This window comes from Meriones unguiculatus, chromosome 4, assembly GCF_030254825.1.
Source record: "Meriones unguiculatus strain TT.TT164.6M chromosome 4, Bangor_MerUng_6.1, whole genome shotgun sequence".
NCBI classification, from domain to species: domain Eukaryota; kingdom Metazoa; phylum Chordata; class Mammalia; order Rodentia; family Muridae; genus Meriones; species Meriones unguiculatus.
In genome coordinates this window covers 99,484,642-100,427,105 of record NC_083352.1, presented here as the reverse complement: position 1 = coordinate 100,427,105, position 942,464 = coordinate 99,484,642, and the positions used below count along the sequence as shown (strand labels likewise).

Genomic DNA, 942,464 nt, shown 5'->3' with positions numbered 1-942,464 from the left:
GCCTGTTCGTCCTGCTGCCCGCTGTGCTGGAGTGCTGGAGCTAGTGTTCATGTCGTCCTACACCTGCAATACCTCACACCCAGTCTCACCCTGTTTCCCAAACTAAATTAGGTTGCTCTCTGAAAACGAAACCCTCCGGCCTCAAGCATGCTCTCCTTAGGGACCTGTCTCTCTGCTAGTCCAAAGACCTGGGGACTGTTGCTCTCGGGAGACGTAGGGAATGGGCACCTAGGAAATTCAAAGCTAGACAAAACGGTGGGTTTCCCCCGTCAGCAGAAAACAGCTTCCCTGGTTGGAATGCCCTGGGGTGCATGGAGCAGGCCACTAGTTCACACAGCAACTACCCCAAAACCTTGTTCTGAGGTACTTTGATGATTCAGAAATGGGGAACAGTTGAAATGAAGAAGCGAGAGATGTCACAGTTTGGACATTGAGTGAGAAGTGACGCTGACCCATGCCTGCACCTGAGCAGTGGAGGCACTGAAAGGAGGACACAGAGGGAGAAAGCCCTGGACAGGACCCCAGATGCACATTATCTGGCTCCTAAGAAAGCCAAAGGCTCTCTGCAACGCTGTCCCAAGGGCATCTGGGCCTACCATCCACACAGAGACCAGCACACCTGCCACCTACCCTGAGTGGGGGTGGGTCTCTCTCTTTTCCCATTCCAGGTTTTATTATGAAAACACAGCTAGCATCTAATTAGTTAAGAATGCACTTGTAAAGACAGGAGAACCAAACCAATCTCTCATTCCCGCTCAATTCATTCTTTAGACACTTCCTCCCCAGGCCACTCCACCCCCAGCTTGTAGAGAGTTTCCCCTATGTTGATCCTTTTATACCCCAAGAACAACTGCTGGGACCCACATTTTAAAGTTTTCAATAGAAATAAAAGGTATCCTTGCTCACCACAGAGACATGCAGAGAGAGGGAGAGAGAAAGAACCAAAATGTCTGGATTATACAGTGGAAAGCCTCTGAGTGAGTGGAAGCCCAGTCCCTGGGCTGGAAAGTTCAGCGTGGAGGATGGGGTATGCCAGCCAAACCCTGTAACAGGTATGGACTGAGGGATGCTGGGAGAACCTGGAGGCTATGTTAACTAGGCAACTCAGCTACTGGTCCTGGGTCTCAATGTTACAATTCTCAAAAGCATTGCCTCAGGGAAAGACAAGGGGCTCCAGTGAGTAAGGACCTTTCTTCCTGGGTTTCTTCCCAGTTTCCTTAGCCCTCCTAGGGTAAACTCCCACGTTCCTTATCTCCTTTAATTCATTTCCAAGTTAGGGATCAGCCACAGTCTCCTTTGGGGAATGGGGCGCTAGCTCAATTGTTCCCCAGGGAAGGCTCGATGTGGAGAGACATCTGTACTGATATTCTCCCACAGGACACAGCTGGGAGGGAGGCAGGCCGGAACAGGCATCATTTGTCTGAGCTGTGGATTGGGTTCATTTGCTTCCATTTAGAGTCCCATTTTGATGGCCCAAATTTCCACCCCGGTTTGCAAGGAGTTTGCAATGCTATTCACATTGATTTCCTGGTGGAAATGATAATCCTATCTACCTGTAGGTGGAGGCCTCACCAACACGGGCCTCTCCGAAGAACAGCGGCTTCCCAAGTACTGGTCTACATCCCAGGCCCTTGCCTGACTTCCTGCTCTATTCCTCCTTAGGTTGAAGGCCTAAGGGGCTCCTCCCGATTAAAAGGGAATACAGGTTGCTTTAGTGAAGTTCTTAGTTTTGTAGACAAAAGTATGTACAAATGCTCAGGAGAAAGCTTGAGGACGTTTTGTTAGAATTTGAGAGGAAGAACAAAGTAACAGGACAGGTAAACTGTACATCTCAGCAGCTGCCAGGAGGAGGAAGCTTGAAAAGAGGAAGGAGGAAGAAGGCTCAGCAATGGGAGTGTGCACACAGCGGCATTGGGTGGAAGTCTTCAGTTGGAGTGAGAATACCAGAGTATATAGGCTTAGAATTCTGACCACTATCTCTAAGTGAGAGAGAGAGAGAGATTAAAAAGGTTAAAAGAAAACATTGGGCTTTTGGAGTTAAGAACACAGAAAAGAGCTGGGTGCTGCGGCACACACCTTTAATCCAAGTGTTTAGGGAGGCAGAGGCAGGCAAATCTCTGTGAGTTTGAGACCAGCTTGGTCTACACAGTGAGTTCCAGGACAGCCGGGACTCTATGTCTCAAAAACCAAATAAACCGTATAACTGTGCAGGTTAAAAAAAAAAATCAAGGAAAAAGAAAAAGGAAGTAAATCTATAAAAGAGCCACATTTTAGCAGGACTAGCTTTACCCTACCGGCTTCTACAAAGCTCCACCCCACCTCTGCCTTGCTCTCTTTCCTATGGTATTTTAAATGCTAAAAGGGGCAATTGGAGGACAATTGTGATGCTTTCTCTCCTTTCAAATTCTAAAGTGGGTAATTTCGGTATTTTACATTTTTACTTTTCCCTTTTGTTGAAAATAGTTAGGTCAAGGGTGGTGGGGAACACCTTTAATCCCTGCACTTGGGAGGCCTAGGCTGGTGGATCTCGGTGGATTGGAGGCCAGCCTAGTCTACAAAGCGAGCCCATGACAGGGCTACAACAGAGAAACCCAGCTTGAAAAGCCAAAACAAAACAAAAAAAGGGATTGCTAAAGCATTAAAATGAGATCACAAGCCACTTCCTGATGTCTGTTGGTTGGGATCACAGCTGCTAAGGGTAAGCCTAAATCCCTCCCTAATGCCTGGCTGCACTAGAATTCTTGATTCTCAGCTTGCAAGAGACTTCAGACTCTGGAGTTACCAGCTTTTTTTTTTTCTTTCCAATGCTCCATAACCCTAAACTCCCCTTGTCTTTCTACCCCGTTTCGCCTACAATACCTTAGGCCCTCACCTAGTCCTCCATCAGCTCAGGACCGGACTTGCCCACTGCCCTAGCCCAGGCCTGTACCTGGCCACCACTATCTATGGCAGAGTGCCCTCCATCTGGATCTGTGAGAGGCAGTGTGGGTATTGGTTGTTTCCAGGCTGATCCATCAGCTGAGCTCATTAGTCATCTGTGGACTTTGCCTTTGAGCCCCACCATTCTTGTGCTGGACTCTGCGAAGCTAGAGTCTGTAAGTTTAGCCCTCAAGCATAAGTTCATAGGCTCCATGTGTTTGGAGTCACGGCCAACTCCGAAGTCCCTCTCCCAGCCAGGAAATGTGATAGTTCTCCCTTGATACTGCTTAATACTCAGCCTAGAGCTAAAACTCTAGTTTTGTTTCGCTTGGACAGGGCACCCTAGAACTCATTACGCTGTGTAGTCCAGGATGGACTTCCTGGTGCTGGGAATATGGGGTGAACCACCACGCCCAGCTCAGCTGTTGTTTTTTTGTTTGTTTGCTTGTTTGTTTTTTTGAGAGAGGGTCTCACTGTGTCACCCAGGCTGACCTAAAACTCTTGGCAATCCTCCTGCCTCAGCCTCTTAAGTGCTGGAATTACAGGCATGTGTTACCACACCCAGCTTTCAGCTGTTGTTTTCTTGCTCACTGGGCTGTAGGCTGCCTGAAGGGGCTGAACTTTAACTGATGGACAGAACAAGCCCATTCCACAGTGATGTGTGTGCGTGTTTGCAGACCGAAGAGTGGAAGAGGGCTTAGCTCAGCTGACCCTGTTCTTCCAGCCTTACAAGGGGCAGTACTCCTGGAGGCTTTGTGTTCTGGGAGTGGCAGCTTAGACCTGCAAAGCTGTAGTGTTCCAAAAAAGTACAGCGCTGGGAGTGATTCCAGTGTGTCAGTTCAGGAGGGCCAGAATGGCAGTCATTTGTCCTGTCTTTGGCACTAACCTCCTGGAGAACTCTGTCCAGTCATTCCTAGTGGCTCCACTTGCTGGCTCCTGTTCAGTGGATCTGCTTTTCCACCTGCTTCTTCTGGGCCCAGGCATGTCGCTCCAGGTTCAGGCCTGTGGCTCCTTGGCAAGAAGCCTTCCCTCTTCCTCTTGTCCCGAGAAAACATCACTGCTGCCCAGAGGCTGACTACTGGCCTGTGTGAACAGGAAAGACACTCCTGGTGGCCCTGGGTTGGTATCAGGCACCTGAACAGTTTGTGTGTACCCAGCGAAGCGGAAGGAGGAGCTGAACAGCCAGTTTTACGGCCCTTTTGGCATAGGTAGAGGTAAGGCTCAGGTGCCTTGAGCCACCACGTATGGCCTATGCATACCAGTACAGGCAGCCACTTGCAGGGACAGCCAGTACCTAGCCATCTTGCTGCTCAAGCAGTTCCTGCCTCAGTCCTGTAATGGGCTAACAGACGTCACCTCCCAGACCATCCCCACGGTCCTTCTCCAGCAGCACTTGTCACCGGACCCAAGCTCACTAAGAGCAGAGGCCAGACCTTCATAAGTATGTGTATCATGCCTCTGTGAGAGAGCCCAGTTCTGGGTGCCAGGGTGGGAGATGCCAGAGCTTGCATGAGTGACAAGCAAAGCAAGACTATCTGTAGGCAGTCCCTTGAGGCTTCCGGAGCCTGAGTATGGTCTATGTACATCGCCTGTAGGAATGCAGACAGACTGGGGGAAAATGGTCTGAATTACTTAAAAATGACAGAAAACCAAAAATGGTTGGCTTATATCACTGTGAGAGTTTGACATCTGCCTGGGTTTCAAATGGGGCTGGATTCAGCCGCTGAATAGCTTTGGGGTTTCTTTCTAAGTTTTCTCACCTCAAGTTTTCTATTGTTTATCTGGTATTGTTTTGTTGTTGGTTTGTTTTTCTTTATTTGTGTGTAGTTTTTAAAGATTATTTATTTATATGTAGAGAAATTTTAATTTATAACATGGCTGCTCTGGCAAGAGATCATATCCAAAGACCTTCTAGGTCTTCTGTGTGATCCAGCTGGAATGCAGACGTGATGGGTGGTGGTGGCCTTTAATCTCAGGAGACTGAGGCAAGCAGATCTTTGAGTTCAAGGCTAGCCTGGGTACAGGGCAAATTGCAGGTAAAGAAAAGCTTAGGTCCAGGCGTGGTGGTACATGCCTTTAATCCCAAACCATGATGATGAAATTAGTTTGTAGAAGGAAGCACCCCTGTTTGAAAGTGTTGTCTAATTTAATGACAGACAAAGTGAAAGATTTGACAGAATAGGATATGCCAAACTCTCAGGAGGAGAGGAAAGGGAAGCTATTTAAGACAGCAGCACAGAGAATGAGGGAGGGAGGAGACGGTTTTACAGAGAGAGGGTGAAGAGAGAATGAGGCAGAGAACGAGAAGGAGAAGATTAGTACAGATTACTAGAGTTAATCTGAGGCCAAGCAGAGCAATTCTGAGGCTGAAAGAGAAGCCAGTTTGAACCAGTCAGTTTGGAGAGGAGTTTGAGCCAGAACAGCTGATTTGAACCAGCCAGCCAGAGCTCAGAAAGAACAAGAAAAGTGTGAGCTTATTCAACAGTAGATCTTAGAGGCTAAAATCATTCTAGATCTAGATTAGATTGTATGGAGGCTAGAGGCTTCCAGGACTAGGCCTAGGTTAGCAAAACGACAATTACATCAGAAGAATAAAAGTTACTTTTATGTTTATATGGGTGTTTTGTCTGCATATTATCTACACACTAAAAGAAAGTATTAGATAATAGAAAAAAAAAAGAAAGTATTAGAATTCATGGGACTACAGTTATGGATGGTTGTAAGCCAACATGTAGGTGCTAAGAATTGAACTCAGGACCTCTGGAAGGTTCTCTCTTCCCCCCCCCCCCCCCGCCAACAGATTATCATATAGCCCAGGCTGGCCTTGAACTTCTGATACTCATCTCCCAAGTGCTAGAATTATAAGGCATTGTATAGAGAGATGAAAAACGTCAAGAAAAATAGAAGTGATAAACTCAGAATCTTGTGTTGGGGGACAGTTTTGTGCATTATGTATTCAGATGCTGATTTCTGTGCCCAGAGACCTGGTTGCAGTCCAGATGCAAGCATTGTCATTAGTATTGAACAATCTCCTGTCTCAGTGTTGTGTAAAAATTGTTCTCCACAGCTCTGATTAAATAAAGAGCTGAGCAGCCAATATCTGGGCAGCAGAGTTGAGGTGGGACTTGCAATCCCAGGAGGAGGGTCCCAGGTGAAAGAGGGAGGGAAGAAGAGGGTTGATGAGGAGGCTGCTGGGAGGACATCTCAAGGAGGACAACGATGGAGCAGGAACAGCCAGGGCACGACTAAGCTGGCAGGAAACGGGGCATATGGCTGAGAAGTGGGGCATATGGCTGAGAAGTAGGCCAGGCCAGCATAGTCAGGTTAAAATAACTAAGAATCTGTACAAATATAATGCTTAAAGCTTATTAATACATGTAATGGGGGGGGTGCTGGAGAGATGGCTCAGAGGTTAAGAACACTGGTTGCTCTTAGAAAGGTCCTGAGTTCAATTCCCAGCAACCACATGGTGGCTCACAACCATCTATAATGAAATCTGGTTCCCTCTTCTGGCATTCAGGATGAACAGTGTATGCATCAATAAAAATGTTAAAAAAAAATAAATGTAATAGGTCTCTGTGTCATTATTTGGAAGCTAGAACAGGTGTTTAAAAAAAACAAACAATACTTATAATTTTACAGTATTGGGTTTTGGTGGGTCCAGCTGAGACCACCAAGACCCATACCAGGGCTATAGAGTTTTGATTGACATGCCTCAATGAGGGAAGAAACACTGTGGGCTGTGGAACAAGACTGACTCACGAGTCTTAATAGTTTCGAGCAAAGAGGTGGGTCACAAGGGATTGGTTCAATAAATGACACTTGGCCATTTTCTTGAGGTCATTGTAACTCTGATGATTAGAGGAGAAAGAGTTAGAAAATGTGCACTATGCTGCCAGTGTCCCCCAGGGAACACAACAGGTCTCCTGGGCCAGAAGGAGGCAAGGATGCTGTCAAGGATTCCAGGCACCATTAGAAGCCTGAAGTCCTGTTCAGTCCTTACGAGAGTTCAAAGTCTGAAAGGCAGGACACTGTGGAGAAGTGAGGCCAGGATCCCAGGATCCGGGAGTCTGAGAGAGGCAAGCCTGAGCTCAGCTAGTCATCCATCTTAGAACAGTATTCCTTCCAACATTTTGCAGTGCAGCCTGTACAATTGTCTAGGGAAACTCTGGCAGTACTTTCTCTGGTTTGTCAAGCTCATGTTGCCAGGGTTGTTTTGGAAGAGTCCCTCCTTCTGGGGCCAAAGGTAGGGACAACAGAAAGGTTAGAGACAGTTGCAGGCTCAGAGAGGCTATGGTGTCTCCACCTACACAGAGTTAGTGGTTTGGCTTAGGGTGTGACCTAAGAGTATATGGCTGGGCTGGAGAGACAGCTCAAAGGTTAAGAGCATGCTGCCCTTGAAAAAGACCCAAATTTGCTTCTCAGCACCAAAGTCAGGTGGCTAACAACTGGTTTGTAACTCTAGCTCCAGAGTACTCAATGCTTCCGGCCTCTACAAGGTGTCTGCATTCAAGTGCAGATACTCATGGATAGGTAACTAAAAATGATACATAAATCCTAAAAAAAAGAGTGGCCTTTAATCCTAGCACTCAGGAAGCAGAGGCAGGTGGATCTGGTCTACAAATGGAGTCCAGGACAGCCAAGGCTACGCAGAGAAACCCTGTCTTGAAAAACCAAAAACCTCTTGAAAAACCAAAACCAAAAACAACAACAACAACAAAAAAAAAAAAAAAAAAAAATAGAAGAAGCAGTGAATGGGACTCTAGAGACAGAATTAATTTGAAGCTCTTGAGACAGGGACCATCTTGCCTTACCCAGGGGTCAATGTCACAGGATCTCGAGAAAGTCAACCTTCCTCTGGCTTCCTCAGACTCCAGGTGTGCACATGGTATGCAGACTTACATGCAGGCAGAACACCTATACACATAGACTACTTTAAAAAAAGAAAAAGAGGAAGTCATGAGGATTGGAAACAAAAGGGAGTAAATACAGAAGGCTTCTAGCTTTGAAGAAGGGACCACACCATGAACATATGTCTTTTAAGTTTCTGGCTCTGCATGGTGGTAGGTAAAGTGCAACAAGGCCCTCTGGGCTCAGTCTGGGCTGACCCTGAACTCTGGGCTGTTGCCTCATAGAGGTGCACCTGGGATGTCATATGGCCCCAGACACCAGGGTCTGTTTTTATTTTGAGCATTGTTCAGGAACACTTATGAGTGAAGTTCCCATACCTGCTCCTGTGGCTGGAGCCAGCCCTGTGAGCTTCATGGCCTTGGGAGGCAGTGTTCTGTTCCAGGCACACAACTGACAGGTACATTCTCCATCCATCCATCCATCCATCCATCCATCCATCCATCCATCTATCTATCTATCTATCTATCTATCTATTCATGATCATAGATCATCATATTGCTTGGTCTCTACCGATATCAGCATTGACCCTATGTCCCTTCATTGGTGAGTGGGTGAATAAGCCATCAACAGCTGGCGGAGGGAGGTGCTTCACTGCCTGTGAGTACCTCCAGGGTTATTGTGGGTATGCTTGGTTGTCTTGTCATATCTTATTCCCTGCAAGATCCTTCCAGCCCAGAGAGTCACGGTGTATGAGGGCCCTTGGTCCATGAGAGCGAGGGGTCCTAGGTAGAAGATACTGGAAGCCAGAAACTCAGGGTTATGGGAGAAAATGGCCCATGGCTAGAAGACCACTTGTGGGCAGGAAGGCGGCCTCTGAGGAAGTGGTAGATGTACACACACTTTCCACAAAGCACCCAGAGCAGAGTGGGAGTCAGCACAAATCAACCCCGACAGTGTCAGGCCAGAGGTCTGAAGCATCACTTATGTCTGCCCTCCTCTCTGGCTTCAAGAGGTGTACATTCTTCCTGTTTGTATCTTCAGGGCTGCTGTGGCCCAGGGTCTAACTACCCTCAAGTCTCCTGTCTCCCAGATCCACAGGAAAGAACCTTGTGGTGGTGTCAGCTTGAGGACCCACACATATTCATAGTCTCTCATGCTAGGAGGAAGTTTCCATCAAGGTTGCCAGGGTGAGGTGGGGGTGTTCTCAGAAGGATATAATTCAGATGACTATAAACTGAGAGCATGGTAGCAGGAAGTTTTGTGAGAGACCTAGGAAGAGTATCCGGGAAGTATCATGGCTATCCAGGTCTCAGAGTAGCCTGCGCATCTGGACTTGAGGTAACAAGCTGGGGCCACCCCAGGTGCTGACAAGCAGGTAGGTTTCTGTCCTTGCAATCTTAGGAGATGCTAGCACCACCTCCATGAGCACTGATGAGCACTGAAGCCCCGACGATGGGAGCAGAGGCAAGGCCAGTGGAGGTAATGGTACTCTTCAGGTGACCTTAAGTTGAAGGAAGGAGGTCAGTTGTCAGGCCTGAGCACTGACCACAGAATTCCCTGATTAGGAGCAAGGTAATTAAAGAGGTGGCAAAATAAAGTGAGGTCCCTAGAGTGACTCCATTTCTGTGTGGCTAAAGACTTTATAGGAAAAGAATAAAACACAGATACAGAAAGGGAGCAGGGAGGCTGGAGAGATGGCCCAAAGGTTAAGAGCACCGACTGTTCTTCCAGAGGTCCTGAATTCAATTCCCAGCAACCACATGGTGGCTTGCAACCGTCTATAATGAGGTCTGGTGCCCTCTTCTATCGTGCAGGCGTACATGCAGGCAGAACACTGTATATACCACAAATAAACAAATCTTTAAAAACAAAACAAAACAGAACGAAAAATCACAGATACCCAGAAGGAACTGATCATGTGAGAACGTAGGAGATGTCATCTGCAAAGAGAGTGGCTCTAGTGACTAATCATAGACACTTGGATCTTGGACTTGGGTCTCCAGAACTGTAAGAAATGAGTGTCCCGTGCCACACCACCCTCCAACACACACATATACACACACGTACACCACAGGGTTTCCCTGTTTAGCCTTGGCTGTCCTGAACTCACTTTGTAGACAGAACTGGTCTCAAACTCCTAGCCATCTGCCTGTCTCCGCCTCCCCAGTGCTGGGATTATAGGCATGGTGTCCTGTTTATGTCCTTCCTTGTGATATTTTTTTCAGTGACATTTGTTCTGGGTGACTCTTATGCAGCTGTGGTGGAGAAGGGAACCAAAAGGAAGGTTGGGCTGCCACCCCGGGCCTAGGCAGTGACTGCCCCCCCATCTCAGTTGGGAGTGTTAACTAACACACGAACTTTTAATCCCAGCTCTTGAGAGGCTGGGTGGGGCATTGAAGATACTGTCTTTGAAAAGCAAGGCCTGGAAGTATAACTCAGAGATAGAGCACTTGACTAACAGGGACAAGGCACTTCGTTGGACTCTCAGCACCAAATTTTTAAAGAATTAAAAAAAAAAAAATGAAAAGGATTTTGTAAGAATAAGCCTGGTATGGTGTCACATACCTGAATTCCCAGAACTTAAAGTGATAAAGCAAGATTGAGAGTTTGAAACCAGCCTAGGCAACATAGAAAAACTGTTTCAAACTTCTCTCTTTTCACAATGAGGAATGGTTCCTCGTCCACTCCCAGGCCCTTTGGGTCTACAGTGGGCTGATGCTGCAATATCCAGGCACCAGCCCAAAGGACTGGACATCTTATAGCTTTATCTCTGTAGCTAATGGATATTGCAGAGCCTCAGCAAAAGGGAAGACCAAAAAAAAAAAAAAAAAAGGTAGTCACGGGACAGTGGCTAGGATGAATCTGAAGGCTTTCTGGAGCTGGGAGCTTTAGACAAACAGTTTGGTGAGCATTGTTCCACTGCTCCCAGGGAGGTAGCCTTGTTAGACAGTCAGACAGACTAGGGACACCACACTGCAACATGACACACGAAAGTGCCCAGGAGCTGGAAGAAAGCATATTCCTCACCAAAAAACCCCAACCAAACAAAAAAAGCATGCAAACACGATTTAACACTCTTTATGCTAGAAACAATAAGAAAATTGGGGGGTAGGGATCTAGGCAGTCAGTTGAATGCTTGGTTGTCATGCACAAAGCCCTGGACTTGATCCCTAGCACTGTATAAAGCTGGGTGGAGTGGACCAAGTAGGGTGGCACATGCATTTTGTTTGTCTTGTTTTGTTGAGTCAGGGTTTCTCCATGTAGTCCTGGCCATCCTGGAACTTGCTGCTACATAGATTGAGCTGGCCTCAACCCACAGAGATACTCCTGCCTCTGCCTCCCTTGCCAGGATTAACGGTGTGCTTCGCTGTACCTAGTACATGACTTTATCACAGCACTTGTTGACAGTCTGATCTCTGGAAGTTCGAGCAGCAATGACAGAAACAGAGGTGTTAGAGACAGAACAAAACGTGCGGTATTGGAGATGAGAAACTGCAGGGCTGAAGAAGAGAAGCTAGGTATTTACGAGAGTTCCAGGATGCTGCCGCCTCTTAAAGGCTAGGAGTGCCCAGATTCTTGGCCCAAGAGCTGTATCACTAGCTAGCAGTTTTAGGAACTGAAGGTCCCAATTTCCAGCCTCATTCAGGGGCTGAAATTCTAGCAGACGTTGCTTGTTGGTGGCATTCATATTCACCACTGCTGGAAGCTGGAGATTACAATAGCTACCAAGTGCTGATGGCTAAAACCCAGAGCAGTAAACCACCATTGAGATCCTCGAGTCTCTTCTAGTTTTGAAAGATTAAAACAATAGGATTCTAGCTCTCTCTCTAGTGCACAGCTATAATGTAAACTGTGGCAGAGGCTCCCTGACAAGCTGCACCAGTCCCTCTGCTTCTGTTTCTTTGTTGCTGTGTGTGCCTTCAGCTGTGTGTGGGAGACAGTGCTGCTGTTCACTAACAGCACTCCCTGGGGCAATAGATCTGGCCAAGAGCTGTTTGTGGGTGGTGAGAACAGAGTTGATGGTACGTAAGCCACCAACCAGGCCCCAGGGCTGAGAAGTGCTCAGCATGTCCTTGCTTCCCTCTGACAAGAGACAGGCAATGGCTTGGTTCCAGGGACAAAAGCCACGTGAGCCAGAGCCAGAAGGCATGGAGTGTGAGGAGTCACCTTTTGCTGCAAGTGGCTAGACAGGGGTTGCTTGCAACAGAAGATAGCAGAGCTTCCCTGACTGGGGTGGTTTGTCAGCCCGGGCTGCCCCCAGACTCCTCGGAGTTGATCCTGAGTCAGAGCCTCTGCCTCCCTGTACTGTCAGCTGCTGTAAATTAAGGGGAAAGGAGCCAGAGAAATGACCTGGTGAGTGTCTGTTTGTTTTTTCATTTTTTGTTTTGTTTGAGACAGCGTTTTTCTGTGTGTATCCTTGGCTGTCCTGGATTAACTTTGTAGACCAGGCTGGCCTCGAACTCACAGAGATCCACCTGCCTCTGCCTCTCAGAGTGCTGGGATGATTACAGGCGTGTGCCACCACGCCCACCTGGCAATCTGATGAATAGTTTGCTCTTCCAGAGGTCCGGGAGTTCAATTCCCAGCACCCAAGTCACAACTTCCTGTAACTCCAGTTCCAGGGGATCTGATGATGTTCTCTGGACTCTGTAGGCATTAATGTGGTATATACTACATATACATATATAAAAGTTAGATTTTTTTTTTTAATATTAAAAGAAAAGCCAGAGAAAGGCTGTCCTCAGGACTTCCTGAGAGACTTCTTGTATCGTAGATGAGCAGGAGGACTGTAAGCAGCTACTTGTTTTCGTCTTCTCCACCCTGATATGTTCAACAGCTCGTGTTGAACATCTTCCAGACACAGACTTTAGTCAGAATCTCCAGATGAGGCACTGGCCTGAGCTGCTCCCTCAGGGGCTGCACCTCACCCCACCTTGGTCCATTTTCTCCTTTTGCCTCACACGCAGAGTGGTCATACTCATTCATTCTTTCTTTTCACTGAGATTTCCAGCAACTCCTCATCTGCTTGTAGGCCTTCACCACAGAGCATTCTTCTGTCATTGGTTATAGCTTTGCATCCTGCTCTGCAGGCCGACGCTATGGCCGGAGCTTCTTTGAGCAGGGCAGTAACAGCGCTGGTGATATCCACAAGGATTAATTTTGTTCCCTGTGATAGGCCTCCAGCTAAACCCACAATGTCTCTGGCTGTCCATAGGAAGAAGACCCACGCTCTGCTTCTCACCACTCTGGGCCTAAAGACAATGGTGTCCCCTCCTCATGGACATACTTGCTGTTTCATCCATAGCTCCTGTGTCATATGGAGCTTCTTCCAACCCCAGCTTCCTCTTGGGTACTTCTTGTTAACCAATAAAGTGGACTGACCCGCTCAATGTGGCTATGGGCTTTGTGCATTATCTGACGCCCTGGGATCAAGGCCAGCCCTGTGAGCTCTGCTGCCTCACAGGAAGCGGTGCTGAATACACAGTGGGTCTTGGGTAAAGGCAGAAAAATGTCACAGAAAGGATGTGATAGGTGTCTGGGCGCTTGCACATTTTGCCATCCTGGACCCATTCCGGGATCCCCATGATCCTGTTTGTTCTGGAGTTGCTGCAAGTGCATTGTTTTTTCTCCCTTCTCTCTATTCCTGCTGCCTGGGTTACAGAGTCACAACCATCCCTATAGGCTTGCCAGACCCAGCCTCAGAGCATAGCAGAATGTCCTCTGCCACTGGAGCCCAATGTCTGCCCAGAACCCTAGAGAAGACCCCTGCATGAGTATCCTGAGCCGCCTGACAGGGTGGTGAAGAAGACTGATTAAAACCACAGGGGCAAGCTTAGCACTGTCCTTAGGGCCAGAGGACTGACCCAAGCTGTCTGCAAGCACTCCCTCCTGTTGCTCTAACTTGGGATCTTCCTGCTAGGAACCCTGTCTCATAACTTCTCACCTAGCTGTGTCTTGTTCTCACTTGAGTTTCCTGGTGTGTCTCTGTCTCTCCTTTCCTTATAAGGGCATCTCCCTTTGCCTACTGTTCACTTTTTTCCCCCCAAGACTGGATTTCTTTGTGTAGCCTTGGCTATCCTGGAATTCACTGTGTAGATCAGGCTGGCCTCAAACTCAGAGATCCACCTGCCTCTGCTTCCCAAGTGCTGGGATTAAAGATGTGCGCCATCATCTCCTGGCAAGAGAGGGTTTCTTATAGCTCAGTTAAAGTCATACTTATAATGAGGATGACCTTGAACTTCTGATTTTCTGGCCTCTACATCTCAGGTAATGGGATTACAGGTAGGTGGCATCATACCCAGTTTACGTGGTGCTGGAGATAAAAACTAGGCCTTTCCACATGCTAGGCACTCTATCAACTAAATTACATCCCCAGCCCTCCAACTTGTTTTTTTGTTTTGTTTTGAAAAACATAGTTTATTCTGTTTGAGTGCCTTCAGGCTGTTTCCTGGAGACTGGGGTTCCAGCTTGGGTCATCTTATCAGGGAACTGAGGCCAAGGCCTGGGACAAGTGAGGAGCCAGCTCTGTGGGATGTGGTAGTGATGGGTATACCATGTCAGAGTGGTGGGTGGACAGCTCAGAGAACTGCTCCTGCAAGCCAGGGCAGAGAGGAACCAAGATATGAGTAAGGAAAAAGGCCAGCCACGTTTTCCCTCTGTCCCCAGACTTCCATTGTGATGAATGGCCCTGCAGGAAGTTCTGATACAGGGGGAACAGAACACCTGCAGTCCTTGTCACCTAGGATGGCCTGGCCATAGGTGAGGATGAGGTAGTGTGAGGGTGGAATGTTTGTTCCTGGGACTTCCCCATGTGGACCCTTCCCACAATTTTACTTCCATGAGTAAAATTGTAACAGATAATCCAGCACCAAGTGTACTTAAAGAAGACTCAGGTCTGTTACCTCTCAGCTTTGGTGAGTCAGTATTGAGGTATAGCATAGACCAGTGGTCACAGTCACTCTATCAGCTGGTGGAGGCCTTGGCTAGGTTCAGAGGTCCACCCTTGGTGCAGTCACTGTTTAGTAAGTTGGCCCAGGCTCAGGCCTTGATTCTGTCACACGCTCCCTTTGGGACTGCAGAGCCATCTCCACACACAATTCTTTCCCCCCCCCCCCCCCCCCCCCGGGGATACACAGGAGACATGGAGGAGGTTATAACACCCTGGATCTGTCAGAAGGTCACGCAGCACCCCTCTGGCAATATCTGGTCACAGAGATTCAGAGTCAGTCACAAGCCTTGCAGGAAGCAGATGGTTATCTCAGTGTTGATAATTTTAAGAGTTTAATGAAGCCTTGTTTGCATAGGGAGGGCAAGTGTGGGGAAAGCAATGGAGCCTGTCAGTGTGCCCTGCAGATCAGGTAGAGGTGCCATATGGGGAGGGAACCCTGCATTCTGGCAAATGACTACTGAAGGTCATCTACAAGGCTCTTCCCCTTTGGTGCCCACCTCACCCCTGATGAGCTCATCTCTAGATCGTTGCCTCTTAACTAGGAAACAGGCTTCCTGAGAGCAGGAACTTACTCCTCCCAGTGCTGACTGTGCATTTATATACTCTTGGATGGCCCAAGGTCAAGGCTGCCAGATGACCTCTGTGGCTGCTGCTGTGCCCCTCCCTGAGTCCTATAGAAAGAACCTCACAGACTGCCTTGGGGCTTGCTTTTCCGGTGCCTCAGGCTAGCAGGACTTGGGCAGCTGGCAGCAGTGTCCTCCTCTATGAGAAATGTTCCTGTCTGCCTTGGCCAAACCCAGATCGGTGCCTCTCACTCTCACTCCCTCCGATTAGGTGTTGGGAAGAGGGGCTCTGAGCCACTATTAACCCTAACACCATATCCAGCCAGCCTCCTGATATGTCCTTGAGCCGTGAACACATACCATGAAGCTTACCCACAAACCTACATGGTAACACATGTACACACCCTGCATACACATGTGACCATGCACACACTTCATATATGTACATAGACTTCCCACGTGTACCAACAGGCAAACATGCATGGGCATTTGCTTCCGTTCACTCATTCATTCACTCATTCATTCATTCTCTCTTTCTCTCTCTCTCACATACACACACACATACACACATACACACACACTTGGACACACAGGTGTACATATAGCATGATGTTTACCATGTCTGTGCACAGGCATGCACACGCAGAGCACCAGGTATATACAGCCGCTGTGCTCACAGAAGCACTTTTGTCTTTCCAGAGCATGGGGTCACTGCAGACTGCACAGGGGAGATCCTGCAGGCCTGTGGGAGAGGAAAGGACTTGGAGCCAGCCGAGAATGGTTCTTACCTTACCGCTTCCAGCTTTACCGGCTTACGATCCAGCCTTCCTCCAGGGATGGGATGAGGCTCATCACCGGAACAGTCCCCATAAGTCCTGATGGCACAAAAATAGGTGAGTAAAATGAGGGCTCCTTGTGGGTACCAGGAATCACAGATCTGGAGAGAATGATCTGTTCAGTGCCGTAATAGCTTGGGTGAAAGCAGGACACCAGCACAAGGACAGGAGGAGGGTTATCACATAGAAGGGACAGACAGCCCAGTCAGATGTTAAGTACAAATGGAAATGTTCGTGTGTGGGGATGTCAGATATGGCTTGCTTAGGGACCCAACAAGGTCTGGGCCTGTGGTCCTATTGCCAGCTTCCCGAGGGTTTCCCTAGCCCCAGGGAACTGAATGTGGGTTTTGCTTGGAGGAGGCTGGGAGGTTTCTCAGGTAACTGAGGCACAATTAGTGGGAGAAGAAGACAAAAAGGGACATCCAGGGAGTACAATAGCCTTCAAAGGACTCTGTGGCCCCAGGCACCCATAGTCTAGGTCCATTATTGCCTTTATCTACCCTCTTCCAGGCTCTTTGCTCTTCTCACTGGGGGTTCTTGTAGCAAGTGCCCTGTCATAAGGCTATGTGTGCCAAGCAGGGTTCACACACTGGGTGTTTCCATGGTAATAACCAGGCCAGTTCCAGCAACTGACAACCCTTTCGTGGACCTCTAAGAAGACCAGAGGTGGCGAAGCTGGCTCTATGTCCTGATGAGTAGATATCAGGACAGATCCCAATGTGAGAGTTAGAACCTGTGTGCCCAGAAGGCTGGGGGAGGCTCTACAGGATCCCTGGGGCAGCTGGTCAGGGTTGGCACCAGCTCTCACTCCTTTCTCACTTGTGTCAAATGTCCACCCTAGGACCAGCTCCTTGGCCCCTTGGAGCGCATAGGAACTGGGCTGTGAAGATCGGCCTGACATTCTCCTTTTCTGCCCCAACCTTCATATGTAGCAGCCATCATACTGAGAAAGTGGTTCCTATTTGAGGAGGTGGTGGGGACTTTAGGAGATCTTGTCCAGCTGGAGGAAGGAGGTCACAGGGAGCATGACTTTAAAGGCTTCACCCGGTGTCTGCTCTCTGTTTCTTGCCTGCCGTGAAGTGAGCAGGCTTCTCCTTTATGTGCTGTTCTGTACAGCTCAGGGACCCAAGTAGCCATGGACTGAGGCCTCCGAAACTGTGAGTCAAAATAAATCCTTCTTCCTGTGAGGTTTTGTTCTGTTTTTCTTCTTCTTTTTTTTTTCCCAATATTTATTTATTATTTATACAGTATTCTGCCTGCACACCAGAAGAGAGCACTAGATCTCATTATAGATGGTTATGAGCCACCATGTGGTTGCTGGGAATTGAACCCAGGTTCTCTGGAAGAGCAGCCAGTGCTCTTAACCACTGAGCCATCTCTCCAGACAACCTCCTCCTTTTGTTTTGATGTGGGTGTGGGTGTCCGTTCAAGTGTGTGTTGCAATGTTGTTGTTGTTTGTTTTTGAGGTTTTGTTTAGTTTTGTTTTTGTTCTGGACCTTGGTTTGTAGACCAGGCTGGCCTTAAATCCCAAGAGATCCACCTACCTCTCTTTCTTTGGAGTGCTGGGATTAAAGGCATGCCCCACAATGCCTAGCTTGTTTTTGGTTTTTGAGGCACAATTTCATACCTCAAACTGGCCTTAAACTTTCTCATAGCTGAAGATGAAATCCAAGATCCTCCTTACTCCACCTCCTAAGTTATCACTTGAATTACAATATGTAGCACCATTTAGGGCCTCATCACTGATCTTAAGCAAAGACCCACATATAAAGGCCCCAGAAATATAGGAAACAAATAGGTCCAAGCAAAGAGGAAAATCCTCCTCAACTTTTATTCTGGGAATGGAATCAAGGCATTGTGACCTGCGGCTCATAGGCCGGGGGGCTAGTGGATTGAGGTTGGAAAGCATCCTGTGGGGTCGACAGTAGAACAATGACTGTTGCTAGAGACTGGTGCCTACCACAGGCTCCTGGCCAGCTCCCTTTAGCTACTGGTCTGAATTCAGCAAGTGGGGGTGGGAAATAGTTTTGCATTCTTAACGACTCATTCCCCCAACCCCAATAATGTTTTATCATAAAAGGATTTCAGACCCCAGAAAAGCTGCAGGACTTCTATGTCTGCTGTGCTCCTAAGCCATCCTCCCTTTTCTTTCTTCCCAGTGGCTCCAGGGTTTGTGGCTCTGTTACTCCTATCTCTTCTACTCCTCAAGGTCTTAGTACGCCTTTTCCCACCTCCTCTGATAAAAGCACTGGACCTTGGTCCCCTGCCGGTCCCTGGCTGACCTACAGAGATATTTTTATTTGTTTTGAGAGAATGTGGTCCTAGTTGTCCTGAAACTTAGAATGTAAATCCACTGGCTCTGTCTCTGGAATGCTGGGATTAAAGGTATGCGGAAACCGTGGTAGCACTCATCTTTAATCCTAGCCCTGGGGAAGAAGAGGCAGGTGGATCTCTGTGTCTACAGAGTGAGTTCCAGGACAGCCAAGACTACACAGAGAAAACTCAGTGTCAAAAAAAAAAAAGAAAAACCAAAACAAACCAAAACAAACAAACAAACAAAAAAACAGTGGAAGCTGGGCATGGTCCCGCATGCCTGTAATCCCAGCACTTGGGAGGCAGAGGCCGGCAGCTCTCTGTCTGTTGGAGGCCAGCCTGGTCTACAAATCGAGTTCCAGGACAGCCAGGGCTAGACACGGAGAAACCTGTCTCAAAAAACCAACAAGACAAAACAAAACAAAACAAAAAACAAACAAACAAAAATGAAGAATTTATATAATGACACTAAAGATTTCCCCAAATGAGGCCACATTTTGAGGAATTCAGTAGATACAATTTAAGGGCTCCTGGCTATGCCCTCCTCTACCTGGCTCCTTGAGATGCATTTCAAAGAAAATTGCTGAATTTGGTGTGGTACACGGCTGTAATCCTAGCTGAGTGGGAAAAATAAAAATAATAAATAAATAAAAAGGAAAGAACATGACATGGCTTAGGTATGGTGGAGGAGAAAGTTTGTTGTAGCTAGAGGCAGAGACATCTAGGAGAGTCCTGAGTGGTCATGACCTTGAGCCATGGGGGGAGGGGAAAAGAGAGTCAAGAGAGGGGACTCAGGTACAGCAGCTAGGAGGCATAAACAAAATGGCTGGCTAGGGGAGGGCAGCCAGCATTCTGGGCTGAAGAAGTTTACGGTAGAGGGCGGGGTAGACAAGCCAGGAGGCTGAAACTAAAAAAGGCTGAGAGGACTCGGTGGTCAGGTCCACTTTGATATGTTAAATAGGCACCTCAGCCATTTGATCCAGGTTTGAGATTTTTTTTTTTAATATATTATTTATAAGAGTATCCTGCCCACATGTACGCCTGCACGCCAGAAGAGGGCATCAGATCTCATTATGATGGTTATGAGCCACCATGTGGTTGTGGAAATTGAACTCAGGACCTTTAGGAGGAAGAGCCTGTGCTCTTAACCTCTTAACCTCTGAGCCATCTCTCCAGTCCCCCAGGGTTTGAGACGTAACCCTGTGGCTAAGGCAGGAATATTGATAAGACAACTTTTCTTTTCTTTCCTTCTTTCTTTCTTTCTTTCTTTCTTCCTCCCTCCCTCCCTCCCTCCCTCCCTCCCTCCCTCCCTTCTTTCTCTCTCTCTCTCTCTCTCTCTCATATATGCTGGGAATTGAATATTGAATTCAGGACCTCTCTCTGGAAGAGCAGACGGTGCTCTTAACCACTGAGCCATCTCTTTAGCCCTTTATCCACCCCCTTTGTTTTTCATTCTTTCTTTGTTTTGTCTTTCTTGTGACAACCTTTTTATTGTTGTTATTTTGTTTGTTCGTTATTTGAAACAGGGTTTCTCTTTGTAGCCTTGACCATCCTGGCATTCCCTCTATAGACCAGGCTAGCCTTGAACTCAGATATCTGCCTACCTCTGCCCCCCAAATACTGGGATTAAAAAACAAAAAACAAAAAACAACAACAACAACAAAAAAACCAAACAAACAGCCAGGCTTAGCCCCCATGGACTATATAGAGAGTCCCAGGCCCAGGCCCACTTTCTCAGTTCCCTTCCAACCTGCCCATTTCAGACCCTACCTCAGAGGAACTAGAAGGGCAAATTCCTGTCCAAAGGGGGCAGGGACAGGTATAACTAGATCTTGTCCTTTTGCCCAGGAGCCTAGGGTAGCTCTCCAAAGATCTCTGGGTCAGTGGGGCAGCCCCACAGCTGTCTTAGTTTTCTGTGAAGCATTAACAAGGACATGTTACTTTGGTAACTGCTGCTGAGCCCGGCTCTGCTTCTGCTCCAGCACTGGGAAATTGTTCAGCCTTTGGGGAAGGACCCCCAGGTGAGCAGTTTCCATGACTCCATTCCCACTCTCCTTGGCCACTGTTTTATGGTAGTGTGCAGTAGGCAGAGCAGGGCCAGGGCTGGACACTCACTTCACCTAAGTGCCAGCTGCAGCCTAGGGATGGAAGAGGCACAGCTGGTCTGGTGCCAGCCCCGGCGTCTCACAGCCCTTCTGGGGCCTGAGAGGTTAATTGGAGCAAAGCCCTGGGCAGCCAGCTGCCAGGCCATCTGCGGAGCGCCCTAGCTTCAATAAATCCCCATTTGATAGTAACAAGGCCCCGAAGGTGCCTGTCTGCTCAGCTCAGCCCTACAAACTGCAGGAATAAATTTCCTGGCTCCTCTTGGGGATGCTGGAATTCAATTAGCCACGGGCTTTGAATCTCGGGGCCTGTCGGGATCCTCCCTCCTTTGCTTTAATATTTGGGACCTGGGTGGCCACATGGAACACAGCTTTTACGGGGTTAAGCCTTGACCCATGGGGCTCAGTCTGTTTAGATACATCCGTGAAGAGCTTGGAACCTGGCAATACCGCACATGTGGTGTGTTACACAGAATAAGCTCCCAGGGCACCTTGGGACTTCCAGAGAGCTCACAATGTTTCATGGGTATTAGGAAGGTGTCCCCAAGGGTGATATTAGAAGGGATAAAGGAGTAAGTGTCAAAAATGAGTATGGGGGGGAATGAGACAGAGGGAACAGCAGGGAAAAGAACTGGGGACTCTGCAGGAGGGAAACTGGTTAAGTACAGAATCATGGAGCAAGTGAGTGGGGAGATAAGAGGGCCAGGTGTAGTAAGAATTTTGTTCTCCTTAGAAACTCATTTACAGTGGCCCATGCCTGTAGTTGCAGCACTCAGGAGGCAGAGGCAGGCAGATCTCTGTGAGTTCGAGGCCAGCCTGGTCTACAAAGGGAGTCTAGGATGGCCAAGGCTAGAAAAAACAAAAACAAACAAAGAAACAAACAAAAAACCTGTTATGTGAATGGTTTTGTTTTAATCCCAGGTTTGGGATATGGGGCTGCTTCAGTTTGTTCACAGCTGTTAACTATGATTGTCTCATGCACTAGCAGGGGTGTGATCTTTGCCAGCTGGTAGTTTAACTGGGAAGTCTTTTGCTTTGTTTCTCTGTGTGCCCTGGTCGTCCTGGACTCACTTTGTAGAACAGGCTGGCCTTGAATTCACAGAGATCCGCCTGCCTCTGCCTCCCGGAGTGTTGGGACTACAGGCGTGCGCCACCTTGACTGGGGAATCCCTGTGATTACAGGTCTTTACCATTATATCCAGATTTTCCAAGACTATATTTTGAGGACTTTGACTTTTATCTATGGGTGCTGAGTCAGAAAGGAGACAATCTGAATACTCTGAAGGCCTGCCACTACCCCCACTTCCTATCCCCTCTCTCCTCAGCAGCCCAGTTTCTTCAGGTATTCCAGAGAAGACTTGGTTCCTTGGGGCTGGAGAGATGGCTCAGAGGTTAAGAGCACTGGCTGTCCTTCCAAAGGTGCTGAGTTCAATTCCTAGCAACCACCTGGTAGCTCATAAGCATCTATACCAAGGTCTGGTGCCCTGTTCTGGTGTGCAGGCCTACATGTAGGCAGAACACTGTACACATAATAAATAAAATAAAATAGACTTGGTTCGTTGTTCCTACTGGCCTCTAGGCTGCCTTAAGGAACCCAATTGAGGCTGGGGGAGCTGGCTCAGAGGTTAAGAGCACTGGCTGTTCTTCCAGAGGTCCTGAGTTCAATTCCCAACAACCACATGGTGGCTCACAACCATCTATAATGAGATCTGGTATCCTCTGCTGGCATGCAGGTGTATATGCAAATAGAGCACTCATGTAAAATAAATAAATACATCCCAGCAGTCATTTGGTGGCTCATAAGCACCAATACTGAGGTCTGGTGCCCTCTTCTTGCCTATAGGCACACATGCAGGCAGAACACTGCATAAATAATAAACCCTTAAAAAAAAAAGATAAGTGAATGGGGGTGGATGGATGAGAGAGGGTAAGAGAGAGGGAGGGAAACAGGCCAGTGAAGAAACCGAACTGGAGAGGGCCAGCTGAGAAGTGGCCCAGTTGCTAGCTACTAATGCGCAGACCGTCTCGGGTGTCACAGCACGAGGCTGGACCACTAGCCTGTTTTGCACTGTGTGGATCTGGGGTTAGGCTGGTCTCTGTGGCATTGATGGAAGCCACTTGAGATCCTTATTGGTGGGTAGACTGGTTGGGAGGGTTAGGATAGAAACCATATCCTGAGCAGCCTATCCTGCTGGGCCTTGAAAGGAGGATATAGCCTCAACAGCGACAGGAAGGACTGGTTGGCACTGGCTGTCCAAGATCATGCTCAGGACTGTATCTCCTGTTGGGCACTAGGTAGCTGCCCCCCAGCTCCTGTCCCACAAGACCTTCGAAGAAGGTGGGAACTCCATGCTGTCTCCTCCAAGGTTCTGGAACATCCCTGAGGTGGAATAAGTACCTTTTGTGAGGCTGAGCATGTATTATCTTCTTTGATAACGCCTTGACTTGCTTCAAGCAGCTCCCTGAATGTTTCTCTTTCTAGTCCCAGGTCCCTGCTGCTGACAGAGATAAGCCCATGAATGAAGGACGCGCTGGTGAGAAATAGCTGATTTCTCCCTGAGTAAGGCCACCAACTCTTCCTTTCCCAAGCTTCCCATGTAGGCTAGCTGCTCTCTGATGACTGCTTGCCTTCCATCAGTGTGGGTAAGTTTGGTCAGGGATATCTGCTGGCCTTGGCAGCCTAAGGTGGACATTGGAAGACCAGTTCCTTAGGAACAGGAGCAGTGCTGCCTAGGACTTCTTTCCCTGCCCTGCCGCCTCCCCAGCTCTACCCTGCTATCTTCCTCTCATGTGATGCTCAGGCTCTCTGATTTGCATTCTACATTGTACCTAACTGTCACATCACGGTGAGTGTGTCTCTCCAGAAGGTTGCTTTGAAAAGAAATATTTGACTCAATTCTGGCCCAGAAACTAGAAGAGAAGAGCAGCCACTGTGGTCTGTAGAATTCCAGAAACATCTTCTGGCTCCTCCAGGGTTCTATACAGACTTCAGTCTTTGGGCGCTCATGGCATGTAGTTTCTGGGAGTATATGGACCCAAAGACAGCAAACCAAATCCCTGGAACCCAAAACTTCATAAAAGAGTAGTTCCCAGGCTTGAGAAGCTATGAGCTGCCAGAACCATTATGGTCTCCTGGCCCCACCCATCATGGTCTGATCTCACCTATGCAAAAGTCTGTTCCACCTGTCTGGAGGCCTACCTTTCCATTTGAGACCCTACTTGTCTCTTCCAAATCTAAAGTGAAATAGATCAGATGTAAAAGGACAAATTGGGTATATCTGTTTTACCAGACATGTCCAGAATTGAGAAGTTTGAAGAGCTGTCAGGGTGCACAGGCCATGGGGAAGAAGAGTTCGGTTTGAGATACTGAAAACATTTTGAACTAGATATGTGTGTGTGTATGGGGGGGGGGTGTTTTCCCTAGGACATACTCTTCCAGAACCAACAGTGGGCCTGCTCACTGCACAGTGACCTCAGGCCTGCCCATGAGCGTGTCTCTCTTTTGTCACTTGGCCCACAGTCCTGTGCAGACTGGTTGCTCACTGGTATTTTTTGTTTATTTGTTTGTTAAGTCTCATGTAGCCTGGATTAGCTTCAAACTTGCTAGCAACAGATTGCTACTTGTTCTTGCTTTTCTACCTCCCAGGGTGCTGGTATTACACACACACACACACACACACACACACACACACACACACACACACACAAATAATAATAATTCAAAAAAGAAAACCCTGTAAAAGACTTCTACAACTTCTGAGACTCTTTTGTCATTTGGTGTTTATGGTCCCCAGATTTTCTGTTTTACTCTTTAAAAAAGATTTCTTATTTGTGTGTGTGTGTGTCTGCCTCCCTAACACCAGCCCTGTTTTGACTGGGATATGTTTTGCAGTGGGTTATGAGGTTGATAAACAGATGTCTCCATTCTCAAAAGGGAAGGCAATGAACTGGTGGGTAGGGGTGAGTCCATCTTTGGGCATGTGTCCATGGTCTCTGAGCTCTAGGGGTTCCACTGGCAGTCCCTATGGCCCTCATCTTAGGAGATTCCCTGTCTTTCTAAGTTAAGGTCCTAGACCATGCCAACACTTTGACACACACTCAGTGCCCTGGCAAAGGCCGGTTCATCAGATGGTCAGGGATTCCTGTAGGTAGGCTCCTGTGAGGCCTGCCTGTGTCCACAGCAAACTTACCCTCCTCCTAAGCCTACGTCAGCTCCATAGTGTCACTAGGAAAATATATAAAGGGCTGGAGGCCAGATGCAAGAGGCTGGAGGGCCAGGTGTGAGGGCCTCCGGAACCTAGGTGTGAAGTCCGGGAATGACGCCTTCAAGGAGTCTCAGGGCAGAAGGTGTTACTGGTATCCTTGCTTTGCCTAGAGACAGGGCCACAGGGCACAGAGAGGTGATGAGGCCTACACAGGGTCCCGTAGTGGGTGACCAGCACGCCTGACCCGAGTCTTCTCTACTGTCCTGTCTCCGACATTGTTTCCCACACAGGCCTATTTTTAATATAGATCATGGAATCAACACAGCAGTTCCATTCTCTCAGAGAGCTCGCTCTTCTTCCTGAGAAGAGCAAGGTGCTAGAGAGAACGCTTACCAGTTAAAAGCACATACGGCTCTTGCAGTGAAACTGAGTTTGGTTCTCAGCTTCCACATCAGAAAGCTCTCAGATGCCTGCAACTTCAGCTCCAGGGGATCTGACGCCTTCTTCTGGACTCCAAGGGCACCTGCACCCATAAACATGAACACACATGTGCACATAACAGAGAATAAAATATATTACCTACATGGAGAGACAAGGTTTCTTTGTATAGTCCTGGCCGTCCCCTGAGACTCAGGCAGGCCTCAAACTCAGAGATCTGCCTGTCTCACTTAGCCTTCTGAATGCTGGGATTAAAGGCACACATCAAAATGTCAGGCAAGAATAAATCCTAAAAAATAAAAATTAAAAAGTGGGCAAGCAAGTCTTCATTTAAAAAGGACTTTCAGGAGCTGATGATGTAGCTCAGCTGACAGAAGTCCCTGCCTCCCTCTCATGAAGCCCTGATTCCCAGCACATACAAAACCAAGTAATGAGGGACATTCCCAGTCCCTGGGAAATGGAGGCGGTGAGATCAGGAGTTCAAGGTCATCCTTAACTATAGTGAACACAGCATCAAGATAAAAACTGGGACACATGAGACTCTATTTAAAAAAACAAAAGCAGAGCCGCAACCTGTAATCCCAGCACTTGGGAAGGCAGAAGCAGGAGGAACTCCATGAGTTTTAGGCCAGCCTGGTCTACAAAGTGAGTCCAGGACAGCCAAGGCTACAGAGAAACCCTGTCTCCTAAAAACTAAATAAATAAACAAACAAACAAATGAACAAAAATAGACGAACAAAACCAACAAAATAATCTAGGAAAACTCTTCAGGCAGGAAGGGATAGGAAAGGACAGATCCTAGGAAACCTGCTGAGGAAGGATCAAGCCACCTATCAGCCGAGGTCAGACAGTTTCAGAGCTGCTGGACATTGGTTTTGTTTGCTTGTTTGTTTGTAGTTTTGATTTTTGTTTTTCAACACAGGGTTTCTCTGTGTAGCCTTGGCTGTTCTGGACACCTTGTAGACCAGGCTGGCCTTGAACTCACAGAGAACTGCCTGCCTCTGCTGGGATTAAGGGCCTTCTTCAACATGCCCAGCCTCACTCAATACTCTTCATCTCTGAGCCATCTCTTCAGCCCCATTTTTGGCCTCATATGTGACTGACCTGCAGCCAAATAAGTAGTCATGGTGACTGTCGGGTCTTTGTGGGTCAGCGGTCCCTATTGGGAAAGAGGATCAAAAGCTGCAGGGCTTCCTTTTTGGATCATACACAGAGGGGGTCAGAGGGACAAGTGACCCCTGTGACCTCTTCTCTCACTGGCTTCCTGTGCTGCATTAGAGTCACCCGATGTCCATCTGTTTTCATTGTTGGACCCAAACTAATACATTTCCCTGCATGGGTTTTCATGGAAGATAACTCAATCCCTAGAGCAAGGGAGCCCCACTCTGTTGGCACAGGAATAAGGAAGGAGGAAATCACTGTACATTTGCAATCATTTGTTAATCAAGTAAAAGGGAGCTGGATATGGTGGCTCATACCTGCAATCTCAGCTCTTGGGAGGCTGAGGAGCAGGATTGAAAGTTTGAGGCCAGCCTGGGCTACAATGTGGGTCTTTGTCTCAAAACAAAACAAAACCAGGGGCCGGAGAAATGGCTCAGTGCTTAAGAGCACTTGCTGTTCTTGCAGAAGACCTAGATCTGGTTCCCAGTTCTCAGAATGTATCTAAAACTTAATGTAATCAGGACTGAGCACAGGGCACTGGGGAAAGCAGTGATTTCCCAGCACTCTGAAGGATCTGGTGAGAAGGAGGCTGAAGATCAAATCAGAATAAGAAACCAGTCTCAAAATACTCAGGACTGAATGAAGCTTGAGTGACAGGAAAGAGAGATTAATGTGTCAAGGCCAAGGAGGTTATAGACAGCTTGGTGAAAGGAACCAGGTAAGCAATAACCACAACTCAAGATTTTTAGTTGACTATAATGGTTAGACAAAACGGGCTCATCAGGGGCTGGAGAGATGGCTCAGAGGTTAAGAGCACTGGCTGAGTTCAATTCCCAGCAACAACATGGTGGCTCACAACCATCTATAGTGAGATCTGGTGCCCTCTTCTGGTGTGCAGACACAGGTAGAATGCTTATAAATAATAATAAATAAATCTTAAAAGAAAAAAAGAGGGGGTCCCATCAGAGCTCAGTGGGCTGTATTGGGAATGGGGAGAGGTTGGAAATCACTAGACTATAGAGTAAGCTTAGGACCAGACTGGGCAATGTAGTAATACTCTATCTCAAAATAAAAAGTAAACAGATGGGCCACAGGCAGCTGAGTTGGTAAAGGTACTTGTTTGAGTTCCTGGGCCCCACGATGGGAGAGGAAATCCTGAAAATTGTCCTCTGATCTCCCCACATATTGCACCGTGGCAAACGTACACACGCACACAGCACACAGGCCTGTGGTGGTTTGAATGAGACTGGCTCCCAGAAGCTCAAGTGTTTGAAAGCTTGGTCTCCAGTTGGTGAGACTGTTTGGGTAGGATTAGGAGGTGTGGCCTTGTTGGAGGAGGTGTATCAGTTGGGCCTTGAGGTTTTAAAAGCCCAGGCTCAGTATCTCTCTCTCTCTCTCTCTCTCTCTCTCTGCTGTTACCTGAAGATCAGAGCTTTCAGCTGCTATTTTTGTTAAACAATAACATTAAGCAGTCCTCAGATGTGACTGCCAGGATGTCTGGGCTGAACCTCCAGGGATCCCTAGTCAAACTCTCAAGGACCCTTAGGTTGAACTCTGACAGATTCCTAGGTTAGAATGTCAAGGATTCCCAGTCTGGGCTCCCAAGCTTCCTAGGCTGAACCCACTGGACTTCCAGGCAGTATGAGGAAAGGCCTGTTTGGGAGTTGTTCTCACAGGTAAGGCGCATCCTCAGTTGGAAAGTTTTCTGCTTCCTCTTTTCTCTCCTCTGACCTTTCCACCCACCCTGTGTGGTTCGGTCAGGCTCCAGGCGGCTCTCAGAGTGAAAAGTAGAAAGTCATAGTGGTAGGAACTGCAGAATGGGGCCCCTTTAAGAAGTTCTGTATTTGCTCCACCCTGTAGTATTTGCCCAAATCTTCTCTAGGGAGAATGTCCCTGAAGGCAGGGGACTTGGGTAAGGGAGCAGGGAACAGTGTCATGGTCATGGTCAGTGGCCAGCTCCACCTTGCATTGTCAGGCATGGTTGTAGTCCCTTGGCCACACCCTTTAGTTCTTACCATAGGTGCCGATGCCGAGTCCAGCAGCACCAGGACAAGGCACTGGAGATGGAACTTCGTGAGTAATGCAGTCTGTGAGAAGTCTTTCCTGATGCAGTGAGGAGGCAGGGTCCTGCTCAGGTGAGTGTTGCCATGCTTGCTGGAAAGAAAGAGAAGGCAGGCCCAGCCCTGATACTGCCGAGCACTAGGCTTCTGCCATTTCTTCCCTGCACATAAGAGCACACACACACAACATGCATGTGGACATGGGTATGTGGCATGTATCTATGCAGCAAGCTATGTGTACATGTGTAAGGATACATCTCCTGGAATCACCTGAAGGCTTTCGTATGTAGAGGAAACTCACTATATTCTGGGCGGAGGAAAGGGGTTTCTCTGTGTGTGCCCTGGCTATCCTGGAACTTGTTTGGTAGACTAGGCTGGCCTCAGGGAACTCACAGAGATCCGCCTGCCTCTGCCTCCTGAGTGCTGGGACTAAAGGTGTGCACCACCACCACCCTGCCTGGAGTCCCTGTTTTAAAGATTCCACCAAATAATAGATCATTTCTACCCAGGAGAAAGTGTTCTAGAAGCATTAAAGATGGAATCCCATTAGGAGCTGGTGGGTCTTCTGGAAGAGGATTTTATTTTTTTACTGCTATCTTAAATTCCAGATTATTATTATTGTTGTGTATGTGCACTTATGATGTGTGTGATGTGTAACATGTGGTGTGGGCATGCATGCGTTATGGTACACAATAGAGAGACCCTGTCTAAAGAAAAAGAAAATGAAGGGAGGAAGAGTTTGTTTTGGTTCACAGGCTGATGGGCTACAGTCCACCATGGTGGGAAGACACGAAAGCATCTCCACGCAGTGGGAGCGTGCCCCTGAGGTTCTCCACATCCCCACATGTCTGTGGGATGGGAAGCAGAGAAGGAGGGATGCCTGCACTTAGATGGCTTTCTTCTTTTTCCTTTTTATTAATTTTAGGACCCTAGCTCACCCCACATCCAGGGTAGTTCTTTCTCCTCCACATAATTTCCTCTGGAAATGCTCTCCTAGACACATCTAGAATGGTGTCTTCCAGGGGATTCTGAATTCAGTTAGTGGTCAGGCATGGTAGCCTGTCCCTGTAATCCTAGCATTCAGGAGGTGAAAGAAGGAGAATCAGAAGTTCCAGGTTATCTTTGTTTGCATAGTGAGTTTGAGGCTAGTTTTTGATAACATAAGACCCCACCTCAGAAGAAAAGAAAAGAAAAAGAGGAAAAAATCCAGAAGGGCTGAAGAGATGGATGGCTCAGCTGTTAAGAGTTCTTCCTACTCTTCCAGAAGACCCAACTGTGATTCCCACACACAACCCCCTGTAACTTCAGCTCCGGGGTACCTTCTTCTCAACCCTCTTACTCTGTAGGCACTGAACACACGCGCACACACACACACACACACACACACACCATTCTTTAAAACAAACAAACAAACAAACAAACAAACAAACAAAGAAGCCAGGCTTGGTGGCACATGCCTGTAATCCCAGCACTCTGGGAGGCAGAGGCAGTTGGATTTCTGTGAGTGTGAGGCCAGCCTGGACTACATAGCAAGTTCCAGGTCATCCTGGAAACCACCCCAAAACTCTCCTGGTACGTAGTGAACTACACCTCTCCAGTCTTGGCTGACTGTCGTGGTGAGAGCTCACTCATCTGCTCCTCTTGGCAGGAGCTGGCACTGCATAGATACTTGGTACCAAGGTTATCTGAAGGCTCCTGTGCCATGCTGGCTTCCCAGCACCTCTCAGGACCATGGCTGGGCACTTATAACTAACTTATAACCATGGCCTCTTGGTGTGGGTTGGGCTTGTTCCATGAATGGGCATCCAGGGCTCAGTGTGCTGCGTATGATCTAACCTTTCCTGATCTGTTCTGTGTACCTAGGCATCTCAAAGGCTGGGCCACCCTCCAGAGAGGAATTCTAGCCCCATTTTAGGTGCATGCTGGGTAATGTTCTGGTGGAGAAGGTGGAGTTGAAAACAGGCGTATGGTCTTTGCTGATGTAGCAAACCCTGCAAACTGACAAGGTCCAGCCCAAGCTTGCTAATCCAGAGCTGCAGTTTGGAAAGACAATTATTCACATATGCCAACTTCTGGCTGTGTGCCAGGTCAAAGGAAGTGGGGTCTTCACAGAAACTCTTGTCATCACAGTCTTTGCAGTACATGGTTAGCAGTGCTCTGGCTCAGACCTGCTTGGAACTGGTCATCAGGTCACAGTGAGTTCAGATAGTTGCACAAGCTGACCTTACTGGACTCTGAAGCCAATGTTGTCCTGCGGCTCTTGGGCCCAGTGCAATCTACAGCTATGTTTGTTTCTCCTGTGGTATTTCCAAAAGTGAAGTTTTCACCCCAGATCTGCGCTTTGAGCTTCTTTTATAACCAGGGAGACTTAGAGGCAGCCATGATTGGTTCCTTACTGTAGCAGCGGGAGCCGTCAGTGAATGAGCACTGACTGCTTTGCTCCTTGGGCTCAGCCTCCTGGTTTCCTCACAGCTGGTGTTTTCTTCTGCCTCACACCAGAGATGTCTAGGTTCTTGCCCTTCAGAATTTGCCTCCTGAAAGGCCTGTTGGAGAGAATGTCAAGGCTGCAGATCATACCATGCTTTTGTGTAGATGTCCTTGGGTTAGGTGATGAGAATGGTGAAGCAGCTTTACATGAGTGATCTCATTTTCTCCTCCTGACTCTGTGATGGTGGTCCTACTATCAGCCCCATGTTACAAATACAGAAATCAGGTTAGGTCACTTGCTCAGTATTACTCTGGCAATGCAGTGAGGCCCATTTAAGTGTGGACAGAGTTATCTGAGTGACAGCCTCATGACCCCGAACCCTTCTGTGTCTTCCCCTACAGCTGTTCTTAGAAGGAATGACTACGCGCCTAGTTCTTGGCTATCTGTTAGTTCAAGAAGGCTTGGCTGAATGGCTGGAGGGGGAACGGACCCACATCACCATTTGATTATAGGTTGCTCAAGGGAAGTCCCTGAGCCCCATCCTAGTGGGTCCAGCAGGGTACCTTCACCTCTGTGGAGGCCTTTTGGGGTCATTCCCAGCCACCTGAATCCATCCTCCATCTCTGAGTACCCACATTCTCCTTGGGACCCTCGAAGCCCATCTTGGATTGGTTTTCTTTCTGCCCTTCCATGTCACTGTGGACTGAAAGCTTCCATCCCACCCAGACCCATGGCTGAGAGGACAAGACGGGACCCTCTCCCAAGAGAGACCTGCCTGCCGCCTCTCTGCTCATTATCAGCCAGGAGATGGCCTTCAGTCTGGACAACTCCTTTCCTTCCTCCACAGGGCTTGACTTCTACAAATTCTAGAGTGAGAAGACAAGGTGGTGACAGATGCCTTGCTACGTTAGTCAAGAAGGTAACATGGGAAAGTGTGAACTGAAGCCGTGCCAATCTGTGAAAGGTATCTTGTCCCGAGGTTGGCTGGGGGAACCTGGTCCAGTGCAAGAAGGGAGCTTGGTGCATGACCATTTTATGTGGGGTGGTGCCAGGCTTCCCCTTTTCTAAGTAGGGCATCCCTTGGGGGAAGATGAGGTTCTGTCAGACCTGTCTTAAATTTCTCCCCTGGAAGCTAAAGGTAGTCTGACTCAGTTTTTCACAGAGTTAGGCTCTCTTTTTTGTCTCCTGGATGCCGAGCAGATTAGCTCTGGTAGGTGCTTTGAAAGGGAAGGTCACAGAGGAAGCGGAAACTGACAGAGATGAATTCCTGTCATCAATGCCTACACGTTTCCCACATAAATTCTTCTTTGCATTCATGGGCTGTGACACAGATGCTAGATCCCCTCTCCACCCTGGGTGGCTCAGGGTAAGTGTGTGTGGATGAATAAACAGGAGGGTAATCCAATCTCAGCCTGCGCTAGAGCCCTCTGTGCAGTTGCCCCGGGCAACAGCTGGAGAGGGGCTATTGTCTCTCTCCTTAAAACCCCATTAGGAGCCCTCTGCCATGCCTCTTCCCTAAAGCAATTAGTGGGAGGTTTGATTGGTTAGGGCTGGGCCTGGGCTCAGGCCCTGGCAGCCCGCCCCAAGTAGAGATTTACTTATTTGCTGACGGGAGGGCTGCCTTGATTACGGTTGGGTTTACCTACAGCGTGCCGGTCTCTCTGTGGCAGTCTGTCAGCCTCTGCCAAGCAGAACAGGCTTTAGGGTGCTCTCCCCCATCTAACGCTTCTGCAGGGGAGTGACCCTCTTCTTGGGTGGGGCTGGATTGTTTCTATTTCCTGTTGTGACTACCCCATCTTTAAGCCGAAGGCTGGACACTCCTCACATTGTTTGTGGAGTCCTGCTGTTTACAGCATCTGGCTGCTTCCCCTCAGCTGCTGCCATCTCAGGTCTGGACCATCGCAGGAGAGCTGGTCTCTAGCTCCTGCTTTCATTGTCGTTGGTGTGCAGCCTCAACTGTCCCCAGGACTCCACCTGGTAGCATTTGCACCTTCTTGTATTCCTTGGGGAGACAGCAGGCAGGACCCATGTTACTATTGACAAACAGAAACACAGTGAAGGGGGATAGCTACGGGAAGATCCTGGCTCTGCCTTCCTGCCCCAGCACTCTCATTGGGGTCAGAATCCAGTTGAGAGCGTGTGTGTGTGAGGCGTGAGGCGTGTGTCTTCCCCCAGCTGCCATCAGAAGATGACCCCAGCCCCAGCTGACACCAGGGCCTTGAACTCAGGGATCTGGCTGGACCTAGTCTAGTTCCTGACCTACAGAATATGTGTGCCTATTCATATGTGTGTTATGCTGCTAATTCAGGAGCTATTTATTTGACTGTAGTAACTGACCATTGCACCCAGTGCTCTGTCTCCAGCAGCCAGAGAAGTTTTCTGAAAAGACCCTCACATTTGTTTTCTGTTCAGGGCGCCACAGTGTCTTCCCATCAGCGTTGTCTTTATGACCACCCCTCCTGCATCCTGTGTCCCTATCCTGTTCTCTTTCTCTGCTCCAGCTGCCGTGGGCTGTTCTCGGAACACCCAGTCTGCTTTCATTCAGGGTCCTTGCACTGTCACGACCTTTGCTGGAGATGCTGTTCTCTAAGACCCTCGGCTGGCTCCGTGTTCACAGTCTTCAAATGTCAGCTTCCCTCTGGATTTCTTCCTAGCCCTGCCTTGCTAAACTCACACCCCCTCCCACTGTCCAAGAACTTGCTGGCACCAGACTCTCTGTTGTTGCTTCCCCTCTTCTTGATTTTTCAAGACAGGGCTTCTCTGTGTAACAGCTCTGACTGTCCTGGACTCACTTGGTAGACCAGGTTGGCCTCAAACTCAAAGAGTACTGCCTGCCTGCCTGCTTCTGCCTCCCAAGCTAGGATCAAAGGTGTGTGCCACCACACCCAGCTTGCTGTCTCCCCTCTGCAACCAGGAAATAGCCAATCAGGAGAGCAGGGATCTCTCTCTCTCTCTCTCTCTCTCTCTCTATATATATATATATATATATATATATATATATATATTTTTTTTTTCCCTGCTGGGTAGTGTCTGATGTACAGCAACGCCCAGCTCTGGTCTCTGTCTTTCCCAGAGTGGCTGAGTTTATGAACCAGTGATTTTCACAGAGAGATGGAGGCCACAGCAGGGGAGTCTCTTCAGGTTCTACAATGTTCACCTCTCACAGGAGGTCTTCAGGGAGTGCCTGAGCTCATACAGTTAAGTAGGGGTTCATGCTGTGTTGGTTTAACATCAGGCATTGATGTCTCATGGCTCTGGGCGTTGGGAGGAGAGAACAGAGATGGGGGGGGGAGAGAGAGGCCTCTGATCCTTCCTTCTTCTTGCCTGAGCACCATGTATCAAACCATTGTAACCTGCTCGAAGGCCCACCTCCAAACGCCTCATGGTGTCAGGGCTACCAGTTATGAGCATGGAGCCCAAGCCTTGAGTCTGTGACAGGTTCCCAAGTGCAGGCTCCACTGGCTTCTGCTCTCCTCCTCCCTGCAACTTGGGGGTCTGAATGCTGAATGGGAGATACAGGAGCTGTTTACAGACCCTGTGACACACAGAGGACCATCCTTATTGTTCTCTAGACTTTGGCCTTGGCTGTGGACCTGATTTGATGGCTGTGGCAGTGTGTGTTGCCTTGATCTTCAGTAGTCACAGAGAGCAAAGGTGACATGCTGACATATGGTATGTAAGCACACCCTTATGTGCTTGGTGTTGTGTGGGGCCTGTTTGTTACACAGCTCCGTATTGCTGCATGAATGACTGATATCACCTCTCCTATCATGAATGGGAGTCTGTCTTTCTATTCCTATTTTATAGCACAAAGATACAAAGCTGGTGTTTTTTTGTTTTGTTTTGTTTTTGTTTTTGTTTTTTTGAGACAAAGTTTCTCTGTGTATCCTTGGCTATCCTGAACTCTTTATAGTCCAGGCTGGACTTGAGCTCACAGAGATCTGCCTGCCTCTGCCTCCCTGAATGCTGGGATTAAAGGCATGCGCCAAGGCACCAGGCTGATACAAAGCTGTTTTACAGGCATTAAAAAACTCCTTATTTTCTAGGTCCCTCAGAAATAGTAAAAAGAAACAAGACAGGAGTTGTCAGTGGAGACATTGCAAGGTTGGTGGACTCTCCTCAGGATTAGGAATACATTTCCCTAGGACTGTATCTCCAACAGAATAGCAAATCACACATTCTCTCCTGAGCAATAACCTGGGTCTAGCTGAGGAAATGGAGCCATCCTTCAGTATCCCAAGAAGTAAAGGTGAGGCTCCACAGCCCAGGGACTGGTAGGTCTGTGCTGCACCCCATACTCCCAAGATTTCTGAGAACATGCTCATGGAAAAGTTACCAGGAGCTTTCAGTTTAGCACATACTTCTACATGCTTTGAGCTAATATACAGTATCTGTTGTATACTATTCATTATGGTAGTGCTATGTGTGTGTCTCCGCAGAGGCAGTCTGCTCCCTTGATGGTTCATTGGTCTATTCACATACAATTTCCATGCATCTCTAAAGATTACCATTTTAACAGCTTTTGGTAGATACTGAGAGGCAGGTACATTTTACAGTGCATAAATCTAATTTCCTCTGCACTCAATTTTCTCAGGCTTCAGAATCAATTTGGATCTGTCAGGATTTTCTTCCAAAGTCTATTAATGCCCAGTCCTCTCCTTCTACCTGTCTCCCAACTTCTCCCTTTCATCACCCTGAGAAAAGATGCCTTGCTGATACAAAGTAACAGCTTTTTATCTCTTTACAACAAAATCTAATTAGGCCTGATGGAAACTCAGTGGGAGGCCTCCTGACTTGACATATGTCACAACCCTCCTTCCTGATAAGGGTTGTGGTGCCCTTACATTTTTGACTGTCAGGAAAGGAAGCTACCGTGCCCTGCGGGTGTGCTCTCTGGGCTTTCTGATGTCTGCAGCCAGTTGGCTCTGTGTATTTCCACACGAAACTTACCACCCTGGTTGTGGGAAGCTTCCATTGGAGAATCCAGACTGAATTCTACACACGCTTCAATCCTGTAAGCAGATGCTGTTTACAGATGGGAGACAGACACTAAATGTGTCAGTTGTCCCAGGGAGGGGGGAGCCATCACCTTCCACCTACAGGCAGCTCCCACATTTGCTGGCCAACCTGAGCCAGGCTTGGTATGTACAGCTTTAGTTCCAGAGCTCAGGAGGCAGAGGTGGATGAACCTCTGTGAGTTAGAGGCCAACCTGGTCTACATGGTGAGTGAGTTCCATGACAGCTAGGGCTATGAGAGACTCTGTTGCAAGCAAAATAGAACACCCCCAAATAAATAAGTAAACGAAATAAACTTACCATTTCATTATTCATTGAGGTTTTGTTTGTTTGTTTGTTTTCTTTGGTTTTTCAAGACAGGGTTTCTCTGTGTAGCCCTGGCTCTCCTGGACTCGCATTGTAGACCAGGCTGGACTCAAACTCGTAGAAATCATCCTGCCTCTGCCTCCTAAGTGCTGGGATTACAGGTATATGCTTGGTGAGGTTTTTTGTTTGTTTGTTTGTTTGTTTTTTCTTTTTCTTTGGTCAGGGAATTTTATCAGCAGGAAGAGACAGGTAGACAGCTCACTGACTGGAGACTGTTCAAGGTCTCTTAAGAATGATAGTCAATTTAGAGAGAGTGGGAGACTGTGTGTGTGTGTGTGTGTGTGTTGAAGATGAAGATGCTCGGAGTCTGGTGGTGGGGTAGAGTCACTTCAGGCCTTCTGCCAGGAGAAGATGTCCTGGAACACACTGAGCTAGCCAGCATGCTTCCATCTCCTGCACACCTGGCACTTGGACAGTAGTGAGCAGTGTGTTGGCCAGCTGGCTAGTGAGCTGTCTGTCTGTCTGGTCCCTGCGGGTCACCTGGCAGTGCGCCACAGGTGGTGGCTCACAGGCTCCAGGGCATCCCTTCTCTAGAAGCTGAAAGTCCACGATCATAGCTCAGCAGATCTGGAGTCAGGTGAGGCTCTTGACACACAATTGGTACCTCATTGTAAGCTCGAGGGGTGGAGGGCAAGACACTGCAAAAAACCTTGGGCTCTCCTTCCAGACCACAAAGTCCCAGGGCCCTGATGCCACTCCTATGGAGATTCTGTGTAGTGGGTGTAGGAGGGCCACACTCATTGCAGCTGTTGCTAGTGTGAAATATGGATAATAAGGTTTCCACAGATCTATCACCTGGCCCTGTCATCAGTCCCCAGCCAGCTGGTGACAAGGTCTGGTGACAACGTGGTGCTGGCCATACCCATCTAGGGTAGGGAGGAAGAAGGAAGTACGACCACAGGATGAATGAAGCCTTCTGCTTGCCGACCATACCTGCAACTCCGGGATCGGGGAGGAATTCTAGAACCTTCAGAGGCTTGGTGGTATAAGAATGGTTTTACCATGTAGCTTTGGCTAGCTTGGAGCTCCAAATACAGATCACACTGTCCTTGGACCCAGAGAGATCCACCTGCCTCTGACTCCCAAGTGCCACCATGCCTGCCTCCTCCCTCTTTTGAGACAGAGTCTCAAAAAACTGTTTGTAGCTCAGTCTGTTCTCAAACTGGAGATCCTTGTGCTTTGGCCTCTTGAGTGCTGGGATTACAATGTCTCCCACACTCTGGCTCACCTTCCCACTGCTGTCCTGTCATTGCACACCCCTAACCAGGCCCCTGTACATCCTTCAGAACCCTGCTTTTTCACCCTCCCACAGGTCTGCCCTTGGGGTTCTCTCTACCAGGGCATGAGGCCATTCCTTCTCCATTCCTTCTCTTTCCTTTTCCTTTTTAAAAGATAGCGATAGCCAGGCTGTCCTGCCTTCACCTCTTGAGTGAAGGGATTGCTGGTGTGTGCCCCTGTGCTCAGCTTTCCTTCCCCCACCCCTTTTACATCCCCCGTCCAGTGTGTCAGGGTGTCCCCTGGGCTCTGGCTTTCCTCCTCCCTCGCTCATGCCAGGATGAAGCTGTTCTGACAGGAACATACGCACCTCACTATAGCTCTCGGAAGCCTGGGCGATGTTGGTTTTGAAGAAGCTAATCCCTAGCAAGTGGCAGGCCTCCATTTCCTTCAGGCCTCCAGCCTCACTCCTCCGTGCACTTTGTCTTTGGTAAACAGCTCATCATGGGACTGACCTGAACACCATCAGCAGACTCTGTACACAGGACTGAAGGGCTCAGGGAGGCCAATGCTCCCCTCCAGCATCTCCCCCAAGGAAGCGGTCTGAGCTTTCCCTAAGTGGCATCAGACCAGGAGAGGGACAGAAGTCTCAGTGGATATCTGGCATGTCAGGGTGCTGCTCTTTAATGCCCTCCTCTCTGCCAAGACCCTTGTTAAGCACCTGCTGTCTGCAGCCCCCCTTCTGTGTTGCTGAGAAAAGTAGAGGTCAGTTGTTGACAGCCTTGTGTTAAGGGATGGGCAAGAACACTGGGGGAGGGGGCGCAACGCCTGAGCTAGCAGCTATTACCCTCACCCCTACCCGGACACCACTGTGTGTGGCTGGGCAGTGGGAAGAAGGCTGGTGCCCTCTTCTGGCCTCTTGCAGTTCTCCAGGTTCCCAGGGGCTCTTCCTTTCCATGGCAGAGAGAAGCAAAGCCCACTGTCTCTGACCAGCACAGACCTCTGAGCCTACTTCTTCATTTCCCCAGCCATTCTCTTGATTCGGAATCCCTAGGTCCTCCCTGCTGGCCTGCTCTGCTGTTGTGTTCCGCTCTGTACTCTGCAATAGGGAAGCCCTTGGATTCTCAATGGAAACAGGAGATCCCACGCAAAGGCTAGATGAGGAAGGGAGGGATCTGGGAGATAGCCGTCTCCAGCCCTGTTGGTAAGTTGGGTTCCAGTTCCTTCCAAGTGTCTGGTACTGGACACCTTAGGCCTGGCCCAAGAGCTTGTAGCCCCCAGAATACAAGGATAGAAAGCTTGCCAGACTATAGCCACCTTAGAGTCGCAGCACAAGGTCAGAGGGCACAAGGTCAGGATCCAGAGTGGGGATTATGGCTCAGTCTTTGGATTCTCATACAGCTGCAGTGACTAGAGCTACAGGTAGAGAGGGTTGGTAGTCGGGCTTTGTCAGGTGGTTGGAGGGAGATGAGGCTGTCCTTCCCTTTTGTGCTTATGCAAGGAGGGCAGAGCACCTCACAAGGGGACCACTGAGGCCTGGTCTCAGGCGCTGAAGTTTAGCTCTCCTCGTTATTTATCAGCCTGGATATCTGCAGCTGGGGTCCATCTGACCCAGTACTACCTATCGCCTGGGTGGAAGGTTAGGGGCACAGACTTCCCAGACCAGGCTTGAGCCTCTGGGAACTTCATGCTTCGTAACACCCTGCCCTGAGCCCGGTGTGCTGGGTCCCATATTGAGCTGGGCTCCAACAAAGACCAGGATGGAGCCCAGAAAGGGTAGGCTCTGCCTCGACACAGCTCCAGGCACCCAGTTCTGTGGTTGTGTACTAGGCTGAGGCTCCACAGAGTGTGCAAGTGTAATACCTACTTGCTAAAGGACTAATTTTCCCAGGTGGGTAGCTTTGCTTGTGTGATGTGATATGTGGTGTGTGTGTGTGTGTGTGTGTTGTAGGGACAAAGGCATTCTAACCTGTCCCATGACTGTCCTCCTTCCTGAAAAACATGCATGCGGCCCATGTGGCACCCTGCCAAAGTCAGTCTTTACCAGAACTGGAGACCTGCCCTTCCAGACACAGCAGGGTCTTCAGGCCTGATCTCGAATGGAGGTGCTGGCAAGAAATCTGAGATCTCAGCACCCCTGCAGCCTGTCATAAGCAGGGCCAATGTCAGTGTCTTCTGGGGGGTATACGGTAAGAACTAGGGCCTTCAGGAAAGAGTTGGTGATGGAAACAGAATGCCTGTGGGCTCCAGGCATGTAGAACCAGATATGGCCACGAGGTGACAGCAGCACCCTTCATACCAGCCCAAGAGGCCTGGCCAGGAGGTAGGACAGGGGGTTGCCTGCCTTTCAAGCTGGCAGCAGGCCAGCTGTGTCCTGCAGAGGCTTGACTTAGGGAGTAGATGGAGGGCAGGTAGGGGTCCTCACAAAAAGAATACCCACTTCTTCAGGCTCAGGCCTGTGGTTTGGTTCCTCCTCTCTTTCAAGTTCCTCTCTCACATGGGAAACCAGGGTCTGTGGTAGGTAGGATTGCTATGGGAATCAGATGAGCAGAAGTGTGGCTTGGAGGACCACAGTCTTGCATTAAGTTAAAGTGTCACCTTAAAGTAAAGAAGCTTCTGTTTTGTGTGGTCTGAGGCCCTCTGAGTGAGCACATGTGTTCCAGGCACATTTTCGGGCCTTCTCAGTTAGCTCGTCCTTGTCCCTTGTACAGATGAGAGAGTTGAGAGGCTAGCCAGGCACCAGTCCAGCTCCACATAGCTCTGAGGGCCCCATTGTCCCTGCGGCTTGGCAGAAAGATGTGCTGAGCTTGGTAACCTGCGTGGACTTCGTAGTTTCAGAGCCTAGGGCTGTGGTCTCCAGTGCCCCGGAAGCCTAGGCCTGGCTCATGTCTCTGAAGTTGTTCTGTTGTTCAGAGGTGAGGGCCTGAAACCTTCCAAAAATACAGTCTACACTGCTAGGGAAGGCAGCCCACACCTTGGCATCCACCCTAGAGCCCAACTGATACCCCGGAGCTCATGGTGACATAGAAGACCCCACCTGATACCCACTCTGATAGTCCAGACCCTGCCCAAAAGCCCTGCACAGCCTAGGTTCCTAAGGCAAGTAGTCTTCATGGCAGATCTGGGAGGCTCACATGTAACAGCCAGCTGACACCAGAATCATGGGGCCCGTGGCCACATCTCTTCTCTTAGCTACTATGGATGGCCCGGGGGCAACACTTTAATTCTGTTTGTAATTAAAAGAAGGTGCCCTTTAAAAATTGCTCGCTGTCTCAGCATCTAGGCAGCAAATTATCTTAAAGTGGGTTTTCTTTGTTCTGAGCAGCTAATTGATGGGCTATGTGTATGCATAAGCGCGTGCGTGTGCGTGTGTGTGCATAGAATGTGCCCGGGGGTGCTCAGTTCTAGTCACGTGATGCACATCCAAGGGCCTTACAAAGACACAGCTTCATGCCTGCTCCGGAAACAGTGGCTCAGCTGGTTGGAGGGGCTTGGCTCCCAGCAAGCGGCAGTGGGTATATATTGGGAAGACCTCAGTAGAAAGAAGGACAAGGTCTTCAGGTGTTTGGTGCAAAAGGGCCAGGCCTGATGCAGAGGTCCCTGCCAAACCTTGATGCTTGATCTATGGGAAGGTCCTGCCCTGCCTTGAAGTTCCCAGTAGGCTCCATTCTAACCCTGACCCAGAGGATAAGAATCATGTTGAGTTTTCTCACTCAGAATGGGTGAGAAATTCCAACTCAGTCATCTAGGGAACGCCACTTCTGTTAGGGGCTTAAAAGGCATGTGAAGGTCCACCTAATACTTCATAGTGTGGTAGATGGACATGGGTGATTGCAGATGGAATTTTAGGATGAAGTTAAAATGAAGTAGTGTGTTCTAAGCCTGAAGCTATAGAAATTTTCACCAACACACACACACACACACACACACGAGAGGGGGGGAGCCTTCTAAGTAGGAGGCACATTCAGGGGAATGCTTCTGTAAGTCAAGGGACTCAAGATTTCCAGCCTCCTCTGGCAGCTCACAACCCAGCTGTGACCTCAATCCTGCTGTGTAAACCATCAATGGAAGTGGGTACTATCTGGGGGGGGGAAGGGAAAGTGGCTCCCTGACTATGGTGAGGGTTTAGGGCCACAGGGTCTTTATGGTTTGGACCCTCCAAATCCAAGAGACATGCTAGTCCTGTGCCCGAGATTCAGCATGTAGGGAGAGGCGGAAGTGTCCCTATGGTGCTGCCGTCTGTCCCTGTGAGAATAAGTTCTTTGCATGCATGTGCCAGTAGAGTCCAGTACTGGCCTTTGCTGTCATGCCTACTTACTTCCACTGCAGAGCTGCATTGTCCACACTACCTATCGGCAGAAGCAACCTTTGCTTACTTTGGGAAGTAAAACTATTGGGAAGGCCTTAAGCAGAGGTGTTAGCCGCTGTGGGTGGCAGTGGGCATTTCAATACCAAGGTTTGGCTTCCTCCATGTGCTATGCAGAATTCTAACACCCTCATGAAGGTGACCCTGCCCTCCAAACCCTGTCTGTTTTCTCAAGCTAGGTGTTCTATATTCCCTGTGGAAGGAGGTCCTCTCCTTTGCTTTCCTCCTGCTTCTGGCGTTATGGTGACTGTGAGCAGGTGGATGTGGAAGGATCCTCTCTTCTGTGAAGAACAGGCTTGTTCAACTCCAGCATTAGTGTTCCCGCATCCTGCTTGTTCATATCCACTGTGCCATACAGAACATCCTCAGTGGCTGCTCAGCTCAGTCCCGGCCTCATTTGCCCTCAAGAGGCCACCAGGTCCTCATGATATAGGCAAATCTAAGACGTTGCATGGCTGAGGCTATCTCTGCAGTCAGAGAAAGTAGTCCCTTGCCTTGACATTCCTCCTACAGAGGAGTCACGATCAGGTCCCTTAGCATGTCCTCAGCCACAGTTTTCATCAGAGGGCAGGCATGCTTCAGAAGAATGACTATACCCAGCATAGGTGCACAGTGACTTTGAGCTACTCAACCTTCAAATCTGCATTGCTGGTCTTTGCCAGAACCTTCCCTCATGCTAGCTGACCTAGGCCCGCCAGGGTCTGGAGAATACACTTACAGGCACCTCACTGCCAACTTGGCTCCCTGACTATGGTGAGGGTTTAGGGCCACAGGGTCTTTATGGTTTGGACCCTCCAAATCCAAGAGACATGCTAGTCCTGTGCCCGAGATTCAGCATGTAGGGAGAGGCGGGAGTGTCCCTATGGTGCTGCCGTCTGTCCCTGTGAGAATAAGTTCTTTGCATGCATGTGCCAGTAGAGTCCAGTACTGGCCTTTGCTGTCATGCCTACTTACTTCCACTGCAGAGCTGCATTGTCCACACTACCTATCGGCAGCAGCAACCTTTGGTTACTTTGCTTCTCTGAGGTGGCCTGCTGTGGTCTGCGCATCCCTTTCTTGTGCCTCTAGGATGGACCCTTCCCTCTCATCTCCATTAATGTGGGGATATTCATATCCAGCACTTTTCCCCAGTTTCCAGCCTAGCTGTCTGCTCTGCATCTAGTGGCTGCTGCTCCCCTCCAAACCCCGCCCAGCTAGAACTAGATCCATCCATCACGGCTTGGCCTTTCTGCTCCAATGCACTTCACCTCAGCAATGTGTCTTCATAAAGTCACAGTTCCTTCGCAGTGATTCTTTCCTCTCCTCTTTAACGCTAGTCCGCGGAGGTAGAGCCTTCATCATTGCTTTGACATTAGTGGCTCTGCAGAGGAAGGGGAAGCTGGAATGTCCCTGACACCTGAGGACAAATGCGATTTCTAGAACAGGGAGGTGACTTTATTTCCCACAGGCATGGAGCATTGTTTGCAGTGTGCAAGGCTGTGAGCGGGTCAGAGAGTGAGCAGTAGCCTGGTGCTCTCAGACCCATGCCAGGCTGGCCCTGGCCCACAGATCTGCTCAGATGTGCCCCAGGTTCCCTGAGCCCTGCTCCCAGGCTCTGAAGCTTACAGCCCAGACGACTATCCTGAATGGAGCCTCTGCTGCAGTACCCCTGACATCTTCTTGAGCTCAGCTTTCAGCGGGCTAGGCTGCATTTCCCTCTAGCAGATTCCATGGGGGTCCTCTTCCGGATTCCATGCCTCATATTCCCCTGGGCTTTGTGTCCACTGTAGATTGTCTTCCACTAGCTTGGGGTTCTTCTGACTGTTCCCTCCCACACACATCATGACTCTTTGAGGGCAAGAAGTACATGTGCTCCCTCTTCAGGGAACAGCCCTCATTTGGTATTAGGTGCAGATCACAGACTCAAAATCACATTTCTCATCTCCAGTGTCCAAAGTCAGAGACTGGGCATAACTGAGTGCCTTGCTAGGGACTCTATAAGCTGGAATTAAGGTCATGGCTGAGGTCTTGCCAGAGGCTTGAGGTCCGTCGCTTTCTACGATCATGAGGTAGACAGAATTCAGGACCTTGCAGCTGCAGCACCGGGCTGTTTTCTCAGTCTGTCGTCTAGGCTCTTCTTGGCTCTGTGGGTGTCACCTCTGTAAGACCAGAAGGAGACTTTCTGTGGATTTGGGAATGCGATATTGATAACGGCTGTTCCATCATCCTGGTCGCTATGAGTGAGCCTCATCAAAGGCACAATAGCCCTATTATGTCAACAGTCCTTACCCCTAGCTGGGTTGGGGAGGCCTGCCACCTCAACCCCCACCCCATCCCCTGGGAAGCCAGCGCCCTCAGTAAGAGGACTGTAGCTCTCCTTGGGGACTTGGTTCAGTATTCCGAGGGATCAGATAGGATGTGGCTGAGCATCAGGGGTTGGGCGAGGGAAGCAGAACTTTCTGTAGCCACTGGGGTGGGATGCTTCATTCTCCAGGAGGTCTTCAAACTAGAACATTATGCTTCTTCCTGCTTTTAAGCTATATTTGATGTGGAATGCTTTGTCTTGCTCTGTTTAGCCCTTTCTGGGGCCTGAGATAGGACTGCGGGTTAGAGCAGGGAGGGCCAGCTTGGATGGTATACCTTGGGCCTTAGGGCTGGCCAAGAAGATGCAGCTGCTGTATACTTCTACCTCAAACTCAGATTCCTCTGACAGTACCCCATTGATCGGTGTTAGGAGGCTTTAGGGTGCAGGGGAACAACCCCATGGTTGTCAGTCTGAGGACACGTTTCTTCTGGTATGGAGGGGTGGATCTTACAGGAGACCAGGACACTGTTCATGGCCTCATGACTGGACCACAGGAGTGGGTGTGAAGTTTTGCTGGGACTTTAAGGCCCTAGAGCTGTGCTGCCATTACTGATGCCTGATCTTAGCGGTCAACTCTCCTGGGCACGACAGATGTTTTGGTCAGATTTTCTGTTACTATATTTTGCTGGGCCTCAGTGAATCCCAGTGGGTGTCTGTGTGAGTAAACAGGAGTACAAGCTCTGTCCATGTAAGTAAGGGTCTTAAGCTCCACCCTGGTTAGTATCAGGTGCACCCCACACTACTGGTTTAAATGTTATATAAAATACCTACCAATTTAAATCCCATAATTCTCTGTTATAGTTTGAAGCTAAAAAGTTTAGTTTTCCTTTATTTTTAAGGCCTCATAACTGGGAAGTTCAGTGGCTCTGCTGTTTGTGACAGTTTGTGGCTCTTAGTCCTAGGATGTGAACTATGGCTTTCTAAGCCACAGCTCCCTGAGGCTCAACCTCCTTAGGAACGCTCCCCTCAAGACACCTGCCCTCTGTTAGTCAGCTCTCCTCCAGCAGCTCAATCACGCCAGCTTGCCTCACGCGCTCTTTGTTGCACTAATTTGAACCTATCTGTGAACCTGGCTGACTTTGAGTATATCTAAGATCATACCTCAACCCCCATCCACATGCCAAGATGTCATTCTGCAGCTTCCCTGACCCACTTCCTGCTCTGTTTTGGCACTTAACAGGTATCTGTGACCTCTTTCCCCACCCTGACTGGAGAGCTGCCACCCACAGGACACTGCCTTAACTTGGCAGCTGCAGAAAGGAGGCTCTGGCCTTGTTCTTATGTAGATAAAAACAGAGCCTGCCATTCATGCATCCTGCTTCCAGCAGGGTCAGTGCAAGCTTCTCCTGTATTCACCTAGCGCATCCCAGTGTGCAGTCCAGAGCTGTGAATCTTGTTTTAAAATTAATTACATTTTATCGACTGCTGGGCAAGAGATCAAACACAAACAAATCTCCCGTAATCCCCCTCAAATGTAGAGCGGGCCCCAGTGTGCTCAGCATGGGGGTCTCTGCAGCCAGTCACTGTTCTACCTGGCAGGGGGTTGTGTGGCTGCAGGGTTCAGATCACACAGCATGGATGGTGAGAGGACACAGATAAGAAAATCTTTCTATAATTCCGGGTCCCATCTGAGCATCTGGGAGCGGAGCTTTTTCTAGATATCCAGTCTTCCCGGTGCGCCCTCCCTTGATGGGCAGAATACTCATTCATATTTGTTTCTCTCCTACTACTTACAGCAAAAGCAAGCTGAATGAGGTAAAGCTTGTCTGCTTGGCAGGCCTCTGCTGTCACGGGATGGAGAACAGCCACACCTTGTGTTGCCTGGAAAATGTCTGCTAGATGGATGGAGGGACAGAGGTGAATGGATGAATGGTGTCTGAGAGCATGCATAGATGGATGGACGGATTGATGAATGGAAAATAGATGATGGGTGAGTAGATGGGGGAGGTACACATGAGTGACTAGAAGGAGGATGGATAATCGATGTAATAATGAACAGATAATGGACAACGTAGTCTGTCATGGCCAGTGTGTGAAGGCATAGCTCTGCCCCTCACCTCAGCATGTCATGGAGTAGTTCTGCATGCCACTCTCCGGTGTGTCCTAAGCTAGCTCTTAACTTGCTAAGTCTGGGTAATGTTCCCCACTGGGCTTGGTCCCTTTGTGACTTCTGAAGCCTCTCTCACTGCCCCTGAATCTGGTGCTGTTTTGATTACAGCGTGGGCTGTGTGCTAGTCTACTGCCCCACCCCACGAAGTAGTAGGGGCCAAGCCTATTCTGGAAAGGAGGCATACCCTTGGAGTATGTCTGTTGATCTTGGATCTGTTGTAGGTGCCAGGAACCACTGCAGCCACACAGACTGTTGACCACAGTTACTGGCCAATTGGCTCTCAGACTGCTGCTTGTCCTGCTCAGAGTCCCAGAATGCACAGGGAGAGTGTCATCTTTTCTTCAGCACTGAGATGATGTCCATAATTGCCATTTGCTCTTGATAGGTGACTTCCTTTTCTAAAAAGGAAAAAAAAAAAAAAAAAAAAAAGCTGCTAAGCTAAAACTTATCTCACAGGGGGTTCACTTACCCCAAGACAGAGAGATCAGTCTACAGCTTCCAGTTAGGAAAGGAGGTGGTAGGTCCTGAAGCAGGCTGCAGGCCCTGGTGGCAGTGAGGTATTGTCATTTGTGGGTAGAGTTTGAACAGTTTGAACAGACTAGTAAGCAGACTGACTTTAATTTTATTTATTTATTGTCTTAGTTAGGGTTTTGATTACTGTGATGAAATACCATGACCAAAAAAGCTAGTTGTGGAGAAAAGAGTTTATTTGCCTCATTCTTCCATATTGCTTTTGATCACTGAAGGAAGTCAGGACAGGAACTCAAACAGAGCAGGATCTTGGAGGCAGGAGCAGATGCGGAAGCCATGGAGGAATGCTGCTCACTGGCTTGCTCCCCAAGGCTTGCTCAGCCTGCTTTCTTATAGAACCTAGGACCACCAGCCCAGGGATGGCCCCACCCACTGTGAGCTGGGCTCTCCTCCATTGATCACTAATTGAGAAAATGCCCTACAACTGGATCTCATGGACAAACAAAACTGGCCAGTACATTTATTTTTGTGTGTGGTATGTATGCCGGTGCACATTTGTGCAGATGTGTGTGTATGTATGTGTGTGTGAGAGAGAGAGAGAAAGAGAGACAGAGAGAGAGAGAAAGAAAGAGAGACAGAGAGAGGGGTCAATGTTGGGAGTCTTGCTTGACCACTCCTCACCTTATTTTTAAGAACTTAAAATAATGCAAAAATTTATTTTATGTGTATGAGTGTTTTGACTACATGTGTACATGTACATATGTGCCGATTGACTTCCAGAGGACTTCCACAGGCAATAGGCGCATACTGCTCCCTTGGAACTGGAGTTATGGAAGGTTATAAGGCAACATTGGGTGCTGGGAACCAAACTGGGCCCTCTGTAAGAACATGTATGCTCAATCACTGAGCCGTTTCTTTTGCCTCCTTATTTAAAAAGTGTTACTATTATTATTATTTTGTGTGCATGAGTGTTTTTCCTTCATGTATATCCGTATACCTTTTGCATGCAGGACACTCTGAGGCCAGAAGAGGGCATCAGATCCTCTGGGACTGGAGTTACAGATGGTTGTGAGCTGCAGGGAGATTAAGAGCATCTGCAGTCTTAACTGTTGAGCTATGAGTTTTTGAGATAGGATCTCACTGAACCTTGAGCTCATTGATCCTGTTAGACTGACTGGCCAGCAAGTTCCAGGGATCCTCCTGTCTGTGCCTCTCCAGCATTAAAGATTCAGGTGTGTGCCCTCTCATGTGTGGATTCTGGGAATCTGAACTCAGGACCTTATACTTTCATGACAGGCACTTTACAGACTCCCCAGAGTCAGGCTGATCTTTAGTTGGCTTATCATGCACCCCCTAATTGTATGCACCCCAAGGAAGGCTACTCCCACTCTCCTACTCTTAAAATGCTCTGAATAAAGATTAATGCTTGCCGGGGCCACCAGCAGAGTAGAACAGTTCCTTAGTGGGGGATGAGGATTGAATAAAACAACACACTACACAGGAGATGAGTTCCAGAGGGCTGCCAGGAGAAACTGTCACACCGGTTCATTCCACAATTCCTTTTTACAGCCACAGCAAAGCACCTCAATACAATGAAGGGGTTCATCGAGAAATCAAACTTGTTTACCTCGACCACTTGTCTGTGTGGTCCTCACACAAACAAAAGGAAGTGGACTTGGTGAAACATCCTGCCTATCCCTGTCTCCAGGCGAAGGCCAGGGTGAAAACAAGTAGCTCTCCACAAATGCTCTTACATAAATCCTAGAGGTGGCTAGCTCCTGGCCTGATGACTCAGTTCTGAGTTTTTACCCTGACTGTTCTTCCTTCTTTATTCTTAGGGTGTTGGTTTGTACCACCACCGCAGGACCATAACACGGATCGGGAAGGTAACATTCTCCCGAAGTGTTGTTTAAGGCAGAGGAGGGGTGGAGTGGAAGAGATTTCCTTCTACCAGGATAAATGTTTTCCATAGAATTCTTTAGCCAACTTTGTTTAGCGAAATAATGGATGCACAACAGTGGCAATGGGATTCTTGTTTTTTAGTTGGTTTAAATATAATAAACAGACATATTCCAGATTGAACTGGGCAGAGTCCAGGCTCTTTTTGTAAGCAAGAAAGCAATAGTTACTACCCCAGGAAATGTCGCCAATTTGTCACTACAGGGAAAGGAAGCTACCTGTCAGCAGTGACTTCCTGGGTGTTGTCTTCTCTCTTCCTAGTCACCCATATCCCTGTTGTGACCTGCAGCTCCACAGTTGGGGGAGGGCTGGCTCCACTTCCCATCTGTTTCTGTCTTCTGTGCTTCTCTCCTGTCCTAGCTCTTTTTCCTTCTTCATTGGTCTGTTCTTGGGGACATGCCGAAGCATTCCTCCCTGGCCCCCCTAGGGTCCCATCTCCAACACTATTGTCTTGTGGTTAACATTTCCAATGTGGGTGTTTTGGGGACACGAATAGTCAGCTGGGTAGAACAGTGTCCCCTGTAAAACCAGCACTTAGGCAACTTGAGAAGGAAGATTATAGTGTCAGGTGGGCCTAGGCTACAGGGTGAAACTCTACCTCAGCAAACCAAAGCAAATCTGTAAAGAATATTTATTTCATTTTTGTGAGTATTTGTTTTGTCTGGACATATGTAGGTAAACCATCTGTGTGCCTGATGCGCTGGATCTTCTGAAACTGACTGCCTCTTCCCCTACCAAAGTCCCTTCCCCTTTCCAGAGTCTCCTCTCCCTGTCAGTCACCTGGGACAGGATCAGTCTGTGGCTCCCACAGTGCCTCCCTCTGTGTCTCCTTCGATTTTCTTGCTGGAAGTCTGTGGCTTTTATCCACATTGCTGATGTCTTTGTCACCTACCTGAGCTTTGGCTTTTGCTATTTTTTTTTGGTAAAACTCCCGGACCCCTATGCAGTCAGGCACGTTCTAGTGATGTCATTCAAACCAGTGATCCCGAGTGATGACCATCACTCAGTTGTCGTGGTAACCCCTCGAGTAGAAACCAACATTGAGCTCAGAGACTCAGGGCTCCCAGCCTGGGAGAGTAGCCCAGTCTCGAGGCCAGCACCTTACTTGAGACTCAGCTTTGAGGAAGCTGCCAACAGCTTCGGGTACTGCAGCATCAGTTCATAGGTCCTTCACGCACAACAGGCCATTGGGGTTGGCCCTGCACTATTATTCTTTTAAACAGGGTCTCACTATGTAGTCCTCCTGGTCTAGAACTCACTATGTAGGTCCGGCTGGCCTTGAACCCACAGAGATCTACCTGCCCTTGCCTCTCAAGTGTTGGGATTAAAGGTGTGCACTACCACAGCTGGCTGACCCTGTTCTTTGGGGATGTTATGAACTGTCTTCAGAGGATCCATGGACAAGTGTCCAACAATATGTCCAGGGCTCGTGATAGCTCTCCCTCATCCTGTTAGTCAACACTATACATAAGTCTATCTGCTGCGTCTGCAGGGAGCTCCTGGACAGTTGGACTTGGGAGATACCTGAACTCTGTCCTTAGCTGACCTTCCGGGACAGTCAGCCTTGCTGGCAGGATCAGTAGTGCACGGGGCTGAAAGCAAGATTGGAGCTGGTCTCAGGGAGAAGGCCGGAGGCCTGCCTTGATCTGCAGGAACCAGCTGTGTCCCATGGGAGGTCCTCATGCACAGCATGGGAATCCATCCAGGTGTGGCTTGAGGACAAGGGGCACCATGGGTATGGAAGCCTCTGCTCTTTCTGCGTCTGTCCTCCTGGCCAACTGCTTCTCTAGCACTTTCCTATTTTTAGCTCTGTACATCTGCGTTGGCTTCCTTGGCACCTCTAGCCCTGGACCCTACAAATTACAGACATGTTATCAGAGGCTGAGCTGCAGGCACAAGCTGCAGTCTATTAAGATTTGAAGAGATTTAATGTAACAAGACAAACAGGAGAAGGAATTTAATTTAGTGATAAAAAAGTAATCAAATCTCTACTGTGGACACAGGGCATTCGCCTGAATCATTGATTGTTTCCATACATCAACATGTAGTCCATTATGAAGCAATTAACATGGTGGCTAGTTTTCCAGAATGACCAGCCCGGCAGGTTCCATCCCTCCAGTCCTCCAGAGCTGGGTGGACATTGTGAGGCCACCTAGGAAGAGACACTAACTTGAAAATAGTTTTGCGTGCAGAACCACCAAGAGCATGGTCTTGATTTGGACTCTCTGGTGTCCTTTTTTAGCAAGTGTGGCCTTCTGGAAGTCTCATTTGCAGGCATTGTGTGGCATCAGGGCTGGTATTGCCTGCCTTCTGCTGCATCAGCAAACATATGAAAAGCTTTGTTTCCTGTTGTCTGCTCTGAGGAGTGGCAGCAGCTTCCGCCGCATTTGCGTCTTCTCAGGAGCAGCTGCGGCTCGTTTGGTCCACTCTCTGGATGGAGGGGTGTAAGGACACAAGGAGTCCCTTACACACACACACACACACACACACACACACACACACACACACACCAGAGCAGCCGGGGCTATCCTGGCTGCTCTGAAGAAATTTCCTGAAACTCCTCCAGCAGCTCCTTCAGCACAGGGAACTCAGCCCAGATCCTAAAGGACTTGTCCTATGACTTCCTCTCCTATATCCAATAATGGCTAGGACTTCCTGCTTCATCATCCAAACTAGCCTAGGACCTTTGTACACCATTTTTCTTCTGCCTAAAACTTATCTTAGGCCTTGACATTGAGATGTTGTTGAATGACCCAGCTCTTTAGTGCATTTGGCTAAGATCATAGCACATAATTAAATACATCTAAAGCACCACTAATGTAAGGAATAAGCCTTTACTGTAAGTACCCTCTCTCTCTCTCTCTCTCTCTCTCTCTCTCTCTCTCTCTCTCTCTCTCTCTGTGTGTGTGTGTGTGTGTGTGTGTGTGTGTGTTTTGGGTTTTCAAGTCAAGGTTTCTCCATGTAGCCCTGGTTGTCCTGGAACTAGCTCTGTAGACCAGGCTACCTCGAATTCATAAATATCTGCCTGCCTCTGCTTCCTGAGTGATGGGATTAAAGGTGTGCTCCACCACTACCCAGCATAAGTACCCATTTTAATTTTAATTTTATTTTTTCTTTAAGTAAACAAGAATGTTAAGGATCAGGGCAGTTTGATTTTGTAACTATCCCCGGTGTCCTGCTGCCTCAGCAGAGAGCTACCGGCCTATCATCTGGCCAGACTACCTTTACAAGACAAGCTGGATGAGTCAGGCCTGGTGGTGCACACACCTTTCTTTAATCCCAGCATCCTGCAGGCAGAGACAGGTGGATCTCTTGTGAGTTCAAGGCCAGCCAGGACTAGGCAGTGACACTCTGTTTCAGTCCATCCCCACCCCCCCCAGAAAGACAAGCTGAGAGCCTTGAACATTACATGCAGGCCTCAAGGAAGCTATACTTTGGCCATAGATGCTTGTGGCCAAAGCACCTCTCTGGCCTCTAAAGGTTCTGTCCAAGCCAGGACTGTTCCAGCAGCTTGTTTCAGACGTCCCAGTGAATTCTAGCAGTCACTTCTACTCAGCCTAGGGCATGGCACATGAGCTGTAAAACTAGTTCCCCTGGGCCCAAGAGTCCTGGAAACTGAGGTCCATCCAGAAGGTGCAATTCTAATAACTGCTGCCTGCTGCTGCTGTATTCACTGCTGCTGGGAGCTGAGGATTACAATAGCTGCCAAGATCCAGGGCTTTGGGCCGTTAAAGCCCACAGCAATAGCCTCCACACTGAAGAGAGGGAGCTCTTGGCTCCTAAAGCTGGAGCAATAGGCCCCTAGTTCCCAGGGCCTGGAGTTGTGAGCCTCTATGTCTGCCAGTCTAGCCCTCAGGCCGTGGGCACTCAGGGCTCAGATCTGTCAGCACTAAAAGAACATTTTCTTACTACCCACAATTCCTTTCTGAGTAGAAAGACCCAGTCAGCTGGCGAGAAACCATTTGGCGGGTTTTCCCCTTATGTTAACAAACAACAAGGCAGCAGGCACCCGTCCTTTCAGCTGGAGACGCTCTTGAGCCTCTGTGTGTCATGCAGGCCTTTCTCAGAACATTGCTGGTGTCAGGATCCCTGGCCTCCAGAGTCAGTCTCCATCCTTGTCTTCACAGCTCCAGTGTGTGTGTGTGTATGTGTGTGCCTGCACACGCACATTTGTGCATGAAGAAAGAGAGCCTCAATTCTCTCTTCATCTTATTATTTGTTGTGGTTTCTATGTAGTCCTGGCTACCCTGGAACTCACAGAGATCCACCTGCCTCTACCACTGGGGTTAATGTTGTACACCTGCTACTCTCTCTTCCCTCATATTAATAAGGATATGTTACTGGATCTAGCTAGGACCCACCCAGAATTCAGGTTGGTCTCACCTAGACACCCTTACTTAATTACAAAGATACATATTTTCTTTCTCTCTCTCTCTCTCTCTCTCTTTCTCTCTCTCTTTCACTTTTCAAGACAAGGTTTCTCTGTGTAGCCCTTAGATAGTCAGTGATAAATAACACAGGAGTCAAAGAATCAGACCAATATAACTCAGCCAATGCTAATGATGTTGCCGCTTCAGCAAAGGATTATAAACTGGTGTGGAGACCTTTGTTGAAGGGCTGATGAGGAGCACATGCTGAAGGTGATGTTGGTTGTGAGTGTGAGGTGACAGCTGTGATAGTAGAAGGCAGGTCATTACCACCCAAAAGCAGTGTCCTCTGCTTCACTGGTTGTCAGAACCAGAGGCCATTGCTGTGCCTCTGTCAACCACGGTGCCCGAGTCAGGCCAGGTAGTGTATGAATGTAAACTTCTCACCTGAAATCACGAAGCCCTTGATGTGTGTGTGTGTGTGTGTGAGAGAGAGAGAGAGAGAGAGAGAGAGAGAGAGGAGAGAAACAGAGACAGAGACAGAGAGACAGAGACAGAGAGCATATGCCATTTGTGGAGGTACCTACGGAGGCCAGAAAAGGGCATCAAGTCCTCTGGAGCTGGGGTGTCAGGCATTTGTCAATGGTCTCCCATTGATACCGGGACCCAAACCCAGATCCTTTGTAAGAGCGGTACATACTCTTAACTACTGAGCTGTTTCTCCAGCCTGTGATGTCCAGATTCTTGAAAGTGCCTGAGAGCCTGAGAGAGGGGAACAGCCTTAATAGTACCTCAAGAAATACCCAGGCCAGGCCAGGCGCTGAGGCTAATGTCCTAAGGAGCCGTGCTGCCTCTGTAGGGCCACAGTGTGGTCCTCAGGGTCTCCTAGCAGGCTAGACCCTCAGGGAAGGGTCATCACTGCAGCTAGGATCCAAAGGACACTGGGAACTTCTCATGGAGCACTGTGACCCCATGGTCAGGGCCAGTGCCTTGGGGTGGAGCCCAAGAGAATGCCTGGCTGGCAGGAACATGAACTGCCAGGGTTTTCCCGGCTCTCTGTTCCTCAGTGATCAGAGCATGTTCAGAGTTCCACATCAGGCTGCACCCACACTTGTTCCTTAGGCCATGGCGCTAGGCGTCCATCACCAGGGCCACACACTTTTGCTGTCTCTGACATTGGGGGCCTCTTCTCCAGAGGGACGCCTTTGCTGGAGGTGGCTCTTCGTCAGTCCTGCACAGCTGCCTTCAGCAGGCTGTCTGGGGGCATCTCCTGGACCAATGGCTCTGGTTTTAATTCATAGTGGAAATGTATTCCACCACAGAAGCACTGTTATTATTTGGTGTTTGAATTTTGAGTAAAATAAAAATTAAAATTCCCAGCGCTAGCTTGACTGCAATCATGAATCTCACCCCTGTTTCCCACACAGCAAGCTGTGTATTCATAGAACAGTCACACTAATGGATTCAGGGCTGTGATTATATTGGTAATTGGACACATAGATGAGCTAGTTGTTTCTTTTGTGGGCTGAGGGCTAGCTCAGCTCATAGTGTTTGCCTCGCATGCAGGAAACTGTAATCCGAGCACTCTGGGCGTGGAGGAAGGAGGAGCCGAAATTCAGGGTAGGGTTAGACTTGGCTCAGTGGGCAGTGGCCCCTGCTGTCAAGCGTATGACCTGAGTTTGCTCCCTGGGAAGAGAAGAAAACACCAAGTTGTCCCCTGCCATCCACAGGAGTCCTGGAAATGTATATTCCACACCCTATCAAGTCAATTAATGTAGTATATGTAAAAAATCAGCCGGATGGTCGTGCACCACACCTTTAATCCTAGCACTCAGGGGGCAGAGGCAGGCAGCTCTCTCTGAGTTCGAGGCTAGCCTGGTCTACAAAGGGAGATCCTGGACAGCCAAGGCTACACAGAGAAACCATGTCCTGAAAAATAAAACCAACCAACCAACCAACCAAACAAACAAACAAACAAACAAACAAAAAGAATTCAACATTAATATCAAGTTTCAGGCCGGCCTAGGCTATATGGGACCTTCTATCAAAACCAAAACAATTGGATACCTTTAATTCCAGTATTCTGGAGGCAGAGGTAGATGGCTTTCTGTGAGTTCAAGGTCAGTCTGGTATACACAGGGAGTTCCAGGACAGCCAGGGCCACATACTGTGACCCTGTCTCAAGAAACAAAAAAATAAAACTAAGACAAACAAGCACCCTCCCCTCAAAGCAAAAACAAAAACAAAAACAAAACAACTCCAAAGATCAAGGTCATCTTCATTTACATAGAGATTTTGAGCTCTTCATTTACATAGAGATTATGAAATTTGTCTCAAAAGAAAAAAAGTAAAAAGCCACAGCTATATCACCCGGAACCAGCCCAGTCTCATCTGACATCAGAAACTAAGCAAGGTAGTAGTGGGATGGGAGATTTCCTGGAAAATACTCAGTGCTGTAGGCTTAAAAACAAAAACAAAAAACAAAACAAAACAAAACAAAAAAACAACCAACCAAACAGTAACAACAAAAGGGCTGGAGAGATGATTCGTGTTTAAGAGCCCTTGCTGCTCTTGCAGAAGACCTCAGTTCAGTTCCCAATACCCACATTAGGTGGCTTAAAACCGCCTGTAACTTCAGCCCCAGGGGATCCGATGCCCTCTTCTGGCCTCCACAGACAACCCACACACACGTTGCTTTCAGTCACACATCTGCATAAACAGCAGAACATACCTTTACTGTCAGCACTTGAGAGGCTGAGGCAGGCAGAGGTGTGCAGATGCATGTGGATACATATGTATGCGGACATATGTGTAAGGCGTTCTGTGCATTTGTGTAGGAGCATACATTTGTGTGGGTGTATGCATGTGTGTGTGCACATGCTGCATGTGTTCATGTATGTATACGGGAGGAACCCACTCCTTCAGAAGATATTTGCTGACTTCCACTCCCTCTCCATCCCTGCTTGCTCAAGACATGGAGAACCCACAGCACTCAGCATGCATAGGCTCTGGCTCGGCCTCCTGTTGCTGCAGAGGGTAGAATCTGGATGTGCTGGACATCCAGGGAAGGTGAGTGTAACTGACCACGCATCCCCAGGGGAGGGACTCAGTGGCTCACATCCACTGGAAGCCTGGTCGGCTTTGGGCTTTGGGGGACAGAGTGACCAGTACAGTATGGCTGCATACACCAGACGGCTTCCACAGGGTATTGTGGGTCACTGTCCTCCTGGCTGGTGGCCTTCTGTGGGTTTACCTTTCCTCCTTTCCATCACTGGGCTGTACTAGCAGAACAGCTCAGGAGTTGTAGAAATGGAGTGAGCCTGCCTGTTGCTGAGGCAACCAGAGCAACTGGACTCCTGACCTACCGAACAGCTCAACCAATCCTAGGGCTCCAGGCAGCAGGTGAGTGGAATCGGCCAGGCATCTGCAGTGGAGGGACCCGAGCAGAGTGTGGCAGGGCTACGGAAATGGTCTCTACCCCAGAAACAGTCATGGGAGGCCATAGATGATGTTGTGAACATGGGCTCCTGGGACGTTGGACGCTGTCTCAGGAAGCACTTTTCAGCTGTGTTCAGAACCGCAGAGAAAGGAGGTAGCCTGCCCCTATTGCTCTAGGATAATCAGTTGGGCTTTTGTCCCAGCTGAGAGTGTACGGGGATTTCATACACAGTCTGAATCAAAGGTGTTACCTAATGGGTTCATGCCTGTCATCTGCCGGGCCGCTCTGTGAAGGTGATGCTGTCTCATGGCATCATCTGGGGGAAATTTCCCTCTTCCTCCTCTCCAGTAGTGACCAGTCCAAGCACTCTTAGTGCTTCTGGGAAATGTTTTGGGGGCCCATGAGGTCCCTGCCCAAAGTGGGGGTTTCAGGTGCTGGTGGCTTTTCCTGCAGAGATGCCCTGTCACTCGGCAGGCAGTGGCCGGGGGTGTTCACAAACTGTTAAGGACACAGGCTCTGCTCACAGCCTCTGCTCGCTGTGTAAGCTATGTAGCTTGCCTGGTTTCTTCCTGGCCATTTTGGTGGAGGGGGTGCTCTGCAGTGGCTTTAAGAATGCTACAGAAAGGGCTAAAGAGATGGCTTAGTGGTTAAGAGCAGCTGTTCAAAACTGTGACTCAACTCAGCAGCTTCTCTTTGTTTGGTCAGAGCAACAGAGAGTTAATCCACGGCACACGTGAACAGAGGAGATTGTTCTCTGAGCCAAGTGCTTGGGGCTGTTAAGATAGAAGTCCGGACAGCTGGCACCATCTTGTCACCAGAACAGGCAAAGAAATCTGGAAACAGCCAGGCCAGCTATGAGACATCAGGCAGGAGAGATCAAGGCTTAATCTTGATGGTGTTGGCTAAGCTCCTGGATTTTGATGTGCCTGAAGTTACACTACCCCTGAGCAGGAGTACATCCCTCCCCACCCCACCCCCTTTTCTTTTCTGATTTCTGCCATTCCTAGTTGAGGAGTCTGCTCTCTGCAGCTACTGAAAGAGCCTGACTGTTGCAAACTCACCCTTTTCAAAACTTGTGGAGTCGATTTTTATTTTATGTACAGTAATGTTTTGCCTGTATGTATGCATGCATGCTGCATGCATGCCCAGTGCTCCTCAAGTTCAAAAAGGCTGTCAGATCCTTTAGAACTGGAGTTAGGAATGGTTGTAAGCCACCATGCAGGTACTGGGAAGTGAATCCAGAGCCTCTCCAGAGCCGTCTCTCTGGCCCCTGCAGCCACCGTTCTAACAGAAGTAACTACATTTCTGAGATGTGGGTACAGAGGCTTGAGGCTTCGTGGTGAGTTAATGTGGGGGCAGCAAGCAGAATCCTGGCTTCCTGACTGTGCCCTCTGTCCTACTGGCCAGGGGAGGGTGGTGGAGGGTGGCCTTTACCCAAAGCTATGGAGTGCGTGAAGCCACCTGCCAGTGACCTTCGGAAAGAGATGGGAGGTCCTTCCTTCTTTCAGGCAGCGCCCTTGGAGCCTGGTCTACAGCGGTACAGTTTCCTGAAGTCAACTTTGCAGAACTGGCCTCCAAGGTCGAGCCCCCTTTGAGCTCCTCTAAAAAGGCTCTGTCACCTGGGAAAGGCCAGGAAGGCTGAGCCAGAGACTCAGGATGTGCTGTGGAGCCCATCAGGTAAGTGAGAGGCAAAATGTTTTGTGAAAATATGAAGTTCCTTTTTGTTTAAACGAATCGAATTAAGAGGAAGTAGGGCCTGCACCCATCTGCTGGTGCCGCCTGCACTAACTGGATGCTGAGGAGACCTGTCTGCTGCATCCAGAGGAGAGCAGCGTTGGGGCTTGGGTGTGGCTTCTCTGATTCTGCTTCTGATGATCAGAAGCCTGGCATTCCCACCCTGCTCAGCTGAGGAATAGGAGCCTTATGACGGCCAGTCGGCGACTCCTTCCCTCATCATGAACTGGCTGAGGACCTCCAGAGGCCCCCACCCACATCCCTCCACCCTCAGCTCTAGGGAGAGCTCACTACAGGAAACTAGGCTTTCTCTGTGCATTCTGGAGGACTTGATACTTCCAAGTAATTGGCTTGAAGCCTGAGTCACTGGGGTGCATTGGCCACGGTAGGTAATTAGGACTATCTTCCATGAATCATGGTTGATGATGGATCTAGGGGAGCTGATTTCACTTGAGGTTGAGTCCAGCTGCACTGAACAGAAAGACAAGTACAATAACTTCAGCACTTTGGGACAGATAGGAAATGTGGGGCTCCAAGAACTTCTGGAGGATGTCAATGAAAGCTCAGGCTTGCTTCCCGAGACGTCATTTTTGTGAGAACCTTTAAACTTCTTTGCTGAAAACTGGCCACCACACCCTAACCATCACATCGACATTCAAAATAGAAAGGAAAAAAAGAAGAAGAAGAAGAAGAAGAAGAAGAACAAGAACAAGAACAAGAAGAAGAACAAGAAGAAGAACAAGAAGAAGAAGAAGAAGAAGAAGAAGAAGAAGAAGAAGAAGAAGAAGAAGAAGAAGAAGAAGAAGAAGAAGAAGAAGAAGCAATTTCTATGTCAGGACAAAGCTTTCCCAGAAATTCCCCAGAGATATTTCTTTTCATGCCTTTGGGCTCAGACTCTGATGCATAACCTCATTTCAGGGCACCAGGCAAATGCCATTATTTACGGTTGAACTACAGAAGCACCAGACATCAGACTGTGTTGGGCTGTGTGAGGAGATGGGGCTGGATTAGGTGGACAGCTGATGACTGCAGGCCCTGACAGATGCGGGAGAAGCGTCTCTGTGCAGAGCAGGGACCCCGCCATCTGCGAGAGGGGGCGGGGAGGTAGGAGACATAACCCGAGGGGCTTGGGTGTGAAGATGGACGATTTGGGCTGGCTTTGGAGAGTGCCACACTTTATCTACAGAGAGGAAGCAGAGCAGAAAGCGTGGTGGGCCCAAGTATCATCCCCAACTGTTAGCCAGCTGTGTGAGAGCGGATGTCACTATTGATGCGTTGTTTTGAGCCAAAGTTGACTCCTCCCAGGGGTCATGGAAGGGTTGCTCTGTCACTCGCTGTGTGTGGGAGGTAGAGGCATGGTAACATGTATGTGTCATGATGCGCCCTAGGGCAAACTCTCAGCTCCAAGGCCGATGCTGTTTACTTAGCCCCGCAGAGCCTGAATTTTATTGTGCTCACTTCATGCAATGAAGTGCTGAAATGGTCTCACCCCAGAGTGCTGCGCAGCCATCAAGGAGTAAAGCTAGAGAGTTCAGGCCTGACGGATCCCCAGCAGGACAGCTGGAGCTAGCATTCTAGCGGCCTCCCGCAAGGGCTGAATAGAGAGGGTTCAGCCAGGGTTCTTTCTATGTACGGCTCCTGCTACCCCATGCAGGGCAGGTTTGCTGAGTAATCATGGAGCCAGTGACGGCACCAACAACTTTGTGCACTTGGTCCCGGTGCAATTACTCATAATTTGAGGAGGGAAGGAAACTTGTAACCACCTTACAGTTTTGGGGAGAATCTTGGATGAATGTGCTGTCTCTTGCAGAAACTCCGAGCCCTTGGAGGATGCCTGAAGCACCCTTGTGTGAGGTATGTGGTACCAGCAGCCAATTGTCAGCTATGGGGCTGCTGCCTGAAATTCCAATTTGGTGAGGAATTCTAGATGCCTGGGTCTGTCCCAAGGGGCACCTGACTGAACTTGCCACTGGTTCCTGATGCCATGCTCTAAGGTGTGTGTTGTGTTTTCAGAGAAAAAAACAAAAAAATACCCCAAAAAACTGCCAAGTTGTCTATTGGAGGTTGGCAGAAGAGTGGACAACTTGACAGCTGTTACATGAGAATAAAAGATACGTGACCTCTAGGCCCAGTGAGGGTCTGGCAGGACCGCCCTCTAGAGCACAGAGGCTCCAGAGCCCTCAGCTAGGAGGAGCTGGTGTCTGCCCTGAGCTGACCTTGAGGAGGACAAACAGGTGGGTGGTCAGGACAGTAGGAGACCGCATGGTACCTTCTTAAAGTGTGACCCTTTAAATATCACGAATGGTTTGTCTTTAGATCCTGAAAGCTATATGGAGGAGTGTGGCAAAGGTACTGTGTGTCGGTACCTGGCCTGGAAACTTCAGGCACTGTTTCCACCCACGCTCTGGGCCAGCAACTTCCCAGGCTTGTTTCTCCAGCGCCAGCCTCTTTTCTAAGGTTCGAGGTTACCAGATCCCTTGTGGCAGAACATGCTTTCTTTTCTTTTCATTCCTTTTCCTCTTCCTTGCTCTTTCCCTCCCTCCCTCCATTCCTTCCTCCTTTTTTTTTTTTTTTTTTTTTACCCCTGAGACAGCTCTCATACAGTTCATGCTGTCCTCAAACTTGCCATAGCTGACGATGATCTTGAACCCCCTGTCTCCTCCACCTTCTGGGGCTTAGGTTACTAGTATGTGCCACTCCCTCCTGATTTAAGCTACGCGGGGACCAAACTCAGGGTTTATACATGCTGGGTCTGCTAGCTGAGCAGACATCTTGAGACTGCTCGTGGGCAGCTGGGTGGTCAGCTCAAAGGGTCACGTTTATGACAGTTTATGAAATCCAGACAGGAGACAGGAGCTGAACTCACACCCTCATCACTGCCCCTTCAGGATGTGGGCTGGCACTACTGGACAGTTCCAAGATATGGTTTCACAGTGTGGCTCAGGCGACAAACGCATGGCAATCCTCCTGCCTCAGCCTCCCAAGTGCTGAGATCATCAGCATGAGCCACCTGTAGCACTCTCCTTTCTTTATTGATTTTTTTTTTTCCTATTCCAGATTTAGTGAACAGAAATGTAATTTGTATAGAATCTTCCAGCAAGGCTCCTTGTGACTGAAAATTCCAGTACAGATCGCTCCACAGATAGCAGTATGCAGGCGCTTCAATCGTGTTTCAAGGCCCCCCCCCTTGTCCTTCTTTCATCTTTGTCCTCTTTTGGCTCTCTCATCCACAAGCTGGATCTCCATAGTTGGCCTCCAGGAACCCCTCTTTCAATAGCCGGAGCAAAAATATGGGACTTGAATACCTTCTTGCCTAGCTTGAACCTGCTCTCCTCCTCTCTGTCTCTGGAGTGTATAGACTGCATTAGCTGGCCAGAGTGATGGCAGATGTTTGCTCTGGAAGCAGACAGTAGGTCAAGGTCACCAAAAACCAGGTGCTGGGAGCTGTACTGACTTCCAGAGGAGAGCTGGGGAAAGGGGAGCACCGTGTTCTGAGCAAGTGTCCCACACACCAACTAGGCCCAGTGCCTGGCTGAGGGATGAGAAAGGGATCCCTGTGTTTACCTCAGGGGAAGAAGAGCCTGCTCAGTATCCTCCCATGCAGGTCCTCCTGAGGCTGGGCCTCCCCTTCTGGAGTGCTGACAGTGCCAGGAGATCCCCTGAGGGTGCCCTCTGCACGTAGCTCCCGCACCTCGCCCTTCATACCAGCTACTGGATAAAAGGACCAGACAGGCTTTCTCCTTCATGGCCTGCTGAGTCAAGCCTGTGAGCATGCTCGTCAGGACCCATTGCAGCATCCTCTGTCTTTAAAAGGGAAGGTCAACAGCATGAATAGTGAGAGCTCAGAGATAATGGGAACAATTAAACTGCTTTGTCCCTGTGAGGGACACGTGTCTGACCTCCTTCCTTTTCCTCTAAGCCAGGCCACAAGGAGAGTCAGAAACAGCTGTGATGAGGATAGACAGAATGGAGCTTCAGAAGGGGACGCTTCTAGGTGGCAGTGTCTGAGGTGGGTGAGATGGGCTGTGCGCATGTGTCCTCCCTCCTTCTCAGTGTCCCTGGCCTTGGGACAGTTCTCTCTTCTCCAGGGCTTTTGACCATTGGGAAGATAGCAACCAAACAAGCACACCCATGTTGCTATGAAGGTTGGTAAGTGCTGGTTGAGACTGTTAGGGGAAGATCGAGGGTCCTGCTACATTCTGGGAGTGAGAAAGGCTGCAATGTAAAGGACCAGCAGCAGTTAGCTTGACGGAAGGGGACTTTAAGGTGTGGGGGGGGGGTACAGAATACGGAGCATTGTAACACCATCTGTACTATCTAGAAAGGCCCCAAGACAAGAGAGGAGGCTAGAGGACAGGAGTGGGCAGTGAGAAGGGAAGAGAGGAGTGAGAGAGGAGATGGGAGAGGCAGCAGGGTCGGTCTGCATGGCTTTTGGAGATGCCATCTGGTCTAAAAGCACTCTGGGCTTCTAGATACTGATATGTGTCTCCCAGGGCACATTAGCTTCTCAGAGGAAGGGCGGTGGGACTGGGTGAGTACACGGGGCCTGCTCTCATCCATGATAGCTAGGTGAGCACTCCCGCGCATGATAGCGTGGTGAGTGTACTGGGTCCACTTCCATCCATAATCTCTAGGCCCATATCCAACCATGATATCTAGGGCGGTGTGCTGGGCCTGCTCCTGTCCATGGTAGCTGGTCTCATGAATAATTTAGGGAGGGGATTATAGACCCACAGAAGATCTGCTGCCTGGAACTGACAGAGACAGCTCCTAGGGGACACACTAATAAGATCTGCCAATTGGAGAGATTTGGACTGACAAGGGGTTTGCTGAGACCTGGAGGTGGACCATTCCCACCTACACAACTGGGGGCCTTCTGTCCCTTTGGTGCACTCTGAAGACAGAGAAAATTCCTGTCATTCTGACAAGAGACATGACCACAAACGGCTTTAGTAGGACTGTGGGGCTGAGAGTGGGCAGCCAAGAACAGAGGTTCCACTGTGTGGACAAGGAAACCTGTGTAGACCTAGTGGTGCCATAATGGTTAGGGCTCTGTGCAGGCCTGGGGCTTAGTGTGACATCTTTAATCAGAATTGTGAAACAGGCCTGTTCCTCTGGCTCTTGCCACTTGGAGATACCAGTTTCTCTCACTGCCCTGATTTCCTGACACTGGAAGTGATCTTTGCTAGCCCTGACCCACAAAAGGTCAACTAGAGCCCTGGGGTCTCAACTTAGGACCAGAGAACTGAAAGACAACATAGCCATGCCTATAGCCACTGGTCTTGGTAACCTCGATGGCCATTTAGTTGTGGTATCAGCTGGTTCACCAGCCCTCCTTCATTTCTGTATCACTCATGGACACCACATGCTGGATTTTCTCCTCCAGGGGGCTTATGCCCACTGCGAGAGAGGCTGACAAGGGTCCTTCGTTCTGCACAGCCCACATGGGGTTCTACCACTGTCCAAAGTGGGTACAGAAGTAGAAGACAAGATGCAAATGTGGCCCAGATCTCCTGCCTCATGGAACGTGGGTCTGGGAGCTTCCAGGAACACATCATGGAAGAAGCAGGCAAGGATGAGTTAGGCAGAGGGAGAACGGAGCAGGATGTGTGATGGAGAATGGAGCTTACAGGGTCCCCCATCCTCAGTTCCAAAGCTTGGGTCTTGGTTATACACCAGAGGGTTTCCATTACACCCCACTGACAGTGCAAATAGTTGGGGGGAGAGGACCAGCTGGTGCTCAGGTTTCCCTGCAGGAGCTGAAGACCCACTGCTCCATTCTTAGGGTTCCCAGGGTTCACTGCTCTACAGCACAGGTGTCGTGTCTCAGCACCCACCCAGCTCACCTGAAGAGGGCCAGAGGGTACCCTTAATGGGACAAGGCACCTGCTGACACCGCCCCCTCACACCAGATACCAGATGACCCACCTTTCAGAAAGAGAGAGAGGTTCCATACTTTCTGGAGTCTCTAGGCTTCCTGCCTCAGTGGGGAAAAGGTTTGGCAAGCCTTTTTCATTTTTCCTTTCTGGTTTGTTCTTAAAGTACAGCAAGCAAGCTGTTCTGTGCCACTGGAACATATGAGAGGAAGCACAGTTTTCCACACACAGTCGCTTCCTCTCTCAGACCCCATGACTGCAAAGTTTCAGACAGTAAACACTGCAGATCCAAGCTGAGTGCCAGATGGTGGGCTGAAATGATAGAGCCGGCTTGCAGAGGCTGGACCCTGCATGCAGGGCTGGGGCTCCTTGCCTCTCCTCTGTCTCTACCTATTCAGATGTCCCTGGGGTTCAGGAATAAAAGATGAGGATAGGGTGGCAGTCAACTTTCTGCCTTTCAGTACATGAACTTCTGGGGAATACTGCAGTGACATCCAGACCACAGAAGAAACCACAGGGTCTAGCCATGTTTTCTGAAGCTACACTTCACATTTATAATGTAAAATTGATGGGATGTTTATGTCACAGGAAGATGATCAGTACTGGTTAACAGTGGCTCATGAGGTCATTGGGTCAAGTGGGATAGGAGGGATCCAAGGGCCTGGAAGATTCCTGTGGCTAGGTTAGGGGATTGGGACTCCTGCTTGCTCATGAAGGGTTTATTCTTGAGCATGGGATGTTGCCTTCAGGGACATAGCCAAGGGGACAAGCTCTGGGTAGATGAGGGTATTACAGTCATGAGAAAAGACCCACCTGAGAGCAGCTCTGGCTTTTCGTATTATTCCTGCTGCAGGTGCTCACTAGAAGAGGCTGTGGGTGGAGGGCAGAGCATATAGAGCCATATAGAGCATATAGCCGTATATACACATAGCTCATACAGAGCCAGCTGTGGGCTCTAGGGGTGCTGAGTTCACTGAATTTGTTTCTCAGTGTGGCTTTCGCTACAAATGGACCCCTCCCTCTGTGTGGCTCTGTCGCAGAACTTTTAAAATATCTCTGGAGAGGCTCATCATCACTCCAGTTGTGGAAGTTGGTGTGGGTTGCTACAAGCTGTGACCGCCTAGGCACCCCTTGGCAGAATGCGAAGAGGCGCTTCGAAGGGCACTTCTTGGGTCCCCAAGTTAGGCAGCGCCTCCTATCCATAGAAACTCAGGTCGTTCACCACTTCTGTCCCTGTGGGGGTGCCAGTGATGGAGGCCCTCTCTTTGGAGACATATCCTTTTTCACACTGTGTCTGAGCTCAGGGCTCAATGTGCTTCATTTTGGACAGTTCTGGCTCCTGCTTTTAAGGCAGGGCCAAGGGGGAACTGTCCCTACAAATGAGCCATGGTGGAGTGCTTTTAAGGGGAGCAGTCTGATCTTTGGGGACTTTCCTGGAGGCGAGGGAAAGGTCAACAGAGTCCCTGCAGAGTCTGGGCGGATCCCAGCTTTAGCTCGGGAACAGGGTCCTGGTGACTGCATATTGTGCAGCCATGGCCTGGAGCATGACAGTTCCCCTTGGGGACCCAGATTGAAAAGTCAGTTCCTGGCAACCTCATCTTATCTTTAGGCCCATCCTGTGGAGGAGGAGAGTATTCAGGAAGGCCTGTCTTATTAATCTATCCTGACTGCCTTCCTCCCCCGTGTTGGGAAGGCAGGGGAGGAAGTGTTTGGACCAGCCTGCTGGAAAAGAGAGGCATGCGATATTGGCAGGAACAGAGGGGCTTTAAATCCATCCACTTGAGAAGAAAGTCTTTGAGAAGGAGCATATGGCTGAGCCGGATTGAGGGCATCATCCTTTCCAGCGTCATCCATTAGCAGCCAAGTCTAGGGCTGAGGGGCCGTGGATAGCAGAAAGGAGGAGGGCAAGGGCAGTAGTAGGTCGAAGGTCCTGCGGTGTTCCTGCCGTATTTGAGGCAGCGGTGGGCTCTGGCTTCTGGATTTGGGAAGTAGAAATGTGATGCTCGGGGTCAGGGGCCCCTGACTCAAGAGGTTCATGTCAGGATACTGGCTCTTCTAGTTTTGTTTCTAGCCATTTCTGAGGCCTGTTTTGTCTCTGATGCTAGCAATTATCCAGAAACGGCTATGATGATGCCCATCTCGCTCTATTCGGGAGATTGTTGTACCATGTGAGGAAGGCCGTGTGTGACAAGTGTCCTTGAGATACATGCGCCACTCACAGCGTTCTGTGTAGATTGGAAATGGGAGGCAGGCTCAGATAAAATAAATTATGTGTGGAGAAGCCTGGCAAATTACAAGGACAGTCTGGTCCTCAGACCACAGCTTTAGGTTTGCAGGGGAAAGATGCCTAACCCATGGCCAGCTGGAGGGGCTCAGAGGGTGTTCACGTGATGGATGAGAGGTAGACTGTCCTTGGAATCCCAAGGTGAGGGGTGATACAGGCAGAAACAACCTGGAGATGAATCCTTCTATCCAGGGAAGCTCCAGCCCTTCTCCCTGGTGCTTAGAGATGCAGAAATTCAGACTGTTTCACTTCTGGGCTACTACAGTGTCTGACATGTCCAGAAAGTTCTCCTGAGAATAAGGAGTTGTTCGTGTGCGTGTGTGTGTGTGTGTGTGCGTGCCGAGTGCGCGCGTGTGCATGTGTGCACACACCTCTCCACAAATCCCCCAAATTTTCTAGTGTTCAGCTTTCATTGAAGGGACATCAGGCAGCTAAGGCTTGCTTGAGACAGTGGAACACCAAGCACACAGGGGGAAGATGAAAAGAACAGATGAAAAGAGCAGAATAAGGAAAGGATAAAGAGATCCTGATGCAGTGGGGTGTGTGGCTTGCCTGGGCTGGATGCCTCCTATTTCCTGAATATTTTTTCATCAGATATTTTCATCATAAGAACCTTTAATTGTTTATAACTCTGTGACGCACACCTGGGGTCTTACTTGGGCTAGACAAGTGCTCTACCACTGAGCTACGCCTGTAGCTTCTCACCTTCAGGTCATGCTGAATTCACAGACAAGAAAATCGAACGCTCATTTGAATCACTGGATATTGAGACATGGATGTGAGACTGATACGTTCACAATGAGGTAGCACACAGGGGAGAAGACTATCTTTTAATTAAAAGTTGCTATCTTACTTTATCTCCTACAACAAGACACCGAGGCAGAGCGCTTCAGGACAACAAGTGTATATAGCTGAGAGTTCTGCAGGCTCAAGAACACAGTGCTGGCTCAGCCGCTTTCCGTTAGATCCTGCCTCTTAAAGTCCCTGCTACCTTAATGCCACCTTAGACTGGGGACCAAGCTTACAGACCATGAAGTTTGCGGTGTCAGGACACGGTCCAAGAATGGAGTTGTATGAGAAGGACTCTGAGTGCTTGTAAGAAAACTCCAAGAAACAAGAGAGTCTTGTGAGCTCAGTTTCTTCTAGGCCAAATTGGTCTTGGATTATGCTTTCGTGCCCCTTCCAGGTATAGCACATAGGAGTGAGTTTACACCTGGCTAGTGTTTGTTTATACACCTCTATGGAAAAACTTGGTTTAGCCACGTGGGGTTTGCCCTTGTGATTATACACTTTACGCCTCTTAATCCCCAGTATAAATTGTCTGATGCTCTGATAAAGTTTGAGACTTTTCTATGAGACCTCATTCATCAGATCCATTCTCCCAGTGCGGGGGGGGGGGGGGGGAGGGGATTCATGAAAATCACACCCAGACCACAACGCTTCTCAATATATGCAGGGGAAGAGTGTCTGGCAGGGCTCCTTGGCAGAGGAGCAGGATTTGCGATGAGACCACAGATTCAGGAGCCTGGAAGACGTGCTTGCCCAGAGCAGAGACAAGGTGCCCAGGGCTCTTCAGAGGCATTCCTGGGCAGTGGGTTCCAGGGATGGAACAAGATTACTAAAAAGACCAGATGCTGCCAGGCCTGACTCTCAGGGGAGCAATGACTATTCTCAGACCTACCTGAGGAGATACTGTTGGCTTATCTCATAATCTCAAAGATTAGGTGTATTGGGAAGGTAGTGACTGGATAGGGAGATTATGGGTCAATTTGTTTCCAAGGGTCCCAAACACAGGCCAAGGTTGATTAACAGGCAGAGCCCAGGCCTCTGAGCCTCCATATTCTGCTGATTCCAAAGAGGCCATTTGGCTGACACAGCCTGTGCCTTAGCTGATAGAGGTGGGAACATTTGTCCCACTGCAGGGAGAAGGAAATTGAAGCTGAGCAGATGTTCAAGTGATGTTCAAGTGCTGCAAGAAGCCAGCCTGGTGGGGACTCTCCCAGGAAAGTCCTCCACAGGAGATGGACGTGCCAAGACTGTTTTGATTGTATGTGGCAGGGCTCAGCCAAACACATCAGAGCAAGCATTTTGCTTGTGCAGCTGCCTCAGGCACGGCTGCCACAGGCTAGAAGGCCTCTGAAGAGCTCAGCTGTCTCCTGCTACTAGCTCCTCAGTCCAGCTTTCTGTTGCTAGGGAAGGCATACCCAGAAACTTCTTACCCATCCTCTACATGGCACACAGAACAGATGGTGAAAGGGTAGATTTGGCATTTCTAAAGAAGGCCATGGCTTGGGCTATGGGCTTCCCTAAAGCCAAAAAGGCCAATAAAGGCAAGGACTTGGAGGGACTATGTTAATGGGCTGGGATACATGAATCATTGTTGGAGCTGGGAGATGGTTAATATTATCTCCACCAATGGATTTACAGTAAGTGGCTCCTCAAAGACATCTTATAGTTCATGAAGAGGGAAGCTGGGAGGTGGTGGTACACATTTTAATCCCAACACTTGGAAGGCAGAGGCAGGCGGAGGATTTCTAAGAGTTCCAGGCTGGCCTGGCCTACAGCGTGAGGTTCCAGGACAGCCAGTCTACACAGGGAAACCCTGTCTCAAGAAACAAACAAACAACAAATAAACAACAACAACAAGAGGGGAAAATGGATGCTGGCTAGCCAAGTAATAGAGGTGACCAAATAATGTAATATAAGAAATGGCATGGTCATTCTTTGTCAGTTAGACATAAAGGCAAAGCTAGGCACAGTGTCTACTCAGGTTTTACTAATAGCTTCGGAGCTGTTCCGGCTGCCCTGAACATTATTAACAACGGATTCCAAACCTGCCTCCACTCAACCTGTTCATGCCCCAACTCTGACACAAATGTACTTCTATGGACTGACAAGACCGATGTAATGATCGAGCTCTCATCAGGCCAGAGGTACCCAAGTCAACCTGAAGAAGAGAGACTCCACTGTGAAAGTATGGTGATCATCAGCCATGGTGGTGATGGGTGATGATGGTGATGAAAATGACAGTGATGAAGACCAGGTATAGTGGTGCATGACTTTAATCCCAGCACTTGGGGTGGGGGGACAGAGGTAGGCAGATATCTGTAAGTTCAAATCCAGGCCATCCTGATCTACATAGTCAATATAATGAGTTACAGGACAGCCAGGGCTACGGAGAGAGACTGTGCCTCAAAAAAAAAAAAAAAAAAAAAAAAAAAAAAAAAAAAAAAAAAAAAAACCAGAAAGAAATCAACAAAAAGAGATGGCAGTGACAATAACAATGGTGATGGTAACGAGATGGTGGTTCTGGTTATGGAGATGATGATGATGGTGATGGTGGCAATGTTGATGCTGCTGCTTCTGAAGATAATGACAGTATTACATTGTTACTAGTCTAGGAGATCTGAAGATAAGTCAGAGGCATCTACAAACACAATCCAAAACCACGTGGCAGGGAGGAGAAATGAATGGCCAAAGCTGGCTGCACAAGACTTGTTGAAAACTGAATTTGCACAACGTTCTTTTAGAAGCAGCACTGGTTGCTCAGGCCCACTTGGCCACATTGCTGAACACTTACAGGGACACCAGAGGTTTTAGGTGAGGATTGCTAAGGAGATAGTTCACTCAGTAATGTCCTTGCCACAAAGGCTTGAGGACCTGGGTTTGGATTCTCAGCAAGGCATGATGGCACACATCTGTAACCCCAGTACCGGGGAAACATGCAGATTCCTGGGGCTTGCTGGTAATCTGGTCTAGCCATTTAGTGAGCACTAGGCTCAATGAGAGACCCTGTTTCAAAATATAAAGTGGAGAGTAATAGAGGAAGACGCCTTGTGTTGATATCTGGCCCCTACCTGCACGCACTCACACATACAAATGCACACAATGTGCACACACACACATGCACACAAAAGTTTATAAAGGTTGACAACTTAAAGTTTTGAAGACGTGTTGGTTGGTAAAGGTTTATCTGCTGGGAACAATGGAAAGCTCTCTTTGTGACAAATGGGTAATGAACAGATGGACAGAGAGCATGGGGCCTCGAGACCCCTTCAGTGTGAGGGGAGGCTGGTCAAGGCTTCAACCTCCAGCAACTCCAAGCCCCCCAAATACATGTACCTACATTTCCAAGGCCTGGGGAATTCTGGGTCTTGGGTCACTTTCTTGGAGAAGACAGGTGGGAGTTATTGAAGGACCCAAATGGAAGATAAACCTAGAGGAGGTGGGGGAAACAGGACCAGGGCAGCCATCTCCCTCTCAGGGCCTGGCTCTGTGGGAATCTCAGCGGCCCACTGCGCAAAGTGTTTGATATTCAAATTAAAATGGTGCTTGTTTGGGCTCCACAGAAGACTTTAATTGGTGCCTGTGGGAACATTTACACTTATGGAGAATTAATGAAAACTTCGTTGCTGCATTTAAGCAGAAATCTTGGGAATTTTGCTATCAGCACCAGCCACTCTGAGATCCCATTTCTATCCCTGCAAGGGGACAATGAAGGAAACAGAGCTACAGATGGCTCTCCATTGCTGGGCCCTGTAGGGAGTAGATGGCCCTCTTTGGGCCTTGGTCATGGAATTCTGAGGCAGAACACGAAGCCAAGAGGGTGGCTGGAGGGAGGAGGATGGAGGAAGCATAGATAAGCAGTTGAACATGCGGAGCTGGGCTCACATTCTGATCAACACTAATGATGGCTGGCATCTACTGAGGCCACTGGAGGCAAGACGCTGCTATTCATCTTTGCACATGTTTGTTCCGAAGTTCTCACATCAATCATCAATTAAAAAAATGTGAGCCAGGCATGGTGGTGCGCACCTTTAATCCCAGCACTTGGGAGGCAGAGGTAGGTGAATCTCTGTGGGTTTGAGGCCAACCTGGTGGTCTACAAGGTGAGTCCCAGACAACCAGGGCTCTGTTACACAGAGAAACCCTGTTTTGAAACCAAAACAAGAAGAAGAAGAAGAAGAAGAAGAAGAAGAAGAAGAAGAAGAAGAAGAAGAAGAAGAAGAAGAAAAAGAAGGGATGACGTCATTAGGTGATGTAATCATGGGTGCACTGTGGTGTTTGTGACATGCTGTTGACTAAAACATTTTTTTGTAGAACGATGACTGGACACAGACATGCACATGACACAACACATTATATATGCTTACATGCCAAGTCACACACAGTCACGAACACTTCCATACATGCAAAAAGACACACTTGCCTGCGCGCACACACACACATAAAAATGTACACATATAGGCATGTGTTCATGAAGGAAGACATAAGCTGAGACACACACATGAAGGTATATACATGTAGGCACACATACACAAATGAATGTAAGTACAGGTGCACACACATGCAAGCTCACCTGTGCAGGCACACAATGTTGAAATGTACATGTAGACACACGCAGGCACTCACAAAGAAGCGTGTGCACATGGATGACGAATAGACATGCAGGCATGCTCATGTACATATACACACACTAAGTAGACACAGGAAAGAATGTACATACAACCACACAAGTGAAGGAATACATTCATGTGGTAATATACATACAGGCACACATACATATACAGGGGCATACATACAGGCACACTCATACAAGAAGTTACATATGTAGGCATATATACATGTACATACACAAACACAAAAAAGTATATACATGTAGACACCTACATGTTAGCACACATATTCAGATACATACACATAAACACATACATGCAGGCACATACATATTCAGGCAAACATGGATGTACACACAGAGCCAGGAGCCAGGCTCCCTTCCAGGACCTGCCCCTGTTTCCATGTTGCCCTGGCTCACAGGGGCTCTGGCTTCCACCTCCTCTTACCTATTCTGACGATGGTTCTGAGACACTGGCCTTTACGTCTCTGACAGGGCCCTACTGCGTGACCCCTCACTCCTGACTCTTCTCCAAGGTTGCTCCACTCTCAGGGTGGGCCCTTCTTCACTCTCCTCTGACCACTCAGCTAGGCAAGGCTCCAGTAGAGACAACAACACAGCAAGAGGTGACATGCTGGGCTACAGTCCCAGCTCCTGCTTATGATAGGTGGGGCCAGGCCCTCTGTGTGCCTGTTAGTCACCTAATCTTGCAGTGCCTAAACTCTGGAGACCTCCTCTGCTGGTCCTGTCTCCCAGAGTGGCCACAAGGACACCAGAGGACAAGATTGAGTAACAGAAAGCAGAGATCATCATGTCCTCCCAAGGCTACTCTTCTGGGCCTTTCTGTGTCTTTTCACTGTTTTCTTTTGTGTTCAGACCTCCCTCCTCTCTGAGGCCACCAGTCACTGGAGTAGGGCACCTCACTCCGGCACAACTTTGATCATTCGGCACAACTGATGATGTTGACAATGAGGTCGCATTCTGAGGTGTTGTGCAGGGCAGGGCCATATCACAGAAGTTTTGGGGAACTTTAAACCTGTAACACCTGTGAAACGGGGGCAGGGCATCGGCATCTGCCACAGTCAACGGGAGGTGGCAGGACCTGTCACGCAACACATGGCGATGACACGGGAATGCCCACTACTGCCGAGCTGGGCAGCGAGGCCCGTTCCAATCGTGAAGCTGTCTTCTGTCCACTGTCTCTAACTCTAGAGGAGCAGTCAGCTGGGGTACTCTGTATAGCAATGAGCCCTGATGGAGTGTTCCTCCAGGCTACTGGTGTCATATGGCCGGGAAGGAGGTGGCTGGTCCTGTGCTTGCCATCACGTCTGATCCTGATCTTTCTCTTTCCTGCTCTGTGGGCACTTGGAGGAACCCTTCAGGCATATGATGCCAAAGAGAAGCTCACCAGCCTGTATGAACCTGCATGGCGTAACCAATGCCCAGAAAGTCCACACCCATTTTCCAGGCCTGTTCCATTGCTGAGGCTGGCTCCTTGATTTCACTTTCTGCGTTTTTCAAGTCTGGTCTTTGTTTCCTCTTAGAGGCTGCCTTGTCAATGCAGTTTCCACTCTAGTTGTTAAACTCAGTTCCCGATTCCTGCAGCTGAAGACCATGGGCAGCTGAAGGCATCTGTACCCAGGGGATGGTCCTTGCCCTCTGACTGGGCTTTCACAGATTCCTTCCTCTGGATGCTGTGACTTCTATAGACCAAGGATGGTGACAGCAAGAATGTAAATAGATTTTAAGGGCACCCATGTTAAAATCTTGATCTTAAGCCTCTAGCACTATCTAAGACTATTGGGACTCAGATCTCTGCCTTTTTCTTTTTTATTTCTTCTCCCTCCCTCCTTCCTTTCCTCTCTCCCTCCCTTCCTCCCTCCTTCCCTCTCTTCCTCCCCTCTCTCCTGCTTCCTTCCTGCTATGAGGTGAGCAACTTCCTCTGTCCCCTTCTCCCCCATGATGCTCCTTCACTGGTCTAAAGCAATTGGGCAAAGCAGCCATGGAATGAAATCTCTAAACTCATGAACCAAACCAACCTTTCTTTCTTGTAAGTTATTTGTCTCAGATATTGTGTCACGGTAGCAGAAAGCTGACGTTAGCACATGAGTTCTTTTGTCTGGGTGGAGTGAGGTCAGCCAGCCTACAGGAAGAGGATGTGGCATCTCAACTAAGGTTAGACATTCTGGGAGGACATTCATGGAACACAGAAGAGCCCACAGGCAGTCACAGGAGCAAAGGTGGATGCTCCCTGCACGCCTCTAATGTCTGTCTTATCCCAGGCAGCTGTGGGGTGAGTTGGCATATAACTCAAGAGCTGCAGTTTCTCATTCTCACTGGACAAGAGAACCAGTATTTTCCTGCGGGGTTTCCAGGGAGTAATCAAGGGGGCTCTGAGAGTCTGACCACCAAGCTGCCTCTTTTTTTGTGGGGTCCCGCGCTCTTAGGCACCTAAGAAAGAGTGCTGGAGGCGACGGATTTCATGAGGCGGATGGCACAGCCTCATGAGCAATTTCCTTTGATAAAGATCTTAAGAAAATTATATGTGGTACTGAAATTATATAACTGTTATTATGAGTTGTTTAAAAATTATCTGGATTTAATTGATCAATTAGATTAAATTATATAGTAGTGAAAGCTGGCAAAAGCCCAGGCCAGCACTGGTAGAATTTGAATAGCACACAGTCCTGGCACAGAAGCCTAATATCAAGCATAATTTTTAAAAAAATTTTTAGATTAAAAAAAATATTAAGGGCTGGAGAGATGGCTTAGAGGTCAAGAGCAATGGCTGTTCTTCCAAAGGTCCTGAGTTCAATTCCCAGCAACCACATGGTGGCTCATAACCATCTATAGCAAGATCTGGTGTCCTCTTCTGGCGTGCAGGCACACATGGAGGCAGAGTATAAATAATAAGAAATAAATCTTAAAAAAATTTTTTTAAGCTGTGGTAGTGGTGGCACACATCTTTAATCCCAGCACTTGGGAGGTAGAGGCAGGCAGGTCTCTGTGAGTTCAAGGCTAGCCTGGTCTACAGAGTGAGTTTCAGGACAGCCAGGAATCTACATAGAGAAACCCTGTCTTGAAAAAAGTCCGTCTCGAAAAAAGTCTCTCTCTCTCTCTTTCTCTCTCTGAGTGTGTGTGTGTGTGTGTGTGTGTGTGTGTGTATGAATGCAGGTACTTATGGAAGTTAGAAGAGGGCATTTGAAGCCCTGCAGTTCAAGTTTGAGGTAGAAGTATTGTGAGCCAATGTCAGTGCTAGGAACTGAACTCTAGTCCTTTGGTCCTCATAGGTGACAAACCCATAAAATACCAGAAAACAGTGAAGGGTTAAGACAAAAGAAGTTGCCTGGTATGGCAGCATGTGCCTGTAATCCCAGCACTTGGAAGGCAGAGACTGGCAGATATCTGTGAATTCGAGGCCAGCCTGGGCTACAAAGCAAGTCCAGGACAGCCAGGGCTCTTTTACACAAAGAAACCGTGTCTCAACCCTACCCCTCCCTCCAAAAATAAAGTCAGCTTTCTTGTGTTTTTATTTGTAAGTGAAACAACTTTACATATGATGGCCTAGAAGGGCTAGTGCATATCAGATAATATCTGTGAGTCACCTCAACAGAGCGTCAGCATATGAAAACACTGATTGTCTATTCCTAGTGACAAATGTGACAGAAGGGCTCATGTGTCCACAAGGGTGTGTACTGTGTTCTTGTGTGTGGCTAAAAGCATATCAAAGCTGGGTGGGACCCTGGATTGTTGCAGGATATTTGGTCCCATTGTGAACCCCCAAACTGTGAACTGTAAAACCCTGTTTCTTGTTTGGTGTGGTTGAGCCCTATCACACACCTTTAGTCCTGGAACTTTTTATTGTAAACAGGTGATTATGGTATGGTTCACCCAGCCCTAGCACACACCTTTAATCCAAGAGCTTTCTTTTCATAGGATTTAATAAAGTTAACCCTAGGTCAAGAGGCAGAACAAGAAACCAACTGACAGGGATTAAAGATTAGGAGAGATTTCGAGCTGAGGGGTACTTAAGACAGAAGAAAGAGAAAGAAGAAAGAGCTTTTAGCTCAAGCTCTGGCTTTAGCTTAGGCTTCAGCTACTCAGCTCCCTGGTTTTTGGGCTTTGAGCTAGCAAGTTTTTGGCCTTGGGTTTTTTTGGCCTTTTGCTCCTGGGCTGTCAGTTGTACTAGTGAGCTGTTGGGGTTTTTTCCTATCTGGGCCTGAGCTGAGAAGGAAGGTCAACTGGGTGCTTTCTCTGCCTCTCTGAGCTTGCAGGTTTTCACCCCAGCATCTGGCTCCCGAGTCTTTATTGGTAAAATAGAACGGTTGGGAGTTTCATTTTTGTAAAACAACACTGGCTAGGTCTAATCTTAACTCCAATGCAACAGTTTTATCTTATCAAACCCCATTGGGTTTAAGACAAACCCCAATGTGGGGGGGAGGGCACTGGAGAAATGACTCAGAAGTTAAGAGCACTTGCTGCTCATTCATAGGACTTGAGTTCAGTTCCCAGCACCCATGCCAGGTTACTTACAACTCTAGCTGTAGAGGATCCAATGCCATGTCTGGCCTTTCCGGGTACTCACACACATATATGCATTCACACATACACATAATATATATATATATATATATATATATATATATATATATATATATAAGACCGAGTCTTACTATGTTATTCCTTCCTCCAAGACAGTGTCTCATATAGCTTAAGCTATCTTCAAACTCACATGTCTGTCTGTGTATGTGGTGACCCTCTGTCCCAGCCAGGGAAGGGCCTAGTATTCCTGACACAATCTTCTGTTTTTACACAAATGCCAGAATCACTCTCAGGACCCAGTTGGTTACCTGGTCCCTGACCCGACCCTTGGTTCCTAATAAGGGGAAAGGTACGGGGATGTGGTCCATCTGGCTCCAGTGTGGAGCATGGGCTCTAGATTCCTTCTCCCTTAGCTGTTCCTAGGAAGATGCTCAGCCCTCTTTGAGAGCTACTGGAGACAAATTCACCATGAAATCCAAAGATGCGTGGTGCTCTATAAACAGGCACGGAGCACACAGTGAGTGCATCCAGGGGCTGGAATCAGATGCTGGAGAGCAGCACTGGATGGTGACCAGTAGTATCTGGGATCCCCAAGCACAGAGAAAGATGCTGGCCTGCAGGGCCAGTCTCTATGAGCTTCAGGAAGCTACTGGCTCTACATGGATGCAGACAAGGAGAGGATCCTGTAACCCTTAGGTGAAGATGTTAGCCAGAAATCCCTGTTCTCTGGAACTCCTCCTCCCACACACCCCTGATCGCTGGTGCCCTGGTGTGAGAGCAAAGACAATGAACTGAGCTCTGAACTGGGCGTATCGTCCTTAGCACACCCCGCCCACTCAGAGAGCAGGGCAAGGACACCAAGGCAGGTACGGCCGCTCCAAACCAGCTGATTTATGAAGAAAGCATAAATGTGATTTGGGACCAGCTTGCTCCTAGGTACTAAATAAAATGAAAAGACGGCACCGGGCCCAGCGTCTGCGAGCACCACACGAGTACAGTCCAGCCATGAATCTTCCTTATGACAGCTGTGCTTTGTGGCTTATCTTTGGGGAGTTCTGTGAAGAAACCAGGGTTGGAAAGATTGCCAGGAGGGGAGATGGAGGGAGACAACGTGAATATAATTATGAAGAGAGAGAAAGATGGCTTGAGAGAGCCAGCTTGGCCTGTCCCTGCTCTGCTGTTGTTCTCAGTCTCCCAATATGTCCTACATGCTGAGCCTGGTAGCCTGTGTGGGCAGTGGGCATGATAATCCGTGCAAAGCCGATGAAAGTCCTTCTCTGGTGCCTGGGGAGATCTCAGAAGAAAGATCCCTCCCTCTACTCCTCACCCTCTGCTGACATTCTGACTAAACTGGATTTGGAGTTAGTAAGGCAGATTTTATTAAGTAAGCAGCAGAGACTAAGCCCAAGCCAGATTAATCAGAAGAGAGAGAGAGAGAGAGAGAGAGAGAGAGAGAGAGAAATATATATATATATATACATATATATATATATATATATATACATATATATATATATATATATATGCAGAAGTTGTGCAATGAATGGCGAGCTCTAGGCATATCTGGATCCAGGAGTTGAAGTGATGTCATGGTGGTCCTTGGGTGCGTGTCTGTGTTTGTGGTTCTCAGTATCCTCAGGAGTCATCCCTGTTGTGCGCCTGAGCAGATTGCTCTGGTATGGCCTTTTCATCAACCTGCCAGTACGTGACCCTGGTTTATGTGTGTTTCTGTCTAAAGACACAGTTTTTGGTACTTATTAGGTATTCTGATATGCTAATATACTAATGAGTATTCCTACTGACCTCGGGCCTGGGTGGGTGGCGCTCTGTTGGGAGGTAGCTGTGAGAGACATAGGCTGTCTCAGCATACACCGTCAGGCCACCTGACTAGGTTCTGCAGCCACAGACCACAGGCACAAAATCCTGACACACATGTCCTCAGCTGAGTTATGCAAGGCCTGATCTGCTCTTTTAATCTGCTCTCAGACCCAAAACACTGCGCTCCTCTGGCTCATGTAAGTATTTTGGGGTGTAAGTATTTTGGTATTCTCAGTGACATTACCTTTCTCCCCACCCTAGCCTCTCTTGGGAGAAAGGGCAGCACTGGAGGGAAAGGTGAAAGGTGGCTCTGGGCGATGCTCAGCTGTGACAGGGGATGTGGCAAATGGGGATCCCAGCCTGGAGTTTCTGCCTCACCTGAGCTACACACACATCCTCCATGACCCATGTGACATCTGGCTGAGTCGGGGACCTCAGCTCATGTTCCCACATCTGCTTCTACCAGGCCTCAGTAAGATACCCTGAAGCAAGCACAAGCCTGTGGGAAGCTTGATGGGAGTGGCCCCATAGTGCCCCAGTATTTTCGACCTTTACGTCTGGAGATATTCACATGAAGTACAGGCTTTGGAACACCTGTGGAAGAGCTGACAGAACTGGACTGCATTCCCATGTTGTCGCAGCCAGCTGGAGATGACTTACTTGTGAGGTACCTGTGTGCAGGCTTAACAGGCCAGTGGCACAGGGGAGAGACGGCCCTCCAGTGCCTCCATTTTCCCTCATGAGGTCATGACTCCAGGACCCTGATATTTGATAGAGTAATAGGTTTTTTTATTTATCCCCGTTGACCATTGTTGCTATTTAGAGTTAAGTTTTATTTTAAAGGCTTTGGATTTTCTTGCAGGGCTTTCTTCCAGGTGAGGACAAATTGCAGCTTAAAAAATAATTGATATTTGTTCTCTCTCAGCTCGGAAGCCTGGAAGTACAAGACCTAAGTACCATGGGTTTCAAGACTGTGGGGGTGCTTGGAGGAAATGCCGCTCCCGGTGTCTTTGTGGCTCAGTTTGTCTCTAGGCCTCACTGACATGCTGGAAATGAAAGGTTGTATCTCCCTCAGCTCTGCAAGGCTCCAAATACTTAGAAAGGGACGTTGGATTGGGTTTGTCACATGAGACCCTTTTGCCATCCGGCAGGATCAAAGGATAGCTTCTTACCAGGACAAGAAATAAAGTTATGAAGAGGCACCAGCAACCTCTGTGATCCTGGAGGAAACCAGTACATCTCAGTCCTCAAATCCATACTCAGTGTCCCATCCCAGAATGCATCACTTTGGTGGACAAGCACCTGGCAGAGTCTCCACATAGGGCTTGACCTGTAGAGGCCACTAGAACCGCCTCTGTCTGAGAAACAGGCCAACTGAGGGCATCATGGCAACCACGGAGGATCACAGAGATCAGTGCCACCAAGGACTGAGAGGATGCTGGGGAAGGGTCCCCACAGACCCCACCAACCTCTCCTATGTGACCCGTGCAGAAGTTAGGTGAACACTGGGGAGTGACAGTAGAATACATTTAACCAGGGCTGACACCAATGGCTCTTCCAAGCCACCCAGCCCCACCCTGTGCCCCAGTGTGCTGCTACTGACCCCGGAAGTTCACCCTGTCTTTATCCCTGCTCATAAGACAGCCAGAAGCAACTCATTTCTAGCTTCCAGGCCTTCCTTATGGACAGATCTTCAGTCTATTCCCCGCTAGACGACCAGGTACATGGCTTGATGGAATGGTGGAATGGCCTTTTAAAGTTGTACTTATTACACAGCTAGGTGGCAGTACCCTAGAGGGCTGGGGCAGGCTTCCTCAGAAGCCTGTATTCCCTCTGAACTATCCAATACATTGCATTGTTCTTCCTATAGCCAGGACCCTCGGGTCCAGGAATCAGGGTGGGACACAGGAATAGTGTTGTCAACTCACCCCTCGTGATCCAACAGCACCTTCTGCCAGCCTGGGCAGTCTTAGTTCCCAGACTGGAATGCCTCCCTAGGCCGTTTAGTTCCACTCATGTCAAGGGAGATGATGCCTGCCTGTGGCTCCTGTGTCTGTTTGTCAACAGGCTGAAGATGTGGTTCATAAAGATGGGTGACCGATTCAGCTCAGTGGAAGGAAATGATTGGCCTGGGACAGCAGTGAAGAAAGAAGGTCTGGAGGGCAGGGGACTTGTCAAGTGTCATAGTGACCCAAGATTAAGGTCGATGCGAACCGCCACTCCTGATCTGGGCAGGGTGACAGATCATCTGGAGCCTTCAGGAGCAAGGGTGAGCCATCTCTCCAGGTTAAGAAACCTCACCTGCTGAGACGCCTCTTGACAGCACAGGGATGGCCTAGCTCACGGGAGATAAGTGAGTCGGAGGAGAGGCCAGAGAAGTCGCACTAGCTCTCAACAGCACTTTAATTTTAACTTAATTTTGTTGTTTTGTTGGTGTGTTTCGGCTGCATGCCCGTCTGTGCATCACGTGTGCTTCTCTCCGCAGAGGCCAGAAGAGGGTGTCACATCTCTTTTGCTACGTGTGTGCTAGGGATTGAGCCTGTGATCTCTGGAAGAACAGGCAGTGCTTTAACCACTGAGCGAGCTCTCCAGCCGGGGCACTAGGATTTGTTCTGTTTCGAGACAGGGTTTCTCTGTGTGGCCTTGGCTGTCATGGACTCGATTTCTAGACTAGGCTGGCCTTAAACTCACAGAGATCCTCCTGTCTCTGCTTTCCCGAGCGCTGGGATTACAAGCGTGTGCCACCCTGCCCACGTGGGCACTTGGATTTTAAGAATCACGCCCCGAGCAGATGAATCTACCACCACCTGCACTGGGCCTATGGCATGGAGCCTGTCTATTGCCCTCTTAGCATTCTCCCCTCCCTGGCCTCTAGCTTGTCTATGAGGAAGTTCTAGGTTAGGCTAAGTTCTAGGTTAGGCAGGAAGACCCACCAGAATGTGGCTGTGCCTTTTCGTGGGCTAGGATCCTGGAATGAATAAAAGGAGAAAGTGAAGCTGGGTGTGGTGGTACTTGCCTTTGATCCCAGCCCTCAGGAGAATGAGGCAAGATCTCTGCTGAGCTATAGGCCAGCCTACTCTACATAGTGAATTCCAGGCGAGGTTGGTTCTAGCATTCATCCGTATCTTTCTGCTTCCTGATTGTGGATGCCATGTGACCGGCTGTCTCACACGCCTGTTGCCATGACTTCCACTCTGTGATAGACTGTGCCTTCAAATAGTGAATCAAAATAAACCCTTCTTAAGTTTCTTTTGTCAGGTATTTTGTTATAGCAACAAGAGAAAAGTAACCAGTACGGTGAGTTTGGAATAGGACCTGGTGGAGTCTGCTTCACTACTAGAGGACAGTCGCCTCCTCCCTAGTTTCCAGCTTTCTGTTTCACTTGGGCCAGATCCTACTTCTTTTGCATGTTACTTCAGCACCAATGGCCTTTTTTTCTGCAGTGTGTCTGGAGTAGGAACAGCCAGAGGTTAGGTGTCTTGTGGCGGCTCTATGGTCTCCGCTGTTCTCCATCTCTTGGTATCTCCAGGCTAGCTACATTTTGAGTGATTCCAGTGAGTAAGTCTTCCTAGCGGGCCACATGAGATATGACATCCAGGAAAGGATTATCGCATTTGGTTCCAGCCGTTTGACTGGTGGCTGTGTGTTCTAGAATTGTCACCAACACGCGTCATCTTAGCTCTCGCCTGTCATGGTTGTGGTGTGGGCAAACTGAGTGGGAGCCCCTTTCTGTGACCTACAAGAACTGAACTGAGCTACTCAACTGTGTGTGACTCAGCAAGAACTGGCCTGCTAAAGGGTATTTAGTGCAAATTTTTGGGAAATGTTTGAGGCCAAGCACCCCATAGTACCCTGTCTCCCTGAAGGATGACCTCAGAGTCTCTCCAGGTGCACCCGAACCCCCACTGCCCTGTACCCAAAAAGTGACTGTGGCTCCCATGACCTGTTGGGCCTTTCCAGGTGACACTTCCATGTGCAATTGGCACTGTGACCCACAGAGACTCTGGGGGCATTGCTGACTGAGGCAGGGATGCCAAGGACAGATTTGGCATCATGGAAGAGGGCACATGTGCACTCTAGGTGTTATATTCCAAACGTGGCTCTCTGCCCCCCACCCCAACAGTGCTACCTTTTGCATGTCCTGTGACCACAGGCTGCATTCAACACTAAGCACTCGGTGTCACTCCCAAAGGTTTGTCAGACCTTCAAACGAGTCTCCTCTTGCTCACCGCCAGGTCTATGTGCTTACACTGCCAATGGAATTCAGCCAAATACTGACTCAGGACCTGCTGCTGGGTATTCACATGAACCACATTCACATCACTTTCTATAAACATATAATGAAAAGTTCTTGTTTTTTTTTTTTTTTTGAGCATCAGTGGCTAATAAATTTGATTCTGGAGCCAAGTTGTCTGGGCTTACATCCAGACCAAGACTCCACTGCCAGCATGACCTTGAATATGGATACATTCTCCTTGGAGCCTCAGTTTTCTCTGGTGGAAGGTTAGGCTATATCCATTTCTACCTCCATCCAATTACTGTTAGAAATAAGCAGTCAGTAGCAATCCCAGCCCCAAACAGTGCCGATACCTAAAGCGGTGAGTGAGCTGTGTGAGTGAGCTCGGTTCTGTGATCCAAAGGCTGCCACGTAAACCTGTAGACATCTCAGACCCTGCTGTGTTTCTATAGAGCAACACATGATATCAAATGAGGGGCGCAGGGATGACAATGTATGGAAACAAGCCGGTGTCAGTGAGCTACCCTGCTGTCCACAACTCGTGAAGTGTGAGGCGTATCGGGCTCCATCTCAGCAGGCACGCTCTCTATGTTGAGTGGCTGTGGAGACCTGGCCTCAGTGCCAGCTGTTGGAGCCTTGCTCCGAACCACCGAGACACATTTTCTTTTTCCTTTTTGGTTTTTTCGAGACGGGGTTTCTCTGTATAGCTCTGGCTGTCCTGGGGCTGGCTCTGTGGACCAGACTGGCCTCGAATGCGTGATTCTCCTGCCTCCACCTCCTTCAGCAAAGCCTACCAGCGTGTGCCGCCACAGCTGGCCACATTTTCTGTGAAAGGAAGGAAAAGTTTAGTCAGAGAAGAAGCAGTGTGACTTTCATTCTTGCTACTTCCATCGAAAAGTAGAATGTCTCTAAGTGCTACAGGACATGTTGGCCTTCAGAAAAGAGCGTAGAGGAGAAAGCTTGAAGTAGGAGCCAGAGCCTCAACCCTGAACACACAGGCACAAACATATATACATACATCACATACACATTGCACACCACACATAGGGATGCAGCACATCCATACATATGTGCACATGTAGACACATCACACATTACTCATGTGCTTATACACTGTGAAGACATACCACATACATACACATATGTGCACATAGACATGTCATAATCCTTCTTACATACATGCACATTCACACACAAAGGAGACTCATGAACACAGGAACACATGTGTACACAAACACAAATACATATGCATACCCATGTACAAACAGATACATATGCAGACACACGGGCATGTGCACACACAGTGGACACATAAACATGCATGCACACACAGCAGATACACGTATGCACAGATACTCACATACCGAATCAAGAGCTACAAAGTCCCAGAGACTTTGTCTTTCGATGTGAAAGGCCCACCACAAAGTAAGCTCCTAATAAATGCTCCATCATTTATTTGTTCGGTAAAATATTTGCTAAGCCCCGGCTATGTGTCAGAAATCGTTTCAGGAGCTCACATCCTGTGATCCAGGTTCACAACCCATGCTCTGTCCCATCTCTCCTTCACTGATTGAGAAGCAGGTGTTTGTTGTTGTTTTTCTTCGGGCTGAGCGTGCACCTGAGCTCTGAGGGCTTGGGAAACCTGGTCAAGATTGGCTTCTCCTGTATTTGTTTGTCCTTATGCTGCAACAATGCTCACTCTCCAGCCTACTCTACTCTCCTTATCTCTCTGTCCCAGAGGACGGCGACCAATCAGATTAGGTTTGGCCAGGCGCGGTGGGCAGGCAAAGCAAGGTGGTTCTGACTCACTCCTGTGCTCACAAAGGCACCTCACCACACCCCGGCGGCGTGCGCCCACAGCACAGTCTCGACAGGCTTTCCCTACGGCTTCGTGCCCACGGGGGTCAAGTGTGGGGTTCATCCCCGAAGATAAGCCCGGGCGTGGAAGTCGGAGGCTGTGCGCGGTGCCGCGCCCTGGACCTCCCTCCACGCGGGCCTATCCTGGCCAGGGGTGGCGCGCGGGATCGGTTTGGGGCGGCGGGCGGGGCGGCGGGCGCCGCGTGCATGCTGATGAGCGCAGGCCGCGTCACTGCGCACCGGCGCCGTGGTTTCGGGGCGCGCAGGAGCCGGGCGCGCAGGAACGGGGCGCGCAGGAGCGGGGCGCAGCAGCCAAGGCCTCGCGCCGCCTCCTGGCTCAGGAAGCTCCTGGCGGGCGGGCCCCGCTGACTATGCGGGCGGCGCCCTGTGCCCCCAGCCCCGAGCGGTTTCTGCGCGCTGAAGAAGGGCGGCTCGCGCGGCGGTGCTGAAGGAACAGCTCCCGCCCTTGCCCGGCCCATGGTCCCCACCGCGGCCGGTCGCTCCCAGGCTCCTGAGGCCCCGGGGCCCCGGGGATGCCCCGCGGGTGAGGCGGCGCCGTCCGAGCCGCTCTCATGGCGGTGGCCAGGAAGATCAAAACTTTGCTGACGGTCAACATCCTGGTGTTCGTGGGCATCATCCTCTTCTCGGTGTACTGCCGCCTGCAGGACCGTTCTGAGGCACTGGTGCAGGTCGTGCGAGGCGCCGACCGCCGGATGCGCAATCGGCTCTCCAAGGCGAGTGCTCTGGCTGACCGCGAGGCCATCCTGCAGCGCCTGGACCATCTGGAGGAGGTGGTCTACAACCAGCTGAATGGTGAGCCGCGGGATGGAGGGGAGGAGAGTCCCGTGTCGGCACATTACTGTGTTCGGGGGTGGCTGCCCACACCCACCCCACAGTATCTTCCAGGGTCCTGGGTGGAAGCTACTCTGGGTCCTGCAGAGGGGATACAGGACCTAGTGGGAATGCTGGCAGGCCTTCATTGGCAGACGACGGTGGAAGGGTGACCGCACCATTCACTCATCCTGTGAACTCTTGGGAACTGTCTCCTGCCTCCCCCACAGTACCTCCAAACTTCCTACCCAAGAGAACTCGAACTTCTCAAGGAAGACTCTCAAGAGCTGCCAAGAGGGCAGTGAGGGGGCTTAGGCAGTGCCTAGATCCACAGGGGAGGTCCAGACAGTGCCTAGGTTCACAGCCAGGGACCAGGGGTACCTTCCAGAGTGAGGGTGGAGGCGACGCCTAGGTCCACAGCAAGGACCCAGGGAATCTTTCCGAGCTGTGGACTTAGACCAGACTCACTCCTCTCTCCCTGGAGATACAGAAGGACGGGGTGACTGCCGCCCCCTCTAAAGTGACTGCTCCCGTCTTCCTCACTGCAGAGGGTGTCCTGTCCAGTAAAGTTGTGACCTCTGACCCAGAGAGCTCGGGGCTCCTGCAGAAAGTTCCGTTGCGGGAGAAGTGTGGTGCTGTGTGGACAGATGGACTTAAGTGGGTAGCAGGGATGGGTAGGAGCCAAGCGCTCACATGGACTGAGGTCACAGTGCCTGGGAACCCCTGAGGCATGAAAGTGTCAGCTTCTGGTGGCCTCTTTGCTTTTCTTTGAAGAAAGGGGCACTCAGCATCTGGGTCACAGCAGGTCACAGTGGATGGTGGTAGCTTTGGGGAATAGAATATTTACATTTTTGGGTGCAGGATGGATGCATCCTCTCTGTCCCCAAGGACAGCTCTGTTGGGTTTCAGGAAGGAGACAGTTGGTGCATGCCTGCAGTACCAGCAGACTTCCTGTTCTGTGTGGCTCTCAGCAGAAGCAGCCCCAGCGTGCCCCTTTCTGCAAGTACTGGGCATTGACTAGGTAGGGAGGGCATTTTCAGCAGGGCCTAGGTCATGTGTTGCCTGCTTGCTGTGGCAGGGTCAGCTGGGGTCTCCTGAGAGAACTGGGTTCCAGGCACACCTCTGAGCACAGCCTGGAGGCACCAGGTGCCATAGGTGGATACAGGCAGCTCATGTCTCCTCAGATAACAAACCCTAACTTCCTGAGGGCTTCCTCACCACCCATGGAGCTTGAGCAACCCACTGCAGCCCTGACCAGCTCTGTGGCTTCACCATCAGCCATTCAGCTGAAGGCACAGAGGAAAGGAGTTGAGTTGGAGCAGTGGCTTGGCCACGCTGCCAGTATGATTCATCTTCTGGAAGACACTGGGTCCCGTAATAGCACGGAGCTTTATTGAAGTGCATTTGCCAGGGTGTTATGGTCTGTTTTATGGGGTGAACCAGAGGATTATATAAAAACATTGGCACCATTTAGGCTTGTGTAACATCATGCTGGACAGCCAGCCTCATGAGCTGTTCCCTTCCCTAGTTCCCCAAGGACAAGAGGGGCCAGTACTTGGTGGAAGAAAAAGCTGGGACCCTAGATCAACTTTCCTGACACCGAGGCAAACAGAGTGAAGTTCTTTCCTCTGTGCTCTCTTTCCCTTGCTCCTCTGCTCCCGCCAGCTTCTTCTGCTTCTCTTTTCCTATTCCCTCCCTTTCTTCACCTTTCGTTTCTTCCACCCCTCACTAAATCCCTTCCCTTTCCTCCCTGGCTCCTCCAGTTCCCCTTTTCTCCTCTTTCTCTTTGCTGAGACAGCCTTGCCTTCCTCTCTGATTCATATGCTCAGCAGAGTCTAAACTCTGTCGCTCAATAGTTGTCTTATGAGATAAACAAAGCATTGGTCTCTGGTTGGCTCCTATGGGAGAGCACAGGGTATTCCGGGGGCCAACTCTTCAAGAGAAGTCAATATTCTTACCCTGCTCCAGGCTTGGCTCGGGCCTCTGATCGAAGGCATGGAGGAAAGCCATGGGAACTTCCTGGAGGAGGCAGGCTCTGCTTCTCACAACTTGTTCAATTCTAGATCCTAGGGATGTGAGCTTACTCCCCAGTGGTTTCTACCTGATAACTTTTCTCACCTGCGTTAAAACACTAAGAGGAAGCAATGGCTTACACCTGCTGGGCCTGGACTCCTCCTCTGAACTCTCTCCTGGCTGGGGAGATGGGAAGAGGAAGTCCTGGGGAACAAGGACTAGCTTTAGACCCAGGCGACACAGGATGGTGCTCTGGTTTGGTGGTGTGCCATTCTCCTCGTTCTCTTTGGCCCCATGACCTCATAGCATGTTTTATTGGCCCTGGCAGAGCACCCCAATGTGGTGCAGATTCACGCTCATAGGACTGGAGGAAACATTTTGTGGGAAAGGGTACGTGGTCCCTCTTATATGTGCTTGAGAATTGCTTCTGAATTCAGTGCTCAAGGCAAGAAAAAATGTTTATGGGAAAAACTCATCCTCTGAATACCTTAAACTGCACATAAAGCCCAGCGCCCATGGCTATGTGAGTGGCTGGCCTAGGCTCTCAGGAGAAGTAAATTTGAAATTCTCCAAGCTTGGTGCAGCTTCCAGTCTGATGCTGAGAATTCAACCCTTTCCTTGGGTGATGGGGTGAGAGGGGATAATTGGGGCATTTGTATATACTTGGTTTACCCCTCTGAGTCTGTGTGAAGCCTCGGCAGAGTGAAGGCTCAGCCCTCTGCTGCTGAAAGCTTTGTATGGTGGAGGGAACCATTTGGCCCAAGGTCTTCTGGGGGCTGGAGGTGGGTAGGCCTTACCCTGAATTTAGAGGTGGTCCCCTCTTCCTCCATGTACCTGGTGACCTGAGGAGGAAAAAGGCATGAAAGGTGAACTAGGGCAGATGGTTGCTCTTGAAGAGTCATTTTTAAAATCAGAGCACACGTGCATGTTAATTCTCTATAATTTACACTGCCCTGGCCCATGTGCATTCATCATACTCTACAGTTGGCAACATTCAAAGCTGTGGTTGGTCTTATGGTTGGGACAGAAAAAGTAGAATCCAGGAAGTAGAATGAGCTGCCAGGGTTGTATAGGAAGTTGGTGATGGCAGCTGCTTGAAGAACAAGCATTACCCAAATTTCTGACTTTATCACAAGTTCAAGTTAGAAACCAAACCGAATCAGGGGATCTTAGTGTGACCTCTTGAGGCTGACCACGGGTGTCCTGGCACAGATGGCATTTCTCTACTTCATACTTGCTTGCCCCCCTCTGGGATGCTGGCCTAGCTCTCCTGACCAAGTACTTGTTCCACTACTTCTACTGCCCACTACACCTGTGCAAAGTCCTGTCCTTTGGTGCTTTAGAGACAGTGTCTCTCTATTATGTAGCCCTGGCTGTATTGTCTCTCTAGTGTGTAGACCAGGCTGGCCCCAAATGTATGACATCCACTTGCTCCTGCCTTCTGAGTACTGGGATCAAAGGAGGGTGCCACCACAGTCAGCCTCTTTAGTCCCCTTTAAATACTTTTGTCTGCAGTTCCATCTCTAGTGCCCAGGCAGGGTGGCACACCCTTGGATATTTGAGTAAGTGGGCATTTCTTTGAGCTACACAATGCTTTTGAAAGAATAAGTTTGGTTTTCTTGTTTGTCTTCGTTTTGTTTTGTTTTTGAAACAGTCTTTCTCTACATAGCACTAGCCATCTTGGAACTCCGTGTATACCAGGCTGGCCTCAAACTCACAGAGATTGACCTGCCTCTGCCTTGAGTATTGGGATCAAAGGCATGTGCTGTCACATGGCCGAGAATACGTTTATTTTTTAGGCCATCACTGCCATGCTTGTTGGCAGAAGTGCTGAATGAAAGGTGTTGTGGGAGGTCACACAGTGTGGCAAAGGAAGCAGCCTGAGTGGAGGGGATGCAGGCCGTGTGGAGTGAGCCATGCTGCAGAACAGTGCAGGATGGGCAGTGATCAAGCTGTGATCCTGGGTCACTCAGACCTTGTCTGCTTCCCGCTTAGAAGTGTATCCCGAAGCCCAAACTTCCCAGTGTGCGCAGCTTGATAAGTGGGCTTCAGCATCCCGCATCTAGGGTTACGATGGAGTTGCTGGAGGCCAGGTGGGAGAACTGAGGCAATTGTCATGAGTTCTGAGTCGCCTTCCATGGCAGCAAGACCAGGACTGTTGCTAAGCACCAGTCTCCCAGCCATCTTGTCTTGGTCACAATGAATTCCCACTTAGTAGGACTTTGGGAGCTGGAGCAGAGGCCCAAAGGAGGGATGAGGAGGGGGGAGGAATGTCAAGCAGCGGTGTGGCTTTCCCTCGTAACCTTTGGCTTCAGAGTAATGAGGACTGAGCCTAAGGCAAGGTGCTGGAGTTAGGGATGGCTTGATGCTATGGCTGCGGAATGTGGCAGCTTCCTACCTGCTGCTGCGGCAGATGTGACAGGACATGCCTCAAATCCCTCTCCTACCAGTGGGCATTTGTTCAGAGCGCAGCTGTGTCCCTAGAACACAAACCCAGTACAGTGAGCTTACCTCTGGATGTCCACACAAGGGGTAGCCTTCTTTTATTCACTTCTGTTATTCAGGTGACCAAAGACAGGAGGCAGGGGCGAGTGGATCTCGTGTGAGGCAGAGGAGGAGGGTGTGGGCCTGGGGATTGCTTCCTTCTCCAACGCAGGTCCAGCATACATCCCCTTGATCCTCTGGTCATACCAGAGTATGAGCTCCCAGAAAGGGGCCTTTGGAGCTTCTCTGCACACTGGAGAAACAGGAAGGATACCCTGCTTGCAGGGAATATGATGTGGCACAAGGATTCTTATTCTCCTGCAAGCTTTACTTCCTAAAGAGGCTCACTGATGGTTACAGGCAGCCTTCTCAGCCCAGACCTGTTCATTTTTCCCCTTCTCAGAGCATATGGTCCTGCATGACCCACTCAAAGGGCAAGAGTGATGGCAGCTGGGAAAGTGGCTGCAATTTGTTGCATTGGCTGGCCTCTACCCACCCTTCCCCCTTTTACAGCATGACAAAAAACTGCAAAAAGTGACAGAACAGTGACTCTCCCACTGGAGTATGGCCCGGCTCCATCTGGGCAGGTTCAGAGTATATGATGGCTGCCATTCTGTCCCTGCTCACTGCCGCGCGCACAGCTCCTACAGCAGCTGTGGTTATGGTTTCTTCAGCCGGAAGCATTTTGGCTCTACCTTGCTCCTCCCAGTGGGCTGCAGTCTCCTGGACACCCGTCTTCAGCAGAGACCCTGACTGCACTTGACCACAGTAGTATGGAGACCCCTGAGCCTCCACAAGACAAGCAGCTATCAGACATGAAGCTGAAGCACACTGCCACGCCATCTCCCTGTGAGCAGTGGGCCTAGTCTGACCGAATCTGGGGATGGGCAGGAGAGGCAAACGTGTAGAAAAGCACTCATAGGTGGTGGCCCCGGGCCTCGGGGCATGCTGTCGTGGAGCGATTATGCTTACAATCTGGGTTATAATCAGCATATTTCAGTCTGTTAGAGATGCACTACAGAATTGTAAAAGACGGTTTATCATTCATTGGTTGGAAACCAGATAAAATAAGCCTCAATGAATTCCTTTACTGTGTCTGCCTCCACGGGCATGCAGGGTGAGGGCGGAGGTGGTTATGAGCACTGGCTGTTCTTCCAGGGGATCAGAGTTTAATGCTCAGTACTCATATGGTGGCTCACAACTGTCTGTAACTCCAGTTCTAGGGCATCCAGAGGCACTGGAGGCAGGTGGTGCCCAGACATACGTGCAGGCCAAACACCCATATACATTTAAAAGGAAACCCTCAAAAAAAAATGCAAGTAGGTTCTAGGTCTCACAACCAGAGCCAGCATGCATCCTCCTTATTCTGTCTCAAAAGAAGCAAAGATGCCTTGAAAGGAAAAACAGGTGTGGCTACCACCATCAGAAAGGGGTAGGATGAGGCTGGCAGAAGTCAGCATTTGCCCACTTTCTCAGCGAGGTCCTTGACCTCTATGAAGATGAGTGTGACGTTCCATTAAAACTCTTTTAGGAGAGACTTGCTTTGCAAGTCACTCCAATTTCCGGAGGGAGATGGCCTTGTATTCTAGCAGAGGGCACAGTGGTCATCAGCACCTTCCCAAGCTCTCTGCTGCCTCTTCCTCTATGGGGCATCCCGGGATTGCTCAGTGGCTCTTGTTCTGCATCCCCTGCTGACCAAGCCAACAGATTCCTGTTCCATGGGATGCTCACCCTGTGAAGGGAGGGGGCAGCCAATGGAGACGTGTGAGGGGAATACATGAGCACTTATCCTGGGATCCCTCCAAGGTGGGAGCCCTGTAAGCCCACCCTGTGCTGTCAGGGGCCTGGTGATGCCCAACACTGCACTGACAGGATCCATTCATTCAAAATACAGCAGGCTGATCCAGGTAGCAGCTCTTTACCTCTATGGCCAAACAAAGTGACCTCCCAGAAGTAGAGGGTGGGTACAGAGCCCAGGTAAAGCGTTTCCAGCAGAGATGATACTACAAAGGCAGTGAGTGACAGAGCAATTAGTAGGTGAAGGACTTGAGATGCCACTTGACATGGGTTGAACTATGTGCTCTAAAATTCACATCCCCCAAAACTTAGGATATGGCCTTCTATGGAGAGAGGGTCTTTTTGTAGATATTGACTATGAGATGATGCTGTCTGGGCTGAGACTAAATCTAATGACATCTGTCTCCATGAGAAGGGGAGAAAAGCAGGTGGAAAGATGGCTCAGTAGTTAAGAACACTTGCTGTTCTTTCAGAGGACTGGGGCTTGGTTCCCAGTGCCACATCAGGTGACTCACAGTCGTCCATCATTCCAGCTCCGGGGGATCTGAATCCTCATCAGGCCTCTGTGGGCACCTGCATGCACATGTGCACATGCAAAGATAAAAACAAATCTTTGAAAAAAGAGAGAAGACACAGGAAGTGGCTTATAAGGTCAGAGGCAGAGACAGAGCAGTGTAGCCACAAGCCAAGGGATTCCGGGATCTGCCAGGAGTGGAGAAAGGCCTTCCTCAGAACTCCCACAGGGACAGGACTCTATTTGTTATGCCTAAATCTCAGACTTCTGTACTTCCAACTGGAGAGAAATCAAGAAATCTATCCATCAGGCCTCCAGGTGTGATGACGTGCTGTGTGGCTGAGGACTTTCACACAAAGGGACAGCCAGGGACCCAATCCAGGAAATGAACTGAGATGTAAATGAAGGGAGAGAGTGACCTGGGAGTGTCCTGGGAAACAGTGGTTGTCAGTAGATGCAAAGGCCCCATTGTAGTGGCTATCACCCTTCCTAATGCTGCAGCTCTTTAATACACTTCCTTATGTTGTGGTGATCCCCAACCATGCATTTATTTTTGTTGCTACTTCTTGACTGTAATTTTGCTACTGTTATGAATAATAATGTAAACACTTTTGGAGAGATAGAGGTTTGCCAAAGGTGTCCCGACCCACAGGTTGAGAACCACTGCCCTATGGTGTCATAAGGGTCCCAGCGTGAATAGTGAGGTGTCTTCAGGGAGGCGGACAGAGCCCATCTTGGGCCTTCTTGGTGGCTTGTTAGGTCAGCAGGTATCTGCTGTTTTCCTTGGCTTCTGGGAGGTTCCTAGGGAGGGAGATGACAATGGAAGTGCTCTGAGGGGTGCCTGATTTTTTTCTTAAATATTTTGTTTGGTGTGTGTGTTATGTGTGTGTGTTCATTCGTTCGTGTGTGTTTGTTCTCTGAACTTGGGTTCTCTGAAAGAGCAGAAAGTGCTCTTAACTATTGAGTCCTTTCTTCATCCCAGACAGCTGGACTTTAGCTAGAATTCTGCCTCTGCCTTGCTGACTGGTTTTGAAAGGCATCCATGATTTCTCTTGCATGTTTCAGACCAGATGAGTGTGACCTGGCCAGTGATGCTTTTGTTGATTAGCAGAGGGAAAAGAGTGAGGTTCCCAGGCAACCCAAGAGCTCTGTTCATTCTGGATGGTGTTGATCTGGTCCACGCTACCTATGACCTGACCAAACCCCAGTCAGGACTTCTAAATTCCGTGGTCCAGTCCCAGGTGTCCCATGTGTCCAGTTTATTGAATTATGGACTGTGAGATGTTGAATACTGTCCCTGCGCCCACCATCTGCCAGAGGCAACCCCTTCACAGCTGCAAATCTAGCTATGTCCCCAGGGAAGCCCTGGCTAGCTGAGCTCCTCTGTTTTCATTAAGAGTGTGGCCATTGACCAGCTGGGTTCCTCTCCAGCTCTTGCCCTCCCTGTGAGCATCATCTGCCTCTCTGAGCTTCAATTTCTTAACTCGTGAAGTGGATATGGGAGTCTTGTAGGGGCTGAAGGAGTTAGTATAGGCGGGAGGCTTACCACATAAGGAAAGAATTCTGTGACATATGCACTCCTCATCTGTAAAGTCACAGCGTGGGGAACGCATCCTTGTCACAGTCTCCAGCTTCCCAGGTAGAACCAGCAACAGCCCTGTCTACCCTGTGGCAGTTTCCAAGCCTGACTCCCTAGTGACCTCCAAGAGGCCATCCCTGTGTGTGTGTATATATGACTGGTTGTCATTGCTGTATTTTTTCATTTCATTTTCTATTTACTAGTATTTTCTTTTTTTTGACAAATGATGCAGGTTGTCTTTCATTGGTAGCAATACATTACTTGTCTAAGAGGCATTGATCACGAAGTGGGGACCATAATTGGAGTTTGACTGAGATTTTGATTGTTTACTGCTCTAGAGGAAGTGAGACCTGGGAGAATGGAGCTGATAAATGAGGTGGACTGGTTTCATGCAGTGGCCAACTTTATTTAGGGCATCAGACAATTAATATTCTGAGGGTTAAGAGGAATCACATAAGTAAAGTGTACAGACACAAGGGCAAACCACATGTAGCAGGCAAAGCCCCAAGGGACTAAAACATGTTCCCCCCCCCCCAAAGAGGCATATAGATGAATAACAATAGCCAGTTGTGATGAAGTAAACCCACTCCTATCCGCTACACCTGGGAGGGGCCTGAAAGCGTAATCCAAGAACAATTAAGTGTTTTTGAGGATGCTGTGCATTCGGTTGGTGCTTTGGGCAGATGCATGGGACATGCTACACTGTGCTCTTCAGCAAGTGATAACGGAGCCCAGGAGATCACTGGTGCTGGCCATGGAGGGCCTGAGGGCATCCATGAATGCAGTGTGGTGTGGTGAGGGCACCTGTTAGCCTACTGACGCCTCTCAGCATTACCCCCAAGCCAGAGGGCCACTCACTCTGCCCATGTACCAGTGCTTATGAGAAGGCAGGGCTGAGGGAACAAGGCAGGCTGGGCTCATGGTAGAGACTGGTCCAGCACGTATGACTTTCAGATGGAACACTATGAAATTGTCAAGTCTGTATGACTAGCTGAGCCCATTTTTTTTTAAATGTAAACCCAGTAAATTTTCATTCAAATTTCTATACAGTCAATCAGAGTAAATTCCAAGAAGATACACATAATGTGTTTGGTTCAAAATATATAAACTTGGTTGTAGTGTGGGTTGTGAGCATCTTCTTAAAGACACATGCAGCAGGTCAACCAGTGTCTGTTCTGTTGCTTTCTCACTTCTGTCGTGCCTCTGAGTGGCCCAGACGAGTTCCACATTGAAGTGGTATGCCTAGTCTCATTTATCTTTTAGTAACACCCATTGTCCAATGTGCTCCTGGCCACACTCAAGGTGCAAAATGCTGCCCCAAGGAAGGTTGCTAAGAGTGCCATGGTCCCCATGTCTTGGTGAGGGCCAGAGCAGCAGAGACAAAGAGGACCAATTTCCAGTGTCTGGTGTAGGCTCAGATCCAGGTGTGAGCTGAGGCGAGTGCTGGTCATTCTCCTGGGCCTTAGAGGTGCCACTTGAGCCCCTGATTATCTTTACACTTGGCAACCTCCATATACTTCCCATTCCACTTCCAAGACCTCAGGATCACACTGAGAGCCCCCAATCAGCAACCTGTCTCCTCTGCTTTCTCTCTGGGACATCTGTCTTCTCACTCCCACTCCCAACTTTTGGGGTGGACGTGCCCAGATTTGGGAAGGGGCTGCTACTGTGATGTCCAGTAAGCAACAGACTGCTCAGTGTGTCCAGGGTTCAGGAGAAAGCAGGTAACCAGTAGGCTGAGGGAGGGATGGGAGGTCTTGGCATTTTCAATGCTGCCTAGAGAGGCCCTGCATGGTAGTGACTTCTCAGCCCGAAGTGAGAAGAAGGGTAAATAGCAGTGTCTGAGGCAGCATCCTCAGACTCAGCCAGTGCAAATGTCCTGGGGCAGGAGTGCCCAAGGCGTGGCCAGGAAAGGCCAGGGGCACCAGGTCATGGGGACATTGAGTCTGTGTTTCCTTTCAAGTGCTCTTAGAGTCAGGAAACACTCGGTCTGGAGCAGAGTGTGGGATGTAGTATGTGATGTCTGGGTGCTGTTAGCCCTCTGGGTGGGCTGTAGCCCTGATCTCTACTCAGCAGAGACTGATGCACCTTGTCTCTTTGTTGTGAAATCAGACTATCTCCCTGAGGACAGACATCCCCCCTGAGAGCCAGTTCAGTACAGGTTAAAGTACTCAGTGGCTAAAGGGTGTATGCCTTTAAGATGGAAGGAGGCAGCATGCTCTGCTAGGAAAGACAGGGCATTTGATAAGACAAGAGGGCCACGCTGATGGCCTCAGTCCTTGAGTGGGGGACAGGGCAAGGGGAGAGCCAGGCTTCTTAACACCTTGGACAGCTCCCTGCTGGCTGTTTGTGGAGTAGGCTGCTGCTGCTGATCCTGTGGGCTGGGCTTTCTCCAAATATATTTTTCCCCCCACAGGGAGGCAAGAAACAGGTCCTAGTCACCGCTATATCCCCTGTCCCAGAGATGGCCCCACACACCAATTTCCACTCTCTCTCCTGGTCTTCCCCCTAACCCCACTCTTTATACACCTGATACCCACCCCTGTTACCCTCCCCAACTCCTCTCTCATCCAGTTCCCTCCATCCATGTACTTCAGATATATGTGGGATGACCCTAGCTGATAGTCCTAGCAGCATGGGATATGGAGCCTGAACTAGCCAACTCCTGCAGCCAGGTGGGACTTCCAATGGAGGGAGGGGGATACCAACCCACCCATAAAACCTTTGACCCCAAATTTATCTTGTCTACAAGAAGATAAAGATGTAGGGATAATGATGGAGCAGAGATTGAGGGAATGGTCCAACCTGAGACCCACCCCATGGGAGAGAGCCAACCCCTGTAACTATTAATGATACTCTGCTATGTTTGTAGATGGGAGCCTAGCATAATTGTCCTCTGAGAGCCTTCACCCAGCAGCTGATGGAAACAGATGCAGAGACCCACAGCTGAACAATATGCAGATCTTGGTGTCTTGTGAAAGAGTGAAAGGAAGGATTGAGGGAGCTGGAGGGGTCAAGGACACCACAAGAAGAGCTACAGAATAAACTAACCTGGGCCCATGGGGCCTCACAGAGACTGAATCACCAACCAAGAACATTCATGGGCTGGATATAGACCCCTACACATATGTAGCAGATGTGCAGCCTGGTCATTGTGGGGGTCTCCTAACAATGGGAGGAGGGGATTGGGTAGGTGCTGGGAATTGAACCTGGATCCTCTAGATGAACAGCCAGTGCTCTTAACCGCTGAGCCATCTCTCCAGCCCCCAGTTTGTTTTTTTTTTAAAGTATGTGTTAGAATGCATGTTTCCTTTCAAGTAGGGATGTAACAAACTGAGCCTTTTCCTCTTGTGGGAACGTTGGATTGTATTGGATTGAGACCACCAGTCTACAAGGTGGAGAAGTGTGGTCTGGTTTTTTTTTTTTAAATTAAATTTTATTTTATGTGTTTGAGTGTTTTCCTGTATGTATGGCCATGTATCAGTTGCATGCCTGGTGCCTGTGGATGCCAGAGGCGTTGGTCAGAGCTTCCCTGGAACTAGTTATCGATGGTTGTGAGCTGCCATGTGGTTGCTGGGAACTGAACCAGGAACTCCTGGTCTTCTGGAAGAGTAGTTAGTGTTCTTAATCACTGAGCAGTTTCTCCAGCCTCATGGTCTGTGCTTCTAAGCTGTGGCACTGCTTCTTCAAGGCCAGGATCCCAGGGGCTTCTGAGCACACCAGACCAACTGCAATTCCAAAGTGTTTTGCATGGCCCACAGGGCTCAGCTGTGCCACTCCCGGGCCTTTTCTGAGATAGAGAGAGATGGGGAGACAAATGGAATCAAAGGCTCACTCAGCAGACTTCAAGGGTGAGGATGGCTGGGGTAGGATGCTTCCTGGACTCTCCTCGACACCCTTCCCAGCATCTTCACTGGTGAGTGCTGGCCCTCTAGAGAAAGTTTTAGGGTCAAACCAGCCTTCCTTCACATATCCCAAGTCACCCATCTCCTCCTAGTTCTTAGTGAGGCCTCAAGGTTAAGGTTAATTAATAATAGAGGAGCACAAAGGAACAATTAAAACCAAGGTGTGTGTGTGTGTGTGTGTGTGTGTGTGTGTGTATGTGTACATACTCTTGGGCCCACAGACACCCTTGATGACACGGGTTTTTAACTTGTTTAGCCCAAGAAGAGTCCAGGACTCAGACTTTACAGATCAGTGATGGCAGAGGTGGGATTGGAACCCAGGTGTGACTTCCATCCCTCACTGAGCATGGCTAAGGAGAGTTGGGTCAGGGCTAGATGTGTCATATCTTCCACTTCTAATAGTAAGAAGAAATTTTTTAAATTTTAAATTATTTAAAAAGTTGTATTTATTTACCGTGTATATGTGTGTACATGCAGTGCCTGGCATGAGGTGTCTTCTTTAACAGAAGGGCTGGCTCTCATGGATTCTGGCTATCATTTCCTCAGTGCTGTCATTTTTGCCATTCACTGTCCACTCAACCTTCCTACCCAATTCCACAGGGACCAACTGTATTGCTGTTTAAAAAGCATTTCTAAAAAGATTCACTCATTTTTTTTTTTTTTCCTGGGCAGTGGTGGCACATGCCTGTAATCCCAGCACTATGGAGGCAGAGGCAGGTGGATCTTTAAAGAGTTCGAGTCCATCCTGGTCTACAGTGCAATTTCCAAGACAGTCAGAGCTGTTACACAGAGAAACTCTGTCTCAAAAAAACAAACAAAAACTCATTTTTATCTTATGTCTATGTGCAGCAAATGTGTGCAGTGCCTACAGAGGCCAGAAGAGAGCATTGAATGCCCCTGGAACTGGAGTTGCCGAGAGTTGTGAGCTCTTATCTGGGTGCTGGGAAACCAAACACACTTCCTCGGTGAGAGCGACCAGCTCTCCTAGCTACCGACTCACCTCTCTAGCCCAGTGTAGTCCTTTTCTGATTCATCTTTCATGGGAACGCAAGTCTCGAGTTTTGTGCTTCCACAGGAAGCCGGGGAGGAGGCAGTGGGTGTCAGCCCGGGGTATGCTCTAAGCCCAAGAGCAATTCTGAGCCTTTCTACAAGTGCCTCCACTCAGGCGTGAGAAGCAGGAGCCAGTGTCCCCGTTCTACGGGCAGTGTGCTCTCAGGGGTGTGAAAACCCACAAGAACACAATGGAGGGATGTTTTCATGACGAGTGAGAGGGCTTCACGGGAGGAGAAGCATTCAAGCTACCCATCTCATATTGGATGGAGCTGTCTGGGCACAATTTCTAACTGGATGACCTTGGGGAAGTTATTGTCTGTCTTTGAGCCTTGGCTCCCACATCTGTGAAATGTGGGCACTGCGATTACATAAGAGATGCCTGTCGAGGGCTCGGCGAAGCCAAGTCGATCCTCAGAAATGTTAATGAAGATGTAGGAGAAACCATTAAAATGAGGGAGGATGTGGATAAATGGGTAGGATAGTGCCGGACATACGCTAGGTAAATATTGTCTGGTGGGAGAGTTGCATGACTGAATGATAGACAGATCTATGGGTGGATGGATGGACGATATGAATGGGTGGATGAGGGGATGGATACATGAACAGATGGGTGGACATCTGTGTTGTGATTTCCACCGCCAGTTTCCTCAGGTGTCACTGTGGAGGTCACCCTATCCCACCCTGTCCTTGCTGTCAATGGTTCTTAGACCCAACCTGGGTTTGTGGGCGCTGGTTACTATGTTGAGGCTGTGTGACATCTGTAGGCTTACAGTGTAGGGGAGAGCTGTGAAATCCTGTGTTCCAGGAACTCTGTGGGAGGATTTATCAGATACCGTCTCTGAGGGCATTTCCCAGTTACTGCTATATCCTGCAAAATGTCAGTGACCTCATCATTTAAGGATATTGGTCTATGATATTGACAACCTGTTATTAGTTTGGGTCCCCAGGGACTCTTAAAAGACCAACCATAATGAAATGAGCTGTTGTTTGGGGAAAGTAGATAAAATGGAAGCCATATGAGACATTATCCACAGAGGCAAACCAGGGGCTGTCATTATTATCTATACTCAAAATGAATAGCCAGGCACATTAAATCAGTCTGCATTTTTAGGGGGGACAAGAGAGAGGATGAGCAAGGAGGGCTGGAGGGATGTTCTGTGCATCCCTGGCCTTCTTGTTCCACCCACACACTCTGCAAGACTGGCAGCCAATACCTCGGAACCAAAAGGGAAGCTTGTATAGGCCCTGGCAGGTAAAATGATCATTTTCCCACTAAAGACAGTAGGGGTTCTGGTAACTGGACAAAGATGGAGACCTTTTGAGGTCCAAGGGCAAAGGAGGCCTACTGTCTGAAGCCAGCCTCCATTGCTCCTGTGAGACTCACTCACAGTGTCTTGTCTGCTTGGTGTGCCTTGTTATACAGGATGTGGCCATTGTGATGAAATCTGATCTGCAGGCCTGCTTTGCAGAGCCCTGAGGATGGACAGATTCCCTTGGGGAGGAACATAGTTGTTTCTCTGGGCTCCTGAGGATGTTGAGTCCACCCCCAAGGTCATTCAGGCCAAAACGGTGTTCGTTTGTGGTAGGACACAGAGGTTTCTCTCTCACCGGGCTGTGGAGAGATAAAATGATCCTGCTGGTTTCTTCCGCTTGAAATGTCAGCTTCCTAGCATTCAGAGTCCCTATATCAGGGCAAAGTACAAGTGCTACCTAGATCCCCCCCACACACATACTCCTGCTCTGCTGCCTTCTCTTTGGATCACATATTTCTTGCTACTTCATCAGATGTTTATTACTTAAAAATTTAAATGTATTTATTTTATGTGTGTAGGTGCTTTTGTCGGCATGTGAAAATCTATGTGCCGCATGTGTGCCTGAGCCCACGTAATCCAGAAGGTGGTGTCGGACCCCCTAGGACTGGAGTCATAGATGGTTTTGAGCTGCCATGTAGGTTCTGGGAATCAAACCCAGGTCCTCTGGAAGTGGATAGATAGTGTTCCTAACCACTGAGCCATCTCTCCAGCCCGGTCCATTGCTTTTGAGAACTTGGTTCTGTTGCCTGTTACATTCTTACTTGTCTTCAGTGAGCACACCTGGGCTTGTTGGGGGCTGTGGGTGTCGATGGTGATGCCAGCTGAATCGTGGCAGGCTAGGGGAAGCTGTCCCTGGAACCTGGTTGTCATACCTACCACCTTGGCTTTCAAGGCCGACCACCCTTCATCCCTGGGGCCTTTCTTCCTCTGTGATGGACTTGTGGCTGGCAGCCTGGGTACTTAAGGCTGTTTCCTCTCTCAGAACATTGGCTGATGCTGCGGGGACAGATGGAAACCAGTGACTCAAGGAGAAGCAGGGAGCTCCAGAGCCACACTGCCTTCCAAGTTGAAAATCACAGCCGCCCACGAGCCCAGGTACTCAGTGCGGAAGAGGTGGGCTGGCCAAGTGTGAACCGACTCTGCTGGGGGCAGGGAAGCTTGCTGGGGCTTGGCGGGAGCTGGCAGCACTTCTGTTCCTGCGGGGGCTCTTGCCAGGAGACACTAGCAGAGCTCTTCTTGGCAGGGCCACTATTGCTGTTGTTGGCAGCCTGGGTTTTTCTGTGCTGAGATCTTGTCTTCCTTGCATCGGTCCTTTTGCTTTCTACAAGAGGGAATTCGGTCTGATAACTAGAGACTCTATGACGGGTTCTTTGTCTCTGCATGCTTGAAGCCACAGCTGAACAGCATCCCTGCATTGTGGTCTTTCTGTGGCACATGGACTCCAGACGGATGGTGGCTAGCTTCCAGGGCCAGCCCCCTCTGAATCCCTGCCATGTGGCAGTGTGTTTAATGCTCTCATCACGGCTGCTCCTGCCCCAGGCATTGAGTTCTAGTTCCAAACAGGAAAGGGGCAGGGGACTGTGGATAAGCAGCAAAGCTCACAGGTTACGGTGGTGGGTATACTCTTTAGACATGTCTGTCAGCATTCCTCAGGTCCCATGTAACTGTTGACAGCCTTTGATCAGAGTCACGCCTGCCTGCAAGGCCCTGGTGGAGGCGAGGGGCTCACCAGAGCCATCCAAACCATTCTACCCGAAGCAAACAGTACAGGGAGCAGAGACTGCCAGAGCTCACCACCAGCACCCACCTGCTACTTCCCTTCTCCCTTTAATTTCTTATTTCCTGGGGCTGGCCGAACAAATGACAAATCTGCAAGGTGCCAAGATGGAGGCACAGGTAGCCTTCCCTCCCTCGACCTTTTGTTTGGTGGTCTTGGACATCCAGGGCTCCTAGGCTTGCCATCATTATTTTATTTATTTATTCATTTTGCCTGCTGGACATGCCTGTCACAAGGATACTGACTACGGGATCTGGAGTTTCTTCCTCCAGAACACTCTCATCTCCACACTCCCACTGAATAATATCAGCAACAGCCCCTTTTGCAGAGAATGCTGCATTTGCATTTTTTGAGGAATACATCCATAGTCTAGGGTACAACTTAGGCTCTCAAGCAGCTGCTGGGAGCTGCTTCCTGTGGGCTCAGGTAGCCCTCATATAAGCCTATCCCTGTCCTGCAGGAAACAGATCCTTGCTACCAGATTACTGTATCCACTAAAGAGGCTGGGTGTCCATACTTAAACTGGGAACCGGCAGGCAGGCTTGGAATGTGGCAGCAGCCAGATTTCTGAGCAGCGTTTGCAGCCGGCATATACCTGTGCCTGGTGGACAGGCCCGAAACACCGCTTTCCATCCTCGCTGCTTCCTCCAGAGTTGGCTGTTACTCCGCCACACTGCTCTTTCTCTGTAAGACGCTGCTGAAGTCATTTGCTCTGAAGGTTTTCCTAGCCCCATGTCAAAGTGCACAGAGCCACTTAACAGGAGCAGAGGCGACAGGTGGTGGCAAACTCTTGGCCATCATACAGCCTTCAGCCGCTATGTCTTCTGGTCCAGGCCTATAGGAAGTGCTCTGCTCCTATTCGCCCCAACCCTGCTGTAGCCATTTGCAGGTGCCTCAGGGTACAGGAGTCCCATGGAGGGGTCTGCATCCAGGGTCTGCTGGACCCTGCTGTTCTTGGGCCTGTGGAAACAAATTACCATAAATGAATGCCTGGAGTGCAGAAGCCCAAAGTAGGTTTCACTGAGCTGAAACCTAGGCGCCTGGAAGCTGTGCTGCCTGCAGAGACGCTGGGCTGGTCTCTCCCAGAACCCCCCACCATCCCAGCATTCCTGCTTTGTGGCTGTGTTGCTGCAGGAGCTGCCTGGTTATCAGGTAGAATTTGCACTACATATGGCTGCATTCAGCCCTCACCTCGTTTACCATCTCAACCTGCTGGACTTAATCACGCCCACAGAGACCCTATGACCGTGAACAGCCATACACACAGCTTCCCAGCGTCCACTACTTAGCCAGCCAAACCCAGCCGGGTACCCATATTTATGTTCCATGTTTGTCTGTTAACCATTTCTTCCACACTATGTCATGACGCTTTCCTGAAATCTTAGATCTCCTGGCAGCCTTAGTCCCAATTCTGGCCGGCAATAATTGGTTAGATCTTAGCGGCTCTATGTAGCCGTCAACCGGATCCTCACCACCATATGTAGTCCGCAGCATGACAGTGACTGGCATACTTATCCTGGAATTCCTGCCATCTTTTTTTTTCTCAGAGTGCAGCTTGAGGAGGTGTGCATGGAAAACAGATCCAAGACACACCTCAACTCCTGAGTCACCCTTGCCTGCCATCCTGCTTCCAAACTGAGTCAGCCCCTTGTGTAAACAATCTCACACCCACCCTCTGGCAACAGCTCCACCCCCAGCGATCTCTTGTAATTAGAGAAGAGTGTGTTCCCTGCCCCCAGGTCACAGGATAGAAACTGTTCTGTAAAGGTGAAATTACTGCTAGCTTTTCATTTCCCTGAGCCCTTGCCTTCAGTGGCTGTGCTGCCACTGGATTGGATCCGGGGTGGAGGCTCTATAACTCGCCTAAGTCTCACACTGAGGCTGCTTGCAAGTCAAACCAGATGAAGACCTAAGCTCTGAGCTAGAGCACTGACATAGAGCAGTCTGCTCCTGCTGTCACGTCACCTGAGATCCAGAAATCCCAGAACCAGAGCTACTCCAAAGCCCTCCTTGCCCGGCACTTTCATTCATGAGAATGATCTGGGGGTGGTTAAAGGATTCCAGAAACCAGCCAGGTGCAGTGGCAGGTGTCTGTAACCCCATCATCTAGGAAGCTGAAGCAGGAGGATTACAGAATTGAGAATCCTGTCTGCCCCCACAAAAGCTGAAGAATTCCATTGTCTAATGACGCCAGGCAAGTCAGGTCCAGATCTGTGGTGGGGCTGGATGCTGGGTTTTAGATTTCTAACTAGTGCTTTTCAGACTTCCTGGTGAGTTCAGTGGTTCAGAGACCTAGAGTAGCCATCTTCAATCTCAGCTGCATGACGCTCAGGGCCCAGGCCTTGCTCAGGGTATTTCTTTCTCTCTCTGTCTTAAAGATTTATTTATTTTTCCTTGGGTGTGTTTGCCTGCGTCCAGGGTCACTTGGCTCATGCATGGAAATGGCCCTACAGGACCTTAGCTGACTGGTTGCTCAAAAAAAGGGGAGGGTCAGCTCTGCCCCAGTGCTCCCTAGCTGATGTGGAAGTGCTCAGGACACTTCCCTCTGCATCGTGAACCACATAGAGTCCTCCCAGATCAAAAGTCCTCCTCGAAGGATTATTTCCTGTGGAAGCTGACCGTACATGCAGGGAGTGAGGAGCCAGCCGCTGCTGGAGCTGATGGGTATGGCCGAGGGACACACCCACAGGTCAGGACGACGGATGTTTTGACAGACAGTTAACTGTTCTCTGTGAAATAGTTTAAAGAGAAAAGGGATACAAATTACAAGAAGATTGTGAAACATGAAAGCATACGTTAGAAAAATATGTAGTAGCTCTGGTGTGGTGGCAGGTGGCTTGCAAATTCGAAGTAAGCCCAGGCTATAGAGAGACCTTGTCTCAACAATAAAAAAAAAAAAAAAAAAAGGAAGAGGAAAGGGCAAATATATAAAAACTGCTAACATTGAAATATATTGCCATTAAAACTAAAGACTCATTGGGTGGATTACTCAAGGAACCAGACACTGCTAAAGAAAAGATGTAGTACCTGGAAGATGGTCTTGGGCTACTGTACATTGAGGAAGAAGAAAGCAAGTGTATGGGTGAAGGCAAGGCACATAGAGAGGCAGCCGAATCCTGCTGGGTGCCAAGGGCAGAAAGAGACAGATCCCTGAAAAAGAGAAGACCTGGGATAACTGGAAGATGGGGCGTGGAAAATAAACCAGCCAAGCTTGGGACACGTTAGATTAATCCATCACACACACACGGCCTAGTGAAACTACAGACTGGCAGCCCCCACCCCCTACCCCAGGAGGAAAAACCCTAGCTCCTGTGGAGAACATAGAGAGGGTTCAAAGGGATGGTCGCTGTGTAGTAAGGGGTCTGGAGGCGCCTGGGCAGTTCTGCAGATTGGTAAGGAAGTAACTGCCAGCCCCGATGACAACTACTGCTGCTACTTCTCCTTCCACTTCTTCCCAATTAGCTGCAAAAGTTTAGCCATTTACTGGGAAAAACTCCCCACTTTTACTCCTCTGTGACAGCATCCTAGCATGGGCTTAGCCATGTGCAGGAGGCTGTGGAAAGCCAAGGAAAATGAGGAAGAAGCCAGACTCCTGGGAATATGAACTGGTGTGGGTACAGAGGCCTCTTTGCGCAGACACTGGCATGAACTCCATGGGAGGCTAGGGCCAGCCCTGAGTGCTATAACTTGACCTCAGCCGAAAGGCCAAGGTGTGATCAGACCTAACAGCAAGTCAGCAAATTGTAACCTAAGAGGGTTAAGATAATGGCATGTTGGCGGGGCGGGGAAGAGGTGCTGTGCACAGATGTGGCTAATAGGTCCCCAGCCTGTAGCCTGCATCGTAGGAAGAAGGAGCGCTGGGTTCAGAGGCCAGAAGTGGCAAGTCTGTGAATAACGTTTCAAGAGTCTGCAGCCCCTGGCGGTTGAAGCAACATTTAGGACAAGGGCCACTCGGGACGTGAAGCCTATCAGCCATCACTGCACAGGCTATGAGTTATTCAAAGATAGTGACCTTAGGCTGTAAGAGGCACGTGTGCCTGCAGAAAACTGAGGAGCTGTCATTAAAAGCCTTGTGCAAGAGTAGGACAAAGGTGCTTCGAACAGTAAAAGCCTCGGTGACGAACAGCTCCCTAGGGAAGGGCTGCAGTGGCCTCACCCTGTCCCCAGACAGGAAGAAAGCATTGAAAGAACTAAGACCATCTCGGGAAACTGAGTGAGGGGAGACTTCTCCGCTCTATCAGGTCAAACATGAAGAACTCAGCAACAAGACTTGCATTCTTTAGAAATACACAGACTGTTCTCGAGACTTGACCCTGCAGGGCCAACAAGATGGCTCAGGAGGAAATGGTAGTAGCACTCAAGCCTAAAAGTTGAGTTTTATCCCCAGAACCCACATGGTGGAAGGGTAGAACCTACTCCTGAAAATTATCCTGTCTTCCGCACCTGTGCTGTGACATGTGCGTGTACCCACACATCCAATAATGTAAAAAGAAAAATTTTGAATTAGAGTGAGCCTGAGCCAGGTGTGGTGGCACATTCCTTTAAACCCAGCATTTGGGAGGCAGAGGTAGGTGGATCTCTGTGAGTTCAAAACCAACCTGGTCTACATAGTGAGTTCCAAAACAGCCAGGGCTATGTAGAGAGAGAACCTGTCTCTAAAAACAAAAACAAAACAAAACTCCCAAAACTTGAGCCTGCACTAGGCCACAGGCGAGCCCCAACTGCAGCCCACTAAAAAGAGTGTTTTCTTCTCAGAACACAGCTAGTAGACTCTGTAGAAGAGAGACACCGGTACTTCACACATGCTCACATAAAGCCATAACTTTGAATTTCCCGAGAGCAGAAAGGGATATGATATTGAACATCATAAAATTCTCAGAAACCAAATGATAAACAATTTTGTTAGGTTCGGCCCGATCTGTATTTAACTTTACTGTTTACATTAATACACTGAAAAACAGCTAAGGTTAAAGTGAATTATATTATCTAAGGTCTTAGGGAAAGCACAGAGTCATTAAATAAATCGGGAAGGAGACAATAAATAGAAATTAATGAAATAGAAAACGGGACACCCGTAAAAGTGTGAGGCTTTTCTATCCTGGCAGCCTAGAGAGTGGGGTCGCTCCTGGGCATTGTCTCTAAATCTCACATACCTCCGTATGGATCCTGTGCGTACTTCAGTCACTTCTGTGGTGGCTCTGGGCGTCCTCCCTCTCCTGAGCAGAGCTGCCCCTCCATGCAGCCAGGTCTCAGTGTTAAGCTAGAATCCAACCTCATTTATCAAAGCTCCTCTGCCTTCTAGCCACTGCCTCCTAGGAGCATGGGAATAAAAGAAAACAACAACAGAAAAACCCTCCACATAAGCCCTCATTTTCTCATGTCTAGCTCTTTCCTGCTGCCCCAATTCTTCAGCAACACCATCATCCCCTCTCCCTGCAACAGAAAGCCTACTTTTGCATTATGACCCCTGTACCGCCCTGAGCCCCAGCACGTTCACCTCAGTGACTTACCCATGTGTGAGACCGGACAGTGTCCCTGGCCCCACACTCCGCAGGCACATACCCTCCTGTAGCCCCTTCTCTAAGGACAAAGCCCCACCAACCTCCCATTGTCTCCCCATACCAACCTTTTGAGGTTTTACAAACACGCTACTCTAGCCTACCGTGTCCTGGTTTCTTCCCAGAATGCCTTGTCCTGCCCTACTCCTCTTCTCCCTGTCCTGACCCAAGCGGTGGAGCTGCCACCCACCCACAGCTGGCCCCACAGCTGCTGCTCACAGGCTGCCACAGTCTGCACCACACTTGGTTCCTGGGGCCTGCCGAGTTTCCTGAAGAGAGCATGTGTCTGCCCATTGCTATGGGATAGCTCTTGTCAGAGACTCCTTACATAATCTTTATGTACGCACAAGAATTTGTGTGCATGTGTGTGTGCCTGTGTGTACGTGAGCATGCATGCGTCAGGAGCCATCTCTCTAACCCTTCTCCATGTCCAGTAAAAGGTGCCGTTTCACACTGGCTTTTTTTATGTTTATGGCTATCCAAGTGAAGTTTGAAAAGTATCTTCAGTGGCAGACAAGTGAGGAGGGCAAATGTGAACTTAATTCGTACCCTGTGTTCACCACGGTCATAGCCTTGTAGAAATAATGTGGGACACTAAACTGAGGATATTGATTTTCTCTCTCTGATGGGACCCTTGGGTGACTCGATGTGCCTGCAAGGTCTCCCTGCCAGGGTGAAAGAAACATGGTCCTCATTCCCCAGGAGTTTTCACTTACTCACGGTTCTCTCTCCTTGACTGGCCTGGTGGGATTAAAGACTCAGCTCTTCAGTTGATGCTTTGCCTGTTGGAATGAGGTGCTGGTGGTCTTCTGTCCTCCATTGAGGACATCTGTGCCTGGGTGGCCAGTTGGGCTCCTTATACCATGGTGCTGGGGCCTTGGGTGGCCCCATCTTTTCTGCAGGGCACCAGATCCCTGACCTTGGATTGAGCGTGAGGACCTGGCCCTTAGACCGCTCAGCCATCTTATGTTGGTTTCTGTTTGTCTTCTAGGAAAGATGCAGGACGATGTTTTAGCTAAGGAATGTACACTTCCCGTTGTTCTTGGGGTCATATGACATTGAGGCTGCAGTGTCATTCAGCTAGGGGAGATCTGGGGACTGGAACCTGGAAAATATTCCATCCTAGCTTTTCCAGGAACTGCCCTGCTTGGAAACTGTTCTGCACAGGGGGTAACCACAAGGCAGCTAAGCCCTCAGGGAACGACACACACTGGGTCGCCCTGTATGAAGGACAGTCCACACAGCAGAATCTCCTGCCCCCAGATACCAGCAGAGCCAGGTCCGGTCCAAGTGACAGTGTGTGGTACAGGCTGTGGCTGTGTGGCTAACACCACAAACCGGCTAAAACAATGGGCTCTGAAGTCAAGGAGTTTCACTTCTAATTGGTTTCAGGGAAAGCCAGGAAGTCCCAGGTGTCCCTAGCTTGTGGGCCCAGGTCTATCTGTGCCTCGTATGCAGATAACCTTCTCAAATCCCCCAGTTCTGAGGACACCAGCTGTGCTAGACTTGAGGCCCAGCCTCAGCCCATGTGACTAAGATGCGGTTCAGCCCACAGTAGTGTGTATCCTGGTCTTGGGTGCTTTGTGGGTACAATGCTTTCTGCTCATTGGAGCTGGGGATCCTGAGAACCAGGAAGGAATGAAACTACCCCCTACCCTGTGCCCACATGCCCCTCCCACCCAGTTGGTACTGTGTCTGGAGCCTACAGTGAAGACAGGGCTCCAGTGCGGAGTAGGAGGAAATTCCACAGCTGTAATCCCAGAGTCCCACAGTCCGGCCAGAAGTGGCTCCCAGCTCAGCATGGGTTTTTGCAGAACCACAGGGTCTGGGCGGCCCTATATACTGTTAGCATGGTAAAACAGGCCTCGTGACTTTTCTATCACAGAGAGGTCATCTCGGTTTCCTTCCAGGCTTGCCCTCATTTCCTGGTGAGATCAAGCAATTCCATCTCTTTACAAGAAATCTTTGTGAAATAGAATCTGAGCGGATGCCGGGAGAATACAGGAAGATGAGAGGCCAGGATCCCGGCAGGGAGGTGCCAGAGTGACCTTCCTTAAAGGCAAAATCCAATCTGGAGTTTTCAGTCAGTGTAACTGGTACAGATTCCAGCTCCAGAGAACTGTGAGCAGAGCTGAGGCTCGCTTGAGGCCCCACCCCCAGGCTGGTTTTGGAGATTTGCCCTGCCTTTACTTACCCTTCTCCACTGGCAGCCCTGACAGTGCACCTTGACATTTCACAGCCTCAGACGTGGGTCTGTTTGGAACCCACTTGTGAATCTCCCCAGGAACTGCATTGCTGCCTCACATGGTCTGTTGGGACTCTGTGAAAGAGTTTCTGGTTAGGTTAGCTGACATGGGAAGACTCACCCCGAACGGGTGCTCACCTCTCACCAGCTGGTGTCCTGAACAAAAAGCACCAGCATTCATTCGTCTCCCTGATTCCTGACGGTGCATGCGGAGTGAGTGACCCGCTGCCTTGTGCTCCCACCACCTTGGTAGACTGTGCTCTCAATCTGTCCTTCCTCCCTTACGCTGCTTTTGCTGGGCATTTTGTCCTAGCCACGAGAACAATAGTAGACAGGACTTGTCTGAGAAGAGTAAGGTGTGTCGTGTGTAGTATATCCTGCTGTGGGCCAGGCCTGGACCAGCAGAGCCACCAGGGCAGTGGAGCTTCCTGAGCAGGAGCTAGCCTGGCACCCCAGTCCACCACCTTCACTGAGCAGCTTGAGGGAGGCTTTGTCTGGGCTGTTTCATGACTCTGGGTCTGTTTCCTCAGCTGTTCTCAGCTGTTGTGGAGGTCATGCCCCAGGGCTGTATGAGTTCAGACAGATCTCCAGGGGCAGGAGTCTGCTTGCTCAGTATCCAGCAGAAAGACAGCACGCATCCGTGGAAGGCAGAGAATAAGGACCAGTTCTCCAGGATTAAAAATACCGTAACAAGAAAGAATAACATAAGTGGGCTAGTTAGCCACGAGGATGTCAACAAGAGGAAGGGTCATCAAGAGGAGGACTCTCTAAGGGAATTCCAGGGCTGGGATCAGTGCTGAAGAGGACTGCTGCTCTCCCAGAGGACCCAAGCTCCATTCCCAGAACCTATGTCCAGTGGCTCACAACCACCTGTAACTCCGGCTCCAGAAGTTTTGATGCCCTCTTCTGGCCTTCAGTGGTACCTGCACACACAGAGAGTACACATTCACACACTCATACACATAGATACAAACAAAATAAAATATAAAAATATTTTTAAAAGATAAAAGAAATATTTAAAGGAAGTTAATCTTACAGTTAACAGAACACATCTCCCAGAATGAAATGTCTCCTGAACATGACCATAATAAACTCCAGATGCAAGAGGCCCTCAGGCAGGCAGAGATGTCACAGATATGGACAGAGACATTGTTCATATAAATGACAATGAATACAAGGAAAAGGGTCTTCTGTGTTGGAATTCAGTCTCGGGACTGGGTGAGGGGAAAGGCTTACTAGGAATTTTATATCCAGCAAAGTTATCCTCCACTCCTAAGGAGGAAAAAAAAAAAAACAAGTTTTCCAACTGCCTTATAGCTTAAGAAAATTCTCTTTCCATACAATCCTTTTGAAATATGATTTGGTAATGTTCTTCAGTCAAATAAAAAGCAAGTCCCAGACCTAAGGAGACGTGGAATTCACAAAATCAGAGAGCCTACCCAGGTGGAGCGTAAGAAAGTTCCCAAAGATGGTATCTGGGAAAGACAATACAAATGATGGAGGGAGTAAAAGGGTTCCTGGACGGCGGGTGCTGGGAACCGCCTATGATTCTACCACTTGTCCCTGCTCGGCAGTGAGAAAGGCTAGAGTCTACCCCACACCTTGTTAAGCCACCTGGGGTACAACATGGAGACCAGCTGTTTCAGCCATGCTGCCTGAGTGTGGTCATTCGATCACTAACACCATGACACTGGGTGTGTTATTTGACTCTTTGCATCTCAGTTTCCTCATCTACAGATTGAAGGGCCCCAGAGACTCACCTAGGGGTGCTGTAGAGAATGAGGGAGTAGACATGTCTGCAGAAGCATGTGCCAACAAACAGTGTCTCTACCACACTTGCGTGCCCATGTCAGAGCAAGATGGCGTGTCAGAAACCAAAGTGTGTGTGGTTCTGGGAATTTAGAACATTGGTGATAAAATCAATATTGCCTTGATATTTGAAAATTCTTCATTACGTGGCCTGAGATTGGTTAGTGATAGAATTACCTTTTGATCCAGGTGGTATTCCGAAGCGAGTTCTGTTCATGTAATTTCATGGGATAAGTACTGATCCATTTCTTGTTTTGAAATCTCATGGAATCTTGCCTGCCCTTGCAGAGCATGAATAGGGCCATTGCTGACGACTTTGGGGAACAGTGTGGCTCCATGAGCAAGAAGCCTGTATGTCCCTCATCTTACATGTTGGGCATCGAGGGGCAAGGCAAAAGTTGATTTTCCCAGAAATAAAGCCCGCAGCATTCCTCTTGAAGTCACAAGGGCATCTACAAGCATCACTAAAAATACAACAGAGCTGAGAAAAATCGGAGGAAGGTGGTGCAGGGGAGGAGATGTAGGCGGAGGTGAAAACAGACTCCACTCATTTTTCACACTGAGGAGCCCTGGGACTTGTCCCTGGCTCACAATGCAGGAACCAGATCTGTATGGCTATCACGGCTACAATGCTTATGTACTGGCCAGCAGGCCACCAAGAGCCAAGTACTTTGAAGAACAGGGTTTATAGGCCAGTGGGCACAGTGATATGTTCTGCACTGACTGGATAGCTCATCAAGGGTATGTTTTCCTTTCATAAGTGAAGCCCCAAAGCTGGGCACCAGCACCCCAAACAGCCTCCCTCCAGCCCCCAGCTCCCCTCCAGCCAGGCAGCAGGATCTGAGGACACGCTCTGAGGGTGTCAAGGCTGCTCTCCTGATAGCTTGTAAGCTGCTGTGTGTCTTTCCTGGGGGCGGGGGAGCTGTTTTTTACCTTTCAAAATGAAAGGCAAAAGTATAACGTGTTTTAAAATAGTATGATTTTGCCAGGTATGGTGGTGAGGCAGAAGGGAGCCATTCAGGGCTACATAGTGAGTTCCAGGCCAGCCTGGGCTGTGGGAGAGACCATGTCTAAAGCGTGGTTTTTAGGTGTGTTGCAGTATTGAGATAAAAATAAGCAAGTGAAGTGATGTGTCTCATAACTTCTCTATTTTACATTCGATGCATATTCTTTAATCCTATACAAACATTAGCTCTATGTATGAGCAATTAAAGTGGGATGTTACGGAACATGCAGAGATCTGGCAGCCTGCCCTGAGTGGAGAAGCCCTCCGGCTATTTGGAGTGTGGAGGTTCACATCTCACACCACCTGCCTGGATGTCCACTGAAGAGAGCAAAACCTCTCTGCATGCGGCTGTTGCCGAGCTGGACTACAGCTCTTATAGGACGGATGCGCTGAGCCATGTCCACCATTAGGTCTACAGTGACTACCACCAGTGACTACCGAGAACCTGCCTAGCTGGGGTGCCCTGGTTCCATGGTCCGTGCCTCACCTACACAGAGCAGCCCTCTGTCCTAGCTTTCTGGAGAGTCCTGTGCCCACTTCCCTGGCTTCTCTCCTCCGATGCCTTGTTTCCTTTGTTCCCCAAGTTATCACCTGGGGCCTCAGGTTGAAACTGTTGTGGCAGCAGTTTGCAATTGGTCTGGAGGATAAACATTACCCATACCCAGGGAGGGGACAATGGCTTTGGATTTAGAAGTTTAATTTCTTTTAGTTCTTTACAATTTTATTTATTTATTTATTTATTTATTTATTTATTTATTTATTTATTTATTTTTTGTCCTTTGAGACAGAGTTTTCTATGTAGCCCTGGTTGTCCTGGAACTCACTCTATAGACCAGGCTAGCCTCAAACTCAGATATCTACCTGCCTCTGTCTCTCCAGTACTGAGATTACAGGCATGTGTCACCGCCACCTAGCCTGCAATTAAAATTTTATACATTAGTTAACTTCACTCTTTATTTCAGATTTTATTACAGTTGTTTGTTTAGTTAGTGTGTGTCTTCGTGTGCGCTCATGTGCTCATGTGTGCCACAGCATGCGGGTAGAACTCAGAGGACAGTTTTAAGGGGTCATTTCACTCCTTCCACTGTATGGTTTCAGGGATTGAACTCAGGTCATCAGGCTTGGCAGCACACACCTTACCCTCTGAGCCATCTCACTGGCTCTGACTTTTTTCCTTCCTTCCTTCCTCCCTTCCTTCCTTCATCTATCTACTTGCCTATTTTTATTTTCTGATTTTTTAATGTACATTACAACCTGACCACAGTTTTCCCTAGCTCCATTCCTCCCAATCTCCCCTCCCAACCTTTCCTCTCCTCCATTTCTTTTTTAAAAAGATGAAGATGAAGATGAGGAGGAGCAGGCCTGTTAGGGATATCAACCCAACATGACAAAACAAATTAAGGCTAGGCACAAACCTTCATATCAAGGCTGGATGAGGCAAGCCTGGAAAAGGGTCCCAAGTGCAAGCAAGAAGAGTCAGAGATACCCACCACTCTAGCTGTTAGGGTCTAAAAAGAACACCAAGCTACGCAACCATAATGTATATGCAAAGGACCTGGCTCAGACACGTACAGGGTTCATGACTGTTGCCTCAATCTCTGGGAGCCCCTATGAACCCTGCTTAGTTCTGTGGGTTGTGTACTCATGGTGTCCGCAAACCTTCTGCCTCCTACAATCCTTCTTCCCCGCTTTTTCTCCTGGCTTTGCCTGGTTGTTTGGCGGGGGGGGGGGGGGAATTATCTCTGCATCTGCTCCTCTCAGTTGCTGGACAATGTTTTCCTGAGGACAGTTGGCCTAGGCACCGATCTATGGGCATAGCAGAGTATCATTAGGAATCATTTCGTTGACCTTTTTTCCAGTCATGTTTGGATCTATTTTGGGTCTCTGAGCTGACAAGCCTCTAGTTGCTGGCCATGTACACAGTGTCAGGCATGGGCTCAAGCTGGGCCAGTCATTGGTTGGCCACTTCCACAAGTCCTGTGCCTCCATTACCCCGGCATATCCTTCAGACAGGATATATTCTAGGCGGAAGGTTTTGTGGCTGGGTTGATGTTCCAGTCAGTCCCATTGCTGGGAGCCTTGCCTGGTTATACAAGCCAACTGAGGCTCATACAGGGTCACTGTCCTAGATTCCAGGGAGTTTCCACTGCCCTAGGTTTCTGCACCACCCCCAAATTCCCCTACCCCTGAATGTACCCTTTACAAACAGCTTTAGGCTTAAGGAAAGAGTGAGCATAGAGTCCAGGGAAGTTCACAGTCCAGCCTCTGCATCTCCTCTGGTAACATTTTAGGTCAGTGCAATGGCCTTTTACAATTGGTGAACGCATATGACTAGCTGAGGTTAAGGCTCTTACTAGACCTTCCTGTGATTCCGGGGTTCTGTGGTGGAAGCATAGTGACGTACCCTTGCCATCATGGCATCATATAGCGTAGCCAAACTGCCCTGGCTTATGCTCCCCTTGTTAACCCTCTCACAACCTTGCTAGACTTGTGTCTTTTGACTCCACAGCCAGTCTCTTCCGGAACACACTGGGCATGGGGTGGGTGTGCTGGGAGCAACTCCTAGGCTCTCCTGACCTGTCTTTTCTTGTCTTCTCCAGGCCTTGCAAAGCCCATTGGGCTGGTGGAGGGACCGGGTGGCCTGGGCCAGGGAGGAGTGGCGGCCACTCTGCAGGATGATAGCCAAGAGACCGAGGGCAAGTTCGAGGAGTTTGGGTACAATGCACAGCTCAGTGACCGCATCTCCCTGGATAGGAGCATCCCCGACTACAGGCCCAAGAGGTGAGCAGGCTGGCCTCCGCAGCTGAAGACTGGAGGTGGGATCCTGCTGCACGCAGTCCCTTGGTCTCTCTGTGTCTCTGTGTCCCTGGATCCCTCAGTCTCTGTATCTCTCTCTGTGTCTCTTCTCTGTCTCCCTCAATTTTCCTAAGTTTCTGTCTGTCTCTTTCTCTGTTTCTTTTTGTCACTCCGTCTCTTGCCCCTCCGCTGTCTTCTATGCTCATCCTTTTGACATCCAGCCACAGGATCAGTCCCCTTTCCCTTTGGACCCAGAGGCTGGCAGGCTGGAGATGGCTGGGCTATCTGTGTGAGCCCAGCTACAGCCATGTGCATATACATATGCACACAGACACTCAGGTGTACTTGAACACCTGAGATAGAGGCCTTGTTCCCTGCTTAGTATGTTCTTCTGACTGGCTTTGTAACTATTGCTGGTATGTAAGTGCTGTTATTGCCCAGTGAGCCTTAAGTGTCTAAAAGTTTTCACCAGTCCTTCAAGAGGCTGTGACCATCTTGTTTCTCCCCACAGATGAAAAAAATGCTCATTCCTATGGCCTTGCTGTGTCTCTGAGAACTGGGTTCTTATCCCTAATGATTGCCTCATTCCAAAAGCACACAAGGGGCCAGACCAGAGCTGAACTTGAACAAATATCTTTATAGGAGGACCAGACAGGTCCAGCATCCATGGCATCAAGACTCTCAGTCATCAGCAGCAAGCTGGCCGCTCTTCTGCTCCTTCACAGACTACCAGGACATGAGGCCTAGATAGAGAAACTCTCAGCATCTCCCTGATGCCTGAGCTCAGGGCTCAGCACCCTGACAGAGATAAATGAATATTGGGTCTGTGTGCAGCTCCTCTGCTGCCCAGGGGACCTAAGGACTAGAGCTCTGCCAAGGAGCTTGCTGAAGAGGGCAGGGCTGGGAAGAAGATGAAATGAGAAGCTCAAGGAGGTGCCTCACCAGATCAATGGGTACAATGACGGACAAAAAAGGAATGGATCCCTCTTCACGCACACTGGGTTCTTCTGAGTCTCAATCTTTAGGCTCCTTTTGAGATTTCCTTCTCTGCCCACAGCCTGCTCTGTGTATGGGCTAAGGTAGTAAAAGATGGCTAAAACCCAGAGTCAGCCCCAGGTGACTGTGAAGGCCCGGAATCTGGAACAGTTCTCTGGGGCTGTGCTTGAACCAGCTCCCAGGATGATGCCTGGGCTGTGGGGATCCTCTAAGCGGCAAAGCGGAGACTGCACCTCCAGGATTATTCTGGTAGCTGTGCTATTTTTTTTTTTTTTAAGTCTCAAAATAACCTTTTTTTTTTTTTATGTGTGATTCTTTTATTTTGGGGCATTTTTTTGAAATTCAGAAGTTGAATTATTTACATCCTGAGACAGACCCAGGAAGCTAGCTGCTGCCTTCAGATTTGAGGTTGTACAAAGGTTTATGACCTGCTTTGAGGGAGCCTGCTGGGTCCCTGTTGTCTTTCTCACGGGGTTGGGAGGGTGAGGAAGAGCTATGAAAAATGTGGGTAGGGTCCTGACCTGGACAGTCCACCTGTATCAGAACGTCGGCCACTTATCTTGCCAAGAAGCAGTGAGCTCTTCCTGCCAGACATTTCCACAGTGGGCTCTCCATGATGGACATCCCACAGTGGGCTCTCCCTGATGGACTTTCCCCTCTCAGTGAGTAAGCCAAGGACAAGTTTGTTCAGAGCTTCATCACTCAGCTCTTGGACCGTGTCCTCCCATGTGTGGCAGAAGCCCTACTCCAGGTGAGGCCCGAGTGCCAGGACTGGCCAATCAGAGCGTAGGCATGATGGGAACCAGCCCAGGGAGACTGAGCCAGGAACACGTTGGAGCTATTGAGAAACGAAACAGAAACAAGTGGGACACCCGAGCATGCAGGCTGATGGGCAAGAGTTGTGGGCAGGCTTTGAGATGATGCCGTGGAGGCACACCCATACCTCCCAGGGGTTCAGTCCTTTCATGTCCTGTTTAGCCCTCATGTGACAGCACCACATGAAAGTCCCCAACCTAGAATCTTGGTAGAACCCTCTAAATTCCTGTCCCGCCTCTCAGAACCACGGGCAAGAAATGGTTGAGTCATAAGCGAGGAGGCTGCTGTGTACAGTCAGTGGTAGGACATCCGGTGAAGAACCAAGGTGAACACGTGGGCTATGATGTCAGTGGTGTCTGTGAACATTGCCTCCTCAGCAAACAAAACACCCAGTATTTAGTGACAGGTGTCTGTGGGTGGCCAAGTGGGAAAACTGATAATTGCAAGCTCAGTCCAAGCTCCCCTAAAGCTTTCTCACTATGATTTCCTCAAGGGCTTCACCTGCAGTCATGGCCAGAACATGCCTGTAGGACTGAGGAGCATGGTTGTCAGAAACTGGGCTGCAGGGGTATGCACGTGTGTGTGTGCGTATGTGTGTGCGTGTGTGTGTGTGTGCGTATGTGTCTGCGTGTGTGTGTGTGTGTATGTGCGTGTGTCTGTGTGTCCCAGCGCCCACAGGTGCACTGTCCACTCCGATGCTTCCTGGACTCCTTTCGTCTTGAGGTGGACAGCTTTTCTAATTAAGCAGCAGCTTTAATTATGGCACAAAGCGTACCACATAGATGTCTGTTACGAAGCCTGCCCCTGGGGATGACGAAAGGAGGCCGGTAAATCCAAATTAAACAGTGTCATCAAAACGAACAACCTTCCTCAGAAGCCACAGCCATGATGTCCCTTGTCTCATGTTTGCAGTCTCCATGCATATTCATCGTCTGAGCTAGGAACAGCTTGGCTGTCAGCTCTGATAAGTGCAGACTGAGAGCATGGCAAACAGAAGGCTGAACTGGCTCCTTGGATCCAAGCTGGCAGATAGATCTGCACTGTCTTCTGGACAAACCCTGCCCCCATACCCTTGTGCTCTTGGTCCTTGTGAGAAAGGCAGGAATTTTGGACACTGCAAGTGTCAGGGAAACTGGGGTTCCCTGAAGACATGACCCATGATCAGTGTTCTGTGGCACATGGTTTTCTCTGTTTTGTTTTGGTGTTGGTTTTCTGGAGGGTCTCCTCATGTAGTCTAGGCTGGCCTGAATTTCTTGCCTCGGCCTCCTGTGTCCTGGGATGACAGGTATGTGCCATGGATTTTGGCCCTGGTTTTTACTAGGTGTGGAGATGTGGGCAACAAGGCCTTGCCCTGACTGCACAGCTAGTCCTTACCAGCTCTCTCCTCCTAGGCCTACACTCCGGTAGGGCTGTATAGGAGAGCTGGATGGCCTTCCAGCAACCCAGCAACTATCTCTGGTGCTCTGGACCTGTAGCTGACACCACAGATTAGAGTTATGAAGCCCAACCTGACAGTGAAAGCCACCGTCTTTGCATTCTCAAATGCAGACCACTGGATTTGTAGGGCCCACGGAGCACAGGGCTGGCCCTAGGCTTCTCAGCAGGCAGAACTGAGAGGACACAGAGTACATTAGCTGTGGTATGCCTTCAACCTTAGGCCTGCAGTCCAGCTGTTCCCCTTTCCTGCTGTGTGACCTCTGACCAGGGCCCTGTAGGGGGTCCTGAGCTAAGACAGCACAGCTGCTGAAAGTCAACAGAGGACAACAAGAGGTGAGCTGGTCCAGAGCATAATGTGTCCCCTGGACCTGGGAGATCTTCCAGCACCAGTGACCCCAGCAGGGTTGTCACTGCCTGGGGGACAGGGGCCGTGCGTACATCCCTGTGGAGCTAAGGGAGGCTGCCTGTCCCCCACTTCCCTCAGGTGGTGACCCTATGACCGGTCTGAGGCCCCTTCCTGAATCCCTTGACAGTGGGTAGTGTGAGAGTGCCCTGCATTTGTGCGTCCTGCCTCTGACATGTTGAGATGTTTGTGCCACTTTTCTGGGCCTGTGAGACGAGGGCTGGTGGGGGCCAGAGTATGTGGGCTTGCCTTCAGCTTTTCAGTTCTTGCGGCTTTCAGTCTTTGCACATGGAAACGTGTCTGTGGTGTATGTGTGTGTGTCTGTGTTGTTGTTGTTGTGTGTGTGTGTGTGTGTGTGTGTGTGTGTGTGTGTATGTGTGTGACTCTAGGGACAGGCACTGTGTAAATACATGTGCCTCCACAGGTCAACAACATGCCAAATTAAGGTTTCTTTGTGGGATGTGTCTGGGTCTCAAGGCAAAATGCTATGTGTACATGTGTGAATGCGGACATATGGGGAAATGTATGCCCATCTGTGTAAATGTGTGTGCCTGTGTATGTATGCGTATGTGTGGACTTATTAGAGGCAACATGGATGAACTGAGTCTGTGAAAGGCAATTGGAAACGGGAGGGACCCCCTAGTTTCTGGATCCTTGCTGCCTCTTTCCTCCGGCTAGTGGGAGTCACTGCTCCCCTGCTTCTTAGATGACAATGAGAAGGCAGTGGCACAGGCGGCTGCCTAGTTGAGGGTTTTGAACTCACATGTGTTCTGCATGGATGAGTGTGTGTGTCACAGCAAGGCAGGAGCCTGCCATGCAGCGTGGCAACAGCACTGTCCCCAGGGACCCATCTTCCAAGAATCTCCCTGTACAACATTCCCATAAATGAAGGCATAGTTTCCAAATGAGCAACTTTCTGTCTGCTGAGGCCCGGCCCAGCGTGAGACATGGGTCCTATTGTCTCACCCAGGCGGCTCTCAGAGACATGCCACCACCTCCCATCTTGTCATCCCCACACCCACCTTTCCAGGGCACAAAGGGCAGCCCCATGCATTTCCATCAGCATCTCTGGAGAGGTGCTCAGACTCTTGGAAAGTGTGCTGCTCCTCCCTCTCTCTGACAGGATTCCTCCCCGCCACCCCATCTCCCTGCTGTGAGCTGCAATCTCTGCAGCACGAGGTCCTCTTCGTGCATTTCTTAGCCTCGACTACCTCCTCACCTAGCTCATGCTCAAGCATGGGTTTCAGAAGCCCCACTGTGTGCCAGCAAAGGGAGGGGACACAGAAGCCCCACTGTGTGCCAGCAATGGAAAGGGACACTATCCACAGAAAAGCCGTGGTGGGCCCAACCTTGGGGGAAACTAGCTGGTTGATTGCTGTCCGTCAGTCCTCATGGTTGAATACACTGCTTTGTTCTGCTGGGGGACAGCTCTGCACTCTGCCCAGGTATAGGAACAAAGCACATCCACTACCTCCCAGCACTTGGCGGGTCAGAAAGGCAGTGTGGCCAGCCATGAGAAGACCTAAGAACTGGTTTATTTCCTCTCCAACAGGCATGATGCTATTGAAGGTGGGAGGAGTCCCTGTTTTCCATACTTTCTGGGGCATGGAGTCACAGTTTATTTTCCTCTGTGACTCTGGGGTTCTGGGGTCTCCAATGGTTGTGAGCATTGTCTCAGCCCACACAGTACCTCTAGAGATCCCAAAGTTAGGAGTGGGCACTGAATGGTCTGAGAATTACCTCCTAAATGCTTTTCACACATGTAGTCCAGAGAACCACACTGACTCCATATTGTAAAGTCATCATTTGTCTGAGGAGGAAAAGGCTACCTCCAAGGCACATGACATATAACTCTTGTTTGGGCTGGGTTATTTATTTATTTATTTATTTAGGGTTTTCAAGACAGGGTTTCTCTGGGCAGCCTTGACTGTCCTGGACTTGCTCTGTAGACCAGGCTAGCCTTGAAGTCACAGAGATCCGTCTGCCTCTGCCTCCTGAGTGCTGGGATTAAAGGCGTGGGCCACCACACCTGGCTTTCACCTAACTTTTTGTAACACACAGTAGCAAGGATATTTGTCGGACCCACATCAGTGACCTTAAGGAGGGGGCAGGACTGGGGTGGAATGGGTCCAGCTCTGTGTCATATCTGAGCTTAATGGAAAGGACACCCTATTAACTTCTTTAGTGAAAAACTGGATTCAAAATGGAATAGGGAAGCTGGGAGATGAGGGGAAAGGCTCAGGGTGTGTGTGGCAAAGAATGTGAGGTACGAGCCGACAGCTACTCATTTCTGTTATTTGTTGGGTGTTTACAGAACACATATCACTATTCTGTCTGTTGTCCCTGTCTCATTTTTGTTTGTTTGTTTTGTTTTGTTTTTGTTTTTGTGGTTTTTCTGTGTGTTTTTTTGGAGACAGAGTATCTCTGTATAACAAGGCTGTCCTGGACTCACTTTGTGGACCAGGACAACCAGAAATCCTCCTGCCTTTGCCTCCTGAGTGCTGGGATTAAAGGTGTGTGTCACCATGCCTGGCCTCTCTTTTTATTGCTGTGCATTTGCCTCTGTCTCTGTCTTTCTCTCTGTGTGAGACTCAGCTCATGTTTATCTCTGACTCTGTCTTTCATGGAGAGAATTACAGGATTGGGTCCAAGCCAGAATGAAGCTATTTCCCACCATCTCTCCTGGGGTCTCCTGGCCTTGAGGCCAGGTTCTGGCATGAGGGGGCCATCTCACTACTGCTGGACACACTTTTATCAGTGTCTGGGAAGGGCCCATTCCCCTTCCACTCCTGGGAGACCCTGGCCCTTCTGCAGGTGATCAGGGGTCCAGTGGCCTGTGCCCGCTTCCCAGCCCAGTAGATGGCAAATGGGGGGAAAGTCTAGCCTTCCTCAGTGAAGGCAATGTGTTTGTAAGAAGAACATTGCTGCCACCAGTAATGCTGCCTCCATCCCTGAAGGAAAGGCAGTGAGCAGCGGCTGAGCCTCTCCCTCTTGACAGCCCTCACTAGATTGAGGGCCAAAGACAGGACACTCTTAAAGCATACAACTTAGTAAGCCAGTCATGCCTGGTGAAAGGTTCTTTGGAGCCAGTGCCTATGCCAATGGCCAGGCCATGGGCTTCTAGCCAACTAACCCAGAAACAGAAGAATTGGTAGTCCATCCTGACCCAGCCAGCTACTGCCTCCCAATAGCACACGGTAGTAATTTTGCAGATGCTCAAATGGTAATTGGCCTGTATGTCCACCATCATCCCTCTCATGAAGGCCTAGTGGAGAGAAGACCCTGACAGAGGAGGCACGTGGTCGTGAGTTCTGTGTGCTGGGTTAGAGCTGTACATCACTACCCTCAGAGCAAACCAGCCACCATCTCACTGCAAAAGATCATCCCAGCCGGGCTGGTTGACTGTTTCCACCCCTCACAGAGGGGTAGGAACGATTACAAGATGACCACGAGTATATAGTTTCTTCCTACAACCTGTTGTATGCAATTCTGCGGTAATTGCACGTGGCCTCAGGAAAGGGCTAAAGTGTGTAGGCTGCGTGAGAGAGGCCCCATCTGAAGCTGTGGAAAAATCGACATCCCTTCTAGCTGAAGACGTTCCACCGTGGCCGTTTGAGGCTAGCACTCACAGCCCTGTGAGTAACCTGTGCTCTCTAGGAAAGCCCAGCTGGTTCTCCAGAGTGTCTGTTAGCAAGATTGTCTGTTTGTGGTTAGGTCCTGAGGAGGTGAAGTAGACATTACTTATATCCTGCATCCTCCTCCAGGGAGGAACTTTGGCAACAATGAGAGCTGGATAAGGGATAAGGGACTAGAATGATGGGCGCAGGGACACAGTGGCCTGTAGGTGGGCTGCAGAAAACAGTTGCACCCCTCCCACAGGCAGGTATGGGGTCCCTTTGGTGTGGCTGCAGCTCCTGCAAGCCTGCTGGTTTCCCCCTGATTTACATGCGCTGCAACTTCATGAAAATCATGTGTCCCTACTTTCTCCCTCCACGGATAAATGGACCTAGGTCTTCTTGTCAGGAAGCGTTTGTCTGAGTGATGAAATCGCCACGGCTGAGCACATGCAGCCCATATCAATGTGGAGCCACGCAGCAGTTGTCCCTTGAAAGTCGCACAGGCAGCCCAGGCTGTCTGTTTTTGCAGCCTGGCCATGAAGACAGCGACTGCAGGGGGAGGCTGAGTCCCTAACCATGTTGTGTACAGGGCATCCATCCGTGCTCCGCTCCTGACACTGATGTCTTGGGTTTGAATCCCCGCAGCTGGGGGAAAGGGCCCTCATCTCTAACAGGGGTGTCTAGGGTTCTTGGGCTGAAAAGACTGAGTCCACCAAGAGTGACAGTGAGCGAATACTGTCCCTGTTCTCGAGTGACACAACAGTCTCTTGGACTCTAACTCTCAGTCTGAATATGGATTGGACATTGCTGTTATTAGTGTCACAGGCTGATCTATGTCCCCCAATTTACTTTGAAATATTAACCTACGGGACTTCAGATGCTTCATTTGGAAGCAGAGCTACAATGTACGAGGTTAGTTAAGGAGGGACCCGCAAACCCCATGTGGCTGTGAAGAGGAGGAGGCAGAGGCTGGATGGGGGGCTGCCCGATGTGCACCCCCATAATTTTCTTTACCTATATAGACAAAATCTTATTTATTTGCAGGTTGGAGGGTCAGGCATGTCACAGCACACGTCTGGGAGTCAGAGGACAACTTGTAGAAATTATCTCTTCCCTTCCACTTCATGGGTCTTGGGAATTGAACCCAGGTTGTCAGATTGGGCAAGCGCCTTTAGGCGTTGGGCATTGGAACAAACAGGAACATTCCCAGGAGGTATTACAAACATGTCGTGTGGCCCCTGCAGTCTCTTGCCCCCAGCACCAGTGCCGTTCTGGATGCCGACGCTGCATCTTTGGCCAGACCCCCGAGCTCTCCTCCAGTCTTTCCCTCCTTAGTGATGAGGCCTGTAATGGTTTTGTCTCCCTCTGTATTATCCACCCTCCCATCCAGTGTCATCACGCCACCATTTACCCCTGCTATTCATTCACATTCCTGCTTCTGAGGGAGTTGCGTGGTACCACCCAGCATCTCTCTCCTGTAGCACTCTGTGTCACACAAAGGTGGGCGTGTCTAACTGAGCTGAACAGCTTTCCCATTTTGAGGAAGGAAACTTCATCTGCTTTTGGACGAGTCTAACAGCTTTCAGTGGGCTCCAACCCTAGTTTCACCTCATTATCTGAGTTTTGCCTCTCCTTTTATCCACTTCTTCTTTGTTGCTGTGTTGAGACAGGATTTCATTCCAGCACAGATTGGTCTGGAACTCACTCTGTATCTAGGCTGGCCTCAAACTCACAGTGATCCTCCTGCCTCGTCCTCTGAGTGCTAGAATTACCAGTATACCACCTGACCTCACTCCTTTCTTATTCGGATTTTATTTTGTGTTTATGGATGTTTTGCCTGCATGTATACATGTATATGTCTGTGTGTCACATGCATTCCTGGTGTTTTGAAGGTCAGAAGAGGGCATCAGATCCCCTGGAACAATAGTTGCAGATGGTAGTGAGCTCCCATGTCGGTGCTGGGTATCAAACCTGGGTCCTGTGGAAGAGCAGTCAGTGCTCTTAACTACTGAGCTATCTCTCTAGGGTCCAGGTTGGATTTTTTTTTTTTTTTTGAGACAGGGACTTACACATTCCAGTAGCTATGATAAATACCATGACCAAAAGGAACTTGGGGGAGGAAGGGGTTTTTTCATCCCATGCTTCCAGGTAACAGCCCATCACTGAGGGAAACTGAGGCCCGAATTCAAGCAGGGCAGGGACCTGGAGGTGGCAACTGACACAGAGGCCATGGAGGGCTGCTCCTTGCTGGCTTGCTTTCCGTGGTTCTCCCAGCCTGCTTTGTTATAGCACTCAGGACTACCTGCCCAGGAGTGGCACTACTCACAGTGATCTGGGTCCTCCCACAGCAACAGTCAATCAAGACAGTATCCCAGAGACGTGCCTATAGGCCAGTCTTGCGCAGACTTTTCACCATCGTGGTTCTCTCTTCCCTGACAACTCTAGCTTGTGTCTAGTTGACATGCAACTAGGCAGCACACTCAGGTTGGCTAGAGCCTGCTACGTAGCCAAGATGACCTTAAATTCCTGATCCTCCTGCCTCTACCCCCTTGGTTTTTGTTTGTCACACCTCCGTGTAGTTTTTCGGCTGTGTTTGCCTCTGTTCGAAGCAGGGCTTTGACTCCTCCCACTCCATCACAAGGCTCTCTGTCTCTGGTCCTGGGTTCCATAGTGCTCTGGTTTTTCCCCCTGTCCTTCCCTCTGCACTCCCAGAGGCTCGGGGCTTCCTCCCTGTCTTTCACTCTGGACCCTTGTGGTACCCCAAGCATTTGTTCCCAACAGCCAGGTGCCTCCTGTATACTATCCTTCCCCAGCTCAGCAGCCCTTATTAGACAGTCGCACCAAGCTGTTCTGAGCCCCGTGTTGCTGTCTGCCTGGATGAACCTCAGGTGACAGATGCTAGGTGGGGAAGATTCTACAGTATATGCAGGTTATCTAGGGCCCATTACCTGTTTCTCCTGCTCTGGACAGCACTGGAACAACACTGAGGAATTAGTGTGCTGGGCCTGAGCAGCACAGCTCCCTCCAATGGGCCTCATGAGCCCCCATGCTCTCCTTACCCAGCGGTTCCTGGAATGCCCAGCCAAGCATCCTTCGGTAGGAAAAACCTGAAGTGGGTGGGCACAGGCTCAGCATGTGAGAAGCAGCAGCTTCCAAAGGTTGCTCTCTTTCCTCTCATAGTATTTCTTGGTTTCCATAGTATTTCTTGCTCTTCTGCTGGCCTCAGGGTCTAGAGCCTCCAGGTTGGCCTCCCATAGGGACCACCCCAATCCCAGCAGCCCACTGCATCTCCTGACGGCCACCATACCTCCCACAGGTGCAAACAGATAACGTATTCTGAAGACCTTCCCCAGATCTCCGTGGTCTTCATCTTTGTCAACGAGGCACTTTCAGTCATCCTGCGCTCTGTGCACAGCGTGATCAACCACACTCCCTCCCAGCTCCTGAAGGAAGTCATCTTGGTGGATGACAACAGCGACAATGGTGAGTGCTTACCATGCCTTAAGGGCAGCGCACAGCTTTGCAGCTGTGGGCTGGCTCTCCGGGTGTGTGGGTTCCCGTGGCTGCCCCAGCCAAGGCCTTCTAACTAGGGGCTTGAAGCCATGGAATCGGCTCGCTAAGTTGTGAGGCAGCAGCTTGGAGGTGTGGCCTGGGAAAGCACCTGCAGAGCATCCTCTCATCTTCTGCTGATGGCTGCAACACTTGGGGTTCTGGGCTGTGACCCTTTGCTCTGTCTTTGTGTTGCTGCATAGACTCCACGGTGCCTCTTCTTCTCAAAGCTACCAGTGGGCCTGAATTAGTTACTCTTCGAAGTGCTATGACGTAGTGTCTGGCAAAGTCAACCTAAGGGACTTAGGGTCTGGTTTGGCTCGAAGTTTGAGGGTGTGGTTCACCGTGATGGGGAAGGCATGGCAGAAGGAGCATACGGAAGCTGGTCCCATCCACATTCAGAAAGCAGAGAAAGATGAGTGCTGGTGCTCTGTTCAACTGCTATTTATTTAGTCCTGGATTGCTGCCCAGGGGTGGTGCTGCCCACAGCGAGGATGGCCCCCGCCTCAACTGACCCAATCCAGACACTCCCTCATTTATCACTTTAACCATTTTCAAGTGTATGGTTCAATGATATGGAGGGTATCCACCACCTCAGAACGTTGGTGGAGGGTCTGTTGAGCCTCATTCTTTAGCTCAGGCTAGCTGGGGACTCATTACATAGCCTAAGCTGATGTCAGACTCACGGAGGGCCTTCTGCCTCAACTGCTTGAGTTCTGGGATCACGGGCATAGGCCACCATATTCTGGCCTCAGAACTCTTTCATCTTCCCAAACTGAAAGTGTTCTCACAGAAACCAGCTCCGTACCCGCCCCAGCATCCAGCACCTTCCCACTGTCCCTCTGGAGACTCAACACCTATAGACATCTCGCGAAGACAATCAAACCACACTTATCTGTTAGTGGCTGGTGTGTGTGGCTTAGCAGCGTGACCCAGTCCCTCCGTGTTGCAGCAGTATCAGCATGTCCTCTCTCATTATGGCCGAGTGACCCCCTTGTGTGGAGGGACCTTGCTGGCTGCCCCTCATCTGCACAGGGTCTTCGTTCTTGTTTGTTGCTCAGTGGCCAGTCCCGCTGCCTACACTGCGTCTCTCACTCTGATCTGAGTTGGTCTTACTTGTTTCTTCGCTACCTTTCCCACTGGAGAACCAGCTTCAGAGGACCTTGGTCTTGTCCTCTCATAGTCTTGCCAGCTTGTTGGCGCTCACCCAGTCCAATGTGACTTTACAGTACCTTTTCGAAACTCCAACTTGAAAGCAGGGCTCAAACCTCCCGGACGTGGCTCAGGCTCTCGGCGGTGCAGCGTGCTGACATACATGTCTTTCTCCTCCAGCGGAACTCAAGTTCAATCTGGACCAGTATGTCCACAAAAGGTACCCAGGCCTGGTGAAGGTCGTGCGCAACAGCCGTCGGGAAGGTCTGATCCGTGCCCGGCTGCAGGGATGGAAGGTGGCCACAGCTCCCATTGTTGGCTTTTTTGATGCCCACGTGGAGTTCAACACTGGCTGGTAAGGGCTGGGGTGTGTGAACACCTGGACATCCTGCGGGATTCGGATCAGACCACATAGGGCCGGGTGGGGCTCTGGGGGCTTCCAGAGATGGGCTCTGCTGATAGCAGTTAGGCATAAAAGGAAGTATTGTCTTGAGCTTGTGGGGAATACTAGATATTACTTCTTATTCAGGGAAAGCATTGGGCTCAAATGAGAAACCAAGGGGTTCCTGTGGCCAGGAAGTGAAAAAGCATCCCTGTCCTGTGGTCATAGGCCAGCAGGTATGCAAGACATCCATTACAGGACCAATCTCTACCTCTCCAGGATGGATTGGGACCCTGTAATCCACGGAGGCAGGGACCCTAAACCAGAGCAGGCCTTGGTAAGCCCAAGACATCCACAGGGGCTGAGTGACGACATAGAGCTCTGTACTGGGCTTTCTCATGCTCATTCAACAAAGGATGCCCAGAGGACAGTATCTTTTGTACAGCAAGTGACCCATACTGGGGAAGCCATGTCAGAGGTTTGGGACCAGAGCTGGCTCTTTGTTCCATGCTGCTAGGAAAGAGCATGTTCTCCTGCTGACCCTGGGCAGAAGCTGGGCAGACAGAACAGCAGGGAGCTTCCTGCTTCGGCAATGCCCTCCTACTGTGACCGGGGTCCCCAGGTATTAATCTGTCGGCTGTGCTGTACCTATGGCTGTGACTGGCAGTGAACACCTATGCCCTTGTTTCTCATGTGGAGAAGCGCCATTAGAATCCCTACTTGTGACTCCGCCTGGGACTCAGTTTCTCTGTGCTTGTCAAGACCCCCGAGTGGTACCTGCTATCACATCTATGCATGTCACATGAGCAACTGGGACCACAAGCCAAGATGCCGAGACCGCTTTAGGGCAAGGTGTCATGGGAAGTGAGAGTGGGTACTGTGGGGTGCAGAGAGCAGAGTAGGGCAGAGGGGAGGTGGCTTGGAATAGTGGTGCTGTGGGGCCAGCGCCACCGAAGCCCCTTCCTAGCTGCTGAAGATAATGGGGGTTTGTCTCTGCCAGCTCAGGCACCTGTGGTCAAGGCGCTTTGGGTGCATCCCTCCAAGGCTCTAGGGAGGGTCTTTCCCTCTCAGTTCCTGGTGGCCAGAGTGTGACTGCTCTATTCCTCCTCCACTGGCCTTCACGTGGCCGCCTGTCCCTTATTAGAACCCTGGTCACTGGCTCAGCCAGGAAGCCCCTGCCTTAACTTGAGCCTGCAGAAGGGTGGTAGATCCTCTCAGGGTCCACAGTGAAGGGCCTACCTGGGCCCAGGTCACCAGGTCACATGGGGTCAACGTGGGGGTTGGAGGGCTACAAAGGGGCTCAGTGCACAAATCTGTGGACCGTCCCCTCGTGTGTACTCCCAGTTGTACGGCATTTCCTGGTTCACCCCGGTTTGGCCTGTCAGACGGGTGTGGCTCTGACGAAGCTTCTCTTCTGCAGCTACGGTGACACCCGAGCTATCTCAGCTTCCCTTGAACGATGACTTTGGTGGTTGTTCTCAACAGGTGTCTGACAGAGCTGGCTTCCTTCTGCTCTTCACACCCCTCTCCTCCTAGGCCTCCTCTGCCGCTCTGCGACATGGCTCTTCTCTCTCCGTTATTCTGTGGCCTCCTCAAATCCTGTACCAATTACGCGTCATCGTCTGTCCTCCCACAGTCTCCTCACGCTGTGGTGTGGGTTGCGCGCTTCGCGTCAACTGACACAGTCTCCCATCCGCTCCCCGAGGGAGAGTAGGCGCGTGGGAGAGCTGAATTTATCAGCCAGAATGCAATTTTTAAAACCTGTGTAACTAACTCTCGTTTTCATAATTGGAAATCCCCATTATCTGCGAATAGCACCCTCCTAGCATGGCCTTTATTGCAGATCCTACAGGTTGGCAGAAATGGCATTTGCAGTGTCTCTGGTGTGCTTTGTTCATTTATTCATGAATTCATTCATTCATCAATGAGGAGGCAGGTCAATAGAGGCTCACCTAGAGGGACAAGGCTGCTCCTGGCAGTGGGAGGGGATGGCCCCTCCCGTATCGCCCTGAGTCTTGACCCTTCCTTCGCTGCAGCAAACAGACCTTTAGCCCTCAATCTCAGATCTTAGGCGAACCCCGGTTTGGATGTAGCCATCCACCTTGTCCATGTGGTAGACAATATGTCCCCAAAGGCCAGGGTTGTCCCTGTCACCTCCAAGATACTGCACAGGCATCAGCTCGGCTGATGTCATGGAGAGAATGCCTGGTGTTCTGGCCCTTCACCTCTGCCTTCAGAGCCTCTCCTGCCCATCTCTCCTACGGCCTCCTGACACAGCCCACCCCCAGGCTTACTGGACATGTGCCAGCAGCTGGCAAAGCTGCTCTGTCAGTGTAGACCATCCATCCCCATGCCCTAGCATCCTCCTGGTCAGAGCACTCCACACTGGGGATCACCTAGAGCAGCGGAGCTCACCCCACTCACTGCTTCCTGTTTCCCACAGTGCCTTCCACCTCCCACACAGCCTCTACTCAAGCCTCGTCATCCTTGTTCCCCCAACCACGGCCTGTTGTGTAGGCTGTGCGTTGCATACAGTTTGTGTAAGCACCAGGAGGCGTGGGTAGTTTTTTCTTTTTAATCTTATGAATGCAATCTGTTACAATTAGTGTGGCCCACAATAGGTCTTTGGTTAGCGCTTGCAAATGGATGTACCTATCACAGGGACAGGAATAGACGGGAGAGTAGGAGTAGGCTAAGAAGTCTCCCTGTGCATCGCCAGGGCCCTAGGTGACCCAGGAAGAAACTTCACATGTCCCTGTGCAGAGCACTGACCAGTCAAGAAGGCTCAGGCTTTGGTCAGGGCAGCGTTGTGGATTAGCCATTCCCAATCTGCCATGGCTGGGTGCCGTGCTCATCAGATGGGGGGCAAACCAAGCTAGATACCAGGCCCAGCTGAAGGATCATGGCCAGCAGAGCTCCTTCTGTGGGTTGCTGGGGGTTCTGGGGAGACTCTCGCTCACGACCAGTGCCTTTCCCAGGGCCGAGCCCGCCCTTGCGCGGATCCAGGAGGACCGCCGGCGCATCATCCTGCCAGCCATTGACAACATCAAGTACAGCACATTCGAGGTACAGCAGTATGCCAGCGCTGCCCACGGCTACAACTGGGGCCTGTGGTGCATGTACATCATTCCTCCGCAGGACTGGCTGGACCGAGGCGACGAGGCAGCGCCCATCAGGTGAGCCAGGATCACTAGCGGTGGGGAGGTGCTGCCACAGGAGGATCGGTTCCTTGAAGAAGCCCCAGCCTCCCCCTAGATTAAAAAAAAAAAAAAAAAAAAGTGCGTCTCACAGGGTTAGGGACCGCCAAGACTGCAGAGTGGCCATGGCTGGGGAACCTGGACAGGGCTGGCAGGCTAATGACTGGGTCAGAGTAGGTTGTGGTCTGGTTGTGTGAGCTTGGAAGAAGGAGAAAGGAAGAGAGGGAGAGAGAGATTAAAAGAGACAGAGCTAGGCTGAGTGAGCGACAGACACTGAGACAGACAGAAAAACAATACAAACTGAGAGATAGTGACAGGAGACAGAAAAGACTGAGAGACAAGACTAAGGTCAGAGTTATATAAACAAAGGCAGAAACACACAGAGAGAGGCAGAGATAGAGCTAGAGAATGGTAGAGAGCAGAGGAGGCAGCCGTGGAGAAGCTGAGTCTAGGCAGAGAGGGCAGCCCATGGCTGTGGATTGTGTTCGGTAAAGAGAGTGCTCTGATCTCACACTGCCCTGTGGAACATTTTCTTTTAGTTTGAATTGGTTCCTCAGACTTGAGGAGAGGAAGTTTGAGGTTTAAAAAATACATGATGCCAGCATTTCGTGAGATCTGGGAGCCCCATCCATCCAAAAGAATTATGGGTTCTGCCCAGCAGGGGCCGTGGGAACTCGTTTGTGGAAGACCCTGCCAATACCTGTCATCCTGCTGGATTTTGATGGCATTGGCAGTCAGTCAATTTTCTTTCACCTGCCTGTGTCGTCGCTCCCATCAGGACAGTTTCTGTAGTTTTCAGGCTCTTCCTCAGAACTCCCACCTCCCACCGCCCCACTGGATGAGCCCCTGGGACCGTGTGCCTTCACGGTCTGGTAGCTTGCTCTGCTTTCTCCTGGGGAACCACATGGGTTCCAGAGCTGTCTTTGGAATGGATGAACATCCCCAGGTGCTGCTGGGCCCATGGTGCTGTTGCCACCTTGCCCTATCTGCCCACAGCGCTGTGGGTCTTGGTGGGACCATCATCCTTGCCTCCTGGTGGAAATGGTGCTTTGGGGCTGGAATGCTGCCGTACCTGGGCCAGTTTCTCCTCTAGGAGGATCTCCTGAGGCCTTCCAGGCTGGCGCACAGCTTAACCCTGCAGACTGAAGAACTAGTTCCTCGAAGTACCTTGCTCATTACCTCTCCACTGGCAAAGAGCTATTGGCTGTAAATCCAGAGCTCAGCTGAAATTATTTGGCCCAGAAGAGGGGGGGAAAAAGCTTCTCATCTCAGAGGAAATGGTTTCACAGTGTTAATACTAGGAAGCTCAAAAGTTGGCAAAGTGCCATCTCCCAACGCTCCTAACTCTGCATGATTGTTTTCTTGGAGATGGACCGGGAATCTTGGAGTTGCCTGGGCTGCAGTGATTTGCTAGGCAGGACGCTAGGCTCTGGGCTTTCCAGCAAAGGCAGAGCACAGAGCTCCCTGAAGCACAGTGCCTACAGATGTGTCCCAAGGGACTCATTGAAGCAGAGAGTGACAGTCTGAAAGTTATTCTTCTTCATTTGAGATTCATTTCATGATCCCAATTAGTAGCAAGATAAATGCTTTATGTGTGACATTTTAGAAATCAGAGGAAGGCAGAGGCCCAACGGGAAGCATCTCCTACAGTTTGTGGCAGGCTCTGGATACCCAAGGGAACAAGTGCGGAACAAGCCTGCTGGCCTGATTGAGTCTTGCGGGATGGTGGCTCCCAAATCACCCCGGAGCTGTTAACCATGCTGCCAAAACCCAGCTAACCTAGCAGGTATGGCACTGAAGAAGATGTGGGACAGTGACACCCCGCTGGAAAGACGTGGGACAGAGATACGACTGTGTACCCATGAGGGTGCCTAAAGGGTGTAACACACAGAAGCTCATGCCCAGCTGGTAGAAGCCATTTTGAAGATCTGGCAGTGTCTTGTAAATTCACAAGAATTTCCCGTATCATCTAGATACTCTATCCCTGGCAGGTTTTTAAAAATGAATGAAAACACAGTCCATCAAAAGGCTTATAGACAAGTGCTTATAATGGCAGTTTTTAAAAAGACTCACTGTCAAAATAAGCTGAAAGTTTTGACCAGGTGAGTCCTGTCAGACATAGCCTGCCTTGCTCTGGAAAATCGGGAGTCACAGAGGAGAGGGTCCTTACAGTCTTCACCTCCCTCACAATTTTGCCCTTTGGAGGTGGTTTGATGGTGTACATCTCTGTCCTAATGTTACTGTCTCTTCTGCCTGAGAGTCCAAGGGAGAACCCAGTCAGGCACCATCTCTCTAAACTCTGGAGTACTAGGAGCTACGGCAGTGGGGAATTCATCATTTCCTGCCTCCCTCCCTCTGACGCATAAGGAGAATCCACTCAGACACTGCCTCCCTCACTCTGGAATATGAGGAAATGTGGGGGAGAATCCTGTCAGAAGTTTCCTCCCTCGCAGTGTTGGAGCAGGAGCAACAGGAGGAAGAACCCTGATGCTTATCGCCTCCCTCACTCTATAATACCTGGAGCAACAGGGATGAAGCCTGCTCTCTTTGGAGGATCAGAAATCAAAGGCAGTACTTACTGATCAGACAGTACTTACCCTGTGTTGTCAGGAGCCATGGCTTCTGTCAAGTGTGGCTTCTCTCACAGCTGAGGATCTGGGCTGGTTATTGCTCCTGAGCAAGATCACTTCCTCTCACATGAGAAGATCTGTGTTGATTTCTCAAAAGTGTGACAGCAAAAGAATGTCATCTGCCTGTGGGTGTAGACATGCCTTATATTCTATTAATTAAGCCAGCTGGGCCAATAAATGGCCTCGCCAAAGGGACCACCCTTCCGGAAGGCAGATTGACCTAACACCATGCTAAAGGGATGGGAGGACTAATTAGCCCTTTAATAAGATAATGCACCTCCCCTTCCTGGAAAGCCTGTCCCTGATGCAGTCATAACAGAACTAACGTGAGCTCCTATTAGGTCTGCCCACCTCTCTGAGTAGGGACTCAGGAAGGCGTAACTTTTTCTTTTCTGTCTCTCTCTTTCTAAGCCTAGCTGTGCTTTCCCTCTCTTTGTGCTTTCAGCTCTTCCTCTGAAGCCCTTCCCACCATGTAGCTGCTTTCTCTTCCATGCTGGCTTAACTCAAATGGCAAAGGGCATGGTTTTCCCCTCCCCGTCCTCCTTTGCCTCCTCCTCCTGATCCTTTCGAAGCAGGGTCTCACCATGACACTCTGGCTGGCCTAGATCTTGACAGGATGGCCTTGTACTCACAGAGATCCAGTTTCTGCTTCCCCTGTGCTGGGATTAAGGGTGTTTGTCTGCCCTAAAGTTTATCTGGTAAAACTCTAATAAAATTCTCTTCAAGCTTAAAAAAAATGCTGACCAGGCCCTAAGGAGAAAGCACCTCCCAGACAGTCAGACACCAGCATGCCTGTCCTCTAAGGTCTGCCATGAAGATCCAGAGGTTGTTTAAAAGGCTGTTCTGGGGGTGAGAAATACCAGAACTTGCCCATTTTGAACACCGGTTCTGAACTGACTCCTCATGGCCTCCACTACTCAGAGCTATGGCTTCTGCAAGTCAGGTGTCCATGGAACACTGCTCCTGGCCCACCGTCATGCCATGACCGCAGTGGGTCCCCAGAATCACCCCTGCAGTCTTCAGATACGTAACTGGAGCAGAATATTGGAGTCAGGTTTCACACAAATAATAGAACTACCATAAGTGAATGAGAGAGAGAGAGACATGGGGGAGAGAGGTGTGGAAAGGTGGGGGGAGCCTGTGAACCAGGGCTCAAATGCACCCACCGAAAGCCAGTTTCTCCCTGGCCATTCCTTGATGGCCCGATATACTCCTGTAACGGCCAAATAATATTCTGTGCTGTGCATAAACCATTGTTGGTTTATTTAATCAGCCACAGAGGCCATTTGGGCTGATCCACTTTTTAGTCTGAGGACAGAAACATCTGGGACCTAGTGGATGCTAACGGCCCAGAAGATGAGGTTAGAGGCAAGAGATCTGGTATTGGGACAAACAGATCCCATGGCCAGGACCCTTGGGGACCTGCTGCTGTGTCTCACTGTCCTCTGGATGCTGCAGAAGTAGGGGGCCATCCCCACAGCGGCCAGGGCGCATCCCCTAACCAGAGAAGACATCATCTGAGACATCGCTCGGTTCTGCTCTTCTGTAATCGCAGCAAGAATTTCTCATGCAAATCAAGTCAGTGCATCGACTCAAGCACTGTGGCCTCATGAGTTTATTTTGGAGCAGAGCAATAATAAAAAGTCATTACTGGCTAGAATAGCCTTGGTGGGGAATTTGGCCCCTCTTAGAAATCATCCCGGGGTTGTCATTGTTGCTAAGAAGATGAGAGACATACCTGTTATACATTGGGATCAGACCTTAACCAGTCGAGTACCTGCTATTAAAATTCAAAAATGCCATTGAAATCTTGTTACGGTTAGCTTTGTGAACTGAAAAAAATAAATGTATCTTTATTGTCCTTTATAAAAGGACAACTGCTTTTTAATTCTGCTGTGATCTCAGATGAATATTTACTGCTGCCTTTCAGTCAGTGAGAGCAGAATGTTTCTATTAAATTCGGTGCAGACCAATGTCTTTTCATTCCTTTTATTGGAAAGATTCAGGTCTGAGGAAGGCTGGGGAGGAGAAGGCATGAGCAGCCTTCACTGGCTTCAGCATCAGGTGCCACGAAGACCATGGCAAGTCTCTCAGAGTGCGCTGGCCTGGGGGAGACGAAGCCCTGGGCACTGACAGACGCCTTTGTTCTGAGGCCAAATCTGCCACGCAGAGCTTAGGAGGTCAAAGTATGTTAAGTGGCCCACAGTCCACAAGTAACTTCTGGTCTGCATTTGGGCGCTGCTTTTTCTTCATCTTTTCAGTCTTTTTTAATCCTGCCTGACAGGCTTAGCACACTCCGCCCTGAGCCCACCCATCCACACATGCAAAGTGTCATCATGATGGTGGCCACTCACAGCCAGGTCCTTTAGTGATCTTTGACTCTCCATGCTGCCGCTTCCCAGGGTTATGCACATTGATGGATTACTTTATTTTGCTTTGCTTTGCTTTACTTTGTTTAGAGACGAGTTTTCTCTGTGCAGCCCTGGCTGGCCTGGGACTCACTCTGTAGACCAAGCTGCTGCCCTTGAACCAGAAATCCACCTGCCTCTGCCTCCCAAGTGCTGCTAGGATTAAAGACATGAGCCACTGCCACTTGGCTGACACTGATGGATTTTTGGTACCTAGATAATTAGCATATCCATTCATGATTTCAACAAAATGCTGAAAGGCTTTTTGCTGCCATTTTTAAGTGTGTGTGGGTTTAAATTGAAATATTACACGGCAATTGGCAGTCTGTTGACTACAGCTGCAGAGCTGTGTGCTCTGCAACTTCAGAGCTTGTCACTCAGACAACCTTTACTAGATGCTAGTAAAGGTTCAAGGAGCCAAGTAGAGTGCAACTTACACACTGAGCTGTGTAGCCCTGAATTCACGCACACCGACAAGACAAGACCCTGAAGGCGGAGGCTAGGGAGTGACATGCGGAAAACATGTCCAAGACACTGTTATCTGTTGGAGTCATACAACCAAAGCCAAGCTTAGACTCTGGTCTGTACTGTTTGATATAATTACGCTACGCAACATATCTGGTATAAGGTTTATTTGGGGAAGAGGAGAGAGGACTTAGGGCCTGGAGAAGGGTAGAGGCAAACATTGGACACATCGACAGGTAGACAGACAAGGGCAGAGCCATGAGGGCAGAGAAGGACAGACAGAGAAAAGGCAGAGAGAACAGAGAGACTGAGAGTGCTGGGGTCCTTTTCTGGCCCTCGCACATCTGGCGGCACCTGGTGATGACATAAGGCGTTGCTGGGCGCCTGGGGGCAGGCCCACAGAATCGCCTGCACAATACTGTTCTGCCAGGGCCTGAGGCACATAAGGACAGGTCCAAGGCAGCTGGAGAAATGGCTTCTCACTATACCAGAACACACTGACGTTGGCGGGAACGAGAAGCGCGGAAATGCTGAGGGGGCGGAGAGGTTGTGGTCTCGTAGGCAGGCAGGACTCCGGGCCACACCCTGGTGACACCCTCACTTGGTATCTCTCCTTCCCCAGGACACCCGCCATGATTGGCTGCTCATTTGTGGTGGACCGGGAGTACTTCAGGGACATTGGCCTGCTGGACCCAGGCATGGAGGTGTACGGCGCAGAGAACATTGAGCTGGGGATGCGGGTGAGTAGGCGGAGGGCTGGCATGATTTGGGAAGCCAAGACTGTGCCCAGGGGTGGGCCCGAGGCCTCGAGCTGCATGGAAGACTATGTAAGCCAAGACAGAGGCCCCGTGGGAGTCCTCGCCAGCGCTTTCAAAGTGAAGCTCTGCCTGTGAGCCAATCAAAGCAGATGGCGCCCGTATGTCTGTTAGTGCTCCAAACTGTCATTTCCTGTGCTAGGCACATTGGTTGGTGGGATTGCCTGGGAAAAAACTCATTCTAGAGCAGTGGGCCCAGGTGGACACAGTGGGGAAAATTAGTCCTCCAGCTATACAGCTCGACACACCTACCAGCTTGGTTACAGGGGAAGGTAGCGCATCCACAGAAGGCACAGGTTGTCTCTATGAGGGGAGCATCAGAACAGCCTGTGGTGGCGGTGACAGGCAGAGCTGAGCACAGGGGCCTCCCAGAGGGTGGACCTTGACCTCAAGCAGAGAGGTTGTGGAATGGAGATTAAGCAGCCGTGAGCTGTTATGCAACCCCTGTAGTCAATGTGGGTACAACCCGTGTCCCAAGCCTCTGCCTCTGTGTCCCTAGGGCACTGGGCCTCTTGGAACCATCAGTAACAGATGTGCTGTACACCTCATAGCTAAGTTTTATGGCTACAGAAGGAACAGGAGCTGACGGCCTGTCTTTCCACATCCTGGCTTCTAGGGAAGGCGATGACCGAGAAAAGAAAGTGCGACCCTTAGAAGGAAAGACGGAATAGGACATGAAGCAGGGAGGAGGCAGGGTGGGCGCCCTGATCATGAGGAAGATGTTAGGGAAACACTCTAGTGAGCCACAGGAGCCTGGACAACAAGGCAGGATGTGGCAGGCAAGGACTGACCAACTCAAGACTCTGAGGCAGTGCGGCTGTACCTCAGAGATGGGGGAGGAGGGGCTGTGTCCAGGGCTTGGAGCACCAGACTCCTAGGCTGCTGATGCCTTTTCCCAGGATGCCTCTGACTTGTAGCATGGGAGAGGGAGTACAAGACGTAGCTGAGAAGAATTGAGAAAGAGGTAGAGAAGGGGAGTAGGCTGGCTCCTCAGACTCTGAGCTACCCTGAAAGAGGACAGCCATGTTTGCTGGTGGGCAGTGGACAGAGTGGTGGAAAACCGCTTCCCTGCCATATTGGTCTTGAGCATGTGGAAGGATAGAGGTGTCTCGGGGTGGTCGTGCTGACTGAGTGTATCCCACAGATGTTGACATACTTTTTAAAAACTCTTTTGTTTACATTTCTTATATCTCTTTCTCCCTACTCCACCCCAATCCCTTCCAACACAAGGTAGGAGAGAGAAAGGGCTAGTGGGAGAGGGTGCACAGTTCTCTCAGCTGCTTCCTGCTGGTTAGGCTCGTCGGGTTCCTTGGAGCCAGTCCAATCCTCAGTCCAGAAGATCTCCAACTTTTTGCCTCACTGCAACAACAGCAACAGGAGCCGGGGGGGGGGGGGGGAGTAGCAGCCTTGTTCTTTCTCGAGCTCCTTAACACTCTCTGGGCCCTGGCATTTATTCTGTCTACAGAGTCCTCAGATTCAAACTATCTGCAGCTGGCAAAGAGCTCCTCTCAGAGCCCGCATGAGTTAAATAGTCTGCTGCTGTGGACCATCCGAATCAGTCCCACATCCCACACCTGGGACCAAAACGAAAACCATGTTTATATCCACAACACACAGGCCCTTTAAGTCCCTCCAACTACAGCATCCATGCAGTCTTGTCACTCTGAGAGAGACCTCACGAAGCCTTCCCCACGCCTCAGTTGCTCCATCTGGGTTGTGAGTATTTGTGAAGAAAACAGTTGTCCAACGCCTTGTTTTATTCTAAAAAAAAAAAAAAAAAATCAGGTTGGAATTGGAAGCCGGCAAGTCAGCGCTCTGCTCACACTAGGGACAGGGGCTGCGTGTGGCAGGCCTGTGCTAGGCTCTGGCCTCCTGGGGGACAACAGGCAGACTGAGAGGAAAGCTTGAGATCAATTTAGAGTTTCGTGGGAAAACCCAAGGACAGGTAAGCTGTGACGGTCACAGCTGTTGGAAGGAGGGGAGTAGAGAAGATAAGCAGGCACAGAGGTCAGCCGCTTGGTGGCAGGCAGCCAGACTGTGGGGAGGGAAACTCTAGGGAGAGGGGGGAAGTCCTAAGCTTGCACAGTCAGGCTCTGACCAGCATCCCAGATAAAAAAGGAGAAGAGAGCAGATTGTTAATCTTTCTGGGTCAGAATGCACAAAGGCGGGCAGACCCAGCAGAACCCACGGCTCACAGGCACTGCACTGAGGAGCTGAAATTCCGGGAAGGAATGTTGTAGAAATAATTGTCCTTTTCATTGAGCAATCTCTCTGCACACCTAGAGATGAAGGAGAGGCTTTTTACCAAAGCGCACAGCCTACTAGGGCTGATGGCCAAATATGAGTTGGCCGCTAATAGATTTTTCTAAGTTGGCAAAATCTAAGTAAAACTTAGGCTCGTGCAATTTTACAGTCATCCTTAAATCTCTTTTAGGTCCGGGTCCCAGGTTACACTTGGAGCAATGTAAACAGACAGGAGACTGCAAGCCTGGCCGCTTGGGCAGATGGGGGATTCTCCATAACAAGATATTGCTGGAATGATTTAAGTAAACCAGCATTGTTCTTGTCAACTAGCTGTTATCTGGGTTCATCCTGTCCATCTGGCAGAACTATGCTTTTCTCCAGAAGAGAACTGGGGGCTTAATGGCAGGCCAGGAATTAACATTGGCTGTGGCCCTGCACTGCCCCCTTGAGCATGTCAGAGGCACGTTCTTTGGGGACGAGCCTAACAGCTGCTCAGTCCTGGTAAACAAACATCCTAGCATTGTAAATTTGCTTCTCTCTAACAGGCCTGGCTAGCAAACTACTCATCTTTGGAGTATTTGGGGGCAGCACCCCTTAACTAAAAGTCTGCTTTGTGTGATTTTCTATCTCCAAGGCAAATCTATTAACAAATCCTTTATAAGAGCAGCTCTGTTGCTTTGAGTTTTTTCTGTATCAGGAAAAGTACATACTCTTAAGGTAAACCCACCTTTCTAGGGTAGTTCTGACCTGCCCCACTGTTAACTCTTAAGGGAGGAGATAAGACCATGGCTCCAGCCAGAGGTAAATTCTGCTCTTCACAGAGACCTGCACACGGAATTCAAGAGGGTGCAATCACAGGCCCGCATGCTCTATGACTGCGTGTCGCTCAGACCGCTCATGTGTAAAGCGCACAAGTGAGCCGAGCGAGTGTATTCTATTTTTATTCCTGACTGCGTTTCGAGGGGCATGCATGGAAATGGACAGTTTTAGCAAGATAAAATAAATCAGAGGAGGGAGGGAGGGAGGTGGGACAGGGTGACATACTTACAAAACCCAGCAGAGCTGGGCAATAGGGAGACCGGCTCTCCTCTGAACCGGCTGCTCTGCTTTCCTGCCCTACCCTAAGGCTTGGAAGGCTGAGCCCAGGTGCTCTGTTTCCATTGTTAAAGATTGGAGTCTGAATTCCAAAGGGCCCTGCAGGGAGGAACTCTACATCATCCAGGGACCAAGAGCACTGGGAGGGGGCCCCAACCCCGGAGCCTGCTGCACAGGGCAGAGTGTGTGGGAGCCCAGCAACAGGCCTGGCCTATGGAGAGGAAACAAGGTGACCTGCCCTCCCTCCAAGGCACCCAGTTTGATTCCATCTGACACCCGTGTGGCTCCAGGTCCCTTTAACTGTGGGGGCAGCCCCCTGCTAAGCCAGGGCGTCCTGGGATTTGGGCAGCTCTGGCATCACCCTCTCTCATAGTACCTGGATGATCTGGAAGCAAACACGGAAAGTCAGGACAGACCCAAAGTGGAGACGGCAGAAGACTGGGGGATGACGGTGGGCGCAAGCCATCACTGCTGGCTGGCCCTTCATAGCGTGCCTGTGCCTTACACTGGAAGGGGGCGGACGGCACAGGGATGATTGAGAGGGTAGGGCAGCAGCCAGGAACTGCCTGTGGGGCGAGGTCTTCTGGATCCCTTTCATTCTTTAAGCAGATGGATGGAGAGTAGCTTTTTCAGGAGAGAAAGCTGCTGCTGGGGACTTGAAAATAAAAGACAAAGGAAGTCAGAAGTGAGCAGAGAGCTGAGCAGGTATGGGGCTCACCTCCATGATGACTCGGGAGAGCGGGCCCGTTGTCATCTTCAGGGAGACCAGTGACCACGCCCAAGCCTTGGGGTCTTGGTGGACTGGCATGCTGTGTCCTGGGACTCTGTACTGGCCTCCTGTCTTAGTCACTCTTGCTGTGACCAAATTCCCCCCCCCCAAAAAAAGAAAACAACTTCTGGAAAGAGAGAGAGAGAGAGAGAGAGAGAGAGAGAGAAGTTATTTTGGCTTGTAGCTTGAAAGTGCAGCCTGCTACCGCAGGCTGAAGTCAGAGCAGCAGGAGTATGAGGCAGCTGATCTCACTGTGTCCAGGAAGCAGAGAGATGGACACTATCTCTCAGCTGCTTTCTCTTCTATTCAGCCTGGTCCCCCAACCCGTGGGATGGAGCTGTCCACACTTGAAGGGGGAGATCTTCCTTCCTCAGAGAACCGAGTCTAGAAACTCCCTCACAGACAGGCCAGAGGTGTTTTCATGGTGATGTTAAGTCCTACCAAGTCGGCAGTCACAAGTCTAAAGGTCCCAGCACTCACCCCGCTGGATGATTGATGCCTCTTCCTGTCCAGGGCCCATGCCTCCACATGTCCCCATGTGAGAACTTGGCTGTGGCTGTGGTGTCTCCAAGGACCCGCTGTCCTGTCACGGCTCACTTATTCATGGGCTGAGATCCATGCTGGGGAGTAATGTAACACCCCATCATCGCAATGCTTGTCTAGCCTTAACGTGGACCTCCTCTTGAGAGGCAGCGGGGGACATGTGTGTGAGTGCTCACACGGGGGCAGCGTTCACGGTGTTACCAACAGCTGATGGCTCCTTCTGCTCTACCCGGATAGGAAACCTGAGTAGCAGGGAGATGCTCTCTCAGGGCTTAGCAGTCCCAGGCCTTGTATCACCCAAGGCCTGGGGACTGGACTGGCAGACCCAGAGGCTCACGGCTCCAGGCCTTCAGAAGGCAGAACCGCACTGCTCTCGACACTCCAGCTGGAGGCATATTGCCCTGGGCCTTAACTCTACCAGCAGCCCAGGCACTTGGCAGCTTCTGTCCTCCTCGGCTTCCGGCCGCAGACAGATAGCTCAGAGCAGCTGGTGATACAGCTCTGAAGCAAGCTGTGAGTGCTGGGTCCTTTGGCCTAGAGTGACAAGAGTCACAGTTCTCAGGCTTTGGATGTCAGGATCTTTAGCCCTTAAAGCTTTGCAGCTCTCTGCAGTTCTTCCAGTGACCAGAGCCTTCCTTGTCTAGGCTCTCTTCCTTCTTCCTCTTCCCAGTCTCGACTCTCCACCTGCTCTCGCTTGGTCTCGACCTGTGCTCCTCTGTGTTGTTTCTGCTCCTTGTCCCTTCACCCTTGACCCTCCGTGGAGCTCTCGCTGCCTCTTGTCACTGCTCCTGCAGGAGTCTCAGCGGCCCCTGCTGCCCCACCACCAGTTCAGCCTGTGGCTGTCACGTCTGGCCACAACACGGAAGGGAGTCTCCCAGAGACTCACAAACAGCTGAACAGTTTGCTTACATAGCCAGCAAGTGGGTGTGGCCAGGGTGTCTGCACCAATTACTGCAATCCTTTGTACAAATTGAGGGACTGTGCCTACCCAGTCGTGGCATAGGTCCTCTGGCACCAATCAGCTGTCCACTGTGCAAACGGATAATGATGCTTGCTCCAATCACTGTCCTGTTTGTACAGCGCTCTTAACCACTGAGCTATCTTTTCAGCCCCAAGAACACACTTTCTGAAAGTGGCTTTACAGAATAAGAACAGGGTCTCAGCTGGGCAGTGGTGCACACCTTTAATCTCACCACTCAGGAGGCAGAGGCAGGTGGATCTCTGTGAATTAGAGGCCAGCCTGGTGTACATAGTGAGTTCCAGGACAGCCAGGGCTACCCACATAGAAACACTGTCTCGAAAAACAAAAACCAAAAAGACAGCATCTCACAGTCTCTTCCTTATCCTTCCTTCTAAAAATCAGTTCCGAGGCTAAGGCAAGTTCCTGCAAGGCGTCCTGGTCCAGCAGTGATTCTCAGAACAGCACGGAGCACAGGGGCTGCTCCTCAGGCCGGAGGCAGTTTACAGCGCAGAGGCAAGCGCTTGAGTTTCTGCTCTGCAGCTGGCTTTCCAGACCAGACTTCGTTAGATTTTATCCTGACCTTTATTAAACTTAATGGACGTGACAGAATCATTTCCCCCTAATTGGCTCCAGGACTTTCCTCATTAGGGGACGTGCAGCTGGCATTTCTACAATCACAGGAATGAAAATTGACCTCGAGACCACAGAGTCCCTCTAATTGGGTTGAGTCGATTAGAAAGGCCACTTGTGCCATCGTCTTAATCACAGGTCAGAGACGGTGAGAACAGGGAATGGGTGGCAGAGCCTGGGCCTGTGGCTGCAGGCACATATCCTGAACAGGTATACACACCCGCTCTCTAAACTGCACACCACAGAAGTCCGTGCACTGCTTTTTCTCTACCGGGGACACTTTACCCTGCAGGCCTCACAGCTTGATTGGTCCCCACTGTTCCTTCATGTCCTCTTGGAAATCCCTCAGCCCCTCCATGCTTCTGTTTAGCCAAAGCACACGCAGTCTGCATGGGAAGAGTTCTGTCTGTTGGCTAAGGGAGCCCCTCAAGGGCGTACACTTCCCTGGCATGATTCTCTGCTAGGTCATGCCACCTGCAACTCCCCGAACATACCACAAGAGTCTGTAGGTAGCTCCCTTCTCCTCACCCTTTCCAGCCAGTGCTGCCACTGGCTTTAGACCGATCCTGAATTCGTTCCTGAGCTACACAATCACTGACTGTGTGCACCATGGACCAAGGACTTTTAGACTTGGGAGATGCAAATGTTTGCACTGAGCTATATCTCCAGGCCTTATGAGAGCAAAGAGAGCGGACAGGAGACAGGAAGCTAAAACTGAGCAGTTAATTTGATGAGCACTAACAAGGTGTGAGCCTGAGGCAGGGAGCAGGCCGTTCCCAGGACATTTGAGGCCCAAGAGGGCATCTGATCTGAGCCCGAGGTGAGGGGGGCTGAGCCAGCACCTTAAAGTTGTGTGTCAGATCTGAGCTTATCACCACACTGGTGCTATCTATTTTGGGGTGCCTCCGCTGCCCCCTGCAAGTGGGTGGCCTAGAAGCAGTCTGCTTCCAACAGCTCTGACATTACCTGCTTTAGGCTGCCAAGAGCTTTAGGGGCACTGGCTACATGGCCACTCTACCATGCAAGCAGCAGGGCTAGCCTGGGCACGTCTGACAAAGCACACTGTGTGTGCCATGCAGCTGCCGTCCTCACTGAGAATGCCCGTGTGGGGCAGAGCAGAGGGGTCCCTTGCCTTCTGGGTGTTGGACAAAAGTGGCCATCCAATGAGCCGCCTCACCGGTCAGCTAGCGGGGTCTTAACAAAGCCCCAGCTGTGGTGAATAGGCATTGCCCAGGACGGGGGGGGGCAAGGGGGGAGGAGAGGACGAGGGTTAGCTGCTGCCTCGGGTGTCACAAGCACCGTGTCTTCAAAGCTCGCCGAGACTGACGTTCCAGGTGGACTCTGGTTGTGTGTCTGTTGCACTCCATCTGTCTCAGCCTGTCTCCCCATCAGAGGAGCACGTGAGAGCTAACTCCTGGATCGGTTTAAGGACCGAATGTTGTGGTGCTCACGGAGGCCGTGACAGAGGTTTGCCCACCCTCTTCAGCACCGTTTTACTTCCCTTTGTGAGATCGGCTCAACTAGAACCGGAATGGCCCACAGTTTGTCAGAGGCGCGCCCCTGCTCAGAGCCTGTTTGTGAACATGCGTGTGTTACTTATGCCTGTGCCTTTAGGTGTGGGCCTGCAGATGTCCCTGAGGTGACCCATTGGCACAGCACGTCTGCTCCAGACATGTATCCATAGTTCCTTGTCCCCTTCTACATCCTCAGACTAGTGGTACCTGCCTGACAGGTACTTGTGGCCTCTCTGTGTCACCAGCCCAGAAGTGGTGGCTTGGTCTGACTACTCTCACAGCCCAGTCAACCCCTCGTAATATGTCTCTGGAAATGGAGTTACCCAGTAAGATGTGACTAGCATTTTTATAGCTTTTGATACAAATGCTACACCCTTTTTTGCCCTCAAAAGGATATATGTATATGTGTGTGTTATATTTCAATGTGGGTATATGTATGTGTGTATATATGAGTACATATATATGGATGTGGTGTATGTGTGTGCATGTGAGGACATGTGCTACATGATCTCTGTGTGCGCATATATATGTGTGTGCACGCATGTGGTATATGTTTGTGTATTATACATCTCTATGTACATGGGAGTGTAGTGTGTACATCTGTGGAATGAGTAGTGCGTGTGTATGTCTGTGTGTTGTATGTATACATTTTGATACGTCTGGGCATTCATGTGATGTATGTATGTATGTGTGTGTGCATGTGTATGGTGTACAATGTGGTCTTTGAGCATATTTGTATAGGTGTGGTATGTGTGTATGTGTATACATATTTATGTGTGTATGGTATGTGTGTACGTGTATGGTATGTATGTGTTGTGGGCTTTCGGTATGCGTGTGGAATGTGTTGTGTGTACAGGTATGATCTATGCATGGGAATGTGTACCTGGGTGTGGTGTATGCGGATTATTTTCTTGGCAGTGATGCCTGAGGAAGGCCACTGTCTAGGCCCTGTGACAGGTGGGGGCTGATCAGCTGTCCTTTTCATGTTCTGCAAAGGAGACAGACACTGAGGACGTGGCTTTGTGGTTGTGAATAAGCGTGAAGCCGTGTGTGCATGTGTTCACCATATGTCTTTCCCTCCCCTGGCTGTGCTGCTTGCCTGCCCCTCCTTCTGGCCCTCAGGGAGATCAGCTCCCTGTGTGGCGGGGAAGCCCCTTCCTGTTGCATCTGGCTTCCATTCTGGGCGCTGGGCCTCTCCTGGTGTTCTCTGGAGGGACAGCTTAAAGCCAACAGCCCTTTAAATACCTTCCTGTTGGCAGCACACAATCCCTGCTCTACGAGCTTGATCGGCGCCCAGGGCTCGTACAGGCCTGAGGTCCTTGTTGCTGCTACACTGTTTTAAAGTAGAGTCCCCTATCCTTTGCCCCAAGAACACTGTTGTACCTTCTGTGTGTGTATACATGTGTGTGTGTGTATACATGTGTGTGTGTGGTGTGTGCGTGTGTGTTGATGTATGAGTAGTATGTACATATATCTACATATACGTATGTATATATGTTTGTGTATATATATGTGCATATGTGTTTTGTGTATATAGGTATGTTGTGTCTGTTTTCAGCTGTCTACTTTTAGCCATTACCTTATTGTTTTATAAAACACTTTTTGTCTAGTGACTGATTATGTCCTCATTATCTGTCTAGGATTTTCTTGGCCATCCTCTTGTTTTCATTCCTGTGTTATGGTTTGAAAATGAAATGCCCCCTCCCCCAGGCTTGTATATTGAAGGCGTGGTCCCCAGCTAGTGGTACAATTTTAGGAGGTGATGAAAACTTTAAGGAGGTGGGACCATGCTGGAGGAAGTAGATCACAGGAGGGGGCGCATCACGCCCAAGGCCCTTTCTGTGTCTCCCTGTCCGTGAGGCAAACAGCCTTGCTCCTGCCATGCTGCTCAGCTTCACCTCATGCCCACAGCAGCAGAGTCAAATGACTACAGTACAACCTCTGAGGCCATGAGTGACAATTACACCTTCTCCTCCCTGAACTTGTTTCTCTCAGGCATTGTTACTTGTGAAATTGCCTGTGAAACTTGTCAACACTTAAAAAATCCCATTGCCTCTGCTGTGGTTGAGTTCAACGTGATGTGTTTGTGTGGGCCACAGGACACTATTTTGATGGAAGGAGGGACTGGCACAGGACAAAAAGGGGATGGGCCAGAGTTTCCTAGAGAAGCAAACCGGCAAGACATAGGTGGACCTTGGAACCAGCTCACAATTATAGGTGCTGAGAAGTCTCAAGGTCTGTGTCGGCTCCAGGAGCTCAGGGAGATAAGGATGTAAGTCCCAGTTCAAGATGTTGACTTGATGCATCTAGCCCCAGGGTCAGGCTGAGCGCAAACTCCTCTCCCTCTCTCCATCTTCTCTGGCCTACTTGTCACGCAGGTGTGTGGCAGCTCTTACCCAACACACTCCAGATAACACTTGTTCAACCATCTCATTCCTTGGCAGAGAGAAGGCAACATAAATGAGCCACTTGCTGGCCCAGCTCAAGACAATCATGGAGGTTAGCTGTGGAGAGCTAAGTATAATTGAAATGAGTGGAGCGAGCCCGAGCTTGGGACCCAGAGTGCGAAATCCTTTCCTACCGCAGAGCTGCACGCGGTGAAGGGCTTCAGTGTGTACTCGCCGAGAAAGCAAGCTACTCTACTTTCTGTTGGATACATGTGTTTGCTTAGGGTACCAGAAGCTGTGCGTGATAGTTATCTTCAGTTCATTGTCTCTGGAGCACCCAACAGCAGCAGCTTACTCAAGGAAACATCTAATCGGATGCAAGGTTTTATACAGTCTCAGTCCATCATGGTGGGAAGGCATGGGACAGAAGTAGGTGTGTCTTTGGTGGCAGGAACGTGAGGTGGGCATTCACATCATGGTTGACTAGCGCGCAACAGGAAGCAGGCTTCACCCCTACGGATTCAATCCCTGCAGCCTGGTCCCCTCTCTTAGTATTTTCACAAGTTGTCAAAACAGCAAGACATACTGGTAAGAAATTGTCTAAAAATGAGCCAGGGTGGCTGGGGGTCCCAATTCAGTTGTTTTCAGGCAACTGGTCCCTTTTTTAACCAACTCAAATCAGCTTTAGGTTGGCTCTGGCAAACTGGGCTGGGAGTCCCTACCCAGAGCACTGAGTGGGGTGGACAGATACAAATGCGTGTCATACAACATGGAAGAGAAATCAGGCATGACAGGCAATCCCAAGGCGGGGGGGGGGGAGGCAGCCTGATGCCCAAGTCCTGGTGGATACACCTTCCTCTAACACATGCAAAATGTCAAAGTGTCCAGGCCCCTGGGTTAGCCAACATACGATGGGCATGTCAGGTGGGCCCTACGCCTCTAACCAGGTCCAACCCTCTCACCCCAGGTGTGGCAGTGTGGCGGCAGCATGGAGGTACTCCCCTGCTCCCGTGTGGCCCATATCGAGCGTACCAAGAAGCCATACAACAACGACATTGACTACTATGCCAAGCGAAATGCACTGAGAGCTGCGGAGGTGTGGATGGATGATTTCAAGTCCCACGTGTACATGGCGTGGAACATCCCCATGACAGTAAGGCGGGTGCTGGGTGGGGTGGGCAGATAAGAGGAAGCACATGGACCCTGGGAAGGGAACTGAAGTGAGGGACTCCAGAATACTGTGCCACATCCAGGCAGCCTTCCCCGCCCGGCGGCTCATATAGGAAAGGGCTTCTCACTGTGGCCTACCTTCTCTGTAGGTAACTGTTTGGGCTACAAGTAGCCACCAAAGGTTGTAAGTACAGGTCAGCCACTCCCTAAGCCTCACCCCAGTGTCCCATGCCAATCCAGCTGGTCCAGCCTCTCCCTTCTCTCCTTGCACCATAGTCAGAACCAGGCCTTGTATCCTGATTTGGTGTAAATGTGTACTTTTTCCTGTTTGGATATTTTTTATTAAAGGGGTCTTACTCTGCTGCCCAGTTGGCCTTGACTCAATAGTCTGCTTCTCCCCGCTTGTGCTGGGGTCACAGATGTGCCTCGCCACGTCTGGCCTGCTTAATCTTGTTAAATGCCTCTCTTCACCCTCCTAAGTCGGCTCACCTTTACTGAGGCAGCACTCCTGGCATTGGATAACCCGTGGAGCATCTGCGCTGCACCACACCCCGTCCCTTGCAACCCTGCCGGGATGCACAGGACTGACCACCCTAAGGTCTGCTTCTGGGCTTCCCTCCAGCCTCAAAGATCGGGATCCCCGTAGAATGGACAGTCTTAACCGTAGAGGCAAAGCCTAAGGATCCTGTTGTCTATAACAAAGCTGATTTGGAAAATACACATCTATATCTCTGTTAACATTGGAAGAGAACATGGGACATCAACAGTCAATCATGGGAGCCACACATGAGGTGCCCTAGCCCCTGATCCACTTAGTCAAGCTGGAGGGAAGTCATGTCCCTCTCGTGATTTGCCTTTTTATGGCCTGTGATCCCAAGGTCACTTGGGAGTGCCCCAACTCACTTAATCCTCAAAACAAGGCAATCCAAGTGTCTAGTCTTGCAAGTCAGGCAACAGGCACAGTGAGGATAAGAGACTATTCCAAGGCCACAATACAAAAAGTGACAGGACTCAAAGTAGGTAGCCTAGGCCTAAGCCTGCTCTACCCTGACCTGAGGGGAGATGGAGCCTCAGAGAGCCCTGGATGGGGCAGGAGTTCTTAAGCTACCTCATCTTGATAGCTCAGGGCCCACAAAGAGTACTGGGCCCCACAGAAACTCAGCGAAAAGACCATCAACTCAGACTCAGACAGCTGCTGTGTAGGCATAGCTATGGAGGAAAGGCATGGATTCACAGCACCCACGGTCCCCTCCTAGCCTTCCCAGGACTGACATGTAAGAGCCTATGAGTGGAGCTACCCTGTTCCCCAAGCTTCTGTGTCTGGGGCTCAGTCATGGTGACAACCCCCCCTCCGGAGTCAAACTGTGTCCAGCTGATACTTTGTGGTCCCACCATGAATGTCACTGAAGCACAGGCAAAGCCAACACAGACCAGGCAGGAAGGACAGAGCCCAGGTCTCTTCCCCAAAGCGGGGCAGGTATGAATAGGCCAAATCGGTACCCATAGCCAGAATCCTCTGTGAGCTCCAGGTCAGGAGGCCAAGATGAGGCTGTGCAACCCAAGGCTACAACTGGGGCCACTCTTAAGGGTGGGGAGCCCTGACACGGGAAAGACCGAACCACAGGGTGAAATGGACCCGCAGCACTTACGCTCTCCCACATGCTCGTGCCCGCAGAACCCAGGAGTGGACTTCGGGGATGTGTCTGAGAGGTTGGCCCTGCGCCAGAGGTTGAAATGCCGCAGCTTTAAATGGTACCTGGAGAACGTGTACCCTGAGATGAGGATCTACAACAACACCCTCACGTACGGAGAGGTACCGCCTCTGCACACGGGCCCTGCTGGGGTGCTGGGCTTTCTGCCCGCTACCCGAGACCTACGCCCCAAGATCCCATGCTCCAGCGCCCTGTGCCCTGACACCATAGTCGCACCTGCATGAACGCGTATATTCTTGAGCACATTCCCGGACCCTGAGACCCCAAATAGCGTGGGTATGCTCGTGCTGATGAGACGCACCACTGCTGAGTCCACACAGAAACCTAACCACACATTTGCATGCAGAAATATACCCTGGATAAATGGGCCAGTGAGACGGCTCGGCAGGCGAAGGTGCTTCCTGCCCGGCCTGAGGACTGTGTTTAGACCCCGGGACCTACAAGGTAGAAGCAGAGAACCAACTCCCTCAAGTTGCCCTCTGACCTCCACATGCACACCATAACAAGCATGCATCCACACACAAAATGAATACTAATTAATTAATTAATTGAGTTGTTTTTTTTTTTCTTTGAGTCTCTCTTTGTAGCCTTGGCTGTCCTAGAACTTTCAATGTAGACCATGTTGGGATCAAGCTCACAGGGATCCACTTGCTGGGATTAAAAGTGTACACTTCAGTGCTGGCAAAATAAATAAAAAAGTTTAAAGGAATATTCCCAAATAGATAGGTCTATGTATACATAATGACATGGATAAACATTCACGCGTGCTTATACGTGTGTATATAGACATGCAATCGCACACGTGCTGACAAATGCATGAGATAAAATGCATGCCTATCACACACACTCACACATCCATACACATATCAAGATGCGTGTGTGCACAAATGCATTATTACATGTGAACACGCATTCATATGTGTATGAATGCATGAACTTATATACATGTGTGCGTGTATGTATATGTATATATGTGTGTGTATATGTATATATATGTACATATGGTGTTCATCACATGCATACCTGTGCATGAGGCCATACAAACACATGCTGAAGCATGTACTCCTATGGGTAAGGTGCACACACGGGTGCATAACTGTTCCTGTTCATGTACATAGAGCTCCCCAAACACTCACTTTCATCCATGTATAAAAGCCTCCATCAAACATGGGGTGCACACGTAGTGACACTCACACCAAATTATGCATGCATTATGAGCACACACAGAAGCATGCATGCTGGAGAGCTGGCACATCAGCTGTAGTGTCACCCCGAGCTCCCAAGTGCACAGCTGTGCACAGAGCCTTCTCTAAAGCCAGGGAGGAGGCGCTGCTTTCCTACCTCGGCCTGGATCTAAGGTCTCTCACTACAGAACTGGCAGGGAGAAGGGACGGCATCCCCACAGACAGCAAAACCTCCTGCTCCCAGCTTCTCAGCTGCAGGAGTGCAGCCCAGTGTCCCCACAGGCAGGTGGCATACATCTGGCCCCGAGACAGCACTTGGGGACAGGGTTGGTGGGCCTGGTGGTCAGTCCTTGCAGAACCATTACCCTTTGGTGTTACCCCTTAGCCAGATCCAGCCTATGGGCACAAAGCTTTCCCCGGAAGTGCAAGTGGAGAGAGAAGCAACTGTTTCCCTACTCTCCTGTGCTGTCCTTCCCATTTCTGTCCACTGTGGGATCCATACCCAACTCTGGATGCTGCGACCTGAGAACTTTTCCTGCTCTAGGGTCAGGCCCACGGGTCCCTTCAGGGAGCTGTGCTCTGTGACTGACATGTTGCAAACTGCACAGCCCGGAACTCAATGGGGTGAAACAGAGTACAGCTCTCCTGGGACAGAGTCCAAGGTCACCACTGTTCTGCTTGGCATGGGCTACAGTGTGGGTGCCGCCATGCGTGCTAGAGATCATGTGGCCGTTGGTTGGGTCGTGTCACTCTGCCACCAGCTGGGAGCTGGAGTGAGCGTTCCAAGTGTGTCCTCTGCGGAAACCCGCAACTATCTCCTGAGCTCAGGGCTGCACACAGTCCCTTTTGCTGCAGTCCTTAGCCAAAGTGTCTTGGCAAAATAGCCTCTGCATCCACTCAGGAGGAGATGCTAGGGCAGGGGTGTCACTGAGTTAGGGACCCAAGCCATTCTATAACAAATCCAGCCTCACCTACTGGGGCCAGCTAACTCTCCATACACTCACAGAGCACAGTGAGAAGCACAGTCGTCTCTCCCCAGGCTGCTGAGGGAGCCAGGGCTGCCTCACCTGGCCTTCTTTTCTACCTCCTCCCCATGTACCCACACTGCACCACATTCCTGCCCTACCCCAGGCAGATGCCAAGCCCCGGGGCTTTTATCCCAAGGGAAGGATTCTGGATATGAATTTCATCCCTGTGTCATCACAGGCAGCCCACAGCCAGCTACCAAGTGGTCACCTCTTCCCGTTAGTGGGAGACAGGGCGAGAGAGCTCCTGAAAGCCTTCCCTCCTCAGTGACTTGCAGTTTCTCTGCTGCTTCTGGGTATAGGTGAGAAACAGCAAAGCCAGTGGCTACTGCCTGGACCAGGGGGCAGAAGACGATGACCGAGCCATCCTCTATCCCTGCCACGGCATGTCCTCACAGGTAGGCAGCGCCTAGGCCTCATAGTGAAGGGAGGGTGGGCATGGAATGGGTCACAAAGAGTTCCTGTGCTTTTGGAGCCAAGCTCAAAAGAGGCTGGAGCAGCCTGGGACTCTGAAGGCAGCAGGTGCCGTAAGTTAAGATGGTGAGTCATGAACAGCCCTGTGCCTCAGTTTCCCCATCAGTTAAATGGGACAGAGGCAGCACGAGCTTTCTCTGGTGGTCTTGTGGATTAACTGGACGTCATGATGAGGTACTGCCTGGTCTAGACACGGTGGAGGGAAAAAGTTGTTTTCCATTCCGTTCTCATTAGGTCAGCCAAGAGGCTTCCAGACTCGACTCAGTGCCTCGTGCTGCTCAGGGCTGGGGTCGTTCACCTCAAGGTGGCTGGTCCGTCCCATTCTGCTGCTGTTGACAATGGCATCTCCCCAGCAGGAGCTGAGCTCAGTAGGCCTGTCTTCTCTGAACCTGAGCCTCATTCATGAACATCCATGGGGGTAGACCCTGGATCTCTGTGAGCCCCTGGTTTTGCTGTGTCCCCCATGGATAGAGACAGCCATTGTCTGCTATAGATGGCCAGTACCTGCTGGGTGCTTTTTAAATCTCGGGCTGCAAGATGCCTGCTTTGAGACAATGGCCCCTGTGAGTGGGAGATTGCTTTCCTCCATGCCACCCACTGTAGTGGCCTTGTTAAGCTGTCTGGACTGGCTCCTCCCACTGGGTTTTCAGCACAGTGGTCTCCCTTTGAAGGCAGAGGGTGCTAAGAGTGGAGTTGTAGAATGCTGTCCCTCCAGTCTCTTGTCAAAACCTGGGTGTCAGCCCCTGGCTGGCACCATTTTCTCAGGTCCAAGATGAGCAAGCCTGTGCTGGTGGAACGTGAGCCCCTGAAAAGATGACTCGTGAAGTGACCAGGGTGGACATGGCCACGTCAACACCATGTTCTCTGCTAGAGAGAGCGTTGATGAAGGCCTGGCCATGGATACACAGGATGAGGAACCTTGGGCCTGAACCTTGGTTCCACTCACAGCTCCGCTGTCTCCCCAGCTGGTGCGTTACAATGCTGATGGCCTCCTGCAGCTGGGACCCCTGGGCTCTACAGCCTTTCTGCCAGACTCCAAGTGCCTGGTAGATGATGGCCGGGGACGCATGCCCACCCTGAAGAAGTGTGAGGATGTAGCCAGGCCTACGCAGAGGCTATGGGACTTCACCCAGGTCAGTGTGTGTGTGTGTGTGTGGGGGGGTGCTAACAGCTCTGAGAAGTCAGACTTCGTGGCTTCGGGCAAATACCAAGAAAAACAGCTGAAGGGAGAGATGTATTTGAGCTCATGGTTCTTGAGGGTTCACCATAGCAGCAGAGCAGGGCAGCTCACATCACGGGCAGAGGGAGAAAAGGAGACTATGCCAGCTGGCTTCCTCCTTGCCATCTGCTATTTCATCTGGACCCCAGCCCACAGGGTGTATGAGGACAGCACTTGTCTGGTTAACCTTTGCAAACAACCCACCCCACCCCAGACACACCAGAGGTGTGTTTACTGCCCTAGGCACTTCTCAATCAGGTTGATAGCCAAGGTCTCATGCCCATGGTACAGAAAGTTTATAAAACTGGCTCAGAGTCACACAGGAAGAGAGAGGCACAGCCTTGCCTGCCCCAGCACCTTGACTCGGGCAGAGAGAGAAGGTGGGTTTAAGAAACCCACTCAAGGCTCTGATGCGTTTGAATCTGACCATTGCCCCACCACCCCTCACCTCAAGCCCTAGTCCTCTGGGTCTCTGGGCCCTGATGCAGGTCCAGTCCACTCACCATCCCTTCCTGTACACCCTGACCCCTCAGCACCAGCCTCTATGGGTCACACATCCTCTGATCTTCTCCTGGCCCCTAGCCTCTAAAGATCCCACACAGAGGCTCCCTTGGGAGTTCTCTGCTGCCCTGAGCAATTTGTAGGAGCAGAGAGGCGGGGTTGGCTACTCTGGTGTAGAGTTGTTTGCTAAGCCACCGAGGACCTAAGGTTCCCAGGAGGCTGGCTGGGTGGACAGTGAGGGCCAGCTTGGAAAACCTGCTGAAGATGGCTTCAAAATTACCAGACTTAAGCCAGGGAGGCACAAAGATACCAAGTAATTAAATGGACCCAAGGGCACCTGGGAAAAGAACAGCCTTACAGTCCCTAGATGTGTTCTTAGAAGCTCTTTGAACGCCAGAGAACTGAAGAGAATAGCTAGCACCTGGCTGAAGCCGGGAAGGAGAGCTGCATCTTCATGGTGGTAGTGTAGGAAGCAGGGTGGGACCAGGATCACCCCTCATCAGGAACACATCCTGAACTCCCAAACTGACTGTTTCTCCTGTCCTACAGAGTGGCCCCATCGTGAGCCGAGACACAGGTCGGTGTCTGGAGGTAGAGATGTCTAAAGACGCCAACTTTGGGCTTCGGTTAGTGGTACAGCGCTGCTCGGGGCAGAAGTGGATGATCCGGAACTGGATCAAACATACCAGGCACTGACCTCTGCCCCCACCCCACCACCACACACTCCGGCCCTTGGATGCTTGACGGCTGCAAGAGTCAGGTCCTGGACTGGAGCCAGGATGGGAACTTCTCTCCCACTCCCACAGACCCAAAGCAATGTGGGCCCTGCACACCTCAGGGCTGGGCCCTGTCACCTGGGACAGCAGAGGCCTGGGAACAGCAGCTCCAGCCTGCATTAGGAACCAAACTTTTCTGGAACAAGCAGCTCTGCCTGGGGGAGGACATCTGAGGACAACGCACACCCATGCCAAATCACGTGCCTTTTCTACAGTGTTTCCCAACCGGCTGCAAAGGAGAGCAGCCGCGCATGTGCTAAGTCCCTGTACATAACCTACATGGAAACCAACTCAGCTATCCAGTGCTGAGGGCGGGTGCGCCCTCATGCCAAGCACCCTTTCCTCCTGGCAATTTCAGGCCTCTCAGCCTAGCTGCCCCCTCACACACCCACTCAGCCTCACCATAATCTAAGGCGAACTTAGAGGGTGGCCCTTGTGCTCTGGTAACAAGGAGTGGGAAGGCACCACAGGGACAGACAGACCCAGTGAGCAACACCTGCACTTTTCCTTCCTGAGGGTCAGCTTGCCATCACTGGGCATGGGTCTCAGCCTGGGAAGTGAGTCTGTTGTTGCTCTGCCATTTCTGCAGCAAGCATCACCAAATGATCCCTCCGGACCCTCACTTGTTTTATAAATAAAGTTTTATCGGCATACAGCCATCCCTGTTGTCTGAGATAACCCGTGGCTGCAGTGTTTGAGCTGCAGCACACAGCAGAGACCAGGCTACGTGGCTCCGAATGACTTGAACGTTAGGGAACCCTTCCAGATGCCTTTGCTAGCATGTGTTCGCTCTTGTAGTCCAGCAGAACTGGCCTCACTGTGTTATAGCCCAGCTGGTGAGGTGGCAGGGTAGACATGGAGGCACTGGGCCTTGGAACTGTTTGTCTCTGTTGTCATCCCTGCTGGCCAGAGCTGGAGAATGTGGCCTATCACTGGGCAGCTGGGCTTTGCAGCTGAAAGCCAGGGCTTCTAAGATACAGGGCAGGAGAGCTGTATGAATACAGTGAATGTGCATAGGCAGTGGCCCATCATGCCTCTTTGCAATCACTGACACTCGTGGCCATTGACCAGGCACCATAGTGCCAATACTAAGCATTGGCAGGCACCATTCTGGCTGGGAAGCTAGAGGTAGGTGTGCTTTGTGGTAGGGCTCTGGCTTTGGCTACTACCCTAAAACACTGGCATTCCAGGGTTTCCAAACTGGTCTTAGCAGCAATGCTTCCTAAATAAGAACGGTGAGAGTACCTTGTCCCTTGCTAGGAGGAAATAGACTGGCTCCCCCTTAGCCCCCATCAGACATTTGAACTCACCACTCACTGCTGGCTGCTGAAAGCCAGCAAGCCCTGCCTACAGAGGACACTGCTGGCTTCCTATGCCCCTCCATGGAGTCAGCAGGAAAGGATGGTTTCTATTCAACTGGGCCTCCCTCTGTCACACTGTGTCCATACCTGTTTTAGCTGAGCAGCCCAGATTTCAGAGGGGCCATGGGCCTGTCAGTGCCTCTCCTAACATGTTTCTTTCCAGGAAAGAAGGTATCCAACCTCATCTTGCTCAGGATATCAGATTCAGGAAGGAAACTGCTACAAGGGCCAGCAAACGGCAGGGCATCCCTCAACTGCTTCGATGTGGGCCAAGTCCCATAGTTCAGGCTCCTGGCCTCTTGGAGGGAGCTATTTCCAGAGGTGTACCATAATCCTCTCTTATCATGAGGGAGACACAGATGAATGTCTCCTTCCTTCCAAAGCTCCTCTGGGACCCCGGAACATAGCTCCTGAGTCCCTCCCCTCCTGTAGCCTGAGAAGCTCTGGGCTTCATGTATCCTTCTCAGCAGGGGGTCCTCACTACCCTCTAACCACAAGACTACCTCCTTCTGGTCCAGATCTTCCCAGAGTTCTAATAGGAGAACTCAGGAAAAAAATCCACAGGCCTGATGTTCATATGAGGTGAGGAGGTGATACTGACATCCATTACTGAGTAAACATGGTCTGTGCCTTTATATGGAAAATGTTACAGGCTCAAAGCCGCAGAGCTGTCTTGATGTGTAGAGGAATTTCAATTCAGAACATGGCTGTTCTGGCAAGAGATCACATCCAAAGACCTTCTAGATCTGTGTGATCCAGCTGGAATACAAACAGACCTTTAATCCGGGAGAGAGAGGCAAGAAGATCTGAGTGAGTTTAAGGCCAGACTTGTATAGAACAAGTTTCAGGTTAAAAAAATGAAAGAAAGCTAAGGTCCAGGTGTAGTGGTACACGCCTTTATTCCCAAACAATGATGGTAAAGTTAGTTTGTAGAAGAAAGCACCCATGTTTGAAAGTGATATCTAATTAAGTGGCAGAAAAAGTGATGAATCAGAGAAAGACTTGACAAGAAGAAGAGAGAGGAAAGGGAAGCTACTTAAGGGGCAATGAGAAAGAGAGAGAGGAGGCAGTTATACTGGGACAGTAATAGAGAGATGGGTTACAGAGAGAGAACTTAGGTGAAGATGGAATGAGCCAGAGAAGGAGGAGCCAGAAGATTGGAGCGGATCACTTGAGTTAGTTTGAGGCCAAACAGAGCAACCTAGAGGTGGAGAGAAAAGCCAAATTGAATAAGTTATCTGGGAGAGGAGTTTGAGGCAGAACAGCTGAGTTGAACCAGCCAGCCCAGAGCTCAGTAAGAACAAGAAAGGGTGAGCTTATCAAGCAGTAAGTCTCAGAGGCTGAAAACATTCTATGCGTGGGTTAGATTGTAGGGGATAGTATCCCTACAATCTAGGTAGAAGCTTCCAGGGCTAGGCCTAGGTTAGCAGAAGGAGGCAATTAGCCTCCAAGACAACAACTGAAACAGGCAAATAAAAGTTGATTTTACATTGATGTGTACCCACTGGACAAATTACAGTAAAGTGAGGCCACCAGGCTATAGCCACACTGGATCTCTCTCTCTCTCTCTCTCTCTCTCTCTCTCTCTCTCTCTCTCTCACACACACACACACACACACACACACACAGTTGTCAAACCTTCACAAACCAGACACCTGTCTTCTCAGCATCTTCCTGGCTTGGGAAGGACTGTGAAACAGGGGCTGAGGCATCCATGTCCCTGGCCTGAGGCCTTCCATCTGCTATGGCACAGGCACAATTGGGTACCTGCTTTCTGAGATAGTTCGGTCTTTTACAGTCCTCACCTGCTCACAAATGAGTATATTTCTCTTGACACCTACCTGCCTAAGAATGCTAGGGGACAGTTCAGGCCAAAGATGAACAAAGGGTGTTGAGGGGGATGGGGAAGGTCCTGCTCCAGCTTAGTGCTTCTTGGTTTTGCTATGGTGGGTAAACGTACTTGCTGGCCTAGACCCTGTCTGTCCCAGAGATGTTCCATGCTGGCATCAGCTTGAATTCATGGTGACATGGGGCATGCATGTGTGTTGGTTCTTCATAAATCTTAAATCCATAAATCTTGGGTTCAGAGTAATATCTGATACCATTGTGGGCTGAGCTAAAGCCAGCGAGGGGGAGGAAGGAGGAGAGAGGAAAGAAAGAGGAAGAAAGCTATTTACATTGGTGTGGCATTCAGGTCTCGATATACATTTAAGTAGCACTGAGAACACAGGCTGACCAAGCACAGGCTGACCAAGCAGAGGCCCAGAGGAAGAAAGTGAAGTTGTACAAGACACCCACAGTCCCAGGGTACATGAGGTATACCTCTCCATGCCCAAACTGGGTTCCTGAAGTACAAGTTTCTGGTTTCCTTGAAGACTCAGTTGGGTCAAGTGAAGTTTTGCTGGAAGCTGTCTTGTGAGAGGGCACACGATGTTTTGCTGAGAGCTGTCTGTGCTAGGGGGTGGCTTTAGCCAGCTGAAAACATCCGTGGGTGGACTTTGAGGAGAAGAGATATATAGAAGCCGACGGATAGTGAGACAAACACTTTTTGGATCGAAATCGCTGTGCTAGCCTTCGTTCTTCGACACTTCACAGAGAAAAAAAAACCATTGCATTCTCTCGGGGCAATCCAGCTCAGTCTTGTGGCTTTTGCTGACTTGTCCCAAACTGCTGAATCATGCTGATTGGTGTTGCTGTTTGGCATTTGGACTAGACTGCTGGTATCCGGATAACAAAGAGTGGACTCACCCCAAGGAACTACTTATAAAAAAATCCACAACCCACCTTTCCTTTATTTCCTAAATAAAGTAGGTTTGTTAAAAAAAAAAAAAAAAAAAAAAACTCAGCCTATAGGCTCCTTCCATCCTGCCTGGCTACCTCTCATTGCTTCTTCTTCTCTTCTTTCCTTCCTCTCCTTTCTTTCTTACACTATAGTCATGTTTTAAATGGCAATAATCAAACAAATACAATTTAATAAGACTGAATGAGTCTGTTTCTTTCATTAATTCAATTATAAATCAGCTTCACAGCTAGTGTGGAAGAATCCATGCAGTTTGGACAGAAAATGGCTCATTTGTGGCCAGAACTCTGGCTGTTCTAGGAGACAGAACAGGAAGGACTCCCCGGGAGAGCACTTACATGCAGGGCGCTGCTGTTTTCTTCTGCTCTTGGTAGGCATGATGCATCAGAATTTAATTCTGCCTAATAAAAATGTTCAACTTGCCAGCAAAAGCTTCGCTGATGGCTCAGACTGTCTTTGGGAGTGGGCCCCGTGGGAAGCAACCAGACTCAGTGAGCACAAGGGAATAGCAATGACAAATCTCACCTGGCACCTGGCACTCAGCACCCAGGTGGCATCCAGGCTTCCCAGGAGGAATCTCTTGGTGCCTACCTTCTGCCCTTTGATCTGTACCCACACCCTTCTTCTCCCACTGGGGAGCAGCTCAAAAGCTTCCATGCCTTCTTCCTGCACTGGTATCCTGCGGCTACCACAGAAAGGGCCACCCATCGTGGAATCACAGTGACAGGCATGTGACCCCCTTCCTGTTCCAGAGGCCAAGCACCTGCTGAAGGATGGGAAGGAACAAGGTGCCAGGCAGGATCCTGCTTCCAGAGGTAATGAGCCCTCTTGGGTTGTGGCACTCCAGGCTCTGCCTCCATCATCATCTTTCCATCGCCCTGTGTCCCCTCTTGTCGTAAGGACAGCAGCCCCTAGCTGTCTAGCTCCAGTTTGACCTCCACTCATATTACATTTGCAAAGATCCTACTTCTAAGTAAGGTCCTTAGGTGCCAGAGAGCAGGAACTTGGAGAAGACAGCATCTTCATGTTCTCCTTTCAGAACAAACCCAGAAACTTCCCTCATCTCTAAGAGGAGCTAAGAATTGAATTGAATGGAGTGACTGCATACTCTGGCCCTGGTATTCCAAGCTGCACCCCATCCTCCAAGAAGGCTGAGGTAGAATGATTGAAAGCTCAACTTGGGCAACTTAGTGAGACCCTATCTTAAAAGGAGGGCTGTGAGTAGCTCAGTGGTAGAGTACTTGCCTGGCGTGCACAGGCCCTGGTTCCATCTCTGCTCTTTATAAAATGACCAGGAGCCTGCAATATGGCTCGTTGGGTAAAGAAATCTGCTGCCATATCTTTTGACCTAAGTTCAACCCCCAGATCACACATGGTGGAAAGAGAGAACCAACTTTGTGCAAATTTGTCCTCTGACTTCCTCATACATTCTGGGGGGACACACACACACATATACACATACATGCTCACTCACTACTCATGATAAAGAAATGTAATAAAATTGTTGTTAAAACCAAACAAATAGCTGGGTGTGGTGGCATGCTCTTTTAATCCCAGCACTCAGGAAGGCAGAGGCAGGCAGAGCTCTTGAGTTCAGCCAGCCTGGGGTGGATAGTGAGTCTCCTGTCTCAAAAAACAACAGGCAAGACCAGCATCCATGATTGTGGGACCTCTGTGGTGACGATAGGCTGGCAGGAACCTATGTGTTGCTAAGAACATCCATACCGGCTACTGTGGTGTTCACAGTGACTCTGAGAGGTGTCACCACCACTGACAGGGAGGAACCCAAGGCATAATTTTAAAGTTAGTGAGGTAACAAGCACCCATCTGAGCCGAGAGCTGCGGAGGGCCAGCCTGGGGCACTATCATGGCGCAGCTCTGGGAGTCAGGCAGAGAGGACCCTGGATCCTGGGCAGCGCAGAGGAAGCTCCCCCGACAGAGCTGTGCTACGCTGCCCCTTGCAGAGGACCTGGTCTTCCAGGATAAGAAGTTAGAGGAACACAGTGGCATTTCCCAAGTGCCTGGCTCGAAAGAAGCCTTAAGGTTGGGGACTGACACCCGTGCCTTTGGGGTTCACAGCTGCAGGCCGAGGCAGAGCTCAGGAACCTGAGAGTGGAGCTGGGAAGAGAGCAACATCAAACTGCTCCTGAGGCAGGACTCCCCAAAGCCCCAAATACCCCCAGAGAAGCTGATGGTGCAGGCATCTTGCCGTGCCTGCACAGTGGTGTATCGTCCTGAGGACAGCCTCCTCATGCTGCTGAGGACGGCTTCCTCGTGGCCAGAGTTAATTAAGTTGACAATTTCACTAAGTCCCTGTTAGCTGCCTGGGGAGAAAGAAGATGAGAAGGCTTGTTTCTTATTTCTTCTTGCTCTTTTAAGCACCTGATAGTCATTTTTAAAATTAAATTAAATGGCTTATCTGTGCTAACACAAATCGACAGGCCATCTTTCTTCAGCGGCTGAGCGCTGGCAGGCTGTGCTTGCCGACATGCATTCCTCATGGAGGCACGGCTTGGCCAGGCCATGTTTACCAGCTTCGAATGATAAATTCCAAAGTCTAGTTCATTTCTCCCCTCAAAGGTCAGAGTTGTGTGGGATGGCATTTTGTTCTCTCAGCCTTCCATGGGGTGTCTGTGGTTCCCCACCATGAGACAGCATGCCTGCTCTGTGGAGACGGTGTCCTCACATGTGTGAGATCAGAAAAAGTGGCACCACAGTGTTTTGTTTACAAACTTAGTAATTTTTTAGAACGAAGACAACCAAATCCAAACTATTTATAACGGAGGACAAGGACAGAGGAGAGGAAGAAAACATCAGCCTGCACATCGCAATGACTGATCTGAAGATCAGCTAAAGCATGCCTCTCTAACAGAAACCCAAAGGTCTGCTGAAGATGAATGGACCACGCTTCTTTCTAAGGACTGACAAAATTCTCCCTAGCAGAAAGTTTTTTAAAGTCGATAACTTTGGCAGCAGGGATTCTCATACTTCTTCGCACCGCTGAGGATGCCCCCTTTAGAACTTGGCAGGATCGGGGTAGAGCCAGGAGGAGCATGAAGGGCTTCCTAGGACTCTTCCCGACAGGGTGAGCGCTGGGCTGAGCAAGCGAGCTGCCTGGCTACACTCCCCTGACTCATCCTCAGCGCCTTCTCCTGCCGCTGTTCTGCCTGAGAAGCCCTCTCCTCACCGGCCCCACGCCTAGCTCAAACTACACCAGCCAAGCCCCTGCCAGGCAGGGGTGAGGGAGGAAGAGGGGAGGGGGCGCGCAGGACCGTGGGGAGCGTGCTTAGGAGACTTAGTGACCCCGGAGCAGCTCCCGGTCGGGCTGAGGCAGCCGGACAACTGGGACTACTCAGTATCTGGCAGTTTGCATTGACGGCTTCCGGACCCCTGCGGCGCCCCGCTGAGACGCTAGGACACCCCGGGGGGCGCGGGGCGGGGAGCACACACTTCACTTCAGGTTTTACTATTACACCACAGTGATTTGAATTCTCTTCAGTAAAGAAAAAAGGGAGAGGAAAGGTGGCAGAAAGAGGGAAGTGAAGCAAGGTCCGGATAGAGGGTGGGAGGTGCTGATAAAAGACAGAGGAAGAACCAGACTGGAAGAAAATACGCCCCACAGAAGCGAAGAAATGCCCTTGGAGAACTTGTGTGGGTAGAATTCTGAAAAAAGGACCCAGGGGATGGAGTAAAGGCACACTGCAGGATTTAAGAAACAAATGAGTTTCAAACTGTAATAATAAAAACTACAACATGAGGCTGAGGACATGGACCCCTCAATACAGAGCCAGCCTAAGGACCTCACTGGAGCCTCAGAGTCACATAAGAAAGGCAGGCATGGTGGCTGTACTAGCTCAGTGGGCTGCTCCAGGGGAGCTTAGAAAAGCGTTGAAAGCAGTGCAGATGGCACCGGCTGGCTTGTGAAGTCTCAGAGGGAAGCAAAGACTCTAGAGAGCCTTTCCTGTGAAGAATCTGTGCTTCTGGTCTTCTGGTTAGCCGGAGCCGAAGAGTCCTCTGTGGTTAACAAGAAACCAGAACCACTCAAGTAAAACCTTTGTTTTGGTAGGAGAATGGATGCAGGTCATCAGCATCCATCATTCTCAGCTGGGGCCGGAGAATCAGCCGTGTTAAAAGACCAGCAATCACTGAAGTCTTCTGGAAAGTGTTTCTTCAGAGTCGGCACATACAAGCTGTGCTCGGAGGTTCCCAAGGTTGTACCTTGGGCGGGCAGCAGGCCATGTGGAAGTTCCCCAGGTCGTTCAGGTTTTGAAGGCATGAGGGCGTCATGGAGAGAAGATGAGGCTTTGCACTGGAGAGTCCAGGAGAGGCCACTGGTGAAACGTCAGCCCAGCTGCGGCAGAAGACCCCAGCACTTTGGAGATTTCTGTACCCTGGGATGACCGCCAAGGACAGCAGCAGCAGTAGAATGGACTTGGAAGCAGTAGAACTGGAGCTTGGAAGATAAGCTGTGTGTGCTGGAAAGGATGGAGCTGGAGAAGTGACCCAAGCTCTTGGGAGGAACCCAGAAGATGGTGAGTGTAAGAGACCCCAAATGCTGTACATTGGATATTTACTCTGTTGGAGTGTGGTTTTGCTTCGTTCTGATTGCGGCTGTGCCTTGGTTCTTCCCTCTTGAAGTATGAAAGTTTTTAGCTTATTTTTGATTTTATAGGATCCCACAGTTGGGAGACTGAGTTTTTAAAAGAGAGTTTAGATTTTAAATAGAGACTTTGAATTTTTGTTTGTTTTGATTTGTTTTACCAGACAAGGTTTCTGTGTGTGTGACAGCCCTAGCTGTCCTGGAACTCACTTTGTAGATCAGGCTGGCCTCGAACTCAGATTGATCTTCCTCTGTCTTTCGAGTTCTGGGATTAAAGCGTGTGCCATCATACCCAGTTGAGACTTTGGATTTTTACAGACACTGAAATTTTAAAGTGTTAGAATTGGTAAAGACTGTGGGACTTTTAAGTTTATAATGTTTTACATCTGTGATGTTAATCTAAGATCTTGGGAATGAACCAAAAAAAAAAAAAAAAAAAGGAAAGGTTATGTTTTAAAAAATGTTGTTTGTAAAGTTGACCAGAAGTCAATTGTGCTGGCTAATTTTATGTCAACTTGACACAGGCTAGGATCATCTGAGAAGGGGGGAGACCCCAACTGAAAAAAAAATGCCTCCATAAGATTAGGCTGTAGAAAAGCCTGTAGAGCATTTTCTTAATTAGTGATTGATGTTGGAGGGCCCATTGTGAGTAGGTCCATTCCTGGACTGGTGGTCCTGAATTCTATAAGGAAGCAGGTTGAAGAGCTTTCCCATGCATCCTAGATTTCCCATGATGCCAAAGAACCTGGGGCCTCCCCTGTCACAACCACAAAGGAAAGCTCTGTCAAACTGTGGCCTCTCTGAGACATGGTTCACTTTCTGCTCTGTGTTATTGCTTCAGTCATCTTTATTCAGAGCATTTTCTCATATTTGTTTATACACAGAGTCGTGGTTTCCATATCAGATTTGCTTAGTCTTAGAAGTGTTTGCTTTCATAACAATGTCAGACCTTCAAATAGCTAATCAAAACTTAAACTGAGGTCAAAGTTGTATTCCTGTGGTGTTGGGGATGCAGCTCAGTTGGTAGAGTGCTGTCTCTCGTGCATGCGGACCTGAGTTCAGTTCCTGGCACAGGAAACACTAGGTGTGTGGGATAGGCTTATAATCTCAGCATTTGGGAAGTGGAGACAGGAGGATGGAAAGTTCAAGGTCATCCACAGGCACACAGTCAACTCAAGGGCAATCTGGGAAACATGTGACCCCATTTCCTGAAATGAAATAAAAGAAAACGGGAAGTTCTATATCTGTGATTTTGTAGTGTTGGTGTGCAGCGTTCTTCTGTTAAGACACCTGATTAAAATGATTGCTTAAGTAAAAAAAAAAAAAAAAAAGGAAGCAGATTGAGCAAGCTAGTGAGCAATCAGCACCCCTCCATGGCCTCTGCACCAGCTCTGCCTCCAGGTCCCTGCCCTGTTGAGTTCCTGTCCTACTTCTTTCAATGATGGACTATGGTGTGGAAATGTCAGCCCAAGTCAGAAACCCTTTCCTTTCTAACTTGCTTTTGGTCACGGTGTTTCGTCACACCAATAGAAACCTTGACTAAGACAGTAACTGAAACTTGTAATCCCAGCACTAGGGAGATAGAGACAGGAGGATCCCTGAAGCTCCCGGAGATTCAGGTCACTGAGAAAGCCTGTCTCAAAAAGCAAGGTGAGTGGCTCCTGAGGAATGGCACTCAAGGCTGTCCTCTGGCCCACATATGTGTGTGTGTGCACGTGCGAGCACCCCCCCCATCAAGGAGAACAGAAAATAGCAAAGAGGCTGTATTAGTGTTTTCTAAAGGAACAGACTGATAGGATGAATATATCTAACTGGGTGGTGTTGGCGGTGATGGTGATGTGCCTTTAATCCCAACACTCAGGAGGCAGAGGCGGGTGGATCTCTGTGAGTTCAAGGCCAGCCTGGTTTACAGAGTGAGGTCCAGGACAGCCAAAGCTACACACACACACAGAAATCTTTTCTTGAAAACAACAACAAAACAAAACAAAGAGACAAAAACAAACAAACAAACAAGAATATTATCTATAGCTAGCTATATGTAAGGATATGTATATGTTAAAAGGGATTTATTATTAATGATTTGAGGACTATGATCTGGGTTGTCCAACAGTGCCTATCTCTGGGGGTGGGAGGCTAAGAATCTGGTAGTTGTTCAGTCTGCAAGACTGGCTGTCTTGGCAGCAAAAGTTTGGTACTGGAGCCCCAGAGAATTTTTCCATTTATTTGATCACTTTACAGCCTAATCCCAGCCTCTCCTCTCTCCTCTCTCTCCTTTCTCTCCTTTCTCTCCTCTCTCTCCTCTCTCTCCTCTCCTCTCTCTCCTCTCTCTCCTCTCTCTCTCCCCTCTCTCCCCTCTCTCCCCTCTCTCCCCTCTCTCCCCTCTCTCCTCCCCTCCCCTCCCCTCCTCTCTCCTCTCTTCTCCTCTCTTCTCCTCTCTTCTCCTCTCTTCTCCTCTCTTCTCCTCTCTTCTCCTCTCTTCTCCTCTCTTCTCCTCTCCTCTCCTCTCCTCTCCTCTCCTCTCCTCTCCTCTCCTCTCCTCTCCTCTCCTCTCCTCTCCTCTCTTCTCCTCTCCTCTCCTCCCAGTCTCACTCTCACACCCCCCTCTCCTGCTCTCCTACGATCCTGATCCTTCTTCTCAGAAAGAAAGTCCCCTAAGGGGTGCCAATCCACCCTCACACCTCAAGTCGTAGCAGGACTAAGCTCATCCTCTCCCACTGAAGGCTGCCAAGGCAGCCCAGCTAGAGAAAAGGAATCCAAAGGCAGGCACTGAAGTCAGAGATAGCCCCTCCTCCCATTGTTAGGAGACCCCCACGATGACCAAGCTGCATGTCTGCTACATATGTGTAGGGGTCTATATCCAGCCCATGAATGTTCTTGGTTGGTGATTCAGTCTCTGTGAGGCCCCATGGGCCCAGGTTAGTTTATTCTGTAGCTCTTCTTGTGGTGTCCTTGACCCCTCCAGCTCCCTCAAGCCTTCCTTCCACTCTTTCACAAGACACCGAGATCTGCATATTGTTCAGCTGTGGGTCTTTGCATCTGTTTCCATCAGCTGGTGGGTGAAGGCTCTCAGAGGACAGTTATACTAGGCTCCTGTCTGCAAACATAGCAGAGTATCATTAATAGTATCAGGGGCTAGCTCTCTCCCATGGGGTGGGTCTCAAGTTGGGCCAGTCATTGGTTGGCCATTCCCTCAATCTCTGCTCCATCTTTATCCTACACTTCTTGTAGGTGAGACAAATTTTGGGTGGAAGGTTTTATGGGTGGGTTGGTGTCCCCCTCCCTCCAGTGGAAGTCACACCGGGCTACAGGAGGTGGTGACTGCTGGTTCCAAATCCCATGCTGCTAGAAATCTCAGCTAGGGTCAGCCCCATAGACTCCTGGGCGTCTCTCCTGTCCCAGAGATGCACCCCACACACACACTGATTTCTGTTCTCTTTCCCATTCCTCTCTTCCCTTTCCACACCTAATCCCCACCCCTATCACCCTCCCCACCCTCTTTTCCACCCAGGTCCCTCCTTCCATTTACTTCAGATGTCTGTTTTATTTCCCTTTCTGAGTGAGACTCAAGCTTCCTCCCTTGGGACCTCTTTGGTTTCTTGGGGTCTGTGGGTTGAAAAGGATTATCCTGTACTTTATGGATAATATCCACTTATTAGTGAGTACATACCATGCATGTCTTTCCCAGAGAATTTTTAAAGAGCAGTTGGTCTTCAGTCTACACTGGGATCCCGAAGAACTGGGTTCTGATATCAGTGAAGGAACACCTCACTAGCATGAGAGATGAGATTGCCAGTGAGAATGAAGGCAATCAGGCAACAAATAAAAGCTCCATATTCCATTCCAGAAAACATGGCCTAGACTCGGATCTTCTCTTCCATAACGTTATCAACTGTTTGGGTTTTAGTTTATTCCAGATGTAGTCAAGTTGACAACCAAGATTAGGCATCAAAAAGGCTAACAAGATGACTCTGCGGGTAAGGCATTCGCCTCCAAACTCAACAACCTAAGTTCAAATCCCTGGATTCTACATGGTGAGGGTACTTCTATGTGGTACCAATCATTCAAAATGAAGACAATGAAAAGCTGAGACAAAATTAAAGCACATTTATTACATCTAATTGTTGTCTGCAATTTTGTTCGAAACATAAAGAATGCTTGCATGTATGTCATCTATCATGTCACACACATGTGTGGGGAAGGTTTAGACTAACCCTTGTGGGTATGCCTTCCTCATGTCTTTCCCAGAGAGTCCTCACAGCTTCATTTTGCTTTCTATAATAAGGAAACAGAATCCTGTCATCTTGCCACAGTTAAGATTGCCACTGTAATTAACAACTACACAATATCGTTGGCCACTGTGTCATTGTGATAATGTTAGAATCACACCTTCCATGGTTACTCTGGAATAAGGAGACGTTTGTGGTGAGAAGCTGCTTAGGCTGGAGTGATCTCCTAGCATGCACGAAGCTCTAGGCCTGATCTTCAGCACTTGATGTGGTGTGTAGACTTCAGGAGGCACGAGAGTCAGAAGTGTAAGACCCTGCTCTGCACAGGGTATTCAAGGCCAGCCCTGGAACATGAGACGCTGCCCCACAAATGAACAAAACTAAAGAAAGAAATAATTAGCTTGGCATGGTGGCTCATTCAGGAGGCATTCAGGAGGCTGAGGCAGAGGGTTGCTATAAATTTGAGGTCAGCCTCAGACTACATAGTTAATTTGAAGCCAGACTGATTTACATAGTAGGTTTGAAGCCTGGCCTTCCCAGCAAGGCCCTACCTTAAGAAAAACAACAACAGCAAAAACCACAAAAAAAAAAAAAAAAGGAAGAAGAAGAAAAGAATGGCATGGGTGGAGTTTGAAATTAATGAGTGGGGTAGAGTCTGCTGAACTGAAGGGGCCCTAGAACGCACCTAGGAGCCAGGAGCCAGGTGCAGTAGCGCACGCCTGTAATCCCAGCACTTGGGGAGGCAGAGGCAGGGAATCCCTGAGTTTGAGGCCAGTCTGGTCTACAAAGTGAGTCCAGGAGAGTCAGGGCTACACAGAAAAACTCTAACTCAAAAAACAAAACAGGAAAGTGCCTAGGACTCATCTGCTCAGGGCTCTGGGTACAGGACCCCTCTCCTTGAATCCTTCCTCAAAATATTTGCTCACCTGAGCTCCAATACTTACCCATCATGTGTCAAGAAAGCTAAGGCTTTGGGAATAAATGACCTGTCCAGAGACCCAGAGGGCAGAGCTAGGTCCTGACAGGAATACCCTGTTGGGACTGAAAAGACAGGCTCATCAGTAAAGAGATTTTGTTCTTGCAGTGGACTCAGTACCCACACACAACTCCATAACTGTCCATAACTCCATTGCCAGAGGATCAAACATTCTCTTCTGGCCCCCACATACATGCAAGCTAAATAATCATACACATAAGATAAAGAATAAGTAAATCAAGAAAAAGAAAAAAGAACCCTGCCGTTCTCTATCCTCCCCTCCCCTTTCCTCTAGTCAGGGGCCGTGCAGACCAGCTCATTGACCCTGAGAAGCTGAAGGCCGTGGTCCTGAGAGTGAGCTCTCTGCTGGTGTTATATGCGCTTCTCTGAAGCCCAGCACTCTTCCTCCCTGCTCTGACCAGCCTCTTCCCGCCATGCTCTGATTTAATTCCCTGTCTACCTCACAACATGGATTGTAATTTCATTAGGAAATTCTATACTTACTGTAAGGGTGAGTTTTAACATCTGCCAACACCCAGTTCCAGGCAAATACCCATTCTGCCAGGGGCGTGGAGGCAGGGTTGGCGGTCACAGGGCTATGGGGAAAGTAGACTAGTGCTAGGGACATGCCCTGCAAGGCTAAGAGGAGACATAAAAAGGAGACAGGTAAAAGTCCTGGGTTGTGACTGGGCCTGGAGCTTATTCCTAAGAGCCTGTGCTGGCTAGTTTATGTCAATTCCACACAGGCTACAGTCATTTTGGAAGAGGGAAACTTGAGTGAGAAAATGCTTCCACCAGAGTGGCATTTTCTTGATTGATGATTGCCAGTGCCCTCCCTGGGCTGGTGGTCCCGTTCTATAAGAAAGCAGGCTGTGCAAGCCATGGGAATCAAGCCAGTCAGCAGCACCCTCCATGGCCTCTGCTTCAGCTCCTGCCTCCAGGTTCCTGCCCTGTTTGAGTTCTAGCCCCGAGTTCCTTTGATGATGAGCAGTGATTGATAGGGAAGTGTGAGTTGAGTAAACCCTTTCGGCCCCAAGTTGCTTTGGTCCTGATGTTTCATCATGGCAGTGGAAACCTAAGACAGTCTTTATTAAAAGATGTCAGGGAGCTGGGCTGTGGCACAACTATTAGAATGCTTGCTTAGCATGCTGGAGGTCCAGAGTTGCATCCTAAACACCACACACACAGTTAAAATTAAAATATGGAGGGCCTGACGGAGGTAGCCTGGCAGAAGAAAAATCAAAATAATTTGGATGATGGACCCAGGCCCAGGACACACCTCTGGAACTGAAAAGGAAGGGACAAATTGTTCCCTGGGTCCCCACAAGAAACCACCATGGACTGCTGACCTATAGGACAGTTGATCACCAACTGTGATTTTTCTTTAAAATTTTTATTTATGTGTGTGTGTATATACATTTGGAGACTAGAAGAGGTCATCAGATGCCCTGGAGCTGGAGTTACAATTTACAGTGAGTTACATCACAGGGTTGCTGGGAACCTAATTCTGTTCCTCTGCAAGAGCAGCAAATGCTGTTAACTCCTAGCTACCCATCCCCAGCTGGGGTGTTTTAAATAGTAAAGGAACTGCTGACTGGCCTTAGTGGGTTGGCTGGAGCCCCGGGCATTGAGATGACCTGCCTCCCAGATCAGGAAAGGCACGCAATGGGGACAGACAGGACCTTGGCCTTCAAAATAAAATTGGCCAGGCCCACATGTGTGGCTCTCCTCTGAGGAGAGATTCCTACGTGCAGGTGGGGGAAATCCAACCAACGATTGATCTCCTGCATGGCTGAGTTATTTACTTGCCTGCTCATTAGGTCAGTAAATCGCATTTTGTGTAATTCTACCATTGATCGCACAGCTCTGTGTGGTATGGGAGTGGGACTGCAGAGCAGAGGAAGCAAGGAAACAGATGGTCACTTAAAGATTCCCGTAAACATCAAGAAGATCAATTAATGGCGCTTGGACTAGTATGGGAAGGGGTGAGCCCTGAGGACAGAGTGAGGACACGAGTAGCAGAAGGAAGTTTTAGTTATTTTTTTTCTGTGACTAGAACTTGTTCTTACCTTTGGATCTAGACGAAAGGAATAGTTTAGTCTGAAACCAGCTTCTAGCAAGGCCTGAGTAAGACTGCCATCAGCACTTATGCTGAACAATAATCCCACCGTTCCAGTTCTTTGTCAGCTGAGATCCCCTCCGTCACGGTGGCTGAAGTTCTCAGGCGCCTGTATCTCCGACAGAGCAGACACAAGGAGGCCTCCCACCCACCGTCAGCAAGCCAGGCCAGCCATTCTCACCAATAGCCCAGACGCAGCAAACCAGTCGCTACCCGTCCTGGAACAGGGTACTGACATCATAGGCTTTGCAGGCTGTACCTACCTCTGGGCCACTGTCCAAACCCCTCTGCCTCATACGGCGCAAACCGTGTGAGCTGTGCTAGGCTGGCCCCAGCCTGTACCCAGGGGTAGCAAGGCTGCTCGGCAAACACCACCCATCCGCCACACCCGTGAAGAACGGGGCCTGCCTGTGTCCTAAGAGATGGCAGCTCCACACAGACCCCACTTCTCCACCCTGTCCCATGGAAAGCACTTCAGGCTGGGACCAGGACTCAGGATGCTGCTGATAAAATGAATGTTCTCTTTTTTTCTGAGTGGGGGTAACACAGTATCTCATTATGTAGCCTAGCCTGGCCTCAAACTTGCAGCAATCCTCCTGCTTCAGTCTCTCCACTGCAAGACTCTGACACAGTTCCAACTAGGAACTAGGAGGCAGGTCCAAGGCAAAGAGCTGCCCTGCCTGTCATTTTCTTTCTTTTTAAATAAGTATGTTTTAATGTACATATGCTTATATATGTATGTACATATGTGTTGTGTTTAATGTGCATATCTTTGTATTTACCGTGTGGGGGGGTAGATGTGGGTGCCACAGCTTGCCTTGGAGGTCAGCAGACATGCATCTTGTGGAAGTCCATTCTCTCCTGCCACCAGGAGTTCTAGGAATCAAACTCAGGTCATCAGGCTCTGTCCAAGACAGGTGCAGCACACACCACATACGTGCATGTAGACCCCCATATAGACTCATACATGATGCATAAAGGCATGTACACTCACGTACATGTCACACATGTATACCCCATGCACTCATATACTACATAAAGGCATGCACACCCACACATGTACACCCCACATGTACTCATCACATGTGTCCCACACATCATACATGTACATGTGCTGCTACACACATAATCACATACCAGGCATGCACATGTATCTATATCTATGTGAAGTGCATGTACATACACACTGCAAACACATCACAAACATGCTACAGACCCCATGACCACAAGCAGGTGTGGCCTCCTGTGATACTTTTTTGTTCCCAAAGAGGCTTCCCAAATCTTTGGGCAGGATAGCATGTCATTAAGTTCAAAGAAAACTGACTGTCACTTATTCCTCCCCACACCCCACGTCCCCTCTGCTGTTCGCAGCCCTGTGTGAACATGTCCTTGGACTGAGCAGATGTGACACTGGGACCCCAGACACCAGCCTGGCAGATGGGCACCCGTGACTGCCCGGATACAGGAGTGTGCCAGCAGAACATGGCTTGCTGAGACTCAGTGAGGGGCACTACCCAAGAGAGGTGAGGTCTGTGGCAGGTTTACCAAGCACAGCCTCCTAGTCCTAATGTCTCATGAAGAGAAGCCAGGGCCGGGCTTGACCCTGGCTGTCTAGTCGTGAGGGGCCTTCGGCCACCAGCGTCCTTGCTTGTTAGCCAGCTTTCCTAGATAGACGGAGGTAAAGGAAATTCCCTGGGCCAATTTGCCCAGAGTCAGAAATGAACTCAAGTCCAGCTTGGCAAATTAAGTGAGCTTGACGGGGTGAAGGACAGCACCAATTGCTGCACTCTCCCCAAGTCACCAACCTCTGGAGTTCTTGTTTTGTTCTGTTTCTCTTTACGTTTCTAATTACAAAGGTCCGAAGGCTGCTCAAAATTGAGGCAGACCTGGTTTTAGAGCGCCACCCAGTGTTCAGAAGGAGAAGTGACTCAAGATAAAGAAGAGCCGAAAACTGTCCTGCTCTGGGCAGTCACATAGCAGGGAGGATGGCCTGTTTCGCCAGTCTGACTCTTGACACAGCTAAGCGGCAGCTTGTTGTAAGGTAGAATTTCTCTAGCTAGTATTGAAAGGATTGCTCTCAACTCGTGTCTGTCCTGAGAGTCTCTCTGTCCTGCCACTCTGCTGGCTCAGGATCGGACAGTCCTGCATTAGCCGCATTAGACATATCCCAGGTCTTTGATGGAGCGCTTGAGAGTAAGGCCCTTACTGTGGCGGTACCTGGATGAGGAGTCTTGGCTTCCAGCAGTCTCCCAGCTGCCATGACAGCATTGGAAAGCAAAGCTTTGGGTGCCGTTGGAAAGTCTCCTCTCCGTGTGAGCAGCCACAGGGCTTACAGCTGCCAATGAGGCATGACTGGACTCGGGCCACACCATCCCAGATAGGTCTCAGAATAAGGATTGTTTTGAGGAATTTCAGACTCAGAGCTGGCCCCTTTCTCAGCCAGGTGCCTCCTGCACACCAGGAAGGCAGACTTAACACCGCACCTGCTCAGTAAAGGGCAGGCACGATGGCTGCTCACACAGACACAGCCCAGGTCTGGAACTGACAGTGTTGAGTTTACTCAGGAGGCCCAATAGTTTTTCATTCATCTAGAAAGAGGCAGGGGATGGGGGAGGGGCAGGTGTGATTAGACTTCTTGTCTCTTGACTTTGCTATGGGCTGTCTACACCAAGCCAAAGAAGGCTGGGAAATGTTAATTTTCCTCCCCAACAGGATGTTATGGCTCGTGCCAGTGTGTAGAGCTGACACTGCTCTAGAGGCGGTGGGATCCGGGAGAATGGAGCAGGTAAATGAGGTGGACTAATGTCTCATGAGATAGCCAACTTTATTCAGAGCCTCAGACAGTTACACTCTGAGGGTTAAGAAAGGTCACGTGAACCTGGGTGGTGGTGGCACAGTCCTTTAATTCCAGCACTTGGGAGGCAGAGGCAGGCAGATCTGACTTTGAAGCCAGCCTGCTCTGCAGAGCAAGTTCCAGGACAGAGAAACCCTGATTCAAAATGTCCCCTCCCCACTCCTAAAAAAGTCACATGAGTAAAGTTTTTGTGAGTACAAGCTGTACACACATACATGATCATGCTACATGTGACAGAAACACGTTTTCCCATAAAGGCATATAGACATTTAACTGAGTAACAACAGCAAGTAATGATGAGCAATCTGATGTAAACTCAGTTCTACCCACTACACCTGGAGGGCGCCGCACTGTCTGGGTTAGGGTTTCGTTGCTGTGAGGAGACACCATGACCACAGCAGCTCTTACAAAGGTAAACATTTCACTGGGGCTGCCCTACAGTTTCAGATTATCATCATGTGTGAAATGAAATGGTGGCATGCAGGCAGGCATGCTGCTAGAGACGAAGCTGAGAGTTCCGCATCTTGATCTGTAGGCAGCCAGGAGAAGACTGTGTTCCACACTGGGCAGAACTTGAGCTTATATGAGACCTCAAAGCTGGACCCCACAGTGTCACACTTCCTCCAACAAGGCCAACCTCCTAATAGTGCCACTCCCTATGAGCCAAAGATTCACATACATGAATTCATTCCACTCCCTGGCTCCCATAGGCTTGTAGCCATTACATAACGCAAAATGCATTTAGTCCAACTTCATAATCTAGCATAGTATCAACAATGTTTAAAGTCCAAAGTTTCTCTTGAAATTAATCCCTTATACAATCAAAATTAAAAAGTAGATCCCATACTCCCAACATACCTTGGCACAGGATATATATTACTATTCCAACATGTTAGGAAGGGAGCATAGTGAGGAAGTACTGGACCAAAGCAAGACCAAAAACCAGCTGGGCAAACTCCAAACTCTGCATCTCCATGTCTGACATCAAAACACTCTTCAGATCTCCAGTGCCTTTCATCTTTTTTGGCTGTGACACACTTCTCTCTTGGTCTGGTTCCACTGCCTGTTAGCAGCTCTCCTCAGCATATCCCATGGCTTTGTTATCTCTAACCTCTTGGGGTCTCGGAGGCTTCACACGATGGCCTCTCTGGGCCTCCATGCAGGAAGACCCTGGCATATGCCTGGCCTCAGCAGCTTTCCTTAGCTGTGAAGAGAGATGCCATAACCCCTTTCTTCTATCCTTAACTGTAAAGCAGAACCAAGCTGGGTGGTGGTGGTGCATGCCTTTAATCCCAGCATTTGGGAGGTAGAGTCAGGCAGATCTCTATGAGCCAAGCCTGGTCTACAGAGTGAGTTCCAGGGCAGCCAGAACTATACAAAGAAACCCTGTCTTGAAAAATCAACAAGCTGGGTGCAGTGGCTCACGCCTGTAATCCCAGCACTCAGGGAGGCAGAGGCAAGCAGATCTCTGTTAAGGCCAGCCTGGTCTACAAAGTGAGTCCAGGACAGCCAAGGCTACACAGAGAAACCCTGTCTTGCAAAACCGAGAAAGGAAAGAGAGAGAAAGAGAGAGAGAGAGAGAGAGAGAGAGAGAGAGAGAGAGAGAGAGAGGAGGGAGGTAGAGAGGGGGAGAGGGAGAGGAAGGAAAAGAAAAGAAAAAAGAAAAAGACCACTACCAACAACAACCAAAAACAGTACCACATGGCAGAAGCTTTCAAGTTCTGCTTGCTAGGGCTGGAACATGGTCCCCTCATTCAATTACATCTTCCTTCACCAGTCTTCTGTGTTCAACACTTTCCTTCACTAAATTCAACCAATCCAACAATGGTTAGCTGTGAATGGAAAATCCAAGAATCTAGTAGTTGCTCAGTCTCACGGGACTGGGTGTCTCAGCTGGTCTTCTGTGTAAGCTGGGACCCCAAAGAAGTAGTCTCCAAGGGATGTTCTGGCAAAGTGAGTGCAAGGAGGCAAAGAACAAACGAACCTGTCCATCCTCCATTGTCCTTATATAGGCCTCCAGCAGAAGGTATGGCCCAGATTAAAGGTGCGCCTTTAGATCTGGATCAAGGCCTGTGACTTCCAGACCGAAGATCCAGATCAAAGGCATGTTGTCTTCCTGGCGCAATATCCAGATTACAGGTGTGCCCTCCATTTCTGGACTGTGGTTCATTCCAGATGTAGTATGATTAGCCATCACACATTCTAGGAACAGTTCCGTGTTTGAGGAGCCTGAGGTCACAGGACTCTTTGTCTTTTTCTTGGGGTGTTCTCACAAGCATATTCTCTTCACATGACTTCATTCCTGGACTGTGTTCAACAAAAAGCCAGCAGTCATAGGAGCAAAAACCAAAGCTTCTAGGCAGGGCCAACTGAGCAATTGGGAAAAGCCTCACGGGTTCCCTCTCCACTGAGCAAGGCCTTTCCTGACCTAACTCCTGGCCCATGCAGACCTGTGTCAACTCCTGTGGGCTACGGAGTGTGAAGATGAAGAATGGCCCCAATTGGTGGTCACAGACATCTCTTCTGCTAGAAACACCATGTCACATGTTTAACATTCAATCTGGGTCCAAGAATCCTGTTTCCAATAAACCAGAAAGAGATGAAACCTCCAGGAGATGAAGCAAATACTTGATCATAGTCTCAAAATGAAATCAATAAGGTGGTGACAGACATAGGAAGACCAGCAAGTGGCAGATGTGCGCGCCTATCAGTGAGGAGAGTGTCCATCACAGTGGCTCACCAAGGAATAAGGACCAGGAGTAAGGGAGGGAGCTCCAGTTGTTTTGTGTGACACAAGCCGAGGCCGAGGACCTTTTTTTTTTTTTTTGGTTTTTAGTTTTTGGATTTTGCCCTGGCTGTCCTGGACTTGCTTTGTAGACCAGGCTGGCCACAGAGATCCACCTGCCTTTGCCTCTCGATTGCTGGGATTAAAGGTGTGTACCACCACTGTCTGGCAAGACTGGATATTTTTTAAATTATTTTATTAATTATAGTTTATTCACTTTGTATCCTTTGTATCCCCACTCCCTCCTCCCCATGACTAGATATTTTTTAAGAGACAACTTTTTGGGCTGGAGAGATGGCTCAGTGGATAAGAGCACTGTCTGTTCTTCCTGGGGTTCCTGAGTTCATTTCCAGCAACCCCATGGTGGCTCACAACCATCTATGATGCCCTCTTCTGGCATGCAGTTATTTCTTCGAGTGCTCTATCTGCATACACACCTCCATGCCAGAAGAGGGCATCGGATTCCAGTATTGTGGTTGTGAGCCACCATCTGGTTGCTGGGAATTGAACTCAGGACCTCCTGAAGAACAGACAAGTGCTCTTAACCTCTGAACCATCTCTCCAGCCAAGAGACAACTTTTAACATGTTTAAATTTGTAAGGCTGTGGTACTTTTTAAGTTTGTAAAGTGTTTTATGTTTTGATGTCTTTATTAATGTGTAATCTTAGGATGAACAAAACAGGGATGGTTGTAGCTCAACAGTGATGTATTTGTGTGCCAAGTTTTGTGGCTAGTTTTATATCAATGTGACACAGGCTAGAATCCTCAAAGAGGAGGGAGCCTCAACTGGGAAAGTGCATTCATAAGACTAAGCTGTAGGCAAGCCTACAGGGCATTTTCTTGATTCTTGATTGATGGGGGAAGGACACCTGTGGGCTGGTGGTTCAGGAACCTGGGTCAGCGACAATCTACTCATAGCCGGGCAGTATTCAACTTTATGGTGGCTCAGTAAAGGAAAAGCTGTCAAGCGGTAGGGAGGCCCTGTAGGGAGAACAGATACTGAGGCAAATACAGGGAGGCTGGAGTCCCTGGTGGCTGTAGGCCGGGACACCTGCCCCACCACCTTCTGAGACCTCCAGGAAATTGGAAAACTGATACCCTTACAAAGGCAAGGGCCACAAGCCCCCAGGTGCACCAAGAAGCAGGTTGCTGGATGCATATGAAATTGCCCACAGGAGCCAGCACGGGATGGGGTGGAAAATACCAAGTGCTGGCATTCCAACCATCAGGATGCTATCCTGTGAGGCTTACTCTGAGCAATGGCCCCTGTGCATGGATATTATGATAGGATGCATGTATGAGCCAACCTACATGCTAAGGGTCTGCCAAATATATAGGACTCCTGCCAGTCAGTGAGTGGTGTATGTTCTTAATTGTGTAGACACCACAGGGCTTACACAGGCCTTTTTCTGCAAGCAAGCAACATGTGAGGGTGCCATATAGAGCCTGACTCCTCAGTGTTTCGCTCACAAAGCACTAACAGGGCCCTCACATTCAACTGTAGTCACTGCCATGGGGGAGTCTCCCGTTTTATTCCACTGCAGCTTGTTCACCTTGTATCTTTTATTCTACACATCCCATCAAAGCTCAGCCCTTAGGAAGTTCTGGGCAGGCCATGTTGCTTCCAGGGGCCTCTTGCTGACACGAACCATCTTACCCTCCAGGCTGAGTACCACCTAAGAGCATTCCCAAAGGCCACATTAAAACTGGAGCTTGAATAATGGGACAGCTCAAAGGAATGATTTGGGACAGAATGTGGCCATTAGAAATGCCAATAGGCAGGAACCAGCCTCGCCGTAAGAGAGCACCATGGCTAAGGGAATGTGACATACGGAAGCTAAACCCTGTGTCCCTGAATCATAAAAGATAGCAGGCATATTCACCCAACATCATTTTCTTTGAAGTTTCTTGCAAGCTGTGCAGAGTAGGACCTGTTGGCTGACCCCTTGCAATGGATTTACTTAGAATCCAAACAGCCAAATTTAGAGTAGACACGGGGCAGTATACTCATCTGCCTGCATTCTCACAGTTGCAAGACATCTCTCTTTGAACAACCCTGAGATGAAACTGAGGAACCTTGTCCTCAATGGGAACCAGGCTCTCTGTGGTAAAGAGTAGTAGATGAACTATTAACTCCCAGGAGCCCAGAGGATGGGGGATCTATGTCCCCAGGACTCCACTTGGGTACCTTGCCTAAACTAAGTCTAAACTAAGCATAGCTGGATATAGTAGGGTTGCCCCATTAGAAAGTGGGCCCAGTGCTCCTGTGCCACCTCTGTCAGGATCCCTGTGGAAGTGTCCAGGCCCTCCATGCTGCCCTCCAGATTACAGGAAAGGCAGAGGACTCTGGCAGGCCCTCTTCAACTAACAGGGATGTGAGCCTGGCCCAAAGATGTCAGCCTTGTTCAAGATCCAACTGACCATATATACTCCCTTAAAACAAACAAACAAACAAACAAAACACATTTATTGGAGCTGGAAAAATGGCTCAGTGGTTAGGAGCACTGGCTGTCTTTTCAGGGGACCTGGGTTTAATTTCCAGAACCCACATGGCAGCTCATAGCTGTCTGTAACTCCAGTTCTAGGAGATCTGACAACCCCACAGACACACATGCTCGTAAAACACCAATGCACGTGAAATAAAAATAATAATACTATAAAACCCAAACATTTATTTGTAGGGTGTAGTGGTACACACCTTTAATCCCAGCACTTCAGAGGCAGAGGTAGGTGGATCTCTATGAGTTTAAGGCCAGCCTGTCCTACAAAGTTCTAGGACATCCAGGCTACATAGAGAAACCCTGTCTCGAAAAAACAAACATAAAAACATTTATTTAAGCTGAGCTGTGGTGGCACACACCTTTAATATTCCAGCACTCAGGAGGCAGAGGCAGGCAGATATCCGATCAGGTTCAAGGCTAGCCTGGTCTTCAGTGTGAGTTCCAGGACAGCCAGGGCTACACAAGAAATGCTATCTCAAAACTCAAACCAAAACACCAAAAACAAACCATTTATTTGAATCAGGCATGATGGTACTCCCTCGTAACCTCAGCACCAGGAAGGCTCTGGCAGGAGCACCACAAGTTACAGGCCAGCCTCACGTAGTGAGATCTTGTCTCAGACACAAAAAGACAATTCTTAGATGACAGCCAGGTCAGCTGAGGTTGAAGAACTGGGTGCACAGGTCGCCCTGCTGGCCCAGCAGGCCTTTAGTGGGGATGAACTCCAGGGGTACTGATTCAGGTACCTTCTTCTTCAGGTCCTGCTCAAAGATCTGCAAAGGACAGACTCTCATCCTGGGCTGAATACAGCGGTACCCGTGGCATGTACCCCAGCATCCCTGTGCATGACCCTCACCTCATATGCAGTAAGTTCCAAGAGTGGCGCAATGCTGACCTCAGGGACAGATAGCACCTGGTTGATGACACTGGCAGCTTTGGACACCTCTGGGTGATAGTGTTGCTGGAGGGCCTAGAAGTAGTAAACAGTGATGTAAACAGGGACCTCAAGACACAGCAGCAGGAACCTGGGATGGACCTTGAAGTCCTGAGGCAGTATGGAGTTGCCAGTGACTAAGCACCTTGGTACACCCTGGCATGGTGCCCTGTGTGGGCAAAATCCCTGTGGGCTGCTGCAGATGTCAGTGGAAACTCAAATGCCTCCAGAATCTGGACAGGCAGGTAACTCACCTGCAGTTCCCACAAGCAGCTCTCCAAGGCATGGCTCCTGGCCGGGTCCTTCTCCACTGGGTCATATGGATCAGCATCTAGCTCTATAAACAGATCAAGGTTCCATCTTCCACCTGGTCTTTCGGACCTCAGGAGCCAGGTAGGATTACTGCCACGGTGTGCCACCATGCCCAGCTACTCATGTGCTCACCAGGGCCCTGTGGGCGGTGTACCATAACTCGGCAGGCAGGGTGTCTACGCAGCAAGTTGCAGATGAAAGGCAGGACCATAAGCAGGGCCTCAGGAGGTGCTGTTAGGGCCAGCCGGGCCAGGCGTTTAGCAAAGGCAGCCACCAGGTAGGCAGGGAGGTGGCTGGGAGAGCAACAGATGAGAAAATAGTCCCCCAACTATTCTTCCACCTCCTCCCCAACCAGGACTATAACCTTTCCAGACAATGGAGCCAGATATCCCCCAACACTCACGAGGAGGAAAGGAAGAGGTCAGCCAAGTGAAAGAAACGGGCTCGGTACTTGACATGAAAGATGGATGGATCCAGGAGGCCATAGAGCTTTTGGTAGAAGTCAGGGTATTCCCTGAGGGAGAGACCAGAGAGGATACATGAGGTAACAGGACCCCAGGCAACCAAGGCTTCATCCTCCCTCCTCCTCCTCTTGCACCTCTTCTGCCTCAACCTCCCCCAGGTGAACAATGCAGGCCCTTGAAGAGAAACTAGAGAGCAGACAAATACGTTCCTGACACTCACAGGTTATGCTTATGGATTAGGATGAAAAGCCCATTCAAGGCCAGGAGGCTGATGGCACCACCTGCAAAAACACAGGAAGACATGAGGTTACAATTTGCTGACCCTGTGCCTGAGCAGGTAAGGGAGGGATGTCTGTAGTTGCAGGTGCCCATCTACAGGGTGACTACCTAAGGCCACAAGCAAGAAGGGCATGGAGTTTAGCTCAGGTCTGCCACAGTCAGGAGATGCGGCTTGGTATGGTTGAGTTCCCCTTGCTAAATAGCCTAGATGGAAGTCTCACTCACCCACATCACAGGCACTTGTGAGGAAGTCAATCATGAGTGTGGGTTGAGCCAGGTGGGGCAGGATCGAGTCATGCATTGCCACCAACACCTTCTTGTAGAGGCTCAGGGGCAGCTGCAGAGATTGTGTCCATCATGAAAGTTATTCCCATTGCTCCCACTCCCCACATCAAAACTGGGAATTTCCATCCACTAGACCCTACCTTGTGCTTGAGGAAGCCAAGCCACATCTCCTGGAAAGCTTTTCTGTGTTCCTGCAATGGGACCAGGCAGTATGTATATCCTGACACACCCACCCACCTACTCACCCACCCGGCAGTCAACTGTGGGCCTTTCACCCTGACAGCTTCATTGCAATCTGTAATGCCATGTCTCAGCACAAGAAGGGACAAGGTACAGAGATCATAAGGACTCAGGTCTGAACCTAGTCACAGTGATACATAAGAGGGGCATCAATTGCTACTGTAGAGTACATGCTATGGCCTGTAATCTACCCACAGAAGACTATGCCCAGGAAGGTACCCAAGAGAGTGAATTTATCTCACCTTTAAGTGCACGACCTTCCACTTGTCTGATGTCTCTGTAATTGCAGCAAGCAGAGATCAAAACTTGCAAGAGGGGATGACAGTGGCTATCCAGGCTGACAGACCTGGCGTTTGTTCAGCAGCCCACCTACCAGGAGACAGGCTCCAGTGGACCTTAACTTGCCCGGAACTCACGTGCATGCTTCACATAGAAGTTGGTAAGGCTGCGCTCTTGGAGGGGCAGGTTCACAGCAGACAGCAGCATGAAGGCATTGTTCCAGAAGGTGAGTGACACCTATGGGAAGCCTAACCTGAGCAGCTGGCCGGGCTGCTACCACCTACCTGCCTCCCTGGGGTGCAAAGACATAGGACAGTGATGGGACTCAGCTGTTTACCTCAGGTTGCTGGCTGGTGGCCCGGGCCACAGTGCTGGTGGCCACCTGCATTGTGTGGAACCGGATGTCATCATACTCTAAGTACTCGCAGAACTGGGAGATGAGCAGGCTATGGTCATCTGCAGGTATAAGCAGGCCTCCTACCACTGCCTGGAAACAGAGATAGAGTGAATGGCGCTCTCCCACATAGTGGTCCTAGCATGGCCAGAAAGGGTGCCACAAGCCACCAGACTGCCTGTCATTTCCTCTCTAACTGACAAGACACTCAAAGACCAGCAAGCACTGAGTCTTGCTCAGCTCCTAGGTCAAGGCAAGACAGGAGCATAATATCCTCTAGCTATCTATTCAGGTAGCTGGCTTGTGGGACCATCTTAGGCTGTGGCCACCACAGTTCTCCAGGTCCCACCAAGTCCTCACCCTGAAGAGTGTGTGGGGGAAGAGGTAGTGGTTTTCCCACTGGGGCTTCTCTAGGGGTTTTGCTCCTTCCAGTTGCACAAACTTCATGAGTGTCTTGAGAGCCAGCTCCTGAGAAGCAAAGAAAAGTGGCCATGATACCCCACCACCACCACCAAAAACCAAAACCAACCAAACAAAACCCTCATCTAGCATTAAGGTCTCTCAGAACTAGGCTTAGGCCTCGGCCAAGAAGCAGAAGAGAAAGGAGACCAGCCCCCAGCTTATCTTGGTTCATGTTATATGAACCAAGCAGCAACATGCTCTTGGGACAGAAGTTGGCCTGAGGCCTACACAAAAGGTGGGCTTGCAGGGAGGACACCTAACTGCTCCCTTATCTCCCAGTTTTGGAGACACCATGGCAAACATGACAATATACAAAGCTGATATGATACCCAGAACTCAGGGTTACGGACTCCATGTCTTCAGGGCCAGATGAGTCACACCACACAGTAAAACAGCAGTGAGGAAGAACACGATAAAGATGTCTAGGTAGAAGTCTCTTTTAGTCAAGTGAGGAAAGAGATGTTCACATCAATAGCCCCTATCCCTGCTGTGAAGTACTTTAGAGATGAGGGGAGAAGTTAGGCCAACGATGTCAAGACTCACCTTGACCTGGAAGGAGGGATGGGTCAGGAGCTCCTCCAGGCGGTTACAGCAGCTGTGGTAGCGGTGTCTCATCCACACCTTGTATTTGTGTATGGCTCCCTGTGATCCTGAGGACAGTTAGGAGAGCTAATTCTCACTGATGTTTATGTGTACAAAGCCAGACCACAGTCCTAAACGCAGCCCCACCTTCCCATTGTCTATCTTCACAGCTGTAAACCTGTACTACAGATCCCAGATTGAGAATGGCAATTTCTGACCCTGCAAACTGGGAGCACGTATTGAAACGAAGTTCCTCTTACTCTGCCTCAGAATCTGGATCTAGCAAACACTAGGACAGTGACATTATCAAACATTGAAAGTGACACAATTAAAACACGAGGAAGAAAACAGCTAAGTATGAGTTCATTAAGTCCTAGCAAGTACAGTGATCTCACTTCCTGAGCCACAGTGAACTGTCTGAATCCTCCTACCAAACTACATGATCTGTGACGGCCCTGGTTTGGGGTGTTCCTCTTGTGTTGACAAGACGTCCCACCGGGACCGCCAGGCATAGAACACCCCAGGCCCTCCAGGTCACTCACCTGCCAGGACCGCGTCTTCGCTTGGCAGCGAGCCCACGAACAGCTCTTCCCGTTCCAGCAAGGTACCGAAGAGTCGGCTGCACGTGTGCACTCCTTCCTGGATCTCCTCAGGGTCCTCGGACTGAAGCGGAGGCCCGAGAGCGTGACGCTCAGTCCCTTCATGACTCCCACTTGCCGTCCCAGATCCGCCCCTGCCGCCCGCGCAGCTTTACCTGAAGCACGGCCAGGATGTCGAACACGGCGTTCGCCTGGCCACGACTCGTCAGCACCGCCTGCAGCAGGCGACCGAGCTCCGACTTGGAGCCCACCGAAGCCGAGCGCTGCTCCATGCTGCCGCTAGCTCCTCCCAGGAAGTCTACGCCTAGTGTGGTCGCATCCGTGATGTCATTAGCGCCTCCTTGGGCTCGCCACTGTCTGCGTCATCAGAGAGCGCCGAGACACACCACGGCGTGCTGCGACTATGGCGCTGTTCCACATAGCGCGGTATGCGGCCCCGGAGGCTGCCGGGCTTGAGGACACGGAGGCAGAGGCGGGCAGCCGGGCACGAGTGCTGCTAGAGCGGCTGCAGAGCCGAGCTCGTGATCGGCAGCAACGGGAGCCGGAGCTCGAGTCTACTGGGACGGCCGTGGAAACGGCAGGCAGGCGACGGCGGCGGCCCCGGCGGCGGCGTGGTGTGAGCGGCTCGGTGGCTCAGAGCCCGGAGCCTCCTAGGGCGAAGCGACAGAAAGCAGACGACGATGTGGACGCAGGTGGGCCGCGAGTCCGAGATGTGGACGGGGCGTGGAGGCTTGATGCGCAGTGGGGTTGACATTTCCTACGCTGTGCTATGTCTCAGGGAGAGGTGAGGCGGCGCTAGAGCTCAGTGCCGGCGCAGAGAATCCAGGTAGGAGGCCCCAAGAGGATGCCCCGAGACCCCTGGCTCCAGGCCCGGTGCTGGGAGACTTTGCAAAGAGGAAGACACCAAAGGTCAGTGAGCCTATAGGAAGTTCTATTTGTTCATCCGGGACTTTTCAGTCTTAGCGGGGAAGGTGTTTGTTTGTTTTGGTTTTCCAGACAGGGTTTCCCTGTTTAGCCTTGGCCACGCTCAAACTCAGTGATCCGCCAGCTTCTGCCTCCCAGAGTGTTGGGATCACAGGCGTGCACCACAACGCCCGGCTTGTTTTGTTTTTTTGCCATTACATGGCCCTAACTACAGAAAGTGAGAGGCTTATGGAGTTCCTCTTGGTATGCGTGGGAAATCAGGAGACGTGTAATAGCTATTGGGATAAAAACCCTGTGGTGTGCCTGGCAGCCCCCACTGTGAACAGCATTTCTGGGTGCGGGGAGGTAATTACTAGGTTGGTGGGCTTATGGGATAAGTATCCTGTGTGTGGACTTTATGCAGGGTGTTCAGTGTGTGAGGATAGGGTGTCTGCTGGCCTGGGTGTCTTGTCTGAAAGTTGCAAGAGAGGTGGTGGTGGCGAAGGGTTGGGGAAAGACTGGTTAGGTACTCCTTTACTGTAGTTCCTGGTTCCTAACTACTGGCTGCTCCACGAGCCTGGAGGGTTCTACCAACCTCTTGTGGGTTTTCTTGCTTTCAGGTCCAGCCTTTCCTGCCAGCGTGGCTGGCTGAGCCAAGCTGTGTCAAGAAGAGTGTCACTGAGGATCTTACTCCTATTGAGGACATCCCTGAAGTTCACCCTGACTTGCAAAAGCAGCTGAGGGCTAATGGCATCTCTTCATACTTTCCAGGTACTTCAGCAAAGGGCAAATGAAGGGGTGGACTCTTTTGGCAGTCTTCCCTGTTCTCTTAGGGCTGCTCCATTTTAAGGGTTGTGGATTGGGGGTCCCTGCTCACACCAGATCGGTGAGCTTCTGCATCCTTGGGCTCAGGTCCTTGATGATTATCTTAAGCCTTACCCAGTCATGGTCCCATCTTTGACCAGGAGAGCTCCTGGGTGGGGTAGTACATCCTGGCATATACTTGACCTGCTCCTTTCCTTTCTTCATTTCAGTCCAAGCTGCTGTGATTCCTGCCCTCCTGGAGAGTGCAGACAGTGGGTTTCTGGTAGGCAGAGGTGGCTACCAACCTAGTGACCTCTGCGTTTCTGCCCCAACGGGCAGTGGGAAAACACTGGCCTTTGTCATCCCTGTGGTACAAGTGAGTATGGGGGTACAACTTTCCAGCTAGTGCTGGAAAGGGAGGATCCTGGTGGCACACATGGTTTCTGTCCCTGCAGGCCCTGATGCATCGAGTAGTCTGCCACATCCGAGCACTGGTTGTGCTTCCCACTAAGGAGCTGGCCCAACAGGTAGGTCGACTCTGCATCCAAAAGTCTGTCTTCCCAGCTTTAGTTGTACTTATCCCTTCGCCACCTGTATTAAACGCAAGAGTCTTTGCTGTGGCAGGGGCCGCCATCTACTTTAAGTCAGTGACAGACTCCTTTTGCAGGTGAGCAAAGTATTCAACATCTACACGGACACCACACCTCTGCGGGTTGCCTTGGTAACTGGACAGAAGTCACTGGCCAAGGAGCAGGAGAGCCTTGTCCAGAAGACGTAGGTGTGCCAGGTGGCAGGCTCTTTAAAAGGTTCCTTCCTCAGGCCAACTGCTGTCCTTGGGTTGGGGTGGTATCAGTGCTTTGTATGTGAGGCTTTGAGTTAGATTGCTCCTGGGAGGTGCTTCCTTCCTCTGAGTCTCTGTGGTTTGTAGAGCAGATGGTTACTGTTGCCTGGCTGACATTGTGGTGGCCACACCTTGCTCCTGGGAGGTGCTTCCTTCCTCTGAGTCTCTGTGGTTTGTAGAGCAGATGGTTACTGTTGCCTGGCTGACATTGTGGTGGCCACACCTGGCCGCCTGGTGGATCACATTGACCAGACCCCAGGATTCAGCCTACAGCAGCTTCGCTTCCTGGTAGGCCACCTTCTGGACAAGCGGGCTTCAGGCTGGGGTGATCTCTGCAGGGAGTTTTCCATTAGCCTTTGCTCCTGTCTGCTGCAGATCATTGATGAAGCTGACCGGATGATAGACAGCATGCACCAGTCCTGGCTGCCACGAGTGGTGGCAGCAGCATTCTACAATGAAAGCCCCGCAGGCTCCTGTGCCCTGCTTCAGAGGACACAGCCCCAGGCTGTGACTGCTGCCAGGTATCCTGCCTTCATGAGAGCTGCCTGTTCTCTTTCTTAGCTCCCCTTGCTGGCCCTATAATAGGAGTCAGGGTGGCATAAGGAAGCCTGTCCTGTTAATATGCCCTTTGTTTTCTAGCACTTGCTTTCCTCAGATGCCTCTACAGAAGCTGCTGTTCTCAGCTACACTCACTCAGAACCCTGAGAAGCTGCAGCGGCTTGGCCTCTACCAGCCAAGGCTTTTCTCCACAAGGCTGGGACACCGAGACTCCAAGGACACAGTTGAAGAGGATGGAAACTTGGGGGGGAAGTACACCTTCCCTGTGGGACTCACGGTGAGCATGTAGGACATGTGGAGCAGGGTGGGGCATGTGGGATCTAGGCCCAGGGCTTCTGGCCAGCTCCTGCTATCTGTTTTCCATAGCACCACTATGTGCCCTGCAGACTCAGTTTGAAGCCACTCATTGTCTTACACCTGGTCCTTGGGATGAACTTCTCAAGGGCTCTTTGCTTCACTAACTCAAGAGAACATTCCCATAGGTAAGCTGGACTAATACAGCAATATACTGGACTAGTGTAGCAATATACACTAGACTCTGGTGCCACCTGGCTCCTATTTCTTCCCTACCTAGGCTCTTCCTGCTAGCACAAGCTTTTGGGGGTGTAAGTGTGGCTGAATTCTCCTCTCGCTATGGGCCTGGCCAAAGGAAGAAAATCTTAAAGCAGTTTGAACAGGGAAAGATCCAGCTGTGAGTACCTGAAAACAGACAGGGTAGTGTTTGGTATTATTGGGCTCCTCCAGTTCCTGGGCAGCTGGTTCCCAAGAGATATTTGGAAGTAACCCTGGCAGGGTGGGCACAGATTACTGTTTCTGGCCCTCAGCCCCACTGCCTGTGTCTCATCAGCCTTATCAGCACAGATGCTACTGCTCGAGGTATTGATGTGCAGGGTGTGGAGCTGGTGATCAACTATGATGCCCCCCAGTACCTGAGGACCTATGTTCATAGGTAAGAGATATTCAGCAGTGGTCATTTGTGGGCTGCGTTATGAGTTTTTGGTATTCATAGCGAGGATCACCTTGCACGATGGTTATGTGCAGTATGGCCAAGAGAGCTGCTATCTTGTTAGGACTCTGGGCCAGAAGCCACTGTCTGAAAACACTTATGCTTGGTTTTAGGGTCGGGAGAACAGCCAGAGCAGGAAAAACTGGACAGGCCTTCACACTTCTCTTGAAAGTGCAGGTAAGACTATGCAGTTCCCAGCAGATGTGGGCAGATCCAAGCTGCTGCAGGTGCTGGCCTGTTCTGGACTCCTTCCCATGAAACCCCTTCTAGGAAAGGAAGTTCCTCCAGATGGTGTCAGAAGCTGGGGTGCCTGAGCTGCCACGCCATGAGATCCCCAGGGAGCTCCTGCAGCCACTGGTCGCCCGTTATGAGGCAGCCTTGTCTCAGCTGGAGAAGACTGTCAAGGTGAGAGGACTTCTGCAAGTCCAGCTGCTGCTCCTGTCCTGTCATCACACACTCCAGGAAAGGGACGCAAGCAGGACACAACTTCATGCCATGGGAGATGCCTTGTGAGCATGGCACCTGTTGTCTCCCAGTAGGACAAGGGGGCTGCAGATGGCAATAAGCATGAAATGCTGCAAAACTTCCTTTTCCTCCACAGGAAGAACAAAAGCTGAAGGTGGCCTAGATGGAAACCATGGCCTGGAGGGAACATCCTGCTGCAGTGAATGTTTTGTGTGAGCAGAAGGTGCAGTTCTTGGGGTTCCAATGGAAACAACCCTTCTCCCCAAGCACCATGGTCGTCTGGGCCAGGCACCCTAGATGGCGGCTTAGTCCTGAAAAGTAATGGCCCTTGGTTTATACTCCTGGGGTCCATTTGGTCTTTGGAAATAAGCTCAGGTGAAACTGAAGAATATCTTTAGGAATGTAACCAAAAACTATGGTCAGCCTTACAGTGACTGTGGATTAAAGTGCTTATAGCATTAGCATCTACAGAGAAGCTATGGTGACCCTGTCCCAGACAAGTCATTAGAGCCCAGGAAGATGTTTCCATGGCTACTAGTCTTCAGGATGATATGTTAGAGTTAGCCACCACCCAAGTATAAAGTAAACTTGAATGATAGGAGAATCCTTTCCTTAAAGCACTTACCTGTGCTTTAAAGAAAACCTGTTTTGAAAAGTCTGTATATTTAAAAAAAAAAGATAGACTGCTTTCATTTGTTTAGAAAAAAAAATAAATGTATCATTTAAACCCATCCAAATTCCCCGATAGCTCAAACACTTAGTGACTCAGCATACCTAGGCGAGCCCAAGAGAGCAGCACAGACACAGATCCCATCTTCAGGTCTTTGCTGGCTCTAGGGACATAGGTATGGGGAGGCCTCCCACCATTCTGCCCTAGACCCCTTTTTAATTTCACACACGTTTACCTGCATGTACATCTATGTACAATGTGTGCCTAGTTCCCAAGGAGGCCAAAAGTCTGTGTGGTTGTTGGGAATTGAACCCAGATTGTCTGCAAGAGCTGTAACCACTGAGCCTTCTCTCTGCCTCTTCCCAAGGTCTTTTGTTGTTGTTTAGTTTGCTTTGTTTTATGTGCATCAGTGTTTTGCCTGTACGTATGTATGTGTGTGAGGTTGTTGGATCCCCTAGAACTGGAGCTGCAGACAGTTGTGAGCTGCCATGTGGGTGCTGAGAATTGATCCCCGGTTAGGAGCAGCCAGTGTTTCTTACCACTGAGCCATCTCTCTGTTCCTTCCCAAGTCCTTTTTTTATCTGGAACTACCACAGCCTGTCTTCTATAACTGGTGCCTTGTACCAGGTTGTCTGTCTATAACCGTCCAGAATGTTAATTGTCCTAGTACCAAGGTAACATCACTTTTCTCTCACAGGATCAGACTCATGCAGCAGACACAGGGATCATGAAGTAGAGAATTCAAACCTGGGCTTGCTCGTGGTTAAGTGGGAAAGTGCTGTTCTTTTTTTCTTTCCTCAAAAGAACACTGATGCATTATCTGTATCGCTAATGTCATAATCCATGCAGTCACCCTTCCCCATATTCCCTTCTCCATCTGCCTCTAATCCTACCTTCTGTTATTCCCTTTCCCCCTTTGTGTCATTGTATTATATGTCCCCTTCCTGGAAAGAACCTTCCCTCCTTCATGGCCCCTTATTAGATCTGAACTTCTACAGGTTTTCCAAATGAAACACATACATCTAAAAATCCAAGGCTAATATTCACAGAGAGAAAGCAATGACTTGTCTTTCTGGGTTATCTCAGGATGGTTGATTCCAGTTGCATGTATTTACTTGCTACTTTTATTTACTTTTTAAATTTCAAACAGCTGAAAATTACATTGTGTAAATGTAGCTCATTTTCATTATCTTTTTATCAGTTGATAGGCTTCTAGGCTGTTACCATTTTCTAGTTATTGTGAACAGAGCAACTGAAAGAGCATGTACCCTGTACTAGTAGATAATAGTATAAGCCCAAGAGTGGTGTAAGTGGAACCTGTGGGTGGTTTAATCTCAGCTTCTTGAGGATCTACCACTCCTTGATAGTGGCTGTATCAATCTGCACTCACACCAATGAAGAACTGTCACCCTTTGTCTACACTCAGGTTTACTGTGTTTTTGTTTTTTTTTTTTTTTAATCTTGGACATTCTGAGTGGGGTAAAATGTTTGAAGTCTCAAAGTAGTTTTCCATTTCCCTGATGGCTAAGGCTGGTCAACATAAAGCTTCTCAACCATTTCATTTAAAATTTATTGTGTGTGTGGAGGGGTTGCTTTTTTGTTTGCCTTTTTTTTCTTTTTTTTTTGAGACAGATTCTCTCTCTACACAGTCCTGGCTGTCCTGGAATTCTCTTTATAGACTAGGCTGACCAGAGAGCCACCTGCCTCTGCCTACCAAGTGCTGGGATTAAAGGCCTGTGCCACCATGTGCAGCCCTTGTTTATGTGTATGAGTGTCTTGTCTGTGTTTGTGCACCACATGTAGTGCCTGTGGAGGCCAGAAGAGGTGGTCTGATCCTCTGGAACTGGAGTTATGGATGATCTTGACCCACCATGTAAGTGTTGAGAATTGAACTGGGTCCTCTGGCAGAGCAGCAGTTGAGCTATCTCCAGCCCACTAGATTTCACCTTTTGAGAACTTTGTTTTGTTCCCTGCTCTATTTTAAAGATTGGCAAAGACTTTTGTGTTTTGTGTGGGTATGTGAATACAGGTGCCCAGTCTACTGCAATGGCAGTGTGTGTTCTTAACTGCTGAGCTGAGTCATCACCATAGCCCATGGTGTCTTAAGGTTTGATTTTTGTGTTGTTTTTTTTTTTTTGGTGTGTGTGTATGTATGTGTGTATTCTAGAGACGAATCCTCTGCTAAATGGTAGCTTTTCCCATTCTGTATGGTGTCCCTTTGTTGTACAGAAACTTTAGTTTCATGAGGTACCATTTATCAGTTTATTAAAGATGCTATCTTTTCTCTGGTGTGTGTTTTTGGACTCTGTCAAAACTCAGATGGTAGATGTGTAGACTTATCTGGGTCAATTCTACTGCATTGGTTAATGTGTCTTTTTATGACAGTGTCATGCTGTTTATTGTTAACTCCATAGAATAACTTTAAAATTGTGGCTAGTCTAGTGATACCTCTAGCAGTTTTTATTGTTTAGGATTATTTGGCTCTCCTGGGTTTTGTTGTTCTCTGTTGTATATTTCTGTATGAAGTTTGAGATTGCTTTTCAATTTTTATAAAGAACTATCTGGAATTTTGCAATTTTGATGGTGATTGCATTGAGTTTTTTGTAAAGTGCTTTTGGTAGGATGACCATATTCACGGTATTAATCATGCATGTGAGGTTTCCCTATCTTTTGTTATCTTTTATTTTTTTTAAAGACTGGATGGGATTGTTTCCCTGACTTATTTCTCATTTGTATATTGGATGGTTATAGATTCTTGTGTGCTAATTTTGTATCCTGCTACTCTGTGAAGTGTTTATCAGTTGTAGGGAGTTTACTGATATATATATATATATACTGACATATGATATATATATATCATATATATATGATAGATATGTGTCTATATATTTATACATACATACACACCAGGACATTTACACATATTATGTATATATGCATAAAATGATATGCATGGGATCTTTGACTTCATTTGTTTCCTTTTATCTCCTTCAGTTATGGCTTCAAGTACTATACTGAACATGAGACAGGAGAGTAGACATTATTGTCATTTTTCTGATTTTATTGGAAATGCTTTGAGTTTTTCTCCACTAAGCATATTGGCTGTGGGGTTATTTTGCCTTTATTATGTCGAAACATGTCCTTCTCCCAGGACTTCTATCACAAAGAGATGTTGGATTTTGTTAGAGGCCCTTTCTGAATCCAATGAGATTATCTTCTTCTCTCGCTCTTTAAGGTTTAAGACAGGGTTTCTGTGTTCCTGGCTGTCACTCCATCACCCAGGCAGGCCTTGAACTTAAGAGATCTGCAGCCTCTGGCTCCGGAGTGGTAGAACGCATGACACCATTACCTGGCAGGTTTTTGTTTTCATTTAATTGCCCTCTTAATTTCTCCCTTGACCCAATTTTCATCTAGTAGTGTGGTGTTTAGCTTGTGCTTTTTGTTGCTTCTTTGTAGCCAAATGGGATGCAGGGAATTTTCAGTTTTCTAAATTTGTTGAGACTTGCTATATGTATGGTTGACTTTGGAGAAAGTCTTTTTGTTTGTTTTGTTTTGTTTTGCAATGGGACCTAGGCATCAGGAATGAGGTCAGTGGTAGTATTTTTTTATGTGGTTATCTGGATCTCTGTTGTTACTTACCTCAACTTGTCAGGTTTGCGGACCAGGTGAATAGTGTTTGGTTTTGAACACTGTATAATCCCCATGGTATCTTTGGTGTGTGGTGTGGTAGACTGGCTGTGGGAGTTCCTACCTAGAGTTTGGGTCAGATTCCATGTGGTAGGTTGGTGACTGATGGGCGGGTGGGTGGAGTTAGTCTGGGAGTGCCTGGATCAGACTCCACACCATGCTGAGTAGTGTGGTGAGTAGGATGACTTGACAGGCAAGTAGACAGGCCAAATGGGTCTTGGGTCAGACACTTTGCAGTGCCAGGGTAACGGGTAGCACAGTGGATGGGGTGAGTCAACATCTACCTGTCTGTCAGGCCTGAGTCATTACACATCAGAAAGAGGTGGAGACCATGGGGCCGGCCAGGCTGAGGGCCACCTGCAGATGTGCCTGCATGAAGCTGGGTGTGAGGGCTGATTTTGCTCAACAACTCTAAGCAGAAAGGAAACTTCATTTTTCTGGTGCCTAGGAGAGGACTTTAGAAGACTACACAATGGGGTGACAGCAGGGTCACCTGATCACTTAGGCTGGAAGGAGGCAAGCAGCAGCTCCTGGGAACATAGAAGCTCATAAGGACATTTCTACTCCCTGGCCTGAAAAAGAGCCTCAACATGGAATCCTGAAGCAGACCTCAGGTGTGGCTTTACAGGGTGGCTTCAAGACCAAGTAACTAAAGATGTTGGCCACGCCTCTGGTGCCACACTGCTCCTTTTGATTCTTACCTTGTAAGTTAAAAAACATAACCCAAACACTGGTCTATGAAAGAACAAAGTTGTAGAAAGGTCACTTTATTGGCCTTTGCTTGGTAGGACATTGAGTCCTTTTAAAATCCTATTCAAGTACAAATGCTTGTGTTTACAAAGTATTTACAATTTCAGTCCTGTTTCTTACATTTAAAACAAAACAAAACAGCTATCTGGTTGAAAGGTAAACAAAAGTAACTTCCAAACTGCCTTTTGTTCCCCACCAACCACTTGGCTTGGGCACACTGAAGAATGCTGCCACAACAGGGGGGAAGAAATGGACAAAGTTGAGTGTGATGTTGACAAAGGACCTCACGGAGGACTACAGGGAACAGGAACTGCTCCTGAGAGCCCGATACTAGGTACCCAGGAGACTCCAAAGGCCTTCCCCCAACATAGCACACACCAAGACAAAATGATGGGTTTTTGCTTATGAGACCACATACAGGACCTCTTCTGGTTTTTCAATACCTAATTGCTACTCCCCCCACCCTCAAGTTTCACATTAAGAGCTCAAAGATTGAGTTCTGGGTGGGCTGCAGGATGTAATGTCACATTCCTGCCCACACAGGACACAAACAGTGGGACGGACATGACAGTGAGGAATAGGCAAACAACACAACAGTATCTGTCTTCAAGTGCTGACAGCATAGACCTCACAGACAAACTTCCCAGGCCATGAGAAAGCTACAGACAGATGTGGAACATGGACCTTCCACTCCCGCACATAAGAAGGCACAGTCAGCCTGTCCATGAATGCCACACAAGTCACCTTGCAGTAGTAAAAAGAGTGAACACAGGACTGAACTCAATTCTAACCATTTTCCTTTCAACTGCAATGGCCGTAACAGACACAACCAGGAATACCAGTTGTTGCTCAGTCAGAATGTCTGAAATCCACAGAGAGCTGCGAGGGTGGAGTGGACCAACAGATGCCTTCCTAGATGAACACTAGGCTCTCCAGACTATGCCTAGACCAGGACAACAGTAAGGGAACAGTGATCTTGATTCCAACTCTACAAGGCTGCTTCACCTGCCATGAACATGTGTACAGCACCTGAGACCCGCACTGCCTTGTCATGTTTCAGAGTCTCATTCAAATGAAATCCCATGTTCACTGGGACAGGATGGGTGCCCATAACCCAAGCCATGACCTCACTGGCATACTGAGAAGGGTATACATACTTTAAGTGGTCTACTGTCACCTCTTCTGCTGAAGGACTATGATGCATCTGATGAACAATGGTACTTAGACCCATGTCTGAGCTATAATATGCTATAGGCTATGCAGCCCCTACCAAATGCTAAGTAGTGCACACTACAGAGTAACTAAAAGACCACTGCGTGCACTCCCCAACATCAACTGCCACTGTCACATACATACAGGAAAAAGTCAAACAAATGTGTGGCCATCCCAGAGTCCAGAAACACCAGAGCATTCTGCCAAGACAGCCTTGTCACAGTACCAACCAGTTTCCTTCTTACTGGCATGGAGGCTTGGTGGGTGTCTTCAACCTTACAGCAGGGACTCTCATCTGCAACTTTGGCTGCTGGCTTGGGCTTTCAGAGCTGGCTGGAAGCTGTGCTGGGCTTGGGCCACCAGGGGTCTGCATTGAAGCTGAGGCAGTAGTTACCACCTGCTGCTGGATGAGCTTCTGCTGTACCACCTGGGCTGTTGCAGTCACCGTTGGGATCATCTGCACTTGTTGGCCTGCTGCTGTTGCCTGCGTGAGTGTTACTGTCTGTGGAGAAGCCTGAGCCAAGATGAGAGAGCACAGGTCACCAGAGAACAGCCCCGGCCAGCCTGCCCTTCTACCTACTACATACATGCAATGGTCTCAAGAAAAATAGCAAAGGATTTGGCCAATGTAACACTATTTGGTTTCTTCAAGTCCACCGGCAGCTTAAAGTGAAAATCCTTATTACCATTATAAACAAATACTACTGCATAAGTAAAACCAGAAAGAAGCCAGAGGGCTCTGGGTCAGGAAGGGGTGTTGTCACCAGCCATGTTCCCTTCACTTGGATCCCATGCTGTTGACAGAGGCCTACAGGCCCCAGAAGCTATAAAATGTCTTGTGGAACATGCCAAGAAAGGTGCCTGCTGAGAGCAGGTTTAGGTTGGGGCACAAACCATGACCTTCAGCTTGGTGGTCCTGCTCTGGAAATTATCCTGAATCATTTTCCCTAAAAGCTCCGGTTTTTGTGCACATTATGAAAACCAAAAGTAATTCTCTAATCACTAACATTCTTCTTCCAAAAGATGAAACCACAACTTCCAACAAATTGTGCTCCCCAGGGCCCCCAACTGCATATCCTACCTGCTGAGAAGCTGATGCAACCTGCTGGATGCTGGCCACAGGTGTTTGCTGCTGCACAACTTGAGGAAGTTTTGCAACCTGTGACAAAACAAGGTTAAGCATAGGATTCAAGATACATGCACAAACATCTGTCTGACAGGTAACATAAACAATCTCACATGTGCCCCCTAAGATCCTAAGAGAGTGAACATCAGCTAACTCACCTCCATTACAACTCAAGAGGACTCTAGTTTCATATTCTTAGTAAATAAGACTTCAAATGTATACATGAATTAGATTTGGGAGTGAACTGCATTGTTATCACCCTGAGTTCTTAGAGGCATTGGACAAAAGTTCTGGACAGGCAGCAAGTTAAGTGGACCAGAAGGTCTCAACAGGACAGTCACTGACACTTCCCCAGTGGTTTCATCCATCATAATCAAGAGCTCACGATCTAAAGCAAAACTTTCCAATCTGTGTTCACTTCCTGCAGATATTTTGTTGCATAAGTCTTGCTGTCAAAATTTATTGTTATTATTATTTTAAATGCTGAAGCTATGGCTCAGTAATGAAATAATTCTCATGAAGCCCTAAATTGAATTCTTAGAATCTCAAAAGCTACAAAACTTCCACATACAGACTGTGGTGTATATTGTAGTCCACACCCACAACCTCCAGCACTCTAGAAGCTGAGTGAGAGTATGGTGAGTTTGAGGTCAATGTGGGCTACACAGCATGTCTAATGCCAACCTGATAAATAGTGAAGCCCTCTCCAAACAAGCTGACTGTTTTTTAGTCAGGTTTCTGTGACCTCAAGCATGTACATAGGAGACCCTAAAGCCTTGGCAGCAAGGTTAATGAGTCTGGAATTCAAAAGTATGTGCAAACACTCATACAAATTAAATACTTAAAACAAACAAAAACCTAACAGCTGAAGTCAGCAGACAGAAATTAAAACACAGGGGAAGTAGACAGGGGAAGTAGACACAAAATCCTATCCCTTAACCAAGAAGCTATTTGCAACTGATACATTGCTAGGGGGAAAAAAAAATCAGTTTTCTTCAATGCAGTGTCACTGGGTATATATCAAACCACACTCCATGCACAGGAATATTTAACCAAATGCATTCCATTTTTTTAGTATGCTTTTTGTTTTGGTACTTTTTGTCTTTTTCTTTTCTCTTTCTCCTGTGTGTGAAAGAGAATACGCATGACTAAAATATACTGTATGAGTATTACGCATTAAAATATAAAAGTACCACAGAGGCTTGGTTTCAGATAAGAGAACAAGATTGAATAAGAATTTACAGCATATTTGTATTTCCTTTTCTTTTATTGGCTTTTGGAGACAGGGTCTCTGTGTGGTCCTGGCTGTCCTGGAACAAACTGTATAGATTAGAGCAACCTTGAGTTCAGAGACCCATGTGCCTCCCAAGTGCTGGAATTAAATGCATGTGCCACTACACCTGCCCCATATTTGTATTTTCTATTTAAATTACTGCGGAACAGCATGCTAAAATTAGTGTTTACCTAATAAGGTCTAAATATATGTATTTCAAAAAAGAAAAAAACAGACTATTTACAAAACACTAGAAGAGGGATGGAGAAATGGCTTAGTAGTTGAGAACTTATTCAGAGGACCTAGCTTTGATTCCCACACAAACCCACATAGTAGCTTAAAACTGTCTGCAAACTCCTGTTCCAGGAGATCTGACGCCATTTTCAGTCTCCACAGGCACTTGGGCACACACATGATGCACAGACAATAGACGCAATCAAAACACCCATACATAAATTTTTAAAAATCCACATGGTAAGATGGCATAGGCCTGAAATCTTAGCTACTTGGGAGGCTATGCAGGAAACTCAAGTTCAAGTTCTACCTGAGCTATAAAAGGAGTTCAAATCTGTCTAGCAACTTAGCAAAACTGTGTTTCTAAATTGAAAAGTTTTAAAGAAACGGAAACGTGGCTCAGAAGTAGAACACTTGGCTCAGCATACTTACACACAAAGTTGAACCCTCAGTAAATACATCTAATAGAATTTATAAGACCCTTTAGACATACGTAACAGAAGTATTCTGGTGAATTTAAAAACCAGGACAACTCTTGACTCCAGAACCCATGCAATTCTAATAGTGGCTGGATTATGGTTATAGACAAATTGACTCCAAAATCAAAATGAAAGTGCAAAGAGCCAAAAACAGTCAAGACAGTCCTGAAAGACAGAACAGCAAAATATGCCTACCAGAAAACTGAATCCCAGAGACTGTGCCAAGTGGCACAGGCATAAACACTGGACAAGGTTTGATGGAACACACCAAAACCACAGACTTAGGATAGAGTGGAGGTAGAAAGGCTTTTAAAATAAGCAGCCTTGAAAATAACAGGTATTTACATCAAAGCCCTTTTTTGGATTAAACACTGGAGTGAGAAAGCAAATCAAGAAGCCATACCTCTGCAGTAGATTTTTTTTTTTTTTTAAATTGTGGGTATGTGCATGTTGAGTACAGGTACTGTGGAAGTAAAAAAGAAAGCACTGATATCCCCTGAAGCTGGAGTTACAGGCAATTATGAGCCACCAATGTGGGGTGCTTGGAGCCAAACTTGGGTCCTCTGCAAGAGCTTAATTGCTAAGCCATCTCTCCAGCCTTCAGGCTAGACTTGAGAAGCAAGACTCTAGCCAGAAAGAGACTGGATATTCCAGTAGCTTATCTAAAGATACTGTTAAGTGGGAAGACAATGTTACCGGCACCTCAGAGGAGCCTTGAAAGTCAGTAAGCCAGGAAAAGACAATCTCATCAGTTATCCAAAACACAAGCTAATAAAGTAACAACATTTTCCTATTACTACCCTTCAGACAGGGAACTCAGAAGCCAAATCTGGAAGGGAAGCATTAAAGGGTTAGCCTCTCTGGAACCCAGGTGGACCTGCATAAACCCTAGTGGCCAGCACTGCTCAGGGAACACACACACTGTGGAACTCCCTTATGTTCTGAAAGGCTTCATGCCTGCTGCCCAGAAAAGACCCTACAGAAAAGGTCACACGGTGTAGCTACACCGTGGCTGGGTATCTGTACTCATCCTCAGTCTACAGGACTCAAGAATTTTCATTACTTCTCCCCAGGCCCTGCCATCTGCACTGAATTGCACACAGTATACTTACCTGGATCTGAGTTTGCACCTGCTGAGTCCCAGCCAGTTTCTGGGCCTGGGAGATGGGTGTGGTCAGAAACTGGGTTTTAAGGGCTGGCTGGGCAGCATAGGCGACCTTCTGCTGCGGGCCCTGAGTAGTGATCTGCTGGGTGGTTAGCTGAAGAATAAAGACAGCAGAGGATCAGAGCCAGGTGAAGACCAGGTTCCCTACTTAAACTCTCAGCACCTGCCAAGGGCCTTCTGGGGCTTTTACCATTTGACCCCCTCACAGCACCTTTTAGACAATATGGTCAGGACCATCCCAAGAACCTGGCATTGCTCTACCTTTCTGCCATAGGGGTGAGTAAGTCACTACGTACAAGAGGCAGCATCTCCTGGCCTGAACTCACCATTCCAGTGAACTCCACACGATGAGCCATTCATGTTTTCCTAGGCTTTTCTGGTCCCTTCTAGTCTGATAATCTATACCTAGCATCCAGCTTGAACCCACCCATCCTACCATCATCAGTTACATACACATTCATCTCAAAAAGAAAGGAAAACAAGAGACAATGCCCACATTAGCACCTCCATCCTGGAGCCCACTCCTTTGTGAGGCCTGTAGCCCAACACAGCCTGTTTATTACTCTGGACACCTCCTCTCCAGCCCAAAGATGCACTGAAGTGAAACTTCATGCAAGGAACCTATACCTTTTGCTGGACAGCAGCCTGGCCCTGGGCAACTTGTGGCTGGATGGCTTTCTGCTGCTGGACAGCCTGCTGTTTGAGCTTCAGCAGTTGTTGGACATGTACGGGCTGGGCCACGACAGTCTGCCCTACAAGAAAACCAAGTCAGTTAGATCCTTGCAAGGGCTCCCTACTCATCCAGGATCTGTTCAGAAAAGAATAAACTCTAGAATTGTCCTAAGGCAAATTAAGCAGGCTCTAGATACACATTGTGTTTCTATTTAATAAATGGTGAAACATATGGAAAATGTCAGAATGTTAATGGTTAAAACCGAGGGCCAAAACTCAGGACATGGAAACCTAAGAGAATTTATACTAAGCCCTAGGACAACACATGTGAAACAGGTGTTAGGACAGAGCAAGGTAGTGACCATCTCCACCAGAAAAGCCTCCCTGTGTAACACATGGCCACCTGGGAAAGGCATGCAGCAAGAGGAGGCTGCAGGAAGGTACCTGCTGTTTTTTGTGGCTGTCCAATTGCCACGCTGATCCCTGCAACGTTCATAGGCAGGGTCGTGACCCCCGGCGAGGAGACCACAGCTGCTGGGACAGATACCACTGGAGGCTTTGCCAAGGCCACCTGAGCAGGCTGGGGCGTCTGTGTTTGCATCTGCCCTTGTGCCTGCAGCTGAGAAGTAGGGACTCGGGTCTAAACAGTAGAAATAACAGGAGAATCCAGAGAAATTCAGACATTGTGTGTCTTTTTCTTTCAAATTGTTTTTTAACATTTTTTTTTTTTGACCAGAGGTCAAGAGAATTTACACAGATGAACGAAGTGGAAAAGGGGCAGTATGAAATCTAGAATCATGAGGCCAACCCGGAGACCTTTACTTGACACTAGCATGGGTACAGAATCTGCACAAGACCTTTGGGTTGTCAACCTGCTGCCATGTTCTGAAGTTCGTAAGATTCCTAACACTCTTCTCTCACCAGTCTCCATCCTCTGGCTTCCACTCCCTTCTCTCCACAATCACTACCATAACCACCTATCTGAAAATATATGCAAGGCTCTACCTGATCCACAAATTTTCCACATTTTTCTGCTTAAATTACATTTTACGAAAGAACAATGAAAGTAAGTTTTGTATATACAGAGATTATCCAAACAAAAGTGCCCATAGACAGAAAAGTGAAATTGACATTCCGTCTTCCAGGCACCTCTTCCATCCGTGCAAAGCCGCAGTAGAACGAGTCACTTGTACTTTGTAGCCCCTTTCCCAACGGTGTCTTTCAAAGTCCTTGATGTAAGGCTAACCTTCATTGTCAATCTGACTGGATTTAGAACTGTCCAGGAAAAAACCCTCTGGGAAAGACTGTAAGGAGGTTACAGAGCAGAGAGGGGAAGACCAACCCTGAACATGGACTGGGAGCTCAGACCCATAATAGGTAAAAGGAGCAGCAAGGCCTGATGAGCATCAGCGATTGTTTGTTTGCTTTCTGACTGCAGAGGCAATGTTACCTGTTCTCCTCTTTTTCACACTGCCACAACTTCCCTGACATATTACCATGTATTTTATCATTCACAACAACAAGGAAAGTAACTAATCCAGTTGCTAATCCACCTTTTGAATGTCTCTAGGGGAACAGTCCCACTATTTCTGTAGGAGACAAGAACATTATTGCTGTATTAATGAGGATGTAAAGTTTGTGGCTTAATTACTAAAATTCTCTCTGAAACAGCTTATTAAGCACCTACCTACTAGCTGTTACCACTCCCCTGACTTGCAGTTTTATAAACACAGGCACAACAGGCTTCTTTTTGAAATAAGTTGTCCTTAGACTCCCTCTTTGGTGAAGGGGACCTCTCACAAAGACATACACACAAGAACAGAGCCCAAGTACCTGGGATCCTGGTCCTAGCTCAAGCTATAATTGCCAGGTACAGGGTATTAGCATGTAATTAGCCAGCCTGTGTGACATAGTTCTTTCACCTGTAAAAGACAGCTCAAATACAAAACACCTGGAGACTGGCGCAGCAGCACTGGTTGGGCAAGCACTCCAAGGGTCACCCATCATTGGCTGTTGTGACCAGAGCTTGCACATCTCCCCAGATACCACTATCTTGCTATGTTCCTTTCTTTAAGCCCTCAGGCTCTCCATGCTGCCAAGTGGTCAGTAGTGAGCTGGCCATGGAACCTGTGTGCTTGCAACATACATGCACTGAGGTCCTGTGCTCTATCTAGCCATAGTGAAGTTTCCCTTACCCTTCCACTGCAACCAACAGGACAGCCAGTGTGCTGTGCCTAACCTTCACTGTTCACTTTCTGCTGTCCCCAACCACTCAGTTTCTAACAGGTTCAGTGACACTTTGGTGATTCTGTAAGCACCACCTCTCACTAGCCTAGTACCTCATCCTTTCTAAGGACCAAATCTTCAGCAGGTAAAGGTGTGTGCTGTGCAAGCCTAGCAATCCGAGTTTAGTCTCTGTACTCATGTAAAGATGGAAGAATACCAACTCTACAAAGTTGTCCAACCTAGATAAACATGCAGTGGCACATGCTCCCCCACCCCCAAACCACCAACAATTAAAAAACAAAAAAGGTTTAGGGAAATGCAGAGATGGCACTTTGGACAACAAATATTATAAATGGGAACTTACAAGCCGGGCCACCTGAAGGTTGGCAACTGTGGTGCCTGTGAGCAAAGCCCCAGGCCGTGGGGCTGTGACTGTGGTGAGCTGAGGACTCTGCTGCTGCTGTTGGGGCTGTGGGGGCTGCACTTGCACTTGCGCCGGCTGCTGTGGAGGTCCTGGCTGGGCCTGTGGTGTTGGGGGCTGTGGTGGCAGCTGCATCTTCTGTTTCTGCATCTTGATGATATGTTCCTGAAACCCAAATAAGGCATGTTCTGTACATGAGCTAACCATAAGCCACCCTCCATCTCTATTAAGGATTTAGGTACATTAGGTGATATACAGAATATAAATCATCCCCTCAGGTAAGTGGGCACTAAATGAAAATCAGCACTTCAGTGAGGAAACTGGGGACAGCAACTCTGACAAATCACTAAGTTCAAAGTAAACTTTCTAGGTTCTTAACTCTCACAGTCAGTCTAAAAAAAATAATGACTTTGTAACTAAACTCTATCAATAGTAATAACTGGGCAACAAACTATCTATGCCTTTCAAAAAGTGCAAACACCAAGATAACGAACTGGGCATGGTGGCTCAAGCTTGCAATTCTAACACAACAGAAGTAGAAGAAGGAGGACCAAGAGTTCAAGGCCAACAACAGCTACATGATATCACCTGACTTACAGAACAGAACCAAAGCTATTAAAACACTAGTTCAAAACACATTAAAAAAAATTACTTCCTCCAAATCCCCAAATTATGAGTTATTCATAACATCTCTCTGGATAAGAAATGACAGTGGCTTTGAAACTGGATTTGGAGAATGTGGGTGAAGGATAAAGGAACAAGAGGGTGAGCAGGACTCCTGGCAACTACAATGGGTGGGAAATGCTGAGAGAACAGTCTCAGTGCCAGTCAGAGCTATCAGGCAGTCTGCCTCTGTTGGCTTTAGAGTAGTTAAGAACAATCACTCTGGTTTACTGGAGGAAAAAGGCTAGACAGGGCTGTCTAGTTCAGCCTTGGGGGCCTATGGAGCCCTGAAACATAACTGCAGACATGCTTGTAGAAGCCACACATAGCTGTGAAGCTCCCATCTGAGGTGCCCAATCACCACTTCTCAAAAGGAACAAGGTTAAGGTGGTCATCAACACAATCAGGAGATGCTATTGAAGAAGACAGGATAACTGATACATCTCTGGATCCTTCCCCAGCCTCAGAGAGGTGGCCGCAGCTCAGCTCAGCTCTAGTGAGTCCAGCCTCTGACCAGCAGCTAACAAGATCAGGCCCAGCAGTCAATAGGAATCACCAGACAAGTTCTTGTTCACATTGTGTCTGTTTTCCTGGTTCCTTATGATGTTGATTCTAATAACTAATGATTCTCATTTGTGGCAAGGACATAGCATTTCCTTCTAAAGTAAACACAGTATCATAAAAGATGGCAAGATAACAGACTGGCAAAACTTGGAACATCAATGTTCAAACAAGCAACAAAGAGAAGCATGCTGTGACCTAGCTGCATCTGAAGAGGAGCACCTTTGTACCATCCTCCAAGCATGGTGCACAAAGTCCTTTTAGTCCTCTGGAAAATGAGCTGTGGCAATACACTGCCTATGATTTGAGCTTGGAGATGCACCTGCCAGCAGGAAACTAAGGTTTCCCAATGCTTCTCAGATAGATGACTCATACTTAACTGGGTGCAAAGTTGTGTTAAATAAAAAAAAAAAAAAACAACAGGCTCTCCACCTCAAGACAATGCTAGATTTTTGCAAAATAGGTTCTGAATTGCATAAAGGCTAGGCATGCCTGTAATGCTATGATGAAAAATATGCTCACCGGTGCCAGCTTGCCCACAGCTTTGATCTGTGCAGGAGACTGGGACTGGCCCTGAAGCTGTGGAACTTGAACCTGTGAGGTCTGTTGCTGCTGCTGCTGCTGCTGCTGCTGTTGTTGTTGTTGTTGCTGCTGCTGCTGTTGCTGCTGCTGCTGTTGTTGCTGCTGCTGCTGCTGCCTTAGAAGCTGGAAGTGGGCAGCAGGGGTAATGGTTTTTCCAGGGAGCTGAACCCCTGTGGCTGTAAAGAGGATGGCTTGTCAGACCTTCTTGTCCTCAGTTCTCCTGAAGCTCTAATAGTAGATACTGGCTCAGGAAAACACTAAGACCCTTTACCTTGGGACACCTGGGTTACTAAAGACCGGGTTGGAGTCTGCACTGGAGTCAGGTTGGTAGTGACCACTGCAGAGGCTGTCACGGAAGTGACTGCTCGAACACCCTGAGTTGTTGTCATGGACACCAGGTCAGTGGTGGCAGTCGCTGGGGAACCAACTGCTCGTTGTGTGTGGACCACTTGAGCAGAAGCAGAACCTCCAGATGTCTAGAAAGGCAATGTAGGAATGTTATCACAGCTGCCCAAACCAAGGCAAGGTGTTTCCCTTTAGAAGTCCATAGTTTCAGCGACTTGTTACAAAGTGTGAATTCAGCTGGGAATCCAGATGCATGCCTTTAATCCCAACACTAGGGAGGCAGAGGCACAAAAATAAACAAACAAAAAAAAGTGTGAATTGTGTGTCAAGAATCACTGTTTAGTGTATGGCTCCCCAACTCTTCTGACACCACCTGGTGAGGCCAGTCCCTTCCCCTCCTGGCTTCCTTTGTCATATTTAGCAAACCCACAGATTATACACAAGCATTTGTATCTATGGTTTTGTACCCCTCCCAACTCCATCCATTTTTGTGTCTACCTCTGTAGGTTATCAGAGAAACCACATCTCCCAAAGGGATTCCATGCTGAGGCTATAGCATTAGAGCTTTGGAATGCATCTTCTTATACAGATGTCAGCCTGTGTAACAGAATAGCTGTTCTAATGCTGTGTTTTGACTGTAAACAATGAAAAGAAAAGCAGGTGGCTGACATAGGAAAACCCTCTGATCACATGCTCTGTGCTATGCCACAGAGGGCACTTCCTTTCCACCTAGGGAGATCTTCCTACCACCAACTTCTATCTTGATGCCTGTGATGGCTCTCTCCTGCCCAGTTCCCTTCACCCTGGGAAACCAAGTTGCTTGCTCCCCTCATATGGCTCTGAGACCCCCTCCAGCACAGTACTCTACCAGGATAATCACTTCACCTCTGCTTTCTACTGGTACAGTGAGGCACAGATAAGGAGCACCTAGGTTAAGGGCACTGGCTGCTGTTTCTTCATACACCATCTCTCTCCTCTCTGAAAACTTGTGGTATGGGGAAATTCATCCTTTTCTAACAATACAAAAGAGTAGTTTCCTAACCCCAACCAGGTGCATATTTTATGAAATTCAAACTAAACCAGTTACTTTTCTCATCTATGCAACATTCAAAAAGCAAATAATCTTCCCAAAACACAAGTCATGGTATATTCTCCGAACATGGGACTCACAGTCAAAGCTCCAGGAGCCACAGGTGATGCCAGGCGCTTGTTAATGGACTGAAAGGTAGCAGCAGGAACACCAGCTATTGTGTTCACAATCACATTTCCACTCACAGTGCCTAGAGAGGAGGATGTTGGTGAGGCAAGAGAAAGACTGAGCTCCATTTTCAAGCCCTCTGCACCCACCTCACCTGTTGGGATGCTTGTTCCAGTGACTGATGTCTTAATGGTTCCTGCCTATTGAAAACAGAAACTTAGGTTAACTTCAGGCCAGATCTTCTGCTGCAGAAAATACAAAATCAATTATTATCAGCCAATGCAAATTCCAAAACATACTCCCTTGGCTGCCTTCAGATTCTAGCCTGCTCCTTACCACCTGGGCTGTCTCCAGCTTGGTTTCCCCTTCCCCTTACCATATGCATTACCTTCAGCCTAAATGTCCCCTGTTCCTTACACTGGCCCCATGCAGGAGTTTGTACCAGCTGCTTCCATTCTGCTCTCAAATGTTTTCCTGTCACTCAGGCCTCAACTTTCAGATGCTATTTATTTAGAAATCTTCCTACCAACTAATCACTGTCCATTTTCTTCTACGATTATTACTCTAATCCACATAGGAAGGTAAACTTCAATGGACAGGAGATTATTGCCCATCCACCTTTCTGTGAAAGTCCCCATGCCACATAGTGTTTAGTAAATGTGTTATCTGAGTGAAGAAAGAATGTTGCTCACGCACATACAAAAACCCAACACAGCTCAATGTAATGATTCAAGATCTCAGAGGTCTTGGTTGATAAAGCGCTTGCTTTGCAATTATGAGAATCTGAGTTTAACTCCTAGCATCCATGTAAAAACCTGCAAGTAGTGGTGTGTGCCTATAATCCCTGTACTCATCTTGGAAGTGTAGATAGGAGGATCCCTGGAGTCCACTGGCCAGCTTACTTAGCCAAATCTGCTAAAACCCAGGTGAAGCCCATCTCATAAAACCAAGTAGATGGCTCCTGAGACCACCCAAACCTTTGGATTTCACATGTAATAGCACTCATGTGCATTTGCACACAGCACACAAATACTTCCTCATGCCTAGCTGACAGCCTGAAGTGTCATCCCACTTAGCACAGTGCCTGTTCTCTTCAAATGTAACTCTGCACGTTTTCAATGTCTGTGTGACAAACACAACGGAAAAATGAACATAAACATCTATGTTGACAACTCTGTCCTCCAGAGCCAAAACTCTGAATTTCCTTTGGATATTTGTGCTTGAGAATGTAGGTGGGTACAAGTAGAACATCTTTAGGTGGTGGCTGTACATGCACACTGACACTGAAGGTAAACTGTTCTCTCCACTTTCAGTGATTGAAGGGAACAAGCCCATCTGTCTTCTTTTACAGAATCCAGCTTCTTTTTTGTTTGAGTTACAGTCTTGTTTTACAGCCCAGGCAGGACTCACACTCAAGATCTCCCTGTTTCAATCCCTCTGGAGCTTGGATTACAATCATATGCAACTACACCCAACTTTAGGACTCAGGTTCTCCTTAGCCCTGATCCTTGTACCAAAGAATGGCTTTACCCTCCCAACCCAGTGAGACTAGTCTATGAGCCTTTGAGGATGACTCAGGCAGGTGAAAATGCAGGCTTCCCCCGGGGTACACCCTGAGTTCTCACAGAGAGAGGTTCATAGACTGTGCGTTTAGAGGCTCTCACCAGCACAGCAGCACTGCCGACAGTTGTCATCGTGGGCTGCCCTTTGGACTGTGCTGGCACAGACTGTGGCTGAGACTGGACCTGGACTTGGGGCTGGACAGTAGGCTGGCCTGCTGGTGGCTGGCTGCCTGTTGCCTGTGGCTGGGGCAGTGGTGGTGGTGGCTGCTGTGGAGGTGGTGGGGGCTGTTGCTGCTGCTGTGGCTGCTGCTGCTGTGGCTGCTGTGGCTGCTGAGGGGGTGGCTGTGTCACTGGTGGCTGCTGTGCCTTCTGCTGATCAGCCAAAGCCTAGAAGGGTCAGGTAGAAAGAGAAGCTGCTAATGAAACTGGACCCAGCCCAGGGTGACAGCATAATACAACAGCATGTTTCTGAAATGACACAGGGTCCAGGGCACCATACCTTTTTCTCTTTTGCAATTCGCTCTGCACGGAGAGATGCAACTTGAATGGGAGGCAGTGGCTTGTCATAGTTGATTCCACTTAAAGGTAAAAAGCCAAAGTTAAAAAATCCTTTTATCGGGCTGGAGAGATGGCTCAGAGGTTAAGAGCACTGACTGCTCTCTCCAGAGGTCCTGAGTTCAATTCCCAGCAACCATATAGTGGCTCACAACCATCTGTAATGAGATCTGGTGCCCTCTTCTGATGTGAAGGCATACTTGAAGACATTGTATACATAATAAATAAATAATTAATTAAAAAATCCTTTTATTTATAGCTTCAGTTACATATATCAGCCATAGTAAAAAATATTGCTTGGAGGGGCTGGAGAGATGCCTCAGAGGTTAAGAGCACTGACTGCTCTTCCAAAGGTCCTGAGTTCAATTCCCAACAACCACATGGTAGTTCCTAACCATCTATAATGGGATCTGGTGCCCTCTCCTGGCATGCAGGCGTACATGCAGGCAGAATACTGTATACATAATAAATCATTCTTAAAATATTGCTTAGAAAATTCTAGAAACAATTCATAAGGGTTTTCTGGTTTGTTTTTTAAAAAATAGATTTAATTTTTAAAAACATATATATGTGTTTGAGTTTATGCATGTAAATATAGGTATCCATGGAGGCCAGAAGATAGCTGGCACTAGATTCCCTGGAGTTGGATTAACAGGTGCTAGGAACCAAACTCTTAACCACTGAGCCCTATCTGCAGACCCACATTTCATTAGTTTTAAGCTCATATTGCCCTGAATAGTTTGATGAAAGCACCCTTTGTCTCATTCATTTCAGCCCCACTATGAGCTGTGTTTTGGCTCAGGGTATATACTGATCTGTACACATATTCACTACTCATCTATTACACACTGGCATAGTCTCAGCTACCAAACTGAGTATATTTCAGGCTTCTGTTAAGAAACAGCCAGGCAGTGGTGGTGCACACCTTTAATCCTAGCACCCAGGAGGCAGAGACAGGTGGAGCTCTAAGTTTGAGACCAGCATGGTCTACATATCGAGTGCCAGGACAGCCAGGGCTATACAGAAAAACCCTATCTCAAACAACCAAAATCCAAAAACAAAAACAAACAAACAAACAAAAAACCCAAAAGACAAAAACAAACATCCCCCAAAACAACAACAAAAAATGACTTGACTTAATGTATAAGAAGAGTAATGATGGAGATGTATATATGCCAAAAAGAAGTCATGCAATGCTTAACAAGCGTAAGGTTTTTTACTTAAAAAACCAAAAACAAAACAAAAAGCCCGTATACAGAGCATGGTGGCTCATACCTGTACAGGATTTCCACCATTCTGGAGGCTGAGGCAGGAGGGTTACCATAAGTTCAAGGCCAGCCTTCAATAAAGCCTTGTCTCAAAAAGAAAACAAATACAATCTCTCCCCCAACCCTCCCCCAGCATACATGAGTTTCAGGAACTCTGTGGGTCTGACCCAGACATACCTTCACATGTCCTCTACAACCTACCCAAGAACCTAGAGCCTGTCCAGAGCCATCCCACAACTCTAGACAAATACCCCTCACCTCCTACCTGACTAAACACAACCCTGCTATTAGCACCCTAGATGCTCTAAGGTTTCCACCCAGCTAAATTACATGACAGGCCACAGTGACCTCATCATTTCCCACATCTAGCTACGTGAGGGCCCTGTTTTTTTGCCTATACTTTGCCTATACTGCTCTAGTGGCCTGAGTCTCGTCTTCAGCCTCCCCTTCAGGCCTAGCTCACACCCCACCTTCCCAGGGACATGATTAAATACCCCCTTATCCTAGCACCTGACACTACTCTCCCCAAACCCCAAGTATCCTCCTTTATGTCCTGTGTTATACTCAAAACACAGATATCTGTGAAGATCCTCTCCTCCCTCTTTCATGTTACACACAACTATGGAAGGCATGCCAGTACCCTTCATTAAGCACTGTTTGCCATGCTAGCCCTTAACCTATTAATGAAATGGCTGAATTAACTCATCATTTCACCCACCCAATAAGCACCGCTGCAGAAGTACAGATAACAAATGAATAATAGAAGCCACCTCTGAAAGTAATCCCTATTGAAAAGCACTTCAGGGCTGGGCTTCAAGTTTCCACGTGGTGGTACAGCACCAGGAGATGGAACACTGAGAGGTGAAAAGCCCAGGTCACACAGGGCACTGCTAAAGGAAGCTCTCAGCCAACGTACCATGAGTTGACTCTTTGGCAAGGACTAGTCTCACAGCTATGTGACAAGGAGACATACAGCATTTAACAGAAAAGCAGGGGGTGGACAGAAAGTGACCAGTATGCACATGTTACAGTGATGAAGTCAGAGGTGGCTGTTTCACCTAATCATATCTCCTTCCTAATAGTTCATCCCGGAGAACATACAAAAACACTGCCAGTATCCAGCCCAGAGTTCAGCTTCAAAGAGAGTGCTTTCATTCTCCCATCTCCCATTTCACTCTCCCATCTCCCATTTCACTATCCACCCAACAACTAATTTCTTTTTCCTTTACTGAATGCCTAAGTACATTCATCTCTAATGTTATCTCTAAACTGAATATTCTTTTATGGTATAACCAACAAAAGTTGTACCTGCAAGGCAGAGGAGCCTGGGGAAGCTACTTCCTTGCAATCTTTCTCTTAGCCTTGGAACATATTCACTAAACCTGAGAACAAAGCCCCTGCCACAAAGCAAGAGGGGATGAAGATTCCTTATAAATGCAACACAACTCTCAATGTGTCTGGCAGAGGCTATCCAGACACACTCTGTTGAAGAGCAAAAGATCTCAAGGCTCAAGGTTTCTCAACCTCAGTCAGGGTCTGTACCATCATGGCTAAAGCCTTAGATCATGCTTCTTGATACTATAATTCAGTATTCTTAGTGACTACACAAATGCACTTCAAAGAAGAAAAATGTATCAAATCCATAGAAGTACCTTTCTGCCAGCACAGAGGCATGTTTGGGGTTCTTCTGAAAGGGATTCATGCCAAGCCTACAACAAAGAAATAAGAGAACAGTTAACAATCAAGAGCAAATCTTAATCACCAGCCTTTTAAGCTGATGCAATCATAGTACCCCAATGAGAGCCCAGGAAACATACAGAGGCTTGATTGGGGGGCTTCTCTTGCCAGCTGTCATTTTCATCAGGTCAAAGTGGCTTGTGTACAGCTGTGTATGTGTGGCATTCTCATCCTGAGCATAAATCTGGCTTGTGCGGAGCGGACGGTTGCTCTTACTCTGAAACAAAATTGATAGGAGCTCATCAAGTTTATACCATCAGCAGACAAACAAATACTCTGGAAACAGCATTTGCTGAATCAGAAGCCTGTGGCTAAGCTCCAACGGATACACCCAAGTCCCAGTCCCTTCCTTTCTTTCTGGGATAACATAACACCACAGTAGCAACACTGAGTGGCCATCATTTGCTGGTAGCTGGCAATATTCCCCAATCCTTAGGAATCTTTGCTCAGTTGAGCATCTCCCTTCACTGAGGAGGAAAAGGTTGCACAAAATACTCAGGCTCATGATCGGCAGGTGACACAGCTGAGTCTAATCCCCAAGGATACTAAAGAGTAGTGGTGATCCCAAATAGACATATTCTACCCACAGTTGACAGTGAGGGCGACAGGGGTGTCCAAGACTGCATTCCCTTGGGCCTGTAACATCATTCATACTTAGTGATTTCTCCTACTTATAAATAAATGCAGGTACACAAAAAGACATTCAAAAGTTGTTTACTTGCTACCAAGACACTTACACACTCCCCCTCAGATAAAGAAAGTCCAGAGATAGTCTGAGAAAGGTCAGAGGTCAGAGACAAGAGCTCACAACCCCACCTAGCCCAGGACTCTCTCTGCTTCTCAGTATCTCTAAACCTTGACTAACCCCACTATTGAAGTCAATGATGTATATCCAGTATAGTTGTGATATACTCTGGCAAATACACACATGTACACGTCTGTTGCTGGAGGAATGCCTGAATTTCAGACAGAATGCCAAGGAAAGTCAGAAGTAAAAAACAAATATGCACGGTTACATGGATCTACTTCTTGAACACTGTCCCCTATTATAAGCATTCTTCTATTTAAAAGCAACAACAACAACAACACTAAACAAAGGGAAGCAGGGAGAAGGGAAAGTAAGAGCCAGTGCATCAAACCCACCAACCAGAGTGAAGGCAAGATAAGGCCAAAAGCAGGAAGGCCATGTGTTCAGAGACAAAGCCCTGATTGATTCTAGCTATGACCAATAATAGCTCCAGGGCTCTAAGTATGCTTTGCTTACTGGCATCTAGCCACCATGTTACAGGCCTCAACTGGGTGTGAACAACAGGGAGGCTCTGGATGTCTCTGTGGGTCAGTGAGTCACTATGTGGTTCCTTCATGTGAGGAAGCAAAGCCTCTATGCATAGGAATAAAAGGCACTTGAGAAAACCCTAAGTGCTATATTTCTGATTCTACAGTCCAGACTCAGCCTGAATCTCACTGTGCTCCTTTGCACAGGCACTTACAGAAAGCTTTCCATCTCATTCAGAACACCTCCTCGTACCTTATAAATATTTTGTGCCTTTTTCTTTGGATTAGCTTCACAAATCAGCTATAAGAGAAGAAAATATTTTAGCTTTATTTTTTTCAATATTAAGGTAATGGCTGCTATTATTACAAATGCTTCCAGAACATAAAAGAGTGGGTGTGAGGTTTCAGGACGTTTTACAGTGGAGATTCCACAAATGGTGTCATGAGGAAGGCTTGCTTTTTATTAAAAAGCAAAGAGATGCTTTGTTCTGAGACGAGTGTTTCAGAGATGACGAGAGATGGTTCAGAGCGTGGCCACAGAAGTGAGGTGAGTGTGGCAACCTCACCCTAGGGCACACATGCCTCTTAACACCAATGTTGTTTTGACAAATTTTACCAAAATAAGGACTAGATGCCTGTCTTGACAACATCGCTGTTGCTCCTAAGCTAACAGACAGACTGAGGTGGTCAGAAAAGCAGTGTTCTCTGCACACCTGCCTTGGCAAAGGGCTGAAATATTTGCAAATGCTGGTGTGACATGGCCTGTGGACACTATGCAGAAAAACTAGCAACAAGTGGCAAAAAAAAAAAAAAAAAAAAAAAGAGGGAGCTGTGTAAAGAAAGCCAAATGGAGAAATGGAAACAGACAAACTCAGAGCAAGTAGAGGGAAAGCCAAGTAGAGGCCTGCATATTCCTGAGCAGCAGCACCGACTCATTTTGTCCAGGATGCAAACCATAGCTGGCTTCTTAAATGAATGACACGATGGTTTGGCTATATTATCAGTACATAAACACTTGCAATGCTCCAAGTTAACCCAGAAAGAGACTGTGCTTTGTCAAACCACTGACTGTGCTTGAAAGCAGCACAGAAATTATGAACAGACTCTTCTTGAAGTGAGCTGGTTACCAAGTCAAAGAAGAGTTCTTCCCTTACTCATCTGATACTTAAAAACAAAAACAAACTATGACAAAGGACTGAATAGCACAGTTTTTCCAAATTGAAACAACAGACGCTGGCATCTGTTTCATATACTGCTAACACCAACCAGGACTCAAGATCAAGGTGACTGATACTCCATGAATGTCCATATTGTGTGCTAGGTACTGTATACATGTGAGCCTCACTGATCAAGGCTGACTTCACCACAGTCTACAGGGACAGCTACACTGACCAGCAATGCACAGCAAGACCTGGCCATTGAAGAGGCCAATTCTTCCCAAAGAGACCAAGCAGTCCAAGCTCACCTTCCCTTCCTCTCTGGGAATGATGACATTCTCATAACGATTCCGGCACTGCTTGGAAGAACGGTAGATTCGGCTGCAGGAGTTGACAACATCACTGACAAGGTCCCAATTAGGAGTATGGGCAGGTGACACAATTGTGAGGTTCAAGGGCAGCTCAAGTAACTGCTTTACAGCCTGGAGGATAAGGTTTTAGAGCACACAGGTCAACACACTTCAAATGCATATGCTCACCCTAACGATAACACAGCCACTCACCTGTAGTAAGGCCCAGTCCTCGCCAATGAGCCAGTCGGGACTGTCCTGGGCAGGTTCCCCTGAGGACTTGACATAGGTAGGCAGAGGCTTGGCGAAGGGTGTCTGCTGCTTCAGCAGCAGGTTCTTCTTCTGCTCCTTGCCTTCACGTCGGATTTTCAGCATACCAGGTGTTGCCCGGTCAAATAAGGATCGTGGCGGGACAACTGCCTCACCATGCCGCTGCTTCTTCTTCCGGCCTGCAGCTGAACAGAGGCAGAGTTCAGCAATATAGGACACAGAGAGATTTCCTCACCAGTGGGATTAAAAAAAGGGAAGAAGGCACCAAAGAGACATGTAGACTAAGGAACTATGGAAAGAATGGCTGAAGGCAAAACCACTTTCTTGAGTTTACTATTATCTGTTTCTGGGTTTTCAAAACAGTCTCACTACTCAGTACAAACTGGACCATGAACTCTAAGATCATTCTGCCTCAGCATGCCAAGTGCTGTGAATGCAGGTGTATGCCACAGCACCCAGCCTTCCAGTGGTTTTCTAGTACTAACAAATGTAACTATCAAGGCTCCTCCCCTGAAACAGGAAGACCCAGGAAAATGGTGTAAGGGACAAGTATTCCAGCAGAGGAAGAGCCACTTGGCCTCCCACCAGCACAGCAATTCCTGGGAGCGGAAGACAGTGGGGTGCACACCTGAAGGATCTGTTTTGTGCCGCTTGCGCTCCTTCCTCACATAAACAGGAGGCAGCTTGGCTTCTGGAATGGGTGTGGTCTCATACATGAGACACATAACCGAGTCAATGTAGATGTCATTGTCATCTTGAGGAGGAGTGGGTGGTGTCCAGAGCTGCATAGAGAAAGCAGGTTCCATAAGCTGCCAAGCTATGGAAAGGTTGGCCCTTGCTTAGGCATTCAGGGAGAGGGATTACATACCGGCATGACTTCTGTCTGTCCATCAGCATCTTCATACACATACTCCTATGGAACACAAACAATAAACGCTTTGCTTCATGCTATATGCCACATCACATAACTCTGATCAATATTCAAGCATGACTGTGGATTTAAAACTGTGTTTTATTAAAATCCCATAAATACCATCCATTAAGTTAAGACCTCAAAGTGTTAATTATCTCCAACAGTGGTGGTACACACTTTTGATACCAGCACTCAGAGACAGAGATAGGTGGATGGATCTCTGTGAGAGTTTGAGGCCGGCCTGGTATACAGAGCCAGTTTCAGGGCAGCCAGGGTACAAAGAGAAACCCTGTCTTGAAAACCAAAAATTTTCAGTAATCAAAAAAGTGCTTTCAGAAAAGCAGTCAGGTGAGGAAAGGAGCTGAGTGCTGTCCTCAGAAGTGGGGCTAGTTTACCATGCTATAGGCATCCTCTCGGGTATAGGTGAGAAGCTCAGCCTCCTCCTGTTCAAGCTGCAGTTGGGCCTTTCTTTCCTGCAGAGCTCTAGCATTGCGGGATTCCCAATCCCTCACTGATGCCATCACCAAATCCTGCCAGAAAACAAACAAACACCATAGAACTTTATAGAGATCAGAGCACATAGCTTATTTCTGATCTCTTCCTAGAGGTCAACTCCCCTAGCCACTGTGCACATGATAGAGCCCTATCTCCCCAAAGGAATGTCTCAGTTCTTACTGCTACACATGCTCTGCCCCTAAACATGTAACCCACTAGGAGTCCAAGCTACTTCAAAACAAGTACAATTACATTAAGATAAAAAGCAAGCAACCCAGCTGCCAGTACAGGACTTCCAGATCTCAGGATCAGCAAGACCTGCACTGCTAGGATTTAGATGTCCCTTTAATTTCATGAAGACACAGTCACTTCAAATCATATTCAGCACTTAAAAATTTTTGCTTTTAGTATGTTACACTGACCAAAACTTTATTCTCTTACCTCACTGCTTCTCTCTTTTTCTTGTTCAATGGTCGTATGGAACAATTCCAAGTAATTCAATGCATATTTTTCAATTGGTGTAAGCTATTTCAAAAATACATTTTTTTGAACTGGGTTAGTAGCAACTTAATAAAGATCAATACAATTCCTCATAAAATCCTTTCACCAACATTTAATTTTAAAAGTAACTGTTCTTAGTCAAAGCAAATAAAACATATTTTACAAAAGGGTTCAAATGTTCAAATTCCTAGCTTTAAAGAAGAAGAAGAAAAAAATCCCCAAACCTGTTCCATAAAGTCAGCCAGCTCCTCCAGCTGTGATGGTTCCTCCTCATATCTAGAGCCATCTGAGTCTGAGGACACAACTACAGTGCTGGATCCAGGCACAGCTTCCTCTGTGGATCTCTGTGCATCTTCCTCCAGATACTCAATGCTCTTGAGGGCCTACAGAAAGTCTGCACTGAGACTTGAGGGTGGACTTGTCAAATGAAGGAGTTTATAATGTTAAAGTAGTTGTCTGTACTGTAAGTAACCAACAAGCCTCCAGAGGTAGTTCCCTTCTTTTAAAATTCTCATACACATGCTGGATGATAGGCATTCCAGTAATGAGCGATGTGGATGGATCTAAGAACTTATAGACCTTATAAAACTAATATCAAGCTAGATAAGAATATTCCATGGAAGAACAAAACACTGACCTGGTTTAAGGATAGTAACATGGCAAAAAATGAGGGAAAAATGAGGCCACCAAAAATTACAGACTCTATGAACAAGAAATGGCCATGTGGTTTCATCTCACACCTAGTATATAAGCATTAACTACAGCTGCCAACACAGGGAGAGCAAAACAGAGACCTGTTCTCAGTCCAAATACAAAAGCTAAGTCTGGCCAAAAGGAAGTCCAAAGAAAACTGTAGAAGAGAGCCCTGAACATACAGGACAGCTAACTTTATTAGAATACGTGGCATGTACATTAAAACGCTGCCACTGGGGGCTGGAAAGATGGCTCAGCAGTTAAGCACGGACTGCTGTTCCAGAGGTCCTGATTTCAATGTCCAGCACCCACATGGTGGTTCACAATATATAACAGGCACTAATGCCCTCTTCTGTCATGTAGGCATCTGTACAAATAGAGCACTTATATACATAAATAAACAAATCTTAAAAAAAAAAGCTGCCACATATTATCAAGAACACACATCTGATAATGTCTGGATGGGGATGTAAAAAGAGGTGCTTACATATGAGACAATATAGCCACAGTGAAAACAAAGAAGAAAAAAAACAAACCAAACATCAACAAAACTTCATGCAACCAGAGTATTTGGCAAAACCTGCAGCTTAAAATATTATCACACTGCACAAGACCCACAAAAATCATTTCCAGAAGACAATGGAAGAGGGCTCCATAGAGACCTGAAGGATCTTTAAGGTTGGATACAAAAAACCCTGATGATGATGATAGGTCTAGAAATCTGTTTAGTTATATAAAGAACAATGGCATGGGTGCCCTGACTCCATAAATAAAAAGAACACAAAAAGACAGTAGGAAAAAAAGAGAAAGGAAAAAACAAAACAACCTTCACCAGAAGACATTAAGATGGTTCAGCAGATAAAGGATAATGCTGCAAAGACTAATGACCTAAGTACAGTCCCCAGAACCCACATGGTTGAAGGAGGGAACTGATTCTTGCAAGCTGTCTTCTGACCTACCTACACAACATACACATAAAAGCAAGGATGAGGCTCAGTAGTAGAGGCTTACACAAAGCCTAGGGTTTCATCCCCAGCACTGAGGCAAGGGAGAAGACAGTCAAATGACCAACAAATGAATCATGAAGGTATTCAGATTCATAGCAACATGCAAAATAAATCTATCTCATGAGACCATGTGCACAGCAGCTGCAGCACACAGATGGCATACTTCACTAGTCATTTATGCAGGGTATGCGGGCCAGAGACACCACTTCACGGCCTACATTCAGTAGGAAGACATGTACATGATAACATAAGACACTACAAAAACACACTTCACAACAGTTATCCATGCACAGATCTGATGAACAGTGTGGTGAATTCATGAATATCATTATGCAGTATGGTGACAGATATAGTAGAACCACATGAAACAAAGAACAGACCCAAAGCACAGAATTCCATTCACATCCAGCTGAAGATGGGCAATTGTAATAAGAGCAGTCTCTTTTGGAAGGGAGTGGCTGAAGGAAGGAGGAAGAGAGGGACTTTCTGAATAGTTTAGTTTCAGAATCACCACCCTAGTCACACAGCAAAATCAGAAGTGTGGCAGTTACCACGGAGAGGACACTCAAAGAGGGCATGGAGAGCAGAGTCTGGAGAGGAAGGAACCCCTTCTCTTTATTTGAGGCTGCAGTAGAGAAGAGATATTCAGCAATCAAGGGGCAAATAAGACCTAGCCTTGGGGTGAAAAGGGACTTGGTCAAGCCAGGTAAGTAGCCCTGAGAGGTATCTGTCATGTAACTATAAAGACAGCCACCATACAGGACCCATGTGTGCAATTCCAAACCTTCCAGTGCCTACACTGAAACAACAGTATCCCTCATGTGTATCCAAAATATTGCAAGGAACCAACATAAGAAGTGCTAAAGAGACATTCTGGGGCTTCATCTAAGTCTCAAAGTCAGCAGTATAATTTACAGGAACAGTACAGCCGACATAGATGAGCAATGTTTCTAGTGCTGGGGGTGGGGGGCACATAACATGGGTGGTTTCTTTGAGACAATACTAAAAATCAAATATGTCTCAGAAAGTCCTAATGGGAAGAGGACAATGGCTAGCATCTTCTCCTCTACACCCTTGATACTTCTTTACAGTTGGGGCAGAGGAGAGAAGGCAGGAGGACTGCAGGATCAACGAAAGGGAGAATCAACGCAGAGCAAGGACTGAGTACTCAGAAGCCAGGTGCGTGAACCCATACAGCCATACACAGAAAGCACAAACAGTCAAGACTCAAACAGAACACTCATTGTCAAGAAAGTATTATGGTTGACCAAATGTCCTCTCACCTCTATGAAAGGTCTTGCAATTTTGGGTGCAATGGTTTCACTGACGGATGGTTCCTGAGAAAGCACCACAAATTCTTCAGCCTTCACAGGAAAGCCAGCATCATCCATGGGTGAGTAAACTTCAAACAGCTCCTGGATAGTTCGCTGAACACAAATAATAAGCACAATGATTTCTAGAAACAGACACAATCCTGTATCTGACCTGAGCCTTGGGCAGCATAAAACACATACAAGAATTATCCCTCATTAATGAATCCATATTTTAAAAAAAGGCCAGGTTGATATCAAATGTATTATCCTCTTGAGTGCTGAAGTACAGGCCTGTATTACCATATCCAATCACTGAGTATTCTTAACATATTAAAAGTACCTGAGTTAAGAATGCCATTGAGTAGTCATTTCCCTGAGCAGCTACTTCCCGGATCAAATCTTTAGTTCCATTTTTTAACAATTTCTCTTCAATAGAATTGCCACTGACAAGCCTACAAAAGAAAAAGAGAAAAAAAAAGTAATAATATATAGATGAAATAAGTTATGTCACCTAGAAACACAAGCCAATACCAGGCACATGTCCAAATGGTAGCCAGAGAAGCAGCACCTACCTCCTGTGCTGATCAACGCCCACTCCAACCTTGACTCTTGTGAGCTCTGGAGTCTGTAATGCTTCCCTCTGCCTGCTACCGTTTCTACCCCTAGATTCTATATTCCCCCCTATGTAGACATTCTTGCCAGCCCTGGACTGGGTGTCCTTTCTGACACTTTCTGAGCACAACAGGTAGACCTGACAGCTTTCCTGACTTCCTAGTTAGAGACTTTCAAAAGAGATCCAATTCTTAATTACATATGAACAGTTTGCATGTTCCCAGCAAACTGCTATGCCCAGAGGAGGTCTCAGGGTAGTACCCCAAACAGGCCCCATCATCCATTGTCTATTATTTTTCTACAACATTCACAGTTTTGCTTTAAAATATTTTTAAAAAATTATATGTATATGGGTGTTTTGGCTACATGTATGTCTGTGTACCATTTGCATGCTTGGTGCCCATGAAGGACAGCGGGTGGAACTAGGTTTCCTGAGACTAGACTTACAGACAGTTGGGAGCTGCTATGTGAGTGTAAGAATTGAACTTGGGTCCTTTGGAAGAGCAGACATCTCTCCAGCCCTGATTATTTGTTTTTAGGATGCTGAGTGCTAAAAGTCAAGAAAGCTTAAGTTAAACCATTTTTTAAATATTTATTTATTTATTATGTATACAATGTTGTACCTGCATGTACACCTGTATGCCAGAAGAGGCACCATATCTCATTATAGATGGTTTTGAGTCGCCATGTGGTTGCTGGGAATTGAACTCAGGACCTTTGGAGGAGCAGTCATTGCTCTTAACCTCTGAGCCATCTCTCTAGCCCAAGTTAAACCATTTTAACAATATTTCTCACAGGGATAAAAAGAACAAATAAAAATTTTCTGGAAGAAAAAAAGTTCTAAGTAGAAACATGGAAACAGGTGACCAATCAAGGAGCACTGCTGTCTTGTCATAATAGGATAAGCTTTAGGAATATAAAAAAGCAGCCAGGTTCTAATTCATGACATAACACTAAAATAGGTTGCATTTCTGTCCACCTTTAGATTATAAGGACAGCAACAGTCTGCATGTAATGTACCACCTTATTTTTACTTAATAGCAGCACATACATACAACATGTAATGTACCACCTCACATTCACTTGATAGCAGAACATTCATAAAAGTGGGTTCGGTTGGGTTTTATAGCGCAGACTAACTTCAAACTCGTGACTTTCCTGTCTAAGCCTCCTGAATGCTGGGATTTAAGCATATGTCACCATGTCCAGTATGAGTAACACTTTTTTTTTTCTTAATAAAAACACACAAACAACAAAAAAACTGCATGTGGTGCATTCCTGTAATCCCAGGACACTGGGAGAAAAGGCAGATGAATCACTATGAGTTCAAGGCCAGCCTGATCTACAAAGTGAATCCAGGACACAGAAGGATACACAAAGAAATCCTATCTTGAAAAACAAACAACAACAAAAACGACAAAAACCCTGCCTGTGGAGAGGATAAAATAAGAAGGCCCAGAAGAGGTGAAAGGAAGAGATTCCATCTATGCAGACATTATCATCCATTCTAGGGTATAGCTGCTGCTTTGATTGACAGAGAGAGGGGGTGGGGAAGAAAAAACATAAACACACAGGCATTCATGTGCCACAACTCATGTGTAGAAGTCTAAGAACAATTTGTTTTCACAAGTTATCACTATCGTGATATAGTTATGGTGATATAATAGTTATGACAGAGATACAGATAGATGATAGATAGAGAAGTATGGAAGGAGGTATGGAGGAAGGGAGGTATGGAAGTATGGAAGTATGGAGGGAGGGAGGAAAAGATGGATGGAAAGTTGTAGTGATAAATCTCCTTCAATGTAGGTCCTGGAGATTAAACTCAGATAAATTAAAGGCAAATGCTTAATCAGCTGAGCTATCACATGGGCCCTGTGGGCAAATTTTTAACAGATATATTGTTGTACAATGTTGTCCTTCAGGCAAAATTGCAGCAATCTTCATCAGATCACCTGTGCCTGCTTGCAAAAGACCATCAGGAGTAGACCTACCAACTACTGATATCCTCTCAGTAAAATGGGCTGGGAAAGGAGGTACCTCATCTTTGTATGCAATTCTGCGCTAACTGCGTATGAATGGGCTAGAGTACAAAGGCCCAGGGAAGGTGAGAAGAAGAGAGTCCATCTATGCAGTGATGCAGAAGTATCCATCCATTCTAGGCTACAGCTGCTACTTTGAAGTTGCCTACATTCCTGCAAGAAACCACTCATGCTCTATAAGCCCAATAAACTCTGCAATGTTTCCCAAGTTAGGCTTTGGTGGCATCAAACTTTGGCTTGTCTTTGGGTGTTCTTTATAAAGAGGCAGATGGGAAGGAATTGTTGCAATACGTATTTTCATCATTGTTTGCTTTTCTAACCCATTCCCCTAGGCAGCCAACACAAAGGCTATTAGAAAATGCTATTAGCCTGGGTGTACCGACTGGTCTTTCATGCATGCAGCATGAGGCACAATCCTGTATGCCATGACATATGCTAATGTATAGTTGCTCCCTTTGCTAAGCAACATGAGGAAGCTGCCTATGAATATGCTTTCCTTTTGTCTGCTCAGTAGATAGGAGTATGGCTGCATCCTAATGGATGCTCCCTATTCTTGCTGCAATTAACAATGTTACACTATAGGGCAGATGACTCAGTGTGATGATGACAAGATAAAGGGCATAGCACTTTTTCAATAAGTCTTCTCAAACTGCTTTCAGAAGAGCTGAGGCAATCCGTGTGGCCCATAGATATGGCAGCTTCCATTTAGTAGACTCAGCTTCTCTTTGATATGCTGCCTGTTTGTAGGCTGAAAGATGTATTTATATTCAACCTGAGTATCATGCTACCTCACAGAGCTGGATCTTCTTCGTGCTGTGACACTTGAAATTGACTATTCAAATTCCTAGGCCTTCTTTATTCCCACTATTAAATAAGAATACCTTATTTTTCAACTTATGAAACAGATCTGACCTTTGCCCTAAGAACTGCAAAGCATTACTTCCATTCTATCATTTACCTGTTTAGTTAACATTTCTTGGGAATACTGGGAGACTTTTGACACTTTCTATGAGCTGTCAATTCAAGTCTACTATATTCTTCAACACAAAATCTGGAGCCCATTTATCTTTTGTTGTGTTCCTTAGGAAACAGTGGCCCAGCTCCATTCTCTCAGAGACACAGACTAGTACTGTATTAGAATAATAAACAACACCCAGAAATTTAGAAGCAGCCATGGGGCCCTTCTATCTTCCCAATTACCCATGAATGGCTACCAGTGACAATTTATATGCCTGAAGATAATGAGACATGTAAAAAATCTTTCAACAGATACTTTGTATTTTATATTACAAACCAAACATAAGCTGTGTTCTCCAGGTGCTCTAAAACAGGTGTAGCACATGAGCACTGAACACCAGGAAGACAACAGCAGGCCTGAGCCACACAACATTACAAATTCAAGCCAAGGTCAAGTATGAAGATCAGACAGAATAGCAGTACTCGAAACATGTCTAAAAGGAAAATAACTCTCACAGGTATGCAGGAACTTTTAAAATCCAATGGCAGCAAGTACATCTGGCTCTGCCTCTTATCCTGTGTTTGTTACTGAGTTCCTGCACCCATACCTTCCACAAAACTCATTATGTGCACCTCTATGAGTGGGCCAGGATTGTCATCACCTGTATATGTGGATGTCCTTGCACCTCCCAATTCTATCACACCACTCCTGGGCCTTGGCATCCATAACTGGATTTAAGTCATTGTCATAAAACACCACAGTGTCAGCCTCAACAAGATTTATGCCAGTGGCACGGCTGTGGGTGGAGAGAAGGGCACAGAAAATCCGCCTGTCCCTGTTGAAACTCCTCATCAGCTCCTGAGAGGAAACAAAGTGCTTTGGTTAACATTTCTTGAGAATACTGGGAGACCTTTGATACTTTCTATGAGCTGTCAATTCAAGTTACTTTTTAACAGTCCAATTTGTTCCACTTATAACATCTTACTCTAGCTCTCCTTCATACAAGCAGCAACTTCTATCCATAGCATCTCAGTGTCATGTTTAGACAATACAGGCATCATGTACATAAGATGCCATGTCCTATCATGCCCTGGCACTTGCTGTCAGCCCAATCTGTAGGCCCCACAAGAAAGCAAAGTCTTGCTAGGGAGGGAGCTGTGCTTTCTTCTCTATCCTCAGGCAATGCCAGGGCACTCTACAGACAAGAAGCCCCTGGAGTAAGGCTGAGGAAGTACAAAAAGATCTCTCTAATCACTTAGTACAATGAAGTGTGATGAATGTTGAGTACTTCTCTTCTGTAATTATTTCCATGTCAAAATAGAACTAAAGTTGACTAACCCTCTCCCTTCAAATAACAACAACTACACTATTATAAAAAAACAAGCTCTTTTCTATCTGCTGTATGCAATGTAAGAAGCTTGTATTTGCTTTAAAACATAAAAAGAGCAACTAAAGCGTTGTCAAGAACACTGTTTTTGTTTTTCCCACTCTGGACCCCTTGTACTATATACTCAGGCTTATACTGAGACACTTCTGATAATTTTCTGGTCTGTCATTTGGAGTTGTGAAGACAGCTGTGGTTCACTGACAACGCACAGAACTCTACTTCTTTCTGCTGAGTATACACTGTGTTACTGGTCATAGCTTATCACATACACTTCTATAGTGAACAATTCTTTGTACCAATCACTCGGTGAGTGAAGCAGTATTGCTGCTGTGTGGAAGTCCTGGATGGGAATCACTACATGAAGTGTCTATTTATCTCTGAGTTTGGCAACCCATTTCTGAAGGGTTATGCTATAAAAAGGTTCCTATCAGCACGGCATATTAACCAAATGTTAAAAATTAGCAAATATGGTAAACAAAAACATGGAAACACTTTTCAATTTGCATTTCTTTGTAAGTCAGTCTAAAAAGCAGTCATATCTTTGCTACATAGCCATCTCTTAACCTATACCAGTACTATCCCAAAGTGACTAGAGATTACTATTTGTCCTGAGACACCTAGGACCAGACACCCAGCTGGTTAACACACTTGTGTGTGTGTGGAGTCAGTCTGGAGTTCAAATATGTTCTTAATGCTAGCTCTTTTGCTAGAATGGGCAGTAGAGCACTGACCTCACAGCTGTAGGAAATGAGGTTTAAATCCAATGATCTGGGGTCATACCATAGAACCCCATGAAAGGAAGATCGTTTCTTACCTGCCGTTGTTCACTGTTAGCATTTTCATCAATCCGTACATAGGTGAGATAATGAAAGTTCAAGAACATCTCTAAAATGTCCAGCATAAGAATCATCTGAGATAAAATCAGCACTCGACGTCCTTCAGATTTCAGTTTCTGTAGCAGGATTGCTAAAGCTTCTAACTTCCCTAAAAAAAAAAAAAAAAAGAAACAGCAAGAGTCTTGCATTCCAGAACAAGTGTATCTCACTTCACAAACTATGCCAATGGAGTCTGTCATACCTGAGTCAAACTGTACCAGCCTCAGCTCCGGGAACTGCAGTGAGCGCAGTGCTGTTAGCTGCTGCAGCTGTCGGTGGTAGGGGCCGGTGTGCTCCCTCAGGCAATGTTTCAGAGCTCTCAACCTGCTGCTATATAGTGAGGATGGCCTCGCCACCCACAGGGAGGGTGGTGTAGCCACCACTGGAGGAATCACACAGGCCACCCTGAGGAGCAAAAATCATGTGTGGTCACTATGTAGTACCCTGGACCCTCTGGGAACAGTGAGGCTTCTGGGCAAGGACAGAATCCTCTGACAGTGTGACTTGTCAGATGTGCAACAAAAGCTCCTGATTCTATCACTGCAAGTCAAGATAATTTTTTACAGCTGAAGGACACAACTTTAGTCAGGATAAATCTAAATGATCAGTGTAAAGCATTCTCCAGATCATAGCCACTGGCTTAGATTTTCTTGCTGGGACTCTTAGAACAGAAGTAAATGGGCTCTGGATATAAACTTCCTAAATGCTACAGGTGATATGTAAGTAGAAGGGGCCAGACCCAGGATACCCTGCAGAAAGAACAGCAAGGCCATGACTAACCTGACACGACTGGCTAACCTCCAGTCATTTAGACTAGAAAGCCCTCCTATGCATCAGCTGAAGCTAGTTTTTTTTTTTTTTTTAATAATTTATTTTTATTTTATGTGCATTGGTGTTTTTCCTGCAAGTATGTCTGTGTGAGGGTGATGCCAGATCTTGATGTTGCAGACAGTTGTGAGCTATTACCATGTGGGTCCAGGGAATTGAACCTGGGTCCTCTGGAAGAGCAATCAGTAACCACTGAGCCATGTCTCCAGCCCTGAAGCTCAGCTTTAAATGTTATTTACTTACATACATACATATATATATATATATATATATATATTTTTTTTTTTAGACTCATAACTCTAGGTGGCCTGAAGCTCATAGATATCCATCTGCTTCTCTTTTCCTCCCCAGTGCTGGGATTAAAGGTGTGAACTACCATAACCAGCTACTTTTACTTATGTTTATGCTTGTGTGTCTATGTACGAATTTGTGCATATGCATTCAGTGCCTGGAAAAGGAGGAAGATGTCAGGTCCCCTGGAACTTGAAGGATTTGTGAACTCCTTAACATGAGAGCTAGGAACCAAAAGGTCCTCTGCAGGAAAAATATTGGATCTTAACCGCTGAGTTATCTCTCCAGGCTCTGAAGCTAGATCTTGGTGGTTTGCTCCCAAGTACATCTCTGCTGAAGTGGCCATCTCTGTGAAGTGATGTAAAAAGACAACCAGCAACTCAAAGATAAACAAGGGCATGAGAACAAATGGCTGGAAATCTACCACACAGCCTGGGAAGGCTTGGCACAGGCTAGCTCCCTGTCCTTTTCCTCATTAATTCACTGGTATACAAGACCAGTGTTGAGACTAGTCTCTGAATACTGAACTCGGGCACTGGGTAATTAAGGCCTCTCCTTGGACAAGGATTAACAGTGTAGTTCAGCCAGCTGAAGAAAATGACCCTGAAGCTGAGCCTGGAGACAGGGCTAGGGCATACAGAGAGGGAAGGTAGTCTCAACAGCAGCACACATATCAAGGCCCAGGAGGAACAGTGTGGACACCTGTGGTGCCAAGCCCACTGGGGCTGCTCTATTAACTTGTTCTGAATTCTACTCTTCAATATCCCTGAGTAACATATGGCTAGTTTCATGGTTCAGTTTTCTTAAAAAGCCAGCTAATAACCTATGAACCATGCCTCCGGTCCCAAAAGATGTAGATCTGAAACATCACAAACCCCCAAGCAACTCAAAAAGACAACCTGGGGGAAAGCAATTGGAAATAAAAACAGCTATTAAAAAAAAAAAAAAAAGCAAAGAATGAAAAAACTATAGGATGGGGTAAATCATACTAGCATTTGAGGAGGTGGCAAGAGCATCAGGAGGAGTTCAAGGCAAGCCTAGGTTAGCTACACAGAATTGGAGGACAATCTGAACTACGTGAGATGCAAAATTAAAAAGAAAAAAAGAAAATTTCTGGTGTGCAGCAAAGTGAAGGAACTAAAAGTAAAGGGTAAAAATATTTACCTGCATACACCAACTCACCTGTCAAGAACATCTTGAAGAGATTCTTGACGCTGACTCAATGTCAAAATCAGATCACCTTTAGTTTTTGAGGGTGACATATTTGCTGCTTCCCAAGGTTCCTTTCCAAGATTGCTATCCAAAGACCAGCACAAAGGCCTCTTCCTTCTGCCAGGTAGGGAACAAATCCTCAGCAAGTCTCTGCCATACACTGGAGCCTGGGAACAGCGCCGCTCATTGATAAAATGCATCTGATCCAACCGTTCCTTCAAAAGTCTGCTCTTTTCCTCCTTGATCAAAAATGTCAGAAAAACAAAAGCAGTAACATTTGAGAAAATCATCTGACTAACTGCTTTGGGGACACATTCATTTCAACATCCATGGCCTACTTCTATAAAACTACTGGCAGAAAATAAGAAGAGGCAAGAGAACAATCTCTCTCCCAAAACACAGAGGAAAAGACAAGGCAAAATGAAGAAGACAGAACCTCAGTATCTGCAGTCAGAAGCCTATCTCAATTTCTTTCATTGCGAATGAGTGTGCATCTCTGACACTCATAAACTGAAAAGGATGCACAGGAGCCTTGGGTGTCACACAAAAGCTTCTGAACTGTGCACTTGCCATTGTGTGTTCTTGCATGTAATCCTTACCTGGGTTGGCCCCGCAGCAGGAGAAGCTGGTTTAGAAGCCAGCCCAGGTTCTCCAACAGCCATAGCACTCACTGCTACTCGACTGGGAACACCAACTACAAATGTAAAAGCAAACAAACAGCAGAAGGGGATGAGGGTGAAGTTTAATAGAAGAGCACTTGCCTGAAATGCTTGAGGAGTTCATCCCCAACATCCTTGAGCTTCCTGCTCACAAATCAAAAAGCAAAAAAGGAAAACCAACATGCAATGGATCCATTCTTACAGGTGGACTGCCTGGCCAATGTATAGAAGCTGGCTCCTGAAATCCCAAGAAGATAAAAGGAGCTGGCTCTAAGAGTCTGGTGCATCAAAGCTATGTCCAGAACTGGAGTCAAGAGTGTTCTGGCACCGAGAGATCACATACCTGTCCCACATACCCTCCTCAGTCCTGCACTGGCAAAACACCACAGGTTATCAGCACAGAATAAGAACAGCTCCTTGTCTGCCCACGAATCAAACCCACCCACCAGCTCTAATATACAGAGGATATACAGGTAAGGACTGGTCCTTAAAGAAGCTGGCAGAGAAAAGGATAGAAGCTGAGAGTCCAGCAGACTTTGGGAATACAAAAGAAGCCAGAGCAGTGTACAAACCCTGCACCAAGTACATGGCTTTACTCTCAGGAGGCTGTGGGTACATTTGCTAAATATTTTGTGGTTCCCAAAGCTTCTTTCTTAAAAACAAAACTGTGCGTGTGTTTAACCTTATGTATCACCATTTTGCCTGCACATATGTATGTGTTCCACACGTGAGCCTGGGCCTGCAGAGATCATATGGGGATAGCAGATTCCCTGGGACTGGAGTCATAGATGTCTGTGAGCCACCATGTGGGTGCTAAAAAACAAACCCAGGTCCTCTGCAAAGCAACAAGTGTTCTTAACTGATGAGCCATCACTCTGACCCCTAAAGTTTTTTTATTAGAAATGAATAATGGGATTTTGTCAAATTCAACCAGTACATTTGAGAGCAAAAGAAAGAATAAACCTTCATGTTTCTTATAAACAATACGTAAAAATAATAATAAAAAAAGAGCAAAATAAAGAACTGATGTCATGACGTGTGTAGAAACCAGACTATCACAAATAAGGCTTTGACATGCAGAAGGCCCATGGCCAGAGATGCATGATCCCTGTCCCTACCAGTCACTCCAAAAAAAACAAAAGAGTAAGAAATTCTCACCAAGTCTCCTTCCTGTTCAGAATACCCTACCTTGTGGGGTCAAGGGTACAGGGCTGGGACCACTGGTTGGGGGCTTGCTTCCCAGGGTGCCATGCACAGCGCCTGCCTGAGACACAGTCTGCATCACCACAGGGCCTGGGGCTCGCAGGTAGGGCTGCCCAGGAGCTGACACGATCTGGAGTACACTACCTGCAATCACATGTCCACCAGGGGCATCAGTAACAGGTGTATGCACAACATAGCTACAGCCTAGCCACTTCCAAACGGTATAGAAACTAATGAGTCCATATACTGCACACAGTCACATTTACACAAGCAAATACATGCACAGCTCAGTAACCGATGAAGGAGGAAATATTCTGAAAATCCTAGATGGAGACAGAAAATCATCTGAGGAGAATCTGCTCTACAACAAATCAAAAATAAATAAATAAATAAAAGGAAAAAAAGACCATTAACCATGCACATAACCAGGCATATATCCATTGAGGACCACAGCTGCCCTGTGAGGGTCACAGAAACACTCACAGACCCATGCAGCCATTGTCAAAAGGATGAAAATCTACCACAAAGAGTTGGACTTAGCCCACGTGCCCGTAACTCTGTGACTGCTCTTCAAGAGTCTGCCACTTTTCTATTATGTGTGCCTAAACCTTACCAACTACATTCCTGGGTGGCCCTGAGTCTGAGATCCCAAACCCCATGGAGAAGCTGTCATCCAGCCAGAATCCAGGGCAGTGTCTTTTGGAGAGACTTCTGAGTGGGGAGCAGGGAAGCTAGTAATGCCATAGAAATCTGTGAAACTGTAACCTGAAGGCAAGCAGTGAAAGATAACCTGGTATTGGACACAGCTAAAGAAGCTGCAATTGTTGCCTCATACCACTCAAGATTAATTTTAAGGAACTATTCAAATTTTACTACCTCCTTTCCTTTGAAAGCAGTGACTACATGTTCTTAGCCAAAGATCTGAGAGGTTTGGATCCAGGAATTAAAATCAAAACTAGCACAAATCTTGAAGTCTCGGATACTTGAGAGGCTGAGGCAGGAGGAGAGCATTGTCTCAGAAGTTACAGGTCAGCCAGGGCAAGATAGTAAGAACCCAACTGATAGGAACATAGACAGCAGACAGACAGAGCATTTCACCTACATAAATCACCTGTCTTTTGGCATTTTGGGGAAATTTTGACTCACATACATATTAACACTTTCTTAAAATTTCTACTCTCACTTAGAAAAGAGAAAACTCTTTTCAAAGAGAAGATGGTATTGATTTTAAAAAATGAATATCACTTATTTAGGGCACTCCCAAGATGACCCATGAATGTCATCTCATCATTCCTCAACAAGCCCTGAGGTGAGACTTGTTAAAGCCACTCCTGTGTGAAGACCCTGAAGCTCATAGGGGCCTCCCACTTTTTACCCTGCTACCCAGACAGGTTCTCAAGTGCAGTGCTAAAAGTGCCATACCTCTGTCCTTGTCAGCATTAGTATCAGCTGGTTATCTCTTACCTTGCAGCTGCAGAGGCTGGCCTGCTGTAAGCTGCCGCAGCTGGCTATGTGACAAGGTAAACTTATTCCCCTGGAACTGCAGTGTCACAGGTGTCTCTGGCTGGGCAACACGGCTCTGTGGCCCTGCAATGGATGCCAGCTGAGCTATTTTCACTACTTCCCCACCTGTTAAAACACAGAAGAAAAGCTCAACTAACATTACTTGGAGTGAAACCATTGACAATTGTACAACAAACACTATAAATAACGACATACTATACTATACAGTGCCTATACTATACTCAAGTGTCTTCAAAACACTAGTTAGGTATTGCTATCATTTTAAGAAAAGTTATTTTAAGACAAAAGAAAAATTCTATTAAGTATCAGACTTCAATGATTAATTTATTTAATCACAATTGGCAGGGACTTTCAATATCAACTACTACTCATCAAACTATTAAGGAATATTTTTACTTTTCTCTCCAAATAATAAAAGAGAAAAAGAACAGTAAATATCAAAATTATCAGAAATCTATTTGCATTAAACTCTTCTGATGACTTAAAAAATTTGGAAGTATGTGTCCCACGAATACAATCAGATCACCAACATAAAACAAACTTTAATCGTACGTAAGTCTACGAAAGCTTAAATAATTAAGTCAGACATAAATTTCTGAGTTTATATTAATTCAAATGAACTCATAGGATTTGATATTACATATTACATATCAAATGACCAGAAGCTTACAAGACTGTTTACCCAATGGGTCCTATCCAAGTTCAAACCTTTCCCAAGAAAATCCATGCCAGGGTTAGAAAAGGTGCCATAAAGAGAACAATTAGTAAAGACTAGCAAACTACCTGAAGATGTCTTGCACACAGAATAACTGTGCACAGAAAGGGAAAAGGAAAACCAGAGACAGAGAGTTATACATAAACACTTCAATCTCCCATCAGCCCTCCTAGATGAATAAAGCCAGCTGAACCCCTCATTTCACACACTACTATATGTTAAGTCCTCCCATACTAAATATAACTGTCATCACCCGCTGAAACATGACATATATGCAGCTTTCTCCTCTCATGTGACCGCCTAGGACAACCACTCTCCACTGCTGGCCACAGGGACTCAAAAGTTTCCCCTGATGCTTTTCTTTCCCTTCCCAGTTTTTCAAAAAGTCCTCAATGTGACTTTGTTATATAGCAAATAAGAAAAACTTATGACCTATAGTATTTTAGGTTGGCATAATTTCCACAGTAGGCTGGAAAATGGTCTACAGATTTGGAAACTGCTAATCCCATTGCTGGCAGTACAAAATCCTGAGCTAGGAAAAAACAGTAATGCTGTTTTAGTCACTGACTTGTTGAGAAACATCTCTTTTGAGGAAGTATTCATCCCAAGTTTAAACTTGGAAATACGTAAGAAATTAAAAAGAGCTAATAGTGTCCAGAAACCTAATGCTAATGCACATGGTCTTCCTACTTGCCCTCAGTGTGGATCCTGGCCGGCACTGGACAGACCTGTGGCTAAAGCTAAGTGAAGGTGCTAGCCCTGACACCAGTGCAGCACAGGAGGAAAGCAGAGCTGCTTGAATGGGGAGGAGAAAGAGTAGGACAGAGCAGGGCCCTGGACAATGACTACCAGCAAGGCCCCACCATGACAGGCATCACGCTCCAGGCCTGGACTGAGGAATAGACAGAGGCAGTGGACAGCAAAGGCTCTTCAGACATCCCGTGTTCCTGACACACTGCTCCAAGGCAGTGAGAGCAGACTCTGGACAGTAAGGCCACTTACTGGGCAAGCGGGCCTGGGCCTGCGAGGTAAGCACCAGCCGCTGGGGCGGTGCACTCTGCCCGGCCACCAGCGAGGGGGCCTGGGGCGGGGGCAGGGGTGGGCCTGGGGTGGAGGCCTGGACAGCAGTCTGAGCCCGCAGTTTCGAAGGATGGGCTGGGCCTGCTGCTGTGCTGGAGGTCGAGGTGGGTTGGTGTCGAGGCGCACCGACGGAAGCCTGAGAGTTCTGAAACGGGGCTGCTGCTGCTGCAATCAATAAGGTTGTTTTGTGCAAAGCTGTTAGAGGTTCTTCATAACACGTAGTATTTTACAACCGAATGTTAAAGAAATTACATAAACATTTCACAGTCTCTCAAATGAGAAGCCCAAGCTTAGGAAACAAACATGGAGGGGCTGGTACAGTTCTTAGGTTGAGAGAAACTTGAGGCTCCCTATGAGCTGACAGAACACATAGGACACACATCCTGGACTAGATACAGGGCTGTCAAATGCTGCCAGCTGTTAGAAAGCACTCTGTAAACACGCAGAAGCACTGCTCTCAGCTGTACAGAAATCTTGCACTGCTGTTCTCAGATGAGGTTACAAGACCACTTCTAGGTCTTTCCCTGCCTCTTTAACATAAATAAAGCTAAAACAATACTATCAAATGCAGCAGGAAGGCTCAGAACTTTGCTGAACAGCCTTGATATACTTTAAGAAAAATACTTTTCAGAGGTCCCATCACCTGCTCAGCTAAAGTGAGCACGGAAAACCCAGCATAGGAAACAAACTCTATATCCAGGCACAGTATTGCATGCCTGTAAATCTCAGCACTCCAAGGACTGGAAGCAGGAAGATTGAGAGTTCTAGAGCATCCTGGGCTATGTAGTGAGATCCTGTTTCAAAAAAAGAAGAGAGAGAGAGAGAGAGAGAGAGAGAGAGAGAGAGAGAGAAGAAAAAAGGTACCTTCAGCTCATCACATCTGTGCTGGCACCTTTGTGGGCCCTTTGGAGGTTTCCACAATCTGAGCAGTGACTATAATGCTCAGTAAGGAGGCCAGGAACAGAGTGCTAGTAGCTTTCCCAATCTTCCATGAGAAAGAGAAAAAAAAAGAAAAAGAAAAAAAAAAAGCTGATTATGTAAGGTACCTTTTGCATCTGGGTTGGCAGAAAATGTAGCAATTGGTGGCCGTCCTCGAACCTGGCCCTGTGAAGCAGTAGTGGCTGTGTTGGTGGCTGCCATCCGAGGTGGATGTGTGCTAGGGAATGGCACGGTGCGACCCTCCGGCTTCTGGCCATATTGCACAGGCTGAAATAACCTAGATGCCCATTGGCCCAAGCAAGAGACATACAGCATCATCAGATTGCACACAGCATGGGTTCTATAAGACTACCTTTCAGAGACCAGCTGGTAACACAAGCTAAAGAAGTATAGTGGAGGAACAAAAGGAACTATAAATACAGTTGACAAGAAGTTTGCATCAAGCCTGTGGGAACTGCTGACAAACTCTGCATTCAAAAGTTGTATATCTTAAGTGGTAACAGATACCGTTTAATCTTAATTTTTAGGTATATGTCAAAGTATGTTAAGAAAAAATACCTCTAGCATGTAACAACCACATTATAACTGTAACTATATTACAGTTTTGAGTAAGAGCAAAGAAAAAGCAAATTCTCTAGTAGTACACATGTGACAAGATAGCCTATGAAATAGACAGAAATGGCAGCAGCTGGTAAGGTACACAAAGTGCCCAGCTAGGCGGCTGATTCTAGTGTGATGACACACTAGAGCTCTGTGTATGAGCTCTGTGACTAGAAAATGGAGGAACAAACAAGGAACTGGCCATAGAAACCTCTTAGCAAAGCCCAGGTACATCCAAATGGATGGCCTTGTCTGTATTCACCAGCTATAGGCTTCCTGTATGGGTCTGTCAGACCTGAGCTGAACTGCTATGGAGGCAAGCAGGTCATAGTTCCCAGGAAGCCAAGTCTGAAAAAAATTTGAAAAATGGGACTCTTTATTTCTTAAAAAATAACTATTTTCTGTTTTCCTTTCTCACCCTATCACAGAATTCTACTTCTTTCTCATCACTGGGTTTAGTTTGTTCAGAAGCATTTATATCCTGATTTTATCACCCATCTCTCCTGCATCATGATATCCCTCACTCCAAATCATTTATATAATTGTATTTTCACCTTTGTTTTGCTTTTGTTTTTCAAGACAGGGTTTCTCTTTGTAGCCCTGGTTGTCCTTTAACTTTGCTCTGTAGACAAGGCTGGCCTCAAACTCAAGAAAACCTTCTGCTTCTGCCTCCCAAGTGCTGAAATTAAAGGTGTGTACCACCACTACCCTGCTATCTTGTCACTTATAAGAGCAATGACTTCACTACTGTTGAGTGGACCCCATGTCTGCCCTTGTTCCTGACCATAAGCATACACTGCATTCTTCCTAGTAAGATATCTGACTTGGCCTTGTCAGTTACTGCTACATCAGACAGCACGTTGTTCTCTGCCCTGACATACCCCAAATCCTAAAGCTTACTTCATTAAAAGTAACCAAGAAATATCACTCTCAGGATTTGCTGCCTCTGTTCAAGTGTCTCAAAAACATCTTCAAGAACACAGCTTCTTATACCACCTCTGACTGCCCAGGTCAGCTAAATTGCTCATGCCCATGCATCCTTGGAGCAGTAGACATGCCAGATGAGCCACATGCTGCTTCTGACCCATCCACACACCTGCTGGCCTTGAGCTTCACTGCTGCCGGCCGGGCTGATGGAAGGGGTGAGGCAAAGACTTCCTCCATGAGTTTCCGAGTCACTTTTTTCTTAGATAGTAATTCAGCCTCATGGCGAGTGATTTTATTCTCTAGCCCAATGAGATCAAATATAGAAAGATCGGTTTCCTTAGAAGAAAAAGAAATAAAGAAAAAAATTCTGTAATAGGTGGCAGAGGAAAACACCTGACCAAGAGTCAAATCCTGCTAAGAATCAACTGAGGAAGCTCTGTTTATATGGTATGGCAAGCTCTCTCATGCTTGGGCTAAGTAAGATCACACCCCCTCAGAGGCCAGATCTCCTTTCACAGCAGGACAACAGCTATTTGGGCCCTCCCAGCATCATGTGAACAGATATTAAGATAACCTGGAACAGCAGAGGAGCAGATGAAACCAGAGAGTCATCATCCAAACAGTGCAGAGACAAACTGCAATCTTGCCCACGAAAGGAGAAGGGCAGGTGTGGGCTCCATGTGCTGATCGCTGTGTAGGAGTGACCCCTGTAATGCCTATTGTGATGACCCAGTGCTTCACAGAGTGGAACTAGTCAGATTCATGACCATGACCCTGGCAAAAGCAAGTGCACTGGTTTCCACAGCACCACAAATGTATATTTCTCAGAACTTGAGAAAACAAGAAAGTAGCATCACACTGAAGAGGTTGAAAGACAAAAAGAGGGTCATGGAAGCCCTAATGATGCTAGGACAAATTAGGTAGTTCAGCCGCAATGGCATAGTTGACAACTCCTTAAAGAGGTGGATGGAGTTGCTATGTGAGCCAGCAATTTGACTTGAGGTACACTCATAACAATGAAAATCCAGCCTGTAGGAATGTTATCAGCTATACTAACAATAGCCAGAGATTGAAACCACCTAGGTATCCATCAATTGATGAAAGGATAGACAAAATGTGGCCTTTCACAAGAAAATACTACCCAACCCTTAAAAGGAATGACATTCTGACATAACACATTGATGATGAACCTTTAAAATACTCCAAGTGAGAGAATCCAAATACAATTCTGTGTGTGTGAGCTGTCCAAAACAGGAAGGCCCACAGAAACTAAACAGAAGGAGCTAGAGCAGTGAGTAGTTTTCTACCTGTAGGTCGTAACCCCTTTGGGGAGGTTACCCACTCACAGGGCCAAATGACCCACTCACAGGGTTACCAAAGACCACTGGAAAAAAAACACTGATATTTACATTACAACTCATAATAAGAGCAAAATTAGTTATGAAGTAGGAACAAAAATAGTTTTATGATTAGGGGGTCACTATAACATGAAGAACTGTACACAGCATTAGGAAAGCTGAGAATCCCTGAACTGGAGAGAAGAGAGGTTGGAAAGCGATCCCATGCAACCATGTAGATTTTATCTAAAAAGTGCTAGAAATTCTGTACTATCTTTCTAGGTCCTCTACTTACCTTCCATAATTCTCTCTCCAGAACTTTGAGAATTAAAGAGGCTGACCGATACTGCAGAGAACCTGCTGCATAGGAGGAGCCTGGTACCCGTGGCTCTACCAGCCCAGGATGGTTGCAGATCCGCTGTAGGCGTGTCAGGACACTCAAGACACTGACAAAGTGCCCACTCTTCAGAGCTTCCTGAGTCCTGCTCATGGAGAAGAGGAAGACGATTTCAGCATCAAGGGCTAACGTATGTTCATCATCCAGTCTCATCACCAGTGACTTTCCTAACCTCAGAAAACATAGGAGCTAGCAAGGTTTCTGAAGACTGGGTTAATAAATTCGTTACACTGCACATTCAACTCTACACTCCCGTATGGGTCTTTATGGAGTCACCACAGAGTCAAGGGGTGGGTACAGGCCAAATTTCAGGTGATACAACTTCTCAAGGAGAGGTCCATTCCTTTATAAAGGGCCATGTCTCAATAACATCAGGATAAGTGTTCTGAAAGAGGAGTAAAAGCATACAAGGTATGGTTTGACATGTGAAAGGAATCATTAAGCCAGAAGGTGAGATGAGAGTACCCTCGAAAACACATCCCCTGATCCTGCAAGGAGAGTACAGTAAATGAGATGCCAAGGAGACCATAAACCAGACCTTGCTGCAGTATCAGACAGACTGAGACCCACAAGGCCCACTAGGACCAGGGAGCTGCACCATGGAATAGAGCTCTTGACTGAGGAAAAGTGGCTCCCAAAGCAGAGCAGAACATTTCCAGCACTCCAAGGCAGGCAGTAAAGAATGACATATCTAGAGAGCTTGAGAGAAGGATACAGAACCATCATGAAATGACTGCAGGTTCCAAACCCAAACAACTCATGTAAATGATACCAAGAAAGACCTGGGCTCAGAAGAAAGCCTGAGCTTCTTGTGGTAAGTGACAGCTTAGTCACTCCAGGGGCAAAGCAGGTGTATACCAGAGAAAGGTGAGGCTCCTGAGAAACACTACCAGCAGGGGATGCCACAGTAAACCTAGCATGAATAACAGAAAAGCCAAACACAGGCAGCTTGGAATCCTGTGATAAGGGCCTCTGAACAGGACTGGGCACAAGAAAAGAATCATGAGCAAGACAGAGTGACTGTCCATATAGCTTTGGAGAACAGAAGTAGAACAGAACATAGACAAGATGTGTTTACAGCAGTTACCATGTTTGGCTTTCAGTGGGCTAAGATTGGGATCTACTTCCCTGACTCCAAGAATGTTAGACATTTCCAGTGACAGGGTGGGGATGACCAGGTACAGGTAGAAGCAGGTAGGAGCAGAAAGGAAGCTCATCCAAGAGCCAGAATTGGTATTCCTATGCATCTGGACAGTACGATGTTGCAATCAGGGCCTATCTCAGGTTTTTGTCTGGCAGTCTAATGGTCTACAGAAACCTGTTTCCTAAGGGCAAAAATGGGACCAACGTGCAAAAAGGCTTAACACACTACCCTTTGAATTGTGACTCAGAAATGGAAGAAAACATGAAAAGTCTCACTGCCATTCTACTCAGAGCAGTTGCCACAAAACCAGCCAAAGATCATTAAGACAAGATGTGCTAGATCCAATGCCATGACCTACCACACCTCCACAACACATGACATCACTCCCAAACACAAGCATCTCGCTACCCGGTGGCATAGTCACAGATCAAAACAAGCTAAACTCCCTGAACAATGACTTATCAGAGGAATTTAAGGGTAACTAAGCTGTGTTCCCTTGTCTGCTGGTGATGGCACTTGATCTCCACAGAAGCTCCAATTTCTTCCCAAAAAATTACTTCTCACTAACTAAACTAGCACATCACTAAGGTCAACAAAAGATGTCAACATTTTGCTGAAATATCTGACAGAAACCAGTGTTATAGTAGCAACATAACTATTTTCTGCTTGTGTAGCTTCCAGGGTATGGAGGTTGATCACAGTAAATGCTGTGAGGGCACAATCACTGCTCCTACTGCAGACATGATAGGCTATGTGTCTCTCATTACCAATATAGTTTGTCAAGGACTGCATCACAAATGGTGTAAAAATAAGCAGCCATCCATTCTTATACTCAGTCCCAAATTTTGCAATACGCCTTATAAACATGCTGCAGCAATGCCAAATTATTTCTTGAGGGCATCAAAAGAACCACAAGGTACCTTGAGAACTTTAGATATATATTACATTTCTTAAAGGCTCACATACAGCCTGTGCTCTGAAAACAAAAAGGAACAAGAGGCTGACCAGGTTCTACTTGCTTGTCATGAATGGGCCTTGTGCCCCACTGCCTCCCAACCTTTGTACACAGTTCTGCCCACATCTAAGTCTTCTGCCTACAGCTAAAGCAAGAACTTACAAAATAGCTTTGGGTATGCCTGCTCCACAGAGTGCCCTACAGCACCACATTAAATTCTCACCCAGAGTAGGAACCTGTAAACCAAGTGAGACTAGCCTGATGAACATGGAGTAGTTCCATATGCCATGTGAAGTCCTAACAAACAAAGGTGATTCTTCTCAGCTGTCTTTAGAGGCAAGAGTGGCTAAGTACTGAGCACTACCAAGTTTAAAACTAAAATTTGTTTCCATGTTTTTTCCGTTTATTTTAAACACATGACACCACAGAGAAAAAAAGAATCAAGAGCCACAGAGAGGATTCAGAGGGTTCAAGTTGACAAAGAGAGCTACCAGGCAAGAGTTGGGGGATGACCTGTTTAGGTCACAGGATACTATAACATGACATGGATACTATGCCTCACTGGTTTCCTCCCAGAAAGACCATACTGACCTGGTGGAGCAGTGGCTTCAAAAAGAAAGCTGGTCAACCAGTTGAGTTCACACTAACTATCCATGCTAAAACAAGCAGCAGAAGCAGCAGGCAGTGAATAGACTTCAAGCTACATAAATGGCAGGTGTGCAGTGTAAGCGTATCTAATGGGAGAGTAAGCCAGAGGGAAGAGGAAATGTTCTAGAGACTGCAAGAGCTCCTGGATATGCCTCACTGATATGCACACTTACTGAGGCAATAGCATGTATCTGCTTCTTACTGCTTAGATGCACTTACCTAGGCTGTAGGATAACATCCTCGTATAAGGCTTTCTGCCGACTGGAAAGGCGGCACTTCAGCACATGCTCATACTTCCTGCTCAGCTGTTTCTCCACATCTCTCTTGGTTCTCCTCAAAATGAATGGCTGTGTGACCTGGAGAAAATAATAACCATTCTTCTCCCCTATATGCTATGGTGTATTTAGCAGAAGGCAGATATGCTTTAAATGAGTCAGCTGTAGTCACAGAAGCAAACATACCCTGTGTAATCGTATGACCATTTTGTGATAGTAATCCTGGTTTTCCTCATTGGGGGCTTTCAGAGGGAAGTTCAGGTAAGGCCTGGAGATTCCAGGAATGAGAAAGTGCACCATGGTCCAGAGCTCCAGGAAAGTGTTGTGCAGAGGCACGTCAATCAGAAGCAGGCGCTGTTGGCTACATACAAAATGAGACAGTGTTGGACTCTGAAATACAAAAAGAAGCTACATAACTTTTCTCTATGGCAATGTGTGATGTGAGTGGAGACAGAAGTTCTATATATGCCTTTGGGGAACAGACAGGCACACTAGCATGTACAGTGGCATGCACAGCACTCAGGGAAGGGGATAGGGGTCAGAGGCAGGCAGACCTCTAATTCAAGGCCAGCCTGGTCCACATAGATAGCTCCAAGATAGCCAAGATAGTAAGACCCTGTCTCTGAAAAAAGTATTGAAGGGGGCTGGAGAGATGGCTCAGATGTTAAGAACATTGGCTGCTCTTCCAGAGGTCCTAAGTTCAATTCCCAGAAACCACATGGTGGCTCACAACCATCTAGATCTGGTGCCCTCTTCTGGCACACAAGTATACATGCAGACAGAACATTGTATACATAATAAATAAATATTTTTTAAAAAGACTGAACAAAGGGACTCTGCGTATCTTACACCCAACATGCTGTAACAAAGAGGAGGAAAACTTCTTTTCACTAAATTGATATATGTATATAATTATTTAAATTTAAGAAGAATCCTAAGTAAGAACACTTAGAGAGATTTGGAGAGGACAGAACACATGACTATGGTCAGACCTCTGCAGCTTGAAGATGGCTTCCCAGTGCCGCTCAGTCATGCCCTTCACCCGCTGCATTTCATCAATGACAAGGCATTTCCAGTGCACCCTTGAGAAGGCAGTGTAGCCTCGGAAGAACTGCTTATAGGATGTGATGCAGATGTGGAAGCTATTGGGCTCAGTCCACTCCTGCAATACAAAAAGAAGCCTCTTGTCTCCTTGCAACCATTTGTAGACTAGTGGGCAATCAGGTTCAGTCAAGCTGTACACATCACCAGCAATCCCACCCATTCTTCACAACAACTACACAAGAAAAATTTCAAAATATTATTCTCTGTTCTTCCAGAGCCTAACAGTCTTTATTGACAAACTGGGCTGCTTTCAAGGCACTAGAACATTGTCACTGGGAAAACAAATTGACAGAGATGATCCTGGCTTTTATAGTGTATAATCTAAAAGGTCCAAAAATAAACTAAAATAAAATACAGATGTGTAGTGAAATTTTGAGTTTCTTAAAAAAAAAGGGGGGGGGGAATCTTATGTGGATATGTTTTGTTTTAAGCACAAAAGGTGTAAGATGTGGGGCTGCTTCAGATTATCCACAGCAGCTGACTATAATGTGTCTTGTGCTCTGGCAAGGGCGTGATTTTACCAGCTCAAGATAGTTGACATTTGGAATTCTGGGTTCTCTTGAGGAGGTATAAAGTGCCAGAGCCAAGAGAGCCTGTGAGGGCTGCCCCTGCTTGCTGCTTTTGCTATTGGGTTGATGCTGCTTAGAGGTACTTGCCCAAGGAGCTTGACACTCCTAATCAGCAGGAAGTAGCCTGAGATCAACAGCCCCTTTCCTCTATCGTTCTTTCTTTCCTACCTCATGTTGATGGGTTAGAAGGTATAAGGCTAGTGGAGGGATGTAGGTAAAAAAATGCAATAAAGTAGCCAAAAGTTACACAGATATCTACATTGCAGCTAACTACAATGAGATTTCCAAAGCCAGCTAGAGAAGGAGCTGTGGCCTAATGCATGCCCTCTAAAATTCATGGTGAACTGGATCCTGACTGTGGCAGCATTGACTTGAACCTTCCCAGTCTCCCAAAATGAGTCCATTTACGAAAGGGTAGCAAAGATCCAAGCGAAACCCTTCTGAATTTCTACCCTCCCCTATGTAAACATATAGCAAAAAAGTATCATCTTGGTGCTGGAGAGATGACTCAGAGGTTAAGAACACCGACTGTTCTTCCAAAGGTCCTAAGTTCAATTCCCAGCAACCACAAGGTGGCTCATAACCATCTATAATGAACTCTGGTGCCCTCTTCTGGTGTGCAGGCACACATGCAGGCAGAATACTGCATAAATAATAAGTATTTAAATCTTTTTTAAAAAAGTATCATCTTAGAAATTGAAACCATGCCCTCATCAGACACCAAACCTTTCAAAACTTGGATGTAGGTTACTGATCTCTGCAACTCTAAGCAACACATTTCTACTCTTTATAATTATCTTCTCTGTAGTGTTTTTTTTTTTTTTTTTTGGTGGGGGGGGCATGCTGCCTGTTTCTATTTTACAGCAGGAGAAAAAGACAAACACATGGTAAAAGAGAAAATGCACCTCAAGATTCAGCCTTAGTAAATTTTATTTGACATAAATAGCATCTAACAATAATCAAATGACAGATACTGCTTGCTCCATATACACTTTCACTTGGGACCTGGCACTATTAAGTACTGGGGGCCAAACAAAACGTTTATCTGTTACAAATATTCTTGTGACTAATCCAGAAAAATCAGGCAGTCTCAGACACTCCTCTAGGCTTGTGAAAATCAACACAGTCTTGAGGTAGGAAGCACTGCATTCTCTCTCCAGAGAACTCAGTTCTGAACTATTTTCCTTACACTACTGGGAACTCAACTCAGGGCCCATACATGTCAAGAAAGCACTCTATTACATCTGTAACCCAAAAGTAAAATGGGGTCGCAAGTTTAAGTTGCTTTTTCCCAGGGAACTGGGAGTCCATCTTGTGTCCTCTCTGCTTCAAGGGGCTCAAATTCAAGAACCAAATATAGGTTTGGTAGCTTACAAACAAAAAATATCACTGATACATGGTAATCACATTAAGCAGCATGTAATCGTACTCAAGTGGCTAAAGCAGGAGGATCGAATGGTTGAAGCCAACAAAAGGAGATTCTATAGTAAGAAAAATTAAGATGCTGGTCACACTGGTGTGTGCCTGTAATCCCAGCACTCGAGAGGCAGAGACAGGCAGATCTCTGTAAGTTCGAGGCCAGCATGGTCTAGAAAGCGTGTCCAGGACAATCAAGACTACACAGAGAAACCCTGTCTCGAAAAACCAAAAGAGGTTTAGCTTTATTTCATGCTTAATTATTATTGTGGGACATGTGTGAGATATATCTATGTAGTTGTATATAAAGCACAAAATGCCTACAGAGGTCAGAGGACAATTTTGTGAAGTTGGATCTCTCCTTTATACTTTCACATGGTCTCTACGGATCAAAATTAGGTTGTCACGCTTGTGTAGCAAGTGCTTTTTTTTTTTTTTTTTAATCTGCTGTACCATCTCTTTGGCCCCGTATATCGTATTTAAAAGATGCTTGGCTAAAGGCATAGTTCATTGGCACACCTCTTGTCTAGGATGTGAAACCTGGGTGCATGCCCAGCAGGGCAAAACAGAGAGAAAGAAAGAGAGAGAGACGAGAGATGGGGGGGTAGCACTACCTGTCTTTTTGCTTTGAGTTCTCTGTGGCTGCCAACATAAGAAAGAGTTTTGAGGCCAGGACACCAGCGTTTCAACTCAAGTTCCCACTTGAGTATGTTACAACTCCTCATGACAACAAGATGAGGGCCCCAATTACCTATAAAAGAAAAAAAAAAAAAGCTGTGAGATCTGGTACCTAAAGCTGAGTCTGATCAGAAGCTTATTAAGTATGTGGCCTCCAAAGAAAGCAGAAACCAAGGAAACCAAAACTATCCTCCAACGTAATTAATCACACTGCCCAGAATAGGAGCAGGGGTGTCCCTGCTGCACTATGACAGGGGTCAGGCTCTCCAGAAACACTGCTGAAAAGAATGGACACAAATAAAACCAGGATCCACTGACAGCCACATGAACTTCTATCATAAGCCTGAGAAAGAACTCTTGTTTGGCATTTGGGAGGCACTGGTAGGCAGAACTTTATGAGTTCTAGGTCAGCCAAACTGTATAGTGAGACCTTATTTCAGAAAACAAACTAACAGCAACAAAAAAATAATTCTGTCTATGGCAAGCAACTCCCCAAAACAAGAAAGCTGCTGGCTTGGGACCTCAGGCCCTGATTCCTAGAAGAAAGCACCTTGTAAGTATAAAAACAGATACGCACCTCCTTAGGTACCCACTTTTAGGAGAAGCATACTCAATTTACCCAGTGATCAAACTTTGCCTCAACACTGCATTTTACAAGTCAGTAAGTAAACTCAGAAGGCAAATTTAAATTTCTGTGCTATAAATAAAATAAATGCACATAAGTGTCAAAGACAGAAATGGTTAGTTTTAAGATAAAGCTGTACTTCATGTATCTGTGGCCATGGCTGAAGCATTGCTACTGATTTTGAAAAGAAACGGCTCAAAAGAAAAATGAACCACTGTTACAACTGAAGTTTCAGCGAAAAAAACTTAGCAGAAGTGTTGGCATAATGTTCTTTTGGAATGTATACAATTTACCCTTGTTTACTCAAATGCTGATTTCTCTACCCCACTATCTGGTTTCAAGTCAGACACTGCATTGTGATACTTACTGTAAGCATCACCTGTCTCAAGTTTGTGTAAACACGCCACCATTTGTTCTCTCTATTGTCAATTAAACAACAAACCAGCCAATGCTATACAATGGAGACTATACGATGGGACATCCTGGCCCGGAGAGGGGAGAAGGAAGCAAGTGGAAAGAGAGGAGAGCGGAGTCCGCAGGAGAGGTCTTAGAACCACATGGAGAGATGGACTGGACCTAAGATATGACTAAATGCAAGTATAAACGCAAGTATAGCTGAACGGTGAAAGCTGAATGGTAGGAAACTTTGTGGGCTTGGAGGTTTAGGATGAAATAACTATTGCCCAGCATTGTGCTCTAATTAAATAAATCCCAGTCTCGGTGTGGTGATTTGGGTATACAACTGGTTTAGGAATAACTGCTGATTAACTAAAAGTTAAATCAATAATAAAGATTAATAACCATGAACACAGAAGTCAATAAACTTTATTTTTCCTTGTTGGTGGTGATTCTAGAGATCAAGCCAGGATCTCTCTAAACACTGGGAAGAAGAAATGGCTATTTCAGAAGACCCAAGTTTGATTCCGTGCACAAACTTCAGGTGTCTCACAACTGCCTATGTCTTCAGCTCCAAGAGGATCTAATACCTCTGCCCTCACAGACACATACATGTACACATAATTTTACAAGTAAAAACTACATTTTTTAAACACCCTTTTAAGTAAGGAAACATGACCAAACCCAAAATTGCATTCATTCTAGAAAGTAAAACAGGATTAGAAACCTTAGGGGGTAGAATGATGGCTCAGCAGTTAGGAGCACTACTACTCTTTCAGAGGAACCAGGTTTGATTTCCAGCATGGCAGGACACAGATGACTGTAACTCCAGTTCCAGGGGATTCAATGCCTCTTCTGGCTGTATTGGCACCAAGCAACCGCTGAGTACACAGACATTCATATAGGTAAAATATTCATACATGTAAGATAAAAATAATGAGTAGGGGTCTAGAGATATGGCTCAGTGGTTAAAAGCGTGGGTTGCTCTTCCAGAGGTCCTGAGTTCAATTCCCAGCAACCACAGAAGCCCTGTCAAAAGGAAGAAAAAAAAAGGGGGGGGGGGGAGGGAGAGAAAGAAAGGAGAGACAGACAAGACAGACTTGGTGATACTAGGCCCAAAACAGAAACACTCAGTCTTAGAGAGATTAGGAATAAAAGGGACATACCTAAACATAATAAAGGCAATTTAAAGAATGCCAATAGCCAACATCAAATTACATAGAGAGAAACTCAAAGCAATTCCACTAAAATCAGGAACAAGGATGTGAAGTGGAAGTTTCTGGTGTCTTTGAAGACTCAGTTGTGTCATGTGATGTTTTGCTAGAAGCTTGTGAGAGGGGACGAGATGTTTTGCTGAGAGCTATCTGTGCTAGGGCCGTGACCTTAGCCAGCTGAAAACATCCATGGGTGAATTTTGAGGAGAGGAGATATATAGAAGCTGATTGATAGTGAGACAGATAGTTTCTGAATCGAAATCACTGTGCTAGTCTTAGTTCTCGGTACTTCACTTCGCACAGAAAAACACTACAGAGAACGTCTCAGGGTAATCCAACTGGGTCTTGTGGCTTTCACTGACTTACGCTAATCTGCTGAATTGTGCTCATTCATGTTGCTTTGGTTGGTATCTGGACTGGGCTGCTGGTATCCAGACAATGAAGAGTGGCGTCACCCTAAGGAAATACCTCTAAAAAGGTCTACAACTCCCTTCTCCTAATAACCTTCTTTCTCCCCCACCTTTGGTCAGTGGATAGGAAAGGAGGTAAAGCATTTAAGAACTCTAAATAAAGTAGGTTTATTGAAAAACCTAGGCCTACAGGTGGCGCTCAATCTAAGCCTACAAGGATGTCTACTCTTTCCATAACTATTCAATATAATAATTAAAAGTTCTAGCTGGAGCAATAAGACACATGAAGGAGATCAAGGGATAACAAATTGGAAAGATGATATCAAAGTATTGTTGAGGATGATATGATACTTAAGTGACCCCAAAAATTATACCAGAGACTCCTATACCAGAGAACTCTTACGGCTAATAAACACCTTTAGTGAAATGGCTAGATACAAGATTAATCCCCACCCCACCCCCCAAAAATCAGTAGCCCTCATATACACAAATGACAAATGAGCTGAGAAAAACAACACCCTTCACCATAGTCACAAATAACACAAAATATCTTGGGGTAACTAACCAAGCAAGACTTGTACAACAAAAACTTCAAGTCTTTGAAGAAAGAAATATTAGAAAATGGAAAGATCTCCCATGCTCATGGATTGCAGGATTAACATAGTGAAAATGCCATTCTACCAAAAGCAATTTACAGAGTCAATGCAATCCCCATTTCAACACAATTCTTTACAGATCTTTAAAGGACAATTCTGTATAATAAAAGAATATCTGCAGGTATTACCATCCCTGATTTTAAGCTGTACTACAGACCTATAGTAATAAAAACAGTATGGTACTGGCATAAAAACGAGACAACTTGATCAATGGAATCAAACTGAAGACCCAGACCTAAATCCTGACACACATATGGACAACTGATTTTTGATAAAGAAGCCAAAAATATACAATGGAAAAAAGAAAGCACCTTCAATAAATGGTGCTGGTCTAACTGGATATGTACATGTAGAAGAATGCAAATTGATGCACAAAACTCAAGTCCAAGGGGATCAAAAGACCTCAACATAAAATCAAATACACTGAACCTGATACTCAGAAAGTAAGGAATAGCCTTGAATGCACTGGCTCAAGAGACAACTTCCTGAACAGAACACTGATTCCACAGGCACTAAGAACAACAATCAATAAATGGGACCTAATGAAATCGAAAAGTTTCTGTAAGACAAAGGACAAAATGGCAGCCTACAGAATGGGAATAGATTTTCACCAACTTCACATCTGACAGAGGACTAATACACAATAAATAACTCAAGAAATTAAACAAACCAAATAATCCAATTAAAAAATGAGGTACAGATCTAAACAGAGAAATCTCAACAGGGGAATCTCAAATAGCCAAGAAACAAAGAAATGTTCAGCATCCTGAGCCACAAGAAAAATGCAAATCAAAACTGCTTTGAGATCAATACCACAAGTCACAGCTTATGCTGCTGAGGAGGTGGAGCAAGAGAAACACTCCTCGATTGATGGTTATGAGTGCAAACTTGAGCTAGATGTGGTGGTGCATGCCTGTCATCCCAGCACTTGGGGAGGAAGAGGCAGGTGGATCTCCGTGAGTTTGAGGCTAGCCTGGTCTACAAAACGAATCCAGGACAGCCAAGGCTACACAGGGACACCCTGTCTTGGGAAAAAAAAGTACAAACTTGTACAGCCATTATGGAAATCAATATGGTGTTTCTTCAGAAAACTGGAAATTGATCTACCTCAAGACCCAGCTATACCACTGCATCCTAGGATGCTCCATCCTACCACAGACACTTGCTTAGCTATGTTTGTTGCAGCTTTATTCATAATAACGAGAAACTGGAAACAACCTAGCTATCCCTCAACTGAAGAATGGATAAAAAAAAAAAAATGTAGTACATTTACAAAATAAAGTATTACTCAACTGTTAAAAACAATGACATCATGAAATTTGCAGGCAAATAAAGAGAACTAAAGAAAAAAAAAAATCAACCTGAGTGAGGCAACCCAGACCCAGAAAGACAAACATGGTATATACTCATTTCGTGTGTGTGTGGTTTTTCTAGACAAGGTTTCTCTGTGTAGCCTTGGCTGTCTTGGACTTGCTTTGTAGACCAGGCTGGCCTCGAACTCATAGAGATCCGCCTGCCTCTGCCTCCCTGAGTGCTGGGATTACAGGTGTGCATCACTGTGTCTGGCATTCATTTATAAGTGCATATTAGCTATTAAATAATGGATAATCATGCTACAATACACAGACCCAGAAAGGCTAAGTAATAAGGAGAGCTCAAGGAGGGACACATGGATCTCTCTGGGAAGGGGAAATGGAATAGATTTTGTGGGAAGACAGGGAGTGAATGGGAATAAGAACAGGAAAGTTCTGCTGGGGCAGTGAGTGATGCAAAAATGGAGTACTGAGAGAGATGACTGGAATTGGGGGGGCTCTTGAGGGGTTATGTAGAACCCTAGTTTAGTAATAAACTCCAGGAATCTGTAAGAGTGATCCTAGCAAAGTCTCCTAGCAATAGGGATATGGAGCCTCAACTGCCTATCTTCCATAACCTGGCAAGGCTCCCAGAAATGGGACTGGGACATCAACCCAGCCACAAAACCTTTGACCTACAATATGTCCTGTCTGCAAGATGTGCTGGGGTAATGAAGACACAGAACTTGTGGGAGTGGCCAAACAATTACTAGTCCAACTTGATGACCAGGCCACAAGAAGGAGCCCATGTCTGACACTGGGTGGATGGCCAGGAACCAGAGGCTAATCTGCCCAGAGACACAGGATAGAACCAAACTCGACTGTGTCCCCCACTCCCTGAATGATATTCTGCTATACTTATACTTGGTGCCTAGCCTGATTGTCATCAGAGCAAATGATAGCAGTTGCAGAGAAACACAGCCAAACACTAAGCAGAGCCAGGAAAACCACACAGAAGAGAGGAAGAGATTGTAGGAGGCAGGGAGGTCAAGAACACCACAAGAATATGGCCCACAGAATCAACTAGGCAGGACTAATAGTGGCTCCCAGTGACTCCCAGAGCAACAAACATGGACCCCATATGGGTCTGAGCTAGGGCCTCTACAAATACATTATGGCTTTGTAGGCTGGTGTTCTTGGGGGACTCCCAACAGTGGGAGTGGGATCCCTGCACTTGGGATCCTTTTCCTACTACTGGGTTACTTTGTCCAGCCTTGGCAACTTGTTATGACATGGACAGTGGATATCCCAGGAATGCCTAATCTTCTTGCCTTTTTTTTTTTTTTTTTTAAGAGAAATGGAAGAATGAATCTGGGGGAGAGGAAGGTTGGGGGAGGAACTGAGAGAAATGGAGGGATGGGAAACTGCAGTCAAGCTATTATAAGAAAAGAATAAAAATAAATAAATAAATTTAAAAAGTAATTTCCTGTCTCAGGTAAAGGAGCAGAAGAGGCTAACAAAGTCTTCTCCCTCAGATCCAACACATGCTGCTGATGGAAACGGAGAGACTCTTACCTTCATTACAGGCAAGGTGAGCAAAAAAAGCAATGATCTGCACAGTTTTCCCAAGCCCAGCTTCATCAGCTAATATACCATTGAGATTCTTCCGGTATAGCTTGGCCAACCAGTCAAGGCCAATCTTCTGATAGTCTCGGAGAGCACCATACAACAAAGATGGAGCGCTAAACTTTACCTATAGTGAGAGACAGACCAGCCAAATTATGACTAATCAGCACATTTTCTCAGAGTCTGATTCTAGAGACAGCCCCAAGTGATTTTCAGAACTTAAGTACAGCAAGAACTGCCTTTTCTAACAATTTCTGTGGAACCTGTTGGGAGCCAAGAAAAGCTTTCCTCACCGAAGTTGTGACCCGGGCACTGCCCTTAGGGAGGATAGCTTCAGCCACAGCAGTAACTTCTGTTATATCCTTGGTGTTGGGTTTTCCAATGCTCACTCTCTCTGCAGCTTTAAACTGATCCATGATGAAGAGTGAGTCAATGAGAACTGAGTCCCTCCGGCTTTCCCTGTCACTAGGACAGTCTTCCACATCTAGAAAAAAAATGAAAAAGATACAACTAAGACTGCTGTGAGTTTCATGGGCCTAAACATAGAAAAGAGACAGGGGTGGGGTATAAGGAAGAGTAAAGAATTAATTGATTTTTTTATTGCAATTCATTTTTATACATCCATAATGCCATAAATGAATGACTCTCAGGAAATGACACAATCAACTACATCTGAGACTCAAAGCATCATCTGTCCCAGCCTGGTGTCCAGGAAATGGCTCTGTTGATTAAAAGCCAATAATGTGGAAAGAATTATAAGTATCTCAAGCTTAATGATCTCCCTTCTACTACCATGAATTAAAAAAAAAAAAAAAAAAAGGGAAAATGAGAAAACATCACCCAAGTTTGGAAACAAGGGAAGAAGCCTTTGTCTGTGACCCTAGGTCTTGCTGTACAAGGGCTTTGTGAAAGGCCCTGAATTCCACAGGAGACACTCTGGCAACAGTCTCACCACTTCACAGTCCCATGTATCCTGTCTTCCCTCTCTCAATACTTGTATCTATCTAACAAGCAGAAAAATCAGAATGAGAAAAGGACAAGCTACAAGTCTGTGTATTCTGTGTATCTGTCTGGAATGCCTAATAAGTAAAATTAACCACTAAAAACCTACAAGTTAATAAACAAGCACATTACAGCCTGGACAAACAAGGAGACCCTTAGGTTCATAAACCACAATATAGACCTAGAAAGAAACACTTCTACATCCTTCACAATTCACCTAGTGTTCTAATAAATGTACCAAATTAACAAGTAAAAACAATACAACTTGATGGGGCATGCTTTTAATCCTAAAACCCCAGAGAGGCAGAGATAGGCAGAAGTTTGAGGCCAGTCTGGTCTACAAAGAGAGGTCTAGGACAGCTACAAAGAGTTACACAGAAAAACCCTGTCTTAGGGTGTGGGTGGAGGACACAACCAAAACCAAACAAAGCCTAAAACCCCAAACCAAACCAAAACAAACAAGCAAACAAACAAACAAAAAACCAAAAAAAACAATTGGGGGGGATGCCACAAAACTTAAAGTGTCTTTAAAGGAACACTGTATATAAAATATTTTTTTTCCTGGCTCAAATTCTTTTTTTCTTATTCTTATGTTTACAGTCACAAACAACCTTTTTCCTATCCAAAGCCCAAAGCCCCTGCCACAACTCACATGAACTGAAGAACCTGCTCTTGGAGACAATATTTCCGATTTCTTACATCTTATTAAGTCTTTATTTTGGCTTTCACTTTAAACCTGAATTATTTACAACACTAAGAACATACCCTCTTCCCCGCTGGACTCTTCATGGTCAGGTTCAGGCTGCGGCCACTGAAAATTTGGCAGAAAGGCACCTTCATACAACTTCATCAAATCAATTAAGGGCAATTCAGCTGAAAAGAATGGAAGGAAGAAACAAGATCACTTTATAACTGTAATTTAACTGCGAAGAAGATAAACCACTCAGAAAGGCACAGAAAAAAAGACTGGATGTGTAGCTTGCCACATACATTCCTAAAACAGTAGATGTAGGCTGGCATTGCTTACCCAAAATGATTAGAACTACAAGTATTCGTCGTTTTTTATTTTCTGGACTGGAGACCATTTACATACACTGAAATGAACACACACCTGAAAATCCACTATCCAAAATGCTGTGAAATCTGAAACTTCAGAACACCCTTTTTTCTCAAAAAGTTTGGTTTTATATTTTAAAGTACTTTGGGTTCTGAATTTTTAGATTAGAAATTTACAACTTTCAGGGTTGAGGCGTGGTTTAGTGGTTAAGAGCACTGCCTGCTCTTTCAGAAGACCTGAGTTCAATTTCTAGTATCTACATGGCAGATCACAACTGTCTTTAACTCCAGTTCAAGGGGACCTGATACCCTCACACCAATTATTTAAAAAAAAGACAGAAATTTACAACTTGCAAATCTAAAAGTATTGCTCTTTTTTTCCCAAAAATTAAATGCCCTTAACTAACACAAAATCTAAACATTTTCTTTTTCAATTAATATCAGTATTAACATTTTTAGGTTTATTTATTTTATATGTGTGTTTTACACATTATGTATGTCTGCAGGTGTGGTGCCCACAGAGGCCAGAAGAGGGCATTGGATCCCTTAGAACTGAAATTACAGATGCTGCTATGTAGGTGCAAGGAATCAAATCTTTGTCCTCTGAAAGAGGAGGCATTGCTCTTAACTTCTGAGCCATGTCTCCAGTTCCTAATAGTAATTAAATTTTTAGACAGGGTCTTACCATGTAGCTCAGGCTAGCATAGACCTGGCGAAGACATTTCACATTAAAAATAAATAAATGAATACAACAGGCAGGATAGCATACACTTTTAATCTTAGAACTCAAAAGGCAAAGGAACTCAACTCTTGAGTTCAAAGTCAGCCTGGTCTACATAGTGAGTTTCAGCCCAGCCATGGCTACACAGTGAGACCCTGTCTCAAAGATAGCTAGCTAGCTAGCTAGATCGATCGATAGAAGCTAGAGAGAGATGATGGCTCAGTGGTTATGAACACTTGTTTCTGCAGAGATTTCAGGTTTGATTCCCACATGGTGGCAAACCAACACCCTTAACCCCAGTTCCAGAGGACCTGCTACCCAGAAAACTGACCGTGGCAGCCACTAGGCACATGTGTAGTACATAGACACAAACATAAGCAAAACATTCAATAAAATAAAATGAATAAATCTAACTTAAATTTTTATTTAAAAGTTAAAAAAAAATAAAGCTAAGTATTTTTTTCAACTGAGACTATAAAATGAATACAGACCAGTATGTTCCTCAGCTAACGGCAGCCCCTAAAAGTCTCTGTGTGGAAACACATTGAGTCAGACATGTTCAAGCTGATGAACCTGCCAGAGTCTCAAAAAACTATATGGAAAGCTGAGAGGGTTTGGATTTAACAGTTAATTATATTCCACTTTAGAAAATTCCAAAGAACAACCAAATTTGTGTTTGACAAAGTATCAAACTATGACACAGAAACATTTTAAACAAGTGTACATAAAAATACTCATAGAAAGAAATCAGCATTACAAGCACTTATATTTAAGATTAACCAAAATCTCCCTGAATTCACTTGCTCATGATTTATAACACCCAAACTGAAATAATAGACAAATGTGTTGTTAAGCCAAGTGAAATCAAACATTATCTATAGATAGGTGTGTAGTGTTTATAATGCACGGTTCTCAATTTTTCTGAATGTGTGAAAACAAATCTGTCTATACAAGTGACTATAACAGAAAAGTGTTAATGAGATTTGATAAAATGTCTTAGAAAAAAAGTTACCACCCCAAAAGCAACACCATCCACGCTGGTTAAGCAGATGTAACATGATCCCTTTTAAACAGAACATTAAGTGGTCCAAATTAACCTTCACATTAATCTTTTCCCCACGTCCAGGAAGAAAATTCCACCAGGTTCTGAGGACCACAGTGTTGAGTATAACCCAGAAATCTAGTACAAAGACTAGACTCACCCTCACCTACACAATGGAAGGACCCAGCTCCTTTCCTCCAGATAACCAACCCCCTCATTGACCAGGACTGGTTTGGTCTTTCCTGCTCATACAGGCTCTTGCTCTAGAAACCAGTCCAGATCAGGGGTGTTTAAAAAAAGCTATCATCAACTAGTGAGAATCTGTCTAAGGAGTATATTCCTCCCATCTGCCCACATCAAGACTCTTGAAGGTTTCATTCTGTCCCAAGAGGCTGTAGCCATAGTTACCAGGAGGGCTGCAGAGTGGTGAAGTTATAAGTGATAACTCCACGTGGACTCCTGCAAGCCAAGGACACAAACTGTCATGAGTGACCACCTCAATGAAGAAATAAAGAAGGATATCAAGGTGTTCATACCTATAATCCCTGCAGAGTGAGGTGGGGAAGGTCTGACAGGGATATTGTGTATTCTTTGACACAATATATGGAATACAGAATAGGGGGTCTGAGAGGCTCAGTAAGTAAAGGGTTTTCTGTACAAGCATAAAATTTGCATGAAGACTGGAATTCAGATCTCCAGCATCCATGCAAAATGCTACATGTGCACAGCAGTCTGCCTGTAACCTAGCACTTAGGAGGCAGCAAGGGAAGTAAGTTAGACCAGCCAATAGGAAAGCTATAGATTCAAGTGAGTCCTTGCCTCAGTGTATGAGGTGAAGATACCCAACATCAATCTCTGTCCAAGGCAGACACACACACATACTTGAAAACACATGTGCCCACACACACACACATATATATATATACATACATGCATACATGTATATATACCACACACACAAAGAATAAAGATTAGACAGCAACTACAGCCGTCCCTGAATAAGCGTCTCTCGCTGGTAGGCCTGAAAAATCTGCCAAAATCAAGTTTCAGTGAGTTGTGAGACTCACAAAGTATGCTAACAAACAGTGTACACAAACAGAGCCTGGGGCTCATAAGAGTCATCAGAATCAGGTCTGTAATATGTCACACACAAATTACCAAGCACAGGGCTAGAGTAGTAGTTAGTTACCCAGCAACTACAGAGCTCTAGGTTTGATCCCCACCACCGAGGAGGAAGGGGAGACTAACACTAAAACAATCTATGGTAAAAGTTATGTTAATCTTAAAGTGGAAAAGACCTAGAAGAGAATTTTAAGAATGGAAAATAGAACCAGGTATCTAATAACATAGGCTCAAAATAAAGAAACTAGAAATTGGCTTGTCAAAAAAATAAAAATAGGAATCTATTCTTCTGCTACAAAATCTTAACACATTTGTCAGTAGCTGATGGCACCAAAATGTCAGCCATTGACAGTAAGGATCCTGCAGACTACATAATGTGACCCCAAGGGCCACATACCTGGTGGCCATGTACGTAATACTGCACCATCCAGTGCTATTCCATTGACACTTTAAACCATAAACCAAAGCCAGATATAAGCTCAGGTGGGTGGAGTGCTTGACCAGTAGGCTCAATGCTCTAGGTTCATGCTCCAGAATAAACAAAATAAAGCAGAGCAAAGCACAGCACACAGAACGTAAACTGGTCCGTTCAAAAGCCACCTTGACAAAATTCAGGTAAGAATCATCTATAAAAGTAACTTCATATTTCTACATTTTCTGGATGTTTAGCATAAGGGTAACCTTATGCTAAAACCTCTAAGTACAGTGTGAGAAATGTAAATTCCAAATAAGAGTCACTTTTTTTCTATTTTTCAAAACAGGGTTTCTCTGTGTAACCCTGGCCATCCCGGAACTCACTCTGTATACCAAGCTGTCCTCAAACTCAGAGATCCACCTATCTCTGCCTTCCAAGTGCTGGGATTAAAGGCATGTACCACCACTGCCTGGCTAAGTCTCACTTCTAAACAGACAGATACAAAATCCTAGAAAAACTTAAGCAAACCAAACAGAGTACCCAACAAAAGAGAATCACAGTGGCAAATGTAGTTCATATTAACTGATCTAATGTAAAAATGCCATGAACCAAGGCCTACAATAAAGAGCATACACCAAAAAAATATAAGAACCATTTATAACATAAATGTCTATTTAAGTGCATATGAACTTCATTCATCTGATAAAGTATGAAGAAACCTGTACCTTATACCCAATGATAAATTATTCAAACCGTCACCATGATTATCCTCACAGCAGCAGCAAAGCACTCTGCACACATCAGGTCATCCATCACCCTTGCTTCAGGACATCCTTAAAGCAACATCCCAACACTTTGGAGGTAGAAACAGGAGATCATGCTGGCTACCCAGCAAGTTCAAGACTAGCCTGGGGCTACCTAAGACCCTGTCTCAAAAGTCACACATACACAGAGACAGAGAGAAACAAAGAAATTAATTTAACAAAAGACATTTTATATATTTAATGAAAATTTCTTCAGAAGGCCTAAATAAATGGAGAAATATATTCTGATCATACAATGGAAAAATCAACTTCATAGAGAAAGCTGTTCTCATAACATATTAATATAGGTGAAGTCAACTCAACAGTTCCAACAGTTGCTTATTTTTTTTATGTGAAACGTGACTCCAACCTATACCTGAAACAGTCTCTTCTAAAGAAATCGTTAAAGAACTTAACCTAGTCAGATGTGGTTATCCTAAAGCAACAGTAATCAGGGTGGTTGGTATTCATATAGAAATTGGTACAAACCAGTCAATTAATCACAAAAAGAAGTGTGTGTGAAGGGAAGCAGCTTATGTCATTGGGGGTACCTATAAAGATGGCGGAGGGCACTGGAAATATAACCTGGTAGCAGAATGCTTGCTTGGCACCTAAATTCAATTCCCAGCACCAAACAAGGTAAGAACAAGACAGCTCAGAAAGGAAAGGCACACACCACCAAGATTAATGACTTGAGTACGATCCCCAGGACAATATGGTAGAAAAACTGACCACTTCTCCAAGTTGTCCTTTGATTTCCACATGTATGCTATAACACAAAAATAAGTAAATGTGAAATTTTTAATTAAAGTGTTTTGTTTTTTTTAACCAAACACTATAGGAAGCCATCCTTATGACCAAAGCATAAAGAATTCGCATCCCCTGGAGTGGGGAGAATATTCAGCAGTTAAGAGCATTTACTGCTCTCACAAAACCAAAGCTCAGTTCCTAGCATCCACATCAGAAAGCTCATAACCATCTATAATTCCAGCTGTAGAGGATTCAATACCTCTGTGGTCACTAGCACTCATGGCACATACCCACACGCAGATATACAGCTACACATAATTAAAAATAATAAAAACAAGAATTTGTGTCCAGAATATTTAAGGAACTTAGGTAGAAAACCTAACAGCCAAAAGAGCCAAAGACAGACATGAGAAAATGCACCTCACTGTCAGAGAGCTGCTCTTCAAGCTGTGGGGGGCAGGTCTATCTTCACCACCAGCTCTAAGGCTACCAGCACAGTCAACTGTATAAGCTACATAACTCATAGACTAACCATGCTGCACACCCGAACATATGCAGAGCCATTTGTGTACAAATACCACTGAACAAAGAAGTACCAACAGCAGCACTACTGGAATCAAAGTAACTGATGATATGTTTACGTGTGAAAAAGTATGTAGAGTTAAGGTATTAACAGCAATACCCAGCCATCTAGATAAAATTACGGGGCAGAACCACTAGAGAAGAACAAGCCACACCTTACAAGCCACTGTCAAAGAATCGGGCTTCAGTTTCAACAGTGGCTAGGGAGACTCACAGAGGTAGGAGAGGAGAGTTCAGAAAGTGAACCACAAAATGTTGAGGTCTAACTCAACACCAGAGATCTGTTTCCTTGAACTTGGCAAAACAATGTCACATGTACTGCTGTCATTTTTATATGACTTTATTTTCAAGTGTCTTGTGCCTGTTTAATGTTGAATTAAAATATTTTCAGTAAGACAGTGACAACCTACCTTCTTTGGCCAAATTAGAAAGTTCTGTGTGGTGGTCTACAAGCCCTTCATGTGCTTCCTCCTCTTCGATGGTCTCTTCTTCATCTTCCACTAAAAAATGGTTATCATCAGAGGTCAGGGTCATGCAAAGCATCACTTGATCTCAACATTATTAAATACTATTAGGCTTCAAAACTGTTGAACAGTTTTAAAAAAAAAACTGAATGAATTAAATACTTCAATTTTTCAGGATGATTCTGGAAACCATTGTTAAACAAGCAACAAATGGGAAATGTTTACCCTTTTACTTCAGCCTGCCATTTCACAGCCTGTTTCTTTCAATATGCAGTAATCTCACTAACTCAGAAGGCTGGTAAACTTCCCACCCACTGCACAGCCCATCCAGAAAAGCCACATACATGCTTCTGAGGATGCATGGTTTATAGGATTCATCACTGCCTATCAGAGATGGGCCACAACCCAGTGTGTGTCCTCCCCTTGGCACTCCTGTGCTTCAAAGGCCATTACTTCATTCCACCTCACTCTGCAGCCCTAACCCTGGACCCTGCTCCTCTTTATCACAGGGGTCAGGGTTCTTGCCAAGAACTCTTCAGCATCCCCCAAGCACAACTCTTCCTCATAGGCAATCTCAAAGGTAAGAGGGCTGACCCAAAAAGCTGCACTGCACCCTCCCTCCTTGGCAGTAGTTCTTAATCTGGCTTCTTCTCATCCATGACCTTTCCTTTCTGAAACACACGAATACAAACATGCACATGCAGTCATGCACACATGAACACATTCTGCCCACTATCTCTACCAAATCCCCAAATTCCTCAGTTCTTCACTACAAAATCTCTACCATCCACCAAAGTTGAAAGGCATCAGATTGCACATCTCTAGACCCTAAACACATAAAGTCCTAAACACAAAGAGCCTGGTGCAACCTTACAAGATAAGCCAGAACTTTCTTGGAATTTCATTCCGCCACTTTTCCTGCACTTAATGGAGTAGATGGCTTAGGAGAAAGAGCAGTAAACAGGTGTGGTGGTCATGCTGACAGACACCACAACTGGAGGACAGCCTGGGGCTATCTCAAAGAAACACAGAGTTTAAGGTGACAACATTACCACATGCCTATAAGGCAAAGTAGTTTCTACTTCGTCTGATTTTCCTAAACTAACCCACTACTTAACAAGAAGATGTCCCCAAATCAGCTAGACACACCTATAGTCTACAAAGAAAATCATCTAAAGTCACTATACAAGGCTGGATGTCAACAAAAAAACATCTGCTCCCCAATCCTTTCTAAGTCATCCCACCTACGGCTAGCTGCCCTGATAAACATCTTGGCCTCCCAAAATCAATAGGAAGCCAAGGAGAGACAGAGAGGAACACAGCTCAGATCCTTCCAGAGGACACTCTGGCTAGAAGCACCAGAATTGGTCCTGACCTCTACCTTCTGCCAGCTTCAGTCAGAAGCTGTTCTGACAGCCAAGAGTCAGAGCTACATGAGAGTAGTTGAAAGACAGGGACCACCTCCTAGGGGAATAGCTAAAAAAAGAGACAAACACTAAGACAGAGGAGCAAAAAAAAGGGGGGGGGGCATCTGGAGAACATCCAAGTTGCTATGTCAATGCAGGGCAATGGTTGAACCCAAACTCCCAGCTCCTGTGAACCACTGTTACTCCTTATTTATCTTTTGGAGTGAAACTTAATCTTAACAGTTACCACACTAATAATCTGGCCAAACTCTCTCCATACTAAAACCTCAAACTTTCAAAAGTCTGGAAGTTTCCACACTGCAAGTCAAACTACTAAAGTTACAATGCTGCTTGAGACCCCACAGACTCACTCATCTAGCACCTGTTACATCACACACCATCATATGCTTCCTCTAATACCCAATTCTTCCTTTCTTTCACTGTTCCTACAACCAGGAGGACATTTGTTTGCAAATAGGTCAGAAACCATGGACACAGCCTCATGTCAAGTCACTCATACTGGAGGTACATCTGTGTTCTACTCTTAACCAAGTGCCAACATTTAAACATGAGAGGCGCTCCTCCCCAAAGAGACCAGTGTGGCAACTGTGGTGAGCAGTGAGCATATATCATCCTTCAGCAGGCACATCTACTGTACTGTACTAAGGGGTCTTGAGGACAGAAACAGACCTGGCCCCAAATAATCTCTGTGTAACCACCTAAGCTCTCCAAATGCATCTGGGTTTTCAGAGATCACAAAGATACCACCAAATTGCTATAGAAACACGCCAAGTCTTGTGGAGATACCAAGAGTTACTCTTTTTACTCAAAACACTCCTGGATAAATACAAAGATTAGACTTTGTAACCAATTTAAAATAACAAGCCCAAGGACAATGGCAGCATAGCTATATACTATGACAATACAGAGTGCACTCTCTGCTTGTGATCTCAAGGCCCTAATAAAGCATCAAGGGAGTAGGGAACAGACCTTCATCATCAGTTAAAGATGTACTAGCTTTTCTTTTCCTTCCAGATATTCCTAGATCCTGAAACAGAGTAACAATCAGAAATGTGAGATTCAATAACACAGAATGGGATCTCAAAGCAGAAGTGTCTATTTAGCAGATGTCCAATGGAGAACACCAGCACTTGCTGGGCAATCATGACATAGATACTACAGAGAAGAGTGAGGATGCAGACCCTCAATTACTGTATTCATCTGCATTCTCTCAAACTTGCAGATTCATGTCCCATGTGAAACTACAGCTATCAAGTGCCATTATATCTTCTTTTTTTGTCTTTTTATTTTCTTGTTTGTTAGTTTTGTTTTGTTTTTCAAGACGAGGCTTTTCTGTATTGACCTGACTGTCCTAGAACTCACTATGTGGACCAGGATGGCTTTGAACTCATAGAGGTATCTGCCTACCTCTGCCTACTGAGAGCACCACCACCACCACCCAGTGCCACTGTATTTTCAAAGCAAACTGCCTGTTGACTTCTTCAGGTAATATAACAAGACCCTCTGTGTCAGAGGCAACAACCCTGTACTCACCACAGAGTGCTCTGGTGATGTATCACATCCCTTTAGTCTGGTCTCTTTCCCTAAAGAGAAAAGAAATACAGTATTTTCACCAAAGCTAGACAACATGATGCTTTTTACCTCAACAAGTGCTGTCTGTTTATATAAGCTGAGTCCTAAAGTTATCAACACTCAAGAAGGACAGGGAGTGCAAGTTCTACCTCTTGCCCTTGCAGAATAAACCCGGCCTCATTCCTCTCAGTAACCCAGGACAGCTGTTTTCATCTTATGGTTCTTTTTATACCCTTGTTTGTTTTCTCAGTCAGCGTCTCACTGACTGAGTTCAGTCTGGCTTAAAATTCACAAACCTCTGCCTCTAACTGCTAAGTGTTGGGATTCAGACTCGTGCCATTTTGTGTAGCTCTCATGTTACAGTTCTACAACTTTAGCCTCTTAACCTACTCCCTCACCAATAATATGAGAGGTATAAAGACGCCTAGAACAGTATAAAGACTAGAGAAGACAATGAATGCCACATGTTGGCGTCTCATATGCACCTAAGTATCCAGTAACTAGGGGCAACTACTGCAGAAATATCTCAATGGGGCAAAGGCACTGCACCAGCCCAATCCCCAAAGGTATCTAGTCAACTGGTTTGTTTATTGTTTGGTTTGTTTACTGTCTAGAAACAGTACCTACATTCTGAAAACATTCAGAGTTGAGCAACTTTGGGGTACTGGCACATACTACCACATGACAATAGAACTGAGCTTGTTGCTAGAACTGGTGATGTATACCTTTTAATCCCAGCACTCAGGTGCTAGAGGCCAATCTTACCTGTATACTGAATTTCAGGCCAACAAGGGCTACAGAGTAAGATTCTATCCTCCCCTTCCATGTGTGTGTATACACAAAATAAAACAAATGCATGTACATATTCTCCCTGACCAATGAGCTCTCTAGCCAAAGCCAAAAAGCTGCACAAAACATATTATGAAAATTTTGAAGCCTGTGTATATGTGTTGTGGAACGTAAAAGCAAGGCCTCACAAATGCTAGGCAGGCACTGTATTCATGCAATTCATTAAAACTGTCTTTAAAAGCCAGGCAAAATGGTTCAATGGGTAAAAGTACCTGCCATCAAGCCTGATAATCTAAGTCCATTCCCCAGAACCCAGATGACAGAAAAACCAAGTCTCACAGGCACATGGTAGCACACATTCACTCATACACAATAAATAAACCTTTGAAGATATTTTAAAAATCATAGCTGGGCTAGTAAAATAGTAAAAAGCCTTGCCACCAAGCCTGACAAGCCTGAGTTTATTCCTTAGAACCCACATGATAGAAGGAGAGAACTATTTCCAGAAAGTTATCCTCTGACCTCCACACAGATCATGGTGCACACTTTTGTTTTCTCCCATCCCCACACTAAAGAAACAAATGTAATACAAAAAAGGTTTCATAGCATACCTCTTCTGGAAACTTTCTGCAAATTTAAGGCTTTTTTCCTTTTCTCTTCTAATTCTACTTGCAGTTTTATTTCCACAACCTAAATACCAAAAAAGAATAAGCAAGTAAGTCATTAAGGATATAAACTGTACAATTCTTCACATAAAACAACAGCTAGCCTACCTCATACACATTTGAGGAAAAAACTCAGTTTGGTGCTCTCCTCTTTATTTTGTATCTAAGTGTACCCTGCTCAAATTCTATTAGATAGTAAAAGTGTGGAAGTTCTTAGAAGAGATTTATCTCCTTTAAGGATGTAGATGGGAGCAGGTATCCTGTAAAAGACTTTGCCTTTAATGGCCACAGCATACCAAGAACTACCTCACAGGCCTTCACTACATTCTCACCTCAAAGCTGTGGCTTCCACAAGTACAAAAGTAAACAAAGAGATCAGAATGGGATCTTGCAGAAGGCTAAGTAACGCAAGGCCTCTGGCTGCACAAGCATGAATGCCGAAGCTGCTAAGGCTCTGTCCCCTAGTACACAGTTTCATGGCTTTGACACATTACATTTTCTTTTAGATCCCACTGAATTTTAGCATTTACCTGTTCGATATTTGACCAAAAATATTCTATTTCTCGGGCAGTGGTGGCAGCAATTCGTCTCAATCTGCTCTGTTCTTCCTTTTTTCCTCTTTCCTCACGAAGTTTCCTTTCTTCATGATGCCGGGCTACAGTTCTGACAAGCTGGCAAAGAAAAGTTCAAGAATTTGTTGTTAGCTGGGCATGGTGGCAGATATCTGTAATCCCAGTACTCTGGAAGGCAGAGGCAGGCTCTGTGAGTTCAAGGCCATCCTGATCTACAAGTCCAGGACAGCCAAGGCTATACAGAGAAACCCTGTCTCCAACCCCCCCCCCAAAAAAAGAAAGAAAAAAAGAGAGAAAAAAAATTTGTTGTACTCAGGCTGGCAAGATGGGTACTTGGTGGCAAGACTAATTCCCTGAGTCTGATTCCCCAGGGCCCCATATGGAGCAAAAGGGCCAACAACTTCCACAGTTGTTCCCTGACCTCCACACTTCCACACACAGGTGTACATACAGGGGGGGAAACGTGCTGTATTCCATGCTATGCCCCCCCCAAAAAAAAAAAAAGAGAGAAAGAGAGATAGGAAAAAAAATTTTTAAGACTTTTCTCAGCCTAGCCAGGTAGTAGTGGCACACGCCTTTAACCCCAGCACTCAGGAGGCATAGGCGGATCTCTGTGAGTTTGAGGCCAGCATGGTCTACAGAGTGAGTGCTGTGAAATCCTGTCTGAAGTGGGGAGGAGGAGACTTCTCAACTTACAGTCACATATAAGGCAGGAGGAGGCTCGGGTGGGAGGATCATAAGTTCAAGGCCAGCCTGATCCACAGAGAAAACCATATCTCAATAAATAAAGCCACATTATTATTCACTGTTAGGTATATTCCTCCTACATTTTCAGGTGTGAGACGAAAACATGGATACAAGCAACACATTAAGATTTAAAGGACAGGCAAGAGTCTGATCCATTGCCACTCACAGCAATTGAAATTCCAACAGACACAGCATGAATGACCCATGTTTCAAACCTACCTTCTTAGCAGCAGCCAACTTCCACCTCCGCTCCTGGGCAAAGTCTGTGGCCATCCACTGCATCTCTTCCAGCAAATAGTCCCAATGAGATTTCGGGCGAGGGGCCTCTTGAAGCTTTGGCAGCCGCCGTAGGGACCACAAGCCTTCTTTCCTTAAATCTGCTATTCGCTGATGGATCTGGTTTTCCTGTAGGGAGCACAGATATGAGAGGTAAGGGTCAGGATGTAATTAAAGGTACTCTGCTAAAGCATACTGTGTAAAAGGCTCAAGAACTAAAGACAGACTCAAAGACCCAGAGTTTAAGGTAAGCATGCTCACAGTCAAGTGGCTCTAGAAGAACACAACAGGAAGAATCAGATTCTCCCAGACACCTTTAAGGAAGCCAAGCAATAGTGATCCTATTTTAAGACCAAGACAAATGACCCAGGTTTAACTCAGCGGTAAAGCAACCAGCTAGCATCCTAAGCACCACTAAAAAGAGGGGGGAGGGGGGAGGGGGGAGAATAAAACCAAAGGGCCAATGTTTATACCAAAAGAATCAAACGGTGTACAAGAGAAACAACCATGCCAGGAATTAACTTCAAAATAACCAAGAAGTAGAAGAATCGATTGTCTCTGACATGAACTCCATGGCAGGCTCTTTGACCTCCCACTTCAACCCCCAGGAAGGAGCAGCCTTGCTAGGCCACAGAGGAGGACAATGTAGCCAGTCCTGATGAGACCTGATAAACTAGGGTCAGATGGAAGGGGTGGAGGACCTCCCCTGTCAGTGGACTTGGGAGGAGAAGGAGGAGGGAGTATGGGACTAGGGAGGGAGGGTGGGATTGGGAGGGAATGAGGGAGGGGGCTACAGCTAGGATACAAAGTAAATAAACTGTAATTAATATAAAAAACTAAAAAAAGAAATCTAGAAATTAAGTAAACACTAAAAAAAAAAGTAGAAGAATCAATGAAGACTACCCACAGTGCTAAAATCAAACCAGACAACAAGCACTGAGTTTATGTCAATCTTTTAATTCCCTGAAGAAGTTAACAAAAGAGCATCCAACAAGAACTAAGTACAAATTAACTGACTCCCACCTTCAGCTATGACTATAAGGCAATCAGCCCACCATGGTCAATTTCAATACAAGGCAAGCATGTCCATAAGTCTACTTCTAGCAAAAAAGGAAGCATTATTTGGTCCATTCCTGGTTTCTAATGATCATAAACTAAGTGTTCCGTTTTAAATTATCACAGCCTTAAAATAATAAAATGTATGTCACAAACCAAAATACAAGCGAGTTCCAGCTGTACTGTGTTGTGACATACCTCTTGTTCAGCTACTCTCTTGGCCAAGTTGGGAGCAAGATCTCCCAAACCCAGAAATTAGAGGCTAACCTAGGAAACGAGTAGATCCCCCAAACAAATAAATGTGCTCCATGTTTGCTTAGGTGTGCTTACCAGTGTTATTTGTTCTGTCAGCTTATCCTGAGAACCATCCTGGGATGAGACTGCATTCTGAGCAGGACTCTGTGGCTTGGGGGGAGCCGACACTGCCACCCCTGGAGACCGGGAAGTGATGGGAGACAGAGCCTTGCTGGTAGAAGAAGAGGGTCTGTTCACTGGTGAAGAACGAGCAGGCAGGGGTCCAGGGCCTGAGCCACTCACAGGTACAAGGGGTGAAGAAGAGGAGGAAGTGGGCAGAGATCGCTGGCACGGCTGGGCAGATTCCAGAGGGGGCCTGGTTGATGCCACTGTCTAGTGGGCAGAAGACAAGTGAATCAGGATCAGGACAAGGCTTCTACAGGTTCACAGTGTCCAAATGCCAGAGAACTCAGCCAGCACAAGCCAGCAGTCAGTGCATTCCTCTCCATGGCAACACATGCACACAAAATTAATCCCAACACAAACTACAACTCACAACCACAAGATACATGATATCCAAAGATTAAATTCTTCTACACAGAAACTAAACTACATTATTAACTGCACCTTTGTAACTTGGTATACTATCTCAGAACTCATAAAAGCTTTTGCTCTTTCTTCTTCAGCTTTTTTTCTTCTTTTTTTTTTTAAAGTAATTAATTAGTGCTGGAGAGATGGCTCAGCTGCTCTTCCAGAGGACCTGAGTTCAATTTCCAGCAACCACATGGTGGCTCACAACCATCTGTAACAGAATCTGAGTCCCTCTTCTGGTGTGCATGAAAATGGAGCACTGATATACATTAAATAAATAAATAAATTTTAAAAGAATTAATTAATGTGCATGGTGGCACATGCTTTCAATCCCAGCACTTAGGAGGCAGAGGTATGCAGATCTCTGAATCTGAGGCCAGCTTGGTCTACAAAGTGAGTTCCAGGTCAGCCAAGGCTACACAGAGAAACCCTGTCTTGAAAAAAAAAAAAAAGATTTTCCCTTAAAACAAAACACCCTTGATTACATAACCTAAGTAGACCTTAAACTCTGTCTTCCTGCATGAGCCTTATGAGGGCTGAGGTTACACTTACACATCATCAAGTGCACTTTTCCTTACATTTTTGGAAGATGTTTTCTTGTAGTGCTTTTGGGTCTGAACTGGCAAGTTTTACTTTTTTAACTGTGTAGAACCAAAATTCGTATTTAAAGGCATATAAGAAAGAAAAGGCAGTTGCTTTAATCATGAAGTCGCATGAAAAGGAAGCTAGATAAAAAGCCACAGGACTGTGTGCCAGCACTGCACTCATCACCCTCTGCTCACTCACTGCATATATGTGACCAGACGATTCACCGCTGTTGCCATGCCTTCCCCATTATAATGGGCCGTACCCTCAAACCATGAGCCAGAGTCCCTTCATCCCTTATCTAAAGCAAAACAAAACCCCACAGGACTGTTTTTGTTTTAGCTATAGAGAATTTAATTTTTATTGTATTTTTATGTAACAACATCACTCAAAATAGCTGAGCTTACTGTTTTTATGTAATTTTTTTTTTAGAGACAAGAGCTCAGTATTGTAACCTCAGCTGGCCTTGAACTCTCCATCCTCCTGCCTCAGCCTCTTGAGTGGCATATTACAGGCTGGTGTCACCATTTCCCAGCTCGGCATCTTGCATCTTTTTAGCATCCATGTATGTCTCTTGTTACAAGAAGGCTGGAGAGGTAGAAAACTCTTCTGTGCTGTCCAGAAGCTACGATCATAAAAGGGGCCTTAACCCCAGCAAGTCTGTATAAAGTTCTCCCAGGAGCCCAGGAAGGAGGCCACTTAGACAGAGGTAAAGGCCAGGAATAGTCCAGCAGGAAAACCAGTCAAGACCTCTAGGGCAAGGAAGGCTCAGCAGACTCTCAAAATTTAACAATGACTCCCACAGTAAGTGTCTACCTTAAGAGGCCCAGAAGTCACATTAGATACACACATGTATAGAAATAAGAGCCTTATGCAAGTGTAGCCACCTCTATTCACTCACAAGTTGTAATGTTTTCAGGAACACAACTGAGGGACCTGTAGAAACAGAATGGCTTGCAAAGCCAAAAACTTTCTCCATGGCCCTTTACAGAAGAAGGGATAATCCCAGCCCAACTCATAAGAAATAAGGGTCTTTCCTACCCTCCCACAATACCTAGGTGACACTAGGGCCTCGCACATGTTAGGTAAACAGTCTACTCAGCTTCCTTTACTTTGTGATGGGGTCTCTCTAAGTTGGCCAGGATAGCCTTGAACTTGCATTATTACTGCCACAACCACCTCCCAAGTAGCTGAGATTAGAGACCTGTGTTACAAGGTCCAACTATATAATGAGTTCCTATAGATTTATGGTTTCTTTTTCTTTCTTTTTTTTTTTTTAGATTTTATTTTAAATTACTTGTCTGTGTCTCTTGTATGTAGCTATGTATGTGCACATGGGTATAGGTGCCTTTGGAGTTCAGAAGATGTTAGAACCTGTGGAACTGTCTTTTAGGTGGTTGTGAACCACCCAATATAGATAATGCAAACTGAACTCAGGTCCTCCAAGAAGAGTATTATGTGCTCTTAACTACTGAAGCACCTCTCCATCCCTGTACAGTTTCTTAAAAGCCATTTATTAAAGCTGATCATTTTAACAACAAAGGCAGAAAACAAAGGTAAGAAAACCACAGTGCTGCTCTAGGTCAGATTATGATTCCAAGAGAAGAAAGATCATTCTCATGAAAGCCATGGGGAGCCAGGTGTAGTGGTGCACACCTTTAAATCCCAGCACTCAGGAGGTAAGAAGCAGACAGATCTCCGTGAGTTCCAGGACAGCCAAGGCTACACAGATTAAACCCTGGGAGGGAGGGGAGGGAGGGAGGGAGGGAGGGAGGGAGGGAGGGAGGGAGGGAGGGAGGGAGGGAGGGGAAGGGCAAAGGGAAGGAAGAAGGAAGGAAGAAAGCCAGCCAGCCATGGAGACAAGTTTAGTGGCCCTGGGGAGAACCAATCTCCTTCCCTAAGCAAGTGCGTAGGCCTCCGCACCTGCCTGCCTCTAATACTCACAACCCTACCACTTAGATGGTGACGAATGTCAAGACTTTACCATGTGGCCTGAACTTCTCATAAAATAGGAACAGCAGACTCCCACTTCACAACTGCTAAACAGAGAAACTAATGGCAATGAAGTCCTTACCACACAGCACATGGCAGTCAGTTCAGACCCTTCTCTCCTTTCTGCTCCCATCTCTTTACTATATATCCTAAATGGACTTAAAGCTCTTCTGAGTTTCTCCTTTATTACTATGAGGGAGGTGAGAGCAAAGAGGCCCAACACTCACTGACTCCATCTATAACTGTTGTACCTATGTTGCATAGTCTCACTGGACTCCAGAAGCTGGGGCATAAGCACTCACAAACCCACATAGGTATAAAGTCAGTGAGGAGGGGTGGCATCACTGATACAAGTATAGTGTTATCCACACTGGTGGAATTCACAGTATTGCAGGGGAAAAAAATGGGAAAGGTAGCAGCAAAGGAGGAAGCCTAGCTGACGGTGAAGAGTCTGGCCTCCCCCTTAAACAAAGCTGGAGTCTGTTGTGGGCCTTTTGCTTTCTGATATGTTTTTGTTTTAATCCCAGGTGTGGGATGTGGGACTGATCCAGATAGTCCACAACAGCAAACTATTTGCCTCATGCAGGCTCCGAGAGGGGCTCTTTGCCAGATACAGATAGTTTAATTCTGATGACTCTGGAGAGGGAATAAAGGCCAGAGCCCAGAGAGTGTTGAAAAAAAAGGAAGGCTCCTGGTGCTCCCACACACACACTGCTCCTTGTTGCTGTTGATGCAGTGTGAGGAGAAATTGGGGATCTCCTAAAACAAAGTCTGGACTTGCCCCAAGGAACCGGATGACCCTAATCAGCAGGAAGTAGCTGAGAAAAAACTATGCCCCTTCTCCCCACTAACCTTTTTTCTCTCCTACCAGGTATTGGGATGTTGGAAGGGATTAGGGTAGAGAAGGAAGGAAGAAAATAAGAAATTAAATAAAAGAGTTTAAAACTAACACCTACAGAAGTCAACTCTGAATTGCTACTTCATCTATCTCTCTTTGGATCAGTCCCACAATTTTCAAGACTGGAAAAAACTGGTCACCATCTAAGGGTTCCCAGAAGACCAAATGGGGTGACGAATGGACTCAATTCATCCATTGGATTCAACAGGTCGAGGCTTCCTCCACTAAGAGCAACAATAATAATGGTTTTCTTTTACTTTAATGATTGTTATTACAAAGCCAAATAGAATTAATTTGCAACTGCTACAATAACCAACTGTGCTAAGAGGGCACGTAATGCTGCTTCCAGGAATGTGCAGGTTCAGGAAAACCACCCTACCAAATATCCAGACAGCAAGCCACCTTTGCAGACTGTTTCCTCTTTTCTTCTGCACCTCACTATTAAAACAGCCCATGTCCACAGAGTACCTGGGTCTGGGAGGAAAGCTGAGAAGTCTGCATCTGTGCCTTCCCGGGCAGCGGAACGTGGAGGGCCGGCTGGGCAGGCTGTGAAGAAGCAGGGAGCTGGCTGGGCAGGGGGGCAGGGACAGGGGCATTCAGCTGTTGAGTCTTCACTGGGATTTGGAGCTGAGTTGGAGCCTCCACCATCTGTGACTGCTGCGAAAACTGTAAGTTGGAAGGGAGGGCTGTGGCTGGGACACTGGCGGAGGGCAGCCTTGCAGGGAGCTGTGGTGGGGGGGTATGCAAGCTGGCAGCGTTCTGCACAGGAGGCCCCGTAGAAGGGTCGTACTGCTGTTGGCTCTGCTTCTGTCCAGTGAGCTGTGTGGCCTGAGGAGTTGGGGGCATTCCTCCTGCAAAATAAGAAAACGCCCAAAGCACTGACCTCAGTGCACAGCAGCTTTTACCAAGTGAGTCACAAGGACACACACTGAACATTCTGTCTCTCACATGAGAACTGTTACAGTCAAAACGGGAGTGTCCTAGAATAGACCTAAGGTCAGGATGAGCACACAAAGAAGGAAAAAAATGCACCCAAGTATTGCAAGTTAGTACTAAGCAAAACAAGAATCAAATAAGCACAGGGCTTCTGACAGCAGTAGCAATTAGGAACACAGAAATAAAATCACCGAAAAGCACAATGCGGAGATGTGTGGCTCCCACCAGAATGGCAAGAACCTGTCTCTCAGGACTTTCTCAATATAGAATTGACTGGGGCACAAAGACATACTGCCACGTGGGAAAATTCCACATCCAGTACACTCCCTTGACTACATGGCCCTAATGGATGGCTCCAGGTTCTGGGTACTCCCTCATGCCGAGCTAAGAGCACTGCTCTACTGCTGGGTCTTACCTTGGACTGTCGGCATTAACTGCTGCAGAGGGACTCCTGCATTCACCCCTGGATGCTGGAAAACTACCCCTGGATGACCCACTTCAAGACGAGGTCTCTTAGACTGCTCTAGAATAATTTTCAAGAAAGGTGTTGTTTCATGTAAAAATAAAGCCACAGAAAGTAGTAGGAAAAAAGACATATATAAGTGTTTTTAAATCTTTTTTAAAGGGAAGCCCTTCTATGATATAAGGGGTAAAGCTGATATAGTTTCATTAAAAATTTGCAAGTATAAAGAAAAGCATCATACAAAGGCCAAAGGATAAGCAACAACTAAGAGACACTGCAACACATGATTGGCAGAGGCTCACTTAATCATTCTCAAAGCACTCACAAATAACATGAGAAGTTTCAATGGCCAGGACAGTGGACAGAAAACATCAATAGCTTGCCAAGGACAGAGTCACAAATGGTTAATGAGCAATAAAAGCTCCTATGCCACCTTACTCAGAATCAGACACCCACATCAAAAGAGGAGGTGTGATTTCACCCCTAAGTCAGAACACCGAAGATTACAAGATTAAAATAAGGAAAACAGACAAAATGTGAGAGAACCAGAACTGTCGATAGTGATAGAACTGGACATGGCTGCTAGCAGGCAGTGGCAGCAGTACTACATCTCATTCCTCTGGGACCTGGCAGGCTGTTCCTTCAGATCAGCTACCAGATACGTCAAATGAACATTTCAGACTAAATGTCTCTCTCTGCCCTTTCTTGCAGAAAAAAAATGTAGTGATAACCAGAGAAGAGTAGCAAAGACTGACTGATAAACTCCAACTGTCCAAAGCCATGTGTAGTGGCACAGACCAATAAACCCAAAAGGTTCCCTTAAAGTTCAAGGCCAGACTAAGCTACGTTGAGAGTTGCAGGCCAGTTAGGTCTCATAAGACAGTATGTAAAATAAATAATTATTTTTATTATTAATAGTTCATTCATACAGTGAAACATGTGCCATGGTGCAGACACCAAAAGATAAGATTCAGGTGCAATGACTGGGAAAGTGACCTATTATGGTCTCTCTTTTTTTTTTTTTTTAAATTAACACTGTGGGGGCTGGAGAGATGGCTCAGAGGTTAGCTGCTCTTCCAGAGGTCCTGAGTTCAATTCCCAAAAACCATATGCTAGCTCACAACCATCTATAATGTGATCTGATACCCTCTTCTGGCAAGCAGGTGTACATGAAGATAGAATACTCATATACATAAAAATAAATCTTTAAAAAATAAATAAAGTAACACTGTATTCATGTGTTTAAATCTGATTTTTTTTTTCAGAATAACTCATATGTAAGAAAATTTTGGTATGTACAGAATAACGTCTGTGAGAACCACAAAATACTGACAGTGGTCCCTGCTATCGTTACAGAAGAAGCAGCCATGAAGTCAGAAGTAGCTATGTGTCACCTTCTGAACTACTTGAGCATCCCACATTAAAAAAAAAGTGTGATCACACTATGGGGAAAAGGGAGCTGGTAGTTTAAAAACTGGCTTCCACCAGGCAGTAGTGGCACATGCCTTTAATCCCAGCACTAAGGAGGCAGAGGCAAGCAGATCTCTGTGAATTTAAGGCCAGGCTAGTTTACAAAGCTAGTTCCAGAACAGTCAGGGCTACACAGAGACCCTGTCTCAAAAAAAAAAAAAAAAAACAATAAACAAACAATCACTTCCAAAGGTGGCTAGGCAATGCTACCAGTGAGTCATACCACAATGGTTATTCATGGGACATCAGATGGAATGTACATAATCAACTGATAATTTCTAACTTCGATACAGATTAAAAATTTATACAAATATTTTAGTTGACAATAAACCAAAAAAATTACCTTAAAGTAAAAATTAAGTTTAGAAACATGTGGCAACTAACTTGCCGCTGCACGGTTGGCCATACTGGGCATACCTGTGGGTGGCATCACCTGCTGCCTCTTAAAGGGGTCGGCTTCCGTGGCACTGCCGGCCCCCACCACTAGGCTCCCAGTCAGGGCTTGGTGCTGGAAAAAAATTAAAAGCAATAAGATTCTTATTGTTACAACCATCAGAAGAATAACACTCACTACAACTACCATACCTCTCCCAAACACTGACCTCACTCCGTTCATTAAGGAGGCTTCTACCTACCTACCCAATGTCTTTAAACACACAAGTAATGTACATTTGTTTCAAAAGTACTATAAGATTCTAACTTACCTCTGAAGAGAAAAAAAAGGGCTTGTAAAGACTCGTTACTCTGGTTTTAAATAGAATTTCAAATAATCACCAATTTACAACCTTTGAGAACTAGCATTAATTACTGAATAAAAACGAAAGGGTTGAACTGGGAAACCTTACTTTCAGTTCTGAGGCTGCAGTTTGGTTGACCTAAGATTATACTATTTGGCCCAACTTTACAACAAAAAGTCAGTAACAAAAGGAAAAGTACAGGTACCTTCCTACTGGGGAACAACATGAATAGCCTAATAAACAATAAACTATCCTCAATCTTCAAAATGATGTTCTTTTATTTACCACCAATACACATATATATACACATCTGTACGTGTATAGCTACACATACACATGTGTATACATATGTAAATGAAATGTGTATGCTACTTACATAAGTAAAGTAGAAGAACCTAATCTGTATAAGCTACATGGTTTCAGCAATCTGAATTTGATATTCTGGAAAATGCAGAGCTATGAGGACAGAAGAAGGTCAGTAGTTACAGGAAGTGGATGAGAAGATGAATAGGTATCTTATATGATCATCATGGCAGCCTAAACCTACAAAAAGCATAGAAACAATGGAGTCCCAGCATCTACTGTAAACTCTGGATGACAATAATGCCCATGCAGAATCAGTTAAACAAGTGAACCCCTGTGCCTGATGTCAATGAGCAAGACTATACATGTGATATGTGAAACACAGGAAAAAGAGAATTTAGACAATTTTTGTTCCATATTTCTGTTCTGCTATAAACCCAAAACTGCCCAAAAATAAATAGCCAGACTTAGTGGTACATTTCTTTAACTCCAGTACTCAAGGGGCAGAGGTGGGTGGATCTTTGTGAGTTGAGGCTAGCCTAGTGGACATAATGAGTTGCTGGCCAACCAGGGCTACACTGTGAGGCCCTGTCTCAAAAAAGTTTTTAAAAGATCTTTCAGCTGGGCAGAGAATGGTTGTAATCTCAGCACTCATGAAGCAGAAGTGGAAAGAGCTCTGATTGGGAGACCAGCCATGGATGCATTAAAAAAAAAAAAAAAAAAAAAAGACAAACATGAAAGCTAATTACCTGAAATGCAACTAACATGCCACTTTACAAAAAAAAAAAAAAAAAAAAAAAAAGGAGAATAACTGAATCTTGGTCAGTAAGACTTAAGACTGACCTTTCCATCTGAGCACTGCACCTGCTATCTCAGCAGATCTCTGACAGCAGTCCTGCCAGTAGCTATAGGCTGTTGAATTTCTCACAGGATGTCTTGGGTCATTGGAAGACCAATCTCCTCAGTGGGGCACCTTAGACACCAAAGTTACTAGTGCTAATCAAAAGACTATGCCATGTACACAGCTACTCAACTAAGTGCCTTGAGGCCTACAGAGACAAGGTTTGGCCCCTGCAACCCACACCACAGAGTATGGGCTCACCAGTAACAGGTGGCACAGTGAGCACAGAGGTTGTTCATATTTAACAAGGGAGGAAGAAAGGAGAGAGCAGGAGACAGAAGTGTGTTGGCTGGTCTTCTGTCATCTTGACACAAGCTAGAGTTATCTCAAAGAAGGAAACCTCAAATGAAAAAAAAAAAAGCCTCCATTAAGATCATACTGAAGGCAAAGCCTGTAGGGCATTTTCTTAATTAGTGATTGATGGGGGAGGGCCCAGCCCACTGTAGGTGGGGCCATCCGTGTCATGGTGGTCCTGGAATCTATAAGAAAGCACACTGAGCAAACCATGGGAAACAAGCTGATAAGAAATACCCCTTCATGGTCTCTGCATCAGCTCCTACCTCCACGTTCCAGCCCTGTCTTGAGTTCCTATCCTGACTTCCTTCAGTGTTGCACTACAATGCGGAAGTGTAAGCCAAATAAACTCCTTCCTCTCCATCTTGCTTTTTGGTCACAGTGTTTTGTCACATAAACCCTAACTGAGACAGAAAGGTTGACAAAAAGGGAGAAATGAAAGGAATAATCTGAAAAATCAAAACATCTTAACAGTGGTTTCTCTGTGAATGGGATTACAGACAACTTTTAACTCATGTATGTGTACTTTTCTCAGTTTCCCAAATACTCTGAAACAAACTTATATATCCAAGACAGTTACTCTTCAGTGAAAAAGTAAGTGGCTTGGCATTCAGGAGTGACCAAGCACTCTGTATTAGATGAAACATACTCCAAATATCCTTAAGTTGTGGGTGAAACATCAGAACAATGAAGAGGTAGCAGGTAATACAGGAAGTTCCAGAAAGGAGCCTAGCAAGCTTCCCAAAGTTGGCATGTGGCATGAGGGCAGTCCCCAAGATACACTGTGGAAAGAAGACAGGGAGAGCAGAGACTGCTGGACAAAGGAGACCTGTTACCTCTGCCAAGCTCTAACTGGAAGATGTTAGGAGTCTGGCTGACCATTATCCATAAGGAGAACAGACACCCAGGCAGTTACACAGAGGCCAACATAGGAAACTAAGAGGTTAAGTACCACCTGCCTTACAGGAGAGTAAATTTGCAGCTGGAGCGCAGTAAGCCAGGCACAGTGGGCAACACTAGTAATCCTACTATTCTGGGGACTGCAACTACAAGGTCAGCCTGAACTGCATGAAGAAACTGTCTCTTAAAAAAAAAAAAAAAAAGAAAAGAAAGTTAGCTAGGGAGAAGATGGCTCACATAAGTAATAAATAAAAGTATCATTCAGAGACCCCAGACAACACACCATGAGAAAGAACAGTGGAAGGAATGACAGCCATGTAGCCTACAGAAGATCCAACTCTTGCTGCCTACACAAAAATGCACTCACCTCCTCCTGGAGGAAGCCTTACATCAGCAGGAAACTGCAGCTCCTAAAGCCAAATTTCTCATCAATTTTAAATAAATAATGAAACAGCTAAATGACTGGACCATGGCTTTTCTAAGACTGGTGCTTCTAAGACTAGTCCGCCTTTAATCCCAGCACTTGGGAGGCAGAGGCAGGCAGACCTCTGTGAGTCTGAGACCAGCCTGGTCTACAGAGTGAGTTCCAGGGCAGCCAAGGCTACACTGAGAAACCCTATCTAAAAGACTGGTGCTGTCACTAAAGGTAAAATGGTGTCAAGGAAGAAGAAAGAGGCCTTTCTTAAAGACATATCTGTAAGTGAAAAAGACTCAGTAACCTGTCATCTCTTCAAGTTTTCTAACACCAGGTTTTGGTACAGAAAACACAAATACAAAACCCACCTGAGCCTTCTTTTCAAAAGTATGTCCAGCGGGGCTGGAGAGATGACTCAATGGTTAGGAGCATTTTTTGTTCTTGTAGAGAACAGAGTTTGATTCCCAGCACCTACCTAGTGGCTAAAAAGTTTTTTGTAGCTCCAGTTCCATGGAATCCAACATTGTCTTCTGGTCACTACAGGTACCAGAACAAAGGTGGTACACATACATACATGTAGGTAAAACACTTTAAGTACATAAAATAAAAATCTTAAAAAAAAAAAAAAAAAGCCAGACTTCGTAGCATACATCTTTAAAAATCCCAGCACTTGTGGGGCAGAGTCTATCTACCACTCAAGGCTAGCCAGGTTTACATAGTGAAACCCTGTCCTCCACCTCCACCTCCCTAAAAGGCAGAAGCCTGTAAACTTTCCATTACACACATAAAAACAATTACTTGAGTAGGCCCCTAACACTCGAGGGGAGTCACACCAGAGCTACTGTGCATCAACAGTGCAGGAAGGACTCTCCTCAGCAGCTCTTGGAGGCAGCTGGCCACAGTGAACTCTGGATCTGCACTCTGATTAGCACACACAGCTGCAAACAAAAGCTAGCCTGAAATTCCTTATAAAATGTTTAGTGTAGATATCAGGACAACATATGTGAGAACAAGAAGGCTGGAATATGCAGATATATCCATCAATATTCTTGGCAAAACATAATGTAAAATCTATGGAGCCCTGTTCTGACTCACAAATGCTAGGACAGTAAGAGCACTCCCTGTGGAGACGGAGAGCCCAAACATGAACACCAGCTGAAGGGACTACAGCTCTCATACTGGTGAAGTACGAGATAACATAAAGGAGCAAGTCATGTGGTGGTGCACCTGTATTGCCAGCAGTATGGAAGTAGAGGCAGGAGGACTGCTACAGTTCAAGGGGAGTTGTCCTCTCAGCCACGTGTGCATGTGACTTTAATTAATCATATCATTTAAATGGGTATCAAATATTAAATAACCCATTCCAAGTTTCTACATGTTTAAAATTTTTCATAACACACTGTTAAGAAGGAAAGTGGAGAAAATTACTGCATACCATCTAAAATAGCATTAATAGGGCTGAGGACATGGTTCAATAGCTAAAACACTTAATGTGCAAACCTGAACGGCCTGAGTTTAATCCACATAAAGCTAGATGTAGTGTCCAGCACTTCTATGGTGAGATGGGTGGTAGACAAAGAGCAGTGTTGCACAGCAGACATAGCAGTGCACACCCTTAATCCCAGCACTTGGGAGGCAAAGGCAGGCAGATCTCTGAATTCCTGGCCAGCCTGGTCTACAGAACAAGCTCCAGGATAGCCAGCATTACACAGTGAAAAGTGAAACCCTGTCTCAAAAAAAAAAAAAAAAAAAGTGACTCTCAAAAGCTATCCTCTGACCTACACACACACACACACACACAGAGAGAGAGAGAGAGAATGAATGAATGGTTTTGGGGGTTTTGTTTTGTTTTGTTTTGTTTTTAGGATCAGGCTGGCATGGTGGCTTATGCTTTTAATCCCAGCACTCCTGAGGTAGAGGCAGTCTGAACCCAGTATGGTCTACACAGAAAATTCCAGGCTAGCCAGAGTTACATGGTGATACCCTGTCTCAAACAAAACAAAACAACCAATGATCAAGAACAGTGGGACTATGATCAATGGCTTAAGAAAACTCCAATGTCCTCACTTTTGGAGCTGTGTACTAAGCTTCTCTTCAGACCGTCATGACTGACAGACTTTTCTCTAGTCTATCTACAGAGTTGTTTTCTGATGAGTTTGTTTTTATGGCATAGCCCTCATTCACCCACAGAGCACTCTGGTTGACACTCTGCCTAAATACACATAGCCACTGGCCAATGATGCTGCCAAAGCATTTGGGTTCTTTCCACTTACACACAACACTGCTTAAGGACATCACTACACCTATGTTCTAGTACACACAAAATTCAACAGTTCCTCAGGAGTACATTACTGAGGCAGGGAATGCTCATCACTCATCTTTTCCAGGTGAAACAAAATGTTTCCTCATGCCTAAATCAAGCACACTCCACCAAAAGAGGGTGAAAAAAAAAAAATCACACACACTCACATGAATACCTATCAATCCAATTTTGTCTCTGGTATGTTTAATTGTGACTCTGAATGACTTAGTTTGCACTGAACACATTAGGCATCATTTATTTCATATATTTGTAGGCACACTTAACCTTCCACAGCCCCACTGTTCTTACACAAACAGGCCTCTGTATGACAAATAAATGTACTAACATTACATTTCTCCAAATACTGACAGGGATTCCACACATAAGTTTTTCTTTTTATTTTGGGTTGTTGCTGTTTATTTCTGTAACTCTGGCTTTTCTATGTAGACCATGCTGTCCTTTAACTCAGAGATCTGCCTGCCTCTGCCCCCCAGTGCTGGAATTAAAGGTGTGTCCACTACACCCAGCTGAATTGTCTGAAATTTTCTAATTTAAGATTCATCTTCAGGGGCTGGAGAGATGGCTCAGAGGTTAAGAGCACGGACTGCTCTCTCCAGAGGTCCTGAGTTCAATTCCCAGCACCCACATGGTGGCTCATAACCATCTATAATGAGATCTGGTGCCCTCTTCTGGAGTACAAGCATACATGTACACATAATAAATACATCTTAAAAGAAAAAAAAGATTCATTTGTAAGTTCAGCCTGGTCTACAGAATGAGTTCCGGGACAGCTGGGGCTATACTGAGAAACCCTGTCTAAAAAAAAAAAAAAAAAAAAAAAAATTGGAAAAGAGGGCTGGACAGATGGCTCAGTGGTTGAAAGCACTGACTGCTCTAATAGGCGTCCTGAGTTCAATTTCCAGCAACCACATGGTGGCTCACAACCATCTATAATGGGATCTACTGCCCTCTTCTGGCATGCAGGCATACATGCAAGCACTGTATACATAATAAGTAAATAAATCTTTTTTAAATAAAAAATAAATAAATAAAACCTTTTTTTAATAAAAATGTTTACCTCTAAGATCATGAATTCACAAATAGTAGAATTAGGTTACTGTTCCCCACAAAAATGAACCACGCTCTTTGGCTGATCTCAAGGCTCAATCAAGGAACAAATGGATACAGGGTCTCACTGGGTAGCTCTGCCTGACCTAGAACTCACTGTGTAGACTAAGCTAGCCTCAAATTTTCTTGCCTCTTGATTCCTAAGTGCTGAATTACAGAACTGAACCAGCACAGGTAGCCCAGAAGAGAAATCTTAAATATTTTGTGCCTTGAAGGGGTAGGATACACATCAAAAGTACATTAGAGTCAGCGAGAAGAGGCCTCAGCAGTCAATTACAAATATTCTGAGCATCAAAGTAAATGAGAGCTGTGGGAAGAGGCTGGATAGCTGCTTGGCAAGGAAACTGAGACCTCCAGGTGAAAAACAGCAGACACATCAAATACCATGTGGGTTACATACTGTTAAACCTCAGCAAACTCTTCACACTGAGCAATGTGCTCTCCTGTTATAAAGTACTCTACACTTTAAGGTAAGACAACATTTATTTAGCCTCAAGAGAGATCACAAATCACATGACCAGACACAGAAGCATCACTTGACAAACTTCAATATCCACTGATGAAGGAAATTTCCCCAGCCTGGAAAAAACATACAAACTGATGGCTCCCACCCTCATATTGTAGAGAAGATCTTGAGAACAAGACCGAGTGTCTGGGTTTCCACTGCTATAAAACATTGAAGTCCTACCTGCACGGCACAGCACAGTACGTCAAAGAATAAAGAAAGAGTTAAGACTCAGTGCTAGAGAAATAACAGCTGTTAAAGACACCTACACGGTAGCTCACAAACATATGAACTCCAGTTCCAAGTTATCTGATGCCCTCTTCTGACCTCCGTGGGCACAGTATACACGTGGTATACAAATATACATGTAGGCAAAACACATAAAATAAAAAACAAGTAACTCTAAAAAAGAATTAGAGCCAGGCACAGTGGCACACATCTGTAATCCCAATACTTGGGGAGAGAGAGGCTGGAGGATCTGGGTGAATTTGAGACCAGCCTGGTCTACAAAACTAGTCCAGGACAACCGAGACTACACAGAGAAACCCTGCATTATGGACATAAATAAACATGTTTTTGTTTTGGTTCCAGGTGTGGGATATAGGATTCAGATGGTCCACAGCAGCAAACTATTTGCCTGTGAGGCCTCTGAGAAGAGCTCTTTGCCAGCTGTAGATAATTTAAATCTGAGGACTCTGGAGAGAGAATAAAAGCCAGAACCTAGGGAGTGTAGACAAGAGAAAGAACAATCCTGCTCCTGCTTCTCCTTACTGCTCCTGGTTGCTGTTATGAAAAAAGATCTACTGAAACAAGGATTGGACTGGCTCCAAGGAACTCCACCAGGAAGCAGCTACCTCTCCCACTAACTCTTTCTCTCTCCTACCTGGTGCTGGAGTGTTGGAAAGGATTAGGGTGGAATAGGGAGATAAAGATATAAGAAACATAAATTAAAAAGCTCTTTTAAAAGTACGCCAACAATCCTATCTCAAAATAACAAACAACAAAAAACAAGAATTAGAAAGAGTAAAGCTTTCTATTTGTAAACATGATTCTCTATGCAGAAAACCCCATGGCATCTACAACAAAGCTCCAAAAACAAATGAATAGATTTAGCAAGGATGCAGAATATAGGTTAAAATAGCCATCTGTATTTCTGTTTGCAAAGAAGAGCTAGGAACTGTTTTTAAATACCATTTTGGTATTATTTATAACAACAACAACAACAAATACGCTTAAATACAAATCTAACAAGTTAGCATACATTAGCATGCTGACAATTACAAAGCACAAATCAAGGAAACCAAAGAGTCACATTCAAGAACTGAAATACCACCGGGCGGTGGTGGCACAGGCCTTTAATCCCAGCACTCAGGAGGCAGAAGCAGGCAGATCTTTTTCAGTTCGAGGCCAGCCAGGTCTATGGAGTGAATTCCAGGACAGCCAGGGATACACAAAGAAACCGTGTTTCAAAAAACAAAACAAAACAAAACAAAAAACCAAAAACCTGAAACACCTAAGCCAGGCATGGTAGCACATGCCTTTGTTCCCAGCACACAGGCAGGCAGATTGCTGTGAGTTTGAAAAGTGAGTTCAGGACAGCCAAGGCTATACAGAGAAACCTTGTTTCAAAAACAAAAAAGAACTGATAGTACAGCAGGGTTCCAGTTCTCCACAAACCTGTTTTAACAGATGCAATGCAATCCCCAGCAGAACATCAAGTCTATTCTGAAACCTATAGGAAAAGAAAATACAAGAACAAAAAAACAAAACAGCAAAGAAAATAGAACGAAGGTGAGACCTTTATGGTACTAGAGCCAGTGAGATGGCTGAGTGGATAAAGGTGCATATAGCCAAGCCTGATGACCAAGACAGGACCACCTAAACTCAGTCTTCAGGAAGGAAAAACAGACTCTTAGAAGTAATTCTCTGACATCCACTTGTGTACCATGTTATGCACATACCGGATCACAAACATACATACACAGAGAGAGAAAGAGTGAGAGAGCACCCAACCAAGACCAGACACTAGCACAAACATCCATTTACATAAACTGACACCCACAAACATCTATCACACCACACAGAATTTCAATGAAAAGGATAACAGGCCTAAATTTCAAATTATTGTACTTCCAGGAAATCCCTGTAACCTTGGATTGAGCAAAATTGTTAGGAATGGTATCAGAAGAACAGTTCATTACTTCTCAGACTTTTCATTGAGATCAAGTACAAGCACAACCCATTTTTTAAAAATGTTAAAGCCGGGTGTAGTGGTGCAGGCCTTTAATTCCAGCACTCAGGGAGCCAGAGGCAGGTGATGGCTATGAGTTCAAGGACAGCCTCCAGGACAGTGAAGGCTACACAGAGAAACCCTGACTCAGAAAACAAAAACAACAGAAAAAATGTTAAGTTAGACTTCATCAAATTTTTAAATACTTGCTCTACAAACAATAGTCAAGAAAAAAAATTTTCAACTGGCATAGTACTGTTGTACCAAAAATTTGGTATCTGTATCACACAAAAAACTTCTAAATTCAACAACCTAAAAAAGAAATGAGTAAGATTCAAACATTTCACCAAAAAGACATGCCAATAAACACAAGCAGGAAAGATGCTCAAGATCATCAGCCTGTCTCATACCTGCCACTAACTGGAAATGGGTCTATAGCTATAATGAAGTGGGGAATGGGAAACAGGTCTCTCACAATACTGCTGAGAACAGGAAAAAAAAAAGTCAAGCCCTCTTCTATAAAGTTGAGCATATACTCCACATAGGGCTTAATAATAAGACTCTGGCTCCCAGGTAATTCATGGAAATGAAGTGAACACCCAAGTACAGACAAAATGCTATCTGTAAAGTTACAGTAGTTTGTGAACCCCTAAAACATAAATACTCAACTACCCGTCAAAAGACGAAAACTGCTTCCTGAGAACACCAGAACAGTCCAACTAGTAGAAATGTAATGAGGCTGGAGAGGCTTAATGGTTTTGCAGAAAACATGGGTTTGATTCCCAGTACCTGAATAGTGGCTTACAACCGCTTACGTCAAGTAACAGAAGATCTGATGTCCTCTTCTGGTTTCCACAGACACTAGGCACACACATGGTACACACACATACATTCAGGCAAAGCTCTAATACATATAAGACAAATCTAAAAAATATTTTAAACATACCATATTCTCCATGCTGAGAATGGGGAATGACTACTAAGAAGGAAAACAGCAAAGGCAACCTAGGTAAGTTAGTTGCCTTCCTTCTCAGAATGGGTTAAACCATCTCAGTTTACAAACTGTGGCTTTTGTTTCAGTAACTTATGAAGACAGCATAGACATGATGGAGAAAAATTAGGTTCTTTCCAAGTTTGGCAAAACTAAACAAACCTATTTCCCTTCACTAATTTCTGCTATATAATGACAAGTTACAGACTCAAGTATCAGGAAGAAGTAACAGTATTCATCAATCAGAAGAAACCACAAGCTTACCAGAAAGGTGCTCCATGAGTCCACTATACCCAACACTGGAGAACTCGCAACCTTACAAGCTGGAGAGCATTCAGCAGAGGACAGGAAAGGTCAGACCATGCATAGAGTGCATGGGAAACTGTTTAGTGGACAAGAATAAACTTTTTAAAAGGTGTTGGGAGTACACAACTCTTTGGATTGTCAACATTCACAAAACTACAGACCAAAGAAATGTGAATACTACTGAATGTTAAGTAAACAAAGCCAAAGAGGTACTTAAAATGTCATGTGACTCACTGATTAAAATGGGTATCTATACATGAATGAATGTAACAACAGAAGTGGCTAGCTAATAAATGCAGAAGGAATATGGAAAATAGAAACCTTAGTTTGGAGGTGGTGTGGTGGGAAGCAGGGAGAAGGAAGAGGGTCTAAGGGTCTTCTTGGGCTACATAGAGAATTTGAGACCAGGTCACTTGAGACACTGTTTTAGTGATTCACAACTATAAACCCACCAGAACTTAGAGGAAAGATGGGAGAACTACTGTAAGTTTGTGGTCTGCCTGAGCTACAGAAAAAGCTCCAACTCAACCTTGGGTAGAGTAAAACTGCCTCAAAAAGTTAAGAAGGGAAAGGAGGAAAGAAGAGAGACAGGGAGAGAATCCACTGTGGGTCTTTATAGTAGTAACAGATTCAGAGCAACTCATCAATATGTGTTTGAAATAGTGACTAAAAGATTATTAAGTCTGAAGGACATTTACACAATTTATATCCTCTTTTGCAAAAGGAAAATTAATGTCCACTGAACAGGCCTGGAAGACCCCACCTCAGATGCTTCAAGTTAACATCACCAGGGACTAGGCAATACCACAGCCTGAGGACATAATACACTGAGATAGACATACTGTCATTTCTGTGACATTCCTCTAAAAACTACATGACTTAAAACATGATATTAGGGCATGTCAGACAATCCCATACAACAGAACATTCCACAATATGTTGTCTGCATGCTTCAGAAACAACCATCACAAAAGAGGAGAAGGCCAGAAAGGCATGACAAGTGAAGAATACGGATATACTGGACCATGTCCAGGGCTAGGGAGAAAAAAAACAACTGCAAAGGACTTCTGCAGGACCAGAGGTGGAATCTGAATCTCAACTGCTAGGCACATAGAAGCACCAGGTTACTGTGGCATTTCCTGACTTGGATGACCTACCTTTATCTACTAGTTGAAGCATTAGGGATAAGCACAATACCATATGGCACTGCATAATCATGAGAATGAAATGCAAATGGGCAAAAGCTAACAGCAACTAATCAGAAAAGGGAGAGGGGCTTCCTGTATGACTGTATGTATGACTACAGACACTTTTGTATTTGAAGTTATATTAAAATTAAAAGCAAAAACAAAAAGTATCACCAAGGACAAAACTGCTTTTGGAAGCCAGCACACACAATCTCGAAAGCTCCTAGAATTTACCATGCGTGTGAATCCCAGCTTCATGAATCTAAGAAATCTCAGTCCTGGGGTAATATAGGTGATTCACACCAATATTTCCTCCAGCTAAGGAAAATACCTACTATGTCTTTTCACTTGTTCTGTTTTGCACTGTTTTCAAAATACAGGTAAAAGACACGAGAAACAACAAACATTAAACACAGTACACAGGAACCCTAAGCATACAATAACAGAACGTTGAATATTAGCGGACATGCACACTACAAGCTACCACCACATTGCAGGTCACAGAAAACAATGCAGTAAGGTCTGTGTTGTCATTCACTCATGCAACTGAATTTTTAGAACTGTATATGCAGAAAGACTTTTATTGTTCAAAATAAGGAATGGGCTCTGGAAAAAAAAAATGCCAAAGAGCAAATAGTAAATTGAAGGTTAAAATATCTGGATGAAAGAAACGTTTGGGATGAGACTACAATTTAGAACCATCAAAAAGTACCTGAAACGGTTGCTGCTGGGATGAAAAAGCAGCAGAAACATTTGGCGGAAGCTGGGTTGCTATAGCAACGGGAGTCCCAGTCTGCCCATCCTTGCCTGTCACAACCTTTACCTGAGAGAAATATTTTGAGAAAAAAAGGTAACAATTTTTAAGACTGCTCAAAATTATTAGAACTTCACTGCTGACAGCTCACTAGTTTAGGTGCTTAAAAATGGAATGTTTTTGCATCAAATCCTATAAAGGGACACTGAGCTGACTGGTAAGTTCATAGCATAACAATCTAACAGCTGCCAATCTTCAGAACTCCAGTGTAGATCATAGGCAACATTTTAGATGCTGCAACTTCCAACTGTAAAATGGGAGTGGCAGATACTCAGGTATCAGTGTCCCACAGCTGGCTTCTTGAAAGATCTGCACAGCTATAACATTCTGTGCCTACTACATGGGTCACACAGCAAAGCTGGCTTTAGCAGAAGCTGTGAGAGGTTGTGTGTTTCTTCACAAGTGCAGATAAGGAGGATCAGTTTACAGACAACATTGGTAACAGACACAAAGAGAACTCAATTCCACTGTTCCACGGCACTAGTGGTGATCCTCAAAATCATTGACACCTTTTGAATAACAAAAATGGCCTAGCCTAGGTCCAGTGTTGAAGAAGACACAGATGGCCAAGCCACACAGATACATCCACAGATGCTAGTAAGGACCCTGGAACAAAGGCAAACTTGCTCACCAAAAGCAGGTCTCATTGCCAAAGGGCTGACAGCAGTTTAAATTATTTTAGCTTTATCATAAAACAAAATAAGCTACACCAACATAGTAAACACTACACAAGACAAAGGCACAAAAGACAGTGCATCACAGTACAGGTCGCTAAGACCCCAGCATACCTCAGAAAACTTCAGAACTGCTGTGCTGTTGGTGGGAGTTACTGTGCAGCACTCTAGGAACCCAAAAAGCAGCTTCTGTTTTAAGTATTACTCCATAGGTGTTTGCAAAGTGTGAGCTTAAAATATGATCTCACATCTAAGACTACATCTAAAACCTCAAAAAAAAAATTCTTAGTTATTTGACACTCCACTCTGTACTTTAACTGTGAACATCCCACACAAAATACAACTAGTGACTTAGATCGCTCATTTAAAAACCTTGTTTTTATGGACAGGCCTACATAAACATACATGTAGTGAAACCAGAAAGCCAGGGAAGAGGAACTATGCTTCACTGCACTGGGAGAGCCTTCCCTGTGGGTTGCCAGAGGACTGGCAACAGTGTCTTGTTGGCCAAGAGCCACATACACAAAGGGGAGAAGCCTAGACAGCACTGACTGAACTTTCTGCCCAGGATGGGTTCTGGTTCTTGTTGACAACACCTGGCTCTGAGAAAGCATCAGTCACAAGACAGTCCTTCATCTTCCTCCCCAGACAGCTATACTGAACAGCTTATTCCTTTACATGAAGGAAGGAAAACACACACTTTACTCCTCTTTAGATCCAGTGACACCCAAACTCTCCTGTTGCACACCATCTATTTTGCTTTATATAGCCCTTCTAGATTACTGAACTGCTGTTTCTTACCTCATCGTTGATAACTTCAGATTTTTCTTCTTCCTCTTCCTCTTCCTCCTCCTCCTCTTCAATGTCCAAATCATTCTGCCTAAGATATGCTTGTAAAGGGGCATAGTGCTTCTTTTTAAAAGCCAAAAAATCCATCATGTTCCCCTGAAGATGTTGCAAGAAGAACAGTTCTATCAGGTATTCCTTGAAGACTTCCTTAAGTGCCTCCATTTCCTTGTAGTGGTAGTCCAGGCACTGCTTCCTCATCTGTGCCATCTCCTGGGAGGCTGGGGGAATTTCCTCCAACTTCTTGGGAGCCTTCTTCATTCCTGAGCTTCCCATAGATGTGAGAGGCACATTGGAAAGGCCTGGAGGCATGGTGGTTCTAGAAGGGCTGGTGGGTGGCGGTGGGGATGTCATCCCAAATGCTGAGGGGCCCCCAACGCCAGGGAGCAGCACACCTGGTGTCCTCTCAAACCCCAGAGATCTGTTCAGTGGCTGCCCCTGAAGCACCTGCTGCTGTTGCTGTATCAACTGGCCCTGAATAATGCTGCTGATCTGGGGTGGCAGGCTGGCCGTAGTAATGTGGTTTGGGCTGGCCAGAGGTTGCAGTCCAGTGCCTCCTGCAGCTGCAGGGCTCTGAGGACCTAGATGGTGGATGGTTCCTCCCGACTGTGCATGAGGTTGGGAGAGTCTCCGCTCTCTGACGGTGATGGGAGCTCCTGAATGCTGGAGTTGAACCTGGGCTCCCTGGGCCATCTGAGTCAGACCTGGTGCCTCCTGAAATACAAAGTGACCACCACTTGATGGGCTCAAGCTGATCTGCCTCACAAGCACACTGGCATCCACAAAGCCTCCAGTGGGGCTGCTGCTGCAGATGCCCAGCCCAGGGCCTGGGGCGCCTGCACGCACATTCTGCAGGGTTTGCCCTGGCCCAGGGCTAGGCTGTGTGGGGCTTTGAGTCTGGACCTGCTGCGACAATGGAGAAGTGACTTGAATGTATGATGGAGAACCATGCTCAAAACGCCTCTGCTGTGCACCAAACTGAAAACCTGGAGAGGTAGGGTTGGGCAGTGGCAGAGGGGCCAGTGTGATCTGCTGGTTTCCTCCCACGACTGGGCCAACATTCTGTAGTGTGATGTTCACATTCTGCCCGGCCACAGGACTTCTGCTCATCAGCTGCTGTATCTGATACCCAGGGGACTGGGGTGCAGATGGGCTGGCTGATGGAGCGAAAGGCGCTGCAGGAGATGGGGGTAGGTTGGGATGGGCTGGCTGCTCCTCTTCACTCCCAGTGAAGGACCTAGACCTCTGCAGCTGATGCTGGACATTCTGAGGACCACTGCCATGGTGCATTATCACCTCCCTTTTCTATCCAATGTAATGTTCCCCTAAAAAATCAAAATTAAAATCAACACAATCATTTGATTACCACTTACTTCAATTACAACTTAGTTGCACTGAAAAGATACTTGAATGTTATGTTCATCTGATTTGCACAAAAGCACTTCTTATTACTTACATCAAAGAACAGGCGGCCACTTACATGTAACCCGTAACTCCCGTCCCCATCACCTTTTCCCCCCATCCAAGATTCCAAAGAAAAGAAGACCAAGGGAAGAAGATGTCCTCACCTCTGCCATCACATAGGCCAAGAAGCTGGTAAATCCCATTAAAAAAGAACTAGGAACTAAGAACTATGGCACTACATAACACATTCAACCCAAAGGGGCAGTGGCTACTTTGTCAATGGCCCTGTGACATCTGCCACAGTGTCAAAGAACACCCATCACCACCACAAGTGGCTTAAGGTGCCTCTTAGGATTCACTAGTTTAGTTTAGCCAGGCTTTGTATGCCAAACAGCTACATCTATCTGCCTCTCAAGAACAGAGTAGTTAACTGTTGACCTAAAGAACACTGCTGGCAGAGTACGTTCCCGCTAAGAAACCAGCAGTCCCTTCAAGCACAGATCAACACTGTTATCTCCTTGGTTGGGAGAGTTCAACTGGTGATGTCCATATATGACATGGCTCCCAATGAATGGCAGTCTTCCTGTCAACCATGTATAGCAACAAAGGGGTCCCCTACAGTATAACCAAAAGGAAGGCCAAGCTGAGATGGTTACAGACAGGGATGTATCATCAAGCCAGGAGTGGTGGCACACACCAGTAACCCCAGCTCTCCAGAAGCTGAAGCAGGAGTTTTGCTACAAGTTCAAAGCCATACAGTGACTACAGAGTAAACCTGCATCTCAAAAAAGAAATGAGGTGAGGGGGATGAATATATAGGGGGAGATTTGGGCCACACAGTACAATCAGAACAAGCTCTGGTTCCTGCAATAGTTTGACTATGCAAAGTTCACCAATAAGGGCCTTAGTCCCCAGCTGGTGGCACAATTAGAGGTACTGAAAACCTGAAGATGGGGCCTAGATGGAGTAAGTAGGTCACTCATATGGTTTGAGGTTATGTGCTTTTGTTTTGTTTACTTTCAAGACAGTGTTTTCCTGTGTCGCTGACTCTCCTGGAAATCACTGGTAGACCAGGTTGGTCTCAAACTCAGAGATCTGCCTGCCTTTGTCTGTCTCCTGACTGCTGGAATTAAAGGTGCAAGGGTGTTCCTCAGTTCCTTCCTGCCTTATTTATTCATCCGCTCCCGATGGCCAATGAAGTAAGCACCTTTGCTTCTCCACACCCTCCCTGCTACTCTGTTTCACCACCACCAGAAACAATGGACTCATGAAATCATGGACTGAACCTCTGAAACATGAGCCAAAAATCAATCTTTCCATTTGTAAGTTAATTTTTTTCAGAGCAACGAAAAGCTAATTAATAAAAGTTTCTGGTTTTTTAAATAATTATTATGGGGGAATTGGCACAAAAACAGAAAAGCATATGCAAAGTATATGAGAATAGATTATCTCCTTAGAAAAATTCCAGAATGTCAAGGCAACAAAACAAAGGAGCAGAAAAAAAACTCCTCCACATACAGGAATTCATAATCTGGACGTGGTACCCATGTTCATGACCACAGCCATCGGGAAGCCAGGGCTAATGGGCTGCAAATGCAATGACAGTGCCCCAGCCCTAGACACAAGGTCAAATAGAACAAGTCACAAAACCAGGGGAAAGAAGTGGCGATAAAAAGTTATAAAAACACATTGAGAAAAATTCATCAAAAAGTATGTATCAAATAATTAAGTGTTTTTATCAGCTAACACTAAATGTAAAAGACATAAAATAAAAATCCAGAAAAGTATTACTCCCTGAAGTGAATTCAATTTTGTAACCCCCAAAATAATAAACTTGTAGCTAAAGCAATAGCAGGATTTTGAAAGGATTTCAGGCTATGAAGATAGCTTAGTAGGTAAAGTGCTTATTAAACAAACAAGAGGACCTGAGTTTCAATTCCCAGGCCCCATGTAAAAGCAGGACACAGTAAAGCATGTCTGTAATCCCCAGGCTCCTACACTGAAATAGGAAAACTGAGACAGGAGAATGTCTAGATCACAAGTCACCTAGCCTGGTATACACAGGTCTTAAGAGCCCATACCTCAAAGTGAAAGGCACAAACAAACACTAGAGCTTGTCCTCTGACCTCCACACCAGCATCCTTACTCAAACAAACATATACAAGAGAACACACACATCATACACACACACAAATAAGAAAACACATATAATTTTAAAATGTTAAATACCAAGAGTAGATACTCCTTTAATCCCAGCACTCAAAGGCAGGTGGATCTCTGTGAATTTAAAACTTGCCTGGCTACAGAGCAAGTTCCAAGCCATCTAGATATACATAATGAGCCTGTCTTAAAAATGAACAGATAAGAATTTGCCAGGTAGTAGTGACACACTTTTAATCCCAGCACTCAAGAGGCAGAAGCAGGAGGATCTCTATGAGGTTGACGTCAGCCTGGTCTACAGAATGAATGCCAGCACAACCAGGGCTACACAAACAGAAACCCTGTCTTGAAAACAAAACAGAATAAAAATGTTAAAAGCAGGGGCTGGAGAGACTGCACAGCAGTTCAGAACACTGGCTGCTTTTCCAGGGAACCAGAGCTCAATTCCCAGCATCCACATGGCAGATCACCAACTGTCTGTAATTCAGGTTCCAGGGGATCCAGCAGCCTCACATACACATACATCAGTGCACATAAAATAAAAATTTTAAAAAAAACCTCTAAAATAGGAGCTAGAGATACAGCTAGGTAGTAGGAACATTTGTCTACCTTGCATAAGGCCCTGGAAGCGGGCATCTCATAAAGGACATGAGTACAGTACAAAGGGCTACCACCAGCACCACAAAATACACTTGTAAAAGACAGCAGAAACACTGATCAAGAGAAAAATTAAACATCTGCTTAACAACTTAGAAGAGAATGTCCAATCTTACCACTAAGAAACCCAAGAAACACTAAAACAGGCTGCAGCAAGCCCTACACCACACAAGCAGCAAACCACTAGACACACTGTAGCAAGGGTCTGGGAAGCAAGGTGGGATGACAGATTTCAAATGCTCCTCAACCATAAAACACCATGGGAATGAACTCACAGAGCAATACCAAAGTGAAAAGGGCTTGGATAACCTATACCTTCAATGGAGTGACTCTTATTTCTAGAATCTGTCCTAAGAAAATTAACCTATCAATTTAAAAAATTTTGCTTAAAAATTTGACCCACAGAAATCAAGATACGGCTTAATGGTTAAGAGCAGTGGTTGTCCTCCAGAGGACCAAAGCCTGACTCCCAGCATCTACATGGTGGCTCACAACTATCTGTAATTACAGTTCCAAGAAATCTGGTGTCCTTTTCTGGCCTCCTCCAGCACCATTCATGGGCATGGTACAAAGACATACATATAAACAAAAGAGCCATACATATGAAATAAAAATAAATCTTTAAAAAAATATATAACCCCACAGATGGTTAACAGGTAAATCTATCAGCTTGGCAACCTGAGTTCAATTCCCAGGAATCACATGGCAGAAGGAGAGAACTGACTCCCACAAGTCACTATCACACAACACACAAACACACACACACTTTTTTTTAAATAATGGTTATCACATAATAAAGGTAAAACATGTAACCAAAAACAATGTCCAAGTTCTAAATAAAGAATATATAAATAAAATGGGAAAATATACCACAAAGACTGAAGATACCCAGAGCCCACATAAAAGTCAAGCAGGTGGGGCAGGAGAAATGGATCAGCGGTTGAGAGAATTTGTTGCTTTTGCAGAGGACCTGGGTACAATTCCTAGCTCCTAACATGGTATCTTACAACAGTCTCTAATTTGTGTGTGGATTTGTGTGTGTGTATGTGTGTGTGTTTGTGTGTAGTTGCTGTAGTTGCTGTTGTTTTCTTTTTCAAGACAGGGTTTCTCTGTGTAGCCTTAGCTATCCAGAACCTCACTCTGTAGACCAGGCTGGACTGGAACTGAGACTCACCTGCTTCTGCCTCCCAAGAGCTGGTATTAAAGGCATGCGCCACCACCGCCTTGCAGTTTCTAATTTTAATTCCAGAGATTTTACACCCTCTCTCTCCTCTGCAGGCACTGCACAAACATAATATATAAACATACATGGAAAGAAAAAACATATATACACATTTAAAACAAATGTCAGGCAGGTGGTGTGGCAGCCTCCTGTAATCCCAGCACTTAGAAGGCATCAAAACAGGGAATCCCTAGAACAGGATGGCTAGCTGTTAGCTGTTAGCTCCAGGTTCAGTAACAGACCGTGCATATGAGGAAAACATCAAACATCAACTCTAAGCCTTCACATGAACACATGTACCACCAATAGCATGCTAGACCAGTCTTGGCTACATAGCAAGTTCTAGGCCAGCCTAAGCTATGTAGTAAGATATCTCAAAAAACAAAAACAAAAACAAAAACATATATATGTGTGTGTATATATATAAAATACAATTAACCATCAACTATAATGTAAAGAAGCCACTCATCTAAACATGCTTCCCAAGGGGCTGGAGAGGTGGTTCCATGGTTGAGAGCACTGGCTGCTCTTCCAGAGGGCACAGTTTTCATTTCCAGTACATGTGACATGGCAGGTCACAATTGTCTCTCACTCAAGTCCAAAGAAATCTGACACTCTCTTCTGGCCTCCTCAGATACATACATATGAGTGGTGCACAGACATACATACAGGCAAAACAGCTATACATTAAAAAAAAATTTAATTGAAGATTTTTTTTTTTTTTTTAGGATTTATTTATTTATTGTGTATACAGTGTTCTGCCTCCATTTATGCCAGAAGAGGGCACCAGATCTCATTATAGAAGGTTGTGAAAGCCACCATGATGTGGTTGCTGGGAATTGAACTCAGGACCTTTGGAAGAGCAGCCAGTGCTCTTAACCTCTGAGCCATCTCCCAGCCCCTAACTGAAGACTTTTTAAATATTTATTTTATGTGTATAAGTGCTCTACCTGCATGCCAGAAGAGGGTATAAAATCAGATCCCAATACAGATGGTTGTAAGCCACCATGTAGTTGCTAGGAATTGAACTCAGGACCACTAAAAGAGTAGACAGTGTTCTTAACCACTGAACCATCTCTCCAGAACCATAAAAAAAAATTTTTTTAATGAAAAAGTGCTTTCCAGAATAAGGTACAGATACTCCAAAAGACTCCACCAACAGCAAAATGTAAAACTGCCCAAGCTCCCTGTTTTCTGATCCACCGAGATGTAAATAAGCCACACTGCAACATCTTATGACTACCTAAACTGTCAGCCAAAAATAAACTTATCTCTTAACCTTGAGCTATTTGTCAAGTATTGTATTACAACAAGAAAAGTAACAAATACAGAAAACTAACACCAAGGAGTCTTTGAGGTTATTATCTGACAAAGTGATTCATAGATCTTTGGAACTGGGTACAGCAGAAGAGAAAAGGTTTGGAGAGGTAAGTTAAAGAAGCCCTACCCTGTTGTGTTAGCAGCTCTTAATGGAACAATCTTATGGCAGTGTGGAAGAACAAACCGCCAACAGAAATGTAGACAGTAAAGACTACACTCATGAGGCTTTAGGTGAGAACAAAGTCTGTCAGAACTGGACTAGATTTTTCTGGCAAAGAAACTAACTGTTCTTCCATGTCCTAAAATGTTGAGGCTGACTTCAAAGTAAGAGACTAATTAATTTGGCAGAAAAAATTTCAAAACACTGTGAACAGTACAGTAAGGCTACGGCTGGCTGCCATTTGTCAAGTTTACAGTGGGGTTGGTGAGGAGAGAATGAGCACACTTGAAAGTTACAGACAGGACAGCAGTGTTGCTACACCTGCTAAAGAGACTACTGCCAGGAAGAAAAGTCACACTGAAGCCAAAAGAAAGGTGCCCTGAAGGCAAGACTTTATCATCCTGAGCTGGAGAGATAGCCCAGTGATTAAGAGTTTGTACTGCTCTCACAGGACCAAGTTTGATTCCCAGCATCCACAACTGTAGTAACTCTAGTTCTATGGTAAATGTGATGTCTCTGACCTCCACAGGCACCTACACACACACACAACTTTAAAATAAAAATAAATCCTAAGATAAATAAAATAAAGACTTCATTAAAGGTTCCACGGTATAAAAATACAAACTTAATAGAAAATCTCTCCTTTTCCCCCTTCGGTTTTTCAAGACAGGGTTTCTCTGTATAGCCTGACTGTCCTGGAATTCATTTTGTAGACCAGAATTTACAGAGATCCACCTGCTTTCTGCTGGGATTAAAGGCGTGTGCCACCACTGAGAGTAATAAATCCAGAAACAGTGGCACATATCTATAATCTAAACACTTGGGGCAAAGGCAGAAAGAAGTACTACAAACTGGAGGTTAGCTTGGTCCATATAGGGAGTTCCATACAGTTAGGGTCAAATAGCAAGACTACTTCTAAAAACAGAGAGAGAGAGACTCACTGAAGAACCTAATCAGAGCCTGTAACCACAGGCACATAGTAGTTTTATCTCAAGCAGGTAGCACCACTTGGCATCACCCATGGTTTTGCAGGCATGCAGAAGTAAGGTGAGAGTTAAGGGTCACAGCAGCTTGATCCAAGGTTCCAGAAAAAAAAGTAGACAAGAAAAAGAAATGTGTAGCATGCAGGATCTAATTCACGTTAAGAACCTGGCATTTGTTCAGGAAGCTGTGCAGGGGAAGCCTAAGCTGCAAAAGCAACTCTAGGAAGATGGAGATGCCCAGAATGTGGGACATTATCCAGGAAAAGCTACAGGCACCTTCAAATGGGTTGGCCCAAGAAAGAGTCTGCAAGTGCTGTAAGGCTGACCAAGGCTGTTGAAGCCCACATGGTACCACAAGCCCAGATGCTTGAGGTGAAGCCACAGGTTTGTTATTTGCCCAGCTGAGCTTCAGTCTTCTTTAGTCTGGTCTTTCTTAGGTATCTTCCTATTCCTCCATTTTAGAACAGCAATGTTTACTCTGTGTATATTGAAAGTAACATTTTTGTTTGTTTTAGCAAGGGTTCACAGCTATGATTTTGCCTTATGTCTCAAAACACTCTGAACTTTTAAACACTACTGGGATGGTTAAGACCATGGGGATTTATACAGTTGGAGTGAATGAATATATCCTGCATTATGAAATGTCCTAAGTCTATGGGGCCAACGGCAGAGTGTTATGGTTTGAATATTAAAATGTCTTGGGACTGAACAGATAGCTCAGTGGTTAAGAGTAATGGCTGTTCTTCCAGAAGACCTAGGTTCAAATCTCAGCACCCACATAGCAACTGACAACCATCTGTAGCTCCAATTCCAGGGGATCTGGCACCTTCATATACATGCAGGCAAAAGAGCAATGCACATAAAACAAATAAATCTTTTAAAAAATAAATAAAAAAAAATAGTGTCTTCCCCACCCATGAACATTTGGTCTCCAACTGGTGGCACTACTTTAGGAGGTTTTGGAATCTTCAGGAGACACTACCTAGACTGCTAGTGGATCTTGAACTCAGTACCTCCACTTTCTAATTACAGCCCAAGTTTTCTGCTACTTGACCCACTGAGATACAACGTACCCCATGTGCTCCAACCACCACAAACCAAGTCCTTCCAGTCAACCATGAACATATTTCCTAGACTGTGAATCAAGATCAAATTCTCTCATTACTTCTGATATTTCCTCACAGTAACCACAAAACAACTAGTGTACTGTGTAATGGCTTATTTCACTTTACATACTGTCTCTAATCCCACCCAATCTGTGGTTAATGACTCAACTTCATTCTCTTTGTAACTGAATCCTCCATTGTGTGTGTGTGTGCATAGACATCACACTCTTTCCCACTTATTCCCAAATAGGCACCTGGGCTAACTCTGTATCTTGGCTGTTACAAACAGTACTGAAAGAAACATGGTTACGTAGGTGTCTCTTCTGTATGCTGACTGCATTTCCCTTGCATATATACCTAGGAATGACACTGCTGGGTCATAAGTAATTCCATTTTTTTAGTTTTGGGGGTTTCCCCATTCTGGGTCCATTTTGGCAGTATTAATTTATATTCTCTCCAACTACTGCCATTTTAACTGGAATGAGATCACATAAATATGATTTTCATTTACATGCCCCAATAATCCATTTTAATTCAGTTTAAACTCTAATTTTATTTTTATTTACTTCATTTGAGATACAGTCTCACTATGTTGTACCTGGCTAGCCTCAAGCTTATAGATATCCACCTGCTTCTGCTTCCCAAGTGTAGGCCACCATGCCCTGATAAATTCTAATTTTAGTTCAACCTCTATAAGACACACACACACACACACAATCCTGAAAGCCAGAATAGGTGAAGATGGCACTCTTGACAAATGGTGACAGAAAAATCAAAAAAGGAAAGGCTCACCTGATCAGTGAACTGTTTTATCACTACTCCACTGGCCCACTCAGAGCAAGTTTTGGGAGTTAGCAGTTGGCATGGGCAACATTGGTTAACTGGTCTCCATCTTATATAATGACGACTCAGTGAGAGCCAGAGCCCAGTTGGGGATCAAGCACCAAAAGCGGAGCAATGGCAACTACTACATTCTTGTATTACCCAATCACTGAGACCTAGCCACACAAAACTACTTCACGTCCACCACAAAGTACCCTCACATTTCAAAATTCTCCCATAAACGTAGTCTGCCTTCATTCCCTGAGAACCAGTGTTTAAGAACTCTTTTCATACCCAAAAAAGTCATTTGGCAGACACCAAAAACTAAGTACCTTTACCAAGAGAGTTAAAAACATTAAATGTTTAAGCCTAAGGGTTAGGGCTACAGCTCAATGGTTAAGTGCTTGCTTGGCATGTACAGGACCCTGAACTTGATCCCTAGTACCACACACATTCATAAAGATTAAACATATTAAAAATGATGCTTTAAGAGAAGTATGGTGGTACATGCCTGTAATGGAAGCACTCAGAAGGCAAGGCAGGAGGATCACAACTTCAAGTCAAGATAGGTCTACATAGTGTTCAAGGCCAGCTATGGCTAACTGGCCAAAAATAAATAAATAAGGCGATGCTTTCATTTGTTTGCTTTTCAACAACCTCAATAAACTCCTGGACTAGGACTGAAAAGATGGCTCAGCAGTTAAGAGCACTGGCTGCTCTTCCAGAAGACATGGGTTCTATTCCCACCACCCACACGGTGACTTACAATCCTCTATAACTCAAGTTCCTGGGTATTTGATTCCCTGTTCTGGCCTCTGTGGGCAGCAGACACCCAAGTGGTACAAGGCAAAACAGGACTGAAGAAATGGTTCAGGGAGCAGGAGTACATGCATGAAGAGATGGTTCAGGGAGCAGGAGTACATGCTCGTCTTCGAGGTGATCTGAGTTTGAACCCCAGCACCAATACTGGGTAGCTCATAACCACCAGGACATCAGACACCATCCTGCTCTGCAGGCACACATAGCAACATAGACACAGGCACGAAAGCACACGCAAATAAATAAATAAATATTTTTATTTACTTTTAAATACAACAAATTTCTTGGACGGCCAGAACAAAGCCTTCAGAAACAGCAGAGCCTAATCTGAGGAGAAGAGATGATGAAAAGCCTGAGTAAAGCCATTACAAAAAAAAAAAAGGAAATAGTGACAGTAAGCACACAAAAATTCTCTCCCACCCAGGAATACAAGTTAGCTGAGAGCAGAAAGAGTCAGCTGGAGGGGAGCACTAAACCAAGGGAAAGTTACTATGCAGTTGTGAAAAAGATGGCAGAAAACAACTGACAGCCACACTTAAGAATGTTATGCTATGGCCTTGAGTGGGTCACAAACAGCAACCCAACAGAGGTCACTGCAACAGCAAATGCTTCACAGGAACAACAGTACCAGCAACATTATGAGGCAGCTATTGTACAGTGCTCATGGTACCTACACAGCTTAAGACACAAAGTTTCATTACATAGTCCCAACCATTCTCTTAAAGTAGGTTCATCTCAAAAACAAGTGTATAAAACAGCTAAGCATGATGGCTCACACCTGTAAGCCCAGTACTATGGCTGAGGCATCTGGATTGCTAACAAGTACAAACTGGCTTAGGCTACTTAGCTCAATCCAGGCCGACTCGGACTTCCATGAGACTTTGCCTCATAAAACCTAAATACGTAAACATAAAATTTAAAGTTAGCAAGTAGCAGTTTGCCTTTCCTGGCCATTCAGAGTATACAAATGAAACACAGACACAGACACACACATACACACACACTAGCAAAATGCACAAGAACCGCGGTCAAGGCCAGCCTGGTCTAAATGTCGAGTTAAAAGGCCAGCCAGGGCTTCACGATGAAACTCTAAAACCAAACCAAACTAAGAACCGTTTTGTCTCACGCAAAATCCAGAGTACACAATACGCAAACATCCTGCCAGAGAGGAGCGCAACCCCCAATTCGAAGTCGCGGTGCTCCCCAATACTAAACCTGGGGACGGACTGCGGAGACTGCCGCTCGGCGGCTGATGGTGCACCTCGGGGCCCCGGCTCGGAGAGCTCCCAGGTCCACGGCGTCCTTCCCGCTCTGCCTCAGCTCCAGGCTCTGCGCCGCGAAAGGAAGCCGCCCACCGCCGACCAACGGTGCCGCGGGCGTTAGGAGCCCCGCCTTCCCGAGTGCTCCGAACCGGCCGCGCGCCTGCCCAGAACCCCGCACGCGGGAGTGCGGGCGAGAGAAGGGCCTTCCCGAGGCCGGGACACGCGCGAGCCACCGGTCCCTCTCCGCGCAGCCCGACTCCTCGGCCCCGCCCGCCCACGACAAAGCGCCGCCGCGGCCTGGGCCCGACGCGCCGCGGGCGGCAGCACCGCTGACGACGACCGCCCGGCACGCCACCACCACAACCTGCTGCCTACCAGCCCGCCTCTCACCCCGCTGTCGCCGTCCGGTTCACCCCGAACCTCGAGCCGCGCTCCGCCGCGTCCGGTCAACCGGGAGGCTCGAGCGCGCCGCAGCCGCTCGGCGCATCCGGGTCCACGGGCGCAGGAAGTAGCAGCGCCGAGCCTACGGCGAGCGGCAAGGGACTAACGGTACCTGTCGTGCAGCGCCGGTCGCCGCCACGCGGGGTCGCCTTGAGTTAAAATACTCCTGACGGCGGAGGCCGGCCAGGAGCCGCTTCTGGAGCGAGCGGACGCGACTGTTTGGGGCGGGGCTACACGCAGGAGGCGCGTTGGGCGGGGTTCGGAGAGCGGAGGGCTACCTGAGAGACGGCTCCGAAAGGCCTCTTCCGTGCGAGGCGGGAAAGCGTCGGTCGACACGAAGCGAGTCTGCGCGCACGCAGGGCAGGGCAGGGCTGTGAGCTCAGCCGGTGCCCGAGAGCTGAGGCGTGGCCTTGTCCTTAAGAGGCGGAGCCCCAGGGCTCGGGGAAGTTCGGGTACCCTCGGGGAAGGGCCTCGCATGTACGAGACGGAGCCCCAGGGCTCGGGGAAGTTCGGGCACCCTCGAGGAGGGGCGTGGCCTCGTCCGCAGGAGGCGGATCCTGATGCTTCCCTTACTTAACGCCAGCTGGGGACTCGCTCCGGCTAGTTAGCCCAGGAATAGTTCGGAAAGCTCAGGTGGTCACCTCGGGGTCTTCCAGAGGAAACAGAGGACTAGCCCCAAGGCCTAAAACCCCAGTGTCTCTGGGGTTAACAGAAAGGAGGCTGAGCCGCGGTGAGCAGAAGTATGAAAATACATCCAGCACCGTTAGGCATCAGAGAAAAGCAACAGAAACCACAACCAAGCTGAGGTAGGATTGCTGTGCGAGTTTGAGACCAACCTGAACTGCAAAGTGGGACTGCAGGTTTGGTTTGGTTTGGTTTGGTTTTTGTTTTGTTTTTCGAGACTGGGTTTCTCTGTGTAGCCTTGGCTATCCTGAACTCACTTTGTAGACTAGGCTGGCCTCAAATTCATAGACATCCACCTGCCTCTGCTTCCTGAGTGCTGGAATTACAGGCGTGTGCCACCACCACCCAGCAACTACAGTTTCTAAAGGCGGTTTTGTTGGGTTTTTTGGTTTGGTTCTTGTTTTTGTTTTTTTTGTATTTTTAAAAACACTTGAAAGAAAGAAGGAAGGAAGAGAGAGAGACGGAAGGAAGGAAGGAAGGAAGGAAGGAAGGAAGGAAGGAAGGAAAAAGAAGGAAAGAGAGAGAAAGAAAGAAATTAGCCGAGGCCGGTGGCGAAAGCCTGGCCTGTAATCCGAGTGGTTCTCAACCTGTGGGTCATATATAAGATCTCCTGCATATCAGATATTTACATTATGATTTATAACAGTAGCAAAATTACCGTTACAGAGTAGCAACACAATAATTTCATGGCTGGAGGTCACCACAACATGACTAACTGTATTAAAGGGTCGCAGCTTTAGGAAAGTTGAGAACCACTGTTGTAATCCCAGCACTTGAGGGGCTGAAGCAGGAAAATCTGGGGTAGGCTAGCTTTATCCACAGAGCGTGTTGGAGGCTGTCCTGGAATACATGAGGGCCTTTTGGTCATTCTTTGCTTTAACGGATAGCAGGGAAGACAAGCCTGGCATCGTGAGGCACACAGACTTCAATGTTTGGAGCCTTAAACAGCACTGTGTTTCTACCAGGGTTGCCCCTGGAACCCTTTCCCTGGCACAACTAGAAGCCTCTCTCAAGGTTTTCAGCCCGTGCTACCTTTATCACATTTTCTTGCCCATTGTCATTCCCAAGTTAAAGCAAAAATGGAATGGAATGCTTTAAAAAACAAAACAAACCAGGCATGAAGTGAAAGAATCAGACTAACTTTGTAACCTACATTTCTTTTAATTGCCTTATAACTTATATTTGCAAGTTTTAGGCCCATGTTAATTAAAGCCTCTTAGTGCTTCTCCAGAGAGCCAAGGAATGTAAAAGTTCCTGACATTAGCCATCTGTGAGGGCAGAGATAAGGAAGAGAACAAGGAGAGATCTCTACTAAATGGAGAAAAAATCACCGGCCGGGGCTTTGTTTGGAAACTGGGCCAAATGGCCCCAATCCTTCTGACCTTTGATCCAAAGCCTGTAACCCCCACTCCTCAGAACAGACATGGGATGAGTTAATCACCCTCCCACATTTAACTGTGGATGGCAGGAAATTCCAAACTGACTTGAAGAGCAGATATTTACGACAGGGCTGACTGGACCTAAGGGTGGCCAGAACTAACCAATTATTTTAAAAGTTAAACACCTCATCCAATCCTAAATCACCAAGAAGGCAACCCCAGGAGATTCCTGCCTTGTGTCTTTTAAAAACCTAAGGTCTTTGTCTCCCAGTGCCACTCCTAGCTGACCAGCAGGGGTGACACCATTGGGCAATGGTCAAGAGTAACCTCTTGCGTTTTTTGCATCGATGTTTCCTGAGTTCTCTTCATACCTTCTTATATTTAGGCTCTTGCTGGGCCTAACAGAAGTGTGTTAGGAAGAAGGATCCCGAGGGACCTGACAGAGATACAGGGGAAAAGGTGGATATAATCAGAATGTACATGTATGAAACTGTCAGATAATAAATTATCATTTAAAAAAGCCAACAAGGGGCTATGAAGGCAGCTCTCCACACTCTTCCCTCCAGTAAGCCTCCTCCAGCACCACCAGTCTTTCATTGGTCTTCAGCCACAGCCTCCACTCGCCATGGACCCCAGCTGCTCCTGTGCCACAGTGGCTGCTGCTCCTGCTGCCCTGTGGGCTGTGTGAAATGCTCCCAGGGCTGCATCTGCCAAGAGGCTTCAGACAAGTGCAGCTGCTGTGACTGAAGTCGGAGCACCCCACAATTGCGTGTAAATAGAGCCATATGTAGAAGCCTAGTCTTTTCTTTTTTTTCTTTAAACCCCGACCTGTTCTCTACACCTTTCTTTTTTTTTTTAAGATTTATTTATTTTATGTATATGAACACACTGTTTTTCATGCACACCAGAAGAAATCAGATCCATTGCAGATGGTTGTGAGCCACCACGTGGTTGCTGGGAATTGAACTCAGGTCCTCTGGAAGAGCAGTCAGTGCTCTTAACCGCTGAGCCATCTCTCCAGCCCCCTCTCTACACCTTTCTATAAAGCATATGACATTAAAATTGTTGATTGAATTAAAAACAAAAACCTACAAGGAATTGGGGGTAGTTGGAGCGATGTAGCCATTAAGAACATTTCCTTCTCTTCTAGAGGACATGAATTCAGTTCCCAGCCACATCAGATAGTTCACAACCATTTGTAACTAGGTCCAGGAGATCCAACACTCTCTTCTGGCTTCCATAGACATCCACATGCCACACTCACAAATAGTAAAATTATTAAAAAAAAAAAAAAAATTACAAGGGGAGCTGGCCACTACTGCTATTGCAGAAGACCAGAATTAGGTTCCTAGCACCCACATCAGGGAACTTACATGTACTCACACACAAACATACACACACAATCTTTTTTTTTTAAGATTTTATTTTTTAATTAGGTGTGTGCACGTGTGCCGTATGTGTGGGTGTGTATACATGAATGCCATGCTCTCGGAGGCCAGAAGAGGGGGCTGAATCCTCTGAAGCTATGTCTGTTATAGGCAGACACAGCTGCTTGACGTGCCTGTTAGGAACTGAACTTGGGTCCTCTGTAAGAATGGCAGGAGCTTGTAACTGCTGAGCCATCTCACCAACCACTAAAATAAATTTTTAATTTTTTTAGATTCATTTATTTTACTTGTGTGTAAGAATCTTACCTGCCTGCATGCAGCCTGCTGGATCCTCTGGAACTGGAGTTACAGAGAGTTGTGGATGTTGGAAATCAAACCCAGGTCCCATGCAAGAACAAATGCTTTTAACCGTTGAGCCATCTCATCTCTCCAGCCCCTAAAGTTTTTATCAAAAAATAATAAAGGCTAACCATTTTGGGGACCCGACCCCTCTCTGCTTTAGGGAGCTGTTACTTTTTACAGCTTGCTTGCCATTCCAGGCAAGCCAAAAATGCAGGCTGTAGCATGAAGAAGACATCTGCACAGGTTGAAGGGCCCTGTAACACTGAATGTGCTAGAATTTGAGACTGCCTCACCCACAAAAGGTAAGAGAGATGGAGAATTATACTGGGCTGGAGAGGTCATTACAAGTCTAGTGCAGAAGTAGTAGCAGTAAGGAGGGCTAAGTGGGAGCCACCAACTGCTGAGGGACATAAACAGGCATTCACTGTGAGAAAGGAGACCCAGAAGGAGGTGAGGAACACCAGGGCATGAAAGTGGAGGCTGATGTAGCACAGTCCCACTTGAGGTCTCTCCAAGAACAGGTAATAAGAAATCAGTCACAGCTAAGAGCACACTACCAATGTAGCCACTTCAAAGAAAACTGGAATGGACTCAGAGGACAGGCCAGAAGAAAGAAGGTACCTGACGCAAGATAATTGTGAACTGTGAACCCCAAGATTATTTACTGGAAAAAAAAAAAAAAAAACTTTTTGTTATGGTGTGACTCAGCCCTAGCACAAACCTTTACTCCAAGAGCTTTCTGCTTGAATACTGTAAATAGGTTTACATAAAGTCAACCATATATCAGGAGGCAGAGCAAGCAACCAGATGACAGGAAATGAACATAGAACACAAAACAAAAAGCCAAGCACATTGGCACGCACCTATGATCTCAGCACTCGGGGAGGCAGAGGCAGGTGGATCTCTTGTGAGTTTGAGGCCAGCCTGGTCTACAAAGTGAGTCCAGGACAGCCAAGTATACACAGAGAAACCTTGTCTTGAAAAACCAAAGGAGGAAGAAGAAAAAAATGAAACAGAGAGTCAGGAGGAAGATGGCTAGAAAGATGCACAGGAAGTAGAAAGGACATTCAGATTGAGGGTTTTTTGAGAAGCATGGGGAAGGAGCATGCCTTTGGCTGACACTGACTGAGAAGGAAAGTCCCCTGGGTGATTTCTCTACTCTCTGAGCTAACAGGCTTTCACCCCAGCATCTGACTCCCAAGTCTTTATTGGTAAAATGGAACATTTGGAGCCAGGTGTGGTGGTGCACATCTTTAATCCTAGCACTCAGGGAGGTAAATCTCTGAGTTTGAAGCCAGCCTAATCTACAAAGTGAGTCTAGGACAGCCAAGGCTACACCAAGAAACCCTGACTCAGAAGTTTTAAGTAAATTCAAAGGGTTACTACAGTTCAGACTTGTTTTCTAAATCTTTAAGAGTTGGAGTGATTTGGAGCTAAGATAAAATATTTGAGCAAGGCAGGGGTAACCATTCCTTTAATCCCAGCAGAGACAAGCAGATCTCTATAAATTAGTTGTTTTCTACAGTCTAGAGTTACAGTAAACCAGGTGGTAGTGGCACAGGCCTTTGATCCCACCACCCAGGGGCAAAACTCATATACAGCTCCTAACCAGTATGTTTGCACACTAGAGAAATCACATACTATATTTACAGATGATAATAATAACCCTCTACAGGGCTACCAGGAAGGCAGCTAATTTCCAACGAGGAAAGGAACAGAGAGCAGCTTTTGTGATGCCAGTTAGCTTAGCTCCATGCATGCAACCCGGACCAGTATTGAGTCAGATGATACCCTAACTACATATCCCATATTTATTGGTGAATTGACAACTGGAGACTCTTCATGAAGCAAAAAGGAGTCCACCAACATTTGCCTGTTCTCTTTTATTGTAAACATTTTCCATATATGAAGAATGAATATTTTCTCTTTGAAAAGCAAATCAGGACATGTAAGAAGGCATGGTGATCCTTATACTAAGTGATTGCCAGCCACACTATGGTCATAAAGGTGCCCCTGACATTGACTGAATGGAACAATTCAAACACAGAGTCCTTTACACATTTAGCCATGTAAAAAAAGGTATTACAGTGGAACTGGTACCTACCTACATTTCTTCATGACCAGGATGTGGTAACAAAAGGGTCTATGCCTTCCTGCAGAAATAGTTCTGTTGCCTATAATCTCCATCCCTAAACCGCCCACCCCTCCCCCAAAAAGAGACACCTATTGAACTCTGGGGACCAATGGAATGGTCACAACATTTGGCTAATACATGGTTTAGCTAATGCATGGCTTTGTTTTTTTATTGTTGTTGTTTTTCTCAAGTCAGTGTTTCTCTGTAGCCTTGGCTGTCCTGGACTCACTGATGCATGGTTCATCAACCGCTGATGGAACCAAAGCTAATGGAAAATGGCAGCCTATAGACAGGGAGATGGAATGGCCAATACTGAGGAAGGACCCACAAAATCAGTGCAGCACTGCTGACTATAAGACAAATAACTAGGAAAGCAAAACACTATCTTTGCCAATTCATGGTGAGCGTGCAATGGTATATCTGTATGGTCATGAAAATGGAAAACCGCTAACTGGCAGATAAATGGCAAAGATATCTGGTCATGGGAGGCATGAATGGAAATGGCAAAACTTCGCAAAAGCATCAAATTTTAAGTAGCTCATATGGGCAAGACAGAAAAAAATCTGAAAATAATGAAACAGTGGACAAACTGGCATCATGTTTAATTAAGACTAGAATATTAATATTTGCCAGGTTACAACTTCAGAATAAGTCAGCAAGAATAACAGATTATACATTCGAAAAACTTGAAAGTTTACCCCAGCACTAATAGTAAGGGGAAATGGAGAACCAAATTAAACCAGGACAACCCTATGATAATAATTATTAAAAGGAATTCATAGGCGGTGGTTCGCACCTTTAATCCCAAAAGCAGGCACATAAGAATCACAGTAATTTGCCAGGCTGGGATAAGGCATGTATTATGATCACACACCTCCTTGTGTGATTGGGCTCAAAAATGGCATGTGAACAAAATTGTCCATCTACTCGTCCAGATGACTGAGTTATAAACATCACAAGCTCAAACATGCCCATACTATCCCCCCATGTAGGCTAATATAGTCATACACTTCCTAACATGATTGTGCTTGGAAATGGCATGTGGGCCAACATGCACACACACATGCACATACATACACGCAGAGATGCACACATGCACACACATAAACAGCCTATGCAGTGGCATGTACACCAACATGCCCTTGCTGCTCCTCAGGTAACTGGGCTCACAATAGGAATACAGTCCAGTTAGGTTCTTCTCCTGCCTGGGGGCTGCCTCCCAGCAGCCCACTAAGTCAGGAGGGGCAGGAGATGAGAAGCTGCCTGGAATGGCCAGTGAGAACAGGGCAGGGATCATACACCCAAGGAACAGCTGATGGCTAGTTCAACTTTAATCCCAGAGAACAAGGGCTAGATATCCCTATGGAGGCCCCCAAGAATAGGTGTAAGCAATTGGTTAGAACTAGGCACTACAAAGGATGCTTGTATACATTATACAGCACACTCCTATCATAAGAGTAGAATGTCAGTGCTTAATTAACATATGGGCGCAGGGAGGAAAGTTAGCAGGGAGCTGTGTCAGAGGCCATACATCAAGTGTAGCTAGGGGAGTCTCTAAAGACACTTTCCAGATGAAGTCAGGCAGAGAGCAGGGACCCCACAGAAGGGATGGAGTTCTGCTTTTAGGGCCAAACTTATAATGGCTATCCGGTCGGTCCAGGCAAGAACTGCAACCTCAACCAGCAGGGTACCTCCAACAGACCAACATGCCAGTACCCCCCAAATGACAACTGTTGTAAATATCACGTGTTCCAACATGACCACACAGCCCCCCATGACCAGACAGGCAAGAAGATCACCTAAGGCAAACTGAATGCCCATGCTAATAAACCCAGCACTTGCAGGATGGAGGCAGGGGAATCAGAAGCTCATGATTATCTTTTGCTTTGTGATGAGCTCCAGCATAGTCTAAGCTACATAAGACCTGGCTCCAAAACTACCCCTAACAGCAAAAATGAAGTAAAATAAGATATGAGAGAAATTGAGGGGTTGGTGGGATGGCTCCATGGATAAAGGCACTTGCTGCCAACTCAACAACCTGAATTCAATACTGGGAGCCACAGGTAGACAGAACCAACTTGTAGGTTTTCCTCTGACCTCCACATGAGCATGTTCTCAAGTCCTCTTCCACACACACAAAATAAATGAATGTGGAAAAAAAAAAAAAACTGAGCAGGCAGTGGTGGCACTCCCCTTTAATCCTAGCACTCAGGAGGCAGAGGCAGGAGGATCTCTGCGAGTTGAAGGCCAGCCTAGACTACAGAGTGAGTTTCAGGACAGCCAAAGCTACACAGAGAAATCCTGTCTTGAAAAACAGAAACAAACAAACAAAATTACAGTAATTTAGTTTTACAGTAATTTAGACAGGGCTTCCCTGTGTAGCCCTGGCTGTCCTGGGCTTGATTTGTAGACCAGGGTGGCCTCGAACTCACAGTGATGCATCTACTGTCTGCTGGGATTTAAGGCATGCACCACCATGCCCAGCTACAGTAATTTAAATTTAAAAGCTGCTTGCAAAAGTCAGGCTGAAAATGAAAGTGAATATCCTTTATGATCTAAAAATAAATATACACTTAAACCTGTAATTTATATATAAAGAGAAAGTGGGATATAGGTATATTTATTTACACATAGTAAGGTATATTTAGTTTCAAAAATTCAAAAGAAATTTTTTATTTCAATTGAAAAATAATACTTTTCTGTTGCCAAAAAACATTTTGCCCTGGGAGAGATATAACCTACCAAAAAAGGAATCCCCCAGAATTAGGACTGGAACAGGATTTTTTGCTTTTATCTTTCCAGAATAAAATCTCCAGATTCCAACTAAGGAATCTGGAGACTCCTGGACAAGCGAGACATCTAAAGAAGAAGAACGGATCATCAGGGAAAATGTCCCAAGAAAAAGAGTAAATTGGCCAATGGTATTGCTGCCCTCTACAGACATAAGGGCGAAACGGTCTTTATGTCATCCCAATCCAATTAAAACTTAAAGCTGGCTTTGGAGGGTGGCTTTCTCCTCTAAACCCACGCATGCCTGTTAAAGGAAAATCCAAAACCTCTGTCTCATATCAGAAGAGCTACCTGGTATGGGACAGAGGAAAACAAGTAAGAGACTATTTTATTGCCTCTAATCTCATAATCTTTTGTTTTTCATTTGACTCTCTAAAGGTTTTCTTAAGGTATAAATGTTATCTCAAAATCTAAGATTATTCTTTATATCGTCAGACTATTCTAGCAATAAGATTCACCCAGCTTCCTGTATGTTTTCAGGTTTGAATCTGAAGCAAGTAACTAGGAACGAAGTCTGGATAGCTCAGATGTAATAGACTGTGGTCCTCAAACCTTTCAGAAATCTGCTGAATGTGGCATTTAAAGTTTCCTACAGGGCTGGAGAGATGGCTCTAAGGTTAAGAGCACCGGCTGCTCTTCCAGAGTTCTTGAGTTCAATTCCCAGAAACCACAGGGTGGCTCCCAACCATCTATAATGAGATGTGGTGCCCTCTGCTGGCATGCACGTGTACATGCAGGCAGAAAACTATAAATAATAAATAAGTCTTTTAAAGAATAAAAAAATAATAAAGTTTCCTACAGCCAGGTGTGGTGGTGTACTCCTTTAATCCCAGCACTCGGGAGGCAGAGATAGGTGGATCTCCGTGAGTCTTGAGGCCAGCCTAATCTACAAAGTGGGTCCAGGACAGCCAGGGCTCTATATAACAGAGAAACCAAAACAAAAAACAAAACAAAAAAGTTTCCTACAAAAAAAAAAAAAAAAACATCACCTTTCCTAACAGTAACCTCTGAGGTCGTCAAGAAGATGATGGGGCCCTGCAATGATGAATCCACCTGGATTTTGGTAACCCTAACCAATTGGAAAAAAACTGCCCCATGCCTCTTCTGCCGCCAGGATGTGCACAGTGAACACCTTTGGGTTGACTGCTATGTCCTACCTAGCCAGGATCGCCACTAAGCTGATAAGCACCACCCAAAGACCAGCTTTGGACTACAAACTGCTCAAGACATTCAAACTGCTGAATCATAGATTGACACAAACATTTTACAGAATTTTGAACTAAAAAGTACTTAATTCTAAAATTGCCAAATAGAACCAAGCTGGACATTGTGGAAAGCTTGGGAGAAATGGCTTCATTATTGTAAATAGTTTTACTGTGTTACAGTTAAAATCTTCCCTTTTTTTTAGACAAAAGGGGGGGGATTGTTGCAGGATATTTGATCACACCATGAATGCCAAGATTGTGTTGCCTACTGTAAAAACCTATTTCTAGTGGTATGACCCAGCCTTAGCACACCAAGAGCTTTCTGCTTGAGTATTGTAAACAGGATTAAATAAAGTCAACCATAGGTCAAGAGGCAGAGCAAGCAACCAGTTCACATGGAGTGAAGATAGAAAAATAAATAAATAAAGTGGAAGTCAGGAGGATGGACACAGGAAGTAGAAGGGAAGGGCATTCAGTTTGAGGGTTTTTTGAGATGGTGTAGGGAAGGAGCATTCCTTTTTGGGGGAACTTCGGCTGAGAAGGAAGGTCAGCTAGTTGCTCTCTCTGCCTCTCTGAGCTAGCAGGCTTTCCTCCCAGCATCTGGCTGCTAAGTCTTTATTGGTAAAATCCAATGTTTGAGATTACCAGTAGCAGTCAGGAACATAACCACTAGTGGCAGGACACAGCACTGCACTCATCTGCTGCCTGCCCTGCCAACCACACTCCTGTGCTGACCCTTTGTGCCCTTCAGTTACCCCTAAAACAGCAGTGTTCCACTCATCTCAAAACCAAGACAGGACAATAGGAAAAGAATAATTCACTAAGCCAAACATATTTAATAGGAAAAAAAAAAATCACTTTTTTTTTTTAGAAAAGTATCCTTTCATGCTAAGGTGTATTCACACAATGCATGGGCTAAAAAGAGGCAGCTGATTCCTGGGATAAGAATTTAATATCCTGAGGTTAAGAAGCCAGGCTACATCCACAAGCTGGCCCCAGAATTCCTGGCTCCCCTGTCTGGGATGACAGGCGGGTGCATACATTACAGCCTCAGCACTCACAGCAGTGCCAACATCTGTAGTTTCAGTCAGTGTCTCCATCTCCTTCACTGCCCTCCAAGGAACTAGGGACCTGCAGGAAAGGGACAGACAGGAACAGGACTGTGAGACCCAACTTGGAGGCACTCCCATGCGTGGGGGCATAGGGGAAATAAAGGAGCAAAGCTACCCGAATAGAGGGAAGGCCACTGGACGCACAGGAACAGACTGCAGCTGAACGGCAGGCACAGGCAGGGTATGCTGCTAGAGATGAGCAGACTGCTCAGCGGCTTCAGCCCAATGCCAGCCCTGCTTAGAGGTCAACAGCTGCCTCAGCATACAGCCAAGGGCACAGGATGGGGCACGAGGTAGCCCAGTGACCACAGAACCCCCATTCCTCCAAGGGCTGTGTGACTTCGGGACACAGGTTCCCAAAGTTCTCTAGGATTCAGCTTGCTGCCTACACTCGGCCTGCCCAGCCCTAGTATGTGCCCAGGTGTACACTGTGACACTTTAGACCAAGCTCCTACCTCGGCACCTGTGCCAGCTGGTCCAAGTTCTGTGTCACTGAAGTTGTGGAGAGGCAGAGTGCTGAGCCACTGGGCCATGGAGCGCTCATCCCTCTCAGTGCTGACAATGGTGGGGTAGATGCATTGCTCCTTGAAAGCAGCCACCTTCCCTTCCTCCTGCGTCCAGTCCAGGGGCTCATGCAGCCCGTCACTGCCAAACCGCTGATTGTACTTCTCAAAGTGCACCCTCTCCAGGATCAAGCCAAGCCCAGGTGCCATGGGCACATGCACCTTCTCCTCACCCCAGCTGCGCTCCAGCACACTCTCAGGGGCATAACCCTTCACAATGGCTACCACCAGGCCGACCATCTTCCGGATCTGGTGCAGCATGAAGCTCTGGCCCTTCACCTTGATCACAGCAAACTCCAAGCCCTCACGTACAAAGGGCTCCTCGCAGTACATCTCCAGAATGTAGCGGCGTGCACTGGGCTCTCTCGGCCCCTTCTGCGAGGTGAAGTTGTGGAAGTTATGGGTGCCTTTGTAGCAGGCCAGAAGCCGGTTGACCTGCTGCAGGGTCTCTGCATTCAGGCGATAGCTCTCATCCTGTACATCCCGGTCTTTGTGAGCAAAAGCAAAGGTAGGCAGCATGTAGCAGTAGGTCCTGGCATCACACTTGTTCTTGGAGTTGAACCCGCCCGTGACCCTCTTCAATCCTAGGGAGCAGCATATAAGAAACCCAATTGAGCAGAAACACCTCCAAGGTGGGACATCCTGACAGCGTGATTCTGGTACCACTTGCCCAAGATTGGCACCCGGTTCTGATTCTGAACTCAGGATCCACACAATGCTGATGCTTGGAATGAAACAAACCCAAATGACAAAAACCTAAGGGTCTGCTGAGAGTGGAGTTTGCAAACACACCAAGCCCAGGTTAAAACTCTGCAGTGCAGCTTTTGACCAGTCTTTCAGTCATGAGCCATCCAAGCAGGTAACTAGGACTTAACAATGCCCCAGGTCTTTCTACAGATAGAGCAGCAGATTTCAAGAAGAAAATGCCAACTACTGAGCAAAACTGGTGAGGAGCTATTGGCAACTGATGGCTGCTGGGCAAAGAGTCGATTTTCTTTAGGTATGCAGTCCCTGAGAGGCTGCCCATGCTCCAGGAGCTGTCCCTACACCTGTGCACATACAAGCAGCACTGAGTCAGAGGGAAAGTGCTAGCAAAGACGAGAGGAGAGAGCTGGAAGGGAGAGAACGGAAGGAGATTCTGATCACTTTATATACATGTTTGAACTTCTCAAAAAACAGAAACTAACACAAAAACAAAACCACACTGGCAAATGCCTTTAATCCTAGCACTCAGGAGGTGGAGGCTAGCCTGGTCTACATAATGGGTTCCAGGATAGCCAAGGCTACAAAGTGAAACTCTGTTTCAAAAAAACAAAACAAATTTAAAAGAAAACCCAACACCAAACAAGAGTTTCTTTCCAGGTAATTCATTAAATATTCTTCCTGGACATGAATGGCAAGATACAGCAAAGGTGATCAAAAATGACATTTATAAGGCTTACTTATGCTGGGAGGTTCCAGGATGAAACTGTTCTCACAGATCAGAAAAAGACGAAAACAAATAAAACTGTACTCCATTAGAGAAGCATGGTGGAGCACACACAGTCCAGTATTTGGGTTGAGGCACAAAGACCACAAGATCAAGAACAGCATGGAGGTGACAACAAGACCTTAAAAGGCCATCTTTATTTGTTTATTTATATATTATTTTATCTTTTGGGACAGTTTTACTCTGTGGCCCTAGATGAACAAGAACTCACTGTTCTCACCATAATCCCACAAAGCTGGCTGTTTTTGTTTTTAAAGAAGTGGGTTAGGGAATATAGGTCAGAGACAGAAACCTTGACTAGTACCAAGTGCTTCAAGCCCAGCACTCAGGAGGCAGAAGCAAGCAGATCTCTATAAATTCAAAGCCAGCCTGGTCTACACAGTGAGAACCAGGACAGCCAGGGTTACACAAAAAGACCCTCTCTCACAAAACAAGTTTTATGTGAAAAGTACCCACAGATTATCAGAGCAGTATGGTCCAAGGCCCTGGAATTTCTCTCAACTAGCCGGGAGCGACACTGAACATTCTCACACCCACCACCTGCTGAGCACCTGCTTGGCCATGGCCAAGCAAGCACAGCTTCTGTCCATGTGAGGCCACTCAAGTACTTGCACAGAGCTTACCCAGAATCCTAATGTGGGATGGAAGGTGGCTGTTGATCTTTTCCAGAATGTCATCAATTAGCCTCACCTTTAGGGATACTACCTGCCCAGCTGCAGATACACCCTGCAAACAAACAGAGAGGATGATGGGTTAGGGGCCTTGTCCTCCAGCACAAACCACACCCTGCCTCAGGACCAACACTCCAACTCAGCAAGCAGCACTCCTTTCTGACCCTGTGCAGGCTCCCCAGTACAGACAAGCAGTGAAGGCAGCATCTTCTTTTAAAAGCTTTATTTATTTATTATCTATACAATGTTCTCCATGCATGTACACCTGCACGCCAGAAGAGGGCAAAAGATCTCATTATAGATGGTTGTGAGCCACCATGTGGTGTGCTGGGAATTGAACTCAGGATCTCTGGAAGAGGAGACAGTGCTCTTAACCTCTGAGCTGAAGGCAGCATATTGTTTCTACTGTGTTTGTTATCTGTTTGATTGTCTGGGGGTGCTTTTGGGAATGGGTCTCCCTATGTAACTCTAGCTGGTCCAGAACTCACTATATACACCAAGCTGACCTCAAACTTGTAACAATCTTTCCATAACCCCTCCTCCCCTGCTAGGATGACAAATGTGCAGAAGTTTGTTTTAAGACAGAGTTCTGCTATATAGCCAAGGCTGGCCTTGCACCCTGTAGCCTAGGCTATCTTCAAACCTGGAGTCCTGCCTCTGCCTCCCAACTTCTGGGACACTTGTACCACCATACCTGGCTGTGCTATCAAAAAAAACCTAAGTGCTTTTAAGCCCTATCACCCTGATCTGTACACAGCAGGTTCCTTCAAAGGCCAATCCAATCATAAATCATACCCTGGCCCAGCCACATGGTTCTGTATGTCCCAGGCCTGGGAATGTGCCTCTCAAGATGTGCCCCTAAGTGCCATCATCAACCAGAATTGAGTCCAGAATGGGACACCCATGCCAATCAGAGACAGTGGGACTCAATCTTGTGATATGGAGTACAAAAGCTAGGCCATCAGTCACGTGCAGCCTCTCCTTTGGAATGAGCCATCATGGCAATATGCTTATGTGAGTACACAAATGTTGTCAAAGACCTCTCACATGGGCAAGAGAAATGGCTGAGTGGGTGATAGACAGATAACACTTGCTATGCAAGTCTGATGACTGGAACCCTGGAACCCACAGTAAAGCTACTCAAAGTTGTCCTCTGACTTCCACATATGCACATACTCACACAACACTCACAATAACTAATAAGTTCTAGTGCCCGCACAGAGAGAGTGAAGACAGCACCCCACTGGTAGGTGCTCATACTGATTGTATGTTGCAATGAACACGTCTTGGTTGTACAGATAAATGTTAGAATTAACCTTACCTAGCTCTAAGTCACAAGTATGTAGGTGGAGGAAGCAAGTATGTGGGCAAAAGGGGGTCCCCAGAGGCTATGGGAAGGGATATGAAAAATGCCACAGGCTAGGGACACTGGTACAAATCATTGCACTGTAAGCTACTGTTCATAATCTGTTTTCCCTGAAGCTAGAACATCCATCACTGTTAAGACCTACCTTGCTCAGAAACAAAACAGCCTCTGTTGGTCTTTGCCCTGGACCTGTGACATTCCAGACTATTATATATAGTACATATAATATATATTATATATAATGCATGAAGGTGCCAGACCCCCTGGAACTGGAGTTACAGAGTCATGAGTCACCATGTGGGTGCTGGGAGTTGAACCTGGATCCTCTGGAAGAGCAGCCAGTGCTCTTAACCACTAAGCTAACCCTCCAGCCCCTTTTCTTTTCTTTTTTTCTTTTTAAAATTTGTTTTATGTATGTGAGTATGCTGTTTTCATGCACACCAGATGAGGGCATCAGATTGTATTGCAGATGGTTGTGAGCCACCATGTAGTTGCTGGGAATTGAACTCGGGACCTCTGAAGAGCAGCAGTATTCTTAACCGTTGAGCCATCTCTCCAGCCCCACAGTAAATGTTTCTTTCTTTCTTTCTTTTTTTTTTTTTTAATTTTATGTGCATTAGTGTGGAGGTGTCAGATCCCTTGGAACTGGCAGTACAGCAGCTGTGAGCTGCTATGTGGGTGCTGGGAATTGAACCCGCATGGAAGAGCAGACAGTGTTCTTAACCACTAAGGCGTACTCCAGCCCTGTAGTAGTAAATGTTCTTAACCGATGAATCCTCTCTCCAATCCAATAAATCATCTCTTCTGTTTTCTCAGATTTAAAAAAAAAAGTCAAAACCAAAATTAAGGGGAAAAAAATTTGCCACCTAAACAAAACAAGTACAGTCACCCTCATAACTATATAACTTTGTTGGGGTCTACGGTGTGCGGCGGTGAGGCAAAGTGGCGCGTGCTGCCTTTGGCCCGGGACGGAGCTGTCCAAGGAAAGCAAAGGCCCATGATGACAGGGTCATGTACAGCCCACCTGGGATCAAGCAGAAGCTCAGTACTCTGCACTCCTGGCCCTTGAACAACAAAATGTGCTCTTTCCCTCAAACATTGGCATGACAGACAAGTACCACCAACTCACACAACCTATGCTTTTTTTATTCCCCCTAAGTAAAACAGAACACAGACCATGTCACTACTATCAGAACTGCTACCATGACTCAACAGGCATGACCCCTGGCTGGGATTCCTTGTGACAAGTGGACCCCGAGACCATGGGACAGTGAAGGCTGCAGGCAAGTGGGGCACATACCTTGTCTGTGCGAGAGCATCGCTGGAAGGACATCTTCTTCATATCTGTGCCATGGTTTTCAGGGATACAACCTGCCTGGACTAGGGCAGATACTAAGTCGTCTTCGATGGTCCTGAACTGAGAAGACCCCTGATTCCTCTAAAGGGGAAAAAAAAAAAGATATCCTGTTTTCCTGAGCTGTTGGGAAGTATGCCTGCCAGGAAGTCGACCATCACTTCTGCAACCAGCTCCAATGCTGCACCTCTCAGCCTACCCTAACCATGAGTCCATGGTGTTTGTGACTCTACAAGTTCAGACACAGACACATCCAACCAATCCTCAACAGACACCAGATCCACAGCTCTCAGGGAAACTCTTCCCACGAGAAGCAGGCCAGTGAACACCTCCACCGAGCAGTCTCTTCTACTGCTTGTTTCCCTCTGCCAGGAAGTCTACCCCAAAACTCACCGTGAAGTCAGGGACGCTCCCCAAATGACATAAAGACTGTAACAAAGCGACCATAACACTCACTCAGCGCCGTGAGCCAGGCACTTTTGCCATTTCCCTGATGGGGAAACTGAGGCAAACAGGACCTTAGTGGGAAAACACAGAATTCTTCCATAACCAGAACTGCCCTCCAAAACGCAGAACAGTCAGCCCAGAAGCAGGGAACTGTGTGTTGTCACCAATGTCATAGCTGTGTCAAATTAAGAGCATCGTCTTTTTTTTGTTTGTTTGTTTTTGTTTCTTGAGACAGGGTTTCTCTGTGTAGTCCTTTCTGTCCGAAAATGCTTTGTAGAGCAGGCTGGCCTTGAATTCAGAGATCTGCCTGCCTCTGCCTCCCCCCTGCATGCTAGAATTAGAGGTGTGTGCCACTGCTTAAAGGCATCATCTTCTTTTTCTTTTTTTTTTTTTTTTAACTGGCGAGGGAAAAAGGTCTGAATGTAGCTCAGACTATCCTTGAACTTGCATCCTCCTCCATTAATTTCCCAAATGCCAGGATGACAAGCTACGTGCCACCATTCCAATGATTTTTTTTTTTTAACAACCTCACTTGTATCACTGCTATCATCCATTCTTTCTCAAAATCAGTATCATGCCTGGTCAGACATTATTTTTTGGAGCCATTTAGTTTGGACACATCACAGCAATGAACTCCATCCTGTGGGTCAAGATTACGATCTAGAAAGTAGGAAAGGGGACTAGAGAGATGGCTCAGTGTTTAAAAGCACTGGCTGTTGTTCTTGAGGACAGGGTTTGACGCTCAGCACCCAAACGGCAGCTTACAACTGCCTGCTAGTCCAGGGGAGCCTACGCCCTCTTCTGGCCTCTGGGGTACTGCAGGCACACGGTGCACAGACATGCATGCCGGCAAAGCACACATAAACACAAAATAAAAATAGAGGTTAACATTTGTGTTCAAAGAAAAATTGTAAATGAAAGCAATGTTAATGGCAAAGATAACAGGAAGAAAAACGATTCTACCCACGCTGGTCAGGGCCCCTTCCATAAGAGTCAAGTTGGAGGGTTAGGGACAGAGCCTAGGTGGCAGCTTGCCCCAGAGCACCTAACGCTCTTCAGCTGCCCCTCAGGATGCTGGACGGGTAGCACCTACCGGCTCTCTGTCCCCACTCTCAGCATCAGTAATCCTGTCCACACAGTTCAGTAGGACCCCTGCAGGTGCCATCCTAATGATGAAAATTCACTGCTCTCAAGATCACATGAAATCACCCAGAGCTGTCTGAACCATGGTGGAAGAAAACCACCCAAGCTTCTCATCTGGGGGACTGTTTCTGCCGTTTCCTGGGATCGGCCTTGCTCTGAGTAGCATCAGGCAATCAAGGGCTGCCTCTGGTAGGTGTTGTCTAGATGCAGCCCTCCTCACCTGCATGCCGTAGTAGCCCTTGCCTGAATAGGCCACGAGCAGGACGATTTTGCGCTTTGGCAGCTTGCGTGGTCGCTCTTCATCCTCATCGCCCTTGACCCTCTTGGAAGGATGCTCCGTCTCCTCCCAGACCCAGCCACCTCGGACCTTCCAGTCCTGCTGGTGTGAAGCCAGCGCTGGTGGTACCTGGTTTCCAGCCATAGGGGGCAGGCTGAGAAAAACAGGCATGAGTGACCAAGGTGGTAAAGGGTACAAACACGGTGCCTGATGGGAGGACCCAGCCCCGCCTGCCCCAGTGGCCTCTGAAGACCTTGACTAATGGCAAACCACTCAGGCTCATCAATGACACAGGGGCTGGTTTTGGGCAACAGTGGCAGTTCGGGGGTGGAGTTCTGAGGCAGAGCTGGACACAAGCAGGCAGTGCCCTAGCAGGGCAGTACAAGGCAGGGATGGAAACTAGACTCGGGTAAGCAAGTAGAGGCGGGCAGGTCAGGGCAGTAGTGGAGACTCAGCACACAGGCGGCCGGTCGCGGGGGTCTTTACCCGGGCATGCGCGGTCCTGGGCACGCCGTCCACCGTCCCCAGGCTCTCAGCACTGCGGCCCACAGGCGGGGAAAGGCCATGCGCTGCGGGGTGGCGGGCGCTGACCCTGGACCTCACGGACCCCAAGGAACTGTGCACCTCCGACACCCCTACCCTGTCTTCCTGAATTCCTGGCTCCGGCCCTGAGGGGCCCCTGATCATACGCTGACCTGTGACCCCGAAGCCCCTGGTCCCCCTTCCCAGAGAGCGCGCACTGTGCACGCGTGCGGAGGCAGGAATGTCCCGCCGGACCCACTCACAGCGCCGCGGGCCCCCGAAGCCGACCACGTGGACGAAGGCGGAAGCGAGCAAGCGAAGGAAGGCGGCCGAAGGCGGACAAAAAGTCTTTCTGGGACGCTCCTAGCGGGGTGGACCCAGTGGGTGGGGCTTCCGAGCTAGGATCCAAGCCGGTCTAGACGCAGCTCTCCAGAGAAGCCAAGGGCTCAGTGCCTCTGCGATTTGAAAAGTGAAACCGCTTCATTAAAATGTGAAGATTAGGAATGCACTAGGAAGACGTTCAGCAATAACTGCTGACGTCCAGATAACCCCAGCACCGACTCAGTGGTACTGAGTGGGCCCTTCCCTGGCCCATGGCACCAGCCCTGGCTTTGGGAAGTCACTGCTGCTCTTGACTTTGATAATTTACACACCATTGGCTTTGCGGTGTGTAAAATATCAAGCGTCCCAGCATTTGTTGTTTCTGTAAGCTGCTCCAATTGCCAGACATTGATGTGTTCAATGACACGGAAACCGGCTCATGTAGCTCTGACTTGGCCTGGAACTCTCTCTATATAGGAGTCTGCCTCCCACACGCTGGAATTAAAGGTGTGTACTATCTAGGCCAGGTGTGGTAGCACTTGCCTTTTTAATCCCAGCACCGGAGAGGCAGACTGAGTTCAAGGCCAGCCTGGTCTATATAAGTGAGTACAGGACAAAGGACTCTGTCACGGAGAAACCCTGTCTTGAAAAAACAAACAAAATACCCTCTAAAAAAGTGCATACCACCATACCCAACTCCTGTCCTCAAATTTTTGGCAATCCCCCTACCTCAGCCTCCCAAGTGCTGAGATTACAAGTATGAGTCACCTCATCTGGCTTCACATGCTCTTTATTTTTCTAATTTTGCCAGAGACTGCTACACAGCCAACATGATACTTGCAGCCACAGTGCAAAAGCCCCAGTTCCTTCTGCGTGACTTCATCCCCCATCTTCAGGATGTCACATTCACCCTGAGCATTCTCATCCTCGATATGTATCCTTCGTCACTTCTCCAGAGATGAGAGGTTTCGCCTATCTCGGCTTCCGTCCTTGCAGCCATTCCTTCCTACACCCATTTGGCTGACCCAGGATACTTCCCTACTCAGACTCTTGGCTTCATTAGATATATAAAGCCACCCACAGAGACTCGGGGGACTGGGCTGGACACTTCTGAAGACCATGACTCGGTTGACCACAGCTAAAAATGGGTCAGGGAGCCACATGTGTATGTAGGGGGGAAACATAATCAAGGTGACTCAGAAGTCAGTGCAAAGGCCCTGGGACAGTAGTGTGCCAAGCCACCTCAGAACCTGCTCCTTCCTGCAGGTAGATTGTAATTTCTGGAGTCCACAGTTAGAGAAACCCCAGGGATGTCTCACAACAGAAAGTGGTGGAGACAAAGCCAGAGGAGTCGGTGGCCTTATGGGTCATGGAAAGAATTTCATTCCCCTACTCAAGCTGAAGTCCACTGGGCTTTGTGGGGCAGAGGAGGGGACCTGTGCCGAAGACTTCCAGATAGTTTGTGCTGCCCTGGTTCCATGTGCTGAGGAAGGGCCCCAGAGAAAGTCCTTCCCAGCACTTGGCATCCAAGTGCCTCTTCACCCAGTTTGCTGTCTCTGCTGTTTAGGTGTGGCCTCATGCTTTGACATGAGCATGCCATGGGAGCTGCCATACAGATCCCCAGGTGTAGGCGGCATGGAGGTCTTTGTGCTCACAGATAAGCACTGGAATGTTCTGCTAGAATGTTAAACATACAGTTGTTCCTTCAAGGGAAGGAATGCAAAACCTGTTTTCTGCCTAGAAGCCTGGGTGACCTTTGTGCTATGTGTGGCTAGAGACTTTCCTGACATTGGACCCTCCTCCAGAGTCTTATCATAAATTTGTTTTTCAGCCTGGCTCAGTGGCACAGGCCTGTAATCCCAGGATTTGAGAAACAAAGGCAGGAGGATCTCTGTGGGTTCAAGGTCAGCCTGTTCTACAAAGCAATTCCAGGACAGGACAGCCAAAGCTACACAGGGAAACCCTGTCTCAAAAAACCAAAATAAAATAAAAATTTTGTTTTTCTCAATAAGTCTATAGAACTAGCTTTATGAACTTTACAGAGAGTTCCAATGTAGTAATCTGTAATCAGCTTGCTTTGTTCAAGGTTTATATATGCTTTACTGCAGAGAAATTTTAATTCAGAAGATGGCTGCTCTGGCAAGAGCTCACATCCAAGGATCTTCAGGGTCTGTGTGATCTGGCTGGAATACAGACACACCTTTAATCCCAGGAGACTGAGGCAAACAAATCTGAGTTCAGCCTAGCCTGCTGTAGAACAACTTTCAGGTAAAGAAAAGCTTAGGTGATACATGCCTTTAACCTCAGCACTCAGGAGGCAGAGGCATGGATAGCTCTGAGCTCTACTTAGTTCTGTTCAGTCAGAGTCAATGAGTTGAGAGGCAGTACATGGAGCTCAGTTCATGGGATACAGAGGCAGTTTCTACCACCCCCACAGTTACCTAGAAGCCCAGCCTTGTGAACCTGGAAGTTCAACACTGATGAAATCCTAGGGTGGGAGAGGGCATCACAGCATGTCCAGAGTTCCTACCATGTTTTGACACCACCCAGCATAGAACCCTGAAGTATGAAGGCTGTCTGTCAGCTTGGAAAACAGACATATATTCATTTTCCTTGACAGGTCAAAAGATGGCTAAATGGCAGCTTTGTCGCATAACCCAGGTCCCTGCCATCTCATTGTATATGGAACTGACTATATCTGCCCAGCTCTTCGCAGGCCTTCAAGGTTGCCTGGACTACAGCAGTCAGAATGAGCAGATAGCACAGAAGTTGTACAATGCTCTGCTCTGTGTGGTGGGGCACATCACCCTACATGTACCCTGCTGAGTCTGGGTGTCCTGGTGCAGGTGCAATGTTAGTACCGGGGAGGCTGTAACAAGGCAACCAAGAGTTCAAGGCCAGCATGGTCAATCTCACCAGATTCTATCTCAAAATAAAAACAAAGGCCTAGAGAGATGGCTCAGTGGTTAAGAGTACTGTTGCTCAATCACAACCTAGTTTTCTGAGGGAGGAAAAAGAGGCGTGTATGTGTATCATAGGCAAAGGAGAACTGGGTACACTGATACACTTGTGACCCCAACACCTAAAAGCAGGACTGGTCATTCACATATCTTTAGATATACAGCATGTCTGAGGCCAGACTGGGCTATGTGAGACCCTTACTTATGGTCACTTTCATCAGTGTTGGGAAACTGGTTGAAAGAACACCACACTTGCTACTAAGTTTAGAAAAGGGGAAAAAAAAAAGACTGCAAGCAAAGCCAGGTGTAATAGAGCATCCCACAGTCTCAGCTAATCCTGAGTCTGAGGCAGGGGATGAAAGATGATTCGATCCTAGGAATTAATGTCCTGTCTCTCAAAAGGGGCCCATGCCACCACTCTATAAGCAGTCAGAAGACTCCTTGCAAGAAACATGCACCTCACATGTGAAGCCTTTAGCCTGATGTATTTCCAAAGGAACCAAAAACTAGTGTCCTCAGGTAGCCTGGAGAATTGCCCCACTTCCTGTAGATTCTTACCTGGCTCAGTGGGCTACACAATGAATCCACCTATCTATTGCTGGATCAAAGTAGGGTTTGCTTCCAAAGCTAAGTGGACACAGCCAGGACTGTGAAGCCCTGAGAGTCCTTACTTTGGCTGGAACACACAGGCAGTCTGCAGAAATGGACCTGAAGACAGGTCCTGGATGAACACTGACACCACATCAATAATTCCAAATTTTATTCTTTTAAACTGATATGACACAGTGAAACGCAAAGGGGGAGACTCACAAAATTCATCTTAAAATTGACAGAGCTGAGTACTGCTTTAGAGAGCAGGTTTGGCTCATGTCACACACAGCCAGCCAGCCACACGCACACATGGCCACCCAGGAGCCATTCAGAACCAGTGGTGGGTGAGGACCCCTGCACCAGCCTCCCTGGTGGCAGTTGGCCACAAAGCAATAAATATAACATGTTACATGCAAGGGAGGTCATGGGTGACTAGGGAGGAGGCTGGTCTTTAAGATCTGCTTTCTTGTACATCCAAGCACAGTGGCAATATTTCAAGTATTGCAAAAAAAAACACGTGTTTTTGTGTGTTATGTGGCCTCTAACTCTGAACGTTGTTGTGGGACAGAAACAAGTATCTGCCTTGTGGACACTCAGATACTTTCAAGTATGCATGGACAGAACGTTGACAAACAGAAGACTAGCAGACCAGGGAGGCTGGGAAGTATTAGCTTGTGTCCACCCTGGAGCCTGGAAGACAAGCTTCAGCACAGACCCTGAAGGCCATCAAGCACAGGAGCCAGACTGACAGCAAAGCTCCAGGGGAGACATGTTATACTTCACCCACACCTGCCCACTGCACGGGGAGGACGACGGCTGGGCACTGCCCTTTCTGCCATCTAACAGGGAAAGGTAAAAGGAGATGGTCAGCCACACACTCACTCATGCACTCTACACTACTGCAGACAGCCTCATCTCACCCTCAGCCACACAGCTGAGGCACCATCCAGAGCACCGCTCTGCTTGCCCTGCCCCCACCCTTCCAATTCTTAAACATCTGAAGTTTCCTTTTATAAAGAAAAACTGAGTTGGGAGGGTGGGACACATTTTAGGAGTAAAGTGTGAAGTTGAGGTTAAATAGCATGGTGCATCACACAATGACTGTCCCAAATGAACATTCAAACATGAGGACTCTCTCTCCCACAGAAGGCAGGTCTGTTGTTTTCCAAGGACCAGACACAGGTGGAGGTGAACACTGGGCTATTTATACATATAGACATGGTCTGCATCTATACAGCATCTTGAAGGACAAGAGCCAGGAACAGGAGGCAGGTTTCCAGCAGTCTTCACTGCTGGCTGAGGTTCTCCAGTCTCTGTCTGCATAAAGTGCTCCGGTGACTTACAAAGCTGGGTGGGTAGTCTCAGAGGGTGAGGTTCCTAGAGAGATGGAGAGGCCAAAAGGCCACACCCTTTTTTCTTGGACAAGCAATGGGGCAAGTGAGCTGTGAGAAAACGCTCGCTTTGGCTTGGAGTCAACAACAGTCTCAGGGCCTTGTTTGTCCACAGGGCTGCCTTGGGCTCCACAGGTGGCAGGTGACCACACTCACCAGCCTACCACCTCTCAGCGCCATGCCTACTTGCCACGGGAGCCGGCTAGGAGGAATAAGTTCAGAAACTCCTTCCCAGTAGGCAAGGGAGCTGTCCCTGGCGCTGATGTCTACCTACCAGCAGAGACTGGCTGCCTAGGAATCAAGAGTTGCACCAGTCTACACAGGCCCACTGTGCAGCATCCCTGCTGGAGTTGGCTGGCAGCCGTCTCAGCACCATCGGCTCAGTGCTGGGGACAGTCTGCCAGGTCTCAGACCCTACCCTGCAGGCTGGCAGCAGGCAGACGGTCAGGCACAGATGCCACTCAGCAGGGCCGAGAGTCTCCTCTCGATGCACAGTTTGCCTGTGGAAGAGAAAGCATGAGGCAGGAGGCTGCACCTACCACCCCACCTCCGGCTGCCCGGGAAAGACACTCACACTTGGCAATGTTCTCAATGTCTGCCTGGTCCGTGAGTGTGTGCTGTAGCCCCTCCAGAAGTAGTAGGGCTTTGTGATAGCGTGGTACACAGCCCTCTCGGTGCTGAAACATCTCATCTAGGGCAGCCGACTGCACCTGCAGACAAGGGCAGAGCTAGGCAGGGGTGGCCTGACTGCTCAGCACACTGCACACTATGGATTAGCCAAGTTCATTTTAACTTCTGGGGATAGCTGAGGAATTCCCTAGATGCTCACAGAGCTAGATGACCTGCCTGCATGGCAGCCACTGTGTTGTCTGCTAGGTCTGAGCATCACCATCACCCCCTGCCCCAGATGCTCTGGGTGGCACTGCTGACAGTGCGCAGAGCAGAGCATCCATCCACTCAGAGTCATTTCTACAACTGGGGTTGGCAATAAAGCTGATCAGTAGATGGGTCACTGACCACTGAGAAAGTAGAGATAAGGAGGCCAACTTATACTTAGACCCTTCCTTTGGCAGATGTGTTCCTCATGTGAGGAAAACATAAATTATGTCAAAGCAGAAGCATGATCCACAAACAGTGTGGTCTTCATACATAGGCCTCTCATGTGAGTTGAGGCAAGTGAGAGCATCCCATCAAACTTCAGAGTCCTGGCACCTGGCAACAGCCTAGAAACAATGTCCCAAGCCTTGCCAGACACAGTATACAGACTGCCCCATACCATCTGCACAGCGTGGCTGAGGATAAGCCTCTCAGCAGTGACACCATGGATCCCATCCAACAGCCGTTGCTTGTCCAGAAAGAAGCGCTGGAGCCGCAAGCTGAGGCCCTGGCAGGACACCACGCTGGCTTTATACAGCTCATTTAGTCGGCGTACCACTAGGGTAGAAGTGGCTGTCAGCTTGGGAAAGCATGTGGGTGAAGGAACACATTCCACCTGGACAGAAGCTATCACCCCCAACAGCCAAGGCAAGATCAACCTTAGCCCCAAGCCACTGTCCTAGACAAACCCATACACTGAATCTGCTCTGAGCATGACGCCAGGCCCCATGTACTCACTCTGCCAACTGCTCTCTGGCATGGCCTGGTCCTAACCATGTGGCCTTAACTACCCCCTCTCTCAGGCTTGCTCACTCTTATCCCAGCACCACCTCCCTGAGCCCACTTCCTCACCCTGCTTCACAGTAGATGAAAGGCAGAGCTTCCCAGCTCGGATCTGGTCAATGGCAGTCTGTAGGCCTGAGGACAGCAGCTCAGCCACCTTCAAGTACAGTACTAGCTGTTCTGCAAAGCTAGAGGGCAACACACAGGTCAGAGGCAAGTCAGAGGCAACACTGTCTAATAGAGGCCATTTTCCTTCCCAGGCAACACCTACCCCCACTCTCGGCTCAACTGACTGATCTGGTCAGCCACCACACTTTCCTGAAGCTGGTACTCAGGGGCCCCGGCTGCCTCGCTGGCACTACCCTTCAGGGCTGCAATCTCCAGAACTTGCTGTGCAAATGCAAGTGTGAAGCGCAGACTGTGCAGGGTCTCCGTGTGCTCTTGCTAAGGAAGCAATAAAGGTCAGAGCCTCGGACACACAAGTGTGTGTAGGAGGGCTGAAAGGTTAATCTGCCAGAGGGGCACCTCTCCCCCAAGTCTTAAGCAGGCAACTTAGAAGGGAGCACCCATGCTTGTCACCTCCCCACAAGCCTCACCTCCATGAGGGTCTCCTCTGGGAGGTCAGGAGCCTCGAAGGTCACAGCCCCCTCCAAGTTGGCAGCAAGGGGGTCAGCAAGGCTACAGCAGTGGCCTGGGGCAGAAAGCTCAGGGGCCTCACCACAGGCCCCAGGCATTAAGTGACGGGCAGAGGAGGAGCCGGCAGAGCCCAGGGAACTGGAAGAGCCCACTGTAGGTAGATGGCTGGTAAGGGATAGGCAGCATGCCTGCTTCTCACTCTACAACCTCTGGCCCTCTGAATTCCACCTCTAGAGTTCAAATGTACCCCCTCCCTACATTCCTCCTTATCCTGATGTTTTAACAGGGGACACAAAGATGCCAGCACCCCTAGGGCTCCATCTTGGAGTACTCTAGCTCCCCAATACCTAAACCCACATCTACTCAGAGATGGTAGTGAAGCCATGTGTGAAAAGGGGTGGTGTAAGGCAAGACAACCACTGCCATCATTGTGAAGTGGCAGGACCCTCACGGATCTGTTCTGGATGCCAGCACTCCTGGCCAATATAGGTTGGCCTTTCAGCTGGACATGGAGACCAGCATCTTGGGAACCATCACTGTTCCACATCCATGATGGGAAGGCCCTAGACCTTAACACTTTAGGCCTCTGCTACAGAACGAGGGTTTGGCTCCAAAAATTCCCATCCGAGAGAGAGTACTGCTTTTACTTGGCACAGGCCTCACCTGAGAACATTCTGGTGCGGGTGCCCTGGGGTGGTGTGGTACCACTGGGTGGGGAGCCCACAGTAAATACCACAGGTGCTGGGCTGCTGGCCCCTCCGGCACGGGCTCCTGGATGCAGGGTCCCTCCAAAGCCAGCAGAGGGAGCTGAAGAACAAGGCAGGCTCAGGGATGGGTTAGGGGGTTAGGTTCAGACCCTCCACAAGTGCTCTGGCTGACCTCTCACATACCAATCTCCATAGGTTTCTCCTGCAAGCTGTCGGTGCTGCCTGAGTCAGAGGCCTGTGTCCCAAATGCAGCCTTAAGCAGTAGGTCTGTAAGGCGGCTGGTGCTGAAGGACCTGAGGTGGCAGCAGTGGGGAGGCAGTAATGTCGGGGGGGTGGACCTCTGGGTTCAGCACCTGGGGCCCTCTTTCTGCACATAACCATACTTCAGGCCAAGCATAAGGAGCTCCACTCCTCTAACTCACTTCATCTTTCAAACAAGGAAGAGAGGCTGGACTGCAAGTACCCACCACAAATTGCCAACATCTGCCACATTGGGCAGCAGCAGCACAAGATGATTTTGGTCAGAAATGGTGGTTAAGACAGCTCCAGAGCACAGCCTCCCACTCCACTTACCGGCCAAAGGGGCCCCTGGTGTCTTCAGCAGGGCGCAGGCCAGAGCCCAGCTGCTGGCCCTGAAAAGGACCCGCCTCTGAGAGGTCAGGCAGTGTGCGGTTCCGAGGGGGTGTCATTACTACACCCTGCCGAGCCAACAGGGTCAGCAAATTCTGAGAGCTGGGGGCTTTGGGGAAGTCGAAGGAGGGCCCAGCCTAGGGGAAAAGAACAGCACTAAGAAGGCCCAACAGACTAGCAGACCTCAGAAGCTACAGCCCACAGTGGGACCCACTGAGGAAATCCTTCCTTCCAGACCAAAAGGCTCTTATAACATGAGGTGGCACTGCTGCTTGGGGCCCCTTTTCCCAAAAGTAAAACTAAGAAAGGAGATAGAACTACACAACCTCTCTGAGGTGAGACTGGACTTCTGAGACTTTTAAAATGGAGTCTTAGAATGCAACCCAAGCTAGCCTCAATATTCAGATCCTTCTAAAAGCTGGCCTTACAGGGTTGTGCCTCTGTGCCTAGTCTGAGATTCCCTTCCTGTACCCAAACTGGCCTATACACATCTTAGTAAGCAGCAGTGACACCACACTCCCACAAGGAAGCAGCCACAGCCTAGTGAAGAGACATAGGGCGCTGCAGGGCCTGTCAGGGAAGCCAGCAGTCCCAGTTACATGAGGCCTCACAAAGTAAAGGTGAGAAGCCACTGGGGCTACAGGCCTCCCACCAGGAACCAGCTCCTCTAACCTCCCTTCCCTACCCCCAAGGCACTCCCAGGAAAACAGCCTGAGAGAGAAGCCCAGCAGGTAGCCAAAACACAGACACCAGGTCCTTTCCCACTTATCTCCCACAACAGACCTCAGTCCCTCCTAGGAGCTGGCCCAGCCATTACCTTGGTGGGAGAGCCTAGGATGGGGGGCAGGGGACTCCGCTGAAGGAAGTCAGGCAGCTTAGGTGAGCCACGCAGTGGCCGGCAAGACTGTAGTCCTGGGCAGGGCTGGGGTGCGCTGGCCTGGGGTGGGCTGAAGGTGGCTCCCAGTGGGTCAGTCGGGGGCTTAGGCAGCTTGGGGCGCACAACATGGAAGTCGGACAGGTTGGGGGCGCTGTGTAGGCGGCAGCCCAGGCCAGTGGTTCGTGGAGAGTGCTCAGGCACAGAGGAGCCTGGGTAGAGGAGCAGGCTGCATTACTATCCTCAGGTCCCTCAGCCAAGCACACTGAAAATGTACCATATAAGCTACCACCCCACTCAAGGCCTCTAACAACCATTCTGTGGATCCCTCACTCCATGAATACAAGAATCCTTATAGCTACCTCAGAAAGTCTCCACAAGAACAGAGGCACAAAAAGGCTTAGCAATCTGTCCAAAGCCACACAGCTGTAGAGTACAAGAAACTGAATAGCAGGAGACATCATCTGTGACCCAAAGGTTGACACTGGACTATTTCACAGTACTTCCTACTTTCTCCCTAACAACAGTGGCTACAACAATTGGAAGGAGGCGGGTGCTGGAGAAATGGCTCAGAGGATAAGAGCACTGATTGCTCTTCCCAAAGGTCCTGAGTTCAATTCCCAGCAACCACATGGTGGCTCACAACCATCTAAATTTAAAACATGAAATCTGGTTCCCTCTTCTGGCGTGCAGGTGTACATGCTAACACACATTGCATAAGTAATAAATAAATAAATGTTTAAAAAAAAAAAAAACAATTGGAAGGAGGCCCTAAGCAAGGAGGTCAGCTAGCTATTTCCCATGCCTGCTCTACAGATGCTCATGTCAGGAGCTATGCCCATACCTACCTGGTCGTGGTGACCTGCCAGCTCGCATATCAGCTCCTTGTGGAGAGGGCACTCTGCTCCAGCCTGGCCGCTCAGGGATGGTTCCCACTGGTAGGAAAAGTGTGGCTAGATCAGATCACAGCAAACAGAGGGGTCATTACACCCTACCCACCCACAGACGGGGAAGGAATGCCTACCAGGTCCCATCCTCATACAGACTTACTCACCTTGGGGAGAGGGTGTGTAGGGACGGCCACCTCCTAGCGACAGCTTCCTGGCCAACATGGCTCCATCAGTGTGGGAGGGGGGTGATGGGCTGGCCCGAGCAAAGCCCAGGGGGCTAGTGCTACCTGACCTTCGGATGGCAGAGGACCTGCACAAAGAGTCAGGGCAAGTGAAGTCTCAGCCACCTCACTGCCCCACTCACCTTCTCCTTGGCTATAATGGCTCAGTCACTACAGTCACTAACACAAGTTGCCCTCTGTAGCTTTTATGAAACACTCAGCCCACCCTACCATTTACTTCAGTCTAGCAAACACAGCTTGTCAAGAAGATGGGCTTCATGAGCTCAGGAGCCCTGTCTTCTCTCCCCCCATGTTACAAGAACAACCTCCAGGACTGTCCACAGGACAGCTGTGGCAGCACTTTCCTAAGGTCAGGGTCACTAACCGGGCTGTCTGGTGTTGAGTGGGCGACTGCAGGTTCTGTTCGATGCGCTGGTAGTTGTGCACCTGAGTAGGGACAGGAATGGGGACCGAGGCACCATACCTATTGCTGGAGAAGGGGCCAGGACGGCTGTGGAGAGAGGGTAACCACTGTAGGCAGCACTGGAAAGAGGCTTGGGCCCAGACACATCTGGATGGACAGTCTTAGCTTTGGCCAGGCCTGAAGAACTGACTTTCAGTTAGTACACACCCAGTCCTGTGTCTGTGTGACCCTTACATATGTGTTGCCTGTAATCTAACCTATAGAGAAGGTTCTGTAGGCAGTATACTTAGTGTGTTCCCCCATCAACACAACCATACATCAACAGGCCTTCAGTGGGACAGCCACACTGTCATGTCTGGCCAGATATGATTGAATACAAGACCTTTAGATACAACACATCTTGGCAAGAAGGGTAGCCATGACACTGAGGGTCACTGATGCCCATCTATGCTTACCCAGAGGGGCTGGGAGAACTGCTGCAGGTCGGAGAGGGAGATGGGGTGCGGCCATGGCTCTCTAGGCCAGCAGAGGCCACCAGCGAGCTCCTGGTAGCAGAAGGGACAGGCAGACACCTTTAGATTGATGCATGCAGACCCTAAACTCCCTCACCAGGCTTCCTTAAAGGGGCCAGCAGCTTTAGTTCTTCCCAAATGGCCTCATTCCCAGCCAGGACTGGGCCAGGCAGTATAGCACTGGTTACTTCAAAGGCCCGATTTATCCCCAAGCATAGGTCAAGAGGGACTCACCCACTACACAGCAGGCTGTCAGGTGGGGGCTTGGCACTGGCTGCCTCGGCTACTAGGTCACCTGTAGAAGATACACCATCTGGACAAGGTGTCCTCTGCTCTCCTTGGCTCACCTGACCCTCTCTCTGGCCCTCTGTGGTCTGTCCAATGTCCCTTTTCTCCCCCAGAGTGTGCAGTCTAGGCAGTGCAGTTACATGCTAATACAGCGGCTTTGTGGGGTCCCAGTGAAAGGACAGTCTACTCCAGGACAGAAGTGGACACTGGAATGAGCAGCGGATCTTTGAGCCACCTGTGTGCTGTATATACACCACCGGGACCATCCCTCTTTTTACTCTAGAACCTGAACACAGGGCTCTCCAGACACACCTGTGGTGGTGACATTCTTCCCAGAAAGCTCAAAGCTTTAGAAACCCATTTAAATTGCCCATAGGGAGACAGGCCTAAGCCCCATGCTCATGAGTAGAGGACTCTATAACCATGCCCGTATCATGTGCATGTACCCAGACTTATCCGACAAAGCTCCAATAATCTCCCAACAAATACTATGAGGTTGCCTGCCTGAGGAGTGGGGCCTGACCTGGAAACTGGGCTGGGACCATGACAAAGTCATCTGTGTCACAAGAGTCTTTGCTGCTGCCACCAGAGTCCCGGGAGCCCTGCAGAAAGCCAGGAGCATCGGCAGGGGAGGTAAGGGTCTTCTGCAGCTGCGGCATCTCCCCCAGGGACTGCAGGACAGAACAAGGCTGGTGAGCTGAGTCCATAGGCAATCAACCTCCCCAGGGATAAAGCAGACCACAGCGGAGCTCAGACCCATGCTGCTAAGCAAAGGGGCCTGGGCTTGGATACTCTCTGCAGCACATCAGAGCTTCTTCTCTTTCAAACATTAAAGACATGACCTTCCTTAGGGTTAAGAGTCAGGGGTTTAAACACACACTGCTTGGGAGCCTGAAGCTTCTAGCTATTTACTAAGAATCCATGTCTGGGGCTGTGTTCACCATCCATCCCTCTGCAACCCACCTCTCCATTTCTATACAATAACACACCAGGGGACATAGAGGTAGATGCTGTGAGGAAGGTGCCACTACAAACCAGTAACAACCAGGCACCATGTAGACAAACCTCCAGACTCCCAGGGCAGGTGACATGCTTGGCACAGCTGTGGGCCATACTTCTCATGGAATAAGCATCACCATAGTGAGCCCCCACCACCAGACACAGGTAACAGAACCTGCTCCCGATTATGGCAGAGCCCAGAGGACTGCGCCAAACCCAGACACTAGCTTATTACTGCCCAACCAAACACTACTGACCAGCTACACATTCAGATAGGCTCAAGTCCCACACGGGCAAGCTCAACAGGCTTGTCCCCAACACTAAGCATCAGTGTCATGCAGATACACAGATCATGTCTGAAGCATGTAAGGACCAGAGGCAGCTAGATCTATTTCTGCATAACCATCAGTATACATTCCATGGCCCAAAGAAACAGAAAAAGCCAACTCACCGGTGGAGAGGCCAAGTGGGATGCAGAACTGCTGCTGGAGCTGCTGCCTGACCCTGAGCTTGGATACGAGGGCACAGGCACAGGTGGGGCTGCAAGGGGGATGTGGGTCAGTGTGCACACTGCTGGACCCCACTACAGCTCTGGGGACTTGGTTGCCTTTGATTGGCACCAGTACTCCAGTTCTTACCAGTAACAAGCATCCAGCATCAGGTTACACCACCTGGCACTGACACCTCCAAGTACCCCCACACCCACAACACCACAGCAACCTATGTACAAAGTGGCCTTAAAGCAGAGGCAGAACTGGTACCCCTTCCTTTTATCCAGGGTGTCCCCCAAGATAGCAATGTATTACCTACATATACTGGAGAACATATCACAAGCCCTGTTTGTGCCCAAGACCCCCAGAGACTCACACTTCTTGATAGGGGTGCTGGCATCTAAGAAAGGGTGATGGAAAAATTCATCTGTGGAAAAATAAGTGAATTATCTTGATGCCCCTGACACAGACAGCCTGACCCCAAAGCCCTGAGTCAAGGCCAGGCCCCAGCTACTTAGGCAGAGTCAGAGTCCCAGATGATGGCTCCTGAGAACATCTGAACCCCACTTCAGCAGGATTCCATCTGCTGGCCTTGTTGAGGTTAAAAGGAGCCCAACCCAATGTGGCCCTGGAGGCCAACAGCAGCTGGTACACCACAGGACCTTGGGTGTTCACTGAGGCCAGCTAACATAATGGTAGCAGACATAATACGTAACAACAAGCAGGGCGGCTAAGGTTGCAGGGTGCCAGCTGGCCTGTGCTCACCAAAGTCCATGCGGTCCTTGTGGTTGCGCTGCAACAGAGCTAGAAGCAGCTGCCGCAGGGGAGCTGACGTCTCCCGTGGGATACTGGGATAAAGAGAGGATGGATTTAAGTAAGTTGTCAGCTGCCGGGGTAGACCCATCCTGGGGAGTAGGGAGGTCTGCTTACGCAGGAACTAGTGTCTTGTTCTTCTCATAAAATAGGCGCAAGTCCTGAGGGCTGCTGGCCTGTTGAGATAGCAATGAAGAAGTTAGAACAGGTCCCTGCTGCCTACAATTGCTTAGCCTCTCAAGTGCATTCATCCCCAGCCATCCCATAGAGAGGATCACTAGGCAGCTCATATGCTATGTGCACACAAGGACAAAGGGAAGACAGGTGAGACAGAGGAAGTCACCAGACCCTCCAGCTAAGAAAGGGGTGGCCAGGGTTGGTATATATCCCAGAACTGAAAAGGGAATCCCTCAGTGAGTATCTGATGGGGACATATCTGGGAGGCTCACAGTTGACATCCCAGTGACAGGGAGTGGGGTTAGCTCCTGACCTGGATGGTCAGTGTTGGCTAGTAGGAGCTATTCCACACCTATCAGCTTGGGGTCACTACAGGCATCAATACCATGTCTTTCCAAAGCAGACACAACCCTTGGTTCACAAATTCCCCTGATGCAGACTTTGCTAACAGGCGAGGTATACATATGCTTAGGTTAACAGCTATATTTTAGAAACAAGGGTGGGTGGAAAGTCAGGAGACGTAACCCAGTGTATCCATATTAAGACATGCCTCTGACCTGTGATGGGGGTCATAGCAGAGGTGACCTTTAACTTACCAAGTAAAGAGGTATGGCCTAAGCCCTAGGTAAAAGGCTTATTCTTTTATTTATTTATTTTTATTTTTTATTTTTTTGGTTTTTCGTGACAGGGTTTCTGTGTAGCCTTGGCTATCCTAGACTCACTTTGTAGACCAGGCTGGCCTCAAACTCACAGAAATACTCCTGCCTCTACCTCCCTGAGTGCTGGGATTACATGCATGAGTCACCATGCCTGGCTTTAAATACTTTTTTTGTTTGTTTGTTTGTTTGTTTTCAAGGCAGGGTTTCTTTGAGCAGCCCTGGCTACCCTGAAGTTCACTCTGTAGGTTGGTCTGGAACTCATGGAGAGCCACCTGTCTCTTCTGCTAGGCAGGATATACGTGTGTGGCAGGGATGAGGAATGACTGGGCAGGGGCTAAGGCTACCAACTATTAAGGAATTGCAATATTACAGTGACTAATGGAACAGGGTATGACAAAGGTTTTCATCCACAGAATACAGGATAGCCACCAAGCCCAATACCTATAATTTCAAACTGATTCACCGTCTGACAACCTTGTATTCTTTCATGCTGGGGACACTGCACAGAATGCCACCCAAACTGACCCCTACCCTCTAGGGCTTTTGGGACTCACTAAGCCCTTAGTGTTATAGTGCTCACTCACCTGAAAAGGGGCCTTCCCTGTCAGACACTGGTAGACAATGGTGCCAATGCTCCACAGGTCAGCCTTCCCATCGTAGTGCTGGGACATGATGACCTCAGGGGCCTACAGGGCGACAACACAGATCAGCACTGCTGCACAACAGTATGCAATAACCATTAACACATGCCAGGTACCAGCAAATTGGAATAGACACCTGCTAGGTACCAAGCAACCAATACACAGCACCCAACCAGTTTTGTTTTTCTTTTGTTTTTGTTTGTTTGTTTGTTTTGTTTTTTTTGATCTTTCAAGACAGGGTTTCTCTTGTAGCCTTGGCGGTCCAGACTTCACTTTGTAGACTCAGAGATTAGCCTGCCTCTGCCTTCCTGAGTGCTGGGATTATAGGCGTGTGCCACCACGCCCAGCTAACCCAACCAGTTTTGACATGACAAAATATCTGCACCCAAAATGAGGCCATAGCTTAGAGGGTCTGACATTCCTGTAAAGGATCTCAGGTTGGAGGCTGGCCCCAGCCCTGCCTGGCCAGGGTGGCTGGTGTTGATTTAAGTGGTCCTGAACCATGAGTGGGCACATACCATATACATAGGAGAACCGCAGAGTGTGGCCGCCATCATGTTACTCTGGAGGTACCGGGCAAATCCAAAGTCAGCTGCAGGAGAAGCACCCAGATGGCTTGAGCTGAAATTGCTGTGGGCAGGGTCCCCTGCTGCAGTCTTTTAGGGAGCCACCACCCAAACAGGTCTCACCAATCTTGACTCGGATGTTGCTGGGGTTGGCACGGCGACCCCCAGGATTGGACAATAGAATGTTCTGGGGCTTCAAATCCCGGTGGATGATGCCCTTGCTGTGTAACAGCTGCATGGCACCAGCAATCTGTTGGAGGAATAGCCTCACGGTATCTTCACTCAGTGTGCGCATGGCTGTAAGAAAAGGCAGGCTCAGGAGACTTGGGACACCATGGTCTCTCCCTGAACACACACAGGGTGTACGAGGCTGTGTGGAAAGACAAGCTCAGGGGCTAAGAACCAGTACCACACCCCCAGAGGTACACAGGACCCATCCATTCGGCAAGCCACTAGGCACCAAGGCCAACTTGTTTTGCAACCTCCAGAAGAAGATGGTCCTTTCTTATTTCAACCCCAAAGTCTACTGCCCCTCTTCTCAAACATCCTTGTCGACTCCCCCTCCACAGCAACCACTAACTGCTAGCTCTTGGTGCTGCTGATAGCACTCTGCTCTTCTTGGTTTGTTACTTCTCCATTGACACCTCCTAGGATCATCCACATCCTTATGGCAATCAATTGCTAGGCTTTATCCCTAGTTCTGGGATAGGACCTTTGACCTCTAAGCTCATAGTAGCCTCCAAAAAGTAAGTGTAAGTGAAAGAAGGTACTGGGGCTGGCGAGATGCCTCAGCAGTCAAGAGCACTTGCTGCTCCTGCACAGAACCTGGGTTTGGTTCCTATCACTCACATGGTGGCTCATAACCATCTCTAATTCCAGTCTCACAGTTTCCAATACCCTCTGGCAGGTGCCAGGTATGCATGTGGTCAGTCTACAGACAGACAGACAAACAAAACACTCATACACATAAAAACAAATTAAAAGGTTTTATTATTTATTTACTTGCTCTACATATCTATCTATCACTAGCATTTTTTTAAATTATTTTTTATTTTATGTGCATTGGTGTGAGGATTTTAAATCCCTTAGAACTAGAGTTACAAACAGTTGTGAGCTGCCATGTGGGTGCTAGGAATTGAACCCGGGTCCTTTTGGAAGAACAGACAGTGCTCTTAACCACTGAGCCATCTCTCCAGTCCTCTATCTGTCTGTCTGTCTGTCTGCCTCCTGCCTGCCCGCCTGCCTGTATATTTTGCTTTTTCAAGACAGGGTTTTACTGTGTAGCCCTAGCTGCCCTGGAACTTACTCTACAGGCTGGCATTGAACTCAGAGACCTGGCTGCCTCTGCCTCCAGAGTGCAGGGATTAAAGGCATAAATTACTACCACCCAGCAAAGTAATTTTAAAAATGCAAACAGAAGAGGCTGGAGAGATGGCTCTGTGGTTAAGAGCACTGTCTGCTTTTCCAAAGGACCCGGGTTCAACCCCCAGCACCCACATGCCAATTCCAAGGGATCTGACACCTTTACACTAAACAAATTTTAAAAATTGCAAACAGAAGGGAACTAGAGGCAGAGCCCTGAGCCCTCTATAGTCTGGATAGACTGGGTACAGGGTTCACAATAGCAGCTCAGTATAGAGATGACCAGATAAACTCCCTGGACAGGAAGGAGTCATAGCAAGTGGGCCCTCAATGATAACCAGGTCTGAAAGAGCAAAGTGCAAGGACCACCCAGCCAGAGGCTCACAGGCAGACACCAAAACATGTACACCTTAGACAGACACACTTGGCACATAGGAACTGAGAATAAACATTCACTTCAGATCCAGTCTGGGCTGCCCAACCCCTTTTGTTGGGACACCAGTTCACCACAGCCCAGTTACTTGACAGGTGGGCAATCAGGGAGCCTTACACTGGAAATGAAACACATGCATACAAAGGGGTCTGTACACACCCTGACACAGTCCAAGTTTTAGGTCAGCCCTGTATTGGCCTTTTCACCCTTCCCTCCTCCTTATAAACCTAACACCTGTGGAGCCTGGAAACTTGCCAGGAACCACCCAACTACTGAAGGTCATGGGTACAGCATGCTGTGTGGCTGCCCTGGGGACAAGAACAAATACAAAGCCAAGCGTGGTTCAGCCACGTGAACTTGAGCATGCAATGAGCTGACAGACCACTGCATCTGCCACCAGGAGCCTAAGACAGCACATCTACACCTACTCCACAATTGTCCCAACCCGGCACAGGGCCCTCCTAGACCCTGGGTCTTTTCTGATGGTTCAACAAAAAGCCAGTGCCCCAGTCTGGGGAGGTGTCCTGAGGTGCCAGTAGAGGGAGGACCCAAAGACCAGGAGACTGTTTTAAATGCCTGTGTCCCTCTGGAGTACCTACCCCCAAAAGAAAGCTAAAAGGTTGTCACTTCTGCCACAGCCTAAGACAGAAGGCACCATCTGGGACAGGCTGCTTTGAGCCATCAATCCCTGTTTCCTGTCTGCCAAGGCAAAGCATTCTGAATGACAGCCGTAGAAAGCCACTGCATCCCTCCAGGCCTTGGGCCAAGGTTCCTGCATTGTCTCCACTTGCCTCTCTCCTGCCCTCAGAGCACCCCATGAAAGAGATCCTGGATGTTCCTTCACTCACTCATCAAGACCCACCCACTAGCTGTCTTCCAGTGGGTCCTGAGCTCTCCGGCATGAAGCTCCCCTGCTCTGCTGGGGGCACCTCCTTAGTTTGTAAGCACCAGACACCCCACAGAGATCTCTTGGCCCAACTCTACACTTTCTCTAAAGCTGCCCCCTTGCCCTACCGTGAAAGCTATATACTCTCCTCTCCCTATGTTCGCACCTGCCAGTACTTGCTCGGACCCACATACCCTGCTTGTGCCTTCACCCCTGCCAAAATTGCAGAACCTAACTATTCTGCTTAAGCCACCCACCCAGCATGTGGGAGACACTCCATAAATAGCTGAGGGTGGTCACACACACAGCTAATAGCTGAAGGGCCTAAAGAGCTGGGCTCACTTCCTATTCAGTCCAAAATCAGAAGGATCAATGTCACAACCGAGCAGGGGTCAAATCAAGCTGGCAGTATCTTAGGCTAGAGCAGAACCCAGTTGGGGTGTGCCTACTCACTGTGCAGGTAGTCAGCCAGGTCTCCACCATTACAATACTGCAAATGGAAAGGAACACACCATCAGAACTTGGCCAAAGAACCTCCAGACCTTCAGCCTTACCCAGACTCTTTAACTCTATGCCAGATCCTTGGACCTGCCCAGAGCAGGTATCCCCAAAGTCCTAGCTACAAATATCAACAGTTCATGCTTATACCCACCCACCCTAATGCCCATCCTGCTGGGCCCTGTGCCTGCCCTGGACCCATGAGAACTCACCTCCATGACCAGGTAGACAGAGTTGGCCATTTCCTGTAAGACAGAACAAGCCATTTGAGATGGGAGAGTAACTTCAATAGTCTCTCATTGGACATTACTTGGAAAAGCCTTTGACACATGGGACCACAGGCACCCTCAACATGTTATCTACCTACAGGGCTTGAGGCACAGTGAACATGGCCAGGCCTACCTGTCCTTTGTGACCAGGACTCAAGTCTAGGAGACAGGATATCAGTGGCAAGTGGCTTTGGTGTAGATACTGTTGTTTCACGGTCATATTAAATATGGCCTCAAGTGTCTCAGACCACAGAGGATCTTCATAGGCTCAGGGTAGAAAGGGCCATGTGCACATGGATCACCACCTGTAAGGTGGCTCCTGCCTTGACTCTCAGGCCCAAGAACTGTTCTGCTCCTGGCTCTAGAGTCCATAAAACATGCTGGTACTGTCAGGCTGAGTCAGCAACAAAGCCTTCAGCTGCCCTGATCTTGCCTGGTGGGGCTATAAGGATACCACAGACTTCTCAGCAGGAGGCATCCTGGTCTCCTCCCTTCACTGGGGTACCTGTATGTGACTAGGGCCCATCCTGGCAAATCACTCCTTGTAATCATAACTGTAACAACTTTCACCTGTTTCCTTCACAAGAAACTTAGGACCCAGGGGTAGGTACCAAGTCAGTTAGGCTGGATCTCAACAACCTGCAATTCTTTCTGCAGGCAGCATGATCCCTGAAATGTAGCAGCCACCTGGGTGGAGCAGGCCTTGGGAACCACAGGAAAAAGGCCCTCCCTGCTACAGCCCACAGTAAGAAGCCAAGGCCCCACCCTATCCCCACAGCACTCAAAGAGAATCCACTCCCTGCTCTTCAGGAACTCAGCTGCAGATTTGAGGCACCTCAAATCTCTCTTCTAGTGCCTGGACTAGGGGTCTGCAGAAAGAGCCCTTCTCATAACCTATGAGGGTTAGATGAGAGCAGACACCCTCAGCCCCAGATTACCCCAGCACAGCAGCTAACCTGTTCCACAAGTCAGCTACCCCAAACATGTACTTAGATACTGAGAACCAAGGAACCCCAACTCCTGCTCAGACTCCCAGTCCCCACAGTTAATGCCTGCACATGAACCCCCATGAGTGACAGACATAAAGTGTCTAAGCGCCTAGGATATGAATGTACAAAGAGCTCACCCATGTGCCCCAGAGCTGCACCAGTGAGGTTAGGGAGCTCAGAAGTACACTCAGGTAGCCCAGTGTGTTCCCAAGATTGACAAACAGGAGTGGAGGCCAGGTAGAAGGCTATTCACAAAAACAGACCTAGACGGCTTCACAAAGGCCTGAGTACCAAGACCCCAAGTCCCTTCCTGAGCTTACCTGCCTGCTGGAGATGAGGAGCCTTGGCTTGGCCCCATTTGGCTCCACTCCAGCCTCTGCCTTCCAGCCCAGCTGCAGGGGACAGATACTCTGGGGCAGGCCATGCTCTGTAGAATCCCCAGTCTGAGCCACAAAGGAAGGCTCAGAGGAACAGACTAGGAAGTAAGTTAGGGGTTCAGGATAGAAGGACACAGTCTAGGTAGTAGTATGGGAACCAAAATGAAAAAAAAGTCTCAGGCCCCTTCAGCTTGGCTGAATTGAGAGCTTGAGGAAGGCTCAAGGCACAGAAAAGGTGACAGAGATAAGGAGCCATAAGCAGCCATTCCTGTACACACCCTGCTCTTCTCTATCTAAGAGGGCCTGTCTCAGAATCTTCAGCTCAAGCAAGGGAGGCTTCTTGCTGTGGTCACTTGCTGTGGGACACACATATACCAGAGGGTGGCAAGTGGAGACCCAGGCCTCTCCTTATCATTAGGACATTATTTATGCCAGGCCCCAACCCATTCACCCAGCCAGGACAAGCAGGGGCACTGGCAAGGACACTCAGACAAAAGATCTGGGAAGACAGAGATAGAGTAACTCCCTTAGAGCTATTAAGGATTCCCAACCAAGAGCTACCGATACCAGCCAGCACCCCTAAACCTATTCTGACACACAGCATCCTGCATCCTGCTTCCTTCCCTAAAGGCAAAGCTGCTGGTGAACCACAGGACTTTAGCAACTACATACACAGTCCCTGGCTAGACCCTGTTCAGCCTTTCCCAAAAGCACTCAGGGCAGAGTGGGTCCACAATTCACAACAGTCAACTTGTTGCCCAAATCTGACCTACTATCCCAAGAGAGCAACCTTCTGCCTGACAGTGAGTGCTCCTACCAGGCCTGAGCTGTGTGGCCTTAGTCCCCCACTGGTAGCTCCAGCCCTCTCAGGCCTGCTCCTTGTACTGTCTCTTGCCCCTGTGCTCTATTTTTTCCCTGAGCCCCACAGTAGACCAGGCAGGATGTTCCTCTACCAGCTTCACAAACTAACAAGCTAAGGCCCAACAAACCAAGAAACATGCGCAGCTCTGTGCAGCAGCAGGGCTCGCCCAGGCAGGCTGGCTTTCATGCCATCCTCCATCTCCCTGCCTGAGCCAACAACCCAACTAGTCCCAACTTGGAACTTTGCTGCTTGCCTTCCAGAGCCGAACCATGCTGTCTCCAGCCTAGAGGGAACAAGGAGTTGAGGTAAACCACAAAGCAAGACAACCTCCACATCAAATAATTCATTATGTCCCCTCCATTATGATGGGACTACCCTCCCTTGGAACAAGGGGCAGCAGGCAGAGGCCAGAGCACAGCCATAGTGGTCAGCTACCCTGTCCCAACCTACCTTGAGCTCACCCAGAACCACTTTCTCCGGCCTCTACTCTGCAAAATTGGTTTCTGCAAACTCTTAGGACACCACCAGACTCTCAGGAACTTCAAAGGCCAAAGGCCATGACTGTTTCCCTAACACATATTTCAGGATACTGAGCAGACAGCAGCCCTTCATTCTCAGGAGCGTCTTTCCCATCACAGCCTCCCACCCAGGGTGGTAAGCATTTTACCATGATAGGGAATACCCTAGGCTCCTAATATTGCCACTCTGCCAGTCGTCAGGTCCCATCACCCAGCCCTTATGAAGAGAGGAAGGAAACCTTATGAAGAGAGGAGAGTAGGCAATAGGCCAGTTATAGCTGGCAGCAGAGCAAAGCAGGTCTTTGAGGCAGACATTCTTTTTTGCTGAGCTTCCCTTCCTATGCAAGGGAAAAAGCCTGACTTACAAGGGCAAACAAAAATTAAGGCAGAGAATGGAAGCAGCACTCCTGTAGGAGCTGGGCCTGCTATCCGCAGGAATGCACTGCTGGTCCACAAGGCCAGCATCCTGGGAAGCTGCACGGGCATTTGGGCACGTAGAAGGCTGCCCCGCCCTAGACACTGAGATCTTTTGCTTAATAGGATCCCAGCTCCCCACCCTCTGCCTACTCCACTCTGGTCTGGTGATCTCAAGCTGGATCTGGCAGGCAGATGATGGGCACTGACCCACTTAACTCCTGAGGAGCCAGGTTTCTGGACTGCAGAAGGTGGCAAGGCTATGGGCACAGCAAATACTGAGCTCTTCTGGACAGCTGACAGAAGGAAGACCAGCTCATCGCACTGGGGTGTGACTGTGTATGTGTGTGTGACTGTGCTGTGAATGTGTGAGTGTGAATGTGTGTGTGTATATATGTGACTGTATATGTTTGTATGACTGTGTGTGTAACTGTGTATGTGTGCATATGTGACTGTATATGTTTGTATGACTGTGTGTGTAACTGTGTGTGTATGTGTGTAAGGAAGGTTCATTTCACCCCAATGGGCTCCGGCAGCAACCCTCTGTTGCAGCTCCCTGATACAGGCTAGCCTCTTGAAGGAGGCATGCATGAGTCCAGATAGGTCTTCACGCCTACTGTCATGCACCAACTTCTTGCATTGTGAGTAGTCAGAGTCCTCCCTGAAAAGCCAAATAGTGCAGGGGAACACAGAGTGGACCCTTGGGAATACAACTCCACTTAATTCCTCTGCAGAAATATTCTCCTGTAATCCACCTACAGCAATTCCGACACCACAGACAGAACACAGTCAGAAAAGTACATTTACTCCCCTCCAAAGACAGGACGCTTCCATCAGCAAAATGCCAGTCTACTGCAGGAAGCACATGCCAACCAGGTAGAGGACCAGAGCCTAACAGGGCAAGCAGGGGAGGGCAGGCAGCCTCTAGAACATGGTATTCCCACACAGCCATAGGCTTTATTGTGTATTTCATCACAAGCTTTGCAACCTCCATACTTTTATGTTATCTACAACTCGAAAGGTAAAAACCTTGGCCCAGGAGGTAGAAGAATCTGTCAGCAGGCCTGAAAACCTGAGTTTGATACCTGGGACCCATCTGATCAACATCAACCCAACATTTCAGACTTAAAAAAGATAAAGTAGGGGCTGGAGAGATGGCTCAGAGGTTAAGAACACTCACTGTTCTTCCAAAGGTCCTGAGTTCAATTCCCAGCAACCACATGGTGGCTCACAACCATCTATAGTAAAATATGGTGTGCAGGCAGAATGTTGTATAAATAATAAATAAATCTTTTAAAAAAAAGATAAAGTAGGGTGGGGGTTAGGGAGCTTGAGAGAGGGCTTATCACTTAAGAGCATTTGTTGTGCCAAGTGCTGGTTGCATTCGCCTTTCATCCCAGCACTTGGGAGGTAGGGGCAGGTGGATCTCTGTGTGTTTGAGGCCAACCTGGTCTACCGAGTGATTTGGGGGCAGCCAGGGTCACTCACACACAGAAAAACCCTGTCTCTAAAACCCAAAAATCCCAAAATTAAATAGACAGATAAATAGGGTGTCCAGCAAGATGGATCTGTTGGTAAGTTACCTACCACCAACTTGACAACCTAAGTTTGGAGTCCCCAGAACCCCACATGGTGAAAGGAAAGAATAAACTCCACAAAGTTATCCCCTAACATCCACACAAGCATGTGACACGTGTATGACCCATCCCATAACACACACAAACGTTAAAAAAATCTTTTAAATAAAGGGATGGTCCGGGCAGTAGTGCACGCCTGCATTCCCAGCACAGGTGGCAGAGCCGGGTAGAGCTCTGTGAGTCTGAGGCCAGCCTGACCTATGGAGCCAGCTCCAGATCAGCCGGGGCCGTTAAAGAGAAATCCCATCTCAAAAAACCTTATTTAATTAATTTAGAGGTGGGGCTGAAGAGATGGGCCAGTGTTTAAGAGAGCTGGATGTTCTTCCAGAGGACCAGGGTTTTATTCTCAGCACTCTCATGGGGCAAACACCTGTAATTCTAGTTCCAAGGGATCCAACACCCTCTTCTGGCCTTTACAGACACCAGGCATGGTGCAGACATATATCTAAACAATACATCCATCGATGTGAAAATAAAATAATTTTAATAAACAAGTTAGGCATGGTCACGCTTGTAATCCCCACACCTAGTAAGATAAGATAGGAGGATAACAAACTCAATGCCAGCTAAAGCTACATATGAAAAACCTGTCTGAAAGCCTTTAATCCCAAAGTGAAGGAAGAACTATCAGAAACTCAGGAGTTTAAGACTGGCCTTGGGCTACAAGAGACCCTGATTCAAAAGACAAAGAAAGAGCTGGTGTAGTTGATGGTGGGTGTGTATGCCTTTGATCAAAGGTCATGTCTTTGATCCCAGTACTGGGAAGGCAGAGGCAGGCAGAACTCTCACAAATTCAGGGCCTATCTACACAGTGACCTCCAGATCAGTCAGAGACACACCTGTTTTTAAAAGAGAGAGAGATGCATATTCAATTTTACAGACTACAAGACTGCTCACTTATCTGATTCCTAGCCTATTCATCTGGGTCCACAAGATAAGAACTACCTCCACAGCCCTTCATTAGTTTGAGGACAGAACAGCCAAGGCTACACAAGAGAATCCCTGTCTCAAAAAAAAAAAACAAAAAAATGCTGTCCACTGTGGGTGAGAAGGCCACAACCAAACCCCAATCACAGGCCAGTAATAACTACAGGCACTAACCCAGAAGAACTGAGAGCTGGTCTGTCTACAAGGTTGAGGTGAGTCACCTCTGGGCAACCTGGCAAGGCGTAGGGCTTCAGAGAACCGGCCAGACAGCGTACTAGTCTCCAGGGAGTCATCAGCAGTAAGGCTGGCAAGCAGGGAAGGACTGAGCAAGCCTACATCTACAACCGTGATTCTGGCAGTGCCCACTTCCCGGAGCAAGAACAAGCCCAGGCATTGGATGCTAGATGAAGAGAGCCCATTTCACCCTTAGTGAAGGCCATGTGTCCAGCTGCCTCCCCACATGTCTGCTGGAGTTGGAGGTTTAACTCCTAAGATTGTGAGGTAAGCATGCTCAAGGGCCTAGGTTCAACCATCAGCACTGCCAAGAACAAAGAGAAGCTGGTGTTATATGGTTTGGTTTTTTGAGACAAGGCTTCACCTGGCACTCGCTCTATAGACCAGGCTGGCCTAAAACTCAAGAGATCTGCCTACCTCTGCCTCCCAAGTGCTGAGATTACATGCACCCCACACATGGTCAGTGTTATGGTTTGAATATGAAAAACCAGCACAGGTTCACACATTTGAACACCTGGTCCCCAGCTGGTGGCACTGTGGAACCTTCTTGGCCGAAGCATGGCTGGAGGAGGGCACTTGCAGTCTTAGTTCTCTGCTTCCCTGATCAGGCAACACGTGAAAATAATCATGTTCCCACTGCAACAAACTCCACCCCACCTTTTCTGCTATGATAAACTATAGCCAAATTAACCTTCTTCTCCCTTAACCTGCTTCTGCCAGGTGTTGGAGGACACACTGGATACACAATGAGCACCAGGCTACTATGGTGCTACAGTGAGTCCTTGTCTCAAACAAACAAACAAGGGCAAGGGAAGACACCTATGTGTAACCTAACACAGATGAACTCTTTTATAAAGAGTCCACACAAATCAAAAACATTTGCACAGACAGTACTAAGTGGGTATAGCTTTAAGAACTTTAACTTAAATTGTCACCACAGACCCTGGTCTTTCACATTTGTTTACCACTACTCAAGATGAGGGCTAAGACATATTTTGCTGGAGAGATGGCTCAGCAGTTACCAGCACAGGCTGTTGTGCCAGGTGTGGTAGCCCACACCTTTAATGTCAGCACTCTGAGGCAGGTGGGTCCCTGTGAGTTCAAGACCAACCTGTTCCAGGACAGTAAGGGCTGTTACACAGAGAAACCCTGTATGAAATCAAAAACAAAAAACTCTGGCTGCTCTTCCCGAGGGCCTGGATTCAATTCCCAGCACCCACAGGATAGCTCACACCTGTTTGTAACTCCAGTTCCAGGGCTTCTGTCACCTTCACACAGACATACATGCAGGCAAAACATCAATTGAACATAAATATTAAAAAAAATAAAAAAGACAGCCAGGCACGATTGTGAACATCCTTAATCCCAGCACTCTGGGAGAAAGAGGCAGATGGATCTCTGTGAGTTCAAGGGCAGCCTGGTCCACAAGGTACGTCCAGGACAGCCAGGGCTACACAGAAAAACCCTGTCTCAAAAAACTAAATAAATAAATAAATAAATAAATAAATAAGACCTACTTCTAGTACAACTTACAACTGCCTATAACTCTAGCTACAAGAGAGGTAGCATACTCTTCTGGCTTATGCAGGCACCAGCACACACATGACATATAACTCACACATATACATGAATCAATAAATCCTAAAAAACAAAACAAAACAAAAACTCCACTAAGCCTAGTGGTGGGTGGTAGTGTACATCTTTAACCCCAGCAGGGAGGCAGAGGCAAGCTGAGCTCTCAGTTCAAGGCCAGCTTGTTCTACAGAACTAGTTCCAGGACAGCCAGGGCTACACAAAGAAACCCTGTCTCGAAAACAAACAAAAAACACTAGTAAGATTTGACTGAGAAGATAAGGTTTGAGTCAATACAACCTTGGGGGTGGACAGCTGCCAGATGAACACTGGCATTGCCTCTCTGGGGGCAATTTGACAACAGTCACTCAAACTACAGTAGGCACACCTCTTGCCCAGAGCTCCGACTTCTAGGAATCCATCTACATATCCATCCTAGCCAAAGAGCCCAAGGACAATCATGACCACATTTTGACTTGCCAGAATCCCAGAATAGCTTGTGTCCCTCAGGAGGGGGTTAGGTTAGTAAAATGAACCACAGTCAAGCTCCAGACACTACATGGCCTTAAATAACCACCACAGCAACAGAGAAGCAGCAAATACCACCTGCGCTCCACTCCCTTAACCCGTGGCCTGGACACAGGAAGGGGTGGCACAGCATGTGTGGCCCAACCATGAAATAGGTGACTATTTTACGGTTCACAGCAGTCCATCTCTGAACACTGATCCTGTAAGCTACCACTTATTTCTTCACTTTTTTTTTTTTTTTTTTATTTCTTCACTTCTTACCACTTCTTCAGAGCAGGTGAGACATAAGTGTGTAACAAGGGAAGCTTCTTCCCTTCTCCAAGATTGACCATGGAGGATAGCAGGGGTATGACAGGAATGGTACACACCTCCAGGGAGTAGCCCCAAAACTGTAGGGATGACTAAGATGAGAAAGGACAGCCCCCATCTGCACAGTGACTGAAGAATGATTTTAGATAGAGAGAGACAGAGAGAAAGAGAGAGAGAGAGAGAGAGAGAGAGATCTTCTGTACTGTTGGAGAGCTTTTTGACCAAATCTTTTTCTCTGGCCAAAGTGTGTATCTTAAAAAAATATCAACAACACAGAGCAACAACCCTCATGCTATGGGGTGAAGGGCCCTGGATCCTTGGGAGAGGGCAGGGACTGGTATTTCTCATCACTTCCTCTGGGCAGAGGAAGCCACAGCCTTGCCAATACTGGAAATGCTAGATGTCCTTAATCAGGTGGCTCAACTACTTGAAGCAGAACAAGTGAAAACCTGAGAGGGGAAGGGGGTAGCCCTCAAGTCTGCAGTGGATCTAACCCTGATCTGTTCAATTCTAGTGAGACTGCCATGGACATGCACAGGCAGGGGACTATGGGAACCTGGAGGGGAACACGGGTGCAATGAGAGCCAGAGTCTGTCCCTATGAAGGTCAAGCCATCTGCTCAGCCCTGGATTCTGTGAGAAGAACTGTGCTGATCTGACCCATCCTAGAGCACCAAGAGAGGGAGAGAAAGAAGCATGGGGAGGGGAAGAAAGGCAGGCTGAGGAAGGGCAACCTCCTGGACCCAGAACACAATGTCTCCAGCTGTTGCCAGGTACTCCCTGTCAACACTGAACCTAGGCCCTGCCCACATGTCACTTCATGACATGTCACAGCCCCCAAGGTAAAGTTGGAAGAGGAAATGGGGAGGGAAGAAAGGAAGAGAGGGGAGGAGGCCACCAAAACACAGCTGCCCGCTGGGAACTTCCCTCAGCCAGGGCTGGTCCCGTGGCCCCAGTAAACAGGTTTCAAAATCATTAGTCAGCACTTTGCTCGGGGACCAGCACTAGGGTTCCTGGTCCCCACACGCGGCAGGCATTCCGGGCCTCTAGCCCCTGACACCACTAGGCTGGGGGACCTGGAGGGTAGCATAGAGGATGAGTGGTCAGCTGGCTTGCTTGCTGAGGCAGGCAGCCAGCCATGAGGTGGTGGCATCCTGCTGTCGGGTTCAGTGGGCCCAGCCCCAACTGCTGGCAAGAAGGAATCTCCAGCAACCCCTCCCCCTCCCAGCCTCTGACGCAGGAGTGGGCTGGCCAATGCCAGGCCACTGAAGCAATGTCAACAAACAAACCCGCCAGCCCAGACAGGTGGGCCTGCCTGGGACACTAGACTCAGTAAGGGCCACTAGGTCAGACACTGAAGAGGAAAGGGTCCTTATCACGAGGTTCACTAAGCCCAAACAAACGATCTGAGCTACGCAATCGCGGGAGATTCATTGAAACACTAGCCTTCCTTCCCCCTGAGGCAACAGATAAGCTTGGGAGGTCCCAAAGACCTAGCAAAAGCCAGGCCAAACTTGAACCAGAGATGGAAGTCTCCGGAGCCCTGTGTGGCCTCAGAGTTCGACAAGCCAGCAACACCACATACAGAGCCCCAGCTCTTTTCACCTACACCAAATACTAATCTAGAATCACCAACTGCCCACTGTGGGCTCCAGCCCCAGGCAACCTACGGCCCAGAGACCGTGAATGGGTCACCTGCAAGAATAACAATACCCCTCCCCCATACCCACAGTAGCAGCCTCCGGCCTTACCTGGAAGTCATACAACGCCACAATGTTTTCGTGCTTTAGTTCCTAGGACACAAATCCAAGTTTCTCATGAGCGAGACAAGAACTGACCCACCTTCTCCCCCTCCCTCGAGGCGCTGGCTCACCTTCAGGATTTTGATTTCCTTTCCCAGCAGTGTCTGGGACTTGGCGAGGTTCTTTTTGTTAATGCATTTGACGGCCACCTCCAGGTCGTGCTTCTGAAAAGCCAAACATGGACCTTCAGGGCTGAGAACATCCCTCCCTCTGCCCCCCAAGGTGGGAACATACTGTTGGCCTAGAATGGCTTCCAAAGGGTCGTGGAATGGAAGCATGCCAGAGGCAGGCAGGTAGGTTCTCTCAGCTGGGCCTGGAATCTAAGCGGATGGAGTCCCAAGCTAGGTTCCCAGGACTGGTCTGATCTGACTTCAGGGATAGGGAATCCTGAGCTGCTGTCTCCTGGTTTCTGGAGCTAGAGTAGCAGGTGGGTTTCCGAGACTGGGGTCCTGAACTGGGTCTCTCTACGGACTCCCGGAGATAAGGTGTTGCGCTGGGGTCCGGGACTACGGGGGACCCCGGGAGCTTCACCCACCTCGCGGTGGCGACCCTTGAAGACCACTGCGAAGGCGCCGTGACCAATCAGGTCCTTGCGGGAGAACTCGAACTTGCCCACCGTCTCGACGCCGCCGCGGCTGGGCTCCATGGCGCGCGCGGACCGGGGGCGCGGGCCCGAGGGCGGCGCTCCGGGGTGCGCTGGGCTCAGGCGGAGGCGCCGGAGGCAGGCGGGCCTCGTACGCGGGGCGGGAGGCGCGGGGTCATCTCCGGGGCCGCGCGCCCCATCGGGCAGGCCTGGGCCAGGTCCCAGTCCCACAGGCCGGCGGACAAAGTGGTGCGCTGCCTCGGTGTCCCCGCGGCACCCTTCCGGCGCTGACAGTCGGAACCCACTCCAACTCGGCCTTCGGCTCTGACACACTGCGGCTCCGACTCGGCACTGACAGACGATACAGCTCCGAGCCCCGCGGGGAAACAAAAGATCCGCGGCACCGGGGCCTCGGAGCCTGAGACGCCGGCGCAGCCGCACTGCGCGGAGGCGGGGCAAGGGGCGGGGCCTGAGGAGCCGGGACCTTTTAGGTGGTGGAGCTGGCACGGGGCGGACCCGAAATGGAGGGCACCTCGTGGGTGGTGGGGTGGGGCGGGGCCTAGGGAGGGTGGGGCCTCGGCTCGGGCAGGCCCTGTAGTGGGCGGGACTTGACCTGAGAAATAGGGTATGGACGCCCCGAAGCCAACAGAGAGTGACAAGGTCTGGCTAGCTCAGGATGGCTGTGGCTCCTTGCTCTGCCCTAGGCATTTTATTTTTGCTTTACTCATTTATTTTTATTCATGTGTGTTTGTGTGTGCCTAGAGGAGTGCACCATGTGTACATAAACTTTAGGAGCGCAGTCAAGAGAGTCGGATCCTGGACCTGGAGTTACAGGCAGCAAAGGCAGTTAAATCTTTAAGCTATCTTTCTAGCCCCGCCACATGCCCTCCCCACAACCTGGTTTTGGGGGGTTTTTTGTTTTGTTTTTGTTTTAATGCTTTTATGGGGAGGGGCCTGGGTCGAGACAGGATTTCTTTGTGTATCTCTGGCTGTCCTGGAACTCGCTCTGTAGACCAAACTCAGAGATCTGCCTACCTCTGCCTCTTGAGAACTGGAATTAAAGGTATGCATCAGTGCTGGGCGGTGGTGGCATACGCCTTTAATTCCAGAAATACGGAAGAGTTCAAGGCCAGCCTGGTCTACGGAGCGAGTTCCAGGACAGCCGCGGCTAAAATAGAAACCCTGTCTCGAAAACAAACAAAGGCAAGTACCACCACAGCCCAGCACTCCATTTTTCAAACAGGGTCTTCTCACAATGTAGCCCTGGCTGGCCTCAAACCCACAGATATCCCAGCCTCTTCCTCCTGAGTGCTGAAACTAAAGGCAAGCGCCAGGAAGTCTTTTTTTTTTTTTTTTTTTGCTTGTTTGTTTTTCCAGACAGGGTTTCTCTGTGTAGCCTTGGCTGTCCTGAAACTCACTCTGTAGACCAAGCTGACCTCGAAAGCAGAAATCGGCCTGCCTCTGCCTCCTGAGTGCTGGGATTAAAGGGAGCTGCCACCACCACCTGCTCAGTTTTGTTTTGTTTTGTTTTTTTTCATATTCATTTATTTTGTATGTGTGGAGGAGGACTTGAGAACATGCTCATGTGGAGGTCAGAGTGTTCTGCCCAGTTCATGAATCCCAAAAGACCAGGAATAAAGAGACTCCACTGTAAATACATGAGGTTCCTTTTATTGTAAATTACAAGCTGCTGCTTGAGCCCGCACCCCCCACTGCTAAAGCGGTGAGAGAGGTCCTTGTCCGTGTCCACCCCCACCCCACCCCACCCCACCCCCATTCAGGTTAGTTGGGTGATTTAAAGATTCTGGTCCCTCCCAGTATGCCCAAGGCAGGGGCGATTCCTGCCTGGCAAGCATCTATTGGTCAAAATGCTACATTTTGAATTGACTGGCTACAGGAAGGTCCCAAGACCATTAATGATCTGGTGTCCCTCCCTAGAGGGATGGGCCAGTTTCCTAGCATCTGTATCTCTAGGGGGTAGGGAAAGAATGCAATAAGGCGGTTCTTCCCCTCAGGGCATTACTGGATTTCTCCACCCAGCTAGCTTTAGTTCAGGCCTTAAACTTTAATAGTAACTGCTGATTTTTAATGTTTTTTGGTTAAGAACACGTGATATTTACAACCACTGTCATTTGGGGGGAGGGGGGTAATGGCATGTTGGACCATATACCTATTTTGAGCCCAGTCACCTGAGGGAGCTACAAGGGCATATTGGCCCACATGCCATATCTTAGATTTTTTGTGTATATTGTGGTTGCGTATATGTGTGTATGTGTGTGCATGTTGGCCTGCATGCTATATCACAGGCTGTTTGGGTATATGTGTATGTGTGTGCATGTGTGTGTTTGTGTGTATAGGCATGTATGTGTGTATGTGCATGACTGTATGTCCGTATGTGTTTGTCTATGTGTGTGATGTGCATGTATGTGTATGTGTGTGTGTATGTTGGCCCACATGCCATTTCCAAGCATAATCATATTAGGAAGTGTATGGCTATGTTAGCCTACATGCCTCTTCTGAGCCCGATCACATGGGGGACAGTATGGGCATGTTTGAGCTCCTGATGTTTATGACTCAGTCATTTGGGCAAGTAGATGGACGATTTCATTCACATGCCATATCTGAGCCCAGCACACAAGGAGGTGTGTGCGCATGTGTGCACACGCCTTATCTCAGCCTGCTCGTATGGGAGGTGTGTAGCGATGTTCACCCTCAAACCATTTCCTAGCCCATTCACAGGTAAGGATGGGGAATGGCTAGGATGGTCCCCCTGCCTGTTTTGAGGCTGCTCATATGGTAATAGGGGTACACTGGCCCACTTGCCATATCTGAGTCCATTCATAAAGACACTGTCACATGTGAGAGGCATACCATTTCTGAACTGGGTCACATTTGGGGGCATAAGTGTATGTTAGCTTAAATGCCATTTTTGAGCACAGACACATGGTCTATGTGCATGTTGGCCACAGGCTATTTCCGAATCTGGTCACATGTGGCTTATCTGGGTATGCTGTCTCACTTGTGTCAGTGTTCTGAGTTACAAGAGATGATAAGAGAAGAGAAGCACTCCAGGATGAACTCAAGCTTCTCAGCAGCCTCTCGTGGACTGAACCTCAGCCATGGGAAAGCATATTTATTGATTGTTAACAAAACATTGGGGGGGGGGGGAGGAAAACATGTTCTCCATACCAAAGCCCCCAGTCTAATCTATACATTTCCTAAAGGAAAACATCAGCCCCCTGCAACTTCAGTCCTTATTGTGCACTGTTTGCAGTTCTCCTTAATGATAATGCAAGACATTCCAGCATTCCAGGTGTCATTCAAAGGCTCCTTCAGAAAAACAGCTCTATAGATAACAGAAAACAACCAGTTTTCTACAAGGATTTCCTCAAGGTCAAAGTACTTCAAGAAAACAACTCTTCATTCTGATGTTTAACCTAGATCTAGTGAAAAACAACTATTTCATTCTAATGTTTACCCTAGACATAATGATTCTGCTAGAATCCCATCACACACATGTCTATTTTGAGGGACAATGTGGACACGTTGGAATACCTGCCAACTCACACAGCATTTTCCAAGCACAGTCTAGCCGGGGAGGGGGGGCCGGGAATGATTTCCCTCAAGACATTTTGGAGCCTGTTTATATTGAGGGGGTTGCACGGGCATATTTGCCCACATGCCAAAACCAAGCCAGGTCATATGGGGGGGGGTAGACGTGCTTGCCCGCAGACCATTTTCTAAACTGTTAGCATGGGCAAATGTAAGGCCATGTTGGCCCCCATGTGTGTTTTATTTTTGGTCGTGAACCTAGCCTTTAAGGGCTGAGCCACCTCTCCAGCCCTGTCATGTGTATTTTAAAGCTGGTCACTTGGAGCACATGTTACTTAGAGCTCTGATCATTTGGGGTTTTACATGCATGTTGGCCCATATGCCAGTTCTGTTATGTTGGCCAACATTCTTTTTCTGCCCCTGGTAACATGGAAGGTGTATGTGCATGTTGGCTCACATGTCTGTTTTGAGCCTGGTCATGGGAGAGGGGGTGCAGTATGCACATGGCCAACATACCATTTCCAAGTTAGGTCGTTTGGGGTGGTGTATGGATATGTTTGCCCATGTGGCATTTAAGAGGCTGCTCAAATGGGGTTTGTAAGAGCACATTGGTCTGTTTTCCATTTCTGAACATCATCGAAAGGGGATGCCATATGGGCATGTTTGCCACATGCCTGTTTTGAGCCTGGACACAGGGAAGACTGTACAAGCATGTTTATGACCTAGGTCATCTGGGGGGAGGGTAAGGTGTTGGCCCACATGCCAGACCTGAGCCCTGCAATATAGAGGAGAAAGCACATGGGAATATTAGCCCAAATGCTTTTTTTTCTTGTTTTTGTTTGTTTATTTGTTTGTTTTGTTTTTTTTTTTATTTTTTTGTTTTTGTTTTTTTGGCTGTCCTGTAGACCAGGCTGGCCTTGAACTCAGAGCTACACCACCTGCCTTCCATATGCTATTTTTCTTTTTTTTTTTTTTTGTTTTGTTTTGTTTTGTTTTTTTGAGATAGGGTTTCTCTGTGTAGCCCTGGCTGTCCTAGACTCACTTTGTAAACCAGGCTGGCCTCGAACTCACAGAGATCTGACTGCCTCTGCCTCCCAAGTACTGGCATGCACCACCACACCCAGCCCAAATGGCATATCTAAACCTAGTCTTATGGGAGATTGTCTGGGCTTGTTGGCCCACACGTCATTCCCAAATCTAGTCACACTGGGGAGGGGGGGTAGGAGGGAAAATAAGGGTATATTTATCCACTGTAGTAGAAGTTTCAGTTTCTTTACAAAGTCAGTTATGAGCTGGGTGGGTTGAGGCATGCTCGTAATCCTAGCACTCAGGGAGGCAGAGGCAGCCAGATCTCTATGAGTTTGAGGCCAGCCTGATCTACAAAAGAGTCCAGGACAACTAAGGCTACACAGAGAAACCCTGACTCAAAACAAACAAACAAACAAAAACCAAAAATCTCCAAAAAACCCTCAGTTGTGTTATGTAACTGTGTTTTTGTTTTAATCCCCAGTGTGGGATATGCACAACTGATAGGGAGGCTGTGCAGAGGCGTGTGATCCTTGCCAGCTGCAGGTAGTAGAATTCTGAGGTCTCTGAAACAGCATAAATACGAGAGAGAAGAGGCAGTGGCTTGGAAGAGACTGACTGAGAGAATGCTTCCATAATGCTTTAAAGAAGGAAGACCGTTTGCTGTGTTTGCTGGTTTTTGCTGGTCACTTGGGCTGCTGAATATCCTGACAACTGAGACTGGTATTACCCCAAAAGAACCCAACCTTCTAACCTTCTAACTCTTCTAACCTTCTTTCTCTCCTACCTAGGATTGGGGGGTTGGAAGGTGGGGTAGAGACTTCAGGAATCCCAAATAAAGAAGAGTTAAAAATCACTCACGCCTGCAACCCACATGTTATTTCTGAGTCTAATCACATGAAGAAGAATGTGGGCATGTGTGCCACCATGCCATATTTGAGGCAGGTCATAAGGAGGGGATTGTGGGCATGTTCACCCTTAAGCCATTTCCCAGCCTATTTACGTGGGAGTGGGGTGGCCATGTTGGTCCGTATGCCTGTTTTGAAGCTGGTAACACGGGGAATTGTGTGGGCATGGTGGAGCACTTAAGTTTATGACCCCTGTTAGTTAGGGTTGTATGGACATGTTTGTCCTCAAGCCATTCTTAGCCTGGTCACTGGGGCTGTAAGTACAGGATGACCCACATGCAATTTCCAAGCCAGGTCACATGGGAGTATTTGAGTATGTTTGCCCACATGTCATTTTTTTAGCCTGGGGAGTCACATTTCCATGTCTGCCTGTACATCATGTCTGAGGCTGGTAATATAAGTTGAGTGTGGGCATGTTGCTCCACATGCAATTTGTGAGCATGATCACACTGCGGCTGGTGATACAGGGATGTATGGCATGTCAGAGCACATGCCGTTTCCAATCCTGCAACCTGGAAGAGAGTTGGGCCAGCAGGTGGGCCAGCATTTCAGTTTGGAACCCATTTGTAAGGGTACGTGTCTCAGTTACTGATCCAGTGCTAAGAAAAAACACCATGACCTAGGCAACTTATACAAGAAAGCATTTAATTTCAGAGGGTCAGTCCATTCCTATCATGGTGGGGAGTATGGCAGCAGGCAGACATGGCCTGGAGCAGTAGCTGAGAGCTTCTGCCTGCAGAAGACAGAGAGAGGGAGAGAAAGAGAGAAAGAGACTAGGCCTGGCACAGGTGTTTGAAACCTCAAAGCCCATCCACAATGGTACACCTCCTCCAACAAGATCGTATCTCCTAATTCTTCCTAAACAGTCCACCCACTGGGACTTCACCAACATTGAAATATGTGAGCCCATGGGAACCGTTCTTATTCAAACCACCATAGAACATGACTTGGGAATGTTGGCCCACATGCCATTTCTGAGCTTGGTCATGTGTCTTAGTTAGGGTTTCTATTGCTATGAAGAGACACCATGACCATGGCAACTCTTAACATTTAATTGGGGCTGGCTTACAGAGGTTTTTTTGTTTTTTGTTTTTCAAGACAGGGTTTCTCTGTGTAGCCTTGGCTGTCCTGGACTCCCTTTGTAGACCAGACTGGCCTTGAACTCCCAGAAACCTGCATACCTTTGCCTCCCTGAATGCTAGGATCACAGGTGTGTGACACCATGCCTGGCTGAGTTCTAGATCTTGATCTGAAGGCAGAAGTGAACTGGCTTGAATTTCTAAGATCTCTGAGCCCGCCCCCACAGTGACACACTTCCTCCAGCAAGGCCACACCTACTTCAACAAGGCCACACTTCCTAATAGTGCCACTTCCTATGGGCCAAACATTCAAACACATCAGTCTGTGGGGGCTGTTTCCATTCAAATTGCCACATCATATGTGAGGATATATGGGCATGTTTGTCTACAGTCTGTTTCTATGCCCAGTCGCTTGTGGGAGATTATAGGCATGGTGGCCCACATACCATTTCCGAGTCCAGTTACTTGGTGGGTATATGGGTATGTTTAATCACATGTCACAGTGACATTGCGGGGGGGGGGAGGTGCAGGGTATGTGAACCCACTTGCCGTATGTGAGCCTGGTCATATGGAGGCAGTGTAAAGGCCTGTTGGCCAATATGCCATTTCCAAATCTGGTTATATAGAGAAATGTTGGGGCATGTTTGCCCTAAATCCATTCCCTAGCCTTGCAGAGAGATATAGCCATGTAGGACCACATTGCTTATTTTGAGGCTGGTCACATGGGGAACTATAAGAGCACATGGAAGCATTTGAGGTTCATGACCCTAGTCTTTAGCCAGCATGCTTATTTTGAGCCCAGTCACATATTTGGCGCTATGGTCATTTTGGCCTATATACAATACACTAGGCTGTTCATCATCACTATCCTCATCATTTTATCACCACCAGCATCACCATGACCACTGTCAGTCACCATAACCATTATCCTCACCATCATTACAATCATCACCATCATTGTCTTAGTTAGGGTCACCATTGCTGTGATGGAACACCATGATTAAAAGCAACTTGGGGAAGAAAGGGTTTATTTTTGGCTTATACTTCCATATCACTGTTCATCACTGAAGGAAGTCAGGACAGGACAGGAAGTAACCTGGAAGCAGGAGCTGATGCAGAGGCCGTGGAGGGTGCTGCTTACTGGTTTATTCATCATGGCTTGTTCAGCCTGCTTTCTTCTAGGACCACCAGCCTAGGGATGGAACCACCAAGAGGGTTGGGCCCTCCCCCAGAAACCACCAATTAAGCCTGTCTCACAGGCTTATCTACAGTTCTATCTTATCTAAAGGTCTATGAAGACCTTCTCTCTTTCTTTCTCTCTCTCTTCCTTTCTTGCCTTCCTTTCTCCCTTCTTTCCTTTCTTGGTGGTGCACATCTTTGATCCCAGCACTCAGGAGGCAGAGGCAGGCAGATCTATGTCAGTTCCAAGGCCAGCCTGGTCTACAGAGTGAGTTCCAGGATAGCCTGGCTACACAGAGAAAACCTGTCTCAAAAATAATAAATAAATAAATAAACCTTTCTTTTGTCTGGTTTTTGAGACAGGGTTTCTCTGTAGAGCCCTGGTTGTCCTGGAACTTGCTCTGTGGACCACACTAGCTGCGCAGCAGAGGCATTTTCATACTTGAGGTTCCCTTCTCCCAGATAACTTTAGCTTATGTCAGGTGACATAAAAGTAGTCAGCACAATCATAATCGCAACCACCACCAATATCACCATCACCACTATCACCATCATAGTCACCGTTGTCATCACCATCACCGTAACCGTCAGCACAATCATTATCACCATCATCCCCAACATCATCATACATATGTATATCCAATCTTTGTCATATATTGGTGTAAATGTACAGGTTCACACACAAATATATTTTCTAGCTTCATTACATGTAGATATATATGTGTATGTTCACAAATATGCAATTCATGGCTTTGTCACATGTAGATAAATGTGTGCATCTTTATATACATATTTCCTATTTATATCGTATGTACCTACATGGTGTATGTGTTCACATTCACAAACATGTATTTCTTGGTTTTTCATATGTTGGTCTGTATTTACTTGTTTGTTTGTTTTTTTAGGTCTATCACATGTAGTTAAATATTTTCATTGTTTACATACATGTATTTCCCAGATTCTTCCTAACTAGACCTCAATATACAGGTCCACCCACACATTTATTTCAAAGCTCTATCGTATGTAGGTGTATGTGTGCATCTATATGGAGGTGTATATGTTCACATTAATGTATTTTCTTGTTCTTTCATATATAGGCGTATTTATACATGTTCAAACACACACATATAAAAGAACAAGAAAATGCATGTGTGAACATATATACCTACACATTACAGACCTAAAACACATATGTATGAACATGCATATCTATATGTACCTACATATGAAAGAAAAAGGAAATACATTTGTGTGAACATAGGTATCTGCATTTGACAGAGCTAGAGAAACACACGTATGTGAACATATGACAGAACTAAAAATACACGTATGTGAACATGAACATATTCGCCTACGCATGAGAAAGCTAGGCAATGCATGCGTGTAACATCGCATACACATTCACACACGTGTATTTCTGACTCTTATGTGTTTACGTGCACATATTGCATTTCCTAGCTCTGTCGTATGTAGATGCTCTTGTTTAGACATATATTTTTCCTCACTCTGACATATGTAGGTATTAACGCTTGCAGGCATATATGCCCGTGTTGACACACATATTTTCCAGCTCTGTCATAGCTAGGCTTATATGTGCAGGTTCACACACGTATTTCCTAGATCTGTTATATGTTGGTGTATATTTGCATGTTCACATACGTATATTTCCCGGCTTGGTCATTTTGGGTGTATAACTTTATGATCACAAGCATGTATTCTTTCTCTGTCATGTGTAGTGTTTGGTTTTTATGGTTAGTGTTCAGCTTAGAGTTAGCTGCTCAGGGTTAGGGTTACTGTTAGGGTTAGAGTTAGGGTCGTGGTTAATGTTAGGACTAGTAGATCAAGGGGTAGTGTTTAGTTCAGGGCTGTGGCTTGTGTTAGTGGTAGAATTAGGGCTGTTGTTTGGGTTACACCTAGAGTTAGGGTTTGGGTTATGGTTTGTTCTGAGGTTAAGTGTTACAGCTGGGGATAGTTTTAGGTTTTGGCCTATGGTTAGGATTAGGGGCTTCTAGGGATATGTTTAGGCTGGGATGAGACAGTCAGTGTCAGGACTGTTGCTTGGGTTATGGTTAAGTTGGGTTATGATTAGCATTAGAAACTTGGCTGGACCTTGGGTTAGGACTTGAGCTACAATTAGAGTTAGGGATATATTTAGGATTTCATTTAAAGTTAGAACTAGGATTAGGCCAGTGCCAAAGCTCAGTATTCTGGGTAGGGTTAGAATAAAGAAAATAGCTGGATTTGGAGATGCAGTCTAGGTTAAGGTGAGGGTTAGGGTTAGAGTTAAGGTTCTGTTACCAATAAAGAGAGTCAAGGGCAGAGGATACAGGGATACAGGGCTAGTTTGAGATTTCGGTCCATTTCTAAGGTTATGACTGGGACTGTTTTATGTTTAGTACTGGTTAGGGTTAGGGTAAGAGCTGGTACAAGGCTATGTTTGGATTCAGTTAGGGTTAGGACTATTGTTAGGCTTATAGATATGATTAATATTAGGACTTAAATTATGGTTAGGATTGTGTCTAGGCTTACTTATTAGGGCTGAAGATAGGGTTAGGTTTATAGACTTGGGCTATACAGTAGATGGGTTAGGTTTAGGGTTTTGTTTAATATGTAGGCTTGGTTTAGTATTTATATTAGGCTTAGGTTTTTTTTGGGGGGGGTTGCTTTGTCTTGTTTTGGGTTTTGTGTGTATGTGTGTTTCCAAGACAGGGTTTCTCTGTATAGCCCTGGCTGTTCTGGAACTCACTATGTAGACCAGGCTAGCCTTCAACTCAGAGCTCCACCTCTGACTCTGTCTCCACTGAGACGAAAGGTATGTGTCACTACCACCCAACTAGTTTTAGTTTTGTAGTGAGGGTCCAGTGTTAAGTTTGGGGTTTGGGGCTAGCTTTAGAATTAAGTTAATGGTTACCTTAGGACTGCTTCAGGGTTACAGCCTGTGTTCTGATAGTTTTAGGACTATTGTTAGTGTTACACTTGTTTTTAAGTCTAGCTTTATGTTTAGAGTTGGGGCCCAATTATTTAGAAAAAGACTAGGGATTGGACAAGGCATACAAGTGAGCATTAGGCTTCCGGTTTGGCTTCATGCTAGGGTTCAATTTAGGATTAGGAATATAGTTAGATTCAGGGTGAGTGTTGAGTAGGGCTGGGCTTGGGGTAGTATTAGGGTTAGGTGTAGGTGTCCTAGGATAAGGTTAGGTTTAGGGCTTTGGCTATGATTAGAGTTAGGGTCAGGCTAGGGTTATAGTTAGAGTTCAGGTTACCTAGGTTCACTGTTAGGCTTAGAGATGGGGTTAGATTTGATGGTTAAGGTTAAGGTTAAAAAATAGGGTTATAGGTGGGGGTGGTAATACACACCTTTAATCCCAGCACTTGGGAGGCAGAGGCAGATAGATCTCTGTGAGGCCAGCCTGGTCTACAGAGCGAGTCCCAGGGTGGCCATGGCTACACAGAGAAACCCTGTCTCAAAAAAAGAAAAAAACAGAAAACAAAATAATAGAGTTGGGGTTCTGTTATGGCTAGAATTAAGGTCAGAACTAGAGCTGCCGCTCATCCTAAGGTTATTGCTAGGGTTAGGATTAGGGTTAGGTGAAGGGATACAGTCTTGGTAGGAAGAGAGTTAGGGTTATGCTGGGAATAAATTTAGGATTAAGTGACATGGTCAGCATTATGCATAGATTTAGATCCAGTATTAGAGTTGATTTGTTCTAGGGTTAAGTTTATGCCTAGGGATGGGTTTTAGGTGCTAGTGCTCAGCTTATGGTGAAAGTAGGGCTAGTTTTAGGGTGAGGGCTAGGTCCAGTGTTTAGTTCAGGATTAGAGCTAACCTTTAATATAGCTACTCGTTGTGACACCCAACCATAAAATTATTTTCACTGCTACTTCCAAACCATAATTTTGCTGCTTTTATGAACTGTAATGTAAATATATGACATGCAGGATCTCTGATATGTGACCCCTGTGAAAATGCTGTTCAATCCCCCAAGGGGGTCTTGACCCCCAGGTTGAGAACCACTGACTTAGGGTAAGGCTAGCTTTAGGTTAATAATTAGGGTAGAATTAGGTTTAGGTATAATTTCAGCTAAGGTTAAATTTGTGGCTGGGAGTAGGGTTTTTATTTATTTATTATTATTATTATTATTACTATTCTGTTTTTTTGAGACAGGGTTTCTCTGTGTAGCCTTGGCTGCCCAGGACTCACTTTGTAGACCAGGCTGGCCTTAAACTCATAAGATATCTGCCTGTCTCTGCCTCCTGAGTGCTGGGATCAAAGGTGTGTGGCCACCACCACCTGCTAGGTTTAAGGTTATAGTTAGGAGTAATGTTAGGTTCAGAGCTAGTGTTTGGCTATTGTTATAGTTTATATTGGGTTAAGATTAGAGCTTAGTATTATGTCTGGAATCAGAGTTAGAGCTAGAATTAGATCATGTTTGAGGTTAGTTCTTAGTTGGCGGCTAGGGCTAGGGCAGTGTGTAGTATTGGATACAGCGTATGAGTTCTAGTTTAGCTAGGATTGTATGTAGTCTAAGGTTGATTTTAGGATTAGAGCTAGCATGAAAGTTCTAAGTTGGGTTAGACTCGAGTTTAGCTCAGGGGTAGAGTTCTGACAGCAGTTGGGTTTAAGGTCCCTGTTAGACGTTGGCTTTCAGTTGCAGCTGTAGTTAATATGGCTGTGGTTTGGTTTAGTGTTATGGCTAGGGCTAGGGTTAGCAGTTAGGCTGTGGTAAGGGTTAGGGGTATAGTTAGATTTAGGGTTCGGGTTGTATATAGGGCTAGGATTAGTGTTGAGGCTAGGCTTAGTGATAGAGCTAGGATAAGTTTTGAGTTTTGATTAGGTTAGGGCTGCGGTTTGGTTTAGGGCTTGATTCTGTCCCAGAATTGCTGTGGCTGGTATTAGAGTTAGGGCTAGTTTTAGTATTTGGTTTAGTGCTAGAACATTCTATGTTCAGGGCTGAGGCAAGGGTTAGGGTAGTACTGAGGGCAGCCCTAAAGCTTCTAGTGAGTGTAGTGATAGTTTGAGTGCTGGGGTCTGGGTTACAGTCTCTGTTACTGTTAGGGCTTGGCCTGTGCTAGGATAGTGTCAGGATTATGGCCAGGTCTAGGGTGAAGATGAGTGTTAGGTCTAGAGTTAGGGTCCAGGTTAGGGTTAGGACTAAGGTTATGTCAGGAGTTGAGGATAGGCCTAGGGCTAGATCTTGGGTTATGGTTATGTTAGCATTAGGGTCACAGTTATGTCTAGGGTTAGGACTAAGGTTATGTTTAACATTAGAGTTAAGACTACCTTTTTATTTTGATCTTCAGCAAGGGTAAGAATTAGCTATTGCTACTTTTAGTGTTATAGTTAGCCTGATTTGTATAGAGTTAGAGCTGTCCCTAGGCTTATGTTTACCACTAAGATTGTTGGTAGTGTTTTACCTTTAGGTTAAGCAACATATATATATATATATATATATATATATATATATATATTTTTTTTTTTTTTTTTTTTTCCTAGATAAGGCTTCTCTCTGTAGCCCTGGCTGTCCTGAAACTCACTCTGCAGATCAGGCTGACTTAGAACTCAGAGATCTACCTGCCTCTGCCTCCCCAGTGCTGGGATCAAAGGTGTGCGCCACCACCATCTGGCAGGTTAGGGCAATTATTAACGTTAGGTTTACCTCTCCAGCCCTGAGACCTGTGCAACTAGATGTGGTTAGTGTTAGGTTTGTTGCCAGGGATACAATGGTCATGGACTCACATTTTGGGTTAATGCTAGGCTTAGGGTTAGTGTTAGGGATTACTTTAAGTTTTACTTAAGAGTAGTTTTAGGTTTAGGACTCAGGATTAGGGTCGCAGTTATGATTATATTTTATATTACGGCTACAGCAGATCTTAGGCTAAGGTTAGTTTAAGTTTAGAGAACAGTTTATGCTTTGCTTTTTGTTTAGGGTTGAGATTTGATTGAATGTTAGATGTTTAGGTTTGGGGCTAGAGTGAGGTGTATCTCTTTAGAGAAGGTCAGGGTTAGGCTTATGTTTAGGGTTAGGATTCATTTCAGGTACATGGTTGGTGCTAGGGGTACAACATGTTAAAGGCTTAGCCTAGAGATGAGGTTTGGGTTATGATTAGTGATATGGCTGTGACTGTGGTCAGTTTAGGGCTAGGCAAGGGTTATAACTAGACTCAGGGCTAGCTTTAATTTATGACTGGGTTGCGGTTTGCTCTAAATTATCATGAGAGCTGTGTTTGATACTTGAATTAGAATTCAGGTAAAGGTTATGACTGGCTTGATTATACACAGTGCTGGTGTTAGGGTCTGGGCTAGCGGTAGACTTAGGGCTAGGTCCTGGTTTATGGTTAAGATTAAGGTTAATGGTATGGCAACGGTTACATTTAGGGACAGGTTTAGGGACTGGATTTTGTTCCCAGACGATTAAAGTTAGGATGGGCCTAGTGCTAGGGTTAAGCCTATGGCTGGGTTATTGTTTCCTGTTAGCATTAGGATTTGGGTGATGCTGTAAGGATGGGACAAGTTTTAATGTTATATCTGGGGTTAGGCTTAGGTCTAGGGTTAGCATTACGGTTGAGGCTGCCGTGAGGGTTAATTCTAACGTTGGGCTTATGTTTAGGGATCGGTGCTTGTTTAGGGATATGTTGATGGTTAGCCTTCAGTCGTGAGCCTGTGCTGAGATCAGGATTAGGGTTGTTTTGTTTGTTTGCTTTTTGGTTTTTGGTTTTTTTTTGAGTTTGTTTATTTCTTTGTTTGTTTTCAAGACAGAGTTTCTCTGTATAGCCTTGTCTGTCCTGGACTTGCTTTGTAGACCAGGCTGGCCTCAAACTCACAGAGATCCACCTGTCTCTGCCTCCCCTGAATGCTGGGATTAGAGGCATGAATCATCCATCGTGCCTGGCTTTAGGGTTAACTTTAAAGCTAGGTTTTAGGATATTATTACTTCTAGAGGTAGATAAAAGGTTATTGTTATGGTTAAAGTTATTTTTTCTATTTTTAAAGAAGATTTACTTATTTAATATGTATACAGTGTTCTGCCTGCATGTCCACCTGAACACCAGAAGAGGGGACCAGATCTCATTATATGTGGATGCTGGGAATTGAACCCAGGACCTCTGGAAGAACAGCCAGTACTCTTAACGTCTGAGCCTTTTCTCCAGCCCTGGCTAAAGTTGTTTTAAAGTAAATTCTGGAGTTAGATTGAGTGCTGGGGTTAGGATGGGCATTAAGAATTAATTGAAACTGTTTCTGTATAAGACTTCTTAGGAAGCCAGAAGTGATCACGTTTCCTTATATGACTTCTTGGGAGAAGTAAGTGTCAGGTGTTTTCTGGGTGCATCTTTAGAGGTGACTGTGTTTGAGCAGTGTGTCCTCCCAGTTACCATGAATTGTTCACTATTGCCCTGTTTGTCTACCTCATTAAGCAATAGTCCCATAAGCCTTAGAATGAAATTGTTAGTTGCTACTTAAGATAAATAATGTAGGTGGGTGTTGCTATTACCAATGAAGACTCAGGAGCCAGATGCTCGGGTGAAAGCCTCCTACCTCAGCGAGGCAGAGAAAGCACCTAGACGACCTTCCTCCTCAGCTCACATCCCAGAAGGAAAAAGCCCATTCTTTCTCCACACTTTTTTTTTTTTTCAAGACAGGGTTTCTCTGTATAGCCTTGTCTTAAAAAAACAAAACAAGGACAACAAAAGTAAATAATGTAGAGAAAGCTCTACATCAGCTGTCCAAACAATTTTAGTTAAATTGTCTTCTTAACAGGTTCTGTAGGAACAGGCCATGAAACAAAAAGGAAGCATAATCCGTAATCTTTCCTTTGAAAATGTACCCAGGAAACAAGTAGTGGCCATTTTTCCGTATACAACTTATTTATTTATTTATTCATTCATTCATTCATTCATTCATTTTTGGTTTTTCAAGACAGGATTTTTTTGTGTAGACTTAGCTGTCCTGTACTCGCTTTGTAGACCAAGCTGGCCTTGAACTCACAGAGATCCACCTGCCTCTCCCTTTGTAAGTGCTGGGATTACAGGAGTGTGCTACGGCGCTCAACAGTTTGTGATTTCTTGAGAGTAGGAAGTTTCAGAGCTTCTTGGATGTATTTCTAAGAGTGACTGTGTATAAGCAGGCATTCCTACCCATCACCATGCACTGTTCACTACAGGTAAAGAGGCCTATGTGACCATTTCATTGGGCAACATTAAGCCTTACAAACCTGAGACTGTGACTTCCAGTCCTAAAAGGAGGCAAAAGCCCAAACCTTAGACAGCAGTTTCTGAGAAATTTGGCTTTTTCTCCTTGTTTTTGTTAGGTTTTGTGTTTTTGGTTTTTTTGAGAGAGTTTCTCTGTGTAGCCCTTGCTCTCCTGGAACTCTCTCTGTAGACCTGTATGGCCTCAGACTTACAGAGATCCACCTGCTTCGCCTCCCAAGGATTGGGGATACAGGTGTGCACCACTATGCCTGAAGAGAAGTTTTGGCTTCTTTTTAAAATGTTATTAATTAATTAATTAATTATACAGTGTCCTGTCTGCATGTACACCTACACTCCAGAGGGCACCAGATCTCATCTTAGATGGTTGTGAGCCACGTGTGGTTGCTGGGAATTGAACTCAGGACCTCTGTAAGAACAGCCAGTGCTCTCAACCTCTGAGCCATCTCTCCAGCCTGAAATTTGGCTTCTTAACAGGTATCTTAGGAACAGTTTATTGTGAAAGCAAAAGAAGGATTATTCTTTCCTTCAAAATGAAAAGACTTAGAAAGCAAGTGACTGTCTTTTCTTATGTGATTTCTTTGAGACAGGGTTTTCTCTGTGTAGCCTTGGCTGCCCTGGACTTGCTTTGTAGACCAGGCTAGCCTTGAACTCACAGCAACCTGCCTGCCTCCACCTCCCTGAGTGTTGGGATTACAAGTGTGAACCAAACACATAAGGGCACACTTACATGATTTCTTGAACGTATTAAGTCTAAGAAAGCTCTTGGAGGTATCTCTCCCAAGTGATTTTTTGCTATAAGCAGTGACATGTCACCACACAATTGTGAGACTTACTCAACCATTTCATTAACACTTCAAGAACCCAGAGAGTGATTGAATTATTGCAGTCTTGAAGAGAAATTAAGTCATGAAAACTTTAACAACTAGTACAAATAGTTTCTGGGAAATGAGTCTTTTTTAACAGGTGTTGTGGAAACAGGCTGTTGTGGAAAAAAAAAAAAAAACAAAAAACAAAAAAAACCCCAAAAACCAAAAACCATGTTTATTCCTTTGGCACTGTAGAAGCCCAGGATACAAGAGCTCATGACTCCTTAGATGTCTTCTTCAGCAAAGACCATCTCAAAGGCTTTGTGCTCGAATGTGGGCTGTTTTACAAGCAGTCGTACCTACCCCATCAGGACAAATCATTCAGGACGGATACAGACAGACCATTCATTAAGGACACTCCAAGAAGCCTCAGAGGAACTGTGTTAGCTCTTAAACAGTGAGAAACGATGTGAGGAAGGCTGCAACAGCAGATTAAAGGCATGTACCACCATGCCTGGCCACTGTCACCTTCTTTTTCTTCCTTTTTTCTTTTATTTTAGTTTTTTGAGACATGGTTTCTATGTGTAGCCTTGGTTGTCCTAGACTCACTTCGTAGACCAGGTTGGCCTCAAAGAGACAGAGCTCCGCCTGCCTCTGCCTCTCAGAGTGCTGGGATTACAGGCATGCAAACTGTGCCTGTCTCAAATTTTCCTTTTCCCCTCCATGTGTTAGTCTGATTTATATTCTGAACAATCTCTTTTCATGGTTTCTTCTAGGTCTTCTTTTATATCCCAGAATTCTGTAGCACGGCAAGGTGGCTGATGCTGTCTTTGCTTCACTCAAAAGTCATTGCTGCCAGGCTAGACATTCCTGGATAGGAGCTGTTTTTGATTGCTCCCCAACTTAGGTTTTATGTTTTGTTGAGACAGGGTCTCATGTAGACCAAGTTGGCCTAGAATTGACTATGCAGCCATGGATGGTCTTAAACTTTTAATCCTCCTGCCTCCATGTCCTAAGTGCTAGGATTATGTGTGCAACATCATGACTGGTTTCCAAGTCTAGGAAATTTAACTTCTCACATGTCTAAGTTGCCATAAATATGCTGAACTATTCTTGCTGTTGTGGGTTTCTTGACTCCAGGATAAAGCCAACCTGAAGTTTTCTCTTAGTTTTATCCTCATTTTGTTAAAAAAAAAAAAAAAGTGTTGTAGCTGCGTAAGAAACTTTGTGTTTTCATTGGAAGAGGTGTGATGGTCCATAACGCCTGTTTCTGCTGCATAGAAATAGGGACAGTCGTCTTCCTCATTGTGAGACATGGTCTCTCCCACTGGACCAGGGGCATGCATACTATGCCAGACTGGTTGACCAGCAAGCCTCAGGGACAAGTGCCCACCTCTCCATCACTGGAATGGCTTTTTTTAAACTGTGAGTTTTGAGTATTGAGCTGAGATCTTTGTGCTTTTGTGGTTCTTGCTAGCCTAATTACTAACTTGACACAGCCCAGAGTCTACAAATGGAGAAACTTCAGTGAGGAATTTGCCTAAATCAAGTTGGTCTGTAGGCATGTCTGAACAACTGCCTTGTTTATTTATTTATTTATTTTTCGAGAAAAGCCAGCATAAAGCACTTTTATTGCAATAATAAAACTTGAAACACATATGTGGTGCAGAGGGCAGGGGACAAAAACATACTTTCTCTCACCAAATCACTACACAGGACAGCAGAGGGTGAGAAGGAACTGAAGGAGGAAAAGCCAGGAAGCCAAGATCAGCAGAGAGAGCCAAGCATCACAACCTAGGAGATGCTGAATCTGTGATGACCAGCATCATTTTCATAGAGAGCACTCAAGGATTTGTCATGATGGCTGGCGTCCACTGGGTGGTGAGTCTACGAACAGCGCCTTAAATTTAAACTTTCCGCTAAAGTTCTTAAAATTTACGAAGTGGAGCTTGGATAGTTACGAGATGACAAAAGTCCTGAAAATCCATTAGAAAAACTAGAGGATGAAAAACAAATTAAGCCAGGTCACAAAGAAGGCTTTAGAGGTCTCTGGAGACCCAGGGACAGATACCTTAGTGTCCAACACAGCAGTGTAGGGACCTGCTTTAAAAAGCGGCCGGTTTCAGAAGGTGGGAGGGCTCTCAAAAGCAAAGGCTCTCTCCCTCCCTTCCCACTTCCGTTTGGGTAGGGCTTTCAGTGCAATAGGACCTCCCTCCCTGGAGAAAAATCTAGCCCTCAACAGCATCTTGAATCTGCTCTGGTTTTGCAGTGCAGCAGCAAGAATGCCTTAATATACAATAGATAAAATTTTTATCCAGAAAAATAAAATAAAATAAAAATTCTTGCAAATCCCACCCCCAATACCAATTCCTATTCTAAAGTTAACCCATCGCTTGTGCTGTTAATACTTGACAATATACTTCAATGGAAACCTACATCTGAAAAGACTGAAACTGAGTCTTCGCCCCAAAACAAAGTAACTTGAGGTTTATGGCATTTAGTTTAGGCCAACACACACACAGAAGGGGAAGAGGACATGGAGGTGTCCGAAGCAAAGCTGAGTGACGGAACCATTCAGTCGGGTAGGTGTCTATACAAAGAGCATTGGGACATCAGGAAAAGCTCCACATGGATTCATGAGCACCCATCTGGAGGTACCTGATCCCTTCATGGCAGATCCATGTGCAGGGAGCTCAGGAGGAGGCCACTTCTGCCATCCCAGTCTGCATCGAAGACAAGAGTGGCATGTGGTGGGATGACGCCTGGGTGCCCAGTGCCTCCACAGGCACAGTCTGGGGAGATTGTCAGTTTGGCTCTCCGACCCACACTCCTCTGGACTACCCCTTCTTCCCAGCCTCGGATCACCTCCTTCTTGCCTATCATAAACTTAAAAGGTTTGTTTTTGTCCCGAGAAGAATCAAATTTCTTTCCATCTTCAAGCATCCCCGTGTAGTGCACCACGCAGGTCTGGCCGCTCTTCGGGAAGCTGTGCCCATCTCCGGGAGAGATGGTCTCCACCTGCACTACCATGGCGGCGTTGGCAGAGGAGGGGAAGGACGCGGGCGGCAGGGCAGCACGACAGGTGAAAGGGTGGCGTGGAGCCGGAGAGGACCAGGCGGCGGTTCAGCCGGACGTCTTGTTAATTAACGATACAGGAGGGCCTAGCCCCCTGTAGGCGGCACCACCCACAGTGGAAGGTGGTCCACGGTTGTGAAAGAAAGCCAGCTAGCTGGGGTTGGTTCAGAGCATTTGCTGCTCTTCCAGAGGATCTGAGTTTGGTTCCCATCATCTATGTAGTCTCACAAACGCCTGTAACTCTGGCTCTAGGGGATCTGACACCCTCTTCCGGCCTCAATAGGCACATGCAGGGCACACCCCAACTCCACTTCCCTAAATTAAAAATCAAGTTATCTGAGCATGAGCCTGTGATTGAGCTAGAGGTCGAAGGGTCATGAGAGAAGCTGAAGTATGGCACGGGGTCAGGGGCAGAGTCCCTGAGTAGAGCCCACGTGGATGCTCTTACTGAAGGTGTACCCAGTTGCAGTAGGAACCCCAGGATCTTTGAGATTCCAGGACCATGGGACGGCCACCACCACCACAAACAGCTATGGAATGTTACCAGCCTAGGCCTTAATGTAGTAATATAGGCAGGAAAAGCAAAGGGAGTTCCCTTTGAACTGCAGTTCTTTGTTTTTGGAACACACTGTGAGGGGAAACGGCTGGGAGCTGTGGAGATGGGTATGTAAACAGGACCAATGGGAGAAAGGGGAGGACCCAGCGGCCCTGTAGACCAGTCTCTGGGGAGCAGGCCTCCAGCCTTAGGGTCTTTCTCATCATAAAGGACTAAAGTGGTTACTTTTGCTTTTCTTGCTGCTTGGTTTTCTATCTTCCAGGATGTTCAATTATTTGTTCATGCAGGGAGCAAACCCAGAAATCCCTTAGACAGGAGCTGGAGAGATGGCTCAGAGGTTAGGAGCACTGCCTGCTCCTCCAAAGGTCCTCAGTTCAACTCCCAGCAACCACGTGGTGGCTCATAACCATCTATAATGAGATCTGGTGCCCTCTTCTGTCCTGCAGGCACACATGCAGGCAGAATACTGTATACATAATAAAGAAATAAATCTTAAAAAAAAATAAAAGAAAATAAATCCCCTAGACAACAGTTGTTATGTGTGCTTTGGATGGTGGAGACAGAGGAGGGCTGCCCATTTCTTTTGAGCGTGTAAGATCTTGAGTGGTTTCCAGATCTCAGACAATGAGCTACAGGGTTTGTTTTACACTGCTAGATATTGGGTTTGCTTTGATTTGGTTGTAACTATGCCCCAATTCTACTTCTTGGAATAAAAAGTGTGTAACTTGTGTGTGGTTTTACAGGAGACTGTGGTTAACATTGCTTACTTTAAAAAATACAGACATTAGCTGGGGTTGGTGGTGCATACCTTTAATCCCAGCACTTGGGAGGCAGAGGCAGGCCAATTTCTATGAGTTCAAGGCCAGCCTGGTCTACAGTGTGAGTTCCAGGACAGCCAGGGCTACACAGAGAAACCCTGTTTTGAAAAACCAAAACCAGGGGGCTGGAGAGATGGCTCAGAGGTTAAGAGCACTGGCTGCTCTTCCAAAGGTCCTGAGTTCAATTCCCAGCAACCACATGGTGGCTCACAACCATCTATAATAAGATCTGGTGCTCGATTCTGGCATGCATGTGTATATGCTGACAGAACATTGTATACATAATAAATAAATACAAAAAAAGAAACATTAAAAGAAAAACCAAAAGTCAAACAAAAACACGGACATTATAAAGAGACTTTGGATATTTATTTATTTATTAACTTATTTATTTTTCAAGACAGTTTCTTTGTGTAGCCCTGGCTGCCCTGGTACTAGCTCTGTACACAGGCTGGCCTCAAACTCACCAAGATCCACAGGCCTCTGCCTCCTCAGTGCTGGGATTAAAGGGGTGCTCTGCCACCAATGCCATTGCCACCACCTCCCAGTGAAATTTTGAATTTTTAAAGTCTTTAAAATTTTGTTAACGATTGTGACTCTTTTTTTTTTTTTTTTTTTTTTGGTAAGGAATCTTTTTTTTTTTTTTTAACTGCTGTTACTACTGCAACAACAAAAACTATTACTACTATTGACAGGGTTTCTCTGCGTAGCCCTGGCTGTTCTGGAACTCACTATGTAGACCAGGCTGGTCTTGGGTTTAAGGAAATCTGCTTACCTCTGCCTCTGGAGTGCTGGGATTAAAGGTATGCACCATGCCTGCTGACTCTGAGACTTTTAAAGTCATACTGTATTTTATATTGTAGTATTAACATGAGGCCTTGGTGATAAAGAAAGAATGTTTATAGTGATGTAAATTTGTGTGTCATGTTGACAAGGGGTCAATTGTGCTGTTTTTGTTTGTTTGTTTGAGGGAATGTCAATTGAGGAATTGCTCCTATTAGACTGACCAGCAGGCAAGTCTGAGGGCCATTGTCTTGATTAATGATCGTTTTGGGAGGCATAGCCCACTGTGGACAGTGACACTATAGCCAAGTGGGTCTGTATTGTGAAAGAAACAATTCCTCCAAGGTCTCTGCTTCAGAAGATCATGGTCCTGCTCTGACTCTCCTCACTGACAGACTGTGGTGTGGAAGGGTAAGGTGAAACAAAACCTTTCATTCCTTTTTGTTTTGCTTTTTGCATTGCTTTTTGTTATGGTGTTGATCTTGGCAATAGAAGGCAAACCAGGGCACTCACTGATCCTAGGAGCTAGGTTTCAGAAACAACATTTTTTTTCAGTTTGTGTCCCAAATCAGGAACAAGCAGCCTTTCCAGCTAATGGGACAGGTAAAGTAAGAATTTCTTTCATGCCCCTCCAGGGCTGTCAGTGTTTATCTGATTAAGTTTTGTGGTTGGACTGGTTTGGTACTGATCATTGTTCGGAAGAAGGAATGAGAATTGTCTTCTCAAGTGTCTTAACTCCCTTTCATCTCCATTGTTGCAGAAGCATTCAACATGATCAGCACATTTGCTTGCATTGTAATTATTTGCTCAAAGGGCTCCTGGTGTGTTCAGACAAGTAATTGATTCTTTTTGTAAACCGTGGGGCAGGTAGAGACAATACCGCTTCACCCAGATCTCTTCAGGCCAAACAGCTCTGCTGCGATGATCAGCAGATCTTGTTCACGGAGCAGACCTGGTCACGCTGCTGCCTTAGAGCCGGCCTGGTTGTGGAGGATCATCGGTTCTGACATGATTTGTGTGTGTCTGTGTGGTATACATGTGTAGTACATGCATGAGTATGCAAATGTGTGACTGTACTTGCACATGAGCAAGCCAGAGCGTGATATCAGGTGCAGTCTTCCAGAGTTCTCCACCCTATTGTCTTGGCACAGAAAGACCCTGCTGTGAGTAGCTGTGCAAGCCAAGCAACTACTGTCTTGCAGAGTTTAGCTGTTTAGCTGTGACCTCTTGCAAATGATCAGCCCACCAGGGCTGACTGATGTTATACACACATGCATACACACACACACACACACACACACACACACACACACACCCAACACACATGTACAGGCTTTGTAGCCCTTCAGACTGACAGTGCTTCAGGTGGCCTGGCGAGGAGCCGTGTGTGTATATTTATGTATGTATAGTGTAAAGCATGCTAGGGATGACTAGAGCAGAGCTCCACCTATGCAGCTGCAGGCAGAAGCCCTCATCCCTTTCGGTTAAGGCTTTCCAGTTGTTGGAGGAAGAGTGCCTACAACCCGAGGGAACCCCAATAAATGGTCTGGTCCCCCAGAGTGAGCTTGGGCAGAATCATGCTTTGGTTTGTTGTTGAGAACTTGGGAGGAGGGATGGACATTGCTTTACAGGTGTTTGAAAAGGAAATTTTGACATGGTTTGTTCCCACAGGGCTGGTGGGGGTTAGTGGCTGGGGTAAGCAGTGAGACCTATAACTAAGGTGAGGCCTCCTGGGAAGGGGATGTAGTGGGGAACTCCCAGAATGGCAGTCTTCTGCCAGGTGGCATGAAATGACATGCCTGCTTGGCAGGTCGGGTCCACTCCATAGGCGGTGGTGTTGTGAGAGCTGCTGCAGGTCTAGAACCGACATTACAAGCCCTAAGAGCAGCACAGGAGGGGACGGAGGTGTCTGCAAGCTCCATTCCCAGCATACCCTTTCCCGGGAGGAAAGGTACCCTCTCAGTCTGGATAACTGCCCATCCACGGGACAGGCTTGCTCTTCTGCACACATGCTGTTGTATCATGGATATCTTCTGTGAATTGATCCTCAGACTTTAGCCTGCAGATCTCATTAGCATAGAATTAGGATTTCAGTGATTTTTCCCTCCCCTGAGGAATCAAGGAGGGATACAAATCTTGTTGCATCTGCTTTAAAGTAATCCAGACACACTTCCTCCTGTTTCGCTTTTCTCTTACCTGTTGGCTGCTCTCTTCCTTTGCAGACACTCTTTCCATGTTTGTCTAACTCACTAAGATCCTCCAAAGCCTTTCCTACTTACACAGACCCTGCCCCACCAAACCTGCTAAAGCTCTGTGCCAGTCTCGAGGACCCTGCTGTGCCCCGTTGTTCCAAGTGTCTTGTGAATACTGACCTAGCAGGGCATGTGAACTGGACAGAATACATCGTTTTCCTCATACCTAGTTCCCTCACTGTGCCTGCCCCTCTCCTTTAGTCCTCCAACACAGTATCCATGCAGACCTCCACTGGTTATGACCCAGTATGTAACGGCTCATACAAGCTGTTCCATCAGGGACTGATTCCCCTTGCATTGCCTCAGGCGATGCAGCTGGAGTCTCAAGGATAGAGATGTGTGGACTGATCCCACCTGCTCCTGTATCGCACAGCCTTGAAAGCCGCCAGGCTGCCTACTTAAAGTCTTTCCCTAATTCCAGCAAGTGCAGTATTGAATATTCTCTGGTTACCATGGTCTCTCATACCAGACCACTGTTTATGGCCCCATCTAGCCAATTGTGGTGGTGCACGCCTTTAATCCCAGCACTCAGGAGGCAGATCTCTGTGAGTCTGAGGACAGCCTGGTCTACACAAAGTTTAAGGTTAGCCAGGGCTTTAGAGAGAGAGAGAGAAAGAGAGAGAGAGAGAGAGAGAGAGACCCTTTTCTCAAAGCAAAACCAAAAACACCCCGTGTGCATGCTGGCTCATGGATATTCGATTTTCCCTTTCTCTTATCTTTTGTTACTTGTAGGTCATTCTTTCTCATTGTTAACCAAGTTTTCTTTTTGTATTTATTAAAAAATGTGAAATTACTTAAACATTGATTGAACCCGTGCAGTACCGGGGGAGAGCAGACACTTTCTTTTAAGACAGGGTCTCTCTGCATGTTCTTGGTTGTCCTGGGACTCACTCTGTAGAACAGGCTGTCTTCGAACTCAGAGATCTACCTCCTGAGAGCTGGGATTAAAGGCGTGTGACACAATGCCTGGCAGACAATCTTTAAAAACTCGGAAGTCTCAGGAATTAGGTATAGGAAGATTTAGGTTTCAAAGAATTCCTTAGCAAGGTTTCCTGTTGCATTCCTTGTTGCTCTGGGGCCTGGACCTGACTTTTAAAATTAACAAGTGGTTGTCTGTACAAAGTTTTGATGCCGTTTCTTGAAACTACATAGTCTGAATTTTCTGTTCAGTATTGTAATCTTTTCTGTCTCAGTGATGGAAAAAACTCACCCTCATCCCCTATAAGCCTGGAAGTGAATCAAGAGCTTAAACTGAGTTCCCACAGACCCAGAAAGAGGTGGAGCTGCCCTGGGCTGAGTTAGAAGAGCATGAGTCTGCTGTCCAGCGTGAACACAAGTTCCCAGCAAGAAGCAAACTAAACTTTCTCAAGGACTATCAGCTGTGTTAGAGCTTCCATGATTTTGGAATGTTGTAGGTCCAGAGCCTGGACTTGTGTTAGACCTAATGTTCTGTGACTAGCAGAGAAAAATTCTTTGGAATGTATTAACAAAACTGCAGTTTCCACCAAACAAAAGGCCAAGAAGTTCATCAGACAGCACCTGAGGATTATGGCTGAGATTGCTTTGCTGTAATTCCCAATTAATGTTTCTGAGACAGACGTGAAAAGAGCCTTGATTGATGACTTTGTGCTTCTACTATAAACACTTCATGAAGCAGCTTCCACACTGGAACATGGAATTTGGGGTAATCTAAATCTGTCTTCCTAGACCATTGCCATTCATATTTGGCTCCAGAATAAACTTTTTCTTACCCCCTATGAAGTGAGTTGCATTTCTTTTTTTTTTTTTTATTTTATTTTTTTCTTAACAGTTACATTTTATTAACTCTGTATCCCAGCCGTATCCTGCTCCCTCATTCCCTCCCAATCCCACCCTCCCTCCCTCATCTCCACCATGCCCCTTTCCAAGTCCACTGATGGGGGGGACCTCCTCCCCATTCATCCGATCCTGTTTTATCAGAATTGTATTTCTAAGGTGAGGACCAGGAAACATAAAACATGGTTGCTGTTACAAGACTCATTCTTGTTTTTTGTTTTTGCCTTTTATACCTCTCATCTTTTTTTTAAATTATCATTAACATTATTAACATTATCCATAGGGAGAATCTTAGGTGGCTTGGCTTGTTCCAAACAGAATTTCCCAAGGCTACAGGAACAAAGTGGATTATACATCTTCCTGAAGGCCAGGCCATCAGAAAGTTGTGGTTGTTGGGTGGAGGGAAAACCCACTGCTAACCTTTGCATACTATCTGTTTTATAAATATTCACCTCCCTGGCCACCTGGTTACTTGTGCTGTGATGGCCAAGCTCAGCAGTGTCAGCAGAGTCCCTATAGCCAGGTAAGCCAAACCAAAGTCCATTCTGAGTGAACCATTGAGTTTATTAGATCATGGGTGACCCTAAAGCAGCACAAAGGAAGGTCAGCACCCAGCATTAACAATGACTTCCTTGTAGCTGTGCAGATGGGTGGACCCTTCTTCCCTTCCTTCAGCTTTCTCCACCCTCCACCTTCAGCTTTCTCGCCTATACACTCCAGCCCCTCTGGAGACCTGGAGGTCACATGCAGTTCAGGAAGACTAGCTGGATACTAAGGAATGTCAATAAGCTGAGCTGTGCTGATCTTTTTTAAGCAGGAACAGCTGAACTCTTAGAGATGGTATCTTTCTGGCTCAGGTTAGACTCAGCATTAGGGTTAGAGTACAGTGGATCAGGCAGGCCTCTGATCCACCCTCATCCCTTGGCCTAGATTGGGTGCATCCTGTATCACCTATCTGATGAGACTGAGCACTTACATTCTGACAGGCACATGTTGCCAGCCATTAGTCTGTCAGTCATAAGCTGAACTGAAACGATACGAATGGTTAAAGCCTACCTACTCTCTTTGCCTCTTTCTCCTTACTTCCTGTGCTAAGGGAGTTCAAATCCAGGGCCTTCCATATCACAGGCAAATTCTCTATCCCTGAGCTATGCCATTGCTCCCATAGCTATTTCCAATTAGCAGAAACCAGAAAAGAAATACAAAGAAAGTTTATGTTTAAAACTTTAAGTTGGCAACTAGAGAGGATTTTTGTTTAACTTGATCTTTTCTTCTATGTTTGAAAAGTATCTCATCTTCATTAGAATTTCCTTGGCTTTTTCAAAGTCACCTGAAATAAATAAGAGACAAAAACATCAGGAAACAATAAAACCCAACAGCTGGTGGCGTCACTTGAGAGTGAGTGAGCCCAACAGGAACATTTGCCAGAGTCTAGATATATTTTTGGCTACCATAAGCAAGGAAGTAGAAGTGAGACCTACTGGGTAAAAGCCAGGGATGCTGTGAATGATCTTAGTCTCCTCCAGGAAAAATATTATTTCAGTCAGAATGCCAATAAGGTTGAGAAGCCCCAACTTCAGACAAATACAACACAGTGTAAAGTGCACTAAGGTGAAGGTCTTTGGAACCAAATCCAAGAATATTAAATATTAAAAATGATAAATTAATAAGGGGGCTGGGAGATGGCTCAGTGTAAGGTGCTTGAGCATGAGGGTGTTTGCTGCACACAGAAGCAGAGAGAAGCAGAGGCAGGTGGATTTCTGAGTTCAAGGCCATCCTGGTCTACTGAGTACTCTCTAGGACAGCCAGGGCTACACAGTGAAACCTTGTCTAAAAAGCCAAAAGATAAACTAGTGTATAGAAAATTTAGAGGATCTACCAATAAGTCTGCTTAGAGGATATTAAGTTACACAGTTGGTCTCTCATATTAGGCCACTGTTAAGGCCCCATCTAGCCAAGTGTGGTGGTACAAACCTTTAATCCCAGCACAAAGGAGACAGAGGCAGGCAGATCTCTGTTAAGCTGAGACCAGCCTGGTTTACATAGAAAGTCACCCAGAATTATAGATAGAAACCTTGTCTCAAACAAAACAACAAAAGAAACAAACCAGACCAAACCAAACCAAAGCAAGACCCTTATGTGCATGCTGGCTCATGGATTTTGCATTCCCCCTTTCTCTGTATCTTTTGGTGCTTCCAGGTCACTCTTCCTCAGGCTACCCAAGTTTTCTTTTTTGTAAAAGATATGAATGTATTAGAAATGTGAACTTATTTAACATTTACTGAAGGGAGGGGGCTCGCTATAAACTCTCTACCCTGAGAGAAAGCCTCAGTGTTTATAATTTCTACATTTAATACAGTGAAAGAGCTGGAGAGATGGTGCAATGGCTAAGAGCACCTGGGTTCAATTCCTAGTGTGCACATGGTAGTTGAAAACTGACTGTAACTCCGGTTCCAAGGATTGAGGGCACCAGGCACACATGTGGTATACATAGATACATATATGCAGGCAAAACACTTATACACATAAATAAAAAATTTAAATGAGGAAAAATATGAAAATGAATAAATCAAGTCTAAAAGGCTCAGGGGGTAAAGGCACTTACTTGCTGCTGACTCTGACAACTTGAGTTTGATCCCAGGAGACCGTATGGTAGGAGAAAATAACTGACTCTTGAAAGTTGTCCTCTGATCTCATGCATGCCCACACACTCATACACATACACACTAAATAAATGTAACAGAAAATTTAAAAAAGGAATGAAATACCTTGTTCAAAAGCTGTGTTTAAATTGTCAGTAAATTCTTTCTGTTTAGCTGAAAGAGAAAAATCATTATTTTAATTTTTACATTTAAATAAACCTGCAATCACAATAAATAAATAAATTTCATTTGAGGATGAGGAAGAATGAGGTGAATGGTTCTTTGATCATAGGTCACAGTGAAAATTTAGCCTTATTTCCAATAATATATATCATATATTTTCTGTTACTGTTTTTAAGGCTACAATTGGGAAGATCATAATATTGAAGAGCATTGTCAAAGTTCTAGAAGACATGCAAGGTAATTTTCATGTGTAGGCTGATATGAATATGGTTCTGAGAGAATTTTAATATGTCCTGAAAGTTTGAAAGAAAAAGAACAGTGTAAATGAACTGTTTTAAATGTATATATTGATGATTACTAACTTGTAACCTAACCAATACCTTCATGTTAAGTATTTGATGTGTGTTTGCAAGGCACTCCTCTAAGGAAATCATAACCTTACCTAAGATCACCATTTAAATCATACCTGCATTAGACCTGTGTGGTAGACCTTCATATAATATGAAGACAACACTTGGTGACCATGCTGCTCTACACACAGGAAGAATTTGGGTTCAAGGTTTTGCAACCTTTGCCCTTTTGTGGTGCTGAGGGCTGTATAAGGCCTTATGCATGGTATGCAAAGACTCTGCTACTGTGAGCTAGACTCTCAATCCTTGCATCCTTTTGACACAGAGCTTCACTGTGTTGGCCAGGCTAGCCTTGAACTCACTATTCTCCTGCCTCTCTCTCTTGACTGCTAGATTATAGGTAGGTGCTACCATGCCTGTCTAGCATCTATTAAACACAGTACTGGCAGGCTCTACGTACACTTTCACCCATGGCAGGTCAGGAGGCAATTGACAATGTTTATAAAGTGGCTATGGAATCACCTAAAGGGGGAAAACGAAGGGAGAGATCTCCTAGTTTAGAGGCCCTGATGTTAAAAGTTTGGCTGGTGACCTGTGTTGCTTTGGAAGGTGGGGCCTAGCAGGAAGAGGTAGGACATTAGAGGCCTGGAAAAGGACCCTGAGACCCAGGCTCTCTTGTTTCTTTTTTTTGGCTTCCTCCTTTCCACACTCCTGCCATAGCCCCAGGAGCAACTGGGACAAACATGGACTGAACCTCTAAAACTGTGAGTCAAAGAAATCTCTTCTCTTCATTTCAGGTACTTTTTTTATTGAGATAATAAAAAAGATAATCAACACAGGAGTCAAGTATGTGTTTTGCCTATCTCTACCAAGCAGTCTTTCATATTTTAACACCCTAAAATCGTGGCATTCATTACCATTCATTACCAAGTGTTTTAGGAAACCACTTACAAATTATACAGCTATCCAGAAAGATGAAAACATTTCTATTACATTATATTTTAGAAGAGAAAACGCCAAATGCAACATTTTCTTTTGTTGCTCATTACAAAATGAGTTTTTTAAAAAAGATTTATTATTTATACAGTATTCTGCCTGCATGTGTGCATGCACACCAGAAGGGGGCACCAGATCTCACTTTAGGTGGTTATGAGCCACCACCATGTGGCTGTTGGGAATTAAACTCAGGACCTTTGGAAGAATAGCCAGTGCTCTTAACCTCTGAGCCTTCCCTCCAGTCAAACATGTGGGTTTTACAATATGCAAAAATGACAGTAACAAAGATGTAACTATCGCCATTTATTTTTCTGTTTGAATGCTGTAACATAGAATAGAGAAGTGGCACATCTGTAATTGCAGCACCAAGGGGTGGAGGAAAAAGAATCAGTTAAAATCATCCTCAGTTTCAATAGCAAGCTTCAGGCCAACCTAGGATACATGAGACTATCCAGAGGATAAACAAAACCATAACAAATCCTGTAGCAAAGAGGGTGGGCACGCTCAGTGGTTGAGCACCTACCCAACAGGTATTAAGTCTTTGGTTTAGATCCCTAATACAAGAAAAATATTCAAGACTGTGCTAAAATCCAACCTGGCTGGGTGGTGGTGGTGCACACCTTTAATCACAACATCTGGGAGGCAGAGGCAGATGAATCTCTGAGTTTGAGGCCAGCCTGGTCTACAGAGCAAGTTCCAGGACAGCCTGTCTCAAACAAACAATCTAACTTGAGTTTTTGGCCTGCTGTACTGACTTACAGATTTGTGTATATATGTGTGTGTGTGTGTGTGTAATGTGTATATGCAGGTGCATACCCACTTGTGTGTATGTATGTGCAAGTTTGTGTATCTGCATGTATGCAAATGTGTCAAGGCCGGAAGTCATTTGTGTGTTATTCCTCAGGCACCATTATTTTTTATATTATTATTATTATACTTAGCTAGAGAGGGAGTTTGTGTGTGTGTAGGCATAAGGTTACTGTGTTATTCAAATGCTGATTTCTGTAACCCCTGTATCTGGTTACAATCCTTGTTCTCTGAATCTCCTGTCTCAATGTTGTGTAAACACTGCACCCCAATTATCCCGTTATGCCAATAAAGTAGCTCACAGCCACTGTGTTTGTATGTATAAATATTTGTGTATGTATGTGTGTGCACGTTTATACATGTATTTGTGTGTTTGTATGTTTGTACATGTATTTGTGTTTGTGTGCTACAGCAGATGTGTGGCAGTCAGAGACAACTTATGGGAGTCATGCAGATTGAAATCAAGTCCTCATGGCTGTGCAGCAAGCACACATGTACACAAATACCTTATCACCGAAGGCCTTGTCCTGTAGTTTCTGTGTGTCTGCCTCCCCACATATTTGGGCCAATTTTGTAAATTAGTCCTATACTTGCCTGGTTCTCTAGAGAACCCTGAATGATACACAATGGAATGGGTTCTGAAGGACAAGGTTTCAGTGCCTGCTGGGCTGCATTTCTCTGTGATCTGGAGCATTCATTTTCCTCACTAGGGATAACAACAGAGAATATCTAGAGAATACCCTGAGTGAAGCAATCATTGTGATACGCAGGCTATGATTGTGTCCTTGGTAAGTGTATCTTCCATACGGTCAGTGTGACCAGGAGACAAAGAGCTCCTAGTATGACGATGATGGCCAACAGGTGTTTTTCTTCTCGTGTCCCCTGTAAAGTAGTCATGTACTCTCAAGGGATAAAGCATATTTGTCAGCATTTTATCTTTTACCTCTGACGGTGGATTCTATCTTTTCCATGCCAGCCTCGCTTTGAGTGTCTGCGAGTTTTTCATTGATTTCCATTATTTCCATAAGGAACTGACTGTCTGTTCCATAATTTGTCCCTTCAGGAATTTCTATTCCTTGGAGCTTTAGCTATTGGGGAGAAGAACAAGGAAGATGAGTCTGGTTAGGAAACAGGCCAGGGTCATGTAAATTCTGCTCACTACGTCAGAAATTAGGCATTCATGGGGGAAACTTGAATATCAGCTGGAGATGGAGCCATGAGCCTGCCTAGTACATGCTAAATAAGCACCAGAGTCACATGTCCAGCCTGGAAAACTTGAGCTATTCTGGTAATAAAGAAAGTATGGACTGAGACAAAAGTACTGGTACAGGACCTCTCTCGCTGAGCCATTTGCAGCTGGGCCCTGGAGAGTCACACCTCTACTTAGATGTTAAAATGAATGTTTATAAACATTCTATTCAATTCTAAAATCATCTAGATGTTCTTGCAAAAAAACTTCCCAAGTACTTTCATCATTATCAAACTTACAGAAATTAGGTGAAACAATGCAATCGGTTAAAGTTAAGATCTACAAAAGGATCTGGGCCTGTTGGTGCAGTCACATCCCCAGCTACTCCAGAGGCTAAGGCAGGAAGATCACAGGCTAAGTCCAGCTTAGCAGCTGAGTGAAACCATTTCAGAAAGTAAAAAGGCAGCCGGGGATACAGTTGAACAGATTCAAAACCTAGCATTGTTAAAAAAAAACAAACAACCCAAGCAAGCAAGCAAGCAAACCAAAGAAAAAGCCAGTAATTTCCATGCAGGGGCCACAGCTCAGTGGCAGAGCATGCGTTTAGCATGAGGCTCTAGGTCCAGTGCCCAGCACTGAAGGAAAAAAATTACAAAGGAGCTTTATGTGGGTGTGGTGAAGGGAGAGAATTAGAAACTTGAAGTCAGTCTGGGCTACACAGTGAAATTCTCTTTCAAAAGAAACAAGACAGATTTACAAATAATACCAAGAAAATTATACTTGTATTTTTGAGGCTACTATCATTAGCTTCCTAGACTAGCCAGATCTCACACAGAAGTCACATACAGATGGGTTGGAAAATCACCTTACAAGATATAGTCCTCTGCTCAGGGGAGCCTGAAGAGTCTTATAGGCATCATTCACTAGGGTTGAATGCTTCTCTGAGAAGTGTTTTTCAGTCTGTTCATAGAGATAAAAAACGGTATTGTTATCACAAGAGCCAGTCTTTGATTCCCAAAGTTTCATAACACAGTGATCGACAGGGATTTAAGGAGTCTGGTTAAAGCAGAAGTGCTGTGGCATGAGTATTTTCAGCTGATGGGTTCTGTTATCTGGAAAGTCAGGTAACAACTGTGAGGAAATGACATTCCTGGGATCTGGCTGAGTAGGGGCAGGATGCCACAAGGTGGAGCTAGTAGCCCAACTGTTGCCTAGATCAACACTGCCACCCACCCAGCTGTGCACAAATGTGGGGAGTGTTAGGGTTGGTCAGTAAATACCTGAGACTTTTGGCTGAAGAAATCTGGGTGGACAAGACGTTGTAGCTGCTGGTACCTGTGCTGAAGTTTCGTGGTATCAACCCTGAAGGATCGGTTGCTGGAAGGAAACCAGATGTCATTCATGCATCAGCATTTATAGTTGTTTACTAGGGTCTGGCTTTGCTCTTGGGGAGGATGTAATAAACATATAAACAAAGGTCATTTTTTAAAGATGTGGTAGTTGTAATGAAGGAAAACTGAACAGGATCAGAATAGACGGTAAATGAATGGCACTGGAGAGGAGACTTGAATGGTGGCACTACTTGAAGTCAGTCTGACCGTAGGTCAGAAAGGGATGTGAGTGGAGAGAAAAGACACTGAAGTGACTCAGGATTGAAGCTTGAATAATTAAGGATAAGGTTAATGTGATCCATTGAAAGCAACCAGTGACTGATGAGACTGTGTTCTAGAGTTCAGAGTTCTTGCCCTTGATTCCTACCTCATCTACCTACCTACCTGTCTGTCTAGCTATCTGTTTATTTTTCTGTGCTGAAGACTGATCTAGGCTCTTTGGCATGCTGGGCAAGCCACTTCCTTGCCTGTACCAGACCTCCTTTTACTCTCATTTTGAGACAGGGTTTCTTAACTAAGGTACCTAAGTGAACTTTGAAGTCACTTTATAGCCCACGCCTGCCCTGACCTGCAATGAGCCTGCTTTAGCCTCCCTGATAGCTGGGATTACAGGTCTGTTACCAGGTCTAGAGCCTTAGCTATTATGTGTGTGTGTGTGAGGGAGGGAGAGAGAGAGAGATAGATGAAGAGAGAGATAGGGAGGGAGGAAGGGAGACAGAGAGATTTTGAGTACCCCAGGCTGGCCTCAAACTTGCTATATAGCCAAGAATGACATTTAACTCCCAAGTGCTAGAAGTATAAAAAAAAAAAAAAAAAAATGCTGGGTGAGGTGGCATAGGCCTTCAATTCCTGTGCCCACGACCATACTTGGCCCTCCCACTTTAATCTAATCTTTAGTTCAACTCTGTTAACACTTGTGTACCTCTCCCATCTCCAGAGAAAGAGGCAACAAACCACACCAAACATTTCTTGATCTCTCTCAGCTTGAATTAAAATTTTGGTTTCCTAAGACAAGGTCTCATTGCTTAGCCAATGTTGGCCTCCAATTTGTGAGCCTTATCCTTCAGCCTCTTGAATACTGGGATTCTAGGCATATGCCACCACATTTGGTTTGTTTTACTCTTAATTGCTTTTGATTTTTGAAACCTAGTCCCATGTAGCCTAGAGTCTCATCAAACTTGCTGTTATAGCTCAGGTTGCCCTCAAATTTGTAATCCTCCTGCCTTACCCTTGAGGGCTGGGTTCACAGGTATGCACCAACACACCTGACTTGTTTTATTTTTTTCTTAAAAAAACTATTTGATGCTGGGTACAGTGGTACACACCGTTAGTCCCAGCACTCTGAAGGCAGAGGCAGGCAAATCTCTGTAAGTTCTTCCAGGCCAGCCTGGTCTATAAAGAAAGTTCCAGGGCAGCCTACTGTTACACAGAGAAACCCTGTCTCGAAAAACTTTAAAAAAGAATTTTTTTTTGAGATGAGATGTTTCCTATTTTAGTGACTGGACTCCAACTGGGAAATCCTCCTACCCCTGTCTTGCATGCTTTTATTGGGGCTGCAGAGGCAGGCGGATGTCTATGAGTTCCAGGCCAGGCAAAACTACAGGGTGACAGGGTGAGACTATGTTGAAAGAAAGAGAGGAAAGAAAAAAATAAGAGAGAGAAAGAAAGGAAAGAAAGAAATCAAGAAAGAAAAAGAAAGAAAACAAACAAAAAACCCCTTCCTTTCTGCTTTCCTTTTCCACAAGCCCCGCCCCTCAAACCTCCCCATACTGTAAACTTGTCCTTTTTTTGTTGTTGATGGTTTAAAAACAGCGCCCTCTAAAGAAGCTGAAAAGCAGCAAACCAAGTAATCCAATTAAAAAATGGGGAACGGAGCTAAACAGAGAATTCTCTGTAGAGGAATATAGAACAGCAGAGAAACACTTAAAGAAATGCTCAACGTCATTAGCCATTAGGGAAATGCAAATGAAAACGACCCTGAGATTTCACCTTACACCCATCAGAATGGCCAAGATGAAAAACTCAAATGACAACACATGTTGGAGAGGTTGTGGAGAAAGGGGAACCCTCCTCCATTGCTGGTGGGAATGTAAACTGGTACAACCACTTTGGAAGTCAATCTGGCACTTTCTCAGACAATTAGGAATAGCGCTTCCTCAAGACCCAGCTATACCACTGCTAGGCATATACCCAAAATTTGCTCAAGTACACAATAAGGACATTTGCTCAACCATGTTGTAGCAGCTTTATTTGTAATAGCCAGAACCTGGAAACAACCCAGATGTCCATCAACGGAGGAATGGATACAGAAATTGTGGTATTTTTACACAATGGAATACTACTCAGCAATCAAAAAGGAGGAAATCATGAAATTTGCAGGCAAATGGTGGGATCTAGAAAAGATCATTCTGAGTGAAGTATCCCAGAAGGAGAAAGACAAAAATGGAATATACTCGCTTATATAGACTTAAAAGATATGATAAACATAGTGAAATCTATACACCTAAAGAAGATAATCAAGAAAGTGGACACGGGGTATGATGATCTATCCTCATTTAGAAAGACAAATGGGATATGCATTGAACGTATGACAGGAGTCCACCGCAGAAAGCATCTGAAAGACTCTACCTAGCAGTGCGCCAAAGTAGATACTAAGACTCATAACCAAACCTTCGGCAGAGTGCAGGGAATCATATGAAAGAAGGGGAGTTTGATGTGGAAAGGATAGGAGCTCCACAAGGACCAAACATATCTGGGCACAGGGTCTTTTCTGAGATGGACACTCAACCAAAGACCATGAGAGGATAAAACCTAGAACCTCTGCTCGGATGTGACCCGTGATAGCTCAGTAATCAATTGGTTTCCCTTAGTAAGGGGAACAAGGACTATTTCTAACAGGAACTCAGTGACTGGCTCTTTGACCTCCCCACCTCCCAAGGGAGGAGCAGTACTGTTAGGCCACAGAGGAGGACTTTGCAGCCAGTCCTGAAAATACCTGACAAAAGGGAGTCATATGAAAGGGGAGGAGGTCCTCCCCTATCAGTGGACTTGGAAAGGGGCAGGGAGGAGATGAGGGAGGGAGGGAGGGTGGGATTGGGGAGGGAATGAGGAATACAGCTGGGATACAGAATTAACAAAATGTAACTAATGAGAAAAAAAAAACAACAAACAGCGCCCTCGCAGCAGAGGCATGTCTTGAATTCCGGATCCACTTCCCAAGTGCTCGGATTACAGATATCAGCAGCTTCACTCCTAGTCCCTTTAATCGCCGACTCCACCCTCATCTTCATCTTCCCTCCAGTCTGCAACTTTATTTCTTCTCCCTCTCAGGAAAACTAAACTCTCACTAGGCACTGTATTATAATATGACCTACATACTTGTTTATCTTTTTACCAGTTTTGAATCAGTCTCGGTAAATTGCCCAGGCTGGCTTTGAACTGTGGGCCTCCTGCCTCAGTCTCCCTGCTGCACCGACGCCTGGGTCGCTAGGGTTACGCCTGGCTGCCTGTCTTACTTCTCGGGCCATCAGAGCTTCCGAATCCCGACCCGCCCTCCCGTCACACCGCGCCGCCCGTACCAATTCATGAGGCTGAAGTAGTCCCGAGCGGGGTCAGGAGGCTGCAGCGCGCGGCAGCGAGTGCAGAAGAACTCATCCCCACACCCGGCCCCCCTCGCGCTGCCGCAGTTCCAGCACGGCGGCGCACGGCTCTTCCCCGAGGCAGCACTGACGCTCAGCGGTCTCCTTCCCAAGAACCCCGCCAGACGCACTTCCCACAAACAAAACAAGGCCCCGGCCCTGCTGCCCCACATCCGGACAGCCGTCTGCAGGCCTGGGTCTTCAGGCCCCGAGGGAAAGGAGGAAGCAGCGATTCGCTGCTGATTGGTTAGGGAGCCGAGGAGGCGGGATTAGCCGCGGGAAACCGGGAGGCCGAGTCCCGTTCTGCATTGTAAACTACAACTCCCAGCAAGCGCTGGGGCTAAGGGAGACGGTCACATTCGGGTTTCCTTATTGGTCCTGCCGAGAAGGAAGGCGCTTTGATTGGCTGAGGGTGGAGTTTGTATCGGTAGGTTTAGCGCCACGCCACTGGCTGCGCGTTTGGGGTGTTTGTGGCTCCTGGTGGTCTCACGCGGTGAGTCTTAGTGGGAAACGCTGCGCGGGTGGTTGGGTGTTCGAATACTGTTTCAGAGCCTTATGCAAGTGGACCCTCCGCAGCTTCCGAGTTGTCTGCTTACTTATACATGTGAGAGGGCGCTATGCGTAGGCGACTCTTCCTCTTTAGCTGCTCTTCGAGGGGAAGTTCACTTTCCTTTTTATTTACTAGTTGAAACAGGTCTAGACACATGGTTAGGCAGAGCGTTGGGACTTTCATGCCAGAGCGAAGTGGTTTCATGGCGAACATTATAAATGTTAGTGATCATGCCAGCCCCTAGATTCATTCTTCCCAAATACCTACCTGAGAACCCAGTCTTTGCCGCTAGGCTCTGCAGGAACTGGAGAGGTTACGTAAGCGTACGTGTTGGGTACAGTGGCAAGGAGTGGATAGGAGGCAACCAGCCATTCTCAGCTTCTGTACAGGAAGGAAAGCTGGTGTAATGCTCTGTTAGTGGCCTCTGGAATTCTGTTCGTAAGTCTGGAATTTTGTTGTTGTTACTTTGTTTTTGTTTGTTTCAGTCATGAATGGCCCTGCCTTTCTTTTTGAGGTGATCATAATGTGCCTGTTCCTTTAAATCTTGTTTTTAAAAATCTTGTGTCTAAGGCTGGAAAGATGGCTCAGAGGTTAAGCGCACTGGTTGCTCTTCCAGAGGTCCTGAGTTCAATTTCCCAGCAGCCACATGGTGCCCCACAACCATCTATAATGAGATCAGCTCTACATGCAGACAGAACATTGTATCCATAATAAATAAATCTTAAAAATAAAAACCTTACGTCTGTGTAAGTCTATGCATTTCTCACGGAGGCCAGCAGAAGGCACTGTATCCCCCCTCCAAGAGCTGGAATTACAGTTATCTGTGAGCTCCCGGATGTGGGTGCTGGGAACTGAACTCAAAAGAGCAAACTGCTCTTACCTGCAGCTATGCCTCTCCAGCCCCTTGTACCCATTCTTCACTTTGTTTGTATGTTTGATGATCCTGGGCATGGAATCTGGACTTTGCATCTGTCAGGCCAGCGATCTACCATCTACCATTGGATACCATCCGCATTCCTCGCCGAGTTTTGGATAAAGAGTTATTTTATTTTTAATTATCGCATGTGCGTGGGATGTGCAGATGTGAATGCTGATGCCTGCAGAGGCCAAGAGCCGCTTCAGGTCCGCTGGAGTTGGAGTTACAGGCAGTCTTGAGGTGCCATACTTGGGTGCTGGGAACTCCCGGAACTTGGTCTCTGCAAGAATAGTATGTGCTCTTTCCTGCTGAGTTGTCTCAAAAACCCCCATTCTTCCCTCCTGAATTTTAAGCCTTGGACTCTTGTCTTTGAGGTCGGATATGAAGAGTCAGCAGTCCCAAGGCTGCAGCTCCTCCAAGGCCCATGGCAGCGGTACCTGTTCACAGTCCCAGGGTGGCTTAAGCCAGTCCCAAGGCACCTTCTCTCCGTTGCACGACCTCTCCTCACAGTATCAGGGCACATCCGGTTCTTCTACCAGCACGGTGCCATCTTCCAGCCAGTCGTCTCACTCCAGCTCTGGGACGCTGAGCTCTTTAGAGACAGTGTCCACTCAGGAACTCTGTTCTATTCCCGAGGACCAAGAACCCGAGGAGCCTGGTCCTGTCCCTTGGGCCCGGCTGTGGGCTCTGCAGGATGGATTCTCTAATCTTGGTAAGGCATTTTGTTATGTAAAATAGGGTATCATTCAAAGAAACAGAAGGTGGTTCCGGGTGTTGCAACAGAAGCTTCAGTGCCCCGTAACTGGTTGGGGGTGAGAAAATAGTTTAAAAAGTTAAAATAGAAAATAGAGGCTGTGGTGGAGTGCATGGTTGTCCTCTTCAGAGTGAGCGCTTTATGCATGGTAGAGAGCTCTAACACTGAGCTACATCGTAGTCCTATCGAGGCTTTACTCATCTGTTTTTGAGACGGAATTCTGCAGCCAGGTAGTCTTGGAACTCACTGTGTAATGCCTTGTGGCCTTGAACTTGCATTGACCTTTTTGTCTCAGTTTACTGAGTAGCTGGGATTACACATATCCACCATACCTGGTTCAGATTTTGTATCTGCATGTGGATATCCAGGTAATCCAGAGCTATTTCTGAAATAAACATGTATACATGTGTGTATATATATATATATATATTCATATATGTATGAATATTCATACATGCGTGATAATTAGAGTGGCTTACATGCTGTTGGTCCAGCTATTCCAATGATGGCTACCCACAGCAGATCCAAGAATCCAGCAGTTCAGTCTGAAAGGCTTTGTGATAATTGTCTCAGCTCGTCTTCAGTATATACCTACCAGAATTCCGTAGAAGTAGGCTCTAATGCCAGTGAAGGAATGAACTTGCCAGTAAGAGTGAGAGCAAGCAGGCAGAGAGCAAGCTTCTTTCGTGTCCTTTATATAGACTGCCAGCAGACGGAGTAGTCCAGATTAAAGGTGGATACTCCCACCTTAAAGATCTTGATTAGCTAAGAAGTGAAGCCAGAAGGCAGAGGCAGGTGGAACTCTTAGTCTAGCCTGGGAGTTCCATGATAGCTAAGGCTACAAAGAGAAGTCCTGTCTCACAGCAAAAAAACAAAAGCAAACAAGAAAAAAAATTACGAGGGGATTTATTGAATTGGTTTACACAATATGGTTTGGAGAGTCCATTAATAGTTCTGACACGATGGGAAGACAGCCTCAGAGCTGCTCAGTCCATGAGGCTAAATGTCTCAGCACTGACACTGACAGCCTAGAGGGTTCCTGGAGAGATGCTGATCTTCAGTCTGTATTGGAAACCAAAGAAGCAGCAAAGGGTGGTAGCAGAAAGAATGAGGTAGATGCACTTACCAGCAAGAAGTGAAGGCATGCAAGCAAACAGCACGTTTTCCCTTCGGCTCTTTTCTGTCTTGGCTCACGGAAGGTGCCACACACTCCGGAATAAAGCCCCTTCAGCTAATTCTTCATAGATCTACCCTCTGTTTCTTAGTTTTCAGATTTAGTCAGTTGGCAGTACACCCTGCAAGAATGAATAGTTAATAACCTATGAATGTGGGGCATAATAATCTATGATAATAGATTCTATTATCTATAATAATAATCTGTGAATGTGGGGTATCTTCCCAGAATTCAGCCTTTCCTTTCTTTGTACAATGTTTTGTATGTTTCAATATACAAGTTTTATCTTTTTTTGTTGTTGTTTTATGAAACTCCTCTACTTGCTATGTCAATGAGACTAACTGAACCCCTGAACCTCTATACTGACTTTGTTTATTTGGGGGACAAAGCCTTAGTTTTTAGCCTATACTAGCTTGGAACTCACTAAGTAGCCTTGAACTCATAGCAGTTTTGCCTCAGCCTCCTGAATGCTAGGTTCCAGGTGAGGACTGTAGACATTGCTACTGTACCTTGCTACCATTTTTGAGCATTTTTGAATCTGCATTTATAAGGGATATTGGTTTGTAGCTTTTTTGTCTTATTTTTGTCTGGCTTTGTCATTAGGGTTTAACTGGCCTCAGAATGAGTTGAGAAGGTTCATTTTTCCTTTCCTTCTTTCTCTTCTTTCCCTCTTCTTCCCTTCTTTTATTTCTTGTTCTTCAAGCAATTCTCTTTTCTCTATTTCTTTCGTTTTCTTGAGAGTTTCATGTAGCCCATTCTAACCTCACACTGTACATGTAGCCAAGGATGACCTTGAACTCCTGATCTTTCTTCCTGCACCTTCCGGAATGCTGAGATTACCGGTGTTCACCCCCATGCCTGACTGTGGTCTGATCTGCACTCTTTTTATTATTGTTGTTTGTTTGTTTTTGAGACGGTCTTTCTACACAGCCCTGTTGTCCTAGAACTCACTATGTAGATCACACTGTCCTTGAATTTACAGAGATCCCCCTGCCTCTGCCTCCTAGTGATGGGAGTAAAGGTGTGTGCCACCACTGCCCTGCCAGGAGCTACAGTCTTTGAATACAATATTCATAGCTGTCCTCATGGACTTCATGTTCTAATGGGGAAAATCAGGAAGACAGTGTCCAAAGAATTAAAAAAGGGCCCATTTTTATAGAGTATCAGAGCAGGACATTATTATGATTGATGAGGTAGTGAGCTTGGAGTTTGCGTGTATCAAAAGCTTAGTGGAAGATATGTCCAAACTCATTTTTGGCTTGTATTTGACTCAACACGAAAGGAGAGAGGAAACGAGCCATTTATATAGTTGGAAATATCGTGTGACACTGTTTCTAGGAGAAGCGAACGAATGTCTCTTTCTCCCAGCTAGGAAACTGATGACGGGACAAAGCATGGATAGCACTGAAGTCAGCTTGGTCAACTGATGAGTTCTTTTTGTTTTGTTTTGTTTTGTTTTGTTTTGAGACAGGGTTTCTCTGTGTAGCCCTGGCTGTCCTGGAACTCATTCTGTAGACCAGGCTGTCTTCGAATTCAGAGATCTGCCTGCCTCTGCCTCCCGAGTGCTGGGATTAAAGGTGTGCGCCACCACTGCTTGGCTTTATTTGGGAAGTTTTAATGGCTGCTTTTCATTTCATGGTTATGAATAATCGTCAATTATTTAACCCAGTGTTACAGTCTGGTGTAGTGGCACATGCCTGTAATCTTGGCACTTGAGAGGCTGAAGCATGAGGATTAAGAATTTTGTTTGTGGCAAGCCTCACCCTACATAGCAAGTTCAAGTCCTGCCAGGTTCTGTGAGACTTTCTCAAAAAACAAGTAACGGGGCTGGGATGTGGCTTAGTTGGTAGAGCGCTTGCCTAGTGTGCACAAAGCTCTGGGTTTATGCCTAGCACCAAGTAAATTGGGAATTGTTGACACTTGATTGCTAACTAAGCATCAGGGAAGTTGAGGCAGAAGGTTTGGAAGTTGAAGGTCATTCTTGGTTACATAGAGAATTAGAAGTTAGCCTGGAGTGTATGAGACCCTGCCTCAAACACCAGCTAAACAGATACCAAAGAATCTATAACAAAACAAAACAGAGTCATTGTTGTATTATTATCCCCCACCCCTTTTTTTTGGTTGTTGTTTGGGGTTGAGACCAGGGCCTTGACTATGCTAAGCTTCCCTGTGTACTGACTTAACACGCCAGCCAGTGACCCCCAACTTTTAATACACAATTTTGATAATCAGATCTATGCTTTTGATTGTCTTCTTGACAGTGTCTTTCCAGGTAGGTGGGAGTGGCCTTGAGCTAGTCCTGCTTTGTGAGTGTCCCAGATGCTGGGCCCACATGTTGCTTCACAGAACCAGCCACTTCCTACAGTTAGCACTGTTGAAGAGTGTTTGTTGCCTGAAGTTCCAGTTCTCTGCTCTGTATTTCTGTATTAACAGACTGTGTTAACGACAACTACTGGTTTGGGAGGGATAAAAGCTGTGAATATTGCTTTGACGGACCACTACTGAGAAGGACTGATAAGTACCGGACATATAGCAAGAAGCACTTTCGCATTTTCAGGGTAGGTGACAGTTAACTTCTCTTCTCGGAGACCCGGTGATCTTGTGTATCTGGAGCCGTTAACTCCTGCCGTTAAAACTTGGAAATAAAATGTTCTCTATTTTAGGAAACGGGCCCTAAAAATTCTTACATCGTGTACATAGAAGATCACAGTGGGAATGGAACCTTTGTAAATACTGAGCTCATCGGGAAAGGAAAATGCCGTCCTTTGAGTAACAACTCTGAAATTGCGCTTTCACTATGTAGAAATAAAGGTAATGTTATCTTATGGTTAATGGGCTTTTGTAAACTTCCTCGGTAAGGGGGAATTTTTGTGTCTGTATATATTGTGCTTTAAATCAGTCAAATTAATTAAGTTAACATTCAGTAGCATTTAAGAGTTAACTCCATTGCCTGAATTGTGAGGTTTTTTTTTGTTTTGTTTTTGAGACAAGGTCTAACTATATGGCTGTCTTAGATTTCCCTGTGTAGACCAGGTTGACCTTGAACTCAGAGACCCGCCTGCCTCTGCCTCCCAAGTGCTGAGTATTTTCTTTGTGTGTGCCGTATATGTACATGTGGATGTGTTTGTACATTTGTGTAGGTGTGGAGGCCGAGGGTAATGTAAGGAGTCTTACTCTGTCTCATCTCCACTTTATTTATTTACGTTTATTTAGTGTGTGAGAGAGATTTGTGCGTGTGCGTGTGTATGTGCATGTGTGTATGATTGAGGGAGAGAGATTGTGTGTGTGTGTGTGCATGTGCAGGCTTACACTTTACAGTATGCATATAGGGGTCTGTTGGGAGCCGGTTTTCTCCTTCCATTCGGGTTCATACTCAAGTCGTGAGGCAGACATAGCAAGTGATTTTACCTGCTGAACTATCTTGCTAGTCCCTGATTAAATATACTTTATTTTGTATTACATGATGTATGTAATTTTATCACTTATATTCTATTTATAGCTAAATTTTAGAACCAGTTTTCTAATCATGAATTAACAAGCCCATTTCTGTCTTTTCCCCCTCAGTTTTTGTATTTTTTGATCTCACTGTAGATGATCAGTCAGTTTATCCTAAGGAATTAAGAGATGAATACATCATGTCAAAAACTCTTGGAAGGTAAATTTTTTTTTTCCTTATATAATAAACTAAAACTAATTTTTTTCTATGTATGTATTTTAGTTTAGGTTTTTGTGCCTGATTTTATAGTGTTATTATTTATAACATAGCTGATTGTCAAACTTTGTGGTAGAGTATTACTGATTTATTAGTGATCAGTTTAAATAAACTTTTTTATTATAAACTTTAGTGCTGGGATTAGCTTGTGCCACCAGGCTTGTCTTCATTGATAACTATTTGTGTGTGTGTCTATATGCATGTCTGTGGAAGAATGTTGCATTGCGGAGTCCCGAGGTCATTATCGGATGTCTTCTTCAGTGATCCTCTACTTTATAGCTCTCAGAATGTGGAACTTACTGACCGAATTACCTGGTGTTTAGCAAGCCCCTGGGATGTTCCTGTCCTCACCTTGCCAGCACTGGGACTGGAGACGAGCTTTTCATGTGGGTGCTGGGGTTCCAGACTCAGGTCCCTGTCCTTGTGTAGCAAGCGTTTGTTAGGCTGAAATGTTTTCCCAGCTCTTTATTTTATTATAGTAAACCAAGTAATTTTGCCCTGATTGGCCTCGAGCTCACAGAAATTCTCCAGCTTTTGGCCTCCTAAGTGCTTGGATTAAAGGTGGGCACCACCTGCCTGGCTGGCTTTTTTTTTTAATGTAGCTTACATAAATCACTCTGCAGTCAAGGATGATCTTGAACTCCTGATCCTCTTGCCTCTACCTGCCCAGACAGGAGTCCAAGTCTGCCTCACCATGCCCAGCTATTGATGACTTTTGAAAATCCGCTTTTAATGATCTATGATTCATGGCACTTATATTTCACCACGTGCCTGTATGTGTGTGGGTGCACTCATGCCACAGTGAGTCAGAGGACAGAGGACAATTCACAGGGGTCAGTTCTGTCTTTGTACCATGTGGGTTAAATTCAGTCATCATGTTTGATTGTAGAGGCCATTTCATGCTGAGTAATCTTGCCGGCCTTGCTTTGTTTGTTTAGTGCCAGTGCTAATCTGGGATCATCTGCATGTTTGGTAAAGTGCTAGACCAGTGAGCCTTATCCTCACACTATGTAATTAATTAATTAAGTTTTGTCCTTTTTTTTCTTTTCCTTTGAGACAGGGACTCACTCTGAAGCTTAGACTGGCATGAACTCACAGCGTAGCCCAGGCTAATCTCAAACTCATGGGCAGTTCTCCTGTCTCAACTTCTGCAGGTTACAGGCATAAGCTACCATATCCAATGTATTTTTTGTTAATTAAAAACTACATAATTGCTTCTCTATCTTTCTGTTCGTGTGTGAGAGAGAGTATATTATTGTATATGTTTTGTATGTGAACAGTGAGGTGGGTATGCATGTGGGTGGGTGTGAATGTGATGTGTGTATGTGAAGAGTGTGTATAAGTGTGAGGTGCCGTGGTGTGCATATGGAGCTCAGAGGAAAACCTTCAAAAGTTTTCTCCTTCTACCATAGACTCCAGAGATTGAATTCAGGTCATCGGCCTTGTTCATGTCCTAACTTGCTTTCTATTTCTGTGATAAGCATCATAATCAAAAGCAGCTTGAAGAGGAAAGGAATTATTGGCTTACATGTCCTGATCACAGTCCATCATCATTGAGGGAATTCCAGGTATAAACTCTAGCAGAGCAGGAAGCTAGAGACAGGAAGTGGAGACCGTGGAGGAACACTCCTCAGCCTGCTTTCTTTGTTAGTCCAGGACCACCTGCCTAGGGTTAGGACTACACAGCTGGCTAAGCATCAATCATTAATCATTAATTACAGACTTGTGTGAAAGCAATCTGAGGGAGACATTTTTCTCTTTCCTCTTCCCAGATGATCCTAGCTTATTTCAGGTCAACAAAAACAAAAAACAAACAACCTACACAAAGAAACCAGTATAGTCGACTTCTTCTCGACCACAGACATATCACAATTAAACCATAACCTTTCCTTTATTGTTTGTCCCCAAGATGTCATGTTAATATTAAAGTCACGGGGTAGTGACATACGACTTTAATCCTAGTACTTGGGAAGCAAAGGAAAGTTGATCCTTGTGAATTCGAGGCCATCCTGGTCTACATTGTTCCAGTACAGCCAGGACAATGTAGAGAGACCCTGCTTCAAAAACAAAACAAAACACCAGCAACAAAAAACCAAAAATTAAATGTCACAATGTGAAACACATTCCAATTTTTTCAAGTCCCATAGTTTTTAAAAAGACAATTTGGGACTGGAGATGTGGTTTAGCAACAAATAACACTGGTTGCCCTTGTGGAGAACCCAGGTTTGAGTCTCAGTACCTGCATGATGGCTCATTACTGTCTGCAACTCTAATTCCAGGGAATCTGATACCTTCATCTAGTCTCTGGAGTACTTCACACATGTGTTCTTATACAGGAAAAGCACCTGTATAAAATGAAATTAAAAAAAAACCACAGCGATTTAAAAGGTCAAGTTTTCATTAAAAATAATCCAAAGTGTCTTTATGGGCTGTTGTTAAAAAAAAAAAAGTTTTATTATTTTAAGGAAGAACCAGGGTTATAGTCAGATCAAAGTAAAATCCAATTTCAACAATGTAAGTGCCTCAGTTTCCAAAGTCTGGGACTCCTGGTCTTCTGCACGACAGAAGACTTGAACAGCTTTACTGCCCCCACTGTGCCCTCCAGAGCTTGCAGAGCTTGTCTTCTAGGTTGCAGGCTGGCACCACTCTGCACCTGCTGCTGTCCTCGGTGGCCATCCCACAGTCTGGACATCTACAGCTGAGCCTGCATCTTTTTCGTGGTCTCCTGGCCTCTCTTCAGGGATACTCCAACTCTGCCATACAGGGCCAAGCCTCAGCTTGCTGGCCAGGACCCCTTTAGGCCTTCAAAATTTGTATCCTTTGGGAGACTCTTAAACATTATGAAGTTTGATTTCCAGCTTGAGATGTAGCTATGGACCCTATCTGGACCCCTAAGATCTCACCTCAGTGATGCTCTTACTGGAAGAGATGATTTTTAAGCCCTTGCTAACTAGCATTGATTATCTCAGTAAACCACAAAAGGTTTCCTTTCACGGTTGTTGTTTTTCTTTTCTTTTTTTTTTTTTTTGAGACAGGTTTTCTCTGTATCTCCTTGGCTGTCCTGTCCTGGAACTTACTCATTAGACCAGTCTGGCCTGAAACTCAAAAATATCTGCCAGCCTCCACCTCACAAATGTTGGGATTAAAGGCATGTGCCACCATATCCAACCTCACGTTCCCAGAATCCTTGAGTCCTTAAGGAACTCTGAAATTTCCCTCTACAACTTCACAGGCCCCGCCTTTGTTATTTGCATTTCTCCCAGCATTGTCTTCCAGTTCTCTACAGAACAACTCACTAATCTCTGAGCACTCAGCAGCTGTTCTAGCCCAAGGCACTGAAATACTGTAAGCCCTCCCCCCCCAAAGCAGCATGGTTACATCCATCACAGCAGTACCAATTTCTGCCTTACTTTGCTCTCTGTTGCTGTGATAAACACTGACCAAAAGCAACTTGGGGAGGGAAGGGTTTATTTGGCCTACATGTTCTGATCACAGTCTAATCTTGAGGGAAGCCAGCGCAGAAGCTCAAGCAGAGGAAGCAGGGAGGGACACTGCTTATTGACTCAGTTTCCTTCTGCTTTTTTATACATTCTAGAACTACCTTCCCAGGGACAGTACTGCATGTGGTGGGCCGGGCCCTTCCATATTAATCAAGAAAATGCCCCCCAGACTTGCCTACCGGGCAGTCTGATGGAGGCATTTTTTTTCAGTTGAGATTCCCTTTTGGCAGATGATCCTCACATGAGTCAAGTTGACAAAAACAAAACAAAACAAAACAAAAAAAACTAACCTGTATACGGGGCAGTCACTTCAGCTTGCCGAGCCATCTTGATGGCTCCTACCCTTCTAAGGTAGGCATGCAATTAAGTGTAAAGTCTTTAGTTCATTTCCTGTCATTCAAAAGACAGCTGGACAAGGTGGGACATACTTGGACTTCAACAACTAAAAGAAGTTTATCAGGAGGATCAGGAGTTAAAAGGTACCCTTGGCGTAATAGCCATTTGAGGACAGCCTGAGCTTTCTAAGACTTTTGCCTCAAAGTGGCGGTGGTGGTGGTGGTGGGGGTGGAGCAATAGCTAGAGGCTGTATTGGGAGTTTAAGACCAAACCGATGTAGCAGGATACAGTCTCAGATAGGTAATAAAGATGTACTGATAGTTGTGATAGCATGGGTAAGCTTTGAAAACATTAAGCTAAATGAAAGAAATACAGTTTTGTTGATATGCTTCATATCAGGTAATTTTTAGAAAGCCAATTAGTGGTTGCTAGGGGCAAGGGGTAATGGTGTTTACTTGACTGGAACTAGGTGGTAGCAGTCACAGAACATTGTGAGTGTGCTTGATGTGACTGAATTCTACACTTGAAAATGATTATAATGGGACATAAGCCTTTTCTGTACTCTCTCAAAACTCAGTCATTATCATAGCCCTCTACAGACAGGCAGTGTATAGTGTACGGCCCGATGGCCCGTGCTGTAGTAGTCCTTGCTAGGATGGATCTGACTTTGAGGAAGGTTACCGGGGGTAGGCGTGGGCTATGTAACATTCTATGTGGCGTTCCTCTGCCGTGGGTGGTACCCAGTGAGTCTGAAATCCTAGAGAAATGCTCCTGCAGGCAGAGTAATTGTGCAGCACTTTTGGATGTAGTGTAGGGTGCAGTTTGGTTTCCAACCAAGTATGTATACAAATTATTTGTTGGTAATTGTTTTCAGTCTTACCTTGCTTTTTTTTTTTTCGAGACAGGATGTCTTCCTGTAGCCCTTGCTGTCCTGGAACTCACTTTGTAGACCAGGGTGGCCTTAAACTCGCAGAGATCTGCCTGTCTCTACCTCCCAAGTGCTGGGATAAAAGGTGTGTGCCACCGTAGCCTGGCTCAGTTCCTTCTTTTTAATGCAAGCCTGGATGGCCTTGGTTGGCTGCTGTCCTTCCCTCTGCCTTCTTAGCTCTTGAATTACAGTTGGGACATCTGGCATGGTTACACATTTTTAATCAGGAAGACTCTTCTATTGATATTTTTCTGACCTAGAGAATAAGTTTTCTTTTTTCTTAGTGTTTTTCTGGGGATTTCACAATCAAGGGCTGTGGTTAGACTGAAGTCACTCTAACCTCACAGTTGCTGGGCGCTCCACATCTACTTGTGCTCTTGACAGTTTACTCTGGTGAAGTCTCAATGTGTCCGTTGAGAGTAGGGACAATGAAAAAATGTTACATGGACAATATTTAGTTTCTTTTGTGCTTGTACATGTATTTGTGCATGTGTGGGGAATGTGCGTGTGCGCACGTGAAGGTGTGGGAGTGTGTGTGTGTGCGCACGCATGTGCGCACGTGAAAGTGTGGGAGTGCGTGCACCACAGTGTGTAGGTCAGAAGACAGCTGTGAGTGTTGGTTCTTGTCCTTCTACCTTGAAACTGAGTCTCTGTTTTCTGCTGAGCATGCCAGGCAGGCTGGCCCACAAACCAAGGGGAGAGTCCTCTTGTTTCTGGCTCAACTCTTATTCTATGAAACCTAGGTTACTATGATGCCTGGGTTACATGGGTTCTGGGTATCTGAACTCAGGTTCTCACACTTTCATGAGGAGCACTTTCTCCACCTGAACAACCTCATCTCCATCTTTAATTTTTTTTCTTGTCAAGGCAGAGTTGGACATGGTGGATTTCATGATGAAAATTATGCTGAAAAATCACTCTCTGTGTGTTTTCCTTTAGTGGTGCTTGTGGGGAGGTGAAAATGGCTTTTGAGAGGAAATCATGTAAGAAAGTAGCCATAAAGATCATCAGCAAGCGGAAGTTTGCTCTTGGCTCATCCAGAGAAGCCGTGAGTACTGGGTTGTGGCTGCTGGCTTTTAGACTTCTTCATCACTCAAGTAACTGGAGTGTGATTCGATCTCAGGAAGCTAGGCTGGCTCAGACGAAATGATTTTTGACTGTTAAACACCGACCACTTTTAAGTGTCTTCCGGCTAATCCAGAAGCTTTTATTTATAGGAGTTTAATTCTAGGAGTAATTGGTCGAACATACTCATGTGCATAGTGACAGGCTTTTTTCTTCTTCTAAAGTAGCTACGAAGGCATCCGGGAAGAAGTAGGTCCTAGTTCCCATGGAAGCTTCACAGCTGCCTTCAGCCTTCTCATCTTGGCCCAGACACTGGTGTTTTAAATGAATTCGCATTGTTGGCACAGCTCAACTTTCCATTCTCAGCATCTCACAGGGACTGCTCCGAGTTGTCAGCTGCTTTACCACAGTGATTACCTGCAGCCCATCTTTTTAAACAGTTAGTAAAGTAACACTTGGGTTGTTGTAACAGAAATGAAACTTGTTGAAGGGTTAAGAGTTTTAGTGAGAAGGAAAAACAGTCTCACAAAAGCTGGGTTTAATTCTGACCTAAGTGCTATGCTTTGCTCTTAATATTGATTCTGAAAGTGTTTGTTAAAGCGTAAAATGCTTAGTACCTACTGCAGCTTATCATTTTGACTCATTCTACAAATTGCAGTGATTACTTTTTACTTCAAAAGAGTAAAGAGAGAGGGCTCTCACATAGCCCAGACTGGCCTTGAAGGTGTCACCTTTGCCTCCTCTGGAGTGCTAGGATTATAGGCATGTGCCACCACTCCTGACTGAGGGAGCAGGTTTATTTTGCCTCAATTTGATGGTATACTCCTCACTGCAATTATGAATTTTAAAATGGTAAGGGAGAAAAATAACAGTCTGTTTTGATGCCCTGCTGATCCCATTTGCTCTATAAGGCTTTGTGTGTTTTCCAAAGACTCAGTTAGCAGCATTTTGCCTGATATGATTCAGTTCTGAGGTGTGACTTAAATACTGTAATGTTCTGGATAATGTCAGACCAATTTAAATAGCTTCTCAACGACATTACTGGGAAGCAATAACCCCAACTTCATCACAATATATGCAGATAAGTCTTTGCTTGGTTGTTAAGATAACTTTAGATTTTTTTGCTCTTTTGGATGTTGTGGCAATGGCTGAGTTAGTTGGTTTTTACAAAACCCAGGGACTCAGGAATGCCAGACAAGTACTCTACCACTGAGGTAACACTTTTAATTCTCAGTTGCAGATTTTAAAAATGTAAATTATTTCTGTGTAGCAGCTATGTCACTTTTTCTGTAATCCACATTTACTAAATGAGTGAAGTAGCCAAATGTGTTGCTTTTTCAACACATAAACCAACACGGGGCCCAGTCACCTCTTCCTTTCCAGCCAGCTGTTTCTGGCTTTAACATTCTTCAGATTGTTTTTCCCTAGATAATTCTATTCTTACATGGCAAGAGGAATTTCCGCTCTGTGTTATAGCTCTTTGACCTCATAATTCTGGATTTGCTTTCCATTTAGGGGAGAAAAGCATATCTCCTAGGTTGTTGAAAACTTAGAGCCAGTCTTTACTTCTTAATTGTTTTCTTCTATTCATTGGACTCTGTATGACCTGTCAATTAACAGAACCTCCTTGCTCCCCCCCCCATTGTAGTAATGAGTATGAGAGCTGAAAGGAAAAGGATGGATTTAGAAATTTTTAATATGGGGCTGGAGAGATGGCTCAGTGGTTAAGAGCACTGGCTGCTCTTCTAGACAACCTGTGTTCAATTCCCATTGTCCACATGACAGCTCACAGCTGTATGTAACCCCAGTTCCCGGGAACTAGACACGCTCACACAGACATACATGCAGGCAAAACACTAGTGTACATAAAATAAAATCTGGGCATTTTACCCAACGTCCATTTTGTATAAATATGTAGTTTTATGTCCTCTGTATGGACAGAGCCTGGTTTGTAACTCAGATATCCTTTTTTTATAAGTTTAACTGTAAATATATTTTAAAAATACTAACCATTATGATTATCATTACTAATGAACTCTAATGCTATCCTGTTTATTTAAGGACACAGCTCCCAGTGTTGAAACTGAAATAGAAATTTTGAAGAAACTGAATCACGTGAGTATCACTCATAGTAATTTGTCTGAAAATATGGAACACGTACATAGTATTGCAGCAGGAGACTAGGGCTCCTTTGTGTGTATGTGAGCACACACATGGACCCAGCTCCTATTTACCTTGGAAGAGTTTTACTTCGAAGTCTAGAGAATACAATCTTGTGGAAAAGGCTTCATCACCTCATGATATAATACTCAGTATTTTTACTGAGATCTTGACCAAAATCTTATAAAGGTTATTATTGATCATATTTGCAAATAAAATGAAAGTTTTGGTGAGGTTAATTATATCTGAAATTTTTATTTGGGGTAATTCAGTGAAACCCATAGTACCTGACAGATTAGAGAAATTCTGTCACTATATCTGGCTCATTGGTGTGGAGAGTTGTGTTGGATCTTACCTGTTGTCCCTTAACTGTTTTGTAAGTATGAATTTATATTTGTGGAAGTCTCAGATGGGAAGAGCTGCATCGTACGGGTTTGATACTGTCTTTCAGCATCTTCAATTGTTCAGGAGCACCCATGAACCAAGCTCTGTAGGTGTTAGAGTTAAACTTGACCCAAATCTTGCCAGTGTGACTAATGGTTTTCTATTCTCAGTTTTAACCTCCAGACAGAAGAATTTTTCTTCACCTCCTCACATCCCTCCAAGAACTGGAAGCTTTATTTATTCTAGATACATGTTTGATACACTTTTATCTCCACAGTCTGTTTATAACTCAGTGGACCTGCTAGCCTTCCCTTCACACTCACTGGCAGCCTTCCTGCTTGACTGTCCTCTGCCTCATTTGCAATTTCTTCCTCTTTTCCCTCCTTTCCTTTCCTTTTTCCTTCTTCTTTTCTCCTCCTTCCTTCCCCCGCCCCACCTCTGCCATTTCTTTCTTGTTGTTGTTTGGAGACAGTCCTGCCCTGTTGCTCTCTCTAGTCTGGGAATACTGGACTCACATGATCCTTCTGTCTCTGCCTCTTGAGTGGAGTTTGTTTTTGTTCTTTTTGACAGGAACTGGCTGAATTCGCCAGGCTCAGCTCTGGTTCCCGGCTCAAGCAATCTTCCTGCCGCAGCCTGCTTTGCCAGTTTTGTTTTGTTTTTTAAAACACATTCAGTGCTAGCAAAATGACTCATGGGCTGAGGGCACTTGCTGCTAAGCCTGACCATCTGAGTTTGAGCCCTAGGACCTACATGGAGGATGGAAAGACCAACTCCCACAAGTTCTCTGACCTCCACATATGCTCCTTGGCATGCACAGAGACAGACAGACAGACATAATTAAAAAAACAAAAAAACAAAAAAAAACCAACCACCACAAACATTCCAATTGCATACCATTTCCCTAAATATTTTATCAATTATTTTGAGTCTTGTTAAAGTGGAAGTCTCTCCCTAGCACTCAGCTGTTTCCAAGTACATGTTGGGAAGCAGTGGGGTCTCCACTGCCTGTCTTATAACAGTTCACTGCAGGAAGGGCCCCTGGGTACAGAGCAGCAGTTAGGATGAAACTTGCTTTCCAGGAAGTACACTGTGATGAGTTTCTTACCACTCTCAACCTCAAACCTGAGCATATTACTGGCTCTCTTTTTGACTTTTCATGTGATCCAAGTCTTCTAGGATGGGTTCTGTATTTCTGATAGTCACCAAGCCTGTTTCCCTATCACTGAACTTGGCTGTTGATCGTAAACACAGTAGGTGGGCTAGATAGAAAATCATAATATTAAGTACGCATCCTGGCGAATCTAAACCTGCTCTTCCCACAGTGTTCTGCCTCCTGCACTGACGATGGGTCATAAACTATCAGCCTTGCTTGACAGGTCTGGGAAGATCTTAGCCTGTAAGGGTTCTGTCTCCATGGTTACAGTCCTAAAGCTGCATGAATCTGGCATCTGGCTGCATAACTGGGCTTCCTCCCTATCCTTGTAATTGACCAGGGTCTCATGTTGTCCAGGCTGGCCTCGAACTTGCTTTATAGGTTAGGCTGGCCTTGAATTCTTGATTTTCTTTCCTTGCCCTCCCAAGTGCTGGGTTTACAAGTTAGCTGTGCTGGGATTGAATTTTGGGTCTCAGGCTTGCTATTACACCCCCCCGCCCCCCCCCACAACTACCCAATTGGTGCTGCTTTATTCATGCTACTTGTCAGGTTCCTTGAGTCCTGTGAGGAAGAAGCCTGGGGAATTCCGCTGGCATTCTTCGGTAGGCTCATATGCAAAGAGAATTAATCCTTGCTGACACTGTGTGATGGTGGTGTTGTGTGTCCTCAGTGGGGAGTCGGCTACATTCCATTCTGCCTTCTCCTGAACTTGACTTAAAAGCATCACCAGACAAGGGCCCGGTACCTGCTCTTTATCCTCCTGATGCTTCAATTTTTGTTTCTTATGATTTCCTTTTCAGAGTTTCTCATTTCTCCTTTCTTCTCTTTTATAGCCATGCATCATTAAGATTAAAGATGTTTTTGATGCAGAAGATTATTACATTGTTCTGGAGTTGTAAGTAGTAACCTTTTAAATATATGTTTCCATGTAAGTCTTATAAGCCAGCAAAGAATTGAATGCAGATTAGCTAGAAGGTGGTGGCACACGCCTTTAATACCAGCATTCATGAGGCAGAGGCAGGTGGATCTCTGAGTTCAAGACCAGCCTGGTCTACAGAACTAGTTCCAGGACAGGACAGCCAGGACTACACAAAGGAACCCTTTCTCAAAATAAAAAAAACAAAACAAAACAAAACAAAAAAAAAACATACAAGCAAGCAAACAAAAACCCCAAACCAAAAATTACCTTAGATAAAGTAATTTATAAACAGTAGAATTTTTTGGATAAAAGCTTACTAATAAACAGCATTCCTGATGGTAACAGCAGGAGAAACTTCTGCTTAAGGGGATGTCTTCTCTATGGTTCCAGAGGGCGCTTGTTACCTAACTGGGTCTAGGTAATAGCATTCAATATTAATAGTAACAATATAATCAACAGTAGTTGCTACTTGCATGTTGCTGTCAGCATTTCCTTGAACAGACTTCTTGATCTTCATAATGCTCCTACAGGTTATTGCTTTAGCCCCTGTTGACTGGCCTCATTGACACCTGCATCTTTTTTTTTTTTTTCTTCTTCTTCTATATAAGAGGTTTATTAAGTGGGTATGGAGGGAGTCGGGAAACAGGACATGGTAGGGAGAGAGAAAGAAAGAGAAAGGGGGGCGCCCTGAGAGAGAGAGAGAGAGAGAGAGAGAGAGAGAGTAAGAGAGAGACCACGTGTCGGGGTCTTCCCTTTAAGGGGCAAGGTAACCACTCCTTCCAGGTGTGGCCGCCTGGCCAGCGACACATGATGACATCCTAAGTTGCTGGGTAACCCAGGAAGAGGTTGTGTTCCAAAATGCTAACATTCCTCCCTTTTTTCTATAATTGAAAAATGGGGAGCTTGGGCTGCTTTTTATAAGGTAAGAAAGTATATAACTTTAGGCTCATTGGCAGCAGCTCTTGGTTGTCATGCAAGGGGTTGAGAGAGAGAAGAATTATAGCAACAAAATGGTCAGATTTCAGGGTCAAGAGTAAGGGAAGCCTCTGCCCTGGAAAATTTAGGGTAGAGGGTTGTCAGTAGAGAATTGCCAGCCATGCAAGACAGCAGGTAGGGACTGGGGAACGCTGGGAGAACCTGGAGCTGCTTGTCCTGGTCCTGAAGCACACCGTTTCAGGAACACCTGCGTCTTTTCCTGTGTCAGTAATTTTGCTTTCTGGATGGACTCAGGCCTGGGGTCTTGTACGTGGTGGGCAAGTGTCCTGCACTCTGGCCCTCAGTTAGTGCTAGTATTAGCTTTTGAGATGGAGTCTCGTGTAACCCACTTTGCTCTAAATTTTTGTGTGGCTCAGGATCTGCTTGCTGTCTTAGCCTCTGCTTCTGGAGTGCAGGGATTATAGGTATGCGCCACCAGTCATGTCTTAATTTGACATCCGTTTTGTGGTAGGTGGTATCACTTTTGAGAGTGTTTATTTTTGAGTTTTGGGGGTAGGTTCTGAAGGTTGAACAGGGCCTGTATTCAAGGCAAGCATTCTGCTGCCGGGCACACCCTTTCTTTCTTTCCTTTTCTTCTCTTCTCTTCTCTTCTTTTTATAGCAGGGTCTCAATCTGTACCTCTGTCTAATCTATAACTTTATATGTAGACAAGAGCAGTTTGACCTCTCAACTTGTGGCTGTCCCTCTTGCCTCTGCCTTCTTTTTTTTTTTAATATTTATTTATTTATTCAATATACGAGTGCTTAGTCTTCACACACACACCAGAACAGGGCAGCAGATCCCCTTACAGGTGGTTATGTGGTTGCTGGGAATTGAACTCTGGTAGAGCAATCAGTGCTCTTAACAGCTGAGCCATCTCTCCAGCCCGCCTTTACCTTCTTAAGTGTGTGGATTACAGTATATACTGCCATACCCAGGTGTTTTTTTTTTTTAAGTAAAATTTTAAAAATTTAATTTTATGATTGTTATTTAGCTCAGAGGGGTTATATAACTCATGTAAAGACCTGCAGCTAGGAAGAATTGAACTGGGGTTCAAAGCCCAGTTGTCTAGTCAATAGATCCAGCTTGGTAGTCTATTTCACGTCAGCATTATGTAGGAACACTATAGGAATGCAAACCCTTGGGACTCCATCAGCTTCTGGAATCAGACTTCTAATCATTCATTCATTTTGGTTTTTCAAGACAGACCTCTATTTATTTGTTTGCTTGTCTATCTATCTATCTATCTATCTATCTATCTATCTATCTATGCATTTTGGTTTTTTCAAGACAGAACTCGCTCTGTAGACCAGGCAGGCTCTGAACCCAGAGATCTTCTTCCAAGTGCTGGGATTAAAGGTGTATGCCACCACTGCTGTGCTGGAATCAGATTTTTAAAAATTTAAGAAGTCATGTTGCTTACTATATATACTGCCTTTTTCTGTTTTCCAGCTGGGGCATCTGATTATGGATGAGGATTATTAGCCCATTAATTTGTTACAAGATTTATCTTTTATTATTTTAATTATGTGTCTGTGTGAGTATGTACACATGCTCATAGAGGTCAGAGGGGGCTTTGGTTTTCCGAAGATGGAGTTACTCCACTTGTGAGTTAGACATGGGTGCTGGGAACTGAACTCACATCTTCTATAAGAACAGTGAGAGAAATGAGGACATGGCCACGCCAAGGTATGGTTGAAGAGAGTGTTTTTATATAATGTACATATAAGGTAGAGCACAGCCAGAGGTATCTGGAAGATTTCAGAACAAGAAGAGAAAGTAGTAGAATAAACATGGCCAATAGACTGAACTGGGCCATAAGAGCAGAGAGAGATGAGGAGAGAAACAAAGAGAGAGAGAACAAGAGAGTGCAAAGAGGATAGAGGGCTGAGAGAACCAAGAGAGTGCATGGCTGAAATAGCTGGGTTGTATAGGACTGAGAAGCTGGGGGAAGGGAAGCTCATGAGCTGCAGTAGTTCAGGGTAGGGGTCAGGGAAGAGAGAGGAGCCACAGGTACTGAGTGAGCCTGGAGGCCAGCAGGTGCCTTGGTATGCTAATAAACACCACAGTTAGCCATTTGTTATTTCTTTAGATGAGACAAACAGTACACACTGTTAAACACTGAGCTACTTTTCCAGCTCTCGAGATTATTTATTTATTTGTTTGTTTATTTATTTAGTATTCATTTTATTTGGTTTTTGAAGACAAGGCTTCTTTTTGTATCCCTCCTGTCCTGGCTGTCCTGGAACTCGCTCTGTAGACCAGGCCTAAAGACCTGGATCACCATCGCCTGGTGCTTTCTTTCTGTCTGTCTGTCTGTCTATCTATCTATCTATCTATCTATCTATCTCTCTATCTATCTATCGACAGGGTCTCATGTAACCCTGGTTGACCTTGTGCTCCTTGAGATCTGCCTGAATGCTGGGGTTAAAGGCATGCACCACCATGCCCAGCAAAGCTCATTAATTTTAAAGTGATGCCAAGCGTGGAAAAAAAAAAGAAAAAAGATAATCTGTGTTTAGTGCTGGAGTCCCAGGCCAGGGCCTCTTGCATGAGGCACGTGCCCATTTGCTCACCCTTCTTATCCTTATTTTGCTGGGCCTGATGGGTGTTTCATTCGTGCTCTGCCTTCAGGAACGAGGGTCCTACTTTGTTTGTGTTTCAGGATGGAAGGAGGAGAGCTGTTTGACCGGGTGGTGGGGAACAAGCGCCTGAAGGAAGCGACCTGCAAGCTGTATTTCTACCAGATGCTTCTAGCTGTGCAAGTAAGAGAAGCCCTCCAGTGTTAGGCAAGAACCAAGGGACTTTAACCAAGGGTTAAACTTCAAGAGGTTTTATGTGTCTGTTGTTCTGTTCTAGGCCAACAAACAAGCAGTCTGTACTCCCTGTGACTCAGATGATCAGGCCATGAGTGTAAGAGACAGTAAGAAAGGGAGCTAAGGAGACGAACATATCGCCTGCTCTGGTGTCACAGCCTGCAGTCCCAGCTTCTTAGGCAGGTTAAGTCGGGAATCCCAAGTTCAAAGCTGGCTTCGACAGTTTAGAGAGAACTTGTTTGAAAAATGGAAATGTTAACCACTTCTGAGATAGAGTGCTTGCCTACATGCATGAAGCCCTACGTTCTCTCTAGTTTCAGAAAAACAAAATCCACACAACCCATCTCTGTCGCCTATCTTTGGCTTACAGGTCTTTCTGGAAGGGCATTCATTTTTGCACATTGCTGATCCTTGGGTCAGTGACTTGGTTTACAGAATGTAAAGTTGGGATTGAAAGTAAAGCTGACCAGTTGGGGAGATTGATGTGTTCCTTATGCACAGCATCCCATGAATGCAGCACGCTGATGCACTGATGATGGCGGTGTGTGTGCGTGTGTTTGTATGTGTGTGTTTCTCCTGTGCTCAGTGGTTGAATTGCGGAGGAACAATTGTTGACCCAGTTTTGGTGGTGGTGATTGTCTCTTAACGTGTGGTAGATTGGTCAGTGTCTCTACCTCATTCCTCCCCTATCTCCTCTGACCCTTCCTCTCCCATTTCTCTCCTATACTGACATGATCTTTCTATGTGGTCCTGGTTGGTATAGAACTCACTATGTAGACCAGGTTGGCCTCAAACTCAGGTCTGCCTCCTCTGCCTCACGAGTACAGTGGTGAAAAGTGTGCACCACCACACCCAGCAAGGTTGCTTTGCTTGAAAGCCCACTTTATGAAGGAAATAGCATGAATTTGGAACAGTTATTGTATTGAGTGAGGACTGAGGGAGATTCTCCTGGCTTTGGCTTACCTAAGCTTATCTTAATGTTTTCGTCAAGTTCATGTCCAGTCAAAGTTTTTGCTAAGAATTTTTTATTAAATAGATGGCTCAGCAGTTAAGAGCAGGTACTAGTTTTTTATTGTTGATTTGCTTTTGTTTTTTGAGACAGGCTTTCTCTGTGTAATGGTCGTGGCTGCCTGGCTGTTTTGTAGACCCGCTTTGTAGACCAGGCTGGCCAGAGAACTCCCAGAGATCCTCTGCTTCCCAAGTGCTGAGAAGAAAGGCATGGCCACTGTGCCTGGAAGCAGGTGCTCGTCTTTTCAGAGGATTAGAGTGTTGTGTCTAGCACCCACCTTAGGTGGTTCCCAGCACCTGTAACTCCAGCTCTGGGGCTTCTGATACCTCTGGTCTCTGTGGTCTGCACGTAAACTCCCACTTGTATAACTGAAAATAAAAGAACTGTTACAACAAAAAGTATTTCACCTAGATCCAAGATCCCACTCACAGCCTTTCCCTCCCTTTATTTATTTTCTTTTCCCAGTGCTGGGGATGGAGCTCATCACCTCCCCCACCACCACATGACCTATATTCCTAGTTCACAAGCCCTTTGTAAGTTTTTTTTGTTGTTGTTTTGTTTTTTGAGATAGGGTCTCATGTAGTGTAGGCTGACCTTAATTTGGCTCTGTAGCTTTGAACTTCTGATCTTCCTGCTCTTACCTCCCAAATGCTTAGATTACAGCCAAGCTTGCTTTCATAGTTCATTTTTAGTGATGGCTGCTGTCTGTGCAGGACTTGATTAGTTTATTCATTTCATCATATACCGGCCAACAACAAGATTAATTGTGTGCAGATCTGTACATATAGGATGTTTTTTATTTGTAAAGAAGTATGTCATGGGCTGGGCGGTGATGGTGCACACCTTTAATCCCAGCACTCCGGACACAGAGGCAGGCCGATCTCTGTTAGCCAGCCTGGTCTACAGAGAGAGTTCCAAGACAGTCAAGGCTACATAGAGAAACCCTGTCTCAAAACAACAACAACAAACAAAGAAAAGTATGACATGAATGAATATTTTGTCTGTTTTCATTTTATTTCCAACAAGAAAATTTTAAAACACTAAATTTAGTCTTTGCACCTAGGAATAGATTAGTAGTTTAGTTATTGGCTATTTTTGATGTTTATAGTGTTTTAGGCAAGTCCTATATCACTGAGCAGCTGTGATCTCCAGTCCTCTGGGTAGTTCTGCTTCTTGTTTTCTTTCTTTCTTTGTGCTGTAGCGATCTCAAAACCAGTATGTGGCCTGTGATGTATAAGTGTCTCACTGTGAGCTACATAAGCTATGTGTGTGTGTGTGTGTGTGTGTGTGTGTGTGTGTGACTGTGTGTCTATATGTGATTTGCATGTGGCCTGTGATGTGTAAGAGCCTCATCATGAGCTATATGTGTGTGTATGTGATTTTGTGTATTGTGTGTGTGTGTGTGTGTGTGTGTGTGTGGTCTGTGATGTGCAAGTCCCTCACCCTGAGCTATAGGAGCTATATGCTTCACATTTTAGAGAAAAATCTGTGTGTATATGTGAGAGATAGATAGATAGATAGATAGATGATAGATAGATAGATAGATAGGGAGAAAGAGAAAATGAGAGAGAGTATATATGTAGATTAGAGGATAATCTGCAGAAGTTCTCCTCATCAAGTGGGCTCTGGGGCTTGAGGATGTCAGGGTTGGCGGCAGTTGCCTTTACCTGTTGAGCCATCTCTCAAGTGCATGTCTCCCCTTTTTTAGACACATTCTATAAACAAAACCTATATCATTATACCTAATACAAATGTCCTGGAACTTGGTCTGTAGAACAAGCTGGTCTCAAACTCACAGAGCTCTGCCTGCTCTGTTCCTGAGTGCAGGTAGTAAAGGCAGGTGCCACCACTGCCCAGCTACAAATGTATTTTTTTGAGATCCCTAAAAATTATTCTTAGGGATTGAATAACAAAATAGATAACTTTGATATAATCTCTTTGATGTCATCATTTTTAGGTTTTTATTGATATTGGCACATTGTGTGTCTGTTAGTGTGAGGGACTTTTTTCTGGCATTGTAAAATACAAGGCTTACCCCATTCAAAGATTTTTTTTTTTTCAATTTTATGCTTTTAAAATTTTTCTGTAACATAAATTTCTAAGTGTGAGTTTGAGGACAGCCTGATCTAAAATGCGAGTTTAGGACAGCTAAGCCTACACAGAGAAACCCTGTCTCTAAAAAAATAAAAATAAAAAAATTAAGTACTTAGTCCTGGTCCAGCTCTGACTTTGAGGAATGTGCTGATGCATTATAAATAATAATAATAATATAAAAAAGAAGTGTTGGTAACTTTGTCTTCATACATGTGTTCAGTATAAGCCAATGGTCCTGCTTGTCTTTTGTCCAGTACCTTCACGAAAATGGGATTATACATCGAGACTTAAAGCCTGAGAATGTTCTTCTGTCATCCCAGGAGGAGGACTGTCTCATCAAGGTGATAACTTCTCATCCTCTCTCTGTGGCCACTGCTATATGTTTCTCTTCAAAACTACTTTTTAATTTCTTACATAAAACAACCAGGACTATCAAAAGGTTGAGAACCTGAACTTCCCATCCTTGACAGTTGTTGCTGGAATGACCCAGTATTCCATGGGCCTAATGAGCACGTACTGAGCCGCAAGGTATACAAGTCAGTTCTGTGTTCAGAGGGAGAGAAGAGGGGCTAAGTGGCTCATTGAGTCATGGATCCCGCCTTTCCTTCTGAGGCTAGCTTCACTTTAGAATCTCTTGCTACAATCATAAGACAAAAACCAGCAAGGAGACCCTGAATCATAAAACTTGAGAGTGACGACAAGTGCATTTGTTTTCCCCCAAGCTCTCCAGGTGTTCCCTAGTGTAGTCAAGTTTGAGAGTCTTGGTTCTAAGAAATAAGCATAAGTATTAGAGAGTCCTAACGTGTTTGTGAGAGGGGTTATCTAGTTTTGGTTAGGTTACAGTGATCATGGGTAAATTGGTTCTCAGATACCCAGGCTCAGGGATTTTCATTTTAGCAAAATTAAATACTTCGCAAAGACATGAAATTGTGCATGACAGGTGTTTATATGACAGATAATCCAGTTTCCGTGTCTCTTGGGGATGATGGGATAAGATAATGTTCGTATTTCATTTGTTTTGTTTATAATTTTAGATCACGGATTTTGGGCAGTCCAAGATTTTGGGGGAGACCTCCCTGATGAGAACTTTGTGTGGTACGCCCACTTATCTGGCTCCTGAGGTCCTTGTCTCCAATGGGACTACTGGGTACAGCCGTGCTGTGGATTGCTGGAGCTTAGGAGTTATTCTTTTCATCTGGTAGGAAACATTTTCGGTATTTCACCATCTGGTTAGATGAGGTCAGATGAAATTGTGCCTTTGTCCATGCGGAGAGCTTCTGTTTGATTCGGTCATTTTTTAGTCATTGGTTTAAGGAAAAGCTGATTTTTTTTCAATGCTGAAGAAGAAACCTGCCACTTGATCTTTTTTCCTTTCTTTCCCTACCAATATTAAGCCTTAGTGGCTATCCACCTTTCTCTGAGCATAAGACTCAAGTGTCACTGAAGGATCAGATCACCAGTGGAAAATACACCTTTATCCCTGAAGTCTGGACAGATGTCTCAGAGAAGGGTATGGATTCAAAGGGTCACAGATGCGTGCTTTACTGAACTGTGGGTGTTCTGTTGGTGGGAGTTTCTTCTCAAACGGTTGTTTTCTCCCTTCTGATTGCTTTGCACCATTTGAGAGGAAGAGGACATTAGTAAGAGCCTGGGCTTCAGAGCCTGGGCTTCTCTCCTAGCTCTGCTGTTTGTTAGTTTGTGTGCCCTTAGGCAAGTTACTTAACTTTTTTGAGTCTCCATTTTCTTTATTTGTAAACAGGTGATCAATAACCCTGACATCAAAGGTTTTGTGCGAGGTTTAAGATAGCATATTCAAGGGCCTGCTACCCATTCAAGTATGCAAAAGAACTTTTAATATCAAACATCCTTTGAATAAGTGGAATGTAAAAGTTCAATGTTGCCAGGCTGTGGAGGCAGAGACAGAAAGATCTTCTCTGTGAGTTCAAGGCCAGCATGGTCTACAAAGAGAATTCCGGGTCAGCCAAGGCTACACAGAGAAACCCTGTCCTGAAACAAACAAACAAACAAGTTCAACGTCATCAGTTATCTCTATTTTATAGTTTAAAAGTGCAACCTTTCAATTCCAAGGAGAAAAAAATAGATTAAAACCAAGTGTCCCATGTAGGTGACTGTATTAAATATCAGAGATTTAAGGAATAATATTGCTGTAGCATTCAAGCCAGCCTTTAGTTGCTGCTTGCTTATAAGGTTGGGCTTTATTTTCACATGCCTATAAGGAGTCCTTCTCTGGTTTCTTACCATCAAGCAATGGGACTCAGAATTTGTGGTACATTTTGAGTATCTCAGAACTGGGTACAAATTCAGTTTAAATTAGTCTGAACTCAGTACAGCAGCAAGAAAGGGAACAGGGAGCCAAAGGTTGTGATGTCCTAGGAGGGGGAGATGGGGTGTGTCTGTATTCCTAAGGTCCCAATCTTCTGCATTTAGAGAGGGAGGGGCTTGGAGGACTCTTCCTTGTCACCAAATTTGTTGGCTCCGTGCTGCTCTCTTCTCTGGCTGGTGCTCTGTAGTTCTGTTTAATAGTACAGGTGAAATGTATTCATTCTTCTCATTGTAATTTTCCTAATTCTCTTGTTGCTTTAGCTCTGGACCTTGTCAAGAAACTGTTGGTTGTGGATCCAAAGGCTAGGCTCACCACAGAGGAGGCCTTGAATCATCCATGGCTTCAGGTGGGTGCGAGACATTGCTTGTTTGCCTAAAATTCAGGGGAGTCCTGAACTGCTTAAGTGAGATGAGGCTGAGGGTCACACAGTCTCTGTGTTGTTGGATTCATTTAAGTGTTTTCATTCGGGTTGTAGGTATAGATAGTGTCTGTAAGTTTTTTCAGTCAGGATACATATGCATTTGGAGGAAGGAAAGGAGGAAGGGAGCTAGAGATGGAATTGGAGGCAGGGAGGGTGAATGAACGTGTGTGTGTGTGTGTGTGTGTGTGTGTGTGTGTGTGTGAGAGAGCTCTTTCCATGTACACATAGCTCCTGGATGAATAGGCTCACTTCATGGTAGGTTCTGGTTCCGTTCACCCTGAGACTGCAGTGTGGCTGTAATCCCTCGAGAGCTTGGTCTTCCTCAGCACCCAGCTGTCTCCCTCTTCTGCTCCCCCTCTACCAGGTGGAGTGGGCTGGGCTGGGGTCCAGGTGGTTATGTTGTGAAGGCTTCCCACTGTTGCTCCTGATGAGTAAGCGTGCCCTTAGTGCAGGCTGTCACCTGCATCCTTTTAGTTTTCGTGACGTCTGTGTTCACATGTCTCTGTTGCTGTGTGATTTTTGTGCCAAGCTCATTCAAAGCCTGCTGCCAGACTAAGAGTGCCTATGACTTCGGGAGAGTGATCGTTGGCTTGGAACTAATTAACAAGAGCATCCGTCTGGTTTTCCGATAGATGTATGATTCCACTCTTCAGCTCAGCCATACTTGTTCATGAACTTCCTTATGGCCTCTGCTTCCTGTGCTGCTGGGTGGTGTAGACAGGTGGCTGGAGCTCTTCCATGTGTGGTTCTCTGTTCCAGGAACACCTTGAAAAATCAAGCTTATTTGAGAGAGGCAGAGACCGGGATTTCTGAGTTCCAGGTCAGCCTGGTCTACACACAAAGAAAAAGAAAAAAGAAAGATCAAGCTTCCCTGCTATCCTTCTGGGACTTAGGAAGATTGTCCTTTGTCCTTTTTCTCTCTTGCAACCCTCCACACTTAAGTTTTGGTCGGACCAGCTCAGGTTAAGAACAACAAATCTGTAATGGAAGGAGGGCAGCTGAGGACCTGAGTTTGAATCCACATAGCAGGAGGGAAGAACTGACCTCTGAAAGTTGTCCTCTAGTTCCACATACGTGCACATAAGACAAATGATAAGTGCAATAAAACATTGGGAATAAAAAAGGGAGAAGGGTGGAGAGGGAAAGAAAAGAATAGTTTTGGTTTGGGTGTTGCCCTGGAAACATGATTCTCCTCCCAGAAAAAAAAATCGGTCAGATGATTTAATGTTTACTAGACCACAGAGATCTGAAAGCAGCAAGGGCCTTGGAGACAAGGAGTTTGGAAACAAAGGTGTCTTTGCATGTGGGGATTTAACTTTGATGAAAAGGAGAAACCCACCCCTTGGCTCTTTTCACATGCCTTAATAGGGCAGCTTCTGGGATCCAAATGGATGCAGACTGTGTTGGCTTTCTCTGTTAGCTTTGGAAAAGAAAGCACAGGGCTGGCCAGTTAGGCCTAGCAACAGGAGTTTGTGTTTGAGATGTGTGAGTCAGTGTAGCCCCTTTGCTTGAACTTCTTGTCTCAAAAGAAGTGTTAGGAGCAAAAAAAGGTGAAGCTCAGCTTTGCTCCAATCTCACGTGTAGGCACTTGTCAACATTTTGCCTGGAAAAGTAGCGTGGGTACTGGATGAGGAGGATGAAGGTGCAGTGGGCTATCTAAGCATCTGCTAATGGTGATAAGTTTGGATTTGGGGAAATGCCTCATGGTTTTGGGGACTATGAATCCTTCTCTGCTTTGTCATTAGCTGTATTGAATTGGGCAATATCCTTCACACATTCTTTCTACTTCACTTTTAATGAAATAGTACACAGGCTCCTTCCTGCTTGCCTTTGAGGAACATTGTAACTTAGTATTTTTGGTTGTAGACTTCTCCCAGATTTACAGATAAATCTTGCTTCTTGCACTGATGTTGAGATTCTCTTTTATCTTCCTGTTAGCTGGTGGCTTGTGGCTATGATGCCTGTGACATAGCCACAGGTCATTCTGGATGTACCAAGCAGTGTCTAGGAGAAGGACAGTTGTGCTAGCTGTTACCGTAACACGCCTAGATAAATCAATCAACTTAGAAAGAGAAAAGGTGAGCCGGGTGTGGTGGCGCAGAGTGATCCCAGCACTCTGGGAGGCAGAGGCAGGAAGATCGCTGTGAGTTTGAGGCCAGCCTGGTCTAAAAAGTGAGTTCTAGGACAGCCAAGGCTACTCAGAGAAACCCTGTCTCAAAAGAACAAAATAAATAAAGAAAAAAGGTTTATTTTGGCTGAATTTTGGGAGAGTTTAGTCCATGCCTGAGAGGAGAAAAGAGGGAAAGAGGCTCTGGGAAGTTGCCTCAGTGGATCAGGTATTTTTCCTACAAATAGGAAGACCTGAGGGGTTAGGGCTGAAGACTCTGCTGAAGCTCATAGGCCAGTAAGCTCTACTGTACACGGTGGCCAAGAACAGGAGAGTCTCTTCTTAAACAGGGTGGTAGATGAGAGCTAAGACCCAAGGTTGACTTCTGACCTCCACATGCATGCTGGGAAGACCTGGGAAGATTTGTTTTATTTTTAATTATATGTATATGTATGTGGGGGGTTATATGTACCTGAGAGAGCCAGTGCCAAGCTGTGCACACATTCAAAGACTGGAAAAAAAAAAAAAGGAAGATGAGAAGGTCCACCATTTTCTTCTAGGGTATCTTCCTCTGTCTCTCAAGGCTGCACATCTTCCAGCAGCACCATTGCTGAAGGCCAAGCACTGAGTACACAGGACTTGTAGCTCTTATTTAAACCATAGAGGCATTCCCTTTTGATTTTGTTCATGCATTCCTTCTTTCAGAGCACAGTTAACAAGTTCATGTTCCATGGGTTGTTTTTTGTTTGTTTGTTTGTTTCTTTTTTTGCGACAGGGTTTCTCTTTGTAGCCTTGACTGTCTTGGACTTTGTAGTCCAGGGTGGCCTCAAACTCACAGCGATCTGCCTGCCTCTGCCTCCTCAGTGCTGTATTAAAGGCGTGTGCCACCACCGCCCGGCCTCAAGTTAATGTTTCAAACACCGTTGGACACCATGATATGCAGAGCTGCGTAATACATGAGATTATAGGGTGAGGTGCATTTCAGGGGTGATTCTGCATTACATTCTCAGGCTATGGGAGAATGTGTGTATGAATTAGAATCCTGCATTACATCCTCATGCCATGGGAGAATGTCTGTATGTATGAGCTTGGTGCTGTCAAGGCAGGCACGCTGTGAGCTGCTCAGTAACCAGCAAGACAAGGATGGAAGTAGATGCTGGTTCCTGTTAGTAGATGAGCTGAACTAATGATTCATCCTTTCTATCTCCACAAAATGGCTCATGTTAGAAGCCTTTCATCCTGGATGCCATGGGGTAGAGGTAGAAAAATGTGAGAAAGTACACAGGGCTTTGAAATCTCTGTCTGTATTCTGTGGATACCATTTTTGTCCTAGTTTTGGTTTCTCTGATACTGTGATAAACACAAGAGTAAAGCAATTTAAAGAGAAAAGAGTTTATTTCATTTTACACTCCCACATCATAGTCCATCCCTGAGGGAAGTCAGGGCAGAACTCAAGGCAAGATCCTGAAGGCAGGAACTAAAGCAGAAACGGTAGAAGAAGGCTGCTTACTGGCTTGCTTTCTTAGGTAGCCTCGGATCACCTGTGTAGGAGTGGCCCCACTCACAGTGGGCTTTTTTGGTCCTCCCGTCTCATTCATTAATCAACAAAATGCTTAAAATATGCTCACAGGCTAATCTGATGGAGGCCTCTGCTCAGTTGAGTTCCCCTCTTCCAGGATGACCTGGGCTTGTGTCAAGCTGACAAAGTGTAGATCAGAATGGCTTTATTTAGACACAGAAAAATTCACCTGCCTATACCTCCTGAGTGTTGAGATTAAAATGTTGTAGCCTTTTTTTTTTTTTAAGGTATCTTTGTCTGGGTATAGTTGTGCTTTCTTGAATCCCATATCTGTAACCCCAGCACTCAGGAAGTGGCAGATACAGGCAGATCTCTGTGATTCAAGGCCTGCCTGGTTTACATAGTGAGTCCCAGGTCAGCCAGGGCTATATAGTGTGACTGTGTATGGGTATGTGTGTGTGTGAGTGCAGGGCCTGAGGAGTTCAGAAGAGGGCTTAGGCCCCCTGTCACTGGAATTACAGGTGCTTGTATGCTGCTTGATGTGAGTGCCATGAACCAAACTCCAGTCTTCTGCAAGAGCAGTATGTACTGTTAACCTCTGAGCATCTTTTTATTGGTGGATGTTTTATGTTTCTGAAAGTGGGGAACAGTGCCAGGCTCCCTCTCAGGGCTTCTGCATGGCAGCTCTTGAGCGCTGTAGGATTTTACCTCTAGGGAAGTGGGAGCTAGTTAAGAACACAGGGGAAGAGTACCACCTTTTCCTTTTCTTGCCCAAAATACCTATAGTGTCTTGTCATTTTTATAGCCGTCTTTTGTCATGAGATGTGGGCCCGAGGGTTTGTAGGCTTAAGGACCTTCTGTCAACTTGCTGTGTGAATTTCCTAGGTTCAGATGGCTTACCTAATTGCCTTTATTGTGGCAGGGGAGGGAAGGGCTTGTTTCTGTGAGGACCCAGGGCAGTGTCAGCATTTCCTACTGACCTCCTGACTACTGTTCCTCAGTCTGCTGCTGCTTCTGAACTGGGGGGTCTGCTTCTCTGGTCAACTAAGAGCTCGTGACTCTTGGGTTTGATTTAGCCAGTGCTCATTGAGCACTGACTGTTCTGAGAAGGCAGAAGTGAACAGTCATGGTCCCATCATTAGGAACCTTCAGCAAAGGCATGAGGTTTGCTGTCAGGGTGGCAGCTTTGGGCATTTACCTGTCATTCTAGGAGCTTACTTTTCCTCATGTTCTATGTTTCTTGATTTCTTCACAGGATGAGTACATGAAAAGAAAATTTCAGGATCTACTGGTGCAGGAAAATAGCCCGATGACCTTCCCCCTGACTCCCACCGAGGTATTCTGTTGACTGTACTGTAGAGTAGAACTTAATTGCTGATAAGCAAGTCTGACTGAAGATTCTGTTGAGTGGCAGGTGCTTACCATTTAAAAAAAGGTTTAATGACAGGCTTGGTGACATATACATATAATCTCAGCGTTTAGGAGGCTGAGACAGGGCATTGACTCTCAACAGGAGAATTGGGAGTCATGAGCCAGCTTGGTCTACATAGTATATTGAAGTAGATACTTACTTTCTGCTTGCTGGCAGCACTTGGGACTGAACATGGGGCCTTAGCTGTTTAGGCAAGCCCTCCAGTTTGAACCAGTGTTTCTACTCTTTGTTTTGATATGTTCCTGCAACCCTGGAATATTTAATAATGCAGCATATGTTCAATGAGTTGGAGCAGTAGATAAGGCTTGTCAATCGAAGGTCTTTTGCATGGCAAGGTGGAATACTCTGCTAGAGGTGCAATTTAAATTTTTGGAGAATGTAAAACCTTAGGAAAGTAGTCTATGGTGGTTTTCTCTTATTTATTTTTGGTTAGCGAGTAAGAATGGATTTTATTGTGGCAATTTCTTTCCTTTTTATTTTTTTTTAAAGATTTATTTATCATTTATACAATATCTTGCCTGCATGCCAGAAGAAGGCACCAGACCTCATTATAGATGGTTGTGAGCCACCATGTGGTTGCTGGGAATTGAACTCAGGACCTTTGGAAGAACAGCCGGTGCTCTTAACCTCTGAGTCATCTCTCCAGCCCTTGTGGCAATTTCCTGATTGCAGTTTTCTTTTTTTAAAGTTCTTTGTAAGTCTGAACTAGTATGTTTGCTCATTCTTGTCCTGTCTTGTTTTGGTCAATGATCTTGCTCTTTTATCCTTACTGTTCTTTCTTGGTTTTATAAATAGGAAAACAAAACTGTGACAGAAAAGATTGTTGTTCCCATAGGACAGCAAAACTTGAGACTGTGAGAGAAATTAGGTGTCCTACACACACTGTGCTGGGGGTTAAACCAGGACCTTAGTGTATAATGAGCACACCCTTTAACACTGAGCTTTAATAGGCAGTGCCAGGAGACAGTGGCTGAGAGGAGCTATTGGTATGACCTGCTGTCCATGGTCAGATGTCCTTCCCCCTACAATGGGATGATACTGAGAAACTCATCTTAAGTTGGAGGCATTTTAAGTAAGAAAATGCATTTAATGGTTCCAACCAGGGTAGCACAGTAGAGTGTGTGAGCAGAGCCTGCCCCCGGTGTGGCTGGGAGCTCTGCCTGCCTTACATCATGCCTCAGCCAGAATTTTGCTAGACCAGGCAGAGATCCAGTTTTGGACTTGCTTTATATCACTGTAAGGATAAAAAAAAAATTACTGTACATCTATTAGTGGTTAGAAATCACCAGCTAGAGTAGGTAAGCGTCTGGATTCCATTGGTGTGTTAGGATTTGGTTGTCATGACAACTGGTGATTCTTGGTCCTCGCTGCTTCCCATCCCCTACTGCTTCAGTAAACTGCCCCTAGTTTACCGAACTGTCAGGAGCTTTGACAGAAGCCGTGCCTTTCTTTTGAATGCTTCTTCCTTTGCTTTATTTCCAGCCTTCTCGTCGAAAGCGGCCCCTGGAACAGGAAGGGGAGGATGCTGAGAGCAAAAAGCGCCTGGCCGTGTGTAAGGCTGTGGTGTGAGCACTGCTTGGAACGTGAGAGAGACGTGCTTTCCTTCACACTTTTCCATCTTGAAGTCTTTTTAAAAGGCTATATAATTTTTAAAAATATAGTCTGTATTTTAATGATGGGAACAATTGCTTTTCCATCACTGTACACAATTAAAAATCTCGTGGAAATTGGCTTCTGGGCTTGTATTTCATGAACAGCAGTTTAGATGAATACCTTTCTTTTTGTTAAAAAAAAAAAATGTTAGGGGACCTGTGTTGAGAGATGGTTTAGTGGTTAAGAACATTCCTGTAGAGGACTGGAGTTTAGTTCCCAGCACCTGTTTAACTATAGTTTCCGGGAATCTGATGCCCTCCCCTGGCCTCTGTCGACACCCACATACATGTTCGAGCATACAGACATACATAAACATAAAAAAAAAAAATTCTGAAACAATGTTGAAAGTTGCGTGCCTTTCATCTGGAACTTCACCTTGACTGTTAGCAGTTTGCCTTCTCAGGGTTTCACTCTGGTTTTAGGTTAATTTGTCTGAATACACATTCTAAAGGTCCCTTAAAAAGGGTAAGTCCCGCTGGTGGTGGTGGCACCGCCAGAACTCTAATCCCAGAATTCAGGAGACAGAGGCAGGAGAATCTCTTGAGTTGAGTTTGAGGTCAACCTGGTCGACTGAGCCAGTTTCAGGACAGCCAGGGCTACTCAGAGAAACCCTGTGTCAAACACACACACACTCACACATTACAGAGACATGGTGATATTGGGTGATTTGTAGTGGCTGGCTGCCAAGGAGCGCATGTGATGGCAGGCATGTTGCTGCTTGAGTTGTGGGGCAGTTTGAAGTTCATATTCCTTAGGGCTGGTGGGTTCTCACACCTGTAGTCCATCCTGTTAATAGTAAGATGTTGAGTTTGAGGGCAGCCTGAGCTGTATAACGAGACTTTTTTTTTTTTAAGTCACAAATACTTTATTAAATTTTATTTTTAAGATTTATTTATTTATTATGTATGCAGTGTTGTGTTTGAATGTACATCTGCATGCCTGAAGAGGACACCAGATTTCATTATAGGTGATTGTGAGCCACCATGTGGTTGCTGGGAATTGAACTCATGACCTCTGGAAGAGCAGCCAGTGCTCTTAACCTCTGAGCCATCTCTCCAGCCCTTCTACTGAGACTCTTGCCTCAAAAACTGATGAAACAAAGAAATTATCTTCGATTCTATACAGTTTACATCTCTGAACTCTTGGGGTACATTAAATTGAGGTTTTTATTTTTTTGAGATAATACTATTTTATTGAGATATTAATTTTCCCTCAATTTTTAGGAAAGTGATAGAGCATTTTTTTAAGTTAGGTCCTCCAGTCATCCTTGTATTAGAGGTGTAGAGAAGTAAGGTGGAGTTAGAGGAAGACATCTCTGTAGTGGTTAAGAGCACTGGCTGCTGAGCTAACACTGAGGGCCACATCTGGTTTGGTGGCCACTGCGGCAGCAGGGGTACCTGTTGATGTCTGTGGCTCATATTACCACTAACAACCATACAGACGTCCCTTGTTCCTCGTCTGTGCTGCTGACCCCACCTTTCACCCCCTACAGCACTTGGGAGAGCAGGCCCTGTATCTCACCAGGGCAACACAGCCAGCTCTGAGGGTTTGATAGCGGGAAGCTGGCTCAGCCCCTCACAGGCTGCAGTACAGGAAAGCGGGCCTGCACCTTGACTGGGCAGCACAGTAGAGCTGGCTCTGGTGCTGTGGGTGCCAGCGAGCCAGGCCTGAAGGCTGCAGTGTTGGCTGAGCTAGCCAGAGCAGTGCTAGAGCGCTCGCCATTGTGGTGTGAAGATGTGTGGACAAAAGGGTATGCTGCGGGATACTGACACACCACAGCTTCCATGATGGGTTATTTTCTGTTTTTGTTTGTTTATTTTTTGTTTTATTTTCTCTTGAGCGGGAGATTGCAAAGGCAGAGGGTGGATATGAAGTGACGAGGAGATGGGGGGCTTGGGGTACATGATGTGAAACTCACAAAGAATAAAAAGAAAAAAGGCATTGCCAACTCTTTTAGAGGTCCTGGGATCCGTTCCCAGCACCCACATGGTTGTGTGTGCCTTTAATCCTACTACTCGGGAAGCAGGTGAGGGGGATGTGAGTTTGAGGCCATCCAGGGCTACACGGAGAAACTCTGTCTCGATAAAACAACAAAACAAAAATAAATTGTAACTCTGTCTTAAGCTGAACTCATCTTAAACTTGAAGCATTTTAAATAAAAAAAAAAATACGCATTTAGCAATTCCAACCTTTGTTAACAATAATGAGCGAGTGATATGTGAGCTTTCCTGGTAACCCTGTGGCTGGCTGATGATAGTTATACAGCCTCCACACCTGGCTTTTGTGGGCACCAGGCATGTAAGTGGTACATAGATACACATACAGGCAAAACACCCATACACATAAAATTAGAAGAGGAAGAAGGGGGAAGAGAGGTTATAGTCAACCTGGTTTTTGCTGACTGTAAAATGAATTTCCTTTGTCTCTATTAATTGATTTATTTATTAATCCATCCATTTATTTATTTATTTTGATTTTTTGGGGGGTAGTGGAAGACAGGGTTTCTCTTTATAGCCTTGGCTGTCCTGGACTCCTGGACTCCTTTTGTTGTAGACCAGGCAGGCTGGCCTCAAACTCACAGCGATCCACCTGCCTCTGCCTTCCCAAGTGCTGGGGTTAAAGGCGTGCACCACTTTGGCCAGTAAGTCATACTAAGGGGTGTTGACTCACACTGGCAGAATTACAAGAGACTGATGTTTAAATTTTTTTTTTAATTTTATCTATCTATCTATTTATTTATTTATTTATTATTTTTATGAAACAGTGTTTCTTTGTGTAGCCTTGGCTGTCCTGGAACTCACTTTGTAGACCAGGCTCGCCTTGAACTCAGATCCACTTGCCTCTGCCTCCCAAGGTCTGGGATCACAGGTGTGTGCTGCCACCAACTCCAGCTATCCTAAAACTTTATTTATTTATGTTTTATTTATCCTATTTACAGCCTGGTTCCCAGTCCTCTCCCTCCTCTCCTCCTAGTCCCATTCTCACACTGCCTCCCAAACCCCTCCCTTTTCTTCTCGGAGAAGGGGGAGCCCCCAAGAGGTAGCTGTCATCTCAAATTGCAGCAGGTCTTCTCCCACTGGAGTCTGACAAGGCAGCCCGGATAGGGGAAAGGGATCCAGAGGCAGGCAACAGAGTCAGAGACAGCCTCTACTCCCATTGTTAGGGGACCCACCTGATGATCAGGCTGCACATCTGCTACATATGTGTAGGGGTCTATATCCAGCCCAGGCCTGCTCTTTGGTTGGTGATTCAGTCTCTGTGAGGCCCCATGGGCCCAGGTTAATTTACTCTGTAGGTCTTCTTGTGGTGTCCTTGACCCCTCCAGCTCCCTCAATCCTTCCTTCCACTCTTTCACAAGACACCAAGCTCTGCATATTGTTCAGCCTCGGGTCTCTGTATCTGTTCCCATCAGCTGCTGCATGAAGGCTCTCAGAGGACAGTTATGCTAGGCTCCTGTCTGCAAGCATAGCAGAGTATCATTAATAGTGTTAGGGACTGGCTCTCTCCCATGGGGTGGGTCTCAAGTTAGGCCAGTCATTGGTTGGCCATTCCTTTAGTCTCTGCTCTATCTTTATCCCTATACTTCTTGTAGGCAGGACAAATTTTGGGTGGCAGGTTTTATGGGTGGGTTGTTGTCCCCCACCCTCCAGTGGAAGTCCCACAGACTACAGGAGGTAGTGACTTCAGGCTCCTTAACACCCCACTCCTGCTGCTAGGAGTTTCAGCTAGGGTCACCCCCTAGACTCCTGTGAGCCTCCTTTGTCCTAGAGCTGCACCCCCACACACTGATTTTCTCCCTTTCCACCCTCCTGCTTCGGCTCTCCACACCTGATCCCTGCCCTGTCTTCCACCCAGTTCCCTCCCTCCATCTACTTCAGATTTCCCCTTCTGAGTAAGTTTTAGCCTCCTCCTTTGGGCCCTCCTTGGCTTCTTTGGGACTTTGGATTGTACCATGGTTATCCTGTATTTTATGCCTAATATCCACTTACAAGCGAGTACATACTATGGGTGTCTTTCTGGGTCTGGGTTACCTCACTCAGGATGATCTTTTCTAGTTCTATCCATTTGCCTGCAAGTTGTATGATGTCTTTGTATTTAATAGCTGAGTAGTATTCTGTGTAGCCTTGCTTGTCCTGGAACTCACTTTGTAAACCAGGCTGGTCTCCAACTCAAAGATCCTCCTGCCTCTGCCTCTGGAGTAAGCGCTGGGATTGAAGGTATGTGCCACCCCACACCCTCTGCAGGCAAATTTTTTTTTTTTAAGATTTATTTTTATTTTATGTGAGTATTGCCTGCATGGATATACACAGAAGAAGGCTCTGTGGTCCCTGGAACTGGGGTTACAGATGATTCTAGAGTCCAAGTTCTCAGCAAGAGCAGAGGTGCTCTTAACTGCTGAGCCATGGCCCAGCCCCATACCTAACCCTGAAGGACTTCATATATGACTATGAACCTGGAACTACCAAAAGCAGCAAATGCTTCTTACATACCCTAATGCTGGCTGCTGTGAGGGCCCTTTGATATGCAGAAATTGAAACATTGTTAATGGCCTACGCTTTACTCTTAAAAAGTGGAATTTGTTTCAGGACTATGTATGGATGGGCTTAGCCACAGGAACATAGGCAATTTTAATAGCAACTTCTTTTTGTTCCTGACTCACTGTAGCTGCTGGTGGATGACCCTGTAGCTTACTGGCCAGGCTGTTGGTTGAGCACTGTGTGTCTTCAGACACTCTTTACTGGGTCAGGCCAGTCTAGGGCAGACAGCTGTTCCTATGAGTGACTGTCGGTAGTTTCCCTTGGGAGGCTGTTCTGAGGTTTGGGTGGCCCAAGGCAATGAAGGTAAGGAAGACAATAGAGAGGGTGCCAAGACAGTGCTTTAGGAGAGCCACAGGTAGTAGTTAAAGCCGAGAAAGCCTGGGGGCCAGCACGCACTTTGATATGCTAATAGGCACCAGGAAGAGGGCTTTGGACCTGGTGCTTTTTCTTCATTAGAAGAGAACTAGTTGCTGCTTGGTTCCTCTGTAGAAAACTAGGAGAAGGAAGTAATCAGATTGAAGACAAGGCATATTTGACAGACAAGATCCCAGGCGCAGCTATGCCTGAAGGTGAGACACTGATTCCAGGACTTGGTTATATGATGAGGAATATTTTTTGTGTACTCCAGGTTGAGTTCATTTGTGTCACTTGTATCTTGTAAAGATCAGAGGAACAAACAACTATGCAAAAATTACAAGAGTAACTGGATAGCGGTGCAGGCTAGGAGGTAGTTTGAGAGCACCCGGGTCCACACAGCAAGTTCCAGGCCATCCAGATCTACAAAGTGAGAAAAAAAATTCCAAGAGATTCCTTACCAGTGTTCTGCCCAGTTCACAAACCCCAGAAGACCAGGAATAAACAGACTCCCTGTAAATACATGAGGTTCTTTTCTTTGTAAATTACAAGCTGCAGCTTGGGCCCACACACAGCTACCGCCGAAGCAGTGGGAGCCAAGCGTCCCGCACCCAGGTTAGTTGGGTGATATATAGATTCTGGTCCCTCCCAGCATGCCCAAGGCAGGGGCAATTCCTGCCTAGCAAGCATCTATTGGTCAAGATGCTACATTTTGAATTGATTGGCTATAGGAAGGTCCCCAGACCATTAATGATCTGGTGTCCCTCCTTAGGGGGATGGTCCAGTTTCCTAGCAACTGTATCTCTAGTGGGTGGGGAAAGAATGCAGTGAGGTGGTCCTTCCCCTCAGGGCATTACTGGACTTCTCCACCCACCTACTTCAAGTCTTAATAATAGCTGCTAATTTATCTTTTGGTCTCTCATCAGGAGGGGAAATGTTCTCTCTTAACTGTTTTTCTCCTAGCCTTTGGGTTCTGAGAGGTTTGTGGTAGAGAGATGTGGGTTGGGTAAACTTTGCCCTGCTAATTACACCACAGGGTTTGAAAACTGAGGCCGTTTCACTAATTTTTTGGGACTTTTGGAAGATACAGCGGGAATTACAACTTGGAGCCTGAGAGAGCTTAATGTGTACTACTCATCGCACATGCATTATTTATTATTATTTTTAATGTGTTTTGCCTGCATGTATGTTTGAGGGTGTCAGGATATCTTGGAACTGGAGTTACAGACAGTTGTGAATTGCCACGTGGGTGCTGGGAATTGAACCTGGGTCATCTGGAAGAGCAGTCAGTGCTTTTACCGCTGAGCAGGCTCTCCGGCCTCTGCATGCATTATTGTCCACCATCAATCACCACAAAAAAAGTCCAGTCAAGCCTACGCAAAGACTCACCCACATTCACCCATACGCACGCACGCACACATACATACACGAGTGCTGGGATTAAAACACCACTATCTCCCGAAATAAGTTTATAGGTTTATTATTATTATTATTATGTGCATTGGTGTTTTGTCTGCATGTATACCTATGCGAGGGAGTCAGATTTCCCTAGAACTGGAGTTGAAAACAGTCCTGTGCTGCCAAATGGATGCTGGGAATTGAACCCCCGTTCTCCTGGAAGAGCAACCAACCGGTGCTCTTAACCGCTGCGCCGGCTCTCCAGTCTCAAGTCCATAGTTTTTTAAGGCGACGAAACGTTGCACCTTTTCTAGTGATCCCTCGGTTCTTAACAGCCCAAAACACAAGGTCTGGCCTCCAGAGTACCACCCAGGCAGGACCAGGCGCCGAGTCCTCGGATGCCGGAGGTGGGCTTCGGCAGAGTCCATCCCAAGTGACCGGACCTCGAACGCCGGCCTTCACCACGTCACCTACACTGGCGCGCCTTCACTTGCCCCCGCCCCGCGTGGTGCCCTCCGGGTGGTCCGCAGTGCGGCGGGCGGAGGCGCAGAGCCGGGAACAGCGACCCGCTTCGGGAGGGCTCAGGCCGGGGACGCACTTGCGCGGTGCGAGCGGGCTGGGCGCGCGCGCGCGTGCGCGGTGAGGGCGGGGGCGCTCGGCGGCGCGCGGCACGGCAGGAACATGGCGCGCGGGAGCGGTGCGCGCGCCTAGCTGGCGGGACCGTTAGCTCTAGGCAGCCGCCGACGGGCCCCGCGGGATGGAACAGCCGCTGCCTCTGGCGCCCGAGCCGGCCTCGGCGCGGAGCCGCAGGCGGCGGGAGCCCGAGTCTCCGCCGGCGCCGGTGAGTGTGAGCGGGGCGCGGGCCAGGAGACTTTCTTTGTGAAACTCCGTCGGTACGAGCCGGGCCGGGCCTTGGCGGCTGACGAGTGACCGGGAGGCGGAGGCTTCCCCCACCCCCGCTCTTCAGGGTTCGAGCCCGCGGCGAACCATTAGGCAGACCCTCTCCGTCATCTGCCTGCCTGCCTCAGTTTTCACGGCTTGTGTGCCTGCGCCAGGGGCTTGGAATGCAGTGGGCACCTACCGTCCCGCACCTCCTCTTCCCCGACCCCGCCCCCTCGGAGCGGGACGGGTGAGGGGGGGTTCACCCGAGACTCCCGCGGCTGTAGAATGCGCTGCCAGGAGGCTCGGGTGTTGCTAGCCCAGATGTGGTTGATAGGGAGTGGGCTTTCTGTTCCTTGAAGGCAACAAGGTTGTTTATCTCATTCCCGACAGACAGAGACTGGAGAGCTTTAGGTCCACCTGGGCTTCTTGGTGTTTGGGTGTGTCTGTCAGAGTGAAGGATGCTGAGCAAAATGGATTTCTGCCTGGCTGGAGTAGTGCAGCTTTTCTTCCTCTACCCTGTGGTGTGTTTTCAAGCCACTAACTAGCTAGGGCATAGAAATTATCTGGAGCGTTTTATTGAGATAGAGGCCACACACTGTACTGAAAGACACATGCACAAAGTAGTTTCTCAAGATAGAGAAAGAGAGTTAAAATTTTAAGCAAGCCCTTGTGACTGAGGGAGTCTGGTGATCTGTAAAGTGTTCCATGAGCAGACAACTTTCCCTGCTTGGGAAATATAGGACCGAATGACCCTGAGACACTTCAGTGCCTTTTGAGAGAAATAGCTATCAGCCATACTTCATATGATTTTTCTCAGCACCCAGGTTAACTTTTGTGACTATTATAATGTGATATTCCCAGTGTGCTTTAGTAAAAAATAAAAAAGGTACAAGGTATATGTTGATTATAAAGGATCAGCTCTGGACTGGCCAGATTAAAATTAATTCTGGGGGTAAGGAGATGTCTCAGTGGGTAAAGATGTCTGCCACCAGGCCTGAGCACCTGAGTTGGATCCCTGGGACCCACAATTGTCTGTAACTCCAGTTCCAGAAGGTCCTGCATCCTTAAACAGACATGCATGTAGGCAAAGCACCAATGCACATGAAAAAACAAACAAACAAACAAACAAACAGCTGGGTAGTCTTGGCACAGGCTTCTAATTCCAGCATTTGGGAGGCAGAGGCAAGCAGGTCTCTGAGTTTGAGGCCAGCCTGGTCTACAAAGTGAGTTCCAGGACTGCCAGAGAGACCCTGTCTTAGGGGGAAAAATCCAGTATTTGAGGACATTACTCTTCTTGGATTTTGTTTTTCTGAGACAGGTAAACATTTATATTTTCTTTAGAAATTAATTTTTCAAATGTATTGGGTGCTTTGGTTGAATAGATCTACATGCTGCAGAGGTAGAAGAGGACATTGGATCCCATCTGGAGTTACACATGGGTTGTGAGTCACAGAGTAGGTGACTCTGAGAATGGAACCCTGGCTCTTTGCAAGAGCAGCCAATCCCTTCCAAGACCCCAGTACCAGGTAGGAGAGAAAGGAGATTAGTGGGGAGAAGGGATAGAGTTTTCTTTAGATACTTTCTGCTGGTTAGGTCATCAGGTTCCTTGAGGCATGTCCAATCTTTGTTTCAGGAGATATCCAACTTTTTCTCATCCAGCTATAAAAACAGCTCCCAGGAACAGCAGTGGGGGAAGCATCAGTAGCCTTCTTTCTCGGAGCCCTCTTCTCTCTCCGGGCCTGGCATTTGTTCTCTCTCCAGAATCCTCAGATTTAAACTATCTGCATCTGACAAAGGGCCCTTCTCAAAGCCTGCACCAGGCAAATAGTTTGCTGCTATGGACCATCTAAATCAGTCCCATATCCTACACCTGGGATCAAAATAAAACCATGTTTACATCCACAACACAGTGGATTATGCCTATAGTCTCATTTTTTTAAAAGAGACTGAGGCAGAATGTCTGAATTTGAGGCCAGCCAGGGCTACATAGTGAATCTCAGGCCAGGCTGATTGCGGAGTGAGGCCTTGTCTCTTAGAAAATGAGAAGGAAGGAGCTGAGGGGATGCTCTGTGACTTAAGAGCTCTTGGTTGTCTTCAGAGGACCTAGGTTTGGTTTCCAGTACCCCCGATGCGTGGCTCAGAACTGCCTATAATTCCGTTTTTAGGGGATACTCTCCTTTGGTCTCCATACAAGATATCCATACAAGATATATGTATCTTGTACACATACTTCCACAACATATGCACATAAATGAACAAATAAATATATTAAAAAAAGAAAAAACAAAGTATAAAACTAACAAAGTCTTTATATATTCATTGGTTCTCCTTCTCCTTAGAGAAAGGTCTCATTATCCTAGACTGGCCTGAGTTTGCTTTGTAGCTAAAGATGGCCTTGAACCTCCGACTGCTGGGGTTAAAGGCATGCATGCACCATCAAGATAGGGCTGGGATCAAACCCATAGCTCTGTTTATCAATGGAGTGACATCCTTGGCCCCATGTGATATTTTTATGTAAATTTGAAAAATGGCCTGTTTTGAGCCATAGGAATAATTTGGTATCAGGCTAGAGAGACGATTTAGCTTTTCTTCCAGAGGACTCAAGTTCGGTTTCCAACACCCACATGGCAGCTAATAACCTTTTGTGTCTTCAATTCTAGAGTATCCTCTTCTGGCCTCCTGGGCACTACACACGTTTTGCACAGTTATACATGCAGGGAAGATACCCATATACATAAAATAAAAAAAGAATAACTTGGTGAGTGCAAAGTGACTTTATGTGATTTGGAAAATAATGGCTAAGGAGCAAAGGTAATGTGCACGCACATGCAATGTGTGTACGTGTGTGTCTGTGGACATGTTTATGTATATATATATGTGCATATGTGTGTGTGATTGTGTCTAAGTAAGTACACATGTGTGTCTATGTATGTGTGCATGTGTGTATGTCTGCATGTATGTGTGTGTAGGTTGCTTGTGTCTATGTGTGAAGGCCAGAGGTTGGTGTTTGGCTTTATTTTTTCCGTTTCTCTTGAGAGGGTGTTTTAGTCACTGTTGTGTTGCTCTGAAGAGACACCGACCCCTAATATAAGAGAAAGCATTAACTGGAGTGGGTTCTCAGTTTCACAGGGTTAGTCTATTATCATCATGGCGGGAACCATGGTGGCAACAGGAAGACAAGATGTTGGAGGAGTAGCTGAGAACTCTCCTTCTGTATCTGAAGGCAGCAGGAAGAGAGAGCCACCGGACCTGGCTTGGTCTTTGAAACCACAGACCCCACCCCAATTGACATACTACTTCCAACAAGGCCACATCTCCTAATCCTTTCCAATAGTGCCACTCCCTGACGACCAAACATTTTTTTTCTGTGAGCTACACAGGGTCTCTCTGCATAGCTCTTGCTGTCCTAGAACTCCTTATTTAGACCAAGCTGGACTCAGATTCACTAGCCTCTGCCTCCTCAGTGCTGAGAGAAAGGCCTGTGCCATCATGTCAGACTATTTTATTTTTTGAGGCAGGGTTTCTTGTTGAACCTGGAACTTGAGTTTTGACTAGCCCCAGGCCCACCTGTCTCTGCCCCCCATGGGCTGGCTGCTCATGTGGGTTTTGGGGCTCCTAACTCCGTGCTGAGCCATCTCCCCAGCCCCATTAAAGGCTATTTTTAACTTTGATTTGTGTTCTCAGCCAGATTCTCTTAGAAAGTGAACAGATTATGCAGCTTAGTGTATGAATGTCCTGATAAACACAAGTATGGCTGAAGGTGCAGGCCTTTAACACTTGAGAGGCAGAGGCAGCTGGGGCTCTTGTGAGTTTGACAACAACCTGGTCTATGTAGCAAATTCAGACCAGCCAGTGCTATGTAGTGAGACCCTGTCTCAAAAAAAAAAAAAAAAAAGTAAGCTATGTTTTGTTTTTAGAATGACTTTGATACATTTATCATTTTTATATTTGTAAAAACCAGATGATGTATGTATGTATATATTGAAGTATCAGTACAAGTAAGAAGTTTTCTTTTTAAACGTGTTTAAATACTTCAATTTAATTTGTTTTTGGGTTCTTTTCTATCCCTGCTGTGGGGATTCTGCCAACTTCTAAGTATGTCTATCCCAACTTTACATTATGGAACTGGGAAAATAACCACAGGATGAGCTCAGGGACCTAGTAGACCCACTGTTGTAAACAGCAATTACTTGACTTCCATGAGCCCTTACCTTAAGCAAGGGTTGGGGAGCTCACAATTTTTGGTCTCCTGAAAGTCATATCTGATAGGCTTTGTTAAGTCTGATTGTTTCCTTGCCCCCTGTACATTTCCCCTTGTGAAAGGATGTTGGTCCCTGAGGGAAACTGTGATGGGGTGTGGGACTGGGCAATCACCAAGCTAGTTCCCTGGCATGGACAAATAATTGATTGTCTGGGGAAGATGAAAGACCAAGCTGGAGAGAAAGTGACAGTGCCTTAATTCCTCCTGGATGGGAGGGGCCTGAGGCTAGGTGTTTGCTAAACTGACACTTGTTTGAGTATTTTATAGGGTCCTTGAGTCCTTCCCTTCCTCCTATTGACTTTGTTTAGATAACCCACCCCTCATTTCTTCTTTTCTCAAAATGTCTTCTGAAATAAGCTGGTATCTCAGGCAGCCCTCTCTCACTTTCTAGTCTGTTTATGTCGCCTGACTCTAGAAGGACGGGAGAAAGGCTGACAGTACAGCTCTCCAGTGTTTAGCAAGAGGCCTGGGCTTCTCTTTGTTTAAGGGGTTCTGAGCTTATAAACCATCTCAAGTCTGGAAATTGGCTGGCAGCCCTGGATTTCCCATTGCAGTGTAACCTTCCTTTCACCTACTCTAGTGTGCTCCTGCTTATGCAGATTAAACGCAAATACAGTAGTTTTCTTTTCTGGTTGGTTAGCCAGTACCAAAGGTCCCTATGTGTGATGCTGTTATGCGCAGTGCCTGTGCTGCCCATTATGAATTGGCCATCATAGCATTGCTTTGCTTGTACTGCTAATTATGGGAACTGTGCCCACAACATGCCTTTGGCTGCCGCCTGGCCCCTGCTACTCTAGGGCCCAGCTAAGCCCGTTACATTTAATTCATCCAGTTGAGCAGCAGCATCTCCAACTCTTCAGATCCAGCACAGATGACAGAGCTCTTTAAATGTGTTGGTATCCCTCACCATTTCACATCTTACAGCATCTGAGAAGGACATGTCTCCTGGACCCTCCTGCTGCGGAGGATTGGGTTTATAGGGTATCTGCTTTAACATTCCAATTTCCCTGAGCCTTAAGGCCTCTTCATCAACATGAGGCCGAGGGATAGCAGGCATCTCCAGCTCTTTCTCTTTTGGTAAATGCTTCAGCCAACAAACCAAACTTTTGGAACTTTTTTTTTTTTTTCAAGACAAGGTTTTTCTATGTAACCCTGGCTTTCCTAGACTTGTTTTGTCCAGGCTGGCCTTGAATTCACAGAGATCCACCTGCCTCTGCTTCCCAAGTGCTGGGATTAAAGGCATGTGCCTCCCACGCCCGGCCTGATCTAGTTTACCTCTTTTGAGATCACACTTTCTGTCTCACTTCTAAGAGCCTGCTTAGTCTTAAGTCTGGTTATAGCTCTAAAGGTAACAATTAATGGGCACTGAAGGACATCACCGTTGTCTTGTTGGATATCTCTTTGAGGGAAGATCACTTTGGTTGTACAATTAGGATTAATTAGGATTAATTCCCTTAGACAATGACAATGAGGGTTATGCTGCTGGGGCTAGAGGTGGAGAGACTACTTCCTCAGGTAAAATAAACCCTTCAGAATCTGAGGGTTCAAAGTCCTCAGCCTGTTAAAGTCTTCCCATACATTCCATCCCTGGTTACAAAGTCCCAGCGTTGGTTCTCTGACTTACTGTTGGTGCCTCTACCAAAGCAAGTAGTGATCCCAAACTATTATGGATCTCTGAAGAGATTATAGAAATTAGTGCCATCATCAGGGACTTGAAGTGGTTCTTAGCACATTTCCCTTTAACTCTTTTCTTTGGCCTGTGCAGAAGTCAGCTGGAACATGACAGTTGAATATTGAAAACTTGATCAGGTAGTGACTGTACCTACAGCTGCTGTTCTGGGTGTGGTGTCCTACTTGAGCAGATTAACGCATCTCCTATACATGGTATTGCAATTACTGAGGTAGCAAATGCCTTTGTTAATGTCTGTCTGTGTGGCATGGAACTGGTGAGGTGGAGCTTGTTCAAACCCCAGAAATCTCAAGCTTGAGATTTCCAGGAGTTAAGAACCATTCCCTCCCTGTTCTGAGCCTTCATGCCCTGGTGCACTTAAACTGGTGACCCCCAACTCTCAAGGTAGTCACAGTTAGTCACATAGCCTGCACCTGGATGCAAATAGAGCATCACCAGCAAGCTAGCCACAACCAATGGAATGCATTCACTCCCAAATCCCTCCCTACTCCCCAAGGCTTATATAGTACTTGTTCACCATGGAAAAGCCACAAGCTGTTTAATAAGTGGGCACAAGCTGTTTTACCAGATAGTCTAAGGGTTCCTGTTTCACTGAGCTATAACACTTGAAGGGCTTCCTCTCTCTGGACATTAACTGCTGGATTCTCAGACCTGCCCACCCAGCAGTCTTGTAGGTGGACCTGAGCTCCTGCCATCACTCTGTGGCAAAGAGCTAGAATTGCCTTCTCCTTGGAGAAGGTGTCTCCCACCCCTGCCTCAGTTGGACCCAGATCATGCAGACCCCGCCTCTTCTAGACCCCATTCTCCCCAGCTTGGTGTGGGGTGGTATCTGGATACCCCAAGGATCTGAGTAGAGCGTAGAACCACAGAGGCAATTTGCCTTTCAGCTAGTACACCCAACAGTACACATTTATTGTTTTTCTTTCTCTCTTTCTCTCTTTCTTTCTTTCTTTCTTTCTTTCTTTCTTTCTTTCTTTCTCTCTCTCTCTCTTTCTTTCTTTCTCTCTTTCTCTCTCTTTCTTTCATCAATCACTTTACATCCTGATTCTAGCCCCCTCCTTCCTCTCCTCCCAGTCTCATCCTCATGTCCCTTCCCCTCATTTCCTCCTCCTCCTCAGAGAAGGAGAGGCCTCCAAGGGCTACCAACCCACCCTGGCATCTCAAGTCACAGCAGAACTAAATGTATCATCTCCCAATGAGGCCTGACAAGTTAGCCCAGCTAGGGGCAAGGGATCTAAAGGTAGGCGACAGAGTCAGAGACAGCTCCTACTCACATTGTTAGGGGATCCACATAATGACTAAGCTGCTTATCTACCACATATGTGTAGGTGGTCTAGATCCAGCCCATTCATGTTCTTTGGTTGTTGATTCAGTCTCTGTGAGTCCCCGTAGGCCCAGGTTAGTTTACTCTGTAGGTCTTTTTGTGGTCTCCTTGATCCCTCTGGCTCCCTCTATTCTCTTACTCTTTCACAAACCTTCCCAAGCTTAGTCTCTTGTTTAGTTGTGATTGCTGCATTTCTTTCCGTCAGTGGCCAGATGAAGCCTCTCAGAAGACAGTGTGCTAGGCTCCTGTCGGCAAGCATAGCAGAGTATCATTAATAGTGTCGGGTTGGTTCTCTCCCATGGGGTGGGTCTCAAGTCAGTTTGCCATAACCTCAGTCTGTGCTCGATCTTTATCCCTACACTTCTTGAAGGCAAGACACATTTTGGGTGGCAGGTTTTATGGGTGGGTTGTTGTCCCCCTCCTTCCAGTGGAAGTCCTACTTGGCTACAGGAGGTGGTGACTGCAGGCTTCTTAACCCTTGCTGCTAGGAGTCTCATCTAGGGTCACCCTCACAGACACCCAGGAGCCTCTCCTGTCCCAGAGATGCCACCACCAATTACCATTCTTCCTCCTGGTCCTCCCGCAACCTGCACTCTGCCACACCTGATTCCCGCCCCACATTTATTGTTTTACATCAAGGCATATTGATTCTCCAGCCCTATGTTATGACTTATTTTGAAAGAGTCTTGATCATCTGTCTCTTCCACAAAATGTTATGGTGTATTACTGTATTGATATATCATGCTGATTGAATCAAGTGAACAGAAAGTAGTGGCATAGAAGAAACTCAAAGCAATAGAATTGCTGTTACAGAGGATTTGTTAATAGATTGTTTTAGGAGACATTGAATCACACAAAGTAGAATTTAGCTAAGGGGGTGCTGTCTCCCAAAATATCCTAAAGATAAGTTGCCAGGCCTGTTAGAAATTAGCAAACTTACAATGCTAGGATGTTAAATGTGTTTACCAAGACTGAGCAGCCGTTAGATTGTCCCCAAAGAACATGCCTCTAACATGCTCAAGGGGGCAGTACAGGGCCACAGCCAATGTTAATTCCTGGCCTGCCATTAAGCCCCCAGTTCTCTTCTGGAGAAAAGCATAGTTCTGCCAGATGGACAGGATGACCAGGTGTATATGACTTAGTAAAAATTTCTGTTTGAGGCCAACTTATTTGGGCATTATCTCCAGTTGTCCTGGCTATTTTTAGTAAAGAGCTTTTCCTTCGTCTCTAAGTGTGTGGAGAGATTTCTCACTGGGAGGCATATTATTTCAATTGAAGTAGCAGTCATTTTAGACTCATTGGTAATGCACATGTACCTCAGAGGTGTGGTTTGAATAAGTATGCCCCCCCCCATAGGCTAATAGATTTGAATGCTTGGTCCCCAGGGAGTAGCACTATTAGGAGGTGTGACCTTATTAAAGTAGGGATGGCCTTGTTGGAGGAAGTGTGTCACTGGGGTGGCCAGTGTCCCTCTCTGCTGCCTTCTGATCTGGATGTAGAACTCCTCCTCCAGCATCATGTCTGCCTGTGTGCTCCCATGCTTTCTGCCTTGATGATAGTGGACTGAACCTCTGAAACTGTAAGCTAACTCTAAATATTTTCCTTTTATTTATTTATTTATTTTTTCAAGACAGGGTTTCTCTGTGTAGCCTTGGCAGGGTTTCTCTCTGTAGGCCAGGCTGGCCTCGAACTCAAAAAGATACTCCTGCCTCTGCCTCCTAAGTGCAGGGATTAAAGGCATTCACCACTACCACTCAGCCCAAGTTGCCATGGTCATAGTGTCCCTTCACTTGCTAAGACAAGAGGATAGGAAATAAATATAACTAAAACTCAAATACCTTCTACCTCAGTGAAAATTTCAGGAGTCCAAAGGTGTGGAATGTGTAGAGACATTCCTTCTAAGGTGAAGGATGAGTTGTTGCACCTTATCATACCTACACTCATGGAAAAAGCACAATGCGTTTTGGGGCTGTTTGGATACTAGAGAGAGCACGTTTCTCATCTGTGGTGTTAGCCATACATCAAGTGCCTCAGAAAACTTCCAGCTTTGGGTGGAACAGGAGGAGCCTCTTCAATGGGTCCAGGCTGCTTTATAGGCTGTTCTACCACATGAAGTAGGAATTCTCGTTATGAACTAGGAATTGTCTGACTCAACAAGCCATTATCAAATGATCATAGTATCATGTGTCATTAGGCTTAAATACATTCCAAGGGCACAAGCAAGTTACAAGAAGATAGCCAAATGGTCCAGTTACAATGCCTTCTGCTTATAAGAATGCAGCATGGCCTCATGAGGTGTGCTATATAATCAGTTAACTGTTAGAGAGAAGACAAAGGCCTCTTTTACTATTGGTTCTGCACTGTCTTTAGTCACTTTTTGATTCCTGTAACAAATCACTATACCTATGGCAATTTATAAAAAGACAGCATTTAATTTGGGGCTCATGGTTCCAGAAACACAAACTCATAGACTTATAAGTAGAGTCCATGATCTCCATAGTGGGGTACATGGCAGCAGTTAGGTAGGCATGGCACTGGAGTGGTAGCTGAGGGCTTACTTTGGATCCAGAAGCATGAGGTAGAGAGAGAGCTTACTGGGAATAGAATGGGCTTTTGAAACCTCAAGGCCCACCTCCTCCAACAAAGCCACTCCTCCTAATCCTTCCCAAACAGTTCGACCAGCTTGGGACCCAATATTTAAACATGAGCCTATGGAAGCCGCTCTCCTTCAAGCCACCACATACACACTGCAGACACCACGTGGAAGTAGACAGGCGCAGCATTACAGCCCCTTTCTGGAAAAACCCCGAAAGACTGCCAAGGAGGGACAGCTTTACAGTGGGCAGAATTTTGGGCAGTCCACAGGTGTTGTACATTCTGCTTAGAAGGAGAAATGGCCAGGGACTTGCTAAAGAGCATGAGTGGAATTTGGTTAGAAAGACTTTAGCGGAAGAAGTATGTGTCTAGACCTCTCCAGGTGGACAGTTGATGTGAAGATGTAAGTGCTGATTGAAATGTGACTGCAGCGGAGTTCAGTAATCAAGCAGATAGGATGACTTGTTCTGTGGACAATCAGCCTCTTTCATGGCTGTCCTTGTCATTGCCCAGTGGGTCTGTAAACAAAGTGGCCATGATGGCAGTGATGAAGATCATAGCTGGGGTCAACAACATGGACTCACCAAGGTTGACCTGGCTACAGCTGTTGCTGATTGCCAGCTCTGCCAGCAGCAAAGCCAACATTGAGCCCCAGATATGGCACCATTCCTAGGGATGAGTAGCCAGCAATCTGGTGGCAGGTTAATTGCACTGAAACACTTCCTTTCTGGAAAGGAAGAAGTAAGTTTGTCCCTGTTTTCAGATGTTTATTTTTATGACTTTAACAATTTCACTAAAAGATGTTTTGACCTTATGGATCAATTCATTCAGGAGGTATTCTGCCTCAGAAAAGAAAAAGGAAAAAAGAATGAAGGAAAGAAAGAATGACCTAGTCTAAGCCTATCCTTGCCAAGGAAGTAAAAGAACTCTCTAGGGAAAATTATAAGCAGTAAAGAAAGAAATTGAGGAAGACATTGTAAGATTTAGAGTCTTTTCATTGTCATGATGGGCAGAGTTAATACTGTCAAAATAGCAGTGTCAACTGCATCCATGACTTTTCTGTGGAAAAACACTGTGACCAAGGAAATTTACAGAAAGTTTATTTTGGCTTATTGTTCCAAAGGAATTAAGAGTTCATCACTCAGGGCAGGGGTAGGAGCAGCTATGGTGACTAAAGCAGGATGCTGAGAGCTTTTGTCTTGAACCACAAACACAAACTGGAGGAAGAGAGAGCACTTGGAATGACCTGAGACTTTGAAACCTCGAAGTTGGCCGTAGTGATGTACTTCTCCAGAAAAGCTGTACCTCCTAGATGTTGCCAAATAGTGCAACCACCAGGGACAAAGTGTTCAAATACATGAACCAATGGGGGATGTTCTCACTCCAACCTCCATTCTATTCCTTGGTCCTCATAGGTTCCTCGTCATCTCATACCACAAAATGCATTTAGTTCAAAGTTCCATAGTTTTTCAGTCTCAACACTGTTTAAAGTAACATGTCTTCTGCGTCTCAGTGAAATCTCTTGACTGTAAACTCCTATAAAACAAGATTAGCACATACTTCCAAAACTTGATAGCCTGATGGGTGTGGTGGCACACGACTTTAATCCAGAGTGTGAAGATTACTGGTGGCCACCACACCTGCCATGGTTTTTACATGGGTTTTTAGGATTTAAACTCCAGTCTTCATACTTCCAGGGCAGAAGTGTTATCCACTCCCCAACCTGTATGTGTCTATTTCAGGAACTGTTAGCAGTTCCAAGGAAAGCTTATTGTTTAGAAGGACAAAAGTCAACTGAGAGAAGCAGGCATGCCTAGCCCAGATTCAGAAAGAGACCTTGCCTCCATGAGTTAAGTGGAGAGAGGTCAAGCCTCCTTGACATTAACCTCAGGCCCCAGGTATCTGTGTGGACTGTTTGAACTTATAACAATTCCTTTGTTTGTAGATTCCTCTCTTTGGTGCTAAGACTATTGTCCAGAGAAGTCCTGATGAACCAGCATTGAGCAAAGCTGAGTTTGTTGAGAAAGTTCGTCAGAGTAACCAGGCCTGTCATGATGGAGACTTCCACACAGCTATTGTTTTGTATAATGAAGCCCTGGCAGTTGACCCTCAGAACTGCATTTTATATAGCAACAGATCTGCAGCCTACATGAAAACCCAGCAGTACCACAAGGCACTGGATGATGCCATCAAAGCCCGACTCCTCAATCCCAAATGGCCAAAGGTAGCAGTTTTATTTACTTTCACAGAAGTGTCTATTTTGATTTATTTTAGGATAACATTAATTTAGCATAGATGCTCATTCATAGAATTAGTACCTCAGCAAAACCTACAGCAACTGAAAACTAGCACCATCTTCCTTTCGGTGGCTCTGTAAGTGCTTTCTGTCCACGTCTCATTCTTTTCTGGCTTGTAGGTTTTGGTTTATCCTCTCAACCAACCTCTTAACAGGTCACAGAATCCATTCATGTTCTAGATATGGTGTAGTAACTATATTTATCTTTTTCAATTTAAAATTAACTAATTTAGCCAAGTAGTGGTGGCACACACCTTTAGTCCTAGCACTCTGGAGGCAGAGGTAGGCAGATCTCTGTGAGTTCAAGGCCATCTTGGTCTACAGTATGAATTCCAGGACAGCCAAGGCTGCCTAGAGAAACCCTGTCTGGAAAAAACAAATTAAGCCAGGTAGTGCATGCCTTTAATCCCAGCATCTGGGGAAGCAGAGACTGGTGGAACTCTTAAGAGTTTGAGGCCACCCTGGTCTTCAAAGTGAGTCCAGGACAGCCAAGAATAGAGAAACCCTTTCTGGAAAAAAACAAAAACAAAAACAAAACAAACAACCCTTCCAACTCCCTAACTTTATTTCTTTAAGTACCTGCTTATTTTAAGGATGATGTTTAGGCAGGGAAAACTCATCTAAAAGAAAATCATAATTAATTTTGAATACTGCCTGCTGCAGGTTGTTGATTTTGTTTTGATATCATAATGTACCATAATGATACTATTACATTATGATATATATACATATATATGTATATGTATTACATATACATATATTTATATATATCGTAATACTATGTGTGTGTATGTAGATACACACACACACATATACATACATACACACATACACACACACACATATCCTAAGTTGAAAATAACTTAAGTGAAAAGTAAATAAGCTGGGTATGGTGGTATATATACTACCTAGTTTGGTGGGAGGATCATGAGCTTAAGGCCCGTGCTTTAATTAAAACATAACATGTATTCAAAACACATAACCTACCAAATATAGTTTAGTCTACCTTGAATATGCTCAGTGCACTCAGGCTGGCAGTTAGACCAACACAAGCTGGGTATGGTGTTCATGCTTGAAATTCTAGCACTGAAGAAGGAAGCGTTCAGATCCGAGGCTAGCCTGGCCTGCGTAGAAAGTTCTCTAAGACAGCTTGGGCTGCATAACAAGCCTTGCATTAAAAACAGACAGATGATGCCATTTCTGGATAGAGGTGGCAGGTATCACAGTGGGGAGTAAAGGCTGGGGCTTACAGTACTAGGGGAGTATGAAGCCAGAGTTCAAGGGAAGGGGGCTGAGGTGTCTAGGTACACCTATCATTCATTCACAGAGAGAGAGGGAGCAGATGTTTTTAGCTGAACTCAGTACCAGACATTCCCACAAATTTCATTAAAAGTTGATCTGTGTGGAGCTGGAGAGATAGTTTAGTGGTTAAGAGCACTGACTGCTCTTTCAGTGGACCTGGGTTCAGTTCTCAGCAACCACATGGCAGCTCACAACTGTTTGTAACTCCAAGATCTGACATCCTCACACAGATAATACATATAGTCAAAACACCAATGCACATAAAAGTAAATAAATTTAAAAAAGTTGAGCTGTGCAATTTGGAGGCTCACCTTTTTCTCAGATGGTTTGAAATCAAAGCAGCAAAATAGATATAAAAGGACAAAGCATCCAGAAAAGAAGATTGCTTGGAGTTGCCAGCTTATGGTCTCCACCCAGCAAGAAACTGAGAATGTGCGCATCTCCAAAAGCCAAGTGTCTCCTGCCTGATCCTGGCCACAGGACTCAGTGATGGGCACATCAGCATTTATAAGGTGCTAAGACAGCTCCTAGTTTTGAATTTTTCTGGGTATCTATATGTTGTGAGAGATCCGAGCTTTATATTGATCAACAGTTTGATTTGGGTCTCTGTATTGGGATATAAGACTTACCGCAATGGCACACCGATTGAGGCATTATCAGGCCACTTGCAGAAGGCTTTCTACTACATGTTTCATGCTGTGTTGCCTAAAAGAAGTCGGCCTTTCTGTGCATTATGTAACTTGCACATAATAATGTGATAAGCCAGTGGGCCACCAGTGCTATGTTGTCTTTTGGACTTCTTTCCTGATTCTGCCTTTCTGTGTGCTTGTATTTTTGTAATTTTCATTGAATAACCTCTTTATATGAGCAGGTTAAGCAGTAATTCTGTTGTTATTGTTTGTGGTACTTGGAGCTGAACCTAACGCTTCACATGTGCTAGGCAGGCACTCCACTGCTGCAGCACACCCACACTCCAAGGTCTGCCTTTTTATGTCCAAGTGGCTAGAGGAACTTCTGCTGTCTCTTCCTGTCTCATGTATTCTGTATGTGATATGACAATATTAGGAAATAGTTGCATATGTAGCACTGTATCAACTACTCTTTGATTATAAGCAGTATATACATTTTTATCTGGGTATGGTAGCACAGGACTGACTTTCAGAGAGCTCTGACAGGAGGATGAGTATGAACTCAGCCTAGGTAACATAGAAAATTTCTGTAAAATATACAAAAACTGCATAAGAACAAACTGTAGTGCATTTGGAATTTCTCTTTAGATAGTATCTGTATCTGTGACACTGTTTACAATGTCCAAATTGTGTTTTCAGTATCTTATATTTTCTTCCTGGTTAAACCTTATGAGATCAACATGGTGGATGTTTCTCTCCATGTTGCACAGATAATGAAAACTGAGACCAGGAGGGACTGTGGTTTAGCAACATGAATTGGTATGTGTGAAAGTTCTTTGTAAAACAGACTGAAAGAATATTGTGTTTTTATATATTAGGCTATTGTTAAACTTAGTCTTATTTTAAGTCCATTATTCTTCATTCCTGTGTTATATAATTTTTCATATAAGTAGATCTTATTTGTTGTCATGTTGTTGGTAATAACTCTGTAATTTTGTTGGTATTCATTCAGTGTATTTTACAGTATATTTTCTGGTCAGGCCTATGTTTCTGCCTAAATATTGAAGGTAAGGCTTATCCCTTTTCACTAGTCACATCTTAGTTTCGGAAACAATGATGCAGTTGTGTTTAGCCAGCAAACTAAAATACAAGCTCAAATATAACCTTTAGGGATTTGAGTATTTTTATAGTAATATGCTATAAGCCAAGTAAGTAGTCAATAGGAAGAATGATGGTTACCCAGGGTATGAGAGAATGAGGAGAAAAATAATGTGTTGTTTAATAGGTTTTATTTCATAAGATGAATAATTTTAGGATTGTACAACAGCAAGACTACAGAACCTAACATTTGAAACTGACAACGATGGTGAGTCTTGTATTACCATGTTTTTATGACAAAACCAACTTCAAAAGGTATAAAATACATTCAGTTTAACAAATGTTCAGTACCTGCTACCTAGGAGAGGAAAATAATATTTAATTTTCAGTGTTTATTAGTAAAATTTTCAGTGTTTATTAAAAGTATCTTAGCATTATGCTTGATACAAAAGCTGGATGATTCTGGAGCACAGATAATCATCTTGGGTGAAATATGACCCTTGCCTTACTTTTTGCATTATTGCTCTATTTTGCTCAGTTAGTATGGTGAGCAGTGTTCCCATACAATGCTTTCATTCTGCTTTCCCTAAGAGGGAAATATTTGTTAGGTTTAATGATTCTTCCATGTTTTCACCCAGGAGCATCCCTTCTAGATGTCTGCGTGGCACTCACTGTAAGCTACTTGGAGATAGCTCAGCCTCTGCAGAGTTAGCTGTGATAAGTGATTAGCATAGAACCCTAGTGTAGGTGGCTGGGCCGTCCTCACTCTTCACCTGCCATTAAGATGCTAGTGGACGCTGTTACTTTATTCTTTAATGTAAAAATAGAGTTAAAAATAACTTTTCACTATAAAGTACTTTATTAAAAAGGAAAATCTCTCCAGCTAATAGCCTAGGAGTTTTCTAAGTGCTAATATTGCTTTTACTGCTACACACTAGGCATTTGCAGCAATTTAGACCAGCAAATATATGCTATATAGATTAATTTTTTAGTTCTTATCAGCATATATTAATTATATGTAATAATAGATGTCATTATGACATTTACATACATATATATGATATAATTTGATTAGTCAACCTCATTAGTCCTTCTCCCACCAATCCCTTTTCTTTCTCAATTACTCCATTTACTTTCATGCCATTGTGTGTGAAACAGTGAATAAATTAGGATTACCTACTGGAGTATGAGTAAAGTAACTTAGCAGTGGCTCTGTGACACTATGTTGGTACTGTCTTCTCAGTAGTAATGCACCTCATCCCTAGGAGACCGTAGAGCAAGAAGGCTGCGTGGGTATGCTGAGTGGGAATTCCAGTCTGCCAACAGCTGCAGGCTTGACCTAATGTGACTGTTCTTATTCATCAGATGCAGCTCTCCCTCTCCTTTAGCATTACATTGTGTTGTGTCTGATACTTTCCTCTTTCAGTACTTGCAGTATATGGATATGCAGGGATTGTTATATGCACAAAAATACTTAATTTTACTTATTATATATAGTACACCATACTATAGATAGTTTTCCTTAGGATTTTGGGTGTGGGTAGGTCACAGTTTTTATAGATTGAATGTTCTTTAAATTGAGGCTGGGGATGTGCTCAACTTATAGACTTCAGGCCCCTGGTACTACATACATTTTGCCTGGTGCACAGGCCACCAATCCCAGGGCATAGGCGGTAGAAGGAGGAAGGTCAGAGATGTGCGGTCATTCTTGGCTGCATAGCAAGTTTGAGGCTGGTGTAGTACACATAAGACCCTGCCTCAGAAGAAAAGGGGGAAAGAAAGACAAAGAGTTATCATAAAAGGCCTTATTACAAAGAAAGTCATCTCATTTTGCTTTCTTAAACAAGAGTGAGCCCTGGGCAGGAGGCAGGGACAGAGACTCCCTTTACCTGTAAACTGTGGGTGAAGAAGGAATGAATCATGTTGAAAGGCATAAAATGGAACATTGCTGGAAATTTTGTTTCTTGCCTCAGACAATTTCAGATAAAAAGCACATTGTTTACTTTTATTAAAGGGAAAGACGACTTACCGAGAAATAATTTCTTGGGGCTTTAGCCTGTTGATAACCCCCAGATTTGATATTAGAAAATCTGTTTTTGGCTTAATTATTTTTACAGATATGAATGTGATTTAAGATATTTTATTTTAAGTTTATGTGTGCATATATGTGTCTGTGCATATGGGTGGGGGTAGCCATGAGGACCAGAGGCATCTGATCATTTGGAGCTAGAGTTAGACAATTTTACCTGATATGGGTGCTGGTACTTGAACTTGGGAACTCTAGGAGCAGTGTATCCTCTTAGTCACTGAACCAGCTCTCCAGTCCCCGATTTAGAGCTATTGCCAAGCAGAAGGAGGCATTCTTATTCTCATTTTTTTGTGAATAGCTTGTCTTGGTTAGGATTTGTGTTGCTATGATAAAAGCACATGATCAAAAGCAACTTGGGGAAGAAAGAGTTTGTTTTGCTTATGTTTCCACATCACAGTTTGTCACGGAAGGAAGCCGGGAACTCAGGAACTGAGTCATGGAGGAGTGCTGCTTACTGGCTTGCTCAGCCTCTTTTCTTATAGCATCCAGGACCATCATCCACCCAGGGATGACACAGAGCTAGCAAGATGGGTCCTCACCCATCAATCATCAGTCAAGAAAATGGGTCTTAGTTTTGCCCACAGGCTAATCTGGTGGGACCTTGTCAGTTGAACTTTTCTCTTTCCAAAGGAGTTTAGCTTGTATGAGGTGGACATAAAACATGGCCATCTATATCTTCAGATTTTTCTAAGTTAGTCAGGCATACTCAGTTTTTTCTTGATCTGTCTAAGTTTTTTGTTTTGTTTTTGTTTGTTTTGTCTTGATACAGGTTTTCTCTGTGTATCCTTAGGCCAGGACAGCCTTGAACTCATAGAGTTCAAGCCTGCCTCTGCCTCCATGAGTGTTGGGATTACAGGCGTGCACCACTGCACCCGGCTTTGTTGTGGGTGTTTTTTGTTTTTTGTTTTTTTCTGGGTAAGTTATTAATGCTATGTTTTAAAATTTTTGGACATTAATGTTTGAAGTTCCTAAGCTTGCGCAAGCTAAGTTCATAACAAAAGAAACAGCTGTAAAATGCAGAAAAATAGAGATTTCACAAGGAATTTTGGGTAGTTAATATAACTCTTTAGTTCATCGTTTAGTAAAAGTATTGTTTCCTTAGTGCTGTATTCTGTGTTTACCTTCTGTTGTGTTACACAGCTAATCTTGGGCAAGAGACATGTGTTACATTTGTCACCTATTTTTTATCCTGCATTTAAAATAACTTAGCAATTTACTGTCCCAGAAATTTGAACTGTTGTAAGAGTATACACATTTGTAACTTTTATTATTATATACAAATGTTATATACATTTCTTACTTTTATTATTTATGTGAAAACTTGTTTACCTTTTATTCTTGTGGAAGTAAAAAGAATCATAAGTTGTGACTATACTTGCTTTATTTTTTTTTCCTGATGTCCGTTTAAAAAGTGATTTTGTAAATGAAAAGAATTTTGAAATGCTGTGCAGGAAGAAAGGGAGGAGACATGATTACAATATGAGGGTGGATAAAGGACCAGGCATTGCCATCACTAGGCAACAGGCCCTGAGAAATGTAGCATTTCTCATTTGTGTTCTCATGTAACCACCATGAAGCCTGAACTGGGCTTTCTTTTTAATCAAGTCCAGCTGTTGATCTAGGAACACACTTTCCTTGGGGTATTAGGAATGTGTTGCCTTCTTTCCCATAGTGTCTTAAACTGCTGCTTACATACTACCTGCAATGTACTGGTGGACTTAGACCCTAAAACTTGAGAACAAAGAATGTGGCTTGACAGCATTAAGGTTTAAATTTTTTTTTAAATAAATAGAACTCTTTATTTTAGTTTGATGAGCAGGAACTTTCTAACCCTTTATTTACAGTCTGTTTTTAATTTGGAAAAAAGATATGGCACAATTTTCAGACATAAAACTGTTTAATGTATTTTTTTTTTTAGATTTTTCTTATTCTCTAGTCATATTATCCTCTCATTATCTAGTCATATTATTTTATGGATTTCAGGGCTTTTTTCATTTGCACACTTACAGTAGTAACTATAATTATGATATATGATATTAATTCTATTTTTACTTTTTTAAATCTCTTTTTAACACTATATTTTTATTTCCCTTTCTTTGGAAGATCTCCTACTCCCCGTGGTCCCTAGCTATCTAACTTCTGTGGTTATTTTGATTAAAATACACCCCTCTAAAAGTTAAAATCTAACATTCACATATGAGATATTTACAGTGCAATATTTACCTTTGGGGTCTAGGTTTCTTCATCCAGAGTGATTGTTTCTAGCTATATCCACTTATCTGAAAATTTTATCATTCTTAACAACTGAATAATTCCATTGTGTAAATGAAATATTTAATTTTCCATTTTCATTGTCTATTTATCAGTTGATGCACATTGTTCTAGTTAGGGTTTCTATTGCTGTGACAAAACATCATGACCAGGGCTGGAGAGACGGCTCAGAAGTTAAGAGCGCTGGCTGCTCTTCCAGAGGTCCTGAGTTCAATTCCCAGCAACCACGTGGTGGCTCACAACCATCTATAATGAGATCTGGTGCCCTCTTTTGGTGTACAGGTGTACATGCAGACAGAACATTGTATATGTAATAAGCAAACAAATAAATCTTTAAAAACAAAAAAACCCCATCATGACCAAAAGCAAGTTGAGGAGGAAAGTTCAGCTCATACTTCCACATCGTAGTTCATCACTGAAGGAAGTTAGGACAGGAACTCAAATAGGGCAGAAACTTGAAGGCAGGAACTGATGCAGAAGCCATGGAGGGTGCTGCTTATGGCTTGCTCCTCATGGCTTGCCCAGCCTGTTTTCTTATAGAACCCAGAGGCAGCAGCTCTGGGTTGTACCACCTGTAACGGGCTGGGCTTTCCCACGTCAGTCACTACTTAAGAAAATGCCTTATGGCTGGATGTTATAGAGACATTTTCTCAAGTGATGGTCTCTTCTTTCAGATAACTCTAGCTTGTGTCAAATTGACAGTAAATTAGCTAGCACACACATCTAGGCTGTTTCCAATTTCTGGGCCAAGAGAGAAAGTAAGAAGGGAATTTAATTTAATATTCTTTTTAAGAATTGAATGAAATGAAAATACAACATACCCAAATTTATGGGACACAATAAAGGCAGTTTTAAAAGGCAAATTCATAGCACTAAGTGTCTAAATAAAAATGTAAGGAAATACATGAAAGCTGTAGAAAAGAAGAAATGATACCCAAACCTAAGAAATAATCTTGGGGCTGAAATCAATGAAATGGACCAAACAAAAACCAATACAAAGTATTAGTGAAGTGAATAGTTTGTTTTTAGAGAAAACCTTTAACCAGATCAACCAGATGACATACAGAGAGGACCCAAGTAAAACTATAGATGGAAAGGCAGACAGTGAGTTAATTCAGGGAGTCATAATGCCGTATTTCAGAAATACGTATTGTCGCAAACTTGAAGACCTAAAAGAAATGGATGAGTTTTAAAAAATATATGACCTACTGAAATTAAATCAAGATGAAATAAACACTTTAAATAAGTCCATCACCCCTATAGAAATAGAAGTGTTAATTAAAAATCTCCCAACCAAGAGCAGCGTGCTGCACACCTTTAACCTCAGCACTTGGGAGGCCGAGGCCGACAAATCAAAAACAAGGACGAGAACAACAACTTCTGACTCTCTGACCCTCCTGTTTGTGTCTCTCAATTGTCTGGCTCTTGTGGGGCTGGGGTTTAGTCCACCCATTCTGTGGCAGTGATTTGCTGCCAGAACTACATTGCTAGCTACTGTAATGTGTATATTCTAAACTCCTGGCATTTTAGCATTTTAATGCAGCCTTTGCAATACTTTTGGGATTGGAAATAAAGATTAAATCCAAAGACTGGAGTTATTTTCTCTGTATGGGTTACAACCTATCAATTATTAAAAAAATAATTATAAGACTTGTTAAAGGAAAGCAAATAGATTGAGATAGAAATGACATAAAAATAAATAAATAAAATAATATTTAATGGGCCTCATGACCAAATAAATCGAATATAATATTAAGGAAATCTGTTAAGAGAATAAAAGAGGTAGTACAGGATGACATGGTGCCTTAAGACAACCTAGGGAAATAGCAAGAAGGGGAGCCCTACAATAAGAAAGTCAGGGGGCTGTTGTTATCAGTTAATCCCACAGATTACCTCTTATTTGTTACAGAAGGAACAGTAAGTCAGATACTAATTCTAGGTTGAAGGTAATAAACTTCTCTCTGTTTTCTTATTCCTCTGTCTATGCTCTTATTGCTGACTTTTTATTGTATAGTACATTAAAATGATATGTTAAATATTTATTCACATTTTTAAAAAGAATATGAAATACAGGGAAAGATTTATCAAAAATATTTCTGTTATAGATTATGTAAGTACAACAAAACCCTAAACAGTGTTCATGTTACAGTAATGGGACAGATCATTTTGTCAGTCTCCCTGTACCCAGTGGCAAATAGGTACCAGCAGTTCCAGACATGATGTCCAAATGGAAGAGGAGCCCTTTCCTTCCCTTCTCACCTTTAGGAAAATAGTTTTTTCCTCCTGAAATTATTGGTTTCTTCTAGGATTTCCACCCAGGTTTTGACAAAGGTGATGGGATCTGTGGTTGAGGAGTAACCGCCACAGCGATGTATACAAAATGTTAGTGGTGGTTATACTTATGTGGTTGGTAATGGATACACTTAAACCATCTTTCTTAGTGTTTAAAAGGATTAAGTACCTCACAAATACTATGTTTATCATTTAGAAAAAAATGTTAATTTTGTTAGTTGGTATCTCCAACTTTTGAGACTATGACTGTGTATTTTATCCTTTTTTATGCTCATTTGAGTTAAAGGGACCTTTTGTCACAAATTCAAAAAGATGTTTTGGTGGGCACTGAAAATGAAGGTATTTGGTCATATTTACTTAAGTCTGATCTAGAAACAGCTTTGGCCTTCCGAAAGGCGAATTCAGTCACCATGTTTGCTTTGGGGTTCTTTATTGACTACGATGATCCAGGGTTGGGTTATATCATTTAGAGCAGCTACAAATTGTACTTAGTGAGTCTGAGTCAAGAGCATGGGATGATGAAGTGGGAGGAAAATCCAAATCACTTGATCAAGCTTTTTGCCTGTTAAGATAATATTTAGATAAAAAAAAAAATAGAAAAACTAGTACATAGACCTATATGACATAAAATAATTCCAGAAGAAAACAATGGTATTAGATAATTAGAAATGAGTAATAGAAACCTGCAGTTTTCTTCCATTCTTGATAGAGTGATGACAGAGTTAAGAAGTTGTGATAATAGATACACTTGATTAGGTGATTTCGTCTTTAGCCAGTGCTTAAATGTTGGACCTGGTTTGGTATACTTTCATTTATTTATTTATTTACTTATTTTACTAGAAATAGTTAATGCAGCTGGGTAGTGGTGGCACACACCTTTAATCCCAGCACTCAGGAGGCGGAAGCAGGGGCAGAGGGGCAGGGGGGCAGGGGGGCAGGGGGGCAGGGGGGTAGGGGGACAGGGAGATAGGAGGGACAGAGGCAGGGGGATTTCTGTGAGTCAGGAGCCAGCCTGGTTTACAGAGCAACCTCCAGGACAGCCAAGGCTACATAGAGAAACTCTGTCTCTAAAAACAAACAAACAAATAAAATTTAATGCTGTATATCTTTAGAATTACTTTATACAATATTTCCTTAACATGCCACAGCATTAAAATGCCCTTAGGAATAATACATTAGAGGATAGAGAGATGGTCAGGTGTAGTGACACAAATTTAATGCCAGCACCTGGGAGGCAGAGGTAGATAGATCTCTGTGAGCTCAAGACCAGCCTGGTCTATTATGTAACAGACCCTATCTTGAAAGCAAAACAAAAAGAAAAGGAAAGAAAGAATGAAAAACAGCTAGAAGACAGCTTGAGATGAGAAATTGATTCTTTTGGCCTCTGTGGGCAACTATACTGGCATGCATGTGTATGAATTACACATGAAAACAAGAGGATACTTGAGGTAGAGTGATGTGGGAGGGAGGAGAAAAAGGGAAGAAGAATGAACAAAACACTTATGTAAATTCTATAATTGAACCTGTTACACTGTCACAGGCCATAGCTGCTAGGGAAGCAGGTCGGTTAGCTACTGGTCTTCACCAGTTCTTTGGCTGGTTTTTGAGTAGTTTTTCTTGTTCTCTGGTGATACGATGTTGCTTGTAGACTAAGGCATGTTTGCTAAGGATTGGATTTCAAGCTGCTCAGTGTTTCCTGGGTTACTGGTTGTTCCTGTTTTTGTCACAGTCTTTCTCAGCATGGTGGGGAGACCGCAGTTTTATCAGTTGCACATTTCTGTGATCTGCATTAGGCTTTTCATTGGTTCTAGAGGTTGCACAAATAAATTTTGTAAGTAATTAAGCATTTAAAATGAAATATTTGGTTTTAGGCTCAGGCAAAGCAGATACCTTATTTATTAAGTAATAAAGATGAAGATGCTGGTAAAAAGTTTAATTTCATATCACCTTTTGTATCCTCTTCATAAGTATTGCAAATTTTCAGTATTTCATATAGAGTAGATGGTGAATTTTGTTGTTATTTCTTGGCTTGCACAGCACCTCATTTAGAAACAGCTTCCTGCAGAGGAACAGACACTGACTATATAGATATTCAGTTTTTAACCCCATCACAGTTCTCGTGCCCTTTAAAATATTAATGACTTGATTGTATAATTCATACACATAATTCCATACATGAATTGCAGTGCTTGGTGTTGAATGAAATGCAGTTTATCTTCTTATTGCCTCACCTACTCTCTGGTGCCTGAATTTGTCTTTGATTGTCTGCTTCCCAGAGGCAATTCTCATAACTTTTTTTTTGTTTGTGCATTTAAAGACTTTACCTGTACTCGTTAAAGTGTGTGTAACAGCGTGAGTTCTTACCAAGGTGTATTTTTACATCCTCCTGTCCTGTGCCTTTTTGTTTTTCTATAGTTTAATTTTTTCATATGTTTATTGATAATCACCTGTCAATTGGCCACTTTATATTGAATATATAGGTACTTAGAAAAAAAAATATATATATTGTGTGTGTGTATGTGTATAAATGTGTGAGCTTGTACTGTGGCTTCCATTTATTGTTTAATAGTGAATATTTATTTCCTTATAATTTTTGTATTTTCTTAGTCTGTTCTTTGTCTTTTGACTTTATTATGCACCTTTAAAAATGCACCAGGTGTGGTGGTGCATACCTTTAATCCCAGCACTGGGAAGGCAGAAGCAGGTGGATCTCTGCGAGTTCAAGGCCAGCCTGGTCTACTACGTCAGTTCCAGGACAGTAAAGGCTACACAGAGAAACCCTGCCTCAGAAAAAGCTAAAACAAACAAACAAAACAACCCCCCCAAAAAAAACCCGTTGCATAGTTTCAATTAGATCTATTTTATTTATATTTATTTTATATTTTTTTAGTATTTTAAATATTATTTGAAAGGACATCCACTGAACTATTCATTTTTATATTTAAGTGTTTGATCAAATTAGAATTAATTGTAGCCCAATCTCCCTAGCCCACCTGGGACACAGCTAGCAGACCCAGCAGAGGTACATTGGCTCCAGCCACCATTTTCCACCATCCCAAGGAGGCCTGTGGCCCTCACAGCAACATTCAGATTAGAGACCCCTTGGCCTACTCCTCAACTGCCTGACCATAAGGGACCATTAGGCCTGCTATCACCAGAGAGAAGCCGATGGCGAGAGGTCAGCCTAAGAACACAAGCAACAAAACCTAGGGTTATATGACACTATCGCAAACCAACTGTTCCATAGCAAGCCCTGGAGATACTATCACACCTGATGCACAACAAAATGATCTTAAAGCTAAGGTTATGAAGATGATAGAGACCTTAAAAGAGGAACATAAATCCTTCGAAGAAATACAGGAAAATAAAATCAAACAGGTGAAAGAACTGAAAAAAATCCTTTAAAGAAATACAGGAAAATACAATAAAAAGGGAGAAGGAAGTGTTTAAGAATAGAAGCCTGCTGGCTGCGTCTACGGTTGATGGAGATTGGTATAGAGCCCTAAAAGAACCCCTTGACCCTAAATAGCTGGGAAAAGTAAAGGGGTTTGGGGCCCCTCTCCCTACTAAACTTTTCTCCCTCCTAATTAAGGTTGAGGGGAGTTGTGGAAAAGGGGTAGAGGCCTAAACACCCCAAATAAAGTAGAGTTTAAAAAAGACTGCTCCAGGTAGCTTTCCACTACACACAGAATGGATGTGAAAATAGGGCCCATCATTCAGCAGCATACAATAAACACACCTCAGCAATAAAGAGAGACATTTCCTAAGAGTAAAGGCCTGGAAGAAGGTTTTCCAAGCAAATGGACCCAAGAAACAAGCTGGAGTAGCCATTCTAGTATCCAATAAAATAGACTTTCATCCAAAGTTAATCAATAGAGATAGGAAAGGACACTGCATACTCATCAAAGGAAAAATACACCAAGATGGTAATTCAATTTTGAACATTAATGCCCCAGATACAAGGGCACCCACATTCATAAAAGAAGCATTACTAAAGCTTAAGTCACACATTGAACCTCACACATTCACAGTGGGAGACTTCAACAACCCACTCTCACAAATGAACAGATCATCAAGACAGAAACTAAACAGAGAAATAATGAAACTAACAGACGTCATGAATCAAATGATCCTAACAGATATCAACAGAACACTTCACCCAAATAAGAAAGAATATACATTCTTCTCAGTACTTTATGGGACTTTCTCCAAAATTGACCATATACTTGTTCACAAAGCAAACCTCAACAGATACAAGAAGATTGAAATAACTCCTTGTATCTTATCAGACCACCATGGATTAAAGCTTTCACCTACAAACTCATAGAAACTGAACAAATCTCTATTCAATGATCACTGGGTCAGGGAAGAAATATAGAAATTTAAAACTTTCTAGAATTCAATGAAAATGAAGGCGCAATATACCCAAACTTATGAGACACATTGAAAGCAGTGCTAAGGGCAAAGTTCATAGCACTAAGTGCCTTCATAAAGAAATTGGAGAGTTCTCACACTAGCAATTTAAAAGCACACCTAAAAGCTCTGGAATAAAAAGAAGCAAACACACCAAAGAGGAGCAAATGGTAGGAAACAATCAAACTTAGGGTTGAAATTAATAACTTAGAAACAAAGAGAACAATACAAAGAATCAGTGAAACAAAGAGCTGGTTGTTTGAGAAAAATTGACAAACCTCTAGCCAAACTAACTAAAAGGCAGAGAGACAGTATTCAAATTAACAAAATCAAATGAAAAGGGAGAGGGGCATAACAACAGACCCTGAGGAAATCCAAAGACTCATCAGGTCTTACTTCAAAACCCTGTATTCCACAAAATTGGAAAACTTAAAGGAAATGGATGATTTTCTCAATAGATTTCACTCACTAATGCTAAATTAAGATCAGGCAAACAGTTTAAACAGTCTTATAACCCCTAAGTAAATAGAAGCAGTCATCAAAAGTCTCCCAACCAAAAAACGTCCAGGGTCAGATGGTTTTAGCACAGAATTCTATTAGACTTTTAAAGAAGAGCTAATACCAATACTCTTTATTCCACAAAATAAAAACAGAAGGAACATTGCCAAACTCACTTATGAGGCCACAGGCACCCTGATACCTAAACTACACAAAGATTCAACAAAGAGAATTTCAGACCAGTCTTCTCATGAACATTGATGCAAAAATACTCAGCAAAATACTTGCAAACCAAATCCAAGAACACATCATATACATCATTCACCATGATCAAGTAGGCTGCATCCCAGGGATTCAGGAATGGTTCAGTATATGAAAGTCCATCAATGTAATATACCATATAAATAAACTGAAAGAATAACAACAACAACATGATCATCTCAATAGATGAAGAAAAAGCCTTTGACAAAATCCAACACCCCTTCATGATAAAAGTCTTGGAGAGATCAGGGATACAAGGCCCATACCTAAACATAATAAAAGCAATGTACAGCAAGCCGATAGCCAACATCAAATTAAATGGAGAGAAACTCAAAGCAGTTCCACTAAATTCAGTGACAAGACAAGGCTGCCTACACTCTCTCTGTATCTCTTCAATATAGTACTTGAAGTCCTAGCTAGAGCAATAAGACAACTAAACGAGATCAAGGGGATACAAACTGGAAAGGAAGAAATCAAAGTATCACTACTTGTGGATGATTTGATAGTATTCATAAGTGACCCCCAAAATTCTACCAGGAACTCCTACATCTGATAAGCACCTTTATCAAAGTGGCTGGATATAAAATTAACTCAAAAAAAAGAAGAAGAATTGGTAGCCCTCCTGTATACAAACAACAAACGGGCTGAAAAAGAAATTAGGGAAACAGCACCCTTCACAATAGCCACAGAAACCATAAAGTATCTTCATGTAACTCTAACCAAGCAAGTGAAAGACCTGTATGGCAAGATCTTAAAGTGTCTGAAGAAAGAAATTGAAGAAGATATCAGAAGTTGGAAAAATTTCCCATGCTGATGGATCAGTAGGATTAACATAGCGAAAATGGCCATCTTAACAAAAGCAATTTCCAGATTCAGTGCAATTCCCAACAAAATACCAACATAATTCTTTCTAGACCTTGAAGAACAATTTTCAACTTCATATGGAAAAACAAAAAACCCAGAATAGCTAAAGCAATCCTCTACAATAAAAGATCTTTTGGAGGTATCTCCATCCTGAATCTTAGGTTGTACTATAGAGTAATAGTAATAAAATCTGCATGGTACTGGCATAGGAAACAGACTGGTGGAGCATTGGAATCAATCAAAGACCCAGAAATAAACCCACACATCTATGGACACTTGATTTTTACAGAGGAGCCAAAACCATACAGTGGAAAAAAAGATAGCATCTTCAACAAATGGTGCTGTTCTAACTGGATGTCTACATGTAGACATGCAAATGCAAATAGATCCATATTAATCACCCTGTACAAAAAATAAAGTCCAAGTGGATCAATGTCCTCAACATAAAACCAGAACACTAAATTTATTAGAAGAAAAAGTAGGGAAGAACTTTGTACTCATTGGCACAGAAGACGACTTCTTGAACAGAACACCAACAGCCCAGGCTCTAAGATCAACAATTAATAAATGGGAAACTGAAAAGCTATAAAGCAAAGGACACTGTCAATAGAACAACATGACAGCCTACAGACTGGGAAAAGATCTTCACCAACCCTACATTTGACATAGGGCTAATATCCAAAATATAGAAAAAAAAAAACCCTCAAGAAACTAAACCCCAACAAACCAAGTAATCCAATTGAAAAAATGGGGTACAGGACTTAACAGAGAATTCTCAACAGAGGAATCTCCCATGGCTGAGAACCACTTAAAGAAATGCTAACATCATTAGTCATCAGGGAAATGTAAATCAAAATGACTCTGAGATTCCATTTTACACCTGTCAGAATGGCTACGATCCAAACAACACAGGCTGGAGAGGACAAGGAGCAAGGGGAACTCTCCTCTATTGCTGGTGGGCGTGCAAACTTGTACAACCACTTTGGAAATCAGTTTTGTGCTTTCCTAGAAAATTGGGAACAGCTCTACCTCAAGACCCAGCTATACCAGTCCTGGGTAAATAGCCAAAAGATTCTTCACTGTAAAACAAGGACATTTGCTCAACCATGTTCATAGCAGCTTGTTGGTATAATGTTCTTTTGGAATGTATACAGTTTATCCTTGTTCATTCACATGCTGATTTCTCTATCCCACTATCTGGTTTCAATCTGGACATTGCATTGATGCTTAGTCTAAGAAACACCTGTCTCAAGTTTGTGTAAACTTGCCACAGTTTATTCTCTGTAATTGTCAATTAAACAACCAGCCAGTACTGTGCAATGGAGAGAATAGGGTGGGACATTCTGGTCCAGAGGGGAGGAGAAGGAAGCAAGTGGGAGGAGGTAGGAGAGAGAAATCGGTAGGGAGGACTTGGAACCATGAGGAGAGATAAACTGGACCTAAGATATGACTAAAAGCAAGTATAATGGGTGAAATCTGAATGGTAGGAAACTATGCAGGCTTGGAGGTATAGGATGGAGTAATGGTTGCCCAGCATTGTGGTCTAGGTTAATTAAATAAATCCTAGTCTGTGTGTGGTGATTTGGGTATAGAGCTGGTTTAGGAATAACCACTGCTTAACTAAAGATAAATCAATAGTAAATATTAATAATCAACAACAGCAGCTTTATAAGTAATAGAAACTGGAAACAACCCAGATGTCCCTCAACCAAAGAATGAATAAAGAAATTGTGGTATATTTACACTTCAGCTGTGGGGCAAATGGATGGTTCTGGAAAAGAGCATCCTGAGTGAGGTAACCCAGAAAAACAAGCATGGTGTATATACCTAGTTATAAGTGGATATTAGCCACATAATACAGGATAACCATTCTACAATTCACAGACTTAAAGAAGCTAAATAACAAGGAGTACCCTTGGGAGGATGCATAATTCTCATTCAGTAGGGCAAATAAAATAGACAGTGGAAGTACCTGAAGACAGAGAACAGGACAGGCACCTAACACAGAGGGCCTCTGAAAGACTCCACTCAACAGTGTATAGAAGCAGATGCTGAGATTCAGAGCCAAACTTTGGGCAGAACTCAGGGAGTCTTATGGAAGAGTGGGGGCATAGAAGGAACCAGAGGGGACAGGAGGGTCACAAGAAGATCAACAGAGCCAATAAATCTGGTCCTTGGAGGGCCTGCAGAAACTGATGTACCAACCAAGGACTATGCATGAAGAGGGCCTAGGACCCCTTGCTCAGAAGTAGCCTATAGTCAGCTCAGTCTCCATGTGGGTTCTCTAGTAAGGGAGCAGTGGCTGTTTCTGACATGGACTCTGTTACTTGCTTCTTGATCATTTCCTCTTGGTAGAGCAGCCTTGCCAGGCTACAGAGGAAGAGGATGTGGGCAGTCCTAATGAGGCCAGCTGCTGGGGGAGAAGGGCTCCCCTTTATGAGAACTAGGGGAAGGGGATGGGGGAAGAGGGAAGGAGGGTGGGACTGAAGGGGGGTACAACTGGGATGCGAAGTGAATAAATTAAAAAAAAATTTAAATTAAAAAGAATTAATTGTAGTACAAGCATATTCATCCTCTTAGATTTTTTGTATGTTTGAACATTTGTTTGCATATGTGTAATCTGTACTGTGTTTTTTCAGAATTCAGAATAAGGCATTGGATCCCTTGGAATTGGAGTTACACACATTTGTGGCTACCATGTGGGTGCTGGAAACTGAACTCAGGTCCTCTGTAATACCAGCAAGTGCTCTTAACCACTGGGATATCTCTCCAGCCCTTCCAACTTTCTTTTTTCTTTTCTTTTTTTTCCTTATCAATTGTGTATTTAAAACTTTTTAAATTAATTATTTATTATAATTTATTCACTTTGTATCCTGGCTGTGGGCTCCTCCCTTGTCTCTTCCCAATCCTTTCTTCCCTCCTTTTCCTCCTGTGTCCTTCCCCTAGTCCACTGATATGGGAGGTCTTCCTCCCCTTCTAATTGACCCTAGCCTATCAGATTTCATAAGGACTGGTGCTTTCCCTGTGGCCTGGCAAGGCTGCATACCCCACTCCCCACCCCCAGGGGGAGGTGATCAGAGAGCCTACCACTGAGTTCATATCAGAGACAACCCCTGCTCCCCTTACTAGGGAACCCACTTGGAGACAGTCTATGGGCTACATCTGAGCAGGGGTTTTAGGTTCTCTCCATGCATGATCCTTGGTTGGGGTATCAGCCTTTCCAGGAGCCCCAGACCCCCCCCCTTTTTTTTTTTTTTTGCTCTGTTGGTCTTGTTTTTGAGCTCCCCCTTCCAGATCTTTCTGTCTCCTGCTTCTTTCATAAATTCCTTGCACTCTGCCCAAAGTTTGGCTATGAGTCTCAGCCTCTGCTTCGATACCTTGATCCTAGAGTCTTTCAGAGATCATCTGTGGTAGGCTCCTGTCCTGTTCCCTGTCTTCTCCTGCTTCCAATGTCTATTGCATTTGCCTTTCTGATTGAGGATTGCAATCTTCATTTTTTTATTCCAAGATAGCTACCCATATTTCCCCAGAGATGCAGAATTCTGTCTTTATTATATTATATGTTCTCATGCTATCTGAATTATCTTTGAAATTTATATTTATTTATACTTATATGTCTATTCATCATTACAACCATACAAGAAATTATCATCTGGTAGATATCTTATTTATCATAAAGTAAGCATGTGAGTTGGATTTATTTTCCTTATTGCTCCTAGTTTATTTCTATTGTATTTTATTGATGGGGATTAAAGCACTTCCTTGTCCTGTATTATATGTGTAATAGCCACTTATAAGTGAATATATCCCATGTGTGTGTCTTTCTGCTTCTGAGATACCTCACTCAGGATGATCTTCTCTTGTTCCCATCATTTGCCGGCAAATTTTATGATTTCTTTGTTTTTAATTGCTGAGTAGTATTCCATTGTGTAAATGTACCACAGTTTCTGTATCCATTCCTTAGTTGAGGGATACCTGGGTTGTTTCCAGCTTCTGGCTATTACAAATAAAGCTGCTACAAACATGGTTGAGCAAATGTCCTTGTTGTGTACTTGAGCATCTTTTGGATATATGCCCAGGAGTGGTATAGCTGGATCGTAAGGTAGCACTATTCCTAATTGTCTGAGAAAGCACCTGATTGATTTCCAAAGTGGTTGTACAAGATTACGTTCACAACAGCAATGGAGGAGTGTTCCCCTTTCTGCACATCCTCTCCAGCATGTGTTCTCACTTTAGTTTTTTATTTTAGCCATTCTGATGGGTGTAAGGTGAAATCTGTACACCTAAAGAAGCTAATCAAGAAGGAGGACCTGGGGTAAGATGCTCAATCTTCATTCAGAAAGGCAAACAGGATGGACATTGGAAGAGGGAGAAAACAGGGAACAGGACAGGAGCCTACCACAGAGGACCTCTGAAAGACTCTACCCAACAGGGTATCAATGCAGACGCTGAGACTCATAGCCAAACTTTGGGCAGAGTGTAGGGAATCTTATGAAAGAAGGGGGAGATAGAAAGACTTGGAGGGGCTAGGAGCTCCGCTAGGAGAGCAACAGAACCAGAAAATCTGGGCACAGGGGTCTTTTCTGAGACTGATACTCCAAAAAAACAAGGACCATTCATGGAGATAACCTAGAACCCCTGTACAGATGTAGCCCATGGCAGCTCAGTATCCAAGTGGGTTCCCCAGTAATGGGAACAGGAACTGTCTCTAACATGAACTCATTGGCTGGCTCTTTGATCACCTTCCTTTGAGGGGGTAGCAGCCTTACCAGGCCACAAAGACAATGCAGCCAGTCCTGATGAGACCTGATAAACTAGGGTCAGATGGAAGGGGAAGAGGACCTTCTGTATTAGTGGACTGGGGGAGGGGCATAGGAGAAGAAGAGGAAGGGTGGGTGGGATTGGGAGGGGACAGGGACGAGGGAGGGGACTACAGCTGGGATACAAAGTGAATAAACTGTAATTAATAAAAAAAATAAGTTAATAAAAAAAAAAGAAAGTTGACATCCATTTACCATTTCCAGTTTCACTCTCTGCTTCATGCCTCAGGATGAGGATGTGAGTTCTTTAGCTGCTGTATCTGAAACTTGTCATGCCAAATCCTAGTGACCCCATACCTCTCTGGAAGTATAAGCCAAGTGAAACTATTGTAAAGGTTGCCTTAGACTTCGTGCTTTATCACAGCAATAGAAAAGGCACTAATAAACACCCGTAAAAATTAAAAAACAGAAACAAGAAAACAACCACTTCCTTGTACATGCCAGGAGATTGCTCTACTGCTGAGCCACCTCCTCAGCACATGCTTTCTTATTCACAGTGTTTTGTTGTCTGGGCTACTTAACTTGAGAATCAGGTTGCATGGCAGCATGCAGGTAGGCATTGTGTTGGAGCAGTAGCTGAAAGCTTACATCTTGATTTACCAGCATAATGTAGAGAGAAATAATAGAATGACATGGTGAGGTTATTTGGAAACCTCATAGCCCACCATATTAGTACACCTCCTCCAACAAGGCCATTCCTCCTGATCAGTCCTAAACAATTCTACCAGCTGGTGACCAAGCATTCAAATATGTGAGCCTACGGGGTCTCTTCTAACTCAAACCAATATACTTAGTTAAAATTTACCTTTATATTTTGTTGGCATTGTGTTACTTATGAAAAATAAGTTATAGATAAAAAATTGATACCTTACTGTCATTGAGTCTTTCTGCTCAAAATAAGATAGGCAGTTTATTATGTTTATTTTGTTCATTTCAGTAGTAATATATCCATATAGATCTTGTACTTTTTTGATAACTGTATTGTTAGGTCACTTATCTTTGTTGATTTAATATTTGGAGTAATTTTTTTCCTATTCATCTTCTAAATTTAAATGGTTATTGCTTATATGTTGAAAGTTCTTTGGCAGTTTATGGCTTTAAAAACAAAACATTCCATTGTAAAACTTATGTTTGCTTTTAAAGCAATTGCTATTTACTATTCTGTTAAGATATTTATGAATTTATTTACTTATTTGTGCATGTCTGTCTGTCTGTGTGTATACACACGCTCATGTGCATGTGAGTGCCTGAGGAGACCAGAAGAAGGAGTTGGATCCCTTCCAGCTGCAGTTTACAGGTGGTTGTGAGCCACTTTAAGTAGTGTGGTAGGACTGAGCTTGGGTCTTCTGCAAGAGCTTTTAACTCCTGAGCCACCTCTTCAGCTTCTTTATAAAGGATCTTCAATTATGATTTGGATTAAGTCGATACACTCAAAATTGTCATAATCCCTGAAATACACTCAGAATTATACATCTCATTTCCAGGCTCCTGTAGACATCATTTGAAAATTTCAGAGTGTAGCAGTCATTTGAGCCGCAGTGGCATTTGGTTTTCTTCATTAACAACCACAGGGAACATTTTTATAAACTATGTCATTGCATGCCATGTGTATTAGCATCTTGTATCTCTCATATTTGAGGGCCTAAGCAGATCAGTTACAGAATTCAGGCTTTTAGGGATCTCTTTTTCTGAGACTGTTCCATGTAGCTACTAGTTCCTGATCCAGTGAGCTGCCAGTTACTTAAACTGTTTTAAGTTTTGTATACAGAATTAATTATCAAGCGGCTATATAGGTTGTCTGTGTAAGCTTAAAACAACTTTCTAGGGTACTTCAGAGCTGAGAGGAGAAAGGAAAGATGGAGAGGAAGAGGAGGAGGAAAAAGAGGTGGAGAGAGAAAGTGAGAAAGGGCAGACTATTGGAAATCTTCCACAGATTTGTTCAGCTCTTCAGAATAGATGGAGATGTGATACATTGGATCCAGAGACATTTGTGGTGTGGCTGGAAGTGATCTGTATTTGCTTGCAGAGTACAAAGCAGTTCTCGCGAACGTTAGTGACCTCAGTGTGATCAGGGGTACCTGGCATGCATAGTCCTGGAGTGTAGTGCTCGTCGTTGGTGTGGCTGTGGTGCTGAGAGGGGCACAGGAATGAGCAGAATGAGCTAAGTACCTGTCTGAGAAGGAGGCAGATTTTCAGCCTCCTTCCAGTGTTCATGGAGGTCACGGGAAGATTTAGCCTGGCTAGCTGCAGTTGAGAGTTTACTAAGGTTCTGCGTGGTCACAGTACTTCACTAGTGCTAAAGTACCACCAAGTCTCCTCTGTGTGATCCCTTCTGTTCAGCAGCCAGAGAGCTGCTTCATGTAATAGTCCTCCAGTGCCCTCTACTGAGAAAGTGCCATATCATGCTCATTGTAAGCAAGAATTCCATCTCATATGGAAACCAGTATCTGAAGGCTGATTTTGAAGCTATAAGGCAGTAAATTTATAATGGATATATATATATCCATTATATAACGGAGATATATATATATATATATATATATATATATATCCATCCTCCTGCTCACCAGCCCTGGAAGACTGTAGCTTTCTTTTGGAGTCCGGCATGTCCTGTCCTGTAGAGAAGGGAGAGTCTCAGGAAGTCACACACATTTTTCTTACTAAGGGCTGGTCTCTTCTTTCAGGGCTTGGTTCCTTTTCTGTTTAATCTTGGTGACGGTTTACCTTCAGCTGGTTGTTTGTTTATGCTGTGCTCCAGGATTATAAATTCTTATCTTTGAGAGTCTTTAAATGCTTCTCTGCTGTGATTTTAAGTAGAACCTGTTTTGTTGTTGTTGATAGGGGTTTTGTGTGTGGTTTTTGTTTGTTCGATTGGTTTTTTCAGACAAGTTTTCTTTCTTTCCTTCCTTCTTTCCTTCCTTCCTTCTTTCCTTCCTTCCTTCCTTCCTTCCTTCCTTCCTTCCTTTCTTTCTTCCTTCCTTTCTTTTTCTCTTTCTTTCTTTCCTTCCTTCCTTCCTTCCTTCCTTCCTTCCTTCCTTCCTTCCTTCCTTCCTTCCTTCCTTTCTTTCTTCTTTTCTTTTTTTCCCTGCCTGTTTAAGAAGTGACTCAGTAGAGTTAGTTATTTCAAGGCTAGCCTCAAACTCAGAGATCTGCCTTCCTTTACCTCCTTGAGCGAGGAGATCACCACCATGTCCTGCACTGTTCTTGTCTTAATGCTTCTGATTTAAAATTAATTATAAGCATATGTGCATCAGAAACTACTACAGTCTCACATCACTTGTGATCATGGTACATTCTGAGAACGTGTCATCAGGTGATGTTGTCTTGCAGGAAGATTCTGGAGTGTACTTCTGCAAGCCTCTATGTTGCAGGGTCATCACCTGTGTCCTATCTCCTGGAACTTTTACTTTTATGACTAGAAGCCCAGTAAGCTTACACTGTCATGTCCACAACACTTGAAAAATACATTGCACTGCAGTGTTAAGAAGACTGATGCCACTAAGTGGTGGGATTTTCAGCTCCTTTATTGTTTTAGGAGACTACCTTTGTATATGCTGCCAGTTGTTGACTTCAAATACGAATCAAACATAAATGATGCATGATTGTGTGCTCAGCATTTGGTAGCATGTGCAGTTGCAGCCTCTGCTCAGGATGGCAACAGCGTTGAAAGTATTCACTGTGGATTAGAGGGCTGCTGAAGTCCCTACAAGATTTGTATTTTGTACTTTAAATCTGTTAATTGTATTAGTTAGATCTAGAGCAAGGTTGGTTTTAGAATAAGAAAGTCATAGTTGGATGAGTGAGGAGACACCGCAGTCTTTAAAGTATCATGCAAGCATGAGTACTATTAACTTAATTGAATCCTGGCAGTCATGTAAGAAGTTGGGTGCGGTGCCACATGCTTGTCATCCAGGTGGTGGGGAGGTAGATGTAGTAGATCGCTGAGACTTATTAGCAGCCTAGGTTAATCACTGGTCACCAGGTCCCAGTGAGAGACCCTGCCTTAAAACAAAATTGATGGCACCTGAGGAGGAGTAACACTACAGGCTGTTCTTGGCCTCCACATGAATATTCGTTTATATTTGCACACATACACACAACAGTTTGGAAAATCTAGTTCCACCACTTATTAACTGTAACCTTGGTTATGACACTTGTTTGTGAACCTAAAGTCCTAAAATATAAAATGAGTTACAATGACTATTATTTATTTGCTCCTGGGTGTAGTATTGTTTTAAGTAAGTAGGTGGTATTGTTAGAAATGAATTTTTTTTTTTTTTTTTGGCTCAACAGCCAAAATGTTTTGGTAGAGATTGTGTTGTGGAATGTCTAAGCACACCTGGTACCATGTGACTCACTCACGTGCTCATCATTCTGTGGTGCTGAGTGTTACTCACATGGTGCTGTCTCACTCACAGCACTTCGGAGCTGACCTATTATCCTGGACTGTGCTCCCCTTTTGACAGTTAAATCACTGTTGTTTCCAGAACCAGTTTTGCCATACATTTCTATATGGAATTTGTTTTGGGAATAGTTAATTATTTAAAAACATTCTGAACATTGTGTGTATGTGTGGTGTGTGTATATGTGTGGTGTGTGTATATGTGTGGTATGTGTATATGTGGTGTGTATGTATATGTGCGCGTGTTGTGTGTATGTGTTCATTTGTGGCATGTTTATGTGTGTGGTGTGTGTATGTGTGTGTACATGTGGTGTGTGTGTGTGTGTGTGTGTGTGTATTCAAACACTTGTGGGGCACAGCATGAGTGTGAAGGCCAGAGGAGAGCTTGCATAGGTCAGTTCTCTACTTCTACCGTGTGAGTTCCTGAGGTTTAGCTTAGATTATCAGTCAGACTTGGCAGTGAATGTCCTTACCTGCTGAGTCTCCTTGCCAGTACTATTTATTTATCTGGTGTGTATGTTTAGTCTGTATGTGTGTACAGTGCTTGTGGAGGATGCATGAGGGTGTTGCGTCCCCTGGAACTGGAAACACAGGTGGTTGTGAGCCTTCTTATGTAGGTGTTTTTAACCTACTTAGCTTTCTCTCCAACACCCAAAGTGCTTAATTCTTAATACTTAAGAAGCATTGTAATGAACTAGACACACTCAGGTCTCAGAGAGTCATAGTGTTATCATATTAATTTATTATTTACATTTAAAAGGTATAATGAAACCATCCTTTCCCAAATTATATCAACTCAATGAAATTATTTTGTAAATGAAAATATGGTAACATCTATTTTAAAAGATATAAGCTGGGCATAATAGCATGCACCTGTGGTGTCAGTACTTGGAGATGGAGGCAGGATAATTAAAAGTTCAAAGTCAGCCTTGACTGTGTAACAAGTTTGAGGGCTCATTTAAAAAAAATTCAGTAGACAACAAAGTTATAAGAATTTTTAACAACCCAGAGGCCCCTCAGTTGAGGAATGGATACAGAAATTGTGGTACATTTATACAATGAAATACTACTCAGCAATTAAAAACAAGGAAATCATGAAATTTGCAGGCAAATGGTGGGAACTGAAAAAGATCATCCTGAGTGAGGTATCCCAGAAGCAGAAAGATACACAGGGTATATACTAACTCATAAGTGGATATTAGACATATAATGTAGGATAAACATACTAAAATTTGTACACCTAAATAAATGAATCAAGGAGGACTCTGGGTAAGATGCTCAATCCCCATTCAGAAAGGCAAAAAGAATGGTCGTCAGAAGAGGGAGAAAACAGGGAACAAGACAGGAGCCTATCACAGAGGACCTCTGAAAGACTCTACCCTACAGGGTATCAAAGCAGATACTGAGACTTATAGCCAAATTTTGGGCAGAGTGCAGGGAATCTTATGAAGGAAGTGGGAGATAGTAAGACCTGGAGAGGACAGGAGCTCCACAAGAAGAGAAACAGAACCAAAAAATCTGGGCACAGGGGTCTTTTCTGAGACTGATACTCCAAAAAACAAGGACCATTCATGGAGATAACCTAGAACCCCTGCACAAATGTAACCCATGGCACTTCAGTGTCCAAGTGGGTTCCCTAGTAATGAGAACAGGGACTGTCTCTGACATGAACTGATTGGCCTGCTCAGGAGTGAGCAGCCTTACCAGGCCACAGAGGAAGACAATGTAGCCAGTCCTGATGAGACCCAATAGACTAGGATCAGAAGGAAGTGGAGGAAGACCTCCCCTATCAGTGGACTGGGGAAGGGACATGGGTGGAGAAAAGGGAGGGAAGATGGGGTTCGGAGGGGAGGCGGGAGGGGGCTACAGGTGGGATACAAAATGAGTAAACTAATTAATAAAAATAAAAAATTAAAATTCTATACTATTCACTAAAAAAAAAAAAAGAATTTTGTATTAGGCGAATGTAGTGGTGCATGTCTTTAATCTAGCGCTCAGGCCTGTGTAGGCAGATTTCTTTGAGTTTGAAGCCATCCTGGTCTTCATGGTGAGTTCTAGGACAGCCAGAGCTACATAGTGAGACTCTTTCTTGAAAGAGCCTTCTTCCAATTTTGTCTGATAATAGTTAACTTATTTTTAAATTGACCAAATTGTGGCTGCTACTAGATATATTAGTGTATTATAGTAGTTAGACAGGATCCCACCTCCTGTGGGAATGCCTGTATGAAGACATGATGCAACTTCAGAGAAGGCTCTGTTTCCTCGTATTGATCAAACATTAGGTTTCTTGACATTTACCTAAAATCCCTGAATGGTTTGTGCTGCAGTACTCTGTTTGCTGAATGACCTCAATAAACATGGCAATGTGAAGGAAACCGCACAAGATCCCGCTCCACCTTTCAGCATTTTCTTCTAATTTAGTTTCCTATACTTATACATATGAGCAGGGTTCAAAAATTATTTGATCTGAATAGTGTTGCTTTTCACTCCAATTTTTAACTGATTGAAGATAATTAAGAGCCATGTGTGGTGGCACGTTTGCAATCCTAGTACCAGCAGGCTGAGACAGTGGAATTGCTACAAATTTGGGGTCAATCCGCAGTACATGGGAAGACCCTTTTTCAAGAAAAAAAAATTCAGGGGATCTTTAATACCTCTTTGAAAATAATCATGAAGGTTTTAAACTATCTTGAAGGATCATAAAATCCTTTATGTAGTCATGTAAAATTTGTAAATTGGATGCTTAACTTTAAATTAGAAAAGCAGGTCATTATCAAAAGCTTTTCTTTGATAGAAAAGCTGCTTTGATTTTTATTTCATAGCCATTAATGAAACTATCAATTACACAAATTATGATTTTCAATTCACATAGTAATTTCCATCTGTCTTCATAATAAAATCCACTCTGTAATCTCTTCAACAAAGACACAGTAAACAGCACCTGCCATAGCACACAGCTACCAAGTGGGTGTTCACACTTTGCTGTATGAAACGGCAGTGAAGGGTTAATGAAAGCTAGATACATTAAAAGATTACAAAGCTTTTATTTATGAGAGGATAGGGAGGGTATGGTTATATGGATGAAACATTAATAACCTCTCCCTTCGGCAGGAACTACTCTTTTTAGTCCCATAGGGACTGTGAAACTGTGTTTTGGTGGTCTGCACAAGAGGTTAAACTTGGCAAATGTAGTTGGGAATGATGTCATTGAATGTATACCATATGTATTGAAAGTCAGGGAATGCTCTCTTACTGCCATACATAGCCGTATATAAGTGTTGGAATGGAAAATCATTTTTATGAAAATATAGACAAGTAAAAGAAGAATGTTCTGTACTGAGTCTGATCCAATCACCAGTAGCTGCCAAGTATGATACTCCCTGAAAAGTTTCTCTCCTTAATTTTCTAGCTTCCAGCCTTTTGTTGGCTCTAAACGCAGTCTGTTTGGAAAGCCTTATTCAGTACATTCTTTCTGTTGATACGATTTGAACACGAAATAGGACTTCCATTTTCTCTGTTAAAGCAAAGCTGGTAAAGTAGTCTAGTGTGCATGGTTGAAGCAGATGCAAATGATTAATTGATTTAGCTAACTCACCAAATCTTTTTCTAGTAAAGCAGAGTTATAACAGAGATTCATTCCACTTATCATTGTTCTATCCATTAATATATGAAAAGAGTATAATTGTTGCTTTAATCATTCTTCTTAGCATTATTTAAAATACTATGTTTTAATGCTATACTAATGGGTACATCAAATATATAAAGCAACTGGTTTTTAGAAATCTTTGGCTTATAACAGAAGACTACATGGAGATAAAACATGAAACATCTAGTTATTTTATTATTTGATTTTGATTATCAAATCACAGTGTTTTTAGTAAAAATAAAGTTGTTTTTCTTAAGTTGGATACTTAAAAGCTTAAATGAACAATTTTATATTTTATACAGAAAACCACCTCATCTCACAGTGTGATTCTACTAAAACAATATGACCTGGTCTGCAGCTCAGTTGGTAGAGTGCTTGCTAAGCATTCAAAAAAAAAAAAAAAAAAATGCAGGTTCCATCTCCAGCATGGCATAAAACCATCAAGGAAGTACACACTTGTAAATCTCAGTACTCAGTAGGAGGAAGCAGGAGGGTCAGCAGTTAAAGGTAGCTCTTTGCTACACAGCAGGTGTGAGGGCAGCTTGGGCTACATGAGGCCCTGTCTCTAAGTAAATACAGTGTTTAAAATCCTGGAAGTTGTTCCTGAAATCTCAGTATTTGAGAAGTTGAGGCAGGAGGATTGCTGTGCAAAAAGGAAAGCCTAGACTCTATTGCAAGGCCTTATCTTGAGAAGAGCAGGGGCTTTGGAGATGGCGTCAGTAAATGAAGTGCTTGCTGGATTTTAATCCCTAGAGCCCAGCATGTCTGTACTCCCAGCGCACTTCTAAAATGAACTGAGAGGCTGAGGCAGCCTTAGAGAAGTGGCTCTCAAGCTCTCTTCATAAACGCTGGGACCCTCATACAGTTCCTCATGTTGGTGTCCCCAATCACAAAATCATTTCCATTGCTACTTGTTTGTTTGTTTGTTTTTTGAGACAAGATTTCCCTGTGTAGCCTTGGCTGTCCTGGACTCACCGGCCTCTGTCTTTCTGAGTGCTGGGGTTACAGGCGTGCACCACCATGCACCTTTCCATTGCCACTTCTTCTTTTTTTTTTTTTTTTGTAGGTGCAGTGAGCTTTATTGATGGTATTCAAGAGTAGGGCTCCCTGTGCCCCTCCCGCTACTCTGGGGGTCTGGGATGGAAACCGTGAAGGAGATGCTCAGTGTCAGGGGCTGAGTTGGGACGGGACTCCTCAGCAGGGCCTCTCTCTTGCTCGTGTCCTTGCTGGGGTGGGTGATTGGGGCTTCTTACTCCTTGGAGGCCATGTAGGCCATGAGGTCCACCACCCTGTTGCTGTAGCCGAATTCATTGTCATACCAGGAAATGAGCTTTACAAAGTTGTCATTGAGGGCAATGCCAGCCCCAGCATCAAAGGTGGAAGAGTGGGAGTCACTGTTAAAGTCACAGGAGACAACCTGGTCCTCAGTGTAGCCCAGGATGCCCTTTAGTGGGCCCTCGGATGCCTGCTTCACCACCTTTTTGATGTCATCATACTTAGCAGGTTTCTGCAGTCGGCATGTCAGATCCACGACAGACACGTTGGGGGTAGGAACTCGGAAGGCCATGCCAGTGAGCTTCCCGTTCAGCTCTGGGATGACCTTGCCCACAGCCTTGGCAGCACCAGTGGATGCAGGGATGATGTTCTGGGCAGCCCCACGGCCATCACGCCACAGCTTTCCAGAGGAACCATCCACGGTCTTCTGGGTAGCAGTGATGGCGTGGACTGTGGTCATGAGTCCTTCCACGATGCCGAAGTTGTCATGGATGACCTTGGCCAGGGGGGCTAAGCAGTTGGTGGTGCAGGAAGCATTGCTGACAATCTTGAGCGAGTTGTCATACTTCTCATGGTTCACACCCATCACAAACATGGGGGCATCGGCGGAAGGGGCGGAGATGATCACCCTTTTGGCCCCACCCTTCAAGTGGGCCCCGGCCTTCTCCATGGTGGTGAAGACACCGGTGGACTCCACAACATACTCGGCACCGGCATCGTCCCATTTGATGTTGGCGGGATCCCGCTCCTGGAAGATGGTGATGGGCTTGCCGTTGATGACCAGCTTCCCATTCTCAGCCTTGACTGTGCCGTTGAACTTGCCGTGGGTAGAGTCGTACTGGAACATGTAGACCATGTAGTTGAGGTCAATGAAGGGGTCATTGATGGCCACAATCTCCACTTTGCCACTGTTGAAGGCAGCCCTGCAAACCAGGCGCCCAATACGGCCAAATCCGTTCACCCCGACCTTCACCATCGCGTCTCAAGGATGAGGCTGGCACTCCAGGAAGAGACGCGGCTGTCTCTGCAACAGGGAGGAGCAGAGAGCTCCATTGCCACTTCTTAACTGTAAGTTTGCTACTTTTATGAATTGTAACATAAATATCTGACATTCGACCCCAGAGCAGTTGTGACCCACAGGGTGAGACCTGCTGCTTGAGGATCTTGTGGGCCAGCCATCATGACATGTGCATCAATAAACTACAAAGACCCCGTTTCGAACATGGTGAATGGCAAAGACCGATACTCAAGGCTGTCCTCTGACCTCTGAACACATGCTGTGGCAAATGCATATCTTACTCACACATATGAACAAACATGTACACACATCACACATTATATATATACCCACAAAACAAAAAAAGCCAAAGAAAATTTAATATTTATGAAAAAACAATATTGTAGGACATCAGTACATTTTATAAATATGAAATAAAATGTTATTATAAGGGTCGGTTAATGTTTAAAAAAGATTATTTTATGTATAGTGTGCTCTATCTGCATGTACACCTACATGGCAGAAGAGGGCATCAGATCCCAGTATAGATGGCTGTGAGCTACCATGTGGTTACCAGGAATTGAACTCAGGACCTTTGAAAGAACAGCTAGTGTTTTTAACCTCTGAGCCACCTCTCCAGCCTCCAGACAATACTCTTTTAACAGCTGAGCCATCTCTCCAGCCCCATGTTCTGTTAACATTTTGATATCTTTGTTTTGTTTTGTTTTTCCTTTGTGGTTCTGAGGAACATACTAGGGCCTTGGTCTTGCCTGACTGAACTAAATATTTTTCTATTTCTCAGCCACATCTCCAGCTGCTTGATATCTGTCTAGCTAGCATGCTTCTCTGTATGTAACCACCTTTTAATTTTTTTTTTTTTTTTTTTTTACTTTCTGAGACACTATCTCCAGTATCCCAGGTTAGCCTCTGATGCCTGATTGTCTTATTTTTAGCCTTTTGTGCATCTTATTATTCTTGTCCTCTTGGATTGGTGGTTACTTTTCTGTTGATGTGATAGAACATCCTAATAAAAGCAACATGAAGGAAAAAAGGGGTTATTTGAGCTTGGAGTTTGTTTTCTAACTAGGAGTGCTTTCTTTAGAGTTAATAATGGATGACTCCAGAAATCGGCTTTTAGGGTGAGTTAGGCAGCACAGTGGTGTGAAAGTGGGGATTGGGCTTCTGCACACCCACAGAGTGCTTTCGTCCTGAGCTGGTGTCCTCAGGGTTGAGGTATAGATTGAAGAGCTATTGGCCATGCTTTGATAGGCAAGAATACAGGCTAACCCTCTATAATTACACAGTGGAGCAAGTATGAGATTTCAACATCTATATGTATGTAGGTTATATACAGAGATGAGTATGGATGAATGAACATGGACACACAATTATAAGAATTCTGAGGACTACGGGATCCAGAGTATAAATTTGCATGTGTTTAATATTATGCTTGGGCTGGAGAGATGGCTCAGAGGTTAAGAACACTGGCTGTACTTCCAAAGGTTCTGAGTTCAATTCTCAGCAACCACATGGTGGCTCATAACCATTTATAGTGAGATCTGATGCCCTCTTCTGGTTCACAAGCACACATATGTAGGCAGAATACTGTATAAATAATAAGTAAATATATTAAAAAATAATTATGCTTTATATATCTGCCTTTTGGTTGTCTGCATAGGATTATTTTAAGAATTCTGACATCAGATAACTGAAAGATATTAGTGAATAATTTGGTGTGTATTTATTTATACTCACAAGAGGAACATTATCCTTTCTCTCTGCTATTTCTAAGATTAGGTTACAGTAGAACGCTGGGAAGAAAATGCGTGTTGTTATAGCCAGGCTTGTATTAAAGATAAGAGATTATAAATGTAGCAAATATAACATGTATTTTCACGAATCTGTTGGCTCAGGTGAAGTGGAATAAATTGGAAAGACTCATCATTTAGTATTGATCCACACTTTGGCTGGTGTACTTGACTGTGAGCCAGCTCACAGCAAGTGCTGCTTTCTGGAGCATGAGCTGCAGTAGGCCTGCAGGCTTTCACGTGAGGTGGACTGCAGTGATGTTGCCTGCAGTGCCTAGGTCAGTGCTTGGAGAATGTCATAACTGTGAACAACTAGAACTGATGTGTGCTTATTAATTTTTGTCAGATAATTACATTATATGTTGTCTTTTTGATAATCTGTAACATTTTAAAGATTTTAGGTAATATCACTAAGGTGTAGATATTAAATATGAAATATCTTCCTGAAAATAATAGATTAATTTTTGTTATTTGGTTTTTTGAGACAGGGTTTCTCTGTGTAGCCTTAGCTGTCCTGTACTCACTTTGTAGACCAGGCTGGCCTCAAAGTCACAGAGAACTTCCTGCTGTTGCTTCCTGAGTGCTGGGATAACAGGTGTGTGCCACCACACATGGATTAATAATTTCTTTAGAAGATTTATTTATTTATTTTGGCTTTTAGAGACAGGGTTTCTCTGTATAGCCTTAGCTGTCCTGGACTTGCTTTGCAGACCAGGCTGACCTCAAACTCACAGAGATCCTCCTGCTTTTGCCTCTCCGAGTTCTGGGATTGCAGGCGTGCCCAAATGTGCAATGATTTTCAGATTCCTTTACCTATTTTGAGTCAGTTGTAAAAGTCGCTGGATTGAGTCACGTAGCACTTATATCATGAGGGAGAGCCGCATAGTAGTGTAATCAATCCTGGAAATAATTCTTTAGTTATATTAGTGACAAGTTGTGCCAAGAAGTAAAATATGGGATAAGGTGTGTATGGAAGATCCAGAAGATCTGAAGTTTCCTGAGGTAATGCTCATCTGATTTAAAGGAGTGGAGAGGATGTGGGGCATACTACAGAAGGGTGTGGGACATACACAGTACTGAGGAAAAGTGTATTAATAAGTTTAGATGTTGACATTACATAAGTGTGTTTATAGCACAAGGAATGAGGACAGATATCTGGAGAATTATAAAAGATTATAAATGTAGCAAATATAACATATGTATTTTCACAAATCTATTGGCTCAGGTGAAGTGGAGTAAATTGGAGCCAGTCCCAATAGCATAAGTTTAAGAAAACAAACAAACAAACTAACAAATCATTAAATGTATACTGTTCATGTGATACAGTATGAAAGAGACTATGTGAATTTAAAATACCCCCAAGACTCCCAGTCAATAGCAGATGGAATTAGGAGTACAAAGCCAGCCATGAACTCTTATAGTGTTATGTGATCTGTTACTCTGAAGGAAATGTACAACCCAAATTAGAGTGTTCTTGCTTGTATCTTTGGTTTGCAGCAAGAGGTCTTTCCTTCACTTTTGTGTACATTGCATGAGCTTACTGAGCTGACAACTATTGTCAGAATTTTGTGGAAAGCGCTTTAGGACTTGGGCATGTGCCTTTACTGTTTCCCTTGTGTTTGCCTCAGAAGGTGTCTACATATCTCCTACTGTGTTGTTGTCTGTGAGTGAGAGCTCTGTGATTCTGAAATCAGCAGATGAGCGTTGTGCAAGCCGCAAACGCTCAGGCGCAGGGATAAAGGGAATTACACTGTATTGGGCAGAGCTTAATGCGGCACTGTAGAAGTAGAGACAGCTGCTACCTCTTAACTGATTGTTATCAGAAGCACCTTTAAGACTTGCTCTAGAGCAGTGGTTCTCAAGCCTCCTCACACTGTGACTCCTAAAAACAGTTCCTCATGTTTTGATGACCCCAATCATAAAGTTATTTTTGTTGCTATTTCATAATTGTAATTTTTCTGCTGTTAGGAATCACAATGTAAATAGCTGATATGCAGATAGTCTTAGGCAGCTCCTGTGAGAGGGTCATTCAATCCCCAAAAGGGTCTCGAACCACAAGTTGAGCGAGTAGTGCTGTTCTGGACTATCACCAAAATTAGTAATTATATTCAAATATGTATGAGAATACTGTATTAATGGCATACTTGTTTTTTGTTTGTTTGTTTGTCTTGAGACAGAGTTTCTCTGTGTATCCCTGGCTGTCCTGGACTCACTCTGTAGACCAGGCTGGCCTTGAACTCATAGAGATCTGCCTGCCTTTGCCTACCAGAGCACTGGGATTACAAGTGTGTGCCACCACATCCGGCTAACTACCTAAATTTTAAAGATAAAGGTATGCTTTAAAAAAAATCCACATCTATAGATAAGAGAAGTTTTACTCAGCTTCTCAAATAAAATATTAGAACACTGGGGCTAGAGAGATGGCTCAGTCAGTCAAGTGCTTACCATGCAAGTATGAAGACCAGATTTTGTTCCTAGCACCCGTGTGGCATACGCTCATAACCCTGGCTCTGGGGTGATAGAGATAGGTGTGTCCCTCAGGCTTGCTGAGGAGCAAGCCTAATCTAACCTGGGAGTAACAGGTCCCAGTGAGACCCCATCTTAAAACCAAGGTGGCTGGCACCTGAAAGAGAATACCGTGTAGGCTGTATTTTGGCCTACACACACCCGCACACACCCACACACACCCGAATGCACACCTGCACATGAAGGCACTTGCACGTGTTCAATTCCCAGCTATCACATGGTAGGTAGCTCACAACCATCTATACTGGGATCTGATGCCCTCTTTTGGCATGCAGGTGTACATGTGGAACACATATATATGTAAATTAAATAAAGTTTAAAAATCCCAATCATTTGATTTTACCAATAAAGACTCAGGAACCAGATATTGGGGTGAAAACTTAGTAGCTTAGAGAGGCAGAGAAAGCACCCAGCTGACCTTCCTCCTCAGCCAATGTCTCAAAAGGCTAAAGCCTTTCTGCCCAACTTGTGTCCCAGAAGGAAAAAGCCAAACATCAAAAGCTAAAGCCAAACCCCCCCTTTTTTTTATGCTGTCTTAAATACCCTTTTCTCAATGTCCCTGTTACTGTTTGATACCTCTCAGCTGGTTACTTGCTCCACCTGTTGACCTAAGGTTAACTTTATTTAACCCTATTTACAGAAAGCTTTTGGATTAAAGGTGTGTGCCAGGGTTTCGCCAAAACCACAAGTAGTTGTTTACAGTAAACAGAAAGCTCTTGGGTTAAAGGTGTGTGTTAGGGCTGAGCCACACAGAACAAGAAATAGGTTTTTACAGTTCACAATCTCCATGTTCACAATGAGATCAAATATCCCGCAACATTTCTCTTTTTCTCTAAATAAAAGATTTTTTCTGTCGCATTAATAAACGTATCTACTATCTGTTAAAGATTACATTCACAGTGTTCAGCCTTTTAGTATTTGGCAATCCTGGAGAAAGTATTCTACTGTCGGTCCTATCTTAGTATGTTAAAAGTTCTGTACTTAATTCAATTTCTATCATGACATGCATTACCCATCAAAAACATCTTTTTAGACATAATTCATCTTTTTAAATCTTAAACAACAAAGCTTAATTGTAAGCCCATAACTATGTAGGCTTTAATCCCCATCAGAGAACCAAGAAGAATAAATATTTGAATAAAATGGAAGTGTAAAACAAGCAGCTTCCAAAACTATAGAAATGACAGAGATAGTTGGAGCATCACACACACACATGCACATATACTCCACAAATGTCAGAATATGCTAAACCTAAAGATAATTTAAAAATTCGTTGCACTAAACGAGAATATGTATATGATATATGTCATGATTTTTAAATGTACATCTATAAGCTTTATATAGACTAGCACAGCAAAAAGACTCTAAAAGTTTTTGGTTTGAATTACATTTATTTGTGTGTGCCTGCCCTCATGCCATGTATGGTGCACTCCTGCAGCACAGCGTACATGTAGCAGTCAAGAGGACAGCATGCTGGAGTACATTGTCTCCTTCCACTGTGGAGGCCTGGGTACGGAACTCAGGCTGTTGGTTAGGCTTGACAACAAGTGGCTTAACTAGCTGAGCCATCACGTCTTGTCACATTTGTGTTAGTATGCATAGAGGCAGGCTTCAAATTTAGCTGGAAAATAACTATTCTATAATATTCTATAATATGTTGATTTATGACGTATTCTATACTACGTTGATTTCTTTTAAAAAATCCGGGTCGACAAATGAGATTTCTTCAAAGATATATGAAAGTTTGTTTTGGTGACCTGGGGAGATGCCTAGTACAAACGGAATCCATCAAAGCTGGCCTTGGCCTCTTAGCAAGTTTGTGGCCATTCTGGGCTTTGTGAGACATTGTATAAGTAAATAAAATAAAGTAAGTAAATAAACAGATTTCACCAATTCTATTGTACCATTTAAATATTCTGGTTCCCTTAGCTTCTTGACTGTAAGCATTATCTATGATTTGTGATATTTAGCAATAGTTGGTTTGCTTTTATTGTTCTGTGTCCAACAATGTACTTTTCTGTAAATGATGGCTATTTGAAAAGTTTCCAAGCTTTGGTTGGAAAAAATAATGCAGCTGTGATCTTTCTGCAGTTTGTTCCAATTTGAACTTCTATGAGTGATTTATGAGAATTCCAGTTCCTCCGTATCTTTGTCAATCTTTGGTATTTTCTATTTAACTTTAGCTGATCAACTCCTCATCTCCTGGGGAATTGAAGCTAGCATGTCCTGTATACTGGTCAAGCTCTCTGAACTCCAAGTGTCTGTAGGGTCTGTGGTGACTACTTCTCTTTTTCTTCTTCCATTGTGCTTTTTCCTGGAAATGACAAATCTCAGTACACACACTAGAGAGTTAATCTCTACTGTGGAGATCATCTGTATGCCTTTTTAAATATTATCAAGTTCTATTCTCTTTATTTAACTTTCTACTTTTTCTTAACTTTTTGAGAAAGTTGTTTAAGATTTTTAATTTGTCCAATATGTAAGCATTTAAGACCACTTTGTTCTGAGCTCACCCAAAGTATCACCCCACATATATTGATATATAGTACTTTAATTATCATTTGTTTACAAATATTTTGTATTTTTCCTTTTTGTTTCTTTTCTTTTTGCAAACACTCAAATGCTGTCATCATAGAAAGACTTAAGGCTTTTTATTTCCCATAAATTGAATAATAGAGAATGTACATGTTATTATGTACTCAGAGTAGTATTTGAATAAGTGATATTGAATAAGTAGTATTGATATAAGTGCTCACATATGTCAGTGCCATGCTGTGTTTATTACTGAGTACTGTTTCACTGTATGAATATATTTTAGCTAGTTCACACATGAACATGGATGAGGATGTCTGATTCTTTTTGCTGCTATTAATATTTTTGTGCTGGGGAATCAAACCCATGACCTTACACAGTGTAAGTTCATTGTCTATCATTGAGCTACACTCCAAATCCAGGTGTGGTCTTTAGCTGTTATGAAAAAAGATGCTAAGATAATTGTTATTTCTGTACATACATGTTTTAATTTCTTGTGGGCCAAGGCCTATAGAGGGAATTATTACAAATGCACTAGATTCTATAGAAAATCAGCAAATGTCACTTTCTTAACTGCTTTTCTTACACTTCAGTGGCAGTGAATGTGACTTACATCCGCATCACATTTCTGACATGTTGTCTTTTCATTCACTCAAAAATATGTTAAGTTACTTAAAAACTTGGAATATAAAATTGACCTTTTAAATATTTTTAAAGAATAGTTTCAGTTATATTCACTTGTCTACAATGTATATCTAGAACATGTTGTTCCTTGCAAAGTGAAATACTTTCATCAAACAACTCTGCTTTCCTTCTTGCATTCATCCCCTGAATGGGTAAGTGAAAACATATACTATTTGTTCTTTGTAAGTTGCTTGTTTTGCTGAATATAAAGTTCAGTGTTTTTCTAGGTTGTGTTTTTTTTTTATATTTTTTTGTGTTTGAGAAAATATATTCCTCTTCTTATATATATTTCTTGCTATGCCTAGCTTTAAAAAACAGTAAAATATAATTACATTGTTTCCAACAGTCACTCTAACCTCTCCCATGGACCTGACCCTCTTTGCTCCCTCTCAGATTCAATGGATGGCCTTACCCCTTTTGTCATCATTGCATATCTATCTATCTATCTATCTATCTATCTATCTATCTATCTATCTATCTATCTATCTATCTCTATCCATCCATCCACCTAACTACCTTCCCACCTATCAATAAATATATAAATACAACCTGCTCAGTCTGTTTAGTGTTGCTTGTATGTGTGGGTCTAAGGGTAAGTTTTGTTTTTTATACTTTATTTAATTTTATTTTATGTTCATTAGTGTGAAGGTATCAGTGTTAAAGACAGTTGTGAGCTTCCATGTGGGTGCTGAGAAGTGAATCCTGGTCCTTTGGAAGAGCAGACCGTGCTCTTAACCACTGAGCCATCTCTCCAGCCCCCAAGGGTACATTTTTGAATGCAGTTAGGAACGCTGCTGGTCGAGTAAAATGGCAGTAGTAGGTTCTCTTCTCACATCCATGACCTCACTAGCCCTGTAGACTTTGCTAGGTTTTCTGTATCAGGCATGGTTTCCGTCTTGTTGAATGGCCCTTAATTCCAATCAGAGAGCTATTGGTTACTGCCAAGATATGAGTACCACCATTGTACATTTAGAGATAGAGTACCATGTTGGTAGTTGTTGTTTGTAGACATAACTGCTAGGCACAGTTGCTTCCGTCCCTTGGCACTTTTGCATAGCACCTTCCAGTACTGGGAAAGCTAGTGTTCAGGGAAAGGGCTTTTAGGCTAGATCCAACTTGGCGGCTCTGAGTACTGTGTCCAGTATGCCTAGTGTCTTCAGCAATAGGGATTTACATTTACCCTTTGGCAGGCAATGAAGAGAATCACAAATAGCCTATGATGGGCCTTTTTTTTTTTTTTTTTTGGTCTCATGGACTCCTGTAACAATAGCAAGAAAGGAGGTGTCTGGTGAATAGTGCTTAGGGTCATTAGATAATCTGTGGCCCTTGGGGAAAGGGGCATTATTACCCAAAGTGACATAATACACATACACACTCATGTAATTTAAGATACATATAAGACAATATAATTCTTTACAACATTTTCAAACATCCTTAGTATTATCTCTTTCCCTCCTTTTCCTTCGTATTGACTTCCTTCCTACCTCCCCGTTTAAAGTTCTCTCTCCTATTTTTAAAAAATATTTATTATGTATATAGTGTTCTGTCTGCAGGCTAGAAAGAGAACACCAGATCTCACCATAGATGGTTGGGAGCCACCACATGGTTGGTGGGAATTGAACTCAGGACCTTCGGAAGAACAGCCAGTACTCTTAACTCCTGAACCATCTCTCCAGCCCCTCCCTCCCATTTTTTTTTTTCCATTTTCCCCTTCATATCACCTGTATCCTGCTAGTCCCTTCTTTAGCACCCCTCCCTTCCTGCCATGGTCCCTTTATACTTTTCCAGTTTATGTGGCTACTTCGGGTTATGTAGTGACATCCAAAGATGTGAAATTCATGAATCATAGATGGGAGAGAACACATGATATTTATCTATAATGTGTATTGGAGAATGTGAGGTATTAAAATCACCCACTATTACAGGGTTGGTGTTCTTCTGTATCTTGAATTCCAGCAGTAAGCTTTTTATGAAATTTGCTGTACCAGAATTTGTCCAGGGCTGTTCAGGATTATAACATCTTCTCAATTGCTTGTTCATTTGGGTAATTCATATTGGAGAACTTTTCTATAGGCCTGGTGGATTTGGAGGTTACATACACACAGATTTCATATTGTTTATGTTTTTGTGATGGGATCTGGGCGTGTGGACTGGTTGTATTTCTTAGGTGGGTACAGCAGGCTGTCCTGGCAAACAGAATGTGCATCCTGGCCCAAGCCTGGAGATTGGGGGTGTTGTGGACAGGGTTTTTCAGAATAGGCCAGGATGTAGATCCTGGCTCCAGTTGCGGACCTGGGTATATTCATGTCGGGTAGAATTAGGAGGGAAGATTTACCACATGGGGCCAGAGCACAGGGTTTGAGGACTGTTTTGGGCTTTGAGGATGGATATGGAATAATATGCATTGTTATATGCTATGGCACATAGAGGGTACTGGGAAGGCATGGATGTATGTCCTGGCCCAACCCTGAAAGTTCAATATTCTTCTCTGTAAAGGTGAACAATATTTCAGTGTCTGTATCTGCTACATTGTTTTTATCTAGTTATCTGTTGAAAGACATTTGGTTACTTCCACTCTTTGGTTATTATAAATAATGTTTTAGTTAAAGTGTGTGTGCAAATAACATTTGAGAAATCACTTTTAGTTGTTTTAGATATATACAAAGAAATGGGATTAGAAGGGGCTTTGGTTTGTATTTGTCTTTTAAACTTCATATGTTGGAAACTGAAATACAAATGTAACGGTGTTGAAGAAGTAGGACCTAAGAAGGTGAATAATCATGAAGTCTGTGCTTGCATGGAAGGTTAATGTTGTAGGAAGGAGTGTGTTAGAAAATGGAATTTATAGCAGATATGGCAGCTCACACCTGCAAGGGAAGCCAAGCACTGGGAGGTTTGGGCAGGATTGCTAAAAGTCGCAGGCCAGCCTGGGCCACAGTGTGAGATCCATGTCACACATTCAAAGCTCAACAACAGCATACACTCCCCAAAGAGAATGAACGAATGAATGAATCAATGAATAAATAAATAAGCAGGTTGGACTCCTGGCCTAGTGGCACAGGGCTGCTTGGGAGGTGGTGGCAGGAATACTGTGAATTTCAGGCCTGCCTGGGCCGTACAGAGTCTAGACCAACTTGAACAACTTAGGAAGAGCTTGCTTCAAAATCAGTGAACAGAGAGAAAGAGGAAAGCTCATGCCTTTGCCTTTGCACGATGAACCGTGGAGGCCTTCCCCACATGTCAGCACCTGGTCCTGATCCTTAGAGTTTCTGATTGGTTTTAAATGTATCAAGTTTTTCTTTCATGATTTTTAAAGTACATCTAGGAAATTTTTGCTTAATCAAAGACAATGGACATGCACGGCAGCTTGTGCTTATCATTTGGAGACTGAGGCAGGATTGCTGTGAGACTGAGGCCAGCCTGCACTATATATAGTTAGCTCCAGGCCTAGTTGTGAGCCTTCATATGAGTGTTAGGAACTGAGCATGGGTCCTCTGCATGAGCAGCCAGTGGTCCCTCAACCCTCTGCAGCCCTGACTGTATGTTAATTTTTATGTGTGTTATAAGTTAAGACTTGAAGTCTTTAATTTTTTTCAAACATTGGTTATCATATCAATGGCTAAAGAATTTCTGCTGCTGAATTAATTTGGAAATTTTGTTGAAAATGACTTAAATACTGAGATTGCTAGTAGAACCTGTGCTCTGCCCTGCTGGTGCATATATGCACATACATATGTATATACACACACTCACACACTATAGCAGTACCTGTCTCTTTGGTTGTTATCTTTTTAGATTATGTTTTTTAAAAGATTTTTTTTAAAGTAGGCCACTTGTGGTGTTGCATGCCCTTAATCCCAGCATTGATGAAGCAGAGGCAGGCAGATCTCTGTGAGTTCTAGGCCAGCCTCTTCTACATAGTGAGTTCCTGGCCAACTAGTCAGGGTCGTCCAGTGAGACTCTGTCTCGAACACTTTTTCATGCACTTTTCTTTATTCTGTGTGCTTGTGTGTGTGCAGACAGCCAGCGTGTGTACACCAGGGAAGGTCAGAGGACAGCTTGTGGCATTAGTTCTCTCCTTTCACTTTTGGGTACTAAACAACAAACTCCAGGTTGTTAGGCTTTGTAGCAAGTACCTTATACACTCAGCCATCTCACTGGCTCTGGAGAAAATTTTAATGTCAAGTTTTAGGAATTTTCTAGTTTGTACTGATCAATTAATCAATTAATCAACCAATTAATTAATTAATTCATCCATCCATTCCCCCCTTCTTTCTCTCTCTCTCTCTCTCTCTCTCTCTCTCGTGTATGTGTGTGTACATATGGCCTATTTGTGTCCCAGTGTGCCTGCTTGTGAATGTCAGTAGACAACTGTAGAATGTTGATTTTCTCCGGCCATCTTGTAGAATCTTGGCATCAAGGTAAGGACTGTGCACAGTGCTCTCCGCCTGCTGACCATCTCACAGGCCCTTATTCTTCTTTTTATACTTTGTCTTATTCTAGATGCTTGGTTGCCATATGATTTTTACAATCACCTTGTCAGAATCGGTGAAAAGCTGGCTGGTATTTTGATTGCAATTACTCTGACTCTGTTAGATAAAATTGGGGAGAATGAATTTTTGGTTTGTTTTTTAAAGCAACAACGAATTGCCAATCTATGAATATGTCATGGGCTTAAATTCTCTAAATCTTTACTTTTCACCAAAATGGTATTTCACACTTGCCGTGTTCTAACTTCTGGTAACATTTTAAATCTTAATGTTTGCCACCACTCACCTCTGAGTTCTTATTTTATTTCTGCTCAGCTAATGTGTTTCCTTCAGAAAACACTCCCTGTCAGGCCTTTAGAGTCTTATGATCTTCTATGGAGCACTTGCATGTTGTGTGTCTATACGGTCAGTAGTAGCTCCCAGGGTCAGGCAGTTTGGGTTGAATTCATAAAAATTCTGAATTGTGGAAGATCTTCATGAGCATTGATGTCATTTTGGTTACGTGTACTGTGCACACTGATTGTGAATTTCCTGTGACCAGTGACTTGACACTTTTGTACATTTAGTGTTTAAGCATATGTTATATGCTTGGAATATAATAGGTGCTGTATAAATGTTTATTTTATATGATTTTTGCAAACGCTCTGGAAATAGATATTGGTGTATTATTTTACACCATTAAGAATTATTCCTGTGAGCTCCAAAATTTAAATAAGATGGTCCTATTTTTCCATTTCAAATGAAAATCAAAAGCAAATTTAATGGTGACAGATATATTTTTATTCTAGTCATAGACTACAGTATCCCAGTGGTTAACCCGATTGTAGTTTTTCTTCATTTTATCTCATTTATGTAATTGTTAACTAAATCTTTATCGTATTCTTTATATCTTTTTATGAAGCACAGGTTATCAGCAACTATGCAGAAATTTTTTCCTGTTAATAAGTGAAAATTGTTCCTGCTAATGAAAATTATAGATTACTGTGATAAGGAATTGTCTCATAAAAATGTTGAGGTTTCTGCATATTGTAGACTTTAATGTAATTAGGCATGTTCTAGCTATAGTATATATTATTTCAAAAGATAAAACAAATCTACATATCAAGGAAAATTGCACCCACATTATACTGCTTCTGCTATTACTGTTGTGTAATCATTTGCTCTGTATAATGATAGGTCCTTATGTAAGAAAGCTGGGTAAAGCCATGTGACACAAACAAGTGATCTGAAAGCATCAGTGGTAAAGTCCTGACTGCAAACCCTAGAAGGGAGGCCCCCAGACACAGACTGCAGCTGTCAGAGTGCTATGGCAGGTGTTCAGGTTAACTTGGTGATTTGTCCTTCTGGGAGTTGTGTTTCATATTTGTAGGCTCTCTTGAGGACTTAAGAGAAGTTGGACAATGTTTTTTTTTTTTTTTTCAGTGCTCATTATTTATATTCTTTGGAGAAAGGTTTGAATTAATGTATTTATATACATATATTTTTAAATCATAGTATTGGATCCATAAAATTGATAAGATTTCAAAAATAAAAAATAAGCCAGACATACAGGGCCCAGCGTGGTGGTGCTCACCTTTAATCCCAGCACTTGGGAGGCAGAGATAGGTGGATCTCTTTGAGTTTGGGGCGAACCTGATCTACAAAATGAGTCCAGGACAGCCAAGACTACACAAAGAAACTGTGTCTTGAAAAACCAAACCAAACCAAACCAAACCAAACCAAACCAAATTAAACAAAACAAAACAAAACAAAACAAAAAAACGGAACAAAACCAAACAAAAACCCAGTCAGGCTGGGTGTGGTAATTTGTGCCTATCATCTTAGGACATGGGAGAGAGAAGCAAGGGACGATTGCAAGTCTGAGGACAGACTAGGTTCCGGAGTGAGCTCTCCTTTCAGAGGAGCAGTACAGAGTCTGGAATTTGGCTCAGCTAATTGGGTGCTTGCCTAGCATGCAGGAAGCCCTGGGTTTGATCACCAGATTGTATAAAACCAGGTGTGGTGGTTCATGCCTGAGATATTGGCTTTGGGAGATAGAAGCAGGAGAACCAGGAGTTCAAAACTATCCTTGGCTACTTTAGTCAGCTCCAGGCCAGCACGGGCTACATGAGGCATTGCCTAAAACACTAAACAAAACAAACAAAAACTAAGGATTTGTGCTGATTTCTTCCAAAGCCAGAGTGTGCTGTAGAGCTGTCACTGTTTGGGTACAGTTCAGATGTCATTTTAATTTCGGAAAACGGCTCTTTCTCCTTCAGTTCATCAGAGTTGAGCTCGCCACGACCCAGTTCTACTTTTGCTCATTGTTCTTGAAGAGCCAGGGAACTCACCCTTACCCATAAGCCCAGATAAACAGGAGAACTAAAATTTTGTGTGTAGGTATGTGCATCTCCTCTCTTCCCAGTCTCACCCTCATGAACCCCTTCCCCATTCTCCCTCTCCTCCTCAGAGATGAGGAGGCCCTCAAGGGGTACCAACCCACTCTGGCACCTTAAGCTGATACAGGACTACGTATACTCTCCCACTGAGACCTGACAAGGCAGCCCAGCTACAGGAAAGGGATCCAGAGGCAGGCAGCAGAGTCAGAGACAGCCCCTACTTCCATTGTTAGGGGACCCACCTGATGATCAGGCTGCACATCTGCTATATATGTGTAGGGGCCCTAGGTCCAGCCCGAGCATGCTCTTTGGTGTTGGTTCAGTCTCTGTGAGGCCCCATGGGCCTGGGTTAGTTTACTCTGTAGGACTTCTTATCCTTGACTCCTCTGACGCCTCAGTTTCTTCTCCCCTGCCTCCCCCGCCCCCATACCCCACTCTTCTGCTATTGTTTGGCTGTGGATCTCTGCATCTGTTTCCATCAGCAGCTGGATGAAACCTCTCAGAAGACATTTATGCTAGGCTCTTGTCTGCAAGCATAGCAGAGTATCATGAATAGTGACTGGGGTTGATTTTCTCCCATGGGGATAATGTGTTAATTTTTTAACTTTCATAAAACTCTTTTATTTTAGAAGAAAATCTAGTGTGCCATAAAGCTTAGCCTTTGATGCAAATGTTTCTCTTTTGGAGGGTGTATTTGAGAGTTTAACTCAGTGCCTTGGGCATGCTAACTAAGTGCTTTACCATTGAGCTATATCCCTAGCCCACATTTACCTATTAATAGGACTGAGTGAAGATAAAAACCTAATGTTCACAGTGATTCTTTTTTTGTAAGTCTTAATTCTGTCATAGAAATACATAAAAATTGAGGACTCTGTCCAGTTTCTCAACTAAATATTGAGGAATCCTCGCTTCCCATGTTTCTCTGTACACAGTTTTTTTTTTTTAATTTATTACTTAACAGTAAATTTCAGCCATTTAAGAAATTGTCTGATTTGTCATCTTCATCAGAGGAAATTGTGTATTTTGAGGAAAAGGGTAGATACGTGTTAATGTTGCTCTGATTTTAGTTGTGTGCACATGTTAAAACGCGATTTGGGCCAAATAGCTGAGGCAAAGGTATTAAGCTAGGCGTGGATGAGTAAAAAACAAAAAAACAAACCAAAAAACAAACCAACCAAAAGAAACATAAACTGGTTGTGAGTTGATTTGAAAGGATTTCCCTTATCCGCAGGAAAGCCTGACCCCTGCTGAGCTTCTGCTTTTATTCCTGATCTATATACAACTTCCATTTGGTTATTTCAAGAGAAAGTTATTGTACAATGCACATGAAAGTGTTGATTAGTTGTAATTTTCATTGGAGTAGGGGAATCCCTTCCCCCATCGTGGCAGTCTGCAAATGGTTAAACTTGATGAAATACTAATGAAGAATTACAGAGTTATTTGTTTGACTTTGCCACTTGGGACACTTGGCAAATGAGACAATTCATCTCAGTGTGAGCCAGTCTTATTTCTTAAGGAAAATTAATTAATGCAGTTTGTCTTCTTCCCATATCTCTGATTATAGTCCTTTTATTATATCTTCACTTTCCTGCTTTACTTTTTTCCCTGGAAATGTTTTTCAAGCCTTCCTTGTTTCTTCCAGCCTGATAAGTAAAAAGCAATTTTCCTTAGTGTGAGTATATATTTGTAATTTTAGTACACTTTAGACAAGACATTTGTACAATATCCCATGGGAAAATATTCTACACTAAAGAATTTCACTGCACCAAAGCCTCTTTTAAGGTGATTTAATCAATTTTCCCTTACAGTTGTCTTTATTAGTCTTTGTCTTCCTTCTGTGAACTGGGTTAACATTCAGTGTCTTACAGGGAGAAGCTTGGGCTTACGATTGCAAACACTGACTGCGCTTAGTGCCTCTGCTTTGTCTGTAATGATCCTGTGATTTTAGGGCTGTATCTCAGTGGTTTCTGAAGAAAAGAGGCTTGTTTTCTATAATTTTGACAATTACAATCAGAAATAGTTTTTTTTTTTTCATGAAATGGCTAGAGCATTTTATTACTGAATCTCTTTTGAGTATATATAATAATATGTATTATTATTTTTACCCCCTTCTCTCATTGTGGACTTCTTTAAAGTAGAATAACTATATACTCATTTTTCTTTTCATTTGATATTCATCTAAAAAATAGAATTTCAGAAAATCTAACTTTTAAATTATTTGTAACATTTTTTTCCATCCTACAGACCCAGTAAGGAATCGGTTTGAGAAGAATAAGGTTACTATCAATCATTTCCCATGCCAACATTGTATAAAAATTTTTATTCATGCTGGCAAGAACATGAAGAATTAGCAGGAATATATTTAAAGCCACCTGAATGAGAAAAGGTCTGGGAAACAGGATGGATGTGAGGTTAACTAGAAATTAAGCAAACAATACATGTTAAGATAGCAGTTTGTACATTCATATTTAAATAAAGGTTGTGCAAAATCATTTTTATGGATTATTGTGGTTTCCAGATTATTTTAAATTGGAATATTAACATGGTGTAACTAGGAATGAACTGTTTTGTGTCAGTTGTGTGAATAATAGCAATGAAAGGGTTTTAGTTTTCCTGACAAAATTAATCTCCAGTTTTTTTTTTTTTTTATCACACTAGGTTTTAGTATAACCAAGATCATTTAATCTACTAACCTTTAAATACATGGACTCTATGCAGATCACAAAAATACTCTCTCATTTGCTCTGGTAGTGATATTTGACAGTAGAAGGGACGGCAACCTTTAAAGTGAAATAACCTTGTCATAATATCATGGTTGGAAACTGACAAGATATTAAAAATATACCAGACTTTAAGGGCCATTCTGGAGAGCTCTTTGCAGATGTTTTTATTGGGTTTACAGATACTGTGCTTTAGGTATATATTCTGTCAATTTGAGGAGACAAATCAGAAATATAAATCATGTTTGAGGATTCATAAACTAACGCAAATGAGTCTTGAGAGGCTGTTATGAGATAGGCTTAAGGCTGCCAGATATTGGGTGTATAGTTTACTGGCTTACCTCTCTTGGACTGTTATTGAAGTATTTCAGGGAAGTCTGTGGCTCTGTCATTCTATATTCCTTGGGAAATTTTCCATTATGGCTGTTAAGAGTTTAGTGTCAGTTATTTTTATCAGTTATTTTTCCTCATTGCTGCCACAGACTATAGACAAAAGCCACTTCTGGAAGGAAGAGTGTACAAATTGCTTTCTTTCACTGAGATAAAACACCATGTCTAAGGCAACTTATAAAAGAAAGCATTTAGTTGGGGTTATGGTTCAGGGTGTTAGATTTCTTGATGGTGGAGGTGGATCAGTGGCATGGCAGGCAAGAACAACTCAGAGCACACATCTTGATCCAAAAGTATGAGGCAGAGAAAGAGACAGAGAGAGAGAGCGAGAGAGCACACTGGATATGTTACAAGTCTTTTGAAACCTCAAAGCCCGCCTCCAGTTTCACACCTCCTCCAAAAGGCCTTGTCTCTTAATCCTTCCTAAACAGTTTCACTAGCTGGGAACCTATTCAAACCTAGGAACCTATGGGAGTTCTTCTCTTTCAAAACACCACAGGGGTTTATTTGGGCACACAGCGGGAGGTGTGGTGGGAAGAGATTGAGGCAGTTTGTCAGCCTGCACCAGTGTCAGGAAGCAAAACATGGCGAATGCTGGTGTTCAGCAAGCTTCTTCCTTTCCACTCAGCCTGGCACACTGTTAGTACAGAGATCCTAGAAACCCCTCCTCAGATGTAACCAGAAGCATCTCCCGGGTAGCCTCACAAATCCCATGGCGGAGAGTCTTGGCATAGGACCAGGGTTACATAAAGGAGAGTAATTACACATTGGGTTTGAAAGTCTCAAGTAGGGGAAATATTTGAGGTTATGTGTCCCTGAGACTTGCAGGGATGACTTAGAGAAGTTATGAGAATGAAAAAAATGGCACATTATGGGAGATACGTGATGGAGCCATAAAGCTTTTAGTAAAAATTGGGAGTGATGGGAATTAGCAGAGATATCACAGAGCAAGCAAGAAAGGTATTTTTTGTTTTTTTAGTATATGTATGTTTGGTGTGTGTGGTAGGTATATGTTTGTGTGTGTGGTGTGTGTTGTCTGTGCATGTTTGTATGTATGTATATGTGGTGGTGGTGTGTGGCTGTGTGTTTGTGGTGAGTGTGTATGTATACAGAGATTGACAATCACTGTCTTTATTGCTTTTCATCTTATCTTTAAAGACAGTATCTCTGAAGTTGAAGCTTGTCATTTCTACTAGACTACCTGGGCAGCACATCGCAGGCATCTGTCTCCCCATCTCTTCCCTTTTCGCTGGGATATAGATGTATGTCCCTTCTGCTGGTTTTTAAGTGGATGCTGGGGAGCTCCACGTCTGTGAAAGCTGAGTTGTGTACCATTGTTTCTAAGTGTCCATAGGAGATTGGTTCCCATGCCTTATCAGCACCTTACCATTCCCAAGTCGCATGTGTTCAAGTCCCATGTGTTCAAGTCCCTCCAGTAAAATGGCATAGCGTTTGTGTAGATCTATTTACACTTAAGGTGTGTGTATCTGTGTTTATATGTGTGGTTTCTGATAGTTACTTTACCTTTCTCAGTCTTGATTTCTCATGTGAAATATGGCAATGTTTATTCAAAACACATTTAGATTATCTGTTATATACATATGTGTATTTGTACATATGTTTTTAGCTTCAGTATGATCACTGATTTCACTTTATCTTTCTAAGTCTGTCTTTTTTATATTCAAAATGGGATTATTTACTCATATAAGTTTGTACTTCCATGTGTATATCATATACATATATGTTATAGATCTAATTTATATTATGTCTAGCTATATCAGGCATGTACTAGGGCATTTTTTTGTGTATCACATCTATTCTGAGTATATGTTATACTCAGTCCAGATGATCTTTTTCAATTCAGGTTGTTTAAAGTAGGATTATAGACAGCCACCTCTTTCTTCCAGAGCTGAGCTGACTTACAGACTGCAAGGCAATGTCCACTACAGTGTTGCTTGGGCTCTATCTGTAATCAGGTTAGAAATGTAAGTTTCCACCACAGGGAGCACTGGTGCTCAAGAAATCCACCAGATGACTTTTATTTTCTGTTGAACAAAGTAAATACTAAGAATCTCTATATAAACTTGCAAATCTGAATCAGGAGAAAAAATTATGAAGGGAATATTACTCAAATCTGAAAGATGAATATGTTTTGAAAAATGTCATGTAAGAAATAATATTTCCTATAACATTTGGCCTTTAATCCCAGTACTGGGAGGCAGAGGCAGGTGGATCTCTGTGATTTCAAGGTCAGTCTCATCTACATAGTGAGTTCCAGGCCACCCAGGGCTTATGCAGAAAAACCCTGTCTCAAAAAAACATCTTTCCCTGACTGCTGAGAGGTTCTCTTTTTATACTATTTATGTGTCATGGAAGCAGAAATGCCCCTCACTGCCTGTTAAGCAAAGTATGCTTTCCACAGCACTTCCTACCATCCGACAAGACATGGCTTTCTATATACGGGTAAATAGATAATTAAAGATTTCCTTTTTGTTATTTCTTGTAGTAATATAAACCTCACTAACTTTGGAAGGTGGGACAATGGCTGGGTTGGTAAAATGCTTCTTATGCAAACAGGATGATCATTAAAGCATATTAAAAAGCCACTAGCGGTGGCTTGAATCTAAAACTCCAGGGCTGGGAGGCAAGGAGGATGTGGAGATAGTCAGATCTTTGGGTCTCATTGCTTAGACCATCCAGCCAATTTGTGAGCACTGTGTTGCAGTGAGGTACAAGAAAATGCCCAACTTGTGCTTCTGGCCTCCACAATCATATGTTCATATTAATGCACACACGTCCTCATGCATATCAGCACAGTCCTGTCGCTCTCCTCCCTCCCTATCACTCCTTCCCCCTCCATCTTTCCCTCCTCTCTCTCCCTCCCTCCATCTTCCCCTCCTCTCCTTCCCTCTCTCACTCCTTCTCACACACAGAGTCTTGTTTGACTTTAGAAAATAGTTCACAGTTATTTCTCAGAAAGTAAGCAGAATTACCCTGTCACCCACAGTTTCCTTCTGCACATATACCTAGAAGAAGTGAAGCCAGGAACTTGAGACACATGTGCACACACAGAAATAGCACCTTTTGTAATAGCTGATATGTAAAATAGCTCAAATTCCTGTTCACGATAGATTATGATATATATTCAATGGAATATTATATTCAACTATTAAAAGGAATGGAGATTTGATATTTGTTGCAACATAGATGAATCTCAAAAACATTATGTTAAGTGCAAGAATCTAGGTACAAAGGGCCATGTGCTGTGTGATTCTAACTTTTGATGTGCCCACAGTATATAAATCTGTGGAGATGGAATGTGAAACGATGGCTTCTAGGAGCTATGGGGAACAGCGAGAGAGTGTAGCATGGGGATAGGCTTCTCCTTTGGAAGAAAGACGGTGTTTGAGAACTAGATGGCTATACCACATTGTGAATATGCTAGCTCCCAGTGAATTATTCAGTTTTAAATGATTAATATTATGGTATATGAATTTTACTGCAGTTTCTTTGGATGGTTGAAGAATAAATGATTGTATATGGTCATTTGTTTGGATAGCCTGCTGTGACTTGGTTATTGTGTATAAAATTTCCAATTTCTAGCTCTGCCTTCTGAGAACAATGAAAGGGAGGGAACAAGCAGTGATTACACTGAAGCATCTATGGTATTCTTTGATTTACATGGGAGAGGGAGATCCTTGATTGACATAAAACTCACTTATTAATAGAAACAGTTCCTAAAGTCTGTTGTAGTATGAGGGACAGCAGAATAAGATTGCCTTATGCTGACTGCTTGTGTGCATGTGATGTTCACCTGTCTAGTGCAGATATGCTAATTCTCAGTTCCCTACTTCCCACGGGACTGCCTGCCTATGTGACAGAGCTCATTTTATGTACTCTTCCTTACTTTGACCTATTATACATCCTACATCATAGTTGAAATCCTTCTAGGTTGGGTGTGCAGTAGACACATTGTAGCACCAAACCAACCTTTAATTGGCTAGAGCTATCATTGTTGAATGACACAGCTTGCTTCTTAGGGAATAGGGGACAGGAGCCCCACTGAGAATCAGTCCGGATTCTATTTCGGTGGGTGACTCCATGAAGTGCTTTTCCCTCAGCAGCACGCCTTCCAAACGGAGCAGGTTTCCTGTTTCCATTGATTTTCTCCTACAGCTTTTTTGAGCTTTCCAGTGATTGTCATACACAGAGTTTCTGCAGATTGTTAATCAGAATACAGATAAATTTGGATTACAAATCACAACTTTCCCCAAGTTGGTATAGCCTTTTGTACACCTTCTACAAGGTCTCTTTTCAGTGTATATTTACATGTGTTTGATTACTAGCAGGTTTTCACGGTTGCAGGCATGTCTTAAATGAGGAGGCACTAGCTCAGTTTTGTTCTCAGGTTGAAATTGCAGAGTTTAATAGCAACAGAAATACTTGTGCTATGTCACTTGTCATATTGGTGACAGGAGTAAGAGTTGCAAAGAAACAGTTTTTCAAATGGTGCTCATCTTAACACAGTTCCGGCTTTATGTTAAGTAAATTATATAATGAGATACAATGAGAGAGTAGCAGAGTGGTTGAGGAATTGGATCTGGACTTGTAGATCCATCTTGCTGGAAGTGTGACCTTGGAAAACAAATTATCCTCAGTGTTTCTCAGTTTAGCTTTTAGAAAATGAGGATTGCTTCATCTTCGGTGCTACGTATAAGGTGGCTGCCATCTCTTTGACACTGTGCTCCGGCCGCTGGTGAAGCTAAAGATCATCAAAAAGAGGACCAAGAAGGTCATCAGGCCCCAGTCAGACTGATATGTGAAAATTAACTGAAACCCAGATATATCGACAACAGGGTTTGGAGAAGATTCAAGGGCCAGATCCTGTTGCTCAACATTGGTTACAGGAGCAGCAAGAAAACCAAGCCCCTGCTGCCTACCAGATTCTGGGAGTTTTTGGTGCACAGAGTCAAGGAGTTGGAAGTGCTGCTGATGTACAACAAGTCTTACTATGTTGAGATTGCTCACAATGCCATCACAGAAAGAACAGCAAGCTGGACATCAGAGTGACCAATCCCAGTGCCAGGCTATGAAGCAAAGAAAATGAGTAGATGGCTTGTGTGTGTTTTTCATTTGTGTTTAAAATAAAACCACAAAAACTGCCAAAAAATGAGGATGATCAACATGTCCTCTAGTCTGCTGAACTCTTTAAAAAGTAAGACCTATTACGTACACAGTAAGGTCAAGCAGGGTCTGACATGTAGACAGAGGTTTGCATGGTTAATGCCATAGAGCTTCTTGTTTGCCACTGTGAGCAGCAGACTGCTTTTCCTTCCTGTGTACCCCTTCTGGTTCTCACTGCTGGCTCTTCTCTTAGAAAGTTTCAGATACTCCACCATATAACAAGGACATTTGCTCAACCATGTTCATAGCAGCTTTATTTGTAATAGGTGGAAACTGGAAACCTAGATATCTCTCAGTTGAGGAATGGATAAAGAAACTATGGTACATTTACACAGTGAAATACTACTCAGGCATTAAAAACAAGGAAATCATGAAATTTGCAGGCAGATGGATGGAGCTAGAAAAGATCATCCTGAGTGAGGTATCCCAGAAGCAGAAAGATATACATGTTATATACTCTTCTAGGCAGATTTTAGTCACATAATACAGGGTAGATATACTACAAGGCACGGACTCCAAGAGGATACTCCAATGGGCATCTTAGGCTTCATGTTGGCCTACTAGTTAGGGGAGTGGGAGATAGACTGTGTTGCCTGTTTTTTTGATCACTTTCCCCTGCTGGGACTTTCCTACCAGGCCATAGGGGAGGAAGACAAACTCAGTCCTCATGTGAATAGATGAGCTGGGGTGTATGGTAGGAGGGTTCCCCTATTCCTCAGAAGAAGGGGTTTGGGAGGGAGGGTGAAACTGGGAGAAGAGGGAGGGGCCTATGACCAAGATGTAAATTGAAGTAATTAATAAAAACAAAAAAAGAAAGTCTCACAAAGCATTAGCTTGAATGAAAACTCCTCCCAGAGCCTCTGGAACGCCAGTGTAGGTCTTATGTGTGCATGCAAATGAAACACTGTAGAGATGTAATGTAAATAAAACATTGGCTCACCAGTTCTCAGATTGCACTGTGCTGGAGCAGTGTGCAGACTGATACTGACAAGCAGAATGAAAGGTTTTTTTCTTCAGTATGCCAAATACGCATTAATTTTCTGAATGTTTCAAGCTTCCAGCTGCATTCTTCATTTCTGACTTGAGACTGGTGCCAGAAAATGGTGAAAATTTTTAGTTTTATGGTGAGATAGGATCTATGTGCAGCTTAGTTACACAGAAACAAGTGTCTGAAAGTACAAGAATTGTTGCATGTGCACAGTGCTTGTTTCCAACTCTAATTAAGCAGATGCTTTTCAAATGAGTTCTTGCAACAGCAAGTTCCTCAGATTATGATTGACAGCTCACATCTGGAGCTGTGGAAGTCTACATGTTCATAGCCCTCATTTGGCTTCCCCTGTCTTTTGTGGTACAAACTTGCTGCTTGTCTTTTTCTCTTCCTCAAGAAGGAGATGCACAGCCTCCTGGTTAAAAATGTTATTTCTTTATTGATTCACTTTCATTTCTTATATTATTCAATAAACATTAAAAATTATGAACGAGTCCTATTTTAATTAGCCTTGAGGAAGACGGGAAGGAAAGGGGATACAGTGGGTTTGGAGGAAGAGAAAGAATGGAAAGACTTGGTTGAGACAATGTAGTAGAATGAGATGAAGTGACGAGGGTGGGGTACAGGATAAGGAAAATGGGGAGAGCATAAGAACATATGTTTTCAGGTCATTGCCAATAAGTATTCACACTCTCTTCCTACACACCTGGGCTTTGAGTTTCTTATTACCACCTGGTATCTGCTGTCCTTTAAAATGTGTAGTTTTTACAATCCTCCAGTTGTGGTGCATAAGTCCTCAGTAGGTCCAAGGCAACCTATCAGAATGAACATCCTGTCAGATGCAACCTGGGTGACTACTAAAGCACCCTAAGAGCATATTGTCATCTTTATGTGAATAGGGAAGACTGTGCAGTCTCAAGGAAGGAATGTTTCTCCTGATAGCTTGTTATGAGAGTGCATGTGCATATCTCTGAAAATATTGCTAACTGTGCTGTAGTTATGTGTGATGCACACTTTGCAATGTAGTTGCCCCTGTGAGAAACCAGCCTTCCTGCAGTTAGAAACCTGTACCAAGGTAGCTCCCATATCGTGCTTGTGAGGAATTTGATTGGTTAGCCTGTGCTTTGTGTTGAGTGAATTATAATTGTATGAAGTGTAACAGATGGGTTTTCATCTTTCATGCCTTGTCCATATATGCTACTTCTTTAACTTGTGCAGCCTATTGTGGCTTGATTATTACTAACCTGTTAGTATATAAATGAGCCAGGAATGTGATGCTAGGAAGTCAGAAGTGAGCACAGAAGTGGTCAAGTGGAGTTTATATGTCAGTTGCTGTGGTAATGAGGTGGACATACACATAAGTAAACAAGGTGATTTCACATGTTTTGGGGCCAGACATGGTGTCTCATGCCTATAATTGCAGGATTTGGGATCTGAAGTAAAAAGATTTCTCAGGAGTTTGAGGCCAGTCTGATTGGATAGTGAGTTCAGGCTAGCCTGGTCTTCAGTTTTAAGACCCTGTCTCAAAAAGGGGTGGGACCAGGGGAGTCCCAAGAAGACAGACAATCAGGATGATATGATAGAGAGTGACCTGGGAAGAATGTTTGTTTCATGTGGGTTGGTCAGAGGTTTTTGAGAAAGCAAGATTTTAACTTAGGCCTCCTCGGTGAATTGTGGCAGGAGCCATATTAGCTGCAATCTTTGTGATTAGATAATCCCTGTCTCTATGTTTTTCTTAATTATGGAAAATTTCACATATATGTACTCACCAGCTTAAACAGCTATGACCTCTTTTATGTCTTTATAGATCTGTGTGTGTCTTTAAATTCTTGTGTATGTATATATGTGTGCGTGTATGTGTGGGAATGCCCTGGAATGCTAGAGGACGATGTTGGATCTCTTGGAGCTGGAGTTATGTGCAGTTGTGAGCCACCCAGTGTGGGTGCTGGAAACCACATTTCCATCTTCTGTAAGAAGAGTATTCTTAGCTGCTGAGCTGTCTCTGCAGCCCATAGAGGAAGTTTTCTAGCTTGTCCTGTCCCCATGTTATTTAAACATCTTGTTTTCTAGATATCATCTTTTTTTTTCTAGATATCATCTTATCTGAATATATTTCAGAATATTTGAGAGATAAGGATTCCTTGAAAAAGTATACCAAGATGTTATTACTATAATCAAAAAATTTAATAGTAGTCTATTTTATTTACTTGTTTATTTGTTTGTTTTAGAGTTCATGAAGCCCAGCCTTCAATTCATTGTGTCAGCCTAGTTTGAACTCCTGATCCTCCTGCCTCCATTTTCTAAGTGCTGAGATCACAGGCCTGTAACACCATCTGTGGTAGCAATGACTTTTACAAATGTCAACTATCTAGTCTGCATTCAAACTTAAGAGATTCCTCAAATATTTGTCATTTCTCTGTTGTCCCCATTACATAGTATAGCATATAACCCCACAACCTCACAATGTATGGGAGTAAATGTGGAATGTATGGATTTTCTGGGCAGTTTTCTTGTTCAGAGAACACGAGGGACTCTGCTATCTCTGATCAGCTATGGCTAGGCTAAGAGACGTTTGTCTTAGCGGGGCTCTCTCACATGTGCAGAGCGTCATTGCCCCATGTGCAGGCAATCTTGGGCACGTTTCCATGGTTAAAGTGGAGGGGTGAGAGCAAAGCCCAATTATGTATGAGGACAAGTGGAAGCTGGGATGTGGCTCATTGGTAGAACATATAGTCACCATAAGCAAAGCCTTGCATGCAGTCACCAACACATGCACACATACATACAACAGAGAGGGTTTGGGGGAAACAGACAGACAGAGTGTGAGGGAGGTACAGAGAGATTGGATAACCCCTTTCTAGAGGGAGAGAGTTTGTTTTTGTGGGTTTTCTTTTCTTTTCCCTAACAGTTTTGCTTGCTTTCCTACTGACCAAGGTAAGTCAGAGTAGGAGACCCTTTATATTTGAGATAATCAGGTTGGAGAATAATAAGGGAATTTTTTTTTCCTCACAGTTTTTGTGTTTCAGATCATGGCATTAAGGCAGTAGTTCTCAACCTTCCTAATGCTGTGACCCATTAATACAGGTTTTCATGTTGTGGTGACCCCCAACCATAAAATTACTTTTGTAAGCCGGGCTGTGATGATACATGCCTTTAATCTGAGCACTTGGGAGGCAAAGGCAGGTGGATCTGTGTGAGTTTTTGGCCAACCTGATATACAGAGCAAATTCCAGGACAGCAAGGGCTACAGGAAGAAACCCTATTTTGAAAAACAAAAAGAATTTTTTTTGTTGCTACTTCATAACTTTAATTTTACTACCATTATGAATTTTAATATAAGTATCTGATCTGTGACCTCTGTGAAAGTGTTGTTCCACCTTTAAAGGGGTTGAGAACTGTGTATTAAGGCATGGAGGAGCAGACCACTCATCTTGTCATTGACTAAGACCCCCCCCCCCCTACCCGAGCCACTTCTCCAAGGTTCCACTATCCAGTAGCTTCATGATGAGGACCAAAACTTTGCCACGTGGACCTTTGTGTGGCAAAGATATTGGGGTGTGTTCAGAGAAGCTCTTTATTTGGTTGTATTACTCTTCTTCAAATGACATCAATGAGTTTTTACATTTTGTGTGAATTGCATAAAGGCCTCACATACTCATTAGCTTCTTGATTTATTCCACATGTTTTCCCCGTATATGTCTGTCACTTTTTAAAAAGAGAATTTGGAATTCCCAACAAACATGGAGAAAGTTAATGTGCCTGGAAAGTGATAGGAAATAGAGCAGTGGTTTAGCTGTGAGTGTTGGCAGAGCCAGTCAGGTTCTTCTAGAGCATAGAAAGGAATGGGCTTGATTGTTAAGGGTGGTTGGAAGACATTAGGTCAGAGCTACAAAATAGCATGCTAGCCAAGTGTTTTTTTGTCCTTAGACATCTGGAGCACTGCCTGCAGTAAATGCACAGGTGAGTTCTGACTGTAACTACCCACCACCCTGTCAAGATGCTGTCTGCCACTCACGACATTCCTTCAGGCCCTTTGCCACCAGTTTATCTTCCTCCCCTGATCTCTGTGGAGAAATCCTGCAAGTACCAGAGTAAATTAGTCTTCTGCTCCAGAATTTCCTGTCAGTGAATGAGACTGATACTATTTTTTGTGTGTGTTTGGTTTACTTTTGCCCAATATAATGTGTATATAATCTAGCCATGTGGTTTTACCATTCTATTGTTCATTTCGTTTTTTTTTGTAAATGTAATTTATTTTAATATATCCCAATTTATTTATCTGCTGGTGGGCATTTGCTTTTTTGTTTTGTTTGTTTTTTAGTTGTTTTTTTTTTTTTTTTGTTGTTGTTATTTTCATAAGACAGTTTCTCATTATGAAGGCCTGGAACTCAATATGTAGGACAGGGTGGCATTGAACTCATAGAGTTCTTCCTGCCTCTGCTTCTGGAGTGCTGAGATTAAAGGTGTGGTCACTGAGCTCAGCCCGTGCGTGTGTGTGTATTATATATATATATGTATGTATGTATGTATGTATTTTTACAATTTATTCACTTTATATCCTGATTGTAGCCCCTCCTTCATCTCCTCCTGGTCCCACCCTCCCTTTTTCTCCCATTCCCCTTCCGTAGTTCACTGAAAGGGGAAGTCCTCCTCCCCTATTATCTGACCCTAGCCTATCTCCTCAGGACTGCCTGGATCCTCTTCCTCTGTGTCAGCCCAGATTCTTACTGTTGTTATCATTAGTCCTTTGAGAGTTTCATACATTCGTCCCAACACTTCCCAGATCACCTCCTCCCTTCCCTACCCATCCAGTTTTGTACCTTTTTTTGTTAAACTCTTCAAGACTGATTTGCTCAAATATTTTAGGAATATGGTCTTCCACATGAGCATGGTCAGCTTAATCAGGGACTATACTCTTAGAGAAAATCATCTCTCCGTCTCCCAGCAGCTAACAGTTGCGTGAACCCAGGTCTCTTCTCCATGTGGAGAATTGGTCTACTTGCATTTGCCCAACTGCTGAGTTCATAGGCGCACTTCCCTACTGTGTCCAGAAGGGGCTTCCTTGTAGTCATTATTACCTCTGGCGCTTAGCTTCCCTCTTCCACGCTGATCCCTGCGTGGTGCTGTGTTTGGAGTGGGTAAGGTGTAGGATAAGTGTTCCCTTTAGCACTGAGGACTCTGTGGTCTCGTGCTCTGCAGTCGTGAATTTCTGTGTTAATCACCACCTGCTTCTTACCTGAGGGCTGGGAAGTCCATTGATCTGAAGGGCACGTGCAGAAAGGGCCACTTCCAGGTGCTTCGGTACTATGAATAAAATTGCTATGAACATTCAGATATAAGTTGTTTTCTAAACATATCTTTTCATTTCTCTTGAAAAAATGTTTAGGATTGTAGTTGTTAGGCTACATAAGTGGTTTAGTGTATTTCAGTTTTAGTGTTTGAGACTGGTTCTCTAGTCTGGGCCTTCTTCTCCATAGCTTCTGTGTAGCCAGTGATAATCTTGAACTTGTGTTCCTCTTGCCTGCACATCTACCTCCTAATTCTGTGTTTACAGGTATGCACAGTCACACTAGGTTACGTAGTGCTGGGGATAGAACCAGATCTTTCTCCATGCTAGGTGGAGGGTTAGTTATCCTATTAGTAGTGAGAATATAAATTGATATAATTGATTTTCCAAATAGTTTGCCATTATTTTGAAACATAAATGTTCAGCATTATACTGTATATCCCAACAATTTGGCTCCCAGGTAGAGACAGTTTTCTATCAGAGCCCTGGGAACTGTGTGTTAGAATTTTGAGAATAACACTATAATAACAACAACAACAACTAGAAAACACCCGGGGATATACTGAGAGAATAAAGAGGAGGTTATATATAAAAAATGACTAAACTCAAGTTTATAAACAAAACTAAATAATACTTTGTTCAGGAATAATGTGATAAAACTATGTATGGATAGGAGATGATAAATAACTTCCTTAGGCAGTGGGCAGGTAGATGGGATAGTACCATTAGATACCAGTTATTGGCGATTTTCTGTTCTAGTATTTGTGACTTAAATACAGGCTTCAGTGTTTCTCTTGACATGTACAAACTTGCCAACCGTGGCAACCCTGGCATTTGCAAGGCTAAGGCAGCAGGATTCCTAGTTTGGACTACTTAGATATTCAGGCCAGCTTAGCTACTCTGTCTCAAAAATTCCAAATAAATAAATAATAGACGTTTTAAAAGGCTGAGGCTGGAGAGATGGCTAAGGGGTTAAGAGCAGTGGCTTCTCTTCCGGAGGATCAGTGTTCAATTTTCAGAACCACATGGCAGCTCACAACTGTCTGTAAGTCCAGTTCTAGAGGTTCTGACACCCTCACACAGACACACATGCAGGCAAAATACTTGCACACAAAATAAAAATAAATGATTAAAAATTAATTAAAAAAAGCTTAAAAGCATCTTAAAAATTTAACAATTACTGTGGGTACTGTTTCTCCTTCTTTGTTTCTTTTTGCAGTGCTAAAAATTAAACCCAGGGCCTCTTAGCTTTGTGTATAAGTGCTCTGCCAGTGAGCCAGATTGCCAGCTGTTGGTGTTTTGAAACAGGGTCTTGCTATATGGCCCAGGCTGGCTGAAAACTCCAAAGCTTCTCTCTTCTGCCTCCTTTGTGCTGCTGTGTTTGACATGTGCTGGGTTCTGTGTACAAGAGTCGAGGTAAAAGAGGACTGATTTCATTCCAAGCAGGATTTATTGTAACTTACAGAAAAAACTCGGTTAGGCCTTTTTCTTGAAAAAGAACTCTATTTTCTAGATATTGTGGCTCATTCCTATAATATTAGCACTTGAGGACCGAGGCAGAAGGATTACCATCAGTTCAAGCCCATACAGGGATACAAAGTAAGACCTTGTCTCAAAACAAATTCTTTGTCAAGGATGTTCAGATATGGCAAACTGTCCTGAGTGCTGTCACTTCTGAGTTGGTGACTTTTCATTGACACTTGAGTGTTTGGGTCCAGGTTTCCACTTGTAAGTACTGGTGACACCTTAAAAAGTTGCAAGTGTTTTACCATAGTCATGTGGTCAGACTGTTGGTGAGGAAAACATTCCTCCCAACCACTAAAATGAACACCTCCCAACCACTAAAATGAACTGTGCATTAATTTTACACGACATCCTGCTCTTACGGAGGGACTAGAGTCAATAGGCTTGGAGAGGGGCCTTCATCTGTGAAGCCATGAGGAAGCCATCATCCATACTGAGCATGGAGCTTTCCATGAGGCTTCTTTAGGGTTAGTCATGGGCCTACGCATAACTCTTCATCCTAATGAACTCAGTTCCCCAAGACGAGCCTTGCTGGTATTAACCCTTGGTCAGTCATTGGAACTACAGAGGGAGGAAGGAGGCATTTCCCAGTACTCTCCCAGGGTGAAAATTATCAAAGCACCTGCCCATATACTTTCTAGCTTTTAGTATTTTTGCCATTGATTCTTTCCTCCTTTACAGACTTGTTGCGTTAGGTATCATTTCAGTAGGGTTTTAGAGGAGATGGAAGACCTAATTGTGTTTAACCCATCATGTTTAGACAGAGATGATTATAAGAGTATAAAGAGAAGTGTATTAGTTAGAGCTGCCATTACAGAGTACCTCGGACTTAGCTAACAATGAAATTCATTTCCCGTGGTTCTGGGGGCTAGAAGACTAAGATCAAGGTGTGAACAGGGCTGGTCTCCATATGGATTCTTCATGGCTTAAAGGTAGTTGTCTTTGCCTGTCTTCACCTGTGTGTCCATGCCCTCCTTTCTTTGTGAGGCCTCTAGCCATGTTAGATTAGAGCATGCCTACACAGCCTCATTCTACTGTGATGGACTCTACAAACTGTGTTTGCAATCATGGTCTGAGCTTTTAGGCATCAAGACTTCAATATATGAATTTGCCATGTAACAGTATTTTCATTATTAAGTTATTGTTTTCAAACTTTGTACATCTTCATTTTGTTGTGTAAAGATGTTTGTTCGTAGAAGTACTGATTTTTGTTTGTTTGTTTGTTTGTTTTTTTCCACTGTGCCTTTCCCAAGTACTATGAGCTGTTTCTGCTAAGATGTCATGGATGCCTTTGGTAAGGAACATGGACCCTGGCTTAGCATAGGTAGGGGATCCCCTGTGAAGTCCTAAGCCTTTCTAATCCCAGTAGGTTCTGCTTCATGACCTGGTGGCATTGTCCTTGAGAAACTTTTGTGGTTCTCAGGTGTCAAGTGTGAATGTTCTTCTTCGTTCCTTATGTCAGTTCTTACTGAGTCTTTAAATTTTTTTAGCTTATTTACATAATTTTTTAATGTATATGTACCTGCATGAGAGTTTATGTGCACCCAGGAAGCAGAAGCAGGAAGATTGCTGCTGGTTTGTATATAGCCTGATCTTTATAAAAAAGACTCCATTTAAAAAGCAATAATTTCCCTCTCTCCCTCCCTCCCTCCCTCCCCTCCCTCCCTCCCTCCCTTCCTTCCTTCCTTTTCTTTCTTTTGACAGGGCTTCTCTGTCTATCTTTGCCTGTCCTGGACTTGCTTTGTAGACCACGCTGACCTTGAATTCACAAAGATCTGCCTTGCCTCTGCTCCTTAAGAGCTGGGATTACAGGTGTGTGGCACTGCACCCAGCTCGCTTAAAAAGTAATAATTTCTTACTTTATGGTTCAAGTTTTGCCTTTTATGTATCACACGTACATACATATATATGTATACACACTGAAATGTAAAACAAAAGAAACTTAAGCCACTTTCTGATGGACAAAGACAAAGACAATCTACAAATACATAGGAATACTAAACAGGATGTGTGATTCAAGAAGTTTCTGTGAGAACCCACCACCTATGACAGGCTATAGAATGCAGTTCTTCTGTTCTCTCTTTTGGGTTTTCAGTTCTCCAGGGCTCACAACTGCTACTGGGTAATAATGACTAAATAAATCAGCCTTTACCATTATTTACTACAAAGAAGACAGCTGGAGGGCTGGAGAGGTAGCTCAGTGGTTAAGAACACTTGTTACTCTTGCAGAGGACCTTGGGTTTGCTACCCTTCACACAAATTGCAGTTTACAACCAGCCATAACTATGGTTTCAAAGAATCTTATGCCTTCATGGAATGTCCACAGGTCTAGGCACACACCGTAGTACATATACATGCATGAAGGCAAAATACTTATACACATGAAGTAAACATAAAGAAAGATAGATAAAATTATGACTTTTGCTTTTTTATTTGGCTTATTGTGGAGCTGAATTGGGTTTAATTTTTATATATAAGAAAAACAGAATTGCCAAACATGACTGCAAATCCTTTAGTCCCAGCACTCAGCTCTCTGAGATTTTCATGTCAACCAGGGTAACACAGTGAGTTTCTGTCCCCCCCCCCCACCAAATTCAGAATGTTTAAATGATTTATAATATATCGTTCATTATTGTCCAGGCTTATATCACTTATTAAGAACTAAAAATTCAAAGCAGCTTTGAGCATGGTCATGCCCTTTTAGGGGCTCAGAAATACTCTCTGGCTTCAAATGGACCTTTCTTTATAAGGTAGAACCTTAAAGAGGACAGACCATAAGAGAAGTACTGGCTTGGCAAGAGATTGAAGTATGTGTTGATGTTGGAGTTTCTTTCTTCTGTTAATATTTAGAAATCAACCTCTACTCATTCTAACTTTGAGGGGATAGAGCAATATCTTCAACTCAGGTTCTATGCAAAACTATTTGATCGTTTCCCAGAATCAATAGATAACAGCAATTATCAAAAGACATTTATTTATCACTAATAATGCTGTTTATTTATCACTAATAATATTCCCTTGGTCTGAACTTTTGTGCTCATGTTTGTTTCTAGGTAATGTTGGAACTTTGTTGCTGAGAACACTGTGCCTTTTCTCCATCAAATGATGCAACAGTTTTCCAGTTTATCTTCAATATTTTGTTCCTCCTAGGTCTTTCTTTTGTTGGGAGATTTTTAAACATTTATGCATGTGTGTGTGCACGTCTGTGGATGTACATTTGTGTGCCATGCTATACATATAGAGGTCATAGGACAGCTTGTAGGAGATGGTCTTTTCTTCCACCTTTTGTGTTTTAGGGATTGAACTCAAGCCATCAGACTTGGCAGTAGGCACCTTTACTGATTTGACCATCTTGATGGCCCCAAATAGTTCTCTAACTAAGCCTAATCACAGTATTTGGAAGGAGGAGGTAGTAGGTCTAGGCCAGCCTGGGTTATACGGTATATCTTGTGTTTGATGCCTTAGCCTTAACATTGAACCTGAATCAGACTTGGGTTATATTAGCATTTGGTGAGATTTTGCTCTTTTGCTGTTTGGTAGTGACCCTTGGTCTTTTGAAGATGGAAGGAAACTTGTCATCCATAACTGCCAGCTCCTTAAAGTCATCTCAAAGGAGGCAGACTGCAGCTGCATTTACCTGGTTGGGACTTTTCAGGCTTAGAGATCCATAGGCTCGCTGAAACAGTGTCTTGCGGTTGAAGATGAAGGCCAGGTCAGCATGATGGGAGAGAGTCATTACAGAGTTCATGAGATAGGTTTGATTTGTGGAATCAAATTTTGGCTTCTTCCTCTAAAGCCTACAGACCTTGGACTTTTAAATTTGTATGTATGTATGTATGTATGTATGTATGTATTTTATGCATATGGGTGTTTTGTCTGCATGTACATTTGCACACCAGAAGAGAGCATCAGAATTCATGGGGCTACAGTTATAGCTGGTTGTGAGCTACTCTATGGGCACTGGGTATTGAACACAAGATTCAGGAAGAACAGCCAGTGCTCTTAACTGCTGGGCTGTCTCTCTTCTCCATGTTTTGAATCTAACCTCTCTGTACTCACTTCTCTTGAGTACTCATGCTGTTCTCTCTCAATTGGATTAAGCCTCCTTTTCTTTCTCTTCTTACCATTTATCCCATGCTGGCCTTGAACTCATAGTACGCCACTTGCTTCTGCCTCATGAGAGTGCTTGGCCTAAAGGTATCTGCCACCATTGCCTGACAGTAGACATTCTTTTACATTACCTTTGACTGAATTTTCCTTTTCACATGGCTGTTTTACATTCTAGTCACTTCCGATTTCTTTTTTTCTTTCAAACTCACCTTTTCTTTAAGGCAAAAATATAAAATTTTATTACATTATTTGGCTGACAAATTCATGCTGATATATTGATTTGATGTGATTATATTGGAGAATTCTCCCAGGTACAGACTTGAATTTCAAGGCAGAATGTTTTAGAAGCAGCCCACTTAAAGGTCAACTCCCTTTGTAGAATTGTTTTGAGCTTTTTTAAACTTTAGGGACAAATGCATTTTGCTGTTAGAGACCATGACTTCTTTTCTAATGACCCTGCATGGCCTCTAGTATTTTAACTTTATTGGATTTGCTTGTATACTGGGTAAAGCTCTGGTTGGACTAAGTAAAATGTTGAAATTTGCAACATTGGTATGTTATGGGACTCAGTGGCAAGATATACACGCTGATATGTGAAAGGATGAAACAGAAAGCTCTTTGGAGCCCAGGCAGAAACCTGTCAGTCTCTCAGGACACATGTTCATTGTTTTCTGTTTCTACTTCATGAATTACCACAGATTCAGTGGGTTAAACAACAGAGACTTACTTTCATAAAGATCTGAGTGAACCTGAAATGGTGGTACACACCTGTAATCCCAGCACTTGGAAGGTGGTGGCAGGGGACTTATAAATTTGGGGTATTAGCTACATAGCCTACATGTCAAGTTTGAGGTCAACCAGAGCTATGACCCTATCTCAGAACAATAACAATAACAACAAAGATCTATAGGCTCAGAAGTCCAAAGTCATTGTTACCTGGTGACACAATGTTACCAGGTAACTTGGAAAACTGCATTCCCTGGAGCTCGCTGGAAAGAACTTGTTTCTGTTGCTCATAGTGATGTAATAACATCATGTGAAAACATCTGAGATGGGAAAGTAGTTCATTCATAGCCAAACACAAGTGGCTCTGATGCAGAAACTGAAGTTATCTAGAGCAAGACAGGTCCCCAGAAGACATGGTCCTTCTGAAAAGAGATTGCATGGGTGCCATAGCTCCAGAAAGAAAGAGACCACCATGAACCTCTGTACTGTTCAGGTGTGCTCAGCACATAGGTGAGAAGGGAGTGTCCTGAGGGACCCAGGTGCATTTCCATTCCCCACGTCATACTTGTGGATGCCAGGGTTGGCCTGGCATCCAGTTTACTCAGCAGTGACAAAAGCACTAGGTCAGACACAGAGTTGAAAATGATAGTTGTCCAAATGAACTGAAACTAGCCCAGTATAACTCTGACATCTCGATCTATTTATCCTACAGCATTGTATCCCCGCAGGTCCTGGTGCTCCAGTCAGGAAAATGCAGACAATCTGGATGACCTCGAGTTCAAGCACAGTGTCTCTTGAGAAATTCAGCTTATCTGTGTCATCTTCTAGAGCTACTGTTCCCTGCCATTCTTTCCTCATGTTTCTTATACCTTCAAGGCACCATGGCATCTTGCCTCAGTCACACATTGCCTCCTGCTTCTGCAACAAAATCTTTCTGTGCCTCCACTGTAAAAAGCATGTTTGATTGTATTTAGGACCCACCTAGATAATCTAGAATGCTCCCTCTTTGGAGATCTTTCTCTTCCTCTAATTTGTAAAGTGCTATTTCTGTCTGAGGGCATGTGTGTTCAAGGGTCCAGGGCCTTGACTCTCTGACTGTTAGCCAGTTGAACAGTCTCCATAGCTAAAGCTTTTAGCAAGTTTTCCCTTTTTGCCAAAACCCCAGTTCTTTCTGTTTTGATGTGCAGTTTCCAAGTACATTGAAGGAAAGGAAAAATTTCCTCCACTCTCTAGATTTCCAACTCACATCTAAAAAAACTCAATTAAAGACAGACTAATGGGAGCAAAGACAACGGGAAGCATAACCAGTTTACTTTACTCATGTTTCATGAATCACAGGTTTCTTCAGAGAAGACTGCTTTACATTTAGGAATATTGAAGACAGAAAGTCTTGGAGAGATATGATTGGGCTAAGAAGGGAATGATACAGCAGCAGTAGTTGGAAAGGGTTTTGGGGGACCCAGAAGGCCTTTCTCTTTAGCTACCTTCCTCTTGGGTGTGGAACAGGCCTTTTAGAAGGAGGTCCACAGACTTCCAGACAGGTAAGTTGGGAGTTTTCTTTAGCCAGCACTTACTCAGAAAGACAGGAGAAGGTTAATAGTAACATTTCTAGTTGTCTCTCCCCCCGTGGATATTAGGGGTCTGGTTTCTATAATTGCCTTGTGGAAGTAAACTTCTTGTTTCTATGGTCCTCCTTACAGGAGAAGAAGGATCAGGATAAAGAAGGGCAGAAGAGGGTCATGACACATGCTATGTCTGAGCTCTTTTCCTTTAGTTCAAGTCCCTAAGCATTTCATACTCTTGAGATCATATTCTGAGCCTCAAAGTATCTACCTTACAAAGCTTTAGTTAGGTCTTAGGTCCACAAAAGAATAGTTCATGCCAACACGATAGTTGAATATTATTTTATAGTTCCCACAAGTGTTAATTAGAATTTTTGGTTTGGACAGATGTCCATTTAGTCCTAGACTAGTCTGGATTCTCCAACTTGTTGAAGAAGTGTAATTTTTGGAGAGAAAGTGAGAGAGAAACATAGAAAAGACCTCAACTGAGATGGCTAATTTAGCTACAACTAGAGATAAAACATAGAACATGTTGTGGAAAATCATACTTTGGAGCGTTCTGTTTATATTGAGCATGGTGAACCTAACAAGAAATGATAGACACTTAATGATTATCATTATTATTTTGCTCTCTAAGCCAAAAGACACATGAAGGTCAGTCCTGTAGTCTCAGACCTTAAGATGAGAAGTGAACTTTGCTATCTGCGCTGAAGGAGTTCGGATGTAGTAGTATAGTGTAGCACAGAGGAAAAACAATACACTGAAAATCAGCAATTTTATATTTCCTGTTGCTGCTACCGGTGTCTTCCTCATATTGTTGATTTAGAAAGCATTTGGCATCTCTGGACTTGGGATTGCAGACCTGTGTTTGAACCTGAAGACTCCCTCCAGTAACTGCCCCTACATTTGTAGGCCAGCTGGGATTGGCCTCTGGGGAGCCATTCAGTTCTTTCCAGGGAGAATCATGTCTGTAACCCTAAATCATGCTCACATTCCTTTTTGATGTTTGGATACAAGATCACATTTTTTCTAGCATTCTTATCTTAAACCTTATTTTTCTAAAAAAGTAGATTTCTTTTGTGACCTTTGAGATTTGCTTTTCTTTTTTGATATAACAAAAATCCTAAGATTTTACACATTGAAGACATATTTTTGTATTTTCTTGCCACACATAATTCCTAACGGGACAGTTGCATAGTAGAAACTAATCTGAGGATCCATGACTTGATGACACTTGTGATAGCAGCAAATGACCATGTTCAACAGTATATTGTTAAACCAGGAACAAATTGCTACCACAGCTGCCTCTTGTGAATAGGCTCACATGATGTGTCTAGTTGAGCTAGACACCAACAGATGAACAAGTACAGAATTATTGTAATATTGATAACTAGCATTAAAATTCAACAAAAGCTCCAGTTTATACTCTTTACTAAAATTGCAAGAATTGTAGTTAATAAGTGAAATAGGATTTGCACTAGTGGAGGCATATGACTGCCATATTGGATAAGGGGGGTAATGATTTTTCTAATGTGTTCCATGTTAAGGAGGCACTTTGTATCTTCCTTGGATATGGTTAAGCAAGGTCACAGCAGATATGGCTTAGCTATGTATATTGGGTTTGAGAATATAGATTTTAGGAAGTAGGCATAAAAATAAAGTGGTTTCTGTTAGGAAACAAACGAAGGATAAAGCATTGGTGCTGCTCAAGCCTGGGCCCCCATAGTGTGCACTAGATATGGGTGCTGGCCCACAAGTGTGTGCAGAATGGTAGTCTCTAAGACCATCTGGTGCCGTTTATATGAGCATTTATATGAGCAAATTACAGACGGAACTGGGGCCTTGCAGGACTCACTGTGCACCGTGGTGCTGTCTGCAAGTGGAGTGCCAAATCACATATTACATTCTTGGTACTATGTATGATATCTTAAAGACTTATTACATGTTTGATATACTCTCTTAATGATATACCATTAATATATCGCATTAATGCTGTCCACAATCGAATTATTCATGTCTGTACCTTGCACATCAGAGGATCCCAAGAGGAAAAGGAGCAGAGCCTCAGTTCTCCATTGTTTTGTTTCCTAACTGCTCAGAAAATACCCAAAGTACTTAGCAAATGCATAGCTGCCTTTGTGCTGAGAGCCTTCTTTGAATTCTCCACATAACCCCGATTTTTCCTCCACATTTTCCTGTTTGCTACTCTTATCCAAAGAGCTAGAGGACTTTTGTGAGAAAATGTAGTCACAAGTTAGGGGCTAGTGCTAAAAACCAACTGAATCTGACTGGTACTGAGGTAGAACTGCTGCCTGTTTTGAGTATTTGACTATCTGTGGGTAAAAGCTCTTACCACACAAGCCTGAGAGTCTGCCTTCAATCCTCAGAATCAAGAGTGGGAAGGGAGAAGTGACTCCTGAAATCTTGTTTGAGCTGTACACATGTTTAGTGGCACACCTCCTCCTACCCTCAGCCAATAATAAAAAGAAAGAATCCTGACATTGTTCTTCTGTGTTTATTATTTGTACACTAGGATTTTTTAGATCAAACTTTTAACAGAATTCTATGTAAAATTAAGACACAGTACTGACACCAAACACTTTACATGTAATAAATCCAAATATATTCATTCAGAAATTAGAACAAAGTTCAAAAGATAAATACTATTCCACTCAGTATTCTACAGCACTACATTCTACCGTATATCCTACAGCACTCCGTTCACCTCAGTGTTCTAAAACATTTCGTGCTACTCATGATCTACAGCGCTCCATTCTGCTCATGACCTACAGCGCTCCATTCTGCTCAAAGGGCCATCATGCTACAAACATAGAGGAAGGCTGGAGACACGGCTCAGTTGTTAAGAGCATTAACTGCGTCTGCAGAGAATCCAGGTTTGCAGCGCTCACGTGGTGCCTCACTGCCTCCCCTCCCCACCCCTTCCACCTCTCACCAAAGCTACAGTTTTGAGAGCCTGACACCCTCTTCTGGGTGCCAAAGGCTCTGTACCTATTTGGTGCTCTTATACACATGCAGGAAAAACACACACTCATGAAAATAAAATGATTAAATCTCATTCTAAAAATTGAAATGGAATTTATAATGAGCAAATGTTACTAAGAAATACTTTAAATAAGTACCGGGCATGGTTTATGGGATATAGCTTAGTATGGAAAGTTCATTTAGAGGCATAAAAGGCTGCGATACATGGGCAGATTCTGTATCCATGATTGAAAAAAATTTTTTGGTTATATATATATATATATATATATATATATATATATAATGGAAACTTTTAGCAAGCAATGTCTAAATAGTATATAGTATTTGAATAGGTCCCTAAGATTTTTTTTTTAGTATAATTAGTTTTGATAGTATTGTCACTATGTTTTAGGATTAAACTTTAAATTTTTTATCCTTGAAGTGACAATGTTGAAAATACTGAGAATTACATAAAACAACCTACATCTTTTTTAGGGAGGCTGAAAAAAAAAAGGATTACATAGTTTTTTCATTTTTAAGAGTGTATAGGGTCTGGTGAGATGGCTCAGCAGGATAAGGCAAGTGCCCCCAAGGGAGGATAGCCTAAGTTTGGTTCTGGTCCTCAGAGAAATCAACTTCCATATTTGCCACTGAGTTCCAGGGATTTGCCTGGTTTGCTAGCTCATTTTTATTGTGTAAAAAACAAATGGTATAGTTTGTGCTGATGATTTCAAAGATTTATGAGAAATTAGGCTCAATAGTTCATGCCTGTAGTCTGAGCTACTTAGGGGCCTGAATCAGGATGGCTTAAGGCCAGGAATTTGGGCCAGCCTACGGCCATGTAGTGAGACCCTGTCTTTTAAACAAATAAAAGCCAGACACAGGGAAAGTCTGTTCTAGAAATCTGAACTGAGGTTTTCATGCATGTGCGACAGGTACTTTATCAGCTGAGTCATCCCAACATCACATCCCCCTTTCTGTTTTTCTTGAGAGTGAGTCTCAGTGCTGAAATTTAATTCTTCTGATTGCAGCTATTGAGGTTATAGGTATATACCACCTATGTTCTATGTAGGTATATTGTATATAGGTGTTTTTCAAATGATAATTACAGAAGAGTATTCATTCTGTGGCATATACTATGATAAAAAAATATGTGCAGCACATATCTTTTTTCTTGCTGATATTGGTTTGCTAGCTCGTTTTTATTGTCTAGCGTAGAAAACAAATGGCGTAGTTTGTGCGGATGATTTCAAAGATTTATGAGAAATTAGGCACAGTAGTTCATGCCTATAGTCTGAGCTACTTAGGAAGCTGAATCAGGATTGCTTAAGCCCAGGAATTTGGACCAGCTTGGGTCCATGTAGTAAGACCCTACCTTTTAAACAAATACATAATTCATGAAAGAAAAACATTGCAGCTGAGAGAATTACACTTGAACTAATTTTTTGTTGTTGGTCCTTTTTTTCATGCATCAAAATTGTTTTGTAGCTGAGGTTGGGCTTGGAACCCTGATTCTGTGTCTCTCCTGGGATTTCAGGGTGGTTACCGCATGCCTGCCTTAGTTTAGCTTCTGAAATGAATTTGAGAAAGCCAGTTTTCCAATCACTGTAACAGAACACCTGACAAAAACAACTTCAGGGAGAAAGGATTCATTCTAGCTTGTGGTTGAAAACAACTCATGGCTGTGATTTGACAGCCTTTATCACATGGCAGCTGTGTTCAGATCCAGCCCTTCAGCCTCTGTCTCTTGGGCCCTAGGACCAGAAAGTGCATCCACAAATACCAGCTAAGAAGTGGGTATTCAAACCTAGGAGCCAGTGGGGACATTACATGTTCAAACTGTAACAGCTGACTAAATTTTTATAATGGTTTTATTAAGCTCTAATTTATACACCATCAAATCCAGCTTCCTGAAGTGTGTAATCCCATGGCCTTTTGTATAAACAATGAAGCTGTGCATTCATCCCCACTGTTTGGCTCTAGAAACTCCATACATATTAGCAGGCAGGCAGGCAGGCAGGCTTTGCTTCCCTAATCTCTGACATCCGTATCTACGTTCTGCCTGCATGGACTTCCCCTCTCTGGGTACTCGGTATAAACGTAATTGTACATGTGCCCATTCCCTTTTAACCACAGGGTATAGGGACTCAAGTCTAGAGATATCCCACTTGGTTATCTAGAGTAGTCTGTATTTCAGGAACCTGGTGAGGTGTGAGAAAATAGTTGTGATTTCCTCCACCTGATGGGGAGAGCATTTCATGGAGCTGCTCTCTGGAGCATTATTAGCTTTGCAAGAAGGGGACCACTTGGAAAGGGCAGACGAAGACCTTTTCGGGCTGGACATAGAGCTCAACGCTACCTACTTGCCAAGCACGCACAGCCTTAGCACCAGTATGCAACCCCAGCACCAGTACGCAACCCCAGAAAAAGAAAAAAATAGTGGAGAAAAACATTTCTTTCAGATATGTATACTTACTTGTTTGTCTCTGTTTTGAAACAGAGCTCTACTCTGTTGAGCTAGCCTCAGACTCATGGCAGCCCTACTGTCATGAGCCATCATGAACCTTTAACTATATTTTGATGGCTTGGTGGTTCAGATTTTACTATTTGGTATAACAGCTAAGCCTAGCTATTGACCCTGAAAGTTGATACTGGTGTTCTGTGCTACTGCAAGTGACTGTTAGGTGGCAGACGTGTGAAGAGTATTTTTGTAGGCTCCACTCTTTCTGAGTTACTTCCCAAACAAGTCAGTGAGCACTTACATGCATAGTCAGCTGAATGGGAAACTCTTCTTGATATGAACTGCTGTTGCTTAATTTGGTAATCAGGATGCTCATTATCTGACATATTCATGCACCTTTGGAGCAGGAACACAAAGCTTGCTCTTGGTTTTATGGGGTGGCCAGAGAGGCAGCACTTTAAAAATTAGCATATGAATGTTTTGACTGCCTCACTTAAGACAGCCTGTCATCTTGGCAGCGCCAAGCCTGGTATTTCTGTCTTCCCTTATTTCCAGCTTCATGTTTTGACAAATAAGATTGTACTTTTGACAAGTGATTTCTATCTCATCTAAGAATTTCAAAGTGTTCTAAATGTGTTTATTAAACTATCTAAAGACCATCTTATCTTCTCATCTTTGGTAATACAAAAGTTTCCCTGATAATAAGGAAGATAGAAAGCGATAGTACTGGCATTTCTGCAGTTAAAAAAGTTTTTGGGCAATAATTTTTATTTTCTTTTAGAATAATTATTGCTAGTGGAAACTATGGCAGTATGGAGCCTGGATGACACTGATGACATGCGTGGGTGGCTGAGAGGGAAAGTGCAGAGAGATGAGAAGTGTTGGAGTTAGGGTTAGGTCTTACATGGATGTTGTTGAGGGCTTGCTTAGGCCGTGAATATCAGCAAAGGGAACTGAGGGCTCAAAGGCAACTGCAAAGTTTTGCGCCTGAACTACTGCATGGATGGACATTCTGTTTACTAGTGTGTTGGAGACCCACTCAGTTCTCTAAAGGAGAATTTGCAGCAGGGAAGCTAACTTTGCTCTGGAGCTCTCCAACAGACTCCTGGGTGTGCTCATGCAAGAAAAAGGTTTCCTAGTACAGTTAAAATCAAATATCTAAGAAGAAACAGAGAGCAACTATAATTATTTTAGTTAAAAGCGTTTGTTGAGTGGCTTATTGAGTCATTAAGAAATCAGGCTAGTTGGGGCTGGAGGGATGGCTGCTTTCCCAGAGGACAAGGATTGGTTCCCAGCACCCATATGGTGCCTTATAACCACCCATCTATCAAGTTTCAGGGATCTGACACCCTCTTCTGGCTCCTCTGGCACACAAGTGGTACACAGTCATAGATGTAGGAAAAACACCCACACACAAATTAAAAAAATAAAAAAGGCTGGTAAGTCAGGCTAAGAAAGTGGGTGGAAATCAAGGAGAGTAGCTAAGAATTGTGCTGATGCCCAGAGCTGGAACTGCTGAGGCTGGAGCTGCAGCAGGCTATCTCTGTAAAGCCTGAGGTGTGAGGTATGTCCTCTGTGGCTTTGGCTGCTCATCTGCATGTCACCTTCCATCTGCCACCAAGTCAGGACAGACACTCCACTAAGAATCACACCATGTGGAAATCCCCAATTTCCACATGGTGAATGGAGCTGTGAATGGAGCAGGCTGCTCTACCTGCTTCTCAAAAAGGAAAAAAAATTCTTCATTTTCAAGTTTTAGTTCTATGATTTACTTTTTTTTTTTTGAGATAGCATTTACTTTCTCGCCCAAGGCAGTTTTGAATTTCCTGTGTCACAGCGTGTCTCAGCCCTCCCAGTTTCTTATGATAACTGCCTACTTGCCAGAGAGATAAGAAAGCCCTTTTTGGCCAGCACCCACATCACTGGATGAGCATTATGGGAGGTGAGTGCTAGGCATGTCTGTTGAGTGCTTGTCCGTGTTGCCTTCTGTCACAGAGTTCAGGCAGACAGTTATTTGCTGAATTTTTGCACTTCTTAAGCTTTGGAAAAGTCAGAGTGGACTTGGCTGTAGACACAGTCTTTTATTTGGATGTGACACATTTTTAATTTTTTTTCTTTTTGAGACAGAATCTCATGTAGCCAGGAGGGCTTTAAAGTTCTAATTCCCCTTCCTCAACTTTCCAAGTACTGGGTTTTTTACAGGCCTGTGCCTTTATGCCTAGCAAGGTGACGTTTGGGGAGGGGGGGCAGTTGCCTTGTTCCTTTTTAGTGTACATGGTATTATGTTACATAAGGATATTTTCATGCAGGCATATAGTGTACCTTGAACATGATCTCCACACCCAGATAATCTTCCCTTCTTCACATTTTAATTCCCACCATTCCCCTTGTCTCCAAACAGTTTCACTTTTATTCTCATGTCACATGTACATATGTGATTTTATGCATCGATATAAAATCTAGGAACCATACATGAGAGGAAATGTGGCTTTTGTCTCCATTTGCATCTGTTTTCCTGCGAATGACACAATTTTATTCTTTATGTCTGAAAAAATATTCCACTGTGTATATAAACCACTTTTTATCTGGTCCTCTGTGACAGACGTGGATGCTGCTTCCTTAGCTGTTGTGAATAGAGCAGTAAGGACTGATGATGCCCAAGGCTCCTTTGGGCAAAGACCCAGGAAGGATGAAGGTCTGACTTTCTGAACTCTCTATTGAATTTCTGGGGTGATGTCGTTCAGCTTTGACAGTGTGATTTGGGGCATTGTAGCCCTTAGGAGCTCTAGACAGTTGTGCTATGTAATAGCTTCCCTCTTCACTGTGTAGAGATTCTGATGAACACTAAGCAAATTGGCATTCAGCTAATGAAAGTCTCTGAGCTGATTTTTGGAGCTATGTGTCTCTGTAGCTTCATCTACTTGTCTAGTTGGAACATTCCAGCTGTTTTATCTTCTCATGTTTTCCCAATTCTACGAGGCTTGTTGTGTTCCTTTTGGGCCTGTCGGAGGCAGCAAGAGATCTTGGATTGTACCTCTAGGGAAAATGGCCAGGGTCATTGCAGGGCTCTGTGCACTTCCTCTATTTTTCAATGTTCACAGTATGATGCTGCCTGTTGTCTAAAATGCTTTGAAGCATCATCTTCCTTTATTTTGTCCAGTCATTTAGTTATGTCAGACTAGCAAGCTGTTCTGTCATGGATAGCAGCAGTAATCACATTGGAAAACACTACTGCAATAGATGTGCTAAACTACTTCATCACTTCATCAGTATACAACCAACCTATGGTACGACAAGAAAGAAGATTAAAAACCAAACTCAAACAGGTAGCACAGTAAACTACAGTGGCAACAACTGTATTTCAATATACAGGCTTGTCCTTTTAGTGGAGATATTTATGCATATATGTTCATATGTGTGTATGATCAAACATGTAATTTTTCCAACAGCCATATTTAGGTAGGTGATATTAAGCCATTGATACTGTTAAAAATTCAGACACAGGAAAATTAAGAACACAAGATCACATAGGTAGCAAATGTCTCTTGAGTTTGTATCGGGCAGTATTACTGAAATAATAATTTCTGCCTTCAGGAAAGCAGTTAGCCTGCCCATTCTGTCTGGCCATGAAGGCAGCTGTAGTTTTCAAAAGAAATACATTAAACCAGGAGGGCTGGCCAAAGCCCGTAGTACCAGCCCTGGGGAGGTAGAAGCAGAAAGAGCAGAAGTTTACATTTTTCCTTGGCTATCTATGTCGTTCAGACCAGCCTGGGATATAGGAGATTCTGTCCTCTCCCCCAAATTAAAAATGTAACATTACGGGCTGGAGGGATGGTTCAGCAGCAAAGAGCACTGTCTTTTCTTTCTGGGTTCAATTCCCAGCACTCACATGGCAGCTCATAGCTGTCTGTAACCCAGTTCCAGGGGACTGGAAACCATCACACAGACATATATGCAGGCAAAAACCAATGCACATAAAGTAAAAGTAAAAATAAAACATTGCTTAAGATTCAAGTTAGGTCTTGTCTGTTTTTGTCCTCCCTTGCCCCTTTCTCTTCTCTCTTCCCCATGCCTTAGCCTCCTCCTTTATCTCTCATCTTGGTTCACGTTCCATCCTTGGAGAACTTTTATAAACATAGTTTTATGTATTGTTAACATAGTCTTTATAGTTGTGTTTATGAATGTATGTATTTATCTGGATACTGACTTGCCTGTTAACTGTATCATATCAATCACCTATCTGTAATCTATATCTTTATCATCTGTCTATTATCTATCTGCCATCTATATCTCTATCATCTGTCTGTCATCTGTATCTCTATCATCTGTCTGACTATCTAGCATGTGTCATGTATTGTCTTTCTATCATTTATCTATTTATCCTCTATCGTATCTATTTATCATCTATCTGTATTCCCATTTATCATCTATCATCTGCCGTCTATCATTTATTTGTTTATAATCTATCATATCTATCATCTATCATTTGTCTGTCTATAGGCATATTTTTCTATCTAGGATTTATTTCTTTATCCTATCTATCTATCTATCTATCTATCTATCTATCTATCTATCTATCTATCTATCTATCTATCTATCTATCTATCTATCTATCTATCTCTATTCCCTGTTGCTGCATCTGTTGTCTCAGTACCTTGTGCTCACAGGTCTCAAGCTGAATTCAGAGTCTACCTGTTCTTTATGTCAGCTATACTTTAATTAATGGAGCCCCTGTTTTTCTGAAAGATGGCATACATTTTGAGATAACTCTTTTATAGAATTTATTTATTTTCATTTTATGTGTGTTGATGTTTTGCCTGCATGTGTCTGTGGAAGTTGTCAGATCCCCTGGAACTGGAGTTATAGACAGTTGTGAACTGCCATGTTGGTGCTAGGAATGAACCTCTGGAAGAACAACCAGTGCTCTTCGCCCCTGAGTCATCTCTCCAACCCCAAGATAATTCTGAAGTCCTTCCCTCTTGGCCCCTTTCACAAGCAGGGTCTCCTAAGAAGGCCTTTTTAAAATTTTTTTTTTTTTTTGTGCAGCTCTAATTCAAAGCTGCTTCATTCCTTATTGATTTAATTGCTACAGAAACTTATTTGACTTTCTTGCCTTTATTATTCTTTTATTCTTTTTTCCACTGTATTTAGAGAATTATCAACATAAAACTCAAATAAGTTTGCCAGTAGCTTGTGGGAAATCTTGTGCAGGCTCATCATTGTAATCTAATTCTGGCTTCTGGCTAGTAACTCAAACCTCCTTTCCATTACTATATGAACATGCTGCTCTGGGAGTTTGTTATCTCTTTATTTTTAGTTTCCTTTTCCTAATTTTATTTATTTATTCATTCATCCATTCATATTTATACAGTATTCTACCTGCATGTGTGCATGTACACCAGAAGAGGGCGCCAGATCTCACTATAGATGATTATGAGACACCATGTGGTTGAACTCAGGACCTCTAAAGAGAAGTCAGTGCTCTTAACCGCTGAGCCATCTCTCCAGCCCCTAAAATGGGAATATTAATAGTCCCCTTTCATGAGGAGGTTATTTCATGTTATTGTGTGTGTGTGTGTGTGTGTGTGTGTGTGTGATATATGTGTGTCTGTGGGGTGTATGTGTGTTTGTGTTGTGTGTGAATGTGTGCTTGGTATATAAATGTGAATGCATGGCATCTGTGAGGCACCCTTTTTTATCACTCTGTATCTCCTTTCTTTGTGGCAGGGCCTCTTGCTGATTTTGGAGTTTATGCTTCAACTAGGTTGGCTGCCAGTAAACCCCAGCAATCCTCCTATTTCCACCCCCTCTCCCACCCTGGTGCAGGTTTTAAGGATATGCTACTGACCACACTCTAATGGTTATGTGGGTGCCAAGGTCTGAACTCTGCTTCTCATACTTACACAGCAACTGCTCCTACCTACTGAGCGATCTCTCCTGTACCAAGATAATTTATTCAAGGAAATAAAATAACAATTTAAAATGTTTTAGTCCATGAATATACTCAGTGAATGATAACTAGTATTATTAACATTCATTTGTAGCATTCCTAGCTTTCTAAACTGTTTAAAAATTTTTTCTTTAAAATATATTTATGTGTATGTGTGTGTACACACGTATGTGGACCCCACCTTCGAGAATTACCTTTTAGATGCCACTGTGTTCTATGAGTCAGGCTCTCTCTCTAGGACCTGGGGCTCTCTGACTAGGCTGGGCTGGCTGGCTGAAGTGCCCCAGGGATCCTCCTACCTTTGCCTCACCAGTGATGTGGTTATAAATGTGTTCCAGTGCAACTAGCTTTTTATGTGGGATCAAACTCAGGTCCTGATGCTTGTACATCAGTCACATTACCAAGTGAGCCACCTTCCAGCCCTGCTCCTTTTAGTTTTCAGTCATTAGCCCACATTGACCTCCAGATGCACTACTGCTGCAAGCTCCATAGTCTTTCTAATGCAGCTCCAGTACAGCTTGCTTTGCATTTTAGGATCTGGACCTATTGGATGACTTGCCAATGTGGCCTACATTACTGGCCTTTCAGGTTTGTGCTCTTCACTGAGTCTAGAGCACTGCTACTCTTAGCCTCTTTCTGTTTTTTTTTTTTTGAAGGAATGCTGCGGCCTGTCCTCTGAAATCTACTCCAGTAATCACAGTCAGGTTTAACTATTCTTGGGCTTCCCTAGCCCTAGTGGCAGAGGTGCTTCTTGAGTCCCTGTCTGGTGCTTGGCTAGTAGTGCAACCAGGTAGTGTTGGCTGCTGGTGCCAGCTGCGCACCGTCCTTCCTCCACCTCTACCTGACTGCTGCTTCGCCAGCACAATGTTCACTGCTGTCTTGGTGCATGGAGCCAAGGCACATAGTGGGGACTCAGTGGGTGTGGCACTAACTGGAACCTATGACCTCTCAAGAGCTGCTGCCAAGAAGGGGTGAGGGAGGAACTTCAGAGGATGGAGACTGTTTCTGCATCCAGGGGCTGTGTACCTCACTGCTGACTGTGCCAAGTTATTTTATTTCCTTAGCAAAACAGGACTTTCTCATTCCTCAAGCATCTGATCGTGTGGAATGTCGCTAACAAAGGAAGCTTTGCTATCAGATATATGTACCATTGTCATTACTCTATTTACACTCCATTTGGTACTTAAAAACAATTCAGAAGTGTTTAGGAAAATTACCATATTCTCCAAATACAGTTTCACACTGTTTAAAACACACTCACTGCAGATGAGCATGAGGCTAGGATTGTCAGGCATCTATCCATGATCAGTGCAACACATGTCAGTCCTTAGAAACTCTTGAAGAAGTTGACAACAAAGATGAATGTGTGTGTTCACCACTCACTTTCTCATGCTTTTGTTCAGGTTTGAATAGATAAGTAGTTACTGAAATAAATACTATTTACTAGTCTGGCTTATAGCATCAGTGTTTAGGGAAGTGATTTGCAAAATTTTGTGTTAAAAACATCAGTAGGTTGGGGTTAGATGGCTCAGTTAAGAACCATGAAGAGCATTGGCTGCTCTTCCAGAGGACCAGGGTTCAACTCCCAGCACCCATATACTGGCTTACAATTGTCTGTAACTCCAGTTCTAGGGTTTCTGATGCCCTCTTCTGGCACAAACATACATGCAGGCAAAAACATATTCATAAAATAATTAAAATATCTTTTGAAAATCAGGAGGTTATAAAAATGCTCTTTAGTAGTTTAATATCTAGAAAATATATTTTTGCTGTTTAGTTTGAGTCTTGGAAGCAATAATATTAATGTGTGTGTGTAGGTCATTTTGACCTGTGGTAACTTAATGGCTTAATATAAATCATTCCTAATGATGCAAACATATTGGCATAAGGTAAACTTGTGAATATTTTAGATATAAATACAATTCAATTTATATTAAGCCCAGTTAAATAAGATACAAAGAAAAAATGATTCAGGGTGGCATTACTATTTTAAGGCTTCTAGTTTTTGGTCCTCTAATAAATGAAAACTAGAGTAGTTTCCATACTCAGGGGAAGAAACACCACATAGATTACCAAATAAGTGACCAACAGGTAAGATGTCTAAACAGTAGGGAGACACTTTAGAGCTTTAGATAACCTATGTAATTGGGTTGATTCTTTTTTGACAGAAACACAAGGCACTTTCTTTCTTTCTTTTTTTCAAGGTTTTTAATTCTTTACTTGGTCACTTCTTCATGTCAGCTTCAGCCCTACTACAGAGAGGCAAAGCTTCCCAGATCATTCTTAGTAATTTGAACATCACAAGGCACTTTCTGTCTCCCTTAGTGATACAGCCCACAGTTCTGGGACATCCCTACTCTCAGTTTAATAACTTTGTACAATCTGAATTTCAACCATATTTGAGCAAGAAGGTTGAGCTCACAGACCAAGGACTGGGGAAGTGGACTGCAAACGCCTTTGGAAAACTGCTTCAAGATTAGCAACTGTTTTGTTTTCTAATTTGCATATGGAAAGTGAAGCCCTGAGTGGCTAAATCAACAACCACAGATTAGGACTTGGAGATAGAATTTAGTCTGCAGGTGTGTTTTGGTTGGCTTGTTAGAATGCTTTAGCAAAAGGAAATGAAGTTTGTGGCTCCTCCTGACAGATTAGAGGCTTTGACATGGCAGCTTCTGTTCCATCACTGCAGGTTCACAATACACGTAACTCCCTTTGTTTTAGACCCATTTTATCTGTTCATTCTAGTTGCAGTACCCTTCTGAAAATGTTTGTTATACGGAAGGTAAGAGGTGGTCAAGAGAAACTCCTCCTTACTCCTAAAGCAACCATCAGCCACTTCTGTCTCTAGTAGGGGCCTGGACTCTTAAGTCTTTATTTGGACTTGGGATGTGGCTTTAAGCAGGTCATGTAATGTCTCTGAACTCCAGTTTGTTATCTGAAGAGTTTGTTATCAAAGAGTAATCATGAGCCTTTTAATCATTTAATGTACATTAGCCTTTTAATGCATATAGTTTTAAAAGTTTATAAGATCATAAAATCAGAGTTAATATTTTTCTTTTGTATTAGATAGGTTAAAGTTAAATGCAATTTTGGGCTGAGTGTGATGTATACCTATAATTTCAACAACTTGTGAGGCTCAGCCAGGATGATATTCTGAGCACAGGTGTTAAAGGTCAGCCTGGAACCTCATCTCTGAGAGATAGTGTGAGAGAGAAGAGAGACAGAGACAGACAGACACACAGAGAGACTGCTTCAGCTGGGACCCTTTTCCTACTGTTAATCCTTTCAGTGCTTTGTACTCTGTACAATAAACTATGCTCTGACAACAAAGTATCCTCTATTTTGTGTGAAGTAGAATGGAATTTCATTCATTCACCATTCTTTTCTGCCCTTTTAATTCATTCTTGTTTTGCTTTGAATTTTGATAGGAGTCTCCTTTAGTAGCCCAGCTGGCCTAGAACTCACAGGTAGGTGTCAGCAAGAAGAATGTGAAAGTGAAATCTAGGAAAGGAGAGAATGACTTAGTGTTAGATTAGATGTGAAGAATGTCCTGGTATGAGTCTGTGATCTTGGGAGTTTATTGACATTGTGGACAGAAGCTAGAGCTGTTGGGAAGAGAAATGATTTCAGGAAGGTTGATATGGAATTTTCAGTTCTAGCAGGATATGTATATGAAGCTGCCAGAATAATCTGAGTATGTCACAGTACACTGAGAATGTTGGATTTCTTTGTGGCTGAAGTCATGATTTGGAGCAGCTTCTTCCTTGTGTTTGTAGTGCCCAGGAAAGGGGTTGACAGATACTCAGGGCTTTCACTGATGATGAAGGATGTGTAGAGATCAGAGAGAACCCTGAGTGAATGAATGTGTGCTGTTGACATGGGCACAGCTTTGTCGAGAACCTAAGAGCCTCAGGGTCAGAGAGCTGGCAAAGTCTTCTTTCAGGACTGAAGTTAAAGTATTGATGTGTGCAGAAAATGTTCACAATGGCTTTCTCCTTTGGATATTTAAGGCCTGAAGACTGCTCCCCTACAAAGACTGCTCTAACTGAGATTAGCTGTGTCTCCTTGATCCAGTGTGTATACCATAGACCCTGTGTCCTAGTTCATCTGAAATAACCCCACCTCCTTGTTCATCTGAATGCAATAACGCCACCTCTGTTCAACTCTAGATAATAAACATGCCAAGCTTCTGGGGTGCTGAGGTTTCCCCATCAGAAAGCCCATACCACCTGACCTCTGTTTTTCTGTCAGAGTGTTCATGTGTCTGTCTTCGTCATTTTCTTACCATCCCAGCCAGGTCCCAGTCCCTGAAGCTGTGCAAGGACATGGCAGGTTTATGGGCATGTAGCTGTACTCAGTGTGTAATTACAGGCTCTGGAGTAGAGTCCAACTGTGGGTCTGAATTCCAGGCCTCATGCTCTCTGTGTGTATCTCAGTTGAGCAAGCATTTCTTGAGTCTCAGCAACCTCACGTGGAAAGTGGAATAGAGAAATCTCCATGTCACTGGAGGTTAACTGTAATTGTTTTGGGTGTTTTAGTGAGTGACACCTGCATCTGATTCCCTGCATAAGTTCTGACAGCGCATAGGGAGTATTAGATGCATATGGCATGAGTTAATATTGTGTACATTTGTTAGGAGGATAGTAACCTCTACTGTCAGTTAAATTAGCAGCTACCAAAATAACCTTAAGGTAGGAGAGTTGACCTGCATTTGGATAATAAGTGATAGTGTTATTATATAGTATTTTGTATTCACAGATTAATCACCATCCATAAGATGGAGTCATTACACATAAGAATTAAAAAACAAAACAAACTCAGTCCCTATAGCATCTGTTTGTCTTTCAAGACAGAGTTGCTCTGGGTAGCTCTTGGCTGTTCTGTAACTCTCTCTGTAAACCTAGCTGGCCTTGAACTCCAAGATGGGCCTGCCTTTGCCTCCTGAGTGCTGGGATTAAAGGTGTGCCACCACTGACAGGCTGCAATATTTTATAGAAATAAAATTAATGCCACCCGAGTATGGTAGTTCTAGCTAAGCTCCTCAGGAGGCTGAAGTGGAAGGATTTCTTGACCCCACAAGTTCAAGACCAGCCTATGTTTTATAGTGAGACTTTGTTATTAAAAAGCAATTAATTTAGAGAAGCAAATGGAATTTATATTTAAATTTATTAGTAGAAAAGTTTCTGATTTTTGTTTTACTTGAGATCTCAACTCTTTTCTTTAAATCAGAATTTTTATGGACTTAAAAAAAAAGATTATTTATTTATTTATTTTATTTAAGATATGCGCGTTTGTGTGAGTTTTTGTGCACAGCTATATGCAGGAGTTAGTGGAGATGAGAGCCCCTGGAATTTAGTGTCCTCTGGAAACAGGGTCCTCTGTGCAGTTACACGCAGCCCTGGCTCCGGTCCCTTTGTGGCCGTTTGATTTGGATTCTTGCCCCTTTTATTTCTCCTTGTAGCTCACTAGCTCACACAAATATAAGAATTCTTGAGAGGTTTCAGAGCCAGCCTGTGGACGCCTGTGGAACTGTAGCTTTACTTTTTTTTTTTTTTTTTTTCCCTGTGTAGTAGATGTCGTGGCACTAAGACCCAGAAACCCTGTGCTCTGTGTGGCTGGAGCTGGGCTGGCTGTGCTCATACTGAAGGGAAGGAAGTCATTAGTGCAGACTGCTGTGGAGTTAGGTTCTTGCAGGATTTCCTTCCAGCCTTTCCCTACTAAGGTTCTTGGGAATTAAAAAAAAAAATCTAAACACACAAACCAAGTTTTCCTATTTACTGTGTTCAGGGAAGGTGGGCATTTCGGAAGGGCAGATACGATCCCAAGTTGTCTAAGAAGCAGAGAACTGCGCAAAGAAGCTCTGATTACAGATCTTTGGAATTTTCTTTCTAAATTTTACAAACGAGAAATACACCCAGAATTTTGGGAATTGCTCCAGGCTGCGTGTGAGGGTTTGATTGCTTGTCTAATCTTTTTTTGAGAAGAGAAGAATTCGCCAAAAGGGGCTTGGATGGCAGGAGCCCGGCCGGGTTTCTGTGGCAGTTCGTGCCGTGGGTCTCTGCTCTGAGGGGACTGCGGCGGATCCGAGAGCTCCTGCCGCTGGCTGCGGGGCCCTGTCGCAGGCGCGGGTCGGGGAACATGCCCCGCTCCGGCCCGAGTGCGCCGCTGGCCGCCGGGACTCCCTAGCCCCGTGGGAGCGCGTCGTGGCCGCGGCACTTCGCACTGAACCGAAGACGAAGACGGTCCGTCCTCTCCCGGGCTCTTCCCCCTCGCTGTGAACACGGGAAAGAACTAGGGGGTGAAAGGAGGCAGCATGACTTGCAGTCGCCGCCGCCCTGCGTCTGCCCCCAGCCCCCAGCCCACATCTTGATGCGCCCCGGGTCGGCTGTACAAATATGATGAAATGGCAGCCCCGGAAGAAGGTGAGTGCGGCGGGGCCGGCTGGGAGGAGAGGGCCCGCGGGACCCCCGAGGCCGCCGCGTCGGTGCGCCCACCGCCCGCCAAGTTCTCGCCTCTGGGCGCGCGCGGCCCGGCGGGGTGACAGCTGAGCTGAGCCCCGCGTGCTGGGCCGGGGCCGCGGCCCCGCGCCCGCCCCGTTGGGCCCGCAGGTGGGCGTCGGAGCGCCCCCTGCCCCGCGGGGATCGGCGTCCCGGCCGCTGGCAGCCGCTTCCCCTGGGCCCCGCTGGGGGGCGGGCAGCCCCGGAGCGAGCGCCGAGCGGCTCCCCGCGACGGCAGGGCCTCGGGCGCCGGGGCTGCGGCGGGGAGGCTGCGGGTCCAGCGGCCGCGTGGGCGATTGCGGGCGCGCCGGCCATTGTGCACCGCGTGTGTGCATCGATCGTGGGCAAGGGGGAGGGGGGTACTTTGCTTTTTGCAAGATTATTTCCTAATATGGCTCCTTTGTTGAGAACTGAAGAAAAAACATCCAGTGGTTCTATCAAAATAAACTGCTATTGGTCCCCGAAATAACGTTTCTAAATGTGGGACCCGTCCCTTCCTTGGGACACTGAGAGAGAAAGACAGCTTTCTTCAAGTTCTTGGCAGCTGTATGTTTGGCCAGGGTTCCCCTTTGCAAACTTGCCTGCCTGCCACTGTTAGGTTAACCCAGCGGTTTAGGGCATAGCGGGACTTTCCCTTCAATACCTCATTTGGCCATGGTTTTTATTGACATTCTTCTGAAGGAAAACACAGCGAACTGAATGTGCTGTGCCCCTCCCCAGCCGTGACCTGTCTCTGCTAGCAGCTGTCTGGCGTTTCACTCAACTAGCTAAACTGATTCTTTCTTTGTGCCATGATGTGTGATGTCGAGTTTGACATCAGAGCTGAAATAGAAATCATGTGTGAAATACCGAGGAGACACTCTGCGCTTGTTTGACTGCTAGGGAACCCAGCAAACCCTGCTTCTTTATAGCCTGATGAACAGAAAGGTTTTCTTCAGCATCTGATTGATTGAATTTTGTCCTGTGGCAGTTGTTTCTACCTCAGCCCAAAGCCAGAATCACTCATGTATTTGTTCTGTTCTCATCATAGGGCTTCATTCAGCGAGACTGGTATACGAGAACAGAGGGAAGCCCATAAAATCAAACATCTTACACAGATGCTGCATATCCTAGAATCTTCTGTATTTGTATAATGTTTTTGAGTAGTTTAAAGAGATTTGCAAACTGTACATTCACAAATGCCTGCTTTTTCTATTTTACCCAACGTGTAGTAACTCATATGGTTATGTCAGTGAAAACCCCTCTGGGTACCGGTATTGCCTGAACCACGGAAGTATTATTCTTGGCAGCCAGGTGGATTTCTGGACTCTGGAAGATTCTGTTTCAAGTGTTAGGATTCACTGCAGTATTTACTCACTCTGTGACTCTTAAATGGCTATACCAGAAGATTGTATTTGTTTTCTGTATTTACAGTTACAAGTCATTATGCCTTAAGGATCTAGATATCAATCTGCAGAGTTTTTAGAAGCCGAGCTTTCTGATTCTGTGTGATGAGTATTTGTAGGTAGCTTGAGAACAATTATTCTACACTGAAAGAGAAAGCTACTTTGGGAAAGATGCTATTCAACTCCAGGAGGCACCACCAAGCCTTTATTTCCTAAGTCAGACTGGCTTATTTTCTAGCCATGCCAGAACACTCACATGACCACACCATTGCCATGATTTCTGTCTGGGTCTGCTAACACTTCTGTAAGGTGTTCAGTCACATGCCATGTGTTTTAACAAACTGATCCATAAAGATTATTCACACCCCAGATAAAGAGTGGACTGTATTGGTGTGATCTGAACAGAGCGAGGGAGGGCAGCCAGAGACTGGACCGAAAGGCACCTTCCCATCTGGACTTTAGGGCTAGGGATAACTGGTGGCTTGGTATCTTGGGGTTTTGTTGGTCACTATTAGTTTGAACGTTTTTGAATTTTAGGCTTCTGGGTTCACTGTAATAGAACTATAAATTCCAGATTTCTTTGTTTCTAACTGAATGTGGAGCTGGGGTACATGACTGAAGCGGAGTTCTTTCCTTCTCTTTACACTGTTAATTTAAGATTAAATACTCAAGACAAAGTTTATAAATGTGTGAATCCGCAGTATTCTAATAGGGTCTGATATCCTCTCACAAAGGAACCTTCCAATATGACTTATCAGGTCCACACCACACCATACCACACCACACCCCAGGATAAGTCTGAGTGGGCCTTAATGGCCCTTTCACTGAGAGTTAATTTCCCTAAAAGCAAGATCCATAGATATATACTTATCTCCAGATTCATCACATTTTATGTATTAAATATGGACAGATTTTTCTTTATTAATCATACTTCAATTAAGCGGTTTAAGTAAAAATGCAAGATTATGAATAATTGCCCTGGTTTTGTGGCTGAAATGGCATTTTATGTCGTTCAGGTAGCAGCTAGTATATTTTTAGGCACCTGCTGTATGCTGGGCACCTCTCATTGGTCTGTATGTATCTGTTCTGTTCAGTTCTTACCTAGTAAAGAAAGGGCGTGTCATTTGCATTTCACAGATGAAGGAAGTGGTTTAGAGAGGTGATTTGACTTAGTGGGGTGACAGCCTGGAAGGTCAGCACAGGATGGAGCAGACCTTATTTGCTTCCATACCATTGTACTTAGGAATTTTGATGATGAGATAGATAAAATTAAGCTGATGTTGCTGTAACAGAGCTTTTCTCCCCCACTTTGAGGACCGTTACCAAGATGCTGCCCCTATCCCTCAACTCCTTTCCCCTTGACAGAGCACAGAGACATAAGCTGGCTGGGAATTATAAGAGTGCTTATAGCCTGTGCCATAGACTATAAATAGACCCTGTCTTTTGAGGCTGACTTCATTTTATTGGCTGGAATCTTTTTTCTTTCTTCCTGTATTTCTATCTCTTTAGGTGTTTATCTGGTCTCTTTGTAGGGACCAGGGTTCTAGCTTCTTATGTTCAGGAACCATATCTCTTTTGGTTTCAGGAATAAAATAGTTGTTCAAAAATGTTTATTTTATATACGAGTAAATAACTGTTACTTGATACTACCTCTTATGCTTTTACACCTGCTACTCCAGTTGATTCATAGCTTTGATTCTAGTAGGTTACTAGAGAGCACCAGCGTATTTTGTCAGTGGCTCCCAACCTTTACAGACAACATCAGAAAGGGGGCAGCCACTCTCCACAAAATCTCCCTGGAAGTCATAATTAAGACAGACACATTTAAGATGTGGTACCAGGCTTAGTACCAGAGCTTGCTTCAATATCATGGTCGTCTTGTTTATGTAACCTAATTGGCCTTGCCTCCTATCAGAGGCCATCACCAAGCACATTGTTTTCAAGCTCGTATTTGCAGAAGTGATAGTAATTAAAACTCCAGTCTCGTAGGAACATGTTTGTTTACCACGCTGAAGAGATTTCTGCTTTCTAAATCCAAGGATTAGTATTAGATAGCACTGTGTCAATAAGACTCCAGTCTGAACGTCAGAAAGCCCCTCTGTTGGATTCTTTCATTGCTTATCTAATGTTATTTTACTGTTCACACATAATAAAAGATTATTAATAGGAATGTGTCACATAAGCTACATTAATTATGTAATTTGAGAGCCTTTTGATGTATTTATCTTGTTATACTTGTCACGTTAATAAAATATGAATCTGGCTCTACTTATCTGTTTTATTTAAGCACATAGAGTAATGAGTTTCATTGTGACATTTCCATTCTTCTTGTTATACTTTGTTCTTATTTGCTCCCTCCACTGCCTTCCCCCAGCACCTCGATTCCTAAGTGACTTCTCTGGTGGAGCTGCATTGGAAGTTTGTTTGGAAGCTCATGTGTAAGGATTGTGTCCTGTAGGTCGGTGACTTGCAACGACATCGCTTTTATGGAAGAATGTACCTCAGATCCCTGCCTAGTCTATCTCTGTGATGAACTATTTTATTTTTTGATTAAAATGTTAATTTCAAATTTTAATACAGCTTTACTTTATATGTATAATTTATTATCTAGTGTGGTAGTTTGAATAGGAGTGGCCCCCATAGACTCATGTGTTTGAATGCTTAACCCACATGGAATGAGGTGTGGCCTTGTTGGAGTAGGTGTGACCTTGTTGGAGGAAGTGTGCTACTGTGGGGGCAGCTTTGAGGTCTAAGAAGCTCAAGGCTGGCCAGTCTGACACAGTCTCCTGCTGCCTTTGGATCAAGATGTAGAACGCTCAGCTCCTTCTCCAGTACTATGTCTACTGTATGCTGTCACACTTTCCACCATGATGATAATGGACTAAACCTCTGAAACTATAACGCAGCCCCAATTAAATGTTTTTCTTTATAAGAATTGCCACAGTAATGGTGTCTCTTCACAGCAACGAAACCCCAATTAAGACACCAAGTCACTTTGAATTCTTTGCAGTTGATTTTACTGTTACTCATGTTGGGACTAAGCCTATTTAGTGGTGTTAGATCATGTTAGCAGTCTTCTGCAGACCTCTTTTCATTGCATTCCCAGGCCCATGCAGTGTGGACACCCAGGTTCTGAAGCTGCCAGTTCCCTTGACTCATGTTCTTGGGAGTCATTTAATCTCTCAAGTCTGATTCCTCACAGAGTTTATCACCCTGGATATATTGTAAATGGCATTTTCTAGCCTCTTTTCTCTCTGCTTTTTCCTTATTCAAGTAATTACTGAAAAGACGTATGTGCTTATGTTACTGATCTTGTTAAAGTCCTGCCATCTCTCCATGCTCTGGGAGGGGCATACAGTGGGGTAAGCACGTTGTGAGCTGGACATGGCTAGGATATTACAGAAGACATGCTGTGGTTTGTCACGTGCTATGTTCCTTGCCCAGAAGCCAGAGGGGCTTGAGGTGGTGCCCATTCACTGTTCACTCAAGTCATTCGTTCGCCTTCAGTGTACTGTACCAAATTGTAGCTTCTACCATAAAATTGCCGTTTGCAATTAGATTTATTAAAAAGAAGAACCCAGAAACAAATGGCTGCAGTGTGAATTCTCTACCGATGAGGAAACTCTGAAGCTGGACAGTGGTGAGGATCCTGCTCTGCTCCAGAGCAGCTCTGTGGCCAGTGACTTTACCTTAGGAGGTCTTGGCTGTGTCAGTGGGGATGGCACCTGGCTCTTACAAAAGTGCTCGGCATGTAATATGTCCTCACAGTACTTTCATTGGCAGTCTAGCTGGATAGGGTCACTGTTTTCTTTCCTATGCCTAGCATTTCTCCCTCTCCCTCCTGCTCTTTCTATTTCTGTTCCTCCTCCTGTCCCTCTTGGCCCCCTTGTTCCTTCTCCTGCCACTCCTGCTCCTCCTGCCCTTCCTACCCCCTTGCTTCTCCTCCTCCTCTTGTGGTTTTTTTTTTTTTTTTGAGGATCTCGTTTGCTGGCCTAGACCTTACAGAGAGCGGCCTGCTGTGGCCTGCTGAGTTTCTTCATATTTATCTTAACTCATCTTGATCCTTTCATTGGTTTTAACTTGGAAGTTGCCTTTGCTTTGACAGTTCAGTTGTGGTCATCATTGGCCATGCACTCCTTTGACCATACTTGTGTAAACCACAATCCTGGATCAGTACTACAGCTATCATTATATCTATCTCCAAGATTTTGAGGGTGATAGGCACTGAGGACCATCTGGATGAATGAATGCATGCACCAATGGGATGACTTGGTAATATTCTTTGATTTGCTGGTTACAGGGAGTACCCAGTTTACAAGATTAGCTCTGTGCATTTTTTAACCTTCTGAGAATGCCATATTACACAGAAGTGAGGGTAAGTCATTAAAAGGCTAATCTGAACAGTGCACCTATTAAAAATACAGTCACTCACACTCTTGGGACAGCAGCTTCATAATGTTGTACATGTAGTGTCACTGAGACACATACTTGCCGATGACTAGTCTTATCTCGTGAACTTCACCTCCATCGAGAAAGGGAAAAACATTAAAGACTCATGACACACTTCACATTGATCACAAGGAATTGGTGATTATGAACTACCATATTAAAACTTTATTCTCCCCTCTCCTTAGTATTTTATTTGTGTGGTATATGTGTGTATATGTGTTTGTGTATGTGCATATGTATGTATGGGTGTGCACGTGTGTTTACACAGGCATTTAGAGGCCAGAGTTGAATATTAGGAGTCTTTATCAATCACCGTTTGCCCTAATAGCATATATTAATTATTCATAACAGTAAGCTTCAGCATTACACCATAATGTATTTCAACTCTGTCTTTCCTGTCCTCTTTCAATTCCCAATAATCCCTATCTTCTTCCCAACTAGCTCTTCTTCTCTGTGTCTGCCACATTTTTGTTTATGTGACCCAGTGAGTTTCATTAGAAGATTTAAATCAACATTTAGGTAAGAGTACTATTTCCACCCCCAAGTGCTAATTGTATATAAATCCTCAGGGAGAGGTGAGGCCCATGAGCTGCGCCCCTCCACGACAAGGTGTTGGCAGACCCAGCCTTTCTGCCTTAGTTTTTGAGACAGGATTTCTCAGTGAATCTAGGGTTCACTGGTTAGGATGGACTGGTTGGCCTGCAAGTTTCTGGGGGTCAACCCATCCCTGGGTCATTGATGTGCATGCAATGACTTAGCTTTGAGGTCAGTGCTGGGGACCTGAATTCAGGTCCTCATTCTTGGTGCCATAAGCACTTTACCCACTGAGCTACCTCCCCAACCCCCACCCTCAACATACATGACTCTGTGTCTTTGGTAGGAAGTGGTCATCTATACAAGTGAAAGATGTAGGAGTTGAGGAACTCTATGTTGGCACCTTTGCTGTTCAGCAGGAGCTGTACATACACCAGTGGGAGAGGCTACAGGGCTTGCTTGGCACAGCTTGAAGAAAGGACACCAGCAGCCTCCTTCCTTTTGCTAGTTACCCCCATGATGACATGCTGTGGAGAATACAGGAGGAGCAGGGAAATACCTGGAGTCCAGGCCGGTCCTGTCAGCTCCAGCTTCCACAGCCAATGCATGTGTTGTTAATCGGAGTATCTGCCTCAGCAGTGAGACTTCACTTTCACTGATGCTCTAAAACCATGTAGTCTTATTGACAACTTAAGATTATTTCATTTAGCCCACATTTTCAAAATTCATGGGACATTTTTGTCATGTACATTCTCCACCCTTTTTAAGGTTTTAGCAGCTAAGGATTTTCACATTCTCACATGGTTAAGCTTTTAACTTTGTTACCCCTTTGGCATATTTTGTCCTTTAGATTATTCTTTTAGTGTTCCTTGTTATATTTTTTAAGCACTGTTTTCTCTTTGCACATAGTTTTAGGAAAAAATATAAAATTGCATCTATCTTTTGTGCAATAAATAGCATTTGTAGAAGAAGCACACAGACTAATTTTAGTAACTCTTACCACCTGCTGATAGTACCTCTCAATTTGAAGTTTCCTTTAGCATGCATCTGACTCTGTGAGCCAATGAGCATTCACAAATGCACAAGTGTCTGTTCACAAATGTGCCTATGTATTCAGCATTACGGGTGATGGTTTTGATTTGCATTGTGTGGGGTGAGACTTTGAGACGAGCATATATTATTAATATAAGACTAGGTTGTGGAGCAGCTAACATCTGGAGGATGAGCCCAGAGGAAGTGAGAGGCAGAGACCATTGTGGAAATTCACTGTGTGTGGATACATACTCTTTAAACACTCAATACACAGACTTGACTAAGCCTAGAAAGGCAGTGGAGGGGAGCTGAGAGGGAGAAAACCACAGAAAATTTTGTTGGATACCCTGGATACCTTTATCATAATTCCAATTTTTCTTTTTTTTAATGTTTAAAAATTCATTTCCCTTTTTTTATTAAACAGAAATTCTTTTCTCATACAATGTAATCTGAGCACAGCTTCTTCTCCCTCTACTCCTCCCAGTGCCTCCCCACCTTCTCTCCTATCAGATCTGCTTCCCTGTGTTTCTCAGGAGAAAAGAACAGGCTTCTGGGAGATAACCACAAAACACAACAAAATAAAATACAATAAGATGAAGGAAAACTGTTTGTTGTATTATAGTTTTTTTTTTATCGATAAATGATTCTTTTTCTGCTTTGGCTAATGTTTTAAGGAAACGAAAACCATTTTACTCTTTTTATATATTTCTAGTTAGAGTGGGTCACGTTATGACACTTTCACAGATACCTGTCTGAGGTCAGTGCTCTCAGTCCCTTCCCACCTGCTGCTTCTGCTTCTCCCTCAAGTAGTTTCTCTTCTGCTTTCATGGCACACACATATATAAACTGAGATTCTGTATATGAGAGAAAACAGTATTTTGTCTTTTTCCTGTCTCGTTTGTTTTCACATGATGATCTCCAGTTTTGTTCATTTTCCTGAGAACAAAACAGTCTTATTCTTCTTTATAGCTGAGTTAAGCATTAGTTGGTGGATATCTTGGTGGTTACATATTAGCTTGTTGGAAATAGTGTGCAATAAACATGGATGTGCTGGCATCTGTGTGTTGTGTGCTGACTCAGTGTTTTGGAAATATACCCAGAAGTGCTATATATGATCACTTAAGAGTTACTTTAAAAATTCTTTCTTCCTCCCTCTTCCCTGCTCTCCTTTTCTCTTTCTCTATTTCTTTCTTGTGTGTGTGGTGGGGGGCGGGGGGAAGGGGAAGGAGGAGAGAGAGAGAGAGAGAGAGAGAGAGAGAGAGAGAGAACACCTTGAGTGGGTTGGTTCTCTTTCACCCTGTGGGTCCTAGGGACTGAACTGAAGCTGTCAGGCTTGGTAGCAAGTCCCTTTACCCACTGAGCCTTCTTGACAACTAGGCAGTTCTATTTTTTAGTTTTTTTTTTTTTAATAAAGTGTTTATGTGTTTGGGTGTTAACCTGCTTGTAGATGTATGTATAACTTGCCTGGTGTCTGTGCAGAGGTCAGAAGATGATGTTGGATCCCCTGGAACTGGAGTTAAAGACAGTTGTAGACTGCCATGTGGGTACTGGGAATTGAACCCTGGACCTCTGGAGCAGCAGCCAGTGCTCCTAACCACTGAGCCATCTCTCCGGGTCCTGCTTTTAGTTATTTTGAGAAGTCTCTATTAATTTCTATAGGAGGTGTACCAGTTCACATTCCACCATCTGTGTAAAAGGATTCTTCTACTCACATCCTCACTAGCATTTTTAGTCACTAAATTTATGGTTTCTTGATTTTTTTTTTTTTTTTTTTTTTTTTTTACAATTTATTCACTTTGGATCCTGGTTGTAGCCCCCACCCCTAGGGTGGCTATAGCACCCACACCCTACCTTCCCTCCCTCTTCTTCCCCTATTCCTCTCTCCTAGTCCACTGATAGGAGACGTCCTCCTTCCCTATTGTCTGACCCTAGCCTATAAGGAGTGCAAATAGGTCCATACTTATCACCCTGCACAAAAGTAAAGTCCAAGTGGATCAATGTCCTCAACATAAAACCAGACACACTAACTCTGTTAGAAGAAAAAGTGGGGAAGAGCCTTGAATGCATTGGCACAGGAGAACAGAACGCCAGGAGCTCAGGTCTAAGATCAACAATCAATAAATGGGACCTCATGAAACTGAAAGGCTTTTGTAAAGCAAAGGACATGGTCAACAGAACAAAACAGCCTACAGACTGGGAAAAGATCTTCACCAACCGTACATCTGACAGAGGGCTAATATCCAGAATATATAAAGAACTCAAGAAATTAAACACCAACAAACCAAATAATCAAATTAAAAAATGGGGTGCAGAGCTAAACAGAATTCTTAACAGAGGAATCTCAAATGGCTGAGAAGCACTTAAATGCTCAACATCATTAGTCATCAGGGAAATGCAGATCAAAATGACTCTGAGATTCTATCTTAAGAATGGCTAAGATTAAGACTCAAGTGACAGCACATGCTGGAGAAGATGCAGAGAAAGGGGAACTCTTTTCCATTGCTGGTAGGAATGAAAACTTGTACAACCACTTTGGAAATCAATGTGGTGCTTTCTCAGAAAACTGGGAAGAGTGCTACCTCAAAATCCAGCTATACCACTTCTGGGCATATATCTCTAAGACGCTCAAGTATACAACAAGGACATTTGCTCAACTATGTTCATAGCAGCTTTATTCATAATAGCCAGAAACTGGAAACAACCTAGACGTCCCTTAACCTAAGGATGGATACAGGAATTGTGGTACATCTACACAATGGAATACTACTCAGTATTAAAAATAAGGCAATCATGAAATTTAGTTACTTGTTTTCTTAATACTAGTCATTCTTCCCAGGGAAAGGTGTAGTTTTTATTTGCTTTTCCACAGTTAAGGATTAAGGGTATTGGATATATTTTCAGATACTTCTTGGCTAGTTCTTGCCTGTTTAGTCAGGATTTGATTCTTTTGTTGTTTAATTCTTTTGAGTTTTTGTAGGCTCTAGATGCCCAGTATGTGACTGGCACAGATTTTCTTCTTTACTGTCCTAATCATCTCATGGGTGGAACACCACTGTCAGTTCCTGGAATTCCTCACTGACCTGTTGGAGTCCTTTTTGGAAAGCCCTTGCTGATTCTGTATCTTGAAGATGTTCCCTGGAAGGTTCAGGCTTTTCTCTGAGGTCTTTGGCCCACTTTGAATTGAGTTTTGTATGGGATGGGAGATGCAGGTCTGTTTTGTATGGGATGGGAGATACAGGTCTGTTTTGTATGGGATGGAGATGCAGGTCTGTTTTGTATGGGATGGAGATGCAGGTCTAGTTTGGTTTGGCACATGTGGAAATCCAGTATTCTCAGCACCATTTGTTAAAAAGCTGTCTTCCTCCAATGTATGTCTTTTATATCTGGATAAATATTAGGTGGCTATAACTTGTGGGTTTATTTCTGTCCTGGTCTACATGGCTGTGTCAGTGTTATGCTGGGTACCATGCTCTGCAGTATAATTGAGGTCAGGTTTGTGTTACTTACAGCATTGCTCTTTCTGCTTAGTATCGCCGGCTATTCTAGGTCTTTGTGCTTCCATATGAATTTTAGGATTGAAAAATATTTTAAATTAAAAGAATTTAAGTTGGAAAATAGACAGAACGATAGCATAATTGAGTAAGTGAGAACTCTTTTTTTTTTTTTTGTCCATTATACTTACCTGTGAGTTAATTGCTGTGACAATTCATTGTTAGCATGTTTTATTTTATCCATGTTTCCACACCTGGAATGCATGCACACATCCACAATTTCAAGGTTCTCTTTGATTTGGTATCTGAAAGGCTGCAGTTACACCCTGATCCATATGTACTTTGGGAGCTGGGTTTGTGGAGTAGAGTGTCCAGCGAAGATGAGATGGCGTAGAGCTGCAGCTCAGCCAAACAAGTGCATGAAGCTGCAGCATGCCATTTCTGGCACACCATCAGCTGGGCATGTGATGCACAGTCCTAGCACTTTGAAGAGAGTGGCAGGCGGATCCTGAGTTTACAGAATCCTGCTCTCTGTAGCAAGGGCAGCCTGAGCTGCCTGACACTCCTGTGCCCATCTCAAAAAAAGTTTTTGCTTTTTGTTGAAGAGTATAAAGAAATGTATTAGAGATGTTAAACTCGTGATCATTTTGTCAGCCTTATTCCTTTATTCTCTTTTACTTTTTTTTTTTTTTTTTTTTTTTGAGTCCGGGTCTCACTATTATAGGTTGTAGGTCTGGTTAAACTGGAACTCTCTATGTAGACCAGGCCTCAAACTCAAAGAGATCCACCTGCCTCTGCCTCTCTAGTACTGGGATTAAAGATGTGAGCCACCACACCCAGCTATTATTTCATTATCATATTTTTACCTAAAAGGTATTAGATTGAAAAAAAAAAGATAAAATGAAAGTTGGTTGCAGAATTATTGCTCATGTCTCTGGTAACCTTGTTTCAAGTTGCTTACGTGTGATTATTGTGGCTCCTGTTTTGAGGAGGATGGGGTTGGTGCAGTGAAAGTTTGACAAGTAACAGGAAATCATGTCTGGGAGGTGATGGGGTTAATTTTCCATTGTCACTATCTCATCTGGGAAATGGCTGCAAATATTTGTAATATTAATTTGCACTGAATATGAAGGCTGCATATATTTCAGTGTCAGTCATGGGACTCAACATACTATGGATGGCATGATGAACGATTTGGCATCCTAGTTTTCTTTTTCTGATTTTGTTGTAGTGTTTCTGACCTAGCATTAACTTTTCAACAGTATATTGGAGCACATACACAATAAGCCACCTGATGAGCTGGGTTTGGTGGTGTGTGCCTGTAGCCTTGGATACTCAGGGGCAGAGTATTGCTAGTGCCTAGGAGTGTAAGCCAAGCGTGGGCAATATAGCCAAACACAAGAAAACAAAACACAAGAACGTCAACAGAAAGAAGCTGCAGGAGGAACTCAGTGGTTTCTGAGCGTGCAGAATTGGCATCCTGAAGAGTGTGACGACGAGACACAGGTTGTCAGTAAGCTAGGCCTGTTGATGTGTACCTATAATCCCCAGCTTTTGGGAAACTGAGACAAAAGGACCATACACAGTGAGATCCTGACTCAGTCAACCAACGAATCAATAAAATTTTATTTAAACATTAATTATGTATTAATTAAAATTATGGTTTGTAATTATGTACATAGAGGCCAGATGTCAATTTTTCTCAGTTGCCCTCTACCTTATTTTGGAGAAGATTCTCTTACTGAACCTGGAGCTTATTGATTGGCTAAACTGGCTGACCGATGAGCCCAAAGGATCCAGCTATTTCCCAGCCTCCAACTCTAGGGTTACAGATGTGGACCACCATGGTTGGCTTCTGTGAAAGTGCTGGGAATCCAATCTCAGGTCCTCGTGACTAAGCCATCATTACAGTCCTAAAATTGTATTCTGAGAGATATTACATATTCAGATAATCTTTTTTATCTTAGTCTAGGCTTTCCAAATGGTGTTCACAGTACTTAGACTGACACAGTTTTAGGAAGGAACTTACAGACTTAAGAAGCATTAGTGCCAGACAGTAAACCATGGGTGTTCAGGGAATAGCCTTGACCTGCATGACTGAGCAAGAGGAGTTTGTTTATAGTAAAGATCACTAACATGAGTGATACACACACGCACCCTTTCAGTCATGTTACATACTTCTGGCCTCTTCCTCCTCTTCTTTCTTCCTCTTTCTTCTACTTCATTCTTTAAGAGGCAGGATAGCCACGTGTTGCCCAGGCCATCAGGGAGCACAGGCATGTGCCACTGTATCTGGTTTATAACTTATGTTCCTAAAATCCCATTGTGCCGAGGCTTTAAAAACTCAAGTCAAAATATATATGATAGTTACACCTGCTTACTGTTTGTTTTGCATATCTGTCACTTTATTGTCTAGTTTTATGTCAACTTCACCTGAGCTAGAGTCATCAGAGAGGTGAGAGCCTCAGCTGAGAAAATGCCTCCATAAGATGGGGCTGTAGGCAAGCCTATAGGGCATTTTCTTAATTAGTGATTCATGTGGAAGCCCATTTTTCATGGGTCCACCCCTGGACTGGTGGTCCTGGTTATTATAAGAAAACAAGCTGAGCAAGATATGAGGAGCAAGCCAGTCAACAGCACTCCTCCATGGCCTCTGCATCAGCTCCTGCCTCTAGGTTCCTGCCCTGCTGGGTTCCTTCCCTGCTTGAGTTCCTGTCCTCACTGCTTTGATGATGGATTATTACATGGAACCATGAGTGAAATAAATATTTTCCTCTACAATTTGCTTTTGAGTGTGGTGTTTGATCACAGCAATAGAAACCCTAACTAAGACAAGTTGGTACCAGGAGTGGGGTATTGCTGTATCAGATCTGATCGTATTGTTTTTGGGAGGATTGTGGCAGGATGTTGGAACCTTGGGCTAGAAAAGCCATTGGGTATTGAGAGCTCAATGAGCTGTTCTGTATGAGCTGGCAAGATAAGAATGTTGAGAACAGTGTAGACAATTGAGGCCTAGTTTGTGAAGTTTCAGGCAGAAGGAAAGACTTCTGTCTTTGTGAGAAGAATCTGTAGTCCTGGTTAGCTGGAGCTGAAGATTTGGCTGTGGTTAACAAGAGACCAGAACCACTAAAATAAATCTTTGCTTTGCTAAACATTAGATGCTGGTCAGCTGGGGTGAAGAATCAACTGTGATTAAGAAGAGACCAGCATCATTAAAGTGGGAAGTGTTTCCTCAGGGTCTGTACACAGAAGCCGTGTTCAGAAGTGGTCATGGCTGTACCATGAGCTGGCATCTGAACTTGGTAGCATAAGAGTCATCCAGGTGGTACTGGTTTTGAAGACATGAAGGGGTCATGGTGAGCAGCTGAGGCTTGGCACTGTAAGAGGCCATGAGAGGGGGCATTGGTGAAGGTACAGCTTCAATGTCAGTTGATGGGGTCATTCAGAGAAGTTGAGGCTTGGCACCATGAAAGGAGCCTTACGAGAGGCTGTTGGTGAAAGTGCAGCCCAATTGAAGCTGAGATCACAGCATTTTGAGATGCCAGTACCATGGGATGACCTCCAAGGACAACCGCAGTGGTGGAGTGGAGCCAGCCTGAGCCTAGAATACAAGCTATGTGTGCTGCAGAGATGGGGCCAGAGAAATGACCTGAGCCCTTTGGAAGAGCCCAGAAGATAGTGAGTGAATCTCAGATTCTGAACTTTAAGTTATTCACAGTGTTGGAGTTTGCTTTTGCTTTGCTCAGATTGTGACTATTCACTGTTTAATTCTTCTTAAAATACTTAACTGAATTTTGGTTTTTATAGGAGCCCATAGCTGACTTTGAAATTTTAAAAAGAGATTTTGGATTTTTAAAAAGATTGAACTTTTTGAATGTGTTTGAATTTATAAAGACTGTGGGATTTTAAAAGTTATTTATGTTGTATATTGTGATATTAATATTAATATTAATATGCCATCTTAAGGATAAATGAGAAAGAAAAGGTTCTCACTAAAAAGTTATGTGTTTATGTGTCAAGTTGACATAAAGCTAGCCAGTACAGCTGACTCCTTCTCAATTTGACTCAAGGTAGCATCATCAGAGAGGAGGGAGCCTCACTTGAGAAAATGCCTCCATGAGATCCAGCTGTGGGTCATTTTTCTAATTAGTTAGTGGTGGAGGACACAGTGCATTGTGGGTGGGGTCATTCCTGGGCTGGCGGCCCTGGGTTGTATAAGAAAGCAGGCTGAGCAAGCCATGGGGAGAAAGCCAGTGAGCAGCACTCCTCCATGTCCTCCGCATCAGCTCCTGCCTCCAGGTTCCTGCCCTGCTTGAGTTCCTGACCTTAGTGTTTCTGATAATGGACTGTTATATGAAACTGTGAGTGAAACAGACCCTTACCTACCCAAGTTGCTTTGGTCATGGTGTGTAATTACAGCAATAGTAACCCTAAGACAGTCACCCAGTAACTTGTTAAGAAATGGGTTCCATCTAACCACTTGATGTAACTGGAAGAGAGGCTTGTGAAATATCAGTGTCATAGTCCCTGAAGGCCTGGCTAGAGAAAGAGATGGGCCACTTTGGTGGAGACCTTGGGTAGCTGAGGAACTGCATTAAGGGTTGCAAGTGGCTACTCTCAATACCTGCAGCATAATGTGTGAAAGATCAGCAGACCTCACGTGCAGGTCAAGCATTGTTGGAATATCTTGTCATTGTTCCTTTTCTGGTGACAGCTGAGGTTCCTTAGGACCTTTAGTGAACTTTATAGATGCAACCTCACATAATGTTTATGAAAGAAACAATTTTGGGTGACTGGAATATTATAGAACCAGAGTTTCCCCTATAGAAATGTAACTGTGGGCCAATCATCCTTGCTAATTTGAATAGAACTTTATGACTTAATTTTCTAAAATAAGTCTGAAATATTTATTTGCACTGCCTCATACTGGACTAAGAATGGATAAGTGAGAGTGTAAAAATTTTTAAAAGATTCATTTTAATTGTGTGTGTTTTGGGAGATGGTGTGTACATGTAAGTGAGGCTGCTGTGGAGACCACAGCTTCAGACTACTGGCGCTGGAGTTATTTGTGCCTGTGACCTATTCCCACAGGTGCTGGTAAGTCAGCTCAGGTCCTCTGCAAGAGCATCACAGCTCTTCATTGTTGGACTACCACTCTATCTCCAGGAATGCAAAGTTCTTAAAGTTCAAAATATTATAAATACTTAGAATATCGTGCTAGCATGTTTTATTACAGTAGGGTGAAAATATAGAGAAACGAGGCTGAAGCGATGGCTCAGAGGTTACGAGCACTTGCTGCTCTTCCCCAGGTCTCAGGTTCAGTTCCCAGCAGCTGCCTGACAGCTCCCAACTGTCTCTAGTTCCAGGTATTCCCATGCCCTCTTCTGACCTCAGTGAGCCCTGCATGTACATGCTATGCAGGCATGCATGAAAGCAAAATAACCACAGGCATAAAATAATAAGTAAAAACGATTAGAAATAAATAAAGCCTTACTAAAGAAAGAAAGAAAATATAGAGAAACAAGCATAAAACTTCTTACCATAACATACTATTCAGGGCTGGGGATGTTGATGGGCTGGTAGACTGCTTGCCTCGCATGCATAACAGCCTTTAGATTTGCTGCCCAGCATTTGCTCCATGCTCTGCGTTAAGTGGACATGGTGGTGAATGTTTAGAATCCCAGTATGCACAGTGTGATGCAGGAGGTGAATCAGAAGCTCAGAGTTGCTCTCAGTTACAGTCAGTTGAAGCGATGCTGATGCCTGCACTACCTGAGAAAAATCTGTCTCAAAAATGAAGAAGTTTAAAGTTGAGCTCTTATTCCAGGTTATTGACTGTGTAAACAGGTATGCAAGCACAATTAACATTTGTGTTGGCCTCGGCTAAGGTTGCACCTCAGAAGGACAGCTCTTATATACATGCTTGAGGCCCTTGGTGCAAGGGAGTACTGAAAAAGAAAAAAAGCTGGGCCAACCAAGTGTCAGGAAAGACTAATAGTCACAGAGCTTATTATGTTACCATAGAGGGGTTTTAAACACTAATATAACATGTGCAGCTTTTATAAATAAAATTAGGCATTTAGTTATACTCTGTAGCCTTTTAGAGACTGCTCCAGTGATATAGTTTTAAATGGGAGCAATTTTTAAAATTGTGTTTATTTTGAATGATCACAGTATTAAATATTTAGTATAGTTACAAGACGTGAAAATAGAGGTAAAATACATTTCTCAGTTTATAATATAGAAGAGAGAATGAGACAAGTGTACAAATGCAGCACCAGGTGGCATATAGCAGGCATCACCAGGGTACCAGAAGCGTGATGAAAGGAGAAGCTGCAGTATGGGTGGGGCTGGACTTGGAGTAGAAACTCGTGGGCCAAGCATCTTCATGGTGGAGTTGCATTTCAGCCATGCTGGAAGGGTCTGTTGATTTTTACTGGGCGGAGATGAGCCTGTTCCAGGCAGTGAGAGTGATGTAGGGAGAGGCGAACTCTGGGCATGGCTTTCACTATGATAAGGAATCCCAATTTGGCTAGAGAGGAGACTTCAGTTGCCAACTGAAATCTAGATGGTAATTGGCCCCAAAGATGGTGAAATTACGCTGCACATGCTTACTCTCCTCTTGATGCCCAGTCAGTAACTGCTTTTTCTCACATTTTCATATTAAAGGAAAATAAAAAACTGAGTAGGCTGCAAATGATGGGATTTTACTTGGCTCTTCGAGGACTTTTATGAAAATGACAGCAGCTGTTTACATGGTTTCCATGATTGCCCCGTGTGCATCAGAATGATTTGCCCATTGTTTTATGCACAAGCCCGCATTCGAGTCAGCTGTCTTTGATTGTTTGCCATTCTCACTTTGTTTGTACTTACCTGGTGATGGGAATATCAGAAATTTGGAATTCCAAGCTCTTCCAGTTACAGAATGTCACCTCTTTACGTTCTGTGGCACTGATAATCGGTTTGAGAGCTGTAGCACAATTCACAAAGCAGCAATCGCTCCTGGATTTCTAAATAAAGCATTTGAAGGAAATGATATTTGCAGAATGTGCTATAGTGGTGAGTTTAGTGAGTACAAGATAATTACTTGTAATTATGGCAATTTCTGTAAGGGAAATCATCTTAATTTGTTCCCACTAAGAGACAGAACTGCTTTTCTCACAGCATTGAATCTTTTTAGGAGATTAATGCCGTGTGCCTTCATTACTTTGAATGGACATTACAGCTTTTCCCTCCGTCTGAAATTACCCTTTTAATTCACACTTCTGTTTGAATCTCAGTTAAATGCAGTCTTCACTTATTTAAAAAAATCATATTGCAGAGCTCTTGGACAGAACTTACACATTTATCCCAAGAGAATAACACATCCCAGCTAGGCAGGGAGACCACCGAGAAGTGGCAGTGCGATGCTGAGAGAGTCTCTGCCAATTGTTCCTTGAAAATTTTAAAATTAGATGGCCCTTAGGCTGATGGGTAATTGCTCCGGGTTAAAGGAATGCTGTGTGTGTCTGGGCCTTTTTGTGGAGACAGACTCTGGCTTCTTTTATTTTTGAGTACTTAATTATGCCATTTGGGAAAGGTAACCTGTATGTAGAATAAAACAGAAATTGAAGTGGGGAGGATGAATTTTTAGTAGAATATAATTAACTGAAAACATATCAAAAAAGAAACAAGGGACATATGTCTCACTGGGTGACAAGAATATTATCAATGAGAGCTAAGTTACTGTTAGACTACAGTTGTCCACAAAAATAAGTACCTTGGCCATCTGAGCTTCTGGGGGTGCTTACAATAAAGTCTTGAAGGCTGGGGAGATGGCTCAGCAGGCAAAATGCTTGTTGCAAACCTGAGTTTGGACTCTGAGCATTCAAGTAAAAGATGGGCATGTAATGTGCATTCATCAGTAGCCCTGCACTGGAGGAGAGAGGGAGGGAGAGAGGGAAGATAATAGAGCCAGGCTAGCAAAACAGTGAGCTCTAGGCAATGGCAGGCTGTCTGTCTGTCTCTAAAAGTAAAGGGGGAGTGATGTTGGTCTCTGGCTTTTATATGAACATGTGGGGGTTGTGACTATCATGGTGGGGAGCCTGTCAGCAGGCAGGCAGGCAGGCATCATACTGAAGCAGTAGCTGCGGCTTTACATCTGATTTGCAAGCATGAACTGGAGAGGAGGGCTGGAGGGAAGGCAGGGGGAGAGAGAGAGACAGAGATAGAGACAGAGAGACACAGAGATATATACATACAGAGAGACAGAGACACAGAGATACCACACATAGAGAGACAGAGACAATGACTGACAGAGATAGACACTGCCTGAGACTGGGCCTGTTGTGAGCTTTTGAAACCTCAACGCCCACCCTCAGTGACACGCTTCCTCCAACGAGGCCACAGTTTCTAATCCTTCCCAAAACAGTTCCACCAAGAGGGAACCAAACATTCAAATACATAAGTCAAGGCCTCCATTCTCATTGAATTGTGCTGTAATTTTTCTCTTCTTCAGCCCAGGTGCAACATTTCACATGCCTGTGTTTGAGATCCAAGAGGAAGGAAGGTATTTTGGCTGTTAGTTTTCAGCATCCAAGCAGAAATCATGGCTTTTAGGTAGGGTCAGGCAGAGAGGAAAGAAGGGACAAAAAACTTAGAAGCCTCATCTTGGAAGTTTATAGCCCCCTTTACGAAGGTCTAAATGAATAGATTGAATAATTACTTCAGTATGCATTTATTGATGGTCTACTAATATGGCAAACAGTTTGGATTCGGGGCTTTTTTAGTTTTTGGAATATTTGTATATACTTAAGATGTCTTGGAAATGGGACTCATGTCTAACAACAGAGTTCATTTGGTTCATATATGCCTCATATATGTAGTCTGAAGGTGATTTTACACGTTTACTTGATTTTGATGGCGGCTCACCACAGGAGATCAATATGGCATTTTTTATTGTTGTACCATGTTGACACTCTTTTTTTTTTTAACATGCAAGAGCATCACTTTTATCTTCATTTGTATAGAGAAGACAGAATTTGGAAACATTTAAAAAATAAAAGCATAACATAAGCAAATAGTTGTGTTTTTCTCTTCAAGCATTTAGAGTAGTTCAACTATTTCCATGTTCTTTATTTTGAAGATAATATTTTATGAATTTTAGAAGACTTACAACATAGTTTGATAATATTTGTACCACACGTCTCAAATCCTCTCAGATCACCCTATCACTATGTCCTCCGAAATTACTGACATCTCTCTCTCTCTCTCTTTTTTTTTTTTCCTAACCTGTGATGTTCAGTTTGTGTTGTCTCTATTCTTAGGGTTGTAACACTATCTACTAGAACAAGATGGGTTTCCATGGGGCCACTCTTAAAGAAAACTGATTCCTCCCCCCCTCCCGCCCCATAGAATACATGAACTGACAATAGTTCCTTATTCTGGTAAGGATGTGGGGACCACAAAATCACCATACACGCACAGAGGCAACTAGAGACCTTAGAACATTTTGGATTTTTGTAGTAGGAATGCCCATCTGTGACATAAATTGTGGCTGCTGTTCTTGTAGTACATCATCTTCTTTGAACAATAGTTTAGCTATATGGTCACAAAGAACTTCTGAATGTGATGTCTACACTGTTTTTTTTTTTTTTTTAAATTTAGAAAACTAGTTTCTAAACCATAGTCCATAAGATTTATTGAAGAATAATAACTTCTGTTTTTAAAAATTTGGAGGAAGCATATGTATTCTGTCCCTCCTAGGGAAACCTTGGCTTATTGTTAGGCCTAAGAAACTATAGGCTAGGAAGAGGCCAGATGCCTCCCTGGTCTGACCCTTTGGCAATGCAAAAGTGCCTCTTTTAGGAATTGCTTTCTTAACATGTCTTTGTTTGAGGATTGTATATATGAACATGCTGTCCCTAGAGAATACTCTTTTCCAACTGAAATTGGCTGGAAGGTAATGAAAGGAGAACGATGACAAGGGAAGGAAACCATGCAAGAAGTCATGCAGGGGCACAGAAAGGAACAAGAAAATCCATCTTGAAGAGATACAAAGTGTGATAGCGATGTGGCATAATAGAAATCCATGATCAAACTCCTGGATTTAATATTTCCCCAGAGACATGAGATAATTGTAAGGGACAAAGCATTTTTCTTAGCAGTTAGTTTTCATAGTTCTTAAAACATGTTCCCACTGTTTGTTTGTTTTTAATATTACCTATGGGTTTCACTGTACTTTTAAAGGGCTTGGTCTTTAACTGTGTAAGAGAGTACAAGAGAGTGAGTGTTCTTGGTGAATTTTACAATAGGCATGGCTAGCTGTGCTTGGGTGCTCTGGAGTTCTTGTGCAGGGTTGCCTGGGCACTTGCCCTGTATCAGAGCTTCTCCCGGCCTTGAATGAAGAGATGAGGTTTTATTTAGTAGTTTTGTTACCATTCTTTTGCATCTCCACTGAGAATAAAGGCCATGCAAGTGCCATCATCACCCTGCCATGACGTGTGCTGTACAGTGGTAGGTATCAGCCTTTGGAAACACTGCCCCTGTTTCTCACAGGCAGACAGTGTAATGCAGCTATGAGTGATGTGACACAGTGCACAACAATTTTTTTTTTTTTTTACAATTTTTTTTGGCATGATCCTGCTTATTTGAATGGAATTCTGAATTACCTTAGTCCAGTGTTTATAGAGTCATTGACATTCTGAAAAATGTTATCTATAATTTTATAGTACTTCAGTGAAGCAGCTGCTTGTAGTTATCATTTAAAATTTGGGAATTTAGAATGTTCAGAAATCTTTGGGAATATCAGAAATCTATAATGTTTTTCTAACTGTTAATCTTGAAACTTACATGACAGAAACATGATGTTTAATATTTGTTTCTTCATTAAGAAAAAAAATATCCATTGAAACCATGTTTTCACTATCTTGAGCAAAGAAATAAGATGTTAAAAATAAAAACTGACAGACTGTATTATCCCTGGATAACAACACGAGATGATCAACAATGCCAGGAATGCCCCTAAAATATGACTGATTTTAAAATTAAAAATCCAACCTTTGGGTTCATTTTTGGGGGGGGCAGGCTCTCACTCTGTAGCCCTGGTTGGCCTGGAACTTACCCTGTAGACCAGACTGTCCTTGAACTCACAGATCTGCCTACCTCTCAGTGCCGTGATGAAAGGCATGGCCAGCCACACCCAGACCGAGTTTTAGTTTTTGTGAATGAAGGGCAGTTTGCCGTTTCAGCTTTCACTGGGTTTCATTTTGACATTTCAGACAATGTAAGGTGTGCTGATCATACTCATCTCCACTGCCTTCTGTCCTCTCACTTCTGCTCAGTGTCCTTCCTTCCACTTTCCAGCTGTTTTCCCTTTTGCCTCTGTGTGTTTGTATGTGTGCTCTGTGTTTGCATGGCCTTATATATGCACACGTGTATATCTACCTGTTTACAGGCACATGGGTGATGGTTTGTCCACATGAGCATGGACATCTCACCAGTGGCTACACAACTCACAATAATGTCTGTGTCTCCCACCACCACCCATTAGTGGCCAGTAGCTCCTCAGGGCAGGGCACAGCCTTGTTTGAGTCCCTCCTGGGCCCAGTCTTGTGCAGCCTTCTGCAGACAGTCCTAGCTTCTGAGACTTTGAGTGGAACAGCCTGGTCGCTCCCTGATCGTACAGTTGTTGAATGGTAAACAGTGCAGACTGTGTAGAGCAGAGATGCACGCAGAGTGACAGCACGTGAAGGTCAAAATGTCTACTGGACTAAAGCCGTTTGTACCTAAAAGGGGCCCTGGCCCTCACCTTCTGTGGAAACACCCATGTGTCTTCCTGCCCATACATGGACTTCCTCATGCCTGGCACCGTCACTAGGCAGGCAGGAGAGGGTGGCAGCAGAGCCACCTTTCTCGTCATGCTCCGTGCAACACTGCTTCTCATGGTGCAGAGTTTTTGCCACTGCACTGTTCTGAGTTAGCGAAGATGCTCACACTTGCTCTCTTGTTCTCCTCACTTACTACTCAGGCACGACTGAAATTCACATCCATGGCCGGTCTGGTGAAGGTTCCACTAGGCCACACCACATGACCATACTTCGCCTCCTTTTCAGATATTTGTTATAGATCTTCTTGTTTTGAAGTAGCAACTGTAGATGTTTTTAAATTATGTGTCTTGAAGAATCACATAGTTAAGAGGAATTCTTTCTATCAGTGGAGGCCCAGCCTTAAATGGGTGATTGCTAATAGTCATAAGGAGTAGTGAACCTCATTAATCATTAAGAAGTTTGATTTTTTTTTTGAGGTTTAAAGTTTCTTTTGATGATGTGCTCATTTGTAATTTTCTTCAAAAAGTAAAATATTACCATGTAAAATAGAAAAAGGTTCTTTTCAGAGATGCCAATTTATTGCTTTTATTTTCCTATAGTGAGACAAATCAATGTTTTAGAGTTGTGTTTTAATTTTCAAAGTTTCTGTCAGGCATAACTTCTTGATGTATTGTGTAAAGGCCAGTCACAGTGTTCCAGGTTCCATTTCTATAGTTGTCTGAGATAGGACAAAAGGAAGGACACAGGCCGTGTGGCTGAACACATGGAAGTGGCCTCTGGAGACACAGACCACACAGGTGCGACTCCTGGGTAGTGTGGTCTCTCTGCTCCCGTCCTGACTTAGCGACAAAGCACTTTATTGGAACACCCCAGTTCCCCATAAGATGTGACAGTGAGCATTTGGAGCCCTGATGTGACAGTGAGCATTTGGAGCCCTGCTGGTAAACACGAAACATAGCAGCAAGAAGTGTGCTAGGTCCTTTCACAAGAATTCCTTTCTTTCTGACCAGAGAGATGGAACCAGATGGTTAAAGAGCTTGTTCTTTGGGTATATTTCTTTTTTAATGTTTACTTTCTCCTTCCCCCCATCCATAAATGTATAACTTTGGGGAGTTAGTTCTCTCCTTTCACTACGTGGGTCGCAGGGATGGAATTCAGATCATTGAGCTTAGTTGCTGGAACTTTTGCCCTCTGAGTTATTATGCCGACTCTTGCTTTACTCTTCCAAGTGTGGTTTTTGAGAGTCACTGCTGTGTCCGAGGAATATTCTCAGGGAGGTACCTGGCTTTCATGTAGCATTTGTGTTTATTCAACTTTTACTGGTACTGAAGTTAGAAAAAGAGAACTTTTCTAAGAGACTGACCAGGACTCTGGCAGTGTCCTCATGCTCTTTCTTTTTCCTTACTTTTTCTTAAGTTTTTTTGAGATAAGATCTCTTATGGCCCAGACTTGACCATGACTCCTGATCCTACTGGTTCAACCTCCCAGCACAGACCACCATGCTGACTACCTAATTATGACCCAGACTATTAGTTAATGGCTAATAAAACTAGATTGTCAGTAGGGAAAGTAACAGACGTGTTCATCAGCCAAGACGAATGGTTCATCATCCAGCCAAAAGTGTTCATCTGTCTCCTTTACAGTTAAAACAAAATCTACCAGGCTTGTCACTCAACAGTCATCTGGTGTGATGACAGGGGCTGTACAAACACTGGTAGCAGCTGCCAGGGAGCCAAATCTAACTTTTCAAAACTCAGAGTTGCTGCTTAGGAAATGTGTGAGCTTTTCATAAGATTGGAAGCTTGTTTGCTCAGCTCCCAGTAAATTTGTACATTAACATCTGCAGTGTGGGGTTCAGAACACGTTGGATCGATCATCTACCCCCCCACCCATCTACCTATTTTATGTCTATCATCTAACCATCTATTCATTTTCTATATCTAGCCGTCATCTATCATTCATCTATGTATTATACATCACCATCTTCCTTCCATCTATCCATCCACCCATCTGTCATCTGTCTGTCTGTCATCTGTGTAACTATTATCCATACATTTACCTGTCTCTCTCTTTCTTGAGATAACAATGAGTTTCTTCTTTGTTTCCCATTTGTACTTGCTCTTGGGAAAAGAGAACTTAGGCACTATAGATATTCAGCTCACTCGGGAGATGAGGCGGACACTGGATGGTCAGATGTTCCTGAGAGTGAGATAGACGGCTCCTTTTGCTGTCAGTTCATTCATTGAGTGCTCTCACTTGAACAGAATGCTGACATGCTATGCTTGTCAAGTCATTGTTTTGTTTTTAATTTAACTTAAAAACTTGGTTTGCTGATGGACATCATATGTTTTCAGCAAGAGTTCTAAATCAGTAGCTCTTCCTCAGACAGTAAGCAAAAGACAAAAGCTCAACTGAGCAAATTTGTGTGGAGCATCTACTTTGAGCAAGTAATTAGGTGCTGAAATAGATGGATTATATAGATGAGGTTCTATCTATTAGAGAGCTTAGCCACTTATCAAGTGCTAACAGCCTACCGCAGTGGAAGGCCAGGATATCAGAAGGATAATTAGCACAATAGAGCATACTGTGGGAATGGTTCCTGCTCAACAGCTCAGAGAGTCTTCTTTAAAAACAGAAGTATTTAATTTGTCATGAAACATGGATAGATCATCAGCAAGTGGACACAGGGTAAAGTATTCTTTAAAATACACATTCTGCTATGTAGCTCAGGTAGGCTTCAAACTCACTATACAGCCCAGGCTGGCTCTGAACTTGTAATCTTCTGCCTGAGCCTTCCTAGTGCTAGGATTATAGGCATGCACCAATGTAAAACAACTATTATTTTTTCAACTGTTTTATTTTTGTCAACGCCACACAAACCAGAGTCACCTGGGAAGAGGGGACCTCAATTAAGGATTTGTATCCATCAGATTGGGCTAGGGCCATGTCTGTGGGGCCTTCTTGGTTAATGATTGATGTAGGAGAGCCCAGCCCACTGTGGGTGGTGCCACCCCTGGGCAGGTGGGTGTGGGCTATACTGGAAAGGTGGCCAGGCAAGCCACGGAAAACAAGCCAGTGAGCAGCATTCCCTGGTGATCTCTACCTTACTTCCTGTCATCAGATTCTTGCCTTGACTCCACATCTTGGAGTCATTCAATGATGGACTGTAACTTGTGAGCTGAAATAATCCCTTTTCTCTTCAAGTTGCTTTTGGTCCAGGTGTTTTCATGACAACAATAGAGAAATAAGATAGACTAGAAATTATTTTATTTCTTTGCATCTGTGTGTATACCATGTGTATGGAAGTATCTATGGAGACAGAAGAGGGCATTGGATCCCCTGGAACTGGGGTTACAGAAGTTGTGAGCTGCTCAGTGTGGGTGCTGGGAACTGCATTCTGGTTCTCTGGAAGAACAGCAAGTTCTCCTAACTGCTCAGCCATGCCTCTAAGCCTCTCAGATAATGGCTTTGGAAGCAGAAATGGTATCTGGAAGCGTTGTGGTTTCAGGTAGTTGTCCAGGATTTGTAGTTGTGGCTCTGTAGGTATTAGCTTCCTAAGAGGATCAAAAACTCTGGAAGGTGACTCCCAAACCTGGATGGTCATTTTAATGATCTTAGAAAATACATCTGTCTGGGCCCCTCACCCAGAGTCTGTCCTGGTAAGTCTTGTGTAGGGTTACACTTACTTCTTAACCCTCTGTGACTACTTAGTTAGGTTTATTTTATTTTATGCTGTTGTTGTTGTTAATTTGAGATAGGTCCTCACAATGTAGCCCTGGCTGGTCTGCAACTCACAGAGACTCACCTGCCTCTGCCTCCCCAGTGCTGAGGTTAAAGGTGTAGCCCACACATCTGGTACCAGTTAGTTGAAGACAAGTTTCTACAGGGCCCTTCCTGCCTACATAGAAGTAGCCATGGTTCCACCAAAAAAGAAGGGGGCATATCTCAGACCATGTTTAATTATGAATCTAAAATTTCCAGTGTTCAAGTGGGTTTGGAATTTATTCTTCTTTACAGGCACACACAAGTGCTCTGACAGTAATTGCTAGTAGATAAGATGCTAATGCATCATAAGGCTCAACTCTGGAGCACTCCACAAGAATGTTGGAGGCTTCCCTCTCTCCTCCTCACTTCTCTTCCTCCCCTTTCCTCCTATATTTGATTCTAGAATATGATGTTATTAGATTTTTTGGGGGAAGCTCTATAGTGTCCTGTGGCCCACACATGGTGCATCAGTGACAGTTGAGTGCCTATAAGTTGCCATCACACATTGAGATGAAAGTCATGTTGCTGAAAGTTTCTGTAATGGCCTCACTGTAGTAGAGGTAGTTTTTGTTTTTGATTTTTTTTTTTAGACAGGGTCTTTACTCTGTGGCCCAGGCTGTTCTAATATGTTCTTAATATGTAGCAAAGGCTGTTGAACTTGTAACAGTCTTCTGCCTCAGCCAAGATTATAGCAGGAGACATCATGCCTGGCTGAATATCTGTAATTGTAAGTCTCTATTGTGGCTTGGTGTTTTGTTTCCTCACTAGGCCAAAATCTGTTTTCTGGAGGTTCTGGGAAGGGAATGCATGCTATGAGTATTTTGGAGTTCTAAGCAGTTCCAGTGATGTCACTGAGGGTTGAACTGAGTCTATTTGATTTGTTATAGTTTCCTTATTCTACTCACTCAGCATTTTCCTGGCAGTTAATTACACAGCGGCTTAGGGTACATTCCATAACATGCTGAAGACAGCTTCGCCAAAGGCTGACACACTTTCCTCCTTGGTTACACAGCTAATGGCCACTCAGGGATAATTAGTGAGAAGAAACTCCAATGGCCCAATTACTGTCTTCTCAAGGTTTTCTCTCTTAATTCTTCTTTGCTCAAATCTTGAGAGATTGCCATCATTGTAGGTTATGCTTGTGTGCTATTTAAAACTGGGTTTTCTTAGTTCATTCAGACAAAAGGTAGGAGACCTATATTTAGCCTGTGAGGAGAAGCTGCTGTGGTGCATAGAGGCCCCAGAGCAGCAGCACTCAGAGAAGTGACGCCTGCTATTTTTCAGGCCACAGCTCTGCCTGACTCCTGGTTCCTGGGTTAACACTCACACCAGCTGCCCTGTCTGTGCACTGAAAAGGCTTGAGGTTTTTGTCTCTGAGTTGCTAGAGTGTCCATGGTTTTGTGTGATATGTAGATTAGCAGTCACATGTGCCATTGTTTTCTGTCAGGAATCTTGACTTGGGGTGTTGTAGCTTACCACTATAATGAAAATGCATGCGCAGTGTGTCTTGCTAACAGAACTGTGAGCATGCCCATCTGAGTGTTTGGTAGGTAGAGGGAATCTCTAAACCTTGTAAATTTCTGAGTCATCTAACCAAGCCATATGTTGTCTGCCTTTTTGGAAAGTCTGTCCAAAAGAGAACACAGTGATTTCATTCTTTTTCCGAAGGTCCGTGTCGGCATTAGGTGCTTCTCACTAGAACTGGGCAAGCAAACCTATTTTTCTGAATTTTGTCCAAACGGGGAAAAAATGAGTATGTTAAAAGAAATTCCTTTGAAAAACTGCCTTCTGGAGTTAATATCATGACTGTAATGTAGACATGCCACTTGTATGAATGTATTCTTTATATAGAGAGGTCCTAGCGAGTATTTGTTGACTGAGTGGAAGTAATGGAAGTTTTTATCATAGGAGTTTGAATCTCTCCTTTCACTGCCATCTTCCCATTTGGTTTTAATGTCTGAGTTCCCTCTACATAGCCCATCACTGTCTCATCAGCGCATTTGCTTCAGCATTTGTGCCATGCTTTCCTAAGGGCCTGGTGAAGGTCAGTAGAAGCTATCTATCTAAAGTTTTGGACCGATGAAATCCAGCCAGGTCATAGTGGAGGAGGTCACTTCAATGTGATCTGCTTTATTGAAGCAGCAAAATTGATAGTTGGGAGACAAGTCCCTTCTCAAAGCCTAGCAAACCTTCCTCTGGTCATCAGGGAAGCAGACACCCTTTGGAGGTAAAGGCTAGGGGCTGTTTCCGGTATGCAGTAACCACATGGCATTTGAGTAATTTTCATAGCTTCAGACTGACACAGAAGCCTCTCCCTCTGGCTGCCAGAGTTCAACAGGAAACCGTGACTCCATGGGCTGTTTTCCTGAGTGGAAGTTATGCTCTTGTATAGAAGCCTTGGAATTAGCGGTGAGGACATAATGCTGCTGGATTTCTATTGGAGATTGAGGAGATTCATTTTACTGGTGTCTCCTGAAAGGAAGTTCGTCACTTCTTGAAGGACTCATCCAGGAACTCTATAACTTTGTATACTCATACATTCTCTCATTTTCTTGTTTTTAATTTGTTTGTTTCTTTTTTTCACGCTTTCAGTGTACTTTCTTAAAGAAAAACTTAAGCAGTTTTTTAAAAAATTATTTTTAAAATAACTTATTTAATTTTATTTTATGTGTATTGGGGTAAGGGTATCAGAGCAGAACTGGAGTTACAGACAGTTGAGAGCTACCATGTGATTGCTGGGAATTGAACCCAGGACCTCTGGAGGAGCAGCCAGTACTCTTAACCACTAAGCCATCTCTCCAGCCCCAGCCGTTTTTAATACAGTGTTCTTTCCTAGACAGGGAGACTGAGGAGATTCATTTTACTGGTGTCTCTTAAAAGGAAGTTTGTCACTTCTTGAAGGACTCGTCCAGGAACTCTGTGCCTTTGTATACACATGCATTCTCTCATTTTCTCATTAAATGAGGGTTGCAAAATGTGGGAAATATGTGCATTTGCTATTTTTAAATTTATAACATTAATCTTGCCCTTTTAATAAATTGTATCATTGTATGTTTTTTTCCCTCAGTTTGAGAAATTGGAGAAAAAAAACGATGTCCTGTCTCTGGCCCTGTCCCTGCGGCTCCTGTCTAAGCCATGCTGTTTTTCAGCAGATGTCCCGCCCTTCTCTGAGATTACTTAGTGAGCCATACCTGCCCCAGTGGTGCATTGTGAGGGGTTAAGGGGCAATGAGTACTCAACCAATATCTTCTTTATGTAAAACAGGTTCAAACCACATTTGCCTTTTTGTGGCTATGGTGTATTATAAGTAATTCTGTATTTAATTTTTAATTAAAAAATATCATTTGAGGATAGTTCTAGAATTATGTTGAAAATAATCTTTGATTTTCATTTGGTAAAGTGATATGTTTTCTTTTAAATCTGTGTCATCAATTATTTGTCTTAATAAAAATTACAGTTGCTTACCCATGTGCCTGCAGGGGGAGTCTTTGCTGCTTTTACTTTAAACATTTCTGTTACATGTGGTTATTATGTGTGTCCAGGGGCTTGCTACCCAACACATTGGTAGAGGGCAACTCTCTCCTTCTACCTTGTGGGTCCCAGGGATTGAACTCAGGCTCTGAGGCTTAGCCATTGCTGCTAGCCTCTCTACTTGTTCCATAACTAATGGTTTCTTCATTTATCTCAGAGTGTTTCATTTATCTGGTATTATCTTACTGTTATTTTTCTGTCATCTAAGGATTACGGTAATTAAACTAAGACCATTATTAACCATGGCACGTGCCCCAAGACCCTTCTTTGACTCCCATCTTTTCCTGTGTGATCACAGGGCTTCTCAGTCCACCTGAGTGTTCATATTAGGCTGCCCAACTTTAATTAAGCTTGTGAATTAGATCCTGGGTCCGTGTCTCACATATTTTACTAAAATATAATCTTAACCCATTATTTATACCTTAATAAAACAAATTATGCACTTAAAATAGTGAGAGTAAATTAATCAGCTTTGTTTCGACTGATCACCTGAATTTTAAGGTTATAAACATTGTATTAGTTATTACCTGTTCCATTTACTTTGTTTTATTAAGATAGGGTCTCACTATGTAGCCCTGGCTGGCATGGAATTTGCCATGTCGATTAGGCTGGCATCTAACTCATAGAGATTTGTCTGCCTTAGCCTCTCAAGTGCTAGGATGTAAAGGCAAATGCCACTCACCACACTTGGCTTTTTCATTTATTTTTAAAGAAAGGCACTTGGTTTTTTTCCTCTCCTTTTTCTTATTTAAAACTTTCATATATACGTGGAGTATTTTGATCAGTCTCCCCATTTCCTCCCCTACAGCTCCAACTCTGTCCTTCCCAGTACTTCTTACAACACAGTTTGCCCTGCTCTTTGAACCCACCAGACATGTAGTGCTGTCTGTGTGTGCACAGTGCAGAGCATCTCCTAGAGCATGCCTTTAATTCCCAAGGAAAGCCAACTGCCCAGACACCCCAGCAGCCACTCTTTTCCCATCACTTTTCTCTTGTAGTGGAGAGAATCCCTTTGGCAGGAAGATGGTTTTTCCTGAAGGAACCTTTCCAGCTTTTTGGGTATAGTCACTGGATGTCCGGTGTTTTTCAGGATTTGCTACAGCTCACCTCAGGCCTAGAGACCTGGGTAGTAACTGTGGTCCTGATCAGTCGAGAGGGCTTTCCTCTCACTGGGAGAAGTCCTGGAGACAGTTGCCCTCCTTCTGGGTTTCTTGCTGTAAATTTAGTGATCAACTGCTGTAACCTGTGTGTCCCGTGGTTTGGTCGGTTTTGTTAGGGATAACTGGTTGCCCCTTGGAGCAGTATCTGGGGGGTTGATCTCAGGGTTCCCAGACTTTTGTAGGTCTGAGGTTGGGGCTCTGTGCCCCAGAACCCAAGAGGTAATTTGTGGCGGGTGAGTACTGCTCTGGTGTCTTGGGGCGTACAGTTCTGCCTGTAAGGTGTATTTGGTACAATGCAGGCCTCTGGGCTGGTGGAGCGTGCGCCCGCCTGCTGTTCTGCGGAAGCTGAGTTTCAGATCACTCTGTGCTCCCTGTTTGGGCCCAGATCTGTGGTGGCTGGGCGTACTCACCTGTCTGCGATCTGCAGGCTGCTAGACTTTCCCTAGGTGACCCCAGCAGCATGGTTTCTTCCTTCCCTGTGGGGTCCTCTCTGGACAGGGGTTCCCAATCCCTGATGTACTGGGGCGCACAGCTTGTCTGTACTGCTGAGCTGAGCCCGCAGATCTCTGTGCGGCAGGAGCTCAGTTGTGTTGGCGGTGGGTACCCGCCGTCCTAGCGACCTTCCGGGGATAGACTGGGTGACCCGTGATCAGTCTGGCAAGTTTGCTTCCCAGTGGGGTCTCCCCGCGGCTGGGACTCCCAGCCTCAGGCACCCTTGTACTCACGGATCAGCCTGGGAAAGTGATTGGGACACGGACGCTTGCGGCTCCAGCCCGGAGACCCAAAGCCCGAGTTACCCGGGATTTCTTCCGGGTTCTGGCTGGGTAGCCATGAGTGGACCTGACCGATTCCCACACCGTGGGAGCCTCCCCTCACCTGGGAAACACAATTAATGTAGTTTCAGGGCCCAGAGTTCAGTCTCCTGGTCTCTGCACGGCGAGTGCTTCTCAAACGCGGTGCTCTCCCGGCGCCGCCATCTTGGCTCCCCTCCCATCACTTTTCAACAAAGGACTGGACTTCCTGACCCCACTTCCTCCTTCCGTTGTGGGCTTTGACTGGTTTGATTTTGCATTAGTCTGGTGCATTCTTTCACAACCACAGCATATGTGCAACTATCCTGTTGTACCAGAAAACAATGTTTCATTGTAGTCATCTTCGGGATCTGGCTTTTCCAGTCTTTCTGCCTCCTCTTTCTTTGATGATCCCTGAGGCTCTGGGGGAGGGGGCATGATGCTGCTGTCCCACTGAGAGCTCTTCGCTTGTAGACTGGATCCCCGTTTTGAACAGTTGTGGGGTTTGTCATCTGCACAAAGGAGCCTCTCTAATAGGGGTTGCGAGATGTCCTGATCCACAGGTTTAATCAGAAATCATCAGGACTCCTTTTAAACTATGTTCAGTTTGGAGAGTAGCAGTAGTAGGTTCTTTCTGAGGGCCTATGGTGTTTCTGTCGGCAGGTTCTTAACACCAGCAACAGTGCCAGGCATGGGTTCTGCCTTGTGAAAAGGCTCTTAAATCCAAGCAGAAAGTGTGGTTGGTTCAGCCATAACCTTTGTGCCACTACTGTACCAGTAAGCATATCATGCCAGGCTATTTGTTGTTGTATCTGACAGTATTCATAGCTAATGACTACCTTTTCCCTCTGGGAGCATACATAGCATCTTCCAGAAGTATGAAAGCTAGGTGGTTGTGGTAAAGGTACCAGGTTGGTACCAGATAGATTTTCCCATGGTTTGTGACTCATGTATATGGTATCATTGGCAGTGGGGTTTCACCATCAAGTTCTGGATAACAACTGAGAGTAATGGCAATAGCTTATAATGTGAAGATATATATGACCCTACTGACCAACAACTCCATAAGAGGTAAACTGTTCCTGGTATTGGACTCCTTCTTTGATAGCCTATGGTATTTAGGAGGGTCATTGTTCCCTGCTTTAGAGTAATACCATTTAAGCTGTATATATGTATGTATATCTGTGTATGTGTATATGTGTATCTGTGTATACATCTGTATATATTTTAGGAAGCTTCTATAGTAATATGTTTCATATGATTTTTTTAAAAAGGTCTTTAGTGTTTGTTATTGCTCTGCATACCCCCTTTTTTATTCCCACACCTACTCAATCCTCTTGCTCTATTATTCCCATTTCTTTTTATACCACCTACATTCTGTCCCCACCTTGCAACAGCCCTTCCATGGCCTTTACTACTTTCTGTGATATGTGGATGCTAGCGTTTAAAGTTTTGGTATTGGTGTCTAGCTTGGAGTACCTGCAGGGGTAGGGAAGGTGTTTTTGATGTTTCTATTCAAAATTGGAGATTGAGCTAGTTCAACCAAGTTTAATGAACAATTAACAGAATTTTGTATCCTTTCTGGTGTTTAGAGCACTGTGTGTTCACTTTTCTCCCCTTGGGAACTGGCTTACACTTCCCTGTCCTCGCCCATTAGTTTCAGTGTTTGGATGAACAGTGTCGGTTCTTGAGATCCGTGTTTCTGCTGTTGCTTCCTGATGATCTGTGTTGCTCTTCATCCCTGAAGCATGTGCCTCTGCAGAGCGTGCCTGTCTCCAGAGAGACTGCTTTTCCCACTGCAGCTCTCTCTGCTGTGACCTTCAGTCCTGAACTCTGCTGTCTGACAGAACCATCTCCTGGCTTGGAGCATAACACATTCATCTCCCACACTCTCCACCTTGCATTGTTGTCTTCGAGGGGTGTAGCTAGCTCCCAGATGTTTCCAATATTCCTTCCTGTGGCCATTCCCCCAGCTCTACAGTCTGACAATTGCAGATTTACTGCTGCTCTCTAGGGAGCAGAGAGCAGAGTTGCATCTGTGCAGGGTGTTTGTTTCCAAAAGGCCATTTCCTGCTGTGAATTCCAACCAAGCTGAGCGAGCAGGAGGATGCCCTTGTTCTCTCTTGTCCTCATTTTCCTCAGGAGAGAAATTAGGCTCCTTTCAGATATGCTGAAAATGCATGACATAGGATGATGATGTGACATACTGGTGATTGACTGAAACAGGTGAAAATAAGTGTTTAAGCTCAATTGAGTTTTGACACGTGTCTGGGTTTCCTAGTGAATTAAAGAGGGAATGTTTCTGAGTTTGAATTAGTAGTTCCTCTGCTCCCATTGTTTGTAACACCCACTGAGAGCATGAAGATAGCCCAAGTCCCCACCTCTCATTTGTCTGTCATTATACTGTACTTCTGAACAACTCAAAGTGAGGATTCTTCTTTATTTTGTCTTCGTTCATTGACACAGACCACAGTTCAGAGCAGTGGTGGGGACAGCTAGCTTCTTATTTTTCTCTTAATTCTCAATTTAAAGTTCTCGAAAATACAGATTGCTTCTTTATCATTTTAAATAATTTCAAAGTAGATTATTTGAAATGCAACATACTCTTTCTGCATTATAATTTTAAAGTAAGTTTTCATGTAAAAAGTTGATTCTCCTTTTTTAACCCATGTAGCTGCTGCCTTCAGGCTGCTTGTGGTATTGGTTAAGTGCATTCATTGAAGCAGTTTAGCTTCATGAAGATAAACCCAGTTTACATTGTTCTGCCGTAACCCTCAGGTAACCAGGAGCACTCTGGTTTTAAGGCCTGAACATGTGGGGCAGGTCATTCCTGAGGCCCATGGTAACTGCTTCTTGGCCTTACAGAACCAAGCCTTGCAGCATGTGTCATTACTTTTGAAAAGCACATAGGCAATGGTTTTAGATCAAGTGTTTAATGTGGGGAAAGTCTCACTGCTGTTTTACAGTCTTATCTGTTTGCAGCTCACTTGCATCACCAGCCCCAAATGCAAAAAGAAAAACTCCAGAAAAGCACAGTCCACGTTAAAGCTGTATGATGATTATGGAGGACTGGACTTTGAAAACTGCTTGCTCTACCTGCAGGAGGAGGAAGAAAGGAAGGTTGAAGAGAACCTATCTAGCACAGAGCTGGCAAACACCTGGAGTACCTGTGGGGGTGGGGAGAATGCCGGTGCAGGGCTGGGAAGCCAGGCCCAGCCCTGCTGTGAAGGGCTGTGTGTCAAACTGTGGAGTTCTGAGTTGTAGGAGGCAGAAAACATCCAATATTTTCCAGACTTGGCAGAAAACCATGATTCCCTCACACCTCTCAATGGTGGTAGATAATCTGGGAAAGAGTGAGGAGGGCTGGACTGGATTGGTGGGGCCAACTTAGTGAGGAGAGGCCGTGGCTGAAACCAGGTGCTAACCAAGGCTGCTGCAAGATGCTGGCTCCAGTTTGCACACAGCTTCTCTTCTTCTTCACTGAGCAAGTCCTGAGATACCTAAACTTTTTTTTGTGTTTTTATTTGGAGAACCTATATAGTCCCAGCTCCCCTCTCAGAGTAGAATGAGGGTGGGTTAGTGGCTTGCCATCCTGCCTGAGAACATTCCTTATTAATATCCGCTTCCAGCTTCCATGAGACTGTTGGGTTATGTTGACTTTGAATGACAATACTTTAAAATACTTGATTATTTTAAAATAATACTTATATACGATCTCCATCTTAGGAATCTTTAGCCCAGGGCTTTGAGAGGTCAGGGTACTGAAGTCTGTCTGTTATGATGATGTTAGCTTGGTCTCAGACTGGCAACAAAAATGATTGGTTTGGGTTATTTATTGTAATTAAAAAATGATTCAGATAGTACATATTTATGGGTCCTATACTGCTAAGTATGAAGTGATGTGGCTTCTTGAGGTTGTTGTTGTTGGTGTGTGTGTGTGTGTGTGTGTGTGTGTGTGTAGTTTAGTGTTTTTCTGAGGCAGGTTCTTGCTATGTTAACATGAGTTGATCTTAACCTTGCGATCCTCCTGCTCTAGCATCCAGCATTACCACCGGCATATGCCACTCTTTTGCTAGAACTGGTGGTTTATTTTTTTACTGCTATTTTCATGTCTTTTCGGTCATTGTGAATAGCACATTACTAATAGCACAGGCCATCAGCCTGACATCATAGCTGTTACTATGACTCAGAACTTTCTTCCAGGTATCATTTCATCCCACCTCTTTTTGCAAATCCTGTGGTTCTCATGTGTTTGTTTTAGGAGTATTGCTTTGTTTTCTTTTTTTTTGGGGGGGGGTATTGAGACAGGGTTTCTCTGTGTAGCCTTGACTGTCTTGGACTTGCTTTGTAGACCAGACTAGCCTCGAACTCACAGCAATCTCCCTGCCTTTGCTTCCCCGAGTGCTGGGATTAATGTTGTGTGCCACCGTATCCAGCAGAATATTGCTTTCTAATGCACCCCTTCAGGAGGGAACCTTGTGCAAACCTCTTCCTGAGCTTGTCTGGTTCTGATGAATGTGCTTCTCCCAGCTCCTCAACGGTCTGAGCGCAGTAAGATGTGATTCTGGGAGAGACCTCACCTTCAGTTTGGAACGGTGTAATTTAACAGTTGTTGTTTTTCTTCTTCTGGTTATCATCAGTTTTTACAGGAGGACAAAAGTAGAGTAAAACTCCCACATTCTGAAGACAGATAGTATATTACATTGCAAGGCAGACGAGAAACAAGGATAAGATTCATAAATTGCAGTTGGAAGAACCCATTACTTTATGCTACAGTAGCTCAGGGTTTAGTGAATAATGGGATCTGAGCGGAAGAATCCTCTGTCCCTGTGTCTGTTGTGACTTCTAGCAAGTGCATTGCCTGTTCCATGTGGGAATGGCGCCCTTTGTTCTCTGTACCCTTCAGACTTTGAAATGAGGCTTCAAGATTCACCCAGCTCAGTGGCGCTGCAGGTTATTCTCTAGCATGTTGCTAGCCTGTGGGCGTTTCAGGGCAAGTGTAGAAGAGCCCTGGCTTAACACGAAGTCTTTGAAATAAAAACTTGGCACTTTTTGCCTGCAGAGAGTCTGCTGATTTTGTGCATTATGACCAAAACATCAATTTGAGAAGAGGGGAGTTCCCTAGGCAGAACAGTCTTCATCAGTGCCTATTTGGCATGAGAAAGCCCTGGGTTTGAACCTCAGCTGCTCCTCAGCCAAAAGAGCCTAGGTTCAGTCTTTCTGAGAAACTAGAACGACTAATTGAGAAGTGGACTGAAAAGCTGTGTTTTCTACATGGTGATGTTTTAGAACGTCCACTTTCCAACATCTTGTCAGTTAAGTCTACTCTACAAAGCTGTGTGAGCAAAATAGAAAAATAAGAATGAAGGGAATTTCTGGTAATCCTTCCCATGATGTAACTAAAGTGAGAGAGCACTAAGAATCTCAGTCAAGTTATTGAGAAGTCACAAAAATAGTTAATATAATTAACAGAGTGAGCCAGGCCTCTGCTGGTCATTGTAACAGCTAAATGATACATTGTGACTGTAACTTCTGCACACAGCTCATGTGTCATGGAGTGGTTAGTTCAGTTCCTTGGTATTGAACATGGCATTATCATCTGGTCTTCTGCCATTCAGGGCATGGAGATACTTTGTCCATTTGAGAACTAGAAAAGACAGCAAAAAGCAAAGCATTTTTCACCAGGGTGTTCCTGTCCTATGTGCATTTATACGCGTGAGCCATATACAACACTGCAAAATGTCTAGACTAAATGCACTGCTGTCTGTACCTTGTTACACCATAATTTTTATTTGCTTGTAAAATGACTACAGCTCTAAAAAATTTAATCAGACAGTGAAGCAGTTAAATGGGTTATTAAGCTATGCCTATCTAAGTCTTACACTGAATCAAAAGACTATCCTATCCAAACACCCAAACCTTGTATAAAGCACTGCTGTTGAGTCTGTATGTGTATATCATATTCCCTAATAGGGAGCCTAAGGAGTTTGGCATGCTGGGAAAAGATTTGTTTATAGAGTGCTATTAGAGAAATGCTGGATAAGGAAGATTTGGAAATTGATATTGCTGCCTATTTGAGCTTTTCTCCCTCCCGCTTTTTCTAGAATAGTCTTTGTCTCGGGTCTAGGAAAGTGTTAGGCAGATGTGGAGAGAATTATGCTTCTTTGATTCCTAGTTAGGGTAGAAAAGAGGAGTAAATATATTTCTGCTTCTTCATAGGCAGGTGAAAAACCATTTTCTAAGAAATGCCAGGAAGGACAGTGCCTGTCTTCCAGTTGCTAAGTGTGAAGCACGTCACCATCTTGTTCTGTCATGGGCTTCTGTTTATATAGGCTCCTCAGGGGGCCAAAACACAACAGCTTTTTGTATGTTTGTTAATAGTCCTTTCAAATTTTCAAGCAGTTTTATGAATTAATAATAAGCTGGAAGCAATCCCATTTTTAACAGGCAGAGATGCACTTCATCCAGTCCCAGCTCTTGTGTGAGCAGGGTTTATTGGACAATGTAAATTCACCACACTTGGTTGTTTGATATTGTCATCAGGTGTTGTGAAGACGCTGAAATTGAGAGACTCGTGATTGAGATAAAGTATCTTCTCATAATTGGATGTTCCTAGCACCAGGCTTCTGACTTTCAACGTACCAGATGCCACGAAAGTGTAGGATTGTCTTTCTGGGTGTCTTTAGGATTGTTTTGCTAGATCCCAGTGGGAAATGCATCTCCAGGCCCACAAGTCTGCTTCTCTGCCACGCAGCAGGGCCAGGCTCTTCCCCATCTGTCTCAAACATAGATTTCAGCCTGAAACTGAGGAGAACGTGTGCCGTGTTAAGTCATTAACAACTGTTTCAAAACAGTCTGATTTCTAACAGTTGGTGCATGTGGAGATACCTAATTAAAATAATTCCAGTCTCGTTAATAAGATAAGTGTGTTTTCTAGTTGCCATGGGATTATCACTATCAGATACAAAGGGTTTGGGGCTTAGCTGAGCAAATGAAGCTTATATTTCAGTCCCTTTATTAACTTCATTATGATTTACAGACTTAAATCCTCTTTTCCCCTTACATTTCCATTTTAGTGAATGGAAGTTGGGGGGGTGGGGAGATGGTACCCGTAGCAGTGTGAACAGCAGGCACAGCACCTCTGAACCCACGATACTGAGCCCCACAGAGGGTTACGGAGCTGGACTGCGAGGTTGCAGTGGGTTGTCACCTTCACTGTCTTTTCCATAAGACTTTCAGCTGAAGATCTGTCTCCTCGGAGCCCAGAGTGCATTGTCCTCGGCCTTGTCCTGCTCCATGCTTTCTTCAGCTGTGAACGTGCATGTGCCAGGAAGGTGCTTCTCTCTGCTGCTGCCCTCCCTGTGCAGTGGCTCAAACATTGCTGTGGCTCCATGGTGCTTGTCCAGTGACTGGCAGAATTGAGATAACTGACATATTCCCACATAATCATACACTTTCATGGCATCTGGTACGTTGAAAGTTCATCTCTTTGATGTAATTACTTCAGAATCTCTAGAGAGGACTCACAGGGGCCAGCAGCTGAAAGTCCTTTACTGAAACCCAAATGCTGGAAGGAGGGAAGTGGCTCCTGAAAATTGTCTTCTGACCTCCATGTGTGCTGTGACACAAGAGCCTCCTCCCAATTAAACACACACACACACACACACACACAAAACCACAAAAAAAAAAAAGAAGGGACCCAGAAGCCATTTTTAGGCACATGGGGATGCTTAATCTGAATATAAAGTCAAAATCTTTTTGAAAAAGTTCCTCATGCTAAACTGAATATGAAAATTGACAGTATTATAGCACGAAAGCCAAGTAAAGCAAACCTTCTTTAGGGAACTCTGAACAAAGGCAGAATTCTTTATTAGCTGTTTAGAGCTGAGAGCTATTTACTAAAGCATGTCTTGAGAACACACACTATTAAATGCTGAACTACCAGACAAAAAGAAAAAACACACATTTCAATAGGTACTGGCAAGCAGCATCTTCACTCAAATCCTACTTCCATCAGCCATTGGTCACGCCCAGTCCTCTGGGGCTGAATCTGTCTCTTGCCGCTGCTGTTGTCCACTTTCTGTGTCCTTTATGGTTGTTATCCACCCCTCTTTCTCCAGGGTTCATGCCCCTTAAAACTACAATTCTTCCCTGCCGTAACCCCTCCCCCCTCCTGTGTAGGCGTTGACACCTAAAAACAGTTACTGTTTGGGTAAGCCATCACGTGGAGGAATTGGGTTTGGGGAAGGGAGAAGGAAGAGAGGGAGAGATTGTCAGGTTGGAGGAGGGAGGGCAGAAGCTGGAGGTCTGTGCTGTGAGGCAGGTATGAGGGAGCGGGTGCCAGGGGAGGTGATACGGGCAGGAGAGCTGAAGACTGAGTTTGCCACCTTCCCCACTGTCTTTTTGTGTGTTGCATCATGGAGAGAATCACCATCTGTAATTCTCTAACTTGTTACTATCTCAGGAACCTCCTTATTTGCCACTGAGTGTCTTTTGCTTGCGGAGCCTGTCGGCTAACAAGCAGAGGCACTGCAAGCCAAGCTGCTTGTTACCTCAGCATCAGCAACTTAACGTTTCTTAAAAGAAAAATCTCAATTTATTGTCCCTGTTGCCTTTCAGCCTGACTGACCTCCTCTCACCCGGGCAGTGAATGGCTGCTGAACTTGTGTTTAGGAGGAAATTACAGCCATGACTTCTTTGGACCACACAAAGCTGTTTACCTCTGACGGCAAGAAGCCCACTAAAGCTACCTACCATTCTCCTGTAGCCTTCTCCTACCTGTTATATTTATGTGAGCAGACTAAATGGGGGCCTTTCAGGGAGGATACTCTTTACAACTTAGAGACAGCTATGACCACCGCCAGCTGTGTTGGGTGCCAAGGACCCTGCTTTAATGCTTTCCTTGATTCATTCAGATGAGGGAATGGAAGAAAGGCACCAGTGGCCTTCAGGAACACATCTGGCTCAGGTGGCATCTTGTTAAGGGTTTATTACTTATTATTACTGTTAATGTAGTGTGTGTGTGTGTGTGTGGTATATGTATATGTATGTGTACCATTTGCATGCATGACCCTGAAGACATGAGAAAAGGGCTTTGGATTCTCTGAAACTAGAGTTACAGGCAGATGTGGGCTACCTTTGTGAATGCTGGGAACTGAATCCAGGTCCTTCGCAATGACAGCAAGCACTTTTGACCACTGAGCCATCTCTCCAGGCCCTGTTTTGGGGTCTAAAAAGGAGAGGACCCAAACAACTGATGTCAAATAAGTTGAACTGTCACAGTAGAGTGCACCTGCCTGTTCCAAAGCCATGACCCCTCATGGGCACTGGCATCACAAGGGTTGTGGGGGCTGTGAAAGCTTTGTTCCTTACACAGTTGCCTGACTAAAGCTAAGTGCTCTCTTTATGTGGTCTCAGTTCAGCACCAGTTGCAGAGCATGGGGTAGTGTTCTGCTCCCTCCGGTGAGGGTTTGTGTGTCTTGTTTGCTTAAAAGGCAGATTGATGTATAGTCGGGAGGTACAGAAGCATGCTGTCTGCACCTTGAGCATGGCTACCTGTTAGTTGCCTTCTTAAGAGTGTGAGGTTGTGTAGAACCCACCTAAATGTCTTATTTTGGTGCTGGCTTAATAGTTAGACTCATTATGTAGAGATACTTGGCTTTCAGAGAAAAGTTGGAAGTAAAACTTCTGTAATTCTTACTCATTTTCATGGATGTCCCCAACAGAGGCTTGGGCAAACTGATGGGCCTCCTGAACTCTGAAAACTGCCCCTGCATCATCTCACCCAAAGGCAAGACAACACTGAGAAGTTCAGAATAGCTGTTTTACAGGGAGAGGAAACTGAGTCTAAGAATTGGTTAGTATTACTACATAGTGATGTAGGATTTAAACTTGAGTCTTTTTGAGTCAGGTACACTACACAGAAGGGGAAGCTGTGGGAATTTCCAAAACTCATGTGGCATAAAAATCCCAGTGCCTGGGGGACTGACTCAGGGTTAGAACACTCTCTGGATTCCCCGCCCCCTCCCCCCACACACTTGGATTCAGTTTCCAGCAGCCACATCCTGAAATTGATAACTTTGTAACTCCAGCTCTGCAGACACTGTACTCATGTGCTCATTGCTGTTTGCAGTCATACATAAACACCTACACATAATTAAAATGATGAAATTAATTTAGCTCCGAAAATCTCACAAAGCAGAGATTCCAAAACACCTTATCAAGGCTCACCAACCAACAGCACGTGGTATCTGGGTTGAATTTAGAAGCCATCCACTGAATCAAATGCAGGATAACTAAGTAGAGAATTGGTGTTAATTGGTCTTACTTTGTATGTGTCACTTTTATCACACTGGGTTTCTAGACTTTGTATGTGGTAATGCTTATGGACCTGTGTTTCAAGTCACTGCATTAGACATCATTTAGAGCGAGCAGACAGCAGGAATGTTTCTCCTCCATCTGTCTGTCACTACTTTTGGAAACTGGAATTCTGATGAACCTGTTTGTCCCAGGCCTCTGGGTGTTTGAGGGTCAGACTGGGTGTGCTGTCCACACTGGTGTTCCTCCTCAGCGGCTGCATGGGTGTTCCCTGTAGGAGCCATACTGAAAGGAACTGACGTTGGAGTCAGACTTGAAATTTGGACTAAGGGTAGGCAACCTTGAGCAGATGGGAGGAAATCTTGGCTTTTATCTGAGAAAAGGGTAAAAATGTTGTATGTCTGAAGTGCAGCAATCATGGATTAAGTTCACGGATCTCTCCCAACAGCGTGGTACTTAGATTTACCGTAATGCAGTCGATTAGGTCTGTGTTCTGCTGCTGTTCTAATGACATAGGTGTTTTATTTTGCTGTGCTTTTGAGGTAGGGTCTCACATAGCCTGGCCTGGCTTCGAATTTACTCTATAGTGGAGAATGACCTTGAACCTGCCTCCACATTCTAAGCCTTAGGCTTACAGGTGTGCCCCATCATGCCTGGATTTTAACGGTGCATCTAAAAATCATTTATTTGTGTGTGTGTGTGTGTGTGTGTGTTTGCATGCACACCTGTGCATGTACCATGGCAAATGTGACTAAGGGACAACTTGAATGAGTTGATTCTCTGCTTCTACCTTGTGAGTACTGGGGACCAAACACTGGTCATCAGGCCTGGTGTCAAGCCCCTTAACCCGCTGAGACATCTTACTGGCTATTCTAGCCAATTTTATGTCAACTTGACACAGGGTAGAGTCATCAGAGAGGAGAGTGGCCCAATTGAGAAGATGCCTTCAAAAGATCAAGCTGTGGGCAAGCCTGTAGGGCATTTTCCTAATTAGGGATTGATGGGGGAGGGCCCAGCCCAGTGTGGGTAGGGCCATCCCTGGGCTGGGGGTCCTGGTTCTATAAGAAAGCAGGATGAGCAAGCCATGGGGAGCAAGCCAGTGAACAGCACCTCTCCATGGCCTCTGCATCAGCTCCTGCCTCCAGGCTCCTGCCCTGCCCCTTGCTAGTTTTTGTTTGTTGTTGTTTTGTTTTTGTTCTTATTGTTTTGAGACAGTGTTTTTCTGTGTAGCTGTAGCTGCCCTAGACTCCCTTTGTAGACCAGGCTGGCCTCAAACTCACAGAGATCCGCCAGCCTCTGCCTCCCAGAGTGCTAGGATCACAGGCATGCATTACTCTTGCTGCTTTTGATGATGAAACTGTGAGGAAAAGAAACCCCTTTTCTCCCCAAGTTGCTTTTGGTCGTGGTGTTTTATCACAGCCATAGTAACTCTAACAGAACTGGCTCTAATGGCACATGCTTTAATGAATGATTCTGATCTTCCCCTTGAAGTATTAGAGAATGGTATTTGGCTGGGATAACAGAATAAGTTCATTGTATTCATAAGTTCATTGTATTGTCCCCTCTCCCCAAAAAAGGCTAGCTCAGACTTACTGTGTAAACCAGGCTCACCTTAAGTTCATAGTAATCTGCCTTTGCCTCCCAAGTGCTGGGATTAAGAGCAGGGGCCACCAGCCCTGGCTTCTCTTACCTCATAGGTGGCGTTATTTGGTTCAGAGGTGTCTTCTTGGCTTGGGCATGTTTCTTGGTCTTAGTGCTTTCCACAGCAGGGTCCAACAGACACCTGGTGAGTGAGCTGAGGAATACAAATACGCTCAGCCTCACCACATGGCTTTTAAATGTGTCTAAGAGCTGTGGTTTTTTATTCTTGCTTTGTTCATCTGATTCGATTGATCACTTAAGAAGCACTGGCCCTGTGGCTGTTGATCAGATGGGGAGTAAGGAGTGACGGGCCACTCAAGAGCCATCACTTCTCCCCTTGCTGGGCTGACTCTTGGATGCTTTGGCCGTCTCTTTGTTTCCCTTTACACGTGGGTTTCAACTGCTTTTCTGCTTCCTGCTAATGTTTTGTTCTCTCTTTTCATGCATTTCCCTGACCCGTTCTCCTCTTACTACTCCTGTCTTCTTTCTCAGTTCAAATATAAACAAGAATAAGTTCAAATAGGTCAAAAATAATTTAATATAAAATTGTATCATTTCAGTATTTGATAAATATATATTTGTATATCTTTAAAATTTTTTTTATTCATGTGTATAGGTGTTTTGCTTGCATGTATATCTTTGTACCACATGTATGCCTGTTGCCCCTGGAGGCCAGAAGAGGACGCTGATCCTGTGGAACTGGAGTTACAAATGCTTGTGAGCTGCCATGTGGTGCTGGGAATAATTGAACTGGGTCCTCTGTAGACGGTGCTCTTAATCACTGATCCGTCTCTCCAGCCTCTGTATTTATAGCTTTTGAAAAATGTTTGAGTCCAAGAATTGACTTTCAATTAACTTCTTGTTGATTTTTTTTTTAATATGGTTGTTTAGGATGTGTAAGGTTGAAGTAGGAACAGCAGAAATGTATTTGTAAGAGGAGAATTGGCAAATATTATTTTTGCCATATGGGACACTCTAAATATTTTAGCCAATATTTACATATTAAATCATAATGTTCACTTACATCTCAATCATTATGGATATAATATGGCCTCAAAATTGAAGGGTATGTGCATGAGTGTGTGTGTGTGTGTGTACATGTACATGCTGGATTGAGGATGAACTACTTGGTAGCTTGGTTCTGTTTGTGCTGAGCTAAGGGAGCCTTTACATATTCCCAAGTGCAAGGTGGTTGACATTTTTCTTTTCTTTTCTTTCCTTTCTTTTCTTTTTCCTTTCTTTCTTTTCTTTCTTTTGTGTTTGTGTGTGTGTGTGTGTGTGTGTGACTGCCCAGTTGTTTGGAACAACGTGTAATGGGGCTTAGATGAGGAGCCAGGGCAGCTTTGGGATGCAGCAGGACTGAGCTGTCAGACTGGCAACTGGAGGAAGGCAGGTCATTCCTGGCATGGGCAGGATGGATTGAAGTAAACTTGGCTGCTGGTGAGCTCAGATTGGTACTAATTTAGATAAGGCAGCTGGGACCCATCTGTGATATTTGAATTTGTATGAATTAAATGAGATGGAGACTTCTAGAAATGGAAAAGTGAAGGTCTGGGCTTTCAAAATGAAGCTGTAGAGGAGTGTGTTACGTTATATGTGATGTTAACAGTGAAAGGGTCATGTGGGGCGAAGGGCAGACCTGCCCTCTGCATCAAGGTGACAGAGTGTGCAGTGTTTGTGGTAATAATTTGTCACAAGCAGTAGCTGATAAGTTCTTTTCTTGATGGTAGCTGAGGATGGCTCCTGAGCTTGCTGCTGTGTGTCCAGGTAGGGCAAAGTGAGCAGTGGAGTGTGTGACAGTGAGTACAGGCTAATAATACAGTGGCTTCGACGACATGAGACTTCAAGAATAAAAACTTATCTTTGAACTGTGCTTAAGATACATAGTGTGATTATAAAAACATTGATGATAAAATTCACTTCTATTCTCAGATTACACACAGATTGTACTGGAAAGGGCTCAGAAATGAGCTGAGCGACTGGGGTAGTCAGGCTGGGATTTAAATTTCAAACAAAGGAAGACAGGCAGTGGTTGGCTAGAGAATGAAGGAGTCTGGTGGGGATCAGCGGGTGGGGTTCTTGCCGTGAGTCTCTCCAGCTAACAACTGAAATGCATTTACTTCTGTAACCCAGGCCGTATCTTAACAACCACAGCACCTCTGAACTGGCCGTTACAGTCTGAGATTTCTAAATTGAAGGAAGAAGGTGGCTGTGAAATTGATGTACTAGCACAGTGACTAAAGACTATTCAGTACCCAGGTGACTGGAAATGACCTGAGGAAAGTATGCTCCAGTACAGACCTCACCTGGAAGGTGATTCCAAAGTCGGAGCCAAAAGTGAAAGGGGGAATAGTTGAAATTGCCTTGGAACAGCCCTTCAGAAATTCTGTGTAGGATCAGTAAAGCCCCAGGTTGCTTAGCTTGCATTTAGGGACCATAATGTTTGGGGATAAGTAATGCCTTTCCCTGGGACTACCTTCAGTCGTCCAGGGTGTCCTTGTGAGAGGCTTGGAGACAAAGCTGTGAGAAGGGCAGCAAATTCTCATCTTCCCTCACTCACCTATGCCCCCAGCTCTGTGTTTCTGTTGCCATGATTTCCTTTCCATTTCTTTTGTATTTACTCTGTGCCCGTTCTTTGTCCTTCTCCATCTCTTCTGAGTTGTCGGGCCATTCTTTTCATTCTGGCTCTACAGTTCACGGAATGTCTGTGTTAGGAGTTCACCTGCTCCTCTGCTTGGCTGAAATGCGGGGCTTCATTCTACCCCAGCAGATTTGTACTTAGCCCTGGGGCAGCTTGTGTCATCTTGAAGAGGTGCCTGTACTGCACTGGAAGGGACCGCTAGTCTTGCCTACGTGCCTTTAGTCCAGACAGATTGAAAGGGAGTGAGATTCTGAGGTCATTACAAGGCTTACAGGAACATGGGATGTTCTTGGGAACCCTGGCCTAAAAGCCCGTGCACTGCAAAATGGTCTTTGCAGAGTATTTCCCGTGTGTGTACCGAGAGACTGAATTTGAGGGTGGAAGCAGGATTAGACACCTGGTTCTATAGCTCCACAGTTGGATCTGTGTTCTGAGCTTCTTATGTTTGTGGCATATTTTGGTGCTACAGCTGATGGGGGTAGGGGAGGGGAGAATCAAAATAGCAGTAACTAACGAGCAGGCATTCAGTAGTCACAAAGCATCTGAGCCCCAGTGCCTGGAACACATGCTTGGCTCTGTCCTTCTCATGGCCACCCTGAGCCTCACTCACTCACCTGCAGTCTGCCTGGAACACGGTGCAGGTAGATTGGGGTTCTATACAGGTTGCTGTTTCAGCACCAGCTTTGGGGGCGTTCCTTCTCCTGCTGCTCATCCGTAGCAGTTCTCAACCCTGAATTCACTCCTGTGTCTGTCGGGCACTGAGCTCTGTCACCCTTTGCAAGACCTTATCAAGGAGCAGTGGGCTGTGAAGGACGAGTAAGGCAAGCTGCAAGAGTTTGTTAGGCTTTGCTTGTTCCCTCTGCCTTACTACACAGTGAGATGATCTGGCCCAGGGATTGAATGTCCTTTTTTCTTTTCATACGTGTGTGTGTGTGTGTGTGTGTGTGTGTGTGTGTGTGTGTGTAGAACCCACTGTGTAGATGGCCTATCTCTACCTCCCCACTGCATTTCCCTGGGGAAGACATGCCACCATGCCTCGCTTTTTATGTGGGATCCAGGTCAGGTCTTCATGCTTGCATGCTTTTCCAACTGAGCCATCTCCCTCGACCTGGCTTTTTAAATTTTCTTTTTTACTTTGTTTCCAGGATCAGATTTAGCATTTGATGTATAAAAGGTATTCCTTAAGTACCCTTTGAATTAGGATTTTAAAACATCTTGGTTGTTCATGGTGAATTGGTTTGCCACACACTCAATCTTTGTGCAACATACTTTCAGCAATGCAGCTGTCGTGTATAGAGGGAAAAGGCAAGCACTTTATTTCTAGCAAACGTGGAGCAGCAGAAAGTCAGTCAGGGCTGGGAGTCCTCTTCCAGAACCCATCCTAGCTAGCTCTGCCCCATGGGAGGGGAGCATGGCATTTTGCTCAGTCCGCCTGAGGTAGTCTAAGGGGTTTTTATTATCACAGCGAATCTGTGGGAAGCTCCTCCACTGCCTTATAGATTTCATTTTCTTTAATTGGGATGGAGATGGAGGAAGAAAATAGCATTTACTTGGCATTCTTGCCTTTTAGAGCTGTGGGTTATTGATTCAGGGGCCTGCAATGGTAATGCTTGGAAGTAAAGTTTCCCTTGGGAGTACCTGTGTTAAAGGGCAAAGGGAAAATGATTAGAATTTAAATCTCTAGACTCCACTGAACTCGTGGCTTCATTAAAACGAGAAGGGGTGGGGGGAGGAAATGATCTGGGCTGCTGCTGTGGGCTTTGTTTAACACTCGCATCCAGAAACTGATAACTCAGAATAAAGCAAGTGCAGCCACAGGGCGAGTGTGAGCAGCCGCCTGCCAGGTGCCGCTGGCCAGTCTGCTGGGAACAAGCCTCTGGTATCCTAAGAAAGGCTTGAACCTTTGGCTTTGTCTAAGCTAGTTTAATCTCTCCTGTCTGTCTGTGGAACGTGTAATCATGAAGCTACACACATATTGTACTTTGATGTGTCACTCTTTAGAAACTGGAGGAAGGAAGACCCGTGCCGGAGGCCAGCCTGGACAGCAGAGTGAATGCTGTCTCCATTTTTAAAAGAATTTCCCCAAGTTGGGTTTTCCTTTCAGACTATGTATCTGATACCTAGCATTGCTACTTTAAGTACCATTTTCTCTCTGTGACTGTGGGATATTCAGAACACTGGACCAGAAATAGATTTTGCCACCAAACAACAAATGACCCTGGAATCACTCAACCTCCTTATCAAAATTCCCATGTGTTTATAATAATGGGCTGGGGAGTGACACCTCAAGTTTGAGGTTAGAAATTCTATATTTCCACACTAAGTAAAATGTTATCCATAATCTTTGAACATCTAGCTACAAATCCACAGCCCCCCAAAAAAACCCAAAACAAAAAGCCAAAAAAGAACCCCCTCCTCCAAAAAAAAAAAAAAGCAAAAGAAAACAACAAAAGCCCTTTCCTTCTTTCACTTGTGATATGTGACTGCCGTGTACAGAAGGTGTGGCGTGCTTGCTTGAGTGTGTCTGGGATGCAATCCTCGAGCTGCAGTTCAGTCCACCTCCATTTGTTGGCTTCTTCCTGACTTGTCAGCATCCACTAGGTGACCAGGTTGCAGGCAGCAAGGCTTGCCCCAGCACCACACAGCGAGTACTGCTGTTAACCTGGTTTCTCAGGGACTCGCCTTCCTCCCGAGTCTCTTTAGGTATTCAGTGCAGCACATTGTTTCTGTGCGCATTTCAACACATAGAAAAGGACACTTAAACTTCCCGGACAGACAGGGAGATGCCCAGAGAGCCTGCTGAGCATAGCTGCTAAATCAGCCTGTAGATTTCTGAAGTCTGGGGAAATTCCCTTCTGTGATACTTGAATTCACTTCAAATTCTGTTTGGATATAATTTTAAGCTATATGAAGGGACTAAGGATTCTGTACCTGGTACTGAAGCTTGTGACCTCAGTGAGTAGTTGTCCACTCTGGTGGGACTGAGCTCTGAGGTGCTGTTTGGTTGATCTTGTATAACTCTGGGATTTGGTACTGAGAAACCTTGAGTGAGGTATTTTATTTTCTTTCTTCCCTTTTTCTCTTTCTTTCTTTCTTTCTTTCTTTCTTTCTTTCTTTCTTTCTTTCTTTCTTTCTTTCTTATGCACTGGTCATAGTTGCATATAATGTTCAGGTTCTTGTGGCTTCTATATGAAATTTATCAGTGCCTTTCCGAGCCTGGTTTACCGTGACGGACATTAAGTTGCAGATCACACCAGTGCGGTGATTAGGCCTCGACTCTGTCTGTGTTTTTAAAAGCCATTGCTTTTATATGAGTGTCTTTTGTAATGGAACAGCTTGGCTGAGCGGTGTACCTCAGGGGTGGCATAGCACTGCTGACATGCGGGCGCGTGTGTACAGGCTTAGGAATGCACGATGGCAATGAGTGCTGGGGTTCGTAAAGCAAAGCATTTTCTAGGATTCTGCCTACTTTCTGGAAAGGGAGAGGGAGGCAAAAAGGAAGGAAGAAGGAAAAGAAGGTTAATTTGGCTATCTTTAAATAAGATGCGTGTTGAAGAGCCTTTCCTGAGTTCATGCACATACACACAGACACATGTGCCTTGCTGGGTGAGTAGGCATCATTGGTGCCAAGCTGAGCACACAGCATAAGGCATTCTAACTCCAAGTTTTTAAATTGACACTCGAGCCCCTGCTTGGAGTCTTGAATTAAGGGTAAAAATGTGGAGGTTTTCAGTTAAAACAGTATTCTGGTTATTCATCTTGATGACAGTAAGTAGGTCATTCAAGTTCAAGAAGAAGTCAGTGTTCCAGCTCCCATGAGTTCTTGACTTTCTGAGCAGGTAGGGACAGTATATTGTACATGCTGAAACTCAGGCAATGGTGAGTGCCGTGTGCTCTGTTCACTGTGGGTTTCAAGACAACAAAGCAGGAGATGACCTCACTCTATGGGCTGGCAGTAGCCCAGCGGCTGTGACGATGGATCCAGAAACGGCCCTGTTTGTCTTGCTTTTCAATTGGTTTTGTTCCACAGTTTAACATCACCAGAGGGGTCACATTGCTTACTGGGGCTTTGAAAGTCAACCTGACGTTATTGCAGATCAGACCATTGCATAACAGTCAGTGGGTCTGCTGCAGGTGGAGCCTGTGGATCGAACCAGCATTTGGTGCAGCAAATGGAACCGGGTTAGAGAAAAACCCTTACGTGAGACTTAGGCTTTTTAGGGATCCCAGATTTGGACGTGAGTATTGATTTTAGATTTAAGATCCTGAGAACAATGGAGTATTTTCAGTTGTTTCCAAAATTGAATGCAGTATCATGATTGTTAATACAGTTGAGTACTAGACTTTTGACTCTGAATAATAATTGGGTATTTTACTCTACATATCCTGCAAAACTGTCCACTAAAAAGAAACAGAACTTATAAAAAAACAAAACAAAACAGGGCTGACTACAAAATGTTAAAACATTTATGCTACCTTGAGCCATAGAAGCGTGTACAAGCCTGTGTGCATGTGCAAGCATGTACCCCTCCCCCACAAAACCAAACAACAATAAAAATAATGGGACAGACAGTTCAGACACAGCTGATCATGGGTGCGAGTGCTAAGGGTATTCAAAGTGCATATACAAACAGGTAGAGTGAAAGCGCTGACTGGCAGAAGGTGAGGCAGGCGTGGGAAGTGCAGCCCCTGCCAGCAGGGTCACTTACTAACAGGCCGCAACAGGAAGAAAGACCTGCTGGGGTGAGAACGATTCCTAACCTTGTGGACGAGTGCTCACTTTGGGTTTCCCTTAAAGAAAGTGAAAACCCTTCTCCATGCAGCCGCCTGCTGCAGCTGTTTAACTTTTCCTGCAGAAATCTGTTCCATGTTTACACTTTTTGCCTAGGGAAAGAAAAAGAAAATGGCACAGAAACCAGTAACTTCCACATCCTCTGGGGCTCAGCTAAGTGCTGCAGTGGAAGTGTGCACCATAGCAGAACAAACTGTTGAGTTCTGGAGCACAACAGACTGTTAAGTTCTGGGATGTTTAGCGGATGACACCAGAAATACATGATGAAAAGTTTGGAAGTAGCGCTCATGTGCTCTCTCTAGGAGACGAGTTACACCCCATTCCTGAAGAGCCTGCGTCATGATGCCAGGTATTCCTCAGCGCGTGCTGTACGCTCCCTGCCCGTGAGGCAAGCACTGGGAAAGAGACATAAATAAAGTTAACATTTGAAGCTAGAGCAGAAACAGGGGTGGATGCCAAACGGCATAGCTGGGTGAGTCTTCCTGCAGAAAAATGGGGTCCCAGCTGGGCTTTGAAAGACTGGGAGAGCTTGGCAGACAGGCTGTAGGGGAAGTGTATTTTTGGCAGAGATGGAGCATAGAACAGAAATAGTAAAACGCAGAATGTGAGCAGAAACAGTGAGTAGAATTGTGGATGGAATTAAGATTGCATAGAGGCGATTGGATGGGGGTGGATAGCTGAAAACCAGGTTGCATCCAAATTGTAGAACTCTTTGAAAATTAAACTGAAGGGCCAGTGAGATGGGTCACTTGGTAAAGGTGCTTGCTGCGAACCTGGCAACCTGAGTTTGATCCTCAGGGGTTCACACAGTGGAAGGAGAGAACTGACTCCTGAAAGATGTTCTCTAACCTCCACATGCATGTCACGAATTTACACATACCCACATGCATGCACATCTGCCCACACAAACAACAAATAACATAACTAAAAACAAAAAAATAGGACTAAAGGATTTGACTTGATCTCTATAGAGTGGCAAGCCAGTAAAAGCTGACAAGGAATGACCTAATCAAAGTTGGAAAGTGCAGAAACTATACAATGGGTGAGTGCATAGCTATTTAGACATACACATAGCTGTTCTGTATTTATTCTTCACACTAATCCTGAAAGTAAGTATTATGTGTTTAGCACCCGAGAACCCTCGGTACCTTTTGTTTAATCTTGCTCTGAGCCTAAAACTCTTTTAAAATTATTTGTATTGAGTTAGGCACAGTGGCCTACCTTTTGAGACTGTAGCAGGAGGATAGCGAGTCAGAGGCCAGACTGGGCTACATAGTAAAACCCTGTCTCAAAAACATAACCAAAGCAAAACTAAAGAAAAAAACCCAAACAGATTATTTAATTAAAACCAAATGGACACCTGCCAGGTTGCCGGGACACTCGTGTAAGCACTTGTGAGGCAGAGACAAGAGGGTCAGGAGTTCAGCACCATGCACCTCATGCATAGTGAGTTCCAGGACAGCCTGGTCAACAGGAGATCATGTCTGAAAACACAAACAGACCTCCTATTCCTACTGTTTTCACTTACAGCAGAAGGAGCAAGCTTTCTGCATCTTCCCATCAGACAAAGATGGGAGACAGCAAGGGTAGCAGAGAGGCTGAGACAGACAGCGGATAATGAGGGCCTGGTGATGACAATGGGAGTATGAAGTGTAAGGGATACAGACAATGACCCTAGAGACCCATGGGGTTTCAGGAGCATGACAGAAGCTGGCTGGTACCCAGTTAACTTCCCTTGTTCAGATAGGTAGGATTCCCTTGCCATCTACCTGCCACTGTTTAGGCAATGGCAGTTCAGAGAAAACAGAGTCCTTCCTTCTGTGCAACTCATCACCTTCTGTGAAACACCTTACAGGTGTGGTGGAACTCTGTCACCTGGGCATGGTGTGGCAGATATGATGAATGGCTGAGGCCCTCTAACATCCTCTTGTGGAAGGAGAGGAGGGCTCATGGGTCCTTTCCTGAGGACATAACACACAGTTTAATAACTCGAGTGTGTGTGTGTGCACATGCATGCACATGTGTGGTTCACTCTTCTTGATGGTGTTGATACCTGTAAGTGGCTTGTTCTCCTGTATGTAACCCTTTACCAATGCTCCCGTAAGAAACTCCAACAAACTGCATTGGTGTGCCAAGTTAGACTTAGGTGGAGTTGCTTCTCTGCCATGTCTCTACCTATGGTAAGTTGAAATAAACAGTACAGGAAAAGTCAAACACGGATGGGAGATGATGGCAGGCACTTAGAAGAAAACAAAGGCAAAAAGAGAAGCACAGGGTGGTGGGATGGATTGCAGAATTGTCTTAGGTAGAATGAAACTGTTCTGAAGAAAAGGAAGATGAGTAGACAAAGAAGGTAAAGGAAAGGCCATGGCGCTTCTTGGAAGAGCATCCTGGGCAGAAGGACCCTCGAAGGTAAAGACCAGTGGAGCGAGTATGCTTGCTGAATTACAGAGGGGTGAGGAGAGAGGTGTGGCTAGCCCAGGGTAAATGCAAGCCCTCTAGTGTAGAGGAGGAAGTCACAGTGGTTGTTATGATTTAGGATTATAAGACTATAAGGTGTTTTACTCTAATGAGAGGATTTTAGATTTTAGGTAAAACAGTGACATCAAACTAATGTTTCCAAGTGTCATCCTGGATACGGTGTAGAGAATGTGCCCAGTGTGCAAGGGCTGGACTCAGGAGGCCATTAAAAGGCCTGTGTCATCTGCGTGAAAGATGATGGCTCAGACCAAGGTAGGTGGGGAGTGCTAGGGCATGGCTGGGTTTTTCCTGAAAGTGGAGCTAAGTGTTGGAAGGTCTTGACAGAACATGGGACGCAGATATTTGACCTAAGCGTCTGGTGGATTGGAGAGACAGGGAGAATGTACGCAGAGATGTTTGGTGGGAGAGGTAGCCAGAATTAATGTTTTATTTTTTGTTGATTATAAGGCATCTCAGTGGGAATTTGAGTACATACGTGTAATTTAATGGAGTAATAAATCTCAGAGTTATAGATTATAACCATGACCAGTTAATCTGAAATGACGTAGAGATGGGGGAATGATAGGCAAAGGAGTTTGTTATACTCCTTGATACCATTCTCATCAAAGAAAGTGCACAAATGAAACAGCAGATGCATCAGAGGGTGATGAGGTCTGGCAAACAAATCTCCCATATTTCATCATCAAAGAATGGATGAAGAATGATGAGAGGAAGCCAAGGGTGCATCCAGTGGAGAGTGCATACCAGTACATCAGGTTCTTGTCTGCTGGCCTTCCTGTCTGGACCTTGATAGGTATGCTTCATTATGGGGAGAGAGACCTTGGGACCTAAAGAGAGAGTCATGTCATAGCTGAGGGCATTTTTTATCAAATAAGACCGAGAATGGAGTTAGTATCCCACTACCATCTGTAATCTTGCTAAGATAAGTTTTCCTGAATGTGGTTCTTGGAATTGGGAGACAGAGGCTGAAGAGATGGCCTAGCGGTTAAATGCTCTTTCAGAGGACCCAAGTTTGGATCCCAACACCCACAGAGAGCAACTCACAGCCATCTGTAACTGAAGCTCCAGGGGGACCCAACACCTTCTGGCCCCCAGGAATATCTGCACTGCAAAATCCTTCACATAACCTACACAGAGGCATATAATTTTACAACGAAAAAAAAAAGAAAAAAATTATTGACAGTAAGAAAACGTAACTCTTTATCTCTTGAGATACTGTTACTCAAGGCACACATGCTTAGGATAATAAGGTATTTTGGGTGAATTTGCCCTTTTAAAATTATAACATGGTTATTGTCCAGTCTGTTTCTATTTGCTTAAAGTTCACTTCATTGGAGGTTACTAGCTCCATTTTCCAAAGCCCTGTGGATTATGGACTTTCTCTTGGATTGTGCTTTTGGGCTCTCGCTATTTTTAGTCAGGGTTGTGATTTCAGGCATTTATTTGCTCAGGATGTGAGTTTGGTCTGCTGGGCATCCTTGGCCCCTGCATATTTGATTGCTTACTGGTGTTGCATAGCCAACTAAGTCAGGATGGATACCTAAAGGTAGAACCCACAGATAACCCCCACCAGAGTCAGATCTACTCTCTTATCTCTGTTTTGAAGGCAACTGTACCACATTTGTGAGAAACAGCTCTGAGGCTGAGGAATGATGATGGATGGAAGGATGATGATGTGGAGGAAGAGGCCAAGTCTATTAGAGAGCAATAAGACCCGCATTGTAGCTGTCATCATTGCTGCACAGTGGCATGTTACTGTATCCCTGTCTGCATCTTGAGTGAAAATGCACGGAATTCGCTTTGACCCTTGGTTGTCTGGGTGGTCGTTTCGAAACTTTTCTGTGATGGCTGGAGGTCATGCCAGCAGTCTGGTCTCCTTATGACGCCCATGCTAATCCTAACGAGGTTCATGCTGTTCATTATAATGGAGTAATTAAGTCCTGCTATTGGGCCTGGGCTGCATCCACAGGCCTGTCTTATAGCTGTACGTCTGGATGCTGGCTGTCTGGTGCCATCTATTTTGCTCTTTAGCCAAATCTCAAAGAACAGGCACTTTCTCTTCTGTGCCTCCTCTAGGGACATTGTTAATGTGTCTGAGAGTAGATTGAGGGATACTTTGATTAGTTTTTAATCTAATCTATCAGGACATCAGAGAAATATATGTTTGGAAATGTAAACAAGACAATTTTTATGGAAAAAAATAGCCTTTAAATCTTGCAGTTTTCTTTGGCAGAACAGTATTAACATCTGGTTAGCAAACTGTGGTACCCTTAAGAGAATTGGAGTTGGTCCAATTTCCAATAAAATATTGGATTAAGTGACTTCACTTGAGTTTTTATTATTTTGAAGTACATCTTTAAGCCTCCTTTCTCTCTGTAATTTGCAGTTCGCATTTCCTCATAAGCCGTGATTTTAGTTTGCATGATGAATCATTCTCTGTACCAGCATTTGTTGGCTACCACAGAAATAACCTCAGAATGAAAATGCCTGGTTACTGACAAGCTGCAGACAGGAAGGCTCCATCTTCCAAGAAGCAGCTGTTTTCTGGAGTCCATTGGTTGAGAGGGAGGGGCCTGGTGTCCTTGGGTGCTGGGCTAGTTACCAGGGACTTCATGTGAGTGATGCACCTTAGCCCCACAGGCAGCCCCTGGGTAGGCTCACTAAGCCTACACAGAACAGATGTCATGCTTTGTAGTAGATTGGTCAAGACTAGCAGACACAGAGGATTTGCGAGTTGCCTCATCACCAGGTAATGGTGGAGCTGGGAACACAACCACAATTATTCATTTCTTTTAAAAAGTACAATACTTTTATTAATTGAGATGTATTTTGATCATGTTCATACTGAATTCCTCTAGATCTTCTCCCATCTCTGGAATCTATGAATTTCCTGTCCTCTTATTAAAAAAAAAGCTTTATTTCATTTCATTTTATTTTATGTGATGTATGTGAATGTTTTGCTTACATATGTGTCTGTACCTGTATCATGTGCATGCCTGGTGCCTGCAGAGGTGATCAAAAACTGGGGTCACAGGTGTGTGTGAACTGCCATGTAATACTGAGAACCTAAGTCCTCTGCAAGAGCAGCAGGTGTTCTTTTTTTATTGTTTTTCCTTTTTTTATTATTACCATCTATTACAATTTATTCAGTTTGTATCCTGGCTGTGGCCCCCTCCCTCATCTCCTTCCAATCCCACCCTCCTTTCCTCTTCTCCTCCTATGCCCCTCCCCTAGTTCACTGATATGGGAGGTCCTCTTCCCCTTCTATTTGACCCTGGCCTGTCAGGTCTCATCAGAACTGGTTGCATTGTCTTCCTCTGTGGACTAGTAAGGCTACCTGCCCCCCAGGGGGGAGGTGATCAGAGAGCCTGCCACTGAGTTCATGCCAGAGAGAGTCTCTGCTCCCCCTACTAGGGACCCCACTTGGAGACTGAGTCTATGGGCTACATCTGAGCGGGGGTTTTAGGTCCTCTCCATGCATTGTCCTTGGTTGGGGCATCAGTCTCTTTAGGGACCCCCAGAGCTCAGTTTTTATGGCACTGTTGGTCTTCTTTTGGACTCCTGTCCCCTCCAGGTCTTTCTATTTCCTCCTTCTTTGATAAGATTCTCTGAACTCTATCCAAATTTGCCGTCCTTCGACAGAGGAATGGACAGAGAAATTGTGGTACATTTATGCAATGGAATACTACTCAGCTATTAAAAACAAGGAAATCATGAAATTTGCAGGCAAATGGTGGGAACTGGAAAAGATCATCCTGAGTGAGGTATCCCAGAAGAAGAAAGATACATATGGTATATACTCACTCATAAGTGGATATTAACCACATACTATAGGGTAAACATATTAAAATCTATACTCCTAAAGAAGCTAAACAACAAGGAAGACCCTAGAGAAGATGCTCAATCCTCATTCAGAAGGACAAACAAAATAGACATCAGAAGCAGGAGAAGACACGGAACAGGACAGGAGCTTACTACAGATGGCCTCTGAAAGACTCTACTGCTAGAGGTATCGAAGCAGAGGCTGAGACTCATAGCCAGCAGGTATTCTTAACCACTGAATCATCTCTCTAGCCCAGTCAGCTTTTTGTTTTCTTCTTATAACCCATCAAGTTCAATCTGTGCAGACCATATTCGCTTAGGAATATGGCCATCCGCTGGAGTCTGGTTGACCTATCAGGACACTGACCCAGCACACTCTGATTCTTCCAGAAGCTGCCAACCATCAATAGTTACTCATTTAAGGCTCTTGAATCTCTCCCCATCCCCAGAGTGTTGACTGGCCTGTTCGTGTGCAGGTCTTGTGTGGGCAACCACAGGTACCATGAGCTCATAAATGAATCAGTACCATCACTCCTAGAAGACACTGTTAATCTTTGTTCTTTCCTGACCTCTAGCTCTTGAAGTATTCTCTCCCTTTTTCTATAGTTATCCCTGAGCCTGGGAGGGGGTGTAGCATAGATGCCCTGTTTATGGCTGAGTACTTCACAGGCACTTATTCTCTGTACTTGGATCAGTTGAGAGTTTCTGCACTAACCACCACCCACAGCACTAAGAAACCTCTCTGATGCGGTCTGAGAGCTGCATTCATCGGTTTGTGCAGAGACACACATTTAGAGGACAATTTGACACCATGTTCAGTTAGCAGAATAACAGTATTAAGTGCTCCCCTGGGGCCTGTGAGCTCCCGGTGAGTTCTTGGCTAGATTTATAGTGCCAAACATGTGTTTCCTGTTCATCAGGCCTTAAATCCGATCGAAAAGCAGTTGATTACCACCATGACATTCATGCCACTACTACACTTTCAGGCATACCTTGCACAGCAGTCTGTCTCCTCCACTGGGTCTCCTTATACTGCTTTTGGGGATATGGTGGCACCACCGTGATGAACTTGAATGGCTTGTTTTCAGGTTCCGTCGCATTACCCACCGTTCCCTTTTCCACCCGATGGATACGGTCTCGTCCTGTGTGGGTGGGTAAGTCAGCCATGAAACAAACTGCAGGGAGAGGCACTTCACAGGTGTGGCTCTAAAACACAGACCTTCTCACTCTCAACTGTGAGAGACAGGACCAGAGAGCTCAGCTATAAAAGTGGCACGACGGTGCATTCTTACACTGGTGGTGGGGACCAACAGCCCTGTAGGGTATCCAGCACCTGCTCTGGGCTGTGATGCTAGTTGTTCCATAAAACCACAGTCCAGGCTAATGTGTGTGAGACTGAGAACTAAATGCTGTTATCCTATGCAAGGATGGTGGAGGACACGAGAGGGGAAAAACCGCTTTGCAGATAGGGTTTTGCACCAGCATACAGAGCCACACAAGCCATCCGTGCTTGTCACTCTTGTTTGGATTTGAGGGAGATTTATTATTGTCACATATGCTATAGCTTTGAGGAGGAGGGATTTTTACTTTTTTAATTTTTGTTGTGAGTAGACTGTGAACTTTAGGCCCTTTCAACAGTGTGGACTGGACTTTTTATTTCTGTATGCTATTGTGTAATTAAAATCAGATGGAATTATTCCTCCCCCCTGAGTGAGATCTAAACTGTGTTTATCTTGGAGTTTATTCACTTGTATTGATAGTGGGGTCTTTTTACTTAAACATATCAGACCTACAGAAAGGTTGCAAAAAATACAAGAGTCCTCCATACCCAGACCCACCTGGCTTCAGTGCTTGCGTGTTCATAGGCAAAGTGCAGTTGACATCAGTTAATTCGGATTCCATGACTTTTCCACTTATCGCCATGCCAATGTTAAAGGAAGGTCTCGGGAGCCTGTGTTGTGAGTCATGGCCACGTCTCTGTTCAGGAAGGCCCCAGGAGCCTTCTGTGCCATGGCTGCATCGCCTAATGGCAACAACATGCCCTGTGTTTCCCTCACCAGACTTACAGTGAAGATCTCCTGTACTGAGTCCTTTCGAACGCATACCATGTCATATGCACACACACACACACACACACACACACACACGCACAGAGAATAAATGAATAATAAATGTGGATGTCAAGGACCAACACCCTAGATTATCCTGTTATCTCCAAATGCCCCCCGTACCGACACATCATTCACACATACTTGCATCACATTATACACACACTTAAAGAAGGTGATCATGACATGTGCCTTGGTGTAGTATTTGTTAACCGATTTTCTCATGTGTACTTTTCTGCTCTTTTTCCTTTATAAGTCTGCAGGTCTGCTCAAGACTCCCCGCTCAGATTTTCTGTTGAAAGTGAAAAGTCTTTTTCACTTTCAATGGCTTCTGTCATTGTGTCTCCAGATTTACTAACCTTCATTTTGGAATTCACTGGTTACCCAGGCCTCCTCTTCCTGCCCCTTCCTGTAGGACATTGTGTTTTGTCTTTAGACCTTTGATTTGTATCTTTAAAAAGTGCCTTCTAGACTCCTTTTCCATTCTGCTTGTACACCTGACTGTAACTTCTCTTTATATGTTCTCTTTGTGCTGAGCTGTGCTGTTTTGTTTGCTTTTAGTTGGTTTATCTCTGTTACTTGATGTACTCCTTGATTGTTTGCAGGCCTGATGATGTTTGACATTCTTGTATGCTCTGTGTTCTTGCATTTAAGAAATGCCTTTAGATTTGCTAAGTCACTTGGAGATGGTTTGCTTTATCTGAAGTTTGCTTTTAAGCATTTGTCAGAGAGAGACAAGAGCATCCCTGGGTACAGGTTGGCTTTGCCCATTATTGAGGCAGTAATTCCTAGGCCAGCGGGTCCCTTCTGTTCGGAGATTTTTCTGCTGTGGCTGGGGAGCTGTGTAGTGTTCACTGCTCACCTCTTGTTAGCCTGTGTGAGCTTAAGAGTGTTCAGTTTGCTTGCTCTGGGGCTCTTCCCTTGCTCCATAGACAGTCTCTCAGGTGGTTATGCTGCTGGTCCTCCACCCAAGGCTTGGTGTGAGAGTGGGGTCTCTTCTAGAGCGCAGCTGTCTCCTTCCCGGGCTTCTGCAGTGACATTTACACGTCATACCCTGCCAGTAAGTCTCTGCGCTCTCTCATGTTCCCTTCCCAGAGCTGAGTACTTATGGACTTAGCTTTTACACTCTGCTGTCACAGGGGCTACTGACCTTATTACCTAGTGTCTGAAAACACTTAGTCTTAGTTATTTTTTCCAGACTTTTGATTGTTTTAAGTCATTAGGTAGGTAAGCGGATTTTTAAAAAGTAATTCAATCTCGCTGTATTCTGATTTACTCATGTGTAAAAGGAGATGATACAAATGGGCTTGTGAAGACTGAGTCAGATGGCTCACATGAGGCTCTTAGTCCAGGTCCTAGGACATATGGAATGCTGGGTCTGGGTTAGCTGCTGTTATCACAGAAGAAGGGGCATGAAGTAAGCCAGTGGCTTTGCTCTGATTCCATTCCTCCACGGTACAAAGAACAAGAGCTGTTTCCAGGGATGATTCCCTCCCCTTCCCCTTCCCACATTTGCTTATTTTTAGCATGGTTAAAATATCATTGCAAGTATTCTAAATATCTAAATAATACAGACAATAAAGATGTCCTTTGAGACATTTCTGTTCTAAGTCACAATTGTTTAACTGTGGTGCTCAGCCCTGGAGTGAAGTCTGTCTTCCTTCTGGCCAGTTGTCACTTTGCAGATCAGGCAGCCCCCCCATAGCAGGCCTTTGGCAGATATCAGCCAGTAGGCACAGTGCCTGCCACGTTGGCAGGACTCCATAAATAGCAGCAAAGTTCGCCCCACAGATCCGAAGCTGAAATGACTACCTCTGACTCCAGCCTCCCACCCAACACTTGCGTGTTTGTGCCCCCGTCCCTTTCTGAGACCTATATAGACCATACTTGCTATGTATACCAGGCTGGCCTCTTACTCACAGAAGTCCTCTTGCCTCTGTCTCGTGAGTGTTGGGATTAAAGGTGTGCACCACCATACCCAGCCTTCTTTGTTTTTAGATTTATTTACATTATCATTTTATGTCTATGAATGTTTTTCATGCATGTATGTTTGTGTGCCATGTGCATGCCTGGTGCCCTCGGAGGTGAGAAGAAGGCACCTGATCTCTAGGGACTGGAATGATAGATGTGAGTGAACTGAGATGGGTGTTCTTAACTGCTGAACCATCTCACCATCCTGTGGCCTTGCCTTTTAATAGGTACTTTAATAATCGGTGTACACGTATCCCTGTACTGTTACCAGAATCTACTTATACACATTTTTCTTATTGGAGGCCCAAGTCTTTGTCTCTGTTTTATAATAAGAAAAATGAGCCTGGGGGACAGTAGGCAATGACCTTAAGACTAGATGGCTAGTAAAGGTCTAAGCCAATCTAATTAGGTGACTAGAGAAGCTTGAGAGTTTGGGTGCGATGGTGTGCGCCTAGTCCCAGCCACTCGGATGCTGAGCTGACATCAGTTGAACCCAGGCATTTGAACCCAGGAGTTAGACAGTAGTCTGGAAACAGAGTGAAACCTTCCTTACCCTAACTAATGAAAAACCGTTATTCATGTTGTCTGTGTTGCTTCCCAGCATCCATAGGATAGAGTATCTGTGTACTTCATAGTATACATACTATATATGTTGTTGCTTCCTGCATCCTGCTCACCAGCAACGGTGTATCTCTTCCTTCAGGGCCAGGATTGGTGCAGCCTTACTACTTTTACTTCATCTATTGGCAACATTCAATGTATGGATCTTATGTAAGAAATACACAGTATCTATGAAAAGAAAAAACATTACTTTTATTCAAGCGTTTATTTCATCAGGTTGAATGTGATTATTAAATAACAAATCCAGATTTTTCTTAAGACAGTCTGTAATGGTAACTTTTTCTCAGTTTAAATATGTAACCATGTTCTTAGATTTTAATTTTCAGAGCAAATATCTTCTTGGTGGCTACTACATAGATTATTTTCAGGCTAAAGCTTTGCTAGAGTTACATCAAATGGAGCTGCTGTTTGCCAATTTCATGGAAGTTGTAATAATTCCTTTAGTAGATTCTATTTATAGATCAAATGTCTGACTAAATATAATTACTTACAGCTAAATCCGATCAAAGCAATAAGCTCAGAATAATTTATATGGAATCTAAAACAAAGGAAGGAGGCAGAGCTTGCAAGGGAAGGGCGTTCTCAGTTGTTTCTCTTGAAAAAAAATAGCTGTTTTTTCAAGCCATTGTCTATATTTGTTTTTAAGAAAACATAACAAAGCAAAACAAAATAAGTAACCCAGCCTTTACCTCATTGCAGTGTCGTTGTAGGAGACAGTTTTTTTCCTTGGGTTTAAAGCTGGTTAATTATCATGATTTATTCATGGGAATTGGTAGATTATATTTTCTCTAACTTTCCTGGTATGAGAGCAGTTGTGTTCTTTAAAGGGTCCTATTTTGACCAGTTTTTTTTTTTTGGGGGGTGGCATCTAGGTGGAAGAGCACCCATCACTGTTAGCAGCTGGGTTTGTGCAGGTCCCTGGGAGAGCTTGATAGTTAATTGCTAGTGTTATTTATTTCTTCAGCTGTAGTTGGTGACCTTACAATTACCTATTAAACAAACTTGCATCACTTCAGTGGTAAGTCTGCATCCAGTGGTACTTGCTGTCATCAAAATGTCTTCAGTTAGCTATGCTGTCGTTGCTTTTCAGGTTTGAAATGGACCAAAGCCTCACAGCTGTGGCTTCTAGCTTTGCCTTGTCTGGAGCCAGGCGGAGCTGGTTCCTCCTTTCCTGGTGATTGCTTGCTGTTCTGCTTCTCCCTCAGCACTCTGGTCCTCTCCACTCTGCTTTTGTTGCTCATGATTCTGTCTCCTCTTCCTTTCTTTGTTTACCCCTTTTTACATTTCCCTTCCTTTCATTTCTCTCTCTTCCTCTATGCCCACCTGCTTAGTTGGTTTTCTGTCTGTATAGTATCCAAGATTTTTTAAAAAAGAGGTCTCTCTGTCCAGACTGTGACTCACGTCTGTCCCATGTTTGCTCAGGGTTTGTGCTGCTCTATGCATGTAGAAAAGGAGAAGGCCAGGTGGATCCTTGTTGCAGACATTGCACTTGAAGAGAGAAAATAAGAGCCCAGTGCTAAGAGAAGTTCTAAGAGAACTTTGTCCATTCACAAGGGCCCTTCCCTCCTGAAGGCAGTTGCCCCTCAGTGAGATTACACCAGTAATCACATTTCGTCTTGAGACTGGAAAAACAAAAAACCCACAACCCCAGTCTTTCTCACACAAACCTCACACAAACTCTACTCATACATGCAAAGTAATGATCTCAATGAGTCATTACTTTGAATATTTGCTTATTTGTAACCTGGGTCCAAAGCATGGTACCGAGAGAATGAAGACCAATGACCAACACTTAACGATGTCGGTGATGCGTTCCCATCTGAGTCTGTGTCAGTGCCTGTTCACCCTGTTCTCAGAGGGAACACACTGGGGAGTCGGGCAGTTGTCTGAATTGTCATTCACCTTTGGGGGTGTGGACAACAAAAACTGGAGATGATGGTGTTTCCCTCAAGCACATGACACCCTCCCCCCACCTCCACTGGCTTGACCACTATAGGACACTTGGGTGATAATTCAAAATCCATTAGTCTTAAAGTCTCCCTCCTGATTTAATTATGGCCTTTAAAGGAGCCATATGGCCAAAGATGTAAGCTTGATAAGGTTCAGAGCAGCCAGATCTTTGAACTAGCTGTTTAAATGCAGCCATTAAGTTCTTCATCTATAAAATAAGAGAATTTGGCTAGATGCTCTCCAAGCCCCCCTTCATCTGTGGCTTTGTGTTTTATCTTTTAGACAAGGAGAACTTCATAAGTCACCTGTTTTGTTCAAATACTTGTTTGCATCATTTCCCCATCAACATATGAATTTCTTTTTCCACTGAGGGGAATTGTATATCTTCTGGGTTTAACCTGAGGATCAATCAATGCATAGTAATAACCCCTCAATTATCCAGCTAATGGAGATGAGGACCAGTCTAAACAAAGTACCACTTTATTCATTTTGGAATAGTTGCTGGATGGCAGCAAGGTCCCTCCCCCTGACCTTGGTCAGGGCAGCATCTGATCTGGTTTTCCCTTGTCGCCGCCACTCTAACCAGGCAGTGGGTGAACATAGATAGTTGGAGCTTAGGCGGCAGAGCAGAGTGAGTTTCACTTGTAACATTGCATTCTTATTTACATTTATTGTTTCTGGTTGAAGTGCAGGCCCTGTGGGAGTTTGATTTTTGTTAAAGAAGAAGTAAGGGTGCTGGGTGGGAAGACGACTGGACCTTCGCTTGTCTGTTAGCTCAGTGCTCCTGTCCTAAGAATGAGCCTGGGGTTTAGTACCGCAGAATGTGACATTTACATGTTTTCTACTATTCAGTCATTCAGTTTCATGGTTATATATTCAGTCATTGTATCGCACTGAAAGTTCAAAGAGGTAGGCTGTGCAAGACTGGGCAAGATACAGGATTAAATGTATGTAAAATGTTCATTAATCTCTCAAGATGGGTGTAGCTTGCTTTAAAGAAATGTTTTATATAGAAGCCAGGCTTCCGCTGAAGAGAATATAATGAGAGATCTGCTTGCAGAGGTCTGAGCAGAATCAGGAAGCTGACAGAATCCTGAGCTGTCTGGGGACAGTATGACTGTGGAGCTAGTGCCACCTTCCTTAGCTGGAGACAGAGCACGTGGCATGAAGCTCCTTGTTAGAGAGGTTTGTGGTAGGAGCTGAGGCAGAAGAGAGCAGCTGGGGCATTGGTGAGACAGGGAGCCAAGCCAGAGGGTGAAGAGAGCTGGTCAGTCCATAGAGGGAGCGGGTATGGCAGAGTGTGCAGATGGCACTTAGCATGGTCACCGCAGAAAGGACACCTGTCAGTCAACTTCCAAGTAGAAAAAAGTACACCTGGAGTATATACGAATTCTTCTATCCCTGTGCATGAGAATTTATTCTGCAAGTACTTCACAGATAATGATTTCCACTCCGCCTTGTGCATCCCTTCAGGAGAGAGAGTTGTATATAATTGCTAAAAGCCGAGCCTAGCTCTAGAGATTTGTTTCCTCCTGTAAATCCTCATTTTCTTCAAGGGAAGAAGATGAGCCGGTGGTGTTGACATTTCCTTTAAAGCTGATGAAAGATATTTTAAATTAAGCATGAATCTTTGAAGACCGCTGTAGCTCATTTTTAAAACATGGCCCATTCTCTGAAGTGCGTGAACTGTGAGAACGAAGTCTTTCTGCATAAGCACTCAATGTTTTCTTTTGAATGATCCATTGCTAATCTAATTATCGTACTTGTTACAACTGATCACACGGAGGATGATCTTCTCCCATAAGTCTCTGTAATCCATGTGTCTCTAATACAACTAGGGTCCTCACCTGCTGACTGCCTGGCTTTATTGGTGACCCACCAGAATCTTCATCCCAGAGAACACACACACAAATGCATGCACAGTCGAACACACACACACACAGACACACGTGCACATACATACATGCATGCACAGTTGAGCACACACACAAACACACATGTGCACACATACACACATGCACATACATGCACACACACCACACATACACACACACAAACACAGGGCCCTGCAATAGCTCTCAATGTGTTTATGACTCCTAAAGGTTAGCCTTTCAGTTCAGTCTTGCTGTGACCCCTATACTGTCTGCTCAGTACTGTATATCCTAAGATGAGGAAGAGAAAACAGTATCAGACAGCTTGTCTGTTGCCTGGATTCATTTTCACTCCCCATCACCATAACCTCTAAAGGGTACATAATTACCATTTTAGGGTTAGATTTTCCCAGACCCTGTAAGGAAGTGATGAAAGAGAGTTTGATTATTGTCTCAGCAGACATCTGGGTTCTCTCCAGGGCAGAAAGTCATTGCTGCCTTCAGGGCACTTTCTACTCCTGTCACAAGATGTTTTTGTTTCTCACACTGTTGATCCTGGATGCTAAGAAGCCAAAGGAGACGGGTGCAAATGGAGGCAGGTTGGGCTACTGAATGGGCACTTTCAGGTCCACTAAGCAGCCAGGGAGCCTTTACACATTAATATCGTAATTTGAGAGGGTGTCCTCAAGGGCAAGTGTCCTGGCCGGACCAGGCTTCACAGTAGACTACAGCTATCTTTCTAGAACATGTTGGAATCGTACTGACTGTTGAAGGGTATTCATTTTGTTAGTGTATTTTGTAGAGTATTGAAATACTGTTCAGCCTTTTCAAGTAAGTTTTCACACTACTTTCAGCACCACCCACTGTTCTATCAGTTTAAACACTTCTCTTACTAGACAGAGAATTCACATACCAAGTATGTGCTCTCAACTCAAATGTGACTTCACAGAAATATTGTAGCATCATGTTTCCACAAGAGCATAGAAACATTCTTGGTAATGTTGTATCATTATAGTAAAACAAAAACAAATGGTGTGTGGGTGGGTGTGAATGAAAACTCCTGAGAAGAAGCTGTGCCTGCAGAGACTAGTTGACTGATAGAATTTCAGTGCTGTGGAGAGATTGGACTGTTGCATGTCCAGGGACTAATTACCTATCTTGAACTAGCTGTAGCCTCTGCAACAACCATGCCTTGCCCTCTCCTGTGTTGGAACTAACATCTTGTGACTTATATATAGAAACCTCTTTGGAATCTATTAACTTAGCAGACAGCTAGCTTCCGTCAACCCCAAAGCTAAGAACGCCATCAGATAGCATCTTGGGCCTGTAGAAAAGCTTCCCCGTCTCGCTGTACCCGCCTCTCTGGTGTACCCACCAGTGTCTTTTAAATTTGCCTTGGTATATGATGTTCTTTGTTTTGTAAAACTATGAAACTGCTTCCACTTTGGAGCATGGAATTCGTGGTACCCTAAATCTGTGTTCCTGGACCATGGTCATTCATAATGGCTTCAGAATAAATTATGTCTTACTCTCTTTAAGATGAGAGTTGGTCAGGAGAGAACTGCTGAAGCTAGGGGTGTAACTCAGTAATTGCGTTATTACCTAGTGCTGGAAAACACACAGACCCCAAAGAAAAGGAAAGAAAAGAAAAGGAAAAGAAAGCAAAGCAAAGGAAAGGAAAGGAATTTTTTTTTTAATGGGGGAAAAGAAGTTTCTATATATCTCAACAATTTTTTAGTATTGGAAAACATAACTTCTTAGTATCATGCGACAGAGCTATTTTCCTTCCCCCTTTATTAATGTTGTCATGTAACTTTTCATAGATAATGGAAAACTACCTGAAAAACTATGCTCCTTGGATCATTGCCTTTGTTGTGTTCTTTCTCTTTCAGTTCTCTGGCAAAGAAAGCAGGAAGATAATTGTAAATGTCTTACTTAAATTCCTTTTTTAAAAAAGGTTTACTCAGAGCTGGAGAGCTACTGGCTCAGTAGTTAAGAGGACTTGCTGCTTTCAAAGAAGACCAAAGCTCGGTTCCTAGCATTCACATCAGATGGCCAGCCCTCTCTCACAGATACTGACAGGACAGAGACACTGTGACCCAGGTGCCTGGGCTAACCCCCAGGGGAGGAGCTTGCATTAAAGTGGGTATTGGTGTTCAGCCTTCTGCTTTCCACCGGCTTCCCTGCCTCCCTGACTGCAGGCCTGTGCTGTGAGACCTCCCCACCCAGACAGGCCCAGATTCCTCTCCTCAAGCCCCACCAAGCTGCTGCCTTTTGTCTGTCTTCCATGCAGTTAATGACCGTTTTTAATAAGCTCCTTACACCCCAACAGTCCCTCTCACTGTGTAGCTGCTGAGCCCCATCCAAGAACTTTAAAAGCTAAGACATTACATCATCCTCAGAAGTTTTCTTGTGCTGCTTGTAGTCCCCTGGTCCCTCCTTGCACATTCTGGTCATATATGTATATGTGTGTATATATGTATGTATATATATGTGTGTGTGTGTGTATGTGTGGATATATGTATGGATATGTATGTATATACACACACACACACACACACACACACACACACATATATATATCACTAAATGCACTCCTTTTGTATCTGGCTTCTGTCAGCTACCTATGTTATATTTCAGTACCTCGTATATATGTCTTTTTAAAATTGCCATTGTTGTTTCACAGATGGACCATCTTCTGCTACTGGACTTAAGAAGTTTTTAGTTTGGGGTTCTTGTAGATGAGGTACTGTTATGTACTGTTATATACTGTTATGCCCAGTTTGTGAGACCCCCTGCCAAAAAAAAAAAAACACCTAATTTTTAATTTTTTGGTTTCTCAGTACAAGCTCTTGTATCCTCAGCCTCTTCTAGGAGGAGAATGGCAGGTTTTATGTCTAACTTATCAACAGACTACCACACTGGGCTCTTTAGATGATTGTGTCATTTTACATTGCCACTTGAAATGTATAATAGCTTCAGTTCCTACATCACCTTGCCAGCACTAATTCATGCATGTCCAGTCTGTTTAATTTTAGTCATTTTCTGTATGTGTGGAGTAAGGCGTCATTACGGTTTTAATTTGCATTTCTGTAATGACTCATGACCTTGAGTGCCTTGTCATTGTATGACATTCTTTTATATATGTCTCTTTTGGTAAAAGTTCTAAATCTTTTAATATTCTGTTTTAACTTAGTTGCTTGTTTTCTTTTCGTTTTTCTTTCTTTTTCGAAACAGGGTTTCTCTGTGTAGTTCTGACAGTCCTGGAACTCTCTTGGTAGACCAGGCTGGCCTCAAACTTAGAGATCCGCTTGCCTCTGCCTCCCGAATGCTGGGATTAAAGGTGTGTGCCACCACCACTCAGCATGCTTGTTTTCTTGTTGATAAATTTTGGAAACCTTTTACACAAGTCTTTTGTCAGCTATATACTTTTTAAGTATTATTTTTTATTTTGTGGCTTGTCTTTTATGAAGTGTAATTTATCACTTTGTTACTTGTTAGAGTCGCTTTTGGTGACATATCAAGGGTATAGAAAGTTTCTCCTGTAAAAATAATGTAGGGTTTTTTTTTCCTAAGCTGGTTATAGCTCCCAAATAATTACCTGGAGAACTAGTACATTTATTAATAAGCTTTAAAGCACTAAGCTGGGCAGATTCTCATTTATTCTAACCTGCTTACATGGTCTGGACTATTTCCTAGTCATGTGCCATTTTAAATGTCATCTAGTCTCTCCCTGGCTGCTCCTGTTCCCCCTCTGTCCTCGTGGTGACTCCCTCCTGGCCACCTCCTCATGGCTCCTTTCCTTCCCCTTGACGACTTCCTCCCTCTCCTCTCTTTCCCCCTTGAATGCTCCCCCGGGATGGGAAGTCCAGCCCTAACTCTGTCGAGCTCATGGCTGTTCAGATCTATTAACCAACCATCGGCTGCGGCCAGGTCTCTGCGCAGAAACCAGCATCTGAATGCACAGTGCACAAAGCCCTCCCCCAACATTCTCCTGGGTTTTCTTTGAGAGGTTTCATAATTTTAGGTTCATAGTTAGGTCTATCATTCAGTTTCTGTTTCTGTGTTTGAGATGAATTATGGATGTACATTCTCTCTGAATGCATCCCTCATTGCTTCAGTTATCACTTAATCCTTATTATTAGGTTCTTTTTGTTGAAAAGTCTATCTTCTTTCTCTTCCTTGCATTTGGCTTTCTGCTTTTGTTACAAACCAGCTGATTTTCTGGTTAAATCAGTCTGCTTTTCTGTTACATTACTTAGCACTGTAAAAAAAAAAAAAGAAAAGAACAGATAAAGACCAAACTCTGGGGTTTGTAAACAGGACCCCAAATGATCTAACCCTGGTTTGACATCTGTGTTAGTTATCTATCTCTTACTGTCCACTGTGTGGCTTGATTTTAATGTTTGTGTTTTTCCATGTGGTCTTTCTCCAGGGCCGTCCTCCTCTTTTAAGTCCACCCAGAGTACCTCAAAGAGCCTTCCCTTTGCCTTGCTGAATCAGTCTCATTAGGAGGCCCCACCACACTGCAGATAGATTACTGTTGAGTGTGTGTTACTTTGATTGCTATTTTTTTTTCACATCTGTCTTTCCTAACTGCTGTTATCTACAAAGACTGGGATTAATTCATGTTTATATCCATGGGCTAGAACTCTCTAAGTAAGGTGATGCTAAAAGGGCTGTGGAAAGAAGTGAGGAAGCACAAGAGACATTTTAAGAGAGAAGCTGTTGATAGAAAATGCGCTTTGTTTAGATTTGCTCTATTCCTGTAGGCCACCTAGGAAAGGCTTAAAGTAGCCTTACAGGATCTTTACATCAAGCATTCTTAGTTGACATTTGACATTGTTTCTTTACATAGTTCGGCTCTGTTAGTGAATGACGTGGGAAAACAAATCCAGTACTCAAAGGCTTGCTGAGGGTAGCATTTCAACACAGAACTGACAGTGGTCACTGTGCTAGGACTCAGCAAGTCCGTATATCTAGAAATGAACTGGAGCTGGGTTTCTGGCAATGAGATAAAAGTCAGCCAACCTCAGGAACTTGTGAAATGGGAGTCATTTCCTTTGCCTTTGGCAGAAGGGAAATCTGGCTCTCCATTGACGTATACCTGTGGTGGCTATCAGCATATCAAAGCCCATGCTGGCCTCCTGGCTCCTCCAGCCCTATTCACAAGTACCCATTCTACATTTCAAAGCTGGCTCGCCACTGTAGGCCACCACAGTGAGTGGCATGCCCATCGCTGCTTTTTATCCATATTTTTTTTTTTATTTCGAATACTGATGAAAATAGATTTAATTAGACATGTGCAAGGGATCTAATTTTGGTTCTGTTTCTTTATTGTACTACTCAATAGGACTTGGCAATATTTTCTAATAAAGCTGAAATTTCCGAGTAAAAAAGAAGTGATTAGGAGTACACAAATGACTACATATGCACATGTGTTAGTCTGCATATAGATTTCATTCTTTCCTTTTTTTTTTTTTTAAATAAGAATGGACTTTACCACAGAGAAAAAGATTTGTGTTGAAGCATGTGCAGAAACAGCCCCTGAGCAGAGAGGCTGAGCCCATTAGCACTAATGAAAAGAATCACAAGAGACACCCTAGATGGCTGCTTTCTCTTTGCATGTAGCAACCCCATGTGAGATCAATCTTTTCTTCTTCTTCTTCTTCTTCCTCTTCTTCTTCTTCTTCTTCTTCTTCTTCTTCTTCTTCTTCTTCTTCTTCTTCTTCTTCTTCTTCTTCTTCTTCTTCAGATTTTGCTTCTATGCTTGCAGGTTCTTTTTTCCATTTTCTGGCAGCTAAGCTTTTAACATGTCTGTCTTTCATTTCATGGCTGTATTGCCTGCTTCCATCCTTCCTACCTTCCCTCTCTTCCTTCTTTCATGGACAGTTTTGTTATGTTGTCCAAGCTGACTTTAAGCCCACGGGTCGTCCTCCAGCACCCACACCCCCAGTGTTGGACTCAGGCATGAACCATCACTGGGTTCCACTTCCTCACCCTGACATTGGATGAGCACGTCGGTCACACGAGAGCTCCTTGTTGTAGCAAAGGTGTTGAAATGAAGCTCCAGTCACTGTGTTGCTGACTGAAGTTTTTGAAAGGCTTATTTTATTTTTATTAATGTCTATGTCTGTGTATATGCACACATGTGTACAGGTATCCTCGGAGTCCTGAAGATGCACTTGAGCTGGAGTTATAGGCAGTTTGTGAGAGTCCCAACATGGGTCTGCCACCAGGACAGCCAGTGCCCTCAACATCTGAGCTGTTACTCCAGCCCTCACACGGAGTATTGTTGCCTTAGTGAGAAGGGTGTCCTTATACTTTGAGAATGTTAAACAAGAAAACCAAAAGGAGGAAAATAAATTTTAAAAGAGCAAGTGGCACCTCAGGGCATGTTTTTATTAGTGCTTTAAGAAGCACTGATTTTGTGTAAGATTGGCAGGATCCTAAATTGATGCCTGACACTAGCTGTACTGAAAGCCATCTAGGAAGCGGGTCTCGGGTCTCAGGTCTCAGGTCTCAGGCCCAGTCCACAGAGGCCTTCCCAGGAGGCTGCAGGCCATTAGGTGGGCAGGTGGCAGGTACCTTTTGTGTCCCTCCTCACATGGCCACTAAACAGGCTCTTTAAAATTTGTGTTTACATGTTGGACTTTCAGTTATAATTTTCTTTGGAAAAAGATTCTGGATTCTAGAAGTAGCTGATGACAGGGCAGGGAGGGGAGAGGAAAGAAGAGAGAGCTGGTCAAGTGTTGTGAAGTAGGAATGGGATAGCTGTGCTAACTACATGTCATCATCTTGCTTAGATGCCTCTTGGACCTGAATTTTCTCTCCTGTGTGTGGGGAGAGAAGGACGGGTGCTGTTCATCCCTGGAACACTACTCGTGGGAGGGTGGATGCACTTCTGCATGTGGGTCTTGGATCGCTGACCTGACCCTATTGCCCTCACGTCCCTAGGCCAATCTCAGCTGAGCCGGTCGCAGAGTGATGCTGGTAGAGTGGCCTGTTGTGATCTGTGGACAGCTTCTCTCTCCATGTTTGATGGTTAGCAGGTAGTGCTTGGTCAGGCGCATGGTTATCTGTCTGTCTGTCTTCCTCCTTGGACTCACCACTTTTTACCTGAGAGCAGTGACTACCACTGGATCTAAAAAGGATTTCTGTTTTCCCCAAAAGTCCTACACACTAGAAAAAATGCTGAAATATATACAGAAGGTTCAATATATATATATATGTGTATTTATATATATATATAAATACACACACATGTGTTTTGCCTACATGTATATCTATGTACCACATGTGTGCCTGGTGCCCTCAGAGCTCGGAAGGGGGCATGGATCCTTTGATACTGTAGTTACAGACAGTTGTGACCCACCGTGTGGTGGGTCCTCAGCCAATGCTCATAACCACTGAGCCACAAGAAGCACTTATTTTCTAAGTCTAGTAAAAGGTTTCATGTGATCAGAAACAGACTGTAGCTGGGTGTCTGTTCTATCACTAAACCAGTTTGCTTGGTCAACTTATAGCCTGATTCAAGAAGCTGTCATAGGCAAAGACTGCTGTGAAGGAGGAGGGGTCCATAGATATCCTGAAGAGACCACAGGGCTTCAAGAAGAGTCTGGCTTGGTACCCGAGGTGGCTGCTGGAGAAAAAGCTAAATCAGGTCCCCAAAGTCTTTGATATTACATTTTAGACATCATCATAACCCAATTTCTAGAATTCAGTCCCCAGACACAAGCCTATTAGTTGGTAAAATTATGCCAAACTACGCTTCAGCAGTGTTGTTAATGAAACAGTCTGCTTATTGGAGTTACTATTGGTATGTATAATATGAGAGGACAAAGTACTGGGGTAATTCTCAAGATCCCATCCCTATAGACACTGAAAAGTGAAACAGTTAAAAAAAAGAACAAAAGGACACCCCTGTAGGGAAGGGGACTAGAGGAAGCTATACACCCAGAGCATCGGAAGCCATAGTGGCCTCATGCACACTGTAGCCATGGGAACCCCAGGCTGAATTCAAACAATTACTTCAAAATAATAAGTTCCTTGGCATGAGATATTTCATCTTTGGAGTCGAGAATGAGTTCTGTGATCTACGAGTGCATTACTGGCTTGGGACAAAGCTCTCTGTTCTAATTGGAGGCATGTTGTAGGACCACGGTTAGCATGCCATCCACCCCTCTTGAGTTGCAGTGCAAATGCTGATTAACTGCTTTTATGTGTGCAGAGCCAACACCCCACCACGTCTAGGAGCAGACAGTGGTGCTTCAGGAATCAGTCAATAGTTCACACTGACATTTGGAAACTGTAAACCCACAGACTTCACGACAAGTAGTACTGTCAGTTTAAATTATGGCTCTTCTACCTAGAGGCAGGATAAAGGAGCGGGCCGATGGCCTGGGAGCAGTGCATTAGCAGACGTGTTCTGTTGAGCCGGGGGGTTTTCATTCAGATGTAATGTGTGTGTGCTTCTTTCCCTAGGCTATGCCCTGGGTGGTCAGCTCCTGTGAGCGAGGAGCAGCACTGAGCAGGCTCGTAGCAAACAGGCATTAGTTAAACAACAGCACAGAAACTTTATTAAAACCACTTAAAACAACAACAACAACAACAGAGTGTGAGGATTGTAATCCTAGCCCTGTGGAGGGAGAAACAGGTAGATCTGAGTCCTTGGGGGACCAGCCAACCCGGGCTATGGGCTACGTGGCAAGCTCCAAGTCAGTGAAAGACCCTGTCTCACAAACAAGCTAGACAGCACATGAGAGATGACACTCTTGGCTGTCCTCTGGCCTACTCCCTCTCTCTCTTCGTATGTACTCTCTCTCTCTCTCTCTCTCTCTCTGTCACACACACACAGAGAGACAGAGACAAACAGACAGAGACAGGGGGAGAGAGGTACTGAAGAATGTAGCTGCTCCACCCTGATTTTGGTGTCTCCTAGCCAGTAACTTTCCTGGCTCAACTGTTTCTTGATAGGTTCTCTCACACTGTCAAGAAATCCACCTTCACACTGGAGCGGTCACACTAGAGAACATAGTCTCTCCTGTGACACTGGAGTCCTTAGATTAATGATGCATCAGAGTGTCTGTTAGACGAAATTAGTGTTGAAAAAAATTAAGTGTCCACTTACTGGTATTAGATTGCATATTGGTATCTGGCCTTCAAGTTCAAGAATACACAGAAATCAATTGAATTAAAAATCTTGACTGTAAGTGACAGAATACGATAGAAATAATTCCCTCTAATAGCTGAACTAATGCTCATGTAGACTGTAAAAGCAACTTTTATTCTCCTGTTTCAATTGTTGTCTTGGAAGCTTACTGCCTCCGTCTGCTAACCCAGGCCTTGTTCTGGAAGCTTCTAGCCTCCATATAGTCTAATCTAGGCCTAGAATGTGTTCAGCCTCTGAGACTTACTGCCTTTCTTGTTCTTACTGAGCTCTGGGCTGGCTGGTTCAACTCAGCTGTTCTGGCTTCAATTCCTCTTCTAGATGACTTGTTCAGTCTGGCTTCTATCTTGTCTCCTGAATTGCACTGCTTGGCCTCAAACTAACTCCAGCAATCTGCTCTAATCTTCTGGCTCCTTCTCATTGTTCTACCTTCACCTGTGTCTAGCTTGTTCTCCCATTCAACCTCTCTCTGTAAAACTCTCCCTGTAAAACTGCCTCCTCTCTCCTCATTCTCTGTGTTTGCTCCCTTATCCCTTCCTTCTCTGTTCTGAAGAGTTGGGCCTATCCTATTCTGTCAAACCTTTCTCTGATTTGTCACTTTTTTTCTGCCATTCAATTAGACATCACTTTCAAACACGGGTGCTTCCTTCCACAAACTAACTTTACCTTCATTGTTTGTGATTAAGGGCATGTATCACCACACCTGGATCTAAGCTTTTCTTTACCTGAAACTTGCTCTATGCCAGGCTGGCCTTGAACTCAGATCTGCTTGCCTCTGTCTCCTGGATTAAAGGTGTGTTTGTATTTCAGAAGGCCTTTGGGTGTGATCTCTTGCCAGAGCAGCCATGCTCTGAATTAAGTTTCCTCTACAGCAGACAAGTGGTTGCCATCCTCCACTCAGTGAGCAAAAGGCAGTAAGAGAGTCGTGGACCTGGAGCAGGAGGTTCAGCCTCGGCTTGCCTCCCGTGCTTCATGCAATGCCTCTCACTCTTCCCAGTCAGTTTTCCAGTTGTAAAATGAGGATACCTGTTCATATACATGCATACATACATACAATGTACATGCATACGTACATACACACATATGAACACACGTGCATATGTATAATGTATGGGTTTGTTGTGAGATTAAAATGAAGTGGAATTATTTTGTTGATTCTTGTTTCAAGCATATATTATTATTATATGGAACATTGTAGAGTTATTATGGGAACAGTGGCAGTATGGCTGCATGGGGTATCATTCTGAAAAGGGAAATATTTTTTTAAGTATTTTTTATTTGAAAATAAAATTTTTTATATCCTGTATTTTGATCCCGTTTTCCACCCCCTCATCTTCTCCCCACCCGCGCATCCGTTCAACCTGAGAACGCAGCTTATGCTTAGTTTACTGTTCAGCTGGGGGTGGACCGATGTCCCTGTACATGTTAGACCTTAAGTGTAGAACTTAATGCCGTATGATTGCTTGCCATGTCTCGTGTGCCTTGGGCCTGGAAACCTGATGGGGCAGTGAGGGAGTGGAGAGATGGCAGACAGGCACACAGGGAAGCTGGGCCCGGGAGAACCCAGGTTCTCGCGGGCACGTGCTGTTGGTCTGGCACCACCTGGCACAGCAATGCAGCCCTCAGTGTGTGTGTTGTGCACAGCAGGAGGGAGAAGTGAGGCGGGCTCAGGAGCTGTCTGCAGAAGAGCAGTCTCAGGCTGTAAACATCAGGGAGGAAGAACCTGCAGTTGCTAATTCTTGCAAACACTGGTTATTCATTCCTAAACACTTGTAGTTGCTCAGGCTACAGTGAGTTGTTTGCAAACGCTCATCCTTGGATCAGGGGCAGGCTTTGCCAATTTCCTAAGGGGCTGAAGCATTGGTTCTTGACCTGGCTGTACCTGTGTCAGTGGCACACATTCACTCAAGCCTTCACCCACTCCTTACAAATTCACTCAGGGCTTCCTCAGCTTCCTACAGTTGCTGTCTTGAAATTCTGAATATCTATGTTTGGGTGTTTTGTATGTGGCCTCCCATAAGACAGTAGAGTGCATGCTTAGAGCAAGAGCCTTCCACCCCCTACCCTTCCTGTCTTCATTACCACAAGATCTCAGCTATGAGCCTGGTGCCCCTGTCAACCCTGGGCAGAGTTTGGGTGTAGACACATTGGGGCTATAATCTGCATGTCAACTTGTGAACTGTACACTGGGTGCCTGTGAGCATCATGGTAAATTGCAAATAAAATTTAGAAACAACAGGACTTGGTGAGATAGACGTAACCAAAGAGAAGGAGTTCTTTCTGCTTTTTAAGACAAGATGAGAACGTTTTCATTTTGCATGAATTATATGCCTCAGAAAATATATAACCAACCTTGGCTTCAGGGTCCTTGGGATTTTTTCTCTCATTTATTTATTTTATTCACTTTACGTCTTTATATCCCCTTCCTTCTTCCCCTCCCAGCCCCATCCTCTCTCCTTCCCTTCTTGGAATTTTTTGAGGCTCTATCAAGAACTCTATGCCATAGGTAATCCAGACATAGACAAAAACCTCGGTGGGAAAAGTAAATGCCAGCCTGTGAGTGAAGGCTGTGACAGCCATCTAGAAGAAATTGTTCCATTAAATACGTTTATTGAATTATAATTACCCCACAGCTAAGTCTGAATCTTACATATCAGTAATTTTTATAAATGCTTTAAAAAAAGAAAGGTTGGCTTTGAGGAATAGGGAAGAAAGTAGTAACTGGAATGGTTGTTAATAAGAGAGTTCTTTTCTTTTTTGCTTGTTGGAGGACACTGAGCAGTTTTTAAATGTTGACAAAATGAAATCAAGAGGAGAAAGTTGGATATGATCATTTCTAAAATATCTACTGAAAATGTATTATGTGGATTTTGCTGTTCAGTCTTGAGATAAGGATCAAAGTTTTTTTTTTTTTTGTTTTTGTTTTTTTCTTTCCATCTTTTCTTTGAGCACAAATGGGGAAAGGCTACAGGAACCCCTTTTCCGTGGCTCAGGGCCATGCATACTTGGCTGGCTTCTCATCCATGCTGCAGCAGAAGGCCTCAACAACAAAGCAAGGCAATCTCCTGCCCTGGCCCTGAGCTGGGTGTTTGGTTGTGAGATCTGTTGGGTTTTTGAGTGTGCAGCCATGTAGCAGGCTGGGGGCAGCTGTCATATTGCCTCTTTCCAGTATCTTGGGAAGCTGTTGGCAGTGACTATTATTCTTTGGCTCCATGGGAAACTGAATTAATGGATCCCACATGGATATAATATTTATCAGAATTTGAAAGTTGTAAATACATATTTAGGATTATTATATTTTGGGTATATCCTTTTAACTGTAAAATGGGAATAACAATCCTTACATTACAAATTAAGAATAGATTAAAGTAGGTAAGACATATTAGGTTATGGAGTCTTGCCTAAATAGTTACACTTAATTTGTGAAATAAAGTATTCTTTTTATAACCATGGCTATGATATATAAATATATAAGCAAATGTTATTAGAAAGAGATGTGCCATGAGTCACGTGCCATCTCTGTCTTCTTCCTTGCTTATATATTTATTTACTTTTTGATAAAATTATGCTATCATAAAAGTTATCATTTTAAAATTGTAGTGAAACATATTGTCAACATTTCCAAGTCACTAAGTACATTATTAACAGCTGTGCAGATATCCTTACAAGCTCTAAACAGAAGTTCTAACCCCTGTGCTCTGACCCCTGGTAATGTTCACGTCACAGTCTGTCTCCATGAGTTTACCTTTCCTGAACCTCATCTGATTGACTGAGGTCATCCAGGACTTGACCCCCTATCCAGCTTGTTTTACTTAATGTGTCATCTTCAGGGTTCAGCCATATTGTAGCATGCATCAGAATTCCACTCCTTTTTATGGCTGAATAATGTTCAGTTATGTGTGTATCTATCACATTTTGCTTATTAATTAATTGAATGACAATTGTTGGCTCTTGTGGATGCCTATGCTCTGAGCACTGGTGTGTGTCTGTGTGTGTATTTTAGAGAAGTGACTTTTTTTCCTTTTGTGTCTGGACTTCTGGTGTTATATCCAAGAAAAAATGATTACTGAAGCCATCTCCAAGAAGGCTTCTCTTAAGTTTTTCTTCTACAAGTTTTATAGTTTTATGATTAGGTCTTATAATTAGGAATTTGAATGAAGTTGGGCATTTACCTAATACCATATGGAGAAAGCCCCTCAAAACTTTTGGTGTTATAGTTAAGAAGGAAAAAAAAAAAAAAAAAGATTGCCCAATCCAGTGCCATGAAGGTTCCTTCTAAGTAACCTTAGAAGAAGGTCATGAAGTGTTTTCTTCTAAGAGTTTTATAATTTTATGCTTGGCTTTACAGTTTAGACTTTGATCTATTTTGAGGGATGTTCTGTATATGGCACCATGGAGATGTCTGACTTCATTACTTGCATATTAGTATGCACTTTCCAAAGGGCAAAGGTTGCCCTTCTCCATTGAATGGTCTTGGCTCTGTGGTTGAAAGTAGTCCATTACCTAGGACAGGGACTGATTTCTGGGTTTTCTTTTCTTTTCTTTCTTTCTTTTTTTTTCCAGAAGCTTTAAACTTTGTTCTTTTCCATGACTGTTTTGACTATTCAGAATCACACAAGATTCAATATGAGTTTTAGTATAGGTTTTGTTTTGTCTGCTTTTTAGTAAATATCCATTTAATTTTTCAAGACTGGGTTTCTCTGCCTAGCTTTGGCTGTCCTGTACTCACTTTGTAGACCACTCTGGTCTCGAACTCACAGAGATCTGCCTGCCCCTGCCTCCTGAGTGTTGGGATTACAGATGTGCACCACTATTCCTGGATACCTATTTAATTTTTTCTAAAGATTAAAAAAAAATGTGACTTTCAGAGACTAAGTAACTATGATACACAAATGATATATCAACAGTACATCCTCTTCCCAAGGCTTGATAGAGGAACGTGGGCCGGGAAGATGGTATGAGCCGTAAACCAGGAGGACTGGAGTAAAACAGTGTATGTGGACCTGGCAGGACTGCTGTAGTCATGAGCTCATGGAACTTGTTACCTTCACAAGATCAAGCCGGTCAAGGTTCTGTCATAGAGTGGGAAGGGGGCTCCTGAGCCCCACTCCTACCTGAAGAGCTATGGTCCTTCCTAGGGGTGGGAAGGTGGCTTGCTGTAATGGTGTGGCTCCTGCAGGCTAGCCACACTGCAGTGGGCGTCCCCACACCCAAATAGCACAAACTGGAGTAAAGGGGTTATTAAATGAATTTAAAAACCCAACATAAATTTAAGGAGTAGGGAAGTAGGAGTGGATCTGGGAGGAGTTTGAAGTGAATATAATAATAATACACTGTATGAAATTCTCAGAGTAAGTGAAAGCATTTTTTAACACATTAGGACCAAATATGCACCGTAAGGTAGTAATATGCCGTGTATAAGCCTGTACCAGGTAAACCGAGTTCAGCTGTAATACTTGCGAATGATCTCTAAATTCACAGCGAGGCTGTTGTAGGATGCAGTTTATCTCCATCACTGTAGAGACACCTCATTATTTTAAAGCTGTTATCAATGCAGTGACACTGTCCCATAACGATGACAAGTTGGGGGCTTTCGAATTACACACACCTTTGAGTCCCTGCTCTGCTCTTCACTGTTTACACTATTTGTATGTATGGCTTCAGGCAAGCTCCCCCTTGCTAAGACTGCTTCTGTCTCTGTGAAATGAAAATAATGATAGAGTTGGTATAAAAATTCAGTGTGATAACTTAGGACCATAAGGTTTCGGCAACATCTAATGTATTCAAAGAGAACATACCTTGTAAGCAGCTAAAGAAGTTTTCATCTTTGGCAGGTGGCTGAGTGGAAGAGTGAACAGTTGGCCATTTTATGTTCTTCCTGCTTTGCCTCTAACAGGTTGTGAGATTAAAGATGGTCTCTGGGTCAAACTTTTCTCACCGTGGAATGCGATCTCTTGAATTCCTCACTCATGTCTTGTGCAGTTCCTACTTGCTTCTTTGAACTCCCGTTTGATGCATTCAGAACTCTCTAATTCCGGCTTCCTTCTCCCAGTTTCATTTCTCCATGTTTATCTCCTATCTGTCCTGCAACTTGATTTCCATGGTGCCCTTTGGGTTATCTACCCAACCACAGTTACCAACTGTTCTGCTTTTGTTGTCTGCTGGGTCATCTCCTGTTCAGGTTTCTGTGTTTACTCCTTTTCAAATCTGCCTTGGTGTTTTGTAGACTGCTCCCCTCTAAGTTCATTTTGTTTCTTCATCTTCAACATTTTAGTCACAGTTGTTTTAAACTTCTGGTTTGTTGAATCACATGTAATTCTCCCATTTATGTCATTGCCCTGGGTGATGGCTGATCTTTCCACCCTCCGTTCACGAGCTTCCTAACTCTTAGCTCACAGCTACCAGGCACGCAGCCTAGGCCCCTAGAGGTGGCTCCTCCAGGCCTGAGTCCTGTTTACTGAGTCCTGGACTCCCTGTCCTCCTGGGAGTTCTTCTGGCTGCAGCTTCTGTCTACCTTTCTTCTCATGTTCTCATTCTTTCTAGTTCTCGGACATGTTCCTTCATCAGGTATAACTCAGAACACAGCTTAAAATTATTTACATATATTCTATCTATTCTTGGTTTTGAGATTTGAAATTTAAGATTTAAGAAATTTGATATTTAAGTATTGGCCCAGTACAGTATTTTCATACATGGACTGACACTTCTACACATGCTTAGACATGTTCAGACATTAACATATCCCTAAGAAGTCCTTAGGATCTGTGATTAAACAAGTCCTCTTTTGTTCACACGTAGTACTTGGTAACTAGCTGATAAATGAGTGAGATCTAATGCACTAGTTTCTGTTTTGAAGTTATAAGCATTGGGGAGCCTAAGCCTTACTGTTGCTGATGCTGCAGTTCTCTGCTTTGTTTTAGTCTTAAATGACTGATACACAGATACTAATTAAGGTGGAACTATTTAGAGGGTGGAACAAAGGAGGAAGAATATACAGAAAGTGCAACACCTGGTGTTTAAAATTGGACTGTGTATCATCAGGGGAGGTCAATATCAATCAGCCGCTCTCAGATATTCCCAGATGGAACCAGCAGAGGCCCCCAGGGACACTTCTGAAGGTAGAGAGCAGTCTGTTTGTGCTTCCCACTTAACTGGCCTCCTTATCTTCATAAGCAGACTCTGATAAAAGATCACAACTGAGTAGCTTGCTCTTTCTTGACTTCCAAGGCTCCTTTAATTTCCCCATAAACACCAAGATAATATCACTTAAATGAAGTGCTTTCTCGTGCCTGGCAGAGCCTGTGTTCTTGCCTTTCAGCTTGAAGGGTTAATACTGATTCTGGATGAACATCTGCTGGCCCCGTATTGACACAGGAATAAATTATTCATCATGTAGTATTTGGGAATTTTAAAAGCTCTGTGATGAATTCTACAAAACTATATTATGTCTCTGACATCCTCGGGTCTCATTATTTTGCCTTCAATTATTCACAAAGGCTTTTCACCTCCCCAAGCATATATGGAATTCTTGAGGTCAGGCAGGCACAGAACAGAAATGATGGAGACTGTGCTAAGACATGATCTTCTTTCTCTTTGGGTGCTATTTCTCTTTTGGAGAGGATTCCACATCTCTTTCTCTGTACCAGAGGCTGAGCTCTGTTGGGCAGGACATGAGCTCTTCTGTTTGTGGAGAAAGATCTTAGTCTGTGCTCCTCGTGTGCAGTGTAGCCAGTCTTTTCCAGGCTCTCTGAAGAAAAGCTGTTTCAGGGATTTTCAGACCGTACTTGCTATAAAAAGATTTGCTGGGTTGTGTGCGGGTGCAGAGAATGCTAGCCTAAGATCTAGAGTCAAGCAAAGGGTTTCCCTTGCATTGCGAGAAGCAGTCTCTGTTTTTCTGCTGCTGGTGCATTAGTTCCTGCCCTCTGTCTCTGGCTGCATGGTTGTGGCTGTCCGTAACGAGGGGGTTCTTGATCACATGTTTGTGTGTGCATCTGTGTACCATACTGGTCTCTGAAGTAGTCAGGTGGAGGCTATGTTTTTTTAAATGACCAGAGTAGTTTGGTTTCATTCATGTTTTCGGGGCAGAATGCATGGCTTTGTGCATACTTGACAGGTACCATTCAGTTACATCCCAGCCCTCACCCATGCAGCTCAAAGCCCATGTATCATCCAGCTCATCTTACTCCTGACCTCGAAGACACTCACCAAAGCAAAAACTTTACATTTTATGTCATTAACCTCAAAGCAAATTTTGGAGAGTTTGAGCAAAACACATCGAACCATTAAAAAAAAAAATAACTAAACTAAGGTTTTAGTCCTTAAAAAAGGCTAAAGTCCAAAGACTTGGAGGTCCAGATTATTCACAAAATCACCAGTGACTCTGCCAGGTGCACACAGTGCATAGAAGGAAAGTTGTTCACATGGCTATGAGGAAGGCGCATGTCTCTGAAGTAGCTGGGTTTAAACCTGCTGCCCTAGGACAGCTCTCTCAGTATTTCCCCAGTCTCTGTTTTATGTACAGAATGTGAGGGAAGAGACACGGGTGAGAGACAATGGAACCCTCCCTTCCTAGCGCTTCTGTCCCTCTAGGGAAGGTAATGTGCTGGTCAAGTGTGCCTCCACTGTCTCACCTCCCCAACGGTGCTGGGTTAGTGCCTTGAGAGAGTTGCAGTATGGCATTGCTGCATGCTCACAGTTTAGGCTGCCATTTTACTGAAGTAAACTCTAATGTGTTTTTAGGTTATGGTAAGAAATTACTGGTTTTCATATTTTTGCCCCCAATACACAATGATGCAGAATATTATTACTGCTTACATTTTGATGTAAACACTTACAGAACACTTTAACTTACTTGTTCTGTCTCACCGTTGCCTGGAGATGTGGCCCAGATTGATGCTATTTCACAGATTAGGTTGTAGGGTGGAGGTGGGACTCCGCCCTCTGTGGTCTCTGCTGCTCACTCTGTCACTCCGGGCTGCACTCTTCCTCATACTGCCTAGGCAGATGGATGGGCGTTTGTCGTTTGTGCAGTCTTGATAATGGACATGGATTATGTCCCCATCTGCTTGGTGGAAAATCAGAGACTACACTGAGCAGTGGCCATTTAAAATATTAAATTGCATCAAAACTTATGACATTTAAAGTGCTTTTACAATTTAGTTAAGATAACAATTTCATCTGTTTCCATGTAATTACAGAGGTTTTGAGTCACTTTAATTTAGCAGGCTGGAAAAATATGACCTCTGGCTACATGGCCTTTTCATTGCATTTCACGAGTGTGTGTATGTGTGTGTGTGTGTTGTTGAACTTGAAGAGGGTTCATTACTTTCTGTTCTGCTTTTCCAAGGGCTCTAGTTGTCCCTGTGGTGGCCCCCAGTCCCCTCCCCCACCTGCTGACAGCACTCAGGATTTCCATGTGACAGAGCAGCCGATGATTGATTTTGTTTTTGTGTCAGGGCACTATGCCTGTCACATGGGGTGTTCTTGTGGGCACTTAGTTCATCAGTGATTATGCACAGGACCCACTTTAGCTAGCGCTGGGAAGGAGATGTCAGACTGGAAAGCATGGGGTGCCCCCCTGTAGGAGGGAGCGTCAGGGAATCACACAGAAGAGACCCCACGCTGCCACTTGTCTCCGGCAAGGCGCTTTGATTTCCACTTGGCATGTGTAAAGAGCCTGACATTTTGTTTCTCTGTGTTCATTTGAACAGCTACTGTGGGATTAGAAGCCATTGATTGGTTGGTCTGTACTTCTCAAGTAGCATTTGGTTGTGAGAGAAAGGTCTGAGTGTCTGAAAACCAGCCTTCTAATGACGGGGTCCATCTATTGTGGGGGTCTGTCCTCTCTTGGCTCACCTGTGAGAGTCAGTCGTCATGGCTGCGGGGAGCCTCGCCTCCCCTCAGTTTAGAGCTCACTCTAAGGATGTTAGAAAATCTGCATTTCCTTGGACTCCATTTCTTCACACAGTGGACTTGGAAGACTCCATTGCCTTTGCAAACTTAACTTCTGGAGGCATTCTAAGTGGGCTTGCACTAAAGTCCTGAAGGTTCTGAGCATCAGCTACCCAACCCCCCAGCCACATCCTGCCTTCCAAGGCTGAACAGCCAGGGGGAGGCCTGAGGGCCACAGCACCCAGTTAAGACATTGGGGTTTGGGGGTGTCACTCCTAATGTCTTCCAGAGTCATAACTGTTGTCTTCTGCAGCTGCTTCACCTGTGAGGTAATTACCGGCCACAACCCTCAAGCATTAGGTAGACTGTTCTAGGCCAAGGTGCAGATTTACACAGCTCTGGGGTGATGGGAAGATGTCTCTCTCCTGCGTGTTACCCATGCGTGAAGTGTGATTTTGGTTTTGATTGATTGATAGCAATCTGGTGGTCTGAGGGAAGATGCCAAGACTGGTGCTTCTCTTCTTGCCGCCTTTCTAAATGGGCCGTATCTGCCCAAGTGGGCTGGGAAATTTGGTGAGTGTGGGCTCAAAGTGTGGTATGCATGGATACTGTGTCCCAGTATCCATGGGTCTTGTTTCTTGTGCCGGGGGCGAGTGTGAAGTCAAATGAGATGCACCCTAAGTGGAGGAGGACCCAAGATGGGCCCTTGGGCTGAAGAGAAAGCAGCAGCCACTTTTGCCAGCTTTTCTTTCACCTTCTGTCCCAGCCACCTGCCATGTTTTTACTTCCTTGTTCTTTGTCACCTTTTCTCTGTTGCCTCCGTGCCATGTGCCATGCCAGTGCACCTCTCCCCATCACTCCTTTCCTCCCCCACCTTCCTCCTGTTGCCCTCCTGCCTAGTGCAAAGAGTTTCGTGTGTAAAAGTACTGCTCAGAAATACTTGTGGTACACAAAGGATGGCGTGCAATTCTCAAAGCTGCTGTCAGCTTCCTGCCGTAGCAGGTGGCAGCCATGGCCGACTGTCATCCCGCTTGGACCTCCTGTTCTCAAAGTCTGGCAAGAGTTTGGGGTTGCTGTTGGTACTCCCTACCCCCCTTAGAAATTGCCAGTAAACAGAAGTAGCTACAGTGTTCAGACAAAAGCTACAGACCAGGCAATGTCTTTCTCCACGGTCTTTTGGGTTGCGTCTTGATTCTAGCTTGACACACCAGAGTGGGGGTGCCACAAAATGCCAGAGCTCCATTTGGACAAGTATGTGATGTGCCCATATGAAAAATGTCGCACTACAAAACGGTGTGCAGAGACTGGCCGCCCTGATCTGTACTTTGTGGCCTGGGCTATCTGCTTGCTCTTCTGAATCTCGAATGGTCTACTGCTACCTGCTTCCCAGAGGGCTCTAGAGGTTAAATCAGACCACGTGCCACAGCCTGTCTGATGTGTTTGCTAGCATTTCTTTCCTTTTCTCCATACAAATTACCTGACCACCAGATCCCACCCTGAAAATTAAGTAAGGACTCAGATACCTGTGAGATAATTTGCCTCTGATTGGCAATGTTTTTCTAAGGGGAGGTTTTAATATTGAATGAATCCCCATTTGTTTTAAATCTTTTAGGATGATTTTGTTTGAAATGAAGAAGATGGACTGTATAACTGCTCAAGGCCTTAAAGCCCAGTAGTTTTATGATTCCTTTCTGGGTTTGGGGTTCTGGTTTCTATATGGTGACTGTCTTTTAAGAAGACACTATGTTTCCGAAGAAGCCTGTCTTGTTTTTGTAACTGAACAGTCATGCTTTTGTGATGATGTTTCCTCTTAAAAATAAAAACAACCGAAAATGAGTTTCTTTGCCAAACTCTCAAAGTTGCTTTGCTCTAGGCGCAACAGATCCATAAAAGGTCATTGCAGGCACGCTGGCCAGCAGCCTCTTTTTCCTTCCAAGGATAAGGCCAAGGGAGACTGAGAAACGGGTAACTTGGGAAGGAGAGAGACCTGGCTCAGGCGGTCCCTAGTCCCGTGAGCTGAAAAGGGACTTCAGGGGGCAACTATTAGCATTTTGGCAGCAGTATTTTTTTCTTCCTTCCTGTGAGTTTTTATTTCAGGATCTACCTTTGAAAGTTCTGTTAACTGGAACTTTATTGGCTGTAGCCTGACATTTTCCTTTGTGGTTCCAAATATTTGTGGCTTTTGTGGGTTTTTCTTTTTAATTTTAGTTCCTGCGATATTAAGACCAGCTGGTTAAAGTTATTTATTTTGATACAGAAAGGTATTATGACAAAACCACGCTGAATAAAACTTGAGTCAGGGTGGTGGCAGGCTACAGGGGAAAGAGGGGCCTTCAAGTCAGAAGACAGTTTGCACGGGTCTCTGTTGCTTCAGAGTACGTGTGAGGAGCTGTAGGTAGGCCGCACAGTGGTCCAAGACTCCTCCCTCTCCCTGGTTAGCTTCCTGGCGGTAGGGTTGGAGCAGATGCAACTCATGCTGGCCCATAAAGGTGCCTCATGTTACTCTTTATCTCCTATTCTCCTTCCACTGTTAGTTTATAGGAGAATGCCGTGCTCTCTGGCTTCTCAGGGGCACAGACTCTGGGCAGCACCCTGTGCCTGTGGTGGACTCTGTTTTCGAATGTGTCATAGAGTTAGGACAAGGGCTGGAGAGATGGCTCAGTGGTTAAGAGTGCTGACTGTTGTTTCAGAGAATCCAGGTTCAATTCCCCGCACGTACATGTTGACTCACTACTATCTGTAAGTCCAGTTCTAGGAGGTGACCCACTCTTCTATCCTCTGTGGGTACTGGGTATGCAGGTGTGTGTACACACACAAGCATACAGGAAACACTCATGTGGAAAAATAAATAACAGAATTAACCACAGAATTTGTGTGATTATCAAATAGTTGGTATTGAGGAGTCAACGGAACACTGAAATGATTGTTGGAACAGTTCTTGCCGCTAACACGAACGCAGAAGGCCCAATCTGTTGTTTTCAGTTATATTTCCAGCATGCCAGGGAGTCCCTTCAGTCTCCTTGGTGCTTCCAGGTTCTTAGATCTATGTTAATGAGGGGTGTCACAGTTCAGCATCAGCTAAAAGGACTTTGTGGGGTCTTTTTATTTTTCCATGTCAACGTCTCACGCATTTAAAAAAAAAATCTTGACACGATGGTCTTTGACTCAAGCGTTTGTGATTCTAGTACTTCGTGTGTCCAGTGCCGCTTCTTCAAGGCTCAGCTTGAATGTGGCCTGATTTCTGACTCATGCAGGGAGATGTCACTCTAGATTGCTAGACCGTAATCAAGGATTGGTATGTGTACTGAGCATGGCCTGTCATTGGCATACACCAGGTGCCAGTGATGAGTAATGAGGACACTTTATAATAGTAAGTAACATTTGTTGCCATTGAAAGTCTTGGTATTGCTAAAACAAAAACAAAAACAAAAACAAAAAACATAGCAGTAAACCCACATGTGGTTCTCTTTATTGTAAACAGTAGCGTACAATTAATGTTGAGACAAATATTCCTCTTCATATTCTTTCTCGAAGCTATCAGGTCTCATCAGGACTGGCTGCATTGTCTTCCTCTGTGGCCTGGCAAGGCTGCCCCCTCCCCAGGGGGAGGTGATCAAAGAGCCAGCCACTGAGTTCATGTCAGAGAGAGTATCCCTGTTCCCATTACTAGGGAACCCACTTGGATACTGAGCTACCATGGGCTACATCTCTGTAGGGGTTCTAGGTTTTCTCCATGAATGTCCTTGTTTGGATTATCAGTCTCAGAAAAGACCCCTGTGCCCAGATTTTCTGGTTCTGTTGTTCTCCTTGTGGAGCTCCTAGCCCCTCCAAGTCTTTCTATCTCCCCCTTCTTTCATAAGATTCCCTGCACCCTGCCCAAAGTTTGGCTATGAGTCTCAGCATCTGCCTTGATACCCTGTTGGGTAGAGTCTTTCAGAGGTCCTCTGTGGTAGGCTCCTGTCCTGTTCCCTGTTTTCTCCCTCTTCCAATGTCTGAATGCGAAGTGATCCTCTTACCCAGGGTCCTCCTTCTTGCTTAGCTTCTTTAAGTGTACAGATTTTAGTATGTTTATCCTATGTTATATGTCTAATATCCCCACCCCCCGGAATTCTCAGCTCGGAGCCACTCACCTGCGCACTCGACTCCTGTCCCAGACAAAACTGTGTTCCCCAAAATGCCAGAGACAGTTTCCCTGTTGGGTGGAAACCCCACAGTGAAGGTGAAGGAAACATCAGGTCTGATGTCAGGGTACCTAGCCAAAACCCCACCCCTACTCCCCACCACCAAAAGTTCCCAAGTTCCTGCAGGTGCCCAGTTGCCAGCATGGAGCCAACTGCCTGCGCCTGCGTGCTCTACTCACTATCCAAGACTGAACTGTGGACCCCAAACACCGCAGACTGGGTCTCCCTGTCGGGAGGAAACCCGACGGTGGGTGAAACCTCAGGTCCGACCTCAGGACACCCAGCTAATCCCTGAAAAAGTTCCCGGGTTCCCACAGGTGTCCTCACTTTTTAAAACTCTTAAATACCCAGTTTCTTTTCTTGGTTAGTCTTCATGCTGTAACTGTAATAGATAAATGACTTACAAACCCAACATGTTTGTGTGGTGTCGCTGACCTGGATAACTATGGTTAACAGCTTCAGACTAGAAGCTTGATTGGTTCTGATGTAAGGTGAACACTTAATACTGGAGGTATTTTTTGTATGTACGTGTGTATGTTTGCATAGCTGTGTACACATTTTTGTGTAGCATGCACTTGAAATAATAACTGACTTGTAAATATTACTTTGTCATTGTTTAGTTGAGACATATGTAACTAATTGACTACTTAAACAAACTTAGGCTGAAAATAAGTAGTGTCAGGAATTCTATGGAAAAGTATGTCAAGCTGCAAACAAAAGTATATGCGGTGGCTTCTGGGTGATGGGATTAAGGGATACACTTACTTAATTTTTCTGTTTTAGTTCTTTAGGTAGACAATACACATTTTAAAAATAAAATAATGGAGTTTTAATTTCTAAGACATTTAAAAATCCATTTATTCTGTCCTCTAGTTGAGAAATACGATGTTAGCATAAATGCTTGAGATTCAGAATCTCAAACTTAAGTATGAAGTAATTTCTAAGCAGGACTGTGTGCAGTTAGGGAGCAGCACTCATGACGTTAGCTTTTATATACCAAGATGCAGACAATTTTCATTAAAGTTTTAAACTATATTCACAATATAATACATATTAGAATTTATTAACATTAAATATTCTTTTTATATAGCCAAGTTAGGGTAAAATCCTGTAGTAATAACATGATCAAGATGTCTGAGATGTCAAAATAAATGAGAAATTATTCTCATTACGTGAACTGATATTCTCAGCAAACAAAACAAAACAAAACAAAAAAACAACCCACGTGTATTGAAGATTTTACAAGGCTGGTGGGAACTTGATGAAGGCAGGTCCAGAGTCAAATTATTTTAGACTCTGGTTAAGCCCTTAGCTTAACCCTCTGGTTAACCCTTGCCCACCTCTGCGTCTGACCTAACATCCCTGTAACTGTCTGATGAAACCCTTTAGAATGTACTAACTGTGCACTCGCCCACCAGCAGAGACTAAGAATGTCATCAGCCCTCACCTCTTCTCTGGCTGTGAAAAGTCAGGAAGCCCTTAGCACATGAGAATGTGTGTTTCAGGTGACCTGAATCTATGTTCTGGGCTAAGGTCACACATACTTGGTTCTGGAATAAATTGTGTTATTCCCTTTGAGGTGTTTTTATGTTAACATTATTATGATTTTGCAGTTAACTAAGCAGTTTTTCTTAATCTTTTCATGTAATGCGCTCAGTTACTACTGTTTGCTTTTGCCAGTTGAAGTTGGATTCTTCTGGCTTGGAGACAGATGTGTCCTTGGTTTCTCAAAGAAACCATGTGTTGTACTCTTTGGAGACTTTGAAAGAAGATATTGTCTCTTCTAAGACATATTAATGCTGGGAAAAGGCATCAGAGCAATAAAACATGGTATTTTTAGACCATTCATTAAATCTACCAAGTATTGTTTTTGTCTTTGGTCACTTTATAAAGGACTGTAACTCTAGGAATGTTTTATGTGGGTGCATCTTTATGCATAAATCAACTTTGACATTTTCCTTAGTTTAATGATAATATGACTTGCTAATAATTGTAGTAACTTCCAATTAATGAGAATTGTGACTTACATTAGATGCCTTCTAATTAGTACTTTGTCATTTTACATCAGCAGAAAATGTGTGTGCTGAATTAAGGGAAGAGCTCCATTTGGCAATAGGTGGTTCATTAACACATGGGAAGAGATAGCTCACACCCTTGCCTGTGCTTTTGTTAAAAAGAAAGCAGGGCATGATGTCAGATCTCCTGCTCAATACTTAGTGGGGGATGGGAATGGTAGATCTTCTGTTCAATATTGGGGGAGTGAGGGTAAGATCTTCTGTTCAATACTTTGTGCTAGCTTTGCTTCTGTAGGACAGTGGTGTTTGAAAAACAGGTAAACTGATGCTGGTGATGGATCAGTTCCCAATGATGGTGAACTTAGAGGCATTAGGGAGAAGTGTGAGGTGCTTCAGCAGTTAGTCACCACATGAATAACCGAAGGCAAAGAAGGTTGCATGTCACAAAATAGGACCTTGCAATGGTGTCACTGTACAGTCCCTTCAGAGGTCACCTGACTCCCCCACCTTAGAGATGATGGGACTGGGGTTCACATACCTGCCAGTAAGAAGGTCAGGGACAGCTCCTGTCCAGTGACAGCAGGAAGGAGGATCAGGCCACTTGTTCTACAGGAAATGGGATTATATGTAACTGAGGTTAAGAAGTAGTGATCCGATTCCCGTAGATTTATTGAAAGCATGGTACAAAGTTATGTCAGAGAACTTTGGCTTAATTGCTGCCCCATGATTAACAAAACAAACCATGTGTAGGTGCCAGGTTTGGAATAAGGAGTCCAAGTGCAGTGTAATAAACATGCTCAATGATGGGGCCAAGGCTGCTCAGAGGATGTGCTCGGAGACACAGATGATCAGGTCAGAATTCCTGCCACTAACAGTTCATCTCCATTCAGAAGTCACTTTGTGACATCGCAGGGCCAAGAGGCATCATTTCTTCCTCAGTCAGAATGCTTGCCGTGCTGCTGCTGCTGCTGTGAGCCACAGCCAGAGAGAGGAGCTTTTCAGTGGCTGCTGTCATGACTCTTGCCTGTCTAGTGTGGAGGGTGCTGGCACTAGATGGGCTGGGTTCTGTCTGACTTGCAATGACAAGCTTTCATTGTCCAAAGGCAACCAGCAGGATGTCTGAGACAAAGTATATTTACAGTTGTTCCTTTTGTATGATTAAAAAAATTCAGATTGCTTGAAATAAACAAAAGAAAATGTAAATGATTTTCAAACAGACTAAATTGTCTCATGTATTTAAAGTCGCTTTATTTCTGTTTGCATTGGCTCTGCTTATTGCACTTAAATATTTCTCTGGGAAGGACCATTTCTGATCTGAGGTCTTTTTGGCAAATGAAATCAGGGTGAGCATTTGAATTCAAATGCATGTGTTTTTACATTTAAATTGCTGTAGGAAGAGCTCGTGAAAGCCACCCATAGTTCATACGGGTGGACTCTTGTGGTGAAATTAGAGGCCATTAGAACTATTGGTCTTATTTCCAACTGAATTAGTTAACTGCCTGTTAAGGTTCAGAGCATATTGACCAATAGGCATTTATTACCCTAGCCATAATGATACAATGATTTCCATTAACTTCCAGAGTTTATGGAAATAAAAAAAAAAAAGATCTTGCAAAGAAAGTGGTTGCATTTAATTATGAGGATTAATTAGGCATTTAAATGTGGATGTAAAGTACGTGTTTTTTTTTTTTTTTTTTTTAAACTATTTCTTTTTCATTGCTGTGAGCCGGCATGCTGAAAGGCATGAAGATTTTGTTTCTTCTTTAAAGGGCTTTGGGTCTTCTGCCTCACGGGTGTGAGCACTGAGATTGCTGATCCAGGCTTCCAGAGGCTACTTATCAGCAAGTGTCACATGGTGTATGGTCAGTTAACACTTTCCTTTAGTCATAAGCGGGATTATGCTGGAACAATCGGCCCGGCTGCTATCTGTATCTGTTCTAGTATATTAGAATATTAAATATTCTCTTCTGAGAGCTTCAGAAAGTGACATGAGTTCTTTCACAAAGACTTTGAAAGTGAGACACTCTGAACCCACACTCTATCACATTCATATTTGTATTTAATTATGGTCACAGCTATATAATTATCATGGATTCTTTCATGAGCTATCAATTAAACTAGAGGTTTTGAGCATTGGCTTTGAACTTGCAGTGGTTAAAAATGTCTGTTAGGAGCCAAGTTAAAAGAACTTTTTAAAAAATTAATGTATCCTGAAAGGATGTAGAGAAGATGACAGATTATGAAGTGGAACCTACTTCTTAAGCATCCGGGATTCTATTACATTAAAAATTGATATGTGAGCGCTGAATATTCATCTCTGGGAGCGTTTGAAATGATGCTGGCGAATCACAGCTACCTCTCTGCAGAAGACTCATTTGCAAGTGTCAACCTGCATTCATTTCAAACAGCTTGAAATGAGTTTCTTAATTTGTTTCAGAAGTATAGTTTCCAAAGCTGATGCAACTAAGTATCATTTGCATTTCCTCTGGACAAGTCAGGGTCCACTTTGTTGATGTTCATGTGTGCAGTTGTCCCCCCAAGGGGCAGTGCATCGTTTTTTAAGCTCAGGGCATTGTGGGCAAACCAGCTGTGGTTGAATCCATATCTGTCCTGGTTAGGGAGCATGGCCAGCCATAGAAAAGATTTAAATGTGGATTTATTCCCTCTGTGTTTTGGCATCAAAAGGAAAGGATGGAGAATTGAGAGTTTGAAAGACTGAGTTTACCTAATGAGCATGGAAGTGGTCAGAGTTGTCCATCCAGGGAAAGCTGAACCTGCGGTGCACAGGCAAGACGCTTCTCAGCTGAGCCCTGCCTGTGAGAAATTCACCTTCTGCTACCTTGTTCATCTGGTAACTGGGGCATACAGAGCTGTGCAGGCCTTGTCTCTGTACTCCAGAGTCTTTGGGGTCATGGAACAAATGCCTTATATTTCTGTTTGGAAAGTATTTTAAAAGCCCCATCTATAAACAGTGTTTAAAGGCTCAAAACTGGAGCCGTGGCCTCAGAGACCAGTGGCTCTTTTTTTTTTTTTTTTGAATCTTTTTTTCCTGCCAGCTGCCAACTGTTGCCTTGGGCTAGTCACCTTTGTCAGTGCTGCCCCCCCCCCCCCTTTACATTTAAAGGAAGACAGAATAATCTGCTGTATGGGATTTATAAAACTCAGTACGATTACTTAATGTGAAAGTACTTTGTAGTCTAATAAATGTGGGTTCTCTTTCTTCTCCTTTCCATAATATTATATAGTCATCTCTCCCAGTGACTTAGGGACAAACCATTGTGGACTGGCTGGACAATATAACTCCCCTTTACAAATCGTGACCAGTCACTGGGAAAATGCCTAAAGTGTCTGAAACAGCTGACTTCAGCTAGAATGAAGTTTTAGATAAACTTTTCTGTAAGTTGAAGAAAACCCGTCCAAATTCATGTCTGCACTTGCTCTTAAGTTATTCCCAGACAGCTGTGTCACTGACACGCAGCTTTTCCACATGTCCACAAATGGCAGTGGGCTTTTGGCTAACCTTGTTTCTTGTTGTAGATCCTTGAAACACTGAATGCTACCTGTGATCAGTGGATCTATAGCACACTCTTAGGAAAGGCAAAGTAATTTCGGGAGAATACACCTAAGGTATTTTTCATTAGAAACAAATGGTTTTGATTTTGTCACTTCTAATTTGTCAAATGCTGAAAGTGCTGTTTTGACGTGTTTTATGGAAAGAGAGCTTCAGTAAGGGAAGAAATGACGTCAGCAGCTGGTGAGCTCTAGAAAAGGTACATGATAGCATCATTGCATAAAAATTACCTGTCAAGTAGCACTTGAGAATCTGGGCCTGCTTAGCCAATGAGGTACTGGCTGATTGCTAACATCACCAAGACCTGGATTACAAATCAAATCATGCAGTTATGCCTGTTTTATGGTGATTTAAAAAAAAAAACACAGTTAATCCTAAAAAATAGGTGCTATAGCAAGAGACACTTTGAACAACACTTCTGAACATTTCTCAGTCAAAATGGTTAGCTTTCTGATGATTAGAATCTGCTATGCTGTTCTGCCAGCCCCCTTCCCTTTTAAATTAATTTGCTCCATCACTGCTATTTCCTTATTGGAGCTGCAGTCATAGGTTTACAAGAATACCACATCAATAGGACGAAGTAGATTCTCAGCAAACCAAACTGCATTGACTCTTAGAGCTATTTTTAAAATGGTGAAAATTGTCCATAGACCCGAAGTCTGCTGTTTGGCTTCATCTCTTGATTACTGAACATGAAATTTTAGGTTAGAAAGAGACTTTCAACGTGTCATGCTTCTGAGACCTCGGGATGTTATCGGCTCTGCTATGTAAACTTTCTGTTAGCAGAGGGGATGAGATAATTTGTGCCTCAATTGGTCCATTTAGCTAGAACAGTCCATTGACTACCCAAGAAGTCAAAACAATGGCTGGGCACTGGGGCACATACCTGTGATCCTAATACTCTGGGAGGCGGAGGCAGGCAGATCTCTGAATTCAAGGCCACTCTGGGCTACAGAGTGTATCCAGGACAGCTAGGGCTATGCAGAGGAACCCCATCTCGAAAAGAAAAGAAATCAAAGCAAAAACTGTCGTGAACCCAGCGCCCTGAGCAGAGCTGCTCGATGTGTGAAGGAAGCCTGTGAACTGTAACCTGTTCTATAAACTAGAAGCCATTTTCTTTTTGTGTCTTACAGGGGAGGGGTGTGACTGACAGAATGCCCTGACATTCAGGGTAGTTTAAAGATCTAGTTAAAAAAAAAAAAAAAAGAGTGTGTGTGTATGTGTTTGTGTGCACACTTGCACATACAGTTAGGTACCTGGGGAGGGCAGAAGAGGGGGTCCTGTCTCCTGTAGCTGGAGGGTGCGAGCCACCAGATGTGGTGCTGGAAACCAGACCCTGGTCCTCTAGAGGAGCAGCAAGGACTCCCAGCCGATGAGCCATCTCGCCAGCCCCAGTCGCCAGCAGAAATGTTCAGAACTTCGCAGTTCAGAATCTCAGTATACACTGGCAGAGCAGCAAGCACATTTTCATGTGACATGCTTGTTGGCATGAAGTTCCAGTTACAAGGTTCTGAGCTTTTCTTCGTGTTCTTTACAGTGTGTGTATATTTGGCACATAGAGTTTGCAGGAGTCATCAGGGCTCTCTTGGAAAGAGAGTGGTCAAAGGGCAGGGTCTGGAAGTGACCCACCCTGAACTTTAATTTTCAGCCACTAGCTGAATAACTCTGGTACATATTTGTTTGTTTGTCTGTTTGTTTGTGTAGATGCCTTGCCTGCATGTATGTCTGTGTACTGCTTTTATGCCTGGCACCCACAGAGACCAGAAGATGGCATTGGACCCTCTGGAGGCAGAGTTACACATGGTTGTGAGCCACCATGTGGTTTCTGGGAATCAAACTTTGTCCTTCTGCAAGAGCAGCAAAAAAGACAAAGCTCTTAGCCACTGCGTCATTGCTCCAGCCCCTGAGCACATTTCTTTGCCTCTCTGAATGGTCCGTTAGTTTTTGTCTGTGCTTTGTTTCCTGCTTACGTCTTTAGCTATGGCACTGGTAGGAGGGCTAGAGCTCTGTCTGTCTCTTGTCAGTTTTTTCAGGCACGGCGCCTCAGAGCTGTTCTATAGAACACCGAGGAGAGCACTGGCTAGTCAAGAGACAGTGTTGAGAGCACAGAGCAGCTCTGCTCACTGTTAGTGATTGCACCATTACCTATATGCTGCTGGCCCAGAACTCTACGAGATGGCAGTGAACTGCAGGCTCTGCCTGTGTGCTGCTTCAGAACGAGGAACAGGCACCAAGGGGGGTCTTTCCTCCCTCTAATTAAAACATATAATAATCATTAATTTATGATAATTATGTTCTGCGACACTGATGCAAATAGTGAGTCATCAAGTACTGAACCATTGCTCTGTGTAAAAATGCAGGGTTGGGTTCCCATGAGTCTCTGGTCTCAGCATTTTCATTAGTGGATCAGTACAAGACCTAGTTTTATGTGTGTTTCTGTTAAATTATCTATTATGTATGTTGATTCATTAGCATTGCACTCATGGCCAACAACACTATGACTGCTGTCTGAGCAAGCTTACCTAACCGTGCCTGGTAAGGCACGGTGTGGCCTTCTTGCATTTAGGGACATAGGCAACATCTAGTCCTGCGCTTGGGCAGGGCAGCAAGTCACCTGTGAGCATGCTAAGTTTCAGCTGGCTTCTCTGCTGGTCTCACGTGGGGCCTGTGACACAGCTGTGTCACAACCGACTTGAGAGTTATAAAGTTTAATAATTAAGCAAAGACATAAACAAAATCTGTGATGATGAGATTGGCTCTACATGGTTTTATACCTTTTTTTTTCCTTTTCTTGTGTGTATGTGTGTTGTCCTGCGTTCAGGCACACGGGTGTGCAGGTGCATGTGTGGGGTCACAGTGGGTACCGGGTATCTTCATCGCTGTCCATCTTACACTTTGGACTCTCAGTCAGACCCACAGTTCGCTTATGCAGCTGTCCTCACTACCAGCTTCCTCTGGGGATCCCAGCCCTATCTTCCGAGGCTTAGACTACAGGAAGACAGCCCGCTTCACCTGGTGGTGTTTTTTGAGGTATGGAACATACCCTGTAGGCCAGGCTGGCCTCATACTCGAAAAGCTCTGGGAGTGCTGGGATTAAAGGTGTGCCACCAAGCCCAGCTTTTTAATCCATTCTTAATCCTAAAGAATCTTATAACTTAACTTCTGGTCTCTGAATGCTTCATATTAATAAGAATAAAGCATTGCATCAACATGTCTTTTTATTCTATCACAACCCCTTTTTTTTTTTTTTTTGTCTATTTTATACAAGGTACGTGCCGCCTTTCTGTAGTCTTTTCATCATATTGAGGTTTGTACTGCCACCTACCCCAGTGCAGCCAGAGTGTGAATAAGCATATGTGTGTGTATGCACATGTGTGTGCTACTTTTTAACGTGCATCAACATGTGTCAGAGAGCGTGCTCCAACACCCCAAGCCTCCCTCACATTCTTTGCACTCACCGTTTCCTGACCGTCATGCCCTTGCAGTGGAAGGTTGCTGTAATTTTGCCATTTCCAGAAGGTCATAGATGTGGAAGAGTGCAGGCCACTGGCCACTGGAAAGAGGCTCTTCCCTTGGCTTTGACCTCTGACTTTGACATGCTATTGTATATTCCGGTTTGTTCCTTTTCTCACTTAGAGAGTTCCTTAGCGCTTCTCTATCTGGGGGGGGTCTCCATCCCTTTGGCAAACCTCTATCTCCAAAAATATCTGCATTACGATTCATGACAGTAGCAAAATTACAGTTATGAAGTAGCAACAGAAATAAATTAATGGTTGGGGGTCATCACAACATGAGGAATCTCATGCATTCAGATTATTTGCAGCTCCAGGGAAATTATGTGTAAGCCAGCTATAAACATCCACAGGCTTTGTGTGGATGTAAGTTGTCATTTCCCTGGAGAAAAACTTGAAGTGGACTGTCTGGATCAAGTGTTAAGTCTAAATTTCAGTAAGTAAGAAACTGCCAACCCTTCTTCCAGATACTCGTGTTCCGTCGCTCATGTGCGGGAATTCTAGTCGCTTTGCAGCGTCACCAGCACCTTCCCTTTCCTTCTGCACTCCAGTCCGTGCACAGTGGCTTTACTGTGCAACGTCCTCAGTGTGGGGGCCAGCCATGTCCTCTGGACAAGACAGGAGCCTGAACTCATGAACTTGTAACAACTGTGGTTGCCTGCATGACACCTGTACAAGATCAAGACAATTGACGCTGCAGCACAGAGCTAGGAGGGGATCATGAGTTCCCACTGTAGCTGTGGAGCTGTTGATGGTGGATGGCTACAGGTAGTTGGTTCCCTTTAAGGTTTCTGGCTCCTGGCTGGTCAACTACACTCCAGAGCAGCTTTTCTCAACCTGTAGGTTGTGCCCCCTTTGGTAACTCTTTCACAGGAGTTGCCTAAGATCCCCAGAAAACATAGATATTTACACGATGACTCCTAACAGTAGCAAAATTACAGTTATGAAGTAGCAATGAAATAATTTTATGGTTGGGGGTCGCCACAGCATGAGGAACTGAAATAAAGGGTTGCAGTGTTAGGAAGGTTGAGGACTGCTGGTTGCACACCCACAAGTATATCAACAGCACAAACTGGCTTAGGTGAGTTCTTGAACAAGCAAGAAAAGATGACTGAGGGTGAGGAGTGAATATGATCAAAATACTTACATGCATGAATGCAATTCTCAGAGAATTACTAGAAATACTTAAAATGTTCAAATGAATATTTAAAATGTTCTACCATAACAAAATCTTACTGCCTGTCATAAAAACATCCTGTGAACTCTTTATTCTGCACCATCATTTTTTTGTACAGTGTTTTCTCTATAACACATGTATTATCCTATGAGAGGATTGTGTAGGAGCAGGGCAGAGGGAGTGTTCTTGTTCAGTTTTGCTGTGGGCCCAGAATTGCTTCAGAAGCCTCTGTGGGGCTGGTGAGGTGGCTCAGAAGATAACAGTGTTTGCTGGACAAGCCTAGTGACCTGCTCCTAGTACAAGCAGGAACAGAGAACTGGCATGCCCTCTGACTGACATGCACACATTGTTCTGAAAGTTTATTAATTAAAATACTCTTCTTCTAAAACTTTAAGTAACTACTACTTCAGAAGTGGGGCTGTGCGCGTCTCCCTGGTGCAGTGCTGTGGACCATCATTTGAATTACTGTGAGTAGAGAGTGAGAGTTGATAGCCAAAGAGTAGAGCAGAGGCATGCCCTTAGTGACAGCGTCATCCCTGCCCAAGGAAGCCTGCGTGGCGCTCCTGCATCCCACCTAGTATGTAGCTGCTAATAGTTTTTCTAGACTAGGAGCAGATTCGCATTAACCTGACAGCATCTGGGATGGCTGCAGAAGGACACTGATTCCCAGAAGTCCTGAATCAGTGGGAACTGGGGCCGCTGTAGTCCTCTTGTGCTGATGGTGGTGTCTCCTGGTCTGCTCTTGCTCTTTGCCACACCCTCTGGCTATGTGTGGAAGCACACGTTCCCTGTGTTCTGGAGGGCGGGAGGGCTGGCAGGGCAGGGCCTTGGACTCATGCTGAAACCAGATGGTTTTTGAAGAGTTCAGGAAATCCCCTGGTTTTCTTCTTGGCCTGAGTTTACAGGCTCCTTCTGCCATAGCCATGGAAAGAAAGTCTAAACTACTGGAAGTTCAGAGCTATTGCTCTGCAGCCTCGGACACCTTTGATTTTGTTTGTAAGGCTTAGAAGAGAAACCCCAGATGAGGGCTGCACATTTTATAAGCTGACTCAGTGCTGGGAGTGGCATCCACTCCTCATTTGACACTTTTTTTTTTAAACTGCTTATCAACCTATGGTTTTTCTGATAACACTTTGGTTATAACACTGTTGGTATGACTAATTAATAATTAATTTTGGGAAAAGAAATAGTTAATATGACGGGGCAGTTAGAACGTAGAGCAGCTTCCCTTTAGTCTAAAAGGCAAGAGGGGAGAGAAAAACAACTCACAGTGGCAGATTCAGTGGGAACGGCGTGTTTGGGCAGTTTGGTCTTCTGCTGTCAGGTTCCAGACAACATGGTGGTGTTCTTTCAACAGGGAATAAGACAGATAAGTTTTTTTTTTTTTTTTTTTTTAAGTTAAAAGCAGAAGTAGAGTTTTTCTGGAGCGATTACTCCCAGCTAAGCAGGAGAAACAAATTTGCCACATGAACATATTCTTTGTTGATTCTCTAGGCTTTATTTTCAACATAAGGTTTCAACAAATAGAAGCAAGAGAAAACTCATTTGAAAATATCAGAAAATAAAGGAAGTGTAACGAATTGTATTGTGGCCACAAACAAACAAGCCTGGGCTTGCTGATGTGTTTCTCTGTGATTTAAAGCCTTGTACTCACAATCTAATTAACATCGAACTGAGTTGCAAGTACAGTGGCCCGTTTGGTTCAATAATAATACATTTATATGAAAGGTTAATGAAATGAATTTTCTCTGTATCCAATTCATTAAAAATTGTTCTACAATCAAGGATTGTAATGGAATAGTGATTAAATATTCATGTTCATAAATTGTCTGTGTCATTTCTGATTTTCCTTCATTTCAGCCTCCATAGTTTGAATTTTATAACTAGAACAATTCCCCTGCAAAATGCTGATTTAGAGGCTAATTACATACCATTAATTCTTTCATCAAAGACATTGTGTGGACCAGAGAAAGAGCATGGTCGCCAGGATTGGTGTCCGCCTTGGGTTCACAGCGTTTGGGGACAACTCTCACATGCAATGGCTATCCAAAGAACTCCCTGCATAGTAGCAAATGACAGAGGTAAACACTGGTAAAGCAACGGTACACGGGCACAGGACGGGAAATAAGTGAGTGACTTAGGAACGTTTGGGGATATATTTTTTAAAATAGATGCATTTATGCTACAGAAGGAGAATTTGTAGCAGGGGGTTGATAAGGCCTCAGAAAATTCAGGCTCAATCCTAAAAATCTGTGAGCCTGGCTAAAAGCCTCTCAAAGGGAGGGGTATATCATGTTCCTACAGATAGTTTTTCAGTCTTCCATCTCTGTCACCTTCTTCCTTCCCACCTAGAAAAGTGGAAAGTGTGGTATGGAAATGGATCCTATTCAGTAAGGAGTATTAATTTTCAGAGAACTGAAGATTAAAATTTCAAACCATGCCTACCCTTTAAAAATCACCATTCTCATCTCTAGTTTTGTTCTTTCCCTTAACAAGTGGATGAAGTTGTTACATTTGCACCAGTGTTGGAGGCTCTCAGGGTTTCTGGCATCATGTGGTCTGTTTTGTTTCTGACTGCACTGTTTTACGTCATAGGCCAATATTCTTACTTTTTAAAGAGCCAGAATCAGCCAGCACTTCTGTTTTCCCCAATTTTAAAGGGAAACAAGGGGGAATTTAGTAATTGTGTGGCTTACAAAGTGCTGGCAGTAGTGTGGAGGGCACAGTGGCCTAGCCATGCCACACTGTATACAGATAAGTGCTCTTCAGAGGGTAGGAAGCATTCATATTCAAATCAGAAAAGGGCAGTGGGAATCTTAAAGGGCAACATTGAAAGTATAGATTAAATCTAAGCCAAAGGGTAAATGAATTACAAATGCTTGGATCAAGTAATTACTTGTACACATTACATTGTACATTACATTGTACACATGGCTTTCACTCTTCATCGTACAGAATGCCACACACAGCTGTCACAGCTGATGTGGCAGAAATTCACTCATGTCCTTGTGCACAAGCAGTTTACCTCCTAAGTCATTTGAACCAACAGAATGTGTGTATGTGGGGGGGGGGGGTCAGGTTAATATTGGGCTCAGTGGCATTTGGAGCTGTGAACCCGGAGCGGAATGTTGGAGGTAAAGATGGAGCCTGTCTTTATTTCTAGGGGTGCTTGCAGGGGGAGTAGTTCACTGTTGTCAGTGTTCAAATGAATTCAGTTGAAGATTCTTCCTCTCACCCTCTGGATGTCACTTAATCCAACCAGACGCTAATATCCTAACAGCTTTAGCAACAAGCGGTAAGTGCTTTAGTCATCCGAAATACAGCGGCAGTCCCTGTGAGTCAGTGTTTGCTGCGGCTAGCCGAGTTTGTAGCCTTCGTGGCATTGCACCTTTAGACTGGGGCACCCTGGTGCTCACGTGTGGAATGGGGAGAGTGACTATGCACCAGGCATTTAACAGTACCCTATAGGCTTAACTTTCCATAGCACATGGAACAAGGCTGCCTCTGCTCTTCTTGAAGGGACCAAAAGGCGCCCCTTTCTCAGATGAAGTGGAAACTGTAATAAGGAGGAGCAGACAGGCTCTCAGATGTCATGCCAGCTTCTCGCTGCTGTGGATAACAGCCACAAACCTCTGCACACCCTGACCTTGGCTGTAGTTGGGGCTGGCAGCAGTCTCCTGGGGTAGCTGCTGTTATGTCCCTGGACTCAGTAATTCAGATTACTTTTCTCCAGGCATAATAGATTTTATCTGGACGTCTTATAGCACAAGCTCTGGCTCAACTCTATGGCTTCCCAGTTTCTCAAGTCTCTTTGGAGCAAGGGAACAGGTGAATGAAATAGAATTGGATAATATTCTAAAACACTTCTTTAGTTTTATTTTATGTTATGTGTATGATTGTTTTATCTGTGTGAGTGTATGTGTAGCATGTGTGTGCCTAGTACCTGGCTACTCTAACCCTTTGTAGCTTGGATTTGGGTTTTATTTACACTTTTACTATCAATGCATTTGTATGCCACATGCACAAAGTAGCCCAACCCCTTCAAAAAAGAAAACAAATACCCCTCAAAAACATCTGTGATGGAACTAAAACTAGAAAAATAGTTAGTTTGTATATCTCCCTTTTCCACCATGTGTCCTCACCTGTGTTCTGTCCTTTCTCAGCACCTAATATCACACCTCCTTGTTCTTTTTTATTTTTTATTTTTTTTTACAGGTTATAGGGTGCCCAAATGTACATTTGTTTACTATGTGGAGACATGGGGGTTTTTCTTTCTGAGATTAGGTAACCTCACTTAAAAGTATACACGCGAAATACATTTCCCTGCAGATTTCCTGTTGTCATTTATTTAAAAAGCAGAATAGTATTCTTTTTTTTAATGTGTCACATTTCCATTATCCAGTTATCAATTAAAGAACATTGATGTTGCTCTCATTTCCTGGATATTGTGAAGAGAGCAGCATTGGACATGGCTGAGCAACTGTCTGTGGAATGTGATGTCAAGCTCCTTGAGTGGATGCCAATGCGTGGGACAGCTGAGTCAGATGCTTGGTTTATTTGTAGCTTTTTTTTTAATTTTATTATTATTATTTTTTATCAGTTACAATTTATTAACTCTGTATCCTAGCCGAGTCCCGATCCCTCATTCCCTCCCAGTCCCTCCCTCCCTCCCTCATCTCCACTGTGCCCCTTTCCAAGTCCACTGATAGGGGGGACCTCCTCCCCATTCATCTGATCCTGTTTTATCAGGTATCTTCAGGACTGGCTGCAAAGCCCTCCTCTGTGGCCTAACAAGACTGCTCCTCCCTTCGGGGGTGGCTTTTTGAGGGTTTTCCACACTGATTTCTAGAGCTGGTGGGCCAATTGGCAGACCTTCTGGCAGCGAATATGAGGGGTCCCTTTGATCACACCCTCTCCGGCATTTGTAACTGTTGTTGGTTATTTTACTGATCTTTCCCATCTGACTGTGGCAAGGTGAAATCTCAAAGTTGTTTTGATTTACATGTCCCTAATTGCTAGGGACAGTGAATAGGGTTTTTTGTGTTTGTTTGTTTGTTGTTTGTTTTGAAGATATTTCTGACCCAGTTTTAGTTCTTGTTTTGAGAACTCTCTGTTCAGATCAATCCATTTTTTTGAACTGGTTGGTTTTGTTGTTATTGTAGTTTTGTTTTTTTTTACTTTTTGTAAGCACTTAATTTATTCTGGATATGAATCCTCTGTCAGATTCTCTCCCTCTGTGGGTTCCCTCTTCACCTGATTGATTATTTCTTTACCGTGTAGAAGCTTTCGGGTACCCCCTCCCCCACCTCCCGTCAACTGTTGGCTTTAATTTTTGGACAAATAGAGTCACATTCAGGAAGTCTTTACCCATATCTCTATTACATAGGGTAACTGCCTTTTTTACTTCTGGCAGGTTTCAGGTTTGGGTCTTGATCCATTTGGAGTTAGGTTTTGTGCAACAGGAGAGATATAGGTCTAATTGGCTGTATCTCTTTCATTCTTCTGCATGTGCACACCCATTTCTTTTAGCTGCATTTGTTGAGGATGATTTCCTTTTCTCTAGCTTATGTTTTTGGTGTCTTTGTCAAATATTGAATGGCTGAAGTGATGTGTACTCATGTTTGGGGCTTTGATTTTGTTCCACTGGCTTACATCTCTGTTTTTGTGCTGGTGCCATATTGTTTTTATTACTGTGGCTCTGTAATACACAGGGTCTGAAATGCTGATCCCTCCAGTGTTGTTCATTTGCTGAGGATTGTTTTAGATATCCAGGGTCTTTTATGTTTGTTTTTTTTAAATGAATTTTAAGATTTTTTTTTTCTATTTCTGTGAAGAATGAAAAGGGGATTTTGATTGAGATTGCACTGAATCATTAAATATCTTTTGGTAGAATGGTCATTTTTACAATATTAATTTTACCAATCCATGAAGATGGGATGTCTTTTCATTTTGTAGTGTTTTTCTGTCCTTATTGTAAAAGTCCTTCACCTCCTTGGTTAGATTTATTCCTAGATATTTTATTTTCTTTGGGGCTGTTAAGAATGGGGATGTGTCCGTGATCTTCTCTTTATGTTTGTTGGTGGCATATAGAAAAGTCATTGATATGTGCAGGTTGATTCTTAGCCTGTCCATTGCTGAATTTGCTTATTATTTCTAGACATTTTCTGGTAGAATTTCTGGGTATAGTTTCATGTCATCTACAAATAAGGATAGTTTCGCCTCTTCTTTTCCTATTTGTATTGCTTTAATTTCGTTCTCTTGTCCAATTGCTCCAGCTAGCACTTCAAGCACAATCTTGAAAAGGAGTGGGGAGAGTGGACATCCCTCTTTCCTTCATGATCTCAGAAGGACTGCTTCAAGGACCTCTCTATTTAGGGTAATGTTTGCTGTGGGTTTTCTAATGTAGCTTTTATTGTGTTGAGTTGTGTCCCTACTCCTCCTACTCTCTCCGTGACTGGGCCTGGATGTTGTTTTACTTGGAAGACTTTTTACGACTGTGCTAATGTTTGTGATGGGTCTGTTTAGGTTCTTGAACTCTCGTTGGTTTAATTTTGGTTGTTGGGCTGAATCTAGAAATTCATCCATTTCTTTTAGGGGTTCCAGCTTAATTGAGTACAGGTTTTTACAGTACTCCCTGATAAGATTCTGAGTTTCTTTGCTATCTGTGGTAATGTTTCCCTGTTCATTTCTGATTCTGTTAATGTGGGTCTTCTCTATTTCTTTTGGTTAGTTAGGCTGAGGGTCTCTTGATCTTGTTTATCTTCTCAAAGAACCAGCTCTTAGATTTGTTGAGTTGTTTTTTTTTTTTTTTTTTTTTGCTTCTTTTGCTTCTATTTCCCTGATTTCTACTCTGATTTTTATTAGTTCTTGCCATCAATTGCAGTTGGATTTGCTTTGTCTTGTTTTTCTAAATTTTAAGTATTATTAAGTCATTAATTTGTGCCCTTGCTGATTTTTTAAATCTGAGCCCTTAGACCTATACATTTCCCTCAAAGGACTGCTTTCATCGTGTTGTGTTTTCTTTTTCATTGAGTCTCAGAAATTTTTTTTCTGTCTAGATTTCTTCTTTGACCCATTCATCATCCAGTAATGAGTTATTTAATCTCCATGAGTTTGTGCATTTACTAGAGATTTGTTTGCTGTCAGTTTTAAGTGTTATTGCATTATGGTCAGATGGAATACATGGAATTATTTCAATCTTTCTGAAATGGTAAAGATTTGCTTCGTGCCCCCAGGATGTGGTATATCAGAAAAGCTTTCATTTGCTGCTGATAAGAATGTATATTTAATAGTATTTAGGTGGAATATTCTGTAGCTATCCGCTTAGTCCATCTGGTGTATGATTTCATTTAATTATGTTTCTCCCCTTACCTTTTGTACAGATGACCTGTCTAGCTGGACCCTGGAGAATGATGTGCAGATCTGGCTGGCTGGGCGGGGAGGCGGGATGCTGTGTGGGGCCAGGGCAGGACAGCTCCTTGTGGAAATCTAGAGGCTGATTGCAGTGCAGGCACTTGTGGCTAGACTAGGCCAGGGTACTGGGTGTGGGTTTTAGGTGGCATCTGCGGGTTGTGGAGGGTACGTGGCAGGGAGGAGCAGGTGGACTCACCGAGCTACACTCGGGAGAAGAGTGAATAATTTTTTTAACACTTAAGTGTGTGTTGTTAGGTTTATTTTATTTTATTTTCTCATTAGCTAGCAAAGAAGGCTGTTCTATGTCAGGTGCTGTGCTGAATTCTCTACTCTTTCACAATTAACTACAATCTAGTTTTCATCATTGTCAGCTTAAATTCTGTTGTGGCATATCGCTCACAAAAACAAAGAATTCATTTCATTGTGTAGTGACCTGCTGTTGCTGGGAAAGAGCTGGGAGAACCCCACTTAATGTCCACTTAGTGTGGGGCCTGTTGTTCAGACTGCTGCCTCGTTCCATCTAGGCACCGCCGAGCATGGACCGACAGTATCCTGGTGAGTGGGGGCTGAGAAAGGACTTTGAGCCTTCTCGTTGCTCCTGAGGAAAGGAATCTAAGGCTCTGGGAAGCATGAGGGCGTGTGACCCTTGTCCTCTCATTTTGAGTCTGAAGAAAATGAAACAAGCCGTCTCTAGCAATGACATGTCACTTGAGACCACAACTTGCATCTTTAAATGGTGTGTGCATATGTGTACATGTGTGTACTGTGCATGTATGTATGTGTGTGTACATGTGTGTGTACATGTGTGTTCATGTGTACATATTTATGTAGTGTGTACATACATAGGTGTCTGTATTTGCCTTCCCCCTTGAATATCTGTTTTCACAGCTTTCATTTGTTACTGAACTTGGCTTATTCCCCCAGGGTAAGCTGAGTAAAACATTCTTTTAGAAATTTTATTTGATAAACCATGAATGCATTGATCTCTCAGAGAAATTGTGGATGATTGAGTTTTGTTTTAAGCATACAAGAATTTTTCAAAATTAAAACTAAATATTTAAAATTTTTGTTTCTTATAATACATACCTGAAACCAATAACTCTAGATATTCTTTATCTCTCTAAGCAGTGGTTCTTACTTATAGATACCCAACATGTTTATATGTATATGTGTAAGTATTTATCATTTATTTTTTATTTTGGCACAGGGTCTCACTCTGGTGCCCAGGCTGGTCTGAAACCCACTATGCAGATCAGGCTGGCCTCCAACTTTTGCAGTCCTTCTGCCACAGCCTTTCTGGGTCCTGGGATTTCCTGGGTCTTCCTCACATTCGAGCTACATATGTATATGTTATATGAACCAGGGCATATTTGGTGTTATGCATCCCTTCTTGACCCATAGAACGATGGTTATTTCTAGGTGGACTATATTACTGGAACCCCCTAAAATGTGACATGAGTGGGTAATGAAAAAATATCTGCAAACACATTAAAGATGGAAACAGCGGCCAAGTCTAGTGGGAGGAAGTGAGGAAAGCACACTTATGGGTTATCATCTTACTGCCTACGTTTTAACAGCTGCTGCTAGTGTAAACCCATAGAGACAGCATAGCCCACGGTCATTTGAGCATTCATTCTGTTTATGGGTTAATTCTTGGTAGAAACCCAGAATAGTCTTACCTTCTTCACATTACCTCAACATGCTGGTAGAAAAATGAAATAAGTGGATTTGTGTGAAAACATGAAAGTTGCCTGCCCTCATGTCCTCTGTGTGTTTGTATGATAGAAAATTATAGAAGTATGTTTTAAACAGTAGTTTTGAGAGTTTGAAACTTCATTTAGATCTCTTGAATATCATTTGTGAAAATGGTCAAGTGTGTTTCACTGAACAAAGTTAAATTTATGTTATAAACAGTATTGTAAATGTAGACAGAATAAAAAGCCACCTCTTTAGAGACAAATCTTCAAAAATTGAGCACATTAATAATGTTATTTTAAAAATAGATTTATTTTATTATTTGTATCTCATGTGTGGGTGTTTTGCCTTCATATATGTATGTGCACCACAGAAACACTGCATTCGCTATGTAGATTCCTTCTCTGTGTGCTTGAAAAGCAAACCGTACTTCACAAAACTGGCTTCAAATTATGATATAAGTTCTATAATCTTAGAGTCTGGGAAATAACTTAGTTGGTAAACTGTTTACCTGGAAAGTTCCAGGACGTTGGTCCACAAGGAAAAAATACACATAAAGAACTGGGCATGATGGTCCATTCTTGTGGTCATTGTGGTCGGGGCTGGACAGCTAGACTAGCCTAGCCAGAGAGAGAGGCCTCGTCCTAGAAAACACTGTGGATGGTTCCTGAGGAACAGCTCCTGAGGCTGACCTACACACACACACACACACACACACACACACACACACACACACACGTGTGTTGGAGCACATGCACAAACAGTATTTTAAAAGAATTCTATAATTAAACATTTTATAATTCTCTAATAATTTCTTCAGTAAGCTGAAAGGAAGATGGTCTACTGTGTTCACTGTTTTTTTGTTTGTTTAACCAGTTTTAAAACTAGTTTTAAAACCAGTCAAGGACATAAAGAATAATAATCTTGATTGTTTGAAGCAAAGCACATATACTTTAGGTAACTATTTTAAAATATGTTTGAGATCACACGAAGCATTTAATCATATCCAGGTATAGAGACTAAAGGGAAACAGAAGAATAGCCCCAAGTAGGTTGAAGCCAGCGAGGGCTAAATAGTGAGATCCTGTTTCAAACAACAAAAACAATAAATCAAAATCTCCAAACAAACAAACAAACAAAACAAATGTGTGTCTGAACTGATTTTAAAAGAATGATGTGTGCATGTACCTTTTTTTTTTTTTTTTTTTTGTCAACTTGACACAGTCACCTGGGGAGGAGGACCCTCAAGTAGAGACTGGCCTCCATCAGAATGGCCTCTGGGCATGTCTGTGGACAGTGTCTTCATTGTTGCCTGACAGGAGGGACCGGGGGCCTGAGGTGTACAAGTGAGAGCAAGTGATCGCAAGCACCATTCCTCCACGGTCCCTACTCCAGCTCCTGCATGGTCCTAGCTTGTGTCCCTACCTTCTCTTGATGAAGGGATGTAGTTCATGCGCAAGACAAAACCTTTTCTTCCCCAAGTTGTTTTCAGTCAGTGTTCTATCAGAGAACAACAGAGGAGCAAACTTGAACAGGGGACATGTGTGACACACATTGTATTCCCTTCCCTTTGTCAGTGCACCATATTAGGTACCTTGGTAAGATATCCAAAAATCTTCAAATAGCCATCCCCAAGGATTGTATCTCAGACTTGCTGTATGGCTAGGATAGCCTTGACCTATTGATCCTTCTTCCTGTATCTCTCAGTGCTAAGATTACAGGGCTACCAAGGGCCAGGTAACAGTGAGAATTTCTGTTGGGCTACCACTGACTTTTTGTGGTGCTGGAGGTGGAACCCAGGGCTTCGTGCATGGTGGATGAGCACTGCACCATCTGCGCTATACCTCCAGCCCAAGAACTGTGTTTTAAATAATCCAGACGCTGTATGAGAATCAACACCAACGAAGAGTACAGAATCAGTGTGTCTGTGAAATGAAAGAAAAATTTAAATGTAAATTCATGAAAAATAAAATCTGTGATGTTTAAGAGAAATGAGTTCTTTAGTTATCAACCCTTTATTCTGGTTTTGAGCCACGGGCATCTTGTTCACAGCTGTGATAACGGGTCCCCTTGGGCACTCTGGGCAGCAGTGTGATAAACATCTTTTTTTTTTTTTATCTTCCCTGTGTTTCCAGGCATACTTCCGACAGGGTGTTGCCCTCCAGTACCTTGGACGTCACGCAGATGCCCTGGCAGCCTTTGCATCTGGGTTGGCTCAAGACCCCAAAAGTCTCCAGCTCCTGGTGGGGATGGTGGAAGCTGCCATGAAGTCTCCCATGAGAGGTAGGTAGGATGGAGGTGCTAATGGAAAGCAGGACACTAGCCTTCCAGAATGTTAAGAGTATGTGAGATCTGCTGGGGTCTGTGGGCTGGTGATGAACCATCTGACATGCATTTTAGGATTATTTCAATAAATCCTAGTGTGAAATTAGTTTTAAGATTCCAAACCACAATACCTGTTAACAATAAGGTGAATTTTTATATGAACAAATATAGCTTTTAGAAATAATAAAAGAAAATATTAAGCCAGTCTTTTCTCCCTTCCTTCCTTCCTTCCTTCCTTCCTTCCTTCCTTCCTTCCTTCCTTCCTTCCTTCCTTCCTTCCTTCCTTCCTTCCTTCCTTTTACACAAAACACAGCAGTCAATTCAAAAGGATTAAGAGATAGTTTATTCTGGAGCTGAATATGAGTAGCCTTAGGAACACACCGTTTAGGTTACCCCCTTCCGTGTTTCCCAGTGTGGATGGAGTTTTATAAGAGAACAAAGAACATTATAAATAAAAATTGCAATCAATTATTACCTTGGTGGAAATATCAGAGAGGTAGGTCACAGCAGGATGGAGGATTCTCAACTATGGCCTTAGATGTCTCCTGGTAACCCCCTTAGTTGTCCACTGGTGGTGGGTGGGTAGGTTTTGTTAGGTTAGTACATCCCAAAGTTTCTTTTTTATTTGTTTATCAGGATGTTGTCTGACACAGAGGTGGGCCAAGAGTGGCTTAAAGGTCTGAATATAAGAGTTGTAACTAGGCACCCAACCTTGTAGCATTCCAGACTCTCCAGCCTTTGTAGAAACAGCTTCTCTCAAGAATCCTCAGTCACACTTTCTTTTTTCCTTCCTGACAGACTCTCACACTGTACCCCAGGTTAGCTTGAACTCATTATGTAATCCAGGCTGGCCTGGAACTTACAGCAATCCTCCTGCCTCACCTCCCTGGCTGGTGGGATTATAGGTGTGACCTACCATGTCTGGCTCATCCTTGTATTTCCTAAAGCAAGTATGTATATAACCATAAGTGGTATGTCACGTTTTTAGAGGAGCATCTGAGAAAACAAGAGAACACGTGGAGATGGTACAGTGCAAGCCTGGGGGAGTCTTAGGCCCTGAGTGGATTGTTTTAATTTTGTAGAGTAGTGGTTTTATTTTATTTTACTCTTTGGTTCTAGGAGGTCACACTCAGGATCTGAAGAGTGCTGGGCAAACATTGTACCACTCACTGAGCTTTGAGAACACTGAGTTTTAAGACTGAGCACTTGGGAGGTTTTGACTAAACATACACACCAGCTGTCATCTAGGGATTTATGGCATATAGATGAGGCCACTGCCATTTTATGCCCATAGCTTATGTCAAGCACAACTCTATCTTTGCCATAGAAATGGTGTGTCTTTTAATTGTTTATACTAGAGAATGAACCTAAAAGTCTTGATGACAGTATCATTCAACATTTTGTCTAGTTTTGACGTGTTTGCAGCATTAGGTGGCTTTAATTTGCTGCCTATTATTGTGCTTGGCTCAAAGGATGTGCTAAATAAAAGTCTACTGAACTAGATAGAGCTTGTGTGTGTCTTTAGGCAATTGGCTTTATATAAAATTTATTTTCTTGAAAGTTGGATATATCATCTCTTTAGGGGAAAGAGGTAAGAAACCCTTTTTCAAGCAATTATATAAGTCCCAGAAGCACATCCTTGCTTCAGGGGCTAAAAGGCTTTCCCCAAAATGGGCCTTGCTGTCAATAAACCATGATCCAGAACTGATACATTTAGGACTCCAGGACTTTGGGGGAAACAGACAATAAAAGCCAACACCTATCTTTTCCATTTTCTACTTTTTTTTTTTTTTTTTTTTTTTTACTTTTTTTCTTTCTTCTCCATGAAGGATGCCTGGCACTTCTCCAAGGTAACAGCTTTTAAAGAATATACATGGAAAATTTTTATTTAGTCCATGAAGACAACACCTTCGTTCTGAGGCATTCCTGCTTCTGCTGTAGGATGTTGCACCAAGTGTGTTGCTATTAGCAACATGACACCAGTTTGTCTTCAAAGCAATTTGCTGAGAAAAATGTTTTAAAAAAATCTTCTGTGCATTGCGTGTCAGAGCAGCTGTTCTCCAAGGATGCCAGCAGGGACAGTGCTGAGAACTTTGTGGATCTGTTTATCTCTCGTCTTTTTTGAGTTGCCTTTGTGAGCTGTCTATCACCTGTAGTGAATCTATCAGCTCTGGAAGGATCCATGGAGGCCGCTTTATCAAGTGCCCATGGAAGATGGTTGGCAAGCGCTTAGGCCCTTCTGTCACTGTTCGCAGCCCTCACCTGCATTTGTGTGTGTGCATTTGTGTGTGTCTGCCCTCCATCAGGGGCCCTGCTTTGCAAATGTTAGGTGAGAGGGATCTGATCACAGCATTGCCATTTGCTCACTTGTTGACTGTGAGATTGTTTTGCTTCTTATGCCTAGCTGTTCTGGGAGGGGGGGAATGATGCCATCCCGTAATGCTCTGGGAGCTAAACGTGAGAGTTGAGGCAGGCCCTACAGAAGCCTTCTCCTCTGCAGGAGGGTTTCGTCCTTTCATGGTGCTCAGGCTGAAACAAGCACTTCACAGACCCAGGGTCCCCTTCATATGCACTCACGGGGAAGTCCTGCTCAGGTCTTAGCATCAGAAATCTGGCTTCTCTCTCATTACTATCTGGAGCATTCTGAGCATTCTTAGAAAACACTGTGATTCCGCATGTTTCAATTTGTATTTGATGCCACTTCCTTTGTGAAATTCTGACCTTAGAGTCCCTCCTTACAACTGACAGCTCTCAGAGCTCTGGCTGGGAAGTGGACCATCTGCTTCTAGATTGGGCAGATCCTGAAACCCTGGTGTGTCAAATGCTCACAAAGCCACTCCTCATTACTCAACTTCTTACTTATGTATATTAGGCTGTTTAGATGAGGTTGCTGGCCATTGTGAGACACCGCTGAGTTCAAAGTCTGGAACCCTCCAGTTGAGAAGTGTTCACGTGTGAAGAGATGTGCATCTCTGAGCTAGCCAGTGTGGCATGTCTCCTGCCAGAGGGTGGTGGTTTATCATTAGCCTCCACGACATCTTCACAAACTCCTGAAGTGTCAGGAAATGGGATCGTATTCTTCTTACATTCTTAAGGACTTTACATTTCAAAACCACCAGCAGGGGCTCGGCCAGTGTTGCGGAGGGCCTTTATATTCCTATGGAATTGGTCTGACACCAGTTGTTTCATGTATTATGCATAAAGTCTAGAAAGAAAAACATCTGAATAGCTGCAGGCTGCCAAAATTCTGTTCTGTCTAATCTGCTAAAAATCACAAAATTAGCCCCTCTGATAATAGCACATGTTTATCTTAGAACAGGAATTAGAGCAACAGAGTTGTAAAGAGTCTCAGATTATCTATAGATTTTTTTTTTAAGTATCTTAAAATCATCTTCATCAAAAGAAACATAGTTGGCTAGGTACAGTGACATGGTCCTGTGTCCTGGCTACTTGGGAGGTTAAGATGAGAGGATGACTCACAGCCAGGAATTTGAGACCAACTTGGACAGCATAGAAAAACCCTAACTCGAGCCCCACACCCACTCCCCCAGCCCAGCTGCTGACTAGAGATTCTGATTACTGACCTGTGAGATGTCATATCAGCTCAAAGCAGAGAACTTTAACACAGAAAGGAAATTACATACAGTGAAGGGATGCTCTGAGTATATTGCTATAGATATAGATAGAAATAGGTGTCTCTGTACACATACGTACATGCATACATATACATACATACACACATTCATAACCTTGCATGTGTGCACATATGTATGCATGTGTAATCATGACCACAGTCATGGCCCATGCACTCGGCAGCGTGAGGACTGACTGACTGAGGTTAGTTTGGAAGGACAGACATGTTCTCTTGTCCGTAGCTTACTGTCTTCTCCACTAGGCTATATCAGACTCTGTTGCTACGTATAATACCTAGCGAGCTCAAGCCAGCCTGTTGAAAATCTCTGTCACCCTTGCTGGCTCTGCCTCTTGCTGGCTCCCTATAGAAGACAGTTCTTCCCATGAAGCATTTGATCACCCTAGGTAACATGGCTTTCACATCAACTTTATATTTGTCTTTGCAGTGATATTTAGTTTTTAATGTACTTATATTTTCTTTCTATACACTTTGAGTGGGATTTTTTCATTATAATTTTTAAAATCTCATTCTCATCTATCCCAAAATGTGCCTAAGTTGAATTTTTTTTCTTTCTTGGGAGTTTAAGACAGGTCATCTGTTACAGCGTTACCTCCTCTTCCTGCTGCTGTCTCAGAGGTTCCATAGTTGCTATGGGAAAGGTTGTCTTGTTCTGAAGCGTGGGCCTGTGCCTGCATCAGTCACTTCAGGACAGGCATCTGAATGCTTTCCCTGTCTGTCAGGAATGCCTGCTTCTGGCCTTCTACAGTAAAAGCTGAAACATCCAGCCCCAATTTTCCCATCCTCCTTTGCAGCTAGGATTCAAACATTGAATCAGAAACTACAGGTTCAATGAAGAGAGGGTTGCATAGAATCTGTGGTGGTAGTAGGTGGCAGCATGCCCTTTCTGAGGGTTGTGCTCGGTGGCAGGACTCTGCTGTGGGCTGGAGGGCTGCAGCTCAGCCTTCCACAGCATAACCCAGTGGCTTTCTACTTAAAAGCTGCTGAGGTCTTGCTAGCTTGCAACCAAATCATTCTGCTGTGGCGACCCAGTTGCCTGGAGCCCTACACTGGACTCTTATGTTGCCTCTGACCCTATGTGATTACCCTTAGCTAAATCAGATAAATGGCCAGTTTTGTTGCTTGTAAAATGATGTCCTGCTGTTGTCTGCTATCTCTGGTTTTGCTCAGCAGAAGTGAGGTGCTGCTTCTGAACAGCCCTGGCTGCCAGCCTGCAGCAGGGGCCAACGGAATCCTGCTCTCTGCGTTCTGTGGCACGCCCCTCTTCTGTGCTGGCACTTCCTTCTCTCTCCTGCCTGTATTTAAGCCTATTGGCTAGCTAGTGCTTACTGGCACTCTGCTGTTTGCATCTTGACAGGAGTAAAAATGTTCTTTGTTCTCTGTTTAGTGATCTGATTGAAGGGAAAAAGCTTTAGGCACAAGTGAGCTTCAAGGTTTCCCTGGTGATGTTGACTCAGGCGAGAGAGCTCCTTAGCAGAGAACTGAAAAGTCATAAATTGCAGAGATTCCACTTTACCATAGCACGTTGGCCAGGACGTGAGATTTAGAGACCAGCATTGTCACAGGCTTGATGGGTGGATTAGCGGAACCATCAATGTGAAGGTTTCAGGAGCACTGGAACACAGTCATAACTTTCACCATCTTTAAAGAAAATAGAGATAGGAGGGCCAGGAGCTCACCTCATGTGGTTCACTGACCTCTGACCTATACCCCCACTGTTGCCACTTGAGATAAAACAAGCTAAGCATTAATTTCCCACTGGATAGCTCTCCCTGATGGTTTCCTTCTGGCTTTGCTTGATGGTGTTTTGGTGTGACTGGTGTCAGACGTAGCCTTGAGAATAGCTGGGCATTTTGTGGATATCTTCTACTAGACCTTCTGGGAGATACTGGGAGCAGGTTTTATGAATCAGTCCATTCTCATTTGCTTTTGATCATAGCCATGTTGGGGATACTCACCAGTGAGACAGCAGGAGGGATTTCGCCAGAAGCCTGCCTGGTGCCACTTGGCTGCTTAGAATAAAGCATCATCAACGCAACAGCATGTCTCTCACATCAAGGGGGGAGAAAAGAGATTTTATTCTGGAGCCAAGTATGAGTGACCATGGACTAGAAACACAAGTTTAGATTACTCCAAATTTCCTGTTCCAACAAGGTAGCAATTTCATAGACATTTTATGGTGACAGAACAAAGAAAAGTCACAAGTGAAGGCAGTTTTGAAATTCAGTGGCAGTTGGTGTCAGATAGGCAGGCTATAGCAACGGGTGGGAGAACTCCGCCGTCAGCCTTGGACGTTGCTCTGGGGTTGGTGAAGAAGCCACAGTTTTATTGGTACATTCCAAAAGTTTGTCTTTTAAAAATCTGTTTGTCAAAATGTTAAGTCCAGCTTCATCTGTTCATAACAGGGTGTTTGTCTGACACAGCGTGGAGAGCCAGGCAGTAGCTGTTGAGTAGGCTAAAGAGAAATTGCAGTGAGGCTCTGGACCTTCAGTGTTCTGTCACTACAGCTGTCATCAGCCAGTTGGCATCTGTAGACGTAGCTTCTTTCATACAGCTCTCATTTACAGTATTCAACAATCTTATCCAGGAAAATATTTTTACTGAGCAAATGTGGAACAACTCTAAAATAACTGATAGCTAACCTTTACAACGCAAGCCATAAAATGAGGTTGAGTTTAGATACATGAGTCACTGAGGGTGGTACCCAGTGGAGGGTGGCTGGAAGGATGGCCTCTTCACGTTCTAAGGAGGAGCAGGATAGCCGAGAACCTTTCAGGGAAAGGGTTGCATAGTGAGCAATGAAAGCCAGAAGAGAGGATGAGTGTGGCCATTCCTGTAGGGAAAGGAACTGCTGGATGCGTGGGTGATGCTAGTTGTAGGGTGCGTGGGCCATCGGGTGGTGCCAGATTCCAGGTTGAAGAGTGTGTGCCTTCAACATGTGGCATGTGCCACAGACATGTTTCTAGAGCATAATGGAAAGATTGCCATGTCTCCTGAGTCTTCATCCTCTTGTTTTCTTTCTCTTCAGACACCCTGGAGCCCACTTACCAGCAGCTTCAGAAAATGAAACTGGACAAGAGTCCCTTTGTGGTCGTGTCTGTGGTTGGGCAGGAACTTCTGACAGCCGGCCACCATGGGGCCTCTGTGGTTGTCTTGGAAGCTGCTCTGAAGATTGGCACTTGCAGCCTCAAACTGAGAGGCTCTGTCTTCTCCGCCTTGAGCAGTGCGCACTGGTCTCTTGGGAACACAGAGAAGAGCACTGGGTACATGCAGCAAGACTTGGATGTAGCCAAGACCTTAGGTATGTGTCCCACCTGCATGTCAGCTGCATGCCCTGATTTTGACAGGACTGACATACACAACAGAACATTCTGTTTGAGAGCCCTTGGGTTTTGAGGATTGTCATACATTAGGGTCCCAAGCTCCCAGAAGGCTTGGCAGCGTGATTAGCATATTCGTAATCTTCCTCGGCGGGGGGGGGGGGGGGGGGGGGTTTGAGGCTCATGGTTTTAATGCCCCAAGTAGACAACTCATCTTCCTTTTCATTTTGGTCTCTGTGAGAATGCGCTGGGGGTTTGTCAAAGGGCACAGCACAGGCTAGCTGTGGTGGGCCATGCTGAGAAGCTAAAGCAGGTGGATCTCTGTGACTTCCAGGCCAGCCAGAAGATGCACAGTGAGGATCTGTCCCAAATGAAATGAAACAAAACAAAAGCAGGGTGATGGGTGGGCCCAGAATACCGTAAAGGGTGAGAGCATGCAGACTGCGGGATGTGTCTGCCACCTACTTGCTGGAGGGCTTTGGGGCTTCATTTCTTACGATTTTGGAGACAAGGTCTCACTGTGTAGCCCAGGCCAGCCTTCATCTTGTAAGCCTCCTGCCTCTGTGCAGGGGACAAGAAGAAGAAGCACGGTTTGTGCTTGTGGCCATCACTGTGGTGATTATTCAGGGACTGTCAGGTTACAGGAAGGAGGCTGTGGGGATCTGCCATCAGATGCTCATAGGGAAATGATGTATGATAAGAGGCCCGGAATCAAATGGCTGAACCAGCAAGCTGATAATTGCTTAGAACCAAAGGTCACCTGCCGAGTGAGGAGTAGACTCCCAACAGCAGCTGGTTTGTGTCGAGGTCCGCACCCTCCCAGCTAAGACCCCTCTTCCCTGTGCACGTGTGTGTTACAGAAATAACATTTGTCCAGGGGTTAGGTTCTAGGATCTCATCTCCCCCCATAGCGTCTGAAAGAAAGTAACTTAAATTTCAGCTAGCAAATTTGTGGCTTTTAAGAGAACTATATATGTTATAAATAATGCTGCAACTTAGAGGGTTTTTCTCCTTGAATCCAAATCAGGTGACCAGACAGGAGAATGCCGAGCTCATGGGAATCTAGGCTCTGCATTCTTTTCCAAGGGAAATTACCGAGAGGCCCTCACAAACCACAGGCATCAGCTGGTGCTCGCCATGAAGCTCAAGGATCGGGAGGTAGGAAACTCACTTGTAAACCAAACTCCCTTTTCAGAAACACAGAGCCCCTTTGTCTGTGCGGCAAGTGTCTGGGGTGCCTTAACATCTTCAGAAGTTGATAATCACTGAGTCTCTCATGCATGTCAGGTTTTGGATGTCCTTTTGTTTTTGCGTGGTCCTTGAGTACATACAGAGAAAGAAGGTCCTGTTCCTGACCTCAGGAGCAAACTGTGCTCAGGTGCATTGTCCAAATTCTCTTCTAGTGTGCCATGAAGCACACAGGCGAACTACCAGAGAGCTGTATCTGGTGATACATGAGCTCACATGCGCCTAATTAGTGATCTAGTATACAGCTGACCCTCCTTCATTTTGTTTCTTCAGGGTTTTTTGCTTGCTTTGTTTTGTTTTTATGACTGTTAGAGAAGCCTGTTTAGTTTACAGAGAGAGCCAAATGTCACAGTGAAGACTGTACTTGCAAAGTCGACCATAGCTTTCTTTGAAAGTTGATATACAACATGGACGGCACAGTGACGGCCTGTCTCTTCTTGGGAAGGCATGGACTTGGCTTTCAGGCAGACCCAGCTCTGAATCCCAGCTGTACTTCCTGGCTGTGGGACCTTCCTCCTTTTTTTCTGTTCTGCTTGGGGCATAATGACTGCTCTTTACTCGCTCCTGCTTTAATGCTGCACAGTTGCATAGGTTATGTGTAACATACGTGATGTGTAACATACATGAAGTGCTGGACTGGTACCTGGAACTCCAGGAAGTCTTATAAATTGTGGCTTTTATCATATTAATAGACATGATAGAAAAGGATCAAAACAGAGGGAAGGATAAGTTTATAAGTCACTTCATACAGTTAGTTATATTTCCTCGTTGGAATTTTACACTGGGACATTACTACGATTACATTATTTAAGCAAACCCACAGCGTCAGGTCTCTGGGGCATTATCAGGCACCGCTATCAGAAGGCCTTAGGGGTTTTAACACAGTGTTGGAAAACACTGGACATGCCGAGAGCCCACAGTCTCAGCTCTTTGGCAAGATGAAGCAGGAAGATCACAAGTAGGAGACTGTCCTGCACAGAACAGTGAGTCCCTATACCAAAAGGGAGGAAAGGGGCTAGTGAGACAGCTCAGGAGGGAACAGCCAAGCTGGACGACCTGAGTTCCATCCCTCAGAACTGCATGGTAGGAGAGAACTGACTACCTGCCCCCACATTCTCAGTCGCAGATCTACAAAACACACACACACACACACACACACACACACACAACGCGCATACATGTACACACATGCAAACACTTATACACACACGTATACATACATATATGCATATACACATGCACATACACACATGCACACACTTTTACACAATGTACACATGTATATGTACACACACATACATATACACACATAGACACATGCAAAAACTCATGCTTACACACATATATCACACTCGCACACATGCACACACACATGCATATACACACATATACATGTATGCATGCACGAATGCACACACACCTATAGATAAACGTAATAACAAATATTTTTGAAAGGAAGGAAAAGCAGACATCTTTCACCTCAGCAAGGAGCATTGCTGGATATTTTCAGCTGGGCTAGACTACATAAAGACCTTATTTCGTTTGTTTGTTTGTTTGTTAAGGAGATGTGAGGGGAGGGATTTAAAGAGGCATTTAAGGGTATGGATGGTTGGCCAGTTTGCTCTCCTAGGACATTGAAGTTGCTTGAACACTTTCCTCACTGCTTATTTTCCTTCATTTATTAACAGTCCCTGACGCCATGTGGCTTTATTTATTATATTTCTTCCTTGTTTATTTTGACACAGGGTGTCACTATGAGGACGTGGCCCCGGCTGGAACTCTGTGTAGACCACATGGGCCACGAACTAGTGACTGTTCTCCTGCCTCATCCTCCTGAGAGCCAGCCTCACAGGAAGGCGTGTGTCACAGCTCCCAGCAGATAGCCTTGCTTCTAAAGACAGACACAGGCCTGGCATTCAGAAGCGAGAGCTGGCCAGGTGTTGAAGGCCAAATAGCTGATTACAAATATGCCAAGATCGTCATTTACTCTCTTCTCTCCCCCTGGCTTTGGGATGGTGAAAGACTGCTAACTGTGGTGTAGTCACTCCATAAGTCCTGAAAAGGAAGGAGGGAGTTGTTCTGTTGCGTCTCTTCTCCGTGGTATGGTTCTGCTGTCTCTCGGGTTGTCTCCTAGGTTTCATGAACTATCAGTGTATAGTTTGTTCTTAAGAAATGGTTGATGTGAAAACAGAGAGGACCCTGAGTGACACCAGGGCTTGGCTCCCCTCCCCAACTCTTTGATTTTATAGGTGCCACCTACACAGGCACCTGCCACATTCCTTGTCCTGGGCACACCCACTGCTGTAGTAGCTCCCAGATCTGCCTGTTGGGAAGCCCACAACCCAGCCTGTCTGCAGAAGACGCTCTCCAGCCTAGCTGGAAACATGTTTCCTTCTGTCAACTGGGGGAGAGTAGAATGCATTAGCTGCCATGTTACTTGTTAAGCCCTCCCTCCGTCCTGTTTTCTTTCCACCAGAAAGAGAACTTGGCCTCTTACTGAGCAGCACTGCTTGCACACCCCATTCTCTTACTGACAGTTGAACGCCACCAATCACTTTTACCCTTTTTGAAGACTGTAAACCTTAGCAGTCCTGTTCTGGTTTGACTTCACCCTGATGCCTCTTGCTGCAGGTCCAGACTCCTCCTTGATGTCACTTGAAAGTGTGCCTTCAGTCCCCAGGCTAATGTGGATCTGTATGTCTCTCTTGCTGTTTGCCTCCAGAGTTTTAGAATAGCGTCCATTTTCATGAAATGTACTATTAGATTCTTGACATCACTCTGGATTTCTGGCTCGTAACTCTGCTTGTGTATCTGATTCACATCAGTGCTCACTTGTTCTTTTTTTTTTCCTTTTGGTAAGAATATTTGAGATGGACATTCTCGGCAAACCTCAGATATGCAATATGACACCTGTGACCACGGTCTCCTGCCACACACCCAAGAGCTCTGAACATGCTCCCTTTCTGTGTTGCCCCCACCCCGGTGGTCGCCATGCCACCTTCTCTGCCTAGTACCAGGTTGACTTCCAGGGTCCACATCTGAGTGAGGTCGTCATACAGTGTTTTCCCTTGCGGCTTATTTCACTTATCATGTCCTTCACACTCACACCTGCTGTTGCTCCCTGATCTTAATTTGAACAACAGCTTAGGTTGTTCCCGTATCACGACTGCTGCGAACCATGCTGCAGCGAGCACGGAGTCTCACTTAGCTTCTCCTTCTGTGTTCATGATACTCGGGAGTGAACCTAGTGCCCTGCACACGCCACGCAAGTATTCTAATGCTGAGCCATCTTCCCAGCCCGCTCTGAATCTTTTAACATTTCTCTTTAGTACTGTTGCTTACCTTATTGTAATAAACTAAAAATCTGCATTCATATGTCTTTGAAAACTGCCAAGTGATGAGCCTGGAGTTCGCTGTGTCAGAACTTAGAGGAAGAGACAAAGGGAGCCAGCACAGTAGTGCATGTTTTGTGTGGGCTCAGAGCTGGGTAGGCCAGCCTGGGAGTCTTAGATGTGCAGCTTCTCCAGAAGCTCCAGCGCAGGCGGGTGTGAGCTTGAGCACCGCACTTTCTCCCCTGAGGTGTCTATGCTGCTTAGCAAATAACAGTGAATACTGTCTTAATTGATGCCAGAACGCTATGAGGTAGGACAGGGACTGGTTATAGCCTTAAAGGATCTTCAGGATGTAGCTGAGATGCTGGCATTACCTATCATGTTCTGCTGACAGGATAAGAGTTCTGTTTTTTAAAGATAACATTTGTTAGTTTTGTACAATTACATAAGAGATGCATAGAGGTAATCTCAGAGATACTGGATGCCCTCGTTCATAAGGTCCCAGTGGCGGGCCTCAGCCCAAAGGTCCAGAGGGTAAGAGACCTACAAGATTCATAAGAGGGGAGGCAGACAGAGACTCCTACAGAAGGAGTGCTGTGCCCCCTGGTGCTGACAAGAAAGCTGAGGCTGGGGCTGGCCCAGCAACGGAATTCCAGTTTAGAGGCGGCTTTGGTTGTGGCGATGGTCAGCCACTGCAGTGAAGATAGAGATTGTGTTATATTGAATGAACTTTGAAGAAAAACGTGAAAACAAAAAGAGATGATGGAGGTAACCAAGCTTTTGCCCACCGTACTGTTGCCATTTTGGACACACTCTGTTAGCCATATGCAGTTGTGCTTGCATCAATGCAAATCAAAGCTGAAAGCCTTTTGTAAGGTTGTTTGTTGCAGGACATTTGATCCCATAGTGAACCCTGAGATTGTGAACTGTAAAAAACTCTTTCCTGTTTGGTGTCGTTCAGCCCTAAAACACACCTTTAATCCAAGAGCTTTCTGTTTATTGTAAACAGGTGATTATGGTGTGGCTCAGCCCTGACACAAACCTTTAATCTCAGAGCTTTCTGTACACAGGACTTTATTAAATTAGCCCTAGGTAAAGAGGTGGAGCTAGTAACCAGATGACAGGGATTAATAGAAAGTAGGGACTTTGAGTTGAAGAGTAGTTAAGAAGAAAAAAAGAGCTTTTGGCTTTTTCCTCCTGGGCTGTCCTGGTAACCTAGCAGGCCTTTTCCTTCCGGGCCATCAGCTGAGCTAGCAAGCTTTTCACCTTGGGCTTTTGTCTTTTTCCTTCTGGGATGTGAGCTGAGGAGAAAGGCTTTTCCTTTCTGGGACTTCAGCTGAATAGGAAGGTCAGCTGGGTGCTTTCTCTGCCTCTCTGAGCTAGCAGGTTTTCACCCCAGCCTCTAGCTCCTGAGTCTTCAATGGTAAAATAGAACATTTAGGATTTTTAGTTTTTTTTATATACAGTTGTTTTGTAACTTTTTCCACTTACCTTTTTCTACTGAATTTAAAGTCTTCTTCACAATTATTTTACCCTCCTGCTCTCTCACTGTTACATATTTGGGTTTTTGTAGATATTTTGGCATTATAGAATATAAGACAGTACCACAGTAGCTAAGCCACTGAAAGTTTTATTATGTTTTATCTTTTCCTTCGGCCACATTAGTAGACATGAGCTTATTTGAGAAAAGCATATTGAATCTTCTAACACTCAGGCAGAATGCTCTCAAGGAGACTACATCTGCTGTAATCCCACCCACGGTGGGTCCTGGGTTTTGCTTTCTTACATGCACCCAACATGAGGCATTAATATTAGGAGGCAAAACACAGCTTGATATGTTGAATAGCGCTGTTCTGTAGGAGTGTGCTTCTTTGTTTTGTTCTGGAGACAGGGCCTCACTGTGCAGCCCTCCTGGCCCAGAGCTTGCTGTATAGATTAGGCTGGCTTCCAACTAACAGTGCTTTGCCTGCTTCTGTCTCCCATGCTGCTGTTAAGACTGCGTAGTTTTATTTGTATTACTTTGGTCAGTTAGGTGAACTGTTTGATTTTTCCATATGCAACTGTATTTTTACTCCACTGTCTGGAGACAGTATTGGTTTTACTGTAGCTCAGGCAGGCCCCGAGCTTACATCTGTAACCTAGGCTGACCTGGAACTTGTGATCTTTCTACCTCATTCTCCCATGTACTAGGATTATAGGCATGTGCCACCTGGTCTGGTGCCTACCTGAGTCTGTGTTTTCTGTAGTGGTTTTGGATATTTTGTGTGGATTGGATTCTCTATCACCCTCTTTGTCTGGAAACTGTTTTAAGACTACTAGTGCAGTTTTAAGTATTGCTATCATGTGACACACTCTTTGGAAGATGTCTATACCACTCTGCCCCCCTGGGTACTTTAGGGTCATGTCACCCGCCCGTGGAGCCTGCTCTGTTCTTCCATTTATTCTTTATGCTTCTCACTCACATGCATTGAGATGGGTTTTCCTGCATATGTACTGCGCCTCATGGATGTGGCATGTTGCGCACTGGACTCTTCTGTAGACCTGTACAGGAAAAGGTTACTCCATATTCACAGTTTGACAAATGACATTTTCTCAGAGTAATTTTTTCAGTTATGACTTACATTGATTCTGAGTTCTCCAGCAATGCAGACAGACTGTCTTCCAGGAGATGGAAGTTCGGTCATATGGCTTAGGCAACTTTGCCCTCTTAATTGTTGCACTGATTAGAATTTAAAGTGCGCTGAGTGGCAGCCACACCCACCAGCCTCAAAAGTTCAGCCTGTGATTTGCGTTCTGTTTGATGCTTCTGTTGTTCATGCCTACTGTGTGTGCCTGAATTACAAGGAGCTTTCACACAGTGTGTCTGTGCTCTGGGACACGCCTGCCCTCTTTTTCGGCCCCTCTCCCAGTTGCTCTCATTTCTCCCATAGAAGAACTTACGTCTACTTTCTTGCCACATACACATCAAGGACACCGTGTATCTGTGTAAAATCTAAGAACCACATATGAGAGAAAACGTGATTTTGTGTGATTTTGTCTTTCTGAGACTGACTTAATTCACTTACTAGGGTCATCTCCACTTGTACCAATTTTCTTGCAAATGTCATGTTCTCTTTATCCATTCCCCTGTTGATGGACACTTACGTAGATTCCATAACGTGGCTGTCATAAAGTCTATTTCTTAATCTGACATCGTCTCTGTGACTTTTAGTTGTGCATTGTATGTTGCCTTATTTTTACGCTGAAATAAAAAGCCCTCTAAAGCAAAGTTGGCTGCTGTAAACACTTCGAATAGCACACAAGGAGCTGCATCCTTCCCCCTCATGCATCTGAGCTCTAGTAAAGTTTAGGCTTTTACCAAACAGTAAGATAGCAGCTCGAGACCCATTCATCTGCTCACCTTTAGCAGCAATGGGGTTTTCTTTTATGCAATTACTCTCAGATACTTAATAGGGGAGGTGATGCCTTCGCCACAGGGTTTTTCATTGAGAGTAACCTTCTGTCTCCTTTAATGGTTTCAAAATTAATTTCAGGTGCCCACAGAGGCCTTCCTGTGAGTGAATATTAATTGTCAGGAGGGTCCATAAATTACATTGTATTAAATGTTCTCGAGTCAGGAAATCTGATATGCAAATGCACTGATGCTTCCAAAGGTCTCACAGCCCCACCTCTCTCCTGAGCATCATGTTTCTCTACCCACTTGCCCTCCAGGACCCCTTGTTGGCTCGATGCACCTGCCTCAGTCTTCAGCCTCTGCCTGCTGCTGTACCACTCTTGTCTTTTTGCCCAGGCCACATCCTCCCCTCATGCTTACATCTCCTTTGGATTCTCCTCTTTCTGTAGTGGAAATCTGTTTTTGGTCTCTCCCCAACCTCTATCCTGCTATTCTTCTTTTAGTCCAGTAGCCTAGTCTTTACACTCTCTTTCTTCTTAAGAGACATTCTACAAGCAGAGAACAGGTATTCACTCCCAGGTCTGTGAACATGGCCCAGGATTGTGAAATGATTGCATAGGAATTCAGGTATCCTACAACCTGAACTTGAATTTTGCGTTTGTTGGTGATTGCTCTGCAGCACTGAAACAGTCTAATTCCTTTAAATGGGTGGATGGACATGAGTTGTTTCATTTTCTGGCTGCTTTACAGCTTTCTTCAAATCTTCTGATGAACACCAACACTTATTTCTTAGGTGTTTGCTGACACGTGTGCTTAGAATGATGTATTTTTGCCAGCTCTCCAGAGTAGTTATACTGAGGCATGTCATCAGCAAGAAAAGGGATTCTAGAACTCCAGGCGCAGCCATCTCAGTGAGCAACTTTGATGTTCTTGCATGTGGTTAGAATGCTATTGTTGGAAAATTAGAAGTTGTTTCATAGAAGCTGCCTTCAGAGCACAGAATCCTGAAAGGATGCTACTTCTGCCATCGAGGTTATTGTTCCCCGCCTCACTTTTCATCCCCGTGTGGACACGTGTAACTCGGGAATACCCGTGCTCATTTTAGTGTCACAGTGTTTTGTCCCAAGTATTTAAGTGAAGTGGGCACTGCTGGAAAGAGGTGTTTTCTTTTGCCAGGTGGCTTTGCGTATGTATGTCCTGTCAGACTGGAGCGTGTAAATGTTCTAATTTCTGAAGCCCTGTTTTAAGTTTATCCTGATTCTAGTTTCTTCTCTGTCCAACCATCTCTTACACCATTCTTTCAGTTGCCCTTCTGAAATATAGTTCAGTCCATGAAGTTACCTGCTCACAGAGCTTTGCCAGCTCCAGTGGCCTCTGGGAGAGTCTAAATGCCTTCATAACCATCCCACAACTTTTCAGCTGTTCTGTGAGTAGTCTCTGTGAGTCTGCTTGCCATGACTTTTATCCTTCTACATATTAGCTCATTTTGGTCCCCCTGTGTGGAATCCCCACTTTAGGCCCTGGGAAGTTTGGCTGAACATCTCTTGCTCACCAAATCTCTCTTTCTCAGTTCTTGTCGTTTCTTTTTGACATCATACCAACTGCTGATGAGGTCCAATTTATTGGTCTCTTTGTGGCCTGCTTAGGGAAATGTTTGTGTTTCCCAAGGCCACATGGCTTTATCGTTTCAGTATCTGCATTTAGATCTGAGGCCATGCTTGGTTTGGGACAGAGAACAAAGTCAGGTTTCTTCCAGTGGATCCAGTTGACCCAGCACTCAAGACGCTGAACCGTTTGCTGCCTTCCTCTTAGGTCATGCTGTCTTTACGCAGACAGCATCGCCTCACTGCCAGAGCTTCCTAATGAGTTTCATCTCTGACACTGGCATCCTTATAGCTTTGTTGTAGTGTTAAGCTTTTGCTGTGAAGATGAGGAGGTAACTGTTGCCCCTGTCCTTGGTGGATCAACCCTCTGCAGGCCCCTCCTGTACCAGGCCAAAGTTGTTGATGCTTGTAGCCTGGAGAAGGGTCCCGGTGACAGTAGGAACAGAAGCTTCCTCAACTTGTTCTTGCAACTTCGGAGCTGGAGAACAAGTCTTAGACACTAGAAAACACAATTATTAAGTTTTGATTTTTCTGTCTTTATTTTGCAGTTATCTTGCTGTTAGAGACTAAACTCTAAAATTCACATCAGTGAGGATTATTTTTTTACAGTTTCATCATGCTACTCACAAAAGATCTTATAAAGTAAAGCCTAATCCTTTATGTTTATGAAAATGAAGGTGAATTATGACCAGCACCAGCTCATGACACCCATGGTTCATCAGGCCAGGAGAAAACCGAGCTTCTGGGTCTCCTTTCGGATGGGGCTGCAGGAAATTACTCAGATGACTCCTGATGACATCACCTTCGCCAAGCACTGTCTCCAGTGGTATTTCCTTGGAGACTTTTTTCTTTTCTTTTTTTTCAGCCACTTTCTACACAGTGTGTGTATTATGTGTAAAATCTGCACCAGTGGTAATGTGAAATCCATTAAATGGTTTGTGGTGTGTGTGCGCGTATGTGTATGTGTGCGTGCGTGCGTGTGTGTGTGTGTGTGTGTGTGTGTGTGTGTGTGTGTAAGAGAGAAAGAATGTAGTTGGGGTAGTTATTTTACTTCTAGTAGTGCAGGGAGTAGATTAAAATGTAAAAACCATTCCATTTTAGCTAAGAACTAAAACCTCACAGGGAGTATTTAGTTGACGGGGGAAGGCCTGGCAACCTTCTGTCTGTGTCTCATAGGCCTTTGAGAAATGAGCAGGACAGCTACACCGTAACTCAGGTCACCACAGATGGCAGGATGTGCAGAGAAAGGCAACAGGACCCAGTTCCAGCAAGAGATCTTTGCTCTATACATCAGCTGAGTCAGACCTTTAGACCTGATGTCAGTTATATAAACTTCTTTTCAACCTGCTGATGAAATAGCGATGACCTCAAAAGAAACATGTCCGGTGAACGTGTGTGAGGCATAAAACATAGGCATAAAACATAATAAGTGCGAAACAGGCTGCCTGCAGCCACTGTTTCCCCCAAGGGTTTTCTGAAGTTCTGCATCATCATCATTGCTGCCTATCATGTTTTTAGGTGTCCTCTTCCAGCCGTAGCATTTTGTGGTCCTTTTTGTGCAGAGTAGAGAAACCTCAGGTAAGGATTTAGGAGATGTAAACTAGAAAATAAGGCTCACCCCCAAGATAAAAGGCACCGAATAAGACCAGCCTCAAGAAGCAAAGTTGATGGGGTTAATTGAAATGGGCTGTAGTCAGCCAAGCATGGCACTGTGGCCTGTCCTCCTAGACACTGGATGGGCCCAGGAGCAGGTCAGCCTGGCAAACACGATAGGCTTTTCTTTTTTTTTTTTTTTTTAAGGTTTTAAGTGTGTTCAAATATATAAAAAAATATAAGCTCATAGTGTATGAAAAACAGCAAATCTTGACAGAATAACAGAAACGGCAGGCAGTAGAGTAGAAGCTCGGCTGAAGAATGGAGCATCTGAACAAAAGTCTGTTGGGCTGGTTTGCGATAACACTCTAGGTGACAGAAAGAATCTTGAAGATGGGTCAATGGGAAACACACAATCTGAAGCATCAGAGGGACAGTGGGACAGAAAGAGTAGGGGAGTCTCAGTCGGGAGGGCCAGATGCATGCAGATTATATACGTGGTGGGAAAAGGACAGACAATCAGAGAAAAGTAGTATTTAACATTAGTAGATAACATTTTTTCCAGAATTAATTAGAAGGAAATAAATGTTCAGCTTCTAAAAGCTTAGGTGACCTCAGCAAGATAAATGCAAATAAAAACCATATTCTGTAAACAAATTAAAAGTGAAAAATCTTGACAGCCTCTTGAGAGTATGACACACGGCATAGACACAAAGGGTGCCTGACTTTTTAACAGAAATAATGAAGGCAAGGGCAAACATTTTAAAGCCCTGAGAAAACTCTGTTAACCCAGAATTCAATAACAAAAAAGTTAATTTTCAAGAGTGAAAGCAAAATAAATACGTGTCAAGCTAAGTGGCGACCAAGGAGCCCTGCAGCATGCAAAGCGCTCTGGGAAGAATATCAGGGTGAAGCATACCAGAGCTCACCAGTGTACTGCTGAATGTAAAAGACTGTGTGTACTTCTTTTTTTTCCTTCATTTCTTTAAAACCCACATGCTTGGAGCGAGACAGAGAGACAGCTCCACAGTTAAGATTACTGGTTGCGTTTCCAGAGGACCTGGGTTCTGTTCCCAGCACCCTATGATGGATTCTGACCACCTGTATATAACTCCTATGCTAGGGGATCTGATACCCTCTCTGGCCTCAAACTACACAGCACACACATGTTGCACAGGTGTACACTCAGCCTAAACACCCACATACATTAAAAAAATACTAAAAAAAAAAAATACAATAAAAATCAAGTGCTTGCTCAAGATAAAAATTTCAGTTCTGATTGCAATGTTTATAGCTCACAGGGGTGAATTATATTTTGTTTGGGATTCATTATGTAGCCCTTGGTGTCCTGGAACTCACTTTGTAGACCTAGCTGGCATCGAATGTACAGAGATCCTCCTGCCTCTGCCTCCCATGGGCAGCATTAAAGGCATACATGCCAGTCTCCCCAGCCATCAAGTGTATTTTATTTTTATGCTCGACAGCTTCATTATATCTCAGCACATAGTAACCCCATGGCCCAGTGAGATAGCCCCTAGACACCCATCTGGGAACTGAGAACACGTCTCCACACAGCGACTGTGAGAATGCTCATAGCGGTTCTGCTCATAACAGTAAACTCTGGAAATAACCACATCTTTCTTGGTAAAAGGATGGATACGTTAACTGTTGCACACTTATACAATAAGTGCAATAGAAATAAATCTCCAAACCAGTAGCTACATGGAAAGTTTGGGCACAAAAGCAAACATAGTTTATGAACTGAGCAACAAGAAGTCTAGAGAAAGCGACACTGACCTGCAGTGGAAGCTCACTGGGAGTAGACGTGGGGCCAGGGACCGACTAGGGAGTTACCAGGTCATTGATGGTTTAATTAAAATGTGCACATCATGTTGTGTGCATGTCCTATGCAAAACCATTGAGCTCTAGTTTGACATGCTGCAGGATTTACGAATAGTGCACACTTTAGACTGTATGGGAGGCAGTTGGACTGATGAAAAGTGACCTGACAAAGCAAGTTTAGCAGAGCATACAGAAAAGCATTAGGGCTCCAGACTCTTGACAGGGCACGCAGCTCTCTTGACTCCTACGTTTTCATCACTTTTTGTACCATAGAACATTAGAAAATAAGGGATGGAGAAGGTGGAGGTGTAGGAGGTGTGAGCGGTTATTCTGGTGATCTAGTGTGGAGTGGGATTCGCCTGGTGTAAGTTTCTTGGGCACCCCTCTCTACCCTCCATGCCAGGGGAACAGCTTCTCCACAGCTCCATCTTTGTCCTGGCTCTACCTACATAGTACATCTTAGGATAATACAGAATATGATCCTAGATGGCCAATAGCCATCTAAAAGCCCCAAATGCTGAGGTGCACGATAGCCATGAGCAGAGATCGGATGGTGACAGGGTAGAAGATGCCTGCTGCAGAGCATGGGACCACCATGTCTTACTGATGGAAAGCTCATTGCTCAGACAGTGGCCTTTTCCTATGGGTGGCTTCCCACAGTGAATGCTAACGAAAAGGCCATTGGTTGAGCAAACCAAATACTGAGAAGCCGCCTCTAGCTATTTAGCAAATTCAAGGCTAGCCTGGAATACATGAGACTTGGCCTCAAAAGAAAATATGGTATTTCTAAAGATCTTAAAGTAGCCCCTTATTTATTTATTGAGACATGGTCTCACTGTGAGGCTCTAGCTGTCCCATACCTGCTATGTAGCTCAAACTCACAGATATCTACCTGCCTCTGTTTCCCCCCTCCCCCGGAATATAAACAACAGTTCCTTCACTACAAAATAACTTTCCTCCCTCATGCAAAACAGTTGGAGGGTCTTGCTTCACACAAGAAAGGAGTAAGAAGAGCATGAGTGGGGTGTGCGTGTTTGTCAGGAACTGTTGAAGCAGCAGAGTGGGATGACCACATAGCTGGAGTGAAAAAATATTCCACACCTGTAAGCCTGAACTAGATTTTTGCTTCCTTTACTGCCTTGAGATCCTGTAAGAAAACAGGAAGAACAAATCAGAAAGATTGCTTTAATGGTCTGTATCACAAACTACATCCCAATTTTATTTTTTGAAGCAAATCATTCCTTTAAGACATTTTTCTCCTTGTTAAAAGCAAAATGCGCAAGCAGTTGGAAAGGCCTTCAAATCTCTTAGAACAGAGTGACAGTTGTCCCAAAAGCTGTTTTAGAAATAGGGTATTTACAGAAGTGAGCCTGCTGTAGCCTGCGGAGTCCTGTGATTGTTAAATGTGCCGCAGTGGACTTTAAGAACCCTATAGAATTCAAGGTTCTCTCTTTTTTAATAAAGGAGTTTAATTACTGCTGGGAATATAGCTCGGTTTTGCAGAGTGCTTGTCTGTTGCAAAAAGTCCTGGGTTCCATTTGTGGTGTCACATAAAACTAGGCCTTGTGGTGCACACCAGCAACACCAGCATTTGGGAGGCCAACACAGGCAGGTGGACCAGGTTTGGGTGCCCTTGACTATATGATGCGCTTGAGGTCACCCTGTTTCAATTGTCAGACAAACCTTTTAATTGCTATGATAACCATGCACATATGTAGGGTACAGAGTGTATTTGACTAGACTGGATGTCAGTGTGCTTATCATGTCTGACACCTCTCAGCCCTTCTCGAAGTTCTGGGGGTTGAATCCCTTGCATGTGCAGCTCAAATGCTTCACCATCATTCCTCGGCATCGGCATCATTGGGAATGTTCTCTGCCAGCTATTTTGAAATACACTGTGAACTGTCACAAGTCATAGCTACCCTGCTGTGCTCTCAACATTAGAAGTCAGTCCTCTTAAAAGCAGCCGGAGCCCATTAGCCCCCGGCTCTCACTTTCTCTGTTCCGTTGGCGGCTGCTGTCTTTCCTGCATGGCAGCCATCCATGCTGCTGTTTTATTCTTGTGGGCACTCTTAAATAAAAACTTCTCATAGATCCTTTTGTTTTATATTTGCTTATCATTAAAATTGGTTCTCCATAGAAATATCTTAAATTCAATCTAGATAATTGATAATTAATAATTATCTACATGAACTACATACATGAACTGGGATTGCAAGATACTATTTCTAGGGCCATTTCTTTCCTTAGTGTCTTTCAAATGCAAAGAAGGAGTGACTGGCCGATATGTTGTGTATAAATAGTGAGCAGGAGGAGGAGCTATGTGTAAATCATTATGAAGCACATTTGTATTTTAAATTGGGTTCTGTTAGTACCCATTGTTTAAATGAACTTTTACTGAAATGCCATGAGCATGTGAGAGTGCACAAGTAATTTCAAAAAATGGATTTTCTGTGCATTTGTCCAGGTGAGCACACCTTTCCAAGCTCTGTACAGTCCATTGTTTCCAGGCACTCGGGAGTTTGATTCCGGAATCCTCCAGTGTTAGCCATGCCAAGGATAACCAAAGTCTGACAAGCTGTGACTAGGCTAATTTTTCTTGGTTTTTGGTTCCTCTTGTGCCTGGCTTCATTCTCAGCATCATCTCTGTCAGATCCCTTTTGGTTCCTGTAGCTTATGTTTTCTGTTACATGAACATCTCCTCTATTTGTTAATTCTTTTAGGTTGGTTCCATTTTTTTTTTTTCCTACTGAAAATTCTCTTTCCATGTCACTGTTGTTGAAGATAATCCCTTTTCCTTCTTTTTGTTTTTTCTTTTGCTGCCTGGGTGTGGTTTGCTTTGTAATTGCTACAGGGAGGTTCACAAAGGTTCTTGAATTTGTGGCTTGAAGTTTTTACCCTATTGCAACATCCTCACCCATCATCTCTTAAATCCTTTTCTATCCCAGGGTTCTTGTCCTTGCAGTCTGCAGTCTGACTGTCCCTACCTCTTTTAGAATTCAGACTGTTTTCTGCCCTTGTTGTTTCTGTTTCCACCCCCACATCAGACACTTTCTCCCTTTTGTGATGTCCAGCTTTTGTGTGTGCATGTGCACCCCCACTAGGTGTCAATCAGAGTCCTCTTGAGCAGCAGACAGTGCTCTTAACCACTTAGGCATCTCTCTAGCACCTATTTATGTTACTTTTAATTATGTGTACATGTGTGCACATATGGGTATGTGCACATGGGTCCAGGTGACTTGGAAGCCAGAGATGTAGGATCCCAACAGCTGGAGTTGTAAGCATCGTGAAAATTTTGACAAGGGTGCTTGATACCAAATTTAAGTCCTCTGCAAGAATAGCGCACACTCTCAGCTGACCAGCTCTCTCTCCAGCCCCGAAAATGTGTGTTTTCAGTTCTTTCAGTTTTATTTTATAAGTATGAGTGTTTGTCTTCTTGCATGTTTGTGCACCACATACTTGCCTGATACAGGTAGAGGACAGAAGAGAGGCCATCAGATTCCCTGGGACTGGAGCTTCAGATACCTATTATCCACCGAGTAGTGCTGGGAATCAAACCCAGGTTCAGTTAAAGAGCAGCTAATGCTCTTAGCAATTGAGCTGTCTCTCCAGCCCCATCTTGTTAGTTTTTGAACATTTTTATTTTTATTTTCTTTAGATGTAGCCAAAGACCTTTTTTTGTGTGTGTGTAAAGTACTTATCAGTCACCGGGTAGAACAGATAAAATGTTAGTCACTCTACTCCTGAGGCCCTGCTGGCCCTCTTCTGAAGTAGGTGGTGCTAAACTCAGTGACCAGGCTCCCAGAGTCCCTGACACAGTGTGCAAGCAGCTTCATGTTTTGCTTAGCTTCCTTAAGATTTCCAACAAGGCTGGATAAGGGTCAGATGTTTTCACAGATGAGAAATTATAAGCCTGCTCTTTGAGTTCTAGCAAGTGACCTACAAAGTCCAGAGCCCCAGGAAGACAGCTAAGCTTCCTTCACCACCCCCACCAGAGCTGGCCTCAGAGTGCGTCTCTGCAGCTTGTAGCCCACCTTACTAACTAGTGCCACAGTGCCTGGTTCTTTCCCCTCCACAGGGGTATGAAACAAGGCCTTGTGTTCGTAAGGGTCGAACTTGGCCCCAATGGGGTCAAGCCTAAGCAAGTCGTGTTTTGTGAACACCTTCTGAATCTGGACTTCGGTCATCACAAGCCCTTCATATAGGCTCTTCAGGTGAGGGTTGTTGTTGCTGATCTCCTCCTTTGGAACACTCTGGGCTGACTTCTCCAGGATGTCTGCAACCTCCAGCAAGTCTTTGCAGAAGCCCTGGATGCCGTATAACTGGGGATGGCCACCTCCCCCAGCTTCTGGCTTCTCTGCCGCAGATTCTCAGTATGCAAAGCTCGTTTGTGTTTTTCCGTGATCTCCCTCAGCTGCTCTTCTGGTTTCACCTTCTCTTCCAGGAGGGTCTTATCTGTAGAGGGTGGATCTGTCTTTGGCTCACAATGACCCAAGTCCTCTTCCAGGTTCTGGCCATCATTCTTCTGTTTTGTAGCTGTGCATAACAAATGAGGAGAAGGCCTGAGCGATAGCGCCAAACCAGGATAGCACCACGCTATCCTCATGCACCTAACCTCCATGTTTAACCCCACGGTCCGATATCAGTTATTTTACATTCTATCTCCAATGATTCATGGGTTTGTTTCTATTTTCTTTTTGTTTCTCTTGGTTCTGTTGTGCCTGGTTCCTTTCATACTGACTACTACTAACCATTGTATATATATATATATACATAATATATATAATATATATAAATATTCATCACATCTCAGTGATATGCTCTTTCTCTGGGGAGCATCATATTTGATATCTGATAGGCATTGTAAGGTCATCTCAACCTAGAAAAATAAAACATGAGATGATCCTAAAGGCTGCTTGCCTGTCTGTTCAGCTTTGCTCTTTGGCTTGGTCCTAACCCTAAGCCTGCGATGCTACCATTAGAAGCTTGGTACTCTTATTTTTATTTGTGTGGTCCCAGAAGGGTGCCAAGAGCATGATTTGATAGTCTGTGTAGAACATCTCATCATCTGCTGCTGCTTATGAAGTTTCACTGCATGGTGAAGTACACCAAGAAGGGTGCACCGTGCAGTAAAGGCGCATTTTCGTAGCGCTGGCTCTGTAAATCACAGCCTCCTGAGTAGCTTTCAGCTAGTTTTGTCTGCCAGGTGTATGAGAATGCTGTGTAGTTCTGGTGTTTGTACTTCCCGGCAGCCACGATGTGCTCAGCTTTGAGCTTACTCTGATTGCCCTTTCTAATGGAATGACTAAACACCTCGGTGTTTGCCTCTGCTAGGACCTCTGCTCATCCTGTTCTTAATGCCCACAGAGCACGCTGGCACCTTTAGGTAGCTGCTTAATTATGCAGTTCTGTTCTACTTGTTCCTGGGAAATGGTTTTCTCTGCTACAAAGCAGTCTGGACTAGCCAGAAGTAGTTTATTGTGTATAGTTTATTGTGTTTTATTACTGTATCAATTCCTGGTGCTATTTATTTAGAATCACAGCCTGTGGATCAGATGAAGATCTTAGACAATACTCAGCCCCCTGTTACAGAAGAGACACAGCCAAAGCTCTGGCAGACCCACCAGAGGACACACAGACAGACTGGCTGTTCATTTGGGGGCTTCCAGCTTCTAGTCCATTGGCCTTAACACTGGTTCACTGATAGTGGAGTATTTTTGTCCCGTCTTTGTTTCCTGAGATTATAATCCAAACCAGCTCTCTTTAAAACCTCAACCTCACCCTGATTTCTTTTTAGTGTTCTCTGATAGGCTTCATTCAATGAGAAGAAAGCTCTCAAAGTGGGGTCTCAGGAGATATGGGAGCCCCCTATCCCTGCTGAGCACCGTGTACATGAAACTCTGAAGCCACCTTTAGCCCATTTTTAGTGAGGATTTTCAGTGGAGAGGGTGACACACAGCTCACTACACCTTGTGCCTGTCTCTGAGGCTGTGGTTCATAGCTCACTATACCTTGTGCCTGTCTCTGAGGCTGTGGTTCATAGCTCACTATACCTTGTGCCTGTCCCTGAGGCTGTAAGGAATGCTCATCTGAAGTCTCAGCCCACTGAGCAGCAAGAACAGTGTGTCAGCTCACCACAGTTGGCAGCTCTGCCAGGGAAGATGGCCTTGAGCGTCACTTGCAGTTTACTTTGAGAGTGTTTGACCCTGTTTCTTACCAGTAAAATCAACAGCTTTTGAGGTTGTTTATGAATGCTGTTTAGGAAGCGGTGTTGACTCTGTCTTACATATCCTTAGAGGAGCTGTTGGTAGTGGCTTTTCTGGTAATGTCTTCTGACTGAGAGTGTCTCCCGTGGTACAGGGGTGTGTGAAGTTGCACCTGGGTAGTATATCTATTTGCCTGTTAAAAAAGGTGATGGAAACAGGTGAATAGACACTGACATTAATGGAGAATAAATGTTACTTAATGCTTGACCTCTGAACTCCAAACTTTATGAACTTTAAAATTTATGGGTTAGAAAGTTTCTAATGGTGGAGTGTAATCTGCACTTACTAACAGTCAGCAAAAAACACACGGTTTCTCTGGGGTCTCAGTTTCTCCAGACACACCAATTGCTATTAGGCAATGTCTCAACCAGAGACTGCTGTGTAATAGCATCGCCAGGGCTGTAATTTCCTGTACTGTGACTTTTCTCATCTCTGAACTTTTGTTTTAGAAACTAACCCTCAAGGGTCACATTTGAAATATTTGGTTTTTTTTTTTAATGCAATTTTAGGATTCAGATACTTCCTCAATGTGTGTCTTTTTCTGCTTGTTACCCAACCCCCAAGAATTAAAGGACTATCAAGTGAACATAGTAAACGAGATAATTCAATAGTTCTTGGGTAATAAAGTAGTGAAAGTCCTGGACCTACATTTTCAGATGCAGAAGGGACTTGGGGATGACCACAGAGCTCCTTACCTTGCAGGGCCTCCAGGTGATGGGGTAGGGCTGGATTTAAGCCAGCCTGCACACCTCCCTCCATCCCCAGGCAGACACTCTGCTACCGAGTGCTGCCGTGCTGAGCCCAGCTTCTCCCTTTCTGCTCAGAGGGCTTGATGGAAAGACTGGTGGGGCCCAAGGCACACACTTGTCACTTTTTCATGTAATATTCCTGCTCATCCGGATTGTTAGGAGTAAGCCTCCTTTGAGAAGAGGATGGCTTTTCAGGTCCCTTTTCAAACATGCCTTTCTTCCTCCCAGTTAGCCATCCTTGGAATCATGCTGCTTCTCCAACCCCTTCTTAATTAGCCTGTGCTCCTAAGAACCCACATCTCTGAAGTCTACATGAAAGGACTTTGAATAAACTTGGCATTGTTAAGTGCAAGTCCTAGTCAGACCCGAAGATGGTGTATTGTGTTATAGAAGTCAGTGTTGGGACACTATGCTAAAAGTCAATGCTCATCCCAAGACACTGTTATTAAATGCAGCTAAATAGGTCTGGTGAGGATAGCCAATGTACAAAAATAACTTTAATGAACAAGGCTGGGGAGAGCGCTGAGAGATCCCGAGCACTTGAAAGAAGAAATTAAAAGTAGAATAAAGGATAAAGAGAGCAAAGCAATGTGTTGTTGGTTGGACTGGGTTCCCCAAAGGACCCTAAATTCAAATTCCTTTTAACGTGCATTTCCAAAGGCCGCTGATGCCCCTGAGAATCTCACCACACACAGCCACTGGGATCCCACAGTGCACAGTGGCGCCTTCATCTCTTGACCCTTCCGAAGCCTCCAGTTACAGCCTTGAATTTAAAAATAGCAAGGAAACAAGGGAAAATCGTAAACTGGCTACAATAAAATTAGTGCTTGCCTGAAAGACTATTGCCAGGGAACAGCTTTAGAAGGCCAGGTGCTGCCAGAAGGCCACTGGGTGTTGGCAGTCACCAAAACTTTATTGGCCAGCACGGGAGACCTGCATGAGGCATTTTATTAAAGGTGCAGCAGCTTTTCTTTATGATCCTGAGTGCTAAGTGTTGCTTTTAAGTAATAGAAAGTGGGTCAGAAAAAGGATGGCCACAAGAAGTTAAGCATGTGACTTTCCTCACCTAAGTAGAAGTTAGAACTGAGCAGATACGCTGAGTTCTCATACAGACCATGATAGGCTAGGGCCTGAGAACAACGGAGCTCATGTCTAAATGAGCAAGTGCAGTAACACCCACCCGGTTAATCTGTAAAGGGGAAAGGGAGGAATTAGATGTGAGGTCTGGCAAGGATCCTTGCACTTCCAATTAAATGCGCCAGTAGAAGATCTGGAATTCTCATTACTACTTGAAAGGAAAGCTGATTCTCTTTCAGAATCAAATATTTTCAAACTAGTGTGTCATGGAGCCTGCTGTGGTTCAGTGCTCTCACTGTGAAGTGTGCATTACCATGGTGACTGGCTCTCCTCCCTACACACACCACTACCACAGATGAGCCTCAGCCAGTCTTTCTCCAGTGTGTCTCAGTGACCTGTCTGAAAAACATTCTCCCTAAGCTCATGAATCAGTCTTGAAAAGGATGCCTGGTGGTGGGGCCAGGCCATCTCTGCAGCTGTTTGTGGGGCCCTGTCCTGTGCCCTTTTAGGCAGTAGTTTGCATTGTGTTTCTCTACAGTGTTCTTGTTTCTACAACTGTTGGAAAGAACTAGCTAGGTGATGTCAGTCTGTCTGTTCTTGTAAGAACACTGATTAAAGCTTACCTTTCAGTGAGCTTCACCTCACCCCCAGGCTCAGCACCTGTGCCTCCGCAACCCCATCCCCACCTCAGCACACCTGTGTGCTCACTCCCTGCCCTCAGCACACCTGCACGCACTCAATCCCTGACCTTCACACACAGTTCCCTCCCTTGTAATATGCTCCCTTTACAGGATGCTGACTGTGTATCTCTGGTCCCAGTAGAAGGAAAGAGCCCTTCTTTATGGCATGGTGTGCTTCAGCATGCCTATTAAATAAGATAAATACCTGATATTAAACTGTGAAAATGTCAGTGAAAGGACTTTGGAGCAGCTGAGCTACATGGATCCCAGAGGACATGGTCTCTGTCCTGTATCATTATCATGGAACGTGGGCAAGCTAAGTCATTTCAGAGACATTACAAAAGCAATGAATGAAACCTTGAGCAAAGACTCGTGGATTGGGGAACTCTAACTGATGCTGTTGGAAACAGTGTGCTCAGAAATGCCCACTTCTGTGGAGGTTCCTCAGGTTTAGGTTCTGCATTGTCACTGGGTGGTCAGACCTTGCGCAGGCTTCATTTATAGGATGATCCTCCTCTGAGGAACTCAGGCTATTTACCTGCTTGTCAGGTATGTTAGGTATGTCTCAGCTTGTCAGACATTCAGAATTCCTGTTCACTTTTTTCCCAGTTTGTTTTATTCAGGAAAAAGAATTAGATACAGGTAAAGAATCATAATATGACAATGACTTGAGTCCTCCTCCCAAATTTCACAGTAGGTAGCTTGGCATCCCTTCTTTCCATTTGCTACCATGTGATTTGCCTGGTACCTCCCTGCCTTAGTGTCCTGAGTGACTGCTTATTAAATGGAAAAGATTTCCATAGCTGATAACATATCTTTGATCGATGTGCCAAGGCTATTGATATATCTGCTAGTGATATGCCTGCTGGAGAAACCCTGTAGGAAGTAGGAATAGAAATTAAATTGCATTTTCTTCCTACTGGAACCTATGCTTCTGTCTAGCTAGGTAGCTAGAGACAAAAGAAATTAGAAGTAGGAAGCCTAATGTAGGTCATGTGATCTAGTATAACATAGTCCCTGCCAGTCCCCACATGTGTCAAGCTAAATGTTATGGTTTGTTCAGATATATGCCATCCTCAAAATTTAATGTCCTGGATGTCTTCTAACTTTGAGTTTAAAAGTGTCACAGGAAAGTTACTGTGTGTGATTAGCTCAGTACTAAAAACTAATTTTTATAAATTCCTGAAGAATGGTGGTTCCCAAATCTTCATACACATAAAACTTATGTCCTGGAGCTGCTGTCATGTGGCCATTCCTATAGTACTGGAGCTTTTATAGGGCTAGTGAGTAAACACTTTTCCAGTGCTTAATAGTCATGTACATCTGTTTTCTGTTGCCATAGCAACCATAAAACCTCATTTGCCTGAAACAGCACACATCCATTTAACAGCTTTGATGCATGCTGGGCTCAGTGCATTTATTAAGTAACTGTAGCCAGCCAACATCAGTCCCTCAGCAGCTAGAGGATTTCCTGATCTTGCCTAGCCTCCCTAAAGGCCTCCCTGAGATGCCTGCCCATGCTCATCAGGCCTGTTCAGCAGCAGGTCACTCTGGGTAGCAAGGCAGAAGAAAAAATGCTTACTAACCTGCTTTCATTCCACTGAGTAACATTTTGTTTCCCTAAGAAAATGGATTTGCTTAAGCCCAGCATTGTCACCACATACCCAGAGGAAGGAATGAAGACTGTCATTGCCACCCTATTCCAGAGTGTGGTGTCTTCATCACCTGAGAAGTGGGTGTGATGGGGAGTGATGCCCCCAAAGGCAGACACTTTCATGTGTGCTGTTCTCACTTTGATTCCTTCTGAGCAAATAATAAAGGGAGAGCGAATGATGGCTAGAGTTGCTAATTCTGAGCTGTTTAGGCTTCCATGGCTCTGGGTGCTATTAAAGGAATGTTGCTAAGGATATTTTCCATTCTAAGTTCTCCATGGTCTTGTGGTCACTGCGGTCTTACTGAGCATGACTCATTCACCATGGGTGACTTTGGCTTTTGGTTTAACACTACTCTTTTTAATGTTTGTTTTGTCCCGTGAATTTTAAGTATATGCCTGTCACCCATGGCCTGGCATTGGATGGGACTTCTGGACAGTAGCTGCTGGTCATTTGGCCAATCTGATGTAATAATGAAAGGCCTATTCGTGAAGCCTCTCTCTGTGCCTTGGGCACATGCCATGTCTCCTCTGGTGCCTGAGTTATCAGAGAAAAGGTGACATCACCTCTGCCTTGCAGACCCAGGGCATGACATGCCTCTTAGAAGACACCTTCCAGCAGGGGCCCCCTCATTTCCTCTGCCAACAAAGACTGATTGAAGCAGTAAATTAATGAGCAGTGATGGTGAAAAACTCAGCTTCCTAGTTCTTCACCTAGACAGCAGGTCACAGGCTGACCATGGCATGAACCACCCAAAGGCAGCACTGCTATCCCGTGGAGTAATGCACAAGTCTTTTAGTATGTGATTAAGTGCATATGACACAAATTCTAACGGTTCAACAAAACAATGGGCGCATGATACATTCATGTCTTAGTCACTTTGTTTTCTTAGCTACCTAGAGATATCTGTTGTGGACTCTATTTGGAAATATTTATGTATTTACATACTGACTTGTTCTCAAGGAGCTCATTGATAAGTATGTTATTGTTTTGTAACAATCATAGGTAAAAATAGGATATTGATAATTTCAACTGTTCAACTGAATGATCAATGCTGTATCCCTGAAGAAAGTGAGGAATCAGAATCACTCATGATATGGTTCACCCTGGATTTAACGCTTGAATTTTAAGCCACATTGCAGACTTTTTCCCATACAGCTCTGTGTATGTCATGGGCATGTTCAATTCAGGAAGTCTGAATCCCAGGTTTTCATCTCTGGTCCTTGTCAGCAGGCATGAAGCTGCTCCATTCTCCACAGGAAAGCCACGAAGGATCTGTCTGAGCTCTGTGTGTGTGTCTCTCACACACATACATGTGTATTTGTATGTCATCATATATGAAATACGTATCAGTCGTCTATCTACTTACGTACCTGCCTGTGTCTTTCTTCCCAGAAGCTGTGTGGTCATTCTCCTCATCCTCTCCTGAACACACTAAACCAGTGGTTCTCAACCTGTGACCCCTTTGGGGAGAGGGTTGCATGATCTTTGTACAGGAGTCACATATCAAATATGCTGCATACCAAACATTTACACTATAATTTATAACAGTAGCAAGATGACAGTTATGAAGTAGCAACAAAGTGGTTTTATGGGTGGGGTCACCACAAAATGTGAGCAACTGTGTTAAAGGGCCACAAAACTGGGAAGGTTGGGAGCCACCACACTAAACCTTCCACTCAGACCCATGTTGTTTTCCAGGTGGGAAGAGACCACTGAGCTGGTTCAGCTCTCTACTCTTGATCACTGAGACCCGAGAGCAGCAGAATTTTGAAGCTTAACTGTGGTATCTCCCCATATCAGATCCACTGGTGACTCACTGAAGCCCACAACTCAGTCTGAACTCATCAACCACAACCTCTGTGATCCAGTACTGAATTACCTTTCCACTGTCTCTTACAGTGACAGTGTTTGTGGATCCGGACTGCAGACAGACAGACGGACACACACACACAGTTGGGGAGCACCTTTCAGAAATTCTGGGTCAACACCATTTCTTGGCAAACAGATCTGTCAAATTAACTGAGAACAGAAAGCACAAAAAGAAAACAACAACAAAACCCCATTATTTTTTGTTCCATATTTACAAAAGAGTTGGCACAAGAATCTAGAGAATAATGTAGATATAGGAATATCAGGCCCCATCGGTGTGTTGAATTTAGCTCAAAATTGGATTTTTGTTATTAAAGGAAAAAGTAACATACATCATGCTTCAGGCTCCCTGTCACCTGGTGGCCCGTGCACTTCTGGGGCTGTGGTATATAATAGGAGCATCACAAGTGGTTTTATTGTTTTTAAAAAGTTGAGGTAGCTATTGAACTGTTCCAAATTTTTGTTAAATGGGAATGAAAAACAAAATGGATTTGAAAGGACTATTAAATGTCACAGTTGCCTTTAGCCCAGCACCTGACTGCCAAGCATTGACACATAGTGAAGATTTGGGAGATGTTTGACAGATGTCAGCATCCCCGTTAGTGATCTTTTGATGCCTGAAACTGACTTGTTATCTCTTACCCATCACAGTCAACACATACCATAAAGTTTACCATGAAAGCTTATCTCAAGTTTTTGTTTTTGTTTGTTTTTTTCTTCCAGTGTTGGGTGTTTCCTTCTCATGGACACTGGGCTAATGCTCACTCTGAAACCTCTCTCCAGCACACTGACAATCCTGAGAAATCCATTTTGAACATCTCAACACTGATTCTGGATTCTTCCAGATCCCCTTCTCCTTCCCTGTACGTCCTAACTCCTGGCCTACACTTAGTTTTCACCCTGCACCTTGTGTGCCTTCTAGTTAGCTTGGCCTTGCTCACCTCACAAGTGTCTAAGTCATTCTCATGAGCCATGAGCTGGCCCCTCCCATAGGGGAAGCTGCCCACTGCCACATCAGGAACCAGAGTATCTGTTGTGCTTGAGAGAAGTAGCTGCTCCTCCATGGGGCTCTCAGCAGATGCAGTCCTTTCTGGATCCATCACTCAGTCCCCTTCCCAGCACAGGTATTTCTTAACTTTAGAGAGGAAGCCTCATATTTGATTATGTCACACATCAAGCTGTTGGATCAGAGACTAAGTGGCATTACAGACACGTGGAGCTTAATGAAATACTTTGGTATGAATAAGAGGTAATCATGAAGCAAGTTGTATCATGAATATGTTGCTTTGAAAGCTGTAACTTTAATTTTGCCTTCTTGTGTGCAGAAAACTGTGTAGTTTAGTAGCCCAGGACCGTCATTTGCATAAAGTGTAATTTACAAAGTCAGCGGAAATAAGTGTTTGTGTCAGGTACAAATGGATGTAACTGTTGAAGCCGTGGGGCTTCTCTGTAGAGTGATGACCCTGGCTTTCACCCTGCCTAGTAGCACAGCAGTTGGCTGGCTATTAGCCCAGACCTTGTTTCCAAGTCTTCCTGGTCTCCTTGTCCTTGTTATTGCTTTCGAGAGACAATGGGGTGAGGGTGGCAGTGGAGGGGCACACATCTGAAGCTCCAAATTATTCAATCTGCATTTCAAGGTGTCTATGTTGACCCTGTATCATGTCAGCTCAGACAAGAGTCTCCTGTCAAATGTTCGTTATAATAACATTTATTTTTTAATTTTATGTGTGTTTATTGTATGTATATCTGTGTACGTATGTATATGTCTGTGTATATGTACATGTGTGTTTGTATGTGTATGTATAGGTATGTGTATACATATCTGTATGTGTGTGTCTGTGTGTATGTATGTGCATATATACATATGTGTATGTATGTCTTTATATATGTGTATGTCTGTATGTGTGCGTGCATAAGTACACGTGTGTGTGTGTACATCTGTAGAGTCCAGAAGAAGCTTCAGATCACCGGGAGCTGAAGGTTGTAGTGAGCCACCTGAAGTAGGTGCTAGGAACCAAACCAGGCCCTCTGCAAGAGCAGTTGGAACCTTTAACCACCATGCCGTCACTCCTGCCCCCTGTCAAATGTTTCTGAGATGGAATCTTCAAGCATTAGATCACAAAAAAACCTTAAGGATCAACTGATCCAGGGGTTCCCGGCCTGGGGTCTGTGAGCTGTTAGAATGCAATTCAGTGGTGAGAACTTTCTGGAGATCCTTCTGTTCTCTCTGCTCTGTTTTCCTCCCTTCCTTTTGTGAGGGTTGCTCGTTAGGGATGGAACGTGGTGTCTGTGCATGGCAGGACAGTGCTCCACCACTGCACTGTACTCCTATCCCTTACTGATAGGAGGATTCTGTGAGCCTAGTGTAGGTGTGATAACCAAGGTTAAACACTGGGCTTAATAGGCTTCCCTCTGTAGGCATTCTTGGAGCTTCAGGTGAAGTAAAGAGCTCCACCGATCTTAAAGGGAGAGGTGAACCAAGGGCTGCTCAAATATTTGAATTATTTTCATGTGGACCATGTATTAACATCAGTTGGAAAAATCCACTTGCAGTAGCAAGTTAGAAAGGGTATGCTGTTCAGAACCACTGAAATAGCTGGGCACAGTGGCCATGCCTTAATGTTAGTATTCTGGAGGCTGAGGCAGGGGAGTCATGCGTTTGACAGTAGTTTGGGCTGCATAGAGAATTCCAGGCCAGTTTGAGCTACATAACAAGACCTTATCACAAAAAGACAAATTAAAAAAATCCATTGAAATACCTTCCCACTACCTGAAGAATAGAAACTATACCATGGTTTGTGTCCAGTGAGACTGTAGGAATGAAGCCTTCTCAGTGAGGTCAAGGCAGATGGCCAAAGTGGTGACCCACTTCAGTGTGGTTCCTCACGGCACTCAGTACCTCCGACGCTCACAACCTCACTGCCCAGTCACTCTTTCCAAGTGGCCTGCGTCCTGCTCCGCTACTATTCTATCATGACAGAACTTTTGTATAGTTAGACCTGTGCTGTGTCCCTAGCATCTAGGACACGGCATTGCACTCAAGAACTGTGTCTCAAGTGAGTTGTTTGTCACTGGGAAAAATGAGTAATCTGAATAAGCATGGGCTAGAAAGGCAGATGTGACTTCACGTGGCCAGGAGGGGCTCAGAGGTCCAGCAGGTGGGAGAGCCCCTGCAAAGCCTTTTGTGAGAAGAGAAGAGCCATCGTGACCTTGCGCAGTAAATGTGGTGATGGGCTGCCTTTGTTACCGAGGGGCAGATTCATTTCTGGGCACTGTGCCAGTAAGAGGCTTGGGGTGTTTGTAATGTTTGCTTTGTTTGTGCACTTGGGGAAATTCTCCTTTTATTTACTAGGTCCATCACATTAAGGATGAGTTCCTCCTTTGTCTTTTAGAAGTAATAAAAAGGCCAGGTTGAAGACACTGAATATCACAGTAGTTCTAGTTCTTTCCACAAAGAAATGGATTCTGTTTTTTTCCTCCCAGCTTTCAGGCTTCCTTTCTGTCATAAACTTATCAAGAAGAATGAAAGAAAGGCATTTGCCCCAGCTCCTCTCTGGGTGGGAAAGACACAGTCCTGTTCCATTTGTGATGGAGCAGGCACAGTAAAGCCCTGGAGAATTAGTGCAAAGTGTGTATACTGAGACACAGCCTGGTCTCCAGTACAGACACAGAGGCTGGCTTTCTCCACTTCTGTTTTTGTTAAAGCCAGTTGTTTAGCCTTGTGTTTGGTCCCCAGACAAAGCACAGGCTGCATGAGTGCGTATTGAATGTTACAAGTCTCTCACGTCTGCTTTTGCTTTTTCTCTGAAGTGGCCATGCAAGAGAACACAGCCTCCACTGAGACAGCAGAAGTATGAAGACATTTTCCCCGATAAGTGCCTATACAGCTGATCTGATGTGAAGAGTGGAAAGCCCCAGGAGTAGAGGGTCAGGGCGCAGAACAGCTTTCTGTCTCTGCTCCCAGTGTCTCCTTGTGCCCTTTCCCCTCTTTGCAATTTCCTCTGAGAGAAATCATGTGACCATGTCACCACAGTTCTGAATGGCAAATATCTAAGTGTCTTCAAAATGCAGCACAACACTTTTTTAAAGGCAAATAGTGAAGCTGTTTCATCTGGCGTTTCCATTATGCTCTTCTTAGTGGATGCTAGACATCACACATAAACGTGGCTGGCCAGTTTTCTTTCCGAAAAAGTCATGATGCAAACCCATTGAACTGTCTCTTCATATTTGATGCTCTATCCATTGCAAACACAGCATAGTGGTTTTGTTTTTCTTAGAAATGTAATTTGATTTGCTTTGAGGATATCTATAACAGTCTATGTTAGCTTTTTATAGCATTTACATTATATTTTAGAGACATGGCCATTTCTCGTAGTTTTGAGTCATACCTAAGTATTTTCTGAACATCAGTTACTCTATTGTCTCCAGAGTTCTGAGTCCAAGTTAAAAATTACACTATGTTAAATTTGGCACTATTATTGTAGCTTCTGTCCAATTGTCCTTTTATGGAGAAATGAAAACTGTTCTACACCTTTGGTTGTATTCTTTGCTCTTGCGTCTGAACATTTCAAGTATATCGCACAGATTTGTTAAGTGGGTGAGCTCCTGTGTCAAGTGTTGGTCTGTGGTGCTGTCCTACAATAAGCAGCATTTCTGGCATCTACTAAGCTTCAGGTCACATGGGAATTGTTATGTTACAAACTTCCTCTCTCACTGCCATCTTTATTATGGGTTTGTGAAGTTATTTGTTTTATTTCATTGTGTGCTACTTTTACAGATAGGAAACATCAGGAATAGGCCTTATATTCTAATACAGTTGAGGAGATTAATGCCCCAGCCCCTGTTCCAAATTGTGCATCATTATCTTTAATTTGGATGGTTCTTTGAATTTTGCTAGTAGTGAGGAAAAGGACAAAACTAAGCCCTGACCTTTGAGTGTCCCCTTGTTCTGGATATATGGGGCTTGTATCATGAGCTCCACAGTGTGACCTGTGCACATTCAGCCTTTGTTCACATTTTCAATAACAAAGTTTGCATCCTAATTCCAGCACAGCTTTGTCTTCAGGGCCCAGACGTTGAACAGCGACGCCTGTTACTTAGGGCGTGCACTGACTGATCAAGCGCAGAGCGTACAATACTGGTTTCTGACAGGATGAACAGAGAGCACAGAAGACAAGTGTCTGCTCTTTGAGAAAAAAACTTTGGAGACTTTCTGCTGAATAGCTTTTCACGAATGTCGCAAATGACTAAGATTTCTCCACAGACAGTGAAAAAGCCGACTCTGGCCCCTGAGATTAGCTTGTAAAGCAGGAAGTCTCTCTTCTGCCTTTATCCTTTGTGTGAACCTTGTCCTCTTTGGCACACGACATGGTTCAGGTACCGCCTCAGGAAAGCTTGGGAACCCGTGAGTTCCCCTTTACCAACAAAGTGAGCCGCGCCTCTTGAAAATATGACCTACATTTAGCACTGACACTTCTAGTTAGCCACTCTTCCTCTATCAGAAATCTCTTTAGTCACTTTAGACATGTTCGCGAGTGCCTCTAAACTGCTCATGTATCAGACAGAAAAGACGAGGTTACAGCTGCAGTAAGAACTCAGGAAGCAGAGGCGTGTTTAATCTGCACAGGTTGTTGTTCGTGGGTCATTGGAGCCGCTTTGTTCACTGTTCGCATGGAGACTCAGCCTGAAAATTGCTTCCATCTTGAATGTCACCAGCTGCTGTACAAAGGGAAAGGAGGGTTCCCCCACCCCAGACCTTCCTGCAGTGGGCCAACAGGCAGAGCTAAGGTGGCCAGAAGGCAACTGGCTGGGACTGCTTAGAGTTGGTACTGATGAGAACCACAGTTCTTTTGAGCTGGAGAGTGGCAAGCTGCTCCATGCACTGTCCTTTTTACACTCATGGGGAATTCCCCTGCACATCCATGTGCTATGTGTTCTTCAGGAGCTCCACCTTTAAGGGGGAGAGGCTGAAGAAGGGCCCCTCCCAAGTGGCCTTACATTTTCTCTGATCAGGAAACGTTTTAAAAAAAACTAATCAAAAACTTATTGCTTATTTCTTGATTTGAGCACCCATATACTTTAGGAGCTAAAAATTCAGACTCATGAGAGCAAGTAAGGGAGGTAAATATGATTAAAATATATCATATACATGCACAAAACTGTCAAAAACTAAATTTTGAAAAGAGAAAAAAAAAAATGCAGATCTCATAGCTGTTTGTTCCAGGCATTGGATACAGTGGCTGCACATGAGTGAGTGAGGCTTCTCGATTTGTCCACAGGTGGGTTTTCCCACCCTTTCTCTGGGCCTGTTTCTTGTTCCCCTATTCTCGTGAGATTCCGCATCAAGCCATGGCCACACTGGTGGCTGTAAGCCATGCTTTGGTTCTGAGTGCATCCAGGCTCTGGGGGTGGGTGAGTGTGCTGTTGTTTCTTGCTGTGTTTGGAGAGAGGGTCCTCGAGTAGGCTTCCCGTAGCTGCAGCAGTGGGTTTTTGCTGCTCTATGGCAGACCCTTCCTTTTCTTCAGATTTCCAGCTCATCAGTCTCCAAGGATACTTGCAGCTTCCTATCTGACCACACCCTTTCTGCACTGCTGCACACTCCTGCATTGGACTTCTTCCATGACCTCTTTATACTGGGTTGCTTCCCCTCGGTTGCCAGTGCTGCTCTCTGACTCCTGGGTTCAAGCTGCTCTTCTACCCCAGCCTCCTTAGGGACTGATCACACGCACACCCCATACCTGGCTCACTTTCTAGCTGTGTCTTTCCTTCCAAGGCTCTCTCAAACACTTGTTTACCAGAAGCTCGTGTTCTTTAGCATTCTCTCCCCACTACATCCTCTCTTTGTATGATCCATCTTGTTTTCAGGACAAAAGCCAGGATTCTAGCTTTGCATTTTCTTTTCCTATCACTCCCAGTTGCCTGTTGGGCATAGCATTTAGGCTTATCTAGACCCGGACTCATTGCTTTCAGCTCAAAACTGATTCGTCTTCTTTAATTACAGGCATCACCCAAAACTGACACTGACCGGGTCACTCAAACAAGAAACATGGGCTCTCATTCCAGACTCCTCTTCTACCATTTTGTGCTAGTCAGGCTGCTGTCTTACCTCAGTATTATCCTCTTATTCTTCTACCCTAAGGAATGAAGTCCTCATCATCATTCATTTGCTCATTCGATAAATATATATTAGTCAACGTGTGCCAGGTACTGAGAGCACAGTTGTGATTAAGATGGAAAGGACCCTGTTCCCACAGAGCTTTTTTTCCTACATCTAAAGACAGTGAGCAAATATGTGCGTAACTTTAGAGGGCTCTCAGCCATTGCATTACAGTGACATGGCCACCTAGTGGTGCTTGGAGTAATTTGTAGGTTTAGGTGTTTTTTTGTTTGTTTGTTTGTTTGTTTTGTTTTGGGCATGTGATCAAAACCTCTTAAAAGATTCCATTATTACAGTTGAGGACCAGGAAATGGCATTTTATGACTATTTTATCTATTTAGAACACAAATCTTCTTAGATTAGTTTAGAAGTCAAAACAATGTTTCTACTTTATTGGCGAAATAAAATTCCTTTAAATTGCATAGATTTTTCTTTTATGTAGTTGAGTTTTGAAAAGCTATTTCTAAAAATGAAAAGCTGTTTCTAGAAGATTTCCTAGAAGTGGAAATAGGTAATCTGTAATATTTAAAATGTTTGTGTAGAGCTCTGTGCGGGTGGTGCTTGTAGTTTAGCTACTTAAGCAGGAAGATTACAAAGTCCAGGAAATAATGGGCAACTTATGAGGCCTTCCCTCAAAAATCAAACAACAACAAAACGACCAATAAAATGTTCATTTGACATTTGGTTTTTCAGTTTATGCTCTGAGTTATCTGTGCAGTTTTTGTGTTGTTTTAACATGAAGATTTTATATGTGCATATTCTTCAAGAGCAGCCAGTGCTCTTACGACTGAGCCACCTCTCCAGGTGCCATGCAGAATTTTTATAGGTGTCTATGAAAGATTCAAGTTATTTTTAGAAGAAAAAAAAATCTGAACAGCATGAGCACAGCAATGCTCCGACCTCATCTCTGACTTACGGGAGCAGTGTATGTTGGTATCTTTGCTGTCACATGACACTGTTCTTGACTGGTTACCCTTGGAGATGAATTTGTGGTTAAAAAAAACCATAGCTCAGTCATGAGAAAAATTTCGCTTGCAGGGGAAGCAGACATGAGCTAACTGTGTCGCTCCTGTCTCAGTTGGTAGGTTCTGCCTGAGAGTGCTGGAGCTTCTGTGGACTTTGAGCAGAAACCTGGGTCTTTGTCTCAATGTCCATGTCTTTAAAAGGCTTCTGCAGTGCTAATGAAGGTGGAGGCTGGGGGAGATCCCAGCACCTAACTGAATGCAAACAAACAGTTCCTCTCTGGTTTCAGCTCTCTCATTTTGGAGACAGTGCGGCACCACTGCCATCATGGCAGTTATAGCTTAACTGTCAGTCTGCCACTTGTTGAAATGCCCCTTGCTATAGAATTCTCCCTCCTCCTTTCCTGGTCTTGCAACCGTTCTGAACCTAGCACATTTCAGGGTTAGGTCGACCGTAAGTGGTAACTGGAGACCTCATCTTCTCGCTGTTCTGGACTTCTGGTTTTCTCACAGCTCACATTCCCTAGTAGCCATAGCTATTCCTGGATGCAGCAGAGTGCTGTTGCCAACCTGCTGGAGTTGCTGTTGGATGAGTTGGATCATAAGATAGAAATGAAATGATGCTGTGCTGTCCTGGGGCCGCTCCGGAAAGGCGGTTGTAGTGAGTTACCACATTGCCATTTTATGTGCACGAATTATGATGCCAAATGATTGTATGGCTGTTTTTGAGTTGTGTGCCTACTGCATATAATACAACTTAATTTTCTCATCTAAAGAGAGACTGCCTTATAGCTATTTGGTGTTCCAGAATTCTACAATGAATGTCTGTAGAATAGTGTGTGCTTTGCTCTTAGTCAAATGGAATGTGGGAGAGAAACTGGTGGGTTTTGAGTTAGGATTTATTTTCATGTTCTTCTCGTAGCACTTTTAATGTTTCAAATACATTGGGCTGGAGTATGGTTTGTTTGAGTGCTTGCCTAGCCTACCTGAAGCCCTTGGTTTGACCCCCAGTTCCATATAAGACCAGATTTCATGATCCATACCTGTAATCTCGCACTTGGGATGGATGCGGATGGCTCTGAAGCTTAAGGTTACCCTAGACCTTATAGGACCTTCCAGACTAACCTGAGATACATCTGTCCCTCTTGGTGGGGTAGCATTTTCTTGCATCTTCATTTTATTGTACTGATATTCTATATACTAGACCGTGAAATGTGCTTCATAAACTTTAAATCACTTTTATCAGATCACAAATTAATTACCGTGAATTGCTATGGATTTAGTTATTAACTTGTGCATTTTCCCATTTTTATGTCTCCCCCACTGTCGGGGCAGATACAGAGCCTGGCACTCTTGTTTTCAGACTGTACTCATTCTCCAGCCTAGAGGTGGCATGCTGTCTGTGTGAGGGGAGGGTGGCAAGCACTGGAGGCCTTTCAGGCTCTGGGATCATAACTTGTCCACTCTGCCTTTGCAGCAGGGAAACCCTGTTACTGTGGTGGTTGTGCAGCAGGTGAGGCGTGGCTGTGGTGGCTGTGGTGGCTGTGGTGGCTGTGGTGGCAGGTGGCTGTGGTGGCTGGTGGCTGTGGTGGCTGTGGTGGCTGTGGTGGCTGTGGTGGCTGGTGGCTGTGGTGGCTGTGGTGGTTGTGCAGCAGGTGAGGCGTGGCTGTGGTGGCTGGTATTTGCAGTGGCTGTGGTGGCTGTGGTGGCTGTGGTGGCTGTGCTCTAATACAACAGCACTTGGTGAGTGGGGTCTGGCCACCTGTGCTATATACAGCAGCTTCCAAACTTCCTACACTGAGGCATTTCCTGCTACTGCATGAACTTACTCCTGCTCCCTGGGTCTTGAAAGTTAGGTTTCCAGACAAACTCAAAACTGAATAATGGGCTCATGCTCCATTTTTTTGTTAGTTGGAGGGACAAATAAATAATGAAAATTTGTCATAGCCATGCTGCCTAAGTGCCAGGACCGTGCTAAGGTACAGCCTTGTGATGTACCCAGTCCAGTTTCTTATCAATTGATGACCATGCAGCTGACAACTGTGGATTCAGAGAGTGGAATAATTTAGACCTGGACCCATGCCTCTTGGATGCCCGTTTCTTAGCTCTTGCAGTCTGGTACCTGCCAACTATCCACAGGGATGCCCTGCCGTCAGGCCCCTCAGCCATGCTCTGCTCTCTACACTGCAGCACTCCCACCCCAGCCAGGTCTCTCGTTAGTCTGCAGTCTCCCTAAGCCAAAACACTCGCCCCTGTGCTGGCTAGTTTTCTGTCAGCTTGACATAGCTAGGGTCATCTGGGAGAGGGGAACTTCATTCGAGAAAATGCCTCCACCACATTGGCCTGTAGGCAAGCTTGTGGGGCAATTTCTTGATTAATGATGGATATGGAAGGGCTCAGCCCACTGTGGGCAGATGGCCCTGAGGTGTATAAGAAACTGAGGAAGCACTCCTCTGTGGCCTCTGCTTCAGTCCCTGTTTCAGGTTCCTGCCATCTCTTCTCTCAGTGGATTGTGACTCAGGTTGTGACTTGTGACTCAAGTTGCTTTTGATCATGATCTTTATCACAACAGTAGAAAGCAAATTAAGACAATCTCCAGCCAGGTGTTGCACGCGCACTTGAGAAGGCAGAGGCAGGTGGATCTCTGTGGGTTTGAGGCCAGCCTGGTCTACAAAGGGAGTCCAGGATAGCCAAGGCTACACAGAGAAACCCTGTCATGAAAAACAAAACAAAACAACAAAAAGACACCTCCAACTCTGCTGGCTCAAGAGACTCTCCATATGGCTCAGGCGGAGTACCCTTGTGGGGGCAAGTGTTTCTTTAGAATTATGTATTAGAATGTAGAAGTGACTCCATCCGACCCAGGGGCAGACGTTTTTGTGTTACAGAGCACGTGCTTTAAATGTTTATGATTGTCTGTTTCAGTTAATGAGCAACTTCTGATTGATCCTTAATATGACCGAGTGTTTAAACTTTATGAATTAGAGTTAAAACCCTTAACTTTGTTAAGAATATTGACATTAAGATATACTCACACAGATTTTAGTATATTTATCCTGTATTATATGTCTAATATCCACTTATAAGTGAATATATACCATATGTGTCTTTTTTATTCTGGGATACCTCACTCAGGATGATAGTTTCTAGTTTCCACCATTTGCCTGCAAATTTCATGATATCCTTGTTTTTAATTGCTTAGTAGTATTCCATTGTATAAAATGTACCACAATTTCTGTATCCATTCCTCAACTGAGGGGCATCTGGGTTGTTTCCAGCTTCTGGCTATTACAGATAAAGCTGCTATGAACATAGTTGAGCAAAGGTCCTTGTTTTATACTTGAGCATCTTTTGGATATATGCCTAGGAGTGGTATAGCTAGATCTTGAGGTAGCACTATTCCTAATTGTCTGAGAAAGTGCTAGATTGATTTCCAAAGTGGTTGTACAAGTATATATTCCCACCAGCAATGGAGGAGGGTTCTCCTTTCTCCACATTCTCTCTAGCAAGTGTTGTCACTTGAGTTTTTGATCTTAGCCATTCTGATGGGTGTAAGGTGAAGTCTCAGGGTCGTTTTGATTTGCATTTCCCTGATAGCTAAGGATGTTGAGCGAAAGCCTCTACCCTACAGGGTATCAAAGCAGATGCTGAGACTCATAGCCAAACTTTGGGCAGAGTGCAGGAAATCTTATGAAAGAATGGGGAGATAGAAAGACCTGGAGGGGCCAGGAGCTCCACAAGGAGAGCAACAGAACCAAAAAATCTAGACACAGGTGTTTTCTGAGGCTGATACTCCAACCAAGGACCATTTGTGGAGATAACCCAGAACCCCTACACAGACATAACCCATAGCAGCTCAGTGTTCAAGTGGGTTCCCTAGTAATGGGAACAGGGACTGTCTCCGACATGAACTGATTAGCCTGCTCTTTGATTACCTCCCCCTCAGGGGAGCAGCCTTACCGGGCCACAGAGGAAAACAGTGCAGCCACTCCCGAGGAGACATGATAGACTAGGATCAGATGGAAGGAGAGGAAGACCTCCCCTATCACTGGACTGGGGTAGGGGCATGGGAGAATGGGGGGGAGGGGGGATGAGGAGGGGATGAGGGAGGGGGCTACAAGTGGGATACATGGGATACAAAGTGAAAAAATTGTAATTAATAAAAATAAAATAGAATATATCTGAAAAAGATACACAAACACATGTACACATGTGCACATGTGAATGCATGCACATACATACACCTCACAGACACACAAGAACAATGAAAATACAAAGAGAATAAGGAAACCGAATTTACAATCCCGAGAGAAAAGCAACATTTTGAAATAAAACAACAAAAATGATTAAGGATAACAAAATAGTCTTTTTGTAAGTGTCCTCCAGAGCGTTAAGAGAGAAACCCCACACTGAAGTTACCATGTGAGGCATCAGTGCCGTGGTGGCAGAGTGGTGTGGCATTTTAGACCACAATGTTTACAGTTTCCACAGAGAGAGTATTTCTAGAGAACCTCTAAGGCTGTCTTCTAGGACCAAGCTTTGCCACTCAGTTCCATCAGGCCCCTTTCCTTTATGTACAGAAAAGATTCCTCAGCTGTGTGCTAATTAAAAATGTATAAATAGCTGAGAGTCCTCAATTTAATGACAAGAGAAGAAAATCCTCAAAGGTGCCACTCTGAGAAATAGCGCTTTGGTCTCAAAAAGGCAGAGTGAATGGTGGGTCTTCAGGCCTGACCTCTGAGGTAATGTCTCAGAACTGAGTTTTCAGTAAAATAGATAAAGTGACTCTATTCAGCCTCTCGAGCTAGAAGCATATCCACTCTCTCTCATTCTTCTGGATGGAATATTTGCTGTCAAGGGCTGCCTGTCTCCGTGAGTGCACCAGGCAGTTGTGAGGGCATGCAGCCTGCCTCGAGGGGAAGGGAGGGTGGGCACAGCTTATTCTGGCACAGTCCTGGTAGAGGTGCTGACCTCCCGGGCCTGACCTTAAGAAATTCATCAGCTCCTAGAACTACGGGAGATTGTAAGACAGCATCTCACTCAGCCCTCTGGCTCCATTAAGTTACCTCTGTACAGGAGAGCGTCTTCATGTTCAACTCTCATGATTAAAAGTTAGTTTTAAATTAAAAAAAAAAATGCCCATGGGGGATTTAGTGTTACCTGTTGCTAAGATCTTCAGAGCTGGTGGGTCGCTTGGCAGAAGTAATGGTGATAGAGGTAATTAGAGCTTACCTGTCGCGAGTATTCTCTGCCAGAGATGGAAATAGGGGCTTTATATGTTCACATACTTAATCCTCAGAACTGCAGAGTGGAGCAAATCCCATTCTTGTCCTCGTTTTGCAAGTAAGGGAATGCAGGGTCAAATCCTCCAAATAGCAAGGTCTGGATTTGAAACCTGGGCTGTCTCTCCCTCCAGGCAGTGCTCCTGATCTCTGTGTGGTTCTGCCTTCTTCCTTGTCTTACATCGTGCTTCTCTTTGGGGGATAAGTTATTAGGCTACATAAGGAATTATAGTCGGATCCAGAGGCTTATGGAATTAAAATTCCCCTAGTCTTGCCTATCGTGAATTAACACGTGCAGTCTCCCTAATTGTATTCACAATGTAAAGCTAGTGCAGAAGCGTCAGGCCCCTCCCTTGCTAATGCCTACATGTCTTTATACTCAGCCTGTCCTTATCACGTGGAAAAGCAGGGAAGAGTGAACACAGTAGGAAACAGGCCTATAAGCAAGCTCTGGTTTGAATCAAAAGTGCGGTTCTTTGCACACTCCTCTCTGAGAGCAGAGACCCTGCAGCTTTGGGAAGGGTGTGAGTTGTTTCTCCCTCCCCGTGTGTCACCAGAAGGCCAGTGCTGTGTCTTCAGTGCTGTATTTATGGATGACAGAGCTATAACCAACACTGGGGGTCATGTTCCAGGCCTTTCTTCCTATTTCCTAACTCTTGAAACAAATGCCCTGCTTATGTCATTGGTCATGATGGCAGTAAGAATAAGAATGGCTCATCAGTTGACTATCGTGTCTGGCATCACTGAGCATCACAGGCATCCCATTTTAAATTTTAATGTCTCCCTTAATTTAGGAGCACCTCTGGAACTAACTCATTTTTCCCTGTCGAATAAGAGCCTGAGAAGGTTGTGGAGATAAAAGTAAATTCAGCCCCCATCCTGGCCCCTGATCTCAAGGCTGGCTGCAGTGAGAACTGTCAGGGAGATAGATGGGGGTGCTAAGGTTTCCTGGGGTTTTCAGCCATGTGTGGGCACCACATGTGTTGTGTTCAGTGAGTACAAATACAAGAACACATGCTGTTTCCATTAGGGACACTTCAGACCCTTCTGTCCCCAGCCTTACTGCAGAATTGAAGGGGTCATTTATCACAGGCCATTTACTGAGAGTGACTAGGCTTTAGACCCTCGTACAAGTAAGCAGTGAGCCGAGTGTCCTGGCGCTTTCAGAGGGCCATCACACAATGGTATCGTTTCTCAGCGCTCCACAAACGTATTTGCAGAGAATCCACTTATTAGTTACTTGCACAGGGCACTGCAGACCTGACCCTGTGTGCATTCTATTGAGGCTTTCCTGTGACTAGGGATGGCTAAGGAACTCCCTGTGGGCCACCTCACCCATTTCTGCTGCCTGTAGCAGGCTAAACTGTCTTTAGTCCTACAGCTTTTGGCGTCCTGGTGGTCTGTTTGTTTCCTTTGTTGGCAGGGCCTCCCCTTCCTGTGTTTGTCAAGGTAAAGCATTTGTTTCATAAGACTTAGGGCCCCCATCACCCCAGCCTTCAGTAGTCCTTTCCACCTCTCCTCCCACAGTCTCTGGAAGCTTTTTCGCACTGTTCTCCATCTGTATGTATGGCTGGAAGGCTGCACTTTGCACTTTGCTGTTCTCTGTCCTGTATCAGCCAGCCTTGGTGACTCCCGACCTGAGCAGGAGGTGCCTGAGAAGCAGCCCTGAGAGCTGCTCAGGCCAGTGCCAGATGCCCCTCATTAGCGTCCTTATGCCAGCGCCTCATACACTCTTGCCTCAAGAAAGCTCACACCGGAGAGCTGGCCAAGAGACAGACTGTCCCATCTGTCTTCCGTCAGGAGGTGTTACCAGAGATGCCCCTTGCTGAATGTTGACCCTGGGAGCCTAGCAGATACCCAGGAGCCAGGCCACACACGCTTCACTCTGTAAGAGTGCTAGCATCCTGGCCCTTGACACTTCCTGCTTAGCTGCTGTCCTTTGCTCACCTGGTGCTAGTGGCGTCACCCACTGCTTCCCATGCTGCACTGTACATGTGCAAGGACTGCCATTTCCTTCCTGGCCAGGCACTGGGCTGAGCAGTCTTCCTCCTTTCAAAGAAGAATTTCCACTGAAGTCTGGCACAGTGCAGCCCACTGTCCTGTCTGATTTTTCTCACCTGTGATACTTGGTCTCTCTGATTCTTGTCATTTTGTCACAAGGCTGGTTACACAGTGAAGTCTGTGAATGAAGACTGAGCTGCACCGATTATGAGATTGCCATTTTGCCTGTCTTTTAACTTTGCTGATTCTCATTTTCCTCATTTGAACACAGGGATAGTTCCTGTGTCTTATAAGGGTGCTGAGAGGATTTAGGGAGACAACAGTGATGGAAGGTGCCAAGCACATGTGTCCTTTTCACGTGCTGTATGTTGGAATCCCTATGGAGCACAACGCACAAACACATTAAACAAACGGCAGCATAAAGCAGTTTATAAAAGGCGACATGATACACCCTCGTGAGAATCCATAATTGCTGACCCCACATTCCACGCCAGACCTTTGGCTAGAGTGCCTGCACTTTATAACTCACCTACCTGGTCTTCAAAACTACACTTAGGTAGAAGTTTTTATTTTCATTTCTATCTTAAGGTCAAATGGGTTACTCACTGTGTGGCAAGTGAGATTCAAGCCCACATCCCTTGGATATAGGCACTGTCATTTTTCTCTTACATTTATACTGCTCTACTTAGCAGAGGTAGGTACAGGAGTATATGTAAGACACAGTGAAGACTCTTGGAGGTGAAGATTTCCTGCCATTAAAGTTAACAAAATGCAGTATGAGCAGAATTCAGCATTTACGTTCAGTGTCGTGGGACAGGTGGATTTAAACTGTGGTTTGAGGTGTGGGGTGCTGGAGAGATGACTCTCTGGTTAAGAGTGTGAACTGCCCTTGGAGAGGACGAGCTCAGTCTGCAGCACCCAAATCAGGGGCTCTCAATAGCCTGCAGCTCTAGCCCCGGGGATCCAGTGTCCTCTTCTGACTTCCCAGAGCACTGCGCTCATGTGCGTGCATACACACACATGCACATGCACACATACTCGAGCTGAACTATGGTGACAGTTCGATAAAAGAAGAAAACGAGAAGCATTTCAGAAGGGGTAACGGCTTGCTGACAAATGTGCATGTTGGTCAAATGCCTGCTTAACATGAAAGCCTGGGTTCCAGCTCCAGCATCATAGAAATCAGCTGTGGTGGCACATATCTGTAACCCCAGTGCTGCAGAAGTTAGGAGGTTAGAATGTCAGCAAGTTGAAGGCCAATCTGGCACACACAGACCCAGTGGGGGTATGAATGAGAACACAGAGAATAAGCATGTCTGTTTGCCGTCATGCTGACTTGAAGAGGGTACCGCCACTATAGGGGCTGGGGCTGAAAAGGAGCCTGGTTGTGAAAGGGCTTGCTGGCCAGATTAAAGACTTTGAATTTCTCTTTAGCATGGCAGAAAGCCAAGGTGTCCTCAGTGACCTAACCCAACGCTCAAGACTATGGTGCCAGGTACTTGTGGTATATTTTCTAGCATCTTTTTTTTTTTCCATTAAAATGCATCATAAGAAAGCATTTAGCACATGCAGAGTACTATAGCTTAGAAAATTATGATTTTGGCTAATAAGATCAGTGAAATGCTCATTTCTTTGGTGATATTTGGAGTCGTCTATAGAACAGCTTTAAGTTTTGGCTCTACCATCTGTTAACACATTATAGCCTCAGATTCAGTCTCTCTGTCCATAAAACTGGGAAACTTCAGCACTGCTCATAGTGGCCAAGATAATGGTTCAACTTAAGGAATTATCAGCAGGTGAATAAAGAAAAGGTGCCATGTGTACACAATGGAGTATGACCAGGCATAAAACATGGATGATATTCTGTCATTTAGGCTAACATGAATGGAACTGGGTGGAAGACATTAAGAGAAATTAGTCAGAAACACAGTTCTGTGTGTTCTCATTTATACCTGGAAGTGAAGAAGCTGATTCCATGGAGAAGACTGGTCATCAGAGATGGGGAGGGCATGAGGGGAGGGGTAAGAGGAGAGGGTGTTTGGTTCAGGGGTGCAGTTGGCTAGGAGGGAATCACTCTGATACTCCATAGCACAATCAGATAGCTGTGGCTGGCAACAGGTAATTGTTTCAAAATGGCCAGCAAAAGCAGTTTAGATACTCCCAACATGAAGACTCAATCAATGATGACAGATATGCCAGTTCTGCTTATCTGAATCTTCTACATTGTATCCATGCATTGAAATACCATGCTGTACCTTATAAATATGTCCAATTATGTGTTAATGACATATGCTAGTTTCTCTCTCCCTCCCTCCCTCCCTCCCTCCCTCCCTCCCTCCCTCCCTCCCTCCCTCCCTCCCTTCCTTCCTTCCTTCCTTCCTTCCTCCTCCCTCTTTTTCTCTTTAAAGACAGGGTCTCACTATGTAGGTCTGGCTGTTCTAGAATCACTATGAAGACTCGGCTGGCCGCAGACTCACCCGTTTCTGCCTCTGGAGTGCTACACTACTACATTCAGCTCACCTGTTTTTTTAAGAACCAGTAAACCATTAATATATCTCTCTTTATAGAACTGGCCTAAGGATAAAAAGAGACAATTACTGTGCACTAGTAAGTGGTAGTTCTCTGGGGCAGAGGAGATAGCACAGTAGTAAACAAAGGACTTGAGCTCCATCCCCAGAACTCACATACAAACGCCAGGATTGTGACTGGAGAAATGGCTTGGTGGTTAAGAGTAGTTAAAAGATCTTGAGATCAGTTCCCAGAGGATCTGACACCCTTTTCTGACCTTTGTGGGCACCTATACTAACATCATCATCATCATCATCATCATCATCATCATCATCATCATCCACACACACACACACACACACCTCTTTTTACAAGCTGGGCATGGTGCCAGTAGTTATATTCTAAGCGGTAGGAGATAGAGATGGGAAGATGTGAGGCTCCCTGGGTAGCCTGCTTAGCCTGATTGGAGAGTTCCAGGCCAATTAGAAACCCAACAGAGTGGCTGGCTCCTGAGGATTGACAGCTGAGATGGTCTCATGTCCTCCATGCACATTCACACAAATGTGCATATGTACCCACACGTACATATGTGAATCTGAACACATATGCACACAATGAATAGTAAGAATAGATATTGCTGTAATTATCAGTAAGAGCTATATGATCTTTGAATTGGCTTTGGTTTTATGTTAGCTATAGTTGGCACTCTGATTTTTTTTCCTGCCTTCTAGGTTGGTTATTGGGTTTATTCATTTATTTATTTTGGTGGCTTGTTTGTTTTGTTTTGTGCACTTCACGCTGTCTTCAAACTGACTATGTAGTCACAGACGACCTTGAAACCCTTGTCCTTCTGCCTCCACAAACCCCTGGAATTATAGGCCTAATATTTTTATTCCCATCAAAAACTGTTACAATAATTATTCAGCTTTCTGCATCTTCCAAAGAAAATTTGTTTCTTAACATTATACAAACCCTAAGGGAAACTCCTATGAATGATTTTTGAGGAACAACTTTGCACACTGTGAAAATGAAGCCTGACCCAGCTTCCTCTCTGGTTCTGTTTAGTGAGCTCTAAGGGCGTCTGAATGATAACTGCTTTCTCTCTTAATACATAATGCTGCCACTTGAGCTTATTTTGCTTGTAGGCACAGCACAGGCCCCATCAAGACTAGGCCCCTGCAGTAACCCTCCTTCTAGGTGTGCATGGACAGCCTGCTAGATCCCTTTCACTCCACTGAGCTGTGAAATTGACACCAAATTGTGCCATTAGCTTGTTTCTGAGGAGTATGTTACGCTGGATGTTCTCTTCTTGCTTGCACGGTACATGAAAAAAGATGACAAGATTAAAATGTCCCATAAATGAACATGAGCAAGAAAATTTAGATGTAATTTGTAATGAATTAAAAACATTGAATAATGTATAAGAACCCCGCAAGCAGAGGTGGAACCAGTTGGAGCAGGCAGCCGGTGAGGAGGGAGAATGCAGCCTCCTGCTTCTCTGCTGACACCATTCCCAGTTTGAGTTGCCTTCTCTGTGGCGTGTGGCAAGGGGACAGTCTTGGGGCCAGATGTAGCCTGCAGGAGCACAGCTGTGTCTGTGGTTGGTATTTACTTGGGCCTCTTCTCTCCATAGCCAAATAACACATTGCCTTCCTTCTGGTTAGGAAATCAAACAGCTTTCCACCCTGTCATCTGAAAGGAGGGGTCCTTGGGTAGAAGGCATGTCTCCTGGGCCAAAGCCCTGTTATGTGAAGCCTGTCCTTTCTCCACCCCTCCAGGCACTTTGAGCAAGCGCCTCATCCCACCTGCTCTTCTTCCCTGCTGAAGCATTCTAGCTTCTTGCTGTGATTCTTGGCATATTTTCATTTCTTATTTTGCCATCTGACATTAGAGTTTATCTGACAATAATTGACATCTTAGTCTCTGTAAATAACTATATATAATTGTTAACTGCCTTTTTCTCACAAGGAAGAGCCTTGTCTTCTCATTATATATTCTGTATCTCTATTGACTGCCACACAATAGATGTTCAATAAACATTTCTTGAATGAGAGGCTGAAAGGAAGCGCGTGCCCGTGCTCTCCCTCTTTGCTGCTCTTTTGCACCCTCCTCACTTTATCTCATGCTGCTGTGTCCCAGCCCCACCCTACCTGTATGGTGAGCTCACAGTAGCTTTTTCACATTCTCTCAGACTCCAGCCTGAAGGTCTCTATGCTTCAATGGAGCAGGCCCTTTCCCTTGTCTGCCTCTCCAGCGTGTAGCACTGCACAGGAACATTAAGACTGACACAGTAAGAGGCTTGCTATGCTCTCTGCAGTTAAGGATCCATCTTAATTTCCAATCCGTCACAAATCAGCATTTTCTTAAAATGCTAATAAGGGGGAAATTGAAGAGTCAAGTATATAAGCCCTCTTTATTAGGTTAGATATAAAACGACTGTCCAGGTGCCTTTTTTGAGGTATAGATACTTTTCAATTTTTGATATGGTCACATATTTGTCACATGGAATACTCGTGTCACCGTAATGGATGAACAGTCTACACTGTGAAGTGTGTACCAGGTCCTACACGTTCAGTATGATGTCAGTTCTATCCTGTCATTAACACTCCCAGACTGTCACTGTGTTATTCGTCACAGAGGTTAAGTAAAACTGAAATCTGTCCCATTTAATTGGCACCAGTAACTGGTTGGTTAAAGGGAAAATCATCTGGAGTAGGAATCATAGCAAAGACACGCACGTGTTCCTATGTATCATCTCAGCTAGAACAAGCGTGAACAGCTGGTGCTGTGATCCTAAGGTGCCTTTGGTTGACCACAGTCTGTAGGATTTGCATACTTGTCCTCCTGTTAACTGAACCTGGCGTACATTTCATTTTCCTCAAAGACAGGCAAGGATTTAAGTACATGTTTACAAAAAAAAATCCAAGGGCTAGAGTTTTGAAAATTTTATAAGATTTTTTTCCAGTATTTTATAGTTATCACACGTATATCAAATTCATTTTAATCTCATTGTCTTTCTAAAGCATTTAGATCCAAATCTCCTGTCTGTACTCAAGTTTATCAGCTTATACTGCATTATGTAATTGCCGTAACAGCCAAATGGGACCTGAGCTTATCTGGGCTCAGTGTAAGCAGATTCTTGGAAAGTGCACCCCTCACTCCACTGAGAGGAATATGGGGCCAGGCTATGGTGGGGGCGGTGTGTGTGTGTGTGTGTGTGTGTGTGTGTGTGTGTGTGTGTGTGTTGACGGACCAACTACTGTCCAGGTAGTGAGTATCCTGTGAAATCAGAGTCATGTTTCCCTGGGGCTGGACAGTGGGCTCTAGTCTGAGTTGCTGTAAAGATCCCTGAAGATGGTTCCTCTGGTGCCGTTCTATCAGTCAGTGACTCTTGTCTTCAAAGGGTGAGTTTGTAGCTTCTGAGAGACTCTAGGTCACATCTGAAGGCCCCTTTCTGCACCAGCCTGTGGGTTATGTTCATCGCACCACTCATGCTTCCCCTGGCCACAGCCAAAGATGACCCTTGCACTTCCACCCTTGCTTTTCACCTCCCAGGGCCAGGATCTAGGTGTGTATTACCGTGCCAGATTGCTCGGTGCTGGAGATGGAACCCAGGGCTTCGTGCAAGTGCTCTGCTCACCAAGCTACACACCATAGCCCCAAGAAGCTTGCTTTAGTGTATAACCACATGACACACCCCAATTCTCTTGGTAATTTCAGTTCTGTTTCTTCCTGTCTCTAGTTTCATTTTTATTCTCTTGTCATTTCTAAATTAATGTGACCTTTGGGTCTAAAACATGCAGCTGGGCAGGCAGACCACACGTGAGATTTCTTATTTTTTTTTCTACAATTGTGAACTTCTGAGACTGTATCAGGAACCACACAAGGGTGCCCCCCAGCTTGTTCAGCCATTATTGCACCCCATCTGCCTCACCACATACTCACTTTCCACATATTTTTACTTTGGTTCTGAGAGTAAAAACTTGACCCCTAAAAACTTCATTTATTTTTAGTAAGAATAGGGATAGTTCTTACATGATCATAGTACAATTTTCAAATTCAGGATTTTAAAAACACATTACTAGGAAGCAAATTTAGGGCCTCATGGTTTGTGAAGAGACTCATAAGTGCCCTCTAAGACTAGAGATAGTCTCTTACGTGAGCATTGTACAATTAGCAAATTCAGGATTTTTAAATGCATTACTAGGGAACAAATTGGGGGCCTTGTTGTTCACTCAGGGACTCAGAACTGTTCAAAGTGCAGAAAATAGTGGCTGTGAGTGCTGCTATCTTGGCCTCCCTGCTAAATAGGGAGTAAAAGGAACGTTGGAGCCAGAGAACAGGGAGGAGTGTAGTGGAATTTTGACTTCTGGACATAACAAGAATTACTACTGAATAATGAGTTACCATTATTGCCCACATGAATTCATAGCAGCAGTGGTTACTTGCACAAGACCAAGCCAGCATGGACTGGGGAGGCACTCTCAAGGCCACACTGCTAGCTGAGGACCTAGTGGCAGTTGATGGCTGCTAGGAGGTAAGAACCGATTTTCTTTAGGGATGTGGTCACTAGCAGGCTGCCTGTGCCCCAGTGGACGGCCCCACACACACGGGCAGCACTGGCTGGACTCAGCAGATTATGAAGGTGGGAGGGGAATGTGTTAGGGGAATTGAAATGGCGGAATAGAGGTGGATACAATCAAAGTATACTGTACATATGTGAAGATTTCAAATAACAAATATGTTCAAATAATAATTGTGTTTTAAATCAAGAAGCCAAAATATGGGAAAATATCATGTTCTCTCAATCTAACACTGGTGATGTCTGGTAACATTTGCAATGACCAAAAAAGTGGATTTTTGCCTTTAAAAATATTCAGGACCTGATGTATGCTGGGCAGATATTCTACTTCTAAGCTACACTGTAGTCAAAATCAGGAAAGTTACATTGAATCAGTGCTGTTATGTGTAGTCCCAACTGCCATTAACATTTATCAAATTCCCCAGTAACATTTTTGCAGCACAAGATCCATTTCAAGATTCTGTTCTGCATTTAGCTTTCAGGACCCCTCTTCCATCCTTGAGTTAAGCAGTTCTCTAGCCTTCCTTGACCCTGTGCATTTTCATAGTCCGTGCTTCCATTTGTCTGGGTTTCTTCAAGGTTGCATTTCAGGGGCATCACAGCAAAAGTGATGTTGGGTCTTGGAGCATCACACGGCCTGAGCATCACATGACCTGGGTTGGGTCTGCTGGCTTGGCAGAGTGGACACTAACCTAACATGCAGGGAAAGGCGGTGTTGTGGAGTATTCACAAGCTTGTGTGTGACGTGTCCCCACAGGCTCAGTGTGTGTGCATGTGTGGTCCCAAGCTGGTGGCACTGCTGAGAGAGGTTGTGGAAGCTTCAGGGTGTGAGGTAGAGCTGGCTGAAGATGTGACTAGGGCTGGGCCTCCGTTGTAGTCTCAGGTCTCTGTTTTAGGTTCTGGCACGTGAGACACCTTTGTGGTTTATAAATAACTTGTAGAGAATATTCTTTGAGAATAGATGTGAACATTTCCTTGTCAATCAATTAGTTGATATTTATCAAAAACAAACTTCCTCTGAATCTGATGTTGCTAACTTGATTATTTTGACTTTGGAATGGGAGGCCTACCTAGTGGCTCCCATGTCCCTGTGAACAAAGTCTCTACTGCTCTTTAAATATTTATTCTCTGGTGCAAAAAGATGTCCCAGGTTCCCCTGTCTATGTCCTAGAAGCTAATCTAGAGTCAAATCTACGTGTAGACAAGTACGTATGACACAGACATGTACAGATACATTTGAAGAGATGCCTGTCACTATGTGTGCACTTCCAGATAGACACACCTAATACACATCTACAGGTTGTCCTCCCCTTTGAGACAGGCTCTCCCTTGGTACCCCTGGCTGGCCTATAGTCTTATCTGTTTTTAATCACATTTAGAACTAGGCATGAAAAATCCAAGTCCCTGCAGATGCTTCTGTTGCAAAGTTCCTTCCCATCTCCCTTCTCTGCTCCAACAGTGAGAAACCTGCCTTTCTGTCATCACAATGTACTTTCTCAGTCCTGTAATATACACAAAGTATCTTGAGAAGTACTAATTTAGAAGACTATAAAAACAAACTCCCCAGCTGGAGTTCAGAATTGTTTGGGTTGTTTTTGTGTTTGTCTGAGAACAAGTCATCAAAACACTGGATTCCGGAGCTTTGTGGCTCCGCTCCCATTCTCTAGAATGACTGTGCTACTCATTCTAAGCACAGGCAGACACATTTTACCATCTTCTAGGGACCAGAGGCCAGCGAACCCTGCCAAGCATCCTGTGGTGCTGTAACTGGCACTATGACATGCAGTTGTGTGCCCTTGAATGTCAGTGGTGCCTGTTGGGGAGGCGGCGAGGGAAGACCCAGGGAAGGGACGCGCCTTCCTCAAGACTGCAGATTACAGAGGCTTTGCCAGGTTCCCAGGCTCTGATAGTTTCATGGGCGTACCCCATGTTTGCAGCCCTGTGTCTTAGCTTCCACCCCTTGCTCCTCAGACATTACAACAACAGACTACTGGAGTTTCTGGAGGAGAAGCCTGAATCCTCTCTGTCTATGTTCTCCCGGGCTTTCTGGCCTCATGCTAGTTCCTATCAAGGTTTTTATAGTCTGTTAATATTGCTATCTTAGTTACTTTTCTATTTCTATGAAGAGACAGCATGACTATGGTAACTTATAAAGGAAAGCATTTAATTGGGGCTTTCTTACAGTTTCAGAGTGTCAGTCCATGAACGTCATGGTAGGAAGAAGCATGGCATCAGGCAGGCAGACATAATGCCAAAACACAAGCTCAGAACTTATGTCTGATCCATAAGCAAAAGACAGGGATAGGGATGGCGACAGGGCAGGGGGAGAGACAGAACACTAACTGGAAATGGTGTAGGATTTTGAAACCTCAATGCCCACCCCCAGGGGCCATACCTCCTCCCACACATCCTGATCCTTCCCAAACATTTCTACCCATGAAACTGAGCCTATGGGAACCAGTGTCATCAAAAGCACCACGGTTGCTTTGGTTTTGCCTTCATCCTGGCCTTTGTGGTATTCAGCTGTGTCTGTATCAGGTGAGGAATGCTTAGGTCATTTTCTCCCTGCCAGTTTCTTGTGTGGTGGTTACTTTTCTCATAGCTGTGACAGAATACCTAATGAAGGCAACTTAACGGAGGGTAGGTTTATTCTGGCCACAGCTTAACGGAATATCAGTCCATCCCAGCAAAGGAAGCATGATAGCAGGAGGGGGTCAGAGCACATAGCAAGAGATTGCTTGGTGCATAGCTTCTCATAGTACACCAACTAGAAGCAGAGAGCAGGGGCTGGAAGTGGGGCCTACCTGTTGTCACCTGTGTCATCAGCTGGTCCACATCCCAAAGCTTGCACAGCCTCTCAAACAGTGCCACCAGCTGGGTTCAGACACCTGAGCCTACGGGGACGCTTCACATTCAGACCCTAACACCACCTCTCCTAGATGTTAGGTAAGTGTCTGCTCTCTCTTCAGTCATCTGGTCAGTTATGGAATTATCACCAATCTGTATTTTGTCTAGCTTTTTCTTTCTTATATGATAGTGTGATCTCCTCAGTTTCATATACCTTTCTAACTTTTAAAAAATCACCATTCACGGGGCACAGTGGTGCACATCTGTAACCCCAGCACTCAGAGAGGCAGAGGCAGGCAGTTCTCTGGGAATTCAAGGCCAGCCTGGTCTACAAAGTGAGTCCAGGACAGCCAAGGCTACACAAAGAAACCCTGTCTTGAGAAAAAAAAATCACCATTAACATTTTCAATTCTCAATAGCCACATGTGGCTTCTGGCTTCTGTGCTAGACATAGCATAACTGTGTCATTGTCCTTGTTCTACTGTGCAGCTCCTGTGTCAGGTAGGAAGCAAACTGGGGAGAACAAAAGAAAAAAGAAAAGAAAAGAAAAGCAGAGTCCTGTTACAGTCACGGTGTCATGAGCAGACACTGGTCTCTTTACTGCAGACAGCTGCTGTAATGGCCAACTTCTAGATGGTGGGCAGGTAGGCAGGGCTGTGAGTCCTGCAGTGGGGGGCCACTGGCTCCATCTAGAGGCACTCTGCCTCACAGTGGAACATCACTGAACTAAGAGAGCACAGGTCAAACCTGAGGGAGTTTGAAGTGTCCAGAATCTGTGGGTCAGAGATGGGGAAAGGCAAGAACAACAGCTTCGATAATGGCTTTGGGGAATGCTAAACTGGAGTTAAATGTTACACTGCTTCTCGAGTCTAGGCAAAGAACCATTATTGCAGTTGACAGATAAGCAGACACTAGAACTACTAGGGCTAGCTTGAGGGGTCCTAGGCACCTGGGGGAGATGGTAGAGGCCGGCATCTTAGGACCAATCTAGTTTTCTCTGGGGAAGGTTATGCAGGACCAGTCCTAACAAGCTTAGAGCAAGGCTTGAAATCAACACCCTGGTCTACACAAAGGTTCAGATAATAGACCCCCATATACAAACTCTTCAGAACAGCTGTTAAAAATATGGTCAAGGATTTAAAACAAAACTTAATGCAGAGAAGAAATAGAACGCATAAGAAAGAACCAAATTAACTTCTAGATTATAAAAAACATACAGTTTGAGAAATAGAAAATTATCAGATGGGCATCATAACAGATTAGACACAGAGAAATCAAGAACTACAAAGATGCAGTGGTGAAAGCCATACAAACTGAAGCAAAGGGTGAAGAGGCCAAGGAGAAGGAAGAGAAATCTGAGAGTTTATTGGACATGCCAATAAACTAACAGATAAGCAGATGTTTAAAACAACAATTAAGGAATTTCCTAGTTATTATGAAAACACAAAGCCAAGAATGCCAGTGAGCTCTGCCTGTCACTGGGTGAATGTTTCTCCTTGGTTTTTGCCTCTTGAAGCAAAGAATTCAGCCAAGGAACACAAATTAAGCAGGCACTTATTAAGTAAAGTAAAACACTCCAGAGAGTGACTCAAGAGGGTCGGCCTGAGAAGGGAGTAATAGACTGCAGGGTAGGCATTTCTATGGCTTCTCCATCTCAGGAAGTCACTGCTGAGTTCCCCCAATGGGTACCACTTTTGTTTCATCCCTTCATCCCATACTATTGTGCACTCTCCATGGCCAGGATGTCCTTGTGTTCTCCACTCCCTGCCTATTAGGATATTGGTCAGTGGACATTTGTGGTCCTTCGGACACTACCCTGATGCTTAGTTTATGATATGGTAGGGATAACCTAACTAGAGTTTCAAGGGTGCTGAGCCACAAAAGAATTGTTAGGAAACAAAGTTACCAAGGTATAACTATAGCTTCCCTGGTTGTTTCCCGGGACTCCCTGCCTGCACATCCAGACGTGATAAACAGAGTAACTATACCAAGTAATCAAACTGATGAGAACACACAATAAAGAGAATTTCTGATGAGCAGCCTGAGAGGAACAAAGATGAGAAAAACAGCAGACTCTTCAAAGGCTGCGCAAGCCAGAGGCGGTGGATGGCACCTTTGAAGTGTTAAGAGAAAAACTGTCAACGTTACAGTCAACATTTAGCAAAAAGATCTGGCAAAGAAGTATAAAATATACTTTTAAAACGATGAAATAAAGACATTTTTTGAACAAAGGCTAAGAAAATTTGTTGCTTGCAGAATTGCAGTAAGGAAGTGTTAAAGGAACATGCTCAGGTGGAAGGAAAAGGGGAGCAGAGAGAAATTCTTGTCGGCACGGAGGAATGGAAGGCGGCCAGCATGTAAATATGTGGCTAGTTACACAGGACTTTGCCCCCCTTTTCCCATTTATGTAGAAGATGTTCAGCTGTGCAAAGGAGCAGTAATACCAAAGTGTAAACTTATAGGTTGGCAAAGAAGATACAAGGGCTCAGAGGAAAGGGGTGAGCGAAAGAACATGCTGTGAGTTCTTTTGGTATACACCAGGCAGCGAGAGAACTTGAGGCTGACTGTGGTGAAAGAGCCATGGTGGCTTCTCCATCTCAGCCACAGACACGGTACGTGTGTGAATGGTTTGCATAGTGGCTGTGGCAGCTCACTGAGAACACAGCATTAGCGCTGTTCCTGTTTTGAAGCCATTACAGAGACACGTGGGAAGTGGGGGTTAAAAGCCAGTAGAAGAGATACAAGGAACACTTAAAGTGCACAGTCTTGTCGGGGAGCCATTCTAGGTTCCCATTAAGGAAAGACTGACCAATAGGGGTTCATGGTCCTTAGTGTCATCAGAACTCCGTAGGTGTTCGGCAGCTTGCCAGGGCCCCTCCCATCCCTTCCTGATGAATACCCTACTTAGTTCTGAGGCTTTGAACCATTGGCATCTTTCAGGATGAGTCTAGAAGCTTTCTGGCTCCCTACCCTGACCTGGGGTTGACAATTTAAAGAGCTAAGCAATTCTTCTTGCGGGATTACCATTGTGCTCAGAGTCAGCTACTACAGCCTCCATCCTTAGAGCTCCCACTAATATGTGCTCTACACCTGTGGCAACTTCTTGGTCACCCAAAGCTCTGCTTTTTATTGGCCCTCGACTTTGGGCAACTGCAGCTAACACGGCATGCCTGATCCTTCCTGCATCCCATTCACCAGCAAACAAAGTGTATCCGTCTCCTGACATCATTGCAGATTCCTATCCCTGTTCCTCTGCTCCCAAAGCCCCATGCTAAGACTAGAGAGCATGCTTGACACTCAGGCAGACCAACCATGATGTGGCAGGGCAGTGGTCATGCCTGATGTGGGGGCAGATGCATCCTGAGTGCCAGGGAGGGTTAAGCCCAGCATGCAGGCAGGTCCACCATGACTGTCAGAGGGAGAGCTCTAACATAGGAACCAGACCTTCAGCACATGTGGGAGATAGCCAAAGATCCTAACTTGCCCCCCCCCCCCCACACACACACAACGTGCACAACCCTGAGCTTGCCTAAAAGACAACTATATGTGCAGGCTTGGGGCATTTGTGGGATGGGTCTGTGGAGAAAATATTTCCTCCCTTTAACTGCTGCTGGGCATCTGACATGGGGCTGCTGTTGACCAGCAGGATGTGGGAGAGTGCTCAACGCTCACTGTGATATCCTTCTTAGGGGCAGTACCAGGGATGGATTTAGTTGCATCTTTCCTGGAAGGCTGGTCTGGTTTTCGCCATTCACATTTAGTGACAGGCCCATCTCTGCCCCAGCGTTCTGGGATGCTGCCAGTGTCCGTGCACCTCATCGGGGTCTCACACTCTGTCCAATTGTTTCATGTGTCCAGGCATAATGACAAAGTTGGTTTTCTTTATAGCTTCAAATCTGCCCTCACTCCTTCGTTTCTTGGCAGTGTCTCACTCTGTGCCCAGCCTGGCCTCAGCCCCATGATCCCCTTCCTTACTCTCTGAGTGCTGGGATTATAAGCATACCACTGACCAGGCTGATGGTGTCTGCTTCTGCCTCATGGTAGCTCAAAGCCTCACAGCAATGCTTCACCTTGATTATAAAATTTTGTCTGGAGATGACAGTTAAGACTTAAAGCCTTTATTACTGTTGAACTGCAGAGGGGGAAGGTGGCTCTTCCTATGTGGAGTTGAGTGAAAGCAGTAGACCAGGCATGGATGCCAAGATGAATGTCATTCCCTTCATTCCTTCCTTGACCTCTTGATCTTTTCGAGGTGAGAGAGAGGGCAAGGGAGGGAGATAGAAAAAAGAGAATGAGAAAATAATACGAAAACAACGGGAAACTCAGTCCCCAGCCAGACTAAGAGAAATTATATAAGGCTGGCGTGTGCTCTCTGACTAGGAGCACAGGCTTCTCTCCGAGGGCGGGCTGCTCGTATCTCACGTGGTCCTTTTCTAACTGAGCCCTGTTAACCCTCTTAATTCTGTCTTTCACAAAAGCCCTTGCCCAGGACCTCTTGGGGTAGCCCACTCCTCAGAGGCAGTGTGCAGGATCATAGCTCGGGGTGGAGGCTCACAGCTGTAAGCTCACAGTCCACTGGCAGAAGTCAGCACTGTGATTCTAGTTCAGAAGGAAATTCTGTTTTCTCAGATGCTCCTTAAGCATATCTCTGAGTCCGGATATTTTGTTCACTGGCTGTGTAGGGCTCCAGTCCCAGGTTGAAGCTAGCACTGTGCAAGAGCGGTCCTGTATCTTGACAGCTCTCTCTGCCTGGCAGTCTTGGTGGATTCTCTATTGTCGTTTAGCCAGTGATGTATTGGGCTGTAGAATGGACATTAGTTATGGTCCTTTGTTTTCGTGTAGCTAATATAACTCATGGCTCTGATGCTATTGCTAGTGAATTTATAATGCCTGAGTAATACTGGGGAAACATATATTCAACTGGGAGGCCAACTCGAGTTGCCTGGGTTTTTTAAATCACCATTTGGTATTCTTTCTCACCACTTCACTAGCTGTATAATGGACAGATATTAACAAGTGCATTGAACAATATGCACCTTTCTAAAAGAGTGTATAAATAGCTCAATAAAGAAGTGTATATTTTGTTAGATGTAGAGATATCTCCCTATGGTGAATAACAATGAAAATAATTGAAATATAAACAAAATTAAGTGATAATACAGTAAAGTGGGTCCTGGGGATATGGCTCAGGGCAGGCATTCTTCACCATTGCTCTGTCTGATACAAGAAGACCAATGCCTGCTTTGGTGTAGGTCAGCATTTGAATAAAATGACTCCAATTCCTAGTTCTGCCTTAGATCCTTTTTAGAAATGCTTACACACTGTAGCCCCACATGCACTAAGAGTAAACGTTGAAGCTTGCTGTCTGGTCAGCAGCAAATGTGACATCGCCACATGTTTGTTCTTTGTTTCACATGAACCAGCCATTTCCCATTCATTCTTCCCCCTTATCAAAGCTGCAGTAATTGTATGGTCAGCGATAGAAATGACCTGATGTTTAACTTTGATTCTTTACAACAAATAAATATCTGCCTTTTAGACATTGGTTTCCATGGATTTTCCTAATGGCCCTGCTTGGCCTATGAGCACTGAGCTCCCAACGGCTCCCCCTCAGCCATGTGTAAACTCCTCACATTCCATGGTGTCCCTGAGGACTTGTAAACTGAACAGGCAGAGCTGTTCCCAGCTGTGATCCTCAGACATCAGCCACTTCTGCAGAGGGTTGTCTGTGACTCCAGGACAACTTACAGATGCAAGCTGTGTATTTGACTTGTGCAGAGATTTAGACCTAACATTTTGGACTCTGGATGCATTCCCTGCCTTCATTTCAAAACTCACAATAACAAAGCCCACAGGCTAGAATAGTCGGGTCTCCTTGAGTTTCCTTGCCCTTGTATTAAATTACTTAACATTTTACATTGTCATTTGCTTATGTGTCTCTCTCTGCCAGTCAGTAGTTGTGGCATGAAAGGAATGCTGAAAGAAACTCTACCGATGTTAGCATCAGAGCATGTCTAACTGTGCAGACAGAATGCTCGCTGGGGTTATAGATTCATGTTCATTACAGAGCTCATCCATAAAATGCCTGCTGCATTTTTCACCGTACAAGTGTCTCACATTGGCATACACATCTCTCTTCTTCAGACTTTTTTTCTGGTCAAAAACCCATCCACTGAATTGAATAATGAGCTTAGACTTTCTATTTAGGTCATTTCTTTTGACTGTGGAAGATGAAAATCCCAGGATCTGAATGATTAGAATGCAACAGTTTATAATGTGGGAAGCTTGCCCCTGCCTTTGAGACATCTCACACTTGAGTCATGTTCAGGCCCTCCCCATCTGGCAATACAGTGGATACTTCTAAAATATCCCATTTCTGCTAAACCCCACCCAGGTCTTCTCTGGGTCCACAAACATTAGTGTAGTGTGGGAAGAGTCCCTGGGTGGGTCTGTGTTGGCATGTCTGCTGTCACTCAGGAACAGAAGGTATGGTTTCCATCTGGCTAGAGTTATAACTCAGTGTTGTAGCTGAGCATCCCCGCCCGGCTTGTGGCAAGGTGCAGTCTGCACTCCAGTCCCCCAAATGGGTTGTGAGTATTGTCTGGATTTCTAGAGTTAATGCAGGACACTGCAGATAGCTCTGACACAATCAAGTGTTCCCAGAGCTCCAGGCCTGCCCTCGGGCATGGTCAGAAGGGTCACGTGGCTTTCTGTGGCTAGGTGATGTGCTCGCACACTTTGCTCTCTTCAACATCATGCTGCCAGTCATGCTGACCATTGCAAGGAAAAAGAGCTGCAATTATTCCTCGCCAGGTTCTGACACCCTCACAGCGGAAGCTATGTGGTCAGAAGCTGCCACACCCTCTATGTTGTAGGATGCTGGTGAGGGCTGCAGTGGGCGTGTTCCATCCCTTCCCTCATGCTCCTATGGTTACTCTAAATCTACTCAAGTTGATAATGAAGATTAGCTATCACAAACTTATGTCGAAAGGGCATCTCCACTTTTATTGTGTCCCAGCACTGTGTTGGAAAACCAGCCTGATCCCGGGCTCCTCTCCTGTCCTGTGGGTCAACTCGGGATAACTGAGTGAAAGCCCCAGGCACCTCATCTGTCTGTGGGATGTTGCACTGGCCAGTGAGAGCAGCTCCGGCGCATCACCCTACAGTGTGCTTAGGTTGCGTGGGTAGTGGAGATAAAGTGCCTGTCTCGTTGCTGTTTATTGGTTTCACGAGTGCTGAGCAGGTTGCTTAACATCAGAGATACAGTTGCGTACCTCAGAGTTGAAGAAAAAAGTGGTTTGTTTGTTTTTTAACTCACTCTGTAGACCAGGCTGGCCTCAAACTCAGAGATCCACCTGTCTCTGCCTCCAGAGTACTGGCATCAAAGGTGTGTACCATCATAGCCCGACTAATGGACAGTTTTTGTTTTTTTTTTTTAGCACATTTTGGTGAGGAATTGGCTTTTTTTTAATGGAGGATGGGTACAGGGTAGGGATGGGACATAGTGACTCCCCTGAGACACACCCCAGCTCAGAAAACCGTAGTTTTAAGTGAGGAAAACTCCTTAAAGTAGTTGGAATATCAAAGCGATGTGATCCCAGAGTTTAGAGGACAATGAGTTCTTGGGACCTGATTTTCAGCTCACTGCCCAGAAGGGACTCAAACAAGAAGAGGCCCCTGCATCCACTTCTTCTCGTGGAGGAGCTCATTTCTCCCCGTCTGCGACTTGCACAGCCCAGGAGCTTCTGCTTCTGTATGGGGACCAGACATGCACCTGCTCTATCCTAGCCCTGAGTCAGCTTCTGAGCTGCCAGGGTCTACTTTACTTTTAATGTGCACTTAAAAATACTTCTGTAGCTCTTTGGTGTTAGAGAAATTCTGAAATCCCAGCAGCTTCAAAACAGGTTCTCAAGGGAAGGCATCTGCTTGGCTCAGAGTGTCTAGGGTCCCCTGAGGATATTGAGCCCTGACTGGAAGAGTGGAATCATGTACCCCAGTCTCTCCAGGTTAGAGAGGAAATCCTCCGGAAGAGACTACTCATAGATCCCTGAATGTGTGAGGGAACTAGGTGCTGCACAGGCCAGTGAGCTGAGCTTCCTCCCTGAGCCAGTGAGAGTGGAATCGCAGGCCTCATGTCTGTGCACACATGGTTCAGCTCAAGTGTGTGTGCACACACTATGGCCCATGGCCATGGCTGCCCACTCTGCTGGTGGGTGGCTACAGCCTGAGGCATACGCAGGTATTCAGCAGCACTGTGGCCTCTGTTTACTGTCAGTGGCGAGTCCTCCCAAGTGTGACAAAAACAAGGCTGTCTACAGACACTGACAGCTGTCTGTGGGGAGACATTACCCTAGTCTAAAAGAAATAGCATACAGAATGTTTTATGCACTATTCATGTAGAAATGGTAGGCAGTCCGACGGGATTTACCCTGTGTGGAAAGGCAGCTTTACTGTCAGGCTCTGGGTAAGCTTTTATTTCTTCATCATGTCAGGTTTTATAAGATTCTTAGAAACTTAACTGTTTTCATTTAGAAAGCCATTTCTTTCCAGTTTCTATTTTGGAGTTTAGAGTAAGGCACTTACGTAGGTGTCAAATCCACATTAAATCTTGAACTTGGCCACTGTGCAATTGTATTTCTTTGCTATAAAATAAAATACCTCCTGTCATTGAGCACTGAGACCTTCCCAATGAAATCTCTTGGGGATGCTCAGGCTCTGGTCACTCAGAAAGTCCCACTGCTGTGGCCAACTGCGGAGTTACATGGCAAATCAAGGCCCGAGCCGGGGATGCAGTTCTAATGCAGAAGTCTGAATCTCATCACTGTGTGTGTTAGAGGAGCGCCTGCATGTGACTAATGAGTGGAAGGAGGCAGCTTTTCAGTTCCGTTGCTTTTGTCTTTTGAGAAGCAAGGCTTTCTGTGGGGCCTTTGCCAGCCTCACCCTCTGCAGCGAAGCGTTTCTGTATGGTGGTGCAGAGCAGGCCCACACGCAGCATGTGTCTAGTGAAAAGGAGGACAGAAGAACAAACAGGTGAGCCAGGGTGCTGAACCAGTGTCAGTTCTGGACTCTCCCTGTGGGACCCACCTACTGTGTTCCATGTCCTGTGCTCTGGACACACCTGCTGTGTCACGTGTCCTGTGCCCTGGATGCACCTGCTGTGTCCCGTGTCACATGCTCTGGATGCATCTGCTATGTTCCGTGTCATGTGCTCTGGATGTTCCTGCTGTGTTCTGTGTCACGTGCTCAGGGTATAGCTGCTATGTCATGTTGAAAGCATCTGACAGAAAGATTCTCCAGACTCAGATGAATTTCCTCCTTAACTCAGACTCTAAAGCTGTAATAGGCAAACGTATTTACTTATTTTTTGTCAGGAAAGCTAATGCCTGCCCTTCATTGTGAATGGAATTTTTTCATTGTCTTAGGCCAAAGGTCTGTTTTAAAACATGTATCTATGCATATTTTAAAAATCAAATGCAAATACGCATGCATAATCTGTTCCCATTTCCTAGGTTTAATATTCATGTTAGAGGCTGAACAGGGCTCGGGCTGATTAGCTGAGGTTGTGTTTCTCCAAGTCCCTGTTGGGGTAAATTTTGAATGCTGACAGTCAAGTCTGAGAGATTTCTTTCATTGCAGAAGAGACTCAATAGATGCCATACCACGTGCGTCTGAAGACAACAAACCTAATAGGAAGTAGATAGGTCGGAACATTCATTATGGCTGAAGTGCCAGCTGCAGAATTGGTAACCGCTGGGTCTGCAGTCCCTATACAGAAGCATCTCTCACACACGGGGTACATTGTGAAGACTCTCTTCAGTCACTGAAGGTTAACAGTTATTGTGGGCTTTTTGTTTTTGTTTTGTCTTTGACAGCCAGCAAAGAGAGGGGACTGAAGATTACCTTCAGGTCATGTAGATTTTTCTGTCACCTACAGTGACAGCCCAGGGCTCCACTGTGATTCTCTGCTAAATGCACATGGGTGGTGTGCTCTGTTATACCTCTGCCACCTGCTTATCCAAGCTTTTGGCCAGCAAGGGACATCTGGATGTCATTCACACTTTCAATCTTTCCACAAAAGATTTAGTGTTGTTTTTCCTTTCTCTGTGTCAAACTTCAGCTGCACTGATCTGCATTCAAGAATAACCATGTTAGCTACATGCACACAGCTGCCATTGGTTCTGTAAGAAGTATGTTGCCATTGGGAAACTTGGGTGGTGGTGATGGTGGCTTTGAGAACAGGCATGACATAGTAGGACTTATCCAGGTAGTGGGCTTTCAGCTTCAGTCATCCTTCTTCAGTGACCCCTGTACGCCGGCTGCTCTTCCAGGTGTGAAGGAGTCAAAGTAGAATGAGATACAGTCCTTTCCCTCTTGTACCCATAGTTCTTTAGGTGCAGAGCAGAGGCTAGCCCCCGAGAGCAGAATGAGGAGTGCTGTAGTATATGCCAGGCACTTTCCTCAGAGCAGGTAGCATTTGAACCAGGCCCTCAAAGGTCACTGGGAAGCCCAGGAAACACAGGAAGACTGGGCACACAGTCCACATCTACCTGCCTTGTGTCCAAATTCTAGCAGCCAACCGTGATCCTGCTGCAACCAACAGCTTTCCAGGAGTCACAGCATTGCCACCTGTTCAATGCGTGCCTGATAACTCTTACATGACGCTCAGGCCACCAGATCAGCCTTCTTGCGTGTCAGCATTACCCCACCTCCATCTGGATGTGCTGCGTCTCTGGATATAGGTTCAGATTAACAGTCGGCCTCGGAGCTAGCTTCATTAAACCTTGGCTCTTCACGGTCTCACAGACTTGCCACTTGCCATGCTGCCTGCTTCAGCAGAGCTGTGCCAACCACGCTCTCAAGGAGGTGGCATGGTTCCTGCGCTCTGCTGTTTGCACCTGTGTTAGTCAGACTGCTGTGTGGTGACAGATGCCTGGGAAGGTTTCATTAAGGGAGGAAGGACTGATTTTGGCTCATGATTCACTCCATCACGGTGGGGAGATTGTGGCAGCTCTAGGCAGCTCCAGCCATGGCAGTCGGGACTGTGTCAGTGTTCTGCTGGCATGTCTTTTCCTCTTCCTCCTTTTGTTCCACCCGGACACCCAGCCTGTGGGATGGTGCTGCCCACACTGAGTGTAATCCTCTCGCACACTGAAGGTGTGCTCTACCTCCTCAGTGCCTCTCACTGAAAACAGGTTGCCAGTCAAGACCAACCATCATGATGCTTTAGTGTGATCCCCTCTCCTGGAGTGTGCAGGACCTTTGACTTTCTCTAGCCAGCAGAATATGCCAACAGTTGTGTTGCAGAGATGACACAGTGGGTGAGAACAAAAACTGAGTTCAGGGCTGAGTATCCACATAAAAAGTAGGGTGTGGCCATGTATCTGGGGTCCCAGTGCTGGGAGCAGGGATAGGAAGATCACTGGGGCTGGTTGGCCACCACCTTAGCTCCAGATTCATTGAGAGACCCTGTTTCAAGGGAGTAAAGCAGAGCTAAGTAGAACAGGACACCTGATATCCTTCTGGATTCTGCACAGGCACAGCCAGGCATATGTTTACACACACACACACACACACACACACACACACACACACACACGCCCATGCTTATACAGCACACATTACACACATGTGCACACTCTCACTCACTAACTCACCCACAGTGCCAGAACATGAATGATTAGTTTTTGTGTGTGGTTCATGTGAAAACATAGCCATCTGCCCTCCTGAAATCTCCCTCTCCCTGCTGGATACAAAGTAGCTACAGTATCCTTGTCTGGGATCTCCAGAGGACAGAGAACTGTAGCTTGTCTATTGCTGAGAAAAGTCTCCATAGATGGTCATCAACAGACTGAAGGTCCCAGGAACCCATCGCTACACAGGCAGGGACACAGGTGTCCTCTAGGCCCTGTTTCCAAAGGAAAGCCCAAGCCTCGTGTAGCCTTCTTGCATCCAGAGGATCCAGCAAGGCTGAGCATGGACTCCTGACACCCCAGACAGAAGTAATGGATGTGTGTTGGTTTAAGAAGAGGTGTTGTTACACAGCTTAAGTAACTAATACAGTGTCTCAGTGGAACAGGAGACCACAATTGGAGTGCCTGTTCTGCGCAGATGCCTGGCATCTGGTAATTAGATGTGTAATTATGCTTTATTAAACATTTTCTCACTCCTAACATTCCTAAGGAAATGAGAAAGTTTTATTTTCTGAAAAGAACTGATTCACCACCTTGATTGTCTACATCCTGAAGCAGGTGTCCCAGATAAAGGACACCAGATGTGGTGCAGCAGCTGGGGCAGAGAAAGTCTGAAATCAAAGAGGTTATATATGTTGTGTGCAATTCTCTGTACAGATGAGAACAAAGGAAAGATGAAAAGCAAGTTTTCAAGGGGGGGGAGCTCTTTTGTAGCACGGTAAGGAGGGTTCAGGAGGCACCACCACCTTACTGAGGCGGTTGGCATGGTTACTAGCAGAATACATTTAGAGCGTTTTTGAATCCTGTCTCCGTAACAGTGTGGCTTGATCTGTTATTTGTGCCCCAGATGGGGGTGGGTGTACCTGTTTGTTATCTGCCTTCTGAGCCATTTGCCTTCCCTGACCTCCAAATAGAATGCAGTGGAAGACTCTCCATGTTATATCAAGGAAGAAAACTAAAAACAGTCCTGCAAACACCTACTGAGAGCTTTGCCACTTGCTGCCTGGCTCCCCTGAGTCTCTCCACACCTGTCTCTTTGGTCCTTCTCCTGTCACTAGGGTAAGTGAGCAGTCAGTCCAAGGCAAAAAGCAGTCCAAGTGCATGTCCAGGAGCACATGGAGAGGGGTCCTGGGTACAGAGTTCAGATCTACTGACTCCAGAACGGTGCTCAGCAGCAGTTGCTCTGTGGGGTCCCCGAGCCTTCCAGGGAACCTCCAAGGTCAGAGTCTTCCTAAGAATAAGAAGAGGCTATTTGTATGCTTAGAACTGTTTTGACATATACTGTTCTAGCATGGATCAGGCAGCAGCACAGGCCTGGCTAAAGCACTCTGTCCTCACTGCCATGACCTTGCAGCGAGTACAGAGCTTTCTCCGAGAATGTCCTCACCTTACTCACCAGGAGTCTGGATCAGGTTCAGTTTTCCTTGCCAGTTAAAGAATTGAATGACAACAAACAAACAAACAAAAACCCCTCACCTCACACACCAGGTAGCAGTAGGTAGGAAAATCTCAGACACGGCAGACAAAATTAACTGGTGAAGAAAGGGTTTTCTTGGGAGTGAGGAAACATACACATACTCACACATCACACACACACACACACACACATACACACACACACACACACACACACACACACACACACACACACGCACGCACGCACGCACGCATGCGCGCACGCGTGGCTGGGAACACTTACCTAATATTGTTGATTTTGATATAGAGAAAGAACTCTGATGACAGTAGATTAGATGTGACCTCATTTCTCTAAATCACCGTAACTCCTTTTCACTAAACGGGGTCCATGAGTGAGGAGTTACTTTGAAGAACTGGTTTTATAAGTACACGGTTAGATGTGTGACTTCATGTCTGAGTTTATTATTACATCATTTGTAGATGTTTTTTTCTCAGCATGTTAACCTTCAGTTTTAACAGTAAAAAACTATAGACTTATTTTTACCAATAAATTTAGGTGACGACATTTGTCCCTGGAACTGTTCCTTAGTTTTGCAGATGCAGAGGCCGTGTGAAGTGTTCTAGATTACTCAGTGCAGCATTCTTGTATAGCAGAGTGGTTCGGGGGCCACAGCATTTGGTGTACTCTCTGCAGTAACGGTAATGCGCTGCAGCCAACCACGGCAAACCCGTTAACATTCTGTATCTTTTCTCCATGCTTAAGTGAAACCTCTCCACCAACTGGTATTTATAAAAATGATACTACTAAAGACGTGGGTGATAATGACTGTGATCCTCCTGGGCCTTGGTGAAACTGCCAGTGTTCCTTCCTCACCGACTGCCTCATGCTTTTGGTTTTCGAATCTTTCCAGCCAACCTTGTGGGTTCTATAAGGAAGTACCGAGCCAGTGTACTTATAGTTTGAGGTTCAGATACAGGTAGGTGGTCCCATGGCTTGGTCCTTTTGCAAGGACAGCATGTCATGGTGACAACATCTTCAGTCATCTCTCATGAGGCTCTGCCCATCAAAGGTCTCCATTAGCTCCCACAATGCCACTCTGATGACCAAACCTTTACGTCTGAACCTTTTGGGAGCAATCACCTAAGCCAAAGTAGCCATATAAGCTCAGTTCAGTGGGATTATATATGCAAACGTGAAGCAAACACATCCTACTCCTGACTGTACTTTAGAATATTAACTTGTATGCTGCCAGGTAGCTTACCCCAAATACCTCACAGAAAAGGAGGTTGGACTTGATAAGTTCACACACGAGGGTTCAGTACAGACTCTTTGTTTAAAGGCATTTTCTCCCTGTCTTTTACCTCGACTCACTGAACCAGTCAAAGTGTGATCTCCCAGTCCTTCTCCTTCATCCCCGGATCATCAGGGCCTCTTTCACCTCAGCTGTCAGTGCACTGCTATGTCTGTGTGGGGTCTGCCGGCTTCCCTCACGCTTTCGGGGAGCATGTCTCATGTGGTCATCCTGCACATGGTCTGTCTTACTGTTGTTCCGGGGGCCGAGGCTGCAGCAGTGGCCCAAGGTGCTGCCCTTGGAACTCAGGCGTTGTGTCCCTGGTGCCTCACCTCTGTATCTGCCGTGTGGTAAGGGCTTAACCAACCCTACGTATTGAATGGCTAGCTGCCTCTCGTCAGGAATGTCTTTCTCTGGCCTCCTTGTAGCCAGAACTCAGTGACTTCAAATCCCCTTCAGCTTATGAAACTCCAGTTCCACTGAAGGCAAAATGCCGCTCTCGGGTCTTAAATGATTTAATAGAGAAAGCACTAACCAGAATCCATCTACTACCAGGGGCACATTAAGCAGATTTGTGCATGTGGGCTGTATTTCCCTTTACGGCCTAGGGTCTGAGAGCATGATGAACTGGGCTCTCACACTGGCTCTGGGCACTCGGCTACTGCTGGCATAGTACAAATTCTGTAATTATCATTGAAGTTTATTAAAGTCAAAAGATCATTAGAAAGTAGATGTGTATCCTCACTGTTCCCCAGAATTAAATAATGGAAGATCTGTAAGTACCACAAGGCTCTAACCTGCTTGGATTCACAGCATATGAATAAAGGAAGTTGAAATTTCCTTTTATAAAGGAAAGCCAAGGGGCTCAGGCCTTTGTTAACCAAACTCTGATACCCCTGCCTTCTTCAGATGCTGTGTTTATCATCATCCTGTGGTCTGTAATCCATGCTGTCTTTTATTTAGTAGTTATTATAGAGCATCTCAGCTGCCCTGGTGCACAATTAGAATACCATGAGATTAGGCTCCACAGGTCATCTTCCAGGGCTTTGGGGGAGACACATCCCTCCCCACGGCTGCTTAGGGTTTATGCAGTGGGTCTGCATTAGGCCTCATCTGCTCTTTAGATATTTAAACCATCCCATGAATCAGGGGGAAGGAAATCGACGTCATAGCATGAAAATCAATGAGCTACTTCTTCTGGGGGATTATTTTCCTGTAAGCTTGCTCTGAACTGAAATAAATGACTCTGTGGTTTGAAAAGGGAATGCATGTATGAGAGTGGGGTAAGGGATCTGGGCCTTGTGGGTTCCTTCCCTAGCTTAGGAAATCCGACCTTCATTTCAGAGTTAGCATTGCTTTCCAGAGGTTTCTTTGTATATATTTATCTAACCTGTCCATTCTGTTGTTCATTTAACATCATCGTTGACAATTCCAGTCTAATTCATACCAGCCTCTCACAGGCCTGGTGTATTTCTGTGTTAATCTCCTCCTCCTGGTCCTTTGGACCACACTCAATGAAAGTCCCACTTTATTAAAATGTAATGGCTTGACCCTGGAATGTGGGCAGCTTGACTGGACTGTCGGGTGTAGATCCTTCAGGATTTCAGGTATATGTCATTTTGTTGTTTTTTTCACATATATTAATTACTGTGCTGTACCACCTTGACTCTGGCTCTGAGCAAGGTAGGACATTCACAAGGGAAAAAAATGTTCAAATAGAGAAGTAAATGAGAACTGAGTCCCTCCATGTTAGGATAAAAGAGCCCTCCCCCATCATCTTCACTCGGAAGGGTGAAGTCTCTCTGTTCTGTTTCAGCATAAGAGAGGCAGGGGGATGTGAAACGCTGAGGACAATATTTCACAGGCTTTCTGGAGGGGTGAGGCCGGCAGTGAGCTACTGTGAGCCTGTGCTGAGGTCATATTTTACCTGGAACACATATTAGTTTTTGGCGTTTGGTGTGAAATCTGAGAGACTAAATAAATAATAAACAGTTGTGAGAGAGGGACAGGGAAAGTGCGAGTCATTGCACAGTGCTTCCTGCTCCCGGGAGCCCTCGTCATTAGACACTTAATCTTCTCCGAATGAGCACAGATGCGTGGCTGTGTTTTCAAGTGGTCCCTGTAGCGCCTAGCATTTATGAGTCCTTAATAAATTTTTATCATAATTAATATCCCAAATGGATTGGGGCTTTTCTCTGGGGGGATGGTAGAACCAAAGCTCAGGAATCTGTGGGAACGATAAAGTATTGTTTTATGAGTTTCTAGTTCGCTGTGCCCGAGGCATCTTGATTTACTGGCTTGTGTTCAATACCATGAGCCCCGTTGTGCTTGGCGGGGCTCACTGTCATGGAGCACTGAGCCAGGCCACCATTTATTGTCTTAGACACATGAAGCAGGAAGAGCATGAACCTCATTTGGATGAAGCTGTATGGTGATGAAGATTCCTTGGCCACCTGGAAAATGGGAACAGTCTGACCCTTCCCTAAGAGTTAGTGTAAGCCCAGAGCCATTGCATGTGAAGGGCCAGGGACAGCTGAGGTTGTGGGCAAGGTTCTGATCCCCATTCTTCAGTCAGACAGGGTCCCCTAGGATTAGCCCAGGGGTACCCCCAACAGTGAACATGTCTCTTCAGCACTATGCACAGAGGGTTTGCGCATGCATGGAGGCTTTGCTGTCTCTGCTCAACAGCACATGTTCTGTTGTCCAGCATGGAATGTGGGCAATGGTGGGAGGGAAAGGTCAGCATGGACTTCATGAGAGAACGACCATTGAGAGGAATCACGAAGAATGGCTGAAATTCTGATGAATGAGACTAGTCTTGGGCATTCACTAAGCGTTAAAAATATGACACTGGATAACTGTAGTTCCTTCTGCCTTAAGCAAACACACAGATACACGGTCAAGGGTGCACTGAGGCACAGCATTGGTACTCAGGAGCAAGGCAGGGGCAGTATAAGCACAGCCCTGTGGTCTTGAGCCGGAGCATGGTACCAGCTCTTATCACTTACCTATGGTGCTCCTCTGTTTTATTATTATTATTATTATTATTATTATTATTATTATTTTGAGATTTTGAGGCAGGGTCTTGCCCCAGACACCAGGCTGTCCTGGAACTCACTCAGCATTTGGAATGCTGGGATGATAGGTGAATGCCACACCTTATCAAGCTTGCAGAAACACAACTGAAGTGGGATTGCATGAGACCACAAAGGTTACAGGGAGAGTAGAGGTTAGGCACAAGGTTAGGCTTTCAAAGACTTTGGCACATTAGAGCAGTGTTCACAGGCTTATAGAATGGCATTGAGTAATGACTAAAGGATTGGGAGTTTAATTCTGCCATTAAAATAAATACGGAAAAGCCTTGCAGGGTAGGAGAGTTCATAACTGTGTGAAGAGTTGACCTGCAAGCATTCATGGCTCCTGTTTATGAACAGTCAAGGCACTGGGGACCTTAAAGCCATTCTAAGACTTTGGTTTTCTAGACAAATATGAACTGTTATAGGTTCCCATAAAATAGCTGCTATCTATTATACCTGGCAGATAACAGCATTCATCAAATATCTGCTTTGTGCCAAGCAAACATGAAGAGACATGTTATCTTGTATCTCCCAACAGTCTTTCAAGGTAGATCCTTATCCTCATCTTAAAAGAAAATGTTCTGGAAGGTTCAGCAACTTCTTGGGAGATGTAAGAGAAGAGCATGACCCCAGGTCCACGCTTGCCTGCTCATCTTGCCGTCTTCCAATGGTGCATGCAAATGTGCACTTAAACAGAAAATTAAAGTGGCAGAATGGCCAATTTAATGTCACCATTCACATAAAAATTGAAAACATACAGAGACATGACAGATTTTACAGATCTATAATATACAGTGGTTATACCAAATGTTTAGGGGAGTGGGAGACGTCAAATTCTTACAGTAATGACTCAGCAAAGGGGGGGGGACGTATTTGTGGCCTTTATTGCCAGAGCAGTGGGTTGGGAGTGTTCCAAGGCAAATATGGGAGAATGTTAAAATAGGCTACAGGTAATCGTTATATTAGTTTGCAGCAAAATGTTGTTATTAAAGAATGAAAATCCCAACTATTCTATTTTACCAATAAAGATTCAGGCTGTAGATGCTGGGGTGAAAACCTGCTAGCTCAGAGAGGCAGAAAAAGTAACCAGATGACCTTCCTTCTCAATTCACATCCAGATGGAAAAAGCCAAAAACCAAAAAGGCTCACTAGCTCGGCTGACAGCCCAAGAGGAAAAGGCCAAAAAACCCCAAGGCCTAAGATTTGCTAGCTCAAAGCCCAAAGAGCCAGAGAGCTGAGGAGCTGAAGCCTAAGCTAAAGCCAGAGCTTAAGCTAAAAGCTCTTTCTTCTTCTCCACACTGTCTTAAACACCCCCCAACTCAAAGTCCCTCCTACCCTTTAATTCCTGTCAGCTGGTTTCTTGCTCCAGCTCTTGGCCTAGGGTTAACTTTATTAGATTCTGTGTACAGAAAGCTCTTGGACTAAAGGTGTATGATAGGGCTGGCTAAACCACAATTGTTTACAATAAACAGAAAGTTCTTAGATTGAGGGTGTGTGCTAGGTCTCAACCAAACCAAACAAGATACAAGGTTTTACAGTTCACAGTCTCAGGGTTCACAATGGGATCAAATGCCCTGCAACAGAAATACTTAAAAAGATGAAAAAAGAAAACCAGACTGAAAATTATTGAGTAGGAAGCCTGGGTGGCATTCTCAGCACTCAAGTCCCTCTGCACCAGTGATGCTTCTGCAAGTTCAACATCTTTCATAGCTTGATAAATTTAGGAAGCCAGCAGGATCCTCCCATCTCTCCTGTTCCCCCTCTCCATCACTGAGGACACCGCTCTCAGACTCACTACACTCAGCTCATTCTGTGAAGTGAAGGCATCTATCTTCACATGGTTGCTGTAGTGTTTCATATGACACAAGTGCTGCTGTGCACACAGTAGGTATTAACAGGTTGTCACACTTGGCATCTGGCTGTATTCAGTATCAGTGCTGTGCGGGTCTGTGTCCTGAGCATTTCTCATTATGTGACCATTTCCTGTACACCAGACCCAGGACACTTCTGGTCAGGCCACACTCCTCTTACCTGTAGGTGGTGAGCATCTGGCCACACCCTTCTCCCTTGCTGCCATCTCCTGTGTGGTGTTAGCTGTTGCTTCAGCTGTGTCTGGCACCACAGAGAAGCTCACATCGCTTGCCTCTCTTGCAGTGAGCTTTCTCAGTACCTGGAAAATTCCTGGTCTTTCTTGCTTCTGCCCTTCCCCTTTGGCCTTGGTCCCTAAGCAGGAGTAAGCATTTTCCCTCTGTTCTTACCTGTCTTCTGCCTTCCTTGGCCTGTCACCTTGCACTTGATAGAAATCAAAGCAGCCACTGTTCATCAGTGCCTAGAAGCAGATAACAGATGCTCAGTGAGCGTCAGCTGGTCATTGCAATGAAGAGTCTGGGTGGCAACAGAAGTGTCCTGTATGTCACTCCCTGTGTGTTCCTGGCTGATGTCCATCTCCAGAGTGAGATGGCACCATCCAACCCAGTGAGCCAGTGGCTGTTCATTCTCTCATGGGGCAGGTACTGAGGAGGTGGGTAAGCCAAAGAAAGATATATTTTTAAGGAAATCAACATCTGCTTTCAAAGTACAGTGCAAACATTGCGTGCCTGGATAGGAATGCAAGACGTAACTGGGTTTACTTTAGATTGGCCCTATCTCTGAGAAGCTAGTCCTATGTCTTGGACCCGAGTCTCCCTTAGAGTTCCAGCCTCTGTCTAGCTTCTGCAAGGCCCTGGCTTGATTCCTAGCATTCCTAATTTCTTTACCCTAAGTTCTCAGAAGATATAGCTGCACAGTCCTCCAGCTACAATGTCCTTGCACTGGTTAGTAATTTTTTTTTGAAACTTTTCTTTTTTTTAATTCAAAAGTCCATTGTCCTTTTCTTTAAAAAAATAAGTCTTGTTTTATTTTAATATTTGAAAGCAGTGTATCAGCCAGTTTCATCACTCAAAATACTGTGATTATTTTAATGTGTTTTATTTCTTTTGTTTTAAAAAATAAAAATTATGTAAACAATATGAGTATGTTCTCATGATAAGCTTTCAGAACATTCCGGGTAAGACAAATGTATGTTTTTTCTCCGCCCACATCTTCCCTCTAGTGACCATTATTAGAGGGGTGCTACTCACTCCTGTCCATTTAGTGTGTCTTCTTCCAGAGAGAATAGGAGTTGGTTGGTAGGATCTGGTTCAAATGCCAGTGGTGCTATCAGATGCCCCACAGGAGACAGGAACCCCCTGCACCCAAGCATCACCCACCGCCCCTGTTGCACAGCCTCCCACAGATCTTATTACAGGAACACTCATGTGCACACATAACCTAGATTCTTTACATCTTGGCTGAGTGACAGCCTTTAAAGACAGGCATATGTGCAGACTTGTGTGCGTGCACATCGACATAGTCATATCAGGCTGTGGACTTCTCATATGCTATCTGATCAGGCCCTGGTACAGCCCTATGTGACTTTTGATACTCTTTTAGCTTAGTGCATGTTTCTGTGTGTTTCTCTAGTGGGCGTGTTTGCAGTCAGAATTGCTGGGTTGTCCATAGAAATGATCCTGGGGTTGTGTGTTGTTGTTGTTGGGTTTTTTTTTGTTTTTTTTTGTTTTTTTTGTGTGTGTGTGTGTGTGTGAAGTAAAAAGATTAGAGGAGCTAGTAGAAATGGCCACACAAGCATGAGGACCCACATAAAAGTCCAGGCATGGCAACACTCACTCACCTTTAATTGTAGTGCTTGGGAAACAGAGATGCTTGGAGCTTGGTGGCTGATTGGTGAGCACAGGTTCAGTGAGAGACTGTCTTACAGAAACAAGGTGGAGAGTAATTGAGAAAGACACCCAGTGCTGACCTCTGACCTTCATACACACCCACACTAGTGCAGGAACATGTGGGAGTGCAAACGAGAGAGCACACGCATACACGTACAGATTGCAAACACAAGGTGTGTGTGTGTGTGTGTGTGAGAATATATATACTAAACCACTTTTTAAATTTAACCTATGTCACATCTCCAGCAAAGAAAGAACTATCTAAGAACACTTTCATCTGAACATCATTGCATGTACTGCCCTCCCGTTCGGCAGCTGGCTGTGGCTGTGAGGGGAGACGTTTCCTTCTGCTTCCAGGCCTGGCTGTGAGCAAGCCCTGCCGTGATGGCCCAAGCATCCGCACTGCTGCTGGGTCAGTGCTGACACCAAGAGCCACTTGCCCGTGTGGGTAGGCCCCACCTTCACTCCACTCAGCCTTGTCAGTCCCTCACATCTTCTTGGACTCCTTCATGAGCAAGAGCTACAATCTGCGAGCAAAATTTTGGTGCTTACAGCAGCAAGCACCAAACTAGAACATGTTGAACGCAGTGTCTTAAGTGGCTGTGGGGGTAGGGAGAGTCCGTGATAGGGCTGTCCAGTCAGCCCTTTGACAGCTTCATCATTTCCCCATCAGTGTCACGACAGTGTCTTGATACAGCCTTCCAGCTTTGCATTCTTTTGTTTGTGAAGAGCAATGGTTGTCACCTGGGGAACATTGCTCTTTCCTTGGAGACCGTTTTGGCAGTGTGACTTGAGGGGCTTTGGTGGTGTAAGATGAGGCGTAGGACAGGGACAGGGCCCTGCAGGCAAGAATCCCCTGCTCAAACTATCAACAGAGCCAAAATTACTGGATTCAATTCTGGAAGGAAAATCACTCCACCCAGGACATTTCTGCGACTTTGGATTTGTTCTGTAAGGTGGCTTCACTGCTCCCACAGTGCATTGGGAACCACCTCACCAGTGTGGCGGAGCACTGCTCAAAATTATTCCTTATAGTTTGGTGTTTGAAAGGTGAAGTGAAATCTTATTTTCTTTTATTAATTTTTCCATATTTTGAGGTTTTTAAAAACATTATCAGTGAATTATACACACTTGCTCCTGGCCCTTTACACATGGCAGCTTTTTTCTCCAGGAAAATGTTTTGTCATCTAATTTTCTTTGTGGTATTTTCCATGTTTTGACATAAATAAATTAAAGTTTTTATAAGCGTATCTTTTGGGTTTTTTTTTTTCTTAATGGTTTGTATTGTTTTCAGGCTTAGGAAGCCCCTCTCAAATCAGATAGTAAATAGTAACTTATGTTTGCTTATAGCTAACCATTTTTTTCTCTCTGACATTATTTTAAGAGCTGTGTGATTTTTAACCAAGTTTTTATTTCCATTTAATGAACAGTGTTTTATTTCTTTATGGTTCTTATAGACAATGCTTTTAAAGATGACTTTGGCATATTTTGAAACCGATAAACCTGTATTTAGACATGGTTCATACCAGGGCTGGAGCTATGGCTCAGCAGGTAAAGGCGCTTGCACCCCAAGCCTGATGACCTGGGTTTGATTCCTAGGACCCACGTGATATGAGGGAACAAGTCCTGAAAGTCACCCTCTACTTCCACACATGCCGTGGCACGCATGCATACACACACACCACACATCACATACCACACTCTAAGTAAATAAATGTTATCTTTTAAGGTATAGAATAAATGCTGCTTTTAAAAGCATACCCAAAGGATGACTCATGCCTGACCAGGGATGAGGTGGGTGTTAGGAGGTGGGCAGCAGAGCCACGCTGTGCAAGGCCATCCTTGCCAGCTTCATTTCCATCCACATCTCACCATGAACAAAAATCAATTCAAAATGTACCAAAGGCCTTAATTTAAAAGCTGAAAGTGCGGGGGAAAGCTTAGGGAGTGCATTTCAGGATACAGTGTGCAGGCACGAGCCTCCTGGACAGGACACAGCACAGGAAACGGCCCCAAGAATAAACGAGATTCTATGAACTTAAAAATGTCTGCACAGCAAAGGAGCCTGCCGTTAGAGTGAACAGACAGCCGGAGAATGGGAGAAATTTTTTTGCCAGCTGAACCTCAGACAGGGGCTTGATATTCATGTATCAATGTATGTGTGTGTGTGTCGTGCCCGCCATCATAGGAGTGGGAAGGGGCCCTCAATAAACTGAAAATAGGACCACGTTAGCCAGTTCTACCACCATTCCTGAACACCCTGACATTCTTTAATGCAGAATGGCAGCCTAGACTCTGTCGAGGCAGGCTGCCCACTGAATGAGGCTGGCGTTCACGGAGTGGGGGAATTTTACAGCGTAGTAAGCACTGCTGTGCAGGATTTTATTGAGAATCCAATGGTGAATACATCTCCCACGCTCGTATTCCCAAGCCCCTGAAGTACGTCCTTGACATACCCCAGCCGACCTAATCAATGCATTTCTCTCAAGCACCCACCATGTGTTAAATGCCTCATCCACTCTGGTTCTTTCTCTGATGGCACTTGTGAGAAGTTTGAGGACCACTGTTCATCTCGTGGAAGGCAAGACGTTAGAAAAAGCATACCAGGGGAATCATAGCCCACCTGGACATTCTGGGAGGGGGACTTTGGGACAGGAGACATGGTTCAGTGATTGAGAGCACATGCTGCCCTGCAGGGCACTCAAGCTCAGTCTTCAGCACACACACAGTGGATCACAGCTACCCATAACTCTAGTTCCAGGGTATTTGATGCTCCCCCCTGACCTCTATGGGCACCAGGCATACACACAGTGGCATGCGTAGATGCAGGCAAAACACTGACACACATAAAATAATAAACGTAAAGAATATCCTTTCAGAGAACTCCACGTACAATCACAACTCCGTGCTGCTTGTACATGGGACTGCAGTTTCCCACCTTCACGTCTGCCAGCCGTCCTCCCGATGGGTCAGGGTTTGTACAGCACCTGCCCCTTCCTGACCTTCGCTCGCTCGGTGTTCCCTTTTAGACGCAGATTAGTTTGAGTCTCCCGAGGCTCGCTTCCTGGCTTCCTGTTCCCTAGCCCTTCTGCTTGCTCCTCCTGAACTCTGACCACATCACTGCTGTCAGTTGAGTCGCACTGGACAAACAAACATGCCATTACCCTCCTGTTTCCTTTCATTTCCTCCCTCTCTCCCCTTCTTCTGAAATATTTAAAATGAGGTGAGATACACCCTGGGTGTGGTCAGGAGGACACAGTATAGACTTCACAGGGGATGGGCTCTCTCAGGAGCTCAAGTAGAGCAGGGACGCACCCGCCCACCCACATGGAAGCCATCATTTACCTCCTCCGCACATCACCTTGCCCCGCTGCTCCTCCTCTGCCTGTGGTCCAGCCATTTCCTCCCTCTTCCCGACACTGACCCAGAGCAAGATACTCCACTCCCTTAAAGAATGTTTCAGAAAGTGACCCCGAGGCCTCCATAAAACTGATTTCTCACGATGCCTGTTTAGTACTGTGGTACATTGAATGGAACCTTACTTTCCATGGAACCCTGAGAGCACACACTTGTGGAGGTGCATTTAAGCTGGTTGGAAGCCACCTGTGGATGTCCCTGTGTGGGTGTAACTGCAACGAATAGGGCAGCCTCCTGGGAGCTGCCAGATGTAACAGATAGCTTATATTTTGGATACGTCTTTCCTAATCACCTGCTCTAGCTCCCAAATAAATGAGACAGAGACTTATTAGACTTATTAACAAGCTTTAGGCTCAATAACTGGGCAGATATCCTGTTACACTAATCCTTTAAACTGAGCTGGCTATTTCTCAGCCACACACCCCAAGTTGCTTGCCATATTGGTCCTGTCTAGGCTGTTTCTGCTCCATCTAACCATGTCCTTTCTCTGCATCTCTTCTTCTTCTTTTTCTTTTTCTTCTTCTTCTTTTATCCTTCTCCTCTCCCTACTTTGTGATCCCTACCTGAGACCCCAAGACTAGTAACGGAAGCTCTGCCTGTCTATCTCCTCTGCCCAGAATTGGCTGTCCAGTTTGTTTATTGACAAATCAGAGACGATTGGGGCGGAACGCTTACACAACATTGATCAGTGTATGTGACAATGCCCTTGTCCGGACTGCAACCAGATCTTGGGGCCCAGAATTTAACATTTGTATACACACAGCACCACACCAACCCCCAAGAGTGATACACAGCTTACCTACACACATAACACTACTCAAATAATGTGCATGTCCATTGATGCCTGTGGGGAGGCCGAATGGCCTGCAGACTGCAGACAAGATTTTTATATCCGGGCCCAGGCAGAGGGAGTAAGCGTTTTAAGTTGCTCAGAGAAGATGCAGTAGGACTTGCAGGTGTTGTGTTTTGCTCCATCTTAATAAAATTCCAGGTGTGTATCCAGTTTGTGATAGTTTGATGAATCGTTTTCATAAGATACTGAAAATGAGCAACACCTGTCTGTTAAGCGGCTCCAAGCACTTCCCAGTGCACAGCGTGGTTACCTGTCTGTCCTCTTGCCTCTGCTCATCCCTTGTGTGGGATTGTTTGCTATCAGGTCTTAGCTCACGCCCCTGCCTTGTCTCTTTTGTTGTTGTTGTTGTTGTTCAGTTTGGGCTAGTTAACTAATCCTTTTTCCTTTTAAAAAAAAAGTGGGTGGGTGGGTAGAGTAGACATTTCTGCCTTGTGGTAGTCCCTGTGGAGATTTGAGACCATGAAAACAGGGTGCCCGGAACTCCCACTGCACTTTTTTCGAGTTTACTAAGTCGAGATGGGCCTCGGTCAGTAAATAGGCTCCTCCCCTTTCCAGCTGCAAATTGAAAAGTTCCTGTAGTTGACAACAGCTCTGATCTCTGATGCATGGTCTGCATAGCCCTTGGTGAGTGGCACACACCAGACCCAGAAACCGATGCTTTCATAGTCTCAAGCTCTGCTCCTTGGGTCCCGGTACAGTGACTAAGAAAAGGAATAGTGTCTATCACTACATTGACACTAGCAATGCTGCAGTGGTAACACTAGTCTTTGGTTATTTCATGCTCACATACACAAAACAAAGGTCAAAGGGAGAAGATTACAAAGATTTAACAAGAATGCAACCAACTGAGAGAGGATAGTAGGTAGAAAAAAGGATGATGAGAAACCATGAGCCTTGTGCAGACAGAGCAGCTGTTTCTAGCACAAGGAACACAAACAAGAGCTGAATTTTGCTTGAGAATCGGGGTGGGAAGGTGCTGGTGCTGCAGGATCGACCGTGGCGGCCGTACCACAAGGGACGCAGATGTGAGCTCCATGGCTTCTGGTGCATCTCTGGATGTTTGCAGAGCACTTGCTGTGTCAGTCATCCTGCCAGACTCTGAGTGTTCCACTCTGTCTCATGGGAGGTTCCTCTTGCACATCCCATTTCTAACTATGTTAAGTTAAAAATACTATAGAGTAAGACCCTGCATCAGAAAGGAAAAAAAAAAGCTAGACACGTCTCTCTCTTTTTTCATAGTAGAACATATTTCCTCTGAAATCTGTTGAAGCAATCAAAAACAGGCAGACCACTGAAAGACAAGTTTTAAAGTAACATGATGAATGATTTGATTAAACTTGTAATTAGAAAATTCATCTAACAATATAACCTGTTTAATGTCATTGTACATACTTTATGATAAGCTAAAATAAAACAAGTTTAGGGTCTAAATTAAAATTTTGGTTTTTCTTTATTGAGCATGTTTATATTCCACTTTCAAACCTTTGTACAGTATCTTACTTCTTTGGGGTTTTCAAAAAAAAAAAATGAACATTTATGTGCTTGTCTGCCAAATAACTCATGTGCCAAAGAAATGACGACAAATGTCACACCAAGGAAATGATGGTTTTCAGATTTTCCAGTTGACACAATGAGAGAGGGAAGGATAGCACTGATTTGGTTAATTTACACTTTAAATAAATGTTCAAAGCAGATTAAATTAATATAAACACGTGACACTAAAATGATAATTTACCCAGTTTCGTTGGCGTTTAGTATAACAACAGCTCACAGTAAATGAACGCGCGCTGCGTGCCAGGCATAATTCCATGCTCTTTAAGCGTGTGGTCATCATTGTCCCATGAAATGGGTGTCATTTCCCAGGCTTGTACATAAAAGCCAGAGTGAGCCTCGCAGGGGAATGTGTCCTGTGGGGAAGAGACTGGAACCCAGGAAGCTTTCTGACTGATCCCTGTCCACCCTAGATCCCTGAGGGGACAGAGTTAGCAGTTGTGTAAAAAGTTTGATTAAAATCGTAGTTTAACTCTGTATTGTCACTGAAAAGCACTGAGTATTTTAGAGAATGAAACAAGGCATTTTAAAAATTAATATTGCAAACTTCAATTGTTAATATTGTCATATTATTTTTTTAAAAATATTTGAATTTGCCAGGGGGATGGTGTACACCTTTAATCCCAGCACTCAGAAGGCAGAGGCAGGCAGATCTCTGTGAGGCCAGACTGGTCTACAGAATGAGTTCCAGGACAGCCTGGGCTACACAGAGAAACTAACTTGACAAACTAAAATTAGAAAAAAAAATTAATCATTAAGAATAAAATGGTCAGACGTTAACTCAGTATGGTTAACTTCGTATATACATAATTAGCATTGAAATACAAATTGTTAAACAAAAACTAGTGCACTTCTAATTTCAGGGGCTGATCTCAAATGCTGAACAACATAGGGACTGCTGAATGGGGGCTCCTCAATGGGGGGCAAATGATAAAAAGGTGAGAACACTGAGCTTGTGCCTGGTTGCTGGAGGGATGCGCATGGATTTGCTTCTTGTGCCAGCCACAGCAGTCAGTGAAGGCCATGACAACCTGCTGATTGGCTGGGAGGGGCCACCTGCTGGGACTGGAGACCTGGCACTGGTCCTGCCTTACCTAGTCACTAAGGAACCCTCATCCAAGATGGTCAACCTCTACCTGGATCTAAGAACATTGAGAAATTCTCTTGGCATGTGCTTTTCAAAGTCCTCTAAAGAGTCCCATGGATACCCTAGGTACCCATTGGGGCTACTACAGAGAAAAGTGCCCCCAAGTCCACCTGAGCAGTGGTATTTCACTTTGGTTTATTTTGAGGGCCTTGGTACACTACCCAAGCTGGTCTTGAACTCCTGATTCAAGCAATCCTATCTCAGCCTCCCAGATAGCTGGGACCACAGAGGAATACTATAATGACTATACCTCCAATTATTCAAACCCCATGTTCTTCAAGCTGTATGGTTAGGTGGTCAGGTGACCCTTGAAGCTAGCAGACTGGGTGATGTATAAAGCCTCTTCTCTGGCACTAAAGCCCTCTTGTCGCTTGCTCTGAAGTCTGGGTTTGGAATCATCATTTCCCATGGGTAAAGAGGGTGAATCTGCTGGAGTGAGTGAGCATCCAAAGACCTGAGGTCCTTGCCCCCGAGCACCTGGAGGCTATATCTCAGTCACAGGGTCTCAGCAACCATTACAACCTGGCCTTTCCCAGGGGAGGGTGTGCTTAACATTCCTTCACGGGTGGAAGCAGGAATTCTCAGTTGTTTAATTCTAAAACATCTCTCTGAATCCTTGAGGGTTCTTTTCCACGCAATTTAAAGGCCTGTTCTCCTCTAGCATCTGTACACAAGCTGCGCCTTCCTGGGACAGTCATGTACACGTGTGTTTTCCATCTGCCTTCCTCCACATTCCTCCTCACATCCTGTCCTGCCAACACCAGGTTTTATGACTCAGTGTAAATACTGCCTTCCGAGGGTGATCTGTTACATTCCAACCCCTACAGAACAGTGTTTTATAGCCACTGAAATGCAGGGTGTCTGGCAGCGATGGCATGGAACTAAAACAACATCATGCTAGAGTGAACTTTGTCATGGGAAGCTCCTCCAGGAGCAGGCCGCCCGCCTGGTGCTCTGCCCCTGCCTAAGTCTACTCCCGGACAGCCTCCACGGCTCCAGGTGTCGCCTTTGACAGTCACCGAAGTGAAAAGCTACAGAGAACAGTCGTGAGGTCCTGCCTGTGGCCTGGCCACGGAGGCAGCTGTGGTGAGAAGGAGAGAGGAAACACTAGGAGTTACTCCTCTCTGCCGTTCAGAAGTTGTCGACCCTCAGCAGTGGCGCTGACGCAGTACACAGCACGGACGAGGTTGTGGTGCCTCAAGTTTACACAGGGCACCAACTTTTCTGAAGATGAAATCATTATAAATTCTGGCAGTTTTCTGGTGTAATTAAAATGTCTAACAGGAAACCCCTGGGAAACCAGATGCAGTTTTACTGTTTCTAGAGCCGACAGTGGCAGTGTTTCTTGCCAGCTTTCGTATCTTATGACCTATAAATTGCTCTTAATAGCTAATCTGTCATCCAGGCTTCTCACACCAGAAAGCTTGTTTCCTTATTAATCTGTTCATTTGCATCTGCAAAGGACATTTACAAATCCTTCGTTTGAAAACATTGCAGTATAATGCTGGCCATTATAAATAATTCATCACCTGTGATAGAAGCTCTTACGCCTAGGTAATAGATCTTTGTGACATTATATTATTCTTCCAACCGTAATATAATTTGGATAAAAATAATTTTTATGAAAGTCCTCTGGCTGCTGGGTTACCATGGAGAAGCCGTAACTATTACTAATGACGCTGTGAGCTCAGAGTGTAGACTCAAGCAAACCATTGTATGGCGCTAGAAAGGCATTCAGAGCCGCGCACTGTTTGCAGTAATTGTGTACTATTCCTCCGAGCCGAGCTTTAGAGTTCGGGACGGCCTGGTTGGACTGAGTAAACCTGACAGCAGCCACAGGACACGGGCAGCGTGGAAGGGACTTTTGATGCCTGTGTGCCTCCATGGTACGGCTTAGCTGTCCACGTGGCTTCTTGTTCACAGGTCTCCAACACCTCATCTAGGAAGCGTTTCCCCATTAGGTCCGTCATGCTTTTGATTGTGTTTCATTGGCTTGTCTACTTTTATCCATGAAGCACGTGCAGAAGCAGGAACGGGGTGTGAAAGGGAGCCTCAGGCTTAATGAAGGGCTTAGGGTCAGCTCCCTGGCTGGAGCCAGGACAGTGTGTACGTACTCTCAGGTTCTAGTTGTCTGTTATAAGGGAGGCCTGTGCTCTGACCATCAGCTTCCCAGTGGCACAAAGAGGTAAGTACAGCATTACCAGCTTGACACTTTATTTTTTGAGACAGGCTTTCTCTGTGTAGCCTTGGCTGTCCTGGACTCACTTTGTAGACCAGGCTGGCTTCCAATTCAGAGAGATCTGCCTGCCTCTGCCTTCCTAATATGTTCCGTAGAACAAAGGGACAGCAGCTGTCTGGCAGAGGCACTTAGTTCTGGACAGACTTACTTACTTTTTTCAGCATGGGACTGTTGTTTGGTGGTATGATGGTCACTGACAGAGTGAGAAGATGTCTGTGTTTTTGTCTACGTGTCTTACATGAGCACCAAGTGGCTGTCCCAGGACACCCTGACCATCATCTGCTCTTCTTAAGAATTACCTTATCAGCTCTGGTGCTGATTCAGGGTGGCTTTTCATATAATCATAAATAAGACATGTGTCATTTAGAACACAGCCCAGAAGAATGAGATTCAGTCTTTAGTCTCCAAGCCTGTGTCTGGGTAGCTATTGATTCTCCCTAAGTAGACCTATGACTTGGAGGAACCAGGTTGACCTTTGACTCTAAACTCATACAAGGTTGTAAAGATTAGTGAAGAGTGACTTAGGTGCCTGGTTCTCAAATGTGGTTTTCCTATACGAAAGGCTAACATTTCATTGCAGAAGCTTGTGTCGCTGGCACAAAACCAGGCCACTAGACAGTTCGCTTCCATAGCTGACTCTTACGGGGATGGCTCCCGCCAAGTAGAGTTGCTGACCTATGCTCAGTGGAGTATTAGTCAGGATTGACGGGCCATGCGGTAATCAGAAATCCCAGTTTCTCAGTGGCTTAAAGCTTTCTTCTTTGTGCCCACTCCATGTTCATTACAGATCAGCCGGGGGTCTTATACACACTGACGTGCTTCTTACTTGCAGATCAGTTTAGATCTGTAACAGTGGAAGGCAGGATGTGGCGATGTGTGCCCTGCTCTTACATGTGCTAGCTGTTTCCTGGGAGACCATCACATTCACTAGTTGAGGTGCATAGCCAGGCAGGGAAGGAGAGAAGCCCTAAAGACTGCCCTCTGTCAGTGCTCAGACTGTACCTAACCACAAGCAGGTGCTGCTTTAGTCACCATTATTCTCATTATCTTTATTGTTCTTCCTTCTGTGTATGGCAGTACAGATGCCTAAACTCTGGGTGCCAGGGCTGGAGTTGCCGTGTGTACTAACTAATGGCGCTGCCCTGCCCTGTGGTACCATTAGTTAGTACTTTCAGGGATGTTACACACCCCTCTGCACACAGCTCTGTCTCACGTGTCAGGTTACACATGATGATAAGACTCACAGACTCATCCAACCTGCTTTCCCAGGCTCAGCACACACATCTGCTTCATGCCTCTGTTTGGGGCGTTTCTGTTTCCTAGAAATTAGTCACCCACCCATGATGGGGAAATCCCTTCCTTCCTTCCTTCCTTCCTTCCTTCCTTCCTTCCTTCCTTCCTTCCTTCCTTCCTTCCTTCCTTCCTTCCTTCCTAATGGTCTTGTTTTAGAGCAGAAAACTGAGGAAACAGAGTTCTCACACAGCCACCTCCCATCTGCTTCCCTTTTATTGACATCTTCTGTATGGTATGTGTCTCACAAACGATGAGCCACCATTGATATATTGTTCTCTAAAGTTGACATTTACAGTAGGCCTCACTCTGTGTTGTAAACATAAGTGTCACATATCTGCTCTTGTATCGTGTGGAATGGTTTCAGTGCCCTAAAATCCCGGTGTTGCATCTGATGTGCCCCCACTCACAGTCCCCTGGAATGTCTCCACTCTGTAGCTTCCCTGGTCCTGAATGAATGTGGAAAGGAGCCATCCCAGGCTGGCCTCTTTCACTGTTATGTACGTCTCTGGTTTCACCTGTGTCTTTTTGCAAATACCACAGTTTAGCAACCATTAACTGTTTGAAGGTCTTCGGCTGTGTTGTTTTGGTTTGTAAGTAAGGGTTTGCTGGGTAGCTCAGGCTAAACCGAGGCTTTAATTCTCCTGTGCTGACTTCCTAAGCGCTGAACTACGGGGCTGTGACCTGAGACTGTGGAGCCCCAGCTGGAAGAAGCTGGGGGTGGGCCCGACACCACTTCCTGTTTGCTCTCTGCTTCTGGACTCCAGATTCAGTGCGCCCTCACTGTGATGGTTTACCTCAGACCCACTGTGACCCCTAAGCCAAAACAAATCTTCCCTCAGCTGTTTGTGTCAGGTACTCTTAGGCCACAGGGACAGGACAAGTGACTAAGTCCTTCCCTAAATGAAGGGTGGCTGTTTAGATATTTGCAGAGGGGTAAGTGGACACTGTGCTGCCTGCCATCAGGGTCAAGCTGCCTCTGTTGTCTTGCTCGTTGTGCCGATTCAGTGAGGATTTAGTGGTATATTTCCTGGCCAACTTTTCACACATCTCTGAAATTACTAAACCTAAGTATGTGGGAGTAAAAAGAAGCTAAAATGTACAAGCTTAAGCATCTTCTGTGTGCCAGGCTCTGACCTGGGCTGTCCGAGCTCTACAGAGTACTCCTATTTCCGTCTCACAGAGGAACGACCCTGGGTCTCGCCTGTGGTCTGTCGTGCACAGTACAGTCTTGCAGTCGGATATGTGATGTACGTGTGATTCCAGTGCCCGCCCCTGTTTCTGTGTTCGTTTGCTGGGCTCTGGGCACTTAGCTTAGGACCCAGGGTTTGTGAGCAGTGAGCTGGCAGGGAATATATCATACACGTGGATTTGGGTAGTAAAAGCGAAAATCAATATTTCTTCTACTAGCTGCAAACACAATCCCCATTTCCCCAAGTACATGCAGTTAATCAATTGGCAACGACACCAAATATTCCTTAGGTAACAGCGCAGAGTATAACCACTTTTTATGAAAAACGCAGGCAGTAAGGGGGACATGAGGAAACCGTGTACATCGTCAGAGCTGTGTTCAACGGTTGTATCATCTGTGTGGTTCTAGTTTGGGTAGTTTAAATCTTGTTTTATGTCTCAATCTCGAAACCCTTGAAGATGGGCTGAAGTGTAAAGAAGTTTCTGTCTCTAGCTGGGGCTCACAAAGCTTGTCAGGGCGACAGACGGCTGGCCCCAGTGCCCGAGCCTGCAGCTGGGAGCTGTGCTTTGGCAAGAACACCACTCATTTCTGCCTTGCAGAAAGAGAATCCGTTGTGTTCTTCTGCCCAGATAGTTTGCTAGTGATGCTTTCTGTGTGCACTTTAGTATTCAAATACAGATGTTCCCAGATGTGTCCTCTGTGGGAAGCAGCTGCTGCTTTTCTGGCACAGAAACCTCAGAGAGATCAATATACAAAGGGAGCACGGGCCTCGGTGCACACACAAGCGCCTGTGTGTGGTGAGCCTGGGATTCCCAGTCGACAGGGGGCTTCATACCCCCCTTAATAACCTGAAACCGTTTCAGATTTACCCTTATTCTCCAGGAGTAGGAACAAAGACAAGTGATTAATTTCAAACACACTTGGCTGATAAATACCATCACATGTTATTTGCCCGGGGACTGTAAAACACTAGATTTTATTTCCTGTGAAACTGATAGGAATATAGATGTTCAGTCATGATTACTGATGTTTTCAGTGGCTGCTTCTAGTGGCTGCTTGGTAATAGCCCATCCCAAGTGGCTTGGGGTCATCAGTACCCACACTTCTTGGCTGTGAGTTTGCAAAGCACTGAACCATTTTCAGCGGTATGATCAGGCATTGTCCTGTTGGATCCCAGCCCAGCCCTTCCAAGTGTACACCATTTTATAATGATGAAGACAGGATGAAGAAGTGAAATGATGCTAATGCTCAGTCCTCCACTCTTGTCCTATGCTGAGCCTGTCCCCAGCTCCAGAGGCCATGATATGTGCTCTGGTATCACATAGTCCTTCCCAGGGATGTTTGCTGGTAGGACCCCATCTTGAGGAGTCCTGCCTGATAGCTCTGTGCACTAAGGGGAGGGTGGCAGGAAGGGACTCCATTCTCCTCCTCCCTGCGAGGGAGGTGGCTGGTAGTTCTTCTCCTTGTGCCCAGATAGCTCCAGTGAGGCAGCTCCTGTGTCTTCCTGGTGTTTAGAGAAATGAAGAACCAGAAGCACAGATCTCCAAGTTGCCATAAACCAGAAGTTTCCAAGCACAGTGACACCTGGGGTATTGTGCCTGCCTGAGCCTTATAAATCTGTCTGCTACAGTGTTCAAGGGCTCATTGCCTCAAACCAAATCTACTCTGTGAAGCTAGCTAGTGAATTATTTATGGATTACACATTTGACAGGGGCTCCGGGCTACATTTGAAAACACTCGGCTCCTGGCTTGTTGCTGTGGAAGGTAGAAATGTCTGTCTGGAAATCAAGGCTCAGAGCTATTCAGTTGCTATGAGCCCAGAGGTAGGGTACCCTGTGTGTCTCGTCCTTTGCTGCCTAGCCTCCCAGAAAAGGGCTTGTGCACCCTACCATAAGGACAGTAAGCTGCAGTAGGTTGGAGTCTGAATTGTGGCCTCCATAGTGAGGTTTAGAAGACGCCCATACAGAGGAAGCAGGTAGAGAAGGGACCACATGGAGAGGAGAGAGGCTGAGGCTGGGGCCTACAGCAAATGGAGAAAGGTTGTGAGGGTGGGGTTTGAGCATTGGAAAGCCACGGATCAGTAGGCTGACGTGGCAGCCCACCCTCTGTCCCCAGAGGCTCAGAGTGGGGACCTGAGGCCAACACTGTCTTAGTGGCCTGTTGCCTTGTGAAATCATGGCTGCCTGGGCCAGGGTCCAACTGGTACAGCATCATAACATGCTTGGAATTGTATCTGCTCTCGCTACTTGGACAAAAAACATAAAAGCAATTTCATAAGTATTTATTTCCTCTCTGATTTCTAACTCTTCTTGTTGGAACACATGTGTTGGTAAAGGCAGCTTAGTATGTAGTTCACGTGTGTTGGTAAAGGCAGCTTAGTGTGTAGTTCATGTGTGTTGGTAAAGGCAGCTTAGTATGTAGTTCACGTGTGTTGGTAAAGGCAGCTTAGTGTGTAATTCACGTGTGTTGGTAAAGGCAGCTTAGTATGTAGTTCACACTGCAAACACACTCCTCAAAAGCACTGTAGAAATGGCCTCAGCCCCTTTTAGCAAGACCGCTGCTTCACAAAGCCAAGAAAATGGGGGAACATCACTCATACCTTCGCAATATTAATGAAAGCCTTCGGAAGGGCACAGGCACGTCTAATGAAGGAGGCCCCTCCTCCCCGGGGACAGCAACTGCCTCATTGTCACTCTCTAGATGAGGCCCCTGTGACCAAGCATATTTGTTCTTCTGGGGTCACATGCTCATGTTACAGAGGTGAAAGCAGCATGAAGGAAGGGGGCCACATGCCAAGTGGCTGCAGATGTGTACTGGAGACAGGGGGTGGGGAAGCAAGCTTCCAAGTTTCAGAGTAAAAGGAAGGGAAGGGAGAGCCCACCATAACTTCCAGTTTATGTCTCCGTGTGTAAGCCTGTACGCACTTGGTAGGAGGCTGGGGAGCGCACAGTGTCGTCTTTGCTGTTTCGGCTTTCTGTTTGGGGCCTGTGTGGTGTGCTGGACTAGTATAGAATCATTTTCAGGGAGACCTCTGTTTTTAATTTTTTTTTCCAATGTGCTGGAGTTTGAACTCGGGGCCTTTTGCATGCTAGGCAAGTGCTCCACTACCAAGCTACACCACCAGTGTCACTAAGGCCTTGGAGATATGATGTAGGTGACTGGTGTGCAGTGTGTGGGGTCCTGGCAGGAAGCCCCTCTCTGTCCTGAGAGCCTGCTGCTCAGAGTCTCCAGAAGGTAGAGGAAAGCCAGAGCGTCACGTGAGCAGGAGGAGTGTGGCCTGCCCCATTCTGAGGTGCTGGTTGGATCCCCACTGTTTTCCTTTGATTCTGATCCAGATCTAAGCCACAAGGGAGCAGGATAGGAGAACAGAGGGTCCTAGCTCCTAGGATTACAAGTCACGGTGGGAAGTAGCTCCTTCAGCTTTGAGAGTCAGAGCCCCACATGGGACCTCCAGCACCCCGCAATTGTCATCCCTGGTTAAGAGATTTGGGCATCCTCTGACATTCTCTTCAATCGCAGGCGCGAGTGGGTATTAACAGGGCTGTAATGACAGTGACTGTTAGGAATTCAGATGAAAACTGCATGAAACAGCACCCATTTCTGTAAGGTCAACTTCAGCAGCCACTGCTTACAAGTCCTTTGTCTTTTGTTAGCAGCCTGCTGTGGGATGTGTTTCCTGTCAGTTCCATGTGGATTGTGGCTTCCTGATTCAAACACCATTGGGAGATGGATTGATAATTCCAGACAAATGCTGAGGTTTTATCTGCTTTAATCTGCTTTAACAACTCAAAGCCATTTTCAGTTGTGTTTTCATTTTCCTGCCTTGTCCTTCCTCTCCAGGCAGCTTCCTCAGCTCTGAGCAGTCTGGGCCATGTGTACACAGCCATCGGAGACTACCCCAATGCTCTGGCCAGTCACAAGCAGTGCGTTCTTCTTGCCAAGCAGTCCAAAGATGAACTTTCTGAGGCTAGAGAACTCGGCAACATGGGAGCTGTGTACATTGCCATGGGTGACTTTGAGAATGCCGTGCAGTGCCACGAACAGCACCTGCGAATAGCCAAGGACCTGGGTAGCAAACGGGAGGAAGCCCGTGCCTACAGCAACCTGGGCAGTGCCTACCACTACCGCAGGAACTTTGACAAGGCCATGTCCTACCACAACTGTGTGCTGGAGCTGGCACAGGAGCTGATGGAGAAGTCCATTGAGATGCGGGCCTATGCTGGCTTGGGCCATGCTGCCAGGTGCATGCAGGACTTGGAGAGGGCAAAACAGTACCATGAGCAGCAGCTGAGTATTGCTGAGGACCTCAAGGACCGGGCTGCGGAGGGCCGTGCATCTTCCAATCTGGGTAAGGACCTGCCTTTGTGACTCTGGGCCAGGGCCTAGGCTGGAATGGCTGGAGCAGCCATTCTTTTTTGGGAGCTTGTGTGTTTTTTGTTCAAAATAATTCATTTTTTTATCTTTTCTTCATCTATATTCTCTGAACCTGCCTATTGTAAATCTCATTGTCTCTTCTGTGCCCTGAGAAGCAAAACCTTGCAGTGCTAGGAAACAAAACACCCCACATTTCAGCCCATCCAGAGAAAAGATCAGGTACCTCTCTACTGGAGAGGAACCTGGAGATGATAGGAGGCTGTGTGTGATTTAAGGGCCTGAGGAAAATAGGACAGGGATGGCTTTACTTGGTGAATTAACTCAGTGTATCTTTCCCCTCAAGATCATGTGTATTCAAAAATAATACTGATAGTTTTAGTATAAATGCAAAATCATTTTGTGAAATATCTAAAAGGAAGACATATTTACAGTTGCTTTGGTATTTGGCTACAGTCAAGACATTTTAATGTGAGCACTGGTAAGAGGCCCATGAGTAACTGGAAACTGGGTACTTCTGTGAAGTCTCTGATGGAAGATACAGATGTGTTTGGAAGTGGAGGTTGAGTTCGTTGCTGAGCCAGAGCCTTCTGGCCATTTGTGAGCTCTTGAGGACTAGATGGGAAGAGGATACAGTGACTCCCTGGTCTCTGCCTCGGCTGGCTTCAGATGCCGCTGACAGTGACTGTAACAGGTTCTTTTCTTAAGTGAACTTCCAAACAAATGTCTCCATGTCCACTGATGCCACATGAGCACGTCCCTTCCCTTCCACCCACCTCCGCTGTGTTTAACTATATTCTGTGTTAAAGCCCATGCTGGGACCATATGTAGTAAGGGCCTGCAGGTCCTTGGGTGGCACTGAGGATGGCCTGGAGACCAGAGAGTCTAGGCTCACAGGCCTCTACAAGCACTCGACAAGAGGGCATGATGCTGTCACCTACTGAATTCACACTTGAGAACTGAACCATTGAGTCACACGCCTGTATTTTAGTTGGGGTTGCATTCATAGTTCTCCCTGGCTGCGTGTGGCCTGTGGACACCAAGTTCATTATGTCTAGGCAAGTCTGACAAGAACAAAAGTAGTAAGTTCCTGGCTGTATGTGTTTATTATATCAATTATTAGTATTTACTGAGTCCTTACTATGTAATTAAACCTGTGGAACTTATTTAAGGGATGTTGACATTCCAAAAAGCTTTGTGCCTTTGAAGAAAACAACATGCACATAGAACAACAGGCATTTACCTACTTGATTTTTTAAAGCTCTGTCTCTTTTCATATTTTACAGTAGTTGCATACAGATTATATCATGAGTTCGTAAATGTCTGTAGTCCCTAAAAGACCATGTAATTCCTAGAAGGGAGAGCATGAGGTTGGGATAGATTAGGAAACCTATCACAAACTTTACAGCAGGCAGACCACCCCCAGAGTTGAAATTTGCCCAAGAATGGACTGGCCTCCATGGTGAAGAGCATATGAAAGAAGGGATGAGTTGCAGCAGGTTGGCAGGTCTGAGCGCTTAGCATTGGCCTTCAGGCCAGGCCAGAGGACAGTGACAGAAGAGCATAAAGAGTGGTCATGGGAGTGGTTGAGAGCAGAAGCCTAGAAGTTATGAAATGAGGGAGTAAGGAGAGACATGTGGTGGGTGAGAGGCCCTAGATTCTTAGTGGAGAAAGCTGTGTGTCTTGACTATGTTGATTTTTCTTTTCATATTGTATCAGCTTTGATAAGCTCTGTTTTCCAAAAACTGATCATCTGAGTTGTTCAGTCTGGGCTCTGAAGTTGCCGAAGACATCTTTGCTATTCTCCTAACACTCGAAGGCTCTGTGGGAATGCGTTTTTCTCATTGTTGAATAGGGGGTACATGCTGTACCCCTTCCTCCTACATAGATGGTTTTCTAGATCACTCTGCTTATAAATTTATCACTTTTCTGGATTGGTTTTAAAAGACCCACACTTTGCTCTTGTTAGTTCTTTGCCTGTGTGTGTTTTCTATTCCATTTGTTTGTGCTTGTGTCTTGTGTAATTCCCCTCTCCTCTGAGTTACTGTTTTAGCTACCCAAGGTCAAAGTGTAGATCACTGACTATGCCCCCTTCTTATCGATGCAGTCAGATAAAGGTCTTACATTTTCTTTAAACAGTACTTTGCCCACCACATAATTTCTGTATTATTTTTTCACTTTGGTTGAACTTAAATAACTTAGAAGATTATTTATTATCTTTTCTTTGGTCCATTTGTTTATTTTTAAACTATGAGGTAGAGTTTAGTGGCTGAATGTTTGACTAGTATACATGATGCACACAGTCCAACTCCTAGCATATGCAGGAAAAAAAATCAATAACTGATATACTAGGCTGGAGAGATGGCTCAGTGGGTAAGCATTTGCTGAGCAAGCAAGAGGACTTGAGTGTAGGAGTGTTATGTAAGCCTGTAACCCCAAATCTATGAGGGAGGTTGTGCAAAGGCTGATAGATCCTACTCTTGAATGATTGAACATGGGAGTGTAAAGTGCTTGACAGATACCTGAGTTGGCCTCACCAATGGGCAATAAGAGATGACAGGAGACTTTGTGTATTCTTGTGTGTATATGATGTGCAGGCATGTGTGTGGTTTGCCTGTGTGCACAGAGACCAGAAGTTGGCACTGGGTGTCTTCCATCGAGGCAGGGTCTCTCACTGGCCCCAGAACTCAGATCTGATTTGTCTCCTCTAGTTAGACTGCTTGTCCCAGGGCTCCCCTGTCTCTGCCTCCCGAGCACTAGGATTCTAGGCAGGCTGCCACGAGTACCCAGAGTTTTCATGGGTACTGGGGATCCAAACTCAAGGCCTTATACTTGTGCCATAACATTTTGCCCACTGAACTGCCTACCCAGCCCCAACTTAGGGAATTTTAATATATAGTTTGACAGAATTTTTCAAACCTATGGAGAGAGAGAGAGAGAGAGACCATCAGAAACAGGAAGAGTTTTTATCTAAGTCTCTTTGGACAAAACAGGGTAAATAGGCCAAGAAAAATATTTGAAAAAAGAAAGCATAAAAATTGCTAACATTCGATGAATGTTAGAAAAATACATACATCCATACACACACACAGAGGATAGATGATAGATAGGTAGATGGGTAGGTAGGTAGGATAGGTAGATGGATAGATAAGCTGGTCGGTGCAGATTCAAAAACTGAAAGAAAGAAAATTCAAAAGTAAGCCATATCCGGGTATATTATAATTTAACTGCTTCAACTGGTGTTATAGGAAATCTCAGAAGCAGTCAAGGAAAATAAAAAGATACATCTACTGAGTCATTATCAGAAACAAAGGGGGTCAAAAACCACTGGGGTGACATTTGGTGGGGGACTGAAACAAGTGTTAGCTGTCCTGGAACTCTCTGTGTAGACCAGGCTGGCCTCAAACTCATAGAGATCCTCCTGCCTCTGTCTCTGTCTCGCAAGTTCTGGGAACAAAGGTGTGATTAAAAAAAAAAATCAAAATCCCTATCAAACCTAGAATGCTGTATCCAGCAAAACTATCCCTCAAAATGAAGGTAAGCCTTGTCTGTGCACCAAGGAGGTCAGGGCTCACCCAGAGGAAGTCCTTGTCTCAAACTAAGTCAAACAAACAAACAAACTGAAAACAAAAAGTAAGAGACACAAACTAAAAGGAATGAAGGCAAATGCAGTGTACTTCGGGTGAACTACAGCGAAGAGCTCATCACTGGCGGAGAACCGTAAGAAATGTTGAATGAAGTCTTTTGGACAGACAGAAAATGATAGATACCATATGGAGGCTCAGGTATTTAGAAGAGAAAGAAAGTACCAGAAATGGTAAATATGTGGCTAAACAAAACATTGTTTTCCTCTTAAGTAATTTAAATGGCTATTTAAAACAAAAATATAATATTTAAATATTGTATTTAAAAATAATTCTGGTTTAGTTATACGTGTGGCAGCTGCAGCGTTGGATACAGCAGGTGGGATCAGATGCATTTGCAAGTCTGCCAGGTTCTCAGATCTCACAGGAAACATTCTGGTATTAGCCCAAAGTAGACTCCAAACTGTGAAGAACACTTGACATCTTCAGAGCAACTTCCAAGAACAACAGTGCAAAAGGGCCAGCTACCAAGCAAGCAGAAGAGCACAAGCAAGGAAGCGAGGTATAAAGGAGACAGAATCATCGCTAGGCTGGTGACCCAGACTCCAGCAACTGAACGATTACATTAACTATTAAAAGATCAAAATGTAATAACTAAACAGTGTATAGGAAACTCTTCAAATTTAGAACCTTTCTGTGTCTGGTGCACACATTCCTGTGTGTGCGTGCCCGTGTGTGACACTTGCCTGATTGTGCTGATGTGGAATCAGGGAGAACACTGGTATCTTGCTCTGTCGCTCTCTGCCTTGTTCCCTTAAGACAGGGTCTCTTGCTGAATCTAGAGCCTGCCATTCCGTGCCTGGCTGGTGATGGCCATATTCCTAAAGGCAGTTATGGTGAAGGGTGCCTATGAGGCTCTGCTCACGGTGCAGGGTCAGCTGAGCTCCCAGCATGGAACTGTCAGTTTCTCCCACTGGGTCTGTGGGCAGCACTCGCTCCCCTGAACAGGGTCAGAGGGCAGTAGCTCTCAGAGTGACCAGCCAGAGAGGCTCAATACCTGTGGTATCCACTTGCCACTGGACCTTGCTCAGGTAGATGCAGCTGGCCATGTGCATGGGGGACCTTCGTTTCTACCATGTGACCCGAAGTCCCTAAGAGTAACCACAGTGGCAGCAGAGCCATGATGCTTCCATGGGCAAGCATTCCAACTGTGCCCAGGAACCTAGCTAGACCCACTCTTGGGTGAGCCTTGATTGCTTCCTGCAGAAGTGAACTTTACACACATACTGTGTGTTTTTAGCTTTAGAATTTTCATTAGGTTCTTTTCATTAACATTCCAGTTTTTAGCACTAAGATTTTTGTGTTCACTTGTGGTGTGTATTTTTCCTTTTTCAGAGCAGAGTCTAGGTATAGTGTATGGTTTTAAAACCTTGACAGCTAAATCCACCAACTCATCCTGGGGTTAGACCCTATTGATTGCTTTCTTTTCCGGTTTGGTAGACACCCTCATACTGTGAGGTTTACGGTGTATAATTCACTGGTTTTAGTGTAGTCGTGGCTGTTTGTTGATTGCCTGTCATTTTTAGTATCACCGCCCTCTCTGTGTGCAGTAGCGTGGGGTATATCACACTGTGAGAGAGATTTGCAGAGAAACTGCCCCTGACACATCTGTCTTGATGACATCCATGTGCTGCTGTCACTTTCCCAGGCTGAATCCCACCTCTTCCTGTTGGTGGGTAGCAGGGCAAACCTTTCTTTGCAGTTTTTAACTCAGAGGCTATCTCAGTTAGGGATTCTGCTGCTGTAATAAACTCGAAGACCACATGTGACTTGGGAAGGAAAGGGTTTAGTCCTCTCTCACAGCCTGTGCCCATCATCCAGGGAAGTGAGGACAGGAGCCCAGAGGCAGGAAGTGAAGCTGAGGTCTTGGAGGAACATTGCTCACTGGCTTGCTCCTGTTCACCAGCACTGATCAGCAGTTTCTGGTACATCCTCCATAGTCTCCCACCCCTGAGCGAGTCACCCGCAGCAGCTTGCGCTCAGACGAAGAGCCACTGCCTCACTGTTGGAAGCCCCCACTCATTTTTAACCTTGGCAATTTGGCCTTTGCCCTCTCCACTCCCTGGGAACCAACAGTGGTCTCCTCAGCTGAGAGTTCTTCTGAGGTTCCAGATTTGCTCACACCGCAGTCACTGAAGTCCCTCACCCTGCTCAGTGCCGGATGCTATCCCTTCTTCCTCGCTGTTCTTTGTGCAGATTGGTGATTTTTTTAAAAAAGTAACAACAGTGGTGTAATACTTCTGTAAAACCGGTTCTCACAAAACTTGAATGAAATAGGAAAAGTATGCCTGTCCCCTCACGTTACCTATCTGCCCCACACCCCAGAGTCAGCTACTGCTGGTGATTTGGTAGAACCTTCCAGAGCATCACCACATGCACACATACACACATCTGTGGATGGAGGCTCGGCAGCTGAAGCCTGTTCCACGTGTGGAGTGACGCCCGCACACTTCCCCCATGCCCGATCCTTTCCCTCGCCTCCTCCTTCCAGTCTCTCCATTCTCCGTGTCCTGGTAGCCCCCTTCCCTCCAGGTAGGAGTTTTGGTGTTGCTGTTTCTGATTTTTGTTTCTGTTTATCATCCCTAACCTTTGACTCCTGATTTCTCCATGTTGCTTCCAACTCTCCTCTCTTACCTGCCTGCTTTTTCCCATGTCCTGGTGCCTGGTGCATCTCATCTCACACCAATATCCAATATTACTGAATCCAAACATATGAAATCTGGCTTTCCAACCATGGCCATTCGGGCTTTGCTGAACTGTTGAAGACAGCTCACCTTGTAGCCACGTATATCAGTACCGGAGGCTGATGTCACTCAGTGTTCCAAACTCAGTGTGTAAACAGTGCTGATGTGTTCTCTTATAGCTCTTTGTTGGTGCTAAGAACCAACAAACTCAATTTCCTTGGCCCCTAAAGGCAAGTCCATCTGTGGTGGCCTGGAAAATCTGTCTCTTTGCCTTCCCCTCCTTCTACTGACCACCTTCCTGTCTGTCTACAGTGCACTAGCCCTCACGACATTGCTTCTGACACCATGTCCTCCCTCCTGCCCCAGGCCACCAGCTAGCTTCTGTCAGGCCCGCCTACCTGCCCCCCCCCCAGGGAAGGTGACCTTCACAGTTTCTGGGGGAGGACTGTGGGGGACACGGTTGAGCCTACCACACTGTCCTGAATTTAGCACACTAATACCATTTTCTTTCCCTTTCCTCTGCCAGTCTGAGCTGCCAAATAAGCATTCTCCTGACGGTTCTTCGCCCCTTCCTAGTTGCCCAGTGTGTCGCAAGAGCTCGCCAGCCAAGCTCTTCTTCCATGCCCGTCACCTGTGGCCCCTCCACCCCCTGCAGCACTACTAGTCCCCTCTTCTTAAAGTTCCGCGTGTTGGCTGCAGTGTCCTATGTCCACACGAGAGCCGTCCTGATAGAGACACACGCAGCCCTCCAGCTTCACTCCTGCCACTTCTCCTGAGCACTCTGTACCTGCAGTACCTTTCTGGCCTCCCCATTTTCCACCTTGGCCATGGTTCTCTGAGCTTATGCTCTTCCTACAGCTGTCTCCCTCTCCTCGTCTGGGGTTCACCCATCACTTCACTATTACCTCAAGTTCCATCCACTACTTATGTAGCCCCTCTTTATAGCCAGATGTTTCCTTTGTGTAAGCCCTAACGGTATTTAAGCACTTGTCTCTTGCTCTGCTCTAGTTACCGTTATGTGTGTACCCACATGTCACCTCTGAGGCGTTAGAGTCTGTGGGCTGTAGGAGCTGCCTTGCACGTTGTTGTCTGTGTCAGTACGTGTGACCCTTACACAGAGTGGGCTCTTGGTGCATTTGGCTAAGAACAAGCAAGTAAGACTTCAAACACAGAGCTGTGTGCCACTGTGAGCAGGAGTGTTAATAGACATCGCTATTATAGACAAAGAAACCGGAGGAGGGGAAGGGGTTAGGCAAAGCTCGTGTGAGTTCAATTTTCTGCATTCCCAGGATCATTGGTGAAGAGAACAACAAACAAGTGTCGAGGTGACAGCTAGAGGACTGAAAGAAAAGGCAGCCAGTGAGACTGAGTCAGGACCAGTGCGGGGAGGGAGGGGCTGGATCTCAGAGAAAAGAGAGCTTCAGGATGGGGTGGGTACAGTGTTTTTATCAAAGAAGCCAAGGAAGGAGAGCTTGGCTCACTGAGATCTTCCATAGAAGACACTTCCTGTATCTGGGGAGAATGTGGAGGTAAAGGACAGCCTGGATGCTGTCTGGGTACCCTCTTTCTGTGGATTAGAGCTGATGGAAATGGCTGCCTCTTCAGGCCCTAAGCCCAAAACAGCTTTCTTACAGGACAATGTTTCTGTCTCCTCAGGGGGTTTGGCGGTTCTAATTTAGGCACTTTGAAATCTGGTGTGCTGTGGAATAGGTTGCTAGAGTGATGTCCCAATTAATGCTCTCTAGCTCCAGTTGTCACAAATCTTCTCATTGACTGGGAAACCAGGCAGAATGGCCTCTCATCTCACTTACTTTGGGAGAGAGTATAATTAGGAAAGTGAGAAGAGAGACAATGAGTGTATTTCTCCTCCATCTCCAGCCCAGCCCCAGCCCCACCCTCACATCCATCTCTCTCCACCTCTGTCATGGAGGTGACACGTGATTTGCTTTGCCCCGTCACAGATGCAAAGTCAGACCATTTTGGAAGCCACTGACCACACATGTCCGTCTCAGCCTAGTTGTCAGTAGCGTTGGGTCTGAAGTGAGGGATGAGAAGTGTGTTCCAACAAGGCTGGAGATCTGTCAGCCATCGGTTATCTGTCTGGAAAAGAACTCTCCTCTCTTACTGAAAGACATCTTTTGTCTAGGAAGCAGTGCCACAAGAGTTGCTAAGTATCAGATCCAGGGCAGTCCCTGCCCTCTGACAGTGAGTAAAAGCATTGTGGCTCCTCCAGAAGGGGCTCTTGCTTTTATTCAGGTGCGTGTGCTGCTCCAGGGCACAGGCTCATACTCATTTTCATAGCCAGTCCTTCCTACAAACAGGGCACTGAGGATGTAAACGGGGGGAAATTTAAATGCTTTTTAATTCCTTGATTCTCAGAGACTTGTAGCATAAAGTACTTACATGGTCTCAAAAGAAAATGTCCCCACCCCGGTGTTTATAATCTTCTCTGGAAGCCATGTTAGCATGTGTGGGAGTGTGCATTGTTCCTTATCAACAGCAAGTTATGGTGGCCAAAATCTGTGTCTGTCTGCTGTGCTAATTCTGGAGTCTAAGAAAAGTTACCTAAAGAACATTTCTAAAGATCACATTTCAAAAATAAGTTCTGGCACTCTGGACCAGAAAATTCTGAATTCCCACGGTGACTTGGAACACCATCATGTATTATCTGCACGCCACATGCTTGTACTGCACACCTTAGCTATGTGCTGTCCGTGCACACTACACCGTAGCTGTCTGCGGCTTCTGAGTAGATCTGGGATAAACAAGCACTGTGAACGTGTGCAGGTCGGTATTCTGAGGGACCTTAAGTTATTTTGTAGGAAAATGTTGCCGATCACCATGCTCTTTCATTCTTTTTATATTTCGATTTGTATGTTGGATTCTCTTCACGAGGAAGGCTTTAGAGGTGTGTTTACACAGCAATGAATCTAGCCCTGTTGAGCGCTTTTCTCTGGAAACCCTCAGAATGACACATAGGGCCATATTCAAAGCCACTTCTCTACTGTGACAGCCTGTGAGACCTCACAGGAAGTTCTTGGCAGCATGGACCCGTGCTTATGTCTTACAGCACTTTTTGTCACACCAATATCCATGTGAGGTAAGCTTACAAGTATCCCAGAAGTAAGGGGCTTTGCAACTCGGCCAAGGTCACAGGGATGGAGTCAGAAGACTCTAGGCCTCATCTGCCAGACTTTCCATCCCAACAGAAGCCTTGCTGGTTACAAGCTGCAGTGACAGGGCACCTGCTACGCCCACCTGTCTAAAGATGAGTGATGTAGGTTATAGACCAGCCTGGAGCAATGGCTCTACTCTGCCCAGGTCCAAGGCAGCAAGCCTTTCCAAAGGTCCAAAGCCATTGCAGACGTTTCCTGCCCTAGGGAAGGGGCTCAGGATGCCTTTCAGAGGAGCCATCAGTCCTCATCACAGAGCTGTGTGATCAGACAGAAGGTGCCAGCCAGAACTGGGCTTCAGAGGCAGGGCGTGCAGACAGCTCTGCGCTGTGGTGTAGCCAGCACCCTCCTCTGTGTGGAACCAGTTATGTGAGAAGAGAGAGAGGAGTGTGCAGGTTGTGGGAGGTTCTCACCAAAAGACAGAAAAAATGTTTATATAAAAGAATTACATAGTTTTTTCTAGTTATGTAGGAGAAGGAACAAGACTCTCCTCCTGCTAAAAGGAGAAGTGAGAAACAGAGATCTCCAAAGCAGAGTTTTCTGATGGCGAACCAGAGGGCTTACAGAGAATGATTCAATTCCAAAACACACTCCGGACTTCACCCCGCACCTATCGGTGCCTGATAAAAATTAATAATATTCACTGGAGCCTTCGCCTCAAGATTAGTCCCCCTGCTTGTCCAGACATTGCTGCTTGAAAGGTACGGTGCTTCGCTGGCAGATATGGCATCTGTAACGCCAGCAGAGATGCTTGGGGCAGTGTGTGTCCTGGTCAGAGTGCTCTAGAGCTGCAGGACACTGCACAACCGATGCTGGAATAATGAATAGGTGCCTCCTGCCAGGGCCCAGAGCTGTGTCTCCAGCAGGCAGAGCCCAGCCGTAAATTAGCTTAGGTTTCAGCCTGGCAGTTGGCACTTGGTTCATTTGTAGATGCTAATTGTAATCTGATGTTATCAGCAGCAGGTAATTGAAATGGGCTTGATGAATTACTTAATTTCTTTTAATAGCTGAGTCTTCAAGAACTGAATAAAGAAGATAAGGTGATCGGGAGGAAAACACAACAGCTCTATCTTTCTAATTAGTGCTTGGGGGTTTTCCTCTTCTTTACACAAATGATTATGAGCACGTGAGGCTGAAAAAGTCTCTGAGTCAGAAGCCCCCTTGGGAGCATTTCCCATTAGGCAGCCCTGTCCTGAGCATGGAAAACTCTTCAGCTGGGACTTCAAAACGGATCCCCAGAGGGACTACAGAGGACTCTGAGTTCTCAGCTCAGGTTTGTTTCTTAGGCCCAGGTGAGCGGGCCTGCCCTGTGGGTACTCACCCGTCCTTCAGACCCTCCTATGTGGCCCTTTCCTGAGCACCTGCTGCCTAGACGCACACTGTGAGCTGGAGTTCCACAGTTGTGACAGCTCAGGATCCTGCTGCCCTAACCTGGCACCTGTACCTCCCACACCTGGCAGTGTCTTAGTGCCTGCAGCAATACCCATATAGCGGCCCTGGCTTGGCCAGCAATGGCAAAGACAGATGTGACCGTGGGACCTGCCATCTGTTCTGGGCTTTGCCTGATAGACCCAAGCCACATGACTGCTCAGAGCTCAGGAGGGGAGAGTGGAGGGCTTCCTTCCAGAATCTTGTGGCTCTGTTTTTGAACCTCAGGTTCATTACTCAAGACCTAACGGTTTGGGGTAAACTTTGGAAGACTTTGCTTCTGACTAGGTTCTTTCTTTTTTCTTTCTGAGAAAATTGAAATAACAGCAAGAGAATATAAAACATCAAGACTGTGTCTTTTCCATAGATGTTTGGAGACCATGAAGTGAGTTATTGTGGTTGGACTACCTCTGAGGGTCTCCTGATGTAGCACTGTGAAGACAGCTATGGCTAGAGTAGAGATTCCAGGGTCTCGATTGGTATGGTTGTGCCAATGCCCTTTGTATAAATACACACCAAGGCCCCCTAACCATGTTTTGTTTCTTTTTAAGCGTCGTTTTCCATGTCTATCTGTTGGGGGGGGCAGGGCTCACATGTGGAGGTCAGAGGACAGCTTGTGGAAGTCTCTTCTTTCCTTCCCCTGTACGGGTTGCAGGGATTGAGCGATCCCAGTCATCAGGCTTGGGACTTGCCGGCTCAGCTCATCCCAACTGTCCTGACGCTGTAAAGCTTGTTTCACTGTATGTGTAAGATCTTACCTTTCTGACTGTGCCTATTACATTTCTCTTTTGTTTTCTTCAATTAACCTTTTGATTTTTAAATAACAGTTATATATATATATATATATATATATATATATATATGAGGTACAGTGTAATATTTGAGCTGTGCATATGTTGTACAAAGATTACTAGCATCTCCCCTACTTTTGTAATAAGAAACAGTCACAATCTAGTGTCTTGTAGTTTTGACACATACAGCACGAAGTTATTAACTATGGTTACCATGTACCTAAAGAAATTTGCTATGCTTTGGCCAGCATCTCCTCCTTACCCACCTCTGGCCTCTGACTCACCATTCTCCCCTCAGTTTCTGTGAGTCCAAATTCGTGAGCTTCTACATATAAGTGAGGTATGGAGTTTTTGTCTTCTGTGCCCTGGTAATTGTACTGACTACAGTGTCCTGTAGGGTCATCTATGTTGTCTCAAATGACAGGACCTCTTCTTCCTGTGAGGCTTTATAGTATCTGCACCAACTGTCTTTATCCATCCATCGATGGACACAGTGCTTGCGTATGTTGGCTGTCACACATAATGCTGAAGTACATAAGAGTGCAAAAATCTCTGACACACTGATCCCATATGTGTTTGCAGGTTTTCTTTCCATACACTAACTTCCCAAACCCAGGTCTAAGTTACCTATCAGCCCCTTTCTCCTCCACACCTCTCTCTATCCTGTCCTGAGGGTGGTATCAGATTTCCTAGAGATGACAGAAGCTTTCCGGGATGCCCACCTCCTTCCCTTCCAGCCCAGATCCAGCAGCTCGGAAGTCCCAGGACCTACCCTCCCAAAGCCAGTGTGAATGTGTGCTCATGCCGCAGTGCAGTGCTGCCTGCCTGGGTCACTCAAGAGCTTCTCCTCACTACTCGCTCTGCTTTTCCTTCAGCTCACGTGCCACATGGTTTCCATGGCAACTCTGTAGAACCTCCCAGCTGCTCAATCTCATGATATCGTATCTATGCTCAGAACCCTGTTGTGGGTCCCCGCTGCCCTCAGGAGGACCCTGTCCAAGTCCTCTACCTGGCGTTTTCATTTCTTTAGGTGCCCTTGGCATCTAAATTCAGCTAGCATTTCCCAGAGTGCCCTTTAACCTTCATAGAGATGAGCCCTGACCCTTCCTCTAAGGTGCCAGCCTCAGTTGCTTCACTGACTTAATTTCTTGCCACTCATCCACACCCAACTCACTGTTCCCAAGCCTCTGGTGTTCCTCATGCCACGTCTTCCTCCCCAGATACCATTCTTTCTTGTGGAGCTCAAAGCCTTCCTTACTATTTTGTTTATTCCCCTGGAGACAGAAGAACTGGTCTAGAAGTCTTAGAGTTCATTTCCACTTCCCGGAGGTTGTGCACATGGTACTCACTTCATGCGTTCTGAGGCTGGGAGTGTGTATCTTAAGCTTGTTGGTATCCTTTTCCAATAGTGCTACTGCTTGGTCCCACATGATTGTTTGCCTGCTGTCACCACCAGAGAATAGCACAGGTGATGTAAATTACAAACCACGCAGGTTTATTTGGCTCATTGTTATGGAAGCTGGGAAGTCTAAAACCAAGGGGCCAAGTCTGATGGGGGCCTTCTTAGCTGTGTCTGAATGCAGAGCAGAGCATGGCGGGACAGATGAAGAGAACAGCACACCCCGAAGCCCACTTCCTACCCACCCCCTTACAAGCTAATCTGTTTGGGGGGTCTCATCCCTAAGGCCTTCACAGCGGCAAATAAGGGCCACTGTGTGTCTGCAGAGGACAGCAAAGCCAGAGCAATGCTCACTGAAGCCACCACAGTGTCTATTTGTTTTAATGGGGCAGAGGTGATGGGAGCCAAGCATGCTGGGAAATGCCAGGCATTACCTAATCCCAAGCACACCACTTCCTTTTCTCTTTCTCGCTTACCAAATTCACACCTGTGCCTCATTCTCCAGTCTAGTGTCCATCCTGCTGTGGACCCCAGAGCCTAAAGGCTCATTCTGGGTAACAGAAGCAATTCTCAGACATTCTCTGGTGGACCTTGACATGGCCATTGGTGTAAACGTCCCCTCATTCCTTCCAACTGTAAAAGACTCAAATTCCATGATATTTTCCATGGGAAGAAACTGTGTATGAAGCTGAACTAGATTCCTAAATTAATGTTAAATTTTAAGTCATGTGTGTGCGTCTGCATGTGGGTATAAGCCTGTGAGTGCGAGTGTCTCCAGAGATGGCAGAAGTGTCAGGTCTCCTGGAGCTGGAAGTACAGGTGGTTTGGGAACTTGGGTCTTCTTCAAGAACAGAACACATTCTTAACACTGGAACCATCTCTCTAGCCCACCTTTTCACTTATTTCAAAGTTTTGGTGTGTGTGCTGTACCGTGCTGAGCATGTGACATGCTGTGCAATGTATTATGAATGTGAAATGTGTTCTGTGTTGCATATGTGCGGTATATTGTGTGGTGTGGGAGTAGTACACAGGCACACGCATGTTCAGGTGCACATGTCCAAAAATACACAGAGGCTAGAGACGGGTGCCAGGTGCCCTGCTCTGCAGCTGGCCTGGATCGAGGGTGGGGCCCAGTGAGCTCTGATAATTCTCCATCTCTCCCTCAGAGTGTGTGTCGCAGGTATGTGCAGCCACGCTCACATGAGCTCCGGGGGATTTGAGCTCAGGTCCTCATGCTTGCACAAAAAGTGTCCTCACCTACTGAGCCATCTGCCCAACCTAAAACTTTTGAAATGAACCAGAAATAGGATGAGCTTGAGAAATAGTTAAACCACCGGGCAGCAATTGGATTTTATCACACCATTTTAATTTTATTCCTCTCAGTTAGTAGTACTAAATTAAGCAGATTTTTCCTCCCCTCTTTACACAATCCTTTGCCCTACAGCTGTATAAGACAGTCTGATTAGCAGGCTAGCTAAATAATGTATTAACCTTTTGAATCCTGATCCAAGAAGTTCTCAAAGCATGGCTACAATGGGGCCTTTGTGCAAGTCTGAAGAGTGCTAATATTTATGACTTCTGGACAAGAAAATCACTAGGATAGCACACTGTTTCTTCTTTCAAGTACATGAACTTAATGGCCTGTTCTCTCCTGTGTTTAACATCCAGCCTTAGGAAAGCAGGGCTGGCTTTGCTTTTTGAGGTATTCAAATAACAGGTTCCATAAAGGAAAATGAGAAGGCCTTTGTGAGAGCTCCACGCACTTTTGAAGTAGCTCAGAACAAAGGAGCGGCACTTACCGGATGTCCTGCATGCCAGGTGCAGCTTATTCTGCGCTGCTCCACACTTCATTTTAAATGCAGGCTTGATACCATCAGGAGAGGAGCCTCAAAGACCAGGAGCTGACAATGTCTGTGTCCTATAGCAAGTGTGGGGAAGAGCTGTGGCTGCGGCCACGCCTGTCCAAGGCCAGAGTTGGTGCTGTTTGTACCGTCACTGTTCCTGCCTGAAGAAATGGCTAAGTGGTTAAGAAAGCTCAAAGCTCTGGCACATCTAAGGAATGAACACTGTGTGATACAGCTAGAAAACCCAGAAAGTGAGCATATTTCTCAGGCGTGGCTTCCTGAGGTTCTCACTGTCATCCCCACCTCATTCAGAGTATGTCTAAGCACCCGAGACCCTGCTGGCCCTCACACTGCAGCCACTGCCCCTCCTCCAGAGTGAAATCCACAGAGACTTCATGTTTAAGACTCTCTGCAGCATAATTAGTAAGTTTATGGTGACTTCAAAAAGTCGCTTTTCCCGAGGCTCCTGTTGAGGGCAGAACTGGAGGAAAGCCAGGGGATAGCAACTTTTCGTCACTGTTGCTGACTCAGCCTGTCCCCACTTGACTTCCAGGCGGCTTAGGCTGCTGAGTGAGCACACTCAGTAGCCTGGGTGTGCAGCAATCTCTCCTCCCCATCCTTCTGGAGAGCTGGCTACTCTGGGAAGGAAGCACTTTCATTTTCCAGGGAAAATTTCATTGGTGCCATTAGAATGTCTCCAAAAGCAGCTAAAAAGTGGAATGAGTGCTCTGCCGTGTGCCAGGGCCTGTGGAACAAGCCCTCATCAGGATGGCCCCTGTGGCAGAGCTTAACGGGCTACATTCTTAAGCCAGATTGGCAGAGTTGGCCACTTACTGGAAGCAACAGCCGTTGGTAATTGCATTTCTCTGATTCAGATGGTATGTTCTAGCAAATCCATTATGGGACACTGAATAAGACAAAGACAGCTTGTAACGTGGCCCAGCTGCTGGGGGTGCTCTGAGGGTACCTATAATCTGCTCTGTGACTCAGTAAAATTGTGACGCCTCCCAATAAGGAGACCTGGAGTTCAACCAGGAACTCCAGACTGTCGCCTTAACAAAACAGATGGTGGCCCCCAGGTCGTGGCTCCATCAGGCGAGCTGGCATGTCTGCTGCACAGCCCTACTATCTCTCACATGCCTGGTGGAGAAAGACATCCACATTGTCTTTGTGTCCACACAGAACCCACAAAAGTCTGACTGTGCTAAAGAGCCTGTGATGTGATGCTGAGCTCTGTACTAAAGCTGTCTCTGCCCTCCACCCCTGGGACTTTGGAGTTCTGTAGAAGCCCCGTTGAGCTGGCTGCTTTCTCTTCTTGTAGAAAAAGAAACTACCTGAATCGTTTGTCAGTTTCTCGTTTTGATTGCTACCCACGCACAAAGGCTCACTTTCAAAGCGATGTATGAGGCTTGTGTGGTGTCCCCTGGCTGAGGTTACCACAGAGTGAAGAGAACGGAGCGGTAGCAGATACTTGAGAATCCTGATGGCCAGCTGATCTTGTGACCTTGCTGTTTTCACTTGTCAAATGGGGTTAACTACAGCACCCATCATAAAGGATGGCCAGGACTAAATGTGTTATATGTTCAGCCCCTCTGGGAAAGAAGACGTATCCAAGAGCAGGTAAAGGGCGAAGTGAGTGATCTGCCTTGTGTCTCCAGCAAGCCTTTGAGGAGAGCCCTCCTTAAAGCCCAGACACATGAGGACCCACAAACATCAGCACTATGGGTGACATTATCAGGGAGACATCATTTGTTAACACAAAACTAAAATGCTAAAAGCATGGTGAAATGCTCCTCAATGAAGAACACCTGCCCATCCTAAGGCTGTGATCTGCAGATGGGGAGGATGTTCTAGAGCAGTGGTGCAGGCTGGTGCTTCACCTTGTCTGCCTTTGCTCACACTCCATTACAACTGGCTGGCATCCTCCCAGTTACAAACACTTCAAGTGAAAAAGACCCGTAAAGTAACTTAAATCAAAGCATGGGTGGGGACTTGGTTCCATGCTGTCACTACATCCACTGTTAAGGGACCTTACAAGGCAGGCTCTCCATCTTGGGGACCACATATTAGATTCCTTCTCAGTGTTATTGTTGTTGTAGGAGGCCACGGCCTCCATAAGCTCCTTAGATCCACACCAGCTCTCTCCTGTGCCTATGGGCAATCTGTGCCTTCCTACTGGGGACCTCAGCAGGGGTCTGCTTGCTAGTCCCTGCAGGTTGTGAGCCCTGCAGATGTCAGGGCTCCCCTTCAGATGCTTCTGTCTTCCCAGTCTTAGCTTCTCAGTGTGCTAATCTCTGATGCTCTGTGGATTGATGAGGAGTGCTTAGCAGGATCACAGACACTCAGTAAATGGCACTGCTGTTATTACACGCCCATAGATTTGTCTCTTTTAAAATAAGCCTACAGATGTCTCCACTCATCTCAATTAGCAGACTTGCGTAAGGAGCGACCATTGCATAGAATCTTTGGCCTTCTAGAAGATCCTCGCGAAAGAATACAACAAGCCAGCCTGCATTACAACTCCAGCTGTGTGAACTCTGACTGGTGACTCCAGAGCATCATCTTGAAGAAATATCTGGATCCACTACTGGATGGGGGTGGAGCAGAGGCGGGGTAGGGAGAGGTTGGGGCAGGAGTAGGTGTGTAGGTGTCAGGGGTGGGAGGCAGCCAGGGACAGAAAAAACTGGGTCTTGGTTCCAGTCCTGCCCTGGTTTGAACTGTAGCACTGAGCTGTGTGGTCTGGGGAGAGTTAGATGTGAAACAAGGTGAGGGAGCTCTGGGTGGGCGAGAGGGTGGGCCCAACTGCGGTCTCAGCAAAGGTGGCAGAAGCTGAGACCCCTAGGAGTGAGCTTGAGCCACTAGGTTTCTCCCTTACTGTCCCTTCCCTCCGTTCCCAGGTGATGCCCAGGCTCTGGAGGATTTAAAGTAGTTCGTTATATAGTAATAATAACAACATCAACAAGAAAACCTTGAGGGCTCTGACCTTCATTGATGAGAGAAGCCAGCTCCTTTTGTGTCATGGATTTGCTAGAAGTTTCTTTCTAGGCTGGTGAAAAAATAAGTTTCTTCCCTTATATGGCTTAAACCCAGAGTCATCCCCCGCCCCCTCCATGTCTTAACATTCTGGGCGTTCTGTGTGATCTTGTTTTGTTTGCTGCTAAACATGTTTGTAATAATTGCAAGAGCAGCAGTGTGCCTGAAGAGGATCTGCTGGCATTCCCTGCCTCAGGTCCTAGGGCCCCCTCCCCCGCAGCTCAGCCCCATTTACCTGCAGTTGCCACGTGATGGATTTCCTGAGGGGGTAGGTACAGTGGTGCTTTCCAGCAGCGTTGTAAGCGGCAAGGAGGCCCACGCCGTCAGAGTGGCTTTTGGAACAGCTGTTAGCCTGGCTCATCAGCTTGCTGATATGTCTAAAGGATTTCAGAGAAACAGCCACTGACCTTTGTGACTGTACACACTGACCTACAAGGGTGGGTGTCTGTCACTGGTCAGCTTTTGTCCGTGTGTCTGTCTATTCTCTTCCCATCTACCTCCCATCAGTCCTTCAGATAATCTTTGAACACCTGCCATTCTTAGAGGCCGTCCACTGGACACCAGGAGTCAGAGACCAGCTTTTCAAGGAGGTCTAAAGTGATTCGCAGGCCACTGTGATGGAGAGCTTCCCCACCCCCACCCCAGCCCTCCAATAGCTGTGACATCTCCCAAAAGAAATGAACCCAAAGGCCGTGGCCAAGGACATTTTACCCGAGAGTCACCGGGAATGTACTGCTGGCTCAGTGATATGCATAGTGAGGCATGCAGGCATCCTCCAAAAGGCCCAGTGTGTTCTGGGGACCCTAGAGTGATGGTGTTTGGATGGCAGTGTGACGACGAAGGGAGTGGGCAGGGCATGCCATGAAGGTCCTACAGTGGTTTTCTTTTTTGCCTTTTTTACGACTCCAGGAGCAGGAGTTTTATTACACCAGCTTGTGTTCTCAGCTCTTTTGCTGAGGCTCTGCATAATTTATGATCTAGATTCCAAAACGTTAGTGAATTGCTCCACCAGAAATAATGGAATGTGACAGCAATGGATTCCACATTCTTGGCCCAAATATTTGTGTCTGTGGTTTGCAAGTCATTTCATAGCATGATTGCTGCATTGCTCAAGCCGTTACCCAGGATGGATTCTGACAAAGGAAGAGAATTTGGGTGACTATAAAAGCACAAAATGGGTCCATCAACAGTACTGTGCTTATGTGCACGTGTGTGTGAGAGAGAAAGAGACAGAGAGAGAGAGAGAGAGAGAGAGAGAGAGAGAGAGAGAGAGCTGTCTCCTCCTGCCCTCGACTCCAGCAGATGCACGTGACCCTCAAGCCAGGCATAGTAGCTGTATTCGATTAGTGACTGCAAGCCCAGCTAGTGCTGACCAGTACCCACTGGACACTTTGCTATCTGGATGAAGCAGGCATCTGCCCTCCCTGTGTGGCCCAAGAGGCATGTGACTGTGAAGCCTCAGGGAGAGTTGTGTGCACCAAAGGCACTGTACCTCTACTGGTTCGTGTTTAGCTGCTGACCATCTTTATTAGCACACTGCCTGGCAAGGTCAGAAAGATCTGGAAGCAGAATCTACTATAAATGCAAAAATCATTTAAACGACAGAAAAAAAATGCCACAGTCCTGAAAAGACTGTTTCCCTGTGTTGATGTGGCTTCGTTGGTGAGTCACAGGTCATGGGGGCTTAGTGGCATGGAACTGAATGTCTGAAGCTCTGGGAGGTTTGTCTTGGTATTGCTTTGTCCTTCCTGTGGCACAAGTGAGGCAAAATCATCTGACCAAATTCCTGGACTCCCCTTGAGGCTGGAGCTGACAGGAAGCAACAGCTGTAGGCGTGCAGAGGCAGAGCCCTATTCTAGCAGACAGCTGCTTTTTCTCTTACCAAAACCACCGACAGATCCCCCACCCCCATCCCCGTGACCAGCTTGAGCCTTTGCTTGGAGCCACACCACCACCGGATCATGGAGAGGATTACAAAGTGCGTGCTCCCGGTCAGGAGCCTTTCCAGAGACACAGACATTGCTGCATCTCGGGGACCTTCCTCCACTCATTCACTTTGCATCAGTAGTGTCTGAAACACAAAGAGACATCCCTGCTCATGTTTTTAAACAAAGACACAGTCTGAAGGAAGACAGGGCTGAGCCAGGGGTGGCAAAGCTGCACACCTTGACAGACTTGGAAGAGCGGGTGTAGGGGAGGGGTCGAGAAGGCCCACTTACACAGGTCTTGGGTTTGAATGCCAACACGTCTCTATACGGCTTGCCCTGCAGTAGAACTGCGGTCTGGAAACATAATGGTAGGAATGTCTTTGCTCATTCAGCGATAGGACACTTCGTCCTTCTGCATGTAAAAAAATTAATTTCAGCCTTTGATTTTTGGGCCTTGCTAATGAACCCATAATTGAAAATATTTCCAGTAACTGTTTTTTTCAAAGTTAAAAAGTCAAGTCTTAGGAATCTGACCTGAAAAAAAATGCATATTTCTGATCTATAGGTATGTTTACATGAATAAGTAAGAGGGTTATAAAGCCACACAAATTTAGTTATGCATTTCATTAACCTGCCTTTGTTGAGAAGATTACAGCCATTACTATAGCGTCTGGGCCACAGATAGCATGGCTCTGCTGTGTGTGTACAGCCTGTGAAACTCTTCTGGGAACCCAGAAGACAGTACTAACAGACGGAGCTGAACCTTGGCGCTCTTACTGGGATGCTGAGTGGCACTGAGGTTGACCTAAGCCCTAAGAGGGAGTGATAGAGTCTAGAAGCAGATGTTCCAGCAGCTGTGATCTGGTGGACTGATGTGGACAGTGTCAGCTCACAGCAACAGTAAACACTTCTTTTAGACAGAGTCGTGCGTAGCCTTCACAGCTCTAGAAACATGCAGAGAAGTGTCAGCCCCAGGCTGATCTGCCTTACACGTTTTCCCCTTAGAGACCAGGGGCTCTATGCTGGTGGGACCTTGGGGCCCTCAGCCTCATCCTGACCCCACAGCTACTCTGTACCTGATGGATGGGGACACCATGTTGCTCAGGGTGTCCCATAGCCGGCCCTAACATGAGTTCCTGTCGGCCACCTTCCTGAACTGTCCTGTTAACCAGGGCACAGCTGGCGTATGGTGGGTGGGTCTTTCTGCACAGATCATCTGGGTGGGTGTAGTTGGCTGTATGTTCCTAGCCTCTGTGAGTGAAAGCAGAGAAAGATGGGTGAGCTCAGGGCCAGAAAGCCAAATGGTTGGGGAAGTGCCCCAGAGGAGAAAGGGACCTTCCTTGGGACATGGGAGGACCTCACATTTTAGAGCTGGCAGGACTCTTAGAGCCTGCAGACACCAGACCTCAGCTCAGAGTTAGGAATCTGAACCACAGAGCTGGCTCACGGTGGGTTGGGGAGAAGGGGGTGCCGGGAGGGGGTGTCCAGGCAAGTGGGCTTCCCCTCCTCCCTCCTACAGAGGGAGCCATCTAACTCAAGAAAGCTTTCATTTAGTGCTTATGATTCTGACAGCCAGCCCCGCCTACACTGCCCACTCAAGAATAGACTGTGGTGGGGCATCCTGTCTTTGTCCCATAGGCCTGTCTATCTCCCTCGGTCTCCCTGAGCTGTGAATGGGCCTTAGAACAGGAGCCCAGTGGATGCTAGGAGTAGCTGCTTACCACTCCAACCCAGGCATTGTTTTTTTTTTTTATCCCCTCATGCTCCACACTGTGTTGTTCTCATTTCCTTCCACCTTCCCACTTTCCACATTCCCCCCTCCAGTCTAGCATTGTGAGTTGCTTGGAGGCTCACTTCCAACTGGCTTAGCTCATCCTGATACCTGGCTCCAGCCCTTGGGGTCTGTGTGTCCCTTAGGACAAGGTGTAATTCACAGAAGGCTAGTACTAACCAGATTTTTTCTTTTTGGGTAGCATCCTGATGCTCCCTACCCCTTCTTTAATCCCTTCAAATATGCCTGTTTCTCCCCAAGCTCAGGAGAAGGCAGCTGTCCTGTCTCTTGAAGGTGACACACAGGAGAATGCTGAGTCTCTCAATTCACACTTCTGTGTCTGAGTTCTGTATTTGGGGAACTGATAGCCATTGTTATCTTCCATTTATCTAAACTGCCCTTTATTCTTTGCTCATACCTTTGAGTTCAGCTCAACAATATTGATTTCCTTCTAATGGAATACAAGCCCCGTCGGAGCTTTAATGCATATCGAGTTATGTGCTGTTTGGAGAGGCAGTGCCGCCTAGTGATGGACGGCTCAGGATGTGGCGGCAGTGGACACGGGGCCTCACATTCTGCCTAGGGGTTATCTGCAGTCAGATTGTTCAGTCTCAGCAATGAACAGGATTTCCCCAAATTATGAAAGCCAGAGTGTTGCTGACTGAGTCTAAACAGCAGCTTAGCTATTGCCTTCCATGCAGGAGGAGGCACAGGCTTTGCAGGACAGTCATCTTGATGGCGGCTCACTACTGGAGACGCGGGACAGTCAGGCCCGTCTTCTAGTGCTCGTGCTTATTACGTACTCAGCCCTCCTTGTACAAGAACTTGTAGACATTTGCTTGGCATTGTTGTTTAATTCATGGCAGCAAGAAATCTGTTGGAACATTTGCAGGATTTTGGAGTTTTCTCCCTAGAGTCTAGCAGCACACCTCTTTGCATTATTAAACATTCATAAAAACGAATTCCAACAACTTTGACAGTATCTTGAGATCATAATGATTTTTGTGTGAGACATTTGTTTACTTAGGACTGTCTGGCTGAGACTACGATCTGTTCCACAGAATGAGTTGAATTCATCAGAAAGCACTGAAGGAGAGGTGCAGGTTTAAAATACACTCCTGGGGCTGGAACAATGGCTTAGCAGTTAAGAGCATAGGACGCTCTTGTGAAGACTTGAGTCAGTGTGTGACTCTCACGCGTGTGGTCAGAGAACAGCTTGCAGGTATTGCTTCCCTCCCTCCACTGTGTGGATGCTAGTGATCAAACTCAGGTCTTCAGGCTTGGCAGCAAGCACCTTACCCACTGAGCTGCCTTGCCAGCCTGAAAAACATTCTATCACTGTCTTATAAGTGAGCGTAATGCTGGAAATTTGACTGCTACATAAAGCAGGAGCTGGTTCACCCCTATGTCTAGAAGCAGTTGATTGCCCTAACTGAGGAATCAGGAAACTGGAAGATCCGGCAGGACAAAGAGTCTTTAGGACACAGCTTTGTTCTAGGCACTCCTGGCCCTGCAGAGCTGCACAAAGGTACATGATAACAAGTCTGGAGAACTAGACCTCAGGAAGAAACCAGAAAAGAGGATGAGAGAGCAACAGCATAGTTCTCCGAAGAGACTGGAAAGAGAATGTTCCCCAAGTGCTAAAAGAAATGGACTGTGTCAGCCCTGGATCCTATATCCCACTGAAATGGAAATCAAGACATCCTTAGTTAGAGGAAAACCAACAGAATTTGTCACCAGCAGACTTGTTCCAAAACAACAGCAAGAATGCATTTTATACAGAAAGCAAACGATAGCAGGAAATTTGGAGCATCAAGAAGGGAAGAATATTTTAAGAGCAGAAAAATGGGCGAATTGAACAGACTTTCCCACCTGTGCCCTGACCAACAGGAGCACATGGCGCTTCCAGAGTGTTCCATCGGAACACAGACAGACACAGTCATTTATCAAGATGGACAACATCTGAGGCCATATGACAAATTTGAGAAAATTTGATTCGGAAGAACTGAGATCATACAGAGTATGATGTCCAAAATCTATGGGCCCAAACCAGAGAACTAGAAAAATATCCAAACGCTGAGACCCTAAGGAGCACCCTCACATCATCCATTGGTCTGAGCGTCTGGAGAGAAAGGAAGAATACATTGAACTGAGTGAAAGCAACAAGGTCCCAGAGTTTGAGGTACTGAGGGTTATTTGTAGCACTATGAAAGGAAAAGTCTCAGACCCATCATCTGCTTCCCATACAGAAACCAGAAAACAACAGGCCAGAAGAAAGGACATTATAAAGTAAAAACAGAAATCAGGGAGCCAAAAGCCTGGAGCAATAGGGGAAAAGAAAAAAGAAAAACAGAACAGTGGTCAATAAAAATAAAAACTGGCTCTTTGAAAAGATCAATACAGTTCACAAATCTGCAGTGAAACACGAGTTATGACCATTGAGAATAAAGCAAAAGGCACCGTTGTTGACCTGCAGACATTTAGAAGGAAAGTAAGGAACGATGCCGCACCCGGGAAGCAGGGACAGTGCCGCACACAGACACTTGACAGCTGAAATAATGTGGACCAATTATTTAATATTATCTGAGTAATATTAAACCCAGAAAGAAAATCGAGCTTATAGTTAAACTCCACGCACACACACACACACACCCACCCCAAAAAATCTCAGTCTGGACCTGATGGTTTCACAGGATAAATGTACTGAGCACTTAGAGAGTCAACACAAGTGGTTCACTCTTTCCTAGAAAACTAACGGAGAAATTCCCAACTTCTACAAAGCTCATGTCGTCTTCCCTGGCCTCCTGAATGTCACAGGCTGTTGACTTAACAAGTAAATTTATAATATAGTATTTTATATATGTAAGACCTATTAGTATAAATTCTTCTTAAGGCGTATTGTAGTGTTGAATGCACAGTGGCTGTGGATGTGTACCACAGAGCGGAAAGGACCATCTGTGGAATCGGTCAGTCTTATGTTTATGTGGTCCCAGGGATCAGACTCCAGCTGCCAGGCTTGTGTGGCAGCCCCCTTTACCTACTGAGCTGTCTTGCTGGCTAGATATATAATTTATTCATTTTTTAATCGATTATTTGGGAAATCTCAAATCATGCGCCCCAATCACATTCACCTCTGAGTCTTCCCATGTCCACCCCTCCTCCCTTGTGGACCCCTCCAAAAGAATGAAAACATATCTGTTTGTGTTGTCTTTATAATTGCTAGAGCATGGTCAAATTCCTAGTGGACAGCCCTCCCCTGTCCCCCACCCCCACCACACCCGGGAGGATAAGTTCTTTGCTGGCATCTGTACCAGAAGCCATCAACTGAGGAGAGTTTGGGGCCAGATCTCCTTCAGATGCAGCATGGACTATTTTATTGATAAGCACATGAAGTGTCTGTTGGCACCAAAACCAGACTCACACAAACCCGGCAACACCAAGTACTGGTGCTGATGCTCTGGAGCCCTCAGGCACTGATGGCAGGACACAGAGTGGCACAGCAGTCCCCTCATAGGTGTCTATCCTGGGAAAGCCAAAAGGTCCCCCATACTGTCTTTACAGCTCCCCATGACACCAATTAGTTTGAAGTAAAGAGCCTGGCCATGGTCAGCGAAGGTCAGTGCCAGAATTGAAAACAGTGCCTTTTGTCTTTTATCCAAAGCTTAGTTGCTGTATTGACACCTCAAGAAACTTCATTTTCCTTTTGCAGCCTCAAAAAGGCCTAACATAGGTGTCAGAGTTGGTGAGGTCTCTTTGTTCTTCACCCTCTTGAATCCTGTGTGTCTCCGCAGTTGTTTACTGAAGGGCTGGGCATGGCCTGCCCTTGAGTGCGGTAGCCTGTGATGACTTCCCAGCAGTGTCAGGGTAAGAAGCGCGAGGGTCCTGAAGTTGCCAGGCTGCAGGGCAGGCCGGGAGGGCCTCTCCCCATGTCTCGGGTGCGGCCCGGTTAAAATGCGCAGTGTGTGGACCAGGTGCAGCACGTTGTCCCCAGCCACTCTCAGTGATGAGCACCTCTGGCGGCTGCACGCTGGGCGCCCAGGCCACAGAGCTCACATTCCTGGGCTTGGATCTTCTCAACCATTCCTTTCTCTCTGTTGACAGTTAGAGCCGAGCCTTTTGCCCTTTCCTTGGAGTGTGAATCTTGGAAACTACGGTCACCTAGAGGTTACAACATCTATCTCTTAGCATTTTTGGCATTAAAGACACAAACACAAGAGTCTTTTGAGTTAAGGATGTGTCCTCTTCCAACACTATCTTAGGGATTGGCCCAGGGACAGAAGAAAACAGAGAAGATTTCCTACATTCCAGGCACTGTGCCTTCGTCTACAGGGCAACCCTTGGCAGTGGGTATCTGACAGATGATGGAGCTGAGGCTTAGAAAGGGTCAGAGTTAGTGCATAGTGCTTCTCTGTGTTCCATGAAATTCACCAGGAAACTATTTTTGGCTAAATTATTTTCCTGGGAAAAGTTTTGAAACATCCAAGCTTGTAAATATAATTATTAGACAAAACTTTCTTAGAAGGTGTGGGGTAGTAGCCCTCTGCCCACACCAGCACCAAGCACAGAGTTGCACACAGATGGACCTCAGTGGATCTGAAGCTCCCAGAGGAGTGTCTTCTCTCCCTGGGGTGCAAGTAAGGGCAGACACATCTAAACCTGGGAAAAGGGCAGCTCAGTGGACTACACCAAGTGTTGAATTACCACAAGCATGGGGTTCTCAGCAAGGAGCTCTGGTCAGCCCTGGCCCTTTGCACTCCCCAAAGCTGCTTGGGGAATACTGTTCCTCCATGCAAAACATTTCCATTTAGTCCTGGACCTCACATGGTGTCCTGGGTCTCATCCCCAAAGAGCTTGTTAGAGATCTGGTCTCTGGGAAAGCCCCAGCTCAGGCCTGATGGGTCAGCTTTGGTTTGTTAACAAGGTCCCCCAGGTCCTCGCAGACACTGAGCGGAAAGGAGCTTCAGTCTGTATCCTTCACAAGCATTGTCGCCATCATGGGACCCACAGAGCCCAGCCACTGTAGGAAGTGCTGATGCCTCCATGTGCAGGAGTCATCACTGAAGTGAACAGATGACGATGACCACAGCCACTGCAGTGCCTGAGTCCCCACCAGGCGCAGGTGCCCCCATGGGAACCACAGGCACCTCATCTTCCCACTGCCCTCCCTACAGGGGCCATAAGAGCCACAGTTTACAGACAAGAGACATGAAGCTTGAGATTCAGTGGCTTGCCTGGGTCACACAGCCAAGAAAAGCTAGTGCTGGGAGAGCCCTGTGCTAGGAGAACACTGGGTGGCTGTGCCTTCCAAGCATCCAAGAACATGCTGGAGTGAGAAGAGGCTTGCAGAGGGGGGCTCTTGGCCCTGGCTGTATTTGGGATATGCCTGTATGTTGGGCATACTTGGATCACCAATATCAACCCACAGATTGTGATCTTGATGGTCTGTCACCTAGGCCTGGCTTTCAGACCTCCCCCAGGGACCAGTGAGATGGCTCAGTAGATAAAGAGAGACTTGCTGCAGAGCCTCACAGCTTGAGTTTGAGCCATGGAACCCACGCTGGAGGGAGAGAACTGACTTCCACAAGTTGGTGTCTGAGCCCCACACATGCACGCACTCACTCCCAACCTAAAATAACTAACTAAATGTGGGGAAAAACGTAACTGTCCCTCAGTGACTGATCTGTACCCCAGGTTTACACTGCTTCCGCATGTGACCTCATTGCTGTCCGTGGGGATGCTGGAGCTGAGCTATCTTCTTCCACCCACAGCAACTGTTGCACTGCTGCGGGCAACAGCCACAATGCAGGCAGAGACCTGGGTCTCAGCCCTGCAGGTCTGGCTCTCGGGGCAGATGGACAGCACTTAGTAATCTCTGTGGCTACCGTCCCTTCGCCCTCTTCACACACAGCTCAGCCCTGGTCATCAAGAAACATTTGCCTTGACTCTTTCAAAGGTCTGTGCAGTGCTCTCATCCTCCTCTCCCGTTCCACCACTCGGTGACAGAAGTTGGCTCTGCACAGTCCCTAAGTATGAAACCGAGTGTTCCCCTCAGCCACGAGGCCGAGCAAACTGAGTTTTGCTGGCATCAAGCAGTTTGCCAGGATGGCAGGATAGCTGAAATAATTCCCAACAACCCATTTCTTTACTATATTTTTGAGTAGGCAAAGGATCTAGCCCTAGAGAGCCAAACCCTGGTAATTCAGATTAGTGCCACAAAGGCTGGCAGGGGCTCTAGTGCAGAGGAGACTCAGGGCAGAAAGAGGAGGAGGGTGTGGCTTCCTCCTCAGCTCACAACACTGAGGGAAACAATGAGCAGCTGAGCCTTGTAGGTCACCTATATTTTGTTAGTGATTAAAGTTTTAGAGGTAAAATGGAGTGAAATTGATATTTTATTAACTAAGTATATAAAAAATAGCATCCTAACATATAATCAATATGACAAAGGCATTTTGCATTCTTAATCTCATGCTGAGTCTTTGAAGTCCAGCATTTGTTTCTTTTCTACCCTTAGTGAGCCTTCAAGAGTGGGGAGTGTCGGAGCTCAGGCACTACGGGGCTGGCGATCTGTGTCCTCACTGGACCCTGGAAATTCTCAGCCAGCCCCTGCAAAGTTACACTTGTGTCCTTGGTCCATCAGAATGGCAGGTTCTGTGACTGTTTCCTTGAGGGGAGGCCACTTGCTCCTTGGAGGACGCACGGACTCTTCACTAGCTCCCCATGGCCCACGCAGCTTGGAACTGTCGCAGAGTTGGAGGCGCTTTCTAAGAACTGGGAGACTCTAGCTAATTAGAAGCCGCTCTGTGCTGCAGCCAGTCACTGATCTGTGTTCCTCTGTTCTCTGGGCTTCCCTGCACCAGCGCGGGCTTGTTTCATGTTGCTTCGTGCCTCGTGGGTGTTGTGTCTTTCAGTAATAGTGCATGCAGCCACTTCGCTGCTTTCTAATTTCTGCCTCCCGGATTCTCTCAGGATTGTGCGTGGGGATGTGCAGTGTAGAGCCCTCAGTGGAGTAGTGTTTTTTCCAACTAATTTATGCAAATGCCTTGTAAGAGAAAACTCACCCTTTGTCTCTTCCCCCAGCCTCTTGTAATGAGCTGTGCAGCTTTTTTTTTTTTTTTTTTTTTTTTTTTGGTTTGTTTAATGGATGAGGCATTTCTGAATTAGTTACGAACATATTTTTATACTGAATAAATTTCATTAATGCTTTTTTTTTTAAATCACTACTAAGCCAGTTGATGTGTCTTATTAATGACTGGTGATAATCCTCAAAAGCAGTCCTGTAAAATCGACTGCAGATAAGAGGCTTATTGTCAAAGAAATGCACATCTCTTGATGCAAGCCTGTGTCACAGCCATCTGTATGTCTTGTGTTCCCAAAGTACAAGGTAAAAAGACATTTCTTTCTTTCCTTCTTTCTTTCCTTCTTTCTTTCTTTCTTTCTTTCTTTCTTTCTTTCTTTCTTTCTTTCTTTCTTTCTTTCTCTTTGACTCAGAAAAACCTTTGGCAGTTTTGGAATGAGCACCGGTTGGGGAGGGGGGGAGGTCACATTCCTACACCTGACAAGCCAGGGTTGTTGTGGTGATCCTCCAGGCCTCGGGCAGCAGCCTTGAGCTGACTCTCGATCTTGATAAAAACATGAAAGGTTGCTTATCAGTTTGTGTCAGAGCTAACGGAGCCTAAGAAGCCCAGGTGTTCTTCCTCTGGAGGGCCAGCAGACCCTGACTCCAAGGAGGTGATGGGAAACAGGTCCACGCTAACAGCAACCAGCTGTCTGACTCAGCTAAGTTGCTCCCTTCTTTGTACTGCACTCTCCCCATCTGGAAAATGAATGATTAATGACCGTGTGCCCCTGCAGGTGATGACGTAGAGATGAAAAGAGTGAGCTCTAGGGCGGCTGGGGTCTCTGGAAGAAAGGTCTGTGTAACAGCCCATCACCATACCTGCCACTTGCAGTTCCCCCAGGATATGCAGAGTTCAGTGGTGACGAAGAGGACGGCTGCTGCCGCGGTGGTGCGTCCTGGAAAGGTTTGGTGGGTGGGGGGAGCCAGCTTATAACCCTGCCTTTAAGTTTTGGGAACTTCAGGCCTCTTCCCCAAAGAGTCGCCTATCTCGTTTATTCCCACCCAAGTGCAGTGACAGCTTGACAGCTAAAGCTGAGCTCAGGGGAATGCCACAGGGATGGTCCTCACCGTTCTGTAGCTGGGTCCTGACACAGAGTAAGGCCTTAGAGCTGTTGTCACTTCGCCCTGGGAACTGAGCTGCGGTTGCCCCATCCTGTCATATGAGCCACCGCCATAGACAGGAATGTGGCTCTTGCCAGAGCGCCTGGAGAATACAGCCAAACCCCACTGGACCCATAGGCGGTGTCCTGTGTTCAGGGTGTCCAGGTGCAGATTGACTCAGTTGAAGGTCAAATGGAGAAAAAAAAAAAAAACAAGACAAAAAATTGCTATATAATAAGGGAGAAGCAACAGAGTCTCAGGTCATCAGACCTTTGAGATCATTTACTGTTAAGGACTAAAAATTTTATCACATTTTAACCTCATTAGAAGGGTAAAAAAATACATGAAGTCAGTGGCACTGTGAACCTAGCCAACCACCCAGGTTGGTAAAGTCATGGATCTCAGAGAAGACTCTGCAGCCAACACTCTCCAAAACCAGCACAGTCCCTAAGCACGTTCTAATATTTGTCTTTATACCCAAAAATAAGTTTAGTCCTTACTCCTCATCAAGGAAACTTCTCATTGCAGTAGACTGAGACCATTGTAGAAAAGCACAACCAATCAAAATGCAGAGTTGTGGAGCCCAGTCCTAATGGACACATCTACAAAACACTCCCAAACCTAAGGCTCAGGGAGCATTGAGGAAGATGGGGTTGAAAAATTGTAGGAGCCGGAGGATCAGGGAGTTTGCTGTAAGGTTGTGTCTCCCAGTCAGTCTCACCATTGACTCCCATTGAGTCTCACCAACATGAATGCCCAAATGTGAGCCAAACAAGGACAAAAATGGACATGCCAAAGTAGAACAGGAAAAGACCATGAGGCTGCAACCCTTCTCAAAGGGTTGAGAAGGGTTGAACTGTAGTCAACTAAGGAATTTTGCGAGAGAGAAATAGTCTTCCCTCGGGGAAAAGCACACCAATTTCTTATCCAATACCAAATGGTCAGTCCTGAAAATATATATCCAAGTAACATTATACATACATAGCACCTTATTTTTAGGAATATATATTTATTCACATGTATATGCCTATAATAACAATTAATGAAAAAAGACATGAATTTGGAGGAGGGCAAGTGTTAGTATATGGAAGGGTTTTTAGGGAGGAAAGGTAAGGGGGAAATAATATAATTTGATGTAATTATATCATAATCTCTTTTTGAGACAGGGTTTCTCTGTGTAGCCTTCGCTGTCCTGGACTCGCTTTGTAGATCAGGTTGGCCTTGAACTCACAGAGATCTACCTGTCTCTGCCTCCCTGAGTGCTGGGATTACAGGCATGCACCACCACACCCAACTTATACTCTCAAAAATTAAAAACAAAACAAAACAAAACAAAACAAAAAAAAGATCATTTAAAAAGACAGGAAGTTGAGGTGAAGATTCTATAAGGAAAAAACAAATTTTTGTGGAGGTACAATGGGGCAGAGCTGATGCAGGGGACTGTTGGGTAGAAATACAAGAGACACATGAAAATGATGAGCATGTTTGGTGGCATTTGGAGTTGATCTCTTCTGTCCACATGCCCTCAGGCTGGTGGGCCACTGTGTGTTGGAGACTTATGCCAGCTGTCCTAAAAAAAAAAAAAAAAAAAAAAAAAAAAAAAAGTCTCTCCATCCTTAGTCTTTCAAATGAAAATGGTTCAGTTATGGTTATACGGTGAGAGGTGAAATACTAGCAGAACTACTAAGCTAAAACAACTTTTATTCCAAAATCCAGATCTGCACACAGCTCTGCTGCTACCACTTTCATTACTAAGACACCTGGGAAACAGTGATTTACATTCTTTCTTTACACGCATATTAAACAGCCTTAGCCTGAACAAAACACAGATAGCTATCAACAGATTGTTCCTCGAAGAACCTGCCCTCATTTTAAGTTCAGCACATAGACCACGATTTCAAACCCTATGTAAAACGGTCCATACCAAAACAAAACAAGCACATAACCACAAAAGGCCAAACAGACTCAGACTATCAGGAACTAAATGCCAGCAATGATTTTCTCTGTCACCAGTATGGTCTGTATCAGATCTAGAGAGAGGTCTCCATCAGTATAAAGGGCCTGCTGTGCAGGCATGAAGGCCTAAGTTCGGAGCCCAGCACCCATGTAAAATCAGGTGTGGTGGACTGTACCTAAGCCCAGCACTCTGGGTAGGGTAGGGGTAACTCCTTGCACCTCTGGTCTCCATACACACTTGTACAATGCACTCCTTCGTGCACACACACAAACATACGCCACATATATGTGTAGCCTCATTCTCTTCTTTGGATAAGTAGACTGACTGACAGATAAACAGACAGATAGGCTGACTTGACCTCCCAAGCACCATTATTACAGACAAGCACCAGGAAATCTTTCAGTTGTAAACAGATGTGGTCCTTTTTTTTGGGGGGAGGGGTTTACAATGGCTTAAATAAGGTGTGTTCCCTTTTTCCCATTCTGCTTACCTAGGCTATATATACTAGGGTGGCTGCGATGCTCCACATAACATTCAGAAGGGAACTGCTTCTGTCCCATTGTGTCTGAGACCCCAGAAGACTTCTGGTTTTGTTTCACTGGTGACAGTAGCACCATTTAACCAGCCCTGGCTGTAAGGGAGATTGGAAAACAGATGTTTTTTAACAGTACTAGCAAAGGTAGATAGGAAGAGGGTGGATTGAAAGTGAATGTCAGAGGCTTGGGATATGCCTCAAAGGTCTAGTGTGGATGAGGCTTGGTGTTCTGTGCTGCTGCTGACGATGACAGCAATGGCTGATGATGGTGGTGATAGGATAATGATGGTGATGATGGTAGTGATGAAGGTGATGGGGATGATGATGTTGGTGATGATGGTAGTGGTGGTGATGGTGATAGGATAATGATGGTGGTGATGAAGGTGATGGGGATGATGATGGTGCTGCTGATGGTGTTGATGACAATGATAGTAGTGATGGTGGAAATGATGATAAAGAAAATTAGTATCGGCTAAGAGCCTTTGCTACCAGCCACAAGCATTTAAAAGGTAATACTTTTTAAATTGTAAACATACTACTGTGTTCATCTTTGAGTCTGCTACACTGCTACACTGTCTCAATAAGTAGGGTAGACAGTCAAGGGAAGTCACAGCAGCGGGAGAGGAGTCTGTTTTGGTCTTGAGATGAATGGCCTCAGTGCCCTCCAAAGCTGCCATATGCAGTCACACAGGATTGGATAGCATGTTGACTTCCATGTATAAGGAAAAATTGGTTTCTGGAGACAAAGTGTAGATCACTAGACCTGGAAGGACAGACCAGCAAACAGAGGAATCTACCCCCTCCTGACAGGTTAGACTGTGACATGTTGAGAGCCAGCAAATGTTTGGAGCAATCCAGTGTCAACATGAGCTCTGAGCCTTCAACCCAGACATGAGTTTTTGAGGAGACCAGCACCTTGCAATGGGCATGAGAGAGCCCATTAAACCACTCCTAGTCACACAGCAAAGGGGAAACTCACAGTCCAGTCCCTTTCTGCTCCTTTACATATTTTTTATGTTGTTATGACCAGAAGCCCCTGTACCAATAGAGCATACTTGCAAAATGCAAGGAGTCACTTGTTTTGATAACATTTCGTCAAAGTGGCTATAGTATCACTCAATCGCAGTTTGAATTGTCAATCCAATTTGAATTTTAAAGTGAAGCTTTTCAGATCTGACAGCTTTAGGAAAGCAGACTCCATGGTTTGTTCTCCAGCCTTGCTAAGAAACTCATTCATCTTGGCAACTGAATTTGCAAAGTGAAGTCATTTTGAAGTAGTGTCCTCTTGGCCTGTCCTGCCATCTTTGCTGTTACCAGTCCATTTCCAGGGTTCCCTCTGGTCCAGGCAGACACTGCAGTCCTCATCTGGTCTCTGCTAAAGAACCAACGTCCCTTCTCGCCCAGTTAGCATTAGCTGGATTTTGCAACTGCTGTTACCAGACTCTGAGAGGGCAGAGGGAGCAGGACAAAGTGTAGGGCATGAGTGGCTCAATCCTAAGATCTATCACTTGGTGATCGTTGCTTCTGTGAGTGGTTTCAGTGGTAGCCCAGCCAGGGGCTTTGTACCTTTGTCTTACAATGAAGGAGATGCTGAGGGGCCAAGGGCTTTGGAAATGGACAGTACTCTAAAGCTTAGCTGCAATTCAAGTCTGCACTATGACAGGTATTTGTAGAATACTGAGTTTTGAAGTGTACCCAGGCAGGTGTATTCTGCAGATTTATGAGCCTAATGCTGAGGAGAGGTCATTGTGGTGGAACTAAGTGTGTGGCAGCCACAGCATTGATCCTGGTGTCTGCATCAGCGAGACCATGAAAGAGAAATGCTTCTATGCTGCTGTAGTTATTATTACGTTCACTACTATTTTTAAGTTAATACGTGTTCCTAAGGCTGGCCAGACGTCAGGAAACCTGATGATCTGAGTTTGATCCCCAAGACCCACTTGGTAGGAGGAGAGAACCAACTCTTACAAATTATCCTTTGACCTCTGTTAAGTGTGCTGCAACATACATACAAAACAAATAAGCACAATGTTATTTTACATATTTTAAAAGTGTTTCTCCGTTATTAGTAATAATGAAACTGGGAGAAAGCCCATTTATACATATACATTTCTCTTTTTGGGGGGAGTACTCAGGGTAGAATCCAGAACCCCGGGCCTGCTAGTTAAGTGCTTCATCACCAAGCCACATCCCAGGCCTTAATTTATCTTCCTGGTGAATTATATCTCACAAACAGAAAGTTGGTGGGGATGTTTAGTGACAAAGCCAGGGTTTTAAATGAAGGTTTCCAGTTTCCCGGACCTTTGTTCTAATTACTGGATGACAGTCAAGAGGCTTCCCAGTTAACCAGCTCTAGTTACTGAAGAGTTTAAGCGGGGCAACAGCGTGGAGTGGAGATGTTCTTCACATGGTCCACTCATTAGAACTTCCAGTGGGGACACCTCAGAGCAGCAGCACCCCTGGCTACGATGCTCTGTCACTGTGCAGGTTGGATTTATCCATTTTCCTTGGCTACAGCACACTAGCATAGATTGGCTGCATCACAAAGGGAAAAGTCCCCATTACACAGTCAGGTTTTTGCTGGCAGTCCTGGGAGCATAGCTTTGTGTCTACTTGGAAGTGACCAGAATTCTGTAATGGGGGGGGGGGTACCTTGATGGCCTTGCCTACTTCCAATAGCTTCAGTACACAGTAACACTCAGGTCTCCCCACTGGCAGCCTCGGGGACCTTCAAACCATATCCAAGCTGGAGCAGTGGCCGGTTAGAATCCCTGGCACCATGGCCTGCCACTGTGTCCACCGACCACATCTCTCTCCTCTTCCTCTACTGAACACTCTGTCCAACAGGAAGCAGGGCCTGTTCTTACTCCACACACAGTTAGGCTGTGATGCTCTCAGAGACAAACCTCCGTTAGGTAAGATGATGCCAAGGTCTGTTTGGTGGAGACACAGTGGCATTTTATACATTGTATAAAATAATCCCTGAGGGAGGCAGATCCTTGAGGACTGCTAAGTGATACTGTTGGGAGCAACAGCCATTCCCAGAAGGTAGTGGAGACCTGAGGCCAGGATGGAGAAGAGCTGGCTGTACTACATGTGCAGTGAAGTAGCAGAGCCACAGAAGGGATCTCACTTCAGAAAGCTGCCGTTTCATCATAACTGGCCCTCTTGGCTTACTCATATGGTAGGATGTGGTACATGGAAGTAACAGGCCAAGGCCGAGCCTGACATGCAGTGGGTGTAAAGGGCTACATTGCCCAATGGTTTGTAACTTGCCTTATCCCATAAAGGATTCTACTTTGCTCGTAACATCAAATAATGATGCAGAAGAAATAGGAAGGTAGGACTCAGGGCAATACAAATAAGTGAAAAACCAAGACCAAGGCAGGGGTCTAGAGCCACACGAAGGGCTAACACAGCTGCCAGCACAGGGCTTCCTGTTTGAGTTGGAGTTTCTGGTGAAACAGAAAGAGAAATCTGCAATTCTCATTACCCAAAAAGCAGGCTGAGTTCAGAAAGCATCCTCAGAAAGTTTCCATGTAAGTGTTTCAAGGGACAGACGGATGATATCAGTAAAAACTTCTCCGCCAATAATTGTATTAGATTTCATTGTGTGTCCTTTTCCTTTTTTTCTCTTTAGCCGGGTCTCACTCTGCAATCCAGGCTGGCATGTAGCTTGCGGTGACCCTCCCAGCTCAGCCTCCCAAGGGCCCGAGTTATACCCTCCACCGCCCCTTTCCTTTGCCCATCAGCCCTGAGGGCATGAGACAATGCTCAGGCCACTGAAGCTTGTTTGGGTCAAGCACAAGGACTTCCATGGTCTCACAGTGTCAGGGGGAGGGATTAGAGCACCCAGAGGCATATGCGTTCAAAGCTTCTTGGGAAAAGGTCTCCTAGTGGACTCTCTCCTTTCCCACAAATTCTGTTGGCTCTAGTGTAAACTGGCAGTCTGGGAAGAGGGCAGCTTACACACAGCCCTGTGTGTAAACTTAGTGGTCTGGCAAAACTTAGTGGTCAGCAGGGTGGTCATGCAGCCCTCGGGCAGCTCACTGGTGCCAGCAGCTGTGGCCCATCTTCCTGCTGCTGCACTGTGGAAAAGAGGGGGACTTTGGGATGCCCCCGAGAGAACTCCACTCTTCTCCACACTGGCCACACAAGTCCCTTAACTTTGCTCCCCTTTTCCTGGATAGGGAAGAACACACCTGGATGAAGAAGAGGGCCAGACTGGGTGGGAGTGGAGGTGGGGGTGGGGTGCGCGCTGTCAAAGGAAGAGCCCACCACAGCCGTAGACGGAAGAAAGGCAAGAGGATGCAATGCAAATCGGATGAGCAGGACGGACTGGAAGGGTGTCCGGGGCGGCCAGCAGGCTGGCTCGGCCCTGGGGACCTCTGGCTGGAGGTGGTAAATGATGCCGTTAGTGGCTCACTCTCTGCAGAGAAAGAGTTCAGAGAGGCAGGACTGGTCCAGTGTTTGAGGCCCAGCCCAAGGAAGCACCGAGCAGCTGGCTTTCTAGTGTGACAGTAATCCCACCCCAGGCCTTGAAAAACCTCCCACCCTGAGTCTCCGCCTGTCTTTCACTGTGATCCAAATGACACTCGGCATGCTTTGTCTGCTCCTGCAGCGACTAGCCACGGGCCTGCCTCCCACCAGATGCTCTCACAGCGTCTGTCCAGCCCAGGCTGTTAGGAATGACAGTGCCTGATTCCTCCGACTTCATCACCAGCACGGAGAACCCCTTCCCAGCCGCCCCCTTGTCATAGGTTTAATTACTACTTCTCCTGCTTCATAATACAATTAATCTTTCCTTCCAGCTGAGATTTACGACCTCAGAGGCCCAGGGGAGTTTTGAGCAATTCACCTGCAGTCTCAGTCTCCGATTACCCACAGGGAATAGAAAGTGGGGCTGTGTTCAAAGCTGAGAGAATATGAATATGTAATATATATAAACATATATATATATATATATATGCACACGTACGTGCGTGTGTGTGTGTGTGTGTGTGTGCGTGTGTGTGTGTGTGTGCTTTAGGGTAGCTTCTTGTCACTGTGTACACAGCTCTAGCCTGAGGGACAGTGTCAGGAGGGGACCATGGAGCAAAGGATCTATTTTCTTAAGCTTATTAAAAGGACAGGTGTGTCCAACAGAGTGTGCTTGTGGGAAGGCAGTTGGGGGTATGTGAGGTTTCCCCACCTGACTGTGGCAGGCCCCTCCCAGGGATAACAGAGGGGAAAGGCAACTGAAGAAAAGCTAATATGCAGCCATTTCCCTCATCCCATGGAGGAACAGGAAGGACCTGGCAGGAAAAGCAGACAGGTGCTTTAACCTGAATTGTGTCGGTGCAGATGAGTGCTAGCCCCAGCTCTCTGGAGACAGTGCTCACCAGTGATGGCATCTGCTGTCACGGTTCAAGAAGACCTAGGGTTTCCTAGGCACTAATGCGTCTGCTGTTCTTTGCACACAGGCAGAACACCGGTCTGTTCACACAGCACCGCCACCACGTGGCCTCAGCTGTGTGCACGTGTTAAGAGAAGAAATGGGCATGGAGTCATGTCCCCTGTACATAGAGAGGCTTTCTAGGTGAAGTGAGGACTTCAGGGGATGGGTCAGTCAGGTGCTGAGTTTGCTTGATTCTAGGAGAACCTGCCTTTCGAGGTCTGTGGGCCTAAGATCTGGAACTTTCCTGTCTCAACAGATTGACTTGGCTTTTGGTCACCATGATACAATACCTGAGAAATAACTTTAGAAGTATAGATCCTGGCTCCTACTTGCAGAGATCCTGACAATCCACAGCCTGCCCATTCCATCCCTGGGAGCTTATGGCGAGGACAGAATATCACAGCAGCAGGGGTGCATGCCAGGGGCAGGGCTCTCGGTGGCCGTACAGCACAGAGAGACAGGGGGGACCCAGAACGAGACATCTGCTGCAGAGGTCTGTCCCCTGCAGCTGTCAACTCAGTGGCATGCTGCTCACTGAGGGGGATAGCACACTAGTGATCCAGTCTCGCTCACTAGCACCTCCAGCTGGGACCCGAACCCTCAGCACATCGGCCTCGGATTGTTTTGAGGCACTGATGAATCTGGAAAAGCCAGCCTCTCTCTAAGACACTAGCAGCTGATAAAGTCATAGGATGAGTGATTTTGGAGTTAGGTCCTATTTGAAAACATACTCTGCCGTCCGACTTCGGCGAAAATGATGGAGACGGGGTTGGTTCTAGCACCCTGCTCTCGCCCCTTTGATTTTAGACATCTGTTTACCGACTAGGCCGTCCCCACGTTCCCACCCCAAGCTTTGAGATGTTTTCAAAACCACATAGGACAAATGTATGTGACCACTTGGAAGGAGATCCAGGAATCTCACCTTGATGGGGACAGGTCTCTGGACCACGTCTGGTGCACAGAAGGACCAGAAAGAGCAAATGTGCCCTCTCAGCCCAGATAAGGTGTGCCCAGCCTGTAAGTGCAAACGTCATGCCTGAGCCGACATAGGACACAGTACTGTTATTCTGTGTGTAATTTGTACCCAATGTTCTGGCACCTCAGGGAGGGATGAGACCTTGAAACTGGAGGGCATAGTGACCAGCAGATACTTTCTCTACTGATGGTCCCAGAATGGAAGGTGTGCTTAGACCTACCTCAGGCCTTGGTTATGCAGAAGAGTCTCTTGTTCAAAAGGGGCTACACAGAGCACGCAGTGCAATTTTTCTACATAGCTTTATTACTGAATGGTTAAGAGAACAGGGTAGTGACCCAGCATGCTGATGGCCTGATTTTCCTCATCTTGTTTACTTCCATAAACGCCCCATGTCCCCCCAGCTCCTGGCTGTGTGTAACAGCTGCTTCCCTTGTGAATAGTTCCACATGCGTCTCACGGAAGAGAACCTTGCTCAGCCCGGCTGCAGTGCCACGTCACACTTTCTCTGGAAGCAGATGGGCTGGTACAGCCAAGGGGGCAGAGGTCCACAAGTTCTGCTGGGGACTCCCCCCTTCTCCCTGAGACTTGCTCAGAACACTCACAAGTGAGCCTGGAGTGGGGATGTGTCTTTTCCTCTTTCCCAGACTCTGTGTTTCCTACGAGGACTGCTGAACTCTGAGTTCAGCTGAACTCTGCTGAAATCAGAGGAAAGAGCAGGCTGGTTCTAAAACCCCAGCTGGGCACTAATAGCAATCAATAAGAAGTACGGTCCACTGTGTGTGTACGAACCGAGGCCTTGCTTCTAAAGAGCTCAAATGAGAAGCTGGTGCTCAACTGTAATGGGTATCTAAGTTTAGCGTAATATTTTCTGCCTGGTCTGTCCTATGGCTGCTTTTATGCTGCTTCAACAAAGACCACAGCTGCCTAGAGAGCACACTGTCCCTACAGAATGCCCAGGCTGACAGCAGCCAGGACCTGCCAAGGGGCACGCAGTGGAGGGAGAGGCCAGCCCAGCTAGGCCGGCCAGCCTCCCTGCCCTTGTGCATGTGTGGAAGCTGTAATTTTGAAAGCCCTCCTCTGGTTCTTTGTGGGCCGGTGGGAGATAAGGAAGCAGCAGCGGCTGGCTGGAGACCAGATTGGTTTGCTATAACCAGCGGGCAGCTTCCTTCCCACGTCATTGCAGCCATTATCATCCCAACTGCTCCCTGCTCGTTGCCCAGACCCTCAGGCCAAAGTAAGAGAAACACTGTCCTGCTGCTGCTGCTGCTGCCTTGTTCACCGGCCGTGCCATCGTAGGTGTTATTCACAAAACATGGTATACATATGTTGCTAATGGTGTTTCTTTCTTTGTATGGTTCTGAGAGTCTTATGTTGCTCAGGCCGGACTTGAACTCACAACCCTCCTGCCTATATCTCTTGAGTGTTGGGATTACAGCCATGTGCCACTATGGCCAGCTCCCATTCTACGTCTCTGGGATGATTATAATCTGACTTTGGTTTTTTAAAGGGGGGGAGGGGCAAAGACTTTCGATTCTAAAACAAAAATGAGAAAGTAAAGGCTCAGATAAATTCCATGTCTGTCTGTCTCCAGGGCAGGCAGCTGAGTGGGGCAGAGGTGTCCCTATAAAACAGGAGTCTGACTTTGTCTAAAGCTACCTGTTTTTTCGGTAGCAGGATGCTTTCCTGATGTTTGGGTTCCTGGAGAATGCGGTACAGCTGGCCCTGTAGGAGAGCCGAGACAGCAGCAAGGCCTTGTTTTTGCTGGGTAGAGAAAGCTAATGAAGGCATGCTGCCCTGGGCAGCCTCCTCGGAAGGCCTTTCATTCTTTCTTCCTCTTATTTCCCAACCAGCAAGTGATCATACAGGTGTCTAAAATATTGTTACAGTAGAATCCAGAGGCTGTTCAAGAGACACTGGCTGCAATAGTGTTATTCAGAGGAAGAGCTGGAACAGGGCCAGGCAGGGCCTCCACTCAGTGATTCCTGGCTGGGCAGATCCTTTGACCCATTTTTAGGAAGGACAAGGGTATATGACTCATTTTGTCCAAGGATGCTTGAAGCCATGAAGCCTGAAGGTAGTTTAGGAGGACTGGCTAAAAGTGGGTGTTTAACTGCAGTGCCTCCCAAGTTCCCACCATTAAGGGCCCACCACATCGAAGGGGCGTCTCTACCTAGGATGCTACCTCAGGTCTCCAACCCTGCCAGGGTCTGAAGGCTCTGCCTCCCCCCCACCCCTCCCCACCCCCGAGACCAAGCTGGTGACATCCCCAGCTCCATAATGGGACACAACCTCAGAAGTGTCACTTGCCTTATGGGATCAGCTTGCTGACTCCTGTCATGCACACCCAGCTGCTGTCTGTCCTGACAGGACTGCGGGTCAGAGCAGAGCCTGTCCGCTTACACCTCACAATGATTTTATAGTCGTTGATTCCATTTATGCCCAACAGTTGTTGTGTTCACCAGTTTTGGGCAACCTCATCAGGATAGGGGGTGCTTAAAGTTTTTATTTGCTAATTTAGTGTGGAAAAAAAGGTTCTTCAGGGTTGGTTTATTTTGTGTTTCTTTGATTATTAAAGGAAATTAGTGCCACCCCTATCCCTCTCTGTGTTTCTTTGGTTGAGTTATCTGCTGACATTTATTATTCTCTGCCTAGTCGAGCAAATTAGGATCTTGGTATTTTTCCTTTTCAAGCCAAACTGAATTTTTACAACAATTTTTTCACAGCAGCTGTTACAATTTCTCATATGTTTTCTAGTGTGTTGTGTTTGCCCTTTAATTTTTTTGTGTGTTCATTTGTAAAGTATTCTCATTTTTATCGTCAAGTCTGTCTGGGTTTCCTGGTGGTTTGAAATGTGGGAAGCCACCCTCCCTCTGCAGTATTGAGTGTTTGACCCCTCCTTCAGTCAGTCTAAAGCCTTTAACTCAGAATTGCATTCACCTTAGATGGAGCTATAAATCGTACTTTCTCTAACCTTCTGTTCTTGTCCCCTTCGCCCCAGGGATCATCCACCAGATGAAAGGCGATTACGACACAGCCCTGAAGCTCCACAAGACCCACCTGGGCATCGCCCAAGAGCTGAGTGACTACGCGGCCCAAGGCCGTGCCTACGGGAATATGGGCAATGCCTACAATGCCCTGGGCATGTACGACCAGGCTGTCAAGTACCACCGTCAAGAGCTGCAGATCTCCATGGAGGTGAACGACCGTGCCTCTCAGGCCTCCACTCACGGGAACCTGGCTGTGGCCTACCAGGCCCTGGGAGCCCATGACCGGGCACTGCAGCATTACCAGAACCACCTGAACATCGCCCGGGAGCTGAGAGACATCCAGAGCGAGGCCCGGGCACTCAGCAACCTGGGGAACTTCCACTGCTCACGAGGAGAGTACGTCCAGGCCGCACCCTACTACGAACAGTACCTCCGCCTTGCTCCCGACCTCCAAGACATGGAGGGAGAGGGGAAGGTCTGCCACAACCTTGGCTATGCCCACTACTGCCTTGGGAACTACCAGGAGGCTGTGAAGTACTACGAGCAGGATCTAGCCCTGGCCAAGGACCTTCATGACAAACTGAGCCAAGCAAAAGCCTATTGCAACTTGGGCCTGGCCTTCAAGGCTCTGCTGAACTTCACTAAGGCTGAGGAGTGTCAGAAGTACCTTCTGTCCCTAGCCCAGTCCCTGGATAATTCCCAGGCTAAGTTTCGAGCCCTAGGGAACCTGGGTGACATATTTGTCTGTAAAAAGGATGTAAACGGTGCAATAAAGTTCTATGAGCAGCAGCTGGGCCTGTCTCATCACGTGAAAGACAGAAGGCTTGAGGCCAGCGCCTATGCAGCCCTGGGTACCGCATACCGAATGGTCCAGAAGTATGACAAGGCCTTGGGTTATCACACACAGGAACTGGAGGTCTATCAGGAACTGAGTGACTTGCCGGGGGAGTGCCGGGCTCATGGGCACTTGGCAGCTGTCTACATGGCCCTTGGAAAATACACAATGGCATTCAAGTGTTACCAGGAACAACTGGAGCTGGGGCAGAAGCTGAAAGAGCCGAGTCTCGAAGCCCAGGTGTATGGCAACATGGGCATCACGAAGATGAACATGAATGTGATGGAGGACGCCATTGGCTACTTTGAGCAGCAGCTGGCCATGCTGCAGCAGCTCAGTGGGAATGAGTCTGTGCTGGACAGGGGTCGGGCCTACGGCAACCTGGGGGACTGCTATGAGGCCCTGGGGGACTACGAGGAAGCCATCAAGTACTATGAGCAGTACCTGTCTGTCGCCCAGAGTCTGAACCGCATGCAAGACCAAGCTAAGGCCTACCGGGGTCTAGGAAATGGACACAGGTAACACGGACAGGGGACGGGGCTGGACACACTTGCCAGGAGGAGCCAGGGCAGGAAGGGCCGCTGCAAAGCTTCAGAGCAGTTTGTCCCCACACCCCTGACAATGTTACTGTCCTGTGTGAGACACCAAAGCCCACAGAAGGTGGGTCAGAGCCTGAGGTTACACAGCCTCAAAGGGCTAGCTGAGAGTCACACCCGGGGCTCAGACTTCACATGTAGTACAAGTGACCAAGACAAAGGAGTTCCTAGGGATGGAAGCTGAGCGGACCTGCTGAGCTGACCTTTGTGAGCACCTCCATAGTTCATGGATGTGTTTGTCAGTGCAGCATTCGGGAGCCACCAGTTCCTCAGGCCCTGGTAACAGAGGGACAGGAAACTGGTCACTCATGCCAGGCACCTGCACAGCTGTCTGTAATGCTGTACTGAACACATGTCCACCTGCTGTGGAATAGGGGAAACTGAGGCTCAGGCAATGACATCCAGATGCCCAGACAACTGGCTCCATCTGCCACCAAAATCCATGTTCTTCCTGCTCAGAGCATATTGTCACTGAGCAGCACACAAAAAAGGCTCTGTCTGCCAAGTGATGCTCCCCTCCAAGGGGGGAACCAAAGGAGGTGCCTATGTGTATAGACAGGCTTCCCTGAGGAGCCGGGGACCGTGGCTCCCGGAGCGGAGGAAGAGGTCAGACTAAATCGTCACCCACAGACTGCTCCAAGAAAGTCAGGGTGAGCGATTTATAGCTCTTGTAAAGCGATTTCAAAAGCACCGTGTAAGCAGTGGTGGAAGCTGGGAAGCCAGAGTCCCGGACCTTGCTATCATCATGCCTATTAATATATTTTATGTTTCCTCGGGGGTGCGCATCCCACTGAATTGCAGGCTCTTGGGAAGGTCAGTAAGGGATGACTTTTGAATTGCTTTCCAGATTATGAAATTCCTCTGCATCTCACTCTAAGGGCACATGATAGATTTTAGCTAGAGAAGGAGTTAAGAGCTTCTATAGTAAGTGACAGTGACGAATGCTTTTCATTTTCTCGGGGGCTTTAGCATGTCTGCACCTGCACAGAATGATCTCATTGCTTCTCTGTCTGCATCCCTGCAGGGCGACAGGGAGCTTGCAGCAGGCCCTTGTGTGCTTCGAGAAGAGGCTCGTGGTGGCCCATGAGCTCGGGGAGGCCTCGAATAAAGCTCAGGCCTACGGAGAGCTGGGAAGTCTCCACAGCCAATTAGGGAATTACGAACAAGCCATTTCCTGCCTTGAGCGACAGCTGAACATCGCCAGGGACATGAAGGACCGAGCCTTGGAAAGTGATGCAGCCTGCGGCCTGGGGGGTGTCTACCAGCAGATGGGGGAGTACGACACCGCCCTGCAATACCACCAGCTCGACCTGCAGATTGCAGAGGAGACAGACAACCCCACGTGCCAGGGCCGAGCCTATGGGAACCTGGGTCTGACCTACGAGTCCCTGGGCACTTTTGAGAGGGCCGTGGTCTACCAAGAGCAGCACCTCAGCATTGCGGCACAGATGAACGACCTGGTGGCCAAGACGGTGTCCTACAGCAGCCTGGGGAGGACTCACCACGCCCTGCAGAACTATTCCCAGGCAGTCATGTACTTGCAGGAAGGTGAGGGTCTCTCGGGCCACGTTCCCCCACCAGGTGTCCCCTGCTAGTTCTAAGGTGTCTCCTGCGCCAGCTCTCTGGACCCTCTGCCTCCCTCCCTCTCTCAGCTTTGGTACCCTCCCCTAGCCCGCTGCCCAAACAGCTGATAACCCTATGCTTGTCAGAGCAACGACTGGACACGTGGCGAATCCTCACCGATTGGGTCCCTAAGACGTGGCGGTATAAAATCATAAGGGTCTCTGCAGAAACAAGCCCCGCTGCCCCAAGCCATAGTGACCCTCCAGCAGCTACCTAAGCATCACCGCTTACAGTTCTCAGCTCGGGCAAGGCAGCTGCCAGCCCGGTGTGTCTGCCTGGCACCCGGACAGGCCTCTTCCTGGTGTTTGCTCTGACAGTGCACAAACTGATGTCAAAGAGCAGGCCTAGAAATTGGGCCCTTCGGTCAACTGCCTGAGGTCAGTGGGGCCTCACACATGTCCTTTCTGCATAAGCCAGAATCTCACAGCAAAGGGGTTGCTTTCTCCTCCCTACTGGGGGTGCCCTGCTCTTCAAGCTCTTCAAGCATAGGATCATTGGGTGTGGGAGAGAGAAAGGACCTATGCTCACTGGTGAAGGACTTGGCTCCACTGTTTAGGCACCTTACAAAGGTGGCACTTTGTAAGGGCTTCTGCCTGTAGTCCTTTTGTCCAGATTTTAGTTCTCAAAGCAAAACTCAGATGTGCCCGTTTTACTGCATTTTTTTTCCTCTTTATTTGACGGTGGTGAGAATCACATTAGCTCATTTCACACACTCAGCAAATTTTATACCATTGAGCTGTACCCCTAGCCCAAGAACTGTTCACGTATCCCCATTTTTGCAGCTTCACAACCAAGGCTTGGAAAGTACAGTGATTTGACCCTGACTATTAAGTTGGTTCGTTGTGGAGCAGGCTCAGCCGCCCTCTGGAGTTGCTCTCTGACCTCATAGAAACTGCAGGGTTGAAGCAGCTATAGCCTGTTGTTCCTGAGCCCCAGGCGGTCATCCCTAGAGTGAGAAGCAGGAGGCTTAGTGGAGAATGGAGGGAAGCTGGCATTGGCTCTGCACAGGCCAGCACACACCCGCAGTGGGGAAGTCCTAAGGCTGGAGCCACTGTCCCACCCCTCTCTGGCTCCCGCCGTGCAGATGGGGCTCCATACCTGTAAAAAAGTGGGCCCCTAGCTTTGCTGAAATTCTAGTATTGAAACAGTCCAGCATACTTCTGTTGAGTGTGTAAGAGCCAGCATCCAACATTTGCAACAGGTGCTTTATTGTTTATCCCCTTCTGAAATACCACTTCTGTGCAGCAGCTGACTGGACTGGGACATTGTTGCATAATTCTATATTTGTGGAAAGTGCTGCAGTTTGTTTTCATTGTCTCTTGTGATAAGTCTTATAGAGATTTAAAAACTCTTATTTGTAGACTCTCCACAGTGTGTGTGTGTGTGTGGTGGAGGGGCCCTGTGGGTCTAGCTGGTGTCTCTAAAGCACTCAAAGCAGGCTCAGGGTGCATAGCACCTGATGGTATCCACCAAGGCCAAGTCCTGCAGACTCTTCCGTCAGAGAAGCAGCTCAGCTGGAAGTCACCTAGCTGCCCTGTGCAGTGGGCCCCTGTGCGGTGGGGCCTTATACAGTGGGAACCCTGTGCAGTGGGATCCCATACGGTGGGAGCCTATGCAGTAGGAACCCTGTGCAGTGAGAATCGTGTGCAGTGGGATCCCATGCAGTGGGATTCTGTGTGGGTCTGAGTCTGAACAGATTCCAGACAATGTGCCTTGACACTGGCTAACTCTCATTTGGCTCTTCCTCGCTCAGGAAACTAGCAAAGGGAGTGGGCTCAACCCAGTGCCTCCCTGGGCCTTCACCACAGTGCAGGAGCGCTGGCCCTCGGGAGTGGAGTAGGCAGGCTTCTGGGAGGCAGCTGGAGTAAGTCTACTCAGTGGCCTGTAAACACCCACTTTGCTGGGGACACAGCAGGAACCAGGCAAGGTCCCTCTCTCACACAGAATTTGTCTTTCAAGGGGGTTGCCCAAAGAACCATCCTTCTGACTCAGACTGGCCAGACATCTGCACTGAAGGGTCATCATGGCAGGCCCTCTGGAGGTTAGAACAACAGAGCCATCTTGGTTCTCCCAAGAACCGTTGTCTTTCATGTGAGCTGTTTACAAGTTCTTCTGTTGCCCACTGGCATGATTTAAACTCAGTGCTGTTGCTGAGCTCTCTGAGTCCTGTGTTTTGAAATGCATCATGGGTTAAGAGGCGGGACTCTGAGCATCACTGTTCACAGCAGCTGCTCAGCTGACTCGGGGATCACACAGGCCCCGAGTGCTTGGTGCTGGCTTCCTGCCATGCCTTAGATGAGAGGGAAGCCTGGATTATGTGTACACTTGAGCTGTGGGAGCCAGACAGTGGCTTCTGCGGAGGCGCTCGCCCTGTGCAGAGAAAACCAGAATGCAGGCATAGTGACCAGGCTGAGACCAGCGGAGTGACTGGTATGATAAACCATGGCTGTCAGCATTAGCCCCCACAAAGCCCTGGAGGTGGCTGGTGTCCTAAAACCCGGAAGCTTGCCGTGAGTAAGTGACCCACACTGCAGGTGTCTATGTGAAGACCATTAAACCGAGGAGAGTCATTTAAGCCTTCCGGCTCACAATAGCACTTGCTCTGCAACCCCACTGAGGCACATCACAGCCTCAGCCTTAAAGGAAGAGCAGAGGGGACACAGAGCATGTCAGCAGCTTCAGTCACAGGAGCAGGGCCCAGCTGCGCACCATTCTGCTTTCAGGAGTCCCTCATGAGTCTCATCAGTGCTGAATGGCTGCTGTGGAGTGAGATAGAAAGGCCTGTTATCTTACCCTTTGTACCTGGTTGTCAGGAAAAGCTTTTCCCAGGCAGAGAATCTGGGGACATGAATGTATCAGCCAGGAGTTCTCATGTGCAAAGATAAGCGTTTTGCCCCTGCAAGGGTAGCCAGGTTGAGGTCCACTGGTTTCCTGTTTCTTCCTGCCCTACCAACCTATCTTCTGCCAACAGCCATCACCTGGGATCCTGCTGTGGCATCTCCTCACTCCCTGTAACACTAAAAGAGCCCCCCTGCCGCAGAGCTGGTTTGTCCCCAGTTCTACCTTCGCTACACACACCTGAAACAAAATCACCAGTCACTCCCTCTTCTTTTGTTTCCTTGTCTGCTTTCAGGTTTAAGGTTAGCCGAACAACTGGGTCGAAGGGAAGATGAGGCAAAAATCCGCCATGGTCTTGGCCTCTCCCTTTGGGCAAGTGGAAACCTGGAGGAGGCCCAGCACCAGGTAAGCAGAACTCTGGCCCAGGAGCCCAGCGCACCCGCCATCACCATCTCACAGCGGCGGCCTTCTCAGAGGCGCTGGCCTCTTCTGCTAGGCCAGTGTACTCTCTGCCTTAAAGCCCGAGAGCTGCCAAGACTCCCACTCACCCACGGGGCAGATTTCTCCATGATTTCTCAGATTCTCATGTTGTGCGCTGTTGCCATGGTCAGTGCTCAATACAAAACCGCATTCTTCAGCAGAGAGGTCAGATCAGGACGCGTGGCTGCTGGGCCTACTATCCTGCAGGTCTCTAGTTGAGGCGGAGGGTGTAAACTCCCCCCTTCTCACAGTAAGTCCCAGCTGCCACACATGCTAAAGAGGCTGAAGAGGACTGCTCACTCTGGCTGTGCGTGGAGCAGGGATGCCTTGCTGCATACTTGGCCAGTGCTTCATACTTCATACAGTGTGCCAGGCAAAGGGGATCTCTCCTTGAGCAGAGGGAGACCCTATCCAGAGGAGCATTCTGAGTACATGCTGGGACGGTAGGGTGCTGAGCTGAGTGGTTAGAGCATTTGCTGCCCTTGTGGAGGATTTGAGTTCAGTTCCTAGAACCCACACTGGGGCAGCTCATAAGTGCCTGTAACTCCAGCTCCAGGGCACCCAACACCCTCCTCTGGCCTTCATAGTCACCTGCACACATGTGCACAAGTGGGTGACCACACACACACCAATACAAATTTAAAATCCTTTTTAAAGTATTTAAGGCAACTGAAAGGATTAATTCATTTTCTATGAATAAGTTTCTATTCATAGTTTCTATTAATGCAGCAATCTACAGTTCTGAAAGTACTTCCACTCCCTGAGTAATTCCTCTGATTCCCCCCGTAAGACGGATGACAGCCTTATCCACAGAGACGAGGCTTCGTGTCCTGGCCAGGGTCTGACAGCAGCAGAGTGGTGGCGCTGGAGCCTCTTCTCTGTCTGTCCTTCTGCCCTAGGGTACTCCTGGTTCTGGGCTTCCAGAACTGTATAAATGTGGAGCAGCGGGGACATGTCAAAGGGACATGCCAGCTTTCTGGTCACTAAGGTGCCCATGTGAGTAAGACCAGCTCCATGGAGAGAAGCAAAGCCTGTTCTTGGGAGGGCCGTGTTTGGGCTCTATGACACTGGGCCACCTACAACCTCACCAGGCCAGCCTGGTCCTTCTCCAGTGTATCCAAGGCCTGAGGGGGACAGTTATACTTTTCTGGTGACAGGAATAGAGGCTTTTCATTGTTTTAATTAAATCCAGCTCTTGCCTCTGTTTTTTTTTTTTTAAGATTTATTTTTTTATACATATGAACACTCTATTTGCATGTATGTCTGCATGCTAGAAGAGGGCATCAGTTCTCACTATAGAGGGTTGTGAGCCACCATGTGGTTGCTGGGAATTAAACTCAGGACCTCTGGAAGAGCAGACAGTGGTCTTTAACCACTGAGCCATCTCTCCAGCCCCCTCTTGTCTGTGTTGATAACTGACTTTTAAGATGTCCTTCAGCCCACAAGTCCATAACCCTCATCTTTCCTATTCCCTCGCCTGTCAAAGATTGGTCCCGTAACCTATGGCTCACTGGGGCTGAGGGGATATTTCTTCAGATCCACAAGGACCCGTCTGGCAGTCATCCTTTCAACTCCTTTAAAAGGTGATTTTAGGTTGTGATCAAGAGATAGGTATCAAGAGCGAGGTAGCATCAAGAGCTGTGTTGCATCTAGGAAGTACTGGGCGTTGGTTATGGGTAATGGAAAACACTCTCTGTCCCTTGCAGCTTTACAGAGCATCAGCCTTGTTTGAAACGATCCGGCATGAGGCACAGCTGAGCACAGATTACAAGCTCTCTCTCTTCGACCTGCAGACATCATCCTACCAGGCCTTGCAGCGGGTACTCGTCAGCCTAGGTGAGAGCAGCTGCTGTGGTGTGTGTGTGTGTCCGTGCGTGTGCGCGCTCATAAACCCATGTATCCACATGGTTCGGTAAGAATATAAAGCCACACCCAGCTATTAACAGTCACTTGTTTATTCAGCAAAGATAGGCCGAGCACTGGGTGCAAAAGCCAGTCCTGGTGAGTTCGGACGCCCCTGATGTTGTGCATATACGTTGATGGGTCCAGTGTGACACGACTGGCAATGACCGAGCAGTTCAGACGCTGAGAAAGCAGATCGAGTATGCCCCCTTCACAGACTCCTGTATCACGTGCCCCTCTATTAACACCTGCTTCAAGCCTCACTCAGGCCTCACTCGGGTCAGGTGCTGAGATGGTGCAGGCCTCTTCTGTTTCCTTTGCCGTGCATTCTTGCTGCCCATTGCTTGTTCTCTGAGGGCCCGTGCCCTGGGCTCTGTTGTTACAGTCAGGCCTCTACCCCCCTCCACCCCTGCCTGTGAGTTGCAGGGCATGAGGAGAATCCACAGCCACCCTGCCCTGGGCTTCCGTGGCCACAGTGCACCCTTCTTGGCTCTTTCATCGCCTGCCACTTCCAGGAAGATATCTGTACGAGTTGCTTTTGCTGTGACAAAAGCCAATCACCGAACGTGTGTTTGCGTTGATCATTTTAGGGATACAGCCCAGCACAGGAGGGAAGGTGGCTTCCTTTCATTTGTCCAAAGAAAAACCCTTTTAGACACACTCAGTGCTGTCACCTAGGTAATTCCCAAACCAGTCAAGGTGGCAGTATTCATGGAAACTAGCAAAATGCTTCAACTTGGGCGTTTGAGGCCTTTCTACTCACCTGTCCTTCCCACGTATATAATGCTCAGGCCTCCCCTTGAAAACTGGAAGGAATGTGCTCTTGCCTGGAATTGTAATTTATTGCCCATTATGATCACACTGTTAAATCTGTCCAGCACTTTGGGGCTAATTTTCCAGTGTGCACAGAAATTGTCCCTGCTGTTCCAGTTAATAAGTTAATAGAGTAAAAGGATATTTGAATGCGCTCACATAAGGCTACCTGAACAACAGGGGCTGAAGCTGCCTTGAAGAGTCACTGGAGCTGTGGCTTGAGCTCCCTGCCCTGGTCTCCTCAGCCCATAGCCCTGGCAACAATCCCGTGTCGGTGTTTATCCTCTGCAGTGCATTCCTCACTGGGGCCTATGGCTTCATTCGTGCTTTCACACTGATGCTCCAGCTTTCAGGCAGCAGTGACAGGTGTGCAAGCCTCATACAGGAGGTGCTGCTAGAACGCAGACGGGAAGGCTGCAGGAAAGTGTGGAGGAGAAGCAGCTTAAAATCTACAGAGGACTCGGAGGCCTCAGCTGTCTGCCTGTGGGATGATAGGCAGGCACTCAGCAATGCTACCTTCCGTGCAGATGACAGTAAAGAACACTTCCCCAACATCTCCACGCTCGGGACCTCACTGACTCTGCTGAGCTCAGCAGGCAGCTCTCATAATCCGCCTTTCTGGGAATGAATCTGGAGCGGTGTGCCCGAGGTTCCATGAAGCCAGCACACGCTGTCAGAAGGATACTTGGCCGCCCTCCCTCAGTGAGCACCCCTGTCCTTCTGTCTCCTAGGCCACCATGATGAAGCCCTGGCAGTGGCAGAAAGAGGGCGGACGAGGGCATTTGCTGACTTGCTGGTGGAAAGACAGACGGGACAACAGGATTCTGACCCCTACTCGCCCATCACCATCGATCAGATCTTAGAGATGGTTAACGCCCAGCGGGGGCTAGTGCTGTACTATTCCCTGGCCGCAGGCTACCTGTACAGCTGGCTGCTTGCTCCTGGGGCAGGTAAGAGCTCTACTGAAGCACAGGCAGTGAGGGGTGGGGCATGGGAGGGTGGGGAGAGAGGGTGAGGAGTGGAGCGATCACAGGTCAGATGAGGGAAACCTTAGCTGCAGTGGATATTCTGTGGTGAGGCAGCCTCCTGATAAGATAGCCCAAGGAGTCGTGGCCCTTTGCCATTAGATGAGGACACACCCAACATGGACACTAAGAGAAGGGCTAATGTGGCAGCCTGTCTGTAGGCCGCTGTTCATCAGCTACGGAATGGAGACCACATCCATATCAAGTTCTTTCTTTGTGTGACCTCTCAGAAGGTTACACACCAAAGTCATGATGACTCTCATGGTTTATAAGCTTGAATTTCTGAATCTCACAGAATCATTTTTTTTTTAAACTAAGGCTGTTGAAATCTGTTTTAGAAGTAAAAATCCTCTTTGATTAAACCAGCACTAAACATGCAGGATGCAATAGTTATGTTGAATACAAAGCTACTAATTGGCCATGGGACCATATTTTTTGCATAATAAAATGCTGATGGCTTCACCATGTCGGGGACACACCAGATCCAATTAGAGTTTATTGACTGGAGAAACGGGTCTTATAATTGGGAATCTTGAAAATTGGGCCTCTTGCATATCTGTAAAAAGTTCAGCTGTCAGAGAGGAGTGACAAGCTTTTTTCTCCATCTGCGGCAAAGGCGATGGTGTCAGGGTGTCAGCAGGCTCCTGAGCACCTGCTCGGCGTCAGCACGACCACCTTTCCTTCACAGCCATGCTCACCTGGGCTTTCTACAAACCACACCCTTGCTCTCACCCCTTACCCTTTTACGCTAGGTTTTAAGTTGGATTTTTCCTGGTGACCTAATGAACCATATCTACATCCCTGCCTCCAGAGGGGCTCACACCCGTGTGGATGGGGTTGACAGTTGGCAAATGTCAAGGGCCTTCTCTGTGGCGGCTGTATTGTTTGGGGATGTGTTTGACAGGTGGCATACTCAGATCCATGTGACAATGAGCCGTGTATAATGACATGCCTATTTTGTCCCCTTTTTGTTCTCGTTGCTGTTAATGAGACCAGAGCTTTTGCCAGGGCTCCGATCCAATCAGAGGACCAGCACACTCCATTACCATATGAGGGCACGGCCTATGCTTATTGCCAGGAAGCCACTGTGGGCTGCCTCCATTTCACAGAACCATCTTTTTCCTCCCTTAAGCCATTAGTGGCCATTGACCAGTTGGTTTCATTTTAAAGTGGATACATGCTTATCATGGTTTGCTTTTGTGAAATGAAAGGTCTTTAGTGACAGTTTTCACTTGGCTAGCTCTGGTTTTGTTCAGGATTTCAGTCTCTTCAGGGAATTGATCTGGACACTCACACAATGATCACGAGCAGGACTCCCCAGAGCATCATTTTTAAAATGCACAGAAAGCAATTCATACTCAGGGACTTCTGTATATGTCGTCAGAAGGGTTCTCCTTGTCTTGATAGTTAGTGACACTCTGAGCAAGCACTGCCCCAGTTCACAAAGCCTAAAGCCTCGGGATCCCAGCAGGCTTGGCAAGGAAACCACACAGAAGCCATGTTCCCCTCTCCTGCCTTTGCCCGATCTCTGTCCAGCCATCTGTGACATTGCTATGTCTACCTGGTTGCAGGAATCCTGAAGTTTCATGAACATTACTTGGGTGATAATTCAGTGGAAAGTTCCAGTGATTTCCAAGCCGGCAGCAGTGCAACCTTGCCCATAGCAACCAGCTCCGCACTGGAGCAGCACATCGCCAGCGTCCGGGAGGCCCTGGGGGTGGAGTCTTACTACTCCAGGTAAGAGGACGTGCCTGGCTCCTCTTTGTTCCAGTCTGGGTGGGGTTTGATGGGGGTGTTGGGGACAGGAACTGGCTGAAGAGACCCGGTGGGCATCACATGTGCTTAGCCTCAGCACCGCCACTGCAGTACACTGTGCCCTGGAGGTCAGCCTCTCCTCTCTTGCTACAGTCCCCTGGGCTGGGAGAAACTGCCTCAGACACGTGGGCTCCCTGAGCAGAACGTGAAGGTAACATGACCGCTGACTCCAACAGAGGCTGTGTTTGCTTATAAACAGTAAACTGAGTTTCTGAGGCGGGCGATTGACACATCTGTACAGATCTGCATATTGGAGGGCTGAAGTGGTGAGTGTTGGCCTCCCAGATATCAGGGATGGAGACAGAGGCAGCTTTCTACAAAGGTGTGAAAGATGCTGGTGTCGTTTTATTACAGTGCTGGGATTGTCTTGCCTGTGTGCAAAATAATTTCCTCCAAACACTTCCTTCAGAAAGAAAGTACCAGGGGTATTTGCAAGCACCCAAGTCCTCAGGCAGTGGTGGCCGAATGTTGCATTTCTCCTAGGGAGGCCTGAAAAACATCTACTCAGCCTGGATAGGGTACCAGCAACAGGTGTATTCCACTCAAGTCCAGATGGGCAATTCAAGGTGTTTACCAGGCTGCCTTACAGAACATGGGTAAGGGACTATTTACAAGAGAATGGCTGATCCCCAAAAGCTGTATCACCCAAACATCCCACTTCAGCTACTTCCTGACCCCTATATAATCTAGATGGGCGTGTCCAGCTGGGGACCGTACACCACATGTATCCCAGGAGAGTGACAGATACTGTGGGTGACAGTGTCCTATTCCTAGTACCTCCCCAGACCAGGTGTTGGGAGCCAGGATTACTTACAGCTGATGGGGAAGAGAGAGTGATCAGCTGGAGTTTTGGAGAAGGACAAGCAGCCTTCCTCCCACGAGGGAGCATCAGCAGTTGCAACAGTCTGGTGGGTCACCACAGCTTCGCTGATGAGGACAGTACTGGCCATATTATACCCAGAGACCGTGTTCCACAGCGCCAGCAGTCCAGAGTCCTCAGTAGCAAGGCTGGCCCATGGCAGTCAGCATCAGATCCTGGGACCTCTACTTTTGTCACAGATGGCCTGAAACTGTGGAGCCCAAGGTGGTCTGTGTGCCTGTGGGCACTCTGCTCCACACGCAAGCCCCCTTTGGGGAGCCTGTATACTTACAGAGGGACTCCTCCATGAGAATCAGAATAACTACTGCACAATGCAGCATCAAGGTCAGGAGGGGTGGAATGGCCACCTGGTCCAGATCTCCTATCCAACCAAAGTCAGTGACATAAGTGAAACAGGACTTGCTTACAACCATGCTTCTGTCATAACAAGGATCAATACACTCTAGCCCTCACCCAGACTTTCAGGCCACGCCTATTCTGTTCTTCATTATCAAAATTAATATCACGTTTTGAGAAAACAGCCAAGGCATACAAAAATGTCATTTTCCAGCTTCTGTTTTTATGACGGATGGTCAACAGGCATCACCGTATGTAAATTGTGGTTGCTGTGCATCCCAAGCTGGCCTGGCGTTGGCCTTGGGCAGGGGTTGATATCACAGGGGTTGACGCTCTGGTGGACCACTAAGACGTGGAAGTATGGATGCCCTCTGAGATTTAATTCCTCAAATGCCCAGAACCTAGGACAGATCAGAGGTGGGCAAGGCTGTGTCTACAGACAGCATAGCACGTGTGCCAAGGGACTGGGCTGCTCCCAGGCCCACGGTACTGCATGCTTGAAGGGAGACATAGCGAAGAACAGGCAGCAGAAACACAGAAGGGAGAAGGGACAGTAAACAGGGCAAACTAAGCAATGCCCACCTCTAAGAGTTGTCAGAGGACTTGTGCTGAGGTCCATGGCAAGGCTGTTCCCCCAGTGCACGTGGGGGCATTGGGCTCCTGTCTTTATTCCCCAGGACTGGAGCAGGTGCTCTAAGTCTCTGCTTGATGACAGATACTGGGAGAATGGCAGGGCCACTCTCTGACTGACCCACACTCTGGTCAGCAGCAGGAGCGTGATGAAGAGACTAAAATCCTAGTGAGTGTACAAATGAAAATACAGGTGTGGCAAGAACCTGTGAGCAGGAAAGGAGTGGGTGGCCTGTAACAGGAGCTCCGGAGGCTTCTGACGTCACTGTATCCTGAACCCTTCAGGCCATCGGTTGTGCTCAGGTCCCGGGCTTCTTGTTAGTCTTTGTGATGACCATTTGGTCTCTTGCATAGGAACTATCCACAGCAGCAGTTTGTAGCTTGTCTTTGCTACTTTGTGGGCTCTTTTTTCCCTACCCTTGAACCCCACACACACTCCACCCTCTCCCCCATTTCACCTCCTATCACTAGATGGAAGAGGAAGAAGGATAAAGGAGAGAGAAGGGGGACAGAGAGAGAGAGAGAGAGCCCCGAATCTAATTTCTTTCTTGAGCACAGCTACTAGCAAACCACAAACCATCTCACCTAAACAACCAATAACCACCAACCCTGCCTTGGAGTCCTAGCATTTATGTACCATCTTAAAAAGTTCCCAGAATTCCAAACCTCACACAGTCACAGAAACTATCTGTACCTGGCTTAGAGCACGAGGCAAATCATAGTCAGCTGCTGCAGACAGTCCAAAGCATCCCCCCATATACCTATAACTGAGATCAAAATGAAAACATATTTCTATAATGTTTCTGTGTTTTTTAAAGAAACCAAAATTCTAGAATTGTACTATAACAGTGTTCTGACTTGAATGGCCCCTGAGCTGAGGAAGAAAGAGCTAACGCCTTTCTCAGGCAAATTCAGAATGTCAGTCTAGGTTTCAAACCAAGGCCTGGCTCTTGAGGTAAATGCATGGAGGTGCCTGGATGGGCTGTGCCACTTGGACCTTCCACACAAGCATGGGAAGCAACAGCTCAGTGTGCCCTTTTCTTACAGTGACTAAGTGACCTCACCCAGGTCATCCCAAGCCAACCAACCATCAGTGATGCTTAGCCCATGTGAAAACGCCCATGTCATCCCTGTTGTCACGTGCCTGGATAAAACCACACATACAAAGGAAGAAACACGGTGTCTGCCCACTGGGCCCGCCTTGCATCAGGGGTACTGCTTGAGGTTAGAGGCTGAATCATGCTGCTTCCCCTACATTCTCAGTTAAATAGTTTAAGCTCCGCATCCATTCAGGGTGGGGACAGGGAGGGGCTGGCAGTTCCTACTTTCCTTTGTCGGCAAGCAGTGGAGCCCCAGAGTCCCCAGCACACTGTGGCTCCTTGCTTTAGTGGGCACTTTGCTGGGCTGCCCTCCATAGCCTAGATCCCGCCTCAGGCTTGGGAAGTGAGGGTTCCCCAGGCCTGGAGTGGTCCTGTCAGCAGTGTGTTTGCATTTTGGATATGATGCTAGAGAGTCCTGCAGGGGTAAGACTGTTGTCTGCACAGTTTCGTGGAGACAGTAAAAAGGCTTGTAGTATGTGGTTTTTCATCTGTAAAATCAGTACTGATTTGTAAAGCTGTACATCTGGAGGACAGAAAGTAGATGGGAAGTAGAATACGGAATTAGGTACTCTAGTTTTATAATGAATAAAGTGTGAATATGAAGATGCGCTGTGTGTGTAGATGCTGGGACTAGGGGTGTTTGCTGTGCTTATTACTCATCTCATCGTTTCAAGGTTGTTGTGCATGTTTGTGCATATTTTTACAGTAGCCATATGTTATTTTTTTTAAGTTAGAAATATATAAATAATGACAAACAAAAAACCTCCACCATCCAAAAGAAAAATACAGAAACTTTCCTGAAATTTTACCTCCTGAAGAATAAAAGACAAGCATATCTGGTCCTAGTAGGTATGGTTTTATTTTCCATTCTTACCCTCATTGAACAAGGTACATGCCTCAGCTACCCCATCCTCCTCTCTGTCCTCTCTGCATCTGTCCTCCACCCCTGCACCTCAGCTCATCCATCTCATTGAGCTTTGAACACCTCTGTCTGGGTTGTGCTGCAGTGACTTCCTAATGTCATGTTAACATGTCTCTTCATGTCTGCGAACTAGTGAGTCTGTTGGGTCATCTAAGGGGCAAGGGTGACTCTCTGACAGATACATCACCAAGGATCCACCCCAACTTGGATGACAGCTCATGACAGCCGCATCCCTGGAGTCCCCCTCCAGTCAATCTTCCACCTCCTGTATACAAGAGCATCCCACACCATATGTGTTTGGGGGCCAGCTGGTGGTGGTGAGGGTCAGATGACACCCCCTCCCCTCAGGAAGGAATGTTTCTTTTGAAGACTCTGCAGACAGTCATAGCTGCTCTTATTTCAACATGGTGGGGGCCATGTCCTGTTTAAAGGGCAGAGACAGAACATGGATCCCTACACTGAAATGTGCAGACTCTGAGCCTGTGGCATCTCCACTGCACCCAGGCTTTATCTTAGTTCTTGTAGGTCACAGAACAGGTGTCTGAAGACAGAAAGGACCATCACCTGCTATTATTCCCTCCCTGCTTTCTGATCCATAAGTAAATTTTGTGGGTTCTCCCTATAAAATTCAATTTTGAACAAGCTGCCATGTAATTGAAATAGAAATAAAACATGTGGACAGATATGTAAGCAGTTAGGAGACTGAGCACAGCTCTTCCAGAAGGGGCAAGTCCAAGGGCAGACAATTTCAGTGTTGGCCACCACCACCTCACAGAAGAGCAGACAGCAACCCTCTCAGGCACCCACACAACTGGAGTTACCAGATACCAAAACAACACACATGCTACTAGGCAACTATGAACTGATGTCCGTACTCTGGCTACAAATGTCTCAGAAGACACCACAACCAACTCAACAGCACATGGAAAGGATGCCAAATCCTGACCAAATGGGACTGATTTCCAGAACGCAAGCATGGTCCAGAGCTTGAAAATTAATATGGTGCACATTAGCAGGAGGCCAGAGGCACACACCCTTAGCCCAGCTGATGTGGAAAAGATACTAGTGGACACCCTTTTGTGATAAAACTGTGAAAGGAGGGGAAGAGAGAGGCCCCTCAGCATCGTTACATCCACATGTGAGCCGAGGCCTCAGCCAGCATTACTCTCAAGCCCTCCTGCTGGAGCCGGAAAGACGGGATGCCACATCCTGCCACTGTTACCCAGCGTGGTCCTCCCCAGGGCAGTCAGACCAGGGAGGAAATGAGAGGAGGAAGTGAAACTTGAAAGATGCACTGATGTTAGGACATTGAGTATGAGCCCTGAAGTATCCAGGTAACACGAGCATAGCACAGATTGAACCAGGTCGCAAGGTTCTGGGCTTCGACCCTGAGTCCAGTTTCTGGGCCCTCTTGACAAAGTGTCTGGGGAGGAGGTTGAGACGAACCAGTTACAGTGGCAACAGAGCAACTAGTCTGGAGAAGATCTGCATATTGAGCACTGCAAACGTTGTTGAGAGGAATTAAAGCAGCCACAAGTAAATGCAAAGGCATCCCATATTCATCCCTCATACTACAGGGAAAAGACATGGTATTATCAGGAGCTGTTTTGAATGATTCTGACCTCGGAACACAGATTTAGGTTACCCCAAAGTCTATGTTCCAGTGTGGAAGTAGTTTCATGAAGTTTTTTCTCGGTTTTATGAAACAGAGAAAGCCCTAAACCAAGGCAAGTTTAAAATACATTGGTAGGGAAAAAAAGTTTCAAGGGCTGGAGAGATGGCTCAGTGGTTAAGAGCACTGGCTGCTCTTCCAGAGATCCTGAGTTCAATTCCCAGCAGCCACATGGTGGCTCATAACCATCTATAATGAGATCTGGTGCCCTCTTCCGGCCTGCAGCCATACATGCAGGCAGAACACTGTATATATAATAACTAAATAAATCTTTTTAAAAAATACATTGGTAGGTACTTTAGAGAGAGCCAGGCACAGCAAGACGGGGGACGCTTTACTCTAGGCCCAAGATGCTATCTGACGGCGTTCTTTGCTTTCAGGTTGACAGAAGCTAGCTGTCTGCTAAGTTAATAGATTCTTAAAATTTAATAAGTTAAGTTTTCTCTCTGTTAGTCATAAGATGTTAGTTCTGACATGGAAGATGGCAAGGAATAGCTCTTCCACAGGCTAGAACTAGCCCAAGGTAAGGCAATTAGCCCTGGACCTGCAACATTCCAACCTCTCCACAGAACTGCAGTTCTGATCAATCAGTTTGCAGGCACAGCTTTTTTCCAGAGCTAATTCTGCTTAAATCTTCATACTGTGCACGTGGTATACAGGTTCAGTGTACTCTGTAGAGATCCCAGCATCAGGTTCATTTAAATCCCAGGAGCTCTCTTGGGACCCTGTAGAGCTGAAACCCTCAAAGAGAAGTGAAGTGGAGCCCCCACACTTCCTGATTCTGAAACATGATTCCAAAGCTACCAGGATGGAGGCAGTCTGACGCTGGCACGGGGACAGGAGCATGTACATATGTATGCACGTACATAAGCCTGCCAGGTGGGACAGATGGCAGAGATGTGAACCCTTCTGTGTACAGCTGAGCCCTTCCTGGCACCAATTACAAACTCACTCCAGACAGGTACAGACCTGATGTAAGACTCAGGGTCATAAAACTACAAGAAAATAGAGGAGGGAAGCAGCATCTGGAGAGGACACATCTGCCTTGAAAACACAAGTGTAACAGGGAAAAGCTGCAAGGGAGAAGGGCAGCAGATGCAGAATAAACCAAAACACTACAATCCAGTGTAAAATGTGCAGAAGTTTGAGTTACATTTCTCCCAAGAGATACACAAACAGCATATTAAAAGATGCCCTGCATTGCTCGAGCAAATAAATAAATGTAAATCAAATAAATGCCTGTGAGACGCCACCTCACACATTAGAAACGTATGGAAAAAAATAACAAGAGTCAATGAGGACAGGAAGCCAGAGCCCATATGTGGTGTTTATTGGAGAGTGAAGCAGTGTAACTGCTCAGGAAACAATTCAGGTGTCCATCAGACAATTATACCTATAACTAACAAGGAACACAACAATCCCACCTCTAGGTGTTAAATCCCAAGAATTGGAAACACAAACTGAAAGAAACAATGTGCACACTCATCTCATGTTCATCATAGCATTGCTCCCAATACCCAGAGTCAGAAGAGACCTAAGTGTCCTTCTAGCGATAAATACCCACGAATGTGGTATGCACATTCAGTGGAGTATTATTTACCCTTGAAAAATAAAGAGATCCTGTCATACACCCCATTCTGCCAATGCAGTAAGCCAGGCTTTGAGTCAGATGCCTCCTGATCTATGTAGGTGGTCCAGCTAAAGCAGCCAGACTGTTAAGCTGAAGCCAGAACCCAAACTTACAGCTTCAGTTCTCCCAGAGCACAGCAATACCCACAGTGCTGCACCTGTGCTCCGGAGTTACCCTACAGTGCTGCCGCACACATACCACATCACACCATCACAGATCACATGTACACACACCACACACACACACAGATATATACACACACACACCACACACACAGATATATATACACACACATACCACATCACACCATCACATATCACATGTACACACACCACACCACACACACAGATATATACACACACACACCACATCACACGCTCACATATCACATGTACACACACCACACACACACACAGATATATACACACACATACCACATCACACGCTCACATATCACACAGACACACACCACACACACATCATACACAGACACACACACACCACACACACAGATATACACACACACCACATCACACGCTCACATATCACACAGACACACACACACCACACACAGATATACACACACATACCACATCACATGCTCACATATCACACAGACACACACCACACACACACACAGATATACACACACATACCACATCATATGCTCATATATCACACAGACACACACCACACACACATCATACACCACACACACACATACCACACACACCACATCACGCGCTCACATATCACACAGACACACACCACACACACATATCACACAAATACACACCACATACACATCATAAACCACACACACACAGATATGCACACACACATACCACATCACATGCTCACATATAACACAGACACGCACATCATACACCATACACACACACCCCACGTACATATCATACACCACACACACAGCACACACAGATACACACACACATCCCACTGGCAAATACAGCCATGAGGACCACGCTGGCAGGTGTGCACGTGTGTGGTATGTATGTGTGTGTGGCGAGTGGTGCATTTGCATTAGCCGTCAGTGAAAACACTTCCCGTGTGCAGTCTGCCACCCTCCCACCAAAGTGGCCTTCATGGGTGTGTTTGTCAGTTTCCCTGCACTCCCACACGGATAACTGACACCAGGGTTCTGATGGGCTCTGGGCTCCCGTTTGTCTTCCCGCCTGTGTGGAGTGGGGTCCAGCCTGCCGCTTGGGGACTCCTCTGCCCTGTCACAGCATCTTTACCTCCTAGGCCCTGCCCCACCTTGATGTCCTGGCCATGCTGGGCACCACAAGCAGACCCCTGCTCGTCAGCTGTTCTCCAGTGAGGCTTTCTGAAACTCTGCTTGCCCCCCCCCCTCCAGCCTCAGTGTTTCTTCAGTGTGTGAGGGATTGCCTGACTGAGAGAGAGGGGCTGCTTTCCTGTCTACCCACCCTTTCGAACCCTGTGATGATCTAGCCACCTTCAGAGTAAAAATCCCTATGACTTTCATCAGAGTGAGCTGATCTGTGGAGTCCACACCAGCACTCACACCCTCCCTGGTGCCTAAGAATAGAACCGACTTTGCTTTGTTTTATGAATGGCATGCGTACATCTCCACAAAGGACAGCAACACCCCAGATCACTGGGGCTCTTTCCTTTTCTTCTCTGGGTAAAGCCTGACCCATAGGAAGGTGGCGAGAATTTGAAATTGGGTCACCAGAAAATGCTATCATTCAGGCCTGTCTGTGTTGGCATGGTTTCATGCTTCTCTGTTCCTCTGTCTGTCTGTCTGTCTGTCTCTCTCTCTCATCCTCAGTGGTCCCTGGAAACGTTTTGTGCAGTTCTGTGTGGTTTTGTTGCTGAGCAGGAGATTCCTAACATGGGTTTTAGAGTAAAAGATTGGTTTTGTGTTTGGGGCTTGGTAAGAACTTTCACCTCAGGTTAAAGAGGGAGGGTGGGAGCCACGGGCCGAGCTTCCCGGGAGGGAGAAGCCTTCGAGAAGTCTTCACTGTAACTTTGAACTGCAGCCAGGCTTGCCATGTACAGGTTCCTCCCTGGACACCTGGTACGGAGTTGTGGCGGTCGGGGGCCTCTGACTGATAGCACTGGTGGGCAGGTGTGAACCTCAGAACAGTCTCCACTATGTTCCACCACCTGGCAACTGGGTTTCTTTGGGGCTCTGGTTCCTAGTATGTATCTCCTTTGAAAAGATCCTCAGATGCGACTGAGCCTGAGCAGGTCAGCCCCTATATGCAGTCACAAGCGAGTCTCCACAGGCACTGTGTTAGTGACCCCACCTCCCTGGGAGCACTGATTTTATTTCTGCTTATGGTTGTTTTTGTTGTTGTTTGTTGAGACAAGGCTTCATGTAGCCAAGACTGGCCTTGAACTCCTGATGCTCCTGGTTCAGTCTCCAAGTGCTGGGACTGTAAGCATGTCCCACCATACCTGGCCTTGGCACTTACAAGGGAGCCTCAGAAGGTGGAGTGATGCTGGGACCCCCAACAGCCTCTTCCTCCCTGCCAGGCACTAGGGCGGCACTGCCTGCCTACACTGCCTCTTCTGCCCCGTGGCCCTCAGGGACCACCTCGCATGTCTCCCAAAGCTAACTAACTGCTACCTTGGCCCAGATCAGACAGAGGGGGCATGGCCTTGGTTCAGCCCCACACAGCAGCTGCCTGTGATGGCATCCTGCATCCCTCTCACGCCCACCCTGAGCTCTGAGCTGTTGCTGGACAGGAACAGGGACTTTCTCTGAGCAGGACTCCAGCCTCAGCTCTGGTACAAGCTCAGAGAACATTTCCCAAACAGCATGACCAATACTCACAGTACAAATGCAGATTCTGTTTCCCTAGACAGTATAAACGCAAGGATTTGGGTGAGAAACACCACTCTCACAGAGTGACCCTTCCCAGTGGCAGACTGATGGGGCTGCTATGGTTACTTTGGGGCAGTTGTTATACCTGTAAGCAAATCTCAAGTGGAAACTGATCCTGGATCATAGCTTCAGAGGGTTCAGTCTGCGGCTGCTTTCCCACATGCAGTTGAGAAAGCGGCTTTGATGCCTGGGGACAGGAAGCAGACAATAAGGGCGACTAGAGGTTCCTTCACCCTTCAAGGTTTCCTCCATGAGGTCCACCTCGTAAAGCCTCCAAAGTCTCACAAAACAGTACCACTAGCTGGGGACCACGCTATCACTCCATGAGCCTGCTGGGGCAATGCAGGTCAAACCACAGGGACAATAACAAAACACCAGTTACAGATCTCCACAAAGAGGGGATAAGACACATCTTAACGTGGGTGGGGCTCATGACCTAGCAAGGACTCAGCAGCCCAGCCTTGGTACCTGCTAAACAGGTATCAACAATCATGTGACTCGGCCTGTCAACCTAATTACGTCAGCAGGTCTCACTTGTGACCTGCACGTGGCTGATGACTAATCATGACACATTTTCCTCATGCAGGCTTGCTTCATCTAGTCATTTTTAAATAATGTAATAAGCAACCCTTGGCACGCAGCTGCTAGGCTCTCGGGGACAGCTTGTGCCATTAGTCCCTCCTGTCCCTCCAGTCCATCCCCTGCCTGTGCAAGAAAAAAGGACCTGGCTTTAGAATCCTCACTTCCTGGCTGTACTTTCTATACAGGGCCCATGGTACCTGTCTGCATTGCTAAAGGATTCTACTTTTACCTGTGTCTCTCCTGAAGGACACAGGTAACTTGGACACACTTGGTTTCACCCTGTTTGAAAGCTGCTTGCTGGGCTGTGTTGGGATGACACGGTTCCTAGTTCCTCATCCACTAACAGTGTTTCCAGCACTTGAGATTCTGTTTGCAGAGGTGCTCTGTATTTCTGTGGCCTTTTAAAAAGGAGAATTCCCAAATACTAGCTATGAGTGTCTCATTGCACATGGGAGAGGAGTGCATGGCAGAATCGTCATGTACAAAGAGGAGACACAGAAGCCAGGAGCCATCTTGAGCCTGTCCTGGCCATGAGGCAAAGGGCCAGAAGGACTTTGCTCCACTGGGTCAGGGGCTCACAACCAGTGCCTGGGCCATTTGTAGAAGCATTGTTGGCTACCAGGCATCTCTATGTTTAACTCTTATCTCAGATCCTTGGTTCATGGTCTAAACACTTAGAATGACATTTATGCTATGGCAAGGACCAGGGAGAGAGGGCACAATGGCATTCTGAAGCTGTCTCTCTTGGTTCATGGCAGCTGTTGACTAGCTGTTGCACCAACCAATTGTATAAAAATGCTTTGAACTTTGTGACTTTCAGGACCTCTGGCTGTGTGTGCACCCTTTGCCCGGGTGAAATCCCCAGCTCCTGCCTCTTGTATTGACTGTACACAGCTCTGCTCATAATCTGTGCTTAAGACAATGTCTCAAAGTATCTTACAATATCTCATTACAAATAACTTTAATACCTCAAGTTAGCTCTCTTGGCTGAATTGCTCTAAGAAAGCGGCCCAGCATCACCACGGTCCTTTGAGTAGCTAAGACAGGCACCTGTTTCGATTTCCCCTGGAGTGGTGCGCTGTGGTCAGATGGCTGAGGGGCCATCCCCACAGGAGCACCTTGACCCTGCAGACACACCGATCACTGGGTCATTCACATGGCCTCCCACCATGCTCCAGGCCGCTTGAGATGTCTGGTGGAAACAATCCCATGGGGATTCCGAAGACTCTTCTCCAAGGTCCCACAAGGTTTCAAAATCAAGGAGGCCTGTTCCAAACCTCTGTTCCCCTATCCTCCACTTACCCACCCCCAACTGGCTAAAGGAAGCCGCTGTGGGAAAGGGGCGGTGCCCCAGGCAATACTGCTGCCCTCCGCTCGAGCCTCCATGTTCTTGACTCCCTGAAGCTTGCCATGATGGCCATCTTTCTGCCTCTCCCAGTGTGCACCACTATGTGGGTGAGGACCCTCCTTGGCTACCTCAGAACTGCTTGTACACTCGCTCATAGGACCTGTTCTTGCAGATCACAGAGCCATACTAGCCCATGCTAGCCTTTGCTTCTAGGCCTCCCTCCCTTACTTGCAATTTTTTAGAAAAAGACTCACCCTTTCCCCTCAAAGTTTCTTATACGCTTTTGACTCATTTGTCCTGAAATTGCTCGTTGTTGTACTGCTGTCAGTTGTTCGGCCACTGGTCAAACCATCAGCCCTTCTCTCTCACAAACATTCAGATGCCAGCCTGGCCTCCCTGTCTCCTGTCTTTTTCCTACTCTTTTCTCTGTTCATAAGAGTCAGGGGAGGGTTCGTCTTGTTTTTTGAGACAGGGTATCATGTAGCCTCTGCTGGCCTTGAGCCCCCGATACCTCTTACTGTCACGTTCTGGAATTACAGGTGTGCTCCATCACCCCCAGCCTCCTGTTCCCTCCTTGAGTGCTCATGGCCTTTTCCTGCGACTGTGTTCTGCCCCTCGTTGGCATGTGTGCTGTGTGTGCATCCGTGTATTATGGGGCAGTTGCCTGGCATTAGCAAGGCGAGGACAGCATGGTAGCAGTGCACAGAGCACGACACGCCCTTCACAGCTACTTCATTCGTAGCTACTTTTTCCCCTGTCTACTTGTCCCCTTGTGAACGCCTTGAACGCACAGAGATCTCCTGCAGACCCAGATCAGACAGGCGGTGACAGAACTTGAGTGAACACCCACGCCTCAAGCCCCACTCTAAGCAAGCATGGGAGGCCCTATTGGTACCCACTACATATCAGGACTCATTTGAGGCATCACAAGCATTGAGGTGTCCTTCCTGTTTCTGACAGATGTGCACAGATGCAGTGACCATTCACAGCTAGCAAGCAGTGTCAGGCAGAACTGGTTTGGGGTCCTGTCGCTTCATAAAACTGCCAGGCAATGGAGGCAAAGTTCACACCGTAGCTGGTCTTTTTCTTAACTCGTATCTGTTCTCCCTGATAACTAAGAGACCCTGTGAGATCAGACTTCATTTCCAGGTAGCCCTAAGGAAAGGGCTTTTAGAAAAGGGCAAAGACCCTCCCACCTCTTCTGGGCTTCCAGTGTCTTGCATGTACTGTCAAGCCTGGGATCAGGGCTTCCCAGGGCATGCATTGTTCTGTGCATCCTCATCTCCTGCCTCACAGGTAGACCAAGCAACAGGGGCACTTCCGCCCCACACCAGATGCAGGCAGACATGACCTGCCACTGGTGCCTGGCAGATGGCACTGTATGCTAAAATACACTCTCTGATCTCGACTGATGAGGCTGAACTGGTCACCCTCACTGCTGATTCTCACCTCAAGGTTGAAGACCATCTTTCTCCATGGAGATGAGGTGGAAAGACAAAGTAAAATGACTTGAAGCCATCTTTTCTTCCTTTTGTGTCTTTGCTGCTGATGCCTGGGACACCACAGACTGACAGAGAACTCAGGAAATCTGAGGGGTTATTGCAGAAGAGACTGCATTAGGTGTAAGCATATTTTCTGTGTGGATTTCCTTCCTCTGCTTTCTTCTCTCAGACCTCTGTCTGTCCTTCCGGTGGTCCCCACTCACAGCGTCACCCTAGTTACTCTAAGAGCTTGCTTAGTCATGTCTGCCTTTTCTGTGGGCCTGGGAAGCCCATGGAGAGTGAGGACTGCTTTGCCCACTTTCCCCCAGTGCAGGGCCTGGTGCAGTCACACAGAACATTCACTGACTTGGACTGTGCCTTTTCCTATCCCACATCAGTACTGTTTTCATGATGAGACAAAGCTGAGGCTGGGGAAGACCCATGCTTGATGGGTCTGGCCACAGATAAGAAAAACCATCATTTCTAAAGGAGGCTGGCTACAAACGGAGCAAACTGAACAAGAAGGGAGTGCCCGCGTGTGCTCAGAGTGCTGAGTCTCAAGCCAGCATGGCTATTGTGTGTTTTTCTTTCTTTCTTTTTTCTTTCTACTTGCTGCCTTTTGCTTTGGTTCAGTGTTGAGTTTTACGCCCCAGAGGTAAAAAGCAGGTTTACAGTGAATGGGGGCTTTGGTCTACAGTGGACTTGAGTGTAGAGTGGCTGTCTTTAAAGGATATAGAATTATAGATGGAAGGGTGCTGCAAAGAGGGGGAAGGCTGCTTCTGCAGCCATCTTGGGAAGTATGGGGTAGTCCTCTTGCTCGGCCTGTAGTACTGACACTCAGCATCAATCTCTCCATGCTTCGGTGAGCACCAGCACTGACTGCCACTCAGGAGTTGCTTGCCCGGATGATGCCTGCTGTGGCCAGCCAGTGTTTGTGTTTGGCTTCTTCCTCCCCATGGAGGCTTATCTCTTCTTTCTGGATCAAGAAGAAATGGCTTCTTTGAAGCCTTCTCTCTAGACACAGGTGCCTGAACCTGCTTAGCATGGCTGCACCCTGAGGCATGGCTCTCTTGTTCCCAGAATTTCCCGCTGAGGCTCAGCAGGGTTCGCTGAGTTGCCCAGGGCTCCCAGCTACTTCAACTGTGGACCTAGAATTTAAATGTGGCTTTTAGAAAAGGCTCTCAAAGTCAGGTGCTAGTGGGCCATCTAGGGCTGGGGAGCCACATGACGTTAAAAAGGGAACCAAGCACAAAGCCTCTGCCCTGATCTTCCCAAACACTGCTATTCTTTTGGAAACTCTTCTGTAACTTCCATTTGCTTTACTAGGTATTCTTTAGTCTCACTGATCTTAGGAGTACGGCAGAAGAAAGAAAAATGTGTACGATGGGAAAACAGAAAGATACCCTGCTACGAAGCAGTCTGACACATTCATCAATGAAAATATCTTACGACAGTGAATCTGTGAGTGGAAGAATGGCTTCTCATTGAAAAACAAAAGTTCTTTAATTTGAAGAATTATTTTCAAAAGACAAACGTGTCGTCCTAGATATTTCTTGAAAGGCCCCAGCATTCCCTCAGCACCACCATTCCCATTCTAACACGGACAGGATCCATCATCTCACACACGGCTCCCTGGGCTCCCTGCATAATTGCCCTGGCAGTTTTTGCTCAGCCTTGAAACTTGCTTGGCTCCGTGGCATATTTGAAAGACAGAAGCAATTTTAAAGCAGTGGGGACTTCAAGCCCTTGCCCTTGTGCACTGGAGGAGGGAAGGAGAGCAAAGTGTGGGGGCACAGAGCAGAACGGGGTCCCTGTCACGGTGCCAGAGAGGCTGGTTTAAATTACTACAGCCTCAAAGCCTGGGGAGCCATCTGAGGTCAGAAGCAGGCCCTGAGCCCACGTCTGTGGGCCCCAGTCTTGGCGGGGCCCTGACTGAGGAAGTGCTCCTGTTAGGATGACCTGCCAATAGTCTTCAAAGCCCTGATATGATAGTTCTCCTGTGTTTGAGACCTTTCCAGTGTTGCTGGGGCTGACAGCAGTATCACAGAGGTGGGATTACAGCCGCCAGACGCTCTGGAACAGTCATACTCAGCTCCTACAGGGAGAGCAAGCCTGAAGCTGCTTGCTTGTGGTTTGCATAAGAAATCTATGTTCTGTAGGCTCACGTGTTTGAACACCTGGTCCACAAACTGGCAGCACTGTTTTTAGAAGGTGGTGGGAATTTTAGGAGGTGGAGCCTCACTGGAGGAAGTGGGCCTTGAGGTTTGCTAGCCTGGACCCACTTCCTGTCCACTCTCTGTTTCCTGACTGCAGCTGCCATGTGACTTGTAGGCTCATGCTTCTGTCACCAAGGATCCTACCATGATGGACTGCGCCAGAATAAATTCTCCCTCTCTTAGTTAAGTTGCTTTTGTCGGACATTTGGTCCCAGAAACATGAAAATTAGCATCAAAGCAGGCAGCAGGGATGAGATAAACAAATGCCAGTGAGAGGCAGCTAGTGGAGTGCAGCCTTTGGGGACTCGGATTAGCCCAGCATGGGTGGTTTTGGAGGAACTCTCCCAGTGTGGGGACTGGCTATCCCTGTTGGTCAGGTATAGGGGTGGGCCACAAGGATCCAGAGGGAAACAGAACCACTATCCTGTGCTCACAGGTCTGACCTTACAAGTGGAGAGGTCACAAGAGGTCATAAATTGCAAAGCTCAGCTGTTTGTTGAGTGGTGGACACCATGTCGTCCTGCCTTGTCCTCTGTAGTAGTCCATCGTCACATCACAGAGAATACTGCAGTCAGTCTGCTGACCATCACTTGTTCCCCACCACATACACTCTGTTCCTTTTCCGCTCTGGGTACTGGTGCTGGGAGGAGAAGCCAGTGTGCATAGTCTGCTGCAGGAGAAAAAGAAGTGGATGGCCAGGCCCAGCCCAGGCTCTGCCACGTACTAGCTGCAAGGCTGTAATTGAGCAGAAAGTTCTCATGTGTAGCAGGGAATATACAAAGACAGACACAGGAATCCTGACAAGCAGAAGGGCAGACCTGAGCTTGGAAGGCAGCTTCAGGCATTTGTCTGCAGTCTCAGAGGTGTAAGGGCCCAGGCACTGCACAGTCCTGGAAGCACGCTGGCTGCAGAAGGAGGTGTGTGGCTTTCACTCTAAGACGCCCCTGCACTCCTGGCTGGGCAGAGAGCTCAGGCTCACCTTGCCCTCTTCCTGCTGACTGCAGTGTTCCGCCTGGCGAGCTGCTTTCCAGTGGAGCTGTGTGAGCTCACTCACCAGAGGGACAGAAAGAAGCAGAGGATGGGGCGTGGCTGCAGAACTGTCAGCAGGGCCTGGCCATGTGCACAGGGAGGCGTGGAGATCCGGGATGTGGCGCGGGGCTTCTCCGGGTGACACCATGCTGTACGCTGGACAGTTGCTGAGCCAGTGAGGCCTAAGTGCTGCTGTGTCCCCACACTTTCCACACAGGCAGTAGGAGTGGGGCTACCATGCACAGGTGTTAGCAACTGGGGCCATCATGGCACAGTACAAGTGCATGTCAGAGTGTCCACACACACCCAGGATAACAGTTTCTAGCTGCCATTTTTTTCCTAAAGCTGCAGTCAGTGGAAACGTTTCTATATTTTAAATTCTGGCAGACAGTTAAAATTCATGTTGAAGTATTAGAAAGAGAAAACCAACTCCCACAGTTGTCTTCTGCTGCACACACACTCACACACACACCGCACATACACACCACACACACATGCCACATAACACATGCTACATATACACTCACACACCATACTCATACCACACACACACTGTCTCACAAACTCATACACCACACACACTACATACATGCCAGACACACCACACACACATCACACTCATACCATACACACATACTCTCACACATACTCACACACTAAATACGTACTACATATACTACATACACACATACACCACACCACACAGTCACTCACACACATAGCACACACGTGAAAACAAGAGCTGGAGAGATGGCTCAGTTGGTAGGAGCGTTTGTCATTCTTACAGAGGACTCAAGTTCAGTTCCCAGCCCTCACATGGTGACTCATAACCACATATACCTCCATGCCAGGGACTGCAACGCCTGCTTCTGGCTTCCATGTGCACCAGGCATGCATGCGGTACACACACCTGCAGGCAAAACACTCAAACACACAAACAAATCTAATAGATAAAGGTAAACTGAAAAGGGCCTGCTGAGTTACCCGAATTTATGCAAGAAAAACCACACGTACAAGTGGGAAAGGCTTCGTCTCTGGTTCTCGAGAAAGTGAGAAAGTTAACGTTGCAGTTTGATGCAGCAAATGTTGTAAGAATAAAGCACCACAGGACACGCAGTCCCTAGCAATGCTCCCTGTGTAGCAGGTGCTGGCTGGGAGGGCAGCATTTGGGGAGTCTGAGGGTTAGCTGTGCCCTTCTCCGGCCAGGACCTGACCTGGAGCCTCAAGTGTCTGGATGCACTTAGCTCTCCTCCCCAGCTTTCTTGCACAGCGAAAGTTGAATAATTGTATCATGGTGCCACCGTGAAGATTCCATGGGGCTGTCGTGCTTGAGCAGATTTCACACTGTGGGCACCAAGCGGGGGCTGCTGACCATAGGAAATATGTTTTCTTAATTACGTGGCCACAGGTGGTGCTTTCTCAAAAAAAAAAAAAATCCAGTAAGTCTGCCTGACCATTGGTAGCCTGGCCATCCATGAGGATAATGTGCTGCCAGGGTGGTCTGGGAAGAGCATCAGCTCCATCAGGTTAGAGACAGCCAGTGGATCCGAGCCGCTGTCTTGCTGCAGAGGAAGGCATGGGGCTGAGTGTGCAGGCTGCTGTGGCGGAAGACCTAGAGCTTTCTCTACAACAATCTTGTCTCTGCAGGAAGTATAATCACCGTACAGATGGCGCTTTGGTCAGAGCATGTGTGGGTCTGTAATTGCTGGAGGAAACACCCTCGTGTGACTGGCCTGTCCTGCTGAGCTGGGGAGGCTCAGCAGCTGCTGCCATGCTGCTGTCCATGGGGGCTGGCTTCTGAGAAACCCAGAGAAAGTCACACGTTCCTGTGTGGCTGTGAGCTGCCGTGCTGGGCCCAGAGTCACAGACTCGGGAAAAATCTTAGCTAAGGATATTTGAGCTAGCCTGCGCTCACACGGGAGCCCGGGAGAAAGCACTCACACCGGAACTCAGGAGAGGGCACTCAAACAAAGCCCAGTCAGGGTTGGTGCTCGCTTTGGAAAAAAAGGTAGTACTTTTTTAAAGGGATGTAACAGAACTCATATGAGAGGCACACTGCATGCCTGCAATTATAAAAGTCTTTGCAATATAAAGAATCTGGGGAAATATAGCTTTCTTAAAAGGACAGCCAACTGTTACCATCCCTGGAATAACTCAGAAGTTGAAAAGCACAGGAAAGGGTTTCCCAGCAGTCATCACAATACGTAATGAGCTGTGTTCACAGTGAAGGGCCCAGTGAACAGGCTTAACACTTGTAGAACTAACGTGGGAACAAGCAGGTTGGAAGACAGGTGGAACACCAACCTTCAGAGCTGAGAGAAGAATCTAAGAAGTCAGAGAACCCTGAGAACAAGTAAGAGGCAAGGCAGCAGCGAAGACTGATGCTTCAGGGCATCACAGCCTGTGAGCTAGGCCGAGAGGAGACAGTCCAGACAGCAGTGCTGTCATCAGGAGGGCGCAGCGCAGGGACAACTCCAAAAGGATGAAAACTGTTGACGCCAATTCTACAAACAGCCAAAGAACAGGCCCTGCAAGAACAAAAGCTAGCTGAAGCCACTTTGCTTTGAGGGAAGCTCAGGTCAGTACGCCATGAGACCCTCATGGAGAAGTACCCGCTCTCAGGCTGAAGGAGAAGGCTAAAGGCTGGGTTTTTCTTTTTTCCTACTGAAAATACTCTATAATATATTGTGATCAATCTCCTCCCATAGCCTCCCCATCCTTCCAACTCCACACCTTCTTTCTCTCTCTTTAGAAAACAGGTGAATTCAAACAAACAAGCAGAAAAAAAAAAACCCAGAACCTATAAAAACACGAAATCAGAAACTACAATATACAAGCAAAGTAAAAACAAACAAACAAAAACATACACACCAAAAAACAAAGACCAAAACAAAGCAAAATAAGACAAAAAGCTTACAAACCATTGATTTTATTTTGAGTCAGTGTCTATTGCTGGGCACAGGGCTTGTCCTTAAGGATTGTTTGTATGCTCAGTGAGACTCCACTGGAAAAGCTTTGTGTGTGTGTGTGAGCGTGCACACACACACACACAGTTGTGAATTGGATATAGTTTCTAGTTAGTAATGGGAGCTCAGGTCCACTTTTCTCAGCTAGGACCCCATCTGGCTTGCCCCGTGTGGGCTGCCTCCGTCTCTGCCTGTCTCCATGTCTATCAGTCATGTTGGTTTAGACTTCCTTGTTTCCTTGGTGTCCTCCATCTCCTCTGGCTCTTACCATCTTCCCCTCTCCTCTTCCCCACAAGCTCTCTGAGCCCTGAGGGGTGGGGTTTGATGGAGACAACCCATTTAGGACTGAGTGCTCAAGTCTCTCACTTTCTGAACACTGTCCAGTTGTGGGGTCTCTGCTGGCTCCCGACACAGAAGGAAGCTTCTCTGGTGATGGCTGAGGAAGGCGCTTATGATGGGTGTAACAGAATGTTGCTAGGAGTCATTTTCTTATTTTTAAATATATGAAATTATATGTAACATATATAATATATAATTTTGTATTATGTAATACACACACACACATACACACACATATATAAACAAAAGTTGTATTTACCTGAGGTGTTCACAATGAAAGCTCAATAAGAAGAGAAAAAGGAGAGAGGGGAAATAGGTCTAAGATGGGTCTGAGAGAAGTATCACATTGTCAGATTTGTGGCATTATGAGGGCAAGAGAATGTTATGGACTTTGAACCAAATTTGCGACTAAGATGAAATACAGAAATTCCTTAAAATCTCATTCTACCAAAACCAACAAACATTACATCAAACAGAATATGAATGGCCCTGGATATGCTACAGAAAGTAAAGTTCTTATCTTGCATTTTTAACTCCTACAGTAAATTAAATTAAGTCCTGGGTGACTTTCTTAATGAATTCTATGTAGTGTTTCAGAAAAAAATTAAAATTAAAAAAAAAAAGTCTGCAGGGGCTGGGATTGTAGCTCAGCTCAGAGTGCTTGCTTGCCTGGTGTGTTAAAAGCCCTGGGTTCATTCTCCAGCACCAGAAAAAAAAATATTAAACAACAGTTTATATGAGTTCTTCTAGAAAACACCAGATCAGGCATCCTTTCTACTTCTAGCATAAGGCTTAAGTGTGCCTGATGCATAGCAGCATGGACAGCTGTGACAGACACCCTTTGTCCTGCAAGCCTGAAGTACCTGCCCTTTAAAAGAAGAATGCTGGGTCTGGAGAGATGGCTCAGTGGTTAAGAACACTGGCTGCTCTTCCAGAGGACCAGGGTTCAATTCTCAGCAACCACATGTAACCATCTGTAACTCCAGTGCCAGAGAACCTCATGCCCTCATCTAAACTCAGTGTGCAGCAGGCATGTATGTGATACACAGGTTGCATGCACGCAAAACACCCCTACATGATAAAATAATGTCTAAAGCAATCTTAACAAAGATAATCCCACCAGAGAACTCATAGTGTGAATCCAGGCCTCACTCTAAAGCCATTGCCTGAAACCCCAGCGTTTGAGGGGATAAGAACAGGAGGACAAGGCACTCCAGGCCAGCCTGGGCTACACAGTGAGCTCTGGCCTCTGAGGAACAAATGCCTGACTGTGGGGTATCATGAGTAACTGACACTGGAGCAGAAGGGGAGCCAAGAAACGGGTCCCACTTCTACTGTTATTTGATTTTGGCAAAGACATCCCACAGTATACCGGGGACAGACAGTATCTCCAACAAACGGTGCTGATGTCCTGAGCTGTGTCTGGGGAAGATTACTCTTGATTCTCACGCCAAACACAAGAAGCAGCAGTTAAAGCTTTCCCCCATCAAGAGGCATGCACTGAGTGTCTTCCTGAGTTATGGCGACAGGTAACAAGACAACAGCCATGGCACAAACAAAAGTATGTCAGGGTTCACAGTTTCACACTGCCACTCACCAGAAGATAGGAAGGAAAGGAGCAGGTGAGCCACACCTCACGTGGCTGACAAGGGACTCAAAATATTCAAAGAACCTTATGACTCGGTAAGATACAAACAGCCCAATTTTTAAAAGTGGCAAAAGTAAATAGAATTTTAAAAGTTATGCAATGATAGACACATCAAAAATATTTCATACCATTAGTCATTAGGAAGTATGACCTAAGCCATAAGGAACTGGGAGGGATAAGATGGTAACAACCGACATCACGGGTGCTGGGAGGAAGTAAAGGGAGGTGAACTGCGTACTGTTGTGTACATGTGGGGACTGTAGGCCTGTCATCACCCTGGGAAGCCTCCCGCTATTGCAGTGACACCACACCCTCACGGTAGCCATGCCGTTCCACTGTGACCCTCACCTATGGGCATGCCGTTCCACTGTGAGGAATTTGCCCAGGAGAAAGGAGAGCATCTAGCGACAGAGACTTCTACAGGGACGATGGTTTCATCCCTAAAGCCTGTACCAGGCCATCAAGCTAGTGCTGCTCTGCATGCTGTGGCCAAGAGTATGAACTAAATGCGAACATCACAGGTGAAGTCTGGAACCCCTATGATGAAGGAGAGCAGGCCGCACGGAAGGCCAGTTGCTATGCAACTAGGATCCTGTGCCTTCCAGAGAAGCTCCAGTCATCTCTGTAGGGGAAAGGCAGAACAAAGGCTGCTTCCAACATGGAGGCCAAAGCCAATTAGGGGGCGGTCACAAAGGAAGTTTCTATTTCTTTACAGGGTCTGTAGCACAGTGTCCCTGTCTGACTCAATGTCAAGATTTGTGAAGTTCATTTTGTGTAGTATTTTTTTTTTACAAATATTTTATATTAAAATGCATATACAATATTGTTCTCCAGCTAGTGACATCTTATTATGTATTTGAAAGAACATTAGCTGTAATTCACTGTGTGTCTTTTAAACTGCACCCAGATAGGAAATTAAGCAGCTGGTTAGAAAGAGCAAAGATAGCTGAGTAGATAACATTAGGAATGTCAGGATCAAGCATAGTCACTGTAAGACTCTAAGCTTTTCTATATCCTTAATTTTTCATTATAAAAATTTTGGAAAATATACAATGCAATGTGGCCAGATGATCTTACACAGAGTGTCCACTCCTGGGCTCATCTTAAAGAAACGTCAGTGGGTCTTCCATAGAGATGCCTGCACACCTGTGTTCTCTGTGGCCCCGCTCACAATAGCCAAGCTGTGGGGCCAGCTGTCCAACAACAGGCAAATGGGTAAAGGATATTTAGTACATGTATGCGGTGCTTTATTAAGCCATAGAGAAGAACAAAATTGTATCATTTAAAGTAAAATAGGTGGAACTAGAGATCATCATGTTAAGTGAAATAAGCCAGACTTAGAAAGGCAAATGCTGTTTTCTCTTGCATGCAGTCTCGATTTTATATATAACATGAAAACAGAAGAAAGACTGTTTGGGAAGGGGAAAGGGTGAGGTCAGAGGGAACAGCCTAGAGTCACATGGTAAGAGGGAACCTCAGCTGGAGAACTGTCTAGATCAGACTGGTCTATGAGGTGTTGTAACACCTGGCCCATTGCTGGCAGCCCTGTTCCTATGCAGGTGGACCTGGGCGGTATGGGAAAGCCACTGAGCAGGTTTCCTCTATGGCTTCTGCTTTGAGTTGCTGCCTTGACTTCCCTCAGTGATGGACTGTGACCTGGAAGTATAAGCCAAACAAGCCTCCTCGCCAATTTGCTTTTAGACTTGGTATTTACCGAAACACAACTAGAACAGCCCTTGGGAGGCCAGTCTGGGCTGTGGAGGGAGATGTGAAGTACATATGCAAAAACAGTAGAGGCCACTGGGTTGTAGAGTGACTGTGTATAGCTGTGCATGTGTATCATGTAGTAAGAAACAACAGAAGTGAATGATCTGTGTAAGACAGTACGGCAGGTATGCACACTTCAGGGGAGAGCGTCCAGCAAATGGTGTAGAGTGCACACTGGGAGTAGCTGATGGGAGCAAAAGTAATGTCAGTAGGACCTGGTGAGTCAGACCCATGCCAAGTAGGTAGTCTGACAGATGGGCCTCCCACAGACTACTGATGCCAACAGGTGAGAGGGCAGTGGACTACCGAAATAGTAAGCAACCTAAAAGTACATCTTAGGACCACAAGTTTCTAGCTGTGTTGCTTGGAGCAAGCTGTCCATCCATACCTCTTTCTCATTTGCCCTGGGGGAACCTTGACCCTCACCTCATGTGTAGTCAGGAATCATAAGCCTGGGTCACCTACAGCTGAGGCTGACTCAGAGGCTGACCTTCCTGCCCTTCTGCTCACCACATCCCTGTATCCTGCAGGGCTTGCCTTCTCAGCACTCACCTCGCCTACTGCCCTTCCAAGGACCTCCAGTACCTGGAGGCACTTGCCCACATGTCGTGTCCTTCCTTTAGAGGTGTCCTCATTCTTAGTTATGTCCGTCCTGCCTCTTCCAAGCACTCCGCTAGGAATCCCTCTCCTGCTGCCACCAATCTCTCTCTAGCCCTTGGATCTGAGAGCAAAGGCTGTGTGACTGCTTTGTGTCTGCACGGGAGGGCTTAGTGTACATCGGATGAAGGAGCTGGCGAGTGGGCACGGTTGGAGCTTCCTGCCTTTTCATTCAGTGAATCTGTGAAGCATGTGGATGAATCATTGCTCCCCCGCCTGCTTTGGCTCTGCTCAGCAGTGTGCTCACCCCCAACAAACACACACCAGCAGGAGCCTGGCCCAGTTCTGCCGCAGGATGTGGCCACAGAAGCACACCGGATTCAAAGAAAGGGACGCTCTCTGTATTGTGTGCTCTCTTTCGGCTATTTTTCACACCGTGGGTACCATTTGAGAGCTGGGAGGGATCTAAGAATCCATGTCATTAAACCCCAAAGTGTTGCCATTCAGTAGGAGGCTGAATGTCCAAAGCTGCTTGGGATTAGTAAGGGAGCCTCCGTCTATGGAGGAGGTACCCAGAGAACTCCTATTGGTAGAGAGATGTGCATTGTCTAAAGAGAGGCCAAAATAATCAACTGGTACACAGTGACATAACTAGTGACTAGGGTGGCAGTGCTGGTGGGAAGCTGGCTGCACATCAGGGTTATCACATTGCGTAAAGGGACAAAATGGCAGGATGGAAGCCATCCCCACTCCCTGGTCTACCCTTTGTCAAACCCCGCCTTACCCTTGATCTGATCCTCTACCCTCTGTTCTTTCATCTGGGCTGTGACTCAAATGCTGACTTTAAAATCAAATCCAAATGCCATGCTTGGCGCTCCCCACTGCAGCCCAGAAATGCTGGCTTTGCAGCATGTGTGTGGCATACATAGCAGCCAGCTGAGATGGCCTAAGACCCAGGAGGAACCTTTGGCACAGTCTCAGCCTGGTACTGCATGTGTTCAAATCAGCCCAGACTCACTGGGAGGCCCTGTCCCAGTTAGCAGTCTCCACTAGCTCAGATCTTTAGTTCACTGGGTATCAGAGCTGTGCTCAAAACAGCCTTTGCCCACCAGAGAGTGTGTTCACACATGAGAGAAGAATCCCTTTGTGAGCTCCTCACAGCCTGAAAGCAAGTGCATCCTGCAACAGGCTAGACCCTCTGCTCTGATGAACAATACCAGTGCAGCTCCCCAGAGCAGAAACGTCTCTCAGAGCACTTTGCTTCTTTCTTTCCCGGGCATTGCTGACCTATCCTTTCTTCTCTCTAATCATTACAAGGAAAAGATGAAGCAGGGCTTCAGGAGGCTGAGGCAGAGGAGCAGTAGTCCGATGCAAGCCTGAGTTACGCAAAACCCATCTTACGGGGTGGGGAGAACAAACAGAAAAGAGGGTGAAGAGAGACAATCTCTCAGCTGCCCCATAGCCAACCACAGCCCTGCACCCGCGGGTCTAGAAATATTGGTGGTGGGACAGCGCTTCATGACCCAGGGGTGAGCAGGGAGAGGATACACAGGAGGCGCTTCTTCATCTAGCAATGCTTTGCAATTCGTACAACAAAAATAACCGCAGAAATCCAAGCTGTTTCTACCCTTGCCCTTTACATGAATTTTCCAACATTCTGCCCCCAGTGACATGGTAGAGACATCTTGTTTCTCTTAATGCAGTAGTTAACTGCAGGATGCAATGTCGCCAGCCCTGTCCCACCCTAAATGGAAACTACTCTGCCTACTTGGCTTCTTAACAGCCACTTCCCAATTATGCTTCTTTAAGCATGAAAAAAATTGCAGAGCCCTGGCAGAATAATTTGGATCCACAGGGATTCACGCAGATAGAACCAACAAGAGAAGTCAGGCCACCCTGCTCCTGGCACGGATAACATACATGACTTCTGCCCCCTGGGGCTCATCAGCGTCCACTTTTCAAGCCCCACAAAGCAGAAGCTGGCTCGCAGAGTGGCTGTCATGCTGATGCATCAGTGAGCGCTGCAGACAGCCTCTCGAGCAGTTCCTTTGCCTCTCCTGCTGTAAACCCAGAAACAAATATTTAGCTGGCTGCAGAAAGCCATCCACATGAGTGCTGTCCCCCTGGGGGTCTTCCGCACGCAGTGGCTGGCTGGGCCTTTCACGTGACACAGGGCATATAATATATTTATGTCTCGTGTAACCATAGAAACCTGTTGTATCGGGGAAGATGTTGCAATTCTGCTTCTCTCCAGAAAGACGAATAAAGCCACAGGGCAGCCACCACCGCTACAGGATGCATTTACTGGTGGCCACATCTGTGGGCATTAGCAAGGTATCAGATAGCCATAAGGTGGTTAAAAAAAAAAAAAAACTGTCACGTCATTTTAGACACTCAAAGCCAAATCATCATTTTCTTGTATTACCTACACAATCTGTACCTCATTACTTATCCTGAGAACGCTTCCTTTAGGGAGTCAATGGCATAAGGCAAGTATACATTTGCTGTACAATTTTGAGTTGGTGGCTTACAACAGTGTTGCAGAAAACAGTGTGGCCATCCAGACAGGTGGGAAATGTTGCCAGCCTAGTCCAGGCTCTTGCACTCCCTGGGTGTAATGGTAAGATGTGCCTTCCTGGCCACCGCGAGGAAGGCAGTAGTAATACAGGAAGGGTCTAGCCCGCCGGAGCAGTGGCACTGGCTGCTGGCACTGCCCCATTCTTCATTTTCCTCTTTTGGTCCCATCAAGGAACTCTGGGAGTATCTCGGTGCAAACGCTTGCTCTGGTTAGCACTTCTGTGGCCCCTCCATACGTAATCAAAGGCTTTACAAATACTTATTCATTATAAACCCCCAAGGGGGCTGAGGAATATAAATTCCATCTCTTTTTCAATTAATTCTGCACCTTTCCATTTGGCAAATACACATATTTTGTGGCTCTTAAAAGAGCAAGGAACCCCTTGGCTCTTTTGTCTGTTCAGTGGATCGTTGATCGGTGTGTGTGTGTGTGTGTGTGTGTGTGTGTGTGTGTATTGTTTAAAGGAATTATCCGTGGAAGCTCGAAGCACACCTGATAGATGACTTGGGCGACATCTGCTGGCTGGCTATAGAATCAGGCATGTCCACCAAACCAAAAGCCATGCCCTCTCTCCAGGCCCTAAGTAAATCTTAAATCCACAGGGCCCTGTGGACTGTGGGTGGTAGGGGTAATCATGACTGTGAAGGCCAGGCATTTACACTTATTGTTATTATTTTCTTTATTATTGTTATTTAAATGGCAGTATTAGAAAGCAGGGGATGTTTCCCACCAGCTAATAACCATTTAAGTTGCATTTGGGGGCTTTCATGACTTGACAACAGCTTCTCAAAATCTTGGGCTGTTAAACCCCCTACTGGGTTAATGTGGCAGAAAAAGACAAGAAGGGCACCAGCCGGCAGCTTTTGTGCCGTGCTGCCTCTCCAGCATCTGGAGGAGGAAGGGGGAGCAGGTCCTTTCAGAAAATCCAATTAGAGGGAGAGAGGGGAGCAGCCTTCCCAACCCCAGGCAGACTCTCTGGATTGTCCTGACTGTTCAGGAAGTAGGCAGTGTAGACAGGAAACTGCCCCTACTGAAAGCTCAGTGGAGACAGAAGGTCTCCGTCCGGGATGCAGGGGTGTGGCAGCTTTTCCTGATCCCTCCCAGTGAGGAGCACAGTCCGCACTGTCTCCAGAATGGGCATCCTACCAACTATTCCAAGGAACACACATGAATGGCCAATGAATGGCTCTAGAGGCTGTCGGAGCTTCTCCGGAGACTGTTCTCCCCCCCCCCCCCCCCATTCTGTGGGATGTCGCCGTTAGTGTCCTCACCTTGGTTGAGCCTGAATGGAATTCAAACACGTGTTAAGGCTTGTTTCCTAAGTGATTCCAAGCCAGTCAGTCAGCAAAAAGAGGCCAATACCAGTTTACCAAGGAACTATTTAGAATTAATTTCTTTATGATCAGTGTTTGATTTATACACCTATTTTGTATACCTTTGCACCCAAAGTCACAGGGGAAAAAAAATCTCTTGGGCACAAGGGGAAAACGCGGTCTCAAGGGCAGGGGCCAGGGCTCAAAGAGTTAAAGGTACTTGCTGCACAAACCTTATGGCCTATTCAACACCCAGACCCCAAGTGAAGCCTGAAGGAGAAAACCTGACTCCACAGTTGTCCTGTGAGCACCACGAGCACTGCAGCCGGTGCTCCCTCCCACACACAGGCATGCGCACGCGCTCTCCCTCCCTCCCTCCCTCCCTCCCTCCCTCCCTCCCTCCCTCAGATAAATACATTAGTGCTTTACAAAGGAATCTCAAATGGAACAACTGTACAAAGCCCTGCACTGATGACTACGGCCTGGAAACCAGGCTCTACACCAGCTTCAGGTGGTGGGGACTGGACAGCTGGGTCTCCTCTGCTTCCTCCCCACCCTGACCCTTGTCATCCCTGTTCCCTTGAGGCCACTCAGGAGGAAGGGCCTACCTTCACCCCAGATCCCACCACTTGGTGTGCTTGTGGCTCATTTGGCTGGTTTCACTTTGCCCCTGTCCAGGACACTCTGGTCCTCTCTGTCCTCTGTGGCCTGGGCCCTTCAGTTCCCCCAGAGACCAGGAGCCTATCTTTATATATTCACCACAGCAAAGCATCCCCCACACAGCAATAATGGTGGCTGCCCAGGGCCCACGGGCCCCTGTGTGCAGTGGGAAAGGGCAGTTCTGTCTGCTGGTCAGAACAGAAGGCAAGGTGTCTTTCTTTCTACTGTGCCTAGGGCCTGTAGGGTTTTGGGGACCAATAGGAAAACTGTCTAGGCTACACACTTCCATCAAGTCACTTATGAGGCCATGTTGGACGTCTCTTCTCAGTAAGCTGTAGTCTTGTATGCCAGGTCTTCCTCGCTCAGCTTTCTGAGGCTGGGCCTGCCTGCTCCTCTACTTCCCATTCACCACCTCCAAGGGCAGGAGGACAGGACCACTCTTGCTTGGCCAAGTGGCTTCCAGGACTCTGGTTTTGTGGCCCTTTGGAGGTTCCATACAGTTGCTGAGCCTGGTAGAGGCACCTCCGCTCCCTTGTGTATGCTCTCTAAATCTGCCTTTGGTGCCTGCAGAACGATTCCCTCTGGCCTTGTAAGATGGCTGTGCGGGACAGACTAAGCAGAGCCACACTGGTTCTCCAGGAAGTGCTCTGCCATCGCTGATCCCAGCCACTGCAGCACGACTGGGGCCCCTCTTTGGCCTAGCCTCTGGTAGGCAGAGGTGGGTGGACTCAGAGGCCTCTGTGGGGTCAAGCTCCAGGCTACCCCTCCTACTTTCCAAAAGGGTGAGGCAGTGACAAGCTGCCCCATTCATCAGAAGCAGTGTCTTTGCTCCCGCCTCTCTGGCCACTGGCTCCCCTAAAGGGGACCAGAAAGCCAGGGCAGTACTCAAAGCCTTTTCCTGCATTCACCTACAGGGGAAGAGGCCCAGTGCCATGCCTTGTTGGCATTCCATTTTCTGTGTACATGGCACGTGCACAGTGTATCCATGGCACACACACGCATGCATGCGTGTACACACACACACACACACACACACACACACACACACACGCTGCTCACTCTAGTATGAGCTGTGGCTTTACGCAAGATACAAGTGCTTGCTTGCTCTGTGGGAGTGGGGGAGGGCCTCTGTTTCTTCCCTTGCCCACATCTGCAGTCAGTCCTCAATGATTACCACAGGAAAGTGTAGGAGATTAAGTGTCTGCGCTGTTTTCTTCTGACTCTGCGCATTTTCACCAAGGGATGCGTGCACTGCTGGAACAGATAAAAACTCCAAAAAGGACTGATAATGACAGCACAGGAGCGACTGTCATGTGCGCGGTGAGCCGTCTGTCACTGACGCTCACATGCGCTCCTGTACGGCTCACAATAGTCCCGGAGTGGCGCGGCAGATGTGCGCGGGAGTGTGTGTGCATCTGATTCCTGCACAGCCCTTGCGGGAGCAACCGGAGTGGGAAAGAACGCCGTCCCCTCGGGGCACTTCCGGCCTGCCGAGTGCGGTGCCCACACTGCCCATCCCCTGCCATTAGCCTGGTTCACATGCAAGGAAGAGGGTGTGCTGGGAAGTATCCAGAAGGGTGGGATTCCACCCCCACGACCCAGGCTTCCGCCCTTCTCATTCCAACAGCATTCGCAGGAGGGATTGCACTGGGCTCTATCCATGTCACACATCAACTCAGAGGATGCAAAAATCATCCTCTGAGTGCCATTGCCAACACGCCCCTGCAAAGACTTAAAGACAAGACCAAGAAAGGAGGCTTCAGCTCGGCTACAGCCTTCTGTGTCCCTGACGGCTGGCTGGCAGTGGGGCTGACAGGAAGCAGCGATCTGTCTGATCACTGTATTTTCTGAAAACAGAGAAGCCAGGACAGTGCTGAGCTCCCCTGCAGCACCTCAGGGCAGGCTAGACCCATCCACGTCATGGACACAAAGCTCCAGGGTCCCAGGGATTTTCTTTAAAAAGCATTTTGGAGGCTAACTTGTATTCTTTTATCAGTTTAACTGTCAAAGCACAAGTCAGAATATGGGAGGGGGGAGGGGAATGGAGGGAGAGATGTGTGCTGGGGGAGGGGGAAGGGAGGAAGGGAAAGAGGGCAGCAGAATACAAATGAGAACACACAAAGTCTCCTGGCAGGTAAACAGAATCATTTACTTTCAAACAACCAGGTTTCTGGTGTCACCGAGAGATAAAGTAACTGGGCTTTGGCCTTCCAAGGATACAGAGAGCAGCCATTTCTAGACTGACATGAAGCAGAAGCCTTTTCCCAGGAGATTTGGGGAGGGGCAGTACACTAGTAACTGTAGTCCTGAAGAGGATCAGGCTGTGGACACAGGGTTTGAACCAGCAGGTGTAACATCAGGGGCCGCGCCCACTGTCAGTTACTGCTTAAGGTCTGGAGTGTGAAGTCTGCTGAGGCGAGCAGCCTGTGCGGGAGTCACTGCATCTGTTTCTGTGTACACTCTCGCACTCTCTCTCTCTCTCTCTCTCTGATCTCAATGGTATCACAGCCACCGGGTGTGGTATTGCCAGTTTGGTGCACCAAAGCCACACAGGTCTCTGGGAACACCCCCCCGCCCACCAGTCCTCTCCAAAGCTTAAGCAGAAGAGGAACTTTGTAGTAAGGTTAAGGGACAGGACTCAGTGGACTGTAGCTCAGTCTTGCAATGTGAGAGGAAAGCAGGAACCCCGGGGTATGGGGGCCGGGCCATCCATCACTGCTCAACGGCTTCCTTTGGTTATTGCAGCTCACAGCTCCACAGTGGGGAGATGGCTGCCTTCTGTGGCTCTTTGTTTACACATAGTCCATAGCCAGCCTCAGGAAGCCATGACTAGGTGTCCCTGAGTGTGGGTGCTAAAAGGAACATCTTTATGATGAGCCATCCTCTACACCAACCCTTCTCTCCAGTGTGTTGTTTTGCCCACGCTGTGGGATGTCTCTACCAAAGTGCCCATCTTAAAGGTCTGCAGAAGGGCCGGGCTGTTGCCCAGACCACCCCTGAAGCCCAGCTTCTTCCATTTCTCACTCTTCTGGGTGGCTTCTGGAGACATGGATTCTCAGCTGTTGGCGGGACTGTGAGCATCCCAGGAAATGTGCAAGGCTCTTGATCCCGAGGACAGGCAGGGGTGGCAGAGGCACTAAACTTCTGCAGTGATAGCAGAGGAACTCAGTGGGAAGATCTGTGCTCTGAAGGAACCATCCTTCCATGATCATGGGGCTCCAGATGGAGAAGCCCACCTCTTCACCCTGAACACAGGAGCTGAAGACCAGCTTTTTGCTGTCATCTCCAGCTCAAGATGCAGCTCATTGGTACAAGAGAATCTTTGAGGCAGGGAATCAAAATGAGTGATCAAGGGCTGCTGTGACATAAACACTGGCATGCCTGTGCAGAGCTCCTGCCCAGTTGATGGTCATCTTACAGGGATCAGGGACCATGTTTGCAAGTAGAAATCCTGTCTGGAGCCTCTTGCCATTCCCTGTCTGTCCCCAGAGAAGGATGAGCCCTGGCACAGCTCCATGGCACTGATTCTCAGCTGTCTCTTGGGGAGTCACCACAGTGAGCACCTTGGAGCCTGCCCCTGGCCAGCATGACTTATCTTCACCAGAGTAGTAGGCTAGGCCGTGGCAGGGCTGGAGCAGGTCCAGGCTGGACAGGTGGCACCTTGGGAGCTGCTGTTGCCTCTGCATTGCTCTCTCCTCTCCTTTTCTAGCCTTCACCAGGGTGCCAGCTCATGTTATGACCTTTGCACTCTGTCCTCCATTGCTCGGTAATCTAAGCATCAACCTTTGCTAAACCCACAGACAGGGAGGGGGCTGGAGCAAGAACAGGTCCCTCACCATCCCTCGGTGGCCCAGGAATAGAGAAGGCCAGGGTAGGAAATTCAAGCCAGATTCCTTAGGCATAGAGGGCCACAAAGGGAAAAGAGTGTGGTGGTCAAGGCCATCAGAGTGGGGTCAGAGCTTGATAGACAGATAAGAAGCACTGCAGGGAAAAGAGAGGCTGGCCTTGGTGCCCAAAGATACAGCTGACCAGGCTTCCTCCTTTCCACTGCTCCTGCCAGCTCCTGGCCTCACTAACTTCCCTATGGAGCTGGATCTCGTTCTGCCTGAAACACCAGCTCTTCTTGGTAGTTCTGCCTTCCATTACAGTCATCAGGAGAGTGGACAAGACCAGGCCCAGGCTGTGCTGAAGGCCTTCTGCACAGCACCCGTGGCAGCTTCCTGCGTACCTGCTGGGTATTCTCCCTTCTCACTCGCACCATCACTGTCCCTGCAGAGCGTTCACGATAGAACACAGTTGTAGACTGTGCCACTGTGTTGTAGTTACCATATTTGTGCAGAGGTTTCCATGACTGTCAGCGCTGTTTCTGAGCTTCTGCACGGCAGAGGCTGTCTGCATTCAGTCAGACCAGCCCCAGCTAAAGGTCTGGTACACACTTGTTGCTCAGTGGGAGAAAACTTTTTACATAGGGTTTTAGCAGGTCAATACAAGCCTTGAACTTGTAATTTTTCCTGCCTTAGCCTCCCAGGAGCTGAGATTATAGGCATATACTGACTGCCACATATGGTTCAGGACTGGCCTAATGAAGGAGTATTCCTTCTGTAACTTTTCTTAATCTCAGTCAGTAATTTGGGTAGTCCGAACACTCGGAGAGGCAGAGGCAGGTGGATCACTATGAATATGAAGCCAGCCTGGTCTACAAAGCAAGTCCAGGACTGCCAGGGCTACACAGAGAAACCCTGTCTCAAAAAACCAAAAACTGAAGGGAAAAAAATATTTCAAAAAGTGTGAATCAGAGATTGGAGCACAGGGGATTGGCTAGGAAGAAGCTCTGAAGAATAGAAATCACTCTGGAGACTCAGCCCTCACCCGTGAGCCCCTAGGTTCAATCTGGACACTTCCAGATGTGAATGTGACCTGGGCCTGACGCTGACTCAAGGCTTTGTGTAGGAGGCCATTGGTGGAGGAGGGTGGCTATGGTGATGTGTGGGTACCACCGTGGCCATCTTTGTCCCCCTGCAGTGTGCAGCACGTACATTAAGCAAGCCTCTAGTCATTCTAGTCATAAAAGGCTCTGTTGGGCATTTCTTCTTGTTTAGAATGTGTCATGATATGGCCATTAAAACCTGGCACAGGGGAGGTATGAATTCAAAACTAGTCACATACTCATGCCTCACTTGGGAAGGGACCCGAGAAGCCTGTACCGTCCATCAAAAGCACCCATGAGTCTGTCTCCCCGTCTGGAAATGTCCTTCTGGGCTCCTCTGTAGATTAGCACCATGCCTGCCTGGTGCAGCGTAGGTGACCAGCAAATGTTTCTGGAGTAGACTAGGACTACACCTGTGCTGGGGGCCGCCCACTGTCACACAGCCTGGGAGGAAGGGTGCCTGCTCCTCCAGGCACGTGCCAAGTGCCAGGACACATGCCCTTGCTCCGTCTGCACAGTTCATGGCTGCCTAGAGGCTACAGGCACAAGCAAGCCATGATGCAGAAGACGTGGGGAGCCCTTGGCATCAGGGGGCCCACTCCATAGAAGTCTGTTCTTCTTGTGATGGCTCTCTGTATCTTCCCACAGGGCCTGTGCCAGCAGTGAGACAGAAAGTGAAGCTGGAGACATCATGGATCAGCAGTTGGAGGAGATGAACAAGCAGCTTAACTCGGTAACCGACCCCACGGGCTTCCTGAGGATGGTGCGGCACAATAACCTCCTGCACAGGTAGGGACTCACCCTGACTCGGGCTGCTCCCCGCAGCACGCATCCCAGTGCCCTTTTCATGGGGCATGGAGCTCTGGAAGGAAGCCTGCACTTCGCCCAGTTACCAACAGTTCAAATGGAGGTGGGGCAGGCTCTCTGCCATCCTCTTTTGATATGATGGAGCCCAAGGGTTTTCTGCTGCCATGCCAGGTCTGAGCTGACTCTCCAGCCTCTGGAAGACGCTGGGCAACCCTCTCCTCTGCTGGCTCCTCACAAGCTTGCACCTCAGGAGGCTGAATAGAGCCAGTAAGCTAGCAGAGTAAGAGGGAGTGATGGCCCAGAAATGATCTGGTCCTCATCTAGGCGACCTGACCCCAGTTCCCTGTCACCTGACAGATGGGTAGGTGGGTCAAGGGTGAAACTGTAATGCCTGCAAGCTGAGCCGTATTTTGTCAGAATTTATAGTGCCTGTCTAAAGGGCAGTTGGCTATCCCAAAACTTCAGGGGGACCGGTCTTGGGGGGAGGGTGGCCCTTCTTGGCAGCCGTACTATGTGGGCATTGTGTACCTTGTCTGTGGCAGCCTGGTTTCCTGACATTGTGTTATCAGGGTGATAAGAGTGTGTTTGGTTTCCCAGGGCCCAGCCGCTTTGGGAAAGAAGCCAGAAGCTGGAGGGCCAGGCTGGTCCTGCCTCCTTCCTGCCCTTATGTGTGTCACTCTGTCCTAGAAGGACACAGCCAGGTGCAAGGAGGTGTGGAATGGGGCTGGGCTTGCTATCCTCTCCACCTGAGGGGCGACGGGTATGATCTGGGCTTGCGATCAAGTACACAGAGCCCAAAACCTGCTTCAGGCCTCCCTGGGTTGTAGTTGTGTGACACTGAGTAGAGTCTCCCCAATCCTAACATGGGACAGACTCTCCTGTCCCTTCAGTGTGGACATTAAGGACACAGTCTGCAAATATCAAAGTAGCTGGCTTTCTTGCCAGGCAGGAGCAAGGCTGAGTGTGGCTCTTAAGAGAACACGGGGACAACTTTGGAAAGGTTGGAAGTGGTGTGCAGTGCTCCCGTGTGCAGGTGCAAACCATTGTGGAGTGCAGCTCCTCTTTTTCTTCCCACCACACCTCTCAGGAGAGAGCCACCAGGCAGATCCCGGGGCCCCAGCACTCCTACCTTCAGGAGCTGCTGTGCCCATGGGGCTGGGGTCCTGAGAAGGCACGGACTGAAATATGTCTACAGCCATCAATTTTGGAAAGAGGGTTTATGTCCTGAGTAGTTCTGAGACAGGTGCTAGGGACTCGATACTATGTGTTAGTTTGCAGATTCGTTTAGACAAGATGGTGCTCCCCAAAAGCAGGTGCTCCCTGGTGACCCAGTGGGGAGCAGTAAGCACTGGAACCTTGGTTATCTGTCTCTCTGCACTAGGTCTCTTGGTAAGGTCCAGTCGGGACCAGATATCAGCCCACTTCAAGAACAGTCTAGAGTTTGCCAACCTTCCATTGCCTCTACTAATGGGGCCAGCCATGGCCCTCCTTCCCTATGGCTGTTCTCCGCAGCTGCCAGATCCAGGAACCTAGCCCACAGGTAGGGCAGTGGCCACTCAGCATCTCCAGCTTTCCCGACAGTGCTGGGATGGCAGGCCCCATATTTGCTTGGGCAAGGCAAGAAGAGGTGCGTCCTCCTGGCTCCACTCCAGAGACAATACAGGAGCAGTGAGATACGGGTGGAAAATTAAGAAAAAGCAGCTGTCAGAAGCCACTTACAACAAAAAAGACCCATCAGGTAGTGACAAGTTTATCCAGAACAACAGGAGAGCCACAGACTACCTCTGAGTCCCTACCACGCTGGCTATTTTTAAGGCATAATTTAATAAGAGATATTTCCTTCACTACTTTTTAATTCACATTCTTGTCCAAAATTTACTAATCCCTCAAGACTGTATAGAAGATTGGGAGATGAGAACAGGCTGAGGAGGTAGGCATCAGGAGCCCCTCAAGCTTTCTCTCTAAATGCCAGGCCTGAGCACTGGGGCGACAGCACCCAGCCTCAGCGGAGGGCGGTGGGTGCCAGAAAGGCCCTGGAAGCCCAGCTCCTGCTCTCGCACGCCATGCCTAGTGACGCCAGTCCCAGGCAGATGTGCTAGTGCGGTGGCTCGCAACCCCCTGGAGATCAGATGACCCAAGACCACCAGAAAACACAGATGCTTACATTATGATTCATCAGAGTAGCAAAAACGTAACTGTGGAGTAGCAGTGAGAACAATGTTATGGTCGGAGGCCACCACAACAGGAGAAACTGTACTAAAGAGTTCTGGCGTTAGGAAGGTTGAGAGCCAGGGTGCTGGTAGGCCCGCAGGGCCTTCTGGTCCCCATGGTGACTGCCCCCATCCCATGCCTCAGCACTCACTGTTCACGGGAAGTGGTGAAATGATGTAATCCTGGAAGGGGGCCTTGCAGGGTAGCTGGTACTCAGTAGATATCACCCTGGATCTCCCAACAGATTTGTGGCAAGATGGGGTTCATCTCCTACCCCCACCCTGAGGCAAGTAGGTTACCAGACCTCCACTCAAGCACCTTACTCTCTCCCAGGATGCTAAGTGGAGTCAGAAGGTAACTGTGTGGCCCAGCCATGTTTTCCACTTACTGCACTGTCTGTCCCCTCTGTGTGACCCAGAGGATTTCCCCAGCCTGTCATTACTGCCTCGAGACGTCTGCCTGGCACTGGGACACAGCCAAATCGGGCTTTCCCAGGAAGGTCGTCACACAGGCACACAGGCACCCTAGCAAATTCCCTGGTGCTTTCTATACACAAGTCACTGCCTGTTCTCTTGCGTTTTCTCTGTGCGTCTGTGTCTTCCCTCATCCCCTGGGCCACACATCTCTAGAGCCTGGATCTGGTCTAAGATTTCTTTCTCTGCCCCAAGATGCTGATTACCTTGCTACTGTTAAATAGGTCTGACTCACTTAATTGATGGATGGGGAAAGAGATGAAATAGAGGAGGAAGGGGATAGAAAGGTTCTTTCGTCAGGCACTGCCCCAGCAAAGAAAAGGCATCCATGATGCTCAGCTCATACCACCAAGTACCAGCACCTCGTAGCATTCCCCTGACCTCTGCTGACCCTTCCCATAGCTGTGAAGGGCACTATTCGAGGGAAACTTGGAAGGCTTGCCTTGACTTCTCTGACTGGCCGTGGAGGACAGCCCTTCTGGCTTGCTCTCGGGCAACAGTGGAGTAGCTGTCACAACTAGCAGGTTTACAATACAAGGGAGGCCGCCCCAGCTGCCTGGAAGAGGCAGCCTGGACCCTTGTAGCTTGACAGTGAATAGCCAGCCAGACAGTGATGTGGCCTGCCAGATGCAGTCTGTGGCCCAGCACCCCAGCGTCCCAACCTACACTCACCATCCTCAGCGCACCAGCTTCTCCTACAGCTCCAGCGAGCACTCAGCTGTTTGTGCTCAGCCTCCCCCCCCCCCCGGCACAAAGCAGGAGCCTTCTGGGGCCCATGGACAGCTTCCCCCAACATAGCTCTGAGGGGTTTTTGTGAACCCACAGGGAACAACACCCCACGGGCCTGTTGGGGGGGGGATGCAGGACCCCTGGAAAAGGGCCGACCATGTTGCCGTCATGCATAGGTGAGAAGGCTGCTGCACAGGCCTGTAGTCTCCCTGCTCCATGCCCAAGCACAGTTGAGCTTGATGGGCCCCTGAGCAGTGTCAGGAGGAAAAGCCCATCGAGCTTTAGGCACAGAGAATAGACAGAGGGACAGAGGTCAGGTCCATTGCCACTCTGGGCTTCTGCGGAAGGTGGTGGGCTCTGAGGAATAGAAGTGTGGGCCAGGTGGACCAGGGAGTCACAGGGAGCCCCAGCAAGCAGCCTGTGGCCCCTCCCCATTGTTCTGCAGCAGTGTGTGTGAACAATACTCTGTGGGTTGCGTCTTCCCCGTTTTCCTCCTCCTGCCATATCGCAGACTGCTGTGCTGTGCACTCCTCCCGAAGTAGATTAATAGGCATCATCTGAGAAGCTAGCTAATAAAGACCCAACAGCCTGAGAAAGCCCTCTGCCTGGGGCTGAGCTGTCACTCAGCCCAAGTGGAGCTGGCAGGAATGGACGACAAGACGGTGATCCAGCGCCACCTGCTGGAGAGCTGTGACAGAGCATGTCTGGGGCTGTGGCATACAAAGCGTGGTCCCTGCCCTGCCTATGAAACTCTATGCCTCACTGGCCCATAGGACCTGCAAACATGAGAGAAGGGGGCAGGACCCCTGAGAGCTCCCTGGGGGACCCCACCTGCTCCTGGGCCACTGGGAAGTGGGAAGGTATATGTCCTGCCTCGGCCCTGGGCCAGGCTCCCTTGTGCAGCAGAGGGTGAATCATCTTTTCCGAGAACAATCTGCGCGTTTCCTTAAGGGTAGGGCTGCTCTTCAGTGTGTTCCTGAATATGGAATGTCACTCCAGGGTCATCTGCATGTCACTGGCTGACAGCTAAGCTGTAGCACACCCTGTCACTCGTAATTGCGTTTTCTGAGTGAGTAGAGGGGAGTGGCTATCCAGGCCTCTCCTGCAGGAGCTGGGGCTGTGCTGCTGTGTCCCCGGGAATGGGTGAAGTGGGACAGTGGAAACCTGGGGGAGAAATGCATGGGAGCCGCAGCCAGGGAGGCACACATGGGCCCTTTGTCTTTTCTGCAGGTTCCCCTTCCAGCTGGCCCTGGAGGAAAGCCCTTCTGGCGACAGTTGAAGAGCTGTCACAGCTAGCAGGCTGCACTTGCTACTGCCTGCTGCTTTGTCTAGCGGCTGGCACAGTCACTGCCAGTGCAAGTCCTGCAACACACAGTGGCAAACGTACACTAGTGATGCTCAGCAGCCCCACTCAGAGTGCTGCCAGCTAGCCATGCTGAGGTCGCGAGTCAGCTTGACGGGCAGACTCTGCCACCCCTACCCATTTGCCTGTATGTTTCATGCTCTTTGGGGCCCAGAGTCCGTGACCATGCCAACCAGGCAGCCAGTGCCCAAACACATTTTCTGAACGAATCAGTCAGCAATTGTCCTTGCCGTCCTTTAAGAGTGTGACTCATGTGGCCCTGGGGGTTGAAGGCTACCCCCAATATCTGCACAGGATGCTTCCTCTACAAGCACTTTCCAATCAGCAGCCCTCAGGGTACCCATCTGAAACGGAGGGGCCATGCAGATCCTTGCCTTAGAATGCGAGTGCGGCCACACTGACTCTCCCTAGTCCTTGTACTTGGTTGCTCAGTGCAGGAGCAGCACTCTGGGGTGTTTATGTAGTGGACACTGCACATGCAGACTCAGTGTGCAGAACTCAGTGTTGGGTGACAATAGCCTTCAAAGGACAAGCGTAAGCTGGAGTTGGTAGGCGTGCCGTGAGGACGTGCAGTCAGCCAGAACGATGGAGGGTGAGCCTGATTCCGACCCTGTTCCTGTCTCCCCAGGAGCTGCCAGAGCATGACAAGCTTGTTCAGTGGTACGGTGTCGCCCAGCAAGGATGGGACCTCCTCTCTCCCCAGGAGGCAGAACTCACTGGCCAAGCCCCCACTCCGTGCCCTGTATGATCTGCTCATCGCACCCATGGAAGGGGTAAGTGCCTCCCGGGGCCCGAGGCCCCTTGGTATCAGAACACATCATTGACTGGTCAGTGTCCATGCATGTCCCCCTAGAGCACTCGATGGCTACACATTCTTGGCTGTTTACAGTCAAGGTCCTGAGCACCAAGTTCGCAGGTCTGAGTTTATGCTTGGCTCTGCTGAGCACAGGCTGAATGTATTTCGCCTCCGTGTCCTCATGTGCTCCTTACCTGGTCTACTGACCGTGAGGCTCAGGGTGGTTCCTGTGTCAGTGCCAGGAGTGAATGCCTGTCATCCCTACCTAATCCTAGGTGTTTATCCTAATGACCCATGCCAGCCCCTTGCTCTTCCCCTGGGTCCCAAACACAGAACCAGTGTCTAGAGCTAAAGACACCAACCACAGACCCCTTCCTCTCTGACTGGCCTATCCAAGCCACCGTGAGCTTAATTCAGATGCTCCTCTTAGATGGTGCAGGGACCTTGGTGGATCTGAAAGTTGAGGGGGGCTGTGGCAGCCAGGACCATCGCAGCCAGTGCATCTGTCTACAGAGGCAGGAGCACCCCTCAGCAGCTCTCTATGCATGGGCAGCGTGTATCCTGAGTGAGCGGTTTGCTCTCTCCATGGGGATTGCCCCATCCCCAGAATGGGCCCCTCCCTGGCCTTCCAGCAGTGTTTCAGCTGGCTTAACAGTTGTGGGGTGACTGCTCTGCTTGCTGGCCCCCTGTGGTCTCTGTCCTTGCCTGATAAGTGACCCTGGCCACACCTCCCTTCCTCGTGTCTTTTCCTTGTGGGACATGAGCCCATCTGCAGGACTCATCTGGGTGCCACAGGGATAAAGGGGAAAGTTCACAAAGCAGCAGGGCTGCAGGCAGGGACTGTCACTTGGCCAGGAAAACTGCATCCAGGCCCCTCCTCAAGGTCACTCAGGCTTCCCCGACTGCAACCTTCTGGAAAGGCCCAGGCCCTCTTTCCCTCCATGCTATGCAGTCCTCCTTACCGTTACCCTCTCCACACTGCCCTGAAAGGCTCTGGCTCACAGTGCCCTGCTGATTTGAGGAAGACTTGTGTTTCTCTCCCTCCTCCCCATGCCACCAGCAGTCCTCTGTACTCCCTGTGGTGTTCCCCACTCCCCATTCTTCACCTGCTTGAGCCTCCTCCATTCTTTGCTTCTAGCTGCTTGAATTTCTGCTTCATCAATGCTGAGTGGTGGTAGGTGAGCAGGAGGAAGATAGTGCAAAAAGGAAAGCTACTGTGACCCCTGCTCAGCTCAGCAAGGCCTCCATCCCGAAGCCCTGTGCCCTGTTCTCTGCCCTTCACACAACATGCTATCTCAGGACTTGGCTCTTGCCTACTTCTCATTCTCTTGCTTCTGACTCAATCCACATTCCCCAGTCAAGGCTAGGACCATCCCTCAGCTTCATGTCCTCAACAGCTGGTGTGAGGCCTAGTGCATATGGGCACCTGATAGTTTATAGGGCTGTTCTCAAAGGCACATTTGATCTGCTACAGCACAGAAAGCCGAGGACCCTAGGGAGAAAATATGTACTAGATTTTATGGTCGCCTGTGGCAAACTGGGGGCTTTCCAAGAGCTTCAAGCCAGATAGCCTTGCAGGCCAGGTTTCCTATGTACATGCCTGCCGACTAACAGCTGGACCACAGCTCAGGCAGCCCCCTCTCTGGCAGCACCTGTAGAGGTACTGCTCACCCTAAGAAACCAGCACTTGAGCTGCCCACTATGGAATTAGCAGAAGAAGCTGAGGGAAAAGCTCCCAGCTCCCACCAGGGAGGGAAGCCCCACCCTCATGGCTCCCAGAGTCTGGAGTCAGCAGGGTGTACCTCAGACAGCCCCCCCCAGACTCTCTTCTGTGACCCCCAGAGTAAGTGCTAAGCCATGTCTGCACAGCCTCATATTCCTGCAAAGGTGCCAAAAAGGGTGGTCTCAGCTTTAAACAGCTATCAGATTGCCGACTCCCAGATACCTGCCAGCGCTGTGTCCACGGTGAGTGAGGGACCAACGCCTGTGTCCACAGGCTGTGGCTTCATGTCATGATTCAAAACATGACTCCCTGAAATCTAAAAAGATTCCTTTGTAAGTCAGGGGTTTAATACAGTGGATGAGCTCAGCTGGTGTAGGGCCCTGACGTAAACCCTGAGAGCTGAGTGACCGCTGCTAACCAGAGATGTCCTTACCTGAGGCCTATCCTGCAGCCCCAGCACTCAGGATTCTGACACAGGACCCTGTAAGCCATGGCAAGACTCAAAGTTTATTTTAAAGACAGAAGAATCTACTGTGTTTTAAGTAAGGAAAGCATCTCTGAGAACCTGGGATTCCTTTTTGTGCCCAGTTACAGCTACTCATTTAGCACATACTTAGACACACCAGCCACACGCTGCCCTGAATCTGGATACAACCTAGCCGCTGGGATGACCCATCAATTCCAGGAGCCCTCTGCCCTCTCCCTTCCAGCAGGAGGCCCAGAAGGACCCTATGTCCTCCTTTAAACAAGCCACACCTCTCCAGAGACCACCAGAGGGCGACATGACACTGCCAGCCTTCTTGGGAGTCACACTGGCTTCCAGTACCAGCTTGTCCCCTCCACATTTTCACAGAAACCACAGATAAGGACTGGAGCCTGGCAACAGGAGTCATGGATGCAAGCCTATCCGCTGGCCTCTTCATGTGGAGCATGTGATTATTTGAACAACTGCCTTCATTTAGCTGTGCTCCTGTTGCTAGGGGAGTAGGTCCAGTAGTATGGAAGGCAGAACAGAATATTCTACTGTGGGGGACACCAGCCTTTGATTGAATGTATTTCCTGGCAAGTGTACTGGCCTATGCTGTCAGGGTGGGCATCTGTGTCACCGTGTTCCATCCAGGAGCCATCAGCAAATGCTCAATCAGATCCCATTTGATGTCACCAAGGAGCAACAGAAAAAGTTTGGTGTCAAAGGCTGGCAGGAGGTAGAGGTCGGGTACCCCAGCATGTTCAATCAAAGGTGTTAAAGAAAGCAACCACCTGTGGTGTGGAGGGGATAGGGGAGCAACTCATCTGTGAAGCCCATGTGACCAGACCACCTGTAACCAGTGGTGTTTTCAGGGCTGCCTTGGTGTCTGGCCTCACCCAAAGCATAGTGCTGTGGCCATTGAGGCAGGCTTGAAGCAGGACATTCTCCAGGTTGGCAGTCACTCAGTGGAGGCCCAGACTTGAGGACCTTTTGGATCCTCAGACTTCAGGCTTGCTCTAGTTATGGCTGGTCACTGTCTTTGTATCCCTTTGCTTCAACTCCACCGGACATAAAATTTTAAAATGGATGCTCCAAAGAGGTCATTTACATGATTAAGCTACACAGCTGTCTGCAAAGGCAAGAGGGAAAAGGCACAATGAAAAAGTGACATGTGGCTAGGAGTCAGGCATGGCACGAGCCACTGGCTGTTTGAACACGTGTGAGTCCCTATAGATAACCCGCATGCTCACACATTACCACACATGCTGTGGCCCATGCTACTGCAGTTCCCTTTGCTTCCCTTTTCCTATGATGAAGGGATGCTAGCATTAGCCTGTGCAGGCAGAAATAGGTGCAGGCAATGGGAACACAATGACCATGCCAGGCACAGCCGCCAAACCCATCTTTCTGTTTCTCCTTAGCCTTGGTCTTCACTCCACAAACGGTCTCCCTTCCTGATTCACCTACAGTCAGGTCAGGAGGTAAAGATGTACCACAGGCTAACAGGAAGGTAGCGGGAAAGGGATAGCCAGGAGCGAGACGAACCATCAGTATGAGGGAGCATCGCAGACTCTCTAGAGCTATGGGCGCATGGCCAAGAAAAGACAAACCTAGAAAGGTTGTGCCCAGCCCACACAGCCTGATGTCTGCTGCTAGGCCACCTTGGAGGACAGGCAGGCCAGCAGTGACCAGCATGGAGAGGTCTGCAAGGTTGATGGTAAGGTGGCTAAGGAGTGGCCTGGCCACAGTACATGTCCTCATTGTCTGATTCTATCCTGAAGGATGGCCAACCTCCTCAGTGACCTCTACCCTGCACCACAGTGGTACAGGCCACTTCAAGGGCTGCCTCCATCCTTCCTCTGCAAAGGCAGCCCCCGTCCTGCTGGGCCACTGTGCGGCTCTTGCAGGTGGCACCTTCCTCTCCCACCCCCGCTCAGCCAACAGCAAGGCTTGGCAGCACTACCTAGACCCACAAAAGGCTGCACCACGGGAGCAGAGAGATTCTAGGACCTAAGCCTCCTTGTCTTGTTCTGAAAACATCAGGGGTCAGAAAGTCTATCCCTGGTGGGCTTGTCTGGACTCTTAAATCTGGGGGAAGGCTTGTGTTGAGGGCATTCTGTTTCTCAAAGAGAAAAGTGCAGGAGCCAGCCCTTGCACACCCAGACCCACACAGGTCCAGTGCTCCCCGCCCTACATGTGTGTGGGGTGAACCACCACCTTTCCTTCTCCTCCCTTCCACCCTGGGTGCAACCAGGCCTGAAGGTGAGGGCAGGGCAGGGTGTCCACACAGCCTTTATTCCACCTGTCCCCTTAGCTCCCCACACCTCCTTTTGGAGCTGGCACTAGTTGGTCAGCCAGCTCATCTTCTTCCCTCCTCCTCTTACACAATCAGAGTGAAGTCTCATATGGCCAGGCCTGGGCCAGACTGGGAGCTGTCCAGGGAGGCAGCAGCCTAGGAGATCCAAGCAGCAATATGAGGAAGTGAGGCTCAAGGGCATCCCCAACCCCGAGGCTCAGCCAAGATTGCTGGCTGTCCTGTGTTGGCAAGCCTTTCCCCCATTCTTCTGAGTGCACTGTTGGGTCTGTCTCCTGGTGGGCACTGCTTTTCTGCACACAGGCTGTAAGCTCATGGGCAGGCCTGTGTACAGTGGGCACAGGATGGGCCCCGGCCTCAGTGAGCATGAGGCCTAGAAGCCCACAGCCCTACAGACACCCCCCCCCCCAAGCACACACAACCCCTTGGGCAGCTCTGGGGTAGCCGTGACCGTACTCCCTGGTCACACAGCAGCTTTTTAGCTCTTCTTGGAAAATGGCTTTTAGAGCAAACAAGAAACACCGTGATTTAATCTTATACTTAGTTTAGCCAGAATGTAACAGGATGCAAGCCCTGGGGGTGGTAGAGCCTGAACCAGGCCCTTGTCACTTCGGGTTAGCAAGCGTTTCAGCCACCCTCAGCCAGGTGCCCCTGGCAGCAGGCAGCTGGGTCAGATGAGCACGTTCGCTTCCTGAGGGTACAGCCTGTCAACCTCACCAAGTCAGACTGGACCCAGGAGCCAGGCCCATGTCTGCAGACGACCTCCTGCCTGCAGTCCCGATGCTACAGCCACTTCAGTCCATCTCTGTTCACCAGCAGCCGCACTTAGCTCACTCACTGGCTCCCTCTCCCCTCTCCCCTACTTCCTCTGTAAATACAGAGTCTTGCCCTGTAGTGCAGGCTCACGCTGCATTCATGACAATCCTCCTTCTGGAATACTGGGAATATGGGTGTGCATCACCACACCTGGGTGCTCGGTCATCTTCACAGCTGGCTTTCCTCTAGAGTCACTCTCACTGGTCATCAGGGCCCTGTTGGAAAGGCCACCTCTGGGGAAAAGTGAGCAGGTCCCTACATGCTGCGGCTTGCACACAGACCTCCCCAGGCCCTCGTGCTAAATTCTGTCAGGAGAGATGCTGCTTCTCTGACACCTTCTCATCCCCGGAGGACATAAATGGAGACGGCACCTCCCAAGTCAGGCCCCGGGGGAAGCTGTATTGAAACCCAAACATCACAAAGGTCCCCGGACCTCAGATACCCTGACCTCAAATCTTCCCTCCTGGCTGCGAGTGTTTAGCCTTGTGCTCAGAAAATAGGAGACTTACCAGGCTCATGGAGTCCTTGCTGCCAAGGAGGGTCGCTGCATGTACCTGAGTCCTGGTGCCAGCATGCCCTTCCTACTCTGTTCTTGGGGGTACCTCTGGGGCAGGTCCCTCTGCACTCGTCCTCAGCCTCCAGAGGAAAACGCCTGGATCCACTGGCAGTTGCTCTTTCTTTGGGTGGTGACTCTTGTCTCCCACCTCAGATCACCCTCAGACCTTGACAGACTGTTCCCTAAACTCCTATCTCCCAGTGAGACGCAAAGCAGCCCCACGCTCTGAGGCACACAACCACCTGTTAACACGTCTACAGGGTAGCTTGTGCAGTGTCCACAGACTGCCCTGAGCTGACCAGGGTGACCTTGGAGCATGGGCCGCCCAGCCTGATTGGCCCTGTGCTTTCTCTGCAGGGCCTGATGCACTCAAGTGGCCCTGTGGGGCGGCACCGGCAGCTGGTCCTGGTCCTGGAGGGAGAACTCTACCTTGTCCCCTTTGCTCTCCTGAAGGGCAGCGCCTCCAATGAGTACCTGTATGAGCGCTTTTCCCTCATGGCTGTACCATCTGTCCGCTCACTCGGTCCGCACTCCAAGGTAACATACTACCTGGCTCTCGGGTCCCCCGTGAAGAAAGAGTGGGCTTAGCAAGCAAGACCCAGACCCAGGGCACACTTTTTTTTATATGGGGTAGTTTCTGCCTCAGTGGTTTTGGAGATCTTAATTTTTAGTTTGTTGAATAATAATCTTCTCAAGAGGCAGAATAATTCAGAGGGAAAGAACTTCTGAAATCGCCAGGTGATTGACTCCAGGTCCCAGATGGGAAGTGAGCTGATATTCCTGACATTGCCTGGCTCACACAGAACACTAGGCGTTGGGTGATACCAGCTTCCATAAGCCTCTACTCTGCTGGCACCAGGAAACTGACATTCACCACCTTGTCCTGGTGACTGAGGGGGCAGGCTGCACTGGGTCACAAAGATGCTGAAACTTAGGGTGAATTGTTACCAGGGACCCCAGATGCCCTGCTGACAGCACTGTCTCCTTCCTTGTAGTGTCACCTGAAGAAGACCCCACCCACATATTCCAGCTCCACCGCCATGGCAGCTGTCATAGGCAACCCTAAGCTCCCATCGGCAGTGATGGACAGGTGGCTGTGGGGGCCAATGCCTTCAGCAGAGGAGGAGGCATACATGGTATCAGAGCTTCTGGGCTGCCAGCCCCTTGTGGGCAGCATGGCCACCAAGGAGAGGGTCATGAGCGCCCTGACCCAGGCTGAGTGTGTCCACTTTGCTACCCATGTCTCTTGGAAACTGTCAGCCTTAGTCCTCACCCCCAACACAGAGGGCAACCCCGCTAGCAGCAAGAGCTCCTTCGGCCACCCCTACACGATCCCCGAGTCACTGCGGGTGCAGGATGATGCAAGCGATGTAGAAAGCATCTCAGACTGCCCGCCACTGCGGGAGCTGCTCCTCACTGCTGCTGACCTCCTGGACCTGCGGCTTTCGGTGAAGCTGGTGGTGCTCAGCTCCTCTCAGGAGGCCAACAGCCGGGTCACAGCAGATGGCTTGGTGGCGCTGACACGGGCCTTCCTCGCTGCTGGTGCACAGTGTGTGCTCGTGGCTCTGTGGCCAGTACCAGTAGCAGCTTCCAAGATGTTCATTCACGCCTTCTACTCATCCCTGCTGAACGGTCTAAAGGCCAGCGCCTCCCTGGGTGAGGCCATGAAGGCAGTGCAAAGCAGCAAGGCCTTCTCACACCCCTCCAACTGGGCAGGTAGGGAGCTGAAGCCTGTCAGTGGGCCCTGGGTGGTCCCCCCAGTCTCATTCTGCAGCTGTGGAAGGGCAGGAAGCGGGCTCTGGGTGCCAAGGCCCTCGTACTCAGCCCCTGAGGGCTCAGCCATCACCCTCCAGACTAGTGAGCAGTTCACCTTCAGAATGGATGCCCAGCTCTCAGCGTCAGCACACAGTGGTGTCTGTCATGGGGCACCTAACTTAAAACCCTGTGTTGGGGGTGGGGAAGAGCCTTGATGTGGCCACTAGAAGACACAGGATTGTGTACCATGTAGAAGTCACCTGCCCCTCTGCAGTTCCGTATCCCTGGCAGCCATGATGGCTCCTTCAGGGTAGCCCTGGCCTTCCACCTGGTCAGCACAAGGATTCACCATGGCTGTACCATGCAATGCTGTTGCTCTGGCAAAGCATGTGCGCTGGTGTCAGACCACACCTGTCCTGTCCAGGCCCTGCAGCATCAATGTAAGAAGCCAGACCCTCTGCCTGGCCCTCCGTTCCCACTGGGTTCCCTGCCCTGTGTGCCAGCTTCCTGGGGATAGTTTACTTGTTTGAAAGTGGCGTTCACTGGTTTTTCTAGGCAGGAAAAGGAGCTAAGGGAAGGAGATGGCTGTGCTCCTGTTGCTTAGCTGGTCTGGTCTTTCCTGCTAGCTCGGGCTGTTCCTTCTGAACTGGAGGAACAAGGTGTCTTTACCCTCTGGTTGCTGGTTGCTGGTTCCTATCCCGAGTTCTATCCTGCAAGGCCTCTGACAAGGAAGCTTCAGGGTTCCCGGGCCAGTGGCTGCTCTGGAGGCACCTTCCTGCGGCTCACAGCCAGCCAAGCAGGATGGTTGCTCAAGAGGCCAGAGACTGAGAACACACCCACCAGTGCCCGGCTCTCTTGCTAAGCTGATGGGAGGAAATGGCTAGGGCAGCAGTACTGTCCCCTTAGGTGCCATACCTCTGTGCTGTCCTCAGGTTTCACACTTATCGGGACTGATGTCAAGCTGAATAACCCCTCGTCACTCATTGGCCAGGCACTCACCGAGATCCTGCAGCACCCGGAGCGGGCACGAGACGCCCTACGAGTGCTGCTACACCTGGTAAGGGCTGATGGGACCCTCGGCGGAACCTGGGCAAGGTGACAGTGAGAGCCAGCTGGGCTAGCACGAGATGAGGGGCCAGCACAAGGCAAGGTGGCCAGATTCAGATGCTCAGTTTCCTGCCTGGAGGAGGGAAAGGAGAGGACACTTCAAGGTCTCTGGATGGGTAGTGGGAATGAGCCCCGGGCGGGCAGTAAGACCCCAGCAGCTGACAGACCTTATTTCACCAGCAGAGTCTTTCCCTGAACTTAGGAAAGGGCTGATTGGGCTCTTGGGGACAGCCCCAGTGTCTGTGAGGCCTGAAGGTGCTTGCACCCTTAGAAGTTATCAGTTAAGACAGCCACTTAGAAGGCGCAGCTAGAAGGATCAGGGGGTAAAGGCTGACCTGTACTCCGAAAGACTGTCTCACCCCCAAAGGAAAACAGTGACACAAAATGTGTCCCATCTTTTCCCTTTGCTGAAAACACGGAGAGCAGTTTCCAGTCATTCCCAACCCAACCATGGCCCAGGCCCAACTGTATGTCAAATGGACACACAATTACCTGGGGTCACCTCACAAGCCTAAAGCAGACACTATAGCTCCAGAGGACCTGCTGCAGAAGTGGGTAGGCAGTGGTAGGCTAGGGTCCAGGTGGGCAGGCCTCCTTGGCTGTGTGAAGATCTCATCCCATGGGGAAGACCCACGCAGGGCCCCTCAGACCCCACACTGGGTCTGGGGCTCTCTGTGCACACCACTCTTCAACTCGGGTCTGTATGGAGGCTCTGAACCTTAGGCCGCCCACATGCCCTGTACCTAGGGGAGCCTAGCCCTGCTGTGAGCAGCCCCAAGGATGCTGAGCCATTAGCTTTCTGTGTTACCCTGGGCCCCACCTCCTGGGCCCGCTCCTCCTGTGCCACTGCAGGCTGCTTTTAGGCAGCAGTCAGCCCTTTCCCCACACTCCTCTGTCCAGCCAGGCTTCTCAGGCCCTTAGGAGGCCTCCTGCAGGTTTATTTACTGCTTTCCGCCATGGTAACCACCAGAGACACACATCAAGCTTTCCTGCTACACTTTTTTGTAACAGTAGGAGGCAACGCGCCTCCCAGGCCCTCTGTTCAGGGACAACCACTCCTGACCATTGTAAGTGGACACTTCTCTCCCTTAGACATATCTGTGCTGTGACATGCCGAACAGTCTGCAAGCCTCTGTGGGGACATGTGTGCCTCAGGGCCTGCGACATCTCAGAACAGAGCCAGGTGTCCACTGGGAGAGGCCTGATGGGCCAGCCAGGGAGCAGACATGCCCATGCCGTGCTGTTGACACACAGTTCCTGGGGAAATCCCAGAGCTCAACAGAAAATGAGGACCTGGCAGGCACTGGCAGGGTGGAGAGGGTGAGCTATGACTGATCAGGTGCAGGGCTGGGCAGGTTCTGACCTGAGGCTGTTTTCTGCAGAGCCCTCCTTTTGCCCAAGCCCTGCAGCTCTGATGACCAGATCCTGACCACCATACCCCCTGCCCCATGCCTAAGGCCTAGTGATGTCTCTGCATCATGTCCTTAGGTCTGGCCAATGGCCGTTCTAGGTGGCATCAGTTAGCACTATACTGGCTTTCTCCAAGCCCTAGGAGGAGGAAGAGGGCTAACTTGGGTCTTTAACTGTCTCGTTCCCCATCAGGTGGAGAAGTCCCTGCAGCGGATCCAGAATGGGCAGCGCAATGCCATGTACACATCTCAGCAGAGTGTAGAGAACAAAGTGGGTGGCATTCCCGGATGGCAGGCTCTTCTCACTGCTGTGGGCTTCCGGCTGGACCCTGCTGCCAGTGGCTTGCCAGCAGCCGTCTTCTTCCCGACCTCAGATCCAGGCGAGAGGCTGCAGCAGTGCAGTAGCACCCTCCAGGCCCTGCTGGGTAAGCCGCCATGGCACTGGGTCATAGGGATGCTGACCTTCTAGCTACAAGCGTTCTCAGATGTGACAGAGTCCCAGACTCCACTGCCACTGATGCGTGGCCGATACTCACCTTACCCAGCCTTCCTGTCTATGATAGTATAGTGGCCCCACCTGGGCTTGGTCCCTTCCTGGGGGATGTGAGGTGGTCCTGGACAAATAATAGCCACAGCATATCCTGTCATCAGCAGCTATGCTTCTGGCAAAACCACAGACCAATTAGGGTGACCCAGGAGCACCACCACCAGGGAATAGGCTATCATGGAAACATAACTATGGAAGAGTAAAGTGTAGGGTCAGGGTCCCTCTTCTCTGGAGGCCACATGGTCCTGTCCCAGGCCAGTCAGGGACATGTCTCTGGCCTGGCCAACCTGTAGCAAATTACCTTCAGTGCTGAGCATCTGGAAGGTGACATCTGCTTCTCTCTCCTGGCTCAGGTCTGCCCAACCCAGCCCTTCAAGCACTGTGCAAGCTCATCACAGCTTCAGAGACAGGAGAGCAGCTTATCAGCCGGGTAAGTACCTCCAGGTGCTCAGAGCAGGCTGGGCCAGGCTGGAGGGAAAGACAGTGGACGGACCCAGACAGGCCTCGCAGGAATGTGGGAATGTAGCCTCCCTACCTTTGTGAACAGAAAGGGCTAGGGAAACATCTCTGAAAAGACAGGGTCTACTGACAGGTTCTTAGGGCTCCCAGCCTTGCCTCTGGTCCAGGTGTCTCCTGAACCCTCCATTCACTGTCTTCTCACACTGGGTACCTCACCCAGCTTTCCCAACTAACTGACCAGTATCTCAGCCCAAGGACAGCTTTGAGGGTCTGTGGGTGGAATCCAGGGGTTAGAATTTTGATTCTGAGCTCCGAGCAACCCCATTCCAATAGGGTCCTTTGGCTTCTCTATCTCCCTGACTTTCCTTCTGGCCACTGAGAATCCAAGGATGCATAGTAATTTCCTGGTCATTCTGAAGGCTGAAGGCTATAGCTTGGTCAGTAGTGTGTGTTGCTGAGGTCTATCAGCTAGTCTCGGCCATGTGCTTGAATGGGTACTCTCTATGGACTTCACGGCAGACACTCTCAATGGCTCCTGGAGACTCCTCTGCCTTGGGAATGTTGAAAGCCATTATTTGGAACACAGAACTAGCTGGTGACCTGGCTCCTCTGAGGTCCTGCTGGTTTTATAATTTAGCATGCTTCTTCTGCTTGCTGAATAGCATCAGGGGACACTACTAGAATATTGCATGTTAAAACATCCAGACAAGAATACAGAATTTGCATTCCCTACACTGCAGGCAAGGCCAAGAGCCTCAAACTGCCAGCTCTTTATGCTTCTTGCTTTCATGGAACAAAGGAGTTTGGGTCTGCTCACTATCGGTCCCCGGACAACTGGACACTGGCCGAGGCATCTCCTGTGTGTTCATCTCCTGTGCCCCCCCCCCCGCTGCCTCTTGCTCCTCTCCAGTCAGAGCCAGGCTGGTGCAGTGCTTCCTAAGGCAGTGATCAGCTTGTGTGCATAACTGCTATGCTTGAATCTAAACTCTCTTCTCTCTCTCTCTCTCTCTTTCTTTCTTTTTCTTATACTCTGCTGGCTGAAGGCTGTTAAAAATATGGTGGGAATGGTGAGTACAACTTTAAGTAGCAACTGCTGTCAGGTGAGCCCACCCACCCCAGTACCCCGCAGCTCTTGAGCTCCTGGCTGTGCACATGCACGCTGGCACAGAGCTCTGGGCTGGGGCTTGTCCCCTCCTCTGCTCTGCCTACCCCTTTCCTGTTCCACTCTGTCCTTGATTTGACCTCTCAAGTTCCACAAGAGCAGCAGGGACAGAACCAATGACATATGCAGGCAGAACACCCCTGCCCTGAAGCAGAGTTCAGTGACCCCCAAGCCGGTCCACACAAACTCTTCTATGAGTGCTGTACCAATGTTCAAATCTTCCCCACCCTGTGCAAGACCCGAAAGACCTTAACTAAGTATGTCAGCAAAAACAGAGGGGCAGCCACTCCCAGCTCTCCTCTCTCCCCAACTCCCACAGCCTCTCCCATGCTTTAGGGAAGACAGAGGGTGAAGCGGAGTGGGGCCCTGGAGGCTCCTCCACCTTTGCTCTCACAGCGCCTTGCCACTGTCCATGACCAGCACAGAGGGCAGTAGGTATGAACACACTGTACAGGGACCTTCAGAGGTTGCGGGTCTCATGAGAGGTCAGCAATACATGACAGGTGACATGAGGCTTAGGTGGGGTGGTCAAAAGGCTGGCAGGCCTGTGCTCACATCTATCCATCCCTCCCTCAGCTCCATCAGGTGCTGGTTCAACTGCAGGCCTGCGAGAAGGAACAGGACTTTGCCTCTGCTCCCATTCCGGTCTCCCTTAGTGTCCAGCTATGGCGGCTCCCAGGGTGTCATGAGTTCCTGGCAGCTCTCGGTAAGAACAAGCACCTCTGACTTCAAATAAAAACTACTTTGTTTTAGTTTTCTTTACTTCATTTTCCCTCCTTTGTTTGTTGGGTAAAACCCAGTGATTTAGAAATAGATCAAAGATGCTAAAGCCTCAGCCCACTTCCCTCCATCACAATATCCCCTCTAGTCTGTCCTCACCTCACCAGGACAGACACAAGCTTTACCACATCTCTGGCAGGGCTGCTGGCTAGAGGAAGGGACAGTGGCCAGGCTGGACCTCAGAGACTAGTAGTGAGGACAAGAGGACCAAGAGCGGCACAAGTTGGGAAGGGACACACCAGGCCTAGGGCAGAGCAGGGCCTCCAGGCCAGGTAAGAAGGCTTCTGGGAGATGTCAAAGACAGTCAGTGGAAGATGCCAATGTGACTTCACTGTCATAGGGACCGGACCATCAGATACGCAGGGTTGCACATCCTTTTAACTCTGTCCTGCTAGGGCCTGGCTGCCTGTCTTCAGTCATAATTTATATCTAAGGGAGAAACTAAATCCACACTTGGTGCTCTCTCTGAGCTGGGCTACTCTGGTGAATTTATATCAACACAAATGCCAGCAGACGCAAAGGGGAAAGGTTGGCTCCACCCCATACGATTGTCTTCATTTCTGTGGTGACTATCCAGATACCTTTGTGACAGTGACACAGGTGTAGCAGTGGAAGATGAGGCCCTATCTTTCTCAGCAAGGCCAAAACCAAGTGGTGTGATATGGCATAGTCAGCCCTCTACATCTGTGAACACAATGTTTCCAACCCTTTTACCAGTTGTGTCATGGAGAACAATCCAGGAGGTAAATAGCCCTGCCCTGGCTCTTCCTGGAGCTTGTTCCACTAGTGTCCTATGCACCTCTAAACTGGAGCTCAGGAGGGGACACACACACACACACCTGGTCCTTCCTGGGGGCAGAGTGGAGAGGAGAGCAGTATGTGGCAGGTCTGGTCCCAAAAGTCCTTCCATCCTCAGCTAAGTTCCCTCTGCCAACACAGCACAGAGCTGTTGGTGGTGGGAGTAGCTGATTCTAGTCTCTGGAAAAAGCAGAGGATTCTATCTGAAGCATTTCAGTTACACAAACGCTTTTTAAAAAGATGGTTTATATGAGGGACTTCCGTTAATTCTTCAGTCCAGAGAGGAGAGTTTTTCCATAGCAACCAGAATGCCCTGTAGGTCCTCTGGGGAACCTCATTCTGAAGGGAATGAGTGTCAGAATCCCAACAAGAGTAGAAAGGGAACTGAGCCCCCTCTGGTGAATGGCCAGCACCTCAGTCTGGAGCATGGGCCCTCCAGTCCCCTTCGTCTAGCATTAGGAGTCAGACAAGCTCCCTCTCCTTCCCACCACACAGTCTTCAGCAGACTTGCTCATATCTCCAGGAGGAGCCTGGCTGGTCTCTTCTGAGGATAGTCTTTGGCCACAGTGCACACTTTGAGTGAGTGCCTGCTGGCTGCCTCTGTGATACTCAGCTAATCTAGAACTCCTAGGTTCAAGGGATGCCCCCACCTCAGTTTTCCAAGAGCTAGGACCACAGGTGGCACCACTGTGCCTATGAAGTCTCTGAAACATCAATTGCAGCATCAACAGCTCATTAGCCAGCCTCTCGGGAAAGCTCATGCCCGCTGTGGCACTCTGAAGCTCATTAAAACCCATAGGATGGGAGCTGGCAGCCTCCTTGGGCACAAAAGGTGTCCTTCCTTTTAGTAGACAAACATCTCAGAGCCCCAAGGACAATAGATATGGAGGGCATGCAGGCAGACCTCGTCCTTACGCACGGAGATGCCTTACTTCCTGGGTGCGTGAAGTCTTGGCCCAGTGCTGAGTAGAGCAGCCACATTTGCCTCGGAGAGTCTCAGCAGACTGTTCTGTGGCTAAGTGTCCAGTCTCACAGAGCCTAACTCTGGAAAAATTGCAGAGAATCAGGCAAAATTCCACATCAGCAGGCAGGACTGTGCCCAGAAAAATTCCACATCAGCAGGCAAGGCTGGGAAAGGCAGCCTGACCTGATCACAGCCAACTGGGAAAGCCCAACTGGACACTGACTGGCACCCCTGCCACGCCGCCCATGGTGAGGGCCATGCACAGCATATGGCATCTTCCGTGTTCCTCTAGGTTTTGACCTATGTGAAGTGGGCCAAGAGGAAGTGATCCTGAAAACCGGGAAGCAGGCTAGTCGGCGCACTACCCACTTCGCACTCCAGTCCCTGCTGTCACTCTTCGGTAAGCACCTCCCCTGCCTGTACCTCTGAAGGATAGTTTGTGGTAGAGTCTTCTGGGAAGAAGACCACGGCGCTCCTTGCTCTGGAGAGCCTCGTCCTTGGGGGATACAGGCATCAAGCTCCCTAGCTAGCTTGCCCAAGGAGCACCAATGTGGGGGTGAGACTGGGGGACGGTGAAGCTGACGGGACACAGCATGGCGTCAGGACATGCTGTTCTACTCCAGGGCCGTGCGGGCAGACATCGTGTGAGAGAAGGTCCTTTAGGACCAGGGGGCATGCCTGGCCTTGCTGCTGGGGTAATAAGTTGACAACTGCCATAGTTTGAGGGCAGCCAAACTGACAGGCTGAGGAGATGCTGGGCTTGCAGGTGCCTGATTAAGGCAGCACTGGACAGACATTGGGAAAGCATCAGGAGGAGGTGGTTGCAGTGTTGTCATGGGTACATTGCGAACTAGCACATCTTTGAGATGTCTGCTGAGGCAGCGGGCTAGGAGTCTGGGAAGAGGCCAGTGTGGGCAAAAAGAGGACCTCTGTGCCCTGTGGGTACTGCAGGGTCAGAGGGCACTGGAAAAGCATATGTGTCCACTGAAAACGAGCCTTAAATACCGTCTCTGGGATACGAGCTCACTAGTGACATTCACATGAACAGTAAGAACTAAGGCTTACTGTAGAAGGTGAGGAGGGTTGCCCAGGCTGAGGCCAGTGCTGGGCCAGTCCTAGGATTTTCCACTTCTTGTTCATGAGGACTGAGGACTAATTCAAGTTGTACTTACCTAGTAAGTCTTCGCTTGCTTCTGATGTTAATCCTAACTGCCCTTTGGCCTGGCTGTTCTGTACCTAGATTCCACTGAGCTCCCCAAGCGCCTCAGCCTGGACAGCTCATCCTCCCTGGAGTCCCTGGCGTCAGCACAGTCTGTGTCCAACACTCTGCCCTTGGGCTACCAGCACCCTCCTTTCTCGCCCACTGGGGCAGACAGCATTGCCTCGGATGCCATCTCTGTGTACAGTCTCAGCTCCATTGCCTCCTCCATGAGTTTTGTGTCCAAGCCCGAGGTGGGTTTGGAAGGTGGGGCGCCCCGAGGACGGCAGGACTGTGATAGGGCCAAGAGCACCCAGCCACAACGAGCCACCCTGCCACGGCGCCAGCTGTCCCCCCAGGCCAGACGTGGGGGCAGCAAGGAAGAAGAAGAAGAATATGAGGGATTCTCCATCATCAGCATGGAACCTCTGGCAACCTACCAAGGCGATGGGAAGGCACGCTTCTCCCCAGACCCCAAGCAGCCCTGTGTCAGGGCACCAGGTGGTGTGAGGCTGTCAGTCAGCTCCAAGGGAAGTGTCAGCACTCCCAATTCCCCCGTAAAGATGACCTTGATCCCCAGCCCAAACTCACCCTTCCAGAAGGTGGGGAAATTGGCAAGCTCAGACACGGGTGAGTCGGACCAGTCTAGCACAGAGACTGACAGCACTGTGAAGTCCCAGGAAGAGAGTGCCCCAAAGCTCGACCCCCAGGAGCTGGCCCAGAGGATCCTAGAGGAGACCAAAAGCCACCTCCTGGCAGTAGAGCGCCTGCAGAGGAGTGGTGGCCCAGCAGGCAAGGGCCCTGACCGAGAAGATGGCATGGTAGCACCCAACAGCACCACAGTCTTTAGGGCTTCTGAAACCAGCGCCTTCAGCAAGCCTGTCCTCTCCCATCAGAGGAGTCAGCTGTCACCACTCACTGTCAAACCACAGCCCCCAGCCAGGAGCTCATCCCTCCCCAAGGTGAGCAGCCCTGCCACATCTGAGGTGTCAGGCAAGGATGGCCTGAGCCCTCCTAGCAGCAGCCACCCGTCACCTGGCCGCGACACGCCAGCCTCCCCAGCAGACCCCCCACTCTTGAGACTCAAGTACCCCAGCTCTCCTTACAGTGCTCACATTTCCAAGTCCCCCCGGAACACATCTCCTGCGTGCAGTGCGCCGTCCCCTGCACTCTCCTATTCCTCAGCTGGCTCTGCCCGCTCCAGTCCGGCTGATGCCCCTGATGAGAAGGTGCAGGCAGTGCACAGCCTCAAGATGCTCTGGCAGAGCACTCCCCAGCCCCCCAGAGGCCCCCGGAAAACATGCCGAGGTGCACCGGGAGCCTTGGCATCCAAAAGAGATGTCCTTAGCCTGCTAAACCTGTCCCCTCGGCATGGCAAAGAGGAGGGCGGGGCAGACAGGCTGGAACTGAAGGAGCTGCCTGTGCAGAGGCATGACGAGGTGCCGCCCAAAGTCCCCACCAACGGCCACTGGTACACGGAGACAGCAGCACTGACGTCTGGCGGCCTCAGCACCACAGCTGCCACACGTCCTCTGAGACTGCCCCTGTCCAACGGCTACAAGTTCCTGTCCCCAGGAAGGCTCTTCCCTTCTTCCAAATGTTAAAGATCTTCTTGCCCCTGACCCAGTGCACAGGACAGCCAGAGCCTCGGGCCCCTCACCTAGTGCAGTCACCCACACAGCCACTGATACCATCTCTCCTCGGACAGGTGGGCTCCCTGAGCAAGGTCCCTGCCGTGCCAAACACCACTGTGCCCACGGGGCCAGGTTGGTCAGAAGCAGGGCTTGCACAGGGTGGGAATGGCAGTGCCTTCCCTGCCCCTTTGCTCCTGCTTGTGTCTTGGATATGCCTCTGCCACAGGACCTGTGGGAGGAAGGCGGCCCAGGCCTTGCCTCCAAGTCTCTATGCACATCTTTCCTACAGGAGCACAAACAGCTCTTGTTGGGCTTCCAGGTGCTGGTGGGACATGTAACGTTCTAAGTTCAGTTCTGCACTGATGCACTACATTAGCCAAAAGGAGAACTATGGTTTTTAAAATGCCGATTCTTTGTGATTAAATTTTAGCCATTTGGTGGATACCGAAGTCACAGCCACAATGCAATAACTCATGTTGAAAGCGCTTGTGTCCCCAGCTGCTCCCATGAGCTAGGCCAGGGGCCCTTTGACCCCACTGTTGGCCAAACTTGAATTTTCTTAAAAAAAAAAAAAAAAAAAATCTGTATTCTTGTCCAGGCATTTTAGAACTATGCAATTGTGGTTTAAAACACAACATTGTGCTTTTAAAACATAACTGACCTTTTTTGTACATGGATGAACACTTGGTTTTATTATCAATAGTACTTTGCATTTATAGCTGTTATTTTTAAAAGCTCAAGAAATTTTAAATGTCAAATTTTGAATATCCATCCATAAGTAGTAATCAAGTTTTACTGGGGGTATGGTTGAAATTATTCAATTTCCTTATTTAAAAAAAAGAAAGAGAAAAAAGAAAAAAAATAAAAAAAAGAGTCCCCTGGCTAGCTAGTCCACAACCCCAGCCACTTCATCAGCTGCCTTGCTGCATTTATCCTCTTCTCCCTGCAAACCTGTCCTCTCTCCATCTCCAGGGCCCACAGCCCTGCTGGTCTCCTGCGACTGCCTGCCACCACCTAAGTCATTATCATCAACCTGGTCGGTCTGTACAGGCGCTGCAACACCACCAGGTCAGGGGAAGCCCTCCACATCAGTACTGAGATGAAGGCCCTTCCCTCCTCACTACGAAGGCAGTCATCTGGGCCAAGGCCCATCCTCACAGGGGTATAGGGGCCTGGCATCATGACCCCAAGGGCACTCCTGACCTTGAGCAGGATCTGACTTCGGTTTTGTTTCTGGTTGTGGCTTTTAAAAGCAGGGTCTTTAGCCCAAAGCTAGCCTTTCGTATTTGCAGCAATCCTTCTGCCCCAGCCTGCAGCACCACACCGAGCCAGGACCTCACTCTATAGCCACTGACTGCTTTCTCCGCTTCAGTGTGCCCTTAAAAACTGGTTCTGTGTTACTCTAGTGAGTTTTGTCATAGAGGATTCTGCATTTGACCCAACAATGATAAGGCTGTCACATGCTAAGCTGGCCCCAGCCCTGGGAGAGAAGTAACTTCACGAGGCAGCATGTACTATCTTACGTTAGCAGGGAGCTAACTCGCCATGTAGCAAATGAAAACCAAACCCAGCACTGTGCATTCCACTTGCAAAGTCAGGTCCTCGGCAACCGAGAATCAACCTCAGCACAAATGTAGGTGGCTGGGCTCTGTCCTCAGCCACCACCTCAGCCTCTCCCCCAAGTGCCCGGAGCCGGGCTCTTTGTGCTTTGTCCAGGGCGCAGCCCACCATCAGCGAATACCTCCAACCCCTCAGACCATGTGTGGTTGTCAAACCATGGAGGAGGACTCCCAGGCTGCCCTGGTGCCGTCCTAGGTACATCGTTGTTTTCTGAAGAGCCAACGGTACCTGGGATATTTTTTATTTGTCTTCAGTATAAGTTTCAATGAAGGAAAACAAAGTTAACAAAACGATGGGACCAGTGTGCAGATCTGAGTCATCATGTCGGTCTTGGTGATTTCATGCACGTGAAGTGAAGTCAAATGAAGTTTTCAGCTACATCGTAAAGAGGGACATTTCGGATCACGAGAGACTGTATGATTCAGAGTTCTGTATGGGTCAGGGGTTGGCAACCGTGACCCACAAGCTAAAGTTGGTGAATGAGTTTGAGGTTTTGTTTGTTTTGGCCATAAGCCAATGATGGATTTTACCTTTTAAAGTGGTTAATAACTACAACACAAGTCTTGATTTTTGCCTCTTGGTTCACAAAGCCTGACGTCACCTATTACTCAGCCTTTTAAAGGAAAGGTTGACAAGTCCTGGCGTACGCAACAGAAAATGCAACTGAAATTTTCCCACAGCCAGGAAGCATTCAAGGAAGCAGGGGAGAGCGACTGGCCCAGGAGGCTCACAGTTGGTGCAGGCGGCTCCCACCTAGCTCTTAGCCCTTCATCCTGTGTGGGAGGGGCCACCGGACATAGATCAAAGTTACAGAAGTAGTCTCCACTCCCCTTTGCTGGTAGTCTAGAGATGTTCCCTTAAGCTCAGGAAATAAAACTTTTTAACAAATTTTTTCTTAAATGCTCTACCCTGTTCTACCAGACAAAGACATGCCCCAGACAAGCAGCAGCTTCCTCTTGGAGCTTAGTGGGACCACAAAGCACGGCCTTCAGCTGCCCCAGCTCTCACTAGTAATGACCCCTAACTGCAAACACACCAGAAAACCACCTACAGAAGCTTCCCTTTGACACACATTGTTCTGCAGCAATGTGCAGGTCTCACCTTCCTCCCTTTTTTAAAAGTAAAAAATCAGTGCACACTGATGGGAGGTGAGGTGCTGCCCCCAGGCCCAGCTGTCCCCAGCACACACAGCAGCTTTGGTGAGCCTTAGCTGCGCACGTTGTGGGGAGCCAAACAGCAACAGTGCGGCTTTTCCTCACAGTTTGTGTCATGTGAACTGACTGTACGTGTGCTTGTGAACTGGGCCTGTTTGTAGCGCCTCCTTCAGAGATGTCCATGCCAGCACTCACCCACCCCGTTCTGGGCACCTCCCCACTTGGCATTCACGCTCCTTATATGCATTGTTAGCCACCTTTGGCCTACATGGACTTTTTTGTAAATTACACAATTTCCAGACAGCATTAAACTTTTTATATTATAAAATTTGCCATGTAAAAAGAACTTCATATTTTTATTGAGGCTGCGGGCGCTTGGCCCTTCCTTTGTGATTCAGTGTCTATTAAAGCATGAGCCTGTCAGTTTTAAATGCTGTCTCTGTGTCTCTATTCATTTTCCACAGTTCCAGAGGGGCAGCATGAGCACACATCTGAGTACCCCTCAATTATGACCCTGTCAGGGGACTTCCGGAGGGGAGCAAGGCACACTTGCATCAGGCACTCTAGCCATTCATAGAAGCTTAGGTGGTCAACACTTGGCTCTTGTAGAATGTCAGTGGAGAGCCAGTCATATGTGCTGTTGAATAGTTACTTAGACAGGAAGGGAAAACACACCAAATGGGGTTTAGCTGATTCCCCCATCTCAGGAAGCTTTCCAGGAAGAGGAAAGCAGTCTTCTGTGCGGAGAGGCACAATGCTAGCAAGCGGGGACAGCGAGAACGTAAGCACTGAAAGGAGTGATGTCACATCGGGTAACAGCAAAAATACTAAGCAGCAATATATAAAACATTGGTACTAATGTGCTGTGTCAGAACAGAAGGAAATAGTTTCTTAAAAATGCATTAAATATGCATAAGCACAAAAACAAATTAGTGGAAGAAAAATGCAAATAATAAAAGGACAGAAAAAGGAAAACAAAATTTTGGTAAAATGAGTATCAGAAGGCCACGTGGGGCGAGCAGGTGCAGCCCGACAGAGGACGGAAGGGCCTCACACTCTGGTCTATGTGCTATTTGCAAGGCTCAGCACAGCACAGCCTCGGGCAGCTCATAACTAAGAATGGAAAGACCACGAGAAAAAGACCACGAGAAAACAGGTCTGCCGCCTCACAGCGAACTCAGCAGACAGGCTACGTTTGGGCGCCACTGACAACTGTGTAGCCTCAGAACAGAGGGACGAGTGCACACGATCCAGTTCTGAGAAATGTCCTGTCATAAAGGGAGACTGCAAGCCCTAACCCTACATAGCCGAGAGACGAGAGTATGTGGCAGCTTAGACAACCCAGCAACGGGAATCCCGCCTCCAACAGCGAAGCCACATTCCTCACACGCATGTGGAGGTTGCTTCGTGAAAATGGCACACAGCCCACGTAACTATTCCCAGACAGCAGCAGAGGACGCTGGCTAGCACCACAGTCAGCACTGTACAGCTCATCAGAGAACACCAGTCAGTCACCACACATGGTGGGACAGCAGGGGCACACACGCGCTCCAGTTCCTCAGCAGCTGTTTACATGTACTACCTGACAGAAAAAAAAAAAAAAACATGAAGGTATGTGCTGGGGCAGAGTCATGGCAGAGCACCAGAATGTGAGGTCCCTCTTTGCACACCCAGCACCATGGGGGAGAAGGCACACACCACACACGACAGTGTCAACTGATTCCCCCAGCCACCCTGGAGGTCCCCAGGGTTTACTTCTGTTTGTGGTGGGGGTGAGGGTGCTGGTGGCAGTGGTGCCGCTGCTGCTGGTGCTGCTCCTCCCTCCTTTATTATTTTTACTTTATGTGCATTGGTATTTTGCCTCCCTTTGTGTCCATGTGAGAGTGTCAGATCTTGGAGTTATAGACAGTTGTCAGTTGCCATGTGGGTGCTGGGATTTGAACCCAGGTCCTCTGGAAGAGTAGTCAGTGCTCCTAACCACTGAGTCATCTCTCCAGCGCCAGTAGGGGTGCTTCTCCAGGCTGACACAGTGGACCCCAATAAAACAAAAACATTTTACCTTCTGCTTACATGCTTCCCTGGGGGGACTAAAGACATCAGCCATCTTAGCCTCCCTCAACTTCATTCCATGGTCTCCACACCTAAGCCAGGCACATCTTCCTATAAGTCTTACTCTGAGGGTAACCTTATCACCCACTGGCCTGAGAGCTGCTATGGCAGCTGCTGAGCTGTGTAGTTAGGGAGTAGTGAGAACATGGGTGCAGCTGGACACACTTTCCCAAATACTTCTACTCCATGCTTGGTTGAACCCACGGATGAGGAACCCACAGGTAGGGTCCAGAAAGCCAGCTATGAGTAAAATCATAAGAACCAAACTGGGCTGGCCATGGTGGTGCATGCCTTTAACCCCAGCACTTAGAAGGCAGAGACAGGTGGAGCTCTGAGTTTGAGACCAGCCTGGTCTACACAGGGAGTTCCAGGACATAACAGAAAAACCCTGTTTTAGAAAATAAAAATCAAACTGTAATTCCACAAAACAAGCAGAATTTAGGGGCTTAAAATTCTATATGTAATTGCAAGACCCCATGCCAAAGCTGGAAGAGGGGTGCAGTTCTAAGTTGCAGGTGCCATAGGTCAACTGTCTGGGCACAAGGGAGGCAATTCAGAAAATCAGAGGAGACTCTCAGAGAAGACTAGAGAAAGCAAGAAGGCAGCAGAGACTGCAACTCAGAACAGCTCAGGGCTGTCAAAAGTACAGAGGCTCATGGTATGGGCAGGACAGAACACTGTAACCAGAGATGCAGCAGAAGTAGAAAAGGGACCACACAAGCTGTGAAATGCTCCAACATGGTATTTAAAATACTGCGTGTGAAACATGCATGTGAAAATGCAAAACCCTCACATAGTCAAAATGGACATTCGGTGAGGAAACAGAAATGCAGCTCCCAAGGTCGAGCTCAAGGTAGCACAGCAGCAAAGCTGGAGAAGATAGTGACAGGTGCATGACATATTGCTAGCTTGCTTTCTGATACTGTAAGAGATACCTGAGACATTATTTTACAAAGAGAGGGGGCGATTTTGGCTCCCAGGTGAGTTCCATTACTTGGCTGTTCCCTGCTCTGGGCCCATGGGAAGGAGGAACATCATGTCAAGAGCACAAGAAGGACCCACGCACTGCACCACCTCCTAATGGTTCCTGCACTCCCATCAGCACCAGGCAGCCATGGGGGGTGTTGGGGAAAGAACACAGCAGTGCCACTAAGCATTTTACAATCATGCTTGCTCTCAAATTCCAGCTTTTTGCAGAGTGAAAAGGATGGCCGTTCAGCAATTAACCTTCAATTAGAAAAGATGGGAGGTTCCAAACAGCTCTGGAGGAAGGGACAGTCAGAGGGCAGTCATGGCACCCACTCTTGGGTAAGCTGACAGCTTCTAAAACAAAAGGCCAGATGCCTTTCAGAGGCCAGCTACTCTCTTTCCAAAGAGAAAATATAAAAGGCATCATGTTAATGGGTAGAAAGTGTAAAAAGACAGGCCTAAGTTATTATGAACAGAAATGATGGTCTTTAAACGCCTGTCCTTTTTTTTTTTTTTTTGATTGTGTGTGTGTGTGTTGGGGAGTGGCAGTGTAGGTGCCCAAGAGTGCAAGTTTCCATGGTGAACAGAAGAAGATATTGAATCCCCTGGATCTAAAGTGACAGGTGGTTGTGGGCCATCGAACTTGGGTGCTGGGAACTGAACTTGGGTCCTCTGCAAGAACAGCAAGTACTTTTAACCACTGAGCCTTCTGTCCACTGCCCCTACCCTACTGTATTTTACCCTACTGTATGTTAAAAGCTAAGTCAACACTGAACATTGTGGTACTGCCTGTAATCCCAGCATTGAGGAAGCAGAGACAAGAAGATCAGAAGTTCAAAGCCGGCCTTGTTTACATAGGGCTACGTGAGACTCCGTCTCAAAACAAATGCAAGCAGAAAAGAAAGAAGAAAAGAGGACTTTGAAATGGAGGTATGTGTTACTGGTGTGCATGCTGGTGAACATACATGGTGGTATCCAAAGGGGCCAGGGTGCTGACCCTAAAGGAGCATCTATAAATGTCCTCAGATCCAGAAACCCAAAAGCATTAACCAGAAGGTGTTACTGGGGCTGAGTGCATAAAGTGCGCTGTGCCATTCACAGTGAGACTGTGCTGAAGACAACGCCTGTGCAGCCACAGCAATGCACGTGTGGCTGTGAGGCCTGCCTCTCAAGGTGCCCCTTCCCCTTCCCTAACGCTCTGGTCCCCCTCTCCCTCACAGTTTTGAGGCAAGGTCTCATGTGGCCTGGGCTAGCCCTGACCTGATCCTTCTGCCTCCACCTCCTGAGTACTGGGATAGCGAACATTTTAAGACACTGCAGAGTGCCCTAACCTACAGACCAAAGCCTTGGGCAGGCGACACGAGCCTGCACGGCCAGTGGTGCCACGCCTGTTGAGCTGAAAGCTCCCTGCTTGCGCTGCTACTAGTTAATACCAGATTCTTGGGCTTTACAGCGCCACAGTGTGGCACCTCCTCCCTCTAATGCCCTCTGTCCGGCTTTCCCAGGCATGCAGCCTCCAGCAGGACTTAGATAGCTGCAAGCAGAGGGGAGCCACAGCCTTCTGTCTGCTCCTGGAAACGAGGCCAAACATCTGGGTCCAGACAAACTGAGGAGACATGCTAGTATCTAGACAGTGCCTCACTCCTCAGACGACAATCACCCAGGCCAGCACAGTTATTAAACTGGTAGCAATTGTGCATCTGGGCTTCAGGGGATAATAATCCTCTTCACTGTGTTAAAATTCTTACATTAAATAAAAACTTTTAAATCGACTCCTAGAAGCAGTGCCCGTGGCCAGGGAGTCGCCAGGGAGGGATGACTTTTAGTTCACTTTAAGTGTTCTGCCTGCAAGTATGTCTGTGCACCACGTACATGCGGTGCCCAGAGAGGTCACGAGAGGGCGTCAGATCCTCGGACTGGAGTTACAAACAGCTGTGAGCCACCAAGTCCAGCCTGTGCTCCCAATCACTGAGCTGTCTCTCCAGCTTCTGCATGGAGCTTTTAGAAACACAGCCATTTTCTTTTTGAACCAAAAATATAAAATAAAATTGATATGTAATCAGGAAAAAGGAAATTCTTATCTATCATTGAGATATCTGCTAATAATGGATGATGCTGTGAGTAAAACCTCACGAACAAAGGCAAGCAGAAAGCTGATAGAAGACGATGGGGAAAAGACTAACAGATAAAGGCAGACTTACTAGAACAGCACCTGACTTCTCAATGGAGACTCTAAGAGCCAGAAGGGCCTGGGGGTATTCTAACTCCAAGACACCACAAATCCAGCCCAGACTCCTATACTCATCAAAAATGTTGAGCATCATAGAGAAAATAAGGCATTCCATGATTCAGAAAACAATTTAAAGCAATTTATCTACAAATCCAACCCTACAGAAGGCACTAGAAGGAAACTTCAACCTAAAGAGGCTAACCAAACCCAAGAAAACGCAGATGCACACACACAAATAAATGATCCCAGACCAGCAAATCAAAAGAGGATGTCAGTGTTGGTGGGTTTCAAGGGACAATCGATCCAATCAAGAAAGTAAGCCACTACAGAATGAATTCAGGCTTCTCAGCAGCAGGGAGATCAGCCTCTGACTGACTGTACCCTGACAGCTGTAGCTGTAGTTCAAGGTTGGCCTTGAACTCACAGCGATCTGCCTGCCTCTGCCTCCCGAGTGCTGGAATGAAAGGCATGCCCCACCACTCCCGGCCTAGAAGCTCTTTTTATTGTTACAAAAAAGGCAATTTCCACATACCAACTTCTTATGTGATCTATGAGCTATCTTGAAAGATCCGTCACCTAAGCAATTCTCAGTAGACCTCCTGGTTTGCCTGGCCTGTCAGGCTCTGAGAAACCTTCAAAAGAATAATCCCGTAACATCTCAGATAGCGATCACTGACGAAAGGCTACTTCAAAGCTTAGGTGCTGTCACTTTGGATTTCTGCCAGATACAATTCTACTAAGATTCTGTAACAAGAGAAGCATACCGATATACCGATGTGCAGACACACACACTCACACACACATATGTACTCACATGCACACATGTACACACAAACACATACACACAGCAAGACAGCAAAATAGGGATCGATAAACACACTCATTGATATCTCTCAGCATCAGTGGTCGCCATTCCCCAATTACAAAGCAAAGAAGAAAAAAAGAAACCCACACACTAACAGTATGGATGCAAAAACAGGATCCATCATTCTGCTGCATCCAAGAAACATACCTTAGCATAAAGGACAGACATCACCTCAGGGTAAAAGGATGGCTGATTTTAAGTTGAACCACAGAGCTTCAGTAAGAAAATCAGCACGGGACTGACACACAGACAGACATGCAGATGAGTAGAAGAGAACAGAAGAACCAAACACTGAACACAGCTATGGCTGTTTGATCTTTTATAAAGATGCCAAGATACTCGCTGGGAAATCTGAGCACCCACAGGTAGAAAAAAACTAGATCCTTATCTCTTATTCTGCACCGAACTGAACTCCAAATGGGTCAAAGACCTCAGCCTAAAACCAGAAAGTATGAAACTGCTAAAACTGAAAATAGAAAAACACCTCATGACATTGGCACAGGCATGAACTTTCTCACATGACTGCAGTGATGCAGGAAAGGTACCACGTGAGACCTCATGAAGTTAATAAGCTTCTTCATAGCAGGGAACACTTAATTGAGTAAAGAGCCTATAGCACAGGAGGTAGTCTTTGCTCTCTAAACATCTGATAGAGGATTAATATCTAGAATATCTAGAACTTTAAAAACTAAACTCTAAGAAAATAACACAATCTTCTCAGCATTCAGGAGGCAGAGGCAGGTGGCTCTCTGAGTTTGAAGCCAGCCTGATCTATAGTGCTAGTTCCAGGACAGCCAGAGCTGCAGAGAAACCCTAAAAAAGTCTCTAAAAGAGTATTCATCCATGTTTTTGCCATCAGAAAAGCATATAAGATACTAGTCTGAGATGCCATCTCACCTAGTTGGAATGGCACCTATCAGGAAAACAAGAGCAGATGCGGTTGAGGCTGGACAGCCCAGCTACACCACCCCTGGCTATAAACCCACAGGACTTGACCTCTTCCTAGAGATTCCAGTGTATCAATCCTTGCTGCTGCTCTGCTCACAACAGCAAGGAGGCACACCAGCCGGGGCGGTCATTGGTTCCTGGATGGGACGTCAACATAAGAAGATTGTGTTTGGCTATGAAGAAACGAAGAATCATGAGAAAGTGGATAGGAAGAGAACACTACATGAAGTGAGGTACCCAGACTCAAAACAGACATGGCATACTCCATATGGGTCTACCTTCTCACTGTATTTATGTGGGGGCCCACGAAAGGAGGGGAAAGGAGGCTTTCAGGAAGAGGGGCAGGGCAGGTAATAGAACACAGGTGACAGGAAAGTGGATGGGGAACACTGATGAAAGATGGGGCAGAGGAGCAGATGAAGGGGAATCAACAATTAATTATGAAGAAAATTTGAAAACAATCTGCTACTCTAACTAAAACCCAGCATAGCTAAGTTGGGAAGACTGGCCATGTCAGATGCTGGCGAGTCACTGAAGCAACTAGAACTTCTGTGGGGCGTAAAATGGTATGGCCACTCTGGAACTGCTCGGCATATCCCTATAAAACAGAGCATGTGCCCTCCGCCCACCCAGACCCAGCTACCAGCTTCCTCAGCACTTTCCCAAGAGAAATGAATAAACCTGTCCACAAAGAGATTTGCACAAAAATATTTCTAGTTGCTTTAGTTACACAAAACCTAAACTGGAAGGAGCCCTAGTGCCTACCAGCAGGGATGCAGGTGAACTCTAGCGGCTCGGTGTAGCCATCCAACAATAAGGAAAAATGAATGATATGCTAATCAAAAGCAACTATAAGGAAACGGTAAGAACCACGAACTCAGGGTTCACACTGCGTGACTCCACATACCCGTTCTGACAGAAATGAGAATGGCCTGACTCAGCGGAGCATGAAGGTGGGTGAGCTTGAGGGAGCAGCCTACGGCGGTGGGACAGCTCTCCACCGTGGCGGGCACAGGCTACATGGATGCAGGCCTTTGCCAATCATTCAATTGCACACTGAAGATTCACACTTTTATTATATTGTGAGCCCTGGCAGAGTTTTCTTTGATAGAAATTTCAAATTACATGCAGAAGTGCAGAGACCTAGACTACCCAGCAAGCTGGAAGAACACGGCACAACAGCCAGGCCCCCAGACAGGGAGCTCCACAGCTGTGCTGAGATGGGAAGGCTCCACTCGGGGATTAAACGGCAGAGTCCAGAAACAAGCCGCTTCTCTGTGATCACCCGATATGTGACAAGAGAACACAGTACCACAATGGGGCAGGGGAGGGGTGTGTGTGTGTGTGTGTGTGTGTGTGTGTCCAACTGAAGGCTCAGTGAATAAAGAGCCTGCTGAGCAAGTAGAAAACCATAGTTCCATCCCCAATACCCACAGGAAGCTTCAACCACCACCCCAAACACGTACAACTCCACACATCTAAAATGCACACTCACATGCATACATACAACATACACACACTCACACCCACACCCACATCCACCTCCACACACATATGCAAACATGCACAGACATGCATATTACACTCACCTACACCACACACATGCAAACGTGTTAATAACCTTGACCACTACTTCAGTTCATACCATACCCAGGAATCCACTCTCCGTGGGCCATGCACCGAAATGTGAAAGCCAGTGCTAAAGGCAGGAAACCCAGGGACAGTGCTTCAAAGCCAGAGGTGACTGTCCCCTTACACCTTCCAAGAACACGGAAGGTATAACCTGTGGGCAGGTGATGCCTGTGGAGGGGCTGATGACAGCACACTCAAGGCAAGTGTCCCTGACGACACAGTGGGGCCTGACAGCAAACGCCGTATGCCACACATCTGCTTCTATCCCATTCCGAAACAGCAAATCAGGTCCCCGGAGTGACGGTCAGGGTATCACCCTCCTGCTGGGACTGAGGACTTGCCTAGCTGGGCGGATTGACTCGGTGAGAATTCACACAGCATAGTTACAGTTGGTGTATTTTTCTGAAAAACATGTTCTATGGCACTATGTATAAACTTTACTTACAAAAAAAGAGGTTGGGGACATGACCAGTGGTGTGTGCTCACCTGACACTTTTGAGGCCGTGGGTCCTATCCCAGCACTGCAAAGACATTTGAAACCCCACAACCCATGCCTGAGTTTCCTCCCCAGCACTGTCCCCTCAGAAGTCTTCCACAGCTCGAGACACCAGGGCCGGCTTTCCTGACCAAACCCAGGAAAGCTACGCCCCACTTCCTTTTCCTTACACCACAGGAGCCCCCAGAGCCTTCTTTGCAAGGCCTGTCATAATAACCTAGATATCTGTGGAGTCTCCTACCTGGTCTGGGCCCGTCTCCTTCCCCTCAGTCTTTTATCCACATAGCAGCTGGAGTGGGTTTCGCAACATGACAGCCCGCCTCCCTATTTACCCTGTCTACTCAGCGGACTGCGCACCAATGCCCTCTGAGCCAACTTTGCACAGAGCCTGCTCATAGTCCTCAGCTGTGTCCAGCAGGCTCCGGCCTCGTGGGCTTCACACCTGTGGCCCGTTCAGCTCAGAGCCTCAGGGCTTTCCCAAGCAGGTCCCTGCAGCCTTCTGTCTGCACTGCTGTCAGCCCCTCCACAGCCTCCTCTTAGAGCCTTCACTTTTACCTTTCTTCACCAAAGAAACTGTGAGGCAGAACCTTAGTCAAGACATCTGCACTGGGTGCACCAACCACACCCCAGGCAGGCCCCACGCTCAGGGACAGTCGGCTACCACGAATCAAACCCAGGGGTTGCTTTGTTTGCTTACTTGCTTTTAAAAGAGAGAAAGAACATGAAGTTGGGTGCACAAGTCAATGAAAGAGGATCTGGGTAGAGTTGGTGGAGGGGAAAGAATATGATCAAAGTCTATTAAATTCTCAAGAAAAAACATGTTTAGCAGTGTATCAAAGCAGATACTGAGACTCATAGCCAAGCCTTCAGCAGAGTGCAGGGAATCATATGAAAGAAGGGGGAGTTAGTATGACATGGAGAGGATAGGAGCTCCACAAGGACCAAATATATCTGAGTACAGGGGTCTTATATGAGACTATTTCTCCAACCAAGGACCATGTATGGATATAACCCAGAACCTCTGCTTGGATGTAGCCCGTGGCAGCTCAGTAACCAAGTGGGTACCCTACTAAGGGGAACAGGGACTATTTCTGACATGAACTCAATGGCAGGCTCTTTGACCTCCCCATCCCCCAAGGGATGCTAGGCCACAGAGGAAGACTTTGCAGCCAGTCCTGAAGATACCTGATAAGACAGGGCCAGATGAAAGGGGAGGAGGTCCTCCCCTATCAGTGGACTTGGAAGGGGGCAGGGAGGAGATGAGGGAGGGAGGGTAGGATTGGGAGGGAATGAGGGAGCGGGATACAGCTGGGATACAGAGTTAATAAAATGTAACTAATAAGAAAAAGAAAAATATGTAAAAGAAAAAAGAAAAAAACATTTTAAAATAAACTACTTTAAAAAGCAACTTGCCATCTGAAGCCTGTTAAGATGGTGTCTTAGTTAGGTTTGTACTGCTGAGGAAACACCATGCCCGAGAACAAATGGGGAGGAAAGGTTTCAGCTCACAGTTCCGCACCACTGTCCATTGCTGAAGGAAGTCAGGGCGGGAACCTGGAGGCAAGAGATGTCCAGAGGCCACGAAGCACTGCTCCCCGTGGCGTTCTCCGCTTGCTCTCTCATCTAGCCCCGCACCACCTGCCGGGGGGGGGCACCACCCACAGTGGGTCTCTCACATCAATCGTTAATCAAGAAAATGCCCCACAGGCCTGGCCATCGGCTGAGGTTTTGGAGGCATTTTTTTTTTTTTCAGCTGAGGCTCCGTCTTCCTGAAAGACTCTATCTTGTGTCAAGATGACAAGCATCAGCTAGCACAACCGGCACTGCTGCTCTTTTTCCATCCCTTCCCACCACTGAGCAGGCAGGATTACTAAATATCTTGAAGATGGCCCAAGACTCTCACAGCTAACGAGGCTCTACTGGAAACTGTGAAAAAGATAAATTATATCCACCAAAAGATAGTTTGACTATAAGAAGGTTGGCCTAATGAAGTCCAGCTTTAGGTAACATTTAACAAGGTAACAGTTTCCTCTGAGATTGAAACACTCCCATCTGAATGAATGCTTCATAATCAGGAATGTAAACAACTCCAAAGGGCTTCAGGAAGTCTCTGAAACTGAGCAGATTTTCCCTGCAGAGTAAATAAGCCAAGTTAGTTTCTGGGAGTCATTCTCTGGCAAGCCAAGGGGCCAAGAAGACCATGAAACCAAACCAGCTTCCTGGAAGAAGCAGACACCAGCAGGGGCAAGGAAGAGTTTAGACTACTTGAGCACATGGAAAGGACACGCTCCAACCTGTTGAGCTGCCTATAGGTTGTGCAGTGTGCTCCAGGTTCCCAGGGTTGTGAAATGTCTCCCACACTGGGGTGGGCTTTGGAGATGCAGCAGACTTTGAACCATTTTTGTTCCTGCTAAGTAACCCTCCACACATATTCTTGTAATTAATCCCAATAAAACTCATGGTTCATCAAGCTGCACTCTGGTGGTATCTGTTCATCATAGGCTTCCTATCTGGAGTGCATTTCCTCAGGAAAAGTCTTGTCATACAACACAAGATTGCTGTCAAGTGCTGGTGGCAATGCAATGGCCACATTTGCTTAGAGCTGTGAACAAGGCGTAGGTGGAAGGTAGCAAGGTGTCACTGACATGTGTCTTATGAGGGTTGGAAGTTAGCACAGACACCCTAAGACAAAGTTCTCAGCACGAAGATTTTTCAGCCCCAGAGGGACAAAGGGCAGGGAGTAAGAGACAACAGAGCTGGGTGCACGCCTGTGATCCCAGCACTCAGGAAGGTATATCTCTGTGAGTTTGAGAATAGCCTGGTCTACCAAGCTCCTTCAGGACAGCAGAGCTACACAGAGAAACCCTGTCTTGAAACAAACAAGCAAACAAACAAAAAAGAGGGACAGAGAGAGAAGGAGAAGAGCTAGAGAAGAGGAAGAAGAGGAAAAGGAATAAAAAAGAGGGGGAGAGGATATTTATCGAAAAAGACTGCCTCTGGATAGAGGAGACAGACATGGTCTTTAGGCAAATGGCAGTTTATAAAGGTAAAAGAGGAAACCCCATGTTAAGGTGAGAGGTTTAATTTTAATTGGGTATGTTAATTATGTGGGGCAAAAGAAGCTTTTGATTGCTGGACTTCAATACTTTGATAGCTTGTCTTTGGTAGTCAGCCTCAGAAAGATTAAGTGGCCAAATAAAAGAATAGACTTTGGGGGGGGTAGCTTTAGGAATGTAACTGAATGGTTTTTAGCAAGGCAGAGGGAATGGGGAAAGGGAAAGGCCTGCCAGAGCTGTGTTTCCCATGCTTCTGCCTGTCAGAGCCCTTCACACACGTTGGTCCTCTGCTCCTCACCCCACAGTTTAACCCCATCTCTCCACCTCATACCGCTTCCCTAGGGCTATATCCCAGTGCTCCCTACCCCACACCCTTCCCCTCCACCTCTCAGGGCATAATTTGAAGATATACAGTTACCCAGGCCCCTCACAGTAGGTCTCAGGCTAGATTCTTAAATGACTCTCAACTAAAAATTGAGGGCAAAAGAGAAACAATGTTTTCAAGGATAGACAGGACCACAAGGAGAAATTCTATAGCAACCTTCAGGTGTTTTCTTGAAAATCGCTGGTCTACACTCTAGACATAGATGGTTATTTTCAGAGATGTTCTGTAGTTTCTGTAAATTGGCAGGCCCGAGGGGGAAGTGCAGCCTCTTTTCTGCCTCTGGTCCTCCTAGGGTTTGTAAGCACTCACCTTTTCATGTTCCTGTCTGAGTTACAGTAGCCTGTTCCCTTGACTGGATCTGGCTTGTCTAGAAGTACCCATGAAATATTCTGAGCAAGATGAGTATCTAAACTTGGGCAAGAGCCACATTGGCCATGAAGGGGGCAACAGGAATCCTTTGGGAAGGGGACTAGGTGCAGGGTTCCAGGGCAGATGCATATTGCAGGATATGATTATACTGTGAACCCTGAGGCTGTGTACTGGAAAAAACCTGTTTCTAGTTATGGTGTGGCTCAGCCCTAGCACACACCTTTAATCCAAGAACTTTCTGTAAACAGGATTAAATAAAGTCAACCATAGGTCAAAAGGCAGAGCAAGCAACCAGTTGACAGAGAGTGAACATAGAAAAAAAAACATAGAGAGTGAGAGGAAGAACGGAGAATGAATAGAGAGATGCACAGGAAGTAGAAAGGAAGGACACTGAGTTGAAGGGTATTTAAGACAGCATGGAGAAGGGATGTTTCTTCTGGGAGTCCACTGAGTAGAAGGTCAGCTGGGTGCTTTCTCTGCCTCTCTGAGCTAGCAGGCTTTCACCCCAGCATCTGGCTTCTGAGTCTTTATTGGTAAAATCAAACATTTGGGATTTTGTTTAAAAACAACAGATGCAGAGTAAGGAGGATACCATGCAGAGAAGGATATAATAGCAGCCCTATATGGGCTAGGGAAGCATCCACCCAGGGTGGGGGCAATACAATTGGGCCCATGTTACAAACTGAGATTGATCCAACTAATAGATATGCTAAGGATCATGGGAATTAGCCTTCTTGCCCAGGGAGGAGGTAAGCAAGAAAAAAAAAATGGAGTCAACTTATACAGTGCTGGGTGGGAAGGAATCAGAGGTATTGACGTAAATTCATTTTAATCAATCAGTGGATCAACACAAGGATGGCTGCGAGAGCCTAGCAACAGCAACAACACAACAGCAATGAAAACATGCACATCTCCAGAGCCTGGTACCAAAGGCTTCTTAGCACTCATAGGAACCAGGGCTCCCTGGGGAGATGGCTCACTCCAGAGCCAGAATGCAAGAAAGTAACTGGAGACTCACTGAGACTGTCAAAGGACTCTGTCAACAGTTTCAGGAAGCTCCTATGGGACAAAAAGCCAGAATTCAAGTACTAAAAAAATCATGCTAGTGGGCTGCACATATGACTCAGCAGGTAAATGTGCCTACCGCCAGGCTTGAGGACCCGAGTCTAGTTCCTAGGACCTACATAAGTGATAACTGACTTGTGCAAGTTGTCCTCTGATCTCCGTGTGTACCATGTGGCATGAGCATGATCACATGTCACATTTACACACACAAATAACAAAACAGAATGATTTCTCGGGAAATATGCTTGTTACAGGTTATAACCCACTGACTAAAATAAGAAGCTGCGTGTACCCTGATGAACACTAATGGATCAGTTACAGGTCTGACGTGTTGCAGGACAGCATCCATAAGGGAAGACGACACCAGGACTTTAACAAAGGTGCTCGTGGAGTCTTCTGGTGCACTGGAGTCTGACTCTTGGGCCAAGTCTTTTCCCTTGGCTCATGCTCTCCCATCTGTGCTCCTGCTAATAACCATCCAAATAACCAACCATGGATGCGAAGCCTTGCCGAGTTTACTGTCAGTTTTTATATCCCTTCAAAGCTGTTTCCTGCTTTGTTCTGCGACATGGTTATGCTATAGTTTGGGACTCTCCAGGCTTGTTTTTAAGCTGTTTGTGGGACCAGAGCAGCCCTCAGTGCAGACATTCTCTGACCTTCCACAGGTGGCCTCTCTGGACTTCACCCTCGATACTGAGGGCATGAACCTCCATGTCCCCATGAGCCCTGTGGACTTTTTTGTGGTTTCTTCCTGCCTGCTCCTGCCAGTATCTGTCTCCTCCTTTGGCAATTTATCCTGCAAAACTTCCAGCCATACAACTACAACTTCCGTGGCCTTCGGCCTCACTTCAGAGGCCAGCTCTGCCTGGGACCCCTGTGCTCAGGTCTGCGGACACTGTGTAAACAGCAGCAACTGTTCTTTTCTCAGGCACGCTGTGCAGACAGCCTGGGGACATCACTGTCTGTCAACAATAAACCATTCCAGGGAGCTGAGAGAGATGACTCAGTAGTTAAGTGCATGCTCAGAGGACTGGGGTTTGTGCCGTGTGTACATACCCACACGTAGACACACACACATAGGCAATAAAATATATCTTGAAAAGAAACATTTTGGAAAGTAATTTGACAATTGCCACAAAGATTTACTTATATGCTGGCATTTGTCCACTCAATTCTCAAATGCATGTTCTAAAGAAGTGCCTGCATGCTTAAGGAGACTAACTGCGGTATACTATTAGCAAAACCAACAGATGAACTGGTGAGAGGGTTCAGCAGGGAAGCCTGGCTATTGAGTTCAATTTCCAGGGCCCACATGATAGAAGGAGAGCTGACTCCCACAAGCTGTCCTCTGATCTTTTCATGCATTCTGTGACATTCATGTATGCACACACACAATAAATTACTGATGAATGATGGGTTTTGGTCTTCTTTACTTTGGGGGTGGGGAGGCAACACAGGCTTTCTCTGTGTAGCCTTGGCTGTCCTGGACTCCATATGTAGACCCGGCTGGCCTTGAACTCACAGAGATCCACCTGCCTCTGCCTCCCCGAGTGCTGGGATTATCGGCGTGTGCCACCACACTCAGCTGGAATGATGCTTCAATCATGACGAGTCCACTTAATTTGCTTACAGATACTAACTGCTTTTTCTACTATGATTTCAGTGCAGATTATAGATAGTGGTCGTGCTAATATATCTAAAACTTTTATCTCTGTTTTGTTTTGTGTTTTTGTTTTTGAGATAGAGTCTCTCTTAGGTAGTTCTGGCGGTCCTGGAGCTTACTATATAGACCAGGCTAGCCTTGAACTCACAGAAATCCACCTGCCTCTGCCCTTCCCTCCCTCCAAGTGCTAGGATTTAAAGGCATACACCATTATGTCTGGCAAACTTTATCTCTTTTGTCAACTTTAAAGGATTCATGCAACCTTTAGACTCTAAAGGTTTAGAGAGTTAAAATTTAGATCTCTCTGTCACAAGTCGCTGTCCTCTCCTTCCTGTTGGGTTTGTGTTCTTTTTGTCGCCCAGATCTCCCCGGCAAAGAGACAGACCTAGAAGTAGCAAGTAAATACTTTTCCACTAAACTCCTTAACTTTATCTTCTGCCCTTATTCTGTATCTGTCCCAGAGATTTCCACTCAGCTGACAGACAGGATCCTGAAATCTGCAGCCCTGCAACTACTCCAAAACAGGCTCATCTCACTATCCCCAGGTGGTCCTGCAGAACCTAATGAACTCTGGACTTGCTGAAGGCCAGTGGGAACCAGTTGGACCAAGTGAAAACTATGGACTCCAGAGGCCGACTTTAGGACTCTCCTGTGATCTCCCTTGGGGCCTATCTCCCTATTTCCTCAGCCCACTGGTCTCTATTCTTCTCAACAACACGTTGCTCCTTATCTCCTCAAGTTCTCTCAGGTGACATTGCCTGGCAGTGAGTAAACCAGACGCTTCAGAAGGAATCTCCTCAGGTTTCAAACCATCAGCCTGTGTGGCTTGAGCTTTGGCTTTGGAACAGCATTCCAGATGCCTGCTGCCAAGACGCCAGTCAACAGGAAGTAGGCAGGAGGTTCCCCTTATCATCAACAGAAGGTTTGGAGTTTAGGTCCAATGCCTTTCCCCCACCCCCCAATGGCAGTGCCGGGGCATTGTCCTAAACAGAAGGACTCTGGCTGCCGAGTAAACATAAGGGTTGTTCATAGGTAAACAAGCATAAGGCGAGTTTCTGTTTCGCAGAAAAGTAGGGCTCCTGCTTTTCCCCTCAACACGGCCTAGGCAGTGGGATCTAGTTGGGAAGTTCCTCTGCATTTACAGTTAGTTATCCAATTCCGAATAGCCAGCCTTGAAACATGTACATACAAGTGCCATTATGCAGACTGAGTAAGCTGTATTTATGCATTTAGAAATACACATAAACGTGTATAATACACATAAGGCTATGGAACAATTAATGAAGTAAGAAGGCATGAATTTGAAAGAGCAAGAAGGGATATATAAAAAGGTTTGGATGGAAAAAAAGGGGAAATTATGTAATTATAATCTCAAAAATAAAAGAAATAATTAAACAAAACAGTAAAACAACAAAACCCCACAGCATCTCTTCATGTTGGGCAAAATGAACAAACATATTATTTTAATTTATGGTCAAGGCAAGACCTAGGAAATTATTAAAATAAAGCGTGTGCCTAGGAATGGAGCTGCCAGGCCAGCTGATGAATGTGTGCACACCGCTGCCAGTGTCTCAGCCTCCCCCAGGCGCAGCTGGGAGTTGATTTCCACAGTGATCTGCCAGTGCCCATTTCCCTGCAGCATCTTCAACACTTAGGAAACTTCTGGACTCTTGATAAGCTGTAAAGTAAGAAATGGCAGCATGGTGTAGCATTTATATGGCTTTAATTGGGATTTACCGAGGGATGAAGACTCTCTGAGTGCACAGTGTAACGGGATGCATACATGCTGTGTCAGCATTACTGACAAGATGCTGAACATGGTCACCACTGTGCACAGTGCTCTTCAGAACCAATCTGCAATACTGCTGCCATCCCCAAGTCCCCAACAAGCAGTGACTACTGAGACTACTTCCTCCTCCAGGTGTCACATGACAGACAGTATGTGACCTCTGCATGGACAGGCTGTGCCACTCAGTTGTGTGGTTTTCATTTGACTGGTGCTTATCGCTGGGATGTGGCATCTTTTTCTATGTTCACATGCCACTAGGCTTTCTTTCCCTGTAAACAAGGCATTCACATGCCTGCCTAGTCATTGAGTCCCCCCACTCCTACCTGCTCCGCCTGAGTGTCTGTGTGTGTTTGCGTGTCATGGCATGTGTGTAAAGGGCAGAGGAAAGCCTCAGGAGTTGGTTCTCTCCTTATACAATGTGGGTCCTAGGGATTGCACTCAGGGTGTCAGGTTTGTTAGCTTTGCCACTGAGCCACCTTGTCATGTTTTGAGGGAGCCTCAAATATTAATGAGAGTAGCCCCTTCTATTAGTAAGTTACCAATGCTATTCCCTAGTTATCCATTTGAAGTGGCTTTTGGATTTAAATAGTCTTTATTTTTTACATAGTCACATTTATCAATATTTTCTTTTTTCCCTTCCCTTTGTCTTTCTTTCAACTTTTGAGACAGGCCTCACTCTGAAGTGCAGGCTAGCTAAGAACTCTGTGTAGCTCAGCCTTGCTGGTGATTTGAATGAGAATGGCCCCGCAGGCTCATAGATTTGCATTCTTACTCCCTAGCTGATAAACTGTTTGGAAAGGAGCTGAAGGCACGGCCTTGTTGTAGAAAGTGTGTGACTAGGGGTGAACTTTGAGGTTTCAGAAGCCCACACCAGGCCCAATTTCTCTCTCTCTCTCTGACACACACACACATACACACACTCTCTCTCCTCTGTCTTTGGATCAGGATGTAAAGCTCTCAGCTACTGTTCCAGTACCCTGCCTGTTAATGATGGACTGACCCTCTGAAACTGTAAGCAAGCCCCTAACTGATGCTTTCTTTTATATGAGTGATTGCCTTAGTCATGGTGTCTGCTCATAGCAATAGAACAGTAACTAAGATAACCCCTGATCAGCTTCCAAATTCAGGGAATATAGCTGTGTACTAGCACACCCAGCTCTCAATTCATCAAACCAAATCAAGCTAGAAAAAATATTGATTGTGACCTGGTGTTTTTGTGTGTGCTTTTTTTTTCTTTTTATGATACAAGCAAAAAAGTAAACAAGATGGCATTAAACTACTAGCTTTTACACACACACATACACACACACACATATTCACACACACACAATCAGTCTAGAGAAGAGACAGCCTACCCAATGGGAGATGACACTTCTATAACACACATCTGATAGGAGGCTAATCTAGGAAACACAAACGAGACTCAAATAGCTCAGTCAAAAGTCATCAAAGGACCTGAACAGACATGTCTCTGAAAAGAGGCAGACAGAGGCCAGCAGTAACACAAAAGAACACTCAGCAGCATCCTTCACCAGGAAAAGGCAGCTTCGCTCTCATACTCCTCACACTTGCTCATAGTCAGAGGGACGAGACAGAGCAAACAGGGATGTCCTGCTTCACAGACTGTAACTCAAGGGTAACCATTATAGGAAGTGATGAAAACAGAACAATTCTATGACCCATCCAATTTCTAATCACAACCAAAGCAAGGGGAACCGTTATGCTGGCATGCATACTTCCACACTCAGGGCGGCATGTGTACAACAGACAAGACACTGAATCATGTTAAGTGCCCGCTAACCAATGAATGGATGAAGACAATATTCAGCATAATATACAAGAAAATCTTATCAACCCTCTAAAAAGGAAAGATTTTTGTCATCTGCAATGATGCAGATGAGCCTGGAGGACATTATGTTAAATAAAACAAGCTTAACACAGAGAGACAACTATAGACCTTCCTTATCTTGAGGGAGAGATACCATATCAAAGACTAGAATATTGAGACAGTTTGACAAGTGACAAATATGGAGGACAAAGAGACAACTCATGTCCCTGTTGTAGAGTCTGGCTGCATTATAAAGAACAGCATTCAATCTAAAACTTAAGGAATTATTTACTTGTGGAATGTTCCATTTAATATTTTGGACTTTGGCCGGCCACAGGCAAATGAAGCAATACAAGGTGGAAGCTCAGCCGAGTGCTGACCACCCTGCAGGGCCTCATTTATACAAGGGATCTAAAATAGCATGTCATCCACACTGACTGACAGTCTGCTAATAGTCGCAGGTGTGGTGGCTATTCCGGGTTGTCTATTTGACTACATCTGGAATTAACTAAACATTCAAGCCCCTGGGCATGCCTGTGAGGGGTTTTTAGGTAACCGGTTCATTTGAGGTAAATACATGTTAATACATATTAAATACATATCACTTGAAGTGGGAAGACCTACCCTAAATCTGAGCCATACCTGCTCGTGGCATCCTGTATAAATGACATGGAAGAAGGAAGCACTTGTTCTTTGCCTGATTGCCCTCATTCTCGATGTTAAGGTCATTCCCTCACTGGCATTAAAAGCCTACTTATTCAGGGTTCTGATGTCTACTGAAGACCAGCTGAGACATCCAGCCTCATGGACTGAACAAATACTGGATTCTTGGACTTTCAGTTGGTAGACAGCTAATGTTGGGCTAGCCAGACCACAGCCTATGAGCCATTCAAATAAATCCCCTAGACAGACAGACACATTCTATCAGTTCTGTTCCTCCAGAAAACTCTGACTACTCCAGTAGAGTAGGCAAAGGCAGGTAGATCGCTGAGAGTTTGAGGCCAGCCTGGTCTACAAAGCAAGTCCAGGATAGCTAAGTCTACACAGAGAAGCCCAGTCTTGAAAAACCAAAAATTTCTCTGTATAGCCTTGGCTTTCCTTGACTCACTTTGTAGACCAGGCTGGCCTCAAACTCACAGTGATCTGCCTGCCTGTGCCTTCCTGAGTGCTGGGGTTACTGGTGTGTGCCACTGGGCCCGGCTTTCAAGGTGATCTTTTAACATTAAAATTAGTACAACCAACTTTACCCACTGATCCATCTCATTCACCCCAAGAACATTTATCAGCAGCTGGAGAAAGAATTCCAAATGAGCAGCAGATCCTGTCACATCCTTTCTGCATGTGGTGTGTGTGTGTGGGGGGGGGGTGTCAGAAGGTGTTAAACCTCTGGAACTGTCCACCTTAGTTTTTGTTTTATTTTGTGTTTGTGAGCCAGGGTCTGGCTGGCCTCTGACTCACAGAGACCTTACTTTTGCCTCCTTAGCTCTGGGATTAACTGTGTGTCACCGTACCCAGCTTACACTTTTTTTTTTTTAAGAGAGGGTCTCTCACTGGTCTGGAGTTCATTTATTCAGTCAGGGTGGGCAGCCACCTCCAGGATCCTCCTGCTGCTGCCTCCTTGGTACTGAGCTTACAGCTCACAGCAGCACACCTGGCTTTTACATCAGTGCTGAATGTGGGTCCTCATGTTGCACAGAAAGCAGTTCACAAACTGAGACATCTCCCCAGCCCACCATTTCATTTCTTTATATATGGGTAGGTGCCACTGCACGTGTGTGGAAGTCAGAGGGCAACCTGTGGAAACTGGTTCTCTCTCCACCATGTAAGTCTCAGGGGTTGAACTCGGGTAGTCAGGAATGATGGCAAGTGCCATTACCTGCTGAGCCATCTCACTGGCCCCTGTCATTTCTAAAATTATGACACAGGTGTGACTGAGTTAAGACTGGCCTTCAGATAAGACAGAGGCAGGATACTTAAAGGTTGTGACAATAATTATCCTAAAACAACCCATTGCCTTTACTGTGAGTCACAGAAGCAAGCACTTCTAATCTAAAAGGGAAAACTCAGGCCATGACATGAAGACCACAACAGTACTGTTTGATGATGTCAGATTCTATAAAGCAGAGCATGTTCTCACTGGCCACGACCATGAATAAACACAGGACAGCGGTCCCAAGTCTCCCTTCCCTCCCCACCTGTTCCCTGATTTCTGCCTTCACAGATTTCCTCAAGCAATCCAGTACCCAGTGAAGCCTGGGTCGGTCTAGCCATCTACCCACCCCTACCTAGCACCTTTGGGTAACTTTTACATTGGGACACTGTTTGAATTACATTCATTCTGAAATCTCTCTTCTGTCGCTCTTTAACCTTACAAGTAAATTTCTTAAAACTATTTTTTAAAAGCTATCAGAGAAACGAAAACTTTTAAATTATGAATGGCAAGGAAGGGAGGATTCAAAAGTCTCTTCTATTCTGGTCTGACAAAACTTTCCCTCCAGCACCCAGACTGGGGAGTGTGTGAGAAGATTCTATGCAAGTGAAAACAGAAAATGCAATTACATTTTATTGCAAGAAATTTGGAAAACATATTTTTAACAAAGTTAGCTATTCAAAAGTGTTGCCTTAGGCTGCTTTTAATAGCTCCTTTTCACAAGTGTGAAGTTTAATGGGGGCGACAGCATTTACAAGCAACACCAAAATGGTATCTTAATTACTAGCCGCATCTTCTGAGGCAACAAGAGATTAAATGGAAAGAGAAATTAGTTTTACAAATGGCTTCATATATCTTTATGTTATACCCCCTCCATCAAGCCACAGATGGTTATCTTGAACTTCCTAATATTATAGGCAATTTCCTTTTCCTTGGGCACACCCAAATCCATCACTACTCTCAATTGTATCTTCTTTTGAAATAATTGATAATAGCTAAAGCTGTTTTTCATAATGATTTAAAACTTACTGGCCACATGACATAGCCTTCTATTACTAGGTTCTGTGTGGAAAAGAAACTTAAGATGTGTTGAAACTCCGGGCCCCCTAGCATGTGGTGTTCTCCCCACATGGCTCCATGCAGGCCTCGGCTTGATATAGCTAACTCTAGTGCCTCAGCCACTACTGTGTTTGAATGTAAGAGCCAGAGCTAGAACAGAAGGACTGTTCCTGCTTGTCATGTGATGGTATTCACACTTTCCTTAAAAGAGACACTAGGAGTCTATGAAACTACATCCGTTTTTGAAAGCCAATAGATTGTACTTTTACATGGTCAAAAGCATCCTATCAGAAAAACAGTCCCACACACATCTGTAAACCCTGAACACAATATTGAAACCATGCCATCATCTAAAAGCACTGGAGAGTCTAAAGCAGGAAGGTGGGGCCACCAGGGCATTATATCTTCTTCCAGAGGCTCCAATCCACGCCATCCATCCACGTTAACTTAGGTGTAAACAGTCCACAGACTTTCTTGTCTAATAGGACAGACTTGAGGGAAAAAGCAGGAGCCAGCAAGGAGGGAAAGGCTGCAGAAGTAAGCACAAGGTGGAGCCTGTTCCAGGGGTTCTTGTCCCACACAGCTGCAGAAGCCCAGCTGAACTCTGGGCTGCCCTCTTGTGATGGGGTAAGAAGTGTCAGCTCTGCCAACTTCTCTATTAAAATACACGTTTTTAATAAGTTCTTTGAGAATTCTGTATCTGCTTTGACCATTTCACCCTGCATCCCGAACTTGTCCCAGATCCACCCAACTTTGTGTCAAACAACAACATAAATAAGTAAATTAATGAATAAATCTTTCAACACCAATTTTTGTTGCCCAAATATTCATGGGTGTACGGCTTTCCAATGGAGCACTGTAGATTTCCACAGGCTAACAACAGACAAAAGCTTCTTGGCTAACAGTGGGATTATGTGTTCAATTTCCCTCTCCATGCTGGAATTTGGTCAGGCTTGGGATTACACAGGTCTTGCGTATGGTATCACAGCTGCCCTATTTCAGAAGACACTGTTTCTGTGTCCACCATACACACTGTGTGGTGGTTTGAATAAGAATGGCCCCTACAGGCTCTATATTTGAATGCTCAGCCACCAGAGAGCGGCACTACTTGAAAGGATTAGAAAGATTAAGAGGAAGTATGTTGCAGGAAGGATGTCACTGGGGTGGCTTTGAGGTCAAAAGCCCTCCTTGCTAAGCCCAGTTCTTTTTCTTTGCCTACAAACCACGATGCAGTTCTTAGCTACTGCTCCAGTGTCTGCCTGAGTGCTGCCATGATGATAATGGACTAAACCTTTGAAACTGTAAGCAAGCCCCAATTCAACGCTTTCTCTTATAATAGTTGTAGCCTGCAGCAATGTGTATGGAGCATTTTATCAATTAATGACTGACGTGGGAGGCCCTAGCCCATTGTGGGCAATGTTATCCCTGGGCAGACGGTCCTGGGAAATATGCAAGGAAGGCAGCTGGATGTGAGCCTGAGAGGAAGCCAGGAGAGGAAGCCGGGAAGCATCTTTCCTCCATGGTTCTTGTGACAGTTCCTAGCCTGATTTCCCTCATGATGGATAAGACATGGAAATGTAGATAAGGTAAGCCCTTTCTCCAAATGCTTTTAGTTATAAGTGTCTACCACAGCAGTAGAAAGCAAATTAGAGATAAAGGAAGCTTCTGTAGTAGGTTTCCATGGCTCTTCCCAAAGGCCTTTGGTGTTATTATCTGCCTCCACATTACCTTCTCTTTACTGTCTCCCCTTCCTTCACCCCAATTTAGCCTTTCCTGCAACATTTCCCTTTAACCCTTTAGGACTCTGTACTCTGCTAGGGAGATGCCTGGTCTCCACGTTCACTGCTGTCCTATTCACAATAGTCAAGAAATGGAAACCACCTGCATGTCCATCAACTGATGAATCCCAAACAAAGCATGAGGAGGAAGACTCATTAGAACACAGGCAGGAGGGGGGTGAGCTTTTTTTCTTTTTCTTTTTCTTTCTTTTTTTTTTTTTTGTGGCTGTGACAAAAGACCTGACAGAACAATTTTAAGGAAAGGTTTTCTTTGGCTCATGCTTCCAAATATACTGGTTGACACAAGCAAGGAAGGTGTGTCAGAACGGGGCAGGTCATGTTACCATGACCAGGAAGCAAAGGAAGACATAGGACCTGTGGTGGTTTGAATAAAAATGCTCTCCCCCACAGACCCATAGCAAATGGCACTATTAGGAAGTGTGGCCTTGTTGGAGAAGGACTGTCATTGGGAAGGGCTTTGAGGTCTCAGATGCTCCAACCATCTGGACTTTCTCTCCCTCTTTCTCTTGCTCTCTCTCTTCCTTCCTTCCTTTTTAAATTTCAGTTTATTTTATATCTCAAGGGTGGCCTACCCTCCTCCCAGTCCCCTTCCCCTTTTTCCCCTCTTTCTCTTTTCCCTTCCTCCAGAAAAGGGATCCCCTCTATTCCCACCATCAATGCTTTCAGAACACCAAGTCAAACCAGGACTGAGCATATCCTCATCCCCCGGGCCAGATACGGCAGCCCCATCAGGGGGAAGCGATCCAAAGCAGGCAACAGTGTCCATGTTAGGAACAGGCAAACCACATGAAGAACAAGCCGCCTATCAGCCATGTATATGTAGGGGGCCCAGGTCCAGATCATGCATGCTCCCCACTGATGTCACAGGCTCTGTAAACCCCAGACTTTCTCTTTCTGCTGCTTGCCAATCTGGATTTAGAGCTCTCAGCCCCTTCTCCAGGACCATGCTCACTTGCATGTTGCCATGCTCCCCACCATAATGACAACGGACTAAATCTCTGAACTGTAAGCCAACCCCAATTAAATGTTTTCCTTTATAAGAGTTGCCATGGTCATTGATGAGGCCTGTTTTGGGTAGCATAACTATAGCCATTTCTCTTTCAGGCCTAACAGCCACATCATCTCAGCTTGTTGCTCATACAAAGAAAAGCTCTCTGTGCTAGGTCACATTGACAAAAACTATGTTTATATTTGACATACTCTGTGGCCTTGCTACTCCTAGAAACTCGCCAAACATAAGCAGAGCTGCCCTTGACTAATTAAAGTTCAGCTAGAACTGCTTTGTCTAGTTAGCAAAAATAACTTGAGTCAGAGATGACTACCCCATTCCACTGTGACCCTCCTCCCCTCCCTCCATGTGAGCTAATTGCAGTTTTCACCTTTTGAATACGCAATATAGCTTCCCCTCGGCAACACAGTTCAGATCCCAAACTAGCCTGAGCACAGAAAATAAAGCTTTCATTTTAAGCTTGTATCTGAAGTGAGTTTTTTCCGGCTTCTTTCCCAAACCCAACAGTCCTAATGTCTCTTCGCAGCAATAGAAACCCTAACTGATACAGGCCCCAAGAGCACACTCCAGTGGCCAGCTTCATTCAGCTAGGCCCTGCCTCCTTTCACCACCTCCCAGTAACACCATTATATGGTCAAACTATCCTTCCAGTCAGAGCTTTCAAGATGCAATCATCTGGAAAACCCATCACACACATGCGCACAGAAAAGTTCTCCCTGCCCACAAATTCTCAATCCTCAGGGGAGAAGGGAGTATGAAGACAGAAGCTGCAGCAACAAGCTTACCATTAGAGGACAAGGGAGCAGACATCGTTCAGAATAGAGATGTAAGACAATTGATACTGAACACAGACCAGCCAGGGACAGTCTGCTGGGGAGAGGAAGAGAGAGCACTTAGGGTGGGCCGGTGATGTGATTTCATTGCTTTAAAATATCTCCTGAAGAGTCAAACTGGAGGGAAAGAATGAATGGGTATGTTGAGTGGCCAATCACTATATGATCATGATGGCACATGGAGAGCTGCTGCTCTTCCAGCATCAAATATGAGACTGTTAATTTTTCTCTCTTCGGGCTTTCCTGAGACAAGATCTTCCTCTGTAGTCCAGATGAAGCTACAGAAAGAATTAATACAGAAATACAGAAAGAACAAAATATTCCAGGAGAATTCTAACTCAGAGTAATTTGGTGCAGCTATCTGCATATGAGATAAGCATACATGGAAAGACATCAGATATGGCAAGGTCACCAACAGGCCTAAAATATGTCACACATGACAAGGGAACCAATGGGCCTGAAAGATTAAAAAAGCCAATTTTTTTTCTGTACCAGAAGCACAGCCTCAAGTGTATACAACAGAAACAAACAAAACAAAGTAAACAAAGAAACAAGCAAACAAAAAAACAGAAGGGATAGTCACCTCCTACACCAGGGAATTCTGACGTGCTTCTTTCAGTCCTTATGCATCAAGCACGTAAATCCAAGCCAGAGGAGACAGAGATTTGAACCAGGTTAAAAAAAAAAAAAAAAAAAAAAAAAAAGACATTGGGCTAATCTTAGTTGTCAATATGATTACACTTGAAAGCAACTAAGACTCAGGCTGCCAGGCATGCCTGTGAGGGATTTTCTTCATTAGACTGTTTGAAGCAGGAGACCCAGCCTACATCTGGGTCACGCCCTCTGGCGGAAGCCCACAGAAAAGGACATGGAAGAACTAAGCATTTGTTCTTTGCCTGCTTTCCTTCACTCCCTCTGGCAAGCCCACCTTCTTTGTAGGCACAGCTGGAATTAATTCAACTTTCTCAGGATTCCAATGTAGACTTAAGACAGCATCTCCCCAGGACTCTGGCCCTAGATAAGGACTGCAGACACATACGGCGTCATGGGCTGAACAACTATTGCACTCTTGGCCTTTCTGTCATGAGATGACCATTATTGAACTACCCAGACTACATCCTGTAAACCAAACACACACGCACACGCACGCACACGCACACACACACACACACACACACACACACGCACGCGCGCGTGCGCGCGCGCGCGCGCCTGAAGACTTCAATTGATCCACAGAACCCATATAAAGGTGGAAGGAGAGAACTAAATCTTAAGGGTTGTCCTCTGCCTACCGCATTTATTACTGGCACAAATGCACATGCACTCACACATATACACGCACACATCCTAAATACACTCTAACAGAAAGTGTAAAGGAAAAAATGTCTGCAAAGCATGGTGACACATGCCTTTATAACCCAGTACTCAGGAGGCAGAGGCAGGTGGAGCTCTGTGAGCTCAAGGCCAGCTTGGTCTACATAGCAAATTTCAGGCCAACCAAGACTACATAGTAAAAAAATCAACCCTCCACACTCATCCAAAAAAGAAAGGAAGAAAGGAAGGAAGGAAGGGAGGAAGGAAGGAAGGAAGGAAGGAAGGAAGGAAGGAAGGAAGGAAGGAAGGAAGGAAGGAGGAAAGAAAGGAAGAAAGAAAGAAATACTCCTTTATATATAATACCTACTAAGGCCAGTTGTAGCGCAAGCCCTTAATCCCAGCACATGGGAGGCAAAGACAAAAGGACCTCTGAGATCTATGACAGGTTGGTCTACAAAGCGAGTTCCAGGCTGGCCAAGGCTATACAGTGAGACTCTATTTGAAAACAACAAAACCCTATTGAAATGTGTTAAACTACACACTTAGAAGATACACAGATTTTATTTATTTAGTATGTTAGTTGTATTCAAATGCCCTAGATATTTATACAGAATTAAGGTCATATTAAAAACATGTAGAAAATTTAGCTCTAGCCATGAAAAAGACCTAAAATCGATGAGAAGATCAGATGCTGTGGCATACAAAGTATGAAATGTGGAGGATTGCCTCCCACTGTAAGAAAGCAGCGTTGCTTCCCTAAATGACAGGTTTGGTTTGGAGCACCAACACTGTACAGCTCAGCTGGTTTGTGCTGGGTCTCCTGCAACTGAGGAAGCTAGAAAGGCTATAGGACACACCAATATGCATCTGCAAATAACAGGCAAAGACTTGCCTGGCCAAAGGCAGTCAGCAGAATATACACTGGCATGTCAAATACGATAGATCTTCATTAAAGTACAGTTATTACTGATCACCTTCTCTTTCTGTTGGTATAATGTGTCATGGAGCTGAGGGAGGCCTTAGATTCCCCCACCCTGCTTCTCCTTCCACCCAGTGGGATTTCAGCAGTCCTCAACTCAAAAGACCCTTTCACAGGGATCGCCTAAGACCACCAGAAAACACAGATATTACATTGTGATAATGGTAGCAGGGACAATAAACATAATTTTATGGTTGGAGGATCATCAGCTCATAAATATCACAGCAATATAACACTAAGACACAGCTGTTCTATAGATAGAATGAGTTTTCTAAACACTCTGTATGGGTTGGTTAATTTGTTGGTGTATACAAAAAGTTTGTTGATACTAATTAATAATTGCTTATAGAAATACACAAAATATAGTTGAGCCAAGAATTTTTAAAATTAAGAAACTGGAGTAATTAAATTTGTAAGACTTACTACAAAGCCATAACAATTAAAACAGTGTTGGAGGCAGGCAAGAGGGCTCAGTGGGTAAAGGTGCTATTCTAGTTTGCTTTTCTTTTTTTCCAGACAGGGTTTCTCTTGTAGCCTTAGCTGTCCTGGACTTACTTTGTAGACCAGGCTGGCCTCAAGCTCACAGAGATCTGCCTGCCTCTGCCTTCCAGAGTGCTGGGATTACAGGCATGAGCCACTACAACCAGCTTCTAGTTTGCTTTCTATTGCTGTTTAAAAATAAACAAACTGACCAAAGCCAGCTTGGGGAAGGAAAGGATTTGTCTGGCGTCCACATTAAGATCATGATCCAACCCTGAGGGCAGTCAAGGCAGGAACTCAAGCAGAAACCTGCTTCCTAAGCTCCCACAGAATAGCCCATTTCACTGTGAACACTCAATGGGTTTTCTAGCCCAAATTTCCAAATATGTCCACAATTCTCTCCAAACCAATATGGCCAGGTCTGTCATATCAAGATGCTTCGATCTTGGTACCGATATCTGTCCTAACTGGCTCTCTATCACTGTAATAAATACCATGACCAAAAGCAACTTAGAGAATGTCTTCACTGCTCTTCTATTGCTGTGATGAAACACCAGGAGCAAAAGAAGGCATATAATTACTTACGGCTTCAAAGGGCTAACCGTTCATAACAACATAGGGCTAGAAAGAGCTGAGCATTCACATCTTGATCTGCAAAATGGGGGGAGGGGAAAAACACACATGGGGAGGGTGGGAGAATTTTGAAATCATAATCTGCCCCTAGTGATAAACCTCCAACAAGGCCACACCTCCTAATTCTTTCCAAGCAGCCACCAACTACGGACCAAATATCCAAATGCTGGAGGTGAATATGGGATGCCTCATTCAAATCAACACAGGGAGTAAAGTGTTGAGTTGGTGCCTATGTCCAAATTACAGTTCATCCTAAAGGAAAGTCAAGGCAGAAACTCAAGGCAGAAGCCTGGAATCAGGAACTGAAGCAGAGGCCATGAAGAAGCGCTGCTTTCTGGTTTGCTCTCCCTGGCTTGGTAGCTTTCATATATGACCTAGGACCACCTGTCCAGAGGTGGCACCACCCACAGTGGGCTGAGCCCTCCACATCAGTCATTAATTGAAATCATGCCCCACAGTCTTATCTACAGGCCAATCTAATGGAGGCCTCAGTTGATGTGCCCTAACCCTGAAACTCTAGCTTATCAAGTTGGCAAGAATTACCACAGGTGCTTGCCACAAAACCCTGGTCACCAGAGTCCAATCCCTGAAACCTCTGTGAAGGTAGAGAGAACAAACTCCACAAGCTGTCCTCTGACCTCCATGTGTGCTGTGGCACATGCGGCCACCAGACACAATTTCAAAACTGGCATCTATCAGCACGATACATAGTGATCAATGAGAAGTGAAAAACTAAGCCATGGTCTGTAGAGATGGTTCAATGGCTAAGAGCACTTGACACTCTTCTGGAGGATCCAGGCTATATTCCCAGCATCCACATGGCAGATTAAAACCACCTACAACTCCAGCTCCAGGGCACCCAACATCCCCTCTCCCATTCTCCAAAGGCACCAGGTCTACTCATGGTGCACATACATGCATATACACACAAAACACCGTATACATAAAGTAAAAAAAAAAAAAATTAAAGGAAAACAGAGCCACAAAATGTGGTCAATTGATTTTCAACAAATGAATGAAATGGATAAAGCCAGAAATCAAACAAATGAAATGGAACAAAGGCAGAAATCGTCAGACAAATAAAACTGTTTTCCACAAATGAGTAGAGGAAGTAAAGTCTGGAAGCCCACATGACAGAATAAGGTCAGTCTTGAATCTCATGCTACACACACACACACACACACACACACACACTGAAACACACACAAGAAACAAAATCAAAAGCTTTGGGACTCCAGGATGAGCAAAAATTTCCTACATAGAACACAAAAGCCAGGACTCATGAAAGAAAAAAAATTAGTAATAACATTTCACGAAAATTTTAAAATTCATGAAAAACCTGTGTGCAGTGCTTGTGTGGAGGTCAGAGGGCAATGCTTGAAGCTCATTAGCTTCCTTAGATAACCCCAGGGATGGAACCTCAGGTTGTCAGGCTTTAACGCAATGAGCCATCTTGACACTCAAGACTTCATTTTAAAAATAGAAAGACAAGCTACTACCTTCAGAGAAAACACGTGTAGCACACAGGTCTAATTATAATATTAGTCTAAGGAATAATATTTGGAATATACATAAATAGCCTCTTATAACTCAATAAGGAAGCAAACAAACCTAAAAATGGCTGGATAGCCTGTGCCATATTTCCCACAGAATGACTAAGGGGTGGTGCCCCATGATGTGTGGAGTAAAGCCAGACACATTTAGGTAATTCAATGATGTGAAGATTTTTTTTTTTTTTTTTTTTGAGACAGGGTTTCTCTGTGTAACAGAGCCCTGGCTGTCCTGGACTTGCTTTGTAGACCAGGCTGACCTTGAACTCACAGAGATCCACCTGCCTCTGATTCCCAAGTGCTGGGATTAAAGGCGTGGGCCACCGTGCCCAGCCCAATGTGAAGATCTTGAAAAGGCAAGTTTATTAGAGATATTTGACAAAAATCTTCCAACTATATATTTAAATCGATATGCTGCATTGTGTATCAGTTTTGTCATTCAGCAGCATCCACACATTACAAGATGGAGCAATAACAAAGCTTACTTCATCTGCGGTGATGACTGAGGGGTTAGGACTTCTTCGTGTGAAACACCTGATGGCTTCTCCTACATATAGTAAAAACTCAAAAAGTGTTAGTGGAACCTTTATTTTTAGTAAGTATACATTAGTGGTTCTCACCTAGGAACAGTTTTGTCACCCAGGTGACAATGAACTCTGTCTGGAGAAAATTAAGATTTTCAGGACCGAAGGGGAACTACTCAGTGCATAGACGTGAGATGTTAGTAAACATTCTACAGGAACAGCTCCAGCAAGATTCAAAACAGCCAACAAAAGAAGCAGAGAAACCTGGCTATAAGTGACCCAGCACTTCGGAGTGGAGCACGAAGACCAGAAGTTCAAGGCCAGCCAGGGGCTACATGGGATCTTGTCTCCAAAATAAAAAATAAAAAAATCACACACTCTGACAATGCTAAATGTTGGTAGTGACACAGAACCATAATCTGCACTGTAGGGGAAGTAAGTTATTATAGCCAATGTCAACACAGGAGCACACACAGATGCATCCTGTTTTATAAATTGTATTTGTTATTATTGATGTGTTGCTGTTAGGAGAGCAAAGGGGGTGTGCCATGGCTCATGTGTGGAAATCAGAATGTCAGTTTAAGGAGGCACAGATCCCCTCTGTTATCCTTAGCATCCTGAGGAGGTCTAGAGTTTTAGTGACCTTGACTCAGGCCAAACCAGGATCCACAACCTCCACACTGGAAAGAATTTCAGGAAGTGAGCTGGTGATGCAGAGGCAGAAGCTACTATAAAGCTATGTACTATAGGCTTAAGAGATGTGTTTGAATTAAAATGAGGCCCCTAAGAGCATGGAGTGTCTGAAGACAAGTCATGGCTCATTGTTTCTAGAACAGGGTCATAGACAGGGTCCTGGTGGAGTTAAAGGTAGTTCCTGAGGGGCACTTTATAGGGTTATGATATAAAAGAATCAGGCTATCCCACAGTGGTACAAGAAGGTATCTTTACTGTGATCACTTCTGTTTCAGCATTTTCTACATAAAGGAAGCAGTCCCTGCCCCAGGCCACATAATTCTTATGCCTGTGTCACTGTTACTTTAATATACAACCTCTGTGTATGACAGGAGTATTTGCTTTATGTCAGCAGCTCCCCGGCAAATGTTGTCAACTGTGCTGCAGTTCTTGCTTCTCCAGTCAGACCCCAGGATGATGAGGGTCCTCACCCTCTTGTATCCCCATAATTGCCCTTCCTATCCTGCCTCAAGAGGACAATGTTGTGGAGGCAGTTCTCTCCTTCTACCTTTGCACAGGTTCCAGGGAAGGAACTTGGGTCATCAGGCTAGCACTAACTAACTGTTCATCTACTGGACATCTTACTGGCCCAACAGATGCCTTTTAAAGTTTTTCCATTTATTTGTGTGTGTGTGTGTGTGTGTGTGTGTGTGTGTATGGTGTGCATGTGTAGCCAGACTTGTCTACTTTGTGGGTTTTTCTGTCTTCTATCATTCTCCACCCCCTTTCCTGCCAACCTTTTAACCTCTTAACACTAGATAGGAGAGGAAAAAAAAAAGGATAGAGGGGAAAGGGCAATGTTATCATTAGACTAGTTCCTGCTGATTAGCTTCTTGGGGCAAGTTTGATCTTTGCCAACAGGTTATCTTATTTCTTCTTGTTGTTGTTTCTTTTCACACAACTACTTAACAAACTGCAACCAACAACATCCAACCACCAACCAGCAATCCACCTAGAAGGGCTCTAGCATTTATATATCCTCTGGAAAATTCCCAGAATTTCAAACACCAGACAGTCACAGAAACTATCTACAGCTGGAAAAACCACACCTCTTCCGGAGCACGAGGCAAATCACAGTCAGCTGCTATGATACAGCTTCATATCCCCATACCTGGGATTAAAACAAACAAAAAAAAATATTCTTTGAAGAATATTGCTATGTTCTTCAAAGAAACCAAAATTCCAAAATCCTCATTACACATGTGTGGTGGTCAAAGAAGAACTTGTATAAGTCAGTTCTCTCCTTCCACCTTGTGGGTCCTAGGATTGAACTCAGTCATCAGGCTTAGCACTGAGCACTCTTACTTAATGAGCCATCTCACTATACAACAGATGCATTATCACTCAATTATCAGAACAAAGAACACTGGCTGAGAACCATGTTAATGCTCCTTTTAAGATTAAAAAAAAAAAATACAGGAATAGACCTCCAGATCTTATCCCATCCTGCCCCCATACTATCAATCCTCTAGGCCCATCCTGGCCAGCACACATCATGTGCTGTGACCCAGCCTAGTATATCTTCTCCCTTAACCTTAATCTTCCTGCGCTCACCCCAATCCTTAGATGAAGCCCAGATCCCACATCCAGTCTTCCAGCCCAGTCTAAGAAATCCCATCTACACCTTCCCAGCCTCCAGGCTTTGGCCAGGATGCACATCCTGTGTGCCAGACATACAACCAATGAAAGAAGTCCATATGCTCATGTCTCATTACAAAAACACAAACAATATGCCCAATTCCCCGCAAAATCTACCAGCCATATAAAAATGTTCTTCAATGAGAATTACCTAGATGAAGCTCAGATCTTAAACCAACAATCAGGAACAAAAAAGAACATATGGAGTTTAAAGTAAACAGAAACAGTTTAATGAATGTAAGACTAAACACCTGATTGATATCCAAAAAACCACAAACATATGGCTGAATAAAATGACAAAACCACTCCAGAATCTCAAAGCCAAATTCAGTATAAAGAAACATTGAGAAGAACTCACAAGATGGAACTTAAAAATCTTAATAGCCCAATCAGAAAACTTGGAGGGAAAGTCTTACAAATAGAATGGATCAGGCTGGTGATTTGGCTCAGTAGGTAAAGGTGCCTACCACCAAGCCTATGGACCCGAGTTCAATCCCTGGGACTTACATGATAGAAGGAGAGAACTGACTCCTGCCAGTTGCCCTGTGACCTCCATACACACTTTATGGTACACACCCAGAAGGAAGGAAGGAGGATGAATGGCACAGGACAGGATGGGATGGGAATCAAACAGAGACAGAATAACAAGTCTCAAAGATAAAAGTATAGAAATTAGAACCACAAAAGTAAATATGAAAAATATTAAAAACAAATGAAAGGAATATACAGTAACAGTGTGATACCATGAAAGACTAAACTTTTTATTATAGATGAGGGAGAAGAATCCCGAGTCAATGGCATAGACATAGATCTTAAACAAGATCGTAGAAAAAACTTCCCCAAACCAAGACAAGACATAGCCAAGCAGATAAAAGAAGCACACAGAACACCAAATAGACAGGACAAGAAAATAAACTTGTGGCAGAACATAGTGAAAACACTAAATATACAGAACAAAGAAAGAGTATTTTAAACTGCAAGGAAAAACAAAACAAAACAAAACCTCACTTGTAAAGGAAAATCCACCCAAATAACAGCTGATTTCTCAATTGAAACTTTGAAAGCTAGAAGAGCATGGGGCAATGTGCTTCAGATTCTAAAAGACCATGATTGTCAACCTAGACCACTATACCCAGGGAAAGCGACCTGCTATAGCTGAAGAGAGAAAGAACTGTGCATGGTACACATACGTGGTCTAAAAAATTCATGTCGACAAAACCAACCCTAAAGAGAATACTAGAAGCTTTGGAATACTTTGAAGTGAAGAGAGGTATTAGCCAAAAGACTCTTGTTGCTCTTAACAAAATCTCAATCATTTGATTTTACCAATAAAGACACAGGATCCAGATGCTGGGGTGAAAGCCTGTTTTCTCAGAGAGGCAGAGAAAGAACCCAGCTGATCTTCCTCCTCAACTTACGTCCCAGAAGAAATGCCTTCTCCCACATCACAAAAAACCTCCAAACTGAATGTCCCTTCCTTTCTTTCGTTATCTGTCCTCTTGACTTCCTATGTTTTTTTTCTTAATCCTCTATTCACTTCCTATCAACTGGTTGTTTGCTCCACCTCTTGACCTACGGTTGACTTTATTTAATCCTGTTTATAGTACTTAAGCAGAAAGCTGTGGGTTGTAGAAGAGAACTCTCATTCTCTGTTGGTGGGGATTCAAACTGGTGCAGCTTCTCTGAAAATCAGTGTGGAAACCTGAAGAAACTAAAACCAAATCTATTATATGACTCAGCTGGACCACTTCTTGAAATATAGCAAAAGGACTCAACATCCTTGCTCAGCCATGTTCATCGCTGCCGTATTCACAATAGCCAGGAAACTAAAACAACCTAAACATCCTTCAGCTGACATTGATGCAAATATGCTATATACACAGTGAAATGATATTCAACAGTAAAAAATAAAGTAAAATAATGAAATTTGCAGGTAATAGATGGACTTGGAAGAGATTATATTGAGTAAGTAACCTAGAACCAGAAAGACAAATGCCTCATTTTTCTCTCATCTGTCGTTTGTACATCCACATCTTCAAATAAGCAAATAACCTGCAGTAACCGTAGACCAGGAAGGTGAAAGGGGCCACAGGAGAGGGTGGGAGCTCTAAAGAGGGAAATAAAGGTGACATGAAAAAGAAAAGGATTAAAAAAAAAAAAGGCTTTAGTTGAGGACGGACAACGGACAATATAGGAAAGGGAAGGAGGAAGGGCAAAACCCCACTAAGGATGTTTTAAAAAGACATAAAGAATTGATACATTTAATAAGTGAAATACACACATGCGGTTTTAATGAAATTACCCCAGTTATGGTAATACTCCTTACAAGAGCCATAGACTATCTGATAAAACCCCCAGTACTGGTCATGAGAAACCTTTTGAGTTTTCTATTGCTATTGCCTCTAGAAGTTGAAGGTAAGCTTCTATTGCTGAAGACACCATGCACTTCGAACAAAATATTGGAGCTGGAGCTGACCTGAAAGCTTCCTCTAGCTTTCAAAGCAGTGAAATGTGGTATGCCAGCAGCTGAGGGAGGAAAACAATCAACAGACCTATTTAGCTGTGGTATCTTTGAGCCGTAAAAGTGACCAACATGGCAAGATATCTCTAACAGTGCAATATCTTGGCAGTAACTGTGATGGCTGTTCTTGGTTGTCAGCTTGAGCACATCCAGCAATTGGCAAGGAAAGGTGCTAGCTTGTAGTGGGGCATGGAACAGCAGAAGGCTCTTCAACAGCTCCAGGCTGCTCTATCACTTTGACCAAATGATCCTGAAGACCTGATAGTACTTGAAGTATCAGTAGCAGACAGGGATATTTGGAGCCTTTGGCAGGTTCCTATAGGTGAATTACAGAGGAGACCCTTTGGATTTTGGAGTAAGGATTTACCATCCTGCAGACAACTATTCTCCCTTAGAGAGATGACTCTTGGCCTTAGTGGAAACTGAATGTCTGACAATAGGCCACCAAATTATCATGTGACCCAAGCTGCCCATCACAAGCTAGGTATTATCTGACCCACTGAGCCATAAAATAGGATGTGCACATCAGCAATCCACTGTCAAATGGAAGTCATATGTATGTGGTCATGCCTGAGCAGTCCCTGGAGGCAAAAGCAAGGTACATGAAGAAGTTGCCTAAATTACCTATGGTTTCTACTCCCATTACAATGCTGTCTGCTGCCAAGCATGCACCTTTAGCCTCATGGGGTGTGCACTCCAATCAGCTGACTGAGGAAGAGAACAGAAGGGCCTGGTTTACTGACAGTTCTCCACTTTTTGCAGGCACCACCTACAAGTGGATAGCTGCAGCATTACAACCGCTGGGACAACCCTGAAAGACACCAGTGAAGAAAAATCTTAACAGTGGCCAGACTTTGGGCAGTACACATGCTTATACATTTTGCTTGGAAGGAGAAATGGCCAGATCTGGGATTGTTTGTTGATTCCTGAGCTGTAGCCTATGGATTGGCTGGATGGTTGGGGACTTGGAAATAACATGATTGAAAAATTGGGGAGAACGACATCTAGGGAAGTATGTGAATAGGCCTCTTTGAATGGGCAAAGGATGTGAAGATACTCGTGTTTCATGTACTTGTGACCATCAAAAGGTGACTTCAGTAGAGGAGGAGTTCAATAATAGACAGGATGACCTCAGTGGACAGTCAGATCTTTCCCCAGACTTCCCTATCATTGCCCAACAGGCCTTTGAACAAAGTGGTCATGGTGACAGTGATGTAGGTTATGGACTCAACAACATGGACTTCCACCCACCACGGCTGAGCTGGTTACAGCTGCTGCTGAATGCCAGATCTGCCAATGGCAGAAAGCAACACTGAGCCCCAGATATGGTGCCATTTCCTGGAATGACTACTCAAGTGACCTGGTGGCAGGTTGATTACACTGAACCATTTCCTCATGGAAAGGATAATGCTTTGTCCTTTCTGGAGTAGATATTCATTCTGAATATGGATTTGCCTTTCCTGCATGTAATGCTTCTGCCAACACTACCATGCATGGAATCACAGAATGCCTTATCCACCGTCATGGCATTCCATACAGCACAACTTCTGACCAAGGAACTCATTTCAGTGACAAACAAGTTTAACAGTGGGCCCATGCTCACAAAATGACTAGCCTTACATGTTCTCCACCACCCTGAAGCAGTTGGCCTTAAAAATCATGAAACGGCCTTTTAAAAACACAGCTACAGTGCCAACTAGGACAAGGTTCTCCAGAAGGCAGTAGAGCTTTGATTTGTTGTCCAATAAATAGAAGTTTCTTCCATAGCCAGGATTCATGGTTCAGGAATCTGGGGATAGAAAAGTGGATGGTTTTACTCACTATCATCCCTAATGATCCACTAGGAAAATTTTTGCTTCCTGTTCTTGCTACCTTAAGTTCTGCAGGCCTACAAGTTTTGGTTCTAGAGGTGGGAGCGTTCCTTCCAGGAGAAACAACAAACATTGCACTGAACTGGAAGCTCAGACTTCCTCTGGCCACGTTGAGCTCCTGATGCCCTTAATCCAACAGGCTAAGAAAGGAATAACAGTTAACAAAAGGAATCCAAATTATGAAGTAAAAAGTAGTTTGCTTCTTTACAATGGATGTAAGAATGATTATGTATGGAGTGCAGGAGACTGTATAGGGCATCTCTTGGTGCTACCATGTCCTGTAATTAAAGTCAATGAGGAACTGCAACACCCCAACCCAGACAGGACGACAAAGGCACAGACCCTTCAAGAATGACCAAGACCTGCTGAGGTGCTTGCTGAGAATGGAAGAAATACAGAATGGGTAATAAGGGAAGATAGTTATAAATGTCATCTAAGGCCATGTGACCAGTTGCAGAAACAAGGATTATAATTGACATGAGTGTTTCAGTCATATTTTGTTAATTGTGTTTGTGCAGATATTTGTGTTCTCTTTCCTCATGTAGTGCAACATTAATTGAGTGGTTACTGTCAGTCTCAAACTCTTGACTATTTAACCTATTTAACACATCAGAGCAGACCCGGCTGCCAGGTTCTTCCAGCATCCTTCAGTCCCTAACTATTACATGGTATGACTGACATGCCCTGTTCCCTACCCTAAACTTCTCCAGCCCAGAGACTGGGCTGCCTTTTCCCCAGCTGACTTTTTCTATATAATTCAGCCATTTTGGTTACCAGCTCCCTTTTGCTCTACCCTTTACCCTCCTGACATCTTGGTCTGGCTCTCCCTTCCCCCACTACCCATTGACAAGCTCAGGGTTGTGTTCATGCTGGACTCTCTCAGATGTCCCTGCCTCTTGCTATGCTTTTCCCTTTATCTACAATAAACCTCCTCCACCACAACTAGAAATCATGTTCTTCCTTTTTACTTATTTATTTTTCATTCAGTTATCAGATTAAGATTTGAGATGCAAGGGCTGGAGAGATAGCACAACGGTTAAGAACACTGTCTGCTCTTCCAGAGGTCTTGAATTCAATTCCCAGCAACCACATAGTGTACATGCAGATAGAACACTCATATACATTTAAAAAATGAATAATTAAATCTTAAAAAAAAAGATTGGAGATGCTAAAAAACATCCCTCAAAGGACACAATTCTAAAATCTACAATGCACTTATGGTTGTATGTGGATAGTTATATTGTGTTAGGCATAATCATGACCTGCTTGCTCTCATTTGGAAATTAAGCACAGCATAAGGAGACATGATTATATGTCAAGTTGACAAAGGGTGGACTTGTGATGGCTGTTCTTGGTTGTCAACCTTACTACAACTGGAATTAACTAAAAACCCAAGTCACTGTGCACACCTGTGAGGGATTTTAGTTAACTGGATCATTTGTGGTTGGAACACCTACCTTAAATCTGGGCTATAACTTCTGGTGGCAGCCTATATAAAAGAGAAGAAGAAAAGAAGGATTTCCTTTTTGCCCACTTGCCCTGGCTCTCAATTCATTAATATCTGAGCCTTCCACTTCAGGATTCCAACATCCAACATATATTGAAGACCAGCTGAGACACATAGCCTCATGGTCTGAACAACTACTGAGAGCTTTCTGTTGGGAGACAGCCATTGTTGGACTAACCAGACCACAGACAGTAAGCCCTCTAATAAATTATATATACATATATGTATAATTTTATATATTCACTGTTTTGTTACTCTAGAGAATCCCTACAAGTACAGTAACCAACAGCTGTCTGATTGGACGAAAGGCCCATTTAACAGGAGGGAAGTCATGCCTGGTACTGGAAACATGTGGCTAGTGAAGCCATGGATCTTGGAAGTGAGAGACCAAAAAGATTAAAAATTAGCAGCTATTATTAAGGGCTGAACTATGTGGGTGGAGAAGTCTGTTGATGCCCTGAGGGAAAGGACCGCCTTACTGCATTCTTTCCTCACCTACTAGAGATAACAGTTGCTAGGAAACTGGCCCATTCCCCCTAGGAAGGGACACCAGGTCATTATGGTCTGGGGACCTTCCTATAGCTAATCAATTCAAAATGTAGCACCTTGACCAATAGATGCTTGCCAGGCAGGAATTGCCCCTGCCTTGGGCATGCTGGGATGGACCAGAATCTATAAATCACCCCACTAATCTGGGCGCGGCGTGCTCAGCTCCCACTGCTTCGGCAGTGGGGCTGTGTAGCCCAAGCTGCAGCTTGTAGTTTTCAATAAAAATACCCTCATGTGTTTTGCAACGGAGTCGATTCCTGGAGAACTTTTGGGGGCTCTCGAACTGGGTATAACAGAAGAGAAACTACAACTGTAAAAGCAACTGTTATTCACCTGATTTAATTGTTGTATTGGACGCTTACTGCCTCCGTCTGCTAACATAGGCCTAACCCTGGAAGCTTCTAGCCTCCATACAATCTAATCTAAGCCTAGAATGTTTTCAGCCTCTGAGACTTAATGCTGAATAAGCTCACCCTTTTAGTTCTTTATGAACTCTGGCTGGTTGGTTCAAACTAGCTGTTTGGCTCAAACTCCTCTCCTAGCTGATTCAAACCGGCTTCTCTCTTGGCCTCTGACTGAATTGCTCTGCTTGGCCTCAAACTAACTTCAGCAATCTGTTCTAATCTTCTGGCTCCTTCTCCTTCTCTGGCTCCTTCTGTTTTTACCGTGTCTAGCTTGTTTTCTCGTCAACCTGTCTCTGTAAAAATTTCCTGGTAGAACTGCCTCTGAATTCCACAAACTGAGCTGCCATGAACTCAACTCCACTGCACTGTGTCTCAGCTCCCTGACTCAACCAAACTGACTAGAACTCTAGAGATCTGCATACCTCTGCCTCCTTAGTGCTGGGAGCAAAGGTTTGTATCAACAGGCCTGGACATAAGCTTTACTTGAAACTTGCTCAGTACCAGGCTGGCCTTGAACTCAGAGATCTGCTTGCCTCTGTCTCCTCAGATTAAAGGCGTGTCTGCATTCCAGCTAGAGTAGCCACGTTGCTGGATTAAAATTCCTCTACATACAATTCCACTTTACCAAACTAGCATAATACCTAACTACATTCTAAATACTTACCTTTGTACTTACATATATCTCATCCCTCTCATCAAAGAGGATACTTTTTGCAGCAGCAAGAGACCATTACAGAGAGCCACAAGTGGTCAAAATACAGAGAACACTGACCAGGATGGTGTCCAGCTCCACCTGATACATCTCCAACACAATTCTTGCACTTAACACTCAGGGAACATGATAGAAGAGGTGGTGGGGAGATTCTAAGAGCCAGGAAGTTGGCTGTGAGATTGTGCCTTCTCTTAAATCTCAACATGGCTACCTAAACAAAACTGGAACAATTCCAGTATCATTTGACATCCTGAAGTAGATGGAGAAAAATCTTACCCCCAACTCTATATGGAGATCTATTTCAATAAACAACTGCACTCCAGACAGAAACAAGTGGAGATCACCGGAGGGATGATCCCCCACTGGTTATCTAATGCTGAGTGGTGGGCCATAGAAACTTTACACATACAAATACAGTGGAAGTTTTGGTTTCTTTAAAAACTCAATTATGTCATATAAATGTTTTTTTTTTTTTTTTAATCCCACGTGTGGATATGGAGTTGCTTTTAGTTTGTCCACAGCTGATAATTGCCTTGTGTGGCTCAGAGAGGGGCTGACCTTTAGCAGCTGGAGTTAGTGGAATTCTGAGGACTCTGGGACAGTATAAATATGAGAGCCAAGGGGGTGGGGTGGGAAGGAATGTCGAGGAGACAGAGGAGGAAGAAGGCTGCTTGTTTGTTCCACTGCTGTTGTTGGCCATTTGCTATTGCTGGACTGCTAGATGTCCTCACGATTGAGACTGGAATTTTCCCAAAGAACCAGACAAACCTAATCCATGGGATCCAAGTCTAAAGAAGTCTACATCCCCTTTCCCTTCCAAACTTCTTTGCCTCTTACCTAGATAAAGTTGGGAGGGACGGGAGGTAGGGTCTTTAGGGACGCCAAATAGAGTTTAAAAAACAGCACCTACATACAACAGTGAATCAATTAACAAGTATGTAGAGTAAGTACTTATTTATTTATTTATTTGGTTTTTCTAGACAGGGTTTCGTTGTGTAACATCCCTGTCTGTCCTGGAGCTTGCTTTGTAGACCATGTTGGCCTGGAACTTACAGAGATCCACTTGCCTTTGCCTCTCAAGAACTGTGATTAAAGGCATGTACTACCACACCCAGCTACAAGTTGTATTTATATGCTCATCCGTTCATATGTATATTCAAAATAATGATTAAAGTAGGCCTTGACTTTGGGAGGGAAGAATGTGGTCAGATATGGGAGGGGTAGGAGAGGGAAGAAATGATGTTATTGTATTTCAATTTTAGGAGTTGTATGAATTTCTCAAAGAATAAATAAAAATGCAATTTAATAAGAAAAAAATATGTGTATGCTTATATGTGTACCTTCACACATGTGTCCTCAAAGGCCAGAGGTTTCAGGTCCCCTGGAACTGGAGTTACAGGTGGTTGTGAGCCGCCTGGTGATGATGGTGGTCTTTGGGGTGAGCAGTAAGCACTCTTATCACTTCAGCCCCCTTTGGGCTTTGTTTTAATTTACTTTTGCTGATCAGTTGTTATATGGTCCCCAGTCATAAATCATCTATTGCCACGTAATGTTATACAGATGCTTCATCTAAGTTTGTTGAAGACTGAATCATTGGTGGCCCCTGTCAGGAGATAAGTAGTCTATAAACTGAGTTATATCTCTAGTCCCTTTGTAGCTTTTATTCTCTAAAGCACATCTATTGGAGATAGTAGTCACCTATTTCTGGTTGTGTAAATTAAGTCTTTGGATTCTTTCCTCCAAGTATCTTGAAGTCAATGAAGCAGGAGTCAGGCCCAGGTCTTCTACTGCAAAGTACACACCAATTTCTAAAACGCAGACTTACACTCTGATATTTAAAAAAAATATTAAAAGAATGCTTGGGACTATTTCTGGTTTTCTTGAAGATATTCTCAAGATCATTCAGGAAAAATATGGTTGGACAAAAAGTACACAGTAAGCATGGTACTAGGCTAAAATGTGCGTTGACAGGAAATTATGCCTATAATCTCTGCAGTTCACCAGCGAGCGGTGGAAGCAGAGGGAAAGGCTATGTGCAAGAGCAGTGTTCAGTGACTGTTCAAAATAGTTTGATCTGGGTTGTTACATCAACTAGTGCTTAAAGCCCGGGCTGCACACACCGTAGCTTCAGGAACCTTTTGGTTGGTCTTAGTAAAATCTAGCTTTCATTCTTACTGTAGCGAGCTCTACGCCCTGAAAATACAGTGATGAAACCGATGAGAATTTGCCTAGCCCAACTGGGTCTCTCTTGTGCAAAAGTTGCCTAATATTGAGGATTAAATGTTTGGAAAGGGGCGCAGCTGTTAAGAACACTGGCTGTTCTTGCAGAGGACCCGGGTCTGGTTCCCAGCACCACATGGTGGCTCACAACTATCTATCTCTAGTTCCACGTGATCCAGGACCCTCTTGTGGCTTCAGTAGGCATCAGGCACGCACACGAGGCAGACATATATGCAGGCAACACAGCCTACACGTTAAAGAAAATAGTGTTTAAGTTAGGAGAAGGGGCGAACACATCCAGGTTAAAACACTGGTCGGGGTTCTCAGAAGGCGCTCCTGCAAAATCTGAGGCGCCAGAAACTGCCGACCTCGGCTTCCACACCTGTGTGAACACAAAGGCATTTAGGGGCCCTACTGGAGAACTCGAAAACACAGGCTGCACAGAGGCCTGAGGGAGCTGGCGGGAGGACGTCGGGGAGCACGCAGCCCCAGCGCTCCCTGAGTGCACGCAGGCGCGGTCCAAATCTCACGCGCGCGCCAAGAGCCCACGCAGCCGCAGTGAAGGCCTCGTGTGCCGAAGGTGGGGCGTGGACTAGGCGGACTTAGCCCCCAGGCGCGCTGACGCAATGGCTCGCGGCGGAAGGGTGCGGACGCGCATGCGCAGCCGAGGCTCGGACCACTGGGAGGCGGGGCTACGCATGCGTGTGGAGAGGCCCGGCGGTGGCGGCTGGCGGCGGCAGCTGTGAGGGGGTTCCCGGAAGATGGTGCTGATTAAGGAATTGTGAGTGGGTCGGTGGGGCCGGAGCGAGGCTCGGGGACGCGGGCTGGGGAGGATCGGTTGGCTCAGCGTGGGGTGTGCTCCCGAGATGCTGCGGGCCCCTTCCCGGAGCCCCGAGGCCCGGTGCGGCTACGCCGCCCGCAGTCAGCTCCGGGTTTGGCTGTGCGGCCAGGGTTCCCCTGGGAGCCGGCAGTGCTCGGAGACCGACCTCCCGGAAGTTTATGCCAGAACGCGGGCAGGCTCAGGGGACCTCTCGCTAGACCCTCTCCATGCGGTCGATCTCAGGTCCCTCGCCTCTAAATGGGGCGACACCGGCCCCACCTGCTTCACCAGGCTACGATGCGGCGTTAAACACATGGTGTGGCAAATGAAGACTTTCCCCGGTGCATCGGACTGTCCCCGTCATTTTGTTGAAAAGTTGTGGCTTTCCCCACTCTTTAGAGCCATGCACATCACAGGAAACCGTGGTGTCAGGGAGTTTCGGCTGTCATACCTCAATCAGTGTTCCTTGTGCAATTAGGGATTTCAAGTGTGACCCATTTTGTTGTTGCTGTTCTTCCCCACCCCTAATTTCGTTTCAAATTCTTAAAAGAAAAAAAAGCCTTGATTTAGCTGTCTAGACACCTTGTCTGTATTGTCACCCGTGTAAAAGCCACTAACAGTTCCTCTACTTAACACTGCCCAGATTCTATTTTCCGCTCCTATCTAAATTTTTTTTCTTGCCCATTCCAGCATCACAGGACCCTTGCTGTTCCTCCGTGGTGCCGCTTATAGGCTTAACTCGGGGGCTGGTCTGTTTCCCTCTCTTTTTGCTGCCGCGAGTGCTTTTTCCTCAAATCAGTAACTCACCTTCCAGGTGCTTGCTTACACGTGTGTTCTTGGGGAGTTTGTGTTTGTCCTTCTGCGAGTTCTCTCTACATTGCACACCTTACTCTGATACCTCCAGCTTTCGGAGCAGTCTTTGCTTCTTAGTAGATACTCAGCAAACATTTGGTGGTGTTTTTCTTTAATATTTGTGTCTTTTTATGCGTATGAGTGTTTGCCTGCATGTGTGTCTGTACCACATGCATACAGTACTCTTGGAGGTAAGAAGAGGGCACTGGACCACCTGTGCACAGGGTAGTTAACCACTGTGCAGATGCTGGAAACTGAACTTAGTTTCTCTGAAAGAGTAGCAAATCCTCTTAGCCGCTGGACCATTTCTCCAGCCCCTCAGCAAATATTTAGATGACAGATTACCATTTGGAAAAAAATTTAACTTATATTTGTGTGTGTGGGTATATATGTATGGAAGTATGCATGCATGTATAGACAGACGCCAGAGTGCTTTTGGAGGTCAAAGGACAACTTGCAGAAGTAAATTCTCTGCTCCCTTTTGGCTCCTGCACCTGGGACTCAGTTCATGCTTGGAGGCAAGTAGCTTTGCCTTTGGGGCCATCTCTGACCCGAAAACTTACTTTTTTTTTAGAGACAGGGAACCTGAAGAGGGCTTTTCTTTTCTTTTTTTTTTTCTTTTGCATTCTGCACAAAGCAAATATTTGCATTTAAGGAATATTCATATTAATGAACTTTGACCTAGCATGAAAACTTTCTTCCAAGTAATTTTAACAATGTATCATGCAAGCACCACCTAATTTATTATTCTAGTGGCATGTTAAAAGAGGAGACTATGAGACAGGCAAAAATTGACTTGTCTTAAATCACATAGCAAAAGAGATGAAGCACTTATTGAACATGAGGTAGTCAGTGGTTTTTAATTTATTAGTTACTTCCTGGCTTCAGAATGTGAATCAGCTGTTGAGTAACCAACCCTCTGACAGTTAGGTGAGCAGTCCGCAGGAAGAGTAGTCCTGAAGGGGAATTTGCACAGTATGCATTTTGCAAATCTTCTAAGATTTGGTGTCTTTTTTTTTTTTTTTAAGATTATTTATTTACTTATTACGTACACAGAGTTCTGCCTGAATGTACGCCTGCACGCCAGAAGAAGGCATCAGATCTCATAGATGTTTGTGAGCCACCATGTGGTTGCTGGGACTTGAACTCAGGACCTCTGGAAGAGCAGCCAGTGTTCTTAACCTCTGAGCCATCTCTCCAGCCCCCTAAGATTTGTTTTTATTATTTTAAATTATGTGTATTTATGTGTGTCTGTGTACCTGAGTACAGTTGTCCACGGAAGCCAGAGGCATTGCATCCACTTAGATCTTGCATTAGTGGTGCTTGAGATGTCAGCCATAGCTGTGTCACTCTTGAGAAAATCCTCCTGCATTTTTATACTTTTATTGCTTCATTAATGAACTTCTTAAATTTTTTTTTTTTTTCCTTTCACAACAGGGTTTTTCTGTAGTCATGGCTGTCATGGAACTTGCTCTGTAAACATGGCTGGCCTCATACTCAGAAATCACCCCCCCCATCTTTGCCTCCTGAGTGATAGGTTTAAAGGTCTGCACGTGCTACTGCCACCACCACCTGGCTTAACTTACTAATTCTTTATCCCAGGGTTAACGGCCCTGACAAGTGGGTTCTACCCTCTGTCTTTCTCACTTCTCTTTCTCCAGTTTATGTCCTGTACTGTAGTAAAATTGAACTCAAAAGATAATCTTTGCTGTGTTCAGTAGCACATACTTGGACAGAATCAAGCTCAGATCCTCCTTAACACTGGCTCTACCTTGGGAGAGGGTATGTTATTTGTAAGGTGCAAGGCCGTTTCCTTAACAGAATCTGCTGCTTATTCCAAAGCCACCTTTTGTCTCACTAAACTAAATTAGGTTGTGGAGGGACTTTTCTGAAAAGATTCATTCATGAACATCAAAACATGTTGAAGTATCAAAAAATATGCACAGGGTTAGAGAGAGAGCTCAGTGGCTGAGAGCACTGACTGCTCTTAGAAGACCCATGTTGGGTGCCTTGTGACCTCCTGTGCTTGTAGTGACAGCGACCCCATGTTCTCTTCTGCCTTTTGTGGGTGCTCACTCCTACACATAACAATAACTCTTAAACATGTACAGCACATACGTGGTGAATGAAACTGTACTAAGTTTCATGAGAAAGTTCTGAGCAGAGATCCTGCTCATGATAAACTTGCTCTTGTTTGCTCTCCCTGTGCAAGAAGCAAACCTCCATCTTTGCTCCTGTGGCAGTGAGGTGGGTAGCCTTCCAAGTTCTGCAATGTATGTAATATATATATTCTTTTCTTTTCAGCCGTGTGGTTTTGCCGTGTTCTGTTCAGGAGGTAAGTATTTTGTTTCTGTGCATTTTCTTCATATGGTTTACTGATATGTTAACCTATGGTGTTTTGTAATATGCATTTGCTTTTGTCTTTTTTGGTGCAGATCCTGGGATCTGGGCCAAGGGCCTCAAAAACTTTAGGCAAGCAGTCTGCCAATGAGCGATATTCTCAGCCTTCGTTTTCTTTTTTATTCCAGTTTATTCAGTGACAAAATGAATTGTGGGTTACAGATAGTTATGAATAAACTTCTGTTATATTGCCTCATTTGGAATGGTCTGTAGAAAATAGTTTAACAAGTATAGAAATTTTTTCTACACTGTTCCAGAAAGAGGAGGTTCCAGCCTCAGTTTAAGTACTTCCTAGTTGTTTAAGTACTTCCTTGGCAGAGAAGAGCTGGCCTCCCTGACTACTGGACATTTGTCTTTCCACAGTACCTGCTTTTCTGTGGCATGCTTCACCCCACTTGAACAGTGTGAGTTAAGCCTCTGTCTGGCCTGTGGTAATATTTGAGCTTTTCTGCCAACCTCACCACCCCCAAGACCTTGTGTTTCACTTTAACATGGAGTTAAACATGTACTGATATGGTATTCCTGATGTGATCTTACCATCAGCTAACAGCAGGATTACAGTCTTTATCATATGGAGAACCTACACCCTGCAGGTATAGCTACCTGTAAGAAAGCCAGCAGGGAGGACAAAGCAGAGAGGCTGTTAAAGCACATGTAGCCAAACTCAACCCCCAGGGCCCTTCTGAACTCGTAGATAGTCGTTCCTCAGCTGACAGTGGATCAGAAGCAGGGAATTGGAAGTTAGACAAAGCAAACTGATAACTAAGAAGTGACAGATGACAGAAGAAAGGAAAAAGCAGAACTGAGGAAAAGTGGATCTCTTCAGTGTGGCCTTGAACACAGCTGCATGTGCAGCTGAGCAGGGCTGGGCTTCACCACATCATACATAGCACGGGGCACACCAGGCCTCTATTTGCAGGATTGATTATTTGAACTCACAGGTGGAACTTGACAACTTGGCGTTTATTTTTATAGGTTTGTTTTGTTTTTTAGGGTGGGGTGGGGTGGGGGAGGGGATAGCAGATTGAACAGCTTGTTGAAGTCTGGAGTTTTGATCTTTTCAGCTTTTTGTTGTACTCAGATTTAACAAGCATGTCTCCCCTCCCCTCCAACCAGTCTGGGTTTTGATTTTATTCTGTTTTTTGTTTGTTTTGAGACAGGGTTTTTCTGTGTATCCTTGCTGTCCTGGAACTCTCCAACTGCCTCATCCTCCCAAGTGATGGGATTAAAGGCGTGTGCCACCACACCTGACACAGATATTTTCAGAAATACCAAAAAGAAAACCTAGTACCTTCTTTAGGTTACCAGTTCAGTAATCGTTTCTTTGTGTATTTTTGTTAAACCAAATTTGTCTTCTGCTTTAAAAGCATTTTAATACTGATTTTAAATCTGATGTGTTAAAAAATGGGTTTTAAAGGACTTAAGAATTGTGCTATTAGACTAACCCAAATACTGGGTTGGAAAACCAAGAGAACAGCCTCTCCTGTAGTCCAGAGTCTTAAATAGGTAACTCACTCACTTTAGTTCCAGCTTTTCAGACCCTTTCAAATTGAGTAATACAGTGGGGGGTTGGGGGTAGAGACAAAGAGAGAAAAAAAGACTATTAAGTTAGCCAGCATGATAACCTTGCATCCCATGATGCAAATGGGAGATTTTCTGAGCTTATGATGATCCTTTTATTCTTTCAATTATAATTTTAGCTTTGAATTATGAATTCTTAGAGGTAAATTTTTGTGCCATTTCTTTGGTTATAAAGATCAAAAAATGGGTCTTCAGGCAGTCTAGTCAAATTTGAAGAGATTGGCAATAGTCCCGTGTGTGTTGGGCCCTGGAACAAGTGGGACTATACGAACCTCAGTTTTGCTCCCTGTGGTAACTGTTAGTGGCTACTGATTCATGGGAACTACCCTACCACTGAGAGCCCTGCCTGCATCACTGTGAAACAGGAATGACTGAGTACTCATCACCAGTCTTTCATGCTAATACTTACATGCTTGTGTTTCCAGAAAGTTTGTGTTTATTGGAGAATTTTGTTGAACAGTTCTGATCTTAGATATATAATACTCTATCTTCAGCCGTGGTAAAAGGTCTTAAGGCTTTTCCTACCATGCCACATTCCTTGCTCTTCATAACTGAGAATGGAGAGCTAGCTGGTTGCTCAGCCTTAAGGTTACACTCCTAAGATACAAGAGAAATAAAAATGCTTCTCAGAGGCTGGGCTGCGGTGGCACATGCCTTTGATCCCAGCACTTGGGAAGCAGAGGCGGGTGGGTCTCTGTAAGTTTGGGGACAGCCATGGCTACACAGAGAAAACCCTGTCTTGAAAAACAAAACAACAACAAAAAAAAAACCAGACAAACAAAAAAGCTTCACAGTATAAATTCATCGTTCAGAAGTTGAACTAAGTACTGACATTTTCTTGATATATATTATACAAATAAAATGTTAGTGACTGTGAACAGTGGAAATCTGTGATCATCAGGCATTTGTCCCTTGAGGTCTGTTTTCATGTAGAACATGTACTGAACAGTTTGTGTGGACTTTTCTGTATCGTCTTTATTAAGGTTTTAGCATGGGAAAGTTTTGCAACTTTTATTGACTTAGTAAAACTCTGCTCTTTGGAATTTCAGTATCAGGTTGGACAGCTTTACTCTGTTGCAGAAGCGAGTAAGAATGAAACTGGTGGTGGAGAAGGAATCGAAGTCTTGAAGAATGAACCTTATGAAAAGGATGGAGAGAAGGGACAGTACACACACAAAATTTACCACCTGAAGAGGCAAGTGGGGTTTCCACCTGTGACCTGCATACCTACTTAGAGTAACCTCCTTAGGAGAGAGCCCACTGAGCTATAATATGCCATGACCATGTGTTGTACTTTAATTTATTATGGTCCCTCATTTTTATACTAAATTATAAAGTTACACATCTTTCTGTAACAAAAGTTCAAACAGTAGGGAAGACTATAAAATTTAACCTTCATCCTCAGTCTGGAGAGAGATGGTTAGTGGTCAGGAGCACTGGCAGTTCTTGCAGTGGGCCCAGGTTTGTTTCCCAGCATCCAGTGGCGGCTCACTTCTACCCGCTACTCTAGTTTTGTGTGATCCAGCACCATGGATACCAGGTACTCTGACCTCCATGCATTATGGGCATGTTTGTAGTCTATGTACACATACACACATGAAGGCAAACACTCATACACATAAAATAAATAATTCAACCTCACTCCTTGCCATCAATATTCTTAAAAAGAGGAACACTTGAAATACTTTAAGGGTTATCTTCCAGATCCTAGTTCATCCATGTTTTTATTTGATATCTGTAGGAGCCTTTTTTTTTCTTTTTAAAAGGGTGTTGTTGTAAATAAAAACAAAAAAATGGCTGTTGGGCTATATAAAGTTTATTATCTGCTTAAAATTATCACAGCAGTATTATTTAACTCGATATCACAAAAAATAAGACACAGATACCTGTTAGGTTTTATAATTGCCTTATTTACCTTGTATTGGACAGATATTTTACCTACACCGGCTCAATCCTCACCATCCATCATCCATCTCCCAGGCCCCATCTAATGCCGTCCACCTTAATCCTCCTCATCTGGTCTAGTTCCATCCATTATCCCATTGTTTTCTTCATTTGGGCCTATTCATGCCATTATTGGAGTCCTTATTCTTGGCCCACATGTTTTTTTCTCCATACTAACCCATCAAGGTGTCCTCCTTCCTCTCTGTCCCCAGTGATTCTTCTGAACCCAAAGCCCGGGAACCTTAGCCATGCCTACCCCATCTGCCCTGCCCAGGTATAGGCTATTTAATCAATCAATCAGATATAATGACTTAGGAAGGTTTACACAACAGTGATAGGTTTAACCAGATGTTGAGGGCCAGTAATACACATCAGACCAACCTCCAACAAAGGGGTGCGTGTGTTTTTGGATAAGTGTGTTTGCTAGTGTTTGTGGATGAAGGTTTCTGAAATAGGACTTGTATTGACCTGGAGTTTGCCAGCTACACTAGACTGACTGCCACTGGGATTGTGGGGACAGGTCACTGTGCCCATCACTTAGATGTGGTTTTGGGATTGAATGAAAGGTTTTCATGCTTACAAGATAAGAACTTGACCAATTGAGTGACACCCTTCCTCTACCCTGCAGCCCTGGTGTGATTCTTTTTTTAAAGCCAAGTAAAATTCCCTCGTGGAACAAGCATAGTCTGTTTAACTGCTCTACAGAATGAATATCATGCACACATTTTAGTTAAGTGATAGTTTTAGTATATTCTTGTAGGCATAGAACACTTTCTGGGGAGTCCTAGATATGTACTTTTTGGGACAAAGAAGGATCTTCTGGAAAGCCATGACCATTTAAATTGTCCTCCAAAGTTCTATATTATTAATTTTCCTTATTTTTCTGTTTTGAATTTTTTTCCAGTTTCTTTTTTTTTTTTTTTCTTTATTTTTTCTTTTTCTTTTGTTTTGAGATAGGGTTTCTCTGTGTAGCCTTGGCTGTCCCGGACTCTCTTTGTATACCAGGCTGGTCTGGAACTCACAGCAATGTACCTGTCTCTGCCTCCCCGAGCGCTGGGATCACAGGCATGTGCCACAGTGCCTGCCAGCTTCATAGGCAGAAATACTATGCTTTTATTTGTGATTCTTCATGTGTGTCATTGAATGTGTCTGCTAACTTGTGATGGGAAGGTCTGTCACTGAGCGCTCACACATACACAAAACACACAGCCACACACATGCTTTTTTTCCCCTTTTGTTAAGTGTTCTCCCCTTATCTTTTAGGTGCTTTACAATAGGAAATGCATACCTAAGACTAGAGACAGCTCTGAGCCCACTTTGCGGACCATCTCCCTGTTGACTAAGTTTGGGAGGGCATCTCAGTGCTTCTTGGTTTGTTTGTTTGTTTTTCTCTTTATATTAAAATAAATTTCACTCTTGTTCCTAAAGTGTAGATGAGCTTAGGTGATTAAGCTTAAACTTTGTCATCATTTTCTTTTGAAGGTCATATTTTCATTTAGGTGCCTGAGTGTGTCACAGCTGTGGAGTTGCCTGTGGAGGCCAGAGAAGGTTGCAGGCTACAGTGATCCACCCTATATGTGTGTTGGTGAAATGCTTTCCATCTCTGAGCCATTTCTGCAGCCTCCCTTTCACTAAAAGTTTTGATTTACCCATTAATTGAGTTCTACAAACAGCTAGAAGTTCCTTACTGAAAGCACTGGACTTTTTCTGAGAATACTAAAATAGACCAAAGGATTTGTTGTGTGAAATTTTATATTGATCTGTGATATCCTGTATAGATTACTATTCCAAATGTGAAGAAAACATTAGCTGGTTCCATTGCTATGACAAAACTCCATGACCAAAAACAACTTGGTGAGGAAAGGGTTCGTTTGGCTTACAAGTCACAGCCCATCATTGAGTCAGGAACTGAAGTGGAGGCCGAGGAGAGCATCACTTAACAGCGTGCTCCCCTTGGCTTGCTCAGCCTGCTTTTTTGACCACCCAGGACCACCTGCCTACAGGCAGTTTGATGGAGGGAGGCCTTTTCTTAAAAGTTCTTCCCAGCTGACTAGCTTGTATCAAGTTGACAAAACCAGCCAGGACACCTCTTGAGATAAATGTGTAATATCCATTGTTTGAAACCTAAAGGTTCAGATATTAGAAAAATGGCATTTATCATGTTTTAAGGCTCTATTACTGGATCATTAGATATTCATACCATGTTCATGTTTTTAAACCTAATCAGATAAAAAGCCTAGAAAGTCATTAAATATTAGGAATGTTTATCACTTTCTGCTGAGATATAGGTGATTTCATTTTTATGGGAAAGAAGATTAAATACCATTTTTGAAACATCTGATTTAGGTAACCTTCCAGCCACAAATAATGATGCTTAGTTGAAGAGGGCTATAAAAATGGTCACTGTAAGTGACATTATTGCTTAAGAGCGTATGTGGGTGTGAGGTTAGAACTTTCAGGCTTGCAGTGCAGGGTCTCTGGAGGAAGCCTTCATGTATCCATGGTCTCCTGGAGCAGCATCTTCATTCCAGAAGGAGCCAGAGTCATTCCACAACACCTTTTCTGTATACCAGCCCTGAGACAGAGGCAGCTTATTAGTGTTATACAAGACAGGGATATACATTTGCTGTGTCAATACGGGACAGACAGGGCCTGTCTGTCTCCAGAGTTCCTCCAGGGCCTGAGGAACTCTTGAGAACCCAGTGAGCAAAGGTTCCTGAGGAGGAGCAGAAGGGGACTAAGGAGATGGTGACAGCTGCCTGATTCTTGTACCCACTCTTCCCAGGCCCTTAAGCCATGTCCAAAAATGGTAGCTGGGCACAGAAATACAGGGAGCCATGAAAGGAGAAAGGAAGAGAGGGCGAAATAATGGAGCTTCATGATGAGAGATGGTCAGAAGCCTCTCTACCAATAGAGACCAAACGGGCATTGCTGCTGCTGTCTGGGAGGGACAAAGGGCAAGCTCTCACATTTATTAGTGTCACATTGGCCACTGATTAGCCACCGGATAACTACATTACAGGACACAGAGCACTTAGGCCTTGATTCCCGGAAAGGCCATCAGTGTAGCCTCTTCAGACTCAGGTTCCTTGGGGCATTGTGTTAGCATTCTAGGTGGCACCCACTGTCCCTGCAGCATGTTAAACTCTCCAGCTTAGGAAGATGATTTGTATGCAAAGCATTTAATGCTCTAGTTCAGCTAAGTTGTGTGCCCTGTTCCCTCTTAACATGAGTAGAATTGCAGATTTGGCCAAGACCACCAACACCTTTTTTACTGAATTTGTGAAATTCCGTATTTCACTTGACCCAGACTAACCAAAGTCTAGAACCCTTGGCTTTTTGATTATAGCCATTTGCATATGAAGAGCACCTAATTGTGTTTTTGGTTTTTTATAATTTATTTTTATTTTATGTGCATTGGTGTCTTATCAGCATGTATGTCTGTGAGAGTGTCAGATCTTGGAGTTATAGACAGTATTGAGTTGCTGTGTGGGACTGGGAATTGAACCCGGGTCCTCTGGAAGAGCTGAGCCATCTCTCCTGCCCCCTAATTATGGTTTTTAGGTGCATGTTTTTCATAATGAAGTATGCTGGAATTTCCTTAAGAATTTTTTGGACTTTTGGATATTATTGGAGAAATAACTTAAAATCTTTTGACTTTTTTGTCAGTCTCCCCATGTAGTCCAAGCTCATACTTGCGATCCTCCTTCCCCTGCTTTCTTGAGTGTTAGAACTGTAAGCTGCACTGCCATGCCTAGCCTTTCTTCATGTACAGAACGTCTGTGTGTTAGGACCCTATCAGAGAAGTGATTTACAGGTCGGCTTTCTATGAGGTTCCACTTTACTGGTTTTGTTTGTGCTTATCCCAAGTCATGGGCACACTCCCCTCACCATTAAGTCTTTGTCCATTTGGAATTGATTTTGCCACCGTCCATTCTGCCCACTCCCCCGCTCTGTTTAATTTTCCACACAGACCCAGGTTGTGGTGTTCTTCTAAAAGCTTTCAGTGGCTTCCACATCACAAAAGAATGGACTTCACCCTCCAGCCTGTAGGCGAGCAGTCCACTTAATCTGTCTGGCACCCATCCCTCACTGGCCATCCTGTCTTGTCCTACTCTTCCATCCAGTTACCAGTGCTGGAAACTGTGCCGGGGCTGTTGTCTTCTGTGACAAGAGTTGCCTTCCCCAGGCTGGAGAAACTGCTCGGTGGTTAAGAGCATATATGTGCTCCTGCAAAGGGCCTGCGTTCAGTTCCAGCAGCTCAAAATGCATGTAACTTCTGCTCCAGGGAACCTGGTGCTTTTGGCCTCTGAAGGCACCTGCATTCATATGTGTGTGGACAGAAATCTTTTTTATCATTTTTGTTTTTCAGTTGCCCTGGCTGGGACAACTGTGTTTGTAACCATTATTTCATTATGATCAGATCAATGCAGTGGAGTAAAGTTGACTGCAGTTGACTTTGCTCCCCAGGTTGATGGGACAGGGGCATGCATTCTGAAAGAAGCTTTATGAGCTAGAGCTTCATGTTATGGGAACATGGGTTTTAAAGCAGCCCAGGTCTGGATAGGGCACCTTGAAGGGAGGCCTGCTAAGAACATCAGGAGGAATCACCATCTTGTGAATGCTTGAGGGAGGAGAGCGCAGTAACGTCTCCTGTGTGCACTTTGAAGGCCCAGCTTCATATCCTGAATCTGTTTACTATCATTCACTTTTCTCAAGCTCCCTAAACTGCTAAAATGATTTTCATTAGTCAGTGTGGCTTCCAAGGGATAGAGGGAAATGACATCTGTGCTTCCAAGTGCCTTGTTAAGAGTGTAGAAAAGTGTCCACTAATGAAGATTTCTCTTCTTAAAAGCTGAATTTAAATTACATTTTGTTTGTTCCATGTGCACATTTCCCCAGGTTAAGTCATTACTACACACATGAAGACAGGTTACTAGTGAATGTTCTCATGCTAGGTGTAAAAAACGACAATGAGTTTGGAGCAACTACCTCAAAGATGGGAGTTTTATTAACTAAGTTTGTAAGAAAGGAGCTTAATTGGTAAAGTGAGTCTTGGAAATCTGATAGGTGGCAGTTGAGGTTAGGATGGAGAAATACTGGGCCTGGGGCGATGACTCAATGGGTCATAGTGCTTGCTGAGCAAGAATGAGGGTCTGAGCTCAAAGCCCCAGCACCCACATGAAAGCAAAATGTGACTGTGCACACCTATAGTCCCAGATGGGAGGATTACGGGGACTTGTTGGCACCTAGCATAGCTCTGGGTTTGGTGACTTTCTCAAAGTAGCAAGATGGAGGCATCATAGGAGAGGGCACTTAGCATCCTCTGGCCTTGAGTGCACACACCGGAGAATCAGCAGCTTTTATACTGGTTTACAGATAATGGTTTCTTCCGCTGGTGGGCTACACAGCATAAACTCTTTCTACTGGCTGAACTCTTGGCAGGTGTTTGCCATATTCTGAGATTAAGCAGGAATCCTGTAGCTTGTCCTGATTACATGATGTATGGACTGTTGCTTCTAGTTCTTAGCAGTGAAGAGACTTGTACTGGCTGTTGCTTGACTGTGCGTGTGTGTTGTATGTTTAGGTGAACTTGCGTATGCACACAGGTTCATGCCCCTGAATATGCATGGAGTGCAGGGACATCAAGGCATCAGCGGGGTGTGCGTGCATTCGTGCCGTGGCACAGATGGGGAGGTTGGAGGACGACAACTGGAACTCTTGTCAGGTTTGGTGACATTTACCTTTACCCATAAGACATCTGCTGGCTTCTGCCCTGTGTTCTGAGGCGTGGATCTGGTTGCTTATTAGGTTATGCTGGCTGACTAGCAAGCCCCAGAGATAGCTCCTCTCTCCTCTGCCTCTCCGAAGCTGGAATTTTACAAGCTCATGCTTGGGTTTTACATGGGTTCTGGGGATGGAACTTGGGTTTTCATACTTACATGGCAAGAATGTCACTGACTGAGTGATCTCCCTAACCTGTCTTTGACTTTAAGGCCACATTCTTTTCAGTTAGTCTGACTTGATATGTCTGAAATTAGTGATCATACAATTTGAAAAGAATTAACACTCAGAATTGGCCATCATTCATTGTTATCTTTGAAGCACATGAAGGCACATGAAAAATTCTTAACATCTGTCGTAGGATTGTCACTTGCCCTGCTATTGAAAATATTTTTTTCCAATGATTTAATTTGTCTGAATAGTGAAACTCTTAAACTATGGACCCATGTCATGGCCTCTGGGCCTGCCATTTGGGGGCTCCCTCGTCATGGTTCATAGCTTCCTGTTGATGTGGGGCTCTTCACCATGTCCTTTGTTTAGTCTCCGGCATTGAGCTAAGCATTGGCTCCTGCCGACTGCGTACTCAGAAGTCCTTCCTGGCGCCCAGGTTTTCTCACTTTGTCCTGTGTCTTATTGAATAAGTAAGTTTGAAATTTACAATGATGTGGAAAGAATATATAAAGTGCTTGAAGTTGGGGACATGACGTAGCCTTGGCTTAGATGATTTAGCATCTTAATCACTAGCTATCTGAGATGATAAACCTTACTCTCCTTGTGGTATTTCTGTGTTGTTCCCAGTGTTGGCAGGTTCAAGGTTGAGGTTTGGGAGTTGAATCTAGTCAGTGTGACAGTTGATACTGGAGTTGTCCCTTACAGTATCTGTTCATAAACGTGCTGAGCTCACTTGTATTTCTGTGTAAACTGCAAAGACCAATTTTCCTACTTGTCAGTGTTTAGTGCTTTTTGTTTGTGAGGGTAGGTGCAGTTGTCTTTGTCTTTTTTTTTGATGGGTGGGATTTTTCTCAAGCTTGTGGGTGTCGGTCATATATTTAACCTTTCTTTTTTGATCACATTTGAGGTAGCTGGTGACAGCCATTTCTTGAACGTACAGAATTTCCTTCTTTATTTTTGGCTTTTCAAGGCAGGATTTCTCTTTGTAGCCATGGTTGTCATGGACTGTAGACAAGGCTGTCCTTGAACTCACAGAATCCTCCTGCCTTTGCCTGTCAGTGCTGGAATTAAAGACTTTTTTGGTTGTTTGTTTTTGGTTTTGTTTTGATGATAAAGGGTTTTGCTCTAACCCATGCTGGCCTGGAGCTCATGAAGATTCTCCTTTCTCAACCTCTTTAAGTACTGACATGACATAGCATGAGCCCCCTTAATTTCCTATAGAATCTTTTATGTGGGTATGCTTTGTCTTTTCTATTCATTGGTACAATTCTTGAGGTCTGCCATGTTCACTGCATTATGGGCTCTTTAGATATAGCCCTGAAATCATGTCTGGCTGCTGATGTGGTGAAGCCTCACCGTGAGTGCCAGTGTTGTAGCAGTGTGAGGACTTGGTAACTTTGGTAACTTACAGTCAACTCCTGGATTTCATTCCAGGGAAGTTGATTCACACTCAGAAGGTGAAGACCAATACCAGATTTGCTTCCTGACCCCCACGTGAGCAGTGGCGTGCATGCACACTCACAGAGGGTGGGGATGAGGCTTAGAGGTGCGGTGCTTACCTACCATGTGGAAAGCCCTGGGCTCCATTCCCAGTACCTCCAAAACATACGTCACACACAAAAATGAACAGTAACCCCTTATGCAGCTAAACTTGATCATTTTTTCACATTAATTTGCCACATGATTACTTTGGGATTGAAATAAACATTGCTGTCTAGCTCATCAAATTTGGAATATGATGACATTTTTGATAAAAACAGAAGTGATGGTACAGTAGAAAATGTAGCCAGTGTCTTTCTCCCCACAGCAAAGTTCCTGCATTTGTGAGGATGATTGCTCCCGAGGGCTCGTTGGTGTTCCATGAGAAGGCCTGGAACGCTTACCCCTACTGCAGAACAAGTAAGCTGGCCCCAGCGGCGTTGCACTCTGCTGCCCTCAGCATGAGGACGGGGACACTAAGTGCCCCGGGCCTTAAGGGGATTAGACCGAAGCCTTCTTTCTGTTGGTTCTCAGTCACTGCTTGGGTGATGGCCAGGGAGCCACTGGTTTCCTCCTCAGATCTGTGTGTACCCCCTAGGTTCACACCCAGATGACAGCCATATGGAGGTCCTAAGTGCTGGCTTTGGGGTGAACAAGTGAATGCAGAAATCATAAAGGTCATGTGCACTCAGAGGTGCCTTTTGGTGTGCTTCAGCGGCACTCTAGCGGGGGTGTTACAGACCTGCCTGCCAAACAATCTTCATAGATAATGTTATGTTTTTATGATATTTTTATTAGCATTATTTTAAATTAAGGTAGATTATCCATATTTTCTTTGTATTCCATAATCTAAATTGAAGCTGTCTTGGTGTCACTTGTGTAGAGACCATTTTGAATACATAAGCTACTAAATGTTAAATGTTTGGCATAACTTAGTGCACCTGACTTAAAATACTGGGACAGGTTGTCTTGATTTCATCTAATTGAAGTTTTTCCTGTTTTTCTGCCCGCCTCATCTCTCTGCCTCAGTTGTAACGGTGAGTAGCACAACAGTCTCCTTTAAACTTTGTTTCTGTGTAGTGATGATTCCGACTGCTTCTGGTCTTTTGCTTAAGCTCCCATTGCTTCCTGGCCTATTGTGTGTCCTCCCCCTGCCACTCCTACCTCACATGTTCCTGGGCTCACAGCTCTCCCAGGCTTGCCTCACACTGCTTACTGCTTTTATTTTGCTTTTACTATTTACTTGAATGTCAGAATTGCTCACCAAACCTCATGGCTCTTTTCTGCCCCTGTGGGAGTGTTTGAAATATGTAAAAGCATCATTTGCTGTACCCAGCAAGTCTTTAAAAATCAGCTGAGGCTGGAGATTCACCTTGACCTTTAAGAGCCTGGGTTGCTGTTCTGGAGGAATCAGGTTTGGTTCTTAGCACCCACATGGTGGCTCACAACCATCCAGATCAAGTTTCAGGAACTCTTATGCCCGCTTCTGCCTTCCACAGGTACAGACGCATACACATAAAAATAATTTAAATCTAAAATGAAATGAGGACTAATGGGTCTGGATTTGGAAAGAGTGTAATGCTGGAGAGACTCCCACAGAACTGTGAAGGATGCTTCATGTTCTTGTGTTCTCTGCAGAATGAATATATGAAAGATGACTTCTTCATCAAAATCGAAACATGGCACAAACCTGACTTGGGAACACTAGAAAATGTAAGTTTCCATGCTGTACTTCAAGGGCCGGGCTATAGCTGCTTTGTAGAATTCTGGTCAGCATGTCCAAGGCCCTGGGTTTGATGGCAGCACCATCAGTAGGGTGCCAGCTCTGCACTTGAATGAAGAAGGTTGTGGAAGTGGGAGTAAGTTGGAACAATCTACTCTCCGCAGCGCAGTGGTGACCCTGGATCCATGAGCACCCAGCCTCATAGCTGGATCACAAACTGGCTGCATCTGTCAGTCCCTGCCTCGATTTGATGCTGAGTGGACTCTTCTAAGAGAGCGTGGGTAGACAGTTCACAGATGCTGCTGCCACCCATTCTTCCCTGGTGGATTTATATCGTTTTCCTTCTGCTCACCAGGGCAGTTGTACTTAGCAGAACTGATTGTTCTAATGTTTACTTCCACTTCACTCTTCTGGGCCACAGGTTGATGGAAGTGACCAGAGGGCAGGAATGAGAAGGTTGAAAAAATGTCTACAAGCTCTTGACTTATGTTATGATAAGTTGGCACACATTTATACCTGAGCTTCAAGAACACTTGCCAGAGTTTTCTTGCAGTAGCTTTTGCAGTAGCTACAAAGGCTTGCTCAGGAGCTGGGGGAGGCTTGTGGCAAACCCTGGTGCCTTAGCTGTGTGGTCTCCAAAGGGTCTGTAGACCTGGAACACCAGCATCTAGAAGCCATCAGAAACACTCAGGCCACCAGCAGTCTGCCTTGTGGTGCACACTCACATTCAGGGCTGGGTTTTCATCCAGAGGAGAGGAGTTAGTGAAACAGCCAAAGGGCTAAATTGTAGTTCTGTTCCTGTGCTGTTTCAGCATTGATGCCATTCATAGAGCTTAAATTTTAATTTGTATACTTGTCCATTGATCATGTGACAATCCACTTTTCATAGAAATTCTCTAAAATAAAGGATCTAAATGAAGTGATATGTAATAATTATGTCATTTCCAGCTTTCAGTTTGCTTATTTAGTGTTTTAAAACAGCTCACATAGCTGGGTACAGTGGTGCACACCTATAATTCTAGCACTTGGGGAAGCAGAGTGAGTTCGAGGTTAGCCTGGTCTACAAAATGAGTCCAGGACAGCCAAGGCTACACAGAGAAACTCTGTCTCGGGGGAAAAAGCCAAAGCCAAAACACACAAACAAAAACAGTTCATAAACAGGATTTGAGAAGTTATCGAACAAGAAGTATTAAGAAGTTGACACTAAAATGAGCTGTAGAATAGTCAAGTCCTTCTTTGGGATGGGGGGTGGGGTTGAGACAGGGCTTCTCTGTGTAGCCCTGGCTGTCCTGTAATACACTCTGTAGACCAGGCCTTGAACTCTGCTTACTGAGTGCTGGGATTAAAGACGTGAGCCACCCTTCCCACGCCCCAGCTAAATCCTTTTCTTTTTTTGAAGATTCAAAGTTGGTTTCTTTGTGGGGGAGGGTACACATGAGTGCAAGGGCCACAGGCAGTCAGAAGCTTTTAAGCCCTCTGCAACTGGAGTTACAAACAGTTGTGAGCCGACCAACATGGGTGCTGGGAGCTGAATTCTGGACCTCTGCAAGAGCAGTGTGTGCTCCTAACCACTGTCTGCTTGTCCAGTTACCTTTGCTGGCTTAGGGCTTAAGGGTTACAAGCACTGTGTTTATGCAGTAAACAGGGACGATATATTTTGTCACATGAATCACCTCTTTGTACTGCTGAAAAAAAGCCTGGACAGATTGTTCATTTGTACATCCACCTCTCACTGGGGGAGCGGTACAAAGGGTAAAACCAGTCCAGATCTCAAGACTGTCAGCTGCTGCTTACTGAACTAGTAATTTCATGCTCAGTCCTGAGGGACAAGCTAAGATGACACGGAAATGTAGTGCTTTCCTGACAGAGAACACACTAACGGTCTGTTTCTCACAGGTTCACGGGTTAGATCCGAACACGTGGAAAACTGTTGAGATTGTCCACATAGACATTGCAGATCGAAGTCAAGTTGAACCATCAGTGAGTACTCCTTGGTGGAGTCTGGATGTGTCCCTGTCACATCTCGGTTATTTTCTGTCTTCTGCGTGGTCTGCATTTCTATACTGAAGTGATCCTGGAGCTCAGGCCTGGTCTGGGCAACAGAGACCGTGGAGGAAGAGAATACTTCTTTTCTGTGCTATAGGTGGGCCCTTTAAGAAGGGGAGAGTGCCTTGCCTATGTTGGACAGTGTTTTCTCTAAAAGTGTTCTGTTTTCTGCCTGACATCATGCTGTTCCTTTGTACTTCTTAAGTATGAGTGCGAAAGCAAACATCTTGTTAACATAAGTCTTATTAGCTCAGTTAAGGCCAGCCAGTTAGACTGCTTGGTGGATGTTCGCTTAACCAGCTAAAGTGTATATTGATTCTTTGTTTTTTTAGCTTTAAAAATTGTGTGTGTACTGAAATTGCTACAGCATACACAGAGGTCAGAGGCCAACTTTCTGGGGTTGGTTCTCTCCTTCCACCTTCACATGGGTTGTTACAGGGTCAAACTCAGGTCATAAGGCTGGGGTGGCAAGGACGTTTACCCACTGAGCCATTCTTTTTTTTTTTTTGGGGGGGTAGAGGGGTGTTGAGACCCGATTTCTCTGTGTAGCCTTGGCTGTCCTGGGTGCACTTTGAAGACCAAGCTGGCCTCGAACTCAAATAAATCTGCCTGCCTCTGCCTCCCAGAGTGCTAAGATTACAGGTGTGGGCCACAGCACAGAGTTTCCCACTGAGCCATCTTCGTGGCTGTTTTGATTTTTACTAAATGTAAATACTTGTACCTGATTCTTAATGACTTAATCTCCCTCCTCCCCCAGGAGTGTGAGGTTCTCCCTATTCCGGGTTAAGAACCCTTGTTTTGGTTTGGTTTACAGAAGTTGTTAAACACCAGCTCAGTCCTGTAGTGTGCAGGTTTGGTGTGGATCTGCACGTGGAGCTGTGGGCATTTTATAGATAGGACAGCTGAGGTTCTTCTGCTGGTTTGCGTTGTTTTGTTTACAGACAGGGTATTCAGTGTCCCCTACCATTTCTGTTTTCGTGTGTAGTCTGAATTTGAGCAGTGTTGTCAGCCCAACAGAACAAAAATAACTGAAATACAATGTCCGATTTTACTGTTGAAATTTAAAGGTAAGTCTTCTAAAACAAAGGTCTCTGACTCATGGCTAGACTGGATAGGACCCCTCCCTGCTTAGAAGTTTCAGCGTTGGCCTGGGGAGATAGTTAGGTGAGTGTGACCCCAGTCAGGCTATACTAAGGCTGACTTAGTATACTAAGGTCTCTGCACATACACCAATATATAGAAATAAATAGGTAAATGTATGGGCACTGAGTAGTGGGGGAGAGCCTGGATGTTTTCAATTGTACCGTGATTTGAAATTACTTCAATTTCAAGGATATATCCACCTTTGAAATTTTTTTTGGGGGGGGGCTGCCATTTTAATCTGTTCAAGTAAAGATCATTTAAATGGTATCTGCTCTTTTAACCATGATTTACTGTATGTAAAAAAAAATCTAGGATGAGAGGGGCAGTCAGTCAGCAGGTTGGCGAAGTACCTAGCATAGCTTCTCACAGACAAGGGGGAAGAGTAGTGTCGTGAACCACGATTGGGTGCCCTTGGAACAGCAGTGATACATTGGTATTCCAGGTGATATGTTGTCCAAACAGAATAGAATGGTGGCATCAACCAGACCCTGGCCTGTGTAGTTGATACAGGACAGGACATGCTTGCCTTTGCTGGGAGGGTCAAGAGTTTTGTTCTTGTCCCCAGATAAAAGTTGGCAGTGTCTGAGTGTGTGGCCAGGGCAGCCTTCTGTCTCCTCCTCCTGTCACATTGCAGGTGACAAGGCCCTGCATTTGGTTTTGGACACGGTTGTGTGCCCTTCCTATGCCTGTTTGATCTTACGCAAAGCGAGGCTGACTACTGCGCTGAATGTGGCACCTTGTAGCAGTCAGGTTAGTACATGCAGGCCTGGCTGTCATTGCTGGCTGCACTGTGCCACCAGACACTGAGTGCTCACCTGAGTTTTTCTCGTGTGTGTGTGTGTGTGTGTGTGTGTGTGTGCTGTTTTATTTTTTATTTTTATTTTATTTTATTTTTTTTTTTTACGTGTGTGCTTCTGTATGTGTGCTTCTTATGTACTTATGTATGTATGCATGTGTGTGCATGTGAGTGTCCAGGAAGGCCATAAGTGGATGTTGGGTCCTCTGGATCACAGTTACAGGCTGTGAGCTGTTTGGTATGGTAAACTCTGGTCTTCTGCAAGAGAAGTAAGCACTCTTAACTGCTGAGCCATCTCCCCAGTCCAGTTGTTGTGATTTTGCTTTCCAGGGTTCTTAACTCCTGTTTTCAGATTTACACTTTGATACAAGTAGATGCCAACTTAAAGTATATTGCATCTGCAGTACCATTTTTTATTTTGATTAAAATACACACAAGGTAAAACTTAACATTTAAATCCTAAAAATGTAAGTGCAGTGGCATTTTGTGCATTCACAGTTATACAGCCATCACTGACTAGTTCCATATATTTTTATTATCCCCAGGAGGATACACCGCCAATCGTTAGCCCCTTACTCCCCATTGCTTCTAACCCCAGCTTTTTGCGACCACTGGGATTTGCTTGTGTATTTCCCAACCACCGCATGGCCTGCTGTGTCTGGGTGCATGTTTTTAAGTTTTGTTTGTATTGTAGCAGCTGTCAGTACTAACCTCTTTTTTGAGCTTGACTGTCATATTGAGTGATATGCCACATTTTGCTCAAGGTGTCATCACCGGTGGACATTGTGGCTGCTTTGACATCAGTGTCACAGTGGGTTTCTGGTCTGTTTGCTTTCTGATAATGATAGTATCCTGATAATGAAAGTACAAGTGATAGCATGTAGGATGTCAGACCTTCTGAGAACCCACCTTGAGGGACTGGAGAGCTGCTGCTCTTACGCAGGATCTGCCTCAGTTTCCTGCAGCCATGTCAGCTGGCTCACAATGTCTGATTCCAGTTCCAGGGGACTTGATGGACTTTGGGCTTCCTGAGTACCCTGGACACATAAACTGACACAAGTACTCACATATACACATAAGTAAAGCAGATAACTTTTTAAAAGGATGTATTTGCAATTCTGAAAGGGCAGTGTTATCACTGTAGGCAGCATGTTGGTACACACTTCACATGCTGCCAGCTTAGCTCTGTGGTAGTGCCTCATGGCTTACAGTCTGGATGAGACCAGACGAGCACCATGATCTAGGTAGGTAGTGGAAGTCCACAGTGCTGAGGGAGACAAAAGGTCACCCAGCACTCAGGCTGAGAAAGGCAAAGATGGGTAGAATGGCAGTGGTCGAAGTGGCCCAGCCCTGTATATTAATGCCTGTTTCATGTCCTTAGCACTCTCATTCACAATCTTGCTTGTGTGTCTGTCTTTTCCGCATAGAAATTGGACCTCAGGGATGAGTTCTGCTTGTTCCTTAAACTTATGCCTGTGATGATAACATGGTCAGGAAGAGCAGGAAAGAAAGGTAAAGGTTCAGTGTCTCCCTCTGAGTTAAGACGAACCTGTGCAAATGAGTTTCTGCTGGAATAGACATTTATGTATTCTTGGTTTGATCACAGCTGACTTTGTCAGGGCATGGAAACATTCTCACACTTGACCTATGGCAGTATTCATTGTTAGAACTGAGCCATCAGGATCACCACTGTGCGTGTGCTTTGACCTAGCAAAACTTCACTTCTAGTAATTGGCTGTCTGGTGTTGTGACGGGTTTTGAAACCTCAGATTGGAAACTGCAGTTTAAGTCAGGAGGTGGTTAGAATCATGGAGGCACATGTGATAGAGTGCTACCTTCACTGCATGGAAGGAAGTGCTCTGTCCCAGTAGGGAGCCTTTCTTATATGGGTGGAGAGGTGAGGAGGAGGAGGAGGATAGGGAGGGGCCAGTCTGATAAGCTTCCCTTGTGATAGCTAGGGTCTAAAAAGGGAGAACAGGGTCGTGATGTGTGGGCATCTCTAAATTGCTGCTGGTGCCTCCCTGAAGCACAGGACAAGGCAAGAGTGTGGTGGACATGAACTGGAGATGCCACTGTATAAGGCTTGTATTACAGTCTTACATATGACCAGTCAGTGACCAGATATTGTGACCTCAGTAACTGTTCATCTTCCTTGCAAGACCCAAGTTCCCCGAGGAACCATGTGCAGAATAGGGCTTACTGGACAAACAGGACTGTCCTTAGAGTGCACATCATGCCAGCTGCCAGTTCTTAGTGCCGAAAACTTGATCTTTGGGGATGCAGTGATGTTAGGATCGAAAGCCAGTAAGACAGATGTGAGATGGGATGGGGTCTTGTAGCCAGTGAGCTGAGTCACTACTGCCCTGCAGCCTAGAACCAGGCTTCACTATCTACTTTGTAGAGAAGCAGGTTTGAGTCTAGGTCTGTGCTAGGACTCTTGAATGGCGTTGCTGCCTGCCTTCATGTTCTATAGTAAAATATCCTTCATGGTTCAGACACCTCTGTGCCTGGGTCATATTCTCACAGATTTTTATCACCCTAGACCCTGTTAGGTCTGGTTACCTGTGTGGAGTCTTGGTCTGAATAGTCATAGTAGTTGACTTTTTGTACCTCAAATAAGTATATTGTTTTCAAGAGTCCCTCTGCAGGCAGTGGGACACTCCCAAGTTCAGACTCCTGGAGAAGTTGTTGTGTGCCCCCATCACTACCACCTCAGTTTAGTGAGTGTTGTGTTTTATTTATGTTACCTGTCTGGGCTTTTACTTTATGTTGAATGAGCAAGCTTGCTTCTTTCTTGTTTACTTTCCTTCTCTTGGAAATTGCTTTTTAATTTTGTATATAGTTCCTGAGCACACGCAGATAATGTAGTACCCTTGATGACCAAAGGGCATCAAGTGTCTTCTGTAACTCCCCACCTTATTCATTTGAGGCTGGATCTCTCTTTGAACCCAGAGCTTGGTTGTTTTGTTTTGGTCTCTGCAAGCCTCAGAGACTCTCCTTTCTCCACCCCTCAGTGCTGGGATTACAGGTACATTTGAGACCACATACAGCTTTCTGCATGGGTGTTAGGACCTAAACTCCTAAACCAGGTCTTCCTGGTTGTGCTGCATGCACTTTATACAGAGCCACCTCTATATAACATATATAACAAACTCATAGCAATGACAACACTTTAAATGGTTGAGTTTGTTTTCTTCCTGCTGTTCACTTTATAAGAAACCAAACAGTTACACTAGTGATTTTGGGAAAATAGATAGCGAAGACCTCTCAGAATCAGGACAAACATAAAATACTTGAGTAGAAGAAATAAGAATTTGAAACAGAAGCTTGAATCTTTTCACTCCACCTGGTGGGAGTTCTCTGTCACTGCAGGTGGGTTTGATTTAAGTATTTCAGTCAGAATGACTTGTGCTTGCTTTTGGGCTCAGCCTCTGCTAGGCTGATAGGTGGCATGTAGTTCACTCTTGTTCACTTGCTGTGTTTGCTCATTCTTAGGAACTGTATTTCACCATGTATTGGAGGGACTATTATTTGACCCGTGGTGCCTGAATGCTTTGACATGTTTGTATAATTGAAGTGACGTTGTCAGAATAACTCTAGAAGCAAAGAGTTGTTGTAAAAATCTGTCAGTGTGACTTAGGTTCACAGCACAGTTGCTATAGGAACCATGGGCATGTAAATGTGTGGGTTATTAGGGGCGTTTTGTTGGTGCCTTTTGGAAAATTCTTGTAAGACTTGGTTTGGTTACATTATTGCTTAAAGAAACCAGTGGGCAATCTGATATTTCTGTATAAATATCTCCATTCAGTTTCTCTGGCTCTTTAGATTGTATCCACCTTGCAAAACTGGCTTCCTATTTAAGAGAAAGACATTGAAATGGTGAGCCAATGAGGGCTTGTATCCTTCAAGGAGAAAGTCCTTCTCTTTGGAGTTGAGCAGTCACAGAGCACACTGTCAGCAGAACACCTCTTCTTCCACATATGCCCCATCCAACTGTCTGTGCTCCTGCTCATGTTCTGTGCCTTTCATTTCCTCAGTATATTGGGCACCCCTTGGTCAGGGCAGCATGGTACTCATTTGTGTTTCATTAGCTCAGTAAGACATGCCCTCTTTCTAGTGACACTCTGCTGCATTTTTTTTTTTCTTTTGCTGTTTTTGTTGTTGTTGCTGGTATTTTTAAAGGAAGAAATAGAAGGCTGAGGGACCTAAGTTGCTTGAATCCAGGATTTTGAGACCAGCATGGGCAACATAGGGAGACCCTATCTCAGAAAAACAAGATAAAAAGAAGAGGGCCTGGGTTTTATTGTGCAGGCAACAATGGGCACAGTGCTGCTGCACCCTTTCGTGATCCTACCCCATGGGACATGCATGATGCTGCCTGTGCTATAAAGACCCTGAGCTGCTGCCCATGATCTGCTTTTGTTCAGGTTAAAAAGTGTCTTTTTAGATTGTAAAGAGTCGGTGTGTACAGCATAAAACATCCAAATGTAAGTTTAAAGGTTTCCTCTTCCAAAGTTGTTGTTGATCCATAACCACAGTAAATGTTTGGGCTTCTTTAACTGCCCTGATGAGATACTCATGAATAGCCTCCGCTCATTTCCAGAATGTACACAAATGCAGCACTTGACATCTGCTTCTGCTTTGTTTTCTAAAGTATAAAATTTGAATGTGGCCCTTTTAATCATGCCCAGCACTCAGTCTTAGTAGCTTTCCATGATTTGTATACAAAAGTCACTTCCCAGGAGAGGAAGGCTCATGAGCTTGAAGTGTGCGCACCACTAAGATCAGAGAACTCCAGTTTTGGAAGTAATTTGAAAGAAATGAGCACAGTTTAAAAAAAGAGAAATTGGAACCACATTTAAAGGTATTTATATGAAATGAGAGTTTGCCAGCCTTTCTCATAGGTTAATACATGCTCTGTGACTTTATAACTTCAGGATGGGTCTCTTTTTGTGTAGTAGAAATGGTAAAAAGATAATTCAAAATTTTGAAACTTCTAGTAATACATATATTTTAGTAATTCATGTATTTTAAAGTGGTTAGTAATAAACCTGTATTAGTTACTCAGAAGTATTAGATTAATGGAAAGATAGGATTTAAACTTAGAGTTGTAGGGCAGTGAGACGGCTCTGAAGAAACTGACAAGCCTGATGACCTGAGTTCAGATCCCAGGGTACACGTGATGCAAGGAGAGCCAACTCCCGCAAGTTGAGCTCTAGCTCTCCACACGTGTGCTATGATATACAGGCGTCCACACTTTTACACACGTGGCTTTTCAAAATATAAAAATACAGCTTGGTGTGCCGGTGCACCATATTCTCCCTGTCTTAAAATACAACAGGTTCAAAGAGAATACCATTTCTTCCTCATGTTTCAGCATGACTGACATTTTTATTTGTGGTCAAAGTATTTTTTCAAATGAGGCATTTAAAAACCAAAAATGACACAGTTTCAGGAGCATGATGCTCCTGAAGATGCTATTCCTCAACAGGAAGAGGTACCTATTTCTGGGTCACAGGAAAGAATGCACACAGGACCCTCCCACAGTGGTCCTCTGCCGAGCTTGGAACAGCTGTCATTGTGGTTGCTATTGGCTTGTTTGAGCCGTTCACCTCAGCATGTTGGTATTTAATGCCTTCCTCCTCACCACTGTGTTGTTTGTTCCAGATCTCCTTCCTTTTTCCTATCTTCCCCTATTTGCACATGTTCTCCCTGGGCAGGACCAGTATCCTGGGGCTGTTGATTCTGCACTGTAGAGGTCTTTCCAATAGAAAGACTTCTTGTAAGCAGGCTTCCCACACAGGGTCTGGCAGCAGAGCTGGGGTCTTCGTAGTAGGGGCGGTAGTGGTAGTAGTGCCACCTTTCCCTCCTTCATCTTCTTTTGGAGAAGCCTGTGAAGCACAGAATGCCCAGCTTCCCAGTGAGTCTGCTCCTGTTCACTTGTGGGAAGCCCTGTGTTCTAGCACCGCGGTAGAAGCCAGAAGAGTCTCAGTTGGAGGTCAAGGCTGAAAATTTACTTAGCCTTTTTTCTGACTGTTAACGCATTTTCAGCAGAAAGGCTGCCATGTCCCCAGCCTTGGCCAGTGGGGAGGGACAGAGGAGGAGCTGGAGCCAGACTCAAAAGCACTTTGGCTTTTCTAGATGCCTTCTAGGGGAATGGCATCCCAGCCACTGGGCTGGTAGAGGGTGGGTTAAGCTAGCCCAGCCGTACCTGGTAACTTGTAGGAATGCTGGGAGACCACCGAGAACAAATTGCTTTGATATGTTAATAGACACTTCAGACGTTTGTCACCCAACTCTGCCTATGCATGTTCTTCTCTGCTTATTTGATAAATGTTTCTTAGAGCTTAGTATTTGCTGTGTGTTGTTCTAGTAAATATTTTTTCCGGATAAAAGAATAATTGAACCCATCTTAAGAGTACAAGGTTTTAACCAGTGAGTGAGCGAGCGGTGGTGTTGATGGCTGGTGGAGTAGACTGTGTCTGTTGTCTGTGTGGATAGCAGTGCCAGGCCTCTCTCTACTGGAGCTTGTCTAGTGATCACTGTAGGCTGGGGCTGCTAAGTGAACGAACACACAATTGTAATGGAATTGGCTGGCTTTATCTAAACTACTCCCAAGCATCTTAAAGCCTTCTACAGCGTTGGAATGTTGTGACAGGGAAATAAAGTGGATATGGGTCTGTTTTATGAGGGTTAGGAGTAGGGCATGGGGGAGATTATAGACAGGGTCTCAGGTAACCAGGCTGGTCTTGAACTCCTAACCCTGCTTCAGCTTACTGAGTGATAGGATTATAGGCAGGCACCACAATACCCAGGCTTGAAGTCATTTTTAAAGTTTGTACCTTAGCTCATTTTCCATCGGTGTTTGGCTATGATCTTTAAGTCTGTTTGGAGAGGCAGAACAAGGTCCTATTTTTTTTTTTTTTTTTATTAAATTATTGTTTGTGTTGGGTATGTGTCTATGCTGTGTTTCGGGGTAGGGCGTGCCTTGACTGCCATGTGGAGGCTGGAGGACAAACCTGTAGAGTCTGTTCTCCTTCCACCTGTCTGTCGGTTCCAGCAGTTGACCTGAGGTTGGCAGGTTAAGGCTGAGCTGTAGTTGATTTTCTGATATTCTGGAAATTGTTTTTGAAAATTAACATGCAGTTTGCTTTTAAATGTTTTAAATTACAAGTTTGCATACTTTTACAAAAAGATGTTTTTTCTTCCAAGCTGGTGAAACTGGGCTGAATTCATTAGTAGGTTGTGGCTTAGAGGAATGTGCATTTTGGCCCCACTGTGTGCAGTACTGGTCTGTGTTGTGGTGTTTTTGGAAAGGCTTGGGCATTGTCCTTTCCTTTGATTTTGTGTTCTGTTAAAAGTGTCTACACATTGTGTATTTAATGGATAGTCTTGGTAATATATACTTTAATGTACTATTTAGAGATGGAAGAATACATTTCCTAAACAGTCGACATTAGGGGTTTTCCCTCTTTGTAAAAATTACATACAATAGAATCTGGCTGGTTTACTAGTTTAAACCATGTGGGATCATTATTATCTGTCAGCTTTTGAGCTCACATTTTCTTCTGGGTTAGCTTACTCAACGTTCCAGGTTAACTTGTGGTAGATGAGACCCGTTGGCCAGTCCAGACAGCTGTGATTTGGCTCTGTGTGTGTGTGTGTGTGTGTGTGTGTGTGTGTGTGTGTGTGTATGTTTGCCTGTATGCGTGTGTGTAGGAGTTGGTTCTCTTTCAGCCATATTGAGGTCAGGTCCGCAGGCTTGGGGTCAAGCACCTCTACTGCTGAGCCATCTCCCCAGCCTGGCACTGACCTAGTTCTGAAAAAGCTTTTCTTTATGGCTGAGATCCATGAATCCTTTGGTTAGTTCATTTTTATGGGAGCAGAGGCTTAATCCCAGTGGAGTACCTCTTCCTTTTGTTATTAAGATGAACGTAGACATTTCTTCTACCTTAAAAGTTTGCAGTTGATTACTGATGTGTGGGGGAGACTTTCAGAAATGGTTCCTGATGCAACAAGGTGGGAGGCTTGTGACCCAGCCGCCGGTGTGAAGGATACAGGGTAGAGTGGCTCCCCAATGGAGGGAGAAAGCAGCGTCAAGTCTGAGGTGGCTGTCTTCCTTGTGCTTAAGAAATGCACACTTCCTTTCTCACCTCACTAGCCTTTGCTCCACAGTGAAGCAAGCCCTTGACAGGATCATTTTGTAGTAAGTTGTAAAGGACCCCCTGTCTTCAAAGAGGATATAAATAAATGCAAGCATGGTTACCACTAAAAATAAATGTGAAAATATTTTCCCGCTTTAGTCTGCTGCCTTACATGGTAGTACTTCCAGCATGGATTAGAGAGCCACTGTTGTGCTTGGAGACCTGGTTGGTAGTGGTGCCCTCTTGTGGGAAAATAGCATATTCCATGTGTGTATTTCTGTTCAAAGTCAGTGTGTAAAAACCTCTTCAAGAAGTGTACTTTCTGACTGGACCCCACAATCAACTTAAATTTCTTCCAGGTTTTAGATGGAAAATAGTAGGGATGGTGAGAAGGGAGGATTCTGGGAGCCTGAAAATGTTTTTGAGCAGTTTGCTGTTAAAATCCTTTTTCAGATTTTTTTTTTTTTTGAGAAGTCTGACTCCATAGCCTTAGCTGGCCCAGAACTGCCCCTGACTCCCATTCTTGGTATTGAAGGTGCGGCCACTTTGATGGCTGTGTGGTTTAGAGACTTCTAGCCTGAGCAGGAGCAGAGGTCTTTCAGTCCTGCCTTCAGAGTATAGTGTTGCTGAGGGCAGCAGTGTAATCCTGCTCTGGGGCAGAGAACATCCTTTTGCCTCCCCCAGGAGTATGGCAAAGAGCACTGCTGGGGTGCTGTGCTGTCTGGCTCAGTCCAGAAGTGCTCTGAAAACACCAGCAAGAATGAGGTTGTGTTCTAGATTCTGCTTTTACTGAAAGGAAATGCTTAGTAATTTTAGTATGGACAGACCACACTGAACCCTGGATTGAGGAGCTACAGGGCAGATAGGGCACACCAGGCCCTGCAATGAGCATTCCCTATTTAGTTGACTGCATTTGCTGTATGTTGAGTCAGTGCTCTCAGTTTGAAAACAAAAGTGTTTTTTAAAACACTGCTGAGCACATTTTAAATGTATTAAAACTTACTTCATTGTTGTCTAGATTCTTATATATCTGCAGATGCCTTGTTTATTATGTGTGTATGTGTATGGATGGTGTGGGTGCAGTGTGGAGGCCAGAGGACAATTTTGCAGAGTGGATTCCTTTTTTCTACCTTTACATAGGTTCTGGGATTAAACTTGAGTCATCAGCTTTCACAGCAAGCACCGCTGTCTCCTTAGCCATTTTGCTGGCCCAAATGCCTTCATTTTTTTAAGGTGTGGATTTTTTGTTTGTTTTGCTTTTTCTTTTTAAAATATCTCACTGTGAAGATCAGGCTGGCATCCAACTCAGAGATTCCCCTGCCTCTGCCTCCTGAATAATAGGATTTATGGTCTGTCTGTCTGTCTGTCTCTTTCTCTGGTTTAGTTTTTTTTTTTTTTGTTTGGTTTCTCTGTGTAGCCCTGGCTGTCCTGAATTCTCTGTAGGCCTTGAACTCACAAGAGATCTGCTTGCCTCTGCCTCCCCAAGTGCTAGGATCACAGGCTTGCACCACCTAACCTGTGTCTCTTTATTTTTAAGGAGTGTAATAAGTTTATAAACATATAGTAAGGGTGATGTTAAAATAACAAATACATGCTAATTCTCTACATAAAATATGCCCCAAACAGTAAGTTCAGCTCCCTTGGGGAACGGGCTGGAAAGGGGACCACTGGCAGTTACTTCAGGACGGTCAGCCTGAGCATCCGAGTTGCACTCACCTACGTCTCCTTTGGGAGCGCCATTTGTTTTCCTTGCCCGTTGTCAGATGTCTCATCACACGCTTGGCAGTAAACTTCTCTTCAAGCTGAAATTCTGACATTGCTGTTTCTTTCAGGATCTGCACTGGTAAACACAGCATTGACTTCTGCGAGGAGAGGGCATGGTTGGAGAGTAGGAAGATGTCTCCGGCCCGGCTGTTCTCTAACCTAGCAGGGCCTGTGGTGGCCCACCCTAATGGCCATAAGTAGTTAGGCATTGTTGAACACCCACAGTCCATCTGGGATCATTATGACACTCCAGGTCTTCTTTGGAGGGTCTCTGGAATTAGAAAGTATGAAATGCTCTGTCCAAATTTCTCAACCACACTCTGATTTCACCTTTGATCTCAGTACAGGTGTTTGTAAATGCAGCTTTCAGGATTTGTGGGTGGAAAGCAGGAAGGATTCATGAAGGAACTGAATTACAGAATATTTTTAATGCAATTTTGTTCCTCTGAGGTACATTCAGTAACAGAAACTAGGCCAACAAGTTATTGACAATTAGTGGTCCTTTGGGACTCTGCTTTAATGAATAGATAAGAATGATTTGTAATTAGCATAATAATTATATGCAAATGAAGACTTCTGAATTGCTCTAAAACACTTCTGAACTGTTTAAACAGCCCTCCTGAGATCTTGTTACTCTATTAATTTGTGTAGCAAATCTTTTTTTCATAGATCATGCAAAGATAAACTTCAGCCCGGCCCCTATGCTAGTGATTATGAATTCCAAGGTGGTAGGACCTGAATTAATGAGATTTACTTATACTGTATTAATGGTACTCTGTGGGAACCTGCAAGGGTGAGGAGTCACTGGGGATATGTAATTAAAAACAGAAAAGAAAGCTGCCGATTGGAAAATAACTGTTGAAATCAGTTTCTTAAACAAGTTGGTAAATGTTATTTCTTTCTCTGCTGTTTGCTACAGTAACGTTCAGTGCAAACAGTTTTTAAACAGGCTGACCTGAAGTGTGGCTTACCTGAAGTGTGGCTCGCATTTTGTCCACTCCAGGCATGCAGTCAGCCTGGAATCAGGAATTTTCCTAAGGGCCATAGTATTTAAAAGGGAGTAGAGCATTGCTGATAGATTGAATGCTTGATATTTATCTTCATATTTCATTGAGCCTTTCTCTCCCTAAGCTTTGCTAAATTGAATGGTAGTGCCCACACATTTTAAACTTTAGTGATTATCTCTGAGCTGTTTGATTAGACACCTAAGTAATCATCATATGCTAAAGTAAAACATTTGATAGCAGTCTGCAGGATCCTATCGTTTACTTTGTAAAATTCCCCCTGGGCAGCGGCCTATACCGGCTGGGCCTGATCTTTATGAGCAGGTGTCACAGAGTTGCTAAGGCTGGTGCTTCTGAGTAGCTGTTCCTTATTTCTGCTTTCCCTCACCTGTGCTAACCCAGGCACACTTGAAGCGCTTGGTGTCTGGAGCTCATCTTGATTTTTCACAATCTGTCAAGAAACTCACCACCTACTCCCTTCCCCATTCATAATCATGAGTTAAATCTGGGCTCAAGGACATATTTAGGTTGGCTCAATACAGATTTTATGCTTGCATTTTGGGGAACAGCTACTATGCTAAAAGATTCATAAAACTAATATGCTTTGTCTTCAGAATTAATCCGGTGTCTATTGAGAGCCTCTGTTGAGAGTGGCAGTAAGTAACAGATGTGTACCCAAGAGGTAGTGCAGCTTTCCTGTTCCAGGCTGAACAGTTCCATATATGAATTTAATGACAGCATTCTGTGACTCCAGCATGGAGACACTAATCCACTTATTTACCATATCATACTTTATTTTGTTCTCCAAGGGGATCTTGACTTCCGTTCGCCTTCATTTTTACTTAAATAAGAGTTGCAGTGACATAGCATTGGTTAGTGCTAATCCAAATGTGTCTTATGCTGATGCCATTGTGCTTGTGTATCATTCGGGCTCTATTGTTGAAGGAACAAGTAGTGTCTCGGAAAGTGCACCTAGCTAGATAATGATGGTTTTACCAGGCCCTTAGCCTGACCAGGCCTCTGGGCATTGTGTAGATAATTAAAATTAGATCACAAAAATATGTTAAGCACGGTGCACACCTTAGTAATATTTTTCTTCATTTAAACATAATTTTAGAGTTTGTTTTTTTTTTTCCTAAGAGTGCATTTCCATTTCCTTGGCCTAGTGAATTTGCTTTCTTTTTTCCCAAAGATTACAGAAAGTGCATAGCAGATTCAGCCTTCAGAATACCCAGGAGCTGAAGACTCAAGTAGACTGCAGCTGTCTTCACCCACAGTATTCTAAAAGAACTAATGAGATGAGAAGTCTGCAGCTGGTGGCAAGCACAATAAACCATGAGCCAGGGGCTTCTCTTCATCAGAGCCTCCCTTTCCCCCTGGGATCCCAGAGGAGACAGAATACTAACAAAGCCAGCAGGCTGTCTCATTCCACACTATTGCTCATTTGCAGCTGTAATTGGTAGCTGAGGTTGCATTCTGTATGCTGAAACTGTCATACATGAAGGAATATATTTGTTCATTGTGATATGGATATAAATCGACCAGTTTCAAATCCAGAGACCAAGTCAGATGCCCAACAATAAAACCGCAGCAAGAACATACTGTTTAAAAAAAAATAATAATGTTTATTGTAGAAATACAAAATTGAGGTTGGGAAAACTACATCCACTTCCTACCTTTTCATATTATGCTACTTAATTCAACTGATTAAACATTTACGGATTCAAACTGGCAAACACAAAATGTCTAGGTTTTGACAAGGTGCATTATTCTCACCTGTCAGGGTTATGGTGCTATTTTTAATAATTGGGCTATGTTACATTTTCAGTATAATATCTTTAATGTTTGCTGCTTTGCACTCAAGAGGAAAGAGCAAAGAAGGGAAGGTTTCGTTCTGTGTATCTGCCTCAGAAAGACCCATGTGGACACCCCTGCTGCTTACACTGACTCCTTGGTTTTTAAGTGTTTACTCCCCAGATTGCTGGCACCTTTGGCTGCCAGGTGAGGTATAGCCAGGATAGAGATCAAAGAGTTCAGTTGGGGCTGGAGAGATGGTTCAGTGGTTAAGATCACTGGCTGCTCTTCCAGGGGACTAGGGTTCAATTCTCAGCCACTACATAGTGGCTTGCAACCTTCTGTAACTCCAGTTACTGGTGCCGTATGCCCTTTGAGGGCAGTGCATGCATGTGGAGTACACAGACACACATAAAATGAACAAATGTCTTTTAAAGAGTAAGTCTGGTTACAGTTTGGCTGTAGGGAGCCATGTCATTTCCTTGCTGCATGGTAATAATCATATGCATTTCAGAAAAGCAGCCTGCGGCTTATATTGATGATAAAGGCTCACAAGTGTGCTTTCTGGAATCGCGTGAAGGATCTACAGTGATATTTTAGTTTCTTTAGTTTCTGCATCTACTGTAAATGGGTTCTGTAGATGTGTGGAGTGTCTGGTTGGCATGGAGCTGGGATAGCAGAGGGAAGAGGTAGCTGTCTATTCTGACCCTTCTCTAGTTACACCTTCACTGGTCCCCTGGGGCCAACCTGGAAGTGATTGACACTGGTCAGAATTTAAACTGCCTTCTCCCTTCTTTTACAAGTTGCTTGGTCCTGCTATGTGAACTGCCTTTATTTTAATGCCATTGGCTTTATTCATTCAACCCTAGAAGTAATTGTGTGCACTTTATTGTGGATTTACTTATTTTTTTCCATGTGTGTGGGTAGGTTTAAAGTTCAAAGCACCTCCACAGTTTTTCATCCTCAGTTCTAAAATCCTGTTTGCCTCTTTCCTTTCACATTTTAATGCATCCAAAATCAAGGTTTGTCTCCTGCTGTGACATGCTCTAGCCTTCTAGTCTTCATTATTAATGGCACATAAAACAATGGTACAGCCTTTAACTGTCAGCTGCTTGTGTTTAGAAATGTGGTGCTTACTCTTCAGTTCCCTTACAGCTCAGGTTTTGTGAAAACAGAAGAAAAAGATGCTGCTGTGATCATGGACACACCACACCCAGTCCATAAGAGAAAGGGGTGTGGGTTCTGTCTTGAAGAGAATAAGTTAACAAGTCATGGCCATTGGACTGATGATTAGAGTTTAATTGTTAAAATATTCTAGACATGGTATGCCTTTATTTTTACTTCTAAATATGAAGACTAACACACTTGTCTCTTGGAAGGGTGTGTTCTTGGCTGGTCTTGTTTGGTTTTTATTCTGACTGTTTTCTCTTTTGGTAGTTAATACATTCTTCTTGGGATTTGGGCATTTTCTGCAATGTTTGTGCCCTTCACAAATACTGTGAAGCATGTTGGGCCCTGGAAGTTAGCCTAGAAGAGGCCTTGTAACCAGGCTTTAGACTGACAATTATTGCACTTCCTGTCATTTGCTCATACTCCAAAAATAATTTTACTTCTGTGGAGAGAGGAGAGGAGAGAGGGAGGGACAGGAACTTTAGATTAAGAAAAACAACTTACCTCATTTTCCACAATCTGTCAGGCTGAGTACATTGAGGGAAATAGAGTCCTATAACAGAACCACTAGATTTTGGGGTTGTCTGTGGTTTGCTGTCCAGTGACAGCAAACCCTCCCTGCCTCTCATGACAGTGAAGGACTTGGGGTAAATAGATCTGGCCAAGAAGCGGGGCGGGGGTGGGGGGAGCTGGAGCAGAGCTTCTCATCTGTCCTAGTACAGTAGCTGCTCACAGTTGCCACCCAGGGTCACCAAGTACAGGTATTGTTGACAGGGAGGTGAGCGTGTTTCACTTCATCAGTGTGTCTCCATGACTGGAGAGCCCTGGAACTGTTAAACTCTGGACGGCCAGCAGCTAGTCTTGGTGGCATGCTACCAGCACTCAACACTTGTAATTACATAGTTGAGATAAAAGTTTAAAAAGTAATGGGATACAAGCTGCAGGTGCTGTGTGTGGATGACTTTTCCCCTGTGTGTAAAAAGCACAGAAGCCACCTGGCAAGGTTAAAGAACGGTTTCTGGTTTTCTTCTTCATCTCTGACTCTGTTTTGCTTTACAGGACTACAAAGCTGATGAAGACCCTGCATTATTCCAGTCAGTCAAGACCAAGAGAGGCCCTCTGGGACCTAACTGGAAGGTAATGGCTGCAAACCTTGCTGACAAGCAAAGTCTTGGCAGCATAACAATGAACAGGTCCCAAGTCTTAAAGAGGTGGTGGCGTTTAAATTGCACAGAGGGTTTTATTTTCGATAAAGACGAAGTGTCATTCGTAGTATGCCTCTCAGTGTGTGCTGCATTAACAAACAGAACAGAGCCAGGCTGTCATCCTCAGAATTGTACTGAAGGATCTGAAGAGAAGCAAGTGGTGTAGTCTTTGGGAACTATGACGTCTTCTCCTGGCTCCAGACAGTACAGAATCCATGTTAAATGAGGGTTTGTAGTGGGGTTTAGTCTGTATCAACTGTAAACTAGTTCCCAGCTACTCAGGTGTTTCTGTGGCATTTTTTGATAGTTATGTTTCTGGAAAGCAGGACACAGTAGAGTGGTTTTTGTGGCAAGTATTTGTATTCAGATAGAGCCCACCTTCCCTCCATTCATGCAGTAGGAAACGCAGTGCGAGTGTGGTCATTTGAGTTGCTTCAGAAGTGGTGCACTACACTAAACAGAAGCCCTTAAACAGGCGCACGGTGTTGGTGGCAGCTTACTGTGATTACTTTGACAGACCAGAGGTGCTTAAAACCCAGACCCGATCAGAGCAGACTTTTCAGCCACAGGTTTTTCTTGGCAGCCAAGTGCTAGCAGGCTGGCTACGACTTGAGGAGCAGCACCGTGCTGGGTGTTCCTGTGAGGATCCTGGGCAGCCCCAGGTTCTGTTAAACTGCGTTGTAAACTGTTGCACATCAGCCAAAGGAAGGAGGGCCCTGACTCTGTATCGTGTGAAATGAGTCATTGCAGGTGTGCCAGTTCACAGATCTCTGTGAGTTCAAGGCCAGCCTGATCTGCAGAGAGTTCTAGGACAGCCAGGAGTACTACAGAGTGAGATCCTGTCTTAGAAAGGAAAGAATCATAATTTGTCTTATTGTACCATTTGTTTCCATTATAGTTCAGAACTCTTCCATCCAGATGACCATGACTAGAGATGTAATACTCAGTGTTAAGAACAGATTCTGTGAACATCATCTGAGTCTAGTCTAAGGATCTGCAAGGTGTCCCCACCCGTCTCCAGGTCAGCCCCTTCATTCAGGCTAGCTGATCTCTAAGGAATAGTCCCTGCTAAGGCGGCACTGTTCTCTGGTGCTGACTCTGTCCAGCAGTGCTTTTACAGGGGAGGAAGAGGCAGAAGGCTTGTGACAAAATTCTAATATTTTTCACTCAATTACCAGTATCTGAAGTATGGATTTTACGTACCTGTTGCATGGTAGGCCTGTTTTTCCTGGGAACTCCTGAAAGGTTTTCTGGCTGACTACAGAATTACTTGATGTTTGACTTTGACTTGGTTTTTCTGCTTCTTAGGAAATTAGAATGTGTGTCATTAACTTGGCTTGTTCTCGCTTTGTTGCTGTGGTGTGTGTTTACACACAGTCCTTTAGCACTGATAATTCAAAATTCTGGAGTAGCTTAAGTTTGTTTTTTTGTGGACGGGGTTTCTATGGAGCCCTTGCTACCTGGGGGTCACCATACATCCCAGGCAGCCCTTGAACACTTAGCTCCAGCTCAGTTTCACAGATGCCAAGATGACACACATGAGCCATGATAGGCTGTGCCTAGCAAAGCAGGTCCAGCAGTGACTTCATACTGCCTGTACAGAAAGCTCCTCCCATTCACTTGTTGATCGCTTGCTCTCAGTACTACCTACGGTGGTAGGTGCAGGCGCTGTTAGAAAGCAAGCAGCTGCTGACCGTGCTTCCGGAATCTTGGGAGTAATGAAGAAAAGCAAGCTAAGCCACCATCTGCTGGTGTGAAAGGACATAAAGATAAAGCACATGACCATAGCTGAGCACCTATGGCCTTGATCAGCAGGCATATCTGTCCTGGTGGTGGTGATGGCAGGCTGAGGAGGGGTGATACTTGGAGTTTCTGTACTTCTGAAATACAAGCACACTATGTGTGGGTACGCCAAGACAGCTGCTGACGCCCTAAACCACTGGGTGCTGAGAGTATGGCTGCTCAGTCTGTGCTACGCCGTGCGCGCTGCAAGTCTATAGCCTTTCTATGAGACTTTCTTTTTGAATCATCCAACTGCAGCCTCAGCAGAAGGCACAAAAGGAGACCCATCAAATACTGTGAAGCTACATGCATTAGGATTTGGGTAATGTAAGCCTTGAGCCTCGGTTTCTATACCTCTAAACTTGTTGGGAAGATTAAATGATGTGAAATCGTGACAAAGGACAAGTTTTTGAGCGTGTGCATGTGTGTGTATGTCCCCATTTGTCCATCCCCACCCATCCATTTGTCCGTCTGCTTATGACAGGTCAATTTCTTGAGTTGCTGTGTGTTTGTGCATGCCCATTCGTCTCTCCACTTCACTGTTTATGCCATACAGCATTCTTTCTCTAGTGCCAAGCAGCCCTGCACACTAATAGCTAGGATTCATTTGTCTTGGGTCAGCGCTTTGTGCCCCTTGTCCTTCTGTGTTTAATGAGTGCTTTGTGTGCCTCATCTGGGGTCAGAGTTCAGAGCCTTGGCCAGCTGGGTGGTGCTGCCGAGACCTTCTCGTTTCCCAGGTTTGTTGTGAGCACAGGCTTTCCCCCATATGACGTGATACAGACTTTTATACTTAAAAACAGACAGACAACACCAAGAATACACCATATATAGCTCCAGAGAATAGGCCTGAGTTGTCTGCTCATTTTCCCTTGAAGAAGGAAGTGAAAAGATCTGAGCACATGAAATAGAGTTCTACATGCAGTGACTTTGTGCATGCTAATGGAGCAATTTATAACCCGATTAGGAATTTTGCTTCGAGGCAGAACTGCTGGTGAACATCTTACTTTTCCATGGCACTGTTTGCATGCATACACATGGGTATGTATGTGTGGGTTTCAGTTTCTGTCAGGAGGATGTGTGTCCTGTGACACTGGCACAGCCATTTATCTTAAGGCTCTCAGTAGTACTTTATGTGTGTGTTCCTACTTCTTTCCAGTTTGCCACTTCTGATCCTGGGAGTTGTCAGCTTAGCTTTGAAGATTATGGTGTCATTCTAAGTCAGCAAAAGGCCTCATATCTTTCTTCATTTAGCCAGACAGCTCTAGAAGAGTTAAGCTTCTGTGTCTACAAATGGGTGATTGTTAGTGATGTGGAGGCTCTGCCCTGGCACCTGCCTCTTCAGTGGTCAGACATTGGGGGAGTACAGTAATTGGGTCAAGTGAAAGAGTTGGCCCAGGAATTACAGTGGTTTGATGTGTGTTCTTGCTCAGAGTGCTGGGAGTTGGGGCTTGGTCTTTCAGACTCCTTCTGTGTGCACTGCTCATTCACTCTAGTGTAGCCCCTGTGGCCATTTTGAGTCCGCTGGGCTAGGGAAGGGTGCTGCAAGTTGCAGAGACAGCAGTTTGTTCCTTCTCTGTCTTCATGATTGCACTCTCTTCTACCCCCCACATGTGAAAAGATGACCACAGCCTCTGCTGTCAGGTGGCTGTGTAAGACTTTGTGCCAGGAAAAGACTTAAATAGTTGTATTGCAGCTTCTCCCTCATCACCCTTTCCAGGTGGAGGTTCTTTTTGTGGCTCTCCTACTGGAAAATGCTTCTGTGTTCTCAGATCCTAATCCTGACATGCCTGAGGCCCAAAGCAGTTGAAAGCTTGCTTCCTTCCTGTAATCTCCTGTTTGAAACCCCATAATAGGTAATGTGTAGAACTCAAACTGGCTTCTAGTTAGGCCACAATTTCAATTCTGTACAATAAAGAGGTTTATCATCATGACGGGTTTTCAGAGGAGGCTTACATGGTTTGGGGACTGCACTTTTAAGTTGAAATTTTCAGAAAATGCATTTAGCACTTAGTGTGTGTTAATTATGCTTGTAGAACTTTTAAAGATCTCAAAATGAAATTGCCCATGTCTTCAAAAATCAAAAATGTCTTAAAAAATCAAAAATCTGCTAGCTCTCGCTTTGACTATGGGATGCCTCTACTTCTAGGCAGACCTGCAGGGTTCAGGCCTCTGAAATAGTATGCTGCCTGGTTTGGGAAGTGACTTGTCAGAGCAGGACCCTGAAGTCACATGGTGACTTCAGCTTGGACAAGGAAATGTGTGAAGTGCCTTCAAGTTACTGTGGGGGAGCATGGACACTGTCCCTTCACAAGCAGGGCCTTCCTGTGTTTGCTTTCCCTAGTTGTATGAAATTACCTCTGCTTACTTTACTCTCGGGAACCCTACCCCACTAGAGGCCTACGGGTGCCCCTGCAGTACTATTGGTGTCTCAGGTCAGGGTGGGCTCCTTGTTCTGCCTCCTGTCTTGTGACTAAAACAACCACTGTTTGTGCCAGTGTCTTGTGTGCTTGTCTGGAGTCATTTAATTATGGTACACCAGTGGAAATCAGTGAGAGATGGGCTTGACATGCAGAAAAACAGTGTCCAGCCCAGGCCCACCCAAAAGATTCACAAAGTAAAAGCTGTCTAGAGAAGAGATGGCACTCCGTTGAGAACGGGGTTTTGCCTGAGATTGTTTTGCACATGCTTGGCATGTGTTCTGTGATCCTGTGTTGACACTTGCTAGTGCACACTGGCAGCAGCCCTCGCTGCACATTTATTTTTAACTTTCGTAGTGAGATTTCGGTTGGAAACTTAACACTACAAGTTCAGCCGCCAAAACTGAGCATTCTGATTGCCTACCACTGAAAAACTGAAGTGATGGGGGAGTGTGAACGGCACGGAAGACTGCTCTGCTGCTGCAAAGTGCCAGCTCAAAGTGCAGTTTGTACCGCCCCACACCGGGCACAGAACAGCTTCCAGTGTGACGCTCGTGAGGCGGAGAGGACCTCCGATGCTTTTCCTTTCCTTCTCTTAGTTTGTCCATACCTGTTTATCACTGATCAAGAAATCTGGCTGACTTTTACCACCAAAGCTCCACATGCTGCAAGGATTCAGTCACGATGTGTGGCTGTGTGTACCGTGCTTCCCTGAAGGCCTCGGCCGCATGCCTCAGAGTAACCTAATATGTGCTCTTAAATTGAAAACATGATTGGACTTGGGAAGCTTCATTTATAGTTAGTAACATGAAATGTAAGGAATTCTGTGACTATACAAACAATTTAAATGCAATTTTGAAAACATTTTGCAGCTAACTAGTACATGCTACATTATGGATGAAATTTAAATTATGTGGGGAAAAACATAATGTGGGGTTCTTTTGTTAGCTCAGGACTCTCATCCTACAGAAGTTCTGGATGCTTCTATTAACCAACCAATGCTCCCCTTCTTTTAAAAAAAGAAAAAGAAAAATTGCCGTTTTAAATTTTGATCTATATAGAACTCACTTATTGGGCAGAATAATTGTGTTGTGAACTTTCAGAATTAGCTTTAGCTGCCTAGTTGCAGGTAATGAAATTTTAGTCTGAGCTGGATTGGAGCAATGTGTGAAAGACCTTCATTCTATTCTTTCTCCTCCTATCTTTTGCTGGTTTTGAGAGGCAGTTGTTTTTTAAAGCAATAAAAGAGGAGAAAGCCTGAGACATTTGTATTGTTTATAAAGAACAGGAAGCTATGCCCTAAAGTAATTGAGCTCCTAGAGACCTAGAGTCACAGTGGAAATGCATTTTTGAAGATAGACATTTCTTTAATTTTTTTTTTATTTTTTAAATTAGGGCTGAGGAGCGGCTTAGTGTTTTTAAGAGCACAGATTTTTTTTTTTTTTCCAGAGGGCCTGGGTTTGGTTCCCAGCACCACATGGTTCATCACATGTTGACCATGACATATCCACAGTTTCAGGTGATCTGACGGCTTCTTCTGACCTCTGCAAGTACCAGGCATACGTGTGGTACACATACATACATGTAGGCACAACACTCATGCATAAGCAAGCGCTTGAATGTACGTGTGTATTCATGCCACAGCATGAATCAGGGTCACAGGACAACTTGTAGGAGCTGATTCTTTCCTACCGTGTGGCACCTAGAGGTTGAATTCAGGTGGTCAGGCTCGGCAGTAGGCACTTTTACTTACTGAGCCATACCAAGTTACCCCCCATCTCTTTACAGAAATGTTTCAGCAGCTCCCAAAATGCAGTTTACTCTTAGGAAACTTTGTGTTGTTTGCTTTTAGGGAAAAGTAAACATGGGCTGGACCAGCGTAATCTGTTAAAGACCCTAACAGAGGGCCTAAAGAGATGGAATGTTCAGCAGTTAAGAGCACTGGCAGCACCTCCAGAGGACCCAGGTTTAATTCTCAGCACAACATGGAAGCTCACAACTATCTATAACTTCAGTCCCAGGGCTTCTCCTGCCTTTGAGACTCTTTGGGGCTGCGAACACACATACACACAAATAAATAAGTAAAATCTCAACATTTTATGCCCTAACTGAGCTTTCTACTCAAGTCTATTTATCTTTGATGTATTAAACATCAAAAAGGGAAGAAAAATTTTTTAAAAAATTTAGATTATTGTAGGCAAAGAGGACAATTCGAAATAGTACCCATAAGTTAAGGCAAAGAAAGCCTTTTGTCCTAAAATATGTGGCTGAGAGTCAAACTATTCTAAGTCAGTTTTCTTTAATAATGAAGTTCCGTCCCCTCCCCCCCAGTGATATAAAAATTATGTGAGTTTTGAAAATAAAACTTGATTATGGCATTTCCATCATTCAGTTAACCATTTGTCATGTGCCCTGATTCTTTACAGGTGTCCATGGCCATCCAGATAACCTGTTGCTACTGGCATTTTCCTTTCCCCATAGTAGCTGGTCTTTGAAAGATAGCTCTTCCCACAGCTGTAGTACAAGGGGTAGAACAGCTGTTGAGTTCAAGGCCAGGCTGTCCTCGATGACCACGTGGCTCTTAGTGGCTGATGTACACAGTAGCTGTTATTTAGAAGGTCTGAGGAGTGTTTTGTGGACGTGGAGGGTATTGATTACTGAGTTTGGGTTTGTTGTTAAAAGTTAACACATTTGTATTTGCCTATTTCATTATGGGGTAAGCAAAAGTTGTGACCAGCTTTTCATTCCACTATGGCAGATTGTACCCCAGAACAAGGGTGTGAAGTTTAAAGCCCTATTCTTAATCACTAGTCCAAAGGCCATAGCCTGAATTAAGGGATGACTGCCCATCATTCACTTGTAAACAAGAATGACACCTAAAATACCTTAACTGTGTTAATTACTGAAGGAAAACATCCAGCTTTCTGCATTTGATACTGCATTTTTCATTGCTTTCCGGTGACTTCAGTGAACTGCTGATACCCCAAGAAAACTAAGGCAGGAAGTCGAGGCAGCAGGCCTTTGTCTACCTGAGCAAATTTTAGTTGGTTTTAATATTCTTTCCTCAAAGGGTTGTCTTTGGTTTTGTTTTTAATAACTACTTGTAACTTGGATGGAGAAAATGAGAAGATTGACAATAAATATACATCTGAGGTATGTGTCAATAGCTTTTAGAACTAGGATGGGGGGGCAGCCCATTTAATTTTTACAATAATTTTTTATAGCTCAGTGCAAATTCTATAAATTGCTGTGTTCATTGGCTTAAGTAGTTTGCTAGCCTCACTGGGAAGCATGTGGGAAACAGCCTGGGTCCTTGTGGAGTCACTGTGTGTTGTGTGCTTGGAGTCTAACCTGTGGAGGGTACTCTAATTGGCTCACTCTAATTAGAACTGGGTTTCCCCTTGCTTTTGAGAGAATTCTGAAGGGCTGTGTTCTACCAGGTGAGGTTTTGTGGAGAATAAGGTATGCAACCTGTAGGGTTCAGAATGAAGTTGTTTGTAGCTTGTAGTTACCAGGACTTGTCCCAGCTGGAATGTGCTTAGGGCTAGCAGTGTTGCACAGGGTTGGGGGCTGAGCTATAGAAAAATTTTAGCCTGAGTGTGTAGACAGGGTCATGTGTAGTTATAGGGGCTTTACAAGCCATTGAATGTAAAGGACGTATTTGGGTTAACATCTGGAGCATTGGAGTCAAGCTTGCTCAGCCCCGGTTGACCTCAGTGGAACATGGATTGGTCTAATAGTCTAGCTCTTCCTCATCCGCACAGAGGAGTGAAGCCAGGGAAAGTAGGGGTTCTGCAGAGTGGGAGCCACAGCTGGATCCCATGCTCCTGACCTGACAGACACTTGAGCCACATTGTCCTCATGCTCAGCAGCACTAGCTGGGGTAAAGCCCTTAGCACCAGCTCATTGCTTAATGGAAAGATGGTCTGTGGAAGGCTCCCCTTGCCATCTTTTCTGGAGAACTGGGCCTTCAGAGGCAAGGTGGCTGACCTCATCCATACCAGGTGCCCAGCTTAGAGGCAGGCCTGCAGTCAGGGAGAAGGAGGCACCTGTCAGTTTAGCTGGCGTGACAGAAATGAAGATGTTCTAGAGAGACACTGGTATCTGACTCATTCTGACCTAAGATTATTGAAACATTGAACTCAGAGCAGTGGGGATTTTTCCAGGAAAAAGTACCTGTCAGAGGGGGACCTTGTCTTCCAGAAAGATATTCCACACAGTTCTAATAACTTGTCACCAGCTTACAGGATGAGAATGAAGCCCAGACAATGCTGGATCAGTGGTGGGCGGGACCACACCCCAACAGGGCTTATTTACATGGCCTTGGCCTATATTTAAACTCACCTCAGGACTCCAAAGGTGGACTTGAGGGGTTTGCCTCCTATCTTTGACTCTTTTCCCAATGTGACTATAATGGTAAGCCTCCTTTTTCTGCTTTCCATTAGTTGGCTCTTTTTATTGGCTTATTGAAGACAGGTGGCCGGACTTGACATAGCTTGTAACCCCCATGTCTGAGAAAGGCTGTAGAGCCTTTACAGATGAATGGCTCCACCAAGGGCAGCAATGTTTTTTGGTCATTGAAAATACACATGTTGCCTGAGCCAAGTTTGTGTGCCTGACAGCAAGAAACACAGGGTGATGGGAATGAACATGGTGCCCTCTTAATGCTTGCTGAAGCCAGCTATTTTCAAAATGCGGTGTCCAGTGTGTTTATATCCGTGCACTTGCACACACATATGCATATATACGCACACACATACACACAAAAGCTAGCTTCTCTTCAAGGTCTTGTGTAGTTAAGGCAGAGCTGCATGTAGTAGGTGGCAGAACAGCTGGATACTCAGGTGATGTTGTATCACCCTCCCCAACACTCCATGAATGTGTGTTAGCGGTCAAGAAGCTCAGCTGGGGCACTGCTCCTGCTACAGCCAGGTACAGCTGAACTCCCCAGCAGAGAAGTCACATGGCTTAGAGGATAGTTGCTCAGAACATTTCCATTTATCCAAGCAAGACTTGATTTTCTGTCTGCGTCATTTGCATGAATACAAGTGTCTGGTACTCTGTGGAAATTGAAGCTGCATGGACAGCCATGCTGTTACCAGTGTACATTAACATTGCTGGTTGTGGCCGTCCGACATCATGAACTGTGCTGCTCCACTTGAAGATATTTGAAAATACAGAAAATGGTGAAGCTTCATGAGCACATAGGTCTACGGGGGGGGTTAGGTCATAATTTACCTTGTTTAAGGCTCACTGGGATAATAACTTCACTATACACAAGAACGCTATTGACGCCAGCTAAGCAGCCTCACAGCCGGAGAGTAACTTGGTGTGTGGCAGAAGAGGAATGCTGTTCTTCTGTTCAAATGATTCCAAATTTTTGAGTTAGACACGCTAGACTGGCTTCCCTTGTGTGCCTGTGATGTTGTTATATAGCAGTGAGTTTTGATCAAAACCTAAGTACTAAAGTCAGAGCTTTCCAATTTTCTCATCCAGAAGGAGCTGGCAAACACCCCAGACTGTCCGAAGATGTGTGCCTATAAGCTGGTGACCATCAAGTTCAAGTGGTGGGGGCTGCAGAGCAAAGTAGAGAACTTCATTCAGAAGGTGAGCCTCAAGGCTGGGACTTCATGTGGGTAGAAAATTGAGAAGGTGGCTCTTGGAAGTGGTCTTAGACTGCGTTCTCTCCTTTTTGACACAAAAGTTACCATCCTCATGTGTCTTTGATCCTCTGAAAACATAAATCTAAATACGAGATTCTGAGAGACTTTTGTCTTTTGTTTTCTTTTTTTAAGATTTAATTTTATGTGTATGGATGCTTTGTCTGCATGCATATCTGTGCATGTGGTGCCTGTGGAGGCCAGAAGAGGGCATCAGATACCCTCGAACTGGGGTCACAAACAGTTGAGAGACATTGTGTGGGTGCTGGGAACCAAACCTGGGCCCTCTGGAATAGCAGACAGTGCTCTTAACCTCACTGAGTCATCTCTTCAGCCCTTAAGGGATGTTTTTAGAAGAAATACAGAGCTTTTTTGTTGTTGTTGTTGTTGTTCAGTGTGCTTTCCTGGTAGTACAAAGCCCCTCCTTAGGAGACCTGGTATCCTGACCACTTCTCTCTGGCACTCATGTTGTCTTGTCTGGAGTATCTTCTGTAGAGGTCTTGCCAAGAGCAGGAGACCCTGAATAGACATGATCCAAGGATTCCAATCCTAATTCCTTTTTTAAAAATGAAGATAACATAAGCAATTAGGTATAGAAGGGGGATCACAATGGTGTAAATACTTCTGTGCCTACCATTGCCCAACCAACATCACACAGATCAACAAAACGTACTGGGTTATAAATACACAGAAAGATGTGGGAATATCCCATATTTGCTCTTTCTATAAGATTTTTACCCCCATCATTACAAAGATGTGTATAGGGGCTGGAGACACAGCTCAGTTGTTAAAAGCATTGGCTGCTTTTCCAGAGGACCTGGGTTTGATTCCTAACATCCACATGATGGCTTACAATTGTGTGTAACAACAGATGCAGGGATCCACTTTTCTGGCCTCCAGGGGCTTTGGAAGCGTGCGATACACAGACATGCATTCATACTCTTAAAAAGAAATCCCACAGAATAAGAAAGACATCCCTGTTAGCCACTGGATTCCCACAGTAGTTCTGCAGGTCAGATAACTTCTCTCCTTTTAAACTACTGAAACCCTTGATTCTTGCATCTAATCCCTGCCGGCCCACGAGCACAGTCTGTACACGCTGGCCTTCTCCTTTTGACATCATAATCAATACATGGACAGTCTCATTTAGATGAAGAGAAACCCCATGTATAAAAATGAAGTTTTCTGTTCATGGGGAAAAAGTTAAAAATTGTCCCCAGACTATCAATTGTTATATATACTTTGCTCTCTTTAGGACAGTTGAAAGCAACTTAAATAGTTGGGTGTTTAAAGTCAGTATTTCTTTACATGTTAGATACATATGTTTGTGTGTATAATACACATCTGCTGTAATGTAGAGCACAGAAGAATTAGTGCACAGTACCTAATGCTTTTCATCACTGTATCTCTAAGCACCGGGAGCTTCCTTAAGTGCAGTGTGTTCTTTGATACATAGGTAAAGACTCTGTAGTCTTACTGTGTAGTCTTATTGTGGAGGAATCTAGTTGACCTTCCATCCTTACCATTGAGAACAGGTGGCATTATCGTGGGCCCAGCAGGAACACGTGGAGTCCAATCATGCATGCCGTACGCTTTTGCTTTTATCAGACCATTAATCTTTCTGACAGTGGAGATTCTTTCCCATTTCACAGGGAATTTTGAAATTAACTTGAATTATGTTTATTTGTTGTGTGTGGGATATGTACCAACTGGGTGGTGTGGAGGGCAGAAGTTTGTGGGAGTTGGTTTTCTTCCACCATCCAGAGCTTGGGCTCATGCTTGGAGGCAAGCATCATTACTTGCTGAGCTGTCTTGTGGCCTCTTCACAAGGGCTTTATTTTTCTCTACAAAATGATAGTAGGGTCGAATTAAGGTTTCCGTTGATGTAAAGATTTTATGATTTAGCTGGGTGGTGGGGCACACACCTTTAATCCTAGCACTCAGAAGGCAGAAACAGGTGGACCTCGGAGTTTGAGGCCTACCTAGTCTACAGAGCAAGTTCTAGGGCTTCACAGAAACATTTTATCTTGAAAAACCAAGAAATACATTTTTTAAATACATTTTTGTTTATTTTTGAGACAAAATCTCTCTACATAGCCCTAGCTGTTCTGGAACTCACTATATAGACTAGGCTGGCCTTAAACTCAGAAGTTCGCCTGCCTTTGCCTTCCGAGTGCTGGGATTGAAGGAATGCACGGTCATACTTGACCTAGTTTCTGCTGTTGTTTAAAGTGGTCTTTTTACACTAAGTACATGTTCATTTTATGGGTTGCTTGGGGCATATAAAGTTAATGTATCACTAATTGGATGTTTTTGCCACTTTGTTTTAAAAGCAAGAAAAACGGATATTTACAAACTTACATCGCCAGCTCTTTTGTTGGATTGACAAGTGGATTGACCTGACAATGGAAGACATCAGGAGAATGGAAGATGAGACTCAGAAAGAACTAGAAACAGTAAGACCTGCTGTGGCAGTTCTGTTTTCATTTTCTAAAAGTGTACATGCTTAGCAAGTGCTTAACAGTAGGAAGAGTGCTGCTGGAAGCTCTTTCTTACTTACCATGTTTATTTTCATCAAAATGGAGCCTTTCAAACCCTGATGCCCTTCACCCCCTCCTAAAGGTAGACCGGAACTTTATTAACCTAGAATGTAGTCCTTGTAAAAACATCCAGGTGCTTTGAACCAGCTCTCAGGCATCAGTTCTCTGCCACAGTGTCTGTCTCAGTCCTTTTAGCTCAAGATACCTGTGGCTCAGCATGCTCAGCAGTCAGCTCAGCTGTCTCCATAGGCACGGCGAGGCTGGTGAGTCCCCTTGATTCCAACAGTGCCACCTCACTCTCCCACCTAGCAGTGAGCTCTTCTTCCTTGGTAAATTCCAGTGGTCCTTGGCAGGGGGTCAGGATATAGTGTCATGGCTAAGAAAGGATTTGGTTTGGTTTGGTTTTCCCCCCTGAGCCATGCTTGTGTGCAGTTGACAGTTCATTTCCAAAGTGGGGAGTGAATCCAAGGCGTTCCAGGACCCTGGGGTCGTCCAAATAGTCATCCTGAGTCCTGCCAGCGGGCCTGACCCTGCAAGCCCTGCAGGTGTGGCATCTGATGGACTCTGAGGCTAGAGCCCCATGTAGTCATGGGGAGTGGCAGGAGGTCAGGCTCTTTGGCACAGAAGGACTGCTGTCTGCTGGAGCACAGTGCAGAAGTTGGGTCTGCACTTGGTTAGTTCGGGTGATTGGGGCAAGCCTGCTTCTAATTAGCCATACACAATCTTCAGAAAGGAGTATAGTGTATATATTCTTTATAGGACAATAGAATACTTTAGCCTGTCTTATGTTTAAAGTAAACTATAGACTAACTTCAACTTATGAACGGCTTTTGCTTCAGTTTATTTTAGCTTGATTGAATGTGGAATGTACTTTCCCACAGAGGCATTAAAAGGGGCTGGTTTCTCTTACTGAGGTGAAGACTCTTGAGATCTGGGTCTTTGGAGTAGGATGGTGGAATGATGGGATGACAGGAGTGAAGGGTCTCCCTCTGCCTTTGTTCTCTGCTGGCCATGGGTATTTAAGCAGGCAAGCATAGGTCCACTGCTCCAGTCTGCCTTCCACACCTCTCGCCCTCGTGCTCACTTCTCAACAGCTAAGTTCTCCTCTAAGAGCCTGCCAGGCACCACCCCTCCCACACAGACCCTCACCTGCTGTGCCTTCCCTCCTAGTGCTCCAGCTCCAGAACATTCACCCTTTCTGCCATCAGCTCTGGAGCAGCTGCTGGTTACGCTGTAGCACAGCTGCCTCCAGCCACTGTTTCCCAGAGCCCTTGCCCTGGTTGTGAGTTTATGCTGAACTGTCAGTTGAGGAAGACTGATCGCTGGTGATCAGCTGACCCCCTGGACAGAACATGGCTGAGCTCTCCTGCTCCCCACTCCTGGTTCTTTGGAAAGTCTCAGGCGGCTGATACCTGAACACACCGTGAGAGCCCTGGTCTGGAGGTGTTGACTCTTGCTCCCAGCAGCAACTTGCCCACCAGTCAGCCATTTGGAAGTATCACTGAAGAAGCTCAAGGCTCAGACTGAGTGAAATCCCCGATGAACCTGCTGCAGTCTGTCCTGGGGTCAGGGTGTAGGTGGTTGTTTCATGGGTGAATGCTTCAAAATTGTTATAGGTAGATCTCAGCATATGGTCCTCACATTAGCGCCTCCTCGTGAGGTCACAGGGCTGTTTCATTTCCGCGGTGCTGCTGCTAATATGCCCCAAAACTAGTTGGGTTGTTCAAGTTCTCAGAACATGGGCAACACTGAGCCTGGTTGCATGGCCTGTAGCACCTTCCCCTGAAGGCGCCTGCAGTTCTGCGGGAATTTCATGCAGTTCAGTGTTCTTAACTCACAGGTATTTTAAGAATTGACTTTCTTTTTTTCAAGTGTCTTTTAGACTTGAGAATGTGTAGCACCTTGAGTTGGCCATATAAAGGACTTGCACATGCATGCTTGTGTGTGTGGCCTGCAGCCTGAAAAGCTGTCAGGATTAGCCAGGTAGTGGAAGAGAACTGGCCAGACCCATGGGCTGGAATGGAGTTGGGGTTGTTTTAGAAATACAGTACTGTTTGTTTTCTCTCTGTTTTTGGTTTTCTCCTTTGAGATTTGTTGTTGTTGTTGTTGTTGTTGTCTTGTTTTTCGTTGTTTTTCTCTGTTGCTGTTACAAATGCCTACTCTTTTGCTGGTTGTTTTTGCCGTGTGCTGTTCCTCTGTGTCTCTTCCTTTGATCCTTGCTCTTAGTAAATCTGAAAGCATTGAGAAGCTGCTCTCAAAAAGAGCCATGGTGGCAGCACTTTCACAGCTTCCTGTCTGGTCTAGAGACAGTGAAAGGTGGACCACACCCCAGAAGCATTTTCTCAAAGTATATTGACACTTCCCTTGCAATTGTATCCCTGATAATTTGCTGCCAGACTGGACGCCTTTGTTTAGATGCAGACACAGTTAACTTTCCAAGCTGTTTAAGGAAAGCCCCTCCACAAATTTGTTGGAGCCAGGACCAGTTGAAGGTCTCAGAACTCCATCCCTTCTGGGGATACATGAGAAGCAGGCAATCTATGTATAATTGTTGCTAGACCCTTTTTTCTCCACTTGCTTACTAACCCCTACACAGAATAATTTAGCAGCTCATGGTTTTATTTTACATTTAGATGCGTAAGAAGGGTTCCGTCCGAGGCACGTCGGCTGCTGATGCCTAGATGAGGCCCGTAGGTCAGAGACATTATCAAACTGTGTAAGTGAAGGCTGGGTAAAGGAGTGTGTGAAAGCCTGCACCTTCTGGTGATGGGGAGTTAGCTGCTGAGCACACAGGCTCTTGCCAGTGTTGGCCAGATTCTACTCTGAGAATTGAAGCAAAGCCTATTGTAGAGACCGTGAGCATGTTTTACTGGATCCATCTGTGGGCCAGGTTGGATGTAACAGTCTTTGTCTCACTGTCAGCATAGCTGCTTATTCAGTGGCACTGTCCTGGAAGCTGCTTAACTTTTTGATAGCCAGCTAATTAGTGGACCTGTTTCTCAGTAGAGCCTTATGTCATTCCTAAGGAAATCCAGGACCCTCCTGCCACACCATCAGGCCAACCTCAGTAGTTCACTGTAGGTGAAAAATGTTCTGTGTGCCACAGTCTCCCTGTTTGCTCTGTAGTTAACTTTACTGTGTAAGTCTAACATTTTTCTGTGGTGTTCCCTATTATAGTCTATGTGCCCTTGTGACATTTCCATAGGTGGAGCAGAGAGCATCCAGACACAACCCACAGGCCTAGACAGACAGTAAGAGCAGTGGTACACTACTGTTCTGGACAGATGTCCAAGGAAGGGAGTGGGGCCGTGTGCCTGCACCTGCACTGAACCTCCTTGTTGCTCCCTTATGGAGCTGCCTGCCCTGCACTGACTGTGAGGGAGGTTTCTGTCATGAAAAGGAGCTGCTACATCAAACCAGTCCCCAAAGTTCTTTATAGTTAATGTTTTTTTTCCTTAAGTTTTTTTCAGTTAGTGTCACTTTGATTGAGTACCAATTTTCTATGATTTGTTCCTGCTTCGAATTTACTTTTCCCTGTGATGAAACAAAATATTTTGCCTTTAGGATGGCTAGAATCTTTTTAAACAGAACAAAGTTTTAGGGTACAAAGTGTTAGGGGAACATTTCTACCAAAGTTTTCCATATTGATATGTCAAGAGAGCCTGTGGCCTAACTTGCTGTGTGTTTCTTCGCTTTCTTACAGCTACGGAGTCAAGGTCAAGTGAGGGGAACAAGTGCGGCCAGTGACGAGTGAAGACGTGACCAGTGTCTCTCAGTGTTGACGTTCCCAGCATGTGCCTGTGATGACTCAGGCACACATGTACACACATACACACACACACACCCAGACACACAATTATGGCTATGTGTGTGTGTGTACGTGTGTGTATAGCTGTATGTAAAGCACATACGGCTATAGGCCTAGATACACACACGAGTGTATATATGTACATGCAAACATTGAAGGGATCAGTACAGTTTCTCCAAGGTACTGTGCCTATCTTCAGCAAAAATACTAAAGAAAATATTTTCAGTATGTATACCTGGAACAGATTTTAATACTCATCAACATGATGCCCTTGATGGACAAATGGACTGCCATGTGTGCCATGTGGTGCTGGCTGGCACGTGTGCTTTATGAATGCCAGGTGTGGGCCAGTTTGGATAGCCCTTGGTTATGTTTCTGTTTTGTTCAGGTCACCACACACACACTTTTATTTTCATCCCATCAGCAGCAGACTCTCCTACAGAAAAATTTCTTCAAATTTTTAGATACTCCAGTGAATCTGGAATATAAACTCTGGATGTATTTATAACTATTTATTTCTGGGTGGCCGCTATCTTCTAGCCAAATCCAACAATATCTCTCAAGTAAGGAGTAAAAGTAAAGCTCTTTACTGGTTTGCCCAAGGGTTGGGGAAATTCTTTTTTTAAAATTGCCACTTTTTATTGGATTTTTGTATTTTGAATTTCAAATATTTTTCTACATCAAATCTAGCGAAAAACATTGATGACGGTTTGTGATTTATAATAAACACTAGACAATATTCAGACTCTGTTACTCAAACAAGGTGAAAAAGGAATTAACCTCAACGGTATTGCTGGTTGTGCAGAGCACTTCTCTATAATTTTGTTTCTGAAATGGCTTTTTTGGAATTACAGCATGGAGACTGTGTAGATGGGCTGCATTGCTCTTGGCTCACAGGTTAGAAGAGCAGTCACATTTAGCTCTTTTCCTGTTGCAGTCCAAGCCAGGGGGAGATGCTGATGATGAGCTAGGAACAGGTTGACTATGGCACAGGGCTGTCAGCACCCTGAGGCCCAACATTGCTGCCGACACTGCTTCCTCTTCCTCCCTCTTTCTTCTCTTCCTTTTTTTTTTTTTAAGGAACAATAGCTAAGCAAGAATTTTTTTTTTTTTTTTTTTTAATCAAATTTCTGTCTGATGCCGTTCTCCCCTTGTCAGTCCCGGACACCTGAGCAGAATCACACTGTTGAATCATTCAGGTCACACACTATCTTTGACTTCCATCCCCTCATAACACACCACCCCTGCAGTCAGACCACATCAGTAACCCCTTTGCTGACCACCTTGCCCTTTGAGCCCCTCCTCCTATGTCCTGAACCCCCATGGGAGCAATGGCAGAGATTCCTGCTGCATTGCAATGCCCTCCTATCCTCAGCAACAAACCCTGTGTTCCATGTGTCCTCTAAACTCAAGATCAAGGCTGATGTTTATTTTCTGGGCACTGTTGGGAGAGGGCTTAAGAGGGTGTCGTGTGGGTGGAAAAGTCATCACCAGAAGGGTTGTTGCCAACCCTGGGCACTGGAGAGCCCAGTCTCTACCCCAGTGAAACTAACTCACTGACATCTGTCTCATTGGGAGCTTGGGCACACGAGATGAGTGCCCTGTGTGGACTCTAAGGTTTTTCTAACTGAAGAATGAGGGGGTGTGTGGTGAATGTAAAATACTCAGTTTACTTGGCAGTCTCTTGTGTAAATTACAGTAAAACAAAGTAAGTGAAATTGAAACAAAAATAAATTTGATCACAAAATGCCACTTGTGTACTTGAATGGCTGTTTCCCTAGTCCCACTGTGCTTGAAACAGCACAGGCTATTTCACTGCTGGCTTTTCAAAAATTCTTTGGTTTTCAGCAGCCCCACTCTGAACAAAATTTAAAAAGCGGCCGGGGGAGGGATTCTTGGTGTTTTTCTGTTCATGTGAGGTATCTTGTTCTTAATGTCAGCCTGCACTTGGCAGGTTGTCATGTGCTTTCTGAGGCGGTTACCTGTCCTTATTGGAAGTTGAGTAGTAAACTAAGGAGCAGGCACTGTTAGCCCCAGAGTTTGTAAAAGTTACTTTTAAAGGAAGAGATACAGAGACCTGTTTTTAAGTACTCTGTCAACTTTTGCCATCATATCTGTCTTAAGGCAGTGGCTCTGGGATGTGTCATCCTTTAGAAATTGGATGTTTCTACTGTGCTCTGTTTTAGAGAAAAGCAATGGCTGCACTTTCTGTAGCACTCAGTGCCCAGGAATGGCCTGCTGCCTGAGCAGATTTCAGGTGCAGCATGTTTCCCGGGTTTGGGGCTCCTTCCTGGGTGTTCTGTTTCACATACAGCTAGCA

At 45.7% G+C, this 942,464-nt stretch overlaps 11 protein-coding genes, 2 long non-coding RNA genes, 1 other non-coding gene and 1 pseudogene across 39 annotated transcripts; 5 read left to right on the top strand and 10 right to left on the bottom strand.

Annotated features, from left to right (window-relative positions):
- The first annotated feature begins 84,779 nt into the window (after nt 1-84,779).
- Galnt9 (polypeptide N-acetylgalactosaminyltransferase 9) lies at nt 84,780-155,062 on the top strand. The gene is made up of 11 exons (XM_021644956.2): nt 84,780-85,034; nt 114,706-114,886; nt 125,487-125,653; nt 127,052-127,226; nt 130,232-130,429; nt 136,576-136,693; nt 147,879-148,064; nt 149,757-149,894; nt 152,305-152,400; nt 153,442-153,609; nt 154,746-155,062. Exons 1-11 carry the CDS (start codon nt 84,794-84,796, stop codon nt 154,890-154,892), a joined length of 1,815 nt encoding a protein of 604 aa, XP_021500631.1. The 5' UTR covers nt 84,780-84,793; the 3' UTR covers nt 154,893-155,062.
- LOC132653720 (uncharacterized) lies at nt 129,815-133,300 on the bottom strand. The gene is made up of 2 exons (XR_009591540.1): nt 133,048-133,300; nt 129,815-130,504 (listed from the first exon to the last, which is right to left on the bottom strand). It is a non-coding gene; the product is annotated as an uncharacterized LOC132653720 (long non-coding RNA).
- A 24,621-nt stretch (nt 155,063-179,683) lies between the features above and the next one.
- On the bottom strand, nt 179,684-184,402 carry Noc4l (nucleolar complex associated 4 homolog). Its single transcript, XM_021644936.2, has 15 exons — nt 184,180-184,402; nt 183,968-184,088; nt 183,387-183,493; nt 182,742-182,849; nt 182,325-182,474; nt 182,125-182,224; nt 181,951-181,985; nt 181,609-181,659; nt 181,409-181,520; nt 181,125-181,185; nt 180,844-180,954; nt 180,573-180,733; nt 180,383-180,465; nt 180,051-180,164; nt 179,684-179,967 (listed from the first exon to the last, which is right to left on the bottom strand). Exons 1-15 carry the CDS (start codon nt 184,294-184,296, stop codon nt 179,848-179,850), a joined length of 1,551 nt encoding a protein of 516 aa, XP_021500611.1. The 5' UTR covers nt 184,297-184,402; the 3' UTR covers nt 179,684-179,847.
- Nucleotides 184,403-184,427: 25 nt separating this feature from the next.
- Nucleotides 184,428-190,692, top strand: Ddx51 (DEAD-box helicase 51). Of its 3 annotated transcripts, none has more exons than XM_021644935.2 (15): nt 184,428-184,716; nt 184,803-184,933; nt 185,548-185,698; nt 185,962-186,107; nt 186,187-186,258; nt 186,399-186,505; nt 186,752-186,860; nt 186,948-187,093; nt 187,212-187,407; nt 187,497-187,612; nt 187,705-187,821; nt 187,978-188,079; nt 188,250-188,313; nt 188,407-188,541; nt 188,738-190,692. In XM_021644935.2, exons 1-15 carry the CDS (start codon nt 184,428-184,430, stop codon nt 188,762-188,764), a joined length of 1,908 nt encoding a protein of 635 aa, XP_021500610.1. In that variant the 3' UTR covers nt 188,765-190,692. The 3 variants fall into 3 exon arrangements, with proteins under 3 accessions (XP_021500610.1, XP_021500609.1, XP_060238617.1); XM_021644934.2 differs by having other exon boundaries at nt 186,660-186,860; nt 186,926-187,093; XM_060382634.1 differs by lacking the exon at nt 186,399-186,505 and having other exon boundaries at nt 186,757-186,860; nt 186,926-187,093.
- Nucleotides 190,693-193,709: 3,017 nt separating this feature from the next.
- Ep400 (E1A binding protein p400) lies at nt 193,710-299,076 on the bottom strand. 15 transcript variants are annotated; one of them, XM_060382626.1, is made up of 55 exons: nt 298,953-299,076; nt 286,274-287,643; nt 284,697-284,807; nt 272,203-272,293; nt 270,268-270,375; nt 269,385-269,767; nt 264,947-265,243; nt 263,504-263,689; nt 262,496-262,636; nt 261,912-261,990; nt 260,473-260,522; nt 259,909-259,966; nt 257,459-257,548; nt 251,323-251,430; nt 249,849-250,039; nt 249,505-249,682; nt 243,273-243,409; nt 240,562-240,731; nt 239,756-239,930; nt 239,514-239,650; nt 236,446-236,632; nt 234,983-235,149; nt 233,394-233,563; nt 232,270-232,512; nt 230,493-230,657; nt 229,014-229,172; nt 227,766-227,860; nt 227,137-227,405; nt 225,038-225,240; nt 224,775-224,944; nt 223,235-223,431; nt 219,302-219,413; nt 218,932-219,075; nt 216,173-216,331; nt 215,889-215,972; nt 215,348-215,482; nt 214,908-214,952; nt 214,668-214,821; nt 213,983-214,224; nt 213,728-213,901; nt 212,516-212,563; nt 211,068-211,204; nt 210,903-210,959; nt 207,927-208,005; nt 207,530-207,814; nt 206,020-206,065; nt 205,838-205,947; nt 204,594-204,798; nt 204,263-204,498; nt 202,460-202,681; nt 200,314-200,509; nt 199,825-199,949; nt 199,145-199,291; nt 196,002-196,079; nt 193,710-195,434 (listed from the first exon to the last, which is right to left on the bottom strand). In XM_060382626.1, the coding sequence occupies exons 2-55, from the start codon at nt 287,606-287,608 to the stop codon at nt 195,162-195,164; spliced, it is 9,543 nt and encodes a 3,180-aa protein (XP_060238609.1). In that variant the 5' UTR covers nt 287,609-287,643; nt 298,953-299,076; the 3' UTR covers nt 193,710-195,161. The 15 variants fall into 15 exon arrangements, with proteins under 15 accessions (XP_060238609.1, XP_060238607.1, XP_060238611.1 ...); XM_060382624.1 differs by lacking the exon at nt 298,953-299,076 and adding an exon at nt 298,624-298,727; XM_060382628.1 differs by lacking the exon at nt 298,953-299,076 and adding an exon at nt 298,624-298,727 and having other exon boundaries at nt 200,314-200,488.
- On the bottom strand, nt 223,673-223,805 carry LOC132653879 (small nucleolar RNA SNORA49). Its single transcript, XR_009591707.1, has one exon. It is a non-coding gene; the product is annotated as a small nucleolar RNA SNORA49 (small nucleolar RNA).
- A 10,336-nt stretch (nt 299,077-309,412) lies between the features above and the next one.
- Pus1 (pseudouridine synthase 1) lies at nt 309,413-317,918 on the bottom strand. Of its 4 annotated transcripts, none has more exons than XM_021644899.2 (6): nt 317,804-317,918; nt 316,962-317,172; nt 315,098-315,235; nt 312,384-312,486; nt 310,164-310,855; nt 309,413-309,727 (listed from the first exon to the last, which is right to left on the bottom strand). In XM_021644899.2, exons 2-6 carry the CDS (start codon nt 317,160-317,162, stop codon nt 309,680-309,682), a joined length of 1,182 nt encoding a protein of 393 aa, XP_021500574.1. In that variant the 5' UTR covers nt 317,163-317,172; nt 317,804-317,918; the 3' UTR covers nt 309,413-309,679. The 4 variants fall into 4 exon arrangements, with proteins under 4 accessions (XP_021500574.1, XP_021500573.1, XP_060238619.1 ...); XM_021644898.2 differs by having other exon boundaries at nt 317,505-317,840; XM_060382636.1 differs by lacking the exon at nt 315,098-315,235.
- A 3,648-nt stretch (nt 317,919-321,566) lies between these two features.
- Nucleotides 321,567-348,276, bottom strand: Ulk1 (unc-51 like autophagy activating kinase 1). Of its 2 annotated transcripts, none has more exons than XM_021644903.2 (28): nt 348,142-348,276; nt 347,678-347,770; nt 347,556-347,597; nt 337,382-337,414; nt 337,125-337,161; nt 334,114-334,287; nt 333,943-334,016; nt 333,368-333,469; nt 332,065-332,123; nt 331,900-331,982; nt 331,511-331,561; nt 331,095-331,183; nt 330,168-330,315; nt 329,591-329,651; nt 329,300-329,389; nt 328,806-328,931; nt 328,364-328,509; nt 328,158-328,262; nt 327,253-327,521; nt 326,379-326,572; nt 325,989-326,098; nt 325,762-325,905; nt 325,059-325,249; nt 324,734-324,906; nt 324,532-324,650; nt 324,080-324,237; nt 323,378-323,513; nt 321,567-323,303 (listed from the first exon to the last, which is right to left on the bottom strand). In XM_021644903.2, exons 1-28 carry the CDS (start codon nt 348,250-348,252, stop codon nt 323,248-323,250), a joined length of 3,174 nt encoding a protein of 1,057 aa, XP_021500578.1. In that variant the 5' UTR covers nt 348,253-348,276; the 3' UTR covers nt 321,567-323,247. The 2 variants fall into 2 exon arrangements, with proteins under 2 accessions (XP_021500578.1, XP_021500579.1); XM_021644904.2 differs by having other exon boundaries at nt 328,158-328,244.
- A 26,513-nt stretch (nt 348,277-374,789) lies between these two features.
- Hscb (HscB mitochondrial iron-sulfur cluster cochaperone) lies at nt 374,790-385,670 on the bottom strand. 2 transcript variants are annotated; one of them, XM_021644900.2, is made up of 6 exons: nt 385,383-385,670; nt 381,694-381,790; nt 381,284-381,373; nt 380,168-380,312; nt 377,015-377,062; nt 374,790-375,576 (listed from the first exon to the last, which is right to left on the bottom strand). In XM_021644900.2, exons 1-6 carry the CDS (start codon nt 385,613-385,615, stop codon nt 375,485-375,487), a joined length of 705 nt encoding a protein of 234 aa, XP_021500575.1. In that variant the 5' UTR covers nt 385,616-385,670; the 3' UTR covers nt 374,790-375,484. The 2 variants fall into 2 exon arrangements, with proteins under 2 accessions (XP_021500575.1, XP_060238606.1); XM_060382623.1 differs by lacking the exons at nt 374,790-375,576; nt 377,015-377,062 and having other exon boundaries at nt 380,223-380,312; nt 381,279-381,373.
- A 164-nt stretch (nt 385,671-385,834) lies between these two features.
- Chek2 (checkpoint kinase 2) lies at nt 385,835-419,442 on the top strand. 3 transcript variants are annotated; one of them, XM_021644939.2, is made up of 15 exons: nt 385,835-385,935; nt 387,283-387,620; nt 391,270-391,394; nt 391,500-391,647; nt 392,401-392,491; nt 398,252-398,360; nt 400,439-400,492; nt 402,908-402,969; nt 406,634-406,733; nt 410,142-410,228; nt 410,922-411,085; nt 411,282-411,397; nt 412,492-412,577; nt 417,534-417,614; nt 419,193-419,442. In XM_021644939.2, exons 2-15 carry the CDS (start codon nt 387,290-387,292, stop codon nt 419,277-419,279), a joined length of 1,641 nt encoding a protein of 546 aa, XP_021500614.1. In that variant the 5' UTR covers nt 385,835-385,935; nt 387,283-387,289; the 3' UTR covers nt 419,280-419,442. The 3 variants fall into 3 exon arrangements, 2 of the variants coding, with proteins under 2 accessions (XP_021500614.1, XP_060238605.1); XR_009591539.1 differs by lacking the exon at nt 411,282-411,397 and having other exon boundaries at nt 419,193-419,247; XM_060382622.1 differs by lacking the exons at nt 385,835-385,935; nt 387,283-387,620; nt 391,270-391,394; nt 392,401-392,491 and having other exon boundaries at nt 391,508-391,647.
- Nucleotides 419,443-426,323: 6,881 nt separating this feature from the next.
- Ttc28 (tetratricopeptide repeat domain 28) lies at nt 426,324-844,880 on the top strand. Of its 3 annotated transcripts, XM_060382618.1 has the most exons (23): nt 426,324-426,494; nt 438,351-438,629; nt 635,276-635,423; nt 642,146-642,418; nt 643,465-643,595; nt 729,847-730,354; nt 772,194-773,535; nt 774,638-775,161; nt 778,370-778,479; nt 780,261-780,390; nt 782,001-782,219; nt 783,866-784,031; nt 818,254-818,394; nt 823,817-823,961; nt 830,220-830,399; nt 830,858-831,578; nt 832,550-832,674; nt 834,327-834,558; nt 835,034-835,110; nt 836,183-836,206; nt 836,878-837,007; nt 839,136-839,243; nt 840,084-844,880. In XM_060382618.1, the coding sequence occupies exons 1-23, from the start codon at nt 426,411-426,413 to the stop codon at nt 841,643-841,645; spliced, it is 7,359 nt and encodes a 2,452-aa protein (XP_060238601.1). In that variant the 5' UTR covers nt 426,324-426,410; the 3' UTR covers nt 841,646-844,880. The 3 variants fall into 3 exon arrangements, with proteins under 3 accessions (XP_060238601.1, XP_060238602.1, XP_060238603.1); XM_060382619.1 differs by lacking the exon at nt 836,183-836,206; XM_060382620.1 differs by lacking the exons at nt 426,324-426,494; nt 438,351-438,629 and adding an exon at nt 523,518-524,282.
- Nucleotides 468,412-469,582, bottom strand: LOC110556344 (glyceraldehyde-3-phosphate dehydrogenase-like). The gene has a single exon (XM_060382621.1). The coding sequence runs from the start codon at nt 469,535-469,537 to the stop codon at nt 468,536-468,538; it is 1,002 nt and encodes a 333-aa protein (XP_060238604.1). The 5' UTR covers nt 469,538-469,582; the 3' UTR covers nt 468,412-468,535.
- On the bottom strand, nt 659,419-660,071 carry LOC110556341 (grpE protein homolog 1, mitochondrial-like; annotated as a pseudogene).
- On the bottom strand, nt 745,301-853,990 carry LOC132653719 (uncharacterized). Its single transcript, XR_009591538.1, has 4 exons — nt 853,940-853,990; nt 748,609-748,750; nt 748,324-748,386; nt 745,301-745,501 (listed from the first exon to the last, which is right to left on the bottom strand). It is a non-coding gene; the product is annotated as an uncharacterized LOC132653719 (long non-coding RNA).
- A 34,784-nt stretch (nt 853,991-888,774) lies between these two features.
- On the top strand, nt 888,775-941,891 carry Pitpnb (phosphatidylinositol transfer protein beta). Its single transcript, XM_021650068.2, has 11 exons — nt 888,775-888,898; nt 892,094-892,124; nt 894,820-894,965; nt 903,477-903,568; nt 904,178-904,185; nt 904,787-904,861; nt 906,768-906,851; nt 923,792-923,869; nt 933,633-933,743; nt 936,130-936,252; nt 940,040-941,891. Exons 1-11 carry the CDS (start codon nt 888,879-888,881, stop codon nt 940,088-940,090), a joined length of 819 nt encoding a protein of 272 aa, XP_021505743.1. The 5' UTR covers nt 888,775-888,878; the 3' UTR covers nt 940,091-941,891.
- Nucleotides 941,892-942,464: the final 573 nt, after the last annotated feature.

What these genes read in the sequence shown, in the direction of transcription:
- Galnt9 (XM_021644956.2), top strand. Translation starts at nt 84,794, where the DNA reads ATGGCGGTGGCCAGGAAGATCAAAACTTTGCTGACGGTCAACATCCTG. An exon ending in CCCGACTACAGGCCCAAGAG is followed by an intron (nt 114,887 to 125,486) that starts GTGAGCAGGCTG and finishes TACCTCCCACAG; the next exon opens with GTGCAAACAGATAACGTATT. An exon ending in GGCTATGGGACTTCACCCAG is followed by an intron (nt 153,610 to 154,745) that starts GTCAGTGTGTGT and finishes CCTGTCCTACAG; the next exon opens with AGTGGCCCCATCGTGAGCCG.
- Pus1 (XM_021644898.2), bottom strand. Translation starts at nt 317,584, where the DNA reads ATGGCCTTTCCCCGCCTGTGGGCCGCAGTGCTGAGAGCCTGGGGACGG. An exon ending in ATCCCACATTAGGATTCTGG is followed by an intron (nt 310,856 to 312,383) that starts GTAAGCTCTGTG and finishes GCTGCTCCCTAG; the next exon opens with GATTGAAGAGGGTCACGGGC. An exon ending in CAGCTGGCACAGGTGCCGAG is followed by an intron (nt 309,728 to 310,163) that starts GTAGGAGCTTGG and finishes CCTTTCCTGCAG; the next exon opens with GTCCCTAGTTCCTTGGAGGG.
- Hscb (XM_021644900.2), bottom strand. Translation starts at nt 385,615, where the DNA reads ATGTGGGGCAGCAGGGCCGGGGCCTTGTTTTGTTTGTGGGAAGTGCGT. An exon ending in TACTTCAGCCTCATGAATTG is followed by an intron (nt 381,791 to 385,382) that starts GTACGGGCGGCG and finishes GTTTCCTTCCAG; the next exon opens with CAACCGATCCTTCAGGGTTG. An exon ending in TGAGCAGAGGACTATATCTT is followed by an intron (nt 380,313 to 381,283) that starts GTAAGGTGATTT and finishes TCTCCCCAATAG; the next exon opens with CTAAAGCTCCAAGGAATAGA.
- Ddx51 (XM_021644934.2), top strand. Translation starts at nt 184,428, where the DNA reads ATGGCGCTGTTCCACATAGCGCGGTATGCGGCCCCGGAGGCTGCCGGG. An exon ending in GAACAGGGAAAGATCCAGCT is followed by an intron (nt 187,822 to 187,977) that starts GTGAGTACCTGA and finishes GTGTCTCATCAG; the next exon opens with CCTTATCAGCACAGATGCTA. An exon ending in CTGAGGACCTATGTTCATAG is followed by an intron (nt 188,080 to 188,249) that starts GTAAGAGATATT and finishes GCTTGGTTTTAG; the next exon opens with GGTCGGGAGAACAGCCAGAG.
- Ttc28 (XM_060382618.1), top strand. Translation starts at nt 426,411, where the DNA reads ATGGAACAGCCGCTGCCTCTGGCGCCCGAGCCGGCCTCGGCGCGGAGC. An exon ending in TTAAAAATATGGTGGGAATG is followed by an intron (nt 836,207 to 836,877) that starts GTGAGTACAACT and finishes TCCCTCCCTCAG; the next exon opens with CTCCATCAGGTGCTGGTTCA. An exon ending in TGAGTTCCTGGCAGCTCTCG is followed by an intron (nt 837,008 to 839,135) that starts GTAAGAACAAGC and finishes GTGTTCCTCTAG; the next exon opens with GTTTTGACCTATGTGAAGTG.
- Ulk1 (XM_021644903.2), bottom strand. Translation starts at nt 348,252, where the DNA reads ATGGAGCCCAGCCGCGGCGGCGTCGAGACGGTGGGCAAGTTCGAGTTC. An exon ending in GGAGAAACCTATGGAGATTG is followed by an intron (nt 325,906 to 325,988) that starts GTATGTGAGAGG and finishes CTTGTTCTTCAG; the next exon opens with CTCCCTCTGCTGGCTTTGGA. An exon ending in CAGTTGAGCCGAGAGTGGGG is followed by an intron (nt 324,651 to 324,733) that starts GTAGGTGTTGCC and finishes GTTGCCCTCTAG; the next exon opens with CTTTGCAGAACAGCTAGTAC.
- Chek2 (XM_021644939.2), top strand. Translation starts at nt 387,290, where the DNA reads ATGAAGAGTCAGCAGTCCCAAGGCTGCAGCTCCTCCAAGGCCCATGGC. An exon ending in AGGAGGACTGTCTCATCAAG is followed by an intron (nt 410,229 to 410,921) that starts GTGATAACTTCT and finishes TTATAATTTTAG; the next exon opens with ATCACGGATTTTGGGCAGTC. An exon ending in TGAATCATCCATGGCTTCAG is followed by an intron (nt 412,578 to 417,533) that starts GTGGGTGCGAGA and finishes ATTTCTTCACAG; the next exon opens with GATGAGTACATGAAAAGAAA.
- Ep400 (XM_060382626.1), bottom strand. Translation starts at nt 287,608, where the DNA reads ATGCACCATGGCAGTGGTCCTCAGAATGTCCAGCATCAGCTGCAGAGG. An exon ending in TGACAGAACAAATAACACTG is followed by an intron (nt 263,690 to 264,946) that starts GTAAGCACACCT and finishes TGCTCCCTACAG; the next exon opens with GAAAACCAGATCCATCAGCG. An exon ending in TGCCAACCCAGATGCAAAAG is followed by an intron (nt 232,513 to 233,393) that starts GTACCTTACATA and finishes TATTGATTGCAG; the next exon opens with CAGCAGCAGCCCCGTTTCAG.
- LOC110556344 (XM_060382621.1), bottom strand. Translation starts at nt 469,537, where the DNA reads ATGGTGAAGGTCGGGGTGAACGGATTTGGCCGTATTGGGCGCCTGGTT.
- Noc4l (XM_021644936.2), bottom strand. Translation starts at nt 184,296, where the DNA reads ATGGAGCAGCGCTCGGCTTCGGTGGGCTCCAAGTCGGAGCTCGGTCGC. An exon ending in ATCCCTCCTTCCAGGTCAAG is followed by an intron (nt 182,850 to 183,386) that starts GTGAGTCTTGAC and finishes TTTGCTTCTCAG; the next exon opens with GAGCTGGCTCTCAAGACACT. An exon ending in CCACCAGCCAGCAACCTGAG is followed by an intron (nt 182,225 to 182,324) that starts GTAAACAGCTGA and finishes GGCTTCCCATAG; the next exon opens with GTGTCACTCACCTTCTGGAA.
- Pitpnb (XM_021650068.2), top strand. Translation starts at nt 888,879, where the DNA reads ATGGTGCTGATTAAGGAATT. An exon ending in TGCCGTGTTCTGTTCAGGAG is followed by an intron (nt 892,125 to 894,819) that starts GTAAGTATTTTG and finishes TTGGAATTTCAG; the next exon opens with TATCAGGTTGGACAGCTTTA. An exon ending in CTCAGAAAGAACTAGAAACA is followed by an intron (nt 936,253 to 940,039) that starts GTAAGACCTGCT and finishes GCTTTCTTACAG; the next exon opens with CTACGGAGTCAAGGTCAAGT.